The 1,153,433-nt window shown below is 40.4% G+C and overlaps 2 protein-coding genes, 2 long non-coding RNA genes, 4 other non-coding genes and 2 pseudogenes across 11 annotated transcripts; 5 read left to right on the top strand and 5 right to left on the bottom strand.

Annotated features, from left to right (window-relative positions):
* Positions 1-135,555: 135,555 nt before the first annotated feature.
* LOC135269340 (U7 small nuclear RNA) lies at positions 135,556-135,615 on the bottom strand. The gene has a single exon (XR_010337642.1). It is a non-coding gene; the product is annotated as a U7 small nuclear RNA (small nuclear RNA).
* A 166,203-nt stretch (positions 135,616-301,818) lies between these two features.
* Positions 301,819-1,018,170, bottom strand: CDKAL1 (CDK5 regulatory subunit associated protein 1 like 1). 2 transcript variants are annotated; one of them, XM_064363032.1, is made up of 16 exons: positions 1,018,065-1,018,170; positions 1,017,253-1,017,296; positions 1,006,337-1,006,514; positions 1,003,854-1,003,966; positions 912,339-912,423; positions 823,408-823,504; positions 793,858-793,906; positions 771,454-771,574; positions 698,824-698,927; positions 591,932-592,098; positions 542,475-542,620; positions 474,397-474,577; positions 430,017-430,079; positions 340,333-340,416; positions 337,194-337,358; positions 301,819-312,142 (listed from the first exon to the last, which is right to left on the bottom strand). In XM_064363032.1, exons 3-16 carry the CDS (start codon positions 1,006,507-1,006,509, stop codon positions 311,951-311,953), a joined length of 1,740 nt encoding a protein of 579 aa, XP_064219102.1. In that variant the 5' UTR covers positions 1,006,510-1,006,514; positions 1,017,253-1,017,296; positions 1,018,065-1,018,170; the 3' UTR covers positions 301,819-311,950. The 2 variants fall into 2 exon arrangements, with proteins under 2 accessions (XP_064219102.1, XP_064219101.1); XM_064363031.1 differs by lacking the exon at positions 1,017,253-1,017,296.
* LOC105733893 (uncharacterized) lies at positions 309,495-314,236 on the top strand. Its single transcript, XR_010337551.1, has 3 exons — positions 309,495-309,835; positions 311,931-312,300; positions 314,138-314,236. It is a non-coding gene; the product is annotated as an uncharacterized LOC105733893 (long non-coding RNA).
* LOC135269227 (uncharacterized) lies at positions 397,232-402,665 on the top strand. Its single transcript, XR_010337550.1, has 2 exons — positions 397,232-397,601; positions 399,073-402,665. It is a non-coding gene; the product is annotated as an uncharacterized LOC135269227 (long non-coding RNA).
* Positions 555,773-555,881, top strand: LOC135269321 (U6 spliceosomal RNA). The gene has a single exon (XR_010337628.1). It is a non-coding gene; the product is annotated as a U6 spliceosomal RNA (small nuclear RNA).
* Positions 840,437-841,192, bottom strand: LOC105733853 (phosphatidylinositol N-acetylglucosaminyltransferase subunit P-like; annotated as a pseudogene).
* A 1,102-nt stretch (positions 1,018,171-1,019,272) lies between the features above and the next one.
* Positions 1,019,273-1,019,413, top strand: LOC135269306 (U4 spliceosomal RNA). Its single transcript, XR_010337617.1, has one exon. It is a non-coding gene; the product is annotated as a U4 spliceosomal RNA (small nuclear RNA).
* Positions 1,019,414-1,050,202: 30,789 nt separating this feature from the next.
* On the bottom strand, positions 1,050,203-1,050,334 carry LOC135269311 (U4 spliceosomal RNA; annotated as a pseudogene).
* Positions 1,050,335-1,053,905: 3,571 nt separating this feature from the next.
* E2F3 (E2F transcription factor 3) lies at positions 1,053,906-1,149,903 on the bottom strand. Of its 3 annotated transcripts, none has more exons than XM_012476584.2 (7): positions 1,149,685-1,149,903; positions 1,068,664-1,068,775; positions 1,066,888-1,067,089; positions 1,065,162-1,065,320; positions 1,061,121-1,061,235; positions 1,059,678-1,059,813; positions 1,053,906-1,057,456 (listed from the first exon to the last, which is right to left on the bottom strand). In XM_012476584.2, exons 1-7 carry the CDS (start codon positions 1,149,700-1,149,702, stop codon positions 1,057,194-1,057,196), a joined length of 1,005 nt encoding a protein of 334 aa, XP_012332007.1. In that variant the 5' UTR covers positions 1,149,703-1,149,903; the 3' UTR covers positions 1,053,906-1,057,193. The 3 variants fall into 3 exon arrangements, with proteins under 3 accessions (XP_012332007.1, XP_012332005.1, XP_012332006.1); XM_012476582.2 differs by having other exon boundaries at positions 1,066,888-1,067,107; positions 1,149,685-1,149,720; XM_012476583.2 differs by lacking the exon at positions 1,149,685-1,149,903 and adding an exon at positions 1,124,179-1,124,205 and having other exon boundaries at positions 1,066,888-1,067,107.
* Positions 1,094,945-1,095,051, top strand: LOC135269320 (U6 spliceosomal RNA). Its single transcript, XR_010337627.1, has one exon. It is a non-coding gene; the product is annotated as a U6 spliceosomal RNA (small nuclear RNA).
* Positions 1,149,904-1,153,433: the final 3,530 nt, after the last annotated feature.

Raw genomic sequence — 1,153,433 nt, 5'->3', positions numbered from 1 at the left:
ACAGAGCAAGGCTCCATCTCAAAAAAAAAAAAATAATAATAAATAAATAAAGGATATGGCTTCTAGAGTGGGGCAGAATAATCTGCTATGTGAGTCCAAATTGTGGTATGCTAAAGCCAACTCCTACTGGCTTATGAGAGCTAACTGTTAAATATCCAGCAATTTTGCAAACAGGTTGTTAAAATGTTGGCATCTTGACATCAGCCATGATGGGAGTATTTACACCACAGAAACTGGCAAGTACTACAAGCCAGGTCTCTCTCCAACCCCCACCCCAGAGAGCCAATTCATCCGCACACCGATGAGTTACATATTATTAAGGAACACTTTAATGACAAAGCCCAATTTTCTGATAATTCTTATGGGACAGGGTCTCTCTACTCCCCAACTCTTAGACTTTAAACCTTCCCCTGAGTGACTCCAAGTCTAGTTTATATTTTTTCCTTCTTTCTCTACGCTCTTCCAATCCCATCGCCGACTATCAAACTAAACACTAATTTGAAAGACACCCATATTTGACTGTTAATGGTTCAGAGGACAAGATTCGAATTCGAAGCTAGATGAGACACATCCGGGTTTGAATCCAGGAGCCTGCATTCACCAGATGTGTGATTTGAACAATATGCACTCCACATGCTTTAGTTTTTTTTCTGAAAAGGGCATCATAATAACCACCTACTGAAGTTCTCGTGGGAATCATAATATTTCCCCAACAGGGTGGTTGTAGGGATTAGATGGGTTATTACATGTAAAGCACTCAGAACTCTGGCTAGTACAGAAAGCTATATGAATTGTAACTGTGTGATGTGATAGATATGTTAATTAGCTTGATTTTGACAATCATTTTACAATGTATATGTATATGAAAACATAATGGTCCGGGCGCGGTGGCTCACACCTGTAATCTCAGCATTTTGGGAGGCCGAGGCAGGTGGATCACCTGAGGTCAGGAGTTAGAGACCAGCCTGGCCAACATGGTGAAACCCCATCTCTACTTTGTATTTGTATACAAAACTTAGCCATATGTGGTGGTGGGCACCTGTAATCCCAGCTACTCGGGAGGCTGAGGCAGGAGAATTGCTTGAATCCAGGAGGTAGAGGTTGCAGTGAGCCGATATTGCACCGTTGCACTCCAGCCTGGATGACAAGAGCAAAACTCCATCTCAAAACAAAACAAAACAAAAGGTGTATTATCATGTTATACACCTTAAATATACAACAGTTTTATTTGTCCATCGTATCTAACTAACTTTGGGAAAAAGGAGAAAGCCCTATCCATGTATTTATAATTGAATGTATTACATGACTGGGAAGATTAAGAACCATGTGTACCTAGGACACTGTAGACACTCAGCAAATGGTAATTGTTTCTATTCTTCTTCTTGCCATTCTGCTATTATACAGAATTAATATTTGGGTTCAAACACTTTTTTCTGCAGGAGCTGGAGGCTGATGTCTCCTGGGCCATAGCCCAGCCATTTGTCACACCTGATGCCATTTTTGGGCTAGACCTTTAGCTCTGAAAATGAGCAAGCCCAAAGTGGCTGGGCCAGGAGACTTGCACTGCAAGAGGAGACACGGCAAGGAGAGCAGCATGCTGCTCCCTTTCTTTGAACTCTGAGTCTGTAATAACTGCTTCTGACTTTACTCTGTATTCTCTTTTACAGGGGATTGTATTTGAACCTGGGGCACCACGGTGATAGCGTTATTCCCTTCTTGTGCTTTTGTGGCTGGGATGGGATGGGTGGAAGTTAGGGGTTTCTGCACCACCTCTCCTCAGCTGCTTCACCACCCTCTCACTTTCCGTAACACTCTGGCGGCAGAGAACCTGTGGGACCCATTTGTGGGCAAGCCAAGGCCAACAGCAAAAGCAAAGGGGAATGTCTCCCTGCTCATGGCTCACTGACACAGCCCATATGACACTCCAACTCTTTAGTCTGTGGACTGAGTTCTCTGGAGCCTTTCGGCAGAGCCTTTCGGCAAAGCCTCTTCCCACAAAGCTCAATCTCATTAACAGAGTAACTCCTAGCTCTGAAAATACAGCATGTCTCAGCAGGTGTGCAGATCGGCATTAGGTTCTGCAAGTGAAAACAGTCAAGAATGAAGCTATGTTACCTGGAGGGGTAAGAGGCTTGATTGCACATTTTGGATAGAGTGACCCTTAACACAGTATATGGTTTTAATTTGGTTTCTCTAAAAATCTCTAAAATCATGCTGAAACTATGTCTATCAATAATAACCCTGTTGAATTGTGATGCTAAGATTACAGAATTTATACAGAAATACCACTAGCCCTTTAAATATCCGTGCACTGTGAGAGTCAGGAACGACAGGATAAATCCCCATTCTCCAGAATCCCACATTGCTCGCATGTGGTGTTTTTGTTTGTTTGTTGTCCATCTCTCTTAAAAATGCCTCTTTTTTATATCAGTGCAAATAATATCAATCTACCATGATGAACAATTGAAAAAGAGAAAGAAGGAGGAGGAGAAACAAGAGGAAAATAATCATAGCTGACAGCCAGGGGAGGCTTGCACGTGAGGATCCATACTATTAAGTAGTTTAAATGCACCCCTTTGGATAGCGAACGTAACTACCTAAGAAGCACACGTTATCAGCCCTGTGTTGCGGAAGAGGAAGATGAGTCCCAGAGAAGGAGATCCACTTGTTCAAGGTCACACAGATAATCGGTGGTATAGGCAGGACTCAAGCATCGGCCAACTGACCCAAAGCTTTATGCTTAACCACTGGGATTTATATTTTCAAGCATTTTGGATTTGGGGATTGAAATAAATGAACACATGAAGTAAGTTGGCATAATTAAATATATTAGAACATATAAACCAAATTCTTTTCTTTCTGTTTTGTTTTAGAGACAAGGTCTTGCTCTGTCATCCAGGATGGAGTGCATGGTGCCATCATGGCTCACAGCAGCCTGCAGCTTCAAACTCCTGGATCAGGAGACACGGCTTCGGCCTCCCAAGTAGCTGGGACTGCAGGTGCATGCCACCATATTTGGCTAATTAAAAAAATTTTAAATACCTTTACATGTTTTTACTTTTGTTTATTTATTATTATTTTTTGAGACGGAGTCTCACTCTGTCCCCTAGGCTGGAGTACAGTAGCACGACATCGGCTCACTGCCACACCTGCCTCCCAGGTTCAAGTGATTCTCCTGCCTTAGGCTGCCGAGTAGCTGGGACTAGAGGCGCGCACCACCACACCCAGCTAATTTTTGTATTTTTAGTAGAGATGGGGTTTCACCATGTTGACCAGGCTGCTCCCAAACTCCTGACCTCAGGTGATCCACCCACCTCGGCCTCCCAAAGTGTTGGGATTACAGGCGTGAGCCACCGCATCTGGCCTCCTTTTAATATCTTTATAGGCAGTCTCACTGGATTGCCCAGGCTGGTCTTGAATCCCTGGCCTCAAGTGATGCTCCTGCCTTGGCCACTCACAGTGCTGGAATTACAGGCATGAACCACTGCTCCTGGCCCAGTTGTTTTAAAAAGCAACGATCTTGAATTGTAATGTTTGCCAATTTTTGTGGTGCAAATACTCCCTCTATGGTTGATTTCAAGCTGCCAATGGTTTAGTACCCAGCTTGTAAAATTCCTGAATATTTAAAAACTGTCTCCCTCACCCGCTGGCTCCAGCACACCCCTGTCTGTAAACACATAATGGAGAGAGTCTGGTGCAGGTTTAGGACACGTGGCCTTGTGCTCTCGGGTCTCTTTACTTACATGATGCTGAAGCATAATTCAACCATTCTGAGCTTCAATTTCCTTCCTCAGCTGCAAAACAAGAAAGTTGAAAGAATCAACTTTTACTGACTCACTTACTTTTTTTTTCAAGGCACCTGAGGAAGGGTTTACATCATGTGAATTAATCAGGAAAAGCCAATATAGTATTATTATTATTATTTTTTGAAATGGAGACTCACTCTGTTGCCCAGGCTGGAGTGCAGTGGCACAATCCTGGCTCACTGCAGCCTCCACCTGCCGGGGTCAAGTGATTCTCCAGTGTCGGCCTCCCGAGTAGCTGGGATTATAGGCGTGCACCACCATGCCCGGCTGATTTTTGTATTTTTAGTAGAGATAGGTTTCACCATATTGGTCAGGCTGCTCATGAACTCCTGATCTCAAATGATCTGCCCACCTTGGCCTCCCAAAGTGCTGGGATTACAGGTGTGAGCCACCGTGCTGGGCCCATAGTATTTCTTTTTAAATGTGAAAATGGGGAATCTGCTAGTAACTAAATAGGTCACTTTTAAGAAGAAACTTCAATTTTAAGTTTAATGAAATTCAGTACAAATAGTTATCTATTCCCCTTCCCAGCCCCTAATCTTGTCTAGGCTTTTCTTTAACTTGCTTTCTTATTGGATAATAGTTGGAACAGACACAGCCAAAGTCGTTTTGCAATTTCACTTTGGAAGTATTTTGATTTTCTAAGGCAAAGGTGAGGATATTTAATATAATTAATTTCCTATAATCCTATTTATTGTATTGTATATGCATATAAAAGTATTGTTGAAAAGTAATCCACAGACTTCTCAAGACTGCCAGAGAGTGTATGGCCAAAAAAAAAAAAAAAAAAAATCAGAATGGAGGGTTTAGGAAGAGAATGTTTTCCTTCCTCGGTGCTGAAGCAGGGAGATTTCTAGCAAAGGCAGTAAAGCTGCCCTCCTCACTGGACTCTCTCTCAAAGTGCAAAAGGAAAAGAAAATGTATACCTTATTCTTCTGAATAAATATCCAAAATTAACTGAAATGTATTAGGCATATAGAGTTTTGATTGACTTTCTTTTGCCTGTTATCCATTTTTCCACCTCCCTCCTGTTTTTTTGAGATTGAGTCTTGCTCTGTCATCACACTGGCGTGCAGTGGCACGATCTCAGTTCACTGCAACCTCTGTCTCCTGTGTTCAAGGATTCTCCTGCCTCAGACCCCTGAGTAGCTGGAATTACAGGCACGTGCCACCATGCCTGGCTAATTTTTGTATTTTTAGTAGAGACGGGGTTTCACCATGTTGGCCAGGCTGGTCTCAATCTCTTAACCTCATGATCCGCCCACCTCGGCTTCCTAAAGTGTTGGGATTAAAGGTGTGAGCCACTGTGCCCGGCCTCCTTTTTTTTTTTTTTTTTTTTTTTAAATTCTTTGCTATATAGTCTTTAGATCAATGTTTATAGTTGAAAAATAACATTCTTTCCCTTATGGGGAAGCAGGTGATTTCGAGATAATCTACAATGAAAAAAAAGCTTTCCGTTCTCATGTTGGAGACTTGGATGTCTCTTAACTTCCTTGTCTAACAGGAAGATGACTTTACATTCCCTCATTCCTGTAATGAATACTGTGGAGACCTGCCACTTGCCAGCCAGATTGAAGGCTCTGGGACCAGTGAGATAAATGTGTCATGCCCCTATGCCCGTGTCTTCAAAGAGCTCCCAAATTCACAGAGGAGGACACGAGGTGAATGAAACGTTATGACACAAGGCGGACAAGGAGTGCTGAAAGACAAGAAGGAGCTGTGGGAGGTGCACCTACTACACGTGGCTAGACTGTCCCCACTTACGGGTCTATCGCAGCTATAGAGGTTTTCTCTATTAAAATTATTTTCTTTTTATTAATACAGAATTTTATTTTATCTTATTTTATTTTAGATGGAGTTTCACTCTTGTCACCCAGGCTGGAGTGCACTGGCATGATCTTGACTTACGACAACCTCCACCTCCCCAGATCAAGCAATTCTCCCGCCTCAGCCTCCCAAGTAGCTGAGATTACAGGCGCCTGCCACTACGCCTGGATAATTTTTTTGTACTTTTAGTAGAGATGGGGTTTTGCCATGTTAGCCAAGCTGGTCTTGAACTCCTGACCTCAGGTGATCTGCCTGCCTCGGCCTCTCAAAGTGCTGGGATTACAGCCCTGAGTCACTGCGCTGGGCCATTGATTAGCAAAGAATTTGTGTGTGTGTGTGTTTCTTTTTGAGACAGAGTCTTGCTCTGTTGCCCAGGCTGGAGTGCAGTGGCACAATCTCGGCTCAGTGCAACCTCCGCCTCCTGGGTTCAAGTTATTCTCCTGCCTCAGCCTCCTGAGTAGCTGGGATTACAGGGGCCCACCCCTACGCCCTGCAAATTTTTGTATTTTTAGTAGAGACGGGGTTTCACCATGTTGACCAGGATGTTCTCTATCTCTTGACCTGGTGATTGGCACACCTTGACCTCCCAAAGTGCTGGGATTCCAGGTGTAAGCCACCATGCTGTGCCATTGATTAGTAAAGCATTTTAACGGTAAAGGTAAGAATAGATAAATTTAATGGCTCATTTTCATTTCTTCATCCTCATGTTCTAACATAGAGTGTATCTGAATTTCCACGCACATATTCACAGGTGCAAAAAATAACACATGGCATTATTTCATCAGTGGTTCTTAATCTTGGGTATATGGTAGAATATGGTACCTGCGAGAGTTTTCAAAAAATACCAAAGCTGGAGCTACTTTTTGGTGGACAAGGACCTAAGAAAACTCACAAGCAAAAATGAGATGCCCTCGAGGTGGGTGAGATGCTGTCACAGTCTCTCCTGCCCCAGGGACCCAGACTGATCTCCACCGTTCATTCCACATATTGGCTGTAGGGGCGTCCAGGCGGAACACTACCTATCAGCATTGGGAGATCAGCACCCTGGGCGCAGAATCTGCCATACGATGAAGCAGGAGTGGCCTCCCTAGAAAAGCTCCTCACCCCTCAGAAACGCTTTCCTACCTTGAGAATTGACACTTGACATTTCACAGTTAGATAGCCGCACCTTTTCCAGAAGCTTTATTTGCTTCAAAAATAGAAATGTCTCTGAGGAATTACAATAAAACTTAGTGGTGATTTGTATCATTTGGGGCTCATTTCTTCATAGCAGGTTTTGAAAGGGGTTAGCAAGGCAAGTTTATGAGACTATTGGATTCTACTAATGAGCATTGAAAAGGATGCCAGAAGAGAAGTCTACATTTGTCACTTCTGAGCATTGGTCTGCAGCTCGCCCTAAAAGTCCCTCATATAATAATATCATTTAATGCTATTTGTAATTCTATCATTATACGGATGATGCATTTTCTTCAATTTATTTAGTTTTTTTTTCAAGATGGTATCTTGCTCTGTCACCCAGGCTGGAGTGCAATGGCATGATCTCGCTCACTGCAACCTCAGCCTCCTGGGTTCAAGCGATTCTCCTGCCTCAGCCTCCCGAGTAGCTGGGATTATAGGAGCCTGCCTCCATGCCCAGCTAATTTTTTGTATTTTTAGTAGAGATGGGGTTTCACCATGTGGGCCAGGGTCTCAAATTCTTGGCCTCGTGATCTGCCCACCCTGGCCTCCAAAAATGCTGGGATTACAAGCACGGGCCACCACGCCCGGTCTTTCTTCTAGTTTTGACCTCTCTGCTGTCTAGAAACTTTTTCATGTCAAAAGTTCACGTCGTTCATTCATATCAAAAGAACCAAATGAGATACAAACAGAAAACTACAATTTATATGGCAGAAGTGGGACAAATCACTGAGATCCCTTTCAAAGTGAGTGGCACAGGCCAGGGTGGCGCTTCTCGTATGCTCTTCATACAACATGGTATGGATCATTCTGGCTTAGAAACATAAGCTCCTGTCCTCAGAGAGGCTGGTCACGGATGGTTCTGTAGGGCACGTGGCACATTCTGAGTGCTCTGTAAATGTTGAGGCTATGAGGTAATCTTCAGAGGATGTCTCCTCAGAGGAAGGTGCTACACAAATACCAGTATTATTATTCTTTTAGCACAAATTTATAATTGACTTTCTGTTAAACATTGCAGCAAGTTAAATTAATTCAGTATGATTACAGTCATTAAACAAATGCCTGGTAATGACTGCCTTCTTATTTTAGCAATTCCTCAAACCACTGGGGTAATACCCTATCAGGCTTTTCTCCATTGTCAGATTAATTGGGTTGTACAACCTGCGTTTCAAGAGAGAGCATACACACTGCTTTACAGCAACCGGACCGTGATTTAAGGCCAGTGCCGAACTAATTTACCTTCGAGTTTTCCCTATGGCTCTTGCCATTCTGTTAGGTACAATTGACTAGTTCATTACAGCCGACATGTAGCTTAAGGCCATTTCTACCTGTTAAAAAAGAAATGTGCTTTTCAAACCAAAATGTGGGCAGGAATTCTCCCGAAATCATTCTTGCAAAGCTGAAACCAGTCAAAGCGAGATGGGCAGTGATGGCTTTCACCTGTGCTTGCATGAGGGCGGTCGCCCTAAGTACCTGCCATCTTAGCAAGTGGGACAGAAATAGTTAAGTCCAGAAGGCTGTGAGTTAAAAACCCTGTCTGAGACAAAAGCAACGTAAGATGTCCCTGCCAGGTGTGGGTGGAGGAGGACTGCACTCCTGAAGCCACTCTTTGCATTGAAGATCATCTGTCTGGTGCCACCTTAGAAACTGGTCCGCTTCTGCAGAGGACATTGAATGATAACACCCCGCAAGTCAGCTGACTGCTGTGTCAGAGCTGCTGCTGCTTTCTGCATTATCGCAACTGCCAGCTCCAGCTCCTGCAGCTTCCCAGTCGCAATGCAGCAAAGCAGGGGCGTGCAACTAGGCACGAAGCAACAGAGTTGCAAAGTTTTCTTCTCCTGCTACTAATTAGCCTTACCTTACCTGAGGAGTATTTACCTTTGTTTAGCCAGGAGCAGAGATGCAGCCTGAAGGTACGCGATGGCTTCTAACTTGGCAGCGTGAATTTTCAGCCGAGCAGGTACTGCTCCGAGCCTTGTAACCAAACTGCCTCTGAAGGAGCACAGCTGGTTTCCCACCATGTGTGTGAATAGTTTGGGGCTGCTTGTGCCACGCTGCTCTACCTGCAGGAATAAAGGCTAGGACAAAGGAGAGGATGCTTGCCATGGTTTGTCTGGCTGGGGCCTGTGCGAGCGACTCACCGCACTGATGCTGTGTGACACCCCAGCTCACATTTAAGGCTGTCCACCAGGCTGGCGCAGATCCCCACTCCTCAGTTAGAGCACGGTTTAAAGGAGAAACCAGGCTCCCTGACCTAAATCACTCCCAGTCCTCTCTGGATGCGGGACAGCTGTCGACTAGCAGTGACACAACCAGCCATCAAGTGGAGAATCGTTGCGACTGCAGTCTGTGTGCAGGTGGAGCCCGGGAGAATGACAGTCTAATTTCGGTCATCCAATGGCTTTTTCTTATTTTCCTAAATAATCGTGCTCGCTAAGTATACAGTTGTCTGGATTAGCCTGGCTGCCATGCAATCTCATCAACTCTGGCTGGAAATCAGGGTGCCAGGCAAGCCGCCTTTAGCTCCGGCTCCTTTCTGTGTGATGCTATGCAGCTAGGATGGGTCACGCTGACAACAAAGAAGGAAGCAGAAAGCACCGCTTTATCTTCTCTTGTGATATTAGCGGAACATAACTCGTCTTCACAGTGATGCCCTCCCGCATGTGTGTGCGTGTGCGTGTGTGTGTGTGTATTTTAATTCATCTAATCGAAGAGCCTAACAAATATCATCATGAATGTGGTTTTTAATGATTTGGAAAAAAAAAAGACAGCCTGTGGAGACGGCGATTCGAAACAGCGGCACATTTAGGTTACTGCCAATTTGAAATACTTGGTTTGTGAAGCTGAACCCTAAGGGACAAGCTCGGTAACTGAGGAAGAGATCGTAGATAAAGAAATAAAAATGACAAGCGTAATGGAGGCTCTGCGAAGGGACTGTCAGAGCATCAGTTCACGGATGGCAATTTCACCAGGCTGAGAGTGAATAATTCATAGATTGAAATTACCCTGCTTTCACCTTTCCATTTAAACCGGCATGATCTGAATCTCTAATAAATTTTCAAGATAAAGTAAAATGTCAATTTGAATCTGAAGAGCTTTTGAAACCAGATGCTGCATCCCTGAATCTTTCGGTATCTTTCACAATTATCCTATGAGAACAGTACTTCATCACGAAGCACCATTACCAGGGAAAATTACTGTGATTACAATAGCAACAATAGAACACCATCAAATGATCTCTAATTTACCTAATTTGCTAAGACTGACTGTGTGGTTTTGATATCCATTGTATGTCACTATGCCCGGCACCCGTGAAGCTATCTCACGCTGGAACAAAAGTGGCATCGTGTGTGTGTGCGTTTGTGTGTGTGTGCGTGTGTGTGTGTGTGCGCGCGCGCGCCCGCCCTGCTACGTTAACTGTGAAAGCCTAGCAAAGAATATTCTCCTAGGTTACAGTATTTCTTTCCTTTGGTTCACATTTTTTCCAATGCCTGTACCCTAAATGTGTTTGGGGAAATGGAGAACCTGTCATAGACTGGGGGACTGTTTTTTGATACAGAAGAGCATTGATTTGTTAATTTATATACCCTCTTTGTTTTAATGTATACAAGCATGTGTTTACTAAAAGGGAGGACGGATGCCGTTCTGGGAGAGTAGTTTTAAAATGCAGCTGAGATGTAGTGTATGTGTTTGTTTCTTCTTTGAAACCCCTGTCTATCTCTTTCAGGTTAGAAATCCCTTCAGGGAACTGTAGACCTGGTGTGATGTGTTAGAAACCTCTGAGACTGCAAAGAAGCTCAGGAGATACAATCAGTAATAGCTCTGTGCAGCTTTTATTAAAAGCATGCATGTTCAATTCAGTGATTAAATGAAGCTTGGGTACCACGTTGACTGTGTTTGTGTCTGCTCACTCTGGAGAAGTCTGTACTAAAGAGAACTTTTTGGGACAGGTAGCATGGTTCATCTCAGGGTAATTGTGCCATCCTGAGAAGGTGGCATGGATCATAAATCCTCACTGGAGAACAGACTGGAATCATTTATAGGCACAATAGCTTCTGGAATTTTACTTTCAATAGTATGAAGGTAGTATGTGGGTTTCTGCTAGTCAAGTGATTTAAGTGTGATTATCTAAGGCAAGGTTTTGGAGTTATGACAACCATTTGGGAGGAAGGTAGGTTTGAAACACACCTTTCTAATGCTCTGGGGTTTTTGCTGGCGATCCTTAGCTCTGATACGTTCCTTAATCCATGATCACAGCTTGACCCCTTCCTGTATCCTGTGACCCAACATGTACCTTTGTCAGAGCAGGTAAGTTGTGTTTCTCATCATTTGTATAATTGAATATGTTTTCCATTGTGTGCTTTCAGCAAAAACACGCTCTTCTGTGTTATCCTTTCTTTCTGCTTCTTGTTATTTTCACTACCCTTGAGATAACTCACAACGTTCTTCCCTTGTGTTTTTCTAAGCACAAATAAAAACGTCATATTTTTCAAAGTGATTTAAATATAGTTTTTGTTCCCTTTATCTAACTAAATACATTCAAGGTTTTAATGCTTTTCAAAAAGAAGGGGAAAACAATTTTACTTAGTGAATAATTTGTTTAAAAATAGTAAGCAATTCAGTAGATATCAATTATGTTACCATATTGTTTTTTTTTTAGATAGCTCACATTTCTAATACCGAACCCGTTATTCTTATCTTTCAAGAAAGAGGCTTGACTGGTAGTGACAAAGGACTTTTCAAAAGCCCACACTGTCTATGTGCTAAAGTGGTTTTCTTTTTTAATTATTAAAATATAGTCTGGATATTCTGCAAAGGGTTTTTAATTTCTAGCATTTTAAAGCTGTTCAGTAGTCTAAGTTTGAACAGGGTAATCATTGTTTGAGCAGATCGGTTTATATGTCTGATGTTTAAGTAATGAAAGAATCCTAAGATCATATAAGAATACTTTCTAATCAGACTTCTGTCAGTTTCTTGGGTTTCATTAGAAACTAATGATATTCACTTGATAAAAATGGGAAATTTGAAGCTTATCATTTGATCATTCAGGTATTTATACTTTATAGTCTTGGAAAATGTCTTGTTTCTTTAGGATGCAAGTGCCAGAATATTTGTCTTTTATATAAAATACGAGCAAGAGTTTATTGCATGTTAGCGTTTGATATTGAAATTCACTTGTTTTGCTATAAAAAAGATAAGATCCATTGTATAGAGCAGCTAACTTAAAAATCTTAACTCCATTGTTTCTTTGAAATCAATTTTTCTTTTCAACTTCAAGTAATTGAACATAAATGAACATAACACTTTAAAATACATTCATTAGATAAGTTTTAATCCATTATTGAGAATGTTTTTACTATTTATGGATATATCTTACTTATAATGCTCTGGATAAGCGTGACAGGTGAAAAAGACATAGAATAACTTTACATTTGCAGGTAATTTGGAAAGAAAGAATCAACTGTGATAGTATACCAGCATGGGTTAATTTAGGTGAAATCTTAGACAGTCATGGGTTAACATTATTTTGCAAGGTTTGTGTGTGTGTGTGTGTGTGTGTGTGTGAATGAGAAAAATAGGCAAAAAATCTTCCCCTCCTCTTTACTTATGAAAACTCTCAATCACTCTGGAACATCAGCTGCTGTTACAAAAAGTGATTTAAAATTTAAACACACAGTAACGCATGCTTAGAGTCCACAAAAATGTGCTTTGCTTTAGATAGAATGAGTAACTGTGGCAGCTAACAATTGCAGTCACTTCTGGATATTAGTGTATTTTATTTTACCTCATTGCTAGCATGGGACAAAAATCTAAACTAAACTGCTATAGGGAAAAAATGCATTTTTACATATAACCAAATAGGATATTCATAGTTGATAATCACAGTTGGATTTTCTCCAATTAACATATTCTACAGGAACAATGGCATAGTCTATTTTCCCCTAAGTTTTAAGCAAGTAGTAATAAAACACGCCTTTACCAAGTACCAATATGTGTGCTATGCTCGTCTGCCAAAGAGAAAAAGGCAGGCAAGACAAAAGAAACAGGTAAAGATAAAATAAAGCACTCTGTATTCAGTGAGCCTTTTTATTTTAAATGGCATAATCCAAAAAGGTTGGTTATGTTGTGTCTGGGTACCATCTTTTTAAAGAACCTCTTCTCTCTAGTAAGACTTTTTCCCAACATTTCATTATACATTTATGTGAACATAAAAAAAGTTAAAAGCTTGTGAGCACCCGTACATAAACCACCTCGACTCTATGATGACACTGCACTGTGCCTGTTCTGTCACATATCTATCCAACTATCCACCCCTCTACTCACCCATCAAGCCATCTTATTCTACTGATGCACTTATAAGTAAGTTGCAGACGTCAGTACCCTTCACTCCTGAGGATATGCCTGCTGAAGTGTTTAACTAGAATTCGACATTTGTTTACAGTGCTGACCTCTACGTAAGATTTTATGTGTACGGTGAGGACCCAATTTTGGACAAGTGCACCGTTGTATTTTATATGACATAAGCTATCTCTTTAACATGATGAGTAGCTGGATGCAAACTCTCATGATTCTATATTTTAACTTGGAAAGTACAAATCCTCATTTATGACAAAGGGAAATCAATTATGGGGGAGTTAAGTGGGCCTTCCCCATCTTCAGTTGCTACGCGTCCCCCATCTCAGCCTTCACCCACCATGCCCAGGGACCACTGGTGACTCGCCATCAGTTTTGGGATGGAGGAGGTGTCCAGGCATACAGAAGTAACTCCCAGGGCCTATTCTTGTTCTTGGACCACCTTTCCTTTCTCTCTCCTGCAGGTGCATGAGAAGTAACTCATTGGCCTCTTGACCAATCACGAGCTTCCCTTCTACCTGGATTCTTCTCTGCCTCTTCTCTTTTCTCCCCAACTCTTTTCACTTGCCTTTCTCTCTTCCACTTTCTCCCTACTCCCACCTTTTCTTCTAGAAACGAAGGAACAGATCTCTTAATTTTTCAAGTCATTGTACTGTACTCAATTTTATGGTGCAAAGATGAGGGATTTAAATAATCACAAGAACTCTTAAAGGGATTAGTTTCTCTTGGTCTTAATTAAAACATAAATGAGTTGAGAATTGTCCTCTCAAGACCTCTTCACTAATTCACCTCTTGAATCCAGTCATGTGAATGAGATTTACTCATTCACCTTTTTTTTTTTTTTTTTGAGATGGAGTCTCACTCTTGTTGCCCAGGCTGGATTGCAGCGGCGCTATCTCAGCTCACTGCAACCTTCGCCTCCTGGCTTCCAGCGATTCTCCTGCCTCAGCCTCCTGAGTAGCTGGGACTACAAGTGCCTGTCACCACGCCCAGCTAATTTTGGTATTTTTTACTAATAGAGACAGGGTTTCACCATGTTGTCCAGGATGGTCTTGATTTCTTGACCTCGTGATCCACCTGCCTCGGCCTCCCAAAGTGCTGGGATTACAGGTGTGAGCCATCGTGCCCAGCCCTACTCATTCATCTTTTAACTGAACCCTACACCAAGCTTCTCGAAGATTTGAGTTTGTGTAGCTCTGAAGAATGGGAGTATTTGCTATGCTTCCAAAATCTGCTAAGTTTCAAAGACTGCAGCTTCCTGTCATTAGCCATGGGCCACGGCGCTTCCATTCAGGAGCATCACGAGCCCTTGTGCCCTTGGTCTTTGGCCCCCCAGGGTATGGAAGTTTCCGAAGCCTTCTTCCCTGGGTTTTGGTCCACTTACCCAAGGCAGTCACCTTCCACGTGGCTTGTCCCTCAGGCCATTTTTCTTTACTCAGTTCACCATGCCTAAAGTTTTCATTGGATAGATAACTATGAGTCTAACCTTAGCTGGAATTCTACCAGTTTGCCTATTTTTATAAAGCAGTAACTGGATATGACAGATTGGTTAAGAGTTTAGGCTCTGTAGGAAGACAAACCTGAATTGTAGTTGCAGTTTTGCAACTTAAACTAGTAGTATTACTCCAGGCAAGTCATGGAACCATTTTAAGCTTCACTTCTTCAGAAGGTTGTTATGAGTATTAGATCACACACACACACACACACACACACACACAAATATATGACCAAATTTTGGAAAAATGCACTATTTTGTGTGTTTGCATGTGTGTGTGTATATACAGTACACTAATACATAACAAGTATATATCACAATGTCTAGCACATATATGCATCACAATGTAGCACCTGACTGGTACTTGTTATGTATTAGTGTCATTATAATCGTCATCATCATCATCACCATCATGATCTCAACAGAAGGCGCCATCATCCCTGAGCTCAGCTGGCCCTCCATCAATCACGGTCATCTCCTAGATCCTAGCAAACTACTCTCTCCTTCTATGTCTAAATTTGCTTATCCTAAGGGACCTCCCATTAAAGTTCACTTTTTTCAAGGTCTGAAAATATCCCCAGCTTTCAGCTCACGGCGGGGCCCAATGAGTGACTATATTTGATAATTTTCTCAATTAGATTTCCAAATGAAAATTCAGGGGACGAAAAGATAAAGAGATTTCAGAAGTACAGGCAAGTAGTATGCCTGCAACAGTCCAAGTGTTTTACACATAATAAATTATTGACATGTAAATGTCATTTAATCCAACATAATAATACGGAGGTCAGTATCATGGCATCTGAAGCCAAACAGTCAGTCATCTAATCCTGATTTTGTTGCTTACCATCTGTTTGACCTTGGATGAATTTCTGACTCTTCTTTGTTTCTCAGTTTTTTTATACATATAAATTTTCTTATACATATAAAGTAAGGATAATGAACGATACCTTTCTCATAGGGTAGTACTGAGGATTAACTTACTTAAGATCTGCAAAACACCTAGAAGAGTGTCTGGCACATAGTGAAGCTATGGAAGCATTTGTTAAATAACAAAGTATAAATGAAAGGTGGACAAAGCAATCTGGGTAAAGATTACTTGAGTAGCCAGGCGCGGTGGCTCATGCCTATATTCCCAGCACTTTGGGAGGCTGAGGCGGGCAGATCACCTGAGGTTGGGAGCTAGAGACCAGCCTGACCAACATGGAGAAACCCCATCTCTACTAAAAATACAAAATTAGCCAGTCGTGGTGGCGCATGCCTGTAATCCCAGCTACTCAGGAGGCTGAGGCAGGAGAATTGCTTGATCCCAGGAGGCGAAGGTTGCAATGAGCTGAGATCACGCCATTGCACTCCAGCCTGGACAACAAGAGTGAAACTTCATCTCAAAAAAAAAAAAAAGATTACTTGAGTAAAGTCATCCAGAGAGGTTATCGACTGGTTCACAATCACACAGCAGATTAGTGAAGGGTCCACCATTCAACATAGATATTCAAACATTAGGCCTGTTTCTGAAAATTACACATTGCTCAAGAGCTAATTTTGGCCAAAGCAAAATATATATTTGTATCATTGATTATAACTCTAAAAGAGAAACAAAGAGTGTTTTAAAAATATGACAGTACTGTTATCCTGATAAATATTTACGTTTTTGTCTTATATCTTCTGTATTTTGTATTTTTCTTTCCACATTGTTATTTTATTCTTTTTGCAAGTTAATTTCTTATTCCCAGCCAAAGTCTGTTGAGACAGGCCAGTACTTCATTTATGTGAGGTAACCACTCCAAGAAAAAGACCAACAGCACGCACACACACACACGCACACACGCACACACACATGCACACATGCACGCACACACACATGCACACACGCACACACACATGCGCGCACGCACGCACGCACACATGCACACACATGCACACATGCGCACGCACACATGCACGCACACACGCACACACACATGCACACATGCGCACACACACGCACGCACACATGCACACACGCATACACATGCACAGATGCGCATACACACACATGCACACACGCACACGCACGTGCATGCACACACACACACACACACACAAGCATCATTATACTTACTGTGCCAGGGAGTATTATTACAAAAGTAATTCAAGTGTATGGAGAAATCGGGAAAATTGGAGAAGCGCACAGAGGCATACAAAGGAAAATAAACCTCAATCATAATCCCCCTACTCTTGAGACAAGCACTGATTGTCTGCAACACAATACTGTGTGTGTGTGTAACCAAATTCTGAGATTAGTCTTAAATTGCATACACTGCTTTGAAACCTACTTTTAAAACATGAGAATAGTAAGAATATGTTTTCCAATCACCATAATAGCTTTTTTTAAAAATTGAGCCTTTTAATTGCTGTATATTATTCCAGTATATAATCTCAACGGGACTTTTAAAGCTTTTCTAGATTTATCATGAATGTAATCAAAAGAATTATTAAACCTTGAATGCAGTATAATATATTGAGAATAAACTGTGCCTGCTTTCTAGGCTGTAGGCTCATTATAAAACAACAGAAGTCTTTCTTTCCTTCCCTAGAGCCCATGTGGTAGGGCTTTGGGTTACAGCAATCTAGACTTCTCTTAGTCCTAGGGGCAAGTGAACAGTTCCTTGTTTTCAAAAGTGTGCTCAGGAAGATGAGTCCACTGGAAGTCCAATAAGCTGGGGAGTCCTACCTAGACAGCAAAGGGCTGGGGGCTTTGAGCTTCTAGAAGTAAAGGGTACGGTTTTTCCAAGACTGGGAAAGAAGGCTGAATTCCTAAGAGGCTGATGATAGCATCCTGAAACTAGCAGAACCCTGGAGAGCAACCGTGGAGATGGTGGGAACTACCCAGCGTCCCTGTGGCTGATTCCCTCCCCTCCCCTCCCTTCCCCTCGCTTCCCCCACCTCCCCTCTTTCTTATTTTTAAATTTTAATTTGTATTTATTTATTTGTTTATTTTTGAGACAGAGTTTCACTCTTGTTGCCCAAGCTGGAGGGCAATGGCGCAATCTTGGCTCACCGCAAACTCTACCTCCTGGGTTCAAGCGATTCTCCTGCCTCAGCCTTTTGAGTAGCTGGGATTACAGGCACCCACCACCACAGTAGCTAATTTTTTTTAGTAGAGGTGGGGTTTCTCCATATTGGTCAGGCTGGTCTCAAACTCCCGACCTCAGGTGATTCGCCCACCTTGACCTCCCAAAGTGCTGGGATTACAGGTGTGAGCCACCATGCCCGGCTGATTTTTTTTTCTTTTAATGGACAGGGTCTCTCTCTCTCACCCAGGCTGGAGTGTGGTGGTGCCATTATAACTCACTACAGTCTCGAACTTCTGGGCTCAAGCAAGCCTCTTCCCTCAGATTCCCAAGTAGCTGAAACTACCAGCATGTACCACCACACCTGGTTAATTTTTTAAATTTTTGTTGCCCAGGCTGGTGTCAAACTTCTGGCCTCAAGCGATCCTCCCACCTCAGCCTCCCAAATTTCTGGGATTACAGGCATGAGCTCCAGCACTCAGCCTTTGTGCTGACTTCTGCCCATGATCGTGACGTCATCAGCCGTGGTGCTGGCCATCACCATATGCATGGAAGCCTCAGCAGGGAAACTAGGAACCACCTTGCCTAAATTCCAGTACCGTACATGCCCAGGGATTCTCCACAATTCCAAAGGATGGATCAAAGAGGAAAACTAGAACTAAAAAACAAACAAACAAACAAAAAGATTGAGCTTCCCACCAATGCTGGCTGATGGTGACAAACCAGAATTAATTTGTTAGAAAGGTTATACGGTATCCAAGCATCAGGAGCAATTCCTGCCTGTTACCTAAATAACACGCTTCTTGAATATGTAACTTAGTGTACCTGATTATTTACTTAAGATGAGTTTATTTTAATTCCTGGAACTAAAGTGAACTAAAAAAGAATCTGAATAGTTTAAGGCTTTTTGGTATATATTGCGCCTTATTTATAAACTTTTTTTTTTTTTTAATTGCATTTTAGGTTTTGGGGTACATGTGAAAAACATGCAAAGTTGTTGCATAGGTACATTCATGGCAGTGTGATTTGCTGCCTTCCTCCCCTTCACCTATATCTGGCATTTCTCCCCATGCTATCCCTCCCCAACTCCCCCCCCTCCGCTGTCCCCCCCCACTCCCCCGCAACAGACCCCCGTGTATAGTGCTCCCCTCCCTGTGTCCATGTGTTCTCCTTGTTCAACACCCTCCTATGAGTGAGAACATGTGGTGTTTGGTTTTGTGTTCTTGTGTCAGTTTGCTGAGAATGATGGTTTCCAGGTTCATCCATGTCCCTACAAAGGACGCGAACTCCTCATTTTTAACTTTTTTTTTCTTTAGAGACAGAATCTTGCTCTGTTACCCAGGCTGGAGTGCAGTGGTGCGATCTCAGCTCACTGCAACCTCCGTCTCTCAGGTTCAAGCGATTCTCCTGCCTAGCCTCTCCAGTAGCTGGGACTACAGGTATGCACCACCATGCCCAGCTAATTTTTGTATTTTTCATACAGATGGGGTTTCACCACATGGGCCACAATGGTCTCAATCTCTTGACCTCGTGATCCGCCAGCCTCGGTCTCCCAAAGTGCTGGGATTACAGGCATGAGCCACTGCACCTGGCCAGCTTTTGTATTTTTCAAGTCCACTGATTGTCTATTTATCCCTGACAAAAGGTTATTACAGAAAGGAGGAAAGCAAAATTAGCCAAGTTAATTGTTCATTAAACATAATCAACCATTAAATATAAATTTCCATTTATAATCTACCCCATTCCAGAAGACTTCAATTACTGAATTGCTTTATTAATAAGCCCAAGAGATAATTATTAAGTATTTAAACAAACAATACAAATTTCCACATGAGAAAGTGACATATACTTTATTAGTTACACAGACGCCAAGAAATTACTTAAAAGCCTAGAAACAGAGAGGCACCGGAAGAAGAAGTCAGTTTCTCTACACCTGCTCCACATCTCTTAGTTGCTTCTCAGTAGTTTTAGGGCAAAACCCAGTTCCTTGGCAAACTTTCCAGCTGTGTGACCTTGGGCAAGTTACTGGACTTCTCTGTGCTCCCATTTCCTCTTCTGTAAGCAGGAATAATAGGACTCACTTCACGGGGTTGTTGGGAGAATTAAGGGAGTTAATACATGGAATGTACTAGAACAATACCTGGTACCCCTGAGCACTATATGCACATCACTAGCACGCAGCACGGCACCCAACACATGCCTCCTGCCTGACTCTCCACTGTCGCACCTCCCTGCCTCCTTACCTCAGGCCCCACTAGAATGAAATACTTGCCATACTTTAAACTTCCCATACTCTCATTTTTTCCTGCCTTGTAAATGCTGCTTTTTAATTCGTTCTTTTTCTTTGAAACAGAGTCTCTCTCTGTCGCCTAGGCTGGAGTGAAGTGGTGCAATCTAGGCTCACTACAACCTCCATCTCCGGGGCTCAAGGATTCTTGTGCCTCAGTCTCCCAAGTAGCCAGGATTATAGGCGCCTGCCACCATGCCAGGCTAATTTTTGTATATATATTTTTTTTTAGTAGAGGTGGGGTTGCACCTGGCCAAGGCTGGTCTCGAACTCCTGACTTCAGGTGGTCTACCCACCTCAGCCCTCCCAAAGGTCATTCCAACCAGTACATGCTGCTTTTCTGCTTGGAATGACCTTTACCACCTTCTTTTCTTGGCGAATTCTCCTGTTCTCTGACCAGAGAATGTTGTGTTGTTAGCCCCTCCCTGCAAAACTCTTTAGTCCTAGCTAGGCACCCTCCAAGATTCACTTATGAGACTTAGCTGAGTTTGTTTTAATTGCCCATTACACTGCTGTCCCTCACCCCAGGTAAGCTCCCTGAGGCCAGGGAACATGCCGTATTTATTGCTGTATCTCCAGGGCCCAGCCCAGTGTGGCCCATCAGAGGCGCTCAATAATTATTTACTGAATGACTGCATTTGTCATAGGATTATTGAGGGGAAAACAGGACTTTTCATATTTGTAGAGTATTTCCAAGCATTTCTATCCACCTCTCACTCGATTTATATGGAACGAACAAACAGGAATTGTTGCCAGTTTCCCAGATGTGGAAACTGTGGGTAAGGGAGGTTAAAGGCTTTGTTCAAAATGCTGCAGCATGCAAGAGCCAGAGGGGAGACAAGCCCTGACACCCTTCCTGGCAGGGAGTGCTTTTTCCTTTTCTTTCTTTCTTTCTTTTTTTTTTTTTGAGATGGACTCTCGCTCTGTTGCCAGGCTGGAGTGCGGTGATGCAATCTTGGCTCACTGCAACCTCCGTCTCCCGGGTTCAAGCAATTCTCCTGCTTCAGCCTCCTGAGTAGCTGGGACTACAGGTGCGTACCACCATGCCCAGCTAATTTTTGTACTTTTAGTAGAGGTGGGTTTTCACCATGTTGGTCAGGCTGGTCTCGAACTCCTGACCTTGTGATCTGCCCGCCTTGGCCTCCCAAAGTGCTGGGATCACAGGCGTGAGTCACTGTGCCTAGCCCTGAAATGACATTTTGAAGATGAGCAGTTGAGTAAGGAGAGGGACTGAGTGAATGAACTTTTATACCAGCCTCAAAGAAAGGCAAGGTCCTCCTTTGAATTTTTGTACCAGGATTGTCACCTGTTTTGGTAGAGTAACCTTAAATGTTCGTGAATTGGGCTGGGTGTGGCAGCTTTCGCCTGTAATCCCAGCACTTCGGGAGGCTGAGATGGGCGGATCACCTGAGATCAGGAGTTTGGGACCAGCCTGACTAACATGGTGAAACCCCATCTCTACTAAAAATACACACACACACACACACACACACACACACACACACACAACAGCCAGGCATGGTGGCCCATGCCTGTAATCCCAGCTACTTGGCAGGCTGAGACAAGAGAATGGCTTGAACCAGGGAGGCAGAGGTTGCAGTGAGCCAAGATTGCAGCACTGCACTCCAGCCTGGGCAATAAGAGTGAGACTGTCTCAAAAAAAAAAAAAAGAGTTTGTGAATTGTAGTCTCAAAAAGCTGGGCCTTTATGATAGTCAGTTGACAGGAAGAAGGCGTCAGGGAGACACTGGGTAAGGAGCATGGAATATGGAGGGGATCAGAGCCAACAGTCAGCTCCCAGCTTTGCCACAGATTCACTGTGTGACCTGGAGAAGTTGTTTATTCTCCCTGGGGCTTAGTTTTTTTAAGTGTTAAAATGCAGCTGATCACAACTCCCTTGTAATGTTGTGAGGGTTAGCAATAGCATGTATTTCCAACACAGAACACCAGCTCTTAAGTAGATGCTCAGTAAAAATCTGTTGAATGGGGCTGGTTAGGGTGTCTCACACCTGTCATCTCAGTACTTTGGGAGGCCAAGGAGGAAGAATCACTTGAGGCCAGGTGTTTGAGACCAGCCTGGGAAACATAATAAGAGCCCATCTCTGTAAAAAAAAAATTTAAAGAAATATAGCTGGGCTTGCTGGCAGCTACCTGTAGTCCTAGCTACTCGGGAGGCTGAGGTAGGAGGATTCTTCAGCCCAGGAGTTTACGGTTACAGTAAGCTATGATTGCTGGGAGGATCGCTTCAGCCTAAGTGTTTAGGGTTACAGTGAGCTATGATTACACCACTACACTCCAGCCTGACAGGGAGACCCTGCCTCTAAAAAAAAAAAAATCTGTTGAATGGATGAAATGAATTAGAGAACTTCTGGCACACTTCACATGGAGTCTGGTGCATGGTGAAAACAAGAGCTTTGACTTATCGGAACTCCACAGAGGCAACAGACACGAATAGGGTTCCCTAAACGTGTGTGGGAATGTAATAAAAACAAGCACGTGTGAAAGAGATCATTTGTTTGGCTGTTGTGAAACCCATCCCAGTTCTTATTCTAGTTGTTAGAAAGTCTAGAAGGTAAAAACGTCTCTTTAGCTCTTCTTTAAACGTGGGGAAGAAAAGGGGTTTTTACCTGTCTTTCTCGTGCTTTCTGGCTAACAAGTCCAGGCTGGCCGGACTCTGGTGGGTTTGTGAAGTTCAGGCTACTAGCACACCAACATTGCACCACATTTGCAAACCTTGTGTAAGTTCACAATGCGGCACTGTCTTTCCTCCCCTGCGGCATGAAGGATTGGCTGGAAACAGTTAGCTGTTGCCATTAGGGTAACTGGTGTAGCCCAAACCAAGGTGAAGCAGAAAGAAACCACGGGCTCTCAACAGGTTTGCCAAGTGATTTGCAAGTGTATTTACTTAAAAATAAGCAGAACACACAACGTTTAATGCTATTATGTCTAGGGACGTTTTGTGACTCTCCTGTAAAATGCTCACATCGTATCAAGTAATCGGTCCACGTTTAGCTTTATCCAAATGCATTTCAGTAAACTCGACAAATCTTAATTTCCTGATATTTTACTTAAACCTCATTTTTTGAGTACTTTATTTTTTCATGACATACTTGAAACCAATTTTGAATAAGAGAAAACAGTATGATGCTTAGAACCACTAAACCAAGTGCCTTTGGAAGCTTTCCAATGCAGAAGACAGAGGGGGAGGAGGGCTGAAGGACAGAGGCGTGGCCATCTTGTATTTTTGGTATTTCACAGTGCTTTGAGAGGTCGGGAACATACCGCTTTGAAATAGTGAATCAAATGACGATAGATTTAATGAAATCATCTGGTCAGTCTTCAGGATTCAGGAAACTGCATGTCTGAATCTTCTAAAATCCATAATGATGAATCTTTCATAACTGGAAGCTCTTCAAAGACAGCAGCCTCACTGTCTATACTGTCCTCGCAAGTAGGCTGACCTCGGGGTTAAGAATTTTTTTCTTGTGTCCAATGGAAACTTCTCTTGTCTTCTGAGATGTGAAAAATAACTGACCAGTCTTCTTGTGGCAGACAAATAGATTGATGGACCCAACATCCATTCCTAATCGCTTTTTCCTTTCCTGCTTCTATTATGGAAACTTAGAAAGTTAAATCCTCACTTTCTCAGCCTCCACTGTACCGGGAAGTGATGCTGTGAGACCTCAGACTGACGTTCAGTGGATGAATACCGACAGGGAGGGGCAGAGAGGAAGGCTCTGAATAAACCTTTTGTTTTCCTGATGAAATGGGACCAATAAGTCTGGCAATGCTGCACTTCCTTTCCTCCTGTCTCAAATGCAGACGTGGTACCTGAAGCTACGGCAACATCATGGAATCATGAGGGAAAGGCCCGGGGAATCAGAGACATTGGCCTTCACCTTTCAGCTACTGAACCACTGCCAGCAACCAGTAACCTCCAACCTTCCAAGAAAAATCTACCCTGATTCCTTTAGGCCACTATCTTCTGGTTTTCTACGATTTGCAGTTGACCTCAATCACATCTGAAGTACATCACCTACAGATTTTATGTGGCTGGAGAGACATGCATCTGTTCATCTTCCCAAGGCAGGCTGTGTTCTCTCACTGTACATGTATAAATTCCTCTCGGCCCCAGTCAAGTCAGGCTCGTGAAGGCATTGGTTGCTTGGTTGCTTTTTTCCATTTATCCCTGGTCAGCTTTCTCTCAGCCTCCCATTCCTACATCTGCTCCATTCTTTCTTTTTTTTTTTTCTGAGATGGAGTCTCACTCTGTCACCCAGGTTGGAGTACAGTGGCGTGATCTTGGTTCACTGCAACCTCCGCTTCCCTGCAACCTCCACCTTCTGTGTTCAAGCGATTCTCTTGCCTCAGCCTCCCAAGTAGCTGGGATTACAGGCACCCGCCACCACACCTGGTTGATTTTTGTATTTTCAGTAGAGACAGGGTTTCGCCATGTTGGCCAGTCTGGTCTCGAACTCCTGACCTCAGGTGATCCACCCGTCTCGGCCTCCCAAAGTGCTGGGATTACAAGTGTAAGCCACCGCACCTGGCCTGCACTATTCTTAAAGGCACCTACTCTCTGTTGCCTTTCTTACAGACTGCCCTGCACCAGAGTTCCCCACTGAGACCCTTTTCGGTGGTCATTCCGTTGCTCAGACTTTCCTGTGCAGTCCAAATGGTAGCTGCTTTGTCCCATTGTCTCTGTAAATGCATTTATACATGTTAGACCACATGTCCTGATTTGTGTTCATGGGGGTAGGGGAATAAGAATAAAATTAATTCCATTTCTCCTAGTTCACTATCAGTTTGAAGAACAGGGTCATTCATGCTCCCTGTTTTGACTTCTTCACAAAACAAGTTACTGTGAGTCCATTTGCCTCTAGGAGTCCCCCTCCTGGAAATGCAAAGTGAGGCAGGATAAATACCCCAAACAGGATGAAGACGCTACATGAACGGCCATTGGCTACTTGGAAAATGCCATGTGACATCAGTTCTCCCATCATTCCAGTAACCATGGGCCTTCTATAAATAAAAAGGAGTTTCTATAAAGCAGTGGTTCTGACTCCAGAAGCATCTTTTTAACCTTTATAACCACATCTTCATTCATACAGAAGTTTTGCGGGTTGTGGTTCTTTTTTCTTTAATCTGAGACAGAGACTCACTCTGTCACCCAGGCTGGAGTGCAATGGCATGATCATGGCTCACTGCAGCCTCGACCTCTTGGGCTCAAGTGATCTTTCTGCATCAGCCTCCTGAGTGGTTGGGACTACAAACACCTGTCATCATGCCCAGCTAATTTTTAAAATTTTTTTTAGAGATGGGGTCCCACCATGTTGCCCAGATCGGCCTCAAACTCCTGGACTCAAGCAGTCTTCCCACCTCAGCCTCCCAAGGTGTTAGGATTACAGGTGCGAGCCACTGTGCCCGACCCACAGTTAAAAAAAAGAAAAAAAAGACTCAATTCCTCTTCAATCAGAATAAACAAAATTACCTCTGAAAATTAAATAGTTCCTAAATAAAATAAGATTGAATTAGATTATCTTTAAGGTAACTTCTGGCTTCAATTTTATGATTATAATGAAGTTTCAGACTTCTGCTTGATGAAAATACGTCTTTCCAAATGGTCAAGTGGGCTGTGTGTGGTGGCTCACACCTATAATCTTAACACTTTGGGAAGCTAGGCAAGCAGACTGCCTGAGCCCAGGAATTTGAGACCAGCCTGAGCAACATGGCGAAACCCCATCTCTCCAAAAAAATTTTCCATTATCAAAAAGCTGACAGCAAAATACTGGTTGTAGAGTTTGTACAAGTATAATCTCAGCTTTGTTACCGGATACAAGTACGTACTCAGCCTACTTGACAGACACTTAGTAGATACCCAGTTAGTGCAAGACAAGGTACAAAAAGGCCTTCTAAAAAAAATGAGTCATGGTCAGGTACAGTGGCTCCCACCTATAATGCCAGCACTTTGGAAGGCTGAGGCAGTAAGATCACTTGAGGCCAAGAGTCCAAAGCTGTAGTAAGCCATGCTCATGCCACTGCATACCAGCCTGGAGCACTGCAAAGAACTCGCAACTGGTTGCATACGCATGGCCCTGACCATAATCGTTCCATATGATTCTAGTGCACAAAGCATTTGTTTAAACTTTGGCTCAAAACAACAACAACCCACTATAGGAAGGAAAGGAAATTGACTCCGAGTCCAGAGTTGGCTTGATAGTTCACATTCATAGCAAATCGTAGATTCCTAGAGCTTGATTCTCATGGCACACATTTGTATATGCATGCTATATTTTACATCTTTATAATATCTACCATATCAGGGTTTGTGTATATATAGAGAAGGACTTGATAAAGTCCCTCTGGTGACTTATCTCTTACCTTCACTGTGGAATGGTGATACATACACTGGAATCAGACTCTGCTAAATTAGGAACTGTTTATTTGATTCTACTTTTTTGAGACAAGGTCTCACTTTGTTGCTTCAGCTGGAGTGCAGGGGTGTGATCGTGGCTCACTGCAACCTCCACCTCCTGGGTTCAAGCAAGTCTTGTGCCTCAGCCTCCCAAGTACCTGGAACCACAGGTGTGTGCCATCATGCCCAGCTAATTTTTGTATTTTTAGCAGAGAGGGAATTTCACCATGTTGACCAGGCTGGTCTCGAACTCCTAGTCTCATGTGATCCGCCCGCCTTGGCCTCCTGAAATAGTGAGATAAGAGGCGTGAGCCACTGCGCCCAGCCAGAACTGTTTATAACAATGGTCACTTCAAAAAGTCCAGTTGTCCAGTGGCTGCTATTGAGCCAGGTGAATTACACTTCAAAGAAGAATATGGGCTTCTTCAAATAGCCTACTACTCAGCAACTCGGCAGGGTATGTCTGTTGCTCATTCAACTGAGCTTTTATTTACACGTGTGAAAGCCAAGTCCAGATGCTAGCAGACCCCCATCAAAAATTTCCAAAAGCCCCACTGTACATTTCTTCTCTCACCAAAGTAATATATCAGGCATAGCGATAATTCTTATTAATATTAAATTAGTGTGCATAAAACAGAAGCCCCTAAGGAGGTTTTCAGCTTACATGGACAGGAAGAAACCCTTTTTCATTTTTGAGTTTACATTTTAACAAGACCTGTATGTCACTTAGTTATGATTGCATAACCCAAATCTTACGGGACAGTGATTGGTGTGATTGGCGAAAGCAAGTCTTCCTTTCATTTTGGTAAAACCACATTTTTATTTCTGTGTTTATTTTGTACTCTATGTCAGTGGTCATGAGTTCTTTAACTTTATTTATTTGTTTAACAAAAGTCTCTAAGGGCTTACTGCCTGTCATGAAACAAGGCACTGAGATCTATCACCTGATAAGATTGCCAGGGTCCCTACCCAGATGGAGCGTCCCTCTGTCCTGCGTATCACAACCTTGATGTTGGACTGTAAGACCATATGCATGTATGGGGAAACTTGCGAGTTCCCCCCAAAAAATTACGGCATGAAACAGTGAAAATTTTACTGGAGATCACTGAAGTTAAGACAGATAAACACTTGCCCTGGGTGGCTTACAACCATCTTTTCTAGAAAAACAGAGTGGATGGCCTTCTGAGAGCTTCTGAAATTCTGTTTTGCTGTTGTTGTTCGACGTACACGTGACATGAAAATTTTGCCTGTGTTTCACGTAACGATCACTCTTGTTGATCAGTTATCTGGTTTGTCTTCTCCAGAAGTTGGGGTGGATTTTCCACATTCCATTCACAGTCTCCCATTTGGTTTCCCTGACCCTGAAGGGAAATGTCTACCAGACACTTGATTCAGAGAGAATTCAAGTCAGACTGAGGTTAGAGAGCACAGGGAGAAAGGGAGGCGAATTACCTGGTCCATGTGGGGTCTGGCTTTACGTGGATATGTACATACTCATAGAACCAGGAGGGAATAATCTGTATCAGTCCCGAGAGGCAGCAAAGATAAAAGAAAGAACCTAGGATATGCCATCACACTGACCAGTTATATGTGCTGTTGGGCAAGTTAGCTGAGCTCTGTGACTCTTACCTGTGAAATGTGGGTAGTACTATCTATCACGTAGTGTTGATACGAGAATTAAAATGAGAGGCTCACACCTGTAATCTCAGCACTTTGGGAGGCCAAGGCAGGTGGATCACTTGAGGTCAGGGGTTCGAGATCAGCCTGGCCAACATGGTGAAACCCTGTCTCTACTAAAAATACAAAAATTAGCTGGGCGTGGTGGCTGGCGCCTGTAATCCCAGCTACTCAGGAGGCTCAGGCAGGAGAATTGCTTGATCCAGGAGGCGGAGGTTGCAGTGAGCTGAGATCATGCCACTGCACTCCAGCCTGAAGGACAGAGTGAAACTTCATCTTAAAAAAAAAAAAAGATAACTTGAATTAGTGCTGCAGGTTTGTGTATAAAGGACCTTTACTCTGCACAGAAACAACTTGAGCTGACTTCTGTGTGTCAGTTTACCTAAGGTGCGTGTGTTCTGAACTGTTCCATTTTCTCACAGGTTAACATAGTTAATAATGGTTATTCAGTTGTTGTATTAGCAAGGACAAGCTAGGCTATACGGTAGTAACAAGCAGCCCCTAAATCTCAGTGGCTTTCAGAGAAAAAACAACAAAAAAAAACTCATTGTTATTATTACTCTTTAGTTAAGCAAAGACCACAGCAGACCCACATGACTCTTCAAGGAAGCTCTCCTCCTTAGGATGGTTCAGCAAAGCCCTTCTTTATCAAAATAGGCTCCATGATGCTGAGGCAGGAGAAGAGAGGGTTGCGTAACCGAGCACTGCAATTAGGTGCTTTGACTCAGATATGAAATGCCATTTCTACTCACATGTCATTGGTAAAAGCAAAACACATGGCCAGGCCTAAACTCGGGGAGCTGAAAAAATGTAATCCCCGGCCAGGCGCAGTGGCTCACGCCTGTAATCCCAGCCCTTTGGGAGGCTGAGGTGGGCGGATCACGAGGTCAAGAGATCGAGACCATCCTGGCCAACATGGTGAAACCCCGTCTCTACTAAAAATGCAAAAATTAGCTGGGCGTGGTGGCACGCGCCTGTGGTCTCAGCTATTTGGGAGGCTGAGGTGGAAGAATTGCCTGGACCCAGGAGGCGGAGGTTGCGGTGAGCCGAGATTGCACCACTGCCCTGCAGCCTAGTGACAGAGCAAGACTCCGTCTAAAACCAAAAAAGAAAAAAGGAAAAAAAAAAAAAAAGAAATGTAATACCTTGCATTTCCAAAAAGAGAAGTGGACATCTCGGCAAACAGCATGGAATACTCCTGGTCTACCAGAGCAGGAGATCTCTAGTGAAGAAGGTGAGGCAAGGACTAAAAGGTATTCGAATTCTAAAATGTGCAAGCTGTCTAAATACTTTAGTGGTCACACCAGTATTTCTGAAACTCATACTCTGTTTCAAAATTACAAAGTTGTGGCCGGGTGCAGTGGCTCATACCTGTAATCCCAGCACTTTGGGAGGCCAAGATGGGTGGATCACCTGAGGTCGGGAGTTCGAGACCAGACTGACCAACATGGAGAAACCCTGTCTCTACTAGAGAAATACAAAATTAAGGGCATGGTGGCGCAGGTCTGTAATACCAGCTACTCGGGAGGGTGAGGCAGGAGAATCGCTTTAACCTGGGAGGCTGAGGTGGCGCCGAGCCGTGATCACACCATTGCACTCCAACCTGGGCAATAAGAGCGAAACTCCATCTCAAAAAAAAAAAATTAGAAAGTTGCTCCTTATATATTACAACTAGTATCCTTTCTATCCCGTTTTTCATCTTTCTGCACTTTTGTGACTCAGAAAAGCGGCAATAAATTGCACTAAGCGACCATCAGTGCTTACGAGTCCCTTACTGGTTGATTAACACTATCACGAAGAGCCCACATTTGCAAAGGCAACTGACTGACACAGTGTGTTTCATGTCCATAGTCACAAGGCTGTGAGAGCCAGCAAGAGACTTTCATGCTTACTGCCATGAGCCACAAGACTACTTTTATTACTTCCTTGAGAAAAGTTGGCCCCAGAAGAGTTATTCATGTTTGCTGGCAGTTTCCAAAGGTGATTACCACTTGTAGCCTTGGACTCTATTCATGCATAGAACACGAGAGGCAGTAATGGTGCAAAACAACGTCAGACACCATTAAAGAAAATATCCCGACTGCGGGTCACTTCACGGTGTCTGCCCAAAGAGAGAAGCACAAAGCTGCCACTCATCTTTCAAAATTCAGCTCACATGTTACCTTCTCTGTAAAGTTACTGCTAATTCCCAATCACAATTACTGGTTTCTATAGCTTTGTCTACATTGCGCTTCACAGTCAAACTTACATTGATGGCATGTCTGCCTTCTTTCCTGGATGTTGATCTTCCTGAAGACCCAGATCTGGTATTATGCACACTTCTTACCCCTAATGCCTTACTGAGAGGCTTCTTAGGGAAAAGGACAAAATAAATCTCTGCTGAATTGAATAGAAGCCCTCCATTCACTTTAAACACTCAAATTGTAGTATTTGTCTCACCTCTTTGCTGTGTTTTAAAATCACAAACCAGTATCTGTATGCAAAAAAGGAAGATGGACAGACTGTTTCTGTATTCTCAGTCCCATGCACACATCCTGCCAAAAGAGAAAATCTGATTCCATTTTGGAGCCGAGGCCTCAGGTCCAATTTAATTTGATCCCCAGATGACCAGGCTGATTAATTATCAGGTCTAGCCTTTCTTCACAGTAAACCTCAATCCCTCGTAATTTGCCATGAAACTGGTGGGAGCTGGCTGTTTCAGGCATGAATAGTGTAGGTCTTGTTCCAACCTCCCCAGGCCTTATTGAGGCAAGGTAGGGACGGGCTGGCTGCCCTGCAGAGGAGCAGGTGTAATGAGGATTAGGTCACATGGTGGGAAGGGGGCTCCGTGGGCAGGCAGCTGGTGAAATCCCAGGTGTGTGTGAGTTGGCAGGGGCACAAAGAGAGGAGAGCTGCAAACAGCTCAAAGTCCCTGGGCTGTGCAGCTGCTCGTTTGGCACTGGCCTAGGGCCCACCTGTAGTGTTGATGGGCACAACCCACTCCTAGGAGCAAGGAAACATGAAAGGTCTTCTGTAAGCTGCAGCGGCCCCGCCCCTTCCAGGCAGAAGGCTGGAGGCCCCAAGCTTGCCCAGAGGCTACTGGGCAACGAGCTCCCTGCCCTTTGCAACCTCCCCATGCTTCAGACAGGTCAGGGCTGCTTATTCTTTTTCACAAGACAGTCCTTGGAGGACTAAGACAAAGATACATATTATCTTTCCATTCAGAGGCCTATTCTCAAGTACACCTAGAAAAGAAGTGGAAAACAAAAAACAAAACCCTGAGCTGGAGAGTAAGTCAGCAGGCACAGATACTCAGGGAAAAAACAAAACACAGGCTCAAGGCCAAGAGGCAAAAATAAATGATGATTCCTTCTCCTGGGCGGAGGGTGGGGAGCTCGTGTAAACAAACTCACAGCATAACAAGCCCTTCTTAATCTGTTTCTGCCCCTCTGCTAATCACTTCTGTGGTTTCTGCAAGACAGAGTCTAGTCTCAGTGCTGCGGCTAGTGTTACAGCTTTAGAGACTGTGAATTATGGAACCTCTGTTGATCTCCAAGGACAAAAGGAAACTCCTGGCCACAAATCCGAACAACTGTTGTTCATGCAGGTGAAACAGCGATCTCCTTCAAGCGTACAGGCTGGAGAAGAGTCCGGATCTCTTATCTTTATACTAAGGCCAACCCCCAGAAAAATCATGAAGCAGGTTAAAGTCATTCTTGACTACTTACTGCTCTAATGTGGCTTCTCCCACTCTGCTTTTAAGTACAAATAGAACCTGCTGCTTTGCTTACACATGGCATCAATCCCCCTGTTCTTCCCACTAGCAGAGTCCCAGTCTGGGGGCAAGAGAACAATGACAATGTGCACAGCTCACACATACTCACCTACCCAGACTGTGCATCTGGGCACGGCTATGTGACTTTCACTGTCAGGGAGATACAAGCAGCGGATTCTGGGGAAGATTTCGTGGTACAGGCACCACCCTGGATTTTCCCCTTTTTTCCAGCTGGAATGCAGATGGGGCATCTAAAATACATCTTGCCACTGGGCACGGTGGCTCACACCTGTAATCCCAGCACTTTGGGAGGCTGAGGTGGGCAGGTCGCCTGAGGTCGGGAGTTCGAGACCAGCCTGGCCAACATGGCAAAACCCCATCTCTACTAAAAATACAAAAATTAGCCGGGTGTGGTGGCACTTGCCTGTAATCCCAGCTACTTGGGAGGCTGAGGCAGGAGAATCGCTTGAACCCAGGGGACAGAGGTTGCACTGAGCTGAGACTGGGCCATGTCTGACAACATCAAATTTAAACGAAGACACGGAGGAGACGGAGCCGCCGTGTTCTGTTGATAGGAGAGTAATTTGGTACAAGCCTGTGGTACAGACCACCCATTGTTCCCACTGCCCAGTTTCCCTTCTTCTAGAAAGTGAAGCCCTGATTGTTTAACTGGCACGTGGCTCCTTGACAGAAGCACGAGTGTGGATTGGAATAACTCAGCCAATGGTCTATGATTAGAAGTGTCATTTGAAATTTCCAGGGAGCATCCTTAAATGGAGGGATCTCAGCAAATGGCTGGAGACAAAGGTGGATGTCAAAGAGAGCTGGAAATGATCCACAATGTCTAAGATCTCCCCTTTAGCTGACCCATCCACAAACAGGGCAGCAAGTGACCCAAAATGCTTACACTTTCCTTGAAGAAAGAAAGATGACAGCCCTGGAATACAGAAAATGATCACACAGCATATAACTTGGCATTAGCATCCACACAGCCTAAGAGGAGAAACCTGTTCAAAGGGGGCAGCCATGAACAAATTTAAAGTGGAGAGATCGGAAGCTTAAGCACGGCGGTAAAAGAAGTTGTTATAATTACGTCCTAAACCTCTGCTTCAGCCTGGAGCGATGTTAACAAAAACAGTGCTCTCTGTTTATGCACTGTTCCATGTATACATTGACAAATAGCTCAGAATTTGTTTTTGCTTATTGAGTGATCCCTTAAAGAAAAAAATTATGGGCCAGGCGTGGTGGCTCACACCTGTAATCCCAGCACTTTGGAAGGCTGAGGCAGGTGGATCACCTGAGGTCAGGAGTTCGAGACCAGACTGGCCAACATGGTGAAACCTCATCTCTGCTAAAAATACAAAAATTTGCTGGGCATGATAGCGGGCACCTGTAATCCCAGCTACTTGGGAGGCTGAGGCAGGAGAATCACTTGAACCTGGGAGGTGGAGGTTGCAGTGAGCCGAGATCACACCACTCCATCCTAGGCGACAAGAGCAAAACTTCGTTCAAAAAAAAAAAAAAAAAAGAAAAGAAATAGAAAAAGATTACGAATTAAATTGCTTAATATTTCTCTTTCCTAAAAAAGAAGATATTATGGTTCTTAGTCAGCTGACTTGCTTCAATAACAGTTTGTCTACCACTAAAAACCAGAGCCCCACATCTGTTCCTAATAAAAATCTATAATCAGCAATGCCCATTGCCTTTCAAAACTTATTTTCTTCATCCCTAAACTATGCACAGACCTGGCCAAAGCTTGTTTCTGTTGTCACCAAGATATAATGGCATTGCATTTATTCCAGGATAAATAAATCAGCAGCAATTCCAAGTAGAATCTGTGTCAGCCACTGAGGCTATTGAAAAGCTGAGCCTTAACTACAGATTGCTGTTTCCATGTATTAAAAGCTGAAGTAGGCCGGTTTTCTGTTTTTCGGTTTGTAACACTCAAACCTTTGTGATACTTTGTTTCAGGTCACATGGCTAAAAGACATTTGATAATAAAAACAGCTCACATTTTCAGTAAAAACAGATTCTGGAACCAGCAACCTTAAGACACCCATCCTTTCCACAAGAAACATTTACTTCTAAAAGTTGTGGACTGAATTGAGCCTGGAAGCAGCAGACCAGGCCACTACCTAGCAAAGCGCTTTAACTGGAACTGGCCTGCAGCCTGCAGGTTCCTGGAGAAGGGGTTTAGACACGGTCCGCAGTCTCACTGACAGGCTGTCTCGCTGCTATGTGAGAACCAGCCGGAGCTGTTTAAAACAGACTTTATGAAAGCACAGCATATAATTCTGGGTGAAAGTTTAGGGACACTTTTCCTGGCAGTGACAAACCCCGCATATTTTTCTTTTTCTTCCTCTGAGAACAGTTGATCCTTAATGTTTTTTCAGCTTTGAGCCATTTTCAAAGAGAAGCACACATTGGCAGCTTCAGCAAACTTGTTTGTTCTAAAGCTATGGCAAAGCAGGATAACGGTGCAAAGCAATGTGCAAAGGACCGGGCGGCTCAGCGTGCACGGGACACAGTGATGCAGCTTGCAGTAAGGAGCCGCCTCAAGACCTCTTACCCTTAGAAACAGCTATGTGGGCCGGGCACGGTGGCTCATGCCTGTAATCCCAGCACTTTGGGAGGCCGAAGCAGGTGGATCACCTGAGGTCAGGAGTTCGAGACCAGCCTGGCCAACCTGGTGAAATGTGGTCTCTACTAAAAATACAAAAATTAGCTGGATGTGGTGGTGGGTGCCTGTAACCCCAGCTACTTCGGAGGCTGAGGTGGGGGAATCACTTGGGCCGGGAGGTGGAGGTTGCAGTGAGCTGAGATCACTCCATTGCACTCCAGCCTGAGTGACAGAGCGAGACTACATCTCAACAAAAAAAAAAAAAAGAGAAAGAAAGAAGAGAAAGAAAAGGGAGGGAGGGAAGGAAGGAAGGAAGGAAGGAAGGAAAGAAGGAAGGGGAAAGAAACAGCTATGTGTAGCTCACTGCCCAGGAATTGGAACCAGGAACTACTGTCTTTTATGATTCTAAGGTGGGCACCAAACACTGGTCACTTCCCACAACTGTATCTCCTCCTTCTATTGCTTACATCTAATAGGCATCTTCAAGCAACAACCAAATCATTGAAGGATGCTGAACACAACATATTCCCTTTTGAAAGCGGTGCACTGTTTTGTTAACTCATATTTTTCCAATCCAAGAGGGTCACAAATGGAGGGTTTATGGGCATGTGGGGAGGGAACTAAAATGTACAGAAGGAATATGGAAAGGTCATAATTTGGGATCTTAAGAGTAAAGCAGGGCAGGATGCAGTGGCTCAGGCCTATAATCCCAGCACTTTGGGAGCCCGAGGTGAGCATATTACCTGAGGTCAGGAGTTGGAGACCAGCCTGGCCAACATATAGTAAAACCCCATCTCTACTAAAAAAAAAATAAAAAAATTAGCTGGGCATGGTGGTGCACGCCTGTAGTCGCAGCTACTTGGGAAGCTAAGGCAGGAGAAACCAGGAAGGCGGAGGTTGTAGTGAGCCGAGATTGTGCCACTGCACTCCAGCCTGGGCAACAGTGTGAGACTACATCCCAAAAAAAAAAAAAGAGTAAGGTGAGAGGAAGACTTTAGGATAATATTTTTTTCTAACAAAAACTCTTAATTTGTGATATACAAGAGAAATATTGATTTTCCAAGAGGAAAATGACCTTAAAGCCAGCAGGAGCGTGCTGGTTTATGCTCCATCAGTGAACTTATGTATAAAGAAAGAAAGAAGTGGGTTTATGCACAGAAATCTACAGATTTTCCTAGAAAACTCTGTGAGAATTGGCGTTGTGTTCCCAGAAGGCAATTCTTACGCTCCCGTGGAATAAATAAGAGGCGAATAAGAATTGCCTCCTGATAAAGGAAGACTGAACTTACAAGCCAGAAACTCAGAATGGACTAGCATACTAAGGGATCCCCTAAATAGAATGAGAATGAATTGCAAGGTGTCCTATAAGGTCAGAGACTTCCGGCACAGGGGTGACAACTCCAGAAGCATCTGTGTTGGGTGCAGGAGTCAAAGGGTGGAAGGAGAAGGGTTGGAGGGGGAGCAGGAAGAGAATGCAAGTTCTCTACTCCCCCAGCAGCCTGAGGGTTTGCCTATGCGCTGTGGAATTGGAAGCTGCAGGCCCAGACACAAAAGCTGTTGTGGTCAGCTAAAGACTTGTGAGTCCAAGGCCAGGCGCGGTGGCTCATGCCTATAATCCCAGCACTTTGAGAGGCCGAGGCAGGCGGATCATGGGGTCAGGAGTTTGAGACTAGCCTGGACAATATGGTGAAACCCTGTCTCTACTAAAAATACAAAAATTAGTTGGGTGTAATGGTGCGCACCTGTCGTCTCAGCTACTCAGGAGGCTGAGGCAGGAGAATCGCTTGAACCCAGGAGGCCGAGGTTGCAGTAGTCTGAGATCATGCCACTGCACTCCAGTCCCCCAACTGAGTGAGACTCGATCTCAAAAAAAAAAAAAAAAAAAAAAAGACGGCCGGGCGTGGTGGCTCATGCCTGGTAATCCCAACACTTTGGGAAGCCAAGGCGAGTGTATCGTCTGAGGTCAGAAGTTCGAGACTAGCCTAACACAGTGAAACCCCCGACTCTACTAAAAATACAAAAAAATTAGCTGGGCGCGGTGGCGGGTGCCTATAATCCAAGCTACGCGGGAGGCTGAGGCGGGAGGCTGAGGCAGGAGAATCACTTGAACCCAGGAGGCAGAGTTTGAGGTGAACCGAGATTGCGCCATTGCACTCCAGTCTGGGCAACTAGAGCGAGACTCCGTCCCCCGCCCCCCAAAAAAGACTTTGTGGGTCCAAGTGAAAGGAGAAAAGTTCCCTTGTCTACCTCTGAGGGCGTGTAATGGGGCTATGGCTCCCTTCCTGGGCGCCCCGCTGCTCAAAACCCCTAGGGGGAGCAGGTAGACGGGCAGGTCGTGCGTGGGAAGCGTGGGCACCGCCCCCATGGCCATGTCTAGGGGCGAATGTCCGCAGCTCCTGAAGCCCCAGGGCGCTCTTTTAGTTTTGCGGTCTGCAGGCGGCGTGTGTAAGTCAGCTCAATACACCCTCTTGCTTACAGCAAGGACAGAGGCTTCTGTATCCTGGGGTTCCTGCCTTGGTGCACGGGAAAATGGGATCACACGCGAGCTTGGAGAAGGAGTGCAAGGTTTTGTTGAGTGGTGGAAGTAGCTCTCCGCAGAGGGATGGGGAGCCAGAAGGAGTGTGGAGCGAGAAGGTGGTTTCGCCCTGGCGTTGGACGGCTTCCGGGTTCTCCTCTGACCGCTGGGGGCTGAACTCCGTGGCCTCCCGCCCTAGATGGCCTGCGGGCGTCGGCTGGCATCTTCCTCTCAACATCCAGCTGCTTGTGTTTGTGCCTGCTAGGATTTCGGGGTTTTTGTAGGCACAGGATGGAGGGTGTGGCCGGCCAGGGTGATGTTGGAAAATGCATTTAGGCGGGAAAACAGAAATGCCTGTTCTCACCTAGGTCCGTGGGCATAGGCACAAGGGTGGAGCCCTAGCCAGGGACCCCGCCTTTCTCTACCTAGCACTTCCCTGCCCCCTCTCCCGTATCATTAGCAGAAACAGCTGGCTGCTTTCCTCCCCTCGCACCTCTAGAGCCCACAGAGACGCTCTGGTGCTGGGCAGGGACTCCCAGTGGTTCAGGGCCAGGCATGGTGGGGAAGTTTCTCGAGGGGCACCGACAAGTGCCTTAGCAAGTTTGGCATGGAAGAACATGATCAGAAGTCAACTGGGGACGATGCTTAGAGGTCCTGCAATTATGCCGGTAGAATAATGCCAGGGGCTGAGAGTTATTATGATTATATTTCATGAAATATTATTTCATCTGTATCCAAAGGGAGGTGTGGCTTGAAATACTCAGTTTATGCATACAAAGAACCACGGAACACAGCCTGCGTGTTCGCCCTTCAAACCAGACACAAAAGGAGGCTTCCTTCTTGGAAGGGAGAAATTTTGCCATTCAAATCAGAACGACTCTTTCCCCTACAAAGAGAGGCTCATTAGGAAAAAGTCATGGTGTGGCAAGATCCTTTGGATTTGGGAACTTGAATTATTATTATTATTTTTTGAGGCAGAGTCTCACTCTGTCACCAGGTTGGAGTGCAGTGGCGCAATCTCAGCTCACTGCAACCTCTGCCTCCCCAGTTCAAGCAATTCTCCTGCCTCAGCCTCCTGAGTAGCTGGGACTACAGGTGTGCACCACCACACCCAGTTAATTTTTGTATTTTTAGTAGAGACAGGGTTTCACTATGTTGGCCAGGATGTTCTCGATCTCTTGACCTCGTGATCCACCCGCCTCAGCCTCCCAAAGTGCTGGGATTGCAGGCGTGAGCCACCGCGCCCAGTTGGGGAACTTGAATTTTTAGAGCATCTGGACACTTCTCCTACCTTCTCCCTCAGTAGGAAGCCACCTGCAATGAAAGTTCCTTGAAGATGGAACAGGTTTCGAATAGGGCTACAGCTAGGTGTTTGGAGTCCAGCTCTACATGGAGTCCTGAACGCTGAGAGGAATCGTGTTGACCAAGTCAACCAAAACGTGAGGAGAGGCCAGTGAAACGAAGTCAACGAGCTGCTCTGAGATTCTGTCTAAAGATCGCCCTTCAAACCAGACACAAAAGGCACAGAGGGCACCACTAAGAGGGTACAGGCGATCACCCTTGCTAAGTATTGGAACAAATGGCTGGAGGCCCACACTGGGCACCAGAGGAGACTTTGATGAGAAGGAACAAGAGGGCCCCTGAATAAGTGCAGTCCTGGCTGAGATTCAAGCTGCAAGACTCAAGTTGCATTTTTCCTTTAATGTCAAGTCTCTGCACCCACACTCAATCCCCCTATGAGGTCAGGGAAAGCCTCTTGTAAATCAGTGGATCTATTCTCTAGGCCTCTAATCAGGGTTGTACGTAGAATTTTGCGGGACCTACAGTTTGACTTAGGATTGTCAGTTCCACTGGGCATGGAGTCCTGGGAAAGAGGGGTCCGTGGGAACACCCTGAGTCCTCCCACCTGCTCTCTTCCACAGGGACAAACTGCAGAGGCCCTCTGTAAAGACCTCTGGACTCTGGCCCTCAAGTAAAAGCCTGTGACAGTAGGGAATATTTGCATTTAAAAAATTTCTTGGATGGGTGCGGTACGGTGGCTTATGCCTGTAATCCCAGCACTCTGGGAGCCTGAGGCGGATGGATCACAAGGTCAGGAGTTCAAGACCAGCCTGGCCAATGTGGTAAACCACGTCTCTACCAAAAATACAAAAATTAGCCAGGCACAGCTACTCGGGAGGCTAAGGCAGAAGAATTGCTTGAACCGGAGGTGGAAGTTGCAGTGAGCCGAGATTGCACCACTGCACTCCAGCCTGGGTGACAGAGCCAGACTCTGTCTCAAAAAAATAAAAAATAAATTTGGGCGTTCGAGACCAGCCTGGCCAATATGGTGAAATCCCATCGCTACTAAAAATACCAAAATTAGCCAGATGCGGTGTCATGCTCCTGTAGTCCCAGCTACTCGGGAGGCTGAGGCAGAAGAATCGCTTGAACCTGGGAGGCGGAGGTTGCAGTAAGTTAAGATTGTGCCAGTGCACTTCAGTCTGGGTGACAGAGAAAGTCTCCCTCTCAATAAATAAATAAATAAATAAATAAATAAATAAAATTTCTTTTTTAAGGCTGGGTGTGGTGGCTTATGCCTGTAATCCCAGCACTTTGGAAGGCAAGAGAATCACTTGAGGCCAGGAGTTCAAGACCAGCCTGAGCAACATAGCAAGATCCACTATAGCAAAAAAAAAAAAAAAGAAAAAAAAACCAGCCAAGAAAAAAATTCATTTTTATTAGAAGAGCAAACCATTTGGGGATGTTGTATGGCTGATACAAAAACAAACAAACAAACAAAATTAGACTGTTAGAATTTAACTAATGTCTGTTACCAAAAAGGATGAAACTTGTCTCTATTGAAGGGAGAGTTGAAGGTTAAAAGGTAACTTTCACCTACAGGTTGAGATTTGCATGCAGAATTTCCAGAATGCTGAGTTTCAGCAGGGATCACTGCGAAGAAGTTGGAACTCATCTCACACGAACTTCTCAGGTGAGAAGGGACTTGACAACTGAGACTTCTCTAATAATAAGTGACAAAAATTACGTGGGTAATAATTTGACCTTTTTTTGTGTTGAAGTCTCTATTGAAATAGAATGCGTAAATGAATGCTCTTAGGAGACCTGCTTAGAGGAAAAACAGAATGGGGATCGTGAACCCTATTAACTCACATGTCTCAAGCCTCTAATGAAAAATTCCTGAGCGAAGGGGGCTGAGTAGGATGCTCTGAGCGTAGGGAACTTCGTGAAGCTCTCAAACATGCGGTTTATCAAGTTGCACAGCAGAGTCCTCAACTGATTTTATAACTGAGATTTACGTCTCTAACAAAATCAGATACATAGCAAAAGAATGACTCTGCCAGCCCTTTCTGGAGTGGCAATGGTAAGTCCTCGAAAGATATTGTTTACTTTGCCGAGTTATCTATTTTTTTTCTGTAAATTCTTTACTCCGCCCCAGATTGGAACTTGAAATCTATTGTTCCATCAAATCAATTTCCCCACAGAATGAAGAATGCGGTACCCACTGTGTTTAATATTCATTGTTATCTGTTAAGAACCCAAGTCAATGCGAATCATTCAGAGTAAGAGGGTCTAGGTAGTTAAGGTGGAAAGAATGTGTAGAAAAGAGATCCACACGCTGATTATTTTCTAATAAAACTGTTCATTCTATCAGAAAGTGGAGGGAATTAAATATAAACAGACACATTTGTTTAAACCCAGCTTCATTACCATTCTGTAGGTTGCCTGAAACCTATTCTGACATCAGTTATTAAATAGTGATATTTTCACAGATAGGAAACAGCTGAGCTGAAGTTATCCATATCTGCAGGATTATTCTGTATTTAATTTTAATGTTCAAACCTTGAGAAAATTATATGACTGTAAAAGACAGGCACAGGTTTCATGAGCTAGAAAGTCCAGCCAACAAAATGACTGTCAGGAGCGTAACAGGGTTTTAAAAAATTCAAAGAGAAAATAACGATGATGGCCACAATTTTTTGTGTACCTACTATGTGACTTTGAATGTAGCTTATCCATGTATCTTTACATATATTTATATGTACGGACTTTCTGTGGAGTTTATCTCTAATACTTGTAATGATCCTGCAAAGGAGTATTACTATTCCCATGTTACAGATAAGGAAATGGAAACTCAGAGAAGTTATCCAAGGTTAAATAAAGATTTATCTAAGGTTTAAAAAAGTGTAGAGTCAAGATTCAAACCTGAATCTGGCTGGGTGTGGTGGCTCACTTTCGGGGGCCAAGTTAGGCAGATCACTTGAGGTCAGGAGTTTGAGACCAGCCTGGCCAACTTAGTGAAACCTCGTCTCTACTAAAAATACAAAAATTAGCCGTGTGTGGTGGCACACTCTTGTAATCGCAGCTACTTGTGAAACTGAGGGAGGAGAATCGTTTGAACTCAGGAGGCAGAGGCTGCAGTGAGTGGAGATCGCACAACTGCTTTCCAACCTGGAAAACAGAGCGAGACGCTGTCTCAAAAAAAAAAAAAAAAAAAGATTCAAATCTAAAACCTAAATCTAGCTGCTAATCCAGGGTACTTTCCACCAATGGACTCTCTCAATACTACAATTAGGTAGCTATCAAGTGGAAATTCAAAGACCCTCGTTTTCATAAATAACATCTCAAATCTATAATTAAGAGACATAAATTCGTTTCAAATGTATTTGTGTGTATGCATCTTCCAATCAATTTCTAATCAACTTTCTTGATTGAATTCAAATTTAATAGACTTTAAAATAAAAATGGAATCGGTTTTATTTCCTTTGCATTTATGGAGCACCTGCTATGCTCAGGCACTGCTTCAGACACCAGGGACGTGAAGGCCACACAGTTTCAGTGTCTGTCATTAAGTCTTTAACAGCTGCAATTGTGAACACTATAGCATGTTTTCAAACATATTAATTTAAAAGGACTGATACAGCTATTAAGTCTTAAAGTCTTACTAGTTGGTTCAGTTTACTTCTTTTTTTTTAGACGGAGTCTTGTTCTGTCGCCAGGCTGGAGTGCAATGCCAAGATCTCAGCTGACTGCAACCTCCCACCTCAGCCTCCGGAGTAGCTGGGATTATAGGCATGCACCACCACACCCACTTAATTTTTTGAATTTTTAGTAGAGATGGGGTTTCACCATGTTGGCCAGGATGGCCTCAGTCTCCTGACCTCGTGATCTGCCCACCACCGCCTCCCATAGTGCTGGGATTGCAGGCGTGAGCCATGGCTCCCAGGCTCAGCTTACCTCTTCTAAATGCACATGACAATTAACCAATAATGCACAAAAGCCTTTTATATTGCATGTTTGTTTTAAGCTGCTGTTATAAAGTGGAAAGAAAGTTGGATTCAAGGCCAGCTCTGTGGTATACCTGCATTGTGACTTTGAGCTTCTCTGAGCTTCAGTTTTTTCATGTATAAAAATGGGGAAGCTAGGCAGGCATTGTGGCATTCACCTCTAGTCCCAGCTACTCGGGAGTCGGGAGGGTGCCTTGAGCCCAGGAGTTTGAGAGTTTGAGGCTACAGGAGCCTTGATTGCACCACTGCACTCCCACCTAAGCAACAGAGTGCAACCTTGTCTCAAATTTTTTTTTTTTTTTTTTTTGAGATAGAGTCTCGCCCTGTTGCCTGGGCTGGAGTACAATGGCGCGATCTCGGCTCACTGTAACCTCCGCCTCCCGGGTTCAAGTGATTCTCCTGCCTCAGCCTCCTGAGTAGCTGGGATTACAGGTGCCCACAACCACACCTAGCTAATTTTTTTGTATTTTTAGTAGAGATGGGTTTCACTATGTTTACCAGGCTGGTCTCAAACTCCTGACCTTTTGATCCACCTGCCTCAGCCCCTCAAAGTGCTGGGATTACAGGTGTGAGACATGGTGCCCAGCCAAAAAAAACAAATTTTTTTTTAACGAGGATGATGCTAACCATCTTATGGAGCTATTATTTGGACTCTTTAGCATGATGTTCAAGAACCTCCATAATCTTTCCAGTCCCATCTATGGCTTTTTCTATCACTCTAAATAGCCTGGGATCCCACTTTTTTGAACAATTTGCTTTTTCTAACAGACTAAATACTTCCCACACCTCCATAGCTCTATCTGGTTTTTCATCCAGGACTGCCAGCTCTCAGGATTGCCCATGGAAATCTCCCATTTGGAAACCTCCCTGGCAGTTCCAGTGTGAACTAAGCGCTCCCTCCTCAGCACGTCCCCAGCACCCAGCCTCCATTTCCAGTAGAGAGTTTCACTTTTCCTTCAATCATTGATTATCATAGGAACCATGTCTTAATCATCTGTTTCCCTCACAGTACTCAAGGGTGTGCATGTAGAATGGCCTTGGTAAATGCTGAATGAATGAAGGAATCTGTTCTCACTTAGCCTGGAGAATGGGGTGGGGCCACAGGCCCTCTTCCTCCACCAGACTCCATTCAATAATTAGGTCAGCTGTCAAAAAGACACATGTAAAAAGCAATTTTAGATACTGCATTTTCCAGTGAGGGTGTGATTCTCTGCCACTAATCCCTTGCAAGACTCCAGTGAAGGAGTGATTTTGAGGGAAGATAAGCTGTAATCTGTTTTAATGATGCACTCCTCTCCTGAAAAGTGTTTTGAGCACACACATCCCCAAATATACATGAATATGAGTTCAGCTAACTCCCCATATACATATACATATTAGTTTATAAACTATGTATCAGGCCGGGCATGGTGGCTCACACCTGTAATCCCAGCACTTTGGGAGGCTGAGGTGGGTGGATCACGAGGTCAAGAGATCGAGACCATCCTGACCAACATGGTTAAACCCCGTCTCTACTAAAAATACAAAAAATACAAAAATTAGCTGGGTGTGGTGGCACACACCTTAGTAGTCCCAGCTACTCAGGAGGCTGAGGCAGGAGAATCACTTGAACCTGGGAGGTGGAGGTTGCAGTGAGCCGAGATAGCGCCACTGCACTCCAGCTTGGGTGACAGAGCAAGACTCCGTCTCAAGAGAAAATAAAATAAAATAAAATGAGTATCAGCTCTTTAGGAGGCCAAGGCGGGAGGATCACCTGAGGTCAGAACTTTGAGATCAGCCTGGACAACATGATGAAACCCCATCTCTATTAAAAATAGAAAAATTAGCTGGGCATCATGGCTCATGTCTGTAATCCCAGCTATTTGGGAGGCTGAGGCAAGAGAATTGCTTGAACCTGGAGGTGAAGGTTACAGTGAGGCAAGACTGCATCGCTGCCTCCAGCCTAGGCAATAAGTGCGTGACTCCGTCTCAAAAAAAAAAAAAAAAAAAAAATATATATATATATATATGCCCTACTATATTAATTAACATATATTGTAAAATATATAGAACTAGGCTGGGCGTGGGGGCTCACACCTGTAATCCCAGCACTTTCGGAGGTCGAGGTGAGTGGATCATGAGGTCAAGAGTTTGAGACCATCTGGCCAAGATGGAGAAACCCTGTCTCTACTAAAAATACAAAAATTAGCCAGGCATGGTGGCGGGTGCCTATAATTCCAGCTACTTGGGACGCTGAGGCAGGAGAATTGCTTGAACCTGGGAGGCAGAGGTTGCAGTGAACCAAGATTGCGCCACTGCACTCCAGCCTGGGTGACAGAGCAAGACTCTGTCTCAAAAAAAAAAAAAAAGCATATAGAACTATACATATATAGAAGATACTTCATCAATTTTTTAATGAAGAGTTTTAATATTTTCTTTTTGCACCGCAGGCAATGTCTTGCACAAAGAAAACCTAATGTTGGCTGAGCAGCTAGACTTTCTGGTAGAAGAAAGGAAATCATGTTTACTTTCCCCGGATTATTCCCTCATGTTGACTGCTTCCTCCCTGTCTTCAGGTTCTCTTATGAGACCACCAACATTCTTCAAACATTAGTGAAATAAAACAGGAGGAGGCTTTGGAGTTCTGGATCCTCGGCCTCGAAATGTCACCATTTAATCCCAAAGGTTTGCTGTGAAGTTGTAAGCATGACAATATGAAACTCGACAGATTATTCCTGAATTCTTTGTTTGTTTTCATTGTGACCCGACTCTCATAAAAATTATTTTTTCTTTCAAGCCCCCAGGGTCTGTGGTCTTATGATTTAAATAAAGAAAAACATTGCCGAAACAGTATTGAGGAGTTACCACTTTTACATTGTTTAAATTAAAGAAAAGCCTTACTATCCAGTTCTAATACCACTATTTTTACGGGCATCTTAAAGTATCTAATCTAATACTATAGTTATTATTAGTAGTAGTATTTAGTATTTTTAGTATTATTATAGTTTTATCTGGAGCTTAAAGAAAAAGTCAATAAATATGAAAACAGGGTTTGTTTTGAGAATGTATGCAAGTGCCCACCGTGTTAAAATCATTTCAATTGTATGTGCGTGCACGCACAGCGAAAAGATCAGTGAATATCCTATTCACAAAAGTTACAAGGATTATCTCAGGATGGTGGGATTAAGATTATTTTTGTTTTCTAATTTGTGTATGTTTGTAATTTCTTGAGCATTCTATAATGGCCAATTTTTTTTTGTTTGTTTAACAATGGTATGCCTACCAACAATTATAAATCATTTACCTAGATTCTTATATTGTAAGCTTTCAAATAGAAAATTTTAAAATACATTTTGGCATCATTGGCATCTAGAAGAAAACTATATATTATTTCTAAGTTCTGTGCTGCATTTTAATTGTAACACAATTTTTTTTTCTTTTGAGACAGAGTCTCGCTCTGTTCCCCAGGCTGGAGTGCAGTGGCATGATCTTGGTTCACAGCAACCTCTGCCTCCTGGGTTCAAGCAATTTTCCCTGCTTCAGCCTCCCCAGTAGCTGGGATTACAGAAGTTTGACCATGTTGGCCGGGCTGGTCTTGAACTCCTGACCTTAGGCGATCTGCCCACCTCGGCCTCCCAAAATGCTGGGATTACAGGCATGAGCCCCTGAGCACGGCGTAACACAATTTTTAATGTATTTTGGTTTCATATAAGAAAATTGCATTTTAAATCAAATGCTTTACAAAAGAGCCCCACTTACCTAGATTTTAGACACATTTTGTCTTTTAGAAACAAAGAGAGGCAGAGGGTGGTTGCAGAGGAGCTTGTAAAATAAAGGAATCAAGGGAGAGCTGATGGGAGGCAGAAAGGAAGATCCTAAATTGGGAGGTGTGTCTGTCTGGACAAGATTAAGACTCTAGTGAACCCCAATGCAAACATATGATATTCCCTTTGAGGAAAATCATGGCAGAGTTACTCTGTGGACAGCATAAGCCTGCCTAAAAAGTCTTCTATTGAATGCAAGGAATGAAAACAGGGTTCTTTTTAATCAAGCGAAAAAGACTTTCTTTCAAGAAGTAAGTTTGGTAGACTTGCGAACTTAATGGTTGCATTAAAGAAAACACATCTCCACACGGATCTGGCCATAAGACCTGTGAGAACACTTGGATAATGTGGTCAGCCTTCCTTGGCATCGTGGTATGTGCAATATAAGATTAATAAACTGAGGCCCCGGGAGGTCTGTGGACACCCTGAAATCCTATGCAAGTTTTACATCTATGCGCACATCTGCATTTTTATGGTAACATGCATTTTCTTCCCATGGCTTCTATCAAACTCTCAAAGGGGCCAATGACCCAGAAAGGTTGAAAATTAATGTAATAGAAAAAGCATGAGCTTTGGATTCAGAGAGAATTGAGTTCAAATTGTAATTTACTTAGCGTGGGAACTTGAATGAGTTGAATTTTTAGAATTACAATACGTACTTATATGTAATTGTATATTTTAAAATAATATTTAAGTACCTAGTACAGTGTCTGCCACATGCTAGATACTTTGTGAGTGTAAGTTATTTTTTTTATTTTTATTTTTTTCGAGACGGAATCTCACTCTGTTGCCAGGCTGTAGCGCAGTGGTGCAATCTCGGCTCACTGCAACCTCTGCCTCCCGGGTTCAAGCGATTCCCCTGCCTCAGTCTCCTGAGTAGGTGGGATTACAGGCATGCGCCACCACGCCCAGCTAATTTTTGTATTTTTAGTAGAGACAGGTTTTCACCATGTTGGCCGTGATGGTCTTGACCTCTTGACCTTGTGATCCGCCTGCCTCAGGCTTCCGAAGTGCTGTGATTACAGATATGAGCCACCACGCCTGGCCACGAGTATAATTATTTTATAGATATATACCTTATCCGAACAGTCTGGAATCCCAGATCTCCCAATTCTTTTTTCTAGCAGAGCCTCAATTTTGTTCAAGTGACTATTACCCTCTCATGTGCCATGGTGGGTCTAAGCCACATAAATATTCTCTTTTCCTTTGTTTACAATACAAACCCTTCGCAGTTTGTATTCTAAGCTACATAAATATTCTCTTTCCCTTTCCCCAGTCTCTGCCATTGGGACCACGATGTGGGCGTCCTCCTGTATCTGCCATATATTAACAATGATTGACATATACATTTCACACTTAGCACATTGCGAAGCCCTTCTGACCGCTGTAAAACAGTACACGTCCTTGAGAAGCCTAGTAGCAGAACCGTAAACCACACCTCCCTAGCCCAGTCCTTCTCATCTGTGGAATGCAAGCCAACTGCTTTAGGAGTTGCTCTCAGTTGCTGTTTATGATCTTGACTAATGGCAGGGGACTGTTCCTGATGCTCCCTTTGGGACAGAACATTCTGTTGGCTTGCAAAGACAAATCATTGAGGACTCACAGTAGTCGTTTTGCACATCAAATCCTCAACTTGGGCTGTTGACTCTGAGAGTAGAGGACACTTCTGATTTTACTTGGCATCTACTCGCCAAGCTTGCTCGAGAAGAGGAGCAGGCTTTCCATGGGCATGACAGCTAACTCTGTCCCCTAGTTACAGCAGATGACTCAGGAAATCAAGGTCTGCATGCCTTTTATAAAAACAAAAATATAGATTTTCAAAAAGTAATTACAAGCCGAACATGATGGCTCGCGCCTGTAATCCCAGCACTTTGGGAGGCCGACGCAGGCAAATCATGAGGTCAAGAGATTGAGACCGTCTTGGCCAATGTGGTGAAACCCCATCTCTACTAAAATTACAAAAATTAGCCTGGCATGGTGGCACGCACCTGTAGTCCCAGCTACTCAGGAGGCTGAGGCAGGAGAAATGCTTGGACCTGGGAGGCGGAGGTCGTAGTAAGCCGAGATCGCGCCACTGCACTCCAGCCTGGGCAATAGAGCAAGAGTCTGTCTCAAAAAAAAAAAAAGAAAAAAAAAAAGTAACTACTTTGGTCACACAGAATTCAAATTCAGGCCTACACCAGAAAAACAACATACTGACTTTGCTTTGAAATATCAGTTCTAGGGTTTATGGGATAGCTGATTAACATTTTACTTTCTATCCAAGAGTCTAATTTGTAGGTTCAGAACATCTAGGCCTTAGCTAATTACGTAATTTTAACTCTGGAGTCTTCTCTCTGGGAATCCAGGTGAACTGACCCTTTGAGTTCCTATTTCATTCAATATCCATATAAATCTGAGCTCCCCTACCACATACTGTAATGGGGTAGGTTTAGCATTTCCCCAGTATCTGTAAGAATTCTCAGGAACCTCCTGCTGTCTCTCACCCTAACTTCTGTGTCCAGTAAACCCTGCCTCTTGCTCCCTGAAGCTGCTCTGTTCTCCATCTCCCGTTTCCAAGGACCAGTCTCTAGGCTTTATTCCCCAGGATGCACTAACACAAGCTCTTGTGAGTAGTTACCTTTCCCCAAAATCTTGGGACCAGAGTGGTCACATCACAGTATAGACTAGGCAGCAACTTGAAAACAAATGAAGACATCGCCATGCAAAAGTGCCTGCCTATCTGTAACCCTCCAGCCACTTCTCCTGGTTTCCCTCTCTTTGGCAGGGTGACAAGCCTCCTCTTTCTTTGAACTCAGAGAATCCCCTTCCTACCTACCTCTCTCTCCATTCCAAGGCTCCTTGACTTCCTCGCCCTCTGGACAAGATTAAAATGTTGTGCTAATTTGTTGTATGAAATAATTTAGTTATTTTTGTTGCGACTTCTTTGTTCCATAGGGTTCAGAGAAGCCAGATATTTTTCTAACAAGATAGTCTCCCATACCTTCCCCAGTCATCTTCGTTCTCCTGCTTGTAGTTTCAGAGCAGTATTTGTGTGTGTGTGTGTGTGTGTGTGTGTGTGTGTTTAAAATAACCACTTTGTTTCCTTCACATGAAACAAGAAACACACCTAGCAACCACAAGTGTATCCATACCCATCCAGAATTTTCCTTTTTTAAGACTTGGTTCTAACTTACTATAGTCTTTTTCTATGTAAATCCTCCTGGGGAACTCATAAGGAAATAATTCCAGACAATCAAGCAAATAAAAGCTATGTTCAGGAAGATATTCTTTGCAGAGTTATTATAACAGTAAAAATTTGAAAACAAATTTTCAAATTTTTGAAAAAGTCCAAGAATGAGAAAATGGTTAAGTAAATGATTATATAGCTACTCAGGGGGGTATTCTATAGTCATTAGAAGGATAGTCAAAAAGACATAAAGCAATAAGGAGAATAACTTTGATACAGTACATTTCACAAACAGGATGCAAACTTATATAGATGATGGTAGCAAACTATGTTTGCAAATGCATGTTTAGGAAGCATATAGGAAGAGGTATATCAAAGTGCAAAGGGTTGGTAGTGTCAGAGTAATAAGGACTACGGTTTTTTGTCGTTTGTTTTTCTCTGTATAGCAATTTCTTCATAATAAAATTATATTCATTCTATTAAGTGTAAATGTAGAAATTAAGTTAATTATTATTATTATTATTGTGAGATGGAGTCTCACTCTGTCTTCCAGGCTGGAGTGCGCTGGTGCAATCTTGGCTTACTGCAACCTCTGTCTGGGTTCAAATGATTCTCATATCTCAGCCTCCTCAGTAGCTGGGATTACGGGCCAGGCCACACCTAATTTTTCTTTGTTTTTTTTTTATTTTTTTATTTTTAGGAAAGACGTGGTTTCGCCATGTTACCCAGGCTGGTCTCAAACTCCTGGCCTCAAGTGATCTGCCCGCCTTGGCCTCCCAAAGAGCTGGGATTACAGGTGTGATCTACCACACCCAGCCTAATTTTTAAAATAAGTATAATTTTAGCATTTGGGATCATCCTGAAAAATATAAAATTTTAAGTCAAAAAATTGACATAAACAGTTAATGTGTAAGCCTAGCATTTCATATAAATCACCATGAGATGTCTAAATTCTATTCGATAAATTCATCTTCTATTTTTTTAACTTTTAATTTTTGTGGGTACACAGTAGGTGTATATATTTATGGATTACATGGGATATTTTGATACAGGTATGCAATTCATAATAATCACATCAGGGTAAATGGGGTAGCCATCACCGCAAGCATTTATCCTTCATGTTACAAACAACCCAACTGTACTCTTTTAACGATTTTAAAATATACATTAAATTATTTTTGACTATAGTCACCTATTGTGCCAGCAGATACTAGCTCTTATTCATTCTTTCTATTTTTTGTACCATAAAATTCACCTTTTATTAATTTCAGTGGTACCCTGCTTATTGGTCAGCATCTCTCTCCGGAATGTGGTCAAGAAACTCGTAAAAGTAAAAAGTGGAAGGATTCTAGCAAGCAAAAGAATGTGAAAGCCTACACACGTTCCTCACAGCCTCTCACTAAGAGCCAGTTAGGTTCATTCTTACCACAATTCTAGGCTGTCCACAGCATGTGAGAAGCAGGAAATTGAAAACTGGATGGGGTTGCAGAAAGTGACATTTTCGGCTAGGCGTGGTGGCTCACACCTGTGATCCCAGCACTTTGGGAGGCCGAGGCAGGCAGATCACGAAGTCAGGATATCAAGACCACCCTGGCCAACATGGTGAAACCTCTTCTCTAAAAATACAAAAATTAGCTGGGCGTGGTGGCGCGTGCCTAGTCCCGGCTACTCTGGAGGCTGAGGCAGGAGAATCGCTTGAACCCGGGAGATGGAGGTTGCAAGGAGCCACTTGCACCACTGCACTCCAGCCTGGCGACAGAGCGAGACTCTGTCTCAAAAAAAAAAAAAAAAAGTGACATTTGCCAGCTTAACAGTGAAGTCCAGAGGTGGGGAAAATCACCCCAAAGTGGACCAAAAAATTTTGAATATGACCTAATACTGGAAGCCAAGCATAATTATATTCCAGCATTTTCTATGGCAGTTGGCTCTAATGATGACATCAGAGTCCTCAATGGCAAGACTCAACCTACTTGGGTCACTGTCTAGTCAGAGAAACATGTGGAATACACATTTTAGAAAGAATTTCATTTAATCTGGTTTCTTTTCAAAATGTATTTTTGGTACTTGCTTTGCCTTAAAACACACACACAAGCAAACAAACAAAAAAATCACGCACAACTCTAAGGGATTGCTCACTCCTCCATTACAGGCAACACAAGAGTCCTACTAGAGAGTTTCTGGAAAAAGCGGCAATTTACAGAAGCTGTCTCCTCACATATTCCTGCTTTTGCTCTGTTGCTAATGAAGCACTCTGAGAACAAGACTTCAATCCCAAAGCTTGCAGCTTGTCCTTTGGCCTCGTTTTGCAGACCCTCCTCCACCCACGCTGGTTTTCCCTCTTCACCCGGTCCCCCCACGCGCTTATCGCAAGCTTGAGCTCTACCAGTCCCCGGGGAATTAAAATGGAGATATGTAAATGTCAGTTGCTATTATAGCTAACGAGCAACTCTTGCGCCTGGATCTCCGAACGCTGCAAGCCCTGAGAGATGCCAGCGTATCACAACAGTCCCGGCTGTTTGGAAAGTTTTCAGGTTGTTTGCTTTAATGGATTTGCTCCAAGTGAGGCGCGTGTTTTTCAAAACCGAATGCCAAAGATAACAAAAAATGCAAAGGAGAGGAGAAAGGGAGACTTATCCCAAGTACCGGAGTGAACCAGGATAAGACTTACTAAACAGCAGAAATGTTCAAGGGCGCTGGAGTCTCTCCCACATTTAGAATGACCCAGAAAGACTGAGGTTAAAAACAGTGCACATAGTCACTTAGAAACCAGTGCTTTGGGCCCCAGAATGTGTTTGACATCTTCTTCGTGTCTCTTGGGGAATAGGTCAATGTGTTATTCTGTTACTTAAGCTGTTTACAGCTATATTTGAGTGGTCTTTGTTGACAAAGTTGTTTCCAAGTAATTTTCTAAAAACATTCTGATTGCTGTTCCCTGTCATTAGCTACTGTAATTTGTTTTCGGGGTTGATGGTCAGCACGATAATTGCACTTAGCACACTGAATGGGTTTGCGTGATCGTCTGGTGCATTTCTGTGTTAAACTTATTGCTGTTTCTTGAACCCACTTTAGATTTAAAAGAGTATGCCATTTACATCTCTAAAGAAGACAATGGAGAGTGATTACCTTTGTGTTAATTATAATTTAGCATTTATGTAGCACTTATATTTCTGAAGGCCTTACAGTCATTTATGAATTATCCAGTCCTGTAGCCTTGAGCTCTAAGCCATTTGGATTCACTCTGATTTCTAGATAAGCCACGAGGCTGGGGAAGTGTAGTTGGCTGATGAGAGGTTCCTCCCTTCCTGTTAGGATTCCCACCCTTTTTCCAGGACACCCCACCCAACTGGGATCTGCACAGGCTGACTTCATTACTTTGTTTGAAGTTTTGTGTTTGATGTTCTTTGAAAGTGTGTATAAAATACATTCCAAAGTCACATATAGATTATTTTTGGATTATCTGATGTTTTGGATATTTCCTATAATTATTCACTTCCATTCATTCATTTACCCCTTCATTAGACCCTGAATTGAGCACTGCCCTCTATTTCAGGCAATGAGTTAGGCTCTGGGGAGAAGAGGGCTGCAGTTTTACCATGCAGATAAGTAAGAATACAGTGGAAAATACGGTCAGATGAGATGGTAATGCTGTCCGAAGAAACCAGTGGGATTGTTTCTTTTTGGAAGATCAGGGGCAGTGTTTTTTGATCTGGAACTTGGAAACTCCAGTTCTGTGTTTATGCATTGGGCGGGAGATGGGGAGGGGAGGGTGAAGAAGAGATGGAGATCAACAGCATTATTCCAGGGAGACAAGACAACATGGAAAATGGAAACTTGGAAAACAGTCACTTATTTGCCCTGATTGGAGGGGTTTTTTTGGTAAGGAATGACGGTAAATGAGGCTGGAAAACTATTTTGGAGGAAGGTTGTAGATGATCTGGAGCTGTCTGCTTAACAGAGTGAACTTCTCCATTAAGCCATTAATGTCCAATGAATCCACAATTGGACTACAAATGAGTGGAAGTAGCCAGAAGTATCAAGAAAGCGATAGATACCACTGCATACACTACACGGGATAAAGTTAGAGAGATCAGTTACGTGGATGTAAAACCCAGTGACCAGACAGCCAAGAGAATCAAAGCAAGGCCAAGAGCATATGTGCATTAGGAAGGAAAAGCGAGACTTAAGCAAGTGATAAATTATATGAAAAGACGGTGAAACCAACAAGAGTCACTGAGGAGAGTTTTCTGATTTTCTACTAACAGAGAAATCATTTCTTAAAGATCATCTCCCAGCTTCACTCACTCATTTATTATTTGTGGGCGATTAAAAGGTTCACCACTCTGTGAATGCCCAGTCTTACTCATAGAGTCCTCTGCCTCCATACCCTTCGACTATTGCCAGAACCTAATCTATTTCTAGAAGGCTTGTTTTTGAGACACTGGAAATATTTGTTATTGTACTGAGTATATCAGCAAGGCCACCGCCAGTCACCACAGGTAACTGTGTGGTTTTTACATGGATTTCCCCTAAATGCCACCCCCGCCTGCCATTAAAGGATGAATTCCACATACCCCTTCCCCAACCAAATTCACACGTTGAAGTCCTAATGCTCAGTATCTTAGAATGTGACCTTATTTGGAGATACGGTCCCTACAGAGGTAATCAAGTTAAAATAAGGTCATTAGGTCATTAGGGTGGACCCTAATGCAGTCTATCATCCTTACAAAGGGAGAAATCTGGACACAGAGACACACCCAGAAGAAAGGCAATGTGAAGAGACCCAAGGAGAAGATGGGCAGCTACAGCCAAGGAGAGAGGCCTGAGCAAATCCTCCCGTCTCCGCCCTCAGAAGGAACCAGTCCTTTGAAAGGCCAAGGTGGGTGGATCACTTGAGGTCAGGAGTTTGAGACCCGCTTGGCCAAATGGTGAAATCCCATCTCTACTAAAAATACAAAAATTAGCCAAATGTGGTGGTTGTGGGTGCCTGTAATTCCAACCATTTGAGAGGCTGAGGCAGCAGAATCACTGGAACCCAGGAGGTGGAGGTTGCAGTGAGCTGAGATTGTGCCTCTGCACTCCAGCTTCAGTAACAGAGCGAGATTCTGTCTCAAAAAAAAAGAAGGTACTAGCCCTGCTCATGCCTTGATTTTGGATATCTAGCCCCCAGAAGTGTGGGACAATACCTTTCTGTTTTTTAGCCACCCAGTTTGTAGCACTTTGTTAAGGCAGCCTTAGCAAACTAACACCCACCTCCAATACTTTGATCGTTGGAATTCCCTCTCCCTTCCTGTGTTCATCAGCATGAATACGAACCCCCAGAACCGACAGTGCTTCGGTGAGCTGCTGCCGCCTTCTGAATGAAGTACTAGATGGTGAGCCTAGCCTGAAAGTTTCCTTCGAGCTGTCCTGCTCAAATGATTGCGGGTGTAACAACAAGTATTTAAATACTACTTTTTATGGATCAAAAATATAAAAGGAATGAGTTACTTTAGAGGTTGTCACAACTTTGGAGCCGGTGCCACACTGCAGCAGGTGCAGATTCTCACATCAACGGAACTCTTCTGTAAGAAGAGAGCACCAGTTGAATTCCAAGCAGGTTCGAAACACGCATATGCTGCCTCTTGCTGAAGATATGTGAATAAACCAGCACCCAAGTCAGCAGCCTCCTTGTCCCTTCCTTTCTTAAAGTAATTTTCAAGACAAGCTCAAACAGTGCTCTCACAGTTGGTTACTACAGGAGTTAATGACTCCAAGCTCAAAAGGAATGACTTTTTAAAAAATTTTCCATTTGACAAACGTTTCCGTAAGGTGACAGCTTTTACCCCCTGCCTACTCCCCTAGCTGAAGTTAGCAACCACGTATTAATTAGTTGAAGCCGAATCTCAGGAAGCACTAACCCTTGTCTTTTCCTTTTAAGCATACTAAGTGTGTGTTAGAAGGCGAGTTACGTCTAAATTACCTGAAAGTCTCTTGTTAGGTGTGCTGAAAGTTTTCTGCTACATATTTTTTACAAGGTACCTAAATTAAGGACTTTTCATCTCAGTAGGACTGACTCTCTCTGAAGGCAGTTATTTGCCCACATGAAATAGAGGGGTAACAAGAATGTGTCCTTCTCCAGAGCATTGCCTTCACTGGCTTGTCGCAAATGCACAGATTTCATAACAAGGCATCAATTTTAGAGTCAAGCGTTGCTTTCACTTCTGCATCAAAATGTAATTCTCACTGAATTATAAGGCCCAGTGCAAAATCAAAATGTGGTGCCCTTTATTCAAAAAGCTGGGAAACATGTCATTAAAGATACTAAAATGTAATGAAGCGTTTTCTTTTCTTCTGTGGTCTTGCTTGATTTGTCTTTTATGTATATATATATATATATATAATTTTTGACGTGTAATTTGATGTCATTCTAAGTAAAGGAAACTTGTTTTAAAAGACTAGCATGAATTTTGCCATTCATCTTATATGAGGCGATGACTTGTTTGTTCGTTTTTGAGACAGGGTCTCACTCTGTCACCGAGGCTGGAGTGCAGTGGTGCTGTCACAGCTCACTGTAGCCTCCAACTACTGAGCTCAAGTGATCCTTTCAGTTCAGCCTCCTGAGTAGCTGAGACTACAGGCATTCCCCGCCACACCAGGCTGATTTTTTGTCTTATTTGTAGAGATGGGTTTCACCATGTTGCCCAAGCTGGTGTTCAATTCCTGGGCTCAAGTGATCCTCCCACCTCAGCCTCCCAAAGTGCTGGGATTACAGGTGTGAGCCACTGTGTCTGGCCGCAATGACCATTTTAAGTGGCATCTAACTTGTATGTGAAATCACCAAAATTACACAATTTGTATTTTACAGCTTGTACATGCATAAGTGTTTTATTCTTGCAAGGACAGTGGAAACACTGCCCCAAACGATCGAACCTGTCTTAATTTCTCTTCTTGACTCTCACACTCACTGCCTTTATCCCACGGAGAAGTAAGGAAGGTCGGAGAGAGAAGGGAATGATGGGTGGCCTGTCTTTTTCCTTCCTCCATGTTGTCATTTTCAGCCTATATGGTTGGCTAACACGGGGAGAAACATGAGTAAAAAGGGTTAGAATGGGATTTCGTGGTCTTCTGTGCTTCTTTGAACGCCACTGCCTTCCTTCTGTGTTTGAAGCAGGTCCTGGTTTGAAGGGAAAAGATGGTCCCTAGGGGCTTTTGGAGCCCCTGCTCCCTGAGTTGTACCTTGTACTTAACACACTTACCTTGTACTCAGGCTGAGTCTTGCCAAATTCCCATGCACGTGGGTCCACTGTAATTCTGTGCCCATGGGGGTATGGTAAGCAGTTTATGTGAATGGTAAGGAATGGCTAAAGACACGCATATTGCTCATATCTTCTCTATTCACACGTTCCACTGTCCCATCAGACTTCACTTACAAAACGTAAGTTCAAAGACAAAATGATTAAGACCCTCAAGACTGCACAGCATTAAGCCCAGGGCCAGGCCCTTCTGGGTATAGGGTCCTGTGTCACTGCATGGGTTACACAACCATAAAGCTGGCTCTGGTACCACAACGTGCCATGTGAACGACAGTCCTTTTTCTATATAGATGGAAAACTCCCATCTTTCACCTAAGCATGTTAAAGCATTTTATTTAGTAAATAACATGTCGCCTTCCCCCTTAACTCACCGATTCCTCCCGTCTCTCTCTTTTTAGTCCCTACTACCTTCCACTTGCTCCCTTTCGATCTCAATGCCTTCGTTTATCTCTCAGTATCTCTCAAGGGTGCTACGCACGTTTGGCTTGTTTTGTTAGCTGTTACGTGTTGAATTGCCCCCGTACCCCCCAAAGAGATATATTGGTGCCCTACGTCCTATCCGTCAGTCTCGGGATGTGTCCTTACTTGGAGAAAGAGTTTTTGCAGAGGTAATCAGGTTGTAATGAGGTCATTGGAGTGAGTCTAATCCAATCTGACTTGTGTCCTTATAAAAAGGGGAAATTTGGACACAGAAACAGATACACATAAAGGAATGATAATGTTGTATTAGTCAGACTGGACCACTGTAACAAAAGACCACAGACTGGGTGGCTTAGACAACAGAAACAAATTTTCCCCCAGTTTTGGAGGCTGGGAAAGCCAATATCAAGGTGCCTGCAGATTCCGTTATTGAGGAGGGCTCTCTTCCTGGCTTGCAGGCAGCCACCTTCTTGCTCTGTCTTCAGTGGCACAGATAGAGAGTAAGCACTTAGGTGTCTTAATTCCATCATGAGGGTTTTAATCCCATCATGAAAGTCCCACCTTCATGACCTCATGTAAACCTAACTATCTCCCAAAGGCCTTGTCTCCAAATACCATCACATTAGGGTTAAGGATCTAGACCTTGAGGTCTAGACCTTGAGCAGTGAAGATCTAGACCTTGAGCTTTTAATCACTATGCTCTTCTACCAAGATATTTAATGTTAGCAACAGAAAAACAAATGAATTTGGAACTCTACCTCACACCATATAGAAAAACTAACTCAGAATGGATTGAAGATCTAAACATAGAAGCAAATTGTAAAACTTGGAGAAGAAAACAAAGATGTGCCTCTTTTTGGCCTAGGATTAGGCAACGGCTCCTCAGATACGGTACAAAACACACAGAACAAAAGCAAAAGAAAAGATAAATCAGAAACTTCTGCGCTTCAAAGAATACTACCAAGAAAGTGAGAAGACAATTTACAGAATAGGAGAACACATTTGCAAATCACATATGTGACTAGTCAGGGTCTAGCATCCAGAATATATAAAGAACTCTTAACACTCAACAACAAAAAGGTAAACAACGTAATTTTTAAAACTGTCATAGGACCTGAATGGGCACTTGTCATAGTACCTGAAGGTATACAATGGCCAACAAGCACACATAAAGATGGTCAGTAGTATGTGATTAGGGAAATGCAAGTCAAAACTGTGATGAGACACCGCCTCACAATAAAAGGGGACAATAACAAATGCGAGAGAGGAGATGGAGAAATTAAAAGCTCGTACCTTACTGGTGGGAATGTAAAATGGTGCAGCCACTGTAGGAAACAGTTTGGCAGTTCTTCAAAAAGTTAAACATAGTGTTACCATATGACACAGCAATTTCGCTCCTAGATATACACCCAAGAGACTGGAAACATATTTTTCACATTCAGGAACAAAAACTGATACACAAATGTTCATACCAGTATTATTCATACTAGCCAGAAAGTAGAAGTAAACCAAACGTCCATCAACTGATAACTATATAAACAGAACATGGTATAGTCATACAATGGAATATTATGCAGCCATACAGAGGAGTTAATTACTAACACATCTTGTATCATGGATGAAGCGTGGAAACATCATCTTACATGAAAAAAGCCAGGCAAAAGGTTACATATTATTTGATTCCACTTAAATGAAATGTCCATAATCTGCAAATTTATAGAGATAGTAAGTAGACTGTGGTTACCAAGGGTTCAGGGGAGAGGGAATATGGAGTTATCATTACTGGGTTTGGAATTTCTTTTTGGGATGATGAAAACTTTCTGAAATTAGATAATGGTGATTGCCGTACAGGCTTATGAATATACTAAAAAACACCGAATTGTACACTTTAAGAGACTGAATTGTATAGTATATGAATTTTATCCTTCTAAAAATATTTAGGTTCCTCAACTAAATTTTAGCCAAGATGAAAACAAATGGGAAATACTTAATGTATTAGAGGAACAAAGGTTTTTCCCTTGCCATTAATACACGTGCACATTAAAAATCATTTTAATGCTCCAAAGATGACTCTCAAAATGACTAAAAATACTTGCCACAGGCTGGGTGCGGTGACTCATGCCTGTAACCCCAGCACTTTGGGAGGCCGAGGTGGGTGGATTACCTGAGGTCAGGAGTTCAAGACCAGCCTGGCCAACATGGTGAAATCCCATCTCTACTAAAAAAAATAGAAAAAAGTAGCTGGGTGTGGTGGCACATGCCTGTAATCCCAGCTACTCGGAAGGCTGAGGCAGGAGAATCTCTTGAACCGGGAAGGTGGAGGTTGCAGTGAGCCGAGATTGCACCACTGCACTCCAGCCTGGGCAACAAGAACATAACTTTTGTCTCAAGTAAAAAAAAAAAGCTTGCCACAGGCACTAATAATATGATTATGTTGGAATAGTGGATGGAGAATGTCTCTAAATTGTTTTATGAAAAAAGAAAATTTCACTTTGCTTTGAACTAAAACTTTCTCAAGATAATTGAGAACTGAAACTCACGAGATTTAACATACATTTTTAAAGTCAGCAAATTCTAATAAGATTGATAGATACTGGCAATGCATAATGTTTGGTTTCAATTTTGAGAAAGTTGGTTGTGTTAACTGTTTGAGCCATGAGCATTGTTTAATTTCTGACCACCCAATTTGAATTTCTGTTAACTGAACAATGTGATGCAAATGCAGTGTTGAAGATCTATCATCTTGGTCGGTATCCAAGTTAGGGAAGAGTAGTAAGACAAACGGCACAGAAATCCCTGTAATTGCCCCAGAGTTCATCAACCCATGTTTCATACAAACATGTACACTTAAATGCAGACACTGAGCGTGGTGTACCGATGGGGCCTTGTCACATCTGAACTTTCATCTTGACTCTACCATTGATAAAATACTTTGGCCATGTTTCTTAATTTCTCTAAGCATGAGTTTTCCTATGTATAAAATCGGATCTCCTTTGCAAGTGTTTGCCAATATTCAGTGAAATAAATTTAAAATGCCTGACGGGTAGTAGGTATTCATTAGATGTAAGCTGTGCTGATGCTGACTGATGTAAAGATCCTAAATCAGAAAAGCTCCTGCAGACCTAGCAATACCTAGGGCAGGGCTAAACAGGAAGTAGATTCTAAATAAATACATGTTAATTGATTAGTTATTTCCTACCTGAAACAAGGCATACACGTAAAAAACAAGTGACGGTCCCATGTCTCGGCCTTAGCGTGTTTTCTTCTGACTTGTAAATGCACCTTTCCCATTCACTAATACAGGCTAAGGGCAGGATACTCTATGACATCAGTTTCTTTTGATTACATTTTCCCCATCTAAGAAAGTTTATTTCTTAGATGAATTATGCCAAACCGCGTAATCTGGAAGACGAACAGCTATTCCAGTTGGAAAGACCTGACTGGGTGTCAGCCATTGCTAGGCAAGTTGTAGCACTTGTTATAAAATTATTATTTTAGGCCAGACCCGGTGGCTCATGCCTGTAATCCCAGAATTTTGGGAGCCCAAGGCAGGTGGATCATCTGAGGTCAGGAGTTCGAGACCAGCCTGACCAACATGGAGAAACCCCGTCTCTACTAAAAATTATAAAATTAGACAGGCGTGGTGGCGCTCGCCTGTAATCCCAGCTACTGGGGAGGCTGAGGCAGGAGAATCTCTTGAACTTGGGAGGCAGAGGTTATCATGAGCCAAGATCACACCATTGCACTCCAGATTGGGCAACAAGAGTGAAACTCCGTCTCAAAAATAAATAACTAAAATAAATACATAAATAAATAAATTTAAAAAATAATTACTTTAACCGGCCAAATATTTTTTGTTTCCAGATTAATCTTTCCATGGTCCCTGAAACTTTGATGTTATTTTCACTTTTACGCTAAATTTCACCAAATTAAAAACAAGGAAACAAACAAGCAAACCCAGTACACCCTGAATTTCAAGAGTAAAACTTCCTGTGAGATTTTCTAATTCTCTGCTTTCAAGATCTCTGCTTCTGACTGAGCACATTAGTGTTAGCTACCTTTGGGCTGCCCATCTAGCCATCTGCTTTCACTGGCAAAAGGAAGCAATATTTGCTTATTGTTCATTGATTTGTTTCAGAGGAGCTTTGCTGTAGGTTAGTTTAAGCTGTACGTGTTAGCATTAGTCCACTAAACAATGTAATGGTTTTGGGTTCAATCAGTTTCAGACAGTAGCATTGAGCTATTACAGTAGACTGAGTCAAGTACCACAGGTTCAAGCTAGCATCGGGTGCACCCTTCTCCCCGAATTATAAATTACTATAAAATCTAAATGTAAAAACATAAGCTGAGGTCAGAGCATAAAATGAAAGAGTTTCTGCCGTAAGGCGTTTAACCAAATATCATGTTTTAAAACTACCCAGCTAATTCTCATATGCTCCCTGGCAATGAACTAAAACCTAAAGTAACCCAAAAACTTGACTGTTGCCTCCTCCAAGATAAAATTTGGATCTATTGTTGATAACAAAGAAAAATAACATCCATTTCAATGGCTTTCCCTCTGTCATCCTCCAAGTTCTGAAATCGCTAAAAACGTTAATGCCCAACCCAAGGGCAAATTCATTTCTAGTTGTAAAATTAAGCCTCTGAAAAGCTGAAGCTGATTGCAATTCCCTAGACTGCTGAGGAGGAGACAGTCTAGCAGATCAATTGAGGAGACTGCAGTTAACATCACCCAGGGGCCCACCCTGGGCCTGGTCAGCCCGGTGCCCTGCTCCAAGCAGGGGCGTTTTGTGTGCAAGGTTGGTAACTGCCGGGGGGATATTAACTCCTCTCTGTAGCTTCCTCTCAACAGGCTGTTATTGATTTATTGTCTGCATATTTGTCTAAACCCTAAAGCTATTTATCTTTTCACCAGGGTAACAAGTTCTGTATGTATCCAGTGTACTACATAAAATAGAACTTCTTTTTATTTTTTCCCTTAAACTAGCTTCTTTATGCTTCAAAAAGATTCTGAGATTTGGGGAACAAGTTCTTACACAGATTTTCTCTACCTTTCATGACTATATGGACTTTCATCAGCCCCCCTCAGCTTTCGTCTTTTATCACCAATACTTTGATCCCGGCAAGCATCAAGAAACAGGTGGGAGAGGAGACGGTGAACTGTGAGGGGATGAAAGACACTTGGTGGGGAGCTGAGGGAGGGCGACGGCTTGCAGGAGTGGTCGTCGCACAAGAAAAGGCTTCTGGTGAAACACCAGTGATAACTTGGAAGAAACCTCTTCACTTGAGTTTATCTGGCCTTTTCAAGTGATACACACTTGAGAGAAAGCGATACAGGCTCAATCCCATTACTGCACATGCGATAGGATTAAAAACAAAATCTTGTGATAATACTTTCTAAGTTACATATATTAAAATCTCATTGACAAAAAGGTCACCTACTGTATGAGTTCATCTATGTGAAATGTCCAGAACGGGCAAATCTCTAGAGACTGAAGGCAGATCAGTGGCTGCCAGGGGCTGGGGTGAGAATGGGGAGTAGCTACCTAATAGGTTTGGGGTTTCCTTTTGGAGTGTTTTGAAACTAGACAGAGGTGACAAATGCACCACGCTGTCAATGTACTAAATGCCAATGGATTTAATATGGTTAATTTTATGTTTAGTGAATTTTAACTTCATTTTTAGAATGCAAAGAAAAAACCCTTACAGAAAGAAAAGAATTTGGACCTCTCATTAACTGTTCATTGTAAAGGAGCTTGATTATTACAGTGCACGTGAAAATTTACAAATTATAACACAGTTTCATTATATATATTATGCATATATACAGAATTGAATATAACATATAAGCAATTTAACAAATATTTGAGCATGAGCAACATGCCAGTGACTTTGCAACTAATGGAGCTTCATCAGTGAAAAAGACAAACTTACTCCAGCCTTATGGAGTTTTCACAAATTACCCATGAAATCATCATGCAATTGATGCAGGATTTTTCTCAGCCCCTTTGCCAGACTTGTGGCAGGGGTGTCCCTTCTACTTGGCCCACCTTGCTCAGCCCCTTGTAGGCGGGAGCAGGTGAGTAAGTGAGTGTGGGACCCAGCTGGCCGCTCCAGGCACTGACACAGGAGCAAGCTCTGTGCAGGACCCGCTGCCAGACCAGGCATGTTACCTTCCGGGGAATGCAGCAGTGCCCGGGGGAGGGTGCCCGGGACCTGGAAGCCACAGAGGGACTGTTACAGTGTCCTTTAAGTTGCTGTCCACGGATGGTAGTGATGGCAGTGTGCTAGCAGCTCAGTTGGACCCTTGCCTCGTTGCATGGGGTGGCTGCCCTTGGCCAGTGAGGGCAAAGGGCTGGTGTGACAACCTTTCTGGGTACTTGTACTCGGTGGATCCTGAGCTCTTAATCGGCATCCAAGAAGAGTGAGGTCACATGATGGCTGAAGGATGATGAAGGTGGAGAATTGTGCTGAGCAATGAAAACAGCCCACAGCAGAGAGGGGAGCTGGAGCAGGGATGGGAAGGGCAGGTGGTCTTCCCCAAAGTTAGGTTGTCTCTTCCCTGAAGTCAGGCTGTCTCCTCCTCTACTGACTGAGTCTGGGGTCTTTATAGGCACAGGTAGGGTGTGCATGTTGATTGGTTTGTGAGTATGCAAAGAAGATTAAAGTGAGGACACCACTCAAGGGTGGGCACGACAGTGTAGAAAACCAATTAGGAGGCCGGGCACGGTGGCTCACGCCTGTAATCCCAGCACTTTGGGAGGCTGAGGCAGGCAGATCATGTGGTCAGGAGCTCGAGACCAGCCTGGTAAACATGGTGAGATCCTGTCTCTACTAAAAACACAAAAATTAGTTAGGCATGATGGCACATGCCTTTAGTCACAACTGCTTGGGAGGCTGAGGTAGGAGAATTGCTTGAACCTGGAGGCAGAGGTTACAGAGAGCTAAGATCACGCCACTGCACTCCAGCCTGGGTGACAGATAATCTGTCTCAAAAAAGAAAAAAAGAAAAGAAAACCTATTAGGAAAGGGTAGGTGTAGGTAAAATAGGTGAAGGGTGGGGATCAATCAGAGGAAAGTGCTCCAAACAGGACGACAAGTTCTCAGTCTGGTCCAAGAATTTAACCTGTAGCTTGGCTTTCAGGCTTTAAACTGTCTTCTGCTTGGAGGTGGGGTTTCACCGGGGACCTGCCCCGTCTGCCTAGGCGTCTGCTGCCTCCTGCCACTATCACAGTGTGAGAAGCACAGACAGCTGTGGGAGGGGGGTTTAACCCAGATTTAGAGGATCATGGAAGGTTTTCTATAAAACCTGACACTGAAATGAAATTTGAAGGTGCCACTCATTCCACAAAAGTGTACTAAGCACCTAGAATGTGGAAGTCATTGATAAAAGCCCTGGGGATACAGCACGGAACAAAGCAAAGTGCTGCCTTCATAAACCTTACGTCACTTTATTGAGAGCCAAAGTAAACAAGTAAATATAGGAGTATATATGGCTGTGCGTGGTGGCTCAAGCCTGTAATCCCAGCACTTTGGGAGGCCAAGGTGGGTGGATCACTTGAGGTCAGGAGTTCGAGATCAGCTGGCCAACATGGTGAAACTCTGCCTCTACTAAAATACAAAAGTTAGCTGGGCACGGTGGTGGATGCCTGTAATCCCAGCTACTCAGGAGGCTGAGACATGAAAATCGCTTGAACCCAGGAGGTGGAGGTTGCAGTGGAGATTGTGCCACTGCACTCCAGCCTGGGCGAAGGAGCGAGACTCTGTCTCAAAAAAAAAAAAAAAGGAGTATAAGTGATATATACCATGGAGAAAAATAATATAGGAAAGGCCAGTAGAGAGTTGTGGAGTGGAGGGAGGGCAGAGAGTTGCAGTGGGGGACGAAGGGTATAAGTACCGCGTCATACAGTTGGGTCAAGGATTACCCTCACCAATAAACTGACATTTGAGCCCAAACTCAAAGTTAGTGAGGAAAGGAGCCAGGTTGCTGCTTGGAGAAGCAGCAGTCCAAGAAAAAATAGTAGCTGCAAAGACCCAGATACAGAAACATTCTTGGTGGGCTCAAGGAATAACAGGGAGAATAGTGGGCCTGGAGTGTCATGAAGGAAAAAGAGAGAGAGGAAGAGGGAGAGAGAGAAAGGAAGGAAATGCAATCGAGAGGACTGCACGTGGCCTTGTTGCCCGTAAGATACTGGCTTGACTAACGTGTGAAGACTAGACGATTCTGGGCAGAGCAGTGATTTCAAAAGGACGCCTTTGGCCACTGTGCTGAGAAAATCAACTGCAGGGGCACAGATAAGGAGGTAGAAAAGGGAGTTAGGATGCTGTCACATTTCAGAGACAAGAGTGCTTTGGGCCAGTGTAGACGTGGAGACATAAGAGATGACTAGATTCTGGATAGATGTTCTTTGAAAGCGGAACCAGCAGCTTCGCTGATGGATTGGATGGAGGTAATGAGAAAGGGGATGATGAGACCAAGCCTTTTGAAGTTGCCATTTGCTAAGATAAGGAATACTGCAGGAAGAACAGGTTTGCTGGATGGGAATCAGAAATTCAGGTTTGGAACGTGTTAGGTCTGAGACGCCTAGGAGACATCCCAGGGGTGAGAAGCAGGAGTTCAGGTAGAAGTCTGGACTGGAGAAATAAATTTGGGAGGCATCAGAAACAGATGGCATTTAAGCCACACAACAGAACGAGATCACCTAGGTGTGAGTTATCCCATGTTTGCAAGTCAACTAAAAACCAGACAGCCCCAAGTCTTAGGCTAAGCAGAACATTTTTGTGGGGAGGGAAGAAGTCATAACAGAGCTTGGAAGCTCAGCACACATTTATATGCCAGATCCAGTTTTTACCAGATGTCTCAAAATGGTTCAAGAAAGTCAACGCATATGTACAGACAGGAAAGACAGCAAGCCTCCAAAGATAGATAGGAGCTGACGTAGAAGGGAGAGGGGAACAGTTATCGATCACAGCTTTCTTGCTACATGGTCTCATCTGCCCTGTAGATTCCAGGGAAACTCGGGACTTAATAACAACATCCCAGCTCGAGAAAGCTAGTGCCTATGATGTATCCCATCCTGTTTCATTCTATTATTTTCAATAGGCACTTGTAACTTTTAGTAAGGCAATTGAAGAACCTTTTCAGCATAAACAGCATAAGAATTTTTAACCAACAAAATCCTTTCTCTCTCACTCTTTTCAACCAGGAGAATAGTAAGGAATAGACAACTTTTGCTACTGGAAGGACTGATTGTTTTACAGAACTCAAAGTTGGGATCAAACTAGGGACCAGTGGCCCTAAGTGCCCATTCCCTCCTCTAGCTGGTGGAGGTACTAGTATCCTTAGGACACGGGTCCCCTCTAACGTGCACTTACTGATTAAACATGTATTTGCAACACTATGCTAATGCAGATAAGATATTTTGCTGCCTGTCCTCCTGAAGTTTTCAGGTAAATAGTTCTTTATGGCTGCCCTACAGGTAATTGTTGGTTTGTTTGTCTTACTAATTTTTCCTTGGCTCTCACTCACCCAGACTCCTCATTGTTGACGGAGAACTCCTACATTTACTGGTAACCTTATTAAAATTAGACTCGGCATTTCATCATCCATGATGGTAACATTTTGTTCAATTTACTGACACACTTAACCTGACCAAAATTACTTGAGCAGAAAGCTCTGTAAGAACCATTGATTGCTTTTATTCCTTTCCTGGGGCAAAATGCTTCCACTTCCTATAAGACAAGATCCTTCTCTTCAGAGCCAGACCTGTTTCCCAGCATAACCAACAAACACTCTGACTGTTATTCCCAGCTGTTAATGGGCTCCAACAGCAGGATCTGCTCTGACAGAGTCAACCACAAAACAGAAGGATTTGGTGGCCTCTCCCTGTTATGATTCAAGGACAGTGAAGATGTCTCTATAGAGAAATCTCTTCCAGACTGCCTGAGCCCTGCTGCCTGAAACTCTACCATTAGTGAATCATTTCTTTGCATTCAGCATTGTCTTCTGGAAAACAATCTTCAAAGTGGTACCATATTTAAGTCAGGTTGGTGGCCAAGAAGGTGGGAAAGAGAAAAGGAGAAAAAGAGGAAGAGAGTTGAAATAAAGGCAGTAACACAGACTTTGTGTGCTGACAGTTCTATTAAAGGCTGTGTTGTAACACTGGTGCAACCGGGGTGGGTAACAATTAAGAGAATGATTCCAGTATGGCTCAAACCCGCACACACATGCCTAATGTGGTCTCATTATTTATTTATGTGAAAGCTTAATAAATAAGTACAGATTCAACCTGATTTGTAATCAGCCTACCAACTCAATACAAATTATAGGTTCCTTTAAGACAGTGATTTTCAACCGTAGGCAATTTCGTCCCACTCTCCCAGAGGTTATTGGCAGTATCTGGAGACATGTTTTGGTTGTCACTAGTCTGGGGATAGGGGAGACATTCTACTGGCATCAAATATGTAGAGATCAGAGATGCCGCTTAACATCCTATAATGCCCAGGACAGCTCTTCCCAATTGTCCAGCCCCAAAGTCAGTCGCGCCACAGTTGAGAAACTCACCTGCTTTAGGGTTATAGGCAAGTCACCAAGCTTGCGGAAATGACAGAATGTGGTAGTTTCATCTTACGCTTTGCACTGGAACACAAATACATGCATATAACCATGAACATGAAACGTAGCCTGTGCTTGTAATTCGTCTACAGAAATCATCATGATGTCTAGCCCCAGAGCCTCCTATTTGGAGAGCTGATTTCTGGGCCCCCCATTTGATCTATTCACTACCACCTCAGTAGCCAGGAGGAGCAGCTAGGAATCTTAGCCAATTCATAGGTGAAGAGGCTCTGGGCCCTGTTTAAGTGATACGCCTATTCAGCAAGTGCTTTGTGAGAAAATCTCCTATAAATAAATTGTTCAATTGATGGGTCATGATGTAGCAAAGATGTCTTCATTATCAGCTTCTCATTATCCCAGCCAAATTAACAGCAGACAGATGCCATGTGAGGGCCTCTTCTAGCCCAGCACTTTTCGTATTATTTCCCTTCCCTCTGCTGAGTGGTAATGCCCTCCAACCTTATCTCCATCACCGTGTGTGCTCTTCAGCCCTCATCTTCTCCGTCACACTCCCTCCCTCCCACAAGCAAGGGCAGGTGACTAACAGTAAAGAAGGACCTGCCATGAGTTACCAGTTACTTCAGTTGATTAATTGATGCACTTTTTTTTTTGAAATGGAGTCTCCTAGGCTGGGGTGCAGTGGCACAATCTTGGCTCACCACAACCTCGGCCTCCTGGGTTCAAGTGATTCTCCTGCCTCAGCTTCCCGAGTAGCTGGGATTACAGGCACCCACCACCACACCCTGCTAATGTGATTTGTGTGTGTGTGTGTGCGTGTGTGTGTGTGTCTCTCTGTCGCCCAGACTGGAGTGCAGTGGTGAGATCTTGGCTCACTGCAACCTGTGCATCCCAGGTTGCTGGGACTACAGGTATGTGCCACCACACCTGGTTAATTTTTTGTATTTTTAGTAGAGATGGGGTTTCACCGTGTTAGCCAGGATGGTCTCGATCTCCTGACCTTATCTGCCTACCTCAGCCTCCAAAGTGCCGGGATTACAGGCGCGAGCCACTGTGCCCAGTCTTTTTTTTTTTTTTTTTTTTTTTAGTAGAGATGGGGTTCCACCGTGTTGGCCAGGCTGGTGTGGAACTTCTGACTTCAAGGGATCCACCCACCTCAGCCTCCCAGAGTGCTGGGATTACAGGTGTGAGCCACCACCCCTGGCTGACTGATGCACTTTTAATGACAACTCATACTCAACAATAACCACATAAAATACTTGTAGAATAAAAGGGTTTCTCTATTCCTCCCTCCACTTGGGCAAAGGCACCCTAGACTTCAAAAGCCAAAGAGAGATCTTGCGTGAGGGGAGACCAAGTCCTAAAATGTCATTCAGCCTGTTGCTTTGTCTGAAGGTAAGTCTGCTTTAGTCTTGAAAACTCATTTGAGAAAGGAGAGAGGTGTGATAATAGGTGTGTGCTCGGAAGGGACCAAGCACAGTTGGCTGTCCTTACCCAGGCACTCTCTCACTTAGGGTCGAGCCGCCAACTTGGCTAAATCACTGGAAACCTGAGCTGCGAGTGCAAGAAACGTTTTCAATCCTTTCTCAACCCAAACCCAAACTACCCTTAGAAGAATAGCCTTAGCTGACAATCCTCTCCTTGCAGGCTTTCTTCTGGCTTCTGATTGTCAATCAATTGATCTATCTATTAATCACTTGTTCCCGTTAGCAGCAGAACACCTAGACATACATATACATATGTAAAATAAATATTTTATATTTTCTCGCAAATATCTACTGGACCCTACTTTAACATTGGAAGACTCCTTTTACCAGAAGAGCCCTGATCTGGCATCCCAGAGCTCTCCTGTCCCCGTCCTGTATTATTTCTGACTCTGATTATGAAGGTTCTGATAACATGGGCCCGTGGAATGCACCCTCTTGGCTAATGGAAACATCGCTGTGCTGTAGTCACGATCCCTGTTCAGGAGACTCTGGTTTTAACCTGATTGGGACCTGACTGGTATCTGTGGGATAAAAGAGAAATGTTGCTGAGTAGTGAAGAGAACATGTCCAGGCCTCCAGCCAGAGGCAGAAAAGGAAGGAGGATGGGAGGGAACGGAGCTAATCGTCATTCTTCCAGAAGAGATACGGAGGATGGAAAACATCTCATGTATAACAGCCGAATCATGGCTCACTCCTTTTTATGTTCCTTTCTATAAGGTACTTGGGGAAAAGAAAAATAAATTTTTAAAAAAGGGGTTTTTTTCCTTTAGTTTTTATTCTTTTAGCCAAGTTGTGACAAACCACTGATTTTTACCCTATAAATTATTTAAAATTCCACCTTTGCATCAGGATTGGAAAATCAATCTCCTTGATTAAAAAATGAACAGCTTCACGTTTCTAAATGTCTCTTTAATCTTTTAATTATGTCTGGTTACAGACCGCATGAGTCTCAAAGAAGCAGAGAGCTGCACCCTGTGCTAACTCAACTCAAAAAAATCTGTAAGTTCATCAGCCTTTTCCTCAGACTTCTAGCAGTACTGCTGTCAGGGAGGACTGCTTTCAGAAATGCTGTCTAAAGGACAACTCAGATCCTCTCATTAACATACCTCTATTTCACGGTCCCATGTAAAGTTTCATTGGTTTTAATTGCTCCAGCTAATACTATAGGATCTAACTGGAGACTTTGCAGGTATGAAAGTTCAGTTTAGTAAAAAGACTTCAGGTATGCAAATATTTGTGTATAGGCCCGAGAATTATTTATTCATTTATTTTAAGACAGAGTCTCACTCTTTTACCCAGACTGGAGTGTAGTGGCGTGATCTTGGCTCACTGCAACCTCTACCTCCAGTGTTCAAGCGATTCTCCTGTCTCAGCCTCCTGAGTAGCTAGGATTATAGGCATCCGCCACCATGCCTGGCTAATTTTTGTAGTATTAGTAGACAGGGTATTGCCATGTTTGCCAGGCTGGTCTCGAACTCCTGCCTCAAGCCATCTGCCTGCCTCTGCCTCCCAAAGTGCTGGGATTACAGGTGTGAGTCACTGCACCTGGCCACAGGCCTGAGAATTCAACCAAAACCCACCATCATAAACAGTACAAGCCAAGGTAACCTAGTCAAATGTATACATTTGTAAATTGACTCCGGGTGCCAAGATTTTAGGAATAAAAGTTGCAAGCACGTTAACAACCCAATTTTCATGAAAAACCTGCTCTCTAGTGAGCTAGATGAGAAAACAGTCTCCAGAAGGCTTTCGAATGTAAGCAACAGATTACTACGTGCAAAACAAGGAGAGGGAGGTCTAGGTAAGCTTCTCAGTGACTCTTGGAGAAGTCATTTATTATGTGCGTTGTTTGAAAATGCAGTGAAGTCTGCGATAGTGTGGCTCAAGTAACCAAAGTATTTCAAAACCCAAAACACAGACCTGCAGCCAGCTCTTCACTTTACACCCTGAGGACCTTCAGCAGAAATCCCAGCTGACTAATCGGCTTTCTTAAACACTGTAAACCACTGTTTTAAAATATTCTTGCCATGACATGAATTCCACTGCAAATGTCACAGCCCCTTTCCCAAGTGTCTAGTGGAGCAAAGGTGCCACATTTAGCGTTTTTTGTTTGTTAGTTTTTTGAGACTTCCTCTGTCTCCAGACTGGAGTGCAGTGGCGCGATCTCAGCTCCCCGGTTCAAGCGATTCCCTGCCTCAGCCTCCTGAATAGCTGGGACTACAGGCGCTGGCCACCACGCTGGGCTAATTTTTTATATTTTAGTAGAGACAGGGTTTCATCATGTTGGCCAGGATGGTGTCGATCTCCTGGCCTTGTGGTCTGCCCGCCTCGGCCTCCGAAAGTGCTGGGATTACAGGTGTGAGCCACCGCGCCCGGCCCACATTTACCGTTTTAAATTTCAGTCTAAACAGAGACCAGAGCCAAGGCTTCAGGGAGACTCCTATGAGTTGAAGTCGTGGATTCTGGTTCCCTCACTGGCATGTCTCTGCATGGGTGGCATGCATGGGCGTACAAAACACGGGTGACTCCGAAACACCACAGTAAGTGACTGCAGGCAAGAGGAGAGATTTCCTGGGGTGGTGCAGTAGTCAATGGCTTCAGAAGTCAATTCTGCCTTCGGCCTGGCAAACTCAGTGGGCTTCCTCGGTCTACTGTAGACTGGGCATGAACAGCACCTAGTGGAAGCGATGAGACCGCCAGGTGGAAGCGGATCCCTGAAGAAACTCTAGCGGGCCTCCCAAGGAATGGAGCCTCAGGAAGTTCCGGCTGTAGCAGGGAGGAGCCTGGCCCCTCCTCTTCCTGCCCACAGGGGGTGGAGCCTCAGAAAGTTCCAGCCTTTTGTAGCAGGGAGGAGCCTGGCCCCTCCTCTTCCTGCCCACGGGGGTGGAGCCTCAGGAAGTTCCTGTCTTTTGCATCAGGGAGGAGCCTGGCCCCTCCTCTTCCTGCCTATGGGGGTGGAGCCTCAGGAAGTTCCTGCCTTTTGCATGAGGGAGGAGCGTGGCCCCTCCTTTTCCTGTGTGGAACCTGGGATTCCAACAGCTGGAGGCAAAGCGAGCTAGCAGGGACTCTGGTCTAGTGAGAGTCCCTGTTTTTCCTTTTTCTTCCTTTTTCACCTAATAAAACCCTATCTTACTCACCATTCAAATTGTCTGCGAGCCTGAATTTTCGTGGCTATGGGACAGCTGAACTAAGGAAAAGTCCTGCAACAGTGACTAGTTCCACCATCTTGCCCACCACGTGCTGATAATGTGAGTCTGTATAACTCTTGCTTTTAAAGGATCACCTCTTTTTCTATCCTTGTGTTTTACCAGTCACCCCCTGAATCTCTTAGATATAATGAGGATTTGTATTCTCTAATATTTTTCTAATTTCAGCACTGGTTGCCTCAAAATCCAGCCTTGAGTTAATTTAGATGCCCCAAGTAAGCTGATATGGTATTATAATGGCCTGATGACTTCCCTTATAAAAACAACTTTAAAATGTTGTGTGTTTATGTACTTAAAAATTTTATTTTAAATCTCTTTTGTCTGAAGCCCTGTAATCTTCTTTGGAAAACACACACTGTGCCTTTTTTTTTTTTTTTTTTTTCCCCTATGGTATTGGAAAGATATTCAGCTCAAAGAACTGCTTCTGAGCTGACCTTACTTAAATAAAAAGTCTGGAACAGTGAATCAAGATAAATCATCCAACATTCATTAGGCATCTACATGGGCCAAGTGATAAAAAGATTACCGGGATAATTAAACGTGTGTGTGTGTGTGTACATTTAATGTATATTAACATGTTTAACTTATATGTAAGTTTGTTTTATATTAAAAGTTATATGTATAACTTTTAACATATATATTTAAGTTCAATTATCTATACATAATTAAAGAAAGAGAGAGATAAGTTTAGTTAGAGAGAGAGTTAAAATCAAGAGAAACATGCTAAAATAACTAAGTACAAGGTAGAGTAAGATCAATTCCTAAAGAGAGGAACACTGATTTATGTGAAAAGGTTAAGTTTGATTTTAAATATATCAGCTTTGAATTTCCTTTTTTCTTTTTTTTTTTTGAGACAGAGTCTCGATTTGTTATCAGGCTGGAGTGCAGTGGCGCGATCGTGGCTCACTGCAACCTCTACCTCCCAAGTTCAAGCAATTCTGCGTCAGCCTCCTGAGTACCTGGGATTACAGGTGCCCGCCACCACGCCCATCTGATTTTTGTATTTTTAGTAGAGACCGGGGTTTCACAATGTTGTGCAGGCTGGTCTTGAACTCCTGACCTCATGATCTGCCCACCGTGGCCTCCCAAAATTGTAGGATTGCAGGTGTGAGCCACAGCGCCCAGCTGAATTTCCTAAGAGGTAGAAATTAGTGTGCAAATTGGTCGTCGTTAGCATAGACGTAGTAACTGGAGCCCTCAGAGTAGATGAGATACCCCAAAGGGGAAAAAAGAGAATAAGACAACATGATTAGCAATAATATTGAAAAGGTAGAGGAGAATCATAAAAGCATAAGGTCAAAGAAGTCCCTGTAAAAGAGTTTAATGAAAAAAAGGTGTTTAAAAGGTGTATTCCAGAGAGCTCAGAAAACACCAACAGAGAAGAGGTCATTCATTGGTTGTGGATTCTTTTGGAGCAAGATCTGTACCAAGTATGATGGGGAATAAACAAGGGAAGAGTGAGGCATAGCCTCCGCACACCAAGGACTTCCAACACAGTTGAGAGGACAAACCCAACCAAAAGAACGGTATCAAAATTTAGTGCCAAATTCTAAATTGTGTGATGCCAATGATGGTAGCTCATAGGTGCTGGCTGCCAACGCGACTTTGACCCCACAGGGTGCAAAGGCAGATGCTGTCCAGATTGCTGCAGTAAGAACATCATTGAGGCTAGGATTTCTTTTTTTTAATAGCACTGATGTAACATCATTGCTTAAGACAGTTAATGATGAAGGACGGTTTAAACAAACGTTGCTCCTGCATTCACAAATGTATTAGTGAATGGAAGATGCAACCGGAAATTACTGCACTCCAGCTCTGTGGGCGGAAGCTACATACACATGAAAAAACACACGAACTCACCACTCCTCTTGTCTTTTTATTTTCCTTGCAGAACCTCACAGCCAAATCCTCTCTTATCGCCTGCGAGGCTGCCAAGGGAAACGATTGCCAAATGGGCTTTTAAACTCATAATGGCGACAACCTGATGCTTTAGACATAACTCCTCTTTCCCTTCAGAGGCATCTTTTTTTTAAATATTCTTACCACAGTGTACCTAAGCATGGCTGGATCTGAAGTGTTATTTGAGTGTTTTAAAAAAGTGTTAGTGTTTTTTAGCTCTATTTGCAGCACTGCAGAACTAGTAATCCGGCAGCTTAGAAAAGAATTGTGGTTTATTAGTACCAGCAAATAATTAAGGAAGTACAGTCTAAAGGAAGAAAGTGGAAAACAATGATTCATATGGCAGGAAAATATCTCAACCCTTGGAATTCAAACATGCCTTTATTTATTCATTCATTCAGTAAATATGCATGAAGTGCCAACTTTATACCCAGCATTGCACTAAGGGTGGGGTTACACAAAAATAGCATGTGGTCTTTGCACTTGAGAGGTTCAAGGTCTGGCCTTCGAAGGAAGAAAAAATAATTATCTACCATTTATTTTGCACCTATGTCCCATCAGGAACTGCCCTGAGACCTTTTATCTATTTTTGCTTGTTTAATACAATGACTCTGTGAGTTAGGTATTACTCTTTAGTCTGACATAATAGAAAATTGAAGCACTGCAAAATCAAGTAACCTGACCAAAGTCACACAGCTAATATGTGGATTGCAAACCCAGCTGCCCTGGCCTCAAAGACCATGCTCTTTCTACTGCACCATGAGGCCTCCCTGAAATGAATATGGCCTTCAATTTGCCCTCAAAGATTACACAGACCAGTTTACAAATAATAACATTATGATTGCTTTAATAATAACACCACTTCCAAGGCTTACTCAGGGCTTTTCTCAGCACTGAAGAGGACTTCAGAACCCACCTATGACACTGGATATACTCTGAAGGGCAAACACTGAGCAGTCTCCTGGGTAGAAGATGTGTGTTTTGTGCTTCCTGCCATTTCTAATGATGTCTTCTGTAAGGTATAGGGCATGCTAAGATACAGCTAAATGGACCCATATCCCAGAGCCTTCGATTCCATCACTTCCTATATGAAGATAAAAATGACATGGGTATTTTTATTCCCCTGAAGGGTAATGGTGCTTCCATTGTTTTGGGTGCATATTTCTACACTAAGACTAATTACGTCTCCTGGTCCTTAGCTGCTTTCCTTTTTTATTTTTACTTTTTTGACACAACGTCTCACTCTGTCACCAAGGCTGCAGTGCAGTGGCACGATCAGGACTCACTGCAGCCTCAACCTCCCAGACTCAAGCAACCCTCCCACCTTAGCCTTCTGAGCAGCTGGGATTACAAGTGAAAGCCACCATGCCCAGCTAATATTTGTATTTTTGGTAGATATGGGGTTTCGCCATGTTGCCCAGGCTAGTCTAGAACTCCTGAGCTCAAGCAATCCACCCGCCTCAGCCTCCCAAAGTTCTGGGATTACAGGCATGAGCCTCCATGCCTGGCTATTTTACCTGTTTTCTTGTCAGTCTCTCTCACTAAATTGTGAAGCTCTCCACACTAGGAGCTCTGTCATTCACCATGATATTCAGCTCATATAGCAGTTCATTGCTCATGGTAAGTGATCATTAAAATGCTTATTGAGGAAAAAGAAGAAAACTCTAACTCTATTAACCCATTGTGGGTTTTTGGGTTTTTTTGTTTTGCTTTGTTTTTAAGTTATTTGCAAAGGTCTGCACCAAGTCCTGGAAGAATGGTCAACACAAAACTGAATAAGACCAACCCTGGCCCTGGATAGCACATCTGACTCTCACATATTATTGGTCTAACTTATAAAGGAAAGCCCAGTTTTTGAGTTGCCAACATTGAAATAAATGCTATGAAAACATGGCATATAAATTCCCAGACTGACTTTCTTTATCAGTATGTTAAGGATCAATATTCCTTAGAAATAAGCTAGAACTCAGAAATAATTATCAATCAAATTACAAAATTTATACTGACTTAGATGCAGGACACTGAAAAAACACACACACACACACAGAGTCACATGTTTATCTCCACTCCTTAGAAACCCACTTAAGTGTCAGTAAAAGAATACAAAAGGATAAACCCACAAGAACAAATGGAATGGCAGAAAAGACAACAGTGGACAAGAATACCAACAAATACCTGCTGAAGAGAAAGCTATGGAAGAAATGATGATTTAAACAGAACAGAAAAGGCTGGATTCTGTGAGTCCACAGAGGCAACCCAATAAAAAACAAGCCAGTCTTCTTCAGGACTCTGAGAAGGTTCAGGAACTGGAGGCATGGGGCCTGCAGAAGGTGAAGGCGTAAAGTCAAGGGTGGATTGAAAATCAATACGGTTATCTCCTTAGGTTCATCCATCATCATCACCTCCCACCCCCAAGACAGTTGGTTTATTCTCTCCAAAACAGACTTCCAGACCAACCAACATCCAAGGTACAGAAGGCAGAAATTGGGGCCATTATCAAAAGTCTGAATCTTTAGATTAAAATGACCATTTGGGTGCCCAACAAAATAAGAAAAAACCCAACCAAGACACATGATTCTGAAGTTTCAACACTCCAGAGAAAACACAGTGTTCACATAAAAATGACAGAGAATTAGAGTGCTCTTGGACTTGTAAACAGAAATATTGAAAGCTAGAAGATAATAGTTCAATGCCTTTAAATTCAGAATGAGAATTATTTTTAACCTAGAATTCAATTCTTAGCCAAATAAAGATATTTTCAGGCAGGAAAGTTCTCAGTAAATTTACCTCACATGCACCCTTTCTCAGGAAGGGTGTGTCACCTAAATAAGAGAATAAGGCAGGACAGAAGAAAATATGGAAACAAGGAAGGAGAGACTATAACACAAGAGAGGCGAAGAGAATTGCCAGGATGATGGCAGAGGGAGGTCTTGGGACAACAGTAGTATAGCGGCCCAAAAGAAAAACCAGCAGAAGTGGGAAAAAGAAAGAAAAGGGCTCCAGGAAGGAGGCCTTGAGATACTGATAGATTATCTGTTACATATGACTATGCAGAACATTTTGGGAAAATGTTGGAAGTTGTGGAAGGACTTAGGAATAGTTACATGCAAAGACAAGCTGGTGAAAAAACCCAAGGTGATCATTAACTCCAAGAAAAACAAAAAGCTGTACAAGAAAGGAAAGGTAATTATAGTGTCGTGTTAGCTCAGTAGAGAACATTATTTACATAGTTACAATAATATTAACCCTAAATATTGATTTAACCAAAACGGAGAACAAGAAGAAACAGTGTTGTGGAGGCATAAATCCTCCCAACTCTAATGGTCACTAAATAATGGTCTAGGAGGACATATATATTACTCAGAAATATGGAGGTAAATACCAGAGGAAACAGCTAAAATTAATTTAAAGCAGCTGCCTCCAGGGAGGAGGATTGGTGGTGAACAGGGCGGACCAGGAGAATTGCTGTGTTTTGGTTCTGTTTTCCTTTATTTCTTAAAGCCCTTTAGTCAGATTTGACTTTTAAAAATGTGTACATTTATTGGATAAATTCGCACTTATTTAAAAACATTAAGCTGCCATCACTGATTAGTAAAGAGGCTTAGGATTAACAAATTAGATACGTTTCTGCCCTCAAGGATCATGCAATTTAAACACAAATCTGAAAAGAAAAACCCATACAGACCATTTCTGAATGTAACGGAGCCTAGGAGATTTCAGAACCAATCCGTGTGCATCTGCCTCTTCTCTCAAATTTGTAGGAATATTTAAAGTGTGAAGAGGCTTCCTGAGTAGATACTCCCATGTTTTCCCAAGATGTTGAAGAGATTAATTACAAAATGTTTATCACAGTCTGAATGAATATTTGTGCACGGTAACGCTTGTTAACCAAAGCAGGGAAACCAGTTGGTGGTGGGAGAATTTGTAGTGCCTTTATGTGTGTTTGCATACAAACAGCGCCGGGCACGGTGGTTCATGTCTATAATCCCAGGGCTTTGGGAGGCCAAGGCAGGAGGGTCACTTGAGTTTAGGAGTTTGAGACCAGCTTGGGCAACATAGTGAGACTCTGTCTCTAGAATAACAAGTAAAAAAAATTAGCTGGGCACGTGCCTATGGTCCCAGCTGCTTGGGAGGCTGAGGTGGGAGAATCGCTTGAGGCCAGGAGTTCAAGGCTGCAATGAGCTGTGATTGCACCACTACACTCCAGCCTGGGCAAAAGAGCAAGACCCCATCCCTTAAAAATAAATAAATTCAAACAGAGAAGGCACCACAGATATATGGGGTTTGTGCCACATCTTCAGGCACAACAGATATGCTATTTGGTGGGTCAGAGGAGATTGGTCTCTCCCTGATTCACAGAGAATGGTTCGGAAAGGAGGACAGTTGTAGGTCAAATTGAGAGTCAGCATGTCCCTAGGGGTTCTCAGAAACCTGCAAGGGAAGGAAGACACTCAAGGATCAGGAGAATGTAACCTGCTAATTCATCCCCAAACTGCAATCGCTTCATCACAGCAGAAGTCCCTGGTAGACTAATAAAGACTTTTCGCCCAAAGCAGCATCACCGCCACAAAGCAATAGCTAGCCGCCTCACAACAATAATAATGTGTTAATGACTTTGATAAGAGAGAATACATATCATTATCACCTCTTAATTACCTTTTGGGCAATGAAAAAGCAGCTGTGGAATACACAAATCAAGGCGCCTGGGGAGGAAGTTTCCTTTAAAGTGGCCCCTGTGATAGTTAATTTTCTATTCTGCCTCCATGACTTGTCTTTTTTTATTTTTAAAGGTTACCTGACATTTGTTAAGAGGCAGACTACCAGCTTGTGCTTGATTTTGTGCATATTACAGACACAGTGTTTACCTATAAGAAGATCATTTCCTTTAGGCTTAGCGTTGGCCATCTTGTTGATTTCCCTCCTGCCTTCATATTCACGGGGCACAGCTCTACACATCTACTTTGCAAACCAAGAACCGGGAGGCACTTTGTAGGGCTGATTCCTCAGGAGGGAGACAAGCCCCAGTTTTCATTTGCCACTGCACCCAGTGCAATGCCTTGCATGTAATAGCCAGTAAATATAAGCTGGACAAAATATATGTGTTCATTCCAGATATTATAGAGGTTTCACTCTTTTAGTTTGGATACTGCTTTTGAGATCCTAAGTAATAAGCTGTATTTATATGAGGAAATCTAGACCACCTCCAACTGTATTGCAGTCACCAAGGCTTCTAAGCAGGAATAAGGGAATCAAGCTGGCTCCGATAGTCACATGCCTCTCTAGGGGAGGGGGAGAAATAGCTTTAGTTCTCACTCACCAAGATACTCATCAAACTCTCACCCCATCCGGTATCTGTGTGGGTGTGGAATTCCCAAGCATCATTCCTGAGTTGTCCTGTCTCCTAAAACTGCCTGGTGGCCAGCTAGGGAATGAGTGATTTTCTACAGTAGGTTAATATGCTTTTCTCTTTTGTTCCACACAAAAGGCTGTCACCAACTTCACTTTTCCTTTGCAAGATGCTCTCTGGGAGTTTGGGGTCACCTGAACATAACTCCCATGATCACTTCAGGATCCCTGCTCAAATACTATGTTGCCCTCAGCGAAATTCTCTTTTAGCTGTATAAAATTCCCTATTCATTTCTCAGTTACCAGCTATCACGTTTGATGGTTCTGGGACAACTCATTTCTTTACAAGTTGGCAAACTCATTGCTAACTCTCCCAAGAGAGGTAACGGGTAGGGGGAAGGAAAGAGAGAAAAAAAGCAAGGATGGGGGAGGGAGGGAGGGAAGGAAGAAAAGAATGGAAGGATGGAGGGAGGGAGGGAAGAAGGAAGAAAGGAGGAAGGGAGGGAGGGAGGAAGGGAGGGAAATATATTCAACTGGAAAAATTAAAATGCTGCTTCTTAAACTTTGTCTGCCTTGCTATTTTCATTTTTTACCACTTTTACTCTACCTTCTGTTTTAGGCCTGGACCAGATGTAAAGGACTTACTGAAGTTTATATTCATGAACCCAGAGCAATCTAAATCTAAGATTATCTCACAAATCTGAAGTTAACATAAAACCACAAATGATGGGTGGGCAGCTGAAATGACCACAGATTCCATTATTTGGATGAGATAAAAATAGATTAGAAAAAGTATTATCTAGATTAACAATCATCCTGATTTTTCTACAGTGATTCTGTCTCTTCTTCTTCTTCTTCTTTTTTTTTTTTTTTTAAGTTGAACGGGTCTTTTGAATTTTGTTTGGTGGCGAGGGAGGCAGTGCAGGCCAGGTAATATCTTTCCTGGGCTTAACCAGACCTGGAGCAACTACCCCAGCTCCTTGCTCTCGCCTCACAGCAGTTGCTGCCGTCAGGCAGGACCCTTTATCACACTCTGGGCTCAGAAAGGGCTGCATCTGTGACCTCAGAACAGATAAAAGTGCAAGAGAAAAGCCAGACTCCCATCCGACCCAGAGCAGCCTCCCTCCCCACCTTCACCAATGCCCACCCACAGTCCCCTTTCTAAAGGCCCCTGATGCTTGTTTACCTCTGTTCTGGAAACCAGTCCTCGGCAATACTCTGGTGGCTGACATTTTACTAAAACGGAGAGCAACTGTTTACTTTAGAGGACATTGTTTGGGAATAGCCAGTGGTTAGCTTTTTAAATCTAATGAATCCATCTCCCTCTCTGAAACTGAACTTGAGGCCAGGCGCAGTGGCTCATTCCTGTAATCCCAGCACTTTGAGAGGCCGAGGTGGGTGGATCACCTGAGGTCAGGAGTTCGAGACCAGCTTGGCCAACGTGGTGAAATCCCGTTTCTACTAAAAATACAAAATTAGCTCAGCATGGTGGTGTGTGCCTGTAATTCCAACTCCTCGGAAGGCTGAGGCAGGAGAATAGCATGAACCTGGGAGGTGGAGGTTGCAGTGAACCCAGATCACATGACTGTACTCCAGTGTGGGCAACAGAGCAAAACTCTGTCTCAAAGAAAAAAGAAAAGAAAAGAAAAGAAATTGAACTTGAAAGAGGAACGGGAGCGAAAGCGCCAAATGCCATGCGTTTGCTGGGGGGGTGGCAAGACAGGAGAGAGCTGTGAGATCAAGGAAGCAGGGAGCCCTGGTTTCTAAAAGCCACACAACCAAAAACTGGAAGTTTCCTATTAGGCAAGTGGGGTAGCGAAGAAAAGGAGTTGCCTTATTTTAAAAGTTTTGTTATTTTTGGCCCTCCAAACAACAGTAACAAAAAGCAGAGTGCTGGGCTCTGGCATCAGACTGCCTAATTTTTAATCTCAGTTTTCCTGCTTATTTACTGAGGGACCTTCTTTAACCTAAGTTTCAATTTCTCATCTGTAAATTGGCCATAATAGTACATTGGGTTGTTGTGAAAATTAAAAATGATAATGTAATACATAGCTTAGAATAGCATCCATCTACTGTGCAATAGTAATGGTGAGTCCTCAGTAAACACTAAACTTACTTTACTCCTGACTGTCATCACTGCACAGGGAGATACGTCACATACATTATCCCCGCAACAACCCAGGAAGGGACAAAATGTCTTAGTAGTTCCAGAAGTCAGTGACAAAAGGACATCTGCCAGATCGCCTCTTACACCAAGAAAATGGTGCAGAAGTCTTTGGTTACATACCTTATCTCATGTTCCAATGGGAAAATGTGGTTATGGGATGCAGAGCTCTCTTAGTCTTCTCTCATTTTCTCCTGGTACCCTGTGAGAAAGACTAAGTAACCTCCTATTCTACGTCATTCAGGTGGAAGAAATGGGGAAAAAATGTGTCCCTTCTCCCTCTGTCATGGCAGGGGAGGAGAGCACAGGAAAACAGGTCAGATGGTACAGGATGTCACAGTTCCAGTGTGCAAGGCTGGAACCCTGTGTCTTCCGAAAAATCCATGTACATATGGTTAGAGTCCATAGTATTAATATTATACTACGCTAAACTTTAGGTACATAGTGGAGATAATGGACTTTTATGTGTTAGCCCAAGGACATAATCACTATGCAAAACTTTGTTTGAATTAGAAAAAGGTGTTCCAAACTCCAAAGAATATGCTTAACAATGAACTATGAGGATACAACAGGGACATAATTTGCAAACTTCCGGTAGGATTTTAAGTCAACCTTTGTCATTTCCCTCCTAAGAATCTGTAGCGGATATCGGCGATTGAATCAATACTAGTTAAGCGTTAGTCCGGATCTGCTTTGAGCTCACAGGACCGCAACGCTGAGACCCTCAGGGGCAGTTGGGTGCTCTCAGCCATTTTAAACCTTCCTCCAGCATAGTTCTTTTCACGATGTGTTTGTTGGTTTGTCTTTCTCGAGAGACTGAGCTAAGCCTTAGTCACCTTTAAATCCCCTGAGCCTAGAATAAATTAGTAAAAGTTATAGGTGGAGAGATTTCATTTTTGTATAAATGTAGAAGGAAGGAGGAAGAAAGGAGGAAAGAAAGGAGGAAGGGAGGGATGGAGGAAGGGAGGGAGGAAGGAAGAAGGCAGGTGAGGGAAGGAAGGGAAGAAGGGGGGGAGGAAGAAAGGAGGGTGGGAGGGAAGAAGGGGAGAGGAAGGAGGATGGAAAGAAGGAAGGGAGGGAGGGAGGGACAATGGAAGTGGTTATCTGTCTAATATAGTAATGTTTGTTTGCTATTAGCTAGATTAAACAATTCCAACTCTTAAGATTCTCTGAATTATTGAATACTTATTAAGGGTTTAGGACTGGAGAAAAGAGAAAGTGAGGAGAGTTTAGCAAAGAGACGCGAGTCAGAAGCACTATCCTTAAGGAACTTACAGTGTAATTGGGGAACTGAAATTAACACATGAGATCATCAAGGGACAGCACATCCCAGCACATACACTGCTTCTAAAGTACTTGTCACAGACAAAACTGTGAGGTCAGAAGACACGAGCTGGAGGAATCAGGAAAGGCTTCTGTGAGGTTTGAGACTTGGACTGCCCTTGATAGATGACAGGAAAGAGCAACAGTCTCAGTGAAGTCACAGGCAGAGATGAGTCTGTTCAGGCATCAGTGAGGCCAGTTTGGCCAGGGAGAGAAATGGGCAGAGTAGGGCCAAATTGCAGATGGCCTTGGAAGTCAGCCCAAGGCACTACCATGGCATGTGTTAGCCAACAGAAGCAGCCCGGAGGCTCTCAGGCAGAGCTCATTCTTTCTCCCCCTCTTTCCAATGGATGAGGTGACTTGCATTGGCTAGAATAACCCTGTGGGTGATGAATTCCTGAGAATGTGGCAGATGAAAGTGGCGGGGGCAGTGCCAAGCATCTCATTCTGCTTCCCAGATGGTGATAAATCTAGGCCAGGAAGCGTCACTATTTCCCCAAGTTCTGTGACTTCACAGAAGTTGCAGGAAATAGGGTAGAGAGGGGGATAAAGAACTTTCCTCCACAGCCTTGGAGGGTGGTATTTTATAAGACTCATATGGTGCCACTCCCACCTGAGATGGTTTCCACATGTGCGCCACTTACAGGCTAGATAAGAAACCCATCTTACCTCTCAGCAAAACACTCCAGCGTTGGGTGATTCTACCTTCCGTCTTTCTAGAGCATCAAGACTTTCTATAGAAAGTTAAGTATGTGTTTTTTCTTTGCCTCTAAAGACAAACCCTAAATACACTTGATGGGTTGTATAATAATGGCTATTATTGAAAATAAATTCACTACAACATGAGCTATCATTATACCATCCTGATTACCTCAGAATAACTTTTTGAAGCCATTGTGATAGTCAAAAAGTATCAGAGCTTTCACAAAATGAAAACACACTATAAAATAAATACCTATCGAATTTCATGCAACTTAATTTGAATAAAATAAACATCAATTATGTTTATGTATGCAGAATAATTCTAACTAGCCATATTTTCACACTTAGTGATTAACCACAGTCATTGCAATTGGCCCTATCATTTAGAAATATTCAAAGAATGCCTTAAATGCTTTAAATTTCTATGCATTAAATAGGAAAGATTATCATTCAAATAAAAAAAAAAGCGTATTTGAAAACGTATGAGGAAACAATAAGAAATCATTTTATGGAGCTGATTTTCTGTTGAGCGTTTACTTGAGAACAGAGAAACCGTGTGTTTTGTGTCTCTAGTCCCCTCTGTGGTAGCACGGTTTGTCTGTCTCCACCAAACTGAGACTTTGGGTGATTTCCTACGGGAATAACAAGCCTGCAAAAAAAAAAATGTTTGGGGGAAAAGTGAGAAGGAAGTCTGCTCTTTTGTTTTATATGCCAAGGAACAATCATAATAGTTTTAATTAATGTATCCTCTGCAGCCTAAATACATTTCAAATCACATTTGCAACAGACATAAAGGAAGAGATATTGCTTACAAAATCCATTTGGCAGGTAGAAAAACTGATTGCAAGAATAAATGACTTGTCTGAAGACGGATTGCCAATAACAGATAAAATCAAATCTAGCTGTCTTGACTTTCAGCTCAAAGTTCTTCCGCTAAATCTCATTTGTGTCCAGAATGTCACCGCCACCGGACAAGATTTTATTTAGACCAGACAAGGGCTCACCAGAGAAAAACGAAGGATCTTCGGAGGTCTTCCTATCATACACTCCTTCTTTTAATTCATACAGGAAATTAAACCACTGGTTCCCACTGTGGTTGGTCATCAAAATCACCCATGAGGGCTTCCCTGTCCCTGCCAATCTTGTCTACAGGACACCCTCTTCCCATCTCACACTCATCTTAAAACCCACCGCACAGAGCTTTTGTGCTATGTCTCCATCACACAGTGAGTCCTCAAGAGACTCCATGGCGAAATAAATCTGAGGTCAGTTGCTACAAAGCAGTGGTCATTTGGAGCTAACTGGATCTCACTCCAACGGTAATAAAATAGAATCTCGGGAGGTGGAGTCCTGTTAGACTTCTTTTTCAAAACAAACAATCAAAACCCCCCATGATGTGTTTACTAATCGACTCCCTGCCACACTTCCATATTGCTTTTCAGTTCCGTTTGAAGCGTCCTGCTTTCCATAATCCCCTTCATCTACTTGTTTATTTTTCATTTGCTATATTTTTCGTCCCTTTAGTCTCAAAAAACCCCTGCCCCGGAAGATTGTGATGAGTATGCAGGTTTGTAAAGCAGATTATATTAGAAGATTCCAAAACACTCTATTTTAGAATGAAAGAGAAGTAATTTGGGCCAGTGGTGTGTTATTCGTCAGCTCGTTGGCATTCCTGGAGGTGGTTGTCAGGGCAAGAAGATTCACAAATAACCCAACACAAATGAGAATATACACAAAGAAGAAGAGATATTTCTTACTAAGGAAGAGGCAGGCCCAGGTACATGAGCTCATATTCTGTGTTATTCTGTCAATTCTCAAAATGGCAGCCTTGAGTGCAAAAAAAAAAAAAGCTCTTTATAGGGAAGAATGGCCACTGCTGAGGTTTTAAAATCCTCTTTGCTGTACACAGTTGTAACTAGTGTTATAATAGGATTCATTCAAAACTGTAAGAAAATGAAACAAAATGATAGAACAACTTACTACTTCTTCAGAATGCTTGGTAGAATATTTTAATTAATCCAACGGAGATAAATTAACAGTTAGGGTGTTTACCTGTGAGTGGAAAAAGCACAAACGACCTTTCCTCTGCTCTCACACCACAACCATCAACAAAGAAGGCTTCTGCGACCAAATGCGTGGGCTTTCTCACCACACAGCAGCAATCAAGCAGGTCTGCAGTGGATACCAGCTGGGTGTCCTCTAATTTAATTCCTACACTATCTACCCAGAGATAGCGTCAGATCTCACAGCTTGAGGGCTCAATCCCTTTAAATTGTCCCCTCTTTCAGCCACCAGTCACAAGTTTGGGGCTCCAGAACTTCTGACCGACTGGCTTTGAGTTGGGGTTCCTATGACTTCCTCCTTGGACTGGGTTCACTCGTGAGAGCAGCTCACAGAACTCAGGGCAACACATTTACCAGCTTATCATAACAGATATTATGAAGAATACTGAGGAAGCGGAATGGGGAAGGGTTGCGGTGCTTCAGTTTGTTCAGCTCTCTGGGAAGTTCTCCAAACCCAGTTGCTCTGAGTTTTCATGGAAGCTTCATTATGTAGGCATGACTGATTAAACCCTTGATCACTAGTGATCAGCTAGACCTTCAGCCCCTCTCCCCTCCCACAGGTTAGGAGATGGGGCTGAAAGTCCAAACCCTCAATTCCTGCCTTGGTCTTTCTGATGACCAGCCTCCAACCTGAAGCTCAGAGGGGCTGCCAGCTATCAGACATTAGCATGCAAAAAACCATCACTTTAGAGAATCTAAGGACCTTAGGAGTTGTATGCCACAAAACGGGTTGAAGACCAAATATTTATCTTACAATACCACAGAACCATTTACATAATGTATCTAGTAAACAATCCTGAATATAACTGTATTGATAAATCAAAGAACATGGGAGATGGTCAGACATGTCTTTAGTTCTCATTGTGCAATTCTTTAAGTGCAAGTGTACTCCCACATAGTTGGTAGGATGTGACTGAACAGAAACACCTGTACTGTAACTGCCCTTTTCAGCACCACGGCAAGCAGGGGCCACATCCTGACAGAGAGAATGCATCATGCGTGGCTGCTTGCATGCACTCTTATTCATTCAGAAGTGGCCACTGACTTTGTGTAAGGCACTGTACTAGGCACATCTACAGCTGCGAATGTCATAGCTATGGTCCCTGCCTTTCTAGAGCTTACATTCCAGAACTCTAGCGAAGAAGACAGAGAACCTCAGCATCCAAACTGTCAATGAGCAGAGCAGGCCAATTTTGCAGGGGATGCTGGGGAAAAGCAAAGCCATCGTCTTTGTCAGTTTAGGTTGCTATAACAGAATGCCACAGACTGGGTGGCTTCAAAGACAGACATTTATTTCTTAGAATTCTGTAAGCCGGAAGTCCAAGAACAAGGTATGGGACGATCCGGCATCTGGTGAGGGCCCACTTCATGGTTTGCAGATGGTGCTTTTCGGGTTGTGTCCTCTCATGGCAGAAAGAGCAAGCTCTAGTCTCTCTCTTTTCGTATGGACACTAACCTCCTCATGGAGGCTCTACCCTCACAACTTTCTCTCAACCAATTACCTCCCAGAGACCACAATCGTCTATTGAGGGTTAGAGTTTCAACATATGGATTCTGGGGGACAGAGACATGCAATCTGAAACATCCACCTAGACCTATGTTGTCCAACAAATAGCTGTTACCATATGTGCCTTTGAAGTGAGGCTCATCCAAAGTGAGACAAGTCATGTGTATAAAATACACACCAGGGGCCGGGCGCGGTGGCTCACGCCTGTAATCCCAGCACTTTGGGAGGCCGAGGAAGGCAGATCAGAAGGTAAGGAGATCGAGACCATCCTGGCTAACACAGTGAAACCCTATCTCTACTAAAAATACAAAAATTAAGCTGGGCGTGGTGGTGCACACCTGTAGTCCCAGCTACTCAGGAGGCTGAGGCAGGAGAATCACTTGAACCTGGGAGGTGGAGGTTGCAGTGAGCTGAGATTGTGCTACTGTACTCCAGCCTGGGCGAAAAAGCAAGACTCTGTTAAAAAAAAAAAAAAATACACACCAGATTTTGAAGACTTAATACTCAAAAAAGAATGGAAAATATCTCATTAATAATTTATGTTGATGATATGTCAAAATGATAATATTTTGGATATTGGGTTAAACCAAAATGTCATGAAACTTTATCTTGCTCGTTTATTTTTACTTCTGTTTAATGTAACAACTAGAATATTTAAAATTACTTCTGTGGCTTGAATTTGTGTCTTGCATTATATTTCTACTGGCAGTGATGGTAGCTAGTTGTTCTGAAGTGGGGGCAATTTAGCCCCCAAGGGGACATTTGGTAGTCACAGTTGGAGGAGCAGCTTTTATTGGCATCTAGTTGGTAGAGGCCTGGTCCGTTACTAAACATCTTATAATGTACAGGACAGCCTTCCCCCATAACAAAGAATTGCTACTGAAAATGTCAACAGTAGCCATTGAGAAACCCTGGTCTAGAGAGATCAATTAATAAAACTTCAAAAGACCTTAATGTGAATAAGTAAATAATCTACAAGTCTCTATCTCTGTAAGAGAATGTATCTAATCTAGTAATTTATAATCAATAAATTGCTATGTGCAATGTAAAGGACCTGAGGCCAGAAGCATCCCAGCCACGAGGGATGAAACAACGAACACGGAAGGAGAGAAGAGAATTCGGAGCAGACCAGCTCAGGCCACTTCTCTGGCCCCTGACGGTGATGATGTGTCACCAGTAAGTTAGTGAGGAGGAACTGAGCTGCTCTCAGAACACTTAATCAGTGGCTTGTACCTTGTGGCAAAGACTCCTGGGTTTGAGGAGTCACCACAAATATACACAAGAAAATCTCATTAAGTCCCATGTTAAGGGCCTTGTACTTATCATTCAGATTAGTTGGTACTTTCCATCATAAGGATGATGAAATTCAGGGCCAGGCGCGGTGGCTCACACCTGTAATTCCAGCACTTTGAGAGGCTGAGGCGGGCAGATCACAAGGTCAGGAGATGGAGACCATCCTGGCTAACACCGTGAAACCCCATCTCTACTAAAAATACAAAAAGTTAGCCAGGTGTGGTGGCAGGCACCCGTAGTCCCAGCTACTCAGGAGGCTGAGGCAGGAGAATCACTTGAACCCGGGAGGTGGAGGTTGCAGTGAGCCGAAATCATGCCACTATATTCCAGCCTGGGTGACAGAGCGAGACTTCATCTCAAAAAAAAAAAAAAAAAAAAAAAAAGATGTTAAAGTTCAAAATGAACAAAGTTAAGTCAGTAGTTCATCTTAATGAAGTTTATTTCTGCCTGAGCATACCGTGTGTTTTCAAAAAGCTGAGAAATTGGCCAAAGGCGGTCCTAACCCTGTGATACCCTGTGAATTGCTTTTCTTTTAAGGTGTGCCTGATTTCAGCTGGTTTACTTGCCATGTGCTTTTTCTTACTCTAAGGTAATAAAGAGTTCATATTATTTTGGCTTTCTGGTTGCTTGAGTTGTGGCACAGAGTTGTGACCGCACTTGCATTTGATGCATTAAGTATTTAGAATTGTTGAATCAAAGGTTTTGGGAACTTTGGCTAAATATTTGGAACTGCTACTTCTCTGTGTCAATTTTTATGTAAGGAGAAGCACAGAGCTATCACTGAAGCTCTTCACAAATCACTGCAGGGAAACAAGCTTCCTTATTTCATGCCCAGGGATGGAAATCTACTCTGTCCCTCCTCCACTCCACACTGTCTCATTCTGAAAATTATCCCTCTTTGAACGTCCAGTTCTGCTGCTCCTGCTCCCTTTACCTCTCCTTCTCAAAGCACAACTGTGGCTTTGAGATTTAGATAAATAAAGCTTTCTCATTCATGCATTTGCATTTCTATTTCCAGGGTACCTTGGGTTGTTTCTTAAACAGGCAGAAGGTGGTGTTCTTTTAAACTCACAATCTGCAAAATTCAGGCACAAATAAAGCTCCACTTGGAAGCAAAAATAAATTGGTTAGTGATCAGTAAAAGAAAATTATCTGGTTATAGAAACCACTTAAGGAAGACCAGGATTGGTCTGCAAATAGTGTGCTACCTCATTCAACCGCAGGAAGAAAAAAAGGAACCCACATCACTTTACATAACTTTAGTACCTCATATAACCTTCCAGGCCTCCTCCTCTAGCCAGATTCATCATCTGCCTTTAAAGCATAATAATTTTCTGGAGTAAGACATATCTAGGAAAAGTGTACTTTGGATAAAAATAAACATAACTAATTTATATTCTACGTGCTATATAGCTATGTTTTACAGCAGAGAGAATGCTGGATTGACTGGAATATTTCACAGGTGTTCCAGCTGTCTTTCTGGGTCCATGGTCACATTACCTTCTGTCACCCTTTTGAATTTAGACATGACCACATGGATGGCTTTGACTAATGAAATATGAGCAGAAAAGAGGCACATCGCTTTGGGTCAGCTTTGAGAAGAACTGATCATGGCAACATGCACCAGCCTAGAACTCTGAGGTGCTTAGATCATCAGAGATCCTCTGCAGACCTGCTTTGTAGATGCAAATCTACAATCCTCTTTGTAGAGGGAAATGTGAAGTCACAGAGGTTTGGGGTTTTTCCTTACTGTGACATACCTTAGCCTGTCCTGAGTAATACAACACACGCCTTAATATGTAGAATCTTATTTTTGCCTCCTGTGCCTTTTCCTAAATATTACCTACTTCCTGCCAACCTTACACGGGAGACAGAATTTAATAAACACAGATGAAACTGATCATTTCAAAGAGAAGATACATTTAAAGCACAGAGAGCAGCATCAAGAAGAAGAGCGTGACCGTGTCACAGCAGCCGTCCTGGTGGCCATCGTGGGTGTGTGGTTTCTGTTTTGCTTTCAGAGAGCGTTTCGCCATGATGAATATGATGATCTGCTCCACTTTCTATCCATGCCAATTCTAAACTGTGACCACAGAATAATTTTTAATGAGCAATTTTTCCATGCCCTGGCTTTGGCTGCAGGCAGTTCTCCATTATGTTTGATGTTTGTGGTCCTTATTGGACTCCAGTAGAATGGAGACTAACAACTCGGAGAACACCTGCAGGGTCTGAGACTCTGTGTCCAACTTTTCCATGCACTTTTTCTTCAGTTTGTGTGCTTACCACAAGCATGCAGGCATGAAGGCTGAATACTAATCACAAGGGAAAACTGAGCTGGTCATGGCAATGTCTCAGTTGGAAATTCCTCTCGCCACCAGGGCATGTGTCGAGCACATGACTGTTGCTGGTGGTGGCAGATGCTGTGCACCAGCTGCCTACCAGTCCCTTGAAAATTTATTTATTTTTATGGTTTCCACTTAATTTGCTATTTTATCAAAATGAAATGTGCACATAATTTAAAAAAGCAAACAATTCTACAAAGCCTATAGTGAAAAATTAAAGCCCACCTTTGTACTCCCTCCCGATCCCTGGTTTCTACTCCTTGGATTATCCACTTAAAAATCTCAGGTCAGGTGCAGTGGCTCATGCCTGTGATCCCATTACTTTGGGAGACCTAGGCGGGTGGATCAGGAGGTCAGGAGATCGAGACCATCCTGAGCAACACGGTGAAACCCCGTCTCTACTAAAAATACAAAAATCAGCTGGGCATGGTGGCGTGTGCCTGTAATCCCAGCTACTCTGGTGGCTGAGGCAGAAAAATTGCTTGAACCTGAATAGCAGAGGTTGCAGTGAGCTGAGATCGCATCACTGCACTCCAGGTTGGGCGACAGAGCAAGACTCCGTCTCAAAAAAAAAAAAAAGTAAAAGAAAAAAATAACGTCATCACTGTCTAGTAGATGCATGTTAGACACATGGAAACAGAAACAGTGATAACATTTTTTCAGATATAAATAGATACATTAGGCCAAGTGCAGTGGCTCACACCTCTAATTCCAACACTGGGAAGCCAAGGTGGGTGGATCACCTGACGTCAGGAGTTTGAGACCATCCTGGCCAACATGGTGAAAACCTGTCTCTACCAAAAATTAGCTGTTAACCTGTAATCCTAGCTACTCAGGAGGCTGAGGCAGGAGAATTGCTTGAACCTGGGAGGCAGAGGCTGCAGTGAGTTGAGATTGTGCCACTGAACTCAGCCTGGGTGACAGAGCAACATTCCGTCTCAAGAAAAAAAAAAGTATTGATTTTCCATTGTAAAACACAAAAACTTAGCTTCATTGCATTATCTCCTTCCTCTACACACACACATGCACACGGCATCAATTAGTTTTTGCTGTGTAACAAACCACTCCCAAATGACTGGCTGAAAGCAACTGTTTATTTACTCAAAACTCTGTGGATCAGCAATTTTAACTTGGCTGGGACTGGCCAAGCCTTCGGGTCTTGGCCGAGCTCATTCATGCAGCTGTGGTCCCTTACTAGGTCGGCTGGGGCTGGCTGACTTAAGCGGCCTCAGCTGGGATGGCTCTCCCACACTCCTTGTGCTCTTTTATCCTCTTGCAGGCCAGGCCAGCTTGTTCACATAGAGGATGATGAGGCTGCAACAGACTGACAAGAGGTATGGAGAGCTGCTTGAAGGCCAAGCTGCAAACTGGATTACTGGTACATCCACTGCATTCACTCCCAAGGCCAGTCCCATTTGACAGGAGGAGACACAGACTCAACCTCTTGGGAGGAGATTCTATAAAGTCACATTGCAAAGGATACAGGGAGAAGGGAAGAACTGTGGCCATTTTTGCAAACTACCGCATCACACGAATAACAGATACGCTCATCTGCGTATCCCATACCACCATTCTCTTTCTACGGCTACAACAGCAGATATCACCAATTTGAGCTAAATCAGTACTTCCTACTGGCCCTATTAAAATGATAGGCCTTATTTATCACTAAGCCTCATCAGTGAACTAGGATTATTTTTTTTCTTACATATGGATTTCTGCTGAGATCCTCAGAGCAAATAGTTGTCTTGTTTTGAGTTGTTTGCTTAGGTTTTATTATGTACTTAGCCACAAATTCAGCTCCACACTCTGCAGGAAGTATTCATTTCCTAAGAACAAGGACAACAAGTGAATTATCAGTTTCTTTGCACCATCACCCCCTTGGATTCTGGAGTCTTCTGTCCCTAATCTGGACAGGGTGTTCTTTGGGCCTGCTCACAGTAATCACTGAGAAAGCCCTGTTTCTTGGCTCATAGCAACTTCTACTGAATTTTCTGATCTTGGAGGAGCGCATCTTCTGGTATTAATAGATTCCTGGGAAAGAGGAGGCAATTCTTTGAGACCTTGAATGTCTGAAAACGCTTATCTCACTTGCAGACTTGTTTGACAGTCTGCGTGTGCGTTCTACGGCTGAAATTACTGTCTTCAAAGTTCTTAAGGCATTGCTCTTCTGCCTTCCAGTATTCCTTCTGAGACCTCTGAGGCCTGATCCTTCATCTCTTTATTATTGGACTTCTGAAAAAAGACGTTGGCTGGTGTGTCTCAGTAGGGGTTTTGTATTCATTCATATTGTAGGGACACTGACTCAATCTGATAATTTTTCTACTTTATTCTGGGACTCCTGTTTTGTTGTTGTTTTCTTTCGACGGAGTCTCCCTCTGTCACCCAGGCTGGAGTGCAGTGGCGCTATCTCAGCTTACTGCAACCTCCACCTCCTGGGCTCAAGCAATCCTCCTGCCTCAGCTTTCTGAGTAGCTGGAATCACAGGCACCCGCCACCACACCTGGCTAATTTTTGTAATTTTAGTAGAGACGAGTTTTCACCATGTTGGCCAGGCTAGTCTCAAAACTCCTGACCTCAAATGATCTGCCCACATCAGCCTCCCAAAATACTGGGATTACAGATGTGAGCTACAGCACCTGGCTTTGTATTTTTGGTAGAAACAGGGTATCACTATGTTAGGCTGGTCTCAAAATGGGCCTCCTATTAAATATCCTTTATTAATACCCTGATTTTATTATCTTATTTTTTTCATATTATAAAACTTTTGTTTTGCTTTGGGGGAATTTTTAAGAGGTTTCATCTACCTTTCTATTTAATATTTATTTAGTCTATTATATTTTTAAAATATAAGAGCCCTCCTTATATGAAGCAAGGTCTCACTCTCACCATGCTGGAGTGCAGTGGTGCAATCATGGCTCACTGCAGCCTCCATCTTCCTGGGTTCTGGTGATTCTCTTGCCTCAGCCTCCAGAGTAGGTGGGAATACAGGCAGGCAGCACCTCACCTGGCTAATATTTCTGGTATTTTTTGTATAGGTGGGAATCTTGCTATGTTGCCCAGGGTGGTCTCGAACTCCTGGACTCAAGCACTCTGCCTGCCTCAGCTTCCCAAAGTGCTGTGATTATAGCTGTGAGCCACCATGCCTGGCCAAGAGCTCTGTAAGTCTTCTGAACATTTCTTTTTAAGAACAGTCTGTTCTTGCTTAATGAATGCAATACCTTTTATCTCTCTAAAGTGTTTTTTTCTTTGTTTGTTTGAGGGTTTTTTTGTTTTTGCTTCTTGTTTTTCATGTTTTTGGTTTTTTTTTGAGGCAGGGTCTCACTCTGTTGCCAGGCTGGAGTGCAGCGGGACAATCTCTGCTCACTGTAACATCTGCCTCCCCGGTTTAAGCAACTCTCCTGCCTCAGCCTCCCAAGTAGCTGGGATTACAGGCATGTACCACCACACCTGGCTAATTTTTTGTTTCTGTTTTGAGACGGAGTCTCGCCCTGTCACCAAGGCTAGAGTACAATGGCACGATCTCAGCTCACTGCAACCTCTGCCTCCTGGGTTCAAGTAATTCTCCTGCCTCGGCCTCCCAAGTAGCTGGGATTACAGGTGTGTGCCACCATGCTGGGCTAATTTTTTGTATCTTTAGTAGAGATGGGGTTTCACCCTGTTGGCCAGGCAGGTCTCGAACTCCTGACCTTGCGATCTGCCCGCCTCGGCCTCCCAAAGTGCTGGGATTACAGGCGTGAGCCACCGTGCCTGGCCTAATTTTTATATTTTTAGTAGAGACGTGGTTTCACCATGTTAGCCAGGCTGCTCTCAAACTCCTGACCTCAAGTGATCCACATGCCTCAGCCTCCAAAGTGCTGGGATTACAGGCCTGAGCCACCGCACATGACCTCTCTGAAGGGCTTTTGTGGGTTGTTGTTTTTTACATTTTTTCACCTGTTCCCTGTATGGTTTCTTCTCCTGGATGCAGTTACTGATTTTGGAGTTCACCTTTGTTAGAGATGTCCCTCAAATATCTGTTACTCCTTGGCTGTCCATTTTGAATGGCTGTCGCAAAAAGCTATAGTAGCCCAGAGTATAAAAGTGGCATTTGCAGCTGTTGAGAGTCGTAGGGTGACTGAGTATTTTTTCAGGTCCCTCCCAGCGTCTGTGTTAGTTTTCCTTTGCAGCAGTAACAAATCACCACAAACCTGGTGGCTTAAAACACAAACTTATTATCCAACTCTCGTGGAGATTATAATCTGATATAGTCTTGCTGGGCTAAAATTAGGATGTTGGCTGGGCTGCATTCCTTTCTGGAGCCTCTAGGGGAGAATCCATTTCCTTCCCTCTTCCAGCCTGAAGAAGCCACCTACGTGCCTTGACTTTTTTTTTTTTTTTTTTTGAGATGGAGTTTCGCTCTTGTCACCCAGGCTGGAGTGCAGTAGTGTGAACTCAGCTCGCTGCAATGTCCGCCTCCCGGGTTCAAGCGATTCTCCTTCCTCAGCCTCCTGGGTAGCTAGCATTACAGGCATGTGCCACCACGCCTGGCTAATTTTTGTATTTTCAGTAGAGTTGGGGTTTCATCATGTTGGCCAGGCTGGTCTCAAACTTCTGCCCTCAAGTAATCCGTGCAGCTTGGCTTTCCAAAGTGCTGGGATTACAAGCATGAGCCACTGCGCCCGGCCTGTTCCTTGACTTTTGACCTACCTCTATCTTTGAGGCCATCAACAAAAGGCCAAGGCTTTCTCACATCACTTGACGCTGCCTGTCTCTCCTGCCTCTCTCTTCCATTTTTAAGAACCTCTGTGAGGACACTGAGCCTCCTAGATAATCTACGACACGCTCCTTATGTCAAGGCCAGCTGGTTAACAACCTTAATCCATCTGCCACCTTAATTCCCCTTTGCATCCAAGCTAACATGCCGCTTTCAGTGATTAGAACACAGGCATTATTCTGCTTACTGCAGTATCTACAGATACCTTCTCTTCAGCAGATCAGTTTACCCAAAGAAGAATCCCCTCTTCCCCTGCCAATTTCTCTGCAAGCCTGGCTGCCAGCATCCTAGGGGCAAGGGGAAATTGGTTCTGGTGATGCCACTATTTGGTTTGCAGTTACCCCCGTAGTCTCTCTAGTTTCCAGATACCAGTGACCTCAGCTGTGCCCAGTGTTCCCCAGTCCAAAACGTTCTCAATCAATTTCTTTTGAGAATAAACCTCCAGTCCTGTGCCAGCTGCAGAAGGGATAGTAGCTGGCAATGCAGGATACCATAGGGAATATAAGGGTCAACAGACTCTTAATCACTCCCCCTCCCCTCCCCTCCTATCCAGGCGGAGTCTCACTCTGTCACCCAGGCTGGAGTACAGTGGTGCTATCTTGGCCCATTACAATCTCCACCTCCTGCGTTCAAGTGATTCTCCTGTCTCAGCCTCCCAAGTAGCTGGGATTACAGGCACCTGCCACCATGCCTGGCTAATTTTTGTATTTTTCATAGAGATGGGGTTTCACCATGTTGGCCAGCCTGGTCTCGAACTCCTAACTTCAAGTGATCTGCCTGCCTCGGCCTCCCAAAGTGCTGGTATTACAGACATTTTAGGCCACCATGCCCAGCCTACTCCTCCTATTTTCAATGGTTCCCATACTGGTTCAGAGGCAGCTGGTGCCTCTGTTGCTGACACTCTCTAGGGTTCCATGGCTCCGTTCAAGCTGATTGTTTGGCTTTACTTCTTACAGACCCACACCATGTAGGTTTCTCCTGTCTAGCAAGTCAGTTACTGCCTGTCCTGCTGCAATTTAGCTTTTGAAATATTGATGTTTCCTCTTTTGTTCCTATAGTCCTAATTCAGTGTATTTTCACATTTTCTAATTGTGTTAGGCTGTTCTCTCATTGCTATAGAGATATACCTGATACTGGGTAATTTATAAAGAATGGAGGTTTGATTGGCTCATGGTTCTGCAGGCTTTACAGGAAGTATGGTGCTGGCATCGACTTGGCTTCTTGGCTTCTGGGAAGGCCTCAGGAAACTTACAATCATAGTGGAAGGCGAAGGGGAGCTGTGCATCACACAGCAAGAGCAGGAGCAAGAGAGAGAGAGTGGTGGGGGGGAGGGTGCCACACACTTACAAACTACCAGCTCTCACGAGAACTCACTCACTGTTGTAAGGGCAGCACCCAGCCATGGGGGACCCACCCCCATGACCCAAACACCAGGCCCCACCTCCAGCATTGGGGATCGCGTTTTAACATGAGATTCAGAGGGACAAACATCCAAACTATACCACTGACTGTCATCTTAGGGGGACTTTGAGAGGGATTGGAGAGACAGATAGATAGATAGAGATAGATAGATAGATAGACAGACAGACAGACAGACAGACACGTTTTAACATGAGATTCAGAGGGACAAACATCCAAACTATACCACTGACTGTCATCTTAGGGGGACTTTGAGAGGGATTGGAGAGAGAGATAGATAGAGATAGATAGATAGACAGACAGACAGACAGATAGATAATTTTTAATCTGCCATGTTTAGCTAGAAGTCCCTATGGCTTGTTTCTTAGGAGTATATGTAACTGGGGAACCAATTAGATTCTTTGGCATGAAAAACAGTTCTTACTAGTCTTCATTAAACACCAGTGACAAAGAGTTCAGAGGTTTTTTTTTTTTCTGTGAAGGAAAAAGTATGAAGTAAAGGTGACAGTTACCAAGTGGCAATCTCAAAATAGTAATGTAAAAATAGCCTACTTTGCCTGGTCCCGAGTAGGTGCTCCACAAGGCATTTGTATGAATTACGTGATGCCTAAATTGTACTCCAAGAATCATGGACGTTCAGGCTTTAATCCCAATTATCTCTATGCACGGGGTCCTGCAGACTGAGCTGGTGCTACATAAACACTTCTCGTATTTTTCTGAATTGAAACTAGGAAAGCAAGCTCACTTCTCATTCTAAATGTTCTAAATAGACAGTAAAAGGTACCATTTTCTAATCAGTTTCAATGAAGGTAAAATACTAAATTCCCAGGAAAGCATCAAATAAAGCTTTGATATTTTATTTTTTTTTTTTTTTTTTTTTTTTTTTTTTTTTTTTTATTATTATTATTATTTTTTTAATTTATTTATTTATTGCATTTTAGGTTTTGGGGTACATGTGAAAAACATGCAAGGTTGTTGCATAGGTGCATACGTGGCAGTGTGATTTGCTGCCTTCCTCCCCTTCACCCATATCTGGCATTTCTCCCCATGCTATCCCTCCCCAATTCCCCACCCCCCCGCTGTCCCCCCCACTCCCTCACAACAGACCCCCATGTATAGTGCTCCCCTCCCTGTGTCCATATGTTCTCCTTGTTCAACACCCGCCTATGAGTGAGAACATGTGGTGTTTGATTTTGTGTTCTTGTGTCAGTTTGCTGAGAATGATGGTTTCCAGGTTCATCCATGTCCCTACAAAGGACGCGAACTCCTCGTTTTTAATGGCTGCATAATATTCCATGGTGTATATGTGCCACATTTTTCCTGTCCAGTCTATCATCGATGGGCATTTGGGTTGGTTCCAGGTCTTTGCTATTGTAAACTGTGCTGCTATGAACATTCGTGTGCATGTGTCCTTATAGTAGAACGATTTATAATCCTTTGGATATATGCCCAGTAATGGGATTGCTGGGTCAAATGGAATTTCTATTTCTAGGTCCTTGAGGAATCGCCACACTGTTTTCCACAATGGTTGAACTAATTTACACTCCCACCAACAGTGTAAAAGTGTTCCTATTTCTCCACATCCTCTCCAGCATCTGTTGTCTCCAGATTTTTTAATGATTGCCATTCTAACTGGTGTGAGATGGTATCTCAATGTAGTTTTGATTTGCATTTCTCTAATGGCCAGTGATGATGAGCATTTTTTCATATGCTTGTTGGCCTCATGTATGTCTTCTTTTGTAAAGTATCTGTTCATGTCCTTCGCCCACTTTTGAATGGGCTTGTTTGTTTTTTTCTTGTAAATCTTTTTTAGCTCGTTGTAAATTCTGGATATCAGCCCTTTGTCAGATGGGTAGGCTGCAAAAATTTTTTCCCATTCTGTTGGTTGCCGATTCACTCTATTGACTGTTTCTTTTGCTGTGCAGAAGCTGTGGAGTTTGATTAGGTCCCATTTGTCTATTTTGGCTTTTGTTGCCAATGCTTTTGGTGTTTTGGTCATGAAGTCCTTGCCTACGCCTATGTCCTGAATGGTTTTGCCTAGGTTTCCTTCTAGTGATTTTATGGTGTTAGGTCTTATGTTTAAGTCTTTAATCCATCTGGAGTCAATTTTAGTGTAAGGTGTCAGGAAGGGGTCCATTTTCTGCTTTCTGCATATGGCTAGCCAGTTTTCCCAACACCACTTATTGAACAGGGAATCCTTTCCCCATTGCTTGTTTTTATCAGGTTTGTCAAAGATCAGGTGGTTGTAGATATGTTGTGTTGCCTCCGACGCCTCTGTTCTGTTCCATTGGTCTATATCTCTGTTTTGGTACCAGTACCATGCTGTTTTGATTACTGTAGCCTTGTAGTAGAGTTTGATGTCTGGTAGTGTGATGCCTCCTGCTTTGTTCTTTTTGCTTAGAATTGACTTGGCTATGCGGGCTCTCTTTTGGTTCCATATGAAGTTTAAGGTGGTTTTTTCCAGTTCTGTGAAGAAGGTCATTGGTAGCTTGATGGGGATAGCATTGAATCTGTATATTACTTTGGGCAGTATGGCCATTTTCACGATATTAATTCTTCCTAACCATGAACATGGAATGTTTCTCCATCTGTTTGTGTCCTCTCTTATTTCGTTGAGCAGTGATTTGTAGTTCTCCTTGAAGAGGTCCTTTACATTCCTTGTTAGTTGTATTCCTAGGTATTTTATTCTCTTTGTAGCGATTGTGAATGGCAGTTCGTTCTTGATTTGGCTCTCTTTAAGTCTGTTATTGGTGTATAGGAACGCTTGTGATTTTTGCACATTGATTTTGTATCCTGAGACTTTGCTGAAGTTGCTTATCAGTTTCAGGAGCTTTTGGGCTGAGATGAGGGGGTCTTCTAGATATACAATCATGTCGTCTGCAAATAGAGACAATTTGACTTCCTCCTTTCCTAATTGAATACCCTTTATTTCTTTTTCTTGCCTGATTGCTCTGGCTAGAACTTCCAGTACTATATTGAATAGGAGTGGTGAGAGAGGGCATCCTTGTCTAGTGCCAGATTTCAAAGGGAATGCTTCCAGTTTTTGCCCGTTCAGTATGATATTGGCTGTCGGTTTGTCGTAAATAGCTTTTATTATTTTGAGATACGTTCCATCGATACCTAGTTTATTGAGGGTTTTTAGCATAAAGGGCTGTTGAATTTTGTCGAAGGCCTTCTCTGCATCAATTGAGATAATCATGTGGTTTTTGTGTTTGGTTCTGTTTATGTGGTGAATTACATTTATAGACTTGCGTATATTGAACCAGCCTTGCATCCCCGGGATGAATCCTACTTGATCATGGTGGATAAGCTTTTTGATGTGCTGTTGTAATCGGCTTGCCATTATTTTATTGAAGATTTTTGCATCTATGTTCATCATGGATATTGGCCTGTAGTTTTCTTTTCTTGTTGAGTCTCTGCCAGGTTTTGGTATTAGGATGATGTTGGTCTCATAAAATGATTTGGGAAGGATTCCCTCTTTTTGGATTATTTGGAATAGTTTCAGTAGGAATGGTATCAGTTCCTCTTTGTATGTCTGGTAGAATTCGGCTGTGAACCCATCTGGACCTGGGCTTTTTTTGGGTGGTAGGCTCTTAATTGCTGCCTCGACTTCAGACCTTGTTATTGGTCTATTCAGGGTTTCGGCTTCTTCCTGGTTTAGGCTTGGGAGGAGGCAGCTGTCCAGGAATTTATCCATTTCCTCCAGGTTTTCTAATTTATGTGCATAGAGTTGTTTGTAATAATCTCTGATGATGGTTTGAATTTCTGTGGAATCTGTGGTGATATCCCCTTTGTCATTTTTTATTGCATCTATTTGATTATTCTCTCTTTTCTTTTTTATTAGTCTGGCTAGTGGTCTGTCTATTTTGTTGACCTTTTCAAAAAACCAGCTCCTGGATTTATTGATTTTTTGAAGGGTTTTTCGTGTCTCTGTCTCCTTCAATTCTGCTTTGATCTTAGTTATTTCTTGTCTTCTGCTAGGTTTTGAGTTTTTTTGATCTTGCTCCTCTAGCTCTTTCAATTTTGACGATAGGGTGTCAATTTTAGATCTCTCCTTTCTTCTCATGTGGGCACTTATTGCTATATATTTTCCTCTAGAGACTGCTTTAAATGTGTCCCAGAGATTCTGGTATGTGGTGTCTTCATTCTCGTTGGTTTCGAAGAACGTCTTTATTTCTGCCTTCATTTCATTGTTTATCCAGTCAACATTCAGGAGAAAGTTGTTCATTTTCCATGAGGCTGTGCGGTTCTGGGTTGGCTTCTGAATTCTGAGTTCTAACTTGATTGCACTGTGGTCTGAGAGACTGTTTGTTATGGTTTCCGTTCTTTTGCATTTGCTGAGGAGTGATTTACTTCCAATTATGTGGTCAATTTTAGAGTAGGTGTGATGTGGTGCTGAGAAGAATGTATATTCTGTGGATTTAGGGTGGAGAGTTCTGTAAATGTCTATTAGGTTTGCTTGTTCCAGGTCTGAGTTCAAGTCCTGGATATCCTTGTTAATTTTCTGTCTCGTTGATCTGTCTAATATTGACAATGGTGTGTTGAAGTCTCCCACTATTATTGTGTGGGAGTCTAAGTCTCTTTGTAAGTCTTTAAGAACTTGCCTTATGTATCTGGGTGCTCCTGTATTAGGTGCATATATATTTAGGATCGTTAACTCTTCTTGCTGCATTGATCCTTTTACCATTATGTAATGTCCTTCTTTGTCTCTTTTGATCTTTGTTGCTTTAAAGTCTATTTTATCAGAGATGAGAATTGCAACTCCTGCTTTTTTTTGCTCTCCATTTGCTTGGTAAATCTTCCTCCATCCCTTTATTTTGAGCCTTTGTGTATCCTTGCATGCGAGATGGGTTTCCTGGATACAGCACACTGATGGGTTTTGGCTTTTTATCCAATTTGCCAGTCTGTGTCTTTTGATTGGGGCATTTAGTCCGTTTACATTTAGGGTTAATATTGTTATGTGTGAATTCGATCCTGTCATTTTGGTGCTAGGTGGCTGTTTTGCCCTTTGGTTGATGCAGATTCTTCATTGTGTTGATGCTCTTTACCTTTTCGTGTGTTTTTGGAGTGGCTGGTACTGGTTGTTCTTTTCTATGTGTATTGCCTCCTTCAGGAGCTCTTGTAGAGCTGGTCTGGTGGTGATGAACTCTCTGAGTTCTTGCTTGTTCACAAAGGATTTTATTTTTCCTTCACTTATGAAGCTTAGTTTGGCTGGATACGAAATTCTGGGTTGAAAGTTCTTTTCCTTAAGGATGTTGAATATCGGCCCCCACTCTCTTCTGGCCTGTAGGGTTTCTGCTGAGAGATCTGCAGTGAGTCTGATGGGCTTCCCTTTGTAGGTAACCCGACCTTTCTCTCTGGCTGCCCTTAGTATTTTCTCCTTCATTTCAACCCTGGTGAATCTGATGATTATGTGTCTTGGGGTTGCTCTTCTAGAGGAGTATCTTTGTGGTGTTCTCTGTATTTCCTGGACTTGAATCTTGGCCTGCCTTGTTATGTTGTGGAAGTTTTCCTGGATAATATCCTGAAGAGTATTTTCCAGCTTGGATGCATTCTCTTCGTCACATTCAGGTACACCTATCAATCGTAGATTAGGTCTTTTCACATAGTCCCATATTTCTTGTTGACTTTGTTCATTCCTTTTTACCCTGTTTTCTCTAATCTTGCCTTCTCGTTTTATTTCATTGAGTTGATCTTCGACCTCTGATATCCTTTCTTCTGCTTGGTCAATTCGGCTGTTGAAACTTGTGCATGCTTCACGAAGTTCTCGTGTTGTGTTTTTCAGCTCCATCAATTCGCTCATATTCCTCTCTAAGTTGTCCATTCTTGTTAGCATTTCGTCAAGTCTTTTTTCAAGGTTCTTAGTTTCTTTGCATTGGGTTAGAACATGTTCTTTTAGCTCACGGAAGTTTCTTATTATCCACTTTCTGAAAGCTGATTCTGTCATTTCATCACACTCATTCTCCATCCAGTCTTGTTCCCTTGCTGGTGAGGAGTTGTGATCCTTTGTAGGAGGAGAAGTGTTCTGGTTTTGGGTGTTTTCATCCTTTTTGCGCTGGTTTCTTCCCATCTTTGTGGATTTATCCACCTGTTGACTTTGTAGTTGTTGTCTTTCTGATTTTGGTAATTTTAAGTCTGCTGTGGCAGAACTCATAAACTCCCTTTTCTTCCCCCGAGGTGTTCTGTCCCAGGGAGTTAACGTTTTTATGATGTTCGCCTGTGCGGTTGCTGTTTTCCCTGCCCACAAGGTGGCAGCCTAGTCACACTCAGTTTGCAGAGGCTTCGCTAAGCTGCTGTGGGCTCCACCCAGCTTCCGTGTGAACTTCTGGGTGTAGTTAGAACTGCTTCCGCGATGTTGGCCCGCCCCTGTAGTGACGGAGTCTCTGTAGTGGCGGATTGCCTTGTTAGATTGCCCTGGGAACAGCAGGGTGCCTATGGAGAACGCCCCTCCTCCACAGAGCTGGACCGTCCCGGTTTCAGTTGTGTTTCAGGTCTTCTTGCTGGGTAAGAGGGGACACCGTCTCATCTGATCTGCCTCCGGAGCCGCTGCGTTGGCTAAAGCCGCGGCTCTGAGATTCGTGGCGCTGGCCTGGCTCCCCGTTTCAGCTCCCCTTGCTGGCTTATAGGGGACTCAGACTCTCTCACTTTGTACAGTGAGCCGTTGCCTCAGGGTGCCGGCCCAGCAGCTGCGCTGTTCAAGCCAGCGGCGCCAGCAGCGCTGGCGACCCGTGTGGCTTCTCTGCGTGTGAATCTCCTGGTCTGTGGGCAGTAAAAATCAGTCTGGAAATACGGCGTCCACTCACCCTCTGTGCTTTCTCTCGGAGCTGCATTCCCGAGTTCCTCCTAAGCGGCCATCTTGGATCCCCGATCAGCTTTGATATTTTATATACTAGTTATGCTGTTGGTAGCAGGTCAGATAAATTATGCATAGAAGATGTGGATTTTATCACCTCCTAGTTATATTACCATGTGATTATCTTTCTCCTTCCCCACAAAGCATGCTATTTCATTAATTACTCTTTCCTGATAATTTCCATTCAAGGAATAAAAACTGGGCCAAATATTATTTTGAAAATACAAGTGGGGCCAGGTGCGGTGGCTCACACCTGTAATCCCAGGACTTTGGAAGGTTGAGGCAGGTGAATCACCTGAGGTCAGGAATTTGAGATCAGCCTGACAACATGGTGAAATGCTGTCTCTACTAAAAATACAAAATTAGCCAGACCTGGTGATGCATGCCTGTAATCCCAACTACTTGGGAGGCTGAGGCAGGAGAATTGCTTGAACCTGGGGGGCAGAGGTTTCGGTGAGCTGAGATCACACCATTACACTCCGGCCTGGGCAACAAGAACAAAACTCTGTCTCAAAAAAAAAAAAAAAAAAAGAAAAAGAAAATATTAGGTGGACGGGGGATTATTACCCAGCTAGAGGTAGCATGGTAGCTATAATCTCAGTCTTTTTTTCTTAGCACCATGGCTTTTTTTTTTTTTTTTTTTGGTAAGTATTTGGTGCCCTTTTGGGTTGTCCTGTGCAGTATCTCTAAGTGATGTTTGAACTAATCCTGACTTTATCAGGGGCCTGCAGGCATGCAGCAGTTTGCTCAGACCAACAGCCAGCACAGATACTCAGCAGCCCCCAAATGAGGATGTTGGCTCCTCTCAGAAACCTTCCAGCCTTAGACCAATGTTTCCAATTGCTTTGGGCTTCCTTGACACCTGGGACCAGCAGCTGCATCCACCCCAGGGTGCACAGAAGCCTGGTTGTGTTAGCAAAGCCCACTTCTTCTCTGAAATGCTACTAATAAACTGTTAACATGTGACATTTTCACACACACATCTCTGTGCAAAGAACAGCCAGTTCAGCCCATGCAAAAAAGTTGACAACAGAACAGTTCAGAATGAATGTTTATGATATACTTTGTTCCTTCAGAGTAAAAAAAGAAGTTGTTTGATACATTGTATGTGGTAGTACTTTATCGTACCATATTTATCCCTCCAAGTTTGGGACCTCCTCTGGACTGCTCGGTGGCTGAGAAAACAAAGGGGAAGAGAAGTCTTTTTGATCTGTTCTGCAAAGACACGAAGGGAACTGAAGAGATACTTATTAGCTTTGTGACCTTGGGCACAATCATTCTTCTCTTAGGACCTCATTTTTCTCATTTGTAAATGAGGGTTTGGATTATTTATATATTAAAGTAAGAGGTTTCTTTCAATGTTAAAAAACTTGAGATTCCAAGATAGGTGATTTGCACAAAGCAGTGGGGGAAGAGAGCCTGTGAAAAGGCAAATCTCCCATCATGTAAGGATTTATCATTATATGCAGTTTGCATTTGGCACCTTTATACAAATATGGGTGTTAGATATTTGTGATGAGTAAGGAATATACTGAAAGATTGAACAGAAAGAAATAACATTGAGGGCTTTTTAAAAATAGCAATATTGATCGGGTGCAGTGGCTCACGCCTGTAATCCCAGCACTTTGGTAGGCAGAGGCGGGTGGATCATCTGAGGTCAGGAGTTCGGGACCAGCCTGGCCAACATGGTGAAACTCCATCTCTATTAAAAATACAAAAAATTAGCCAGGAGTGGTGGCATGTGCCTGTAATCCCAACTACTTAGGGGGCTGAGGCAGGAGAATTGCTTGAACTCAGGAGGTCGAGGTTGTAGTGAGTTAGTATCATGCCATTGCACTCCAGCCTAGATGACAGAGTGAGACTCCATCTCAAAAATGAATGAATGAATGAATGAATAAATAAATAAATAAATATAGCAATACTGTTGTTTGAAGAGCTCTGTGCTTTGGGAAACCGTCATCTAGTACCAAAGAAAATGTTAGTCAAACTTACTTTTTCATTTTATTATGCACTTTGTAACTGTCTGTGATTGATCCACCTGTCCACTCTTGGTACCTGGAGATTTCAAACTCCATGAAAAAGACACTAGAGTGTATTCTCGCATGAGCACCACACTTCTCTGTACACAAATGCTTTATCACAAATCATCTTATGCAAAACATTGCTTTTTACAGTCAGAAAGACACTACTTGAAACAATTGTTTCTGCAAACATTTTGAAAGCTAAATTTCTCTCGGATTTTTCTCTTGAGATGAAAGCTCTGAGTTTGATTACTCTCGAACTTACGGTAAAGATGAATATTTCATTTCAGTTCAGCCCAGTTTTCCAGAGCACAACCAATTTTCCCAATTGATGGTGGATTTTACGGGCAGATAAAAGGGGTTTCTAGGGAAAGACAGGCTGGCCCAGGAGCCTCAGGAAACCAGAATTCAAGCCTAGCTCTGATCGTAACTAACTAGCTGGGCGGTTTAGGGCAAATCACTTTTCTTTGTGGACCTTGGTTTCTCTACCGTTGCGTGATGCCCTTGTCACTGCATTCCTGGCAAGAACTTCCTCGTATAGTTTGCTTTGTGGAATGAGGCCAGACTGGGAATAGGTTAAATAAGGAGGGATGGAATTACTACCAAGTTATTTTAATATGCTCGTTACCATAAATGAAAATTAATTTCATGGTTGAGAAATGAAGACACCATGCCACCCAATCCCATGTCTCGCATGTTTTAAACCCAGCTAGTGACAGCCTAAAATGCCAGCATTCATCACATTCCAGCCTCTTTAACGCGTCGTGGCTTCCTTGCTCATGCTGTTGTCCTCTGGTACCTCCTGTCCATCCAGTGTTTTATGGACACTGGCCTGAGGGGACCCGTCAGTGCTAACTGTGACATTTCCAGCACATAAGGCATTGACATTCCTACCTCTCACCAAGGTGCAGGGAACATGCCCTGTAGCACACAGTTTTGATCTTGTCCTCTCCTTTTTAAGGATTTTTTAAAAATCCAGAGGCCAGGCACGGTGGCTCATACCTGTAATCCCAGCACTCTGGGAGGCCAAGGCGGGCAGATCACGAGGTCAGAAGTTCAAGACCAGCCTGACCAACATGGTGAAACCCTGTCTCCACTAAAATACAAAAATTAGCTGGGCGTGGTGGTGCATGCCTGTAGTCGCAGCTACTTGGGAGGCTGAGGCAGGAGAATCACTTGAACCCAGGAGACAGAAGTTGCAGTGAGCTGAGATCGTGCCACTGCACTCCAGCCTGGTGACAGAGCAAAAGAGTCTCAAAAAAAAAAAAAAAAAATCCAGACAAAGCATGAATTAGGGTCTCATTTGAGGGCTCTCTGCAGTTCTCCAAGCCCTGCCCTTCCTATGGCTATATTCAGTTAGGATTTAGTTAAGCTGTGAATAAAGAAACCATAAACAACAGAGGCCTAAATAAGATAGAAGTCTTATTTCTCTTTCCTGCAAAAGAAAACTGGAGGTAGGTAGTCTAGAAGGCATGTTCAGAAAGTTGTCAACTCAGGCTCATTCTACCTTGCTGATATTGCCATTTTTAGTGCCAGTTTCTACCTCATGGTCTAAGACGGCTGCTGGAGCTTCATCTATTATGTCAGCATCTCTCTCTACAGGAAAAAGCAAGCGTCCAAAACATAGTTCCCACTTGCTTTAAAGACCATTTCTGGAACCTAGACGTGACACTTCTGTTTACATTTCATTGACCAGAACTTAGTCACATGGATGTTCCTAGCTGCATGGGAGGCTGGAAAAAAATTCCAGGTGGTCATGGGGAGAGCTAACTGAGAGTGCTGTGGGAGATCCCTGGGATCTGTCCCAGATCAAATACCTGGGAGAATTCTTTCACTTTCAAACATTTATGAGCAATTTTCCCAGAAAGTCTTCAACATTAAATTAGGAAGCGCTATCCCAGGAAGGACAATCTGAGTAGGAGATAAATCATGTTGAACTGCTTCATTCATGTCTTAACACATCTGTGCAGAGTTGTGTTAACCTATCAGGGTGATATAAGGTAGTTGTGGGTTACGGGATATCTAGAAAAGTTTCCATGAATAAATTCTGTCCAAAAGGAAACAGATAGAAAAGATATATTTGATAGGATAATGGGGTAGGCTGTTTCAAGAAAGAGCAGAATTAGTCTTGGTAAAACCATGAAGTGAAAAAGCTCTCTTCAGTGCATTTGCATCTAACTGCTACACACTTTCCCTCGTTTTGACATTGTTCCCCTTCTACCAGAATGTGATGGTGCATGCACATTTATGTACACACACACCCCTATGCAGAGGTGTACACTGATGTCTTCACACCTACACAGGAGTGTACACTCATGTAAGAAAACAATGAATTGCTAAACTAATTAACTCTTATCTACTTAAGACTTAACTTGCTACCCATCCCAGGAATACTGTTCAAATTAAATTAAAATTTAATTTCCCAGGAGTCAGCATCACTTTGATTCTAGTCAATAAATGCCTTAGAGATGATTTCTTGCAGAACCTTATGAGGATTATAAAGTATACAATACATTTCTTCCCTCAAAGAGACTCTACTCTGGTAGATAGGGAGCCATGCACCTTCCAGGAAAAAAATACACAATACAATCTTTTATTCAAAGTATGAAGGGCCCTTAGAAAGCAGAGTGTCATCCCAGTTTGGGAGGAAGATGGTGAGAAATGGACAATACTTTTCAGGTAGGATTGGACCTAGTGACACAGTTTGGCTGTGCCCCCACCCAAATGTCATCTTGAATTGTAACTCCCACATTTCCCATGTGTTGTGGGAGGAACCCTGGTGGGAAGTGATTGAACTATGGGGCAGGTCTTTCCTGTGCTGTTCTTGTGGTAGTGAATAATTTTAATGAGATCTGATGGTTCCGTGAGGGGGAGTTTCCCTGCACAAGCTCCCTCTTTTCCTGCTGCCATCCATGTAAGATGTGACTTGCTCCTCCTTGCCTTCAACCACGATTGTGAGGCCTCCTCAGCCATGGGGAACTGTGAGTCCATTAAACCTCTTTTTCTTCCCAGTCTCATGTATGTCTTTATCAGCAAGCAGGGTGAAGATGACCTAATATACCTGCATAGAAGATGGGCATGTCAGAAGAACCAGCTGAGGATAGAGGTGGATGATGGTGAGCAGTCTGTGTGATGAGGCAGAGGCTATCCAGGAGGGTAATGGGACCCCCTTGAAGGTATAGTCTGAGACCTTATCATGGAGAGCTCTGGAACTTGAGTCATGAAAGTAATAGGCAATACAAGACAATGAGATGGGAAAAACATCCTGGGCAGCACTAGTCTATAAGAAACGCCATCTGGAAGGTGACCTCCATAGACTGGAGGTTGAATACATGGGACCCAGGTGACAAACTCAGGGACTGGCCCAAATCCAGACAAGAGGCAGAGAAGACCTAAACAAAGGCAGTGTGGGTCGAGAAGAGAGAGTGCATCCCTAATGGTGACACGTCAAATGACAGTGAGCTGGGGTCCTCAGGGGAGGGAGCCCTTCTAGGCACTTCTCATGGAACGCTATGTTAGCCACCACGTAGCCCCATGTGTAAGCACCACCCCCAAGCCCAAGCTCAGCGACACGGGGAGGGGAAGAAAGAAAACCTGAGTAAACCAGACATAAGGATGGGAAGCAGCATCACAGATTTTCAGAGCCCAAGAGGGCTTTAGAGACCAACTGTAACAAGCGTCACTTTTTTTTTGTAGATGGAGAAACATAATGGCTGGGGGATGTAATGGCAGCAAAAGCGATGTGGGGCCTGCCCTCTCTGATACTAGTGTCTTAGCAGGGAAAGAGGTATGACGTATCTAAGAACGCCGTATGGAAAGTCAGAAGACAAACCAGGGAAATGCTTGAAACGTGTATCACAGATAAATATGGCTAGTCTCCCTAACAAGATGCACACAGATAACAGGAAGAAAACATCCCATGGAAATGGACAAGGAACATGAACAGTTAACTCAGAAAAAAAAAAAAGGTCCTTAATCACGTGAAAAGATATTTGACCTCACTCAAAATCAGAAGATGCACCTTAAAACAACATTACCATCTCTTACCTCCCAACTAAAAGTGAGACATTACTGGTGAGGCTGTGGAGAAATAGGCATTATATTGTGGGTGAAAATGCAAAATGACACAGCCCACAGAACAGGTATGCAATGATGGCAGCAGCCACTACCATCATGCCAGCTGCAGCAGAAAGGCACGGCTGGGGCTGCACACTCCATGGAGCCGGTGGGAGCCCCACCCCTTCAGAGTTGGGGTACAAGCTTCCCTGGTGCCACTGCAGCCCACCCAAACCTGCTGCAGACCCAGGCCTCCTGCTCTAAGGCTGTGGATCTGAGCCTCCCTGTGCTCCTGGCGGGTCAGGGAGCAGGTAAGATCTCCCCTCCCGGGTGCAGCTGCAGTTGCAGACCTGGGCCTCTCACTCCATGGAGCAGGCAGGAGCCAGGGACGAGCGGGAGCTCCACCCCTTCCCAGTTTGCGGGGAGCTCCTTGTGTGCAGCTGCTGCCACCATCGCAGGTAGAGGACCAGGTTCCCTCTGCAGCCTGCACACTCAGGGGCCTGGGAAGGCCTCCCCACCCCAGCACACCATCCTCTGCAGGCCTGTGGGTGTCTGCTCCCTCTGCTTGGCCTCTGTCCCCTCCCAGCAGCTGCTCCAATCTGGGAGGGGGTTGGGGCCCGAGCTCCAGAGCCATGAATGGCAGTGTGAGGCTGACTGATTCCTGTGTGGAAGTGGGTGGGTCCAAGGCTGGGGGCCGGGCTGCCCATCCTGCCAACAGCGTGGGGACCTATGGTGCCTCTTCCAGGCCCACCCATGGACCAATTGGCACGCACTTCCGACCCTCTGAGGTCCATAAAAGCTGCTGGGCTCAGCCAGAGGGCAGTGGATGGAGAGATGTAAGGATGACCAGCTGCCAAGAGGAGCTGGAGCTACACTCTCTGCTGAGAGCTTCAGAGACCTGCCGAGACCTGCCTGTGAAGAGAAGCCACCCTCTCCAGAGCCTGCTCTCTCCTGAGAGCTGAACACGACACAAGACAACTGCCTACAGAGCGGAGCTACCTGAGCTACCCGCTGCGGGTCTCCTCTGAGCTGTTCTCACATGAAATAAAGCTTCTCTTCATCTTGTTCACCCTTCACTGGTCTGCATACCTCATTCTTCCTGGATGCAGGACAAGAACTCAGGCAAAGATGCTACTGACCACAGAGTTTTCTGGAAAGAAAACTGACACCCCAAAGATCCCGTAACAGCAATACTTACCAAAATTACTGGTGTATTTATCCTTTCACCCAGCTAACCAATTCTGCACATTAGTCTACATATAACCTGCACAAGTGTGAAATAATGCTCACGTGTGGCCATTATCACAGCAGTATGTGTAACAGCAAAAGATTGAAAACAACCGAACAGCCAACTTAAGGAGTGGGTTCCATACAACAGAACAGATACACAGTGGAATGCTATGCCACTGTCAAAAGGAAGGTGGAGGTTCTCTATATCTTGACATAGAACAGGCTTCAGAGTATATTGTAAAGGGAAAAAAGCCTGAGGTAGAATATGCATTATGTATGTTATCTTTTGGGTTGAAAAGAAGAAAACAAGAATATAAATATTTGCATTTGTCCTTGCAAAATAAGAAATACCGGAAAGGTAAATAAGAAACTAATAATGTTTACCTCCAAACTGAGAAGGAATGGAGTGAAAGAAAAGGAAGCAGAGCTAGACGGCTGAGCATGTTTTTCTATTTCGTTTTTATTTTTTCACCTTGTAAACTTGTTAATAATTTTCATCATTAAAAAAATTTGTTAATAATTTTAATCACTAAAAAATTTGTCATTGCAACTGCGGCAGATATATAAGTGATATTATCACAGCCAAGAAAGATTTGACATAACCAAAGAGATCAGGGAAAGCTTCCTTGAGGAAGTGGCTCTCAAGCTGAGATCTGGAAAATAAATAGCAACTAATGGGTTCAAAGTGCAGAGAAGAGCATTAGAATCTGAGAAGAAATGATAGACTGGATAAAGAGAATGTGGCACATATACACTATGGAATACTATGCAGCCATATAAAAGGATGAGTTCATGTCCTTTGCAGGGGCGTGGATGAAGCTGGAAACCATCATTCTCAGCACACTAACACAGGAACAGAAAGTCAAACACCGCATGTTCTCACTCATAAGTGCGTGTTGAACAATGAGAACACATGGACACAAGGAAGGGAACATCACACACTGAGGCCTGTCGGGGGTTGGGGGCCTAGGGGAGGGCTAACATTAGGAGAATTACCTAATGTAGATGACGGGCTGATGGGTGCAGTAAACCACCATGGCATGTGTATACCTATGTAACACACATGCACGTTCCGCACACGTATCCCAAAACTTTATATATATATATATAAAGAATCTGAGAAGGAAGCCCGTGAAGAAGCCCTGTGATGGGAAGGAAACTGGCACTAACGAAGAACTGAAAGCAGGCAGCATAGTGAAGAAAGCTGTGAGGTGAAGCTGGACTACGAAGGGCAGGCTAGACCATTGTGGGGGCTGGAGGCTGCGTTAAGAAATTTTGTTTTGTTTTTAATTCTAAGAGCAATGAGAAGCTGTCGAAGGGTTTTAAACAGGCACATGGGAGAGAGTTCAGGGTAGTGTGAACTTCATTCAAGGGAATATTCGTAGTCACTAGAAAATGTGGACGTTTGGTTCGGTTCTACACTTGTTCCTAGAAAGAACCATAGTTCCACCAGTCTCCCAAATTCACCCTATAAAACCAAACACGATGCCTGCTAACGGCATTCTGCATATTTCAATTATGATTCATCAATCGCTATTTGCTAAAACATTACACAAATTGCACAAAGGATAAAGTTGTTATAGTTTAATTTACATTGGAACTTATCTTCGTTTCTAGGCAACATCATTGCATTGGATAATGATGGCTCCGACCTCCAAAATCTTTCACAATCTGGTAAGTGAAATGAACGAAGGAACCAATTTCTGTGTGTTCAGGCCAGTATCACAGCCTATTACATCTAGCCTGGGAATAAAACCCATTTTTAATGCACCATTTGATAAGAACACTTAACCTTAGTATGTCTTGTAATTAGAAAGATAATTAGAACTCCGACAGAACCTCTTAAGACTAGGTATACATTTGAAATTCACCTAGAATGAAAATTGCACCATCTAAAACAAATCCAAGGTATTCCTTCTTCCAACTTCACCTTCCCTCCTCTCCTCACTCTAAAGCTTTTGCAGACTAAGAAATGTGAAAAGATAAGAATTTCATAGGTAGTACATATCACAGAAAGCTAATGATTTCAATCAAAAATTGCATTAGAGTTATTTGAAAGGGGAAAAAAATACCCTTAATTTTGAAAACCAGCTTCAGAGGCCAAGTATGGAGAAGATGAAGTGAGTCATGTATGCAGAGAGAAAAAAGTGCTCTTGCATGAATCCACTCATAAAATGTTAATATATGCATAAGAAAATTGTGTTCCTTAATCTCTGAAGAAACACTTTATCACTAAGAACACTTTAATTCTTTCCCTGTGCTTGATTTATTAGCTTATGAAATTATGTTAATAGTCTTCATGTTAATGGTTTGGGGGCTCAAATGACCTGATTTTAATAATGAAGTAATTTATGCAATAAATGCAATCAGCATCTATGAATCTCACTTAACAGAACATATTGGTGATTAGCCAATGCTAAAACAAGTGACTGTCAGCGTGGGGCAATGCATGTGCTTCTGCAGTGAAAACAGATCTCACTGCTGGGCGGGGAGGTGGGGGCTCCTCAAGACATGTGATCCTCATTGCGGGTCCTGCTTTGCCAGAGAGGTTGAGACTGAATTTGAAATTAATTTACAAACTGTTAAATGAATCTGATGCTTCAGTAACTGAGGAGTAAATCTACATGTGAGGTGTGTGCATGACAAGGAACATTTGTATCTTTGTTGGTGGTGCGGGGAGGGGTGGAATGGATTCCTAGAAATAAATTAGGGAGTACCGAAAACGCAGCATTTGAAGAAAACAAAAAAACAAACAAACAAAAACCAAAAAACAGCCAATCTGCTCCCTGGGAAAGGACAGAGCATCAGTAAAGGAAGGTCTCAGAGGAGGTGAAGTGGACATTTAGGGAAAAGCTGAACATTTCCAATCCTATAATTAGGAAATCCATGTCACAGAATAACCTGGGTGCTAGTATTATTCAACCCTGCACTGAAGCATATTATGTTGAGTTACTCTTTTTGGGGGGAAGAGAGGTCATTTTACTTTTTTTTCATTCCCTACAGATCTAAAGCTTAGACATGACCAATATACACCCACATACACCCATGTCAGTGCAAAGATGCCTAAGATGAATTGTAAATTAATTTCAAATTCAGTCTCAACCTCTCTGAACACTTAAAACATGCTAGCTGGATTAGATATTCTTCTTTCCTCAGAGATCTCTGGGAAATAAATTTCCATCTCTTTCTCTTATCTTGTTATTGAAGTATTCCTCCCAGGAATTCTATCTCTGTTCCAACTAAAATGTAACTAAACTGTTCTGTGACTCTCTAGAACAGAAGAAAGGAATGGTCATTCCCCCCTTCCATTAACTATGCAAAACCCAGATACAAGGCAGCAACTTGTCCTTCCAGCAGAGTCCAGAAGCCATGCGACAAACATCCCAGCGTCCCCGATCTGCACCCTCAGCACTGACATTCCACGAGATACGGATTTGTTAATGTTTAAAAACACTGTCGGCTGGGGTATTTGATAAAACAGTGTACCTCCCCTGAAGAAAGTTCCCCATTTAGTAGGCTTCAGAACAATATTAAGTAAAAAAGGCAAAACATCAAATTAGCTAAACTTTACATGGTGATGTTACGCAAACAGCATTGGCTTTGAATCGAGAGTTCTCTGGGTCTGTAACTTGCCTTCCGTGTCTCACTTCTTGTGGACTTGGTCAAGGTACTTGACTCTTTAAGAGAGATTTATATTGATTTCTGTTCTTCTTTTTTTTTTTTTTTTTTTTCTTTTTTGAGACGGAGTTTCGCTCTTGTTACCCAGGCTGGAGTGCAATGGCACGATCTCGGCTCACCGCAACCTCCACCTCCTGGGTTCAGGCAATTCTCCTGCCTCAGCCTCCTGAGTAGCTGGGATTACAGGCACGCGCCACCATGCCCAGCTAATTTTTTGTATTAGTAGAGACGGGGTTTCACCATGTTGACCAGGATGGTCTCGATCTCTTGACCTCGTGATCCACCCGTCTCGGCCTCCCAAAGTGCTGGGATTACAGGCTTGAGCCACCGCGCCCGGCTGATTTCTGTTCTTCTAACTTTTAATGAAAGGGTGTTGTGATGGTTACTTTTACGTGTTAACTTGACTTCGCCATGGCGTGCCCACATTAAACATTATTTCTGGGTGTCCCTGTGAGGATATTTACTGAGGAGGTGAGCATTTGAATCAGCTGACTCAGGAAAGTAGATGGTCCTCCCCAGTGTGGGCTGGCATCATTCAGCCCATTGAGGGCTTGAAGAGAACAAGTGGAAGCAGTGACTCACGCCTGTAATCCCAGCATTTCGGGAGGCCGAGGCGGGCGGATCACTTGAGGTCAGGTGTTCAAGACCAGCCTGGCCAACATGGTGAAACCTTTTCTCTACTAAAAATACAAAAATTAGCCAGGCGTGGTGGCACACGCCTATAATCCCAGCTACTAGGGAAGCTGAGGCAGGAGAATTGCTTGAACCCAGGAGGCAGAGATTGTAGTGAGCCAAGATCTCACCACTGTACTCCAGCCTGGGCAACACAGCAAGACTGTTTCAAAAAAAACAAAGAACAAGTGGAGGAAGGTTGGATTCATTCCCTTCTCACTTGCCGCCTGCCTGGGCTGGAAGATCTGCCTTCTCCCGCCCTCGGACTCGGCTTCACACATCGGGTTCCGCGGGTTCCCAGGTCTACAGACTTGGACTGGAACTACACCACTGCTTTCCTGGGTCTCTAATTTGCAAACCACAAGCCATGGAACTTTTTACCCTCCGTAATCATGTGAGCCAACTCCTCCTAACAGATATTCCCCCTTCTTTCTCTCTCTCTCCATGCATATGTCCCATTGGCTCTATTTCTCTGATGACCCCTGATTAACATCATAAGGTGTGTGGCTTTGGAAAATATATACAGAATATACCTTACAAGAATACCAATCTTTTTTTTTTTTTTTGAGACGGAGTTTCACTCTTGTTACCCAGGCTGGAGTGCAATGGCGCGATCTCGGCTCACCGCAACCTCCGTCTTCTGGGTTCAAGCAATTCTCCTGCCTCAGCCTCCTGAGTAACTGGGATTACAGGCATGCGCCACCATGCCCAGCTAATTTTTTGTATTTTTAGTAGAGACGGGGTTTCACCATGTTGACCAGGATGGTCTCGATCTCTTGACCTCGTGATCCACCCGCCTCGGCCTCCCAAAGTGCTGGGATTACAGGCGTGAGCCACCGCGCCCGGCCAAGAATATCAATCTTTAGTAGAATTTAAATCCTTCATCCCAATTATAAATTGGCATTTTCATTGACCAAATTAGAAGTGTGGGTCAGTCTGTAATCTCGTGTCTCACATGAAACCTAACCAAAGCTCCATCATTCTTTGGATTTGCATAATGGGGATGGTAATTTTTACCACACCATAAAGCACGAAGTAAAATGCCTCTAGGAGGCTTCATGTGCAGTCTGCAAGAAAAACTGCCAAACATAAATCCTTAATTTTAAAAATCACAACTAATAGTAACGGCTTGCACATGGCAGCAGCTATGGGTCTGAAATCTCTACTTGCAGGCTGTCAACCCGGCGTTGTGTAGGTGCAGAATGAACGTTAAACGCCTCCGTCTCATTAACCCCCACTACTGCAAATCCCAAGAAGTGTTGCCTCATTTCACAAATAGAAGTATCTGCCAGGAGATTTTTATACCTATTTTGCCTGTGTTCTCCAAACACAAAATCTGGATTCTTCATCCACTGAAATAATCGCTGTTAAACGGCTGCGTTTTCATCAGACGTGGTTTTAACCCATATTGTAATAAACTATTAATAAAACTGCAAGGGCACTGTCGCCTTGCAAAAGAGGTAACTCCTGAAATTATTTCAGCCACCTCTCCTCACGCAAAATTTTGAGGAATTTTCTTTCACGCAGCCAGAAAGTTATTTAAAAAACTATACAAAATTACTTTTCCTTATTATCACTGTGGAAAGGATGGGTGCAAACTACCATCTTCCTTTGACTCTAAGCGATGCCATACGAGATGTACAGCTATTGCTGTTGAGTTCTTATGGAATGCCATGATTTTCATTTTCTCTGGATTCTTATCCCTGTTACTTCAGGTGACTTTCCCCTCACCAATAGAGCTCTCAAATCACAAGGATGCTTTCTTCCATTTTTTTTGTCTTTTGAGAAGGAGTTTTACTCTTGTTACTCGGGCTAGAGTGCAGTGGCACAATCTCTGATCACTGCAACCTCTGCCTCCCGGGTTCAAGCAATCTTCCTGCCTCAGCCTCAAAAGCAGCTGGGATTACAGACTCCTGCCACCACGTCCAGCTAATTTTGTATTTTCAGTAGAGCAGGTTTCACCATGTTGGTCAGTGTGGTCAGGTGATCCACCTGCCTCAGCCTCCCAAAGTGCTGAGATTACAGGTGTGAGCCACTGTTTCTTCTACTTTTATGGCCAACGTTGCATCCTGAGAAGCAGGAAGAAAAAAGCGTTAGGTGGAAGAGTAGCTGGGTTGGAAGCGGCTGTCGTTTTGCCTCTTTTCTGAGTTCCTGATTCTGTACAACACGCTGCTGTATTTTGGGGGCTTATCTCTTCTACTTCGCCCTATTTTGCTTAACACCGCACCCTCCAGTCTTCCAGGAACACTGGCTGGTTTATAGCCACGTTGACCATTTTGAGAGGCTGCTTAAACTATTCTTTGGGCAGCAGAGACACATTCTGTTTCTAACCCTGTGGTGCCGACATGCCCATCATGTCAAGAGATACCGTACTCCCTGGTGCTCTGAAAGGCGGGTTAGCCAGCCATTCTTCTCTTCTAAGAATGTCTCTGTCCCTGGTAACTCAGGAGCCTCTCACACTTCTAACTTACAGGGTTCAGAAGATATCCTTTCTTCCGTGCTCTTAGTTAAGACATTTACTGCATTAATCATTATTGCTGAGTAATTTAAACTAGCCATTATGTCAAAAGAAATGCATTAACATTGATTTTTAAAGTCAGTTATTTTCATTTTATCTATTTATGTTCTATCTATCTATCTATCTATCTGTCTATCTATCTATCTATCTATTGAGACGGAGTTTCGCTCTTGTTGCCCAGGCTGGAGTGCAATGGCACGATCTCGGCTTGCTGCAACCTCTGCCTCCTGGGTTCAAGTGATTTCCTGCCTCAGACTTCCAAGTAGCTGGGATTACAGGCATGGGCTGCCATGCCCGGCAATTTTGTATTTTTAGTAGAGATGGGGTTTCTCCATGTTGGTCAGGCTGGTCTTGAACTCTTTATATTTTTTAAAAAGAAATGCATCAGAGTCATTCCTAAAAAGAAATGCATCAGAGTCAAGCCCAGGAGGTAATACAAAGTCCTTCCTAAACATGGGCTTCTCTCTCTCTCTCCACACCTTACTGTACTGTTTTTTGAGCAGTGCAAAGACTCTGGCCTGTTTCGTATTTAAACTCATTTTATGAAATGAATGGGTAACAAAAAAGAGACTTCCTATTGCTAAAATAACTATTCTTGGGCTCAATAAATATATTTTTTCAAAAATGGCCAGAAATAGATTCTTTTTTAAATCTCAGTTTCTTTATATAACACAGAACCACAGTATTATGGTTGAAAGTGTGGACTCTGGAGCCAGAATAGCTCAGATATGAATCCTGCCTCTCTTGTAATAGCTGTGTGACCTTGGGCAATGCCTTCACCCTTCTGCAGCAAGCTTTTCTCCTCTTTAAAAAGGAGGCAATAATAATATCTACCTCCTTCAATTTTATTGAAGACTAACTGAATTTATACTTAGAACAGTGCCTGGCATAGGGTGAATGCTCGATTGCTACATCTATTATTAGGGCAGATCACTGGCTGTGACTGCAGAGCAGGTCCTGGACATTTCCAGGTAGGATCAGGAAGAAAGAAAATGTTTTTTAGTCTCACTTCCTCTCTTAAATACTTTCCTCTTTACTATTCAAAACTTATTTTGATTTAGCACAGTCTAGAAAAGACACCTATTAATAGTCCAAGGGACTTTTGTGTTTTAAATATGATCATTGCAGCTAACCAGGTATTTGTCTTATAATCTTCAGACCTTTTTTTTTTTGAGATGAAGTTTTACTCTGTCGCCCAAGCTGGAGTGCAATGGCACGATCTCAGCTCACTGCAACCTCTGTCTCTCGGGTTCAAGCGATTCTCCTGTCTCAGCCTCCCGAGTAGCTAGGATTACAGGTGTGCGCCACCACACCCGGCTAATGTTTGTATTTTTGGTAGAGACAGGGTTTCACCAGAGACCTGACCTCAGGAGATCCGCCCACCTTGGCCTCCCAAAGTGCTGGCATGACAGGCGTGAACCACCATGGCTGGCCAATCTTAAGACTTAATAACTGTGTTTGAAGCCCTACATTCTAGAAAACAATCAAAGTGGGTGGCTTGGTCAGCTTCTCCCCAGAAACAAAAAGCCATCCGAATGAGGGGAAACGAAGATACTATACAGCTGCCTTTTCCCTGCAAGAATTTCTCATCCCACACACAAAATAAGAATTGCTGTTCCTGCATCACGTTGTGGGGAAATGGAGATACGGCTTGTGGAAGGAATGAACAATTATTCATCCAAAGCAGTTTTGCAACATTCTATGTTGGGGGAGAAAAGAAGGTCACTGTTTCTCTTACTTCCACCCCATCGAGATTATCCTCCAACCTGATATTTCTTAATCTACGTTTATTTTCCAGGTCATTAATTTGATTTCTCAATGTTTTGCAGTCTTTAAAAGTCCCAGTGAAAACAGCATCATTAGCATTAATCGTTGTTTTCACTTCTCCCTTATTTTTTTCTCCTGCCATCTTGTTTTCTTTTTCAAATCCTTTTTCCATCACTATTTTTGAATAGTATCTGACCTCTCTGCATCACCCCAAACTAATCCAACTTCATAAATCAATTTTATGTCTCCCAAGGGAGAGAAATGGAAAAGCAGACCGGCCTATTCCTGGATTGTAACAGTGAAAAGAATAGCAACATTGAAGCATATTTTTATCTTTGCAGTGATTCTCTTGAAAAACAACAAACCAGGCTACCAATGAAACATAAAACATTACAAATAAAAAGTAGAAGGCGTTGGAAGTGTATCGTGCTACCAACATACAGCTGCCTACCACCCCAACTTCTCCTTTAGCTACCCTGAGTGTTTTTTTTTTTTAAATGAATGAGAGGTTCTCATGTTGCCCAGGTTGGCCTTGAACGCATAGCCTCGCCTCCTCAAGCGCCAGGACAACTGGCCCAAGCCACCGTGGCTCCTGACCCTGAGTGTTTTTGAGCTGAACCATTAAACATACTTTGCTCTTGTTATAAATGCAGAGGGCCTTTCTTTGCCTCTATTTTAGGCAAATCTGATCTCCCAGAATACTGAAATGCCGAGGTAAATTACGGATTTAAATTCAGAAGAAAGAAAAATGAGAAGAAAAGCTGAACTTTTCTGGGAACTTCACTGACCCATTATCTGAAACATAAGTTAAATTAGTTCAAGTGAACGTGCTTCATTCCTAACATGACACTTAGCTGTATGGCTCAGAGCCTCAGGTTGAGGGGAATATGTGCACATTTGTTGAATTACTATGTAGAAGTACCTACAAATCTTGGGCCACCTAGCCAAGAATAAGCTTCCTTGGATTGTCTTTCATTTATTTATTTTTTGAGATGGAGTTTTGCTCGTTACCCAGGCTGGAGTGCAATGGCGCGATCTCAGCTCACCGCAACCTCCGCCTCCCAGGTTCAAGCGATTCTCCTGCCTCAGCCTCCCAAGTAGCTGGGATTACAGGCATGTGCCACCACACCTGGCTAATTTTGTATTTTTAGTAGGGACGGGGTTTCTCCATGTTGGTCAGGCTGGTCTTGAACTCCCAACCTCAGGTGATCCACCCATCTTGGCTTCCCAAAGTGCTGGGATTGTAAGCGTGAGCCACCACACCCGGCCAGACTTTCTTTTAGACACTTTCAACTCTGAAAATGCCTGTAACTCTCTCTCTGTTATTCTTATTGCCTGGCATCCGAGCAGCCCTGAGTCTCTTAACACTCAACTGGATGCTTTCGTGACTGCTCATTGAGACCATTCTGAAGCATTTGCATGGTTTTCCAAAACAAGATGGCTGCTTTCCTTAGCTGTATCTCCTGGTGCTTGATGGCCATTCTTCAGCTCCCTTCCCACAAAGAACCCTTAATGAGTGTTACTGTCATAGGTTTAGGCATTTCAAGCCTGAATTAATGGGATGTATTTAAAGGATCTGGGTAGAAACAGAAAGGTGGGTTTTGTTACAAAATCTTTTTAAATTTTTTTTCTAATTCAAAAAGGCATTTGTTTCCAGGCCTGCCTGTGAAAATTTCTGCAAGTTTTAAGGCAGCTGAATTGGAGTATTAACAAAATTTCCCATTGCTTCTTTGGGAAAAACAATGAAATCCTCCTAGCAAGGATACTGGAAGCAAGGTATGAACTCTGCCTTTGCTGCAGTACCTGTCTGTAGCTGTGACTTTTCTTCACATTTTTGTCCTCCTTTCCCACTGAGGAGCAGGTAGTGTTTCCCTTCCCTTTCCCTTTTGTCCTCTCTTCTTGGAAATTAATGGATTACTTCGTCCTTTTCATGCCTCCCCAAACAAAATGGGCCCCTCAGGGATCACTCCCCGGCAGCCAGGCCAGGTGAATCCAGTGGTGGGCAGTGACAACAGGACGAAAAGAGAATCTTCCCGCAGCTCGTTCCTAAACAGGGAGTGTCCCATGCCAGCTGTGTGGTCCATGGGGACCACTTGTAACAAAGGATAGCCACTAACAGTGGCCAGTAACCTACCATTTACAAAACACTCATCACCACATTTGACCCTCGCATTTACCTTGCAGAGTATGGGTGATGTTCACGCCCATTTTACAGAGAGGTAGTAACTGAACCTCAGAGAAGGTAAGTGACGTAAGATCACTTGGTTCACAAGTGGCATACCTAGGATTCCAAGTTCTTTTCACTCCTCACAGTATCAACTCAGGCTTTAACCCATTTATCCCTAGTGTTCCATTATTGGAATGCTAAGCTTGTGGGAGTTATTTATATCCTACAGCTCAGGGTCATCCCCAAGATCTGATTCTTCACAAAAAATCTGCAACCTCTGGCATAAATGAGTTAACATGCAGTGGTCCCAGAGGTGCAGGTACAAGAAGGCAGAATGAACTTCTTTTCACTGTGATTACTCAACTTCTCTTTGTAGGGTTAAATATTTTTCCTTCTTTTCTTAAAAAAAAAAAAAAAGCCCTTTATAGTTTAAAGCTCATTATTATTGTGTCTTAGTAATTTAAATGTTAAGGACCTGAAAAATTTTAAAGCATATCTAATGGTATATAAAATAAGGATTTATTATAGGAATTGAAGAATGACTGTTCATTAGGAAGTTTATCAATGTAATATATTCCACTAATAAGAAGAAAAATATAGGATTATACCAATATATGAAAAAAGAGCAATTGGTATAATTTGGTAAGTATTTATTGTAAAATCTCTAAGTAAAAGCATAGAAGGAAATTTATAAGCAGGATAGAGTATTCATCAGAAACCAACAAATAATGAAATACTAAAGAAATTCCCATTAAAATCGGAAACGAGATGGAGCTGCCCCATATCATCACCTATTATTTGAAAAGTATTTTGGAAGCAGCTAGAAATGGTGGAGTCATGGGCCCAGAAAAGCGGGGAGCTTTGCAGAGCTGGGCCCCAAGAAATATTCATGGAGACTGCCCTCAGATTCTGGGCCGAGAACTGGGAAGCACATGTACAGGGCCCGATTCTGTGAAACCTGCCGCCAGGAGGCTGAGAGCTGGACAGAGATTAGAGATCATGCAGAGCTTGGAGGGATTGGGATTATGGCCCATCCAGAGTGGAGAAGCCTTGCTAAAAACATAAGACATTAGATTGAGACCCAGAAAAGCCCCACCTTATGAGTAAGCCCCATGTTCTAGGGTAAGGGCCAGACCCTAGGGCTCAGGCCAAACTAGAACTAGACCTTTCTAACAAAGCCTAAGACAAGTCTGATCGGATCAATACCTACCAGTTACATAAATACTTACCAAACCAAAACTCAACACTCTTTAAAGGAAGACAACATAGTCAATCATCCCTAAAATATATCATCTACAATGTCTGGCACACAATAGAAAATTACTAGGCCTGCTACGAACAGACAGTATGATCCATCATTGATAGGGAAAAAAATGGAAATGTACTCCAAAATGAGGCAGATATTAGGATTAGCAAAGATTTACAAACATCTATTATACATATGTTTAAAGATGAGAAATAAAACATGAAGAAATATGAATTAAGAGATGAGGAATCCAGGTAAAAATGTTAAACTATAAAAAAGAGCCAATGGAAATAAAAGAGCTGAAAAATCTGAAATAGAAGATTTCAAGATAGGCTTCATAGAAAACTGGACACTACAGATCAAGTGTCAGTGAACTAGAAGACACTTTCCAAATTGATGAAGACAGAGAAGATTGAAATAAAAATGAACGAAACCCCAGAGACCTGTGGGACAATATAAAAATAGTCTACCATATTGTAAATGGAGAGACAGGACAGGAGAGAGAATAGGAGGAAATTTTAAGGAATAGTACAATTTTCCAAAATTGATGAAAGATATCAATCATCAAGAAAACTATACACAGACACATCAGAATCACTTGCTTAAAACAAAGTTAAAAGATAAAATTGTAAAGTATTTAGAGGAGAAAAAGACACATGATATCACAAGGAACAAAGATAAGGCTGATGAATTACTGTTTTAAAAAACAAGGAAGACAGAAAACAATGGAATAAAGTCTGTAAAACAGACAGAGAACACTGTCAACCTGGAATTCCACAGCCAGTACAAATATCCTTTATAAATATCCTTTAGAAGTATCCTTTATAAATGAGGTTTAAATAAATTTCTGGATCAAAGAAAGCTGAGACAGTTTATAACCAGCAGACCCTCACTTCAAGAAATGCTAAAGGAAGTTCTTCAGCTTGAAGGGAACTGATAACAGATGGAAACTCAGTTATACAGAAAGAAATGAATACCAGCAGTTATAGTAAATATATTCACTCTGTCACCCAGGCTGGAGTGCAATAGCCCAATCTCAGATCAGCTCACTGCAACTTCTGCCTCCTGGGTTCGAGACTCTCCTGCCTCAGCCTACTGAGTAGCTGGGATTACAGGTGCCTGCCACCATGCTCAATTAATTTTTGTATTTTTAGTAGAGATGGATTTTGCCATGTTGGCCAGGCTGGTCTCGAACTCCTGACCTCAAGTGATCTGCCCACCTCAGCCTCTGAAAGTGCTGGGATTACAGGCATGAGCCACAGTGCCTGGCCTGTACATTTTATTCTATATAAATTTTGCCTAAATTAAAAATAAAACATAAAAAAACATAATGAACATAACCAAATCACAAGTAGTGGATTTTAAGCTTCAAGAGAAATGTATTCTGAATATCACAGGAAAGGATAAAGATACAAAATATGAAATAAATATTGGGATAAATAATATATCCAGAAGTAACAAAATCCTTTTCATAGAATTTCTAAGTTCACTGAATTAAAAGATTAAATGAGAGTCAATATTTCAGAAAATAATTGAGTTTTTTTCTCAATTTTGAAGAAAAACATTAGTTCTCAGTCTAAAAGCATGTATAGAAAGAATGACAAATAAGGTAAATAACTTTTTTTCAATAAAGCCTCTTCCCAGATGTGCTGTGCCAGAATTTCAAAGAAAATCCAAAAAGCTTCAAGAAAGAAACATATAAACCTACAAGAAACAGGAATCAGACTTGCTTTAAAGTTATGAAGGAAAATAACGGAGCCAAGAATTCTATACCCAGCCAAATTACTTTTCAAGTGTGAGGGTAAAGATAATAAAATCATGCACAAAGATAGCCATTGAAGGGTGTTTTTTGTGTCTGTTTTCTGCCTGATGAAAAATTTCCAGCTCTTTCTTTTTTTTTATTTTACTTTAAGTTCTGGGATACATGCACAGAACACGCAGGTTTGTTACATAGGTATACATGTGCCATGGTGGTTTGCTGTGCCCATCAACTCATCATCTAGGTTTAAAGCCCCACATGTATTAGGCCTTTGTCTTAATGCTCTCAGTCCCCTTGTCCTCCACCCCCTGACAGGCCCTGGTGTGTGATGTTCCCCTCCCTCCGTGTCCATGTGTTCTCATTGTTTAACTCCCACTTATGAGTGAGAACAGCGGTGTTTGGTTTTCTGTTCTTATGTTAGTTTGCTGAGGATAATGGTTTCCAGCTTCATCCATGTCCCTGCAAAGGACATGAACTCATTCTTTCTTATGGCTGCATAGTATTCCATGGTGTATATGTGCCACATTTTCTTTATCCAGTCTATCATTGATGGGAATTTGGGTTGGTTCCAAGTCTTTGCTATTGCAAATAGTGCTTCAATAAACATACATGTGCATGTGTCTTTGTTATTTTTTTATAGCTAAAATTCAGAAACAACATAGCTTTCCCTTCTCTTTGTTTCTGGTAGCACCTTTCTGCCATCCTTTTCCAGGCATTTGGTCAATTTGACTAAGCGTGACATCACGTGGAGCCAATCTGAAGTGTGACTGGATTGAACCAGTAGAGTCTCATGCTGCTCAGAATGGCACTGTTTAAAAGTAAGAATCGCTTTCTTTTCTTTTTTTGAGATGGAGTCTCGCTCTGTCACCCAGGCTGGAGGGCAGCAGTGCTGTCTCAGCTCACTGCAACTTCCACCTCCCTGGTTCAAGTGATTCTCCTACCTCAGCCTCCTGAGTAGCTGGGACTACAGGCGTGTGCCACCACGCACATTTTTTTATATTTATATTTATATTTTTTTTAGTAGAGACGGGGTTTCACCATATTGGCCAGGCTGCTCTCAAACTCCTGACCTCGTGATCCTCCTGCCTCGGCCTCCCAAAATGCTGAGATTACAGGCATGAGCCACTGCAAGAGTCACGTTCTATGCCTCTGGCTTAGAGGTGAGTTCTGGAAGGTGCTTTTATGGTATTCCTGGTGTATTTAGTTCCCCTGAGGTGAGCTTCCATTTCTCTCTACACTCTCTGAGCCCAGTTTCTGCAACTCTGATCATCCCAGTTCATTACCATCCACTTGTTTTCTCTTGCTGTTAAGACTTTCCCGAGGATATCCTGGGGCCCTTTCATGTAACTTACAGGGTGTCTCTCTTGCATTGGGCTTTTCAGTATACCATTTTGCTACTTCATCCAGTCATGCAATATCCTTACTCCTAAACATCAGAGGAAGTGAGAGTATCTAAATGTAATTTTATTTCTTAATCTAATCTCCGAACTTTGAGAACCGATATTTTTCACTTTTAACAAAGTGGACATTAAAAGGGTCCAAATTTAGAGCTTGAGTCAGTAAAAATGCTCAAATATCGACTGATAGAAAAGGCCTCAAGAACTCATGCTGTAAACTCATCTCTGAGGTGAGGAGTAATTGTGTTAAAATAGTAGGAGTGCACTGATTACATCTCCCTTCCCTTCTAGGCAACTTGTGAGAAGTGCCTTCTCTTCTCCACTCCTCTCTTCTCTAGTGGCTCCTGCCCTGGGCCGATTCCAACTGGGAGGGCACCACCGGCAGCCTCCTAAGAAAGAAAAAGAGGAGGAAGTGGAGCTCCACCCCAGGTCTATAAGGAACACTCTTCACTCCTCTCCATGTCCCCTAGCAATTGCACTAGTACTGTGTGCTTGGTTGCTCCAAGGGGAAAAACTGGGACGGGAGAACGAGAGAGAAACAGAGCACTAAACCCTAAGCAGATGAAATGAAGCTTCACCTGGGAACTAGAAGCCTTGTCCCGGACAAGGTCCGTCTTCAGGATTCGCTCATGTGGGGTGACTCCCAACGCTGTCCCCTCTCAGACTCCTTGGCAGTCTTCGCCCAGACCCCAGCAGCAGCTGGAGCGAGAGGGACTCCCTCTAGCTCAGCCCATCAGGTGGACAGGTAACGCCCGGTGGGTAGTAGGTTCCTGTCATCCTATATTGAAGTTTTGAACGTATTTCCCGCAAAGGAAGATGGTACATAGGAAAGGCAAGTTTGTTGTGTTTCTGAGATTGAACTGTACTTAAAAGATACGTAGAGTCTAGAAATGGAAACCCACAGAGTCAAATCCACTGCCCCAAAACACACAGCGTGTCAGATGCAGATCCAGAACCAGCAACCGCTCTCTCCGCTCCTAAATCAGGGCTCCTTTGTGATTACCCCATTATGAGAGAACCGGGTGCTTCAGATGGAATCTGAGGCCCTGAACACCTCTGCTTACATAATTCACAGGAGAGGAAAAGACACATGGCATTTCACACGAACAACTCTGCTAACGTTGACACGGGACATCCCGTACCGAACTATTACAAGCTTCCTCTGTCCTCCTTTTCCCCTAAATGCCTCTAGCATGTCTTCTTCTTATTGAACAAACATCACTTCTGCCGATGTCATGGATTTTGTCAATAGGAACTGAAAATGTGCTTTTTTAAATCGTCTCTAACAGCTTTCTTAATTAACCTGCTGGTAGAGTCAACAGCACCATTCCCTGCTCACTGTTTGCTCTCCAGCCACTGTGGAGTCAGTATGCTCTTTGAGAACACTGGCCCAAGGCGGTTTTGTTTTCCAGAAAGAAAGGAAAAAAATCTCGCCACTGCAGTGCATTTGACTTAATTGCTAAAACTTCCCCGATTGTTTTGCCGGGAGTAACATCTCTTCCTTAACTAATAACTTTAATGATAGCAACCACTAGTTATAAAAGCATACCTTTTCTCTTGACTTGGTTAGCTCTCTAATTACAAAACCAGGGATCAGCAAGTCACTTTCTTAGGTTTGCATCTGATGGGAGGTAGGGTCCCGGAACTCTAGGTACATATTTCGTGCTCCTTAAATCAGTCTGTCGTGGCTGAAGTCAGTCGGCTGGGTTCTATCTCTTTTTTTTTTTTTTTTTTGAGATGGAGTCTTGCTCTGTTGCCCAGGCTGGACTGCACTGGTGCAATCTCAGCTCACTGCAATCCACCTCCTGGGTTCAATCAATTCTCCTGCCTCAGCCTCCCGAGTAGCTGGGATTACAGGTGCACGCCACCATACCCAGCTTATTTTTGTATTTTTAATAGAGATGGGGTTTCACCATGTTGGTCAGGCTGGTCTCGAACACCTGGCCTTGTGATCCACCCTCCTCAGCCTCCTGGAGTACTGGGATTACAAGTGAGCCACTGCGCCAAGCCTGGGTTCTGTCTTTATTATTTCCCAGACATACAAGATGAACAAGAGGCAAAAACAGGATCCTGATCCTCAGAGACCTCATCTTGAGAGAAAAGTTAAAGGTGCCGTGTGCCAGCTTTAAGATGAAATGTCAATTCCCTAAGAAAACCCAAATCCTTCATTTCAAAAAGTTAAATGGGATAGTGCAGTTACTGTAAAACAGAAAAAAAAAAAACAGCTGTTTAAATTTAAGGCATCGAAAAACATACAATTCAGGCCTATTCTCTGACTCTGTACTCACAGCATTTTCATCTGATTAAGAAGAAAATAAAACTTCCCTGCACTGTAGGCTGTTATGTCAGTATTTTTTTTTATGGGGTAGACATCGGTTAAGGACTATGTTGGGCTCAGTCATAGGGAGAAACTCCTTAAATGACTGATTTCAGCTGCATTATTGCCAGGTAATGATGGTCTCGTGTTTGATGACACATATTCAGAGGACGATTGTGCAAGCCACGGTGATGTTTTTCTGGGTTGTTTTGCTGCCTCATGCATCAGCCGTCTGCTCTGCCCACACTGCCTTGTAAAGCTGCCCTTTCTCTTTTTTGAAAATCACTCAGCTTCACCCACACTTCTGCGAGGCCTCAGGATGGACACTCTCACCCCGGCCCTCTGGGCAGCCCGTGGTTGACCCTCACTTTTACATCCAAGAGGAGAGAAAGCAGGAAGGACCGCTCACAGCATGTGGCCACCATATGTGGCCGGGAGGTTGCTGGGTGGGCGGTGGTGACCACCACTCATCTTTTCTGTTGTGAAGATGGACACCCCCTACCCACACACTACACAAATTTCCCACAGCTAAGCTGAAAAGCTGGATCCTGGCAGATGACTGCCAACCAGTGATGGCCTCTGCTTGATGGGATGCTGACCGACACAAGTTTTGCCTCTCAGGGTGGGATTTTCTCATCCTTCCTTTCATCTCCTCCTTTTGTTATAGGAAAGGGGTCTGGCTCCAGACCGTAAGTGAGGGCTCTTGGGTCTCGTGCAAGAAAGAATCTAGGGCAAGTCTATAGAGTGAAAGCAAGTTTCTTAAGAAAGGAAAGGAGTAAAAGAATGGTTGCTCCATAGGCAGCGTGGCCGCGAGGGCTGCGGGTTGCCCATTTATGGCTATTTCTTGATTAGATGCTAAACAAGGAGTGGATTATTCATGCCTCCCGTTTCTAGACTACATAGGCTGACTTCCTGACATTGCCATGGCATTTGTAAACTCATGGCGCTGGTAGGAGTGTAGCAGTGAGGATGACCAGAGGTCACCGTCATTGCCATCTTGGTTTTGGTGGAATTTGGCAGCTTCTTTACTGCAACCTATTTTTATCAGCAAGGTCTTTATGACCTGTGTCTTGTGCCAACCTCATATTTTATCCTGTGACTTAGAATACCTTAACCGACTGGGAATGCGGGCCAGTATGTAGGTCTCAGCCTTACTTCACCCAGCTCCTATTCAAGATGGAGTTGCTCTGTTTCAAATGCCTCTGACACGTTCTCTTACTGTTGCTAGTCAGAATTGTTTTACCTTTTATTTTCATGTATTTATTTTTATTCCTTATTTATTTATTTTTGAGACAGAGTCTCATTCTGTCACCCAGGTTGGAGTGCAATGGTATGGTATCAGCTCACCGCAACCTCTGCCTCCCAGGTTCAAGCAATTCTCCTGACTCAGCCGCCCGAGTAGCTGGTGCTACTGGTGTGTGCCACCACACCTGGCTAATTTTTGTATTTTTACTAGAGACAGGATTTCACTATGTTGGCCAAGCTGGTCTCGAACTCCTGACCTCGTGATCTGCCTGACTCGGCAAACCAAAGTGGAGGTGTCCCTTGCTCTGGAAAGAATCACTTTATTGTGAAGTAAATGAGAAAGTTCACAAACTACTCAGCTGATGGACTAGAGTGGACTGATGGGGTTCTGTCGGCAGGGAAAGACCCTAAGTGTCCTGAAAGGGGAACTCACCATGATGTCAGGGAGGGTATGTAGAAGTGTCATCCACTCCACACAGCAGAGTGGCACTGAGGTGGTTTTGATGCAGGGTGTGGCTGGCCCTGCAAAGCCCTCCAAGTCCAGGCAGTGACAAGTTGTTGGGGGAAACGGCTTGGCGAAGAAAGGCAACCCAAGGGCTGTGGGCATTCAGAGCCGATCGCATCCTCCCCTGAAGAACCGCTCAGGGCAAAGATTCAAGCTGGCAGTGGCATTGTCACAGGAGAGGAGGCCGCACTGAACTGTCACATGCTGGTCTGCAGTAAGGCTGTGACAAGGGCGGAAGCAGCTCCTACTCGCAGACTGCTCACAGATGTCCGTGTTCTCTCCACAAGGCGTGTATTACCAGAACTGAGTGATCTGGGTAACTGAGAGAGGGGGACTGGGTGCTCTGACAAGCTCTGCAAGCTCAAGTCAGGTTTAATTTGGAAAAGGAAAGCATGGGGTTCTATTTGCAGCCGGGGTGGGACTCCATTCAGGCTAATTCAGAACCAAGAGACCACAGAATTAATTTAATTCTTATTTTGCAGAGAAAAACTAATCACACCCAGATTAATCTCCTCCCATCACAAAGTGGTGGGTTGAGTTTGTACAGATCTTCGAACCTAGTGTCTTTTCCATTGTCAAAACTTGGAACTCCTCCTAAATGCAATCCTTTTTTTTTTTTTTTTTTTTTTAACTTAAATCGTCTGAGATTTAGGAGGGTGCAATCTTTAGCTCCTGCTTTGGAATTTAGAGGCTAAGCCTGAATTTCCAGTTTGACGCTTTGGGACAGATGTTGCTAGGTTTCTTCCAGTCTCCATTACTGGGACAGCCTACGGGTTTCTGGGTGAGATGACTATAGACCTGCATCTCTATCTCTGGCCCTAAGCCTGGACCTTTCTCCTGAACTCTGCTCCTTTACCAATGCTGCAGCGCCCCACTTTTTTTTGAGATGGAGTCTCGCTCTGTCGCCCAGGCTGGAGCAGTAGAAATGCTGCATTTCTACTGGATGACCCACAGGCAGTTCAAAATCAACACGGTCAAAACTAACATGTCAGTCTGTCTCCACCCAACCAGCCACCTCTTCCCAGACAAGATCCTGTTACTCCTCTTGGCTTCTCTGGGGAGTGGCACCACCAGCCTTTCTTCTCAGCCATACAGAACCCTACAGATTCCAGCTCCTAAAACATTATTACTATTATTATTATTGACATGGAGTTTCCCTCTGTCGCCCAGGCTGGAGTGCAGTGGTGCTGTCTCAGCTCACTGCAACCTCCGCCTCCCAGGTTCAAGCCATTCTCCTGCCTCAGACTCCCAAGTAGCTGGGACTACATGCGCCCGCCACCAAGTCTGGCTAATTTTTGCATTTTTAGTAGAAATGGGTCTTCGCCACATTGGCCAGGCTGGTCTCAAACTCCTGACCTCAGGTGATCCACCCGCCTTGGACCTTCTGAAGTGCTGGGATTACAGGTGTGAACCACCACACCTGGCCCTAAAAAGCTATTTTATCTCCTTTTTTCCATTCCCATTGCTCCTGCAGTGTTTTAGGACTCTCTCATCTTCTGCCTGGAGTGCATTAGTCTCCTTGGTGGTCCTCTGGCTTTTGATCCCATTCCAAATCTTTTTCCTCACTGCCAAAACATAAATCTGATCATATTAGTTCCTTCTACAGCTCTCTATGCCGTCCGGATAAGCTCCACACCTCTTAGAGTTTGAAGTGCTGTGTCCTCTCTTCTCTCATTTAGGCTTTGTTTCTCAGGGTCCACCTGCCCCCTCCTCTACCCTCCTTCCTATCCTCTATGACCCAGCCACCACAAGCCCTTAGAGACCCTTTCACTGATCACCTCTTTTTTAGGCCCCCATTCTGTCATTATTGTTACTGGAAAAGGGTCCCGATCCAGACCCCAAGAGAGGAGAAGATGTCGCTTAAGAAAGAATTCCGAGGCCAGGCATGGTAGCTCACGCCTGTAATCCCAGCACTTTGGGAGGCCATGGCAGGTGGATCACCTGAGGTCAGGAGTTCTAGACCAGCCTGGCCAACATGGCGAAATCCCGTCTCTACTAAAAATACAAAAATCACCTGGGCGTGGGGGTGGGCGCCTATAATCCCAGCTACTCAGGAGGCTGAGTCAGGAGAATCACTTGAACACGGGAAGTGGAGGTTGTAGTAAGCTGAGATGGCACCAGTGCACTGCAGCCTGGGAGACAAGAGGGAAACTCCATCTAAAAAAAAAAAAAGAAAAAAGAAAGAATTTCCAGACGAATCCACAGAGTAAAGTGAAAGCAAGCTTATTAGAAAAGTAAAGGAACAGAAGAATGCCTACTCCACAGGCAGGGCAGTGGTGTGGGCTGCTCAACTAACTACACTTGTAGTTATTTCTTGATTATATTTGAAACAAGGGGTGATTATTCACCAGTTTTCCGGGAAAGTGGTGGGCAATTCCTGAAACTGAGGGTTCCTTCCCGCTTTAGACCAGATAGGGTAACTTCTCAATATTGCCATGGGACTTGCAAACTGTCAGGGCACTGATGGGAGTGTCTTTTAGCATGCTAATATATTATAATTAACATATAATGAGCAGTGAGGATGACCAGAGGTCACTTTCAGGACCATCTTGGTTTGGGTGGGTGTTAGCCAGGTTCTTGACCTCATGCTGTTTTATCAGCAAGGTCTGTGTGATCTGTACCTTGTGCTGACCTCCTACCTCATCCTGCGACTTAGAATGCCTCACCTCCTGGGAATGCAGCCCAGTAGGTCTCAGCCTCATTTGACTCAGCCCCTATCCAAGATGAACTCTCTCTGGTTCAACACCTCTGTCATGATGAGTTGCCTGCCCCGGAAATGTCCTTCTGTTTTCAGCCTCGTGACCACTTAACGGCTTTGAAGGCTCAATTCAAATGTCATCTCCATGAAGCTTGCTCTAACCTCTCGTTTCCACGGGGTGAAGAGAAACACTCCAGTTTTTGTATTCCAATGGAACCCTGTTTGGATACCTATCCCAACACTGCTAAAATTTCAGGGCAATTATTTCTTCCATGTCTGTCTTCCCTCATAATATTGAGGACAGCATGACGGTAAAGAGCATGTCTCATTTATCTCTGATTTTCTAGTGCCAAACACAGGGCCTGGCATACAGTAGGTACTAGGAAGGAAGGAAGGGAGTGAAGAAGGAAGGAAGGAAAGAAGGGAGGGAAGGAAGGAAGGGAGGGAGGGAAGGAGGGAGGAAGGAAGGAAGGAAGGAAAAGGGACGGATGGAAGGAGAAAACCAGATATTGTTATAATGTATGATTGTTTCATTTTTTTAATTTTTATTACTTCCAGAAAGAAAGATGTGGTTAAATTTTTATCATAATTTCTATAAAATTTGTTCTATAGAAACTGTTTCTATAAAATAAAATGAACCTAACAACCAAAGACAATTCAGAAATTCAACTAGCATTGTTAGAAAAAGGTAAATATTTATTTGTTCTCATATTGTAAGATGTGGCCACTGGTGAGATATCTCAATCTTTTTTTTTTTTTTTTTTTTGAGACAGAGTCTCACTCTGTCGCTCTGGCTGGAGTGCAGTGGTGCAATCTCAGCTCACTGCAACCTCCACCTCCCAAGTTCAAGCGATTCTCCTGCCTCAGTCTCCTGAGTAGCTGCACATCTCCATGCCCAGCTAATTTTTGTATTTTTAGTAGAGTCGGGGTTTCATCATGTTAGCCAGGATGATCTTGATCTGACCTCATGATCTGCCTGCCTCGGCCTCCCACAGTTCTGGGATTACAGGCATGAGCCACAATGCCTGGCCAATATATCTCAATCTTAAGACTAAAAAAAAAATCTCTTGTAACTGTAATGGACATTGGCCATGCTTCTGGCTGTCCAGATGCCAAATTCCCCTATGTATAAGTCTTCCGGGGAGGCAGGGCCCTCTTCCTCTATAGTGGCTACAGAATGGGGTACCCATATTCCCAGCATGCCTTGCAGCCAGGGCACAGCCCCATGTATGCACAGCACTCACCAATTATATGTACCCATAAGGAGCAGGAGCTGGTGATATTCAGATGTGAGAACAGAGAGTAATTCTTGGTGGTGACAATGGTACTAGCAATATCTGAGTCCAGCATGGGCAGCCGGACAGAATACACTGACTGGTGGTAACACCGGCACAGCAGTGTCCTCACGGCCGATTCTGCAGATGAATGTTAGCCAAGGATAGGAGGCGCTGCATCCCATCGTTTCTGCCCAGTTCCCAAGCCTGCTCCTCCAGCTGTCCCAGCGGTTCTCTGAGCCAACTAATGTATTTTCAGTAATTTCCTTTCATGTTACAATTCTTTCTGTTGCAGCTAACAAAACCGAAAGATCCAGGAACTCTTTGGTGGTTCATAAATGCTTCTGGTTTTAGCTATTTGTGCTACCAGTGTGCATGGTTTACATGAGTCCAGTTGATAAAATATGTAATTCGCTGGTGAGTCAGTGGTTAGTACATTCTACATTATTAGAGGAATTTTTCTAGGCAGATTATTTACCACAAAAGCTTCATTAGGGCAGGTTTTCTTGCTTTAAATCACATCCTTCTGCACACAGTGCCTGGTATGTAATAAGTATTCAATGAATACTTGCTGAGTGCTGAGTGGACTAATAAATAACTTTTTAAATCCAAGAGACTATTACCTACTTTTTACTACGTCAAAATGGTACTGTTAAGATAACCTAACGCAAAGAAGAAAACAAATTAGATGGGTTTTAGAGAGCCTCTTCCTACTTGTGATTTGAGGAAGAACGCACTCAGAGCAAAGCTTGCCGACGTTCTAACAACCACTTCAACTGAACAAATATTATTGATCCTTTCCTGGAGGTGCTCACAGTCAAGTGGGGGTTCTTCCATTTGCTCTCTGTGACTCCTGGCCAAACTCGTAATCACGGTCATTCTGAGTTTCCTTATTGATAAAATAGAGATGATAATTTCTCCTTAAAGCATCGTTGCCAAAATCAGAATGCTATCAACGCCCATTTCTTTTTGACTTTATTATATCTGTTTCTACTCTCAGAATCTTCTCCTGAATTCGGTTCGAAATACTCTGCATTATGCACTGAGTGAGTCATTGTGGTTACAAATGAGGAAAAAGCATGTTTCTTTTTTTTTTAATTAGTTAATTTATTTTTATTTTTTTTAGTAAGGGGCTTTCCGGCAAAAACCGGAAATCCTGCTAGACAAATTCTAAAAGGCATGTTTCTAATCTCAAGGAATTGACATCATCAAGGAGACAGATAAGCCAAGGGATCGGTAATTGTGGTCAGAGCAGTGACAGGTACTGCCAAGAAAGTGCAAAGGACGGGCCGGGCGCGGTGGCTCACGCCTGTAATCCCAGCACTTTGGGAGGCCAAGGTGGGCGGATCACGAGATCAGGAGACCAAGATCATCCTGGCCAACTAAAAATAAAAATAAAAAAGTTAGCCTGGTGTGATGGCGTGTGGCTATAATCCCAGTTACTTGGGAGGCTGAGGCAGGAGAATCACTTGAACCCGGGTGGTGGAGGTTGCAGTGAGCCGAGATCATGCCACTGCACTCCAGGCTGGGTAACAGAGCAAGATTCCATCTAAAAAAAAAAAAAAGAAAGTGCAAACGAAAGGCCATTAATGTCAGGAGAGGAGGCTATTGGGGAAGGACTCCTGGAGGACGTATCTGGTCACAGGGAAGGACAATCAGGGAAAAGAGAAAAAAATGGACCTCCAAGAAAAATGAACTTCATGAGCAAAGGCGAATATGGAAGACAGCATTTCAGTGTTTCTAGAAGGTGAGATTCAAGATGGGATTGCAAGGAAACCAAGTCTGCAAAGGGAGGTGGGTCAGATCGTGGACAACCGTATATGTTAGATGAGAAACGTGGGACTGAGGGTAATAGGGAGCCCTAGAGGATTGTACACAGGTAGGCACTTTCAAGACCTCAGTCTGGCCATAGTATGGAGGATGAATATGGAACAGAGGCCAATTTGGAGGTTATCACCCTGATCCAGGGGACAATTTTGGTGGCCCAAACTGGGAAAATGGTGGAAGAAATGAGATGAAAAAAAGCAATATTCTAAATATTCTAAGCACTATTTAGAAATCATTAACCATGTTATAAAAAGGTATATTCATCTCCTCCAGGGTTCACCTTTGTTCTTTTTCCTAAATATTGTCACGGTCTGAAGAGGTTGAATGATGTATGACAGTCACACGTATTCCCCACCCCCCATCTCCAAATAGAATGGAATTACAGCCTATCAGAAACCATGCCCAGCCCCAGATTGTGACAGCATGGGTCCAGACCATCTTTCCTCTCCATTCAAAGGTCACAAAAGTAATGGAAAGGCCTCTAATACTTTTTCATGTCAGGTAACTTTCAGCGTGGTGTGAATTATTCATCTTTCTGGAATTCCTTGTAAAATACTTAATATCTTTCAGACAATCCTACTCAGAAGTTCAAATGAATCTTTAGCTAGGATTTCTTTTCTTATTTTCACTGGACAGCCTGTATCCATTAAAATCAAATAGGAAGAAAGAAGCAAGAAGGATATTAAGGTAAACACATGATAACATGGGCCAGAAATGTGGGGAATGGCTGCCTCATTCTGTCAAGTAGAACTGAGGACAGACAGCTATTTCACAGGGATTTACAGTTCTCACCCCCAAGCAAATCTAATCTCATCCTGGTGTTCACAGGCTAGGCCAGCAGGGCAATAGCCTAAATTCAGAGCCCAGAGATACAGACATGCTGGCTCTGTTCCCAGGAGGCCAGGTCAGGATGAGAATCAATATTTCGATAGCTCAGGATTAGGAAACACACATATCAAATCTTGTCCGCTAGGGAAACAAACATTCAAACCGCAAGACATTCTGTGTCATGCACAGACTGATAGAGAAGAAATGTTTGGCTCAGCTGCAGAAATATACCCATTATTCTTGAATTTTTTGGACTAGTATAAATCACGAAAAAAAAAATCATCAGGATAAGACTGAGGCTGTTTAGAGGATTGCCATGAATAAGATCTTAAAGGCCCCCGTGAGCTGCTTTTCAGGTAACAGGAAGGCAGAGAAGACCTCTAGGCTTATGTTGTCTTATGTTGTTTAGCAAAAAGTCACAGAAATCAGAAGGGGTAGAATTTGGCTTTGATGTAAAGCTGACTTTTCTTAGATTTGACGGACCTCACCTGGGTTTCCCACTACTCAAGCCTTTGGAAAATCCAGACAACCCCAAAGTTAGTCCCAGCCAATTGGGTACCTTTTCCATTTGTATAAAAGGGAAAAAAAGCATGTGCAGGTATAGCGGGTGTCGGGATAAAAGGTCCCATTCACCTTTACCCCCATCTTAAAAATAAGCAACTGCGGCCGGGTGCGGTGGCTCACGCCTGTAATCGCAGCACTCTGGGAGGCTGAGGCGGTGGATCAACTGAGGCCAGGAGTTTGAGACCACCCTGGCCAATGTCTCTACTAAAAATACAAAAATTAGCCGGGTATGGTGGAGGGTGCCTGTGATCCCAGCACTTTGGGAGGCTGAGGGGGGCAGATCACCTGAGGTTGGGAGTTCGAGACCAGCCTGACCAACATGGCAAAACCCCATGTCTACAAAACTACAAAAAGTTAGCTGGGCATGGTTGCACATGCCTATAATCCCAACTACTCTGGAGGCTGAGGCAAGAGAATAGTTTGAACCTGGGAGGCAGAGATTGCATTGAGCCAAGATTGCTCCATTGCACTCCAGGCTGGGTGACAAGAGCCAGACTCTATCTCAAAAAAAAAAAAAAAGCAAATGCATTTATAAAAGGGATTTTTCTCTAAGAAAGATTATGCCTCCATGTCCTAGGGCACGCTGGATCTCGCACAGCCACGTGGGCTTCTTCTGGGGCCCGCCTTGTGCTAGCACTCCCAGGTGTCCATGAAGAAAGAAGAAATACTGAAGAAGGGAGGGGTGGCCAAGTGCAGCGTCTCAAAGATCTAACTGCAACTCTGACAAGCATCAGATCAAAGGAGTCTCTCCTTGGTTCTTTGATCTCCTGATAACCACATTTAGCACTCTCCCCTGGCTGGGCCTGGGGCGGGCAGCTCTCCCTTCTAACTCCCTCCTCTCTTTCTAGTTTAAATAATTCAACTGCTAATCATTTTCAAAGGAGTAAAAATAAGCAAATATTTTAAGTTCCAACTCAATTGCTGGATTGAGTGAAGTCTCTTTACCAGAATGATACCACTTTGGGAAATAAAAATAATGCCATGAAATCCTAAAAAGTAAACGCCTTATCTGACCTGGGGTTGTGGGCAAGTCCGAAGGAATGGGGAGATGACCATTATGTGTCTCCAGAGGTGCCTGGGGGTGGGGAGCGAGGGAAAGGCGTGGCTTCCTGTCCTGTGGTGGAGGCAAGAATCTGAGACTTGAATCATCATCAAGCCCTCCTTCCTTTTCTCTTCCCACATTTCCAAGACAATTTGATAGGACTCTCCTCCAACTCCACATCGCCCAGTGTCCTTCGGTGCCAGGTTTTCCCATGAGGTGTGACCAGCATGTTCGGCTCAGAAATGGACTTTATGAAAATATTAAGGAGAGGGAAGAAAAGTGGGGCCATGGAACTTGCTCTTACCCCAACGGTGCCAGATTTCGCAAATAAAAACGCTAGACACCCAAGTGACTTGACTTTGAAATTCAGATAAATAAGGAATAATATTTTTGCATAAGCATGTCCCAGATATCGCATATGACACATTTCTACTACAACATTATTCATTTTTTATCTGAAATTTAAACGTAACTGGATGCCCTGTGTTTTATCTGGCAACCCTATCAGGGTCCCTCTATCACCAAAACTTGCTGAACACAGCCTGAGAGTGTCACAGAAAAGACTGATTCGTCTCTGCCCTTAAATCCCCTTGTGAATGTGGCCCAGTCCAGGCCTTTTGCCAAATGGTGGGAGAAGGGAAGGGGTCAGTGTTTGTTGAGCTCCTGCATAACAGGGTGTCCCATTTGATCCTCACAATACCCCTACGGGTGGCTACTATTATTTCCCTTCCACATTTGGTGGAAGTGGGGCCCAGGAAAGGTAGAGAGTCTGCTGGCTTTCTAAGTACTGGAGGTAGGATTCTAACACAGGCATCTCTACCGTCAAGCCGTGATCCGTCCATTACCTGTTGCTGACTCCTTCCTTCTCCTCAGTAAAGCAGGACAAACCCAGAGGCTAGGGGACTTGTTCCGACATAAACAGGCTTTTTTTTTTTTCCATTCCAGCTATCTCTTTTCACGTTAATCAAAGCTCTAGATCTTATCCTCTAAAACTCTCTGTTCTGCCATTTGAAGCAGAGGGGTGTGGGAAATCCCGGGTAAGAAAGGAGAGTAGACCTGAATGGGGGTCTTAGTGACTCCAGTACATGATAGGTAGTCACTAGCAGTTTTCACCATGCAGGTGAGCCAGGGTAAACTCATTCATCCGCACAGAATTCAAGTCAGGACACAAGCATATTATGAAATCCTGACTTTTTTTTTTTCTTTTTCTTTTTTTTTTTTTTTTTGAGACAGAGTTTCACTCTGGTTGCCCAGGCTGGAGTGCAATAGCACAATCTCAGCTAACTTCAACCTCTACCTCCCAGGTTCAAGTGATTCTCCTGCCTGAGCCTCCCAAGTAGCTGGGATTACAGGTGAACATCACCATGCCCGGCTAATTTTTATATTTTTAGTAGAGACGGAGTTTCACTGTGTTAGTCAGGCTGGTCTTGAACTCCTGACCTCAGGTGATCCACCCGGGATTATAGGCCTGAGCCACCGCACCTGGCCTGACCTTCTTACTTCTGAAGGTAGTGGTGTTTAGATTGCAGCTGCATTGGAATCACCTGGAGGGCTTGTTTAAACACAGATTGCTGGTCCACCCTGGAGTTTCTGCCTCAGGAGGTTTACAGCGGGGCTTGAGAATCTTCATTTCTGTTAAGTTCCCAGATGACCCTCACACTGCTGGTCTGGGGAGTTACTGATGTGGTTTGGCTGTGTCCCCACCCAAATCTCTCTCTTTTTTTTTTTTTTTAGAGGGAGTCTCACTCTGTCACACAGGCTGGAGTGCAGTGGCGCTATCTCGGCTCACTGCAACCTCCACCTCCTGGGTTCAAGTGATCCTCCTGCCTCAGCTTCCCAAGTAGCTGGGACTACAGGTGTGCACGACCACGCCCAGCTAACTTTTTGTAATTTTAGTAGAGGCCAGGTTTCACCACATTAGCAGGGATGGTCTCAATTTCTTGACCTCTTGATCCACCCGCCTCGGCCTCCTGAAGTGCTGGGATTACAGGCATAAGCCACTGTGCACAGACCCAAATCTCATCTTGAATTGTAGCTCCCATAATTCCCATGTGTTGTGGGAGGGACCCGGAGGGAGATAACTGAATCATGGGGGTGGTTTCCCCATACTGTTCTCTTGGTAGTGAATAAGTCTCATGAGATCCGATGATTTTATAAGGGGAAACCTCTTTTGCTTGGTTCTCATTCTCTTTCGCCTGTGGCCATGTAAGACATGCCTTTTGCCTTCTGCAATGATTGGGAGGCCTCCCCAGCTGTATGGAACCATGAGTCCATTAAGCCTTTTTTTTTTTTTTTTTAAATAAATCACCCAGTCTCGGGTATGTCTTTATCAGCGGTGTGAAAATGAACCTATATACCACATAGAGAACCACTGCTCCACGACCAAAAAGGGGGGCTTCACTAAAAATAATACACAGTATTTGGAACTTAGGTTCACATACACTTTGGAATTCAAGACTATTCTACACCTCTCATCCCCACCATTTAAAAACGTCCTGCAATCCTTTCTCTCCATCAAAGTCCACATTCATTCCTTTACTCACTCATCTCCATAGATATGAAGTGAGCGTGGTCAATGTAACAGACACCATCTGGATCCTCAGACACATAGCGATGACCAGGACCCAGTTCCTGCCAGCACATGGGGGACAATCACATAAGCAAAATAACACCGGTGGAGTAGGAGAGGTTATAATAGAAGCAGATAGTCAGCCAGAAAGGAAGAAAGAGGAGGAAGGGAAGGTTCTCCAGGGACTGACCCTTTGAGCTGAGTTTGGAAGGCTCGGGATGGGGTTACATAGAGCAAAGGACAGTCCCCGTGGAGGCAGGAGACAACATGGCAGGCTCAAGGGCTGCGAGCAGTTTACATGGTCGACTTGGTGATAGATGGATAGATGGGCAGTTCATGTGGGGGAGACTGGCAGGGGGTTTATACTGAGATGCTTGGCTTTCTTTGCCAATGATGATGAGGCGTTGGATGCTCTTTAGTGGAGGATGGCATAATAAGGTCTATAATCTGGACAGTGATTTAGGGGAGGGGTGAGAGTCTCCATCTCTAGGGCTGCTATGACAAGACACCATAGACTGGGTAGTTTACCAACAACAGAAATTTGCTTCTCACACTTCTGGAGGCCGCGCAGTCCAATATTAAGGCAGATTCAGCGTCTGCTGAGGGCCCACTTTCTGGCCCATCGACGGCACCTTCTTGCTGTGTCCTCCCTTGCTGGAAGGGGTGAGAGAGCTCCCAGGGGTCCCGTTTATAAGGGCACTAATCTTATTCATGCATCTCTGCCTTCAAGACCTAATCACCTCCTAAAACACCCATCTCCTAACACCATCACCCCGGGGGCTAGGATTTCCACATGTGCATTTTGGAGGTTGCAAACATTTAGACCATAGCGGTCAGGAATATCCCACCGGGAGGCTATTGCAATAGGACCCACTAGAGATGATACTGGTGTGAATGAAAGTGGGATCTCTCTGAGTTGAATGGAGACCAAAACTCTGATGGTCCAAAAACGAAACATTTACGTCCCTCTTGTTACCCTCCACCAACAAAAGGAGCCTAAGTTTGGGGAATAAGATGCAAATATTCCCGTATGTTTTATGCTGCTGTCTTCGTCTGTAACTTATTTAAAGTGCATTTCTGTTCCAACAATTTCCACCTTTTAAAGGATTACTCTAACTCATTTACTATTTGTTCAGTTTCACTCTCCTTCCCATTCCTAGATGTTTATTTATTTATCCAACATCAGTTAGTAGCTTACTGTGCGATGTAACAGTGATACTTACTCGTAACGACAGAGGAGGGAAGGATGAACCTAAAAACAGTCAATGATACGATTAATTTTCTTTTTTCTTTTTCTTTTTTTTTTTTTTGAGAAAGAATTTTGCTCTTGTTGCTCAGGCTGGAGCGCAACAGCACGATCTCAGCCCACTGCAACCTCCGCCTCCTGGGTTCAAGCGACTCTCCTGTCTCAGCCACCAGCGTAGCTGGGATTATGGGCATCCGCCACCACACCTGCTAATTTTTGTATTTTTATTAGAGATGGGGTTTCATCAGGTTGGCCAGGCTGGTCTTGAACTCCTGACCTCAGGTGATCTGCCTGCCTTGGCCTCCCAAAGTGCTGGGATTATAGGTGTGGGCCATTGCACCCAGCCGATTAATTTTCAAATCACTTTGAAATGAATTTTATGGACTTGAAAAAAATACTAATTTACTCCCTAGATTGAAAACTACTTCCAAGAAGATCATGGTTTTTTTTTCTTTGTACAATGTCTAATATACCACCTTAGCATAGGCACTTGGTAAATATATTTTGGTCACTGAGAAAAACTAAACTGTTTTAACATATTAATCTCACTAGAATATCAAACTTCTAAAATAAATAGAACAATTTCCATCATCTGACTTTCTATAAATACAAATATTTTACTTGTTTTCTTTCTGTTTTGAGATGGAGCCTTGCTCTGTGGCCCAGGCTGGAGTGCAGTGGCGCGATCTCGGCTCACTGTAACCTCTGCCTCCCGGGTTCTGTCGATTCTCCTGTCTTAGCCTTCCCAAGTAGCTGGGATTACAGGCCCATGCCGCCATGCCCGGCTAGTTTTTTGTATTTCAGTAGAGACGGGGTGTCACTGTGTTGCCCAGACTGGTCTCAAACTCCTGAGCTCAGGCAATGCACCCGCCTCGGCCTCCCAAAATGCTAGGATTATAGGCGCACCTGGCCCTTTTACTTGATTTTTAAAGAAATGTTTTTAGTTGTAGTAAGAAAGGGTGAGAGTATAAATATTGAACTATCAAATGCAAAAACCTAGCCTTGAAGAGAGTTTGACTTTCAGTGGGGGAATGTATGGTTCACACAATCAGAGCTCATTTGGAGTGATTTGACACTGTAGAGGAAAAATATACCCATCTTCACGAGTCATAGTTTTAGAAGATAATGTTTTCATAAGTCACTCTTATTTGCGTGTTGGGAATTTGAGTTACAGCATTAACATGATAAATCAATTCAATCTCTTTAAACAAGGCAAGTTTTAAAAATAATCTTCCAGTGATGATGCCAAATGTTTAATTGGAAGTGACACAAGTTAGACTGAAGGGAAACCCTTCTCTGGGCCTCCTGTGGCTACGAGGTCAACTGAAATCCCAAAGATGGTGGCTCCTTCCTAGCTCGAGAAATGACCTTTGGCAAGTCACAGAAAGAGCTGTCGCCCACTGTGGCATCCACAAAGAGTCACTCTCTGTCTTTATGAGCAGACAGCGGCTCTGTCCATTAAGAGACCAAGAATGTAAATGATCCCTCCAAAACCTAGTGCCCTGACCTCACAGCAGGGAAAACCCAAGCTTTCACAGACAAAAGAACTTCCAAAATGAAATTGAAGGAAAATTAACCATGAAAAAATGAGAGAAAAGAATTTAAATGGAATAATTCATGGTCTCCCTCCTTTTGGCTCTTCTGCTGAACTAATTCATGATTGGCCTTGCTCTTGGGAAAGAATTCAAGATGGGCACTAATACCCTAGAGCCCAGTTCAGGCAGCTTCTAGGGTGTCACCATGGCCCAGCCCTCTGAGGCCAAATAGCTCGGGGGATGGCCAGTCTGATTCCAAGAAGCATCAGTGACCTACACCCTAGACCCCTTCACCTGCAGCCTCCACAGTGCTGCAGGTTGTTAGCGTCTTTCTTATCCTCTTGGAGAAGGTCCTTGGGTGTACTTTTTTACAGCAAGCATCTGTGAAGTTCAGTTTGCATGGCAAAAGAAGGCACTGGAGATTTTTAGCAACTAGTACAGCAAAGACGTTGTTGATCCCGGGAAAATTACAAAATAAACTGGGTTCATCGTTACTGCCATTGCATTCTGCTTTCTTCTCCCGGCCCTACATCCATCCACCTTGGACCCACGAATGGCTTGGCTATTTTCTGCCAACACAACAGTCTGCACTTGGAACTCTTCGTAAACCTGTTCTCTTAAAGTACCCCGTACATCAAAAGCATCCTTCCCATTGCTCACGTTGGGTCTGTCTTCATCCTGTATAAATTCCTTTCTTATAGCATTGATGGTGTCAGGTCAAAAGCAATCCGGTGAGTTGCTGACACAAAGATGTGAGTAAGGATGATAGCAGCAGCAGACATAGCTGCTGGCTCACCCAGGCCCTCCATCCTTGTAGGTATAATCCCAGTTGACTGACTTGTTTTCCTGGCCTCCTTTTTAGCCTTGGGTGGCCATGAGTCATAGTTCTGGCCAATAAGACATAAGCAGAAGTATGCTAGGGGTGTCATTGATAGTGTTTGCCGATACAAGGGGACAAACATAGCTGCACCTTTCTTTATCCTTCTTGGAAGCAGGCATGACAGCTGGAGGAACAAGACATGCCGTCACCAGCAGGCAGCCCGCAAGAGGGAGAGGCTGGGAGTCATGAGAAGACAAGTGACTTCATCACTGCTCTTGTTTTCTCGTCTCCCTAGCTCTCAGGTCTAGGCATGGAACCCTAGATCCCTCTGGCTACTCTCTCCCTCCACTCCCCTCCATGCCCTGTGTCCTTCTCTGACACTCGTCCACCGATCTCTCACTCTGGCTCTAACTAATCATTGGCTTTCTCCACCACCGCCTGTCTCCTAAACCCCATCTCATTGCCGGAGAACATTCATGCCCCTCTGAGGGTTTGTTTTGTGTTGTTATTTGATTGTGGTAAGAATACTTAAGATGAGATCTACTCTCTCAACAGATTTTCTCTGTACAATACAGGACTGTTAACTGTAGGTGCTATGTTGTACTGCAGACCTCCAGAACTTAGTAATCTTGCATAACTGAGACTTTCTACTCATTGGTTCACAAGTCCCTACCTCGCTCTTCCCCCCAGACCATGGCACCCACTGTGGTATTCTCTGTCTCTGTAAGTGTGGCTCTTTTAGGTACCCCATAGAGGGGAAATATGCAGTGTTTATCTTTCTGTAACTGGCTAATTTCGCTGAGCATAATGCCCTCCAGATTCACTCATTATTACGTATGGCAAGATCTCCTTCTTTTTGAAGGCTGAGTAATATTCCATTGCATGGATACGTTTGAGGTTTTCACCTTTCCCCAGGCCTCGTCTGCAGTCATGTCTAAATTTACCCTGACCCATGGCTAAAGGAGAATGGAAAACACTGAACATAATGACTTTCCCTGACACTTTCACATTCTGAATCTTAAATAACTGTTTCAAGAGCACTTGAACAAGGATCTCTGCCTCCCCGTTCTCTTGGTTCTCCTCCCAACATTACTAGCTACAGGGTGATGATGGATGTCTGCGTCAAAAGGACCTGGGTTCCCTTTCCAACTCTAACAAGATTGGCAAGGAACTTAATTCCTTCATTATCAAATTCCTCTATTGTAAAATAAAGCCATTTTACATTTCAGCACTGTTATAAAAGAGAAACAAGCTCACATATAAGCCAGGTAATATATGTTGAGTATATATTAGCTGTTATTTTATACAGGGCCAATATCGGTAGGCAAAGTCACCTCTGCCACCCTGGCCCCACCTGACCTGATCCCATCCACAAGCAATTTGTTCACTGGGTTAAGCATTGCCTTATCTCCAAAGCCTTTTATTCTCGAGAGGGGGCGGTACATTGCTACAGAGACATTCACTTAGTTTTGTCTTTTTTTTTTTTTTTTGAGATAGAGTTTCCTTCTTTTTGCCCAGGCTGGAGTGCAATGGCATGATCTCGGCTCACTACAAACTCTGCCTCTCAGGTTCAAGTGATTCTCCTGCCTCAGCCTGTTGAGTAGCTGGGGTTACAGGCACCCACCAACACGCTCAGCTAATTTTTGTATTTTTAGTAGAGACGAGGTTTCACCATGTTGGCCAGGCTGGTCTCAAACTCCTAACCTCAGGTGATGTGCCCACCTCAGCCTCCCAAAGTGCTGGGATTACAGGCGTGAGCCACCGCGCCCGGCCAGTTTTGTGTTTAAAATGTCATTATTTCAGTGGAGGAAGATGGGATAAAATTAGAACACTAGAGATACACCAAGAAAGACGAGAGAGAGGATGCCAAATGCTGTGGAATGGGGAAGAGGAAAACAGTGTGGAAAGTTCAAAAAGAACGAGGACAAATGCACCTTGGCCCCAGAGAGGGTCCTAATTCCTTTCCTTTCTTCTCTGTTGCTGTTTTGGCTTCCTTTGGTTTAAAACTAAAATGCCCTGTTTTCAGTCTGATTATGTGTTTTATTTTCATATTTATGAGATTAAAATTGCATAACCTGCCTAGAACGCACCGTGATGTGAGGCACTTGATGTGTGTTCCAGAAGCAAGGGGAAAAAAGGCCTCAAGCCTGACCCGAAGAGGCAAAATGCTTACGTAGCATGAGAACTTTATTGACTTAAGTTTCAGAGTTGTTCTCCCAGGGAAGGAAAACCATCTTAAAAAACAAACAAACTTGTATTCTGGGGTATTTCCCAGAAAAGACGCAGGTATGGTCAGTAAGATGGGATCTGGTTTTGTTTTTTGAGCTTCAGCGGGTGGTAAAAGGTCAGCCCTGTGTTGTAATACACTCTGGTGCCTCTCTCCCGTAATCCTAACCACAGCCCTAGAAAAGCCATGCCGTGTGGCAGTTAGTAAAATGAAATTTCATTTTTAAATGCCTTCCCCCTTCAAAAGTTACTGCTGAGTCTTAGAATGTTCTGGAAAAACGCTGCTGCTCAAAATTATTTCAGAATAATTTCCCCTAGGAGAAAGCTGTGAAGATGATTTCTCTTAAAATAAGTTACTGAGCTAGGAAGGTGAAGCGAAGCAGACATGTCTCACGTGGGTGAGGTCTTGAGAATGGATGAGAAGGAAAAATGGGGTGGGGATGTGTGGGTGAGCTTCTAGAAGAACCGCATCACCTGCTGACCTGTGAGTGAGAATGTTGGTTAGTAGGAAGCCAGTCAGCTCTGTCCCCATGTGCTCAGTGATGCGCCACAATCTATGACAAGCACAGACAGAACGTCAGCTCTGTCCTGGACTCTGCGCCTCCGGGCTGCGGTGCCCCAGCTTTGACCCGTGGAGTGGGGGCTCCCTGAGGTCTCTGTCTTCACACCCTTACAGCCTAGAGCAGTACCGGCCTCGGCCACACACTAGATGAAGCTGTCAAATGACTGACTCGCACAGCAGTGAGCATCGCTAGGATATATTGTATATTGTGGGTCCCCGTTTTAAACTGGATTACCATCCTGACTTCATCACTGTCATTTGTAATTAGGTCTGGCGTGCTAGACTTAAGGCAGCCACCACTGTATCTATGACTGTGACAAGAAGCCATCTGCACACACCACGAACTAAAAGCCTCGTTTTGACCGCCGCGACACCAAAGCTCAGTGCGACAGTGTGAGACTGTGGCTTCAACTTCATCTTGCCCCTTTTCTTTACCTAACTTTTCCTACACAAAACTATGCAGAAAAAGAAGTACAAAGGAGAAATCGAGAGCCTATGTAATCTATAAAGCAGCTAATCAGCTCGTAAATCAAGAGGCCAACTCTTTTGCTGCAGTCTGAATTGTGTCCCCCACCCCAATTGTGACTTTATTTGGAAACAGAGTTGGTGTGGAGGTCATCAAGTTAGAATGAGGTCATTAGGGTGGGCCCTACTCCAATATGACTGCTGTCATTATATAAAGGGGATATTTGGACACAGATTCAGGCAGGCAGGGAGAGCATCTTATGAGGGTGAAGGCAGGGAGCTGGGTGATGCCTCTACCAGCCAAAGAACACCGAAGATTGGCAGCAAGCCACCGGAAGCCAGGAGATAGGCCGGAAACACATTCTCCCTCACTGGCCTTGAAAGGAACGGATCCCGTAACACTTGGATCTCAGACTTCCAGCCTCCAGAACTGAGAGACAATCCATTTCTGTTGTTGAAGCCAGCAAGTTTGTGGTATTTTATGACAGCAGCCTTAGCAAACTCATACATCTTTGTATTTTAAAATCATGACTAGAAGAGTGTGGGTATCCACTGAAACCACAGGTGGCTTTCCACAGGTTGTTCACCATCAGCTTTATGCTTAGAGGGAGGTGTGGGAGTCTCATAGTAACACATAGAAATCTTCATTATTTACAACTAAAAGCAAAAGCAAAATGGCTTGTTTTTCGGTCTCTCCCCTCTGGGTAAGTCTTGTCTACATCTTGTGTTATTAATTGGTTAATTTCTTTCCCACGCAGCTATGGTCTGATGAAGATGAGAGGGATCCTTCTAAACCTGTGAGTCTTGCAAAGCCAATCTACTGTATTCTCTCCATGCAGTGGCACAATCTCAGCTCATTGCAGCCTCTGCCTTCTGGCCTCAAGTGATACTCCCACCTCAGCCTCCTGAGTAGCTGGTACCACAGGCAGGCACCACCACACCCAGCTATTTTTTTTTTTCACAGAGACTGGGTTTCACCATGTTGCCCAGGCTGGTCTTGAACTGGTGAGCTCAAGTGATCCACCTGCCTCAGCCTCCCCAAGTGCTGGGATTACGGCCATGAGCCACTGCACCCGGCCTTGTATTCTTAACGTGAATCTGTTGAATGTATGTTGCTGTTACTTCAAGAGCAGTACAGGTGTAAATGAAAATAAGAAAAAATAATTCAGGGAGCCACAACACCAACACACCTTCTGCCATGTAACAGCAATTCTCTGTTCAACCCTTAAGTATATTAATATCTTTATTGCTTATAAGACCATTTACTAACCGGTTCAGCATGAGTTGGGAAAGGAGGCAGAAATTTCTCGAAGTTCAAGTTGATTCCTTTTTTTTTTTTTGAGACAGAACCTTCGCTCTGTTGCCAGGCTGGAGTGCAGTGGCGCCATCTCAGCTCACTGCAACCTCTGCCTGCCGAGTTCAAGCGATTCCCCTGCCTCAGCCTCCTGAGTAGCTGGGATTACAGGCACGCACCACCATGCCCGGTTAATTTTTGTATTTTTGGTGGAGACGAGGTTTCTTCATGTTGGTCAGGCTAGTCTCAAACTCCTGACTTCATGATCCACCCACCTCGGCCTCCCAAAGTGCTGCGATTACAGGCGTGAGCCACTGCGCCCGGACTTCCAGTTGATTTCTTTTGGGACCATGATTGTTATTGCCGAGATTCAAAACTATTCTAGCAAATCTCAAATGGAAGCATGTCTGCCTTGTACAAAGGAGACTGATGCGGAAGGCTTCCTGCCTAGGACTGCACCCTATGTGTGTCTTATGAGCGCTGCATATGCTGGAAAATACTGACATCAACAGGAAAGCAGAGCAGATTGAATGAATATTATCAAAGTAGATTTTCTGAACTCACTTTTGCAAAAATAATCCATCCCGTTGTCTAGGTACATGTGAGGCAGTCATGAAAATACACTTCTCTTCGGAAATCTGCTGTCAGATGGACTGGTATTTCATCATCCTCTCCAAGCCACTTCCCCCAGGGTCAGCACCACCACCAAGCCTCGTATTTACATTTCCTCACATTACTTCACTTTGATCTGCCTTTTTCCTTCTAAGCTACCAAGCAGAAATTTCAACAAAACCCCACCCAAAGGCTGCTCCCTGCTCCCTATACTATAGGTCCTAATAATTTTTTTTTTCTTTTTTACAAGCGGGAAACTAAAATTGGATATAGCATTAAGCGGAGCAGAAAATTGTCAATCACATTTTATGACCCTAAAGGCAACACCTTATGTCCAGTCTGCAAAATGCCCAACATAGCATTTGGTGTTCAAAATAGGGAGAAAGAATCGCTGCAAACGGGAGTCTGTGTGTGGCACTTGCATGCAGGTTTTCCAATCAAGTAATCAAGGCATGACTCTAAGATACATTTTGAGACAAGATATTTTTAAAGACTTCTTAGCAAAAAAAAAAAAAAAAGATTTTAGGCCCGAATTCAAGTAATTTGGTAATAAATGTTGTGTGCTGGACCAACTATTTGTCTGACGTGAGCACATAGAAGATATGTTTCTGTAAACGTTCTAAGAGTTTACCTTCATTCTCAATCCCCTTGCAATTGCTTTAGGATTGTTAACTCCTTCATAGCAGCGACTACGAATGTGAAGGCTCCTACACTTGGTAACAATCTAGCTGAATGGGAAAAGCCCAGTGTCTGCAGGCAGAGAGGCCTGGGTTTAATGGGCGCTCCACCACTTTGCTGGCTTTCTGAACTTCAGAAACTTACTTACCCTAGAGGGCTACTGTGAGGATTAAATGAGCTAATGTGTGAAGTGCAAGCACCGATTCGATGCAAGTGCTCAACAGTTGCTTTTATGACTGTTTATGTTCCAGGCCATATTGGGCGCAGAGTAAATTGGAGCAGGAATCTAACGGGCTCCCTGGCCTGACAACTCTCAACTTGCTATGGAGAGCATAATACGAAATTAACATGCTTATTTGCATGTCTTCTATTGGGTACTTTCCTCTCGGTCAGTCTATTCAAGGTCCTAGTGGGTTCATGCATCCATTTCATTTGAATCCAGAGAGCCTCCACACACAACTTCTCACACACATTCATGCATACTGAAACAGTTCATGACAATCCCGGGCATGAGGAATGTCCAGGTTTGTAAAGATTTATTGGGCACTGGAGACAGAGTCAGGCCATAGAGTTAGGGTCATGATAGGATTTTTCTGTTTTTGAGATGAAATTCTGCTCTCTGTCACCAGTCTGGAGTGCAACGGCTCACGATTTCTGCTCACTGCAATCTCTACCTCTTGGGTTCAAGCAATTCTCCTGGCTCAGCCTCCCGAGGATCTGGGATTATCGGCACCTGCCACCACACTCGGCTAATTTTTGTATTTTTAGTAGAGACGGGGTTCTACCACGTCCTTCACTTGTTGAGACCACCTCTCTCATCCAACCCATCTCCCTCTTCCTGGTGCAACTACTGCCCTTTCCAACCCGGGCTTCAGGATGGGTCATTCATCAGCAGGGTGCTTCCTCACAGCATTAATTCCTTACCCTCCCCACTCTCCATCCTGGTCCTGTGTGACCACCACCTTCTGCTTTCTTTCTCCCACGCCTGGGCTGCTGGACATAGTTGTGAAAAGTCAAGATGACTGGTCTATTCATTCATTCATTCATTCAACAAATATTTATTGTAAAGCTTTATTGGGCACTGGAGGTAGAGTCAGGACAGACCCAGAGGTCCCACCGCCATCACATTTACAGACTAGTAGAGGGTCAGCCACTTAACAGTCGACACACAGATACATGCACCATTGCATAATGTGACCAGGGGCCTGAAGGACGCAGACCAATGCTGGGACGAAGGAGGATGGTAGGAGGGAGGTCATTCTAACAGCAGTGGGCTGAGGAGGCGCTGCTCAGGAGGAGTGTTCACACTGAAGCCTGAAGGATAAGAGGAAGCACTATCTGCAAAAGCCCTAAGGAGGGAATGTACCGGACACGTCAGAAGTCCCGCGAAGGCCTGTGTGGATGAAGCATGGACTTTTGGAGAACAGTGGTGTGGGACAGGGTTGAAGGGCAGGGCTCTGCTCACCCCTGGCCTGAGAGGTCTTGGTAAGGAGCTAGAATTTTATCCTCAGAAAAATGAGAAGCCATTGATGAGACTTAAGCAAAGAAGGGTCGTGATAGGATTAGGATTTACCGAAAAAGGAGCGTCACTTATCTCCATCCTGCCACTGGCCCATTCTGGCCCCCAGTTCTCCTGGCCTTGCTGTGGATCCCCCGATAGGGTGCCCAAAGGCTCTTCTCCCTGAATCTTCATGCACAGAGGGCCCGCCTCTCAGCACTCACTCTCACCCTTTACTTGACTGAAAAATTAAGGTCATCCTTTCTCTATTTATTTTGTTAAAGTATACATATCATAACATTTGGCATTTGAACCATTTGAAGTGTACATTTCAGCATTCTTGAGGACACTCACATCCTGCATAACCACCACCACTGTCCACTGCCAGAACTTCTTCGTCATTTCTTTTATTTATTTATTTATTTTTTGAGACGGAGTTTTGCTCCTGTCACCCAGGCTGGAGTGCAATGGCATGATCTCAGCTCACTGCAACCTCTACTTCCTAGGTTCAAGCAGTTCTCCTTCCTCAGCCTCCAAAGTAGCTGGGACTACAGGCGCCCACCACCACACTCGGCTAATTTTTGTATTTTTTAGTAGAGACGGGGTTTCACCATGTTGGCCAGGCTGGTCTCGAACTGACCTCAGGTGATCCACCTGCCTTGGCCTCCCAAAGTGCTGGGATTACAGGTGTGAGCCACTGTGCCCGGCTACTTTTTCATCATTTCAAACTGGAACATGGCACCCATGAAACAACATCCTTTTCCTTTTTTATTTTTGTTGAGACAAAGTCTTGCTCTGTCACCCAGGCTGGAGTGCAGTGGCACAGTCTCAGCTCACTTCAGCCTCTGCCTCCAGGCTCACCCTCAGCCTCCCCAGTAGGTGGGACTCACAGATGTACACCACCTCACCTGGCTAGTTTTTATATGACTGGGTTTTGTCATGTCACCCAGGCAGGTTTCGAACTCCTGGACTCAAACATCCGTGCAACTCGGCCTCCCAAAGTGCTGGGATTACAGGCTGGGGTTACTACACCTGGCCAACAACACCTTTTTTCTTCCAACTTCCTCTGTAGCTTTACCAGAAGCTTCCATCTTGTCTCTGAAGGAAAAGTGGGCCTCTCCTGAGCCAAAGCTGCTTCATTCCCCTTCTACGACCATCCTTGAGCCATATCCATGGACACGGCTGCTCACATCTTCAGTCTCTGTACTCTCTCCTTATTCCCCACTGACAGGCCTATGTCTTTCCATCACTAATGTCTATGAATAAATGAATATATATATATATATATATTTGTATTTATTTTTAAAGGGCCAGGTGTAGTGGCTCACACCTGTAATCCCAGCACTTTGAGAGGCCAAGGCAGGTGGACCACTTGAGTTCAGGAGTTCAAGACCAGCCTGGCCAACATAGCGAAACCCCATCTCTACAAAAAAAAATTAAATGGGGGCAGTGGTGCATGCCTGTAATCCAAGCTACTTAAGAGGCTGAGGCAAGAGAATTGCCTGAGCCCGGGAGGTGGGCGTTCCAGTGGGCAGAGATTGTGCCACTGCACTCCGGCCGGGGTGACAGAGCTAGTCTCCATTTAAAAAAAAAAAAAAGAAAAAAATATGTATATTTAAAATTCTTCCTTCCACTATACTACTCCCCTGGGCTAAGCTTAAATTTCTCCTTTGCTTCAATGTCTAGGCTCTGAGTTGTTCTGCACACACTGTACGGCTGACCCCAGTGATGTCTCCAGCCCCAGGGATCACAATCCCTGGCCTTGCTGCCACAGGCGACACTGTTACTGTCCCCTCCTCCGTGAAATTCACTGATTCCTTGGCTTCTGCGATCCTGTATTTCAGTGGTCCCTGACACATGGGACGCCTCCTTTTCTGTCTCCTTCCCTCATCCCTCTCCTTCCCCTGGCCTTAAACACAGGCACTCCATCCCCTGGCCTTAAACACAGGCACTCCATCCCCTGGCCTTAAACACAGGCACTCCATCCCCTGGCCTTAAACACAGGCACTCCATCCCCTGGCCTTAAACACAGGCACTCGTAGGATCTGTCCTCTAACCCATTGCTCCTACCATCAGGCTCATTTTCCCGCTGCCAGCCGGACATTTCCACGGGACAGCCTGTTAGCAGCTCAAATGCACTAGGTCCCAAACCAAACTCATCCTGTCCCCTGACCGGACCCAGCTTCACTTCCAGCTCGTATGTCCCAAAGGTCATAATTGCCACTTCCCCAGTTCAGGTCCTCATCAACACTTCCCTTTACCACATCAAGAATCAAACGCCATTCTTGCCCTGCAGGTATCCATCCTATCTGTTGCTTCTAGATGAATCCTCCTAAAATGTGGGCTCGATCACAGCACTCACCTGTCCAATCACATCAGTGACACACTGTGACACACCTCGAGCCTGACATACCACGGCCCCGTGCACTGGCCCCAGCCAGTCTTTCAGCTTTATCTATGACAATGAGCCAGTTCACAAACATCTCAAGCATTTCCATGGCATTCTGAGCTCTTGTCCCTTCCCTTGCTTCCTCATCTGCCTTTTTCTTTGGGGGGGGGGGACAGATTCTTACTCTGTCACCCAGACTGGAGTGCAATGGTATGAGATTTCCACTCACTGCAACCACCACCCCCTGGGGTTCAAGTGATTCTCCTGTCTCAGCCTCCCGAGTAGCTGAGATTACAGGCGTGCACCACCATGCCTGGCTAATTTTTGTATTTTCAGTAGAGACAGGATTTCACCATCTTGGCCAGGCTGGTCTCGTGATCCACCCGCCTTGGCCTCCCAAAGCGCTGGGATTGCAGGCGTTAGCCACCACACCTGGCCCCTCATCTGACTTTTTTATCGCTTTCTTTCTTCAGGGTCCTTCCAGGTGATGCTCTTCCTCCCTAAAACCTCCTGCAATTCCCGAATTCTGTTCCTCCCTACAGCACTTTGTTGCAACTTTCCTGTTGACACTAGTTCCGTTCTTAGTTGCTCCACCTGCTGGTAGTTTCTTCCCCTTCCCTCCCTTCTCCAAACCACTTTGCCTTGATGACCTCTCCTGTGTCTCCTCATCTCCCATGTCTGAGTCTGTGGCTTCAGCAGCGGAAGTCCTGGTGTGTACAAAGAACGATGGACCACAATGGAAGACGTGGGTTCCACAGCTGTTCTACCCGAGCAGATCACCTGACCACACTGGAACATCACACCTGTGTCTATGAAACTCATGATTTAGATTAGGAAGATCTCTTACATCTTCTAAGTCACCACCTTTTAATTCCTGTTTCTCCCAACACCTAAGACAATGCCTACGATTTACAGGACAAGTGAGCTCTTTTGCCTGTCATATTGTTTGCTTCTTAAGCCAACGAACTTAATTTCAAGGCATGATAGCCTTTATCAAGAAAGAAAAATAAGCCAGGCATGGTAGCTCATGCCTATAATCCCAGCACTTTAGGAGGCCAAGGCAGGAGGATTGCTTGAGCCCAGGAGGTCAAGGCTGCAGTGAGCTATGATTCCACCACCTCCAGCCTGGGTGACAGAGTGAGACCCTGTGTCAAAAAATAAAAGGAAAGTTTATTTTGTCCATTTATCATAATTGGCCCCAACTCCGATTTCAAATGTATAATCAAACATACACTGTAAAGTAAGTTATGTATACTAACAGGGATTTTTACCTGCAAACTAAGTTACCGGCACAAATATAATCCAAGTATCATAGAAACCACTGGCATTAAGTGTTGGGAGCAAACGTATCAGGGGACATCTCATTTTGCTTGACTCGAGGACTGTTAAAACGTGTGCAGTGAATGAAGAGACCCCCCAAACAGACTTTGTGTGAGCAACATGGTTGTTTACTCACATGGGTGAGGGAGGGCTGAGTCTGAAAAGAGAGTCAGTGGAGGATGGCGGGGTAGGAATTGGTTTTATAGATTTGGGGTAAGCAGTGGAAAGTTACAGAAGTTACAGTTTAGGGTAGTTTTTTGCAAGCTGGAAGCGGGTGGTAGCTTTGCAAGCTGGAAGTGGGTGGTAGGTTTGCAAGCTGGAAGCGGGTGGTAGGTTTGCAAGCTGGAAGGGGCTGGTAGGTTTGCAAGCTGGGATGGGGTCGTAGGTCTAGAGTCACAAGGCTGACCAAGTCCAGTGGCGTTGTCAATTGGGGCCGGAATAAGAAACAACAGAAGAACGTCTCAAGTTAGTTAGGTGCTGCAGGGGTTTATTGCTCTTCCACTTTTCATGGTCTTCGGGTTTTCTAATTCTGGAAGGCCCTCCAGAGGTGTACCTGTGGGTCACAGAGGTTCCCATGCCACTCACGGCGCGGTCAGACCTTACAAGCACTTACTACAAACTAGGAACATGTATGACTATCAGCCCGTGACCCACGTAGATACCAGAGAGAAGCAGAGAAGCCTCCTGTGCCAGGGCCCACGGTCCTCCTCCTGCGAGCTCCAGCTGCACCTCCAAAGTGCCTTGAGCTCCCCTCTCAGCTTTGCATGGAAGGGCTCCAGCATCGTTTTCCAGATGGCTCGTCTCTTGAGGTCATCCCGCTTCAGCTCTTCCTGGATTGGGCACCTCAATCCTGATCAGGAAGGCCTGTTTCTTCTGACCCAGGACCATCCCATTTCCACTCCCTCAGGCCTTCGGAGGCCCTTGCTGCACCTGGAAAGTCTGACGCAAAGTAAATTTCCTGCCATTTTCCTCATCAGACTTTTCAAACACTTGGTCACCATGGGGAAGCACCTGGGATCTCAGAACTCCAGGAGCTCCTGTTCCCGATGAAGAAAGGAGGCAGAAGAGTGGGTGCTCCCAGCTGAGCTGGGAGGCTTGGCCCCTGGCTGGTGCTCCATGCTCCAGACCAACAGCAGCTCATGCTTATTCCCCGAGTTACAAACATAAAGCCTTTGAACCCTCCTCCTCTGATAAAAAGCCATCCCATCCTATGATCTCATTCATACTGAGTTTAAGAAAGCGAAGCTCTTTTCCTATTCTTTGTCATCTGGTTCTATATATATATATATATATATATTTTTTTTTTTTTTTTTTTTTTTTTTTTTTGAGACAGAGTTTCGCTCTCGTTACCCAGGCTGGAGTGCAATGGCGCGATCTCGGCTCACCGCAACCTCCGCCTCCCGGGTTCAGGCAATTCTCCTGCCTCAGCCTCCTGAGTAGCTGGGATTACAGGCACGCGCCACCATGCCCAGCTAATTTTTTGTATTAGTAGAGACGGGGTTTCACCATGTTGACCAGGATGGTCTCGATCTCTTGACCTAGTGATCCACCCGCCTCGGCCTCCCAAAGTGCTGGGATTACAGGCTTGAGCCACCGCGCCCGGCCTGGTTCTATATTTTAAACAGCTGTCTCATATAGAGGATTATCAAAGCCTAATCGTGAGAAAAACAGCAAAGGAGGTGGTATTATGCCCTGAGCTTTCGTATCTCTGCCCTTCCCCATGATTTATGGGCTCAGGGTTCCTTCTTCTTCTGAAGAAAGGATATATCGTTAGGTAGAATGTGTCACAATGTAGTCCAAGCATCACCCTCATCAGAAACTCCCTGGGTGCTTGTTAAAATGCAAATTCCTGGCTTTACCCAGCACCACTGAATAAGAATATTAAGGTAAGGTTTGAGGTCTGTTTCCTGTGCCTAGCATACATTTCAGTCCATATGCTAATGCTGCTCAGGGAGTTTGAGAGGAAGGCAGTGTTCTCTCTTGTAGGAACTTAAGAAATGATGGCCAATTTACAGGGAGTATAGAAGGCTGTGGGGTGACAGTGGAGACATTTTGAAAGTCAGAGGTTTTATCTATAATGTAAGAGTCACCCGCCTTTGGGTCATGCCACCTGAATCTATCTATTAACGTATTCTACCTTCTTTAACTAGGTGGCAACTCAAAGCTACACCAGTTTAGAAACTCTGGAAATAGCACTGCCAAGCATTGGAATTGAAATGTGGGTGTCAAGAATGCGCTACCCCCTCTTTCGGGGGTCTGAATGGCCTCCCACACTCAGCGATAACAATGGGACTTCACGCACGGCTGGAGAAGCAAATGACTGAATTTAAGCCCTTCAGACTGCTTCCTAGTCTCCCCTTAAATGCATACAGCCTCCTTCTGCCACAGCAAGTGTTCACAATCAACTTGAGTGATTTTTAGAATCCAGGTGAAAGAGTTTGAGAACAGCCTCCTGCTGTTTTTTTTCCCTTCAATTAATTCTTATATGGGACATTTGCCAAAAGGTATTGCTATTTTCCAAACTTACATCAAACTGGTGAGTGTCCATGCAGGTACCTTCATTTTTATATATAGATGGGTGTATAGATGGATTTCTCTAAGTCCATTGATCCTCAGGGCTATCTTTCAGTGTATGGACTCTGAGCAAATCCTATTAGCTGGGACCAGTCTCTCCTGCCTAATATTTTCTTAACAGATGAAACCTGATGTAAATGCTACAGCTTTGAAAGGTAGCATCTGTAAAGCACGGGCGCTCGTGGAAAATGCAGATTCCTGAACCACACTCCCTCAATCAGAACCTCCAGGGGCCAACACACACGTGGTCTGCATTTTTAACAAACTCCCCAGGGGACTGTGATCGTCCTGATGGCCTATCCTAGAGCATGAATATCATAAACTAATTGGTCAGCAGGCAGACATGTTCTTACCACCCTCTGAGTTTGTGTCAAAGTGTTAGCTTTTTAGAAAGGCTGGGTAGCAAGGCAAGGAAGACCCAATCTTCCTCTTTTAGAAGTATCTCACTACATATTCGTTTGGTTGCTTCTGTTTTTTTTTTTTTTTTTTTTTTAAGGCAGGGTCTCACTCTGTTGCCGAGGCTAGAGTGCAGTGGCGTGATCTTGGCTCACTGCAACCTCTGCCTCCTGGGTTCATATGACTCTTGTGCCTCAGCCTCCTGAGTAGCTGGGACTGCAGGTATGCAACCAACATGCCAGGCTATTTTTTGTATTTTTAGTAGAGACAGAGTTTCGTCATGTTGGCCAGACTGATCTCAAACTCCTGAGGTCAAGTGAGCTGCCCGCCTCGGTCCCAAAGTGCTGGAATTACAGGCATGAGTCACTATGCCCAGCCTTTGCCTGCTTTTGATGGAGAGAAGAGAGGTCATGAAATGCCAGTAATAGAATATGTGGGTGAAGGTGCTCATGCTAATAGCATTTTAGCTGTTGACTCTGAATTTATTTTATTAGCCAGCCCCTAGTGATTTCTACTCCCCGTTCCAGAGCTCTCAGACCATGGGGTGGGAAGGATGCTCTCACTCTGCTCTTCCATGGGACAGCTCACCATCCCTGTTATCAGTAGCCAACAACTTGGTCCGGAGTCTGAACTTAACTACTGGAGCCTCTGTTTCACCTTTCGTAGCAGCTAATGACTCTCTGACATCAAGTGGATATGTAAACTTGATGTCAAGTTTAAACTTGATGTCGTTAGGGTTCCCTGTAAATCAAGTAACACTCTGGCAAATATGTGTAATAGCATGACTTGATATTGTCCAAAACAAAAATACATTCTCTGTGGTACTTGGAATCGTGCCCATCTTAATAAAGCCTCCATAGCTCATGAAATTAAACGTTTGTAAAAGCATTAGCACAATATATTTAGTGAACTGGGTAGGTAGGGAAGAGAAAGACTAATTCATGAAGTAGCTTTTTCATATTGGTGATACTAAGAATGGTAGTCTTATAAGATTGTGGGATTTGAAATTAGGATCTGTGCACTATGAGAACACATTGAGGTTATTATTATTATTTTTGAGACAGAGTCTTGCTCTGTCACATAGCTGGAGTACAGTGGTGCAGTCTTGGCTCACCGCAGCCTCCACCTCCCAGGTTCCAGTGATTCTCCTGCCTCTACCTCCCAAGTAACTGGACCTACAGGTGCATGCCACCACACCAGGCTAATTTTTTGTATTTTTAGTAGAGATGGGGTTTCACCATGTTAGCCAGGCTGGTCTTGAACTTCTGACCTCAGGCGATCTGCCCACCTTAGTCTCCCAAATGGCTGGGATTACAGATGTGAGCCACTTCACCAGGCCTATTTTTTAAAACTCTTTTTATAGTCTAATTCCAGGTACTATCTAATGATACATACTTCAAAATAACCCTAGAGACCATTTTTTTAACAAAATAAATTACTTTAAATGTTCATTTTGAGTAAACCATTGGAGTGTGCCTTATTCCAATAAAAATCTCATTTCAGCTTCCCCTCATTGCAGAATTCTAGGCTCAGCCTGAGCTAAAGTTTTCCTTTACTGAGGTGGCAGAATTTCCACAAAGGTCAGAGTTTATTCCTGCAGAAAAGGTTAGACAGGTCAATGATTTGGCAGGAGAATAAAAAGGCTCAGGAGTGATGGAAAAGCAAGATTACAGAGAATATTCACACACAGCCTACCTCCCAAAATGTAAAACAATTTCACGTTAGACTCACATAGATGATACAGATTAACAGAAATGCTTAGAAGCCAGGGGAAAGAAAATTGTTTTGCTGCTTTTTTTCCGGAGATCTTTGAGTTTGTACAGACACACCCAAAACATTTGGCTTCTTCCCAAGACTTCAGACTCTAGCGCTGCTGTAAAAATAGCCGTGAGCTGCAAGGAATGAAGGGTGGGAAAACTCTGCGTTTCTGAAAGGGGCCTTGTTTGGACACAGGCTCAAAGATTTTTACATGTACGAACTCATTTGTCCACATGGCTAAATGCAGTCACAACTATCTGCACATCTACAGGGCAAAGAGTCACAAGACGTAAAAGTCTCCCACAGTGTTCACGCTTGGTGGGGTGTGGGGGGAGTCATTCCAGATGTTGCTAGATAATGCTGAGCTGTTTCCATGAAAAGCTGTAGCAATGGCATTAGCTCACATGGAAATAATGTTTTAACTAGCTGGGAGTGGTTCCTGGAGCTTGCCTTAATCCTGCCTGGATCTAATCCATCCTGAGCCACTGCGGAAACTATACCCAGGTATCAAACTGGTAGAATACTTTAGCAGAACTCTGGCTGAAATAACCTCTGTTTGATTAAGACATGGCATCTATCACTGCCAGCCTGCGTGAGGGTAAAAAATGCCTCTAAGGACCAGATACAGAACTCTAAGGGTTCCAGGTCACAATAGATGCGGAGATAACATCATGGAGACGACCAAGGAGAGAGGTTTCAGAGGTACCAGGTGGATTCATTACATCAATAGCAAAGAAAGTTGTCTTCTCTACATAACCACTAGGTGACATCTACCACTGTCAGGCTATTTTTTTTTTTTAATTCCTACTCTGTAATAAACAATCCTGGTAACACAAACTGATTTTTACAGGATTTTAATTCTAATGACATGTTGGATTGTCAGCTCAAATTAAAATCTCTTATTTCAGGGTGAATACATATGAAAAGTTTCTTTGGAATTAGGCTTTGAGCTTCAGTCTAGAGCTCCCGAGAAAAATGTGCAACCCCCTCCCTTCCTAGTATTTATAAAGTAAAATAGTGTAAAATGGTTTCACCAAGATGCGCACGCCTCCGCCTTAACCACGAGATCACTAAGAACTGGTTCTTCACGACCTGCCAGGCGGAGTCCAAGCCTCCACCACTGTGAAAGATTGTGTAGAACTCAGCCCACTTGAGACAGCGCTCTCCAGGAGCAGCTTCTCTCCTGGCCTTGACTGCTGCGGGCTTGAAATCTGGACTTGAATAGTTAGGGAGGATCTATCAGATGTGCCTTGCTCACCGGGTCAGTGGGGTTCAGGGCACTATCTTGGCCATGATCCTTGAAGTCAATACAACTTGGAAGTGGCAAGGCTGGCTCCCCACTGTGGGTGTGAAACAGAGGAAGTCTAATGATGAAAGCAGGCTCCCTTGGGGAGCAAGGGACCATCTGAAAAGGCAGCTGGTGGGAGAGTGGGGGCGGGAAGAGGGAAAAGAGGAAAGAAAAGGTCAATAATAGAAAAGCACGTGAAGCATCTAGCGGACCTGGGAGGTAAAAATCTAGAGTGTTCCTTTAAGCCATAGGTATACAGGGGCATGGAGCTTTATATGCAGAAACTGGAGAAACGGTGTGTGATGGAGCTGTTGAGGACACGGAGCCAGTTCAAATGAATAGAGGGCTCTTACCTTGGGCCCTTATGAGGACGACAATATGTCAAATATGACTCTAATGAGAACTAGATTCAGTTTGAGATTGTCGACAAAATACAGGATGGATATTGCATGGGATATACTTCTATCTAAAATAATTATTCATTGTTTATCTGAAATTTAAATTTCACTGGGCATTTCATATTTTTATTTAAGTCTGGCAACCCACATTCAATTTACTATGCGTCCTGTGATCACCTACACAAAAAGAACTATGAGGTCTCCGTGGTGGGTTTTGACACACACCTCCAATTCTCTTTCTCTAAGGAACTGGGAGTGGGAAGGGCTAACCGTTAACTAGTGTGGTTTGGGAAAGTCTCCCTTCATCTCAAGCCTGGATCCTAGAGGACGTATCATATGTGGCTTGTGAACCACAAACCGCAGCAACTGAGCTGCGATGACTCCTTATTGTTATAAGGCCGGTACTGCCTAGTGTTCATCTCTCTATGCATTTATGCTAAGTACACTTGTTCAGTAGGAAGTCTATAAAGCTTTAGAAATTCTACAGAAGGCTTTGTTTGCTTCCAAAACACCCTTCAAAAGGCGTAATAACCTGTATTCCTCATTAATGAAGGAAGAGTCGTGCCATATTCTTTTCCTGTGCTTTCCTAAGTATTCTCTGCATGGCGTGGGTTCTCAATTGCTATACATTTCCCTCTCTGTCTTCTCTCTCTCCTACATACAGGAGACCAGGCTTCACGGAGCTTGCCCACACCTTCCGGAAGATTTAGAGTCCTGTGAACATTTATTCCTGTTTTCCATCTCCTTAGCCGACAATCTTACCCTCGGTTGTGATGTCAGTTAATGACTCCATGGGGATGTTCAAAACCACGTCTCCAGCCGTGGGGTCTCTCCTGAGTTCCAGACCTATGTTTTCAACCGCCTTCCCTACTTAGGCACCAAGGAGCTTCATCAAGAAAAGAGCCAGAAAAACACCTGGGACCCACTGATTGCAAAACACACCAGAAAAGCCATGGTGGGAGGTGGAACACAGGAAGTAGCTGTATATCACAAGGAAGAGCACTCTTCTCCAGGGACATCTGAAAGAAGGATAAAAGGCCATGGAACCAGGGAAGGGAGTCCCACTTGGAGGGGTGGATGCAGAGCAAATAGCCCCATTTTCCGAGGCAGAAGGGGCAAGGGAGATTCATTAGGGTTCAAGAAAGTAAGAAAGGCTGCCCAAGGCTTGAATGAAGGACTGAAGGAGCTGTTCTATGGAGAGATGGATGCCTAATAAAACTGGAGTTGAGGGAGGCTGAGAAGAGCTTTCCCCTTTCTCTTTTGCATAAATTCAGATGAGTTTTTTAATAAGCTCAACAGCATCCTTGTTAAGGATGACAGCGGAAGCAGTTCGCCAATACTGTGCCATGCAGTGGCAGGCGGTAACCCTGAGAAGGATGGCCACCTCCGTGCGTGAACGTCTGAAAAGGCAGACTCGGTCAGTGTAGTAATTGTTCACAAGCTTAAGGCTTCGAATTAGACTATCGATCAGGTTAATTTTCCATGGGATATTGGATTGGGTTTGCATTCCAACGTCAGAGTTCATTAAAGTTGCATTGCAGTTGATTATCTCCCATTAAGAAGCACGTTTTGAAGTTGCATTACTGGGAAATGTATGTGCATCAATACCTCCTACTTCCAGCCCTTAGAATGCAAATACAGGAGCTTCCTATTGATTTCATTGAATTTCACCAGGCAGCCGAAGCCCACGTTTTACTTTAAACCCCTATTCCAATTTCTCGAAAAATTAGCACCACTGCCAGTACTTCAAAGGGGCCGGAAAATGGCTGTTAAATTCTATGGGTCCTTCGTATAATGAACAGAATGCCATTTAGTGAGGAAAACTACTTTAAATAACAGTTCTATCTATCTTAGCAAATAATCAATTCAATAACTTTTGAGGACAACTTCATTTATAAGTCTGTTTGGGAGCTGGGGTTTTGGTTTGTGGGCTGGTTGATTTTGAATGTTTTTGTTTGCGTTTTCTATACACTGCCATATGTCTCTACGTTTTTAAAGCTCTATTTCAGGTTGTTATCCGGGGTAATACATCAAATCACAGAATCTGAGCTCTAGACAGCCATTGTTCTACATCACAAAAACATTTAAGAAAGAACAGAAAACTGTTTTCTGAAAACATCAACTTAGCTTTGCAGATCTGAAAATCTCTCCCTCTCAGCCCTGGTTTTGAGCAATATAGTTGGCTTTCCTCTTTAAGGCAAGAGTACTTTGAAAGGCAAACGGGAATTTCAAAGAAAGAGTTCACAACTTGTAAACTTTTTCTTTACTCTCTCACTTGCAAGAGATCAGGACTCCTGGGGATTTGAACCAAAGCTGCTGAGAAGCGGCAAGTTCTCGCTGGGTTTTTGCTGTTGTTTTGTTTTGACTGTGGCAGCCAACAGCCCCTGCCTCAGGGTAACAGATACAAAATAGGCAAAGTGTGTGCACTTGTGAAAGCTTCTGAGAGGTCTACCTTGTTTCTAGATTCTGGAAGCCACACACTGTCCTTCCTGTTTCCTTAATCATGAAATGACGAACAAGTTCAGGCAACACACAGGAGTCCCACGTTAGAGACGAAACATTCCAGAGTAAAAATCTGCCTCATGTCGCAGTGCATTTCACGAAAGCAAAGCGTGAACTCCGCTCACCCTGTCTGTATATTGTTTGTACTAAGTACACAAAGGCATACAAAGTTCTCTGATCAGAGCGCCGGCTGAACCGGAGAGCCTTCCAGGCCACACTCACCCTCCAGGCCCCTCTCCAGCTCAAGGAGCCATGGCAATGGCATGGACCCCAAAAACAGGTTGTTATGCACTTGGGGCTGTGATCCCAGATGCTCCCACAGCCACATGTTCTCTTTGTTTAGTGTCTCAAAGCCAGCGACTAAAGAAAGAACCAGAAGATGAAGTCCTACTCACCAGAAGCCAAGGGTCTACTGAAACACTTCTTGACTTGACGGGAGTTTTCTCCAGGAAAAACCATATTCAAGAAGACCAGGGGAACACACACGTCAGAGACTAAACCAGCAGGAGGTTGGGAGTCCCTGTAGAGAAGACAGTTTTCAAAGGTCAGAGCCCAGGCAAATCAGAGGGTCAACTCAATAGAAGTCAATACAGTAGAAGCGTAAGATAACCTTTCACAGAACCCAGACACAGATTCAGCTAAGCAGTGTTTCTCAGCCCTGGCCATACACTAGACTCACCTGGGCTATGCTTTCATCCAAATTCAATATACGACCCTTCTTCATAGCAGTCGAGTCCAAATTTGGGGGTGGCAGTGGGGCATGAGACGCTATATTGAAAATCTGCTTTTTGTGAGATGGAGTTTCTCTCCCGTTGCCCAGGCTGGAGCGCAATGGTGCGGTCTCAGCTCACCGCAACCTCTACCTCCTGGGTTCAAGTGATTCTTCTGCCTCAGCCTCCCAAATAGCTGTGATTACAGGCATGCGCCACCATGCCTGGCTAATTTTGTGTTTTTAGTAGAGACGGGATTTCTCCATGTTGGTCAGGCTGATCTCAAACTCCTGGTCTGAGGTGATCCGCCTACCTCAGCCTCCCAAAGTGCTGGGATTACAGGCATAAGCCACCGCACCTGGCAAAAATCTAATTTAACTCTATTTTGAAGTCAGTGTTGAGAAGCGTTGAGCTAAAGATGTTCTTCACTATTTCCAGCTGGGTCAGGTAATTGTCTCCATCATAGGTAGTGAGAATGTAGCAGGGAATGGATCACCTGGCTAAAACGGGAGTGAAAGGAGGTAGATCAAGTTAGAATTTGATATAAACACTTGGACAGCTGTAACCTGGTTATAAAAGGAAAGGAGGCCAGGTGTGGTGGCTCACGCCTGTGATCCCAGCACTTTGGTAGGCCAAGGTGGGCGGATCATGAGGTCAGGAGTTCGAGAGCAGCCTGACCAACATGGTGAAACCCCACCTCTACTAAAAATACAAAACTTAGTCAGGCGCAGTGGTGGGCCCCTGTAGTCCCAGCTGCTCAGGAGGCTGAGGCAGGAGCACTGCTTGAACCCAGGTGGCAGAGGATGGAGTGAGCTGAGATCATGCCCCTGCACTCCAGCCTGGGCAGCAGAGTGAAACTCTATCTCAAAAAATAAAAAAATTAAAATAAATAAATAAAAGGAGAGGAGACAGCCAAGGAGCCTATCGAGGTGTCCTGCTGACAGATGTGGGATGACGTGGTGGGGGCAGGCACATGTACTCTGAATAGATAAACAGCCTACTGCTGCTCTGGTTGAACTGTGGCAGAAGCTGAACCCAGAACAGCACTTTACTGAGGAGCCTCAGGTTCAGCCCACCACCCCTTCCTCCAGCGGAGCAACGGCAGGTGCTGGCCCCTTTAGATTAGGATGAAATCCCAATAAAAGCACTGGTGGCCAGGGTGGCCAGGAACCAGAGGCCACATATAGAACTAATAATATATTGGTCACTCAAGAATGAACAGACTAGGGCTGGGCGCAGTGGATCACGACTGTAATCCCAAAACTTTGGGAGGCTGAGGCGGGCAGATCACGAGGTCAGGAGATCGAGACCATCCTGGCCAACATAGTGAAATGTCTGCCAAAATCCAAAAAATTAGCCAGGCATGGTGGCACGCACCTGTAGTCCAGCTACTCAGGAGGCTGAGGCAGGGGAATTGCTTGAACACAAGAAGGGGAGATTGCAGTGAGTAGAGATCTCGCCACTGCACTCCAGCCTGGTGACAGAGCAAGACTCCGCCTCAAAAAAAAAAAAAAGAATGAACAGACTGCATGCCCTAGTGAATACTGGTGCTGGATGCACTCGTATATATGGCAACTCCCATCAGTTCCAAGGGCCTACGACAGCAATAGGTGGTTATGGAGGGAGGCTGTGCAAGTCAGACAGGTTGAACTAGTTTTACAAGTTGGGAGACTGCCACCCAAACTCTGTTGATATACATAGCTCCTATCCCAGAATACATCTTGGGAATGGATATCTTATCAGGCTCGACCCTCCAAGAAACTGCTGGGGAATTCCAAATGAGAGTTGAGAGTTAGGGTGGTGAAGCATGTGATGGGCGGGGAGGGGAATGCAAAAGCAGTGAGTAGGAGCACTGGAGCAATGCTGCCTGCTGGTGGGGACAGAGGCAGGGTGGAACCACGAGGACCGCTGGGGCGTTAACCCAGGTAGGCATCATAAGGCCAGCCCACAGCCCGTGCAGCAGCCCTGTATGCCCCATACAGACACCTGATGGGACATGGAGAATGACAGGAGATTACTGAGAATTAAATAAGGTGGTGTCCCTATGTATGCAGCTGCTCCCAATATCGCCTCCCTGCTGATGAGGGCAGGAGAGATGCTGGACACTTACCTTTTTGTTATGGAGGTAGCCAACACCTTCTTCAGCATCCCCCATTGCCCCAGAGAGTCAAGACCAACTTGCATTCACCTGGAAAGGAGAACAGTGGACTTTTACTGTCTGCCCTAGGGATATTTGCCTAGCCCCTCTGTCCCTGTCTCATGGCTGAGGATCTTGGCAGATTACCTGCCTAGGAAGGGGCACTTGTTTTCTATTACACTGGTGGTTTCACGCTAACTTCTGAGTCTTTTTCCAGCTTGCAAACTGCAGTCACCACCTTGCAGTATCACTTGGCAAACAGAAGATGGGCAATCGACACAGACAGAGTCCAGGGCCCAGGCTTGCCAGTCAAGTACTTGGGTGTCCTCTGGTCAGTTATGACTGAAGTTATTATTGCCTGGAGCTCATGCCTGTAATCCCATGCAACACCGGGAGAAGGGCGGATCACAAGGTCAAGAGATGGAGACCATCCTGGCCAACATGGTGAAACCCTGATTCCGCTAAAATACAAAAAATTAGCTGGGCATGGTGGTGTGCACCTATAGTCCCAACTACTTGGGAGGCTGAGGCAGGGGAATCGCTTGAACCCAGGAGACAGAGGTTGCAGTGAGCCGAGATTGCGCCGTTGCACTCCAGCCTGGGTGACAGAGCGAGACTCCATCTCAGAAAAAAGACTGAAGTTGCTTCGTCTGCCATTATGGATAAGGTGCAGGTCCACCCATGTCCTGCCACACCAAAGCAGCTGCAGACCTTCTCAGGCCCTCCAGGGCATGGGTGTCCTTTTGTTCCCATTTAGCCCAAATCCTTAGCCCCCCAGTACCGCTTCTTCAAGAAGAGGGCCTGCGGGGACTGGTCCACAAGGGGATGATGAGAGGATAAGGCCTAGAAGCAAGATAAAGTCGAGGTGAAATGAATATAAGCAGGGGCAGCCTCATGAATTGGACTTAGCCAGTTACCCTGAGGGGTGTGGGTGGGGCGTGGGGCAAAGGCAAAGACGTAAACATGTGCCTTTAGGATTCCGGTCCCAACTGTGGCAGGGGGCTGAAATGAGATACAGCATCTGGAGTGACAACTCCGTGCTGCATACTCTATGCAACTCTATGCCTCACAACGGGTGGAGGATGTCAAAGGGGGGTCCCTGGGCTAGTACAGACCCCCATAGCAGGTTGGCTGGAGGATATCTTCCAGAAACGCAAGTCTGGGAATGGCCAGGCATAGCCTGTGGCCAAATGGCACGCATGACTTTAAAGAGGAGCACATTGACTAACAGCCTTTTGAACGCAGAGTTCCATTTGGTGCTTGGCGCTGTCCCCTGTGTGACAACTGAACCTATAGAGATTCCCTCGCTCATACAGGACAAACAGGGGCCAACTCCCCCCAGGCCTGGTCCACAGACCGCTCATCACAAGGCAATCCTTGCACTTGGACAGCTGTGGCCATCCAGCTCTTCACTGAGAGTATCTGGCTTGGTACAGGCAAAGGACATAGTAGCCAATGGCCTGAGCCGCCAGCTGCCTGGACAGTCCTCCTGCATGAGCCGCACCCAATAGTCCTGTGCACCCAGAGTTGGGCCATCTTTAAGAGACTTACTATGTGGCTATTACAGTGGAAAGCCCAGAACGTGAACAGTAGCAGGTCACCCCCTCTGGGGTGCTGACATGTGAAAAGACATGCTCCATTGCATCCAGGAATGCACAAAATGGCCTGCCACGTGGGTGCCCCACTCCACCTACACCCCCTGGAGACCCATAGGTGGATGAGCTTGGCCGAATTTGTCCCCTTGAGGAAGTCCCTGCAGAAGCTATAGCCTGCTGGCTGCCTAAGAAAACAGGACATCAGGGACAATGTACTCTTTGAGCCATGGCGAAGAACTGGGGCCTGCCACTATGATGTAAAGACATCGCACATGTCTGTCAGGAATGTCCTACCTGGCCTGAACGCCCCAGGCCCTGACTGCCTGGTGCCTGAAACATCGTCAGGGGCTGGAGCCCAGTGCAACAGTGGCAGGTGACTACATAGGATCTTTGCTTCTGTCTGATGGCCGCCACTATACCTTGACTTGTGCAGACACCTGCAACGGGGCAACTGCAGGCATATCCCAGCAAGCATGCCACCCCGAAAACCACCGTGAAAGGACTAGAGCGGCTGCGTGCAGCCTACAGGGTCCCCACCAATATCGACAGTGATCAGGGCTTGTAATTACCAGACACACAGCGCAGAAGTGGGTGGAGGCCCTGGATAGCCCCTGGCATTTCCACTTGCAGATAGCCCTAGAGCAGCATGGCTGATCGAAGGGATGAATGCACCGTTTAAGGAACAACTCCAGCTGGAGATGCACTTCCTGGCCCAGCAGACGGGCCGCTTACCCGCCGCTGTCCATACCCTGAATGAGCATGCATGTTCTCATCACTCCAGGTTGCACACTGCCCTGATGTAAGGACCTGATCGCCCCATAGGGATCCAGGGCGACAGGCTAAGGGACAGTACACTTTTGCCCCAACCTGAGATTCAAGGTAACCTGCTATTGCCCTCGCCACAGGACCTGTGTACCAGTGAGCACATCGTTACATGGCGCTGGACATGGCAAACCAGTTCCTGATGGTTTGGTTTTTCTGCTCCATGGGTGAAGGGCCTGGAACAGAATATACAGATCACACCCACTTTACACCCTACTCGTCCTCATACTTCTGAAATAATGAACCCCAGCCCGGCAAGGTGGCTCACACTTGTAATCCCAGCACTTTGGGAGGCTGAGGCGGGTGGATCACGAGGTCAGGAGATCGAGACCATCCTGGGTAACATGGTGAAACTTCATCTCTACTAAAAAATAAAAATAAATAAAAATAGCCAGACGTGGTGGTGCACGCCTGTAGTCCCAGTCTCTCGGGAAGCTGAGACAGGAGAATTCAGCAGCAATAGCACCTCATGCAGTGAGTTTCCCACCATCAACGAGACGAGATGACATATTTTCTGACTAGTACGGGAGCCAGTTAATGTTATACACTGCATATGATGGGCTAGCGTACACAATGGTAGCGCAGATACAGGTAATGGGTCACACACCCTTCTTTGTAAAATCACATGGCCCTGGACATCTTAACTGCTCCCCAGGGCAGAACCTATGTATTAATTAAAACTGAATGTTGGGCTGGGTGCAGTGGCTCACACCTGTAATCCTAGCACTTTGGGAGACTGAGGCGGGTGGATCGCTTGAGCTCAGGAGTTCCAGACCAGCCTGGGCAACATGGCAAAACCCCGTCTCCACAAAAAATACAAAAAAATTAGCTGGGCGATGGTGGCATGTGCCTGGAGTCCCGTCTACCTGGGGGACTGAGGTGAGAGGATAGCTTCAGCCCGGGAGGTCAAAGCTGCATTGAGTTGAGATTGTGCCACTGCACTACAACCTGGGTGACAAAGTGAGACCCTGTCTCAAAAACACACACACACAAACAAGTGAATGTGAATTATATATATCCCGGATTACTCCCACAATGTAACCCATACTACACAGGTCCTAAATACTGTTACTTCCTCTGTAGAATCCCTGTCATCCAACCCTATAACTATGTGGTTCCATCAACTCTCCAGTGCTTGGAAAATCATTCTATGTGGTGTGATTGCTGTTATACCCATCATTCTTTGTGGTGGTAGTAGCAGTGTCTGGCTGCAATGCTCCTCGGCATACTCGGCCCCACGGAGCTTGTGGAAGAACGGCGTGATAAGACTGTGAGGGCCACTCCGGCCTACGCTGGGATGTAGCATACCCTCTAATGGCCTGACAGCAAGAACGTAACTTAAGCATAACTCGAGGGTGAACCTGTGGTCTAAGAAGAATGTGTGTTCAGAATTCTGAGCTAAGGAATTGATCTGGGAGTGGTCAACCCAGAAATTCATTCCCTATCTGTGAGGGACATCTGAACCCCTGGCCCATCTCGTGGAACATGGGCCATACAGAGGATTGGGGCCCTTTGTTTTGGGTTAAATGAGGGTTGCCAGGTGGAAGGTGCTAAGTGAAAATGCTATACAAACTGCATGCTTTTTACAAGTGGCTGAGGTTCTCCCGTCTAGCCCACTGCCACTGGACAGCTCTGCACGTAAGTCCCCTCAACAAACCCCAAGTCTTCTTTGCTGGCTCTGGGTCTCTTCTTCAGCTGCGTGAATATGATGCCATCCCTACTGGGGGTCTGGCACAGAACCCCATTATCCCCCCGGTTTCCATGGATCCAACATAAAGATGCTCTTCAGATCCGTTCCGTATCTTTCTTTCTACCAGAAGAGAAAGTCAATATATGTGTTTCTCCCAAAAGTGTCTTTGAGCCCCCAAAAGTACTAGACTCTTGCCTTCTTCCTCGTGTGACTTTGAATATGTTGAATAGTAGCATGTCCTTTCAAAACCATCTAGGAGAAGGCAGCTGCCAAGAGAAAACAGAGAATTTTCTGGCCAGGTTCAAAGTCCTGAGCAGACCCCACGACTTCCTCCTTTCAGCAGGGCTCTTTCTATTTTCTCACAGGAAACATAGGCAGTCCCCAGGTGATCTCTCTGTGTCTGTCATGATCTCCTAGGATGAATAGGTTGTGAGCACTTTCCCACATCACTGGAGCTATCCTGTTTGTCACTGTCCCACTTTTGGGGCATCACTTTGGATTAAACTGGTCTGGTGGTTGAAGTTCTGTGATAACTAAGTTCTGTTATTAAACCTGTTTAAGAAACCACTGTCTATTTTTAGTGTTGATGTCAGCCATATCTAGGTCAGAGGCATAATATATCTAACTACCAGACGGAGCCTCCCGGCTGGAACCATATTCCCCAAATTGACCTTTGCAGTTAAGCAAACCAGCATGAATAGAATTATTTTCCCTCTGGCAGTCATATTCTCATTCATGCTCTCTTTTGCCTTCACTCTTATAAACCCTCAGGGGTTGTCCCTGTTATACCCAGTGACACCCAGAACACAATACTTAGCTCCTTTTCCAATTCCTCCTACTTGAGGCAGACATCTGACCATTTTTTTTCTTTACAGATTTTACTGTGGTTTTACAGGAAGGAGTCACACGGCAGATCACATGGCCTTTGACTATATTGCTTACTCCTTTTTTATCCTCACCCGTGTGTACCACATTGAAAAGAATGAATCAAATCTCAAGAAAATAATGTTCTCAAAGGAACCATCGCAGAAATGCATCATCTCTCCTGTGTCACTTTTAACTGGAAACCTTCACAAATCAATGGTTGCCATGCTTAATGAAAACAAAGACTTCCAGGCCAGGCACAGCAGCTCAGGCTTGTAATCCCAGCATTTTGGGAGGCCGAGGTGGATGGATCACCTGAGGTCAGCAGTTGAAGACTAGCCTGGCTAACAAGGCAAAACCCCAACTCCACTAAAAATACAAAAATTAGCTGGGCATGGTGGCGCACACCTGTAATCCCAGCTGCTCGGGAGGCTGAGGCAGGAGAATCGCTTAAACCCGGGAGGCGGAGGTTTCAGTGAGCTGAGATGGTGCCACTGCACTCCAGCTTGGGTGACAAAGCAAGACTCTGTCTAAAAAAGAAATTAAAGCAAAAAAGGCTTTCAAATGAGTTTCTTTTCTTATTTTTTCTTTCTGAACTTTTAAAAAACTCCACTCTTTAATGACTCAATATCCAGAGCAGATGCAAACTGGCACTCAGGCGCTGCTTGCATGATATGGGCCCAAAGTGCCACAGCTCTGGCGGTGGATTCTTCCCACCCTGGAAATGGTTTCTCTGAAAAATAAAAACTGTTATGTTTTTAGAAATAGACTTCATGTTTTAGAGCAGTTTAAAGTTCAAAGTTAAAATAGAGAGGAACGTACAGAGATTTCCCATAGACCCTTTGAACCCACACCCACTCATGCACAGCCTCTGGCGTTATCAGCATTCCCACTAACCTGGTACATTCATTGTAACTGATTAGCCTACACTGACATCATCATCACCGAAAGTCTGTAGTTTACATTAAAATTCTCTCTTGGCGAATGGGAGCATTTTTAGTGGAGTGTTTTGTGGCACCTGCACGGCGATGTGGGCTCTACCATATCTTATGAATTGATGCTCACCTTCCTTCCCCCATCGGAGGACCGACAACACGAAGACAAAGTAAGTCATCAGGGGCTGTTTTCATGACATCATATGGTTGAGCTTTCAGGAGAGGGATTGTCTTGCCCTACAAGGTTAGCCAGTGAGAAACACTGATCTTATTTAAGCAATACCAGATGCAGGCCGTTCAACTCAAACTGCATTGTGATAGCATCAAAATGTAGGATGACAAGGCCAGGCCCGGTGGCTCATGCCTGTAATTCCAGCACTTTGGGAGGCTGAAGTGGGCGGATAACCTGAAGTTGGGAGTTCGATACCAGCCTAACCAACATGGAGAAACCCCATCTCTACTAAAAATACAAAAATTAGCTGGACATGGTGATGCATACCTGTAATCCCAGCTACTCAGGAGGCTGAGGCAGAAGAATTCCTTTAACCTAGGAGGCAGAGGTTGTGGTGAGCCGAGATCATGCCATTGCACTCCAGCCTGGGCAACAAGAGCAAAATTCCATCTCAAAAAAGAAAATGTAGGGTAACAAGTTACGAATAAGAGAGTCTTGTCCCTGCTTCTTTCATGACATCTGGATCCTCAATTTATTTCTAAAATAGTTTTAGTTCCAAAGCAAACACACTCCAGTTAATGCGCCCTGATATGTGCTTCTTAAGCAACCAGGCTTCGACAGTGAGCTCTGTGGACACTTGAATACGGTAGTTATTGCTGCCTTTCTTGCTGTGCAGCTGGAAGAGCGCTTGGTGTTTAAATGATTCCAAAGACTGAACTCACTTTAGGTGACTGGGTCTCAGGAAGCTCATGTGTAGTAAACTGTCAGAATTTGGGGAACAGTCCAGCTTATTATTAACCTATTTCGTAACCCCTGACACTCTTGCTAACACGCTGAAGACAGAAAATATAGTTTTTTGGGACATCGAAATCAAAGACAAGAAAGAGGCAACTGGCATTTGTTTTAAGTTTGTGGAAAAGCAGGTTTTCTTTTTGGAATCATGGCTAACTTAAGTGATGGAAAGACTGAAAATTTTTCTCTCCACTTGGCCTTCTACAATGAATAAAGCTCATTTCAACACAGATAAAGAAAGTGCTTCCTTATTTTTGCTTTCTTTCTTAAAAATAAGCTTGGTCATACAACTTAACTTTGTAAAATACTCTCTTTAAAATTATTATCTTTGGTTGGTAGAACTAAAGACGACATATTTCGGCATTTTCATTTCTCTCTAGTGTCTAAGTAGTCTATAATAGGTGTGTGTTGCTTTTTTTTTTTTTTTTTAGACAGAGTCTAACTCAGTTTCCCAGGCTGGCAGTCTCGGCTCACTGCAACCTCTGCCTCCCAAGTTCAAGAGATTCTCCTACCTCAGCCTTCCTAGTAGCTAGGACTACAGGCATGCACCATCACACATGGCTAATTTTTGTAGTTTTTGGTAGAGACAGGGTTTCACTATGTTGGTCAGTCTGGCCTTGAACTCCTGGCCTCAGGTGATCCGCCCACCTTGGCCTCCCAAAGTGCTGGGATTACAGGTGTGAGCCGCCACACCTGGCTTCCTTTTATCATTTTAAAATCTTGCTTGCAAATATTAATACATGTATGTTGAAAAGCCCTAGGGGTTCTTATGAGACAAATGGAAACTTCTTTGAATGTCCTTATGGACTAAAGATAGGGAGATGTAGGTTGATTTATTTTAATGATGCTGCAAACTGTCCTAAAACAATTTGCCCACTCACAATTAGTCTCCAGAGGTTTGAGGCAGCAGTGTCCAAGTAAATGTTTAATGGTCAATTTCCCAGGGCTGGAGGGGAAGAAAAAGTCTTGATTTGTAGTATTTGTCTATTTCAAGCTAACTCATGATGTCACTGGATGCAGAGTTGAGAAGAAATGTGCATAATCATCTCTTACACACACGTACACCCGTATATGCATGCATACACATGAGCGCACACACTTGTCACTAGGGATATGTTACAATGAAAGCAAATCACAGACTGACTCTGCAAGTGTTTATTAGTAAACAGGCACACGCACGGTCACATCAGCTTGTCTGGAAGGCAGAAAAAGTCCTAGGTCTCTGCGCTTTTAGGCAGCCCAACAAGAGATTTCTGGAAAAACTCACTTAAGGTATATGTTCCTAAATCCTAGCAGCAGGATTCGGTTTACTTTCCCATGGTTTCAGATAACAGAATCAGGGCCAAACAAAACAAGATTCGGAAGGGTGCAAGCTACTGGGATCACTGCGCTCCTACACCCTGCTTGTGCTAGGGCAGAGGAACCTGTAGGCTAATCCTAGCCAGCCCACGCATCTTGAACACCATTCGTCTCATAAACGAAGTGGTTTTTTTTAAAAAACATTTTATGCTAAAGCACAAAGCCTGTGCTGCTGATAGAGACAGCCAGGAGATGATGCCTTGAAGAGCTCCCTCTGGACTGTGGATCAGAGGACTCAAATGCAAACCAACATCTAGGGTTGGAGTAGAGGGTGTTTCTGATCAGGGCACATACGAATCACTCCACAGGAGAGATTAAAACTCACATTTGTATAGCTCACAGGCTGTCCCTGGTGAGCACGGAAGGGCCTGGAACTAAGCCAAGGTGGTGCCATCCTGGTCACACACACGCCCAGGATCTGACGTTCGGGGTAGCATCCCTCTTGTCCCCTTTGGGGCCTGCCCCTGTATGGGAAGGAAGATCCAGGAGCCAGAAGGCCCTGGAGTCCACAGATTGGGCCAGGCTCCACACTTACCTAGCCTCTTGGTCTCTGGAGGACCAGCCTCCACACTTACCTAGCCTCTTGGTCTCCGGAGGACCAGCCTCCACACTTACCTAGCCTCTTGGTCTCTGGAGGACCAGCCTCCACACTTACCTAGCCTCTTGGGCTCCGGAGGACCAGCCTCCACAAATCTCTATTTGTTCTGAGTCTGTGTCAGTGGACTTAGGTAAGTAGCTAAGGATTTGAAAGCATAGAAGGCACATGGGAGGTTTCTTGGGAGAAGAAAAGGGGGAAGATGATAGAAAATAGCTGAGCTGGCTGGGCACAGTGGCTCATGCCTATAATCTCAGTGCTTTGGGAGGCCAAGGTGAGGGTACTGCTTAAGGCCAAGAGTTCAAGACCAGCCTGGGCAACATAGCAAGACCCCCCCCTCTAAAAAAAAAAAAAAAATTAATAGCTAGGCATGGTGGTGCATACTTGTAGTCCTAGCTACTTAAGAGGGTGAGACCGAGGATCCCTTGAGTCCAGGAAGTCAAGGCTGCCATGCGCTATGATTGCACCACTGCACTCCAGTCTAGGTGGCAGAGCAAGACCCTGTCTCGAAAGAAAAAGAAAAAAAGGAAGGGGGGGGAGGGGAGGGAATAGGAGGGAAGGGAAGGGAAGGGAAGGGAGAAAGAGAGGAAAGAAGGAAGGAAGATAAAAAGAAAGAAAGAAAAAGAAAGAAAATAGCTGAACAGCCCACAGAACACGGAGCCTCGAACATCAACACTGAGGACACCCAACATTTCTACTAACCCATTTCATGGTATCCTGGTCAATCTCCAATACACACTAGCATGGGACTTGGAGGCAGTTATCTGGTCTTTTGAGTCTCCATCCCATCATCTATAAAACAAGGAGTGTTACACCTTCTTTCGGGAGATGGTGTGATTAATTGAGAAGTTAATAAGAAAGAGCCTCCAGCATGCTGCCAGGTGCATTACGGGCCACTCAAATTGTCAATATTATTATGAATCTTGACTAACTGATATCAGGCTAAAAATCATAGCCAATTTCATATGACAAGAAACTTTTTATGAAAGTACACTTATTTCCCTAAAATTTTCTCCTTCCCCCACCCCTGGCCCTATCATCTCTTTTTAACCTCATTGTGTTGAATCAATTTATCAGTTCATCAACTAATGATCTCTTTTTTCTTTTTCACTTATTTATTTGTTTTTGAGACAGAGTTTCACTCTGTTGCCAGGCTGGAGTGCAGTGGCATGATCACTGCAATGTCTGCCTCCCAGGTTCAAGTGGTTCTCCTGCCTCAGCCTCCCGAGCAGCTGGGACTACAGGTATGTCCTACCACACCCGGCTAATTTTTTGTAATTTTAGTAGAGACAGGGTTTCATCATGTTAGCCAGGATGGTCTCGATCTCCTGACCTCATGATCCGCCCACCCTCGCCTCCCAAAGTGCTGAGATTACAGGTGTGAGCCACAACACCTGGCCTCTTTTTTCTTTTTCACATTGTATTGAATCTAGACCTGAGGAATATGAGAACGCTCTGGGCTAGAAGTGGGAGAAAGGGCATGGTTATCATCACTGTTACACACTAGAAAAATAAAGCCTAAAAATAGTTCACTGATGGTTCAGGGCAAAAGGCTCTAGATTTGACAATCTCCAACTGCCATTTTTATTTCTGCTGGACTATCATGCTTCCTACTGTTTTAACCCAGTTTTTAAAATTTATTTTACTCATGCCAGCAACATCCCGCCTGTCTTGAGTGGTTTTTATTGCCATGATATATTTCATGCCCAGAGATTTGTTGCCTCTGAGAGCATCCTCAGGGGGTGAAATGATTTACTGGTTAAGCCTCTATAAGTAAATACATCAGCACAAACATATGCAAGAACATATTGTCCATAGACACCCTTACGTTAGCAAAGATTTTTCAGTTCCTAAAAACTGGCCCAAATCTCAGGACTTTCTTTGTCCTTTCTGCTTGTCTATTTCCCCCTAAGGCCCTGATGATACACTCTGCAAAAGCAACCAGTAAGTTCTGGTAGCTTGTGACCACAGCATCCTCCTACCCCGACAGCACCAGCCTGCCCAGGGCCTGGGTGACAAGGAGGTGATCGAGGGCACAGGCAGGGCCAAGATGGCCTGGGAGAAGAAGGGTGAGCTCATTCCTTCCCTGCTCCCTCCGCCCCTTATGAGAAGGCTTGTGAGACCGGCAGAAGCTCTGGTTTCCAGTCACAAGATCCCTAGAGGCCTGGCTCTGCGGAATCCACCAGGGCTGTGGTTTCTGCAGATGCAACCTTGCCTTTGCAGCCTCCTCCAGGCGCACCTCCCTGGCACATACCAGGGATCGGCTTTCCACCCCAGGTTTTACCCCAAGACATCAAAGTAGGGCCCCAGGATCCCAAATTAGGCCATCAAAACTGAGAGGCAGATACTCTATTGTCTATTTTGTGTCAGATAAGATGAGGCCCATAACCAAATTAAAAGGGTGACGAGAGAGCTCGCTGGGATATTTACAAGGCAGCTCAGTCGAGGGCAAGTGCACAGAGCCTTAATCTACACAGTTCTGGACAGGGGCTCAGAGTTGCAGCAGCCGCAAGGCACTTACGATACCCGGAAGCATCTGAGAATCTCCACCCTCTGCCTGGTAGTCGGGAGAGGGAAAGAGAGAGGGCAAGGAGGGGGTGTTCGTACTTACTCTAGAAATGAACTTCTCTGCCCAAAGCTACACCGGGTGTGCACCCCTTCAATGGCACAGGGCAGGGCAGAGAAGAAAGTGCTCCGAATATAGAGCAGCAGAGACCACAGCATCGGGCCAGTGATTCCGCTCCTGAGCAAAAGCAATGGTTGTTCATTTTTAGACACAAAGATGCCCTCCTTGAGAGGTACACAGTGAGAGACAGACTCAACAGAGCTATAAAATATAAATAAAAGAGTAAAATATTTCTACCTCTATCTATCTATCATCTACTACCTACCTACCTATCTTTGGCACTCTCCAAAGGAGAAAATCATTTCTTTCTTTTTTTTTTCCTTTGACATGGAGTTTTACTCTTGTCACCCACCCAGCTAGAATGCAGTGGCACAATCTCAGCTCACTGCAACCTCCACCTCCCAGGTTTAAGTGATTCTTCAACCGCAGCCTCCCAAGTAGCTGGGATTATAGGCGACTGCCCCACGGCTGGCTAACTTTTTGTATTTTTAGTAGAGACAGGGTTTCACCATGTTGGCCAGGCTGGTCTCAAACTCCTGACCTCAGGTGATCAACCCACCTCAGCCTCCCAAAGTGTTGGGATTGCAGGCGCGAGCCACTGTGCCCAGCAGAGAAAATCATTTCTATTTTCCTCTTAAATAAAATGCTTTCATCAGCTCTTGGGCTGGGGAAGAAAGGGTAGGAAGTGGAGTGCAGACATCATGGGACTGAGAAAGGTGAGGATATATAAGGAAGCCACTCCATAGCAGAAATGAACAGGGATTTGTGGGAGGGAAGTTTTGAAGCAGGCGGAAAGGGAGTGTTCCTCGCAGTCTTCGGTGTGGGCCGACTTCCCTCCAAGATACTTAGGGACAGTCCTCTTGGCCTCTTTCTCTCCTCTCAAAGGCCGGATTCCTGCTGTCTTCCTGCTCCAGGCAAGGGCAGGGGGGCCTGGTTCACTGCTGAGAACGCGACACTCATTCAGGGTCCACCAGGTTCCAGTCTTCCCTCACAGCCCCAAGACAGTGTTATAATCCTATAAATATATTAAAAGTATCCCAAACCAATGTTTTCTAAAGGTCTTCTGTCTGTACTGACTTCTTAAGAGTTTCAGCTCAGTCCTTGATGTCTGGTTAAGAATGTTATTAAAGAGTAACATATAACTCTCTAATTGAAGATGCTTCTCATTATTGGTTAAATTTTGTCTCCCAAAAAGATACATAGAAATCCTAATTCCCAATACCTGTGAATGTGACCTTATTTGGAAATAAGATCTTTGCAGCTATGATCAAGTTAAGATCAATAGGAGTAAATCAACATGATGGTATCTTTATAAGAGAAAATGCTCTGTGAAGACAGACATACAGAGGGTGGATGGCCCTGTAGAGACGGAGGTGGAGACTGGAATTGCTCTGGCACAAGCCAAGGAATGCCTGGGGCTACCAGAGGCTAACAAAGGCAGAAAGGGACCCTCCCCTAGAGGATTTGGAGGCAGCATAGGTTGGCCAACAGTTTTTTCCTCTTTTTTGTTTATTAGACACACAGGCTCAAACCAACATTTTTTTGAACAAATATTATTATTTTAAAAATATATGAGACACAGCTATTAGTTAAATAACTATTATTGAACAATTCATTAACTCAACTATTTATTGAACATCTTTAATGATATCAGCAATTCATTATATTAATCATAAATATATTTATTGTTACTTTTAAAAAGGAGACACAGATTCTACCCTTGGGAAATGTACAGCCAAAAGTTGAATGCCACCCACGATGAGAGATTCAAATTTAAAAGGGCAAAGTTCTATGTAACTGATCAACTCATGCCAATTTGTGAAGATCATTTTATAAGTCGTCTTTCAATCAAAGAGGTGAAAGGTCTACCTTTCACCTGCCCCCCTGCCCTTGCCTGGAGCAGGAAGACAGCAGGAATCCGGCCTTTGAGAGGAGAGAAAGAGGCCAAGAGGACTGTCCCTAAGTATCTTGGAGGGAAGTCGGCCCACACTGAAGACTGCGAGGAACACTCCCTTTCCGCCTGCTTCAAAACTTCCCTCCCACAAATCCCTGTTCATTTCTGCTATGGAGTGGCTTCCTTATATATCCTCACCTTTCTCAGTCCCATGCTGTCTGCACTCCACTTCCTACCCTTTCTTCCCCAGCCCAAGAGCTGATGAAAGCATTTTATTTAAGAGGAAAATAGAAATGATTTTCTCTGCTGGGCACAGTGGCTCGCGCCTGCAATCCCAACACTTTGGGAGGCTGAGGTGGGTTGATCACCTGAGGTCAGGAGTTTGTCTTTTTGAGTTTTATAATGAGATCACATATTTTCATTTAAATAGAAATGTGCTTTTCTTTTTCTGTTGTTTTTAATTTTTACTTTAGGGTTGGGGTGCATGTGAGGGGTTGTCACATAGATAAACGTGTGTCAAGGAGATCTGTTGTACACAAGATTATATCACCCAGGTACTAAGCTCAGCACCCAATAGTTATCTTTTCTGTTCCTCTCTCTTTCCCTGGCCTCCCTGTCAAGCAGATCTCAGTGTCTATCGTTCTCTTCTTTATGTTCATAAGTTCTTACCATTTAGCTCCCTTGTAAGTGAGAACATGTAGTATTTGGTTTTCTGTTCCTGCCTCAGTTTGTTAAGGATGATCGCCTCCAGCTCCATCCTTGTTTCCCCAAAAGACATGATGTTGTTCTTTGTTATGGCTGCATAATATTCCATGATGTATATGTACCACATTTTCTTTATCCAGTCTGTCACTGATGGGTATTTAGGTTGATTCCACGTCTTTGCTGTGGTGAATACTGCTGCAGTGAACATCCACATTCATGTGTCTTTATGGCAGAATGCTTTCTATTTCTCTGGGTATATACTCCATAATGGGATTGCTGGGTTGAATGGTCGTTCTGCTTTTAGCTCTTTGAGTTTTGCCAACATCTTGATTTCAGACTTTTAGTCCCCACAACTCTCGCTTTAAGCCACCCACGTTATGGTGCTTTATGTTAGCCCTGGAGAAGCAATATATCCCTTCCATTCCTCTCTGACCCATGAGCCTTGTCCTAGTATCATACCCCTTTCCTTTCGCTTCCTGCAAAGGCTACTTTAGGGGTCAAATGCCCATACATTTTGGTAGACCTGCCCCTACCAGATATGTCTGAGTCCTGGAATGAACACGGCCAACACACTTAACCTGGACCTTCCGCTATATTGCTCCAGAACACATAATTTTTAAAATGTTACAGGCAGAGAGAGGCCCCTGAATACCTACTTTCGAAAGTCTCATTTTTGACAGCGTTTAGTAACACACTACTATACTCTAACCACTACTACAGATTGGTGTGGGGCTTCAAATCAAAGACACAGTCTCTGCCTTCCAGGAGCTGATGTTCTTGCTGGAGAGAACAGAGTGAAATACGGATTTTTAAAGAGCATTGTGAATAATAGCATGCAATTAAATGCTGACATGCCGAATAGAGCTTCAATTTGGAGCAAGTTTCAAGAAAAGGGCTTAGAGACATCAGGAAGAGTTCATGAAGTTGGGGCTTGAGGTGGGAGGTGAAGGGAATACTGGGAGTAAAGTGACGCCCAGGGCTTGACGCTGGACTATTGAGTGTAGGACAGCAAAGGACACCTGCCTGCAGGTGAAAGCTGGAGAGTCACAGGGAATAAAACTGCGGGGGAACCGCGAATCCAAGCAGGAGGAACGTCCCTTTGCCTCTAAATTGCTGCAAGAAGTTGACTGCTATGCGGGGTGGGACGAGCAGAATGAGAATGAGCCAGTCTGACCCCAAGTTGTGATTTAGATTCTGTTTCTATGAGTTTCTAAAATCCCTAGGGACCAGAGCTAAGTATCCACTTGCAAGAGCAATTCTCAAAAGTTGAACAGAGCATTGCAAACGTCATCGTTCCTGGTCATAAACATAATCACAGCCTTCACTCCCAGGCTGGGTGGGGAGGAAGGCTAGAAACGTATGAGGCATCTTAAGCGTGCACTCAGAGGTACACTCCCCAAATGGCCTGGCAAGCATTCCTCTACGAAGGGTTACGGACGCCAGATGCTATTAGCAGCTCACGGCTGGAGCAGCTGAAACAGAGACCTTGGCGATACACAGTAATCTAGCCCCTGAATTAGGGCTCTTATGTACTCCTCACCCGTCTACTAAGTGGAGAATTGTCTTCTTTCCAGAAAGAGATCCCTTGTCTCTGTGCTTTGCTGTTTGCTTCTTAGTCTGTGAACATGAGGCTGCTGAGTTTAGGGTGTCGAGCTCTAGAAGGTTGTTGAGATGAATTTTCAGAATGCAGAACCCCATTCTGAAAATGGGGACCCAGTGGTCATAAATGTCAGCCCCCACACCAGTGGGGACCTAAGGATGAAATGTTTGCAAGTGTCACCATGACATTTAAACGTCGTATTAGTCTTTTGAGAGTGAATGCCTGTCTCTGGTTCCCCAGGTTTGTAGAAACTCCTAGAAATGTTATGCTGTGAGCTGCAACTTGCAATCACGTTTGTGACAAATTATCACTCTGCCCCTTCCAAAGGCCTGGAGCGGTCCTCTTTAGCTCCTCCTCCTCCTTGGGGTGGCCTGGGCATCCTTCCAGGATTTGCTATAAGTGCCCGGGCATGTTCAGCACCCAGGTTTTTACCTGGAGAAAGTCTGCGTGCGGTTATTTCAGCACCTTCCTGCTAGGCCTTGAGACCTTACCACCTGCTCTACCTGGTGGGGGACACAGAGCCACCTGGGCATCCTGAGACAAGAACCTAGGCCCTGTTCCCACTTCACGGCCTCCCCTCAGGTGGAGCAGATCATATCTATGTCCTTTCTCCTCCTACAGACATAACATGTCCTTGAATATAAATCATTTCTTATTATAGATCAGGGTCTGCAGTTTTTTTTCTATGAAAGGCCAAATAGCAAACATCTTGGGCTTTTTGTGAGCCGTATGGTCTCTGTCTCACCTACTCTATTCTGCCATTGTAGCTCATCATCAGCCGTAGATGATGAGTGAACAAATGAGCATGGCTGTGTTCCAAGAAAACTTTATTTATAAAATCAGGCAGTGGACCAAATTTAGTCTGTGGGCCATAGTCAGACCGACTTCTGTTATAGAGGTATACATACATAACGATATTTTTGAATAGCCTATTACTATTTTTATAAATGGTTGCATAGACATTTGTGGTAAGCAGGTAGGGTCAGTGTTTTTTTGTTTGTTTGTTTGTTTTTGTTGTTGTTTTTGAGACGGAGTTTTGCTCTTATTGCCCAGGCTGCAGTGCGATGGCACAATCTCGGCTCACCACAACCTCTGCCTCCTGGGTTCAAGCAATTCTCCTGCCTCACCCTCCCAAGTAGCTGGGATTACAGGCATGTGTCACCACGCCCAACTAATTTTTTGTGTTTTTAGTAGAGACAGGGTTTCTCCATGTTGGTCAGGCTGGTCTCGAAGTCCTGACCTCAGGTAATCCGCCCTCCTTGGCCTCCCAAAGTGCTGGGATTACCAGTGTGAGCCACTGCGCCCAGACAAAGGGTATACAAATGTTTTGTATATCCATTTTGTACATAAGGAAACTGAGGCTCATTAATAACTTATCTGGTGCAAGCAGTCAGAAAACCACAGAATAGAGACGAGACACAGGTCTTTTGTTTCCAAGTCCAATATGTCTTCTATCCTGCCAATATTTTACAGAACATGACTTTTCCTACAAGTAAGTTTGGGGAACTCACATTAACCAAGGTTAAGGAGGCTTTTTATTCTTGTTATGACTCTCCAAGGGAGGATTATAGTATTTTGAGTTTTCCAAACGTGTGGGATGTCAGACTCTTTCTTCTTGTCACAGAAGCTCTTAGGACTTGTGCTTCTTGGATCAGCACAGGGAAACCCTTCACTAAGCATAAACACAAGCCACAGAGAAAATGGCATTTCAGGAAAGAAATGTCAGGCTGAGATCCCAGACAGGTTAAAGTCCCCATGGCAGCCCACCTTAGTCAAGCCACAGATTTTGATCACAACTTGACCCAGCAGGGTGATATCGGAATGAGATACGGACCGTCACACCCCACACCCAAGTTCAATCTGACCAAGGTAACCGAAAGAAGAACAGAGAGAAAAGGGAAAGTTTTGCCTTCCTAGGAGGAATTGCTGATCTGATTGGTCACAGTCCAAGTTCATAATTGGGCCTCTTTCCCCTTGCAATCTCTCAAGTACTTGGCACAGGCCCATGCTACAGCATGGGCTTGATTTAGCATTCATAGCTCCTCAAGAAGCACTCTTTTTTATGATGAAAGATGTCAATTAAAATTAGTAAAATATTTCACTGAGCCAATCAAAGAAACAAGTATCTCCTGAGACAACTGTTTTTGATGGCATTTTAAAGGCATACTGACTGTGAACCCAGGAACATCTGAGCCCTTACTGCAAACATCCCATCTTCCAAAAGGATTCTAGAGGAAGTGATACTCAAAGAACAATGCCAGGATAAGCATCAAAATCATTATTCTTAATAACAGCACAAGTACTCTGAAATTCCCAATGCTGGCTTCTCTGATGAAACCAGGATTGGAGGCTCCAGGTCTAAGTGAGGACTCCACTTACCCTTTATCAGTAAACCTAAGAATCAGGACTGGCACACTTGACATGTTTGAGGGAGCTTGCATTTAATATACAGCTGGGCATTAAGAGGGATCCTGACTCAGTATATTAATAGTGCCACGCGGAGTAGAAGAAGGTGTACAACATAGGAAGGGCTGTGACCTTCGGGAAACAGAGAGAAGAAAAAGCATATGGAAGAGGGGATATGGCTTTCATTTTAAGGCCTCGTTACGATGGCCAATTGAGCTTGTTGGCTGCACTGTCATTTGTAAGACAAAAGTGTATGCCAGTCACTTAAGGCCCTCTGTCTCTTCATCTGTGGCCACCTTGCCAGTGAGTATTCTGGGATGTTGAGGACTTTTCTCCCCTTAACCTTCTTTAAATAACACGTCAAAAAACAATAAACAAGTATCTACAATTGCAAGATGGTAGGGAATCAATGTCTTTGAAAGGGCTTGTGGGAGAATCTTACCAGGAGATGAGGCACAACTGGAATGATGAGGTTCTTGGTAGAATGTGGACAAGACAATAGCAGAAATATCCTTTCCCTCCTTTTGTGAATGGGTGCTTTTGGGGCTTGGAGAACCCCAGAAGGGCCTGGAATTCCCAGAAAGCATAGACTGTATCAGCAAGAATAATACTAAACATAGACAACAAATCATTTTTCTTCATAAACAATGTATGTTCTGTATATTTATCTTAAAACCTTTTTCATCCAACAAAAGGCTAATATCCAGAATCTACAATGAATTCAAACAAATCCACAAGGAAACAAACAAAGTGGGCAATGGACATTAATAAACAACTCTCAAAAGAAGACATACAAATGGCCAAGAAACACATAAAAAAAATGCTCAACATCATTCATTATCAGGGAAATGCAAATTAAAACCACAATGAGATACCACGTTACTCCTGCGAGAATGGCCATAATCAAAAAACAATAGATGTTGGTGTGGATGTTGTGAAAAGGGAACACTTTACACTGCTGGTGGGAATGTAAACTAGTACAACCACTGTGGAAAACAGTGTGGAGATTCCTTAAAGAACTAAAAGTAGAACTACCATTTGATCCAGCAGTCCCACTACGGGGTATCTATCCAAAGGAAAATAAGTCATTATATGAAAAAGACACTTGCATATGCATGTTTTTAGCAGCACAATTTGCAATTACAAAAATGTGAAACCAACCTAAATGCCCATCCACCAATGAGTAAATAGGGAAAATGTGGTATATATGCACCATGGAATACTACTCAGCCATAAAAAGGAACAAGATAATGGCATTTGCAGCAATTCAGGAATGGAACACCACACATGGCATGTTTTCACTTATAAGTGGGAGCTAAGCTATGAGGATGCAAAGGCATAAGAATGATATAATGGACTTCAGGGACTTGAGGGAAAGGGTGGGAGGAGGGTGAGGCATAAAAGACCACACACTGGGTACAGTGTACACAGCTCAGGGGACAGGGTCACCAAAATCTCAGAAATCACCACTGAAGAACTTATCCATGTAACCAAAAACCACCTGTTCCCCAAAAATTGTTGAAATCATTTTAAAAATTAAACAACATTTTAAAAAAGAAGCTTTCTGGAACAAATTAAAACATATAAGTAAAGAAATAAATGTATGCAGCTCAATCAGCCAATTTATAATGTACATCTCTTCCAAGTACTTTGTTATATGAGCAAACATCAGTTAGGGGTACTGTAGTGGGCTGAATGGTGGCCCCAGAAAAGGTATGTCCATGTTTTAATCTCCAGAACCTGTGATGTTACCTATCTGGGTAAAGGGTCTTTGCATGTACAATTAAGTTAAGGATCTTGAGAGGAGGAGACCATTCTGGATTATCCAGATGGGCCCTAAATCCAATGACAAGTATCCTTAACAGAGACACAGAGGAAGGTAGAGGCAGAGACTGGAGCGATGCCGCTACAAGCCAGAGAATGTTAACGTTCACCAAAATCCAGAAGAGGCGAACACAGACTCTTCCCTAGAGCCTTCACAGCTCTGTTGACACTTTGATTTTCAACATCTAGCCTCCAAGCTGTGAGAATAAGTTTCTGCTGTTTTAAGCCAGCAGTTAGTGGTCATCAGTTACAGCAGCCACATGAAACAAACGCAGGGAATCAATTTTTTAAATGGATTTTTTGTTAAACTTCAAACATCATCACACATACAGATGCTCACTTGCATTGAGCCTCTGCAATTCTGTTCCTCCACGTACCAAGATCTCACACTGGCCCCACCACGCAGACCTGATGTCAGCTTCTCTCTTGGTTCTGGAAAAGGCAAGGAGCGTCTGTCTTGGCTTCCTGGGGGAAGTGTTTGCCTGGGAGGAGGGACTGCAGGTGGAGAGGAAAGGAATTTCCTCATGGGACCAACCAACCAGCCAATTAAATGGAGTAGGAGGTTATTTTATTATGCTTGCCATTGCTACAGCTGAAGACCTGAGACTGGGTAATTTAGAAAGAAAAGAAATTTATTGGTTACACCTGTAATCCCAATAGCTTGGGAGGCTAAGGGGGAAAGATCAGTTCATCTCAGGAGTTTGAGATCAGTCTGGGTAACATGGCAAGACTCCATACCTATAAAAAATTTAAAAAAACTGGGGACAGTGGCATACACCTGTGTTCCCAGCTACTCAGGAGGTTGAGACAGGAGGATTGCTTGAGTCCAGAAGTTCGAGGCTAAAGTGAGCCATGATTGCACCATTGCACTCCAGCCTGGATGACAGAGCAAGACACTGTTTCAGAAAAAGAAGAAGACAATGACAATGAAGACGATGAGGACAATGATGATGAAGAGCAGGAGGAAGAAATAGTGGAGGAAAGAGAAAGAGAGGAAGAAGAGGAGGAAGAAGAAGGAGGAGGAGAAGAAGGAAGAAGAAGAGGAAGAGGACGAGGAGCTAAGATTTGAAACCACTATTGGTTTCAAATTTGGATTTGAAGTTTTTCACACATAAAAATTTCAGGGACACATTCAAATCATAGGAGAAGTGGTGACAACCTCTCACCAACCTCTTTCTCTGTGAAACACAAGTCCCCAGGGACTTGACTTGTGTTTCACAGAGAAAGAATTAAGGGATTGTCACCAAACTCAGCTCCATCCTCCCACGATGCTCAAAACAGGGGGAACACCTTCACTGGTAGCTAGCTTCTGAGCTTCTGGAATGGGATTCTATCCGGCTAACTTCCTGGGACTGTAGTCTAAAGTACAAGGCTCTCCCGGTCCCCCTTCTCACTTAATCTAGTCCAAGGTTTTAATTTTGTCTCAGTTTTATCATTTTAGAAAAAGCTGCTGGTTTACCCAAAGTCGATTTTTGTCTCCCTTGAGGAACTGCAGGATGAGGGTGGACCTAAGAGAGGGTTGAGGAGGATGATTTGGTTGAGAACATTATCTGGGTTTCTGACTCACGCAATAACACAGAGGGTTTTTAAAAATTTAATCAGTCAAGTCAAAGGCATAGCAGATTTAGAAGAAATGAAATGACCAAAGGGCATTCTCCACTCCCAGATTTGAGTAAGCCCAATTCAATTAAGTTTCCAACAGGAAGGCATTTAATTTTTCTAATAAGCAGGTATTCAGCAAGAGGCTAGCAGTAAGCAAATTCCAATGAGAAAGCAATAGGCAGTGTTCACATTAGTCATTCTCAGCTTTCAGGGTCTTGTGCTGTATTTTTCCATTACAAAAAACAAAAAAACGACTATGCATAGAAAAAAAAAAAAAAGGAAGCTAGAAGTCACTGCCAGAACAGATCAGTTCCACCAAAAATGTACCAAAGAGCACTCTTTTCCCTGCCCTGGAAATTATGTGGCTATCTCCACCCTTCCAAATTACACTGTCCCTATACACTTTATTTTCCTACTAAATATACAGAATGAAGATATTAGCTGATAACATGGTCTGTGCTACTTTTGGCTAATGCATGTTTTTGAACAGCAACAAGTTTTGGGCCAGAAGGCCTTTGGAAACAATGGCCAGCATTTCTTTGTCCTTTGCAAAAACATGGTATCTGCTTCTTCTCTTACCTCATACCAGAGACGGGCGCAGAAGCTGTTGCGTTAGTCTGTGTGTGTAATCGTTTTGTAGAAATCACAGCTGAAGTAGGCGTGCATTAATACTGTATTTGAATCTCGCCCAATATGTGTTTCTCCCTCCCTCTGTGCCTTCATAAATATTCCAGAGCCTTAGACAGGGAAAGGAGACGCAGTGAAACCAGTTTCCAAGTTAAATGTAATCACAGCCTTGATGTAAAAACAGCAGCCAATGGCCCCAAAGCTGGTCATAAGTAGGTCTAGGTTGGCCTGCTAAGCAATCCACCAGCAGAGGAGCTCTAGCTGATCCCAACACTTACTTCCCACTGAAATGAAAGCATCCAACTCCCAAATGGTAGTTTGGAATAAAGACAATAATTTGTTTCCAGCTGGTGCAATTGTTTAATAAAATGCCTGCTGGGTCTCCAGAAGTAATATTCTCCTCTCCTCAGCAACAGTGAAAACTACCCCGTCTTGGGGGCCACTAACTCAATCCATACAAAACATTCTCAACTTGAAGCATGTAAGATTTTCGATGATAGTAATTTGCCATATGAAAGAGCAAAGAAAAAGTTTCAGAGATACATAGTAAACTGGAGGAGAAAAAAAAAAACCTTGACAGCTCAGGCCATTTCACTATTGCAATAATTATTCTTCTAATGTTTTAATCAAAGGAAGCAGCCTGTCTCTTTCCCCTCATCTGTATTCAATCACCACACTTTGTAGGTGTTAATCTCCACGCCTTCAGGCTGTCAGGACGGAGAGGAAATTGGCAGTCTCTGAACTGTAGAAAACTGCAGGGTAAGGATACCTGGTACCCGTCCTTAATTATCCCGATTATGTTAATGTGTGTTGTTTGTCAACAGCCTGCAAGAGATTGTGAGGCAGCTGGGGAGATCTGTTTTGAGATGGATGTTTGGGCAACAAAGATTTTTTCTTTCATATTTTTTAGCGGATTTTGTATTTACAAGAATGAAAGAGACAAAATCACCCATAATCCCAGAGAGCACATATTTCTCATTTGTCCAATGTAGATTCAGTAGTTTGTATTCTTCTTCCTCACAAGTGATCCAAATGTATATACATATATAAACCAAAGTAAATGAACACGTGCCAATATTAGACACACAGAGGATACCGGGAATGAGAGTAATTTATTTCATAGGTGCTAAATGAATACATAAAAATTCAACTAACATGACAAAACCCCATCTCTACCAAAAATACAAAAATTAGCCTGGGGTGGTGGTGCGCGCCTGTGGTTCCACCTACTAGGGAGGCTGAGGTGGGAGGATTGCTTGAACCCAGGAGGTAGAGGCTACAGTGAGCCGTGTGCCTGCCACGGAGCTCCAGCCTGGGTGACAGAGTAAGACCCTGTCTCAAAAAATATATATATTTTTAATTAAACTAAATAAGATATAAAATCGGTATCACATATTTTTGAATGCAAATGAAAACCATCTTCGGCTATCCATGTAAAAGAAAACAATGCTATTTAGTATTCAGATCCTTAACGCTAGTTGATCATTTTCAGAGCGTTATGGTGAAACATATATAATGTGAGTCCTGGTCAGTGTTCTAGCTTCTGGCACCAACAACCCCTGTTAAGCCAGCCTAGGCTATCTAGCTAGAGACCACAGGGCCGAATTTGATTTGTGGCCATCGAGTTACTGCTAGTCATTGATCAGACACTCCCAGAGTGTATCAGCAACAGAAGAGGGAAAGATGAGCATGTGCTGATTTCCCTACAGAATTTCCAGCAATTTCTACGTCCTTCACTATGTGTTCCGAATTCAAGCTTTTCTTATAGTACTTCCTGAGCTGCCATGGTTTCTCCATGTTGGTCAGGCTGGTCTCATACTCCTGGCCTCAGGTGATCCTGATGAGAATTGTTGGTGAGCGAGGATTCAAGCAGTGGCTTCCCTGAATGTCTGGGCTCCAGTTTCAACAATCGGAAGGGCAGATTCCTCGTCTGTGGAAGGGCAGATTCCTCGTCTGTCGAAATAACGCTAATCACATTGGTTGATTTTTATCAGTGAGTTCCCTGTCCAAGTAACGCTAATCATGCTGGTTGATTTTTATCAGCGAGTTCCAAATGCCTCCGTGTTGTGGCTTTCTGGAGAGCCCTAAAAGAAAAGAACGCACAAAGGCAATTGTCTGAGTAGACGTGGTGGCGCCAGGCATGCTCCCATTCTGCTGAAAACACTGAAGCTCACAGAGACCCTGCAAATATATGGCTTCCTCCTAGAAGAAACACACTTGAACAGCACGAGGAGGGGTGAAAAGAACAAGCTAAATTTGGTTAAAGGCTTGGATTCCAGTCCTAGTTCTTCCATTGGCCAGCTGGGTGAGTTAGGTAAGTCGCCATTTACTGAGTGAGCTGGGTAAGCCACTATTTATTAGTTAGGTGAATGGGGTAAGACACTATTTATTAGATGTGAGACTGGGGTAAGTCACTTAATATTTGTAAGCCAAGTTCCTTACCGGTAAAATGGAACTCATGCAATACCTCCTTCGATGGATTGTTTGTAAAACTTAAACTGAACAAAAGAAAAACCCCCAAATTTTCATTTAAAACTTGTATAAGCTATCAAATGCTTTATAGATGTGATTTTCTTCCTTTTCCTTTTTAAGGCCAATCCTGCTTTTCGATTCAAAGTGTTCTTATTTTTACTGAGGTGCTGGATACATCACTCTCACAGAGCTTTTTTTTTTTTTTTTTTTTGAAAGGAGTTTTGCTCTTGTGTCCCCAGCTGGAGTGCAATGGCACAATCTCGGTTCACCGCAACCTCTGCCTCCCAGGTTCAAGCGATTCTCCTGCCTCAGCCTCTTGAGTAGCTGGAATTACAAGCATGTGCCACCACGCCCAGCTAATTGTGTATTTTTAGAAGAGACGGGGTTTCTCCATATTGGTCAGGCTGGTCTCGAACTCCTGACCCCAGTTTGATCCGCCCGCCTCGGCCTCCCCAATGTGCTGGGGTTACAGGTGTGAGCCTCCACATCCAGCCTCACAGACCTAATTTTATTCCATTCTATAGAACACCCAGACTTTCTGTTGAGGAGCGATCTACCCCCTTGGTCATGTGTTAGAATTTAATTCCACAGGGAAAGAAAAAGAACTACCTCTCTGTAGTGAAAGGGTGTTAAAAAATGCTAATGGAAATGAGGCCAAATCAGATATAAATGTGAGCTTTTCTGCCTAGAAAGAGCTGGAGAGGATTTAGTTTGCTGTATTCCTCAACGGGAGGGAAGCTGGGATGGTGGAGTCTTTTGCTGCATCATTGCAGGAGGACACAGAGAGATCCCGGATGCAGAAGCCCATTCTCCTTGTCCCACCTTGCTCCTGGGCTAAGGGACAGAGCCAAGAGCAGCTGATCTCAACTTTTTTTTTTTTGAGACGGAGTTTCGCTCTCCTTGCCCAGGCTGGAGTGCAGTGTTGTAATCTTGGCTCACTGCAACCTCCACCTCCCAGGTTCAAGTGATTCTCCTGCCTCAGCCACCCAAGTAGCTGGCATTACCGATGTGGACCACCACGCCCTGCTAATTTTTGTATTTTTAGTAGAGATGGGGTTATGCCATGTTGACCAGGCTGGTCTCCAACTCCTGACCTCAGATATTCACTCCTGCCTCAGCCTCCCGAAGCTGAGATTACAGGCTCGAGCCACCACCCCCAGCCCTCTCAACTATATTTTAACTGTCGTAGGCTGCCAGATACACCCAGTTAAATTTGAATTTCAGATAAATGATGAATCGTTTTTTAGAATAAATATGTCCCAAATATTGCTAAATCTAGTCATCCTAAACCGTTGCCTGAGACAGAGAAATGATAGAATCAGATTTTTTTCTTTCTTTCTGAAGAAGCGGGACGACAGATCTCGAACTTAGCCTCCTCATTTCATGTATGAGAAAAACGAGGCCTGGACAGGCGAAGTTTTCGCCCTCATCAGCAACAGCACAGCCCAGGCCCAAAGATCCCCCAAAGAACTGATACTCTGTCTACGATAATCTCGTGGCTAATATTTTTTTTAAGCTATTTCATATTCAGTACTTTCAATTTTCCTGTGTATTCACTTAAACCGAGGAAAACAGAGCTGTGATTAGTGGCCACTGTTTTTACACCACAGCCTTTGTGGGTTTGTGGCCAACAGAAACAGCAAGCATTAAAGGTTTAATTAATGACTACCCCTTGCTACCTCTGCTGACCACAGGATGTAAGAACAGGAGGGGATTTTGTCTGAGGTCAGTTGTTTACCCAGGTTTCCATCATTACTTACCTTGAGATAATTATGTCATCAAGCATGGGGCAGATTAAAGAGGAAAAGCAAAATTCAGAACCAAAATGCCTACATTTGTTTAATCACAGTCACATCCTCTGCGCTTGGCCTTGGCCGACCTGCAGACCCAAGGACACCCCTGTCTCATTACACTTCAGTTCACGCACCACAGTAGTTCCATTTTGTAGGAGTAGCTCAGTTCTAGGAAGAATTGAGACTGGGAGTTGTTTGGAAGCAGATTTCTAACTCAAGGTCAAAGCACACAACAGAAGTAATTGACCAGCCTATGAGATAAGCCTAGAACCTTCCATATGCTCAAGGTGAGTACAGGGAGAAAGATGATATTCAAAGCCTTCGGCTTTATGAATATAAACCTGTCCCTGTTTTTCTTTTCATTTCTTTTCAAATATTTTCACCCTATGCTATGAGACCTTTGGTGCACACAGAACGTTATAAAAGGAGCGCTAGGCGATGAGCTTTGTCTCACCACTTCTTTCTCCCACACTTTGAAGCGGGCCAAAACACTCCGCCTCTGTAATTGGCCAAGACCCAATGCCTGCAAAGTGTTTTTGGAACGGATATTTATTGTACCCTCATCTGTGACTTGCCTTTAACAGCACACCCGTCTCACCAAGGGACTTTCCCCTTCATGTTCAGCAGTTAGCACCGAATCTCCTTGGCAAGGCGCTCGGTGACTGCACAATCTCACACCTGCCAGCGCTGGAAAGTTCTGGAAACAAGGACTCTGTGCCAGACATTCCTTTGAAGCGAGCGCTTCACTTCATCCAGTTCCTCATTCTCCTGGCCGTCTGATGAATACCATGCTCTTGAACTTGGTTAAACTTTTCGCAGTGTTAGTATGCACAAAGTGCACCCGGGAACTGACGAGGACGCCGAGCCCCGAGGGTTCTCACGCTGGCGCTGCCTTTTGTAAGGCCTCGCTTTGGTATTAGGACCCTCACTTCCCAAAGCGCCCTCACACCTGGCCTTGCTTGGCTCTTTATGTTTCGAACGTTTCCCTTGTGCCAGGCTTCGTGCTACGCGTTTTCCTGGATTTTATCTCATGTGACCCTACTGACTATTCTATGAGTGGATTATGGGAAAGTGCCCACCATATAAGTGAAAAACTTGAAGATCAGACAGTGGAATGTTCTAGAGTTCAAAGTCGATCTTTTTCTGGAGTACATATAACCTGTGCTAAATTCTGTGCTCCAGTTATAGTTATTTCTCTAACTACAGTGAGCCCAAGAGAGTGATGCAAAATGTGAATGATATCTCGCAGTTTAAAAACAATGACTAGACCGGGCGCGGTGGCTCACGCCTGAAATCCCAGCACTTTGGGAGGCCAAGGCAGGAGGATCGCCTGAGGTCAGGAGTTCGAGACCAGCCTGGCCACCATGGTGAAACCCTGTCTCTACTAAAAATACAAAAAAATTAGCTGGGCATGGTGGCAGGCACTCGTAATCCCAGCTACTCAGGAGGCTGAGGAAGGAGAATCACTTGAACCCAGGAGTTGAAAGTTGCAGTGAGCTGAGATTGCACCACTACACTCCAGCCTGGGTGACAAGAGCAAACTCCATCTCAAAAATAAACAAACAAATAAATTAAAACAATGACTAGTAATACCTATGCCCATGCATGGCCTCTTTATTCCTGGACAAGGCTCTGGCCTATATCCAGCCCTTCAGTCGGATAATACAGATTGAAATTAGAGGGAGGCTGCTGAGTGCTTCTGCTATGAGCTCCTCAAACACCCTCCAACTTCTCTGTCCTATTTGTCATGCTCTATTAAAACTGCTGATTGTGAAAATTAACTTCATGTGATATTTTACAGAAGTAGCATAATACAAGGCATGGGGGGAAAAGGTAATTAACCACCCGATCCCATCCCCCTATGGTAACTAGATTAATATCGTGCTAGGCGCCTATACACACATTTCTCCTTGATCTTATAAAGACATACACGGTTATGCATATATTTATGAGTTTGCTGGCTTCTTTTCCACTAAAAGAGAATCATATCGCTTTTATTACTCTATAACTTTATCTATTTTGCTTAATAATGTATCAAATTATTAGATGAGTTAGTATAGGAGGGAAAAAGTAATATATTTTCCTCACTCATTGCAAGGTTTATGGCTGAGACCCCTATAACAACAGCAACAAACAGATTAACAAAGAAAAAGCATAACACATTTATTGAAATTCGTTTGTACGTTGACTTTGGAGCCTTCGGGAACGAATACTAAAGACCCAGGGAAAACTGTATTTTTTGTTTTTGAGACTGAGTCTCACTCTGTCACTCAGACTCAATTGCCGTGGCGCAATCTGAGCTCACTGCAACCTCTGCCTCCTGGGTTCAAGCAATTCTCCTGCCTCAGCCTCCTGAGTAGCAGGGATTACAGGCGCCCACCACCATGCCCGGCTAATTTTTATATTTTTAGTAGAGATGGGGGTTTCACAATGTTGGCCAGGCTGGTCTCAAACTCCTGACCTTACGATCTACCCGCCTCGGCCTCCCAAAGTGCTGGGATTACAGGCATGAGCCACCGCGCCCGGCCCGAAAACTGAATTTTTATACTTAGGTTAGCGGAAGGAGCAGTTATGACTGGATGGAAAGGGAATGTGACCTAACGGTAATAAACTGGGGTAAACTTAGTAAGACCTGTTGGTTCAGATTCTTCTGTGTGTTCATTCTTTTCCTTCAGGCACAGGCCATGATACAGGTCACATGAGGGTCCTCAGGGGGGGAAAATGTCAGCGACATCTTCCTGCTTTTGCTGTTTTCACAAATGCCCAGGTGCCGTATTTCGGGGTAGTATTTCCTGCAACCGTCATTAGGATATTCCTGAGTCTAATTTTTCCCCAATTTCTTTATGTGTATATGAAAGAATACATTTAATAGCACTGTCAACCTAAAAGGAAGAAGCTGAGGCAAAATTAATATAAGTAGAGAGTTTATTTGGGCCAACCGTTTAGGACTGCAACCTGGGAGCACAGATTCAAGTTGCCCTTAGTATATTCACTCCCATCAGCAGCAGTTAAAAGTGAGGTCTTTTTTTTTGAGACAGAGTTTTGCTCTTGTCGCCCAGACTGGAGTGGAATGTCCCGATCTCAGCTCACCGCAACCTCTGCCTCCCAGGTTCAGCAATTCTTCCGCCTCAGACTCCCAAGTAGCTGGGATTACAGTCATGTGGCACCATGCCCAGCTAATTTTTTGTATTTTTATTAGAGATGGGGTTTCTCCATGTTGGTCAGGCTGGTCTCGAACTCCTGACCTCGGTGATCCGCCAGCCTTGGCCTCCCAAAGTGCTGGGATTACAGGCGTGAGCCACTGCGCCCAGCCTCTTTTTTCTTTTTGAGACAGTCTCACTCTGTTGTCCAGGCTGGAGTGTAGTGGTTTGATCTTGACTCATTGCAACCTCCGCCTTCTGGGTTCAAGGGATTCTCCTGCCTCAGCCTCCCCAGTAGCTGAGACTACAGGCACCCACCACCACACCCAGCTAATTTTTGTATCTTTAGTAGAGACAAGGGTGTCACCATGTTTTTCCAGACTAGTCTTGAACTCCTGACCTCAGGTGATCCGCCCACCTCAACTCCCTAAAGGGCTGGGATTACCGGTGTGAGTCACCACACCCCGCCCAAAAGTGAGTTTTTAAAAGGAAAGAAGAGACAGCTCCTGAGATGTTTACCAAAAATTTACTTTAAAATCACATAAGCTGTTGATTGGCTACACATCGTTCTTTGTACTACAGATTCCAGAAACATAAAGATAATGGTGACGGAGCTAGTTGGGAACAAAATGACTAGAAACAAGTGCCTCCAGGTATGGGGTGGGGCTTGATGGAAATCCTCTGCCCAGCCCTCTCCGGGCCTGCATCCCTCACCTGGCTTAGACTGCTTTGAGCTACTTTCCTTTTCTCATCACGGAGATGGGATAATACCAAACAAGAAATAATGAATGCGTAAACATCCCATGATGTGACTGTACCTAATTCATCTTTCCATCTCTTTCTTTCCAGTTTTTTGCCACTGTGAACAAAGCTGCAATAAACACTGTTGAATGTGTGTCCTTAAATACCATGTCTATGGGATAAATTCCCTGGAGTGCTGAGTTAAGTATATGTGAATTTTATTTTTTAATGGATGTGCCCAAATGACTTTCCTGAAAGGCCGTAGCAACACTTCACATTTCAGCCGGCAAGATCAATACCTTCTTGTCCACACTGTGGCCGGCATTCGGTGTTCGTCGCTTCTTTGTCTAGTCTGTCTACTGGGTGTAAAGTGGTACATCACTGTCATTTTCATTGCATCTCCCTCACTTCTGGGGTGGTTGGACATCTTTTCATGTTTCTTTACCATTTAAAGTTGCTTTATGTTGAATTCCCTGCAGTTGCTTGCTTTTCTCTCCCTCGAATGTAAGCTCACCAGGGCAGGTCCCAAATGTGTCTTACTACTCTGGTTGTTATTTCTCATTCCTAAGATAGTTGGCAGCAAATAGTAAGTGCTCAGTAAAAAGTTGTTCAACAAATGAGTGAATATCCTTTAACACAGCAGCTCTTCCCCAAAGAGTACAGCCATGTTCCAGATAACCTTTCAGTCAACAATGGACCGCAGGTGCTACGGTGGTCCCATGAGATTATAATGGAGCTGAAAAATTCCTGCCACCTAGTGACGTTGTAGCCATCACAACATCATAGAACAAAAGTAACTCATGTGTTCGTGGTGATGCTGATGTAAACAAACCTACTGTGCTGTCAGTCGTGTAAAAGTATAGCACATACGATTATGTACCATACGTAATTGATCGCGAGAATAAATGACTATGTTGCTGATTTATGTATTTACTATACTTTTTATTGTTATTTTAGAGAGTACTCCCACTTACATTAAAAAAAAAAGTTAACTGTAAAACAGCCTCAGGCAGGTCCTTTAGGAGGTGTTCTAGAAGTCTTCGTTGTTTTAGGAGACTGCAGCATGTTATCACCCCTGAAGACGTTCCAGGTAGACCAGATGTGGAGGAAGAAGACGGTGATACTGACGATCCTGACTCTGTCTAGACCTAGGCCAATGGGTATGTGTCTTCGTTTTTAACAAAAAAGTTTAAGAAGTAAAAAAATAGGGCCGGGCGGGGTGGCTCACGCCTGTAATCCCAGCCCTTTAGGAGGCTGAGGTGGGGAGATCACTTGAGGCAGGAGTTCAAGACCAATCTGGCTAACGTGGTGAATCCTCATTTCTACAAAAATACAAAAATTAGCTGAGTGTAATGGCTGCTGCCTGTAATCCCAGCTACTGGGGAGGTGAGACAGGAAAATTACTTGAACCCAGGAGGTGAAGGTTGCAGTGAACTGAGATCACACCATTGCACTCCAGCCTGGGGGATAGAGTGAGACTCCATCTCTAAATAAATAAATAAATAAATAGGCCGGGTGCAGTGGCTCATGCCTGTAATCCTAACACTTTGGGAGGCTGAGGCAGGTGGATCACCTGAGGTTGGGAGTTCAACACCAGCCTGACCAACATGGAGAAACCCCATCTCTACTAAACAATACAAAATTAGCCAGGTATGATGGTGCATGCCTGTAATCCCAGCTACTCAGGAGGCTGAGGCAGGAGAATCTCTTGACCCCGGGAGGTGGAGGTTGTGGTGAGCTGAGATTGTGCCATTGCACTCCAGCCTGGGTGACAAGAGCAAAACTCCGTCTCGAAAGAAAGGAAGGAAGGAAGAAAGAAGGAAGGAAGGAGAGAGGGAGAGAAGGAGGGAGGGAGGGAAGTAAGGAAAGAGGGAAGGGAGGGAGGGAGGGAAGATTTTTTTTTTTTACAAATGTAGTGTAGCCTAAGTGAAGAATGTTTCCAGTGGTGAACAGTGATACCCTAGCCCTTCGCATTCACTCACCAACTCACCCAGAGCAACTTCCAGTCCTGCAAGCTCCATTCATGGTAAGTGCCCTAGACAGGTGGACCATTTTTAATCTTTTATATCATATTTTTACTGTACTTTTTCTATGTTTAGCTATACAAATACTTCCCATGTGTTACAATTGCTTGGCATATTCGGTATGGTAACACGCTGCGCAGGCTTACAGCCTGGGAGCAGTAGACTGTGCCATACAGCCTAGGTATGTGGTGGGCTCTGCCAGAGCTTTGTGTGAGAACATTCTGTGACGCTTACACAGTGACGAAATTGCCTCATGATGCATTTCTCAGAAGTTATCCCTGTCATTAAGCGACACATGGCTGTATATTAAAGAAATAATAATGGTCGTGTGCAAGAATTTATTCACAAGAATGTCCATTATAACATTGTAACTGGAAACAAATGAGAAGTTTTAATAAATAAAATTATAAAATAAAATAATGATATTTGATGCAGAAAGAAATTAATAATAATGACTGTAACGGCTAACATTTATTTCATGGATACTTTTAGGGAGTGTGTTAAAAGTTTTTAATAAGTTTTTCTTATTGAAGCCTCACAATATATTAAGTTTTAAAAAGCAATGATAACACTGTATGGACAATATAATCCGAATCACTTCAAGAAACACTTCTACAAGCATAGATCAGGAACTGGAAAGAGACACACCAGATCATCTGTGGTGTTTATTTGTGTGAATAAAAAAGTACAGATTGCTTTAATTTTCTTTTTTGCTTACACCTACTTGTATTAAGTCTTCTCCACATTTTGTAATAAGAAAAAGAGGCCTACGTGGTGGCTCACACCTATAATCCCAGCACTTTGGGAGGCCGAGGCAGGCAGATCACTTGAGGCAGGAGTTTGAGACCTTGGCTAACATGGTAAAGCCCCATCTCTACTAAAAATACAAAAATTAGCCAGGTGTGGTGGCGCAATCCTATAATCCCAGCTACTCAGGAGGCTGAGGCATGAGAATTGCTTGAACCCGGGAGGCGGAGCTTGCAGTGAGCCAAGATTTTGCCACTGCACTCTAGCCTGGGCAATAGAGCAAGACTCCATCTTAAAAAGAAAAGAGAAAGAACCTAAGAAAAACTACCCCTTAATAATAGCCTCATATTTTGTGATTTCTCCCTGTTGCGTTTAATAAATAGGTACATATATTGCACATGTATAAGAATCTATATGTACGTATTTAGAGACCTCTCCCTCTCTCCTTACATATACATGTGTGTATATATGTGTGTGTGTGTATGTATAAATATGCTTTTTTTTAACCAAATAAAGTCCTGCAATAAAGCTGGTAATAATGCAGCAGCTCACTGCCACCTCATTTTTCCTAGATAATATATGTCCTGGGCCTTGTTTCCCCATGAATGAGGTATATTTGTCCCTCTGTCTTTTGGGGTTGGCCCAAGGGGCCATTAATCATTCTGTCTGGAGCCTGGAGGGCACCCTCAGGCAACTGGGGACAGTGAAGCAAGCTGGACTGGTCAGGGTGATGATGAAGGTGGCGGTCACCTGGCTGGAAGCAGGCGCAGGCCCCGTCTCGGGGTGGAGAGCGCCATTTCCCGCCTCACTGGCCTGCGCCTCAGGTGAGGCCCCGCCCCGCCCCTCACACCCCAAAGCAGCTCTTTCCACTAACGTAACACAGATGAGGTTTTTCTCTCAGTGGAAATGGAAACTGGAGAAGCACTGGAATCCCGAGAGCGGAATTGAAGGGGGGACCTCGAGCAGTTTCATAAGCAAACAGATTAGCAGCTGTCCAGGGCAGAGCGCAGGAAAGACTTCCCTTTGCAGCAACCCGACCGCGGAGAAAAACCACCTAAATCAATAAAACAAACACTGAAATTTAAAATCCACACATCCGGCCGGGTGCGGTGGCTCACACCTGTGATCCCAGGACTTTGGGAGGTGGAGGTGGGAGTTAGGAGTTCGAGACCAGCCTGGCCAACATGGTGAAACCCCATCTCTACTAAAAATACAAAAATTAGCCAGGTGTGGTGGCTGGCACCTGTAGTCCCAGCTACTTGGGAGACTGAGGCAGGAGAATTGCTTGAACCCAGGAGGCAGAGGGTGCAGTGAGCTGAGATCACACCATTGCACTCCAGCCTGGGCGACAGAGCTAGACTCCATCCCAAAATAAAATAAAATAAAATCCACACATTCTACTCTGGTTCTCCTATGTTTCACCCCAAATTCTCTTTCCGTGTGACAGCAACCTCAACAGAAGTGGTCACAAGCACGTTGCCTCCCTCACCCTCCTCAGAACACTCATGTGCTGATTTCCTTGGTGTTGATTTAATCTCTTTCTAAGGCACTGGTAGACATCAGGCAAAACCCAGGGCTAGGCCGGGAACGCGAGGAAGGCTGTATTAAGACACAGTGTGAAGGCCACAAGGTCTGTCTCCAGAGAATCAGCCTAGAAGCCTGGGTGTACGCATGGAAACCAGCCGAGCCCTGCTGATCTCCCTGGACCCCTGGAGGAGGAAACCCAGCACCCCTTCCTTCTCTGGACCTTTCTGGCAGCCCACTGCCAGGGCACCACCAGGACCCTGCTATGAGTCAAGGTCAGGAACCAATGAAAATGAGCTTGGCCTTGGGAGTATATACATGTTTTGCTATTAATAGTCTTAAAATTGAACTTCCTTTTCTCAAGAGACCTAGGTATGGGAACTGGGTTTGCCATAACTGTCTATATCTCCCTTGGCAAGGGCATTATCCCACTGTGTCCAGGTGCTTGGCTAGAGGAGTGGGGACAGAACTCTGTTGGGTGCTAGGTCCTTATTCATTCTCAGTTGCTTCCTCCTTTCATCAGTGCAGCCCTTCTGCTCATCCTCCTTCAAAAAGACCATCAGCAGGTGTGGTGGCTCACACCTGTAATCCCAGGCTGAGGCGGGCGGATCACTGGAGGTCAGGAGTTCAAGACCAGCCTGGTCAACATAGTGAAATTCATCTCTACTAAAAATACAAAAATTAGCCAGGTGTGATGGTGAGCGCCTGTAATCCCAGCTACTCAGGAGGCTGAGGCAGGAGAATAGCTTGAACCCGGGAGGCAGAAGTTGCAGTGAGCTGAGATCACGCCACTGCACTGCACCCTGGGTGACAGAATTGAGACTCTGTCTCAAATAAATAAATAAATAAAATAAAAATAAAAAGATCCCGCCCAATTTCTTGTGTTTGTTTATTTGCCAAAGCAAGCTATTATAGGGGAGAAAACATTTCTTTCTAGGTTCATGGTTGCGATCCCTAAAATGAAAGACAGATGAATAAGAAGAAAGCATTACCAAATGTATTCAATACCGTGTAAGTTTTACATGACACAGGAGCCTTCAGAAATGGAAACTCGAAGAAACAGAGAAACCTGTGCATTTTTATGCTTACGTTTGATGAAGAATGGACAATTGTGTAGAAGTGAGATTGGACAAAAAGGGGGTACGATCTAATGGAAATCAACTGGGGTGAACCCAGCAAGCCCAGTTAGTTTAGCTGCTTCTCTGTGGTTTTGTGTCTTCAGAGCTAAGGACACTCCTTTCTCTGGGTATAGGAAGGGCGCCTCTTACATGAGAGTCTTCTGACCCCCTTCAGGAGAAGGTCAGAGAATTCTTTTGTGGCTGGCTTCAGGGGAGGAGGGCAGGAGAGGGTCGAGACCTTCCTGATGCTGCTGCTTTCTCAAATGCCAAGGTGTCATAATTTGGGGTAGCATGTTGTGAACCTCATTATTGCCACCTGTCCTCCATCAGACCTGAGAGTGGGCCCCTCTTGACTCCCCTGGCACAGAGTTGCGAAGAAAGGAAGGATCCATCCCCGTCACAAAAGAGAAGTGACACAGGAGTCCGTGATGGAACCCGGGAGGCAGGCGCAGAAGCAGCCAGCTATCCTCAGAAAGCCTCCCAGACACCCAGAAGCGGGTTAGCTGTCAAGTCAGCTGGACCCAGCACACACTTCTCCGTTGTTGCTACTGAAAATACAGAGACAAGGTGCTGGAGCCAGCTCATCTCTGCTCCTGAAAGCAGCTCATTCGTTTTCAGGAAGTCTGGGAGTCAACTGAATTCTCACTGGGGTCTTTCAAGCAGCTCTAGAGGGATGTTAAAACGCACGCTCTGAATGAAGAGACCCCCAGACAGGCTTTGTGTTAGCAACATGGCTGATTATTCACCTGGGTGCAGGCGGGCTGAGGCCGAAAAGGGCGTCAGCAAAGGGCAGTGGGATAGGAGTTGAGTTTTATAGGTTTGGGGTGGAAATTTACAGAAGTTACAGTTGGCAGTTTTTTTGCAAGCTGGGAGGGGGTCGTAGGGTGTGGAGTCAGGAGGTTGGACCAAGGTCGGTCACAAAGTCCAATGCCCTGGTCAATTGAGGCGGGAATAAGAAACAATAGAAGAATGTCTCAGGTTAGTTAGGGGCCCCAGGGGTTGATCATTCTTCCTTCCAGCTACTTCAGGTTTTCTAATTCCAGAAGGCCCTCCAGAGGTGTATGTAGGTTCATGGGTCACCATGCCGTCCACAGTGCGGTGAGACCTTACAAGGGACTGTAAGGCCGGTCGCCTCCCCGGGAGCTCAGACACGGCCACCCGCCCTCCTCGCCTAGAAACCACGTCACCACTCCATGCCCACTTCTGCACTCAGCACGCAAATCTGCACTCAACACTAGCCTCTGCACTCAGCACCTAGCTGACCGTTGAAAAACCCTGCCAAAATTTAAAAGAAGCCCTGCCAGAACCTGCCCAATAGCATTTTGCCCCATCCAGGTCCCACTCCCCCTGGGCAGCCTGCTCACCGGAAATCCCGCCTACCTGCCAATGGCAGCTTGCCCCCGCCCACGTCCTGCTTCCCCACAACCAATCAGAACGCCTCCACTCCCTATAAAACCCCACGCCCAAGAGGAGTCAAGCGCGACTTCTGCGGCCCATCTTGTGGGATCACAGAACCTCGCCTGGGAGCCGATTAAATTTCATTTCAATAACTGGCCTCAGTTGCCGCATTCGAACCTTGCTTGCTTCATTTAAACCTTACAGGGAGTGTTGTGGAAATCAGCTGATATTGCTACAAATAGGGCTCTTTGTTTGAGAGTCGTTGCTAAACAGGCCACAATAGTGAGTCCAGTAGTGCTGGGTAGGGTGAGGCTTGGGATCCCCTCCCAGCCTTGCGCTCACCGGCTATAAGACACTAGGGAGGTTACTTAACCCCTCTTTGCTCGTGTTTCTTTCTCTGCAGGATAACAGGACCTAAAGGAGAAGGAAATGAGTTAATCTACTTAAAAGAAATGGGTCTGGCACAATGTGTTTTCCATTATTATCTGCTTCTAATACCTTAGGATGCAAACTAGATTGAGAAGCACTGATTTTTAAAAAAGCAAAACAAAACCCCGAACCCCTGTGTGCTTAACAAAGTAGCTTCGGATGTGGCAAACTGAAGACATTGAGGTGCTAGAACTTTTCAAAGGGAGCCACAAAAATGAGCAGAAACACAAAAACAAGGATTCCCCAAATGGATGTAAAAGAAAGCAGGTTGAGAGAAGATGTAAATTTCAAAAGGCATCTTGAGTATAGTGGCTTCATCTGCTGATTCCACCCCAATGCACATAAGGATAGAAACACAGGGAATACTAGTACCTGATAGACCTTTATTTTTTCATGGAGTCTCACTCTGTCACCCAGGCTGGAGTGCAGTGGTGCGATCTCAGCTCACTGCAACCTCTGCTTCCTGGGTTCAAGCAATTCTGCCTCCTGGGTTCAAGCAATTCTGCCTCAGCCTCCTGAGTAGCTGGGATCACAGGCACGTGCCACCATGGCCAGCTAATTTTTGTATTTTTTTGTAGAAATGGGGTTTCATCCGATTGGCCAGGCTGGTCTTGAACTGCTAACCTCAAGTGATCTGCTGGTCTTGGCCTTCTGAAGTGCTGGGATTACAGGTGTGAGCCACTGCATCCCGCCCTGATAGACCTTTAAAGTCCATTTGTGAAGCTGAAATCCTTCAGAGCAATTATTCAGATGTTTTTGCTGTTTTTAAACAAAACCCTGAGAACATTAATGTGCAGATGCAGAAACCTCATAGCTTCTCAAAGCTGCAAAGCTACTGTCAGAGCCGAACGTTCCTGTGAAGAAAGCGAAATCAATAAACACCCAGTTTTTTTCCCAAATGAGAAAAAGTTCTCTTTTGTCCAAGGCTTCATTTACGGAAGTCGTCCCAGGCAAATATTGTAATTTGGCTTTCTGTTTCCCGCTTTCGTTCTTAGTGCACTGGGCCCCCTGCCTCCTTTTACACTCCGTGGCTTAAGATATTCATCGTTTCAGGGACAGACTTTGCCAGGAGCATTCTGGTTTCAGACAGAAAACAAAAATAGATGCGCTTCAAAAATGATCCAAGTGTTGTTATGTTTCTGACTTTTTTTCATCCTCTCAACCATTTTAAAAGAAATTCCTGCTGTTTGAAATAATCACCTAAGTCTCCCGAGAAGCTTTAAATCAATTAAACAGATTCCTGGCATCGCTCAGGCCGTCTGCATGTCTGGGTAGCCTATAAGCAACACAGTGAAGCCAGAGGTAGTAACTGGACAGCGCTCGACAGGAGTAAGGATATCTTTTTGCCCCCTAGAAGAGACGACATCTCAAAGTTGCTTTGATAATATCACTTCTTGCCAGGGTGACGCTTCCAGCACAGTTTAGTTGAAAAATGCCTTTTGTGCTGACAAGACCACGTGGGCTTTGACCCCAACCTTGTTTTCTCACAGTTAATAAATTACAAGAAAGCAGAGCTGGAAGATACTCCAAAGACATACACTTTCTTTTCCATGATTATCTACGGTGTAACATCCCTGAGAATGGATGGGGGGCGGGGGTTACTACTGTCACGTGATCATCTGGGTTCCCAGGAACCATCAGGCTCTGAACAGACTTCTGTCTGGACAGGTAACTTTGGGTCACTGAAAGGTCAACTATGAAGCAGTGCTCAAATGCTTGACAGTAAGAAACCTGCCTGAAAAACACACTCTCATTGTATCTTTGTGTCTATAAAAGCTACCTCTGCATCTAGAAGCAAAGGTGGGCTTTCTATGCAACATCAGAAGGGCACAGTGAAATGGTGGAAATGGAGGCACCTCATATATATGTGTAAGTTGGCTGGTTTCAGAAATTATTTGGACAGGTCTCACAAATATATCAGATTTAAAACACGTCTGTTTTTTAAATTGTGGTAAAAGACACATAACATAAAATGTACCACCTTAACCATTCTTAAGTGTACAGTTCAATACTGTCAAGTATCTTCACACAATTGTGCAATCTCTACAACTTTTTCATTTAGCAGAATATAAAAACTATGCCCATGAATGACTCCCATTAACAAGTTTTTTATTTTTTATTTTATTTTATTTTTTGAGGCAGAGTCTTGATTTGTTGCTTAGGCTGGAATGCAGTGGCAGGATCTTGGTTCACCACAGCCTCCGTCTCCTGGGTTCAAACGATTCTCATGCCTCAGCCTCCTGAGTAGCTGGGACTACAGGCATCTACAGTCATGCCCAGCTAGTCTTTTTTTTTTTTTTTTTTTTTTTTGTATTTTTAGTAGAGATGGGGTTTGTCATATTGGCCAGGCTGGTCTAGAACTCCTGGCCTCAAGTGATCCACCCATCTTACCCTCCCAAAGTGCTGGGATTATAGGCAACAAGTTGTTTCTTAAAATAAGTTTGCATATGATTTAATTAAAATTTAAAAGGACTTAAAAAAATTAAGCAAAATATAATGACCTTAGCTATTCTTTTTAAAGAAGGCTTTTGAATTGGAAAATTTTCCAAGTCAATCTGACCATTGCTACCAATCTGGCAATGACTTTGGACAGAATAAAAAAGGCCCGTAGTCAACAGCAGAATAAAGTCCGTAACTTTAGTCCATAAAACACATGTGGCAAGGTCCAGTACGCCGCAGGAGCTGGGCCACTTGTTTCCCCGAAGGCCCTCTGACAGCCGACACGAAGGGACAAAGACAAGCAGCTACAGAGGGTCAATGGCGAATTGGCTACTGCTCTCTGGACACCAGGAAGAAAATGAGCTTTGGGAAAGGCAGCGACTAAAGGGTGCTGGCAGGAGCACACCTGGATTGAGACAAAAAGAGCTGACAGTGAATGGGAATGGTACGGACTCAGGGCAGGAGTCTAAGGGAACTAGAGGGTCCTTCTGGAGCCCACAGATGGAAAGATGGTGTGTAAGTTGCTTGACCCAGGCTGGGGGCAGGGATGAAGATGAATCAAAGGATCTTGATGGTAGATTCCAGAGCAGCAAACTCTGATTCTGAATTGGAGCTAGGTCATGAGAGAATGATGCATCAAAGAGGTACAATTCGTCTCCAGAAAGAACTTTCCTGATACCCAAGCTAGTGAGAGAAGAAACAAACTCACCTTCAAATCTATCTCTAAGCTAAGTACCTGCAATCTAGTCCAAATGGATGAGTTAATTTCCATAGCCTTCATTCCATAATATGCATGGCACTTAAAAGCCACCAAGATTATATCCTAAGGAGGAAAATCCTTCGGATGCTGGCACTATAATCTACTAGAAGAAAATAGAGAGAATGTCTGCTAAATTCAGGCATAAACAGAAATGAAAATCTGTCTCTTAGGATTGATGGCATGGATAGCGTGGAAGAGAAACTTTTCATGGGTTCTCATAAGATGCTTTTAGATTCATGAAAGAGAAACAGTCAAATGTGGATGTTCCTGACAGCATCTCACAGCTTTACTTGGAAGAATTTTAGCAGTGTTTCCTGAAATTTGGAGAGTTTTCAAGCATATTCCATGGCATTTTTATAAAACTCTATCCTATAGAGCTAGAATATTACTCTTTCTCAGTCCTTTTTTTTCTTTTTCTTTTTGGCCTGATGTCACTCTGTTGCCCAGGCTGGAGCAGTGGCATGATCTTGGCTCACAGCAACCTCTGCCTCCTGGGTTCAAGCGATCCTCCCACATCAGCCTTCTGAGTGGCTGGGACTACAGGCACGTGCCACTACACCTGGCTAATTTTTATAGTGTTTTGTAGAGACAGGGATTTCACATGTTGGCCAAGCTGGTCTTGAACTCCTGGACTCAAGTGATCCACCCATCTCGGCCTCCCAAAGTGCTGGGATTACAGGCATGAGCCACCATGCCCGGCCTCTTTCTTATACCTTATGGAAATATTGCCATTGTACTCAAGCTGTAATAGGTGCCCTGGTGGAGTGGAGGAAGCACTGGTGTTAGGTTCCAGTGCTTCCATTATTTATCAGCTTATGCAACACTGGGCAAATCACTTGAGTTTTCGTTTTCCATCTGTAACATGAGGGAGATCATACTGTCTTATGAAAATCATCAGAAGGGAGGGCCGGGGCTGGTGGCTCATGCCTGTAATCCCAGCACTTTGAGAGGTCAAGGTGGGCAGATCACTTGAGGTCAGGAGTTTGTGACCATCCTGGCCAACATGGTGAAAGCCCGTCTCTACTAAAAATACAAAAATTAGCTGGGAGTGGTGGCAGGTGCCTGTAGTCCCAGCTATTTGGGAGGCTGAGGCAGGAGAATCGTTTGAACCTGGGAGGCAGAGGTTGAAGTGAGCTGAGATCACACCACTGCACTCCAGCCTAGTGACAGAGACTCCATCTCAAAAAAAAAAAAAAAATCATCAAGACACCCACATAGGGGATAAAATATAACATTTAAAAATATAGAGGGAGAGCTCAGTTAGAAAGAAAATAAGGGAAACCCCAGGTGCCAGAAATGAAAGAAACCACAGCCAGAAGAGAGAGCAGAAGTGAGTGGGGAAGCAGCCCCTTGGGATTTCACTGGGTTTCCAGAGTTTTCAGATGCAGAGCAATGATTTTTTAGTGCTCATAGAGGCCAAGCCTTTGCCTATGGAAGGTGATGGAAGGGTGAAGTCCCGAAAAGGAGCTGTACTGGTTTGCTAGGGCTGCCATGAAAAAATACCACAGACTGGGTGGCTCAGATGACAGAAATGTATTTTCTCACAGTTCGGGAGGCTAGAAGTCCAAGATCAAGGTGTGGGCTGGTTTGGTTTCTCCTGCGGCCTCAGTCCTTGGCTTACCGACAGCCACCTTCTCGCAGTGTTCTCACACAGCCTTTCCTGTGTACGTGCACATGACTGGTGGCTCTTTTTGTTCATTTAAGGACATCAGCCATATTTGATTAGGGCCTACCCTTTTGCCCTATTTCCAAATGCAGCCACACATTCTGAGGTCATGGAGGTTAGGGCTCCCACATACACATTTTGGCAAGGATACAATTCATTCCATATCAGGGGCCAAGAAAAACCCTATGTGTAGGCCTAGAAAGGCAGCACCAAGGCATAAGAAATCTTACCACTTATCAAAAGTCTTAGGTGGAGTGGCCAGACACAGTGGCCCATGCCTATAATCCCAGCACTTCGGGAAGCCAAGGCAGGCAGATGGCTTGAGCTCAGGAGTTCAAGGCCAGCGTGGGCAAAATAGTGAGACCCTGTTTCTAGAAAAACAATCAGCCGGGCACAGTGGTGAGCACCTGGAATCCTAGCTACTTTGGAGGCCAAGGTGGGAGTAGCACTTGAGCCCAAGAGTTCAAGACTGCAGTGAGCTACGATCACACCACCATACTCCAACTGTCTCCAGAAGAGATTCAGACAGATTTAGAGATCCCATTTTAAAAAAATAAAAAGACAATAGTCATTGAATGCAACAGACTGATGGTTCTCAAAGTGTGTTCCCCAGACCAGCAATCAACATCACGTGGGAAATTGTTAAAAATGCACATTCTCAGGCCCTGTCCCAGACCTCCTGAATCAGAAACCCTGGAGTGAAGCCCAGTGGGGCTTGTGTTTTTAAGAAGCCCTCCAGGGGATTGCGATGGCTGCAGAAACATGAGAAGCAATGCAATGAAGGAATTCGCTTCCCAGAAACCGCACATCCCAACACCTCCAGACAATAGTTCCTCCCGCCTCCCCGGAAGCCACCAGCTTAGATGCTCATGACATCACACATGCTCTCCCCTCCCCTTCCCCACCGGCGTTATGGTCAAACCCCCAGTCACTTTCCTAATTCCCAGCGAGGCTTTCTCCTTGGCTCACTGGCCCTCTCTGCTCTCTCCCCAGGGCCTGGCACATCGCAGATGCTCAATGCATTTCTACTGAATGAGAGCATGAAGTAGAGCTGTGTGTGTTTTGGAGGTACGTTCTAAAAAAAAGCTTCTCACCCTACATTTGCTATTTAAAATGAGGGTGGTGGGCTGCTACGCCCAACACGGCTAAATCTAGAAAGCATAACCGTGAGAAAAAGAAAGCAAGTTCACAGGCGTTCCTTGGCTCGTCAGAGGTTGTCATCTCCCTGTGTCTCCACATCTCTTCCCTCTGTACATGCCTGTCTCTTCACAGGGCATTCTTTATGTAAGGATCCCAGTCATACGGACCCACCTGCTCCAGTGTGGCCACATCATAGCCTACCTGATTACATTGGCAATGGGCCTTTTTCCAAATAAGCTTATATTTTGAGGCCTTGGGGGTTAGGATTTCAACATATGAATTTGTGAACATATGGATTCAACATATGAATTTGTGGTTAGGGGAGAGAATTATACAATTCAGCCCATACGGGACACATACAGTATCATAGGTAAAATTTCAAATTATATAAAAATTTCTTAAGACACATAAATGCATAGTGAAATTACAAAAATATGAATGGGAAGAAAAGACCGACTTTAGCTTAAAGTTTCTTTCCAAAGAGGGAGAAAAGGAGGGAAACGGTATCAAGAAGAGACCAGGAAAGGAGGTTCAACTGTATTTTTTACATTCAGTTCTTTTACAATATGAAGCAAATAAGCTAAATGTCAAGATTTGTTAAGCGCCCATGGTGAGTATTATTTCATTCTCTGCTTCCCTCCTGCCCCCCGCTGCATGTCTGAAATATTTCAAAGGAGTTTGTTTATTTATTTGAGAAAATAACATTCGGGAAGAAATGCTCCTTGCTATAATAAACATTCCACATTAGGACATGCTCAAATACAAGGTGACATTAATTTTGTCCAGGTAAAGACATCAAAGGGCGCCAAGAGGGAGGTGGCAGTGAGAAAGGACAATTATAAAGGGTTGGAACCAAGAGCCAGCCCAGGCTGCAGGGGGATGGCTGTGTCCCATGTCAGGCCGCCAGTCACAGGAACTGGGAGATCAGGCAGGTTAACACAGGCAAAGAGGACAACAATGTCGTGAATGAAGGGGGCACTGCCAAGGTCAGTGGAAAGGCAAGGCGCGCCGTAGGTGAGACCCAGGTGAGCTAGTTCTGGAAATGCAGTCCAAATAGACAGGCATCCAAGGTTCAAACTTGCTCCAGGAATAAGCCAAGATTCGGTGCCAGAATAGGAATTCCATTCTGTCAAGCAGGACTGGGTTAGGAATTTCGCCTTAGAGTTTGAGGGAGGAGGTTGAATGCCTACACCTTCATGACTGATGCTTGGAAAATGAGTGACGGCAATTGAGCAGAGGTCCCAAACCAACTTCGCCCTGGGCGGTCACAGTTTTCTCTGCAGCGAAGGGCAACAAACTGGAGAAGGTAGAGGGGGAGCAGGGAGGTGGGATGAGCCCTGAGCCATCTCTGCCTAGTTGGAGGGGCCTTGACAGTTGCCAGGACCGAAAGAAGCACTTTACTTACACACATTATCTCATTTAATCCTTGCCACAGCCCAGTGGCATCAACCCAGTAACACCAGGCCCATAGCTGGCAAAACCGCAACCAGATCCCGGCTGTTTGACTCCAGGGCCCACGGTCTCAGTCCCTGTGTTTCACGGCCCCTTTTCATTCACATCAGAAATATTTGCTGATCACTCCTTAAACAATGAGGAAAATACATATATTGAGTGTCAACCTGATTCTGTTTTAGGGGCCAGAGATACAGCATTGAACAAGTCTGATAAACTCTCCATTTTCATGTGTTCTAGAAAGCAGCTCACCATTCCCCTCCTAAATACTGTATCAAATGTAGGATCAGAGGATTTTTATAACATGCTCCCATAAACTTAGCTTGACATTTTTTTTAAAAGCACATGTGGGCTGGGCACAGTGGCTCATGCCTGTAATCCCTAATCACTTGAGGTCAGGAGTTCAAGACCAACCTGACCAACATGGAGAAACCCCCTCTCTACTAAAAATACAAAAATTAGCCGGGCATGGTGGCACACGCCTGTAATACCAGCTACTCGAGAGGCTGAGGAAGGAGACTCGCCTGATCCGAGGAGGCGGAGGCTGCAGTGAGCCAGGATCGAATCATTGCACTGCAGCCTGGGCAACAAGAGTGAAACTACATCTAAAAAGAAAAAAAAAAGTATGTGTTGGGGCTGGGCACGGTGGCTCATGCCTGTAATCCCAGAACTTTGGGAGGCCGAGGCGGGAGGATTGCTGGAGCCCAGGGGTTTGAGATCCGCCTGGGTAACATGGCGAAACCCTGACTCTATAAAAAAATACAAAAGTTACCCAGGCATGAAGGTGCATGCCTGTAATCCCAGCTACTTCAGGAGGCAAGGTAGGAAGATGGCCTGAGCCCAGGAGTTGAAGGCTGCAGTGAGCTGTGATCGTGTCACTGCACTCCAGCTTGGGTGACAGGGTGAGACTCTGTCTCTTACAAAAAAAAGGTGCAGGGGAAGGAGGTGGAATCAAAACGTTATACCTGCAGGAGGCCCTGCGACATGGAAAGGCCAAGATTTCTAAAAGACACTTCTAATCGTTTTTTGATGTGACAAAACTGTAATGATGACCTTTGAGCTAAAAGGAAAACAAGGAGGCTCGTCCCGATGGACAGCCCACCGATGGTGAGACCCTGGCCAGGCCGAGGTATATGGTTGATTATTATTCTAGCCTGGGGAGAAAAAAGTCCATTCAAAAATTGCTTGTTCATGTCATGATAAATCCTTAATGCTTTTAATGAAAACTCTTCTCCTTCGTGAAATATTTTCTATTTTAAAGAAGAACAGCAAATTAATACAGCGTTTCCAATAGCCTTTAAGTCAGGTTTAATTGGGGCAATTCCCTCCAGTGAATCGAACGAAAGATGACATTCGTCTTCATTGCCTGGGTGGAATGTTAAACGGGAAGCAGGGAGGAAATGTCAAGGTAAAATAATGCTAATAATTATTCTGAATGTTACATTCTCCTTGACCTTGGAATTTAAAGGGCCAGAATGAAGGCTTTTTGTCAAAAGTCAAGAAGTCATCTAGAGACGCTGCTGACATTTATGATTAATGTAATCTGGGATTATTAGGAGAGAAATGAAGAATATGATTAGCTTCCAGTACCTTGGTAATTCATTTTTACATTATTATAGAAACCATATACTGTATGGACATAAAAAGAGATGACACGCTGTGGGTAATCCTAATCTCTAGAAATTTAAAGAGGCAGCCTCTAAAGATAAGTAAAGACTTTTTAATTAAAGCAGCAGTGACCAAATAATTAAATTTATAGCTCTGTAGTAAAAGAGGGAAGAAAATGACCCCAGTCTAAGGAAAGATAATGATTTCTTACGCATAGCACACATGTACACACAAAAGAAATCAGGCCTCTATCTGCTGGGTCCCGTCGCTTCAGAGAATTTTCTGGTTCATTTGCAGTGACAAGAGAGACTGACTGCAGCTCAGGGAAGGCTCCCCGGCCCTGTGCCCTGAGCTGGCAACTCAGGCTGCCCCTGAAAAATGACTGTGGCTGACAGCAAAGCGCCTCTGTAAAGGGGAAAGATGGCTTTCGATGTTTGTTAGGGAAGAACGCAGCTTCTGTTTTCAATAAAGCTGTTGGTCCAAAGCCCAAGCTAGGAAAAGAGTGCAAAGGTGAAGAGACCCTGTTCTTTGTGACCCAGTTTCCCTGCTCCCCAGCTGCACCCTCGGCACATTCATCTCGCTGCTCTCCCCTCCTCCCGCTCAGCCTGGAAGCTGAAAGGCAGCGGGGAGGGGGCAGGGCCATTGATTCTTAGAAAGGAAAAAACAGGAAGGCTTGCGTACACATTAAAATCAAAGCAAAAGGGGGAAACAGGCTTTTGAGAGAGTGGGAAATAGAAAATATTTAACTCACCCATTTTAAATTAAAAATCAGAACTAGGAAGCTTTATACAACACAATCAAGCAATATATATAATTATCATGTATGTCCAAACAGCAAATAGTAGGTACCACATAGATGGTACATTACATGTATAGTAATTCCGTGCTCAGGTTTTTCCCTAACAGGGAGAGATGAGAGACAGCAAGGGAGAAGAGAAAGAAGAGGTGAGTTTTCTCACCTCCTTTTGGTGAGGAGCTAGGCCAGGTGTGGTGGCTCACGCCTGCAATCCCAGCACTTTGAGAGGCTGAGGCAGAGGTGGATCACTTGAGGTCAGGAGTTCAAGACCATCCTGGCCAACGTGGTAAAACCCTGCCTCTTCTAAAAATACACAATTAGCCAGGTGTGGTGGCAGGTGCTTGTAATCCCAGCTAGTTGGGAGGCTGAGGCACGAGAATTGCTTGAACCTGGGAGGGAGAGGTTGCAGTGAGCCGAGATCACACCACCACACTCCAGCCTGGGCGACAGAGAGAGACTGTTTCAAAAACAAAAAGAAAAGGTGAGGAGGTACAATGAGGGGAAAGGCAGTGTGGAAAGGGGAGTGGGGTGAAGGAGAAAGCACAGAGAAGAGAGACCCATGAAGGGGCTTTTGTACATCAGAGGCGTCTTCGATGGGTTTTGATTTGCTCTCTGGTAACTGAGGACAGATTCTCCGGTTTGCAGCCTCACTCTCAGCATCCTGTAGCTCAGCTCCTAGTAGCAGTCAGTCTGTGTATTGGTACATACATCCACACGTTCCCTGCATAAAATCTGTGTGGGCCAAGAGAGAAGCTCGCTCTCCTGGGGTCTCTACTGTCTGCAGAACGCTGCAGTCATTTAGCATTGTGCTAAATAACTCAGGAAGTTCAGAGAGGCACTATTTGAAGAGGAGTCACAAGAGCGTTTGTTACGTCGCATGTTGTATTTGAGAAAACAAATGAAAGTAACGTACTTGTAAAATCCCAGTAAGGTTGAGGAGATGTTTGGAAATCTTGCTAAATCAATACAGCTCACATGGGGACTTCAGAAGCCTTTAAAGCACCTGGAATCTGAGGTGTGGCAGTCATCGTAGTTTGTCCCACTCATTTGGAATCCCCAGACATTGCTGGCTTAGATAAACACACCTCTCAGCTGACAACACCAGAACCTTAAAAGGCGTAGCCACAGTCACAGTCAACATTGAGAAGATGTGATCGGTGTCTGTGTACCACATTCTTTTTTGTCCAAGCCGTCATTGGCGGGCACACCTAGGTTGATGCTGTGTCTTTGCTATTGTGAACAGTCCTGAGATGAACGAACGAGTGCATGTGTCTTTTTGGTAGAACGGTTAATACTCCTTTTGGTATATATGCATTAAGGAGATTTCTGGGTTGAGTGGTAGCTCATGTCCTTTGTAGCAACATGAATGCTGCTGGAGACCATTATCCCGAGCAAACTAACCCCAAAACAGAAAACCAAACACGATGGGTACTGATGGACATAAAGATGAGGACAATAGATGCTGGGGCTATTAGTTGAGAGGTAGGGGACAAGGGCTGATAAAACTATCTACTGGGGAGGCTGGGTGTGGCAGCTCACACGTGTGATCCCGGCACTATGGGAGGCTGAGGAGGGTGGGTCACGAAGTCAGAAGTTCAAGACCAGCCTGGGCAAGATGGTGAAACCTCGTCTCTACTAAAAATACAAAAATTAGCCAGGTGCGGTGGTGGGTGCCTGTAATCCCAGCTACTCAGGAGGCTGAGGCAGGAGAATCACTTGAACCTAGGAAGCAAAGGTTGCAGTGAGCCAAGATCGTGCCGTTGCACTCTAGCTTGGGCGACAGAGCGAGACTCTGTCTAAAGAAAAGAAAAGAAAAACTACCTATTGGGTATGATCCCCACTACCTGGTTGATGGGATCGTTCACACCCCAAACCTCAGGGTCACATAATATACCCATGTAAGAAACCTGCACGTGTGTCCCCCAACCCTAAAATAAAAGCTGAAATTATTTTATATATATATATATATATATGAAATCCATATAATTAAATATATATCTAGATCATCCTTGAGGAGAAATAGAAGATGAACCTAAAGAGGGAGGAGCCAGAACTTCATCCTCATGTAGAAGGGGAGCTCTGATCCTCTCCAGCTTTTCAAGAATTCTGAAAAATCATCACATTGTGTGAATTCCAATTCAGTTTGATGATGTAATTTTTATGATCACAAAAACTTATATGGTAATCAACTACTAAGCTAAAATATGTCCTTCATTCAACATCAATAGAAAATCCATCTCTATTTTAAAAAGAAGAAAAATCAATGGTCTGATATCTATAAATACTGCCATTCCTTAAAACAGTTTGTAGGCTGGGCACTGTGGTTCATGCCTGTAATTCCAGCACTTTGAGAGGCCGAGGTGAGAGGATTGCTTGAGCTTAGGAATTCAAGACCAGCCTGGGCAACATAGTAAGACCTTGTCTCTACCAAAATATAAAAATAAAAATAAATTAGCTGGGCATGATGGCATATGCCTGTGGTCCCAGCTACTTGAGAGGCTGAGACAGGAGGATGGCTTGAACCCAAGAATTCGAGGCTACAGTGAGCCATGATTGTGCTACTGCACTCTAGCTTGGGTGACAGAGCCAAACTCTGTCTCAAAAATAAAATAAAATAAAATAAAATAACAGATTGTAAATCATATAAAAGGGATATTCTGTCAGAATTTAAAATGATACTCTCCAGCCTGATAAATTCTCTTAATCATCAGTTTGGCCCTGAAGGAACCTCAATTGTTTCCAAACATCAAGTTAACTTTCAAGGGCAAAGATTCGTCAGCTTTACTATTTAAAAAAATCTGAAACAAGTTCTGGCAGCATGTTTAAAAAACAGTCAAAACTGGCTTATGGAAACATTTGAACAACATTGTTCTAATTAGATTATAGTCTCAGAAAGTGATGAGGTGGCAGAGGTCGTTGGGATATAATTTCTAACATACACATTTTTAAAAAATCAGACTTGTGATTTTATATCATAACATATATTTGTGTGCATTAGATGATGGTAGGGCAAGGCAGAGATTACAAGTACATATTTCATGCACAAGAGACATTGTCAAAATTCTAATGGAATCTTCCTGGAATCTCATTATTCTTGAGGTTATCAGTCAAACAAAATGTAATTATAATACATGCAAACGAGCCACAGTACAACCAACCACTGTGTTTGGTTTCACTTTTACAAAACATCAAGGAAATTATAGTATTCCTTTGGTTTAGTTTCTAACCTTCTGCTGCTTAAAAAAATGACACCAGTTTGGATACATTAATATATATTAATGCAAGATCCCATTAAAAAGTCATAGAGAAAGACCAATTACTTTTGTTTCTGACAACACATCTTTTCCTAGGTAGCCGTAATGGCTTCAACCACATCAGGAAAAAAACAAGATAATATTTCCAGTCTGTAGGGCTGAGTCTCTTATGGTTCACTAAATATATTCTCCTCCAAAATTGCAAAACGTCATTTATAAAAGCCAACAGTGAAACATCAAATATTGGGAGTAGGTGATAAATATTCTGTAAGAAAATTTACTGTTAGAATTAAATACATTGCATCAGCATCAGTACCAATCACCCAGTTACACAATACGCCTCGAAACCCTGTTGGCCAGTAATCCCACTGACTGCAGTGTGAGGGCTATGCTAATACCAGAACAAAGTTCAGTATGTCCACTATTGAAAAAAACCAACCGAGGGACACGGGAATAGCAAATGTCTTGATAGTTCTACCATGCAACCTCCTGAATGAATATCTAACCTGAAGGCATTTTAAAGAATAAAATAGCTTTATTGAGGTCAGGTGCAGAGGCTCACACCTGTAATCCCAGTATTTGGGGAGGCCGAGGCGGGTGGATCAGTTGAGGCTGGGAGTTTGAGACCAGCCTGGTCAACATGGCAAAACCCTATCTCTACTAAAAATACAAAAAAAATTAACTGGGCGTGCTGATGCATGCCTGCCATCCCAGCTACTTGGGAGGCTGAGCCATGAGAATTGCTGGAACCCAGGAGGCAGAGGTGGAAGTTACCTGAGATTGTGCCACTGCATTCCAGCCTAGGGAACAGAGCGAGTCTCTGTCTCAAAACAAACAAACAAACAAAAATAAAACAAATTAGAAATAACAATAAAAATATAGCTTTATTGAAGTATAATGTACACAAAATTCACCCAGTATAAGTATAAAACTCAATTTTTTGGGTAAATTTATGTAGTTGTGTAACTATTACACCACACCATGACCCAATTCTAGAACAGTTGCAGGAAGTTTTGCAGTGCCTAGTTGCAGTCAGTCTTCATTCCCTACCCAGTCGCACGAAACACTGGCATGTTTTCTATCTCTACGGAATTGCCTTTTCTGGACATCTCACATAAATTGAATCATGTCTTTCCTGATTGTCTTTTTTTACTTCTTTTTTTTTCTCCCTGCAATCCATTCAGAGGCCTTTTTTGACTTAGCATAATGTTTTTAAGGTTCATGTGATATGTATCAACAGTTCATTTTTTAAGTGGCTGAGTTTTAAAATAATGAATTTAAAAATTTGTAAATTGCCAAATAAGATTTCGTTGTGTGGATATATTACATTTTGTCTAGCTATCCATTTTATCTATCCCGGTTGATGGACATTTGGGATGTTTCCAGTTTGGAGTTATTATAAATAATGATGTTATGAACATTCACATTCAAATCTTTGTGTGAACTTATGGTTTCATTTCTCTTGGGTAAATAAATACCCTAGGGTGTAATCACTGAGTTGTAAGTCAAGTTTATGTTTAACTTTTAAAGAAAATGTCAAGGTTCCAGTTTCTCTGCATCCTCACTGACGCTTGGTGTTGTCAAACTTTCTAATTATACCCATTGTAGTGGTGTGTAGTGGTATCTTACTGTGGTTTTAATTTGCATTTCCCAAAGAGAAACGTAAGTACTGGTGTTGAACACCTTTCCAAGTACTTATTTGCCATTAGTGTATCTTCTTTAGTGAAATGGGTATTTAAATTTTCTGTCAATTTTCTAGGGTTGTTGTCTTCTTATTCAGATGCAAGAGAGTTTAAAAAAAATAGATTCTAGATACAAGCCCTCTATCAGATGTACAAATATATGCAAATATAGGATTTGCAGTGAGAGGGAGCGAGAGAGAGACGGAGTGTAAATTATCAGATCAGATTTGCTAATATTTTCTCATTCTGTGATTTGTCTTTAGAGCAAAGGTTTTTAATTTTGATGAAGCCCAAATTTTTTCTAAAAAATGTATTGTGACTTTGGTGTCTCTTTAAGAAACCATTGGCTAACCCAAGATCACAAAGATTTTCTTGTTTGTTTTTGTCTTAAAATTTTGGAATGTTAGCTCTTGCACTTAAGTCCATGATCCATTTTGAGTTGATTTTTGCATATGGTGTAAGGTTTAGGTGGAAGTTTGTTGTTGTTTTCCTATGAAGGAAATTGGCAATTGTTCCAGCACCATTTGTTGAAAAGATTGTTTTTTCTCCCACTGAACTTGCTTTGCACTATGATCAAAAATCAGTAGATCATAAATGTAAGAATTTATTTCTGTACTCCAAATTTTGTTCCATTGATCTATACATTTATCCTATGCCAATCTTAGCTGCTGTGGCTTTATAGTAAAAATGGAAATTGGGTAGTGCAAGTGATTCAACTTGGCTCTTCTTTTAAAACATTGTTTTGACAATTTTAGGTTCTTTGCATTTTCGTATACACTTTAATATCAGTTTGCCAATTCCTACCAAAAAAAAAAAAAAAAAAAGCCTGATGTGATTTTTGACAAGAGAGTGTTGAATCTATAGATCAATTTAAGGATAACTATAATCTTAACAATTGAGTGTTTCAATAAATGAACTTGGAATGTGTCTCCATTTATTTAGATCTTAAATTTCTGTCAACAATGTTTTTACTTTTCAGTGTAAGAGACATGCTTTTTTGTTAATTTTTTTTCTAAGTAATTTTTTCTTCTGGAAACTACTGTGAATAGAATCATTTCCCAGTTTCATTTTTGGAGTTTTGTTGCTATTAGAGAAAAACAATTGATTTGCGCATGGTGTTCTTTGATCTAGGAACATCACTAAACATTATTAGTTCTGGTAGCTCCTTACCACAGATTCTATCTGGCAGATTCTTTAGTAGGATTTTCTACGTGTAGGATTATGTTGTCTGCAAACAAAGGCAGACAACTTAAGTATATTTCTTAAGTATAAAAAAGTATAATTCTTACTTTCCAATCTTGATATCTTTAATTTCTTTTTACTTTATTTAACCAGCGAAAACTCCAGTGTGATGTAGTCTAGTAATAGTGAAAGCATTCAGTTCACTATTAAGTATTATGTTAGTTCCAGATTTTTCATACCTTCCCTTTATCAAGTTGAAGAATCCCCTTTCTATTCCTTGTTTACTGTGAGCTTTTATAATGAATGGGTGTTGGATTTTGTCAAATTTTGTTTCTGCATTTCATAAGATTATCATTAATTAAGTATGTGGGTTTGGCCTTTATCATAAATATGGTATGTTACATTAATTGATTTTTGGATGTTAAACCAACCTTGTATTCCTGGACTAAATCTCATTTGGTTATGATGTATCATATTGATTTATAGATTCCATTTATTTATAGATTCAACTAGGTTCAGTTTGCTAAATTTTTTAAAGATTTTTGCATATATCTTCATGAGGAATATTGGCCTGTTATTTTCTTTTCTTGTGATGTTTTACTTAGCTTTGGTATCAGGATAATACTGGCTTCAGAATGAGTTGGAAAGTGTTCTTCTCTATTTTCTAGAACTCATCTAAAATTTGTATTATTTCTTGTTTAAATAGTTGGTAGAATTCACCAGTTAATACATTTGGGATTGGGATCTTATTTGCAGAAAGATTTGTAGTTACTACAGGTTGAACAATCCTAATCTGAAAATCCAAAATCTGAAATACTTCAAAATCTGAAACACCTTGAACACCAACATGATGTCACCATTGGAAAATTTAATGCCTGAACTCAAGTGATGAGTAACATATATTATTTAAAATACTGTATGAAATTACCTCCAAGCTATGTGTATAAGGTGTATATGAAACATGATGAATTTCATGTTTGGACTTGAGTTCCATCCCCAAGATATCTCATTATGTATGTGCAAATATTCCAAAAATAAAATAAAATTAAAAACCCAAATCTGAAACACTTCTGGTCCCAAGTATTTTGGATAAGGAATACTCAACCTGTGTTTCAATCTCTTTGCTTGTTATACTTCTATTCAAATGTCTTGTTTTTACTTGAGTTAATTTTAGAAATTAATGCCTCTATAACAGTTTGTCCTTCTCATCTAAGTTGTCTAATTTATTGGCATAAAATTATAGCACATTCCCTTATAAATCTTTTCTTTTCCATAGGATAAGTAGTGATATATCCTCTTTCATTTCTGATTTTGATGATTTGTGTCTTTTCTCTTTTTTTCTTAGTCAGTTCAGCTAAAGGTTTATTAATTTTCTTGATTTCTTCAAATAACTAACTTTGGTTTTATTGGCCTTCTCTACTGTGCTTTTACTCCCTACTTCATCATGTCTTACCCTGTCTTTCTTATTTCCTTCTTTCTGCTTTCTTTGGGCTTAATTTACTCTTCTTTATCTAGTTTATAGTGAAAACTTAGATGATTGATTTGAGGTCTTTTCTAATATAGCTGTTTAAAGCTATAAATCTCTCTCTAAATACTGCTCTTTGTCTCTAGCAATAATTTTGTTTTATTTTTAATTGACAAATAATAATGTTATATATTTTGAGGGTGCAATGCAATGTTTTGATATATGTTTACATTGTAATTAAATCAAGCTAATTAACATATCCATCACCTCACATACTTTTTATAGGTGAAAACATTTAAAATCTACTTTTAGTACTTTTGAAATATATGATGCGTTATTATTTGTTACAGTCACCATTCTGTGCAATAGATCACTAAGGCTTATTCCTCTTGTCTAACGGAAACTTTTTACCCTTTGACCAACGTCTCCCCCTTCCCTACTCACTCCCTTCCCTGATTTGTAGTAACCACCATTCTACTCTTTACTTCTGTGAGTTTGCCTTTTTTTAGATTCTACATGTAAGTGAGATCATTATAGTATTTGCCTTTGTGTGCCTTGTTTATTTGACTTAGCATAGTATCCACCAGTTTTACCCACATTGTTGCAAATGATTGAATTTTCTTCTTCTGTAGGGCTGAATATATTCAATTTGTATATATCACATTTTAAAAATCCATTTATCTGGTGATGGACACCAAGGTTGCTTTCATATCTTAGCTATTCTGAATAATGCTGCAATTAATATGAGAATCTTTTTGGCACACTGATTTTAATTCCTTTGGATATATACTTACAAGTAGAATTGCTGGGTCTCTAGTAATGATTTCTACTGAAAGTATGTTTTTGCTGAGATTAATATAGCATCTGCCTTTCAATTGAAGTATTTAGTCCATTCTCATTAATATAATCTTTGACTTGGTTGGCTTTACATTGGTCCTTCTGCTATTTGTTTTCAGTAGATCTCAAGTATTTTTCGTTCCTTTGATCCTCCTTTAGTACTTTCATTTGTGTTAAATAAATATTTTCTGTTGTGCCATTTTAATTCCTTTTTTATTTCTTAATTCTATTTTTAAAGCTGTTTTCTTAATGATGCTTTAGGAATTATTATATGCATCTTAACTTATAACAATCTACTTTAGTTTAATTCTAACTTAATTTCCATAATTTATACCAACTTTGCTTCAGTATAGCTCGGTTTTCTCCTGGCTTGTGCTATAATTGTCATGTGTTACATGTATACATCATAAACCCAACAATACAATGTTATAATTATTACTTTATGCAATTTTAAGTATCTTTTAAAGAACTTGAAAGAAGAAATGAGAAAAATCAATTTATACTGTCTCATATTTGCCCACATTCTTGCCATTTCTAACCCTTAGTTTTATTTTCCCCCTACATATCCTCTGCCTCATCCTTCTCTTCCGCTTCCCTCAAAGTGGCCAAGTCACAGGAAGACACGGTGATAACCACAGAAAACACCCTAACATGAAAGGCTATCGAGAAGTCAGATTTCTGGTATGAATTCCAAAAGGAACAAAGTCTTTCAAAAATGTTTCAAGTACACCTTTCAAAATAGCCACTTCCTAGGAATGATCTTCCTGCATAAAATTACAGAACATTGCAGCCTCTCACCTCACATCCTTCTGTTCAAGGGTAACATGCTTGAGTAGTTGCTGATTTCCTTCTTCCAACATATATTCTTGGCAGCCTCATTTGCTCTGCGTTTCTAACATGCAGGTGTTTCCCTTTACCTCTCAGTGAGCTGGTTCCGTTCCTAGATCTGATTCGTTGGAATAGTCTTCCTAGATATTTTTGAATGAGGGAGTTAGCAGAAGGATCTTTTTCTGGAGTACAGCAGCTAAACCAGACTTAAGTCTCTTATAAACACTGCCCTGGAAAACAGTCCTCTGTATTCAAATTATTTCAACTCTGAAACAATTACTTTAACTCTTAGACTTCTAAGTTTGCATTCCAAAAAGAGTTGTAAAATAATTATTCCTGGGCTTGATAAAACTTGACTAAATATTTCATTAACATATAATTACGGTTTCAGGACATCACTACGAAAATATTCCAACACGTCATAGCTGTTTAAGCACATATATAAACCTATATATGTAATTGCTTCATCAGCATAAATACACGTGTGCTTTCTGTGCTTTGCTGTTGTTGCTGTTACTGCTGGTTGTTTGGGGTTTCTAAAGATAGTGTCCGTATAGCTTCCCGCCAGTTAAAAATAGAAATCTAACATTTATAGGTATGATATCCTTGACAGTAGGGTCTGCATAATTCACAATTAGATGACAGAAGAGAGGGAAAGAATAAAAGAGAAGGAAAGAAGGAAGGAGGGAGGGAGGGAAGGAAGGAAAGAAGGAGGGTGGAAGGTGGAAGGGAGTTGGGGAGGGAGGGAAGAGAAGGGAAAGGAAGGGAAGGAGGAAGGGTAAAGGAGAAAAGGAGGGAAGGGAGGAAGAAAGGAAGGGAGGGAGGGAAGGAGGAAGGAAAGAAGGAAGGAGGGAGGGAGGAAGGGTAAAGGAGAAAAGGAGGGAAGGGAAGAAGGAAGGGAGGGAAGGAAGGAGGAAGGAAGAAAGGAAGGAGGAAGGGAGGGAGAAAGGGAGGGAAGAAGCAAGGAAGTTCTGGGAAGGGAAGGAGAAAGTGTGAAGGAGGAAAGGAGGGATGGGAGGAAGGAGAGGGAGGGAGGAAAGGAAGGAAGAAGGGAGGAAGGAAGGAAGAAAGGGAAGAAGGGAAAGGGAAGGGAAAGAAGGAAGGAAGGAGAGGGAGGGACAAAGGAAGGGAGGGAGGAGAAGAGAAAGGGAAGAAGGAAGGGAGGAAATATTAGCTAAGAAATGCTGATGAGATTTGGGAAGAAGTAACCTGTGCCTGTGACCTCCGCTTGGTCTAATTGCTACCACAGAAAGTAAAACCCCGGAGCCCGGAAGTGAAGGAAGTACAGATAATGGCGTTCAGAGGAAGGTCTATAGCAATTGCACGTTAGTCACCAAGGTGCTTTAATTTAAAAAAAGTAAAAAGGACATTTTTCTCCCTCTAAACAAAAGGCCTATTGAAAGGGAAAGTAGTGATATCTTCAGGAAAATAGAAAGGGTTTGATGCAGAAAATAACTCTCATCCTACACGGTAATATTTTGTTATCGGTAAACAGAAAGGAGTAGCTCAAAGTTTTCAAGCTTATCAGTTCCGCCTAATTAGGGACACATCCAGAGGGTGCAGGAACATAACTCTACTCACTTCTGAGCTCCTGACCCCAGCGAAAGCTGATACCCTTCTTGAAATGTGGTTGGTGGTCTCCGCTCACCTAGTCCATCAGAAAAGCGACCACATGGAAACCCTCTGCTCTGGTGAGGCCCAGGATGGAATGATTTAGAGATCACATTCTTGTCGCCCACGACAGACACTTGCCTCCAGCCAGAATATTGCCAGAGGATGCATGAAATTTGTAGTGGTCCTTTGAGGGAAAAAGGTCTATAGAATCTGGGGGAGAATTTAAAGAATTTCTATTTCAATTACTGCTGCCGTGTCCCCACTCCTTTTGTTTCAAAATGTTCAACATTTTCCTATGAAAAAAGCCTCCCCTTTCAACATAGATGTTTCAGTGTGAAAGTTATGTGTTCAGCAGGGTGCTTGGATGTGGGTCAAGAGAGGTTCTCTAAAGCTAGAATTAGAACAGTGGAAATAATAGATAAATGCAAATTCAAACACTTTGGGTTCCTATTTATCGTCATCTTTTACCCCCACCTCCAAATTCTCCCTTTTTCTTTGGAAGTCACTTCTTATTCTCTTTCAGGTATGTTCAGGTGGAGAGATTTCCCTATGATGGTTGTCCTCAGCCTGGATTCACAAAGTCTAGAAACTCAGGGCTAAGAGCAATCAAAGAGATCATTTCACTCCCTTTAGTTATACACAGAAAGGAAATTGAGTCCCCAAAAGACTAAGTAATAGTTCTCTACCAAAGTTACAACATTAAGGGTTTCAAAACTTGTAAAGTTACAAAACGTAATGTGCGCGTCCGTGCTTTTCACACTGTCCTGTGATATCTTCCTTTACCGATGCCTGGAGTTTCCACGGTTCCGCATTAATTTAGCTCAGATTGGCGGCGCATACTCTCCAGGTACTCTCTCATCTCAAAGAAGTGATTTCTTAGTGAAGTACATTGGAGCCAAATTATGGAAGACCTGAATGCAAGCTTATGGAATTTGAGTTTTTCCTTTAGGTCAATATTTTTCTTATGCAAATGTTAAAGGATCTGAAATTATAAGTAAAGAGACAGGTGTGTGTGTATATGTGTATATGTGTGTTTGCAAACACAAATATTCCTGAGAAGGGCTTTTAAAAAAAATTCTCATATAGGTAAGGAACCACCGTTGTAGGTAAGGAAGAGTTAAAAACACTTTTTTTTTTTTTTTTAGACAGAGTCTTGCTTTGTCACCTCAGTTGGAGTGCAATGGTGCAAACTTGGCTCACTGCAACCTCTGCCTCCTGGGTTAAAGCGATTCTCCTGCCTCAGCCTCCCGAGTAGCTGGGACTACAGGCGCATGCCACCACACCCACCTATTTTCTTTTTGGATTTTTAGTAGAGATGGGTTTTCACCATGTTGGTCAGGCTGGTCTCGAACTGCTGACTTCAGGTGATCCACCTACCTCAGCCTCCCAAAATGCTGGGACTACAGGCATGAGCCACCATGACTGGCCCAAAAACATTTTTAAGGGGGAGAATCTCATGACCCCAGAATCTTTTCTCTTGGATTACAAAGAAGTTGTAAATTCTAAATTATTACTTTTAAAAACTATCCTTACTTTTAAAGAAACTAAGTTTTTTTTTCTATTCCTTTTACTATCTCAAAGAAATAAATATTTCCTTACTAGGTGTTAGAAACCCTTTGTGATCAAATACCTCTAGGAACGTAACTCACATCTTTCCCAATTGACGTCACACTGTCACGATGAGGAAGCCTCTTTTAGGCCCAGGTGTGCTGCAGAACTCACTCTGAGCAGGAAAGGCAGGGCAGGAAGGAGGATTAGCCTCCCTAACTGAAGGTCCATCTGACGACTGGGGAGATCACATCCAGGCTCTGGTTTGCTACTTCCTCTTTCACCTTTTCACGAAGTACAACATGGTTTTCTGTTCCTAGCCCATTTGCGGGGCTAGCCCTTAGCGAAATTGTCACGTAAGAAAAGTTTGCCTTCATTAGTCTCTGCTATATTCTGGCTTTGGGCATCTAAACATTGAATCTGACAGTCCAGGAATCTGTGATTTTCAAATCATGTCGCCCATCTCACTGAATAGCCTCCTTTTCACCCCTCCCTTTCCTCCTGCGATACTGACATCCCCAGCTCCTCCTCTCTGTCTCTTCCATGCTGAGAAGCAGCTCTCACAATCACATCTAGGACATTGTGCATTTGGAAATGTCAGTCAATATGTTACCTCTCCCAAAGGTGCTCAAACTCTAGAATCCATCTCTAGTTGTAGAATAAAAGGCTTTGTCAGGGGGTAATATTGTTAATAAACAATTTGGAGAGGTGGAGGAGAAAAGCCTCTTTATATATACATACCCAGAAACTGGGCTACTGGGAATTTTCCTGAAACATGAAAAAATGTTTGGAAAGAAGGTGGACAGTCCTGACTCCAAAATGGTAACAGAGTCATCACCACAGAATCTCCCCAAATATGTACTTTCAATATGCTGACAATTCCTCTTTAAGTACCAGTGTGTATATACGATGAATCAATTTACTTAGCACAAAAAAAAGGCTAAAGAAGCAAACTTCAGTTTCTACATGCAAAACGTTTATTTTTAAAATGCAGATGTTGCTTGGCTCACAGTTCTAACCAGGCATGTAAAAGATCACTTTACACCAGGACTCCTAGGAGGAACTCTGGGGCGTCAGGAATCGCAGGCTCATTTTTCATACAAGCTACAGAATTGTTTTAAATCCCTTCCACAGAATTTGTAGAAGTCTGGCTAACACAAACCATACTGTTTTGAGTTCAGTAAACAGCAAACATAAAATGATGAAGGCTTTTTCAAAAATTTTGTTTCTTCACCAATCTTGAGAGCAGGAACCAGAATACCATGTTGAACCCTGGAGGAGCCCAAAGCCATGTCCCAAATCCTTCCTGTTAGTCGCTGGTGTACGACTAGTTACTGGTTGGCCTTTCACCTTGTTCTGAAAAAAGTGGCAGCATTCTAGCATCTCCAATTTAAATCTGATATGGTTATTCCCACTCTGCTTCATCCCGGCCAGAAGAATTCTGCCAAGTTTTCTGTTTTTCTAAAAGCTAAACAAGAATGGCTTACAGAAATTCAGTCTGACAGTCAGGGAGTTTGTGGACTTCAAATCACATCGTATGTCTCAATGTAGAATTCTAATATTGTAATTAAGACATAATGTTTCTGTGAAATCTAATTTTGACCAACTAGTTACAAGCGATGGGCATTATCAAACAGGAATTCCATAATTCAAATAGGTCATGTATCCATTTTCTGCATTTCGAAAACCTTGACGGGATGAGTTTTTCCCATTTTCTTCTGCATCCATCTCTCCATTGTGTGACATACAAAGTTCCTCTCCTAGCTTTAAATCCCATTGTCTTAACAAAAGAATCATGACGCCTACCCCAGCACCAGGAAAGTAGAAAGTCACTGGAAAGAGACCTTTGGTGCTTTGAGGTTTAAGAAAGCGAAGGAAACATGCTTTTATACCTCCTTCTTTTGAAAATAATCCTTCCAACAAGCCCAAAACAGCCAAGATATGGAAACACAAAGTCTGTCTTTAATGAGGCCAGAAGATCTCAGTAACCGCACCAACAACGTGCGAAGACAGAAAGCAAATGGAAGAATGGTGAACACTTCTCACAGGAGGGGGGCTCAAAGAAGTGCTGGCAGGGATGAGGCTGCTGAAAAATAAGCTGCGTTGCTGCCTCAGCAATTCAGAAAGGCACAGGTATTGGTGGCATCCATTTCAGCGCGACGCAGCTACGTGTGAGGCAGGAGGTGAGTGAGGAAATTGTTTAGAATTCTGTATGAAAAACAAGTTGACCTTGCTCTCCTCCTCTGCCCTTACTGAGGAAAATCTCAAAATGGAGAAAACCGTTAACAAATAACTTCCCTCTCCCACTAACAGTAACAACCCCCTCGCAAAAAAAAAAAAAAAAAAAAAACCTCAAAGGAAATAAAAACAATACAAAGAGAAAAGGAAAACCTCAAGATATTACGTTTATGAAATAAGAATGAGATGATGAAGTGGCTACGTTGGCTGGGGTATACCTGGGTTTGTTGTCGTTGCGTGCCAGGAAAATCTAGGACATGGACACACCCAAGGACTTTAGGAGTGGAAGTTTAATAGGTAGAAGAGGAGAAAAAGAGGAACAGCTTCCTTATAGCCTAAGGGGTCTCTGAGCAGAAAGGACCGGCTAGTGGCGAATGCCTCGCACTTTACAGTCCCGTTTGAGGGGGTGGTAGTCTGATTTACATAGCGCTCACAGAGTGTGTAAAAAAGACTGGTTGCCACACCCTAATCTTCTTATGCGAATGGACTTTCCAGTTGATCAGCTCCATCTTGTCTGCTGCTTACTGTACACGTGGCTGCAGGGAAGGGAAGATGGAGCCGCCATCTTCAACATGTCTAGTCCCTAGTTCCTGCCACATTCACCCCAGCAAGCTCCCAGCTTGCAGGCTGCTCTTTGTTAGAAAATGATTTGGGGCTGCTTTTTCTTAAAAAGAAAAGCCTTACCGAGACTCCGATGCCCTTGCTATCTGCCTAAGTGATTTCTTCTTGACTCCTATATCAATGCTACTTTGAAACAGTGAGACTACTCAGCAGTCAAGAGCTCCTGAAAGATAAACATATGAGAGTCAAACTTACAAATTCAATAAAGCAATTGGAAGATAAGGCAGAATTTTTAAAAATATGTAGTACAGAGAACAATCGGGGACAAAAGACAAGCAAATTAAGGGTTATGTAAGAGTGTCCAACATCCAAATAATAGGAGTTCCAGAAAAAGAAGATAGAAAGCATTAAGAAGAACATTATAATAACAATAAAAGAAAACATTCTAGAACTGAAGTAAATAAAGCTGAAGCTCCAAATTTAAAATGTCCACTGAGTGACTCCTAAAAGTGGACAAGATACATTATCTTATTTCAGAACATTTGAAACAAAGAACAGAGCCTAAACACTTCTAGAAAGAAAAAAACTAGGCTACGTGCAAAGGAGGTGGCATCAGAACCGCATTGGGTATCTCCCCAGCAACGTTAGAAGCTTGAAGATGGCGGAGGTGGGAACCTTAGGTGGATAATTCCTCAAACACAGCAACATGTTCCAAAAAGACTATGCAGCTACAAAATGTGATAAATATCTACCACAAATTTATATAACATAATAATAAAACATCATGTGACATAATACATGGATTTAAGTTTTGAAGAAGTGCCGTGACTAAGTTGGGAGGGGACCACAGAGGAGAGGAAGGAAGGTGTAATAGTTAAAACGCATACGTATCCAAGTAGGAACTTAGTAATATAAAATTGAACGGTTACCACATGGCTTTATAGGTTATAGCAGATATACTCTAAGGCGACCCCTGATGTGCCATGCCCTTGTGTACCCCCCTCCCCTTAAGTTTGGGTGGCGCCTGTGACATGCTTCTAGTTGTGAAAGGATTTGGTAAATACAATTAAGTTTCCAAATTAGCGGATTTCAAGGGAAACCAAATGGAGTATCTTCAGTAGGCCTGGCTCAGTCAGGTGAAAGCTTTGAAAGACAGATTTTCTGCTGGCCTTGAAGAAATCAACGACCTGTGACAAAGCCAGGAGGCAAGGAACACCAGGTGGCCTTGAGGATCTGAGAGCAGTCCACACCGTCAGCCAGCAAGAACACAGGGCCCGTAGGACCGTTTTAGTTACGGCTGTTAAAAGGCATTTATTATTATTAAAATATTATTTGACTTTGTAAACTATATCCATGTATTAGTTTGAAAAAAATTAACTTTTCCGGAAGGTAACCTGAGGAAGATTTAAAGATGATCCAACTTTTTTCAGATGAAATGGGATAATACGTGTAAAAATGCTTAAAAAAGAAAACGGTACTGTACAAAGATAGAGTCTCATAACTAAGTTTTAAAATCTTAGTTTCTTATGGACTGCCTGTTTGTGTCCTCAGAATTCCTATGCTGAAGCCCTAACCCCCAGTGTGGCTGTATTTGGAGATAGGACCACTTAGAAGTAACTGTTAACTGAGGTCCTTAGGGTGGGGCCGTGATTTAATAGCATTAGCGTCCTTATGAGAAGTGACACCAGAGAGCTCATCCTTGCTCTGTCTCTGAACACATTCACCAAGGAAAGGCCATGCTCTGGTTTGAATGTTCGTCCTCTCTGAAACTCATGTTAAAACTTAGTCCCCATTGTGGCAGTGTTGAAAGGTGGGGCCCTTAAGAAGTGATTGGATCACAAGGGCTGTGTTCTCATGAATGGATTAATCCGATCGTGGGTTAGTGGGTTAATGGATGAATGGGTTATCATGAGACTGGAACTGGTGGCTTCATGAGAGGAAGAGAGCCCTGAGCCAGCATGCTCAGGCCCCCGGCCTGTGATGCCCTGCACCACCTCAGGGCTCTGCGGAGTCTCCACTGACATGAGGGCATTTATCAGATGGCTCCTTCGACCTTAGACTGCCCAGTCTCCAGAACTGTAAGGAATACATTCTGTTTCTCTACAAAGTACCCAGTTTCAAGTATTCTGTTTTAAGCAACAGAAAATAAACAAAGACTGGCCATATGAGCACATATGGAGAAGGTGGCCATCTGCAAGCTGGAAGGAGGGCCCTCACCAGAAACCAATCATCCAGAACCTTGATCTTGAACTTCTGGCCTCCACAGTAAGGAAAGACGATGTCTGTTGCTTCAGTCACCAAGTCCGTGATATTTTGTTATGGCAGCCCAAGCTGACTAATATACGGTCTAATGTTCCGCTGTGTTTTGTAGCTGAATATAACAATTTCAAGCTCATTCTAATTATTTAAATTTAAGGAGTGTTTTTAAAATAGAAAATACATTTGCTTCATGGATGGAAGCAAATTAAATAAGAGCTCCCTTAATATAGTACAAAAGTACAACTTAAAATTGCTACTGTTAAGTGAATGCATCTATATCAAGAAAAGAGCAAAAATAGGGAAAATACCACAACAAACCAATTACCTGATAAGGATGTGCACTAACAGTTTCATATGAGGAGCGTATTATAGCATTATTTATCATAGTGAGAAACTGGAGATGAGCTGAATGTCCAGTAATTAGAAGGTTAGTTAGATAAATGATGTCACAGCCGTACAATGAAATATTATGCAGTCATTTACATAAAATATTATGCAGTCATTTAAAATCAGTTTTAAAGGAATAATGAACACCTTAAGAAAATATTAACAATATTTTTAAGGGGAAAATCCTATAAAACACCCTGAGCAATGCAATCCAAACTGGGAATGCAAGTGTGTTTATGAATGAAATATGTCAAAATGCCGAGGGTTATCACCAGCAGGTCTGATTAAAAGTAGTTTTCTTTTCTTTGGGGAGCTTTTCTCCACTTTTTAAATATTCAAAAATGAACATTTCCTATTTTATAGTATATATGTATATATTTTTGATCTGGAGATCATATTGTGATAATTTTGTTTTCATTAATTCTCAGAGAATTTAACAAGGTTAGTTCCTCTATTTTAAGGCAGCAGATAAATGCCGATTTCACAGCTCTAGCTAGCACCCTGTTTTCTTCCAGTAGATGAGAAGGCCAATGAGCTCTATCTAAATCTTGCTGGCCACAAGCAGTGCAATGGAAAGGGCTGAATCCATCTGGAGACTTTGCTGGCTCTGTTGTACTGGGGCGCATGTGCTGCCCAACCTGCCTTGCATTGTGTTAAGAACACAGCAAATTCTTCAGGTGCAAACTTCCTCTGTTCTTCCAGGAACCCTCAGGGTTTGGGCAATGCCTTCTCCTCGGGCTTTAAGTAGAATTCCCAAAGGAGAAGAGGAGGTATCCACGTGCCACCTCAGCTGTCCCAGCCTTCCAGTCTCACTCTCCCACTCTCTTTTTTCTTATAGCAAAGGACTCACTTCACTGAAAGAGTGAGACAGTCACTCTCCAAGCAGCAGGTAAACTGCCTCGAAGTATAGAGCCAAGAGTTGTGTGAGCTCAGCCCTCTTTTTTTTTTTTTTTGAGATGGAGTTTCGCTCTTGTTACCCAGGCTGGAGTGCAATGGCGTGATCTCGGCTCACTGCAACCTCCGCCTCCTGGGTTCAGGCAGTTCTCCTGCCTCAGCCTCCTGAGTAGCTGGGATTACAGGCACGCGCCACCATGCCCAGCTAATTTTTTTTTTGTATTTTTAGTAGAGATGAGGTTTCACCATGTTGACCAGGATGGTCTCGATCTCTTGACCTCGTGATCCACCCGCCTCGGCCTCCCAAAGTGCTGGGATTACAGGCGTGAGCCACTGCGCCCGGCCCGAGCTGAGCCCTCTTAAAGGAAGCAGACGTGTCCAGGAGTTGGTGAAATTGTGGAACTGTAGTAGTAATAATATATTTGTTTTAAAATTTCCCTTGCCAGTGGTAACTGAAATTACACTGGTAACCACAGATTTGATTCATTAATTCACAAAATTGCTATAAAAATATTAACCGGCTGGGCATGTGGCTCACACCTGTAATCCCAGCACTTTGGGAGGCTGAGGTGACCGGATCATCTGAGGTCGGCAGTTCAAGACCAGTCTGACCAACGTAGAGAAACCCTGTCTCTACTAAAACTACAAAAATTAGCCGGGCATGGTGGTACATGCCTGTAATCCCAGCTACTCAGGAGGCTGAGGCAGGAGAATTGCTTGAACCCGGCAGGCAGAGGTTGCAGTGAGCTGAGATTGCTCCACTGCACTCCAGCCTGGGCAACAAGAACAAAACTCTGTCTCAAAAAAAAAAAAAAATTACCCATTTAGCCTCGTGAAGAAAAGACAGTATTTATGATCGTAGACAACAAGCGATAAGCCTGCAATCAGATGGAAGTGGCATTTTTATCACACACATGAGAAAAGTGGAGGTAGTATCATCAGTGTTACCCTAAAGCTTCTGCATAAAACAACGAATGATGTCTGTTTCTGACCCTCTTACTTACCAGGACCTCCTTGCCACTTCCATCTGGGATTTTCTCTTTCCATCTCACCCAAAGACCAGGAACCCCACAATGGAACTGCCTGGCAAATAGTTCAGGCAATCCAGATGTGGAAATGGTCAGTGTCCTTCACCTTAGGTACCTCCGGGAGTCATTCAGATACCCAGATGACCAAGGTGGTCTTCCTTCTCCCCTAATTTTCTCCTCAACTCTCCTTCGTCTCCCACCCTCAATCACTCACTTCCAAAGCGGTAACCTTAACTAAACTTGTAATGGAGCACCAGTCCTCAGGCATGGGGTGGAATACCTGTCACATGGCAGTGAAAGGGATATGGGGGGGGGTTCATCAACAAGATCTCTGAACTCACACCACCCTAAATTCCAGCAGCATGTATTAATCATTGCAGTGATTCTCAAGGGAGAGGGGAGGAGGGTGCCCCATCTCAGAAGAAAGCATCAGAATCCAGAGACCAGACGTGTGCCGTTGGCCAAAGCACACTGAATCAATCAAATGTTTATTAACAAAAACTACAAAAAGTCAGTCCAGTGAAATCAGCTTGTCTGATGGGGCTACACAGAGGATGAAGCTGGGTTGAGAAGCACAGCGACATTGCAACTCAAACTGAACAAAAGAAAAGCTAAAAAGAACTCGCAGGGAATAAATCATAACAGTGAACAGCAGCCTTCCCCACTCGGCGAGCGATCATTTCATCAGCAATGCTGCATCATCATGCACAACCTCCTAAAATATCACCGCGTATAACAACATGAGGTGACAACCTCACAGCTCCCCAGTTCTTAAGAATTCTTGAGTCATCTCCTCTTTGGGGATTCAGCAGGGCTAAGTTTCAGTTTTTGAACATAGGTAAAAATAGATCAGTTGGTTTTTATGGGTTGAACTGTGCCTGCCCCAAAAGATACATTGAAGTTCTAACCCTGAGTAACTCAAAATACGATCTTATTTGAAAACTGGGTCGGGCTTGGCAGTGGCTCATGCCTGTAATCCCAGCACTTTGGGAGATCAAGGCAGGTGGATCACTTGAGGTCAGGAGTTCAGGAGCAGCCTGGCCAATATGGTGAAACCCCGTCTCTACTAAAAAGACAAAAATTAGCCAGGCGTGGTGGCACACACCTGTAATCCCAATTACTCGGGAGGCTGAGGCCAGAGAATTGCTTGAAACTGGGAGGTAGAGGTTGCAGTGAGCCAAGATCACATCATTGCATGCCAGCCTGGCTAACAGAGACACTGTTTCAAAAAAAAAAAAAAAATAGAGTCGTTGCGGGTATATATTTAAATTAGGATGAGGACATACCAGAGTATCATGGACCCTTAATCTAATACGACCAAGGAGGAGAAGGAACACAGACACACAGACTCGTGAGTGGAGAATGCCACATGACATCGGAGGCAGAGGCTGCCATGATGTGTTCCCCAGCCAAGGAACATCAGGGTCTATCAGAAGCCAAGAAAGAATCCTGCCCCAGAGCCTTCAGAAAGGGGCATGGGCCTGCTGACACCTTGACTTCAGACTTCTAGATTCCAGAACTGTAAGAGAATACACTCGTTTTAAGCCACCTGGTTTGTATTGTGGCAGCCCTAGGAGACGTATGGGTACCCTTCCTCCAACAATTTGTAGTCAGTGCCATCAGCCCCATCATACAATCCATCTGGTTGAGAATGATGAGGAATCACAGCAGTCGGTGAGTTTCTCGTGCATAAAGTACAAACGAGGCAAATGTTTCGTTTCTAGATACAAGGGTAGTGAGATTCCTGCTGGTGAAGACATTCAAATGTAGACGATGTTCACTTAGCAGAAAGGCTAGAATGAATGTAAGGTTTCTATATGAAGAGCTGGCCTCTAGAAACACTTAGAGGGGTCTCTCCAAGTCTATGTCTCAGCCCAGAAGCTCCCTCAAGAGGGTTATGCAGAATCCACCTGCCTTCAGACTAAGTCGTTTTTGGCCATGTTTTAAAGAAAAATACAAGTGTTTGGTAAATTGCGCCTAAAAAACTGGCATATGCCTTGCTTGTTTATATCCTTCCCACCTGGAAAACATTCTAGGCCCCTAGACGTGGACTTTTGCCAATGCTTTCAAAATCAAGGATGAGGTATTGAGTAGCTTCTATGTTCCAGATTATATTTTAGGGTGGGTTTTTTTTTTTTTTTTTTTGCATTTGAGTTGAATTTAATAATGTACATTTACTTCATGATGTGCTGGACTATGACAAGTAAGGCACTATGATAACAACCTTCTAGAAAAACACTGCAACCTTGCTATGGAAGACCACCCTACCTAGGGAGATAAATCATGTTCATGGTTTATGAATTGCTTCGACCCATACGATGCTCACTTGCAGACACTAGCCAGTCTGGGATCTCGTCCTAATCACTGCAGCAGTGGGCCAGGGAGAAGTTTCAATACCATAAACTGGAGTGGAAGTGGCAGACCACATCTGGGGACCTGCAGCGGTGGGAGACGCAGGGCATTATTATTCAGCATCTCTCGTTCAGACTTCCCGGCCAGTGCCATGCCAACAGATGCTGTGCTGAATGCACAGTGATCCAATTAGGGGTATGGCAGAGCTTTCCAAAAGCAAAAGCAATGATTGTCCATTTGAGCTGTAACTGCTTGACCTGTGTAGGCCGTCTGAAGAATGTATTACAAAATCGGAATCTGTGTGATTTTTAAATACAATTTATAGAAGGTTTAAGAATGGTGAGGCCAGGCACAGTGGCTCACACCTGTAATCCCCGCACTTTGGGAAGTCTGGAGTTTGAGACCAGACTGGCCAACATGGTGAAACCTCGTCTCTACTAAAAATACAAAATTTAGCCAGGCGCAGTGGTGGGCGCCTGTAATCCCAGCTACTCAGGAGGCTGAGGCAGGAGAATTGCTTGAAACCAGAAGGCAGAGGTTGCAGTGAGCTGAGATTGGACCACTGCACTCCAGCCTGGGCGACACAGTGAGACTCTGTCACACACACACACACACACACACACAAAAGAATCAGGCTACAGCTAGCACCTGTGTTCCCACCTTCCCAGTTTAAGAAGCTGGCATGTTATCATCTCCTCTGATGTAACTGGCAGATTCTAAGAAGCATGAAAGACAACTCTAAGAGTCTCTAAATACAAGGTGTAGTCAGTTAAAACTGGCCGTGACCTGTGTAAACTTCAGAACAAAGTGTGTCTGAGGAGCCCCCTCCTGTCACAGGATACCCACCCACCTTCAAAAGTTCCCAAGTCAGCTCGTTTTTAGACAGTTATTTCTGACTATGCACCAGAGTTCCTCGTGTCATCCTCATGAAGAGGAGTGAGAGACTCCTCTGTCCATGCAAACCCAGCCTTCCCATCTCTGACTTACTGCCAACGTGCTCTTCCACTGCACAGTCCACCCCATTCTCCAAGCTCAGTACCGCCGCAGTGCAGCAGTCATAGGGGAGATGGTGAAAAACTGGAATCCCAGAAACCCCAACCCCATGGAATGTCTCTGATGGAGGATGACCCTGTGAATGCCCAAAACAGACCTACTCATGAACATTGATAAAACGCTAGCCAGACCAGCCAGACATATGGAACCTAAGAGAAATCTCGCAGACTTCTCTCCTGGAACCTCCTCCAAATCTCTCCACAGCCATGCTACTGGGACGAGCTTTTCTCCAGAGTAACTCCAGCCTGCCAATGCCGGAAGCAGTAAAAATATCTGACAGCGTCCAGCAGATCCATTTACTCAGGAGAGTCTCATCTTGTACGTATCTTGCCATCTGTCTGCTGACGAGTCCTAAATCTCGCTTTCAGCAAAAGGAGTCCATTCCTGTGACAGATTGGCTAAGAAAAGGACTCCGTGTTTGAAGTTCAGTCCTCAGTGATAATTATCATTAATGCAACCATATATTGATGGGTCATGGATACTTAAATGCTTTTAATTAATGTTGCTATTACTTAATGTTACAAGCATTTAACTTGCATCTATCAGCTGATGAATGGATAAAGAAAATGCAGTATATCCATACAGTGGACCATTATGCAGCCACCGAAAGGAATAAAGTGCTGATACATGGATACCTTGAAAACACTATGCTAAGTGAAGGAAGCCAGATGCAAAGGAACATATATTACACGATTCTATTTCTATGAAATATCCAAATTAGGCAAATCCAGAGAGACAAAGCAGATTAGTGGTTGCCAGGGGCTGGGGTTAGAAGGAAGTGGGGGTGGCTGCTCAATGGCGGCACGTTCCCTTTGGGGATAATGGAAAGTTCTGAAACTAGTGTTAATGCTGGAGCAACACTGTCAACACACTTAATATCACTAAATCGCACACCTTAAGATGGTTGACACAGTAAACTTTATGTTATATGCATTTTACCACAATCCTTTTTTTTTTTTTTTTTTTTTGAGATGGAGTGATGCTGTGTAGCCAGGCTTGAGTGCAGTGGCGTGATCTTGGCTCACTGCAACCTCCGCTTCCCGGGTTCAAGCAATTCTCTTGCCTCAGGCTCCTGAGTAGCTGGGATTACAGGCACGTACCACCACACCCAGCTGATTTTTGTATTTTTCTTTTTTTTTTAGTAGAGATGGGGTTTCACCAGGTTGACCAGGATGGTCTTGATCTCCTGACCTCGTGATCCACCCGCCACGGCCTCCCAAAGTGCTGGGATTACAGGCGTGAGCCACCACGCCTAGCCTACCATAATTTTTTAAAGGAAGAATTTAGCCTCTGGGTGTCTGTTTCATCAGCTACATTCTTGGATGTGTCTTCTCTGATATGTTACAGGTAATATATAATAAACTACTTTGTGACAGTCTTTGCAGATGGAAATGTGTATGTGAGTGGAATATAAGAATCACTGTGCTAAGCACACACTCAGTGGCCAAAACCACCCAGGACACTGGGACAAGAAGTTCAAGGTGGCAGCTGTGCTCCCCCACGGATCGCACAGTCCCCTCAATTTTCTCGTTCTCTCTCCACCCTTGCCTCCAAAACAGCTCCTAAGATAAATTACTAGTCACAATTTACAATCAGAATACTATTTAGAAACAGAACCAGGGAGTGGCGCTTGTTCCTAATGTATTCTAGGTACTTGATATGCTGAGAGCACAAGACAATTTTTTCACGCGGTTGAACTCCTTAGGGCCTGTCTTCTAGACCATTTCATTGGTTTAAAATACACCGTTGCTCATGCATTGTGAAGTCGGTCTGTGTGTCTGGTGGGGAAAGAAGAGCAATTTGGTTCCCTGTGCTGAAATATTTCTTTTATTTAAATCGTTTAAATTTCAGACTACATCTTTTATTTCTTCCAACAACATCAAGCATTAGCAAGTCACTTGCCTCTCTGTTTCTCGGAATGAAGACTAGAAATCTTAATACAAAACGTTAAGTCAGTGGGCTGGTCTGGCAGAGTAATAGATCTTCGGAACTGCAGTGGCAAAACCTGTCTGGGCTTCCTCAAGTCACAATAAAGCACTATAATTCTTTTATTGAACCAAGAGCATTTAAGTCACAAATATATCTATGCAGAAAGCAATTGTGACAGCTCCTCAAACTGATGACTGAAGGAACTGTTCAGAACCAGCACTGATGGGCCCTGTGCTAAAGGTGAAAATAATAGGGTAGATTAGAAAAAACTGCTCAGACCCAGAGCAATCAATGGCACCTCGGAATTGCTTATTTGAGCTGTGATCAGTCTTATTTCACATGCAAAGCACACTGCATTAGCAACCAGATGGTATCCTCCTTTTCCTTGGTGGACTTCCTACGGTTTTCAAAGATCTTCGCCTGAATTAGTTCACTTTCTCCAGCCAGCACAATCAGGCTTCAGCTAGCTGACATGACTGAATACAAAGAAAAATGAATCCCAACAGATAAGCACAACTATTTATTGAACTTAGACAAAAAGAGAAATACAACGAAAGAATGGTTTGGACATCAATAGTCAATACCTTCCAATATCATTTTTTAATGCCTGAAAATTCATAAAAATCCTAAATCTGGGAGAGATATCAGAGGTCAAGTATTCAACATGCTGGATTAATTATCTATTGCTACATAACAAATCACCGCAAAATTTAGTGGCTTGAAACAGCATTTATCATGTCACGGTTTCTGTAGATCAGGAATCCAGGTGTGGCTTGGCTGGGTCCTCTGCTTTAGGTTTCTCATAGGCTGCAATCCTGGTGAGATCAGAGGGGCTGTGGTCATCTGAAGGCTTGACTGGGGAAGGATTGCTCCCCAGCTCACTCAAGAGACTGTTGACAGGAGTCAGCTCCTCCTAGGCTGTTGGATTGAGGGTCTCAGTTCCTCATGATGTCTCTCTCTTCCTTGTCATGAGAGCCTTTCCAAATGGCAGTTCGTAATATGATGGCTGGCTTTGTTACAGAAAAGTGGTCCCGATCTAGACCCCAAGAGAGGGTTCTTGGATCTCGCACAGGAAGGGATTCAGGGCGAGTCCGCAGCGCAAAGCAAAAACAAGTTTATTAAGTAAGTAAAGTAGTGGCTGGGTGTGGTGGCTCACACCTGTAATCCTAGCACTTTGGGAGGCTGAGGTGGGTGGATCACTTGAGGTCTGGAGTTCAAAACCAGCCTGGCCAACAAGATGAAACCCTCTCTCTACTAAAATTACAAAAAAAAAAAATTAGCTGGGTGTGGTGGCACCTGTAATCTCAGCTACTTGGGATGTGGAAGCAGGAGAATCTCTTGAACCCAGGAGGCAGAGATTGCAGGGAGCTGAGATCGTACCACTGCACTCCAGCCTGGGCGACAGAGCAGGACTCCATCTCAAAAAAAAAAAAAAAAAAAAGTAAAGTAGTGAATGAACAGCTACTCCACAGACAGAGTAGGGTATTCTCAAAAGTAAGAGGAGGAATGTGTCCATGCTATGTACAATGTTCATGTATATAGGATAGAAAAAGATTACGGGGAGATGTGGTCTGCTATGAGAGTTTGTGATAAAGGATTAATTTTCTTAATTACTATATTTTGCAAGAATTAATGTTATTATCTTTAAAGCAAAATTAGAATACCTTTGTTCTCAAGATATCAGAATAGTAGGACACTCCCAAATCTGGGTCTGTTAAGTAAACATTATCAATCTGTTTCCTTAACTGTAAGCATCTAGAGGCTAGGCAGTCCTGACTTTCTGGGAATGCAGCCCAGCAAGGCCCAGCCTCCTTGTCCTAGCTCTCACTCTAGATGGAGTCGCTCTGGTTTGAACACCTCTGGCAGCTTCATCAAGTAAGCAAAGGAAAGGACAAGAGAGAGGATGAGAGCAAAACAGAAGTCGCACTCGTGCAGACTAGTCTAGACGTCCTATTCCATCACTGTCTATTCACCTGGAGCAGGTCATTAGATGCAACCCACACTTAAGAGGAAGGGATTCCACAAGGGCTTGAATACTAGGAAGTGGGGTCACTGGGTGCCGTCTCAGAGGCTGCCTGCCACCTGTGCCTCCTGTGCCACCTGTGCCCAGTAGACACTTCTGTCTTCTCCACAGCATCCTCACCAGTTTCTGCTTTAACTTCTCCAGCCATGGGGAGACTCACTGCCTTCTGAAGCATCCAGTTCATTCTATTTCATAACCCTAACTACTTAAGTAGTTCTAATAATTAATCCACTGTCTAGCCCCTTGAGATTCTGTTAAATACCCAGAAACATTTTTTTTTTTTTTCGAGATGAAGTCTTGCTCTGTCGCCCAAGCTGGAGTGCAATGGCACGATCTCAATCTCAGCTTACTGCAACCTCTGCCTCCTGGGTTCAAGCTATTCTGCCTAAGCCTCTCAAGTAGCTGGGACTATAGGCATGTGCCAGCATGCCCAGCTAATTTTTGTATCTTTAGTAGAGATGGAGTTTCACCATACTGGCCAGGCTGGTCTCAAACTCTGGACCTTGTGATCCACCCACCTCGGCCTCCGAAAGTGCTGGGATTACAGGGATGAGCCACCGTGCCCAGCCCAATACCCAGAAACTCTTAAGAGACCATTGAGTTCAGGATATTTATAAAGGAGATGTTCAGAAATGGAAATTTTGCTCACAGGATGAGGTCTGGGAAGAGAAACAGCACAGTTATTGCAAGGAGAAGGTCTCACACAATGACCTGTCTGTTCACTTAGAGCAGGTCATTAGATGCAACCCACACAATCTCAACATCACAAATATCACAGGCCACATGTGTAAGGGGAAGGCAAGTATCACACCCATACCCCTCATTAACCCCATCCTGGGTTTCCCAAAGCCCTTCAGCGATGCATATAGGGAATTCTTAAAACAACTCCGGACCACGCTGTCCTTGCAATGGTTCAAAGGAAGGCTGACAAGGACAGTTGGGTTCTGATGCATCCCAGAGCTGTCTGTGAAAGGAGGGGGAGCCGTGACACAGCTCTGGTGATAAGTGGGGAAAGGCCTTCCAATCAATCAGGAAAGAGAAAAGCCAAAGGACCACCACCCTGAGGACACAGTCACATAATAAGCTTCCAAGGTCTTGATTTCCCAAGAGGCTGGGTTGCTGGGTTGCGACTGGTTGGGAGGGGTTAGATAAGCATGAGGGTCGGGTGGAGATAGGCGGTGGGAAGAGCCAGAGGGGCCAGAGGCCTGTGCCCTAACAGATTCTATTCATTCCATTTCAGTGGTCACATTAATATTCCTTGTCACGCCACACACTTCTGAAGCGTAGAGTACACGCAGGAGATGCTGGTGGGGTGGAGGCGGCCGAGTAATGTGACACGTATCATCAGCCCGTCCCTCACTCCATCATCTCCTGGTTTTCTAAAATTCTGTGAACTGCATCCTGAGGCCTTAAAAGAGTGAACAGTAAAATCATTCACTAGCTTGGAGTATGTGTGGCTACAATCTAACTAAACTAACCAACTTTCCAAAAATCATCTCATGACTTAGAAAGAAGATTGATTCAAATACACATGGGTTTCAAATGGAGAACTGTAGCAGGGGGACCCTAGAAGCAGGTAAAGTGCCCCCTAAAGTCTGTTCATTTAAAGGTGATGTCTAAGCTATTCGGTGGTAAGACAGTTGATGGTGGGATGTGTTCGCTTGTTCCTGTCACTCACTTATTAACTTCCTCCTCTGCCATTTACATTTATATTCTCAGAAATAAACCATGACTTCTTCCTTCTGTGCAGTTTTCCCCAGCTTCCAGGGTGATGGTCAGCACCCAAGCAGTGAAATTTCAGTTTTTGTCTTTGGCTAAGAAACCAAAAATGCAGGGGCTATACCAGCTCCTTAAACTCCAGCACTTTTCTAATACGTCCTTGGAAGCAAATTCAGCATACTCTCATTTAGGCTCAAATGCTGAGTCACTGGTAGATGATGAACACAAATCCCACCCAGTATTATCAATACCAGTGGAGGATTGATGAGAATATATAGGGGTGTATTTCTCCAAACCATCAGCCCTTTAGAGATACATACGTGATAGCGTGTACAGGGGTCTAACAACGCTGCACTCAGATGACCCAAGTGCACTTAGGCAAATCTGACATAGTTTGGGAGTACAGGAATGTCTGCATGACATATCTAAAGTAACACATGAGCTGTAGACCGAAGATTCCCAGAACCCGAGGGGTCTCCAGGCCAGCCAACTGGTAACTCCCATCAAAATGACCAGTCTACACTCTTGCTTTGCATTCGGTATTCCAGATCTGCAATATAGATCAAAAAATCAAGAACAGGCAAAGATATGTTTCAAGATTTACTTTCAAGGAAATCAAGGTGCCTTCAACCCGTTTGATTTAAAACGGAGTCAATCTTCGTTCATATATGATGTCATTTTTTTATGAGGCCCATACTCTGGTTCACAAGTAACTGAGCTGATAATTAAAAAGCATTTTGTCCTTTTGAAAGCGGTATACTTTAAAGAAAAATCTATTAGCAAATGAAGAGAAGGGAGCCATGGAATGGCTTCTTCCCTAGTCTCTCTTCATCAGAAGTCACACTCTGCAAAATCTCAAAAGTCATATCTCATTACTTTTAGAAGAAAACACATGGTGGGCTTCTCCAAATGTGGGCTGCAGAAATCCTCCTCGTAGTTTGTCTGCTGGCCTTTTGTGAGATTTGAGATTACAAGAAAACCAATCTATGCTTCTATTTCTGGCTTGACTTAATAACTTACTAATTGTAATTGACTAAACACCAGGCATCAACTCACACATGTCAAGACTCATTTTTATCACCATTTTGGATCTATTGTGTTTTACAGAGAAGCATGCGGGGACGAGTCCAGTGGGTCACCAAAACATGGAGGACCTGAGATCAATATCACGATCCAGAATATGAAGCCAGATGGCCCGAGAGCCAGGGGAAAGGAGCAGAGAGCTGCAAGTCAAGCAGGCCCTGCAGGGTGAGTGAATAAGGTCACTAAGCCTGGACCGCTGCGATTGCACAATCTTAGTGATGTGTGAGTGAGCACAGCTCTTCTCCACAGCCACAGTTGGGGCACTGAATTACTGGATTTTAAAATAGAGCTGATCTCACACCTAGGCCCACTGCTCAAACTAGGTATCTTCCTTTCTGGACACCTCTGGTCTCTCTAATCTCCACAGTTGGAGTTCGTTGCTTTGGGGGATGACAGAGGGAGGGGCATGAGACTGTCATCTACAAATATGAATTGATCTAGATTTAAGCATGATGAAGACGTAAAGGGACAGCACAGCCTCTAGCACTTTGTCTAGCCCATGAGCACACCATCAACTAGGATGTCCTCCAAAACTGGGCCAGACAGTTGGCCAATGAACTTTTGCATTTAAATGTTTTGGCCAATGAACTTCTGAATGTAAAATGTGGACTACAGATAGAACTCAGGGCTTCTGGTTTCTAATTGAATGCTCTTTCCAAGACTACCCAACTCCCTTGGCATGCAAATTATTAGGATGCAATGCCTCTTTCCGTTGCCTTCCAGCCACACACAAGATTGTGTAATTTCAAAGCATCCACAAAACTAAGCCCAAGAAACAGAGCAGAGAGCTTATGCTCTGCTATTGAGCAGAGTACTGTCGGCCAAGGACTAACCAAAGAACTAGAGAGAGAAAGGCAAATAAACGGTTATTCCTGCCCTCAAGGAACTTGCTCTGAGGAGCGACACTTTTACCCCTTTAATCCAGACCCTGCGTGGAGATACTTTTTAAAAACTGTGGTAAAATACACATAACATAAAATTGACCATCTTAACCAATTTTCAAGTGTGCAGTTAAGTGGCATTACATGTGTTCCTATTGTCATACAACTATTACCACCATCCGTCCATAAAACTCTTTTCAGGCTGGGCATGGTGACTCATGCCTATAAACCTAGCACTTTGGGAAGCTGAGGTGGGCAGATCACCTGAGGTCAGGAGTTCGAGACCAGCCTGGTCAACATGGCAAAACTCCATCTCTACTAAAAATACAAAAATTAGCCAGGTGTGGTGGTGTGTGCCTGTAATCCCAGCTACTACCTGGGAGGCTGAGGCAGGAGAATTGATGGAACCCAGGAGGTGGAGGCTGCAGTGAGCCAAGATTGCACCACTGCACTCCAGCCTGGACAACAGAGTGAGACTCTATCTCAAAAATAAATAAATAACTCTTTTCATTTTGCAAAGCTGGAATTCTGCATGGAGATATATTTGTAATACTCCACAGGGATCCATTTTTCCTTGGCTTCTCTTGAACTGCTGTGGTGTTTATCCCTCAACTACAGGAAGCCTAGTAATTTATGGGCTTGGTATCTCCTCACCCCTGCCACCCGTCCCAGCTCACATGGAAGTGTGCCGGGCCCAGCCAGCAACCTTTGCCTCAAATCTTTGTGCATCAGAGGAGACTGATAGCAGAGTCTGTCTTCATCCCTGTGAGTTTGCTCGGACAGATTTCTCCTCTCAACACTGTATTTATTACTGGGGCGTGAAGCACAAATCTGCAGATGCCTTTTCCACTTGCCTGCTGTTAAGAGTCTGCTCAATAATTTAGCTCACTCTCCCTTAAAGACATTTGGTTTTGGGTTTTTACTGGTGATTGCAGAAGACAGTGTGAGATGAGTCCTGCAGTATCTTGGATTCCTCCCGCCCTCTCTCCTGCCTCCCTTGTGGTTGGCTCTTGTAAGGTTGCTTTGCAGCTGCAGGAGCAGCGGTTCTTTAACTCCTGGGCAGCCATAATCATCCCTGCTCTTTCACATACATAGGCCTGTTCTGTCTCCCCATTAGATTTTCACAGCAAATTGATGGTTACTTGGAAAAAAAAAAAAAAAAAAACCTGTCACAATAGGAGACCAAACACTGGCAACAGATAAAACAAAAGGAGGCACCGAGCTCTTTAATTCAGGTTCACGAAGGCCTGTGAATCTTAGCTTCTAGTTACCCTGCTGTGCCTCTGCCTGATTAGCTACAATGCATCTGCTTGGTTTCCTGGTATCCATCTGTACTGCTAGGGAGAAATGTATTCGGGTTGCCCTGATTCCCAGTAAGATGACTCAAAGGCATCAGCCGTAGATGGACTAATGGTTATGCATGTTAACAGAGTGTCTCCTGTGCTCCTTGCTGTGTTGATATGCAGAATCACACCACCTTACAAGTACCTGGGATTAACCCATATCCACACAGACGGCCCTAATGAAATACCTCTCCCAGGAAACCCAGAGAGTTTTAGCATGACTCATTTCACTGTTTAAAGTTGGAAATAGACCTTATCACGCCCTCTTCACAAACTCCACCTTTCTGTTCTGCAACAGCTGATGCCACAGAATTCCTCCTTTCGTAGACTGAAAGGACTGTGAGTACTGGGATGTTTGTGCGCATGGCAATGTAAGAGATGTTTTCATTTCAATGCTGGATGAGTGTTTGTGCCTACAAGGATTCTTTCTCAACAAGAAAAGGGTAGCCAGAACTGAAGCCACCACTATTCAGAGTTGTTTGGGCAGAGAACGCTGAAGTTATGTTGGCCCTGAATAGCTTCAGGCTCCTCAAAGGACTGATTCACCTCCTTTGTAAAACAGGATTTCCTTTAAAAGCAGCACTACAGGGGCTCTAAGAGTCTTTCCTTACATACCATTCTGTGATTCAATAATATGGTTCATCACATAAGCTCAGGTTCCTAGAGTTTGAAACAGCTGAGTTGACCCCTCTACATAAACTCAGATATTTAGGACTTTAAAATATTATCCTAAAACTAAAGAAATCTGAATGAAGCCTGGAATTTAGTCCATTTTGATCTTTTAGATTTGACAAATGTACTGTGGTAATATAAGATGTTAATATCATAGAAGCTAGAAGGATATAAGGAAACGCTGTATTATTTTTGAAACTGTTCTGCAATCTAAAATTATTTCAAAACAAATCATTAAAAAAAATTTTTGTTTTGAGACAGAGTCTGTCTCTGTCGCCCAGGCTAGAGTGTGGTGGCATCATCTCGGCTCACTGCAACCTCTTTCTCCCGGGTTCAAACAATTCTCCTGCCTCAGTCTCCCAAGTAGCTGGGATTAGCAGTGCCCACCACCATGCCTGGCTATTTTTTTTCTTTTTGTGTTTTTTCGTAGAGATGGGTTTTTACCATGTTGGTCAGGCGATCCACCCGCCTCGGTCTCCCAAAGTGTTGGGATTAAAAGTGTGAGACACCACGCCTGGCCAAAAAAAATTTTTTAATATTTTTTTTTCTCACTTGGGTTTAAATAAAAGCAACATTTAGTTTAAACTGGGTATTACAAAATAACGTTTTGCTAGCCTTCCATCTCAGAAAAGTCAAGAGAATAGAGACATGGGTTTTCCGTAGCTAGGAATTTAATGCTAATTTAGGTGACTGAGTCGTTTCTTGAGCACTTCTTTCTTCTTCCATTGTAGCAGGAAGGACTTCAGACTTCCTACTTGAATGGAAGAAGTTCTCCGAAGAATTTCAGATTGTAGGCTTTGAGCTTTGAGAGTAGTACTTGGTGTAAAATACTGAGGATAAGATAAACTGTAGAAGGAATTTCCTTTATAAAATGACCAGTCCCGGAAGCTTTGTGAATACTAAAGCTATCGGGAAGCGTGGATCAAGCATTGTTTTGTCACTGCACACAGGATTTCCTACTACTTGTTCACATTAGTATATAGATTAAACTTAAATCTGATGTCATTATCCTCAGTCTAGCCCTCTCCTTTTTTCTGCACTGAAACACCTTATAGAATTCACAGCAGGAGCTCCACAGGGGACTTAGAAGTGGCCTAATCTATTCTTCCCCTGAGGCCCGGAGGTAGGTATCAAACTAAACCAGGACGCACAGGCAGAAGTACTTTGAATGAAGTGCCTCATAATTATAAGGTACAATTACTATTGATAGCATGACCAGCCACTAGGCCAAGTTCACCCGGCTGCTTATACCATGGAATAATCTAAACTCCAAAGGCTCTGGCATGGGTCTTTGTAATTTAATTATGGACAGTACTGATTTCCACACGAGGAAATGTTTAATAAATAGTCAACCGATTGCAGTGCAGACTCTTTAATCCCAAACCAGTATAGAGGCCGGTTTTTCTCTTTGGAAAGTCAAGTCTGAAGAGAGCGTTTGTTTACCAGGTTGAAAAGAGAGGGGAGAGAAGCCTATATTTATTCCCGGGGGACAATCATGTGACTGTTATAAGCTGCTGTGCTACATCAATTTAAAAGTAATTTTTCTGAATTAAGAGAAAATTGAGTGGGGAAAATGCTTCTTTTTGGAAATTTAATTCCCAACTGCGTATTTATATGCTGACACCCTTTGCAAGTACACAGGCAATAAGCTGCTTCGTGCAGCACCGACATCACAGAGGACAGGGAAAAAAGTCTTTCTCTGGACATTTTCCTCCAGACTTACACTTCTCCCCCATCCTCCGTGTCTCTTGATCTCACAAAACCCAAGCCAACTCCTTTAAAAACAGAGCGGGATAAAATAATCAAGTTCCTTAGTGAATATCAACAAAATCCACGAAGTTTTGTTGGCAATGAATGGGAATGAAGGAGAACATTTCATTTCATATTTCAAATGTTAAATTGGGTGCTTATAATTCCCCCATTTAGCTTTTTTAATTTAAAAATGCAAGCTTTATTCAACATTTGCATATTCATGTCTCTATAATGCGCACTGATTGCATTAACGGCGGAGAAAAAGCACGTAAGTGCAGCACAAATATAGTTACTCATCAAGTGCACCGTCTATGTATGCAGAGAGAAATATTTCCAAACAAATTAACATACACCCCAGCGCAGGTGCTCTGGCCTCTCAGCTCCCTCCAGCTATTTCAGTCTGACTTTTCCTTCCATCAAGTTTCTAGAGCCAGAGCATCAGTTTAGAAATTGTATAATTTGGATAATTTAGTGATTGGTAGAATTAGTGGGGCCCTTTGCTAAAGTCACTGGTCAAAATGACTAAGTCTTTAACCAGCAATAGCCAGAAGAAAAAACATTCAACCATACCCTTTATTAAAAACCGAAAGTAGGCTGAGTACAGTGGCTCACGCCTGTAATCCCAGCACTTTGGGAGGCCAAGGCAGGCAGATCACTTGAGGTCAGGAGTTTGAGACCAGCCTGGCCAAAATGGTGAAACCCCATCTCTACTAAAAATACAAAAATTAGCTGGGCACAGTGGCTCAGGCTTGTAATCCCAGCCACTTGGGAGGCTGAGGCAGGAGAATTGCATGAATCTGGGAGGCAGAAGTTGCAGTGAGCCGAGATTGCACCACTGCACTCCAGCCTGTGCAACAGAGCAAGACTCTGTCTCAAAAAAAAAAAAAACCAAAAGTAGGCCAGGCACAGTGGCTCACACCTGTAATCCCAGCACTTTGGGAGGCTAAGGCAGGAGGACTGCTTTGAGCTCAGGAGTTCAAGACCAGCCTAGGCAACATAGCAAGACCTTGTCTCTACTAAACTCCTCCCCCAAAATTAGACGGGCATAGTTGTGTGTACTGTGGTTCTAGCTACTCAAGAGGCTGAGGTGGGAGGATCGCTAGAGCCCAGGAGGTCAAAGCTATAGTGAGCTGTGATTGTGCCACTTCACTCAAGCCTACGCAGAGCTAGACTCTGTCTTAAACACATAAACACACAGACAGACAGACACACACACACATAGAGCTTCCATAATTGAACAAAAACCTCCAATAGTTGATAGATAGTTATTAGTCATAGGGAGGGAGGGGCAGTTCCCATCGCAGAAAAGTAAATCCTATGGACCAGGGTGGCAGACACTGTGAGTACCTACCAACAGCCAGTCCCTCTGGCTTCTAGTTTATAGAATCATGACTTTCTTTGGAGCAATAATATGCCCAGGTCTTTGGAACAGGCCCTGTTTTGTTGGCACGACTTGGCAAATTACTCCTGGGTCAAATCCAGCCCACCTCCTGGTGTTATAAACAAAGTTTTATTGGAACACAGATGTGCCCATTCATTTACTCATTTTCTACAGCTGCTTTTGCACTCCAGGAGAATATTTTAGTAGTTGTGACAAAGACCATATGGCCTGCAAAGCCTACAATGTTTACTATTCGACCCTTTACAGAAAACATTTGCCAAGTCCCTTTCTAAGCCAATGCCAGCCAATTTCCCAGCCTCTCTTGCAGCTAGGAAGATGTTGAATTGTATACAGTAGGCGAGGAAGAGGGTGTGGCCAAGGGCTAATCTTGGATAACAGAATAGATGGTAGAAACATCACTGAAATAGCAGCCATAGAGGCGCACCACATTTGGGGGGTAAAGAGAGGAAGATGGAAGTTCAGGACATTAGAATAGATTATTTGCTTTGCTGGTCGCAGTGGTGCCTAAAAAAAAAAGAGAGAGAACAATATATGATTTGAGCTACCTTTGGGATGTCAAGTAAGCATGCTGATATACAAATACAGCACTCAGAAACTCAGAAAAGTTTTTAACCAGAAATAAGACTTTAACTGAAGATCTCTAAGGTCAATTGCTTATTTAACTTCAACAACAACAACAAAACTCGTTTTGAATCTGATCCCCTGCAAACCAGTAATTCCAATTAAATCCTCCTGACTGCTGCCTCCTTCTCATAATGCTCTGGTTTCTATGGCACTAGTCTTGTCTGGTTCTCTTCCCACCTGTCTGACTGCCCCTTCTGTTTGCTTACATTTTATACTCCTTCAGGTGTATCATCAGGTTTCTGTGCTTCCCTTGATCCTCTATCTCTGAACATTCTCATTAATCTCACAACTTTCAACCAAATGACTCCTGAATGACCATTTCTAGCCTAGACTTTTCTCTACCTCTTGACTCGCTGTTCCCCTCCCACTGCAGATCCCCAAATGGGTGTTATGTTGGCAATTCAAACTCTAGGTACTTCAAAGACTTAATCTTCCCCCAAACAAAGAGAAAACACTGGCCATGGTGTCGGCATCACTGGTTTGGAGTACTGGCTTTGAATCATACCAGGTGTGTCTGAACTTTCAAAAATGTCTTAGTTTGTTTCCATTTCAATCATTTCCATGTGCCTCAAAAGAGGGACAAAGTCCTGTTCTGGGTGTACAAAGGAGGGAGCTGCTGATTTAGAGCAAGCAGCGAGGAAAACCTGCAAAGGCACAGGAAAAGATAGTCTTTGATCTTGACAAGTGTGGGAAACTTCAAAACTCTGCATGTCACGGTCTTAGAGTCTATCTGATACAAATTCCAGTATATGCTTAGATGGAGTATGGTATGACTTCCAGCTCCCTTGGAAAGCCAGGAAGATGGGAACACCATTTTTGCTTCTGTCCCTTGCTCCTGCCTATGTTTCCTATTTGCTCAGTTCCAACCTCTGCTCTTTCTTTTTAAAATTATTTTTATTTTATCAGTATACCTTAAGTTCTGAGATACATGTGCAGAACATGCAGGTTTGTTACGTAGGTATACACGTGCTGTGGTGGTTTGCTGCACCCATCAACCCATCATCTACATTGGGTATTTCTCCTAATGCTGTCCCTCTCCTCACCTCCCACCCCCCGACAGGCCCCGGTGTGTGGCGCTCCCCTCCCTGCGTCCATGTGTTCTCATTGTTCACCTCCCACTGTGAGTGAGAACATGCAGTGTTTGGTTTCTGTTCCCGAGTTAGTTTGCTGTCTGCTGTGTCCTTCATGGCCTGTGCTACTTGGTGAGTTTATAACTCATGTTATCTCCTGGCTGTTCCCAAACTCTGGGCTTGAAATCAGCGCAAATTTAGCCTCAGGTTTGCATCTTCTTTTCGAGGGACTTTAATCTCTCTGGTTTAAAAAACAAAACAAGGCCCAGCGCAGTGGCTTACGCCTATAATCCCAGCACCGTGGGAGGCCAACGCAGGCGGATGGCTCGAGCCCATGAGTTTGAGACCAGCCTGGGCAACACAGCGAGACCCTGTCTCTGCAAAAAATAGAAAAACTAGCCAGGTGTGGTGGTGCATGCCATTAGTCTCAGCTACACAGGAGGCTGAGGCAGGAGGATTGCCTGAGCCTGGGAGGTCAAGGCTGCAGTAAGCCATGTTCACACCACCGCACTCCAGCCTGGGTGAGAGAGTGAAACCCTGTCTCAACAAACAAACAAACCATTGTAAATGAGCTTTGCAAAGAGGCACACATTTAGGGTGGGTTTACATCAAATAAAGCAGAGAATGTAAATGCAGCAGCCACAGCTCTCAGCGGCGCCCCCTTGAGGCAGCCAGGCAGAGGCCGCTCATGAACCTTCCTTCTGAGGCTGACCTCCTGCTGGTCACCCTGGGATGCCACGTTGCACATGAAGGCCAGTGGGCTTTTCATGCCCCCTGCCTGTTTTCTATACTAGATTTCCATTTAGTGTTCGCTGAAAAGATCAGCTTCCAGACATCCCATTCGACCTGAGAGGAGTCTTTTACCAAAAAATGCATTTTCTGACTTGATAAGCCGCCAAAGGCTAGATTCAGATACTTTATTAATCTCTCTTTTCAAATATTTTCAGGGAGGTGATAATTTCAGAGATCTGCTGGTGGGGTGTTTATGAGAAAGCAAACCAGATACAGGAAATAAAAAAATAAAACACTTCCAAATCAGTGCAGCTCCAAGAAACAGAAAGTAAAGATGGAATTCCTTGTCCCTCTCTCTTGACTCCTGCTTTAGGCCCGGGAGCTGCCCAGGAAGATTGAGTTAACACAAAACCCAGACTCCTCTACAAGAGTCTAGGGCAGAGTTCTCTCTTTGTAGTGACGACTGGGTAGTTCTGCCAGTTAGAGCAGGGCCACAGGCCTGGCATTTGAACAGGAAGGGAGGCCAATCCTAAATGAAATCAAACTGTGAATAAAGGACGATTAAAATAAAAATTGACAGCATAGTTCACAGAGCCAGTGCAGTGGCGCAGCTGCCTGGAAGTCGCTGCCATCATAGGCTTTGGACAGGAGACATGAAAAGCTGCCTGGATAGCTATTGGCTGAGGAGCTTGTGAGAAGTGCATTTGTCTGCACATTGTGGTGCCTGGGACACCGGGAAGGTAAGAGGGGCTGGTGGGAACGTTGACAGGCTGATACGTTTCTTTGGAAACAGCCTGTAAAGGCTGCCAGGAATGCGGGAAGCTTCATGTTCGCATTCGAAAGCTCTTCTCTCTACACTTTCCAACCTGGCGATTCGACTCTAGCATCTCTTTCAGAGAGGATGCTGGATTAGGGATCAGGACCTCTAGCTCCAGCCCCGCCTCCGCTCAGTTGGATAACCTGGCACAAAATGCTGAACTTTTCCAGGTTCACGTGCTTTAAAGGGTATTTTCAGCTTTGGGGGCAAAAGCTGGGGGGCAGTGAGAGACTGGGGAGGAGAGAAAGAGGGGATGGGACTTGGTGCCGGGGTTTCTGGGCCTTGGCTGGACAGGCCCAGGGACTGAAGGACACAGAAACGTAGAACAGGACTTACCAATACCCCTCCAAAGAGGCTTTAGCCTGTTTTCCACCACGTTGGTTGAAACGTTACCATGAGTATTCTTGTTTGATCATGAAGAATACATGTAGCCTCTGCCTCTTTGCCAAAGGTTGCCCTTATTCACACATCAGAACTGGAATTGATTTCTGTCTTCAACTTACACACATTTATAACTCCTGTGGCAAATACTACAGTATTTCTAAGTAATTTAAGATGTTTCTTGTCGACTACCTGTTCTCAAAAGGATACGTCCAAGTCCTGACCGCCAGAACTTGTGAATATGATCTAATTTGGAAAAAGGATTTTTGCAGGTGTAATTAAGGCTGAGATCATCCCAGATGTTCAGTGTGCCCTAAATCCAATGACACGTGTCCTTATAAAAGAAAGAGGGAGAGTGCAGAGACTCAGACACACAGGGAGGAAGGTGACATGAAGACAGAGGCCAAAACTGGAGTTCTGTAGCCCCAGGCCAAAAAATGCCTGGAGCCACCAGACGCTGGGAGAGGCATGGAAGACTCTCCCTGTAGAGATTTCAGAGGGCACAGCTCTGCCAACACCTTGATTTCAGACTTCTGGCCTCTAGAACTGAGAGAGAATCCATTGTTTTGTTGTTTAAGCCCCACAGTTGGGGGTGATTTGTATGGCAGCCCTAAGAAACTACTAGGGGACAGCCCAGCATCTCTTTAAAAACACTTCCACCTGAGTGTAAATTAGTTCAGCCATTGTGGAAGACAGTGTGGCGACTCCTCAAGGATCTAGAACCAGAAATACCATTTGACCCAGCAATCCCATTACTGGGTATATACCCAAAGGATTATAAATCATTCTATTATAAAGACACATGCACACACATGTTTATTGTAGCACTGTTCACCATAGCAAAGGCCTGGAACCAACCCGAATGCCCATCAGTGATAGACTGGATAAAGAAAATGTGGCACATATACACCATGGAATACTATGCAGCCATAAAAATGTCCTTTGCAGGGACACAGATGAAACTGGAAACCATCATTCTCAGCAAACTAACACAAGAACAGAAAACCAAACACCTCATGTTCTCACTCATAAGTGGGAGGTGAACAATGAGAACACATGGACACAGGGAGGGGATGTCAGGGGGTGTCAGGGGGTGGGGGATGAGGGGAGGGAGGGTATCAGGAGAAATATCTAACGTAGATGATGGGTTGATGGGTGCAGCAAACCACCATGGCACGTGTATACCTGTGTAACAAACCTGCATGTTCTGCACATGTACCCCAGAGCTTAAAGTATAATATTAATTTAAAAAATATTTCCACAATCCCCTTGGGGTTTTAAAAACATTTATTTAAACCAGCTTCAAACCCCATTTAAATGTGAAGCAGGAACCTCTCTCTCTAAACGTACTGAACACTGGGCTATTCCCAGAAAGAAGCAGTCTCTCCACTTTAGCCCAACTCAGACAAACGCCAACATGGCAGACATGCTGGATGCTGCTCAGGCCTGGTGCTGGGAGGAGGCAGCTTTTTCACCATCACTTCCTGTCAGAAGACAGGAGATGGGCTGGCAGGACAGGAAAGGTCAACAGGGAGTTGCTGGCATGACATCATTTTTGGTGTGTATCATTATTGAAGAGGGTGCTTCTCTGCTAGCACAGGCCCATGTGCACTCTGTGGTATGTGAGCATGACTACCCGCCACGACACCTCCATAAGGATGCTGTGAGCCTCTGCACAGACTGGGGATGAGGATCGTCTTCTACATGGGTGTGAGATGCACCCTCAGGCCTCATTCATCCTTTGATTCAAGAATAGAACAAAAGTTTGATGGTTGGCCCTGCCTGAGTGGTGCTCACCATCCCACACTCTCACCCAGATGCCCTTGTGACCCAGGATGCAATTTACAAAAACAATGGCAGACAACTGGCAGGAAGCAGAGGCTCTAGCATATCCTGAAGTTCACTGTTTGACCAGCAATCAAGGAGAGAGACTGCAGTCAAAATTATTTGGCAAGAAAGCTGAGGTGAGCACCGATTTAAAAATACCCGCTAGGCTTGCACTACTGAATTCACCTACCTTAATATGCTAGGACCGAGAGAACTTTCTACATAGACCTCAATTCAGGTAGAACTTCCGTTTTTTTTTGAAACGGAATCTCGCTCTGTCGCCAAGCTGTAGTGCAGTGGAGCAATCTCTCTTCACTGCAACCTCAGCCTCCAGGGTTCAAGCGATTCTCCTGCCTCAGCCTCCCAAGTAGCTGGGACTACAGGTGCGTGCCACCACGCCCAGCTAATTTTTTTTTTTTTTTTTTTTTTGTATTTTTAGTAGAGATGGGGTTTCGCCATATTGGCCAGGACTGTCTCAATCTCTTGACCTTGTGGTCCGCCCATCTCCACCTCCTAAAGTGCAGGGATTACAGGCATGAGACACCGCATCTGGCTCCTTCTTTAAGTTCCTGGGAAAGAACATTGAGAGCAAGCAATTATGCTTCACAATGTACTGGTTTGAGAATAGGGAGCTAGAGAAATAGTCCTGGAGGCATTTCCTTGACCTTGACCGTAGAACAAATTATTACCATCCTTTTTTTTTTGAGATGGAGTCTTGTTCTGTCGTTCAGGCCGGAGTACAGTCTGGTGCCAGCTTTGGTTAAGAGAGGTAGGAACCAGACTGAAAATACGGAGGACTTATGGAGACCCTGAAACAATGTACTGCGTAAGAATGGGCTGGGTTTTCAAGTTTTTACCGGGTGTTGATGAGACCTGTGAAACAAATACCACCCCAAGGCAGGAAGGCTGCTCATGAAACCAGCTGTGGGTTAGGAAGAATGAAGCCAGCTATGACAGCCTTTCTGACTGGGTCCTTCATCTGGAGCCTGGTCCCGTATCAGTGTGACAAGCTGGCTCCTGAAGAAATAAATGACATGCTAGACCCTGTGTCCACAGGCTGCTTGTCTCCACTGCCTGGGCATTGATTTTCAATCCTTTCCTGTTATTCCTTCCTGCCAGACCCTCCCAGTAAGTCTCAAAGGGTACCCTGAGTTGGGCCTGCCTTATCTTTTCCGTAAACAGCCTTTAGAGGTAATGAAAGAAAGATGTTGACTTTTATGGCTCATAAAGCTGCTTGCAGATATCCAAGTTAGCACAACCTACTTCCATTAATGGTATAAACACTTCCATCACACTGCAGGGATCTTAAATTTTCAGTGGCCAACGATGAACCGAAAGAGGCTGCAACGCGAAGAGGCTGGCTTATAAATCAGAGGTTTGTCCCACGCAGGAAACCTGACGCCTTTTGAAAATGACAAGGATAGTCTTTTGAGTGTCACCACAAAACAAGGGCAGAAATGGATGATGTTTTCAGAGAGTGTCATCAAACTGTAGGTCTGACATCGAATCCCTCCTGGTCTCTTTTTTCTCGTCTGTAAAATACGAGGGTTGGAATAATTGATCTTTATGTCCCTACTGGAGCGCCTGCGGAGAGGTGACATGAGGTTACAAAGTCTTTCACAAATTCAGACAAAGTGGGGAGCTGGCCCCAACACTCACTGGCCACTTTTAAACATGATGCAACTGGCCTTGACGGGTGACACTGACTCATTCCAACCCCAGACAGGCCCTGCCTCCTCTGAGGACTTTTCCGCCCACGCCACCCTCAGCCCCCACGACTCCTGCACACCTGCCGCTGTTCCATCTTCCCGGACCAGCCTTTGCTGCACCCCCAAGGACACTTTCAGCACCACAAGCTTTTTGCAGAAATGCTGATTCCCAGTCCACCTCCTGCCGACGTTTCTGCAGCGGAAAAGGTTTAATTGTCTTGTAGTTCCACAGGAAGCATGGCTGGGGAAGCCTCAGGAAACTTACCAACACGGCAGAAGGGGAAGCAGGCACATCTTCCATGGCTGGAGAAGGAAGGAGAGAGAGAAGAGGGAAGCGCAACATACTTTTAAATAACCAGATCTCATGGGAACTCACTCACTGTTACAAGAATAGCAAGGGGAAAATCCACCTCCCACCAGGCCCCTCCTCCAATGCTAGAGGTTAAAATTCAACGTGAGATTTGGGCAGGGACACAAATCCAAGTCATATCAACTAAGACACATGTTGCTCTCACCTTATAGCTGAGGAAATGGGGCACGAAGCACATTCATTCATTCATTTCATACATAGTGAGGGCCTGTCGTCACTGCCCCATCTTACCTTGGCTGATGAAATGATTGTCCTGTGTCTAGAAATAAATGTGGAGGTGAAGTCATCAGATTAAAATATTTTGAGAAAATAGGTACAGATGGTGGAGCATTTCTGTAACGCTTTCTCAGACTTCTTTCATCTTGCTCCTACTTCTCCCTCCTCCTCCTCCTCCTTCTTCTTTAATGTAGTTAAAGGAACTGCTTAAGGTGAGACTTGGTTCCAAATCCCACCCAGCTCTGTCGCTTACTAACTGTGGGACCTCAGTTGAGTCACTTTCCTCCTATTAGTTTCAGTTGCTTCTCTAGCTGACAGACTTGTAAGGATTAAATAAGATCATGTGCGGAAAGGGCCTAGAATAGCACTTGGTACAAAGTCGATCCTTAAAACATGGTGCCCATTATTGTAACAGACTCTTTGATACTGTTGGATGAATTCCAAGAAAGACCAACCCACATGTAAAGTGTATTACGGTGAGATTTTGGAGAAATGTCCAGGAAACTCCCACCTTATATTTCGTTTCACTTGGATTCTGACAGCCAAATCTATGTTCCCAATTTGAAAATCGTTTTTTGGCCAGATATGGTGGTTCAAACCTGTAATCCTAGCACTTTGGGGGGCCAAGGCAGGTCGATTGCTTGAATCCAGGAATTTGAGACTAGCCTGGGCAACATGGTAAAACCTCGTCTCTACAAAATGTTTAAAAAATTAGCCAGGTGTGGTGGTCCATGCCTGTAGTCCCAACTACTCTGGAGGCTGAGGTGGGAGGACTGCTTGAGTCTGGGAGGTTGAGGCTGTAGTGACTGGAGATTGTGCCACTGCACTCCAGCCTGGGCGACAGAGTAAGACCCTGTCCACACACACACAAAAAAAAACCCAAACCTAATTTTTCATTCATCATAATTCTTAGTAAGTCTGCTGTCTTCTCTCTTTCCACTAGGCTGTTTCTGCAAAGTGGTCTTCACTTGACCTATCCCTACAACAAGCTGTTTTGTTTTGTTTGGGCCAGTGATCAAGCTCTGGATATGCTTTAAAAGTTTTTTTTTAACCACTAAGTCCTCCAAAATGATATATTCTGCTGTAGGTGAAATCATCCAGCTCAAACATAAGTGATTAGGCAATAATATTGAATTAATTGCTATTAATTATAAATGAGTGGAAAAAATCTCATATTTGTTCTGACCTCTTATTTTAACTCAAAACAGGCATATTGTGAAAATAATACTTTCGCTCACCCACCCAGACTTAGCAGAATAGTATGATCACAGAAAAGAATTCACAGAAAATGAAATCCGCAGTAAGAGTGAAAAATTCACAGGTCATACCCAGGGAGAAAAGCCTTAAACAGGGAAGATTGCCCTCTCACCCTGCCCACAGCACTCTCGGCCTCTACTCCCCACAATTAAAAGGTGAAAATCTGCCCCAGCTGTCGAGAAGGCCCACACACAAGGAAGAGATGGCAAATGCAAAACTGTGGAAGGACGAGAAGTCCCCTACAAAGATCTTCACAAATCTAAATGCTGATTACTAGTGTCTTACAAGCCTGTAGAGATTAAGATACTCCCTTTTCTTAATCTCTGTCTTTGAATAGCTTCCTCTCTGTAGTCTGTTTACAGGTCCAAGTGGTGTAGACGCTAATCCCAGCTGTTAAAAACAGGCAGGGTACCCCCATCTGCTCCTAACTTACACCAGTGAGCTTTCTGCTAAGGAGGAAGATGCCTTAATGCAGTGGTCCTCAGCCTTGGATGAGTTTTGGAATCACCTGGGGAGCATTAACAACTATTGGTGGCTGGAATCTAGCACAGTGGTTTTCAAACTTTGCTACATATTAGAATCACTTGGGAGGTTCTAAAACTCCCACTGCCCAGGCTGCACCCCAGACCAATCACGTTGTTTTCTGTGGCACCCAGGTGTCAGTCATTCTTAAAACTTGTCAGGTGGTTCCAATGCGTAGCCACGTTTGAGAACCAGTGTGTTAGAGAGTCTGATGGGAATGTGACCCGGCTGTGGGAATTTTAAAGCTTCCTAAGACAAGCTTTGGGATAAAACAAGGAGATGGTGAACATCAACAAGGACATGCCCACATGAAGGAACATTGTAGAAAGAAGAGAACTGTCTGGATGGCTTGAGTGACTGAAATGGACACAGTCTTGGCATTCACTGCTAGTCCCCTTCATGTTCCCCTTTATCCTTCATTGACAGAACGCCAATTTTGTTCTGGTGGCAAATCACCTGTCTTCAAACCACTACATTTCCCAGCCTGCCTTGCAACAGTGGGTGCACCTGTGATAGGTCTGCGGCCAGTGAAAGTCATAGGGCAGAAGTTCTGGGAAGACCTTTACTTTAAAAAAGCCAACTCAGCTAGAAGTGCTTTTGGCCTTTGTCCTTCTTACCCTGCCGGAACACAAATGTGAGACTGAAGGTAAGACAGCCCTCTTATACCAAGAAGATATAACCATCACACTCTAAGAATGTTGGTGCAGAAATCTAGGAAGAATTTGAGATCCCAGAGTCATCAAGGAGCCCCCATACCAGCCTATCTGCAGACTGTATGTGAGTGATTTGCCCCAAAATTTGCTTAAGCTTTTAAAAATATATTTATTTCTATATTAGGTGCTACGCCATCCAAAGAAGAAAGGGACAAGATAAAGCTACTAAGTGAAAGAAAGTAACCACAGAATAAGTAACAAGGAGGTCAAGACAGAAAATGTGAATTAGAAACTGGAAGGGGGCCAGGCACTGTGGCTCATGCCTGTTATCCCAACACTTCGAGAGGCCGAGGCCAGAGGATTACGTGAGGCCAGGAGATTGAGACCAGCCTGGCCAATGTGGCAAAACCGTGTCTCTATAAAAAATACAAGAATTAGCCGGGCGTAGTGCTGCATGCCTGTACTCCCAGTTACTCAGGAGGCTGAGGCAGGAGAATCACTTGAACCCAGGAGGAGGAGGTTGCAGTGAGCTGAGATTGTGCTACTGCACTCCAGCCTCGGCAACAGAACAAGACTCTGTCTCAAACAAAACAAAAACAATGTGGGAAGAGAAAGAAATATTGTGGCAGAGAATGTGTATATTTTGAGGATAGCCTACTTTGATAACGTTAGTGGTGGTTTTTTTCCTCTCTTGGCGTGTCAGGTATTCGTTTTCTGACTCCTTTTGAAGTTTTCTTGCATCTAGCTAGTTCTCAGTCCTCATGACTCCAGACTTATGGGCTGTGCCATTTATTTCACACATATATGTGCAAATGATAATCATGCAAATCAGATGAAATCATTGTTTTTCTAGCATTTTGCAGCACAGAACATATTCTTTAACTCCAAAAATGATATTGTTCACATGGCTTTCTTTCCTGTTAAACACTGTTAGCTCCTTGTGTGGATGTGTCTGTCCCCGCTTTTTTTTTCTTGAAATGGAGTCTCGCACTGTCCCACGGGCTAGAGTGCAGAGTCTGTCTCTTTCACCTCCATATCCCCAATGCTTAAGAGATCTTAGCACGTAGTAGACATCCTTAAATGCTTGGAAGAAAAGGAGGAGGAAGAATGAATGTGTCAGGAGTTGGATAGAATCCTTTCCTTAGAGGGAGGAAAATTTTAATGGGGAACATTTCTTTTTAACTTATATATATATGATATAATATGTATTATATCATATATATTATATGTATTTCATATATATAAATTTTTTTAATAGAGATGAAGTCTCACTCTGTTGGTCAGGCTGATTTCACCCTCCTGGGCTCAAGCAAACCTTCCACCTCAGCCTCCCAAAGCACTGAGGTTATAGGCGTCAACTGCTACAGCTGGTCAGGGAACAGTTTTTAAACAACTTTGTGTGCTGACCACTGGATGGTGGAGTTGGCTTAAGGCAGTTGTGTTCAGAATGCATCTGAAAAGATTATGCATGGCTCATTGTAAAAGTTGGGTTTTTGTAAATAGTGTTGTTTCACTATGCAGTTCAACGTCTCTCTGCTTGTAGGTTTCTTCTCTGAGCTTTGTCAACCATTCCTAGGGATTTTCTAAAAGAAAATGCAACCATCTTTCATTTGTTTTTGTCTAATTGTTAGCAGGTCTGGTCTCAGTACGATGTTCAGTATGATTGCTCCTATAAAAGTACCTACTAAAAGGAAAAAGCGGATGCGGTTTTCTCTGTATTTTTATTAATGCGTGTCTTCTGGAAGTGTGTTTTGTGTTGGTTCTAGGTAGTGGCAAGGACTTAGCCTTACTGAAATATGATTATTCTGGTCCTATCATGTGATATTCCAAATTCTTTGAAAAATTATCAAGAATAATTATTGAAATTAAATGGCGAATTGGAATGTTTTCCATTTTTCATGATAGTTCTGGTTTTTTCCTTTTTTTCATTCATTTTTTGCTTGTTTTTTTGAAATGGAGTCTCACTCTGTCACCCAGGCTAGAGCTGCCTCCCAGGTTCAAGTGATTCTCCCGCCTCAGCCTCTCGAGTAGCTGGGACTACAGGTGTGCACCACCACACCCAGATAATTTTTGTATTTTTAGTAGAAACAGGGTTTCACCACGTGGGCCAGGCTGGTCTCGAACTCCCAATCTCAAGTGATCGGCCCCCCTCAACCTCCCAAAATGCTGGGATTATAGGCGTGAGCCACCACGCCTGGCCACATTAGTTCTTTTTCTTGAAATCCTTTCTGACAATAAGATGACTGATGATAGTAAGTCATAGCTTAGGGAGCTAGGAAGTGGCTGACAGCTGGGAGGACAACGGCTTCAGTGTATCTTCGTGAAGGATGGTGAGCCTTGGTCTCCCTCCCCGGGTGCTTTCCTCCTGCGGATGGGCAGTGAACTCATGGCCTCTCTTTTGCTTAATGTTTTGTGACTTGTAAGTAATTTGCTCTAGAGAAACACTGAAACTTCTTAGGAAAAAGCTAATGATGAATAGAAAAAGAAAATGTATTATTTTGTAAATGCCAGTGATGGTAATTATGGGAAGATACAATGACTCAAACTCAGGTGAAGATCATGACCTCATAGATCACTGTCTTTTCAAAAGTCAGTAGTCACACAGTAATGGCAATGCCAACATAAGTACTGTTCTTTGATAACTATAAAATTTAAATACTGATGTTTAAGGAAACATTTTAAAGAATCTCATTAATTTTAAGAATTTATCAAGATAAATGGTCTGCTCAGAAAATGGAATCAGGCAATTCAAAGCGAATCTCCATTGGAAATTTGAAATGTATCCCCAGAGCTATTTTAAAATTCAAATATTGCATTTATTCACAGAAAATGAATGATAAGATCAGTGTTTTTTAGTAAAATTATTTGAGTAATTTTGAATGGGACAATGATTTAACAAATTAAGAAAAGAATAATAGTTGCTAGACAATAAATACTGTAGTTTTATAACAAATGTGGTTCAGTGAAGGTACCCCAAATCTGTTACACAACTCTGCAGTGCCAATTTCCATGATTAGGACACACAGATAAAAATGTACAATACCTAAAACCACTGAATATTTACAGTTGCTAGTTCCAGATCCTCAGAAAGAAAATTGGCAATGAATCAGTGTCCAAAATAAGGCATTCGATATTCACCTTGATTGCCATAACCTATTTATTGCCTCTTACTTGTTTTAATATGGAATGAGAGTGAAAATTAGCTAGCTAGTTTCATCCTTCAGATGTTGGCTTAGCATCAACATGTGCAAAAATGACAAAAACAGACAAAGTGGCAGCATCAGTACAGCATACTGGGGTACACTGAGAAGCCAAGTCAGCAACCCCAGGACTCCCCGGTCTTCCCATGGTTGAGGAAATCAATATTTTGGTCGGCCCAGGTGGGAGCCTGAGTTTAGTCATTTTATTGGATAATGAAATTGTAGGCAACTTAAAGTGTGGTTAAATCAGAGCAGGGGATGATGGGCGTTTATTTTTGTTTTATCTAAGGTAGCATTACATGAGCAATATCTTTCTAATACTTGATCGAGTTGGTTGGATAACTGAAATAATAATATGGTTAAAGTTGAAAAAGAAAAAATGACTTTAAAATATATAAATGTCTATTCATCCTGTCACATTTGAGAATTTTCTTTGAGTGTGGGTGTACTGACTGAAATTGACCAGGTCATATTTTTTATGTCAACCACATCCATAAGCAACATCCTCACTTCTGATTTGGTTTCCTTGTGTTCCCACTCCAATCTCATCTTGAATTGTAGCTCCCATAATCCCCACGTGTTATGGGAGGCACCTGGTGGGAGGTAATTGAATCATGGGGGCCAGTTTTTCCCGTGCTGTTATCATGATAGCAAATAAGTCTCAGGAGACCTGATGGTTTTATAAAGGGAAGTTCCCCTGCACACCCACTCTTGCCTGCTGCATGTAAGACGCCTTTGCTCTTCCTTTGCCTTTCACCATGATTGTGAGGCCTCCTCAGCCATGTGGAACTGTGAGTTCATTAAACCTCTTTTCCTTTATAAATTGCCCAGTCTGGCTGGGTGTGGTGGCTCACGCCTATAATCCCAGCACTTTGGGAGGCTGAAATAGGTGGATCACGAGGTCAGGAGTTCAAGACCAGCCTGGCCAAGATGGTAAAACCCTGTCTCTACTAAAAAATAGAAGAATTAGCCAGGCATAGTGGTACGCGCCTGTAATCTCAGTATGTGATGTTCCCCTCCCTGTGTCCATGTGTTCTCATTGTTCACCTCCCACTTATGAGTGAGAACATGTGGTGTTTTGTTTTCTGTTCTTGTGTAGTTTGCTGAGAATGATGGTTTCCAGCTTCATCCATGTCCCTGCAAAGGACATGACACATCCTTTTTTATGGCTGCATAGTATTCCGTAGTATGTATGTGCCGCATGTTCTTGATCCAGTCTATCATTGATGGGCATGTGGGTTGGTTTCAAGTTTTTGCTGTTGTGAATAGTGCTGCAGTAAACATACGTGTGCATGTGTTTTTATAATGGAACAATTTATAATTCTTTGGTTATATACCCAGTAATGAGATTGCCGGGTCAAATGATATTTCTAGTTGTAGATCACTGAGGAATTGCCACACTGTCTTCCACAATGGCTGAACCAATTTACACTCCCACCAACAGTGTAAAAGCATTCCTATTTTTCCACATCCTCTCCAGCATCTGTTGTCTCCTGACTTTTTAATGATCGCCATTCTAACTGGCATGAAATGGTATCTCAATGTGGTTTTAATTTGCATTTCTCTGATGAGCTTTTTTTCATATGTTTGTTGGCTGCATAAATGTCTCCTTTTGAAAAGTGTCTGTTAATATCATTTGCCCACTTTTTGATGGGGTTGCTTCGTTTTTTTCCTGTAAATTTGCTTAAGTTCTTTGTAGATTCTGAATATTAGCCCTTTGTCAGATGGGTAGATTGCAACAATTTTTCTCCCTTTCTGTAGGTTGCCTGTTTGCTCTCAAAATGAGTTCTTTTGCTCTGTAGAAGCTCTTTAGTTTAATCAGATGCCATTTGTCTTTGGCTTTTGTTGCCATTACTTTTGGTATTTTAGTCACGAAGTCTTTGCCCATGTCCTGAATGGTTGCCTAGGTTTTATTCTAGAGTTTTTATGGTTTTAGGTCTTATATTTAAATCTTTAATCCACCTTAATTTTCATATAAGGTGTAAGGAAGGGATCCAGTTTCAGCTTTCTGCATATGGATAGCCAGTTTTCCCAACACCATTTGTTAAATAGGGAATCCTTTCCCCATTGCTTGTTTTTGTCAGGTTTGTCAAAGATCAGATGGTTGTAGGTATGTGGCGTTATTTCTGAGGCCTCTGTTCATTCTATTAGTCTATATCTTTGTTTTGGTGCCAGTACCATGCTGTTTTGGTTACTGTGGCCTTGTAGTATAAGTTGAAGTCAGGTAGTGTGATGCCTCCAGCTTTGTTTTTTTTTTTTTCTTTTTTGCTTAAAACCATCTTGGTTATGTGGTCTCTTTTGGTTTCGTATGAAATTTAAGGTGTTTTTTTTCTAACTCTGTGAAGAAAGTCAGTGGTAGCTTGATGGGGATAGCATTGAATCTATAGAATACTTTGGGCAGGATGGCCATTTTCACAATAATCATGAGCATGGAATGTTTTTCTGTTTGTGTCCTCTCTCATTTCCTTGAGCAGTGGTTTGTAGTTCTCCTTGAAGAGGTCATTCACTTCCCTTGTTAGTTGTATTCCTAGTTATTTGATTCTCTTTGTAGCAGTTGTGAATGGGAGTTCACTCATGATTTGGCTCTCTGTTTGTCTGTTATTGGTGTATAGGAATGCTTGTGATTTTTCGCACATTTGATTTTGTATCCTGAGACTTTGTTGAAGTTGCTTATCAGCTTAAGGAGATTTTGGGCTGAGATGATGGGGTTCTTCTAAATAAATACACAATTGTGTTGTCTGCAAATAGAGACAATTTGACTTCCTCTTTTCCTATTTGAATACACTTTATTTCTTTCTCTTGCCTGATTGCTCTGGCCAGAACTTCCAATACTGTGTTGAATAGGAGTGCTGAGAGAGGGCATCCTTGTCTTGTGCTGATTTTCAAAGGGAATACTACCAGTTTTTATCCATTCAGTGTGATATTGGCTATGGGTGTGTTATAAATAGCTCTTATCATTTTGAGATACGTTCCATCAATGCCTAGTTTATTGAGCGTTTTTAGCATGAAGGGCTATTGAATTTTGTCAAAGGCCTTGTTTGCATCTATTGAGATAATCTTGTGGTTTTTGTCATTGGTTCTGTTTATGTGATGGATTACTTGTACTGATTTGCATGTGTTGAACCAGCCTTACATCCCAGGGATGAAGCCAACTGGATCATAATGGATAAGTTTCTGATGTGCTGTTGGATTTGGTTTGCCAGTATTTTATTGAGGATTTTTGTATCAATGTTCATAAAGGATATTGGCCTGAAATTTTCTTTTATAGTTGTGTCTCTGCCAGGTTTTGATATCAGGATGATGTTGGTCTCATAAAATGAGTTAGGCAGGAGTCCCTCTTTTTCTATGTTTGGAATAGTTTCAGAAGGAATGGTACCAGCTCCTCTTTGTACCTCTGGTAGAATTTGGCTGTGAACCTGTCTGGTCCTGGACTTTTTTTGGTTGGTAGGCTATTAATTGCTGCCTCAATTTCAGACCTTGTTATTGTCTATTCAGGAATTTGACTTCTTCCTGGTTTAGTCTTGGGAGGGTATAAGTGTCCGGGAATTTATCCATTTCTTCTAACTTTTCTGTTTTATTTGCATAGAGGTGTTTATAGTATTCTCTGATGGTAGTTTGTGTTTCTATGGGATTGATGGTGATATCCCCTTTATCATTTTTTTATTGCATCTGTTTGATTTTTCTCTCTTTTCTTGTTTATTAATCTGGCTAGCGGTCTGTTTTGTTGATCTTTTCAAAAAACCATCTCCTAGATTCATTGATTTTTTGAAGGGTTTTTGGTGTCTCTATCTCCTTCACTTCTGCTCTGATCTTAGTTATTTCTTGTCTTCTGTTGGCTTTTGAATTTGTTTGTTCTTGGTCCTCTAGTTCTTTTAATTTTGACATTAGGGTGTTGATTTTAGATCTTTCCTCCTTTGTCTTTTGGGTAACAGTGCTATAAATTTCCCACTATATACCGCTTTAAATGTGTGCCAGAGATTCTGGTACATTGTGTCTTTGTTCTCATTGGTTTCAAAGAACAACTTTATTTTTGCCTTCATTTTGTTGTTTATCCAGTAGTCATTCAGGAGCAAATTGTTCAGTTTGCATGCAGTTGTGTGGTTTTGAATGAGTTTCTTAATCCTAAATTCTAATTTGACTGCATTGTGGTCTGAAAGACTATTATGATTTCCATTTTTTGCCTTTGCTGAGGAGTGATTTACTTTGAATTATGTGGTCAATTTTAGAATAGGTGCAATGTAGTGCTGAGAAGAATGTATATTCTGTAAATTGGGGGTGGAGGGTTCTGTAGATGTCTAGTAGGTCTGCTTGGTCCAGATCTGAGTTCAAGTTCTGGATATCCTTGTTAATTTTCCGTTTTGTTGATCTATCTAATATTGATAGTGGGGTGTTAAAGTCTCTCACTATTATTCTGTGGGAGTCTAAGTCTCTTTGTAGGTCTCTAAGAACTTGCTTTATGAATCTGGGTGTTCCTACATTGGGTGCATATATATTTAGGATAGTTAAGCTCTTCTTGTTGCTTTGATCCCTTTACCATTCTGTAATGTCCTTCTTTGTCTTTTTTGATATTTGATGGTTTAAAGTCTGTTTTATCAGTGACTAGGATTGCAACCCCTGCTTTTTTTTTTTCTTTTTTTTTTTTTTTTTTTTGCTTTCCATTTGCTTGGTAAATCTTTCTGCATCCCTTTATTTTGAGCCTACGTGTGTCTTTACATGTGAGATATGTCTCCTGAATACAGCACACCAATGTGTCTTGACTCTTTATCCAATTTGCCAGCCTGTGTCTTTTAATTGGGGCATTTAGCCCATTTACATTTAAGGTTAATATGGTTATTTGTCAGTTTGTTCCTGCCATTATGATGCTAGCTGGTTATTTTGCCCGTTAGTTGATGCAGTTTCTTCCTAGCATCGATGGTCTTTACAATTTGGTATGTTTCTGCAGTGGCTGGTACTGGTTGTTCCTTTCCAGGTTTAGTGCTTCCTTCAGGAACTCTTGTAAGGCAGGCCTGGTGGTGACAAAATCTTTAAGCATACGCTTGTCCATAAAGGATTTTATTTTTCCTTTGCTTTTGAAGCTCAGTTTGGTTGGATATGAAATTCTGGGTTGAAAGTTCTTTTCTTTCAGGATGTTGAATACTGGCCCCCACTCTTTTCTGGCTTATAGGGTTTCTGCTGAGAGATCCATTGTGAGTCTGATGGGCTTCCCTTTGTGGGTAACCCAACATTTCTCTCTGGCTGCCCTTAGCTTTTTTTCCTACAGTTCAAGCTTCATGAATCTGATGATTATATGTTTTGGGGTTGCTTTTCTCGAGATGTATCTCTGTGGTATCCTCTGTATTTTCTGAATTTGAATGTTGGCCTGCCTTGTTAGGTTGGGAAAGTTCTCCTGAATAATACCCTGAAGAGTGTTTTCTAACTTGGTTTCATTCTCCCCTTTACTTTCAGGTACACCAATCAAATGTAGATTTGGTCTTTTCAGGTAATCTCATATTTTCTGGAGGCTTTGTTCATTTCCTTTCACTCTCTTTTTGCTAATCTTGCCTTCTTGCTTTATGTCATTGAGTTGATCTTCAATCTCTGATATCCTTTCTTGTTCTTGATTGATTCGGCTATTGAAACTTGTGTATGCTTCACAAAGTTCTCATACTGTGTTTTTCAGCTCTGTCAAGTCATTTATGTTCTTTCTATGCTGGTTTTTCTTTTTTTTTTTTTGTATGTGAATGTGTTTTTATTTATTTTTCATTGCATTTTAGGTTTTGGGGTACATGTGAAGAACATGCAAGATTGTTGCATAGGTGCATACGTGGCAGTGTGATTTGCTGCCTTCCTCCCCTTCACCTATATCTGGCAATTCTCCCCATGCTGTCTCTCCCCAACTTCCCACCCCCAGCTGTCCCTCCCCTATTTCCCTCCAACAGAGCCCAGTGTATAGTGTTCCCCTCCCTGTGTCCATGTGTTCTCATTGTTCAACACCCGCCTATGAGTGAGAACATGCGGTGTTTGATTTTCTGTTCTTGTGTCAGTTTGCTGAGAATGATGCTTTCCAGGTTCATCCATGTCCCTACAAAGGACACGAACTCATCGTTTTTGATGGCTGCATAATATTCCACAGTGTATATGTGCCACATTTTCCCTGTCCAGTCTATCATCGATGGGCATTTGGGTTGGTTCCAGGTCTTTGCTATTGTAAACTGTGCTGCAATGAACATTCATGTGCATGTGTCCTTATAGTAGAATGATTTATAATCCTTTGGATATATACCCAGTAATGGGATTGCTGGGTCAAATGGAATTTCTATTTCTAGGTCCTTGAGGAATCGCCACATTGTCTTCCACAATGGCTGAACTAATTTACACTCCCACCAACAGTGTAAAAGTGTTCCTATTTCTCCACATCCTCTCCAGCATCTGTTCTCTCCAGATTTTTTAATGATCGCCATTCTAACTGGCGTGAGATGGTATCTCAATGTGGTTTTGGTTTGCATTTCTCTAATGACCAGTGATGATGAGCATTTTTTCATATGTTTGTTGGCCTCATGTATGTCTTCTTTTGTAAAGTGTCTGTTCATATCCTTCACCCACTTTTGAATGGGCTTGTTTGTTTTTTTCTTGTAAATCTGTTTTCATTCTTTGTAAATTCTGGATATCAGCCCTTTGTCAGATGGGTAAACTGCAAAAATTTTTTCCCATTCTGTTGGTTGCTGATTCACTCTAATGGCTATTTCTTTGGCCGTGCAGAAGCTGTGGAGTTTGATTAGGTCCCATTTGTCTATTTTGGCTTTTGTTGCCAGTGCTTTTGGTGTTTTGGTCATGAAGTCCTTGCCTATGCCTATGTCCTGAATGGTTTTGCCTAGATTTTCTTCTAGGCAAACAAGGGTTTTTATGCTGTCAGGTCTTATGTTTAAGTCTTTAATCCATCTGGAGTTAATTTTAGTGTAAGGTGTCAGGAAGGGGTCCAGCTTCTGCTTTCTGCACATGGCTAGCCAGTTTTCCCAACACCATTTATTAAACAGGGACTCCTTTCCCCATTGCTTGTTTTTGTCAGGTTTGTCAAAGATCAGATGGTTGTAGATATGTTGTGTTGCCTCCAAGGCCTCTGTTCTGTTCCATTGGTCTATATCTCTGTTTTGGTACCAGTACCATGCTGTTTTGATTACTGTAGCCTTGTAGTACAGTTTGTAGTCAGGTAGCGTGATGCCTCCCGCTTTGTTCTTTTTGATTAGAATTGACTTGGCTATGCGGGCTCCCTTTTGGTTCCATATGAAGTTTAAGGTGTTTTTTTCCAGTTCTGTGAAGAAGGTCATTGGTAGCTTGATGGGGATAGCATTGAATCTGTAAATTACTTTGGGCATTATGGCCATTTCCGTGATATTGATTCTTCCTAACCATGAGCCTGGAATGTTTCTCCATCTGTTTGTGTCCTCTCTTATTTTGTTGAGCAGTGGTTTGTAGTTCTCCTTGAAGAGGTCCTTTACATTCCTTGTTAGTTGTATTCCCAGGTGTTTTCTTCTCTTTGTAGCAATTGTGAATGGCAGTTCATTCTTGATTTGGCTCTCTTTAAGTCTGTTATTGGTGTATAGGAATGCTTGTGATTTTTGCACATTGATTTTGTATCCTGAGACTTTGCTGAAGTTGCTTATCAGTTTCAGGAGATTTTGTGCTGAGACGATGGGGTCTTCTAGATATACAATCATATCGTCTGCAAATAGAGACAATTTGACTTCCTCTTTTCCTGTTTGAATACCCTGTATTTCTTTTCTTGCCTGAATGCTCTGGCTAGAATTTCCAGTACTATATTGAATAGGAGTGGTGAGAGAGGGCATCCTTGTCTAGTGCCAGATTTCAAAGGGAATGCTTCCAGTTTTTGCCCATTCAGTATGATATTGGCTGTTGGTTTGTCATAAATAGCTTTTATTATTTTGAGATATGTTCTGTCAATACCTAGTTTATTGAGGGTTTTTAGCATAAAGGCCTGTTGAATTTTGTCAAAGGCCTTCTCTGCATCAATTGAGATAATCGTGGTTTTTGTCTTTGGTTCTGTTTATGTGGTGAACTACGTTTATAGACTTGCGTATGTTGAACCAGCCTTGCATCCCTGGAATGAATCCTACTTAATCATGGTGGATAAGCTTTTTGATGTGCTGTTGCAGTCGGCTTGCCAGTATTTTATTGAAGATTTTTGCATCTACGTTCATCATGGATATTGGCCTGAAGTTTTCTTTTCTTGTTGAGTCTCTGCAGGGTTTTGATATCAGGATAATGTTTGTCTCATAAAATAATTTGGGAAGGATTCCCTCTTTTTGGATTATTTGGAATAGTTTCAGAAGGAATGGTACCAGCTCCTCTTTGTATGTCTGGTAGAATTTGGCTGTGAACCGAACTAGACCTGGGCTTTTTTTGGGTGGTAGGCTCTTAATTGCTGCCTCAACTTCAGACTTTATTATTGGTCTATTCAGGGTTTCAACTCCTTCCTGGTTTAGGCTTGGGAGGAGGCAAGTGTCCAGGAATTTATCCATTTCTTCCATGTTTACTAGTTTATGTGCATAGAGCTGTTTGTAGTAATCTCTGATCATGGTTTGAATTTCTGTGGAATCTATGGTGATATCCCCTTTATTGTTTTTTATTGCATCTATTTGGTTATTCTCTCTCTTCTTTTTTATTAATCTGGCTAGTGGTCTGTCTATTTTGTTGACCTTTTCAAAAAACCCGCTCCTGGATTTATTGATTTTTTTTGAAGGGTTTTTTGTGTCTATATCTCCTTCAGCTCTGCTCTGATCTTAGTTATTTCTTGTCTTCTGCTAGGTTTTGAGTTTTTTTGATCTTGCTCCTCTAGCTCTTTCAATTTTGATGAAAGGGTGTCAATTTTAGATCTCTCCTTGCTTCTCATGTGGGCACTTATTGCTATAAATTTTCCTCTAGAGACTGCTTTAAATGTGTCCCAGAGATTCTGATATGTTGTGTCTTCGTTCTCGTTGGTTTCGAAGAACATCTTCATTTCTGCCTTCATTTCATTGTTTATCCAGTCAACATCCAAGAGCCAGTTGTTCAGTTTCCATGAAGCTGTGCTGTTTTGAGTTAGTTTCTGAATTCCCAGTTCTAACTTGATTGCACTGTGGTCCGAGAGACTGTTTGTTATGATTTCCGTTCTTTTGCATTTGCTGAGGAGTGATTTACTTCCAATTATGTGGTCAGTTTTAGAGTAGGTGTGATGTGGTGCTGAGAAGAATGTATATTCTGTGGATTTGGGGTGGAAAGTTCTGTAAATGTCTATTAGGTTTGCTTGGTCCACATCTGAGTTCAAGTCCTGGATATCCTTGTTAATTTTCTGTCTCGTTGATCTGTCTAATATTGACAATGGGGTGTTAAAGTCTCCCACTATTATTGTGTGGGAGTCTAAGTCTCTTTGTAAGTCATTAAGAACTTGCCTTATGTATCTGGGTGCTCCTGTATTGGGTGCATATATATTTAGGATCGTTAGCTCTTCTTGTTGCATTGATCCTTTTACCATTATGTAATGTCCTTCTTTGTCTCTTTTGATCTTTGTTGCTTTAAAGTCTATTTTATCAGAGACAAGAATTGCAACTCTTGCTTTTTTTTGCTCTGCATTTGCTTGGTAAATCTTCCTCCATCCCTTTATTTTGAGTCTGTGTATCCTTGCATGTGAGATGGGATTCCTGGATACAGCACACCGATGGGTTTTGACTTTTTATCCAATTTGCCAGTCTGTGTCTTTTGATTGGGGCATTTAGTCCATTTACATTTAGGGTTAATATGTTATGTGTGAATTTGATACTGCCATTTTGATGCTAGCTGGCTGTTTTGCCCGTTAGTTGATGCAGATTCTTCATTGTGTTGATACTCTACCATTTGGTATGTTTTTGGAGTAGCTGGTACTGGTTGCTCCTTTCTATGTGTAGTGCCTCTTTCAGGAGCTCTTGTAAAGCAGGCCTGGTGGTGATGAAATCTCTGAGTACTTGCTTGTTCGCAAAGGATTTTATTTTTCCTTCACTTATGAAGCTTAGTTTGGCTGGATATGAAATTCTGGGTTGAAAGTTCTTTTCTTTAAGGATGTTGAATATTGGCCCCATTCTCTTCTGGCTTGTAGGGTTTCTGCTGAGAGATCTGCTGTGAGACTGATGGGCTTCCCTTTGTGGGTATCCCGACCTTTCTCTCTGGCTGCCCTTAGCATTTTCTCCTTCATTTCAACCCTGGTGAATCTGAGGATTATGTCCCTTGGGGTTGCTCTTCTTGAGGAATATCTTTGTGGTGTTCTCTGTATTTCCTGGACTTGAATATTGGCCTGCCTTGCTAGGTTGGAGAAGTTTTCCTGGATAATAGCCTGAAGAGTGTTTTCCAGCTTGGATTCATTCTCTTCATCACCTTCAGGTACACCTATCAAATGTAGATTAGGTCTTTTCACATAGTCCCATATTTCTTGGAGACTTTGTTCATTCCTTTTTACTCTTTATTCTCTAATTTTGCCTTCTCGTTTTATTTCATTGAGTTGATCTTCGACCTCTGATATCCTTTCTTCTGCTTGGTCAATTCGGCTGTTGAAACTTGTGCATGCTTCGTGAAGTTCTCGTGTTGTTTTTCAGCTCCATCAATTCACTTATATTCCTCTCTAAGTTGTCCATTCTCGTTAGCATTTCATCAAATCTTTTTTCAGGGTTCTTAGTTTCTTTGCATTGGGTCTGAACATGTTCTTTTAGCTCACAGAAGTTTCTTATTACCCACCTTCTGAAGCCTGATTCTGTCATTTCATCACACTCATTCTCCATCCAGCCTCGTTCCCTTGCTGGTGAGGAGTTGTAATCCCTTGTAGGAGGAGAGGTGTTCTGGTTTCAGGTGTTTTCATCCTTTTTGTGCTGGTTTCTTCCCATCTTTGTAGTTGCTGACTTTCAGATTGGGTCTCTGAGTGGATGTACAGTTTGTTGATGATGAAGTTATTTCTGTTTCTTAGTTTTCCTTCTAACAGTCTGGCCTCTCTGCTGTAGGACTGCTGAGGTCCACTCCAGGCCCTGCTTGCCTGGGGATCACCTGCAGCGGCTGCAGAACAGTAAGGGTTGCTGCTAGTTTGTTCTTCTGCTATTTTTGTCCCAGAAGGATACCCGCCAGATGTCAGTCTGAGCTCTCCTTTATGAGGTGACTCTTTGGATATACGGGAGTCAGGGAGTTGCTTGAGGAGACAGTCTGTCCTTTATAGGAGCTCAAGTGCTGAGTTGTGAGGTCCATTGTTCATTCAGAGCCGCTGGGCAGGTATGTTTAAGTCTGCTGCAGCAGAGCTCATAAACCCCCTTTTTTTCCCCAGGTGTTCTGTCCCGGGGAGTTAGGGCTTTATTTATGAGTTTCCATTGTGCTGCTGCCATTTTTCAGGGCTGCCCTGCCCAGCAAGGAGGCAGCCTAGTCACTGTCTGCCTGCAGAGGCTTTGCTGAGCTGCTGTGGGCTCCACCCAGCTGCCATGTGAACTTCCCTGCAGTCCTGTTTATATGGGTGTAGTTAGAACTGCCTCAGCAATGGTGGCCCACCTCTATAATGGTGGACTCTCTCTGTAATGGCGGATTGCCTCGGCAACAGCGGGCTGTCTCAGCAATGGTGGACTACCTCTGTAGTGGTGGAGTGCCTCAGTAATGGTGGACGCCCCTCCCCTACAGAGCTGGACCATCCTGGGTTCAGCTGTGCTTGCTGTGAAACTCTCAACCCAGAGCATTTCCAATTGCTGTTTTTTGTTTTTTTTTTTTGTGGGGGTGGGACCAGCTGAGCCTGATCACCTGGCTCCCTGCCTCAGAGCTTTTTTTTTTTTAGTTTAATGGCCAACTCTCTCCCAGGTGTTCCAGTCACCTGTTGAAAAGGTGCTGGGATCTGTGTGATTTCCTGTGCAGTGACCCACTGTGCCAGCTGAAACAGCGGTGCTGAGATTTGTGGTGCTTTTTTGTCCAGGAATCTCCTGGCCTGGATCCTTGTTTCAGTCCCCTTTTTAATCAGATGAATGGGTGACTCTGCCTTCCTGGAGCTCCAATCACCAGCTAAAAGAGCACCCAGATCAGTGTATTTTGTACAGAGAACCGGTGTGCTGGGGCGCTGGCAAAACAGCCACGCTGGCGACCCATGGGGCTCCTCCGCCTGGGAATCTCCTGGTCTGTGGGCAATAAAAATCCATCTGGAAATGCAGCATCCACTCATCCTCTGCGCTTTCACTGGGAGCTGCAATCCTGAGCTGCTCCTAATCGGCCATCTTGGATCTTCTCCCTGGTTTTTCTAGTTAGCATTTCATCTAACATTTTTTCAAGGTTCTCAGTTTCCTTGCATTGGGTTAGAATATGCTCCTTTAGCTCTGAGAAGTTTGTTATTACCCACCTTCTGAAGCCTGCTTCTGTCAATTTGTCAAACTCATTCTCCATCCAGTTTGGTTCCCTTGCTGGTGAGCAGTTGTGATCCCTTGGACAAGAAGAGGTATTCTAGGTTTTGGAGTTTTCAGCCTTTTTGCAATGGTTTCTTCCCATTTTTGTGGATTTATTTTCCTTTGGTCTTTGAGGTCGGTGACTTTTGGATGGGTCTCTGAGTGGACATCCTTTTTGTTGATGTTGAAACTATTTCTTTGTTAGTTTTCCTTCTAACAGGCCTCTCTGCTGCAGGTCTGCTGAAGTTTGCTGGAGGTCCACTTTAGACCCTGCTTGCCTGGGAATCACCAGCAGAGGCTGCAGAACAGCAAGGATTGCTGCCTCTTCCTTCCTCTGGTAGCTTCATCCCAGAAGGGTTCCTGCCAGATGCCAGCCAGAGCTGTCTGGTATGAGGTGCCTGTTGGCCCTTACTGAGAGGTGTCTCCCAGACAGGATACATAGGAAATCAGGGAGCCACTTGTGGATGCAGTCTGTCCATTATTAGAGCTCAAATGCTGTTTTGGAAAATCCCCTGCTCTCTTCAGAGCTGCCAGGCAGGGATGTTTGGGTCTGCTGAAGCTGTACCTACTACCGCCCCTTTTCCCAGGCGTTCTGTCCCAGGAAGGTGGGGGCTTTATTGATAAGTCCCTGATGGGTAGTCCCTATCAGGCTGCTGCCTTTTTTCAGAGATGCCCTGCCCAGCGAGGACATCTAGTAAGATAGTGCCTGCGGCTGCTAAGTTGTATTGGGCTCTGCCCAGTTCAGATTTCCCATCAGCTCTGTTTACATTGTGGGGTTGAAACTGCCTACTGGAGCCTCAGCAATGGTGGATGCCCTCCCCTCACTGAGCTTGAACCTGTTGGGTGGAGCTCAGACTGCCGTGCTGGCTGCAAGAATTTCAAGCCAGTGGATTTTAGCTTGCTGGTCCCAGTGGGGGTGGGACATGCCGAGCCAGACCACTTGGCTCCCTGGCTTTGGCCCCCTTTCCAGGGGAGTGAATGGTTCTGTCTCGTTGGCATTCCAGGCACCACTGGGGTATGGAAAAAAAAAAACTGCTGTGGCTAGCTCAGTTTCTGCCTAAACAGCTGCCCAGTTTTGTGCTGGAAACCAAGGGCCCTGGTGGTTATAGAGCTATCAGAGGGAATCTCCTGGTGTGCAGGTTGTGAAGACCATGGGAAAAGCACAGTATCTGGGCCTGAGTGCAGAAAACATCTCTAATGGCTTCCCTTAGTGAGGAAAGGGAGTTTCCTGTCCCCTTGTACTTCCCAGGTGAGGCGACACCCCACCCTGCTTCAGCTAGCCCTCCTTGGGCTGCACCTACTGTCCAACCAGTCCCAGTGAGATGAACCAGGTACCTTAGTGGGAAATGTGGGAATCACCCGCCTTGTGCGTCGATCTCACTGGGAGCTGTGCACCAGAGCTATTCCTACTTGGCCATCTTGCCCGGGGACCCCCTCCTTCCTTTTAAATGTAAAGGGAAGGAGAGCAAGTCAGTGTTGTCACCTAAGTAACTGGTGGCTTGTTAAAGGAACTTCTACAAACTTCTTTGTTTGAATATGTGGATTTTGATAGATAGTGTTATTGCTTTTAGACTTTGTGTTCTGTTTCCTTCTTTTTTGATTCTTGTATCTTTCACTCAGTGTGCAGGTGATAGAACAATTTGTACTGTACTTTCTCAACGTATGCACACTCTGGAGAAAACTGTGTAGGGCTGGGGGAACACCAGCTGTCTGAAGAGTGGTTCAGTGTTTTCCATTATCTGTCCTCACAATTCATTGTTTGTCACAGCATAAGACACTTGTAATGGAAATTGCTATCTAGACAGGCTGAAGGAGCCACTGAGGTGCTTTTGTGAGTCTGGTGTGAACTGTGAGATATGACTATTTTCTACCATTGGTTACTCTGATTATTATGAATAAAATGTCCTCAGACATTTTTATAGTAAAGGTATGCCACATTCCAGACCATTTCGATAGTAAGTTTTCCTTAGCTATAAGAGCCCCCTCTCTTTGTGCCACTTAAAGGTGTGAGATGTCAGGGAGGTAAGGCCATGTGGTGGTGGGAGGGGGTCATGTTCATATTTGTTTGTTTGTTTGTTTTGTGAGACGGAGTCTCTCTCTGTCACCCAGACTGGAGTGCAGTGGAATGATCTCAGCTCACTGCAACCTCTACCTCCCAGGTTCAAGTGATTCTCCTGCCTCAACCTCCTGAGTAGCTGGGATTACAGGTGCATGCCACCATGCCTGGCTAATTTTTGTATTTTTAGTGGAAACAAGGTTTCACTATGTTGGCCAGGCTGGTCTTGAACTTCTGACCTGAAGTGATCTGCCAGCCTTGTCCTCCCAAAGTACTGACATTACAGGCATGAGTCACCGCACCCAGCCAGTCACATTCATATTAATTCAGTTTCCAGAGCTCATACACTATTGTGTGCTCTATGAAATAGAAAACAATTCTGTATTGTTTCCCTTTAAAAGAAAATGTATTAAAACAATAATGAGATACCAATGTACAGTTATAAGAAGAAATAGAATCCAAAATAACTAATAATACCAACTGCTGGTGAGGCCGCAGAACAGTAACTCTTTCATTGTTTGTGGAAATACAAAATGGCTCAGCCCCTTTAGAAGACAGTTGTCAGTTTCTTACAAAACTAAACAGACTTTACTGTATGATCCTGCCAGTCATCAACAGACATTTACTGTATGATCCCACAATCACACTTACTGGTATTTGGTGCTTACCCAAATGAGCTGGAAACTTAAATCTATGCAAAACCTGTACACAGATGTTTATAGAAATATTATACATAGGGGAGAGGATCCAAGATGGCTGAATAGGAACAGCTCTGGAGTGCAGTTCCCAGTGAAAACACAGAGGGTGAGTGATCGCCGCATTTCCAAACGAATTTTTACTGCCCACAGACCAGGAGATTCCTGGGTGGAAAGCACCACGAGTCTCCAGCATGGCTGTTTCAGCCGGCACAGTGGATCTCCGCACCTTACACTAAAATTACGTCCAGATGGATTAAAGACTTAAACATAAGACCTAACACCATAAAAACCCTAGAAGAAAACCTAGGCAAAACCATTCAGGACATAGGCATAGGCAAGGACTTCATGACTAAAACACCAAAAGCATTGGCAACAAAAGACAGAATAGACAAATGGGATCTAATTAGACTCCAGGGGTTCTGCACAGCAAAAGAAACAATCATTAGAGTGAGCTGGCAACCAACAGAATGGGAAAAAATTTTTGCAAACTATCCATCTGACAGGGGACTTATATCCAAAATTTACAAAGAACTAAAACAGATTTACAAGAAAAAAAACCCATTCAAAAGTGGGCAAAGGATATGAACAGGCACTTTTCAAAAGAAGACATATATGAGACCAACAAACATATGAAAAAATGCTCATCATCACTGGTCATTAGAGAAATGCAAACCAAAACCACATTGAGATACCATCTCACGCCAGTTAGAATGGCAATCATTAAAAAATCTGGAGACAACAGATGCTGGAGAGGATGTGGAGAAATAGGAACCCTTTTACACTGTTGGTGGGAGTGTAAATTAGTTCAACTATTGTGGAAGACAGTGTGGTGATTCCTCAAGGACCTAGAAATAGAAATTCCATTTGACCCAGCAATCCCATTAATGGATGTATATCCAAAAGATTATAAATCGTTCTATTATAAGGACACATGCACACGAATGTTCATTCCAGCACAGTTTATAATAGCAAAGACCTGGAACCAGCCCAAATGCCCATCGATGATAGACTGGACAGGGAAAATGTGGCACATATACACCATGGAATACTATGCAGCCATAAAAAAACAATGAGTTCGTGTCCTTTGTAGGGACATGGGTGAACCTGGAAACCATCATTCTCAGCAAACTGACACAAGAACAGAAAATCAAACACCGCATATTCTCACTCATAGGTGGGTGTTGAACAATGAGAACACATGGACACAGGGAGGGGAGCATCACACACTGAGGTCTGTAGGGGGGACTAGGGGAGGGACAGTGAGTGGTAGGGAGTTAGGGAGGGATAACATAGGGAGAAATGTCAGATATAGGTGATGGGGTTGGAGGCAGCAAACCACATTGCCATGTATATACCTGTGCAACAATCCTGCATGTTCTTTACATGTACCCCAGAACCTAAAATGCAATAAAATATATAAGAAATATTATACATAAATACCAAAATCTAGAAGCCGCCAAAATGTTCTTTAATAGCTGAGTAAGGTGTGATATGTCCATATCGCGGAATATTATTCAAATATTTTTTTTAAAAAGGGGGCCTAATCCCAGCATTTTGGGAGGCTGAGGTGCACAGATCGCAAGGTCAGGAGTTCAAGACCAGCCTGACCAACATGGTGAAACCCCGTCTCTTCTAAAAATACAAAAATTAGCCGGCCATGGTAGGTGCACGCTTGTAATCCCAGCTATTTGGGAAGCTGTGGCAGGAGAATCATTTGAACCCAGGAGGTGGAGGTTGTGGTGAGCCAAGATGGTGCCAGTGCACTCCAGCCTGGGTGACAGAGTGAAACTCCATCTAAAAAAAATAATAAAAAAATTAAATAATAATAAAAAGCTATCAATCTACCACAAGATGTGGATGAATCTGAACTGCATGTTGCTAAGTGCAAGAAGCCAGTCCCAAAAGGCTACAGATTACATGATTCCACCTCCATGACATTTTAGAAAAGACAAAGTTAGAGAGATGATAAATAGATCCATAGATCCCAGGGATCCAGAAAATGGGCACAAGAGCTGAATAGATGAAGCACAGGATTTTTTTTTTTTTAAGGGCAATGAAACTATTCTGTATGATACTGTAATGGTGAGTATAAGACATTGAACATCTGTTAAAAACTCATAAAAACATACAACGCAAAGAATAAACCTTAATATATGCAAAGTTTAAGAATCATTTTGGAGGTCAGGATGGAATGCAAAATGTGGCAAAAGCATCCAAATGTATAAAACAATTTCACTGAGGGGCGTGGCAGAGTAAGGTGCGAACCTAACTTTGGAAATGAGTGGAAACTGTAAGATTAAAGGCGAAAGGAACTGTACGAAAGAGCTGTACTCTAATCAAGAAAGTTGCTTTCCACAGAGTTACAGGTGAGCAATTCCGATACCACTGTACATACATACGGAACCGAACAATTAACTAAATGAATAGCAGATGGTGGGAGTGAGGTGTCTCGGTGTTTGAGTGGGAATTTACAGAGGAGGTGGCTAGAAGGATACATATGGTAATAACTTAGAGTTGGAGACCTTAATATAAACTCGTGTTTAGCTTAATACAGATACAGATGGTTGCATATAGAAATGTTTATAGAAATATGTATATATACGATTTAGTATAAACATACATTTTCTTGCTTTGTGAGCCGACAGGATCTAAAACAATGACACCTTAATGGCGACAAGCATACCTGGCCCCCAGATCTTGGTTTTTAATAGCATTGTCTAATGAAAAGAACCAGGGTTCCCTGGAGAAATGGCTGATTCTAGGATATGCCTGGAGTATCTTGTGCCAGAAAGTAAGGGGATCAAAACCACAAATTTACCACATTGATGATATATATTAAAGAAACACAATCACCTGAAAAATCTCCCAGTGGCGGAAGCTGGAACAATTTGAGCAGCAAAATGAGGTAGTACTAGATTATAACCCAAAGAGGTGGAAGTGGTCCCATCACAGTAAAGCTAGACTGCTCGAGAGCAAAGGTCGTGGCAACAGTTTTTTGGATGTTCAAGGTGTTTTGCTTGTTGAATTTCTGGAGAGCCAACGAAAGATAACATTGCTTATTATGAGAGTGTTTTGAGAAAGTTAGCCAAAGCTTTAGCAGGACACCCAGAAGAGCTTCACTGGAGAGCCCTTGTTCACCTGACCATGCTGCTGCTCGTGCCTCTCATTATCAAAGGCAGTTCCCGGAGAATTTATGGGAAATCATTAGGCGGTCACCTTCTAGTCCTGAAGTGGCTCCTTCCAACCTCTTTTTGTTGTCTTATCTTGAAAACATCTTTATGGGGCACCCATTTTTTTTCAGTTGATCATATAAAAATGACTGCATTGACTAAGAAAACTAAATGGCTGGTATTGCTGCTTACAAAAGTGTGTTGAATTGATGGAACTTATAGCGAGTGTGTATTTTTGATTTTTATCTTAATTCAGTTTTTCCATGAACTTTTTGAAGTCCGCTTGTATATCCACTCTCAGGCAGGCGGAGCATGACTCCCTATTTAAGAGTGGGCTTTATGTAGTGACTTCCTCCCAAAGGGGGCTTCATCCCAGAGTTGGTGGACCCCTGATTGCTTAACCTGAAGATTGTTCCTTCCGCCTTGCAATTAGGGACCACCTGCATCCACTTTGCCTGAAAAGCTTGCTGAAGATGCAGATTTCTGGGCTACAACGTAGAACTTCCCAGTCAGACTCCCTGGGGTGGGGAGGGGAGGCTGAGAGTGAGGGCCGCAAAGGCTAGGGATCTGCATTTTTGAAAAAGTGTCTCTGGTGATTCTTGTGGTTGGGATTAAAGCTTGAGAGTGGCAGCCACAGGACCTGACTGTATTTCTATTGCAGAAACAAAATGTTTGCTTTAAAAGAGTATATAAACATCACTACAGGAAAGACATTGGCCAGTTTCAGAGTGGGAGACATTCTCTAAGATCCCTGACCTGGTTTCTTTCATAAATCAGTAGCATAGATAAGGAACAAAAAGATTAAAACCAACGTAAAGGACACTCCAGAGATAAATTAATCAAATACAATGGACCTGGTTTGGATCCTGATTCCAACAAATCAAAGGCAAGACAGTATTTTAAGACTCGTGGGGAAATGTAAATATAGACTATATATTGACTAATATTAAGAAGTTAATTAGGGCTGGGTACAGTGGCTCATGCCTATAATCCCAATACTTTGGGAGGCCAAGGTGGGTGAATCACCTGAGGTCAGGAGTTTGAGACCAGCCCAGCCAACATGGTAAAACCCTGTCTCTACTAAAAATACAAAAAATTAGCTGGGCGTGGTGGTGGGCGCCTGTAATCGCAGCTACTCAGGAGGCTGAGGCAGGAGAATCGCTCGAACCCAGAAGGTGGAGGTTGCAGTGAGCCAAGATCTTGCCACAGCACTCCAGCCTGGGTAACAAGAGCAAGACTCTGTCTCAAAAAAAATGAAGTTAATTAGTGTTAATTTCACTAAAGCGTTTGTGAAGATGCTGCTCCCCATTTTAATTGTATTCTTAAGTTTTGGGGGAAGAAATTATAGGATATCCGGTATTTGCTTTGAAATTCTTCAGCAGAAATTAAGAAATGGGGCAGTGGATGGGAAAATAGATGAAACAGGCGTGGGAGAAAGCTGATGGCTGATGCAGACGAGTGGTGGGTGCATGGGGCCTGTTGTAGTCTCAACTTTTGGATAAGTTTGAACATTTTTATGACTAATTTTTAAAAGGATCTAAGGAACTGGAGATGCATAGTCCAACAGAATGAGTCATTAGAGGTGAACTTTGAGGAAAACAGTTTGGAGTTTCCTCAGAAAGTTAAACATACAATTGCCACACGCCCCAGGAATTCCACTCCTAGTCATACATCCCAGAGAACTGAAAGCAGCTACTCAAACACAGACACACACACCTTCTTCTTATCGACACTGTTCCCAACAGCCAAAAGGTAGAAACAGCCCAAATGTCCGTCAGCAGGTAAATGGATACACAAAAGGTGGTCTAGACATACGTCATAAAGATCAAGTTCTGATACGTACTGCAACACGGATGAACCTTGAAAACACTCTACTGAGTGAAATAAGCTGGACACAAAAGGACATATGTTATATGAGTCCACTTATATGGGGTATCTAGAATGAGAAAATTCATAGATACAGAAGGTGGAATAGAGGTTACCAGAGGCTGGGATTGGGGGAATAAATATTGTTTAATTCCTGTCTCAGGTGATAAAAAAGTTTTGGAACTAGGGCCGGGTGCGGTGGCTCACACCTGTAATCCCAGCACTTTGGGAGGCCAGGGCAGGTGGATCACCTGAGGTCAGGAGTTCAAGACCAGCCTGGCCAATGTGGTGAAACCCTGTCTCTACTAAAAATACAAAAATTAACTGGGTGTGGTGGTGCACGCTTGTAACCCCAGCTACTTGGGAGGCTGAGGCAGGAGAATTGCTTGAACCTGGGAGAAGGAGGTTACAGTGAGCTGAGGTTACATCACTGCACTCCAGCCTGGGCAACAGAATGAGACTCCATCTCAAAAAAAACCAAAAAACTGTTTTGGATATAGATAGAGGTAACTGTTGCACAGCATTGTGGATTTACTGAATGCTGCTGCAATGTTCGCTTTAAAATGGCTGTTTATGTTCTACAAATTTCATCTCAATTTAAAGATAAAAGGTAGAATTCTAGCCATTAGGAGGAAAGCAGTGGGAGGGAGACAGTGTGAGGTCTGTCACCTACAAGGTGAGATGCTTGTCTGCTCTTAGCCCTTGTCTCCATGACCAATAGAAATCACGTATGAACACAAAACAAATGTAACAAATGTCCCCTCATGTTTATAGGACACTGTTTTATAAGTGTTCACAGCATTTTACCCACAGTTAGCTTCTTCGATTTGTTGGACAGACATTTTTTATGTGACTGTATGAACTCAGATGTAGAGTTCTTAGGAAAAATTGACCGGCCTGGCTATGATTCCACTTCCAAGGTAGAAGTTTAATTACATTAAATCCACAGAATCAGACTAAATTTTAATACATTATAAATCATAATTGACACCATTATTCCACTTAACAAATATATCTGTTAGCTCATGGAAAAGGGGTGGTATAATTGCCTTCTCCAACACAAATAGGCTCGCTCCTAAGTTCTGTGTGTAGAAATGTCTTGATACAAAGTCAGCCAAGAAAAAGTCTGAAGAATAGAGGTCCTACCCCTGTACACATCAAAATCACTAGCCGAAAACACTGCCGAATACTAAGACAGGGTCTCAAAATCACTAGTTCGAGACACTGCCTAATATTAAGAGGCAGTTCTATGTAAAAGATGAATCCAATTGCGTTCCATCTATTACTAAATCTCAGGAATCTCCTTGTCTTTGTGTTAATTTCTTGCAGGACAACTTTACTATCTTTTCCCTCTTCTTTTTTTTTTTTATTGTTATACTTTAGCTTCTGGGGTACATGTACAGAATGGGCAGGTTCATTACATGGGTACACATGTGCCATGGTGATTTGCTGCATCCATCAACCTGTCGTCTACATTACGTATTTCTCCTAATGCTAGCCCTCCCCTAGTCCCCCAACCCCCTGCTATTCCTTCCCATCTCCCAGCCCCCAACAAGCCCCAATGTGTGATGTTCCCCTCCCTGTGTCCATGTGTTCCCATTGTTCAACACCAACTTGAGTGAGAACATGTGGTGTTTGGTTTTCTGTTCCTGTGTCAGTCTGCTGAGAATGATGGTTTCCTGCTTTATCCATGTTGCTGCAAAGGACATGAACTCATTCTTTCTTATGGCTGCATAGTATTCCATGGTATATCTGTGCCACATTTTCTTTATCCAGTCTATCACTGATGGGCATTTGGGTTGGTTCCAAGTCTTTGCTATTTGAACAGTGCTGCAATAAAAATATGTGTGCCCATGTCTTTATAATAGAATGATTTATGATTCTTTCAATATATACCCAGTAATGGGATTACTGGATCAAATGGTATTTCTATCTCTAGGTCCTTGAGGAATCGCCACACTGTCTTCTACAATGGTTGAAGTAATTTACACTCCTACCAACAGGATAAAAGCGTTTGTATTTCTCCACATCCTCTCCAGCATCTGTTGTCTCCCGACTTTTTAATAATTGCCATTCTAACTGGCATGAGACGGTATCTCAATGTGGTTTTGATTTCCATTTCTCTAATGACCGATGATGATGGGCTTATTTTTCACATATTTGTTGGCCATGTAAATGTCTTCTTTTGAGAAATGTTTGTTCATATCCTTCACCCAGGTTTTGATCGGGTTGTTTGGTTTTTTCTTATAAATTTAAGTTGTTTGTAGATTCTTGATATTAGCCCTTTGTCAGATGGGTAGATTGCAAAAATTTTTTCCCATTCTGTTGGTTGCTGATTCACTCTATTGTTAGTTTCTTTTGCTGTGCAGAAGCTCTTAAGTTTAATTAGGTCCCACTTGTCTCTTTTGCCTTCGTTGCCATTGCTTTTGGTGTTTTAGTCATGAAGTCCTTGCCCATGCTTATGTCCTGGATGGTAATGCCTAGGTTTTCTTCTAGGGTTTTTATGGTGTTAGGTCTCACACTTAAATTTTTAATCCATCTAGAGTTAATTTTTGTACAAGGTGTAAAGAAGGGATCCAGTTTCAGCTTTCTGCATATGGCTAGCCAGTTTTCCCAACAGCATTTATTAAATAGGGAATCTTTTCCCCATTGCTTGTTTTTATCAGGTTTGTCAAAGATCAGGTGGTTGTAGATGTGTGGTGTTATTTCTGAGGCCTCTGTGCTGTTCCATTGGTCTATATCTCTGTTTTGGTACTAGTACCATGCTGTTTTGATTACTGTTGCTTGTAGTATAGTTTGGAGTCAGGTAGCATGGTGCCTCCAGCTTTGCTTTTAGTTTTTTGTTTTTGGTTTTTGTTTTTTTATTAGGACTGTCTTGGCTATGCAGGCTCTTTTTTGTTCCATATGAAATTTAAGGTGGTTTTTTCCAATTCTGTGAAGAAAGTCAATGGTAGCTTGATGGGGATAGCTTTAAATCTATAAATTACTTTTGGTGGTATGACCATTTTCACGATACTGATTTTTCCTAACCATGAGCTTGAAATATTTCTCCATCTGTTTGTGTCCTCTCTTATTTCCTTGAGCAGTGCTTTTCAGTTCTCCTTGAAGAGCTCCTTCACATCCTGGAGGGCTGTTGGCCCCACAGGGTCGTGGGGTGTCCCTTATGCTGTGCTGAGGTGCAGGATCTGAGAAGCAGAGAGACAGGACACTGAAGACCTGGAGAGGAGCAGCTGGACTCAGGGGGCCACGCCACCTATGAGCAGAGACTGGTGAGGCCCGGAATGTCCAGAAGCATCTGTATTTATTAGGTACAAGCAGGGGGAAGGGTTGTAAGTGAGGCCATCATCTATAGGCTTAGTGATAGGGCATACATAATCATGTAACAAGTGAGGAGGCCACCCCATTATGTCACCTGGGCAAAGAGGTGGGCCATGCACGCTAGGGGGCTGTGCTGTGCACAGTAGTAGAGGGTCATGTACAGAAAAGGGGTCCACCCCCATTAGGTCACAGAGGCAAGGAGGTGGGCTGTGTGCAACAGGTGTCATGTGCAACACTTCTTATCTGGGGGCTGGAGACTTCAAAGGATTCTTATAGAAAGATGCTGTAAACCAATGCAGTGGGAGCTGACAGACTTGTGCTCTTCTCCAAGATATTTATGGGAGGATGATTTGAGCTAGTGCAGAAGTGAAAAAAGACTGACAGGGTGTACAGCCGCTGTGACCCAGTCACACCAGAGGGTTTCTTCTTTCTCGGTTATTTGCAGAATCTCAGGCCTGAGTCCTGCTTTCCATAGGAACTGGATGAAAGGTACTACAACTCTTCTTTCAGGAGGAGAGGCTGTTGCTCCAAGCCTGCCATATAGCGTATGCCCTTTCAGGCAGGGATGCCGCCATCTGGGTCTTTGATTCTTGCCCTGGTCTGGCTGTTTTCCCATGTACTGCTTCTGTTCTGTGACTGCTCTAGGCATTCCTCATACTACAAACTACTATATGGTTATATAGAAGGATTATATAAATCAGCACTAAATGTGTCAGTACAGCTCCGACTACAATACCCACATGATTATATAGAATATCCATATGGTTATATAGATTACAATATTTATACAACCACATAGAAAGATTATATGAAACTAAGTATGCTAGATGTAAGTACTAAGTATGTTTATATAAGCTAGATATATTAAGCAGTAAGTTATATGATTGCATAGATTATATAAAGGAAATAGCTGAGTAATAACACTATAAACTAAGATACTCTTCAGGCACTAATTGTGCCTGGGTTTGCACAGCTCTCCTTCCTTGGTGCCCATGTTGGGGGTTACCCACAACATCCCTTGTTAATTCTATTCCTAGGTATTTGATTCTCTTTGTAGCAATTGTGAATGGGAGTTCACTCATGATTTGGCTCTCTGTTTGTCTGTTATTGGTGTATAGGAATGCTTGTGATTTTTTGCACATTGATTTTTTATCCTGAGACTGCTGAAGTTTTGCGTATCCGCTTAAAGAGATTTTGGGCTGAGACAATGGGGTTTTCTAAATATACAATCATGTCGTCTGCAAATGGAGACAGTTTGACTTCCTCCTTTCCTAATTGAATACCCTTTATTTTTTTTTCTTGACTGACTGCCCTGGCCAGAACTTCCAATACTGTGTTGAAGAGGAGTGGTGAGAGAGGGCATCCTTGTCTTGTGCTGGTTTTCAAGGTAAATGCTTCCAGTTTTTATCCATTTACTATGATATTGGCTGTGGGTTTGTCATAAATAACTCTTATTATTTTGAGATATGTTCCATCAATACTTAGTTTATTGAGAGTTTTTAGCTTAAAGGGCTGTTGAATTTTGTTGAAGGCCTTCTGTGCATCTATTAAGAAAATCATGTGGTTCTGTTTGTCTGAAATCATGTGGTTCTTTTCCTCTGAAAATCTTTGGTTTTGTTTATGTGATGGGTTATGTTTATTGATTCATGTATGTTGAACCAGCCTGTCACCCCAGAGATGAAACCGACTTAATCATGATGGATAAGCTTTTTGATGTGCTGTTGGATTTGGTTTGCCAGTATTTTAGATATATATTTATATAAAGTTCTGGAGTACATGTGCAAAACGTACAGGTTTGTTACATAGTATACATGTGCAATGGTGGTTTGCTGCATCCGTCACCCTGTCATCTACATTAGGTATTTCTCCTAATGCTATCCCTCCCCTATCCCTCCATCCCCACGTAGGCCCTGGTATATAATGTTCTCCTCTCTGTGTCTATATGTTCTCATTATTCAACACCCATTTATGAGTAAGAACATGCAGTGTTTAGTTTTTTGTTCCTGTGTCAGTCTGTTGAGAATGATGGTTTCCAGCTTTATCCATGTCCCTGCAAAGGACACGAACTCATCCTTTTTTACGGCTGCATAGTATTCCATGGTGTATATGTGCCACATTTTCTTTATCTGGTCTATCATCAATGGGCATTTGGGTGGGTTCCAAGCTTTTGCTATTGTAAACAGTGCTGCAATAAACATATGTGTCGATTTGTTTTTATCATAGAATGATTTATAATCCTTTTGGTATATACCCAGTAATGGGATTGCTGGGTCAAATGGTATTTCTAGTTGTAGATCCCTGAGGAATTGCCACACTGTGTTCCGCAATGGTTGAACTAACTTACACTCCTACCAACAGTATAAAAGCGTTTGTATTTCTCCACATCCTCTCCAGCATCTGTTGTCTTCTGATTTTATAGTGACCACCATTCTAACTGGTTTGCGTTTTTTTTTGTTGAGGATTTTCACATTGATGTTCATCACAGATATTGGCCTGAAATTTTCTTTTTTAGTTGTGTCTCTGATGGGTTTTGATATCAGGATGATGTTGGACTCATAAAATGAGTTAGGGAGGATTCCCTCTTTTTCTATGTTTGGAATAGTTTCAGAAGGAATGGTACCAGCTCCTCTTTGTACCCCTGGTAGAATTTAGCTGTACACCCATCAGGGGCTGGACTTTTTTTGGTTGGTAGACTATTAATTGCTGCTCATTTTCAGACCTTGTTGTTGGTCTATTCAGGGATTCGACTTCTTTCTGGTTTAATCTTGGGAGGATATAAGTGTCCGAGAATTTATCCATTTCTTCTAGATTTTCTGGTTTATTTGCATGGAAGTGTTTGCAGTATTCTCTGATGGTAGTTTGTGTTTCTGTGGGATTGGTGGTGATATCCTCTTTACCATTTTTTTTTTATTGCATCTATTCGATTCTTCTCTCTTTTATTCTTTATTAGTCTGGCTAGTGGTCTATTTTGTTGATCTTTTCAGAAAACCAGCTCCTGGATTTACTAATTTTTTGAAGGGTTTTTGTGTCCCTATCTCCTTCAGTTCTGCTCTGATCTTAGTATTTCTTGTCTTCTGCTAGCTTTTGAGTTTGTTTGATCTTGCTCCTCTAGTTCTTTTAATTGTGACATTAAGGTGTCAATTTTGGGTCTTTCCTCATTTCTCTTGTGGGCATTTAGGGCTATAAATTTCCCTCTACACACTACTTTAAATGTGTCTCAGAGATTCTGGTACATTGTGTCTTTGTTCTCACTGGTTTCAAAGAACATCTTTATTTCTGCCTTCATTTCATTATTTATCCAGTAGTCATTCAGGAGCAGGCTGTTCAGTTTCCATGTAGTTGTGCAGTTTTGAGTGAGTTTCTTAATCCCAAGTTCTAAGTGGAATGCACTGTGGCCTGAGAGACTGTTTGTTATGATTTCCATTCTTTTGCATTTGCTGAGGAGTGTTTTCCTTCCAATTTTGTGGTCAATTTTAGAGTAAGTGCGATGTAGTGCTGAGAAGCATGTATATTCTTTGGATTTGGGGTGGAGATTTCTGTAGATGTCTATTAGGTCCGCTTGGTTCTAGATCTGAGTTCAAGTCCTGGATATCCTTGTTAATTTTCTGTCTTGTTGATTTAGTATCGACAGTGGGGTATTAAAATCTCCACTATTATTGTGTGGGAGTCCAAGTTTCTTTGTAGGTCTTTAAGAACTTGCTTTTTGTGTCTGGGTGCCCCTGTATTGGGTGCATATATAGTTAGGATAGTTAGCTCTTCTTGTTGCATTAATCTCTTTACCATTATGTAATGCCCTTCTTTGTCTCTTTTGATCAGAGACTAGGATTGTGACCTCTGTTTTTTTTTAATTTTGTTTTGTTTTTTGTTTTCCATTTGCTTGGTAAATCTTTCTCCATCCCTTTATTTTGAGTGCTTGTGTGTGTTTGCGCGTGAGATGGGTCTCCTGAATACAGCGGACACCAATGGATCTTGACTCTTTATCCAATTTGCCAGTCTGTGCCTTTTGATTGGGACATTTAGCCCATTTACATTTAGGTTAATATTGTTATGTGTGAATTTGATCCTGCTATTTTGATGCTAGCTGGATGTTTCGCCCATTAGTTGACGCATTTTTTTCATTGTGTCGATGGTCTTTACCATTTGATATGTTTTTGGAGTGGCTGGTACTGGTTGTTCCTTTCCAAGTTTAGTGCTTCTTTCAGGATTTCTTGTAAGGCAGGCCTGGTTGTGATGAAATGTCTCAGCAATTGCTTGTCCATAAAGGATTTTCTTTCCCCTTTGCTTATGAAGCTTAGCTTGGCTGGATATGAAATTCTAGGTTCAAAGTTCTTTTCTTTAAGGATGTTGAATATTGGCCCCCACTCTCTTCTGGCTTATAGGGTTTCTGATGAGAGATCTGCTGTGAGTCTGATAGGCTTCATTTGTGGGTAACCTGATCTTTCTCTCTGGCTACCCTTAACATTTTTCCTTCATTTCAACCCTGGTGAATCTGACGATTATGTGTCTTGGGGTTGCTCTTCTCAAGGAATATCTTTGTGGTGTTCTCTGTATTTCCTGAATTTGAATGTTGGCCTGACTTGTTGGTTGGGGAAGTTCTACTGGATAATATCCTGAAGAGTGTTTTTCAACTTGGTTTCATTCTCCCCATCACTATCAGGTACACCAATCAAACGTAGATTAGGTCTTTGCACATAATCCCATATTTCTTGGAGGCTCACTCTCTTGTCTCTAATCTTGTTTTCTCACTTTATTTCATTGAGTTGATCTTCAATCTCTGATATCCTTTCTTCTTGATTGTTTCGGCTATTGAAACTTGTGTATGCTTCACAAAGTTCTCATGCATGTTTTTCAGCTTTATCAGGCTGTTTTTGTTCTTCTTTATGCTGGTTATTCTAGTTTGCATTTCATCTAACCTTTTTTTAAGGTTCTTACCTTCCTTGCATTGGGTTATAACATGCTCCTTTAGCTTGGAGAAGTTTGTTATTACCCACCTTTGGAAGCCTGCTTCATCAAACTCATTCTCTGTTCAGTTTTGCTCTCTTGCTGGTGAGGAGTCATGATCCCTTTGAGGAGAAGAGGCATTCTGGCTTTTGGAATTTTCAGCCTTTTTTGTGCTGGTTTCTTCTCATCTTTGTGGATTTATCTACTGGTGGTCTTTGAAGTTGGCGACCTTTGGATGGGGCCTCTGAGTGGATGTCCTTTCTGTTGATGTTGAAGCTATTTCTTTCTGTTCTTTAGTTTTCCTTCTAACAGGCCCCTCTGCTGCAGGTTTGCTGGAGTTTGCTGGAGGTCCACTCCAGACCCTGCTTGCCTGGCCATCACCAGTGGGGGCTGCAGAACAGCAAAGATTGCTGCCTGTCCCTTCCTCTGGTAGCTTCATTTCAGAGGGGTACCTGCCAGATGCCAGCTAGAGCTCTCCTGTATGAAGTGTCTGTCAGCCCCTGCTGGGAGGTATCTCCCTGTCAGGATACACGGGGGTCAGGGAGCCACTTGAGGAGCCAGTCGGTCCCTTATCAGAGCTGAAACTCTGTGCTGGGAGATCTGCTGCTCCCTTCAGAGCAGGGACATTTAAGTCTGCTGAAGCTGTACTCACAAACTCCCCTTTTCCCAGGTGTTCTGTCCCAGGAAGGCGGGGGCTTTATAAGTCTCTGACAGGCTGCTGCCTTTTTTTAGAGGTACCCTGCCCAGCGAGTAGGGAGTCTAGTGACACAGTCTGCCTGCAGAGGCCTTGCTCAGCTGCCATGGGCTCTGCCCGGTCACTGTGTAAACTTCCCGGCAACTCTGTTTACACAGGAGAGATTAAAACCACCTACTCGAGCCTCAGCAATGGCAGACACCACTCCCCACACCAAGCTCAGACATCCCAGATTGAGCTTACACTGCTGTGCTGGCTGTGAAAATTTCAAGCCAGTGGATCTTAGCTTGCTGGTCTTCATGGAGGTGGGACCCACTGAGCCAGATCACTTAGCTCCTTGGCTTCAGCTCTTTTTCAGGGGAGTGAACGGTTCTGTCTCACTGGCGTTCCAGATGCCGCTGGGGTACGAAGAGAAACTACCGCAGCTAGCTTTGTGCCTTCCCAAACCGCCGCCCAGTTGTGTGCTGGAAACCTGGGGTGCTGGTGTTTTAGGCACCAGAGGGAATCTCTTGGTCTGCGGGTTGTGAAGACTGTGGGAAAAGCACAGCATCTGGGCCAGAGTGCTGGGAAGAGGAGAGGGAGTTCCCCGACCCCCTGTGCCTACCAGGTGAGGCGATACCCCACCCTGCTTCGGCTCGCCCACCTTGGGCTGCACCCACGATCTAACCAGTCCCAGTGAGATGACCCAGGTACCTCAGTTGGAAATGTGGAGCTCACCTACCTTCTACATTGCTCTCGCAGGGAGCTCTGGCCGAAGCGGTTCAAATTCAGCCATCTTGCCAGCAATCTCTCTCTTCCCTCTTAATCCTAATTTTTATTCAATGTCATAAATACTTCTGTTCTTTTGCATAATTATCTCTCCATAGATTCACTTTGGGATCAGATTGTGGACATTACCACTGAGCATGGGTAGGTGATGCTTCCAAGGGACATGGCTTTGTGGGTAACCTGGGAGAATGTGCTGTTGGGACACACTAAGAAGTAACTATAAAACCAGATAGAAAGGCTGCAGGAGAAATGGAGATTTCTCATCTTCTAAATCCTCATTTTTCCAGGACTACTGAGCTACCAGCTCTAAGGCTGGCTCTGGACTTTTACCTATAGATGATCTTTTTTTTAAGTGCAGTTTTGAAAATGTAGTTGAAACAGCTATCATTCTAAGAATGGACACGCGCTTAGCTAGAAGACTGCAGAAAAACTCGTAACAAAAGAAAAATATTAAATTGAAAAAGAAAAGGATAAGATCACACAAGGTGGTTGGGTAGCTGTAGAAAAAATACCTGCTTCATCATTTTCCTCTGAAAAACTTGTCAGAGCAAACATCACCCAGGGCATCATGGAACAACATGAAAATGAATCTGAGGCTCCTGAGCCCACGCCTGCATGAAGGGGCTGGGCACTCAGGAAAAAATGAAAGAGATCAGGACCTGGACAGCACAGTGACTGGCTCTGCTCCATCAGTGCCCCTAGCCATCACGAAATTCGGGAGTGAGGGGTGTAAGGTTTGTTAAGTTCTCGCCAAGTTTAAAATGAAGAAACTGAGGCCAACACAAGAAGATCCATTGCAAAGGGTTTATTCAGGCTCCCGGGTGAGGTTCTGCGGTCCGACAGGAGGGGCTGGAGAAGTCGCACAGACTCCTCTCAGACATGGGGTTTTATAGGGAGTGGAGGCGTTCGATTGGTTGTGCCCAAGGTGAGTGGGGCCCGGATGGGACAAAATGGTATTGGGTAGGTCCTGGCAAGGCTTTTTTTTCAGGCTCCCGGTGAAGGGGGGTGTGTCCGAGCTCCTGGCGAGGGAGGGGGTGTGTGTCTGAGTTCCCGGCGGCGGGGGTGGGGGGGGTGCGTCCGTGCTCTTGGTGAGGCAACTGGCCTTACAAGGGGTATCCCTGGATTCCTACCAATGCTCATTCACAGGGGCTGCCCAGGAAGAAAGAAAATCAGTATTACCCATATGTTTATGCTCGTAAACTCAAATCAGCGTCCAGGAAGTCAAGTGACAGAAAAACTCGGGTTGACTCGCTTCTCTGCTAGGTATACATCCTTCACTATTTTTAAATGTAGGAAGAAAATGAGGCTAAAGGAAATGTAACAAGCAGGCTAATAAAAATGGACCAGGCCTCCAAAGGGAAGTACAAGTGGGCTATTGTAGAGGTTGGTAGGAATTGAGACTCGGCTTAGTTGTGCTCCGACCTCTCAATCAGTTCTGTTTCTTCTGTTGTTTCTTTGTTAACTAAATACCAAAGCCTTCTTCAGTCAAAACTAAGTAGAATTTATTAGGGCTTCTTATTTTGCTTTGTATTAAATGGTAAGTATATATGGCAAGAGAGAGGTTTTCTATTTGAGATATCCAGTGTTCCTTTAAAATAAAGTTTCAAAAGTGAGTCATTGAAAACCATTAAGTAAATAATTCTGTCGATGGTCGCTGGCTAAGACAGAAGTTATGAGGTTTGGGGGACCTCATGATCAGACAAGGCCTTTCTGTTTGTTAATAACAACTGATATTTAATCAGCATCCGTGATGTATGGGCCACTGAAAAGAGCACTTTCCATACCTGATCCATCACAACTCTGCAAAATAGGTATATTTGAGCCCATTCTCCTGATGAGGAAGCTGAGTTTCAGTGAGTTTCTATTTCAGTGGAAGAGATTGCACTGTGAGTGGGTGGAGAGAAGGATGTGAACCCAGGTGTAATGCCCAAAGCGCTGAGCCTTCTGATACAGCACACTGCCTCTGTGCTCTTCCCAGCCCAGTGAGGGCTGTATCCTCCGATTTGTGAGAAGAGGATCTCCAGAAAGAACTTGGAGAACCTTCTCTGAAAGCATTTATCCTCTGTGTCCTTCTCCACAATAGAGCTCACAAGTCATTGCGTATTTCCTTCTTTCATCTTACGGTTCATAAAGAGGTGGGCCCACTTTTTGTTATTTTCATTCCCAGTCCCAACACCACTTCTTCCTCCTCCCAGCCCTACTTCAGTGAACATGCCCCTATATTCCACCATCTAGTGGTATAACACATTTTGTTGGGTCAGTGCTGTCTGACCTTGGAGCGAATTAAAATAAAGATTCTGAGTTTTAAAGTTGTCAGGCCTTGGTTTCCATGAAGAGGAACTCTATTTTCACTCATCCTCCAGCAAGAGATTAGCAGCTTGAAATCACTTTGACAGTGAGAGTTGCTCTATTGCATACCACAGGGAATTTTAATTCCAGCCTGTGAAATTGTAATTGCTTCTCAAGGAGAAGTGGGGCATTCTGGGTAATGGCCACAGCCAAGCTCAATGTCAGAGCTGCCAGTTGCTGCCACATCAGATATTACTTGCTGTTATTCAAAACTCCAGCTTTCCATATGGGAAAGTGGAACCGGGCAGCGAAAGTAAATTAACAGAAACTGTCAGCAGTTCAGAGCAGCACAGACAGCAGTGTGACAGAGGTGGGTGACTTCCCATCAGAAAATGTAAGTTTTTCCCTTTGTTTTTGGTTAAGATAGAGTTTCACAAACAAATTTCATTACTTAAGGTACATGCTAAATGATGTTATTATTAAGCGCAAAAAAAAAAAAAAAATCTGGTTAGTGGCATGATAAGATTAAAGCTGCCAATTTCTATTCACTCCTTCCTGGAAGAAATGAGGGAAAAAGTGGCTCAAAAGAGTAATTAAAATAATGAAGATAACAAGGCCATGTCAGACTGATGTTTGCGATAAGATTAAAATTACCTGCTATCAAAGTTAAACTGTCTGAGAAATTACTTCCTGGCTCTGTTTGGAATAAAGAGATTCTGGAACTACCACATCTCATTACAAAACATTTGGAGACAGGAAAGATCATCTGCACAACGGAGGACCTGGTACCTGTCGCTGTCTGAAATCAGAGGAAGTTCTGAGCAGTATTAAGTGGGTTCTGAAATCGTTCTCCCTCTCCTGAAGGTGAAAAAGGAAAGAGAAAGGGCTCAACATAATTTCTTAGAAAAATATTAGCAGTCTGGGGGCACCGCTTTTTTGCTTTAGAGGAAATTCACATGCAGGCTTTACTTTTTCTCATCTGATGATTTTTAGAGCAAATTTCATGTATGAGAATTGCTTTTCCAGGAAAAGGAAATGTTCCCTGGGAAGGTACTGACTGGTGCCCACCGCCTCGCCCTTGCTGGCTTTCCGTAAAAGGAGGTGGCAGGTGTTTGAGTTTGTTTTCTTACTGTTGTTATTTCTGAGTGCTATCTTAATGTCGATTGTTGTAACCTAGTTGACTAATTGAAAATCTGATGGTGTGCCGTCATCCCGAGCCGAGTGATGTTCTGTGTTCCTCCACGTTCCTTTGGCTGCCAAGAAGTGTTTTTGTTTTGTTTTTCCTCCAAATGAACAAAATCTTTTTATTGTTTTAGGGAGATGGAGGGAAGAGGGCTTTTTGGGGGGTGGGTTTGTTTTTTGTGTGGTTTTTTTTTTTTTTGATACAGAGTCTTACTCAGGCTAGAATGCAGTGGCATGATCTTGGCCCACTGCAATCTCTGCCTCCTGGGTTCAAGTGATTCTCCCACCTCAGCCTCCCAAGCAGCTGGGATTACAGGAACCCGCTACCACACCTGGCTAATTTTTGTATTTTTTGTAGAGATGGGGTTTTGCCGTGTTGCCTGGGCTGGTCTTGAACTCCTGGCCTCAGGTGATCTGCCTGCCTCGGCCTCCCAAAGTGCTGGGGTTACAGATAGGCACTATGGCATCGGGCCAGGAAGTTTTTTATTTTAATCCTATTTTTGTGTTCCCATCACCAGTGTAATCTTATACAAACCCAATTTGTTTGTGAGAGGTTCCCCTGGCTCATTAGAATGGGCCCTGGAATACATAAACAGTGATATTGTTTGGTTGATGAGCTGAGGTATGCTGGATTTTGTTTGTTTCACAGTGAAAGACCAGTGGTTCCTTTGCATAATATGTGTGCAGATGCACTGTAATCCAAATCCTAGGGTCTGACTAGGTATTTGGTGTGAAGAGACACCCCAATTAGACTCAAAGCCCATGCCAAGCTCTTCCCCATTTCTCGGTGAACGTTTGAAAACTCAGGCAGTTTGGCTCTTACTTTTTGGTAATCTGGTATTTAGATATGGTGGTATCTCATTCCCATTTTTCAATTATTCATTCATTTGCTGAGCCTCCACTCTGGCATGGATAAATCAAGTGACACAGTGGTGAATACAGTAAATACAGCTGAACAGCTAAGTCCAGAGCCCTGCCCCAAAGCATTTCAACACCAAAGAGAACGTTAGGGATTGTTGTTCAGGAATGCCCTAAACTAGAGGAGTGGCCTCGGACAAGTCACTAAACTCTCCTAACCTCAGTCTCTCCATCTGTAAAATAAAGGAGTCCAGGCCAGGCATTGTGGCTCATGCCTGTAATCCCAGAAGTTTAGGAGGCTGCGGGAGCAGATCAGGAGGTCAGATCGAGACCATCCTGGCTAACAGGGGGAAACCCTGTCTCTACTAAAACTAGAAAAATTAGCCGGGTGTGGTGGCACGCACCTGTAGTCCCAGCTACTCAGGAGGCTGAGGCAGGAGAATTGCTTGAACCCAGGAGGTAGTGGTTACAGTGAGCCAAGGTAGCGTCATTGCACTCCAGCCTGTGTGACAGAGCAAGACTTCGTCAATAAATAAATAAGAGAGTCCAACTCTGTGCTTTGTGAGCCCCTCTTACTCTTACTATAGGCTGACGTGCAGGGTTCACCACTCCTGCGTTTTCAAGAAAGACCAGGCTGCAGATGAAACAGACACAATTCTCCTTCATTGAGGACCAAGAAAGAGCAGTCTTTCTGTACATCCTATTCAAATCTTAACTCAAAATTTAAATACGAGAAACTATAAGAAAATTGAAATTCCCTGACACATTATAGAGGAACAGAGGTTGTTTAGGACCGATGACCAGATGGCAGCCAGTGGCGACTTTCTGGGGCTTTAAATTTGTGACTTCGATGTGAGGTTGCCACAGGTTTTTTGTTTAATATTAATTGGAGCGACTGTAGCTCCTCGGATATACAGCTTGACTTTGCCACCGAGCGTGAGGGAAAGCTGGTGTTAAATTGCCTCCCACCCCCATTTTCTTTTTAACTAATATGTCTAAAGTCATTAAAAATATTCTTCTAACTAAACTGTAACATTTTTAGCTACTGATTTTTTTTTTTTTTTGTAGCTTTTTATAATTCTGATGGCACAAGGCAATCTGGTTTGATGAGATTAAAATTTGTAGACTGGTATCCAACCAACTTCTGTTTTTCTAAAGATTGCTTTGAAATTTTCAGCCTTTCTGCCTTCAAAAGTCTTGGAGGATTTTGGGTTAAGAAGGGAAAAAGAGAAGAGGGATCCCGATTTAAGGCGTGAGATCTGACCTTGCACATATGGGGTTAGGAGTAACGTATGAGAAGAAAAACTATCAGTGAATTGAGACGAAAAGATAAAATCAGGGAAATACAGAAGTAGTCAAGGGCAATGGCTATTCCAGACATTTCTTTGAGAGCTTGCAGATCATTCTGTTAAAAAAAACCCCAACCCATCCTGAATGTTTCTTCATATAAAACATTTATATTTTATATTTTAAGTGGAATTTAAAAGATTCTTTACTTCCGGTGGCTCTATAAACTCCATCTTCTGGTTCGTTTTCTTTTTGACTTCTGATTTTCCTCTTGAATATGGAACCAAATGAGAAGTGATATTGACAATTCACCATTGTTTCCTGGGTGAGAGACTGTGCTATAATCAGGTTTACTTGCTCAGGCCCAAAACACAGGGTTGAGACCAAATTATAGTCTGGTTTTTCTGGTCTTGTGGACACCAAGTTTTAACACTTTAATGGGCCAATGATCAGAAATTTAGAGTTTTCCTGTGAAGTTTGGAATTAAGCATGGTGAACCGTGAAGTGGGGTCTATGGCAGCAGAAGCTCTTCCCTGCCATCTCGAATGATACCAAGTAAGGTTACAGAAATCACATGGGTTGAAAAAACAAAACAAAAAAAAACAGAAACAAAAAGCCAGGAGCATCTGCCTTCCAAGATCACAGCCTGAGATAGTTATCCCGAGTGGCTTTCTGGTAAAGCATTCACATTCATTTATTAAGAATAGAGCATGTGAATTCTAACTGAACAGATGTAGTAAGAGAATTTGAGACACAGAAAATCAAAACCAGAAAGCTGGAGTCAATTATTTAAATTGCAGTAGATAAGGAGACAAGGTAGTGGGTCCTGGAGGCATACAGAGTTGCTAGGCTCCCGGAAGCTATTCAGTATGGAAGTGTCCAAGCAAAGATTAAATGGGGATCAAAGTGCCGAACTACAAAGACAGGAGCTTGCCTCTTACTGAGGCACTTTCTTAATTAAGATAACAAAGGGATTCACACATCCTTTCCAGCTATGTATTACAGCAACTATTGCAAAACAAAACTCCATTATCAGCAACAGTAAGATAAGGTCTAGCATCAGTAATACAATGATAAGAGCAAAAGTCACTACCAACTGGCTAGGCTGAGTCTTACTACTAGCTCTCCTGGAAATGGACATAGTTGGAAGCTCAACAGCAGAAACTTAACTCTTCCCAAGCCTGAGAAAATGATGACTATGTTGTATGTTTCCAGAAGCGTCAGTATATAGGGTATGGTAAGTGTGCCCATTGACTGGGACCATCGACGGGAGAACCAGCTAACCTCCATATTGTCACTGGTTACCCTTCCCAACATGACTCTCTCCATGGCCTGCAATGTTTACAAGCCTGTTTAGAAGCCTGTAGTGGCTCTCTCTTGACTATTGAATAAAGTCTAGATTTCTTAGCAGGGCATCAAAACCTTTCACAACATGACCTGAGCTGCTTTCTTAATTTCTAGATACTTCCCTCGTATATTACTACAGTTAAAACTTTTTAGTCATACCCAGCGTAAACTCTGCATTTATTAAGTAATAAATCTCCTTCTTCCCACTCCCCTCAGTTCCTGATAACCTCTGTTCTACCTTCTGTCTCTATGAATTTGCCTATTCTAGGCACCCCGTGTAACTGGAGTCATACCATATTTGTCCTGTGTCTGGCTTATTTCACTTACCCTAATGTTTGCAAGGTTCATCTGTATTGTGACATTTCACTTCTTTTTAAGGCTGAGTAATATTCCATTGCATGGATATACTACAGTTTGTTTATGCATTCATCTGTCAATGGACAGTTAGGTTGTTCCCACCTTTTGGCTACTGTGAATAATGTTGCTATAAACATTGGTAAACAGACATTGGTTTGAGCTGTTGCAGAATTTGAGAGACCAGAGAGAATGCTGAGGTTGCAGAAGGAGTTTATTTTAGGTATACACCAGCCCAGCTCTACTTGGATTCAAAATGGCTGAGCCCTTAAACAAAGAAGGGCTTAACTTTTTATACACGAAGTACACAGTGGCATAAAAACAAGTTTGCAGGGAAGTACACAGTGGTGCAAAAACAAGTTTGTAGGTGTAGAACAAAGGCAATTTATCAAGCAATGACAGGCACCTAATTTAGGCTTACATATGACTGTTGCTGTGCAACCCAGATGTTTGCTATCTGTACAGCTCAAGGATTCTAGCATGTGCCTTATCTATTGCCTTCTGCTACAGCGCCCAGAAGGCTGGAGTCCTGCCTGCTTGTGTATTTCTTATGATCTTCTCTGTGTTACAGAAACTTAGGAGTTATTAGCTACAGAGAACAAGAATATAAGAATGTATACCTTAAAAAAACTTGCGAAGTAGGATAAATTCCACAGGAGGAGGAAGGACTCAGGGAATTTTGTTTATAAAAGAAAAATTTAATTTCTGCTTGCCTTTCCTGCATTATTTTAATATTGTTTTATTAATTGTTTTCCTCTTCAGAGCTATAGCTTTCAATTCCTTTGGTTGTATAGCTAGGAGTGGAATTTCTGGGTTATATGGTGGTTCCAGATTTACATTTTGAGGCACCAGTATTTTCCACAGTGGTTGCAGCATTTTACATTTCCACAGAAAATGTTTGAGGGTTTCAGTTTCTCCACATCTTCGCTAGCATTTGTTACTTTTTTTTAAATTTTAGATAAATGGGGCATGTGTGCCAGTTTCTGACATGGGTATATCGCATGATGCTGAGGCTTAGGGTGTGGATCCTGTCACCCAGGTAGTGAGCCCTAGTACCCAGTAGGTAATTTTTCAACTCATGACCCTTCCCTCCTTTCCCCCGAGGAGTCTGAAGTGTCTATTCTTCCCATGTTTATGTCCATGTGTGCTCAACATTTACCTCCCACTTATAAGCGAGAACATGTGGTATTTAGTTTTCCGTTCCTGCATTAATTCCTTTAGGATTGTGGCCTCCAGCTACAATCTATGTTGCTGCAAAGGATATGATTTTGTTTGTTTTTATGGCTGTGTAGTATTCCATGGTGTATATGTACCACATGCTCTTTATCCAGTTCATCATTGATATGCACCTAGGTTGATTTCATGTCTTTGCTATTGTGAGTAGTGTGGTGATGAACAGGCAGGTGTATGTGTCTTTTTGGTAGAATGATTTATTTTCCTCTGGGTATATACCCAAATTCATATGAAAACAAAAAGGAGCCCAAATAGCCAAGGCAATCCTACTGAAAAGAACAAAGCTGGAGGCATCACACTACCTGACTACAAACTATACTGTAAGGCTACAGTAACCAAAACAACATGTTACTAGTTCAAAAATAGACACATAGACCAATGGAACAGAAGAGAAAACTCAGGAATAAAGCCACACACTTACAAACATCTGAGTTTTGACAAAGCAGACAAAAACAAACATGGGGAAAGGGATTCTCTTTTTAATAAATAGGGCTGAGATCCCTGGCTAGGTGTATGCAGAAGAATGAAACTGGATCCCTCTCTTTCATCATATACAAAAATTAACCCAAGATAGATTAAACATTTAAATGTAAGACTCAAACCACAGAAAGCCTAGAAGAAAACCTAGGAAATACTTTTCTTCACATTGGACTTGACAAAGAATTTGTAGCTAAGTCCTCAAAAACAACTGCAACAAAAATAAAAATTGACAAGTGAGACCTAATTAAACTAAAGAGGGTCTGCACAGCAAAAGAAACTCTCAACAGGTTAAACAGACAACCTACAGAATTGGAGAAAAGTATCTGCAAACTGTATTTCTGACAAAGGTCTAATATTCAGAATCTATAAGGAACTTAACAGGAAAAAATCAAAAACTGTTAAAAAATGGGGAAAGTACAGGAACAGACACTTCTCAAAAAAAGACATGCAAGATGCCAATAAACATGAAAAAATGCTCATTATCACTGTCGAGAAATGCAAATCAAAACCACAGTGAGATATCATCTAATACCAGTCAGAATAGGTATTATTAAAAAGTCAAAAAAACAACAGATTGCTGGCAAGGCTGCAAAGAACATAAGGAAAACTTACGCTCTTTTGGCGGGAATGTAAATTAGTTCAGCCATTGTGGAAAGCAGTTTGGAGATTTCTCAAACAACTTAAACAGAGTTAGCATATTTTTTTTTCTAGCAGCCATCCTAATGTGTGAGATAGAATCTCATAATTTTAATGTGCAATTCCCCAGTGACTAATGATGAGCATCTTTTTACGTGTTTGTTAGCCATTTGTGTATCTTCTTTGGAAAAATGTCTATTCAAATCCTTTACTTATTTTTGAATTAGGGTGTTTGTGATTTTGTTGTAGTTGTTGTTGTTATAGGAATTCTTTTGGATGTTAATCCCTTGTCAGATACATGATTCGTAAACATTTTCTCCCATTCTGTAGGTTGTCTTTTGCCTTCTTGATAGTGTTCTTTGATGCACAAATGTTACTAATTTTGATGGAGTCCATTTTTTTTGTTGCCTGTACTTTTAGTGTCACATTTATGACACCATGCCAAATCCAACGTCATGAACATTTTCCCCAGTGTTTTCTTCTATGCGTTTTATAATTTTAACTCATTTAAGTATTTGATCTATTTTGAAGTAATTTTCGTACATGGCATAAAGTCAAGTCCAACTTTCTTCTTTTGCAAATGGATATCCAGTTTCCCCCACAACCTTTGTTGAAAAGACTGTCCTTTCTCTATTTAATGGTCTTGGCACCCTTGCTGAAAATTAATTGATTATATATCTCAGAATTTATTTCTGGGCTTTCTTCTCTATTCCATTGTTCTGTCTGTCCTTATGCCAGTATTACAGTTTCAGTTACTGTAGCTTTGTTGGAAGTTTTGAAGTTGAAAACCATGAGTCCTCCAGTTTTATTCTACTTTTTAAAGATTGTTTTAGCTATCTGGAGTCCTCTGTAATTTTACATGTGTTTGAGGATTGGCTTTTCCATTTTGGTAAAACAGGCTGTTAGAATTTTGATAGAGATTGTGTTGAACCTGTAGCTCACTTTGGGTAGTATTAACATCTTAATGTTAAGTCTTCCAATTAGTGAAATAGGATACCTTTGCATTTTTCATATATTTATACATTTACTTCAGCAGTGGGTTTTAGTTTTCAGCATACAAATTTTTTACCGCCTTGGTTAGATGTATTCCTAAGTATTTAATTTGTTTAGCTGCTATTAAAGATGGAACTGCTTTCTCATGTTTTTTGTTCATTGCTAGTGTAAAAAAACAAGTGAATTTTTTTTCGCATTGGTCTTATAGTTTATAACTTTGCTAAATTCATTTATTAGCTTTAGTAGCTTTCTTGTGGTTTCTTTGGGATGCTTTATACATGTGATCATGTAATCTGCAAATGGAGATGGTGTTACCTCTTCCTTTCCAGTTTTATCCCCTTTACTTCTTTTTGTTGTCTAATAGTTTCACTAGAACTCCTTGTACAATGTGAATAGCAGTGGTGAAAGCAAGCACTGGGCCTTGGAATCAGATAGTCTGGTATAACTGATATTGTTTTGTGATTAATTGAGCATACTGGAAGCAGATTAGATAAGCCTAGGAGTTAAAATTCATACTTCTTTAGGTTTTCCTGAACTCCAAGTTTTCCCTGACCTTGACCCAAGGTTGTTCTCCTCTAACCCTTTTCTTTTTCTGCGAACTTGCCTTATTGATACTCATAAATGCATTTAGATACCCATAAACTAGAAAGATCGTGAGACACCAATGAAATCCTTTGCTTCAACTTCTATACCATTGAGATATTTTGGCTGTAGAACTCTAGGAAACAGTACTTGGAGAAAATAATTGACAGAAAACTAATGCAGAATAATAGCGTCTGCATTTCCTTTTACTCTCAAAGCAGGATGGGGGAGGGCATGGCTTCTAGGCCTCCCTATTAATCTGGTTGCTCTTTTCATCTTTGGCCATGGAAAATCTCCTCCTTGATTTTAGATTGGCCACCGAAATCTGTGCTCCACGCTATTCATTAATTTGATCTCCTCAAACACAGCTGCAATTCATTTCCTTTGAATTTTTCTTTCTTTGCTGCATTTCTTAGAATCAGACTCTATGTCTCTCAAGGTAGAAATCTTCTTATTCCATATATAAATCTTTTGGGTGGTCATGTGTTGATTAAAGAATTTTAAACACCTAACTTTATAAAGGTATAAAGGTATTTTCACCTTAAGTGGCTACAGTAATCATAAAAGAGGAGGAAATGACGTGTCAAGAATATCGTTTGTGTGTGTGTGTTTTTTTTAAGATGGAGCCTGAAGTCTCGCCCTGTCACCCAAGCTGGATGCAGTGGTATGATCTCAGCCCAGTGCAACCTCCGCCTCCTGCGTTCAAGTGATCCTCCTGCCTCAGCCTCCTGAGTAGCTGGGATTACAGGCGCCTGCCACTGTGCCCAGCTAATTTTTTGTATTTTCAGGAGAAGCGGGATTTAATCATGTTGGTCAGGCTGATATCAAACTCCTGACCTCATGATCCGTCCGCCTCGGGCTCTCAAAGTGTTGGGATTACCGATATGAGCCACTGCGCCAGGACAATACAGTATTTTTATATGCATGATTTCACTTATCTTTCAATGACCCGCAATGGAATCTTGTTCCTATTTTACAGATGTGGGTCTTTTTAAAAGTGGCCTGGCTGGAATTTAAACCAAAGTTTTGCTGATGTCACCATCTCATGCTCTTTCCTTGTATTTTCTGTGTCAAACTTGTATGGAAACAACTGAGATCTGACTCCAGGTGAGTCTGATGGTTAACTCCTTTACAGCCTCAACCTCATACAAAGCAAACTCAATGGCCAGCCGAGTGTTAAGTTCATCAAACACGTGCTGTGGATAATCTAACTTTAAATTAAGGGGAAAACGTTTTGAGAAGTGATTAGGACTCCAGATTATAAATTTGACATGGATCCTTGAAATTAGGTTGTATCATAGAGCAGAGGTCTCCAAACTTTCTTGATTCACGGTACCCCTAGGCCAAAAGAAACAGCTAAGCTTTCTGTTTAGGTAATTCTAACAACTGAAGAAGCATTACATTTTCCTATCTTACAAGAACTGTTTGAAGAAAATAATACATATAACTTAAAGAAAAATATTACTACTTTATTTCATACTGATATTAGTTATTAGTGGCAGCTGAGCATCTGTTGGGAACAGCACCACTTCTCAAACCTTGGACCGTGATCACAATTTTCATTTCTTGTTCCATGTTGATTTTCACTTGATACTTGCTTTTTATCACAGCAATTGCTGAAGATCCAGTTTTATAAAGACTTGGTGTCATCAAAAAAATTGTGAAATGTAATGTTGAAAACTGAACTATTTTGAGCTAGTAGTTGGCCTGGTATCTGACAGTTGGTGCTGTGTTTCCTTCAACAATTTAAAGTATCCCAGGGTGCTCCTGGGAACGTCCTGCAGCATCCTGAGGTGTCTTGGGGGCCCAGCAAGCCTTTTAGAAAATGGACATATTCACTTTTTATTGTGTGTATTTAAGGTGAACATGTACTGTACACATATACACAGCGAAATGGTTACTACAGTCAAGCAATTTACCATACCCATCATCTCACATGGTTACCTGCTCATTGTTGCCGCAAGCCTTAAGGATGTCTTTTCTCCCTTTCTTTTTCTTTTCTCTCCCCTCCTTTCTCCCTTCCCTTCTCCTCTTCTCCCTTCCTTCCTTTTTTTCTGTGTTTGTTTTACGACGACAGATCCTCTTGAAGCTTTATTTGTAACTCTAATTCTCCCTCCATGACATCTTACAATACACACAAAAATTTTCAACCTGGAGTGAAGTCAATAGAAGTAGTATATGTTTTGACTGAATGACATATGGAAATCTGATGTTCAGATACATTTTCCCAGCAACAAAGCAAAGTTTTTACCCAAGAGTTCTTCACATTCTCAAATTGACTATCTCATGCTTGATGAGCAGGGATGATAAGAAAGGAAGGAGGGAAAGAAGGAAGGAAGGGGGAGGGGCGAAGAAACAGCTTGACTAGTAAATCTTTACTTAAAAAGTGTATTGAGTACCATGCACATTTTTGGATCAGGATAACACAGACTGAGGGGCTCAAGTGCCCCCACACCAAGCTCAGGCATCCACGTGATTGATCATAAATGTGTATCTGTGGGCATAGGCCAAGTTTAAGTTAAACGTGGGGCAGAGGAGCAGGAGGGTTTTCCTTGGAGGAGTATATGCTTTGGAGTCAGGCTGCGTCCCATTCCTGCCTCTAAACTTAATAGCTCTATGACTCCTGCACAGGTTAGTCTTTTGAGTTTCAGATTTTCTTCTCAATATGATGGGAATAACAATACAGGTCTCAAAATTTTTTCTTTGGGACCGATTAACACCTTTTAAGTGCAAATTATAACACCCAGCTCCTTTCAGTTAAAGACTAGACAGTTAATGGTTGTCAATATTGTCATCATTATTAGGAATGACTTGTGGAAGGGAAACAGCAGAGACGAGGTCTGCTGAAGAATACTGAAGTTACAAAGAGAAAAAATAGTTGGGGGAATGGCAGAGTTCACGTGCTGGTGGGGATGTAAAATGTTCAAACACTTCAGAAAACCATTCAGCAGCATCTAAGCTGAACATATGCAAATCCTATGACCCAGCAATTCCACTCCTAGACATGTACTCACCACATAAATGCTTAACAGAACATGTTTATAGCAGCAGCATTCATAATAGACAAAAATTTAGAAACAAATGCAGAACGAATAAGACAATGTGGTATACTCATACACTGAAATACTATTCAGCAATTACCGTGAATTAATTACTGCTGCTACACACAGTAATCTGGACGCATCTCGAAATCACTGTTCAACAAAAGAAGGTAGATGTGAAAGCATGCATACTACGTGATTCCTCTTATAGAAAGTTCAGAAACAGGCAAATCAATCTGTGATGTTAGAAATAAGGATACTGGTTACTTCTTGGGGGCAGACTTAATGGCTGGGAGGGTGCATGGGGAGCCTGCTGGTGCTGGCTACAGTGTGTGCTCAGTTTTTAAAAACCCCTGTATCCCTATGACTTATGTCCATTTCGTATGTATGTTTTATTCTAACAAAGAGTTTAAGAAAAAAATTGGCCAAACATTGAAAAGATGTCTTCATAGCTTTCCTTCTCAGCAGAGAGGTACAGACACACACAGACACATACACACAGCCCTTGATACTAATGCAAAGCACACAAAGAAAACATAACAATTACATTTATAACCTGCAGGTCAAGCATCCTATCACGGCTGACACTTTGTACGAATCAGGCTATGCTATGGCTGCAACCCTCAGATGCCCATGGCTTCACACAACCCAAGTACGTTTCTGGCTCCTAATGCCTGTCTAGCACACGCTGGCCAGAGGCCCTACTCATTGCACGAATTCAGGGACTCAGGGACAGGGAAGCTTCATTCCCACATTCAAGTCCAGGATCACCACAGCAGTGGGAAGAGCACAGGGTAAACTGTACACCAGCTCTGAACACGTCTGCCCCGAAGAAGAACATGACCCCTCCGCTCACATTTCACCTGCTAAAATAAGCCACGCGGGCATGCCTAACTTCAGCAGGGTGGGAGAAGTGCAGCTGCACTGTGGGCAGGAAGGAGATGGGTGGGAAAAGTAACAGCTCTACTGATGACCACGCTTGCTCCTGTGGTTCCCAGACTCAGCCCCATTCAGAGTCCAGCGCATAAGAGAACTGTTTCTGACTCGCACCACATCCTTCTCTCCTCCCTCCCACTCCCTGTAGATGGAGGTCATGCGGGGGAGAAAATCCCTGGATTTCCACAATGCTGCCACCCCGCTCACCAATTGGTCACCAGTATGGAGGCTGACATCATGAAGGTCCCGAGTCTGCTGCAGGCAGTGGCCTTGGTCCCTTTCTGAGCCAAAGAGCAGAGTGAAGCTGCAGCCAAACTGAAGGTAAATAACAGTCATGGCAGGGCGCGGGGAGAATCTGTACAGCTGAAACCATCCTTGAGGATCCATGCCACGGTTGGTGAGGGCAGCAGCAGGGGATTAGGATGACTGGGTGTTTTCTCTTACAGGAAGAAAAAAAATGAAGGAAAGAGAAGACAGCATAGAGCTAGGAGGTAGGAAATAAATACATGAGAGAGTGAGAGAAAAAGAGTACGGAAGAGTCAGAAAAGGGAGGTAGAAAAATCCTTTTTGTCTCCAATCAGTTACACGTGTCGCGCTTGCTCTCTGTCTGATCTAGTGCGACTCCAGGCTTTGGACGGCATTTTTATCTCTGCTAGGTTGGTGTTAAATGAGTACCACACTGGAACCCACTGTTTATTAACAAAGAAAGGACTGCATAGAGCTCACGAAGGGAGCACATGGCACGTTCTTGTCCTCTTCTCCCCGTTCCTGCTGAGAAGTGAGGGATGCTCCCACGGGGATGTTTCACTGCAGGATCAGAAGGGGCACAGGTGGATCTTTGCAATCTAGATGTGAGCACCTCTTAGAAGCACATACCAGTTCCAGGAGAAATGTACAACACTAAAAGCATGTGTATTCTTTAATTTACCAACTGGGACACAACTGAATTTTAATTTAGGTTCTTTAAAAGACATACAAAACACACACATTCTGAGTTAAATGGAGGAGTTGAAGAGGGTCATGGGTTTCAAGATGGAAAACATGGTATGGTGACTGCAAGGAACCTGGTTTTCCTGTACCTATGCAATCCAAATCAATTCTGATCAACATAGGATTTGCTTAGTGTACCAATTCCATTTATTGATAAAGAAGTCACTTCACTTAAAAACCAATGATGGCAGGTAGAAATAAAAATATTTAATCTGGGCTGGGTGGAGTGGCTCATGCCTGTAATCCCAGCAGTTAGGGAGGCTGAGGCGAGAAGACTGCTTGAGGCTAGGAGTCCCAGACAAGTCTGGGCAACACAGTGACACTCACCTCTACAAAAATTTAAAAAATTAGTTGGGCATGGTGGTATGTGTCTGTAGTCCTCACTGTTAGGGAGACTGAGGCAGGAGGACTGCTTGAGCCCAGGAGGTGGAGGCTGCAGTGAGTCGAGATAATGCCATTGTACTCCAGCCTGCGTGACAAGAGTGACACCCGAACTCAAAAAACTAATGGATCAAAAATGTGAGAAAATGGGCACAATTTGTTTTAGATAAATCGTTTTTCAGTTTCATATTTCACAGAATGTTGCCAGGAGGCCTTTAGCTGGCAGACTCTCCCTGTGCATTCTAAAAGTGTTCAAGTTCCTGGAACAGGTCTCTATATACACTTTTCAGGAACACATCTGTTGTAAAAAATAAAATGTTTGTAGCACTGGGACTTCAAACAAAGCCTGAAGGGGAAGATGCACTTAAAAGTGTTTATTTATTAAAGAGTCTGGGGGCAGTGGTTCACACCTATAATCCCAGCACCTTGGGAGGCCGAGGCGGGCGGATCACTTGTGGTCAGAAGTTCGACACTAGCCTGGCCAACGTGGTGAAACTCCGTCTCTACTAAAAATAATACAAAAAATTAGCCAGGCTTGGTAGCACATGCTTATAATCCCACCTATGCGGGAGGCTGAAGCAGAAGAATCATCTGAACTCAGGGGGCAGAGGTTGCAGTGACCCAAGATTGTACCACTGCACTCCAGCCTGGGTAACAAGAGAGAAACTCTGTTTCAAAAAAAAGAAAAAGTATATTAAAGATAGAAAATTCTTCCACATGAGGAAAAAAGATGGGCAGAGTCACTGTACAATTAGTTTCTGACTTAAAGATTGGATACAGAAAAAAAAAAATGCAACCACTTGCATTTCTTGCTAAAAGTAAACGAAAAGCAGTTTAATTTGAAGAATATATTATGGTAGCTGTGATTAGGTTTTAGGTCAAATAACCAATAGGTCCAACTTAGTGCGAGACAGGAGGAGCCTCATTAAGAAGAACGGCTGAGGAGGAGGCAGTGTGACCAGTACAAATTATTGCCCTTTGAGAACGGAGGTGTCGCTTTCCTGTTCATTGAAGATTTTAATCAGAAACTTATTCTTCTTTACAGATGCTTCATTTAGTTGTATTCTAATTATAGACCTTGACAAAAAAAGCCAAAAGAAGAGCCAGCAGAGCCAAACCCACGGCCGTCCTCAGCGCACAGTCTTGATGTAGTCTTGGCATGCGCAGCACCATTCTGGAACTCACCGAGTCGGGCTGAGAGGCAGCAGGGATGTGGGATCCTGGACTCACGTGGTTCCCAAGCCCGTTTCTGAAATCCTATAATGACACAAATGGAGGAAAGAATTAGTTTCAAGATGCAGAGAAAGCCCTGTTGTGATATCAATCAAATAATGGGTTCCAGAAGGTGCTGCCTTTTAAGTTCTCCTTCAACAGAGGCACGTGTGGACACCCACCACAAGCCAGGTGGGCCCAAGGTAGGCATGAATGAGTCACTTCCTTTCCTTGAAGGGCCAGGCCAAGTTCATAAGTCTCTAGACTACACAGAAAGACAGGCCATGTTGATAGAAAATCAAGGCAGAATTATTCATGAAGTGAATTCTGTAAAATGGAGTCATACCACAGGCATATTTAACTCTTAGAGAGATGCAACCATACAGTGGAAGAATGAGATCGAAACACCACGGGCCAGGCGCGGTGGCTCACGCCTGTAATCCCAGCACTTTGGGAGGCCAAGGCAGGCTGATCACTTGAGGTCAGAAGTTTGAGACCAGCCTGGTCAACATGGCGAAACCCCATCTCTACTAAAAATACAAAAATTAGCCGGGTGTGGTCGCGGGTGCCTGTAGTCCCTACTATGCTGGAGGCTGAGGCAGGAGAATCACTTGAACCTGGAAGGTGAAGGCTGCAGTGAGCCGAGGTTGTGCTGCTGCAGTCCAGCCTGGGTGACAGAGTGAGACCCTGTCTCAAAAACAACCATCCATTGGAAGCCACTTGATTCAGCAAACACATCCCTAGGACAAAGGTTCCTAGCTGGTCCTCTGTCACAGGATGGCTGCACCAAGAGGGACCCCCCCCCCCGACATGACCCCACACTCTGTCCCCTCAAAGTACCTTGTGTACCAAAAACAAATACTATCATTTTCTCTTCATGCCGGACACAGAACAGGTTGGGAAACCCTGCTTGGGCAGAGCTTGAGAAGCTGAAGACCTGACTGTGCTTTCTTTCAGTGGTCTCTGTTCAGGGGCTTCTTAGCTGGTGTCCAGGGCAGTGGAGAGAGGAGCACCTGGCTATTCTCAGGTTGGCTCGAGTTTCAAAGCACAATTTATGAGATTTTTATCTTGCGTACCTGCTTCAGAATCGGTGCCTCCCTTAATAATATGGGACTCCTCTGTTGAAACCTGAATAACATTTTGAGAGATGGAAGTAGGGGTGTGTAAGGGGCAGATGAGAAACGTGGATGGAAGGAAGAATGGGCAGAGTGGAGGGATACCCAGAGGCGGTGCAGGACAGGACGGGAAATATGCAGAAGCACAAAGTGTCTTGGAACAACCATGGAACTGCTCAGTCTTCCCTTCCATGCTCTCTAACAAACAATCCCCTGCTACGTCCTTGGCTTCTGTTTGGGAAGCTGGATCTCACCCTGCACAGGAGAGGCACTGGAATGGTGCTTTGCAGAAGGTAACACGAACAGGAAGGTGTGGGGTGGACTGAAGCGAGGCAGGAGAATGGGGTAGGAAATCCAGTGGTAAGAATTGTAGCAGCAGATGAAATGGGAGAGAATGAGGACCTCTGTGAGGATGACAGCAGAGGGAACAACAGACTTTTGAGGTAGAATCACTAGGATTTGAATTCAAAGGAGTGGGTAATGAGAGACACAAAGAGTAGTAATGGGGAGATGAAAGCAACTTCCACAGCCCAGTTTCCACGGGCTCATATTTACCCGTGATCGTGTGGGAAGAATTCTTGCTCTGTCTGTCGGAGACTAATAGCAGAATTAATAAAGCTGTTAGCCAGAAGGATAAGTCTCTCAGCCCCGATGACAGTGGAAGCATTATTTACTGCTGCACTCCTCAGGTATCTGGTCGATACCCTGCTGGTCTCCCTGCACTCGGAGTCCTTCTTAAGGACAAGTGCAGCTGGACAGAACGGGGCCATTCTCCCCATTGCAGCGGGAGGCAAGAGCCGGAGCTCAGTAGTGCACCCAGACCTGCCCCTGCCCCCAGGACACGGCTCTCTTATGAGGGTGGCTTTCTGCGTAGTATTTTGGAGCAAGGTGTATGCTGAAGAGCTTTTATTTCAATTAAAAACAGCCTCAAGATCTCAAGGACAGCACTGACACATATGTGGGAAACTTGAGAAAGAATGCAGACTCCTCCTTCAGCTGAACTGATAGGAACTACGTGAATTCTCAAAAGGGGTGAGTCTGCCTAATTCATGTCTGAAATCTTGGAACCTACTAGGCTGCAGACACAGGGCAGGTACTCAGTTAAGTGTTTAGGAATGTATAAATGAGTGAGCAACCATCAAGAACGTTCCCATCTATGTCTCTGGTGAGCAGTGTGTCCTGTGATACATTCAGGAAGCTATTCTACTTGAGTCACAAATTATGGCCTCTAGCAATTAAACCATCACTAAGTTTGGTTTTATAAGATTAGAATTAAGAGGTTGATCAAATGCTCCGTGGCCTGAGTTCTTTAACCTCTGTAAGTCACAGATGGCTTTGAGAAGACTACAAACCCTTCCAGAAAAATATGGAAGCATATTTACATATCCACACAGCCCTGCCCACACTGTCTTCAGGAGGCTCACAGATATTCTCACCCAGGAGTGGACCCAGATTTTGTGGGTTCTGAAGCCTTCTCTTTAAGAAAAACATAATGAATACAAAATTAGGTACAGGGTCTTAGAAAGGGCCCCTCAAATTGAAAGACCCTGAGACTGGCTACATGAGCTTCAGGGAAAATCCACCCTTCTCCCTATCCCCAGTTCGGAATGCTTGACCTTGGTTCCGCACCTGTCCTATGATTAGTGGTGCCAGGCCAGGTGTCAGGCCGACCTGGGGAAGGACTAGGTGAGTCTCAAAGCCTTAAGCATTTAGTTGGTTTATAACACAGGTTGGATTTTGTTTCATGAAGCAGTGCAGATACTGTGCCTTCTTGGCCTAGGTTTAAAAAAAAAGGCAACAACCCTTTGACTTTTGATGACGATTTCAGAAAATTTCTTCTCCTTTCAACTCATCTTGCCTATTAATCAGAGTGGATTATTTGTGATCATGTTCAATTCAGTCACTCTTCCTTGGGCATTCACTTTTTTCTTTCCACCCCTCAAACGTTTAACACATTTGAACACTGATTCAGAAAAGGTGTTTTGGTGCTCAGACTCCCTCCTGAGCGTGCTGGACAACCCAGCACCCGGCGGAGCAGCATGTAGGATGCACGCATGTGCAGCCACCGGACGCTCACAGACTTGCCACTCTCTTGAAGGCAGGAGCATGACAGCGGAGCAGGAGTGGGTACATGTGGCCTGTCTCTACCACACTGCGCCCTTTCATTATTCTCACCTTTACCAAATCAAGATCTTGATGAAAGAATTTTGATGATACTATTTTTAAATATCATATTTTAAAAGTTCCTCATATGACAGAGTAATCAGTAACCAACTAGCTTTGTACATTTCAATTGCCACCACCACTGAGATACTTAAGAATAACTAGTTTAGACTCTATGAGGTCTTGCTCATAAAGTCAAAGGTCCTCAAACATGTAAATGTACAAGGTAGCAGTTGAAAGCAGGGATCATGAATAGAAAATAAAAAGTGCTTATAGGAGAAGTGATTATAAACAGCTGATGGAAAAGTCCACACACACGTGACAAGCATAGTTCTAGAAAGTAAACAGAGGCTCAGACCTTCCCTACACCTTCAAAACCTTATCAAGATTGCCAGTTCCTGAAATTCAATACGCATCTGTATCTCTAAAAGTATAATGCACCAAACTTGAAAAATGTTATTGCTTATTAAAACAAATGAACGCCAACTCAATTTTTAAGAACTCAAATTCTACTTAGAAATGCTTTTCTCAAAACAGAAATTTGAAAGAAGGCAGGATATGACCTTTGCTCACTCAAAAGGAGCCATGTATTTATCCTGTTGTAATAGACTAAGGGACTGAAATTCCCATCATGCATTCTGTGTTAACTCTGATTAACATGGTTTTGTCCTCCTTGTAAATCTCACTGCTCCCTTGATTAATTTCTAAACCTACTGACTTGCTAACTCTTAAAAATAATCTAATTTTCAAAAGTGTAGCTTATCAGACTCTATCAAAGTAATAAATCTGTTAAAGCAGAACCCAGGATGTATAACAAAATTAAAAAGCACTTTCATGTTCAGAAACTTTAGGGATCAGATTTCCATCAGTTAAATACAGACAGTTGGGATGACAACAGCGTATCTCATGATTTCCTTCATCTCTAGCAGTTACCCACGTATTGTTGGGGAAAGGAAGGAGATGCTTTTAACGAGCATGTTTCACGCCACAAGGCACAGATGGGACCGGTTCTAGAAGCAGTAAGTCCTCGAGCTTGGGCTCTGATCCCAGCTCCATCTGAGGATCCTCAGGCAAATTTTACCCTCTTATTGCCTCCTTTTCCTCACCTGTAAAATGGAGATACTGCTAGTATCTGTGCATTAAATTAGATATATACAGATTAAGTGTCCTGAACATTTAAACGTCAGTGAAAATTATTCCATAGTGTCTTATGCAAAAATGCAAACGTCCTCAAATCTTTCTCTAAATTAGAGTCTTTATTTGCTTCTCAAGTAGAATTGACCTGTGCTAATTTTGTTCCTTTTGTATACCATCAAGAGGCACACAGTCGCATGAATGAGCATGAGTTTTGAATTCTGGCAGACCAGAAACGGAGCCCAGGTTCAGCCAGTCATCTTAGGCCACTGGTTCAAACTTTCTAAGCCTGGCTACCCCTTCTGTGAAGGAGGAAAGCCACGACTTTCAGATGTTATTGAAAGGGACAGGATGTGCCCAGAGCCAGGCAGAGTGCCTGGAATACGGAAGGTTCACAATAAGGGCTGCTAGTGAGGTGTATCACAGGAGTGTGGCCTGAAACCCAGACAAGGCCAGAGCCGCCCACAGCACTTACTACCAGTACTGAGATGACAATGTCCTGTCTCCAATATCCTCACAAGCACTAACCCATGAGGCAGAAGCTACGTCCACTGTGCAGTCAGCACCCTTAGTCCCTGGGCTCTGAGGTGGTAAAGCCTGTGGTGTGCGCCTTCTGGAAAAGCTCCAAACTAAAACCATCACACACCCTCCTCTAGTTACTGTTTGCTCAGGTCTCAACTAACACAGGACCTGCTTTAGGAAAACCTCTGTCACCACTGCCCACCCCGCGTGGGCCTGCTCGTCCGGTCAGCCAGCCGCCTCACGGCTCCCATCAACAGCGGTAAGCACCTGATGGCTCCCGCGCCACCCTGGGTGTGCTCCTTCTGAGCAGGGGTGGCCTTTCTCTCCAATTGGTGCCCTGGGCCTGGCACCTAGGAGGGGCCAGTGTTAGCTGAATGCATACTGCCACTGCTGCCTGTTACTTAGTACCGTATATTCACATTTTACATAGGAGCAAATATCCCTTCCATATGGAGTGCCACTTACCTATTCTTGTACTTCTTACTAGACTGGCAAGTAAATGGGAGAAAGAGTCATACATCACCAATACTACATAGCATAAATATGGCATAGGGTTACTAGGGAAAAACCTTACCAGCAGAGAAACAGCGTGTTACATGAGTTCTCTATTGCTACTTGAACAAATCGCCACAAACCCAGGCTCTTAAGCAATATGCATCCATTCTCTTTCAATTCTAGAGGTCAGAAGTTATATGCCAAGGTGTTGGCTGGGCAGCCTTCTTCTGGAGGCTCCAGGGAAGATTCTGATTCCTTGCTCTTTCCGGCTTCTACAATTTGCCTACATCTCTTGGCCTGTGGCCCTTTTTTCCATTTTCAAAGCCAGTAGCTTTGGGTTATCATTTTTTGAGATGGAGTCTCACTCTGTCACCCAGGCTGGAGTGTAGTGGCACGATCTCGGCTCACTAGCAACCTCTGCCTCCTGGGTTCAAGCAATTGTCCTGTCTCAGCCTCCTGAGTAGCTGGGACTACAGGCACACGCTACCATGCCTGGCTAATTTTTTTATTTTTAGTAGAGATGGGGTTTCACCATATTGGTCAGGCTGGTCTCAAACTCTTGATCTCAAGTGATCATAGGGTTATTTTTATAAGAACCCTCGTGATTTACACTGAACCCACTTAGATAATCCAGAATAATCCTCTCATCTGCAAAGTTCCTTTTGCCAGATGCTAAGGATATGGACATCTCTGTGTGGAGGACATGACGGTGCCGACCACTCCTGACATATGTGAGCCCCGAAGCTTGCATCCCACCAGAAAGTGTGCTCCGTTCAAGTAGAGCTGCACTAGCCACCTAAGAGAACACACTCCGACAGAAGTGTGACGCTCTACACGTTTATGAGGAAAGAGGGACAGGGCACCTTGAGACGACTGTGTGGTTGGCTGAAGTTCCTGGGGGAAGAGGACAGGAAACTCCAAAGCTCAGCCTCTGCTAAGGCCTCTTCCTTCTGCTGAGCTAACTGCCTGCTAAGAAAATGGGGAGGAAATGGGCCTCCAGATGTGTCCGACTCACCGGTCTTTTGGCCCCAAGACACAAGACTGAGGAAAGGGCACCTAAGCGATGATCGATTCATGTTTTCTGAATTGGTGTCTGCGTTTCTGCTTATTCCTTTGCATCCTATAGTTATTTCTTCATCTAGTTACAAGTATTCTTTTCTTGGGAGCTGGATGGGCTCGGGCTTCCAATAGAAGGAAGTGATGTTGTTTAGAGGCCTTTCTTCCAAGTCCTCTTCCTTCTCATATGAAATATCAATAAGCTGTAATATGGCACATGGCTGGAGAACCAGAAGCACAAGGATTCAGTGAGAAAGGCAGAGGATAGGCTCTATGTGAAAATCCTAAGCAGAAATGAAATAATATTGAGAGAACGTTCACTGCCTGCCTAGTAGGACTCTAAGTGCTCTCTACACATTCTCTTTAATCCTTCAAACTACTCAGTGAAGTAGCTAATATGAGTGCACTGGCCCACATTTCTGATAGGAAGTATAAATAGTGAAGCAGATGAGAGGCCTGGCTTTAGTCATACTAAGGACAGCCCCACAGCAACACTTCTGAGATACACTGATAATTCCATATAAATAAATGAGAAAAAGCAAGGTTTTTCTGCATAGTTATTAAAATGACTATCAAGATCAACAGTCCCACCAAATAGATTATATCCACTTGACTCGCCACTGCATCTCACAGGCGCAATGGGGTTATTTTGAGTTTCCCTACAGAGGCCATTCCAGAAAAGCTGGCCGCAAGTTATGCAGAGACATTTCACATTACCCGCCTTGCAGTTCTAAGCCACGTGGAGACTTTGTAATTGTGACCTGTAGGGGGCACATCGCTGAGTATGCTCTGAACACACACATGCGTACACACTTGATGCGCTCACATTAGAACACGTTGCAAAATGTGTTTTAATGAGGAACAGTTGGTCTGGTTCTGCTCAAATAAAAGATATCCCTGTAAGAGAGTTGCCACCTGTCTTCCCATCTTGTGGTGCAGCTTCTAAATGAGTTCTTCTGTCCCGACACCTGCGGGTGTTGCCAGGGCCCTGAAATCGCATTCCACATGCCAGCTCCCTTCCTCAAATTGACAAGACAACCCAGTCCCTGTGCTTCATGTTACTACCAGATACCAGGACATTCAGGGGATTAAGGGGGCCAAGCTATCTTTCTCCTTTATTCTTCTAGACATTCCCCAAATTGGGAGCTCTTTAATATCATATAAGTAGGCATACCCAATTATCTCCAAACCAAAAATGTTTGTTAGCATTTTATCTTGAAGTCAGTGAAGATAATGTTGTATGTATAGTCCATCAGCATTATAGGTACAATGGAATGTAACAGGATCAACAAATTGAAGTTGGAATTAACCGTTCCTTTCCATTTCTTCTGGAAGAACATTTACACTGTAAGACCTCTGTCACACAGTCACACAATTAGAGCACAATACTGTCAGCCTTTCTGTTTCACTTCTGGGAGATTCTACATCAGACATTATTCATGTGAAATTTTTGCCTTAGCCCTTTCACTACAAATGTGTAATTGCTATCAGGTCATTACAATTATGAAGAAAAAATTGAAACTTGAACACACACATACACACAAACTCTCTAATCTTAATATCACAGATGGGGTTTTTTAAAATCTTATTTTGGGGATAGCAGTGTAAACACAAGGCTTTGCTAATAAGGCTGAACATAAATTATTAAACTATCTACTGTAGGATCAAATGCATTTCAGATTATATTCCGAACAATTCTGCCTTGACGTCCACCAAAGGCACAGATCTGATATGCCCCTGCACGATCTCAGCAATCCCTCTCTTTCAGAATGCCCAAGAACCGTGCCAAATGAAAGAGATAATCATATCAAAACCCAGAGCTTGGCATCTGCCCATCACCTAATTATTACTCTCTGTAAGCGCACATTTCATCTGATTCAAGAGATGTGAAACCAGCTCTTAAGCTCTGAACTTATTTTAATGGCTTCAAAACATTTCTAATGTGTAAATTTTTCTCATGGCTCAGAGGCACTGTTAGAGCTTGAAGAAAAAATTCTTTGATAGCTCACATCTCAAGATAAATCAGAGTTTAGAACAGGCTTTGCCCCCGACCCCCACACCAAGCCTTGAACATATGGGCTCTGTAGAAAATCTACTGAAACCAAAGATGTGACCGAGGCAAGGAAATGATCTGAAAGCATCCATTATGCAGTACAGTTTACTATCAGGAAAGAATCTCCACAGTGGCTGGGCATGGTGGCTCACACCTGTAATCCCAGCATTTTGGGAGGCCAAGGAGGGAGGATTGCTAGAGCCCAGGAGTTCTATGTAACCTGGGCAACAGGGCAAAACCCCCTATCTACAAAAAAATACAAATATCAACTGGGCATTGTGGCATGCGCTTGTAGTCCCAGCTACTAAGGAGGCTGAAGTAGGAGGATCACTTGAGCCCAAGAGGGGAAGGCTGCAGTGAGCTGCGAACACACCACTGTACTCCAGCCTGAGTGACAGAGAAAGACCTTGTCTCCAAAAAAAATTCTCATTTTGAATACAAAATTATAGGCTATCTCACAATTACTTTTTATTTTTATTTTTTGAGATGGAGTCTTGCTCTGTTGCTCAGGCTGGAGTGTAGTGGCGCGATCTCGGCTCACTGCAACCTCCACCTCCCGAGTTCAAATGATTCACCTGCCTCAGCCTCCCGAGTAGCTAGGATTACAGGTATGTGCCAGCACGCCCAGCTAATTTTTGTATTTTTAGTAGAGATGGGGTTTCACCATGTTGGCTGGGCTGGTCTTGAACTCCTGACCTCAAGTGATCCACCCGCCTCAGCTTCCCAAAGTGCTGGGAAATACAGGCGTGAGCCACCGCTCCTGGCCCACAATTACATTTTAATCTCTCCAATATAAACTTCAGGAAGCACCTCCTAAGGCTGCATCGTCCTGATAAGGAATAAGCAAAGGTTGCCCCTCAGGCTTTGTAATGCCGTCTCTACACTCCAGCTGTGGGCTTCTATCTGAATACCTTCATCTTTAGCATAGTACCAAATATTCATTCCAGTGAGCTTATAATACTTTCCTAATTTTTGGCTTGTTACATTTACCAAAATAAGGAGAGGGTGTAGGGCAGAAGAAACAGATCTAGAATTAATAATACAATATAGAAACCTTTGCCAACAGTGGTGCACAGTCATTTGTCTATACATAACTTCTCCAGTTCCACAAAGTAAGCTCTGCCAAGAAGGTACGCTATCAGAATCTGGCACCTTAGCTGGACATGTGTCTACTGCTTCCTAATTGCTGTTCAAATTTTGTTCTCCAAAGAGAGGTACACCGAGAAGGTTCTCTTTGTAACTATACACAAGGAAAACCCAAGTTATGTACTGGGTCAAAGTTTGGAAATTTGGAAATTACTCTAGAACTTGCCATGTGAGTCTCTTTTGCTAACTAAAAATCAGCCTAAGATAGATGAAAAAGTACACATGTGCTTGTGTGCACACACACACACCAACACACAAGCTCTGACATAAAAAAGCAACCACGAGGCACACTTAGAACAAGGAAGTCTGTAATCACAGCATTCATGACAGCAGTAGAAACGTGAATGCATCTATTCCTAATTAGTGGCTGGAGATAAGCCTCAGTATGAACAGAAGCTGCCCCACAGGTGTGGCAAAGCTGAAGAAAGAAAAAGCGAATTGGGTCAGGATGCTTTACCGATGATGATGTCCTTTCCATAATCTCTCAAACCACACCCAAAACCATTCTCATTCCATGCAGCACCCACAGGAAGCACTGAGCTAGAATGTTGATGAACATAACAATTGGGTGTATTAAACTTCATCTTTAAGTCATCAATTCAACTCAGGATAATTGTTCTAAGGGTTTCCTTCCAACTAGGTACCCATGAAAGCATGTTGGCAGATGTTTGGTTTGTATTTTAAATGAAAAAGGAGCCATGTGTGATGTTAGCTGTTACGACAATACAACCTTCTCATCCTGTTCTAAGTATCATTTTCAATGACACTGGAAATACAGAGTTAGCATCACTGAGCTCTATGAACTGCATAAAACAAACAAAGGAGATGGCAGGTGCTTTACTCTGTCTCAAAGAATCTCGTAATGGTAATCTAATATGTGAAATGTTTCCTGCATATCACCATGATAGTTTTGTTGCTTGGAAAATGCAGATAAACCAGTTAGGGAAAATTACACAGTATATACAGTTGTCCTCCATATCTGTGGGTTCCACATTTATAAGTTCAGCTCACCACAAACAGAAAACACTCAGGGGGGAAAATTCCACAAACTTCTCAAAAGCAAAACTTGAATTCACCACACACTGACTATTATGTTGAATCCATGCATATGAAGTGATGTACAGGCATTGTATTAGATATCAAAAGTCATCTAGAGATAATAGAACATATAGGAAAGTGCATATAGTTTATATGCAAAACTATGTCATTTTATGTAACTTGAGCATCCGTGAATTTTGGTATCCACGGAGGTCCTGGAACCAATCCCCCACAGATACCGAGCATGACTGTACTTGCTATAATTAACTAAACTGAACCCAACCATCTGAAGAAAGATCACATCTCTACGTATTTTCCTATCACTCCCAAAGTTCTATTATGCCTTCTTCCAAAAATCTGTTCCAAGACATGCCCATTCTTTCTATTTTGAATATAGATTTTAAAAGTAAAAAATAATGATGCTATGGAAAGTCACTTAAAATACCTAGGAAGACATTAATATTACAAGACTTAATTACTTATGTTACTATAAAAGTATGGTCGGCAGCCCTGAAGATGATCCCCAGTGATCCTCGCCTCCTGGTATTCACACCCTTATGGAATACCTTCCCCTTGACTGTGGTCTGAATGTACTCACTTGCTTCTAATGCTCAGCATAAATCAGGGATGTCACTTCTAAAATTAGGTTACAAAGTACTGTAGCTTCCATCTCTCTCTCTCTGCTTGCTTGCTTGCTCTGAGGGAAGCCAGCTGCCATGCTGTGGGCTGCCCTAAACAGAAGCCCACAGGAGAAAGAATGGAGGGAAGCCTCTGACCAACAGCCAGCCAAGGACTAAGACCTTCACGCAGCAACCCATGAGAAACTGAATTCTGCCATCACCACATAAGTGAGCTTAGAAGCAGATCCTCCCTGTTTGGGCCTTCAGCTGAGACCACATCCCTGGCTGCCGTCCTCAGTGCAGCTGAAGGGCAGCACTGTGCCACAGGCACCCAGAAAAGCTGCACCTAGATTTCTGACCCACAGATACTGTGAGGTAATACATGTTTGCTGTTTTAAGCTGCTAAGTTTTGTGTAATTTGTTACACAGCAACAGATAACTAATACAAAAAGCTGCCAAGTAGAGGGCTGGACACCAGTTCACACATATGTAGAAGTTTGATTCATAACAAAGGCATTGAAGACCAATAGGAAAGATGGACTTCCAATAAAGTTTTCTGGAACAACTGGTTATACACACACAAAACAATGAAATTTAACCCCTACCTACCATGTTTAAAAATCAATTTCAGGTATATTAAATATTTACCCGGCAAAGGAAAAACTACAAAAATTTTGGGACAATATGGGAGGAAAACCTTTCTAACCGCAAGGTAGGGAGGACATACTTCTTAAATCACAAAAATATACCAAGTTCTAAACAAAAGCATTAGAGAGGTTAAGACAAGCTGCAAACTGGGAGGAGATACTTGCTTCACATACAGTTGACTCTAGACTACATAAAGAAATCACAACTGGGCACAGTGGCTCTTGCTTGTGGTCCCAGCACTTCGGGAGGCCAAAGTAGGAGAACTGCTGGAGGTGAGGAGTTTGACACCAACCTGGGAAACACAGCGAGTTCCCGTCTCTTCAAAAACGGTGGCTCATGTCTATAATCCCAGCACTTTGGGAGGCCAAGGCAGGTGGATCACGAGGACAAGAGATTAAGACCATCCTGGCCAACATGGTGAAACCCTGTCTCTACTAAAAAATACAAAAATTAGCTGGGCGTGGTGGCACACGCCTGTAGTCCCAGCTACTCGGGAGGCTGAGGCAAGAGAATTGCTTAAACCAGGGAGGTGGAGGTTGCAGTGAGACGAGATTGCACCACTGCACTCCAGCTTAGTGCCTGGCAACAGAGCAAGACTCTGTCTCAAAAAAGAAGAAAAAAAATACAAAAATATCAACTTACATACACCAGGTTGGAAAAAGTAAAAAAATCGAACAGTATCAAGTATGGGTGACAATGTGGAGGATCCAGAACACTTTGACACTGCTGCTGGTAATGGCAGAAATTAACATAGCCACTTTGGGAGACGGTAGGGGGAAGCTGTGCACTCCGGCCAAACCAGCAATGCCACTCCTAGTTACAGCACCCAGACTAGAGAAACGACTGCAGATAAGTGCCCATCCCAAGTCCCCATCATGGCTGATGTGATGTAAGTTAGAAGCTCTAGAAGGATTTAGGATAGAGCTGGGGGTTGGGGAAGGGTTGGTCAAAGGTAGAAAAAGTGGCCCAGGATGAGAGGCTCAAGACCTGTGGGTGGGCTTCTGCAAACATTAACTTTCCAAGCCGTCTCCCTAAGAACCTCTTTCTTTTCTTAGATGGGCCCCAGTCACTAACCTCCCTCTTCTCCACCAGCTCTTCTCCTCTACCATCTCTCAATTCCTGAGGCATTCCCCACCCATCTGCCCCACCTTTCTTAAAATGATTGGTCAATGTGGAAAATAGATGGGATATAAGCAGCCACTCGGTTGCTAATACACATTTATTATTATTGTTTTTTCTGGAGACAGGGTCTTTCTCTGTGGCCCAGGCTATAGTGCAGTGGTGCAACTATAGCTCACTTGCAGCCTTGAACTCCTGGGCTCAAGTGATCCTCCCACCTTGGCCTCCCAAAGTGCTGGGAATACAGGAGTGAGCCACCAAGCCCAGCCTGCCAATACACACCTCATTTTTTACATGGATTCTATGGGATAAGATCAGTCCGATAAATTTCCAGATTGTTTCCAATTGGTGCTGTAACAAATTACCACAAATTGCATGGCTTAAAACAATACAAATTTATCATTTTTTAGTTCTGGAACTCAGAAGTCAGATAGGTCTCAATGGACTAAAACCAAGCACGGTGTGGACTCCTTCTAGAGCTGTAGGAGAGAATCCATTTCCTTGCCTTTTCTGGCTTGCAACCCTGGCTCACAGCCCCCTTCTGTCTTCGAAGTCAGCATTCCTATCACTGACCTATGATTCTCCTGCCTTCCGCTTTTCAGGACCGTTGTGATTACACTGGTCCCCTCTGGATAATCAAGTATACCCTCCTTATTTTAAGGGCAGCTGATTAGCAAATTTAATTACATATGCAACCCTAATTCTCTGTGTCATATAATCTAACATATTCATAGGTTCCAGGGTTTAGGACATGATCACCTTTGTAGGGTGGGGAGGGGGGAATGATTCTGCCTACCACAGGTCCCCAGGGTGATAATGTTGAGTTGTTGGGTACAAATGCACCTCAGAGAAAAACACTGGCTATCTAGAACACTTCACATTTCCTCATAGAAAAGACTATGATGAGGTCCCTTAGCTTCAGTTAATGTTTAGATTTCAGATTCTTTTTACTAGATCCAGTCCTTCCAGCTCTACAACTCACTATCTAAAAACAAGACATTGAGTTGTAGAGCTGAAAGGATTCGATCTCAGGTTTCAACTGAATGTAATTTCTTCTGGGGACATAGAAAAGAAGGAGGAACGCTGTGCAGATCACAGGCAAAAACACCAAGATTTCATAGGATGTGGTAAACAGAATACACTGATGTTCCCAATTCCTTGTATCTCCTTGTATCTGTATCTTCTTGTCACGTAACTTTGTAGTGTGTCCCTGGTCTTGGCCATGTGACTGACTTGGCCAACAGGATGCTATGAAATATCATGCCTGCAGAGCCTTGAAAAGCACGTGTGCAAGTCTGTTTAATGTTCCTCTGCCTTTACCATGAGAACGTGCTCAGGCCAGCCTTTTGAAGGATGAGGCATGTGGAGCAGAGCTGATTCACCCACAGAGTCCCGGCTGAGGCCATCTAGATCCACCAAATGCCTGCTGAAGCTCCAGACATGTTAGGAAGCCCCATTGAGCTTAGAAGAGCTGCTGGGCTGCCTTACAGTGCACTGCAGATGTGTGAGTGAGCCAGGCTGAGATCAGCTGAGCCCCACTGCAGTTCTGTGGTTGGTTGTCATGGGGCATTCATAGTGGCAGAAGATAACCCATATCTAGGATAACCAGCTTTTTGGTCCTGCAGTCCTTTTCAGTAAGGGGTATACATATATCTCCAGAACAAATTCATTCATTCATTCCCTCATTCATCCAACAGATGTTTACTGAGTATTTGCTCCCTGCCAGGCCCTATGCTAGTCATTAAGGACACAGAAGTGAATGAGGGGAAGTGCCCCAGCATTCATGGGGCTTCCATTCTAGTAACTAGAGACAAAAGAAACACATAAATATTAAATATGTCTGGTGGTAGAATGTGCCACGGAGGAAAAGAGAGTAAGACTAGGAAGTGCTAGGTTGTGCTGGATGGCGGGGGCTTGGGATTTGATAGAGGACTGCCCAGGATGACCTCACTGATAAGCTGGTGGTCCAGCAGACACCTGAAGGAAGTAGAAGGCAGACATGTCACATGGGCATCTAAGGGATGGGCATTCCAATCAGAGGGACCAGCAGGTAGAAGGGCCCTCCTGAGGGAGCAGATCTCGTGTGCTCATGTTCAGTGAGCAGCATGGAGGCCAGCGTTCTCGAGGGGAGAGAGGTCGAGGCAGGGGGCTTGAGGCTGTTGTAAGGTCTTTAGCTTTCACGCTGAACATGCTAGGAAACCTTAGACGATTTTTATGACAATTTTATATGGTTTTATATATATATATATATATACACACACATATATATAACATAATATTTACCATTTGAATAATTTTTAAGTACACAATTCAATGGCATTAATTCTATTTACCATGTTGTACAACCATTACCACTATTTCCAAAACGTTATCACCCCACACAGAAACTGTAACCTTAAGAAGGAACTGTCCATCTCCACCCCTAGCCCCTGATAAGTTCTAACTTACTTTGTCTCTGTGAATTTGCCTATTCTCAATATTTTACCTAAGTGGGATCATGCAGTATTTGCCTTTTTTTTTTTGGCATCTGTATTAATGGGGAACCATCAATGTGGAGAGGGTTTTCAGACAATTTCTACTACAGAGAGTTTCATAGATATGGTCGGATTAGAACTGGACTTTGAAGGTGAAAAGAACTCAATCAGGCAAATAAAGAAGGAAATTTTTCTCACTGTGAAAGGAACCAAAGTGAAGTGACAGAATGCAGACTCAGATATCCATAAGCAGCTGTGGGCAGCTGGAAAGCACAGGGCAATAATCTTTAGTATAAAGAATGGGACCTCTGGATTTTGAAGTCAAATAGGATTTATACCTAACACATTAAAAACAAGCACATGTATTTGTCCCAGAAAGGTTAGGCTGTGCTTTGGTGACAAATTAACCCTGAAATCTCAGGGCTAACGTAACCAAGGTTTATTTCTTGCTCACTCTGAGTGTCTAAGATGTACCATTTAGTGTGTAGTTTAGAGTGAGGTAATTGTGTGCTCCACACAGTCACTCAGGGACCCAAGTGACTTGCTTCACACAATGTTCTCTGCCCATCCCTTAGATGCCCATGTGACATGTCTGCCTTCTACTTCCTTCAGGTGTCTGCTGGACCACCAGCTTATCAGTGAGGTCATCCTGGGCAGTCCTCTATCAAATCCCAAGCCCCCGCCATCCAGCACAACCTAGCACTTCCTAGTCTTACTCTCTTTTCCTCCGTGGCACATTCTACCACCAGACATATTTAATATTTATGTGTTTCTTTTGTCTCTAGTTACTAGAATGGAAGCCCCATGACTGACTTGGCCAACAGGATGCTATGAAATATCATGCCTGCAGAGCCTTGAAAAGCACGTGTGCAAGTCTGTTTAATGTTCCTCTGCCTTTACCATGAGAACGTGCTCAGGCCAGCCTTTTGAAGGATGAGGCATGTGGAGCAGAGCTGATTCACCCACAGAGTCCCGGCTGAGGCCATCTAGATCCACCAAATGCCTGCTGAAGCTCCAGACATGTTAGGAAGCCCCATTGAGCTTAGAAGAGCTGCTGGGCTGCCTTACAGTGCACTGCAGATGTGTGAGTGAGCCAGGCTGAGATCAGCTGAGCCCCACTGCAGTTCTGTGGTTGGTTGTCATGGGGCATTCATAGTGGCAGAAGATAACCCATATCTAGGATAACCAGCTTTTTGGTCCTGCAGTCCTTTTCAGTAAGGGGTATATACATATATCTCCAGAACAAATTCATTCATTCATTCCCTCATTCATCCAACAGATGTTTACTGAGTATTTGCTCCCTGCCAGGCCCTATGCTAGTCATTAAGGACACAGAAGTGAATTCCTTGAGGGCAGGATTATATATTCGACTTCTATATCCCAAGCAGTGCTTGACACAGTGCTGGACCCACTTTTGGAATTTATAGGATGACCATATAATGTATCATCCACACTAGGATACTTTGAGGAGTGGAAAAGGGGCATATTATTAATTCTATTACAACAGGTAGAAAGCAGGACTGACACAGGCAGTCCTGACGCAGACAGATATTATTATCAAGGCACAATTAGGCCCTTGATGCATACAGTGTCATACTCATCAGTGATCCCTGTTGACTGAGTAAAAAGGTAAAGACATGTGAAGGGGAAAGTGCAGTGAAAACGTGAGTGCTGACGCGTGGTCCTGGACACCTGGTTCAAATCATCACAGGAGAGAATCATCTTCTGGAGCCTCCCTAGTCCCATCCTGCAGGGATAGATGGTTGGGCTGAGATGACCTTTCAGGTTCTGCTGCTGCTGAAATACAGCTCTGGTTCTCCTAAGGAAGCTTTTTCCATTTGATGCTTTCATGATAAAGAATACCTCTTGCTCTTAAGAGATTCATTTGGCAAAAAATCATCCATAAAACTTTAACCACAAGAGCAATGAAGTCTCACAGGTGAGCTGGCATACCTACACAAGACACCTCCCTCAGCCAGTCCCTCCCTACCAGGGTCACAACTGATAAGCAGTATTACCAGCGGAACAGCCAGACCAAAAACTCCTCAAAGACCAAGCCCATATTCATCATTCCTATCTCTAAGACTTCATCCAGGTCCTGGATAATAAACACCGCAACATATTATAAGAGGCCAGGTGCTACCTGCATGATGTATCTGTGAGTAATTCAGGCGCTGGGGCCTGGCTCTTCTCCCTAGCGCTCAGCTAGGGAAGGCAGTCCAGTCTTTGTCCCAGGCTCACTGCTCCTTCTGTCTCCTATGTTGAACGTGGGCAAAGGATGGAGAGGTGGGGAAAATGCCTACTCAGTCCCATCTTATGATGCCTCTAGGTGGGTGTGCACAGCTGTGTAAAGAACTTCATTGTCTTCTAGCTGCCCTAGGTCAGGCGAGAAAAATAAACTGAAGTAACACGAGTCAAAGGCCTCAATAACAAGCACATAGTAGAGGCTCACTAAATGGCAGCTATTATTATTATCAAGGCACAGTTAGTCCCCTGATGCATGCAATTTCCCTCATGATGCTCCAGCTACAACCCTCAGGAGGAAGAGAATTATCATCAGTGATTGCACAGTGATGCAAGTGAAATGAAAGCTAATTGTTTAGCATCAGCTCACTCTGAGGATACTTTGGATGCTACTCAAATTGGTACACGGAAGGTACTGTAAACACACTAAACGCAGTTTGAATTGACAGTCATACTAGTTCAGCTGCAATGGCCAATAAAATATAGCTCAGCAGCACAGAATAAAAGCTATGCATCTAGACTGAAACTCAAATATGTCCTAACCACTCTTTAAAAGAAACTAACGGGATACAAAATGAAAGAGAAGACATGCGTAAAATATTAAATGTACCATGGTTTTGTTTGTGACATGAACTTAGCATATGGACAATGGATAATTAAGTCTTACATAAAGTTTAATAAAAAGGAACTGAAAAAACTCCTTGGGATTGGAGCCAATATCTTGGGGGTGGAAGGAAAAATAGGAAGAAACACACCCTCATTTGCTTCTAGCATGGTTAGCTGATCTGTCTGAAATTAGACCCACTTTCAAGTGTTTTAACTTAATTATTAAGCCATTTCTTAACCTCATGAATGTACTTTTCATGTGCTTTCAAATTTGGCCTTGAACTAATAGACCCTTTCACTTCAGTGGTTCTGGAAATGAAACTCAGATGGAGAGGAAAGCATTTTAACTATGTTTTGCCAAGGGTCAAAGCTCTGAACATATAGTATAGTTTGTACATAAAACTCAGTACACCTGAATATCCTGCTGGCCCTTGTCTGGTAATGAAGCAAACCATGCCACCCTTTAAAACTTCTGCTTCCTTTCCAAGCGCAGTTGGCTGTGTCGGTGCTGAGCTAACTGCTCAAGTGAATCCGCTCTTAGGATCAAAGTCTCAGGAGATGAGAAACAGGTGGCACTTAGACACCCCAGGGCAGCCTGCTCTTAACTTGTAAGAAAGAGAATGGTAAGTCCAGGCATCCATTCTAGAATATTCCTCAAAAAAAAAAAAAAAAAAAAAGACATGAGGAGTAAGGGGAAGAACTGTGTGGTAAGAATAGCCAACACTATGGGAGTATTACTGGAATCTTTCTGTTAATTTGTCATTCTGGTGGAGTCATCTGGTCAGTTGGTCTGGTTTCATCCACCAGTGTCAGAAATCTATGGCTGATGAATATAACTTTTGAAATGACAAAATATTGTGCAACTTTTACTTCACGGATTAAAGTAAAATAACGCCTTGGCATGCATCGCAAATTAATAACGAAAATAGTAGCCAATACTTATTGACTGTTAAGCCATTTCCATGTATATCCTATGAAGCAGGTGCTACTATCACCCGTTTACAGAGGGAGAACTGAGGTGGAGGGACATTGAGTAACTGGCCCAAGGTCATATTTTTTGGTAATAGTAGAATCAAGATTCAAACCTGGGTAATCAGAATCCAGATTCATTTTCTTAATTGCTACAGTATAATGTACCATGCAATCCATGAATACAAAACTTTTTTTTTTCAGACAAGGTTTCATTCTTTCACCCAAGCTGGGCTGCAGCAGCTTCCTGCAGCCTCGACCCTTGAAGCCAAGTGATCCTTCCATCTCAGTCTGCCAAGTAGTTGGGACTACAGGTGTGCACCATCACACTCGACTAATTTTTAAAATTTTTATAGAGACGAAGTCTCTCTATGGTGTGAGGCTGTTTTTAAATTCCTGGGCTCGAGTAGTCCTCCTGCCTTGGCCTCTCGAAGTGCTGGGATTACAGGCGTGAACCACTGCACTGAGCTGCGAAGTACCTTAAAGAAAAGGTACTAAAAACAATATTAAAGTAGGCCAAGTGTGGTGTCTCAGGCCTCTAATCCCTGCACTTTGGGAGGCTGAGGCAGGTGGATCACTTCAGGCCAGGAGTTCAAGACCAGCGTGGCCAAGATGGTAAAACCCTGTCTCTACTAAGCATACAAAAATTAGCTAGTTGTGGTGGCGCATGCATGCAGTCCCAGCTACTCAGGAGGCTGACACACCAGAATCACTTGAACCAAGGAGACGAAGGTTGCAGTGAGCCGAGATCATACCACTGAACTGCAGCCTGGGTGACAGAGTAAGATTCTGTCTCAAAAAAAAAAAGAGAAAAAAAAGAAAAGCAAAAGAAATCAAAATAAAAGCCAGGAAACCACCGCTTTTTAAAGCTATGCTTATTAAATTCTGTCTTTATAATATTTAACATACCTACTATGCACTGTGTACTTTGTCCACATGATTTAATTTAATACTCTGCAAATCAGTGTTAGCTGCATTATACAAATGAAATCGCTGTGAGTCAAGAAAGTTGTACTTGATCATAGGAACTGTCACTGTAATTTGGACCCAAACCTGACAGACTCCAAATCCCTTAGAGCCTTCATGACGCTACTCTACTTCTTTCTTTAAAGCAATTTTTACTACTAAGGATGAATTCAATAAGAAAAAACTTTGCAATAAAACTATTCATAAGTTTAAAATTAGAAGAGAAAATGTTCCTTTCTGTCTTCTACCAGGCAAAGAACAGTTTTGACTTCTTAAGAATTGATCTTAGAAATGGTAAGATTCAAGTGATTTGTTATAACATAGGCCAGACAAGAAGAAAGAACATTAGTAGTAAGACTAGTTACCCTTTATTAAAACGGACAGCAGTAATGTTCACATTCTCTCATATTCCTGAGAGGCTTAGATCTCTAATGCCATTTTTAACTGAACCCACAGAGAAGATAATTAAGACTGTCCATTTTCTCATTTTTCGCCTCTCTCTCTTTTACTTATATTATATCCAGTGTAAGCTTACTCTGGTGCACAAAAAGACACTAGTGTCCAGAAGTTATCAAATAGGACTCCTGCAATTAAAATGGGCAAGGCATTATGGACCTGGGCTTCAAAATACAGGCTTGACCCACACCCATTAGGATGGCTACTCTCAAAAGAAAAGAAAAAAATAAATAAAAGAAATGTTGGTGCGAATGTGGAGAAACTGGAACCCTTATGCTCTATGGGTGGAAATGTAAAATGGCAGAGTATGGCAGCTCCTCAAAAAACTAAAAACAGAGGTACCATACAATCCAGCAATCCCATTTCTGGACAAATGCCCAAAAGAATGGAAAGCAGGGATTTGAAGAGATCGCTGTGTACCCATGTTCATAGCAAACATTATTCATAACAGCCAAAAGGTAGAAGCAACCTAAATGTCCACCAATGGAGAAATGAATAAATGAAACGTGGCATCCACACATAATGGAATGGTATGTAGCCTTCAAAGGGAGGAAAATTCTGACACGTGCTATAACACGGATGAACCCTGAGGACATGATGCTAAGTGAAATAAGCAAGTCACAAAAGACAAACACTGGTGACTGAACGATGCCGCTTGTATGAGGTACCTAACGTTCTTAACACGACTAACTATACATTTACCAATGAGTAAGACAGCAAATTTTACGTTATGTATATTTTGCCACAATTAAAAAGCAAAAACAAAAACAAAAATACAGGCTTGAAAATTGGTAAGAATGGGATATAAATCCTGGCTTCCCTTTTCTACATTCAAAGTCTGTGACTCCACATAAGCTATTTATTGAATTACTGATGCTCAGACTCCTTATCTGTGGAATGGGGATGATAACAGTGTCTTCCTCTCAGGGTTATGAGGATGATGTGAGTGCACACACGTCACATATTTAGCACGGTATTTGGCCCATGATAAGCATGCCGTAAATGTTGACTTTGAGTCATGGCAGTAGGCCTGGAAGAGTCAGCCAAAGACAATTATAGGTAATGATTTTAAAATCTGACAATAACTGTGATTATGTTTGTAAAAGGTATCTTCATCTTTTAGAGGTATTTACTAGTATATTTCTAGATGAAATAAAGTGATAAAAGGGATTTTCTTCAAAATAATCAAGGTGGAGGGAAGAGGGGTAGATAAGAGCACAGATGACATAACATTGGCTGTGATTTGATGACTGCTCATGGGTAATAGGTATGTGGGATAATTATTATTCTCTCTACTTTTGTATATGCTTGAAAATGTTCACAACATTTTCATAAATAGATTTCCATAATAGAGTTAAAAAAATCCTTGATCCCAATCTTGGATGATGGCTTTCAGATAATTTTTCTAACTATTACATGTTCATGGATTTGGTATAGTGGACCCTAGGGCCTGTCTAGCCACAGGTTTTCTTCAGGTGGAGTAATTGAACAGCATAGCAATTTTTCCACAGAAGTCTTAATGGTATAAAAAGATCATCACAATCAGCAGCTTACCACAAAATTAGGCTGTGTGTGAGCACAAGATAAAAATATCAACGTTCTTAGCATCTTAAAACTGTGTTTTCCTCATTTCCTATTCTTCTGTCCCTTTCACTAAAAACACACACATAACTTTCACTCATTCCCACCATTTTGATAACACCCATCTAGTCTGTTGTACTTCTCATCACTTTCATAAAAAGTGATCAAGTGATTAGCCAGGTGTGGTGGTGCATGCGTGTGACCACAGCTACTCGGGAGGCTGAGGCAGGAGAATCGCTTGAACCCAGGAGGTGAGGGTTGCAGTGAGATTGTGCCACTGCATTCCAGCCTGGGTGACAAGCAAAACTCTGTTTCAAAGAAAAAAAAAAAGAGGTCAAGTGAGATAAAATAAGTCCAAAGCATGGTATATTTTGCTTTAGATGCCAAGGAGACCAAAATGGAGTACTGCTTCAGGCCAGGAGTTCACGACGAACTTGGGCAACAAAGTGAGATCCTGTCTCTACAAAAAAGAAAAAATATCAGCCAGGGCTGAGTATGGTGGCTCATGTCTGCAATTCCAGCACTTTGGGAGGCTGAGGTGGGCAGATCACCTGAGGTCAGGAGTTCGAGACCAGCCTGGCCAACATGGTGAAACCCTGTCTCTACTAAAAATAAAAAATTAGCTGGGCGTGGTGGCTTGTGCCTATAATTCCAGCCACTCAGGAGGCTGAGGCATGAACCCGGGAGGTAGAGGCTGTAGTGAGTGGAGATTGAGCGCCATTGCACTCCAGCCTGGGCAAAAGAGTGAGACTTGGTCTCAAAAAAAAAAAAAAAAGTTAGCCAGGATGGTGGTGCGTGCCTACAGTCCCAGCTACTCACGAGGTTGATGTGGGAGGATCACTTGAGACCGGGAGGCAGAGGTTGCAATGAACTATGATCACACCATTGCACTCTAGGCTGGGTGACAGAGGGAGACCCTCTCACAAAAAACAATAAACAAAACCCCAAAACCAACAAAAGCCTTACTGTTTCTCTGAATGTAAATATCCAAATCAATATTCCAACCCACTAGCCTCATGCTACAAGACTATTTCTAGAGGCTCTGGCGGACCAGCAACCAACTGCCTTCCTCATCTTATGTGGGACTTTTGGCCCATTCTGGTTCAGAGTTGGGCTGGTGGTAGAACTGATGATACCATTTTCTAGGTTAGAAGAAAGGATGGGAGAGGAGAAAGGGGACCCCAGAGAATTTAAATGGGGCCGCCCTTTTAGATAGTAACACTACAGTCAAGGAACAAATAGAGGGGCACTGCATTTCCTTATTTACGTGTCATCCATGGTGATGTTTTAGAATACTACCCTTTCCAAGAGGCAAACATGAAGGAATTCACCCAGGCAGAGTCTTTAAAATCGTAATTTCCCCACCACTGCTACTTACTGAGAAACACTTTTCACTGTGGCAATCTAAAATTAACCTTTAAAGCATACTATGTGGAAAAACAAAAAAAATAAAAAAAATAAGCGGACCTCTTAAAACAATTTTCAAAGTATTGGCTAACATATAAAAAGCCAAATCTCTAGCAGTATCATTTAAATGCCAGATTAACTGCTTCTTCCTGGCCACCCGTCCTATCTCCAAAGTATGATTTCTTTTCATAAACAGCAAAAATGAGTGGTTATGTTGATCAAGTTTTAGACTTATCTCCTGATTGTGCAGGCTGTACATTTGGTAGGATTTTGACAAACGCTACTCCACAGCATTCCACTATGGATTAGCCACGCGTGCAGAGCCTTCGTGGGCACCTGTCAAGCACATCCGAGCTATCACTCGTATCAGACACGAGAGTCCAGTACCACGATCAGTGAGAACACGGACAACAGTATCGTCTCTGTTGCTGTTGCCAAAGTGAAGCTGTGCCCCCTTTATTTTAACCAACATGTCCTTGCAATTTGTTTTGAGGGAGAAAATAATACACAGATTAAAACAATTTTGGAGTTACATGGCCAGATAAATATCAGTTATTTTTTTTCCCATATGTTAAATCATTGCTATATGCTTTTTTTCAGGCGCTTAACAATTGTGTTGGAGAAAGGACATCAAATGATGCTTAGAAATGTGATACACATTTTCATTTCACACTCCATCAGCTTTTACAACTGTAGCTCAATGAAATGTAAGAGAGAGCTTGGCAAACAGCCATATTTACCAAGGTATAAAATAGGGGTCAGGTTACTTTTTTATAGAAAGAAAAAAACATGTTTAATTTTCACTCTACATGACTAAAGCAGATATCCAGCTAACACCCTTCTGAAAGCCACCATAACTGCATATATGATACGGTTTAGTGCCTGTTCAGCCGTGGGTTTTTACTAGAGTATAAACAGCTTTGTAAAGCAAGAAAACACTCCTTTCCTCATCCCCTTCCACTCCGGATCTACTGACATAGAAACATACTGTATCCGAGCATCTTTTGGTGTCAACGTTTTTACCGGCAAATAATGGCTTTCACTCTCTGCTTCTAACCTGGAAGCAGAAACAGCTTATTTCCTTTCCAGCCAGAGAAGCAAAGCTATCGGCATCAGCAAAAACACATCTTTCTAATTCCGATTTCAATCTGTCAGAAAGGATTAAGGCCTCATGCATACACAAGAAGGGACTATACATGATGACAGAAACATGGTCTGGAATCGCTGTGCCTCCACGGCTGCTGTTTTATGAGCAGGGCAGACAGGAGAGCATCTTTTACTTACCTTCGTCAAACCTGAGACTTCTCCCTTTGCAAGCGGTTTGCTGATGGAAGGCGTGTACACTCTGGCATCTGATACTGGCCGCCCTTTCATAAAATGTTTGCCTGATTCATAGATGTCCACTTCAACCATTTTCCCCATGAATGCAGCGTTCTTTGGCACTAAAACCTTAAACACATTTTTTCAGAGGCTTAATTTTTGAAAATAAACATTTTACTTTAGAACAGTTTCAGATTTATAAAAATTATAGCAAAGATACTATGGAGAGCTCCTGTACACCCAGCTCCCAGGTTCCTCATTATTACCATCTTACATTAGTATGGTACATTTGCCACAATTAACGAGCCCAAATTGATATATTATTAATGCTATTAACTGAAGGCATACTTGATTCTCCAGGTTTCCTCGTTGTCCCTCACTGTCATTTTTTCTATTCTGGGATCCCCTCCAAAGCAGGCTGTATCTTCTAGCTGCTGAGGGGTCTGGGGAGCCTGCAGGAAGGAAAGGTACTTCTGGAAGGGCTCCCGGGCCCCTGGACAGTGCTCTTCTAGTCAAGATGCACCTAGTGTTGGGAGGCACGTGGAAGGCAGGCCTGGGAAATCCCCAGCAATCAGCCAGCCGCTTTTGAACAGGCCTTTGATAGTTTGCTCTTGCCTATTCCATGCAATGAGGAAGACCGAGACAAGACTGATGAAAGCCTTATATTTTTAATACTTTCCAAGTGAGCTGTCAGAGGAAGGGTTTGACAAGACACTTCAAATACATGCCTGCGTGTTTGTGTTCATGCATGCGTGTGTGCTGCGTGCTGTGTTTTGGCGGAGAAGGAGGAATATTTAAAAGAACCTTCCAATAACCCGGAATACTGCCGTTTGGCGCTAAATGACTCCTGTAACTAATGGCTGCCACTCATCTCCCTTGCTCTGTTAGAAAAAGCATGTGTTTGTGAGTCCTGGGACTCTACCTCCATGAAGAACCAGTAGGCTGAAGGGTACTTTGGCTTGTTCACAGCAAACTGTCAGACTGTCTCTTTCCACTAGAGATTCCTGATGAAAGCACTTGTTTACCTCGAGCAAACGCTTCCCTTCCTCTGGGACCTACAGGTAGCTTGTGTGCATGATGTCTCCCTCACATTTCTATTTCAACACTGGAGCTGCTTGCCAGTCTTTTCAAGTCGGAATCCAAAATAAATAGACCGATTCTAATCCAGTAATGCTTGGATATCTAGATATAATCTTCACCTCTGGAACTCATCTTATTTAGAAAGAAATAATTCCTATAAAATCTTTTATATGCTTAGTTGTCAAGAGAGAAAAGTCAGATGAGAGCCAGGAGTTCCACGTCCAATCTCTCTGAGAGGCAAAATCGAATCTTGGTCTGAGTTTGATTTTTATGACCACTGAGTTCACTGCTTCATCAAAGTATAAGAAAAAGGTCACCTGGGTGGGGAATTACTTATGGCAGGCAAAACGAACTAAAAGAGCTTTAGTGTTGGGATATAAAAAGCCCTTTTAAATCAGTTTTTATAAAATAAGAAAATCTCTAGACCAAACTAACCCTGGGAGACCTGGTCCTATTCTGGGGGAAAATAACTCTCCTTGATCTGCGGCCTTGATCTGAATGAGGGGCTCAGTGTGTTCCCCTCCTCCCATTTTAATAATTGGGAAAGGCCTGACTGCTTTAAATTGGAGGAAGCAGCTAACGAGGCATGCTACTGCCTTTAAAATGAAGGGAAAAAAAGTTCCCTGCTGAGGCAAAACCCAGATGGCAAAAGAAAGGAGAGAGAAGAGGCGACCAAAATGTAATCAGGCTCCTCCCCAGGGCTAAGCAGAAGGTTGGCCTCAATGGGAAAATGGCCCTCTGGAGTATATTAATGAGATGGGAAATGGGGAAGAGACGCAGCCCAGACGTGGAGGGCTGGGAGCCCTTCCTCAACCAGAGTCTCCATGCTACTGAACACAGCATGCTTAGTCTGAGCTTTGAAAAGCTCCCCTATTTCCTGGGGACCCACTGCCTAGTCTGAGATGATTCTCTGGGGAATGTCAATGTTGGGGGCCTCTCCAGCTCCTCCTTTCCTGCCTTCTCACACAGGCAGCCTGCTTCCTCTGCCCGTCCCTCATTCGACTTGCCCAGTTGCCTTTCAGGGTCTTCTCAAGCTCTGATCCCAGCCAGTACCCATAGCAAACATTTTTACCTCTTATCTGATGAGAAAGAAGCAAAAAAGGAGGAAGCTCCACTTAATTTTAATACAATCCAGAAAGATCAATGAACATCTCCGTACCCCCATGGGAGTCTCCCACACAGGCTCTCATGAGATGGGCAAGGAGGGCATATCCCATCTCTTCCTTGACCTTGGCCCTTGCCAGGGACCATGCCCCTGAAAGAGGCACTCTGTTTCCCTCAGTCACTTTGAATTGCTCTCTCACCTGGAGGAGAAGAAACCCCGATGCCAAAACAGAAGTCAGGCTCCTTTGAGGGGCAAAGGCAGGCCAGCTTCGATGGGCAGGGAAGGAAGGCTAGCAAGCGGGGTGTGCCTTGGGATGGCCCCCAAAGCTCCCACAGTGAAGCTGCTTGGATCCTCACACTGGTCCACACAGTCGTTTATACAATTTGAGCTGAGTCCAAGGAAAAGACTCTTTTCCCTCTGCTCCCAGCATTTTTATCAAGGTAGAAGTTAAAAAAACAAATACTAAAACTAAATAAAACTGGAAAACCAACCAACCAACCTATTAAAAAAACTGTACGGGTGATGTGCCGGTGAGAGGAAATCCCTGCCCTTTCATGCTGCTGTCGCCCATGCAGACATCCTTCCTGTCGTCTGAGCAGGACTTTCCCCACTGCTTTGCCAGGGTGTGGGAATTCTGGCAGTGTTAACTGCCTGGTTCCAAACGCCCAAAAGCCTAAGGCTGGTCCTGTCAAACATTAATGTGGACTAAAATCGACTAAATACACGTATTCCCTTGTAGAGAATGTATTGTAGAGTAAGTCACAAAGACAAACCCGTGTTAGCCTGGCTGACTTGAGGCTACAAAACAGCCTTGTTGTGACAAGATTCAACACTCTCCCCTTTAAATGCCCTGTGCTTAAACTTTCAGAACTCTTTCTCATTTTGGAGAAAACTCAAGAATACTGAAGTGCCTCTTACCTGCTCATAGAATCGATTGTGTGCGACATAAAACTTGGAATCAAAAGATTCTTCTGTTACTAACACTTGCTGTCTTTCACCAATCTGTGGAGAGAAGGGGAGGGGAAAAAAAGGAACGATAAGGGTCAACACCTGTGAATCCAAAAATAAAAACAAAGGCCAGCTCAAGTAGGTCTGGACCAAGTAGCATCTTCTCGAATTTAAAGTAGATTCTACATTGCTGGTTATTTAACGGTGAACACCACTCAAATCACGAATTCAAATTTTTTGAAAGACATTAATTATGTGGCAACATAAAATTAGCATGGTATAAACTCTTATTTTCCTACATAAATCTGAAACAGAACTTGATCTCCTTCAACATAAGTAAGATAATTAAAGCTTCTATGACATACAAAAATCTTCCAAATACCACTTTGTTTCCTGAAACAAAGTTGCAAAACAAGCCAGAACAAGCTGCTTCTAATCCAAATTCATGAAAATATTTTGGCAATGTGAAAGAATAGTAATAAACATTAATTTGAGTTATGAGGGATGTAACACTAAGGAAAATGCCTCTGAAAACTAGTCATTAGGACCCTGCACCTCTGCATTTCATATCTTGCATACAATTCTGAAAGTACTGACTAATTCACAGAGCTATTTGCTTATTATATACATTTTCTCTGTCACAGGCAACTGTCTCTTTGCTGCAGTCATGACCCCAGGTTCATTTATTATTTTACAAAGAGAAAGACAGCAAAAATATAGAACTGTTAATTTTCTATAGGATTGATGTACATTATGATCTAAGCACCCATTTTTAATAGCAAAGAAGTAAACCAGTCAAAACAAAGGGTAAAGCAGTGTGACTATTCTAAGGAAATTCTACCATTTCCAAGTTTATTCTACTGTGAAATGCAGCATTTAAAGTAGCAATTACTCTTTTTTTCTTTAAGACAGACTCTCGCTCAGTCAACCCAGGCTGGAGTGCAGTGGTGTGATCTCAGCTCAATGCAACCTCAGCCTCCTGGGTTCAAATGATTCTCCTGCCTCAGCCTCCTGAGTAGCTGGGATTACAAGCATGTGCCACTATGCCAAAGTAATTTTTTTATTTTTAGTAGAGACAGGTTTCGCCACGTTGACCAGGCTGGTCTCGAACTCCTGACCTCAGGTGATCTGCCCGCCTCAGTCTCCCAGCTTACAGGAGTAAGATACCATGTCAGGCCTCAATTACTCTTTTTACAAGGTTGTCAAAATTTCTGGCACAGCAAACTGACTATACTGAATGATTGTGCCGGGGATTATTTTTACCATTGCTACTTAACAACTACGACCCCTGAAATTAAAGCCCATTGGCAAGATAATTTTTTAAAATTCCTATTCTCATTTGTAGGGACTTGTCACCATGTTCAGGCGGTTACCATGCAGGAAACATAAACACAGCTGCACTAAATAGACCACCTAACAATTAAAAAAAACCATCAAACTCCCCTCTCCATCATACAATGCCAGTACCTAAATACACCATAATTTACTATCTAGTATACTATTCAAAATGTAGCCCTCCTAGCCGAAAGTTGTAAGGTCTCTGAGATGACACTTATTAAAGACTCTCTTTCACTCTCTGAAAAACAATGAAAGGTCTGGCAACATTAATCCCCTTAAAAAAATCAAGTAGCAAAAAAAAGAAATTCCCCCCAACTTCCACATTGAGCTTCAATAACTCTTTTTATAGAAAAGAACTGGTGAATATAGGGTCTCACTGAAGTATATTCTTCTAGAAGAAAACTCAGAATGTTTGCACACATTTCTCAGTGTGAGTTGCTCATGACTTGGGATAAGTATCTGTCAATGGTTCTTAAGGAAATCTGCAATTACACTTCATCTAACAACAAGTTTTCAGGAAATTAACAACAATATGAAATTGTAGAGCCACTGAAAACGATGCTGCTTCTTTCTTCTTATTAGAATCAATGTGGACAGTAAGGGCCATCATGTCTGGGCTGCTCTATTTCATCTGGAGATGGTAACGATGACAGTAATATATACAGACTTAAAAAGACTGGCTATGTTTATATACTAGAAAGCTGGAGTTTTAATCAGCCATAAGAGAACGATTTGTAGGTGAGTATTTAACTATTATTTGACAGACTCATGAGAACTGCTATGTGCACTAATTCATAGTGGCAAACACTTTTTCAGTCATCCTATTTGTATCCCCAACTGAGGACCCAGTCGCACTGGCAAGGCCCTTAAAGATCTCAATAGCAGCAGGGCACGGAGGCTTATGCCTGTAATCCCAGCACTCTGGGAGGCAGAGGTGGGCAGAACACTTGAGTCCGGGAGTTCAAGACCTGCCAGGGTAACATGGCAAAACCCCGTTTCTATAAAAAAAATAAAGAAATTAGCTGAGTGTGGGTGGTATGCGCCTACAGTCTCAGCTACTTAAGAGGCTGAGGTGGGAGGATCGCTTGGGCCTGGCAGGTTGAGGCTGCAGTGAGTTGTGATCATTCTACTGCATTCTAGCATGGGCGACTGAGCAAGACCTTGTCTCAAATAAATAAATAAAATAAAATAAAACATCTCCAGAGGCCAGGCACAGTGGCTCATATTTGTAATCCCAGCACTGTGGGAGGCCAGGGTGGGTGGATAACTTGAGGCCAGGAGTTCAAGACCAGCCTGGCCAACATAGTGAAACCCTGTTTCTACTGAAAATACAATTAGCCAGGCGTGGTGCCATGTGCCTGTAATCCCAGCTACTCGGAGGCTGAGGTTGGAGGATTGATTGAACCTGGGAGGCAGAGGTTGCAGTGAGATGAGATTGCACCACTGCACTCCAGCTTGGGTGACAGGGTCAGACTCTGTCTCAAACAAAGGAAAAGAAAAGAAAATAAAAATCTCCAGAGCATACTGAGCAAAAACAAGCCTAAGAAAACTAGGGCTTTGATTAAAACCTGCTGCAAGCCATCTCAACCCCTTAAAATAAATATATATATTATAAATATATAAAACTTGCTTGAGCCCAGGAGTTGGAGGCTGCAGTAAGCTTTGATCATGCCACTGCACTCTAGTCTGGGCAACAGAGTGAGAACCTATCTCAACAAATGAACAAACAAAAAATAATAAATGCTTTCCTCAATATTTTTTAATGAATGAAGTCACATTGATGTGAATATCAAATATAACCTTTAAGAGAATCAACTGTTTCAAATAATATTAAAGTCAACACTGAAGTTAGGGAAGAATGAGTTCAGATGAAATTCTGGAAGATGCCACTTCACCTGGGTTGCAAAGGAAATTGTGGGCTAAGCGAATATATACAAGTCTCACATTTCTTTTTAAAGTGAGCAGCTTCCCCTACACTTTCCAACTATTGTCTCTCCCACACCATATAGTAGCCCTGTGTGGTTAAAGACCCTCATATAGGCTGGGCGTGGTGGCTCATGTCTGTAATCCTAGCACTTTGGGAGGCTGAGGTGGGCGGATCACGAGGTCAGGAGATCGAGATCATCCTGGCTAACACGGTAAAACCCCATCTCTACTAAAATTACAAAAAAAAATTAGCTGGGCATGGTGGTACGTGCCTGTAGTCCCACGAGAATCACTTGAACCTGGGATGGGGAGGTTGCAGTGAGCCGAGATCGCACCACTGCACTGCAGCCTGAGGGATAGAGCGAGACGCCATCTCAAAAAAAACACAACAAAATCTCATATAACAAGATTGAGAGTAAAATCATCCTGGCTTGCCATATCCAAAGAGTGCGTCTGCTATCAGAGTAAGGGAGTTCTAGTCACAGAAAAAGACGGGGCATCCTGGAGAAAAGTGGCAAGGCTACAGATCTTCAGATCTCTAGGTCCACACCACCCCGCTATTACGCTAATGGAAGAGCCAGTCCAGTAGAAGGGATCAGAGTTTGTCTTAAAGAGAGTCTACATTCATCTGAGAAGCAAACTTCCAGGGCTGCCTCACCATCACTGGCAACTCCTTGACTAATGGCTGCAACTACCAACGGGAAAATGTTACATCACTGTGAAAAGTGGACAAAATCCTGCAAGTAAGGAAGAAGCTGAAAACCATGGTTTTCATAAAATGTATGACTGGTGGCCTGCTATGGTTTGTCCCTACCAAAACTCATGCTGAAATTTAATTGCCAATGAAACAGTCTTGAGAGGCGGTATCTTTAAGAAGTGATTAGGTCATTAAGATTAGTTACTGTCTTTTTCCAGGGACTGAACTGGTTCTTGAGGGAATGGGTAAGCTCCTGTGAGAGCGGGTTGTTATAACGTGAGGCTGCCTTTCATGTCTGGTCTCTTTGAAAGCCCTTGTGCTTTCTGCTGAGTTGAAGTCTTCACTAAATGGGCTGCCTGATCTTGGACTTCTCAACTCCTAGAATCATGAGCCAAATAAACTTCTTTTCCTTATCAATTATCCAGTCTTAGGTATTCAGTTATAGCAACAGAAAATGAACTAAGGGCACAATATAACTGCTCAGCAGAAATGCTAAAGATACAGCTGAAATTCTAAGTCCAAAGAATGGTCTAGTGGGGGCATCAAGAGAATTGTAACATTCAAGGATAGAAAGAAAGAGGAAAAGGATTTGGATGGGTGATGAAAGGTCAGAAGCAGAAGCGCATAGTTCCAGCATAACCCCAGTGAAAAGGGTCTGAAGAGGGTCCTTGAACTCCTGACCTCCGGTGATCCACCCACATCCGCCTCCCAAAGTGCTAGGATTACAGGTGTGAACCACCACGCCCAGCCTGAAGAGGGTTCTCTGAAATCCACAGATGCTACATATTTGGACTGGTCAGTAGGGGACAAAGACACAGGGTCTGAGTAGATGATTTTTGAGATGACAGAGACCTGACTATGTTTTGAGCCTTCACTTTCCTCACCTAAAAATGAGAAGTTGGTAGAAATGGGATGGAAGTAGGGAGAAGGGAGCAGGGTGCCAAAGGGGAGGTGGATTACAGTATTTAAAGGATCTTTCAATTACAAAGTTTAAGTCATTGGTGAAGGCGGATCTGCAGGTTAGGGGATGGCACGTCCAAAGCTTTCCTGGGAATTAGCTGAAGGAAATTATGTACTCCAAATCAAGCCTGTCTCTCTCTCTCTCTCTCTCTAGCAGTGAATAGATGCTTAGAGCCCTCTGCAAATTACAGCTACCTTCTTGCTGTACTTAAATAACTTGATTTTCAATACAGTACCTGCCAGGAAACAACTACAAAGTGTTCAAGAGGCTACCGAGTGATTTGCTGTTTCCTTAAAGAAGCCTGTCAAAATCTCAACAAAGCTTGGCTGGGTGTGGTGGTGGCTCACACCTGTAATCCCAGCATTCAGGGACGCCAAGGCTGGAGAATCACGTGAGGCCAGGAGTTAGAGACCAGCCTGGGCAATGTAGCAAGACCTTATTTCTACAGAAAAATTTTAAAAATTAGCAGGGTGTGGTGGCGCACACCTGTAGTCCCAGGTACTTGGAACGCTAAGGCAGGAGGATTGCTTGAGTCTAGGAATTCAAGGCTGCAGTGAGCACCGCACTGCTGAACTCTAGCTTGGGTGACGGAGCGAGAGGCTACGTATAAATAGAAAAAGGAAATCTCAACAGAGTCTTTTCTTATAATCCTAAGAAAGATGGCCTTTTCCTTCTAATTTGTTTATAGGCATATAGTTTATGGCTGGTTAAACAAACTGATGGTTATTTAATTTCTGTAACATGCTAGAGGTTAAAGGTTTCTGTTGAGAATAAAATGCTCAGTTTCCATTTACAAAGCTTTGCCTTTTAAGAGATGTCAGGAAAGGAACTTGATTGTAACTATCTGAAGCAAGGGACAACTCTTACCTTCAGAGCTTTTTCTTTTACTTAATTCAGCTCTATAGACTTTTGAAAGTGGCTGCTGGTTCTGGTACCCGCTTTAACAACCTAGGCATGCTTAATAATTTATTCATCCAATGTTAGTAGAGAAAGTAATTTTTTCCTAGGATGTACAGGACTTCATTTTGTCATTTTAACATTATTTAAAAAGATATTTTATGAAAAAGGAATTATAAAAAATACGCTTGTAAAACTATCCCTTGCTTTCTCTGACTGGGTCACTGACGGGAAGGAAGGTGCAAGAAAAGTCTCTACAAGACCCTGCATTACTGCTGACCTCGCAGGGCTGCTGGGAAATATGGCCCCCAGCTGTGAAAGAATGAGTGTGCTACAATTTTCTAGGCCTTGTCGAAAATATATGAGAAAAGCTCTTACACTTTTTTTTTAAAGAAAACCACAAAGGCAGAAAATAAAGGCAATATTCCCCTAGACAGACAAAGAACATAAGACCTTGGAGGGGGCTTAGCAATCTCTCTGATTTTGCAGGGAGGGAACGAAGGGCTGGCAAGGTGGGTGATTTGCTCAGTGGCAGCGGCAGAAGGAAGGGAAGTCTCTGAACTCTTCCCACTACTCGATGCCGCCTATTTAATTGCTAGCTGTGGAACACTTACAACATCATGGATCTAATTCTGCAGTGTATGACTTTTCCTTGAGTACAGAAACATCTGTGACAGACAAATAGCAATGTTTTTAAATTCAATTTTGGGGTAGATTTTTTCAGTAAGTTATATAATCAGCTAGCTGTGTCATTTGTGTCACATCTCTGCTTAAATTTCCCAAGTGCCTGAAGTTGTGAAAAACATCAGTTCTAACCATATGGCCAGAGAATGCAGATAAAACACACACTTGCATTTAAAAAGCAGGGGTTTCCAACAGAATTTGGTTGCTGAATGAATGCTCATTGAGTACACTCTATGTCATCATTTGTCCTGAAACAAACAATATTCTACCAGGCTATATAAGGATATAAAGAGAGAAACAGAATTGTTTGAAGAAAGGCAGACATTACTCAAATTAAACAAAGACATCAGGGTACTGGGGCTAATACCTTTAACTCAGTAAGAAATGCTGCTTGCAAAAGTATTCTTTGGACTACTAAAAGCAAAGGTTTCTCTTACTTTTCTCTCTACAACTTTTTTTTTCCTTCTTACTTTTGCTTTACTTAAACAGAAAGCCTGACGTGGCTTTGGAAAATAATGTCAGTCAATTTCTATTCTGAGATGCTGAGCTACAAAAAGATTTCAGTATTACTATTTAGAGTACCCAAAAATTCAAAGGACACACACACACACACACACACACACACACACACACACATGTATGGACCTTGTAAGATAGACATTTATTTCTTGAAAACAGTGTTAAGGAAGTAAAGAAATTATTTTGTTTCCCCTGAAGAGTTGCTGACAATTATTTTTTCTGTCCATTCTTTGCCTTAGGAAAAGAACAGAGATTAAAACACACATATCAAAAGTTCCTGTAAGCATTTACATCATGGTCCTAATAAACTTGAATTTTATCTGTGTTTATCCTACAGAATATTCTGACATGCTACTTCTGCAGCGAAGTATTTTCCTTTATTGTAATAGAAGATAATAAATTACAATTTTTCGACCTGACTGGTTTCTGAATGCCTGACTCTGGGAAATGTCAAATGTCTTTCTTTAGCTCCAGTCAAATTAGGTTTTTTTTTTTCTTTTTTTTTTTTTCCCCCTAAGCTGCCTGGAACATGTTAAACACAAGGCTGTGACCTTAAACTCTGAAATAATATTTCTAGTGTCTGTGCAAAAGCCTGCCCTCACATACACCTTTAGACTAATTACTGCAGTGTAACGTTGCCAGTGAACCGCTGTAATTACACTTGGAGAAAAGTATGGTCTTGTTCTTTCCTAGCTAATGAAAATGATAACCTTTCCATTTTGATTCATCATTCACAACAGGCAGAGCATGCGATGCTGGGTCTCCAGGGTATACAGTAATTTTCCCGACTGTTTATGCACACTTCTATTTTCTGGCCCTGCAGAAGCTGGAATTAAAGAACCAGGCATACTTATGCTAAAAACGGTCAACAGTAATAATAGCAATAACATTAAAATTTAACATCATCCTTACTCCACAATGCCATTCTATAATGAAATAGGGCCACGACGCAGGAATGGGTGTCAAAAATGATGATACCATAGAAAACAAGTAATGAACCTTTAAGTCCATTGTATTCAAAATGCTAGTATCAGTTTATTGGTCTACTTAAGGATTCTTGAGAGAAGATGTTGAACAGTTTATTCTCAAAGCGCTAGACTGGTAACTGCTTCTTAAACAATGACAAGAAAGGCATTCATGAGATTATTTGAAAACACTGTCCTCTGTGAAAAAAAATTCTTTAGGTACACTTATTAATAGGAATAAATTGTTCAAAAGGGGAAGAACGTTCCTTTTAAGTGGAATATCCATATTTTAAAGTACATATGCTTAACTATTAATTGTCATGAGTATCTTAGTAGCCTTATTTCTTTCTTCTTGGCATTTCAGAAATAAACTAAGCAGAAAGAAAAACTGCAAAACAATATGGCTTTTCAAAAGTTCTTCCTCCCTTCCTTGTGCAGTGATACAAGATACAGACCAGATCCGAGGCATTTCTACTGAATCGAATCGGACTGTGAAGTTTCTCCTAACAGGAATCCCCCTTGTGCTTTTCTTCATGCTGGTTGGTTTTCTTCTAGCCGTGTCTACCCCAGTAAGAGGAAGACAATTCAAGGTAGTCTCTTCCCAGCCAGGGGCAAAATCCCATTCTTAGTAACAAAGCTATTTTCATCTGCTGATCAAGAGCCAATAGTTAAGAGCAAATAGTTACACAGGAAATACCGCGCTGATACCTTCCTGGCATCAGGGAGCCATACCTAGTGCTAACTAAACTACCAGTTCAAAAAGCAGGTGCACGTTAACCACCTGTCTGTACATTCTGAGTATTCTAGACCATTCAGAGGTACTGTCTGTCTATAATGCTCTTTGTGGAATTAAAAAAAAATCGTGGTTAGAACATACAGCATGAAATCTACCCTCTCAACAAACCCAAACAAGTTGACCCTCCTATCACACAGCCGGCACGAAGTACATCAGGTCTGTTTTTCCCCACACTGGGCAAGCTTTGTCATGCCCAGGCAGCTGGCGAAAGTGCTCAACATTGAAAACTGAAGTCCTATGGCCAGATACTGCCAGTAATATCTACCCATGAGATCCGATTCATGGCAAGGGCCAGTGGGACCAACACCGGATATAAGTATAGAACTTTTTAATGAAAAGCCCAATCCTAAAAATTGAACAGAATTTCCATTCACTTCCACCATCCTCATCTATTCCCATTGGTCTCTCTCAGCCATTACTTGGCAAGTCTAGGCCAGTTTTCTTTGAGAGCAGATTCTCGGAAAGGGACATACTCATAAAAGTAGGTTGTATGCCTTAAATAGATAGTCTCATCTGTGAGTTGAAAAGATGAAAAAAAAAAAGAAGCCACAAAATACTCGGAGGAAATATAAATTATTAGTCATGTAACGTGTTGATGAAACATTTTTAACATAATGCCATGTTGCCATAAATCAAAAGTTTTTAACTACCGATTAAAAAAAAAATTTATAGTAAGATTGTCAAAACTAAAAAAGCAAATAGAAAAAACTGCAAGTATGACATATATATTAATGACATATTATATATTATATAATATATAAAGAGCCTTTACAAAACAGTAAGAAAACCACAAATGTTCCCAACAGAAAAAATAAACTGCTAAAAAAGCAAATCACAACCAAAAATCTAAAGTCTCTACATACAGTGCACATGTAAAAAAAGTTCCACTTCCTTTTCAAGAAATAAATACTAAATTAAGGAAATATCCTTTGTTTTTTTCCGCACAAATGGGCAAAAATATGAATGAATACTGGGCTGTGCTTCTGGGAAGAAATGTTTTTCATACATTTCCTATCCCCAAAAGGCACAAAAGTGACCAGTGATAACATTTAATAGGTCACTGTCTTGGAAGGTGCTTGTAGAAGTTTTGTTTCACTGATGACACAAAAAGTAAGCCAAATTAAAAAAATAAAGAAAAGCAAAAGCAATGAAGAGAGAGATTGTTTATGTAATCTGAATCTGCAGCAACCACGTGCCAACTCCCCTCACACTTCCACTGCTCCAAGTCCTCATTCCAAAAGCCTGGGGCGTCAGGCACCTCAGTGAGCTACGTACACCACCACACATACCAATGGTATAAAACTCAGAATAATTCAGAGAAAGATTCAGACATCTGGAAGAAAAAAAGTATGGGTGTGGTATGCAGGACACTTTCTAATGATCTTTACGGCATAAGAAAGCTTCTTTGCAAATACTAAGTTATGAGAAAGGATGGATAAGCTCTAGCCTACCCAACTTCTGCATGTGAATTTGTAAAATCATGAATTCAGAGCTGGATTGGATAGAAGAGAGGACTTCACAGATCATTTAGTCCAAACCTTCATATTGCAGATGAGAATACAGGCCCCTTAGAGATTAAGTGACTTGGTCAAGGTCACATAGCTCATCATATTTAATCTATAATGTTAAAAATGGATTCCATCCTAATAGTTGTTTTAGGGAAGTGGTGAATTACTCAATTACTTTAAAACTGCACCATGTATACAGTAGCCCTAGCCATATGTGGCCACTGGGCACTTAAAATGTGGCAAATCTAAATTGAGACGTGCTATAAAACACACATCAGTGCAAAGAATACACCGGATTTCAAATAATTAACATGAACAAAAGAATCTAAGACATCTCATTAATTTCTATACTGATTACATGCTGAAATAATACTTTTAATATATTGGAGTAAATATATTCTTCGAAAGAATGTCACTTGTTTCTTTTTACTTTGTCAATGTGGCTACCAAAAAAATTTAAAGTAACATCTCTGGTAGATACTGTATTTTTACTGGACAGGGCTGCTCTAAAACATTATGAGGTTGTGTTTAAAAATTTAACAGAAATCTACCAGGTCACCGTTTTAGAAAGGATATTAGTCATTTTCCAAAAAAAAAGATAAAAAAAAAACAACCAAAAACTAACCACACTCTTAATTGTGGTAATCATGTAAACACAATGTTTTAGTTTTAGGACGGAATATATACATATCTATATACTGTAAAGGCAGAAATTTTGAGTAGCAGAATCTTTCTTTTGGACCATTAAATTATTCTTGCTTCTGTTTTTCTGGTTGACCACAGCCTCCCTAAAACCTTACAGCATGATCAACTTGCCCATTTTTTTTAGGGAAATCCAGGCAACCAAGGAGAGGCCATCTACATTTTCCAATCTGTCATTTTCCATTCAGTGTGGCTGCAAAAGCAACCATATAAAAAACAGTGGCATTTGGACTTAAAAGGCAGAAACTGATCATTATAAACAAATTCATTTTTTTTAAAAAAAAGCCAAAAATGAATTTCCAAAATATGTATTGCCTTTGGTAAGATAAATCTTACATTACCGGCCACCCCATTACCCCAAGAACTCAGCATAGATGTGAGCAATAAATAACACGTGCAGTACACCCCACCATCTTTCAACCATTTGCCAGTCAGGATTGAGGCTGAGGAAGCAGAAAAGATTAAGCAGAAATCAAAGACAGCCAAGCTCTAATGGTGTCTAATTAGCATAACAAAAGGCACTGCCACAATCTTTCAGCAGTGGGCAATACATCTCATTAAAGAAGACTGAATAACAATTATTCTCTCCTGACCCCTCCCCCACCCTGCCGCCCCACCCCCTATACTTCTTGGCTTAGCTCCGGGAGACCCTGAGAGCTCAGCTCCAAGAGCTTCTGCATTATTGGCCAGGCATTCAGGCTGCGGGGGAAAGAGCCCACTTGTATTACTGTGCACCTGCAACTCAATGCTTTATTCTGATTTCCTCTCCTGCTGTGAAAATGTAGCTTCTTCAAGCACATACAAGTCCTGACATGCAGTTTATAGGAATATAATATTGAGAAATGTCAACGATGACCTAAAAAAATGAATACTACTTCTTCTAAAACGTCTTTCTTGAAAGAAAATTGATCTAGTATTTCTTTCTCTTCACCTATTCTATTTCCCCCTTAATATTACTTCACTGTCTCAGACTTAATGAAGCTAAATGGAAATTCTAACAAATTTTATTGCAACCAGTAATTTGCTGTGTGTACACACAGGCACACACACACACACAGATACATATACACATCATGCCATGGGAGTACTTTGGTTCTGACCTATCCTCTTTCCCTGTCTCCGCTTGATATAGACAAGCAAGAAAATATATGTAATTCAACACAAGGAAATCGAGATTGCAGGTGAGCATGTGGGCAGTTTTTGTATACAATTAAACCAAGAATACAAGATTCCACTTAAATCAATAATTTAAAAATTCTTCCAGGGTGATTACTAAGGAAGATAAAAAGCTTTAATCAATCCTATGTACTTTTTCATATCAGTCTACTATGGGGGAAGGATTGAGTGGGAAGGTGAGAGAAAGGACACAATTATTTAGTCCAAGCAATTTTCAATTCTGAGCTATATTTTTTGATCAGTAACACCTTTCAAAAGGAAATTCAGTATGAGGGCTGCTTTTTTTTTTTTTTAATGGCCTCTCCTGCCAAACACAGTATTACAGCGTCTACTTAAATCTGAACACTGCCATGTCTGCAAGTTGTTCTAGGAAAAGCTGTTTATCACAGATGTAGATAGGAACCACTGCAATGGTTCCCGAGACTAAATAGCAGAAACGGAGCCAACTCAAGGAGTAGCTGGGAAAACCTATTTAGTATGTCTGGATTTTCCAAACTGCTACAAAATTACTGCATTGAAGGAACTAAGAGACCTTGAGAATATTCAAGTCATTAAAATCACAGGCTGAGAACTGTGGCTCACCCTATAATCCTAGCACCTTGGGAGGTTGAGGTGGGTGGATCACTTGAGCCCAGGAGTTTGAGACTGGCCTGGGCAACATGGTGAAACGTCATCTCTACATAAAACAAACAAACAAAAAAATGAGCTGTGTGTGGTAGTGTGCACCTGTAGTCCTAGCTACTCCAGAGGCTGAAGTGGGAGGACTGCTTGAGCCCAGGAGGTCAAGGTAGCAGTGAGCTATGATCCTGCCACTGCACTCCAGCCTGGGAAAAGAATGAGACCCTGTCTCAAATAAATAAATAAACAAATAGATTAATTAATCAAATAAAAGCATAGACTGGAGACCTAAGGTGAGACATTTTAATGCTATAATACTTTGTACCATAATAGTATACAGTTAAAATAAACTTTAGACGATCACTTAAATTCGAAAATGCCTTTCTTTATGTGATGAACTACTCAGTATTTAAGAGCTGGTTTCTGTGTGGTGGCTCACACCTGTAATCCCAGCATTTTGGGAGGTTGAGCAGGTGGATCACTTGAAGCCAAAACTTAAGAGACCAGCCCGGCCAACATGATGAAACCCCATCTCTACTGAAAATACAAAAATTAGCCAGGCATGGTAGTAGGCGCCTATAATCCCAGCTACTCAGGAGGCTGATGCAGGAGAATTACTTGAACCCAGAAAGTGGAGATTGTAGTGAGCTGAGATCATGCCATTGCACTCCAGCCTGGGAGACAGAGTGAGATTCTGTCTCAAAAATATATATATATATATGTCAAAGAAATATATTTGAGGGTAAAATATTTTGATTTCTTTTAGGGCCTGTTATGTGTCATGTGATGCTATACCAGAGTCAGGTTGGGTATCTTACTGTTACAGAAAGTCTGTTTTGTCAGTCTTAAGTTCTTTGTTTTAATGTAACTGCTGGTCAGCTGTACCTGAATTCCAAACAGAGGAGAGCATAATAAGACATGTCCAATCTACCCCTCCCCAATCCCAATTCCCTGCTTCCTCTCATGGCCTAAAGTATCATAGTTTTTTAGGTTAACTTTGGAATGCCCCTGGCCAAGAGGAGGGGTCCATTCAGTTCGTTGGGGGGCTTAGAATTTTATTTTTGGTGTACAACAGTAATGATGTGGCTTTAGTCTTGAGTTGTCTTCAGGTTAATAGACTGGCTTTTGGGAGTCAGTGGCAGAAGTAATAATACAGAGGCGGTCCAACAGCAGGTGCAGGAAAAGTTAGATTATTGTTGGTAATATAACCCACAGCACTTCTGTTATCTCCAGGATGGTCTATATTTAACTAAATTCCAACTTCACACGCATCTTCCATTTACTAGAAGAAGATAGCTCTGTGAGCTGAAACACATTCGTAACTTCAGCATTACTACTGGACATCTTTATTCAAGTAGTAATGAGGGAATGTTAATGTCAAGTAGAAAACTGCCTTGGGGCTTTAATTGCTTCTTCAGAGAGGAGTAGCTTTTAAAAAGCAACACTGTATGGATATGTGACTAGTTACTTAGAGTCCAGATTACTGCTTAAATATGCTAAAAAAGCAAAAGGCTGTGGGAGGAATTCGGATCCGGGACTTGAGCACAGGTCAGCGCTCTTGGCCGGCATGCTGCCACCCCTCTGGGGGAACCCTGTCTGAAAAGCAGGGGGACCTCTTTGCTCCCTTCTTTTGAAGCCATGGCTCAAAAGGACTGCAGAAGCCTAAGACAAAACATATTTAATGGGAAGAGAGTAGGAAAATTCTCCAATATTGATAAATCCACAATTCATTTTTTCAGTAGCTATTGGAAAGATGAATTATGCTGGGGGAAAAAAAAAATCAACCCAGAGCAGCTTCCTGTCATTTCTAAAACATGATCCTATGCCTGCTTGAAAGAGTTAAGGCTGTATAAATATTTATCATTCTTCTTTCAAAAGGATAAGAAAAATTCCCTTTGCATACATGAATTTTAGATTGCAAGGCAAACATAAAGAGATGGTCAGGGACCCATCATCTTAATGAGGATATGCTAATGATAATGATTTTTTTAAGCTTGCTTATATGTGATCAAAACCTAGAGATTTTGGTTTTATACTAAGGCATGCACAGAGCCAAGAATAGTTAATGCTTTTAGGAGCATATGGATGGGATGACAGGAATACCATCAAGGGCTTACAGTCGGACCAGGGTGAAAGATTCATTAAAAGTGATAAATAGGATATGCCTTTCTTAATGGTTTTCAATTGCATATTCAATGCAGCAGGCCAGTGACTACGCATTTTAACTGTCTTTATTTTTAAGAGAGCTGCCAGATTTTAATCACAGATTAAACAGTTATTTGCAAATGAGTACCCCTTCATTAACATACCAGAATCATAATAATAAACAATTCTGTTACTAAACAGTACATGGGACAGCAAGAAGTTTGAGAGCCATACACATATATACTCTACAGCAGGGCGAAATACTCCTTTTAATTTGAGCAAATTAGTTACCTTGAAATGTAAGAGAAATAACCTAGAAGAAAGCCCACAAGTGGAGATTTCATTTGCAACGTTATCCCTACTGCCTAAAACAATGCCTGACTCACAATAGGTTCTCAGTAAATGTAAATGTAATGAACCAGCTCTTTTAATAAATAATGATATTCTTACAGTTATGCTGTCAAGCACTGAGACCTTTTGAAAAATTGCTAAACTGAAATAAATCAATGGCATTTTTCTCAAAAATTTAATTCTATAATTTCTTCTGAAGGCCTTAGAATAGCTGTATTTTTCATTATCATCTTCATAACAAAGAGCAGCTATAATAATCTTATTTCATCTAGTTCTTTATTTTTCATTTTCACATATATTTTGTTGTTGCCAACTCGCAGAGGCACAGAGAATTTAAGTAACTTGGTCAAGGACACTGTGTAAGTTAGATATAGGTCCCACGTGCCAAGCTTCCTAGCCCACTATTTTCTGCAGGAAACAATGCTGGACTATCTCTTTGCTACTTATTATGTGTCTTGAAGAAAACAAAAAACAAGTTCCTTAAGAGGAAATAAGAAGTACTGTAATGACCATTAATAACAGGTAGTGTATCAATACACTAAAGCAAAAACGGTAAATGAAAGAGAAATTTTCATTATTACCATTCACTTATCAGTAGAGAAGGAAGAGAAATAATTAAAATATTTTCTTGAAATGGCCCTATAAAGGTTCTTTGCTTGGTAGTATGTTACAACATATTAAATATAGACCTGTTAATATCAAAATGCTAAGAAAACTATCTTTAACATCAACATATAAGATTTGTGATTAGATCTCTGCCTTAGTCTGTTTTGTGCTGCTATAACAGAATACGTGAGACCGGGTAATTTATAAAGAAAATGTATTTTCTCATGGTTCTGAAGGCCAGGAAGTCAAAGATCAAGGTGCCAGCATCTTGTGAGGGCATTCTTGCTGCATCATCCAATGGCAGAAGGCAGAAGGGCAAAGAGAGGGTGATAGAGGGAGGAGAGCAAGAGTGGGCTGAAATTGTCTTTTTAGAAGAAACCATTCTTGGCCAGGTGCAGTAGGTCAGGCCTATAATCCTAGCACTTTGGGAAGCAGAGGCAGACGGATCATGAGGTCAGGAGTTCGAGACCAGCCTGGACAATATAGTGAAACCCGAACTCTACTAAAAATACAAAAATTAGCTGGGCATGGTGGCACGTGCCTGTAATCTCAGCTACTCAGGAGGCTGAGGCAGGAGAACTGCTTGAACCCGGGAGGTGGAGGTTGCAGTGAGCCAAGATGGCACCGTTGAGCTCTAGCCTGGGTGACAGAGCAAGACTCCATCTCAAAAAACAACAACAAAAAAAGAAACCACTCCTATGATAACAACATTAATTCATTCATGAGGGCCCTCATGGCCTAACTAACAACTTCTTAAAGGTTCCCACCACCAAATACCACCATGTTGGGGATCATGTTTTAGTATGGTCTAAATGTCTCCTCCAAAACTCATGTTGAAATTTAAGTGCCATTGTTAACAGTGTTGAGATGCAGAATCTTTAAGAGGTGAGTGGGTGATAAGGGCTCCACCCTGTGAAGGATTAAGGCTGCTATCTCTGGAGCTGGTTAGCTATCTTGACAGTGGGTTTTTATAAAAGTGCGTTTGGGTTTCTCAGCTCTCTCTTACTCCTACCCTCTTGTACCTGCATGTATTCTTTCTGTCTGTCTCTGTCTCCTGTGGCCTCTCACCATATGATCTCTCTGCCAGCAGTAAGGGCCTGGCCAGATGCTGCTGCTGGGCTCTTGGACTTCACAGCCTCTAGAACTGTGAGAAATAAATTTAATTTCTTTATAAATTACCTGGTCTGTGGTATTCTGTTATAGCAGCAGAAAAAAAAAAAGACTAAGACAAGTTTCCAACATATAAACTTTAGAAATACATTCAAACCAATGCAGAGATTTGGGGAAAATGAAACTCAGGCATGAACAGTTCTTTTCCTACCAGACCACAAAGAGAAGATAAAAACTATTAAAGGTCTTTGAAAAGATATAACTGCTGTTTCTTATTTAGTGGACATACAAGATGAAGAAAAATTAATGAAGTAGGCTGGATGCAGTGGCTCCCACCTATAATCCCAGCACTTTGGAGGCCGAGGCAGGTGGATCATGAGGTCAAGAGATTGAGACCATCCTGGCCAACATGGCGAACCCTGTTTCTACTAAAAATACAACAATCAGCTGAGTGTGGCTACTCGGGAAGCTGAGGGAGAAGAATCGCCTGAACCCAGGAGGCAGAGACTGCAGTGAGCTGAGATCACACCACCACACTGCAGCCTGGTGACAGAGCGAGACTCTATCTCAAAATAATAATAATGATAATAACAATGAAGCAAAATTAGTAGCCTTAAGGGTGACTCATACCTAGTCAAAAAGCTACCTGGAAAGAAGTTTTTAAATTCAAAATGTTAATTCAATTTCCTTAGTAGCTATTTCTGATTAGTTCAGGCAGTGTCCCTCTGAGGCTTTCTAGAAATCAGTTAAAGATCAGATAATTACCACTGGGACCAGACAGCTAACTTCTGTTTGCTTCTAAAAACGCTTGCAGCTGTAAATAGCTGACTTAGCCAAGCCTGCTGGTGTATTCCAGTTGACATACTCTTTGGTATCACAAGGGCTGGCAAGTGTGGTAGGAAACTTAGAGGTCTTAGAGTCACTGTTATAAATGAAGGTGTTGGTGAGTAGGAAGGATTCATAAGAAGGTTCAAGCATCAGATGGAGAAAATTTGATTCTTCTACTAAACACCATGATGACTATCAACACAAGCGCTGCCTTACCACTACTTTGCTCTGGTGATGAACGGTTTACCTCATTTTGTCACCAAACACCCTACAAGGTGAGTAGACGTTATTCTCATTCAACAGATCAGGAAACCAATGCCCTGTGGGGTGAGGTGGTCTTGCCCAGAGGCACACAGTTTATAATGGTGAAGCTGGTGATTTTTCTTTTTCTTTTTTGTTTTTTGAGACAGGGTCTCGCTTTGTAACCATGCTGGAGTGCAGTGGCATGATTTCAGCATACTGCAGCCTTGACTTCCCGGTCTTCAGCAATCCTCCCACCTCTGCCCCCATAAGTATGTAGGACTAGAGGCATGTGCCACCATGCCCAGATAATCTTTGTATTGTCCTGTAGAGACAGTGTTTGCCATGTTGCCCAGGCTGGTCCTGAACTCCTGGAATCAAGCGATCTACCTGCCTTGGCCTCCCAAAGTGTTGAGATCACAAGTGTGAGCCACCAGGCCTAGCCTTTTTTTTTAACAGTTTAAAATTCAAAGTGATAGTATTCTATTACTTGAAGTAAACATGGAAAAAGACTAGCACAGCAAATAAAAATGCTGCTTCAGGAAGGTAATAACAGCTCAAAATATTCAGTCCTCAAAACTTTATTTCTGATTTTCATAAAATACAAAAATATAGGCTGGGCATGGTGACTCACGCCTGTAATCCCAGCACTTGGGAAGGCCGAGGCGGGCAAATCACCTGAGGCTGAGAGTTTGAGATCAACCTGATCAACATGGAGAAACCCTGTCTCTACTAAAAATACAAAAATGAGCCGGGCATGGTGGTGCATGCCTGTAATCCCAGCTAGTTGGGAGGTTGAGGCAGGAGAATCGCCTGAACCAGGGAGGCAGAGGTTACAGTGAGCCGAGATCGTGCCATTACACTCCAGCCTGGGCAACAAGAGCGAGACTCTGTCTCAAAAACAAACAAACAAAATATACATATATAATGAATAAACAATTCTTTCCAAATTCTTTAGCTTGCGAGAAAGCTACTAGCAAAAAATATAAAACAACTTTAATGCTAATTATTAAAATACACCCTCTCAATAGCACTTCCTAGAACATACAGGGAAATAAATGCCCCTTGAGGAACCACTTGCCGCTGTCTAGGCATCCCCACGATTTAGCGCATGGCTTTGTTGACTATTAGTCTTGAGGTTAAATAAGTTCCTAGACTGGTAAATGAAGGAAACATCTATGAACAAGTAAACCCTGTGATGACAATGAGTTGTTGATTCGGGTAATTTGTTTTATAAGCCTGTTTCAGGCAGTGTTTCCAGTAAGGTCTCATTCTCTCCCACCTCCACCCTATGTAGGCACCTCACACTCTCTGGTCTCTTTGAAAATCTGGGACTTTATTTACAAAGTTACTGTGGCCCTTCCTCAATCTGAGAAGAGCTGACAGCAGAAAAGCGGTACCCTGCCAGCAGAGGGAAAACCTCCTCCCATGCAATGAGCACGTCACTTGCTGTGTCCTAGGTGAAGAGGTAACAGGGACAATGGAAAATAAGAGTTTCTAAACTTGTCAAACTAACTTCTCACACTCTGTCAAATTTTAGAGTTGAGATTTTATTGTTTGGTTAAAGATTAAGAAAAACTGTGGCAGGGTGTAATTATTCCCTAAGCTGTGTAGTCTGCTAGTGAGCCATCAGAGTGCTACAGAAAGCCCATGAAACCTGCAGAGGCTGGAGATCAGCTTCAAGCCCTTCTGTGCTTAGGTAAGTCCTCTTGGATTCTCAGTTAGACACAAGTATAACCAGTTCATTTAACAAATGAGAGCAAGTGCTATCGCTTAGGAAACTGAAAATTGCTAGATGAAAGCAGGTTGCTGGGATGTTGGTATCACCATTATAACTAGAAAGGTCCATGATGGCATGAGAGACTAAGTTATAATCTGGAAACTTTTGTTGGTGGATCATTTTTAACAAATTAACCCGTTCTGCAATGACTTTTAACAAGATCACCTTTCATGATGTGATCCTCTCTTTGTTCCAAATAAGGTCTTATGTGCAAGATAAAGTTAACACTAAAAATAAATGTTAAGAAAAACGATGCTCCCACATTTTAAGTAAACATGGCTTCCTCTTCACAATTGGAGCTCAGAATGACACAGGGCACGTCACTTTAACAGCATATTCATAATTCACATTTTCTCCAGCATCATTAGAATTACAGTATAAATGGTAATGGATTTACAAAGAAACTACAGGTACTGGCTTTGTGCACGAATTTTATGTTATAAAAGATCCTTAAATATGTAACCCCTGTTGCACAGTTTAGAACGATGATCAGAAATTTTAATTTCTGACTGTTTCCTTTTCTTTTTCTTTTCTTTTTTTCTGAAATAGAGTTTTACTCTGTCGCCCAGGCTGGAGTGCAGTAGTGTGATCTCAGCTCACCACAACCTCCACCTCCCAGGTTCAAGTGATTCTCCTGCCTCAGCCTCCTGAGTAAATGGGACTACTGGCGTGCGCCACCACGTCCAGCTAATTTTTTTTGTGTGTATTTTTAGTAGAGATGGGGTTTTGCCATGTTAGCCAGGATGGTCTTGATCTTCTGACCTCGTGATCTGCCTGCCTCAGCCTCCCAAAGGGCTAGGATTACAGGCGTGAGTCACTGCGCCCGGCTGACTGTTTCCTTTTTTCTATCATCTTACTTTTTCCCCATTATATGGCTTTTTCCCTGGATACTATACGATTACCTCTTAAATATCTCCATCTCTGAGCTTCTCCTCTGCCTTATGCTTGCAATGTTGGCTGGCATTACCCTTTAATCATAATATTTCATGACATATTTTGTTACATAGTGGATAGACTAGAAAAAGAATCAGGGGGTGATAAAATAGGTTCGGTTCAAATGAAACTCTGACTTTTGTTTGGACAAACTGTTTAATTTTGCTGTCTATAAAATGGGAAAAGCTTAAAGAACCATATATAAAAATATTAACTAAAATACTACAGAATGCATTTTAAAATTTCACTTCTCAGACTAGGTTGTTCAACATTCTGACTTGGTTGCTAGGCTAAGAGAACATTTTTATCAAAAACATACTATTTACACCACGTGTCCGCTCTCATCTTTTTAGAAAATCGTCAAATATATCTGTAAATAATGATTCTTCAATTTCCTTATAAAACCAATGTTCGAATAGATCCATGAGCCATTTTGAAGATAATGTATCTCTTTGCTACTGAAAAAGAAAAAGCAGGTCAGAGGAAAACTTTAAATAATATCCAACCAGGTTGAAGACAAACCACACTCTTTAAATCAAGCTTTGGTTTTGTAAATCAAGTGTTTTTACTTTGTTTAAAACACCTGCTTTCCTAATGTATTCATTTTTGGCAGTTAATGAAAGGACAGTGGGGAAAAAACTCATAAATTGAAGTTTCTAAACAGAATTAGGCAGGTAAATCAAATCTCTGAAAAATTCATAATTATTACAATGCACAAGTAGTTCTTACTATATTTGATAACAGATACATTCTCTAACAAAATTCAGTGTGTATGTGTAAGGAGGGATGGGGAGAAAGAAATTTATCAAAATAATAATTATGGTGATATATAAGAAATATCATAAAAATGGAAATGAGCCAATGTATTAAAGTGGAGGGAAAAAATCTCAAGTGAAAACCGACACACCTAACTTTAAAAACAATGCAAAATTTGACCAATTTTCATTCTACTCAAATTAACTGAGAATACCCAAAAGCCTCAAAAAGCACATTTCAGTATGATTCCAATTTAAGAACGAGAGGCGTTGCCTATGGAATAATTCAAATGAAGAGCAGAGTTGTGGATTTTTAAAATCATAATTCTTATCTGATAGGGGGCTGTGAGGATTGCTTTATAAAAATCAACACCTATCCCATGAAGACATTCTCAGACTACTGGGGCAGGCAGACCCTTTGCCTAAGCTGCCTTGTGCTTTGTAAGATTTCACATTCTAGCACACATGTACTATCCTTCATGTGCAGGCGGCTTGCTACACAAATACATTCAAAGCAATATTTTTGTCTGCTTTAGACTATAATTTACAAAAGAAACCAGGCAGATCTAAAATTTCACCATTGAGGAGGTGAGCTGCATATTTAGCAGACTCCCTTGTCTTGCCTGTGCATCTTTTTAAATGCCAGTCTGTTCACTTCTTTGTGATTCACTGTTTGGCCTTGCAACAGTAACACCAAACTAATCAGCATTAAACAGTCAAAAACCATCTATAATTTTAAATTAATTAATGTACAGAAAAATGTTTTCTTTCAGAACTGTACTTACATGCATACAAAAATAAGAATCAAGAGTTAAACCTCTAATTTCCCTCTTATCACATAGTCTTAAATGAAGTAATGAACATCTGTTCCACCTAAGGATGTATGCTAGGAAAAAAAATCTCCATTTCATTTTATCACTTAACAAATAATCACAGTAAGCAATTTACAAATATTAGCCAGTTCAATATTCAAAACACCCTATGCAGTAGAGATCTCTTCATGAGGAGCCTGAGACCCAGAGGCACCAAGTCTCTTGCCCACAGGCCCAAGTCACATTCAAACCTTGGAGTGTGGCTCCAAAGGCCAAGCTCTGAACTACCATCCCACTCTACCTCTTCTAATCTTACAGGCAAGTGATAAAGTCATCTTACAAATGCTTAATTAACTTGGGGCGCAGATTACTACCGTGAAGCCTGCTGTGAAGTTAAAATGGTCCCTTCTTTATTAGAAGGGCTTGGCTAAACCAATATGAAATATTCACAACTCTAGGAGATAAAAGTCAAATGGCACCTTTCAAGTCACCAAGGGATCAAAGAGACTATGCGGCTAAGATGATAACTTTTACATTCATTTATTTATTAGTCATTTTAAACCTGTGGTTTTTTAAAGGGGAGAAATCAGTGTACAATAAATGACACACATAACCATGCAGCCTTTGAAAATAAAAATAAACGACTAAATCTGTGGAAGAAAAAGTGGAAGCTGATTATAATCTAAACGTAAGTTGAGGTCACTACGGTTCAGTGCTAAATTTGTCTCTGAGCTTCCTGAGAGTCAGGGAAAAAGAAAGGCATGGTCACCTAAATGAGCCTCATTGTTTCAACAAAGAGGGGTGAGAAGTTTTATTTGGAAAGTATATTTAATAAAATGAAATATAATAAAATAAAATTCTGACTAATTTAGTAAATAGATTTTATAGTCAGAAAACCTGTTTTATCATCCTTGTCTAGGTAAGTGCTTTGTTAAGTTGAAGCTGCCCCAAATATGTCAAAATAAAATACCACCATATATTGCCATACGTAAGTATCTTTCGGCTGTGGAACAGCAGTTTCAGCTCTGTCATATCCTGGAGCCACCATTAATGCCCAATTGGATTAATGGCCTCCTAATGGGATTCTTGACTCTATTTTATGTCTCTCTGATCCATTTCCCATAATCCATAATCCATCCAGAGAGATATTTTAAAAACTCAAGTCTGGTCATGTCATGCCTCCACTTAAAACCCTACAATGGTTCCCCACTGCTCTCAGGAGAAAGTCCAACGCCTTATATTGCCACATAAAGCCCTACTTTATTTTTCAAATGAGTGCACAGGAGGCCATATAACGAAGATGCTGTAATTTATTTAACCACTTTCCTATTCATAGACATTTGGCTTGTTTCCAATTTTTAGCTATTACCAACAATAATGCATATCTCCCTGGATACAGGGGTGAGCATTTTTCTAGAAGTGGAATTACTGGGTTGAAGGAATACTATTTACACTTATGATTTTCATATATAGAGTTAAATTGCCCTCCAAAATGGCCTTATCAATGTATACTTTCCCACACAGGTTTTTTTCTTGGCGTCATTTAGCACTGTGACCACAGCCTCCCTCCACATAGTTGATGAGGGTTTTCTTACCTATATCCAACAATAATGTATATCATAATTTTTTAAGGGTCAACATAAAAGGGGAGCAAATATTTTTGTTGTAATTTTTGTTTTCCTAATTGCTATTGAGAGGGAACACTTTTCATATGTTTATTGACTCTCTTTGTTGATTTTTCTGTTATAATAACTGAATTATTGAGACTATATTTTTCTTTTTAAACTTTATCATCATTCATTATATGTAAGTTTTTTACTAATTTGCACCAAAATTTATCAAAAACCCTGTTGAACTTCTGACTAAGATTATATTGACTCTATGGAATAATATGGGGAGCGTTGATATCATGATCATCAGGCTACATTGCCCTGTACGAGAATATATTATCTGTTATATCCTTCAGAAAAATATCCCTTTTCATCATAAAGATCTTAGTACATTTATTTTTTGTTAGATTTATTTCCAGGTGTATTTGCTTAGTTCCTTTACTGAATCAGATCTCTTTCTACTGTGTTTACTTAATTTGTCCCATTCTGTTAATTTTTTCTTCCTGTTTTTTTAAAATTGAGACAGGATCTCTTTTTTTTCTGTCACTAAGACTGTGGTGTAGTGGTGTGTGATCACAGTTCACTGCTGCCTCAAACTCCTGGGCTGAAGCAATTCTCCTGCCTCAGCCTTCTGTAGCTGGAACGACAGTTGTGTGCCACCATACCTCACTAATTTTTAAATCTTTTTCATAGAGATGGGGTCTCACCATGTTGTCCAGGCTGGTCTCAAACTCCTGCCCTCAAGCATTCCTCCCGCTTCAGCCTCCCAAAGTGTGAGGATGACAGGTGGGAATCACTGCATCTGACCTTAATTTAATTTACTTTTGAGATAGAGCTTCTCTCTTGTTGCCCAGGCTAGAGTGCAATGTAGCAATCTTGGCTCACCACAACCTCCGCCTCCTGGGTTCAAGCGATTCTCGTGCCTCAGCCTCCCGAGTAGCTGGAATTACAGGCATGCGCCACCACACCTGGCTAATTGTGTATTTCTTTTAGTAGAGATGGGGTTTCTCCATGTTGGTCAGGCTGGTCTCGAATTCCCCACCTCAGGTGATCCGCCTGCCTCGGCCTCCCCAAGTGCTGGGATTACAGGTGTGAGCCACCACGCCTGGCCCTTTAATTTTATTTTTGATGGTACCTTATAGTTAGCTCAAACTCAATAGTGTTACCGGCTTTTCAGTTGATTTTCCTGCAGTTCCTATAATTGCTTGTATATTCAACTGCATTCTCTAACAGGCCAAAATTTCCATGAGAAAGGAAACTACTTCTACTTTTCAGTTATAGTCCTAGCACAGGTCCTCAAGCACAGTGGGCAATCAGTAAGTAGTTTTTGACCTAAATAAAATAGAAGTGTGGACTCTGAAGCTTCTCTTCTCATAAATGCGTGTCAGTCCATGTTCATTTCTCCCTATAATGGTCCAACTTCTTAAACAAATGAACCTAGGATTCTATTATCTAAAACTTAATGATTAACTTATAAAAATAACACATAGGAAAATTTAAAATACCTTCCTAAATAAGCACTGAATTAAAGAGGAAAGAAAAACTCCAAATAAGTCACTTGAAAAATAGAAAAGATCAGAACATTACGCATGGAAGAATTAAAAAACACACACGATATTCAACTTTAGCCTTTACAAAAATAAGAACAACTCCAACAACATCCACACCCTAAGAAATGAAGAAGTAATATAAAATATTACAAAAAAAGAAAATATAAAAATAGGCACGATTACTCATCCAAGTGTATTTTTGGGTGTGGGGGGATGGGGGCGGAAAGGAGTGTGTTGGGGAGGTGAAGGAGGAAAAACTTCACAAAAACAAAACAAAATTTAAAAAGTTAATACTGAAGCAGACAAAACATTGGCAAAGCCAATCAAGAAAAGAAAAAAGATAAAAGACAAAATGAAGAATGAAAAGGAAGTGCTGGCCGGGCGCGGTGGCTCACACCTGTAATCCCAGCACTTTGGGAGGCAGAGGCAGGCAGATCACTAGGTCAGGAGATTGAGACCATCCTGGCCAACATGGTGAAACTCCATCTCTACTAAAAATACTGCAATTAGATGGGCATGGCGGCATGTGCCTGGAATCCCAGCTACTCGGGAGGCTGAGGCAGGAGAAGCCCTTGAACCCAGGAGGCAGAGGTTGCAGTGAGGAGAGATCGTGCCACTGCACTCTAGCCTGGTGATAGAGCTACAACAACCAGTAGAATACTATATACAACTCTATGCTAATAAATGTGAAAAAGAATATTAATAAAATGGGTGGTTATTAGAGAAAAGAATTATAAAAATTGATTTAAAAGTTTTTTAAAAAAAGGAAACCAATACACAAGCAATTGAAAATAACATTAAATAATTTCCTGTTAAAAGACTCTGGGCAAAAAAGCTTTAATTTTTTTAAAGACAAGGTCTTGCTCTGTCGCTCAGGCTGGAGTGCAGTGGGCATGATTCTAGCTTATTACAGCCTCAAATCCTGAGCTCAAGGGATCCTCCCACCTCAGCCTTCTGAGTAGCCGGGACTATAGGTGCATGCCACTATGCCTGGCTAATTTTAAAATCGTTTTTGTAGAGAAGAAGTCTCTCTCTGTTGCTTTGCCCGAGCAGTTTTTGATCTCCTGGGCTCAAGTGATCTGCCTGCCTCGGCCTCCCAAAGTGTTAGGATTACAGGTGCAAGCCACCTCACCTGGCCAAGAAGGCTTTCAAACTTTCAAGAAACACAATACTCATGTTATAGAAAAAGATCCAGAGTATAAGAAAAAATACAGAGAATGATCCCACTAGATTTTAGGAAGGCAGCATGACTATGACTGAAAAACCCCGACCACGGTGCATGCAGGGGAATAACAAAACGGGATCCTTCGCCTTGGGGTACAAACATCACAACAGGAGGCTCAGGAGGCTCTAGAGGGTGAGTCCAGCTTGACCATTCCACAGTGATGCCACTTTGACCAGGTCACTTTCCTCTGTGATGCCCCCCATTGTGAGGATTCAATGAAATAACCCTCATAGAAAGCACTCAGTATCAGGTGAGCAACAAAATGTTGGCTGCCCTTCGGGGGAGGACTGTCCATGTCCCCTTAAAATATGTGAAAATCTGCATATGTATCAGTATGTTCACTTTTCTGAGAGGAAGGTTCATGGTTTCTATGAGATTCTTGAATGAGTCACGGCCCGCAAAATGTTCAGATCTATTGCTACACATGAATCTCACTTCTGAATGTAGATGCAAAATAAAGATCTGGATGAAATATAAGCAAAATAAATACAATGGCACATTATAAGACTCCTTCACCAATAACAAATAAAGATCGATCTTTGGGACTGAAGGCTCTGGGGTGAGAGTGTGGACAGCTTTTCTAGAAAGCAATCTGGCAGTTTCTACCAAAAACCGTTTAACCTAATAGTACCTGTACCCTTTAACCTACTAATTGTGCTTCTAGGAATACATTTGTAGCATGAGATATTTATTATGAAGTAATTTCTAATAATAAAATATTGGAGCAACCTGAATGCTCAACAATAGAGGAAAAGTTAATAAAGTGATGTATTCATTCAATGGTATAGTATTATGTAGCCATTACAGAAAAGGTTTCTTCGAACTTCAATGACACAAAACAGTGCTCACAATATGATTTTTAGAAATAATTTGTAGGCAGTATAATGACAGCATTGTAAAATAAAATAAATACACAAGGTCCAAAGGACGCAAACACTCCAAACTCAACATAATGGTGAAACCTGGGTGCTGGACTACTGTGATTATTTTTTTCTTTTTTCTTCTCTTTAATTTTCAGATTTTCTATATAATAACCATTTTTAAAACAATCAAATAAAAGCCATTTAAAAATATCTTATTAATAAAAGTGGGTAATTAGGTGATCAGAGCTACTGTTTCCCGCACGGTGAGGGTGACAATATTACTTCAGCTTTTTATTTAGTATTAAGATAGTTTAAGAGTACTGCTGATTAATGACAGGACTATAAACAGATGATCATTTATAAGTCTCCTAAATAGCCTAAAAGTGCCAACTAAAAGCAGTGGAATCTATCTGGGGAGGTTAGGGTACTTACTGTCTACCTCAGCCTCTGTAAATGGCATAAAGCTTTCCCTACCTTCCACATGAAAATGTCAGTAAAAAAATTTATTGCCTCAGCAACATTTTAGAAACAGGGTCATGATTTTTTTAATGCCGAACTTAATAAGAAAGAAAACCTTAAAAAAACCTGTGAGTAGAAAACAGTCTACTTGTAGATCATTTTAGTTTGCTTCTGCCTGTATTGAAATAAGAAAACTAATAAAACTACTTTTGTTGTTTTTCTTCCTAACCCCTGTATGACAGGAGGTGATTTATCGCACTAGCGCTGATTCTGCAGACAGTAAAACATGGTCCTGGTGACCATCTCAAGTAGCATGCTTCCAGCATCTTATCAGACAAGGCTGAAGACAGCGGACATTAAACTTCACTTGTGTGTTCCATACAACAGCAGCTGTTTTCATTATTACGCTGCTTCTCTCAGTGGTAGATACGAATTTATCTACCGACGTGGTCTGGCTGTGTCCCTACCCAAATCTCATCTTGAACTGTAGCTTCCATGATTGTGGGAGCTCACGTGTTGTGGGAGGGACCCAGTGGGAGGTAACTGAATCATGGGGGCGGGTCTTTCCCATGCTGTTCTTGTGATAGTGAATAAGTCTCATGAGATCTGATGGCTTTACAAAGGGAAGTTCTGCAAATGCTCTCTTGCTTGCCGCCATGCAAGATATGACTTTACTCCTTCTTGCCTTCTGCCATGATTATGAGGGCTCCCCAGCCATGTGGAATTCTAAGTCAATTAAGCCTCTTTCCTTTATAAATTACCCAGTCTTGGGTATGTCTTTATTAGCAGCATGACAACAGACTAATACATCTGCATTCATCAGAAATTTGATGACTTTTTTTTTCTGAGACAGAGTCCAGCTCTGTCACCCAAGGTTGGGGTGTAGTGGTGTGATCTCAGATTCAGAACACTGTAACCTCTGCCTCCCAGGTTCAAGTGTTCTTCTGCCTCAGACTCCCAAGTAGCTGAGATTTCAGGTGTGTACCACCAAGTCTGGCTAATTTCTGTATGTTTTGGTAGAGACAGGGTTTTCCATGTTGGCCAGCCTGGTCCTGAATTCCTGGCCTCAAAAATGATCTGCCTGCCTCAGCCTCCCAAAGTGCTGGGATTACAAGCATGAGCCACTGTGCCAGCCAGAGATTTGATGACTTTTCTATCACTTTTTCATCTTGTCAGAAAACAGATGAACCCACCAAGGGTTATGCTAGTCGGATTAGTATCACTTTAAAAATGACACAGGTTTTTGGTGGGGACACAGGTGCATGGCATTTTGTAATATCTGCTCATCTGGATTCATCACCATGGGGCAGACTTTGTAAAATATTCCAGTTGCATTTTTTTTTAATGCCCAACTTGTAGACCATTTTATTTTGCTTCTGCCTGTATTTCTTTCATCTAGATAAAAATCATCCTATGTAGGTTCTTAGTTTCTCTATGTAAATAATCTCTTCGTTACTCCTCACATGAATTTCTCACAAGTCTTGACTCATCTGGAACTTCGTCTTGCAGCCCAGGAGGTGTATCTACATTAAAGTATCTCCTGGTTTGGGCAGAAAAGAATACACTTACATATTTATGTTTTGGTGAAGAAGGATATTTTAAAGAGGAGGAGAGGAAAAAAGAGTATATGAGGGAGAAACAGATAGATGGGAATAAAAAGCAAGACAAAGATACAGAAAAAATATCCAAGCTCTGCTGATGAAAGCTCTTCTGGTTAGTAAACAGATTACCTAAAAGACAACTGGTAAAAGCATGCTATTTATGCGGGCTATGGGTATGACAGTACATTACAAATGTCTTTTAATAGCTCTTTGAAACTACACTGATTTTTGGAATATTCCCTTTAGCCCTTAGAAACAGATGGTATGCCTTTTATTTTGAAATTACCCCTTCCACTTTTCCCAATTGTGGTATATTACTTTCTGATTTGTAAGACAATAGCTCTGAGTCCAAGGAAATGTGCAATTATACAAGAAAAGAAATTTTTCTCATGTGTAGCTATGACAGTTAAGTATTAAAGGTTCTTATCACTAGTGAATCAAAATTAATCTCTCTGTGACTTCCATATGTTACCTGTACAGCATCTGCTCAAATGAGTTGTCTTTCTAGGCTGCTTGACGTTTTAGGACCCTGAAAATGATCCCTTCTTGACTGAGGCTCAAATGCCCTTCCTGAGCAACACTGATGAAACAGAGCACCTGGATGTTATCTGCGTTGAATCTGGTTCTGAGGAGGAGGAGGAGCAGGAGAAGGCTGGCACAGTGCTGTATGAGGTTCTCAACTGCACTCAGAAAGAAGGGTTGACTTGATTTTCATTGATTTCTACTTGATTATCTTGATCTCCTTGATTGCACTTTCTGCCTTTATGCTCAAGCCGCTGGGCATGCTTCCTTCCTATGGTTAACTGCAGTCTTTGGCTACATGTGGGGTATCTCAAATGCAGCTTGGAACATAACTTCACCATTCCTCACGTTTACTGCCAAATGATAATGCTCTGCCAGCTCTGCAGAGCTGTTTATAATTTAGTATACTTCCTTGGGTGTGCACGTCTACTAATCAGCTCGCAACAGTATCAAGGCTTCTGAAGACATCTGCGGAATGAGATGACAGAGGGCCTTAGAAGCTCAGATATATTCTATGACATCAGCTTGCAGGGCCTTGTGTCTCCTTGAGTAAGGCTTACGAAGCCACTAATTTAATTTATTAAGTAAAATGCAATGTATTGATTTATTTCACGGGTGAATAATGTGTTAGACAAGGTAGTGCCACATGGCTATCCATTAATAATACACTTAAGATTTTGGTCACTTAATCAGTTTACAAGCTTTGCAGTAGCCATCTGAGAGTGGGCGTTCTTAATGTGTCAAAGGAAGGTCAAAGAATAGAAGAATACTGAGGACCTTGACTTTCCATCAGTTTGATGCAAACGAGAGTGTGTATTCTTGACCACAGTGGGTCCTAAAAAAATAACTTTGGTGACATAGGGTAGATGATTTAAAGTTAAGTAGCTATTGTTGGATAAGGTTTTCATATCTATTATAAACTAATTGCTGTCTTCGGTTCTAGGCTAATTAAAAGTTTTCTAGTATTTATAAACGAGTCCTGCCATAGTTTATATGAATCAGTCACGGTTACTTTTGGTGGCACACTGATTAGAAATGATTAAGTCAATCAGTTGTCAGTCTTGACAGTACCTTTGGCAGAAATAGTTTAGAAAAGTAACTCTAAAATTAAAATCTAATGGCATTACTACTCAAACTCCTTCTTGCGGGCTGAAACACCACTGGAACTAGGCACATATTTGTTAGAACTAGAGGATATGCCACAAGCTAACCATAGCCCATATTAGATGTACCGCTTGGCAAGCCACAGTGTCTGTTTTGCTTTTCTGATACCACACTGCTTCCACCTACGTTATCTCATTTGCTCCTCATGACAGCTGTGTGAAGTATCATTATCTCCCGGACACAGATAAGGAAACTGAGGCTCCCAGAGGTTAAGTGACATGTCAAGGTCACCCAGCTGGTATGTGGGGGAACCAGATGTCGGTCTGGGTGTTCTGTCTCCAAGGGTTGTTTTCCTTCCCCTTTCACACCTGCCCTCCTAAGAGAACAGCACTGATGTAGATATGACGAGGAGCAACACAGGAGACAGACGTCAGCGTGGGGTGCAGTGAGGCGAGCAATTTCTGCATCACGGTTACTTGATTATTTCTCTGTTTTCTTGTTTTTAAATCCCAAATTTAAAAATCCAAATATTTTTTGGTAGGCAAAAAATTTTCCTTTTCAATCAAAAGGTTCTACTATGCTCTCTTTGATTAGTCCACCTAAGTTTTTTCAATAGTGAAATTCCAGATGAGGAGATCTGACTTGGTTGCTGGCTACCATATCAAAGGACCTGGCCCATCAAGAAGTCATGAAAGCAATTAGCCTTTACCGTGTGAGAGGCTGTAGCGTCTTTTCCATTGCCACTCCTGCGAGCCTACACCACGTCGCGCCTGGCATGTTATGTATGATCTACTTCACGCTATCCTCAATCTCGCCCTACCTGTCCCTCTTCCAGCCTTAAAACTGGGAGGGGAATTTTCTTTACAAAGTCCAAATCTAATCACCCGAAACATTTTAAGGGTCCCTCATTACCTACAGAATAAAGTCTAAACCCCATCTACTTTCAAACTCCCCGCCTCTCTGCACTCTTTCATGTCATATCTCATTTTCTGGTAAAATACTGAAAAGCTGGCCAGGCGTGGTGGCTCACGCCTATAATCCCAGCGCTTTGGGAGGCCGAGGTGGGTGGATCACCTGAGGTCAGGGGTTTGAGACCAGCCTGGCCAACCTGGTGAAACTCCGTCTCTACTACAAATACAAAATTAGCTGGGATTACAGGTGGGTACTGGGGGGTGCCTGTAATCTCTGCTACCCAGGAGGCAGAGGTTGCAGTGAGCCAAGATTGTGCCATTGCACTCCAGCCTGGGCAACAGAGCAAGACTCTGTCTCAAAAAAAAGAAAAACCACATGAAGTTACCTGAACATGGTAGGCTCTCTCACACATCTGTACTCCGCCCCCGTGACTACCCCCTTTTTCTTCCCAATTTAATTTTCAGGTCAATTCCTAATCATACGAATGCTAATTCTGCACTTGGCTCTGATCTGAGTACTTTATATATGTAACATGTGTAATGCTCACAGCAATGCTATGAAGTAAGCACTATTATTATTCCCCATTTGATGATTTGGGAACGATAGCATAGAATGGTTACTCACTTTCTGAAGGTCACACAGGTGAGTGAGTGGAAGAGCCAGGATATGAAAGCAGGCAGTCTACCTGCGGAATCACCTCCTCAGCACAGAACTAGGCTTTAAGTTCAAGTGTTGCTGCCTCTGTGAAACTTTGCCGGAGTGGACCCTGCCCATGGGTGGGTAAAGCTCTATCTCTTTGAAGTCAGCACAAGCATGCCACACACCGCGCTCTCACTGCAGAGTACAGACTCACCTAGCAGCCTCCCTGACTTGGGCAGTGAGAGGTGCCCTACTCATCCTGCATCCTCAGCAGCTTCCAATGACATGGTCAGTGCTAAAGAAATGCCTTTGGTTGAATGAAATGGAAAATACTATGAAAATCAGAACTATATGTCAACGCGGTAATTTACTAATGTTGTTTCTTCTATGTGCCCTCAAATCAGAGCATTTACCTTCAATATTTCCTTCTCTGTAAAGCAAAATGAAGGAGATGGATACTTATAAAGATTTTTAATAATTATCCCAAATGTAAAAACTCCCAAATGTAAAAAGAAGCTATTAGCATATTTGTTGATATCCTTTTAGAACTGTTCAGAGTAAAAAAAAAAAAATTCCGTTAGCTATCAGCTATTTTTCTGACTCTCTCTGTTTGGACCTTAGAATTCACAATAACAATACTCTTTTTACTCTACAACACCAGTTTAGCGCCACATTTTAGGAGAGTTGGGCCGTAAAGAAGCAGCCGATGGCAGGGGTGGAGTAATCAGTCAGCAATTCTTAGAATAGCATGGTCATTTCAATAATAACAAAGTGGTCCTTCCTCTCCTGAAACAGAAAGTGGAAGGGAAGGGCTAAGGAAGTGGATGTGAAGAGGTCATCTCTGCTGCTGCCAAAGCTGTGGTCAATTACTCTGCAACAAGGCTTTAGCCAGGAAGGAAGTTTATTCCTTTGAAGAGACACTTGAGGAAGGAGGAAAGAAAGGGTTTTGGCTTCCACATTGATTAAGCACATCTTAGCTGTCTATTTGTTCATTTCAGTTTAAAAAGAAGTCTTCCCAGTGTGTGCTATGCCTTGAAGATGAATTAGACAGATTCCTCTTGTGGAGCTTTACAGCTTTGTGACGGCAAAGACGTTTTTTAAAAAAATACTCTTTCCAATATTATGTATGTACATGCTGTCGATGAAGGGTCAAGCTACAGTGGTGGCTTAAAGGCTGGGGCAAAGCTGGCCTAGCCAAGCCTCAAGGATGGTGAGTAAAGTGAATCCAGTTTATAAAGGCGGGAAGGCTGCTTCAAGCAGAAAGTAGCCAGGGAAGATGAGGGGGCATTCTGACCTCACCTTTGATGCTGAGAATTTTTGACTCTGTGTTAATGAATACAAGCTTCTAAGTTTACACTTGACCATCATGGATGAGTTTTGCCTGCCTAGTAATATTAGGCATGAACGGTATCAAGCCGATTTAGTTCCAGGACAGGGAATAGCGGGAGATGATGATGGATGTGGTAAAGGGGCAGGCCCCGTGTACGTGTGTTATGCTGAAGCACCTGGACTTGCTTTTGTAGGCTATGGTGGCTGCTACAGGGTATGAGGCAAGGCAGTGAGGTTAAATCTGGCTTCTGGTTAGATCCTAGGTCCCAGGTTTTTAGATTCTAAATACTAGTAAAATGAGTGGAAAATTTTTTAAAAACTCAATTTGTTTATAAGGTTGTATACTTTTCATTCTATAAGCAGGTATACAATTTTTAAAAATTTCCAATCTATGATCACAATCATTTCAAAAGAAGAAGTGATTTGAAATCTTAAATAATGAATTTAAGCTGTAAGTTGTACTGTGTGTGTTTTTCTTATCTCTTCCGCAGTTTGGTGAAAATGCCATCCTGGACTAGCATTTAGTAGACCAACAATTAGGCGGTCATTCTGGGTCTAGAGAGAGGGACAATGCCAGTGACAGGGAGCCTAATTAATAACTAAAATGACAGCATTCTTTCATTTTTTTTTTTTGCGGGGGGGTGGGGGGTGGTTTGTTTTTGAGATGAAGTTTCACTCTTGTTGCCCAGGCTGGAGTGCAATAGTGTGATCTCGGCTCACTGCAACCTCTGCCTTCGGGTTCAAGGGATTCTCCTGCCTCAGCCTCCCAAGTACCTGGGATTACAGGATGCAACAGTGTGCCTGGCTAATTTTGATATTTTTAGTAGAGATGGGGTTTCGCCATGTTGGCCAGGCTGGTCTCAAACTCCTGACCTCAGGTGATTTGCTTGCTTCAACCTCCCAGAGTGCTGGGATTACAGGCATGAACCACCGCACCTGATTTCAAGAGTACAAAGTTTAAGATTACGTATCAACACCACATGCCTTTTTCTGGTTTTCATGTGACAAATGCCTGTGGTTTAGAGGCCTCCACAGAGTAAGGATTTTGGATGATTGGTTAGAGAACCCTGGAGGGAGAGGGAAAGTGACTAGGATGAAAAAGAAACACAGATGAGGAAAGCGAAAAAGACGGTGACTTGAAATCAAGACACTAAAGGCCACTCTATTCCCAACCAAGGTGGGTTCTGCCGGCGGCCCCAAGCGGGTGCTAGTTTTGGGTTACTGTGAAGATTAAGAGGTCAGGATCCAGTCTACAGCAGTTAATGATTACGTGAGGCCTCTGGATCACCGAGAGAGAGAGGTGGAGTGGGTTCTAAGAGCGATCCCAGGAAGGTGACTCATGAACGAGAACTCAGGAACAGCCACCACATCTTCAGTAGTCATCTCAAGAGAAGTGACTTTTGCACAAGGCAAGATCGTGCTGGGGGGTGAGGGGGAGGCGACATGGGCATTGCTAGCGTTACACATCAGGCATGAATTTAAAGGCAGATTTTGTGTGCTAGGGAGTTGATGTCCCAATATTGTTCTGTCCCAGTTGGTCTCACTGTGATTACCATAGAGGGGTTCAGTTGTGACATTAAACTATCTAAGCCAGGTTCTCCCTCTCTTCCTCCTTTTCTCTTTCCCTCTGTCCTGTCCTTCCTTCCTTTCTTCTATCAAGATGAGTTCTTGCTACATTGCCAGGCTGGAGGGCAGTGGCTATATAATACACTTATGATCATTGCACACTACAGCCTCAAACCCCAGGGCTCAAGCGATCCTCCTGCCTCAGCCTCCTGAATAGCTGGGATTACAGGCATCAGCTACTGTGCCCGGCAGGCCAGGCCTTTTCTAGGTCCTTCAATGCTAACAAGCGTCAGGGAAGTCACATATGTGATGCTGAGCCTGACTGAGTCAGGTGGCTTTTGTTTCTATTTTCAGTACTAGAGCAAAATTTCAATTCACTAGATTTCTGCTAACTGAAATCCCAAGGGCAGAGCTGGTTCTGGGCAAAACCGTGGAATGGGCCTCACAGTTCAATGCTTATTTACCTGTTTTCCATCAGAGGTACAGTTTGCAGCTCTAGGTTTCTTTTTAAAGTACTGTCTTGGTTAGGGAACATAATCTTGACCCCAGATACATTATTTTATGGGGAATTAGGAGTTAGCAAGGAGAGAAGATGTTTAATCAGAAGATGGCTGTTCAGTGTTACAAACTACTCCAAACTTCATCCTGCAGAGAACTGGAAAAGTCCCAGTGATTTCTTGAGTCAGTAGAGAAACTGAAAACCTTACTTCTAAGACTGAAATTGGCTTGGCAAATAGGAATTCACTCACATTTCTGGAGTTTGAAACCAATCTCTTCCCTCTCTACCAGGACATATCTCAACCTCAAACCTCTACTTCCTGCAACACAATCTGAAGAAAATATCAGCACAAATTAACTCATGTAAGCAGTGTCTGTATTACTTATTAAAAGCCTCCCGCTAGGCACAATAGGCACTTGCATTCAAGTGCTGAATTAATGAAAACGGTGTTTTGTATTTTCCATTGAAACGTGCCTTTCCTTTGCACCACAGTTTAACTCCTTTCTAAATGCAGCTTTTAGTAGAAAATGACAACAATTATGAGCCCTTTGAGATTTAAAATCTGAAACTCAAATTATCAAGCCTTAATAAAAGCCTAATAAATTCCTTTATGTGTTATATTATGTCTGCTTAATTACTCCAAGCCCACAGAAGCAGAGTTTATATGTTAGCTTTACAGAAGAGTGAATTTTGAGACTGTTTTCTCTAAATTTAATTTTTATGTGCATAGTTAAAAATCTATATTCAGAAACTTTATAAATCTGAAACATAGATCACCCCTATAAATATATTAAGTGGATACATTCTCTAGAAAGGTAAATAAATGATTAAAACCACCAAAAAGTTGTTTATCTTAAAAACAGCATATTCAGTTCAATGGACATCTCTCTATCACTGCTAACAGTTTATCTCTTCCATTGAGTGAAAAGAGAGCTACAGCGCACACCAGCTGTAGTTCCTACAAAGGAACTACCATTCAATATTGTTTTTCCATAGCATAGATAATTTTTTTAATGAAGCAGAAAGTCATTGCTACTTACAAGATGGTGTTTGTTGATCTGCTGTATTGAAAAATATAGCAATCAATATCATTTTTATTCTGATGATGTCAATCTCATACGATATCGTTGGAGGGGAGGAAAAAAAATGTAGCCTTGTCAACTACATAAGGAAGATGAACCCTTTCAATATAAGGTTTTCATGATGGCTTTTAACTCAGGAGAGCGAGGTGATTACTGTGAGCTGACACAAAAGGCCAGGCTGGGTGTCACCAAGAGGCTATCTTCCCTGTTCCTTGACACGCCCTGTTCCTGCACACCCTCCAGCCAACAAAAGGGGCTTCCTGTATTATCACTGATCCTTATTTTTTCTTTAATTTGCATTTTCTAATATTCCAGGATCTATTCTTGTCACTGGATTAGCCACTGTTTAAATGAAAATACATATGTGTCCATAAGGAAGGGAATATCACACACTGGAGCCTATCGGGGGGTGGGGGCAAGAGGAGGGAAAGCTTAAGGATAAATACCTGCATGCGGGGCTTAAAACCTAGATGATGGGTTGACAGGTGCAGCAAGCACCATGGTACATGTATATCTACGTAACAAATCTGCACGTTCTGCACATGTACCCCAGAAATTAAAGTAAATATACGTGTGCGTGTCCAAAAATTACAGTGAATTAAAAAAAATCTTTATTTCCCATTCAAAAACAGCAGATGGGATGAAAACAAAAAGGTGACTGCTCAGGAGCCGTTTTAAAGCCAAAAAGGACTTACCGATTCTTTCACTGAAACTTTCCAACTGGAGATAGACGACTTAAAGCGGGTCTGCAATGTGGACCATGAATATGCCACATTTTGCCAAATAAACAAGGTGCTTCCTCAGAGAACTGCTGAAAACTGAGAAACCCAAAACATAGACCAAAATCACAAGAACAAGTCCTATACACTGGTGTCACAGAGGGTTTTTGCACACTGCTTGTTCTGGAAATACATGCTATGGAAATAATCAGGCCTCATTGCAAAGATCTTTTTCAAGAGCAGCTAGGAAGTCAATAATCTCCCACTCTTGTCTCTTACATAAACATATTCTCAAACCCAATCTGTGTTGGGTGGAACTAGAGAGAAATTTTCGAATCTCAAACTCTGCCTCAAGTAGGAGTTTAATTTTTAAAAGGCTATCTTACGGTGCAGACTCAGAACAGGAGGTAAGACCTCAACCAAGCGGTGGTTAAGTGAATTAGGTGTCACTGTTCAGAGTGGATTATCTGTGAGAACTGTGTAAACCAGGGCAACTGAGGACATACTTCCAAAACACAAAACTTAGTACAGCCATGACTGTCTTCATTTAATTATCCCTTAACTCTTCGCTGAGTATCCACCATATGCCAGGCAGACCTCTGACCTTCTGGAACTCACAATCTAGTGAGGGCGATGGACAGTGATCAAATAGTCACACACATATAAAATGGCAACTGTTACATATATGAAGAGAGTGTCACAGGTTGCTACGACAGCTTGTATAAAAGATCATTCTAGTTTTCCTTGGAAGAACAGATTCCAGAAGGGAATGAGAATGGGTGTGGAGGGACCAGTCAGAAGGCAACTGCCATAGTCCAGGCAAGAGAAGAGGGTTGCTTGGGCTAAAGCTGATTTTAAGAAGAAACACAGGAATATGTCCTAGCTTATAATCAGTGTGAAATGCTTCATTCTTAGCAGATTTTCTCTTATCTGAATAAGTTGTATTCCACCTTGGAAATAAATTTATCATCTCCCAATCTTTTACACTCATTTTTCAGGAATACTATAGAAACTGCCTTTTTGATGAGTCATTACAGGTGTCATTAAAAAAATTTAAAAAAAAAAAAAAAAAGAGATTTCAGAAAACAGGGCCAAGGAGCCCCAGAGGTAGGCATTAGGCAAACTTCTACAGATTTTTAACTATGTTGATAATGGTCAAAACAAATGTATTTGGAAAGCATGTTTTGTCAAAATAAAACTTCATCCTAGAAAGATAATATCATGGATGATTATATACATGATCACAATTACATAAAACAAAAAGAAATAATTAGGTACATATATGTTTCTAACTGAAAAAAAGGTTAGAAGTTGAAGTTTTAAACAATTAAATGGGAAATTCATGTGAATGTTTATTCTAGCCACAGTTTTAAAAGATAAACTATTTCTGTTTATCTAAATGAAACTACTCAGATTACAGAATACATATTTGCCAGTGACGAAATTGACATTAAGTTTCTAGATTTAAACTGTCAATTATTCCATGAATACCATTATACATGCTTTGCCTGTGGTTACAGAGGTCTTAAAAGGAAAGAAATGGAAACATAAGAAATTAACAGATATTCATAAAATGAAGTGCATGGGGCCGGGCCTGGTGGCTAGTCCCAGCATTTTGGGAGGCGGAGGCAGGTGGATCACAAGGTCAGGAGTTCAAGACCAGCCTGGCCAAGATGGTAAAACCCCATCTGTACTAAAAATACAAAAATTAACTGGGCGTGGTGGTGGGTGCCTATAATCCCAGCTACTCAAAAGGCTGAGGCAGGGAATTGCTTCAACCTGGGAGTTAGAGGTTGCAGTGAGCTGAGATCGCGCCATTGCACTCCAGCCTGGACAGAGCGAGACTCCATCTCAAAAAACAAACAAAAAACAAGAACAAAAACAAATGAAGTGCTGCATATTTGTGGTCCCGAGAGTGAAATGGTGGGGTATAAACTCTTCCCAGTGTTAGCAAAGAGGATAACCAGTGCTGCAGTTAGCTGGCTTGCAGCTTCATCATGATCCTTTGAATCTCCTCCACCCGGCCCCTAGGAAAGCAGGAGCAGCATATCAGATCCCCGCAGAGGCTGAAAGCTGAAGGCAATGCAAAGAAAAGCTTTGACATTCTGCCACTGGAGTGACAGGACAAAATTGACTGTAATAAACAACAGTTTGAGCAAGATAATTTGATGTGTTGGGACCGTAAGCTTCTCCAGATGCTGAACTCAGCTTGGGATGGGAGATAAGAGGCAGTATTTACTGTCCTCAACAAAGGTTGGGTGAAAACAGAAAAAAGAAACCTCCTTGTGTAAATTGAAACCAGTTCACTAATATGTATATCCTCAGATATGCACAGCAATTCACATAAATATATACCATATTCATATTGTATACACACATGTAAAGCATCATACTTACACATGTGTATAAAATATAACTTGTGTGTTGCCTAATAGCAGATAGGAAAGCCAGAGAGAAAAACAAATGCATGTGAAGAATCTTTAAAATGAAAAGAGCACACTACCAATATTAAGCTCACTTAATATCGTATTGCTCCACAAGTATTACAAATAAAATGCCTCTCTGAATCACATTTCTTTTCCAAATAAACAAGCACATGCAGACACAGATTTTGACTGTGAAGATTTAATTCACAACAGAAGGATGTTGCTTATGGAGTGAGAAGTGAAATCACAGTCCCTCTGGGCACATCCAGGTGCTCTGCCAGTTTTCCATAACAAGGCTGAGTGGTGTGCTTACATTTCTCAGACTGTTTTGTTTCAGTAAGGCCAGGTTAGGTGGCTGATAGATGTATGTCATAATGAAACAGAAGTACTATCAAACTACTGATTTTGATTAGAACGACGAGGAACAAACAGTTTGCTTTCACTGGTAAAGATTTTCACTTAGCTATTTTCTTTACGTTACTTAAGTAAAAACTACAAAAACAAAAAACGATATCAACACAAGCATATGGCTTTGTAATTATAAGATACACTGTGTTTGTGTAATCAAGAAAGAACAATGAGAAAAGACAATCTTTTTTGTTTGTTTCTTTGAGACAGGATCTCACTATGTTGCCCAGGCTGGTCTCAAACTCCAGGCTATCCTCCCACTACTACTCCTAAGTAGCTGGGATTACAGGCATATATTACAGCACCTGGCTGAGAGAAAACAATCTTGAGAACAGTAAGTAACATTTACTAGCTGTCTATTATCATGAAAAGAACTGAGTTGGTGACTTTACATAAACGTATCTTGTTTAAAACCTTGCAAGGTGATTGCTATTAGCATCATTTTAACACAGCTGGCTTGAAGCAACAGAGCAAATTTTCCAAGGTCATAGAACTTATAAATGATAAAGCAGGGATCAAATCTACATCTGCTGAATTCTGCCAAGTTCAAAGCCTGTCTCTTTCAACCCTATCCACCATCTCTCTAAGCATCACAACAGAAACAAATACGGTGCAGAAAAAGAAATCAATAAACACCTATGAAGAGCCAAAGGAATACATGGCTAAAATATGCTGAAATCATATGCCGAAAACCCAACACAGGCAGACAGTAGACCCCTCTCCTTGGCAAAGCTTACCAGGCATACGAGGTTCTGTTTCCCACCTACTTTTTATGGCTTGATACTCTTAGAAGGATTCCATGCCGAAGCAACCACAGCAGCATGCACGCCAGTCTCACTCCTAAGGATCTCTCTGCACCTCGCCAGCTGCTTGAATTCTAGTCATCCCACCACACAAATTCTCCAGTGGCTGCAGCTCAGAGTTGACCCATGTCTCACTATCTTCCTTACAGCCATCGTTCGCCCTTCAAAACCTCCCATTTCCGTTTCAATTCCTTTCAGACAGACTCGTCCCATCACTCTACCAAATGGCACTGGAAAACTTTCTTTCTCCTTTTCTTCTTTACAAAAGGAATAAATGTTCATTTTGGAAATTTTCAAAAATATAGAAAAAGCACAAAAAGAAAGAAAGGGATTCTGCTAAAGATAACTAGTGTTAACACTGTAGTGTATATTTTACCAGTCTTATTTTTCTGTTTTATTTTTATTTTTTGAGATACAGTCTCTCTCTGTCACCCAGGCTAGAGTGCAGTGGTGCAATATCGGCTTATTGCAACCTCTGCCTTCTGGGCTCAAGCTATCCTCCCACTTCGGTCCCACCAGTAGCTGGAACTACAGGCACAAGCCACCATGCCCAGTTAATTTTTTTAAATTTTTTTGTAGAGACAGAGTTTCACCACGTTTCCCATTTTAGTGACTGGCATTATGCCATACGAATACAACCTTTATTGAACTCATCACCTACTATGGGGTATTTCGGTTGTTCTTTACATTTTATTACTATAAATAGTTCTGCAATGAACATCCTCACAGATTTATGTTTACTCAGATCCACCCTGTCCCTTTGTAATACACTGCTGAGCACATTTAGAAGGCCTGGACACACACTGTCAGTCTGCCCTTCTCACAGATTTTATGAAATTTCATTCCCAGCAGGACTAATTACTAATGCAGGGGAAACGGGTCTCTTGAACGTAATGAATAATCACCAAATTGAAAAGTGACTTATAAGTGAATCAACTAATTCATTCAACGAATACTCATTAACCTTGTACATGTGCTAGGCACTCAAATACAGCAAGGAGACACAGTCCCTGTTCTTATAGAGCTTTCACTGTCTCAAGACAGAGAACGTAGTAAGTGATAACAATAGACTAGGAAGGTTACCATGGGAGGTGATGTCCTGGGTGAGACCAGCCTTCTCCAGGCGCTCCTCAAATCAAATTCCTCCCCCTTCCTGTCACTGCTGGGCCCCTTCTCCCTCCATGTTTCTGATTTCCCTGTCTAGCTTGAGCTGGGGAAATAGAGTATTTTATTTCAAAAGTCCCCTCCCAATTGTAAAAGGAATTGCTACTAAATGCAGCAGCTTCGTAAAGCTGTCTTCCTCACCCTCACATACATTGATGACAAATAGTATAATTCTAGGGGGAGGAAAAAACTAGATAAAACAACTCTTTAGGGAAAAATATGTTCTAAACATTTTAAAATCAAAATCTAAATGTTTTCCAAAAGATTATGAGGATGCAAATTATAAAATTTTTCATAGCTGAGTTTTTAGATCTATTGTAATAAATGTGGCAAATAGTCTAAATGGCTACCAATAGGTCAGCAGTAAATGTTTTAAATAAAAGCAATCAAAATAAACAGCAATTACATTCTTAATACCTTTTTTTTTTTTTTGAGACGGAGTCTCACTCTGTCACCAGGTTGGAGTGCGATGGCATCATCTTGGCTCACTGCAACCTCTGCCTCCCAGGTTCAAGTGATTCTTTTGCGTCAGTATCCTGAGTAGCTGGGTCTACAGGTGCTCGACACCACTCCCAGCTAATTTTGTTTTTTTTAAAGTAGAGACAGGGTTTCACCATGTTGGCCAGGATGGTCTGGAAATCCTGATCTCATGATCCGCCCGCCTTGGCCTCCCAAAGTGCTGGGAATACAGGCACGAGCCACCACTCCAGGCCCACTCTTGTATTTTAATATTTTACATGGTATAGTATTTAGCCACCACTGAAGCTTAACAACTTTTACAAGCAATTTGTTTCCATTTCAGGTAGACAAGAGCCAAATGATTAAAACATTTAACAGTATGTCGAAAGACCTAGTTACACCATTGCTTCAGAAGCTAAGCAATATATTTTTTTCAAGGAGCAAATGTATAAGGATTGGTTAATATATCCAGACACTGTTAAAATTTTGGTCTTTGAAAATAGGCTATGACATACGGAGTCAAACATTGTTTTATAAAAAGTTACTCATGAGTCAATTTGTTTAAGGCATCAAATATTTTCCATTTAAGGGAGAGATGAAGTTGCTAGAAAGTAGGGATACTGGGCCACCTTTGTTTTTCGTGGGTTTTTGATATATTACTTATTTGTTTTAGGATGGGTTTTTGATATATTACTTCTTTGTATGTAAGTTTAAAGCACGCACATAAAAGCAAACCCAAATCTATCATATGCGTGTTTCCAAGAGTAAGGATGATGTGTGTGGCATGTATCCAGTGCTTACATGCAAAACATTTTTCCAGCCTCTTCCACGTGCATTAATTTAGTCACCATGACAACCTGTTAAAAATGCACTGTTGAGATTCCCATGTTACGGATGAAGAAACTGAGGCCCAGAGCAATTAAGTATCTTTCCCAAAGGTACACAGCTAGTAAAACGCAGGGCTAGGAATCAAAGGTGGCCATGAATATCTATGAAACCCAGATGTCATTTGGAGTCTCCCCGATCCTTTAGATCTAGTTAGACTGGCTCTCATCTCCCCATCCTTGCCCTGTGTGAAAAAAAGTCCAGTGTCCTTCTCAAAGGACTATACACGCCCAGAGGACCTGCATTCTCAAGGTCTTATCTAGCTCCCAATTTTTGTTTTTTTGGCTTAGTTCTGTGCACACAGGGAAAAATGCAAACCACTTAAAACTGAATATTAGTTATTCACCACTTCTTCCCTCTCTTTTATTACCCTCTCATTTATGCTGAGAGAAAAAAAACTCTCTAGTCTTTTTCTACTGCTGAGCAGTTCATTCTGTCTTTCCTAGCCTTGTTTCCTTGTAATTCCTCAGGTTCTAACTTTGTCCACCTGACTGTTTATCAAGATAGTTTTCTAAGCAAAGCCAGCTCCTTTCCTAAGAGAAATCCTGTTGCTCGTTAAGAGAGTGATACCCTTCTTCTCATATGGGCACACAAACCCGGAGGTGATACAGCTTACATTATGATTAATATAAAATATTACTATTGATGATTAAACAGCTGCCATAATTGAATGAATGTGACATATGTTCACTAACTTATTAGAACAGAGGCAGAAGCAATCTAAATTCAAACGACATCAGGTTAATTCATTACAGTCTTAAATAAATCCACAAAGAGGCAATTCTTTGTATTTGAGAATTCATGTTTAAATGCTTAACGATTAAAAAAATCACATACCTCCACCCTGCCAATGAGGTTGTCAATATAGATGACAAGTGTTAAAAAATCATGTCAAAACACTATTAGAAAAAACAGGTGAAGGATATAATTGGGGGCATATACAAGTTACTAAATCATATATATCTAATTCATATAAAAATGAATTTTCAAAACATCATCTACTTCTGAACGAGTGAACATGAATTATTCACATGGCCGTATATAGTAGGATGACTAAAAAGAATAGGAGAGATAAAAGGTTTTTTAAAAATGTAGGAAATGGAAACGTGTCTCAAAAATTTCTGGTACACTAGGAGTCACATGGAAATATTTAAGCACTGATGTGCAAGGCTGCCTAAACCGGGATGAGTTTGGTACTCCCTGGGCCGGCGCAGTACATGGCCGGAGTGGCATATGAGGGGGAGCTGTGTTTAGGTACTCTGTTAAACAAAGATCAGAAAAGATAAAAAGTAATTCAGCTTTGGAAAACCAGTCTTTGTCCTCATAGTAACTGAAGAAAAACCGCATTAAGGATATTACAGTTACATATAAAACATAAATAATCATTATGGGCAGTAAATAAGTAAAAGTTCAAAATGAGAGGTATAGCTAGCATCGGCTCCAGGAATAGCATAGAGGAGGAGGTCCTTGAGAGAGAGCAAGGACTGTCATTAGCAGTCATTGTGCCACCTGAATTTGACTGGATGAATGTTTGCTGAGTGAATGGCTGTGGGGGGTTATATAACCCGTTGCTGGTTGAATCAGTTGTGAGCTGCTTAAGAGGAGGAACTTCATCTCATTTGAGAGTAGTATACCCTTATTACTTGGCTGAACGCCTGTACCTACTGAGTGCTCAATTCATGTTTAGCAAATTAATGGTAATCAGAGAAGACAGCAGGTTAAACTGGAGGCTAGTACTATGTTCATCTGAAAGCGAAGGGGAAGAGTCAGAAAAAGGAAGACAGAGGCTACTGGGGAACAACTGGTGGGATTCCAGGACAGGCTGAAGGGATGTGATTGAGTGTTTAGGGGAAGGAAGAGCTTCGTGAAGAAAAAGAGAACTCTCTCCTGAGATAGGAAAGAAAGAAAAAAGATAATGAATGAAGCACAGAATTATTTTCAAGAGCAAAGGAGAGAACGGCAAAAAAGGCACAGATGTCTCCATCTTCCTACTTAGTGGAGATGATGATACGTATTTCAAAGTGCAAAGGTCACTGTCAGCAAAGACTACTATTAGTACGCAATAGGAGTAAGGAAGGAGCAAGTAGAAACCGAGCCTTGAAAATGGCAAAGGCTGAAAGTAATCATCGTGGGTGTTGGGGGTGGAGGTGGCACGCTAGGGAGAGCTAGAAAGTGAAAAAAAAAAAAAACTGTAGATATGAACTGTAGTTTTCAAACGAATGTTTCAATTGTTCAATACTTTTATCACAATCTGTGCTAGGCACTGCGGAGGAGCTAGAGAAATGTAAGATATGGCTCCTGTCCTGAAAAGTTAAATAACAACCCAGAGATGTTAGATGATAGAATATGAATATATGCCAAAAAAAAGGGGACCGAGATAAGGGCAAATGTTCCATAATGAGAACTTTATTACATACTAATTTTTCTATTAAAGTCTAATAATTATGTCCTCTACTGTTTCTGTTGTTTACAGGCAATAAAAGTCATTTTCTGGCTTTCATATGGAAGTAGTTATTTTAGTAGATATTTGAGTTATTTTCTTTGTGAAAAAATTGCTTCTCCTCAAGGTTCAATGAACAAAACAGGTCACAGGGCTTTGGCTGAACACAGTCATTTCTTAGGTAGACGAAATAGATTCTTTTAAACAAATACTCTTTGTATGAAAGCACGATTGCTTCCCAGAGCTAGGCAACCCAGAAAAACTGTGACTTCTGTCCAGCCATGTGGAGGCTGGGTCTGAGAGGGTTAAACCAAAAATCAAGCTATTGTTCCCTCTCTTTTAGTTCAGGACAGCTTTTCTGTAATGCTCTAGAGCTAGGCAGCTGACAGCATGGATTTTTATTGAAGAAATGCTATGACATTTGTTCTAAATGTCACATTTCTCCCCCACAAACTAAAAATAGCATGTCACCATACCCCTACCCCTAATAAAATTGTTGGCTGGGAAATGACATTGATAAGCAAAATGAAGCATATAACCTTTTCTCTCCTTTTCTATAAATGTTTTATTTATTCCTGAGTAACATTTGGTATCTTTTGTAGGCTGAGATCAGAGGGACAAATCAGTAAATTTTACTGCTGAAGTAGTCTTTGCAGTATGGGACTGTCATTTTTAAAGCATGTTTCAGGCAGGCACTGCTGTCATTTGAGTAGTGATCTAGTGACTGATAGAAAATATCTGTAGAAATAATGTGTGCTCTCATAGTAATGTGACATTTTATGAGCAGTTTGACTGTTTTCATTACTCTGATTTCAGTCTGGGGAAGAGTAACTTAGAAAGCCAGTGATGGAGTGTAGAAGGCCTGTCAGGACGAAGTTAATAGGACAAAACCTGAACTTGGGCTGTGGTATTTCATAGGACTTCATGGCAATTAACTGAAACCATTTGAAATAACAGGTGGACTTGACTGCCTACTCTGATCAGTCCCAAGGTCACTGGTTTAATTGATAAGAGCATTTGGCTAACTGACACACTCAAAGCCAAGTTTAAAGCAAGCTTTGTGGAGGCATTGGCTGTATTTGCCTTCACTGCCCCAACTAGGTTTTGTTTCAAGGGTGAAGATTTGGTCACACAGGGAAAATTTCATTACAACAAACTTCATAACTACACTGTTCCCTTTCGAGAACACGTCTCTGGACTAAAGGAAATGGCCATGGAAGCAAGCTTGTACCAGATGCTCGCTGAGGAGGCATCAGGGGTTTTTATTTTTAGCAAGGCAAGTAAGGAATACCTGGGTCACATTACTATGAGAGCACACATTATTTCTACAGATATTTTCTATCAGTCACTAGATCACTACTCAAATGACAGCAGTGCCTGCCTGAATACCAGAATACCTTTGCTGGGTGTTCATAAGTAACCAACCCCCATTCTTTTCATGTTCCCAAAAGCGTGATGTTTGGCAACTGTGCAGTTTATGTGGGAAATCTTCAGATTTTCACCATTACTAGTTTGAATAGGAATGTCTGGGACATTTATCTGTTATTTGGCTGGTGAACATTTTGGAATTCCCAAATTACTCAAGACTCATAGGTCCGATGGACTCACTTAATGAGTCACCTTGCCAACTTCCCAGTGAAGCCATGACAGTGGCTTCTTTACTGTCAGTGTACGCAGTCACTTTCAGAAAGGCCTGCTGGCATCACTCCAAATGTTCAATTACTTCTACCAGCATAACTTAGCAGCGCAATTAGACATTCCAAGGCTTTGTGGGAATGTGGTTCATGAGACTCGAGGATGTGTCACTAGCAAATGCTGCAAGACCGCTACGTACAGATCACTGCAACCAGGTAAGTCACCTGCTATTTCCACTGTCTATCACCGAAGTAATTTTATTATATAAATCAGCATTTAAAAATGTGTTTTTGGGGCCGGATGTGGTGGCTCAGGCCTGTAATCCCAGCACTTTGGAAGGCCAAGGAGGGCAAATCACTTGAGGTTGGGAGTTTGAGACCAGCCTGGCCAACATGGCGAAACCCCGTCTCTACTAAAAAATACAAAAAAAATTAGCCAGGCATGGCGGTGGTGTGTGCCTGTAGTCTCAGCTACTCGGGAGGCTGAGGCAGGAGAATCACTTGAACCTGGGAGGCAGAGGTTGCAGTGAGCTAAGATTGTGCCACTGCACTCCATCCTGGGAGACAAAGTGAGACACCATCTCGAAAAAGAAAGTCTTTTGAAGTAAATTACATTTCCGATTCTACTGTAACTCCTAGCCCTCCAAATGTGTATTGACTGTAAGCTCCTTGGGGAAGGCTTCTGTCGTAATGAACTGTATCCCTAAGCACACAGGAGGCACACAATATATACTGATATCTCCTTTATAATACCAAAGCTAATGTCCCTTATGCTACGAGATGTAAAACTTCATCCGACTATTATAGGACTTTTAACTAAAAATCCAGTCTTCACTTCATAGAGTTTCTTCTTTTTTAGTCATGAATGGAACTCTTTTAAAATGGGAAAGCATGTGTACTCATTTTTGGTGAAATACTCTACAACTTGCCTGTGTCTTGCCTGTTCGCCCTCCCTGCAACAAAATTTTATTATTTGTTTCTACGGACTTTTTAATCAACATACTATCACTCTTTGAAATTACAGATGCTTTAAAACTAATTATTTTCTTCAACTTTGAAAACATAATCAGTGTTTTTTTTAAAAGCCTGCAGCAGTAGTTACTAGTAAAAAAGAAAAACATATCCAGAAAAGCCTGTAACTAAAAAAACAGGATAAAATATCAATTTATTTGGAACGCTCAACTATAGTACTGTGATTCTGTGCTTTGTTCAGGATATACAAACCACCACAAATCCTTCTGAAGTTCATAAAACAACCACACATTCTTCTGTATATATTCTGTTGTATATGAATTAGGTTATTTAGATTTTTTTGACTAGCTGGTGATTAACACTTTCCACTAGGCTGGAATTTTTCAGAAGGAGTAATTAAGAATATTTATAAGGTGGGGCAGAAAAGGACAATCCCAAATTCACAGTTCTAGAAGTCCAGGATTTTCACTTCATGGCTCCTCAGTTAAGACAGGGTCCCTTCCCTTTTGGTTCATTCGTAAACACTCCCACCTTCTTGTGGGCTTCCCATCCCCCTCCAAAACAAAACATTTATTAACTGAAGCTTCCAACTGTGACAGAAATTACAGTCATGTTAATGGTACAGATGGTGTAAAAAATGCAATCTAAAAACATGATTAAAAAACACAGGAGCTAGGTAACCCAAGTTCATCTCAGATATGGCTGACCAGATATCTATGAGGAAGGAAATGCACGTTTTTGGTTAATTAGTTTGCTTTTTTCCATCCCCGTAATTTGAACATGCTTTCCCCCTACTTAATCCTAAAACAGTCATTAGATTTAATAAACCTTTCTAGATTGCACAAATGAGAAAATGAATTAGTTAAAAAGTAAGCATTAAGCTGTATTAGCAATGTGATTATAATATTCTGTGAATAAAAATGCTTTTGTTTAATTATTAAAGACAAAATATACCGTTTTATAGCTTGTTGCAAAAGATTCTACATGCTTTTCTTCCTTCCTCCTCATGTTGCTTCATAAGGTAGTAAAAACACCAATGTTGCCTCCACAGATGATATTTCACCAAATGGAAGTGATTCTTAATCATTCTTTCCTGAAATCAACCCATAATTGCTTCTCCTCAAGTCAAAGTACAGTCAGGATTCCACGGGACTCAAGGAGAGAGGGTGGTCTTGGTTGCAGGGCACTCACCAGGAAGCTCAGCTTCCATCGCTATCAAGGCTTTTGGGAGTTAACAGTGGACAATGGACACAGAGCTACAGGTTAGAGTTCGTTGTTATTATTATTTCCACCTCTAAGCCTTTGTGTGATGGACTGATGTCCCATGGAGCCCAGAATGGGCCCCTAACTCCACAAGTCCCATTACCCGCATCATACTCTATTTGCCAATCTCATAAGACAGTTAGTCGTATGGTGATAATTTTCAGATAATCGAATGTTAAAACCACTTGTAACATTTTAACAGTTAGTAAAAAGCAACATACTAATAAAGTTGTGGACTCAAGCTTTATAGGTTTTTATCTTGTTGAGCTTTCTTTATATTAAATAAAATTATCTTTTTTATTTATCCAGAAACATCGGAGGAAAAAATGACCTTATGTATTAAAAACTCAAATTGGTCCTTGCCTAGACTTGGTGATGGTTGCACAGCAAAAGACCACCTGTTGGACAGTAGGTTCTAGGTACTGATTTCCGCCCCCACACCGCCCCCGCAATCGACTCCTGACTGTGCTTGCTGAAGAAGACTTTGGTCATGACATCCATAAACATTATTACTGATGGACCATGGACATGTGTGGGCTTCCAAAAATGCAGACTTGGATCTGAATCAGACAGGAAAACTACAGGGGAAAACAGAAGGTTTATTTTTATTATAGAACCAAAGTAATCTGGATAGAAAGGTAAATTCAAGAGCATCTTAGAGGGACCAGTCTATCCCACAAATAACACTCGAGGCTCTCAAAATGATTCTACATGTTTCCCACCTCTCTCCAATGCTTAACCTTAAGGTCCAACTGGCTCTTTCCGCCTTTATTCTGAGCTGAATCTACATGAATTTGAAGGATAAATTGGAAAGGTTAGGGTCAGAAGTCAAAAACACCTTTTCCTCCTGGGCTCTGGGACATGAACTGTGATTTTTTTGGCGATTTTTATGAAAGAATGGTATTCCATGAAGATATCAGTCGTTCATGTCAGCCATCTTATTATTCTAATTTAAGAGCAAGGAAAAATCCAAGACCCGGAAAGCATGCGTTACAGCTCAGACAAATGCCTGCTCCCTGATGCAGTACTTGACAATGTTTTCTTTCACTGGGCAACTGTATTACATGGAGTCCAGACCCATTAAGGAGAGATGGATGTAACGTTGGATATTAGCAGTTTAGAAGGGTACAATCTCCAAGCCAGTTTTCACATGCATTTTTAAAATTTAAAAACCTTACATTCTAATCCACTAGAACCTTTAGGAAATACCACTCTTTGTGTTGCCTAGTGTCAACAGTACTGAACTATAGAACCAGCCATAAACCAGCCATGTAATTTTATTTTATTTTATTTTGAGACATGGTCTCACTCTGCAGTCCAGGCTGAGTGCAGCGGCATAATCACAGTTTACTCCAGCCTTGAACTCTTGGGCTCAAGTGATACTCCCATCTCTGCTTCTTTAGTAGCTGGGACTACAGGTGTGTACCACCATGCCCAGTGAATTTTTGATAGTTTACTGTAGAGATGGGGTCCTGCTACATTATCCAGGTTGGCAGCCATGTAATTTTAGATAGAGACTTTGCTTCTTTGGGCTGTGAAGTAGTGAGATAAAGTGATTTGTATGATTCTTTCTAATTACTTGATATCACTCTATCACTCTATTTTTTAACATCACAGATTGCAAATCTGATTTACCATTCTTTGTTGAGATTAACTTGGTCCCCTAAAAAGCAGCTAGGAATTAAGAATAAACAGCTCCTTCACAAGTGAGGTGGAATAAAAGAGATGTGTGTGAAGACAGGCACTTGACCTAAAGGTTACTAGAGAATTCTAGTTTTCTGCGATGTTGCTAACCAGTTTCACAAGAAGAGGGAAAAAAACATCTTTTCTCATAATAATGTTACAAAGCTTTTGGAATTTTTCTAAGGAGTTACTACAAAGGAGATATTTATTCTAAATGTGAAAAGATCAGCTCAGTAAATGAAGACATTTACTTTATTACCATAATTTAACATTTTTATAGACTTTCTGCTCTTCGTCATTGAGAACAAACATGGAAATCTGGACACTTTCAACAGTTAGGACATTGTTCTGAGAAGGAAAATGTGACTGCCTGGAAAGAGAGGCTGTGAATCAAGTGCATGCAAATGAGCTCCACGCACCCAGCTCTGCAGCCCTCGTAGAAACATGTGTAAGACATTACAATCCTGAAGGCTCTAGGCAGCCTAAGGGGACATGACCACCTAGGGCTCAAGCCTAGCAAAGCAGAAGTTATTTTGGACATGTCATGAGGTTGAAATCACTTTGTGTAAATCTCAAATTTAAAGCAAATAAGGATACTTCAAACAGAAAATCTCAGAAAATATGTAAAGCTAGGGCACATCCCTATTTCCCTCCTCACCCCACCCTCAATTAACCTAGTCTCATCTTTGTTTTTTGTTTGTTTTAGAGACAAGGTCAGTCTCACTGTGTCACCCAGGCTGGAGTGCAATGACATGATGATCATGGCTCACTGCTGCCTCAGCCTCCTGGGCTCAGGTGATCCTCCCACCTGAGTCTCCCAGGTAGCTGGGCCTATAGGTACATGCCACCAAACCCAGCTAATTGGTTTTTGTTTTTTTTTTTAATATTTCTTGTATAGATGGTGTTTCACCATGTTGCCCAGGCTGATCTCTAACTCCTGGGCTCACACAATCTGCCCGCTTTGGCCTCCAAAGTGCTAGGATGACACACCTGAGCCACCACGCCTAGCCTCATCTTCAGCTTTTAAGAACAGGTGATTCAGTATAAAATGTCACAGGAATGTCAGAATCCATTCCCAGTATATGAAACTGGACTCCGCTGACCACAGCACAGTATTTAGCATTTACTAGCTGATTTAAAAACAGTTGTTCGTTTATGTGACTTTACTCTTGTGCTGGGAAAAAAACACTTGCATGTCTAAGCTCCATTACATTTGACCTTCACAAGTTTGTGAGGCTGGCTAATAGGATGCTGTGCAATTTGACACCACTTATACAGAACAAAAAACTGAGGATCAAAGAGTTGTTTGTCTAGGTGGTGAGATGATTCATAGGTAAAGTGCTTTGTAGAAAGTACTACATTAAAAAAAAAAGAAAGTAATACCGTGCTTTGGGCACATATCCATAAATTAAGGCAAAATTTACAACTTCACATAGAATGGTATCTCAGTCTTTTCTGAATACAACATATCTACTAAACTTGTGCTGTTTTTTGCCATCTAACTCTCTCTTCCCTTAGCCATAACTAAGGGGTTACTCCCACTTGACACCGGAATGGCAGGCTACTCAGCATTGTGAAATGCACTGTTCCACAACCTGAGTCAGTCCAGACAGGCTGTCACCAGGCATTCAACAGAGAGCAGCAACATACACAATTACCCTCCTGACTAGGGTCCCTTGAGACATAGGTCTGGAGAATTCTGGCATGAAGAAACAGTGTTTGCCACAATCAATAGTCTTTCGGGGTGACTTAATGTGGAAAGAAAACAGCATTAAACAATTATGCTGCACACGAACATTCTATATAAGAGTGTACAGTTGATCATTTTTATGGTTTCATAAAAATTCATTTGCTTTTGGGTATTACAAATACACTAGGAAACGGAAACAGCTAACACAGGCAAGGCACCATCTAAAAAATAAAAGCCTGACAAATGAAAAAAAGAAAATCTCAGTTTTCAACCTAAACCACATCAAGTCAATTTTGTTTAAAAACAAAAACTAAGCTTTCGTTTCAGGCTGCTAGTCACCCTCATTTTTCTTCAACAGAAAAATTAACAAAGGAACTTTTGTGATGAAATGCTAACATTAAAGGTTTATAGGGTCCTACCTTGCACTCCTGAGACATATTTATCATTACAGACACACATGCCTTCATGACACAACACTTAAATGGAAAAGAAAAAAAGACCTACAGACTAGAGAAATGCTGAGAGAAAAAAAACCTTTCAGAAATTGATTACTGTGTGTGTTTTTAACTTTCCTAATTTAGGTATACTGACTTATGCTATTGGCTGCTTTTATTTTTGATCTTCTGGCAAAATTGTGTTTTTAGCTTCTAAGAGGTGAAATATGACTAAATGAAGTACAAATGCAGAGATTTTTGTTTCACCATCTGAGAAAAAGGATTAGGGCAAAGCAGCAAATTAACTATGTTCCCTACATTTTGAGCCTGATAGAATGATTATTTGGTTACATGCTGCATAGATCATGCATTCTTCTCTGTAACAAGGCAAATTAGATATTTATGCTTCTATTCCAAACAAAGCAGACACGATGTCTGGCAGGATTTTTTTCTACGCTAGTTAGAACTCTTGTAAGTAAAGCTTATGAGTTTTATCATGTGGCACTTCAACCCTGCTACATATAAACAAACTTTATGAGGGTCATACTGCTTCTTACTTAACAGTCAATAAATGTACCACTACCATTACCATCTTCAACTTCTTCCAGTAAGTTTGCAAAAGTAATGTGCCTTGCTTGAATCTGCACACAAACTGGTTCGTATTTACTCTTTAAGGTTGCTGTATTACATTTTGAACTTCTCTTTTTCTCCTAGAGCATTCTATTTGTACTTTTGTCCATGCTTTGGGTTCAAACTGTCAACAACACTGGTCACGTTTGAATCTTCACGCTACCCGGCACTATGCTCCTCTTATCCTAGTCACGTTGGCCACTGCCTCCCACAACCTGCTGAGTTGCTGCCAGTGAGGCTCCTTAGCCTATGAATCCAGCCAGTCTCACACATTTCTTGAGCTCATCATTGTCAGAATGAAGGGTATACTGGTGGCCACTAGTCCGCCAGGAGGTAGGTGCTAGACTTAGTTATGCTACCATAAACCCTGCTGCTTGGGGGAAAACCGGGAACCCCAGATGCTATGGTGTCCCAGTCTCCTGTCAGACTGGCTTGATCCAGATGAGTAGAATTTTTTTTCTTCTTACGGCAGCTCTGGCTAAGTACTATTGGCTTACCTAGAAATCTAGGTACTCAGAGAGGACCCAGTCCTACCCGCCTGCCTGTACCTCAAGTAAGCAAACCTCTTGCCAGGAGGGGAGAAAAGGAAGCAAAGAACTGGCAGCAAGTTCCTGATTCTTTGGCATCTAACTTGGAATCTGGTACAAACCAAGAGTCTTCGCTGGGAACACCTAGACCAGTCCGGCGCACGCTACTGAGGACCAGCTATTGAAATCTTTTTCCTTCATTTTTTTGGAAAAAAAAAATTTCAGATCCACCAGGAACCAATTTATTTATAAGATATGATGAAGATTAATGACTAGAAAAAATGGCATTAAAGACAAGCACCAATGTTTTCAGTATAAGATTTAAGACACACAAAATTATTCTGTCAGATTCCTAAATGCTTACTCCTACTTCTGTAGGTACCTGATTTTGGGTCAATATGTTTGTGGACGGCCTGCGTCCAAGTTCCAAACTTTGAACAGTGTCGGCTGGGCCCCTCCTACCACCACATCCCACTCACAGTCTTAAGGGCTACTGAGCGAATGAAGCCTGAGCTGACCCTCTTATGTGGATCATTTCCCTGCCCCTTTTTCCTAACCTCACTCCTAAGGTTTCTTCCCCATCCATAATGGCAGTGTTGCTTCATGCCAAGACTCTTCCTTAGCATGAAGTTATGAGGAATACACAGAGAATAACTGCCAAATGAACTAATTCCTGTCTGACTGTATCACTGACTTAAAGTCATTCATTCAAAAATTATTAAGTACTCACTATATGTCAGGCACTGAGTGAACTGCTGGGACATACAACTTATTCTTAAGTAGCTTTTGGTCTAGCAGGAGGATATGAAAGTAAACAACCACAATTCATCGGGACAAATGTCATGGCAGAGGGAACCACAGGGTGCTTTCAAGGCACATAAAGATGCCACTTATTCTAGGCTGGGTTTGTAAGAAGCAAAGGCTTTGTGGAGGTGCCTGGGCTGAGTCCTGAAGGATTAAAAAACATTCGCTAGCAGAGAAAGTAGGTCAGGAGCCTAAGAAATAAAATCTGCAAAGATGCAGAAGTAGACAGAGCTTGGCATGATCCAGAATGAAGTAGCTCAGTAAGGATTAAATATAGCGTGCAAGGGAGGAGTGGTGAAATATAAGGCTTGCTTAGTGACATGGTTTGGCTGTGTCCCCATTCAAATCTCAACTTGAACTGTAACTCCCAGAATTCCCCCGTGCTATGGGAGGGACCCAGGGGGAGGTAACTGAATCCTGGGGGCCGGTCTTTCCCATGCTATTCTCGTGATAGTGAGTAAGTCTCACGAGATCTGATGGGTTTACCAGGGGTTTCCGCTTTTGCTTCTCCCCTCATTTTCTCTTGCTGCCGCCAAGTAAGAAGTGTCTTTCACCTCCCGCCATGATTGTGAGGCCTCCCAGCCATGTGGAACTGTAAGTCCAATTAAACTTATTTTTCTTCCCAGTCTTGGGTATGTCTTTATCAGCAGCCTGAAAACGGACTAATATACGAAGCAGGACAAAGTTTTAAGGAATCCAGTGTTTTTTAATGCTGAGCACTAGTGGTGCTGTGAGCACGACAATGCTTTGCTGTGGCAGACTGTGCAACACTGAGGATGTTTAGCACCTCCCGCGCCTAGCAGCGTAAGGCCAGTAGCACCACTAGCAACAACCAACCCCTCCCTATTTCCATGTACCCCCTTGACAGAGTGGCACCAACCCCAACTGAGAACTCCGGGTAGAAGATGGATAATTTGGTCAGAAAGTGAACAAGCCTCTTAGAAACATGCAGTGATACCAGTTTGACTGAATTAAAGTTTTATTATAAAGGTATGGGGGGTGGGGAGGGCATCAGCCACATCCAAGGTGTGTCCAAAGAAAACCATGTCCGACTCTTCTAGCGTTTACATTTGGTCTCAGTACAAGTAATCTGCAAGTAGCTTTGCCATAAACATAATTCCAGTCAGCAAGAATTTACTTAGAATCTATTCAATGTCAACTACTAGCCTAGGTTCCCTTAAGGGTGTTTGAAGACATAAGACACAGTACTTACCCTTGAGAAATGAACAATCTAGTTGCTAAGATATAATTAAGCAAGCACACAAAGCAGTAAATAATCTAGTGTTTGACAGTGTATTATTCATATGTCTCATGGAAACATTTGGCAATTAAATGAATTCCTCTCTATTCCTTCTCCTTGATCTTCCGTATGCACCCAAATCCTCTATCAGAAGAGTACAACAAAGAAACAAGTCAGCATAACGCTGAGATTATCAACAACTATCTGTGCGTATTTGCAGTCTTTGCCTTATTAAGGGTTGTGAAGAAAATGCCCTTATAATTTACTTGAGGGGAAACAAGATATTCTTGCTTGTAATACATTATCTTCACAATTAGTGGTTTTTACTTGCTTTCAGATATTTTCTAAAAGTAAAGATTTTAAAGAAAGGCAAGTAGCCTGGGAGTAGTAGCTTACATTTGTAATCCTAGCACTTGGGAGGCTGAGACAGGAGGATCACTTGAGCCCAGGAGTTTGAGACCAGCCTGGGCAACACGGTGAGACCCCATCTCTATGAAAAATTAAAAATTAGCTACATGGTGGTGCATGCCTGTGGTCCTAGCTACTCGAGAGGTTGAGGTGGGAGGATTGTTTGAACCTGGGAGGTGGAGGCTGCACTAAGCCATGTTCACACTACTAGACTCCAGCCTGGGTGACAGAGCTAGACCCTGTTTCAAGGGGGGAAAAAAAAAAAAAAAAGAAAAGAAAAGAAAGGCACAGTAAAACTGATTTTGCACTAAAGGTAGAAGTTATTTTTCCCTATCTTTTCTTGCTCTTTAAGTCTTTCTTGGGACATGCTGATGACCAGGAATAACCATAGCTAGTAGTTCTCCTGTAAGTAACATCCTCTGTTCTGTTCCCAACTCCCTTCCTTGATGACATAGTGCATTTTACTGGATGACTTGCTCACAAGTGAAATGGGCTTCTGCCAGAAGGGAGCAGTTTCCAGTGATTTGTAGATCTCTTTGGAGGGTCAGAAGTCATCCAGAGGAGCCACTTAAAGGCAAAAGAGCCAATTAAAAATAATTTTCAGGAACACCATAATTGACAAGTTCAAGAATGTCTGCTGGAAAACAGAAAGGTTCACTAACACATAAGAATCAACAATTAGTAGTTAATAATTTGACTTAAATCCGTCTCTTTTGTTAAAATGAAAATAGCCAGGGAGATTCTCCTATTGACCCTTTTCAATAATGTATATCTTGTAATGGATGTGCTTCTCACATTCTCTGTTGAAAGCAGCCTTGACTGTGGATGACTGCAGACAGCACAAGGTCACTGAGTCCATAAGCAGCGAGAAGGGCACACAGAGGGGAAAAGGAGAAGCTCGCTGCTGGAGGAGGCAACTTGACTTCACCATGTTTTCTGGGGTGGGACCTGACTTTGACCTCATGTATACAGATGGGCTTCACTGAGCTAATCTATGCTTATGTCCAGGTGCTTATGTCTTATGGTAATATATTTTTTTCAACTGCCATTGAAAGACATGAGAAATGAAACATGAAAATATTTAATAATTCAGTATTTCCAAGTGTCTAGACTACTGAACATATTATCCAAGAAATTATTTAGAAGAAAGGGAAAGGAAATAGGCAAGAGATTTTATGAGTACTGACTATGAATCAGTTGTTTTCAGAGTTTTATTTCTCACAGAGTAGATACTATTTTCCCTGTTTCACAGATGACAAATGTGAGGGTCAGATAGATTAGGAAACGTGCCCAAAGTTTCACAGCTAGTCAATGAGAAAAGCATTTTCCAAGCCAGGTTCACTTGGCTGCAAAGCACTTACTCTTTCTGATACACAGCATGCTGCCTAGATGTTTTAGCACATTTGGATTACAAAAATGTTAGAAATAAAATTATGTTTGTTAAAGGATAGGCATTTAAAAAGCTCTGGGTTGTGGCTGTCTGTGGATGAAATTATAAAATGATAGTTCCCCCCAAAACACACACACACGCACGCACGCACACACACATGCAATGTTGGTTATTATGGCTGAGTCACTGAATTTATTTGGAAGAACCATCTTCTTTTGCATGACAGAATACAGATGGCCATAAACTATTTACCCAGACATTTTGGGGTTGAGGGATGCAGTCACCATTTGAAACAAAAATACAACTCTAGCAACACATATGAAAGTGAATTACTTTGTTAATGTGAAAGGGAAAAGGGGGAAAATGAATAAAACAGCAAGAATACAACTGAAAGGAGACTAAAAGGAACAAGGGGAAACTGTCTCTGAGACAAGGCATATGTGTATGCTACACAGAGAGCAGTTTTAGAAATGTTTATAAACAATGATGTTTGTGGAATGGAAAGCCGAATAGCTGTGATATTAAGGCTTTCCACTCCTGGAAAAATACGGACACCATGGCTTACAAGTTATTTGATTCTGACAAGCATCTTCCTACTTCCTCTAACATTTGGTTAGAAACCTAATAAAGTGATTGCTTTAAATAAGAAAAAAAATTCATATTCTAAGTGTGTCTTATTTCCTAAAATGTCCCTAAATTATACAGGTTCTCTGAAAAGATAAGTATCTCACATATTTAGAGGATGACTTTAGCCTATCGTTTAAGGGTTTTTTCATGCCTTAACTCCTTTAAAAAACCGTAACAGGCTATGAAAAAGAAAATAAATCAAGAAAAAGTTCTTTACACATCAAATCTGCATTTGGCAGTGACAGTCAAGTACAAACTGTAAATAACTGAAATAACTCATAACTAGTAATATACAGGTTAATCAACTATGATTAAAAATAAATCGTTTTTTTGCCACGAACAATATCTTTAACTCAAAATTAAATAATTGCAGCATACTAGGTAAACTATAAAATAAGGAATTTTTAAAGGCAGAGAATGATGTTCTTTCTCCATTATAAATCTGATGAGTCTTGGTGACCTTTTGTTCACATTAACACTGACAAAGTCTGCATAATGCATGACTGTCCCAACCCCCTTCTCCTCCCAACAGTTCCTGCTTTGATTCTAATCTGTATTCTAGGGTATGGCGTGGGACACTTTAGTAAGGGTTGGGGGTGAGGGGATGGCAATGGTAGACACTGGTCAGGGCTGTCAGTAACCTTGGAGGCCTTTGGGAAGAGCAGAGGGCAATAATTTATTGCAGTATAGGAGAGACAGCTAGGAAGTAATTCCTCCGTGTTATCTTTATGATTGGAGAAGGAGTCAAAGAAATAACACATGAGTTCAGTGCTATGAAGGAAAAAGGACTGGGCAGTGATTTGGGTGGGTATTCACTTGGTTTTCTTGGTTACAATTTAAGGCAGATGTGAAACTCGAAAAGGTACCTTGGGACCATCGTGTTCTTGGTGAAGTTGCCAAAAATGCCACAACAGTTTAGAGAAACCCTAAATACTGGTCTTGGGAAAAAAATTAGACAGTTTTAGTTCTTAGGGGAAAGAGCAATAGATTTATCTGATGAAATAATTAAGTCATGGTCCCCATAACCATTTTCAAGCATGAAGCTAGCACTGAATACTTTGTGCTTTCAAAGTTTCGAATGACCTTCCCTTAAACTTTCATAACAAGATTCCTTTAAAACACATTTATACTTTGCTATTAACACTACTGCTAATAATACAGTGATTAATAATAGAGGTGGTGGTAATGGCATTACATATGAATCCTAGAATTAAAATTAGCTGTTCATCTCCCTCCTCCCCAACAGCCTAGAGTGTGTCAAGACATCGGACCACACAGAATCTTATTGTTCGTATTTTCAATGTCTTGTGCATAAAGACAACAAATGAATATGAGTTTTAAAAACCTGCATATAAAGACTGTTGAGTCCTGTTATAAGCACACTGTTGACACACATATGAATCTGTGCCATGACACTAGGGAGAAGTATACAGAGGACACCTAACTTCACTTAAAGTCTAAGTAAACACTAAGCATGGCCTACAGTGATTTCCCTGAATGGGAGAACCATACATATGTCTCGTTATCCTTCGGACAAGCTGGTAACATTAAAAGGAGACAATACCAGTGTAAACACTGATATATTCATGATAAGACAAAAACATTAAAATTTATTAAAATGTTACAAATAAAAAAGTCACTTTTGTTTTGGTATTTACATACTTGAAAGAGGTTTATTTGGCGTTCTGGGAGTTTACTACATTTCCAATCAAAGTCTACTGCTGACTTGTGGAGGGAGGGGAAAGCTGTCAGGTTCTCTAACTTACCATCTGTTTATGCCCCCTCCTGGATGGCACTGGTTCTCCAATGGAGAAGCGGAGCACTGGCCTCTTGAAAGCTGTCTTTCTGGCACTGCCTTCCTGAGCTAAAGAAATGGTTTGGTTTAAAATACCTTCCCTTTCAGTCCTGTCCCAGCTTCAGGATGAATGTCCTTAATTTTAAAGAAGCACAGTCCAATAGTTTATATGTTGCTGGAAGAAGAAAATTGTATTATGTTGTAATTATGTAGTGAACTAGCATATGGTCCTTTCCAGGGGAAAAGTAGTTTTTAACATCTCCTGTAAACTCTAGAGGGAACTTACACAAGAATAGAAATTCAGGCACCAGGAAACGCATGTATTCATCATTTTATTGGTTCTTAAAATTTACTGTGACATGGGAGGAGAATGTATCATTGCACATACTCTCATGAATGTAGCAGATGAAATCCAGGAAAGTTTAATCAATAAAAATGATAGTACATATATTTTTATAGTACTTAAAAGTTTATAACACACACACACATTATCTCATGTGATCCTCACATACAACTAAAACTAAGGGCAGGGATGATCTTCAATTTTAAGATAAGAAACCAGGCTTGAGGTTAATAAACATTTTTTTTTTTTTTTAAGATAAAAAGCTCACTCAGACTACTGTATCTTTAAATGAGGGTTAATCTGGAAATAGGCCAGTCAGTTTGAACCTATTTTTAAGATCATTCAGCTGGTTTGGAGGCAAAGTCAAGACACAAACTCTGCCTTCTCTGAGGAAAATTAGCACTCTTCACAAATTCCTAGAACTGCATCAGTGTGCCCATGGTCATAGACTATTTATACAAGATTTCTTACTCTCGAGTTTGGTTTGGCAATGCCGTGTTCTTGACAGTGGGCTTATTTTTAAAAACCACTTAATGGAATAAATTAAGCAATAATGGGATCTAAACTATTAGAAGAATCAGACAAAAGTAATTTTAAAATAAGAAAGGAGGAGCTGGACATTAAAGTACTAATTTTATTTTTGAAATTATTTTTTCCAGCTTTCTACATGGTGTTATCTTAATATTTGAAACTCTTAAGATATCAGTTTGAATCCCTGCATTATATTTTATACAGTTTCTGTTGGTATTGCTCATAGAGCTTATGTGACTAATTAAACCTCACTGCAATTACGTTTCAAGCAGAAGTTGCAGTTTACTTATTTCTTAATAAAAACTATGATTGTTTGCCGTGTTTCCCATGCATTATTCGATGATTGATTACTGTCACAGTGTGGACTGTGTTTTGTATTCTGCAGCACACAAGCATTAATCTTCACTTATTCTGCAATAACATAATTCATTAAAATACATACTTTGATTTGCGGGCACATACAAGAAGATGTAACCACATGGGAATACGGTGTTGTTATGACAAAACATAATTAATAAAACATAAAATGTGTTTTATGAAGTTATGGTTTTAATTTGCTATCTCAAGAAATATGCTCTAGCAATTCTGTACAAGGTAACTTCCCAGGAGAATTTAAATCCCTAGGTAGTGAAAGGATTATGATTAGTGCACACTAAATCTCTCTTAAATGGAAAAGGCCCTAGCAAATTTTTAAAACCGAATTTGAGCTACTGGTAAGTATGATAGTCCTAAATCCGGAGCAAACTTTGTTTGACTTCTGAATTCCTATCTGGCCTCTGCTGGCCCCTCTTTTTTTCTTGACATTATCACACAGCAGGGGACAGAGTGGGCCCAGCCAGAGGCAGCACAAAAGAGCACGGCCACATCCGCCCCCACGACCCCGCCAAATGGATGACCTACATTTGATGCAAGGAGTTCACATGAGAAAAAATTAATCTGTGTTGCAGCTTGCATTTAACCTGTATTTCAAGAGGCAATTAGAGATATAAAGTAAATATGGGCAAATAAGTATTTCACACATACATCACTCTAAATTCATAGGAGACATCAGCAAAACTCTATGTGTTCATGGAAATGTGCACATGGCCTTCTTTCTCTTAATTTCAATCTTCATAAACAAATGCACTAGTGGGAGGTTAGTACAAGTAAAAACAGCATTAATGGGTCACATATTAATATTTATGTTTTACTATATAAAGACCTTGCATACATTATGACTGTTTTGCAAGCTGAATGAATAACTAATGTTACATTATGTATGGGTCCATATTAAGCAGACATGTCTACACTTTCTTAGTTCAGGATATGATTAATGCAGCCTATCAGAAGCCAGATGGTGCAGAACCAGAACCATCAATCAAAATGAAAAGACCACTGCGTGCTATCCACAATGAGGTTCTCACAAATGGAGATTCTGTTCACAGACCCTAACTGGTAATAGGCAGAAAACGCCAAGAACATAGCTACACTGTCCCACTGGGATTAAAAAAAATCGTAGCTCAGGCTTGGCTGGATCAAAAATCTGGTGTAGGAATATTCATCCTGGAGTCCTGAGCACCAGGGTTGGGAAAGCCCGAACAAACCAACAGCCTGTCCCTAAGATAAAAAAAAAAAAAAAAAAAGCAGCAGCTTTTTCATTATTTTAATAATGTTTGTAACTGATGACAGTATCTGTCAAACAGTACCCATTTCCCATTTGATTTAGGATGGGACAGTGCCACATGGTAACAAAGCAGCTGCCACTGTCTGCCTGACACGTGAATTGGCATCTTGTTTCTTTTGCACAAGCTTTATTATAAATAACCCCAAATGCTTTAGTGTTACCCTGCAGCCTTTCTCCAAGCATCTATGGGAAACAATTTTAGTCTCTGTTATGTTTAAAACTAATGACTATTTTTGGGGCAGTTGTAGGGAGAAAGGCTGCCGAAAGATGTTTCCTGTTCCTTTAATAGCTTTACATAAAAATAACTATAGAAACACAAGGTGCTTTGTCTTTGTAAATGGATCATGTGTGCTTAGAAACTGTTAAATAATCCCCATGTGCTGTAGAACCTCTGGAAAAAAATTAAAACAAATATATAGGTTCTACTTCCTAACAGCCTCTAAATACCATCTCAGAATTCTAGTTTTGTGGAGTTACAGGGGGTAGACAGATGTGTGAGCAAGGAGAAAATACCAGGAAATACCATTTCTTCCAGAAGAGTAATGCCGCAAAATCATGAGATACATAAATAATACGTTGAAAAACATAAATATAAAAGGATGATGAAGGGAAAATATTTGGAAAACTTAAATGCGGTATCTAAAGATATTTCTGCTTTAAGGTAAAAATGTTATTATGACCTTCATAACTTGGCATGTGAGATAATTTGGAAAGGGAACAGCTTATTTTTACTTTTGTACAAGCAATAATAAAAAAAGGAATGACTACATATTAGCATAAATAAGACCTTAAGTAAAATGGCTGAGCTTAAGAGATTTTAAAAATTTCAGTATCTCCTTTTATCTTCATTAATATGTAGTTCTAAAATAGGGCTGACTTCCTAACTTATATAAAATTGTTATTACTATTTTTTCTTCCTAATGAGTGTTTTCCACACTGTTATAAATTCTGCATAAATCACATTTATCAGCTGGGTATTAATCTACTGCACATGTATACTATGATTTACTTATATAATCAACTTCCTTAATGATGGATATTTAAGTTTTTTATTCTATTATTGATAATAATGCAGTGAACGTTTTTGTGCAAAGAGAGTTTTCTATCTTTAAGATTAGTTCCTCAAAATAGATTTCCAGGAGCTGATTTGCTCCGCTAAATGATACAAACTATTAGCCTCTTTCTAAAATTTATATGCTTATCCAGCTCTCAGTATTCTCAATTCAAAAATTTTTAGTAATTTCATAGGTGAAAATAACACTTCATTGAAATTTAAATCTGTATTGCTTTAATTACCAGATAGGTTACAATTTTTTGTCCATGGTTAAACAATAATGTTTTCATTTTGAAGTCTTACTGATGCCTTAGAAAATATTTCTTATCTATTCATTTAAAGAATCACAAAGTGCTCTCTTTGGAATACTAAATTTGTGTGATTACTTGAAAGAAATAAACTGTATTCCTTTAAAAATATTTTAAAAATAAAAACATTTCACTAATGCAGAGAGGTCTCCCCTGAAACTACTTCAAATCAATGAAAACTTAACGCAATTAACTGAATGCTCTGAACTAATCAATGACATTTTAGAGTAGCCATCTAGCTTTATGGTTTTCTCCAATGTTAGGAATGTCAAATGCCAGCTGTCTTCTCAGTAAGCCCCTCTCAGGAAACGAATCTCTGTTTTACTGCTACCAAAACTTGCATATTGGGTAGTTAGCATCAAATTGCTTTTGACTTGTTTATGGTGACTTTTTTGTTATATATGTAACAACAGACCACACCAAAGTAATGAAGACACATGATGTAAAAATGTTGTCATTACAGTATGTAGGAGACGATCACCAAAATGGCCTAACAAGAAAACTGAAATTAAACTGATACAGAACTACGTATCTTTTCAGAACTAGACGTAATGGAGACAAACACCCTAAAAGGCGGGTACCTATCATAAACTGGGATTTCTGAAATTCAGTGTTTATATTTAAACCAGAAGACATGGTTAAAAAATATATTTATATCTATATCTACATCTACAGCTATATCTATCAGAGCCAACCAGATTTTGAACAATGCCGTCATCCAAATTTTCTCTGGCAGCCTTTTTGAAAAAAAGTATCACTTACTCCTTTTATGCCTTATTACGGAAATCATACTACATAAAAGGTAGACAATTCAGAAGCACAGATATATACATAATATTGCCACTTAAACTGAATCTACTGTTTTGTAACTGTTTTTTGAACTTTGGTGTAATGTAAGCCCTGCCCTGGAAGTAGCTTTTGGGAATACTCCCCTTTTAATCCCATCCTGGGAGCTGGTGCAGAAGGAACCAGGGGATAAGAAGACTTCACAGCATTGCTGAGGAAAGATGAATGTCAAATTCACCACTAGCTGTCAGGTGCTTTTAGTCCCGATATTGGCGATTTCTGCCATACCTTCTTCGCACCACCTTGCTGCCCCAACCTTAGCCATTGTATTCTTTGGGTGATAGCTGTGGAGAGGTCTGCCTTGGGACCAGGTAGTGGTAGTTCTCTGGGACCTTGTCTACTGTGGCTTTCCACCAGGAGACAAGTAAAAAAGTCAAGCTGGCCAGGCGCACTGGCTCATGCCTGTAATCCCAGCACTTTGGGAAGCCGAGACGGGTGGGTCACTAGGTCAGGAGTTTGAGACCAGTCTGACCAATATAGTGAAACCCCCGTCTCTACTAAAAATACAAAAATTAGCTCATTGTGGTGGTGGGTGCCTGTAATCCCAACTACTCAGGACTCTGAGAGAGAAGAATCACTTGAACCCAGGAGGCAGAGGTTGCAGTGAGTCGAGATTGCACCACTGCACTCCAGTCTGGGCGACAAGAGCAAAACTACATCTCAAAAAAAAAGTTAGGTCCAATTTGCTAAAAGGTAGAGTGTACTAGAGTTTTGAATCACAGAATACTTGGAAATAAAGGGTGTTCTTGTCCTGTGGAATGCAAATATTAAAAATCAACAATAGCTAGAAACAAAAATAAATGATGATCAAAAAAAAAAAAAAAATACAAACAAAAACAAACACCGTGTGGTGAGGTGAAAGACATACCGGACTAAGAGTCGGCAAATATGATGTGAAGGTTTCATTTTATTATTAACTAGCCACGTGCATGTGGGCCTTCGTTTCCATACCTAAATTAAAAAGAAAGCAAAACGAAGGGACGGTATTAAGCTGACCCTTAGCAATTCCTGACTCCTTTCAGTGCTAACATTTAATACTTCCAAATATCCTATTACTTTGATTATTTCAGGGATAAACTTAAAAAGCTATCTACCATCAATGTATTAGTATGTGAAATATTCTAGGTAATCTTATTTTGTATTATATGTAGAGTTAGTACAATTACTCCATTTTTCCTTTTTTTTTTTTTGGTAAGCTAGAGTCACAATGTATAGTCTCCTATAAGACAACAGTGTTTATATAAGTCGACGGCTGGAACACATCAACTTGCCCACAATATGCTACTGAGCCTACACACCTCTAAGCAGAATTCTAAGGTGCAGACACTGTCAGGAAATTGTGAATTATGAGGTATACCCTGGGTTCACGTATGTCAGTTAGCTTCTGGAGCCTTCTTACCATGGGCTTTTTTTTCCACTTACAGTATGTTGGAGACTTTCAGTTCTAGTCCAAAATGGACTTGTTTTAAAAAATAACAGAAAATTTTAATTAGCTCATACAGAGAACCAGAACAATGTTTTCATTTTTCTTCTTTAGATTTCCAGCTGGTGAGATTTTTTTTTTATGTAGTTGAAGGACCTTGGTGATACTTTTCAGTATTCAATCACATGCTTTCTTTAATCACAACAAAATTATCTCACTGCTAATATTTTTTTTTTCAGATACCTAGTTATAGTAATAAATATCTATAGTTGGAATTTCTAACTATTATTTAACAACTAACATTTATTAAGTACTTACTGCATTCAGAGCGCTGTGCCAATCTCTTCAACATACATTCTCTTGTTTAATCCTTATAATAACCCCATAGGGGAGGTATTGTTTTTTTAATTCCCATTTTAGAGACAAGAAAATTGAGCCTCAGAGAAGTTAAATAAATTACCCATGGTGCACAGTGAGTGAACAGCATATTCAAACCCAGGATAGACTGCACCTCCACTGAAAACTGTCCAAAACAGTTCCAAATCTTACTGTAAATTTTATGGTACAATGGTCCATTATGCTGTTCAACACCCCTTAACAGAAAGATTGATAGGATATATTCTATTTAGAGATTTGCCCTAAGCAAAGGTTGTCATTCTTCTTGAATGATATACTTTCTGCTATTACAAAATGAGAGCTGTGCATTTAGCTGTATTTGTCTTTTTGTCTTTGCTTCCCAGAAGCCCAAGCTTTTATTCTTAATTGTGGCAGCGACTCAGATTTTGTGAGTGAACAGCACATCACTTTTTATTTTATCCTAAAATATCTTGCTATATATTTTTAATATAGGCCACTCTGAGGCTTCTTCAGCCAAAATAAAACATGAAAACAAAAAAGGTTTTAAGTAATAAAGGCAGTGTGCTAGCAAATAGAATTACATTCTAATTATAATGACACTATATTTGACCAGGTAAAGTCAACTGGATGAGGTAGTAAAATTAAAAGTAACAATTAACTCTGACTTTTCATTACAGATACTTCTGAACTTATGATGGGATAACATCCTGACAAACCCATTCAGAAGTTGAAAATATTTTAAGTTGAAAATGCATTTAATATACCTAACCTACCAAACACCACAGCCTAGCCTACCCTACCTTAAACATACTCAGAACACTTTTCTTAGCCCAACTGGGTAAAATCATCTAACACAAAACCTATACTAAAGTGTTAAACATCTCATGTAATGTATTGAATTCTGTACTGAAAATAGAAACAGAATGCTCATATGAATACTCCAAGTACAGTTTCTACTGAACATGTATTGCCTTCCTACAATCGAAAGGTCAAAAGAAAACTTGTAAGTGGGACCACCGTAAGTCAGAGACCATTTGCTTATGCTGTAACATATATTATCTCATTTGATACTCACAAAAGCTCCTTGAGATGTATTACTTACACCTGCATCTAGCGGAAAACAAAACCAGTGATTAAAGAAAAGAAGTAACTTATTCAGGGTCATCCAGGGAGTTAAATGGCAAAGCATCAATTTGAAGTCAGTCTTCAGACTCTACTGTACCATTCTAATATTTAGTAAAGTTTTAATATTTGCTAAAAAGCTTAAACTCATAAATTCAATGATACAAGCAATTTCTCTCTCTCTCTCTCTCTCTCTCTCTTTTTCTTTTCTTTCTCTTTCTTGAGATGGAGTCTTACTTCGTTGTCCAGGCTGGAGTGCAGTGGTGCAATCTAGGCTCACTACAACCTCCGCCTTCTGGGTTCAAGTGATTCTCCTGCCTCAGCCTCCCAAGTAGCTAGGAATACCAGCACCTGCCACCACGCCCAGCTAATTTTTGTATTTTTAGTAGAGTCAGGGTGTCAACATGTTGCCCAGACTGGTCTCAAACTCCTGATCTCAAATGATCTGCCCACCTCCGCCTCCCAAAGTACTGGGATTACAGGCATGAGGCACTGTGCCTGGCCTTCTTACATTGTTTATGAAAATAAAACATATTACATCTTTTTCTGGCATTCACTTAACTAGAAATTCGATATGGTCCAACATGGTTCAATCAAACAATTCTTCTACATATGACATTTTGAATTAAATACATATTACTGTCGATGGAACACTTTGACAGATAATATTATGACGACTAGCATTATTGTGAATATGTATTATTTTTCCTTCCTACATTCAATTTTTGCTCCTAGGGGAATTCACCAGGGCTTAATCCTTCACATCCCGCTCAATGCTTGGGCTAACTGCACCCTCAGCTCTTGGGGTAAAAATCTTGATTGGCTTAAGTCAATCAACTTGTTAATACCCTGGCCCAATTCTGAGAAGTGTACATAACCCAAATTGAGCAGGTTTGATAAAACTTTGCTTGGCAGGACAGACGTCATCTCTCTTCTTTGTATTTGAAAGTATGAAGAGTATGAAGATGTGGGACAGCCTTTGCTACCTCTAAGGAGGTGAGCCTGAAAATAGTCAATATATCAAAACTTCCAAGTAAGGGCTGCTGGTGACACTGCTTGAGTCCTGAATGAAGCCTTGCTTAATGTAAAAACTACCTTGACAGTTCAATTAAGGAAGCCAATAAATTATAAATATAAATGATCTCTTTGTTTAAACCAGCATGAGTTGGGTTATTCATAACGTAGCCCTAAAGAAAACATCTAATAAGCTACTTAATATCCTTAGGGAGGTATCACATTATCAGATTAAGCACAATATAGGTAAAACTAGAAATTCAAAATGGCAAGCTCATGTCGGCGATTTGAGCAATACTAACAGAAACTGCATCATGAGGGGCAGGAGATGCAGCACAAGCAGAGGACCTAGGCCTAAGTGGTGAAGTTCACGGAAGAGGCAGAAGCAGGAAAATAAGCTGACTGCAGAGGCATAAAAGGATCAAGGCTGAGTGCTCCGCTGAGATGGGAATGGGTAATGATAACAAAGCCAATTAGCATAACTTATTCTCTAGAACATTTGGGAGTAACACAACACACATATTGTGTAGATGTGTAGGACCCAAGTACAATGTATCTTAAAGTACCCCAGCTGATTTTAATGTGCCATCAAGTTTGAGAATCTCTGGAATGGAGGGGGCATTGCTCCATTATAAGGGGTTTTACCCTCTTTATGTAACTACAGAGAAAAGAACAGACTGCTATTAAATCATTCCCCTTAATTTCACATAATTGGGAATAGAAAGATTGATTTTAAATATGAAAGATGGAAATACTGTGGAAACACAGCTGTCCACACACGATTTTTAATTTGCTATGTGTGCATGGAATACAAAAGATTCGTCCAATAAACATATTCTAGAGCATCTGTATGAGAGAAATTCTGACCTTGAAAAACATCAAGCTCTTTCTTTAAACGAACTTTGATTGAACAGCTATTATGTGTCAGCCACTGTACTAGTCCTGCAAGGCTGCATATAGACTTTAGTTAACACAAGCCCTGATCTCAAAAACTTCAGTCATCAGGGGAGACAAACAATGAGGTAGGGGAAACACAGAGATTGTGGGGGCATGTGAAAGGGACAGCTAACTCCCCAGAGAAGCTGAGAGTAGAGGAAGACAGGAGAGCTCCCAGAAGGAAGCACCAGCTCTGCTTTCTGATGGTGTACTAGTCCATTCTCATGCTCCTATAAAGAACTGCCTGAGACTGGGTAATTTATAAAGAAAAGAGGTATAATTGACTCACATCCGCATAGCTGGGGAGGCCTCAGGAAACTTACAATCATGGCAGAAGACGAAGGCGAAGCCAGACACCTCTGCACATGGCAGTAGAAAGGAGAATGAATGCAGGAGGAACTACCAAACACTTCTAAAACCATCAGATCTCAAGAGAACTCACTCACTATCATGAGAACAGCATGGGGGAAACCACGCCCAGGATTCAATCACCTCCACCTGGCCTCTCCCTTGACATGTGGGGGTTATGTGGATTACAATTCAAGATGAGATTTTGAATGGGGACACAGCCAAACTATATCACATCGGGAAAGATGAAAGAGATGAAGTAACGGTGGCTTCTAGAAACAAAAAACAGCTTATGCACAGACACTGAGAACAGAGAGAGCGTAGCATATTGGGGAAAGCATGGAATTTGAGGTAAAAGGTAAGGAGCAACTCGCCACGAAGGGCCTTATGTATCATGCTGGGGCTGTATCCTGTAAGTGACAGAGGGCTACAAAAGAATTTTACACGGGCATCAACAGTCTGAATGGCATTTTTTAAGTATCTCCATCAAGGCAGTGGGAGAATGGATTGAATTTGGGAGAAGTCAGTGAGAATGGAAAGAGGAAAATCAGTTTGGGAGAGATGAGGAAATCCAAGAGAAAACTGCCACAAAGGGGACCTGTGATCTATCTAGATTAGGCCTCATTGTGGCAATGGCCACAAAGACAATGAGCTCAAATCTAGGCAAATTACAGAAGCAGATCTGGGAAAATGAGAGCAATCAAAAGTAGCGGGTAAAGGGAGTGGGAGGAGTCTAGGATGACATTCTGGTTTTGGCTCAGCAGCTGGAGAGATGTAATATTCATCAAGGTAATAAATTCAGTGATGAATTCAGTCCCGGATACAGTGGGGCTGGGGTACCATTCAAAAGAAAATGCCCCCGAGTCTGTTGCATGTATGTCTGGGATGCATCTGAGCATCCATGGCCTACCAAGGAACAGAACTCTATTGTGAATGGGCAGCAGCAACACCAGAGACACAAATGAAGAGAAATGTGAAGAAGGAAGCCAGAGAGGCTAGAAGAAACCCTGATAGAGATGTATGTTAGCAAGCACTATCCCATTATCAACCTATTCCCTGAAAATTACAACACACACACACACACACAGACACAGACACACACACACACACACACACACATGTGCGTGAATATTTAGGTAAGTATTTTGCAATCCTTGAGTGAAGTCTTAAGTACATATCTATTACATATTCAAAATTTTTATGAATACTTGATTTGAAAATGATTTTTCATCCATGGATTTAAAAACCATTTGGCTTTGTTTAAAATGAGAACATGTGCATGTTACAACTGAAGTGAGAAGTAGTGAATGCTTAAAGCTACCAAGTACAAAAAGAGAAAGCTGAATCACTAATCAGTCCTAGAAAGGTATTCCTAATGGATGTGAAGTGTTAGCAGCTGCTGACCTTTGGGGTGCTAATTTGGTGATAGCTGGGTAGCAATTTAAATCTGTTGTTCTAAGCCTTAGTGTAGACTGTGATGGTATTTCAGTAGGAGATAAAAGGTTTGCCTCAATGTTTCAGAGCCGACTTTCAGGTTTGGACTTTATCTTCTTCACGTAAGTGAAAGGTTAGTGACTGTAAAGTCATATAAACACATCGAAAACAGGTCTGTGATAAAAGTGGACGTTTATAACGTGGGAGTGAACTTCACCTACATAGAGATGCTCACGCAAGAGCAAGAAGGTTTCCGTTCCTGGACACAGGGCCCCGGAGCAGGCCCAGGCTCTACTGTAAAAGACAGGTTGAGTTTCCAACACGACTCTGACTTAAGTAAGCCCTAGGAACTAAATTTAAGGCAGCAATATCCACATTTAATTCAGAGTACACTCAGAGCCCTTCAGAGTTTTTCTGCTTTTTGTTTTGTTTTGAGATGGAGTTTCTCTGTGTCGCCCAGGCTGGGGTGCAGTGTTGCGTTCTTGGCTCATTGTAACCTCCACCTTCCGGGCTCAAGTGATCCTTCCATCTTAGCCTCCTGAGTAGTTGGGACTGCAGGCGGGCACCACCACGCCTGGCTATTTTTTCTATTTTTTTGTAGAGACGGGGTTTCACTGTGCTGGCCAGGCTGGCCTCCAACTCTTTGCCTCAAGTGATCCACCTGCCTCAGCCTCTCGAAGTGTTGGGATTACAGGTATAAGCCGCCATGCCTAGCCACTGTTCAGAGTTTTAAAGACACTTGTAAGGTGGGAAAAATAATATTAGCAAGAAAACCTGGGCTATTGGTGGAGAATTAAGTCATCCCAGCTAGTCCTGATATCAGCCAGAGTTCATATTTTACACAGCATGCACATCTACACACACGCACATATATACAGATATTCATAAAAACACATAATGTGTTTCCTATCTCATCTTTTTAAAGTAACCAAATCTGGCTGGTAGAGGTGGCTTATTCTTGCAATCCCAGTGTTTTGAAGGGCCAATGTGGAGGATCACTTAAGGCCAGTAGTTTGAGACCAGCCTGGACAACACAGTAAGACCCTCCCCCTACCAAAAAAAAAAAAAATTAACTGGGCACGGTAGTGTGTGCCTGTATCCTAGCTACTCAGAAGGCTGATGTGGGGGAATTGCTGAATCCAGGAGTTCGAGGCTGTGGTGAGCTTATATGACTGTGCCTCTGTACCCCAGCCTGGGCAACAGTGTGCGATCCTGTCTCTAAATAAATACATAAATAAAATACAGTAACAAAGGAGTATTACGTCCCACACTCTCAAAGGTTGAAAACAGAGGGGCCTATGCAACATGGAAATACTCAGATACCTATAGCCAAACTAAAGAAAGCAGAGTTTATGAAGCCACATAGTCTAATGTGAGAAAAGCCTGAAATCCAAAGAGAAAAGCATAAAGGATATAGACTCAATGAAGTAATCAAGGCTTTCTTAAAGCCCATACTCTTATAGCTGAGGAAAAGAAAAAAAACTCCTAAGACCTCATGTTCCATTAAAAAACAAAACGAAACATGGTACGTCAAAAGGAAGGTTTTATTTCTTTACACTTTCTGTAGTGGAAATATACACTGAATAACAATAGTCCAAGACCACACTATTTGTACAGACAGTGTGATATATTTTAAAAACGCAAATTCTAAAATGTAGGACTTACACAAATCTTTACATAAAATTCTTATTAGGATCCTGTATAGATTATGTAACACATTTTGCCTCTTGTTTGGATAATTTTTTTTTTTTGAGACAGAGTCTTGCTCTGTTGCCCAGGCTGGAGTGTGATGGCATGATCTCAGCTCACTGCAACCTCCACCTCCTGGGTTCAAGCGACTCTCCCTGCCTCAGCCTCCCAAGTAGCTAGGATTACAGGCACCTGCCACCATGCCCAGCTAATATTTTGTATTTTTAGTAGAGATGGGGTTTCACCATATTGGCCAGGCTGGTGTCAAACTCCTGACCTCGGGTGATCCACCCGCCTTGGCTTCCCAAAGTGCTAGGATTATAGGCATGAGCCGCTGCACCCAGCCAGATCAAATTTTATATCAACAATATTCTGAAGAACTCTTTCAATTCAAAGTTTTTAGTTTTATTAATAAAGGTTTCTGAATGTTTAAAGTGAGCTCCATAGGGCTTAGTTATTTTTAAAATAAAATCAGGTGGTTTGTGATAAAGTCTAGAGGTTTTGGTGTGTATGGGGGACAGGTCAGCAGAGGTAAAGACCACAGAACCCCAAAACCCATGACCACTGCAACCGTTAGGAAGAATTAAGATCTCTACACACACGCTGCTGAAGTTTTAGAAGAGGAAACATATTAATTCCTTCAATCAACAGACATTGACAGAGCACCTCCCACATGTCAAGAACTGCTTTGGGTGTTGGGGAAACAACTTTGAACAAAATAGACAAAAGCCCTACTTACATTCTAATACCTATAACTTCACATTAAAACAACCAGTTATTTACTGAACATATACCGTGTGCTGAGTACTAGTGATAGAGCTGACATTCTAGAAACTATAATTTTACTGCAAGAATCGTCATTTACTGCACACTTACTGTGTGCTAGATGCTATTCTAGGTGCTTTCCGTTTAATTCTAAGTCAATCCTCTAATGCAAGTATTAGCAAATTTCAGTGACTCTAAGATGCACATTCTTTTGTATTTTAGCATTTCTCAATTTAAGACACCATTGTAATGGACATTTTTTTCTTTCTTAGTGTTACGTAAATTAACGGCTAGCCTTACAATTAATAAGACTTAATAATGGCTTAGAGTCTATGGAATGACATACTCTCATTTTACAGAGAGAAAACCGAGGCAAAGAAAACTTAAGTATCCTGCCAGTGTCATATAGCTCGTGTGTAGAAGAGGCAGAAATTTTAAAATGTGCATTTTAAAAGTTTAAAATCAAAGACCAAATCACTCTGTTTTTGTGGCTATTTCTAATAACAGAGTGACACCACTCATAAGAGAAATATGAATAACTATAAGGAGATATCTTTGTTTCCCTAAGAGGGAAAGATTGTAATAGTCAGTTGACTCGGTGTATAGTGGAGGGCGTGGGGAAACAAGCGCCCTCACCTTGTTGATGGGCTCAGACACTGGAACACTTTGCTGAGTGGGTCTCACGCCATATCTGTCATGATTTAAAATGTACACACCTAATATCTACACATTCCACTTCTAGGAATGTATCCTACAGGTAAGTTATACATGCATGAAGTGACATGTTCATGAGATTTTTCACTGCAGCACTGTTTGTAAGATCAAAAGCATCAGACAGCACTCAAAAATCCACCAGTAAGAGTCTAGTTAAATATGCAGGGTGAATAACTGGTATAGAATATATACAGCTATTTTTAAATAAATGAATGAGGCAGCTCCTTATGTACTATTTAAAATTATCTCCAAGATACACTGTAAAGTGAAAAAAGAAATGGAAGACTTTCTAGTATGTTAACATTTAAATTTTTAAAAAGCATATATCTATATAAAAACACATACTGACATTTATATGAAGGTATGTATTTGTGTATGCATAAAATAACTCTAGAGGCATATACACAAAACCAGCAACAGTGGCTGCCTCTGGAGAAGAAAACAGGGGTCTCTAGGACAAGGTTACAAAGGGAGAATTTCTTTGAATAGGGTATTAAGTACATGTATAACTTAATTTATAATTAAAACCAAGAGGAAACTTAGTACATTCTCCCACAGCTGTGGTTATGACTACTGGCACATTCCAACTGCATTAATTTTTGCAAAGACAGAGCACAAAACTGGGAATTAAAAGACTGGGTTTCAGCCCTGTATTTGCTGTGGAATGATGGGTAAGTGCCATGTATAGTTATGGTATACAGATTCAAAGAATAGTACAATATCCTTCATACATATAACACATTGACTTCTAGTCCACAATTCAAGGTCTTCCCCTGGCAGTGGGGAGACAAGGCCCCTGCCCCACTGGATTGTAAGCATCTTACTGTAGTTATTGTGCCTGTCTCCTAGAAAAAAAACCTCAAATTAAATGGAACTGAATTCTATGAGCATACCAAGTCAAGTAATAAAGGTATATACAAGTCAGAGTGGTAGCAAGAGGTGAGAACAATCCTCTGTGTGTATCAGAAAAGAGACAGAGGGCTGAGACGGGTGGATCACGAGGTCAAGAGATTGAGACCATCCTGGTCAACATGGTGAAACCCCGTCTCTACTAAAAATACAAAAATTAGCTGGGCATGGTGGCACATGCCTGTAGTCCCAGCTACTCGGGAGGCTGAGGCAGGAAAATTGCTTGAACCCAGGAGGTGGAGGTTGCGGTGAGCCGAGATCGCGCCATTGCACTCCAGCCTGGGTAACAAGAGCGAAACTCCGTCTCAAAAAAAAAAAAAAAGAAAGAAAAGATGCAGAGAAGGTAGAATTAAACTGGGTCTTGAAGGATGAGTAAGAAATCAAGAGGACAAAAGAGCATTTCTCCCCAGAACAACAGAGGACGGATAGAGGAGGGCAGTGTGGCTCCAAAAGCTCTAAGGGCCTTTCCAGCTCGACAGCCGAACACTCTTACTCGGGAGAATGGATGAACCGAGGATTGAACCTAGTACTGAGTTTTTACATTACTGTCTCCAACAAAAGAGAAAGAAGTACCCAAATGCGCCACGTTGAAGAGCCCAAGCACACAATAGAGGAAAAAAGCAAGAACACCTAAGAAATTGTGTGGAGAAAAGCAAAAGTAGGTGGGATACTAAGAAAATGTAAGTACAAAGAATGGTATAAGAAGATCATCAACACACATGGAAGGAGAAACTGAAAGCAACAAAACCCGTGACCACTGCAACCGTCAGGAAGAACTAAGATCTCCACACATACGCTGCTGAAGTTTTAGAAGAGGAAACATATTCATTTCTTCAATCAACAGATATTTACAGAGCACCTCCCACATGTCAAGAACTGCTTTGGGTGTTGGGGAAACAGCATCAAACAAAACCGACAAAATCTCTTCTGACATTCTAATAACTCTAACTTCACATTAAAACTACCGGTTATTTACTGAACATACACCACGTGGTGAGCACTAGTGGTAGAGCTGACATTCTAGAAACTATAATTTTACTGCAAGAATAATAGTCACTTATTGAGCACTTAGTGTGTGCTAGATGCTATTCTAGATGCTTTCCATTTAATCCTATGACAACCCTCTAAAGAAAGTAGTAGCAAATTCCATTGATTCATACTTTCTAACAGAAAGTAAACCAGGGAAATGGAGTTCTCAACAGGAAGAAAGAGGAAGGGAGAGGAGGAAAGGAGCAGAGGAGGGGAAGATGGGCAGGAGGAGGGGGAGAGAGAGAGGCAAATCCTAAGAACATCGGCTGCATCCAGTGAAACTTTTGAGTTAGAAATGAAAGTGTCCATAAGAAATAAAAAGTAAATAATAAACATAAACAAGCAGCTTTAAAAAGACGCCCCCACTGCCACCTGCAAAGCCTAAACTGAATTAGAGATTTGTTTTAGGCATCCTAGCTGGATTGTTATTATACTTTAAAGTGATTAAAAGTGGAATAGTCTCCTTTCTTACCCATGTGTCTACCACATAATGATAGCTAAATTCAAACAAAGTTGAGTCTTTAAAATTCCTTTATTTTTATTTGACACATGTGCATTTAAAATGTCTCTGGAATTCTTAAAGGCACCCAAAGGCAGAGTGTTGACTAATGGAAAATATTAACAATCATTAGAAGAAGCTGGCTGACTTACTTTCTTTCCAGATGCTAACATTCTCTGGTTTCCCAATTCAAGAGTGTTAATGTATACGTTTAAAAAGTGCAATAAATGCTAACTGTAATCATGTCTTCTTAATCTTACATGAAAACCCCAGAGAGAATAAATTATTGGCCCGTGGAAATACTTTCATCTCACTGTTCTTTGTAAACAGAAATCTGGTAGTGGTTTTGCACAACCCTGAGTTGGTAATCATCTGAGAGTGGCCTTTTAGCTGCTGTTAAAAATATTGCTGAGGAAGACAAAGGCAGGCCTGGGGAGCCCATTCCGCAAACAGCATCAGCCCAAACTACCAATCACAGGACTCCTGAAGGTCTTCAAACGTCAGCAGTGGAGCAAAAGGGGGAAAAAATCAGTAAGAGCTTCCTCACTTCTCTAGTGGATGCCTATATTCCTTGTTTGAAACATCAGCAGCATTACTGTTTCTCAGTACATCTCAATATAAATAACTTCAGCTACAAAGAAGTCATTAATTATATTTTACTATAAACTGTATCACGGAGAAACAAAGTGTACCTTCTGGGGGTAGGGGAGATTGGGAAATTCTTCCTGGAAAATAAATACAGCATGGACACTTTTTAGCTTAATTTTTCTTTGTGCCTTCTGAACAATTTTCCAAACAGGATCCCCAGGTTAAAACTTTGTCAACAGATCTGAGAGAACCAGAGTCAAAGGAAAAAGTTGCCTTTTCTTCTTAAATTAACCAAGAAAAGCTTAAAAACCTGTATCTGACATGGGTTAGCCTTTGATGGCAAGGCCAGGTGCGTTACATACAAGGATAGGATCAGGAACAGCCAAAAACTTCCTCGGGTCCTTTGAGGTAAACAAAGAAGTTTTACAATCGTTTTGTATTTCATTCCATGGTGGGTGCTGTTTGTGTTTTGAGCCTCAGTTTGCCGAAGTGTGATGTATAATACTCATGCAACTAGGATTTCCAGCTAAAAACAGAGCACACAGCTAAATATAAATTTCAGATAAATAATGAAAAATATTTTTTGAGACAGGGGTCTCTCTGTTGCCATGCTGCAGTGCAGTGATGCAATCACAGCTCACTACCACTAGCAGCTCCTGGGGTTAAGCAATCCTCCCACCCCAGCCTCCCAAGTAGCTACTAGGGCACACCACCACACCCAGCTGATTTTTGTTTTGTTTTGTTTTGTTTTTTTGGTAGAGATGGAATTTTGTCATGTTGCCTAAGCTGGTCTTGAATTCCTGGGTTCAACAGATCCACCCACCTTGAGCTCCCAAAGTGCTGGGATTACCGGCATGAGCCAACTGCATTCTGCAATGAATACATTTTTAGTGTAAATATGTCTCACATATTGCAGGGAACATTTTTTTTTTGAGAGGGACTCTTGCTCTGTCACCAGGTTAGAGTACAGTGGCTTGATCTCAGCTCATTGCAACCTCTGCCTCCTGGGTTCAAGTGATTCTCCTGCCTCAGCCTCCCGAGTAGTTAGGACTACAGGCACGCACCACCACGTCCAGCTAATTTTGGCATTTTTAGTAGAGACGGGGATTCACCACATTGGCCAGGATGATCTTGGTCTCTTGGCCTCGTGATCCACATGCCCTGGCCTCCCAAAATGCTGGGATTACAGGCATGTGCCACCATGCCCAACCTGCATGGCACAGTCTAAAAAAAATAATTTATCTGAAATTTGAATTTAAGGGGGTGTCCTTTATTTGCTAATTCTGGCATGTAACAGGCCTTATATGTCAAGTAGACAATGTGCTAGCCAAGTTTGTCCTCTGGATGGGGATGAGAAAGGTTGGCAAACACACTGGTGGGGAGATACAGGAGAAAAAACAGAAAGTGTTGATGGGGCAGGGTATGTATCAAGACCCTGACACTGTCAAGAGAGAAAGAGAATGGGGATACATCTTAACTGAGTGCAAAGACTGATAACAAAGGACACACTCAGGGCAAGTGGTGGCAGAACAGGAGGTGAGCGGCCCCGGGATGGATGGGAAGTACTCTGGCTCTTGGCATGGTGCCTGCCATTCCTCTTTGTCCCTTTGCTAGTTTCTTTCTTATGTTAGTGAATTTCATAGAGGAAATATATAACCACTGACAGCTGAAACACAGATACTTTTAGGGTTGGTAAATAATTTGAAAATACAGTAACTGCCATATCTTTGTAGACCTGTTGATTAACTTATTAATACTTATATACTGAATGTCAGCAAAGAATTTCATCATGAACTTTGCCTTTTCCCTATTACTGATACTCTGGGAATTCTTGGATGGGGAGGTGCAGGGGAGAGAATATGCTACTAAGTAGGGTATTCTTAAACAACGACCTGGGAAACTTTCCAGTCTCTGCACCGTGACCCCACTTGTCCACAAAAGCAAGCCACAAGTGCTGGCTAGTGTCGGTTCAACTGAACAGGGTGGCATCCCATCTCTTTCTCACCTGCCCTGCGGCCATTTTCCCATCTCCGTGTATCATCACTTTAGCTGATTTTCTTTTCAATTTTTCTATGTTTTATGCTTTAGCCTCTGGCTGAGCCTATTTCTCTGGTTTTGATATCCCTGGCGGTGTTGGCCCTAAAACACTCCAAGCCTTTGATTGGGACCACTGTGCTGCCACCTGCCTCAATTCCACCCCCATGGGAGGGGTGTCAGAGAGAAAGGCAATTTGGACAGGATTCTATTTGAAACCCAGTGCCCAACAGGGTCTACCAGTCACCTGCCAGTTTTGTGTGGTATGAGCCCTAAGGCCTGGCTTAAATCACGTTTCCTTTGCCCCACGCTGATGCTGAATTGATCAGGCTGGGGAAGAGTGGAGGTAAGGGTGGTGGTTTTGAGGATCAACTTGACTGCTTTGCTGTCTGCTTTGCTGGGCAATCATTCAGTGGAGTCTTCAATGCTTTCCTCCTGTCTAGTTCTATCTTATCTTCTGTCTCTCCTTATTCCTTCTCACTCACACCTCTATTTATGTTTTTCTTTTCTTTTTTTTTTAGAGATAGGATCTTCTATGTTTCCCAGGCTGGACTGCACTGGCTATTCACAGGCATCATCATTGAGCATTACCTCGAACTCCTGGGCTCAAGAGATCCTCTGGCCTCAGGCTACTTCGTAGCAGGGACTACAGGCTTGTACCACCACGCCCACCCACACCTTTATTTCTAGACAGTTTACCTACTTAGGTTTAGATTTGGGGTTAGAGAAAGAAAAGGAGTGGAAGGAGGGTGACTTTGACCTTGAGCTTAAATAGTGTTTGTCAATCCATTGTTCATTAGAGCATTTGACACTAGATTTTCAGTTCCTTGTAGCTCACAGGCCATGAGCACGGACTGCAGAGCTGGACTGCTCTATGATTTACTGGCATACTCACCTTACAGTGTTGGTATAGAGATAAATGAGTTATGTGCTTACGTAAAGCTTTGAGAATAGTGCTGGTTCTGTGGTGTGCTTTAAACGGCTGCTTTATTACTATAGTAATCATCATAATAAAAGTCTACTCAGATTTCAATCTCCTTGTCAATCCTTGGGGTAACTGGCTGAGCAAAATTCTGGCATCTATGGGTCTCTGGATATATCGTCTTAAGAGTATCAAATTTCTGCCATGTGTAAATACTTCAATTCTACCCAACTCTGCAGTTACAGTAAGAAAATAAACTGATATATAAAAAATAATGCTTAATTTTTAGAATAATGCCATGTTAAAAAGCCAAAGGGGAAAATATACAGGTATGATATTGAAATGAGGCTAAAAAATATATAGGTATAATTTTTAAACATAATCTGGTACTCAAATCACAAGCTGACGAGGGTTAAAAATGAGGAAAATGCTTTTGGATTGGATTGGCATCGATGAGGATGCAAGGAGTGGCTAGAGCTCCCCTCTGCTGAAGCAGGGAACAGCTGAGCGAAGTCTGCATCTTTCGTAACAATTCTATGGTCACGCTGAGATGCTTTAATAAACAGAAGCACAGATTTTACACCAAAAGAGCTCTTCAGCTTCAGTATGTCCTTTATTTCAAGGCTGGGTCACTGATTTGGCTTTAGAGTGAGGATGATGAAACAGATTTAACATTTACTTAAGTACTCACTCCCCTATGTTTCAAGGGCATACCCTGAGCATGGGTTTTAGTATAAGGACGTATATCAATAAAACAGTAAGGAATCCCATCAACTAGACATTTATGCAATTGTTCTTGATATTTAACAACATCCCTAAAATAACTTTTTAAATACTTTTTTATTTTTGCCAAAGATGAGAAATAGAGTTAAGTGCACAAATGGCTTTGGACAATCTGCTGCACAGAACTGTTTTAAGCATGGCATAAACATGCCAAATCAATAACTTGTTTCTTTATCTGCATGTGCCATGAAAACCTGGCTATCATAGAGTGCCGGATCCATTAAAAACTGAATTTGCTATTTCCAGACAGCAGATAGCTCAAAGCTCAACAGGGCCAGCAGGCAATAATCCAAGCCCACATCTCTCTCTCTAGAAGAACAACTCACAGCACGCTGTTGCTACATTATGTTATTCAAAGCACAGGAGATAATGAAGGCTTGACAATACCAAGGCTCTCAGGATTGAGGCAAGTGGCCATTATTCTTCAGATGTAAAGAGCTGGGTGAAGAGACTTCGTAATCTTAAATCGCTACACAAATCTGATTAACAGAGAAATGTAAGTCAATAAGTAATATCCGAAATGAAACTACCCCTTTTACGTATTTAAGAAGCCGATGTCACAGAGACTCCTAGTCTTTGAGGGAAGAAGGGACGGTAGTAAAACCCAAGGCTCTTGACATAGATTTTTGCTATTTGCCTCTGCCCAAGGCCGCAGGAAATACTTTACATTTTCATTACACAATGTTTTACTCTACACTAGTAGCTATGAATTCCCTGTACATCAGCAGGTATGAATTAACAACAGTTCTTAAGGTAGTCACTGGAAGTGTGGACTATTGATATATTTATCAATACTTTTTGCATATTTAATACAATTAAAAATTCATTGTACTAATACACTACTTAAAATTATCTCACTCAAGTTATGACTACAGCAGTCTTTCTTTTATCTTTTTTCTTTTTTTGAGACAATGTCTTGCTCTGTCACACAGGCCGGGGTGCAGCGGTGCAACAGTGCCTCACGGCAGCCTCGAACTCCTGGGCTCAAGCCATCTGATCCTCTTGCTTCAGCCTCCCGAGTAGCTGGAAACACAGGCATGTGCCACCACACCTGGCTAATTTTTAAATTTTTTATAGAGACAGGGGTCTCCTTATGCTGTCCAGGCTGGTCTCAAGCGAACCTCCCCTCACACCACCACACCATTTAGATATAGGGTCTTGCTCTGTTGTCCAGGCTGGAGCGCAGTGGTGTAATCATGGCTCATGGTTCACTGCAGCCTGGACTGCCCGAGCCTAAGAGATCTTCCTGCCTCAGCCTCCCAAGTACCTGGGATTATAGGCACACATCACCACACCTGGCTAATTTTCTTTTCAAAACACTTTTTGGCTGGGCGTGGTGGCTCATGCCTGTAATCCCAGCACTTTGGGAGGCCGAGGTGGGTGGATCACCTGAGGTCAGGAGCTCGGGACCCACCTGGCAAACATGGTGAAGCCCTGTCTCTACTAAAAACACAAAAAGTTAGCCAGGTATGGTGGCACATGCCAATAATCCCAGCTACTTGGGAGGCAGAGGCAGGAGAACTGTTTGAACCCAGGAGGCAGAGGTTGGAGACTGTGCCACTGCACTCCAGCCTGGGAGACAAGAGCAACTCCATCTCAGAAAAAACACAAAAGCTAAAACAACATTTTCCCTAGAGATGGGGTCTTGGTATGTGCTCAGGCTGGTCTCAAACTCCTGGCCTCAAGTGATCCTACCGCCTCGGCCTCCCAAAGTGCTGAGATCATAGGCGTGAGCCACCATGTTTAGCCTATTACTTCTTTTATTCAGCCACTCTCTGTAGTAATACTTCATTTACCCTACCTTATTAAGAAGCAGCTGTTCCTAAGAGACTTTTCAAGATAAGAAGTTATTCCTAAAATACCGATGTTTCTAAAAATTCTATTTTTTAACAAAACATCTGTTTCTGAATGTAAATTGATCCGTTATTTTACCCTAGGACTACTGAAATGTATAGGGATATCTGGGTATTTGGGTCTGAGTTAAGTGGTCTTGGGCAGCTGCACTTTTGGAGCTCCTCTGCTAATGACTGAAGAGTTTTCGTGGCCTGTCCTTGCTCTCATTTAGGATGCTGTCGCTTCTCACTAGAGCTCCGATGCCTTTCAGCAATAACCACCCTCTTACTACCTTCTATTAGTGTTGATCATGTGTTGGGAAATGAGGCATCAGTTTAAACTGATTTGTTTTAAAAAAGAGATTGAACTGTTTGTGGATGAGGGACTGAAGAAGTAATGAGGTGGGTGAAGAGAATTAAACAATAATTTTAACAATCTGGGCCTACATAGGCTTTTTTAGAGGCTCTGAGCTGTTTTAAAAAGCTGAGATTGCTGCACAAAAAATGCTCTGATTGAGTAAAGCACGAATGTTAGTTTTCTTTCTACTCACAGGCTAACTTACCCAGTGCATAAATACATAGGTGTTTAATGACATATATGAATTTGCTTCTAGTTCAGTTGACACATGCATACAAATGTAGAAAAGTAATTAAATAATAGTAGTTATCAAAAGAAAAGCCTACTTCACCGATGCAGGAGCTATGTATCTCACCATGTTTCTTCTCAAGTGTGTCCACTAACATGTCTACATACGCAGAGAAATTATTACTATAACAAGTCACTAAAAGAGAACAAGGAGCCCACTTCACAAAATACAGAATAATAGTGACTACATGTTAAAGACTCGCTTTTTGTGGCGGCGCACACATTAATTCATGCAGATTAACTGTGTTTAGAAACCTAACTGTGCAGATGTTAAAAAAAACCACTGTAGAAGTACATAGAACTTTTTCCTTCCAAGCATCTCAATTTTTTAGAATAACTTTCATATTAGCAGATTATAAACACGTGTGTTTAGCTAATAAACTCAGATTTCCCCCACACACATAATTCTAATAAAAATCTAACAAAAAAGAGAGAAAGAGACAGACATTTTTTATGTGCAGAGAAATGTCTTCTTCAGGCTAAGGACGCACAGCACATGCTAATTTGCATGGTTTTAATAAAACTGTTCTAATTCTAGCCCACTCTAACTTACCTGTGATTTATCAAAAGAAAAAAAAATCAACTCCAGGTTGACTTTTTGTGACCTGAAAGTTCTCTGGACCTCTAACCTTCCTTAGTACTTAGTATGTGGTGTGTTTTCAGAAACTAGAATGTAAGTTATGTTTATTACCTGTTTATTAAAATGACAAAGGAAATAATATAATGTATAAAGTATAACCAGATTATCTGCTACTTTGGATTACCTTTACTAATTTTCTCTTTTAGAAGGACAGATAAATGGGAATTAACTTTTGTCAAGCCCTCTTGTATGAGCCTTTGTTATAAGAATTTCTGAAAACAATTTAAGAAATGGACATGGAACCAGAGACAAAAATCAAATAAGAAATTTGTCCAGTCTCAAGCAACATTTCTTAGTGCAAGAAATAAAGTATTTTTTAAGCCTTATTCTGGGTACATATTTTGCTCTGAGCTTTATTTGCTTTTTGCAACAGCATTTAAGAGAAAACCAACTGACCAACCTAAACAATGGCTTTGGGGTATGATTAAGAAAGGCACCTGGGCTCACTCAAACAACACGCTTGTTTAACCTGGTGACTTTCCTGTGCCTGGGGTCAGGCAGGAGCAATCTTGGTTGGGGGCAGGAAAGAAGAGCAAATACAACTGACTCACTGAGAACAAAATGGACACACTAACTACCCTTTGTAATTACAACTGTTTTAACAGTTTCTGGTAGGCAAGGCTATCATTTAAGTGACCCACTATAATTTGGGATGAAACCCCAGGAAATTACGCCAACTTTAGAATAGGAGTTGCATTTCTGAGTTTACTCAGCATGATGAACCCACTAAAATGCTGACTATTTTTTTTTTGGCATAAACTTACGTCAAGGGGAAAATGAACATTAAAATGAATATAGCTAGAGAGGCAAATTATCACAGCATTCACTCCCAGGAGCAGACCATAGTTTATTTTACTTTTTGCACCTTTTTATTATAGAAAATTTCAATCATATAGAAAAATGAAGAATAAAATAATGACCCCTCCAAACATCATTCAGTTTTGATAATCACCACATGGCCAATCTTATTTTATTGTATCCTTTCCACTTTCCTCTTTGAAATTATTTTTTTTAAAAAATGGTTCTTTTAGAGATGGGGTCTTGCTCTGTTGCTCAGGCTGAAGTAAAGCTCACCGTAACTCGAAATCCCAGGCTCAACTGATCCTCCTGCCTAAACCCACCTCCCGTAGCTAGGACTACAGGTGTGCAACACCATGCCTGGCTAATTTTTAATTTTTTAAAATAGAGACAGAGTTTCACAATGTTGCTCAGGCTGGTCTCAAACCTCTGGTCTCAAGCTATCCTCCTGCTTCAGACTCCCAGAGTGCTGGGATTACTGTCATAAGCCAATGCATCAGCCTGCATTAAAGCAAATCCTAGACAACTGATGTATTTCAAAATGCTTTCACTGACAATATATGTATATAATTTCATAAAGATCACTCCAGAAATCTCACTGAGCATGAGATGTCTAAATCAACTTTAACCACGTCTTGTAAAATATTTTACACTAAAATCTATCTGTCTAGAAAACCAATTTGTTTGAATATAAGTGGGTAATTGAAATGACAAAATAACTTTAATCACAACCCTCTATTCATTTATGGGGGAAAAACAGCGACATTTTCAGATTGAGAAAATGGTGTATGTTCCTTTATCCCTATGGTTCTAGTCTTTGTGGATATTCCAATCAACAAGAGACAAGGTTAAAAGTAACATGGTCAGATTTGCCTGGGTGGAACTCAGAAAAGTGAAGTAGGTAGAGGCTACTAAGGGGGCTGGGAGCCACTTGGAATAAAACTTTTCCATTTTCCTTTACTACTGTACATCTAGAATAAAACAGAATGCCAACAGGCCAAAACTTAGGAGCTTCAAAAGGCACTCATCAAGCAGTCCAGGTATTTACAATAATTTATTACTACTCTTAAAGCAAAGATCAAAAGGAACTCCATCTAGCATTTAGATTCAATTCCTCACTGCCTGATGACTAATTTGTAGAGGAACGAAGGGAAGCCAAAATAATCTGAGGTGACTTTGATAGTATGCCACAAAGGATATGAAGAGGAAGCCAGTAGAAGCTGCAAATGGCTAGGTTCCATTAAGAGTTCTAATAAAAGAAGAATGGAATTTCCCTTAACTGTGAATTTAAAAATGTTAGAAGTGGGCAAAACTTAGACAAGCCAGGGAAAACCTCTAATTTGCCATCGCCTTTTTAAAAAAGTTGTTGCTGTTAAACGTTAACTCAGCCACTGCTGCACTTAGGTTCATTAAATGGCTTCATCTAAAAAAATGCAACGTTACTTCCAGAAATCTGGCCAATCTCATTCCTTTTGCTGTTGTATTACTGATCAGCCTGCTCCTTCTGTCTGCATTGTCAGATACCATTGGCTCTCTCAATCTCTTTCAGTATTGCGGCATTCTGCAATGTGATTGATTTAGCTTGAAAAATTTAACTTGGAATGACATAATTTTTAGTATTATATATCACCATGGTCACATGAAGCATAAACATCTCTTTTACAAGTTTTTGGTGCTTAAGTCAACTGGTCACTATAGAAACACTAGAAGCTCGTGTTTCAAATTCTTTCAACTTCTATGAATTGGCACAATTTTTTCCTCCTGAATCCAGACATCTCTGTATTTGCAACTGAGGAAAGTAGTTTTCACACTACTTATTTTGGCTAGTTACAAAATCCCTACCACATGTCTCCCTGTAAATTCATAGATAAAGATTTAAGTTTATATTAGCATTTCAACTGTGCAAATTTTTTGTTTGATTCTGAAATTACCTCGAATTAACAGATTTATTGGAATCTTACATGGTTTAGAAGTTTTGCACAAGTCTCAGAAACCTTGTAATCTATTTCCCCATGAAGATGTGGTGTTAAGCATTTTCTTAAAAATGACTATTTTTTTTCTTTTTAAAAGAGTCCTTATCTTTTACAAATATATTGTAAAATACTTACAAGTGAAAAGATGTCTAGGAATTCTTCAACTATGAGGGATGGAGAATGTAGGGTATAAATGAACCAAGACTGACTATGAATCTATGAAACTGTGGGATGGGTACATGGGGGTCATTATGTTATTTGGTCATTTTGTGTGTAGCAAAGCTCCAGGCAGTAGATATTTCAGATCTAATGCTATGTACTAATTTTTGTTAGGACTTTTATGCAGAAAAATAACTTCCTATCAGGAGCAATGAAGAATAGAGTTTTGCAGTCAGCAGTTCAATTATCTTTACCAATCCGAAAGTTAAGTTCCTCCAGTACATGTTAGGAAAGAAAAAACAAAGAGCAACCAAACAAAATACACCCCAAAATGTGTCTTTTCACTGTCTTTGAGATTTCAGTGCCAATATGTAACTAGATTTCAATGTGAATAAAATATAATTATTTTAGTTCAGAAATATAACATGTTTGTTTTCTTTAAAAGGGATAAAGGGCTAAAAAATTAGAACTGAAATATAAATGTAATTGGTAAGTGTATTTTAGAATCACCATATGTTGGTGAAAATTGTACTACACATTCGCAAAGACTTTAATACCTAATATGCTATTAATATTCTTCTCTTACCTTGTGATCATATGGACTGTAAGAATGAAACACCCGAGAAAGATCTTTTGTCCTTTGCTTTTTCTGTGAAAAAAACAAAAAACACACAAACGATTGAGTTGACAGCAGACAAAAAATAAACATGTGTGTATATCTCTCTATCTACATATATAAAGATTGTTTTTTAGAGATTCTTCCTTTGTGGAGGCTGAGGAGACATGGTGATGCAATTAGAAACCAAAGTCACTTTATGGTTACGTGGGTCATTGTCACAGAGCAGCCAGGTGACCTCTTCCTAGAAGATTTCATAACTAAAACACTAATCATCATCAAAAACTCTATTTGAAAATACAGAACTAAGACTAAAATGAAGACAAAACCGAAAAAGAAAGAAAATTTAATACAAAGGGCACTTCCAATTACAATGTAATACCAACTGCTGTTACTCAGAATTGGGCACAGACATGCGTTCATTTAAACAATACACCTCCTTCAGGCTTCCTGGTTACAGCTTGGGTCTCTCTGCTTGAGCCTGCAGCTGTGAGGATACCTTTATTGTGTCACTGCTACATAGCCTAGGTACCTTGCATGGTGTTTTACACACAGTAGGCACTCAATAAATAGCAGCTAAGTTAATGAATAAATGAGTGTGTGAGTTAGATAGGCATATAACTCTTCATATCTGTAATGATCACACATAAGCCTCATAGGTTAGTTATGAAAGAGAAGGCTCTTTTGGGTGGGTGTGGTGGCTCATGCTTGTAATCCCAGTACTTTGGGATGCCTAGGTTGGTGGATCACTTGAGGCCAGGAGTTCGAGACCAGCCTGGCCAACATGGAGAAACCTCATCTCTACTACAAATACAAAAAAAAATTATCTGGGTGTGTGGTGGATGCCTGTAATCCCAGCTACTCAGGAGGCTGAGGCAGGAGAATCGCTTGAACCTGGGAGAGAGAGGTTGCAGTAAGTCAAGATCAACCACTGCACTCCAGCCCAGGCGACAGAGGGAGACTCCATCTCAACATCTCAAAAAAAAAAAAAAAAGAAAGAGAAGGGTCTTTTCACTTCTAATGACGTGTTCTTCTTGAGCTGAATCCAAACATTACATGAGTCCCTCTCCATCCCTGCTCCTTAGTGTGTCTGTGACAAGCAAGAATTGTTAGGTTCTTTCATTACAGCCAACTAGTTAATATATAAGTGGCTTTCTTCCTCATCCACTGTGATCCCTGCCCCATAACCACCATGAGCAATTTGTGTATGGTTCCAAATCATCTATGCACACACACACACACAATTGATTACCACTACTTTCAAAGAGAAGAGGTCATTCTATATACAGTTGACCCTCGGTACTCCCCATAGACACCAAAATACACTGATATGCAAGTCTCTTATGTCAAATAGTGCAGAATTTGCATATAACCTACACACATCCTCCCATAGGCTTTAAGTCATCTCTAGATTGCTAATGAAATGTAAATACTATGTAAATAGCTGTTACACTGTATTTTTATGTGTATTATTTTAAATTATTGTATTATTATTATTATTTATAGGCAGGATCTTACCCCGTCGCCCAGGCTGCAGTACAGTGGCACAATCATCGCTCACTGCAGCCTCGAGCTCCTGGGCTCAAGGGATCCTTTTGCCTCTGCCTTCCAGCTGGGATTACGGGTGTGAGACACTACGCCTGGCTGTTACTTTTTATCTTTCTGAATATTTTTGATGCCCCGTTTGTTGAATCCGCAGATGTGAAATCTGTAGTTATGGGACTATACATTTTCTGAAATTTCCTTTTTCCACTACACAATTTGTCCTGGCCAAACTTCCTTGGTTGTACATACAGATCAGCAATTCCCTATAGGGAGTTTTTCAAAGTTTTTGAGATCCAAAAACTTTGCAAATGCCAAGTTTTCCGTAATTCACTTCAATTTTTAAAAATATAATCATAATCTTGGCACAAACATCTCTGCCAGCCTGAGTGTATTTAAAAATAATAAATTATGGAGGTCCAGTTTCAGGATCAGACAGTACACACATTTATTACTCTAACAGATAAAGTCAAATTGCCTCCTCCCCACAAATACTGCACCAATTTGCCCCCCTCAGCAAGAGTGAATAAGAGAAGGGATCTCAGCTTAAGTTGGTAATTCTTAAGAATTTCTCTCTTCCATTTAAAGGTTACAACATTTCTAAATTTACAGAGGTAATCAATGTTTTTAGAACAGACACTGAACATTTTCCCAGCTGGCGATTAGAGAGTTAATTTCTTGTCCATCAGGTTAGCCCAAGACCACATCTTGAAATTCTGTCATGCAGGTGGTCTGCCTGTCCTCAACACCGCCCGTCTTGCTTCTGTTTCTACTCTGATGTTATTCCAACTGCCAGGAGACTGTGCTTCTGTCTTTATTTGGGAATGAATCCTTGACTGGTATCCTGTTCTAGAGAAGTTCTTTACTTCCTTCAGTGTCCTCAGGGACACAGCTATCACACCTCCCCAATGACGCAGACCCCTGCTTAGCTCCACAGAATCTTCTGCATCTCCTTAGTTAAGCAGTTGGGCCTGATATTAACTAGGACCTTTTAAATAGAATCATTTGTACATACTCCTAGTCCTAGTTTTTTTGTAGATCAGTTTCCCTATTTCAGAGCTGTCTCTGAAGTCACAATTCCAGTGGCAGCCCTTCAAATCACTTGGCCTTGCTGCTACCTTCTGACACCCACTGAAAAGTCATCTCGCCTGCAGCTCGGCGGAAATTCCAGCCTCCTCTCTCCGCCTCTGAGCAGTGCTTCTGACCACCAAACTCTAAAGTAATTTAACACTCCCTTCCCCTGGACAGCAAAGATATATCAGTAAGATGACTGGAAACACTTGCCGTGGCTAATGAAATGTTAGCTCTGTGAGCCTTGGAATCTGCTTTGAACAGGTCATTTGCCCATCAAAATTTCATCAGCTTATAATTTTTTCTTTTCTTCCCACACACCCACTTATTTGGCAAAAGAGTTCTTGCCTTATACTTCAATCAGAAGAAAAATGATGGATACGAAAACTTTTGTTAGGAGACTTGACATAAAACACTGGGGAAAGTATTTTCAGAATGGAAAAAAAAAAGAAAGGAAATAATGCTAGATAAAATAAAATAGGTAGCATATCAGTATGAAACTTAGGAGGTGCCTCAAGAACTCAGGCATATCAGAAATGGCTGAGCTACCAGCTTGCATTGGCAGGTGGATAAGGAATATTCAGAAGTTGTTTTCTGTGACTTAATGTAGGTTTTGATTTTACTTTGATAGCTCTTTTTATCATAAGTACCTCAGTTCTAGGAAACAAATGAAGTATAATTAAATAACACTATTCATATTAGCCCCCAAAGAACTAGTAAAGAAATAAAGTCTTTTCTGAAAACAAATTTATTATATACAAATACAATGAAGTCTTGGCTACGCATATTGAAGGTTATAGGTATCCACCCAGTTAACTGAAAACCACTGCTATTCTTCCCCTGAGGTCACTCATACAACCCAGTGGGGTATCTTCTGGAATCCAGAACAGGGCAAAGTGTGGCCTCATAGCCAATCCAACCCACTGCCTGCTTTTTTTTTTTTTTTTTGAGATGGAGTCTCCCTCTGTCACCCAGGCTGGAGTACTGTAGCAAGATCTTGGCTCACTGCCACATCTGCCTCCTGGGTTCAAGTGATTCTCCTGCCTCCGTCTCCTCAGTAGCTGGGATTACAGGTGTGTACCACCACGCCTGGCTAATTTTTGTATTTTTAGTAGAGACATGGTTTCACCATGTTGGCCAGGCTGGTCTCGAACTCCTGATCTCGTGATCCACCTGCCTCAGCCTCCCAAAGTGCTAGGATTACAGGTGTGAGCCACCGTGCCCAGCGGCTTGTGTTTATAAAATAAAGTTTCACAGAAATATAGCCACATCCATTTGCTTATGTTGTTATTTATGATTGCTTTCACGCTACAACAGCAGAGCTGAATAGTTACAACAGAGGCCAAATGGCCCATAAATCCTCAAGTATTTACTCTCTGGCCCTTTATAGACAAAGATAACCAACCCTGATCTAGAATCTCTATCCCTGACCATGTCTACTTCTGGCAGTAGTCCCTTAACTCCAAACCAAATGAACAACTAACTATCCTGCAAAATTCCTGGCTCCTATTTGCTCAATGGACAGTTCCAAGAGCCAATCATAACCTATATACTGAAACCCTGGGATGAACGTACCAAGGCTTAATAACAAGTAGCTCACTTGTTTTCAGGATATTTGCTCACTGCTTCTATGTACAGGCAAAAAATATTCCAAGTGGCTTTCTAGAGCATGCTGAAACAGATACGGTGCTTTCAGAGCCGTCTGTATTCACACTGTAACTGCTGATGACAGAAGAAAATCTTTACTAAGTTCTAGCACTAAAGGCAAGTAGGTTTCATGTATGAGTAACTAAAACACGGCCATTATTGCTAGGGAGCCAGTTTCTCCTATGCAGGCAATGCTAAGAGAACTCCTCTACCAAACCAGTCGAGCCTTGCTATCAGCAGTTTTAACTGAAACGAAAAGCTGAGCCAAAAATGGAATAATTAGGTATTTTCCTATTGCATCATAGTGTATGTCTAAATTACCTCCCAGTTTTTAGCCTGTTAAAACAAACATCTCAGTCATGCAACCACCTGTTAGTTCTCCAAGTGTTTAAAAAGTAAACATGTTAAACAAGTTGTGTGATGGACTTGTAACAAGGGTGGCCAGAGTACAGTGAGTACGGCAAACACTCCCCGCAAAGTGTACAGGGTAACTTCAAGCTACCTTCACCATTAATCCCAAGGTACAGGCCGCAGAAATGAGAGGATATTTTAAATAATTACAAGCTGTGTCCTGCATTCTATGTGGGCTGCCATGGGTTTAAAAAATGAGGCAGTATGCAAGTTTGGTAAAACTTCCAGATTCCCGAGAGGCTGAACCTCTGTAATCTTCCTCCTAAATTACTTTCATATTCTATTCTCCAAGGACAGAAAGCACTGATGACCTTTTTTTCTTATATTCATGTTTAAACTCCCTTTCAGACAAAACCAAACAAAACTAAAGACCCCAAGGGAGTATTTTTAACAGTTCAGGTTTCCAGACAATGTAATCATTTCAATTTTTTTCAAAGATATGCAAAAGAGCTCAGTTCTGAGAGCGGCTGTGCATGTAATAACAGCTTGTGTTCTGATGGCGGGGTTACACGACCAATCGAATTTTAGCAATATCCCTGAACTTCACTTCTTTTGGTTCCCCAAGTCAATGCAGTGCCTTCTGTGCCCATTCTCTAGTTGGTGATTAAAGTTTTCCCAAACAAAATGGTGTTATTATAAGGAACAGCTATAATAAGACTATGGAATTCATTTCTACATAAGCATTCTTAAAAACTATAAAGCCTATACATTTTCAAGGGGTCTGATATGTTTAAGGTATATTGCAATAAAATTTAAATGTTCTGCAAGCCTTCACCATACTTTATGGTAAGAAGCCAAATGAGCAGGTCTGAGTTTCAGCAAGCTGCATTTTTCCTGCTCCCTTTCTGGTAGAGATTCTAAGTAGTTAGCCTGTCAACTGGCAAGGTAGCAGAAAGGTAGGAGGAAAAGATAAGGAGCCAAGACAACTCAGGAACTGGACAATCAGGTTCTGAATAGAGTTACGCAGGAGCGTCTGAGGCAAAAAGGCAAAGGTGGTCTGGTGGAGACTAAGAGAGTTAACGCCTGAAAAAAATTCCAAAAGAGACTGGAGTCCAATTCCAGGTAATAAATGCTAGGGCTCCAGGATTGGTGAGTTACTCTATGACAGAAACAGACACTCAGCAGGAGTTAGAAAACTACATCGTAAGGCAAAAGGGCCGAAATGGCCAAGAGGTGTAACATGAAAACAACAAATGACTCAGAGTCACGGAGTCCTTGGTGAAGAACTAGCCAGGAACTGGGGGAGCCACGCGGAGGACACGTGCTTACCAAGATGCAGTAAGGGACACGGAAGTCAGGGATAGGAAATGAAGCAGCCAGTAAACGCTGCGAGTTTAGCGAAGGTGTGGACTGATGCTAAGGCAGGTCTGATGTTTACCTTGGGAACTTCCTGCGGGGGTGAGTTCCAAAATGAGGGTGTGGTCAATGCTGGGCCCAATTCTGTCGTCAATGTGACAGCATTTGGTGATGGGAGAGTTCAGTGTTTCATAAAAGCAGGAATAAGAGAACTGAGTCCATGGATAGATTATGCTTTTATAGACTACAAGGAAGTAGGCTGAATATAGGTACATGGACACAGAGAGAAAAGGGCGTACTTAGTGGGGCTGAAGGAATGGCTACATGATTAGAACACATAATGCAAAAAATACAGTGACAAATGATCAAATTTGTGCTTTAGAAAGAGCTTCCAAATGGTGTTAAAGATAAAGCCCATGTGGGAGAAAGGCAAGAAGCCGAAGGCAGTATGAGAGGCTGTTGCGAAACCACACAGAAAAAATAACACCTTAAATTAAGCTAGGGGCAAAGGGAGAAGTCGGCACAGATCTGATTAACAGCTGAGAGGCAGGAAGGACAGCTCTCGGTAACTGATTAGATGCGAGTACGGAGAGGGAAGAGCAGAAGAGGACTCACAGGCTACTGGCCCAGATTACCAAACAGAAGTACCTTTCACTGAGAGAAGAATCCAGTCTGAGACTGGTTTTGGAGACTTGGGGAGAAAAGGATAATTCCGTTTTGAATATAGGGAATTTGAGGAGGCTGTAAGACATTTGGAGAGAGTAAGAAGTTAGCTAGAAAGGACTCGGGAGTCATGAGCATATTGGTGTAATTTAAAGCAGGACAGGACGGGATCACACAGGGAGAATGTAGAGTGAGCGAGGCAAGCAGATAAGAAGATTGAGGTTAAAATCCTAGCAAAACACAGCTGTTCGGTCTTGGGCCAGGTATCTGCTCTGTACTTCCTATGTAAAATGAAGCTGCTAGATTAGACCACTGCTTCTCAGTCCTTGTTGCAGGTTAGAACTATTAGCAAATCTTTAAAACGCACCAAAGCTCCAATCCTAATCCCCAGGAACTCTGACTTAATTGGTCTTCCGGGGCCTCGACAAAAGTGTATTATTTAAAAGCTCTTGGGTATTTCCAACATGTGGCCAAAGATAAGAAGCAGGAGTCAAGACAATCCCAAAGGCCTCCGCCTAGTGAGAGCCTTTACGCTTCCGGATCGGTTCCCCACTGTTGTTCAGCTATTGCCATTCTGTGTTCTGAATTCTTGTTCTGAACTCTATCAGTCGTTTTCATTCTTAATCTCTGTATTATGCCTGCAGCTCTGCCTTATTTCTTGACCTTTTCCTTTCCACAAAAGAATGGACTCTGCAAGAATTCCTCTGGGGCACACTGAGGCTGTGGCTACGGAACAACCTGCTGCTGTATATTTAGTTCCCTACGTGCTAAGTGCTTCTGAAAAACAAATGGAAAGCTAACTTAATACACTGGACTCTTTATTGTGTTATCAATGTGTAAAGCCTCAGCTCAATTAAAAGCACTTGACAATATTAGCACACAATCACAATCTCACTTTTATATTACACATATTTTGATGGTGTCCCTAAGATGATAATACTCATTCAAGATCAATGAGAAGAAGGGGAAAAAAGTCCCTGGAATTTAAACCATGAACCTCAAATTTTAGAAATCAATTATAACATCAATGATATGTAATATGATTAGTGTCAAAATACCCCAAAATACACAGGGAAACTCTTCAAAATCTCATCTGCTTTTCCTTCATAAGGCACACATGAGACTTCCTTATTCTTTAAAGAGAAATTACTGTGAGGATGGCAGGGGAAAAAAAGAAAAAGAAGGCTGTGGCTCTATTCCATGTATTTTTCCACTCCTTACTCTCTAGTTACATCTGCAAAATAACTAAGATGACCATCAATGCTTTTGACTGTTGCTTTGAATTCCTTCTCTCCATCCATTTACAGCAGATTCAAGGAAAGCTATCAGGTTAATTTCTCACATCTCCAAGTGGTGAGGGCACAGTGTCAGCATTTCTTAGAGGACACCAAAACAGACTTTTTTAATAGTAGAAGTTAGAAAACAGGTAAGTGAATTTGTTCACCCGACTGTAATGATATTCAAGTAAAATAACCAAGCAAATGTGGAAATGTACAGCCAATTTTAAATCGCAGTAGGTATCAGTGGGAAATACTTTTTTCTTCAGCTTTACAGTTTCTAAAATAACCTTAGAAGGAGGAAGTTACAACCATCAGGCTCTCATTTTCACAGGGGGCAGGGGGTGGGAGTGGGAGAGGAGCAGGCACCATTTATCCTGGCAGGTCTAGGCAACAAATGCTGAAGAAAATGCAAATAGAAAATTCTGTGTTAATTCAGTGATGTGTGATAAAACAAAACATAGGTAGCTATACCTTCTCCTATCAAGCTCACTTTATTTTCTAAAGAGAACATTTGTTTGCAAGGGAAAGGTCATTATTTGGTAACAAAGGCAAGGCTGGCACATAAGGAAAGCAAGAGACTTAACCCTTTAGTAGTAATAAGTGTTGCCAAAATGATTAGCCTTTACCAGCATTTAGGCCAGAAACAGCCTTACAACATAGGTCAAATCCCTGCAAAGTAAAAAGACAAAGTCGAAGGGCACTAGTTACTCCACACACCACACAACGGAACATTCAAACGTCCTTTGCATGACAACTTCTGGGTACCCAAAAGTAGCCCACAAGAACAGGAGTTGTTGTAAGTATCAATTCAACATCACCAACCTTCACTCTGCCCTTCTAACTGACCACAACAGAGAGTTAATTTTACCTCTTATCTGGATTATTATGGTAGTGTTTTCTTTCCTGAACTATTTGGGTCCAATCTTCACCCTCTAAATCAATGGCTGGCAAAATGTGACCTGTCGGCCAAATACTGCTGGCTGCCTTTTGTATAGTTTGCAATTTGTACATTTAAAAATGAATGAAAAAAAATCAAAAGCCCAAGAATATTTGTGGCATGTAAAAATTATATGTAATTCAAATTTACATGTATAAAGTTTTATTGGAACATAGCCACGCTCATTCCTTTATTAACATTGTCCGTGGTTGCTTTTCTATGATGGCAGAGTTGAATGATTGCAATAGAAAATGTATGACCTATAAAGCTGAAAATATTTACTATGTGGTCCCTTTTCAGGGTTTGCTAACCCTTGCTCTAAAGCATTGGTTTGCAACCCTGGGTGCAAATTGGAATCACCTGGGGATTTAAATAATACTGAGGTCTGAGTCCCAGTGTTGGATATTCTAATTGACACAGGGTGCAGCCCAGGAGTTGGAATTTTCAAAGTTTCTCCAGGTGATGAGAATGTGAAGCCAGGGTTTAGAACCTTTGCTTAACGCCCTTTTACTGAGATCAGAGTGAGTTTTATAATGCATGGGCAACTAATGACTCTCTCCTCTTTAGGACACCCTTATGCTCAGAGACTCAAGTTTCAAGTAGTGCACTAAAGCTTCTCCCACTCTTTCCACTGACACCGAAGGCAGTACCTTGTTCCTGAGAGACGCTGCATTTTTCTGACTCCACGTCTTGCTAATGCTATTCTCTCTGCCTGGAATGCTGCCACCACCATCTCCATGTATTAAATGCATTCCAAAGAACCCAATTCAAAGATCACCTCTTCCCTGCTGGCTCCTCCCAAACAGAAAGAACCTTGCTAACTATGCGCTTCCAGAGACCTCCTTACCACTTTCATGGTGAGTCAACTCCACGATGAAGAAGGAAACCATGTCTTGGTCATCTGGAGAGCATCCCCTCCTTCAGTAACACTTTATTAAAGTGCCTTGCATATGTGAGATGGCAAAAAAAAAAAAAAAAAAAAAAAAAAATGCTGTGTACTCCTTTAACTCCACGACATTTCAGGGTTACCTTCATTGAAACTTCCAGTTCTTTAAACTTTCCATTCAGGTCACCTTTTCCCTCCAGGCTCTAAATTCATGACACAACACTTCAATGTATTCCTTGTCAGTAACCTGAGCTTCCACTTGCTTTGTCCCTCATTCCCCCTACAATCACCACTCCCACCTTCCATAGTTAAATCACGGGATCCCTGAGCACCAGGAGACTTAGGCCACCTCGGCACTACTTGGTCATTCCTCTGTGAGTAGATATTCAACTGCTGTTTCTATTCCTCATGAGAGCCTCTGAACCTGCTTCTGTCTCAATTCTCATCCTTTATATCTAATATCCATTTGCTGAGCTCTAAAACTTAGGTGATTAATTGAATGACATATTCATTCGACACCTTTACTCTTTGCCCACTGCACAGGCATCATACTAGTGAGAGAGAAAGCAAGCTGGATGAGGCCACTGGACTCAACAGAGCTTTCAAACTAGTGGGAAGAAACAATTACTATACTTAACCAAGCAACCAGGCACACCGTAAGTGTATAATGTTTATTGAATTACTTCCAAAGATTCTGAATATTGACATTTGGTGTTAATACTGCTCACCAGATTACTAAGTCAAATGCAAATTTTTGTGCTGGATGGAACGATTACTTTTATAACTATAAATGGTACTTTAGGACAATAATTGTAAAAATTTCTGGATTTGAAACTTGTTTCCCAGGGATTTTGCTTGGAGTCAATTTATATTCTAGGCATGAATTTATTTTTAGTATGTTTGCATTCTCATAAAGATTGCTCCTTTCTCCAATGACAAGTTACATAGAGGACAGGGGAATTACAGCATTTAGTATCTTTTGTTGAGTAGAAAAATATTAGGAACGGAAAAAAATCAACAGCTATATAGCATGGTTAACTCTTACCTTTAAAAAAGTAAATAATCAATTGCAGTCCAGAATGTAGCCAGAAGACTGCTTTGCTGTCCATATATACATATATTAGGCACTAGGGTTTTTTTTCTTTTTTTTTTTAGACAGAGTCTTGCTCTGTTGTCCAGGCTGGAGTGCAGTGGCATGATCTCAGCTCACTGCCACCTCCACCTCCCACATTCAAGCAATTCTCCTGTCTCAGCCTCCCAAGTAGCTAGGACTACAGGCTCACACCACCACACCTGCTAATTTTTGAATTTTTAGTAGAGATGGGGTTTTACCATGTTGGTCAGGATGGTCTTCAACTCCTGACCTCAGGTGATCCACCTGCCTCAGCCTCCCAAAGTGCTGAGATTACAGGTATGAACCACTGCGCCCAGCTGAAGACACAGGTTTGATACCCAGATACCTGAGACTACAAGAATAAATACTGTTTCCCCATCAACGTCCTCCCTGCCCCTTTGAATACCCTGAAGCTAAACTGTTTGATAAAACAAAGCAAATGGGGATTAATCCAAGTCTCGCTGAATTTTACTTTCCAATGATTTTAGTATTTCTAGATACATTCTTGATATAAGTATTACCAATGCATGAAGAAGTCTGAGTTATTTCTAAAATTTAAAATGTTTCTTTAACATGTGACAAGATAACTATTCTCACACTGCTATTTTAGAAAAATTAGCAGTACAGTGCTAAGACTCTCAAAGTCTGTACCATCCTCAAAACCCAGCAGACAGTGGGGGGCAACAGAGCCACTGCTAGCTATGTACCACACTGTTTTTATTTTTGTTTTCAAAGTTCTGCTATGTAATAATTTTTTTTTAAATTAGAAAGGGTGAGGGCAAGTGGTTTTCTTTATTTAAGTTTTTACCATTTGTTTAATAAGAATGCCTGATACCTACAAATTATTTTGGTAAGGACAGACAATATAATCAAACAAAAAGTTTAAAAAGGAAGTTATATTAGAGATGTAACTGTGGGAGAGTCACACTGTGCAACTGGATAAAATAAATGCAGTGTTGAGTTTTGCGAATTAGTATCCCGGAGTTCTATGTATTGCTATAGTGTCATTAAATATTTCTCTTCCTTTTATTTATGAAGAGATGATAGCGTGCCTTTACTGAACCTGACTTTCCGCAAGGGTGAGCTTAAGAGCCCAGTATTGTGAAAACAGAGTCTGGATCTGCACAAACTCTATTAGTGCTCAGAGCCTCACACCAGCTTCCAGACGCTAATCCACATCGCACCCAAGGGAAAAAATGATGAAAAAAGAATGGAGAAAACGAAATTTCTCTGACCCACAGATAAGCTGCTATACAGTTCTAAAAACGGATCAAAACCAATGCGTCTCCTTCATAACCCCGAATAACCCCTGGTGTCACCCCATGTGAAGAGAAGCTCGAGAATGGCTCTGTGCCAGTTACTGCTACATCTCCAGATAAGCCCGCAAGTCGTTTCTATGATGATTCCTCGACTGGGACCTGGAAGGTCAGACATGACAATGTAGGTTTGATAACTCTCCTTTCTACATCTAATTTAGCGCCTACTGTAAAAAATCATTTCTATCAGCAATGCAACCATCACTGATATCTCTCTGCCCCATCATACCAATAATAAGAGTCTAAAATTCATTTCAGGGGTGGCTGGGCTTTTTGACCTATTTTCTCCTCAAGTACTATGTCAAAAATAGACTTATTTTTGTTCCATATATTAAATACACACATTTTCTTTTTTATCTTTGGCCTTTATGGCAAAGGAGTCTTTTTTTGATAAGCAGAAAGCAATTTAATATACAGCTCAATCTTCTCCATTCTCTCATATTTATGTCACTTTAGAAGTCAGTGGATTCTTTTTTATGTTGTAGAGCCAGGGATACCAAAGAGATAGCCTGTGGATGAAAATTTGTGAAGTTGGCTCTTTGCCAAGCAACACCATCAGCCATCGGCAGGAAGGGTATAGTTATGTATGTGTGTAGGGGGAGAAAGGGAGTTGGGGGGAAAGGGGGACCAAGAGGCTAGGAAATTACAGAAGAGCAAAGCAAGAGAAAAATAAAGTAGCTGAGCTTCCCCTGGCACTCATTCTAACACCTCAAACAACTCTAGTTATATATAACTTGTGTTATATAATCACTCTTTCAGAAATTAACCCATGTTAACACAAGTGGGAAAAAGGATGTCCAGACATTGCAGGGTTCTGTATCAAATGACAGGCCTGACCATTTAAATCAATGATCAAATAGGCAGAAAATTATGCTTTAGGTCCACCACCACAGACCTCCCTGTAGGCTGAAGACCTGCTATTCTTCATTCACCCTCTCCATTCTTTTTTTTTTTTTTTTTTTTTGAGATGGAGTCTGGCTCTGTCACCAGGCTGGAGTGCAGTGGCGCCATCTGGCTCACTGCAACCTCTGCCTCCCAGGTTCAAGTGATTCTCAGCCTCCTGAGCAGCAGGGACTGCAGGTATGCACCACCATGCCCAGCTAATTTTTGTATTTTTAGTAGAGATAAGGTTTCACCATGTTGGCCAGGACGGCCTCGATTTCTTGACCTGGTGATCCACTTGCCTCAGCCCCCCAACGTGCTGGGATTACAGGCGTGAGCCACCGCGCCCGGCCCAACCCCTCCATTCTTAGGGAAGCCCTGTGCCCATCACGAGAAGCATACTTTCAGGGGCTTAGGCTAGGCCTCTCCACTCAGGCTCAGGATACCGCTCCCCTATCCCTGCCAACCTCATGTCCACCTTTCTCTCCTTTCCTTAACTCTTCAGAGAGACACAGAAGAAGCGAGAGATCCTAAGCATCCACTTACTGTGTATACTATATGCTTTCTGTTTTTTCAATGGAAGAGGATTCTAAGGTTTTTTTTTTTTTTTTTTTAACAGCCAGTTGTTTTAACATATAACACATTTAGGATGTAAAATGACAGGAGTATGGCCGGGCGCAGTGGCTCACGCCTGTAATCCTAGCACTTTTGGGAGGCTGAGGCAGGAGAATCGCTTGAACCTGGGAGGCAGAGGTTGCAGTGAGCTGAGATCGTGCTATTGCACTCCAGCCTGGGTGACAGAATGAGACTCCGTCTCAAAAAAAAAAAAAATGACAGGAGTATCGTAGAAGAGCTCAATGAACTACCTGATTGTGATAATTTTAAAGGAGTTATGCTCAAAGTAAGTTTAATCAATGTCAAAGTCCAAACATTCTTTTGACACATATAGTGCTTTATATTTTCAAAATGTAATAACTATATTTTAATGATAAACATTCATTCATATAAAGATTTGAGTATCTGCTCTGTGCATTTTATCAGTAAATTAACCCCCCATCTCTTCACACAGTGTCTGGATCTACTGGCTTCTTCTATCACTGACAGTCAAGACTATACACTTGTTTATTTTGATGTTTTAAACTCCTGAGCAGTTTAGAAGTTCTTTATCATTCTATTCATTGCAGAGGAGGCTACATGTTCTTTTTGCTTCTTTTTTTTTGTCAACTCTAGCATCTTTTCAGCTCTTTATTTTCATGTACACCTAAACAAGATTCTATTTTGGAGAGTTTGCCTATTTTTGTGTATGTTGTTTGTTTTTAGCAATTCTGTTAATCTTAAACCCCCTAAAGCATTTGCTTATTTTTTCAGTTTTTTTTCAAAATCAGATATCCATGTATATGATCTAAGAACCAACCAGCTCCAAAGAGCTTCTCAGCTTCCCTTTCCCATTTCTGCTTCCTTAGAAGTAAATACCTTCAACTCTTTTTAGTTTATTTCTTTTGGTATTTACCTCCATATTGCTAAGTAACATGCCATTTTTACTACTGGTAATTTCTAACTACTAGATGCTGTCTCTTGACTTCCCTCTAGGGAAGATGAGCTTTCATTCCCTCCCCTGCCCACTCTATTTATGCATATATTTCTCACCTCCACTTCCCATGATCATACATATGCTATTCAGATTTCACCCATGTAATATCTAATTCCATTTTCTTATTTATGTATTTTGTTTTCTCTGGAGTTAAATAGTCATTTTAAAAAATCTGCTTGATGGACAAGCATGGTGACTTATGCCTGTAGTCCCAGCACTTTGGTAGGCCAAGGTGGGAGGACAGCTTGAGGCAAGGAGTTTGAGACCAGCCTGGACAAGATAGTAAGACCCTGTCTCTACAAAAAAAAATAATAATAATAATAATAATAATTAGCCAGGTGTGGTGGTCCACCTATAGTCCCACCCAGCTATTCAGGAGACTGAGGTGGGAGGTGGGAGGATTGCTTGTTCAAGGCTGCAGAGAGCCATGATCATGCACTCCACCATGCAAGACAGAGAGATCCTGTCTCAAACAAACAACAACAAAACAGAAGCCTGGTTAGTTTCTATGTCTTTATGACCAATTCAATCCCAAGTACTCTTCCGCTTTTCTAAATCACCTCTCAAGAAGTGCATTCACAACAAGCATTCTAATCTTTTAATGTTCTTGAAGAAGTTTCCTCTGGAGCTTTCTGGCACTCTCTGTTGTAATCAGTCTATTCTCAAGCTCTGACACATGGCTGCCCCCTTTACCAACATCCTGGAGACTGTGCTCCCCTCTCGTCTGTGCTGAGTCTGCGGTTTCCTTTAGCCCACAGCTTCACATCTTCTTAGCTGACTCTCTTGTTTTGATGATGTTCAAAATTCTCTCAAAACTTCCTGAGCAAGGAGTATCCTGAAATCTGATGAATACTTTGGTGGGTATAAAATTCTAGGACGAAAAGCATTTTTCTTCAAAATAGGGAAAGAATCACTCATTTGTTCTCTGGGTGCTGTTGACAGGTTTGAAGCCAACTGAGTCCTGATCCTTTGAATGTGACCTGGCTTTTCTCTCTTGTCATAGCATGGGCCTCCATTTCATCCATAATGCTGAGTCCATGGTGATCACTTTCAGTCTGGTAATTCACATCCTTCAGTCATTAGAAATGCCCTTGAATTATGCATTGCTGATTTCTTTCTTTGTTTACTCTTTTTTGGAATTCGTATTATTTGAATGTTGGACTCTTCCTGGATTGGTCCTTTGATTTTTCTATATTTTTCCTACTATTTCTCATCTCATTTTTTTACTTCTAATTTCTTGAGATTTTCTCTAACCTTCCAATTCTATTGAATTTTTACCTTTGCTACCATGTTTTTAATTTCTAAGAATTCATTTTTGCTCTCTCATTCTTTTTAAATGATATATCAATCTTATTTCAAGAACGCAATATCTTCTCTTATTTATCTGAGAGTATCAGTAATTTGTTTCTTTTTTAAGTTTTCTTCTTTTGGTCCAGTCCTGTTTCTTTCTTATTTTTATTTTCTCTCTGACTCCATTCCTGTCTGTTTGCTTTGGTCCTGTTCTTCATGTTAGTTAGGGCTTTCCTCAGGTATCCGGTAAGCCTTGATTGTTATTTATGCTTAAGAATAAGAGACTTAAAATGCTGACTGATCATCCTCAGTAAACTAACACAGGAACAGAAAACCAAACACCGCATGTTCTCACTCATAAGTGAGAGTTGAACAATGAGAACACATGGACACAGGGAGGGGAATATCACACACCAGGGTTTGTTGGGTGGTGGTGGGGGGACGGGTAGACAAAAGGAGGGATAGCATTAGGACAAATACCTAATGTATGTGGGGCTTAAAACCTAGATGATGGGTTGATAGGTGCAGCAAACCACCATGGCATATGTATACCTATGTAACAAAACTGCATATGTATCCAGGAACTTAAAAAAAAGAAAAAAGAATCAGTTAATCTAACCCCCTCCACCAAAAAATCAAAAAGCTGATTGAAAGTTTTGAGCCTGTAGCTGCATTTGTCAATATGAGTCTCAATATAGGATCATCTGGCTGTACTGTTTAATTATGGAACCTCTGATGTCAACATCTCTAAGTATTAAAGTGATCAGGTTTCTCAAAGAAACTCTTCTAAACTCTTGCCAGTGATGTAAAGGTGTGCATGACTGCCAGCATTCTAGCCACTAAATGAACAAACAGGCATTTGCTATCCATATAGGAACCGAATTCCCCTTGCCCTCAACTGTACCGCAGGTTCTTCAGTCCAGAGACCTTTCATTTTCCCCTCAAAGCGTGAGCCTCCCGTCTTCTGTTGGTGCAAGTGAGAAGATGCTCCTTGCAAGCCCGAGCTGGGGAGGGAATGGGGCGATCCAGCTGCTGCTTCTTAGGTAGTTTTAAACAATCCTTCCTATTTTAGGGCCCTCATTTCCTACTTCATTCTCCCTTTCAAAAGTGCCAGCCAATTCCTCGACCATTTGAGGATTCTCTGGTATATATCAAGTGGGTTCATAGGCTGGGTTTTGGCTGTTCCCCACTGCTGGCTGTTCCAGGTTGGTGAGGTGAGTTGCTCATTTCTATCTGCTTTCCAGCTGCCACAATTTTGTTCTGTTTCCTCTCCTAGCCCATCCTTTTTATATTTTGGGTTGATAATTGCTGTACTAAAAATCGCTATGATGTATTCTGGCAGGATTTGAGAGATAATGAAATTAGATCTGTCTTAATCTTTCCTTCCAAATCTGAAACCAGACTTACTCTTTGGAGAGCTGTTTGTACATTCATGCCTGTAGTCCCAGCACTTTGAGAGGCAGAGACAGGAGTCCTGTTTGAGCTCAGGAGTTTAAGACCAGCCAGGGCAACAGCGTGAGACCCCATCTCTACAAAAAATTAGCTAGGTGTGCTTGCCAGGAGTCCCAACTACTTGGGAGGCTGAGGCAGGAGGATTGCTTGAACCCAGGAGGTTGAGGCTGTAGTGGACCATTATTGCACCACTGTGTTCCAACCTGGGTGATGGACTGAGACTCTGCCTCAAAACAAAAAAATTGTTAGTATATTTATAAATATATTTTTAGTTCACACATACACATATGGCATTCATGAATTTCTCTTTTGAAATAATTGATATGCAAAACAAGGTAAATAATAATCTAACATTAGTATCCCCTGGACAAATAAAAAGTGAAAAAGTTTGAGATAAGGCTGGAAATTCTGTTTTATGTATACTTTAATATATACGAGTGGCATTCCTCTGTTCCAGAGGCTATAGAAAAATATGTAACTCCATAATCCATACATCAGTCTCTATCAGCACAGGGAATTATGAAAGTAGAATGTTAGAATTCTGGTTTTGTTTTTCTAAGCACAGTGGATTTTGTATTTTATGAAAACTGTGTTCAAAGACAGAACAAACTGTGTATGTAGGTATGGAAAGCGATCAAGTGTGCTCAAGTTGTGCTTACCCTTTCAGCCCAGCTGGCTCTTAAAGGCAGGCTTCACTTATAGCCTTGATATGCACACCACCTACTGTAGGAACGCCATGAAGATGAGATGAAATGTCAATAAAATGCTTGGGACAGTGTCTGCATATAGTATTCACTCAATAAATGTTAGCTCCTATTATCAACATACATGGTTTTTAATTAGCTTTCCAATTAACATGACTGTGGTGTTCAATAATATCACTTGTATTCATTATCTTATCATGAGCTGAAAGGTAACAGATGTCTAGTTATAGCTACAAAGGTATCATCCTTGTAAAAACTTTCATTAATTACTAGATGGTGTCTCTCCATAAATTAAAAAAATGATGATAACCCTAACACTGGCATGCTATATGGCAATAAAAAAGAGCAAGCTGCTGTTTTCTTACCATGACTTCAGCTCATGTGTCACTTCCTATTTTAATTGGTTGTAGCTATGCATTCGTAATATTTCAATATTCATAATATTTGTAAGAGTCAAACAAGAATCCAATGTCCTCCAATCTCACTATATAGGAATTAATATTTATGGTTTACCTTGCTCTACAGACCTTAGCCTGGCTTATAAAGCTGGCCATGATCTGACCCTTGGCCACCTGGCCGACTTCATTTCCTACAAGTCTCCTTCCCGCCCATGACGCTTCCAGTTGTAAGGTCTTCCTTTCGTTTCTCCAGGCTCATTTCCTTTTGAAGGTGTTTGCGTGAGCTATTTCCTCTGCCTCAACTCCTCTTTCCCAGGATCTTCACGAGGCTACTCCTTACTCACGTTTAACTTAGATGTTACCCCCTCAGAGAGGTCTTTGCTGGAAAATCCAAAGGATCTACACAGTCACGTATTTATTATGTATGTCTATTTTAATTTGCTATTTGCACTTTTGTGTTTTTCTAGAGACAGGGTCTTGCTCTGCTGCCCAGGCTGCAATGTAATGGCAGAATCACAGCCTACTGCAGCCTCTGCCTCCTAAGCTCCAGTGATCCTCCTGCCTCAGCCTCCTGAGTAGCTGGGACTACAGGTGCACACCATCACACCTGAGCAATTTGTTTATTTTTTTGTAGAGACAGGGGTCTCCCTATGTAGCCCAGGCTGGTTTCAAATTTTTGGGCTCAAGCGATCCTCCCACCTCAGCCTCCCAAAGTGCTGGGATTGTGGGCATCAGCCACCATATTCAGCCTACCTGCAAATTTTTTAAGGCATGGGAATTTGAAAACATTCATCTCATCATCAACTGATGTTGCAGAGAATGTCAATTAATCTTTTTTTGTTTTATTGCTTTAAAAATCAAGGAAAGCAAATGCTACGATTTTAATTTCCATAAGCATAATATACTATAAAGTTGCACATTGCATGACCCAGTATCAATAGACAACAGGAGGGAATCATTTAACATTGTCTATATCATATTAATTTTATTTTTATTTATTTTTTGAGATGGAGTCTCACTCTGTAGCCCAGACTGGAGTGCGGTGGGCCTGATCTCGGCTCACTGCAACCTCAGCCTCCCAGGTTCAAGCAATTCCCTGCCTCAGCCTTTCAAGTAGCTGGAATTAATTATAGGCACCCGCCACCACGCCCGGTTAATTTTTGTATTTTCAGTAGAGACGGGGTTTCACTGTGTTGGCCAGGCTGGTCTTGAACTCCTGACCTCAAGTGGTCCATCTGCCCCAGCCTCCCAAAGTGCTGGGATTACAAGTGTGAGTCACCCTGTCTGGCCTATCATATCAATTGTAATGACTTGTAGAAAAATAGCCTCAATTCCAAAACAAAAATAGTCTTGTGAAGCCAAGCATTAATTAATGAAAGCAACAGAAAATAATGACATTACCTAACTTCTGAAGTAGCTATGCTCCCTAACTTTGTTCTTTAGTTGGTTGGTTGAAGTAAGACTACATCTTTTCAATATTCATATTTCAATATTATGACTATTGAAATATTACGAAATTATAAATAATTACATTTTGTTAGAACCTCCACTCCCAAAAAACCCAAAATGACAACTGAAAAATATACAAGCAGTTATTTAACTACCTATCTGTAGATTATGGTTGATTTCCCATTATACTGAATGACTATATTATGAACTATTTCTATGGTGGAGTGGAGTCTCTCCAGTGTCAGGTTAATTGGACTCATTGTACGGTGGCCTCGTCCCCTTCTTTCCCAGAGCTCTGTTGACCCAGATCCTGGAAGTACCATCTTTGTTTCTGAACCCGTTTTTCTGATAGGTTTATATGAAGTACAGTCACTAGCCAGATGTTCAACTATGTTGTTCCCATTGATAGAGACATGGAACAGAGAAATTCTAGGCAGAAAAGGGTGGGTCCCTGGCAAAACCCCACCCTCAAGCCGAAGAGCCTAAAACCATGGCCCAGAGCGAGACCTTACATCCCTGTTTTCTCACCTGAATATTGCCTTTTCCTAAACCACCCATGGCCCTGTCCTGGCCCATCCTGTGCCTATAAAACCCCAGATTCAGCCAGTAGACAGGACTCCAGTTGGATGTTAGAGAGAAGCGGCTTGACTTCAGAGGAGCAGCTTGATGATGTAACTTTGGAGAAGAATCTGGCTGGAGATGGCCAGACTTCAGGGAAAAATTACCTACCTGGCCCCTTCTCCATCCCCTTTTCAACTCTGCTTCCCACTAGGAGTCACTTCATCAGCAATAAAATATCCTGCATTTACCACCCTTCAATTTGTTCATGTGACTTCATTCTTCCCGGGTGCTGGACAAGAGCTTGACAGCCATGAGTGCAGAAGAAAAAGGCTGTCACACTGGCCCTTTGCCTTCCCTGGTGAAGCGCAGCAGCCTCATGTGAAAAGGCAAAGTGCCCACTGAGCCGTTAACACTCAAGCCATTGTGAAGGCAGAGCTACAGGAGCACAGTAACGAAGCCTCTCGGGCTTTGGGAGTCGCAGGCACCCCCCTCGAGGCTGCCACAAGGTCTGCGTGGAGTTCACTTCTGCTGGTGCTGAAGTGTCTGGCCAGTTCCTGTACCTGCTCAACCGCGCACTCCCTCCCGCAAGGTGTACACCGCGGTGGGTCTCTGTGAGTGGAGTTTGATCCCGACAGTGCCCTAGTGGCCGGCCAGTTCCAGCACTCATTTGCTCCAGTTACCACACTCATTCACTCATGCTCCCTCCTGCAAGGAGTTGAGAGCGGCAGGCTGAGTAAACCAGGCATCCCTGTTGCAAGTCTCGCGAAGGGGTCAGGGAATTATCCTGCTTCACCATGAATACATCTGTTTCCCAAATGCCTGTCTCTGTCATGTCAAGCTTCTTTGCCAGTTACATGACCAGCCCACACTTAGTCTTTCCATTCAACAAGCACTCATTGCCAGTGCTGGCCACATGTAAGCAAATGCCTGAAGGTGGCTTTCTACTGTGTCCAGGAAGTAAAATGAGATAGCAATGAGCCAGTCAGACAACAGAAATCACTAAACACATTGTCCTGATCGGGCCCATGGATGACAGCTTTAGGATGTCTGTGTGCTCTAAAACACATTAAGATTTTTGGACAAATTCGTGTTTTTTCTAGGAAATGTGTACATGTGTGTGCATGCATGCATATGTATATATTAAATATACATTTATGTAAACACACACATATATAAAAATATTCTCAAAAAATGTTTAGGACCATTGACCAAGAGTTAGGGTTAGATAAAGCGCTCTCACAGGAGCCTTTTGTAAACTACTCATTTGTTGTCCATGAAAGCCAACATTCTTTAAATATCTGATGATTTTGGAGGATCAGCTGAGGACTATATGGAAGGGAGTAGAAGACAGTCACATCAGCTGGTGTCCTAGCTTGTACACCCCACCTGGCAAATAAAAAGACCTGAAGCTGGCCAGGAGCAGTGGCTCATGTCTGTAATCTCAGCACTTCAGGAGGCTGAGGCAGGAGGATCATTTGAGCCCAAGTTCAAGGCTGCAGTGAGCTGTGTTTGTGCCATTGCACTCCAGCCTGTTAGACAGAACTAGATGCCATCTCCAAAAAAAAAAAAAAAAGACTTGAAGTTAACTAGGCTCCTCCTCCTTAGAAGGCAGTTACAGGGAGCAAGGATGTTTCTCCAGGAATCAGTTACAACCTATATAGAGTCCTCCCTTAGAGCAGTTCTGATTTTAAAGTTGTTTTCCATCTTACTCTATGTCCAATGACGTCTGTATCCCTTGCTCAGTCTTTGGATAGATTATTGGGTACAAAGCTTGCTCACAATTTCAGGCAGTTTATGCATTGTTGTCTTAGGTCTAGGTGCAGAAAGAAAAGAGCTCACTAAACTAATGGAAGGGTGGACACATATGGTGAATTTAAGGAACATCACACTAATTAATAAACAAGAGAGTTACTGGGCCACAGAGGTTTGGGGTGCCATTCTAACCAATGCTTGAAACATAACTGTTCCCAGAAAAACATTTTAGGACAATGACATTAGATCTAGTGAGACTAGCTGATCCTCCAAAAACACCAGATATTTACAGAATATTGGCTTTCATAGACACCAAATGAGTAGTTTATAAAAGGCTCCTGTGAGAGAGCTTTATCTAACCCTATTGGTCAATGGTTCTTAACATTTTTTGAGAATTGTATATATGTGTGTATGTTTATATAAACGTATATTTAATATACACATATGCATGCTTGCACATACACACAGAACAGTTAAGAACTTAAAAAGAGGGACTATGATATTTTTTAACCTTTGTAAATTTCCTCAAAGTTTTCATTCTGTTTTTTTCCTGTCTTCTACAGAGAATAGCAAAAAAACAGTCAAAGTGAAAAAGAACTTTGGGCAAAGCAACAAGGAGCTTCGACCCTAAATCATACTTAAAGCTGGTCCTGGGCAGGGGGTGGGAAACACGGCAGGTGGCGAGAGTTTAAAAAAGAAAAGGTCTCTGGGAGCTGTTAGGAAGCTAAAGGGCTGCCGGGAGCAAGCAGAGAGAAGGCTCAGTGCCAGACTCTGACCCTAAACATCTGCAGAAGCCCCGTTCAACAGCCAGGACATCAGTGTTCACCTATGGCTCCTGTTAGTTCACCCACCTAAGCTCCGGCATGGATCAGGCATTGGGTAAGTCATTCTATCTCCTTGAACCTCTGTGAACATGGAATTTGTCTTTAAGTTGTAGCACCAGTTAAAATAACTTTGTCTGTAAATGAGTAAAATTTTGGCTCTAAAATCCTATAGATTTAAAATAGAAATTGAGGAGTCTATATTTTAATTAAGTTTCTCAGAACTTTATTTTTGGCACTAATTTTCTTTCTCCCTTCCCACTGTAATTTATTATAGATGGAATATTTAAGAAGTAGAGTATAGAGGCAGAATTCTTGGTTTTGAATCCTGAGTCCACCAGTAGTTATGTGACTTTGAGCAAGTTACACTCTCTGTGCCTCAGTTTCCTCTTATGTAAAGTGGGGATAAGAGCAATAATTACCCACAGGGTTGATGTGAAGATTAAATGAAGCAACGTATATAAAACACCAGAACAGTGCGTGGCGACAGGCACTACACAGGTGTATGTAGGCTACCAGTATTATCCAGTGTACAAGTCACAGACAGTCTTCCTTCAAATTCTCTTGCCTTTCTGACTACTCTCATATTCTCATCAAAGCTCAGACTCTGAGACTTCATAACAACATTGTTTAATTACCCTCTTAATTCCTGCCTGCAGCCCTTCTCCACTCTGATGCAATTAGCATACTTTTACTAATTTCACCTTTCTACAGCACTACATAGATTGCGTCACTCCTTGCCTACTGAGTATAGATGTCATACTTCCGATGGCTCAGCTTATTATCTAGCGAAATTCCCAAAGGCCAAGGCGATTGTAGATCCAGGGGCATTATACAGTTAAATTCTCTGGACAGGGCCCAAAGCACCTGGTAAAAAGTCTTTCTCATTGTTCATTACAAACCCTGCAATTGAGAACTATACTGCAATCGCTTTCTAAAAAGATTTCATATCTTACTCCCAATATCTTTTATGTAGCGAAAAGCTCAGTTTAAAAGGTATTTTTTTGCTGACAGTGACCTTCACCATCCCACTCACAAGCCCCCAAGTCCTAACAGGCCTTTGTATCGCTCTGACAGCAGTGGAGACACACAGTCCTGTGGTCCTGGCAGCACCGCACTTCCTCGTCCTTTCTGGATTACATACCACTTGAGTAAGGAGCACCTGGGAGTCATCTCGAGATGTGTGTTCCACGCAGCACAGTTCCTTGCATGTAGTAGAAGCTTACTCAATACCAGGCAAATTAACCATTGTTATTCTCACTACAGTTTAACGATAATCTCTAAAATAAATGAAATTCTGATGGCCAAAGTGAACAAGAGACTGACATGACTCCACAAAGCCATGTGTTGTGGAGCCAACATGATCGCTGTAGTTACCATACACTAGTGAGATGCGCCAGTAGAAAGCCTTCTTCCAATATTCCCCTGGATAACCCTGGCTGCTAATGTGAGATAAAATCAAATTAAACTATTTCACAGTAGTCTTTAGGTTTGTTAAAGGGACAGAATTGCAGGTACCTGACAATTATCAGTTTGAACAACCTTTTCAACCCTTAGAGAACACACTGATTTTCCTTTTAATATCATTTGACTAATTCTGGGTTAACCTAGAGAGAAGAATGAAGAAGGCTGCTCCCTGGGGATTGTGGGGCTCCTGGGGGGCTCTCTGCCAAAGTCTTAACATCAAGTTAATTGGGAAGGAATCCACCAATTACTACATCGTATAACTTTGTAATGGCCCCAGGGATATCAATCATATATTTTCTTGCTTGATTCCAAAACCAACAGGAATTTACACGGGAAATTTTTCTTCCACCTCTTTATATTTGTTTGTCCTAAAATAACAAGTTCAAAGCACCCAGAAAATAGTTAGATGGAATACTTTGTGATTTCACCGATAATAAATATTGAGAGAAAAGGCAGTAAAGGAATGTAAGACACATGGAAAATATTTTTTACTCCAAGAGTAAGCGTTGGACACTAAGTCATCCCCAGGCAGATTTGGTGAGTCGGTACTACAGTACTTCAGAAAAAACAGTTCACTTACGACCTACGAATTCCCCCTAAAAACCAAAAACTCATCAACTAAATATACCTAGCTTCTCTTAACCCACACAGGTTTTGATCTGCATGGTTTCTGAGGATGAAAGATTTACCTGTATTGCCTGACAAGCAAATAAACAGGCACTTCGATGACATAAACCTCTGCCTTTCCAACTTTAATTGCTCCTCCATCACTGTATATCCTATTCAAAATATTTTATTTTAAAAATATAGTCTAAGGATTAAAAACTATTAGAAATAATCCAAAGATTTAGAATAGGTTAAAACTTAAAGAAACGAGAAATCTTTTGGACTATATAGGATGACAGTTCAAGTCATCATAAAATTGCAAATGTGCACGAAACCACTGAGAGTTGTTAGTTTTCAAGGCCTTGCTTTTCTTTCTTCTAAGATCCTATTCAGTACTTGGGATTAAAGTTCTTATCCAGAAATAGGTAACTATGCGGTAAAGAAACCAGACAAATCAGCTAACACCTGAACAAGGTGGTCAAATTTAACATCACCAGTAAAGGGCAAAAGCACATCACATACCTTCTCGGATCTGAGGCGGATACCACATCATTTTTATTTAGCTTAAGAAGGCAAAACGTATAACCTGAATCTAATCATGAGGAAAATTCAAACTCAAACTGAGGGACATTCCATTAAATAACTGGCCAGTATTCTTAAAAATATCACTATCACGAAAGACAAAAAGGCTTAGGAACGGTACAGATTTGAGGAGACTACAGAAATATAACAGCTAAACGCAAGCCATGACCCTAGACTGGCTCCTCTATTGGAACAACAACTGCTAAAGATATCGTCGGGGCTCTTGACAAAATTAGAATATAAACTGTAGATTAAAGCACGGTGTCAATGTTAAATTTCCTGATTTTGATAACAGTTCTGTTGTACGAAACTCATTCTTAGGAAATACACACTAAATATGAAGGGAGTAAAGGGACATGATGTCTGTAACCTATTGTGAAATTGTTCATGGGCAAAGTATCTATGCCTACCTCTGTATCTATCTGTCTTTCTCTCTCTTCAGAGAAAGAGAAAGCAAATGCAGCAAAACGCTAAAAACCGATCATCTCTGTAAGGAGTAGACAGGTTGAGCATCCCTAATTCAAAAATCGAAAATGCTCCAAAATCTGAAATTTTTGAGCACCAGCATGACTCCACAAAACTCCACACCTGACCTCATGTGAGGCGCTGCAGTTAAAATGCATTCAAACCTTTGTTTCTTGCACAAAATTATTAAAAACGTGGTATAACATTAATGCCAGGCTATGTGTATAAGGTATACATAAAACATAAATGAGACCGGGCATGGTGCTCACGCCTGTAATCCCAGCATTTTGGGAGGCCGAAGCAAGCGGATTGCTTGAGCCCGGAAGTTTGAGACTATCCTGGGCAATATGGCAAGATCCTGTCATTAGCCAGGTGTGGTGGTGCACGCCTGTAGTCCCAGCTACTTAGGATGCTGAGGTGGGAGTACTGTATGAGCCCAGGAGGTCGAGGTTGCAGTGAGCCATGATTGTGCCATTGTACTCCAGCCTGGGCAAGAGAATGAGACCCTGTCTCAAAAAAAAAAAAAAGAAAACATACATGAATTTCATGTTTAGACTTAGTTCTCATCCCTGAGATATGACATTATATATATGTAAATATTCCAAGATCTGAAAAAATCAGAAATCTGGAAAGCTTCCGGTCTTAAGCATTTTGGGTATCCTTTATCTCAACTTGTGCTGGAGGTCTTTGTATTATTCTTACAACTTTTCTATAAAGGACAAAATTATTTTTAAGAAGTTAAAAAACTGTCTAAGGCCTATACACTCACTGCCCTAATAGAAAATAACTTTAAAAACTGACATTTTTTTGGTCAAAATGTTATAAAATTACTTTGCATTTATGGTTTGAGTACTTATTTTACTGTTTATAAGAGCAAGGAACAATAAGAAAGAATGCGGTCTAAGTCTCCAGCCTTTTACTCAATAGTTACGTAACCTGGGGCAAATGAACTTCACTTCTCTGAGCTGAGCTAACCAACTCATGTGCTAAGTAAAAGTCACAAAAGATACCTACAAGGTCTGTTGAAAGAGTAACAGGAGACAAGGTACATGAAAAGCACAGACTATGTTTGTTTGTTTCTGGCACACATTAACACCCAAACAATGGAAGGTTTTTTCCCTGCCCTTCTAACTTCTTATCTTATCCATACTTCTCTGAAGGCAGGCATTATGAGTAGCAAAATAAAGAACCAGGACATTCATCTTAGATTACAAGATCCCAGATGGAACATAACTAGTCCAGTACACATGTGTCCATTTGAATGCTTATTTGCTCATATTTGATTATGTTGTCCTTAATTATGAAATAAATGTGGTTGCAAGGGGCAAGAGTTTTAAAAGAATTTCATGTTAGATTACCAAATCTATTCCGTTGACCTGAATACACAGTTAACATTAGCTCTTATACTTGGAATTACGTGTATAATTCCTTTGGAATGTTATAAATATATGGGGTTATCAATGAACCATACTTATCACAGAACAAAAATAAGTCTAAAAAATAAGATATATCGGCCAGGCACGGTGGCTTATGCCTGCAATCCCAGCACTTTGGGAGGCTGAGGTGGATGGATCGCCTGAGGTCAGAAGTTTGAGACCAGCCTGGTCAACATGGCAAAGCCTCATCTCTACTAAAAAAAATAGAAAAATTAGCCAGGTATGGTGGCACTCGCCTGTAGTCCTAGCTAGTCGGGAGGTGGAGGGAGGAGAATCGCTTGAACCTGGGAGGCAGAGGTTGCAGTGAGCTAAGATCATGCCACTGCACTCCAGCCTGGGTAACAGAGTGAGTGAGACTCCATCTCAAAAAAAAAAGATGATATATATCATTACAAGGTTCTTTATCTTTAGAAGTTACTCCAAGAGTCTACTCACTTCTGAAGTTGTTAAGGTAATAAAAATGAATTCAAATTGAATATTACAATTTTAATAAATCAAGTTCATATAAAAGGCATAAAAGAATTATATAGATCCTTGCAGTTTTTCTGAAACTTGTATAAAACAAGGTATGTAATCACCACTGAAGAAAAAGTTAGACTGAAATATAATAAAAGATGACTTTTCAAAGGATAAAATTTACATTCTCCTTATTTAATATAAATTCACTCAGTCTTTCTCAACCCTAATACCTACCACCATTCAGCATGAGAAAAAAAATTATAACCACATATCTTCTTCCTCTTTTGGTAATTACAAATTCATAAAAGCAGCAGGATAAAAATAAAAGGAAAGCAAAAAATTAAACAACCATAAGAAACAAGTTGCATTTATTTCTTTGACAGGCTTTTTTTTTTTTTTTAAATGATTTTCTATAAGCTCACTACAAAGCACACATTAAAACTGCTATCAGTGTAGTCAAGGCTCTCAAAGCATATATGATTCTTCATTATCCTCAAGTTGGATTATTTTAGAAAACTTGAAATGCTAAGATTCCCTAGACCAATTGTACATTCCCAAGTACAGCCCTCTCTGATTTTTTTCTAGCAATGGCTTATAATTAACAGAAGAGTCATATGAAAGAGCTTTTAGTATCAACAACCATCTGTGGGTTTTCTTCTTATCTTTACCATCTTGAGTAAAAACCAATCCCACAAAAACATGGCTCCATCCCGAAGTTAGCCTGCACTTGTATCATACACGTCTGGTCCTGCTGGTCTGACTACACAAAATTGATTTACATGGTAATGGAATGTAGTTCATCATGCCACATAGGGGCTATATGAAAAGCTGAGCAGTGTTCTGTGGCAGGTAGGCAAGAGGTCAGGTTCAGAGAGTGGAAAATGAGGGAGAACAGTGGCGGTACAGAGGGAAAAGGCTGGGATCCCAAAGGGACGATTCTGACTGAGAGGAATCAGAAGCACACTCTTAAAAAAGATCTTACTTGTGGCAGTAAAAACTGATAGAGTTCTTCCTGGTGACACACACTGCTGTACTGACAGAGTATAGAGTTCTCACTGGTGACACTCTCTGCTGTACTGATAGAGTACAGAATTCTCACTGGTGACACTCTCTGCTGTGGTACTTCCCTGATCCCTATGTGCAGGTCCCTGGGAGGAGAGGTACTCCATCAGCCCACACCCATGTACCCTGCTTATACTGCTGGACAGCACTTCTGTCTTAGAAACAGTCTTTTCTTTCATGAGATCTTGACAAGGTCTGCTTCCATTTATTCCAGATTAGTCATGTTTGTTAGATTCTCTATTTCAGGTTCAAGATGGTAGACAGCCCAAGGGTATCATTGGCAAACTTCCCTCTATACAGCTCAGCCTTAACAATTTTTGTTATTTTCACGTTTCAAAGTTCCAAACTTTATCACTCCCTTTTCCTTTAGTTTTTTAGTGTCAGAGTGGGTATAAGGGAAGGGCTCAATTTAAGAAGGATTGAAAGAAAAAGAAAAAAGAATGATCCAATCAAAGCTCCAGCTTCAATGTTCCCAAATCGAGTTTTCTACATGATTCAAACACATGCGTACACACAAGCGTGTGGGTGCTCTCTCTCTCTCTCTCTCACTCTGTCTCTCTCTCATAAGTTTATCTTATGGTGCTTAGAACAACAAAAACACAAAGAAAGATAAAGAGGTCACAAGAAAACAGCCAATCCTGTAACTGGTGGAGTAGAAGCAGCTTGGGGAAAGATAAAAATCAAGTGGGGGAAGAGATGGGAAGAGGGCTGGAGGGCTTGGTGTTTCCACTTCAGAGTAAAAGAGGCCTGGTCCAGGGAGTAATCTCAGGACCATTAGAAAAGATAATGTCAACAGCACTAGCTGAGGCCAAAGGCAGAATCAATTCATATTGCCTTAAATTTTAAGCAACGTTCAAGGGTCCTTGTCAAATGTTCTTGCCTACCAATATTTGACCTGTGAAGTCTAGAGTCACGGACAACCCAATTAAGGGAACTCGTGTGGCCTGAGTTAATGTTTTCTACAGAACACAGAATAATTTGCTGACGTGCAACTAAGTCCAGGCCTTGGAATTATTAAGTCCCAAAGAATGTGTGTCTAAGGTTGCAGGAATAAGTCAAAGAGCGTCTTCTTTAAACCCACTTACTAGTTTCCAATTCTATCTCTTGCAATATCTTCTCAATGGGCTTTCTGATTCCTTTGTTCCCCTGCCACCTAGACAGAGCTTTTCAAAGTAAATTCAAGGTCACTACTATTCAGTAGCTCCCTACTGTCCACAGGAGAGTTGAAAGCTATTTAACGTGGCTTAAACGGCCATCTTAATCTAAGCCTTGTCTATAGCACCTGACTCATTTATTGACACTAACCAGTTCCTGCATATTGTTCTCTACTCTATCAAAACCAAACAAACAAAAATAATACATCTTACCGCCCCAATGGCAATGAATTTTGTTCTCATCAATGTTCACTGTTTTATTTTTGCCCAGGTTCCTTCCCATGCTGCTCCAGCTGAGAGCCATTCTTTCCCTCTCACACAGGCACCCCCCAATTCTCAGAGCTGATGGCATCTCAACTTTCAGGACTCAGTTTTACAGCATTTGTCAATCCAACACATACTGAGTTCCTGCTATATGCCAGGGATTGTGCTAGGTGCACACGATAGGAAGATTAGCCACTACATTTCTCAAAACCAGTTATACATCATAAGTGACATGGTATAAACAAGCACCAAAATTTATGGGAACATAGAAGAGGTGGGGAGGAGAACAGGTTGATCATCCCAGCCAGAGATGATCAGGGAAGGCTGAAGAGGGGCTTAAATGCTAAGTGTAAATGATGCAAGTTCTCCTCCCCACCCTGTACCCTTCTGTGTGAGAGGATGGGGAAGGAATCTGAAGCAGGGGACGATGAATGTGAAAGTGTGTTGGGAACTACAGGCAGTCAAATGTGGGAGCAGAGAGTGAGCTGGAAGGAATGGCAAGATCGAGGAGTGGAGAGGCAGGTAAGCGCGCCTCTGTATGATCTAGAGCTAGTTAATTCATTGCTCTGAGCCTCATTTTCCTGATGTGAAGAATGATGATAGTAGCAGTGCTAACTGCAGAGAGTTGTGAGAATGAAATACGTTAAAGTGCTCAGAACAACATCTGACATATAATCATGGCTAAATGTTAACTCTTACTCTTATCTTCGTTATATCATTATTATGATTAGGCCCAAAGATTATTGTGACTGAAGGGTAGTAAGGAGCTAAGTGTTCACAGGCCTAGGAATGGCCATGTGTCATTTAGTGGCACAGCAAACCTTGGGTAACATAAAGCCCAAAAGATCAATTAATTTAGCTGTGTCAAAAAGCCAGATAATGCTCTGAGATAAAAATATTCCATCATTAGCGTTCAAGTTTCATATAGTTGCAGTAACAAATTACTACAGAACACAAATTTTTTGTATTACAGTTCTGGAGGTAAGAAATCTGAAATGAGTCTCCTAAAATCAATGGTTTTGGCAGGGCTGCATTCCTTCAGGAGGTTCTAGGGGAGAATCTGCTCCTGCCTTTTCCAACTTCTAGAGGCCACCTGCATTCTTTCGCTCATGGTCCTTTCCTTGACCTTCAGAGCTTATCACTCTGACCTCTGTTTCCGCCGTCACATCTCCTCCTCTAACTGGGGACCTCTTGCTCCCTTTTATTAGGATCCTTGTGATTACATTGAGCCCACCCAGGTAATCCACTAACACCTCCCGTCTCAAGAGCTTGAAGTTAATCACATCTGCAAAGTTCTTTTCATCATGTGCTATGGTTGGCCCTGTGTCCCTACCCAAATCTCACATTGAATTCTAATTCCTGTGTTGAAGAAGGGGCCTGGTGGAAAGTGACTGGGTCATGGTGGCAGACTTCCCCCGTGCTGTTCTAATGACAGCAAGTGAGTTCTCACAAGATCTGGTTGTTGTAAAAGTTTATAGCACTTTCCCCTGCCCCTTTCCTGCTGGCCATGTGAAGATGTGCCTGCTTCTCCTTCACTTTCTGCAGTGATCGTAAGTTTCCTGAGGCCTCCCCAGAAGCAGAAGCCTGTAAGCCTGCAGAATCATGAGCACAATTAAGCTCTTTTTCTTTATAAATTACCCAGTCTCTGGTAGTTCTTTATAGCAGTTCAAGAATGACCTAATACACCATGCAAGGTGACACATTCATAACTTTTGGGATTATGACATGGATATCTTTGGGGACTCATTATTCTGCCTACCATATTTGGTCTCATTGCTGCCATCTGAGTCCCTATAACAACTAATTTACTAATTATATTTTAGTATTCCTATTTGAATTCAAGAAAATTTGATCAACTGATTGTACAAACCAAAAGTCATCAGATCTACAATAAAATAGAAGGTGAAACAATGGGAAATGGAGCTAACATATTTATACCAATCATCCAGAAAAAGAAAGCACCTACATCTTTCTATATATAGGTTGAAAAGTGGCCTTAAAACTGTCTGAGAGAAAAATCAAAGATTATGAAGCATTTCAAGGGGTCTTTGAGATCAAGTTTAATTTCCCATATGTTAAATAAATATCATCTGTATAAAACCCCACACAAAGTAGGAGGCTCCCAACCATCTCTCTACTACCATCTAGCTCGTATTTCCTTCTAGCATAGAGTCATTATAAAAAGCTCTGTTAAATGATCTGCTGAAATCCAGATACAACAAAATTACGGGCAGGCTAAAAACTCTATCAAAAATGAAAGTAAAAAGAAAAATGATGTGTCCAGAAGAAAGGAGTTTAAAAGATCAACTGGAAAGGATCAAGTACAATTAAGCTGCCTAAGAATAAAAATGCAAAGATAGTCTTTCTAAAAAAGGTAAGTTAAAATGAAAAAGTTCCTGAGAAAAGGGCGTTCCCTATGGGTATGTTTGGGAATCAATTTAGAATAAAATGTACTTAACAATCCAGAGTATAAAAATTCTTGAAAATATTTTTTCCTCTTTTCCCCCAAAAAACAAATTTAATTTGAAAATCTGATACTCTGTAAATAATGTAATTCTGTTATCAAGTGAGCTAAAAGCACCAGGATTCCTTCCATTAAGGCAACCTGATATTCTCTAAAACACTGAGTTGTTAACTTAAGGATTATACTCAGAAACAAAAAGTTTTAAAAGCATTTAAAGAAAACAACAAAGCTCTTTTATATGCTATGCTTCTCTGATGTTTGTACATGTGTGCATTCGTGTGTGTGTGTGTGTGTGTGTGTGTGTGTGTGTGTGTAAAATAAAATATTCCTTGACCCATTGGCAGCTAGATTTGGGAGAGTCACTATATATCATTAAGCAAGCTTCCATATATGATTTAAGAATATTCTTTATTCAACGTCTGTTCCAACTGGTCACCTTGCCTTGGTATGAACACTCACAACAACAATGTAGTTCCTCACAAGGAAAATCTACCACAGACAGTTTTGGCAAAGCTGTCTTTATCCCTGACAAGAATGTCCCTCCAGCCCTCTTAGAAACACTCCCTCACATTCTTTCTAAAGGGTAAAAGTTCCAGAAACTTCAGGTAAGGGAACTGTGATTCCTTTATGATGACATATATTTAAAAATATTGCCTTCACTCTCTGGTTCCAAGATGTAAGACAAGCAAGCAGGTAGATATATCACAATTTAACATCCTAGAGCGATATAAACATTCTAATAGCCACTCTTGCCATCTTTTTTTCAAGTCATAAGGCTCCTAATATAAAGATTTCACAACAATTTCATTATTCTTCATCAATGTTTTCTAAAAAGCAAAGTCTGGAATTGACCGCTGAGGAACAAAAGACTTTTTAAACTTAGGTGACCTTTCCTAGGCAGACCAAGAATCTCAACCATAATTTAAAAATACTATTGGAATTACTTAAAAGGAATGAAGACTGATGAAGGAAGGCTTAATGGGACAGAAAATATAAACTTGCAAATCTGACCTTTCATCTAAAAATCTAAAGTTGCTCTCATTTGGCTTAGGTGATTTCACTATTAAATCTCTTATACATTATAATCATGTAAAAGCTAAAAAATTTTTTTAGTTTATCCTGTTCACGAAAACATATTGTCTAACTTGTTTTCATTATAAACTTAAGAGGGTTATACTCTTTTTTTTTCAGTAGGCAATCAAGGCAAAGAATTCCTCTCTCCCCCTATACAAATGCAAAATTCAACTAAAGGGTGCCTTATCCATTTGGCGATTTAAATAATTAAGAATACAAACAATTTAGTTCATTTATCAGAGCTCTACCATAATACATTAAAACACTGAAATTTATTTATATTAATGCTAATATTTATGTGAAAGTAAATATGAAGGGGAGAGTATACTATATTGTTATATCATTTACAGGGGAAGAACATTTTGGGGTACTTGTTAGCAGAAATAAAATATATCTAAGAAAAGAGTATATATCTTCACTAAGAGGCATTTTAAAGCCAAAACAAAAAGATATTATTTGAAAGTAAATGGTATTATGCTCTTCTAATAATGGGTTAGCAACTACTTTCATTACTGATTTTGAAAAAATTTACAATTGGCACACAATAATTGTACATATGTTCACTGCTGGGTTTTTCTGGCAAGGAAGTAGGCTTTGGAGACTCAGAAGGGGGAAGGTAGGAGTGGGTGAGGGATTAAAAAAACACTACATTTTGGATACAATGTACATTACTTAGGGTTATACTCTTTTTTTTCAGTAGGCAATCAAGGCAAAGAATTCCTCTCTCCCCCTACACAAATGCAAAATTCAACTAAAGGGTACTTATGCATTTGGCGATTTAAACAATTAGGAATACAAACAATTTAGTTCATTTATCAGAGCTCTACCATAATACATTAAAACACTGAAATTTATTTATATTAATGCTAGTACTTACGTAAAAGTAAATATGAAGGGGAGAGTATACTCTATTTATCTGATGGGTGCACTAAAACCTCAGGACTTCACCACTATACAAGTCATCCACATAACCAAAAACCATGTGTACTCCTAAAGCTATTGAGATAAAAAATAAAATTTTTAAGAAAGAAAAATACAAAAAATGGCTACCCATTTTACAACAGTATTGTATTTTAGTGAATTCTAGTTGCACAAGCAGTTTCATAAACTACCTAAGACAGGGAGAGTAGACAATTATTAATTTTTGGTAATTTAAGAGAACCAAGAAGAGTCAGTGCACATCATATATCTTCTCTTTGACTGCAGACCTCTCAAGTTTCATCATTAATGCTTCTTTTTACCTAAGTTTCTGCATTTTATAAAGACGAAACTCTTCCATGCAGCATTTTTTGCCTAGAGCATAATTACAGGAATGTAGAAGTCTTGCGAATTGAATTGTATCCCCGCTAAAAAGTTATACTGAAGTCTTAATCCCTAGTACTTCAGCATGTGACCTTATTTGGAATAGGCTTGTTTCAGATATAACTAGTAAAGATGAAGATCAGGGTGGGCCCTTAATCCAATATGACCTGTGGTCCTTATAAGTAGACAGCCTCATAAAGACAGAGACATACAAGGACAACTGTGATAATGAAGGCAGAGACTAGAGCTGTGCAGCTGCAGGCCAAGAAACACCGAAGACCACCAGGAAACCACCAGAAGCTAGGAGAGATGAGGAAGGATTCCACTACATGATTCTGAGGGTGAAGAGGCTTTCCTTGTAAGAAAATACATATCTGCTGTTTGAAGCTCCCTAGTTTGTGGCACTTTGTTAGAGCAGCTTTGGGACATTACTACAAAGAAGTTGAATAAAGAGCTACATGAGAACAACAATGCAGAATCCCCAGATACTGACTCTTGAGAACAGAACAGTATAACTGAGAATAATAAAAGCAAACAGCTTCTTTAGTTGGCCTAGGACACTCTGAACCTAAGTTTACTGTTTCAGATTGCAGGGCAGTGGAAAGTTGAAAATTTTTCAAGTGCTAAATAATAAATAAAAATGATTCTGTTTCAAAAGAATGACAAAAACAGGCCATAGACTACAAAAATATATTTGTAAAGCACATATCTAATAATGAATTACCAAAAATATACAAAGAACTCTCATAACTTAACAAGAAAACAAACTACATGATTAAAAATGAGCAAGAGACCTGAACAGACACCTCACCAAAGAAAACATACATATGACAAATAAGTATATGAAAAGACACAACACCATACATCATTAGCGAACTGCAAATTAAAACTATGTTGAGACACCATTACATACCTGTTACAATGGCCAAAATCCAAAATGCTGACAATACCAAATGTTGGCAAGGATGTTGGCAAGGATATAGAACAAAAGGAACTCTCATTCATTGCTGGTAAGAATGCAAAATGGCACAGTGACTTTAGAAGATAGTGTGGCAATTTTTTATAAACATACTTTTACAAACATACTCTTACCATACAATCCAGCAATCATGCTCCTCTTTGGTATTTATACAAATGAGCTGAACACTTATGTCCACACAAAAACCTGCACATGGATGTTTATAGCAGCTTTATCCATAAATGCCAAAACTTGGAAGCAACCAAAATGTCCTTCAGTAGGTAAATGTATAAATTGTGTTATAACCAGACAATGAAATGTTATTCAGTGCTAAAATAAAATAAGGTATCATGCCATGAAAAGGTTCAAAGGAATCTTAAATGCATATTACTAAGTTAAAAAAGTGAATCTGTAAAAGCTACATACTGTATATTTCCAAATATATGACATTCTGGAAAAGGCAAAATTAGAGGCAACAGAAAGATCAGTGGTTGCCAGGGGTTTGGGGAAGAGAGGGATGAACAAGCAGAGAACAGAGGATTTTAGAGAAATGGAATTATTCTGATGATACTATAGTGGTGAATGCTTTTCATTTCACATTTGTCAAAATCCATATAATGTGTATCACCTAGGATGAATCCTAATGTAAACTACGGGTGAAAATGATATGTAATGTAGGTTCACTGATTTTAACAAATGTATCGCTCTGGTGGGGATGTTGATGGTGGGCAAGGCTGTGCATGTGTAGAGGCAGGAAACATACAGCAACTCTATGTGCTATTTTCTGCTTAATTTTGCTGTGAAACTAAAAGCCCTTAAAAAAAAGAAAGAAAAAAAGATACTCTATGCCAGGACTGGGTGATGGAAGTCTAAAAATGTGAGGAAGATGATAAGAGGCTATGTTTAGAAGATAAAAGACCAGACAAAAAAGGCATTTAAAAGCTGATTTTATGTAATGAGTTCTGCTTCTAGCTAAGGCAAACTAGCTTGTATCAGACCAATATTTTTGCCAAGAACAATTAAAAAGGTGAATATAATGTACAATCTGTACTACTTAAACATCAAAAAGCTACCAAAGAAGTGAGAGACCAAGCTCCCAGAGAGAAGGCAAGCCCACGGAGGAAGCTCAACATTTGGAGTCACTTTTTCCTTCTAGACATTTATCAATGGTAAATAGTGCCTTGGGGGCCGAGCAGCCAAACAAAAGCTAATAGGAGGAGTAAATAAGCAGAGGCTGATGAATTCTCACGAGTGGGAGATACAAATACTAAAGCTGAAGGGCTGCCACAAAGAAAAGGTCCTGGTAAAAACACCACAGAATTTCAGCTGGGAACTAGAAAAACTACACTAGGTGGTACGTTAATCTGGCATGCACCAGTTCACTGTGTTTCACTTCCCAATGCCATGTTCGGTGATGTAACATTGGAAATCTGCAATTGGCAACAGTGGAAGTATTTACACTATGGAAATTGGCAAATGCTACAGATCAGAACTCCTCTCGAGAGTCACTTGTTAAACACCAGCATACCACTGGCTGCATTCAAAGTAAGGGCGGGGAGAAATAAAGCAGCCATAAGAAAGAGTGAAAAACAGTCTCAAAATCAATCTCAGACAGATTAAAATAATCAGTTCTTACCTTAGCATCTGCCAGAAGCAAAATGAAATCCTCCCTGGAGGAAGATACATGATAGCCTAGAATCTACAGGTTTTTAAAAAATAAACAATGGCCACCATTCAATAATAATTAAAAAAAAAAATACTAGGTACATGGAGAAAAAGACAAATGCCAGAATCAAGAAAAAACAAAACTAAAAGGCAGAAATGAACCAATATCAGATGCAGATACCGGAGATTTTGGAACAGACTTTAAGATAACAAAGCAATATGTTTGTATTAGTCCATTTTCACACTGCTATAAAGAAATGCCTGCGTCTGGGTAAATTATAAAGAAAAGAGGTTTAATTGACTCACGGTTCCACATGGCTGGGAGGCCTCAGGAAACTTATAATCATGGAGGAAGGGGCAGCAGGCACCCTCTTCAAAAGGTGGCAGGAGAGAAGAGAGTGAAGCAGGGAGAGCCCCTTATAAAACCATCAGATCTCATGAGAACTCCCTCACTATCATGAGAACAGCATGGGGGAATCTGCCCCCATGATCCGGTCACCTCCCACCAGGCCTCTCCCTTGACACGAGGGATTACAATTCGAGATGAGATTTGGGTGGGGACACACAGCCAAACCATATCAATGTGTAAAAACTATAAAGGAAGCTATGGATAATTTAACTAGAACATGGAAATCTGTGAAAATCCAAACTGTAATTCCAGAAGTAAAAAACATATTAACTAAAATTAGAAATCCCATAGAGGGGTTTGACTGCAGATTAAAAACAAATGAAGAAAGAATTGGTGAGTGAGATCAGTGCTCCTGAAATTTTAATGTATACATAAATCACTGGGAGAAGACAGTGACTGAACAGGTCTAGGGTGGGGCCTGAGAGTCTGCATTTCTAGCAGCCTCACAGCTGATGCCAACAGTGCTGTTCGGGGACTGCAACTTCTGCTGCTGTTGGCTCAGGGACGATAATGAATACCAAGGACTAGGAAACAGATAAAGAGGAAACATCCAGACAGAAACACAAAACAAAGTGCACAAAGTGTAGCAAAGAATACATCAGATACTGAGGAATATAAGACAATATCTAGCACAAGTAACTGAAATCACAGAAGAAGGGAGAATAGAGTAGAGCATTTATCTGAAGAAAGAACGGCTAAGGTTTCCAAACCTTTGGGAAGAAAAGAGGACACAGAGTTAAAAAACACCAAAAATTCCCAAGCAGGATAAATACAAGGAAAAGTACTCTTAGCAAGAGGCTAAGGTACAGCAGGGATTATCTCATAAAGATCTGTGGATGTAGCATTTGTCTAATGGAGTGAGTTTTAGTGAAATCCAGGGAAGACCCACTAAATTCTTGAGAAAACCGTTTGAGCCAAAAGAGAGAGAGAGAAAGGAAAAAAGAAAAAAAAAAAACAAAACAAAAAACCCAAATAAACAAAAAAATCCACACTGGCAGTGTAGACTAAAAAGGACAGAGACAGTACAAAATAAAAAGAGGCTGTAGGATTCTTAACATTCTCATGGCCAGATCAGGTGGAGAAAATTATTCAGCTGTACACATGTGCTATCTTTCATGAAAAGGGAAAGATAACTACACAGAGTGGAACCAAACGATCAGAGAGTATAGCAAATATCAAATTCACAGTCCCAGAGATTATGTAGGGTATGTACCCTGGGGTGAGGGTGATGAGAAAATTTGGGAGGCCAACTTAGGATTCTGGTTATCGCATTGGGTAATTCTATCCAATATTTTAAAAAGAAATAATTAACTTCTATACAAACTCTTCCAGAAAAATGGAGAGCAAGGAAGACTTCTCAACTAATTCTATGAGGCCAATGCTACTCTGATAACAAAATTAAGAAGAAATTATAAGAAAACTACAGATCAATGTCTCCCATGAACAAAAAAGCAGTATTCATGAAATATTAGCAGAACAACAGAAATAGTTTATCAATAGCAATATATCGCAACCAAGTAAAGTTTATCCCAGGAATGCAAGGTTGATTTAATATTTCAAAACCATTCAATGTGGATCATAATATTAACAGACTTAAAACAAAAAAAATTGTATTGTGTCAACAGACAAAAAGGCATATGATAAAGTTCAACTCTATTCATGATTAAAACACACACACACACACACACACACACAACTTTACTAATTCCAAAACTTCAGCTACCTTTTACACTTAATGGTAAAATTCTGAATACTCTCCCCTTGAGTTTGAGAATGAGAGAAAGATGCCCAGCTCTACTCAGTGTACTGAACATTCTTGCCAGTACAATAAGATAAGAAAAGTCATAAGAATTGGAATGGAAAATGTAAAACTATGACTATCAGATGACAAATTGTATACTAAGAAAATCTAAAAAAAAAAAAACAACAAAAAACCTACAGAAACACGATTACAATTAATAAGTGAATTAGTTAGATAAAATAAATATAAGTATATATACATGCAAATCAACTTTACTTCTAGTAGCAACAAAAATGAAAATCATTTCAATAGTATCAATAGAAACACACATGTAGAAACACATTTAATAAAATGTTATGTAAGACTTATAGACAGAGAATTATAAAACATTATTGACAGAAACTAGAGAAGATCAAAATAAATGAAGACATATACTTCATTTAAGGACAGAAACTTGGTATTATAAGAACAGCAATTTCCCCAAAATGACCTATAAAATCAATATGATCTTAATTAAAATTCCAGCAGGATTTTTGGTAAAACTTCACAAATTTACAAAAGCAAAGGAACAAGAATAGTTAGGGTAATTTCAAGAAAAAAGCAACGGTGAAATACTCACATTGCCAATATCAAGACTTATTATAAAGCTAGGGTAGTTAACCTGGGTATGGGTGGAAAGACTGACAAATAGACCAAAGGAAGAGAACAGACGAATAGACGCCTGGGACAGGCCCACACGTGTACACGCATGTGATTTATGATAAAGGTGACCAGGCAGGTAAGTGAGGCAAAAAATGATATTTTCAATAAACTGCACTGACTCAAATGGATAGCCTCAGGGGTAAAAAACCAAAACACACCTCATACCTTAAATAAAAATAAATTCCATTTGGACTGCAGATTTAAAGGTAAAAGGAAAAATGACAAATTTCTAGAACAGTACATTGAGGGGGATCTTTATGATAGTGCAGATAAGGTAAACATTTCTTAAGAGGACACAAAAAGCACTAATATTAAAAAAAAAAAAGCATGCTGATAAATTCTACATTAAATGAAGAATGTCTGTCCTTCAAAAGTCACCACGAAGAGAAAAGGTGGGTTACAGAATGGAAGAAGATATTTACGTAACTATGAACTACCAAAATTTGTACCCAGAATACGTAAATAACTCCTATAAATCGGGCATAAGGGTGGGGTATAAATCAAACTGGTAAACCAATAGGTAGATGGGCAAGAGATTTGAACAGATAATTCATGAAAAAAGACACCCAAATAGCCAATAAACATATAAAAGATACTCAATATAGTCAGTTAACAGGAAAATATAAAACTACAATTAAAATTAAGTTATATTCCCACCAGAATGGCTAACCTTAAAAACATAACAATGCCAAGGGCTCGCAAGAATATGGAGCTTCTAGCATTTTTATACATTGCTGTTGGGATTGCAAATTTATTCAACCATTTGGGGAAACTATTTGGCAGTATCTAGTAAAGCAGATCAATTTCATTTCCTATGACTCAGCAATTACACTCCTAGTTAAACTTCCCAGTGGAAAAGTTTACACACAAGTGGAAGAAAATAAAAAAAACAAGAAGAACGCTGATAGCTGTATTCATTGCAACACTAATATTACGATTTTGAAAATACCCAATTCCCCTTTAACAACAGGATTTACAAACTGTGATACACACACACACACACACACACACACACACACACACACATATGCTGCCTGGCAATAACAATGAATGAACTACAAATACTTTAAAAACAGATTTAGTTCAACAATATAATGTTAAGTAAAAACAAACAAACCCCCCAAAACCCAAAAACCAAGCACTCAAACATAAATTCGTACATAGGTGGTCGGGCGCAGTGGCTCACGCCTGTAATCCCAGCACTTTGGGAGGCCGAGGCGGGTGGATCACGAGGTCAAGAGATCGAGACCATCCTGGTCAACATGGTGAAACCCCGTCTCTACTAATACAAAAAATTAGCTGGGCATGGTGGCGCGTGCCTGTAATCCCAGCTACTCAGGAGGCTGAGGCAGGAGAATTGCCTGAACCCAGGAGGCGGAGGTTGTGGTGAGCCGAGATCGCGCCATTGCACTCCAGCCTGGGTAACGAGAGCGAAACTCCGTCTCAAAAACAAAGAAAAAAAAAATAGGTAAAACTATTGTGTGGTGACAGAATAAGGCATGGGGGTTTCCTTCGGGGAAGGGGACAGGATAGTAAATGGAGGACATGACAGGGATCTGTGTGGTAGTTGGTGACGTTCAATTTCTTGATCTGACTGGTAGTTGTAAGTATTCACTTTACGAAAATGCACAGCCATAAACTTTTCTGTAGATAAAGTACAAAAGCTTTTTTAGTAAAGAAGAAGTAAAGTTTAAAAAATGAGTAGATTGAACTGTGAGAAGAGAAAATAGAACAGTAGTTGTCAGGAGCGGGGTGGGGATGGAGGAAGAAGATGATTATAAAAAAGGGTAAGAAGGATTGGCCGGGTGCAGTGGCTCACACCTGTAATCCCGGCACTTTGGGAGGCTACATGGGAGGATTGCTTGAGTCCAGGAGTTCAAGACCAATCTGGGCAACATAGTGGGACCCTGTCTCTATGAAAACTAAAAAACAAAATTAGCTGGTTGTGGTGGCACACACATGTAGTCCCAGCTACCTGAGATGCTGAGGTGGAAGTATCACTTGAGCCCAGGAGGTTGAGGCTGCAGTAAGACAAGACTGCATCACTGCACGCCAGCCTGGGCAACAGAGCAATACCCTGTCTGAAAACAAAACAAAATAAAAGAAAACAAAAGGGTAAGAAGAAATTTTGAGGGGGCTGATGGAATTGTTCTATGTCTTGATTGTGATAGAGTACGTTGCACTACTGTATGCATTTGACAAAAGTCACAGAACTGCATTGGTGCCTTTTGCTGTATGTAAGCTATATCTCAATAATATATACTTGTGATATAAAAGAAAATGAATTAATTTGGCATCTTTTTATGTTTGTGGGAAATTAACGATCTGTGGTGCTATAATCTGCTTTTTTCGTCGATTAAATTAGAACGAAAATTAAATGGTCTACTGCAAAATATTTTCTTACCCTTGTATACATAGAAAGTTGTAAAATTAACATGAGGAAAATTTTGGGAAAACAAAGAATGCTATTCATTTTGCATTTATGATATTCACTTTCGATTTTGGGAAAAACAGACTTTAATGTACATATATTTTTCCACCAAATGTTGAAAGAAGAAATATATATGTTGTGTTTATATTCACATATGGTATAATAGAAAAACAGTAACAAGCTCTGGGTCATTTATTTGCATATTTATCACAAAAACATTTGAGGCAAATTAATGATAGGGCATAATTTTGAAAAATTTTTGGTGCAAAAGTAATTTTGTTAACTACTTTTAATAGCAAAAACTGCAATTACTTTTGCACTAACCTAATAGTTATTTGAAACAAAGTAGAAAATTCTCACTTAAATTTCTACTTCCTCTTTAGGCTTATTTTACATCTGTCCATATTCAGCCAATGAGTCTAGAAAGTAAATATTTGTTTTGAGACCTTTAAGTTCTGGGGCATTCTGGGAAACAGTTGGCCTTTACTTGATTTCAAACTTAATCACATTCATTATGAGTCATCTTATTTACTTTATCTATGAACATGAAAGGATAAAATTAAATTGAAATTCTTTGTGAAAAAAACTGTAAAAAAATAGGCAGAAAGATAGCATCAAATCTATCCAACAGAAAAGTAGGAAAACTAGGGGGCTCCCAATCGATAACAAATTATGAAGAGTGGGGTAGAAGTAAAGCCTCTTTTACTCACAAACGTTTAAATATTGCCTTATTTTGAAACATCCAAAAGTTATCTTATACACACAGGTAAATACTAGATCAGATACTAATTAAAATTTTTTACCCAAGTTATCTGAATTTTACTGTTCAAAAGAAGAAAAAGGTGATTATATTTGAGTTGCCTAAGGCCATTTAACTCATCCATGGCCCCCGGCCCCTGACCCCAACTTGGAAATCTCTCCATATTTTGTAATTTAAGGGTGATAACATGAGCAAATCGTGTGAAGGTGGGCAACACAGCTGCATTTTTTATAGCTACTGGCAAAAAAAAAAAACCACACAATACCTTACAAGAAAAAGATCTTACCACTTGTGCTGGAACTTGTTCTATTTTTGCAGCAGGAGTTCCTGGTCGTGGGTAAAACTGGTTAATAAAGAGGCTTGGAAATTTGTACTCTTCAACAAGTTTCACTGTTTCTTGAAAATCCTGATCTGTTTCTCCAGGAAAACCACAGATAATATCTGTAGCAATAGTTATTCCAGGAACTCTAGAAAATAACAAGACAAAAATGCAAAAACTTGACTACAAGCCATAATTATTCTATTTCCCTCACATTTTAAATACCATTTTTTTGGTAATTAAAACTTATTTTTATAAAAGGCACACATGCAAATAGTTTTAAAGAGTCCTACAATACCAAAAGTTTAAAATGAAAAACAGTGGCTGCCTGCCATTCCCAGAGAAACCCATTTCAAAATCTTTTAAATGGTTCTTTGTTCTTTCTTCTATATTTAAAAATAGATGCTAATTCTTCCATTTCTAGATTTACTAATTTTTAGGCAATAGGTTACTAACTTCTCTATTACGGTAAATGAGGCTTTAACTCTTGAACTACTCCATCCCCACCCTCCGAAAGGGGACTGGAACAACTCCCCGTTAAATCAGTAGCACAGTACTTCCATTGGTGCAAATGCAAAGATAACATTCATTGTAGAGCCAACTGGTATACTATTCAGTTTTGTTTTTCACCAAGGTGTAATTTTTCTTGGAGTTAATAATTGCTTCTTCTTAAAAAAAAAATTAGCTTAATGTCCTATGTACCTATGCTAATGTTTTCTAGAAGCTCCATGAGACCTATCAAAAACCAATACTGTTTCTAAACCTTTGATGTATTATATAATGTACCAGCCCCCTTTTCTTTTTCTGGAAATGCCACTCCTTTTGGGTGTGTGTTGCTTTTATAGTGAACTGGCTATCATCCTTGAAAGTTGCTCCTTGGTGTCCTTTTTTCAATAATCTTTTCCCCCGGATCCTATGTCTTCTTAATTCTTCATCAACTCGCTCATTCTGCAGGAGTGTGCTTTCTTTCAGAAGCTTCATCAGAAAGATACCAGGGAAAGTCTGTTGTTGTCTTAGCATGCCTGGTTTTAGGCCACACAACTGACCAACATTTGGTTGTGTGTAGCACTTCAAGTTAAAAAGTATTATTCATAAAAATTTTGCATTGTTCCTCTGTAAGCTGAAAAAATGGCTAATGGGATGTCCAGATTAACTTAGATGCACACGTTTTTAAATGTGCCCACACCATTCTCTTTTTAAAAGCTTTTAGGATATTAACTTTATACTCAAAGTTTTTAATTTCACGATAATATGCCTTGGATTGGGTCTTAAAATCTTTGTACAAGGTACAGTCCAAAGACTCATGGGCTTTAGGTTGAGGAAGTTTTCTAATATTATTTCTTTAATAATTTTTCTCTCAGGGAATCCTGTCTTTTAGAATGTTGAAACCACCTTTTAGCTTTTTCTCTCTCTCAACTCTATCCTTTTATTTTCTGGAAAATTTACTTCGGCATACCTTCCAAATCTTTTATTGCAAAAAAAATTAGTTCAATATCATTGTTTACATTTCTCAGAGCTCTTTCGCATTATCTAATTTTCCTTTTCACAGTATCCTGTTTAGGGTCAAAACATCTTTTCTTTTCTTATTTATCTGAGGATGTCAATTAAAGGTTTTTTAAATTATTCTTCTGCTCACTGCACTTATGTCTTTTGGTTTCCCTCATTCATGGTTGAGACTTTCCACCAATAAAGAACAATTCTTGCTATCTTTTCATATTTAAGAGCAAAGCACTAAAACCTTTTTATCACTGAGTGATTAGGTAGGAAGCTGCCTTTGTTTTTAATAGGCCAAAATGCTGGCATCATGGAAGTCATTTCTTTATGGCCACTTAGTGTCTCCATAAATACGGCACATTGTTCTACTTTAATAGCAAAAAAAAAAAACAAACAAAAAAAAACCCCACAGAATTACATTAACTTATTTAAAAATCCAGTATTACTCTGAATCCATGAACAACAGAGAAAATAGTTCCAAATGTCAAATCATAGGATATCAAATTTCCTATCACTTTATAAATAGTTCTGGCCAGATGCTGTGGCTCACGCCTGTAAACCTAGCACTTTGGGAGGCCAAGGTGGGTGGATCACCTGACGGTAGGAGTTCAAGACCAGCCTGGCCAACATGTTGAAACCCCGTCTCTACTAAAAATACATAAATTAGCTGGGTGTGGTGGCAGGTGCTTGTAATCCCAGCTACTTGGGAGGCTGAGGCAGGAGAATCACTTGAACCCAGGAGGCAGAGGTTGCAGTGAGCTGAGATCAAGTCAATGCACTCCAGCCTGGGCAACAGAGCAAGACCTCGTCTCAAAACACAAACAAAAAAATAAACAAAAAAATAGTTCCACATGAAAGAATACAAACAGTTTACCAAATTAAGATATATGACATATTTGGGGGCATAAGGGAGAACAAGGGATATACCAATGAGGACAGCCAAATTATTATATTCCTAATATAGCTTCGTAAAAACAACAGCTTTCCATATTTTCTTCACACTCTACTTAAAACCCTGTGTGAAAGAAGCATCACAAATCTATTTTTTAAAATATTTTGTTCCTAATTTATACTTGGTCTCACCTAGCTATTTATTTGGCTGAACTTTAGTTAGTAAGATAAATTCCAAGGACTGAAACTTTTCTCCCTGATGATAAATAGAAAAGGAGACAATATTCATGCAGAATAATAAAACAGCATATTTAAATAAAAATTTAATTTTTTATTGTGATATAAACATATTTTTCTTCTTTAAAGGTAATTATCAAAATTACATTTGAAAAATCACAAAAACCATATGCTTTCACATGTAAGCTATAGATAAAAAGACCATTTTTGTAGACTAAAGCATGTGGAATAACTTTTTGGCTTCCTACTTTTACACATGCCTTTTCAATAATTCTGATCCATAAAGTCTACAACTAAAGATAAAAGTAATGGATCACAGCAGATAACAGCAGAGAATAGTCCATCTCTCGTAGAAAATTTTAAAAAATAAATCTTAGAAACTGCCTGGGAAATACTGTAACAACAAAGGTTATTGTCCTCAGCTATGAATTAGAATAGGTTGGCACTAGATTATGGGGTATTCCCACAGGAAAGTACCTTACTGATTTTCCCTCTATCCTTCTTGGTACATTATGGTTGAACCCAGTGTTATGTAACACGTGCTTACTTTGGCCTTAAGGGCCATAGTGACAAAAGACAAACCTTTAGAGAAGTCATAGTAAATGTTAGGGAAAGGGACTTTCAATGCATGGATGTATTTGGCAAGGTTAACAAAAAGTTGCCGGTTAACATGGGAGAAGCCAGGCCACTGTGAATTAGTAACTTATACTAGTCAATATGGAAAAGTAAAAGCAGTTTAATTGGCTTCAAAGTACATAAGAATATGAACTGATAGCTTATAAAATGTTTTTTAAGTAGGGATTGCACTTTAATGTTAGATGGGCTGATCTATACATTAATTTTATATATGCAAATGATCCTACTTACATTCTTGAAAATAATTTGACTCTTTAGGTGAACCAACTGAAATCTCATTTACACTGTTAATTTGCCTAGTAAATAATTCTCTTCAGTATGAGAAAATCAGAGAAGTTTGAAGTGGAACAAATTCTAAATTACTAGAATATGATTTAAGTGTCTAGGAGGAAATTATAAGGGGTATAAAACAGAATATTAATCCAAATATTTAAGATGCTAATTCTGGGTAAAAGCTATTTTTGAGATGCCATGAATTTTCAAAATACTAAGGTTTTAAAAATAATCATTTCCACAAACTTATTTAAGCTGTGAGTGTAACGTATGTAAATACTAAGTAATATGTTATTCAATTTTAGAAACTTTATGTACGTTTTTATACTAGTATTAGAAAATAATTCTGAAAGGAAGATGAAAATAAAAATGTTCATTTAGCTTAAATAACAGGAAAATTTTGGCACATTATTTTTTCTGTCCTATATTTACTGGCAAAACTGGTTTATCAAATAGCTTGAGAATGGAATAAGAAAGATTCCAATTATGCATCTGACCTTGTCAGAAGCAGTGCTATGATTAGTTATAAAGATATATCAGGGACATGTAAGGAACATGCAAACTATTTGTTGGCTCTAGGCTAGAATTTAAGAAAGTCATAAATATTTTAAAAGTTAATTATTTCATCTTGAATAAAAACACACACATACACATACTCCGCACTTTAAACATTTAAAATACAACTTAAAATACTGTACTTAATTCATCTCAAGATTTTTTATTTGTCATTTGGTATTTCACTAGCAAAAATATGGAAAAGAATAATTCTACTTCATTCTTTAGATCAATAAATTACGAGCTTCAAATTCTACATGTGAAAAAAGGGCTAATGCACATTACTAATTATCTCAAAAGAGAAAGAGAAAAACCATCAGCAAAGGACTAGACTCACCAAAATTAGCAGACATAAACAAAACACATGATTAAAAGAAATAATTTTATCCTGTGGAGATTTGTTTTAGGACAATATTTAATACTTTTGGGGAAAAAAATGAAGTAGGTAGAGGAGAAACATATCTTGAACTGAGTAAAAATGAAATCGTAACACATCTAAATATATGGTATGCAACTAAAGCAGTGCTTGGAGAAAAATTTATAGATTTTTAATTCCTGTGTTAGATATAAATTAAAAATTCTAATCTTCCACTTCAAGAAGCTAACAAGGAGAAGAAATCACATCAAAAGTAAGACAAAGAAAGAAAGAAATAAAGGTAAAATAAGAAATTAATGAAATAGAAAATAGAGAAAAATCAATAAAAGTAAAAGCATCTTTAAAAAAAGTCAATACAATTAGTAATGTACTAGCTAGGCTGAGAAGAGAAAAGAAGATACAGATGACCACCTTTAGGCATGAAGGAGGGGACATCACTATAGATGTAAAAGGATACAAAGAGAATATTATGAATCTTATGCCAATAAACTCACAACTTAGATAAAACGGGCAAATTCTTTGAAAGATACAAATTATGAAAACGGACTGAAGAAGAAATAAAAAATCTGTACATCTTTTATCTTCTACAAAAACTTGTCATTTAAAATCTTGACACCAAAACAAAACAACACAAAACAAAATCACCCAAGCCTATATGGTTTCATGGTGAATTCTATCAAACATTTAAGGAATAATAAAATCAATTATATGGAAACTAGTTCAAAGATAGACAAGAAAGAAACTCATTTAAGAGTCCAGCATTACCCTGTTATGAAAACCAGAGGAAGGCAAATACTGTTATGTTCTCACTTATAAATAAGTAGGAGCTAAGTTATGGGTACAGAAGGCAGACAGAATAGAATAATGAACTGTGAAGGCTGAGAAGGGGGAGGGTGGAACAGGAGTGAGGGATAAAAAACTACATATCAGTACAATGTTCACTACTTGGGTGAAGGGCACACTAAAATCCCAGACTTCACCCTGCACAGATCATCCATGTAACCAGAAACCACTTGTACACTAAAAGCTATCTAAATAAAAATATTTTTTTAAAGGGGGAGGGGCCAAGATGGCTAACTAGAAGCAGCTGCCATAAGGGCTTCCACCAAGAAGAATGAAAAGGGTGAGTGAATATTGTACCTTCAGCTGAGGTATCCAGGTTCTCTCATTGGGACTGACTAGATGGTTGGTGCAACCCACTGAGAGTGAGAAAAAGCAGGGTGGAGCAATGGCTCACTTGGGAGCTGCACAAGGCAAGGGGAGCTCTCACCCACAGCCAAGGGAGGTGGTGAGTGATTGTGCTACCCCACCCAGGAAACCACACTTTTTCCATGAACCTGTGCAACTCGTGCATCAGTAGGTTCCCCTGTGAGCCAGGGTCTTCGGTCCCAAGCACAGAGCTGTGCAGACGCTCGGCAGACACTCAGTTTGCAGCCAGCAGCAGCAGGCTGGAGACTGCCTAAGATGACTGAGTTCCCAGTGGTGCGGGTGGGTGCCATCACTGCAGCCCCCGTCTGCTGTTTTTCCCTGCTGGTGCCAGGGAGACTGGGCAGTTTGGACCAGGAGGAATTACCCACAAGGCAGCACAGTGGCTGTGGCAGATCGTGGCCAGACTGCTTCTTTAGCAGGTGGGACACGGATCCATTCCTCCTCACGGGGTGGGGCCTCCCTGTGGGAATTTCAGCAACTCCAGCCAGGGGTTTACAGAGAGATCTCCCTGTAATGAAACTCCTGGGGGGAGAGGCAGCTGCAGTCTCCATGGTTCAGCAGACTTAGTCAGTGCCTGCTGGCTCTGAAGAGGCCGGGCACTCCGGACAATGGGGGTTCCCCTCAGCACAGCAAACCCACTCCACCAATGGGCAGCCAGAGTGCTTCACTAAACAGGTCCCTGATCCTGTGCCTCCTGACTAGGTGAGACTCTCCACAACAGGGGTCACCAGACACCTTACACAGGAGCATGCCCCCTGGCATCAGGTCACTGCCACTCTGGAAAAGAGGTCCCAGATGAAGGAGCATGCAGCCATCCTTGCTGTTCTGCAGCCCCCACTGGTGACACCTCCAAGTCAGGGAATTTGTCACCACCAGGCCTACCTTGCAAGAGCTCCTGAGGGAAGCAGTAAATACGGAAAGGAAAAACCACTACCAGCCCCTATGAAAACACACTTAAGTACAAAGGCCAATGACATTATGAAGCAACTACATAAACAAGTCTGCAAAATAACTAGCTGGCGTCATGATGACAGGATCAAATTCAAACATAATGATATTAACCTTAAATGTAAATGGGCTAAATGCCCCAATTAAAGGACACAGAAAGGCAAGCTAGACAAAGAGTTAAGACCTATCGGTGTGCTGTATTCAAGAGACCCATCCCACATACAATAGCACACATAGTCTCAAAATAAAGGGATAGAGGAAAATTTACCAAGCAAATGGAAAGCAGCAAAAAGCAAGGACTGCAATCCTAGTTTCTGACAAAACACACTTTAAACCAACAAAGATAAAAAAAGACAAAGAAGAGTATTACATAATGGTAAAGGGTCCAATTCAACAAGAAAAGCTACCTATCCCAAATATATATGCACCCAATATGAGAGCACCCAGATTCATAAAACAAGTTCTTAGAGACCTACAAAGAGATAACTGAATATTCTTTTATCTGTTACAATAATAGTGGGAAACTTTAAAACCCTACTGTCAATATTAGACAGATCATTGAGGCAGAAAATCAAGGAAGATATACAAGATTTGAACTCAGCTCTGCATCAGGAGGACCTGATAGATATCTACACAACTCTCCACACAAAAACAACAGAAGGTATGTTCTTCTTGGCACCACATGACAATCTAAAATTTATCACATAATTGGAAGTAAAACATTCTTCAGCAAATGTAAAAGACTGAAATCGTAACAAACAGTCTCTGAGATCACAGCACAATAAAATTAGAACAAGATTAAGAAACTCACTCAAAACCACACAACTACATGGAAATTAACAACCTGCTCTGAATGACTCCTGGGTAAATAATGAAATTAAGGTAGAAATTAAAAAGCTCTTTGAAACTAATGAGAACAAAAGAGAGAGCATACCAGAATCTATGAGCCAACATAGTGTTAAGACGAAAATTTAAAGCACTAAATGTCCACATCAAAAAGCGAGAAAGATCTCAAATCAACATCTTAACATCACAACTGAAAGAAGTAGAGAAACATGAGCAAACAAACCCCAAATTTAGAAGACAAGAAATAACCAAGCTCAGAGAGGAACTGAAGGAGAAAGAGACAAGAAAAACCCTTAAGAAAAAAATCAACGAATCCAGGAGACGGTTTTTTTAAAAAATAAAATGAACTACTAGCTAGACTGACAAAGAAGAAAAGACACAAGCATCAAATAGACACAATAAAAAATGATAAAGCAGATACCACCACTGACCAAAAAAGAAATACAAACCACCACCAGAGGATACTATAAATACCTACAGGCAAATAAATTAGAAAATCTAGAAGAAATGTATACATTCTTGGACACATACAATCTCCCAAGAGTGAACCAGGAAGAAGTTGAATCCCTAAATAGACCAATAATGAGTTCTAAAATTGAGGCGGTAGTAAATAGCCTACTAACCAAAAAAATCCCAGGACCAGATGGATTTACAGTTGAATTTTACCAGAGGTACAAAAAGGAACTGGCACCATTTCTTCTGAAACGATTCCAAACAACTGAAAAGGAAGAACTCCTCCCTAACTCATTTTATGAGGCCAGCATCATCCTGATAGTAAAAACTGGCAAAGATACAACAACAACGAAAAGAAAATTTCAAGCCAATATCCCTGATGAACATTGATGCAAAAATCCTCAATAAAATACTGGGAAAGCAAATCCAGCAGCACATCAGAAGCTTATCTACCACGATCAAGTCAGTTTCACCCCTAGATGCAAGGCTGGTTCAACATATGCAAATCAATAAATGTGACTCATCACATAAACAGAAATAGAGACAAAAACCACAAGATTTTCTCAATAGATGCAGAAAAGGCCTTTGATAAATTTCAACATCCCTTCCTTCATGTTAAAAACTCTCAATAAACTAGGTATTGATGGAACAGACCTCAAAATAATAAGGCCATTTTAAACAAACCCACAGCCAATATTGTACTACATGGGCAAAAGCTGGAAGCATTCCCCTTGAAAATGGGCAAAAGACAAGGATGCCGTCTCTCACCACTCTTATTCAACACAGTATTGGAAGTGCTGGCCTGGAAAATCAGAAAATAGAAAAAAATAAAGTGCATTCAAATAGGAAGAGAGGAACTCAAACTTCTCTGTTTGCAGATGACATGATCACATATCTAGAATACCCCATCATCTCAGCCCCAAAACCCCTTAACTTGATGAGCAACTTCAGCAAAGTCTCAGGATACAAAATCAATGTGCAAACATCACAAGCATTCCAATATGCCAACAATAGACAAGCAGAGAGCCAAATCATGAATGAACACCCATTCACAATCGTCACAAAGAGAATAAAATACCTAGAAATACAGCTAACAAGGAAAATGAAGGACCTCTTCAAGGAGATTTACAAACCACTGTTCAAGGAAATAAGAGAGGAAACAAACAAATGGAAAAACACTCCATTCGCCCAACAAACATGAAAAAGAAACAACTCAACATCACTGATCATTAGAGAAATGCAAATCAAAATCACAATGAGATACCATCTCACACCAGTCAGAATGGGGATTATTAAAAAGTCAAGAAACCACAGATGCTGGTGAGGCTGCAGAGAAATAGGAATGCTTTTACACTGTTAGTGGGAATGTAAATTAGTTCAACCATTGTGGAAGACAGTGTGGTGATTCCTCAAAGGCCTAGAACCAGAAATACCATTTGACTCAGCAATCTCATTTCTGGGTATATGCCCAAAGGAAAATGATCCTATTATAAAGATACATGCATACGTATGTTCATCGCAGCACTTTTCACCATGGCAAAGACATGGAATCAACCCAAATGCCCAACAATGATAGACTGGATAAAGAAAATATGGTACATATACACCATGGAATACTATACAGTCATAAAAAGGAATGAGATCATGTCCTTTACAGGGACATGGATGGCACCGGAAGCCATTATCCTCAGCAAACTAATGCAGGAACAGAAAACCAAACACCACATGTTCTCACTTATAAATGTGAGCTGAACAATGTGAACACACAGACACAGGGAGGGCAACACACACTGGAGTCCGTTGGGGTGGGGGAAAGTATCAAGAAAAATAGCTAATGCATGCTGGGCTTAATACCTAGGTGATGGGTTGATAGGTGCAGCAAATCACCACAGCACATCTTTATCTATGTAACAAACCTACACATCCTGTACATGTACCCCAGAACTTAAAAAATTCTAAAAAGAAAAAAAAAGTTGAAAAGAAAACCAGAGGAAGAGATTAAACTATAGACTGATATACCTCATAAACAAAGAGACAAAAATTCTTAACAAACTATTAGCAAACTGAACCCAGCAAAATTAAATAAATGATTATATATCATGACCACCTTTTTTTTTTAGGTGAAGTCTTGCTCTGTCACCCAAGCTGGAATGCAGTGGCATGATTTTGGCTCACTGCAACCTCTGCCTCCCGGGTTCGAGCAATTCTCTGCCCCAGCCTCCTGAGTAGCTAGGATAGCAGGCGCCTGCCACCACGCTGGCTAATTTTTGTATTTTTGGTAGACACAACATTTCACCATCTTGGCCAGGCTGGTCTTGAACTCCTGACCTCATGATCCACCATGCCCGGCCATGACCACTTTTTTAATCCAAGAAATGCAAGGTTGATTTACATGTGAGTAGCAATTAATGTAATGTGCCATATAAAAAGAATAAAGGGCAAAATAAGCACTACATAGCAATCTTAAGAGATTCAGAAAACTGTTGACAAATCAAACACCCATTTATGATTTTTAAAAATGCTTTTCCTTTAGGATTGATAATAAAGCAAAGATTTCTGTTCTCATTTCTTCAACTCAACAAATTATTGGAGGTTCTAGTCAGTCCAAAAAAGCAAGGAATAGAAATTAAAAGTGTTTATGTTTAAAAGAAAGAACTTTTTTTTTTTTTTGCAGGTAACATGATCTGGTAGGTAGAAAATCTAAAGAATCTAATGAACCTACTAGAATAAGTGAGTTTAGTAAAACTTTAGGGTACAAGATAAATATATAAAAATCAATTGCATTTTTTATACTAGTAATGAACAATCTGAAAATGAAATCAAGAATCCAATTCCACTTACAAAAGCATGAAAACTACTTGGGAATACATTTGAGAAAGAGAAGTTGTATGCCAGAAACCGAGAGAATTTAAAGAAATGTTCTTAAAAATTGATGAGAGAAATTAAAGAAGATCTAAATAAATGGGAAACTATGTAATTTTCACGGATCAGAAAATTCAGTATTGTTAAGATGGCAAGCCTCTCCAAATTGATTTATAGGTTCAATGCAACTCTTATCAAAATAACAGCAAGTATTCCTGCTGAAACTGACAGGCTGTGCCTAAAATTTATATGGAAATACAAATGACTTGGAATATGCAGAACAATTGTGAAGGGAAAAAAAAGCTGGTGGAATAAATGAACCTGATCTGAAGACTAACTATAAGGCTTCAGTAATCAACACAGTGTGATATCAGTGTAAGGATACATCAATGGGAAAACATGGAGTCCAAAAATATGCTGATTTATCATATATGGTTAATTTAGTTTTCAACAAAATTACCAATGCAATTCCATGAGGGTGAGAAACAAAGTGTTTTCAATAAATGCTATTGAAACAATTGGACACCACATGCAAAAAACCCCCACAGATTATTAACCTACCCACCTTATATCATACACAAAAAGATTTCAAGGTGCATCATAGTCTGAATGTCAGATGTAGAATTATTAAACATCTAGAAGAAAATATGGTAGGAAATTTTTGTGACCTTGGGTTAGGCCAAGATTTCCTAGCTATAGTACCAACACAGAAAGCACAATCCATAAAAGTAAAATTAGATACACTGAGAAATTAAACTTACTTAAAAGGCAACATTAAAAAAATGAAATGAGAAGCCATAAAGTAGAATAAAATATTTGCATATCATATATCCAATAAAAAGACTTGTATCCAAACTATGTTGAGAACTCTATGGCTCGCTAACAGGAAAACAAACACCACAATGATACAACGGACAAAAGATTTAACCAACACTTGACTAAAGAAGATATCGAGTAGCTAATAAGTACATTAAAATTTGTTCAACATTGTGACTGGTCAGAAAAATGCAAGTAAAAACCATGTAAAATGCCACACATCCAGTAGAATGGCTGTACCAAAAATACTATAAAAATAAACACAAAAAACAAAAAAAAACCCAACCAGGTATTAGTATGCATATAGAGAAACTGAAGCACTTATGCATTGAAGGTGGGAATTTTAAATGGTTCAGTCACTTTGGAAAACAGGCCAGCAGTTTCTTAAATAGTTAAACATATACTTACTGTGACCCAGCAATTCCACTCTAGGGGTCTACCCAAGGGAAATGAAAACGTTAAGTTCACACAAAGACCTGTACATGGATTTTCACAGTAGCAATCTTCACAACGGCCCCAAACTGGTAACAATCCAAATGTCTATCAAATTTTGAATGAGTAACAAAATGTGGCGTATCCATATGTGGAAATTTACTTACAAATAAAATAACAGTCGACTACTAATACATGCCTCAACATGGATGAATGTGAAAAACATTCTCAAGTAAATGGAAGACACGAAGGACGGCTTATTGTGATTCCATTTACATGAGATGTCTAGAAGATGACTTAGAATAAACACTAAGCAGATCAGGCTTGCCTGGAAATGTGACTAGAAACAGGACAGACTGCAATTGGACATTAGGACATTTTTGACAGAATGAAAGCATTCTAAAACTAAATTGTGATAACAGTTGGACAACTGCATAATTTATTAAAAACCTTCAAAACACACTGAATATTCTGTGTTCTCTAAATTATACCTGCAGACTTAAAAAAAAACCTTTCTGAAGACAGAAAGATAGCATGAATCTTCCATAACATACTCTTCCAAGAAGATTTACTGAACACTTACTATGTGAGACTCAATTATATTCTCTTATTTTTTGTAGAGACAGAGTCTTGCTTTGTTGCCCAAGGTGGTCTCGAACTTGGAGCCTCAAGTGATACTCCCGCCTCAGCCTCCCAAAGTCCTGAGATTACAGTTATGAGCCAACTGTACCCAGTCAAGAAGACTTAATACTTGAACTTTGACAGTGTGTAGTCAAAGAATTAAATGTGGACAAAGGACCAGGTGTGGTGGCTCATGCCTGTTGTCCCAGCACTTTTGGAGGCCGAGGCAAGAGGATCACATGAAGCCATGAGTTCATGGCCAGCCTGGGCAACAAAGCAAGACCCTGTTTCTAGAATAACAACAACAAATTAAAATTTAAATTAGCCAGGTGTGGTGGTGTGTGCCTGTAGTCTCAGCTATTTGGGAAACTGAGGTGGGAGAATCACCTGAACCCAGAAGTTTGAGGCTGCAGTGAGCTATGATCATGCCACTGCACTCCAGCCTGGGTGACAGGGGCTAGACTCCACCTCTAATAAGAAAAAATGGACAAATTGGGACAAATGACAAAGGTAACAAAAGGCAAGAAATAAAGGAATTATGTTCAGAACATGAAATCACGAAGGACTTGAAGAAGGAAAGCATGGATCTATTTCCCAAGTAAAACATCACATAACAATAGGGAATCACTCTATTGATGTTGAAAGAGACAATTTAGGGAGAAACAACTAAACATCTTCAAATAAATTTCAGATTTTTTTCAGCATCTCTAAATTTATTCTCACAATTTTATTTAAAATTTATTAAATTACCTGCTCTAAAAACGGAAAAAGCACTGAAACTTTTAGATGAGGGCTGAAAGGTCACTTTCTCATACTGACTAAGACAAAGAAAATCTAGTGTGACTTGGACATTCATTCTTATTCTTTTAATATGACTGTCTGGGAGAAACATCTTCCTTGCATAAGATGTTCCACCACTAACTAGCTGCACAGTCCTGGGCAAGCTATTTAGCCTTAGATGCTTCCATTTCTTCTTTCATAAAATAGGTGTAATAAAAGTATCATACATAAGATTAATGAGGTAATAGATGTACTAATTGCTCAGGATGGTGCTTCCCATATACTGCTTAATATGTATTAGCTTTATTATTGTAACCATGTTAGAGAGATGGTAACAACTGTCATATATTATGTAATACTAAGTGTCAGGCAATATGTTAACAACTTCACTTTGTTTAATATAACTTTCTCATAAGATAGATTCTATTCCAGGCTTCATGAGAAAGGGGGAAAATGCCATTAGGAAAAGAGGTACAGTAAATCGTCCACGATCACAGAATCAATAATAAAGGAAGCACCTGATCTGAAGCTTCTAAAAACTACCCAAGGTAGTCTTCTCTTACCCATGCCACTGATGTGCTCATAGCACTGATGTACCATAAGCACTGGCTGATCATATGTTCACAGAAAACAAAACTTATTTTATCATTACTATTTTTTTAAGACACAGGCTCACTCTGTCACCTAGGTTGGGGTGCGGTAGTATGATCTTGGCTTAGTGTGGCCTCTATCTCTTGGGTGCAAATGATCTTCCTGCCTCAGCCTCCCAAGTAGTTAGGATTACAAAGTAGCCAGGAATATAGGTGTGTACCACCACACCTGGCTAAGTTTGTTTATTTTTGTTGAGATGAGATCTCACAACATTACTCAAGCTTCTCTGGAACTCCTGAGCTCAAGTGATCCTCCTGCCTTGGCCTCCTAAAGTGCTAAGATTACAGGCATGAGCCACCACACCAGGCCAAAATGTATTAATAAATTATTTATATACTAACTTACTGCAATATAGTAAAACTTGCCTGTATTCTTGGAATTGCATTTTAAAAAGAAGGTAACTGTGGTCCACAGAGGTCAAGCGATTTATGAAAGGTCACAAGCTGTAACTGGTGAAATCAGAATTCAAATCCAAACCCTCTCATTCGGTCTGTGTTCTTTCCACCATTCACCCGGGGAATACAAAGGCAACTTATAACTGAAATGGTTAGAGTCCAGCTAAATTTATTTTTATCCTGTTTTTTTAATCATTATCATCACTCATTAAGAAAAAGGTAGATGTAATTATTCCTATTTACAGATGGCTAAGAGACAAAGCAGCAAAAGTTTCAGCAGAAAGAAATCAGAATTTAGACCCACAAGGTATCCTGATCTGAGGCTCCTCTCATAACAGAAGGGGCCAACAACACATGACTTCTGGGTCATCGTGAGGATCAAGTGAAGTAATGCAATGGAAAGCATTTAGAATAGCAGCTGGTGCACAGTAGGTGCTTCACAGATGCCAATTTGCTTTGTGTTCCTAAGAGACAGCAGAAGTGAGGAACGAATCTATAGCAGCTCCTCTGAACCCGGGTTCCTCCCCTTCTACCACACTTACATCCCGTATTTCTGCTCACGTTTCCTCTGTTACCTGGTACCACAGGTAATTAATAGAAAATGATAGAGGCATATCACCAGAACATAAAAGACACTTAAAGAGTTTACATAACATGATCAGTTTGATTTTCTTTATCACAAACAATATTAATTGAAATTGGAAGATACTGATATTTGGTGAGGTGGTTCACGTATGAAGTGTAAGAAATTCTAAAATGCTCTAGATATGAATAATATCCTGGCTGTAGCACAACTCGACAAAAGTCCTAAAATATCTAATGAAGAAATCACATTGGTATTGTTTGTTTCCAGAAGTTTATGTTAAAAGTAATTGCACAATTAAAAACTGGTCAATATAAGTTGAAAACTAAAAAAAATGTTACACAAGTTTTTACTCAGAAAGCAACTGGCTTAAAAAGAAGTTCTCTTTGTTCAACATTCTCTTTGGTAAAGTTTGTTTGTCCCAATGACTAAACACCTGACTGCTGTCTATCCACTCATCTGTCCTACCATCCCTCCGTCTGTCCATCCACCCATCCCTCCCTCCCTCCCTCGCTCCCTCCCTCCCTCCCTCTCTCCAACCACCTGCACTCTCTAACTATGGCATTCACTGCTTCAGTACTCAGAATCAGTCTCCCACTGTAAACTCCTAGAGGCTGGTATATACATACAGCATGACATTTCATGCAGGCATGCTTACGATGAGTAGGAATTAAAGCAATGCAAAATAAATGAAGTGCCTTGGCAACACTGTCTTTTGTTAAAAAATGTTAAGTTTTGCTGGGCACGGTGGCTCACGCCTGTAATCCCAGCACTTTGGGAGGCCAAGGCGGGTGGATCATGAGGTCAAGGGATCGAGACCATCCTGGTCAACATGGTGAAACCCCGTCTCTACTAAAAATACAAAAAATTAGCTGGGCATGGTGGTGCATGCCTGTAGTCCCAGCTACTCAGGAGGCTGAGGCAGGAGAATTGCCTGAACACAGGAGGTGGAGGTTGTGGTGAGCCGAGATCACGCCATTGCACTCCAGCCTGGGTAACAAGAGCGAAACTTCATCTCAAAAACAAAATGTTAAGTTTTATTTAGTTGGTGTCTGTGGGCCCCCTAAAATTGCACACTAAATTGAATGTGTATTTTTCCAGGGGAAGTAGTGGTAGTTTACTTCTGATTCTTAAAGATTTCTGTGATCCAAGTAAGAGTAGTAAACATTTCTGTGAAGGCTTCTGGATCAATAAAAAAAATTAAGAAAAATGGATCATATAGGCAATAAGTAATCTTTGACTAATGACACAGTCTGTGTATTACACTTTTTTTTTTTTTTGAGATGGAGTCTCGCTCCGTCACCAGGCTGGAGTGCAGTGGCGTGATCCCAGCTCACTGCAATCTCTGCCTCCTGTCTCACATTCACAGGAGAAGCAAGCGATTCTCCTGCCTCAGCCTCCTGAGTAGCTGGGATTACAGGTACCTGCCATCACGCCCAACTAATTTTTGTGTTTTTAGTAGAAACAGGTTTTCACCATGTTGGCCAGGGTGGTCTCGATCTCTTTACTTCATGATTCGCCTGCCTCAGTCTTTCAAAGTGCTGGGATTACAGGCGTGAGCCACGGCCCCCAGCCTACACATATTTTTTTTTTTTTTTAAAAAGAGGAGGTATGGTTCATTTGATTAATTTGAGTTGAAATAATCATTTTTGCAGTAGTAGATTTAGTTGAACCTGTAAGTTGAGCCATAAGATATTGCTTTTATGGAGGGGAGGGAATGAAAAGCTGTCAGGTTAAAAATTTCCATACAGTTTAATCTATTAGAAAGTCATTAAAGTAAAATGAGTCCCCACTCTGCCAATTATTACATTACTTCAGAAAAGGTGAAATCTAGTGTTACTACTACTGTCTTGGAGTCTCACATTCATGTATTCCGTGCTGTAATAAATACTAGAGCTAGAAGCTAAAAAACTACATTTCCCAGGTTGCTTTGGCAGTTGACCTCCTGTTCGGGGCTAGGAAAGGACACAGGGGCAGAGGTTGGAAGGGAGCAGTCTGAAGAAGCTTCTGTGTCTCTGGAAGTGGTTCCTTTCTGCGCCTGAGGCAGCAACCCTTCCGTGTTTGCACCGAGCTTCTAGTGACACTCTCTTCCCTTTTGTTCCCCCCAGCCATCCTGGCAGTAACTGCTTTCTGTGGTTAGTACTCTCTGGTTACCACCTCTCCCTACTTTTTGCTTTTCCAGTCTTCTGACATCTATGTAACCAATTTCCTGTATTAAGTATCCTCTGTTAGAAATATTAGCACAGTTTCTCTTCCTGACAGGACTCTGATCAAAACCATCAAGTTAGCCAGTGTTCACATTCTGCTACTTTAACGAGAACAGATTTACACAGGTCATATTCTATTAGGATAAAGCAACAAATTAGAAATTATAATAAAAAGGCACAGAAAAACCTTGACCCTATTTGTCTGGAAACTGAATATAATAAAAATACTTGTATTCCTATAAATGAATAGGTGTGATCTTTTTCACAGTAGAACACCTATAAAATTTCTGGCCTTTACAGAGAAGTTTAAACCTTCTTGTTTGAAGAAATTTTTTTCAAATATTAAAGTGACAGGCAGATAGGAGCAGGTCCCCAGTGAAACCCCACCTCCAAGGTGAAGACAGTTTAAAGCCTGAAAGCCAAGCTACAAGTTAAATTTAAATCGTTGAACTGGACTCAGAACGTGTCTTCCCATTTGGCACATTTTCCTCTGACTGATCTCCACCCTTTACCTATTTTACATACACCTACCCTTTCCTAATTGGTTTTCTACACTGTCACGCCCACCTTTGAGTGGTGTCTTCGCTTTAAGCTTTGTTGCATACTCACCAACCAGTCAGCATGCAGTCTCCATTCTGAGTCCCTAAAAGGCCCCAGATCCAGCCACAAGGAAGCGACTTTCCACCTTTGGGTAGGGGACCATAACCCTGTCCCCTCTTCGCTGAAAGCTGTTATACTGCTCAATAAACTTCCTCTCTGCCCTCCTTACTCTTCAATGTCCAGTATATCTTCATTCTTCTTGGGTGTGGTACAAGAGCTCGGGAACCACCCAACACAGGTACAAGATACAACACAGGCAAGTTGGGGCACGCCAGTGTGGCTGAGCGGGACCCAAGTGCCACTCCAGAGGTCCCCGGATTGCACAGCAACGGAGAAGAAAATTCCCACAATCAATATTAGGCAAAATCTATATGCTAACATATAATTAACATATTAATTATACATAATATCTATAATCAAAGATAGCCTTTCAAGGTCTCTCCCTAGAAAAAAAAATATTAGTAGCAGTTAATTTTTAAATCATTCCTTCTCTTTGAAAGTAATAAAACTTTTAATAAGCAAAAATAAAAATCTAGATGGGTTATTCAGTTTAAATTTGGTAAATTTTACCTTTTTGAAGTAAACTAGGTAAATGTGTGGCATAAGTAAAGGAAGAAATATATGAATAAATGGAAAATGGTTTGCTCAAGCTCTGTAAATTTCTGAATATTCTGAGAGATCAGAATTTAAAATGGCAACAAACCTCAACTTATAAATGTTTGTGGTAAAAATTGAGAAAGTGTATGGAAAAATTGTTTCTGACACTTAGAAAAGTGCTTGTCAAATAAGCTAAAAAAATAATAATAATAAAAGGATGAGGGACAACCGGATGAGTAGACACCAAAGAATTTAGTGTCATCCATTACATTTCTAAGCCTGGTATCAATCCAGAATATATCATTTGGCTTCAAGCACAAATCATATGAATCATCACTACTAACTAAAAATCAAATAAACACCATGTTAAATAAGTTTTCTAGCCTGTAACACTAGGCTTTCATTCCATCGCAAATATTTTGGAATAAGCACAAAGCCTTACATAAGACCAAAGATATTGCCTTAAAAATTAAAAGTAAGCATACTGGATAATATTGTTACAGTATTTAAAAGAAGCCATATTAAATTTCACAGAATTTTTACACATCTGTTATTAAAATCATTTTATGATCCTGCTGGTGGAAGTGAAGGTATTTACTATCTACGGTACTGTTAACGCAATTCTTATATGAGTTTTCCTGTTTCTATGGTAACATGAATTATAAGGTTCAATGAAGCTGAATTCAGTAATGTGTATTTTTCTGTTATTCAAGGTGAAAAGGAAATGAAACATTTCTAACATTCATAAACTGCAGCAAATGTCTGAATTCCATTTAGAGATAAGATGATAATTACTAAAGTAATTAGAATTCTTCCTGGATGGAATTATTTTGCACACAGTGGAAATTTAGATTTGAGAATGAAAGTAGGGGCCAGAGTATATTCAGCATCAGTAATTAATTACAACCCAAACCCATCCACCATTCTGATACATTGGAATAGACTATACCTTCCTCTGTCTGCTTCTGACTACAGTATAAAAGAAAGCTCATCCTCCACCCCCTCCCCTAAGTCAGAAAGATAAAGTGGGTGAAATCATTTTATTCAAGAAAAAAATCCAATTACAGAAATAATCAACTTTTCTCTGTTGCTTTATTTTTTCATATTTGAAAGGGCTCTCACATTAGCAGAACCAATTAAATGAATACCAGGACAGGGCAAAATCTACAAACTTAGGCAAGCTTCTTAAATCTTTTAAAATTAAACTTTGAAAAAAACCACTTAGAGACTGAAACCCAGATCATGGCATCCTTTAATGGGAAAGCACAACTGGAAGGTAACTGAACATCAGCTCTCGGGAAGAGTAATTTACAATATTACACAGTCAAAATGCAGTTGCCTCTAACATCCCGTCCATTATTAAGAAATTACGCAAATGATTACTTTTAATGCAAGTGTTGTTATCAAAAAATAGCACTCAGAAAACATTACATTTCAAGTCTTATGTCATCCTAAACTGCAAATTGGTATGGCATCATCATAAATAATACTGAATAGGGATATAGATGAATTGGAGAAAAGACATATATATAGACATACACACACAGAGATAGCAAGCGAGCGAGAAAGAAACTGGAAGTTATACTTATGGAATAGAAATTATAAAATCCTTTAAATCAAAACACAGATTTATAATTACTTTATTTCTTAGTAGTTGAGCACATTTTCTTATTATTGTTTCAAATTCAGTTTTTCCTATATTCAGTTTTCCCGGATCAGGTCAGGGGCTGGCAAACTATGGCCCATGTGCCAAATCCAGTTGTTGCCTGGTTTTGTAAATAAAGTTTTATTGGAACACAGCTACACTCATTAATTTACATACTGTTTATGGCTGCTTTCACTACAAAAGCAGAGTTGTATAGTTGTGACAGCTGCAACAGAAACTGTACAGTTCACAAAACCAAAATTATTTACCATCTGCTGAGATTCTAACCAACCAGGCTCATGATTCTGATTTTTGATAAGAACTCCCAGGAACATTCCCGGGTGAGTTAAGGGCCAGTGGGTATATATAATGTTCTCCCGAATGTAGCCCTAATCAACCCTTCCATTATCACTCATTTCCAACGAATATGATTCAAATCAGAATACTTCTTCTCAGAGAAATCCCACTGGATCATCTCCTATCCATACTACTCATTGAAATCAGAATAATTCCTCTCTGGGCAATCCCACTGTACAATTTCTTATCCATACTACTGATATTCTGTGGCCCACCGCTCTGATGAAATTTTTCTTGATTTTCTCTAAGCATCTTAATTCATTCACAGTCCCTGCTTTGCACGTCTGTGATGTCCCTGTTATGATCTTCCTGGCATTTTTTACATCTGTTTTCTTGCCTATGCCTCCTAATAAACTGTAAGCACCTGGTGGGCAAGGAAGGGGTTGTATTCACATTCCTATAGTCTGTAGTAATGAGGCAGCAGCCACATAGACAGCTGAGGCTCAATAAAAGTGCCCATTCACTTAAAGGTAAAGTGCTTGGGAGAATTTAGAAAAACAGACATGAAGATGAATAAATGAATTTTATAAGGCAATAGGCTTTATTCACCAAGAGATCAATGATTAATCCCTATTTTTACTAATAATAATTTCAATATTTTCTTTTAAGTCCTAGAAGTCAGCTGTGGTGGGGAAGGATCAAGTGGAGATTCACAGGGCTTTGTAAATGATGGCTTCTCTTTGGGAAAAGGGGATGCTATCATTGTGAGCACAGTGCCGGCTTCTCAGCAGCATCTGCCTAGACTTTCTCCAAAGAGAAGCTGTCATCTACAAAGCCCTTTGAATTTCCACTTTCCCCGTCCCTGGCTCATTGGCGTGCACCGCGCCCTAGCTACTTAGGAGGCTGAGAAGGAAGGATCACTTGAGCCTAGGAGTTCAAGGCCAACCTGAGCAACATGGTGAGATCTCATTTCTCAAAAAAAGAAAAAAATCAGTTAACTAAGAATTGTTTCACCCTCAATTTCTATTTTTAGAATTAATCAGAACATTTGGTCGATGTGTATTTTGAACAACTTGAATTTATTTGCAACTTTCAGTTAAAATTTTGGGGAAAGAGGTACAAGATGGAGTCTTTGAAGTTGAAGCAAGGTTTATGAGGACGAGATGAAGTGGAGATTTCTTTCTAATTCTAGGTTACAGTTGCTTGCTTCTATTTTTGAAGGGGATAAGTCTTGTCATTCTAAACCCACTTGTTAACTGGATGATACGTTCTCGACAAGGTTATCAACAGTCAGCATCTATGGGGGCTGCCGTTGCAGGGAGGCAGCAGGTGGCCAAGGGCTCTTTCCCCGTGAAACTCACAAGAAATGTGTCTGTGAGATGTTGTAGTTTTTATGTGAAGGCCTGTCACTTTTTATGACACTGCCTCTTGGATCCCCATTTGGCCCAAATCTCTGCCTCAAAAGGAGCAGCTCCGTTCTGTCTCACGCCACGCCTGGCTGGCCTGTCAGCTGTGGCTGCTTCACAGCTCACCTCGGGCACGCAGCACTGTCTGGGACAGGCTTCACCGACCTGCAAAGCACTCCTAGGCTCTTCCCGACTGTGAGTGACCAAAGTCCTTTCTTGCCACAACAAGGGAGCCTGCTACCCACCGTCCCCTTCCTCTTACATACCCAGATAGCAGTCCTGGAATGCTGGGCATGGCTTGAATGCCGGTGGTAGCTGATCCTAGGCCAAGAAACACTTTAAAACTTAACAACAAAGCTGCTATATTACAGAACATCAGGACACCGCAACCATCCCCAAAGCCATCGAGGGAAGGAAATAACATCAGTCACATGTGAATTAGCTCATTATCAGGTTAACAGTGTGGCATCTTCTAATACTAGCCTCTCTGAACCAAGAATGTGGAAGGCACTCTTTTAAGTGCTTTTCATATATCAACTTAGAGTATTTTCCTCAGTTTACAGATGTGGCAGTGGACACACAGAAAGGTTATGTAAGCTGCCAAATGCCACACAGCAATAGGCAGTGGAGGCAGGATCCGAATTCTTCCTGTGTGTGACCTGAAATTAGACTCCACTGACGGAGGGCAGTGAATGCTCAATAGTGCCAGATGCATTTGTTCCAAAAGGCCCCTTCTCAGAAACAATGACTATCAGGTGTCACTGAACAGTGACTTGAGATGCCATCTGATGACCCACACAACTGCTAAATAAAAATACCCACAGGAAGTTATTTTCTCATCATCTCCCCATTATCGGATTGTTATTCTCATGTTAATAAAACAAGGGCACTGAAGGTAAGGTCACTCGTAGATGGTCACAGAGCTAGTTTACCGTAGAGAAGGCCTGGGATTAGGATCTCTGACTCCTAGTGCTTCACTTATGCATTTACTGTTGTAGCCGAGGGAAAGAAATCTACAAAACAATCCTCGCCAGATAACACATCTGTGCTAGCAGCCAGCAAAGAGACATTTATGCAAGTTCAGATTTTATCACACACATTTTCAGTGGTGCTTCTAAATAAGGAAAAGGGAGAGAGGAGCCCAGGGGAGCAAAAACATTAATAGAAACACCAGCCCCTGACTCAGAGTCAGGGGGAAAACAAACACATGCTGTTAATTTTTTAACATTTTACCTCATGTCCCAAACCATGTAAGGTCTAGAAAGTAGCACTGATGACATCATTTTTGGCAGAAGAATCTGAGGAGTATTTCGATAACTAACGTGGTGCTTGACACCAAGTCCTGAACAGTCAGTGCCAGGACGCAAACTAAAGCATCCCTGCCTGCCGTATCATTCCAGTCCAGCTAATACGACCATAAACACCCAAAGCAGGTCGCCTGCTAATAATCAGTTTTCTGTGCTTTTTTTTTCCTTTGCCAAGTGCTACGGTTTGAATGATGGTGCCCCATTCAAAATTCATGTTGAAACTGAATCTGCAATGCTGTGGTATCAATGGAGGTGTGGTCTTTGGGAAGTGATGAAGTCATGAGGGCAGAGCCTTATACAAGGGCAAGGCTGAAGGGAGCACCCTCTCTTCCACCATCTGAAGAACCCGGACAGTGCCATCTGTGAGGAACAGGCCCTCACCTGACACTGAACCTGCTGGTGTCTTGATCGCAGACTTCCCAGCCTCTAGAACTGTGAGAAATAAATTTCTATTGTTTATAAATTACCCAGTCTCAGGTGTCTTGTTACAGCAGCACAAACAGATTAAGAGACTGAGATATCAAAACAACCTTCTGAGAAGAAAAGGGGACATGTCTACCTTCAGAGGTTTAGAAAAGTGAAGTATTGGCAGGGAGAAACCAGGACTTGAATACTCCTGACTTTCACACCAGCTGAAGTGAATCATCTTCAGGAATTATTTAGAAGAATCATTAATAATTTATTAACTATAAATACTAATGTTTAATTATACTATGTCAACATAAAGTTGGCATTTATAAAAATTAACAATAATGTCATTATCAACAATAATTTTGGTCGGTGTGAAAGGGTTTTGGGCTATGACCTTAGAGAACCTGGTAAAGGAGACAGTTTTGTCTATGACCACCAGTGTAAGAAGCAAGTACATAAATGTGTGTGATGCTGTCAGCCAACCAGGTATCGGAGTGGTAAAGCCTATTAGAATGAAGGCTCGAGATGAATACAATTTTATTCAATCCCATCAATGATAATGAATACTTACAAGTACGGGGCAAGAGAACAGAATCAGAGTATAACAGAGGGCTAAACAGGATTTCTAGACACCAGTGGAGGTAAATAGTAATGTGACCAATGGTGCCAGCCTCAATACGAGAGAGAGGGGTGGGTTGAGGAGATGTCAAGGAGTAAAGAGAATCATGGGCCTTAGAGAAGATGACTTCAAAGAATAAAACATGGTGGAAAGAGAAAAGATAAAAGGAAAAACTACAGATGTTTTTGGGTACAACAGGGTGTAACAGGATCGCATATTGCTCCTTCCTAATGTAGAGGGAAAAATTAACTGAAACAAAATATGACATCAATAGAATTTATATTCCACTTCAATCTATGTCTGTAGCTCCAATTACAGCAAACATTTCCTCTAGCAAACAGCTTTAACAGAATCAATTTCTGTCTGGAAAAGTAAATGAAGAAATCTGGAGCGGCAAAACACAACTAATGACTGTCTCTCATCACAGCTAAAGGTCCAAGACACAGTGCCGGATACATTGTGACAATACGCTTCCTGTACAAACTGATTTCCTCCTAAAGACAAAGTCACATTCTCCAGGTAGCCTTAAATAAGAATTGCTTTTAATTCCATGATACTTTTGAGAGATGTTAACATAAATAAATAGAATACAACAGAAAGCCACAAGGAAATGACTCTGATATAGCAAAATGCAAAGGCATGGACTGCCACTAAAATAGGGATGATGAATAATTTTCGAGCCATAAAAGCACAGAGACAAATGAGGAAAGCGTGAAGAGATGAGTTTTTTCTTATGTGAGCCTAGCATGCTTTTTGCAAAAGGAGAGGAGAGTAGTCCTGGAAATATCCTTATGAGTGTTGCCTACGAAATATGCCTAAGTAGAGTAAAATGGAAAAGAAGAGCCAGTGTCCCATAGAATTCTGGAGTCTGAAAGAATCTTAAATGTTCATGTAGATTGCCTCTCATACTGAACCATACACACACACACACACACACACACACACACACACACACACACACCCTGTGGGCAGAACGCTTACTTTGGGCTTTGAACTTAAGATAAATTAAATTAACACCATCAATTAAAGTGATAACTTAACCAGTATCATGGAAGAAAGACATTCTATGCTCTGTAACTGTGCTGTGCGCTCAAGACAACAAGATGCTATACCTTCCCTCAAAACCCTCAGTCACAGCTAAGTGAGGTATACACCAGCAGTAGTAGAAGAAGTGGTAGTTGTAGTAGTGATAGCAACATTGACAGTTATGGGAAACATTTACGAAGCATTTTGTGCCAGGTTCAAGTGCTTTCCATATATTAACTTGCGCAGTCCTCCTAAGCACTCCCATAAGGTAGATCCTATCACTATCTCTATCTCTTTTTTTTCCTATACTCTCAACAGAAAGAAAAGCCAGAGCAGAGGCAGTCAGGTAAAAAGAAACAAACCACAAACACAATAGCATACAGGGCCTCTAAATCAGAGTGTCGTAATATCCAGCTAACAAGGAGGTTAGGACCAGCATATAGAAGTTTGGGGAAAAGGAGTTATCAAAGGCTTTTGTGGGGAGCAAAACGTTAGAAGCTGTGTACATCAGTAAAATGATTCTGGAAATACCTTAAGAATGACATTGATGAAATAGACATGATTGAATACAAGATAGTGCTGGCCTCAACTATGACAGTGACAGTGGGGCGGGTAGGAAGGAGTGTAAGAAGTGGTGTAATCATAGGAAGTGGTGGCTGATTGGCTGACTGACTTGAGTGGAGGCAGGGGGTGGTAGAAGGAAGTGGAGACAGTAAAAAGAAAGGGAATATGATTCTAGGATTTTAAGCTTTGCGTGACTGGAAGGAGAGGCCCTTAACCAATACACCTACCAGAGTACCCGGTGCCAGGAGAGAGGTGTTAGTTGTGTAAGAAATGAACTATACGTGCAGGTAGGGCAAGGACCACGTTATATTCGGCTTTTACCTTCCTGGTGCTTTATGCACGGTGAGGTTCTAAAACAGTGTTTGTCAGTAGCGAAGCAGAGACAGGTAAATAAATGGTAGTGCACAGTTAAAATATTAGATAGAAGACCAATACATGGAATTAATGCATTTAATTTGTAAGAGACATCGGGAAGAAGCTGCAGCAGACTCAAAATGGATTAAGACTTGAGTACCTCAACTAGAAATTTTCCCTGGTAGTTAAAACATTTAAAGGGATAAAAATAGTACCAAAAAAAAAAAAAAATGAAGAAAACCACTTTCACCAGGAAACAAACTGCATTTTAGATGACTATTTTTTATTTACCAGATTCAAAATGCATACCAAATATCCTCTACCCTCAGGATATGTCCCTAAAAATTAAGTCCCACATCAAAGATTTGAAAAGAAAATCTCCATAAATAGTTAAGCCTGTGTTATCCATGTAACTTACTTTATCAAAATCAATTTTACTGATGCACATGAAACATTAAGGAAATGTTTCTTTGGACTTCGATTTGATGTTACGTCATTTTACCAGACTGTGTGCTGCTAACCACGTAAATTCTAGTCCAAAGATATATTAAACATTAAGTCCCTATTCAATAACAATTTTAAACGCTATACAAAAACCTTTATCAAACTATCCAGTACCAAATGCAATCGGCAAGTATTATATGTTGTGTGATAAAGCATTTTAAAGAAAATAATTCCAAACACCAAAAAAAAAAAAAAAAAACCCATTTTCAGGGTAACATTGAAAAAAATCTAAGATAGAATGGTAATTTGATACAAAAACCGTATTTTATTACATTGAAAATTTGGTTTAAAGGAATTACATGATTTAAGCCTGAGTTTTAGTCAATCCTTCTGTTTCAATTATTTTTTACAAATTTAAATCTGCTGATGGTGTGTATATTTCCAATAAATACAAAAGCATGAGATTTCATACTAGCAGGACACCTGCTAACATCTTTTATTCATGTACGTGTTCCCACTGCAAAGCAATTATGTTATTTCAAATATTTTAAAATGTTTTCTATTACTGCCTAACATAACGGCAGGTTACCCACAAATCACCTGTTTCCTTTTGCGCTCTCTCTGTCTAAATCTATGAGAAAAAGATTTATTTGTGGTGTTGTATATAAAGTCAGTAATAGCTTGCAAGTAATCTCAGTCTGGTTCACTTGCATCTGATTGCAGACGTGAGAACATAGCTTCCTATCAAATGCAAGAAAAAGGCATGCATATACAGATTTTGTTCCTTATCCTTGATCCAGCTCTTTTGGAACGGGTTCCCAACATTCTAAGCTCTGAAGAGGAAAATAAGTGTTAAGAGCTCGTTCTTACAGCTCTGAAAACCCTGCAACAATTACTGCTCCTTCCCAGAGGGCTTATCATCCATGGGCAACTGCAGTCTTATCAGTTTCTCATCTTCAGGTGTGAGCAGAAGGGCAGATGTGGGCACAATGCTTGAACAAGAGAGGGATGTGAGGAATTAGGGAAAGAATAATGCATGTCTAAGTCTTATTTTTGGATAATGTTAAAATGACAATCATTTAGGTAGAGTTTGCAACTAAAAACAGTAAATCTGAAAGGCAATGAATTTCTGTACGCTAATTATAGGCCAGTATACAGTATATCATGGGCATATTATGTCATTTATTCTGAGTACAAGCATTTGGGGAAAAAAATTAGTTCTGAAGATTTAAAAATATTATTTTAGGCACTGAAATAATGACCCCAAAGTATAATAATATTTTAATAAATTTGAAATTACTCATTGACATATGCCTAAATTGAATAAGAATTTTTAGTAAAGCTATTCAATCTATTTAAATCCATAATTTACACAACTTAAGTATGAATTGTAGCTAGTATCTAGCTGTCAATTACCTATAATTTACCCCATTCTCACCTGAGTTTTCCTGGTGATGATGTCTACTCAACAAAAATATATATTTAATCTCAACTAGACTGAGAGACATTCATCTCAAAGAAAACAGTCTCACACAAAGCTTTACCATAGGGATACAGGACTTCAGACCATTATTGTTTTATGACTAAAAAATGAGTGACTTAAGACAAAAAGCTCAACATCCTTAAACTTCATTTCTATTCAGTCTCTAATAAATACCATCTGTTGTGTACTTTAGGGATATAATACCCGTCAAAAACTCCATCGTATTATGAGAATCGGCACCAAGTTGATCTGAAATGCATATTTGAACAGATGTGTTTAAATTACATCTCCGTCTATCCACATGCATAAATTCAGAGCAAGCGTGTGTTGATTTAAAATGCATAAAAAAAGGGATTTGGAGATGCATCAAAAGTGAACAGCATCTCAACGGATCAAGGCTCACATTACGAAAGGTCAGTACTAAAAATAAAGTTTGCATTTACTAAGGGTTGCACCAGGGAGCTGCTCATGGGAACTGACTTAATGTTTACTGCACAAAACCAGCCACTGAAACTACACTAATTTTTCACAACTCCTCCACATACAACGTTAAAACTGTCATGCATGGACAGAAAAAACGGAATGGTAGACAGCAAAACAGAAAAAATTATATGGGATGTCTAATGACACGTGGCTCAGTCCCCCATGTTTCACTCATACTCCGCGTTTCTCTAAAAAAAAAAAAAAATGTGAGTGATTCTTACAGGCATGATAATGTTTTAATTTCTTATTTTATAGAAGTGCTCCCAAAAGTTAAAATTAATCAAAGTCTTTTAGAACTCTGAAGCTCATCAATGTTTCACAAGAAATTAAACACACAAAAATACAGGTACAAAGGTACTGATCTGTAAATGTTCGCCATATTCTACAAGGCGATCATTTTTATGGTGGCTCTAACTATCAATAAAGCTTACTGTTGAGCTGTTAAAAGTACTGATGGCTTGCACATTCTCCATTAGATTAACAGTACAGAAACAAGACAACTAATTGCTGAGTGAAATTCCTAGTATTAATATCAATAGCATCATGTATTAAGTTTATACTACTTAAACCAGTAGTTCCCCAACTTTTTAGCACCAGGAATCTGTCTCCCGGAAGACATTTTTTCCACGGACTTGGTGGTTTGGGGAGATGGTTTTGGGATGAAATTGTTCCGCATCAGGATCACCACACGTTAGATTCTCATAAGGAGCGTGTAACCTAGATCCCTCATGTGCGCAGTTCACAATAGGGTCTGTGCTCCTATGAAAATGTAACAACACTGCTGATTTAAGAGGAGGCAGAGCTTGGGCAGTAATGCTTGCTTCCCTCCTGCTGTGTGGCCTGGTTCCTAACAGACCATAGACAGGTATCAGTCTGTGACAGGGGATTGGGGACCCCTGACTTATACAATACATGCACAGGCAGTTTTTGAAGACTCAACTCTGAATGAAGAAGCTGAATGTGAGAATAAATATGTAATACTGGCTCTTGAATATTCATACCTAGGTAGGTAACAGTATTACTAAAACCAGCGCTAGATACACTGGATAATATTTTCTTCATTCATAGTTGAGAAAAGTAAAAAGTAAATAAATGCATAACTGAAAAAAGCCTTATGCACTGGCCATCTTTTAGATTAACTTTTGCAGAAGGTGTGTCCAATATTTTGGCTTCCCTGGGCCACACTGGAGGAAGAATTGTCTTGGGTCACATATAAAATAACACTAATGAGAGCTGATGAGCTTAAAAAAAAAAAAAAAAAAAAAAAAATCACACAAAAAAACTCACGTTTTAAGAAAGTTTACAAATTTGTTTTGGGCTGCATTTAAAGCCATCCTGGGCTGTGGGTTGGACAAGCTTGCTTGTCCAAGTTAGTGCTTGATAAGTTAGTGCAGTTTAAGAAAAAAGAAATGACCATTTCAAAAGTAATTTCAGATTGTTACAAAAAAGAGATCTCTGAATACCTTTGTAACCTTCTCTGCTTTCTCTTAAAATTCTAAGTACCTTCTAGGTTTATAGTGTGTGCTGATTATTCTGTTCCCTTCTGCCCCCAGCCCTGCTGTGTGCTCAGAAGTCTGACCCCTAAAGAAATTCATCGCAGGGGTTCCATAGCCCACACACTGCAGTTCAGCACCATAGAGCTTCAATTCCCTTCCTAAATCCCCATGCCTTCTAGTCTACTGACTTCTACACAGAGAATATTTTTCTTACTGCTCTTCTAAATCTATCTGACAGACCTAAACTCTACTCTGTTCAGGCCTCTATTTAAAGAACTTTTCCTCCAGGAAAGCTTCCTTGAAGTTAGAGTATCTTCAGTGCCCTTCCCAAGCTGCCAAACTCTCTTGTATTCTGTAATGTTCCATATAACTGCTTGTTATTTCTAAGTCTTCTCCACTACGACAATTAAGTTCCTTGTGGCGAGTAATCATGCTTGCCTTTCATGCTACAGTATTCCCAGGGTCCAGAGCTCAGGTGCCTGACACAAAGTAGGCACTTAATATCCATTAATGAGTCAGTCAAAGACTTGCTAGCTCCCTCTATAAGGAAGAAAAACCAAATTCCATAAATAATATTTATTGAGATCTGATTGTCAACTTTTAATAGGTAAAAAATTTATGTGATACATTTAACAAAAATTAAGTCAATATAAATTGCATAATAATCTTCAGTGGCAAAGTAAGGCAGAATCATTGGAGAATGAATCAGTTGGAATGACAGTGTTATCTAGAGCTGAATTATCCAATACAGTAGAGGGTAGCTACACATGGCTAAATTTAAATGAATTAAAAGCAAATAAAGTTAAAGATTCAGTTCCTCAATTGCACTAGCCACATTTCAGGTATTTGACACCACATATGGCTAGGCGCCACCACATTCAACAGCACAGATATAGAACATTTCCATCACTGCAGAAAGCTCTATTGGGCAGCACGGTTCCAGAGAGTTGAGACCCTGTAACTGATAGAACTTAAGAAAGTGTTTAATACATAACTGGTGATCAAACAAGTGTCCTTCCCCTTTCTCCTGTAATGTAAAGACATTCTGCTCCAAGCACATCTTATCACATATTCCCCTGCTGTACAACTATCTTTCACTCTGTGCTAAAACTATGGTTCTCAAACTTCTGTGGGAAAGGGAAAGAGAAAGAGCTTGTGGGATTCTAGGCCTTCTACTTTCTGACTTTTCAATCAAAACAGTGTTAGATTAACTGTCACATATTGGGTTTCCCCTTTAGATTTTTTCCCCATGAAAACACCATGAGTGAGAACAAGCAAACAAACAAAAAAATCCAAAAAAAAATCAACGTTCTGGAAGATACATCTGCAAACTTTATCAATGGTGAGCAAATTAGGCCCAGGATAATCCACCTCCTCTCCTGTCATCTCCTCTGACTCTACCTTTGTCTTCTCAATGTTCTATACATACTTAGTTGAAGACATTAGGACCAACACCAACAGTCAGCCAGAAAACAAAGCAAATGATTTTGTATTTTCCCTTGGCTATGATGAATTGACAGATGTTACCAATGCTGCTAAGTTGCTGTTTATTAGTGATTAGTTGTTTATTAGTAATTAGTCAAAACTAAGGTGAATGAAAATTAGCCTCCATGAATAGTTTGCACAGTAAAACTACATGCAAGAATATTTTCAAAGAGGTTGAGAAAACTTTAATTCATTACAACCTGAAGTGGAATCTGCTATGATGTGTTACAACTGATGGTGGCTAAAAACGTGTGCAACACAAAAAAGGCTTAAGTAAATTAATTTATAAAAGCTTGTACAAATATAAGTGGATGGTGTTATTCATCAGTAGATACTTTGTAAAATATCCAAATCTCTTATGTCCTTGAGCCAGTAGTATCAACAGTGGATTTCATTCTCAAAGACTTAACTTCCATCACTTCTACAAATTTTTGTCAGAAACAGAAGCTGAATATCTTGACTTGCTCTGTCACACCATACTTTGACGGCTTAGTAGTGGTAAGGTTTTACTGTGATTTATTAGGCTCACGGCTGAGACTGAAATTTTTCCTCAGCAGGAAGAACTGCCTTCAACCACTACTATCAAATACTTTTAAACTAGCTTCTGTTACAGACTTAATACTGTTTCTTAATGAGTTAGGCCCAAAGTTACATGGAAAAATTTTGCTTTTATGCAAAATGCATACTGCAATAAAATCAGTTTTAACAACAACTAATGTTTAAATCACAAGTAATGTCAAGTTGCTTTATATATTTACCATGCTGTCAAAGTTAAAGCATTAAGCATGCTTCCCACTCCAAAACAAATTTGGAGCAGATATATTTTCTGAGATCAAACTACATTTCCAACAGCATTTTTCAGATCTTGATGCAAGCGCAAAGGAAATGTTAATATTTAAAAATCCATTTAACTGTGCAGTTGAGTGGAGCTTCCATCTAACCGTCAATTGGAAGTGACTGATCTGATAAAAGACGAATAGAGAAAGTAGAATCTAATAGAATTCTGTAAATGCCTTCCAAGTGCTAAACGCTGTTAAAACCATGTTATGCTGATATCATGAATTGGTATCAGCGTTTGGCAGCAAGTAGCTGTGTGAAAAGATACTTTCAAAGATGAAATATGTAAAATCTCATTACCCATCAGCACTGACAAATCAATATAGACAAGTGATTTTGATGACAGGGCACACTAAACTCTGACCTTTAATAAGTGAACTGTTATCCCAAACAAAGTCATTTCATTTTTCTTAGTAACAGACCTATATTTTAAAAATTGTACTGTATTAGTATATTTTAAATTTCATCAATAACAAATCTGTAGAAATGTGTTTTCTTTCTTGATAAACACACATATACACATACAAGCTTGCTGACCCTTAGAGGTTTTCTAATGATCCTGAGTACTTTAAAACACATGTACAAGGAAAATTTTTCTCTCAAATATGAGCGACACTTGAAACAAAATCTACGACTGCTAAATAATGTTTCAAATAGTAAAAAGTCTAAGTGTGTGGGAGACAAGACGTGCCTTGTCTCAGGGATTGCCCATGCTTTATTCCGAATAATCCTATAAGGAGAACTGAGGGGGTGTTAAACAGGCCCAGTCTCCAGTCATTGGTTTCAGACTCTTACTTATGGAGGAATTTACTCTTGAAGCAATATTTGATTATATGTTCCTGTGATTGGCTAAGATTGCTGATGATAGAGAAGAATATGCTCAAATAAAATCCAGATTGAAACTCAAGCACGAATATCAACATGCACAAAAATTAATAAATATTTCCATAGCAAAAGCTCTTAATATGGTGTCTCTGTTTTGCTCTGGTTCATTAAATGGACCCCAGGAAAAAAAATTACCTCTTCATATGTGACATGTAGACAATCTACCACAGTGTAAACTTTATAGATTAAAAGATTTCAAAAGTAATTGAGTTTACAATTCACAAATAAGATTCCTAAAACGAATTTTATACCCTTGTGCCTTTTGTTTAGAAAGGGAAAATGTCACATGTGAATTGTTCATATTTGATTTCTTTGTATTTATTAAGTCAAAGCAAGACTGTCTTTTTTTTATATAACAGCAACAAAAATAATTTACTGAGATTAGATTACCCATTTTTTGCTTGGATGAACAAACAGCTGTACTAAACTAACCCTATATTCACACGAACAAGTCTTTCTTGTGTCAAACTTGTAGGCAGTCGGTATTGGCCTGATTTTAAAAAAAAAAGCTGTTTTCTTTAGTGCTTTGGCTAGCTTTATTAGGTACAGATCACTCCTGTTATCAAGCTGCATGTGTGATTTAGAAAACTGTATTCCTCTCTGGTATAATAAAAACCTATCAGTTCAGCTGATCTATGAGCTGCTTTAATTGGCCACTTATTTGAAACAAAACAGGTGTAATTCCAAACATTAATTTTTGTTTTATAAATATTTTTTATTAAAAATTGTTAAAGGTTGCTAGATTCTGCAGTGATAAGACAATGACACAAAGGTAAAGCTGGAACTCATAAAAGTTACCGTCAACAAGTAGATACAGACCATAGCACCGCTCCTTGACTGAGAAGATGGAGACCGTCTGGCAGCAGCAGACTTTTGTCTTCATCTACCTATCTCAATGTATTTGGTTTAATTTTCTGTATCTTCCTTCCAGATTCTGAGACACTGGAATCTTGCTGTTTTCTTTATAGCTAGATCCCATTCTTCTAGAACCCCCCATGGGCTTTGTTTTTGTCCCTGCTTCTTTCTACAGCATTGTCACACTCTTCCCTTGTATTTCAGGCTCACCTTTATTAAGGAACAAGTCAACCCAACTTGTCTTGCCTGACTCCACCATCCTCTTTCCCCAGCTGGTTTCAGGTATTTTCCTTTCCAGACTTTTGGAGGGCAGAACACAGCTGCTGCCGCTTCCTCACTAGTAGCTTCCTGGTAAACGCTCTGTAACCTGGCTCCTGCCCCAACATGCTGATGAAATTATGATTTCATCACTGGCAAATCCACTAACAGTATTTTCTATACTAACTCAACTTGACCTATTTACTGTATTGGCCACTATTAACCATCCTTTTCTTAATTGTTCACTTGAGAAATATATACTGTGTACTTGTGACATGCCAGGTTCTGGGGCTATGGCTACTACCTGCACAGAGCACGTCGTCTACAGTGAAGTGAGTACTGGGACAGATACAGCAGAGATCGTAGCCAGCTAGGCAGGCAGGGAAGGCATTCCAAGAAAATGACAGTATGCCGAGGCCTTCTCTTGCAACACTTTTCCGTAGCTTGGGTTTTATACTGATTTGGAAACTATTCCATATGTTTCCTTCCTCCGATTCTCTTAACCTTCCCATCCTGCTCTGCAGGTCCCTTTAAAGCATATCTTCTACGTCCACCCATCCCCTACTGACTCCCTTCTAAGGTTTTGGGTCTCTTTTTTGCTACGTTATCAATGGTTTTCTGGACATTCAGGTTAAAAAACTTTCAGTCAATGTTAACTCATTTGTTCCATCCTTTATCACTAGTGAAGCACTAGTTAAAAAAGAAATAGCTCAGCAAGTCTCCTATGCTTGCCCTTCCTCTTTATTGCCAGTGCTGACCTCAACAGTCACTTTCACATTGTTCTCATCACCTCATTCTATTGGGAAAATATTGCAACAGCTTATTTATTTGCTAGCCTAAGTATAAACAAACAGGTATAACTTCTAAGTCCCTCAAAAATCTGAATCTTTCCTAATTACCCAGTTTGTTCTTTCACAACTTCCCAACCCTACTTTCCTCTAAAACCAAACCACTTTACCAACTGGCCAATGAATGTGCCTTACTAATCTCTCTAAGGAGATGTTGGGGATCCCCTCACTTGGACCGCACCTTTCTCTCCTATCTAGCTAAATGTAAAAAGTACACCATAACTCTAAAGTGATACTCTTCAGCAACAAACATTTACAAACATTTTGAAATTGACTACCACGGGTCAGGAATTATTTAAGTATTTGAAATATAGGCATGCATCACTTAAATGGGGATACATTCTGAGAAATGTGTCATTAGGTGACTTTGCTGTTGTGCGAACATCACAGAGTGTACTTACATAAATCTACTTTATACCTAGGCTAAATAGTATAGGCTATGGCTCCTGGGCTACAAACAGGTGTGACATGTTACTCTGCTAAATACTGCAGGCAACTGAAATGCAATGCTAAATATCGGTGTATCTAAACACAGAAAAGGTACAGTAAAAATACAGTATTATAATCTTATGACACCAGCAACATATATGCAGTCTGCCATCGACTGAAATATTGTTATGCAGAACATTACTTAATTTTGTTAACAAACTGGTGAGAATAGGTATTATAATCAGCTCTATTTGGGAGATTAGCGAAGGAAGAATGATGAAGTAACTTTTTTAAGCAAAACAGACAGAGTTCCCCTGTTTAGAACATTTCTGGAGTAAAGAAGTAGAGGGGAAATAGCCAGGCGCAGTGAGTCATTCTGTAATCCCAGCACTCTGGGAGGCCAAAGTGGGCGAATCTCCTGAGCCCAGGAGTTAGAGACCAGCCTGAGCACCAGGGTGAAATCCCATCTCTACCAAAATTAAAAAAAAAAAAACCAAAATAGGCTCACTTGCTACTTAGGCACAAAATGGGCCAGGAGTGGGTGAATCAGAAATCTGGTTGGAGTGAGTCAGAGATCCATGGGTTGGGTGTTGTCAGTATATAAATAGCATTAAGATGGTGGGAAGAGGGGCTCAGAAAGATAGGGCATGCAGGAGTCTACATGGCATGGATACTGTGTCTGTGTAACTTACCCTCTGAATGCGGACACTATTCAGTGAAAGTGAGGTACTATTAAAAAATACACCAGGAAAACAGGCATAAACCAGGATGGTCGTCAGCAAACAAAGTATAGGTAATGGGGGAACAAAGGGTTAGATGACTCCACACCTTCAGGAAACTTAGGGGAATTGAAGCATTTTCCAAATGAAGTCCAAAGTCATGCAAATAACACAGAAAAAGACTGGGTTTGTTACGGGCTAAAAACACAGGAGGTAAAGGGGTTGTGTACCTCTAAAGCATAGGGCAGACTTACAAGCCAATTACATCACGAAAACAATCAACTCCATCGAGTTCTACTTACTCCCAATCCTGACTTCTCCCTTCCAAGATGTTTTCCACTATATCAAAGCCAGGCCTGGCCCTCAGAGCTCAAGATAAACCATAAACGGTTGGCAGAATTCTAAGATGGTCCACAAACTCCCAGCTCAAAGTATGCTGACATCTTGCCTCAGTTAATCAACCAAAGCCGAATGCAGGTGTTGCTGTGAAGGCATCTTACAGATGTACTGAAGGTACAAATTAGCGGACATTAAGGTAAGGAGATTTTCCTGTGGCCTGACCTAACCAGGTGAAGCCTTTAATAAAAGCAGAGTGCTTCTTACTATTGCAAGCAGAAGGCAAGGTCAGAGAGACATGCTCTGGCTGGCTTCGAAAAAGCAGATATCCATGTTGTAGAGGATTCTGTGGGGGGTCACATGGGAATGAGCTGCTAGGACCTGAGAACGGTCCCAGCCAACAGCTAGCAGGAATACAGGAACTTCAATCAAACACTGCAAGGAAATGATCTTTCTCAGCAACCAGTGAGCTTGGGAGAGGACCCTGAGCCCAAGATGACAGCACAGCCCTGAGCAGTACCTTGACTTCACCCCAGTGAGACTCTGAGAAGTCTGACCCATGCAGAGCCAAACTTTTGTCCACAGAAACCAGGAGATAATACGTTTGGGTTACTTTAAGCTGCTAAATTTGTAGCACTTTTGTTACATGGCAATAGAAAACAAATACAGAGTTTGAAATGAGGGAAACAGCCAGCCACCCACACACCATCAGCTTCAATGAAGAAAGAATGGGCCAGAAGAGCGAATGAATCCACTCTTGCCCCCTCTTAAAATCCCCCAGAGAGAGCAGCTGGCGTGAGAGACTTTTTTTTTTTTGAGACAGAGTCTCACTCTGTCGCCAGGTGCCAGGTGCCAGGCTGGGGTGCAGTGGCACAATTTTGGCTCACTGCAACCTCCGCCTCCCGGGTTCATGCAATTCTCCTACCTCAGCCTCCTGAGTAGCTGGGACTACAGGTGCATGCCAACATGCCCAGCTAATTTTTGTATTTTTAGTAGAGACAGGGTTTCACCATGTTGGCCAGGATGGTCTCCATCTCTTGACCTCGTGACCCGCCTGCCTCGGCCTCCCAAAGTGCTGGGATTACAGGCTTGAGCCACCGCGCCCAGCCGAGAGACAGACTTTTCAATGTATCCCTTTAAACTTTTTTGAACTTTTCCCCCATATGCATGCATTCCCTACTGCAAAATAAAGAAATACAAATAAAATTTGTCATGACATAGAAGCAGATGAATCCAAGAAAGCATCTAAAGAAAAGATTTGATGGAAAATTGATGCTGATATCGTCACACAACCTTGAAGTTAGGGAAAGCAACTCACGTATTATACCGTCTTTATAATTAAGGGCGAACCCTAAAACAGAGGTTTTAGAGAAAATCTCTAAGCAAATAGTGCTTTTCCATGACCATCTCTCTTTTTCATTTCTTTAAAAATGTTAACTTCTGGGATCAAGTGCAGAACGTGTAGGTTTGCTATATAGGGACATGTGTGCCGTGGTGGTTCGCTGTACCTATCAAGCTGTTGTCTAGGTTTTAGCCCCGCATGCATTAGCTATTCGTCCGGATCCTTTCCCTCCCCTTGCCACCTCCACCACCAGTGGCCCTTGTGTGTTGTTCCCTTTCCTGTGTCCATGTGTTCTTACTGTTCCACTCGCACTTGTGAGTGAAAACATGAGGTGTCTGGTTTACTATTCCTGTGTCAGTGTGCTGAGGATGATGGCTTCCAGCTCCATCCATATCCCTGCAAAGGGCATGATCTCATTCCTTTTTACGGCTGCACAGTATTCCACGGTGTATATATATCACATTTATTTATCCAGTCTATCATTGATGGGCATTTGGGTTGTTTCCATGTCTTTGCCATTGTAAATAGGGCTGCAATAAACGTGTGTGCATTTGTCTTAGAGTAGAATGATTCGTATTCATTTAGGTATATACCCACTAATGAGATTGCTGGGTCAAAGATCCAAGATTCTAGATCCTTGAGGAATCACCACACTGTCTTCCACAATGGTTGAACTAATTTACATTCTCACCAACAGTGTAAAAGTGTTCCTGTTTCTCCATAGTCTTGCCAGCATCTATCATTTCTTGACTTTTCAATAATTGCCATTCTGACTGGCATGAGATGGCAGGTCATTGTGGTTTTGATTTGCATTTCTCTAATGATCAGTGATGTTGAGCTTTTTTTCATATGTTTGTTGGCTGCATAAATATCTTCTTTTGATAAGTGTCTGTTCATATCCTTTGCTTACTTTCTGTTGGGGTTGTTTTTTTCTTGCAAATTTATTAAATTCCTTATAGATTCTGGTTATTGGACCTTTGTCAGATGGGTGGAATGCAAAAATTTTCTCCCATTCTGTAAGTTGCCTGTTCACTCTGAAGATAGTTTATTTTGCTGTGCAGAAGCTCTTTAGTTTAATTAGATCCCATTTGCCATGACCACCTTTGTCACTCCGACTCCTCTCTCTCTACTTTTACTTTCATCTTATTTCCCTTTTCTCTCCTTCATTAAGGGATTGGTCAACATTACAGAAAGAAGGAGCTGACCAGCATGGTACCTCAAGCCCATAATCCCAGCACTTTGGGAAGCTGAGGTGGAAAGATCGCTTGAGCACAGGAGGAGTATGAGACCAGGCTGGGCAACATGGAGAAATCCTGTCTCTGTAAAAAATATAGAAAAATTAGCCAGATGTGGTGGCACATGTCTGTAGTCTCAGTTACTCAGGAGGCTGAGGCAGGAGGGTAACTTGAGGTTGGGGAGGTCAAGGTTACAGTGAGCCATGTTTGTGCCACTGCATTCCAGCCTGGGCAACAGAGTGAGACTCTGTCAAAAAAAAAAAGAAGAAGAAGAAGGAGTTAGTGACGTTTACTTAGATGTCTGATGTGAGGAGAAAGAAGGAAAATAGCCCGATGCTCGGCATCTTCAAATTTTAACTCCTGGTAACTTTGAAAGCATAAGTACAATGAAGTGAAACAATAAGATCTTGAAGATGTGATGTTTGCTTGGAGCAGGGAATATGATTTCCATCCTAGACAATCTGAATTTGAAGTACCAATTGAACATTCAGGTTAAAAAGTCTAGCAGCACTACTTGGTAACTACTTATGTGACCTTGAGCCACTTTAACTCTCTATTTTTTAGTCTACAAATTGAGGATAATAGATAACTAGCTGTTACGGATGGATTATGTACCCCTAAGATTCATATATTGAAGCCCTAATACCTCAATGTGACTGTATTTGGAGATAGCACCTTAAGGTAACTAAGGTTAAATGAGGTCTTAATGGTGGAGCCCTGAGCTGATAAAATTGGTGTCCTTATAAGGAAAGGAAGAGACATCAGAGCTCTCTCCCGCCATGTCACACACAGAGGAAAGGTCCAGAGGAGGACACAGGAAGAAGGCAGCCATCTGCAAACCAGGAACACAGACCTGACCAGAAACAGAATCTGCTGGCACCTTGATCTGGGCACCTTGATCCAGCCTCTAAAATGGTGAGAAAATACATTTCTATTGTTTAAGCTGCTCAGACTATGGCATTTTTGTTATGGTAGCGTGAGCAGACTAATAAATCCACTAGCTGAATGTTGTCAAGATCAAAGAGATAATGTCTATACAGTTCTATACTGCTTGGCACAGAGCAAACCCTTAAATGTTACATATTATTATTGTTGAAAATGCAGGAGGTAAGCCAGTGTTAGAGAAAAATGGCCAATTAAGAATTTCTTTCAACATTCCAGACAAGGTATTGACAGACTCCCTGGGCTTCCATTCACCACTGTGATTCCACTCAGCCCAGATGACCCTAACACACCAGGTTTCTTCAGATTCTCTAGTATCTGGGTCCACCTGCCTTGTTCTTGGATTCTCTGACTCCTCCTCAGCTCTTGTACTTAGTCTACCCTTACATCTTCCTCTCTGGTTCTACTTAGCACCATGGGTCCAGTGAGCTCCACCTCAGACTGCTAGGCCAAAGTCTTTGGCTGACTCTGCACAGGCTCTTATTGCAAATGATTCTGTTTTCTAGCACGTGATCTACACTCACTTCTCCGGATCTGTGACTCCCACTGGTCTTACCTCTCCACCTACACTAGCCTGTTTCCTGATGCTGTAACAGATTACCACAGACTGGGGAATTTATAAACAACAGAAGTTTACTTGGCTCTTGGTTCTGGTGACTGGGAAGTCTAAAACATGGCGTTTGCATCTGTGAGGGCTTTCATGCCGTATCATCCCATGGTGGAGGGCAGAAGGGCAAGTGAGCACTTGAGGTAGAAAAAGGGAGCTGAACTCCCATGAAGACTAACCCATTCTGGCGATAACAGCATTAATCCATTAATGAGGGCTTTAAGAGGTGGTTACCTAATTCCCTCTCTTCAAGCTATCACAGTGGCAGTTACATTTCAACATGAATTTTGGAGGGAACACTCAAACCACAGCCCTGTCCATTAGAATCTACTTCAATCCACTGAAGAAGGGAGCAACAACTTCTTAGGCAGAAGAATGAAGACAATGGCCAATATATAATTGCATTTTGGGGCTGAGAAGGAGGTGGCACTTGTGAGGTCCTTTCCTGTTCTTGAGAATCAGTTAGGTAAAGGTGGAGTATTATACTTGAAGTGGAGGAAGAAGATTTGATATGGCTAATGTGAATATGGAAGAATGTACTGAAAAGGGAAACAGACTGAGGAACAGCAAAGGTGGCTCCATGGAGATTAAACAATACAATCCCTTCAGCTAGGTGTTTTAGCAACCTGGAGGTGGTGGGGGGGGCATGGGTGCTGGAGGTAGGGCCACGGCTGGGAGATGAGTGGGTTTAGAATTAAAGGAATGCCAAAGCTATTATAAAAGGCATCCCTAGAACGGAGGACCATGAGGTCCAGGCCAGGCAGAAGCCAGAAGATGAGAGAATGAGAAGAAGTCAAGTGATGGGAATTTCTGACAAGGATGAAGAAGAAGAGAGAATACAAGGAGGGTCGAGGCTCACTGAGAGGTTTCTGGGCACCCTGGGCAGTCAGTCATTATTGTAAATGGACAAAATAATTCATAAAGTCATGTCCAATAACAGATAAAGACAACCAAACAACCTGAAGCGTCTGGAAGGCAAACAATTTTCTCTGATAACATCTTAGCTAAGACCGCAATTGTGTCTGGTTTCATACCCAAGCAGTCTCCGTTATTCTCTACAATGAATTCCTGGGAAATGTATCACAAGTCTGCCTTTTTTCATAAGAATAATAAAAACACTGATTGTTTCCCTCCTGACTGTGACTCAGTATTAAATTACAGATAAGGCCACGAAAACATCATAAAAGCAAAAATGCAAAAATAAACCTGTATGATCACTTAAAATAGTAAAACTATGTAGCAAGTTATTAAAATGATTAAATTTTAGTGCAAAGGTGAACCGCAGAGTTTCTTTCATCCAGTCCTCTCATTCAAAAGGTCAGACTCAAAGAGAAGTTGGAGAGATAACATCCGTTTTTCCAACTGACAGCAACAAGAAACTTATTTCTTGACCCCAAATCAAATGTTTCTACAGCCTATTTCAAAAGAATTCCATAAAATGAGCAAAATGATAGAGTATTTTGAATATATAAAGATATACAGTGTACTTACAGTGAACATACAGAACAGAAAATACAACTGGACTCTATCAGTTTTGTATTTCTAATGTTAATATATTAGCTGCAACAATATTACATGTATTTATTTAATTTTAACTTGCTCCTATGATATCAACCTCAAATAAAGGAAAAAGAACTCACAGCCACACTCCTTGCATGACAGTTAGAAACTGAAAGCAATCCAAATGTTTAAAAATGAGACATGACTCAGCAGAAAAAAAGAATGTCTATAAAATGTTATGTAACCTCTAAGAAATGATAAATATATGGACCAGACTGAATCACACAAATGTTCATTCAAAACATCGATGGGAGAAATGGAATACAAATTAATAGGACTTCAGCTGTGAATTCAGAGAACAATATAAGCAGTTACAATTTAACATGGACTGTATTCTTTTTTCCTATAAGGTTGTACCAGGTCTGTAAGATAAACCAACAAGAAGCAAGCAGATGAATTAGTGAGGGAAGTCTAGAATGAACCTTTCTTTCTCTCGATAAACTTCTTTACAGCTAGAAGTAGCAGCGGAGGTTTATAAAATCACTCTACTATTTATTTCAAAGAGAATAATTAGAGCACCTAAATACTCAGAGTGCCCTAAGAGCTTCAGTTTCCAGGACCTAGAGAAAATAACAGTTTAAATTCTTTCTGTTCACCTTCATTTCACTACTCATTACATTCCTACCCCCAAACAAACCAACCAAAATCTCCATGCCTCCAAACAGAAAGAGAAGTCAGATAGGACAGCCTGAAAGCTCTAAAAGAAGAAAAGTAAGACTATTCATCCACTTTTGCATTTCTTTAAAATTTGATTAAGTATATAATAAAAATAAACAAGCTAAACCAAACCAAATCTACAAAACTAGAGCAGACATGTTAAGTGTTTAAGAGAATCTGAACTGAAACATATAACCCTGCATACAGAAAAGGGTACGTTTAATAAGAAAAACAGTGTGTTTGACTGTGAATGACCCTGATCAAAGACTATCTTAGCCCATTTTTATAGTAAAATAAAAAATAAAGAGCATTTTGGAGAGGAGGAAGGATGCGGAAGAGGTGACTGACTGTGTAAGCCATACTTAACCAGAGTAGTTTTTAAAATGATTTCTTTCATATCAACTTTGTAAAAACTGATTAAAGTTGTATCAGACAAGTGGATTTTTTTAAAGCCTATGGTTCTGTCCTTATTTGGCAACAAAATACATTTTTAGCCTAAATATTGTTCAGATAATACAATATCAAGTTTTCGGCTACCCAATGTTTTATCAAAAACAGAGCCATGAGAAATAGCGGGTAAGTGGCTGAAAGATGTAGGGGACCATCAATTCATTCTTCCAGCTGGTCTAAATCTGTTGTTGAATTAAGGTGTGCTGGGAAAAGACTCTGTACTTGGACTTTTTTTGAACTGCGATCTGGCACCCTCACTTACAATGAAGAAGAAAGGAAAGTAGTTCCCATGTGCCCAGTGACAAGGACAGTAACTATTACAAGACAGGCCACAGGCAGAATTTTCATTCCCATCTCAGTAGCAGGAATAGCTGTGTTCCTGGTCTCAGACACTTCTATCTCACAGACTGTGTAAAGCATGTTAATGATAGTATTTCCCTCTTTGCGTTGGTTTCTAAAAGTCTGTAATCAAATATGAAGTCTAACAAGTGTATAAGGCTGGAGGACATGTATTTTTGATGGTAATCTTATCATTTTAATCATCTCATTTTTCCCACATTAATTGTGCCCTTTCTCTTGATTTCTTCAACCAATTTTTTTTTTTTTTTTTTTTAAGAGACAGGGTTTCGCTACATTGCCCAGGCTGGTCTTGAGTTCCTGGGCTCAAGCAATCTGCCAGCTTCAGCCTCCCAAAGTGCTGGGATTATAGGTGTGAGCCACCAAGCCTGGCCTCTTTAGATGCATTTAAAAAAATTGTAACCTCTTACATGTCTCTCTATGAAATATTTCAATTTCTGTGCGTGGGTATAAATAAATACATTCTATTAATACGTCAACATTGCACAGGCTCATGTCACCTATGAAACCATTCCATACTTTGTCCTAGAAAAGAATATTGCTTTTAATATTTATATTATTGTCTCATCTCTAAAGTGAATCCTCATCTCATAATAGTAAAGTGTAACCTAGCAGATATAAATGTGTGAGATACAAGAAAATAGGTACTTCTTATTATTTTCTTGGCTTATATATAACTGCCAAAACCTTTCATTATTTTACTATCTCTATCATATATTTATTTACAAATTAATAATAAAGGAAATGGTACACATTTAAATTCATGAAACTTTCCTCAACCAAGGACCGTTTCCCCTCATTTGATGACAGTATGTACACCAAAGAAAAATGACTGTTTTCCCCTTTCCTAGGTCACACCATGTGAGTAACTAACGTACCCACTACAGTGAATGGCACAACAGAAAGTGATGAAAGAGCCATGATGGATTTGTTCCCATTTGGCCATGAAAAAGGTAAATGGGTATGATCTACAGTAAATAAAAATACATTGTGCCATTCTGTTTATTGTTCTATTCTCAGTGAAAGTCTGCACACTGTTCTAAGATAAATGAAAACCAAATTGGAAAGTAAAATAAAAATCAGGAAGACTTTTAGCAGACATTCTCTAGAAGACAAAATAGTCATTAGAAAATAGAACCATCCACAACTGAGAAGCATATCATTTAAATGATTTGGAGACTTTCCAAATTATAAAAGGAAAGAGATAAGTGTACAATGTTTGATAGGGGTATGGAAAAAGAAAAACACTTGACTTATGTACTTACAGGACTTGAGCTTTCCATACCAAAAACTAATTTACAGAAAGAACACAAAGGCAATTCATATCAAAACACTGCCCTCAAGATTTCCTGAGACTGTGAGCCAGGTACTAACAGGAAAGTGTAAGGTTACAGCCACCTTGGCTCACCTTCCCAGGTTCAGACCTTCACAGCACCTCATCACTAAATTAAGGTATCCTTAAATCTGACCTACTGAAACAAACATATCTATATGTTTGTTAAACAGGCTTTAAACCACCTTGGAGTAAATAAATTTAAGCTAGTATCTAAGAGGTAACACGTTTCCATTTGTATGAGTGGACAAACTAAATAAAACTAAATTGCTACTACTAATGTTCAAAGGCTAATGGTAAAAAAAAATTAATTATGAATTGAGAAACATTCATCTTCAAACTTAAAAAAAAAAACCTTACATTCAGCAAACTGCTAATGTTTTCCCTACATTTATCCTCATGCCTTCAACTTTAGATCACTCTTCCAACCAGTATTTAACCTGAGTGATCTAATCAAAAGGTAACAAGGATGATTAATGCTGATGCAATGTAATTCCTGCCCTACCCTAGTCTAAACTATATTGGACAATATGAATTCTTTGTGAACAGCATCAAGTGCTGCACAGATAAGGATTATGGTACAGTGAATAGTAATGCATTTCCCATCAAACATCGCCAACAAAAGTTAGAAATGAAGAGAAAGTACATACACAAAGCACATACTATACTGGAGTTCCTCAGGCCTATGGCTAGAACCCACTGACGTGCATGAGAGGGGTGAAGAGACTAAAGTCTGAGCACAGTAAAAGTCACAAAGAGCCTCCCAGCCAGGCCGTGGAGTCAGCAGTGAGCTCAGGGAGAGAGACCGAGACCAGAGGGGCCATGCCCCTTCCCGTCTAACACACAAAAGGAGCAGAGTTTACTGGTAATGGTTTACAGCTAAGCCAGCTGACCCAAACTGGTGTCAAGTACAAGCATGAGTCAAGCTCTCTTGACAACTTAAATCAACAGTTTGGGTGCAGTCAACCCGCCACTTAGCTGAGTTCATGCCACAATCTATTGTTTAGAATTAACTGAAACTGATCACATCTCTCAGGAGTCTGGGCAGCAGCCAATCCGTGAGAGTTTTGAAGATAATTTACCCCCTGCACTGCAAATAATGTCAAAATTAACTCTATGGCTAGGCGTGAACCTGTAGAACAACTTGGGACAAACATTATTTTTATTTATTTTTAACCAAACAGTGGAATCAGTTAAGGTTTCACACTATCTGAAGATTAGAGAACTAACTCTGATGTTTAAATGCAACTTAATTTCATACCTCGGGACCTGGAAGAGGAGGCCGTGCTGGTGGCTGCTACCTCTCCATATCCTGGGAGCTTTGCTGAAATGTGTTGGTGGGTCAGCCTTTGGCTCAGCCACCACTGCTGCGATTCCTTCCCAAACAAGATCTTGAACATTGTCCCCTGAGAGTTCTTGACCTATTCTGTTGTTTCTTCTTTTGCTTTAAGACATTATATACCCCAGCCAAATGCCAATTATACTTAAGAAAGATAAGTTCCCACACATTATCAACCAACAACACTTCAAAGACGGTGAGTTCATGCTAAACTGACCATCGGCGACAAGGACTGTAAGATATTCCAGGAAAACAGACATTTATCAGAGGAACAACTAAAGTGTCTGGAGGGCTGGCACTACTGGGGGTTGAATTAGTGTGTGGGGTGCTACCCTAGATGAGGTAAAAAAAAAAAAAAAGAAAGGGGGAGAAATGGCAATGAAAACCCTGGTTATGAAAAAATGTATCTTTAATTTCAACTCTGACAACCCCAAATGATAGCATCATTCTTAGAGACATTAATGGGTTTCAATTCATATGTAATTATTACATATTTACGCTGCTTTTCCAATCTTTTGGGTGAGTTCTGCTCACTAAACTATACTTTCAACTTAGGGGCATTTTATAAAAAAGCTTCTAGAAAGAAAATGAAAATATATTGAATATGTTTTTCCTCCATATTTTTGTGTGCATTTGAGATTAAACGGGCTGTCTTCCACCTAATTTGCAACACATTTTTGTCTTTATCTTTGAGGTATCATTTATTGACTCTGTTCTGTGTTGTGGTTGTTTTGTTATAAATATTGCATGATTACATAAAAAAGTAGCAGCAATCATTTAAGGAGTACTTACTGGGGACTGTACTAAGCCCATCTTAACATATAATTATCTCAATTCTCAAAAAAAACCTTAAAGAAAGGGTATAATCACTCTCATTTTACAGCAAAGCAAACCAAGGCAAGAGAGGTGAAGTAACCTGGTCCACACATCATAAAGACAGGATTTAATCTATCTATCTAACCTGTATATCAGTTTATCTGGCCCTATGCCTGTGGTCTCAATTACTGGGCTAATTAAATTCTCTATCATCAATATTCTGATTTTCATTACTCCCACACAGAAGTTCTTGCTTGGAAGAAAATCCTGACAGTACCTCACTTCGGTACCTCTGTAACTACCTGGCTGGGTTCGTAAGATAGTTACTTAGCATTCTTTCTCCGGCTCTTCATTCTTACTTAACACTACCTATATCGGGCACAGTGGCACACACAAACATCTGTAATCCCAGCTACTTGGGAGGCTAAGACAAAAGGATCACTTAAGCCCAGGAGTTCAAGACAAGCCTAGGAAACATAGTGACACCCTAACTCTTAATAAAGAAAAGAAAAAGGCCGGGTGCGGTGGCTCACACCTGTAATCCCAGCACTTTGGGAGGCTGAGGCAAGCAGAACACCTGAGGTCAGCAGTTTCAGACCAGCCTGACCAACATGGAGAAACCCCCATGTCTACTAAAAATACAAAATTAGCTGGGCATGGTGGCCCAAGTCTGTAATCCCAGCTACTCGGCAGGCTGAGGCAGGAGAATCACTTGAACCCAGGAGGCAGAGGCTGCAGTGAGCTGACATGGCACCATTGCACTCCAGCCTGGGCAACAAGAGTGAAACTACGTCTCAGAAAAAAAAAAAGAAAAGAAAAAAGAAGGACAGAAGTACATAATAGTACCTGTGAACCTGTGAACTCTGTTAGAGTTCTTTTCTGTCAAAAACAGCTAAAAGTAGTTGAAGATATGGGGTTATTTCTAACATAACCAACATACATTCCTGTCTAACACTGTGAGTGGACAAGCCTTTTATGGCAGCCAGGTGGTGTCATGGAAAACCAGACACTGACCTTGCCATTACACACATGTGAAAGAGAGAAAGAAAATAACTTCTCCAAGCAAATGAAAATTGGTATTTTAGAAGTCCGAGGAGGGTGAATCATGAGGTCAAGAGATCGAGACCATCCTGGCCAAAACGGTGAAACCTTGTCTATACTTAAAATACATATATTAAAAAATCAGCTGGGCGTGGTGGTACACGCCTGTAATCCCAGCTACTCGAGAGGCTGAGGCAGTAGAATCTCTTGAACCTGGGAGGTGGAGGTTGCAGTGAGCTGAGATTGTGCCATTGCACCACTCCAGCCTGGTAACAGAGTGAGACTTCGTCTCAAAAAAGAAAAAAAAAAAGCAAAAATGAAGGAAGACAGACTACGACTTCTAAGTTGTATTCTAATTCCACATGCTCATAACCATATTAATTGGCAAAAACTATCTTATCCCTTAATTTTTACTTTCCTCTTTAAAGGAAAGAGTGAAAGAAAAAGGGAAGGAGAAAAATTTGTTTCTAACAGGGTTAACACCACAGCTTCTAGGATTTTTAAACAGTATCATATAGAACACTAGTGTCAGAAAAGCAGTTTTACTTTGGAGATAAAATATTTATTGGATAACAAAGAAACAAAAGAGACAGTGGCCACTGTCTCTTTTACCCTTTTATTTTTATTTATTAAATAAAAAAAAATAAAAAGGTAAAAATTAAGCTGGAAGCAACTTCTAGGGTTCTTTCCTCAATGCTAGTTGAAAAAAGTAAACTAAATAGCCATATTGTTATTTAGCATCTCCTAGTGGTTTGTGAGCATATGAAACATTCTGAAGCATAAATTTAAATCGGTTATATTTTGCCTATTGCTGCATGGATGATGATTTCTATATATATCCAATTAATGAAGAAAAAAATTTTGAAAATCACTGTAATGCATACCACACAAGACAGTAATCACTCACAAGAGCAGAACCACAGGCTACCGCTGCAACAGTGTGAACCCCTCAGGCTTCTGGCAAAGGTATTATTTAACTGTCATTTATCTAATCACAGACTAAACTACTAATATTTGTGTTATAGAGCCTCAAGTCTATTTTTTAATGCAAGACAAAATTCCTCTAGGAACTCGAGTTCTAAACACAGCACCTGACACAGCAGTATACAGAATAGCAGACGGGATCTTAATTAAAAAAAGAAAGTGATACATTTGCAGTGCTGTAACTAATGGGGAACTGTAGAAATAATTTCTCTTAAAAACAAGACAGCAAGAAAGAGAGAAAAGGAATAACTCAAGGCAAGGACAAAATAAATCAGCTACGTTAAAAAACAAAAAAACCTACCACCACCTAACAATGAATGAGGACCGGCCAGCCCAGTGGTTCACTCCTATAATCCCAGCACTTTGGGAGGCGGGTGGATCACTTGAGGTCTGGAGTTTGAGACCAGCCTGGCCAACATGGTGAAATCCCATCTCTACTAAAAATATAAAAATTAGCCGGGCGTGGTGGCGGGTACCTGTAATACCAGCTATTTGGGAGGCTGAGGCAGGAGAACCGCTTGAACGTGGGAAGTGGAGGTTGCAGTGAGAGGAGATCACGCCACCACACTCTAGTCTGGGCGATAGAGCAATACTCCATCTCTAAACAAATACATAAATAACAAATGAGGAGCATGACAGATGACAAAGCAAAGGAGGTAAAACAAGGTGGGCCACGTATGTCCTCCCTTTTACCACAGGGAAAATAAACCTACTTTATAGGATACAACTTCATTTAAATAGCCTGTAAAGAAGTGGAGAACAAAAGGAGTCACAACCTACCTTCCCACAGAAAAACACTACAACAAATCATACAAGAAATGACTGAAAACAAATAATAATGTACAAACTTGTATTATTCCCTTATAGGCCAATAAAGGTCGGTTCTGTCTCTTTTGTTTCTTTGTTATCCAATAAATATTTTATCTCCAAAGTAAAACTGCTTTTCTGACACTAGTGTTCTATATGATACTGTTTAAAAATCCTAGAAGCTGTGGTGTTAACCCTATTAGAAACAAATTTTTCTCCTTCCCTTTTTCTTTCACTCTTTCCTTTAAAAAGGAAAGTAAAGATCAACAGTCCCCAATGTCGTCATATTTGCAACAGGGTAGGCAATGCTTCAATTTTATATCTCCATATAATTTCCATTACTCAGGCAGAAGCTTATTCCAATGCTTAAAGGAATTTCATTTTAATAAGAATACTTTCCAATAAGGTGACATGAAATAAATAGACATCAGTGAAAATGGCAACATACACACATTTGTCAAAAATCAGCTTTGGTATTAGCACTCTGTTTTAGGTAAATTAGCACCCAATTAGTTCATTTTCACAGGAGCTCCTGCAAAAAAAACAGAAATATGACCCGAACATACCAGAGTGGATCAAAGAAAGCCTGACTGCATACATTTGACAAAGTTATTAAATTTATTTTCCCTGGCCTGATATTATTTCTGGAAAAATAACCTTGGACTCTATCTTTAGCTATTCAATAAGAAGTGCTATGAATCCATACCTCTGGTAAGAGGTGAATATTTCAGCAATTTGTTTTGAGGAAGGTGTAAATTCATACTGCCCTTTCTGCTGGTACACCAAATACCGCAGTGGTTTACCCCAGGGAGGCTGTACAGAGAATGCAGAGCCTTCTGTTTGACCCCTGCTGGCAATCAATTTATGGCCTCAAGCATAGAGGGTGATAGCCCTTGCAGTGCTGTATTAGTTTCTGTAACACTCGATATTATTTTTATTCACATAAATGTCAAACTCCTATTGGTAACATGACCTAAAAGTGTCGGTAACCTCAGCTTACACCCTTTAAGACATCTCAGAAATGGAGGAATTAAATTAAATTTTATATATTTTAATTTATGAGAAATTAAATTAAACCCAAGAAAGAAAAGTAGGAACAATTTTTGTTGCTAAACATGGGATACCAATGCTGTGTAAAGGTTGATCATTTAAGAAATATAAAATAGCTTGAAAGAACAAGCCATTTTATAATTATAGTAACAATGAAATCACTGTCATTTAGTGTACGGAGTCAGTAGTAAAGAATTAGACAAACCAGAGCTAGGAAGGCAATAAACATTCCGAATCTACTGCCTAGCTCTGGAACTAGGCAACCTGGGTTCAAATTCTCCTGGGTTCAAAAAATGCAGTTTTTTGTCTTAAACTATATGGTGCATACAGGTGTGAAACTTCCAGTAGCCGGCTGTATGTACTGGACCAAACCCTAGAGATAGTCATCTTCTTCGCTCATTCCCCAAATTCTGCTACAATTAGGTGATGATGTGCTCATAAAGACTTAGAAAAGGCGGCTGTTCTGGGTGACAGGATGTTTGGTTCCCTTGACCTAGAACCAGTACTCGGCCCGAGCCAGCACAGCCTTTGCTGTACTTCCTGAGGGATTCTATTTCCTTCTCCTACAAGATTCTGAAGTCACCACATCCTATAAATGTAAGTTAGTTGCTTATAATGCCACCAGAAGAAACCCTTCATTCAACAAAGACTTAATGAGTTTGTTTCAGGCACTGAAATTATACACACAAAAATACTCATGACGTTATATGGGGGAGTCTCCAGGAGAGGACACTGGCATGAAATCAAACAGAGCAATGCAGTGTGTGCCATGATGGAGAGATAAGCTATAAGGAGATGATCTACGTAAAACACTTTGCATACTTCCTGGCAGGTAGAACACATCAGTGAGTGGCAATGGTATATATAACTGCTGCTGTTACTGTTCCTTGTACTGCAGGCAATGAGGAGCTATGAAAGAATTCTGATAAAGAAATACAAGGTTTCTATTTTAGAAAGAAAATTTCTGGCAACAAAGTGAAGGGTGGATTGGAAGGAGTGGGCCTAGGGTTATGAAAGAGATTGGGAGGCAACACAATTCAAGAGAATGTCCCACCTGTACTTCCTCAAAGAGGGCAGTGATGGTGGGCATGACAAAGTTGGTCATGAGTCATTTAGAAGATACACTGAGGGGACCTGGTGCCGGAGTACATTGGGTGGGAGAAGGTAAGAAGAAAGTCCAAAAAAACTTTCTGATGTGGTTGGTTGGATGTGTGCCTGAGGAACACCAAAACTAAGATGGACAGACGGATGGATGCATGCACGGATGATGCATGGAAGATGGGGGCAGGGAACTGTTGACTGAAATGAATTTATTTCAGGAAGAGGGCGTGGCCAACATAAGAAAGTAAAAACAAAGGATGAAAGACTGCCTGCCAGAGTCCACAATTAGGGATTTAACAACAGCAGATAACCCAGAGTAAACAGCAACCAGATTACAAAGGATCAGGGAGTGGATGGAAGGCAGAGACAGCAAGTGGTGTGGGGAGGTCACTCTTCAGGGGGTGCGCAATGAGGAAGAGTGCAGTGCAGTAGGTAAAAAGCACGTGCTCTGGAACTAGGCAACCTGGGTTCAAATTCTTCTCTTCTGCCTACTGTCTATATAACTTCGAGCTCTCTGTGCTTCACTTTCCTCATGTATAAAAGGTAGGTATCAATGAGGTTCACTGGGATTGTTTGATAGACTTGTAATAATCAGATGAGTTCATATATATATAATAGCGACTCATACATTTTAAGTGTTCAATATGTATTAGTAATTATATAACTATTATTTGAAGGTAGTGAAAATATTAATATGGGGGATTATACTATACAAGTTAAGATGAAAATTGATTTTTTTTATAAGTAGAAAAACACCTCCAAAAACTGGATTATATCACAATTCTTTTTTTTTTTTTGAGTCAGAATTTTGCTCTATCACCCAGGCTGGAGTTCAGTGGCAAGATCTCAGCTCATGGCAGCTTCTGCCTCCCGGGTTCAAGCGATTCTCATCCCTCAGCCTCCTGAGTAGCTGGGATTACAGGTCTATGCCACCATGCCCAGCTAATTTTTGTATTTTTAATAGAGACAGCGTTTCGCCATGTTGGCCAGACTGGTTTCGAACTCCTGATCTCAAGTGATCCACCTGCTTCAGCCTCCCAAAGTGCTGGGGTTACAGGCGTGAGCCACCACACCCGGCTATCATGATTCTTGAAAGCACAAAGTCTTTAAAAGGGGTAAAAGAAAGAAACCCAATTAGCAGAATTATTGATAAGAGTCAAAACAAACTGGGCAAGGACATTTTTTTTTTAAGAAAAAAACTCAAAAAGAATAATGCATTTTCCCATGTATAATTAAAAGATTGAATCGTGAATTAGGAGAAATTACAGGAAAAAGAATCACTGTTGAACAGTGAATTAAAATAGTATTTTCTACAAGAAAGTCAATGCTTGGTCTTATTTACATGGTTAGACTAAAAGCATTTTGCTCTAAATAATAATTGAGGGGAAAGAAATCTGTTTACGTCTTTAAAGGCTACTAACAAAAAAACACTGATTTCATTGATCAGACTTGATGAAAGCAGGTCACATAAGTAACCCCATACAAATTAGAGGAAACACTGGGTTGAAAGCAAAGAAAATAGAAAAATTTGATTTTTTCCTCTCCATCCCTTTTGTTCTGACAAGAAATTATTCAGTAATTTCGGCAGCAGGCTAACACCAGTGTCCCGGACACCTGCACTGGATGCCTGGAATTGTTAATGGAAGCAGTGGGAGAAACGATACGCCCTGGATAGTACAGAAACACAAATGGGCCTCACCATGAGGCTGAGGCAATTGTTGGCTACATAATAAGGAAATCTAGGACGTGAGAAAACTAAAACAACACCAATTCCTGTTTGATATTATGAAAAAACCTCTAGCAGTTACATCTGTTTAAGTCTTGCATCAAAGGGAATTTTCTAATAGTCATTCAACATAGACAGCTGATAATCTGCCAACATATTGTTTAATTTGTGAGATTAAATTAGGAGATAAGCATTTTTTTAAAAACGAAAACTTTGTCACCATATGAGAACAAAAACCAAATACTGAGTCATGTGCAAAATCCGGTATTGACACTCAAGAGAACATAATTAGATACTTAGAGATAGGATAAAAAATTCAGTTCTTTTTAGGGAAAGTTATTACCCTGCAACATGAGAACGTTTTAGAACTACCTATTGTGGTGGAGATTTTTGGTGGCTCCTCTGTATCCATTCTCTTCATCTCCCATATAAATGGATTTTGAGCTAGATACATGGATGTCTGGAAGAAATGCTTTATTTTCTAGTTTCCCTTGCAGTTAGGGACAGTTACGTTCTAATCAATGAGATATAAGTGGAAGTGTCATGTACAATTTCCAAGACTGTAACCTTCAAGGCAGGGTGGGGCACACTCTTCTTTAACTCTTTCTCCTTCTTCCTGGCTGGACTGCAGACGTGGTGGTTAAACTTTCAGCAGTCATAGTGGACCATAAGACAGAGGACAGGTGAGCAACAGGACAGAATCCTGAGTCGCTGATGCTGTGGACCGTTCTACCAGCACAAGATTGCTACACCTTAAGCTTTTTTTTTTTTTTTTTTGAGACGGAGTTTCGCTCTTGTTACCCAGGCTAGAGTGCAATGGCGCGATCTCGGCTCACCACAACCTCCGCCTCCTGGGTTCAGGCAATTCTCCTGCCTCAGCCTCCTGAGTAGCTGGGATTACAGGCACGTGCCACCATGCCCAGCTAATTCTTTTGTATTTTTAGTAGAGACGGGGTTTCACCATGTTGACCAGATGGTCTCGATCTCTTGACTTTGTGATCCACCCGCCTCGGCCTCCCAAAGTGCTGGGATTACAGGCGTGAGTCACCGCGCCCGGCTTTTTTTTTTTTTTTTAAATGTGAGAAAGTCATATCTATCTATTTTGCCTGAGACTTTGTTTCGTGTTTTTGGTCATCGACAGCACAAACCAATCCAATCAAAGTGGGATACTATATGTGTCAGAACCTAAAAGTGTGACATTTATTTGTCACACTTTGGGCAGCAATGACTCATTGCAGGCTGGAAAGCTAATTAATGTTATGTTAGCAAAATATATGGTCACACTGCCCCTGCTGAACCTTGGAAGACAGTCCAAGTGTTGTTAACTTGGTCTACAGCTGTAGAAATGTTACAAAATATCCAGAATGTTGAATATAACGGGTTCCTTATTGCTCTTAGTAACAAGGAAGTCAGACTAGGGCTAGCTTGTTGCAAGCTGAGAAAGAAAGCAGTTTTGCTGAAATGATAAATTACTTGAGGTGACAGATACCTCATTTACTCTGTGATTATTATGCACTGTATGCCTTTATCAAACTATCTCATGCACCCATAAATATACACATTTGCTAAGTACCCATACAAATTTGCTTAAAAGTAAAAAATTTTTTAAAAGAAATAAGATGGACTTATACCTCAAAAAAAAAAAAAAAAAAAAAAAAAGGAAAAGAGAAGAAAAGAAACAAAGAAGGAAGGAAGAGCTTTGCTAAGAAAACCACTCTCCTTGTGAATTAGAGTTAAATTTGACTGAGGGTTCTCTCATTTTGATGTCTGTAGGTCTGAAAACGCCAAGCAAAACAATTACAAGCACTGGCTACAGTATCACAGCCACCTCAGAAGATTGGTGCCCCATCATATGTTAGCTGAGTTTCTTGGCAGAGACGGGATTGAGAGTGCTTCAGATGACATCAAGGGAGTCATCAGTAAGTTCAGAGGGACAGAGGCCAGTAAATAAAAGACAGTCTTTATTTGAAAACTATGCCCAGTTAAGACCTTTGGCTATAGTTGTTCATGGAACTGACCAGAAACAGACTAGCAGGTTACTAAGTTTGTGATGGACTTGGACAGCCAAAAACGCAGGATGGTATGCACAGCCCGCTGCTGTACAACCCCTAAAGCAATTGCCTGGGCTCCAGCTGGTACCAGAAGGCAGTATTAGAACCCACTCAGCAGAGCATTCACCCTAATACCACCTCAAATATGGGCACAGAAGACAGGAGCAACAGAGGACAAAGGACTAAGGCGTATGTATCCCTCACAGGAAAACCAGCAGCCACCAGATGGGGTACTAAAGACTGTCCTTCAGCGCTTGCGCAGAAACTCCAGGATTTCCACCAAGCAAGATTTAACAATTCCTATTGAAAATCCATGTGTTTCTTATTCTCGCATTTTTCAAATGGGAGTTTTACATATTCAGAGCACCACCCAGAGATCATGTACTTAAAAGAGGACAGGGTAACTAGACGGGACTGGGGCTCTCTCTCTCTTAGACAGAGTAAGTTCTGATGTAGCAAGAAGAGTAGACCAACGTCGTGACAAAGACTGCTAATTGCTCCTCACTATTTCATCTCCTCTTCTTTCCAAGAGACTCTTTAGTTTTTAAAGGGGGACAAAAAAAGTCAAACTAAACACTAAATTTTCTTAGCCTCTCTTCCAGGTAAGTGTGGTCACATGTCTAAGTTCTGACAATTTGACATCATCAAAAGTGGCATGTATGACTTTCAGAAAGTATTAAAAGGGAAGAAACACCCACTCGTGTTTGCCCTTTGCCTTCCTACTGTCTGGAATGCACATGTGATGGCTGGAGATGAAGTAGCCATCTTGGATCATGAGATGAAAGGTCAATCCTACACCTCTGACATGCTGGAGCCTTACAGAGTTCCACCATCTAGCTCTGGACTTCATTTACATGGCTGAGAAATAAACTTTTATTTTTTAGGCCACATTTTTTTCTGTTGCTTACAGATGAATCAAATTACAACTTTTATATACATAAATACATGTGCATGCAAACGTGTGCATGTGTGTATGTAACCTAGTTAAAGCTTTTCCCTACACTGGTAGATTTAATTATATCACAGATAAAATGAAACTTATAAAGTATAATTGTGTAAAGAAAGGGGATTCACTTTCATGAAAGACCTGTAAATTCACTATTTCTTTCTCATCCATAAAAAGCATATAATAAACATTTATGTTCCTCCCATACCAGATTTAACACTGGGGTTTTACCACACTTACCAGACATCCAGGCTTATAAACATCTATATAATATTAACCATAACGTAAGAATACCAGTCCTTAAAAGACACTCATCAAGTTTTACTAATCTCTTAATATTCTATACCTAACAAGTATCTGATACACAGTGTATAACCAATAAATACTAGTAGAATAAATGTAAAATTTAATCTCTTTTAAAATTAATGTTAATTCACAGGGACATTTTGATCTTATTTCCAGAATTTAAATTGGTTAGATCTAATAATCTGAGATTTCGCCTTTAAAAAAAAAATTATGGGTTACATCACCCAGTCTTCTTTTTCTCATCATTTTCTGCTGACTTAATTAGGGCACCTTTTAGATATTACTGCAAAGTTCAGTAGAACATTCAAAAGTATACATGTTGTACATTCTCCCTTGATTTCTTCCTGGTTTTCAGTAAGGATGTAAGGTCCTATAGAGTGGACCATTCCCATAATGAGGATTCAGTGAATGGGAGAATGATGATAGGAATGAGCACACGGAGGCAACAGGAACCCATCCTTGACTCTTTCTCCCCGTGCCTGCAGCAAGTGATGAAATGCATCTGTGGTGAGGAATACAGGGTGCTTATGGGCAGGAGTTTAAGCTGGAGACTTAATATACTTGGCTCTAGGAAAGAAGGATAAGTAGGAAGAAGACATGAGGACTTAAAGTTTTTGAAATGTAGGTTAGAATGGGTAATAGCTTCACAACATGTAACAACCACTGGCATAGCATTTTATTTTAAAACATATACATAACTTCTTTAAGAAACTCTGCAGTTTTACAATTAAAGATGTTTTACAGGTAAAACACTCATTACTTTTATTTGTAGTTTTTCTCCTCGTGGTCACATTCAAACATAGCTTCATTTTCTAAAAATTTTACATAAAAAATTGATATGTAATATTATGCACATATGTGGAAGGTATATGTGATATTTTGATATATGCACACAAAGTGTAATGATCAAATTAGAGTATTCAGGATATCTATTCCTTGAACATTTGTCATTTCCTCTGTTGGGAACATTTCAAATCTTCTAGCTATTTCTGAAACTATATAATAAACTGTTGTTAATTATAGTCACCCTACTGTGCTCCCAAACACTAGAACCTCTTCCTTATACCTAGCTATAGAGATTGGTTTGTATCCTTAACCAGCCTCTCTTCATCACCACCTGGCTCCCTTTCCAGTCTTGGGTAAGCATCATTCTATGTTCTATCTCCATGAGATCAACTTTTTTAGCTCCCGCATATGAGTGAGAACACACAGTACTTGTCTTTCTGTGCCTGGCTTATTTCAGTTAACATAATGACCTTTGGCTCTATCCATGTCGCTGCCAATGACAAAATTTCACTCTTTTTTATGGCTGAATAGTATTCCGGTGTGTGCTATATCTTTATCCATTCATCTGATGATGGACATTTAGGCTGATTCCTTATCTTGGCTATTGTGAATAGTGCTGCAATAACCGTGGGGGAACAGGTAACTCTTTGATACTGATTTCCTTTCCTTTGGATAACCAGCTAGTAGTGGGACTGCTGGAGTGTATAGTAGTTCTGTTTTTACAAACATAGTTTCTTTATCAATCCCTTTACCCAGTGACTGGATGGAGAGAGGAAGTAAAAAGGAGGAGATATTGACTATAGAATGTTGTATTAAATGTCCAGGAGATGGCATGTATAATATAACACTTTCTACTTAACAGTGTAGTACAATTTTAATTGGAAAATTATCATCCCTATTGTTTCCAAAAACTAGCCTATTTGGAAATTATAATAGCAATGAATAAAGTTTGGAGATCCACAAGCTAGAGCTTGGATCTGAACTCTGGCAATTATTAGCTCTGCGACTTCAGGCAAGTTATTTAACTTCTATGTGCCTAAATTTCCTCACCCTAAAATGGGGATAATAATATTTTGTATGTAATATGTGCCACTGCGAGAATTAAATGAGTTAATCCATGTAAACCACACTGCTTTCAACATATTATAGGCTCAATAAATATTGCCTAATAATTATTGTTAGCTATTAGCCAGCAGGGGTCCACAGAACACAGAATCTCTAAGAAGGCAAAGCATTATGTTCCATTAAAGGGAATGTATCACTTTTTCTGCAAAGAGCAGAGGATTTTCTTATTTATGAAAAGAGAACTTTAATTAAAACAGACCAAGAAATACTGCTCTAAGCCTTACTCTTATTAGTTCCAGAGTTAAGTTCCATTCATTCAACAAACACGTATTATCCCTGCTTCTTACTCCTGAGTCCCCTGCCGCCATGTATACGGTGCAGAGTTGTGGGGGTGTCAACAAACGGAGCACTGTGTTAGGAACTGGGGATGCAGCAGCCAAAAAAGGACCATGAAGATTTCTGACTTTAGACATTAGTACATCTCAACAGCTTTTGAATACTCATGGTATTTGGAAAAGAAAGTAATCTAAGAACATCTTTTCTTTTTTTCATATTCTCCAGAGCCCCCAGCCCAGTGCTTGCTTTTAAGACGCAACTCTCAATAACATTTGGCCCTTATTCCTTTCCTTGTCCTAGAACCGTATTGTCTCTTGGCTTGGCGGTATTATTTCCTCCTGGGTCTCCACCTTCACGGGCCTGACTCTGCCTTTTTACCTGCCACAGAATCCTTTTCCCTTTCCCATTACTACTGAAATACTGGTGTTCTTTAGACTTCTCCATTTTTCCTTCTGGATGATCTCACCACACATAACTTCATTTACTACTCAAATGCTGATCACTCCCAATCATTTATCTCTAGACCCTCATCTTCCTTCTTGACTCCTGACCCATATTTTCTACAGCCTAAGGGGGGTTCTTGCCTAGATTTTCCAGACAGTCACTTAAAATTCAGCATGTCTAACATCAAAACTCAACTTTCCTACCCAAACTCCTCCTCTTTCTCACTTCCCTATCTGGGTCAACTACATCATTTTCTACCAAGTCGTACTTAAGATACCAAAGAGCTACTTTCAACACCCATGCATGCCTTCTTCATCTTCTCCTCTAAGTGTACAATGTAAATTTCTTCTCCTCAATTGAATCCATCTTATTGTGTCCAAATGCCTTAGATCAGACCAACATTACAACACTATGGGTATGAGGAATGGCTGGTTAATCACCTGGTCTGGATTTTCATCAAGGTTCTGTCACTAACTGCATGACTTTGGGAAACTACTCAACACCTTTGGGCCTTGAGGATTACACCACCTAAGACATACAATGATTTAACAGTAGTGCTTGGCACAAAAATAAACACCCAGAAATATTAATAATTGTTTTATTAGGATTATCATCTTAAGTATTGTTGGTATTTTTACCATTGCATTTATTACTAGTCTGAGTACATAATCGATAAAAATATATATCATTTAATTAATGTACGCTATTGAAACCAGTAAAAAGAACCACAGTAGAAACTGAGGGTATAGTTCCAGTATGTGTTAATTCATTGTGTGCTTTTTTTTTTTTTTTTTTGAGACAGGGTCTTGCTCTGTTGCCCAGGCTGGATTGCAGTGGTGTGATATTGGCTCATGGTAGCCTCTGCCTCCCGGGCTCAACTGATCCTCCTACCTCAGTCCAAGTAGCTGGGACTACAGGCAAGTGCCACCATGCTTGGCTAATTTTTTGTATTTTTTGTAGAGATTAGGTTTTGCTATGTTGTCCAGGCTGTTCTTGAAATCGTGAACTCAAGTGATCTACTTGCCTCAGGCTCTCAAAGTGCTGGGATTACAGGTGTGAGCCACCATGCCTGGCCTGAACAAAATCTTTTTTAAACCATTCTAAACCCTGACATTTACTTTATAAAATGCAAATTAGAAATACCCTACCTACTTGGCTAAGTTTTTGTAACATAATGAGATGATATGTAAGCTCTGTGGAATATGAAAGCACTCTGTCAAAAAAAAGAAAAATGCTATTATTCTACAACTTTGTGCATACGTGATTTGACCCTTGTTTATGATATACCACTGAGACAGGAAAAATGCATAGGAGACTAAGGGAAGATGATTTCTGAAAGGAATAACATAGCCACATTATAAAGGAAGGATACAAAGTAAATGAAGTTCAGGAAAAATAAGATTCCTTTCTTGACCAGGCTACAAGGAAATGGAAAGTAAGTCAACATAAAATACAGTTGCCTTCAAACCAGTGAATCAAATCCGGGGTAGCCCCCAAATTATACAGTATTTAGCACACCATGTCCTCATCTAGCTAGCATATAATCTTCTAAATATAACAACACATTGGAGAAGAAAAAACAGTAGATATGTTTTTCTACTAAATAACGGATCCAATGAGATGTGTGTGTATATATATATATATATATATATATACACACACACACACACACACACACATGAATTCATTTATATATATAAATGAATATATATATATATTCATTTGAAAAGTAGCAATGGAGAGAAGGGAAAAGAACTTCACTACCTCAGAAAGAAATTTGGCAAGAGATAAAAAGAGTGAACAAGACCTTAGGGGCACCCGAAATAACAACTTAGCTAAAGATATTAGAAAGGATGACATAAAGCCAGAAAACAGTTTCAGGGAAGTATTTTGCCTAAAGTATCTTGGAGGTGGTTACTCAGTGAACAGAAACACATCTGGGAATGCATCTGGAAGAAAACATAGTTATCTAATCCTTGCTGAATCATTCTTTTTTTTTTTTTCTGCATTTCTTTTCTTGTCTTCTGACAAATATTCTGCTTATGTATCCAGGCCACTAGGACTAAAACTAGTGAATAAGGCAGAACAAAAAAATACTCATTTAATATAACATAGCTTTTATCAGATTGTGTTCCAATAGGCACACATGGATGAGCAGGACTAATGATAGGAAAGAAAAGTTATTCAGGATGTTAATAGTTTAGCATCATTTTTGCAGACAGACTGGAAAAGTAGGTCATAGGATACGCTGGGTGATAGAAGTTAGCGCAATGACTCACTAAAAGACATCATCCTGCCAAAGTAATACTGGCTTTATGCCCTTGTGCCCCTTCCACTGAAGGAGTGTACAGTGGAGAGATCAGAGGATGAAACTTCGTCTGCAAGTCTGCTGCTTCCCCTCTAGAATGTTCTCTCCTCGCCCCGCGAAAGATTCCCCTTTGCTGTGAGTGCTCATTGCTTATTAGCTGTGGCATTTCACTGGGCAATCTCTGGGTGTAGTGAACTTAGGAGAATAATAATAAATATCACAGTACTAAAATGGTTAATATTCTATAAGCAACAAGAGAAATTAACCCTGAAGTACACAGTACATAAAGAAATGATAATGGCAAATTATAAAATGAATGATATGAGGGGATTAAAAATCGACACAGAGATGCCACAGTAAGATGCAACATAGATCCATGCAACTTGAGGGTAAAAACAGAACTGTTTATTAATTCATTCCAAATGGATTTACCAAGTGAGAAGGAGAGAGATGTTAACTAGTAAAGATCTAGTTAACTATTGGAGTTCTAGCAACATAATTTGTCTAGACAGTTAGGTCTTTTAATATATAAACTGTTTCATTTCTTAAATATCTACCCATAGGATATTCTTACATGTTTCTTTCACATTTTAATGTGTGAACTTGAGGACTTAAAGATTCTTTTACTCAGCATTAAAGCACATGCTTAAGAATTCTGCATATTGTCATTTTTTGAATATACGTTAATGCACAGCTTACGTTGGAGAGTGACTATAAATTCACTGCTGCTCAAATGATGGAGGCCCATTTAAAGTCCTTGTCTAATGCCTCAAGGCCCTAGGAACCCTAATTATATCATCCCCAACATAACGTAACACAAAACCATTGAATTGGGAAGTAACTCTCTCAAAATTACATGAAAAAAAAATGAATCATTCTTGTTTTATACTTCTAAAAAAATCTCAGCAATAAGTTAAAAAGAGGTATCAGTTATATGACAATGAATGATAGTTAAAATATATGACACATATTTTAAAATATAAAAACACAGATTTTTCTTTTTGTGAAAGACAGAATCTCACTCTGTCATATAGGCTGGAGTACAACGCTCATAGCTCATTGTAACCTCAAACTTCCAGGTTCAGGTGATGCTCCTGCCTCAGCCTCCCTAGTAGTTGAGAATACAGGTGCACACTAGCATGATCAGCTAATTATTTTATTTTTATTGTTTTGTAAAGACAGGGTCTCACAGACTGGTGTGGAACTCTTGACTTCAAGTGATCTTGCTACCTGAACCTCCCAAAGTGTTGGAATTACAAATGTGAGCCACTGCACGCAGCCAAACACAGACTATTTCTAAAACCAGAATTGCACCACTTGCTTTGTTTTATATAGTTTCTTCCCCTATGCCTACAAATCCCATTATATATTTCAAAAAATCATCTTACCCATTTAGATAAAAATATCAAATTACTCAGTTAATGTTAAATTGGATTAATAAATCTGAACAGAATAATTTAAGTCATATGATTGTTCATGGCCAGCTGTTTTAAATTAGTCTATTAATTCATTTAGACACTCTTCTTTGCAAAGGTGGCATGATTTAATAAATTCCCTTACGCCTCAACATGTGCCAACGCTGCTAGGTTATCCTGTACCCAGCTGCTGTTGTGATGACGGCTGCCAACTTTCAAACAACTGAAGAGAATAATGAACCAGCTTAGTTGGCTCAGATGTAAACTTAGATTGCTCCCAGCTAACACAGGCCATTTTCAACAGTAAAGAAAATTAATTAAAAGGATTTCACCTCCACTGTTTGAGAATCACGGCTCCACCAATATCACAGAATTAGCAGTTTAAAAGCTCAGGTAAACTCCCAGAGTTTGGATTTCAATCTTAAATGCTGTAGGTTGTCTTAAAAAATAGATTTTTTTTTTAAGAAAACAGATTAGGAAATGCCTTGTCCACAACTTATAACATAACATTTGAGAAGCCTCACATTGCTGGAGACTTTTATTTATTAAAGGCACATTACAAAAAAGGCTTCAAAGACTTTAGGGGAAATAAAAGATGTAAAGGAAATAGGCCACCATTTAGGAAGGATTTAAAAACCGACAGAAAAAGAAAGCACGAAACATACCACTTGAAGTCAGGATCATTTTATGAATGAGTGTTACGCACAAATCAGCCAAGAGTGAAAATACTATACTGAATTTTAGGCCGGACAAGACAATTTTCTGCTGGATCCGTTATCCAGACCAGTGGGTGGAAAGAAAGTCGTGAAACTTTGGTGTTGCCAGAATAAGCACTAATCTATTTGGCACAAAGCTATACCAGTTTTTATAGGGGAAAGGAGGTCAAATATAAGAACTATTTAAAATATTTCATTTCTTTCTTTTTATTACTTCCTTTTTTTTTTTGAGATGGAGTCTCACTCCGTTGACCAGGCTGGAGTGCAGTGGCACGATCTCAGCTCACTGCAAATTCTGCCTCCCGAGTTCAAGTGATTCTCCCACCTCAGCTTCCCGAGGAGCTGGGATTACAGGCGCGCACCACCATGCCAGGCTAATTTTGTATGTATTTTTTCTTAGTAGGGATGAGGTTTCACCATCTTGGCCTGGCTGTTCTTGAACTCCTGACCTCAGGTAATCCACCCACCTCAGCCTCCCAAAGTGCGGGATTACAGGTGTGAGCCACTGTGCCTTGCCTAAAATATTTCATTTATTTCTAAATGACCATAATAGTTGGAAATTATTCACTAGGTAGATGGACTTCCCTAAGAGGACAGGAAAACCCTTGTTCACTAAAGGGCAAAGATAATTATACCGTCCTCATGGGAGTAAGGCTGTACTATTCTTCATAAGTAATGGACTAGACAAAATACATAATTTTATGGTTCTAATGAACTTTCTAAAACTATGCAAGGATCACTTTTTAATTTAATTAAATTAATTAATTAATTTTTTTGAGATGGAGTCTTGAACTGTTGCCAAGGCTGGAGTGCAGTGGCATGATCTCAGCTCACTGCAGCCTCTGCCTCCCTGGTTCAAGTGATTCTCCTGCCTCAGCCTCCAGAGTAGCTGGGATTACAGGCATGCACCACCATGCCCAGCTAATTTGTTGTATTTTTAGTAGAGATGGGGTTTCGCCATGTTGGCCAAGCTGGTATCGAACTCCTGACCTCGTGATTTGCCTGCCTCAGCCTCCCAAAGTGCTAGGATTACAGGAATGAGCCACCGTGCCCAGCCTATTTTATTTTTTGAGATGGGGTCTCACTCTGTCAGCCAGACTGAAGTGTAGTGGCATAGTCTTGGCTCACTGCAACCACTGCCTCCCAGGCTCAATCGATTCTCCCACCTCAGCCCCCCAAGTAGTTGGGACCACAGGTGCAAGCCAACATGCCTGGCTAATTTTTTGTATTTTGGTAAAGATGGGGTTTTACCATGTTGCCCAGGCTGGTCTTGAACTCCTGAGCTCAGGAGATCCACCCGCTTCAGCCTCCCAATGTACTGGGATTACAGGCATGAGCCACCACACCAGGCCTAGGATCACTTTATTGGCAGTGATAATCTGATTTCTTTTTTTAAAACAATAGGTTACCTGAAGTTTTCTCAGTCATCTGCTATACATAAACAGGCATACCAGACTGGCTGTCCACTACAGTGTTCCGACATATCTTACTTACAATCTAAATGTGAAATTATATACCAGCGTTGCTTCTGCCCTTGCTGTAGATACACAATACAGAGTTAATTTAAAAATCTCTCCAAGACGCTAACTGACTAGACTCATACTCTGCAATCCAAGTGACTCACGGCACTTAAAACTGAAATTATGGCTGGGTGGGTGTGGGATGGAGTGTCTTCTCAGGCAGCTCCTATATCTTCTCCAGGTATGCCTAATATTTTTATTGCTAGAAATACTAGAGATCCCTGGGAAACACACACAGTGCGTTCTAGGATCCTCCAGTTGGTTGAATACTTCTAGAAAAACTAAAAGAATGCCTCGCGATAACTCAGAATCCAAAGAAAGGACCCAGATTCAAAGAAATCCAAGAGACCATTTTCTAATACCTGACATAATCATCTTTTTACCTCCATATAGCTCATGGAGTCTGCTGGAACTGTTTAAGATGGAACAGATTTAACAGATGTTCAGAACAACGTTAACTTGCTGTGAAACTGTTGCCTGGTTAAGTAGCCACAGTGATTCCTCCAACAACTGAGTAAGCCCACAACCAAATCCAGATAAAAGAGAGGTGCTGATTCCTTACCCTGTCTTAATCACATTAATGCAACAAATTATCTGGAAAGTGTTCTAGTCTATTCTGCACACGGGATGCATGTCTACACTTGGGAAAATATTGTGTAACAAGTATGAAGTTTTTATTTGCTACTGCTGTAATAAGCAAACAAGGCAGAAATTTCACAGGTACAGCAACTGACTTGAAATTTTGAAAATATGCCATTCACCAGTGCCAGCGTGCCCAAAAGAACTCTCTTATATGAGACGAATTTGCCTGCAATAACAGAATAAGGCAAGAAAGGGCCATAGGCCAACAACAGACATATAACATACAAATCTGTATTCTTTAGCCTTACATGGCTCTGTTGAAAATTTGAAAGTATTAAAAAGGGTAGAGATCTGTTTTTCATTTCTACTTTGAAGGCTGTAATAGTTAACAAATACACTTTCTATTCACTGATTTGAATATCTGGACAATTAGCTATAATTGTTTGAATGTACACTAAGTAGCTTTACTCCTGGTGGTTACGATAATCAAGAATGCCCAGAGGTGAAAAAAAGTTGGAAAGATATATAAAGGAAAGGTATGGAAGAATGTAAAAAGAAAAAAAAAAGAAAAAGATTTTAAAATGATCGTATGCAGTTAGGATAAATGACTAAGGTGGAAAAAATAATTGCTTACAATTTGTATAAAGCAATCATATCCATGCAGTACTCTGACACAGTACAAAGGTACATAATTATAAACAAGAAGATGGAAATAAAAAGTTGCATCTTAATTAAGAAAAACAACAGAGGAAAAAGCCATGGAAAAAATTTATGGAAAATAGGAAGACCCAGGCCACAAATATGTCAAGACAAATGACATATCCCCGAGGGGATAACAGTGTCCTTGACTTGAGAAGGCTCTGTGCGACCCTGGCCAGCGCGTCCGTTTCCTGGCCAGCATAATCACAGAAGGCAGTGAATGTGTGGTGATGAGGAGCAGCGTTCTGAAGAACATAATTAAGGGCTGCAAGTATGTTCTGGGGAAACAAAATTATCATTCATGTCTGACACTGTGTACATATGCCTTAATTTTGGTCAATAGCAATTTGAACCTTAAAAATTAGAATCCTCAAACCTCCTTGTAAATCACAATTCTTTAAGCAAACTATAGGGATTTGGGTGTAAAAGCAGAGACATTCCAGATACTCTCTAAAAAATGCTGTTCAGTAGAAAATTATCTATTTTTTAGTGACATGATTTGGCCTCTCTCCATGTCAAAACCAGCTCATAACTTCAAAAAGCCACATTAAAGGAGATTTACACAGAGCAAAGCAAAAGTAGTTTCCATCCACCAGGTCAGGTATAAAAATAATCACAATTCACATTACCTTAAAAAGACTGGCAATCTTACACAAATTAATGGTGTGTTGTGTACAGATGGAAGGTGGATATAAACTGAGGAGAAAGAAAAAGCCACATCAAAGGTGCCAAGGAGACTTAAAGGCTTTGAAAGCTTCGAAAGTCTCGCCTTCTCTCTTATACCTTTAATTGTAAGGCCGTAATAAGGGCATTTTTGCCACAAGCTCTTGAAAGAAAAAAGAAATGGTTGTTTTCTTAAGTACTAACAGACTTACTTCTCTTTCAGAAAATCCACTACTCTTTTGAAGTCAGCCACACAGTATTCTCTTTTCATTTCCATGAGTACGCTGTCGGAGGCAGACTGGACGGGTATGTGCAGAAAAGCGTAGACTCTGGGGTGATTAAGGATTTTCGCCATTTCCTTAAAAAAATGGAAGGAGAAAACATTAATCGTTTTAACAAATTGTGGAATGGTTTTCCACACATCAACACAAGCGCAAGCAAATAAACATACTAGCTGAAAATAGACCAATCACCAAGGCTCTTAAAGTGAACACAAATTGGCAATATTCTATGATGAGATTTGGGAATTCTGTATCGATTTTAGAGGATTCCACAGGAGAATTATTTTTTCATGCTTTCTGTTTCTCTTAGGTGACAAAAAAAGACATAAAGTCATATATGCCCAAAGAGTGAGAAAGATTTTTCAGTACTCCAAAACAAACACCATTCCTGCTTCATTTCAAAGAAGTTTCACATTCGCCTTGTTACATTTGTGGGAAAAACAGCAATATTTAAGGCAAACATTTGAGATCCCATAATCCCTTATACTTGAATAGAGAAAGTTTCCAAGTTCAGGTTAACACATTTTTTTTTTTTTTGTATTTTAGGTTTTAGGGTACATGTGAAGAACATGCAAGATTGTTACATAGGTACACACATGGCAGTGTGATTTGCTGCCTTCCTCTTCAAAATCTATATCTGGCATTTCTATTTCTCCCCACGCTATCCCTCCCCAACTCCCCACCCTCCTGCTGTCCCTCCCCTATTTCCCCCCGAACAGACCCCAGTGTGTGATGCTCCCCTCCCTGTGTCCATGTGTTCTCATTGTTCAACACCCCTCTATCAGTGAGAAGATGAGGTATTTGATTTTCTGTTCTTGTGTCAGTTTGCTGAGAATGATGGTTTCCAGGTTCATCCACGTCCCTACAAAGGACATGAACTCATCGTTTTTGATGGCTGCATAGTATTCCATGGTGTATATGTGCCACATTTTCCCTGTCCAGTCTATCATCGATGGGCATTTGGGCTGGTTCCAGGTCTTTGCTATTGTAAACTGTGCTGCAATGAACATTCGTGTGCATGTGTCCTTACAGTAGAACAATTGATAATCCTTTGGATACATACCCAGTAATGGGATTGCTGGGTCAAATGGAATTTCTATTTTTAGGCCCTTGAGGAATCGCCACACTGTCTTCTACAATGGTTGAACTAATTTATATTCCCACCAATAATGTAAAAGTGTTCCTATTTCTCCACATCCTCTCCAGCATCTGTTCTCTCCAGATTTTTTAATGATCGCCATTCTAACTGGCGTGAGACGGTATCTCAATGTGGTTTTGATTTGCATTTCTCTAATGACGAGTGATGATGAGCATTTTTTCATATGTTTGTTGGCCTCATGTATGTCTTCTTTTGTAAAGTGTCTGTTCATATCCTTTGCCCATTTTTGAATGGGCTTTTTTTTTCTTGTAAATCTGTTTTCATTCTTTGTAGATTCTGGATATCAGCCCTTTGTCAGATGGGTAGATTGCAAAAATTTTTTCCCTTTCTGTTGGTTGCCGATTCACTCTAATGACTGTTTCTTTTGCTGTGCAGAAGCTGTGGAGTTTGATTAGGTCCCATTTGTCTATTTTGGCTTTTGTTGCCAATGCTTTTGGTGTTCTGGTCATGAAGTCCTTGCCTACGCCTATGTCCTGAATGGTTATGCCTAGATTTTCTTCTAGGGTTTTTATGGTGTTAGGTCTTATGTTTAAGTCTTTAATCCATCTGGAGTTAATTTTAGTGTAAGGTGTCAGGAAGGGGTCCAGTTTCTGCTTTCTGCACATGGCTAGCCAGTTTTCCCAACACCATTTAATTAAATAGGGACTCCTTTCCCCATTGCTTGTTTTTGTCAGGTTTGTCAAAGATCGGATGATTGTAGATGTGTTGTGTTGCCTCCGAAGCCTCTGTTCTTTTCCATTGGTCTATATTCTGTTTTGGTACCAGTACCATGCTGTTTTGATTACTGTAGCCTTGTAGTATAGTTTGAAGTCCAGTAGTGTGATGCCTCCTGCTTTGTTCTTTTTGCTTAGAATTGACTTGGCTATGTGGGCTCTCTTTTGGTTCCATATGAAGTTTAAGGTGGTTTTTTCCAGTTCTGTGAAGAAGGTCATTGGTAGCTTGATGGGGATAGTGTTGAATCTGTAAATTACTTTGGGCAGTATGGCCATTTTCACGATATTGATTCTTCCTAACCATGAACATGGAATGTTTCTCCATTTGTTTGTATCCTCTCTTATTTCGTTGAGCAGGGGTTTGTAGTTCTCCTTGAAGAGATCCTTTACGTTCCTTGTTAGTTGTATTCCTAGGTATTTTATTCTCTTTGTAGCAATTGTGAATGGCAGTTCGTTCTTGATTTGGCTCTCTTTAAGTCTGTTATTGGTGTATAGGAATGCTTATGATTTTTGCACATTGATTTTGTATCCTGAGACTTTGCTGAAGTTGCTCATCAGTTTCAGGAGATTTTGGGCTGAGACAATGGGGTCTTCTAAATATACAATCATGTTGTCTGCAAATAGAGACAATCTGACTTCCTCCTTTCCTAATTGAATACCCTTTATTTCTTTTTCTTGCCTGATTACTCTGGCTAGAACTTCCAATATTATATTGAATAGGAGTGGTGAGAGAGGGCATTCTTGTCTAGTGCCAGATTTCAAAGGGAATGCTTCCAGTTTTTGCCCATTCAGTATGATATTGGCTGTTGGTTTGTCGTAAATAGCTTTTATTATTTTGAGATATGTTCCGTCAATACCTAGTTTATTGAGGATTTTTAGCATAAAGGGCTATTGAATTTTGTCAAAGGCCTTCTCTGCATGTATTGCGATAATCATGTGGTTTTTGTTTTTGGTTCTGTTTATGTGGTGAATTACGTTTATAGACTTGTGTATGTTGAACCAGCCTTGCATCCCCAGGATGAAGCCAACATGATCATGATGGATAAGCTTTTTGATGTGCTGTTGCAATCGGTTTGCCAGTATTCTATTAAAGATTTTTGCATATATGTTCATCATGGATATTGGCCTGTAGTTTTCTTTTCTTGCTGAGTCTCTGCCGGGTTTTGGTATCAGGATGATGTTGGTCTCATAAAATGATTTGGGAAGGATTCTCTCTTTTTGGATTGTTTGGAATAGTTTCAGAAGGAATGGTACCAGTTCCTCTTTGTATGTCTGGTAGAATTCGGCTGTGAACCCATCTGGACCTGGGCTTTTTTTGGGTGGTAGGCTCTTAATTGCTGCCTCAACTTCAGATCTTGTTATTGGTCTATTCAGGATTTCGACTTCTTCCTGGTTTAGGCTTGGGAGGATGCAAGTGTCCAGGAATTTATCCATTTCTTCCAGGTTTACTAGTTTATGTGCACAGAGTTGTTTGTAATAATCTCTGATGATGGTTTGTATTTCTGTGGAATCTGTGGTGATATCCCCTTTATCGTTTTTTATTGCACCTATTTGATTATTCTCTCTTTTCTTTTTTATTAATCTGGCTAGTGGTCTGTCTATTTTGTTGATCTTTTCGAAAAACCAGCTCCTGGATTTATTGATTTTTTGAAGGGTTTTTTGTGTCTCTATCTCCTTCAGTTCTGCGCTGATCTTACTTATTTCTTGTCTTCTGCTAGGCTTTGAGTTTTTTTGATCTTGTTCCTGTAGCTCTTTCAATTTTGACGATAGGGTGTCAATTTTAGATCTCTCCTTGCTTCTCATGTGGGCATTTATTGCTATATATTTTCCTCTACAGACTGCTTTAAATGTGTCCCAGAGATTCTGGTAGGTTGTGTCTTTGTTCTCGCTGGTTTCGAAGAACATCTTTATTTCTGCCTTCATTTCATTGTTTATCCAGTCAACATCCAAGAGCCAGTTGTTCAGTTTCCATGAAGCTGTGTGGTTCTGAGTTAGTTTCTGAATTCTGAGTTCTAACTTGATTGCACTGTGGTCTGAGAGACTGTTATGATTTCCATTCTTTTGCATTTGCTGAGGAGTGATTTACTTCCAATTATGTGGTCAGTTTTAGAGTAGGTGTGATGTGGTGCTGAAAAGAATGTATATTCTGTGGATTTGGGGTAGAAAGTTCTGTAAATGTCTATTAGGTTTGCTTGGTCCAGGTCTGAGTTCAAGTCCTGGATATCCTTGTTAATTTTCTGTCTCGTTGATCTGTCTAATATTGACGATGGGGTGTTAAAGTCTCCCACTATTATTGTGTGGGAGTCTAAGTCTCTTTGTAAGTCATTAAGAACTTGACTTACGTTTCTGGGTGCTCCTGTATTGGGTGTGTATATATTTAGGATCGTTAGCTCTTCTTGTTGCATTGATCCTTTTACCATTATGTAATGTCCTTCTTTGTCTCCTTTGATCTTTGTTGTTTTAAAGTCTGTTTTATCAGAGACGAGAATTGCAACTCCTGCTTTTTTTTGCTCTCCATTTGCTTGGTAAATCTTCCGCCATCCTTTTATTTTGAGCCTTTGTGTATCCTTGCATGTGAGATGGGGTTCCTGGATACAGCACACTGATGGGTTTTGACTTTTTATCCAATTTGCCAGTCTGTCTTTTGATTGGGGCATTTAGTCCATTTACATTTAGGGTTAATATGTTATGTGTGAATTTTATCCTGCCATTTTGATGCTAGTTGGCTGTTTTGCCCGTTAGTTGATGCAGTTTCTTCATTGTGTTGATGCTCTTTACCATTTGGTATGTTTTTGGAGTGGCTGGTACTGGTTGTTCCTTTCTATGTTTAGTGCCTCTTTCAGGAGCTCTTGTAAAGCAGGCCTGGTGGTGATGAAATCTCTGAGTACTTCCTTGTTCGCAAAGGATTTTATTTTTCCTTCGCTTATGAAGCTTAGTTTGGCTGGATATGAAATTCTAGGTTGAAAGTTCTTTTGTTTAAGGATGTTGAATATTCGCCCCCACTCTCTTCTGGCTTGTAGAGTTTCTGCTGAGAGATCTGCAGTGAGTCTGATGGGCTTCCCTTTGTGGGTAACCCGACCTTTCTCTCTGGCTGCCCTTAGCATTTTCTCCTTCATTTCAACCCTGGTATATCTGACGATTATGTGCCTTGGGGTTGCTCTTCTTGAGGAATATCTTTGTGGTGTTCTCTATATTTCTTGGACTTGAATATTGGCCTGCCTTGCTAGGTTGAGGAAGTTTTCCTGGATAATATCCTGAAGAGTATTTTCCAGCTTGGATTCATTCTCTCTGTCACAGTCAGGTACACCTATCAAATGTAGATTAGGTCTTTTCACATAGTCGCATATTTCTGGGAGACTTTGTTCATTCCTTTTATCCTTTTTTCTCTAATTTTGCCTTCTCGTTTTATTTCATTGAGTTGATCTTCGACCTCTGATATCCTTTCTTCTGCTTGGTCAATTCGGCTGCTGAAACTTGTGTATGCTTCGCAAAGTTCTTGCGTTGTGTTTTTTAGGTCCATCAATTCACTTATATTCCTCTCTAAGTTGTTTATTCTCATTAGCATTTCGTCAAATCTTTTTTCAAGGTTCTTAGTTTCTTTGCATTGGGTTAGAACATGTTCTTTTAGCCCACAGAAGTTTCTTATTACCCACCTTATGAAGCCTGATTCTGTCAATTCATCACACTCATTCTCCATCCAGCCTTGTTCCCTTGCTGGTGAGGAGTTGTGATCCCTTGTAGGAGGAGTGGCATTCTGGTTTCAGGTGTTTTCATCCTTTTTGTGCTGGTTTCTTCCCATCTTTGTGGATTTATCCACCTGTCGTCTTTGTAGTTGTTGACTTTCAGACTGGGTCTCTGAATGGATGTCCAGTTTGTTGATGATGAAGTTATTTCTTTCTGTTTCTTAGTTTTCCTTCTACCAGTGAGTCCCCTCTGCTGTAGGACTGCTGAGGTCCACTACAGGCCCTGCTTGCCTGGGGATCACCTGCAGTGGCTGCAGAACAGTAAGGGTTGCTGCCAGTTTGTTCTTCTGCTATCTTTGTCCCTGACGGATACCCGCCAGATGTCAGTCTGAGTTCTCCTTTATGAGGTGACTCTTTGGATATACAGGGGTCAGGGAGCTGCTTGAGGACAGAGTCTGTCCTTTATAGGAGCTCAAGTGCTGATATGTGAGCTCCGTTGTTCCATTCAGAGCTGCTGGGCAGGTATGTTTAAGTCTGCTGCAGCAGAACTCATAAACCACTCCCTTTTTTTTTTTTTTTACCAGGTGCTCTGTCCCAGGGAGTTAGGGTTTTATTTATGAGCTTCTGTTGTGCTGCTGCCTTTTTTCAGAGCTGCCCTGCCCATTGAGGAGGCAGCCTAGTCACTGTCTGCCTGCAGAGGCTTTGCTGAGCTGCTGTGGGCTCCGCCCAGCTGCCGTGTGAACTTCCCTGAAGTCCTGTTTATACGGGTGTAGTTAGAACTGCCTCAGCAATGGCGGCCCACCTCTATAATGGTGGACTCTCTCTGTAACGGCAGGCTGCCTCGGCAATGGCAAACTACCTTCATAGTGGTGGACTGCCTCAGTAATGGCAGATGCCCCTCCCCCACAGAGCTAGACCATCCGGGTTCAGCTGTGCTTGCTGTGAAACTCTCAATCCAGAGTGTTTCCGACTGCTGTTTTTTTGTGGGGGTGGGACCAGCTGAGCCTGATCACTTGGTTCCCTGCCTCAGAGCCCTTTTCTTTTTTGTTTTTTTGTAGTTGAACAGTTAACTCTGTCTCCCAGGTGTTGCAGTCTGTTGAAAAGATGCCAGGATCTGCGTGATTTCCCATGTGGCGACTCGCTGCGCCAGCTGAAACAGCCACGCTGAGATTCGTGGAGCTTTTTTGCCTGGGAATCTCCTGGCCTGGTTCCCTGTTTCAGTCCCCTTTTTAATCAGTTGAATGGGCAACTCTGTCTCCCAAGAGCTCCAATCGCCAGCTAAAATGGCGCCCGGACCCGTGTATTTTGTATGGAGAACTGCCGCACCGGGGCACTGGCAAAACAGCCACACCGGCAAAAACAGCTGTGACGGCCAAAACAGCTGCACCGGCCAAACCAGCCACGCTGGCGACCCGTGGGGCTCCTCTGCCTGGGAATCTCCTGGTCTGTGGGCAATAAAAATCCATTTGGAAATGCGGCGTCCACTCACCCTCCGTGCTTTCGCTGGGAGCTGCACTCCTCAGCTGCTCCTAATAGGCCATCTTGGATCCCTCTCTATCAACACATTTTTTAAAATACAAATATGCCAAGACTAATGACATATTTGTTTTAAAAAATGAGGAAAGGAACTCAACAACTCACCTATTTCTTTTTTAAAAAATTTCATTCACATATTTTTTGAGTATCTATCATGCAAAAGGCATATGACCAGATGGCGAGGCCAGCCACTTCACCACTGGGCACCTAACATTCATACTTAAGATGCATAAGAAGAAGAGAAAGAAGAACGTATCTTGCAAAGTTAAAGAGCATACATTTAAGTGAAACAAATTAGAAAACTCAGAGAGTGTTTAAAAATTCCTCCAAGGCCACAAAGGGGGCGAATTAAAAAGAGTGACAGAGGTGAAATTCTGTAATGTCACCACTCATGCAAGCATTAGGAAAGCGGACTGATGTGGCCCTTCTCCACTGCTGCAGGTGTCAGGTCTTCGATTTGAAAGAGAGGGAGGAAAAGAAAGGAGAGAAAGAGAAAAAGAAAAGAAAGAGAAAGAAAAAAGAAAAAGAAAAGTGAAAAGAAAGAGAGAGCAGGTACATACGGCCTTTCAGAGTCCAGAATTGAATAAAAATCTCAAAAAGGGAGCGGCTTATTAACAACTTACACGTGTCCAGTGATTCTTAGTTTTCAAAGTATTGCACTTTCTTATCTGTTACCTCACTGCATCCTTCAAACAATATTTTGAAGGATCTTACGGAGTCAAAGAGCCAGTTAATTCCACAGTTACCTCTTAGCTCTGCAAGAGTCAGTCATGCATATGGATCAACCATGCCCTTTGTTTCTCCATTTTCTTTCCATTGACTGTGAACATTGGCATTTTAGCCAAAGTGGAAGCCTAGAGATGAACTCAAATCAGTCACCTTAGTAGCAGTTGTTTAAAATAATCCTTTCACTAAAGAATTCAGATTATCTAATAAATTACTCATAGATATCCTTTATCCATACTTTTTATATCAGGAATTAATAAGTACATATACCCTATTAACCTTGTTACATATAGACTACCAAATTGGAATTGGATTTGAAAATTTTCTTACTTAATAGAAAAATAGCTGGATACACTTTCATGAAACTGTTACTTACACTTCTGGGCTGGGTATTCAGTAGGCTTTTTTTTTTTTTTTTTTTTTTTTTGAGACGGAGTTTTGCTCTGTCACCCAGGCTAGAGTACAGTGGCGTGATCTCAGGTCACTGCAACGTCTGCCTCCTGGGTTTGAGCGATTCTCCTGCCTCAGCCTCCTGAGTAGCTGGGATTACAGGCATGAGTCACCATGCTTGGCTAATTTTTGTAGTTTTAGCAGAGATGGGGTTTCACCATGTTGGTCAGGCTGGTCTTGAACTCCTGACCTCAGGTGATCCACCCACCTTGGCCTCCCAAAGTGCTGGGATTACAGGTGTGAGCCACCGCGCCTGGCTTCGGTAGGCTCTTTATAGCCATATCCCCCACCTAGAGCTGGGCAAAGTAGAGCCACACTCATATTACACACCCTACAGCACATATGCTGGCCTCATGCTACGATCCTCTGGCTTTCAGGTTCTTCACACTTGAACAGCAAAATCCCCCCGAAATGTAAGAAACATAATTGCACTAAGATCAAAGTGCCAGCACTCAGAGCTTCAGACATATCTATTGTAAGAAGTAACACCTTGGCACGTAATACACTTTGTGAGATGAAACTTCACGTTCAGGCTGTGTGCCTTCTTCTCATCTACGAAATGGAGAGAGGGATACTATTCCCCTCACAGGGCTACTGGGCTACAGTGAACATAAATTAAGATAATCCACTATGTGCTTACAAAGTAAGCCCTCCATATGTAAATCATCTAATTTTTTAATACTTGTCTTTTGGCAAGTATTTTAAGTACCTGGTAACACAATTTTATATGGATTCCAGGGAGCCCATCAGTAAGTAAAACAGCTTTTTGATGAGTTAGTTTCCGAACTAGCAAGTGAAGGAGAAGTAACTGGGACTGGTTTGAAAGGGGTTTACCAGCAAACATGACCCCGGGCCAGAGAGGGTGGTGCAATTTCTCTTGGAAACACTCAGGGTGGCCTCCTGCTATAAACTGGATACTGCACTAGATGAAACTGTGCACGGCTACAGTATGCCAATTTACAAGTTACAATGCTAATAGCACACAAGTAGGATAAATGTGGTGGTTTCCCCTCACCTCCCCCGTGCTTCTCAAAATAAACCTTCCCACTAGCAATTATCTTTAGCTTCATACTACAGACCTTGCAACTTAATACTGCCAGAACACAAAATAAAAATACACTTGCCCCTTAATTAAAGTCTGTGTTTCTGCCACTAAGAGAATCATGACTTAACACAGATGAATATACCCAAGGAGACAAGGACATATTTCTTGTTTGGCTTTTTCTTCCATTCCTCTTCTTGCTCAGCACTCTTGGTTTAGGATAATCTGTGCTCTCTTTACCTTTCAAAAACTTCTTCCTTTATGACTTCTCAGCAACCAGTTCCCAGTGTGACCAAAGTGTTTACTTAGTTCCTCCTGGCAATATGATAATGAATCTCCAGAACTGAAAGCTTTATAAGGCCAGGAATTATATTTCACTCTTCCCTCTGGATCTCTACAACAGCTTATACTGTGCTAAGCACACCACTAAACATTTAAATACAGATGTGGGTTACAACTACATCAACACACATGAAAAGAGGTGTAAAATGTAATTTCAATAGGAAGACAAACTTTCATTTAGGAATATTTCACTTTGGCTCAACCAGGTAAACAAACACCCATTCAAGAAGGTAAACAAGCGTTTAATCAGCCTGCCTTAATTTCTGGAACAAATGAGTAATTACATGTAGTACAGGCATACCTCATTTTACTGTGCTTCCCAAAGATTGTGTTTCTTACAAAACTGAAGGTCTGTGGCAACCCTGTGTCAAGCACGTGCACTGGCAAATGTTTTCAACAGCATGCGCTCACTTTGTAGCTCTGTGTCACATTTTGGTAATTCTTGCAATATTTCAGATTTTTAAAATTATTATTATATCTGTTACTATGATCTGTGATCAGTGATCTCCGATGTTACTCTTGTCATTATTTTGGGGTGTGACAAACTGCACCCATATAAGATGGCAGATTTAATCAATAAATGTTGTGTCTGTTCTCACTGCTCTTCCAATCTTGGGCCTCCCCGTCCTCTGAGACACAACAATAATGAAATTAGGCCAGTTAATAACCTGACAAAGGCCTTTAAATATTCAAGTGAATGGAAAAGTCCCACGTTTCTCACTGTAAATGAAAAGCTAGAAAGCATTAAGCTTAGTGGGGAAGGCATGTCAAAAGCTGAGACAAGCTAAAAGGCCTCTTGCATGGAACAGTCAGCCAAGTTATGAATGCAAAGGAAAAGTTCTTGAAGGAAATTAAAAGTGCTACTCCAGAGAACTCACAAATGGTGGGAAAGACAAGCAGCCTCATCGCTGATATGGAGAAAGTTTTAGCGGTCTGGGTAGATGATCAAATCAGTCACAAGGTTTCCTGAAGCCCAAACCTGATCCAGAGCAAGGCTCTAACTCTCTTCCATTTTATGAAGGCTGAATGAAGTGAGGAGACTGCAGATGTTTGAAGCTACAAGAGGCTGGTTCACGAGGTTTAAGGAACAATGTTTCCATAACATAAAAGCGCAAAGTGAAGCAGCAAGTGCTGAAGTAGAAGCTATATCAAATCATCCAGAAGACTTAGCAAAGATCACTGATGAAGGTGGCTATGCCAAACTACAGACTTTCAATGTAGACAAAACAGCCTTCTACTAAAAAATGACAGCATCTAGGACTTTGATAGCTGGAGAAGTCAATACAAAAGGCTTTGAAGCCTTGCTTCAAAGCTTCAGAGAACAGAAAAGACTTGACTCTTTCGTTAGGGGATAATGCAACTGGTGACTAAGTTGAAACCAGTTCTCATTTACCATTCTGAAAATTCTAGAGCCCTCAAGAATTGTGACAAATTGACTCTGTTTGTGTTCCATATATGGAACACCAAAGCCTGGTGAGAGCACATGTGTTGACAGCGTGGTTTACTGGATATTTTAAGCCCACTATTGAGACCTACTGCTCAGGAAAAAAAGATTCCTTTCCTTTAGTGCTCATGGACAATGCACCTGGTCATCTAAGAGCTCTGATGGGGGTGTAAAAAGAGATTAATATTGATTTCATGCCTGCTAACACAACATCCATTCTGCAGTCCATGGATCAAGGAGTAATTTCAACTTTCAAGTTCATTATGTAAGAAATACATTTTTGTAAGGCTATAACTGCCTTAGTGATTCTTCTGATGAATCTAGGTAAAGTAAACTAAAAGCCTCTGGAAAGGACTCGTCCTTCTAGATGCCACTAAGAACATTCATGGTTCATGGGAGGAGAACAAAATATAAATATAAACAGGAGTTTGGAAGACACTGATTTCATCCCTCATGGATCGCTTTGAGGGGTTCAAGACTTCAATGGAGGAAGTAACTGCAGATGTGATGGAAACAGGAAAACAACTAGAATTACAAATGGAGCCTGAAGATGTGATGGAATTGCTGCAATCTCATCATCAAACTTGAACAGATGATGAATTGTTTCTTATGGATGAGCAAAGAAAGTGGTTTCAAGATGGAATGCATTCCTGTTGAAGATGCTGTGAACACTGGTGAAATGACAACAAAGCACTTAGGATATTACATAAATGTAGTTGATAAAGCAGAGTTTGAGAGGGCTGACTCCGATTTTGAGAGAAGTTCCACTGCTGCAGCTACTTTCTTAACCTTCAGCAACCACCACTCTGATGAGTCCATAGTCATCAACACTGTGGCAAAACCCATCACAAGCAAAAAGACAGTAACTCGCTGAAAGCTCATTTTCAGCAATAAAGCATTTTAAATAAGGTATGTATTTTTTATACATAATGCTACTGTATACTTACTGGACTATAATATAGTATAAATATAACTTTTATATATACTGGGAAACCAAAAAAATCATGTAACTTGCTTTATGGTGATATCTGCTATTTTGCAGAGGTTTGGAACCTAACCTGCACTATCTCTAAGTATGCCTGTAAAAACCAAGACACTTTAAATACAGGTAGCGCCATCGTGGATTATATTTCTAAAGATATGCTGAAGCTTGAGACTGAAACCACAGTCCAATTTCTTTCTCTCTCGTCCCTCCCTCCCTCCCTCCCTTCTTTCCTTCCTTCCTTCCTTCCCTCCCTCCCTCCCTCCTTCTCTCCCTCTCTTTCTTTCTCTCTTTCTGGTGCAATCTGGCTCACTGCAACCTTCACCTCCTGGATTCAAGCCATTCTCCTGCCTCAGCCTCCAGAGTAGCTGGGATTACAGGTGCCTGCCACCACAACCAGCTAATTTTTGTACATTAGTAGAGACAAGGTTTCACCATACTGCCCAGGCTGATTTCGATCTCCTGACAGGTGATCCCCCCAGCTTGGACTCCCAAAGTGTTGGGATTACAGGTGTGAATCACTGCTCCCAGCCCACAGTGCATTTTCTTATGAAAGTAATTTACAAGTGATGGGAGGAGTCTCAGGTTTACCAAGGGAAAAAGAAGCATTTAGCTCAAATTGGGGCTGATGAAAGAAGGGCAGCCATGGGCAGCTCCGTGCTCTGAGCAGGGTGAGTCTGAGTGGAAGGGCAGATTCGGTGGGCATGTATGCACACATGGAAGGGGAGCAGTTGAGGAACTCTGGTAGCAGCCAGCATGGAAAAAGTATCTGTTTTAATATAAGGTCATTTATAATGGAAGGGTTGATGCATCATGGCTACTTAAAATACAGATACTAACCATTTTACAGGCAGGAACTGGAGAATGGCTAGCCAGATTAACAAAACAGTGTTTCTATCTGGTGCTATTACATGGAGTTCTCATCTTACAAAGTGATAATCATCTCAATGTTTTTCTCTCTGAACTTAAAATATATTAAAAAAATAAACTGAATGAAAACAGACTTAATTTTAAAAAGCAGTTCTCTGTATGCATACATTTTTAAAACAATGGCTGAGTTTCATTTTTATTGCCCTATGTCATCAAATTCATTGTTACGTTCTACCTAGTTTTGAATATAGACATTCCTAGCATAACAAAATCACTCAGTATGTGCTCGCCTCGGCAACACATATACTAAAATTGGAATGATACAGAGAAGATTAGCACGACCCCTGAGCAAGGATGAAATCACTCAGTATGTGAGGGTTTATAAAATATGTTGACACTTGCATTCAGATGCGTTTACGTCCACACTGATAGTTATCAAACAGAAAGCCCTCTCTGATTACAGCTTTGTTACAAAGTACATGCAGGTTCAAAATGCTAAACTTTACCCTGCTCCGTGGCTTTCAGCTCATTTAAGTGACATGATAAAGGAAAAAAAAAAAAACTTTTGAAAAAAGATAAACTATCCCATTCCCTTTAAACATTTTAAAAATAGCTTGATATAATTCATATGCCATACAATTTATCCACTCAAACTATACAATTAACATTTTTCATATTCACAGGATTGTAAAACCATGACCACAATCTAATTTTAGAACATTTTCCTTCCCCTAAAGAAACCCTGTACCCGTTTAGCAGCCACCCCCATTTTCCCTCATTTCACGAACCCTCCGCCTAGCTCTGAATCAACCACTAGTTTACTTGCTAACTCTACAGAGTTGCCTATTCTGGAAACTTTATATAAAGAGATTCATAAAATATGTGACTTTTTTCGTGATTGGCTTCCTTCACTTATTGGTTTCAAGGGTCAACCATATTGTAACATCTAAGGATTTATTTCTTTTCTTTCTTTCATTCTTTTTTTTTTTTTTGGAGATAGTCTCACTCTGCTGGCCAAGCTGGAGTGCAAAACTGCAATCACGGCTCAGTGCAGCCTTGACCTCCTAGGCTCAAGTGATCCTCCCACCTCAGTCTCTTGAGTAGCTGGATGACAAGCACATGCCACCAGGCCGGGCTAATTTTTACATTTTTTTCTAGAGACGGGGTTTCACTATGTTGCCCAGGCTCGCTGGTCTTGAACTCCTGAGCTCAAGTGATCCTCCTGCCTTGGCCTCCCAAAGTGCTGGTATTAAGGTATCAGTAACCATACTCACCATGCCCAGTCTTATTTCAATTGAATAAAAAAAATAGGGATTTAGAATTTATTAAATATTTCATGCAAAACTATTTCAGATGTTCTGAATTACACATACAATTTATCATTTTAAACTTTTTTTTAAAATTTGATAGGGTCTCGCTATGTTGCCCAGGCTGGAATCAAACCCCTGAACTTGAGAGAACTATGCACCTCAACTTCCCAAATAGCTGGGACTACAAGTGCATGACACTGAGACTGGCTGATTTTTTTTTGAGAAGGAGCATTGCTCTGTCACTCAGAGTGCAGTGGTGCCATCTTGGCTCACTGCAACCTCTGCCTCTGGGTTCAAGCGATTCTCCTGCCTCAGCCTCTCAAGTAGCTGGGCTTACAGGCACCCACCACCATGCCCAGCTAATTTTTGTATTTTAGTAGAGCTGGGGTTTCACCATGTTGGTCAGGCTGGTCTCAAACTCATCACCTCATGTGACCTACCTGCCTTGGCCTCCCAAAGAGCTGGGATTACAGGTGTGAGCCAACATACTAAAACAAGCCTAATTGATTTTTAACCATTTTAAGGTATGCAATTTCATGACATTAAGTCCAGTCGATGTTGCACAACCATCATTCACTATCCATCTCCAGGATAAAACTCTGTACCCATTAAACAACTCTCCTTTCACTGCTCCCCAAGCCTTTCATAACCACAATTTGACTTTCTGTCTTTATGAATTTAACTACTACAAGTGAAATCACATAATATTTGTTCTTTTGTATCTGGCTTATTTCACTTAGCATAATGCTTTCATCCCTGCTGTAGCGATATGTTTTTTCTGTCTTTTTCTAGACAGTTGATGGCTCTACTCTCTATGCCAAAGCACACCGTATAGATTTGTATTTGCACTCACCTCCCTATCCTGCAATGAAACCACACGTCCTCATATCCCACGGGTATATCTTGTTTATGTTCATTTCCCTAGTCCCTTGCTCCATTCCTGGCCCCAGATACTTATTATAGTTGAATGTATAAATGACTGAACATAAAAATGTCCCGGTTAATCAATACGGTTATTTTGGCATAAGTCCTACAAAAACTTCTAGGCAATGTTCAAAAAACCAGTGCCAGTGTTCTAGGAAATCCTATTTCTGGAGTCACCTCCAACACTTACCAAGTCATATAGGATAGAATAGGACCAGGAACATATTTCATCCATTACTTCATCAATGGCACTGTAACAGCCACTAAGCGAATTACTAGTACCTACATTTACTCTAGCAATTTAATAATAAATTCTCATTAATAGCATCAGAAAGTGACTGAGGGAGCGCAAAAGGGAAAACTTCCAATTCTTATGACCCAAATGACAAGGATTGGATGTTGTAAACAGATTCTAATTTTCAACTGATCTATAACTTAATTATAATAGAAAATTCTCTTCTAAACTGCAAAGAGTTAACATTTTCAGTATCTGTGCTAAAACAGGTTGAGACAAAACATCTGCTCTAATTAGCGTTCACAGAAATGTAAAAGGACTTCATGTCCCCTTACCATGACCACCTCTTCTCAGTGTCAGAGCCAGTCATCAGGCTTCACATTATAAAGACGAAAATATAATACTGATATTATATTGATACTGATGATCAATACTTGATACTGATGATAAAATGGTAAGGGGAACACACACAAATACATTTATTTTCAACTAATATCTGTGTTTATTTTATTTTTTTATTTTTGAGACAGAGTCTTGCTTTGTCGCCCAGGCTGGAGTGCAACATGGTGAAACCCCATCTCTATTAAAAATGCAAAAAGAATTAGGTGGGCGTGGTGGTGCATGCCTGTAGTCCCAGCTACTCGGGAGGCTGGGGTGGGAGAATCACTTGAACCTGGGAGGCAGAGGTTGCAGTGAGCTGAGATCACGCCGCTGCAGTCTAGCCTAGTGACAGAGTGAGACTCTGTCCCAAAACAAAAACAAAAAAAACCAAACCAGTAGCTCCCTCAGTCTCTTTTCCCCTCTTAATTCCATATAAGTTCTGAAGTGGAGAAAACGCAAACAGAGCTTCAGCCAGTATACAACGGGTGCGTAACGTGAGCAAGAAATAAATTTTTGTTGTTATAAGTCACTGAGATTTTGGAGGTGATTTTACTACACAGTATAACTTAGTTTATCCTTACTGACTGTGATTGTTAATTCTATGTGTCGACAGGCTACTGAATGCACAGATAGCTGATAAAATATTATTTCTGGGTGTCTGTGAGGGTATTTCCAGAACAGATTAGCATTTCAATCAGCAGAGTAAAAGAAGATCCATCCTCATCAATGGGTGGGCAGCATCCAATCCTTCCAGGGCTCAAATTAAACACAATGGCAGAGCAAGGGTGAATTCTCCCTCACTTCACACACACACACACACACACACACACACACAGATGTGCATGCACATACACACATGTACACAACCCAGTATGTTTCTTGGGAGAACTCTGCCTAATCCACTGATGGAGACTCATGTTATGGATAAAAAACACCAAAGTTTAAAGACGTTTAAAACGGTATGTCTGGCCAGATGCAGTGGCTGCCACCTGTAATCCCAACACTTTGGGAGGCCAGGGTGGGAGGACAGCTTGAACCCAGGAGTTCAAGTCAAGCCTGGGCAACTAGTGGAACCCCATGTCTACAAAAAAGTGAAAAAAAAGAAAAATAGCTGGGCCTGGTAGTGTGTGCCTGGAGTTCCAGCTATTTGGGATGCTGAGGTAGAAGGATCACGGGAGCCCAGGAAGTCAAGGCTGCAGTGAGTCGTGACTGTGCCACTACACTCTAGCTTGGGTAACAGAGTAATGCCTGTCCCAAAAAATAAAATCAATGATGTGTCTACAGTCAAGTGCAGTAAGTGGCAGAACTGGATTTAGAACCTAAGCTTGTCATAGTACAGTGTCTTTTTTCTTAACCAATATGCAATAAATCTTAGAATGGAAATGTCTATCAACTGTGAAGGTAAAACGGGGAGGAAGAAGTTAACTGTTACATGAGCAACAGAAGGCTTTATCCCAAGTAGAGTTTATTTGGAATGATAAAATTGCTTCCTAGCCAGGCACGGTGGCTCACACCTACAGTCCCAGCACTCTGGGATGCTGAGGTGGGTGGATCACTTGAAGTCAGGAATTCAAGATCGGCCTGGCCAACATGGTAAAGCCCATCTCTACTAAAAATACAAAAATTAGCTGGGCATGGTGGTGCATGCCTTAGTCCCAGCTACTCAGGAAGCTGAGGCAGGAGAATCACTCGAACCCAGAAGGCAGAGGTTGCAGTGAGCTGAAATCGTGCCACTGCACTCCAGCCCGTGTGACAGAGTGAATGAGACTCAGCCTTCACAAAAAGAAAAAAAATAAAAAGTTCCCAGACAAACTGCAGAAGATAACATGTGTTTAATAAATAAAAATGGTGGTCACAGTTTAGATACACGGGCCACTGCACATAGGTAACCAAAACTAAAGAGCTTGATTTCCTCAAAATAATAACCCCAAACACAAAACAAAAACATAAACTTTTTGTCCTTTTGAGACAATGAAGTTAAACCAATCAGCTACAGACAAATCAGCTTACACACCTTTGTTTGCCTTAAAGAAGAATAAAGGACAGCCAATCATGAAAAAGGTCAAAATACTCCCCACTTTACAGTCTATAAATTGTGTTATGGCTGCCGTAAAATTGAGACTTCACGCCATTTTTCAGTTTGAGGTCTTCCTGGTTCATAAATTTTTCTTTTGTATGAATAGTAAACTCTCAAAATTCTAACTTGATCTGATTTTGACACACATAATATACCTAGTGTCTTAAAATACAAGGCTGTATATTTTATAAAATAACCTAGTGACCTGCTCTATCAGTTCTTCTGGCTTTTCTAAATGTAATAATATCACTTACATACCTTTAAAAGTATATTTAGAAAAATAAGTATACTTGGAGATCACTTAATGATTCTCTACCTGTTTACTTTTTTATCAAATATACCAATTTCTACAGATTTTGTTGAAGTCCTTCTAAAGCGAGAATTGTCCATTTGCTGGTTGGGCTTATAGTATCTTATAAGGGTGAACCTGTCCCATTCTCTTAGAAAAAAGACACATAAAATGAGTGGTGCTTAATTGCTTTAATTTTCCAGGGCGGTGGGGAGTAGTGCACACAAAGTAGTAAAAAAAATCTCCATAAAAGCAATGCATATTTCTTTAAATTTTGAAAAATCGAGAAAAATAGAATAAAAAACTAATTATTGCTGAAAACAACCATTATTAAAAGAAAAATTCATTAGTCTTGCTATCATCTTGAAACAACTACATTGTAAAATTATATGTGACACCAGTATGTTTGAGAAAAGTGAAATGATTTTCAAAGACTAACATATAAAGCTAACAGTATTTCTTGACAATAGATCATTAGGTCTGAGCTCAATTTCTCCAAAAAGGAAGGAAGAAAAAACCTTTCTTCTAAGCAGTGGCCAAATCACCCAGGCACTTAGACTCAAGGGGCTCATAATGCTTCCACATTAGCATAACAGGAGAGAGAAATCTGAATATGAAAACAACAAACAAAGGAGAATCAGAGATAAGAATCAGCAAAACATCTTAGACTCATTCCTGAACAAGTTATTACCATTGGGACAATATTGTCCCTGGAGCTATGATGAGAAAATGGAAGAAATAGATATTAAAAAATTCTTTATTTGAAAAGCATATAAAAATGAGAAGGGGCCAGGCATGATGGCTCACGCCTGTAATCCCAGTACTTTGAGAGGCCGAGGCGGGCGGATCACAAGGTCAAGAGATTGAGACCATTCTGGCCAACACAGTGAAACCCCGTCTCTACTAAAATTTAAAAAAAGAAAAAAAGAAAAAATAAATAAATTAGCTGGGCATGATGGTGCGTGCCTGTATTCCCAGCTACTTGGGAGGCTGAGGCAGAAGAATTGCTTGAACCCAGGAGGCGGAGGTTGCAGTGAGCTGTGATCATGCCACTACACTCCAGCCTAGCGCCTGGCGACAAAGCAAGACTCTTGTCTCAAAAAAAAAAAAAAAAAAAAAAAGAGAGAGAAGAAAGGTAAAAGAAAAAAAGAGGGATGGGCAATTCTCCTCTACCTCTCAAATTTATTGTAGAGAAAGGGAAGTCTTAAAAGTTGTTGGTCTTTGTTTCTTGTGTTTTTGTTTTTGAGACAGGGTCTTGCTCCATCACTTATATTGGAGTACAGTGATGTGATCACAGCTCACTGAAGAGTCCACCTCCTAGGTTCAAATGAAATCCTAAGCTCAAGGGATCCTCCTACCTCAGTCTCCCAAAGTGCTGGGATTACAGGTGTGAGCCATCATGCAGAGCTTAAAAGTTCTTTTAAGACTTTAGGTCTTAAGAAGATGGAACATAATTACAAAATAGTTACAAGAGAGGCTTTTGAATGTCCACACCCAAAGCAATGATGAATGTATAAGGTGATGTTCAAGCTAAATACCCTGTCTGATCATTATGCAACATATATATGAATGGAAATATCAAATTGTACCCTAAATATGTACAATGACAAGTTATTGACCTAAAAAAAAAGTATTTGAAAAACGGGCCATAAGAAGTCATTTAATTGGAATGATTACAGAGGAACAACAACAACAAAAAAGGCTCCCCAACCTATTCCAATTTACAGCACTATTAGTGACACAGTAGTAGTGACAGGGAGAGGAGGTGGGGAATTTCTGGGTAGAAAAGGGCAGGTCCCTGAAGAGGTCTCCACCCTCAAGCCTGGAACTACAGCCCAAAATCAGAACTTACCCCGTTTCCCTGCTCAAATGTTGCCCTTTCCAAAACCACCCATAGCCCTCCCCATCCCACATCTTGTGCCCATAAAAACCCCAAGCTCAGCCAACAGAGAGAGGAGAAGCAGATGGACACTGGAGATTATGGATGGATGTCAGAGAGAAGCAGCTTGACTTCAGAGAGATAGCCTGAAGTTGTATCTTCTGAGAGGAGAAGAGTATCTTCCCAATCCGTCCCCTTTCAGCTCCCCTTCCCACTGACAGCCACTTTCATCAGTAATAAAATCCTCTGCACTTACCATCTGTAATTTGTTCGTGCAACCTCATTCCTCCTGGAGGCTGGCAAGAACTTGGGGGCCACGAGCGTGAGTGCAAAAGGCTATCACACTGACTCTCCACTGAGCTATTAACACTTAAGCCATCTGGGAATGGCAAAGCTAAAAGGGCACTGTAACACTCCTTGTGGGGCTTCGGGGGTCATGGGCACCTCCCTAGAAGCTGCTGCAGGGCCCACATGGAGATTGGTATCTTCTGGCCCTGCTCTCGCCCCAGCTCCTGCATCCACTCACCTGCACTCCCCCTCCCATGAGGTGTGGAACACAGGAGGACCAAGCAAGTACAGTCTGCCCCTGCGGACACTGAAGTGCCTGGCCAGTTCTAGTACTCGTGCACTCTGGTTCCTGCCTGCAAAGGGATCAGGGAAATATTCTGCTTCAGATGTAGTAGCAGAAATAGTAACAGTAATGATAGCAGTTCGCATCTATATGTGCTAGACAATGTACTGAGTTACTTTCCTTGTCTCATTTAAACTTCAGAAAAAACCTAGAAGTAGTTTTACTTCACTCCATCGTACATTCAGAGAAATTAATTACCATGTCCATGGCAAAATGGTGGCAATGGAATATAAACACAGTGCCCGTGACATGGCTCAATCAAATGTCTCTCACAAGAGTAGCATTCCCATGGATTGATCTACCTGTAATCCTCTCTATACATATACTAATTCTTGAGGAATAGCACAAACTAATTTGCATAAAGGTGTTAACTAACAGCAAATCATTTCTGGGAGTGGGAGAGGAAGAAAAAGGTGGAGAGTAGTCTTTTTAAAACAAGGCATAAAATATATAGGTATTATGTATATTATAAATAGTCTTTGATACATATTATATAGCTTTTTTGGATTTTTTTTTTTTGAGATGGCAACTTGCTCTGTCACCCAGGCTGGAGTGCAGTGATTTCGGCTCACTGCAACCTCCACCTCCCAGGTTCAAGCAATTCTGCTGTGTCAGTCTCCCAAATAGCTGGGATTACAGGTGTGCACTACCATTCCTGGCTAATTTTTGTAATTTTAGTAGAGACAGGGTTTCACCATGTTGGCCAGGCTGGTCTTGAACTCCTGACCTCAGTTCATCCGCCCACCTTGGTCTCCCAAAGTGTTGGAAAAACAGGCATGAGCCACTGTGCCTGGCCTATATAATATAGTTTTTGAAATATAAAACATATATTATATATGTCAAAGATAATTTTCAATTTTCACAATTTGCAAAATTTTCCTTAGTTTGGTTATGTCAGAAAGGGGTGGATTTTTTTAAAAAATGTCTTACGTGTTTAAGTTAAATAGTTCGTATTACGTTACTTAAAATTAAATAATATATTAATGGGATCTTTGCAGTCGTTTGCTACTGATCAATACGAATTTTAAGTACAAACTGATAAACAGACATACATTTTTAATAAGGCAACAAGGGACATATTCCATCTCTGTTCTATTTAAATTGTTTTCACTTGGTAAAATTGTCTTCACATGTCAGTTCTTTAATTGGAACATAAATGAAAGTATTTCTAGTTACTACATGGTAAGCCGGCTTGTCTAAGTACACCCTGTCAGAATATTTTGAGATTTTAACCTGCTTTTTGAAACACCATGAGCTCCAAAGCTATAGGATCAGAGAGCTCCTTTAGCATGTAAAGAAAGATCAGAAAAAAGTTCCATTTGGGAAGCCAAATTTACTTTTAAGACTTGAGGTTTCTAATAAATGTTTTCTTTTTTACTGAAATAGAAATTACAGTTTTATGCATTTAAAAAATATAGATTTATTTATATTAGAAGGGAAAATTGTGATTTTTAACTCCCCCTTTCTGTTAAAGTCTGTGGTCTCTACAAATAAAAAGCTTTAACTTACTCTTTTTTGCAAGGTTTTGCCCAAGGCTAACACAGGAAAGAAATCATTTGATACATCAGCATTCTGAGATGCTAAATTTTGTAATTTTTGTAAGACTAAAATTGATTTTTTTTCTTTTTTTGTATTTTGTTCTTTTGGGATTTTCTGTTGTCTTTTATTTTTAAAGTTGATTTTTTTTTTTTTAAGAACAGGCTTTGCACTACTCTCTTTGTGTTTCCAATGATCAGATCTTTCCAACGAGCAAATGTGTTGTAAATTACGTTATTAATACCTTATGTTTACCTGGCTAAAGAACTAGATAAGCATAAGTCTAAATAACAATGATTAAGGAAATCCAGTATACTTTATTACATGTTAAGAATTTCCTTCAGGACAAGCATGGTGGCTTATGTCTGTAATTCCAGCACTTTGGGAGGGGGAGGCAGGCAGACTGGTTGAACCCAGGACTTTGAGACCAGCCAGGGCAACATAGTGAAATCCCATCTCTATATATAATACAAAGATCAGTCAGGTATGGTGGTGTACCCCTGTAATCCCAGGGATCCGGGAGGCTGAGGTGGGAGATTGCTTGAGCTGGGGAAGTGGAGGTTACAGCGAGCCAAGATTGTACCACTGCACTCCAGCCTAGGCAAGAGAGCCAAACTCTGCCTCAAAAATAAATAAATAAATAAGAATTTCCTTCTATATTAGGTGAGAAAAAGTGATTTCCACATCAAGTACCCTGACTTTTTAATATTTCAAATTTAGAGACTGAAAATACAGAAGACAGCTAGGGAAAAGGACATTTCAAAGGTGAGTCTAACAGAATGTGTACTATGCTGAAGTGAATTCGGATGGAGAGTGATGGGGACCACCAACGATTTTCTGTATAATGTTTAGATGATTGCTATTGCCCTATCCTCATAGAATCATGTCTCCACAGAATTCACTAATGGGCACAATTCATCAGAGAAAAAACTGGGAATTATTTTGCAAGGGTATCTAAGACGTAGTGTCAAAAAGTGCAAGAACGCATTCCAGATGAAATAACATATACGAAGTATAAAGCTATACTGAGTAAAATTAACATTCTGAAACGTCTTCGGCTGAGTGAAATTAAGAAAGGGAAATTCAATGCCTTACAACTTCAATGATTACACATTCAAAATGACTCATTAAAACTAAAAACAAATGGAATACTCCCATCTGGGTGTTTGATTTTATTTTCTCCTAAATAAACTTGATTTCTCATAATCACTGATTATATAAAAGAAGTTCACAAATGAACCCAATATTTCCTTGTCAGAGCATGACAGCCTCCTCCTGCTCAGTTCCCAAGTTTCAAACTTCGGAATTTCTTGCCCTCATCCACTACACCCCATGGATTAATATATATTTCTGGTGTTACCCACCCAAACTTCAGAAGTCTCTTATTTTGCTATGTCCATCTTTTGAGCGTAACTTCGCACTAAAATATTGTGAGTGTAACTCACAATTTTTTTCTTATAAACCGTAATGTAAGTCTGAGTCTTCAAATGGGCAAAGGGTAGGTATCCCTGGAGGGAACAAAGTGGTGGTGAGAGTTATTTTTACAGAAGTCCATTTCCAGGTCTTCAACTTCCTTTGAAGTCTTTCCTAAACCTGGGTTGTCTGTGGTGAAGGCTTGATCCTGTGTATCCTCTCACACCTCCCTCTCCCCTTTACTGAATGTCATCAGGTCACCAAACACAGAACATGTCAAGTTGCCTTTTTTAAGCAACATGAAGAGTTCTGACGCCTATTCACCCCCAACATCCATGCCGTTAAAGATTGTATTTTAAACAATTTTAATATTTATGCTGTTTGGTGAAATGTATACTAGTAATAATTTAATAACAATCCAATCCAAAAGAAATGTTTCTCTTAAAAATATCTGGAGGCTTCTAATACAATAATGTTTGTATTTTATTTTATACATATATTTTGATGCAGAGAAAGATGATACAATGATTGATAGACTTTCAAGCTTAAAATATATTGAATTGGCCAGGTGCAGTGGCCCACACCTGTAATACCAGGACTTTGGGAGGCTGAGGAGGGCAGATCACCTGAGGTCCAGAGTTCGAGATCAGCCTGGCCAACGTGATGAAACCCTGTCTCTACTAAAAATACAAAAATTAGCCAGGTGTGGTGGCACATGCTTGTAATTCCTGCTACTTAGGAAGCTGAGGCAGGAGAACTGCTTGAACCCGGGAGGCGGGGTCGCAGTGAGCAGAGATTGTACCTCACCCAGCACTTCAGCCTGGGTGAGGAAGTGAGATGCTGTCTCAAAAAAATATATATATATTATATATAAAATATAATATGCATAATATACATTATATATAATATATATTATATATATAATATGCATACACACACACACACACACACATAAAATAAAATTCTATAGAGGAAGTACAATGGAAATTTGAGTTCCAGGAAAAAAAAGGATAGTGTAAATACTAAATATATTTAAGAGTGATGTAATGATTACATTATAAAATTTCTTATTTAAAATATGCCAGAGACTACACCTCTTAAAAGTATGAGGCTGGGAATGGTGGTTCACGCCTGTAACCCCAGAACTTTGAGAGGCCAAGGTGGGCGGATCACTGAGGCCAGGAGTTCGAAACCGGTCTGGCCAACATGGCAAAACCCCGTCTCTACTAAAAATACAAAAAATTAGTTGGGCGTGGTGGCAAGTGCCTGTAGTCCCAGCTTCTAGGGAGGCTAAGGCAGGAGAATCACTTGAACCTGGGAGGCAGAGGTTACAGTGAGCTGAGACTGTGCCATTGCACTCCAGCCTGGGTGACAGAGTGAGACTCTGTCTCAAAAAACAAAAAAAGAAAACTGTGAAAAAATTTTAATATCAATATAAATCATTTAAAAAAATTATTCTGGGGTAACAGCAAACAAAAGTGTAATACCACTCACTATGAAACGCAGTCCAGAATTAGTTGGCCAGACTCCACTCCGGGATTCAGGCTCTTTTCATTCCTGCCTCCTATTGGTGGCTTCAAGTCACACTGCCCCTTCTCACCATTGAACACACACCAACCCCCAGGAAACTTGTTCCTATCAAAAGTGGACCTACTGCTTTTCCCTCAACCTAGAACGCAACTGCTCACCTCTAAGCCAACCCTGCCTACTAAAATGATTCAATTATCACTTCCTCCTGTTTCTCAACGTACCCAAGGTATTAATCATTTATTTCCTGTTCTCATTTAGAGTATCTCGTGTCTTTATCAGGCAATTACCCCACTGTACATTATTAATTGTTTAGTATCCCTCCCCAGTAATCTCCCTTCTGCCTCATATTTAAAAAATGTTTGGTAACTTTTTGTTGAATTGACCAAGAGTTAATGTGCTCCAGTGAAACAAGCCATAGATTCAATATACACAGACGCATAATTTTCATTTTGACTTTTTCAATGACCTGGCATATGGCACTAGGGAAACCTCAACTCTAGACTGTTTATACTTAAATTTCTGCATTTTAAACTTGAAGATTACACTCTTACTTTTTATACGGGAGAATTTTTTAATGATCAAAAATGATTTTTTATCATTTGCAATTATGAAAGACTAATTATGAATATGACTAAATTATAGGAGCCTAAAATTAAAATCCTTTTTAAGATAAATAAGATGCAAGGAGGTCACATAACAAGGCAAATCAGTGGAAGAGTTTACTAATACTATGCTAGTGCCCCAATAAACAAAAACTCTATATCCTCAACAACAAAACAGTTCCATATTCACCAGCCATCTTATAGTCATTCTACCATTCATGTTACAATTTATAGGATGATGATTAATTTCATTTTAATATTTCACTGAAAATTAAAATGTGCAACTTGAGAAATTCCTACAGGCCACTTCACGGAAAGTATACTGCATTTCATCACTTCGTAATAAAATTATTAGCTTGTAGTCCAAAGAGAGTATGAAAACCCGTTAGTCTCAAATACAGCTCATGTTTATTGCATCTCAAATACAGCTCAATTTTATATAGAATCTGTACGTCTCACCTAACATCTGTTTCCTGTTTATATTTTTCACATAGTATTTTGCATTATTAGACATAATTATATATTTCTACAGTAAGCAGAAGTATCAAATAGCCTCCTTCAGTCTCATCTGGATGTAATAAAAGAACCAAATTTTGAAATGGCCAGACTGTGAAAGGAAATGTCTACCTTTAATCATAACAGAAACAGCTGATTGCCCTTTTTCCTACACTGCGGCACTTACTAATAACTTTAAGAAAAACATTTGCCACATGTGAAACTCTGAATCAGTGTAGGATATGAAGAGCTACTCATTGGCTGAATATGCTTCAAGCTGACTTTACAAAACCCTCCAAAGTTGAACCTCTGCAACATTTTATGTGGAATGTCCTTTAGGATTCTGACTACATAGTAGCTGGGTAGGCACATCTGTGATACATTACAAAACCAAAGAAGTTGCCAGCAAAGTTTTTAATATTTCATTTAAAGAGCATGCAATTTTAGTTTAGTAATCCCTGTATCAAAATATGAGTAGTATAACATTTTAGACTCAGTCCCATGACTTTCAGTCTATAACTGTTTATTTTCTCTTTCTTAAGTCAGTGAAACATAATAAATTAGATTAATTCATTAATTAGATATTAAGAAAACCAAACATTAACTTCAAATGAATAATAATTATGATTATCATTATTATTTTGAGACAGAGTCTTACTCTTTTGCCCAGGTTGCAGTGTAGTGGAGCAATTCCAGCTCACTGCAGCCTCCGCCTACTGGGCTCAAGTGATCCGCCTGCCTCAACCTTCAGAGTAGCTGAAACTACACATGTGCATCACCATGCCTGGCTAATTTTTTTTATTTTTTGTAGAGATGGGGTTTCACCATGTTGCTCAAGCTGATCTCAAACTCCTAAGTTCAAGTGATCTGCCCACCTTGGCCTCCCAAATTGCTGGGATTACAGGCATGAGACACCACACCCAGCCTATATGAATTATTTTTTTAAAAAAATCACAGAATGAGGAAACTAGAAAGAACCTCGGAGATCATACAGACCAAAGTCTTCTCTCATCACTTCTACTTCCAAAGACAAAGATCTAAAGGAGTTATATAATTTGCCTAAGTTCACATGGTTATACAGTGCTAAAATTAGAGTTAGAACCAAGGTCTTCATATTTTCAGAACAATGCCCTCCTTAAATACAATGTGTGCCTTTTATTATCAATTTAACTAAACTGTACCAAAGTGTATTCTAATAGAATATGTGGCCCAATTACTTAATCTGCCATCATATATCTAACATAAATAAAATCTCTATATTCTGAATTACTCCAATCTCTTGAATAAGCTTTATGTTCACTACCCATGGAAAAAAAGATCCACAACAAATCCCAAATATGTCCCTTTTTCAAGAGGAATATTAATTACATTAGGTCATTTGTTTATGGGTATTTACTACTTCCCATTAAATATCTATTTCATAGGATAGTAGCAACTTTTATAAATGATGGGCAATTTTAGTAAAGCCAAACATATGTCCACCTTGTGATCGAGCAATTGAATATTCCACTAGGAATATTCCACTAGGAACATTCAAGAGAAATGAGTGTATATGTCTACCAAAAGATATGTACAGAATGTTCTCAGAAACTTTACTCATAATAGTTGAAATCTGAAAATTAATCTGATATTTAAAAGGAGAATGGGTGAAATGTGATGTATTTATAAAAGAACACTTTACAACAACAAAATAAAAACAGATTATTGAAATTTGCAACAGCACCAATGATGCTCATGGACATTCTGTTGGGCCAAATAAATCAAATTCAAAAGAGTACATACTGTATGAATCCGTTTACATGAAATTCAAGAACAAGCAAAATTAACAGTGACAAAATGTTCCAATTCAGAATAGAGGCCTCTTGGATGTGTGAACTGGGAAGGAGCATGAGAAAATCACAAGATTCTAGAAATGTTCTATTTCTTGATCAGGTGATAGTCACATCCAAGCGCACATTTGTAAAGGCTCATTGTGTACTTAAGATCATTGCACTTTATGGTATTTATATTATACCACAATAAAAAATTTTTTAAAAATTGGGGAGGAGACAGTGGTTGGCAAAGCATGGCATCTAGATAAAAGTCAGGAGCCACGTTCCAGTCATCATGAATGAAGGAACAGATGAATTCATTTATTCTAATTCCAGTGACTTTTTTTTACTCCCTCTGTAAACATCACTTTACTTAACAAAGAGTACATTTTAATAAATGTACTTAACCATAAATGTCTTCAAAATAAAAATTCTACTATAGTGATAAGCTGTGATACATTCAGACAATGGAATACTATTCAGCACTAAAATAAATGAGTTCTAAGGCCAGGAAAAGACATAGAAGAACCTTAAATGACATTACCAAAAGAAGGAAGCTTATCTGGAAAGGGTGTGATTCCAATTATATGACATTCTGGAAAAGGTGAAACTACGGAGCCACTAAGAAGAGCAGTGGTTGTCTGGGGCTAGACAGAAGGAAGGGGTAATAGGTGGAACAAGGAGGGTTTTAGAGCAGTGAATCTATTCAGTACGATACCATAATGGTGGATACATGCCATTTAACACTCGTCAAAACCCAAAGAATATATTACATTAAAGGTGAACCTTAATGAAAACAACAGGCTGTGAGTGATAATAACCTAGTCAGAGTGCCATAAAGTACAGCAACACCAAGAATCCTGGCCCTTTAGAGAACAAATCAAAAAGTAAATTAAATCCCCTTAGATATTTTGAGTTTCAGTCAAATATTCTTTGAAAGATTTGTATCTTAGAATTATTAACATCCATGGGAAGCATCCATTTTATCTATGCTTAGCCATTTTCTTTTCAAACGTATAATTGAAGATATGTAGAATCAGAAACCATTTCATAAAATAACTAAGTCAAAGAGACTATTTTTACTTTGAAAACAATACATGTTGCTTAAATATCACTTCATAGTCACACACCTTAGAGAAAAAAAATGCCCTGATGTTACTGAATAGATGTTATGTATGCAAAGAGACTGGATGCGACATACAATAAGCATATACATGAAGCATCTGCACCATATATGTAGTTGCCCAATGTAGTAAAATCAAATAGAATCATTAGCAACATCAATTATGTTTCAGGACATATCATAGACATAGTTTCCAAAAAAAGGGGACTACTAAATACAAAGCAAAATGTTCGAAAATGAAAGCAGAAGAAAAGCACAGTCTATAGATGTGAAAGTAGGCAATTTGGAACATAAACTGAATCTGAGTAATTGCAGCAATGATATCTACAAGGCAGGGATATCTACCACCTGGAGACAACAGAGATGAACTGGTTAGTCAGCGGCTCGTAGTTAGCTGGATGACCAGAAGATCTGTCTCTAAGTTGGTATTTTTCCTCCCAATTAGTTTCAATTACAAACAAATGGAAATTCTGAAGTAGATACAGGGACATAAGACAAATATGTATATTAACATAATGCTAAAAATAGTCATCTTGTCTTCTTGTTTTGGAGCCATGGTCCAAATTTCCTTCCTTCCTTCCTTCCTTCCTTCCTTCCTTCCTTCCTTCCTCCCTCCCTCCCTCCACTCCTCCCTCCCCTTCCTCCTTCCTCCCCTTCCTCCCCTTCCTCCCCTCCCTCCCTCCCTCTCTCTCCTCTTTCTCTCTTTCTTTCTCAGGGTCCGTGTCTGTCACCCAGGCTAGAGTGTAGTTGAGATCTCAGTTGACTGCAACCTCTGCCTCCTGGGCTCAAGTGATTCTCCCGCCTCAGCCTCCTGAGTAGGGGGGACTACAAGAACATACAACCATGCCCAGCTACTTAAAAAAAAATTTTTTTTTGCAGAGATTGGGTCTTGCTATGTTGCCCAGTATGGTTTTGAACTCCTGAGCTCAAGCAATCCATCAGCCTTAGACTCCCCAAAGTGCTGGGATTACAGGCATGAGCCACCACACCTGGCCCAAATATATTATTTCTAAGATGCAACTGATAGTAAACCACACCATCAACACAATCACAGGCTTCCAAGGAGAAAACAAAACCTAGAAAAAATAGAAACCTTACTATATCAATGTTATATATTATTTGTAGAGCATAATTCTGATTTCTCAAATATTAAAGTGAGCCTGAGAATAAAGAAAAACTAAATATTAATCATTATCAACAGACAAAATATAATGTTCTTTCATTTTCCCTATCCAGCGTGAAGTTGTGGCACAGACTGCGGGTTGCCCTAATATCCTTTCTCTCCTCTTGCTTCAATAATAGAATTCCCAAATTTTAACTACACCTCTGTCCACCAAGCTGGTGATGGCCAAATAACTAAGTCTGGGGAAGCCAAAAGCTTGGCTTTAACATAAGCAGAAGAGATCTGCTACTTTTGGGTCAGGCCAGTAGCAGAAACGGGAGCATCTTTCCATAGCCTTTTCCGCTTCTGCAGGCTGGGATGCAAACATGACAGCAGGACCAAGAAGAGCCACCTGAGACCTGGAGAGGGAAGACACACCCTGGAGACTGCAAATCCTCTAGAGAATCTTGGACCACCCATCTGTGGACCGTGGGAGAGAGAAGTAAGTCTATAAGCCACCATATTTTGGGACCTCTTTGTTATATCCTTCTCACGTTTTCCCTAATACAGACATTTTACTAATAAAGACTTAAATGTAAGCATTTTCTATATAATACTGCACAGTTATATATCTTCTACAACAGTTTCTTAAACACTGTTTATAATCATTGCTAGTTAGAAGTGATGACCCAGGTCAGGCATGGTGGCTCATGCCTATATAATCCCAGCACTTTGGGAGGCCAAGGCGGGTGGATCACCTGAGGTCAGGAGCTCAAGACCAGCCTGACCAACATGGAGAAACCGTGTCTCTATTAAAAATACAAAATTAGCCGGGCATGGTGGTAGGACCCTGTAATCCCAGCTACTTGGGAGGCTGAGGCAGGAGAATCACTTGACCCCGGGAGGCAGCGGTTGCAGTGAGCCAAGCTCATGCCACTGCACTCCAACCTGGGAAACAAGAGAGAAGAGAGAAACTCCATCTCAAAAAAAAAGAAATGTGAAAATCTGTCCAGTGCTTCATAAAAATGAGCAAAACATCCAGGACCAGGTCAAAGACTGGCCCTGACAGCAAACAGTCAACAATGCTCAGTTCTCCTTTCATGGTCTCTGAGTTCCAAAATCAAGCACGCTTTCCCAAGAGAAGGGAGGTCCCTAAGCTACACAATTCCAAGGGCTATGGATTAATTCACTGATGACCCATGTTCCAAGCAGGAAATGTGCCTGAAACTGAGGGAATGAACGGAGATGGGCAGTTCATTCCCTCAGGAATGAGGGCTAGGCTGGTGGGAGAGCAAAAGAGAAATAAAAATACGTTGTTTATCCTGCTTTGTGTTTCAAACTTTCTTCAAAAAATCTGAAGGACTTTGGGAAGACGAAACTTCCCACTTCAGGCTTCCACTGAGAAAACCGAATGTCCAAAAGAAGAAGAGCTGGTGCCCTGAGAAACTTACATAAAGGCTAAGGAAGAGCTAAGAGTGTCTCAAGGCTGGGTGATAAGTGACTGCCAGGGGGTTGTGTCTGAGGTCTCGTGAACTCGGCCACCAACATAATCTCTAGTCCCTCTACAGGGCCACCAGTGCGGAACAGGAGAGTCTGCAGAACAATCCATCCTTGGCAATAGAGAGATCTTGTGATATGATTTTCGGTAAATTTCACTTTACACTGTATTATTTACAGCAAGAAAAGCACTTGCAAGTGAGGAAGGCCATGCTATCCAAGAGAACGTTTCTTTCCCAGGTGTTGAGTGGAAGACTCAGTTCAAGTGAGTCCCTAGGCTCACTACAGAAATAGAAGCCCTTGGTTTCTCAGGCCTCTGTGACTTAGGGTTATAGAAATGATATGCCACTGTCAAAGCACGCGTTGAGATGATTATTTCACACCAAATATCAGACAATAAAGTGGAACAACAGTTTTTTGACATGCTATTTCTTTTAACTCTAGGTCACATCAAGTAAAATAAATTTAAAAAGATGTTAGAAAGCCCAGAATTAGAGAGCAAACGGAAAATTTTAAATCTACATCATTCAGCTTAAACTTTTCAAAATGGTGCTCCCTTTTCAGAAGACTTAGATGTGAAAGGAATCATCAAGATTCAGCTAATTTGCCAGATTAATGATAACACTGACTCAGATTCAAATCTTCTACTTCGGTAAACACTTCAGTACAATAATGATCCATTTGGTTTGAAGGATACTAGAATATTAATAAAGATATAACAAATACACTGGTAATAAAATTGATATATTCTAAAACCTGTTACTTCCATGACAGTAAAACAACATACTGCAGATTTCAAAAGGACTCTTTAAGTTTTGAAATTGATTATCACTGAAATATCAATATTTTTTCTAGTGATTTGTTATAAATACTAGAGTTTATATCTATTAATTTCAAGTTTGATTAACTTTTAAATTTAGCAATGCAGCATCAAAAGCAAATATCTTTCTGATTAACAAATGTCCAATCACCTGATGTGCACAGCGTTTGGAAGACTATGCAGATGATGGGACATGGCATAGTGAAGGGGACATCATCTATCAAGAAAACAATGCTTTTTAGTGAATCTAGACCAACAGCAGCTTTGATATGAAAGACAGTAATTGTGGAACTCAACTGATCTAATAGAATAGAAATAACAAAATAACATTTGATTTGGTTTTTAATAAGAGTATCAATTTAAAAAAGGGAGAAGGGCTGGGTGCAGTGGCTCACTCCTGTAATCCCAGCACTTTGGAAGGCCAAGGTGGCCGGATCATCTGAAACCAGCCTGCCCAACATGGCAAAACCCCGTCTCTACTAAAAAAACAAAAAGTTAGCTGGGCAAGGTGGCGGGCACCTGCAATCCCAGCTACACAGGAGGCTGAGGCAGGAGAACTGTTTGAACCTGGGAGGTGGAGGTTGCAGTCAGCTGAGACCTGTGCCACTGCACTCCAGCCTGGGCGACAGAGCAAGACTCTGTCTCAAAAACAAAACAAAAGAAAAAGGAGAGAAGCAATTAACTACCATAGGCAAGATTCAGTCTATCCATGCCATATTATTTCTTGTGTGGTATCCAAAGACAGAAGTATCTAAAGAAGTATACATGTCATTCTGTAAGTCTTCATGCTTTCTGTGATGATGACTCAATTACTAGTGACCTTTTGCTGTCAATAACCTGCTGACGACACTGAGTTCTTTCTCAAAAGCTTTACGAGGAAGACAGCACCATAAGTGATTGATGGCACCTTTGACATGGAGCAAAAAAATTAAGCAAGAAAAGTGATTTGACTTCACATATTGATGGCCTGATAGATACAAGGCAGCCCGTTTTCAAGCATAAATAATTTTTACTGACCTTAGCAGGAATGGTAGAGTAAAGACTTCTGAAAATCCTCTCCTTCATAAAAGCAATAAGAGCACTGACAAAAATTGTCAGTCAACTTTTTCAGAACTCTGGAATTTAACTAAAGGTTTGCACCAATCTGGGTGGTATTTATTAAAAAATAAATAAATAAATTTTGGTAAGAACACAGAGCTATGTGGTATGTTTAGCCTACCTTAATCTCGCCTTCCACTTTCTAATTCCACGGTAGCCTTGAAAACCAACAGTCTTCAATCATGGTGAAAACCAGCAGCCTGGAAGCCACTTGTGGGGGCATAATAGAGTTGGAACTTCTTCAAAGTCCATTCCCAGAAAAACTATTATTATTTGACCTCACTAGTGGTTTCAAGGAAAGCTCCACTCACAGAGCTTGCTTATTTAACCTGACCTGGCACTTACCCAGTGAGAACAGTCTTGTGCCCAAAGGTATTTGTCAAAAATAATCAGCTACAATTGTTTAATATCAGGGCTGCTTCAGGCTGTGATAACAGCTGGGACAAACAATAACCAAACCAAAAAGCTTTAAAAAAAAAAAAAAGGTTCCATGCAGGCATAGGGCTGTGTGTGTGTTTAGGTTGTGCACACATGCTCATGGAATACCTGAGAAGGAGCTAAGCTCTCACCTCTGGCTAAACCTGATACTTGGCAGAGACAGGAAGTAAAGGCAAAGATGGAGCTATAAGCTACCTGATAAAGCATTCCAAGCATGCTCTAACATATACAATCTGGCCTCTCTGCAAAAACTGAGAGACTTACGGGTTCCACTCCAGGAATGTAAGGAAATCTCTGTCCAATCATTAGCTGACTATTAAGCTAAGTGGGTAGAGATTTCACTGGTCACACATGACAAATACTACAGACTTTACAGAAGTATAGTAGGCCCTTAAAAACACGGGTTTGTACTGCACGAGTTCATTTATACACGGATATTATTTTGCCTCTACCACCCAAGACAGTAAAATCAACAGCCCTTCTTCTTCCTCCTCCTCAGCCTATTCATTGTGAAGATAACGAGGAAGATGACCTTTATGATGCTCCACTTCCACTTAATGAATAGTAAATATATTTTATCTTCTTATGATTTTCTTAGTAACATTTTCTTTTATCTAGCTTACTTTGTTGTAAGAATACAGTATATAATACATATAACACATAAAATATGTATTAATTGATTGTTTATGTTATTGGTAAGGCTTCCAGTCAACAGTAAACAGTAGGCTATTAGTAAAGTTTTGGAGGAGTTGAAAGTTATACATGGATTTTTGACTGCACTGAGGGGGTACCCCTAATCCTGCATTGTTCAAAGGTTTGAACTACAGTTCAGAAAAGTCACAAATGACAACAACAAACTGTAGGGAGTGAGAAGAATCTGATTTCTGGAGCTGCCACATTATATTATTTCATATGTCCAGTTTTCAACATCAAAAATTATAAACCATAAAAAACACCCTCCAAATAAACAAGAAAATACGGTTTGTGCACAGGAAAAAAGCAGACAATAGAAACTATCCCTGAGAAAGCCGAGATATTAGACTGTACTGGACAAAGACTTTAAATCAGCATTTTAAATATGATCAAAAAACTAAGACCATGTCTCAAGAATTAAGGAAAAGCAAGCTAATGATGTCTTACCAAATAGAGTACCAATAATACAGAAATAATAAAAAAGAACCATATAGAAATTCTGATATGAAATGCATAAGAACTAAAATTTAAAAATTACTAGAAGGGCTCTGCAAGAGATCTGAAAAAGCAGAAGAAAGAATCAGCAAACTTGAAGATAGGTAGGTCAATTCAGATGACTTGATCTGGGGAACAGAAAGAAAAAATTAACAGAGCTTTAGAAATCTATGGGATACCATCAAGCACACCCACAAACATATAATGGGAGTAGTAGGAGAGGACAGAAAGGAGCCGAAAGAATATTTGAACATATAGTGGCTGAAACCTCCCTAATTTGAAGAATAGCTCTAATCATCTGGGTGTAGTGACTCACACCTGTAATCCCAGCACTTTGGGAGGTGAAGGTGGGAGGATCACTTGAGCCCAGGTGTTCAAGACCAACCTAGACAAAATAGTGAGATGTCTCTATAAAAAATGCAAAAGTTAGTTGGGTGTGGTGGCACATGCCTGTAGCCCCAGCTGCTTGGGATGCTGACACGAGAGAATTGCTTGAGCACAGGAAGTTGAGGCTGCAGTGAGCCATGACTGCACCACTGCACTCTAGCCTGGGTAACAGAGTGAGACTCTGTCCAAAAACCCCAAAAAATAATATTAATCAACACATCCTAAAAGCTCTACAAACTCTAGGTAGTACAGACTCAAAGAGAACTACAAGTAGATACATCATAATCAAACTGTTGAAAGTCAAAAACAAAAAGAGAATTCTGATAGCAGCAAGAGATCAGCAACTTACAGATAAGGGATCCTTAGTAAGAAGTTTCTTTAACCTCTCCAAAGAAACCATATAGGAGAGAGGCAGTGGGATGACATAAAATGCTGAAAGAAAGAGCTGTCAACCAGGAATTCTATATCCAGAGAAGCTGCTCTTAAAAATGAAGAAGAAATTAAGTCATTTCCAGATAAATGAAAACCAAGAGGAATTAGTTGTTAGCAAATTTGCCTTTGAAGAAATGCTAAATGGAACTCTTCAGGCTGAAATGAAAGGACTCTCCAATCCACAGGGAGAAATAAAGAGCAGCAGTAAATGCAACTATAAATGTAAACAGAAAAGACAGTATAATTGTGGTTTTTGTTTGTAACTCTTGTTTTTATCTTATCTGATTTAAAAGACAACTGCACAAAGCACTAATTACAAATCTGTGCTAATGAGCATACATTGTATAAAGATTTAATGTTTATGACGGTAACAACAAAAAGAAGTGGGGAGGGCAGGGGACTACGTAGGAGCAAAGTTTTCATACATTATTATAATTAAGTTAATATTAATTCAAATTAGACTGTTATAAATTAGAGTATTAATTATAATCCCCATAGTAACCACTATAAAAATGACTTAAAATATATAGTAAAAGAAACAACAAAGGAATTAAAGTGTCATACTAAAGAATTTCTATTTTCTACAAAGGGAGACTGTATGGGTTGAACTGTATCCCCTAAAAAGATGTAAATGTAAGCCCTACCCTCCAGAAGCTGTGAATGTGACATTACTTGGAAATAGCATCTTAATAGATATAATCAAGTTAAAATAGGGTCATAACAAATTAGGGTGGACCCTAATCCAATGACTGCGTATGACAGGAGTACATTTGGAAACAGAGCCAGAGAAAAGAATGCCAGGTGAAGACTGACACAAAAATTGGAGTGATATGTCTAAAAGCCAAGGAATGCCAAGGACTGTCAGTAACCACTAGAAGCTGGGGGACAAGAACGGAACAGCTTCTCCCTCAGAGTTCCCACAATACCCAGTTTGTGGTACTTTGTTACAACAGTTAAACCAATACAAAGGCAATAATGAAATAATACAGAAACAACAACAAAAAATGAACAGGAGTTCTGTTGAGGTAGGAAAAACAAAGGCTGAAAATATAGGAGCCGCTTAACTAGAAGATTCATGTCTGAAATTTCAACCGATAAGAATGTAGGCTGATATTCCATATAACATTGCAAAATAAATGCTGATACAGAGTATGCTTTTAAAAATATTTTAACATGGCCGGGCGCGGTGGCTCACACTTGTAATCTCACCACCTTGGGAGGCTGAGGTGGGCAGATTATGAGGCCAAGAGATCGAGACCATCCTGGCCAACATGGTGAAAGTCTGTCTCTACTAAAAATACAAAAATTAGCTGGGCACAGTGTGTGTGCCTGTAGTCCCAGCTACTCGGGAGGTTGAGGCAGGAGAATCACTTGAACTCGGGAGGCAGAGGTTGCAGTGAGCCGAGATCGGGCCACTGCACTCCAGCCTGACAACAGAGTGAGACTCCATCTCAAAAAAAAAAAAAAAAAAAAATTAATATTAAATTATAAAGACTACTTCCTTTTGACCACATATTAGAAACAAACTTAACCACAGTATTTTCTCTAATCAATGTTATACTGATAGTAACTTTCTGCAGCAGTTTTTAAAAACACACAATAATACAATGCTATAAGAAGAAACCATTTCCCTCCTCAAACTACTGGACAATTGGGGGTTTTCAGGATTATGCTAAACCATTAGGTTGATTTTCTCTGGCCTACAGACAGCATCCTCTGATCCTAATAGTGATTTATTGAACATGGATTATGAACACAATATTTGATAGTTCTAATACAACACATGCAAATAAAGGAGTTCTGAGCAGTAGGAGTCTATAATAATAATAACCCTTATGTTTCCAACTTAGGACATAATCATTATTTACTGTTAAATGATATTAAAGAAGTTTTCAACTTAAATTCTGAAAGCTTAATATTTTCAAGTGGAGTATTTCTGTGGTAGGTACAGGAATATGTAGAAAACAGATATATATTAGACCTAAAAGCAACAATCGAGTATCTTGGAAATAAACAGAAGCAGACGAAGGAAATGGACTTTGCTTTCTGACAAATATGCAGAATGTCCCTCAACTATTCTACGAACCATTAACTTCATTATCCACGTTTCTGTTCTGCATCATGAATCAGCTGAAAATTCCATTACCTACCTGATACAAAATACAAGGATTTCATTTTATTAAGTGCTGAATTAGCAAGTGCCTAAGGTAGTCTTTCATAGGCTATTAGAGCAAAGAAGTCAATACAGAGAGCATTGTAGAATAGAAAAGTGTAAAGGAAACTATGTGGCTTGCCTTATGTGTTAGCCACTCTCTGTGCTTGTGAAGGAATGTGAAAGGCAGCTCAATGGTTTGAGCATAAATGACTTCCTAAATTAATGAGAAAGATAAAGCCCACAGGTGGCGTATTATGGAGTTTGAACTACACTAATTTTGACAGGTGACATGAAAGCCTTCTCAGATATTCCGGGTAAAATTAAGGATTCAGAGGACTCTTAAGATGTAAATTAAACCATATACGTATCTAATGCTCTCCTATATAAACGGAAATGTACACTAGAATACTAAAAGATGAAGCAGGAATAGAGGTGTGTCATAGTTGAAAATGTAAATTCTCAGGCTTTTCAAGTATGTTAGAGTGAGAGAGGTCTTTCTATTTATTTTAAAAGATTGTTTCCTCAAAAAATATACACACAGAGAGACATGACCCAGAATGGATATTCAACTATGATTATAATATTCCTCCCCTCTCCTCTTCTCTTTCTTCTCTTCTCAAGATATAGGGTCTCGCTCTGTCGTTCAGGCCAGAGTGCAGTTATATGATCATAGCTCACCACAGTCTCGAATTCCTGGGTCCAAGTGATGATCCTGCCTCAGCTTCCTAAGTAGCTGGGACTATAGACGTGTGCCACCATACCCAGCTAATTTTAAAAAACCTTTTGTAGACAGGTCTTACTGTATTGCACAGGCTGGTCTCAAACTCCTGACCTCAAGCAATCCTCCTGCCTTGGCCTCCGAAATAGCTGGAATTACAGGTGTGAGCTACTGCACCAGGCCAAACATTAGTTTCTTTATAAAAGATTTGCTAAGGCCTTTTCACTCATCATCTTGACAACTATTATATCCCTATGTTCTTTTCCTCTCAGGAAAATTATCATCTCTTTTGGGAACAAATATCCATGTGTCACTGCATTTTATAAGCAATATTTAATAACTTGGGTCAATGGCAAGAGGAAAAAAATGATGGCGGTGGTTGAGAAGCTCAGAAGTTTTGTTGTTTTGTTTTTAACTTCTATTTAAGTTCAGGGGTACATGTGTAGCCTTGAGACATAAGTAAGCTTGTGACATAGGAGTTTATTGTACAGATTATGTCATTACCCAGATATTAAGCCCAGCATCCATTAGCTATTCTTCCTGATGCTCTCCCTGTTCCTGCCCTGCCATGGCCCCAGGGATAGGCCCCAGTGTGTGTTATTCCCCACCATGTGTCCACATGTTCTCATCATTCAGCTCCTACTCATAAGTGAGAACCTGTGGTATTTGGTTTTCTGTTCCTGTGTTAGTTTGCTGAGGATAATGGCTTCCAGTACCATCTGTGTCCCTGCAAAGGACATGACCTCATTCTTTCTTATGGTTGCATAGTATTTCATGGTGTATATGTACCACATTTCTTTATCTAGTCTATCACTGATGAGTATTTAAGCTGATGCCATGTCTTTGCTATTGTGAATCATGCTCCTATGAACATACCTATGCTTGTTAATAACAGAATGATTTAATTCCTTTGGCTATGTACTCAATAATGAGATTCCTGGGACAAATGGTATTTCTGTCTTTAGGTCTTTGAGAAATCTCCACAGTCTTCCACCATGGTTGAACTAATTTACACTCCCATCCACAGTGTATAAGCATTCCTTTTTCCCCATACTCTCGCCAGCATCTGTTATTTTTTCACTTTTTATTAATAGCCATTCTGACTGGTATGAGACGGTATTTCGCTGTCATTTTGATTTGCATTTCTCTAATGATCAGTGATTTTTTTTTTCCATACGATTGTTGGCTGCATGCATGTCACCTTTTATAAAGTTTCTGTTCATATCTTTTGCTCACTTTTTAATGAAGCTAATTTATTCTTGCAAATTTGTTGAAGTTGGCAAAGTTCAGAAGTTTATACCACAATGTGGATTAAAGCATCTCAGGACAACCATAAATCAATTGGCTGTTTATATTCTCACACTAGGTTTAGCCTCTCATACCTGCTTCCTCCTAATATAGACACTGGAACTGAGAACAACAGTAAGCCCACAAGATAGATCCCTGAATAAATTATTGATGGTCACATAAACAGAATTTTTAAGTAATGCATTTTCTAGTCATGTTCTTGTGTTCCTCAGGAAGAGAGAGGTACCCATTATTTTCAACATTTACCCACAAAATAACTCATTTTCCCCAGAAAATATATCTGGCACAATAAGGATAAAAAACATTCAGCAGCAGCAAAATGCAATCTGTTCTGAAATAAAGTCTATTTTTAAGTTCATTTATTTTGGGGTCCTCCAATCTACATGTAATCATGAGGCTTACTCACCCACACTTAACATTACAAACAAAGACTCAGTAGTAGGAAGCAACAAGCTTTGTAAATTTTTCTGAGGAGTAGCTGAGATCAACAAAAGCTTTGGCTTCTCGAGCAGGGCTGGAATGAGGGGCTGAAGATTGGACAAGGGAACTAGTGGGCAGTATCACAGAACAAAGGGCTGAGACCCAGGTAAGGGCAGAGATGCAAGTGCTTTTAGTGGAAGGGAATGACTAAAGCCTCCTGATGCTCAAACCCAGATCTAGCAGAGAAGCTGAAGAGTTAGGATGTTGCTTTTAGTGGAAGGGAATGACTAAAGCCTCCTGATGCTCAAACCCAGACCTAGCAGAGAAGCTGAAGAGTTAGGATGTTGCTTTTAGCAAAAGGGAATGACTAAAGTCTCCTGATGCTCAAACCCAGATCTAGCAGAGAAGCTGAAGAGTTAGGATGTTGCTTTTAGTAGAAGGGAATGACTAAAGCCTCCTGATGCTCAAACCCAGATCTAGCAGAGAAGCTGAAGAGTTAGGATGTTAGGTAGAGTCTATAATCTTGCTGAGGGGAAGAACCAATTCAATCTCATCTTTTATCAGTATTAGTCAGATCAATTAGCAAGTAAGACAAGGACATTCCTTTCATCCACATCTTCCCTTCCAGAGAGGATGTTCCCAGCTCTCAGAATTAGGCTCCCAATGAAGCCTGATAAACAAAAAAAAGTATATGGGCTGTTTTATTATTTGATAAAAGTTTGCTCTCTTATAATATTCAGAAAGACATAAACTTCTGTTTCCAGTTTTTGGTGTTTCACTGACCTCTTAAAATTTATTCACAAATGCCAGGATAAGAATCAGCTAGAGCACTGATGATTATAAATGGCAAAAAACAGTGCCAACAGTTAGATCAAACCACACACTGACGTGTCTCAAAAGCTATATGTGGATGGTTGAAGTAAACATTTTTCCTTTCCATTTCCCTGCTGAAAATAATCTAGCATGTCTTTTTATTCATCAAGGGGGAAAAGATTTTGTATACAACCGTGCAGAATATATTTACATATTATTCTATTATTCTAGAAAGTATAAACCCTAAGGAAAAGAAATGTTTAAAGACAGCTTGAACTGCTGAGTTCATTTTGGAAAATCTGTATTGCTTTGATGAATCATAAGCACAGCATGGATCGAGTTTGCTATTATTTTGAAACTATGAGGCATTTTTTAAAACTCGGCCAATGCAAACGTATTATTAATGTTCATAAGTTACCATGCAACAAAAGTCCTTGACAGGTATCTACTGTCTTTCACCAGATGAATTTATTTCACTAAATACATAATTAGGTTAGAATATAAGGTCATGAAGTCGAAGTAAACATACAAAAATCTAGGGTAGCAGGAAGCTGATTTGTTATCGTGATTAAAAGATTTCCAAACCCAAAACAGATGGATGTTTAAAATATCACTATTTGTAATTAACCTTATGATGACATGTACCATAAATATACTAAATGTAAATTCTGAGCAATATTATATATTTTAATTCAAGCTAAATAAAATGTAGCATAATATCAATGTGCATATTAGTGTCAAGGTTTTTTGGAGATATTTTTACAAAGTAATATGTTCTAAAATATATAATTTGCTTTATTATAATTTGAATATAGCAATATTCCTTAATAAGCACTTGCAATCAAGATTAATCAGTTTGCCCTCTCTGGTGCAAGTTGTAAGTAATTCTCATACAATTTTGAGACATGCAAATCTCTCTCTTTTTTTTTTTGTTGTTGTTGTTTTTAAAGATGGGGTTTCACCATGTTGGTCAGGCTGGTCTTGAACTCCTGACCTCAGGTGATCCACCCACCTTGGCCTCAAAAGTGCTTGGATTATAGGCGTAAGCCACTAGGCCTGGACGACATGCAAGTCTCTTAAAGGGAGGTAAGTGACTTTAAACTATTCATGACAGAGGGAGGGCCAGGATAACTTTCTGTTTGTTTGTTTTTTGCTTCAAAAAGCTTTATTTCCATTTGGTCCAAGGCTTGTTAAGGTAGTTATAAAGTTGCCTACTGGCTGGAGGGAGAGGCTTAGGCAGAAGCCCTGTTAACTTTGCAAGGGCCCCTTCAGAAGTCGCTGGGCTAAGCAGGCTCTTAGTCGTGCTTGAGAGTGAGCCTTTCGAAGAGATACTCACCCAGCCCAGCCTGTGGGCTGGCCAGCCTGAGGAGGTTGGTCAGGTGGTCCACCCATCTTCTTGATAAGTTTCACTTCCTCATCTAGGAAGTGACTCTCCAGGAAGTCACAGAGATGGGGGTCTGTGTGGGCAGAACCCAGGGCATGAAGATCCAAAAGGGCCTGGTTCAAATTTTTTAAACATTTTAACTTTTATTTTAGGATCAGGGGGACATGTGCAGGTTTGTTCTATAGCTAAATTTGTGACTTGGGGGTTTGGTGTGCAGATTATTTAGTCATCCAGGTACTCAGCATAGTACCTGAATTTTTTTTTCTGAACCTCGCCCTCCTCCCCCAGATCTCCCTCCTCCCCCCATCTCCCTCCTCCCCTCATCTCCCTCAAGTAGGCCCCAGTATCTGCTATTCCCCTCTATCTGTCCACGTGTTCTCATTATTTAGCTCCCACTTCTAAGTGAGAGCATGTGGTATTGGGTTTTCTGTTCCTATGTTAGTTTGATAAGGATAATGGCTTCTAGTTCCATCTATGTTCCTGCAAAGGGCATGACCCTGTTCTTTTTTATGGCTGTACAATATCCCATGGTGTATATGTACCACACTTTCTTTATCCAGTCTACTGTGGATGGGCATTTAAGTTGATTCCATGTCTTTGCTATTGCGCATAGTGCTGCAATGAACATATCCATGCATGTGTCTTAAATCCACAAAATCCATATACTTCCTATTTTCCTTACTGCTCAAGAGCTTTAATATCTTTTTCCTAACAGTCAATCCACAAAAGGAAAACCAAGACAAACTGCCTGATTTTAATTTCTCCTCTCTAGTGGAAGATAAGAAGCAGGAAGAGAAGAATGAAGTTAAAAGCCTAGATAATCTACAAATTCAATAATCATATAATAAGCTCATTTGTTCTAGACAGTCCTAAAGATACTATCTGTCACTGTGGTATTTTAGCAGGGCAAATAAACATGATGCACTCCTTAGATGAATTTTCCCTAACCGTTCAGTACATCTTCACAGACGCATGACCTGTGAGAAACATACATGACAACCATTCCCAAACTCTTCCAAAACTGGATGCTCAGCAGACTTCAATACGTGAGGCATGTAGTCAAGGAATGGTTAATAAGCTCAACTTTGAGCTATCACATCATTCCATACAGATTTATTAAGTGTATGAAGTGTGTGTGATCACAGGCACTGATATACAAAGATGCATAATACAACCTCTCTCTTACGATGTAACTGTCATGTTGGATTTGTACATAAATAAGTAATCATGATGCACCATGATGACTGCCCAAAGAGACAGACACCTGTTGAACAGAGGTACTACGAAGCAGAGAAAGCATGTGGGAAGAGCTTGGGAAGGCTTCCTTGAAGACGCAGTAGAGTAGAAAGCGTGTGCAAATTAGAATAGACTAGAAATCAGCTCAGCGGCTAACTGGCTTTGTGGTTTAGCCGGTTATTTAAGCTTTCTAACCCATGGCTTCTCAATTAACAAAACAAAAATAATAGCCAGGCACAGTGGCGTGTGCTTGTAGTCCCAGCTGAGGCAAGAGGATCACTTGAGCCCAGGAGTTCAAGGCTGCAGAGTGATGATTGCACCTGTAAATAACCACTGCGCTCCAGCCTAGGCAACAAAGTGAAACCCCACCTCAAAAAGTGGGCAAAAGAAAACTGAGGATAACAACACCTATACAGCTAGCCTGTTGTAAGAAGAAAAAGAGATCACACAAGTAAAGCACTCAGTTTCTTGAAAACAACAAGCACTTGATAAATTGTACTGATTTTATCAGTTACCAGTGATTTCTGGTGCCCCATCAGCAGGAGCCGTTGTGCCACTATCACTGGTCTCACGGCACCTTGTTGTATTATTTTCAGACTGCATTTTAGCTGTAGACTACCTATCACTAGGAGGACAAAACTAAGCAATGTAGTTTTAGGAGTAATCAAATTCATAAACCGCTTCACTTTCTATAAGGTCAAACTTCATTAAAGAGGAATATGCGAGGGTTATTACATTAGCAATATCAATAGGAAAGCAAACACGGGGAAAATACATCTTATTTGCCACTACAAGGGCAATATATTAGCCAACAGATGTAGTAGCAAATATCAGTATGTCTGATTAACACATTACTACAATCATCATATGGTAAGTATATAACGAGAAAAAGATGATGTAAAAATTTCAGGCTGGGTGCGGTGGCTCACGCCTGTAATCCCAGCACTTTTGAAGGCCGAGGCAGGTGGATATCATCTGAGGTCAGGAGTTCAAGACCAGCCTGGCTAACATGGTGGAACCCATCTCTACTAAAAACACAAAAATTAGCCGGGCGTGGTAGTGGATGCCTGTGATCCCAGCTACTCGGGAGGCTGAGGCAGGAGAGTTGCTTGAACCCGGGAAGTGGAGGTGGCAGTGAGCCAAGACCAGGACACTGCACTCCAGCCTGGGAGACAGAGCAAGACTCTGTCTAAAAAAAAAATATATATATATATATATACACACACACACACACACACACACACACACACACACACATATATATAGGAAGGCATCATAAGGGTACTACTGAAGGAACAAAGGAATAAGAATGTAATAGAAAAATTAAGTACCCTGAAAGTCCTAAAGGGCTTATTCTTATCATTTAGGCAATAAAGACTTTAAGATGACATAAAGCATGTTTACCGTTTTATCTATGGATTCTATTATCACATGCAAGTTTACTACAGGATTGTATAAGCGCATACATATGTTTCTTCAATTCCAGGGTGTTTTTCTCACAGTCTATATGTTTGAGGTATCTCTTGTCAGCTATATAATAATTGAAATAAATCCTATATTGCTTTTTAAGGGCAGTGATATTAAAATAAGGTTTGCAGATGTTCCAGACAGACACTTCTCCTTCTCTTCCTTTTATTCACTCCACGTGTATTCAATATTTACTATATAAAGTGCCACACACAATGCTAGACTCTTGAAGAAACCTTAAAAGTGATCCTGTGCAAAGTGTAATATGCATCCTCTATTCCTATGGAGATTGAATAAAATGTACTCTTAACAGATGTATCTTTCCTCAGCATACTTTTAGATAATGATAAAAACTTTGGTGTTTTCCTTTATTTAACTTTCTCTTTAAACTGTTTGTTTTAAAAAAAACAAAAGTTGGTAAAAGGGTTTTTTTTTTTTTTAAATCTGAGAGTCAGGTGAATAAGAAGTGAACACAGAATGAAGAGAGAGAAAAACAGCCCAGCCAAGTGCTCTCTAATTAAAGTCTGTTGCGTGAAGCATCTTCCAAAAAACACAAGAAGGCTGAGTTTACCTATAAAATCTCAAGAAATCCTTGCCCTGAAGGTATTAAAGCATCAGGGTAGTTATTTCAAGAGTGGATTCCTTCAATCCCTACAGTTAAGAAAGTCACCGCCTTCATTTGCTGTCATATTTTTTCTGTGTTTATCTTCTGTTTTTTCTTATTGGCGAACTCTGTTTGGTACCCTTGAGATAAATCAAGTAATTTCTATAGAGTGGTCTAAGCCTAGTGAGAGGAAAATAGAAATTTACAAGGTATTGTGCAAAGCACCGAAGAGCAGCACCAGACATAGGTTCCCTTCCCCACTGCCCTTTTTGACACTGGGAAGCCTTGCAAGGCTTGCAAGCCCCCTTCTGGGGCTCAGTCACCTTTTCTGTTACATGAGGATGTGTCTGTGGAATCCTGAGTGCTCTGGGCTCTGCCATGCAGAGGAGGATGAGAAGAAACAGCAAGGTGTGAAGGTCTGGTCAAAGTGACAAAGGAAGAGTTTGACCAGTAAAAGCTCTTACTTTGAGATGGTGTAGACCTTTGATTCTTGCATTCCTTTGTTTGTTTCCTTTTGGATGGCTTTCGCCCTGTGTGTGGTATCACAGCCTGGATTGCCTCCTGCACATAAAGTGCATAGGAGTGGATGGCTTCCTGTGGGGAACAATCCTCACCCCTGAAACTCATTTACTTATCTTTTGCTGCCTCTTCTGGCCAGAGGTTAGGATTTCAAAGTTCAAGACTACAGTGGAGGCCCTACAATTTATTGTATGAAGAAGGCTCTTTCCTTTTTTTTTTTTTTTTTTTTTGAGACAGTCTGGCTCTGTTGCCCAGGCTGGAGTGCAGTGGTACAATCTTGGCTCACTGCAATCTCTGCCTCCTGGACTCAAGTGATTCTCCTGCCTCAGCCTCCTGAGTAGCTAGGATTATAGGTACCCATCACCACGCCTGTATCATTTTTGTATTTTTAAAACAGAAAGAGTTTCACCATGTTGGCCAGTCTGGTCTCAAACTCCTGACATCAAGTGATCCACCCGCTTCGGCCTCCCAAAGTGCTGGGATTACAGGCCTGGGCCACCGTGCCTGGCCGGCTCTTCCTTTGTTCATTCTCGTGTTCACTCATTTATTGAGCCACTACTAAGTGGGATAGATCCAGAGACAGATAGAACAAGGTTGTTGCCCCAAAGTGATAATGTAGGAGGAAAGGCCAACATGATACATACTTCAAAGGATTTTAAAAATAGAATGTCATGACAATCAGAACCTGTTGTCACTCCAACTACGATCTATGAACTAAACATCTGGTGCTTTCCAGGTAAAGTATAAAGTTGTATTTCACATCTTTTGTTGATTTTTAGAAGCTGCCCTGGAGCATCTATTCAGAGGTCAAGAAGTCTGGCACTACTTCAGGCGCTGAGCACTAGGATTTGCTATACACGCAGTATTAGCTGCTGCAATCTTGTAATCAATTAAAATGCTGAATTTATTCCAAGGAGTATGGTTAGTTACCCTCAGAGCCAACACAGGATTTTTTTTCCCTGTGTTTACTCCTACTTGAACTTCTCTATCTATTGTGGGTCCCTGGATTCCTTATCAGATCTATTCCAATCCAAAAAAACTGGCTGTCATCATAAACCTTATACTCATGGGGCCTGTTTCCCTTCCTACCTACCACACACACAGTGCATCTCCTGGTCTTCACGATGTATGCCTCACATTTACTGCAAACACAGCAAGACTGTCACAGCTCTTAGCATATTTGATTTTTTTTTTTACAGAGAATCACTTTGCTTTCTCAAGTGTTGAGTCAAAGCGTTAAGTAAAAGTTGACATGCCTGTAACTTATTTTTAAATAGCAAATCATAATCATCCCACACTTTCTAAAGTACTAAACTTAACATATAAATCATATATCCTTACTAGAAGGAGCTAGCCAGAAAAATGTAAATAACAAAATTAAAATTGCTAAGCTACCTCATTATATATTTATAATTAACCATCAAATTATTAACTCTGTTTTCACAATTTCTGAAATAGGTTGTTGATATTAAGGAGGCTGTTCAACAAAAACCTCAACAAGTAGAGTCTTAAAATCGAATCAACGAAACAATCTTTTAAATGTTTAGCCACCCATTAGCATTTGCATTAAATTTCAGCAATTGTGGTTGCTTTCAGCTTTTTGGGATGTTAGTTTTCTACGCAAACATACTGCAAAGAACATACTTGATAGAAAATAAAAGTGACTTGTTTCCATGCTTTACACATGACTTTCCAACAGCACTAATCAGATTTTATGTCCATGACCATGGGACTAAGGTAATTATTTTATTTCTCAAATAATCATCATGTATCCTAGCATGTACTTCCTCATTTATACGACTGCTTCCCTGTCCACATTCTTTGCTCATATTTACTGTGTCACTTGGCATCAGGTGCCACAGTTAACTGGACATATGCCTATTTTTGGCCAGTTTGACACAGCTACTTAAGGGTAAGCATCCCCGTCTGTGGAAAGGTACAAAAACAAAATCAGGGATCTCAGAATAACCTTTGTTCACAGTGATTACCATGATGTCAATAAATGAAAAGCAAAGAAGGAAACTCTGAAAGAAAATGTCATGTACTCAGGGATGAGCATCACAATGGGAATACAGGTGCCACAGTAACGCACGTACGAGCCATGTGGAAGAGCACCTTGCCCTGTGTCCCTTTGAGTCCACTTCACCCCTATGTATCTCCAGATGAAGGGATGAAATTGAAAGTTCATCCTCAAGCTTCAGGCACAGTACCATTTCTGATATGGCTAAGAGTAGTTTGGATAACACAATAGCGACTATGGGCTGCAAAATTAATGCAACGTATGAGCAGTTTTGAATCACACAAGGGGTCAAAATGGAGGAACTGAGGCAAATTTATGTGCTGGAAGATGGAAGGACTATAAACAAGAAACAAAGAACTGTGACAAGGTGGCAGGTATTGAAAAAATTGGGGCAATGTTAATTAATGGCGAGGAAGCAGAAAGTGCTGGCTGCCAAGGAAGGGGATTTGGAAGTCTTGATTCATTCTTGGAAATATGGGACTACAAAAAAAAATGTGAAGGAGTTTTTAAATGAAGCTCATGCACAGACACTGAGGCTGCCACACTGTCTGGATTGGTTAGTGTCTATGTCAGCATGCAGATGGGGTGCTTTTCCTTACCTCCAGATGCTCTAAAATATAGGGTGGATTTGTCATGCCAAGCCTCAGCATTGCTCCCTCAGGAATCACTTCAACCAGTTTCCACAGGAGTGTGGGGAGACTGGTGCCAATATCTCTGCCATAAGCCCCCGTGTCTTCACTGGTCAACCATATCTCACAAACACCCTCTGCGAATCAAAGGAGATAATTAACAAATCTGTGGCAGAGCTGTTTCCTTCATCGTACAGCTGCTCACTCTTTTTAATGCGGTATTTCTCAACACTATTATTCAGGCAGTCTGGGTATTCAATTGCAGAGAAAAAGCAGCTTATCCCACAGTGCCAGTGGGTTATTAAGTTCATTTTATGAACACCAGAGAGTTACAACAATGCTGCAAATTATCAGTGTGTCCTATGAAGTGATTAACATTCGCAGCCAATCAGTTCAACTGTGCTTACCCCAAAGCACTTTGATCAAGACGAAAGCCTTAGTCCCACCTCAGAGAATACCTATTTTATTGAACACTCTAAGCCCTGGGACTGAAACAGTCACTCCACTGAATAAACGCTATCAGCAGTTAACTCATTAATCAGTATGGCACCAACCTAAGGAAAAATGTCAAATGTAGTTAAGGTTTAACTCACATATTATTAATTATAAGGTACCCATTTTCCCCATAGCAACTATTCTAGTCTGTCTTCGTTATTCAATTAAAAATAGTATTCATTTTATTGCTGCATCCAAAAAAGTTGGTCGCTGCCTACACTGAGTGTTTGTGTCAGAAAACCTGTTTACTGACAGCTTGCATTCTATTTTCCATAAATCAGACTTCAGAAAAATGTATATGTATTTTAGTCATTGTTGTTATGAAGAATTCTAACTTCAAATACCATAGCCTGCAATGATATTGCTTCAAAAATCAAGAGGAAATACTTTGGGATTCCCCTCATGTTATTTAAAATGAATAAAACAGAGTTAGCAAGGGCCATTCAGGCTTTCATGGCACAAAGAACTTTTCTGAATCCATATTCAGTGACATGATCAGCCTGTTTTAAAAGGCCAAATGATGAACAAGGCTAAAACAAACAATGAAGTGAGCCTGTGAAATCTGCTCACGCTCAAGTGGTTAGTGGCTTCTGAAGAACACACACACACAGGCACACAAACTGATGACTTTAGCCTGAACCAAAGTATAAGTTTCTAGAAAGTGTCTTAAAATTATAATTTTAAAATTATTGACAGAAGAGTTTCAAGAACACATTAAATATTCCTAGCCAAGACAGACAACAAGTAAAACACAGGCTTTTATGTGAATGTGGACTTAAAGCCCACAGAATAAAAAAAACACAAAATAAAGATCTTCACTCCTCTTAATATCTTCTAAGAGGTAGAGAAAAACACAGCATAAAGATTGCCAATCACTATTTTTTCCTTTAACATAAGAAATATAATTACTTTATCAAAAAAACTAAACCACATAAAAACATTTTCACTTTTTCCTGCCTATCTTTTTGAGACATACACATCCTCTTCCACACCCACACAACACGGAAAATATAAGGATAGAAATAAGATTGTAGTTTCCCTAAAGAAACAATAACTTAGCATTGAGAACAGAATACACAGAAAAAAAGCTCACTTAAAAAGCTTTTTTTAAAATAAAAAGCTCAATACATTAAAAAGCTGAAGATATTTTTAGCATCTGAAAATCAGTAGTATTATGGATATGTGGGTTTTCATAGTTTAAATTAAATACCTAGTTCCAGAAATAATAAACCTTTGCTTAATCTTAATCATTTAATAAAAAGCTTTATCCTCCAAAGAAATAGTCTGGCATGTCCATAGGCTATTTTTAGAGGCGTATAATTTTATAAATATTCTCTGTACATGGAATAAATCTTTTTCTATTTAAAAAGTGGACTGAAATTAGTGGTATCATCTTTAATATTATACCTGCCATCAGACACTGGACTCACACAATCTTTCTTTAAAAAAAATCTTATCACAAAATCCACTTCAGGAAAAGAGATTGCTAAGTAACAACATAAACAGATTTTAAAACATTCTGAAAGAGGTTATAAAAACAGGACATTATCCATGATTTTCCAGTTACTGGCATTTGAACAACACAATATGAATATTTTAAAATGAACAGAATAATTTTAATTTATAATTTTTCCATCCAAATGGTTCCATGTTATGCCTTATGTAGAGAGAGCGGGTTCCTGGAACAGTGCCTTGCTGTTGCTAGATGAATATAGAAGGGGAAAAATCGCTATGAATAGGAATGGAAATAACATCCACGCAGAAACAGCAGCCAGCTCTTAAAGCTGTATAGGTGGGGACCAATAGCCCCCTGGTGGGCTGAAACTTCAAATTAAATCACATAAAGAGGAAGCAGCTGTAACACTAAATCAGCAACAACAGGAATAATGATCTTGATGTCTCCAAGATCGAGGCTGCTAAAATACTCTATATAATAGCAACCTGGTTTAAAACACAACGGAACGAAAGAGCATGTGCAAAACGTGAAACCCTTGGGCTTGAGAATTTTCCCTTGGCAATTCAATTCAAAAATGTGTCAAAGATGATCTTTGAGAAAGTTCAGCTTTTGTCAGGGTATATTTCAAGCATTAATCCTAATGAGAATGGATCCCTCAAATAGGATATGGAAGTCATTTCATACAAAAAGTGATGCTAAATGTGGAATCCCCATGCCTGACATCCTTTTCTCTGCAAAGTCTCCTGATTACTCATAGCATGGGTGGTTCCTGCTAGGCCACGCTTGCTATGAAGTCACCAGAGCACCTGAGGGCGTCAGTAGCCACTCATGGACACACATTGGGACACACGCTTATATCTCCACACTTAATTGGCCAGACTTATGGACAGAAGTCCGTAAATCAGCTTCAATCCTTAAGGACTTCAGTTATGAGCTATATTTCTTTGCACATTCAGTACTCAATTCAATTTGGCCCTTACCTACTGTGTGCCCTGCCGCTCTTCCAGCTCACCACAGATATGGATTCACTATTAAACTCGCTATTACCTAACAGCTGGCAAGGGGGCAGTGACTAACGTCTGGGACACTTCACATCCATCCCTATTGGTGGTGGGGATACAATGGGACAGTCTTCAAGAACACAGCCTTAGACCAAAATGAAGGGCCTGCTGGGCTGGCTTAAAATGCACACAATGTCAGCCACAGTAAGACAGTCTCAGTCTGCACTGTAACTTGGAATTGGATAAATAATATGTCAGGAAAATAAACATGTGAAAATGAAAAAGAGATGCAGGCAGGAGAACTAAGATAAGAGAAGTGAATGTCCATTAAAAACTCCCATGCCTGTAAAAATAAATATATGCAAAAAAAGAAGGTGGTGGGGGACAGGAAGTGGGAGACAGAAATTAGGGATTTTTTAGGCATGCAACGGAAGATTGTCCTTATTTCAAAAATTGTTTATCTACCTGACTTTTGTTCGTTTTCCCAAAAATTGTTCATTCTACCCAACTTTTTAAATGAACATTATGCTCATCAGATCATCCACCATTCTTTTGATGCATTAATTTTGGTAAAGGAAAAGCAAATACTGGGAAGAATGAAATCACTATACAGGAAAAAAGCCTTAAGTTTGGTTATTAGATTCCATCTTCCTCTTACCCAAGCAATTACAGACCAGCCTATATAGTTGAAACACAAAGCCATTTCTCCCTGAATAAACAGCAGCCCCAACAGCTAGATTCCCATCTCGGCTCCACAGCAATCTGAGATGACAGGAGACAGAAAAAGTAGAAGACATAAAGGTTTGATAATAAAAGAAGGATAATATTCTCAATAAAACAGTCTCATCACAAAGAAAATCCTCTGAAAAATCAAACTTTGCCAAAATTCAATTTCAAAAGATGAAGACTCATATAACTTTATGTATGAGCTTCATTGTAATAAATTAAAATATGGGTGAAGACTGATTTCATCTGGTCAGAGAAGTGGCTTTTCTCTAGTAGTTCCTGCTTTCTCACTGAGGAAAATTTCCACAATCAGTAGTCTCTAAAAATAAGGACTACAAACATACAAAGACTGTAAATAATGATTATGCGGATCAACAGTTAGAGAGCACTGGGAAACCTACATCAACTACACATAATTTAAAATGTCTTGGAAAATCTGCTAACTCCACCTCACAGAGCCCAGTGTGTACTCTCCCATCTCCATCTTTCTTTTTTTTTTTTTTTTGAGACAGTGTTTCACTGAGTCACCCAAGCCGGAGTGAAGCGGCACGATCTCGGCTCACTGTAACCTCCACCTCCCGGGTTCAAGTGATTCTCCTACCTAAGCCTCCTGAGTAGCTGGGATTACAGGCATGCACCACCAGGTCCGGCTAAGTTTTGTATTTTTAGTAGAGACAGGGTTTCGCCATGTGGGCCAGGCTGGTCTGCAACTTCTGAGCTCAGGTGATGTGCCCACCTCAGCCTCCCAAAGTGCTGGGATTACAGGTGTGAGCCACCACGCCCGGCCTCTCACCCTGCCTTTTGTTTTCCGTTCCCACCCTTTGTTTCTTCCTCTCAATTCTATCCTCTCCACCATCTGATTCCAGCTTTCATTCTCCCACTAAGGAATACAGATTAAACATATATTAATTGTTTATATAATAGGCATTAAATTATCCACTTTTACTTCCTGCTGCTTTAAGAGTCACAGTGCATATTAATTAGATTTTTAGGGGTTCTTTGTTCTTAAAAAATAATCTTAGAAAATTCAGAAATTAGGCCGGATGCCATGGCTCACACCTGTAATTCCGGCACTTTGGGAGGCTGAGGCAGGCAGATCAGGAGGTCAGGAGATCGAGACCATCCTGGCTAACATGGTGAAACCCCGTATCTGCTAAAAGTACAAAAAATTAGCCAGGTGTGGTGGTGGGTGCCTGTAGTCCCAGCTACTCGGGAGGCTGAGACAGGAGAATTGCTTGAACTCAGGAGGTGGAGGTTGCAGTGAGCTGAGTTTGCACCACTGCACTCCAGCCTGGGCAATGGAACAAGACTCCGTCTCAAAAAAAAAAAAAAAATTTAGAAATTAATATGATCCTTTGCTTCAGCACTTGAAAGGTCCTGGATATTTCTTCAATGGAGATGCTTCTAAATAATAAGATATATATCTCATCACTACAAAAAATATAAAAATTAGCTGGGCATGGTGGCACATGCCTATAGTCCTAGCTACTTGGGAGGCTGAGGTGGGAGGATAGCTTGAGCCCCAGAAGTGAGGCTGCAATAAGCCGATATTGCGCTAGGCAACAGAGTGAGACTCCATCTCAAAAACAAAAAAAAATTCCCCCTCAGCTGAGGGGGTATGTTCCAAGACCTGCCCTCCCCATGGGTGTAGGAAACAGGGATAGTACTGAACCCTATATATACTATGTTTTTTTCATCTGATAACCAAGATGGCTGCTGAATAACTCGAGGCTGGGAAGTGCATGCAACATAGATAAGCTGGACAAAGGATGAGGCATGTTCTGGAAGGAATGGAGTAGACAGTGCAAGATGTCATCTCACTACTCAGAACAGCATGCGGTTGACAACCTATGAGTTATTTATTTCTGAAATTTTCCACTTAGCATTTTTGACTATGAAACTGCAGAAAACGAAACCTTGGGTAAGGGCAGACAGTGGTATATACAGCCTGATGCCTATTTAGCCTATTCATTGAATAGTAAATTAGACAATATAACCCCTTTAGTCCCTTCTGATCTTATTATTGGACAGAAATAGGTTTTGTGTTTTCCTTTTAGATAAAGGACTTAAATATTACAAAGATAGAGATAATTATTAGCTAACTCCTAATGATATGTTAATACCATTTCTGCACACTTAAAGAAATATATTAGTGACCGAAGTGTTTTTTATTCTACAATTTAAAAATTTTAAACAATGGTAAATTTACAGAAAAGTTTAAAGATTAAGTACAAGGAACACCTGTACCTCCTTTGCCTGGACTCAGTAACATTTGGCCACATTTGTGAGCATTCTCTCTCCATACACAAACACATGTATATTTCCCTCTGAGGCATTTCAGAATTGCAGACATTATGGTTCTTCACCTCTAAATACATCCACATGTATCTTCCAAATCAGGAACACTGTAATCACAATGCCATTACTGCGCTTAGCAGACCTAACCTTGGGCAACACTTTCACTCTAGCCTAGTTCCCTGAGCAAGTCACTGGAGCTCCGGCCCCTATGCTTTAAGCACATGCTGTTTCCTCTACCTAAAATGACTTCTACTCTTTTGGATAAGAAACACCTCTTTGAGGCCAAGTGCTCATGCCTGTCATCCCAGCACTTTGGAAGGCCGAGGTAGGCAGATCACTTGAGGTCAGGAGTTCAAGACCAGCTTGACCAACATGGTGAAACCTCGTCTCTACTAAAAATACAAAAATTAGCCGTGCACAGTGTTGCAGTAAGCTGAGATCGCACCAATGCACTCCAGCTTGGGAGACAGCATGAGACTCTGTCTCAAAAAAAAAAAAAAATGCCTCTTCATGAAACTTTTGTGACAACTGAGACTAATTTACATGCTCTTCTCCTGTGCTTCCAATCCTCTTGTACATAATTCTGTTAATACAGTGTGTTACATTTACTGGTTTGTTGAGCTGGGCACGGTGGCTCACGCCTGTAATCCCAGCACTTTGGTAGGCTGAGGTGGGCAGATCACCTGTGGTCGGGAGTTCAAGACCAGCCAAACGAACATGGAGAAACTCCGTCTCTGGGCATGGTGGCATATGCCTGTAATCCCAGCTACTAGAGACTGAGGCAGGAAAATCCCTTGAACCCAGGAGATGGAGGTTGCAGTGAGCCAAGATCACACCATTGCACTTCAGGCTGGGCAACAAGAGCGAAACTCTGTCTCAAAAAAAATTAGTTATTGGTTTGTCTTCCCCGAGAGAAAATAAGCATTTCCCAGGCAGAGCTGCAACAATCTAAAACACATATGTCTAGGACCTATCATGATGCTTAGCACACAGCAAGGCCTCAATAAATTTGGTTCCATCAATCAACATTCAGTTAAAAAAAAAGAGATGCACAGATTAAGTATATTTCAGTTAACATGTGAAAAGCACCTCCTCCTACACAGACACATAAATATACATGCATACATATAAACACACATGTACAAACACACGCACACACACACACACACACAGAGTGAACAAAAGTGGAGGAGGTTATGCATTAGGCAATGAGGAAATACCACATGAACATTCTACGGACAATATGGAAATGCAGCTTGAATGTTGCAAAGTTTCCTGCATAGTCTCTTAACTATAAGACAAGATTAGCAGTCTTGCTTACAGTTCCCTATTACCCTTCAACCACAGCTGGCCAGCACAGCAACTGAACACAAACCAGCTTTTCACTTAGAGGTATGATTTTCTCTTTAGTTACAAAGAAGTTCAGGCAGATCAACTGCCCAGAAAACAAATTTTACAACTATTTTTTACTGCCTTAATAACAAGAGTTAACAAACAGATGGTATTTCCAGACCATACTGACATCTGTAATTACACTGATTATAGAAAAAAATCATTGGCATAAATTGATAATGCTGTTGCTAAACAAAAACAACTTGTTTCTTTCCTTCAAAAGGTCATAACCAGAAAGCATATTGTTTATTTTCATACTTCTGCAGGAATCCGGAAATAATGGAAAGTTCAAAACAAACTAAACACCATAAAAAGATGATACACTTTCTGGAAACAAGGCATTTGACTCCCAGTCTCTAAAATCTGCAATAAGCCTCGATGAAGCAGATTAAGTTTATCTTCTTAATACCACAGGATGTTATGCTCCATATATGGGCATTTTTAATACCCCTAGAGAGAAACAGACAGCAGTGTCTCTGAACAGGTCCTCTAGTGTTTCAGCAGGATGTGGAGAAAGGTGTTATTCTGTCTTTAAAAATCACAATGGCTCAAATGCTAGCAGTCCAAACATTATGGAGACACAAAGGAGGAGGAAGAGGAAAGATCATTAGATGCCTGCAATGCAGTTCGTTGTTCTCAGAAAATATTAATTATCAGTTGATAATGGTGATAAAAACTTATCTAGATTTCAAGACTAACAAAGAGCTACAGAACAATTTAGAGGGTAAAGAAAAAGAAAAATAAGCAAAGAATTTTTCACTATTTCAGCCACTGAGCTCAATTACAGAATGAAGAACAAATAAGAGCTTAGATTTTAAAATGACAGCATTTTTATGACTAATGTTTTGGTCCTAAGGGACTTTCTCTATGGGCCAGGCATAGTATCTCTTTCCTGTAATACCAGCTCTTTGGGAGGCCAAAGTGGTTCCTTTGAGGCAAGGTGTTCAAGACCAGCCTGGGCAACAGAGCAAGACCATATCTCTACAAAATCTAAAAAAATTAGTCGGGCAAGATAGTGTGCACCTATAGTCCTAGTCTTAGCTATCTGGGAGGCTGAGGCGGGAGGATCATTAGAGTCCAGGAGTCAAGGTTACAGTGAGCTATGATTGCACCATCACATTAGAGCCAGGGAAACAGAGTTAAGACCTTGCTTCTTTTTTTCAACTGTCCTTCACTCAAGGTACAGTCAAATAGAACTAAAACGCTATAGTTAAAATTAGAAAATTTTGTCTTTAAAACTTATAAATTAATCTTTCAAGTACAGATGGTGCCCAACTTACAATGGCTCAACTTAGGATTTTTCAACTTTATGATGCCGTGAAAGCGACACACATTCAGTAGAATCCGTATTTCAAGTAAACATACAAGCATTCTGTTTTTCATTTTCAATACAGTATTCACCAAATTGCATGAGATATTCAACACTATATTACAAAATAGGCTTTGTATTAGATGATTTTGCCCAACTATAGGCTAATATAAGTGTTCTGAGCACGTTTAAGGTAGGCTAGGCTAAGCTATGATGTTCAGTAGGTTATATGTATTAAATGCATTTTCTTTTTTCTTTTCTTTTTTTTTTTGTTTTAAAGATAAGGTCTCACTCTGTCACCCAGGCTTCATTGCAGACGTGTGATAACGGCTCACTGCGGCCTTGACCTCCTGGATTCAAATGACCCTCCTACCTCAGCCTCCCGAGTAGCTGGGACTATAGGTACATGGCACCACGCCTGGCAAATTTTTGTATTTTTTGTAGAGACAGGGTTTCACCATGTTGCCCAGGCTGGTCTCAAACTACTGGACTAAAAAAATCCACCCTCCTCGGCCTCCCAAAATGCTGGGATTACAGGTGTGAGCCAATGTGCCTGGCCTTTATATGCATTTTCAACTTATATTTTCAACTTACAATGGGTTTACTGGGATATGACCCTATGGTAAGGGGAGGAGCATCTGCATTTAAACAGCAAATAGAGTTTTCTATTTTCTATTATATTATTATATGTACAGTTTGAAGGTATATCAAGTATATAGTTTAGGTGTCCTCACACAAATAAAACATCGTTCGTTCATTCATTCATTGTCTCCTTCTAGCAAGTAATTGTTGAACACCTGCTATGTACCAGGCACTGTTCTAACCCTTAGAGATAAGGTCTCCACCCACATGAAAACTATTCAAGTGAAACAGACAATAAACTAAGAGATACAGAACATGTTGTCAAGTAAAAATAAGTGCTAATAAAAAATTTAAAAGCAAAAAAAAGGTATGAGTCATAAAGTGAATGGGAAAAGACACTTACTTTTGATAGAGAATAGCTGACGAAGACTTACAATGACACAAAACCTGAATGAATCAAGGTAGTAAGCCATGTAGATCAGCTATATAAAGGAAGAGCCCTTGAAGCAGAGGGGATGTAAGTGCAAAGACACAGTATGAGTAGTTCTGCAGTTTCCAAGGAACCACAAAGAGGTCAGTATGGTTAGAATAGAATGAAGTGAGTGAGGGGCTTGTGGTGAGAAAGAATTGCACAATGGGAGCCAGTGTTGATGAAATTTGTTAAAAGGGGCTTAAGCTCACAGGGCAGGGCTAAGAGAGCAAAGATGACATGTTGATAAGCTATGCACTGTTATAGCCAATAAATACGCAACGTGTATGTTATACTTGCCAGGGAAAGCTCTCAATAACTTCACTTTAAGATATTCTCTAACTTACACTCATGACAACTGAATGTGGTTTCAAAATTCTCAAATCACTCTAGATATGCTGTATAAAGAAGGGACAGGAAAAAAATAACAGATAATGTCTGCCCAGTCTTTCTGAACAAAATTAGTTGCATTCAGTCTTTTTTAGAGGGGAAATTTATTATTAGAATTGACCAAAATACTTAAAACTCATTAATGTAAACAGAAATAAACAAAAGGACTCAGACTACTAACAATGTATGCTCTTTCGCTGGTATCACCTAGAGGGAAGGAAAGTGGTGCCTGTCTTTTATCTCTTCTCTTCTCTTATTTCTTTCCATCCAGCAGAGCCTAAATACTACTAGTGGGCCCCAGCTTCTCACTTAGCATTATTTAAATTGAAATCCAGCAAACAAACCCATACTTGCCACAAACTCAGAGTCTTAAAGTTTGAACCACTGCTTTGGCTTCAGAAGATAGGACAACTAAGAATATGTGAAATAGAACCTTCTCTGCGAGGCAGGAAAGGGAAAGGAAAAACAGGCTCACCCTCAAGAACCCACTACCCACAAACATCGAAACTATAATTATAAATACAATAACTTGGATCACTTTATTCTTTTGAACTACAGGTAAATATCCTCTATCCAAAATGCTTGGGACCAGAGGGATTTTGAATTTCAGATTTTTCTTCAAATTTTGGAAAATTTGCCTCATACTTATGAGCTAAGCATCCCTAATCTGAAAATCCAAAATCCAAAATGCTCCAATGAGCATTTCCTTTGAGTGCCATGTTTGCACTCAAAAAGTTTTAGATTTTAGAGCATTTTGGATTTTGGATTTTTGGATTAGGGATACTCAAAGGGGGTTAGTTAAAATAGCTTTACATGCCTTTTACAGGTTGGAGGTAAGAGATGAGAAGATAGTTATGTTCTCTAGTAATTAAAAAGTAAAAAGGAGTGTGCATGTGTGCACATGCGTGTGCACATATGCCCTGTTTCTATGCAATGAAAGGATAAACTGCAATTCTAGGACAAAGAAATATTGTTTAAACATTTTAAGAAGCAGCTAGTGATTCAGCTCTGAGGAAAGGAAGAATAGTCAGGATAGGAATAACTGTGGCTGGGTGGGGTGGCTCACGCCTATAATCCCAGCACTTTGGGAGGCTGAGGCAGGTGGATCACGAGGTCAAGAGATCGAGACCATCCTGGTTAACATGGTGAAACCCCGTCTCTACTAAAAAATGCAAAAATTAGCTGGGCGTGGTGGCGTTTGCCTGTAGTCCCAGCCACTCGGGAGGCTGAGGCAGGAGAACTGCTTGAACCTAGGAGGTGGAGGTTGCAGTGAGCCGAGATCGCGCCATTGCACTCCAGCTTGGGTAACAAGAGCGAAATTCCATCTCAAAAAAAAAATTAATTTTAATACAATTATAATAACACATATTCCAATAACCAGTTCTATAACTTGACTAAAACTCTGCCAATCAAAAAGGTAAGTACCAACATATCAGAGTCATATGGTTGACTCTCACCATATTGATGATAACGAATGATAATTAAAAGGACAGGCCAAGCACAGTGGCTCATGTCTATAATGCCAGAACTCTGGGAGGCTGATGTGGGTGGATAACTTCAAGTCAGGAGTTCGAGACCGGCCTGGCCAACATGGTGAAACCCTGTCTCTACTAAAAATACAAAAATTAACTTGGCATGGTTGTGCACACCTGTAATCCCAGCGACTCGGGAGGCTGAGGCAGGAGAATCGTTTGAACTGGGAGGTGGAGGTTGCAGTGAGTAGAGATCATGCCACTGCACTCCAGCTGGGCAACAAAGCGAGACTGTCACAAAAAGGACATATTGTGAGGACTTCCACTTCTACTCATGAAGGATTAACTGTTACAGAAATTACTTACTGGTGTAAACAACTAGAAAAAATGACAAAATATATGAGACAAGAATCATCGGACAAGGAACAACAGCAGCGAAAGAATGTGATTCTTGAGAGAAACAAAGGAGATGAGCAATGTGAGTTTCCATATTACTCCCTGGAGGCATTTTCCAGGCCACCGTACAGACAGAGAGGAAAACAAACAGAGCTCAATGATCTTCCTGAGCTGAAGAGACAGAGGCTGGAGTTTAGAAGGTTGCAACTAATAGGATTAAAAATTACAGAGGAGAGGGCTGCACACAGAGACGGAGCTCCAAAAATTGGAAGAGTGCTCCCCTCAAGTCTCCGGCTGAGTATTGATGTGGGCTAAACTATTGACTATGGTTATTTATTTATTTGGAGACAGAATCTCACTATTTTGCACTACAAAATAGTGGGCTTGCACTTACAATCCTCCTGCCTTAAGCCTTCTGCATCCTGGAATGACAGGCATGCATCATTGCACCTGGCTGAGTGTAGTTATGACCAGGAGAAAAAAAAAATCAATCAATAGGAACACAGTCAGAAATGACAAAGCTGATGGAATTATCAGGCAAGGACATTAAAGCAGCTATTTGCATGTGGTCTATGTGTTTAAAAAAACAGCATGACAAGAAAACAAACAAAGTTTTGAAAAGATCCTAGTGGAACTTCTAGAGATGAACTTGAAGACCTAGTAACAGAAACTATCCTAAATGAAACAAAGAGAAATAAAACATTCATAACAAAAATGAACAGAACAGAACAACACCAAGCGGACTAACACATGAGTAATTAGGATTCCCTAAAATAAAGGCTACATTTTCCCAAATTTGACAAAAACTATAAACCACAAATTCAATAAATTCAATCAACCTTCATCAGAATAAACAAAAGAAGCCACATCAAAGTACACAAACAAATTATTATTATTATTATTTTTTTAAGAAAAAACAAGTAATAAGGAGAAAATCTTCAAAGCAACTGGGGGCTGGAAGCAATACTGTATACAAGAACAAAGAAAACAGTGACAGACGACTTCTAATCAGAAACTATGCAAGCCAGAGTGTAATGGAGACATAGCCTCAAAAGACTGAAAAACTGTCAACCTAGATTTTTGTTGACTTTTCAGACAAAGCTGAGAGAACTCAATAGCTGCAGACCTCTACTCCAAAGAATAAAGATCCTTAAACAGGACAGAAATAATACTAGATAAAAAACAAAGTACCACCAGATGATACACAAAGAAAAGAATTGGACCAGAAATGGGAAATGGATGGGTATATATAAAATATGATTTTTAATCATTTTTTTATTTCTTTAAAATATAATTGTTTAGCTGGGCATGGTGGCTCACACTTGTAATCCCAGCACTTTGGGAGGCCAGGTGGGCAGATCACCTGAGGTCACCAAAGGGCGGGAGTTCGAGATCAGCCTAACCAACATGAAGAAACCCCATCTCTACTGAAAATACAAAATTAGCTGGGCATGGTGGCACATGCCTGTAATTCCAGTTGCTTGGGAGGCTGAGGCAAAAGAATCACTTGAACCCGGGACGTGGAGGTTGCAGTGAGCCAAGATCGTGCCATTACACTCCAGTCTGGGCAAAAATAGTGAAACTCTGTGTCAAAAAAAAAAAAAAATATATATATATATATATATATATATATATATATATATATATATAATTGTTTAAAGCAAAAATAATAATATATTGTGGGGTTTAAACTTTATGTAAGAAACTGACAATAGCACAAAGGGCAGGAAGAAAGAGAAAATGGAAATACACAATTACAAGGTTCTTACACTATAAATGATGTAGTAAAATATTATTTTGAAGGTAGATTGGGACAAGTTAAGGGTATATATTTATTAAACTGAGAGCAACCACCAATCAATCAAAGTGGTAATTTTGGTAAATTCCATCTTTTTTGTACTTTATAAAACACTTAAAAGGAGCTAAACCAACAAGTGAAATCTATGTGTGTTAAACATTAAGTGGTTTTTTTTTTTTTTTTTGAGATGGAGTTTCGCTCTTGTTACCCAGATTGGAGTGCAATGGCGCGATCTCGGCTCACCGCAACCTCCGCCTCCTGGGTTCAGGCAATTCTCCTGCCTCAGCCTCCTGAGTAGCTGGGATTACAGGCACGCACCACCATGCCCAGCTAATTTTTTGTATTTTTAGTAGAGACGGGGTTTCACCATGTTGACCAAGATGGTCTCGATCTCTTGACCTCGTGATCCACCCGCCTCGGCCTCCCAAAGTGCTGGGATTACAGGCGTGAGCCACCGCACCCGGCCCCCAAGTGGTCTTATAAGCTAATGAAGTACAATGATCATTATTAAATTCTGCTATGTGAGACTAACATAGAGAGCTAGTATTCAGTATTTTAAAATTCAGTAATTTAAAATAGTATGTTAGTTATCCTGTAGCTGAAGGGGAAAAACAGAATGTCATTTTAAAATAACTACCTTATGGGGAAAAAAAGTGTTAATTTCTCATCGCCAGTAATTTGAATTTTCATAAAAAGGTAAAACATACTTGGTTGCTGGCACTGAGGAAAACAACAACCAACTCTGTTGATTTCACCTTTTCTTTGCCCCAAAGCGCCAATTCAGGGCTCTCCCATTTGCACCCAGATATGATGTAAGATTTAAATAACTCTGTGCTTGAAAGTCAGTTAAGGATACTTCTCTCTCTCTTTACGGCCTGTCACCATGGTTCACTAGATAAGCCTTTTTTGGTACTATGGGTAACACAATGAATATAAGCGTAATTAATCAATGTATTTGAATAACAAACATGGACAATTTTTAAAAATAAGAATTATCCAGTTGGAAATGCCAAAACTCTTTATAGACTGTGACAGAAAGGTTAACAGACTTGCCCAAAGTAATACAATAAGCAGCAGCACAGCACGGTTTAGAATTAACCTCTTAATTTCCAAGAAGGAACTCCAACATAATTCTTTTGAATGCCAATGTAGTCACTCAAGGAGAAGACCTATAAAATGCTGACTATAATTATGATACGAGTAGTACCAACCAAAATCTCAAAAGCCAGCTTTAGTAGCATTAGAAACAAGAAATGATTGAAGAAAACCAAAACAATGTGCAAATAACATGCGATGCATTAAGAGTAATAAAACCTGTACTATCCAATATAACCACAAGCCATATGTGGTTGCTGAGCACTTGAAATGCAGTTAGTCTGAACTAAGATGTGCTTTAAGTGCAAAAGTACACATCTGATTTCAACTAGTTAGTATGAAAAAATGAGTGTAAAGTATCTTACTACGATTTTAAAATAATTTTTAAACATTAGCTGGGCAGAGTGGTACGTGCCTGTAGTCCTAGTTACTTGCGAGGCTCAGGCAGGCAGATAGTCTCAACCCAGGAGCTCAAGGCTACTGTGAGCTGTGATTGAACCATTTTGCACTCCAGCCTGGGCAACAGAGAAAGGCTCCATCTTCCCCTCCCCACCAAAAGAAATTGATTACAAATTGAAATTAGTATTTTGGATATAATGAATTAAAGTATCTGATTAAAATAAAGTTAACCTGTATCTTTTTGCTTTTTTAATGTGGCTCCTAGAACATTTAAAATTATACACATGGCTCATATATTTCTACTGGGCAGTGCTGTTATAAGGTATAGAAGTGCCTACAATGAAGAACTGAAAGAATTAATGTGAATTTTAATTCATATAATAGAAGTATATTAATAAATTATACTTTCTCCTAATTAATCAAGAAACTGAAAATTCTAAGATTTTGTACTTCATTTATGAATATTTCTTATTTGATTGTATTGACATATTTTATTAAAATTCAGAAGATTACATAAAGCTAATAAATTAAAAAGTGGCATTCACAAATGTAACCATACAACAGTCATTTTGTGTATTATCTTTAAGTCATCTTGGACATAAATATTTTATACAGTTCACAATGTTTACAAAATAGAAAGAGACTACTGTATTTAAAACTATGCTTCAAAGTTCTGAGTCCTTAATTCTATTAAAACGAATGTTTAGTAGTTTTTACTGCAAATAGCATTTCTATCTGCAAATTGCCTCCAACTGTACACCACTATTTATCTTACAAGTTATAAATGAAGAAACAAACACAGAAAATAGGTAAGATACGTAATTTGCCAATTATTTACCAATACCTGAGTGGAACAGAAATCTTTAAAAAAGCTCCTCATTTCCAGGAGTGATTTATACAACTTTTCTTGTTTAGGGAAAAATGAATTATCATTACCAAAGCACTCATGTCAACTTGTTAAAAACACCATCTCTCAATCCCCCTCCATAAAACCATTACAGAGAAACTCTCCACCTTTATCTCCTCTGCAGCCAACACGAGGATTTAAAAAGAAAATAGGGTACTTACAGTAATTGCACAGGCCCAAGCTTAGCCAAATACAGCAAAATCATTTTGTTATCTTTTATAAGTGCGCTGGTTAAGTTTTTAAAATGCTTTATTACCTCTATTAAGGCTGCCAAATCTCTTCTAGGAAAAACCATTTTGATATTTCAAACTTGAGTTCACTTAAATATTCTACCCCAAAACTCCTGTGAAATACATTTTCATTCTGTATTCTTTAACTCCCCAGTTCTTTTTTTGTTATTTCCTGTGGCTTCAGTTGGTTGTGGATTAAGCTGAGGTCCTAGAAAGGGTCTCTTTCATTCATTGTTTATTTTAAAGATCTCCAACAGTGACCGGTGGAGAGAAATTACTCAGTGAATGCAGCAGAAGGAAGAAACAGACTGAAAAAAATGGAGACAAATATCTCTAACATACTATGTAATTTACTTCTAATTATGTTTTTTTGTGTATTGCCTCTCCACCTCACCCCCCAAAAGAATGAAAGCTACAGTAAGACTGAAATTTTCATCTGTTTTGTTCACTGAACTAACTCTTGTAACAGAACAGTTACTGAGGACATATAGGCATCTAATTGATATTTATTGACTGAACGAATAAATTAACAAGAAGACAGGAAGAAAAGGAAGCATGAAGGGTTGGGGAAGGAGGAAAAAGAGGAGGGATATCGAGATGACAACATGAAATAAAGAAGGAGCCTAGAGGTGCAGTTCTCAGATCTGCTTACAGAGCAGAGAACATGAGAACGTATTCAAGTAGTCACAGTATTTCATATAGAAAACAAAACATAAATGCTCATTCCCATTATAGTAGAAGGTACACCATCAGAAAATGCCTATATGTATTCAACAGAAAAAAAAGACTGTAAAAATAATAAATTGTTTGAGCTTCTGTTAATGTTTCCTACTAATTCATTATCTTTCACATATCCACACAAATGAAGAGTAGCCACCAAAATGGGAAGAAAAGGTGTCCTGAGAAATACAGAAAACTGAGATGATTCTATCCATTAACTTAATCCATTTTCCCTTTAAAATGAGTAAAGAATGACATTATTTTATTTTAATAGGAAAAAAAAAGGAGAGTCTTACCAGAGAATCCTTTGAAGACTATCAGTCTACACAAAAGTGCACTTGCTATCTTTCAGTACCAAGAGAACTCCACAAATTTGGAATTTAAAAGATCAAGTTAGAAGGTGATACCCCAGAAGCAATGAACACAACTAGAGATCATATCTTAGTTTCAAAACACCATTCTCCCAACATAAAGTATAACAATCACTTAGAGAAATGGGTGATTCCAGCATTTGGGTTAGGGAAAGTACAGGATAAGCCTAAAACATTTTCTGGTGGCAGAAAGTACAAAAGTATTTAAAAAATTATGAGGGCAAATCAAGAGAACAAAGGAGTCAAACTGAAGAAGCTCTCAATGTCCAATCTGGGACAATTTGATGAACAAAATAAATAATAACAGTAGTGGAATTTAAAGTACAGAACAAAATAAATATCCAGGAGTCCAAACAGAAATGGTATTTCATTATTTAAGTGGAGGAAAAAGCAGAGGTCTTCCATATAATATAATTTTAATTACTGAATGTAAAAGGTAAGATAGGAAAATCAACATCTGGCAAACACCACAAGTAATAATTGTCAGAGGCAAGGATCATCCCTCGTTGTTAAAGTTAGTGGGCAGAAGGAAGATATTTGCAGTTTTTAAGAATTTCCCCATAAGACACTTAATAAATAAAATGAAAAAGAAAAAAAAAAAAAAACTCACAATGGAGAATCTTGGCATCACCTTAACTATGTAATAAAAACGAAATCCACCAGTAATGAGACATCTTAACATCATGTACCTTGATGCTCTGAAAAGGGCATATCAATTACTTCAGTAGTACTCTTGCCAAAAATGCATAACCTGAATTTAATCACATGGAAATACCAGACAAACTCTAATTGAGAGAGATGCTATAAAATAATTGACCGGCACATTTCAAAAATATCAGGGTTATAAAAGGCAAAGACAGAAGATCTGACCCGGATTGGAAGTGAAGAGACTAAGGAGTCATGATAACTACAAGTAATGTGGGATCCTGGACGGACCTGGGACCAGAAAAAGAACATCAGTGGAACAATGGGTGAAATTTGGATAGGGTCTATAGATTACATAATAGTATTTTACCAACATTAAGTTTCTGGTATTGATAACTGCATAATGGTCATGTTAAAACAGAAACATTTAAGGCCAAGTGTGGTGGCTCAGGCCTGTAATTTCAGCACTTTGGGAGGACAAGGAGGGAGGATCACTTGATTCTAGCGGTCGGAGACCAGTGTGAGCAACATGGTGAAACCCCGTCTCTACAAAAAATACAAAAAAATTAGCTCGGTGAGGTGGGGCACACCTGTAGTGCCAGCTACCCAGGAAGCTGAGGTGGGAGGATGGCTTGAGCCAGTGAGGTCAAGGCTGCAGTGAGCTGTGTTTGCGCTACTACACTCCTGCCTGGGGGACAGAGCAAAACACCATCTGAAAAAAAAGAAAATAAAAAGGAAAAACAATTGAAGACGTTGGATGAAGCGTAAATGTACTCTTTGTATTGTTTTTGCAGCACTTTTGTAAGACTGGGATTTTTACACACTAAAAGCAAACAAGGAAGAAAATAAAGGCAGAATATGAGTTATTAGGGCAAAGGACCCAGAGTATGTGAAACCTCTGCAGACCAACTGACTCTAGAAGATTCAGGTGAAATTTAAGTAAGGCAGGGCCAACATACTCTTTGTCTAGTGTAAGTCAAGAACCTATTTCCTTAGCACTGAGTCAAAGTTTCCTGATTTAAAGTGGCTACTGTTAGGATGCTTCTAAAAATTACACCTATTTTTTAAGAACCATCAAATGAACACATTTTTCTTTAAATAAGAAATCTTGCCCAAAAAAAAAGGTAATTTTTTTGTGCGGTATTTGCAATTAGAAACTTAATTGCCATGTCATCAGCAAACGGTATTTATTAAGTAGTTGTCACCAAGTCCCATGTGAAGTTTCTCAAGGAAAAAAAAAATATATATATATAAAAGATGAGATAGCTGTGACACAGATTTTTTTTTAAATTTACAGAAAGGTTTTAAGTTAAATAAATTTATAAGATAGGTCAGTATAACCACAAACAGAAAGATGTGAAGATAAGATTGTCAGAAGGCATTAGAAAAGAATAATTATTCTATATTTTTGAGGTGTTGAACTTAGATAAAATAAAATACCTTACATCTCTATTCATTATTATATATCTACACCAATACAAAGGAGAAGCTATGGGACAAGGTGCAGTGGTGTGAAGAAATCAACATAACATTTGTATCTAAGGAAAGAAAAAATCTGATGGCTGGAAAGCTGGCAACATACTCTTCCACCAAGAGTGTGGGGAAGCAGGTCTGGTGTGCAGTGAGCAGAAGAGGAATCCATATGCCCATAATCCTAGCTCTTCGGGAGGCCAAGGTGGGAGGATCGTTGAACCAGGACTTAGAGACCAGCCTGGGCAATGTAGCAAGATCCTGTTTCTACCTTTTAAAAAAATCTAATTTTGGCCAGGCATGCTGACTCACGCCCGTAATCCCAACACTTTGGGAGGCCAAAGAAGGCAGATCATTTGAGGTCAGGAATTCAAGATCTGCTGGCCAACACGGCAATACCCTGTCTCTACTAAGAGTACAAAAATTAGCTGGGTGTGGTGGCAGGCATCTACAAGCCCAGCTACTCACAAAGCTTGAGGCACAAGAATCTCTTGAAGGCAGAGGTTACAGTGAGCCAAGACTGTACCACCATAGTACTCCTGCCTGGGCAACAGAGTAAAACTGTGTCTCAAAAAAAAATAAAAATAAAAAAGGTCTAATTTTGCACACCACACAGGGCAACTTTAATTGCTTACCAAAAAATGAGAAGAATGAGGAGGTAAGGATCTGGCTCCCAAACAAATATATTACAATTCAGCCTTAGAAAACTATGCCTATCATAATAATTTTCACTTAGAGAGGGCTAAACTTACAAGTTCATTATAAATTGCAAGGTTATTAAAAGTCATTAGCAATAAAAAATGATGAGAAACATTTGATGTAATAAAAAGTATATATAAAGTGGAATTAAATATAGGGTTTTTTTTTTCTTTGAGACAAGGTCTCTCTCTCTTGCACAGGCTGGAGTACAGTGGCATGATCATAGCTCGCTGTAGAGCCTTGACCTCCCAGGCTCAAGTATCCTCCTGCCTCAGTCTCCTGAGTATCTGGGACTACGGAGGCATCCTACTACATCCAGCTAATTTTTTTCAGTTTTTGTAAAGATCAGGTATCACTATGTTGCCATGTCTGGTCTTGAACTCCTGGACTCAAGTGTTCAGCCTCCCAAAGTGCTGGGATTATAGCACAAACCACCATGCCTACCCAGAACATTTTTTTTTTTTTTTAATTAATGCAGTGACTTTATAATATGCCCTTAAGGTCAGAAAACAGACTACACAACTAAGAAAATGAGAAAGAGAAGTCCACAGATGAACATAATCTGCAGAAATTGATCTTTGATTCCCTATTGGTCTACATGTTATTCATGGAAGTAACATAAGTATTACCTGAGTGAGCTTCAGGTGCTGGACATCCACACTAAAAGCACAAAGATGAATAAGATATCCATCTAGCACTGTCTAGTGTCATACAGCAGCAAGGGCGACTTGTATTTAAAAACTTGACTTTAAATGGATGTCTACATCCACATTTGCACTTCCACTGAGAGATGAAATCCACTCTAGTCCCCTGACTCTAGAAATGCCCTTGTCTTACCAGCTATAACCTGTCAAAGAGATCCAGTCATGCCTTCAATCATACTGCTCTCTCATCCTGAGATTCTCCAGCCCTCAAAGCTGTTTGTTTTACAACCTGTGTCATCAAAATCTATTTTTAATCCCTTTACTGATCCTTGGTCTTTTCTAACTACTGTGATAAGGACCACAGCCCATATAATGCCTTGAATGTTACTGGCATTAGTAAATAACATAACTTTTATGATTAAAAAAAAAAATTGAACAATGAACAATGAGCCTAGACTAGAAATCTCTACTGACCACAGAATTGTTAGTGACATTAAAAGCTATTTTACTATAAAAGGTCCTTAAATTACAAAATATGCAAATTACTTTTATGCAAGAAATGTACCAAATATTCTTAGATTCAGAGTGCTTAAAAACATTCACCCAACTGGGATGATTTCAGATTAAAGAAAATAAGGACGGTGTAATTATATACACTTACCTTGACAAATAGAAAGCAATCTGTGATTAGAACATAGCAATTAGTTACAAAATGCTTCACATGGATTTAATTATCCATCAGTCTACACGTAGCTTAATTACTTTTATCTCATTGCATCAGTAAAAGATTTCTGCCTGAGGCAACTGCCAGTCATATATTTATAAGGCTTCTAGACTTTACAGTGAATACATTATAACATTCAGGCAAATGTGCTAAAGTTACAGTTGCAGAAGCATTCTTAATTTTGAGTCTCTCCTTTTAGTTAATAACTATCTCATCCCTTTCTTAGAGTCAACTACCATCTAGCTTTCACACTGACAGTGCCACCTATTTGGCTAAATAACATTGTTGACATAAACATCACCTTTGTTTATTCTAATCCTGTAGGAGCCAGAAGGCAAGACCTTTGAAACCAAAACAATTATCTTATTGCCCTGAAGCAAAGGATATTGTTTTCTCATGGGTAAGGTAAATACTTAAATTCAGAAAAGAGATGACTCTTTTGGATGGCTGAAGAAAGTCCTTTCCCTTCAGGCTACACTGTTGATGGTGGCTTCCTGAGGTGGAATTTTTGTGAATCAGAGAGGGAAGCACTACATTCCATTTTTTTTCCCTCCTTGAGAAGACAGTTTTGAAATTCTGCCAACCAGGGTTTGATTCCTGGCTCCTTCATTGATTAACTCAATGTCTGGACAAGATACTTAATTGACCCAGGATAAATAATAACTATCTCATTAGACTGCTAAATACAATAACACAATTAAATTTGAGAACACAAAAATCATCTAGTACAGGGCCTTGGCTCCATAGCAAGCATATAATAAAAGTTAATACTGTTTGCTGGGTTCTCCTAGGAGGGTTCTATGAGGATTATATGATTTCATCAGAAAAAAAGGTTCTCTTTGGAACCGAGTAGAAAATACCCTCTCCTTCATTTTTCTTTAGGGAAACATTTTTGGTGTTAGCGGGGCAATCATATTCTCTAAAAATGTGGAGTTTTTAGAACTCTGGAATTTGGTGTTGGTGGGATATGGCCTCATGCTAGTTCAGAACCTTTGCAGAAGTTCCCTTCTGTTTAAGGGCATCGTCTCAACGCAAACCTGAGGAGGTTTAGGGCTCCTGAGTCAGCAGGAATCCCTTCGGAGTTTCTTTTTTACCCAAACCAAAGTTTCTTCTGTTTATGCTTAAATATAAATAAAATCGGTAGAGAAATGAGCGTGAAGTACTACTGTGCTTTAGAATTGCCAATAAAGCATGATACAACTTCAAATGGGAACGTGGATGGATGTGATTCTAATTAGGTAGGGCCAGCTGATGTCCGAAACCGTGCGGCCCAGTAATCCTGACACTCCCACTTTGACAAACACTCGGTGGGTTCATAAGAGAACACAAGAACAACTGAAATTCATTTAGTTATCAAAATCCTTAAAACAAGAAAGAAAACAATTTTAGACTTTTAGAAAAACTGAAAATCCCCTCCTTAAACTTTGTTTTCACACTACTATTTCATTCGTCCCAATTATTGATCCCCAAAAGGAATAGACTCCAGTTTCTTAAAAACAGCTTGGAAATGATTAATGTGTCACCATGATATATAGGTTTACCACTATAGTTGAAGGAAATAAAGAATTGGGAGAGATAAGTATATGATACAAAGGCAAGATTTTATGGTTATGTGTGTGCACTAATGCAGAGAGAAAGAACTTGACATTTGAGATGCGTATTAAATATATGAAGATAACCTATACTGTAAAATCAATCGACTGAAGAGTTTCTGAATTTCTACTCCTTAATTTATAAACTTCAAAGCAAGCACTAGGTGACAGTTGCCTGAAAAACATTTTCAGGTCCTTCTGGGTAAGGACTTATGCTTTATTCATTTAGGTACAAACAGCAGTGACTACAGCACATAATAAGTTCTCAATTAACGTTTGCTGAAGGAAGGAAACAGATGAGGCAGAAAGGAGGAAATCACCTCAATGTTTCAACTTTTTGGAAGGACAAATGTTTAAAAAAATGTTTTTTCCACTATTACTGTGAGTTGGAAATCATTTTTAGAATGTGTTCTAAAGATAATCACATGCCACAGGGACAAATACCACCACACATTTTTAGAAAGAACTTAATTGCGCTTTAATCCCTTGTAGCTTGTTTAAGTAGTTCTTATTCCGCAGCAGCAGAATAGTTTTGTTAGCAGTGAAACTCCCCTGAATCTGCCTCTTACCAGGCAATGACCATGAGGACATTAATATTGCCTATGTCTTATTGTAAAACAGTATGGTGACACTGGATTGTTACCATTCAATGACAGCAAATTTACCAGTAGAGAACATAGCACAGGGCCTGGTGTCTGGCACGAGGCTAATTATGATATGTGGCAACTCTTCCAAGCTCAAGTGACTTCAAAGATGGATTATAACTAGAAAACTATTTCATATGTATCAATAAATGTACATCCCATATGTCAGTATAAAACAGTGATTCAGTTAGGCTAAGCTTTAGTCAGTCTGGGTTAGAATTCTGGCTCAACTGTTGACTAGCTTGGTACCTAAGGCAGCCTTAACTACTGGTCTCTGAGCTTTGGTTTCCTGGGCTGTGAGATTAACATATACCTATACCTCATAAAGTTAATATAAAGATTAAATTAGATAATCCATATAAAGCACTTCCCACTCTTCCTGGCACTTAGTAAAAAACAAATCCTAGCAACTGTCTTTATTATGAAAGATACCAAAGTGACAACGAGGGGTGGAGGGTCCACTCCAGGTCTCAACATGGGTTTTGCTTACTGGACCAGAGGCCATTGCTTTTGAAAACAGGAGATGACAATATGTTTACCAAGGCATTTGAATTACTCTGGAATTTCCATTTGGAGACGAAAACTACTTCTTTGACAGTAAAGTTACAATAAAAAGGATAATTGTGGCATAGCCTGTTCAGACCTATATGCAGAAATTGCCCTATTTGCAAATGAGAACTACCCAAGCACAGAAATAGAGCTTGACGCAGGGCTTTAAAAAACAATAAAGTTAATTAAAAGAAAAAAAAATACTTTTTATAGAGTTCAAAAACAAGTTAATTTTTTTTTTTTTTCAAATTCAGGTTTATGGTGTTAACAAAGTTGAAAAAACAATGAAATAAATGCTGGAAACCACTTCAACTGACTTCTCTTAAATAGCTTTCATTAGTTTGGTTTGTGTCTGCTTTTTAACTCACTAAGTGTTTTTAAAATTAGATTTGTTGTTTTAATGCAGCTTTTCTTGGTACTTTTTGTCAAGAAAGAAGTCCAGAAGTTACTTATACTTTTGACCCAGAAAATCCAGATCAACTTGATAAAGGAATGTTCTTGAAGGCCAGCTTTATGAAGACAAATTTAAATTAAAAGAAAAAAGAAAACAGTTTTTGAGTATTTAAACAAGCACTAAAATCATAAATCAGATGCTGACATCTTAAAACAAAAATAACGTGCTTAAAGTCTCTGAGCCTTTTTTCCTTGTATTTTTTGGGGGTCCAGCATGGGAATTAAAAGGAGCCATCAGCAGCCCAATTGCCAGTGGGGAAGAACACACTTTGACCCTAGAGGCAGAGAGCTGGGAGATCTTGAGGTGTCAGCCAGCAAAACTGAAATTAAAAGAATAAATCAGCCTGCATCCTGATAATAATACACCTGCTCGTTACAAAACTGCAACAACACCAAAATCTATTTGACACTTTTGAACGTTAAATAAAGGTCAAATGTAAAGCAAAAGTCACTGCTAGTAAAGTCAAATACATAAGGCACAGATTAAACAAACAAAAAAAAATCCAATCAGCCATCATTCCTATCTTATGAATGAGTGCCTTGTCCAAACATCCCTGTCTTATGGTTTTGTTTTGCATTGTTTTTTGAGATGGAGTTTCGCTCTTGTTGCCAGGCTGGAGTGCGAGGGCACGATCTAGGCTCACTGCAACCTCCGCCTCCCGAGTTCTAGCAATTCTCCTGCCTCAGCCTCCCAAGTAGCTGGGATTACAGGCGCGCGCCACCACGCCCGAATAATTTTGTATTTTTAGTAGAGAGAGGGTTTCTCCATGTCGGTCAGGTGGCACTTGAACTCTCGACCTCAGGTGATCTGCCCGCCTCAGCCTTCCAAAGTGCTGAGATTACAGGTGTGAGCCACCGCATCCGGCCTTACTGCTTTTTTCTACCTCACTTTTCCCACCACTGCCTCTGTGGGGGAACACCTCTGCTTTCCTGGGTTTTCCCTTCCATTTTCTCCTATGTTGTGCTGCACAGGAAAATGCTATCCTTGCTCCCAAGGTTAATCTTATTACCAGGAAAAATGTGTGTCCCTTCCCCAGGGAAGACCTGGAATAGTCCCAAAGAAAACCCAGCTGACAAGTGGTTGTATACACTTAAATCACCTCTTGGCACAATCTGCTCAGGGAAGTTATCCAAGTAGGCTTGGCCCTTTGAGTGGGGATCTTTTCCATATCTACTGGGATCCTTCCATACTGTCTGGAACTGTCGGGATTTATTCTAACAATTCCCGCAAGAAGGAAAGGCTGCCCCTCCACTGTATAGGGTTAAAATGGAGGGAGGCGAGTAGTGTATTTTCACTTGAAGATGTAATTAATATTGGATGGCTTTATAGATATCATCCTCAAGCTCAGATGGAACTCAAAACAATATGACAAGATATTATGAATCCAGGACTCCAGTTCATTAAGTATTTTACATTGAATATATTTCTGTATGGAAAAGGTTCATAATTTTTTCAATTCCAGAGTATTAACATCTAACTAATAAAAGAATACTGGAGAGCTGGACACAGTGGCTCATGCCTGTAATCCCAGCAGCTCAGGACGCTTAAGGTGGGAGGATGGTTTGAAGCTAGGATTCCAAGGCCATCCTGGGCAACATAGCAAGATCCTGTCTCTAACAAAATTAAAAAAAAAAAAAAAGAAGAAGAATATTGCAAACCTCAGGGACAATCTACAGTAGAAGGAACTATTTTAATTGTAGTTCTTTCAGTACTGCCTCACTTTAAATTAGTCACTTGATTTTGTCAGACCTCAGATTCTTCAACTAGAAAATAAAGAACTTAGATCAGACCAGCTCAAGGTTTTGCGATTAGAGATCCCCTTTGATAGTGATGGAAGCTATAGATACCCTTCCAAAAACAAGCCACATACAACATTTGGTTTGACATTTCAGGTGATTCACAGATCCTTGAAAGTATATCTGTGAAAAACTCCTGGGCTATGTTTAAATGTGATATTACAATCAGTGCACATAAGAAAACATTTTTTTAAGGTATACAATTTTTAAATTATTATAAAATAATTTAAAATAATATAATATAAAAATTTAAAATATAAAAATTAATATAAAAATTTAATATATAAATATTTAAGGTATACATAATAAAATTTAAAATATAAAAATTAATATAAAAATTTAAGGTATACATTTTTAAAAGGTATACAATTTTTACCACTGGAAAATTGGTTTCTTCACATCCCCCGAAAGAACTATCGAAAATTACTTGCAGAATATAAATTTAAAGAGACTCTGATGTTACCAGCCTGCCCATGGCACCTTCCCCAACCCCTTGACTCCTTAACATTCTACGTGATTGTAAAACTATCATGCCATCAGCTGAGGATGGTCACTACTGATTGGCAAGTGTCTTAAATACTACAAGAGTCATAATTTCCCTGGCTTGAAACTATCAGAACTCTCACCAAACATTAATGAAATAGTTGGCTAAAGCTAAATAAGAGTTTCAATGACAAAACATTTCCCTTTTATATCAAATGCAAGCTTTTTGTTTAGAAAAAACAGAGTAAGACTGTTTAAGAAAGAAACATCTCAATTACCAAATGAAAATTAAGTCAAATGACACAGTTTAATAATATTCTAAGATTTTAATAAAAATTGATAGAATAATTTTTACATTCAATGACACTTGTAAAGGTCAAGATAACTATTAAAGAAAATAATGTAATTAAAAATGTATAGTGTTTATAAGTTTAAACTAGGAGAAGACACTACTTTAGGGGAAAAAATAACCATTATTCCTGTATTCAGACTTACTAGTTACCAAGGCGAATAGAAACTATAAAGCAAAACAGCACATTCCAGTTTTAGGAAACCTAGGACATAATTTCCCAAACATCTTTTAAAAGTGAGAATCAGAATTCCAGAGTCCAGGATACATCTTCCTGTCCACCACGGTCAAAGATTTGACTTTCCACTTATTTTTGTTACTATGGTTAAAAATCGATTAAAAAGTAATATTAATGCAAAATAGGTGTACGCCTATTGCATTATTAATAGGCAATACAACTGTAAACGTTTTTGTTCACCGTTCTTCACTGCCCTTGCTAACAGTTTCAAAATAGGAGGTGCTGAAGCATGAAGACCGTTTGTATCCATTGCTTCTTGAAACCACAGCGCTGGGAATTGCTGGAGTTCTTGCTGCCTTGGGTTACTATCAGACATTGTGAACTTTCTCTGAAAGCAGACTATCAATTCACAAGGGGGTCCCTTGCCTTCAATCAAGGAAATGTTTAAAATGACCCCCGTCTGCTATTTTAATGTATTCTACCCAAAGACTGCCATAAATATTTAATATAAGAAAGGCGCTTTTTAAACACAAAGAATAGCTTATGAAATTAAAGTTGGCTGACAGATTACACTGTATACATAATACACTGTAAATAATGACAAAGAAAATATGAGCAGCATTACTCTTATTTCTCTTGATATTTCTTAAGGAATGTTCAAAAGACATTTAGATATGGGTCAGTTTAATTGATACCAAAGGGTGACTAACTCTATAGAGCCATTCTATTCATATCTATCTATCTGTCTGTCTGTCTATCTAAACATCTTGGTATATTACTCTACTGAAAGAGTATGAAATCTATCTATCTATCTATCTATCTATCTATCTATCTATCTATCTCTCTATCTAAACATCTTGGTATATTACTCTACTGAAAGGGTACAAAATCGATTTTCCATTTCTCAAGAAGTCCCACTTAGCTCACTACATTCACAAAAGTCACAGAACTACGACGGACACCTTCTATCGAGTCCCTGGTTTAGTTTCTTGTATTCAAACAGGAATCAACACTTAGTATTAGACTTTTCTGTGGAAGACATTCAATGCATACGCATCAGATGAGTATATACAGTTTGTATCAGATGCAATTATATATTGCATTCACAATTTCCAATGTAAGATGCTCCTTCTTCTTTCTGGTACTGTTCCAATAACCAACCTGCATATTTTCCATTCTCATGAATATGCATTTATTCTTACTCTGTTTTCACAGAAATAGAGAACAGCTGTGCCTCTTCTCCTTATAACTCCTAATCTTTTTATTCTTCTGTCCAAATCAAACAATTTCAACTTCTTTTAATTTTTCTGAGGTCTCTTTTTCTAACCATTTGCACTGAATTTCTCCACAGTGTAATAGAAGAATTATTTCTCAATATTTATATGCCCCCAAAGTAATGTTAACTCTTGTAAGAGCAACATATCCTTGACATAAAATAAGTGTGCTGAACAGATTATTTTTCCTGTTGGGTCAGTGCCAAGTCCAAATTCTTTATGTAAACAACTATAGAATTCAACATACCATATAGTTATGTTTTTGACCAAACCTTCTGCAGCTGATTTCCAAAGATTCTTTTATTCTCTTGATATCATCAATTTCTCCCATACTGATGTCATATATCAATAGACTTTGTAGGTTTTTCATTCTGTTTACCAAATAAGATACAATATTGTTCCAAGCTAATAATATTATCTTCAGAAAACCTTCCTCAGGCTATTAACAGAGCTCTGTGTAATATCCTGCAAGATGTACCAATTTATTTTTCTAAGATTCTTACATAAAAAAGTTATGTTGGAACTTGTCAAGATTTTCATTTAAGTCTAGATAGTGAAGATTAATTTCTTCCCCCATTTTTAGATGCAGTATCACTCAATCATGAAAGAGAGAAACAAAATTAATAAGAAATATTCTGGAATATGTCACAGTATTCTGTAACTAATATCTTTGGCTTCATGTTTTGACTACTGATAGAGGTTCTAGTGTCTTCCCATTTGTTATCATTCGTATCATTTTAGGTAAGTCTATTTAAAAGAAGATTACTATATTTTCCAGAATCCAAGATGCCAACAACGTAAAACATGTCTTTTTAAAAAAATGCACTGCTAAGGAAAAAACAGCAACAAAATGCTCTTACATAATCACTAAATTCCCTAAATTATTAGATGTATTCTCATCTAGAAGTAAAAATGTAAAATAAGTACACCTTAATATTTTATTAAAAAGGTATTATTATTTTTCTGCTCTTATAACAGTATATTCTATAGTAGGTACATTCCTAAACATCACTAACATAGTATTTATAGTGTAAGCCAGAGAGTCAATTATTTCACGACGAGTCAGTCTATTTATATTTATTAACATTCTCTACTAGATTGTTAATATACTATATTTATAAACATTCTCTACTAGAACATAATATTTATATTTATTAACATTCTCTACTAGAATTCTGAACATCTTCGATACAGGCATACCTCGAAGATACTGCAGGTTCAGTTCCAGACTACTGTGATAAAGGAAAAAGTGCAAGAAAGCAAACGGCACAACAAATGAGTCACACAAATTCTATGGTTTCCCAGTGCATCCAAAAGTTATTTTTATGCTGTGGTCTATTACGTATGCAATAGTATTATGTCTGAAAAAATGTACATATGTTGATTTTAAAATACTTTATTGCTACAAAATGCTAATGATCATCTGAGACTTCAGGGAGTCGTAATTTTTTTTGCTGGGGAAGGGTCTTGACTCTGTGTGGATGGTTGTTGCCTGATCAAGGTGGTGGCTGATGAAGGCTGGGATGCCTGTGGCAATTTCTTCAAGGAAGGCAGCAATAAAGTTTGCTGTATTAGTTGATTCTTCCTTTCACAAAAGATTTAGCATGAGCATTTTACCCACAACAGAACTGCTATTCAAACTGGAGTCAATTCTCTCAAACCCTGCTGCTGTCTTCCTAAGTTTATGTAATATTCTAAATCCTTTGTTGTCATTTAAACAAAAATCCAGGATGGCATCTTATCTCAGTAGAAGGCTGTTTCATCTATATTGAAAGTCTGTTGTTTGGCATAGCCACCTTAATCAATGGTCTTAGTTAGATCTTCTGGATAACTTGCTGCAATATCTTGATCAGCATTTGCTGTTCCACCCTGCACTGTTATGTTATGGAGATGGCTCCTTTCCTTAAACCTCATGAATCAACTGCTGTTAGCTTCAAACTTTTCTTCTGTAGCTTCATCTCTCTTAGCCGTCACAGACTTGAAGAGAGTTAGGGCTTTGCTCTGGATTAGACTTTGGCATAAGGGAATGTTGTGGTTGGTTTGATCTTCTATCCAGACCACTAAACTTGCTTCACATCAGCAATAAGGCTGTTTCACTTTCCTATCATTTGTGTGTTCACTGGAGTAGCACTTTTAATTTCCCTCAAGAACTTCTCTTTTGCATTCACAACATGACCAACAGTGTAAGAGACCTAGCTTTCAGTCTGCCTTGGCTTTTGACATGCCTTCCTAACTAAGCTTAATCACTTCTAGAGATAGGGTCTTACTCTGTTGCCCAGGCTGGAGTGCAGTGGTGTGATCTTGGCTCACTGCAACCTCCAACCCCTGGGTGGAAGCAATCCTCCCACTTCAGCCTCCTAGTAACGAGATCTATGGGTAAGTACTACCAAACCTGGCTCATGTTTTTGTATTTTTTGTAGAGATGGGGTTTCACCATGTTGCCCAGGCTGGTCTTGAACCCTTGAGGTCAAAGAATCCACCCACCTCGGCCTCTCAAAGTGGTAGCACTACGGGCATGAACCCCCACGCCTGTGAGAGACATACAGCTCTTCCTTTCACTTGAACACTTAGAGGCCTCTGTAGGGTTATTTGTTGGCCTAATGTCAATTTTGTTGTGAGTCAGACAATAAAAAGGCCAGAAGAAAGACAGACAGAAAGAAAGAGAGAGAGAGAGAGGAATGGCTGGTGGGTGGAAGAGTCAGAACACATATCGTTTATCAATTAAGTTCAACATCTCATATGAGCATAGTTTGTGGCATCCCAAAACGATTATAATAGTAACCTCAAAGATCACTGATCACAGATCAATATAAATAGTGAAAAAATCTGAAATATTGTGAGACATACCAAAATGTGACACAGAGACACAAAGTCAGCACAAACTGTTGGGAAAAAACAGTGCTGAGAGACTTCCTTGGAGTAGAGTTGACACAAACCTTCAATTTATGAAAAAACTTCCTGTATCTACAAAGCAAAATAAAACCAAGGGCAATAAAAGGAGGTAGGCCTGTACTCAAGAGTTACGTGTAGGAGGGCACGGTGGCTCGCGCCTGTAATCCCCACACTTTGGGAGGCGGAGGCTGGAGGATCGCTTAAGTCCCAGAGTTTGAGACCAGCCTGGGCAACATGGCAAGATCCTGTTTCTACCAAAAGAAAAAAAAGACAGCGAGAGAGAAAGAGAGAGAAAGAGAGAGAAAGAGAGAGAGAGAGAGAAAGAGAGAGAGAGAGAGAGAGAGAGAGATCATAGATGTAGATGCTTTTTATCCCAAATACATTTTAAAATCACTTTATCTTTCTCTGTGACTTCTAGGTTGTCATAATAAAGTATTTCTGAGTCAAATACCATCCCTCCTAATAAATACTTTTATGCCTAGTTCTTAAATTAACTGATGACCTATACCTTAAACATAACTTATGCTATTCATTCATTTTAATAGATCATCTCAAAGGATATACAGATGCAGCTTAGATTATAAATCATTTGCTAAATTATGGAAATTTCTGTGCACTATATGGACTCATTAAAACAAACTTTTGTAATGAACAAATGCTTCCCAAGTGATGGGTTACTGCTTAAGCAACTACGTATACAAACTTGTATTTCTCTGTTCTCATCCCAGACTGCTGTTCTGGGTGAAACATACGATTTGGTTGACTCAATTAAAGCTTAATATTGATTGCAATGCATAGGGAGAGTAAGCATCCCTCAGTTTACCTTCCCCATTCATTTACCACAGAAGCAGCAGCAGCTTGCCTGTTATTTGTCACAAAATAATACACACACCCATACACATCTATGCTACTAGATGTACAATCGCTTAAAACCTTAATTTAGATACCATCCCTGTTTTTTTTTTTTTTTGAGATGGAGTCTTGCTCTGTCACCCGGGCTGGAGTGCAGTGATGCAATCTCAGCTTACTGCAACCTCCACCTCCCAGGTTCAAGCAATTCTCCTGCCTCAGCCTCCCAAGTAGCTGGGACTATGGTGTGCTACTCCCAAGTAGGTGTGCACTACCATGCCTAGCTAATTTTTGTTTTTTTAGTAGAGACGGGGTTTCACCATATTGGCCAGGCTGGTCTCAAACTCCTGACCTTGTGATCTGCCCACCTCGGCCTCCCAAAGTGCTGAGATTACAGGCATGAGCCACCGTGCCTGGCCACCGTCCTCTCTTTATGGCTCCTATACTTCTTAGATGAGTTCATTGTTTTCTCATGTTCCTCCCCACCCCTTCCAAATTTCCCAGAAATCAGGAATACTGTAAGAGGGTGAAGAAAGAAAACTTTCAAAATCAGGACTTCTTTATGGCCTAAACTGTCAAAAACCCTTCACAATGATTCCTTTTATGTCTGGCTTTGAGTATGTGATTCATTATGGAAGTGCAGCAGCAGACCCTTTGAATGCTGGTGGGGCACTGATTTATTCAAATACATGACTTGTTCCAAACTAGTACCATGGGGTTTAAATAAGTTTGATATGGTTCTTTTCTCTGGCATTGGCTCAGAATCTATGCCTTTATCACAAAACCAGTTTGAATTTTGTTCATATATCCCGTTACACTTTATTCAAATCATTCCGCGCCTTTAAGCACACAGCCCAGGAAAATATGAGGTACTTCATTGACAGTTACAGCATGCAAATAAATTAAGGCCTCTCAAGTAACTGTAAATCAGGCATAGCACCTCTCAATCTGAGAAGAAAAGCTTAACTTATTTCTCCTTCCTAAAAGAAAATGGTAGAGATAACTGCAATTGTTGAGAAACTACTGAAAGAAGGTTTAAATTTTCCACAGCGTTCTCTTACTCATTTGCTGTTTTGGCCAAGGATGAAGAATAAGAACTACAGAAAGTAAAGCTCAAATCTGAGAAATTACATCACCAACAGGCAATGAAATGAAGTGATTTTCATTAGTCACTGCCAGTTGCTGAAAGCCTGTGAAAAATCAAGGCACAGAGCTGGGCCAGAGGTTGAGGGTTGATATAAACTAGGCTGCACCACAGGGCCATTCTACTTAGACTCTGGGATGAGGTTGAGAAAAGGTAACTATTAAAATTCCTAAGAAAAGCACCTTAGGTTCCCAAATTTCTCTGAAACATCAACTTAAAATAAACCTGATAGCCAGAAGCAAGTCATGCAACCTCTTGAACCTTAGTTTATTATTTTTTTATACAGAGGTATGGTATGCATGGCTTAAAGACAAATGATGTAAAGCACCCAACACAGTGACTGTGCTCAGCCCACCCTGGATAAATGGAAGCTTTGTCATCTAACATAAAACTGTACAGAGGAAACTTTCAGTTACATATCTAGGAGAGCGGCTTTAAGAGATTCAAGAAAGACATGGACACTCAGCACATCGGGCCATGTTATTAAAGTAACACTGCTTCCCGACTGCCATATTCCCAAATTACTGGGCCAGTAATTCTCTATATAAAGGGTAAGTGAACCTTTCAATATGCGAATCAGTCTACTCAACTAAGAACACTTGAATAATGATTTCTTAGGTTCACAACTCCTGGAAGAATTTTTTAATTTTAAGTGCTTTCTTGGGCATACAGTCTATAAACAATTAGAAAGTTAGCATTGTTATTTTAACACTAACTAAATAGAACCGGGGATGGCAGCACCTAATCCTAAAAACAATAAACATCATTTTTGTTTAGTTAATTCTGTACACAGTGAACAAAGAATCTGATTCTTTGAAGCTATTTTAAGATTTATAATCTTGGAAATAGGACAAAGGGAAGTAGGAATCAAATAATGGTATTGAAATGTAAAATTTTGTAATACCAAGACAAAAATTACACGGATTTCCACTTGTCAGTTAAGCGTGAGTCTGATTATTCTATTCAGTTCGCTGACTCTGATCCTATCCTCACCTCATCTTGGAGTTAGTGTTTCCTATAGTGGGCTCCTATTTCTAACATAACCCTTATTTTTAACTTCTGCACTCCTTACTTATAGGCCTACATTTTCAGGTCTCATTCTAGAAATGACATCATTCAACTTTTCAGCTCAGACTCTGTCCTCTGCCCTTACCCAAAACACAGTCAGACCAAATGAGATGCTTCACAGTGCTAATTGAGAACTGATCTTTCAACTATTTAGCCGTAAGCAACAGCAGCTGGTTCTGAGTAATCATACAGGAAAGGAGTTTATTAAAAGGATATTAAGAACGAGGCTCGCTACTATGCTTCTAGGAACAATGCCCAACCCAGCACAAAACAGGCTTAATGAGAAAACTGTCACTGTTTTCAGCCGCACCAAGAATTCAACCCTGTAAACACTACCACCCCCAAGAGCCAGATGCCACTACCGCCACTCTGGCTAGCAAACCTCGAATCTAAGCAGAGCCTCTCCCCTCAAATTGCTCATTGCAGAACTTAGGTTTGCTGGTGGAATGTAGGTTGCATTCTTGTGACCTAGGTGCAAAGCAGATTAGTTCTCTGTGTTCTATTGTGGGAGGATGGTTCTCGTAAGGCTGGAAATTCCCCAGATTATACCGAGTGTTCAAAAGGTGCCGGGGAGCCAAAAAAATACCAGTCATGCCCACTGTACAGGATTATAAATTGCTAATACCAAATAAACACCCACATAAGAAAGAAAACGAAGTCTTCATTCCTTCATCCCAGAAAAGAGAAGTGCAAATAATGAAATCATAAATTTAGCAAACAAATACGGTTTGGATATAGCAGTGGCCCTGTTCGTGATTTCAATCTACCGTGAATAATGAAGAAAAGTCTACAGTGTTCTCTGGTGCCTAGTGTCCAGTTCCAATACCTATCAGTGATCCTTCCCCATTTCAAAATGGACAGGAGCTACAGATGCTGCAGACCCCATCCTGACTTGTGTCACATCCTGGCTAATTCAGTCCCCTTTCACACTCAGTATCTGTTTCTTTGCAGTAACCTACACGACTCCTGACCTACTCGTTTTTGCTGAGTTCTCATAGAAAACCACTTCCATCATTAAGCACGCATATTTAATCAGAACCTCCTCTGTAACAGGAACACTCTGTCTGACTGAAGAAGTGAGGAATTCCAGAATGTGATATATATATAATATTGCTGATGGACAAACCGGAGGGTGGCAGCACCCATGAACACTAAACGCGGACATTCTTGCTCACTTCAGCGTCTTATAGGGACAAACAGAAGGAAGATGAACTGATCAGTGTTTCTTAATGCCCCATCATGAAGCATTGTTTTACACAGTCTCCCATGTGCAAATGATATTTAGGCATGGGGATGTAAGTAAAGAAATTGAGAAGTGGAAGTAAGAGAATTATCACCCCCAGCCTAAAGTCAAAAACAAACAACATGCATTTATATGCCTTAAAAACGATTAGAAGATCACATAAAATTGCACAGTGCTTACATCTAGGTAGAATCACAGAATGTGTATGTTTTATTCTCCTTCATGCTTTTCGTGATGTGCAAGAATGAGCAGGTGTTATACCTTCCAATCAGAAGGAAACAGGAAGAATTGTTTACTGGAATACAGTCCCCCAAATATCACAAGCTCATAAGCATATCTTCTAACAAAATTCAATTCAAGATTATGACGATTCTCATTTTCTTTTTTTAAATCACCATTTTGTAACTATGCTTTAAAACAGGTAAAGCTTGTGATACATGAATGGTATTGCCAAAGTCCATTTGGGCTGCTTCAGTCATTTCTAAATTACCTGTTCCATAACTTAGAATGGGTAATTTAGAAATAATAGAAATTTATTGCTCACCATTCTGTTAGCTTGGAAGTCAAAGATCAATGTGTCAGCAGATTTGGTGTCTGGTGAGCACCTGTTCCTCATAGATGCAGCCTTCTCTGTGTCCTCACGTGGCAGAAGGGCAAGAAGGGCTAGGTAGCTCTCTTAGGCCTCTTTCTTTTTTCTCCAAGACAGAGTCTCACTCTGTCACCCAGGCTGGAGTGCAGTGGCACAATCTCAGCTCACTGTGACCTCCGCTTCCTGGGCTCAAACGATTCCTATGCCTCAGCTACCCGAGAAGCTAGAACCATAGGCGTGTGCCACCAAGCCCAGCCAATTCCTTTTATTTTTAGTAGAGTCTCAGGCCTCTTTCACAGGGGCTCTAATCCCACTCATGAGGGTTCTGCTCTCATGACATAATCACCCTGCAAAGGCTCTATTCCTTAATACTATCATCTTAGCGATTAGGTTTCAATGTATGAATTTCAGAGGGACATAAACATTCAGACAATAGCAAGTCCATGTAATCTTTAAAAATACGTATGACACTGTATGTTCTTACTCATATGTGGGAGCTAAGCTATGAGGATGCAAAGGCATAAGAATGATACAGTGGACTTTGGGGACTCAGGGGAAAGGGTGGGACGAGGGTGAGAGATAAAATACTATACATTGGGTATAGTGTACAGATGCACTGAAATCTCAGAAATCATCACTAAAGAGCTTATTCATGTAACCAAACACCATCTGTTGCCCAGAAACCTACCGAAATAGAAAAGAAAAATGTGTGATATAAATATAACCATAAGCAATCAAAGAGAAAGTATACGTTGTATTATACACTTTTACTTACCTATTACTTCAATAAATGAATCCAAACAGCCTACCAGTAAGCATTTAATTGTATTGCTTCTACCATCTCCTTTCTATCAATTATTACTAGTTTTTTCTTTAAAAGAAAGGTCTCCCCATGTATAAAACTATCTTAGAACTAAGGTATACCAAAACAATACCAAAAAAAGACAAGGCTGGGCATGGTGGCTTGTGCCTGTAGTCCCATTACTCTGGGAGGTCAAGGCAGATGGATCACCTGAGGTCTGGAGTTTGAGACCATCCTGGCCAACATGGTGAAACCTGTCTCAAAAAAAATACAAAAATTAGCTGGGCATGGTGGCGGGCCCCTGTGATTCCAGTGACTCGGGAGGCTGAGGCAGGAGAATTGCTTGAACCAGGAGGCGGAGGTTGCGGTGAGCCGAGACCACACCACTGCACTCCAGCCCCGGCAACAAGAGCGAAACTCCATCTCAAAATAAAAATAAAGAAAAACAAAGAACAATAACAAAAAAGACAAATGAACTAATGCTTTCCGAATACTTCAGTAACATTATTAAGCACAGTCTTTCAAACTTCTTGACGCTTTGCATTTTTCAGACCTAAAATATAAATGTCCTTTTAAATTACGATGGATCCTCACTTAGTGAAAAATCTCATGAACACTCCTAATTTTCTCCACTGAAGGTAAGTTTCCAAATGCCTGGAGCAAGCAACTGAGCTGTCTAAGAGGCCCTATCCTCTGCCTGCAATCTTCCTGCCCACTGCTTCTCAACACATGGTCCTTCAATAAGCCATTTCCCTCGCTGACCTGCACCCCGCGGTGTTCAGTCCCGTTTCAGTGCTATCGCTTCTTCTTTCTCCTGCCTACCTATTTGCCATTATCAGTCACTTCTCTAACGTCTATAGTTATTTCGATTCTTCCTCCATCCTTTCAAAAAACTCAAAACTCTGAATTCGTTTGACTCTCAAGAGAAGTTACAAAAATAGGAAGTTCTCTTGCATTCTCCACCCAGGTTCCCTAAATGACATCATCTTGTATAACCATGGTATCAATTATCAAGAACAGAAAATTGGCATTGTTACAATTCTGTTAACCATAGGCCTTGTTTGGATTCTACCAGTTTTTCCATCATGAACTCACTTCTTTAGAGGAAGAAATGGGCTGTTGTTCTATAAATTTTATTGCATTATAGATTCATGTAACTACTACTACAATCAGCACACAGAACTGCCCCATCACTACCCCAAAGCAAAGCTTTACAGCTTTTATTGTCCCTAACTCCAAATCCCGGCAGTCATTAATCTGTTCTCTATCTCTATAATTTTGTCACCTCAGGAATGCGCAATCATTTGAGATTAGCTTATTTTTTTGTAATGCAACATAATTGGATCTTGAGATCCAATTAAGCTGCTGAATATATCAAGACTTGCTCCTTTTTACCACTGAGTAGTACTCCACCGTATGGATATACCACAGGTTGTTTATCCATTCACTTGTTAAAAGACTTATGGGTTATTTCCAGTTTGGGGCTATCACAAATAAAGTTGCTATGAACATTCATGTATAGGCTTTTGTGTGAACAAAAGTTCTTATTTCTCTAGTGTAAATATCCAGTAGAAAGATGCTGAGTCATATGGTACCTGTGATAATTAAATTTTAGGTGGTTAATTCAAGTTGGCTAGGCTATGGTAGGTACCCAGTTATTTGGTCAAACACCAATCCAGATGCTGTGAAATTTTTTTAATATGTTGTTAACATCTAAATTCATGGAGTTTGAGTAAAGCAGATTGCCCCCCATAATGTGGATGGGCCTCTTTCAATTAGCTGAAAGACTTAAGATAAAAGACTAAAGTTCAGAGAAGAGGAAGGAATTCTGCCTTCAGACTCAAGACTGCAACAATGATTCCTGTTGAAATTTCCAGTCTGCCCAAGCCTGCCCCCCAAATTTCAGACTTGCTGATTCCCACAGTCATGTGAGCCAGTTCCTCAATTCCTTAAAATCTCTCTCTCTCTCATTCTCTGTGTGTGTGTGTGCCTGTGTGTGTCTGTGTGTGTGTGTGCACGTGTGTGGTTCAACTGTTCTATTTCTCTGCCGATCCCTAATACATCTCCTAAGACTGGGAAATAGAATGGGGTATCTACTCTCAACACTTCTTTTGGTTTTCTTTTTTTTTTAATTCGCCATTATATAAATAACTATGATTTTAAAATATAAACCAATTTACAACAAATTTATATATTTCTTTCACATATCTATGTAATGGATAGCTAAGGATTAAGAGTTTAGTGGAGAATCAGTAAATATGATGTAAGAACATCTTAAAGTCTGCTAGTATTTCAGAAAGTAAATTCTGTAAGGAGCAAAAACAAACTACTTCAATCTTAAACCCACCATAGTAAACCAAGTAAAAAATATGTTCAGGCATATTATGTGAGTTCGGAGGTGAGCAATACCTTAGTGATATGAGTGATATTCAAATTTTGTCAGAGTGACATCAAAGCTATGAAAAAAATCTACACATTTAAAAGGGAGGAAAATTTCAAATGTCTACTAAAGAGCTTTTTAGGGGAGGCTATATGAAGCTATAGAAAACTATTATTATGTTCTATGCAGTAGAAGCAAAAATGTTTTAAAAACTTGCTTTAAATAGCATTTTAGAAGACAGAACATAAATATCCAGGTAATGGTAATATCTCTGCCATAAAGACATTCAAAACTTCAACAACAAATTTCCATTGACCATCTTAGTGTACAGAGTACCGCTCTAGGCTCTGGAGTCATAGCAATAAAAAATATATCCAGTCCAAATTCTCATGGAATCTACATCAGCTAGGGTGGGGTGGAAGGAAAAATTGATAAACATAATAAAGTCAGATCATGACAAATTCTTAAGAAAAAACATAAAACTCAGTAAGAGAGTAAAAGATGGATGTGTGGGTAGTGGTGGGTGCTATTTTAAAGAAAGTGGACAGGCAAGACCTTTCTGAGAAAGTGGCACGTGAGTATAACATAAACTTTTTTTTTTTTGAGACAGAGTCTTGCTCTGTTGCCAGGTGCCAAGCTTAAGTGCAGCGGCATGATCTCAGCTCACTGCAACCTCCACCTCCCAGGTTCAAGCAATTCTCCTACCTCAGCCTCCTGAGTAGCTGGGACTACAGGCATGCACCACCACACCCAGCTAATTTTTGTATTTTTTAGTAGAGACGGGGTTTCACCATGTTGGCCAGGATGGTCTCGATCTCTTGACCTTGTGATCTGCCCGCCTCGGCCTCCAAAAGTGCTGGGATTACAGGCATGAGCCACCGCGCCACCCGGCATTTTTTTCTTAAGAGACAGTCTTGCTTTCTCACCCAAGCTGGAGTGCAGTGGCACAGTCATAGCTTACTGTAACCTCAAACTCCTGGGCTCAAGCAATCCCTCCTGCCTCAGCCTCCCGAGCGGCTGGGACTACAGGTGTGCCACCACCCACAGCTAATTAATTTTTTTTTTTAAGAGACAAGGTTTCACTATGTTGTCTAGACTGGTCTCGAACTCCTGACCTCAATCAATCCTTCTGCTTCAGCCCCCAAAAGCACTGAGATTACAGGCATGAACAGCCACCAACACAAACTCTAAATCTGGGGTGACCTCCTAGAAAAAGAAGGTTGGAAAGAGAGAACCTCAGAAATTTCAATCAGTTGGGCAGTGTGGACTCCCACCCATGCAGTGTGCTCAGGCAAGGCCAGAAACCTGCCTGCTGTGTTGGCACAGAAGCGGGGTGTGTTTTCCACAGAGCTGGGGCAGGACCCTGGATGCATTTCTCACAGCAGGTCCTCTCTCTTGCTGGGTTTGAGGAAGCGTAAGGAACTGAGGGCCCCCTCCATCCAACAGCCAGTGAGGAGCTGAAGCCCTCAACTCTACAGTTCGCAAGGAGTTGAATCCTACCAATAACCACGTAAGTGAGTATGAAAGCAGATGCTGCCCCATGTGAGTCTTTGGATGAGACCTCGGCATTGACTAACTTCTCACAAGTGAGAGGCCCTGAGTAGAGGTAAGCTCTGCCAGATTCCCACAGAGACTGTGAGATAAAAAATAGGAATTAATATTAAGTTTCTACATTTGTGGTAATTTGTTACATAGCAATAGATAGCTAAATTATTTTCTCTATCATTCTGTTAAAATATTAACACCAAGAAAGTTAAAAAAAAAAAATCTGCCTAGTAAGGTAGATCCTCAGGTTCCACTATTTGAACACTTGGACATCCGACTCTGGTCTGTCGCTTACTGGGCTAAGGTGCCTTGGATTTCATTCTTGATGACTAGCCTCGTTCAGCTGTTCCAGAATCAGGGCATCACCTCTACCCCACATGTGTCTAGACTCTTACATGCCTCACCCTTGCTTAGGAACTGAAGGCCTGACCAACACACCACACTTCCCTCATAGAAGTACGCATCTGCTGAAATTGGGAGACCAACTTCATCTTAAGAGAGGCTTGGCTCCTTGACCCAGGACCCAGACCAGGGGAGCCTCCTACTTCCCCACCCATGCAGCAAAAGTCAGGTAGTTTAACTCCAGTTCAGATGAAGGAATAAGAAACAAATATTAGCTAAAAAGAAAGCTGAGGAGGGAGTTTGAGGGAGAAGAACACCAGAAAGTTTTATGAATTTGAGAGAAACAATAATAATAAAATTGGTAAAAATCAACAGCAGAAATAGGGACTTCTTCATGTACTTTCATTCAAAACAAAATGGCAGTGGATCCTGGGTACATCAGCCACCATGGGGTAGAAAAACACAAGATCTAGCAAACTATTGGGTGGTCCTTCTCAGAGGAAAGTTGGCAGATCCATCTGACTTTGATCTCTCATTCACAGAAATAGCCTGAAGAAACTCCTCCACCCAATAAAAATAATAAATCTCATAAGCCACACACTCTGCAGGCCAGAAATCACCTCTGGTGAGAAACCTTCCTCTCCAATGCATGAAGCAAACGTTAACTGTTAAAATGCTGGACTAGAAATATCACAATGGAAACCCAAAGGAATAAAAGTCTGTCTCAAATCTCAGAGGCTGGGGAAGACACAAGAGAAAGGCAGAGGCAGAATCCGTAGTATTCCCTGCATCAGAAAGATCTTTTTGCCAGCAATCTTTTAGGGAAACTATCAGGAACTAAGAATATAAAACTCAGGAATTAAATTTAACTATGTCTATTATGGTCTAAGGGCAAAACTAAAAGAGCATAAATAAGAATGCCTGTAATAATGTAGAATTTGCGACTTCAGTAGCAAATTCCTTTAATTGTCGGTAAAATTCATGAACGAAGGCATTTTGGGGTGACCCTGCCCACGTAAGAGATGACAGATTCATGTGCACATATGCAAAATTACCGTGTGAAACACAATGTGTAATTCTAGAGCAACGAGAAGACAATCTAACTCAACAGAGAGCCTCCTTCTCCCCAGGCTTTTGCAACGTTACACACTGGTGGGCATCTTTTTTGTCTAGACGTAGAGAAAACAGTGCATGGAACTATGAAGGACCTGGACTTGATTCTTGGTTCCACTACTTAGTGGGTAGCTACTATCTGACTATACCACAACATGTTCTCTTACTGAGCTTTAGTTTTTACTCATCAAATGGAGTTAATGAATAATGCCTAACTTACTCGTTATCATAAATAACAAATTAGATAATGCATATGAAGTATCTGGCACATGGCCACTTCTCTATGAAGGCTGTTATTACAAATATATATTTCATATTTATATTAAATATGAACTCCTTAATCAATGGCTTGCAGTAACATTAGCTAAGTCATTTAACCACTCTGAGCCTCCACATTTGTAAAATACAGATGATTCTACCTGTCCAGAATACAATCCATAGACTCTCCACACTAGCGAGAGTCGGAGCTCATCAGTCCAATTTCTGTACCGCCACATGCATTAGTTTGCTGGGGTTGCCCTAACAAAGCACCAAGAACAGGGTGGCTTTAACAACAGAAATGGCTGCTGGAGGCTAGAGGTGCAAGCCCATGGCTGTTTCATTCCATGGCCTGTAAGGGACAATCTCTTCCAGGCCTCTCCCCTAGTTTTGGGTGGGTTGCCCGCAGTCTTTGGGGTTCCTTAACCAGTAGAAGCGTCACCGCGATCATGCCTTCGTGTTCACATGATGCTCTTCTCCCTGCGTGCATGTGTCTCTCTCTGTTTATAGGATGTCAGTCAGGGTGGATTAGAGCCTACCCTAATGCCTTCATTTTTAACTTGTACTTCTGTAAAAATCCCTGTTTCCAAATAAACTCTTGCTCCGAGGTATTCAGGGTTAGAACTTCAAAATATGTATTTTGGGGTGACACAGTTTAACCCTCAACATCATGCTGCATCAAAAGAGTCAGCAAATCAGGGTACACAGAGGGGGTCTGAGGCAACGCCCGCATTTAAGTCCAAGAGAACTGTAATCTAATTCCTGGCCAGACAGACACTATCTGGCCCAGGTAACAAATTTGAATAGCTACTTCTGCACCACAAATCTACTTTCTCCACAGGAAAGGCTGCCGGATAGGACACCCAGTTAAATTCAAATTTCAAATAAACAATGGATAATTTTTCAGCCTCGGCATGTCCCATGAGCCTCCTGTATTTTCACGCCCTAAGCTGGCCCTCTGCCCACAGGTGGCTTGCACTGCCACGCAGAGCTCTCAAGGTCGGGCAGCATTACCTAAATGTGCCCCGTAAGAACTACCTGAGGTCCTACTTGTTATTACAAATTCCCAGGCTCCATTCCAGATGCAAAGAATCATATTCTCCGCTGAAGATGTCTGGAAAGCTACGTTTAACCAGGAGCTCAAGTCATTCTTTTCCAAGACAGCTGGGAAGAAACGGATTAGATGAGGACAAAGAACAGTTACGAGCTATTAGTATACAAAGTAAAAAGAAGAGTGATAAAGTGAAAACAAAAGCAAAACATAAACTGCGGAGATTAACAAACGCTTTTCTAATTTAGAATATGAGAACAGAGGAAAAATAGCTAAATAACTACAAATAATGCTTATCTTCTGGGGAGGCGGAAGTGGGTGTGATCATTTTATTAGTAAGACTGCTTTCCCGTGGGCTTAGTCCAATGCCAGGTGTAAACCTGCTAAACTCAGAGCACACTATGACCAGGGCCGCCCTCTCCAAGGAAACAGGACCTGCTGCTCAGTGCCTCCTGGCACCATGCCCTTAATACCACCTGAGGCCTACCTAGGAAGGTGCTGCCACTGCCTCTGCATACTCAACCTCCCCGGCACCGGGAAATAATTTTCCTCCCCACAAGTGTACGCTCTGAGGGAAGGACTGTGCCTAGTTTGTGGGTGGTCTAGCTGTAGCTCTAAGCATTGAAATATGTTTCCAACACTGAAAAAATAAAATAACAAGCAAACCCAAGGCAAAAACCACACTAAAATAAAATCTGTGTTTTATGCTGATTTTAAATAAAGCACCTAAAGCGTTTAAATAAATCTAACTGCATAAGCAGTAACAGCTTAGATATAACTAGTAGCCTTTTAAAGCAAAATAACATTGGTTTACAAAATTAAATTACAGTGAGTAAAGACTCATTGGATTAATTTGAAAAGATGGTCAACTGCAATATATTCTTTGGACAGTCTAACCAATTTTTGGTCCCATCTTCAATTCTGATTATCTAATCCCAATTTTCTTCTTGCACTAGATGTTTAGAAGGATTTCTGAGCTCTGTGCAATTTGAACTCTGTCCCATAGGGACTTAAATTCAACAAGAGTAATATACATACACAACCCCCCCCACATATATATACATATATATATAATTTCATAAACACAAATCACACATATACACACTCATTGCATTACAGATTATTTTAGCTTTAGGGTTTTAATTTATGGCGTTTGCATTTTTATTTCATATAGTTTTGTTTATTAGAAAAGGAAGCCGCAACAACCAAGGGGGAACAACAACAATGTTCGAAAATTCATTGAAACAGATCTAATGTCTGGTGCTCATTTAACCAGAGTGTAGCAAGACACTCAAGGATGCAGCTTTTGGATTCAAAATAAATCATATTCTAATGACCGAGGCAAAACCAGTACTTCCACGGAAAATACAAATGAAGATTCCTCTTAGACAAACAACCAAGAAATAAGATTATTTAAATTTTAATAAAAAGAACTGTTACATTGCAATCACTTGAGACAGAAAATGGAATCTGACTTAGTATCTAATACAGTCTATTCATTACAAGATTATTACTTAGGATTTAAATGTTTATTGTGTAAGTCAACTGGAGGAAGGAAACCTTTTTCCCTAAAGACACCCTAATATCTCAAAATTATATTTCATTGTTTCCACATACATTTCTAATTTTTATAAATAATCTAAGGATGAAAAAAATAAATATTTATGCAGTCACATAGTTGGTTTAGGACACAACTGCTTTTAAAACTAGATCAAGTGATGTCTAACCCAGTGTACCTTTTCATTTGCCAACGAGTCAACATTCACCAAGGAATTCATTTTAACTGTTTGATTAAATTTGTATTTATAATTCCTATCTTAAACAAAATGTGACATTTTTAATCCATGCTAAATATTTTTAAGTAATTACACTTAGGCCTATCCAAATGTGATAAATACAGACAGAATTCAATTCTTATTATGGTGATCTGCATATTCAAGACTGTCATTTACATTCTGGTGAAAAATAAATTCACCTTTCTTTTGTCTCCATTTAATAATTCTGGTATTTGAAGTGGTAGAGAAAAAAAAATCAACTTTCAGAAGCCTACGAGATTTATTTATTGATTCCATACTGTGGGAGTTTGTTCTCTGTCAAATGGTTATGCTGGAGTTCCCAGAAGGCCTTTCCCTGGTAAGGATCTGGGTTAATACTGGCCCTAGAAGACACGTGCATGAGTTTTGCAGCAGAAGTGAAGCAGCAGCCAATACTCTCCGAATGAAGGTCATCATGGGCAGAAGTGGGGACAGAGCCGTGGATGCCAGCATTCCCAGCTCATCATTACTCTTCTCCATTCAGTGTCCAGCTCTTCTGTCCCAGTGGACTCTGTTGACCAACAGTGGCAAGGCGCCCACAAGCAACTACTTGGCAGCAAACTCACAGAAGCAGCTGCCACACAGAGGCATTCTCCCCAAGACCCTCGAGCACCTTCCCGTTCCCATCCACATAGGGTGGTGGGCTGCGCTCAGCTTCTGACTCCCTGGCCGCTGACTTCCCCCTGGCCCTCCTGCCGCCACCCAGCTCCCCCCCATTGGGGAGTTCTCATTCCTGTAATAAACGCTTAGACCCACGGCTCACAGTAGTTCTGCCTCCCTTGATTAACCCTTGACTGCTACACTTAACCTCCTAGTCCACAATTGTTAGAGGACTAACTAGGAGTAATTTTTGTTTTGGCTTTTGGAAGTTTTTAGTACTATTTTTTTCTTCATAGTCACTGTTTACAATTTTTTAATGTTATATTCCACACAACATACAATGTATCATCTTAACCAATTCTGCTTTTGTTTTGAGACAAGATCTCACTCTGTCGCCCAAACAGGAGTGCAGTAGCACGATCTCGGCTCACTGCAGCAGCTACCTACCAGGCTCAGGTGATTCTCCTGCCTCAGCCTCCCAAGTACCTGGGGCTATAGGCACATGCCATCATGCCTGGCCAAATTTTATATTTTTATAGAGACAGGGTTTTGTCATGTTGCCTAGGCTGGTCATCTTAACCATTTTTTAAGTGTACAGTTAAGACATATTGAATGGATTCATATTGTTGTGCAACCATCACCAATCATCAGTCTCCAGAACTTTCTCATTTTGCCAAATTGAAACTCTATACCATTACACAAGAACCCCCCAAGCCCTGGGAATCATCATTTTACTTTGTTTCTATGATTTTGCCTACTTTAAATACTCATATATTGTGTTATAATCTCTCTATATAACATCATATAAGTTATAATTATATAATGTGTCATACATCTGTTATAATCTGTCTTTTTGTGACTGGCTCTTTTCTCTTAGTATACTATCCTCCAGGTTCGTTCATGGCGCAGCATTTGTTAGAATTTCCTTCTATGTTCTAGAACATGTCAGGATCTGACTGGTAAGAAGGGATTTACTTCTTCCACTTTGCTATTTGCTTTGTCCCTCATTTTCCATATTACTGCCTTCTTCTGTGTTTAGATTTTTTTTTGTAGTGAAATAATGCTTAAATTCCTTTCTCATTTCCTTTTGTATACCGATGATCCCTGACTTTTAATGTTGAACTTACAATTTTTAACTTTATGGTGGGTTTCTTTGGACATATCCCCATCATAAATTGAAGAGTGTATGGACAACGGTTCAACTTACAATTTTTCGACTTTATGATGGGTTTATCAGGGTATTCAATGCATTTTTCAGCTTAGATATTTTCAGCTTACAATGGGTTTACTGGGAAGCAACCCCATCATAAGTTGAGGACCATCTGTGTATTTTATATGTATTTTATTTGTAGTTGCCATGGGAATTATATTTAATAACCTGAAGTTATAGCATTCTAATTAGGATTTATACCAGCTTAACTGTAATACAAAACTCTACTCCTCATTCCTTTCAGTTGCTTATGTTACAACATTATATCTTCATATGTTGTGTGTGAAAAAATATAAACTAAAAAATTTGTTTTAATGCATTAGGCTCTTAAATTATATAGAAAACAAAATGTGGAGTTACCAACCAAAGTTATAATAATACCAGATTTTAGACTAACAATCACCTTTTTAAAAAAAATGTGTTAGTCGTTACTCTAAAATAATGTAAAACACAAAAAGTGGAGTTACAATCTGTTGTTACAATACTACTGGCCTTAATAATTCCCATCCATTTTTCTTTACTGAGACGTGTATTTCTTCAAAGGGTTTCCAGTTGCTGTCTAGTGTCCTTTCACTCCAACCTGCAGGACTCTCTTGGGTATTTCTTACAGGGTATGTCTGGTGGTAGCAAACTCCCTCTGCTTTTGCTTCCTGAGAATGTCTTATTTTCTATCTCACTTTTGAAGGACCATTTTGCAAGATGCAGGTTCTTTGGCTGTCCATTTTTTTTTTCTTTTATGTTGGCCCACCGGCTTCTGGGCTTCAAAGTTTCTGAGGAGAAATCTTAGAGAATCTTACTGCAGAACCTTTGCATGTAAAGAGTTGCTTCTCTCTTGTTGCTTTCAAGATACTCTTTATTTTTACTTTTGACAGTTTCATTATAACATGTCTTAATGTGGGTCTCTGAGTTCATCCTACTCGAAGTTCATTGGGCTTCTGGGATGTTGTCATTCATGTCTTTCATCAAATGTGGGAAGTTTTCCACCATTACCTCTTCAAATAATCTCACTGCTGCTTTTTCTCTTCTGGAATTTCCACAATGCACATGCTAGTCTGTTTGATGGTGTACGGTTCCGCAGGTCCCTTATATGCCATTGAAGTTTCCTCATTCTTTTTTCTTTCTGTTCCTCAGACTTGATAATTTTGATTGTCCTATTTTCAAATTCAGACTCTTTCTTCTGCCTGCTTACATTTGTCTCTGAATCTCTCTCGTGAATTTTTCATTTCAGTTATGGTATTTTTCAGCTCTAAAATTTATGTTTGGCTTCTTTATAGATTGTCTATCTCTTTATTAATATTTCTTTTTTGTTTATACATTGTTTTCTTGACTTCCTCATGTCTTCCTTTAGTTCATGAACGTCTTTGCGACAGTTAAAGTCTTTGTCTAAAATATAGGCCATCAGATTTTTATCAGGAACAGTTTGTTGCTTTTATGTTTTCCTTTCAGTGGGACACATTTTCTTGTTTCTTTGTATGCCTTGTGATTTCTGGCTGAAAGCTGGACATTTGAATCTAATAACATGGTGATTCTGGAAATCAAATTTTCTTCCTTCCCAAGGGTTTGCTGCAGTTTTTGATTTTGTTTTGTTTGCTATAGGCAGTCTCTATGTCAGTGGTCTGCCTGAGGCATAAACTTAAGGTCTTCTCAGATCTTTTCTGAGTCTGTGCCTCTTCCTGGCCACATGTAGTGACTTTCTAACTTCCCTCATACATGTGTGGTTGCTTCGGAATGCCCTAGTTTCCAGGATCTGGCTCCCAAAATAGAAACAGAAAAAAATGAAGTGGGGGAAAAAGGGACTGAATCTATTTTTTTTCTTTACGAAATGGGGTCTCACTATGTTGCCCAAGCTGGTCTTGAACTTCTGAGCTCAAGCAATCCTCCCACCTTGGCCTTCCAAAGTGCTGGGATTATAGGTATGAGCCACCACACCCAGCCCCAGACCAGACCCTTAAATTCCCTGAAACTCACATCAGCTGAAGGAGGAGGGGCTTGCAATAACACAGGGAGGGCACAAAAAACAATGGCTGCCCACTTTGCAGCTCTCAGTACCCCTGTCTCCAATACCTGGATCCTTATTGCACACCCTATATCCTGCAAGCTGCCTGCAAGCTTCTCTTAGACCAAGTGTATGGCTGCCTACCCTGGGGCTGAGGGATAGGGGTATGTGGCTGCTCACATGCTAACAACCAAACATAAGCACAATTCACCATCCTAGCCTTCCCCTGGAGATTGTACACCTTTAGCAGATTCAGAATTCCAAAAAAGTTATACCAAACAGGTTCGGTCAGTGCATTTGTTGACCAGTTGAGGACAGATTCCTGGTGCTTTCTACTCTGCCATCTTCTCCATAGTCACTTTTCACACTGTAATTTCTAATCCCAGAAGGACCTGTGGTTACGATGAAAAGACAAAGCAAGCCCAACTCTACTCCATGAAATAAATGCACATGGGCTTCAATGTCATTTGCTCCATATAGAGGGGTATAAGTACTTCTGAATAAAACTCATTTTCTACTTAGAAGCAGCATCTTTGTTGCCAGAATTTTCTCCTCTTCTCAGGTACTATGTTCAAGTATATAGAAAATACAATCATGACTGAGAAATCAAACTAAAGCATACCAGAGCAGAAAATCATCTCACCTTCTTCAGTAAATATTTAAGGAACACTGTGAGAGCAGCAAAGCTACAAAAGGGAACATCAAGATCGATCTCTGAACACTTCTAAAATGATACCTAGTACTGATGTTCAATTATAAAATCTCAAAGGTACTAAGGCTGAGTAAAGTAATGAACATGTGTTTACCAATTCCAGCAGCACTTTATTCAAGAACACATCTCCAAATAATGATGCTTGGGAAGATTAAAGGAGACAGTGTTTCAAAGACTAACGTCCTCAGAAAAGCTTTGAAATAGAAATTAAGATATTCACCATTAAAGTTGTGCATGTGTGTGTGTGCGTGCACATGTGTGTGTGTTAGACAGCAAGAGTGAGAGAGAGAGAGAGAGAGAGAGAGAGAGGAGAGGTGTTTTTAGTTTGGCTGTTCAAATATAGACATTTGGCATTCATTTTTGGTGAATACAACTGGCGAATAGATATGTTAAAAATAATTTCATTTTCCCACCCTGAAGTTACATATTCAAACTTGCCCATCTTCCCTCAAAAACTTGGTAACTTCCTGTTATAGTGAATGTCATTTAGTCTATAGGATACAGTGACAGCCAAAGTAGAAGACAGAAGGATGACTTACTATTTACCGGGAAAAGCCCTAGGATAACAACTAAGCATGTAACTGCTCTCCTGCATGGGTTTTGTCCCAATGCATTCTTCATCCATCACCCATTGAGACCACCCAAATAACCTGCCATCACTCCCTTGCCAATAACCATTCTCCGGTTATTGCCTTTTTGAAAGCTCCTTCTTTTCTGTCTCTCCCGTTTTGTATGTCATACCCATATTATCATTTGATTTTACTCTATACCCTGTCTCTAAGAGATTTCATCAATATTATGGTTTTATATATAATCTATATGTAAATAATTGTCAAATTTACCTCTCCATTTCAGATTCCTTTTTCACACTCCAGATATAGCCATATATTCAACTGCCACTTGGGAATTCCCCTTTGATATCTCACAGGCATTTCAAAATAACAAGTTCAAACTGGAATTCCAGAACTTTTTACTCAAATAGGTGCTTCTTCTAGACTTCCCCGTTCAATACACTGTACCTTATCCATAAACCTGGGAACTATTAATGTCTCCCTCCCTTACACCTCATAGCTAAGCTCAGTTTATTTGGCCCAATAAATACACCGTGTGTGTGTGTGTGTGTGTGTGTGTGTGTGTGTGTGTGTGTGTGTAGCCACCACGTGATTTCGTCAAGTAGCCTCTTCTCTAGTCCCTCCATTTACATTCTGAAACTCTATAATTTGTTCTCCACACAGCAGTCACTGATCCTTTGGAAATGCAAACCTTTTGATAACTTCCCCATTGTTCTTGAAATAAAGTTCAACATTTCTAACTTGGTCATTTATAAAGACAGTAATAATCCAGAGTCAGAAGTCGGAAGGACAGTGGTTACTGTAGGTAGGCAGCTGAGGATAAGAAACTAGTTTCTGGCTGAGGTGGGCAGATCATTTGAGACCAGGAGTTTGAGACCAGCCTAGCCAACATGGCAATACTAAAACTCTACTCAAAATACAAAATTAGCTGGACATGATAGCATGCACCTGTGGTCTCAGCTACTTGGGAGGCTGAGGCATGAAAATCACTTGAGCCTGGGAGGCAGAGGTTGCAGTGAGCTGAGATTGCACGACTGCATTCCAGCCTGGATGACAGAGCAAGACTCAGTCTCAAAAAAAAAAAAAAAAAAAAGAGAAGAATCTAGTTTCTGAGTTGCTGGAAAAGCTCTGTTTCTTAATCTGAGTGCTGGTGACACAGTTATGTCCAATTTGTAAAAATCACTAAACTGTACACTGAAGATTTGTTCATTTTCTTGTGTATATGTTATAGTTGAATAAAAATATTAAAGATAAATCCAAGAGGAAAAAAACAGACCCTGCAAATGAAGGTAACAGCCGCAGAAATACTATCTTCATACATGTACTCACCAAAAGGGCTACTTAGCATGTATTTGTCTCTCAGACCAGTCTCTGCCCACATGCCCATCCTCGCCTCTCTCTCTGTCTCACTCATACAGAGCAAGCATGACGGAGACTATCATCTCTAGACTTCAAAGGAAACCCCAATGTTCATATAATAATACATGAGCTCCAAAGAACATTATCTTGTCATAAATATGAAAGAAGACATGTCTCACTGATTTTCAGTAAATGATTGCTACTGAAACGATTATAAATTACGCAAAAACTAAAGGAAATGATTTTTAATTTTAGTATTTAATGCTCAGGACAAAAATTCACAGAAATGATAAAATATTCTATCATGTGTTTATAAAACATTCCCATCAGAAATGTTATTCATTTTCTTAACTTTTACAGCACATTACTTAGGCAGGGACATTACAGTAAGATTCTGAAAAAGAAAGTTTGTGTTTTCCTCTGTTATCAAGAAGTCTACTAGCAAAAACCAAGGCGATTCCCCATGAAGAGAAACTTGGAGAGGACTCTACTGCTCAGGTGTTGCTTACAAGTGACATATCTGACAGGGAAACAGATGATTCGAGGGGAAACTCTGTGAGTAAGCACACAGTTAATAACACTCAGCCTCATCATTAAATTTAACAGCAGCCTTTTTCACTCAAGTAGCCCATATATGATGTGCCACTAGTAGTATCTACTTCCAGTGCTGGTGCTGTAATTTGCATACTGCATCAGAGCACGGCCATGTGACAGTGCTGATCAGGAGAGAAGCCTGGTGCTTCTCAAAGCTTACTAAAGCAGCAGAATCATTAGCACTGACATATTACACTACAGCATTTGGAAGATTATCTTTTAAATGGTAGGAGCTATCAAAAAATGGTTTTCATTCCATCACTTTAAGTACTGGCCTTAGAAACTGACTTTAGAATAATTTTATGTTTTGCCACTTTTTTTTTTTTAATAAGGATTGGGCCAAACACACAATGTCTAAGGTAGCATCTATGTACCAAATTCTACATGGTATAAATTGAAAGGAGACAGGCTATTTAATTTTAAACTCTCTCAAAAAAAGTTATAATGGGTAAATAGTTGAGAACTAGAATACTGACAAGGTAAAGCAGAATTGAAATGGTTCCCTACAGTAGTAAGAACAGAGAGGGCTAGCATCTCTAGTCATCGAGCATTTTATCAATGCTTAAAGCAGACACAGCATGGTGATAAAAGTAAACATTTATGTTACCTTCATCAGATCACTTAGGTCCTCTTTGTCTGTTTCCTCATCAGTAAAATGAGGATAATAATAACAACTTCATAGAGTTATGAAAATAAAAATTAAAAAAAAATTTTTTCCATTTTACTTTTAACATATATATACACATACATATACATAATTTTGTACTTTAGGTTCTGGGGCACATGTACAAATCATGTAGGACTGCTGCCTAGGTACATACATGGCAATGTGGTTTGCTGCCTTCATTCCCCTGTCACCTATATCTGACATTTCTCCTCATGTTATCCCTCTCCACCCTCACTACCCCGCACTGTCACTCCCCTAGTTCCCCCACAACAGACTCCACTGTTTGATGCTCCCCTCCCTGTGTCAGTGTTCTCATTGTTCAACACCGGCCTATGAGTTAGAACATGAAGTGTTTGATTTTCTGTTCTTGTGTCAGTTTGCTGAGAATGATGGTTTCCAGATTCATCCACGTCCCTACAAAGGACACAAACTCATCATTTTTTATGGCTGCATAGTATTCCATGGTGTATATGTGCCACATTTTCCTTGCCCAGTCTATCATCGATGGGCATTTGGGTTGGTTCCAGGTCTTTCCTAATGTCAACAGTACCACAATAAACATACGTGTGCATGTGTCTTTATAATAGAATGATTTATAATCCTTTGGATATATACTCAGTAATGAGATTGCTGGGTCAAACGGAATTTCTATTTCTAGGTCCTTGAGGAATGGCCACACTGTCTTCCACAATAGTTGAACTAATGTACACTCCCACTAACAGTGTAAAAGTGTTCCTATTTCTCTACATCCTCTCCAGCATCTGTTGTTTCCAGATTTTTTAACGACAGTCATTCTAACTGGCGTGAGGTGGTATCGCAAAGTGGTTTTGATTTGCATTTCTCTAAAACCAGTGATGATGAGCATTTTTTCATATGTTTGTTGGCCTCATAGATGTCTTCTTTTGAAAAGTGTCTGTTCATGCCCTTTGCCCACTTTTGAATGGGTTTGTTTTCTTCTTGTAAATCTGTTTTAGTTCTTTGTAGTTCTGAATATTAGCCGTTTGTCAGATGGGTAGATTGCAAAAATTTTTTCCCATTCTGTTGGTTGCCAGTTCACTCTAATGATTGTTTCTTTTGCTGTACAGAAGCTCTGGAGTTTAATTAGGTCCCATTTGTCTATTTTGGCTTTTGTTGGCTTCTGTTGCCAATGCTTTGGTGTTTTAGGCATGAAGTCCTTGCCTATGCCTAGGTCCTGAATGGTTTTGCCTAGGTTTTCTCCTAGAGTTTGTATGGTGTTAGGTCTTATGTTTAAGTTTTTAATCCATCTGGAGTTAATTTTAGTGTAAGGTTTCAGGAAAGGGTCCAGTTTCTGCTTTCTGTACATGGCTAGGCAGTTTTCCCAACACCATTTATTAAACGGGGAATCCTTTCCCCATTGCTTGTTTTTGTCAGGTCTGTCAAAAATCAGATAGTTGTAGATTTATGGCATTGCCTCCGAGGACTCTGTTCTGTTCCATTGGTCTACAGCTCTCTTTTGGTGCCAGTATCATGCTGTTTTGATTACTGTAGGCTTGTAGTATAATTTGAAGTCAGGTAGAGAGATGCCTCCAGCTTTGTTCTTTTTGCTTAGGATTGTCTTGGCTATGCAGGCTCTCTTTTGATTCCATATGAAGTTTAAGGTGGTTTTTTCCAGTACTGTGAAGAGGGTCATAGGTAGTTTTATGGGGATAGCGTCAAATCTATAAATTACTTTGGGTAGTATGACCATTTTCACAATATTGATTCTTCCTAACGATAAGCATGGAATGTTTTTCCATCTGTTTGTGTCCTCTCTTATTTCCTTGAGTAACGGTTCATAGTTCTCCTTGAAGAGGTCCTTGACATTCTTTGTTAGTTGTATTCCTAGGTATTTTATTCTCTTTGTAGCAATTGCAAATGGCAGTTTGCTCTTGATTTGTCTCTCTGTTAGTCTGTTATTGGTGTATAGGAATGCTTGTAATTTCTGCACATTGATTTTGTATCCTGAGACTTTGCTGAAGTTGCTTATCAGTTTCAAGAGATTTTGGGCTTAGACAATGGAGTCTTCTAAATATACAATCATATTGTCTGCAAATAGAGACAATTTGACTTCCTCCTTTCCTATTTGAATACCCTTTATTTCTTTTTCTTGCCTGATTGCTCTGGCTAGAACTTCCAATACTATATTGAAGAGGAGTGGTGAGAGAGGGCATCCTTGTCTAGTGCCAGATATCAAAAGGAATGCTTCCAGTTCTTGACCATTCAGTATGATACTGGCTGTGGGTTTGTCATAAACAGCTTTTATTATTTTGAGATACATTCCGTCAATACCTAGTTTATTGAGAGTTTTTAGCATAAAGTGCTGTTGAATTTTTTCAAAGGCCTTCTCTGCATCTATTGAGATAATCATGTGGTTTTCGTCTTTGGTTCTGTTTATGTGGTGAATTACGTTTATAGACTTGTGTATGTTGAATCAGCCTTGCATCCCTGGGATGATGCCTACTTGATTGTGATGGATAAGATTTTTGATGTGCTGTTGCAATTTGCTTGCCAGTATTTTACTGAAGATTTTTGCATCTATGTTCATCATGGATATTGGCCTAAAGTTTTCCTTTATTTGAGTCTCTGCCAGGTTTTGGTATCAGGATGACGTTGGTCTCATAAAATGATTTGGGAAGGATTCCCTCTTTTTGGATTGCTTGGAATAGTTTTAGAAGGAATAGTACCAGCTCTTCTTCATACGTCTGGTAGAATTCAGCTAAGAACCCATCTGGACCTGGATTTTTTTGGTTGGTAGGTTATTAACTGCTACTACCTCAACTTCAGCCCTTGTTATTGGTCTATTCAGGGTTTCAACTTCTTCCTGGTTTAGGCTTGGGAGGGTGCAAGTGTCCAGGAATTTATCCATTTGTTCCAGGTTTACTGGTTTATGTGCATAGAGTTGTTTGTAGTAATCTCTGTTGGTAGTCTGTATTTCTATGATACCGCCTTTATTGTTTTTTATTGCATCTATTTGATTCTTCTGTCTTTTCTTTTTTAATTATCTGGCTAGTGGTCTGTCTATTTTGTTGATCTTTTCAAAATACCAGCTCCTGGATTTATTTATTTTTTGAAGGGTTTTTTGTGTCTCTATTTCCTTCAGTTCTGCTCTGATCTTAGTTATTTCTTGTCTTCTGCTAGCCTTTGAGTTTTTTTGATCTTGCTCCTCTAGGTCTTTCAATTTTGATGATAGGGTGTCGATTTTAGATCTTTCCTTGCTTCTCATGTGGGCACTTATCGCTATAAATTTTCCTCTAGACACTGCTTTAAATGTGTTCCAGAGATTCTGGTACGTTGTGTCTTCATTCTCATTCGTTTTGAAGAACATCTTTATTTCTGCCTGCATTTCATTGTTTATCCAGTCAACATTCAAGAGCCAGTTGTTCAGTTTCCACAAAGCTGTGCGGTTCTGGGTTGGTTTCTGAATTCTAACTTAATTGCATTGTGGTCTGAGAGACTGTTTGTTACGATTTCCATTCTTTTGCATTTGCTGAGGAGTGATTTACTTCCAATTATGTGGTTAATTTTAGAGTAGGTATGATGTGGTGCTGAGAAGAATGTATATTCTGTGGATTTGGGGTGGAGAGTTCTGTGTATGTCTATTAGGTTTGCTTGTTCCAGATCTGAGTTCAAGTGCTGGATATCCTTGTTAATTTTCTGTCTCATTGATCTGTCTAATACTGACAGTGGAATATTAAAGTCTCCCACTATTATTGTGTAGGAGTCTAATTCTCTTTGTAGGTCATTAAGAACTTGCTTTATGTACCTGGGTGCTCCTGTATTGGGTGCATATATATTTAGGATAGTTAGCTCTTCTTGTTGCATTGATCCTTTTACCATTATGTAACGCCCTTCTTTGTCTGTTTTGATCCTTGTTGGTTTAAAGTCTATTTTATTGGAGACTAGGATTACAACTCCTGCTTTTTTTTTGCTTTCCATTTGCTTGGTAAATCTTCCTCCATCCCTTTATTTTGAGCCTATGCGTGTCCTTGCATGTGAGATGAGTTTCCTGAATACAATATGCCGATGGGTTTTGACTTTTATCCAATTTGCCAGTTTGTCTTTTGATTGGGGCCTTTAGCCCATTTACATTTAGGGTTAATATTGTTATGTGTGAATGTGATCCTGCCAGTTTGACGCTAGCTGTTTGCTAGTCTTTCAAGATCAAGTTTTTTTTTAAGACGGAGTTTCACTCTGTCACCCAGGCTGGAGTTTAGTGGCGTGATCTTGGCTCACTGCAACCTTTGCCTCCTGGGTTCAAGCGATTCTCCTGCCTCAGCCTCCAGAGTAGCTGAGATTACAGGCATGCGCCACCACGCTCAGCTATTTTTGTATATTTTCAAAGAGATGAGATTTCACCAGGTTGGCCAGACTGGTCTCGAACTCCTTACCTCGGTGATCCACCTGCCTTGGCCTCTCAAAGTGCTGAAATTACTGGCGTGAGCTACTGCACCCAACCAGAGAATAACAATAAAAGTAATGACATGGAAACTGCTTAGCACTGTACCAAATAAACATTACATTGCCAGTAAATGGTTTTAAGCAGCAGCATCATTCTGCTCACAAGATCTACTGCAACAAGAACAAGATAAATTATGCCCTGAAAATAACACCTCATTCATAAGACGCACTGTGGTGTGGTGGCTAAAGAATGAGAGAAGAAAGGATCCTAGGAAACTGTCTTGATTGTACTGTGTTCACTAGAGTTAGTTACATAACATGGGCAAGTCACGCAGCACCCCCTAACTGTCCATTTCTATACAAATAAAATGTGGTATTAGTAAGGTGATCTTCAAGATACCTGTTGGAACTAATATTCTGTGTAGGGAAAATCCTGGAAACCCTTTAATCTTAAGGTAAGCTCCTTTGAGCAAATATAAATTGGTAGGAAATTATTTTATAAAAGCTTTGCCGGGTGCGGTGGCTCACGCCTATAATCCCAGTACTTTGGGAGGCCGAGGCGGGTGGATCACAAGGTCAAGAGATCGAGACCATCCTGGTCAACATGGTGAAACCCTGTCTCTACTAAAAATACAAAAAATTACCTGGGCACGGTGGCGCGTGCCTGTCGTCCCAGCTACTCGGGAGGCTGAGGCAGGAAAATTGCTTGAATCCAGGAGGTGGAGGTTGCAGTGAGCGGAGATCGCACCATTGCACTCCAGCCTGGGTAACAAGAGTGAAACTCCTTCTCAAAAAAATAAATAAAATAAAATAAAAGTTTTAATCATAAAATTATTTTAAATGGGGTATTTTATTGCATGTAAAAATACAAAAACATATATCATTGACTTCACAAAACATTATTTTACTCAATAATTTTTATGAGTAGATCATTTAAGTAATGTTTGGTTTATCAGTACTCTCAGTAAGTATTCCTAAGCCTACTGAATCCATATAATTTAGAAGGAAGAACCAGGTTTCCATCTCTTAGATTTCAGATGCCAAGAAAAATAGTTAATAGTCAAAAGTAGGCTACTTCAGAATTATAATAACCCTTGTAAAAACAAGTTTATTCCTGACAAGAACCCGGGGAAGCCTAAGCAGGAGGCCACTGTGGCAATGACAGTCACATTTAGAGAAGCTGCTTCAGTCATGATCCAGCGTGCTTGAACATCTCATTCAGAGCATCCCAACGGGAGATGGTGACACAGTCATCAAGAACGAGAATTCCAAATGTCACAGGAGGTGTGGCTGGAGGTGAGGGGCATGAATAAGCAGACAGCATGAAATATACTATATAACTAAGGACCAAGAGAGTATCTAGAGGTATAAAGACAAGCAGAACAGGAACACATACACAAATTAACAGGAGACAGGGAGGTAGACAGAAGCAAGGGAAATAAAATTCAGTAAAAACAATAAAAAGAGCCCAAGTCATCTCCCATGACAGAATGTAGCTGTCACAAACTAATTCTACACCTAAGAGGAGCTGGGCCATCCTTCCCCACCCAGAAGCAAATGAGTAAAGATCTGTTGATTAACAAGACTGTGCCCTAAAGAGTAGCAACATTTTCATGGTTTTCTCCAAAGATTCGGAAACTTGATTTCAATTCATCAGACCTTTGACCAAGTCATTCATATAATCCAATCTTAAATCAATTTTTATTGTATTTTTATTTACTTCAAAAATGTATTTTAATGAATAATGAAATAAATGTACTTTTAATTATTTTATAATTAGGAAAAGAAAGCTAATCCATGCTCATTGTAGGAAACAAAGATAATGAACACTTGCTGTAAATATTTCATAGAATATAAAATTAAAATAAATTAATCCCACCACTGAGAGATAACAATCACTTAGATTACTTTATTTCAATTCAGTCTTTTTTCTACACATACACAAAGACTTTTTCCTACATAATTAGGATAATACTGTAGTCCCTTACTAAAAAAGTAGACTTATTTTCTGAATATAAAACTGAAAGTGGGTGGAAAAAAGAAACAAAATGAGGGCTATTTCTAGGAAGACTTCCCTAATAAATACTCATTTTTCTATATTATAGATGTATGTTATCTGAAGCATCTGGCTGCCTACCAGATTCCCAAGGCCAACAGAAGCCAGGTCATGAGGCCCCACTCTCAGTCTGGCTTGCGGCAAGGTTGGGAGGCCTCTGCTTTAAGGCGCTTGGCAGACTCAGCACTTCTTCATCTGGGCCTGCAACTTTGATTTCAGATGCCAAGAAAAATATAAAAACCTCCACTGGTGCCCAATTCATTTCTCCTGGGGGTTAGGAAAGACACTCTCTTTTCTTGTGGTGTTCCATTTGACTTACTCATTTCTGAACAAATGTCCACAAGGGAATCAACTTTAATCAAAGGGCCCTTTGGGAGGTGATTATATTATGACAACTATTCTCTTAGTAATGGGATTAGTGCCTTATAAAAGAGGCCCGAGAGGCCAGGTGTGGGGGCTCACACTTGTAATCCCAGCACTTTGAGAGGCCGAGGCGGGCAGATTACCTGAGGTCAGTAGTTCGAGACCTGCCTGGCCAACGTGGCGAAACCCCATCTCTATTAAAAATATAAAAATTAGCTGGGCTTGGTGGTGCACACCTATAATCCCAGCTACTTGGGAGGCTGAGGCAGGAGAATCGATTGAACCCAGGAGGCAGAGGTTGCAGTGAGCCAAGATCGTGCCACTGCACTCCAGACTGGGTGACAGTAAAAGACTCTGTCTCAAAAAAAAAAAAAAAAAAAAAAAAGAGGCTTGAGAAAGCTTGTTCACCCCTTCTGTCATGTGAATGAACAGCTAGAAGGCACCATTTTTGAAGCAGAGAGCATGCCTTCACCAGACATGGAATCTGCTGGCACCAGGATCTTAGATTTCCCATGCAGTCCAGAACTGCGAGGAGTAAGTCCATGCTGTTCATACCCATTCTAAGGCATTTTGTAATAGCAGCCCAAGTAGACTAAGGCACAGGTCCAAGTGGAATATAATTCCTGAAACCATCCTCTGAACCCAAGAACACTTTAATCTGATTGAACTGAACATAACAGAATTCTAAGGTCATAGCTCTCTTGGAGATGAGAAAGATTTATTTTGAGAAAGGCAGGGAGTGGGGAGGGAGGGAGTTTTCATCTCAGTGATGCCTCCTACCCTCCATTCCCAACTTGGTAATATCTGGTAGTCTCAGTTTCCAACAGTGTACACAGAATCCTAAACCAGAATGTTCACTGAAAAATAAATGAACAACATTACTTTGATGAGTTTACCAATCAAACACAACTATGTTTATTTCTAAGTCAAAAAACTCAAACCATGGCTTTCGTTATTAATTTAAAATCAGTATTGTTTTACTTAGCACTAGAAACTACTCATTTAAGCAGTTACAAAAATACACATTTTATATCAAATGAATGTATTCAAATGTTGGGCTTACTAATTTGTTTTGGTCAAGATTTCTTATCTATTCTTTCCACCCCATTTTTAAATTGCATAAAATGACTTCAAAAGAAAAAAAGCCATTTCCAATCCCAATCTCTTCAATTTTATCTGTCAGAGTTCTCTTTCAGTCACTGCTCAGAATGCTATTTTTGTTTGTTTTACATATTCCCCATAATGTTGGAGACCAGATGTAAGCGGTGGCATCTCAGAGGCTGGGGGGAGAGAGAGAAATAAGATATTTATCAAAAGGGCCACTGGATAAAGAAAGCTGAGGAACAAAACTTTGGGCAGTGACTACTGAAATTGCGTATTTCCACAGCAATCACGCAGCCGGATATGTGTTTGGGTATGGTAGTGCTTGCTTGCAGAGGGTTGTGACTGAAAGCCATTCTCTTTCTTTCCAGGAATGATTATAAACAGTGGCAGTTTAACCATGGTAAAGAGATGAAGACATGACAGATTTTTCATGACTGCCGATGTTAGATGTTACTTGCAAACTCTGAAATCTCCTAAGGGAATCATCAGCACCATGATGATGATAACATACTGAACGAAGGCATCTCTATCTGTGTCCCTCTTTCCTACAAAGTCATGAGGCATTTGACTTCATTCTTCTGCTAGATACTTTAGATTCTGAACTCTAAAAATGAATAGCTGAGCAAGGGTATGAGGAAATGGAAACATACACTAAGGAGAGAAGTACAGGAGAACATTTAGGTAATATCCAGCAAAGTGGAAAATGAGCATATTCATTAACCCACAATTTCATTTACAGGTAAAGTGTCCTGAAGTAACTCTCACATGAGTGTAAAAGGAAGTAAGGGCAAGATGTTCACTACAATTGCATCGTTTTTAATTGAAACAACCCAAATATCCATCACCAGATGAATAAGTTGTAAATTAATATGATGGACTACTATAGAGCTATTAAATAAAACAGATAAATGGATAAATATGGATAGGTCCATAAAATAAAACGGTGAGTGGGCCAGGCGTGGTGGCTCATGCCTGTAATCCCAGCACTTTAGAGGGCTGAGGTAGGTGGATCACGAGGTCAGGAGATGGAGACCACCCTGGCCAACATGGTGAAACCCAGTCTCTACTAAAAATACAAAAAAAAAAAAATTAGCTGGGTGTGGTGGCGCACACCTGTAGGCTGAGCTACTCGGGAGGCTGAGGCAGGAGAATTGATTGAACCCAGGAGGCAGAGACTGCAGTGAGCCAAGACTGCGCCACTGTACTACCACCTGGGTGACAGTGTGAGACTCTCCTCTCAACAAAAAAAAGAAAAAAGAAAATAGTGAGTGAAAAGAGCAAAGCTGAATAATATTTGAGAGCATAAACCATTTTTTAATATGATAAATTTACAAGAATACACACACAGAGAAAAGATACACAACAGATTCATGGAAGCAGTTACTTCTGGCAGAGAAGCAGGTGAAGAGAACTTGGTAGGAGGTAATAGGGCGCTTCAACTTTATCTATAACATATTATTTCATTTAAAAAAAAAAAAAAGCCAGGCGTGGTGGCTCATGCCTGTAATCCCAGAACTCTGGGAGGCCGAGGTGGGTGGATCACAAGGTCAAGAGATTGAGACCATCCTGGCCAACATTATGAAACCTTGTCTCTACTAAAAAATACAAAAATTAGCTGGGCGTGGTGGCAGGTGCCTGAAGTTCCAGCTACTTAGGAGGCTGACGCAGGAGAATCACTTGAACCTGGGAGGCAAAAGTTGCAGTGAGCCAAGATCACGCCACTGCACTCCAGCCTGGTGACAGAGCAAGACTCTGTCTCAAAAAAGAAAAAAGGTAAAAAAAAAAAAAAAAAAAAAAAAGTTTAAATGAAAGTAGTCAGGAAAACAAAAGAAAGAAAAAAACAAGAATCTAAAGAGCACATGATGAAACTAACATTGCTTATTCTCCGAGGAAAATTCACTAGTGTCAGTTACATTATATACTGTATATATTGTTTAAAACACAGGGTCTCACTATGATGCTCAGGCTGGTCTTGAACTCCTGGGCTCAAGAGATCCTTCCAAAGTTCTAGGATTACAGGTGTGAGCCACAGCACCCAGCCTACACTTTGTATTATGTGTTTTTTTTATTTGTCCAAAACTAAAGTTTAGAAATGTATTACTTAGGGTAAAAATTAAATTAACAGTTATCTCTACAATGGGGAAAGTTGTTAAACCTATAACACTCAAATATGAAGTGAAAGACCTTCTTCTAAATTCCCCAAGGATAATCTCTGATTCCAAAGAGTAGCCTTTATAAAGAAAAGCATCACTTAAACTTTTGAAAAGACCAAACAGCTTATATTTAAAACTTGTTAAATTTGAAGTGTTAATATGTTTCTCCCTGAGGCCACACAAAGAGATATCCATTATATGTTTGAATCACAGAAGAAAAAAAATGAGTGTAGGGTGTAGGCTAAGTGGTTAATTCTTTCAAGTTCTAGTAGTGGTAAATTTACCACTGTTAATTTAGGAAGTCCATCTGAATGGCATGGTAAGGAGAAAAGAATTTTTATCGAATTATTTACTGATTTTATAAAACAGCATCTGGCCAAAAAATAGTTAAGCTAATTTTTTAAAGAATCAAATAGTTGAAGTCAATAATATGCTGACCTGGAAATCAATGCATCAGGCTGACACCAAAATAACACTTTAGATACTTAGTGTGCAGTCAATAAGCTAATGAACTACCAATATCCTTGACAGCAATTCCATTCTCTCTTTGATTAAAATGTACTCAGCACACAATTATATGTCAAAAATATGAAGCATATTTCTTTGCTATGTATTTATAATCACACCATTTGAATTCTTTGACAAGGACTGCATTATTAGCATAAAATAATGTTAATTTCTACTCTAGCAAGAAACAACTCAGTCTTTGTGTTCACATACTACTATAGCATCACTCATCATCATCATCATCATCATCATCATCATCATCATCCTGAGTTCTTCAGCACTTACTCCATGCCCAGGACTGTGCTTAGCTCTCTGCATTCATTTCTTCGTTTTTATCCTGATCAGAACTCCATGAAGTTAGTTCTGTTATTATCCTCGTTTTGCAGAATAGGCAACCAAGGATAGAGACGCTAAATATATTATCTCAAGGCACACAGACTTAGCAAATAGGAGAACAGTGCTTCATGTGACTACAGAAGAATGTAAACACTGCATATTCTCCATACTATCAGATAGAAAACCTTAGAAACAATATAAATAAGTGTAGTGATGTCCAGAACAAAAAATTATGCAATGACATATTTACACTTTGAAATTTACATTATCCTTCCCCCATGGTCAGGTCCACTCCATGCGAATAATCCAGCCATATAACCCTACACATATATCCCTTACTCTTCATTGTGATTACTGAAAAGCAGTTGCTACAGGCATGAGATATAAATTGAACCATTCAGTTATACAGTGAGGGAGCAAGCATGTTGAATGCTATTGTTCTTTTGCTTTGAGGCAAGCAAAGGGCCAGGGAACACCTCATGGCACTGGGCTTTAAACTGCATTCAGTGCAGCAACTTGAATGAATCATGATTATCTAACTGACTCCAGTCAAAACCCCAAAGAATTAGTACATTATTAAGATGTCCTAACGTGCTTCTTTTGTGATGCCAAGTCAAAAATACCCGCTATTGAAAACTAGGCGGCACAAAGAGCTGCGTATTTGGGATCATTCCAGACCTACCTACTGGGTAATGCTAGTCTGCTTTCAACAGCTGTTTCTACTTACCTGAGGTAAGGCAGGTGCAGGACAAAAGAAGCCAACGTCTCTGCACCTGCTCCCTCAAATTCAACTCAGGTAAACCAGTAAAAGTGACCTTTGTGAACCTGTCACAAGGAGCAGATGCTTAGTGGAAGACCAGGAGGTTTTCATCCACTTGACTTTGCCTCCATTTAATTCATTCAATTTAACCAATCTGATCAGATTCTACTGACAGATGCTTAAGGCAACTGCTTCCAAAAAGTTTGGCTTATCTAAAAAAACGCTGTCAGAAAACACTGGAACAAAATTTTTCCAGGCCAAGCTGGAAGTGGATTGTTAATATGAGGTAAATAAAAACTCCTTAGAATCGGTTTTAAAGTGAGAACAGCTTTGTTAAATCTGGAGGATTGGGTAGATAAACGTTATAAATACATATTTTGTGTACTTTTGATGACAGGAAATTTCAAACATATGTAAAAATACATAAATATACAAATACACAGTATGGTATAATTAATCCTCAAGCGCTTAGCAGTCAGCTTCAACAATATCACCCCTTGGTCACCTAGCCACATGCTCCCACCGGGGATTTTGAGGCAAATCTCCGATATGACATTTCATACATAAATATTTCATTATTACCATACCTTAAAAAGCTTTAAAATAACTTTTACATTTTATCAGTATTCAATTTTGTACTTGTCTTACAATTGTCCATTTTTAAATAGTCGTTTGAATAGGGATCCATATGCAGTCCATATACTGCAATTCTCTTTGAAATCTCTTTTCATCTGTGAAGAAGTCCCCACTTCTGTCTCTCTCTCTCCCGCTCCCTCCCTACTGCTCCCCACCTTTTCCTTAGCTGAAGAACTGTCTTTGGTCCAGCAAAGAGTTTCACAGCTGGATTTTGCTGACTGCATCCTTGAAGAACAAGAACGTCCCCATGTCTTCTTCATTACCTTAACCAAATTTAAGTTCAACTTTTTGGTACGATTTCTCTGTTGGGGAGGCAGTGCAAACATGTATTTTTAATACAGACACATATGCAACAAGAAAAGGTCACACAAGTGCAGAAGCAGCAGCACGACATGAGAAAACGGCAACTCTAAGGATGCTGCAGTAACTGAAAGCAGAGTTGAGAAAAGAATAACTCCGTGGACAAGACTAAAATTAAAAAAGAAAAACAGATGACCATGAGAAAAGCAGAAGAGTCCCTTAAGCAATAAGAAATAAGCAGGCTGGGCGACAAAGTGAGAGCGAGATGGCATGAGAAGCAGAGGATGACTGACGGGCCGCCTGGCGTCTGTCGGGTACTTGCACAGGCATCACCTCCCATGATCTGCACTCCAGGAGGAGTGTTATTAACTCACAGTACGGACAGGCTGCGGCATGCCCACCTTCCTGCTGCTAACAAATGATCATGTCGCAGCTCAAGCCAAAGCCTTCCAATTCTTACTCGGTTCCAGACCACTAGTGCTACAGAGTGGTGAAGAGATAAGGAGAAGGAGGACTGAGACACTGGACCGTGATTACACCTCATTACTGTCCTGTAGAAGAACTCCTTCCAGCCCTCACAACGAACACACCATACTGCCTGTAACTCACGCAGCAAATTACTGGGTCAGCCATGAGCTCTGAGGCCAGAGCGTCCGGTTTGAAGACTGACTCTGTCACCCACTACTTTTGTGCCTAGGGTAGGGAGGGGCAAGGGGGAGGTGCAAATTATTTATCCTCTCACTTGTTTTCTCATCTGTAAAAGGAGATAATTACAGCACCTCCATCTTTTGTGAGGATTAAACAAGTTAATGGAAAAAAAGCATTTAGGTAAGGAACTGAAATATGGTAATCGCTTCATAAATATTCAATAGTATTATCTTAAGTTACTATTTTTTATTATTATATTGAATTTTTAAGCTATTATTGGTCACCACTAAGAATTACAAGATGAATTCTTGTCTGATGCCTTTACCTATAATGTAAATGAACGTTTCCCAAATAATTTGATGCAAATCGCCTGATGCACTAATTAAAAAGACTAACGGTATGATAGCCTCTTAGACCCACTGAGGCAGAATCTCCCCAGGGTAAGAGTGTAGAAAACAAATTTTGAGCCAACACCCCATGAATGTCAAAGAAACAGTAGAGAGCTCAGGAGAGAAAACCTGGAATGTCACCAGAAGGTTCTGATAACCACTACATTTATTTTCCATCAGACTGTATAAAATTGCAATGGCCATCAATAGAAAAATGTGATTTTACAAACGTTTTTTCTTTCCTGAAAATACGTGGAATTATCTATTGCTCACTGATTTTTCCACATCTATTGCTGAGCACTTTTTTCCTGACAAATGCATACAGTGTTCCAGTCTGGGCACTGATGCTTTGATCGCCAGAGAGGAAGTTCTTGAGAAGGAAACCTTCATAAGCACTACTTGTGCATCTTAGTGTCTACAAATTGATAATTAAGCAATAAGAAACATGAAGATGTAGCTTACAGCACTAGTTATTAACACACATGGTGAGTACCTTGTAAAACATCAGGCGGTAGCTGCCCAAGGCCAGTGCTGACAATCCCATAAACGCGTTGTTTCGTCACTGTGTAGCTATCATCTTCCAAGCTCAGGATTATTTTTGTTCCTTCATATCATTAACTAGAAGTTTTTATTTGGTGGAAAATCTACATAAAAGGAAATGCAGCCCAGGCACAGGGCTCATGCATGCGATCTCAGCACTTTGGGAGGCTGAGGCAGGAGAATCACTAGAGTCCAGGAGTTTGAGACCAGCCTGGTCAACATAACAAGACCAATCTCTAAAAACAATTTTTTTAAAAGATAGCCGGGCATGGTGGTCCACAGCTATAGTGTTAGCCACTTGGGAAGCTGAGGCAGGAGGATCACTTGAGCCCAGGATTTTGAGGCTGCAGTGAGCTATGATCACACCACTCTACTCTGGCCTGTGTGACAGAGGCAGAATGTGTCTCTTAGAACAATGACAACTACAAAAAAAAAGAAAGAAAGAAAGAAAAGAAAAATGCATAGAACTTAAGCCAGCGAGTTCTGACAATCATCTACACCTATGTAGTCCAAACTACTCTAAAGATATAAAATACTTTCCTCTGGAAAGTAATCCCATGCACGTCATCAGACAATCTCTCTCTGCCCTCGTGCCTGCAACAAATATTCTGATTTTTTTCCTACCTCAGATTATTTCCAGAGATTCGTGTAAATAAAATCATATCTTGCATAGGTTTTTGTGTAATGCTTCTTTTACTCAGCATAATATTGTTAAAATAAATTCCTGTTATTGCTTACATCGGTAGTTCATTCCTTTTAATCGCTAAATAATAGCCCATTTTGTGGATAACTTCCACTTTGTCCATTCTTCTACAGATAAACACATGGGCTATTTCTAATTTTTGGTGATTATGACTAAAACAGCCATAAACATGCTTATACGAGTCTTTTTGTGACTAATTTTGACAAACTTCTCTTAGCAAATGAGTAGAATGGCTGGATTATTGGACAAGTGTGTGTTTACTTCAATAAGAAACTGTCATACCTTTTATTAAAGTGGGTGAAAACCCCAATTCCCAGCAATGATGTATGAGAATTCAGTTGTTCAACATCCTTGCCAACCTGTAGTGATGTTAATCTTTTAAATTTAGTGATGATGTTAATCTTTTAAATTTTGGTGGTTGTACTTAATGTACCTTATTGTAATTCACATTTGCATTTCCCTTGTGACTCATGATGTTCAATATTTTTAATGTACTTTTTGGTCATTCTTATCTTTTTTTTTGAAGTATCTGTTCAAATCTTTTGCCCAGTTTAAAATTTAGTTGTTTGTCTTTATTACTGAGCTGTAAAAAATATTTATATGCTAGATATCAATCCTTTACCAAATAAATGTGAATATTTTCTCCCAATGTCTTGAATATTCATTTTAACAAAGCTCTTTAATTTTTGTTTTACATTTCTGAGACATTTATTACATTCACAATGTTGTATAACTATCATCACCATTTTTAAAGCATTTCCATCACCCGAAACAGAAGCTCCGTATCCATTAAGCAATAACTCCCCATTCCTCCCTTCACCCTGTCCCTGGTAACCTATAATCTACTTTTTCTCTCCACGAATTTGCCCACCCTAGATATCTCACATAAGTGGGATCATACAACATTTGTCCTTTTGTGTCTGGCTTACTTCATTTAGCATAATGCTTTCAGGGTTCATCACGCCGCGGCATATATCAGAACTTCATTCCGTTCTGTGGTTGAATAATATTTAATTGTGCATACATTCAATATTTTGTGTATCCATTCATGTGTTAATGGACAACTTGGGTTTCTCCCTTTGGGCTATTGCGAACATTGCTGCAATGAACATTTGTGTATGTGTATCTGCTTGTGTCCATGTTTTCAATTCTTTGGAGTATATACCTAGGAGTGAAACTGCTGGGTCATTTATTAATTCTATGTTTAACCTTTTAAGCAACAGTTGAATTGTTTTCCATAGTAGGCGCGCCATTTTACAATGCTACCATTAATAGCAATGTATAAGGGTCCGATTTCTCCACATCCTCACCAACACTTAGTTTCTATTTTGTTTTTAATTAAAGCCATCCTAGCAAGTCTGAAGGGTTTAATTTGCATCACACTAAAGACTGTTTTGAGCATCTTTTCATGTGCTTATCTTCTTCTGAGAAGTATCTATTCAAATCCTTTGTCTATTTTCTAACTGGGTTGTCTTCTTGTTGAGTTGTAATTCTTTTGGGGGGGATGGAGGACGGCATCTTGCTCTGTTGCTCAGGCTGGAGTGCAGTGGCATCATCTTGGCTCACTGCAACCTCCACCTCCTGGGTTCAAGCAATTTCCGGGTAATTTTTGTATTTTTAATAGAGATGGGGTTTCACCATATTGGCCAAGCTGGTCTCCAACTTCTGACCACAAATGATCCACCCACCTCGGCCTCCCAAAGTGCTAGGATTACAGGCGTGAGCCACTGTGCCAGGCTGAGATGTAGTTCTTTACATGTTCTAGAAATTAAAGCTATATCAAATTCATAATTTGCAAATATTTTCTCCAAGCCTGTAGACTGTCTTTTCAGTTTCTTAATAATATCCGTTGATGCATGACACTTTTAAGTCTGATGAAGTCAAATGTATCTATTTTTCTTTCTAGTGACATATCTAAGAATCCACTGTTAAATCCAAGGTCATAAAGATTTACCCCCATGTTTTCTTCTAAGAGTCTTATTATTTTAATTCTTATATTCAGGTTGATTTTTTTGTATACGGTATAAGGTAAGGCTCTAACTTTGTTCTTTTGTATGCGGAAATCTAGTCCCATTTGGTGCAGAAACTGTCTTTTCCCACTGAATAAATGTGTTTCCCTGGTCAAAAATTGATTGGCTACAGTTGTATGGGTTTACTCCTGGATTTAGTCCCATTCCATTGGTCTGTATGTCTATTCCTATGCAAGTACTATGGGGTTTTGATTACCATAACTCTGTAGTAGGTTTTGAAATTGGGGAGTGTGAGTCCTCTAATTTTGGCCCATTTAAAGATTGCTTTGGCTACTCAGGGCCCTTGCAACTGCACATGAATGTGAGGATCAGCTTTTCTAGAACTGCAAAACAAAGGGAGGTGCTGTTGGAATTTTGCTAGGGATTGTGTTGAATCTGTAGATTACTCTGGGTAGTACGGACATCTTAACAATATGAAGTCTTCCTACCCCTGAACATCAATGTCTTTCCCTTTATTTAGGTCGTTTCATTTCTTCAGTAATGTTTCCTAATGTACCATCTTTTCTTTTTTAAGAGATGAGGACTTGCTATGTTGCCCAGGGTGGTCTCAAACCTTCAAGCTCAAGTGATTCTCCCGTCTCAGCCTCCTGAGTAGCTGCGTAGTCAACTACAGGCATGTGCTACAGCACACAACTTGTTTCATAGTTTTTAGTGCATACGTTTTTCACCTCCTTGGTTAAATTTAATCCTAGATATCTTATTCTTTTAGCTGCTCTTGTAAACGAAATCACTTCCTTAATTTCCCTTTCAGATTGATTCTGACTGCCTCAGAGAAACACAACTGATTTTTGAATGTTGATCTTATAACCTACAACTTTGCTACATTCATTTCTTAGTTCTAGTAGTTTTCTTGTAGGTTCTTTGGGATCTTCTATGTTTAGAATCATATTATCTGTGAAGAGAGATTGTTTTACTTCTTTTCCAATTTGGATGCATTTTACTTCTTTTTCCTGTTTCACTGCTCTGACTGGGAATTCGAGTACAATGTTGAACAGCAGCGGTAAAAGTAGGCACCCTGTCCTGCTTCTGGTCTTAGGGGGAAGCTTTTATTCAGTCGTTGAACAATGAGCATGATGCTAATCATGAGTTTTTCAGAAATGTTCCTTAGTATGTTGAGAATGTTCCCTTCTACTTAGAGGGTTTTTTTTCTTCATCAGCCTCATCATCCTGCGATAAAGTGTTGGATTTTGCCAAATGCCTTTTCTGCATTCATTGAGATCACTATTTTTGCTTTTGTTACATTAATGTGGTATATTATATTGATTGACTTTTGTTATGTGGGAGCACCTTTGTATTCCTTGGATAAATCCCACTTGATGATGGGAGCAAAATCCTTTTAATATTCTGTTGAATTTGATTTGCTAATATTTTTGCATCTATATTCATAAGGGCTATCAGTCTATAATTTTCTTTCTTCTGATATCTTTATCTAGCTTTGGTATGCTGGCCTCAGAGAATGAGTTAGAAAGTGTTCTCTTCTACTTTTTAGATGAATTTGAAAAGGAATGGTGTTATTTCTTTAAATATTTGCTAGAATTCACCAGTGACACCATCTGGCCCTAGACTTTTCTTTACTGGGTATGATTATTTTTTTCAGTAACATCCATCAAAAGGTTTCCTCCTGTCATGTTATTATAAAACATTTTAAATATACAGAAAAAGTGGAAATCATTTTACAGTGAACCCCATATACCCACCTAGATTCTATGATAAACATCGTACTACATTTACTTTACCATACAACTATCCATTGTACTTTCTTACGCATTTCAAAGATAGATGCATATAGCAAGACACGTCACCCCAAATACTTCAGCAAGCACATTATTAACTAGAGCTGCCACTAGCCACATGTGGCTATGTAGTTTTAAATTAATTAAAGGGAACATTCGGTTGCTCAGTCATTCTAGCCACCTTTAAATGTTCAACAGCCATGTGTGGCTATGTAATACTGGAGAAACAGCCCATTATATTCACAGGCTCCCCCCACATTCAAGAGGAGGGAACAACACAAGGTATGTAGAGCAGAGGGTAAGAATCTTGGGAACCATTTTTAGGTTTTGTCTACCATATGTGGGGAAGCGGCATCGGCCTGGAGCTAGTTACACGTGTCAACTAAAATGCAACAACTGGGAAGACAAGGGAGGAGGTGACCAGCATGGAGCGCAAATTCCCACCGCTCCATTTCCCAACCAGCCACCTACTGAGAATTTAGTTTTGTTATTTCCTTTGACATGGATCCGGGAAGGTCTACTTGGAAGATTTATAGATGGGCCCATAGCAGTACTGAAAGTACCTAATTTTATCTATACCTCAAAAGTGACTGTAGCTTTCTCTCTTACAATGGATGAGCAAAGAAAAATTATCTCAGAGCGTACAAAAGTTTCAGCAGTAAAAGAGAAAAAAAATCAAAGTACCGAAAAAAGACTAATTCTTATCGGTATGAAATGTATATCGAAAAATAAAAGACTTATTTTTAGTTTTGAATCTTGTTCTTAACAACACACAAAAGAACACTGACTCTAGGAATTACAGAAAGCCACTATGAGAAAAGAACACATCACAATAAGTAAAGACTACATGAAAATGGAAAACCTAGCAGGAAAATCAGAAACAACACTGAACATGTTCTCCTAAGAATCTGTATGTGAATGTTTATAGTGGCTTCATTCATAATGGCCCCAAGCTGGAGGCAATCTAGGATGCTTCAAGTGATCAACAGATTGAAAACACACTGTGGTACATTCATATAATGGAACAGCATGCAGCAATAAAAAGGAAGGCGCATGCAACAGTATGGATGAAGCCAAAAATATTGCTAAATGAAAGAAGCCGGACTGAAAGGGCTTGTAGGGGAAGAAAAAAATATCCTTTTCGCTTACCCTCCCAGGTTCTCTGGCTGGGTCCTGTAAATTAGACTAACAAAAGATTTAAAAGAGAAAAGCAAACATACCTGTTTAACAGAAGTGTTATGTAATATGGGAGTCTTCAGAAGGAAACGCAGATGGAAAGAAACAGTTAAACCTGGGTGTTTTTATGCTAGGTTTGATGGAGAGTGGGGGGTTGTGAAAAAATGTGACAGAACAAAGTCATGAGCTAAACGGAGTGAGGAAACCGGGAGAAGCTTAGCAAGGCCTGCGGTGTTCATCTGGATTCCTTAGTGTCCCTCTGCCTGTGGAGACAGGAACGTCCCTTCCCGCTCCAGGTGCAGAAAGAGCACCACTCACATGACATGTCTTAGGACTTTCCTCAGAGGAAGGTCAGAGAGTCCTTCCTGTACCTGCAATTTATTAAAATCCTTCAGCTTAAAATATTCAATGTGCAAAGTGCCATATTTTGGGGTGGTGTGTTCTGAATCCCATCAGGCTACATACCACATGATTCCATTTTTATGACATCTGGAAAGGGCAAAACCAAAGGAAGAGAAAACAAATTTGTGATTGCCAGGACTTGCAGTGAGAAGAGAGTTTGATTAGAAAGGGATAAGGAGAAAATTTTGGTATGTGGTATAACTGTTCTGTATCTTGACTGAAGTGGTGGTTACAATTTCCAAAAACAGTGCATTTTAAAGTATATGAATAAAAATTATTAACTACTTTGGAGACACAAACAGGAGATTTGAGACTGCATAGAAACAAAGAGTATAGACATGAGACACACAACCACAATGAATAAAAAAAGAGAAAAAAAGCAACATGCTAACAGATATGAAAGGCATTTCACAGACAGCCATTTTAGGAGTGGCTCAAAGAGGAAAACCAGAAATACTATGGTTGCTTACTGAGAAAGGCCAAAGAATCAACCAAAAAGCTACAAGATTAATATTTAATAAGAAAGTTCAGTCGAATGCCTAGTTAAATATAGCCAAATCAATAGCTTGCTCACGTAAAAGAGATCAAGTTAGAAAACAGAAAGAGTCCGTTCACGGAAGAGTGAGATGGAAATCAATTCTTGATAACAAGCATACAGAATTCTGAACGAAAAATGAAAGCTCATCAATTTATATATCACACATACGAAACATATGCTATGAGTGTGTATGGCAAAGAGGGACTCATAAATCAAAGGTGAAAGCAACGTCTGTTTTCAGTGTTTCTTGGACTGTAGTCCCAGACCAGCAACCACATTATCTTGGAACTTGACAGAAATGCAAATTCTCAAGCTCTACTCAAGACCTACTGAATCACAGACTCTTGAGGATGGGGTCCAGCAATCTCTGTTTTTAATAAGGCAGCCAAGTGACTGTGATGCTCCTTAACGTTTGAGAATCAAGATGCCAATGCCGTTGGTTTGGGGATCACACTTAGAGAGTCATTCGTCTGTTTAATGAATAGTAATAGTAGAAAAGCTCAGCTGCGTGGAAGGATACTGTATTAGATTATGTATGTATTAAGTTCCAGATAACAGAGTTGGTGGGTTTGTGGAAAAGGAAGATGCCTGGGTTGACCTGCCTAATATTCAGAGCTGATGGTCCCATGCCAAAACAAATAAACAAATAAAAATCCAAGTCATCTGGACATTTTCCTTCACCTGCTGAGTTGCTTAACTGTGCATGAACCAGTAATAAGAAATTTTATAATCTTTTCTTAGCCTTACAGAAACTTATTTAGCAACCTCCCGACCCCTTTATGTCAATTATCTGACTTTCAAATAATCAACTGTCAAATATGTTCTCAGACCTACATTATTTATGTATTCAGGAGGCTTTGTGTGTACAGTATAAGATACAGGTGATAGAGAACTGTATAAATTACAAAAAAGAACAGTATTATGATATAGTGTGGCATTTTACTTATATATTTAAATATTATAATAACTTAAAGAATATAGTTTCTAGACCAGGCGCAGTGGCTCACGCCTGTAATCCTAGCATTTTGGGAGGCTGAGTGCTACGGGCAGACAACGAGGTCAAGAGATCGAGACCATCCTGGCCCACATGATGAAACTCTGTCTCTACTAAAAATATAAAAATTAGCCAGGCGTGGTGGCACATGCCTGTAGTCCCCACTATTAGGGAGGCTGAGCAGGAGAATGGCTTGAACCCAGGAGGCGGAGATTTCAGTGAGCCAGGATTGTGCCACTACACTTCAGTCTAGTGACAAAGCAAGACTCCATCTCAGAAAAAAAAAAAATAAATGAAATGTAGTTTCTTTGATGGAGTAAAAAAAAGTAACACCAGCAACGTAGAGCTTCCTTACCGTTACCTCGCATTCCCACTCTAAGCATTCTGAAGCCTGTAGCTAATTTCTTTATATTGACATGTGAGGAAATTACTTATAAAATTCTAAAGAGTAAAATATGTCCCCCATTGCTTCTCTGTGTGTGCTATGGAAGACACAAAATTTGTTTATAAAAAGATTTTTTTAAATCACTCAATTATCAAAGCTCTAAGAGAATTAAAACTACTATCTTGATAAATAAAACACAGTCTTCTCACAGGAAGGCAAGAGCTGGAAAATGACAGACAATTCTACAACCAAAGAGGCCTGAAACTGAGGGAGAGGTGCACAGATTTAAAATTTAGTAAAGCAGAAAATGAGGAAAGGCTGGAAATAGAAGATAATCTCTACAAAATTTCATACCATAGTTTACAAAGGGACAGCCAGAGCGAACCTTTGACTGTAAGAAAAGGCTCTGCTTGGAAAACTTGGTAAGTTTCCTGTTTGGTAGGCTGGATTCCCTCACTCAGCAGCACTCCTAGCTGTGGGCAGCAAACAGCAGGGGTCACCACACAGAACAGGAACCAGAAATGTGGGAATCAGGGATAATTTTTAGAACCAAAGAGGTAAGAAAAGTCAGAGGAGGGTACAAGTGAGAAAAGTAGAAAATCCAGCAAGGATAGGAAAGAATCTGATGATATCAAGTGTCAAAGGAAAGAGCAAGGTTTAAACTCCAGACTGGCAGGAAGAGACAACAGTCAGCCTGACCCCACTTCCTGAATGAATCTTTGAATCTCCAGTTCTTCATCTATAAAAGTGGGAATAATGATAATCCAAAAAGGTTGTTTTGAAAACTTAAACAGCATTAAAAACTGTTGAAGTGGCTGTTACGTAAGAGGCAGGAGGGGATTTACTGAGAGTGGTTTCTAACCTCTGAGGGCAATGCTACACCCAGCAGGAGTACGCTGCTCCTCCTGACCAGGAAGGACCAAGACTTCAAAACTAACCCAAGACTCTCACTGCCTCCTCCTCATACTACCAAAGTGGCTCTTCCCCTTTCGGGGAGCCTGGCTTTGTCACTGGTACTAGAGGTTCTGTGGGTCCTCTACAGAAATGCCGAGAGTCCACCTGTACATCAGTTCTAGGACTAGGCAGGTATTTCTTTATTCTCTTGGTACAATCACTAATGGGGGATATTTCTTTCTTTTTTCTTTTTTGAGACAGAATCTTGCTCTGTCACCCAGGCTGGAGTGCAATGGTATGATTTCGGCTCACTGCAACCTCCGCCTCCCAGGTTCAAGTGATTCTCCTGCCTCAGCTTCCTGAGTAGCTGGTATTACAGGCACCCGCCCCATACCTGACCAGTTTTTGTATTTTTAGTAGAGATGGGGTTTTGCCATATTGGCCAGGCTGGTCTTGAACTCCTGACTACAGGTGATCTACCCGCCTCGGTCTCCCAAAGTGCTGGGATTACAAGCGTGAGCCACCATGCCCCAGTGATGGGAGATATTTCTTTAAAATCTTATAGAGTTGCTATGGCTAGCTTTATTTTTATATATTTATTTACTTATTTTGAGACAGTCTTGCTCTGTCACCCAGGCTAGAGTGCAGTGGCATGATCTCGGCTCACTGCAACCTCCACTCCTCACCCTCCAACCCCAGGTTCAAGCAATTCTCCTGCCTCAGTCTCCCAAATAGCTGGGATTACAAGCGCACGCCACCAACCCAGCTAATTTTATTAATATTTTTGGTAGAGATGGGGTTTTGCCATATTGGCCAGGCTGGTCTTGAACTCTTGAGCTCAAGTGATCTGCCGCCTCCGCCTCCCAAAGTGCTGGGATTACAGGCATGAGCCACTGCACCCCAGCTGCTAAGGTTAGCTTTAAAGATTTACTGATTTATTTAACACTCAAAGGAGTCCAGCATGATAATACTGCATGTAGGAACCAGGGCAGGGTAGGTTCTGTGATAGGTGAGCACAAAAAGGGCTATGATAGATCAAAGCCTACAGGGAACAAGGGAGAAGCTTATTAGATAAGGACAGATAAGACATTCAATCTTGTTTGGGTCTCCACTCCATTCAACTACAAAATTTTACTGAGAACCTATATGTATAAGACACTCTGGGATATGGATACAATCATTTTACAGTCTAGCAGCGGTGACAAGACATAATGCAAATAACTATAACACAAAGTGCAAAAAAGTAAAATATCATTAAATATACAATATTGCCAAGAAGGAATAAATTCAAGAAATTAAAGCAAGTTTCAAAACTGATGTGGTAATTTTAAGCTCATCCTGAAGAAAGGAAATAGGGTCAGCAAAGACCCATCATCTTTATAGGAAAGCTTGAGACACGTATGGAAAAGTGTAAGTAAGTGTATTTGACAGGAGCAGCAGGAAGTGGGGTGGTTAGGGCTAAGGCTGGAAATAGAGACCACAAATGGTCCAAATTCCCAGCCTAAGGAGCTAGGGTTATAACCATACAAAGCCAGCTACAGACTTTATAAGCAGTCAAGGGCCAAGTCAAAACAGGATAAGAGATTCAGCTTCCCGGAGAAAGAAGACACAATTCAGAGCAACCGTAATGCACAAGTTTAAAACAAGGACCAATGAGTCACGTGTGGATGAGTAAGAGTAAGAAATAAACACAGAACTAATATTGGGTCACAAACAAGTCTTCTGAGTTCATACTGAACTACAGCTGAGGAAGCAGAGTCAGGGCCAGCTGGGGTAATATATGGTGAGTCACTAGTAAATCAGTGACACAGGTCTGAGCCCCAGAGCAGTGACCTTAGGCTGGCCCGTATAATGGTCAGACAGGTACACTTCGGTCCTAGTCAGCCTATGAGGACACCTAAAGTTTCTGTGACAATAGGAACAGGATAGCAAGTTGGACAAAGTGAGGATGTGAAAACTCCAAGGATACTTTCAAGATATCAGACTAAAAATTCCTTAAATCTCATCAGATTTTAGATTGCAAAGACTTGTAGACGACATTCACAAACCTGTCCAAGTCAAAATTACCATGCTTATTTAACAGTGAGGCATTTTCATATCCCTCAGTCGTAACTGCTGTTACAAACAGCAATTTTGTAAAGCATTCCACATTTTACATCACTGCTTGCAGGAATGCTTCCCTAACCACAAAAGTCTTTCCCATCACAGGACTGATCACAATGTACATGCTTATTGATTCTCCTGTATTCACAGCAGGCTACAGCATCCTCCATTTAGAATGTAAGCTTCAGGAGTCCAGAATTGGAACCATCACCACCAGGCCTTCAATACACAGCATATACTATACATTAAATAAATGTGTCAACTGAATAAGTGTATTGATTTTTTAGCTGGTTCTTGTTAGCATTTAAATTTATCATATGTAGAAGTCTAATTTGCAGACAAAAGACTGATAATAAAAAGGTAAGGGAGGAGACAGGGAGATCTGTGTGTATGTGTATGGGTATATATTATAAAGGAATTAGCCAACCTTTTAACTAGTTGTTTTTTATTAATTAAAGTTGCTAAAGCAAATACTCGAAAGAAAACTATTCTCATCAATATGAGGCAAGGAAAACAAAGGTTTAATGATTACACACTTAATTCTAGGTCTGCCTGTTACAAGTGGCTAAGAAGTAATAGGAATTCTAGGTCTGCATGACTTCAAAATTCATATACGAAATCCTTAGCTCCTGTATGCTTAAAATAAATGTTTTAGAAATAAAAAAGTATACAAAGAAAAAATATTAATGAATTTAATCCTTCAAATGAAGTATTAATCCCATGAATGCACAAATAGTGTCACTATGCCTAAAATATGTCCACTACATAAGAGGCAATTGCTAAAGAAGGTTTGGGGGATTTTGTTTTTAATTCCAAGGATGACTCCACACTGAACAGTAGTGGCACCCTGAATGTCCAAGCAGTAGTAGCCTATTCTCCGCATTTGTACTGACAGCATCTTTACAGAAAGTACACCCTTACATCCAGCCCCAACTTGAAGAATCTGCTGCTTAAAATTGCAGTGACTTTTCTAATCCACTGTCCAGCTCTGCCAGTTTTAAACTACAGGTTCTTATATTTATTAGCAGAAACCCACCAGTGTGTTAAGATCCTGACTCAGCTTCAAAAACCCCAGCAGCAGCTGGTAAAAATGGAATGCTAATTCATTACAGATGGTAAAACACTGCCTACATTTTAATTTATTTACATTTTCAGAAATTTTGAATCTGCAGTTAGATTGCCAAATTATTTTAACATGTAAGTTTAGCCTTTTTCAATTCGGTATGTGCTCAATAAAAATTAATGTTTATCTGTTAAAAATTCTTTCAACAAGTCCAATTAGTCCTATATTCCCACAGTTTATATTTTTAAAGCTATTTAAGCTGGTAAGCCTTTTTTCAATTTCTTATTATACAACTCACACACAGAGTCAGGACAAAATTGGGCCTAAATCATACCAAATGTTTCAAATAGATCTATTATATATGAGGATAATTTTCAATAGCTTTGTATTTTCCACAATTGCCATGTTTAGTAATGTGAAACTAATAAATTAATACATTGTAAGATTATTAAATGGCTTTACAGACCCTATTTTTTTCATTAGTTAAGGTAATAGAGACAGAGAACACATTATTACTTAATTTTTAAAGCCAAACGAACAGAGAAAGGATATACCCAAATTAAATGCTCACAGCGCTGCTGCCCCCTCCTGGAATCGGTCTTCCAACCCAGCTCCCCACATCTCAGAGACAACAGTGAACGTGAAATATTTTTACTGTAAAAACTGAAACATTTTATGAGTTGGAAGCACTTCTATTTTTTTTTCTTTTGTCAATTCAAAGGTCTACAAAGATACAGAATGATCAACTCACATACAACCACGCTCTTCAAACGCTCAGTGCTTACGTGGAAGCATGTCTTGCCACCTACCTATCACAAGAGCCAGAGATGATTCATTCTGAAATTCTTTATCCCTCCTCCCATCAGTTCAAAATATCTCAAGTTTTTTGACACAAAATCTCTTTTCTCCTTCTTGTGTCAGAGTAGGAAATGTCCCCAATTTTTTGTGTGTCTAACATCACCTTCCTTTCCTATCTCTTTTGAAGTTGCCCTCTCATCTATTAAGATGCCTCTCTTCAGTAACATTAAAATACGGTGGCCAGGTGCGGTGGCTCGTGCCTGTAATCCTAGCACTATGGGAGGCTGAGGCAGGCGATCACCTGAGGTCAGGAGTTTGAGACCAGCCTGGCCAACATGGTGAAACCCCGTCTCCACTAAAAATCCAAAAAATCAGCTGGGTACGGTGGCGGGTGCCTGTACTCCCAGCTACTCGGGAGGCTGAGGCAGGAGAATCGCTTGGACCTGGAGGTGGACGTTGCAGTGAGCCGAGATTGCACCACTGCACTCCAGCTTGGGCTACAGAGTGAGACTCAATCTCTAAATCAATCAATCAATCAATTAAAAAACAATTAGCCAAGTGTGGTGGCCGGCGCCTGTAATCCCAGCTACTTGGAAGGCTGAGGTAGGAGAATCGCCTGAACCCAGGAGGCAGCGGTTGCAGTGGGCCAAGACTGCACCACTGCACTCCAGCCTGGACGACAGAGTGACACTCCGTCTCAAAAACAAAAACAAAAAAAACCTTGCCTTATTTCCTTGTTCCTTGTCATCCAGAAACATGGATAAATAGCCCCCAATGTAAAAATATCATTTCCTCCATACAATTTCATCATCTGCCATACCATTTCCATTCTTTCCATAGCTGGGGGCACCGAAGGGCAGCTTTTATGGGGCTTTTGCCATCTCCCTCGACTCTACATCTAACCCTAATTATTTACTTTTATATCCCAGGCCCAACGTCCTTCCAGCCAGTACAAACAAACATAATTCTAAGTAAGAACAGGGAGCTGGTTTTAAAACCGCAGCTCCCCCACCTGGGACTGCCATCCTTAAGCTCCTCCACACAGAATTCTGGGCCTGCTCTACTACTCCTTGACCTCCAGATCTTTCCCCTTAGCAACTCCATACACTGCAATCCAATGTTTTCTGCAATCACTCACTAGGACCTCATTTTTTCTTAACCACTCACAGGAAGTTAAGAGAAACCTGGTCATTTAGATTTCTTGAGGCTCAAAGATTATTAAAAGTTAATCAAGGTCAAACAGTGTTACAAGAATTGTAACATGACAAAGCACTGCCTTTTAAAACATTCATGGAAATAAATACAATGTCTGGAAGCCTCGGAGGATGTGTGGCTGGGACAATGGCCCTCCTGCCAGTATCTCTAATGGCCCCTACTCTAAGTACTGATTATCAGCACTTAATGGGAATAACAGAGTGATCAAGATCATGGGCCACAGAACCACCGCTTCTTGGCTATACAAATTTGAGAAAATTATTTAACTTCTTTGTGATTCTGTTTCTCATTAGTAAAATAGGAAAATTACATGCATACTCAGTAAGGTTCTTATGTGATTGTGATTATAAATATAATCAACTTAGAACAATCTCTGGTATATAAGAAGTCCTCAATATATATCAGCTACTGTTATCATTATTATCATCTGCATCACCTGAGAGCTTATAAATGCATGCTTCTCGGTCCTGCCCTAATCTCAGAGACATACAACAAAGAGTTCCTAAACCTACATTTTTGACAAGCTTCCTAGATAATTCTTTTGCACACTAAATTCTGAAAACAACTAATCTATTGAATTGCTTTCTTAAGTTCCTAATTGCCACATCAATGATCTCCTAAACATCATCCTACTCATCCTCTGCAAAACAACTGCCCCCTCTTCAAAGAGCTTTCTACTCCAATTTTTAACTCTCAAAACTTCATTTGAACTTGAATTTTTTAACTGTGCCACAAGAATTTAGAAAGGGCAGCTGCATTTTTCTGCAAACAAAGACAACATTACACTGAGCTCAAGACTAAAATTACTCTTCCCTATAAAACATGCTGTTCCTTTTTTGATCTCTAATTCCATTACTGACACAACCTTTTCAATCACGCACGTTATACACTTTGGTCATTTGTGACTGCGTTCTTTTCCTAATTCTCTAGTTTTTCAAAATCCGTATTCTAAAATATCCTTTGGTTCTAACCCATCCTTTCCAATTATCACTGCCAAAGTGTAAGTCTCCCACCTGGAACATTTTAACAGGCCTTAATGATCTTTTGTCTCCGATGTATGCCCTTTTCACACCATCCTTTGTATTACAACCTGAATTATCTTCCTACAATGTCAATTTGTTAATATGTCCTATTTGATTAAAAGGAAAAAGAGGCTGGGCGCAGAGGTTCACGCCTGTAATCCCAGGCGGAGGGTGGATCACCTGAGGTCAGGAGTTCGAGACCAGCGTGACCAATAGGGGGAAACCCCGTCTCAACGAAAAATACAAAAATTAACTGGGCCTGGTGGTGGGCGCCTATAATCCCAGCTACTCGGGAGGCTGAGGCAGGAGAATTACTTGAACCCAGGAGGTGGAGGTTGTGGTGAGCAAAGATTGTGCCATTGCACTCCAGCCTGGGCAAGAAGAAAGCAACTCTGTCTCGAAAAGAAAAGAAAAAAAAAGGGAAAAAGAATAGGCCACAAGGCTTCAACAATTTCACCCCTACAGAACTGCATCCACCCAGCTATTCAGACTGCAGAGTGCTCTGACTGAAATATGCATGATCATTTCTTTCAGTATTTGCTCATATTATTTCTCCAGCCCAGGATGGGAGTGTCTTTTTCCATATAACTCTACATCTGCTAAACCCAGTGTGTTCTCTGAAACCCAATTTAGGGTCACCTCCTCTATAATCCTGTACTATCTTGAAAGCCCAAATTTATCTTTCTCTACACACTGATGACCCTTGCTAGGATGTTGTTTACTTAGTTCTGAGTATAATTTTAATAGTCAAAGCTATAAGAATAAATTAACCTTTAAAAGAGAAAATCAGGAAACAGAAAAAATAAACTTTTTAGGGATAATTAGGAAAAATAAGCTTATTCAGAGCAAGACTGAAAATATTGCTGTTCTAAAATAGACATTTTTAAATTAAAGTATGTTCAATAATACAAGTTGTTGGGTATGTTTTTAAATATGATGTATTTTTGTGGCAATTCTATTAAAGATATCTAGAAACACGCAGCTACAATCTCTAAGAAACATGCTTGAGTGTTTGCTGCTGCTCTATGTTTGGGCAAAATAATTTCAAGATTTTAGTTTGGCCATCTACTCAAGATTGGGTCAAATTAGTTGCAAATTCCAAGCCTACCATGTTCTTAAGCATTATTTGTCATGTATTGTTTGCAAACAGATTGAATGTTATAGAGCTATGACACCCAGACTCAACAGGGAAGGATGTTAATTTCAAGGAAACTTTGGATTCCAATTCAGACAAAACCATAAGCACATTTAAAATCATCATCAAATGAGAAGGAACTATTTAGTACCAATTGCTAAGACATGGCTAATCTGCTAGAAGGGGACTGAGAGAGGTAACCTGGAAGGATCTATCAACTAGAGGTCTTGGTCAAGGGCCAAGACAACACAAACCTTCTGGCCTAATCAGTTTTGGATTATTTCCTTGGTGTCGCTAAGTGCTTTTATTAGTTTTTGTCATTGTTGTCGTTGCTTGTATCTTCATTAAGAAAGCTATTTGAGAATTACCTATACATCACCAGAGGTTCTTATCTTGGGTCCAGAAACTCTGAAGGTATTAGTCAAGAGATTAAGGAAGTGAAAAGAGCCTGAACTTGGATGCAAAAAATAAAAAAAACTTTTAAACATCACAACTTTGTTTTCATTTATTTCTAGCCAAAATTTACCAATTCTACAGTTGTGAATGTAGGCAACAAGTTACAGCTATTTGTAGTGGCTGTGATTTCGCCCATGAGAAATTATAAAAATTTGCATATCATATTACAATTATTTCCGGTATCTTGAAATACACACTACTTTGAAATTATGGTCATTATTAGACCCACAGCTGCATCTTATTATTCAGCTTATCCACAAAGAAGCACATATATTACAAAAATGTTCTTTTCATGTACTGATAATGCCATTTCAACATAACTTGCTTTCTTTTAATCCTATGAATTTTATTTTACACATTTAAAAATATCACCATGAGAAGGGATCCACAGGTACTTCTCCTAACTGGTTAAGGCCCCTCAGTCAGTTGGCATTGCTTGTGTGCAATAAGTACCTTGGAATTGTGTGTGGGTATGAGGCCACTCTTGACCTAGAGGAATGTGTAGTATTAGCAAATGTAACAACTTACTTTTGCATTTTTCCTGTGTAATGATTTCTTTGAAGATAATTTAAATACTACGTTATGGGTTCTTGATCATTTTTATACCATGGATATTTTGTTGGTAAACATGCACTGTAACAGTCCTGACCATCTACTGAGTGCTTATGCTCAATCATTAGGATGATTTCTCACAATTTACTCAAGGTAAAAAATTATTATTCTCATGTTGAAACAACTGACACTTAGAAAGGTTAAATTATTTGCCCAAGGTCGCGTACGTGGCTACTGGCCAAGTCAGGATTCAACAGTGTCATCTCACTGCCCTGACTCTTACTATACTCACAGCCTGTAAGTAAACAGGTGACAGAACAAATGCCTATTGAATGTATGAAGGGAAAATTTGCTGATACTTTAATGCTTTGAAAACAAACAAGAAAACTTTAGGAAAGAAAGAAAGCACTCCTGGTATGCTTTCTATGGCCATAGTATATATTAAGTAATAATCAAGTAATTTCCCAAGATATAACTTAAAAGGAATTTTCAACCAACTCTCGTTGCTGTCCTAAATGTTCGTAGAAATACAATAAGGGGCCTGTAATCCCAGCTACTCAGGAGGCTGAGGCAGGAGAATTGCCTAAACCCAGGAGGCGGAGGTTGCGGTGAGCCGAGATCGCACCATTGCACTCCAGCCTGGGTAACAAGAGCGAAACTCCATCTCAAAAAAAAAAAAAGAAAAAAGAAAAAGAAATACAATAAGGGAAAAATAAGATACATTTTGTTAACTTTTTACAGTAGGCTTATTTAAGGTAAATGTGGAAAAAAATGTAGTTGGGCATTTTCAGGTACTAAAGCAGCTTATAAATCTATCCTCCCACAGAGCCTGAGGTATCTGGACAATAGGCTGGAAACCAGTGATGGGACATTCAGATGGCAACAGCGTCACTGACAGAACAGCTCTCCACACCTTTGTGGCACTACACTGACAAATAATGACCTCGAGACATCACAGAGAGTATTCATGTACTGTTTGGAAGAAGTCAATAGGTTTTTCTCTCATCTTCCACTTTAGGAACATTCATGGAAATAAAATGACAAGATGTGTGGGGTTCTCTCAGTGGAACATTTTAATGGGGACATTTCTATTATTTATAGAAAGCTGTTCAAGCACTCAGACCACATAAATGTTATATTTGTACTTATTAAATAAATCGTGAAGTCACTAATCTGTCAGTTACATACAATCACAGATGCTAGAAGATCATCCAAATTATGTTGATACACTGTAGACTGTCATAAATTATACAGCATTAAAAAATCAGCCATCAGATGCTACTTCATTGTGAAATCTGTTATATGAATATATACTATGGATCTTTTAAAATGTTTCATGATATTAATATTCACATTGATAAGGAAATCAACCATATATGAACTACCTACGACTACTATGCTAGAAATCTTATTTTTAATATTATGTGAAAGAATTCATACAAAATTAATTTGGCAAGTTTTAAGAATACTTCCCTATACAATGTATAACCTCAAATACTATTTTTTTCTTTTTAGCCATTTTACCCATTCTTAAGTGTGCATTCAGTGGTGTTTAGCGTGTATACACTGCTGGGCAGCTGTCACCATACTTTCTTATTCTGAAGCTTGACTAAAAAATAAATTTTTGTTATTATTTGAGACAAAAACTATATCAGCCTGCAGAAATAAAACATACACGTTAAATAAAGGCCAAGGAATATACGATTTACTATTTACTCTTTGCAATATACTTTTATAAATTATTTTGAAGAACAAAGTTCATTTGGCTAATTTAAATCAAACAGACACTGTATTTTATTTTTTAAATAACGACAATAGTGGAAAATGGTTTAGAATCAGATGGTTATGGGAATGTTACTAAGGATAGTTAGCTTTACTCAAAAAGAAAATCAACTAGATGACTTGTTTTAATACATCTCACATGGCTGAGATTGTGAATTACATCATATCAATACCACTGACGAGAGCAACTCCCAACTAAAATGAGATGAGATACTGAACAGATGAAGTGCTGTTCAAATCAATGTAGCCCAGACTTAAGGGACAGAAGAATTAATGAGAAAATGAGAATCTACCAGATGGTGCTGCAGTAGTCCTCGCTGCACATCCGCCACCTCAAGCAGCTTCCATACATGCAAAGCCCCAGGGCCCCACCTGGTAGCAGCATAATTACCCTAAATGTGCACTTATGTTTCATTACACCTTGGCCATTACTATGTGCACTGATTACAAGTATCAATCCCTTTCATTTTCATATACCTCTGCAGTTCCATAGCATTCATCTGAAAACTCAGCACTCCAGTCACTTCTAACACACGGCCCATGCTGATAAAACCGCAGAGGGTAAATTATTTGTCACTCTGCAGGGTGCCAATTCAGTTTGATAAGGATGACATCATGCCCATTTTACCAATAACAATGGCACTAACAAGAACGTGTAATCAACAAACCTCAGTCCTCCGCTAGCCCTGGCAGGTGCAACTCTTTTTATGCTAAAAATAAGCCAACATTAGCTTCCAGCTCAAAACTATTTCTTTTATCACAATGCTAAGCAGAAGTTGGCTTCCATAAGGCACTGCAGCTGCTGCTGCCATGGCCGCTTCTGCAGATGCCTGCATTAATTGTATCAAGGACACACTGAAATAAGTGCTTATTCAGCACAATGGCTATTTGGGAGCAGCTGGAAGCGCAAGGCAAACTGTCTTGAAGAGAATGTACCAACCCCGTGTGTAAATTACAATGATGAAGTACAAAGAGAGTCTAAGTTTAAGGGTCTATAACTGCAGAAGAGCCTGAGAATTTAGTGTTATCAATGGAGTCTGGATCAACTGAAAAAGGAGCAGACCCTTTCAGACTTCATCAAAACTATTTTTAGAATGGGGGTGATATTTAGTACCCTTTCTACACAGCAGAAATAGGAAAGTCACCATTAAAAATATCAACAGTGTTGATATTTCCCTTCTTATATGTATAAATTATAATTCCCCTCGTATGAATGTATGCCTATGTGTGTATCTGAACTAATTAAACAGCAATAGAAGAAGAGCATTGTTTATTACACAGAAGCAACACACAGCTCAAAAGAAAGGACAAATCTGCCTCGCTTTCTTCCTCATTCCCTTAATACCTATTCATGCCACCTCTATACATCCATATAGATGTACTACATATGGATTATGTTCTTAAGCCATTTCCCTCCCATTTCCTAACCTCTATATTAGTGGGCAAAAATGAATTAATGCTGATTAAAGGTGATTTCAGGTGACAGGTAATTATGAAGCTTTCGATAGTGCTAGTTTGGGTAAGGGATAGGGGAAATTATTCAACAAAGATACTGCTGAAGTAAGTGAATCCTTGGAGAGGAATGAAATGTAAAGTCAGAGAAATAGGTTAGGACCAGACCATGAAGTCCCATGATTTTGTGTCAGCGTTTACCACGGTCTCTGTGACAATACTTCTCCTGTCAGAAGTGGCTGAGAATGATCACACTCCTGCACTGGTTCTGAAATTGACCTGAAAACATACTGTGACTCTAATAATACAATATACCTAATCTGGCAGTCTTCTGAGATCTGTTAGATTAGTGATGTCTGGGCTGCAAATATAAAGCAGTTTCATAATCTAAACTGAACAGGATACATTTCAAACATAAACCGTGTTTTCTGAACATTCACAAAATGACCCATGCTGATGTGAATCACACTTTTATATGTTAGAAAATGACCACAAATCGAAATAATTAAGTCATTGGACAAATATTAGCACAGTAGATCTTTATTGCCTATAAATCTCCAAATTCACAAAGGTCATACCATTAATAATTGGCTCTCCTTTAGGTGACATCTTCCACACAGAGACAAAGATTTAGTAATTTACAACTAAAAAATTGTAAGAGACTTACTCTATGTTACACTGAGATATAAATGCTGAGATGCTGGCTAAGCTCCCTCATCAAATAAATGACTTGATCGTACATTTGAGTCTAGGAGTACAAGCTATTCAAACACAAATTCAAGCCACAGGAAATTCAAATTGCTTCTCTCCACAGACTTTAAGTATGAAGAAATAGTTAAAAACAGAATGGTTGGTCTTGAATGTTAAGGGTCTACTGTATAAGTCACTAATAGACATCACATACAGTTTGCTTTAATTTCAGCTAAGTACAAAAAGAATACTTTATATACAAAGACAAGGATGGGCCTGTAGAAGCATGTCGAAGCATGTTTAGGCAATAGTAACTGTAACTGTAACCTGCATTGGGAACCAATCCCTCACTACTTCAGTAATAATTTCCATTTTTATGTAGCATTCCCTAGCAAAATTGTCCTGAAGCTAAAATGGTGTTATGGTCACAGTCAAACCATTATATAATCTGCAATCTCATAAAATAACAATTAATGGTGTGCCTTCATCCAAATGACACATGGGCAAATTTTAAATTTTCTAACTAATTTAATCACAATGGACACAACTGTAACGATTCTATCCACTAACCCAAAGCCTTATAATCTATAAAATAATCTGTGTGAATATATGAGGAGTTAGAAAAGATAAATTTTAAAAGGAGTAAAAATAAATTTCTGGTGTAAACCACAAAGCAAGATGGCTTTTATGCCCAAAAGGGTCTTAATAGTTTTTGTGTCTGAAACGGTTTTTTTCTGAGTGTATTTGATATTTGACAGATATATTAGCTCTTGAGCATCATTTATCATGTTTATTTTTAATAGGTTTCCCTTAGAACAGCTGCCTAAGATGCCAATCTTTTCTTTTTTCTTGAGCCTTTTGTAAATATTTGAAATAGCTATTCATTAACAGTTGCACATTTATTCAGTCCTGTTGTACAGCTTGTGAACTGGCATTAGCTTTTATTTTATTTTTTCTATCTGTTGGCCAGACTAGAGAAACCCTGCTGTTTGGGTTCAATCTGTCAAGGTTCAAATTATCCTCCAACTGAGAGCTAATCAAGGGCGTCTGACCTGGTTTGCAAATAAGCTAGAAACAAAAGTAGGTTTATTTTTTCTTTCTTTGGAGCACTGGTTCTCAAAAAGTACAGCAAAACAAGAGCAGGTCATAAATGCAATTGCCTAAAATTAAAAACAGGCACACACAACTACATTTACTCAGCACTTCTAAAGTACTCGGTTTCCAGCTATAAATCCATTTTTATAGGAATTGGTTTGCAAATAGGTTGCAAATTAAAATTCACAGTTCATTTAATGCAAGCCTATGGCATGAGGGGACATAGATTTTAGGCAATCAAGTGACTATGATGGGTACACTGGAGACTTACAGTATCTTCACGGATCCCAAGCCTCAAATTAATAGAGGTCCATGTGGCAGAACTAACCTTTCTGCATTATTATCATTACTTTATCCATTTTATGCACATTGCTAAAACATGAAATGCAGATTTTTCTTTTATTTAAAAAAAATTTCAATCTCAAAATTTGGTAAGAACAGGTATTTTTTACAATTTCAGCAGTTAGTTTTAAATGTACCTTACATAATTGCTTAGTGAATGTACTTAAATGTGGTCTTGTTTACTAATACAAATATTAAAACACTTTTCTCTTAGTATACTAAGGTTTTTAGGGCCTAGAAGTTTTGCTTGGCTCTGATTTTCAGCATTCTGTTGTATTTAACGGGTATTTCATCTTTGTGAAACAGGTATGGACAACAAAACTGAGGTCCAGGGAAATGTCGTTAGGGCAATTCAAGAGCATTATGACTGCAATTCCACTAAGGGTTCTCTCAGAATGATCCCAACTGATGAAATGACCCCAGTTATCACAGTAAACTAAACCGTACTATAGCAACAAATGCATTTTCAATACCAAGTATTTGAGCTCAACGTGTTCCCTGAGGAACAGCATGCTATAGTGCAAAGAGCGGAGGCCCATCAATCAGGAAATCTCTATTTTAATACTCTTCCTCAGACTCTAAGGGTAACCTCTCTGTGCTTCAGCAAAACAGATAACAAGCACCAACAGCAATAATTCATGAGGTGAATACAAGGATAAAATGAAAAGCTAGATGCAAAAGTGCAGAGAAAATTATTTGATACACACTTCTTAATTTTATTTATCTAAGGACCCATGAAACAGCATAATGCCTAAATTGTATTTGTAATCACACCTGTACTCAGAGAAAACAATCATTATCATAAATAAAAAAAAGAGTGAAAATGAAGTAAGGGATAAAATCAGCCATGTGCTATTTCATGTTTATTGATGGTGGTATATAATAAATATGAAGCATGTAAAATACATTTTTACTTATTTAGAAATGAAAATTTTGATTTCTGAAGTCCATATTTAAGAATACTTAGCAATAGGGTGGTTGACTATAAGATGTCAAGAAACAGCTGATATTTAATTTGAGAAATACCATTTTACCCAAAATACATTCGTCCAAGTTTCCGTTTAGTTTTGTCTTTATTTATTCTGAACAAGCCAGCCGTTATTAAGTAGCACTTTATTTTTCAGCAATTTTATATTTTAATGAAGAAAAAAATATTAGTTTCATAACTTGCTATCAGTCACAGTTAGAAATCACAAATTGCTTCTGCTAATGTTCCAGAATTCGCAATAGAAAATGTAAAATGCAAACATCATTTCACTATCAAAAACTCTCCACTTAATAGGCACTTGACAAATGTTTCTTAAATAAACAAATAATAGTAATAACAATTAGGATTAACATGCACGCTAACCTTGGCTAATGTATGAGAAGAAAACTCAATCATTTGCCTGTATTACTCAAAGTAAGCTATTTTAAATGTCATCATTTTAAGTCAAGAAACACAATAAAATGCAAAATGTCAGCTGATCTGAGTAAAAACATTACAGATTTTCAAAATTCATGGGGAAAGGGGTATTTTTATGTGACTGCAATATTTATGAATTAATGTAGTTACAGATACATGATTGCTGGAAACATTCAAATGCTGGGCTAATACGGTAAGTGAAATTATTTTAAAATCTTTATTCTATTTATTCTCCAGTTAACATAGTGCCAAGTTTCTCTGACCCTCTCCCTTTTTGCTAAAACAAATTACATAGTGAATTACATCTCCAAGTCAGTACAACTATAAATGAAGGTCAGACCATTGCATATATGTTATTTCAACTCTGAAAAAGCACTGTTGTAACCAGAGTGAACAAATATAAATGTAAAAACAATCCGATTTTTCAAAGGAAATGTATTTTCTTTTGAATTCCAGTTTCCTTCAACATTTTGTATATAAATGAGTCCCTTCATTTCAAATATTGTCTAGTTTGCCATTATTTGTTTACATATTATATATGGATATACATTAATATTCATAAAAATACATAGTCTTAACTGTGCCCAATCCATATCATCCTCCTTAAATTACCTAACATCTGTGAACAATCCATTTTTCTCATTACCAAGCATGGGTGCTAGTTGGGTACTCCCTCAAACTCCATGATCTATAGCCAGACATTTACAAAGCTCATTGTGAGAATGTTCACTGCTTCCAATTAGTAAGGCAAAAGATGAAGTTGCCATTTCACAGTTCTGAGGACCACAGAGGCAGGCATGCATACATTCATTCAAAAAACATTTATTGAACATTAATAGTGACATCAAGATAAGTAAGACCCAAAGAGTCCTTACTAAAGAGGAGATGAAGTGGAGGATATAAACACCTAAGCAAATCACTTTGTCTAAATCTAGCAAGCACCATCAATGATGTATGAAGGAAAGATTATGCCGTGATTGGAGAATGAATTATGTGGTGCAGAATGAGGAGAGATGATAGCTGAAGAGAACTGAGACCAAGATACAAAGGACCTCAAGCATCATGTCATCCTATAGGGCATTTCTACTTAGTGCAACTCTAAGCACCAATGGTATCAGCATTACCTGGGAGCTTAAAAATGCAGACTCTCAGGCCCCATACAAGACCTACCAAGATAAAATTTGCATGCTAATGACATTCCCAGGTAATCTGTATGCACTCTGTAATATGAAAAACGCCTACAGTCCAGTGTTTCTAGCTATGTGAGAGCATGTGGGTCTCTGCACACATGCACGTGCACACACACACACACCCCCACCCCACAAAATTGGAGCGAAGACACGGTAGAAAGAATGTCAACAGTCATTTCTTAGGTGGTGACTTATTTTCTCCTGTTCCTCCTTTCTGCTTCTTGCTCTCTTCTTATATCATTAAGAACAGTAAATATAAGATCATTTATTAAGCATTTTCCAAGTATTCCAGACTGAGTATTAAATTATTTTGTTTAATTTTCAGCTATTCGGAAAGTATGCTTTATCCTTATTTTTATGATGAAAAAACTGAGGTTGGGCAAGCATATGTAACTTTCTTAAGGTCACAGAGCTAGAAACTATGAAAACAGATTGAATCTATTCTGTTTTTAATAAAAATGTCATAGTATCACAAGCTTAACTGAATCACTGCTCTTATTACTCAGTGATATAACGACTTACTTGCTAGGCTGCAGGCTGTAAGCCACTTGGCCACTGGCTGTGTAATTTTTAGCTTTCTCTATGCTTAACAGTTCCCGGTGATATGTCAGTAATTGTTAAAACCATAATCCTAATATTACTACATATCGAATTTCGTGGAAAACATACCTGAATTTATCTAGCTAATCTTATGAGTTAAGTGTAACAAAGGTATTATAATATTTTACTATTAAAATACTTATTAAAAAGTAACAAAATACATTTTGCTGCATAACACACCATACAAAAAATTACTGGCTTAAAATAATTCTTCTGCAATCTGGGTTAGGCTCAGGTGGGCAGGTCATTTGATCAGTGTGGTGGCTGGAACATTCAATATTTCTCCATTCACATGTCCGGAGTCACAGCTGGGAAGCTAAAATATCTGTGGGCTGGCTAGGCATCTCCCTGTCCACATAATATTGCCAATAAGGTAGATGGATCTCCTTACAGTGGTGGCTCGGCTCCAGCAACATCTCACACGAAAAAGCCCCAGCACATAAGCTTATCAAACCTCTGGTTGCATCACGCTTTCTAATGTTCTGTTAGCCAAAGCAAGACACATGCGGAAGCCAAATGTTTTGGAAAAAATCTGTCTACACAAAACATGAATTCTGGGAGCTACCAAGTAATAGTCTACCAAGGATTTTTCAAGTGTATCCATTTTTTATATAGAGAGAAAACAGGAATTGTTGCTTTTCCAGATTTGTTAAAGCTTAGATTATTTCAAAATACATTTATGAAATCTATAAGCAATAATGCAACATATAAAATCAACTAAACTTAAATATTCAAACAGTTTTTATGCGAAAAGTGGGCTTTGCCCACGTCACACGTGGCCTGTAAACCCCAACTCAAGTCCAACCCTCTCCAAGTGGCAAGTAATAGAACCCGTTCCATTCATCAGACGGGACCTTCTCCCATTTGATCTTCACATGCTTAGGTTTATGTATGTTGAGTTTTATTGTCTCATATTCTGGCTTTGATCTCTGAATCAGATCTCTCTTACTAAAACAGAGGGAGACTCTGTCTCAAAAATAAACAAACAAACATTCTCAGGCTTGTAAGCCTAGCTCAGAATCAGAATCTTTTGAGGTGGAGCCTAGAAACCTGTATTTTGAAGTTCCCCAGAAGAGGCTGGGCATGGTGGCTCATGCCTGTAATTCTAACACTTTGGCTGAGGTGGGCGGATCAGTTGAGGCCAGGAATTTGAGACGGACCTGGCCTACAGGGTGAAACCCCATCTCTACTAAAAATATAAAAATTAGCTGGCATGGTGGCACGCTTCTGTAGTCCCAGTTACTTGAGAGGCTGAGGCAGGAAAATCACTTGAACCCGGGAGGTGGAGGTTGCAGTGAGCCCAGATCATGCCACTGCACTCCCGCCTGGGTGATAGAGCGAGACTTTACCTCAAAAAAGAAATTCCTAAATGGTACATTTCTTCCCCAATCCTCTTTAATACTTTGATCAAATGTCTTGGTATATTTAATCAAGAAAGTTCTCTAAACAAATGTTTCTAGAAGTGGTCTTTGTATCATCTGTCTCCCAAACATTTGGAATGACTGTTTTTGCAAAATGCAAATTCCTGGGCCTATGGCAAGGCTACTGAATTTGGAACGTGGCCAGATATTTGCATTTCATACATGCACCTCAATAATTGCCAGTGACCTCAGTAACTTCTAGGTCCACAGATTATTCTCAAAGATGAAGGTGTTTAAAATCTACTTTTATAAATGATTACTATCTCGTCATCATTCCCTTTCCTTAACTAAAATTAAACCAATCATAAAGATCTAAGTGGCGTGTATGATCACCTACTCATTCATTCCTTATTCATTCATTGTTTCATCAATTCTTTCTCATTCTTGCCCAATTATATTGTCACAGGTTAAAAACTCTTACCACCCAGGTTTTACTCTTGTTCACACTACCAGAAATGATTAACTAAGAGGGCATACTTTTAAAAGTAAGCAATCTAAATCAAACTTTTCTTTCTTACATTACAAATACAAAAAATGTGTTAGAACTCATCAAGAGAAATAAAAAGCATGACTGAGAACAGCAAATAAAAAGAAATACAGAAATTTATTACCTCTGCAGAACAGCCAAGGTCCCACTAACAAACATTTTTTATTCCAGGCAGAAAATTTTGCTCACCCTACCTGATATTGTGCAAGTATATTTACTGCAATTTAATATCCACACAAGCAGGAGAAGAAACTTAATAATTTTTCAACTGGAATGAATTGACAGCCAGTGTTAGAAAACTGCAGACTCTGCAGAATCAATGAAGGCTGCTGGCATCGCAAAGTAGTACTTCTGCCCAGAAAACATCTCACAAAGGTCAGCTTTACAAACCACCAGGTAGCAGTATCACTTTCACATCTTTCCAAGGCTGTTAAAATTCCATTAAACAACTTTCCAAAACCAACTTGCAGCCTTTAAAGTTCACCAACATCATCCCAGAGACAGATCAGCCTCAGTTCAAACGGTAAAAGCAAACACTTGGTTAACTCTTGTCCCTTGACACAAGAATCATGTGTAGAATTCTGTTTAGTAAAGGTGTCAAAGCAAATATATATTATTCATAACTATAAACGTGGAACTAGGTGGACATACCCTTTTCATAAAATGTTAGGTACCTGTTCACTATCAGATGATTTCCCAAAGTAAATTATTTCTCTGTTGTAAATCTTGGAAAGCCACCACCACTAAACATCTGGTGTTATAAAACCAAGCCCATGTCATAAGATGCAGCATTCAACTGTGCTGGAAGAACAGCTGAAATTAAGCAATATCTCTTGCCCAGTTAAAAAATATGGGTTTTCTATACTATTTTTTTCATTATGGGTTCCAAGTCATATACAGAATTTCATCAGGCATAATCAGTTCGAGATTAGCCACTCAATCAGCATTTATTGCACACCTACTAAACCCATATTCAGACTGCCACATACGCCTGACCCCAGCCCCGTCTTGGTTCAGTCTGCCCGTGTCCTAAAACACAGATGGAAGAAATGGGAAACAGGTGCTCCTGAGGAAGCAGCGTTTCTCTCCACCTCTGAGCAGAGACACACGGCTGTCACCAGATGCAGGCAAGAGTCTTCATTAAATTCATTGACTTTCCTCCAAAGAGCGTAAACTTCATAGTTTGCTTATTTGATCTCAAAAGCAGGGGGATTTGCACTCAATCAAAACAGAACATGGGCACCTCAGGATCTTGATAGCCAACACAGAGCTCTGTTGCCAATTCAAACCAAACGCCTGGCTGAAAGAACGATGTTTATGGTGGAAAATGGGCAGGCTATTTGTTATTTTCAATCAGTGGTCTCCACATTTTTAAGTATCACTTTCTGAATCAGCTAAAATATTTTTAAAAAGTATTCCCATAGATGTATACTTTATATGCAATATGAACCATACACAAAAGAAGAAAAATTTAAAGGATGAGAAAACACAAATTAAATACAAATTCTAATGTTTTCTTCCTGGACCTAGCTATATCACCTCACAAAATGACCTATGGTATACAAACCCCTAAGCTGCTAGCCTCTATAGCACGAGTCCTTTACAGCACCCAATGGCTCTGGAAGCGGACCAGATTATCAGTGAGTAGCAAAGTTTGTATTAGCACCCAAGAAATCCCTTCAGGGTGTTATGCTTTTCAAGACATGTTTACAAGTTCCTTTTTTTTTTTTTCTTTTTTGAGTCTCATTCTGTCGCCCAGACTGGAGTGCAGTGGTGTGATCTTGGCTCACTGCAACATCTGCCTCCTGGGTTCAAGTGATTCTCCTGCCTCAGCCTCCCAAGTAGCTGGGATTACAGGTGTGCGTCACCACGCCCGGCCATTTTTTGTGCTTTTAATAGAGATGGTGTTTCACCATGTTGATGAGGCTGGTTTCAAGTTCCTGACCTCTGGTGATATATCTACCTCAACCTTCCAAAATGCTGGGGATTATAGGTGTGAGCCACCACGCCCAGCTGGCATGTCCGCAAGTTATAACAAGAACTGCCAAAATACACAACTTTCAGAAACACAGTATGTGAGTGAGTGTGAAAGGGATGCTGCTGTAACCTACTCTATCCCTCACCCTCCTTATGTGAAAACTCTTTCAAATCTAATGCCAAGCTGATACTATTGTTCTTTAAAGACAATAAGCGTTCAAGAAGCTAAGAGTCAGAACTGCAGCTGGATTCTAAAAACCACATGGGTGATTATGGCCAACTTTCCTGTGTTCCAATTTCCCACCAAGTCTCAGACTTTCTATTCTTATCTGTTTTTCCAGAGTCTCAATATTTTATACATTTTTTTTTTTGAGACGAAGTTTCATTCTTGTTGCCCAGACTGGAGTGCAATGGCACGATCTCAGCTCACTGCAACCTCCGCCCTCCTGGGTTCAAGCGATTATCCTGCCTCACCCTCCCAGGCACCTGGAATTAGAGGCATGTGCCACCACCCCTGGTTAATTTTATATTTTTAGTACAGACAGGGTTTCTCCACGTTGGTCAGGCTGGTCTCGAACTCCCGACTTCAGGTGATCTGCCCACCTCGGACTCCCAAAGGCGCTGGGATTACAGGCGTGAGCCATTGTGCCCGGCCTTATTTTATATAACTTTTACACTTAACCGCGTGTTTGTAAATTGTTTTATAGAACACAAAAGAGTAAAAAGTAAATAAAACTCACCAATAGCAGTGAAGGATGACTACACTATGATTTTCAGAAGGACAGATTGTAAAAGGTATTTCCAGAAGCAGCAAATCTTCTGTTCTTTGGATTACACATATTCTGAACTATGAAAACTCAGAATTATGAACACATGTAACAACCCTGGAATCACATCCTTGTTTCCTACAGCAAAGATAAGCTGTTTGCTCCATTATCAGCAAACTTCTCCTGCTAGCCTCTTATTGGCAGAAGTTATCAATTACTGATTGTAATAATGTACTGTTATCATACCTTCTCTAAAGCAAGTGCCTATTAGCAAAAATAAAAACTGCTTCTTTCCTGCCACCCCCCATGCTCTGTCAGTCAGGCTGGAGTGCGGTGGCGTGATCTCAGCTCACTACAACCTCTGCCTCCGGCGTTCAAGCAATTCTCCTGCCTCACCCTCCTGAGTAGTTGGGACTACATGTGCATGCCACCACACCCAGCTAATTTTTGTATTTTTAGTAGAGACGGGGTTTCACCATGTTGGCCAGGCTGGTCTTGAACTCTTGATCTCATGATCCACCCACCTCAGCCCCCCAAAGTGCTGGGATTACAAGCATGAGCCACCGCGCCTAGCCTAAGAACTGCTTCCAATGAATGCTGAATAAATATTTGTTGAATGAATGGAAAAATAACAGCTACATAGTTCGAATAGTTAGTTAAAGAGTCACCATTTGGTTTCTTTCTTTCAGAGACTATGGTATCACAGAAGCATCAGGATTCAGAATGGCAAGGTAGATTTCATCTTGAATACTTATCATAATCAACGGCAGTGGCTAACAACTTAGTGAGAGGGGTTCTGAGGAGGAAATCCTGGTTGATTTGTAAGAACGACTTCTGTTATCCCAAATTTGGTTTCTGTTTCCGCATCCTTCAATTTTCATTAGTCCAACTTGCTACTCTCTCTTCTAAAGTAGGAAGAGTTCCTTAATGATACGGACCATGTGGTTCTCATCGTAATTCCTACATCTGCACAATAAGTACTCCATAAATGTCAGCCACCCTTCTGTGACGTCTTGGTTGATAACAAAAATAGCTGAGCCTTTTAATTTAAATAAGCACCTTTGGACTTTGAAACCACCAATTTACTATCTAGGGTGGTATTAGCAAATTAACAACAATTGTATTGCCCCTCCACCTTCCCTAATATCGCCATTCTTTACTAACTAACCAGGGTTTCTTCTCAGAATCCTTCTGACTACAGAATTGAGAAGATCAGCTCATTTTACAGCTTCAACCAAAAAATTATCTAGAGTAGCGGTTCTTAATTGTACTTGTCACCTCTGACCATCATTGAAATCACCTGGATTTTAGAAAACACAGAGCTCCCCCATCCATGGAAACTGTGATGCAACTGTTAGGGTTATGATGCAGACACATTTGGTTTTGGTATTATAAGACTGCCAAGTGAGTTAAACAGCCAGACTGAGAACACTAATCTATACTGTATCAATAGAGGCTAAATTCTTCCCTTATGGATTGACAATATGTATTAACATATTAGACACAACCAGAAGTTCTGCCATGAAGAATCTTGATTAATTTGTTTAAATTAACTTCCCCCAAAACTGACCATAGAACGTTCATCAATCATCCCTATCATATAGGTGTTCTTTTTTGTTTTATTTTTGAGACGAAGTCCCCTCTGTTGCCTGGACTGAAGTACAGTGGCACTATCTTGGCTCACTGCAACCTCCGCCTTCTGGGTTCAAGTGATTCTTCTGCCTCAGCCTCCCAAGTAGCTGGGATTACAGGCGTGCTCTACCGAACCTGGCTAACTTTTATAGTTTAGTAGAGACGGGGTTTCACCCTGTTTGCCAGCCTGGTCTCGAACTCCTGACCTCAGGTGATCCACCTGCCTCAGCCTCCCAAAGTGCTGGAAATACACGCGTGAGCCACCATGACCAATCTATGATACAATTTTAATGGAACACAGCCACATCCATTCATTTGCATATTTTCGGTGGCTGCTTTCATGCTACAAGGGCAGAACTAAATAGCTGCCACACAGACATTATGGCCCACAAAGTCTAAAACATTTACTATTTGTCCTTTAAGGAAACATCCCCCACTCCTGGATTACGGTGTTAAGGAATACCCTAACTAATTAGAAACACTAATCTAAACCAGCAGATTCTGGCTGACTCCTGAAAGTTCTGAGGAAAGGCCACATTAAACAGAGCCCCACTTCTACTTCATCACTGTGGTCTGCCTCTACTTTTTCAAGTTTCATTTGTAAAAAGAGTTCCTTTTGTTGCTAAGAAAAGTTTGAACAACACTGACAGAAACTCAGAGATCTGAATAGGCAAAGAGCACATAAATTATACTCTGTTTTTGCCACTGATGGCCTTCACTTAGAGTCCCTGAAATCACAGTGATTAATCGTACCTTATTTAAACTGAGTATCTGATAAATCACTATTTAGGCATTGTGTTCACTATTAAGTTACGTGTATTATATATTTATTTAGCTCTCCCAAAAAAATGTCTTTTAAAGGTTACATTTTAATATTATATTTTTGGGTTTTGCAAGAATGAACAAAAGAAAAAGCCAGGTAGAGAATATATCTTCAATTTCTATCTATCATTAGTCAACAACATTTCTACTGTATCATTCAGCATCTCTTAGGAAAAAATGCATGACAACAATTCTTAGTGTTTAGCGCCTAGAAATATGTAGACTTCTCTTGGTAAACTGTATGCTTTCTTTCACATTCTCCTATCAGATTATAGAAGTCACTCCATTTCCCTATTCTTCTGAAAAGTCAGGATTCACCAGTTGTAAAACTGTCTTCCCTCTTACAAAACACAATACAGCATTTGACATGGCTCTTATTTCCATGGTCTTTTACATACAATCATTTCATGTAAGCTGCCTAAAATCCTTTTTGGAAGTTGACAATTGTTATAACAAACATGTAAATTGCATCATTAATCCTATAGATAACACGCATTTCTCAATTGGATACAGCACATATGAAAAGATAAAGGAATTAAATAGACATTTAATTTAACTGCCATATAAATCAACAGAATGCAATTATTGGCCCCCTTTTAATCTTGGGTTGAAATCAATGTATACTAATCATCATTACAGTCAAATGGGACTTGATGTAAAGTGTACAACTGAACAATTTTAAGCTTATACAATAGAAAATCAAATATTGCTCATATTCTTTCCTACCTAAAAAAGCAGGAAGCAATGTACTATGGTGGCATTTCATAATAAACAATAGACAGTATCTTTGCAAGTCTCAAAATACAGAACCCATTTTTCAAAATTCCAACATTAATATCAAAATCACTAGGCATCAAGGAATTTTCTTCCTATTCTGAATATTTCATCCTAATTTATTTTACTTTTCCATAACCAGTTTATGCCACTTATCTTGCAGGGGCTTTTCAGATTTATGAGGAAGCCAAAAAGTAGTACCACACAAATGAGATCTAGAAAAGCACACGATAGCTATAAAAACAGCTCATCCATCATCTCTACATTTTGATTCCAGAGACAGCAGTGAAAGGTGTTGTTTCCACACCACTCACCCTGCACACTTAAAAAGGTTTGCTCCATCACTTACACAACTGAAACTGATTGATTAGCTGCTAGAGAAAAATCAATACAAATATCCTAGAAAACACTAGCTTGTAAATTCATTCTGGCCCCAACCAAGTCCTGGTCACCACTTGACATGTTTTTCTAGATATCTAAAATGCAACCATGTCAAACCCAGCAAAATCAGCCCCCAAACACATTAATCCTAGGAATTTTTAAACCCTGAATCTCAGCAGAAGGGAGGAAGTGAGGAGGAAGGTTTCACAATGGTCTGTGGGAACGAGATGATACCCAGAAGTTACCTGGTAAATCTTAAATTCACATGCAGAACTCTCCTCAAAAATAAAATACACACTGTGAAGTCAAAAATGGTCAATGATGTAGGCTGAGTCAGAGAAAAAGAAAAAAAATGCTAGAAAAACAGTTAAACAGATATAATTTACATACAGAAGAAATTATATTTCTTTTTAAACATATAAATAATGTTTAATGCTGTCCATTCAAAAGTTAACAAGCTCTCTCATTTTTTGGCAGCTGAATGCACAGTCCGCATATTTTTAGTATTGTGGGAAGCCATTTTATATTCAGAATGACTTCATGATTATTTCAGAATCTCTTCTGACTACTTCATTGCCTTCGGGTTAGGCTTTAGTCTCTTCATTCATTAGACTAACAAGAAATAATTTTTTATGGATATAAAATGTCTCATAATCACACTTGTAATCCCAGCACTTTGGGAGGCAAAGGTGGGCAGATCACCTGAGGCCAGGAGTTCAAGACCAGCCTGGGCAACATGGCGAAATCCTGTCTCTACCAAAAATAGAAAAATTAGCCAGGTGTGGTGGTGCACACCTGTAGTTCCAGCTACTCAGGAGGCTGAGGCAGGAGGATTGTGTAAGCCCAGAAGGCGGAGGCTGCAGTGAGTCGAGATCACGACACTGCACTCCGGTGAGATCTCACCGTCAAAAAATAAAATAAAATGTCTGATAAATATGCTTTTCAGAACAAAATTTTGATCCTATTGTATGTTCTATCATATGACTGGAAACCTGGATTCTAATCCTCATTCCACAGTTGATTTAAAGTTTAAAAAAATCAATTTGTAATTCCAACATACAGGAGCCATTAAAAAATTAAACGGAAAGAAAGAAAATGCCACTTTAAGGATGGGAAATTTAACTTCCATCAACAGAGTGGCTTTAAATGTAGTGCTACAATTAATTGGCAGCATATTTAGGTTTTTCATAACAGAAAAACTTTTCATAAAACCATGTTTGTTATTCATTATAAGACAGGCAATCTACTCATGATAGAATGTAGAATTTAAGAGTTGCTGGTCCAAAGAATATTCCTATCACCTGAATTATTAAGAAACTAAATATGCAAAAGTCATAGTAATAAGAAATGAGTCATTTCTTCTATTATGTTTACTTTTCTAATTGTTATTTGTAATATTAAAGCTCAAACTTCTGATTTCTGTAAGAGCATTAAAATCTCAATGTCTTTTGTAGAAAAAAAGATAATGCTACTAAATGTTTTAAAAATGTGAGCTTATAGACTGATATTTCCTATTGTTAAAAGAGATTATAAGGCCACCCTTAGCATGAATTTGTACTTCTCAAATTTAGAAAAGGAAAGGTAACTGTCATACCAAACATCTTCTATCTACAGAGAAATTTTTCATAAAACATAATTTGGACTCAAAAGAAAAATCTGTCATTTGATTTTGGTCATTAATGTTTTTTGTTGTGGATGTTACAATATTCTTACCCAAAATTAGTCTTCTCTTCCTGGTTTCAGATTTTAGTTTAAGTAATATTTCTTCATAATATTGACATAGACAATTACTTCATACATGTTATCTCAAATTCTTAAAACAGAAACATTAAATGTTATAGTGATGAGAAAAACCATAATCTTGGAGAGGTAAGATACTGTGTTCACATCATGTGTCTGGTAAGCAACAGACCAGTATTTCAAATCTAAACTGCTTATAGCAAAAAGCAACAAATACCTCAGGACTTAAAATTTCCCTGGCTGGTGCAGTGGCTCACACCTATAATCCCAGCTCTTTAGGAGGCCAAGGTAGCTTAAGGACAGGAGTTCGAGACTAGCCTGACCAACACAGGGAGAACCCATCTCTATAAAAACATTTTATAATTAGCCAGGCTTGGTGGTGCATGCCTACAGTTGCAATTGCTGGGGAGGCTGAGGCAGCAGGATTGCTTGAGCTCAACAGTTTGAAGCCACAGTGAGCTCAGACTGCACCACGATACTCCAGCCTGAGTGACAGAGTACGAGAACCTGTCACCAAAAAAAAAAAAAAAAAAAAAAAAAAAAAATTTAAACACACTGGCTTGTCTCACAAGTTAGCTCACCAGTCCAAAAACTAGCATTTGGTTTCAACTATAGTACACAGATAATAAGACAACAGAAAAATCTGACATTGCAAACATTCCATGGTTGGGAATAAAAAGACACTTATCTTTCTGATGTTGAGAAGAGTAACCTTCTAATACTTTCTTTAAAAATAGCTACCACATTACTGCTAACCTCTGATATGTTCTTTGAATCATCCACCTTATCTGGTACAACCCACTTGGATATGACAATGTTAACTAACTAAAATCCTACAGAAGCAATACACTGTAACTTGGTTGCTCAGAGGGCATTTCTAAAGATAAATCACAGAGCTAAGGTGGATATTGTTAAAAAAAGTTGTAATCGGTTTATACAAACTATGTTTCTGAGGCAGGAGAGAATAAGGTCTGGAGGCAGGGAACCTAAGGCCAATTCACCTTGACTTCCTAGCTAAATAGAGAAAAAAAAAAAAACAACTTTCCAGCCTAAGTTACAAAAGAACCAGAGGCTACTCCCTTTGCAAACCCCCATCTTTTCTGCAGGGCAGCTGGGAAATTGGAAGTACTTCTGATTGGTTGCTTTCTGCAACCAGTCAGACGTTTGTATAGGTGTGCAGCTTTGAAATCTCACTTCAGCTATCCACAACCAATCAGATGTTTGCATAGGAGTGTGACCTTTGGAACTGCACTTCAGCCTCTGATTGGTTTCTTTCCACAACCAATCAGACTGCAGACCACCACTTCATGTACATGGGGTGAATACCAAGTGGCCAATGGGAGACCTCTAGCGGGTGTTTGGATCCTAGAAGATTGTGTATGCACACCCTTGAGCCGCTGCTCAGACCTGCTTCCACCCTGTGCAGTGTGCTTTCATTTTCAGTAAATCTCTGCTTTTGTTGCTTCATTCTTTCCTTGCTTTGTTTGTGCGTTTCTTCCAATTCTTTGTTTAAAACACAAAGAACCTGGACACCCTCCACTGGTAATATTTCTTTTTTCTCCAGTTACATATAAGATACATAAATGTGTCTATATAAAGTCATGAAGCCATCATATCCAAATGTTAGCATAAGTTACAGGTGAGGATAGATGTAAGCGAGTGAAGAGGAGATTTTTCACTTTCTACATGGTAATTTTACAGCTTTATATTTTTCCAATGAATTTCCAAGTAAAATGAAATAGATTTTTTAAAAAATTATATGCAGTTGCACTTAGAAATGTATGAAGTTAGAAAAGTACTAATTTGCAGGCCTCTAAGTTGCAGTGTTTGGTAGATAGATCGTCTATGTTTAACATCTCCATTATCTGACAGCTATATGAAAAAACAAACACTAATTAAGAATGCCAGCAAAGAATTTTTTCAAAGGTATTTAGTTATTTAGTTTCTGGGCAAATTTTTGCCCATTCTAAGAAAATCCTTAGAAGTACTAGTTAGGCTGTAGAAAATATAACCACCCAGGCTTTTCCTCAGATTAGATAATAATCTGGCTTTAAAAGGAGAACACTGGAAAGAGTCAGTAAATTTCCTTTATTTCTCTCTCAATACTAGTTGAATGTGAAAGGAGGAGGGGATTGAGCTAAGAATATCTAAGTAGAGAAAAACCGTTGGGAGGCATCAATAAATCAAGCAAGGGGATGTTTTTCTCTATTAATTCCAAATTCATGTTTCTAAAAGCTTTCTATAGACTAAATAAAGAAATGAATTTGGAATTCATACTTTCTGAGACCCAGAGTAGGAAGTACTGAAAGCAGCACTCCAAGTTACTTGCTAAACAGAAAAGCACAATGCCAGTAACTATTAACCTGCAAGATTATGAGACAACAGATTATCTCATGTCGGAAGTAAAAACACACCACTGTTACATCCACATATGATAAACAAAGACAAAAGAGGAAGTTTATGGTTTGAGCAGTTATACCTCCACACCACTGTGACTCATGTTAAAGACAAGTCTTAATATATGCTGAGAGAGACCTAGATAATCACATTTCCCAGCAAGTGACGACTCAGAAGTAGTTGGCCACTCCACACAATTCATTCTCATTAGGCCTCTCCCCCTGTGCCACTCTTTACTGTTCTGACAGTCCTGTGGATAAAAAGGGTAGCCTCCTTTATTGGCTGATACAAAAGCCTATCTTCTTCTTCAAAGGCTTCTACAAACCTTAATTAGATCTATAATCTGAATGGTCCAAAAATGCCAAAGAAAGAGATGAAAAATCTGAGTATTTCACTTGTCCAAAAAAATATTAACAGACATCAGAGGCTCATGGATTTCATTTCATTTTTTTTTTTCCCATGGAGTCTAAAGATGGGTGGTAAAGTTCAAAATACATCATTTACCTTAGAGTGATCAGAAAACGGAAGAGCAGTAAACAAAGAGTAATTAATGTAAAAATAACCTGAGTGATTAAATCTGGTCACATCTTTTATTAGTTAAGCTGATGTATTTGCAAATCTCTTCAGAAAGCTAAAGAAGTTGGTCTATAAATAGAAGACTAACATAATTTATTAAGAAGACAATTTCACATATAATTCTAGAAAGTCTTACCTTGAAAAGACTGTTTGGCTCTATCTACTAGCTCATCAATCGGGTAACTGGCCAAATTTCCTCTGGCATGTTTAGTTTTGCAGTAGGTACAAGCATTGAGACACCTGTTCAAACGATAACAATAAATAAGACTCAAATTTCTAAAGACAGTGTATACTTAACATGGGGGTACCTCAAAACATATACAAAACTGCTCTTTCAGGAACATTTGCATAGTTTATACAAGAGATTAAAAAACTGAGTATCTACCATGTCTCAGAGTTATTTTATCTACACCAGGCACAAAAATCTGCAATTCTTTTAAGTTTCAACTACTCAAGAATGGCTGTACAAATCACATAATATCTAAAAATGCACATATCTATGAGGAAGAAAGTTTAAAAATGCTTACAATGACTAATCAAAAGAAATTCAAGACCCACATTACTTTTCATAAACAATTGACATTTCTTTGGCCATCGTAAGTAGAAGGTTTTGCTAACCCTTATACATACTATATTATTCAGCAAGGATGACACATACTCATTTAACTTTTAACTAATGGTATAAGAATTAAGTAGATAATATAGCATTCTCATAAGAAAATGCCCCGTTAGAAATTTTTAGATGATACTTTTCACTCCTTGAAATCATGAAAAAATATTAAAGCATGTTCAATGAATAGTTCTCTGAGACTGTATTAATCAAAGTAAAAAAGTAGAATGACAATATTAGCTTTAAAAAATTAAAAAATAGGCATATTTCCCAAGAGTATTTAGACATGATAAAGAACTGTCCTTTTAAAACTAAAATATTGGTTCTACTCTTGTAATGTTAAAATATACCTTAAATAAATTTATTACAAAATAAAAGACACAGTTATAAAATAACAAATAGTCCTATATCAAAAAGATAAGACTCAATAACACTGAACCCAATAAAAAAGAACATCTCTTCAGTGATTCGATTGCTATAATGAGAACCAAGGCTTTAAAAGACCATCAGTATACAAATGCTTTAAAATTTCATATTGAGAATAATTATTCTTTCAATAATTGAATCTGACCCATGTGTAATTTTATTAAAATATGACTTTGGCCGGGCGCGGTGGCTCACGCCTGTAATCCCAGCACTTTGGGAGGCCGAGGCGGGTGGATCACGAGGTCAAGAGATCGAGACCATCCTGGTCAACATGGTGAAACGCCGTCTCTACTAAAAATACAAAAAAAAATTAGCTGGGCATGGTGGCGCGTGCCTGTAATCTCAGCTACTCAGGAGGCTGAGGCAGGAGAACTGCCTGAACCCAGGAGGCGGAGGTTGCGGTGAGCCGAGATCGCGCCATTGCACTCCAGCCTGGGTAACAAGAGCGAAACTCCGTCTCAAAAAAAAAAAAAAAAAAAAAATGACTTTAAGATACTTATGAATCACTGTACTCAGCAGTCAGATATGCAATGCTTAATTTCTGAGAATTTTTGCATGAGATTCTTGAGTAAAGTAATATACATTTTAAAACGTGCTTTAATATGTAACAGACCACATAATCTTGAACTGCTAACACTCTTTTCCTGCTAAGCAATTTATATTTTTAAAATAAACAGAAATCGTGCCTCTTTTACAAATATAGTCCCCCAGTTGTTAGATGTCTTCTCTTGACATTTTCTGTCCTTTCCATAACAAGGGGAAGGAGAAAACCGTTCTGTTGTCTTTTCCTTGAGAGGGTAACTTGATTTGGTTTAGTCCTTACTGAGCACCAGACACTGTTATCGATATTTTCTTTTGTTTTCTTTTTCTATTTTAAAATAGAAATGGGGTCTTGCTATGTTGCCTCGCTGTGTTGGTCTCAAACTCCTGGGCTCAAGCAACCCTACCATCTCGGCCTCCCAAAGTGCTGGGCTTACAGGAGTGAGTCAAGGAGCCTGTTACTGATATTGTATATGCCTTATCTCATTTAATCTTTTCAGAGTTGGGTTTCTCTATCTCCATCTTACAGACAAGAATCTACCTCAAAAAATCAGATAAGTAGCTTGCTCAAGGCCATGTAATAGCTGAGATTCAAATCCAGGCCAGTCAGATTTCAAACTCCAAGCTGTTTCCATACCAAGCTGCCCCCCTCACAAAAACTGAGCGCCAAACATCTCAGCTGCATAAAAATGCAAATGCTAAGACCTGCAAATCATCGGACATGAGATATAAACTAATATAGCATATATATTCAAAGATATGGCCGGTACTTATCTTCTTGAAGCTCAGTAGGAAGCTGTTGAATTACAATATGTGTTTCTCTCCTTTATTCTTTGGAAATCTAAGGCCAGGCTTCTTGTCCATCCACTGCCCTAAACCTGTCTTTTTCATCCTTGTTTACAAGTCTGTTTTTCATCCTCCTGCTGGTTCTTTGTGAAAATGTGCCACTGCATCTGATTTTAAATACTTTTTATGCTGTTGTTTCTTTTTTTTGAGACAGAGTCCCACTCTGTTGCCCAGGCTGAAGCGCAGTCGTGCAATCTCAGCTGAATGCAACCCCCGCCTCCCAGGTTCAAGCCATTCTCCTGCCTCAGCCTCCTGAGTAGCTGGGATTACAGACACACGCCACCGCGCCCAGCTAATTTTTTTTGTATTTTTAGTAAAGACAGGCTTTCACCATACTGGCCAAGCTGGTCTCGGACTCCTGACCTCGTGATCCACCCATCTTGGCCTCCTAAAGTGCTGGGATTACAGGCAAAAGCCGTCACACCTGGCCTGTTTTAAATTCTATAGCTCAGGTTCTCAAAGCTGTTCACTAGAACACTGGAAGACCAGGGTTCTCTCTGCTTTTTCCTCAAGTGTCTCCAAGGCCCACTCGATGCAGCAAGCCCTGTCATGAAGCTGTGATTCCCACGTGTGACTGGCATTCACTCAAGTTAAAACTGCACCCTTCCAGGGAGCCTGTCATCTCTTCTAACACTACTTGATTTCCTGTGATCCCTTTCCCTTATTTGTCCTATTACCAATGCAAAGCTCCATAAATTAAGTGAACAATCTTAATGGAAGCTACTAGTTGAGCATTCCTAATCTGAAAACCTGAAATCCTCCAAAATCTGAAACTTTTTGAGCAACAACATGACACTACAAGAAGAAGCTTCCACACCTGACCTCATGCGATGGGTTGCAATCAAAACGCAGTCCAAACTTTGCTTCATGCACAAAATTAGTTTAAATTATTATGTGAATTACCTTCAGGCTATGTGTATAAGGTGTACATGAAACACAAATGAATTTTGTGTATGGACTTGGGTCTCATCCCCAGGATATCTCATTATGCATATATGCAAATATTCCAAAAATCTAACAACAACAACAACAACAACAAAAACAAATTCAAAACTCTTCTGGTTCCATGCATTTCAGATAAGGGATATTTAACCTCTACTAATATTTCTGACTTGGGTTCTTTCTTAAAAGTAAATGTCTTAAGGAACATTAGCAGGCGGAAAGGACAGGGGAAGAAAAACAGGAAGAAAAGGAGAAAAGAAACATATTTTAAAATTTATAACATAAATGAATTGATACATGTAAAATACCAGAATGGTGTCTGTATCTAGTAAGTGATCAGTAAGTATCAGCCACTGGTAGTTTAATGCGACTGTCATTAAACAACTCTGTGAGGAAATAATTATGCATTATCATGTCCCAGGTGTACTCAACTTTACGGAACAGATGTGTTGCTGATAGGTTGGCTTAAAAGTCAACTCTGGAAACCAAATCACATTTCCCTACTGTTTCACTTAATAAAGATGGAAATGTATTCCCCATGGAAAATCACTCATGAAACTGTACCAAAAAGTTTAAATAAAACAAAGTGATATTCTGAAACATTTATAATACTTAAGCAAATAAGAATATTACATTGAGAATTCAAAAAACTGTGCTAAACTGTTCCTTTGGGGTTACTTATGGCTGTTGACATGATAGTCTTGTTTTTTTTGTTTTTTCTTTTTTTTGAAACGGAGTTTCACTCCTGTTGCCCAAGCTGGAGTGCAATGGCGCAATCTCAGCTCACTGCAACCTCCACCTCCCAGGTTCAAGCGATTCTCCTGCCTCAGCCTCCCAAGTAGCTGGGATTACAGGCATGCGCCACCACGCCCAGCTAATTTTGTATTTATAGTAGAGATGGGGTTTCTCCATATTGGTCAGGCTGGTCTTGAACTCCTGACCTCAGGTAATTCACCTGCCTCGGCCTCCCAAAGTTCTGGGATTACAGGCATGAGCCACCACGCCCAGCTGACATGATAGTTTTGAAATTCCAAACACTTTATTGTATAAGATGGGTTCGTCCTTATACACAGTTATCAAAATAATACTGCATATTATTTTGAGAAAGTAAAAGCTTTTCAAGAGCACATTTTTTTGGCTGCTTGTATGTTTATTTATTTTTAATTTTTGTGGATACATAGTTGGTGTATATATTTATAACGTACAAGAGTACGTTTCTTTAAACTTGCTAGAACAGTACCAACTCAAGGATCAAATCTGCTATTGTCTTAGCTTTAAAAAGAAGAGGTTTATTATAATACACAGAAAAAAAATGCAGATTTTCTGATTTTAATCAGAAAAGAAAGAGTAAGCATTTTGATGCTCTTTAGTTGAAAAACAGTTTTTCTAATGACCAGGAATTATGTTGACCAATCATTTCAACATGAGAAGCTTCTCATAAAATAAAGAAATTCATAATAGAAACCTTTGGAGGATAGTTTCAGTTATCTGTAAACAATTAAATAATTGTCTAGGAGTAGGAACACTGAGCCAGTTTCTTCAACTTCAGAAAACAAAAGATCTTTGAAGGTTGACTGCAGAAACCAAAACCCAAATGGGATGACTGCTGAATTACAAGGAAGATCCAAAATCCCAAACAGGCCTAGCTGTCCTGATGGAAGGATAAAGCTAGCACACAATACCTACTAATCTTTGCACAAGTTGTTACATGGCCAGAGGCCAAGAATGACTAAAAACCTCAAAAGCAGAGAGAGCTTAAGCATTTAATTTGGCAATATAATCCAGGAATCTTTTATTTTATTTTATTTTTTTAAAAGGTTTTTTTGTGAAGACAGGGTATCGCTATGTTGCCCAGGCTGTCCTGGGCTCAAGTTATCCTCCTGTTTTAGACCCTCTCAAAGGGTTGGGGTGACAGGCATGAGCCATCATCTGAAGTCTGAAGAAACATCTGTGGTAGAATATTTTTAAATTACATCAACTAAACAAACGAAATAACAATGAATTTTCACAAGCTAAAATAATTCAAAGCGTTTAAACACATAACGGTCAACTTAATATCCAAACCACATTAAGCAAGTGAAAACTGAAAGTTTTAACATACTTATTCTTTTTTTTTTTTTTTGTAAAGAGCATCTTTAGATATTCCAAGTTCTGAAATAATTTAAAAATCAGAGTTAGACTCTTAAAAATTCACCCATACTGATATCTTTTTTTTAATGGAGAAAAAAGGTGACTAACGTGACACAGTCTTCCGGTTTTCTCTGCTTCAGGTCAAAGATAACCTGAATATGCAAGAACTATTTGGACTCAAGCATTAATACTTAAACCTGCACTTTCTAGTCCCTCATATAATTTAATCATGATTTGTTTTTAATAGATTGATAGGGTATGATCTTTCTCAAAGCTTCTAATGTTACAAAATGGCAAGGCGCAATGGCTCACGCCTGTAATCCTAGCACTTTGGGAAGCTGAGGCAGGACGGTTGCTTGAGCTCAGGAATTCAGACCAGTCTGAGCACCATAGTGAGACCCTGTCTCTACAAAAACAAAAAACAAACGTTACAAAATAATAAGCTCTTAGTAAGAGCTAAAGCTTGGAAAAGCCATACTGTGATCTAGCCACATTCTTCTAAACTGAAACACCATCAAGCGAAGAAAAAACAAAAACCCAAGAAACCAAAAGTTCACACAATGTAGGCTGTGCCAGACTGGATTGTTAAATATAGCCTATTGTGAGCCCTCTTCTTGGTTTAACCGATTTTCAAGGAAAATTACTTTTTGATCTTTCAAACGAATACAGGAGATACTCATACCAACAGCATCGGATAAGATCTCCAAATGATAATATAATATCTGTTTGGCAAGATCAAAATTCTCAACAAGCAATGGAAAAATGACATCCTTGAAAAATTAGCTGAAAATACTTCCACAACCCTACATTCTTTAAGCTTCCTGTGGTCAAAATTCCTCCTGCCTAAAATGAATCCCTTCAGTTGGGTGACTGACTCCATCTTCTCTCCTGTCTCTCTTCAATTGTGAACTTAAGGAGTTAGTTTCCTCTGCATTAAAATATGTGTATTAAATTGAAGCACAATTGCAGCTGTATTTTCTCTTACTCTATTCCCACCAGCTACATCCTTTGCTCCAAAATGTTGTTCCAGCATATTTTAATTCTACCTTTGTTTATCATTCACTTTACTTGAAAGAATTATACTTATCACCTCTCAATCCCTGTAAAAATTATCACAATCTTTAAAATAGTTTTGGGGGGAGAAGTGGCCAATGACAGTAAAAGATAGCCGTCAAATGTTTACTGGAAACTCAGCTATACACTTCACATTAATTGTTTCATTTAACTTCACAGTAGTCTTGATATAAGTGTTATTATTCCTAACTTCTATAGAGGAAACTGAGGTTCAAAAACATCAAGAAACTTGATCAAACTTATACAGACAGCCAAGTCAAAGACCCATCCAACTGCATCCGAATTTCCTTTATCACCAATTGTATTCTGTACTTCTCTGAAGAAACACTAAGTTACTCTGTGTAAGAATACAAGAGTAGTTGTGTGTTTATCTTAATATTCTTAAGGAACAGGTATTATCTTCCTTATTTACTATCTGCTATAGCATTTATCACAGTGACTTGTGTACTATTAGAATACCAATAAATACTCAGAGCTCTTGGTGATTTCATAATGGACAGACCAGTTGACAGGCCAATACTTGGCTACACAGCTAGGAGTGATGCTAAGCAGAAAGGTATCCAGTAAAACATAATGAAGCAGGGAATGGAAGTCAGGAATGGAGATGGTACAGAGCAATAATGCAGATCTTGCCAGGCAAAGGATCAACAATCTGGTCTTAGAGGTCAGGAAGCTGGAAACAGGAAAGTAAAGCTTGGAGCCGTAAGACAAGGGACGCTCCACAGGATATAAACACATCCCAATCTGTACGCCATTCCAAGCAGACTATGCAGCAAGAGAAATGAAGGGCCTGAGTCATAAAAGACCACCCATTTTCAATGTTAACGATTTTTCCAGTTTCTATAAGTAGTTTCCAGACACTGGGATGTCACAGAGCAACATGCTTAAAATGTACACACACACACTGGACACCGAATAGGCTACCAATTTATTATTCTGCCAAGAGAGGACAAAAATAAAACTAAACTATCTTGTACTATCATTACCATTTTACAAAAAACAGCATATTTTTAACAGAACAGGAGGAATGTCATAAATGAAGGCTCACAAATGCAGCTTCATTAAAAACTCATTATATTTTCCTTATAATTCACATTTTATCACAGAACAGCAAAAAAAATCCATCGAGTTCTACAGAAACTGTTGCTGTAGATGATTCTTCAACATCTTTGTAAGTTTTCCTTACATTTCTATGATGATCTTTAGAATTAAAGATGTACAGGGGAAAAAATGCCAGAATATGACTTCTTTTAACTGGATATTGGTTTGAATCGGCTACCATGTCAATCGACATATAATATGTAGAATAAACACAGTGACTAAGTAGCAGTGATCATTCCAGTTGGATTTTCAATGTGTTCTATTTGTAGCCAGTGGTTTACTCCCTGGGAGACAAAGTCCCACATCCTTAATAGCAACAACTGTTTTCTAAATGTGTTTACTAAAATAGCATGGGAAAAGATGATGAAATTCTGTCAACCATAAAGCACATACTTTTCCAAAAAGTTTCTTCTGTTCCACCTACATTGTTATTTTTAGTTTTATAAAGCAATGACAGCAGATAAAAATTAAGGCTAAGACATTATCTATACTTTGCAAAGACAGCAGTGGAAACAGCTGCAATTGTCAAATAATGTTTGTGAATAAAGCTACCTGGTTGGACATCCAAGCTCAGACCCCACACAAAGTGACACTGCGCTTCAGATCTGAGTTAACTTAGGAATGTCCAAGCTGAAAATGAAACAGGAACTATGAACACAACTATACACTTCTTACCATAGCAAGAGATTTTATTTACATATGTATAAATTATACATATAAATAGACATATAATTTATCCTTTAAGAACAGAATTCTACCATATAAGATATATTCCTAATATACTGTACAGTTTAAAAAGCAGTAACAAATACTTTTTTTAAATTATGTGCTGGGCACGATGGCTCACACCTGTAATCCCAGTACTTTGGGACGCCGAGGCGGGCAGATCACCAGAGGTTGGGAGTTCCAGACCAGCTTGACCAACATGGAGAAACCCTGTCTCTACTAAAAACACAAAATAAGCTGAGTGTGGTGGTGCATGCCTGTAATCCCAGCTACTCGGGAGGCTGAGGCAGGAGAATCATTTGAACCAGGGGTGCAGAGGTTGTGGTGAGCTGAGATCGCATCATTGCACTCCAAACTGGCAATAAGAGCGAAACTCCATCTCAAAAAAAAAATAATATAATCAAGTAGATGTATACTTACATATAAGTCATATGCATACAAGTATACATAAACACACACACACACACGCGCGCGCACGCACGCATGCACACATTCTTCCCAGCTCCACCCCTAACTGTTTTCTTTGTCTGGCTTGTTTGGTTTTGGGTTGTAGGTTGTTGTTGCTGGTTTTTCTTTTTAGGTACAGACACCTGGACCCCTTATCAGATTTACTGAATAGCATTTGCAGGACTGAAAACAAGGCATATATATATTTATAAAAAGTATTATTATTATTATTATTATATGCTGAGGTGAAGCCAAATTTACGCTAGTATTAGAAATAATATTTATTTCTGCAGCTTAAAAGTTAACACTTACCTGCTGTTAAACTAAGCAAAACTAAACCTGTACTTTCAAATATTCTCAAGGTCACAACATATGGGAAAGTGATATCTTCCAAAGACTTACCTAAGGGTTAATCTGAAGACCTGACTAAGCCACAGGCTAAATACACCAACCAAAAAACCTGAATAATGGACCATAAAATATACTCTAAAAGCAAAGGAGTATCAGTGAGCAAAGCTATTGTTTTTGATCTCTCAGTGGCTGTGGAGGCTGACGTCTCCTGAGGTGAAATCTCACAGGAAACAGTGCTTGAGGTTAATTCTATAACATGTAACAGGTACCATATTTTGGTGCCTGGGATAAAAGGTATTGTTCTAACATGGGTCAAAACATCCTGAGAAAAGAAAAAAAAAATCTTATATTTCAAGGGAGTTCATGCTAAAAAAAAAAGCTAAATTCAGATAAAACTTAAATTTCTAACCTGTGTGAGAAAAAACTTAAAATTGTTTGGGTCAAATGATGGTTTGAATAATTGCATAAGAAAGAGAGATGTAGTGTTTTAAAGTGAAATGAAAAAGTAATGCCTAAGCATTTATGCCATTACCCACCATTTTAACTTCAACGAATTCTCCACATTTGAGAGCTAATAATTTTAATTAACACTGTAATAATTTCAGTAAAATTCAACCGCACATCTTTGACTTGGAGATTACTACTTAATGCGCAGGGCCAGGACAAAACAGCATTTACCAGAGAGAGGAAAGGAGGGAACTGGCAGGCCCTTGGCACAGTCCACTGGCTGTCAGTGACTACCCAAATATCCGTGAGAAGAAAGCTTTCCCACGCGGAGCTCAGCTGGACAGTGGTTTGCTGCCTCTTCTCCTACATACACATTATACCTCATTTCCCCGACTGATGCTAAGAATCCCTATCAATTCAGCGAGAGCTCTTTTCTTTCTTTATTGGAACAGGAGAAGTGAGTGATAAAAACTACTCCCATTAAATACAAAAAATGTATTTAGGGAGGAGGTTTTCAAGATGGCCGATTAGGAGGAAGTCGGGATCGCAGCTCCGAAAGAAGGCGCAGAGGGTGAGTGGACGCCGCATTTCCAGACAGATTTTTACTGACCACAGACCAGGGGATTAACAGGAGGAGGAGCCGCACGGGTCACCAGCGCTGCTGGTTTGAGCGGAGCGGCGCGCCGCTCGGCCTACGCCCTGAGGTGGGGGGCGGCGGATCCACGTACAGAGCGAGAGACTGAATCACCTCTGAGCCAGCAAGGGGAGCTGAAGCAGGGATTCAAGCCAGGACACTCCCGGGCAAGGGCGCGCCACGAATCTCAGAGCCGCTGCTTTGGCTGATGCAGCGGCTCACAGGGCAGCGGATTTTTACTGCCCACAGACCAGGAGATTCAAAGGTGGAGAAGTTCCACGGGTTGCCAGCGCCGCTGGTTGGACTGGCGCGGCTGCTCTGCCTGCACCCGAGGCAGGGAGCAGCGGCCCCTTGTGCAGAGTGAGCGAGACCGGATCCCCTCTGGGCCAGCAAGGGGAGCTGAGGCAGGGACTCAACCCAAGAGTTTCCTGGGCAAAGAGGACGCCTCCGGAAACACGGCTGAACAGGGGACGGTCCAGCTCTGTGGAGGAGGGGCGTCACCCACCGGGAAACACCCTGCAGTTCCCAGGACAATTTGCCCACAGCAGCTCAACGAAGCCTCTGCAGGCTGAGTGTGACTAGGCTGCCACCTTGTGGGCAGGGAAAACCATTGCAACAGTGGAAAATCATAACGCCCTAATTCCCTGGGACAGACAACCTAGGGGGAAGAAAAGGGGGTTTATGAGTTCAGCTACTGCAGACTTAAAATTACCAAAATCAGAAAGACAGCAACTACAAAGTCGATAGGTGGATAAATCCACAAAGATGGGAAGAAACCAGCGCAAAAAGGATGAAAACACCCAAAACCAGAACACCTCTCCTCCTACAAGGGAGCACAACTCCTCACCAGCAAGGGAACAAGACTGGATGGAGAATGAGTGTGATGAAATGACAGAATCAGCTTTCAGAAAGTGGATAATAAGAAACTTCCGTGAGCTAAAAGAACATGTTCTAACCCAATGCAAAGAAACTAAGAACCTTGAAAAAAGACTTGATGAAATGTTAACGAGAATGGACAACTTAGAGAGGAATATGAGCGAATTGATGGAGCTGAAAAACACAACACGAGAACTTCGCGAAGCATGCACAAGTTTCAACAGCCGAATTGACCAAGCAGAAGAAAGGATATCAGAGGTCGAAGATCAACTCAATGAAATAAAACGAGAAGGCAAGATTAGAGAAAACAGGGTAAAAAGGAATGAACAGAGTCAACAAGAAATATGGGACTATGTGAAAAGACCTAATCTACGTTTGATAGGTGTACCTGAATGTGACGAAGAGAATGCATCCAAGCTGGAAAATACTCTTCAGGATATTATCCAGGAAAACTTCCCCAACCTAGCAAGGCAGGCCAATATTCAAGTCCAGGAAATACAGAGAACACCACAAAGATATTCCTCTAGAAGAGCAACCCCAAGGCACATAATCGTCAGATTCGCCAGGGTTGAAATGAAGGAGAAAATACTAAGGGCAGCCAGAGAGAAAGGTCGGGTTACCCACAAAGGGAAGCCCATCAGACTTACAGCAGATCTCTCAGCAGAAACCCTACAGGCCAGAAGGGAGTGGGGGCCGATATTCAACATCCTTAAAGAAAAGAACTTTCAACCCAGAATTTCATATCCAGCCAAACTAAGCTTCATAAGTGAAGGAAAAATAAAATCCTTTGAGAACAAGCAAGCACTCAGAGATTTCGTCACCACCAGACCAGCTTTACAAGAGCTCCTGAAGGAGACACTACACATAGAAAAAAACAACCAGTACCAGCCACTCCAAAAATGCACGAAATGGTAAAGAGCATCAACACAATGAAGAATCTGCATCAACCAATGGGCAAAACAGCCAGCTAGCATCAAAATGACAGGATCAAATTCACATATAACAATATTAACCCTAAATGTAAACGGACTAAATGCCCCAATCAAAAGACACAGATTGGCAAATTGGATAAAAAGCCAAAACCCATCAGTGTGCTGTATCCAGGAAACCCACCTCACAAGCAAGGATACACAAAGGCTCAAAATAAAGGGATGGAGGAAGATTTACCAAGCAAATGGAGAACAAAAAAAAGCAGGAGTTGCAATTCTCATCTCTGATAAAATAGACTTTAAAGCAACAAAGATCAAAAGAGACAAAGAAGGACATTACATAATGGTAAAAGGATCAATGCAACAAGAAGAGCTAACGATCCTAAATATATATGCACCTAATACAGGAGCACCTAGATACATAAGGCAAGTTCTTAAAGACTTACAAAGAGACCTAGACTCCCATACAATAATAGTGGGAGACTTCAACACCCCATTGTCAATATTAGACAGATCAACGAGACAGAAAATTAACAAGGATATCCAGGACTTGAACTCAGACCTGGAACAAGCAAACCTAATAGACATTTGCAGAACTCTCTACCCCAAATCCACAGAATATACATTCTTCTCAGCACCACATCACACCTACTCTAAAATTGACCACATAATTGGAAGTAAATCACTCCTCAGCAAATGCAAAAGAATGGAAACCATAACAAACAGTCTCTCAGACCACAGTGCAATCAAGTTAGAACTCAGAATTCAGAAGCCAACCCAGAACCACACAGCCTCATGGAAATTGAACAACTTTCTCCTGAATGTTGACTGGATAAACACTGAAATGAAGGCAGAAATAAAGATGTTCTTCGAAACCAACGAGAACGAAGACACCACATACCAGAATCTCTGGGACACATTTAAAGCAGTCTCTAGAGGAAAATATATAGCAATAGGTGCCCACATGAGAAGAAAGGAGAGATCTAAAATTGACACTCTATCGTCAAAATTGAAAGAGCTAGAGGAGCAAGATCAAAAAAACTCAAAACGTAGCAGAAGACAAGAAATAACTAAGATCAAAGCAGAATTGAAGGAGATAGAGACACGAAAAACCCTTCAAAAAATCAATAAATCCAGGAGCTGGTTTTTTGAAAGGATCAACAAAATAGACAGACCACTAGCCAGACTAATAAAAAAGAAAAGAGAGAATAACCAAATAGATGCAGTAAAAAATGATAAAGGGGATATCATCACAGATGCCAGAGAAATTCAAACCATCATCAGAGATTATTACAAACAACTCTATGCACATAAACTAGAAAACCTGGAAGAAATGGATAAATTCCTGGACAGTTGCCTCCTCCCAAGCCTAAACCAGGAAGAAGTCGAAACCCTGAATAGACCAATAACAAGATCTGAAGTCGAGGCAGCAATTAAGAGCCTACCACCCAAAAAAAGCCCAGGTCCAGATGGGTTCACAGCCGAATTCTACCAGACATACAAAGAGGAACTGGTACCATTCCTACTGAAACTATTTCAAATAATCCAAAAAGAAGGAATCCTTCCCAAATCATTTTATGAGACCAACATCATCCTAATACCAAAACCCGGCAGAGACTCAACAAGAAAAGAAAATTACAGGCCAATATCCATGATGAACATAGATGCAAAAATCTTCAATAAAATACTGGCAAGCCGATTGCAACAGCACATCAAAAAGCTTATCCACCATGATCAAGTAGGATTCATCCCGGGGATGCAAGGCTGGTTCAATATACGCAAGTCTATAAATGTAATTCACCACATAAACAGAAACAAAGACAAAAACCACATGATTATCTCAATTGATGCAGAGAAGGCCTTCGACAAAATTCAACAGCCCTTTATGCTAAAAACTCTCAATAAACTAGGTATCGACGGAACGTACCTCAAAATAATAAAAGCTATTTATGACAAACCAACAGCCAATATCATACTGAATGGGCAAAAACTGGAAGCATTCCCTTTGAAATCGGGCACTAGACAAGGATGCCCTCTCTCACCACTCCTATTCAATATAGTACTGGAAGTTCTAGCCAGAGCAATCAGACAAGAAAAAGAAATAAAGGGTATTCAATTAGGAAAGGAGGAAGTCAAATTGTCTCTATTTGCAGACGACATGATTGTATATCTAGAAGACCCCATCATCTCAGCCCAAAATCTCCTGAAACTGATAAGCAACTTCAGCAAAGTCTCAGGATACAAAATCAATGTGCAAAAATCACAAGCATTCCTATACACCAATAATAGACTTAAAGAGAGCCAAATCAAGAACGAACTGCCATTCACAATTGCTACAAAGAGAATAAAATACCTAGGAATACAACTAACAAGGAACGTAAAGGACCTCTTCAAGGAGAACTACAAACCACTGCTCAACGAAATAAGAGAGGACACAAACAGATGGAGAAACATTCCATGTTCATGGTTAGGAAGAATTAATATCGTGAAAATGGCCATACTGCCCAAAGTAATTTACAGATTCAACGCTATCCCCATCAAGCTACCAATGACCTTCTTCACAGAACTGGAAAAAACCACCTTAAACTTCATATGGAACCAAAAGAGAGCCCGCATAGCCAAGTCAATTCTAAGCAAAAAGAACAAAGTGGGAGGCATCACACTACCGGACTTCAAACTCTACTACAAGGCTACAGTAATCAAAACAGCATGGTACTGGTACCAAAACAGAGATATAGACCAATGGAACAGAACAGAGGCGTCGGAGGCGACACAACATATCTACAACCACCCGATCTTTGACAAACCTGATAAAAACAAGCAATGGGGAAAGGATTCCCTGTTCAATAAGTGGTGTTGGGAAAACTGGCTAACCATATGCAGAAAGCAGAAACTCGACCCCTTCCTGACACCTTACACTAAAATTGACTCCAGATGGATTAAAGACTTAAACATAAGTCGTAACACCATAAAAACACTAGAAGGAAACCTAGGCAAAACCATTCAGGACATAGGCGTAGGCAAGGACTTTATGACCAAAACACCAAAAGCATTGGCAACAAAAGCCAAAATAGACAAATGGGACCTAATCAAACTCCACAGCTTCTGCACGGCAAAAGAAACAGTCAATAGAGTGAATCGGCAACCAACAGAATGGGAAAAAATTTTTGCAGCCTACCCATCTGACAAAGGGCTGATATCCAGAATTTACAACGAGCTAAAAAAGATTTACAAGAAAAAAACAAACAAGCCCATTCAAAAATGGGCGAAGGATATGAACAGATACTTTACAAAAGAAGACATACAAGAGGCCAACAAACATATGAAAAAATGCTCATCATCACTGGTCATTAGAGAAATGCAAATCAAAACTACATTGAGATACCATCTCACGCCAGTTAGAATGGCGATCGTTAAAAAATCTGGAGAAAATAGATGCTGGAGAGGATGTGGAGAAATAGGAACACTTTTACACTGTTGGTGGGAGTGTAAATTAGTTCAACCACTGTGGAAAACAGTGTGGCGATTCCTCAAGGACCTAGAAATAGAAATTCCATTTGACCCAGCAATCCCATTACTGGGCATATATCCAAAGGATTATAAATCGTTCTACTATAAGGACACATGCACACGAATGTTCATTGCAGCACAGTTTACAATAGCAAAGACCTGGAACCAACCCAAATGCCCATCGATGATAGACTGGACAGGAAAAATGTGGCACATATATACCATGGAATATTATGCAGCCATTAAAAATGAGGAGTTCGCGTCCTTTGTAGGGACATGGATGAACCTGGAAGCCATCATTCTCAGCAAACTGACACAAGAACACAAAACCAAACACCACATGTTCTCACTCATAGGAGGGTGTTGAACAAGGAGAACACATGGACACAGGGAGGGGAGCACTATACACGGGGGTCTGTTGCGGGGGAGTGGGGGGGGACAGCGGTGGGGGGAGTTGGGGAGGGATAGCATGGGGAGAAATGCCAGATATGGGTGAGGGGGAGGGAGGCAGCAAATCACACTGCCATGAATGCACCTATGCAACAACTTTGCATGTTTTTCACATGTACCCCAAAACCTAAAATGCAATAAAAAAAAAAAAAAAAAGAATTTCTCAAAATGAATATTAAAGCACCTGGGGAAATTTTATTGTTTACATTGTAATGAGAATTTATTTGAAATAAAGCATGTTAATGTTAAATTAAAAAAAAAAAAAATGTATTTAAGGAAATGTATATTCCCTTATAAAGAATTGTGCTGTTTTCAGAAACATTAGGATGGAAAAGGGGAAAATGCATCTCAATGAATTAATTTAAGAAACATGTCAATTTAAGAACTTAATGGGAACACTAAAAAGCAGTATTTCAGAGATGAGCAAGCAATACGCCAGCTGAGAACTTCCACCCCAAGAGGTGGTGCAATACACGGAGTATAACCCTAAAGAAGCCAACCTATGACGGAGATGAAAGCCAGTCATACGAGAGCCTGGGCTTCCCAGACTTCTACTCTTTTCAAATGTAATACCACTGAATTTGCTACAGGGTAACTCCAATGTAAGCTGAATTTTCATATATAACTAGCTTAGTGATGATGCTGCTTTTTTAAAAAAGAATGTTTGTATAACATGCAAGCACTATATTTTTGGTAATATGATGGCTGAAACTCAGCAAATTAGATAGCCTTTGTAACATAATCATCAGTTTGATTTACTTCAATGCTCTCCTTTTCCCGCTGCTAAGTCTGGAGGTCATGTCCAAGTGAATGAAACAGTTACTCCACCGATTCACTATCAAAAAGCGCAGGTTTGGCCTATTCACAGGAGGTACAGTCTCGCTTTCCCTTTTCATCTACATAGCAGGGAGTAAAAGGGAGGCCTGAGGAATAAAGTACACAAAGCCGGGCTCCCTCATACACATCTCATTTGGATATGCATAACCAGCAGATTCTTGGTGTCGGAAGTAGAAGCTCCTTTTTTCAGTAAGAAAACGGAAGTTGAATAGGGGTTCCAGGCAGGCTCAGTGACTCACACCTATAATCCCAGCACTTTGGGAAGCTGAGGTGGGCAGATCACTTGAAGTCAGTAGTTCGGGATCAGCCCGGCCAACACAGTGAAACCCCGACCCTACTAAACATACAAAAAAATTAGCTGGGCGTGGTGGTGCACACCTGTAATCCCAGTTGCTCAAGCTGAGGCAGGAGAATCACTTGAACGCAGGAGGTGGAGGCAGCAGCAAGCTGAGATCATGGCACTGCATTCCAGCCTGAGTAACAAGAGCGAAACTCTACCTCCAGAAAAAAAAAAAGAAGAAGAAAAGAGGTTCCATGGCACAGACTAATTAACTGCCAGATTTCACATCTGCACCTACCTCTTCCTGCTTCTAAGAAGACTCAAGGGGCTCCTTTTGTGGGGAAGGAGGTACCTTGTTTATTGTTTAGTATGTATTACTTTTACAAATAATTATATTAATAATCTTAGCTTTATTAAGGTAAAATTGACACACAATAAACTGCACATATTTAAAAATTACAATTTGTTAAGTGCTGACATATGAATACACCTGTGAAACATCGCCACAATCATGATAATGAACATATCCATTGTCCCTAAAGGTTTCCTTGTGTCTCTGTCACCTCTCCCTCCAAACCCTCTACCCCAGTACCCAGAAAATTATTGTTCTTTCTTTCACTATGAATTAGCATATATGATAAGTTGGTTTTCAAGAATTTTCTATAAATGGAATTATAGAGTATGTACTCTTTTTGTCTGGCTTTTTTCATCCACACTACACAATGTGTCAATAGCACATTCCTTTGGATTGCTTAGCACGACCCCATGGATTTATGCTTTGCTAGCTCTTTCCTGTGAAGCTATGGCAGTACGCAGTGATAGAGGAAGACAGAAAGGCTAGAGAAGAGAGAATGGACTTGCTTTTTCTATTTTGCTTCCTGTCCTCATCCATAATACTAATTTCTAACTCCCACGTGGGAGAGGATAACATCAGAACTCTCAAACAATAAGCTAATGCCTTAAATTATATGACTACTCTAAACATTATAGTTCCTTCAACTAAAAGAACCTTAAATGGTAGAGAAATTAACAATGATGAAATGTGTTGCCTATTTCTTCCAGTCTAGATAAAGATAGGCGTAGTCTGAAAGCAGAGAAGGAAGAAAATGCACCATTGATAGGAGAGGACCTTTTTGTTTTACAACCTCCAAATGTTAAAAGTCTGGTAATGTGGACTACAGTAGTGTTAAAGCAAAAATAAACCAAAAAAACAAAAGGCCAAATCCCAGCAGCCAATCTTAGGTTCATGAAAACAGAGGCTGCTAAGTCAGAGATTCAATAGGAGATGGGATTGGAACCCAGAGGACATCTCACTCCCACCCCCACAGTTCTCCTTTCCCAAGCACAGCTAAGCAAGCCCTTGCCTAACAAAGACAAAACAGTTAATTGTGAAAACGCAGCTGAGATGTAGCCTAAAGGCAAGGGACAAGCTGAGGCCAAAACAGGGTATTGGCCTTTCAGTTAAGGTCCTGGAGTTGAGGCGGAGGCTTCTTGCTATAACAGAGAAATTCCCAGGTGCAGAAAGGATGACCAAGCAAGGTCTCTGGCTATGGTTACTGTAAATGGAACTGACCATAACCAAACAGACTAATACTCCACTTAGTCCACTTAAGGGAGCTGCTTTGCCAAAGAAACCACAAAAACCTGCTGAAAGTCTATGTCAATGATCCTTAGACTACAGAATTCATTGAATGCTCTGGGAGTTAATGTTGAAGCACAGATTGCTGGATTCCCTGTTCTCATACAGAAAGTCTATGGTGGCACCCCAAACTTTGCCATTCAAATGATGCTAATGCTTCTGGTCCCTGGACCATGCTGAGAACCACTATTCCAAGGCAACCTGAGATCTCTCCTACTCGACCTTGCATTAACTGAGAGAGAGCTTCTGGAAGTTGCAGTTCCCAAATGAATGATCCTTCCCAAAAGCCACCCCAGATGTGGCATTAAAAAACAAGGAAAGGAGAGAGAGTCTCAGAGCTAAAAATCACTTGCTATCAAATATGCTAAGAAATTTAATTCCTACTAAGTATAGGGAGTGTTAAGCATTCCTGGATTATGAAAGAATAACTAATATGTGTTGTTTTCTATTATTTTCCCTTTAAAATGAGACTTTTCATTGTAATCATCCTGTTCTTCGTCCAGTATTATGAAGAGACATAGGTGAGTTACTTTCTAGTTATAGGTTGCAAGACCATAAAGAGCTACACTAGATCCCACAGAGAGGAGTATATACCACCCAGATACACAGTCTATGTATCATCTAAGATCCTGATCTTGGAATTGAATGAGACTTTGAGTATCCTTCTTCTGGGAAGTGGTGAGGACATTTTGTTTAAGAGCAAATTTTAGTAAAGAACATGTATAGGAAGAAGGATGTGCACGAATGTCAGGGAGCAAAAGGACTGAACTACAGTGCATGTTGCTACCCAGGACTTATCCCACTCCCTTTCCAAAAGATACCGATTTTGTTCAGGAATCAACTCTTTCATGCAGTCAGTAAAGTTCATGAAAAACTAACCCCAGAACCAGTTCTAGAATACAGCATGGCTAATCAAAGGGGAATCCCTTTTCATTTTCTAATAAATGCTTTAATATATGTATTCCAATAAATACATCAGGAACTCAGACCTAAGCCAATCAGAATGTAGCATTCTCATGGAAACTAGGATTCATACAGAAATGTGCCTAAGATAAAAATTTGTATCAATGAAATGTGCTGGGGATTCTGGGGAAAATACTGCTTTCCTTTTAAAATGGTGATCTTTTCTTTTAGAAATTGAGACAAAAATGTGGTAAAACCACTGGATTAAGGTACACCTTTTACCTTCAATTTATGTCACTATGTTTCATTATTTATGATATGCCATCGAAATATACACATCTAAATAACAACTGTACCTACTAAAAGCAACAAGAACTTCAAAGAATCAAATAAGTGCTATTTGCCAAAATAATTTTATATCTTCCATAATCCGAACAATTTCCTTTTATTTTTTTAGAGACAGGGTCTCACTCTGTCACCAGGCTGGAACACAGTGGTGTGATCATAGCTCACTGCACCCTTGAACTCTTAGGCCTAAGCTAACCTCCTGACTCAGTTTCCCAAGTAGCTGGGAACACAGGCTCGTACCACCACACCCAGCCAATTTATTTTCATTTTTTTTTTTTTTTAGTAGAGACAGGGTCTCGCCATGTTATCCAGGCTAATAATTTGCTTTGTATTTGCAATCTTTCTAGGTGCCAACTTTGGGAAATGCTTTTTATTGGATTATTTGAGAGTTACAAGATAAATAGACAGTCTCTGCCTTCAAACTAGAAAAGTGCAAAAGTAATTGCAATTTTTGCATTGTTGGAATTTGCTGTTTGATACTGGAATACATTCTTACATAAATATGGTTATGTTATAAATCATTTTAATGGGCATTTCTCGCTTTACATTTTTTTTGCTAATGACCTATTACTTGCTGTTCATGTTTATCTTAGACTATGGAAACAATGTTAGACATAAAGTAAATCTGAGCAATCTTCTTATTCGAGTTCCTACTGGGTCTTAAAGTGGCGGAGACAATTCAGAACATCAACAACACATTTGGCCCAGGAACTGCAAATGAACAGATGGAGCAGTGACAGTTCAAGAAGTTTTGCAAAGGAGAGGAGAACCTTGAAGATGAGGAGCGTAGTGGCTGGCAATTGGAAGTTGACAATGACAAACTGAGGATCATCGAAGCTGATCCTCTTACAACTACATAAGAAGATGCCAGAGAACTCAACGTCGACCATTCTATGATCATTCAGCATTTGAAGCAAATTGGAAAGGTGAAAAAGCTCGATAAGTGGGTGTATCATGAGCTGACTGAAAATCAAAAAAATCATTGTAAGTGTCATCTTCTCTTATTCTATGCAACAACAACAAGCCATTTCTTGATCAGATTGTGACGTGTGATAGAAAGCGGATTGTATACAACAACGGATGATGAGCAGCTCAGTGGTTGGACCGAGAAGCTACAAAGCACTTCCCAAAGCCAAATTTGCACCAAAAAAAGGTCATGATTACTGTCTGGTGGTCTGCTGCTGGTCTGATCCACTACAGCTTTCTGAATCCTGGTGAAACCACTACCTCTGAGAAGTCTGCTCAGCAAATCAGTAAGATGCACTGAAAATTGCAAGGCCTGCAGCTGGCACTGGTCCACAGAAAGGGCCCAATTCTCCATGACACCCAACCTCCCATCAAACAACCAACACTTCAAAAGCTGAATGAATCGGGATATGAAGTTTTGCCTTATCTGCCACATTCACCTAACCTCTGGCCAACCAATAACCACTTCTTCAAGTATCTTGACAACTTGTTTCAGGGAAAATGCTTCCACAACCAGGAGGATGAAGAAAATGCTTTCCAACAGTTCATCAAATCCTGAAGCACAGATTTTTACGCTATCACACTTACTTCTTGTTGGCAAAAATGTGTTGATTGTAATGGTATCTATATTGATTAATAAAGGTGTGTCTGAACCTAGTTATTATGACTTAAAATTCATGATCTGAAACTGCAATTACTTATACACCAATCTAATATTATAGGGTGGACATAATATAGAGACTGTATAAAATAGATTATACAGAGAACCTGTTAGGCTTCCAAATTCTGGATTTTGCTAAGACTGAAAAATCACAATGAAAAAAAATCAAAGTTTGAAAAAACCTAAAAACATACATTTGTCTAGTTCAACCTTTTCATTTTACATGTAAGAAATGAAAACCAAGTGATTAGGCTAATTAATTTGAAGAAACAAAACCCAAATCTTTCTGAATGCAGTTTAATACTGCCACACCAATAGTTCTCAACTGTTTTCCCAGCCAAAGACAACACTGAGATATGCCCCGTCCTGTGAATAGCAGTAATTCTTGATAGAAGGAGGGATGGGGGGTAAAAAGGAGAGGTGCAGGGGCACACGGGAGGGAAGAAAGGGGTAGAGAAGAAAGAAGGAGGACTTGCGGGGTGCAGTGCTAGAACATTACCCATGCTACTGGGGGCGACAACTGGACACCACAGTCTGCTGTGGTCTTATTACTTTAGACGTTAAATGTAACTTTCCGTTCGTTCATATTAGATTTTTTAATTCGGTCCCAAAATATGTAATTCTAAAATTTCTTTAAAAAGATCTTTGTGGAACATATCATACAAATTCTTTACCTGAGGAATCCGAGTATAGTGAATCATCTTGAAGAGTATCTCATATTACTGTTCTTGACTTCATATAACCATTGTAAAGTGCCATAAAGATAGAGGACAAAACATATTGTTGCATTTCTGTTTTTAATTTAGCTAATTTATCGGTTTGAAGAGAGGAAAAAGAGAGTCATACATCGACTATCAATTTATTTTGTTTTGATAGTTATTCTAAATTTAGGTTCAAAAAAGGTTCAGCTATGATCATGTAACTGGTAGCAAATAACCCATATTAAAGTAAATAACAGGCCGGGCATGGTGGCTCACACCTGTAATCCCAGCACTTTGGGAGGTCAAGGTGGATGGGTTACTTGAGGCCAGGAGTTCAAGACCAGCCTTGGACAACACAGTGAAACCCCATCTCTACTAAAAATACAAAAATTAGTCAGCTGTGCTGGCACATGCCTATAATCCTAGCTACTCAGGAGGCTGAGGCACAAGAATTGCCTGAACCTGGGAGCCTTAAAAAATAAAATGTGACATGTTACGCAATGGCTAAATCTTGAGAACATTATGCAAGGTGAAAAAAGCCAGTCCAAAAATGACAAATACTATATGATTCTCCTTATACGAGGTACCTAGGGTAGCCATCAAGTTCATAGAGAGTAGAATGGTGAGGCTGCAGGGAACGGGGAGCTATTGTTTAATGAGTATAGACTTTTTGGTTGGGAAGAGGGAAAAAGTTCGGGAGATGGATAGTGGTGATGGTTGTATAACAACATGAATGTACTTAATGCCACTTAAATATCCACTTAAAAATGGTTACTAAAGTCAACTTTATGTAATGTTTAGTTTACCACAACAACAACAACAACAACAACAAAAGACTGGCTAATGTGTCATAAAAGCTTCCAAGAGGAAAATAAAATTCTGTGGACAATTCCAAGAGTTCACCAATTACCTAAAGATCATCAAGGAAACCCAAGTCATAAATACCTGCTAAATTTCAACATAGATATAATGTAACACAGCCAAGCACAGTGGCTCATGTCTGGAATCCCAGCACTTTGGGAGGCTGAGGCAGGTGGATCACTTGAGGTCTGGACTTGGAGACCAGTCTGGCCAACATGACAAAACCTCGTATCTACTAAAAATACAAAAATTAGTCAGGCATGGTGGTACATGCCTGAAGTCCCAGCTACTTGGGAGGCTGAGGCACAAGAATTGCTTCAACCAAGGAGGTGGAGGTTGCAGTGAGCTGAGATTGTGCCACTGGACACCAGCCTGGTGACAGAGTGAGACTCTGTCTCAAAAATAAATAATAATAAAAAAACAGGCATCACAGTACTATTTATAGAAGTTGGTTTTGTGTTGTCCCTATGATGACTGCCAACTAAATCCCATGCCTAAATATAATAAAAGTTTATTAAAACAGCAGAAATTGTTCTCCCTACTCTGAAGTTATCTTTCCCACACTAAAATAAAGTAACAGCAATTCCACATTTGTTGTTGATATTTCATCACTGTTTTCAGACAGAACAAGAGATCTGCTGCCTACACACCATTTCTCAGCATCAACACCCATTTTCTTATGCAATTTTAAATTCTCTTGGCAAGTTAAAGACATTTTTTCCAACCACAAACAAAAACTTCTTTTGATACTCTAAGTGAATGTTCAAGGAAATGTTCCCAATTAAAAAAAGACTATTTAAAACAATAACATAGAAGTATATCAACAGTCTTAAAAAAATGTAAGTAGTAATTCAATGAAAACCTCAGTTCTAGATATAAGACATGTAAGACTTTATACTACACTCATTGACAAATCACCTATCTTTATGTCTTCCATTTGGAACTTTGCAAATGTTCAAAGAAAACAAAATGCTAAAAAAGGCTGAATCGCATAACTTAGTCTTCCATGCAACTCCATAGACCATTTTTTTACGTTTAAAACATCACTTTGTAATAGTCCTTGATAATGAAAAGTGTTTAGCTTCAATTGTTCGTTTCTAAAGAGTTAGAGAAATTAGCTTGACTAGAAACTTTTAGCCTAAAAACCTTAAAACTTAATGCATACTTTTAATATCTCATAACTAAAGTTTTCTTTGTTATTGTTAAAAAAATCGTAACAAACAAATAGAGACAATCACAAAGATAAACAATAACAGCTAAGAACATGTATAGCATTTATAGGGCAGTGCCAGGCACTGTTATAAGCACTTTACATATATTTAGCTAATCCTGAAAACTGCCCCACATGGGAGGTACTACTATTCCTCATTTTACAGAGATGAAGCCAAGGAATGGAGAGGTAAGGTGATTTGCCAAATATCAAAAACATCATACAGCTGGTTAAGTGGCAGAGTCCAGACAGTCTGGCTCCAACACCCATGCTCTAAACCATTACACATATTACCTGCCATAATATCTTGGGAAAATAAATATGATTTTGATAATGCTGAACAAGCTCTTTAATAATAACATCATATAAAATATATCAGTTGTCCTTTTGATCATAGTACTGTTGATTTTACCTGTTTGTTTTTAACTATGAGCCACTGTGCTAGAAGAGTGTGATGCACAGGATTAGATACACTAATGAAATTAAGATTTTTGGTAATGTCCATGACCAAGGAGAAAATAAGTCACAGAGATTAATGGCCAACTGACTTGTCTTTTGATAATTTTGAAATAATTTTGTGACCAATATACAAGTATAAAAACAAAGCCGACAGGACTGGTAGTTTGCTAACCAAAAAAGAAATACATAAATCTATAAGGAAATAAAAAGTGCAGGTGATCAATCAGAATATTTATAAACAGACATCCAGTTGAGATTTTCAACATATAACCTTCAAGATGTTGAGGTATAGCTAAATCATACAAAAATAGTCAGAGGTTGGAGGAAGGACAGAGTTCATGATGAGTATGACTCACGAACATCTCACAGCAAAACACAAACCACCAGACGTTTATCTATTAAAAACAAAAGACAGTGAGTCTGGCACCAGCCTACGAAGCAAGAAATACCATGTGCGAGTCAGACACTCATGTGCCATTTACAAATAAAAGGAGATAGGCACATGACACGTGATGACTTCTAAACTTGACCTTCTCTAAAGTACACAATTCCATTTATAACTTCTGAAAAATTTCAAAACACCTGAAAATAGCAAGTTTCACAAGAAAAGCATGACAGAAAACCTAAAAAGATGCTTTAGAAGTCAGAGGACACAACTATTATGATAAGAATGACTATATGTAGAGAGGAAAAAAATAAAAAAGATTTTTGTGACACTGACTGTATTTTTAAGTGGGCTCCCCTCTTCCCTGCAGTAACACAAACCCAATGAAGCCAACCATTCTCTTGTTAAGACACCTAGGTTGAGCCCATGAGAGTGGAAAACTGGCTTCTGCTTAGATAAACTGTTCCTCCAAACTCCAGTTTCCACTACAAAGGAGAAAAGCTGTACTTGGACTAAAGATTGCTACATCTATTTAAGCATGGTTCTGTCTGAAAAGGACATGATATAATCACATGTAGCAGGAACATTTATGGGACCAAATTCAGCTCATATTTTTGAGTAAAAAGAAAGCAGCTAATCTCCCAAATATGTAATATAATAATCTCCCCAAAATGATCTGTTAAAAAATGGAATGGAGAGGAGATACAAATCCAACAAAGAAATGCCTTAGTAAGACTACAAGGGGCCTGGGGACCCGTCTGAGTAGCATGCCCATATTTGAAATCTGGCAATAATTTACTAAGTTACAACTAATAATTAACTTGGGTTAATATCAGTAAACTGGGATCGTTTAAAATGCATTAATTATACTCATATTGTTAGCAACGATTTTTAAAGTATTTACAGTAAATACAGCCTGTCACTAAGGGGTATACTTTGAGGCCACAAGCACTACCAAGAAGAAACAAACCGTACTTTAAAAGTTTATGAGAGCTGTTGTAAAAGCGCAGCGTGTGACACAGTGACATTATTAATATTTAAAAACTAAAGTAAAAAAACCCCACCAAACCCTACAAAAGTTTCTAAGCATTTACCTTCTATTTGTATCTATATCTTATCTTTGACCCACAACAATCTTTCACAAACCAGCACAGTCCACATTCTGAACAGAACTGAGCAGAACTGATTTACAGCTTATCTGCTTATCTTCTCACTTCTAACCCCTAAGAACCCTACAGTCTCAACAGAACCCACTGTAAAAACCTCAGGGTTACTAAGGAAATTCAAAATATGTCATTTAAATGGTATTTTCAACACACAATTACAGAGCATATACAGTATGTATGGGGAATACAAAAGTCATTAAACTGCAGAGGATGATCCAAAAGGGGAGAATGGAAAGGAACAAAGAAAAAAGGAAGAATCAGAGAGGAGCTATCTGGAACGTAAGGGAAAGAGTTAAAGATGGCAGAAGTAATCCATCATTTCAGGTAATACCAAGAAGTCAGGATTTGGCACATGCTCTCTCCACCCTACTCATGAGAAGAAATAGTAGGAAACAGCAGAAGTAGAAATAAGACTTTAACATTAACTACTAATTAATTACAACTTATCTGCTATAAGATACATTGTAGTTATCTTATAGTTATCTTGCTTCTTGTTCTTATCACAAACATGCCATTTGAACAGTCAAAAAATTTTTTAAATAGAAATGAGCAAATCATGGCACTTCTATAAGGGTATCTCTAATAAAAATGTTATACTTGTATAAGTCTCTTAACAAGAGACTGGAATACGGCCTCCATAATCCTGACTCCTGGAATTACGCCCTTGTGGAATCCCTTCCCGCCAAGTGTAGGTAGGATCTGTAACTTGCTTCTAACCAGTTAAGTATGGTAAAGGTGATAGATGTCACTTGGATGATTACATTATATAACATTATAACATCCATCAAGCTAGGAAATTCTCTCCTTTGCTGGCTTTCAAGAAGCTGCCATGTTTTGGGCTGTCCTATGGAGCAGGGCACACGGCAAGAAACTGAGGGTGGCCTCTCTATTGATAGCCAAAAAGAGATCGAGGCCCACAATAGCATGTAAAGAACCAAATACTCCCAACAACCATGTGAACTTGGAAGAACCTCCTTCCCTAGTCAAGCCTTCAGGTGAGACTCTAGCTCTTGCAGACATCTTGACTGCAGTCTGGCAGAGGATTCTAAATTGTGCCCAAGCTCTTGACTCATAGATGCTGTGAGATAATAAATGTGTGCTGTTTTAGGCAGCAATGTTTGCAGTAACACTATTATACATCAATAGATAACTAATACAGGGCCTTTAGACTTGTCAAACCAGTTTACTTATAAGACTACTTGTGGCTCAGAAGAACACCATCCTCTTCAGAGGTTCAAGAGGCTTCATATTCTTCTAGCTACACTACAGACTAGACAGTCTAAAGCAGTAGTAAGAGTAGAAGCAGCAGCAGCAGCAGCAAGACACAACACCTTTGGTTGTTCTATCCATGCTTGAATCGACACACACCTTTGGTTGTTCTATCCATGCTTGAATCGACACACACCTTTGGTTGTTCTATCCATGCTTGAATCGACACAACACCTTTGGTTGTTCTATCCATGCTTGAATCGACACACACCTTTGGTTGTTCTATCCATGCTTGAATCGACACACACCTTTGGTTGTTCTATCCATGCTTGAATCGACACACACCTTTGGTTGTTCTATCCATGCTTGAATCGACACACCACCTTTGGTTGTTCTATCCATGCTTGAATCGACACACACCTTTGGTTGTTCTATCCATGCTTGAATCGACACACCACCTTTGGTTGTTCTATCCATGCTTGAATCGACACACACCTTTGGTTGTTCTATCCATGCTTGAATCGACACAACACCTTTGGTTGTTCTATCCAAGCTTGAATCGACACACACCTTTGGTTGTTCTATCCATGCTTGAATCAACTTGAAAGACTTTAAGGGAATCCTAAAACTCATAATAATAACAATCCATCTTGGCCAACCACAAAAACACCTTAACCTTTCTCCCTTTTGCCCCAAGAATACCCGCCAGTGGTGCTTACAGCTGCCACATTTACCCCAAGATAACTTTGCCATGAAATATCTTGCTTTTATCATTATTTTCACATCACTCTAGTATCTTGACTTTGGAAGCAAAAGACATCATTCTATTTATGGCATTCTGTTTTTAATAGTGGTATTCCCATTTACAAAATGTAGTAATTCTCAATCGCTGAAAATGTCAACCCCTAGGAAACATAGCATTTCTATGCAAAATAATCGTTCGCTGAAGAGTCATTTGATGAATCTAATTTTTCTGAAATAGATGATTCTGTTAATTCAGACAATTCTGATATTAGTTCTGTTTGGAAATAACTCCAGGAATATTTTTTATGTTTTATTTTCACACTGAAAATCAGTCAGATTTGTTTCAGCCTCAAAGAGCATGTTTATGTAAAATTAAATGAGCACTGGCAGTGAGCTGCACTTTTTTTTTTTTCAAAACAGCAAAAGCAGTTTTCTAAATTCTGAGTTGTTACTAGCATTTTACTTTTTATTATTTAGAATAGAAAATATTAAAATGCATCAGACACAAACATTTGTATCAATTCAACTAAATTATGCACATACGGAAGACCCATTCTATAGAAAACATTATGTCATCTGTTAGAATCTAATAGGGTAGAATAATACAAGTGGACAGGTAACTGTAAGAAATCATGACAAGGACCATAGGAACAGCCAAATCAAGGAAGGTAACAACTATAACTGGAACCAGAAAAGCCTTCATAAAGGAGACAGCATTTTAGACAGGCCTTGAGTAAGAAAGCAGAATTTCACAAATGGATATCAAGGGTAGGGAAAGAAATGACACTCTCTCTTCAGAAAGGGATGGACATAAACTGTCATATGTGTGTGTGAGAGAGAGACAGACGAGAAAATGAGAATGTGTATGTGTGTTTATCAAAGAGTAGGAGTTATTAAGATAGAGTCTGGCTGGAGAGGCAACTGAACATCAGGCTGAGAGTTTGTATTTAATTTCCAAAATTCATAGAAAAATTTTAAACATACTGAGTGTTAGTCCATTTTCACACTGCTATAAAGAACTGCCCAAGACTGGGTAATTTATAACGGAAAGAGGTTTAACTGACTCACAGTTAGGCATACTGGGGAGGCTTCAGGAACCTTACTATCACGGTGGAAGGGGAAGGGGAAGCGAGGCACTTTCTTCAGAAGGCGGCAGGAAGGAGAAGTGCGGAGTGATGAGGGAGAAAGCCCCTCATAAAGCCATCAGATCTCGTGAGAACTCACTCACTATCACGAGAACAGCATGGGGAAACCATCCCCAGAATTCAATTACTGTTACATGGACTCTCCCTTGACACATGGGGATTATGGGAATGACAGGAATTACAAATCAAGATGAGATTTGGCTGGGGACACAAAGTCTAACCCCATCACTGAGTTGAAGAAAATGATGCTGTTTGCCATTCTGGCCTGGTGCTGTGATTCAAGAACTGTTATCTGAGAAGTGTCCCTAGGTCTGGACTTAGGTTGTGGCATGTTATGATGATCAAGTATGGGAGAGAATGGGGACCTAAAATATTCAGTGATGCTTCAACTTAATTAACTGTAGAACTTTTCAATTCTGTCTTTTGATATTTTATAAATAAACCGACTTGGTGAAGATAAGTTTATATTGATTCATAACCAAATACTTTCCTGTTGTTCAATATTTGCTTTCATCAACAATTACTTCATTATAACAACTTGTCAAATGGCAGTACGATCTATACTGCAAAATATATAATACCATAAACTCAGTATAACACTCTCTATATCAGGGGCTGGCACATTTTTTCCTGGAAAGAGCCAGATGTAAACATATGAGCATGGTTCTTCTATTGCAATTAAACTTTATTTACAAAAGCAGGCAATGGGCTGATTTTGGCCCATGGGCCAGAGTTTGCTGACCTCTAATCTGTACTTTCTTCTATTAATTTAGTTTCCTATAAAAGAGTACCATGTAACCCTTAACTGAGGCCTTAAAATGATATATTAATGGTTTATTGAGATTGCATTTTATGTCAGGTACCAAGTTAACTTTATTACCTCCAGTCTACTAGAATAACTTCTGGAAATGGACAAGAACATCTAGAAGAAAATCCTGTTTGTCTTCAAACTAAATCTATTCTCACATCCTCCACCAGCACTCAAGCCACAGATTCAGCAAATACCTGCCAAGCATACACTCTGTCAGGCTCTACTCAAAGTATCTGGGACACATGACAGAGCAAAATAGAAAAATCCCTGCCCTTGAGCAGCTTAAGCTCTAGCAACTGATAAAAGTCAATAAACAATCAACCTAATAATAAGCAAATGATACCATACATGAGAGAGTGATGAATGCTCCAGAGGAAAGAAATACAGAAGAGTAACCAGGCTTGGAGATGCCAGGGAAGGAAGGGATTGGTAAGACTAAATAATGTAACCAGATTGGGCCATGGACAGCTGGCAGAAGAGTGTTCTGGACTACAAGCCTCCAGAGGAGGGGCTCACCCTAGGATGCTGTTTCCACCATTTCTCTCCTGGACTATCACAAGAGCAACACATTCTCTCTTCTTCCATTCTGACTCTATGACAGGATATCCTCCTTGCAACGCCACACAAGACTTAAAACTCCATTAGGTCATGCCAATCCCCTGCTCATGGCAACTCCCATTGCATGATGAATAAAATGCAAAGTTTGCCCTGGTTCCTGATCGCCTCCCAGTCTCATTTCCTACCGCTCTCCCTCCCAACACTCTGCTCATAGTGGCTTCTTTGCTTTTCCACCCCAGGACCTTTTGCTTTGCCTAAGACACTTTTCTCTAGACACCCTCCGGTCTCTCTCCCTCACTTCCTGCATATCTCAGATCAAACATCACCACTTCAAAGGCTACCCCTAAACGTTCTCTGTACAAAATAGTCCTACATCTCCTGCCTTATTGTTCCTCATTACACTGTTCACAATCTGACATTTTAATCTGGTCTGCCATTTACCTGTCTGTCTCCACCACTAGAATCTAAACTCCATGAAGACAGGAACTTTATCCCCAGCACAATATCCCTAACACCTCAAAGAGTGCCTGATACATAGTAGGCCCTCAATAAACACTTTTGAATATATGAAGGAAAGTAGTACTACCTTATAAAAGAGGCTTTCCCAAGGTCACACAGCAAGAGTAGCCCAGTCAGGACTTGAACTTAAGAATGCAGGACACTGGGGCCAATACTCTTCACCAACAACCTCTTAGGGCAAGTCCTCATGGAACCGGAAATAGAGAAATCATTCACTATGCACATGGACGGGACAAATCACATTAAGAGCAAGTTAGCCCGGTGGATACGAATCCCAAGCTGATATTTCACTAACTTTTTGACCTTAAGCAAATAAATTACTTAATTGTTATTTGCCTCACTATAAATTCAAAATAATATAAGTCCTTAACCTCACGGGGTGGGTGGGAAAAATAAACAAGCTAATGTCTGTAAATTATTCAGAAAAGGCCTGAAACAGCATAGGCACTCATTAAGTGTTTATTATTATTAGAGCAGAATGGCTTCCAGGCATGAAAACTTGACTCCAACCAGACTGAAGGTAGGGACATAACCACAGGTGGCAAATGGAGATGTGAAGATGTGATTAGAGTGAGAAGCCTACACCCTATTCTGCTAGCACCTTGTGTGGGAAGAACTGTGGGGTGACAATGCAGCCTACACAATTTTAGGCTCGTGACCCTCAGTTTACTTTAGCGAATTCTGAGGAGCACCAAGAAGCAAGAACTCCTGGAGACAATCCACTGGCTACACATGAGACTTCAGCCATGCAAAGGTATTTCCTAAGCCTACAGGGGTTCCAGAAAGAGAAAGTCTCTCCTACGTGGGGCTGCTGCAGTTACTAAGCAGCCTCCGTATCTGTGCGAGGCTTCACTGAAAGGGGTTGACACTGCTTTACGAAGCTTCTAGCTAAGGGTGTGGCCCGCAACATATTTTCCTTAAATATTTAACAAAAATAATAAATATTTAACAAACATTTTTGACACTTTATTTACTGCTATCTTCCTATCACTATAATAAAAATCCATTTGTAAAGTAGAATACAGAGAAACTCATAGACACTTTAAAACACTTTCATACTGTACATTTATTTTCAAGTATAGAAAAGTGCCCCATAAGTTTAATGATCAAAATTTCAATACAGCACAAGATAAATGTGTGAAATGATTTTCAGAACATTTCATGCCTGAACACTTGGTCATCTTAGGATAACATTTAATTCGTTAATTTTATTCTGTCACTAAAAGTGTAACGTAAATTTCAGAAATTAGTTTGATCATCAGAAAAACAGGAGATAGAGCTGTAAATGAATACAAACAAAAACACATTTCGCCAATAACAATATACTGCCACATCTTTTAAAAACAGAAAATCATCATATTCCTAGAGGCCAGGAGTTAAAAGAAATATTTAAGGCATCCTTAGCAAAGATTCTCAAAAAATACACTCTAATTATTTTGCCTGTCAAAGTTAGAGAGATGGTTGCATAAAACTCAACTAAAAATTATTAGGGCAGCCTAAAAGACTGTTATCTCGGCCAAAACTATCCATTAATACAGATTTTAAAAAATACTATAAATAATCATTTAAGCTTGCAAAGCATGGGAAAATAAAGCAGCAGACATTAAATCAAAGTTTTGCATTTGTATATGCTAACTAAATAGAAGGCAAAAAAAAAAGAAACAGAAAATACAATGGTACTCTCAGAAATTGTTCTTAACAACCAGATCGAGTACCTTGTGAAACACAAATAACTCTAGTTCGACAAAATTATTGTTTTATTTTAAAGTGTGAATCAACCAAGCAATTGCATTATCCATGAACTCAAGAAATACACTCCAATACAAATTAATAACACACAGAGCTTTTTAAAACATTCTGTACAACCTAAATTCTAAACATAACGCAATAGTCAAAAGGTACCATAAGAGGGTGAACAATGAACCGCTCTCACTACTCCCTAGGGTATTACATCATCTCACTGTGACGTCATGACAACAGAAGCACTTTAAATAACGTATATTTTAGTAAATATGGTTATAAAGAATATATATTTTAACTATATGTATTATACAAATATATTTATAATAATTTTATAAATTCTTAATTGTTTACTTAAGTTTAATGTATCTGTTCTAACAAAACCTACTCTTGGCTGGGCACAGTAGCTCATGCCTACAATCCCAACACTTTGGGAGGCCGGGGTGGGTGGATCACTTGAGGTCAGGAGTTCAAGACCAGTCTGATCAACATGGAGAGACCGTGTTCCTACTAAAAATACAAAATTAGCCGGGCATGGTGGCGCATGGTGCATGCCTGTAATCCCAGCTACTCGGGAGGTTGAGGTAAGAGAATCACTTGAACCTGGAAGTTAGAGGTTGCAGTAAGCAGAGATCGTACAATTGCACTCCAGCCTGGGCAACAAGAGCAAAACTCTGTCTCAAAAACAAAAACAAAAAACAAACAAACAAAAACCCTATTCTTTCATTATGAATGATGCCTTATAAAGGTTATGCACCAACTGGGCAATTATATAACCATACTTCATTATTTTCAATGGTCATAATACAAAGCTATATTTTTTTAAGTAATTGATTTCAATTATAAGAGATAGAAAAGTTATGTTAGCTCGATTTTTATAAGAAGAATCTTAGCACTTTGCTTCAAGACAAAAACACTCAAAAAAGATAACTGATTGATACTGTATTGCTATTTATAATAGAATCTGATAATGCATAATAATTTGAGTTTATTGCTGTATAGTATGTGAGTCGCAGAAGCAAAAATTGAGGCACGTGACATTACTACTATAGAACAGTTTATAGAATTCAACCCAGAAATACACCTTAAGTAAAGAAACTGCTAACCCTAGTTTGAGACATGTTATCAAAAAACCATAATCTAGCCCTTGACTGTGATCATTTGTCATTTGATCTCCCAAGACTAAAAAGACATGGTGAAAGCTCTGAAACAAGCCATCATCATAGAAACAACTCACTAGCTTGAAGAAAGCATCTTTGGGAACAGCTGACACCACACTATTAACTAGAATGTAAATGAGTACTTGGTAAAGAGGACTGATGGGGGTCAGAGTGGAAGGAAAAGGCTCAAGAAAGAATAGTGGCCCCTTCTTCAGGAACAGGAGGCTTCAGACTTTAATCATGCTAATACAGCCTGCCATTATTATCATCATAAAGCATTCCTTGAGATCACACACCCTCTGATAAAATTTTTTTACACACACACCCTCTGATAAAATTTCTTTACTGATGTAAACCATAAAAACCCTACGTAAATAATAGTATATCTGTGCGTTCTTGGATCACACAGAGCTATTGAGACAAACGGTGACTGCACGCTTGCCAGAGGTAGAAGACACACTATCACTATTACGCTTCAAACAACAATAGTCAACTTTTTAGATAGTTTTTTAAACACCTAAAATTCCCCATGTCATTGGATGCAATAACGTAAAAAAAAAAAACTAGTAGCATAAAAACATGACATCTTCCTGCAGGTTGTGAACAGTCTGCCAGGACCACCTTGCACATTGTGCTCATGGCACATGATCCACTAAACTGACTGAATAACGGTCTTTTTGCTTTCATGTTCAAAGTATTGCTTTTTTCCCAATAAAATTATTTAATTAGAAAAAAACATAAAATCTACTTTCTCTGACCTTCTAACAAATGAAGAACTTTTATTAGCCTACAATTTACTACAAAGAGAAAGTGCATTAATAAAAATTTAAACAGAAGAAAATGAGCAAAATTCCACTTCAATTTTTTAAAATGGGCCGCCTTATAGAAAATTTAAGAGGATGTTCATGCATATTTCCTATTTTTACACTGGAGCTTGGATATATGTATATTAATAAAAGAACCAGTGTTACAAGCAAAAATCTCAGGAAATTAAGGCCTGAGCTCTAGTTCCAATTATACCAATAACTAGTGATAGGATTTTGTTTTCATTTTTCTAGTATTTAAAATGGGTATAATGCCTACCTTTCACAGCATTATAGGAGTTAAAGAAAAATAGCATATGCAACATAGCACACTGCATAATACACAGTGTCCTCAAAGAATTTTTGGTCCTTTTTCAAACTCTGCCTTCCACAATCCTCTGTCTAGACTAGTTAAAACGTAAAGCGTTACACACCGGCCACAATAATACTTAATTCACCATTATTATATGGAATAACTACTGACTCTTGAGATAACAAAAATAGAACTGGAGGTGGTAGATAAACATTTGTTCAGCAAATGAGAAAAATGACTAAAGATATGTTGTAGTTTATGTAAGGACCAGGATAAGTACCAGGAAAAAGGGCCAGTAATGACTTGTTACAACACACAAAGCAAAAACACTCAAGCCACCATTTTCTTTTCCAGTTTTTTGATGCAATTAGATTATTCCATTTTTTATGATTCACAATTCACTCTATTCACTTAGAGATATAACACAGTTAAATTATTTTCAAGAACAATGTCAGAACGAGCATTCTTGTTTTCTAAAATTAACCAGGCTATAAGTTCTAAGAAAATTTAACAAGCTCTGATTTTCTTTTCTATGATGAAGCATTGTCAGGTCATGATGGAAATCTGTGTTTATTGCTAAACTGTAGGTACAACTAAATGCTAGCACATCACAATGCTGATATATTCCAGTATGAACTCTGCCTAGCAGTAGACCCTAAAATTCACTGATAGAAATAAAAGTACAAAGAAAGCTTTGAAATCCACAGAAAGGAAAATAACAATAGAATGCTGTATTGGGTTGACTAGTATCGCTGAAGAATTCACATATGCCAGGAATCTGTGAATGTGACTTGATTTGAAAACAGGATCTTTGTAGATATAATTAAGTTAAGATGAAGTCAGATGAGAGTAGGGTGGGACCCTAACCCAATGACTGTTGTTCTTGAAAAAAACAGGGGATGTCTTAAGGCCATGTGTCCAGATATGAGTATGCACACAGAGAATGGAGTCATGCTGCCAAAGCCAAGGATCACCAAGGACTGCTGGCAATAAGCAGAAGCTAGAAACAGCAAGAAAGAATTCTCTCCTATAGCTTTGGAAAGAACATGGCACTGCCTACACCTTGATTTAGGGTTTCTTGCCTTTGAAACCACCAGAGAATAAATTTCTGTTACTTTAACCACCCAGGTTGTGGTATTTTATTATGCCAGCCCTAGGAAATCAATACAAGAATGTGCACAGAAAACTGATCTCGGTTGTGTTAAAATTAACATGCAATTATATGCATACCAACATACCAGAAATTGCCAAACTGTTAACAATGGTTATCTCTGGGTGGTAGACTAGCTGATTTTTATCCAATGGTTTGTGCTTTTGTCAAATTTTCTAAACCTTTTTTTAATGAACATGTTTACTTTCATAATCATAATAAAAGCTCATAAAAATGACTAATTTTTTAAGTGTAGTAAATTAAACTAATCAGAAAGCAAAGCATAAAGAAAAAATATGAAAAATTAGAAAGGGCAAAAAATAGATAACCATCAAAATAGAGAAAATTTATTAAAAAAAAAAAAGGAGAGAGAGAGAGTACATAAACTTATGTAAGTGATTTTGAAAACCCAGTTAAACTGGATAATTTTGTAGAAAAATAAAAATTTCTAAAACTAATCCCAGAAAAGTCTAAGAAGTTCAATCAGCACAGGAGAAACAGAGAATCTAAAGTACTTCTTCTACTCAACCCTTAATGACTAGATGATACAAGTACTATATAAACTACTAAAAACAGAGAAACAAAGAAAATATCTGATACTTTTCTTATGAAATAAACCTGATAATAATTCTGAAATGTGACAAAGTTTTTTAAAAAAGTTTGCAACCATTCTCAACAATACCAATGCAAAAATGCTAAAGGAAACATTGGCAAAACACTTTTGTTTCTGGCCAAAATAAAGTGACCGGGACTGAATTTACCCTTTTACATTAAAGAATTTACAAATGAGACAAAACATATGAAAAACATTTTCAGACATTGGACAAATGGCAGTGCAAAGCCATGATGACTGAGACAAGGGAAATAGATGAGATGAGCTCACAGATTCTCCAACATACTGCATAAAGAGTTTCCAGATTTCAACATATAGATGGGGAACCCCAATAAAGCATGGGAGCCCTAGCAACATAAAAAGAGTTAAGCTATCAATAACACTAAGTTAGCAAAAATTTGTAGGGCAGAGTATGAAAGAGAAGCAAGCTTTAAAGACCTATGGAGAGAATGATAGAAAGGTTCTCTAGAATACTGATCAAAGTGTACATGTACAGAAACTACAGGGGCCAGAAAAAGAAGTGCTAGAAAGAAACAGGCAAAACAATTCCTTTCTAGCCAGAAGAAAAAGATTTCCTAATATATAGGGCATTGAGTAGAGTCAGCAAAAGGCTTTTGACTTAGAAGTGAAGGAAAATGAACTGTAAACTAAAAGCTATTCGATAGATGCATAACAATATTAAAAGCAAATGGAGAAAAAGGTTGGACATGTTGGCTCATACCTTTAATCCTGGCACGTTGGGAGGCAAACGCAGGCAATCACCTGAAGCCAGGAGTTCAACACCAGGCTGTTTAACATGGTGAAACACCATCTCCATTAAAATTATGTAAGTTAGCCAGGTATGGTGGCAAGTGCCTGTAGTCCCAGAAGCAGATCACTAGAGACATAGAAGTCATAAAGAATGAAGTAAAACTGTCTTTATTTGCAGACAACATGATTGTCTATCAAGAAAATTCTAATAAATCTAAAAAACAACTACAAGACATAATAAGTAAGTTTAGGAAGGTGGTAGAATACAATGCCAAAGTATAGAAATCAATTTTATTTTTAAATAATAGTAATAAACATTTGGAAACTAAGTTTCTTAAAGTACCATTCATAATAACATTACAAAATACTTAAGAGTAAATATGACAAAAGATGTGCAAGACCTATAAACAAAAACTACAAAAACACTGTTGAATTTCAAGAAGACCTAAATGCAACAGAGAGATATACCATGCTCATGGATGAGGAAAGTCAATATTGTAAAGATGCCAATTCTCCCCCAAGTGATCTATAAATTCAATGTAATCCAAATGAAAATAATAAAGGAGGCACTTTTTTTTTTTTTTTGGTAAAAACTGAGAAGGTAATTCTAAAATTCATAGAAATGTAAATAATTTATAATATAACATTTTTTCTAAAAACAATAAAGTTAGAAGACTTACATTATGATTTCAAGCAACACTAATCAACTCAGTGTGAAACTGGTGTAAAGGGAGACAGAGAGTTCAGAAATAGACCCAAATATATACAGTCAATTGAGTATAAACAAAGTTCTAAGACAAAGGAAAAGGATTACATTCAACATATGGTGTTGGAACAATTCTATACCCATATGTAAAAGAATGAACCTCAACTGTTATCTCATACAACATGAAAAAATGAACTAAAATCAAATAACAGACCTAAATATAAGAGCTAAAATTACAGAATTTCTAGGGAGAAAAACAAATAGGAGAAAAGGTTGGTGGCCTTAGGTTGGATTTAAAACACAAAAACTACAAATTATACCTGAAAATATGATAAACTGGACTTTATCAAAATATAAAACTGTTGCTTTTACAAAATACAGTGTTAAGTAAAAGCAAACACAGGTCATCTAATGAGAGAAAGATATTTTCAACATATATCCAATAAAGAACTTGTATCCAGAATATAAAAGAAATCCTAGCACTAAATAGTATGCCTAGCACTATATAGTATGCCAAAGAAAACAAGATTTGAGTAGGCACTCAATCTAAAAATATATGAGGCCAGCCACCATGGCCCATGCCTGCAATCTAGCACTTTGGGAGGCCAAAGGGGGAGGATCACTGGAGGCCAATCGTTTGAGACCAATCTGGCCAATTAAGCAAGATTCTCTTAAGAGTGTGTGTGTGTGTGTGTGTGTGTGTGTGTGTGTGTGTGTGTGTTCAACATCATTAGTCATAAAAGAAATCCGAATTAAAATTGCAGTGAGGTATAATAACTATATACTCACTACAATGGCTAACACTGACAGACCATATTGGGTGTTAGTGCCAAGGTGAAACAAAGGGACCTCTCAAAAATTGCTAGTGGAAAAATAAAATGGAATAAACCATTCAGCCATATCTCACCCTAGAAAAATGAGAGCACATGTCCACAGAAAGATTCACAAGTAAAGGTTCAAGACCACTATATTTGTTAATCAGAAAACATAATCAAACCAGGCATCTATCAACAGGTAAATAAGTAAACAAATTTTGGTATAGCCCTACCATTAAATGCTATTCAGCAACAAAAAGAAATCAGTTATCATATATACAATGGTATAAAGGAATCTAACAATCTAGGCTGTTAGGCTGTATTAAGGAAACCAGAAAAATAGGGGAACACACTAGATGGTTTTATTTACATAAAACTCTAGAAACTGCAAGCCAATCTATACTAACAGAGGCAGATCAGCTCTCTGTAGTTGGGGATGTAGAGAAGAATGAGTTATAAAAAAGCACAAGAAAAATTTGAAGGTGATGAAAACATTCATTATCATGATTATGATGATCGTTTCATGCATGTGTACATAAGTCAAACTCCTCAAATGATGCTCTAGAAAGACACTGAGACCATGCCAAAATAATCTATTAATAGGAGCCAACTTGAAGGAACCTCTGCTACCCAATAGGCAATGGTTTGAAGCACATCAGAAGTGCTTTGCTAAAGAAAATCTCCCAAGTGCATAATGATTCTTGGTTAAAAGTTAAAACAAAAACACACCAAAATACTTAAGAATTACCTTTGCAGAACTCTGGAGAACCAATTCATATTTTAATATCTTAAATAAAATGGAAGGAATTAGGCATTCATTCTACCTTTTCTACAGACACAATTCAGCAAGGTAACCAAATTTATATAAAAAAAATCTTTTCAGAGGAATTCCAACTACAACAAGAAGAAATAAAGTTAAAATAGCACAATTTTGCAATCCTTAATAAAAAAATAGATCCAGGCCAGAGTAAATCTGGCCTGTACCGTGAATATGGATGACCAGGGAGCTAAGGATGGCTTTTATATTTGCAAAGGGATGAAAAAAGAAACAAAATTATTTGATACATATTTATGTGGCTTGCAAAGCCTAAAATATTTATTATCTGACCCATTACAGAATATGTTTGTCTGCACCTAATTGAGCCAACAGTTCAGCTTTTTTTTTTAACCACTAGGTAAAAAAATTGATAAAATCTTATAAAGGCTGAATCAAGTTAACAACACATAACCCACAGATTAGCAAAAGTAAGACGACTAGACATGAGACCCCTGTTATGATGTAATATGCAATGTACAGCTGTGAAATAGTCTTGCCAAAATGCTAAATTCGGTTCAAGTGTCTAGATGTGATTTCCAGTTGACAACACAACCTGGGGATAAAGAAACACATTAAATAGAGTTCCACTGCAGTAGACTTAAACGTACCTGCCCAGCAACTCTGAACAGAAAAATGGAGCTCACAGATGAGCACTTGAGCTCCTGTAAGAGGCAGACCATCTCCTCAAGCAGCTCCCCAACCCCAATATATCCAAAGACACACCTCATAAAGGAGAGCTCAGGCTGACACCTGGCGGGTATCCTTCTGGAACAAAGATAACAGAAGAAGAAACTGGCAGCAACCCTTACTGTTCTGCAGCTGCCGCAGGTGATCCCCAGGCACGTAGGGTCTGGAGTGCACCTCCAGCAGTCTTACAGCAGAGGGGCCTGACTGTTAGAAAGAAATCTAAGAAACAGAAATAGTTTGAACATCAACAAAAAGAATGTCCACTCAGAGACCCCATCCTAAAGTCACCAACTGCAAAGACCACAGGTAGATAAATCCACAAAGATGAGAAGAAACCAGCACAAAAAGGAGTAAAACACCCAAAACCAGAACGCCTCTCCTCCTACAAGGGATCACAACTCCTCACCAGAAAGGGAACAAGGCTGGATGGAGAATGAGTCTGATGAATTGACAGAAACAGGCTTCAGAAAGTAGGTAATAACAAACTTCTCTGAGCTAAAAGAACACATTCTAATCCTATGCAAAGAAACTAAGAACCGTGAAAAAAGGTTTGATGAAAAGCTAACAAGAATAAACAGCTTAGAGAATATAAACGAATTGATGGAGATGAAAAACACAAGAACTTGACGAAGCATACACAAGTTTCAATAGCCAAATCGACCAAGCAGAAGAAAGGGTATCAGAGATTGAAGATCAACTCAATGAAATAAAATGAGAAGGTAAGATAGAGAAAAAAGAGTGAAAAGAAATGAACAAAGCCTCCAAGAAATATGGGATTATGTGAAAAGACCTAATCTACGTTTGATAGGTGTACCTGAATGTGACCGAGAGAATGAATCCAAGCTGGAAAACACTCTACAGGCTATTATCCAGGAGAACTTCCCCAACCTAGCAAGACAGGCCAATGTTCAAGTCCAGGAAATACAGAGAACACCACAAAGATATTCCTCAAGAAGAGCAACCCCAAGGCACATTATCATCAGATTGACCAGGATTGAAATGAAGGAGAAAATGCTAAGGGCAGCCAGAGAGAAAGGTTACGTTACCCACAAAGGGAAGCCCATCAGACTCACAGCAGATCTCTCGGCAGAAACCCTATAAGCCAGCATCCCTAAAGCAAAGAACTTTCAACCTAGAATTTCATAGCCAGCCAAACTAAGCTTCATAAGCTAAAGAGAAATAAAATGCTTTACAAACAAGTAAATGCTCAGAGATTTCATCACCAACAGGCCTGCCTTACAAGAGCTCCTAAAAGAAGCACTAAACACAGAAAGGAACAACTAGTACCAGCCACTCCAAAAAAGTACTAAATGGTAAACAGTATCAACACAATGAAGAAACTGCGTCAACTAACATGAAAAACAACCAGCTAGCATCAAAATGGCAGGATCAAATTCACACATAACAATATGAACCTTAAATGTAAATGGGCTAAATGCCTCAATCAAAAGACACAGACTGGCAAATTGGATAAAAAGTCAAAACCCATCAGTGTGCTGTAACCAGGAAACCCATCTTATGTGCAAGGACACCAGAGGCTCAAAATAAAGGGATGGAGGAAGATTTACCAAGCAAATGCAGACCAAAAAAAAAGCAGGAGTTGCAATCCTAGTCTCGGATAAAATAGACTTTAAACCAACAAAGATCAAAAGAGACAAAGAAGGACATTACATAATGGTAAAAGGATCAATGCAACAAGAAGAGCTAATGATCCTAAGTATATACGCACCCAATACAGGAGCACCCAGATACATAAAGCAAGTTCTTAATGACTTACAAAGAGACTTAGACTCCCAAACAATAATAGTGGGAGACTTTAACACTCCACTATGAATATTAGACAGATCAATGAGACAGTAAATTAACAAGGATATCCAGGACTTGAACTCAGATCTGGACCAAGCAAACCTAATAGACATTTACAGAATTCTCCACTCCAAATCCACAGAATATACATTCTTCTCAACAGCACATCACACCTACGCTAAAACTGACCACAGAATTGGAAGTAAATCACTCCTTAGCAAATGCAAAAGAAAGGAAATGATAACAAATAGTCTCTGAGATCACAGGGCAATCAAATTAGAACTCAGGATTAAGAAACTAACAGAACCACACAACTTCATGGAAACAGAACAACTGGCTCTTGAATGTTGAATGGATAAACAATGAAATGAAGGGAGATAGAAAGATTTTCTTCTAAATCAATGGAATGAAGATACAACGTACCAGAATCTCTGGGACACATTTAAAGCAGTGTCTAGAGGAAAATTTATAGCAATAAATGCCCACATGAGAAGCAAGGAAACATCTAAAATCGACACCCTATCATCAAAATTGAAAGAGCTAGAGGAGCAAGATCAAAACAACTCAAAACCTAGCAGAAGACAAGAAATAACTAAGATCAGAGCAGAACTGAAGGAGATAGAGACACAAAAAACCCTTCAAAAAATTAATAAATCCAGGAGCTGGGTTTTTGAAAAGATCAACAAAATAGACAGACCACTAGCCAGATTAATAAAAAAGAAAAGAGAAAGAATCAAATAGATGCAATAAAAAATGATAAAGGGGATATCACCACAGATTCCAGAGAAATACAAACTGCCATCAGAGATCACTACAAACAACTCTATACACATAAACCAGTAAACCTCGAAGAAATGGATAAATTACTGCACACTTGCACCCTCCCAAGCCTAAACCAGGAAGAAATCCAAACCCTGAATAGACCAATAACAAGGGCTGAAGTTGAGGTAGCAATTAATAGCCTATCAACCAAAAAAAGTCCAGGTCCCAATGGTTCACAGCTGAATTCTACCAGACATACAAAGAGGAGCTGGTACCACTTCTTCTGAAACTATTCCAAACAATCCAAAAGGAGAGAATCCTTCCCAAATCATTTTATGAGACCAACATCGTCCTGATACCAAAACCCAGCAGAGACTCAACAAGAAAAGAAAACTTCAGGCCAATATCTATAATGAACATAGATGCAAAAATCTTCAATAAAGTACTGGCAAACCGACTGCAACAGCACATCAAAAAGCTTATCCATCATGATCAAGTAGGCTTCATCCAGGGGAGGCAAGGCTGGTTCAACATACGCAAGTCTATAAACGTAATTTACCACATAAACAGAACTAAAAACAAAAACCACATGATTATCGCAATACATGCAGAGAAGGCCTTTGACAAAACTCAACAGCCCTTCATGCTAAAAACTCTCAATATACTAGGTATCAACAGAACAAAGCTCAAAATAATAAAAGCTATTTATGAAAAACCCACAGCCAATATCATATACTGAATGGGCGAAAACTGGAAGCATTCCCTTTGAAATCTGGCACTAGACAAGGATGCCCTCTCTCACCACTCCAATTCAATACAGTATTGGAAGTTCTAGCCAGAGCAATTAGGCAAGAAAAAGAAATAAAAGAGTATTCAATTAGGAAAGGAGGAAGTCAAATTGTCTCTATTTGCAGGCGACACAATTGTATATTTAGAAGACCCCATCGTCTCGGCCCAAGATCTCCTGAAACTGATAAGCAACTTCAGCAAAGTCTCAGGATACAAAATCAATGTGCAGAAATCACAAGCATCCCTATACACCAGTAACAGATTTAAAGAGAGCCAAATCAAGAACGAACTGCCATTCACAATTGCTACAAAAAGAATAAAATACCTAGGAATACAACTAACAAAGAATGTTAAGGACCTCTTCAAGGAGAACTACAAACCACTGCCCAATGAAATAAGAGAGGACACAAACAGACGGAAAAACATTCCATGCTCACGGTTAGGAATAATCAATATCGCGAAAATGGCCATACTGCCCAAAGTAATTTACAGATTCAACGCTATCCCCATCAAGCTACCTATGACCCTCTTCACAGAACTGGAAAAAAACACCTTAAACTTCATATGAAACCAAAAGAGAGCCTGCATACCCAAGTCAATTCTAAGCAAAAAGAATAAAGCTTGGAGGCATTACGCTACCTGACTTCAAACTGCACCACAAGGCTACAGTAATCAAAACAGCAAGGTACTGGTACCAAAACAGAGATATAGACCAATGGAACAGAACAGAGGCCTCGGAGGCAATGCCACCCATCTACAACCATCTGATCTTTGAAAAACCTGACAAAAGCAAGCAATGGGGAAAGGATTCCCTGTTTAATAAATGATGTTGAGAAAACTGGCTATGTGCAGAAAGCAGAAACTGGACCCCTTCCTGATACCTTACACTAAAATTAATTCTTTAAGACTAAAGACTTAAACATAAGACATAACACCATAAAAACCCTAGAAGAAAACCTAGGCAAAACCATTCAGGACATAATAGGCAAGGACTTCATGACCAAAACACCAAAAGCATTGGCAACAAAAGCCAAAATAGACAAAAGGGATCTAATTAAACTCCACAGCTTCTGCACAGCAAAAGAAAAAATCATTGAAGTGAACCAGCAACCAATAGAATGGGAAAAAATTTTTGCAATCTACCCATCTGACAAAGGGCTAGTATCCAGAATCTACAAAGAACTAAAACAAATCTACAAGAAACAAACAAACAAACCCATTGAAAAGCGGGCAAAGGACATGAACAGACATTTTTCAAAAGAAGACATACACGAGGCTAATAAACATATGACAAAATGCTCATCTTCACTGGTTATTAGAGAAACGCAAATCAAAACCACATTGAAATACCATCTCATGCCAGTTAGAATGGCGATCATTAAAAAATCTGGAGACAACAGATGCTGGAGAGGATGTGGAGAAATAGGAACACTTTTACACTGTTGGTGAGAGTCTTAATTAGTTCAACCATTGTGGAAAGCAGTGTGGCAATTCCTCAAAGACCTAGAAATAGAAATTCCACTTGACCCAGCAATCCCATTACTGGGTATATATCCAAAGGATTATAACTCATTCTATTATAAAGACACATGCACACGTATGTTCACTGCAGCACTGTGTACAATAGCAAAGACCTGGAACCCACCCAAATGCCCAACGATGATAGACTGGACAAAGAAAATGTGGTACATATACACCATGGAATACTATGCAGCCATCAAAAACAATGAGTTTGTGTCCTTTGTAGGGACATGGATGAATCTGGAAACCATCATTCTCAGCAAACTGATACAAAAACAGAAAATCAAACACCGCATGTTCTCACTCATAGGTGGGTATTGAACAATGAGAACACATGGACACAGGGAGTGGAGCATCATACACTGGGGTCTGTTGGTGGGGGGACTAGGGGAGGGACAGTGGGAGTAGGGAGCTGGGGAGGGATAACATGGGAAGAAATGCCAGATATAGGTGACGGGGATGGAGGCAGCAAACCACATTGCCATGTATGTACCTATGCAACAATCCTGCATTTTCTGCACATGTACCCCAGAACCTAAAGTGCAATAAAATATATTTAAAAAAAAAAAAGAAAGAAAAAGAAACACATTAAATAACACCACAAGGATGCAATTATCAAAATCCAGAATGTGGAAAACTACAGGACAAATGAAATGCTTTCCTTAAATAAAAAAAGAAGAAAGAAAAAAATGAAAAACAGATAAAAAGATACTTAAGACACAAGGTGAGTAAAGGGTTAACATTTTCCAGCGCTGAGTCAGACTTCCCTGGGAATGACCCCAGGGTCCCTCTTCTCAACATATATTTCCTGGTAACAGGAGAATTAGGATAAATCCAGAATGTTAAATCAGCTTCATCTGCTGTATGGAATTTCCCTCGATGGAGAAAGCTATGAAATGGTACACTGGCCTTGGGCCTACATAACTAAAATGATACAAAAAAACTTAATGAAAAAATCAAGGCTTGGTCTTTGCTTGATAAGGTAGCATCTACATACCTTGGCTCTCATCCATGGCCGTCAAAATGTTCTGTTTAGATGAGAACTAAAAAGAGATGTATATTAGGGTAAATACGAGGTTTCCTGAAATGAAGATGAAATACCTGCTATGCCTCCTCCTCGTATTCCTTATATGAATCTAAATATAAACAGTGTTAAAGCCACTTGCGTCATATGAGTCTGATGGCCAAGTTGGACAAAGAACCAGAGCTGTGGCAATGCAGACACATCACCCAAAGCATTGCAGGGATCTTGTTTGGGTCCTAATTGAAAAAATCAATTCTAAAGACTGGGGGTAGGAAGGGGGAGAAAAGGAGAAGAGGGCAAACGGACAAGAGCACCAACTGTGAAAGCTTGGGGACTGACTGGGTGTTTAATGACATTAGGGAAACCTAATTAATTTTATTTTTGGTATGACAATGGTATTGGCTTGTTTTCCAGAGAGAGGAGAATGAACGAACACTTTGTTTTTACCAATATAATATATACACACACACACATACACATACACACACAAAAGTTTTTGTTTTAAAAGAGATAGTGTCTCACTCTGTCAGCCAGGTCAGACTGCAGTGGAATGATCAATGATCATAGCTAACTGCAGCCTGGAACTCCTGGTTTCAAGCAATCCTCCCACCTCAGCCTCACGAGTAGCTAAGACCACAGGCAACAGGCGCCTAACACCATGACCCCATGTGTGTAAGAGTGTGTGTGTGTGTGCATGCATGTGAGTGTGCCTGAGAGAGAGAGAGAGACAGACAGACAGACAGACAGACAGACCGACTCTCACTATGTTGCCCAGGCTGGTCTCAAACACATAACTAGTATATTTACTAATTAAATGATACAACTCCTGGACTTTGCTTCAGAACAATTTAGTTGTGCTAGGGCAAGAGAAGGTGTAGGGGTGGTGGAAGACAGATAAAATAATCTGGAGTGCCCATGAGTTGATAATTGTTGCAGCTAGGTAAGTACTTGAGGGTTCATTATACCATCTTCTCTTTCTGTATGTTTGAAGTGTTCTATAAATTTTTTTTTTATTTTACTTTAGGTTCTGGGGTACATGTGCAGGTCATGCAGGGTTGTTGCATAGATGCACACTATATCCTGCATTTCTCCCCATGTTATCCCTCCCCACCCTCCCCACTGTTCCTCCCCTAGCCCCCTCCAACTGCCCCCAGTGTGTGATGCTCCTCTCCCTGAGTCCACCTGTTCTCATTGTTCAACACCTGCCTATGAGTGAAAACGTGGTGTTTGGTTTTCTGTTCTTGTGTCAGTTTGCTGAGGATGATGGTTTCCATATTCATCCAAGTCCCTACAAAGGACATGAACTCATCGTTTTTTATGGCTGCGTAGTATTCCATGGTGTACGTGTGCCACATTTTCTTTGTCCAGTATATCATTGATGTGCATCTGGGTGGGTTCCAGGTCTTTGCTATTGTATACAGGGCTGCAATGAACATACGTGTGCATGTCTTTATGGAAGAACGATTTATAGTTCTTTGGGAATATACCCAGTAATGGGATTGCTGGGTCAAATGGAATTTCTATTTCTAGATGCTTGAGAAATCGCCACACTGTCTTCCACAATGGTTGAACTAATTTACACTCCCACCAACAGTGTAAAAGTGTTCCTATTTCTCCACATCCTCTCCAGCATCTGTTGTCTCCAGATTTTTTAATGATCGCCATTCTAACTGGCGTGAGATGGTATCTCAATGTGGTTTTGATTTGCATTGCTCTAATGACCAGTGATAGTGTTCTATAAATTTTTAAGGGTTAAAAATGTGTAAGAACAGAGAGTAGAAAAATAGGATACCACTGAAGGATCACTATCAGTCTGCAGGGCTGTCGATCTAAAATTTTAGATGTGATTCGGCATCCTTAGAAATGTCTGCATCTGTCTGTAAACCAACTTGATAGCTCCTTTTCCATTTTATATTTGTTAAAATTTGAATACTATGCATTTGTTAAAATTTGAATACTAAATATAGTGAATATGTCTGAATAATTTCTATTCATAAGATCTCAAAAGTAAAAATATCTTTACGGAGTTACATTTCTTAAAAGAGACAAAAATCAGCTAAGAATACAATAAAAAGTCAGGATACACCAATCAATCTCTGATTTTCTATCCCTTGATATACTCTTCAAAAAGTAGAGCAACTCATTTGTGAATTGACTTCTTCCTCCCTACATTTACTTATTCTTCAATTGTTAGTCTTCTATTTTGCTCATTTTATTCAATTCGATGGAACAAATACTTACTGAGTATTCACTAGAATGATGCATTCTGAGGAGAGCATATGAGAACAGAAAAAAAAAGGAGGAAAGTATGTTGCCTCCTCAGAGGCCAGGAAGAAAGGATTTCATCCCCATCTACTCCAGATCCAAAAATCATTCCGAGTATAGTAAAATATCAATACATTAAATTCTCTGCTCTCAGATGGCTACAAAAAGTGATACCTAATTGGTATGTTGTACTTTTAAATTTGATTTAAAAAAAAAAGAGAAAGGGACAAAAAATTTAAAAGTCATTAGTGATATGAAGTAGAACAAAATTCTTCAACATATTATTTTAAGCAAAGCAAAGTATGGCCCCTAGGTGCTAACAACATGAAATACACACTGCATTAAGGAAGGAATGGCCCTGTGAGTGATGACCAAGGCTGGGAGCTGTAGCTGAAAATTCTTAATTAGGAAATACTGACCTTAGATGTCTGTTACAGTAAGTTGTTTTGGAAAGAGTCCTCAGGCAAAAAGATCGCAGATTTTGTTATGCTTTCCACTGTAAACAAGTTTTTGCTTTCCCTCTGATAAAAACACTGTGGTTACTGCAAGCAATATTAATGGAGCCAAAATACATGTATGGTCTTTGCCTTCAAAAAAGATCTACTTCAAGTGTTATAGCTAAAAATTAAAGTTCGATATAGCAAAACAGAATTGTCATGTAGTCAAGTAAAGAATGTGAAACAGCCCCCTCAACACAAAATCAAAGACAGCAGTTACTGAGTGACCAGAGTCTATTTCAGAAGCTCAATGAAAAATCAGCCTCATTTCAAAATAGAAAACACAGTAGAAAAATATACTTATTTTGTGAACCAAATAAGTATAATGTACAGTATACACTAAAATAGCATCCATATTTTCTATTACTATCTTGTACTAATGATACATATATCCAATTCCAACTTCTCTCCTGAAACTCAGAACCAAATTTTCAACACTTGGTTTCAACCAACTAACAAAGAGCTGGTAAATTTTTTTTCTTTAAAGAAACAGACAGTAAATATTTTGCATTACTAGACTTCCAAGGCCAAAAGTCAATGTCAAGGTTCTTATGTAGGTACGTATATAATAAGAGTGAAAACAATTACCACAAGCTTTTCACTGACAACATCCAAAATAAGAAAATAAAAATAATAAATGCAGATTTTTGTAATACAAGTCTCTTAAGGAGGAGAATGGAATTTTTTCTCTGTGGGAAAATAATATTTTACTTAATTTGGGTTCAAAGGTAAAACGCCCTATCAACAAAATTAATTACAAATGTTAATCTGTTAATATTGACATATGAAGAGATTTTACTTATTTCATTTTTTTAAATGTCTTTCACACAGTTAAGTAATGGCAAATACTAATAGCAACCAATAAACGTGATTTTAATTGAGCAAATTCATCACTTAGAAGGCATTTATAGAATTCTATTCTTGATATTTACCCTTCAGCATGTCATTTACAATCCGGATTAATCACTTCCAATGAAGGTTAGGTGAGAGTTCCTCACTGCAAACTTAAATGAATTCTGAAGTGTAGAAATTTACTTTGCTCTTTACTGAAATCCAAAAAAAAAAACATTGCTGTAGTTTGAGCTCAGAATATTTAATGGTGCAAATTTGGAAGGGAATAAAGAGCTTGCTTCCTGGTTTAACTTCTGACAGCACATGAAGTGTAAAGAGCAGCTTGATATTACATATGATGTGATATCACTTGATATTACATATTAAGTATGTAATCAAAATGACTTCAGTCATTGATAGCAACTCAGAATGACTTTAGTCATTTGAATGGCTATCAAAATGACTTTACAGTAATATGTTTTACATATAAGTAACATTTTGCTTTTAATTTTATTAGGAAATACTATCGAGTCTTTAGTAAAACCTAATTTCCAAAGCCATTTAGTGTTCAGAAACAGTAGAAAAAGGCAGTTCTTTCCATTCAAAAAAATTTCAGGCCGGGCACGGTGGCTCACGTAGTCCCAGCACTTTGGGAGGCCGAGGCAGGCAGATCACGAGGTCAGGAGTTTGAGACCAGTCTGGCCAATATGGAGAAACTCCACCTCTACTGAAAATATAAAAATTAGCTGGGCATGGTGGCGTGCGCCTGTAGTCCCAAATACTCAGGAGGCGGAGGCAGGAGAACTGCTTGAACCTGGGAGGCAGAAGTTGCACTGAGCCAAGATCTCAACACTGCACTCCAGCTGGGGTGACAGAGCAAGACTTCACCTCAACAACAACACAAAAAATTCAGTTTTGACCCTGACCTCAAAAATAAATAAATAAATACATAAATAACACTGAAACTTGGCCATTACTAAGCCACCAAACTGCTGTGTGTGGTAAGCAGGTCACCAGTGACATTATTGGTTCAGCACGTAACAGGTACAAATATTTTCATCATTATCTCCTGATGAACAATACAGTGAAAACATGCTTCAAACAATCTACATTTTCACAGATTTGTAAATCTAAGACTGGTTCTGTTGCACACTTATTTTTACCGTATCAGTTGTAACACATCTTAGCAGATTCCACCTCAGTTTATATTAAGTAATGCTTTACTAATTTCCTTGTAAATATCCTCACTCATAGTTGTTCCACATAAGGTATTCAGATAAGCTAATTCTTCATTCACTTCAAACTCATCATTGCCTCCTCTAATAAACAACAATTGAATAGTACTAGAAAAATCTGTTGACTCAAATCCACAGCAAGATACCATCTCAGCCCAGTCAGAATGGCTATTACTAAAAAGTCTAAAAATAACAGATGCTTGTGAGATTGTGGAGAAAAAAGAACACTAAAAGATGCTGGTGGGAATGTAAACTGGCTCACTCACTGTGGAAAGCAGTTTGGCAATTTCTCAAAGAACTTAAAACAGAACTACCATTCAACCCAGAAATCTCATTACTGCTCATCTATACCACAGGGAATATAAATTGTTGTACCATAAAGACACAAGTGCACGTTTGGCACAGCACTGTTCACAATAGAAAAGGCATGAATTCAATCCAAATGCTCATCAGTGGTACACTGTATAAAGAAAATGTGGTACATGGAACACTACACAGCCTTAAAAAAGAACAAGTTCAAGTATGTCCTTTGCAGCAACATGGATGGAGCTGCAGGCCTAAGTGAACTAACACAGAAACAGAAAAGCATACCACAGGTTCTCATTAATAAGAGGGAGCTAAACACAGTACATATGGACACAATGAAGGGAGCAACAGACACTGGGGCCTACTTGAGGGTGGAGGGTGTGAGACGTGTGAGGGTCCAAAAACTATCTAACATGAACCACACTTACTACCTGGGTGATGAAATGGTCTGTACAGCAAACCCCCATGACATACAATTTACCTGTGTAAAAACCTATACATTTATCTCTGAACCTAAAAGTGGAAAATTAAAAAAAAGAAATGACCCCAGGAAAACATTTGAGATCATTTGCCTATTTTTAAGTTAAATATTGATATATCTCCCCATATCTTCAACACTTTGAGCAACTGCTCTCGCCATTAGATAGTCTTGTTTATTTTCAGTGCACACACTTTTTCAGCAGCTACAGTCAAACACGATTTAATAAAATCACTACTGATAAATCGCTCTCCTTCCTTGGCTAACAAATGTGCCAATCAGAAGCTTACATTGGTTATAGTCTCATTTTCACTTTTTATACTTACAAAAAAAATTTTGCTAAGAATAGATTTTTCCATTTTAAGTTGTCTAATTTTTCTGACTGTTGCCTTCCTGTGAATGGGGAATATTGTGATGAATGCTTAGTCTGCTAATGTTAAAGCATATTGTATTATTTTACCACAGCTATAGAGTTACCACATAATAAACGCAATGCTTTGCCATCTAATTTGATAACAACGTAATCCTCACTCCACTGTGCGTTAAAAGTGAGACAATCGAAGTACACTTTCCTTTTGCCACGATGGGTATGCCCTGCTCATATAAAATAAAATAAAAACGTGATATACATCCCCTCAAAACAATGTGGAGTTAGTTGTATCTGCAATTTATAGCATGCTGACCAGCAGTGCAAACACTAAAAGCTCCAGTTTTAGGGGTCCCAAGATAACTCACATATTCGGCGATTCGGCGATTCACTAGAAGGACTCACAGACTCAGGAGGCAGTAGCACTCATGGCTACAGTTTATTACAGCAATTAGTAACAGAAAAAAGGCACATCAGGTAAAATCTGGAGGACTCTATGCACAGGTTTCCTGTGCTTTTCCTCTCAGGAGGAGGCATAGAGAACACACTCCCTCCAGCAGTGAAATGCAGTAACACAAAAATATGTTATTTCTACCTAGAGCAGCCCATTAGAGACTCAGAATCCCAGGTTTTCATTTTTCTTTCTTTGTTTTTTAGAGGCAGGGTCTCACTCTGTCACCCAGGCTGGAGTGAAGTGGCATGAGCACAGCTCACTGCAACCTCAAACACCTGGGTTCAAACAATAGCATTTTTATTCTGGGCTGGCCACAGAGTTACAATGACATCACAACTACTAAAACAGTAGACTGCCAGAAGGAAAGCAGGTGTTTGTACTCCAGGCAGGCAAAATGCTTTTATCAACTTGGGGAAAATTCTAGGAGTCAGACTCCCAGATACCACTCAGTGGTAACCTCACCCCTCACGGCCCCAGTCCCACCAGATCCTTCTAAAGATGGCAGCCCAGGCCTGCTCTATTGACTCTTCCCTGCACAGCATCATAGACACTGTCTGCTGCAGCTGCTCAATTCCGCCACTGCAGCATGAAACCAGTCAAAACAGTTTTAAAATGAGTGTGGCTGTTTCCCGATAAAATTAAAAATATCCATACATAGTAATAGATACTGAAACTTAAATTTCATGCAATCTTCATGTATCACAAGTGATTATGTTTCTTTTTATTTTCCCCAGCTGTTTAAAAAAGTAAAAACCATTTTTAGATCACAAGCTGTTCTAACAAAGGCAACTGACTAGCTTTGGCCGGCAGTCTGTAGTTCGTTAACCCTTGAACTAACAGATCACCTGTATTCTTAGTCCCAGTTACTCTTGCCTCTCTCATTCTATTTTCTCTCTGAGTTTATACTACCAAATTCTCTTTTCTGAATTTTTACAATTCACAACTGTTTCTGTACTTCATCACTGTATTCTTACACCTACCATTGTAGCTAGCACAACAGTATGCACGCAGTTAAGCCATTTTTACTGAATTACTTAATAGTAATTCTTAAACCATTAAAGTTATTTTCCAAATTTGCAGCTAGTCATTGTAAAATGTTTTGGTGTAGTTAGTTATTCAAAGATTTAACAGAATACCATAAATGTCAGCAGAAGAGAAAATAATTAAAAATATAATATTGGAAAATTGTTGATATAATGATATAAATACCACATTTCATTTTTCTTTTCCCTAAACAGGACCAAAAATAATGAAAATTCATCCATCCTTGTCTAGTATCATCCTATCCTGAAGGCAGAAATGTTACGTTATCCTAAGTACTTCCACCTACATTCTCGATCCCATATACACCAGAAACTTACTGTATCAAATAGCTTCACTTCTTATTTGGTCTCACTCTTTTCTCCATGGCTATTTCTTTTAAATATAAAATTATTTTCTATTTCTACCATTCCTAAAACCACAAGAATAACATCAGCTGCCCTGATTCTCCACAACTGGAGCCCCATCTCTACTCCTCCTAATAGTAAAAAACTTAAAAGAGACTATCTTGTCCCTATGCCTCCTCTCCTGCCCACTCTTCTGCCCACTTCAATCTGCATTTCACCTAAACAACTTTCCTGGAATTGCTGTCAGGTTACCAATAAACTCTTTACTATCAACTCCAATGGCTTCTTTTCAGTTCTCAATTATTCTCCTCTCTGCATCTTTTGAGAATATATTATGGTAAAAATAGTACAGAAGTGATTAACAACTCTTCCTTGAGAAGGATGGTGGCACTTGACATGGAAAAGGTGGTATTTGACAAAGCTTTGAAAGATGACTATAGTTGGCTAAGCAGACAACAGCAGGCCTAGCAGGAGTAACAGCATACACAAGGGCATTAACACACGTTACAGAACAGTATGTTGAGACAGGCAGGCTGGCATTGATGAGTATTCATTGTAACAGGGAAAGGAGAGAAAAGGCTGGAAGAAGCCACAGGACTCTTATACCACCCCCAGGGAATTGGCAGTCTTCCTAATAATTTCCTCTACCTTGTCTGTAAACTCTCTGGAACCCTATCACAAATGCATACCCACACATATGCAAATATTAAGTAAAAAAGTTTTCATGATTTCAATCCTATACACTTGAGAGATGGCAACAAATGTGGCTTCAGGTTATTTGATATAATTCCGGATTAAGTTCAGACATTCTGTCAGTTCCTTGTAGCTCAAGCTCATTACTGTCCCCAAACAATCCTGGCATCTGTTAAGACAACAGGTTAGGATGTCTCTTCTGCATTCTAAAAACCCATCTTCTTTTCTAGTGATTTCAGCAGTACTCCTCTCCCTCCTGCTACCCAATTTAAAAAGTTTTCCGCAGACACAGAGTAGTCTAAGACGTTTAAGATGTCCAGGCCCCACCCACCCACTAGCCTTCAGGGTCAGATCTCTTCACAATAATCCTTCTGCGCTCTGAGAAATGAATCTGCATGTCTAAAACGAACATCAAAATTTTCTACTGAAATACCTGTAAATGCCTGTGACTCAAAGGATTTTTAAATCACTGTAAGGCCTGTTTTGTGGTACTCCTTTGCAATCATCCAACTGGAAAGAATGCTTATGTTTCAGAACATATATATGTTCTTATATATGTGTATATAAGAATGTATGTGTGTTTATATATATATGTGTATGTTTCACATATGTATCTCCAAAATACATATATTTGCCTAATCAAACAATAAATACAAATGTTGAGAATATTTCAGTAGGAATTATGCTTTTCTTTTTCGTTCTTTTTGAGACTATAGGGTGAGGACATGCACACACTTTCACTATTTTAGAAAGAAACATGAAGAAAATTATTTGCTAAAGACAAATAATTCATATTTTTTAAAGGTTAACAGCAAATATTGCATGTGGTTAAAAACATATATTTAAAGAAAATATTTTATCAAGTTGTTGCATGACAGCACACTTAACACATTTAAGAAGATATTACAAAATGGGCTAAGGTAATCTATTGTTTCCATCATTATAGGGAGAAAGACAGGGAGGTGATTACAGCTTTGTTCTCAACACAAGAAATGCAGACTCTTTACCAATACATCCTTATAAATCAGGGAAATTGCTATATTTCCATTGTGAATATTATGTAAATACTATCTGGTCCACAGATTTTTTAAAAATAGAGATGGGAGTTACACAGGCATACACATTTGTCAAAACGCAGCAATGTACTCTTAAGATTTATATATTCCATGGTTTCAAAATTTTACAAAAAAACCTACAAATATTGAACTCTATAATGTCATATCTAAACTATTTAGAGGAAGCATTCTGATGTCTGCAATTTGATTTGAAACATGTTAAAAAAAATATGTTGGACTGATCGATGAATAGAAATAGATGAAGAAAGATATGCCATAATAAGGATGGTAAAATGTTAAAGACAAGAATCTTCATGGTGGGTACACAGTTGTGCACTGTAAAGTTGTTTTGACTTTGCTGTCCATTTGAAATTCTCATAATAAAATTTTGGGGAAAATGTAAATAAGCCTGCTATGGTTTCATCTGCAAAGCCTCATCAGCAAGCCCATTCTATCTTGCAGGATGTGGTATATGTTCTACTCAACTGCCTGAAAACAAAGATCTGGACACCCAAAGGTATCAGTGGGACAGTGCCTCTCACAATTATACCTAATAATGGCCCATTTTAATAGTTTTATTGAAGCTCCCTGTGATTCTGAATTAATTTGGAAGGGTTAATACCTTCGGAGGATTGCTCTACTGGGGTCTTGATTATATTTCTGCTGTAGTGAAAGCTGAAACTAACACCTGATGATTCCCAGGAAATAGAAAGGGGACACGATGTTCGGGGAGGGGAGTGGAGGGAAGGGGAGGGGGAGGGGGAGGGATGGCTCATGCCTATAATCCCAGCACTTTCAGAGGCCAAGGCAGGAGGATCTCTTGAGTCCAGGAGTTTGAGAGCAACCTGTTCAACATAGCAAGACCCACCTCTATAAAAAATTTAAAAATTAGCCAGGTAAGGTGACAGACACCTGTAGTCCCAGCTACTCAGGAGGCTGAGGTGGGAGGATTACTTGAGCCTTCGAGGTCAAGGCTTCCATGAGCCATGATCACATCACTGCTCTCCAGCATGGGCAATGGAGCAGGACTCTATTTCAATAAAAAAAAAAAAGAGGGATATCAAATTTAAAATTCCCATTAAGTATCAAAAGAATTTTAGAAGTTGAGCATGAGAATTCAGAAGCATTTTATATGTATATATGAAAACATCACTATAACAGAGATAATGGGCATATATTTTACCTTACAAAAGTTTATTTGTGCACCTTTGCAATCCCTCCCTTCCCCACTCCCAGACCAATTTGCCTCAGGGATCCACTCATTTGCTTTCTTGAACTAGAGATTTGTTTGCATTTTCTACAGTTTACTTGGAATAATGTAGTGTGTCATCAATTTGTCTGGGTTCTTTTACTCTGCATAATTATTTTGAGTCTCATGTACCCAGAGTTAGTTTCTTTATGTTGCTGGGGAACATTTTATTGTACACCTATCTCACACTGTGGGTTGTTTCTCGTTTTTGGCTATTACAAATAAAGTTGCTGTGAGGATTTGCTTTAAAAAAAGGAAGGAAACAAAAAAGCAGCTGGGCATACATATGCTGGTCCAGCAGCTCCTGCAGAGCTGGATGCTCTGAGATATTGTAGGGAAGCCACGCTGTTGCTTTTCCATTGTATAGATTTTCATAGGCAGCCCTGCAAAGGGGGAATTTGCAATTCTTCCAAAAAATACGGTTAAGATAATTACATGGTAAATATGAGACCCTGATTAAGATTTCACAGCATCTATGAAGATGCAAAAGGTTAAATCATCATGAGTACAAATGACAAATTACTTTTAGATTTGTATAGTTTTTACAGGCACAAGTTTTAAAGCAATAATTATTTCTTTCTCTACTTAAAAGGTAGCAAGAAAAATTGCAAGGCTGGTGTACACGCGTGCATAAGGTAAGGGGAGGATGCACTCATCAGCTTACTGGTAAGCCAAATGATTTTCTTCTGTGGCATTTTTGTTCTAACCAGATTCTACCCTGGCCCAATCCTACGTCCAGAAGCAATAGAACACTTCTGAAAGTTGCCTTCTGATCAACAAATGGGGACTGGCAGAAAATGCCAAAACAAAAGAGTATTTCCTCTAATGGGAAATGATACATTAAAATTTTGTATATAATAAGTCAAACATGACATAATCCTGCTATCTAACTATCTTTTTAAAGATTCTTTTTTATTTTTTATTTTAGGGGTATACAGTAGGTATGGTAACTGTCTTTTAATCATCTCATATTACTCACAGGTGACAATATTCCGTTCGTTACTCAGGATAGGTTCAGTGATACTTCATTTACTCTGAGCAATAGTCCAAAAGCTCAGTTCTTCTCAAATATATGGGCCCAGGCCCATCTTCCTCTCTGGTCAGATGACTTTGTTTCCAATTTAAATGAGATGCAAACCTTTTAACACAGTTTTCAATCTACCCTAGTTCTCCACCAAAATATTTCTTAATAAATATCTTTTTCTTTGCAGAATAAATTTTTTTAAAACTGTCACAAATTTGGTTTTCTGGAAGGTATACAGTTCTATGAATTTAGCACATGTATTTGTATGTGGAACCATCAACAATAAATTGAATAAGAAAAAAGGTTTTATATTTTACATTTCGAACTTGGATCCCTTTTGGGTTAATTTTCATATACATGTAACATTTGGGTCAAAGTTTTGTTCTTTTCCCATATGGATATCCAATTGCTCCAGTACAATTTGATGAAAACATTGCTTTCTCCCTTAAATGAACTTTGGACCTTTGTCAAAAACCACTGCTGATATTTGCATGTGTCCGACATTCCTGGACTTGTTAGTCTCCTTCCAGTGATTTAATGTGTCCGTCCCTTCATGACTACCACAACTCTTGATTGCTGCTACTTTATAATACGTCTTAAAATAGAGTGGGGTAATTCCTCCAACCTTACTCTTTTTCAGAACTGCTTTAGATAACTCTACTTCCTTTGCCTTTCCATATAAAATTTAGCATCAGTTTCTCCACTTTACAAGAAAACTCTTACTGGAATTTGTATTCAGATTACTTTAAATCTATACATCAATTTGAGAATTGTCATTGACTATACTGAATCTTCTAATTTCTGAACATTCCATGATTTATTCAGGTCTCTGATTTCTTCTGTTTCATAAATTTCCACGTACATAATCCTATACATGATTTGTCAGATTTTTATCTAAGAATTTTACTTACAACTACTGTATAAAATAATTTTCCATTTTGCTTTTCAATTATACATTGCTGATATACAGAAATATGGTTTATTTTTATGGGTTTATGTTTTATCCTTGCTAAATTCATTTATGCGTTCTAGAAGTTTTATTGCAGACAACTTGAGAGTTTCTATGCAGATAGTCATGTCATCTGTAAACAGGCACAGTTTTCTATCTGTGTTTTCATAAAACTGGGGCCTGATATATCTAACACACACACATAGATAGATAGATAGATAGATAGATAGATAGATAGATATAGATATACATATACATACAGATACATCTCTAACACACATATACATATAGATATACATATACATATAGACATATATCTAACACAGGCAGTTATGCCATGCCTAAATAGAGGGCCGACCTTCAAGGGTCACTTATAAGTGGCCACATCAGCATTAAGCATGCTCAATCTACTAGTTCCAGTCTCTTTCCTTTGCCCTTGGGACTTGTGTTGTCACAGACCCAACAAGTCTTACACGGAAGCCCACCCAAGCAATGACCAGTTTGACATTCAGGTACTATATGCTTTTCAAGAGAAAAAATAGCATAAATCAGTCTTTCTGAACCACTATTCCAAGAATAAAAAAGCATAAACCAGAAAAAATAGCATAAATAGAATAAATCAGTCTTTCTGAACCACTATTCCAAGAGAATTATGCACTGCAGGAAATAATCTGAGTGACCGCTTTTTTAATTTTCTCAAGGATAGTATGCAGCTAATACTATGCCTAGGAGAACGGTTAATTCACTATAAACAATGAATGCCTTAGGACATTCAATCACATGCATTTAGGCTTAATTTTCTCAGAAAACATGAACTGAGAAAGGCTAGATATTCAAGACTCAAACACCAAAAGAGACTTTAGAATGAAAACATACCATTAGCATTTAGACACTGAGTCATAAAAACATTTTTATTGAGAGCTCCCATACGCTAGTCACTATTAGGTACTAGAAATACAAACATGCAAACCTATAGGAATTAAAGGAGGGTAAATGGTACAACCAGAAATGTAGATGGGAAAGGCAAATAATGAGTGAAAAGAAGAGGAAAACAAGGCGATATAAAGTCCAGAATTTTTCCAAAGATCCTCTCACACCAAAACAGAAGTCTCAATAGCCTCTCTATCCCGGGTAACCAAATTCACTTGATAGATGATCTCACTGTTTTCCTCTGATCCACCAAACAGTACTGGTCACAGTGATACCAGTTTCTGGTACTTTGACCTATGTATGTTTCAATACAAGGTAAAATCAAACATCATTTATAATATGTCTTACAGACCACAAACAAAAGCTGCTTTCTAATCTTTTCACCAAGCCCTAAGATCCTAAAGAGGAAGGTGTACAACCTGTCAGAGTAACCTCTGTATGTCATGACTCTTACTCTCCTCTAAGTGAGTGCCATCTGTGAGCCACCAGACTTTGAGTCCTCAGGGCCTCAGTCTCATCATCTATGAAAAGATTCCACATCTCTAAAATTCTTTCTAGCTCTAACAGTCTATAAATATGTGAATCTGCCAAAAAGATTTTTACTTGTCTATGAATAGATTTGTATTAAGAAAGTGTGTGGGCAGTAGGTATTTGGCCACGGGGCTACAAATAATAGAGAAACTTGACTATTTTGCAAAGTCTATCCCTAATTGAAAGGGTTTTTTCCCCATCCCTTATAAAAAACAAAGGCCTCAGACCATTCTCATTAGTTGGCAAGAAATCTTAAACCCATAAATAAATAGCTTAAATCAAACTGTTGCCCACTGTGTAAACTGTCATGCTGTTCCACTATCTGTCCAAACACTTAACCGTTCTCCTAGGCATCTAGAATGGTATTAGCTGCATACTATCCTTGAGAAAATTTAAAAAGCGGTCACTCAGATTATTTCCTGCAGTGCATAATTCTCTTGGAATAGTGGTTCAGAAAGACTGATTTATTCATGTCATCAGATATTCCAAATAAGCATCTTAAAGCTTACTTTTCTAAGAAATGACCAGTTTGACATTCAGGTACTATATGCTTTTCAAGAGGAAAAATAGCAACATAAGAAATCTATTACATACTTTTTGCTTATGTTTCTTTTTAAAGAATAAACCAAATTTACTATAACCCATTCAGCATAACATCAATTTAGCAACAGCCCTTAGTAAACACCAAGTCTATGTACTAAGAAAACGTGAAGTAAAAGAACAACTAATATTAAAATGAAGTCAATCAGTGATGGCTCCTGGTCCTAAATAAATAAATCCATCCTTGCATACCTTGTTCTCATAAACTTATACAGACACATGGGAGAAAAAAATAAGAGATGGGAGAAAGTGGAGGAGGAGAACAGACTAAAAATTCCATCCAGAAAATTTATGTTTTCCTCAAGTGCAGTAACAGAACAGTACATAAAATACATTTCACAAGGGAAAAAGATCTTTGTAAACCTATATGATCTCACAATTAATACTTACTTTAAGGTTAACCTAAAAAGAACCACAAAAATACACATTACAAATCACAAAGGTGCATACATTGCTCAAAAACTGAAACCAGGATTTTTTTAAATGACCTTGTCTTAAACCCAGTTCTCTTAGTGGGTTTACAAAAAAATAGACACTCCTCAGAGACTGTTTCATCAGATCAAGTAAATGAGGTCTTAACTACATGCATTATTGCCTCTTTAAAAAGCCAAACAAAACATTCTGCTTTGTCAGGGTTAGAAAAAAATAAAACAACTGATGCTACCATGCTGAGATGCAGTAAAATAAAAGCAAGTGGTTTCAAAAATAAATATGGGATATATATTATTCTTGTATTGGAAAAAACTGACAGGCGCTCATCCACAATCACATGTGTATTCAATTATATGTAATTAAAGTTGGGCTACACAAGTTTCGGGGTTTTTCTTCTCTCTCGATAGGGCTGGAAAACAAGTTTTCTTAAAGCAACAGGAAAGCTGACAGATGGTGGCTCTTTGGATACATCCAATGATCTGCTCCTACTGTGCCCTTCCAAGTGCAACTCACTTTCATGTACCTTAGTTCAGCGGAAGCGGGGGAAAAAAGAAAATGAAGGTACAGTGGTATATATCTCTATATGATTTAGGAGTCCCATCCTTTAAAATAATCATAATAGAAAATTCAAATTCAATTCCATCAGACAAAATGGATGCATCTTAGGAGTCATCTGACAATACAATATAGATATGCAGCAGAAATTCTCCCAGCCTACCTCCACTTGATGGACTCACTACATGAACCCATGTGCCCCATTCTCTCTGTAAAACTCTGCTGCCTACAGTATGTTTCTCAGATTGAATAGGCTATCTTCTAGATTAGTCTCAAACTTTAGCTCTAACTGGGTTTCCTTTTAATTAACTAAACAACCCAGGAGCAGAAAATGGGGCTAGAGGACGTCGACTTTATGGTTTATTGGCCATTGAAGTTACGGTTTATTGAAAAAACTGGTCAGATGATGTGGTTCAAGTCACAATTCTGCCACTTACTAGCTCTGTGGCCCTAAGCAAATAGAAATCTACTTAAGCCTGAGGTTTCTCTTCTTAATAGCTGTCATAGTAATGAAGTTAACAATACTATATATCGAACAGCTACTATGTGCCACGCATTGTGCTGATTAAACATATGACCTCTTTTCATTCTCACAACACTATTATTATCATCATTTTATAAAGGAGGGAACTGAAACCTACAGAGAGGTTGAATAACTTATGCCAATGATAGCAGCAGGAGGCAGTGAAACCTCACCTTCAAACCAAACACAGTTTAAAGCCTGAAAGCCAAGCTACGAGTCAAATCCACAGACCGGATTGAGAACCTGTCTTCCCGTTTGGCATGCTCTCCTCTGCTGATCCCCACTCTCTACCTATTTTACATTAACCTAGTCTTTCCTTATAGGTTTTCTATACTGTCATGCCCACCTTTGGGTGATGTCTTCACTTTAACCTTTTTGACGTACTCACAAACCAATCAGCACGCACTGCCCATTCTGAGTCCATAAAAAGCCCCAGACCCAGACACACAAAGAGAGAGAAACCACCCAACTACAGGTGCAAGGGACCACCCCTTAAATCCCCTGTCCACTGAGAGCTGTTCCATTGTTCAATAAGTCTTCTCTGCCCATCCTCACCCTTCTGACTGTCAGTGTAAGCTCATTCTTGGATGTAGGACAAGAGCTTGGGATCCACCAAATGAGGGTACAAGCTATAGCACAGGGAGACAGAGTGGGCAAGGCGCCTCCAGTGGCAGGCCCGGGGCTGAGTGAGGCCCAAGTCGGGGGCCATCGTTGGCCATGGAGGTCCCTGCTTGGCAAAGTGGCCGAGAAAAATCCAGTGTCATGAGGATCTGAGCCCAGGTATTCTCAAGAGACCTTTCTCTGACGATTCCCTTATTCAAAACACCACCACAGTGATTCATCATTCTCTGTGCCAGACATAGTTTTTTACCACTGCTTACAGGTTTTGTTGTGGTTCCTCCCACCCCACCACGGCTTAAATTGTCTTTAAATGCACCTATAAGATAAATTTTAAGACACAACCTAAATACTACTTTCTATGGAAGCCCTCTCCAACTCATCCAAACAGTCCATCTTACAATGTGAGCTTATAACTTAATTGTTTTGTGCTTAACTCTGTTCTATGGGATTCTCAAGGGTAGGTAACACATGAACTCATCTTTTTATTTTCAGCATTTAATAAATGTTCAACTACATTTGTTTAACAACTCAATGCCCAGGCTAGGTGTGGCAGCTCACACCTGTAATCCCTGAGCTTTGAGAGGCCAACTCAGGAGGACTGCTTGAAGGCAGAGTTCAAGACCAACCCAGGCAACAAAATGAGATACTGTCTCTACAAAAAATTAAACAAACAAAAAAACAAATCAACGTACAGTTGCAGGGCTCTTTGGTCTTCTAAAAAGCAAACACGTAAAATAAATAAGCTAATTTTTAAAGATAATAAATATAATGAACTTTCTCAACTATAAAGGCATCTCTAAATTGTTCTATCAATGCATATCCACTCCATGAACTAACCTGTAGAGAGTGTTGACCATTCCACTGAATTAACTTTAAACTAAGAATTATTTAATGGTGTGCCTAAATTTGAGTACCTTTAAATTTTTACTTTTTACCCAAATTCATTCTCCCTTCTTCAAACTAAATAGTTTTGTTAGAAATCTGATAAGCAAGATGTACTTTTGAGAAAGAATCCTACAACATGCTAGAATTGGAAATGATTTTTTAGAATCAGTCATTTCTCTATGCTAGTAACTAAGAAAGTTACATATATTCATTTCAAAGTTTATATAAAATAATGATTAAAAAGTTTACAAAATGTAACACTAAATTTTAATATGTCCAAGCTTTTTGACTGAGCTGCTTTCTTTAAAAGCATTCACTAAGCCTGCATTTGAAAGTTCTGCAACTTAAGGATAATTACTTTGCAGGTATGAGCCAATAGTGCCATCCACTGTTCCTATGAATGATCTTTCTCAAATACAGTATTATAATGCACTAGAAATAAACATTACTTTAAATTTCATTTGTACAATATTTAAGTATAAATAAGATATTTTGTAATTCCATTGAAGACATTAAAAAGGCTGCAAATTTCTGGACAACTGGTTTGTGGATAAAAAGAGTAAAAATGTAGTTCAGAATTGCCAAAAATGCTTCAATTTCACACATTTAATTGTTTCATATAACTTTCACTTCATTCACGGTCCAAACAATCATATTCTTTTTCCTACAAAACAACCATCTATAGTAAGAGAAGCAATTAGAACTATATTCCAGTTTAGACAGAATTTTTTTTTCTGCATTTAAAAAACACTGCTGTCAACTGAAATACTTAACAAACATTCATGGAGTGAATACCGTGAGAACGACACGGTGTTGAAAGGTACAGGAGAGATGAAGATGGATTCTTTTTTGTTTGTCAAACCTTCACTTAAACTGAACAGGTGAAACAGGAAATTGAAGAACCAACGTTGAATAGCATAAAGTTGTAACCTTGCATTCTAGTCCCAGCAAATTTCTTGCCTAAACAGTAGAAAGGATAAAAAAGAAACCAAGGGTAGAACTGGTCTCCGAGAATGTTGGTAGAGTAGAAGATATGTAGCATTGAGATTCGAAAGAACATATGCATTAACGTAAGCTACACATTCAGTAGGTAGCATTATACCCATGCCAGAAAAGACGTCATCTCTAAGAGTTCGTCTCATTTGTTCAAGTCAAGCAGCTAGAAAGCACAGTGGCTGTGACCCCGCACTCCAAGTGCAGAAGCTCTTTCCAATGTATCATAGATTCTACCACCTTCTCCAGAATAGGCTGGTGTCACATTCTAGGCTCATGACAGAGATTAAGGTTTCTGCTACCCATAAAGTTTACAGAAGAACATGAATAATAACCACAGCTCTGTATTCATCTTAGGGGTGTGCCAATATAACAGTTATAACACCTAGATTTTAAGTTTCACGAAAGCCATGTTAGGACAACTGTAAATTTACTTTTGAAAGAATATAATATAGCGAGCATCATATGAAATGTGTGACTTGATGTATGCTACAACTGTTAAGGGCAGGCACAGTCTTAGCCAGTATTTAATCAGAAAGGCCACCTTCCAGAGGAGATTGCTGTGTATGTTTAAGCTATCTTTTATCTTTAGTCAACACTAGAGGCTTTGCCAATTAGCATAGTAAATAATAAGTTTCCATTTTGAAAGTACTGGTCAACTACTAATCACAAGTAGTTAACAGCATAAAACAGGATAGAAATAGGGTCTCAGTTAAAGAAGGGACACTCAAGATAAGCAGATTGGCTAAAATATTTTCCAAAACAGAGTAAAGAATCTTGCAACACACTAGCCTAAACCAGTGTTTCTCACACTATCTATAGTGACAGAGCAGGATTTTTACTTCCAACCTCTTGTAAACCAGTGTATGTGTAAAACACATTGAAAATGAATTATAAGTCACTGCGGTGATGTTAAGCTGCCTTAAAGTCTCTAAAATGCTTGCCCTCGATGGGTGTACTCATCACAGACCAGCAATCAGCAGTTAACTGGTTCATAGAACACACTTTGGTTAGCATTGGCCTAGATCAATAAAGGTGCAATTCTGGCTTGGTCCCTGACCCACTCTCGCTGCAGAAAAGGCGTCATCTCTAAGAGCTCATCTCATTTACTCAAGTCATGCACCCAGAAAACACAGTGGCTGTGACCCCACACTCCAAGTGCAGAGCTCTTTCCAATGTATCATAGATTCCACCACCTTCTCCAGAATAGGCTGGTGTCACATTCTGGGCTCGTGACAGAGATTAAGGTTCCTGCTATCCATAACAGATACTAGGTAAGGAATTCTGGTTGTTGGAGAGTGTATTATCTATAGTGAGACACTATATTACTTCATCTGGCTCAAGTGAACCTTTCATACAAGGTTTGACTTCACCACCCAAAAAGAGAGAACGAGGACTCCACCAACCTTACAAAAACAGGGGCACTGTGCCAGATTGCTTAATAAATTCTTATCGGAGACTGTGGACTAGGACTTGCTTTCACTGTAACCTGACAGCTGAGTTGTCAGGTTATAATGAAATAGTGAGTTTGAAATATTTATTTAAATATTTGTAGATAGTCTGTGTATCCAAGACTGGAGTAGAGGCTGATAAATTCTGTCCATTTGTAAAAATCTGAGTTAGTTTTCCCAAAGCCAAAAGGTTACAAGGGGGAGAAAGAAAAGAAACAATTACTTTTTAAAATGATAATAAATTCAAGAATATAATCAAAAAAGAAAATTAGATTCCCCTTAAAGGTTCTCAGTTACCATCGTATGTCTGACTGACGGCAAATAACAAGAAAGACAAGATAAATTTTAAAAAGAAAGTATCAGTAAAATATCACAGGGTCAGATGGTATTTTCTAAGATGTGTTTAGCCTGAGGGAGGATTTCAAACCTTCAAGCTAAGGATAATCTGATAGCAGTATCTTTAAAATGATATAATTTATAGAAGCACTGCTACGCAGCATCTAACTCTCAGCCTTGGAAGATAAAATTTGTCAAGGGACTGCAAAAAGGATGACTTTCACAGGGACAGAGAAGGCAAAATAAAGCACAGATTTCCTTTATGCGCCAATTTCCAATTTTTTACTTTTGTTGCCTACACTGGCCCCTACCCTCTGTCTCCACACTCTATTCCCACTGCTAGAATAAGGGAGTCACACAAATGAGGAACCTCACAAAAACCGAGCTTTTTAATCATAGCTTACGTCCTTCATTCATGCACATGTTGACTCCCTATGATACTGACCATAACATCTGGTTGACTTTTTAAAAAACTATGGGGCCAGGCGCGGTGGCTCACGTCTGTAATCCCAGCACTTTGGGAGGACGAGGCGGGCGGATCACGAAGTCAAGAGATCGAGACCATCCTGGTCAACATGGTGAAACCCCGTCTCTACTAAAAATACAAAAAATTAGCTGGGCATGGTGGCACATGCCTGTAATCCCAGCTACTCAGGAGGCTGAGGCAGGAGAATTGCCTGAACCCAGGAGGTGGAGGTTGCAGTGAGCTGAGATCGCGCCACTGCACTCCAGCCTGGGTAACAAGAGCGAAACTCCGTCTCAAAAAAAAAAAAAAAAAATTCTACATAAATATCCACACATACCTTATCCTGCTGTGCTCATCCAAAATTTAGATGATTCCAAATTTTCAACTTCTTCCTTGTCTAAAGTAACTGATGTACTTTTTTATTTTACTTTACTTTACATTGATTGATTGATTGACTGATTGATTGAGACAGAGTCTCACACTGTCGCCCAGGCTGGAGTGCAGCGGTGCAATCTCTGCCCCCCCGGGTTCAAGCAATTCTCCTACCTCAGCCTCCCTAACAGCTGGAATTACAGGTGTGTGCTACCACGCCCAGCTAATTTTTGTTTTAGAAGAGGTGGGGTTTCATCATGTTAGCCAGGCTCATCTTGAACTCCTGACCTCAAGTGATCCACCTGCCTCAGCCTCCCAAAGTGCTGCGATTACAGGCATGAGTCACTGCACTCAGTCATACTTTTACATTAAGTTAGAAATATAACAAGGCATAACAACTTTGCAGAGTTTAATGGTTCTAATAGTAACTTCAGTAATTTACTAATACATATAATAAAAGTTGCTACAAATGGGACCCTTTTCCTAAATGAAAAATGGAAAATTGATGGAAAGTTAGATCTACATATTTAATCTGGAACAATAAAACTTTGAAAAGTGTTACGATTTTAGTGAGAAGGCTCATTTTCTACTGAAAAATAATTATGAGTATAATCATTTTAAAACATTTTAAAGTAAGTGAAAAAAAAGCAATGAGCTCCACTAGCATTAAAAAAAAATGAAATGCAAGCTAACACGTTATAGAATGATAGTACAGACAAAAACTCATGGGAATGCTTTCAAGTGAGAGCAAGTGATAAGACTGCAACCAATTTGGGAAGATGACTAGCAGTCTGAGAAGGTTATAAACTCATTTCTCAATCTGGGACATTATGGATTGAATTTTCTTAATATTAAAAGCATTATCTGCTAATTTCTGAGGATCAACTCTCTGCTCTAATGTGAGGAATACAAGAGGATGAGCATGACAGCAAATCCGGGCCAAGTGTGGTAGCTCACACCTGGAGTCCTAGCACTTGGGGAGGCCAAGGTGGGCAGACTGCCTAAGTTCAGGAGTTCAAGACCAGCCTGGACAACACAGTGAAACCCCATCTCTACTAAAATAGAAAAAAAAAAAAAAATTGGCCCGGCATGGTAGCATGGGCCTGTAGTTCCAGCTACTCAGAACTGAGGCAGGGGAATTACTTGAGCCCAGGAGGCGAGCAGTGAGCTGAAACCACACCACTGCACTCCAGCCAGAGTGACAGAGTAGACTCTGACTCAAGAAAAAAAAAGAGAGAGAGAGAGAGAGAGTTGGCAAATCCAGTGAGCTTTCAATCTTTTAGAGTGTAGTCCCATTTGAAGAAAACATTAAATACATGAGAGGGAAAATTCAAATAATATACATAAAAAATTTTACCTAAAGGCTAGTTATATGATTACCTAAAGCAAATTTTTAAAATTTTAAATTGTAAACATTAAAAAACTTTTAAATATTTTTAAATTAATTTTTTATTAACGTGTAGCAACAAAAACTAATAACTTTAAAACAAAACAAATATTTACTGAGTGCAGTCAGTCATCTGTATCCATGTGTGTGTGCAATATCTAAAGACTGAACCAATCATTAATTGAAAAAAAACACTTAAAATAGTGCAACAATTAAAAGAAACCAAATTTTTAAAATACAGTATAACAACTATTTATGTAGCATTTACATTATATTAGGTATTATTGGTAATCTAGAGATGATTTACAGTATATGGGAAAAAGTCACTGGGTTATATGCAAATACTGTACCATTTTATATGAGGTACTGGAGTGTGCATAGATTTTGTATCTGAGGAGGTCCCAGAACTAATCCCCTGCAGATACCATGGGACAGCTGTACTCAACTTTGTGCTAAACACTGAACTCAAAGATAATAACGTAACGATAACTGAAACACGTTCCACACCCAAGGAGCTTACAATGTAGTGGAAGATATAAATGACACAGTCTGTGACGTGCCATAATCAGGATACGTAGGGAATGTTGTGGACACACTTTAGAGGGAGGGATAGATTCAGCCTGGTTGTGGAGGGAGAAACAAGCAGACATCCCAAGAAAGAAGCACACAGCAGAGTGCAAAAGGTTCACCCATGAGGTGAATGGGGAAGGACAGACATGCTAGGAAAACCCTTCAGCTTGCAGGGAGGCCTGCAGTCAAGACAATCAGAATCTGGAGTTTGAGAATTTCAAGCCATTCAGGAAGACTGAATATAAGAGTGTGAGTGGGAAGGGACAAAATGAAGAACACAGGGACTAGACAAATGAAGTTAAAAACAGACACTCGGTAGGCCAAATACATACCTGGAAAATTATCGTGCAGAGACCTAATGGATCCTAACCTAACAGAGTATCACAGACCCTGAAATACTAACATTTTAAAGGAATGTGTCTAGCCAAAAGCCCTGCATAAACACACACACAAAATGGGCATTTTCAGCCAGGCGCGGTGGCTCACGCCTGTAATCCCAGCACTTTGGGAGGCTGAGGCTGGTGGACTGCCTCAGCTGAGCTCAGGTGTTCGAGACTACCCTGGACAATACAGTGAAACCTGTCCCTACTGAAGTATAAAAAATTAGCCAGGTGTGGCAGCCTCCACCTGTAATCCCAGCCACTTGGGAGGCTGAGACACGAGAGAGAACTGCTTGAACCCAGGAGGCACAGGTTGCAGTGAGCTGAGATCGCGCCATTGCATTCCAACCTGGGTGACAGAGCAAGTCTCTGTCTCAAAGAAAGAACCAAAAAATCAGCATTTTTCAGGAGAAAGTATGATTAGCCAGCAAACTCCAAATATTATTGTCCAATTTGCAAGGCAATCTGTATCATGATGATAATTTAGCATAGTCTCACTAAACTGTCAAATTATGTAACTAAATCATTCATTCATTCAATAAATAAGTATGCATTAAATCTCTACTGTGTGTAATTTTCTACTCACTGGAGACAGAGTAGTAAATAACACAATCAAAAAGGCCCTGCCCCATGGAGTGTGTATGCCAGTGAGGAGAGACAATTAAAATACAAATAAATGACCATTTATATATTTCAATGCCAATTAAAGTTACAGAGGAAAATGAGGCAACTAAAAAAAAGAGAGGGAATGGTAGAACGTTTGCAATTTCAAATAGGATAATCAGGAGTTGTGGGAAAGTATTACAATGTTGAATGAAGGGGAAAGAAGAACTGAGGCAGGGGAAGCAAACAGCCGTGTTCATAACGTGGCTCAAGCTAGAGAGACAGAATGAATATGTGAGGTGCTCCTGTCAAGCGACAACTATACTTCTCACTGTTAAATTCTGCTTTACTCACTAGTTTCTGAGCTTGGTAAGTCTGGGTTTTTGAATCTTCAATGTTGAATGCCAGACATTGGTCCATAACAAATTCACCAAGTCACTGAATGCCACTCGATGGGGCTTTTTGGGAAAAACCAAATGACTTCAGTCAATCTTCTCTACTCTTTGACAGCGATGTGGAGGATAAACCAGAAATTGGTGAGACTACAGAAAAGAGGGCTAGTGACAACACAACTGCCACCATTCAGGAGGAAGTGAAGGCACTGGCTTCAGAGAAACGGCAGATGGTGCAAAAGGAAGCTGTTTACCAGTTCTCAATGAGAAGTAGCATGAAGAAAGAACAGAACAGAAGGAAAACAACTGCAAATAAGAGGGAAGGAGGATGAAGTCGAAAGGGGCAGAGCAGCTTAAATCTGTGGGGAATGAGATGTGGTTATACAGGTAATTAGTGCTCCCTGGGATTGAGGAAACTGAAGCCCTTCATGTCATCAACTTTTCAGAAAATGCTTCTTTAATCTGATGGACGCATAATTTAAACAATGCAAAAATTCAACACATGCATCCGAAACAAAGTATAAATGAGTATACCAAGCGTTCTAATCAAGGACTTTAAATCAAGGTGTGGAAATTAAAAGAATACTTAATATTCAGTCGTGATGCTTCTTTTCCGTTTAAAGCTCAGAAGAGTAACATTTTAAAATATGCATCTCAAAGAGTTAATCATCAAAGCATGGTTAGTATCCTGGGCAACATTTACTATACTTTTACTGAAAAAAACAGTTGAATACGACAAATGATCTTAACTATTCCACAAAATAAAGTGCTATCTTTTTTTCAAAGATTTTAAATAAGGGCATAGCTGGGAAATGAAATCCATGTTTATTACCAAAAATGAAAATAATATTAAAGTTATAAAACCCTGCTGTAAATATAAGTGTCGTTGACATACAGGAAACATTTCAGGAGAAACTGTATTCAGGCACATCTTGTGGTTTTTCTTTCCCAAGAAAATGTTCAGCTACTTTTCTATGTCACATGTCCAAAAAAAAAAAGGAATTCATGAAATGTACTGAATATTTTATAAGCAAGTTTGAGAGTCGCTTACCCAGTATTGATGGAAATGATTTCTATCAGTGGATTCTTCCTAATCTTCGGCAAATCCAATCGTGCTCCCCCCAGCCGCTTTCCATTATCCTTCTTCTGACCCAGCAGTCTCACAGAGTGACCTTCAAATCAAGCACATAAATATACATTAGCAAGAGTCACACACTTCACTGTAACTTAATGCTTTCAACAAATGCATTCATTTAACTTCTTTTTGGGAGTGGGGGAAACAACATAGAGGAGTGAAGTATGATCGTTTCAACTTAAGAAACACTGTCAAAAGGAAAAACAGCAGCTGGGCGTGGTAGCTCACGCCTGCAATCCCAGCACTTTGGGAGGCCGAGGCGGGCGGATCAAGAGGTCAAGAGATCGAGACCATCCTGGCCAACATGGTAAAACCCTGTCTCCAAAAAAAGAAATACTGTCAAAAGGATAAACAGCAGCTGGGCGCAGTAGCGCACACCTGCAATCCCAGCACTTTTGGGAGGCCAAGGCGAGTGGATCACCTGAGTTCAGGAGTTTGAGACCAGCCTGGCTAACATGGTGAAACTCAATCTCTACTAAAATACAAAAATGAGCTGGGTGTGGTGGTGGGTGCCTGTCATCCCAGCTACTCGGGAGGCTGAGGCATGAGAACAGCTTGAACCTGGGAGGTAGAGGTTGCAGTGAGTCAAGATGGCACCACTGAACTCCAGCCTGGGTGACAGAATGAGACTCTGTCTCAAAAAAAAAGGAAAAACAGCTGTCGTCAGGGCTTACTTGTTTTGCTTATATTTGCGCATATTTATTTTTCTCACAGATGAGAAACAGAATACCCTCAAAATATCATTTCTACAGGTATAAACACTCTCTAGCATAGGCCAAAATGCATGTGCAGCAGGAAGGTTTTGCTTGGGCACTGGGCCGACCTGCCACTACGTTGTAGAAAAAATGAGTTAATAAAAAAAAAGCAAAACCAGAGTATCTGCTCAAAGCAAACAACGAATCAAAGAAGTAAATAATAAAAAAGCTGAGATAAAATTGCACTTTAGGGCTGGATTTTTTTAAACAAACAAAATTTTAATTTATTTTTACCCAATGTCACAAAAGGAAATGAGATCACTACTATGTGCCATTAAAACATTTGTAATTTTTAAATTTTGGTATCTCACACTTGTAGAAAAAGTGGAAGAATAGTATAAAAAATCCCATACCCTTCAGATTCAATTATTATTTTACCATGTTTGTCATTTGTTCTTTCTATATGGACATATTGTATTTTGGGTTTTTTTTTTTCTTTTTTTTGGTTTTTGTTTTGTTTAATAGACAGGGTCTTGCTTTGTTGCCTAGGCTGGTTTTAAACTCCTTGGTTCAAGCAATCCTCCTGCCTCTGCCTCCCTAAGTGCTGGAATTACAGGCATGAGCCACTGCACCTGGCTTACACATACTGTTTTTATAACTTTACTGAGGTATACCCTATAGCTTATAAAATTCACACACTATGAGAGTAAAAGCCAATAATTTTAAATACATTTATAAAGTTTTCGACAGGTGTGGTGGCTCATACCTGTAATCCCAGCACTTTGGGAGGCCAAGGCAGGCAGATCACTTGAGGCCAGGCATTGGAGAGCAGCCCAGCTAACATGGTGAAACCTCATTTCTACTAAAAATACAAAAATTAGCTGGATGTGGTGGCATGTGCCTGTAGTCCCAGCTACTAGAGGGAGTGAGGCAAGAGAATCGCTTGAACCCGGGCAGCAAGGTTGCAGTAAGCCAGGATCACGCCACTGCACTCAAGTCTGGGTGACAGAGCAAGACTCCGTCTCAAAAAAAAAGTTTTACAGTAATCACAATACCTCAATTTTAGAACAGAAGATGTAAATGTTCTAAAATTGAATGGACTAACTGAATGGAACATCACCCCAAAATAAGCATTTTGGGCGGTGATGTAAGTGTTCTAAAATTGAACTTATTACAGTCTATCTCTATTCCTATACCAAATACAGGGTATTTTGTTAATCCATTGACCAGCTGATTGACATCTGAATTGTTGCCAGTTAACAGCTCCCATAAAAATGTTTCTGTCTACATTTACATACAAACTTTTGTATGGACATATGTTCTATTTCCCTTGGTTATATTCCTAGGAGTAGAACTGGTGGATCATGTGGTAAATTTATATTTAAAGTTTGAAGAAACAACTGTTTACCAAAGTAGTCATACCATTTTATATTCCCACCAGCAATGCATGAGGTTTAGAGTTTCTTCATATCCTTGCCAATACTTAGCACTACAACTTCTTTACATAACAACCATTCCAATGGGTGCGTAGTGGAACATGATCGTGGTTTGAATATGCATTTCCATAGTGAGGAATGATGTTGAGTACCTTTTCATGTGATTATCAGCCAAATATATTTCTTATTCAGTAGAATGTTATGATGATTAGTTTTACATATCAACTTGACTATGCCACATGGTATCCAGATATTTTGGTATTATTCTGAATGTTTCTGAGAGAGTGTTTCTAGATTAGATAACATTTGAATTGGGAGACTGCATAAAGCAGATTGCCTTCCCAGTATGAATGGGCCTCATCCAATTAAATAAAGGTCTCCATTAAAAAAACAAAAAGGTTAAGAGTGATCTCCTCCCGACTGACTGTACGAGCCAGAACATAGGTCCACTTCAGCCTTCAGACTCACACTGAAATATTGGCTCTTCTTGGGTCTCAAGCATGCCTCTCCCGGTTCTCAGGCCTTTGTACTCAGACAGGAACTACATACACATCAGCTCTCTGAGGTTTCCAGCTTGCTGAATGCAGATCTCAGGACTTCTCAGCCTCCATAATTGCATGTGCCAGTTCCTTACACTACATCTCTTTCTATACATACACCCATTGGTCCCAACTAATAAAAATGTCTACTCCACTATTTTAATTAGAGTATTTGTCTTACTGAGTTTTAAGAATTATCTATATATTATGGTTATAAGATCCTTATTAGATGTATCACTTATAAATATTTTCTCTCAGTCTATGGCTTATATTTTCACTTTCATGACGGTGTATCTTGAAAAGTATATATTTTTTCAATTTAATTAAGTACAATTTATCCATTTTATGGCTTACGCTTTTAGTGTCACATCTAAGAACTCTGCAGCTATATTAAGGGCACAGAGATTTCTCCTGTGTTTTCTTTTACATGTTTTATTGTTTCTGTGCTTATATTTATGCCTAGAATTCTCTTTGTTTATTTTTGTGTACAGTGAAGGCCTAAGTTCTTTTTTTATATGGATATTCAATTGTCCTGGTGCCATTTCCTTTCCTTCTTCCTCTTTTGTGCTACTGGCACACATATATGTACACAACTATGTATACACAGTTGCATACAGTAGTACCACTTATCCAGGGTTTTGCTTTTCATGGATTCAGTTACCCACAGGACAGTACAATAAGATATTCTGAGACACGCAGAGAGACCCCATATTCACATAACTTTTATTACAGTATATTATTATAATTATTCTATTTTCTTACTATTGCTGGCAGTCTCTTACTGTGCCTAATTTACGAATGAAGCTTTATCATAGGTATGTATACACAGGAAAAAACATGGTTCATATAGGGTTTGGTACTCTCCATAGTTTCAGGCATCCACCGGGGATCTTGGAATGTAGCTCCCATGGTTTAAGGGACACTAAAGTAAAGCTAAAAACATGGTGCTATAATTATGTTTTATATCATTGCATTTTTTTTTCCATTTTGTTTTCTATCAGACAGGGTTTCACTCTGTCACCCAGGCTGGAGTGCAGTGGCACAATCACTGCTCACTGCAGCCTCGACTTCCTGGGCTCAATCGATCCTTCTGCCTCAACCTCCTGAGGAGCTAAGACTACAGGCAAGTGCCACCATGTTGAATTACTTTTTAAATTATTTTTGTAGAGACGGGGGTCTTGTCATGTTGCGCAAGCTGGTCTCAAACTCCTGGGCTTAGGTGATGCTCCTACCTTGGTCTCCCAAAGTGCTAGAATTAAAAGTATGAGTCACTGCACCCGGCCTATATATATATTTTTTTAATAATAAAAATCTGAAAAATGTTTACTCATGTAAATACCATTTCTAGCATTTTTCATGGCTCCTTAGAATCAAACTTATCATCCAGTGCCTCTTCCTTTCTGCCTGACAAACTTTCAGTATTTCTTTCAAAGCCCATTCCAGTTTCTGCTGCATGTGCAGAAGAAACAACTTCTGGTCAACTCAAGGTATGTGGAGAGTTTCACAAGCCTCATATCACTATCTCGGCTCCCAGAATTCCCTGTTAAAACCCTGGCTATTTCATCTGTCCATTGCTTGCACCAAACAGGTCAGTAACTTCAGTTCAGTGGAGCTGCAGACCTCCCCTATTGCTTGCCATCAAAATCTCCACTGTACCTGACAGTTCTCCAAAGCCACTGAGCCGTCTTGGGAGCAGCACGGAAGCCGCTGGCTTTCATGGCCTGCTTTGCCCTCGCTGCAATCTTCCCACCGAGGAGAAGAGGGAAAATGGAGCAGCCCCAGCATAAACACCACAGACTCACACTGTTTTTATCCAAAGTTCAGTTTTTTCATGAATAAATACTTCTCAGTTTGTTGAATGATTTTAGGTGATTTACAAAGTACTGACATTTGTTTTTGACTGCTTGTTCAGCTTTAGCATTGCTTTTGAGAAGGTTTGTTGACCTCCTCATGCCATAATAACAGAATCATATCAAAGGCAACTTTTAAAAAGCAATCACTAAAATAATTTCAAATACATAACTAGTACAGGTATAAGATTCTTAGTAGTTATATACATGGTTCATCACCTGTCATTTCAGAAAGCATTATTGTTTAAATATCTTCAGTACAACTTTTCACAACCAAAAGTAATAAAACCATCAGTCATAGTCTTTTTGCACTACTCACTTTAATAAGAAACATTTAGTACTTTATCTGTTCTGAAAGTTTATGCTCTGATATAGAAACATGCTAAAGTCAAGCAAGCATTTGGCATGTCAGATTCCACAGATTTTCAAGATAAGTTAAACTCTCCAATCAAAAGCCCAGTTAATGAAGAGGTGAACAACACTGGCATGCTAACATAACAGTTCTCCAAGAGATGCCAAGAGCTCAATAATGACCATGCAAAGGCATGCTATTTTCATACTTGCATGAGACAGATTTCATTATATCCTACTGAGATTCCAGTAATGTGCAGCCTGCACTAATAACATTTGATAAATTATTCATCTTCACTATCTACATGCAAATAAAGGAAAGAATCTCTGCCTGATGATATAATGAGTTATTTTCCAATCCAATGATTCATTAAAGAGCAGCAGACCTAACAACAGTCTGTTTTTTTTTAACTGAAAACTATAGCACACTAAAGACAAAGTAGGAAATAACATGTCACTTGTTATATCTGGCCAAAGATGAAAGGAGGGAATTTCAACCCTAAAACAATGATTTGTTTAAAAATGGAGTAGCAGAACAAAACTTGCATTTGTAATATACCCCTGTCACTTAGCAATTCTCTTTCAAACTGAACTGCTGTTTCAAATAATTTCCTTAAATCCATAAACTATATAATAAATATGAATATTATGAATCCTTAACTATTTTATGTGCATTTATCAATACTGTTGCCATCTAAAACAAACTTGCCAGAATAAAGAATAAAACTGAAAGAGATGTCTTAAAGGAAGCAAGTCTTTGGAAAGAAAAGGAGAGAGAACAAGGACTCAGGACCAGAGAAATATGCTGAAGGAGCTGAGACGGAAAAGGGAAAAGGGAAATTTCTGGAGCAAATTTGCCCTGAAAATGAACATGCTATATTTAGGAAAGGACCGTGAGGCCAAGACCACAATGACACAGTCACACCTTCCTTCTTTATTTGATCTTTTCTCGTGAGCCACTGAGGCCTAGCACTGTGATGGAAAAAGAATGGCTGCTTCATGAGCACTGGTTTATTTTGGGACTGCTGTGAATCGGTCTTTCGGCTTGAGTGAAGAGAAAGAGAAAAGAAAGCAAAACAGTGCAGAAGAGAAAAAGGGAGTAAGTTTTTATATCATTTCAATCCCATGTAATAAGAAATTAAAGGAGGAAATATTAATAGGAACAGCTGGGGAAATGACACTCAGTGTGACAAGATCAGCTGATAATGACATGAGACCACCAAGGAGATGGTGATAAATATGTAAAGTGACTGAAAGAAATATGAAACTTTAATAAAAAAGATGAGAAAGGAAAACTGGCATATATTTAGAATCAGACATACTCAAACATTCTATTTCTGAGATCTTTTATCTTTTCCATTTTAAATGTAAATTCACATTTCATCTCCTCTAAATAATGATCAAATAAGTCTCTGTGGGTTTATTAACCCTCTTTAATAAACATCTCTCTCAGGTGTTACTTACAAGCGTTAGATACAAATCAACCCTGTTAAAACCAAATTCAATTTAAGCCCTGAGGTTTTCAGCAGTTATTTATAAATCAACTACAAAACCTGATTCCATGCTGGTTTTTACATTTAATCTAATCCATTACAGAATGTTACTAAACCATTTTACCAGCTAAAATTATTATATATTATAAAAATTTGAACCAAAAAGACAGCTTTTGATATAATTCGCTGTTGTGTGCACATTTCTGAATTCATAATACTGAAATGCTATGTGAAGAGAAACGAAGGCATTGTATATTATTTGTACAATAATTGCTATACTAATTGAATCAAAATCCAATGCTATCTGTCGATCTTCAAGAACAACAATGTTTTCTAAATCTCACGGTGCCACCTGCATTGAACAGTGTTAGAACCAAGGGAAAACATCCCGCCCACATATACTAGAAAGCCCAGCCTGTCAGCATATCAGGAAGCTAATCATAATGGTCATTCGCAAATAGAAGAGAACCAACTCCTCGAACATAAAACCATACATTGAGTGAGTGATAGAAATATAATTAGCTACAAAATATATCTATTAACTAAATTATGCTGCTGCACACAAACCAATCTTTTGTTTGCTTCTCACATTCTAAAGTGGATTGCACATACTAGCTTTAGAATATCATTCATATTACCTAAAAATCAATAATGTGGCAACTTGGACTCCTATTGTTTATTTTTTCCCTTTATTTTTTCCTAAAGGCTCTATAAACAGCCAGACTTTTCTTCAGTATTTCATTCACCCCATCTAATTTTAAAGGCCATTCGCTGTTTCCTTAATATGTGACCACCCACCTCTACTACCACCAGAGAGGACTCATGCCAAGGCTTGCTGGTTTTATTTTTTATCTCTTGATGACTAGTCTCGCCTCGCACAAATTTGGTTCTATTAAGTACCCACTGAAAAGACTTGTCTGAACCCTCGCTCTGGGTCAGCCTGCTGGAACTACTCCTAGTAAAGCAATCCAACACGATGATGGGGGCAGAGGGCAGAAGTCTGGCAGAAAATTCAAGAAAAAAACATTTTTAAAAAATGAATAAATGTACTTCACATATCAATTCTCACTTATACTTGATCACATCAATTTGAATTTTATTTAAGAATATTAGACGAAAGTGTCCAATTTAATATGTTTTTCTAGAAAATGTTCATAGTTACCACTTAAAGTGTCCTTAATAGGCATTTTAACTACTCAATTACAAAGAACAACAAAAGTGTAGTCAAAGTTTGTCTCTACTCCATTCAATATCATTCCTCATATACAGGTACTTCTTAGGGGAAAAAAAAGGTAGGTATTCACACTAAAGTGTGACCCTCCTTTGAAATATTTCATCTTAAAAGAAGAAAAGAATGTAACACATGGAAATTGGGTTAAATGGAAGAAGCAGCTTTGTCACAAGTCTAGGCTGGAAAACTTTACACAAAATGGTAGCATTGACTCAAAAACACCACAGAATCTTTACAACTCTAGCTCTAATTCTTTGCTACAGAGGTTAAACCCTTTCCTTTTTCAGCAAGAATAGAGTTTGTTAATCAGAGCAATGACACCTAGAACAACATATTAAAATGACAAAAGAATAAGAAGAGACTGTCCAAAAACAACTAAAAGTATAAATCAGAGTGTAAGTAAAGAGAGCCCACTAAGGTATTGATGTTACCAACGTGCATTTCCAGAGTTTAACAAAGCATGAAGATTCCAACACCTTACCTGACGGACTGGGGAGGAGGCTAAGGTAAGATCACAATACATAGTTTAAATCCCTAGAAATCTGAGAATTGCTTAATATCAAAACTCCTGTTGTACAAAAAGTACCGACTTTATCATCTTCATAATATAAAATTTATGTATGGACAACAATCATAGAAGAGAACATCGAAAGATGAAAACGTTTATTGGGATGGAATGTTCTTAGACAATTTTTTTCTCCCATGTGCATATTATCAATGGTACAACTAATAATTATTTTAAGTTACATTAAACAAAGGATATGTATGACAAAGCAATCTGCATAAGCAAAATGTCCTCTTCCTCTAATGGAGATACCTTCTGGGGGCAAATTACAGTAAGCATTTAATTTTATGTTTTAATTACTATAACTTTTGCAAGCAGATATGTCTTTTATGACAGTGAGAGTAGATTTACACGGTGTCAATTTATTTTTTCAGAATCCAAATCAAATGTACATCAAAACAGTTAAAAGTCAAAGCAGTCCCATGTCAATAAGTCAACGTTAGTATTGACCCTTAATAGAACTCCTCAGATCATTAGCTGTCTTCCTACAACAGACTCTCCTGAATTCTAAATTTATTAAATGGCTCCAAGCCTTTGATATTTACAGCAATAAAGCTATGACTGCTTCTGTTTCTGTATGTAAAGCTCCACAGCAACAAAACAGAACATAATGATTTCTCATGCTCAGACCTATATTCCCAAAGATATTGCATCCAGTGATGAAAGCAAAGCAGACCTTACAAAGGACGGCACTCAAGCTGCTGGAAAACAAGAATAGAAAAACGTACAAGACATGAAGAACTCGTAAGCCACATTTAACTTTTAAAATTGAAGCTCAGAGTCCCACTGAATTAGGCCATTTCATGCATCTCTATAAAAGAATACCTGAGGCTGAGTAATTTATAAAGAAAAGAGGTTTAATTGGCCCACGGTTCTGCAGGCTGTACCAGAAGCATGGTAACAGCATCTGCTCAGCTTCTAGTGAGGCCTCAGGAAGCCTTCAATCATGGCAGAAGGCAAAGAGGGTACCCACCTGTCACATGGGGAGAGCAGGAACAAGAGAAGATGGGAAGGGGAGAGATAACACACACTTTTAAACAACCAATTCAAATGGGAATTCCCTATGGGCCAGTACAGCACCAAGCCTCTCACGAGGGAACCCCAACACGATTCAAATACCTCCCACCAGGCCCCACTTCCAACAGTGGGGATTACAATTCAAAATGAGATTTGGAAGGGACAAACATCCAAACTATGCTGTACTCACTTTCAATCACAAATGAAAATGTCAAGTCTCCTTGTGCTAACTCAACTCAAGCCACCATAAAGTGTGACAGAAGAGATGGGAAGCAGTAAAGGCTGGAGAGCTGTCCCATCTATGTATCTTAAAAAATGCCTGTCTGACCTTGTTGAGCTTCATTTCACTTCCAATCAAGAACTGAATAATCTTGGACTGTGGGCAGTACAAAGACAATCTAAATGAGAGGAGGCCCCTGGAGCTCGCTCTGCTTTAAATTCACTCTCTTAGTCCTCAGCCCCTTGAGATAAGTGTTATCACTGCCTTTCTATAGAAATGGGAACAGTGAAATAAGTTTAAAAATACAATTAAAACAAAGAGGATGTACACTTTCTACTGCAAGTCTCTGTATTAATATACATGCATAACTGAAACAAAAGTTCCGTAATGCCATAGATGAGCTTAGAAAATGAAGCATGTATGAAATACTACTTTTTAATATTTAAATACAACATAAAAACTTGCAAAACACACCCCCTACCGAAACAAAACAAACACAAAAACAACCTTCTCTACCTTAAGCCATTACTTTGACTTCTGCCTTAAAGGGACTCAAGGTCTCGAGGAAGGCAGACTGTTGAAGAAGTAAGTGGAAGGAAGTGTCAGAGATGACCTGACAGATGTTTCTAAGTACAGAAACACCACGAGGGAGTGTGGTCAACTCTCCCAGGGAAAGTGAGGAAACGCTTTGGGGAGAGGCAATACTGAAGTCTGGGAGGCAGAGCAAGCAAGATACAAATTATAGACATTATTATATCTATTTCACAGTACCTTTTGCTAGAATTCCTACTTTTGACTGGTTTTCCACTTCTTAAAACCAATCTAGTTAAAAGCCTATCACTTAAACTGGATTTCACTGAAAAGATTTATTAAGACTTGGCAGGAAGGGGCCCCATGGTGACAGACCACACCTTCAAAAATGAAAATGCTCCTAAAAATAATTTATGAAGTAGAAATTATGTGGGCTTGAGATTCTTACTTCTAGACAAAAGACTAATCAAACATTGTTTTAAAATTTAATTTTAAAAAATGACAGTGTTGGTCATGGACTGTTAAAGATTGAAAGTTATAACATTAAAATACTTCTGGTTACAGCTGCCAAACTTCTGTGCCATAAATACATAACCAGGATTGAGAATACAAGATTTAAGACATATCCTTAAAAAAGTTGCAGGATTTTTTTTTTTACACAACCATTTGACAGTAAAAACTATATATACAAAATGTGTTTTACATTAAAACCTTCAAAACTTATTCTTACAACACATACAAGAGAAATTTCTCCATAGAATCCTTTCATTTGCTTTTCATTGGTTGGCTTTTTTATCGATTGCTTACAGATAGAGGATACTTTCACTCACTCATTTCCCAATGAGAGGTATGCTCTACCTTTATAGCATAGTACGACTAAAATAGTTAGTCTACTCAGAATTTTCTTTAAATAAATTAAGGATATCTTCATTAACTCCTTACAAAAGAATGTTTTATGTTGGCACAAAATAAAACGGCAAATAAAACAGAAAAAAAAGTGAAAAAAGATCAAAGAGGAAAAAGACACATGAAGGAACAAACTATTTAAGAGAAGATCTAAAGGGAACTAGAAAAAAAGTGAGCAGTGATCTTAAGCAACAGGTGTCAGAAAAGCAAATAATAAATGGGCCTCACTTTCTCATTTCCGTTTGTTCAATATGAACAGCTTCACAGAACAGAAAGGAAGGTATGTGGAACAAGGGGACTGGGTTTCAGATTAGAGCAGACTGCTGCCTGGCTGCATAATCAGTAATGCCAGGCTTCCTGTGGAGCAGAAATGAATTAATGTATATGAAAAGGGTAAGCTACAAAAGAGCTAGACAGAAGTTAATTACAGTTACTACCATAATTAAACAACTATACTATCAAAACATACAGCGCTAATGGCAGGTCTCCAAAGCAAGATGGCAAGGGGGTTTTCAGAACTTTCAAACACTAGGAGTTAAAGTCAGATCCCATTTCTTTTAAAAGCTCTAGAGGGCTAGGAAATAGGTCACAAATAATTGCACTGATAGTGATGATCAAGGCCAGGCGTGGTGGCTCACACCTGTAATCCCAGTACTTTGGGATGAGACAGGGAGTTTGAGACCAGCCTGGCCAACATGGTGAAACCCGTTCTCTACCAAAAATATAAAAATTAGTCAGGCGTAATGGTGCATGTCTGTAATCCTAGCTACTTGGGAGGCTGAGGCATGAGAATTGTTTGAACCTGGGAGGTGGAGGCTGCAGTGAGCTAAGATTGCACCAATGTACTCCAGCCTGGGTGACAGAGCAAGATTCTGTCTCAAAAAGATTAAAAAAAAAATGATCGAGTTTGTGAATGACTTGCATGGTGATGTACTTTCCTGGGTGTGAGCTGGTGGAAGAAGGCATAGGTAATGAACCTGGAACCACACATGGTCCTGGGTGAATGTAAGCATGTGTGCTCAGGGACCATGTTACATAGCCAAGGCTGATTTTCCACCTCAGGACACTGAGTGATATGATCCTTACCTGTCTAGAACAGTGGCTTACCACGGCAATAAATCTAGGTGAGTGGCTGCAGGGCCAACTCCCCAGCTCCCAGTTTCCCCATAGTCTGCATTAACCAGTCTACCATCTCCCCTCTCAGGTCAGGGGTCCTCTCAGCCCACCATCCCTCTCCAAGCAAACTTTCTTGAGAATTGCTGCTTTAGGTAATGTTACCTACATTAAATCCTCTCAAATCACTTCTTCCGTCAGGAATCTAAGTTAGCAAGACTAAAACTACCTCTCTCAAGGTACTGAAAATAAACACGCTCCTGGGTAGAAATGAAAGCTGCTTCAAAGAGGCACAAAGTTTCTGAGTAACGCTGGGAAGCACACTCCCTGTCAGTGCCCAGAACTGCATTACAACTGAAATGGAAGGGTAAAAGAGTCCAAGAACTGGGCTTTACCCAAGACCCTCTTCACTAGAAAATACAGAGGTATAGCAGAGAAAAATGCACGGTACCTCTGCAACAAACATCTTCAGCTTCACTGCTTAAGAAGGAAGGCACAGGGAAAGAAAAAGTAAAATCTGGCATATAGAAATTGGGATGCGAGATAAAGGCTGGTCATGTTCTAATAAATTCTGCTACAGATCACTATCTAAAATGCCAAAAACTATTCTAATGATAGACTTCGAAATTCAATTTTATATTACGTACGCAAGCACTTCAAGAATTTCAGAGTAGAAGTGACCTTCCACGTGATACAACCTGCAACTCAGGAAACTGAGAACTAATGAGGTTGTAAGGGTTGTTAAAGGTGGCACTGTTAGTAGTACAAACAAACATTTGCACACAGCTCTTCATAGTCTCAATTAAGGACTCTTACCCACCACAGCAGCACCCAAGAGTGCCCATCACAGCAGCCGACTTTTCAGTGCAGCTTCAAGAACTGGTGCACTTTAGATTTCAGAATTTTAATGCGTTAGAAAGCATCCTTTATGAGGACATTTTAATTACTATTTCTTTATTACTCAATACAATGCATACTTTGTTATAAAATGGTAGTACAGAGATAAATGTCTTTAAAATAGTCAGATATCCAGAGGATATCCAGAGTTGATATCCTAACTGAAGATTCTCCAAATGAGTTTTCTCCCCATCAAACTAATACATGAAAGTGATATTTAGTTTCTCAGTCTCCAAAGTAATTAGTACATATCTGCTGTATATTTTGTAATGTGTTACAGAATGAACTTCTAAAAGAAAAAATGTGTAAATCACCAAATATTAAATATAAAATGTTGAAATGGATTAAACATTCTTACAATAATCCTGTAACAATTATCAATATTAGTTTTTCTAAGAAAACATCCATGACATCACTAAAAAAAAGTTTATCCTACATCTAATTAATTATTCCAATTATCAAATACATTTTTTCAAGAAAAAGAGAAAGTCAGTTTTAAATTTCTTTCCTACCCACATCTGAGCCATCAAATTACTCTGTGGTGCCAGTTTTCACTTGACTTTGATATAATAAATTATTTCCCTAACAATAAAATCTATATACCCAAAGGAATAGAAACCATTCTATCACAAAGAGACATGCACATGTATGTTAGATCCAGCACTATTCACAATAGCAAAGACATAGAATCAACCTAAATGTCCATTGATGACAGATTGGATAAAGAAAATGTAGTACGTACATACCACAGAATACTATGCAGCCATAAAAAAGAATGACTTGTTTTTTTTTTTAAATTTAAAGATAATAATTTCTGTGTATATTTATTTTCCTATCAAAGCTTTAGATATGAAAGCATTTCTAACATGACCTGGTTTTCACTTTATATTTCTGTTTTTAGGGAAATCAGCTATAAAGTACTAAAGAAGAATTACCAATACAATACAATTTACTATTGTGCTGAGAATAAGCAAAGCAAAATAGAAAATACTACAATTAACCTACAATTTATCCTGCATTTGAAAAATGCAATGAAGTTGCTAGTATTTGTTTTTTTCTCTAAGTTTACAGTCTCATCTATTCTTACTATATTTTACTAACCAAAAACAGTGGATTCTCTAATGAAGAATAAAATTTCTCCAGTCACGTAATAAAGCATATGATACATATGCAGTGTATAAAAGCAGTGTAGCAACTGCGAATTCTCTCAAAAGTTAGTTATAATAAAGGAAGAATATCATATGAAAAATGTTATTTTAGTCTTTTCATTTAAAGCATATTAAAACTCTTTAAAATATATACATTAAGTGACCATTTTGTATGGAAGCCTCAAAATATGATCAATTGATCTATTTGATATTTTTTTTACACTAAATAACTCCTGTAACAAATACAGTATAATACAAATTCTTTCTGGGATTGATGCTTTATATGATTTATAAACATTAATATGATTGAGAAATGAGAACCCTGGGAATCAGAAATTACCATATCTGAAAATACTAAATACCAGAAATAAAAATTATTAAAATATTGATATAAAAGCAAGGATGTTCAAATATATATTTGCTCATGTTAACAGTTTCACAAAAGTCTAAATGATAACACACTTTTAAAGACTTAACAATACTTGTAGTCTCACCTTCATGAAATCTGCCAAAACACTACCAGGATTCACCAGAGTTAATATGTAAGTCTAATTTAACAGTAGGTAAGTCCTGGTTAATAGTTAAACAAGGAAAGATGGGGATACGATACTGGACAGGCCAGTGTGACTACTAGTGGAAGGACTGTGTCACGGGAAGCCTGTGAGGTTCAAGCCTAAAGTAATTTCCTTTCCTTGCTTACAACAATCAAATCTAGTGAACCACTATAACAGCATATTATGTGAAAGCTACAATAAGATTATCAACTTAAACTATTCAATGCTATGTACCAACCTAGAATTAAGAAATCAAAAGTTAGAGAAATACCCAAATCCTCATATAAATAAACTCAATTAATAATGAAACGTGGTTTCAAATAATAATAATTTTAAAATGCACCTTTGAGCAGAAAAGGAAATATAAGCAATCAATACACTAAAGCTGTATAATTAAATTTAAGATGAACAAAAAGCGTAGAACACCATTCTGAAGCCACAACAGAGCAGCAGAACCCACCTGGGGGATTCATTTCGGCATTCAGTGCTCTACAAGCTTTAATGGCTAAAAATATTAGATACATGTAACGTTACTTACCATCTTCATTTTTAAAAAACCAGTGAACTTGACCATTCACAACATTTAAAGAAGACTTTTTCTAGAGCAACTATTACATATTTTGTAGCTGCTGCTCAGTATATGTGTAGCTAAAAACAGGATTGATAATTTGGCCAATACAGTTATAAAGTCACAGAAATACATACAAGACAACACATGCTGGTTTTGCTTACAGAAAGTCCTTTTTGAAACCAAGGTATAGAATGAAGTGATGTAAAAAATCAACTAAAAGTCTTATCATAAAACTTTTTTGTTTGGAGCCATAAAGAAATTAGTCCCCTATTATTTTTTAAAAAATATTATGGTTTGAAAAATGCTATCTAAAAGAGACACAATGAATAACAAGGAGTTCATCCTAGAAATAATGTATGTAGATGTACGGACTACAAATAAGTAAAGCTGGAATCCTACTGTTAACGTGGGGAAACTAAAGAAGGAGATATGAAGAAAAGAGGATAGCAAAGCAGATAAACTGACTGCATTTAACAATGTAACCATTGCCTTTGCAAATGGAAATGCAAGTTACCAAACTGTAATCACGTAGCAAAGTATTCATAAACTTAAAACAAACAGGCTTATTGAAAAAAAACTAAATAAAGTAATAAATTCCTTATTCCTTTACTTACTAGAAGGTAGAAGTTATTCTGTATTTACTTACACCAATGAGACCGGAAAGTATTCCTAATATGTAAAGCAATGCACAAACTTTTCTCCACTACATTCAGACTACACTAACTGTATCAGAGATTACATATAATGAGGGGATGCATAAATTATTCTTTCAAAGCATATATTAAAAATCAATAAAAATTATTTTATTGAAAAGCAACTATTGAAAAAGCAGATGTGCTTTTGTAGTCCAATACTCTCCTAGATACACCATGCTACATATCCAAGCTCAATCACTTAGTCACTGAGTTTGGAAAACATCCTCAAGTAAGTCTGCATTAGGCTCTGTAAGGTGGTTATTCGGTCACTAACCCTGTCAAAACCACCCTGGATATAGTCCTGCTTCCCAGTCTCAACTTATAAACAGTTTATGCTCTAAATAAGTACCACATGCAAAGTATAAAACCTTGCAGAGTGAAGATTAATAGCAATGTCTTAAATAAGAAAGCTGCTTGGTGACGTACCCTGGAAATTTCAGTCAGTCTAATCCAAGATGGCATCAATTACTGAGAAATTAAGAAAAAAGGAAAATCAGTGAAACTTGCAAATTACACCACATTGGGAAAACCCTGAATTACCACCACTTTAGGCATTTGGAATTTGACTGAATGAAACGCCAGCAAACATAATAATTACAACAGGGATCTCAACAGAGGTTGACTGGGGAAGAAAGACGACTTAATGATGAAAATAGTTCCCTAATTTCAATAGGTAAAATTTACTTGTAATAATTTGTCATGAGATATCCAATTAGACTTATCTTTCTAAAAAGATAAGATTATTTGTAATGATTTTTTTGTTTAGAAGATTTCACATACTCTTTTTGGAAGAAATGCAGATTTATATTCCTTTCATAGATTTCATACAAAAAAAAGTTTTTAATGACCATATGAGCCAAGACTAAGGTAAGTATGAATATTTTTAAAAGACAGAAATGAATGTGAATCCACTAGACACTGTATTTCTTTCCTTAAATTCAGTTCCACACCTTGTAAAATGTTGAAAGTGATACAGGAAAAAATCCTAAATTCATTATAATTTTGTATCTCCTGAAGCCATAACCACAAATGAATGGAATTTTCAGGCTGCTATTAACATGATGATCCCTTCAGAATAAGTTATCAAAAATTCACCATTTTGATACAATCAAGACAGATAAAACGATTTATGTTAATTACAATAGACCTAAATGCTTTTAGTTATCAAGGTATCTTATCAGTACAGTTTTTAAAATACTACTTGGTGTAACATAAGCATCAATAAGAATAATGCAATCAGGCTGTGACAGAGGCTGTATGTCTAAAGCCCCTTCAAAGATGAGATACGAAGACAGCCCAACAGGGATCAAATGTGGAAACAAGAGGGTTATAGCAAAATCCTCTTGTCAGGCTGTATTCCATCTGGACCTTCTGGGCAGAGCCTTGCTGCTCCACAGCTAACTTCTTATCAGTCGGGGTACCAGCAAAGCAGATGGCTCACGGCATAACTAAGAAGATTTTCATAAAGGAACGATTTACTAAAATCTGGGCAGGTTTAGGAAAACCAACAGACAATGCAATACACTAAGGCTAGCAACAATAGGGTGCTGTTACCATCCCAGAAGAGAACAGCTGCAGAAACCTGGAGAAAGAGATAAACAGAGAGAGGGTCACCGGACAATTGCTGTGACCCTGGGGTAAGGAAGGCAACCTACCCAAAACAAGCAGGGAGGGAGGGAGGGAGGGATGGGAATGAACACTCTTATCTCGCTCTTGTCACATTCTCCAATTGGCTGAATCCAACTGGGCATGAGATGGCAAGAATCTAACTGATCAATCCATACAGGTCAGATCACGGACACAGATCAAGATGGAGAGTGGATCTGGAAGGGCAAACAGAAGATACCCACTTCTGTGGAGGACCATAAAGTAAATGTAAAGCACAGTGAAAATACATCTAAGAAACATCAAGCAGCAGAGTGGGCTGGAGCAAAGGGTATATGCATAGCATTCATGGACAAAAAAAAAAAAGTGAAAATGGCAGAAAGTCACAAATTAATTTGGTGGGTAAGAGGCACCACTGAGGGTATACACACAGGAGAGTAAAATAATCCCAGGTTAATGGTAGCAGAACATGCAGCCAGACTGAAAGGAGAGTCACTGGATGGCAAAGATCAGTTAGATTATTCCAGCAGTTCATGTATTAAAGAGGAAGTAAGAGGTAAGCATTAACATTAATGCCCTAATATGTTCTGTGTACTTCAAGTCTTATCCATTTAATCCTGCCCATTTTTAGCTGAGAAAACGAAGCCTCAGAAAAATGACTTGCTGAAAGACAACCAACAACTGCCTAACTGCTGTAAAAACCATATTATTTCAGTGACATATGTTGTCTGAATGAAGTACTGGCAGTGGAAATAGAAAGCGAAGAACAGAAGTTGACTGATTGACAGGCACAGTTCTCCATTAACTAAGAGATCTCATAAAAATCATGTAACTCCTTCACAGCTCAGCTTCCTGATCTGCAAACTAAAAAGAACTACTAAAATTATTCCTTCATCTAAAAAAAATTCTCCTGTTGCATTACAAAGACTTAATTTATCAAACTTACCATCATCTAAGCAAACCTGCCAATTAATATCCCCTTCAACTTAATCTTCTACTCACTTTCATAGCTAAATGCAAACACAATCTCTCCAATAAATCCACTCAAGTACACACTCATCAGTAAGAAGCAATCCCTGATTAACTCAGCCTGAGAGTAACAGGTCTTATATGACTTCCTATAGAAACTATATCTCTCCAAGCCATTTGGTAAACTCCTAAGCACACTGTTAACTACCATTAATTTTCTAAAACAGATTTTATTTTTTAGAGTAGTTTTGGGTTCATAGAAAACTCAGCAGAAGTACAGAGTTTCCATACATCACTGCCCCCACCCCACACAAAGCCTCTTCAACTATCAACATCCTGCACCAGAGGGGTATGTTTGTTAAAATCAATGAATCTACACCGACACATCGTTTTCATCAATAGTCCACAGTTTACAGTAGGGTTCACTCTTGGTGTTGTTCACTCTAAGGGTGTGAACAAACGTATAATGACAATTGTCCACCATTACAGCATCATACATAATAGAATTACTGTCATAAATATCTTCCATCTTCTGCCTACACATCCCTCCCTACTCTCTAACCACTGGCACCAACTGATCCTTTTACCCCCTCCATACTTTACCTTTTCCACAATGTCAGATTAGCTGGACTCATACAGTATGTAGCCTTACAGATTGACATCTTTCACATCATGGTATCCATTTAAAGTCCCTTTAGTCTTTTCATGGCTTTTTAGCTCATTTCTTTTAGTGCCAAATAATATTCCATTGCCTGCATGTACCACAGTTGCTTTATTCACTTACTGAACGGCAGTTTCTTTGCTTGTAAGTTTCAGCAATTATGAATAAAGCTACTATAAACATTGTGTGTTTTGGATAGACATAAATTTTCAACTCATTTGGATAAACACCAAGTAGCACACCTGCTGGATTATATGAGACTGTGTTTAGTTTTAAGAAATTGCCAAACTGTCTTTCAAAGTGCCTGTACCATTTTGCATTACCACCAGCAATAAATGAGAGTTTCTGTTGCTCCACATCCTTGCCAGAATTTGGTGTTGTCAATGTTTTGGATTTTGACCATTGTACCAGATGTGTAGTTGTAATATACCACTACACTGCACTATTGCTTTAATTTGTAATTCACTAATGACAGACATATGATGCTGAACATCTTTTAATATGCTAATTTTTCAGTTGCATATCTTCTTTGGTAAAATGTCTGTTCAAGTCTTTTGCCCATTTTTTAACTATGTTGTTCCTTTTCTGAGTTTTAAGAGGTCTTCATATATTTTGGATAATAGTCCTTTATCAGATGTGTATTTTACAAATATTTCCCCCACTCTGTGGCTTATCTTCCCATCCTCTTGACAGTGTCTTTTACAGAGCACAAAAATTTTCAACTTAATGACATCCTACTTGACAATTATTTCTTTCATAAATCATACTTTTGATGTTGTATCTAAAAAATCACGCCATATCCAAGATCACCAAGATTTTCTTCATCATCATTAATTTTTTAAAAAATTATTGAGTGGACTCTATATATCTGGTACTCAAGATAAAGGATAAATAAGGCAAAAAATACCCTCAAGTATCTTAAATCACTGCTTAAGACGCTCAATCAAATAACCTTTAAGGTAGTGAACCTCAGTGGGGAGAGAGCAGAGAAACAACAGTATTGTGTGGGTCACAGTACAATATTCAAGTACAGGCTTTGGACCAAAACTACCTGGATTCAAATCCCAATGCTGCCACTTACTAGCTGTACACCCCTGTGTCTCAACTTTGTCCTCTGAAAAATGAGGAAAATATTTACGCTCACTTCACTTCACAGTACTACTACGAAGATTAAATGACTTAACCCATGTGAAGTGTTTAACATAGCGCCTGTCACACTGTAAGTACACAATAAAAGTTAGTACTTCTAGATTCTCCAAGATGGAGTTGAACTGATTTGTAAAAACATTCAAATTATCATTGCTATAAATTTTTAGTCCTGATATTTCATTTTACTTTGGAACATCAGAAGAAGATTAAGGACCGAGCACAGCAGCTCATGCCTGTAATTCCAGCACTTTTGGAGGCCATGGTGGGCAGATTGTTTAAGCCCAGGAGTTCGAGACCAGCTTGGGCAACGTGACAAAACCTCATCTCTATTTATAAAATAAAAAATTATAAAAAAATTTAAAAGAAGATTATGGTATACTTTCATTCTCATATTCTCATAATCTCATTTATTAGAAATTGATTCTGTGATAATCTCTGATAAAGCAATGATCCAGAATTAATGAATAGATGCATGTGAAAAGTAGCAGACACCACCCAGAAGGAAAAGTGCAGCCTTAAAATTTCCAGTTTGGCAGGTGGCGACTATCTGTTTTTTTAAAAATATATAGACATCTCATTTATAACAAAAAAGTTTTAAGTGAGACTTTCAATTCACTTAATATTTCAGTATCATATTATTGGTTTTCATTTGTGCTAATCTAACATAGGAAAAAGCCTTTAAAAAATTCAAAATTATACCCAGAATAGCAGATGACTTATTTCACAGTGACTTCAGTAAGAATCTATGTCCATGAGTGTCAGCTAACAAAATAATGAAAGCTTAATTCTGTTTTCTTTGTGTAATTTTTAGTGTAACTAGAAAAATTACACCTTGAAGGAGTATCAACATTATTACCATTAAAAGTACTTAAAATAGCAACTAATTATGTGATATAAAAATGTACAAATAAAAATATTCCTTATTTTATTTCAATACAGGGTCTCGCTTTGTCGACTGGGCTGGAGTGCAGTGGTGCAATCACTGTTCACTGCAGCCTCAACCTCCCAGGCTCAAGCAATCCTCCCACTTCAGCCTCCTGAATAGATGAGTCTACAGAAGCACCCCACCACGCCCAGCTAATTTTTCTATTTTTTGTAGAGATGAGGTTTTGCTATGTGGCCCAAACTGGTCTCAAACTCCTGGGCTCAAGAGATACGACCACCTCAGTCTCCCAAAGTACTGAAATTACAGGTATAATCTACCACACCCAGCCAATTTTTTATCTTAAAATGGATTAAATTCTTTCAATGTGAAATTCAAACTAAATTAATTTTATACAAAAATAAAATAATATTTTTTAAAAACTATGACCTGAAAAATTTCTTCTTTTTTTTTTTTTTTTTGAGACGGAGTCTCGCTCTGTCGCCAGGCTGGAGTGCAGTGGTGCGATCTCAGTTCACTGCAACCTCCGACTCCCTGATTCAAGCTGTTCTCCTGCCTCAGACTCCCGAGAAGCTGGGATTCCAGGCGCCTGCCACTGTGCCCAGCTAATTTTTGTATTTTTTAGTAGAGACAGGGTTTCACCATGTCGGCCAGAATGGTCTCGATCTCTTCACCTCGTGGTCTGCCCGCCTCGGCCTCCCAAAGTGCTGGGATTACAGGCGTGAACCACCGCGTCTGGCTGATAAATTTATTCTTTAAAGACAGGGTGTCACTGTGTTGCCCAGGATGGAGTGCAGTTACACTATTATAGCTCACTGCAGACTTGAACTCCTGGGCCCAAGTAATCCTCCTGCTTCAACCTCCCGAGAAGCGGGGCCTACAGGTACACATCACAGCATCCAGCTGACTTCCTCCCCCAGAGATCCCAGGATCTCACCATGTTGGTCTTGAACTCCTGGCCTCAGGAATCCTCCAGCCTCAGTGCCAGCCCCCACAGGTGGAGTTACAGGAGTGAGCCATTGCTCTTGGCCTGATTCTCTTATAAGTCAAACAAATATACAGTAGAGTGCCTGCCTCCAATATTAGAATGGCAAATTCATGAAGCCAAGGATAAAATTTTACGATTTTATACCTAAAACAATAACTTTTATAAAGATGTCTGGCAAGAGTTAACTGAGTGGTGTTTCTATTACATCGTTCAGAAAATATGTATATCTGTTTATCTCACTTTCAACGATTACCTTTAATTGTTTCCTCTACAACTTCTACCACACGATCTATCTGTTGAACCTAGAAAAAAACACAAATGATTAGACAAGTAATTTACACAGAGAAGCAAAATTTGCATTTATCCTTCTGCTTGAGTCAATGTTACACATTTTCCAAGCACATCAATGCAGGTTTCCTTTAACGTCTTTAGAGATATATTATTTTTAAATTATATTAATATTTTGTGTTACAATGAAGGGTGAAATTATCATCCCCCTGTCCTCTAATGATAACTGAAGAAATCATACTGCATTTAAATAAACTGCCTGGAGTTGTTTTAGGATAACCTATCAGCATATACTCAACACATCCTGAGAAACTTAAGTTTAATTAAAACATGTCTTCTCACACACAGCTTCAAGAAAAAATGACAAGAAATGACAACCTACACCAAAGAACAAGCTAGTGCTAAGGAGATCTGATCCAAATTCTAGCTTTATTATTATTATTAATATTATTATTATTATTATTATTATTATTATTATTATTTTGAGACAGAGTTTCGCTTGTTACCCAGGCTGGAGTGCAATGGCGCGATCTCAACTCACTGCAACCTCCACCTCCTGGGTTCAAGCAATTCTCCTGCCTCAGCCTCCCGAGTAGCTGAGACTACAGGCGCCCGCCACCATGCCCAGCTAATTTTTGTATCTAGCTTTATTATTTTAATACTCAAACCCCACCCTCTCTGTTTTTGAGATGGAGTCTGGCTCTGTTGCTCAGGCTGGAGTGCAATGGCACCATCTCAGCTCACCAAAACCTCTGTCTCCTGGGTTCAAGCGATTCTCCTGCCTCAGCCTCCCGAGTAGCTGGGACTACAGGCGTGCCACCATGATTGTCTAAACTTTTTTTGTATTTTTAGTACAGACGGTTTCACCGTGTTAGCCAGGATAGTCTCTATCTCCTGGCCTCATGATCCGCCCATTTCAGCCTCCCAAAGTGCTGAGATTACAGGCATGAACCACTGGGTCCACACTCAAAACCCTTTTAATGACTTTCTATCATTTATTGAGTACTGTACTTGGGTCCATGAAATACAAAGTCAAATAATACAGCTTCTGTTCTATACACCAGAGACCAGAAGATTTCCCAGGGGAACACAGAGGAAACATAATAAAATCAGACCAAGTTATCCAGGAATGCTTCCTAGAGAACCAGGGGTGACTCCTGGGGTTTTGATTAAACAGGATTGCGACTGGAGAAGGCCACTAAGGAGAATGAGTAAGCATGGCTAGAGTTCAAAAGGAAAATGAAAAAGCAAAGTAATATGATTCACAAAGCTAAAGGCAGAAAAAAATAAGTCAAAGTTAATTCTTCTTTAAAAGTCCTTAAATTACCGTTGTTTTATTACAGAAGAAGTACCACAAAAACGTCAAACAAAATTGAATATAAAATGGAAATTAGTCAAAGGAAATCATAACATCTTTCATCCTGTATTTCCACTCCTCAGATGAAACCACTAATAATAGTATGATGAGCAGATACCACGACATTTTCTGGCATCGAACATATACAGGTCTGTTCTATAGTTTTATCCTTTTTTACAAATGATACAGGGTGTGTGTGTATGTGTAAATAAATATACAAAATAGATATATAAAATAGACCAATACCAGCTGGGGCAGCACAGCGAGGTCCCGGGGTCTTTGGTAGAGGTTATACGTATGTATAAAATAGATCTATGCCTTGATATTTTGTATAATATTGTCAGTTTATATAGGTCTATTTCATTCACTTCACTAGCTGCCTACTATCTCTCTGTATGGATGCATCATGATGTGACGCTTGCATCCATACCTCTACTGATGAAAGAATTTCTGTCCTTTCATTATTAGACAATGCTGCAGTGAACTCAACAGAGACAAGAGGAACCCGTTTAAAAAACTTTATTAAAAATATAATGTGGGAGGCCAAGGCGGGTGGATCACGAGGTCAAGAGATCGAGACCATCCTGGTCAACATGGTGAAACCCCGCCTCTACTAAAAATACAAAAAATTAGCTGGGCATGGTGGCGTGTGCCTGTAATCCCAGCTACTCGGGAGGCTGAGGCAGGAGAATTGCCTGAACCCAGGAGGTGGAGGTTGCGGTGAGCGGAGATCGCGCCATTGCACTCCAGCCTGGGTAACAAGAGTGAAACTCCGTCTCAAAAAAAAAAAAAATTATATATATATATATAATGGCTGGCTGGCCACAGTGACTCACACCTGTAATCCCAACACTTCGGGAGGCCTGGGGGGGCAGATCACTTGAGGTCAGGAGTTCAAGACCAGTCTGGCCAACATGGTGAAACCCTATCTCTATTAAAAATACAAAAATTAGCTAGGTGTAGTGGTGCATGGCTTAGTCCCAGCTACTCAGAAGGCTGAGGCAGGAGAATCACTTGAACATAGGAGGTGGAGGTTGCAGTGAGCCAAGACCATGCCACTGCATTCCAGCCTGGGCAACAGAGTAAGACTCCATCCCCAAAAAAAAAAGAAAAAATCATAATGGCAAGTCTCTTAAAAATAGTTCCTTGGTTTCAGTACTCTTACAGAAACTAAGGAAAGGCTTGTGAGAGCAGACTTGAACTCCATTCTACTACCTCTGACCACACAGCCCAACATGAAGGCAGCAGCAACAATAATGACTGAGAAATCACAAAAGGCAATTAAATCTCATACAACATCAGGTTTTCAGCGCCCCCCCGCATCTAATTGAAGATGCATCTACCTGAAAACAATGGAACCATCAGGCTCTGATTTTATTAAGATAGCCCATGTGGCTTCCACACAGAATGTGATTGAAGAAGCCAGCAGAAGATTTCAGAAAGGAGGAAGTGACCAGCAGTGTCAAATGCTACAAAGACATAAGTATACAGACTAAAATGAATATGTTTCATTTAACAATAAGGGAATCAAACTTAGGGAAAGCTATGAGTTCAGTAGTAATGAATTATCCGTAAGAAAATAGAGAGAGTTAATACAGACTACTTTTAGAAAAAAGCTGGGGGAAGGAGAAGGAAGACTCTTGATAGCTAGAGAATACTGAATATATCGTGTTTTAGTTTAGCTTACTATAAGTAACTATTCCTTTCTTTGCAGCTTGAGCGGAGAAAGGCAGTAGGCAAAGGAATTGTAGACTGAAAAACAAGTGATGGAGCAATGATCTTCAGGAAATGGACCAAGCAAAATCTAAAACACAAACAGAGGACAAGCCAGAATGAGAAAAGGGCCAAGTCTTCATATCTATAAAGAAGAGGTTAAGGGTAAAGCATGGAAAAAGATGCTAGTACTCTTGTGGAGGTCAGGGAGGATCTAAGCAAATTCCCACCTGTTGGCCTCAATTTTTCTCAGTGAAGTAAGGCAGGAAGTTCATCTGCTAAGGTTAGAAAGCACATGGTAAAATAAAAACAGAATGAATGTTTACAAATATCTATTACAGACAATGAGAGCGTGATGACTAGGAACACTTACAAATCACCCGACAGTACCTGGATACCGGTTGAAATCTGAGACCATGAATTTGTAAGAATGACTCCAGGTAGAGCAATAATTTTTCTCAAGTCCCAGAAGTTCTACAGTAGGAGCCAAACAGACAAACAGAATGACCCAAGGTTTGATAGTGCCACCATTTATTCACCCATCACTTACTGAGCATCTAAATTATGCCAGGATGGTTGAAAGTGAGGGACTATGCTAACTTCTCTTCCAGGGTCCACAAGGGACATGGTTTCAAAGGCAAGAATTTCCCAGTGCCATGCCTCCATCCACCTCCCCATTCAGAAACCTAGAGTTCTTTGCCTAACTTTCCCGCATGTGGGCTGGGTAGAAAGCCCAGATGACCTTCCTTTGTTTAAAAAGCCCACCAAAAGCTCCAAGGGAGGAGGCTTTGATTGTGAGCCAGGCAACCAAGCCTATACCAGAGTCGAAGATCAATGACTCCAGAGGAAGTTTGGAAAAGTGCTTCTCACTGGACGAGAACTTGAATAGGACAGGAGTAACTCCAGGGTTAAAATCCCCCCTACTCCCTTACCTATACGAACTCCATCTCTGGATCCCCTCCCACAACAGTGTGGGAGCGCTCGCGTTTGTACTCATGCTCTCTCTCTCTCTTTTTCTCCTCTCTTTTTTCTCTCTCTCTTTCTGCCTAAGAAATCACTTTCTGCAGAACCCTCTGGGTCCAATACTTACTTAAACGAGCTCACTGCACCACGAGGGCCCTCTCCCCATTCTTGGGTAAGTGAGACCCAAGAACCTGGGAAAACACATCCAATCCGGGAAGAGTCAGCTTCTTTAGGACACCCCCGCAGCCCTGCTCCTATCGCTAGGTAACAAAAGGGCTGAGGAAACAACACTAAGAGATTTGTGGAATGGACCAGAAAGAAAATGAAACAAGGAAAGTTGACTATGCATTTTGGATGAGATCAAGTTTGGCAAATAGGTTAGAGAGGGAAAGAAGTAGAGCCAGAAAAGAAGAAATGAACTGGCTAGGGGTTGGAGAAAGAAAAAAATGAAGAGGGGAAAAAGGAAGGAGAAAAGAAAGGACAGAAAGTTATAACCAGTGTACAGACACAGGCATTTAGTATTTCTGAAGAATAGTAAGGCAATGGGAAACCTGGCAATGGGAATAGGTTGCTAAAACAAGGTGTAAGTGAAGACCATTAGAACTGACTTCTGATGAAGTGAAAGGTAACAATGTTACCAAGACATTATACCCAGACACTCAGATTGCCAAGGATAATAGAGTCATGTATAGGGTAAGAAACAGTTGGCCAAATTTCCTAGTGAATGTGGATTAATGACCAAGATGTCAATTAAGGATAGAAGACAGACAATAAAATGAATAAAGTATAAGGTAATTCAATGATGAAACCAGAATAAAATGTTTTCCTATGCAGTTAAAAACATAAAAGCTCAAAAGAGCACTGCATCCACTCTTCTAGCACATGGAATGAAGAAGAAGCTGTATTTCTAGATCAAAGTCAGAACATGCAGATAGAGCAGTCTGCTAAAAAGTTGAAGAGAAGCTGGCCAGGTGCAGTGGCTCGTGTCTGTAAACCCAGCACTATGGGAAGCCGAGGTAGGCGGATCACGAGGTCAGGAGTTCAAGAACATCCTGGCCAACATGGCGAAACCCCGTCTCTACTAAAAATACTAAAGTTAGCAGGTGTGGTGGCACGTGCCTGTAGTCCCAGCTACTCAGGAGGCTGAGGCAGGAAAATCACTTGAGCCAGGCAGGTGGATGTTGCAGTGAGCCGAGATTGCACCACTGCACTCCAGCCTGGGCAATAGAGTGAGACTCCATCTCAAAAAAAAAAAAAAAAAAAAAAAAAAGGTTGAGGGTAAGCTAAAACTAACACAGTCGTAAATCTACATGAACCTTAGCTTAGATACTGGTTTCTTAGATGTAATGCCAAAGTACAAACAACAGAAGAAAAAATAAACTGGATATCATCAAAATTCAAACCATTTGGTACTTCAAAGGACAACATCAACAAAGTAACACGACAACACAGAATATGAGAGAAAACTTTTATAAATCACATATCTGGTAAGGAACTTGTATCTAGAATTTATAAAGAACTTCTACAACTCAATAATAAAAAGACAACCCAATTAAAAATTGGAAAATAATCTGAACAGACACTTTTCCAAGGTAAATATACTTATGGCCAATAAACACATGAAAAGATGCTCAACATCATTAGCCAATCTGGAAATGCAAATCAGAATTGTAATGGAGGAACACGGAGCTATTGGTTAATGGATATAGAGTTTTGGTGTGAGAAAATGAAAACATTCTAGAGATGGATAGTGGTGATGACTATGTAACAATGTAAATGTACTTCGTGCAGTTAAAAATGATTACAAGGGTCAATTTTATTTTATGTACAGTTTACCACTACCGAAAAACACAATGAGATACTACTTCACACCCGTTAGGATGGCTATCATCAGAAAGACAAGCAGGCCAGGTCTAGTTGCTCACACCTGTAATCCCAGCACTTTGGGAGGCCAATATGAGAAGATCACTTTAAGGACAGGAGTTTGAGCCCAGCTTGGGCAACACAACGAGATTGTGTCTCTACAAAAAATTTTAAAAATTAGCTGGGCACAGTGGTGCTCACCTGTAGTCCCAACTACTCAGGAGGCTAAGGCGGAAAGACTGCCTGAGCCCAAGATTTCAAAATTACAGCAACCTATAATCACACCACTGCACTCCAGCGTGGGTGACGGAGTGAGACCCTGTCTCTTAAAATACACACATCCCCACACATACACATACAGATAATAACGAGTGTCGGCGGAAATGTACAGAAAATGGAACCATCATACATTGTTGACAGGAATGTAGTAAAATGATGCAGTACTTTGGAAAATAAGCTACCTGTTCCTCAAATGATTAAACATAGAGTTTCCATATAATCTAGCAATGTCAAGTGCTATTTTAAATTAGAGGATATATTTTCAGCTATATACATTCAAGCAAATTCTGTGTGACCATCAGGGTAGCCATCTTCATCAGGACCTTTAGATGGTGGGAGGGAAAATGAAAGGGAGTGCTAAGATGTACCTGGGGCTTTTTGAAATGATGAAAATGTTCTAAATTTGATTGTGGTAATGGTCATACAACTCTATGAATAAAATAAAATCCACTGAATTGTACACCTTAAATAGGTGAATAGCATGGTGTATGAATTATATCTCAGTAAAGTTGTTATTACCAAAAAGAGGAAAAAAAGTTGAGAGTGGTCAAAGGTTCTAATGTCAAGACCATGAAAGTCAAGGAAAAACTGAGGATATGTTCCAGATTAATGGAGCCTGAAGAGATGTGACCTGAGTATGACTATGAATCTGGGATTTTTCATTTCCTATAAAGGACAGCATTGAAACAATTGGCAATATCTGAATAAAGCTGATACACTATCTTACAGGACTGTATTAATACTGATAATTGTACTACAGTCATTTAAGAGTATGTCCTAGCTTTTGAAATATATGAGTATTTAGAAGTAAAGGGGCATCAGACTTGCAACTCACTTTTACAAGGATGGGGGGATATGTGTATACATAAAGAGAAAGAGAAAATCTGTTAAAATATTAATATTTGGAGAATGTGGGTAAAGAGTATATGAAATCTCTTTATTTTTGCAACTTTTCCGATATTATGTCAAAATGAGAAGAGTGTGTGTGTTCACGCGTATGCGTGTGCGTGTGCATGTGCATGTGTGTGTACACATGTGTATGCACATGGAAGAAACAAAGATGGTCCTGGTGAAGATGGCTACTTTGATGGTCACACAGAATTTGCTTGAATGTATATAGCCGAAAATATATCCTCTAATTTAAAATAGCACTTGATTACATTTGCTTTTATGGCAGGAAGTGGGATATTGCCAACACATGATAATTTAAATCACTCGATGGTATGTGGGAACCCCAGGACCTCAGAAAGAAAGGTCTGCCAAAACTATAAAATAAAATAAAAATATAAGTACTTGATTAAAAACAGAAGAGAAGTTTATTAAATGATTAAAGGAAAATAGGGTGCCATTTTAGTTTTCAGTAAGGGAGACAATGGAAGAAGCAATGGGGAAAAAAGAAAAGAGAGGGGAGACAGAGGAAAAGGAGACAAGAGTCAGGGGAGGGAGAGTTACACGGTAGAGCGAAAAGTCAGGAAAAGAAAAAACGAAGGTGGGAGGCAGAGAAAGAAGAAAAAACAATCAAGAGTAAGAAAACAAACGCCAAATTCACATACAGTAACGAAGACCACACTGAACTCATTCTGGAAGAAGAGGAAAGTTGTTCTTAATTAATACTATAAATTGAGGCCCTGAACACACAAGAGCTTATTCTCTAGCATGTGATTCGAATAAAATAAATAAAACAGTATCTCGTGTCCTTCAGGCACTTAGTTATAAATACACACACAAAAAAAAAGACATGCACTGTGTTCTGTTACTGACTCCATATGTTCTCAACAATGAAGGAAGGAGTTGATGTATAAACAATTCATAAATAACATTAATGAGTCATTCTACTGCAGAACTTTTAAAAGAAATCCACAAAAATATTTTCTTTGGCTATTATGAACTATTCCAAATTTATAACTAGACATGTATTGAAGAAACAAGCCTATACAATGGCACCCAAAGCAAATACAAAATGCTGTTCTAAGGTTTCCTAATTGCTCAGAGCAGTGCTGTCAGCAGGACCTTCCGCAAGGATGGAAATGTTTATATGCTGTGCCATCCAGTATGGCAGTCACTGGCCATACGTGGTTATTACAGACTTGAAATGTGGCTACTGTTACTGAGGAACTTGATCCGTATTTAAATAGTCACATGTGGCTGCTGCAACCACACTGAAAAGTGCAGCTTTAGGGAATGGCTAAGGGAGCCACGCAGTTTACAGTGATTTGTTACGGCAGCCTTAGGAAACGAACGTACATCTCAAACACAATTTTGCCAACTAGGCTTAACAAAAAAAGTCTGCTCATTTGAAACTGTCAGAGAACAAGCTGATACTATTCCGCAGTTGAAGGCGCTGCTTTAGTATGCACTTGAAGTATCTTTTTTCCTGAACATCCAGCAGCTAGGTAAGTTAATGACTAGGAATAACACAGTGACAGCTAACATTTCTTGAACAACTGCTCTGTTTCGTGCTCTACACTGACACTTCATGTGCATTATCACACTGAATCCTCAAACACTACTAGGCAGGAGGAGATAGTACAGTTAGTTAGTTAGTTAGTTATAAGACAGAGTCTCACTCTGTTGCCCAGACTGGAGTGCAGTGATATGATCTCAGCTCACTGCAACACCTCACGGGTTCAAGGGATTCCCCTCCTCAGCCTCCCGAGTAGCTGGGATTACAGACACACGCCACCATGCCGGCTAATTTTTGTATTTTTGGTAGAGACGGGGTTTCACCATGTTGGCCAGCTGGTCTCAAACCCCTTGCCTCAAGTGATCCGCCCGCCCTGGCTTCCCAAAGTGCTGGGATTACAAACGTGAGCCACCTTGCAAGAGAATTGAGGCACAAGGATATCAAGTTAGAATTTTTGCCAATGATTCCTAGTAGATCTTGTCCAGGAATGGCAGATAGATGGTCCACTTGATGAATCTCCCTTTTCCTATGCACATGGAGGTTATTATTAAACGATCATAAAATCCCATTCATCTGAACCTGAACTTTCAGGAGACTCACACAACAACTTCCCCAACTCTCCCAATCAAATCACCATTGGCATAAATGCTTTCATTTGACAAATATTTGTTGAACACTAACCATGAACAACAAAGTTCTAGAAACTGGGGACATAATGGCGAAAAATACAATGTTCCCACTATGGAAGGACAAGGTGGAAGAACCACTTGAGCCCAGGAATTCGAGACCAGCCTGGAAAACTAGAGAGATACCATCTTTACAAAAAAGAAAAAATTAGCTGCGCGTGGAAGCATTTACCTGAGCTGGGAGGATCACTTGAGCCCAGGAAGTCAATGCAGCAGTGAGCCACGATCACACCATTGTACTCCAGTCTGAGTCATACAACGAAACCTTGTCTCAAACAAACAAACAAAAAACACAACATCCCTGCTTCCCCGACCTTATATTCTAATTAGGGGGGAAAAACATGCAAATAATGGAAAATCTTCATTTGCTACAATGACAGACGCCATGAAGAAATTAAAACCTGGGGCCAGGTGTGGTAGTTCACACCTATAATCTCAGCACTTTGGTAAGCTGAGGCAGGAAGATTGTCTGACCCCAGCAAGACCCCATCTCTATTTAAAAATAAATAAATAAATAAGTAAGTAAGTAAATAAATAAATAAATAAATAAATAAAGGAAAAGGAAATCTGGGAGTAGTATAGTGGTAGGAAGTAGAGAGCACAATTCTTCTGCAGTGGTCCGGCTAAACTTTGATTAGGTAGCATCAGTCCAGGGACTTGAATCACTGACAGAAGCATCAATGTAAACCACCAGGAAAAGAGTGAGTACAAGGACTGAAAGGCTGAAATGACATAAATGGGTTGTGTGGTCAAAAGAAGCCCAGCAATTAGGGGCACAGTAGGAAGAGATGAGGTCAGATAATGATGGGAGAAAGATTATGTGAGACCTTGCAGTTTCTGCTATGTGGTTAAATTTTACTCTCTTTGCTAAAGAAAGTCACTGGAGAGTTAATAGAATAATATTAACATCATTGATTAGGCTAATTATATTAAAAATGAACATGGGGAGGGATAGCATGGGGAGAAATGCCAGATATAGGTGAAGGGGAGGGAGGCAGCAAATCATACTGCCAGGTGTGCACCTGTGCAACAACCTTGCATGTTCTTCACATGTACCCCAAAACCTAAAATGCAATAAAAAAAAAAAAAAAAAGAAGATACACAAAAAAAAAAAAATAAAAAAAAAATGAACAAAACTGCTCTTTGTCCATACTTCTCTATCACTCGGTATGATTCTTCTTTTTTTAGGTGGGAGTGCAGTGGTATGATCTCAGCTCACTGCAACCTCCACCTCCCGGGTTCAAGTAATTATCCTGCCTCAGCCTCCTGAGTAGCTAGAATTACAGATGCACGCCACCGTGCCTGGCTAATTTTTGTATTTTTAGTAGAGATGGGGTTTTACCATGTTGGCCAGGCTGGTCTCGAACTCCTGACCTCAAGCGATTTGCCCACTTTGGCCTCCCAAAATGCTGGGATTACAGGCATGAGCCACGGCGCCTGGCCAGTATGATTCTTATTAAGCCTGCATGAATCTGGCTGAGGTTTCACTATCTCTTGATTTTATCCCAAAATACCTCAAATCCCTTCAGGAATAAAAGAAGTTAATACATTATAGATATACATAATAAGCAAACATGAAAAGTACTTTCTCATTAGCTGTCTTAATTTTGATTGTATATAAATAAAAAGACAATGCCATTTTCATTCCAGTTAAAAAACATTACACCAAAACTTTAAAACTAAGTGAAAATTCCACTACCCTGTAAAAGGAAAAAGTGGCGTGAAGGTCCAGTTTCATTCTTTTGTATGTAGTTTTCCAGTTTTCCCAACACCATTTATTACAGAGACTGTCCTTTCCCCACTGTATCTTCTTGGTGGGCTTGTTGAAAATTAGTTGAGTGTATATGCTTGAGTTCATCGCTAGGCTCTCTGTTTTGTTCCCATTAGCCTATGTGTTTGTTTTTATGCCAGTGCCATACTGTTTTGATTACTACCGCTTTTTTTTTTTTTCCTTAAGAAACAGTCTTGCTCTGTTTCCCAAGCTGGAGCTGGAGTATAGTGGAACAATCACAACTATTCACAACAGCCTGGAACTCCTCGGCTCAAGCAACCCTCCTGCCTCAGCCTCCTAAGTAGCTGGAACTACAGGAGCATACCATCATGCCAGGCTAATTTACTATTATTATTACTATTATTTTAGAGACAGGGTTTCAGTATGTTGCCCAGGCTGATCTCAAATTCTTGGCCTCAAGAGATCCTCTCACTTCAGCCTCCTGAGTTGCTGAGATTATAGGCACAAAACACCGCTAATTACAATAGCTTTATAATATAATTTCAAATCAGAAAGTGTGATGTCTCCAACTTTCTCTTTTTCAAGACTGTTTTGGCTATTCAGAATCTTCTGTGGTTCCACACAAATTTGAGAACTGTTTTTCTGTATTTGCAAACAATGTCATTGGGATTTTGACAGAAACTGCATTGAATCTGTATGCTACACCATACACAAAAATCAGCTCCAGACAGATTATAGGCCTAAATGTAAGACCTGGCACTGTAAAATTCTTGGGAGGAAACTCTCCCTCCTTAAACATAGGGAAAAAGCTCTTTGACACTGGCCTTGGCACTGATTTTCTGGATGTCACACCAAAAGCTCAGGCAACAAACAGCAAAAAAAAACAAATGGGACTACATCAAGCTAAAAAGGTTCTGCATAGCAAGGGAAACAACTGGATGAAAAGGCAGCCTATGGATTGGGAGAAAATATTTGCAACCCATATACCTGATAAGGGGTTCACATCCAAAATACATATGGAATTCATACAACTCAATGGCAAAAAAATCAAATAACCTGATTTTAAAAATGGGCAAAGGACCTTAACAGACATTTTTCCAAAGGAAAGACACAAACAGCCAACAGGGATATGAAATGGTGCTCAACATCACTAGCCATTAGGGAAAGGCAAATGAGCTATCACCTCACGCCTGTGAAGATGGCCGCTGCCAAAGAGAAAATAAATAACGAATGTCAGAGAGGAGACAGAGAAGAGAATCCTTATGCACTGTTGGTAGGAAAGTAAACTGGTATAACCATTATGGAAAACAGTATGAAGATTCCTCAAAGACTTAAAACTAGAACTACCATATGATCCAGCAATCCTCCTTATATATCCAAAGGAAATGAAACCAGCACTCTGTAGAGATATCTGTGTACCCAAGTTCAATGCAGCATTATACACATTAACCAAGATATGAAAACAACCTAACTATCCATTGATGGATGAATGAATAAAACAACTGTGGTATATTTAAGTAATTGAATATTATCCAACATTTTTAAAAGGAACATCCAGTCATTTGTGACAACACTGATGAACCTGGAGGACATTATGCTAAGTAAAATAAGCCAGACATGGCAGGGGGAAGTGCATGATTTCCACTGTATGTCAAATCTTTACTTAGGTCAAATGTGGAGAAACAGGGAGTAGCGTGCAGATTACCAGGAGTGGGGAGAGGGAGAAAATGTGAAGTAGATCAAAGGGTAGAGAGTTGCAGTTATGTAGGATAAGTCTAGAGATCTAACTACATCATCAGGGCTTCAGTTAATATTATATTGTATACTGAAAATCTGCTAAGAGTAGATATCAGGTGCTCTTTCTACACACAGACATAAAAAGTAACTACAGAAGGTGATGGATAAATTAGTTTGCTTGACTCTAGTAATCATTTCACTAGGTATATATAAAAACACCGTATGCCTTAAATATCTACAATAAAAAAGGTAAGGAATGCCCTTCTTTCCATCTACATTAAGAACTATACATATACAGGCTTTCCCATCAAACGTATGTTCAGATGTTTCCCCTTTTCCACAATGAAGTTTGATCAAATAATCAACATCTGACAGGTCAAAGTTCAATATAAACTTCTATATTAAGCAAAGTCTCTGCCTTAAATAGTATTGGGGGAGAACTCGATTTCCAAATCCCTTAAATGTGGGGAAGCTGACAGCAGTCACTAAGCTAACTTAATATGTTTCAGCACTATGAGATTTTTCTTGAACTCACAAGCCCATGAGCAAGTTTGCTGTGTAACACAAAAGAGCCTTTGATGTTATGTGTGATTTAACTTTAATATTCATCTCCCAATGTATTTTTATATTTAATCTCTTCATTCAGAAAGATTCTTCCCCAAAGGTAGAAATAGCCCTTTCAACAAAAGTTATGTGACAGCACATTCCGCAGAGCACTGGAGGCATATTTCTACATGAATGGTACCAGTCAGTGACTAATACTGAGTTAGAGATAAAAATTATGAATTGAAAGATGAGGCCAGGCTACAAAGGTAAAATGAGAATTGGTACCAGGAACCTCTCTTCCTCTTAAAAGCAACTAAAATACCTATTAAACTTTCTGTAGGAGTGAGGGGTAAAGGAGGCACAAAACCCAGTCAGCAATAAAAACAAAATTCAACAGGCTAAATTCAATCACACACAGAAACATTGTTTGGGATATCAGAATACTCGTATTAAATAATAACACGTTGTAAATTAAAAGATAATTTAAAAAGTGATACTAAAGTTAAGCACAGAGTAATAACATAACTAAAACAAATACACATTAGAAATGTAAAATACCAATTAATAAACAATTTTATCTATCAAGCTTGTCCAACCCACGGCCTCAGAGCGCCAGGTGGCCCAGGAGGGCTTTGAATGTGGCCCAACACAAATTCGTAAACATTCTTAAAACATTATGAGATATTTTTGGAGAGTTTTTTTTAGCCTATCCACTATTATTAGTGTAAGTGTATTTTATGTGTGGCCTAAGACAACTCTTCTTCCGATGTAGCCCAGGGTAGCCAAAAGATTGGACACCCCTGTTATATATAACAGGCAGAATAATGACCTCCAACGATAACCAAGTCCTACTCCTTGAACCTGTGAATATGTTAACTTTACATGGCAAACAGAACTTTCTGGATATGATCAAGATTAGGGACCTGAGATAAGAGTAACATGGATTATCCAGGTGGGCCCAATGTTATAAATTGCAAATATGTACAACAAAATTTATTTTTAAATATATATAAATGAGATATCAAGGTTGAATATGAGAGGATATATATACACACACACACGTGTGTGTGTGTGTGTATATATATCAAAACTGAAACACACACGTGTGTGTGTATTTTTTTCCCTAATTATCACCTATAACCTCAGCATTTTGGGAGGCCAAGGCAGGAGGATCTGACCCCAAGAGTTTGAGATCAGCCTGGGCAACAAAGTAAGATCACATCTCTCTTTAAAATAAATTTTAAAAATAAAGAAAAAAATAGTGATGAAGATGAACAAATATTTTCCCGATATTAAACAGGCTGAGTTCTTCCTACTGAGTTGGAGTCATTATATCTCCTGGACATATGTCCTGTAGGAGATATATATTTTGCAAATTTTTCCTCAGTCATGTCATTTTCTTAACCATACTTTTGAGGAGTAAAACTGTTTATTCTCATAAAGTAAATTTTATCAATTTCTTTTCCTTCCTGGGTTGTGATTTTTGTGTCCTAAGAAATAGTTTCCTAACTCAAGATCACGAAAACCAGAGGAAAGATGGTAAAGGATTTGAATATCTTACCCAAGATATATAGATGGCAAATAAGCACATGAAACTATGCTCAACATCGTTAGTCAACAGAGAAAAGCAAATTAAAACTACCCTGAGACATTACTAACACACCTAGTAGAATTGTCAAAGTTTTTAAAAAATTGACAATACCAAGTACTGACTGAGATGTGAAGCAGGGAGATGATCCAAGATGGCTGAATAGGAACAGCTCCGGAGTGCAGTTCCCACTGAAAACGCAGAGGGTGAGTGATCACCACATTGCAAAACGAGTTTTTACTGCCAACAGACCAGGAGATTCCTGGGGGGAAAAGTACCACGAGTCTCCAGCATGGCTGTTTCAGCCAGCGCAGCAGGTCGCCACACAAAAACTCACACAAATCTTGGTGGCCATTTCAACTGCCACCTGAAATGCCTGGGAGACAGAGTCACCCATTCAGCTGAAAAAAAGGAGGCTGAAACAGGGAGCCAGGTGATCTGGCTCAGCAGGTCCCACACCCACAAAGACCAGCAATCTGAAAGACTCTGGACTGAGAGTTTCACAGCAAGCACAGCTGGACCCAGGACGGTCCAGCTCTGTGGGGGGAAGGGCATCCGCCATTACCAAGGCAGTCCGACATTACTGAGGCAATTTGCCATCATTACAGAGACAGGCGGCCATTACTGAGGCAGACTGCTATTACCAAGACAGTTCTAACTAAACTTCCATAAACAAAACCGCAAGGAAGTTCACACAGCAGCCGGGCAGAGCCCACAGCAGCTCAGCAACAATTCTTCTGGCAGACTGTGAGTAGGCTACCTCCTCGCTGGGCAAGGTATCTCTGAAAAAAGGCAGCAGCACATCAGGAACTTATAAATAAAGCTCCACTTTCCCAGGACAGACAACCTGGGAAAAAAAGCCAGTTACGAGTTCTGCTGCAGCAGACTTAAATGTACCTTCCCAGCAGTGCTGAACAGAACCACGGAGCTCACAACTCAGCACTTGAGCTCCTATAAGGGACAGACTGCCTCCTCAAGCAGCTCCCCGACCACTGCATATCCAAAGAGACACCTCGAAAAGGAGAGCTCAGGCTGACATCTGGTGGGTATCCTTCTGGGACAAAGATAACAGAAGAAGAAACTGGCAGTAACCCTTACTGTTCTGCAGCTGCTGCAGGTGATCCCCAGGCAAGCAGGGTCTGGAGTGGACCTAGAGCAGTCCTACAGCACAGAGCCCTGACTGTTAGAAGGAAAACTAAAAAACAGAAATAACTTCATCATTAACAAAAAGGACATCCATTCAGAGACCTCATACAAAAGTCACCAACTGCAAAGACCACAGGTAGATAAACCCACAAAGATGGGAAGAAACCAGTGCAAAAAGGAGGAAAACATCCAAAACCAGAATGCCTCTCCTCCTCCAAGGGATCACAACTCCTCACCAGCAAGGGAACAAGGCTGGATGGAGAATCATTCTGATGAATTGACAGAAACAGGCTTCAGAAAGTGGGTAATAAGAAACTTCTCTGAGCTAAAAGAACATGTTTTAACCCAATGCAAAGAAACTAAGAACCCTGAAAAAAGGTTTGATGGAATGCTAATGAGAATAAACAGCTTAGAGAAGAATATAAATGACTTGATGGAACTGAAAAACACAACATGAGAACTTCGCAAAGCATACACAAGTTTCAATAGCCGAATTGACCAAGCAGAAGAAAGGATATGAGAGACTGAAGATCAACTCAATGAAATAAAAAAAAGAAGATAAGATTAGAGAAAAAAAGAGTGAAAAGAAATGAACAAAGCCTCCAAGAAATATGGGACTATGTGAAAAGACCTAATCTACATTTGATAGGGGTACCTGAATGTGATGGAGAGAATGAATCCAAACTGGAAAACACTCTTCAGGCTATTATCCAGGAGAACTTCCCCAACCTAGCAAGACAGGCCACTTTCAAGTCCAGGAAATACAGAGAACACCACAAAGATATCCTCAAGAAGAGCAATCCCAAGGCACATAATCGGCAAATTCACCAGAGTTGAAGTGAAGGAAAAAATGCTAAGGGCGACCAGAGAGAAAGGTTGGGTTACCCACAAAAAGAAGCTCATCAGACTCACAGTGGATCTCTCGGCAGAAATTCTACAAGCCAGAAGAGAGTGGGAGCCAACATTCAACATCCTTAAAGCAAAGAACTTTCAACCCAGAATTTCACATCCAGCCAAACTAAGCTTCATAAGCTAAGGAGAAATAAAATCCTTTATGAGCAAGCAATTGCTGAGAGATTTCATCACCACCAGGCCTGCGTTACAAAAGCTCCTGAAAGAAGCACTAAACATAGAAAGGAACAACCAGTACCAGCCACTCCAAAAATGTACCAAATGGTAAGCCACATCGACACAATGAAGAAACTGCATCAACTAACAGGCAAAACAACCAGCTAGCATCAAAATGGCAGAATCAAATTCACACATAACAATATTAACCTTAAATATAAATGGGCTAAATGCCCCAATCAAAAGACACAGACTGACAAATTGGATAAAGAGTCAAAACCCATTTGGTATGCCATATCCAGGAAACCCATCTCATGTGCAAGGACACACATATGCTCCAAATAAAGGGATGGAGGAAGATTTACCAAGCAAACAGAGAACAAAAAAAAACAGGAGTTGCAATCCTAGTCTCTGATAAAATAGACTTTAAAGCAACAAAGATCAAAAGAGACAAAAAAGGACATTACATAGTGGTAAAAGGATCAATGCAACAAGAAGAGCTAATGATCCTAAATATATACGCACCCAATACAGAAGCATCCAGATACATAAAGCAAGTTCTTAACGACCTACAAAGAGACTTAGACTCCCACACAATAATAGTGGGAGACTTTAACACTCCATTGTCAATATTACACAGATCAACAAGACAGAAAATTAACAAGGATATCCAGCACTTGAACTCAGAAGTGGACCAAGCAAACCTAATAGACATTTACAGAACTCTCCACCCCAAATCCACAGAATATACAGTCTTCTCAACACCACATCACACCTACGCTAAAATTGACCACATAATTGGAAGTAAATCACTCCTCAGCAAATGCAAAAGAATGGAAATGATAACAGTCTCTCAGACCACAGTGCAATCAAATGAGAACTCAGCATTAAGAAACTAACTCAGAATCGCACAATTTCACAGAAACTGAACAATTGGCTTTTGAATATTGACTGGATAAACAATGAAATGAAGGAAGGAATAAAGATGTTCTTCAAAACCAACAAGAACGAAGACACAACGTACTGGAATCTCTGGGACACATTTAAAGCAGTGTCTAGAGGAAAATTTATAGCAATAAATGCCCACATGAGAAACAAGGAAACATCTAAAATCAACATCCTATCATCAAACTTGAAAGAGCTAGAGGAGCAAGATCAAAACAACTCAAAACCTAGCAGAAGACAAGTAATAACTAAGATCAGAGCAGAACTGAAGGAGATAGAGGCACAAAAAGCCCTTCAAAAAAATAAATCCAGGAGCTGGGTTTTTGAAAAGATCAACAAAATAGATAGACCACTAGCCAGATTAATAAAAAAGAAAAGAGAGAAGAATCAAATAGATACAATAAAAAAACGATAAAGGGGATATCACCACAGATTCCACAGAAATACAAACTGCCATCAGAGACTACTACAAACAACTCTATACACATAAACCAGTAAACCTGGAAGAAATGGATAAATTACTGGAGACTTGCACCCTCCCAAACCTAAACCAAGAAGAAGTCCAAACCCTGAATAGACCAATAACAAGGGATGAAGTTGAAATAGAAATTAATAGCCTACCAACCAAAAAAAGCCCAGGTCCCGATGGCTTCACAGCTGAATTCTACCAGACATACAAAGAGGAGCTGGTACCACTTCTTCTGAAACTATTCCAAACAATCCAAAAAGAGAGAATCCTTCCCAAATCATTTCATGAGACCAGTATAGTCCTGATACCAAAACCTGGCAGAGACTCAACAAGAAAAGAAACTACAGGCCAATATCCATGATGAACATAGACGCAAACATCTTCAATAAAATACTGGCAAACCAACTGCAAGAGCACATCAAAAAGCTTATCAGTCACAATCAAGCAGGTTTCATCCCAGGGATGCAAGGCTAGTTCAACATATGCACGTCTACAAGTAATTCACTACATAAACAGAACCAAAGACAAAAACAACGTGATTATCTCAATAGATGCAGAGAAGGCCTTTGACAACATTCAACAGCCCTTTATGCTAAGAACTCTCAATAAACTAGGTATCGACGGAACATATCTCAAAATAATAAAAGCTATTTACGACAAATCCACAGCCAATATCATACTGAAACGGCAAAAACTGGAAGCATTCCCTTTGAAATCTGGCAGTAGACAGGGATGCCCTCTCTCACCACTCCTATTCAATATAGTATTGGAAGTTCTAGCCAGAGCAATCAGGCAAGAAAAAGAAATAAAGGGTATTCAAATAGGAAAGGAGGAAGCAAAATTGTCTCTATTTGCAGACGACATGATTGTATATCTAGAAGACCCCATTGTCTCAGCCCAAAATCTCCTGAAACTGATAAGCAACTTCAGCAAAGTCTCAGGATACAAAATCAATGTGCAGAAATCACAAGCATTCCTATACACCAATAACAGACTTAAGGAGAGCCAAATCAAGAACGAACTGCCATTCACAATTGTTACAAAGAGAATAAAATACCTAGGAATACAACTAACAAAGGATGTAAAGGATCTCTTCAAAGAGAATTACAAACCACTGCTTAAGGAAATAGGAGAGGACACAAACAGATGCAGAAACATTTGATGCTCATGGTTAGGAAGAATCAATGTTGTGAAAATGGCCACACTGCCGAATGTAATTTATAGATTCGATGCTATCCCCTTCAAGCTACCTATGACCCTCTTCACAGAACTGGAAAAACAACCTTAAACTTCATATGGAACCGAGAGAGCCCACATAGCCAAGTCAATTCTAAGCAAAAAGAACAAAGCTGGAGGCATCACGCTACCTGACTTCAACCTATACTACAAGGCTATGGTAATCAAAACAGCATGGTACGGGAACCAAAACAGACATATAGACCAATGGAACAGAACAGAGGCCTAGCAGGCAATGCCACAAATCTACAACCAACTGATCTTTGACAAACCTGACAAGAACAAGTAATGGGGAATGGATTCCCTGTTTAATAAATGGTGTTGGGAAAACTGGCTAGCCATGTGCAGAAAGAAGAAACTGGACCCGTTCCTGACACCTTACACTAAAATTAACTCCAGATGGATTAAAGACTTAAACATAAGACCTAACACCATAAAAACCCTAGAAGAAAACCTAAGCAAAACCATTCAGGACATAATAGGCATGGGCAAGGATTTCATGACTAAAACACCAAAAGCATTGGCAACAAAAGCCAAAATAGACAAATGGGACCTAATTAAACTCCAGAGCTTCTGTACAGTAAAAGAAACAATCACTAGAGTGAACTGGCAACCAACAGAATGGGAAAAAATTGTTGCAATCTACCCATCTGACAAAGGGCTAATATCCAGAATCTACAAGGAACTAAAACAGATTTACAAGAAACAAACAAACAAACCTATTCAAAAGTTGTGGAAGGATATGAATAGACACTACAAAAGAAGACATCTATGAGGCCACCAAACATATGAAAAAATGCTCAGCATCACTGGTGATTAGAGAAATGCAAATCAAAACCACATTGAGATACCACCTCATGCCAGTTAGAATGGCGATCATTAAAAAATCTGGAGACAACAGATGCTGGAGAGGATGTGGAGAAATAGGAACACTTTTACACTGTTGGTGGGAGTGTTAATTAGTTCAGCCATTGTGGAAGACAGTGTGGCGATTCCTCAAGGACCTAGAAATAGAAATTCCATTTGATCCAGCAATCCCATTACTGGGTATATATCCAAAGGATTATAAATTGTTCTGTTATAAAGAAACATGCACACGTGTGTTCACTGCAGCACTATTTACAATAGCAAAGATCTGTAACCAACCCAAATGCCCATCGATGATAGACTGGACAAGGAAACTGTGGCACATATACACCATGGAATACTATGCAGTCATAAAAAATGATGAGTTCGTGTCCTTTGAAGGGAGTGGATGAATCTGTAAACCATCATTCTCAGCAAACTGACACAAGAACAGAAAATCAAACACTGCATGTTCTCACTCATAGGCAGGTGTTGAACAATGAGAACACATGGATACAGGGAGGGGAGCATCACACACTGGAGTCTGTTGGGGGGAACTAGGGGGAGGGACAGCAGAGGTACGAAGTTAGGGAGGGATAACATGGGGACAAATGCCAGATATAGGTGACAGTGATAGAAGCAGCAAACCACCTTGCCATGTATGTACCTATGCAACAATGCTGCATGTTCTGCACATGTACCCCAGAACCTAAAGTGCAATTTTATATATATATATAAAGGTGTAGTGCAATTATATTTATATATATATAAAGATGTGAAGCAGCTGGGACTTGTGACAGAAATGCAAAATGGAATAGCCACTTTGGAAAACACTGGCAGTTTCTTAAAAGGCAAAAGAGATGCCTACCATATGACCTGGCAAACTCAGGTATTTGTTTACCCCAGAAAAATGAAAGCATGTATCTATACAAAGACCTGTGCATGAATGTTTATGCAATCTTTATTCATAATGGCCTTTAGCTGAAAACAACATACATATCCATCAACCAGTGAACAGATGAACTGTGGTCCACCCACACAGTGAAAAAATTCTAGGTACTAAAAAGTAACAACTACTGATAAATGAATCAACATGGATGAATACTGAAAGCATTGCACTAAGTGAAAGAAAAAAGACACAAGTAATATATTCATTTATATGACATTCTCAAAAAGACAAAACTATAGAAACAGAGATTGCATCAATGGTTGCCAGGGACTGGGGGCATGGGAAGAGTCGGCATGGTTGAATATGAGAGGGCACAAGGTAACTTTTTAGCACAACGGAAATTATGTGGTAACTGTCCAAATTCATCAGAAGTGAATTTACCTCTCTGTTAATTATACCTCAATACACGTGACCTAAAAATAAGAAAAAAGACTGATATCATGAACAAAGAAGAAAATAATGAACAGATAGTGAACAAAGGGCATGCAGAGACAGCCAGTACATTACACTGCTTCTCCCCCTTCACCTGTTCATGTTATCTTCCCCGGCCACCCCAACACAGCATTTCACCCTGTCCTGTGGTTCACCGAGTGCAAGCCCCTTCCTTCTCTCCACCCTATTGTACTCATCACTCATCTGCACTACTCCACATGACACTTCTTAGCACTCCCCCTTCACTCACTCATTGCTGTTCATTTTCCCCTCCAGGCATCTTACACACAGGTGCCTACCCTTATGTTGTTGTCTCTGACTGAAAGTCCTTTTTCCTTTCTCCAGTCATGAAAACCACTCCTCAACATCAGAGGCCCGTGAAAGCATGGCTGCATCCTGTGTGTGCCCACAGCCCTTCTCCTCACGCAGATTCATCTCAAGGATTTGCACCTCCCATCTGATTTCACAGTCTTTAGGGAGAATATACATTGTATTCAGCTCAGAATCTCCAGCAACACAGAGTTGTGCTCAATGTTGATTCTACTACTAAATAAATTAGTGAATTTTTTAAAAAATAGAGAATACAGAGCACTATGTAGGTTCCATAATAAGCATAATTACATGGATTAATTGATTTAACCCTTAAAAAACTCAGAGAAGGGTTCTATTATTATCACCATTTATCAGTTGAAGCTGAGGTACAGAAACGTTATGTAACTTGTACAAGGTCACAGAGCTTATGGCCAGGCACCGTGGCTCACGCTTATAATCCCAGAACTTTAAGAGGCCGAGACAGGTGGATCACCTGAGGTCAGGAGTTTGAGACAAGCCTGACCAACATGGAGAAACCCTGTCTCTACTAAAAATACAAAATTAGCTGGGCATGGTAGCACATGCCTGTAATCCCAGCTACTCAGGAGGCTGAGGCATGAGAATCACTTGAACCTGGGAGGCAGAGGTTATGGTGAACTGAGATCGTGCCACTGCACTCCAGCCTGGGCAACATGAGTGAAACGGGAAGGAGGGAGGGAGGAAGAGTGGGAGGGAAGGAAGGAAGGAGGGAAGGAAGGAGAAAGAAAGAGAGAGAGAAAGAGAAAGAAAGAAAGAAAGAAAGAAAGAAAGAAAGAAAGAAAGAAAGAAAGAAAGAAAAGAAGGAAAGAAGGAAAGAAAAGGAAGGAAGGAAGGAGTAAAAAGAAATAGTGCAGCAGGGATATAAACCTATGCAATCTAGTTCCTGAATCCATGCTCTTAATCACCATGATATATCACATTTTAATCATTAAATAGGTGAAACATGCAATGAATACAGGTGAGATTAGAAGATGCCACAAAGAAATGAAACCAACAGGTCAAGGAAGGGAAAAACATAAATGGTTGTTTAAATGTACATGTCATTCTATCACAATACTGCCTTTTAGATAATGAAAGGTCAAAAACTGGAACATGGCAAGAAGAAATGTTTGAAGTAGGGACGAATAGGAGGACAGAGGTCCTCAAGCGTTGCCCTCAAGACTGATCCCACTGTTACTGTGTCACTGCTGCACTTTGTGAATTTGTTTACCTTTTGCAACATGGTATATGATAGAAATATTCTCAAATTTGGCCTTTCTAATGCAGCTTTAACTGTACACATGATTTTCAAAATTAAAGTGCTCACATTTGAAATACTCAAAAGTCAATCATGTTTCACTTTTCGAGATTAAAGCAGCCTGCCTGAAAAGATGTTTAAAACACTGCAAATCAACCTAGTCCCTGAGATAAGTGGACACCTGTGTGAAAACACATTTCTGTTCAGCTCTCCAAAGAAGATGTTCACCTGCCTGCAGGGCTCACAGCTAGCACAGGAGGAAGCCTTGTCATTTACAAATTTTCAATAACAAATTGTATATTCCATTGTGAATTGCATGTTTTAACATTTTACAACCTGTGTATTAATTTGCAGTTTATTTAGAATTTCTAGAGCTATAGTAAGTTACAATAATCAGTCCAATGAATTAACACCAAGCCCAACTTCAAATGTGGCCCTTATTAGCACAGAAAAACTACACAAAACATACAATTTCATAAACACACTTTCAAGTAAGAGAGTGAGAGCCAAACTTCCTAATGAATGCTGTTCCTGTTAATAATGGATACTGTAATAACTGACAAATAACACTACCTTAGGAGGAAGAACTCAGCAAATAAATACTGTTCCACTCATCTCTCCCTAACACAGCTCATAACCAGTAGACACAAAGGGTATTTCCATCTGAGCCTTCAAGAGAAATTCCCAACTAATTCATCTCACTGTGGTCTAGGGACCCGTCCAGCCAGATTCTATATGAAGCTGGAGAAGTTCTGGACTCAAACCAGATGTCTCTCTCTAAGAACCAGAACGTCAGCTCAGTGAGGACAGGGATCTAGGACGAGTTCACACACTGATGCACTACCAGCACCTGCACAGCACAGGGCTTGCAGCAGTACACCGAGTGCAGAGCAGGCACTCAGTAAGTACTTGCTGAACCAAAGAAATAATGATATGGCACGTCTAGGATTTGAAATCAGGTTTTCTGGTGCCTGAAGTTTACTATTCTTTTTTACTGCAAAAGTTAAGAGAACATCCTATTTCCTGGTTAACTAATCTAAAAGAAACTTTCTACCAACAAATTAGCCTAAAAAAAACCCAGAAGCATTCAAACAGGTATATCCATAAGATATAAAACTATCTACAGCTCACATAAATGACATCAACAAATAGCAATAATAAAAATGGCATTGTATGAAAACTCTAAGGCAGATGATTAATCATAACTATTTGTTAAAAGAGAAAGGAAATTTTTCAGTGTAAGGTAAAATGTTTCAACATCCTGAAGAAAGACAAAAAGATCTTGATTCTACACTGGTTCCTGATAAACAGACATGATCTAGATATAAAATTTAAACTTCATGCTAAGAAAAAGGGTTTGGCGGCCAGGCATGGTGGCTCATGCCTATAATGCCAGCAGTTTGGGAGGCCAAGGTGGGTAGATCACAAGGTCAGGAGTTTGAGACCAGCCTGGCCAATATGGTAAAACTCCATCTCTACTAAAAAGACAAAAAATTCAGCCAGGCGTGGTGGTGGGCATCTGTAGTCCCAGATCATCCTTGGGAGGCGGAGGCAGGAGAATCACTTGAACCCAGGAGGCGGAGGTTGCAGTGAGCCGAGATCATGCCACTGCACTCCAGTCTGGGCAACAGAGAGAGACTTCATCTCTTAAAAAAAAAAAAAAGAAAGAAAAAGGTTTTGGCTAAAACCTTTTACTCGAGACATTTATGTTTTCAAATCTGTTCTTTCTCCTCTTCCACTGTGAATAAATTAGACAGGTTTGTGCACAGATTTTTGCTTCAAGATGGGAGAAGTACAGAGGTTACAGCCACCAAAGCCAGCGCATCTGGACTCAGAGGATGACAGGCTTTATTTCTGGTTTCAATGTTCTGTTATTTTCTTTCCACACACCATCACACAAATAATATTAATCACAACTAGGTGATTTCAGGAGACAGTGGGACAGTTGATAATCAAAGGCCCAGAGGTCAAATAACTGCTCGCTATGTGTTCTCACCACACTGCCTTACTCTTATTACTAAAATAAATGCCCCATTTCTACAGGCTGATACTGATGGAAACTAGCATGTTATGATAGTAGTAATTTCTCTTTATCTGTTAATATCTTCTTAAATGACTATTCTATCAGCGCTTTCAAACAGTACAATAGAAGTCCCTTAGCTCAGATGTGCAATAAGTAGCTTGCTCACCCCACGATCCCCACCTCATGGAAGCTTTTGATTTTAATCACCTGGTCAATAGAATTGACAAATTCTCCCTGTACTATGAGTTTACAGATAAAGCCTGGCAAAAGGTAAAAGCAAAGAATGTAGTTACAGTCGTTCTTCCTTCCACTTCTGTTAACATGCTCCCATCATAGAAATTCTGTGAAGGAATAACATTCTTTACTCAATCTTGTAATACAATTCTAAACTTCATGCTAAAAATAGTTTCCCAAGTCACTGAATTTAAACATCTATTCTTTTTGCACTTCAGAATTGTTTTCTCTTTGTATAAAATATAATTCATTTCTTTATTTCATTGTAACTCACTATATTTCAGAAGGTTTCTAGTTTTACAGCAATTCTACAGAACACTTCTATTCAAAAATATGTCTCCCTAAAGATAAAATTATAGATAATTTTTGTTTTCTAATTTGTAATTTGTTTTCAAAATGTTCAATTATGTGGACATAATTTTCATATATAAAAAGGTCAGTGACGATAAATAAAATGTCACATACCTGCCACAGAAAATAAATGTTCTACAAAATGATATTAACAAATAATAATCTTATACTTTAATAATACTTAATGCTGGCAAATATACAATTAAATTACACCTCTGAAATGTTAATGATAGTGTAATTCCACTTTCAGAAACTTTTCATAATATACTAATTTTAAATTAAAAATAAAAGACCAGTGAGAGAATTAATATATTATGTATATTTCCTAAAAACTTGAAAATTCTTATATCCAATAATTAAGGAATAGTTAGGTATATTATGGTATATCCTTCAATCGAACACTAATGCCAGACTTAAAAATGGTTAAAAAGCTCATGGAATAACATACAAAAATAAAAATACAAAATAGTTTAGAGGTTACAATTAAATAAAAGATGCCAAGGTTAAGTCTGAAGGAGATAAGCAAAATTATAACTGCATTATGGTGACAGAAATTTAGATTTTATGTCTATTCACTTTTCAAAATGTGTTCTTACTTCTCCAATTATAAATGAACAAAATAAAATAAACCTAAAGACTACTAGTGGTAACAAAATGAGACTATGTGAAAGAACAAAACCACAAAAGAAACTCTCAACAGAGTAAATACACAACCTACAGAATGGCAGAAAATGTTTGCAAACCATGCATCTGACAAAGGTCTAATATTCAGCATCCATAAGGAACGTAAACAAATTTACAAGAGAAAAACAAACAGCCCTATTAAAAAGTGGGCAAAGGAAATGAACAGACACTTTTCAAAAGAAGACACATATGCAGCCCACAAGCATATGAAAAAAAGCTCAGTGTCACTGATCGTTAGAGAAATGAAAATCAAAGCCACAGTGAGATACTTACTACATCATGCCAATCAGAATGGCTATTATCAGAACATCAAAAAAACAACAGATGCTGGCAAGACTGGAGAAAAGGGAACACTTACACACTGTTGGTGGGAGTGTAAATTAGTTCAACCATTGTGGAAAGCAGTGTGGCGATTCCTCAGAGAATATAGTTTTGCTCTAAGCAAAACTACCATTTGACCTAGCAATCTCATTACTGGGTATATACCCAGTAGAATATAAATCATTCTACCATAAAAACACATACATGTTTGCAAAAGCAAAGATATGAAATCAACCTACAATGACATATTCGGTAAAGAAAATGTGGTGCATATACACGATGGAATCCTATGCAGCCATAAAAAAAATGAGAGCATGTCTTTTGAAGGAATATGGGATGGAGCTGGAGGTCATCATCCTTAGCAAACTAATGCCGAAGCAGAAAACCAAATACCACACGTTCTCACTTTTACATGGGAGCTATATGATGAGAACACATGGATATATCAGGGTAATACCACGCACTGGGGCCTTCTGGAGGGTAGTAAGTAGGAAGAGGGAGAGGATCAGGAAAAATAACTAATGAGTACTAGACTTAGTACCTGGGTGATGAAATAACCCGTATAACAAACAGACACGTGTTTAACCTATTAACAAACCTGCACATGTACCCCTGAACTTAAAACAGAAGTTTTAAAAAGAAGAATGTTAATGGTAATAGACAAGTTAACGGGAATATGTAACAGGACAAAAAATGGTGCTGGATTAAACATAAAAAAATGTTTATTTGCCAGTGTCACAGCTTTGTGTTGGATCAATTTTCAGGGCCAACACAAAGCTGTGACACTGGCAAATAAACTCACATTAATAGCACAGTGTCCTCCCTTAAGCTGTATCTGGAGAATCTCCTGTACATCCTAACATACACTTTTCCCTGCACACAATGGAGTTCAAAAAAATGTTGCCATAATGTATGCACAGAATAGGCTTTTGCGATACTAAAGAAATTCTGCTATTCTGGTAACTTCATTGCTTGAGATGAAATCTAAGGTGAACTCTAAGCTTTTACCACATTCCGTCTCTAAAAAAGACTTCCAATTAGTTTCCTATTTCCCTATGATAGCAGGATTATGTTTATAGAGAAAGTTAGTCTTACATGAAAAGATAACTTGGGAGTCCCATATTCATTTCATTCCTTAAACCAAGAGAAATCAAAATGTAAACAGACAAATGGTAAAAACAAACTAAAGTTACCAAACATTCAGGTTCTGTTTGTTTAAAATGAGAATGTTTGTTCAAAGATTATTAAATTTGCTAGTGCAGTAAGGACTTCACAGCAGAAAACAAGTTCATTACACTGAGAAAATGATACAAGAACCTGTCAATAGTATATCAAATAAGGAAAAATGTATTATAAAGTTCAAAGCAGATGCCAAATAATCATGTCAACTTATACTATGAGCATATAACGTTTTTACATTTATTTAAATTAATGTAAGCTTTTTAAACAAACAACATTGCTGAGCTTATCACCTACAGCTTCAGTAGAATGTCGAGAAGGAAACAGCACCATCATTTGATCAATGAATATTGGCTGAATATCAGCTACTTCAAGGCATTTTGCAAAGAGTGATTGGCTACAAAGAACAAGAGAGAGAATAGACAGCAGTCTCCTTACTTCACAGAGCCAACTGGCCAAAAAGAAAAAAGGATGCCAACAACAAAAATACAATGGGAAGATTTTTTTTCAGGCAATCATCAAACACTTATTGAGTACCTACTCTGTGCCAGGTGTCACAGAAAAGGCTAGAGAAACATGGTGAGAGTTTTTTTAAGAAGACTTAGTAACTATTCTCATGAGGCTAACAATTTAAATAACACAGGTGGGCTGTATTCACATAATCATGTAACAGGTAACTGCACAGTAAGCAGAGAAACTAGAGAAAAGAATTAGGGAGGACGACACAGAGTAGGCAGAGATGGCTTTACAGAATGTTGTCATGCTGGAGCTGAGATGTGTGGGGGTGGGCATAAGGGAGGTGGGGCATTTGAAAAAAGGCAGCGATGTACTAGGGGGTGAAAAGCAAGTAGGTGAGAGAGGTGGAAAAATTGTAATGACTTGGAAAGTGATGGAAATAGACAGCCAAAGACCGGGTTATTAAGGGATATAAATTCCATACTATGGCTTTTTCTTGTGTTGCTGTTTCTTAATGAGAAAAATTAACACATGTTTTTATGCTATGCTGAAAAAGTTACACAGAAATGACAGTTTTAGGGACAATAAGGAAAATATGTTTAGGACAGTCATAAGTGTAACATAGCTTATAAATAACCTACAAATAGAAAATAAAATGTGAAGCTATTATAGGTTTTAACAATGTAAGATTTTCTTTTTGTGCACCACGTACAAGCTTACCCCAATGATACTCAGTCCTTTAAGGTAGTCCTGGCGAGGCTGGGCTTGAGGAACACATCCCGCCAGTACTATTTTCTTGTTCTCCTCTTGAGCTTTTCTAAAAGATTGAAGAGAAAACAGTGTCAATTCCTTTGCTCACGGGTATACTCTCGGAAACTGCTGTTAGTACATATTAGTTGTCCAAAAAATAATAGGCCTATCTCACATGAAACAGGATTTTCTTGCAACTGGTTAAAGAAAACATAATAAAAGTTTTGTACAATATGTCTATTTATCATAGCATTAAAGAACACAATAGCAATCCAATCTGACAATGCCTTTCATTACTGTCTCATTACAAAACAAAAAAAATCCATTATTTTTTACTGTATTCCTAAGGACATGAATCACTCTTGAAAACTACATTTTCCAGATAGGCAAGCTAAGTCTTCAAGTAGGTTACTTATTTTAAATGTTAATGACAATATGCCTAAAACTTAACAGATTACTTCCTAGTCTTTTGACCAACATAAAAGTAAAATATACCTTTAAAAAACTGAAACAGAGAAGAGTAAATAAAAGGTATAATACCCTACGTCCCGGTAATTCAGACGTCTCCTCAGTACTGCTCCCCAGAGACATGCTATAGTTGATTGCATATGCTTACTTCCAGACACCAGACTATTCCTCACATATGCAAGCATATATGGGAAAACAAGCTTGTGCTTTGTACATACAAATAGATATGAATGTTTGAGAAAGTACTTCTGGACTACAGAAACACAGATGTGAAATCCACACTCAGTTTTGTAATTTCCTTATCATAAATTCTAAGTAACTGGGTGCAGCGATTCACAACTGTAAGCCCAACACTTTGGGAGGCCAAGGTGAGAGGATCACTTGAGCCCAGGAGTTTGAAACCAGCCTGAACAACATTACAAGACCTTGTCTCTACCAAAAATAAACAACTTAGCCAGGCATAGTGGCGCATGTCTGCAGTCCCAGCTATTGTGGAGGCTGAGGTGGGAGGAGCACTTAAGCCCCAGGAGCTCAAGGTTGCCATGAGCTATGATGGCACCACTGTACTCCAGCCTGGGCAACAGGGCAAGACAGAGTCTCCAAAAAGGAAAAAAAAAAATCTATAAAACAGAAATATTGGTTTGAAGGTATATATATATATATATATATGGCTATTTTTTTAAGCATTTCTTTACTCAAGAGGGTGCTGGCAATATATTTTGATGTGACATTATCATTCAGGTATGTGTTGATATCGTAAACATTTATTTTGTGCTACAAGACAGTAGTGAACAAAGCAGAACTGGTATCTTTTCCTACAAACTATTCAAATCCTTTGCCCATTTTAAAATTAAACTTTCAAGTCTTCAATTCTTCTGCATGAGGACGGGTTTTGGAGTATGTTTTGATGCTTTTTGACTTTTATCTTTGGGCATTGCATATTATGTACCAAATTAGGTCCCTCCTTCCACCACTACAAGCAACCTCTGGGTTTCTGAGAAAGGTAAGGGTATTAGCAGCCCAGTTTCTGTACATGTAACATTAAACTATAAGGAAACCTAGCACAATATTTTGTCTTTGTCAACTTTTTCAAGATTACAAATTCAGAACTAGAGGCCAACAAAAAATTGGGCTCTTTGTGATAAATAGCCACGTCAAAATTTTCTGGGAAGTACACAGAGAATGATTAAATAAATGAACAGACAGAGTACAAAATACTATTTTAACAGCACCTGTGTTTCATTTCAATAGCTTCTTAGAACACTTTGATAGAATTTTCCTTCTTGGAATCCCAAAAAAATTTAACAAAATAAAAACAAATCTGACTGTGGTAGATTGCATAGCACATCCAAGAGAAATACTGCCTGGCTCTGCCACCTGGTTTTACTCTTTATCAGTACCAAGTACATCAATGCACATAAATACTTTTTTGTATTAAATGTGAAATACCTTATCAAATAAAAAAAATTTCCATTTTCATTAGCCATGTATACAAAAAAGTTAACATTAAGTTTCTTCAAGAACTTTCATTATAACACCCAGAATCGCTGCCAAACATCCAAGGTAGACCCTGAGATGACTAATAATTAAATCCAAATATAAAAAGACTGCTTTCTATAATGCTATTCAATTACTTATTAAGCATATCTAAGACATTACGGTGAGTGTTTAAGAGAACATGGTAATAAAGAAGACAAGGGCCTTGTACTCAACAAGTTTATGCTTTATAACATTTGAGATATAAAAGAACATAAAAAACATAGGATCCAGTAAGGTGCCCTTAGTGACAGAGATGGACAGCTAACACACCATGAAGGGGAAAAAGAATATGCAGAAAACACAGGAAAAAGCTTCATGAAGAAATTTAGGAGGATTTTATTGGCAAGACAGGAGTAGGAAAAATGGAGATGATGGAGGCAGAGAAACCTCAGGGCAGTTGTTAGAGCATGAACAAAGACAGGGAGGAGGTAAGTATTTTATTATATTAATAGAAAGAATTTCTGTATATGGGAGAATGAGAGGACTGATATTGTAGAAACAACCCTAAGAGGCTAGAGAGTCTCTAATTTTGTAGGCAATACAAAAATCTCTTAAGTTTTGATGGCGGAGTGGAACTTTGAGAACATAACACTGGTGACATAGCATAAAAAGTCAATACATTTGACATTGACATTCCCCTTCTGTTTGCCCTAAATAGAAGGGGAAAATAAACCAGGAGGTAAGGAAATTAATTTAATATCCAGGCAAAAGGATCAGAGAACCAGAAGGCATGCAGAAGATTTTTAAAAAGATGATGATGACTTAAAAAAAAAAAAAGGGGAGATTAGTTCTCTTGCTAGAATATACTTGAAAAATACCAAAGGAGGAATCCAAGGTAATGCGAAAGTTTTAGTCTAAAGTAGGGGTCAGCAAACTTTTCTATAAAGGGTCAGAAAGTAAACATTTTAGGCTTTGCTGGTCTATTGCAACTTCTTAACTCTGTGACATTAGTACAAAAGCAGTCAAAGACAATACTTAACATGAATGGGTGTCGAATATTAATAAAACTTTACTTACGAAAACAGGCAGCAGGCCAGGTTTGGTTTGCTAATCCATAGCTTAAGAAAACAGAGAGAGAGAGAGAGAGAGAGAGAGGGAGGGAGGGAGGGAGGGAGGACGGGGGTGGGGGAACAGAGAAACAGTTGTGCCACTGGCTATCAGAGTGATTGAGTATTGGGATAGAAGGTAATAAAAGTCACCTATAACACACTGAATCTGAGGATCTAGCAATACCCATCAAATCTCTGAAACCCAAGTTGGCTGGCTGAGAATAAATCCAAGGGTAGATTTTGGAAATGTCTTTGAAAGTGATAGTTGACGACAGTGGATGCAGCAGTGTCAAAGTGTGTGGAGAGAATCCAATCCAATACAAAACATCACAGTTTTATAGAGGTGTACAAACATTTCTATAGCATCAAAAATAATAGTGTGGAAAACAAAGAACAAATCATACTGTGACAATAAAAACTGTGGTTAGCACTTACATCTCACTTAATCAGGATAACAACCATTATTATATAATTAGTTATGCAGAATACTTGAAAACAGTACAGCCAATATATAGCAACTCAGGGACAATATCCTGGTGACATGAAACAGGTGAGGGCTTCTTTTAAGGGAATCAGAAAACCCAAAAATTAAAAGAAAAATTGAGGTGCATGATTAATTCACACGATATACCCACTGATATGGTTTGGCTGTGTCCCCACCCAAATCTCATCTTGAATTGTAGCTCCCATAATCTCCACATATTGTGGGAAGAACCTGGTGGGAGGTAACTGAATCATGGGGGTGGTTTCTCTCATGCTATTCTCGTGATAGTAAGTTCTCCTGAGATCTGATGGTTTATAAGGGGCTTCTCCACTCGCTCTGCTCTCATTCTATCTCCTGCTCCCCCGTGCCTTCTGCCATGGTTGTAAGTTTCCTAACTGAGTCGATTAAACCTCTTTTCTTTATAAATTACCCAGTCTCAGGTATGTCTTTATCAGCAGCGTGAGAATAAACTAATACACTCATGTAACAAACCTGCATGTGTACCCACTGAATCTAAAATAAAAGTTGAAATTAATTTTTTCAAAAAAGAGAAAGCCAGGTGTCGTGACTCAGGCTTATAATCCCAGCACTTTGGAAGGCCAAGGTGGGTGGATTGCCCGAGGTCAGGAGTTCGAGACCAGTGTGGCCAACATGGTGAAACCCCATCTCTACTAAAAATACAAAAAAATTAGCCAGGTGTGGTGGCATGCACCTGTAAACCCAGCTACTCGGGAGGCTGAGGCAGGAATATTGCTTGAACCAGGGAGGTGAAGGTTGCAATGAGCTGAGATCATGCCACTGCAGTCCAGCCTGCGTGACAGAGCAGAAAGAGAGAAAGAAGAAAAAGAGAGAAAGAAGAGGCTAGGTGCAGCAACTCGCCCCGTTAATCCCAACTCTTTGGGAGGCCTAGGCAGGTGGATAGCTTGAGCCTAGGAAGGAGTTTGAGACCAGCCTGGGCAATGATGTGAAATTATACTGGCTTTGGGGGAAAAATTATTTCCTTTTTTTTAAATTTGGCTTTAAAATTCTAAGACAGACTAGAACTTTAAGCCAAAAATCATAGCCATCATGGAATATTAATGTCAAATGACCAAATAAAGTAACAAATTTTTGTTTGTTTGTTTTTTGTTTTTGAGACAAAGTGTCACCGTGTCACCAGGCTGGAGTGCAGTGGCGCCATCTCAGCTGACTGCAACCTCCACCTCCCAGGTTCAAGCGATTCTCCTGCCTCAGCCTCCCAAAGAGCTGGGACTACAGGCGCATGCCACTACACCAGTTAATATTTTTATTTTTAGTAGAGATGGGGTTTCACCATGTTAGCCAGGATGGTCTCAATCTCCTAAGCTCGTGATCCGCCGGCCTCAGTCTTCCGAAGTGCCGGGATTACAGACGTGTGCCACTGCGCCCAACCTAAAGTAGCAAAGTTTTAATGCAAATTCAGAGTATTTTTGTTCTCAACAGTCCCTTCTTACAGCTTGTTCTTTTTGTTTAGTTAGCTTTGTTCAGGTTAATAAAAGCCTAAAAAAAATTTCCTTTAAAAATGTACCCAGCACAGACATATTTTTAAAAGCTTTTATCCCGCAAAATATGAATGGTGAAAAGAATAATACCTTAAGAAAATTTAAATAGTATTAATTTCCATGTCTTCACTTCAGACAGCCTTCAAATGCAAATATAAAAACTGAATATAAATTTAATATAACGGTTCATATTTTCTTGAAACATATTTCTAAATAAAAAGCTGTACCCTTGTCTATAGTATTCACTGGAGTAATAGAGAAAACATAAAGAAGACTTTCCCTCTTGTCTTCCAAGAACCAAATGGAAGAAACAATTTGTACAATTTTTTTATTGAGTCTCACTCTGTTGCCCAGGCTGAAGTGCAGTGGCGTGATCTTGGTTCACTGCAACCTCCATCACCCAGCTTCAATTGCTTCTCCTACCTCAGCCTCTGGAGCCGCTAAACTAGAGCCCTCGTCCACCCACAGTGCATTCTGTTACTGTGTTTCCATCTGCTTCACAAAGGCAACAAGGGTCTGTGAAAGATCTGTTTAAAGGTTTTGTGGCTTTATTTTAAGGGGAAAAAAATGTGAATACAGATACAGACTTCTGTGAAGAGGTTGAAGGTTTTTAAAAAGTTGGTTCATTATAGAAAGAGAAATTCAATGAGACATATAAAAAAGTTTAAAAAAGAAACTAAAAGGGAAAATGATGGGGGGAAAGTAAGCGATGGAAAAAAGTCAAAGGTGCTACCTGCAGTAATTAGATAATGGTGACTGTGGTGCTTGCACACTGGGTAATGGATGAGAAATACAGCAAAAATAAAGCAAGCACCAGAGGAGCTTAACTAGACTTATGGCTCCAAAGTGAACCAAGTGCTGACAACAGGAATGATTCCTTAGGCTTATAAGAAGATGCTTCTCAGCCGGGCGCAGTGGCTTACGCCTGTAATCCCAGCACTCTAGGACGCAGAGGCAGGCGGATCACTTGAGGTCAGGAATTTGAGACCAGCCCAATAAACATGATGAAACCCAGTCTCTACTAAAAATACAAAAAAAAAAAAAAAAAAAATTAGCTGGTTTTCATGGTGCACCTCTGTAATATAAGCTACTCAGGAGGCTGAGGCAGGAGAATCGCTTGAACCCAGAAGGCAGAGGTCGTACTGAACAAGATTGTGCCACTGCACTCCAGCCTGAGCGACAGAGCAAGACTCTGTCTGAAAAAAAAAAGAAAAGAAAAAGGAGATGGTTCTCATAGCCAGGCAAAACGGTGCACATCTGTAGTCTCAGCTACTCAGGAGGCTGAGGTGCAAGGAGAGTTTAAGCCTAGGAGGTCGAGGCTGCAGTGAGCTTGGACTGTGCCACTACACTCTAGCCTGGACGACAGAGTAATACTCCATTAAAAAAATTTTTTTTAATTAAAAATTAATATTTTAAAAAAAGAGAAGAAGATGCTTCTCTCTGAGTCCTGCCAGGCTGGCTGCTACAGTTCATCCTCCCTAGAAATGTTTCCCTAGATGCCCCAGCAGCAAGGTGAGGGGAAAGATCCTTGTCATCCTGGGAGGCTGGCTGCTGTTGCCTATGGTGTGATGGGGCTTCATGAGAATCTGAACAGATGAGACTGGCTACTTATGAGTTTGGTGCCCGAGCTCATTTAACTCTAGGTAAACCTAAAAAATAGAATTCCTGAACCTGCCAGACTGAATCTTTCATACCCTGAAAATCACTGTCAATACCTATGTATGTCACCTGATAGAAAGCTTGTCTCTGTGACACGTTTCCAGTTCTCTAAAACTGAAACGTCAATCCTTCAAGGTAATGAAGCATATATATGACCTAGTTTCTCAGGCTGGTGACTTAAAAGCTGTATCTGAAATACTAAGGGCCATAAGTTTGTTCTTTGATTTAAAAATTCTGCATCAAGCCGTTTGTACAAGTTAATCGCAATCAGTCAACAGCAAGTCCATCCAGTTCTTCCCAAAACTCTTAGAATTACTCTTGTCTTCTCAAACTCAATCCATCAGCAAATTCCACTTCGAAATACACCAGGTTTCAACATACCTCAGAAATATCTCCAGGTTTGAACCACTTACTGCCATCCCCATAGCTACCCCTGTGGTCTAAGCCAGTAACACTTTTTCCCTGCTGTCTTCCATCTTCATTCTGTTAGACTTTGCTCTCAACATGGCAGTAATCTTTTTAAAACAGAAGCCAGACCATGGTACTCCTCTCCTCAAAATCTTTTCATGGATCATCATCTCACAGGGACTAACAGTTCTTAAAATGGCCTACGAGGCTCTAACTACCTGGGCATCCCTCCCTTCTGTGTTCCTTCCCTTATCTTCTCCTACTCTTTCCTCATTCACTGTATTCCAGCCACACAGGCCTTCTGAGTATCCCTGAGAAAAAGTCATTCGTTCACCTATGTTACACCCTGGCACTTGCTGTTTCCTCCACTGATACATTCTTTGCCCAGATGTCCAGATGGTCACTTTCCATCATCTGCCTCGACTTTGCTCACATCACTCTCTCACCTGTTTAAAACTTATACTCCATAGCAACACCACAGGCTGCTTCCCTATTTCATTTCTTTTCTTTTTGTTTTTTTGAGATGGAGTCTCACTTCTTTACCCAGGCTGAAGTGCAGTGGCACAATCTCGGCTCACTGCAACCTCTGACTTCTCGGTTCAAGCAATTCTCCTGCCTCAGCCTCCTAAGTAGCTGGGATTACAGGCATGTGCCACCACGCCCAGCTAATTTTTCTATTTTTAGTAGAGATGGGGTTTCACCATGTTGGCCAGGCTGATCTCGAACTCCTGACCTCAAGAGATCCATCCACCTCGGCCTCCCAAAGTGCTGGGACTGTAGGTGTGAGCCACTGCACCCAGCCTATTTCTTTTTCATAGTATTTCTCACTTGCTCCTCTACCATGTAATTTTTTTTTTCTTTTTTGAGACAGGGCCTGGCTCCATTTCAGCTCGCTGAAACCTCCACCTCCCAGGCTCAAGTGATCCTCCCACCTCAGCCTCCCAAGTAGCTGGGACTACAGGCACATGCCACCATGACCTGGATACGTCTTGATTTTTTTGTTTTTTAGACACAGGGTTTTGCCCAACCTGGTCTCAAACTCCTGAGCTCAAGTGATCTGCCCACCTCAGCCTCCCAAAGTGCTGGGATTACAGGGGTGAGCCACCGTGCCCACCCAATTTAACCTTTTAACAGTGTGTCTCCAACCACCTCCCGCCTCCAGAGCATGAACTTCATGAAGATGAGATTTTTGTATATTTTAGTCCACAGGGATGTTACCAGACTTAGAATATGCCTGGCACATTGTAGTAGCAAAAAGGAAACAGGAGGGGACTAAAAGAACAACCATGAGGAGCAGCTAACACAAACCACAGCATAGGCATATAAAAGAACACCACAGGCCGGGTGCAATGGCTCACGCCTGTAATCCCAGCACTTTGGGAGGAAGAGGCGGGTGGATCACGAGGTCAAGAGATCGAGACCATCCTGGTCAACATGGTGAAACCCCGTCTCTACTAAAAATACAAAAAATTAGCTGGGCATGGTGGCGCGTGCCTGTAATCCCAGCTACTCGGGAGGTTGAGGCAGGAGAACTGCTTGAACCCAGGAGGCGGAGGTTGCGGTGAGCCGAGATCGCGCCATTGCACTCCAGCCTGGGTAACAAGAGCGAAACTCCGTCTCAAAAAAAAAAAAAAAACGCCACAGTCATTTGAGAAGCCGGGTAGTGAAATGGTTAAGCGCCCAGACTTGAGCCAGGCTGCCTGGGTTCTAACGCTGGCTCTCCTATTGACTAACTAGACAACCATTGTGGAATTACTTCACCTCTCTCTGCTTTACCGTCTTCACCTACAATAGAAGTTCCCACCCCATGAGGTTGTTGTGAGGGTTAAATGTTGTTAATATGTGAAAAGCACTTGAAAAGTGCTGGCGTGCAGTAAACACTTTTTAAACACAGAATTATAGAGATCTTCAAGTGCAGACAAGGAAATGTATCCACAATGCATGTTTTCAAGAAAGCAGCAAGTCACAGAACAGGATGTAAACTATGTCCAACTGTCACAAGGAAGGTACATGCAGAGAAAAACTGAAAGAAGATACTCTAAATTGTCAATAACTATCTTTGTAGTTATTTACTACAAAGCAGGAGTTTGTACTACTACTTTGTTGGATTAAGACAGTAAGAAAATAAAGAAGAAACTCCCTCTGCCTGACACCGAAACAGAGCAAGAGGAAAGAAAGAGTTTCCCAGCAGCTGTGGTAAGGCTGCATCCTGACAAGCTCCTTAGAAGGCATCATCTCAAGATTAAGACTAAGAGGACACAGATGTCATAAACAGTAATTCCCTATCTACCTGCCTAACCTGCTTTATGTAACCTCAGTGAGTTCCCCAACATTAGGAGAGTTTCTCTTGGGTAGGAAGGTTGCTTGTTTGAATGGATTTTACCCAACTGGTCAGTATCTTCTATAGTATTCCTAATAAGCAGTCATGTGGCTTCTGCTTTATTTCATCAGATGCAGGGATAGGGAGTTCATTACTTCAAAACTTCCTGTTTAATCACTGAATGCCATGTTATTATTATTAAACTTTAATTCATAATAGCTTTCACCTATTCATCCAAATTTGTCCTTTTAATCAAAAAACCTGAGCTACATCCCAAATCGTTTTTGATCCACAAAAAAAAAAAAAAAGAAATGAAAAAGAAAAAGGAGTAATAATTCTAACAAAAGTGTTTCCGTGTCATGCTTACTTTTCTTATTATAGGGAATAGAGCAAATCTAAGTGACTCTGTAAGGTGACTGCCTAAGATAATCAGAGGACATGGAGAATTTCAAATTTTTAGAAGATATCAAAAGCTTTCTAGCCCTATCATTTCATCTTGTAAAAGAGGAAACTGAGGATCAGAAAGATTAAATGGTTTGCCCAAGGTCAAAGTAAAGACAGAGTCATTACTGGAAATCATCTATCACTGCCCTTTGCTTCAATATAATAATGCGCTAAGCTCGTGATTACCAAGATCCATCAAGCTGTGTGGCCTCATAATAAATAATCTCAGTAAGCCATGAGTATTGATTCTTCTCTTTCTTTTGTAGATGTCACCTATTACTTCTCTACTGAATTTCTAACTAATCTAATAAAAGGTCTAATCTACTCAATCTACCATCACCATTCTAACTGCTATGTAATGAATCTATAAAAATTTCTGGAGTAAATGATGAAAATCAACAACTTCCTTTTATATATGATTTTTGAAATTCATTAATGGATATTATTTTGTGCCTATTACGCATACAATATAGGCTTAGATGCCAGTCAGATACCAAGAGGAATTTTTGCTTCAGAGAATACACATGAAGTTGGAAAGACCACCCTCCACTGAGATACACAAATTATACAGAAATACACGTGAACACATAAATAAAACTTTAGGACATTATTTGTAAATTAATAAATACAAATAAGCTCACACACTGGTGGCCACTAGACATTTTATAAAGGCACTCACCAGGGAAAACAAAAGCGAAGAACAGAAAAGCCCTCATGTACCCCAAATACATGCAGTTACATGTAAATGTGTATGATTACATATAATCATATGCATGCAGTACTACAGGACTATATTGCACACATTATAAAACATACCTTAAAATTAGTATGTTTTTTAAGTGAAATACAGCAGAAGAAAATTAACGTTTTGAGTTCAAATAGGAGAGAACTCACTGCAGGTCTAAATACAGGACTAATGGTCCTTATAAAGCCCTGCGTAATATTATCAGTCACTCTGAAACTTATTTTCTCGTGGTAGGGGACAAGAATACACCATCCAAAAATATGCCAGTAGAGCATAAGGACTATTTTGAGCTGAAAGCATTTAAGAAAAAGCAGACACAGAAAAAAAGCTCCCTGTCCTTCCCCCATCTTATAAAAACAGGACATAAAGTTCCACTTGTAAGGGTGTCTCCCTCTCCAGTATCAGGAAGAGAACTACTCTGAAGGCAACTCTAGCACCTGAAAAGACTCTAGTTTGCATTTTAAAAAACCTTACAAATGACCCTTATTTACTGTATCCTTAGTCCCTTTCTCACAACTTACCCCTCAAGAAGCCCCAAACCCTTTCTTCTTTGTCTAACAAGACTCCTCTATACTTCATTCCCTTGGTTATGATGGTATATAAGCCCCCAATTCTAACTGTGTCCGCAAGTCACATTTATTTTTTAAATCCTGATATCCATATGTAATTATACGTATTTTTTTATTCTTGTTAATTTGTCCTTTATCATTTTGATTCATAGGCCCCAACTACTGAGCCTAAGAGGGTAATGGAAGAGCTTTTTCTCCTCCTTTACCTGCAAGATCAAAATGATGCCCCTTAATCAACTAAGACAAACCCTAAGGTTAAGGAAACAGTTACCTATGGGTCAAGGGTTCAGGGCCTGGCTGGCAAGGCATTTTTCTGAATTCCTATGGTTACAAGAATAACCACCTTCCTGTTTAACTCCTTAACAATAGGAGCTATCAGGCAAATTATCAGAACTGATTTACCACCCAGGCCACCCGATTAGACAGATGACTGGCCTTATAAACATTCTTTTCTGATAAGCCACCAGAGACCAGAAACCAGCTCCAGCTAGCTTATAGTGGCCGCACCAATTCTTTGTGTGCTATTGTTCACCTTCCCACATAGTGAAATTCCACCTCATTTTAATGCTAAAACCCCACCTCAAAGTGAATATAAGGTATATGCTGCATATACGTTTACTCGTTGCGCCTGTGCTCGGCTCTTCTCATAAATATGTACAGCTTTTTCCCCACACCTGCTGAATGGGTGTGACTCTGCTGTGGAATACAGAACTGGGGAGGCATAAAATGTAGTCTGTCCTCTTCCTCTTCAAAGAGACAGCACCTTCAGTCCCTGCTGGAGACTTCCTCCTCCCAGCTTACAAACCAGTATCACCAATAAAAGTTCTCCTTTCTACTATTTAGCCATCCTGTGGGTCTTTGGGATGATACTTCCCTATAATACAAAGTTTAAGGTTCAATGGTATTTTTTTGTGTTGTCAACAAAAAGAGTCAAACTCTAAAATATTTAAAGAGGTTTATTATGAGCTAAATATGAGTGACCATGGCTCCAGGCACAGTCTGAAGAGGTCCTGAAAACATCTGCCCAAAGTCAGCGGGTTACAGTTCAATTGTATATGTTTTAGGGAAACCTAAGACATCAGTCAGTACATGGGAGGTATATACTGGATTGGTGCAGAAAGGTAGGATAATTGCAGGGCAGGTTCGGGGAGGGTCGCACAAGTTATAGGTGGATTCCAAGATTTTCCAATTGGCAACTGGTCAAAAGAGTTATTATCTGATACCTGGAATCAATAGAAAGAACTGACTGGGTTAAGAAACAGGGTCATGGAGACCAAGGTTATTCTGTAGAAGAGGTCTCATAAGTGGCCACCCTTAGAGACAAATAAATGGCAAATGTCTCCTATTTAGACCTTTAAAGCGACAGACTCTCAGATGAAAATTTTCCCCCACAAAAGATGGCTTTGGAGGGCCATTTTAAGATATGGCCATAAAAACCACATATTTTAGGGTAAAATATTTTGATTTTTCTTATCTGTCATGTGATATTATGCAAGACTCAGGTTGAAAAGTAAGGCATATCATATAGGGTTAAATAAAACCCATCTAATGAGATTTTTATGGTTCGTAGGGTGTGACTCCCTAGATCTCTTAGATAAGTTGAGCAAGAGAGAGAAGTTAGAGTTTAGTCTTCAGTGTAACTTAAAGAACCAAAAGAAAGTCAGACAAGTAAGACTTACGGAAGTCAGATCACTGCAGATATGCCTCACTCCATTCAAAACTCACCTTGCACAGGATGAAGCATCTGAACCAATTATTCCCTTCCCTTCTTGTTAAGCAAGGTAAAGTAAAGCACTCTGTTCTTAAAGGGATTCACAAAAGTAACCTCAAGTATATGGCATGTATTATATAGTCCTATTATGAAGAATATCCTCATAAAATGAAATAACAAATCTATAATTAGTTCACCTCCCCTAAGATCAATATCCTGATACTCTGCTCACAGCAGCACTGTAGAAGTTAGCATCTTTCAACAAGGGCAGAGAGAAAAGAAAAGGTGGGGCTGGGGAGGAAATTAAAGAATATATCAGTATATTAGAAGACCTCAATAAAATGACACTAAGAAGAGAAGCCCTGATCAGCTGTTACATTTACTGAATTTTCCATCCAATCTGCACATCTCATTGCACTTTACCCGAATTATCACATTCGCCAAGAATGACTAAAATTAAATGAGGACATGCATCTATATTTTGGGGTAGGGAAGGAAGAAATTTACAATTCTGGTTCATACTAAAAATTTAATTAAAGAGATAAGGTTAATGAAACACATATGTTTTCTAACTTAGTGTTAAGAAGTCCTGAAGGAAAAAGCATACTTGGGCTTATTTCTGACTTCATCTACCTAAATACTATGTGAGCTGCAGTACTATGAGATCCCAACCTGGTTTCAGGTGGAAGACACAGCCGAATGAATGAATGAATGAATGAATGAATGAATGAATGAATTTGTTTGTTTATTTATTTATTTATTTGAGGCAGGGTCTCGCTCTGTCAGACAGGCTAGAATGCAGGGTCATGGTCTCAGCTCACTACAACCTCTGCCCGCCAGGCTCAGCCTCCAGAGTAGCTGGGACTATAGGCACACACTTCCACTCTCACCCTTTTTTTTTATAAAGTAGAGATGGGGTTTCACCATGCTGCCTACGTTGGTCTGGATCTCCTAAGCTCAAGCCATCTGCCCACCTTGGCCTCCCAAAGTGCTGGGATTACAGGTGTAAGCCACTGTGCCCAGTCTCAAATTTAGAATTGGCTATATAATCTGAATTAAAATGTTTTAAATTCATAAAAGGTTATCATCAAACAAAATTTTACGAAGTTTTTTTACATCTTTATTAAAGTCACTTTTCAAAAAAGGTATTAATGTAAAAGCTACTCCCCTGGAGAGAATAACAAAAATGCACTTTGTGATCCAAAATAATAAAAATGTGGCTGGATGCAGTGGCTCACGCCTGTAATCCCAGCACTTTGGCAGACCAAGGCAGGCAGATCACTTGAGGTCAGGAGTTCAACACTAGCCTGACCAACATGGTGAAACACTATCTCTACCAAATAAATCCAAAAAAAAATTAGCCACGTATGGTGGCTCATGTCTGTACTCCCAGGTACTTGGGAGGCTAAGGTGGGAAAATCATTTGAACCCAGTAGGCAGAGTTTACAGTGAGCCAAGATCACACCACTGCACTCCAGCCTGAGCGACAGAGTAAGGACCTAAAACACAACAAAAGTGGCAAAGCAAGAGGCACGTGAGTCCTGGGAAAGACAAGAATCTGCAATGGTGTCTCCTTAGCAAATTTACACAGTCACAAAATTCCCCACCCACTGAACAGAGGCAACAGAAGAAATGAACTTCTTCAAAGCTATCCCAACTGAGTTGCAACAAGTTGTAATTCTTCATAATCAGAAAGTTCCACTAACAGGGCAAGAAGCAGAGACTAACAGTATCTTAAGACACTTAAAAAGGCTCATTTTTCTTTCTGTTCCAATAGCACGCCTACAAACATGGTGAACATGCCTGAAAACTGTCAAACTTTCTGTCACAAGTGTGGTAATCACTAACCCTACAAAACAGCACAGTACAAGAAGAGCAAGTGATGCAGGATTTTTCTCAGCCCCTTCACCAGACGCATGGCGGGGGATCCCCCTCTACTCAGCCTGCAGCACTCAACCCCTTGTGGAGGGAACACATGAGCGAGCGAGTGTGGACCTGGCCAGCCACTCAAGGAGCCGATACAGGAGCAAGTTCTGTGTGGGGCCCACAGCCAGACCAGGCGTGTCACTTCAAGGGGAACATGGCTGCACCCAAGTGAGGGTACCCATGACCCCGAAACCCCAGAAAGGGCGATATAGTGCTCCTTTAGTTCTGACATCCACAGAGAGCAGTGTGTTAGCAGCTCAGTTGGCCCTTGAGGTAGCATCCAGGGGAGGGTGCCTGCAACCCTCAAGCCCCAGAGGGAGTGTTACAGTGCTCCTTTAGTTCCACTGTCCATGGACAGTGGTGTGTCAGCAGCTCAGCTGGCCCCCTGCCTCATCACGATGGGCAGCTGCTCTCCACTGGAAAGGGCAAAGGCCCAGTGTGGCACCCTTTTGGGGTACCGGTACTTGGTGGGTCCCAAGCGCTTGTCCAGCGTTCAAGAAGAAGAAGTCACATGGAAAGCTGAAGGACAATGAAGGTGGAGAAGTTTATTGAGCAATGAAAACAGCTTTCAGCAGAGAGGAGAGCTGGGAAGGGGACAGGAAGTGCAGGTCGTCTTCCCCAAAGTCAAGCTGTCTCCACCCTGAAGTCAGGCCATCTCTCTCTCTTTCTCTACCAACTGAGTCTGGTGTCTTTATAGGCACAGGATGAGGGCAGGGCAGGCCATACGTGGTTTTTGAAAAGGCAACATTCGATTGGTAAAAAGGCATTATTCAGAAAGAGGAAACCAGAAGAGAGTGGGCAAACAGGAATAGAAGTTCTTGCTTTGGGCTACGGATTTCAGGCTGTTTTTTTGTTTTCATTTTTGATGGTGAGGTTTCACCAGGGACCCACCCCGTCTGCACAGAATTTCTCTGCCTCCTGCCTCTATTACAAGGATTCTGTGTATGTCCAGGGTAAGCAGTGTTATGACAGGAAGCAGAGTGGCTATGGTGGGCATACTAAACCCATTTTCTGGAATTCTGGGAAAAGGCTACAGCTTAAAAGAAGATTGTGCTCCTTGAAGCCCAACTGCAAATCTAAGAGAATGCTAGCTGTTAAGGGATGCAAGCATTTTGAACTGGGAGGAGAAAAGACAAGAAAGAGCCAAATTAACTAGTTCTAAGCGTCATCTTTTGTTTTATTATGAAGACGATAAAATCTTGAGGTTATATTTGTGGGGGGAAAAATCTCATTTTTAATACATTTTTCTTGAACTATTTCAGAACATATTATGGTCCCAAATTATCTGTGTTATTTTTACAGCAAATGATTTAAAACCATCTGCATTATCTGTGGTCCATTAGTTCTTTCTATAAATATCTCTCCCCATTAGACTATAAGCTCTATGAAGGCAAAGCCTAGATATGATTCACTTTACAGAACTCAGAGTGCATTTTCAAGAAATCTTTTGCAATTTAATAAACAAAAAAAAGCCAGTGCCAGAAAATAACATTAGAATCATTCGTTAAATAAAGTTGTGATTAATAGCCATGCTTTTGTCTCTTAAGATTTAATAAGATCACTAGAGTAAAAGGGAATTTATTTTTTTAATCATCTGAAAATAAGTGATGCATTTCATCATTGGATTCAATCAAGGGAAATGCATTTGATTGGCATCAACATTACTTTACGTTTGAAATGTACGATAAACAAATTATTGTCATTTTCACAAGTAAAAAGCCTATAAGAATTACCATCATATTCCTAAAAATTATTTGCTTCATATTGAGAAAGCATCATTTACCCCTCAACTCTCTTTCTGCCCCTTCCATTTTGATTTGCAAAAAGGGGGAGAAAAAAAAAGCCTAACTACTGTTTTCACAATATCCTCAGAAAAGTAATACAGCTCTTGGGTATAACTAATCTGACCTAAGATCAGAAGGGCATTCATCACAATGCTATGCAATATAATGAAACTTTTTTTTTTTGAAGTCTACTATATGGTAATGTAGTATTTTATTTATTCTGTCCATTAGCAACTAGTATTTGAGAACATGTATAATATTAATTGAACATAATCTAAGAGAAGATCAACTTTCATTTGTTCACATCTCAATACTGGGTATTAATAAGAGAGATGGAAAAATTAATCATGGTGAAAATTATGAATTCAAAAACTTATAAATGCTTGATGTTAGTATGTCCACATACAACTCGGTTTTTGGTGTAAAGTTCTTTGGCTGCAAGAAAGAACATTTGGTTTACTTCACTAATAGGAATAGCTCCTAATGCTGGAATGGCTTCTTCTTGGTATTTCTTCTGTTGTTGATTTTTAGTATAGTTATCTGTGACTATGAATAAAGTTGAGTGGGGAGGTACTCATCATGTTAATTGCAAACAAGAGAATATAACTGATTACTATACTAATAAGCAGGTAAACAGGTAACGCAGTGTCTAATATTTATTTATTTAGAGACAGAGTCTCACTCTTGTCACCCAGGCAGGATCATGCAGAGGCGAGACCTCTGCTCATTGCAGGCTCAACTTCATGAGCTCAAGCAACTTTCCTGCCTCGCCCTCCTGAGTAGCCGGGACTACAGAAGCGAGCCACTTTTTGGGTTTTTGGTTTGTTTGTTTCTTTGTTTTGGTAGAGATGGAAGTCTCACTATGTTGCCTAGGCTGGTCTCAAACTCCTGAGCTCAAGCAAACCGCCTGCCTTGCCTCCTAAAGTGCTAGGATTACAGGCATGAGCCACTGTGCTCGGCCAGCAACTGCCCAGTATTTTTCAGGCTAATAGGTTAAACCTATGGAGTTTAACCAAGATTCAGAAATAAAGGCCCACTCGAGGTAAAGTATGCAGCCAAATTGGGAGCCTGAAAACAAAAAGCCATAAATTGTTCTTTCTGGCAATGGCCATGGTGAACTTTCCAACATTTTTCCTGGGACAACTTCAGCACTGAGTTCTCCGCACAGGCTCAGTCTAGGAAGCCACAGTGTAGAGGAAGGAAAAATGGAGTGAAAGGCCTGGCACGCCCGACTGCGGCCCCACCTGAGCGCAGCCACAGGGTGACCTACTTTTTTTTTTTTTATTTAGAGGGAAACACTTTTATTTTTTACAGCAATAACCGCCACAGCTGGAAACAAACACACCCTGGAGTCACTGCCCACTTCAAGTCCCAGAGAGCACAGCATTTTGTGAAACCAATACTGCCTACTCTTCTATGTGAAAATGTCCCTAATATCAACATAAATGGTCAATACAGAATCCATTGCAGGGGGTAGGCAGGCCTGTCAAGTTTCTACTGTTTGTAATGTCAGCCCAAAAAAAAAAAAACTCAATAATCAATGATCAATCAATCAGTTCCAATCAACCCAATGATAATCAATTCAATTATCAACTGAAATAACCAAGACACTTACACTCATCATTTAGCAATATGATTTAAACAAACCAAAGAATACCAAAATAATACAACTAAAACCAGATTTTCCTCATTTTTGCCATTGTCCATTACGTAGAAGAAACTAAAGCTCAGCAGAATCATATAGAAAGAGACACACGGCTGAGCCATGTTTGCTTTGGAAATGCACATGTTCAGAGTACCTCTTTCTAGGTTGTGTGTGATTGTCCCTGAGGGATAGTTACAACAATAAAAAGGCTAAAAAATAAAATGAAACTTACAAAAAAAACATACACATGAACAATGATACACAGAAATGCAGCAAGTAGGAAATTTTTATCTAACAAACTGTTATTGAGCAATCACTATGTAGCAGGTATAAAATACTTGAAGTCAAAAATTATATATGCTAAGGAGGAAGAAAACAGATTTGGTTTGTTTAACTATATAATCCCATTAATTATCTGTTTGGCTTTATTGGTACAAACAAAGTAAGTCATTCTTGGGCTTTTACTTTTTTTTAATTATTAGAGGTAGGTGACATCGATGTTTAATTTAAAAGCTCCATTTCTCTTTGGAGATTTTTCTTTGAATCCTACTGAAATAAATTAATTTCCTTTAAGTAACTGTATATTTTACTAATGCACAGATGTGAATATTCATGTACATATATACAAACAGGTATGCAAACATGTGAGAGAGAAATCCAAAACCCTATGAGGCTAATGCTATCTCATTTTAATCTCAGAACTCATAATCAGGGTATTACATATTATTTGTATTTTTACACATGAAGAATATTAAACTGTTACAGTCACATAAATAATTCTTTAAAATTCTTAAAATGAGTGGGATCTGTAAGAAGAGCATTATACTCATAATTACTATGGTAAATTGCTGTGGAAGAGCAAGTTATAACTGAAACCACATTAGCTCTTGCAACTATAGCCTTATTTAAAATACAAAAAATAGTATGTGTGAATTTACCATCTTCTAAATCCTTCTAAAAGGTAAAGTCAAATTATATAGTTTTATTCTAATGAGAAGGTGACTGAGTGAACACAAGCCATACTCCCATGTCGTAACAAAATTTCACAGACAAGACAAAAATATGCATATATATGACAATAAATACATGGTATTGATGGAAAACTATGAAAAGGACCACCAGGCCACTCTGAGCACACTGCCTATGAGGCAGCCCTGCTCTGCAAAGCATAGTACAAAAAAAGAAAAGGAAAAAAAAAGACCATAAACAAATCATGAGGTAATTTGTATAAAATTTAAGAAAATGTGACATTTCCAAAGAAAAGTCATAAATCAAGATAAAAGTGAGGGAATGTATTCTCTTCCTGGGTCCACAAGAGGGCATAGTTTCAAGGGCAAGAACTTCCCAGCGCCATGCCTCCCCCACCTCTCCATCCGGGGATTAGAGGTCTTTGTTTAAATTTTCGTGCATGGGAAAGAATCAAAGATCAATCACTCCAGCGGAAGTTGAAAGTAACTCCTTTCATAGGCCTGGAAACTTAAAGGGGGAGGGAATTCTTCCCAGTTTAAAAGTCCCCTTCTTCCACACCTCTTTGGACTCCATGTCTGGATCCCCTTCCACAATCTCGTGGAAGCTTCTCTCTCTCATCTTTTTTTCTCTCCTTTTTTCTCTTTCTCTGCCTAAGTAAATCATTTTTCTGCAAACCTCTTTGGGGTCCGATACTTACTTTATGAGTGCACCACACCTGGCAGGGTCCTCCCTCCCATTCTTGGGACAGTGAGAGACCCAGAGCCTGGAAGAGCATTTCTCTCAGTGGAGTTGCGCCTCTCCCGCTCCCCCAAAATTCTGTTCCAAAAGGAACTGAGAAGCTGGCCTTCATAATTAAAGACAGACAAATGATCATTTGAGTTCCCTGCCCTCACAGCAGTTGGCTTCCAGAGTAACCTGCAAGTAAGCTGAGGCCACAGCATGGCTCTCAATATAAAAGTAGTTCTATGTAAAACAACAGAATTTGGCTGGGTGCAGTGGCTCACGCCTGTCATCCCAGCACTTTGGGAGGCCGAGGCAGGCGGATCACGAGGTCAGGAGCTTGAGACCAGCCTGGCCAAAATAATGAAACTGAGTCTCTACTAAAAATACAACAATTAGCCAGGCGTGGTGGCAAGCGCCTGTAGTCCCAGCTACTTGGGAGGATGAGGCAGGAGAATTGTTGGCACCCAGGAGGCGGAGGTTACAGTGAGCCGATACCACCACTGCTCTCCAGCTTGGGTGAGAGAGTGAAACTCCGTCTCAAACAAACAAACAAATAAAAGAGAAGTTGGTGAGGATGCAGAGAAGAAGGCGCACTTATTAATTGTTGGTGAAAATGTAAACTAGTACAGACACTATAAAAAACAGCATGGAGATTGCTCAAAAAACTAAAAATAAGATTATCATTTGATCCAGCAATCCCACTACTGGGTATCTACCCAGAGGAAAATAAATCAATATATTAAAGGGATACCTGCGTTTACATATTTGTTGTAGCACTAATTACAATAGCAAAGATATGTGTGGTATATATACCTAATGAAATACTATTTTACCATAAAAAGAATGAAATAATGTCACTTGCAGCAATATGGATGAAACTGGAGGTCAAGTCATTATCTTAAGTGAAGTAAGTCAGGCATGAAAAGACAAATCACATGTTCTCACTTACATGTGGGAGCTAAAAATGTTGGTCACACGGAAGTAGAGAATACAGGTCAGGTACAGTGACTCACGCCTGTAATCCTGGCACTTCGGGAGGCAGAGGCGGTCAGATAACTCGAGGTCAGGAATTTGAGACCAGCCTGGCCAACATGGCAAAACCCTGTCTCTACTAAAAATACAAAAATTGGCCACATGCAGTGGCAGGCGCCTGTAATCCCAGCTACTTGGAAGGCTGAGGCAGGAGAATCTCTTGAACCCAGGAGGCGGAGGTTACAGTGAGCCGAGATTGCATCACCGCACTCCAGCCTGGGCTACAGTGTGAGACTCTGTCTCAAAAAAAAAAAAAAAAAAAAAAAGTAGAAGTTAAAAAAACATAGATAACAGACTGGGAAGGGTGACTGGGGAGGAGGAACAGTGAAGAGAAGTGGCTTAAAGGGTATGAACGTAAGAGTCAGAAAAAATGAATTCAATATTTGATAGCAGAGTAGGATAGCTACAGTAAACAAACATGTGCTGTACAGGGTGAACACCCTAAGTACTCTCATTTGTTTACTATGCATTACATACATGTAACTAAATTTCACACGTACCCCACAAATTTGTACAAATTTTTTTAAAGGAAAAGGTAGACAAACAAAAAACACCTATATATGGGCCTGTAAGCATTAGACTTGCAACCAGGAAAGCAGAGCCATGTGACCCAATAACTTAAAGCCACCACAGGGCCCAAAACCACACTGAGAAGACCAGTAACTTCCCTACTCCATAAGGAAGCCAATCCTCAGACAACCATGATCTGGTCGTCTTTTGAATATGCAATCACCAAAATCCAGACTATGGAAAGGCCACAAGTCAAAAGGCCCAGGTTCATTAACAGGTAAATTACAAGAAATAGAAAGAAAGGGAGGGAAGCCTGTAGATTAAGAAAGATTTACAATACGTACCAGGCTTTTTAAATGAGCAAGATTTAACTTTATTATCTAAGGACAAGCAGGGGAAAAGCCATAAGGAGACACAAAGAAGGGGATATTATGAAGTCAGGAGAGTGGTTAGTTGTTGAGGTAGAGAGAGATCTGTGATTTTCACGGGGAACATAAAAGGGTTTCCAGAGTGGCTGGCAATGTTTCATTTCTTGAGCTGGGTGGTAAGAGCCACAGGGTGTCTGACTTAATTTGCTAAACTATACATTTTTGAGTGGTTTTAAATTTTTTTATTGTCTTTTACAATAGAGGCTAAACAAAATATTTTAATTAAAAATACTCTAAAATTAAATAACCTGAGTTTTCCCAGTCCTCAAAAAGGAGAAGAGAAAAAAAACCGTGGTCGCTGTCTCTAAAGGTCTTTTCCACCTTCCAGTGTATCTCAGAACCCACATGAAAGTGGTTTTAACCCAGGGCACATAAATATGACGTCACAGTTAGCTGGAAGAATTCCTACGTGTGTTTGTATTAGTAGAAACAAAACTGTATTTGGTCCTTTGACCATCCTTATCAGAAGTAACTAGGATGACACTACAAAGACCAAGTGATTCAGAATTACTATAAAGGCCTTTCGAAGAGAGCACAACTCAAAGAACCTGTTTGTTTTCTCTATTTTGTGGTAATTAGTTAAAACCACTGAGAAGACTGAGGCAAATTAAACGCACAAAGAGTACACAGAACGCATCTGCCTGTCCTCCCCTTCTACTGAGTCTGGGTAACTTCACTGTTCTCTTTCTCAGAACACAACTGTAAACTTTAAAAGGCAGGATGGTTCAAGAAGGAAAACCCTATGCACCGTCCAGAGGCCTCAAGTTGAGTCCTGACTCTGCCACGAACTGACATAGACAAATCTCCTTCTGAGTCTTCATTCTCTCACACATTAAATAAAAACGGTTTAAAAAGATGCACCCTAAGGTTTCTTCCAGGACTAAAAATCTGTTGTGATGGGAAATATTTGCCCCTAGAGGTAGGATTACGAAGAAATACCACAGAAGTAGACGATGTCATGAGACATTTTTTCTTCTCCAAATAGCAAGAGGTTTTATTTTAATTATAAAAAGTAAAAAAAAATTTTGAACACTCTCCCAAAAGCTGCAATCTGCATTCAATTTTTCCACCTCGCTAATGGAAGATGCTAATCTCTAGCAGATTTGAAAATTAGCAAATAAAAACATAAGAACAAAGTTCATTTTATCGTCTTAAGTTCAGACTTTTTCTATCACCTTTCATACATCCATTTGTAAAAATGTGATAAGAGGGAAGCTCGTGGTTTTTAAAAGTTAAAAGAACAATAAACTATTTGAGAACGGGCAATATGTTCAGCTTCTTTTCTTTCATCCCCAGTTTGTAGTGTGCAAATTTGAACCCCATATATCAAAACCCTAAACAAAAGTCACTACACTAAGCCTCTAATAGAAGAAATAAAATAAGAAATGGATGTCTCTGTGAAACGAAAAATAAGAGATTAAGGGGTGGTCCTAGGGAAAGGTCAGTGTCTTCTACAGAGTAACAAAATTATTGCCATGACAACGGGATTTCTCCTTTTATACTGTTTAGGCTTTTCCAGAATAATTTTCACATGCATCATATGCTGCCTGATGAAGAACCCATGAGTGGGGAATTATTACTCCACAAATGAGGAGAATGTGATTCAGGGAAATAAACTGAGAATGGAATACAAGACTGAGAGATGAATTAATGTTAGTCTCTACTACTTACAGCTAAAAAGGGCACTTGCAGTCCTCAAAGAAAACAGAATGATGTATATAGGAGATCTCTAACTGCTGAAGGGTGAGACTTCACTTTAAAACCTGAACAAGAACATCTCGACTCAGTCACCTGTGTTAGAGTGGTAGGCCACTAGGATTTCCCAAGCCTGGGACATTTCACTGTGCAAGGGATTATGCTCAACAACCCTCAAGACCTGGAGGTTGCAGAACAGCTGCATGAGCATGCTGAACTAAATGCTGAACTAGATGAAACCACACTTTCTCCTTCTCCACTGTGCCTGAAGAAAAATTAGAGAACTAGAAGAGGGAGAAGGCAAAAAACACGTTTCTAGATTTCAAATTCCCCACATACAAAAAAGGTGGTGAGGGCTCCTGATTTATCCCACATGTGGCCCAGGGAAACTCAACTCTCCTTGTTTAAATAAAACATATTTAGACATATATTGCTAACTGCAATAACAAAGAGCAACAGCTAAGTGAAGAATGCATTTCTAAAGTATTTTTTAAATAAAATATTTTATATTGCTCTAACAAGGCCTCCCTCATTAAGGGTCTAAGCAAATTATCTGGCTTCTGAGTTCACTGAGAAAACAGAAACAAGAAGAAGGAACTGCTGTTTCTTTATACCATCCTATCTATCAGACTACCTGTTCTGTATCAGCATACTGGTTTTCCCACCTGTTACAACAGATCAGCTGTCCTCACTTGCCAGCAAGCCTGACGCCTCTGCTCGCCTGCTAGATCCTAGCCCTTCTGGCACCCTTTGTTCCTGTAAATTGTCCTTTCTCTTCTGCAAAGCTTTTTTTCCTCTGTAATGGATCAGACTCAATAGAGTACACATATGCACATATTTTCTATTAAAAATATAAAATAACTCTCCCTTGATTCTACATCTTCCCAACCCCTGCCCAGCTCTAGCTCCATTTCTGCTTCCCTTCACAGCAAACCTCCCCTAAAATGCAATCTGTACTCCATCTCATTTCCTTGCCTTTCATTCTGTTTCAAACCCACTCGAATCAGTCTCGTGTCTCCACTTTGTCGCTGAAACTGCTCATCAACAACAACCACCAGTTCCCTACTGACAAATCCAATAGGTCAATCTTCAGTCTTCAACTAACTCAATTTCTCAGCAGCACTTACACAGCTGATCATCCTCCTTCTGGAAACATTCTTCACTAAAACACTCCCCTGACTTCTCCCACCTCTCCTGATCCGTGCTTCTCAGCCTCCTGAGCACACTCTCAATCCTTGGTTCTCTCTTCTCTGCCTGCCGTATTCCCCAGGGGATCTTCTTCAATCCCATGGTTTTATATACCATTTACAGTACAATGATTCCCAAATCTACATGCCAAACTCCAGCCTCACACATATAACATATCAACTCAGGTATCTAGCAAATATCTCAAATCAAGTATGCACCAAACAAACTCTTGATTTCTCATTCTCACACACATCCCCACCCCCACCCCCACAAAACTCCTGTTATTTCTCATCTCAGATAAATGGGATAAACCAACATATTTCCAATACTCAGCCCAGACCCAACCAAACCAAAATGAAACAAGCAGTTACCCCTGACTGCTCTTTTTTTTCCATTTGCACAGTCTACCTCCAAAAGCTACCTTCAAAACAGAATTAAATCCAAGCCCTTCTTCTCATCTCCATTGGCACCGCACTCGTCCAAGCCACGTCATCTCCTGCTGTACTTTCTGTCCATCAGCATGAAAATTTTAAAAAATCTCACTCCCCACATCTTCACAAACTTTTGCTCTGTCACAGCATTCAAGTCTCTGTTCAAATATCACCTCTTTCAAAAGGCTTTCCCTGACCATATTATATAAAACAGGCCCTATTTGACCTCATCACCCCCTTTTACTCTGTGCCTGCATTGCCTATCATCAAGCCTATCAAACCTGAAATCCTGTTTTGATTTTTTAAACATTTAGTTATTTCCTATCTCCCTACTCCTCATTCATCACAGTATGCACAAAATCAGAACAACGCTCAGCTTACTGCAAGTGCCAAGTAACTCTCTGGCAAATGCCTGAAATTCTATCCAATCCTTTTCCCTTCAAATGTCATTTCGCATGAGTACGCACTAGCTGTCTCTCACCTTCTCAATCATCTTCTTACCTAAGTTTAGAAAAACTAAAATTATGAGTGAAATAGTAAAATAAATCTCTATCAGAAAATAAACCCACAACAAAATGGTAAATTCTATAACAGGTCCAATTTTTTTCAATATAAAGTTTCTGTTCATGCTTTTGTTTACTACTAAAGCAATACATGCAACCTAGAGGGGAAAAGTCAGGAAATACTGACTAGGGAAAAAAAAATACTGAGAATATTTTAAATATACTTACAGAATATCCTACATAGCTACTACCAAAAAGACAAAAGATAACAAGCATTGACGAAGGTGTAGTGAAAACAGAATCCTTGTACACTGTTGGAAGGAATACAGATTGGTCCAGCCATCATGGAAAAGAGTATGCGGGTTCCCACTGAAATTAAAAATCAAGCTACTGTATGACCCAGCAATCTACCTTCTGGGCATATACCCAAAAAAGATGAAGTCACCACTTCATAAAGATCTCTGCACTTCCATGTTCACTGCAGCATTATTCACAACAGCCAACAGATGGAAACAGCTTAAGTGTCTATGGACAGACAAACAGATATAGTAAATATGGTGAATATACACAACAGAATATTATTCAGTCTTTAAAAAGGAGAAGATCCTGCCACGGATGGCCCTGAAGAACATTAGGCTAAGTAAAGTAAGCCAGACACAGAAAGAAAAATATTGCATCATCTCACTTAAATCTGGAATCTTTAAAAAAAAAAAAAGAGGGGGAGGGGGCTAAAGATAACACACAGACATAAAGGATAAAACAGTGATTTTGGCAGAAAGGGGAGAAAACAGGGAGACGTAGGTCAAAGGATACAAAGTGGTAAACACAACAGGACGAACAAGTTGAAAGAGCAATGTAGAACAGAAGGACTACAGTTATAATAGTGCATTATACTCAGAATGCTTGCTAAATGAGTAGATTGTAACTGCTCTGGCCACAGGCAGGGAAAAAATGGGTAACTGTAAGATGATGACATGTTAATTTGTTCCACTATAATAATATTTTTACTATACATGTGTCTCATCACAAAAGAAAAAAAGGCTGCTAGGTCACAAAATAAAACAGTTTAACAAATTCTTAACATGATGCAAAGTGATCTTACACTCAAAAGTAACTCTAATTCTTCAGATGTAGAGTGTACACTCTATAAACTCATATGTATACCAAGTGTTTTATTTTAATGTACCAGTTTAAAATATTAGTTAAGTTAAAATTCTAGACTGGAAAACATTAGTTAACATTGGGTAATAAAGAAGCAGCAAAAGTCTGCCAACTTTCATTTCAGTGAAGAAAGAAAAAACGTCACCCGTATCAGGTGAGTGGCTCAAGCTAGTGAACAAGAACAGACAATAATACAGCCTGGACAACACTGGAAGACCCAGTCTCTACAAATAATAGCAAATTTAGCCAGGCGTGGTGATGCACACCTGTAGTCTCAGACACTTGGGGGGCTGAAGTTGGAGGATCACTTGGGCCTGGAAAATCAAGGCTGCAGTGAACTATGACTGTACCACTGCATTCCAGTTTGGGTGACAGAGTGAGACTGTCTCTCCAAAAAAAAAAAAAAACCGACAATATCATTAATATTAACAAAAGCACTGAATTTGGGACATCATTGATTATGACAAATATTTAATATGTAAAATTTTAAAATAAAAATTATTTTAATATTAAAAATAAAAAAACTAGCATAGCTAATAGACTTATGCTATTCTCTTCTGGATCAACCGAACATCATGAGAAATTTTTGTATCGTAACACTGTTTATGTTTACTTCTTCCCCATAAGCTGCTGGCGATTTGCCCTTCATGTTATTATGATGAAAAGAACATCTTTTATCCTGGTCGACATATCCTGCTTTTTCTTTATTTCTTAAGTGGAAATTTATCTTGACAAAAGCATTTTTAATTTTTAAAAAGTATCATAAGAAATCATTTTGCTTGCATTTATGTTTTCTTTTTTTTTTTAAGATAAAATAGTTTGTTTGAAAGTCCAAATATGACCAAAGTCAGCATCACTGATATATTTTTAGGTAGCTTACTAATAGAGGGGATAAAGTGTATGTCTCACATTTGATTTTTATACAAACCAAGTGGGTGCCTCTATTTTTCATACGCATTCATCTTGTAATAATTTGTGTAAGGTATTTAAAAAGCTCTATAAATAAAGAATATGCCTGACTTTTCTATTTCAATTGTAATTATATTTCTTGAGCTTAGATTTTGTTTTTTTTAACAGGAAAAAAGAAAAGTTTTAAGAAGTCAAAATCAATTATAAAAATCGTACAGTGTATGAATCCTAGATCATCAAGTATTTCTTTGTAAATGTGCTTACCATACCCTTTATTTATCTGGGTTATCTGAAGTATCTATTGGTTTGCCTTGCAATTATTCTCCATGAATATACTGGGCAATGAATTATCCAAGTAATATAAAAAAAGAGTATCAGTCTCCTAATACGATGTCTACGTCTTTGGAGAGTGGAGAGTAAGTATTAGGAACCAAAAATGATTCACATCATGTATTCTTCTTAGGATGTGGTATCATTTTTAAAGAATTAAGATACAAGTATTACTCAAAGAGAAACAAAACATATAAAAATGGCAGTGGAGAGCAAAAAAATGCAAACTCACTTCTGAATCATAAGAAGGGAAAAAAACCCTTGTTAGTGTAAGCTCTTTTTTAATTCAATCAAAACTTAAGAAACAGCTTTAACGGATGCAAGTAAAGATATAATATAGCAGAATGTCAATTCCAGGTATATGCTTTGCATTAACGTCAGAAGGGAAAGTCTTTTACCTGTGCTTCTTGAAATAATTAAAGTCATCCTGGCTTTTGTTCTAACAAACACTTCTCATTACAGGCATCAAGCTAAGTAATGATTGCTTTGTACAGAAGTCAGAACTACATGATCACAAGTCCTTTAGATCTTAGAATTTTACAATGATTAAAAGAGAATGTTTCATACTGTAAATATACAGCATTTTGAAAGTTGTATAACTTTTTCTTGAAAAACAATCATTTTGAACATTAATAGTTATACATATAGATAATGATGCTTAACTCTGATTAGGTATTTTTTTAAACTTTCTTTTCTTTTCATTTCACTTCTTTTTTTTCTAACACACCAAGGACACTGATTAGGTATTGAAGCCAACATTTGTCCTAAAACTCTTCTTAAAATCGTCCTGAAACACCAGCATGGCTCAGTCTTGTGCTCTTATAAATACAGAAGGGTGTGCTGCTCGATGACTAATTCCGGACTGATTTCCACTTATTCCTTAGGTGATAACTAAGACGTCATTTCCTCTAAAAAAGACTTTCCTGACCATTGCAACTTTGGATTCAGGTTTTCTCAGACCTTCTCCTGTGGCACCCTATATACTTCCCTGAGCACAGACTATGGTATTCTGGTTTACATGCATCTGCTACTAGCCTTTACGCAAGATGAAGAGCTCATCACTACTGTTTACCAACTCAGTTCTTCTTCCTATATACCCCATTTGCTTCCTGGCAGAGATCCAATTTTGTTTGTTTGTTGTTTATCCTGTGAGGGACTGTGCTCACCAAAGAGCCTCCCCACCCCAAAATCCAAAGGTGGTGTTAAAAAAAAAAAAAAGTCTAAGTCAGTCATGACATCTTCATTATCCTTGTTGGTGAATGGCTTTTAAGTCTGAGTTTGAGACACAATTTGAATCAATGCTGTGCACTACAGCTTTTGTAAATGGTTTTCTACCTACTAAAAAGAGATATATGGGAGGAATTCTTCTCTTTACTGGCTGTTATCATGACTGCATGTAGTATCTTAAACTATTGCTACTATAGCAATATCACCACTCAAATGAAGATACCAGGAACAAACTAAGAACGGAAGAACCAAAAGGTTAAATGCTCCTGTGTTGCAGAAGATATCATTAAGCCATGGAATTAACATAGAAATACCAATCTCCGGACTTCCTGTTATATGAGATAACACAGTTATGATTCATGCTACTGTTGGCTGTTTTCTGCTACACACAGTCAAAGGTATCCAAACTGAAACAGCTTCCTTTCATCAAAATATATTAATGTCAGTGGTGAAATCAAATTCATTCCTGCCTCTGTTTGACTCCAGCGTCCATATTATCATTGCACCATGCTACCAAGGTTTTTTTCTGAACTAGCTGAGCTGGGATTCCAATTCAGTCTTCTAACTCTAAGTCCGAAACTCTTTTTACTGTATCACAGGTGAGTGGGGAATCTATGCTTCTGCCTTTTATTTACACACGTAGTATTCTGACACTATTCCAAATGCCAGACATCATTAGAAGCTCATATTTCGCTAACGAGGTACTCAAAGTATTGGGAAAATGTAATGTGTTTATATCTACAAAAGACTTCCTTTCTAATGAATTAACATGCATATTTCGAAACAGAAGTACTCTTTTCTACAATCACTTTATACACAGAGGACAGAACAGATATCTAACTCAACTTTTATTTGCTTTTTACCTGTTCCTCCTTGCTCAAATAAACTTAATTACATATAATCTTAATTCTACTAAAAAGCCATGCCTTTAGAGAAAGATGCATGTCACTCAGGTCCCAGGAAAGCAATGGTTACAATCAATGAAGAGAAACAGACATTTTTAGAAAATTAAGGAAATATTTTACAAAGAAATGAGGGCTTACAGAAGTTGAACATTTTACTAGAAATCATGTAGTTAGGACCAGAACCAGAAATTTGGATTCCAATTACTAATTCAGTATTTTCTCCATATTATCATAATGCTTCCAAAATGCCTATTAAATATTTACCGAAAATACTTGGCCAAACAAAAATAATCCATTACTGTATGTTCAAGTAAATCAAAAACCTTTTAGTAAGTTAACAGACGCACATTACCTTATATATTGACTCTTTATTTTTTAAAGTAAGCTTCACTATGTCCTAGTTATCTTTTCCACTTTTCTAGTCAACAGATTTCATTTTATTTAAATAATTCAAACGTATCAACTGTTATCAGTTTAAACACACTTAAAGGGAAGTCAGTTCTGATTTTTACATAGTCATGCATCACTTAATGATAGGGATACATTCTAAGAAATGTGTCATTAGGCAATTTCATCACTGTGTGAACATCATACAGTGTATGTACACAAATCTAGATGGTACAGCCTACTGCACACCTAGACTATATGGCATCGCCTATTGCTCCTAGGCTACACATCTATAGAGCATGTTACTGCACCAAGCACTGTAGACGACTATAACACAAAGCTGAGTATGTGTGTTTCTAAACGTATCTAGATGTTTCTGTGGCTCTCAACGGCCAAAACATCATGGGACATATGACTATATCTACTTTCTACAAATAATGTTGCATGTAATATTTACTAAATTTGGGCAGACGGAACTTGTTACATTTTTTATTTAAATGCCATGATTTCCCTAATGAAGTGATTATCATAATGTTGACTTCACCCTGCATCCTCTTGGTTATGAACCTAATTACTCTGGGAAGTTTTAACTTGAAGCTCAGGAAATCAACAGTCTTTAGAAATTTGTTTATAAAGGTTAATTCATACCGGATTTTTTGTAAGTGTTGTAGTTGATTCCAACATCCATTTCACTCTTGATCATTATTCCAAGCTAATCACTGTGACTCCATTGCCTCTGCAATATTTGGGAGAGAGTAATCTGAGACCAATTTGGCCCAATAAAACGTAAAGAAATTCTTGTTCACGTCAAGAAAAGAAAGGCCAGCCTCTTTCCCATTACGTATTAACAGGGAAAATGTGGATCCAACTGCTGCCTCTGTCCTCATAGTCACAGAAAACAACAGCTTGAAGGATGAAGCCAAGAAGGCAAAAGGAAAAAAAAAAAAACATAAAAAGACCCAACCTAGGTCTCTTTTGACAGCACTGAGTTCAATTAGCCCAGTCTGAAGCCTTCCTGTAATTCCTGTTATGCAACATAATCCACATACCTATTGATGAGTTTCAGTTGAGATTTCTATTAATTAAAGCAACAAGCATCTTAACTAAAAAAGTAGTACAATTGAGTCTAGGGGCAACAATCACTAGAGTCTGAGGATCCCTTTCCTTATCTGAAAGCTTGGAAGTGGAAGTGTTTCAGACTTCAAAATTTTTTTTTGCATCCCTAATCGGAAAACCCAAAATTTGAAATGCTCCAGTGAGTATTTTCTTGAGCATCATACTGGTGCTCAAAATGTTTTGAATTTTAAAGCATTTCAGATTTTGGATTTGGGGATTAGGGATGCTCAATCTGTGAAAAAATATCTTGCAGTATTACAAACAGAATCTTTCAAAAGTACTTTCTTCTTCATTAGATGGTTCAAATACCAGCCAAGGTTCAGCGGTGTTCTTTAGAGCAAAGGAACTTCAAGACTCTCCCTAAATAATATCTAATTTGGGACACTCTCAGAAAACTAACGCATTTCTATTCATCTTTTTAAACAGCTTTTAGACACTCAGCACATTTCCAGGCTCTGGGGATACGGTTGTAAACAAAACAGAACCCCTGTCCTTGGAGCTTGCGGTGCAGTGAGAAGATAATTAACAAGTAAAAAAACATTTTCCTCATGGATTTAGTTCTACTGTATAAAAGTCATGAAGTACAGAAGCAAGTTCTCTCATGCCAGTGTCTGAATATTATGATAAATCAGGGTAGACATAAACAATAAGACTTAGTTAAACTCTTTCACTCAAGTGGAAAAAAGTCAAAAAGAAAAGACACAGGACAAGAAGAAAAAGACTAAAAACAGAGAAATCAGACCAGAAATTGTAGAAAAGTCAAAGATACAGAAAGAACAAGACAACAAGATCATTAGACACATGCACGCTTACAAACAAATAAAATAAAATAAAACAAAGAACTGGAGATTTAAATAGCATCTGTTTCAATTCTGTCATATTAGAATCAGAGTGACTAGGACAGATGGGATGTTAAACCAATTAACAAGGTCTCGAACCTGAAACTGTCTAACGCCTTTTTTAAAAAACTTATTTCAAACGAAAGAAAAGACCAAAGTTCCCAGCCCACGTCATAGGGTCCCTCTAAACCACAAGTGACTTGCCAAAACCCACCATACTGAAACACACATTCCAAGGTTGAGAGACATTCAATCTGTCTCATAAGCTGGCCAGGCAGGTAAGAAACACCACGTAGAAAAGGATAGAAATTCCTGCACCCTTTTCTATGTCATATATAGTAAAGTAGGGATTGCAAGGAGAGAGGAAACTTTAAATGAAAGAAAATTTCTAAAGTGATCAACACAAAAAGGGAAAATTCATTAAAAAAAATTATCCAAAATTTCTTTCCATACTATTAAAGTCTCTGACAAGGTACTAATAAGCAAGTAAATTAAATGACTTGGGTTCCTTATTCCTCTCAGAAGAAATTTAAGAAAATGTTAAGTAGTCACTGAATTGTTTAACAAATTCAAGTAAAAAGGTAAAGTAAGTTACCAGGATAAGTCATAAGCACTTGACGAAAGGGCTCACTCTTCTAGCATGCAGTTAAATTATTTTAGACAGAACAATAGGTAACTGCAATGTTAAGTGGTCTGTCCTACTCTTATAATATGCTACTTATTACAGTGGTTTCAGAGTTTAGATTACAGGTCCATGGGTAATGCCGCTATGGGGATTCCTGACACTGGGTCTTAATATCAAGAAAATACAGAGGATGTTTAATTCAAAGCTCTTCTAAAATGTACATTTTTAAAGATTTTGGAAGGAAGCTTTAAGATTTCTTTAAGTAGAAACATTTATTCAATTTACAAAAATTTATTGAGTGCCTACCTTATATGAGGCACTATACCAGTCACAATTAATGCAATTTAAAAATAAGAATTACTCTTACATACATGGGGAATATTTAGTTATTCTTGATCACGGAGGATGACAAAAAAAAAAATGGCTATGCCTTCTAAGTAAAATGACTACATATCCTTATCTACATCTTTCATCCTAGCTTTCTGTCACTGTCAAAAGTATCTCAGTTTAATCACTGAATTATGTGGTTACCCCACCACAGTGGGTAGGCAGACAGGTGCTATATGGTAGCTAGTTACCATAATGCCAAATATTACCTAGATTTCTTTTTTATGTTGTAGATAAGAATAGGCAACCTTTAGATAAAATGTAAAGACTCAGATGTTATATCAACACGATAAAAGCATTCTGTGATTGCTGAATAATAACTTTTAAAAGGATTTGTTTTCTTACTTCAAACACCTAGTAGTCAAATATTTCATCACTCTGTGCTACTGGATTAATGGTTTGCAACTAACCCAGGCAGATCTCAACAGCCACGTGACCAAGGAAAGAACCAAAACACTGGGGCCACTTGCCAGACTGCCACAAGAACAAAGGCCTAGCAGGTGGCTATCCGCTGATCCAAATTAAATCATGCTGCACAGACCATTATCTCCATCATTGTATAATGTTGTTTTGTGTAATGTAACTCCTCATATCCAATTTTCAAAATTAAGACAAAATTGTTTTTAATGACAGACAAACCACAATAGGAAATAACAATGATCTAAATAATGCTGTTCAGGGCTCAGTGAAAAGGGTCCCTCCCAGGTCCCAGAAGTAATCACCAAACCCCACCTACCCTCACCCCCAATATTTGTTCAATGAAGCAGTGCTGTTTTCTGGAACAAATCCCGAGGCCTAGTTAAACACCAGGTGGTACACTATGGTAATTTTTTTTTAAAGTAACAGATGGCTCAAACTTTTCATCTTTATAACACACAGCACAGGACTTATGCAAGTGAAACTGTCTTCCAAGTACTTTATACAAGTAATACAATTACTCATGTGACTCATCAGTTCGCATCATAAAGAGAGCAGCAGGTGAAACAGATGCTGTACTCCCGGATTATTTATGACCTTGTATAACAGATATACAAATGATACACATAAATACAGATATACAAAGATATATTTAAGTGTAGTTATATATTTGATGGTATTCTATCTCCCTAGTTGTAAAATTAGAAGACTAACTTAAATGATTACTTTGGTTTGAGTAAATAAAGGTAAAATGTTATAAATCTCAAATGGGAGTGAGGAGAAGGGTGTGTCCAGTGCCATTAAAGTCTGGATTGTAGGATCTTTTACTCGAAATGTAAGAGTTGAAAGTAGCCAGAAGCTAGATGGATCAGCCTATGAGCATCTGATCACTACTTTCAAATTCACCAAAAGGCTTGGAGAGAAGCCTAAAGTAAAGCAAAAGAAGTTAGTCTGAGAGATTTTTCCCCCTTCTTTCTATTTCCACCCACCACACAACCCTACAGCCAAGGTCCAGGCAAACAGCTTTTCCTCCCCACACCAGGCAAGGCTAGTGAGAGGCATGGGTATCTCTGGGTACAGCAGTAGAATTAAGGCAAAGAAATCTTCATGGGTAGCACCACAGGGCTTTCTGTAGAGAGGGCCTACCTATCCCAGCCTGCTGCGCCTGGCGTTTCCCATCTCTCCTACAGTCCTGTGAAGTGTGGACCAAATGTGTGGTCAAGGACGACCCTCATCATCACCTCAGCTTTCTGTGGCTGAAAACCATGAGCACAGGCACCCATGGAGAAGGTCACCTGCTGCCTTTGGAAGAGTGACTGCAATGTCAATAACTGCCTCACCAGTGAGCCTAACTCATAAAGCAACCCCGCTAAGAACACGTATTACCAGACCCACCACACAGGACAAGTGACACAGGCAGCAAACCAAAAAGTAATCCTAAACACATTCGAGAAGGGTTGTGCTACTGAAATGTATACACCAAGGAAAAGGAAAGCTACAAGCTGCGCTATAAAATTAGATCTGCTAAAAACTAGTACTAGACTCCTCTAAAACCATGAAATGTATACAGATTCCTGATACATTTTGGGTTTGCCTGAGAAGTGAAGTACCGTATATATTGTTCTCCTCAGTAAAAATGTGTCCTGAATTTCAGCAAGTCTTTGCAAAAGAGCTTTTAAGCCCATTTGTTTATATATGGGGGTCCTTCCTGATGAGATCTCTGAATGTCTGAATGGTATACATTTAATTTGTCTTTATATGGTATTTAAATAATTATTACTGAGTGTCAAAAGTCTGTACTGTTCCATAAACAGTAGCTAAATAATAGTTGTGATTGATGCTGTTCTTCATAAAATATATATTTTGTGAACAAGCTTGTCATAATCTTATTATTTTTTCAGAAACAAAATTTCACTTATTGATACTTGCTTGAAAATGAAAATAATCAAAATAAAAATGTGCTCAGTAATATTAAACAAAATTAAAACCACAAATATTGTCATTTGTAAAATGGAAAAAAAATCAGCTCTTTTTAAATATCTAGTTTTGCTAAAGCATATTATACAAACCCTATGTTAATTAGTTTACACTTGTGGTCAGCTACCTAGCATGACTTGCAATCACAAATACCATGATCAGTGTTTCTGCAATTTCAGGAACTTGATCATTTTGTATAACACTTCCAGGAAAAATTAACACTTGGAAAAAAGCTGACTTTTAAATTTACAATTATTAATTAACAACCTAGTTCTATTCTCCCCCTTACCCTAGTACAATGAGAAATTATTGCAGGCTACTCACATTTTTAATTGAATGTGAATTGTTATTCTCATTTTAGTCAGGCTTTCTTATCCATTTATTCTAAATCTCATATTCTTTGCTGCAAGTTAACCAGATGACCACCCTATAATGGTACTGGCACACCATAAATTCAACAATTTACACAGGCCTCAGGGCAGTGGGCTATACCATCTAGAATTCCATTTTGAAAGAATAAATCATAAAGAGATTCACAGAAGTGAGATTTAATTTGAGAAACAATGAGCAAATTAACTATTATTTCCTGATGTCTGGTCTAGGGACCTCTTCCATAGATCCTTGTTTTCTGGTTTTACACTGCTGTCCCCTCATCTATAATTCAGCATGGTCTCATGTGACTTTGCCACTGATTATATTCAAAGCTATTCATTAAGTAGAAAAGCAACTCATCTCCTACCATTCTCCCTCTGGCTCCTTCTATTCCAGCCACACTTGCTTCTCCTTGTTGTTTCTTGAACATACCAAGCACAGTCCTCCCCCAGCGTTTTTTATTGCTGTTTCCTCTGTCTAGAATGTTCTTTTCCCAAACATTCCCATCACTCATTAGCTTATTTCATTCAGGTCCCCGATCAAGTCACTTTACCAGAGAAGTCTTCCTTGACTATGCTATACAAAATTACACCCCCCTTCTCTCTCAGTACTTTGCTTTCATTTTCTTCCTAACACTTGCTGCCAGACTTACATGTTACCTTTCTTCAAGCTACATGACAGCAGAAAATTTGCTTCCTTCACTGCTATTATCCCCAGGTCTTAGAAAAGTACCTGCTGTAATTTGATAAAAAATTAAGTCAAGGAATGTTTGTTTTTCTACCTAGTCATATAAGCTCATTAAGTATTTTGTTTTATTCAGTGCTGAAATCCCACAGCCTCAAACAGCGCTTAACTCCTGAAACAATCAATAATCATGTTGAATGAAATCCACAACACAGGCCTGCGCTTTTCAAATGCTCTCAAAATTGAAAACAACAATAAAGATATAATTTTATTAGTGTTTAATTTGATCATTAAATAAAAATTCACTATTTCTCAAGTAACTAAAACTTTTAGCAGTTTTCAAAGTTTAAATTCACACAGTAGACTATATGTACACATTTGTGTATTAAAAATATTTCCAAAAATATAATGTGTAAAACTAATTATATAACATTGTGTTTTTACACCATTACTACACTCTCCCCTCCAAAAAAGTTACAGCCCAAAACAAAACTGTTTTACTAATATTTACTAATATCATATGTTTTTATTACTATTTATATTATGTCAAGCTTTCCTATTATAATCTTCCCCAGAAAAAAAGGTGTAGTCATTGACATAATAAAATTGTAGCTCAACTGTACTCTAAGACATCATAACATTTTTACTCCATTCGAATGAACAGTGTCTATAAAATACCTTCAAAACCATCAAATAGTCATATATATTGTTTACCTGAATCACAAATTCCCTTTGTTTTCAACAGCAAATACATCAAAGCACATAAAACAGTTGCGTTTTTTTCCTTTTTCTTCTTTTGCTATTAACTGTCTACACCAAGGGTCAGCAAAATTTTGTATGTAAAGTGCCAGATAATAAATATTTTAGATTTTGTGAGCTATATGGTCTCTATCAGAGCTACGCAACTCTACACTAATAGTGTGAATGCAGTCACAAACAGTATCTTAATAATCAGTGCAACTCTGTTCCGATAAAACTTTATTCATAAAAACAGCCAACAGGCTAGGCTTGCCCTAAGGGCCATTGTTTGCCAAGCCCCAGTCTACACTACTTCCTCTAAAGTAACTTTATTTAACAAAGCCCAGAACAACCCAAGCTATGAGGAAGCTATGTGCCAAAAGTCAACTTATAATGGGGGATTTGTTTTTACTTTCACTACATTTGCAACACATATTGTAATAGAAATCATATTACTGTTAGCTGTAAGATTCTTAGACAAATGAAAATCAGCTCTTCACTTCTCTCTACACCCAATTAGAAACAAAGGGAAATCCTGTTTCTGCCACAGACCCTGGTGATACAGGAATGCTGGGAAGGGAAGAGCACGGTCCCTTTAAATGATACAGAAGGTGGGAAGATAAGTGCTGGATAGAGAAGGGCATGGCCCCTGGCTAGGGCTCCACCCCCACGGACCTAGGTGAGGACACGCACTCCTGCCTTGGAACCCAAATGTTGCATTTCCCATGACCACCCTGGCCCGACATGCCCCATTCCTGTGCCTATAAAAATTTTGAGACCTTAGCAGGCAGATCTACAGTGGCTGGACATTGTGAAGAACACATAAACATATGAGCAGAAGAAGACACAACTGGCTGGATGTCAAGAGGGCATCGAGAGGAGCACACCAGAGGAAGAGAACACAATAGACACCAGCAGGCCAGCAGAAGTGGGTCGGGTGGGAGAGGTTAATCCACAGGAAAACCATTCTGGCTCCCCTACCTGCAGAGCGCTACTTCCACTCAATAAAACCTTGCACGCATTCCCCAAACCCAGCTGTGATCTGATTCTTCCAGTACACCAAGGCAAGAACCCAGGATACAGAAAGCCCTCTGTCCTTGTGACAAGGTAAAGGTTCTTACTGAGCTGGTTAACACAAGCCTATAGACGGCAAAACTAAAAGAGCACCCTGTAACACACACCCACTGAGGCTTCAGGAGCTGCAAGCATCCACCCCTAGACACTGCCTTGGGGTCAGAGCCCCCCACGACCTGCCCATTCGTACGCTCCCCTGGAGCTTCGAGCAGTGGGGCACTGAAGAAGCGAGCCACGCACCCGTCACAGGCCCTGTGAGGAGGACAAGGGAACCTTTCCCGTTTCACTGGGTCCTGAGAGTTGAAACACCAAATAGCACAGGAGTAGGAAAGAAAAGAAGGAAGAAGAGGACCACTTCTCCTTTTCTGAGCAAATGTAATCCCTGGCACCTTTTTACTTCCTCCTGTCCACGCTAGAAAGGATCCCACTGCTGTTCAGCCTCTCCCACCATGGCATCACAGCAGGATCTGCTCTAACTCTCAATCCGCCCAGAGCTGTAAAATTATCTCCATTCCTTTTCTAATCAATCTTTTATCCTTTAAGAAAGCTGATTTCTAGTAAAAAAAAAAAAAAAAGAAGAAAAACTAGCTGATTAAACTACATATACAAATGGGTAAATTAAAGGTCTGGTAAACACTCACAAAACTCCTACATACCAGGTACATAAGATAGCTACTTTACTAAGCGTGGCTGGAGGAACATAACTCAAAGTTCTGGTGGGTATAATTTTCATAACAGTGAAGGGGAAAATGCAGGTATTATGTAGGAAAAACAAAGGAAAAACCTTTGAAGGGGTGGGATGGGGCAGGGGACATGGGCACAGCAAGCCTAACTGTATGAGGGCTCCACAACTGTCCTCCTAAGCTGTCCTTTCTCTGCATGTCTCTCCACTTTTGAGGTGCATATTCTCTACTCGAGGGGTCATTAACTCAATTTTCTCTACAGGAAGGTAATAGACATGAAAGTACAACAGGAAATGATAAGGACTGGAGCAAGTCAGAGAGTCTCAAAGCAGGGAGCTGCTACTTAGCTCCAGCAATAGTGCAATGCATACCCAGCATTGCCATTCGCTGGTTTTTCCAAGAAAGCCAGAAACACAGATTTTTTTTTAAATGTGAAATTGTCAAATTTTTAAAACACTGGGCAAGACGCAAAACAAAAACCAAAGCAAACCTCATGTATAGGTTAGACTGAGCCTGTAAGCCATCAGAACCCTGTCCTTTCTAACGGGCACTCTCCGGGGTCACAACACAGCGTGTGGGGATGGAAGCTGCTAGCAGGCTTCTTTATGGACGAGGAAATCTGGTGTCCGAAGGTAAAGAACCTGAAGGTGATAAAATCTCATAGAAAATTTGTATTATTCTCTACAAAGACCTTGAAAAATACAATTCAGGTATTCCCAAGATATTCAATTAAAACTGCTTTCTTCTTCACAAAAGTCAGATATGCAAGTAAATCTAAAAATTAAAATATTTTAGAAACAGGTTACGTAAAAAGTAAAAAACAAAAAACAAACAAAACAAAAAACCCCTCCAGACCACCCTCCTCAACTGTAACCACTGTATACCATTTGGTGTTGAATGATTTATTTCAGTCAAAATGTAAATTGATTTTAAAATTCATTTATAGTCATTCCAATCTGGTCCTGAAGTCATACAAGAGGTGGCTCAGTGGGCAGTTTGCTTTCTCAATATTCTGTATGTTACTCCCTTTTCAACAAACATCTATCCTCAATCAGTAGAATCTTTCTGTAGCAGAAGGTAAATTTCATACTATAAAACAAATCTGAGCTTGCCATGAAATTTAGGCTACTTATCTCAGGTCAGACTTGTCACAGGTCAGGCCTGCCAGCTGCTGTGCAACTTCTGTTCTAGTTTCTGCCCAGGCCTGTAATTATTTACAGTTTTGCACCTGTCAAAATCCTGAAACAATGACTTTCCTTGTTTCTCTGGGTTTACAGAGAGTTAAATGTACTCCATTTCAAAATTGAACACTTAAGGCACACATGTTAGGGGAGTCACCAACATTCAGTTTAACCTTTTTTTTTTTTTTTTTGAGATGGAGTTTCACTCTTGTTGCCCAGGCTGGAGTGCAGTGGTGCAATCTCGGCTCACCACAACCTCTGCCTCCCAGGTTCAAGCGATTCTCCTGCCTCAGCCTCCCAAGTAGCTAGGGTTACAGGTATGTGCCATCAGGCCCTGCTAATCAGTTTAACTGTTTTTAAAAACAGAAGTAAAATAGAAACGAAGTGGAAAAATAAATTAGGCTTTGATAGTTAGTAAATAAAATATTAAAGTAACTATTCTCCATCTTTGTGAACATAAGAATTACTCATGAGTTGTTAAAAAAAAAAATGCTTAATCCAAAAGCCAGAACTCCACTATCAGAATTTAGAAATGGGGAGGGATGGGTACATTTTTAATATGTGTTCTGAAAAACATGTTTTTAAAAATAATCAACAACATAATAAACCAAAACACCATCTTAAAAGACTGATTAGTCACTACAGCTACAATTTAGTCAACAAATTGGGAGGCTATCTGTTCAATAATTCAGTAGACAGGTAAAATTAAAGTACTAAGTGCATCAAAAGAAGAAACGTAAATAATGCTGTATGTGGTTCTGTCAGCTAAATTGACCACTCACTAAGAAATGTAAATGGTCTTCTCACTACAGCTGATTCAGCCATACAGAGATTGAGAGCCCCGGCTTGACCAGCTTTTATTCTCCTAAGTTATGCAACTCCCTCCAGAAGGTGCATATTTCTTTAAGAAATCAGCAGCCCTGGGTAAACAGGGTGCATCTGGTGAACACATGTCCAGGAGCAGGTAAACACATGATTTCAGTAATTACTTCTAACACCATCTGTCAAGCAGGTAGTTCAAAACCTACTCAACAGGAAAGGCAGTTTGAAGTAATTTTTAAGCGAGTATACTTCTCATCTGCTTAATAAAAGTAAAGATCAAAATACAAACCTAGAAACCTGTCTGCCTCTGCCCTGAATTTACCAAGGACAAAGGCAGGCAAGTTCATTCCTGTAACTAAAAAAGATGATAATGCTACACTGCTTAAGAAGTGCATGAATCTGATTAATTATCCCCAAAAGAAATTTTCTTATGATTAGAATGGCAGTAATTTATTCAACACTAATCAATAACTAACAAGTCTGGTCTCTGTAATACATTAAAGTGTATCACCTGTCTGCAAAACCGTCTCACCATTTATTAAGGGATAAACCACTCAGGTGACAAATGTTTTGAAATATTGCTCAGTATCCTTAACTGGATTTGAAAAACATAAACTGTAATGCAAAAGAACACAGATAAAGAAAAGAAATATAGAAACAACAAAGGAAAAGGGGAAAAAATACAATTAAGAATTTTCTGACTTCTAAAAAAACAGTTATACCAGAGACTTTTTAAAACTTATCATGGTAAATTCTGCCTTAATGTGTATCTCTATAAACCACCGACATTTTCATTGGTCTGATTTGTATTATTTAAATAGAGTAAATTCTACCAACTCTTAAACACCCAAAGTGAGTCACTGACAGGAACACCAAGGGCTGAATTCCCCCAGATAAAGACAAATGATTCTTTTAGATTCAGTTCCCTCACCTTATCTTTACCACGATTTTTACCATGGCAAAACTGACTGCTTTAAATTTTACCTTCTTACCCTTTCCATCTCTCCATCGTGATACTGAAATATTAAAAATAAAGTTGTTTAGTAGGTATCCCTGATATGATGTGATGAGAATGACACTTCACCACTGTGGCCTTCCCCCAAAAGTCCGTAACTCTCAACATGAGAAATTCATCAGACAAACCCAAACTGAGGGACATTCTACAAAACAGATGTCTGACCCAAAACTACCAGGGATCAAAAACAAAGATAATCTGAGAAACTGTCACAGACTAGAGAAGACTAAGAAGACACCGCAAGTGCAACATGTACCCTGGATGAGATCCTGGGACAGAAAAAGGACCTTAGGGGAAAACTAGTAACATCTGAAGAAAATATGGCACTGAGTTAATAGGAATGTACCAATGTTAATTTCTTGGTTGTGAGAAATACAGAATAGCGTACGATGTTAGTAACAGTGAGAAACTGGGTAAGGGGTATGTAGGAATTCTCTATCTTTGCAGCTTTCCTGTAAGTCAAAGATTATTCTAAAATCAAAAGGTTGTCTAACATTTTGTTTAGTGAGGATCTGAATGTTCACTCAACCAAAATTCATTGACTGGCCACTACATTACAGGCAGACACAATGCAATGCACAGGAAACCTTACTGTAAGACAAAGTCAACGTGAATACATTGGAACATCACGAAACTGACTAAAATCCACCATTGGTGGGAAAATAATTAAAAGAATTTGAGTAAAAAACAAGGTGCCTCACTGATATAAAGCATATAAATTATCTCCTGTTACAATGTGTGTAGTTACTTTAAAATACTTGGGCATAAAGAGTGACATACACTTATGTAACTCAAACTTCAAATCTAAGGGCAATCAATTACTTCAGTCAGAAAGACAAAGCCAGGACATTCTCATTAGAATCCCATACCAGGAGATAGCAATGATTAGCAGGTATCTTCACGGAGCAGAATGGGGCCTTAGTCTTGCACAAAAGTAGCTCACTTGCCTGAAACTTGTTTGGCAGAAATTAACCATTATAAATAACAAAATTTACCTATGTCATTTCATGACAGTCCCTACAGAAGTTTCTAATTTTGCTTCCATGGGTGGCCTTCCAGAAAGCCAACTGAAACTGTATGAAAACTTCTCCCACGTTTATGAATGTGCCTCCTTTTGGTGGACAGAATGTATACAGCATTTATGCGGTTATTAAAATGGTCTGTGCCTCAAAAATAACCAAGAACCAGAGTCCTGAAAAATCAAGTCAACCAACGATTTTTTTCTTAATTAATATCAGTTTTTGCTTAAATTATACAATGTATATTTTCCCAAAATATGTCACCTTTTCTTTTGGTCTAATCACATTATCTTTCAAAAACAGATAAAATCTTCACTAGTAGGAGACAGTTTCCTTGACACTTCAAACGTCTCACCAAGAGCAGAAATCAAAACTTTAAGAAGCCATTGTTTTCCAACAATGATGCTCTATGCATTTCTTAATTTCAAACTAGAGATACTAATGGTTTGCTCATCTCAATAAAGTTTGTCTTTAAAAATCAGTTTATTTCAGTCATGTTTTACAGGATCTTCACACTAATTTTTGCATGACATCTTGTAGTTTCCAGTATATATATCCAGCCCTAGAAAAGAACAGCCAATTTTCTTCCTTTTGCATCTCTCTAGTGATTTTTTTCATTTTTGAATGAACTGGTACAAGGAAATATCCTTCTATATAGTGACTAGCAATGCACCTAAAGGTCAGATTATCATCTCAGTAGTCAAGTATGTGGTAAAGCAATGTATAGGATTTTTTTAATCTTCGTGAGCAAACATGGAAAATGCTGAAATTCATTACAAGTGAACATGATGAAAAATGACTACTGAACACATCATACAAAAAATTCTTCGACAAATACCGTTTGCATCAAGTCCTAACTGAGGAAAGATGGAAAGAAATGAGCAGCAGACAGGGTCATAGACTACTTGTAAAAAGTTAATGAAAGATTTACTCAGCTTTGCTTCAAATACTATATAATTATAAGTTGCGATTCTTATTCCATGATACTACCTTCCAATTTAACACAACTTACAAAAAATAAATTTTAGTAACATCCCAGTCAAATTTTAAATTTATTTTGTTAAAATACTTTTTTAAAACTGCTAAAAATACAAATCAGTATTTTTTTTTTTTTGTCTCTAAAACCAAGCATAAACCCAAGGACAGAGATAAAAAGAAATTCACAATAAAAAATCTGCTTTCTAGCTTTACATGATCAAAGGAAATTGTCTTTGCTAACCAGTAGGCTAACTTCTAATTTTTTTCTAAAGGATGGATTTTATTTATTTCACTAAATATTTTCAGGTGCTTTTAGCTACTTATTTCTTCAACAGTTTGCAGTCTAATCTTAAAAGTTCTGGAGGCCTGGAGGCTAAGGAGTGCCTACACCGAAATTCTATTTGATAACTGCCACTGAAGAATATAAAAATATGGGGGAAAGTTGATTTGGTTTTTAGATGACTTCTTAAAATCAGTCTTTATTAAAAGGATAGGGCCCATATTTCTGGGGTCTCCTCATGTTTTGCTCAATGTGGAATGCCTTTGGGGCAACAGCTAAGAGAAGAAATGCAAATTTAACTGGTAACTTAAGCCATTCATGCATTCAAGAAATCTGACAACAGCTTTTTCAAATCTATTTTTAAAATATCAGTGAATTATAAAGTCCACTGATATAAAGGAATCTGGAACAATCAAATACAGAGAGACAATCATAGTTATCAGGGATTGGAAGAAAGGAGAAATTGGGAGTTACTGTTTCACAGGTATAGAGTTTTAATTTGGGATAAGGAAAAACTTCTGCAGATGAATCATGGTACTGGCTGTACAACAATGTGAATATACTTACTGACACTGAACTATACACTTTAATAATGGGTAAATGGTAAAAACTGATAAAATGTCAAATTTTATTTTATGTATGTTTTACTACAATTTAAAAAAAAAAATCAATGAAAACCAAAATGGCTGCCTTCAACATTCTGCAGAATAGCTGGCAATCCAGAGTGTATCTGCCTGACCAGAGGAAGAAAAGGAATAAAACAAAAGAATGACGAAATTTGCAGGAACAGAGATGAAGAAACTAAGCGGTACAAATGATGACCAGATATGATCAAGCGGAAGCTCTCTAGTAAGGTATAAAAATCACTTCTTCCTGTTATAACTTAGTATCTGGAGAAAACAATGTACATGTCTCTAAAAGATAAAATGATGTAAGAAAATTATGTCCATCCAGAGAATCTGGATGGATCTCTAACCTAAGCAGTCCTAAAGAATGGTTTTGATGGTGAGACCTTCCCCTGAATATAACAAAAAGAGAGGCTACCTATGGGAGACATCCAACCAATAATAAACTATCAGTGGCTGTTGGGCCAAAAGCCCTAGATACTTTTTAGGCAATAATTCTGGATACTCCCATCAGTGACAAAGTTTGACTAGAAGCATGAGAAAATCCAGTTCATAAGGCCACAGACAACTTGACTTTTTTTCCCAGAAAAACACAGTCCTAAAATATGTATACTACATCTACGTCTTTCACAATTGCTGGCTGGAAAAGCAGCAGCACTGCATTAAATAGGGACTGTCTCATTCAGTCTGTGTCTCTATAAAAGAATAGGTGAAGCCGGGTGATTTATAAAGACAAGAGGTTTATTTGGTTCATAGTTCTACAGGCCATACAATCTGCATCCACAGCACCACAATCTGCATCCAGTGAGGACCTCAAGCTGCTTCCACTCATGGTGAAAGGGGAAGGGAGCCTGTGTGTACAGAGATCACATGGGAAGAGAGATGTGGGGGTGCCAGCCTCTTTTTAACAACTAGCTCTCTCCAGAACTAAGACAGCAAGAACCTGCTCATTATTGTGAAGATTGTAGGTAGCTATTGACCATGACCCAAACACCTCCATTTGGGCCTACCTCAAACATTAGGAACCAAATTTCAACGTGAGATTTGGAGAATCAAATATCCAAATGATAGCAGGGACTTAAAAACATTTCTAACTTTTTCACTGAGGTGAAAAGTAGTGAAAAGGCCTTCATTCTGGTGTTTATGGTATATATGGGGTCATGCTATGTCTTACTACTTTCAAGGGCTATTTGACGAGAGAAATTGGGGGGAAATCCTTTAGCTCTGGCATTAATGTAACTATGGTATCTGTTACCTATGCTGAGTTGATGCCTCATAACAAGATTAATACAGACATGGACAATATGCAAGCTGTGGAAACAGAACCTTTTCTATGCAACTCAACAAAAAAGACATCCTGATGCACAGGTAGAGATGCCCATTCTTTTCCTTCTGTGGAACCAAAGAGGGTCTCCCTAGATCCAGAGTGAAATACTGTGACTCTGATAAAAGTAGCTGGCAGGGGCCAGTTACAGTGGCTCATGCCTGTAATCTCAGCACTTTGGGAGGCTGAGGCAGGAGGATTGCTTGACCCCAAGAGTTTGAGGCCCAGCCTGGGCAACAAAGTGAAACCCTGTCTCTACAAAAAGAAAAAAATTATTTATTTATTTATTTATTTATTTAGATAGTTATAAAACTCCACATAAACTTGGAGGTTAAGTAACAAACTGAGAACATTTCTATACCAATCGTCTCTAAATATAGATACACACACACACACAGTCAGCCAGGTGTGTTAGTGTACACCAGTGGTCCCAGCTCCTCGGGAGGCTGAGGTGGGAGGATCCCTTGAGCCTAGGAGGTTGAGGCTGCAGTGAGCCATGATCACATCACTGCACTCTAGACTGGGAGACAGAGAGAGATCTTGTCTTAAAAAAAAAAAAAAAGTAGCTGGCAAGTTATCAAGAAGACCCATGCCAAGCATGAGTCCTATCAGTTACTTGTTAATTAAACTAAAAACGTTTCTCAGTTAAACAATATCAAGGTCAAGTTTAACAATCTCAAGGTCAAGTTTAACCAGGTCTTACGAAAGCTTTTAGTATTAGACTTCAGTCATTCTCATTAAGGGGATAAGACATGACAAGGGAAGGCAAAGTATTTCTGTGGTCTCAACTTTCAGAAAGCCATAGGTGAGAAAGCAAGGCACTTGCTAATATAAAGTATATTAACTAAAAAGAACTCAATACAGGATATTTGTCCCTGAAATAAACCCATCTATCTGGAAATATAATTCTGTCATTCGCCCCATTTTGGGGGAAGGGGGAAAGTAATCGTTCTTCCTCTTGGTAAAATGCACACAAAAAGTTCAGACAACTGAGAGTTCAAGAAGTTTAGTCTCAGAAAGATTTCAGAAACCTGGAACTGAATAAAAAGAATTATCTTATTTCAAGATAACTGGGCAAATTATTAGAAATGGTTACAAGTTTGAATAATGGTTAGCATTTCTGATTGAGCAGAAAAGGCAATAAATATTTCTACACATTAAATATTTGAAAAGGAAACAAAGATGGAAGAAAAAAGTGAGAGGCCTTCTTAGACTGTGAAGGACCACCTACCGAGGATGGAGCTGTCCCTTACTCGTGTGCAAGCCCCAACTGTCTTTTAACTTTACTACTTGGCAACGCTCATTTTCCCTATATTATGACCGTCAAAACATTGCTTTACCAAATTTATCTAATAGGTTAGGTTTCTGTTATGTTCTGGGCTGCTAAACAAAAATTTTAAATGAAGCCTCAAAAGATAATAAATCCCAGAAAAGAAAAAGCACAAAACTGATAATTACTGTTAATTTCCATAGCTGATATTCCCCACCAGCAAGCTTTCTACCATGGTTTCACCTTAGTTTTTGTGATTTTGATCCACAAGAATCACAAAGTTTCAGAGTTCCAGAAATAATTAATCCCCTTTGTGACCCAGGAGAAAATTCTGTGGAATCCCAAATCAAAGGCCAGGATAGTTTCAAACATTATAGTCAAAGCATGTAAAAATGAAGAAAACCAGATATAATTACTGTCATTTCACTTATTGATTGGTAGTAGACAGAAGTCACAAGATTTTATGATGTTTGGACCTCCCAACAGAAAGCTGACTGAAAAAGTCATAAAACTCCACGTAAACTTGGAGGTTAAGTAACAAACTGAGAACACCTCTCTACCAATCATCTCTAAATCTTTAGTCATTTTGACACATTTAACTTCAGTTAAAAATCCTGGCAAAGAAATAGTGAGAATTGCCCTTGACTTTATGCCCTTCATATGTACTCTATTAAGTCTGATTTACTCAGAGGGGGAGGAAAAAACTCCAATTGGTAGACAGTAATCTTATGTAAATGTCAAAATGTCTTAGTATTCAGGGTAAGCAAAAGCTGCCGTGCCTATACAACAAATCCCGTAAGACAAAGTTCTACAAAATTTTTAAACTGCACACTGTGAAAACTTAAAAATTAAAAACTTTTGAGCATACCCCCGTTTATGTATATTTGCTTATAAATTACATACATATTACTGCAGAAAAATTGGCTGTGTATGCTATATAACATAAACAAAATAAAAATGAAAATGAATGGGAAACAAAGAATGAAGATAAAAATGAAGTTTTTAACATTTTCGTCTCACCCAACTCCAAATCTAGCCTAGGGATATGCACATCCCACTATGGAAACAACTACAAGAAAAGACAGGAAAGCAGACTGAGACACGTAATGAGCTTTCTTTCACAATGCTTTGGAGTCCTCTCTAAATTATGTAAGCATTGACAACTGAAAACCTTCTCAAACTCGGGAGAGCTGTTTTTAGCCCTTTCTCAATTATTCTCACATCCCTGAGAAGATACACAGCAAGAGAGGAGGCAGCAAGATGAAACGGCAAGCATGGAGACCTCTGGTTAAGAGCACTCATAAGGAAGTTTAATAAAACTACAGACTAAATTAAGTGTACATATTCACTCTGCCAGCGATGACTTTCACCTAGCCAGGCACTCATGCTCGCCTTGCCTCAGACCATTACTCACCGTAAGATCTATTATCAATCACCCTCTCCAACATCACCAAGCAGAAGGCAGGCTGGCCCCACCATGCCATCTGTACACACACCTGCTCTCAGCAGCAGTGGCTGTTCAGGGTCTGCCGGCCCAGTGGTGCCCAGGCCCAGAGAGCACCACTGTGAATTCATATTTTCTGCAGGAACTAGTCCAAACATTTGGGAAGAAAAGCTCAAAAGAGCCAAAGGCAAGAGACAGGATGATGAATGGCAGTTTACAAATGGCACCCACATAATCTCCTGCGGGGGCGTTGGTGGGGTAGTGGTCATAAAGTGTTTTGCCTACTCACAGTCCCTAAGACCTTCAAAGTCACTATTGCCTATTACCTGTGGTAAAACCTGATTTTCTAAAAATCTACCAAAATAGTATTATTGCATACATGTTTCATTTTAAAAGTATATTCACCACCATATATGAACAAAATAATTAGCATATCAGAATCTTGATTTTTGTTTTTCATTTTTACAGTAATAAAAGTCCCAAGCAGTCAGTAGTGGTATATAAGAATATTACTCAATGAACTCACATGACATCTGTAAAATCTGCTCTCAAGATCTGAAAGTTATATTCATTTTTTTATCAGTTTTTATGAACATGGTAAACAGTCTTGACTTCCACAGTTCCCTTATAGCTAATTCTTAATATACAAGAAGCTTATACAAGTATACCTGAAAAACATGAAGTTTATAATAAAGACAATGTAAATAGTAAATAACCCAAATAAATATAAAAATATTCTATTTTGCTTATAATCAAAGAACATTTATTAAAACAATGAGCTATCATCCCAATCTCCATTAAATTAGCAAAAGTGAAACTGAAAATACTGAAAGCAGATGAGGCAGGGGTGTGTCTCCCTCATTCTCACACACTGCTGGTGGTAAGGCTGATAGATACCTCTTTTCTAGAGAACAACGTGGCAAAATATGTCTGGAGTTCATAAATGCTCATTCTTTGACACAAAATCCCACCTTCACGAACTAGATCTACATTTTTTAAAATGCAATACCAAAAAAGAAGATAAAGACTTATGCCCAAAAATGTTCATTTATTTGACAGTAATAATACATTTATACTAGTGAATAAAAAATTGGATAAAATCTAAGTACTCAGCCAAAAAAATACACAACTTATATCCATAAAATGAAATATTATGTAACCATTTAAAAACTATCTCATTTAATATGTGTTTTTTAAAAAGTAGGATACAAAAATATGTACGATATACTTTTATCAATGTAAAAGAAAAATCAATTACAGAAAAAAGACTGGAAAGTCATATGCCAGCATGTTAACTATGGTAACCACTATATAAGGGTTAGAAATGTTCTACAATGTGCAAGTTATTTTTCATAACTGGGAGGAAAAATCATTTTAAAAGTCTATGGATTAACAAACAATGAAATTTCAAAAAATTACCTATTCTTTAACAGCAAGAGTACTCTATGAAACATAAGACTCATACAATAAAAACAGAATTCCTTATCATTCAATTCTGAATGATTCTGAAATGTTCTTTTTGGGGGGAGGTAAATGATACCCATTCATTGCAATTAAATACCTCTTTTGGTCCATATTTTCATAAAGAAAATTATAGCACAGATAAATGAAATTTCTTTGAAAATCAGCATCACAACATAAACCTTTAACAAGTAACAACCAGTGGTAACAAAAATACCATTTACCTGGCCGGGCATGGTGGCTCACGCCTGTAATCCCAGCACTTTGGGAGGCTGAGGCAGGCAGATCACGAGGTCAAGTGATCGAGACCATCCTAGCCAACATGGTGAAACCCCGTCTCTACTAAAAATACAAAAAAATTGGCTGGGCATGGTGGCACACACCTGTGGTCCCAGCTACTCGGGAGGCTGAGGCGGAAGAATTGCTTGAATCCGGGAGGTGGAGGTTGCAGTGAGCCGAGATTGCACCACGGCACTCCAGCCTGGCAATACAGCAAGACACCGTCTCAAAAAAAAAAAAAAAAAAAAAAAAATTTACTTCTATATAATATTCGTGAAATGAACATTATAGTTTTTCCCCTAAAAATGACTGTGGGGACTTCAGGTTTCCAGTTCAGTATCTGAGAAGCTTGGAAGTTGCTATTCCATCCTACCAACAAGTAAAAAAACTAAACTAACTAACAAATCAACTCTTCTTAGATACATAAGAGAATTGAAGTCAGCAGGCAAATCACTGCTGCTAATACTGGAGACACGAATTGGCAGATACCAAAAATCACAATTTGACTGAGCAGAAAACCACAAACAGAAACCTCCATGGGAACGAGTGTTAGGGTAGGAAAATCTAAACTATAATGTATGTATTGCTGGAGGCTCAGTGTGGACAAAAGTTTTAGAGCAAAGTTAAAAAAAAACTCCAGGATGACTCAGTCACTGGGGGCCCCATACTTGCGTGAATTTTTACCTCTGGGAGCTTGACCTGGTTCTTGCAGTGAACACTGAAGAAAAATACTCTCATGCTTCCAGTAGGGGAAGGGTAAAAGAAACTATATGAAAACTCACCAGTGTACTCTGTTCTTAAAGTCTGCTCTCAGGAAAAACTAGCTAACTACAGCCTAACCTGCTGGGGTTTCACCAGAGCCTAAATGACCTGGGTGAAAGCAAATGCCCAGCTCCAGCCAAGTCTAGCCTTCTAGTCCCTACTGACTGGGAGAAGACTAAGAAGCACTTGTGAGGATCACAGTAAGCACAGGCTTAGTAAAGGACTGAGACCTAATCAGTGGATGACAGAACACTCTCTCTTCCCCCACACCTTACTGCCACATCACTGAAGGCCTATTTATACCAGTTCCCATTCCTCAGTACATTGTGTCTGGATATCAAGAAAAAAATTACAAGGCGTACTAAAAGCATCAAAGACAATTTGAAGAGACAGCAAGCATCAGAACTAGACTGGATATGGCAGAATGCTGGAATTATCAGACTGGGAATCTAAAACAACAATGATTAACATGTTATGGGTGCCAATGGAAAAAACAGACAGCATGTAAGAACAGAAGGGCAACGTAAGCAGACAAAAAGAAATTCTAAAACAGAATGAAAAACAAATAAGAGAAATCAAAACCACTAACAGAAATGAAGAATGACTTAGACAGGCTTACTAGTAAACCAGACATGGCTGAGCAAAGACTCTCTCTGATCTTGAAGGTATCACCAGAGAAATGTACAAAACTGAAAAGCACTGAGAAAAAAGACTAAAACCAACAATACAAAAAAAAACTCTGAACAGAATATCCATGAATAATGAGATGATTACAAAAGGTGAAACATACATGTGATGATAGGAATACTAGAAGGGGAAGTAGAAGATGAGACAGCAGAAATACACAAAACATTAATCACTGAACATTTTCCTAACTTAATGTCACATACCAAACAAAAGATTCAGGAGACTGTGTATGCCAAGCAGGATAAAAACTAAAAAAAACTATACCTATGCATTGCATATTCAAACTACAGAAAGTTAAAGATAAAGAAAGGGGTAAAGAAAACCCTTAGCTATACAGGAGCAAAGATAAGAATTACATCTGATTTCTGCTAGAAACCATGGAAGCAAGAAGTAAAGTAAAATAAAGTGTTGATAGAAAAAAAGAAAAATAACAACAACACAGAATTCTGTAACCAGCAAAATCATTCTTCAAAAGCGAAGGAAAACCACTTTCTCAAACAAAAACTGAGAGATTTTGTAGGAAGTTTTTAAAAAATCCTTTACACAGGATAAAAACAATGTAGGAAATTTTTTTTAAAAATCCTTTAACAGGATAAAAATGATGTAGGTCAGAAACTTGGATCTAGAATAAAGAAAGAAGCAGGGCAAGGTGGTTCATGCCTATGATCCTAGCACTACTGTAGGCAGAGGCAGAAAGATCACTTGGGCCCAGGAGTTCAAGACCAGCCTGGGCAACATGGCAAAATCCCATCTCTACCAAATACACAAAAATCAGCTGAGTATAGTGGTGAGTGCCTACAGTTCCAGTTATTCAGGAGGATCACCCGTGCCCAGGTTGAGGCTGCAGTGAGCTGTGATCACACCACACACTCCAGCCTTAGTGACAGAGTGAGACACCACTTCAAAAAATAAAACATAAAAAAGAAAAGAAGAAAAAATTGATAAAATAAGTAAAATAAAATTTTTTAATTTTCTTACCCCTGATTTATCTAACGAATCACAAATTTCATAACCTAGATAAAATGAATCAAAACTTGAAAAACAATCTGCAAAAATCATGTAAGAAGAAAAAGACAGTGTGAATAGGCCTAGATCTATTAAAGAAATTGAATCAATGATTAACAACATTCTAAAACAGAAAGCACCAGGCCCAAATTGGTTCACTGGTGAATGCTACCATACTTTTTTTAATTATGCCAATTTTCTGTAACTTTTGTAGAAATCAGAATCAAGAGGAAATAATTCCTAACTCATTCTGAGGTCAGCATTATCCTAATACCAAAACCACACAAAGACAACACAAGAAAACCACTGACCAATATTTATCATGAACACAGATACAAAATCATCCAGAAACAATTAGGAAATCAAATCTAACAAAGTATAAAAAGCAATATACACCATGACTAAGTGGGATTTATCTCTGAAATGCAAGCCTGATTCAACATCGGAAAATCAATGTAACTCATCATATCAACAGGCTACAGAAAAATTGCATAATCATATCAATAGATTTTTCTGTATCTATTAATAGATGCACTTGACAAAATCCAAAACCCATTCATGATAAAAGGTCTCATTGAACTAGAATATAGAGTAACTTCCTCAACTAGATAAAAAACTATAAAAACCTATAACTAACATCATATTTAATGGTGAGAAACTCAAAGCTTTCCCACTAAAATCAGAAACAAAGGCAAAAATGTCCCCTCACCACTCCTTTTCAATATCGTACTGGATGTCCTAGTTCAGCAGTCCTCAACCTTTTTGGTACCAGGGACCAGTTTCAGGGAAGATAATTTTTCCACGAATTGGGTGAGAGATGGTTTCAGGATGATTCAAACACATTACATTTATTGTGCACTTTATTTTTATTATTACATTGTACTATACAATGAAATAATTATACAACTCACCATAATATAGAATAAGTGTGAGCCCTAAGCTTGTTTTCTTGCAACTAGAAGGTCCCATCTGAGGGTGATGGGAGACAGTGACAGATCATCAAGCAACCTTGATCCCTTGTATGCAGAGTTATAGTGCTCCTGTGAGAATCTAATGCTGCCGCTGATTGACAGGAGGCAGAGCTCAGGTGGTATCCCAAGCAAGAGGGAGTGGCTGTAAACACAGATGAAGCTGCATCCACTCACCCACCGCTCACCTCCTGCTGTGTGGCCTGGTTACTAACAGGCCACTGACCAGTATCAGTTCATGGCCCAGGGGCTGGGGACCCCTGTCCTAGTTAATACAAGACAAGAAAAACAAATAAATAATAGGTACATTAATTGGGAAGGAAGAAACGAAACTGTCTTTGTTCGCAGATGAGATAACTGTCTGTGTAAAACTCTCAATAGTATTGTCAAAAAAAAAAAAAAAACCTTAAAACAAATAGGCTATTTTAGCAAGGTTTCCAGATACATAATTAATATACAAAAATTACTCTGTATGATACCATAATGGTGGATATACGTCATTATACATTTGTCAAAATCCACAGAATACACTATACCGAGAGTGAACTTTAATGTAAACTACATTCTCTGGGTGATAATGAATTGTCAACATAGGTTCATCAATTGTAACAAATGTACCATTCTGATGCGGGATTCTGATAATGGGGGAGGCTGCAGATATGTGGGGTAGGGTATACACGGGACATCTCTGTACCTTCCTCTCAATTTTGCTGTGAACCTAAACTTACTCTAAAAAATAAAATCTATTTTTAAAAATCACTGTGAGAGAAATAAAAGAATCATTTTGTTCATTCTGATGCTGAAGAGGATAAGACACTATTAGTAAGCAATTTTCTGCTAATGAACCTCTCAGTATATGTAAAACCAGGACTTTTAAACCAAATGCTTAATTACTCTGATATGCTAATGGATCTGTATTAACAAAATAAAAATAAGTTGTAAGAAACAAAATAGTTATAATCCAAAAACTTAGTTTTTAACATCTTCTGAATATTCAAGGTTCTTATAAGCAGAAATGACCCAAGTTTTAAAATGAACTATGTAACTTCCTAGCTATATAAACATGGGGACAAGACACTCAAATTCTCCAAACTTGTTTCCTGAAGCTACAATGAGATTAAACTAGACAAAGTATATAAAAGTACCTAACAGATTACTCAATAAAACATAAGACAGGCACAGTATGTGTACCTGTAGTTCCAGCTACCCAGGAAGCTGAGGCTGGAAACTGAAGTTGAGTTCTTGAGCCCAGGAGTTCAAGGCTACAGTGTGCTATGCTTGCACCTATGAAAGTCACTACATTCCTGATGCCTAGGCAACACAGCAAGACCCTGTCTCTTAAATTAAAAAAATAAACAAATAAGTAAAATAAAAAAATTAAAAGAGAGTTATTATTTTAAGTGGAAGGAAAGAGTAAAAAGTAAATAGAAGATTTAATTCAGTAAGCATCTGAGAGGCTATGTTATTAGGCACTAGTGATATTAAAATGAAAGAATTCACAGTTTTCAGAAGGAAAAACACAAGCCAACCAAAAATTATAATGCGGTCTAACAGAATAACACAGCTATGGTAAATCTCAGATGCTTTAAAGGAATTCAAGTTGGGAAATCTAACTTGGGCTGTGATATGATTTGACTCTGTGTCCCCACCAAAATCTCAGGTCAAATTGTAATTCCCATTGTTGGAGGAGGCGGCTGGTGGGAGGTGATCAAATCATGGGGGCAGACTTCCCCCTTGCTGTTCTCCTGATAGAGTTCTCACAAGATCTCGTGGTTTAAAAGTGTGTAGTACCTCCTACCTTTTGCCAGGATTTTAAGTTTCCTGAGGCCTCCCCAGTCATGCTTCCTGTATGAGCTATGGAACCATGAGTCAATTAAACCTTGTTTCGTCATAAATTACCCAGTCTGGTATGTCTTTATAGCAGTGTGAGAACATACTAATATAGGCTGGTGTTTAGGGAACACTTCCAGAGGGAAATGCTGTTAGACTTAGATAATAAAAGATATTTTAATACATGTCATCTAGACAGAGACGGAACTGAAGATCAGTAAGTACAGACAATTACAGCTAGAACCAGGTTTTCTTGAGGGATATGGTCTGTTATTGGCTGAATGTGTGTGTCCCCCCCACCCAAATTCATATGTTGAAATATAATTACCAATGTGATGATATTAGGACACAGAGCCCCTGAGAGATGATTAGGTCATGAGGGTGGGGTCCTCCTGAATGAGATTAATGCCCTTATAAATGAGATCCCATAAAGCTAGCTGCCTTCCACTGTATGAGGATACAGCTATAAGATGCCATCTACGAACCAAGAAGTGAGTTCTCACTAGACATCAAATCTGCTGGCATCTTATTCTTGGAATTCCCAGCCTTCAGCATTGTGAAAAAATAAATGTATTTTGTAACAGAAGCCTGAGCAAACTGAGACAGTCGGTAGTGTTATGGGAAAGGAGGCAGGATCGATGCTATCATGTGAGTTCTACCAGGCCTTCCATGTACCCATCTCTGGTTCCTGGAATGAATTAAAAATGGAGGAAAACTGGAACCCAGAAGACAAGTGCTTTCCTGCTGCCATCACGTTGCAGTTTCCCTCCAAGAACCCTCTACTAACAAAGCTACCACTACCCCAGCTGACAAAGGACAACTATTACAGAGTCCAGTTATATCACCCAAGGCAAGGCAAACAAGGCTGGATAGGGGGCTGAGAATAAGTAAACTGGTAAGTGTCACACTGCCTTTCCTATCAAATAATAGACGAGAACTCCACTTTTATCCCTGCCCCCAACACAACGCTTGGTTCAAAGTAGTAATTCAATAAATTTGTAAAACACACCAAAATGGAAAAAACACAAAATGTAGGCTCAGGCAGACAGTGGTTGAAACTAGCCTGGGCACAAGAGGGTGACAGTGCCAGGATACAAACAAGCAACAGGAAAGAACCGGATTTCCCAAAGGTCAAGCACGCATATGACTGAGGTGCCTAGAAACATTTTGAACACCAGCTTAAGCTTAGGAGTTGCTATAATAATCTTCTATAATGTTCCTTATAGGGATTCACCTACAGAATGAGATCACCTTCTAGAATAACTGTAAATGCATTTGCAACAGTGAAACAACTGAGGTAAAGTGGACGATCAGGGAAGAGGTTTAAGCTAAATATCTCCAACTATGACACAACAGACAAAACTGAAACTGGGTATCCTTCCACACCTCTTTTCTCATTGTTCACATATACCAATTATTCATTTAAGGCATTAAAGAATATATTTGGTGTCTATAAGTGTTATTTTCCTCTTCTTGAAGTCGCATCCTGATGTCAGGAAACTTTGATGATAAAATCAAGCTGCCTCCTTGTGGGCTAGCAAATAAGAAACAGGTTTAAGTTTTGCTCTGTTACAAATACCCTTGCCTTGATGAACAGAAGCATCATTGTTAGATTTCAATATTTCTTAAGACTCAAGGTATGACCCAAAAATGCCCTGTCGTGCCAGGTTTCTATATAAAGCTCCATGCACAAAGCAAAAGTTTTCCTTCAGTTAGAATGAAGCACTTTCAAGAGAACCACAGACAGAGACAGAGGGAGATAACCTTCAGTATTAATAAAGTCTTGCTTATAGAAAGAACAATTCCAGACAAGTGACAATCTGTCCTAGTTTCAACCATCCTTATAAAAGACCAGTCCTAGAATAGTAATGGTTCGAACAATGAATGTAAGAAATCAAACATTGTGAACAGTGCTTGATTGTCAGGAAATTCTTCCTTAGTTTTCCTTCCTTTACTACATATTTCTAAGAAAACTAATTACAAATATAAAGTCACATGTTTAAAAACATCTATATAAATAAAATTCTAAATAACAATTCTTTTAAAACTAAAGAAAATTAGCCCGGGCATGGTGGCTCACACCTGTAATCCCAGCACTTTGGGAGGCCAAAGCAGGCAGATCACTTGAGACTAAGAGTTCAAGACCAGCCTGGCCAACATGGCAAATCCCCATCTCTACTAAAAACACAGGCCTCATGGTATAAGCCTGTAATTCCAGCTACTCAGGATGCTGTGGCACAAGAAAACACTTGACCTGGGAGGTAGAGGTTGCAGTGAGCTGAGATTACATGACTATACTCCAACCTGGGCAACAGAGCAAGAGCCTGTCTTAGAAAAAATAAAAATTAAAAAATAAAAAGTCAAAGAGAAAGTGATAGAATTAGAAAGCAATAAAAAAAATAACATTGATAAAACTAGAGTCCCAGAAAAAAATTTTTAAGAATAAAAATAAATAGAAGCAATAGTAATCCAAGAAAAATTTCCAAAAATAAAAGAAAACTTGAATCTGCATTTTAAGAGGGTCAACCAGTACCTGGGAGAATTTACCTGGAACAGTCAACTCTAAGACACATCCCAGTAAACTCTTAGGCTTCAAAAACAAAGAAAAAAAGAAAAAGTGTACAGGGCCACTAGGTGTGAAAGACAAAATAATGAAGGAAGGCAAGTAAATTCAACTGGCATCAGAGTTGTCTAAAACAAAATACAGTGCAACAATGGAAAGTGTTTTCTAGAAATTCAATAACAAAGTACGAATAATAAACTTATAAACAACCAAGCTATCCTTCAAGTTTCAATACTATATAAAAAGTTTTCAACACACAAGAATACATAATCCCTTCTTGAAGAATCTAAATGAAACAGTACAAGCTTCATGCAACCATGACATTTCTGTGGAAATTTCAGCAAAAAGACTGATAATGAGCTCATTCCTACATATAACTGTAGATCTAAAACTAACATAAAGGAGGGAATATTAATCATCAAAAGCCCAAGACTAATGTACAAATGGTATGCATTGTAGCAATGCACAAAGCAAACGTGGGAAAAAAGTAGGTCAATGTACAGATGTTATAATAAACAGAAACAATGCAGAAAAAATCTGTAGCGTGAGAAATGAGAGAGTAAAATACATTCTTCAGTTGGCAAAAGTCAGGAATAAAAGGATACTATTGAGCACTGACAAAGCAGATGGTAAATGTCTAAACAGGCAATGGAAACTGGGTACAGTGACTCGTGCCTGTAATCCCAACACTTGGGAGGCCAGGGCAGGAGGAGGATTGCTTGAGGCCAGGAGTTTGAGACCAACCTTGGCAACATAGTGAGACCCCGTCTCTACAATCAATAAATAAAACTAGCCATGTGTGGTGGCACACTCCCATAGTCATAACTACTAGGGAGGCTAAGGTAAGAAGATCCCACGAACCCAGGAGTTTTGGGTTACAATTAGCTACAACCGTGCCTCATGACACTGCACTCCAGAGTGGGTATGAGGAAGACCCTGTCTCAAAAACAAAAACATAGGCAATGAAACTATAGGCATTTAAAAGTCATAAATAAAAAGTTAACCATTCAAAATATCCAACTTCCTAGATAACACTTCATTAAAGAAAAAGATACATGTCACAAAGAAACATAACAAATAAAAAATAATACACATAAAACATCACAACAGAGCAGAGACCAATGTAGTCACACCAAATAGTAAGTCCTCACTTAATGCCATCAATAGGTTCTTGGAAACGGCAACTTTAAGCAGAACAACTATGGTATAAAGAAACAATTTCACCATAGGCTAAGTGATAGGAGCAAGAGTTAAGTTCCTACAACATGCAGTAATTCATTTCGCTTCAAACTGCATTTCCGAGAATCTATCCAGGACATTAACTGAAGGCTTACTGTAAAGACGCTTAACTCACCTAATTAAGAAGTAGATTTTAAATGTGGTTCACAAAGCGAGACCCAACTCTATTCTATACACTAGAAACATGCCTAAAGCTAAATAATTCAGAATGACTAAAATTAAAGAGACGAAGGTATAGCATACAAAGCATAATTCAAGCCAAAGTTGATTAAACATGAAAAGAAAAGCACTTTTATTAGTTTTTTTCCATGCCCAGCCCAAGAACACTTTAGAGGCACAACTGACGATAAAATTATAACATCTATGAATACCTATGCACCAAATGCACTAACAATAACAGACCTATACATTCTCCATGCAAGAGAAATAAGAAGATAAAGTAGAAAGAAGATTTAAACAGAGTCAAAACAAACAAGCAAAAAACAGAACTTATGTATCTAGACTGACTGTTACTACCTAATAATACTGAAGAGAACACACCTTCTCAAGCACCCACTGAACATTCACAAAATGGTAAATGACAAAGAAAGTACATCAGAAAGCTCTTTAAAGCAGAAAAATAATAAACTAACCTTAACTTACTATAACCTTTTTACTTGATAAACTTTTTCCTTTTAACATTTTGACTCTTATAATAACAATTACCTTAAAACACAAACTATTCACCTGCACAAAAATACTTTTTCATCACATCTTTATTCCATAACCTTCATTAATTTAAAACAAATTTTTAATTTATCTTTTGGACTATTTTGTTAAGAATGAAGACACAAACACGCAAATTAACCTAGGTTTGCCCAGGGTCAGAATCATCACTGTCCCTGTCTTCCACCTCCACATCTCGCCCCACTAGAAGGCCTTCAGGGGCAATAACCCGCCTGGAGCTCTGATCCCCTGTGACAACAACAATGACTTCCTCTGGAATCCCTCCTGAAGGACTTCCCTGAGGCTGTTTGACAGTTAACTTTTTTTTAATCAGTAGAAACAGTTCACTTTAAAATAATAATAAAAGTTTAGCCTATTAAGTGTATAAACCAGAGAAATAGTCATGTGTTACCATCAAGTATTATGTGCGTACACAATTATATGTGCTATACTTTTATACAGCTGGCAGCACAGTGGGTTTGTTTACACCAGCATCACCAGAAACACTCAAGTAATGTGTTGTGTTACAACATTACAATTGCTACGATAGAGCCAGGTGATAAAAATTTTTCAGCTCCATTATAATCTTATGGAACCACCATCACATATGCAGTCCATCATTGACTGAAAATGCAGCACATGAGTGTAATTTTAAAACCAAGATGATATGGATAATTTCGTACAGAAATGTAGATTACAAAAACGACCTCACTTAGAGATAGAAAGCTTAAACAGACCAATTTCTAAAGATATAAAGATAAATTTATATAGGAACCAACTCACAAAAAAGCAAAAGGACCAGATGTGTTCTCAGGGAAATTCTACTAAGTCTTCAAAAACCAGATAGTTCCAATTATCTATAAAGTGTTCCAGAGTGCTGAAAATGAATTAAAATGTCTTAATTTTTTATAAAGCAAGTATAACACTGATGTCCAAAGTACATAGACAGTTCAAAAATATATAACTACAGACAAATATCACAAATGGACCTCAACGATAAAATTTTATTGAGTATTTTTTCCAAGAATTCAATACAATTATTTTAAAACATACCATATAAAATTTACTCCACAAACACAAGGTAAATTCAATATTAGAAAATCTACTAACTCTATATATGATATTAACAGGTCTAAGAGGAAAAATAATCATTCCATCAATCTTCTTAAATGCTTTCAACAAAACTCCCCACTCACACCTGATAAAACTCTAAGAGGAAGTCTTAATCAGAGCAATTAGGCAATAGTGAGAAATAAAGGGAAACCAAATTGGAAAGGAGGAAGTCAAACTGTCCATGTTTGCAGATGACATGATCTTTTTTTTTTTTTTTTTTTTTGAGAAGGAGTTTCGCTCTTGTTATCCAGGCTGGAGTGCAATGGCGCGATCTCGGCTCACCACAACCTCTGCCTCCTGGGTTCAGGCAATTCTCCTGCCTCAGCCTCCTGAGTAGCTGGGATTACAGGCACACGCCACCATGCCCAGCTAATTTTTGTATTTTTAGTAGAGACGGGGTTTCACCACGTTGACCAGGATGGTCTCGATCTCTTGACCTCATGATCCACCCGCCTCGGACTCCCAAAGTGTTGGGATTACAGGCGTGAGCCACTGCGCCTGATCCAACATGATCTTTTATTTAGAAATACCTGAAGACCCCACCAAGAAACTATTAGAACTGATAAAAGAATTCAGTAAATTTGTAGGAGACAAAATCAATATATAAAAATCAGTGCCTTTCTATGAGTCAATTGAAAACAATCTAATAAAAAAATCAAGAAAGCAATAACATTTATAATAGCTACAAAAATATAAAATACCTAGGAATAAACTTAACCAAAGAGGTGAAAGATCTCTACGATGAAAGCTATAAAACTCTGATAAAAGTTGAAGAGGAGACACACACACACACAAAAGATGCTGCATGCTCATGGAGTGGAAGAATTAATATTGTTTATATGTCATTAGTACCCAAAGTGATCTACAGATTCAAGACAATCCCTATGAAAATACCAATGACTTCCTTACAGAAATAGAAAAAACAACCATAAAATTTGTATGGAACCACAAAAGACCCAAGTAGCCAAAGTAATCCTCAGCAAAAAGAATAAAGCTAAAGGCATTATGCTACCTGACTTAAAATTATACTACAAAGCTATAGTAACAAAAGCAGGATGGTACTGGTATAACAACAGACATGTAGACCAATGGAACAGAATAAAGAATCCAGAAATAAATCCATGAAGTTATAGCCAAATGATTTCAACAAAGTTGCCAAGAACATATATTGGAGAAAGGAGAGTTTCTTCAATAAATGGTGCTGGGAAAACAGGATATCTATATTCAGAAGAATGAAACTAGAGTCCCAACTTTCACCATATAAAAATCTACTCAAAATGGGTTAAAAACTTAGATGTAACACCAGAAAGGATGAAAATACCAGAAGAAAACATGGGGAAACATCTCAGACATTAGTCTGGGCAAAGATTTCTCGGGTAAGATCTTAAAAGAACTGGCAACAAAAGCAAGAATAGACAAATGGGATTACATCAGACTAGAGGCTTCTGCACAGAAAAGGAAAGAATCAACAGAGTGAAGCGACAGCCTACAGAATAAGAGAAAAAATCTACAAACCATTCATCCAGCAATAAATTAATATCCAGAATATATAAGGAACTGAAACAACTTGGCTCACACCTGTAATCCCAGCACTTTGGGAGGCCAAGGCGGGTGGATCACGAGGTCAAGAGATTGAGACCATCCTGGCCAACATAGTGAAACCCCGTCTCTACTAAAAATACAAAAATTAGCTGGGTGTGGTGGCAGGCGCCTGTAGTCCCAGCTACTCGGGAGGCTGAGGCAGGAGAATCACTTGTACCCGGGGCGGGGGGGCGGGGGGCGGAGGCTGCGGTGAGCTGAGATCCTGCCACTACACTCCAGCCTGGTGACAAAGCAAGACTCTGTATCAAAAAAAAAAAAAAAAAAATTTAAAAAAAAGATGTTGGTGAGGATGCAAAGAAAGAGAAATTCCACTCTGGGGTGCATATTCAAAGGAAAGGAAATCATATGTCGAAGTACTATCTGTACACCCATGTTCACTGCAGCACTGTTTACAATAATCAAGATATAGAATTAACTGAAGTATTCATCAACAAATAAATGGATTTTTTTTAATGTGGTATATATACACAAAATAATATTATTCAGCCACTTAAAAAATGAAATCCTGTCAATTGTGGCAAGACAGATGAGTCTGGAGAACATTATGTGAAGTGAAATAATCCAGGCACAGAGAGACAAATGCTGCATGTTTTAATTCATGTGTGAGAGCTAAGTAAGTTGATCTAACTGAAGAAGAGAGTAGAATCATGGTTACCAGAGGCCAGGAAGGAGCAGAAGAAAAGAGGACAGAAAGAGGTCGTAGAGTTAGACAGGAGGAATAAGTTCTAGTGTTCTACAGCACAGTAGGGTGCCTACAGCTAATAATAATCTATTGTGTATTTAAAAATAGCTGGAAGAAAGGATTTTTAATGTTCCCAACACAAAGAAATGATATATGTTTGAGGTGATGGATATATTAACGACCCTGATTTGATCATTACACATTGTATGCATGTACTGAAGTATCTGTATGTACTCCAAAAATATGTATGGTTATTGTATATCAATTTTTAAAAAAGAAAAAAAACTCAAAGGAAATGGAAATATATGGATGGTTTCTTAACATGACAAAATAGATGTAGTGCAAAAGCCAGTATCCTACTTAATGGGGGATGCACTAAAGTCAACTCCACTAAGACAAGGAACAAGGCAAGATTATCCACTATCTCCACTACTGCTCAACACTGTAATTAGACAAAAGACAAATGAGGCAAAAGAAACTGCTATTAGCCAAAAGAAGTAACAGAATAAGAATTTGAAAACAAAAAGAATTAAAACTCTTATTTCCAGATGAAATGAGAGTACCATAAAAAAATTCTAGAAAAAAAAGATCAAAATTAACTCAAACTATAAAAAATTTCAATAAGACAATATAAAATGAATATATAGAAATAACAGCCTTTACGTATACAAGTAATAACCCGTTATAGGTCAGAATGAGTGAGAAAACCTCTATGAAAGGCAGAAAATAAAACATTTACAAAGGCAGCAATGAACATAAAACACAAAGGAATAACTGTAACAAGATATTTGTATCCATGGTGTATTAGTCTGTTTTCAAGCTGCTGATAAAGACATACCCAAGACTGGGCAATTCACAAAATAAAGAGGTTTACTGGACTTACTGTTCAATGTGTCTGGGGGGAGACCTCACAATCACGGCAGAAGGTGAGGAGTAAGTCACATCTTAAATGGATGGCGGCAGGCAAAAAGAGAGCCTGTGCAGGGCAACTCCCGTTTTTTAAAATCATCAGATCTCATGAGACCCTTCCACTATGATGAGAACAGCAGGGGAAAGACCCACCCCAAGATTCAATCACCTCCCATTGGGTCCCTCCCATAACACATGGGAATTATGGGAGTTACACAGAGAGATTCGGGGGACACAGAGCCAGACCATATCACATGGGTTCTGCATCCACGGATTCAACCAACCATGGATCGAAAATACTCAGGGGAAAAAAACTGTGTCAATACTGAACATGTACAGATTTTTTTATTGTCATTATTCCCTAAACAATACAGTAAGACAAGTATTATCTAGCATTTTACACTGTATTAGGTATTACAAGTAATCCAGAGACAATTTAAAGTACACAGGAGAATATGCATAGGTTACATGCAAGTGCTATACCATTTAATATCAGACACTTGAGCAATGGCAGATTTTGGTATCTTCGGGGAATCCTGGAACCAATCCCCCACATATCTGGAAGGACATCTGTATATCCAAAGTCTACAGAGGGAAAACATTAAGACACTGCTAAAAGACATAAAAGGAGGGCTGAATTAATGCAAAGCTATCATCTATCCTTAAACAGAAGGACTTGACCTCATAAAACAATCAGTTCTCCCTAAATTAATTTATTAAAAATTAATTTCCAGCTGGGCGCTGTGGTTCATGTCTGTAATCCCAGCACTTTGGGAGGCAGAGATGGGTGGATCACTTGAGGTCAGGGGTTCGAGACCAGCCCAGCCAACATGGTGAAACCCTGTCTCCACTAAAAACACAAAAATTAGCTGGGCATGGTGGCTCATAGTAATCACAGCTACTCAGAAGGCTGAGACACAAGAGTCGCTTGAACCCAGGAGGTGAGTTGCAGTGAGTTGAGATTGCACCACTGCACTCCAACGTGGGTGAAAGAGTGAGATTCTTTCTCAGAAAAAGAGGGAAAGGGGAGAGGGGAAAGTGGAAAGGAAAGGAAAGGAAAAACTACAAGAAAAGACTAGCCCTAACAGATGTCAAATTATAATATAAATTAAACTTCCTTTACAAACGGATTAGATGGAATACAAATAAACAGAACTGTGGAGCAGAAGAGAAAGACCAAAATAGACCTACGTAAATTTGGAAATTTGATAGGACAAAAATGTCATTCCAAAACACTGGTGTAAAGACTAAATTTTTAGTAAAGAGTGCTAGTACAAGCACCAGGTGTGGTGGTGTGTGCCTAGAATCCCAGCTACTAGGGAGGCAGAGGCAGGAGGATCACATTGGTCATGATCTCAAGGCTGTAGTAAGCCATTACTGCGCCTGTGAACAGCCACTGCAATTCAGCCTGAGCAATATAACAAGACCCCATCACTAAGAAAATGTTAGAGATTAAAAAAAAAAAGAGCACTAGAACATTTCTAGAGATAAAAAGGGCGCTAGAACAATTAGGTTAAACAAAGAAAAAAGTAGATTTATACTTCACACCATAGGTAAGAATAAATTCCAAAAGTATCAGGGATATAAATGTCACTGTGTAAGTGACAAGTACTAGAAAAAACTAAACTTCTCTTCAGCTTCATTTTACAGAAAGGTGATAACTTAGTCATGACTCAAACTCCAGAAGAACTTGAAAAAGATTCACAAATTTAGTGGCAAAATAATAAAAATTCTGCATAACAAAGTAAAAGGACAGCCGACAAATGGGGAGAATTTGTCTTTGATATATGTCACAGACAAATATAAAACCACACAAATTGAGAAACAACAGATAAACAATAAGAGACATGAATGACTGACAAAAATGTATCTAGATGGCCAAACATATAAAAGATGGTCAAACTCACTCACAATTACAGAAACGAAAAATGAAAACCTTGAAATATCATTTCTTCCCTATTGAAAGGTAAAAATTTTATAAAGGATCACAACAATAAAATTCCATTTGAGAGTCTGCAGGGAAACATGCAATTTTTATACATTGGTGGTAAGGATACGAAGTGTTGAAACCCTTTTGGAGGGTAACTAGGCAATATCTATAATTGCACCTACCTTTCAATCCAGCAGTGCCCATTCTAGAAATTCACCCCAAAGATATACTTCCAACAATATAAAAATCCATAAGCAAAAGTTCACTCGCTGCCACACAGTTGGGAATTGCAAAATATCGAACAACCTAAATCCTACACATGGGAAAGTAGTTGAATATACCACTATACACTCACTCCATGGAAAACTATGCAGCCATAAGAAAGAGTGACAAAGATCTCTATTAACTGATGCAGAGTTCCCAGGTTACATTATGAAAAGCAAAAAAAAAAAAAAAAAAAAAATATATATATATATAGTATGCCGTCATTTAAGTAAAAAATCAAAAGGAAATTTAAAATTTTCCATACATTTCATACAGAGAATTCTGTATATTTATTCTATGACATTATGACCTACAGAATAATCATGATTCTACACTGACATAAGAAATTGAATAAATAAATAAATGGGGAATAAGAGACCATTCTTTTTTACACTGAAATTCCAGTTAACAAATGTAGAAGGCATGATCAAAATACAAAAATCACTGCTGACTTCTGCCTGTTTGTACAAAACATAAATGAATGGAAGGAGAAGTCAGAAGCTAATGGTAGACAGGTGGGCTCAAGATGGAAAGAATGGAGTAATGGGGATGGCGAAAGGATGAGTGGGCAGTGACCATTCTCTGAGTAAACTATTTAATATCGTTGTGACTTTGAGAGCCATGCCCCTATTTCACAAACTCAAAAAATTGAAACCATCCAAGAAGTGGGGAGAATCCACAACAGAATACAAATGGTAACAAATTAATCTAATTGTATTACAAATTGAAAACAATTTGATTTGAGTGGCAAAGAACTAACCCAAGTAAACTGGATAAAAGGACTAAAAGTAAATATTATATTCTTGTAAGTAAAATTTCTTTTTCACACAGAGATGGGTAATTCTGAAACCAATGCATATGATTAATAAGATTGAACAAATAATGTAAATATACTGTAGAAAATGAGATTTTCCGTATTTCACTGGTAAAGAGCAGAACTACATATAAGAAAAGGGAGAATGCTAGAATGAAATCCTATGCAGCTGAAGTAGAATCAAAGGGAATAGGATGACCTCATGCTTTTTAATACATATACAGGTAAGCTGAAATAGTTATATGTGTTTGTGTAAATACGTATATCTCCTAAGTCTTAGTAGATATAATCTACTAAGAGTACCTGGAAGCAATGACATCCCAGTAGCAATGAGCATATCTAGTGCCCAGACTGTGGTTTCTTTATACCATTCACCAATGAAAGGAACCAGGGCTTCGTGGAGAAATTACTCAAACCAGGACCTGAGGCAAACAAAATACAAGATTAGCCTGAACTATTGCATGGTGCTGGAAAATAAGGAAGTGCTCAAAGCAGAGGCATATTAAAAGGATACAGGAGCACTGGGTAACAATGTGAATGGAGCTAACACTGCTGAACTCTACACTTAAAAATGGTTAAGATGGGCAGGGGGGAAGTCAAGCCTCGTACCATTCTCATTAGTAGTGAGCCGAGTTCCATAGCTTGTCATTTAAATTGTCACTCAATAAGAAAAGCAACAACAACAACAAAGATAAAGGAGCCAACCTGAAGCCACTTCCACTGGCCTCGTCCAGAACAATATGGGTGATAATATAATGACAGTTACGGATTATGCCTCAAAAAATAAAGACCCATAAGGCTACACTGATACAAGTAACCAAAAACATAAATAAATGAGAGAAAACATACTCATTCTACAGCTCTTCTTTACAGTAAAATTTAAATTAATAAGTGGAGAAGACATGATGGAAAGAAAAAAATCATCACTTGAAAATACAATTGTATTGACTGTTAGAGGTAAGAATAACCAAGGGATGCTAAAATTATAATAGTGACGCATGATGAGAACTAGGATATATGCACAGTACCAAAGAATCAAGAAATACCTACAGTTCCAAAGGGGAAGACAGTAACTTTGCAGTGCAGAAAACTGACAGCTACCACCTTAAATGAAGTTTACACCTGGTTACTAGATGTAAACGTTAACTAGCACAGATATATAAACATCCTGAATCTTATTCACCACTCCTATATTCCTGATAAAATGCATGGCATCTGAACCTAATCATGGGGAAATATCAAGCAAATGCAAACTGAGCAATGTTCTATAACACAACTGACAAGCATTCTTCCAAAGTGTCAAGGTCATAAAAGAAGAAAAACTGAGGCTCTGTCCCAGATTGGAGGTAACAGTGAATGACAACTAAATGCAAGGGAGAATCCTAAATTGAGCCAGAAAAAAAGACAAAATGTGAATTATGTCTGTACAACAGTTATTACCATTGTATATCAATATTAATTCTCTGGTTTGATCACTGCATTATGGCTATCCAAAATATTTAAACATTAAAGGAAGCTGGGTGAAAGGTCCATGGGAAGCCTTTGCACTACTTTTGAAACATTTCAGCAATCATGTTATTATTTCAAGATGCAAGTTAAAAACTGTTTACATACTCTACATAATCAACAACTAAAGTTTCCAGTCAAAACATGTTTATAAGCTAGCTCAGTAGCACATGCCTGTAGTCCCAGCTACGCAGGAAGCTGAGGCAGGAAAACGGCTTTAGCCCAGGATTTCAAGGCTGCAGTATGCTATGGCTGCACCTGCGAATAACCGCACTCCAGCCTGGGCAACGTAGCGAGACTCCATCTCCAAAAATATAAATAAATACTTTAAAAAACATTCTTCTAAACAATATTTATAATGCCAGTTATTACCAAAAAGAATCAAAAGGTGACTGGTTAATAAAATTTCATGCACATAAAGTGGAACACTAAAAATCCATAAATAGAACAAACCAATATTCTATGAATTTGTATACCCATATGGAATTATTCCAGGATGCACAACTGGAGGAAGGAAGGGAGGCAGGGAGGGAAGAAAGAGAAAGGGAGGGAAAAACACAGAGGGAAGAGAGAGAGGAAGGGAAAGAGAGACAACGGACAAAGGGAGGAAAGATATTTACAGAGTCACTTGTATATACTCTGGCAAAGGGCAAACGGTGGCTAACGTCAGTGCTGTAATGAAGTTTCCACTGCATGCCCTTTTGTTGTAAAATCTTAGCCATGAAAATCATATACACCAAAAAAGTAAAATAATGTGGTAATTAATATATGCACATTTGTTGAATGTGGGTAATGAGTATACACAAATTCAGTATACTATTCTTACAATTTTCCTATTAGCATAAAATGATTAAAAATTTACCCCAAAAAAGTACACATAGGAAAGAAACTGTTCCTTTATACATGGTATCCAAAACCCAGGCAGCCAGCTTATCAAAGTAACCTTATTTATTTGTTTGTTTGTTTGTTTATTTCCCCTGAGACAGAGTCTCGCACTGTCGCCTGGGCTGGAGTGTAATGGCATGATCTCAGCTGACTGCAACCTCTGCCTCCTGGGTTCAAGCAATTCTCCTGCCTCAGCCTCCTAAGTAGCTGAGGTTACAGGTGCCTACCACCACCACATCAGCCTAATTTTTTGTATTTTTAGTGGAGACGGGGTTTCACTTCATTTTTCAGCCTGGTCTCAAACTCCTGACACAATGATCCGCCCACCTGGGCCTCCCAAAATGCTGGGATTACTGTCATGAGCCACTGCACCCAGCCAAAAGTAACTTTTTAACTTTACTGAAGTCCAAGCCATCACATCGAACATGGCAGAAGAGAAAAAGATAAGGAAAAAATACAAAGTACTTAGTGCCTAGAGTCTTTGATAACATCTTTAAGCAACTGAATTAATCAAAGCTGGTGCTACCCATCCTCAAGATTTCTCATTACCTCAGATAGCAAAGTTTGCTTATTGTTGAGGGAAGGGGGATTTAAATAAGATACAGAGACCCAGGATGAGTATAGACTTGAATAAGACCCAGGATTTTAAAAACCAAGTGCATTGATACCCATTCAGGTATCATTGTCAACAAAGAAGCATGACTACACTTCCCTGGCTGTATTATAATAATGTGGCTAAAACTCTGCCCTTTTGGTTAACCTATCCTGTCCTAAGAGCAGTGACTGTGTCATTAATCTCTGAATTACTAAAGCCTGTAAAGCGTAGTAGGCATTCAAGAAATATTCATCAAATTAATGAATACTGACTCTCTTAAATGTATCACATAAAAATGTCTGGCCAGATGTGGTGCAAACATCATTGACTTTGGAAAATCCTTAAGACTGCCATTCAGAACAAGTATGTTTATTTCAAGGGCAGTGAAAACTGAACCAAATGCTGCCAAATGGAAGAGACATACCATACATATTCAACACAGTGGCCAGAGAACATAAACATTTGTTTTAGATAAAAGTTCCAAATCTATTACAGTAAAGAATGTTCAGTTAGTTAATGTCTAAAATGTGTCTCTTTTGACTAGCCATGAAATGGAAAGACGAGCCAAATGGTACATGCCATTCCAGTGGTAAGATGATGCTGGAAGAGCTCAATATTAATTAAAGAAAGAACTAGTTAAATCTTCAAACAGTGGCAAGCAGAATCCAGACACTTCAAAAATGTCATCAGAGCATGCTTTCATGTAGTTTGAAACAGTTTCAATAAAAGATAATGTCATCATAATCACTAATAAGTGAAAGAAAAAATTCTTTGGAACGTAGGAGAAGATCAGCCCTCAAGTTGCTTCTCAGCTGGGCAAATCTACGTAAGCAGATTCCAGGATGAGTTGCTGTAAAATGCATTAATGTGTGCCCATAAAGAAGAATACCTAAGATGGCATAAGATTTGTTACAACACTTTTTGTATTATAAACAATCATGCAATAAATAACTTTATGTTCCTATCCTAGCAGACAGGTGTTTAATATCTATCTGCAGAAGAGGGTCCTAAAACACAGGATTCCTAAATCAAGGAGCAGATATATTTTTAATTTTTATACCTATCAAAAAAACAACTTTCACAGAACATCATAGCAATTCAAACTTCTACCAGCAATGTATCAGAGTAAACAACAGTTCCCCACACTCTCGGGAGCACCGGGCCTACCGGGCAAAAAAAAAAAAAAAAAAAAATCTAGTGAGCAAAAACCAGTATCTCACTTAATCCATATTTCCCTGAGCACTGGCAAGAATGAAAATCTTTCCATTTTTATTTGTACATCCTCTTCCATAAATTGCCTGTTTATGCCCTTCGTATACTTTCTAATTATGTTGTCTAATGTAAGGAGCTCTTTAATAGTATTTATTTAAATTTATAAACATAATGTCATATATACCTTCACATCCATATTCTCCTGTTACTCTTTTATCTTGTTTTGTATGCTTCAGGCCATATGGAAATTTCAATCAGTAAGTAGTTAAATCCAAATCTTTTGGATATAATACCAATTGGAGGGTGCAACTGACATTAAGTGGGCAGAAGTCAAAGGTGCTAGATGTATGCTGTACAGATCTATGCTGTACAGAGAATTCCACATGACCTGTGAGTTCTGAAAGCCTCACTTCACATGCATGTATGTAAAAAACAGATTTATCGTATCTCCTTAGAACCTATCTCCATTTTACATATAGTAGCTCCCAGAATAACACTGTGTCATTCAACATTGTTTATAACATTGCTAAGAAAAAAAAAAAACCTCATCTCTCCACACATCATTTCGACTAAAGTTATAGTTTCCAAGAACTTATCATTGACATTAAGTGAGGACTTAATGTATTTCTTGTACAGTTTCAGGAATCCAACCTCTGTGAAAATGGAAGGAAGAACATACTTGGTTTCATTAACAACTTTAGCAACAGACATCACCCGTTCTGGAAAGATGCATCGTTATATCACCAACGCTGTTCTTGGCATTTAAGCTGTTAAGGTGACACACATATCAGACTGCATTCATTATTCTCACTGTCACTGTAATTCTGTATACAGGCCATTTCATTAGGTCTTTTAGTATATTTGTGCCTAAGCATTTGTGTTTTGAAATATGTATTACATTAACAATTTTTTTCCTCTTCCCTTATATTAATTACATTCAGAAAACTGTGCTAATTGATTTGTTAATAATATGTGTACATAGATTATATTATTTAAGATTTTCACTTTAGTATAACAAAGGATATGTTACAAAACACTTTTCATATAAGAGAATTACTGGGTGTGATAAGTTTTAAAGATACTGCGCCAGGTCTACAGGAGAGCTGAGACTCTCCAGATTCTAGGTCCTGGACTCTCCTCTCCATCACCACAAGGAACACAGATAAGGTCACTCCCTGAACCCCATCTATACAGCACAACTTCCGCCCAAGACCCAGCATCTCAGCTGCATATGTGCTCCCCTGTAACACCAGGCACAAAGGCTCTCACAGTTGTTCAACATTATTTAGGCAGTGTGACAATGAGAGGAGTGAAAATACATACTCAGGCCACCATTTTCCCTGGATCACTCTGAGTTTTAAAAGTTCTGACTATAAGACACCCATTACTGATTACCAAGTTGGTACACTGCAAATTTCTCAATATACAAGTATCTGAAATGACAAATAAGAAAAAGCTTGCAGCCTAGATGGAAGATAATTTTTTTGAAGTTTCTTAGAATTTGTTCAGTGAATACACTCCAGTTCTATTCTTACTTTTTAAATTACCTTTTAAAAAATTTACTTGAGCAATGACATCAAATCCTTTGTTACTAAATTAAAACGGTAAAAACATCAAAACAGTTAATCAATGTTTCAACTATCGATGATTAAAATACTACAAAATATGTTGACTCAAACTATTTTGTCATTGAAAGAAAAACAAGTCTTTGCCTTCAGTAACTATCATAAAATACTGACAGGCACTTAAGGAAAGCACCAAATTAAACTTTTTAGTTTTGCCATCAACTTGCTTATCTGATTCCTCTTGTAATAGAAAAGAAATTTATGAGCTGGAAAGCAAATTGTTGGTTGGCACAAAGGATGAGCTGTTGACTTCTAAAACATATTGTTAAAGAGATCCTTGACATCCATTTTAATTTGTATTTTTCCCAAAACAGCTTCTATCATGTGATTCTGTCAGTTTCTTTCTTAATGCATCTACACTGAGAAAAGCAAACAGAATCGCCTGTGAGCACACAGGCACACAAAGAAACAGCAAAGAATGGGTCAGTAGAACCTAATTGTATCTGGGTAGTTCCTGACAAAAATTCAATATTATATCTGTACAGAAACACACAAAAGAAACTGTTGCAGAATGTGTAGGTTATATTCTGGAATGAGAATTTGACAGCCTTAACTTCCCTCTGATAATATCCAATGGCACCAACCTAAAAAAAATCTCCAGCAAGTTTTATAAGACTCTTCCCATTGGTTAGATTTTCACTTGTTACATCAAATTCTCCGTTTTTTTTCAAGTGAGACCTAAACATTAAATTTCCATCTTAGTGAAAGATGGTATTTTTCAACTATAACTAAATTTTTTAAGAATTAAACAAAATATTGTTTTCTAAACATTTAATTATAAAATGAATTTAACTCTCATTCAACATGTTTTCCAATTGGTTAAGACCCTCCATGATCATCATTATAAACTCCACTTTTGTTTTATGTCTAAATTCTGGGTTTTAAACCAGGCCTATGATTATTATACCAAAGAAATGAAACTCAGAAACAATGAAAAACATATTTTCCTTATAGATTCCATTTCAAATATGGCCAATGCAGGTCTTAAGAGTAGAAAATATGTGCAAGTCCCATTTTTAAAAAAAAAATGTGTGTCCAACAACTCAGCCATGAACTTCTGTATATTCTGTTAGTCCTTCATCAGAGACCACTTGGAGTAAGCAAAAACAGGAGAAGTTCTTAAATGTCAACTATATTATTTCCTAAATGTTCTGAATAAAGATAACAGGAGAAAGAAGGATCATTTGTTCACAAGTATATTGAGGACCTTCTCCAATATACTGGTCCTGATAAATGATAAAAAAATAAGTAAAATTTATATCTTGTCCCAAAGTTTATGCCCTATAGCAGAGCTATCAAGCCAATGAACATTATCCCAATCTCCCCATCTTCTTACTAACAGACCCCCAATTCTGTTGGGAGCAACAATGTGTGCAGTATAAAAGCAAACTAAAAAAAATTAAAAACACTGCATTTCCCAGCCTCTCTTACAAATAGAGGTAGTCTTGTGATACGATTCCACACAACGAGACACAAGCACGGGTTTTGAGTGAGATTTCCTATAAAGCTCCTTTAAAGAAGGGACAGACTCAGCTGACACACCAGTTTGGTATTTTCACCTTTTCTGTGGGGAAAGTGCATGTGATGGCCAGAGAGCAATAACCATTTGACACCAAAATGGAAAGACCTATAAAACACCAACTTCAATCCTCACACCCTTAAATTGGTAAACCAAAGCCAGCAACTTCCTAACTGTGGACTTTGCAATATATACAAAAAATAAATTCCCTAACTCATTTAAGTCTCTACTTTTTAGGTTTTCTATGACATGTGGACAACCTCAAGTTCAAAGTCTTACAATCTAATAAGAAAGAGACAAAGAAAAAGTTCTATGAAAATCCAGAAAAAGACATTAGATCTGACAGAGGCAGAGGATGGAAGGGATGGGAAAGATAAACATACAAAGGAAGCAAATACATGAGCTGGTTCATTCATTTGTTCAGCTATCACTGTCAATCACTGTATAAGATGCTGGAATACAGATAAAAGATATAGTGGCTGCCCCTAAGGAACTCTGAAAATGGGTGCAGACAGATAAAGAGATGACAGAGTTATTAATATGGGCAGCCCCACACAGCGGTGCTGCACTGTGTCTACGCACTCTTTCTAACACCCACGAAAGTGCCATCCTGTCATCAAAGGTACGGTAGGGACCAGCCTCAGCCTTAGAGCTAAAAAAACAGTAAAATAGGTGAACGTGGGGCACTGTGAGTAAGATTTAGATCCACAGCTATTAGGTAAAAGTAAGTTGCATATTACCTGCCACCCCTATCCACTTTTCCAGGATCACAGCAATCCATGACTTAATACAGTCTATATTCTAAATAACTTTGTCAATGTGGCCCAGAGAATGACACCTAAGTATAACCATAAGTAAGAAATAAAAAGGGTTAATATTTAATACTTTGGTAGCATGCCCTATGGTTTTAAACAAAATGTGTTTTTAATTTACTTATTATCAGTTATTAAATAATACTACTGACTAAAAAATTATGAAAGACTATGTTTGTCACTCTTAGAGAAAACAGTAAGAGAAGAAAAAAACAAGAGTCTTTTTTTTCTCTGCTGTTATATAAACACACACACCAAGTATAAGTAGAATGTCTTTCAAACCAAAACAATAGGAAATCACTCTTGGCTAAAAGAACAGACTTAGATCATGTTGATTTCTTCTTTAAACCTGCTAAAGCAAGTTTCTGCATGCTTTCTGGAGCCTCCACCTACAGAGCTGTTAGGACAACAGCCAACACATATATTTAATTACGTAAGTATTTCAATGCTATCAGCCAGCTGTTGCCAGTACATAATACACTGCCCTCTTTCATTCACTCTCTTGCTTAAAATGGCAAAAACAAAGCAACTGTTGATGTAACATTAATCATAAAATATGCAAAATACTATTCTTCAAAAAGATTTTAGATATCTACAAAACTCAGTTTTGCATTTTGAAATGGCCTTACCACCTCTGAGCTGCTTTTTCTGTTGCTGATTTGCAAATTAAGTTACTAATCTTTTAACTGTAAGTTTACAATTTCTTTTTTTTTTTTCCAAATAAAACCAGGAATTAAACACTAAAAGAGACTTTTTTTATTTCCAAAACACTGCTCACTGGAATACATTACATGATATTATGCCTTCCCTCTCGTTCATGTCCATATTTTTCCAGAGTTAGAAAATAACTTGCAGTCTATAATAGGAAATGGTCAGAAGCTGCTCTGAACATACATTACTCTCACCCCATACTTCTGCCGTCAACAAAAAACTCTTCTTCTATGTTTCCAGAAAGCTTGCTCCTCAAACGCCATTATTAACTCCAAACAAGCTCATGGGAGAAAAAATTACAAAATCATAGCAACAAGAGAAAATAGACTAAACAAAACAGTGACATAAGACTTGAATAAAATGAATTCACATATGATACATAATAAGACCTAATCCATAAACAAGAATATTATTTAGAGAAACTTGGCCTTCATCAAATATTTCAATTCAATTTAATGAATAAATAAGTCAGTGCTGTTCATCAGGCATTGTTCTAGAGACAAAAGAGATCTCAGTCAATCACAGAGACAACGTCACTGTCCTGTTAGATCTGTTTCCCCCATTTCACAACATCCTTTATCAAGTCAGCCTTTTCCACGCTGCTACTTCTTCCCCAGCAATAACCACTTGATTTTTTTTTTTTTTTAATTTTGGTGGTATATCTGGTGTTTTTTGCTCACTCCCAAATCTGGACAATTTGATACCTAAAGGTAAGACAAGTGCTCTGATACAATGCAGTTATGTTACTTATACAACTTATAATGTACTTACCATAAATACATTAATGATGACTTAACGCAATGGCAGCAGGATACTAAACCCTTTTCCCAAAAAGAGGGAGAATCAGTTTAACCTAATTATACAAACATGTATCAAGTAATTATGATTCTGTGCCAAACTCAAGGCCAAACACTACCAGGTTTTTATCCACTTTTCCTACTCTCTGACCGAAGATGGGATGCTTTAACTAATCTAATGTGATGGTCCCGAAGCTGGCCTGGAGCTCATTTAGGATAGTGAGGAGCACAAGATCCCACCAGCATGACCAGGTGACTACCCCAAGAAGGGAGAAGTATGCTTACTCCTTTTACTACTTCTCTCAGGAATACAATATTAGAAATTCGAAATTAGAAAGTTAGAATGTTCTTTCCCCTTTTTACAAATACACAGCCTGTGTCTATTAAGGGACTCACTGCAACCTTTCGAGAACATTCTTACAACTGTTGACAAATGGTCTTTGTCTATTAATGGTATTTGTTTCCCAGAACAAGGAAAATCATTACATAGTAGAGTCAGAGGGTCAAAGGCTTCATAAAAAGAATTTTTCTGAGGTCAGTATCCTATAACCTCAAAACTCAAAATCTAGCAGCAAGCCAACTATGTAAACAAATAATAAAATGTAATACATAAAAATAGATGTTAATATGGGATAAAGAACTAGCATGGAACAGCTCTTTAAGAGGTAAGGTGAGGGTTAAAAGGGAGATGACCTCAGAAATGTTGTTATGTTTGACATGAGTTCCAAAGATCAACTATTCAGCCAGGTGGGATTAATGTGGGGTAGGTGGAGGTGAGGGCATGCATCAGGAAGAAAGAGAGAGGATAGTCCAAGGAAGGGAAGAACATATGCAAATACATTATGTGCTTGGGAAATTTTCTGATGTGGGGAGGAAGTAACATTCTATAGCCCAGTGGCAAGAAAAGAGGTAGGGGAGGGAGGCACTGAACAATTTTTTTAAAAAACCTCTGTTACCTAAGAAATGATATGTAATTACCTGATGACCACAATCAAAGAAGATGGGCAATACTAATGGAAATGCTAGCTAGAGAAAAGGTAGATAAGAAGGAGGTCCTGATACAATGATGTGAGGTGTCCATGGTCAAGGTCATCCAAATGGAGAAGTCAAGGAAGCAGCGGGATATACGAGGATGGAACTTATAAGAAGACATAAAGATCAAAAACAAAGATTTGGGAGAAATCAGCATATAGACGGTATCTAAACAGTGGACGTAGATGAGAAATGGTAGGAAAATGTGAATTCACATTAAGCACAGCACTGTTGAGAGGAACAAGTCTTATCAGACAATACCTAACCAATAATACTAATTAATTCAAACAGACCAATATTTTGAACTAACTTTCCATGTAAAAGGATACTTTTTGGCGGGCAAGGATCACTGAACAAATGAGATTGTGACTGGTAAAAGAACATATAAGATGAAACTATAGTCATTTCATATAATGAGAAGAGTTAAAATTAAAATATCTAAGTTTAACAAAAAAATCAACAAACTATAGTGTTTTTTAAAGTATAACTCAAATAACTTGCATTATCTAACATATTTTCACAAAAGGCCAAACCAAAACCCTGTGGTTTTTACCTTTTAATGCCAAATTTTTTTTAATTAAAAATTAATTTGGGAAGTCAGTTACAGTGGCTCATGCCTGTAAACTCCAACACTTTGGGAAGCCAAGACAAGAGGATCACTTGATTGAGGTCAGGAGTTCAAGACCAGTCTGAGCAACATAGCAAGACCTCACCTCTACTAAAATAATAATAATAATAATAACAACAACAACATACTGGCTAGTGGTGGTGTGTGCCTGTAGTCCCAGGTACTCAAGAGACTGAGGTAGCAGAATTGCTTTGGCCCAGGAGGATGAGGCTACAGTAAGCCATGATCGTGCTACTGCACTCCAACCTGGGCAACAGAACGAGACCTTGTCTCAAAAATTAAATAAAAGTAACTTTTAGAAGTTTAGTTAAAAAAAAGTTTCTAGTAAATGTGGTTAACGAGAGAAGTGGAAAGGGTTTTCTTTTAATTCCTTTAAACTGGATAATTACTAACTGAAAGGGCCACCACTTCTCTGTTCTTATGAAGTCAGCTATTTTTGAAAGCAATTAACTTTACAAGTTCAAGTTGAAATAACATTCTGGTACCTCCCCCAACTTCAGCTTATGATGAAAAAGAACTCAAAAATAAATCCACATACAACAAAGAATATTTTCATCATAGGAATGACAATCCAATAACGTCTATGTTTTGCTCAACAGAACAGCATGCAGGAGCTTTCCTGTAGAGAAAAGATGCGATACAAGCAGGTATCCTCTGTCTCAAACACACATTTTTTTCCTTTACCCAGTTCTGCCTTTATTTTCAATTGTTCTTTCAAGTAATTACACTCAGATACCTAAGCCATCCCTTCAATATTACCATTTATTTCTACAGGCAAAGGCAGTTAGAGAACAAGTGACTCCTGTCTATCCAGTATCAGTATGGCTAAACCACAGTCCCCATTTGGGTTAATAATGCACAAGGTCAAATAGAGGTCGACAGTCCAAGATCAAAGAAAGCTGGCTATTCCTTCTGTCATTTCTATAGGACACACAAGATGTGTTTATTTTCACCAGCCTGTGAATGACCTCCTGTAGGTGGCACGGAAAAGATCCCACACTTCTATAAAGCATTAACCAAAGGAGTTTCCTTATTTGATACTATCATTAAGAGCAAATTTTATTTTTTGAAACTTTTGATCTTTTTCATTTACTCAAGAACCCCCAAGTTAAAGCCCATATTGTCTAAATCAAAATAGTCTAATGGATAAAACAATAAAACAAAGGCAAATGACAAATGCTCAAGAGGAAACAGTATGCGTGCAGTAGGCTGTCACCATAACACAGAGGGCTTACTAGTGATTCTTTCTGAATCAGTAAGGGCAATAACATTTAAGATTTCTAAGGTGAAAAGGCAACCCAAAAGTCACTCTTATCTCTAGCTTTGCTACATAAAAGTCTTACTCTTTTATCTATCTGAATATCAATAATACAAACACTGTAAAAAACCTTGGGAAAAATAAAGCCCCAAAACAAACAACAAAATAATTCAGTCCATAGCTGTCGTGTCACAAATTCACAATTTCTGGATCTTAATCAAGGAGACTGTATTAATCACAGGAAAGACAGTAAATCCCTTAGAGTCATCTTTCTTTATTCCTGTCACAACAAGGTGATCTTTTGTGTGATGGCTCAAGGGAAACAACATAATGTGATGCATAATTTAAAACAACTATTTAACACCAAAAAGTACTGGAAGGAAAACAAAAACAGACGGTGGAGAGATGATGACACACAGGAATGAGTAGCAAAGTGAAGCAATCATGGGTAAAGAGTCTAGGTTAGAAAAAAGCAGATCCCACCCCACTGCTGTAAATCTGTACATTTGGGTATAAAGGACTCAGTGCAACAGAAGGAGACGCAACACCTTATCAGGCTCTCTTCGATTCTAAGCTTCACCTAACTCTCATGGAAAACCAAAAGGCATGCAAGAGAACATAGCAAAGGGAAAGGATGGAGCCGGAGGATGAGAAGAGACACGTACGTAGCATGACTTAATGTATAACGATGTTACACTACTCATCTTTGTCGTTTTCTGTTAGGCAATGGTGACCACAACTGGGAAAATATCTAAATAAAGCAAAACGCTTCACAAGAGTAAGTTATCACTAAAATATTTCATATGTATAAATGTCACCTCAATCTGATACTTTCCCAATGTTAACTGTTATTGTCCCTTTTACAGAATTGTATTTATTCTGGAAACAAATGAAATGTTAGTTTAAGTGTTATCTTAATAAGAGATAGTTGTGATGATAAAAGCCTTCAAAGCCATTAAAAATGCTTACTCATATATAATATCTTTAAATTTTCTTTCAATCGAGCAGAATAGTACATTAGAGGGACCTGTGCTTGCTACCACTAGCTTTGTAGTGCTCAAATGGCAAACTTTTCTTGTGTCATTTCTACTTTATTAAGCTAGATAATATCTAATTCATCTAAAGCACTTAGAACACTGCCTGTCACATAGAAGACACTCAATAAAGCTCAAGTATATTCATTATCTTATTAAAATATTTATCTGTAACTTCAAATATGGCATGCTCAAACCCAAAACATGTCATCTCTTAAATTAAACTCCCTTCCTAGAATTCCTTACTTCATTCTAGCCAAAGACCTTAGTCATCTTGGACAATGTGGAACATGTAAAGCAGCGGTCCCCAAACTTTCTGGCACCAGGTAGTAGCTTCATGGAAGACGATTTTTCCACAGACCAGAAGGTGGAAGGTATGGTTTTGGGGTGAAACTGTTCCACCTCATGTCATCAAGCATTAATTTAGAGTCTCATAAGGAGCATACAACCTAGATCCCTCACATGCGCAGTTACAGCGTTTGTGCCCCTGTAAGAATCTAACGCTGCTGATGATCTAATAGGAGGCAGACCTCAGGCAATAATGCTTGCTGGGCTGCCACTCACTTCCTGCTGTGCAGCCAGTTTCTAGCAGGCCACAGACGAGTGCAGGTCCACAGCTAGGGGGTGGGGAACCCTGGTTTAAGAATTCTTCCTTCTCAAGTCAATGTCTTCCTTCCGATTCTGAATACCTCCACTTTAGGTGAGACCCTCTGTACCTGGACTATGACCGCCCCATCCTCACAACTGATCTATACTCTTCCTTACACACAACCATCCTTCACGCTGCTACCACAATTAATTCCCTGACACCAAGGCAGCAAACACAGAAAATGAAGAAATTTTTAAGTTTACCTTTTACAGTAGTATAAAAATACAAAATATGTATTGTGCAGGTAAAAGAAGAAAAAATAAGTTTATTTTCTTATTGGCACTGGAGCAATTCAATAACTGCATTGGTAGAAAAAAGTCTAAAAGATGTACAAGAGATACAGAAAGAAAAGAATAAATCCTTAAAAAGTTAGAACAGAACTGAGTCAGATAATTCAAAATTGTGAAGATTCAGTTCTCCCCAAAATCATCTAAAGATTAAAAATAATCACAAAAGCACAATGGTATTCTTTGTTAGACTTAAAAACTGATACACTCTTAAAGAAGAACAAAAAGGTACTAGCACTATCAAATAGGTAGCCTTAATATAACTCAATACTACCCATGACTGTGTAGAACAAGAACCAGAAAAGAGAAATAGATCAAAGGAATGAAATAGAGGACCCAGAACAGACTTAAATATCTATGGACACTCAACATATGAAAGGGTGGGTAATGTACAGATAAAAGGAGAAAGAATATAAATTAAAAATAAATAAATTCACTAACGATAATGAAACAATTGGTTATCTACAGAGAAAAACATAAAATAAAATCTGACCCCTTCTGGTACCATACCAAAAAATAATAATAATCAACTCCAGATGAATTGTAGACCTAAATGTAAAAGGTCAAATCATGAAACTTTTAGAAGAAAATACAGGAGAATATCTTAATAGCTTCAGAGTAAGAAAAGACTTCTTAAACAATAAGAACACAAAAAGAACAGATTAATAAATTTTAAATCAGTATTTATCTTAAAAGATACCACAAAATAAAGTGAAAAGATAAGCCACAGCTGGGAGAAGATATTTGCAACGTGTATAATATGTAAGGATTAGGATATGTAAGACACATAATATATGGCCACAAATAAAAAATTAAAAGGGAGAAAAAAACAAAAATAAACAAATGACTTGAGATGCCATTTTACAAAAAAATAAAATCCAAAGAGCTTATAGATTTATTCTACAAAGCTCCATTTCATTAATGATCATAGAAATGGAATTAAGGCCAAGTGCAGTGGCTCACGCCTGTAATCCCAGAACTTTGGGAGGCCAAGGTGGACGGATCACAAGGTCAGGAGATTGAGACCATCCTGGCCAACATGGTGAAACCCCATCTCTCCTAACAATACGAAAATTAGCTGGACGTGGTGTCTAGCACCTGTAATCCCAGCTACTAAGGAGGCTGAGGTAGGAGAATTGCTTGAAACAAAGAGTCACTGGTTTCAGTGAGCCAAGATCACGCCACTGCACTGCAGCCTGGCAACAAAGCAAGACTCCCTCTCAAAAAAAATAGCTGGGTGTGGTGGTGCACACCTGTGATCCCAGCTACCCAGGAGGCTGAGGCAGAAGAATCCTTTGAACATGAGAGACAGAGGTTGCAGTGAGCCGAGATCCTACCACTGCACTCCAGCCTGGGCAACAGAGTGAGAGCCTGTCTCAAAGGGAAAAAAAAAAAAGGAATGCAAATTAAAACCAAAACAAAATACCATTATCATCAACAGACTTGTAAAAACTTAAGTCTGGCCATACCAAGTACTGGCAAAAACAGAAAACAACAAATACACATATCCATTACTGGTGGGAATGCACACTACCACATCCATTTGTGAAAAGAAATTGGCATTACCTAATTAAGTTTGAATGTACACAGATATGTTACCCAATCATTCAACTCCCAGGTTCATATTCTAGAATAATTCTTACACATGTGCACGAGAAAACATGTTTAAAATATTCATAGCAGGAATGTTCATCTAAGTAAAATACTGGGAAAATTTCAAAACTCTACCAGTAATAAAACAAATAAATTGTAGCAAATTCTATGAATGACCAAAGTTATTTTACACCCATTAACATGAATAAATCTCAAAGTATAATGCTGAGAAAAAGAAGTAAATCTCCGAAGAACACAAATACTATAAGTTCAACAGATCAAGTTCAAAATAGGGCTAAACAAGACAACACACTGTTTAGTAGATGATACATTAACTAATAAAAGTAAGGAAATGACTCACAAAAGTCAAGATAAAGGTTACTTCTTGGGAGTTATGAATGAAAACACAGCAGTTTCTACAGTCTTGACAATGTTATATTTCTTAAACTGAGTGGCAGATGTTTAAGTGTTTATTATTATTTAAACTATGTGTTTTATAAATGCGAATGTATGTTTAATATATTTCACAATAAAACAATAAAGGGGAAGAATGAGTATGAGAATAAAGGGAAGAAGTGAAAAATTTTTTAAAGTCTAGCTGGGAAGGCAAGAAAAAATGTAGGACAACAGCTAACAGGGATACAGGGAGCTGAACAGAACCAGGCATGTGTAAGCGCCAGGCGAGCTGCAGAGGTTGGAAATATGGAATGAGGGCATAATTTCTAGAAAGAGGTTTCTAATAAGACACGTGGGGATAAGATTCAGAGAAAATGTGAAAAAAGGATACTTCTTCCACATTAACTTGAAAGAACAAAGCAAGAAGCAAGGGCTTAATATGCCCACTTCCCTTCAACAACCTGCAATTCCCTTGAAAGCCAGGGACTGTGGCACTTAGAACAGTGCTAATGGGCAGGGAAAGAGGCAAGGACTGTGTCAGTCAATTTCACAAAGTATGCATTGATTCTCCGAGAAGAACACATAGTTAATACTTAATAAATACTCAAAAATCACCTATTAGCTAACTTCACAAATACTGAAATCACTTATTAGAAAAGTTCCCATTAAAGTATCATTCTTAAGGAGACAGACATACAAAAAAAACCCTTCAAAAAGTCATTCTTCTGAAACTATTCCAAACAAATGAAAAGAAGGGACTTCTCCCTGACTCATTTTATGAGGCCAGCATCATCCTGATACCAAAACCTGGCAAAGATACCAAAAAAAAAAAAAAAGAAAGAAAATTTCAGGCCAATATCCATGATGAACATCAATGCACAAATCTTCGATAAAATACTGACAGACAAATCTAGCAGTATATCAAAAAGCTTATCTACCATGATCAGGTAGGCTTCATCGCCGGATGCAAGCCTGGTTCAACATACACAAATCAATAAATGTGATTCATCACATAAACAGAACTAAAGACAAAAACCACACAATTTTCTCGATAGATGCAGAAAAGGTCTTCAATAAAATTCAACATCCCTTCATGTTAAAAACTCTCAATAAACTAGGTATTGATGAAACCGACCTCAAAATAAGAAGAACCATTTATGCCAAACCCACAGCCCATATCATACTGACCAGGCAAAAGCTGGAAGCATTCTCCTTGAAAACAGGCACAAGACAAACATGCCCTCTCTCACCACTCCTATTCAACATAGTATTGGAAGTTCTGGCCAGGACAATCAGGAAAGAGAAAACAGTAAAGCGTATTGAAACAAAAAGAGAGAAAGTCAAACTGTCTCTGTTTGCAGATGACATGATCCTATTTCTAGAAAACCCTGTCATCTCAGCCCAAAAACTTTTTAACCTAATAGGCAACTTCAGCAAAGTCTCAGGATACAAAATCAATGTGCAAAAATCACAAGCATTCCTATATACCAACAATAGACAAACTGAGAGCCAAATCGTGAGTGAACGCCCAATTACAACTGCCACAAAGAGAATAAAATACCTAGAAAAACAGCTAACAAGGGACGTGAAGGACCTTGCAAGGAGAACTACAAACCACTGCTCAAGGAAATAAGAGAGGAAACAGACAAATAGTAAAACACTCCATGCTCATGGATAGGAGGAATCAATATTGTGAAAATGGCCATACTGCCTAAAGTAATTTATAGATTTAATACTATTTCCATTAAACTACCGTTGACACTCTTCATAAGCTAGGAAAAAAGACTACTTTAAAATTCACATGAAACCAAAAAAGAGCCCGTATAGCCAAGACAATCCTAAGCAAAAAGAACAAAACTGAGACATCACGCTACCCAACTTCAAACTATATTACAAGTCTACTGTAATCAAAACAGCATGGGACTGGTATAAAAACAGACATATAGACTAAGGAAACAGAATAGAGAACTCACATAATAAGACCGCACATCTCCAACCATCTGATCTTTGACAAACCTGACAAAAACAAGCAATGGGGAGAGGATTCCCTACTTGATAAATGGTGCTAGGAAAACTAGCTAGTCACACGCAGAAAATTGAAACTGGACCCCTTCCTTACATCTTATACAAAAATTAACTCAAGATTGATTAAAGACTGAAATGTAAAGCCCAAAACCTCAAAAACCCTAGAAGAAAACCTAGGCAATATCATTCAGGACATAGGCATAGGCAAAGATTTCATGATGAAAACATCAAAACAATTTCAACAAAGCAAAAATTGACAAATTGGATCTAATTAAACTAAAGAGCTTCTGTACAGCAAAAGAAACTATCATCAGAGTGAACAAACAACCTATAGAATGGGAGGAAATTTTTGTAATCTATCCATGTGACAAAGATCTAATATTCAGAATCTACCAGGAATTTAAACAAATTTATCAGGAAAAAAAAAAAAAAAAAACAACCCCATTAAAAAGTGGGCAAAGGACATGGACGCTTCTCAAAAGACATTTATGCAGACAAAAAACATGAAAAAACATTCAACATCCTTGATCATTAGAGAAATGCAAGCCAAAACCACAAAGAGATACCATCTCACACCAGTCAGAATGGCAATTATTAAAAATCAAGAAACACATTCTACTATAAGGACACATGCACACGAATGTTCATTGCAGCACAGTTTACAATAGCAAAGACCTGGAACCAACCCAAATGACCATCGATGATAGACTGGACAGGAAAAATGTGGCACATATACACCATGGAATATTATGCAGCCATCAAAAACGATGAGTTCGCGTCCTTTGTAGGGACATGGATGAACCTGGAAACCATCATTCTCAGCAAACTGACACAAGAACACAAAATCAAACATTGCATGTTCTCACTTATAGACGGGTATTGAACAATGGGAACACATGGACACAGGGAGGGGAGCACTATACACTGGGGTCTGTTGCGGGGGAGTGAGGGGGACAGCAGGGGGGGGAGTTGGGGAGAGATAGCATGGGGAGAAATGCCAGATATAGGTGAAGGGGTGGAAGGCAGCAAATCACACTGCCACGTATGCACCTATGCAACAACCTTGCATGTTTTTCACATGTACCCCAAAACCTAAAATGCAATAAAAAAAAAAATAAAATAAAATAAATAAATAAATAAATAAAAATCAAGAAACAACAGATGCTGGTGAGGCTATGGAGAAACAGAAACACTTTTATACTGTTGGTGGGAATGTAAATTAGTTCAATCATTGTGGAAGACAGTGTGGCGATTTCTCAAACACCCAGAACCAGAAATGTCATTTAATCTATCAATCCCATTACTGGGTATATCCCCAAAGGAATAAAAATCATTCTATTAAAAAGATACATGTACACATATATTCACGGCAGCACTATTCACAATAACAAACACACAGAATCAACCCAAATGCCCATCAATGATAAAGAACTGTGGTGCATATACACTATGGAAGACTATGCAGCCATAAAAAGAAAAGAGATCATGTCCCTTGCAAGGACATAGATGGAGCTGGAAGCCGTTATCCTCATCAAACTAACACAGGAACAGAAAACCAAACACTGCATGTTCCCACTTATAAGTGGGAGCTGAATAATAAGAATACAGGGATACAGGGAGGGGAACAACAGACACTCGAGCCTGTGGGGGACAGGGGAGAGAGAACATCAGGACAAACAGCTAACGCATATGGGGCTTAACACCTAGGTGACGGGTTGACAGGGGCAGCAAACCACCATGGCACATGTTTGCCTATATAACAAACTTGCACATACTGTACACGTACCCCAGAACTTAAATTAATTTAATTTAAAAATAACAAGTATTATTATTTATCAAATTCAAAACAGTATAATCTTAAAAGTCCAACATACTTTTTTGATATCAACTAAATATCTATATTAACCTTTTAAAAAAGCTAACTTTTTGGTACTAATTCTCACTTTGATTATTAAAAATAGGGAAAAAATCAATTTCTACTTACTTAATTGAGTTTCTAAAGTGGTCTTCAGCTGGGTTTTTTACAGTGCAACTGTTCAGGAGCCATAAATCTGCATCTGATGCATTTTCTATTTAAAAAATGAATACAAAAAAGAAGTGAGTAATACATTTAATCACTCAAAAATATCCAGTGGAACTAGGATTGCTGTAGCAGGGGAGAGAAAAAGAGTGGAGTCAAATAAGCAATTACAACATAGTAGAAAATTGCTACAACATGGAAACATTTGTAAGCAAAATTATAATGCTATATCTTTTCACTTAAAATGTAATGACAATAAGCATTCTCTTCCTTTATTTTCAATGCTTGACAGAACTATTTAATAATTTCAAAAACTTTAAGTGAAACTTGCCCATCTTACCTTTGAATATAAAATTAATTTGGACTTGGTGGATTATGTGTTAAGACTTTTCAAGCACAGAGTGTACACTGAATATTCTTCAGCTTGAGAAATTCTTAAAAACATAACTTGTATCCCTTAAAAATTAATGATTTACCTCAAAGTGGGCCTTTTATTTCTATCACCATTTGGATTAAATATTGTTATATACTATAATAAACTCACTGGCAATGCAGCAAATAATCCAAACCCATCATATTTATTACATGAATTTATAAATATCTAAAATTGCTGCTATTCTACCTGCCTCTTGCATACTTCAGTTGCCTGAAAGGATCTTATACATTAAAATAGGATTATCATAAAGAAAGGAAAACCAAAGCTGAAAACTGCAGCACCTTCAACAGTGTAAGAACAAAAGCTAAGATCAAATGACATGAAGAACGAGAACATATACATGTTTACGTGTAGATTCTCCCCCTAGGAAGGAAGATTCAAATACCAGCACTAGGTTGGAGGATTGGTAAGCACATCAAAGTTTCTGGTAACTTGGCACACACATAAAAAATTCTCCCAGTATTTTATTATAAACATGGCAAAATTTTTTAATAAAGAAGCAGGATTAAAAAAAAAAATCTTGGCCGGGCGTGGTAGTTCACACCTGTAATCCCAGGACTTTGGGAGGCCGAGGCCGGCGGATCACGAGGTCAAGAATCAAGACCATCCTGGTCAACATGGTGAAATCCCACCATCTCTACTAAAAATACAAAAATTGGCTGGGCGTGGTGGTGTGTGCCTGTAGTCCCAGCTACTTGGGATGCTGTGGGAGAAGAACCACTTGAATCTGCGAGGCGGAGGTTGTAGTGAGCCGAGATTGCACCACTGCCTCAAGCCTGGGAGACATGAGCAAGACTCCATCTCAAAAAATAAATAAATAAATAAATAATCTTGAAACAATGAAAGGTAAGTAAACTCTTTATAGTATTTATCAGCTGAATACTATGATCCCTGCTAACTTGACTCACTTGTTTCATTCACTTCTTCTACCTCCAGACCATAGTCTAATTTCCCACCAAGCAGCCAGAGTGCCTTAAATAAAACATAAATCAATTATGTCGCTTCCCTACTCAACTCAGAAAAGATTATTCACCTACTTCCTGTTATTACATCCAAATTATTCCCAATGCCACCTGAATGATATTCCTCTACTACAAATCTGATCCTAGTATTCTCTCTTCTCTGAACTCCCATAACAGACTGTGTAGACAATTCGTGCGCATTGAAAATCATTCATATTTTAGCCTGTCTTCATTACTATGTAAGAGATACTGAATACAACATTTTTTTGAGACAGAGTCTCACTCTGTAGCCAAGCTGGAGCACAGTGGTGTGATCTCTGCTCACTGCAGCCTCTGCCTCCCAGGTTCAGGTGATTCGCCAGCCTCAGTCTCCCAAGTAGCTGGGATTACAGGCATGACCACCACGCCTGGCTAATTTTTGTATTTTTAGTAGAGATGGGGTTTCACCATGTTGATCAGGATGGTCTCAAACTCCTGACCTTGTGATCCGCCCACCTCGGCCTCCCAAAGTGCTGAGATTACAGGTATGAGCCACCATGCCCGACCTGAATACAACATTTTTATCTGCTGCTCTTTGAATGTTCAAATCCCAACACTGATGGGCACTGTGTTTAGGACTGAGACTCATACCTTACTCGTAACTATATCCCCAGCACTGATTACAGTGCCTGCTACATGGGAGATACTCCTTAAATATTTACTGAATGAATGTTGAATTTCAAATGACAAAGCAATACTATGAGCACTATATTATGTAGATAAGAAAACGCCACAGATGTCTGTTAGCTAATGATAAAAAACATCTAGCAATTATCAGTTTATTGTTTAAAAAAAATAAATAATCCCGAAGACAGAACTATCTGAACCAGATGCTAGCTTTGTATCCTGGCACATTCTTCCACCCAGTCACTTCCAAGTCATTAGACAACTCTTACCATAGGACCTCTCAAGGAGAAGTATGGCAATAAACAATGCAAATTATTGTACTTTGGAATTTTGCCAACAACGGCTTTCAAAATACAGGAAAGACGTGACGCACAGCCACATTTCAGTCAACAATGGACCACATATGTGACAGTTGATACACAAGATTAGAATGGAGCTTAAAAATCCCTATCACTTAGTGTTTACTATAGAACACTTTTCATCACTATTTTAATGTACTCCTTCTACCTATTTAAAAAAAAAAAAAGTTAACTGTAAAATAGCCTCAGGCAGGTCGCCCGGGAAGTAGCTATTCCAGAACAAGGTAAGGCATTATATCATAGGACATGACAGCTCTATGCATGTTACTGCCCCCTAAGACCTTCCAGTGGGGTAAGATGTGGTGGTAGAAGACAGTGGTATTGATGATCCTGACCCTATGTAGGCCTAGGCTCATGGGTGTGTTTGTGTCTTAGCTTTTAACAAAGAAGTTTAAAATGTATGTATGTATAAATAAATAAATAGATAAATTTTAATTTTTAAAGCTTAAACGATAAGGAAATGAAAAAGGAAATATTCTGTTCAGCTGTACAATATGTTTTTGTTTTAAGCCTTATTCCAAGAGAGTGAAAACATTTTCAAAAATTAAAAGCTTTATAAAGTAAAAACATTATAGTAAGCTAAGGTTAATTTATGATTATGAAAGAGAAATGTTTTTTATAAATGTAGTGTAGCCTAAGTGTACAGTGTTTATAAGGTCTACAGTAGGGTGCAGTATGTGTCCTAGGCCTTCACATTCACTCACCACCCACTCACTGACTCACCCAGAGCAACTTCCTGTCCTGCAAGCTCCATTCACAGTAAGTGTCTTAGACAGGTGTACCATTTTCAATCTGTTTTACCTTATTTTTACTGTATCTTTTCTACGTTTAGATGCTCTACAGTGCCTACAGTATTCAAAACAGCAATATGCGTGTAGCCTGGGAGCAATAGGCTATACCATCTAATGGCCTAGATATGTTGTAGGCTGTACCATCTAAGTTTGTGTGGGTACATTTGAGGATGCACGCATGACAACGAAATAGCCTAACACATTTCGCAGAACAAATTCCCATCCTCAGGCAACACATGAGTGTATTATACTTGATGATGCAGTAACCTCAATCAGTAAAAATTCTGTGACTATGTCAAAATGCCAAAAAATTACATAACCTTTTAGGAAGCTCCCCACCCAACAAATGTCCCTTTCCCAAGGAACACAGGAGATTCTTAATTATTTCTGAATTCTATCAGTTTTGTGTTAGCACATCTTATTTACTATTATCAAAAGATAATTCTAGACGCATAAATCAATCAACAACCAATAGGCAATCGGGACTCACCTTATGCCAGGCTCTATTCTAGGTACTGGTGACACAGCTGTGAATAGAATCTCTACCCTCAGGGAGTTTAAAGTCTTGAAGAGTTGGTCTGATTTTAAAAATTAAAAATAAATTTAAAAAGTAAATAAATAGCCGGGCGTGGTGGCTCACGCCTGTAATCCAAGCACTTTGGAGGCCAAGGCGGGTGGATCACCTGAGGTCAGGAGTTCAAAACCAGCCTGACCAACATGGTGAAACCCCGTCTTGAAAAAAAAAAAAAAGTAAATAAATAAAAAGGCAGGCCAGGCACAGTGGCCCATCATGCCTATAATTTCAGCACTCTGGGAGGCAGAGGCAGATGGACCACTTGAGGTCAGGAGTCTGAGACCAGCCCGGCCAACATGGCAAAACCCCGTCTGTTTGTATTTTGTAAAAATACAAAAATTAGCTCAGTGGTGGCACAAGCCTATAGTCCCACCTATGCAGGAGTTGGAGGTGGGAGAAACACTTGATCCCAGGAGGCAGAGGTTGCAGTGAGTTGAAATTGCACCACTGCACTCCAGCCTGGGTGACACAGTGAGACTCTGTCTCAAAAAAAAAAAAAAGGAGTAATTACGTCAAATGCTAAGAATTCAAGACAGATATCTGTATAAATGTTAATATTGTTAACAAAAAGATAATACTCTACACTTTTCCTTTCTCAATTTAGAGTATTTGCTAGCTCTGAGCCAACCCGCAATCACCCCGCAGAGGCCTTGTTGGCGAAGTAACACAGAAAACAAACTCGCTAAAAATGAAAAGTGAGAAGGAAAACTGTCTATGGCTATTTGCCAATAAATAACGATGATTCCACCAGGCTTACCCCCTTACACATTTCTGGGCTTCTAAGATGCCATCAACTACAAGAAACACCACTGACTTTGTAAAAGCTCTTCCAGAGTGGTGGAAGTTACATGCAAGTTCTTATCAATTTTAAGATACATCCCAATTTCACACATTAATTTGGATGAGTGGAGGTGGGATAAATAATAAAATAAATGTACCAACACACTACCGCTTTTAGATGATTTGGTTATCAGAGTAAATATCTGCCAAGAGGTTAGCATCTTCTGATCTTGCCTTAGAACATTCATGCCAGGTCCTCCAGTGCCTTGGAAGGAGAAGCAATATTAGAGAAGAGCACTGAGGGAAAGAAAGGCCAGGTAGATGGGCAAGAATGGACCAGGGAAGGGAAAGGGAGGAAGAAGGCACCAACTTAGAGAGTGCCCAAGAAAGAACTCCACCTAGTTTGAGATTTGAGCGTTAGAACCCCTTAGAGTGCTGGTAACCGCTGATAAGCAGCTGTACAGGTGTGAAAACCAGCTGCACTTAAGCCACGTATTGCCAATGCCAAAGTTGGGATATGAGGTCCATTCTGGAAGGCTGCAAACTTCAGGCTACCCAGATGGACTCTAGATTTCAATATCTTATTATTTACAGTCTGTTGTTGTTGTTGTTGTTTGAGATGAAGTCTCGCTCTGTCACCCAAACTGAAGGGCAGTGGCCCACAGCCTTTCTTTATTACAAACAGTAATGCAATGAGTACCACTGTACACGTCATTTTTATGTTTCCCAGATTACTTTTGGAATCTAGTCCCAAAAGGCGGGAATGTGGGGTCAGAGGATAAATTCTCATGAAATTCTGTTATATACTGTAAAAGTCTTCTCCACAAAGGCGTACCACTTTGCACTCCCATGAGCAAGGCATGTGAGTGCCCTTTACCTACAGCCTTGACCCTCAAGTCTGCTATCAAACCTTCGGACTTCTCCCAATCTGGTGAAAAACCCCAGTGAGGGTTTAACAGGCAATTTTCTTATTATGAGTGAGCTGGGCATTTTTTCACATATAAGGGCCGCTCGCAGTTTTTTTCTTTCTGTTTTTCATCTTTTCATCCATACCTATTTCTTGCCCATTTTTCTATGAGGCTAATAGTCATTTTCATCTCAGATTTTAATTTGCTCATACACATATACTACAGAGGATAACAATTCTATCTCTATCTATGATAGGAGTCACAGTATTTTTTTCCAGTTCGTCACTTTACCTTTTTATAGTTGCTTCATACTTTTTTATTTCTAAGCTATCAAATGTGTCACCCTTTTTGGTTATTGCTGGTGGATTTTGAGTCATTACTAGAACATTTCCTCTATTCCCAAATTACTAAGTAATTCACCCATGTTTTCTTCTAATACACATATGGCTTTGCATTTACATCTCTGATCTATTAGGAATGTATCCTGATATATATTGATCTCACATAATTTTAAAATGCAAAACAAAATGAGATCCTATATTCTCATATCAAATTAGAAAATATTAAGAAATGTGATACTACCCAGTGCAAGCAAAAGAAGGGGGAAACTGGCAACCCCTCCCTCTGCCGATGGCAGGCTACACTGATGAAACTCTGGAAGGCCAGGTAGAAAAAACTATCAAACACATACATGCACGTCAGAATTTCTCCTACACATGCTGTAGGATACTTACATCACATACCCATACCCATGTGTACACACACGCACACACACACATACACAAACACATATAAATAAGCAATTCCCACTGAAGATTATTGACAAGGCAAAAAACATAAAAAGCCTACATATCCATTATAAGAAGACTGGTTAAATAAATTATGGGACTGCAGCTGAAATATCTGTTTAGAAAGCAACATAAATCTCTAAGTGCTAATTTGTAATAATCTCTGTGATATTATCAGGTGAAACAAAGCAAGGTGTAGAAGAAAATGTCTAGTGTCTAATTTGTGTTTTAGAAAGGAAAAAGAAAAAAGGGAAGTTCTGTTCTAAGAAGAAAATATATCGGAGTATATAAGAGAAACTGGTTTGCCCTTGAAAGTAAGATAAAGGTCCAGTGGGCTCCAATATTGTATTCATGTGCATCTTTTACATTCTTTCTCTTTTTAAAAAAACTTGCATGAATAACTTTTACAATTTTTTAATGCTTAATTCTGAGAAGGGACACATGAGTATTTAATTTATATCTATCTGTACTGTTTGAATTGTTAAAAGCATACATTGACTTTTTTTCCCCCTTAAAAAACTTATCAAGCCTTTTTAAATGTTTTCAAGTCTCCCTTTCCGTACAGCTTGGAATCAATAGCTTCCTTTTATTTTAAGGTGAGAACATAAACTATTTTCCTGCTGTGATCCATCAGAAAAACAGTGACCTAATAAACGTTTTCTCAACGACTTTTCCCTTGCCTGCTAAAAGCTTTTGGCTTTACTGAACCAAGAAAATAATAGTCACCAACAAGAGAAATAAACTATTGTTTTAATCGAAACACTTTTACTTTCCAAACTGTTTCTTTATATATAGAAAAATTATTTTTAAATCCAGGGTAATAAAAATCTGATTAGTAATAATGATAATAGCTAACATTACTGAGTACATATTATATATCCAGCAATAAGCTAGGCCTGTCACATTCATTTTTTCATGTAATCCTACCAAGCTGACATTCATTTTCATTCCAATTTTATAGAGGAGGAATCTAAGATCTAGAAAAGAAAAGTAACTTGCCTAAAATCACACAGTGAGAGGGTGGGCAGGGATTAGAAACCCAGACAAACTGACTCCAGAGACTGTGAATTTAAGGAAATTGTAAGGATCGTTAGTGGCTCTTTGCCTACGGATCAAAAACAATGTAGACAATACCTAAAAAACTAAAATAAGTAGTATTACATGGCCCTGAAGTTGTCTCATGATATTTCTAAGACTAATAATCAGGCTTCAAAAGCAGCTGTTCTGCTATTTTCAAAGTTTCTAAGATCTTGAACATGTCATCTCTCGGCCTTTGGTAATGAGCGGGAGATGTGGAAGTAAAGAGAGATTAATAACGAATGCAGGATTATGACCCTACAGCACAGGCGGACTCTCACAAGCACCAATCTTCCCCTGTCCCTGCAGCCTTCTGCATAATGGTGGCATTACAGAAGAGACAGCACGGTTCACATCAACACTACTCAGGAGAACAAACATTTGTCTTACACAACTGTTCCATTTGAAAATCAACCCAAGAAACAACGTAACACAAAAGGAGTCTACTCATGGATTTAAGTAAGGAGGGTAAGGAGGTTGATACAAATAAAAATTCAGTAAGAACAAAACAAAGAGAGAAAAGAGTTTGATTGTCTTGAACCCAAAAGCATTTTTTGAGAGTCTCTTTACCACAGAACTCTGGAAGACAAGTCAAGTCCAAACAGTGTTAAGTATGCATTACACTTACCATACCCAGAGAGTTTATTTACATAACACAAATCATTGAATGTCTATGAAAAACTGAGAATAGAGTATGCTTTCTTAAGAGAATTTGACAGCACTCTCGAGGTACAACTTGAAAAATAACTTCTTAAAACCAATGAAAAACAAAATAAAAATTCTGGTCAATAGATTTTTTTTCTTTATATTTTGTTAATTTTTCTTTATTTGGACTTATACAATGCTCAGCATGGAGTAGCCATGTTTTCAAAATCTGTTTTCTAAAAGCAATGAAAGTGATTCATGAAAAAGTATTCTTTTTTAGTCAGCTAGGGTTGGAGCACTGGGAGAACGAGGAGAAAAAAGCCGGGGGGGAGGGGAGGGAAGAAAGGGGGCAAGAGTATAGGAGAAATGAAACGAAGAGAGACATTGACAAAGAGTACCTATGCTGCTATTCTGAAATTCGCAGTGTGTGAACCCGTCCTCAGTGGTATAGTGATGGTGTCTGTATAGTGAGTCTCTGACCGAAGGAAACAGAAGCTACTAGGAAGAAGCACTTATTCTCCATGATTACTCACATAATGAGTTTCTTCTCTTAAAATAGTCCCGCTGAGTGCTTCAAAGAAATAAGATGAGGAAACGAAGAGTCAGCTTGAAGTCTGTTTATTATATGAAAGACAATTTTTTTCTTTCAAATGAAAAATAATAGCGGGCAAAGCTGTACCAATAACTGTTGAAAATTAATTATAGCTATTACCCTATAGCTAAGTAGGCCTGGTCATAGTCAAAATCAGGTACAAGACAGACATTGTACTTATCATGTAGAAAAGAACATTACTAATGTTCCCATCCTCATTCCAAATTAAATTGCTCTGTTGATTGTGACATATAATTATTTCAGAAGTTACTGCATGTAAAGTATCCCTAGGCTGGGCGCGGTGGCTCACGCCTGTAACCCCAACACTTTGGGAGGCCGAGGCGAGTGAATCATGAGGTCAGAAGATAGAGACCATCCTGACCAACATGGCGAAACGCTGTCTCTACTAAAAATAAAAATATTAGCTGGGCGTGGTGGCACATGTCTGTAATCCTAGCTACTTGGGAGGCTGAGACAGGAGAATCACTCAAACCAGGGAGTCAGAGGTTGCAGTGAGCCGAGATTGTGCCACTGCACTCCAGCCTGGCGACAGAGGGAGACTCCATCTCCAAAAAAAAAAGAATCCCTAATAAGATATATATTTCTGTATGTTAAAAAAGGTTTATAAGCCAAGAGCCTATATGAACACCAAATGGACTTCACAGGCCCTTCATGATCCAGCCACCATCCCGCAATCCAAAACCACTGCTCACCAGACCCATCTTGCAAGCTATATTCCAGCCACACTGAGCTGTTAGGCCAAGGGCCTAAAAAATAAAACTCAACAAGTTAAAAGACCAAAGCTAAAAGGAAAAAGCAGGCAACAAATATGAAACCAGAGTTCATGAAAAAATGAAACACATATGGTTCTTGAACATACAAGGAGATGTTCAACTTCATTCTTAATAAATGAAAACTAAAACTGCACTAAGTTTTTTAAAAAAGTACTATTTTCACTTACTACATTGTCAAAAACTCCAAAGTTCGACAGTATACTATACTGATGTAACCATGAGGAAACAGGTACTCCTCATGCTTTGCTGGTGGGCAAACAAACTAGACCACCACTTAAGGAGGTAATAGGACAGTATCTGCTACATTGGCAGATGCATACTCTCAGACCTAGCAGTTCCACTTTTAAGAATTTAGTCTATTTACAGGCCAGGAGCAGTGGCTCACACCTGTAATCCCAGCACTTTGAGAGGCCAAGGCGGGAGGATCACGAGGTCAGGAGTTCAAGACCAGCCTGGTCAAGACAGTATGAAACCCCATCTCTACTAAAAATACAAAAATTAGCTGGGAGTGGTGGTACATGCCTGTAATCCCAGCTACTTGGGAGGCTGAGGCAGGAGAATTGCTTGAACCAGGGAGGCAGAGGTTGCAGTGAGCCAAGATTGCGCCACTGCACTCCAGCCTAGACGACAGAGCAAGACTCCATCTCAAAAGAAAAAAAAATTTAGCCTACTACAAACATACAGGTATTATTTGTAATAGTAAAGAATGACTGGTTACAAATATTTTAGTACCTTCAGAACAAAGACTCCTATAAACAAATGAATAACCTCTAAGTTCCAATGCAGAAAGATCTCCAGGTCATATTGTTCTGAAAAAATATATAAGACATATATATAAAGTAGGCTACCCCTAGGGATAAGAAGGGGAAAATCTAGAATACATAATCACATTTGCTAGTGTTTGCATAAAAGTTTTTTGGATGTATACTAGAAATACGTAGCAGTGGCTATTTGTTGGGGTTGGGAGAAGGGAGTAGAATCAGAGTTAATGGGAAACAAGAGGAAAACTTTTCCTTGTATGACTTATATTTTCACTTAGAAACTATTCTAAAAATGAACTTTTTAAATAAAAAGGGATTTATAAAAACTGTAGCTTTTCTTAATGTATTTTCCTTCTATCTCATTTCTTTTTTGTCGTTGTTGGGACAGAGTCACACCCTTGTTGCCCAGGCTGGAGTGCAGTGGCGCAATCTTGGCTCACTGCAACCTCCACCTCCCAGATTCAAGCGATTCTCCTGACTCACCTCCCGAGTAGCTGGGACTACAGGCGTGCGCCACCATGCCCTGCTAATTTTTGTATTTTTAGTAGAGACAGGGTTTCACCATGTTAGCCAGGCTGGTCTTGAACTCCTGACCTTAAGTGATCCACCCACCTTGGCCTCCCAAAGTGCTGGGATTACAGGCGTGAGCCAACGTGCCCGGCCTTCCTCATTTCTTGACTCCCCCTTCATCATCAAGCATCTTGAAAGAACTATCTCTCTGCACCAGCTATACTCTGTCACATCGTACATTCACTCATCCACCACTTCATTTTGGTGAAGAGCCTCAACTACCCACCATGTCCCTAAAACTGCTTTCATCATGGTAACTGACACCACGAACATTTGGCAGAATGCACAAAGCAGTGAAACAATCCTGTCTTTATGGTATCAACAGCATCACTCTCCAATTTCTTCTCTTATCTCCCTGGCCTCTCTACTTTATCCATCTCCCTCCCCCATCCCGCCTCTCAAGACTCCGAGTTCCAGAGGACCCAGATTTGGATTCCTTTCTCTTCTACTTACTGGATGATCCCATCCATCCCTCCTACGGTTTGAAATACCACTGTTATGCTAAGATGATAGCCAAATTTATACTTCTAGTTCTCACATGCATCTGAGCTCACTATCCAACTCACCTAAGAACATCTCCATTAGAATGCATCACAGAAATACGAAACTTGACACAAATAATTTCCAAAACTGTACTATCAAATTGTCACCCAGTATTCATCAGGTTCTAGTTTGGAAAAAAGAAACCACTCTAGGTATTAAAACACATGAAAATTAATAGACAAATGTGGTTACATGGACAACATACGATCCAAGACCCCAAACGGGGAATGAGAAGCAACCCCAAAATGAACAACAGCAGTGACGGGGCTCAGAGCACACTACCCCAAAATATACCACCTTGACATAGTGAGTATTTTCAACTGAAGAGATCTAAAAAATAGCAGAAGCAGGAAGGTCTCTCTGACCTTGTCCCTACTGTCTCCCCTGAAACAAGTCATAAAACCTAGAAGAAAATTTCTGACCTTCCCCTGAAGCAGGTTATAAAACCCTCATTTGAGACACACCCTCCCTACACCCAGAGGAAGGGAACATCCTTTCCTCTGAAGACAAGGGGACACAGAAGAATCTGGCAATCAGGCCCTACTACATTTCCCCCGGTTTATTACCATTAGATCACACTCTTTTACCCTACCATATTTCTCCATGGCTCTCCACTCTTCTTCAAACTTACTATAAAGAGTACTAAAGTTTAACTGTTTCTTTGGGTCTTCATTTCCTTGTGAAAGCTCCCATGTCACATAAAACTTATAATAAATAAATTTGAATGTTTGTCTTCTGTTAATCTGTCTTTGTCAGTTTGATTTTCAGACCCAGCCAGAGACCCTAAGAGGATGGAGGAAAATCTTTCCTCTCTTTTTCCCCACAGGAAGCCACTCCCAGCCTAAGGGCTGCGGAAACATACTAGAAGAGGTGGTACAGGCAGAGTATCCCTAATTCAAAACTCTGAAATTCAGAATGCTCCAAAATCTGAAACTTTTTGAGTACCCACAGGATGCCCAAAGGAAATTCAACATTTTGGATTTTCAGATTAGGGATGCTCAACCAGTAAGTGCATAATGCAAATATTCCAAAATCTGGAGAAAAAAAAATCAAAAACAGTTCTGATCCTAAGCATTTGAATAAAAAATACTCAATCTGTATTATAAGAGCCCAATAGCTGGGATTATCTGACAAGGGCTGGCACAGCAGGAGTTGCCCTTTGGGACCAGGGACTAGAAAGGAAGGAAGAAGCTCTCTGATAGCTGAAGCCACAGGAATGAAACTGCCACTTCTTGGGACACCACCCGGAGTGAAAAGTGAGGAAGAAAAACACCCTACCTTTTCCCTACTTCTACCCTCCTCCAGTCTTCCATCAGTGCCTCCAATTGTCCAAATCTACTCACAAAAGCTGAATGGTAATGCCTATGAAATGCAATACAAAACAGGACTGAGAGGGTCAGAGAACTGGATTTAAGACCCAACAGGCAAATGACTAAACCTCACTGTTTCCAGTGTGCTACAGCTCTATAAATGGCACATCTCCCCAGATGGTAAAACCAGAACCTAGGAATCTTCTGTGTGTGTGTGTGTGTGTGTGTGTGTGTGTGTGTGTGTGTCAAAGTTTCACTCTTATTGCTAAGGATGGAGTGCAGTGGCGCAATCTCAGCTCACTGCAACTTCCGCCTCCCAGGTTCAAGCAATCCTTCTGCCTCAGCCTCCCGAGTAGCTGGGATTACAGGCATGTGCCACCATGCCCAGCTAATTTTGTATTTTTAGTAGAGATGGGGTTTCACCATGTTGGTAAGGCTGGTCTCGACTCCTGACCTCAGGTGATCCACCTGCTAAAGCCTCCCAAAGTGCTGGGATTACAGGTGTGAATCACCGCACCTGGCTGTAATCATCTTTAATCATTCCTTTCCACTCACTATCTTCCATAGCAAATCCAACCATTCCCAATGTATTTATCTCCAAAATAATGTGAAATACATCTGCTACTTATCATCACTACCACCACTCTTTTATAAACCATCACGTCACAGCTAGACCACTGCAATAATCTCCTTTCTCTGTATGGTTTCCATTAAGACAACTCAGAGAATTAGCAACAAACTGAAAGAAAGCAACAGTTTGTTTTAATAGCCATGGATAATCTGTATATATGCTGAAAACTGGGTGAATAAGATACATACTATTTACAGCTACTTGAACATTTAGTTTGATGAAAGAGAAAATAAGTCATTATTGAGAATTTACTACACATAAAGAGTTGTTCAAAAAATACAGTTGTATCCATAACTTTGTATGTCCTCCAAAAATCTCCTTCCTTAATCAAATATTTGAAAAGTGATATACTGAAAATAGTTCTATTTAGCCAAGGAGCAGACCCTAACTAAAAGAAAACCATTCACTAGCAAATTGCCAAAACATCTGGTTTCCATTCAGATTATACACAACCCTTGGTTGTTTAGCACAAATCAGTAACGCAAGTCATCTGCACAGAATGGTACATTTCCAGGACCAGCACCAATTCTAGAGCACAGGATTTTAAGGAGACATCTTTAAAGAGATCTTTAGATTATCTGCAGAATATTATCTCCAATATAAGAACCACTTCTAGATTTTGACCTAGCAAACTTACTTGGTCAAAACAACTAAGAATTTCCTAATTAAAAAGAAAATACTATCACGACTCAATAAGAAAAAGACAAATAATAAAATTTAAAAATGGGCCAGAGATCTGAATACACACTTCTCCAAAGACATGTAAAGAGCCAATAATCACATGGAAAGAGAGGCTCAACATCAGCAGCCACTGGGGAAATACAAATCAAAACCACAATAAGGCAGCACTTCACATCTACCAGGATGGCTATACTTTTTTAAAAATGTAGTAAGTGTTGGCAAGGATGTGAACTGGAACCCACAGCCCCTGCTAATCAAAATGTAAAATGGTGTAGCTGCTTTGGAAAATAATCTGGCAATTCCTCGAATTGTTAAACAGAGAGTTATTGTATAATCCAGCAATTCCTTTCCTAGGTATATACCCCAGAAAAATGAAAATGTGTTCACACAAAAACCTATACATCAATGTTCATAGCAGCATTATTCCTAACAGCCAAAAAGCAGAAACAATCCAAAGTCCATCAAGTGATAAACGGATAAATAAAATGTGGTATATTTATGCAATGGAATATTATTCAGCAATAAAAAGAAATGATACAACAACATGGGTGAATCTTAAAAACATTATGTAAGTGAAAGAGGTCAGGCACGAAAGAACATATGTTGTATGATTCTATCTCAGTGGCATGTCCAGAAGAGACAAATCCATAGCACAGGAAGTAGACTGGTGATTGCCTACAGCTGAGAAAGACAGGAGCACTGAGGGGGCTAGGCTAAAGGATGTGGAGTTTCTTTGTGTGGTATTGAAAATGTTTCAAATTGATTCTGAAAATTGTATATTTCAAAAGAGTGAACTTCATGGCATAGGAATTATTATCTAAATAAAGCTGTTAAAAAAACTAAAGCAAAAACCTAGAGACAAGCCTAAGCCACACCGTCACCCCTGTTCTCATGTCTGTGCCCACTGCCTAAATGTCTCTTCCACCCGTCTGCCCTAACAAACTCCTCCTACTCATCTCTGACAGAGGAGTTTACATGTCACCTCCCCTAGGAAGATTTCTCTACTCTCTTCAGAAAGGAAGGCACTGTTTCCCATGTGCCCACAGAGGAGCTCATGGTACATCCTGGCAACGATTCAAAAATATATAGTCCCTCCACAGACTAAGCAATCTTTAAGTCTTGAGCTAGACTCAAGAGATAGAAGAGACTACATTATTATTATTGAAGAACTAATAATGAAAGAATAAATACATGAATGAACAAATAACCGAAACCAAGAAAGCAGAAAGGTATCTTAAAGAGTAGGCATCAAAACCAAGGCAGTAAGAAAACAGACTAGTGGTCAGCCATCAAAAATTAACACTGGAGCAACACTCTCAGCAGAAGCTGGGGTGAAGCTCTGACAGAGAGTCTGGTATTTCTTCGAGGGGACCTTCTTGTTCTAACAGACACAAAGATAGCAACCTTTCATTATGTGAAGCATAGATGGTCTCCAACTTAGAATCATTTGACTTACGATTTTTCAACCTTACAATGGTGCAAAAGTGATACACATTCAGTAAAGCCCATGTGTCAAATTTCGAATTGTGATCTTTTCTTGAGTAGCACAAAACTCTCTCGAGATGCTGGGCAATGAACCACTGCATCCAGTCAGCCACGCAATCACAAGGGTAAGCAACTAATAGTCTACAGTGGACTGTTCTGTCAAATGATTTTGCCCACCTGTAGGCTAATTTAAGTGTCCAGCCACATTTAAGAGAGGCTAGGGTAAGCTATGATGTTCACTAGGTTGGGTGTATTAAGCACATTTCCAACATATGATTTTCATTTGCCAGGATGTAACCCCATTCTAAGTCAAGGGGCATCTGTGTTGTGCACCAATTTTAAAAATGCACTTACTAAAATATCATTAAAATGTTTTCATTTAATGGGTGTGATGAATGAATACATGTAGTATAATTATAGACATGCAAAAGAAAAAATAAAAGAAAATGCAGCAAAATGTTAATAGTTACTATATGTAGATACTGGAATTCATGCTATACAGAACAGGTCTTTTCAGATTCTAGATGCTTCCAGACATGAGTCTGCGACTAACAGGTGGCTCTTCTTCCCCAAGCCTGAACCCTAACATCTAGAGGTTTTTACCGGTCTCTGGAGACATGTCCTGGAACATCTGACTGCTCATCTGGAAGGGCTGATTTCCTCAGAGAACTGACTTAGGCCCCATGGTCTTTTTCATCCAATTATTCAGCAGAAACCCAGTCTGGGACCTGGCAAGCAGGTTCTAACATTTGCCTTGAAGAAGGCTACTTTAAGAGTTCAGAGATTAGATTAAAAGAACCAGAAGTATACCATTAGTTACAGGAAAATAAAGGCTCAAGTGGGGAAGAGATCGTTGCAAAAATAAAAGAACTGACTGACTGACTAGCCATGGGAGATGAAAGAGGTAAGAGTTAAAAGTTTCCCATCTACAAGGCTAATCCAGAGAATGACACCAGTAACATAAATGGAAGCTCTAGGGAGGAGCAGGTCAAGTGAGAAGAGTGTAACTGGAGCATTAGACATGTTCACTTTGAGATCCCTATCCGGTGATATATGCAAGCATAACTGTGCCACAAGCAACTGTAGATGCATAAAAGAACTCATGTAAGGTCAATGGCGCTGATGTCACTTAAGATGACAGACAGCAGGCACTGGGGTGGGGAGGAGAGCTGTACACCAGGGGTAAAAATCATCAAGAAGGTGGCAATATGTCACAGAGGCATAGCAGGTGGGCAGACTGGTTTTGCCTGGTTGAGTAATAGTGACAGCACAATGGACTTCAAGTGGCAGCAAAAAACAAAACTATACCTCTTATCTGCCTTATGAATCAGAAAGAATTTGCCTACAAGTCACAAGGGCAATTAAAATGCTTGACTTAATTTCCTATACATTTCAATTTTGACTAGGTAATAAATTAGAACTAAATAACTGCATTTGCATTGCATTTCCCCATTTGCAAAGCATTTTCAAATACATTATCTCATCTGAGCTCCCCAACAACCCCATGATGTATTTATAACCTCCATCTTATGATGAGGAAACAGAAATAGAGATGTTGTGACTTGCAAAGAGGTGTCATAAGCTGGAAACCAGGAGGCAGAGCCAGGATGGGTCTTTGGCTCTACAGGCGGAACTGAAGCAAGATGAGTCTGTACTAGCTATTTGCCATCTGACATTAGGTACTGTGACAGGCCATGTCTTCACTCCCATATTCAGGGATTATTTCTTTCAAAGTATCCGAAACAATCAGGCTTTGTACATTTATTCAACAGATTATAGTCACCTGGTTTTCTCTAAGAAAAACAAATTTTACATTTCAAATGTTACAAATTATCTCTAACTACTCTTCATGACATGGTAGAATAAAAGACGAGAAAAAGCAAACAACAGAGGGCTGATTAAGAATATCAACAGGGCCGGGCAAGGTGGCTCAAGCCTGTAATCCTAGCGCTTTGGGAGGCCAAGGCGGGTGGATTGCCTGAGGTCGGGAGTTCGAGACCAGCCTGGCCAACATGGAGAAATCCCATCTCTAGTAAAAAAAAAAACCAAATTAGCGTGGTGGCGGATGCCTGCAGGAGGCTGAGACAGGAGAATCACTTGAACCCAGGAGGCAGAGGCTACGGTGAGCTGAGACTGCGCCATTGTACTCCAGCCTGGTCAGCAAGAGCGAAACTCCATCTCAAAAAAAAAAAAGAGTAACAAGAGGGACTGCAGTTCCCCTCACCTCCCTACCCTTCTGTACAAATTCAGCATAAAGACAATAGGTAGGGCTGACAAAAGCAGGCAGTTGAGCTGGGAGAAGGCAGAGAGCAACCTTAGGAAACATCATCAGAGCCCATCCAAAGGTAAGAGGATATCAGGGCACACATAGGATGAGGAAGGCCTCTGTATGGGTGACTCAATATGAGCTATGAATGCCAGAGACACAGGAGGGCTGGGATGGCTACAAAGAAGGGCAGTTTGGCATGAGGTGTCAAAGTTTGAGCAGTGGCCAGGCGTGTTGGCTCACACCTGTAATCCCAACACTCAAGGAGGCCAAGGTAGGTGGATCACTTGAAGTCAGGAGTTTGGGACCAGCATGCCCAACATGGTGAAATCCCATCTCTACCAACTTAGCTGGGTGTGGTGGTGGGTGCCTATAGTCCCAGCTACTCAGAGGCTGAGAGAGGAGAACTGCTTGAACCCAGGAGGCAGAGGTTGCAGTGAGCTAAGATTTTGCCACTGCACTCCAGCCTGGGCAACAAGGCAAGACTCCATCTCAAAAAAAAAAAAAATGGCCGGGCATGATAGCTCACACCTGTAATCCCAACACTTTGGGAGGCAAGGTGGGTGGATCACGAGGTCAGGAGATCAAGATCATTCCGGCCAACATGGTGAAATCCCGTCTCTACTAAAAATACAAAAATTAGCTGGGTGTGGTGGTGCAACTCTGTAATCGCAGCTACTCAGGAGGCTGAGGCAGGAGAATCGCTTGAACCTGGGAGGCGGAGATTGCAGGGAGCTGGGATCGCACCACTGCACTCCAGCCTAGTGACAGGGTGAGACTCCGTCTCAAAAAAAAAAAATCTAAGTAGGGTGAGAGCATCCACCAAGGCAGACAGCCCAGCACAGGGTCACAGCCCAAGAAGAATATGGGGCAGCTCTGCAGGAGGCAGCCAGCATGGGATATCAGAGCTGAGGCACAATGGGATGGGCATCTGCATGACAGAGCAGCCTGGCCTGGGGTATCAAAGGCCAGGAGGTGAAAAGGGCATCTGTATTGGACAGGAGAGTAGAAACGGAGTGAGGGAGGTATCCTGTCCAGGCGGGAGGGTGGCCAGGACCGGTTCAGAAGAGCCTCTCTACTGGGTGTTAGAACCAGAAAGGGTGAAAAGGGCATGCCTATAGAGGGGCAGCAAGGTGCAGAGCACAGGAATTCAAGAGCGGTGAAAGTCTGAAGAGGAAGAGGAAATGTACATAACCTTAAAAAAACACCTCACAAAATACATTTAACTGCAAAGGGGAAAAATAACCTTCCAGTGGAGAAACCTGGCAGACACCACCTTAATCAACTGATCAAAGCTAACATCACCAATAATAGGACCAATCAAAGTCAGGTGCCACTTAATAAGATGCACTGAGAGAGAAAAAAAGCATCACTTCTGAAGACATTCCTGCCAAAGATGTACAGTTTCAACCTACTCGTGAGAAAACATCAGAGAAAGCCAAATCAAGGGACAATCACTCAAGTAACTGACCTGTGCTCTTCAAAAAATGTCAAAGATGTAAAGGCAAGGAAAGAGAGAGAAACTAGTCCAGATTAAAGAAATCTTAAAGAGCCATTTCAAAGGGAATCCTTTCTTTTGCCATAAAGGATGTTAAGGGAATAAGATGAATGAGCTCTGAGGATTAGGTGGTCAGAATGCCTAAATGTTAATTCCCTGTGTTTGATGGCTTTGTTGTAGTTGTGTAGCAGAATAATTTTACAGGAAACACACATTAAAGTATTTGGGAATGATGGGGTATCAGGTAAACAGCTTACTGTCAAATGACTCAGACAGCAAAACAAAAACAAAAACAAAAAAAGGGTTTTGTACTATTCTTACAACATTTCTGTAATTTTTCCTTCTTTTCCGTTTTCTTTTGAAATGAAAAGAGAACTAAAGAGGCAGGCTGCTCTGCCATGTAAGAATATACAGCTGTCACAAGAAAACTGCAAGAGCATGGAAGGCACTATTAAACACGGAACACGGCTCCTTAACCACGTGGAAGTATTTTTTTTCCCCCGATAGTAAAATAAGGGTTGGTTTTATGGGAGCAGTATCAGTGGCAGGACCAACAAAGATACTGACAAAGTGTGCTTTTTAATAATGTTTATGTTAAAGGAACATTTACTTTAAAAGCCAAAACAAGAAAGAACAGTCACATGTAATTATGTTAATAAATCTTTCCCTAAATGGAGAGAAATACATGAAGTTGATTCAGAGCCAGGTAATGTCTTTGGTGCCTTAAGTATTGCATGTCTGAGACAATATTCAGACTTTATTGTCAGGTCTCCATATGCAAGCCTGGAGCCTGAAAGTCTGAAGTCCCGCTTGCCTCGGCTGATGCCTCCCACCCACCGCCTGCGTCCGCCATTGTCCCTAATCAGCAGGCAGCAGAGCTTCCCCGGACAAGCCCCTCACCCAACCCTGCCATCTTAACTGTTCTTATGATAATGTAAATACCTCTCACCCAACCCTGCCATTGTAACTGAACTTGTGGTCAGGTATACTCCTTGCCCCCTACCCCCCACCACTGTGACTGAACTTACTCTGCAACACCTCCGCCCCCCAAAAAACTACCCAAACCTATAAAACCAACTCCTATCCCACTGCCCTTTGCTAATGCCCTTTTTGGCCTTAGCCCACCTGCACCCAGTTGAATAAACAGCCATGTTGCTCACACAAAGCCTGTTTGGAAGGTCTCTTCATTCAAAGCGCAAGTTTTTTTTAACATTTATCATTCTAATTCACATAATACTCTATTTCCAGCTAAAAAAGAATAACCCAGTCTCCCTTCATAGTATTTTTAATATCTACAAAATATCCAACACCCATTCATGATAAAAACACCCAAAAAACTAAAACTAGAACTAGACAAGATTTACCTCAAATAAAGACAATCTACCAAAAAATCCTAGAGGTAACATCATGCTTACTCATTGAAAGACAAATTCTTTCTCCCTAAGATCTGGAACAAGGTAGGGACATCCACCCTCATTACTCATACTCAACGTAGTACGAGAAATTATAGCCAGAAAAGGAAATAAAATGCATATAGATTGGAAAGGAAGAAATAAAACTGTCTCTTTTCACAGAAAATAGGACTATCTATATAGAAAATTCCAAGGAATTTACAGAAAAAAAAAACTGCTAGAATAAAGTGACTTCTGCAAGGTCACAGGATGTAAGACCGACAAACAAAACTCATGACTTTTGCTTGTATACTAATAACTAACAAATGAAACCAATTTTAAAAGGCAAATGCCATTCTAATTACACTTCTTTGCTCCAAAGAAAACGAAATATTTAGGTATACAGCTAACAAAATATGCACAGGATCTACATGCTAAAAATCGTAAAATTGTGATAAAAAAACTTAAGTCTCTCCAAATTATCACAGGAACTTACCAAATTCATGGATTAGAAGACTCAACATAGTAAAGATGTCAATTCTTCTCAAAGTGATCTATAAGTTTAACATAATTCCTATCAAAAATCCTAGCAAGGTTCTTGGTAGACATAAATAAACTTAATCTAAAATTTTTATGGAATGGGAAGTCCTTAAAATAGCCAGAACAATTCGGAAAAGAATAACGTGAAAGGAATTGGTCTACCTTACTTATTATATAGCTACACCAACCAATACTTTGTGGTCAGATTGACCAAGAGAAATACTCCCAGGGATCATAAATAAGTACAGCAGATTGGTGAACGAAGGAATTTCGCCCACTGCCAGAACAGGAAATCTTCAATATTCACATCCTACAGAGTATGGCATATTTGTGGTCCCGGGACTATTTTGAGTTTCTAATTCTCCCTTTTTCTAAGGGAAAAGATTTATTCAAGTTATCTCATTCCTTTATCTAGTAGTTTTTGGTGTGCTGGAAGTATATATTTTCCTTCTTAGCTCTAGGTCACCAGAGGACAACAAGCTACAAACAAACCTGATGGAGCAAACTATATTATCAAGCAGACATTCTGGACTTTGAAGTAGATGCAATTCTATTTGAGAACAGGTATCATCTCCCTGAGACAGATGGTGACTGAATTCTCTGTAAAATGTATCAATAAGAAGGATATATTCGGGTTTTGGCCAGGCAAAGGGGTAGATTTTGCAGCAAACCCAGAATGTATTGCCAAATTCCTTCTCCCTTCCGCATCTACACTAGAGGCTAGAAAAGCTAACTCCCTTTCACAGCCTTCCTTCCAGATAGAGGTAGCCATGTGAAACAGTCTGGCCCTAAGACTTAAGGGGTAGTGCGCTGGACTACACAGTTTCCAGGAGGGCTTTCAGTTCCCTGGTAAAACAGAGATGTTGCTGTTGATCCATGCTTTTTCCTGGTGCTTCAAACGCAAAGGTGATGCCTAGAGCAGGAGCAACCGTCTTGCAACAAGGAAGGAAAGGCCAAGAACATTACTGAACAATAGCCCTGCCATTACAGAGCAGCTAAGTCAATGTTGGCAGCTATCTGCCACCAAAATTTAAGAATAAATCCTCATTAGTTTAAGTCACTACTGATTAGGTTTTCTGTTACATACAATGAAAAGTATCTCTATGTCATCTAGTAATAAGTTGTGAAATATAAATGGTGATTTACTATTATACTAATACTACTAACAACTAACATTTCTAGAGCCTTTTAGTACTTTCATAACATATACTCATAACATTACATGTTATACACTACCACATATTCCTTCACTTAACTTCTCTGGATCTAATTTCCTTTCTCCCATTCAACATGTATTTTTGAGCGCCTACTCAAAGAGAATAGGGGAAAACAGAGCAAGATTTTAGTGAAGGTCTCTGCTTCCATCTAGCTAACTTTCTAGCAGGAAGTTATCTACAAAATGAGACAGAGAACGGATGATGCCTGCTAACACCAATACTTGTGAGGCAATGAAAGTAGGTTCTGCATATAATAGAGGCATTTGAAAAAAAGAAGGTATAATGGTAGAGGGCTTCTGAACAATGAGACTAACTCAGTGAGGGAGTCAAGGAAGAAAAACTGTAACAAAAATGAAGCCGAAGTAAAATGATTACAAAAGAAAATAAGGGAAAGTAAACTTTTTCATTTCCGTGGGCCCCTACACCACCCAACCAAAGTAACTCAAGAGAAGAAAACATAGATCCTAGTTAGAATTCAATGGCTGGGGACGGGGGCATCACATCTCTTTAACAGAGCATTATTGTTTTAGGCCTAAGCTAGTAAGAAAGAGTAATAAGTTAAAATTGGTCAGAGGGGTGCAGAGTTTCCCAATTACAATTGTACAGAATCTGACAATTTTTTTTTAACATAACAGTCTACATTTTCTTCTAAGATGATATTCTAGAATCTTTACTACAGCAAAATCTGTTTTATGTTGAGCTCTACCCAGAAGCAATTCATTGACTGTCCATGTCTTATTTCCACCCAATCCAATAGGGAAAATAAATCTAACTATTAATAAAATATTAATATAAATCACAGAAGAGGATTAAAGTACAAAGAACACAAATGAGCCAAATAGTCTAAACAGTTAATAAACTGTCCTGTATAGCATATGTTGACTTTTTATATACTACCTACATAGCTTGACTCATCAGAAAGCACTAATTTTCAGGTATTCGTCATAAGTTAAAGAGATTTTCAGAACTTTTCAATTAATTTAGTGAATTCCACATACTGCCCTGGTGATAACTATGAGAGCCATACAAGACTAACATACACCATTGGAATTACTATTGAACTAACCAATACCAAAAATGCAAAACGGATGGTTATTGACTAAACTCTTGGACTTCACCCATAAATTTTTCTCTAGTTGCTTTTTTATATTTCATAGATAAGCACACCCAGGTAAATAATTTAACAGCTTTGTCTATTTTCTCATCCTTGTAGTCACCCCAAACCACCAAATGTCTACTCATAAATTTTGAAAACAAACTGCCTGAATTAAGTAGTAAACGCTCCCAAATTGCACAAGATATAATACCAAGAAAAGAACTCTACAAGCTGGGCGCAGTGGCTCACACCTGTAATCCCAGCACTTTGGGGGGATATAGCGGGTGGATCACCTAAGGTCAGGAGTTTGAGACCAGCCTGGCCAACACTGTGAAACCCCATCTCTACTAAAAACATAAAAATTAGCCAGGTATGATGGCAGGCGCCTGTAATCCCAACTACTTGGGAGGCTGAGGCAGGAGAATCGCTTGAAACCGGGAGGCAGAGGTTGAGTGAGCTGAGATCACACCATTGCACTCCAGCCTGGGTAACAGAGCAAGACTCCATCTCGGGGAATAAAGAAAAAGAAAAGAACTCTATAATAAGCTCTGTATCAAAAGTTATCAGTCTTTCAAAGAAAACACATAAATAATAAACCAATATTCCTTTAACAAAACAATATAACCATAGCTATCATATAGTAAGCATATTCTTTGTGCCAGGATCAAAGAGATTAATATGCATAAATTCACTCAGTCTTTATAAGGATTCTATAAGGCAAGTACATGATTAGCCCCACTTTGCAGATGAAGAACCTGAGCTTAAGCAAGCCAAAGCTAAACATTACAAATAGTGGAACACTGATTTAAACTTAGCAGTCTGGCTTCAGACCCTGCAACCTTAATCACCAATGCTATTAAAAGGACATCAAAATAGATCGATAATAAAATAATGGACTACTGCATACTGCTATTTTCCTTTATTTCAGAAAGGAACCAACAAATATTCCCCTATTAAATAGCTACCCTCCAACTCTGATTCACTTCGCAACATACACAGCAAGCATTTGCACCGTATAAATATTTTTTAAATCACTGTATCTCTTCTGTGAACTATAGTAATAAGATTTTAACAAGATTTGAACATAACACAGCAATTTCCTTTCCTCAATGAGTTTGGAAAAGTGTATTTTAAAGGATCACATTTTGAAACCCTTAAAACACTGAATCGCTTAAGTGCTACAAAGTAAGTCTAAGCTGACAAACTATGTTATATACTGATGTCATATCCTATTCCAACTATCCCAGATGAATCAGTGCATACACTTAATACTTCACTTTCTTTGCTTAAAAAGTTAGCTTTCCTACTGATTATCTTAAGACTTTTCAAAAATTACCATTCTTCTCAAATAAGTGTATGTATCTTCATCAAAACTTTAGTTAAGCTCTTTATCTGTTGTTACCAAAAAAATGAATGGGCTTTCTGTAACAAACAAATTTGACTAGAACAATCTGTTTGAAGAGAAGTTATGCTTGCTTTGCCTTGGAAATACAAAGATTTATCTTTCATTACCTTACTAACAGGAGAGTTTTAATATACATTTTTCTTCCCCAAAAAATCCATACAAAAGCAATATAATTAGTCACCACAAATATGCGTAGACATAAAAACATTTTATTGAAAAAAGCCTGGCAAAGAAAAGTAGTTTCCCTTAGGTTTGAGACAATTAGGGGGGAAAAAAATTAGTGTGTCAGTTTCTAATGCAAATGATAGCCAATTAAGCTCCTTCATCTATAAAATGAGAGTTGCATTAGATGACAGCAAAGATAACAACTAGATATTACAATTGTACTTAAATGTAAATGGTAAATTTGAAGAGGCAGTAAGGTAGACTGGAAAGACTCTAGGGGAAAGGAAACGTTGGTCAAACTAAAAGAGGGCAGAATATCACTCCTCGGCCTTTTGGCTAAGGTCAAATGTAAAGATGGCAGAATGATGCAGAATCACTGAACCTGTATTTCTCTGAACACAATGAACTAAACACGATAAATAAAATTAGCAAAGAAAAACATCAACAGTGTTCTTAACTTGGAAGGAACCCAAACTCAAACTCTAAGCTTTAGAAACTGTCATCCAGAAGCAGAGTAGACAAAACTAAAAACATTTCAGTAGCAATTCCACACTACTCTCCACCCCCTTTGTCTACAGTATTCATCCAAAATCAGAAAGCAATACTGTGAAAATTCAAAGATGAACAGATACAATTCTCAAATATCTCACTGATAGGATCCAATTCTTAGTTTTTTAAATATACTTTTCAAACATACAAGTAAAGTTAGAAAATACAGTAACCATGAAGAATTTTTTCCTTGGGGTAGATGAAATTCGTGTATAAAAAATTAGACAAACCAAGGAAGAATTAAAATAATTAGGAATTGAGAAGTCCTTATATGACACAACTGAGAGTGAACAGAGTCCACCTAAATATAGAAGCAAGGCTAAACAAAAGAAAAAGGTAAAGGATAAAACTGCCAGAAACTTTAAAAGTGTTTTTGAAATTACTTAAATATTAGGAGTTTAATAATTTAGAGTTAGAAACATCAATAAGAACTCATGTTTAACTTCATAGAGACGCATATACATGTATTTTTACGTATGTCTATATCTAAAGATTAGTATATACACATTTCTCCCTGACACTGGGAGAGTCTAAAGGAAATGACACCCCAGTAATAAGCACACCCAGAACCCAGATGTTGATTTCTAACAGCACTCTCCAACAAAAGTTGCCAAGGCTTCTTGGAGAAATGGCTAATTCTAGTACTGGGGTGGGAAATACACAGGATGAGCCTAGAGCATCTTACAATGCCAAAAAGTGCTCAAAAAAAAAAAAGGTGAGGTATGCAAAGGGACACTGGAGTGACTGATATAGGAGTGACTGACAGGGTCCTCTCCCAATGGCCAAAGCTAGATCAATGTAAGCAACAAGACAAATAAAGTAGTATTGAATTACAGCCCAAAGTAAAAAGTAAATATCCATTCTTCCACAGTGATATGAATAAATTAATAGATGCAGGGGAAGACACAAATCTCCTGTGCAGAAGAATTCCAAATAAATTATGTAGATATATCACTCTACAACAGGGGGAGCACGACTCCCCACTCTTTCAGTGCAAGCTCATGTAATGACTTTCATTATGGAAAGGAGGGAAGAAAAGAGTAACTTCATAGTGGAGAAACCTGACAAACACTGCTTCTGTCAGGTTTCAGTTTAACATCAACAGTCATAAATCATGTTGACAAAATATATACCCAGAATATGATGTGGTGAAAATGGCAGCATACTTGTGTGGTCTTCCTCCCAATAACCCATATCTCAGGCTGATCATGAGAAAAACACTATACATATTCTAACAGAGGAACATCCTATAATACATAATAACCTGAACTCCTTAAAAATGTCAAGGTATGCCAAGTGCAGTGGCTTACATCTGTAATTCCAGCACTTTGAGAGGCTGAGGCAGGCGGATCAGGAGGTCAGGAGTTCAAGACCAGTCTGACCAACGTGGTGAAACCCCCGTCTCTACTAAAAATACAAAAGTTAGCCAGGGTTGGTGGCACATGCCTGTAATACCAGCTACTCAGGAGGCTGAGGGAGGAGAATCGCTTGAACCTGGGAGGCGGAGGTTGCAGTGAGCCGAGATCACGCCACTGCACTCCAGCCTAAGCGACAGAGCAAGACTCCATCTCAAAGTCAAGGTATGTAGTAGCAAAGCTCTTTGAAAAACAACAACCAAAAAATGTCAAGGTAATCAGTGACAAATTACGATTGTACTTAAATGTAAACGGTAAATTTGAGGCAGCAGTAAGGTAGAACGGAAAGGCTTTAGGGGAAAAAAAACGGAGTCTGAGAAACTGCCATAGCAAGAGGACCCTAAGGAGACACCACAGGTAAATATAATGTGGGGTCCTGTATGGCATCCTGGAACAGAAAAGGAACACTAGATAAAAACAAAAATCTGAATGAACCATGGACTTCAATAATAACGTATTAATACTGGTTCATTAATTGTAACAACCATACCACACTAAGCGAAGATGTAAGTAACAGGAGACGCTAGGCGGGGAAAGAGAGGCACCTGCAGCAGCATTCCATACTACCTATTCAATTTTTCTTAAAGTCTAAGTGTTCAAAAATAAAATTACTTACAGAAAAAAAATGCACCTACTAGGAAGTGTAAAGATCCCTTCCAGAAAAAAAAATTAGGTATTAGGCAGGAAATATAAGCCCAGTAAATAAGTGTGCTAGTCTTCTCGTCTTTCAAGAATTCAACAGATACCATCAAATGTCCAGAAGTAAGAAAGAGCATTATTTTCAGAAATGTAGCTTCAAATCCTCACTCCACCACATATTAGCTGTGTGGCATTAGCTAAGACACTTAACCTCTGGAGCTTTACCTTTCTCATCTATCTTATGTGGATAATATTTATTTTGTAGATTTGTTGTGAAGACGAAAGATGATATATGCAAAGTCACTACAAGGGCAGATCCAGCATATTGCAGAAGCTTAACAAATGGTACAAACATTTAAATTCTTTAAGAATTTATAATATTTTCAATAATTCTAAATTCATTTTAAAAGAATGCGAAATTTATAAAAATAGAAAGTATTTTAGCTATCTTGTTAAATACATATTGTTTGGTTATGACTACTCCGGATTTCATCATTTCCCTCCAAAAGATTAAGGTGACTTTTTTTTTCTCCAGTATAAGCTATGGCTTTGTATATGTGGAAAATAAGGTTTTCAGCCCAAACCTTGTTTTACCCATTTAACCAACACATAAGAACTAATAATAGGACTGAGAAACTACAAGAAGAAAACTGAGAAATTCTATCTAAACATGAGTTCAGTTGCACAGATAATTTGCCTATATTGAACAGACAAAAGAAGATTCTTACAGTTTATTCAAGTCAAAGAAGAGAGGTGTGAGTTAGCTTTCCACTAAAATCCTTCATTAAGAGATGGTGCTATAACCTTTCCAAGTCAGTTGAAAACATATAGAAATTAGGGAGATATTTAAAATATAGAAGCAAAATATAGAAACTTCATTTTAATTCAATCAAATTACTGGCTAGTGAATTCACAAACAAGTGCCTCATTAAATCATTTTTGGAACTGCAGGGCTCTGGAAGACCTAACCAGTCAAATACGTATGGGATTCACCAGGTTGTAACAAGGCATAGACACACGATAAAACTGGAGAAAATAAAGGGATTGCGATTTGTTCAAAAAAGGAAGAACTGCCAGTCAAATTGGATATATGAATTATGCAAATGATACCTGAAATGCCTATTTATTTTATATTGCTGCAAGGTATGTGGTGACCACCTGGTGATTATTAGGGCTATTTGGCAAAAAGGATTTCTCATTTTTAATAGAAGGTAGAACTGTATTTATCATATACGACATAATGTTTAGAAGCCTGTATACAGTGTAGAATGACTAACTCCAGCTAGCTGACATATGAATTACCTCACAGTTATTTTTGTGGTAAGAACACTTTTACAACCACTCTCTTAGTATTTTTCAAGAATACAATATATTGTTAACTACTGTCACCATGTTGTACAACAGATCTCCTGAATTTATTCCTAATTAAACCTTGCAATCTTTGGCTTTCTTATTTTCAAAAGAATTTTATAGATGTACAAGAATGTGAACCATGTTTTAAGTTTCTGAAGTTGCCTTTGGAGTACAAATCTAAGGATGCATCTGAATTATCAATAACAAGGGGTATGAGGGTAGCTTATCTTTAATAAACTGAAAGGAAAAATACTATCCATGGAATCTAACAGACAAATATAATCTAAACTGAAATTTATAGCTATGTAAAATATTTGTACCTGTCAATATCATAGAAGTATATTTCTCATATGAAACTGAAAAAATCACCAGGTGCAGTGGCTCACATCTGTAATCCCAGCACTTTGGGAGGCTGAGGAGGGTGGATTGCTTGAGCTCAGGACTCAAGACCAGTCTGGGAACATCGCAAAACCCTATCTCTACAAAAAATACAAAAACTAGGTGGGCATGGTGGCATGTGGCTGTGGTTCCAGCTACTTGGGTGGCTGAGGCAGGAGGATCACTTAAGCCCAGGAGGTCCAGGCTAGAATGAACCAAGACTGCGCCACTGCCTTCTAGCCTGGGTAGCAGAGCCAGATTCTGTCTCAAAAAAAAAGAATTGATAAAATGAAAACTGAACAAATTTTAGTGGTATAATTCTAGAATCAAATAGGACATACACCTAGACACACTTATTCTCAAGAATGCAGTCATAAATTTGATCAAAATGTTATCAATTTCTAACATCAAGCCTTATACACACTTTCAAAAATAGATTATGCTACATTTGAAGCGCTTCTGTATTATTCCCTAGGTCCCATCCATACATTTGGCTATACTTAACCACTGCTCACAATTTTGTTATTCATACCACCTACACACAGACTGCTCATTAGGTGGCCCCCTGGGAAAATCATCTAGACACCTCTACACTAACAAAACATTCTAATCCCATGGTATACAGAGGCACGTCTCCCTTAAAAGCAAGTTCAGGGAGAAAGCTTCATGAGGACACAACACTAAGCAGTTAAAGGACTAATATGATATTACCTTCAGCAACTGAGTACCAGTAAAAGCACAGATATCAACTGTTAAGCCCCCAGTGGTTTTTCTCTTTAATTTAGAACCAAAAGTCTTTTTTTTTTTTTTTTTGAGACAGGATTTCACTCACCCAGGCTGGAATGCTGTGGTGCAATCACAGCTCACTGCAGCCTCAACTTTGTGCACTCAGGTGATTCTCTGGCCTAAGCCTCTAGAGTAACTAAAACTACACATACACACACACAAAAAAACAAAAATTAGCTGGGTATGGTGGTGGGCATTTGGTTACTCTAGGGTAACTCAGTAGTTTTACTCTATTAGTAGTAGTTTTACTCTAGAGTAACTAAATGCCCACAACCATGCCCAGCTAATTTTGTGTGTGTGTGTGGGGGGGGGGGGGGTAGAGATAGGGTTTCACCATGTTGCCCAGACTAGTCTTGAACTCCTGGGTAAGTGACCACCCACCTCAGCCTCTCAAAGTGCTGGGATTATAGGCATGAGCCCCTGTTCCTGGCCATATTAAAAGTCAAATAATTAATTATCTTTTTAAAGTCCATATATTTTAAAGCTACACTCAGAACTATTAAGAGGCAAATGACATGTTATCTGTGATTGCTTTAAAATTCTTCAGCAAAAAATAGAAATAAAAGGAAAAAAGATAAATCTTAATTACTGAATCTGTGATAAGTATAGGGGTCTTGCTGAACTTTCTATTTGTGAGTATGTTTAAACTTTTTCATACTAAATAAACATAACTCCTAATAGGAGAGAAAGAATACAGATACATTTAGTAAGTTAGCTTATGATAGGTGCATTTGAATTAGAGGAGAAAAGATAAATTAATCAATGGTATCAGGAGAAATGGCTAGTCATTCAGGGGAAGGAGAGCTGTAACCATCCATGATGCAAAAATCAAAACAAATTTCATGGAACTCAGAGATTTAAATGTAAGAAAACAAAACCATTAAAGTAAAAGCAGAAACAATCAGAGAATTACCATCATGATCTTGGAGTAAAAGAAAACACTGATAAAATGAACTATGTAAAAAATAATTATTTTCTTCATGGTAAGAGCAACCATAAACAACATAAACATATAGCAAAGGGGGAAAAATCTGGAAATCCTATTATGAAGGGTTAATTTCCCAAATGGAGAGTGCCTACAAATCAGTAAGCATCACCCAATAGAAAAATGACAAAAGAATACGGATAGGTCATAGAACAGGAAACAAAAATCATTCTTAGGAGAAATGCAAACTAAAATACACTGAGATACCATTTTTCACTCATCAGATGGGCAAGAATCAAAAAAACTCATGATACACAGAACTAAGTTGGCAAGGCTCTGGGGAAACTAGCAAGCACATATATTGTTAATGGGAGTATAAATTAATATAATCTCTACACAAGGCAATTAGGTAATATCTATTAAAAATAGAAATGTATGCAACTTTTAATCCAGTAATCACACTTCCGGATAGTCTAAAAATATATTTATGCATATGCAAAGTGATACATAAATACACAGACATGGGTATCACTGTAGCAGTTTTGTTATTAGCAAAAGCCAAGAAAAGAAACAATATAAATGTCTAGAATAAAGGGACTAGTTAAATAATATACAGTTTTTATATATAAATATATAAATATTTATTATATATAAATATCCTATATCCTTAAAATGGAATATACTACTACTTCAAAAAATAAAATAAGAAATTTTGTCACAGCCAGGCATGGTGGCTCACACCTGTAATCCCAGCACTTCAGAAGGCCAAGGTGGGCAGATCACTTGAGACTAGGAATTCGAGACCAGCCTGGCCAACGTGGTGAAATGCTGTCTCTACTGAAAATACAAAAATCAGCCAGGTGTGGTGGCACATGCCCATAATCCCAGCTATTTCGGAGGCCAAAGCACAAGAATCACTTAAACCTGGAAGGTGGAGGTTGCAGTAAGCTGAGATCATGCCAATGCACTCCAGCCTGGTTGACAGAGCGAGACTCCATTTCAAAAAAAAAAAAACAATTTTGTGATGAATGGATAAAACAAGGTAACCAAATCACATATGAACTGCAATTACTTCTGCAGCAACCTAAATAGTTAAATGAAATCATGTGTATTATATGCTACATTTTATGTAAAAGGAGGAGGCAAAAAGCATTATGTATGTGTATATACGTGTATGTCTACATTTATTCTTATAAATCCATATAGCGCGCGTGCGTGTGTGTGTGTGTGTGCGCGCAGAAACTGTAACAATGAGTTTCTTCACAAATACTTAGCTGGAGCAGATGGCAGATGGATGGAGTCTTACTAATTACTGTATGCCTTTTGGTTCCCTTTGAATTTTGTGCCATATGAATAAATTATACATTCAAAAAAGTGATTTTACATAGGGAAAACACTTCAGGACACTGGTCTAGGAAAAGATTTTATCACTAATACCTCAAAAGCACAGACAACAAAAGCAAAAGTAGACAAATGGGTTTACATCAAGCTAAAAACCTTCTGCTTTTTAGAAAAGAAAACAATCAACAAAGTGAAGAGACAACCTTCACTTCCTTCAAAAAGGAAGAAAATACTAGCAAGCTATTCCTCTGACAAAGAATTAAGAAACAATATATAAGGAACTCAACAGCAAAACAAAAATCTAAGAAACAGGCAAAGGATGTGAACAGACATTTCTCAAGAAACATACAAATGGACAACAGGTATATTAATCATCAGGGAAATGTAAATCAAAAACACAATGTGATATCAACCCAGTTAGAATGGCCATTATTAAGAAGACAAAATATAACAGATGCTAATAAGGATGCAGAGAAAAGGGAATTCTTGTTCACTGTTGGTGGTAATGTAAATTAGTACAACCATTATGGAAAACAGTATTGAGATCTCTCAAAAAACTAAAAATAGAACTACCATATGATCCAGCAGTCCCACGATTGCTGGATCCAAAGGAAAGAAAAAAGTCAGTTTATCAAAGGGATACTTGCACTTTCATGTTCACTGCAACACTATTCATAATAGCAAAGAATGGAATCAACCTAAGTGCCTATCACAGAAAAATGGATACAGAAAACATGGTACATATATACAATGGAATGCTATTTCACCATAAAGAACAAACTCATATCATTTGCAGCAACATGAATGGAACTGGAAATCATTATGTTAAGTGAAATAAGCTAGGCAAAGAAAGACAAATTTCGCATGTTGCCACTCATGTGGGAGCTAAAAACACTGATTTCATGGAGGTAGAGAATTGAATAATAGATATTGCAGCTGGGAAGGGGATGTGTAGAAGACTAGGAGGGACGACGAGAGGCTGGTTAATAGTCACAAACACAGTTAGATACAGGAATAGGTTCTAATGTTTGATAGCAGAGTAGGATGACTATAGTTAGCAACAATATATTGTGTATTTCAAATATAAAACGAGAAGAGAGGACCTGAAATGTTCCCAATACACAGAAATGATAAATGCTTATGAACACCCCAAATACTGACTCAGCCATTATGCATTTTATGCACATAAAATATCACATGTACCCACAAACATGTAAAATAATATGTGTCAATTTTTTCAACTTTTTAATATTCTTAGTTTTATCCAAAAGCATAACAGTAATAGTAAACACCAGTGTCTTGCTTACACACATTATTAATTTTAAACTGAAATACATAATAAACATGTTCATTCCAGGTCACAGGTAAAATCTTCCCCATCTATCCTATACCAATAATAGAGTTAGCCTCCTGAAAAATGCCAACATCATCTTAAAATCATCTGTAATCCAGCACTTTGGGAGGCTGAGGCGGGTGGATCACCTGAGGTCAGGACTTCGAGACCAGCCTGGACAACATGGTGAAACTTCGTCTCTACTAAAAATAGAAAAAATTAGCCGGCTATGGTGAGCGCTCCTGTGATCTCAGCTGCTTGGGAGACTCAGACAGGAGAATCACTTGAAACCAGGAGGCAGAGGTTGCAGTGAGCCGAGATCGCACCATTGCACTCCAGCTGGGGCAACAAGAGCAAAACTCCATCCCAAAAAAGTAAAATAAAATAAAAAAAAACAAAAAATTAAATAAAATCATCTTTAATTTGCTCTCTCTGAAGTTATCTAAAGACCTCCTAATCCGAGAGGTACCAGGAATAATCAACTGTCCATTATATTAACTAATATAGATTATCAAGAAGCAATGCAGTTTCCCTGTAACTATTCTCTACACTAAGGCAAAATGATGAGATGTTCACAACTTGACGAAAATTATTCTAGGGTGGGTAGATGTGAACTAAAGCATTCTTTCCACAGAACGGAGGCAAAGAAAGCAAAGGACAGTTAAATGGTTATAAGAATGCAATCTACAACAGAAAAATGTGGGAAAGTTTCAGAGAAGAATGAAAGATGAGCCCAGAAGTTACTAAGCCCAAGTTCAAGATCCTATATCTAAAAAATATTTTAAATTGTCAAAAACTAGACTCATTCCAACAAGTATGAAACATTTTCAGCTATGCAAGAACACAGAGAATTTACCACCCAGACCTCTTCTGAAAGAATTACTCAAGAATTAGATTCTACCCTAAACTAGAATTTTGTTGCCATTGTCTCCCTACCTTTGACATTTGATTAATGTTTGTTTCCTCACTTGGATAAGGTTTACTTACAGAAAGGAAAACAAGAGAAAAGGAGGGAAAGGAGGGAAGAAAAAGTCTGGCCTGATATAGGTTAGTTACTGGTCCTATGATAACTTAGGGCAGGAGAGAATAGGAGAGGGAAGAGTGGACAAAAACAGTACCACACATAATTTCAAAGTCGTTACTACTTAAAACAAACAAATAAAAAAAAAAAATGTGTTTCACACCAGTCAGAAAATAACAGATGCTGGCAAGGTTAGGGAGAAAAAGGAAAAGCTTGTACAATATTGGTAGTAGTGTAAATTGGTTAAGCCATTGTAGAAAACAGTGTGGTGATTCCTCAAAGACCTAAAGACAGAAATACCATTCAACCCAGCAATCCCATTACTGGTAGACTGGACAAAGAAAATGTGATACATATACACCATGGAATACTATGCAGCCCTGAAAAAGAAACAAGATCATGTCCTTTGCAGGAATGTGGATAGAACTGGAGGCCATTATTCTTAGCAAACTTGATACAGGAAGAGAAAACCAAATACTGCATGTTCTCTTATAAGCGGAGCTAAATGATGAGAACACATGGACATATAGAGGGGAACAGCACACACTAGGGCTTATTAGAGGGTGGAGGGTGGGAGGAGGGAGAAGATCAGGAAAAATAACTAACGGATACTAGGCTTAATACCTATGAAATAATATGTACAACAAACCCTCATGACACAAGTTTACCTATGTAACACACCTGAACTTGTACCCCTGAACTAAAAATAAAACTTAAAAAAAAAATAAAATTTTCCAAAGACAAATCTGTGGAAAAAGAAAACATCACATATATCATGCTTCATTTAGCAGAATATGGTCCCAATATTAAGGAAAACATTAAGATGAATAACAATAATAATAATAAACTTTGGGAGGCCGAGGTAGGCAGATCACTTGAGGTCAGGAGTTTGAGATCAGCCTAGCCAACACAGTAAAACCCCATGTCTACTAAAACTAGAAAAATTAGCTGGGTGTGGTGGCGCACACCTGTAATCCCAGCTACTCGGGAGGCTGAGGCAGGAGATCACTTGAACCTAGGAGACGGAGGCTGCAGTGAGTCAGTATTGTGCCACTGCACTCCAGCCTGGGCAACAAAGTGAGAGTCCATCTCAAATAATACTAATACTAATAATAATCATAAAAAAACAAGAATCCACGTGGAAATAGCAAAACACACACTTGCTGCCACCACACACACCACATTTTTGTTATGAAAAATCCAATGTCCCTCCAAGGCCAGTAATTCTGCTATAATCCCCTATGTGCAGTCTAAAGCATTCATGACATAGATAAAGAAACAGACATGAAATCAATGATAAATGTCTAATAACTTTATGCTTAACTCCGTTAGTACAATACTGCCCCAAATCCAAAAAAGCCTACGAAAAAAATCATTCCTGTGAAGGTTTTGCCTCACTGCGAAAAGACCTTTACCAACTCCTCTTAGGCCAACTGCCCCAAATCCAAAAAAGCCTATGAAAAAAATCATTCCTGTGAAGGTTTTGCCTCACTGCGAAAAGACCTTTACCAACTCCTCTTAGGCCAGCTGCAGTCACAAACCACAAACCAACAGTTTGAGAGCATTAAAAACAAAGCACATCTTGCAAATCTTTTTGAATAACTTAATTATGTGTTATTTAATTTTATAACACATCACCCTTGCTAAGAGTAAATAAAGATGCCAAACAAGCATTGTCATGTTCTTCCCTGACCTGGTTTCCCAAGGCAGCACTACCTCCAAGTGTCTGACTACACCAGTTGTGAAGGATTTCACTGCGGGCAACTTCAGATGTATTCTCATTTATTCCATGCTCCCAAACTCAGAAATAATTGGCTTCCTCTCTACTGGTATCAGTCACAGTTTTAACAGATGGTGCTGTTAAATGAGGAAGGTATGGTACTGAATACAACTAATGACTAACCATATGTCAGCAACAAAATAGTGTTCTTGCCAAGGATGTGACACTGGATTTTATTTACTTGTTTATTTTTATATAGAGGACAACATATTACAATGCAGTTATACAAAGTGACATTCACTTAGAACTGGAAAAAAAAAACTAAAAGGTAGTAGCAGATTTTCAATTTCTTAAATTTTCAATTTCCTCTAGTATACAAACTACATGTAGATAATATGTGTACTTTACATATGTGTAAATTACACACGGTACCAATTTCACTTTCATAACCAATGAAAATATATTTTTATTAGTTCAAAAACTTTGTCAACTTTGGCTGTATACTTCAGACATTACTTAGGATAATAATACTGTTTACGTGACACACATTAAACTTCTTTCCTTAGTAAACTATGTATTCAAATGGTAATACCTTAAGAGTTTACTATGCATATGTTAATTTATTTCAGGAACAACAGAAGATACTCAGATATAAGCACCCTGAGCTATTGCCATATTTATTAAGAGCTATCTTGGGCTGGGTGTAGTGATTCATGCCTGTAATTCCAACACTTTGGGAGGCCAAGGCGGGTGGATCACTTGGGGTCAGGAGTTTGAGACCAGCCTGGCCAACGGGGTGAAACCCCGTTTCTATTAAAAATACAAAAATTAATCGGGCATGGTGGCAAATGCCCGTAGTCCCAGCCACTCAGAAAGCTGAGGCAGAAGAATCACTTGAACCTGGGAGGTGGAGGTTGCAATGAGCGAGTTTGCACCACGGTCTAGGCAAAAAAGTGAGACTCCATCCAAAAAAAAAAAAGCTATCTCATTATTTTACATTCTTAACACAACAGCGACAGGTTTAAACAAACAAACAAAAATAAATAAATAGAGGAGCTGACTATATTCTATTCCTACAAACCCCCACCAAGAAAAACTGGCAAATATCTGTAGCCACCACTCCCTCTCCTGATAACTCTATTTTTATAGCGTTATTTAAATTGTTCTTTAGAGTCACATGATTTGATTTGGGAAAAGGGACCTCTGAATCTTTTTCCTTTTTTTTCTTTTTTTTTTTTTCCTTTGAGACAGAGTCTAGCTCTGTCACCAGGCTGGAGTGCAGCGCCGTGATCTCAGCTCACTACAACCTCCACCTCCCAGGTTCAAGCAATTCTTCTGCCTCAGCCTCCCGAGTAGCTGGGGTTACAGGCACATGCTGCCCTGCCCCGCTAATTTTTCTATTTTTAGTAGAGACGGAGTTTCACCATGTTGGCCAGGATGGTGACGATCTCCTGACCTCATGACCCATCCACCTCAGCCTCCCAAAGTCCTGGGATTAAAGGCGTGAGTTACCGCACCCAGCCCTGAATCTTTTTTTTAATATTAATATTGTGATTCCACTTGTCAGCTGATAGAAAAATCTATGATAATCTATGACTCATTTAAAAGAATGTATAATTAACTGATTAAAATAAGTACTTAAAATTATGTAACTATTTTATTTAGAAACACGTGTGGTCTTTCAATAAAATAACTGTGGTTACTTCAACAGAAATTAGTCAGAATAGTAAGAAAAACACAAAACCTAGGTTAGACAGGTTACTCCGTCTATACTTCCCTTTTCCTGTTAATTTGGTGGCCAGAAGAAACTACTTCTAAAAACTACTTTAAGTTCTTCCTTTTTGCCCTTTTACTCAAGGAAAGAAATCTCCATCTACTACCTTCAGAAAAAGCAGCTCATGTGTGTGATGAGGTGTTAAGAATACTTGCCTAGCAGTCAAAGAGCCAGCCATAATCCCTGCTTATTACCAGCGACCTTAAGTCAACTACCAAAACCCTATAAGCCTTGAAATCTTCATCTTTAAAATAAGATTAACACCACATACCTCACAGGATTTGTCAGAAGGACAAGATGAGATAACATATGTAAACCACCTGGCCTAGAGTCAAGCAAAAAGAAGCCCAATAAACAAAACCTCAATGCAGAAGACTCACACAAATAGCCAGAATGTCCATCAAAAACGCATTGGCACACAGTTTTGCAGTTTCACCCTGAATTGAAATAGATTTTATGAAGCATCTCATAAAAGTTTTCTTTCCCATTTCACATCCAACTTTTCTGCAGCATTTTAGGATCAACTCTTTCAGCCTGATAAATTTTCTAACATGCATTAAGAAGATCTCAAATCAATAAAAAACAAATACAGAAACATATCCTTAAAAGAAGACCTTAGGAATATCGTGCTTCAAAAGCTTCTTTCGATTCTTCACTTTTCTCATCCTGGATTTATATACAAATGATTCTTTTAGTGCTGAGAAAACTCTACTCCTGGACTTCACAATTACCTTCTTGAAATTCCTCACATTCAGCTTTTCTATGGACACAAACCTGCAGAAGCAATCAGGCTGATCTTATCTGTTCTCTCTTCTCTATGTTCTACTATTAATAAGGAGAAAATCTAGAGGGAAACAAATCTTCAATAAAATAAAATATCTTGGTGTGATTAAGAAGTGATTCTAAACAACTAACAATAGGCCTCCATTATGCAGAAATCTTTTAACTTTCTAAATAATCATTTTTTCTGTTTAATCTTATCCAATTCAATGTTATACAAATACATGGTCTCAGAAATAATATAAAAAGCTCCCACATGAAACAAACAAAAAACAGGCAGAACAATAAATAAAACAATAATTTTTCAAGACACTGAACATAGCACAATGTAGAACAGTGACCCCTGAGATGGAAAACAAATGAAGTGGGCCTTACAAATGCCCCAGCTTACTGCTTTGTCAGTTTCCAGACTTGGCTGCAGCTGAGCAAGGCAGTCAGTCCAGAAGACTCTGCACTTAGAAGACAGAGTTAAGACTTTGAGTTTGTAAGACAGAGTACCTGAGAGAGGAGTAATTACAGTACTCAGTTGAGCACTGATCAGTGCACATATGTGAGGAAACTAACCAAAGCTGGGTAAAGAAGGACCTCAAAAGAATGAAGTAATGGCACCCAGAGCTAACTCAGGACTGGAAATAATGCCTATTCTTACCAGGAAGACATGAAAACTTGGTGACTGACGGGGCACTGAGTATAGCACACAGAAGGATCTTGCCTCAGTAGCAGGGAATAATTAGTCCTCAACTGAGCACGGCTCCAGTCATGCTGAAAAGAACCAAACTGTTTCCAAGTAATTTAACTGCATACTGGAACAAAGCTCAAGAATATTTATAAGAACACAAAAATATCCAGCTACCAAAAAGGTAAAATTTACAATGTTTTGCATCTTATCAAAATTTACATGTAAAAATAAGAAAAAGTAATCCCGTAATGAGAAGAAAAATTGGTGAATCAGAACTGACCCAGAATTGGCACAGATATTAGAATAGACAAATCATTAAAAAGGTATTATAACCATATTAATGTACCCCAAAATTAAGCATAGACCTGGAAGATATTAAAAAGAAAACCCAGATCAAAGCTCCAGAGATGAAACAACCTCAGCTGCTCTGAGTTCTTTACCTGGTGGAGTGACCCAAATCTTCCTTCTTGAAATATCTGAGCCATTAATCATCCTGCCCTTTTTTGGCTGATGTTATTTTCTATTAACCTTTACTGTTGGAGATGGAAGTACTAAGAGGTGCCATTCTCAGTACTTCCATTTTCTGAGAATCCCACGAATTTTAGATATTGCCTCTTTGATCCCAGTTTATCAAAACCCCAATTTCTCCTTGGTTATCAGTATCAATTACTCCAGTGAGTAAATTAGCCCCTCTTTCTGAGTATGTATTTGTTCAGTAGCATAAGAACAGCAAAATGGCTAAGAAGGCACCCAATCTTCCAATTTCATAGAACCACTGTTGTGTCCTCTAGTGGAAACACTATTCCCCTGAAGTCTCCAATCCAGAGCTCAGCAAAGCTCGGTATTTCCAAGAAAGGAAATAAAAGATCTGCAAGCGAGTTATTAGGTATAACAATGAACAAAGCTACTCTCACTTACCCCTTGAATCCCAGAGCCATGAATCCTGGCTATTGGAGAGACAGCACATGTAATGGTCTCAGATTCAAAGTGTATACTACAGCTTGTAAAAGAGAAAACCATCCTTTCACGGTAGTGCCTTTCAATTGGCATTAGGAGCATTCATTAAGTCACTGTATCTTTCAAGTAGGCCAGTCACTTTCTGGTCATGGGGTATGGGGCAAGACCAGTTAAGTGCAAGGGCATGAGCCCATAGCTACACCTTCTTTGCTAGAGAAGGAATTCCTTGATCAGAAGCAATACAATGCAGAATGCCCTAACAGTGAATACAGTTTTATGCGAGTCCATAGACAGTCATGCTGGCAGAAGTATTATAGGTAGGGAAAGCAAATCCATGTGCAGAACATGCTACTACCCCTGTGACAATATATCTTTGCCCTCTCCATAATGGAAGAGGTCCAATATAATCAACCACCAGCAGATGGCTGACTGATGCCCTCAGTGAATGGTGCCATATCAGGGACTCAATGTTGGACTCTGCAGTTGGCAGATTAGGCACTCAACCAGTAACGGTAGCCAGGTGAGTCTTGTTAAGGGAAAGACCTTATTGTGGAACCCCTGAAGAGCTCCCAACCTTGCCAACACAGCCACCTTTTCGTGGGTCCACTGAGTAAGCCCCAACGTGGCTGAATAAAGAGGCCAACTGACAGGCACAGAGCATGTTGTTCCATCCACCTCACTAGTAAGTATCCTTTGCAGTAGATACCCTGTAACAGGCACTCACACAGCACTCAATCTTCACAGTTTTCGGACATTCAGAGAGATCTACCCACACACCTCTTTCCTAGACTTCCTTGTCACCAGTCTTCACGTCTGTTTGTTCCAGGTCTCTGACCACCAAGATAAAACATTAGCAACTGTACAAAAGTTAGCTCGGCATGGTGGTGCGCACCTATAATCCCAGCTACCTGGGAGGCTGAGGCTGAAGAATCGCTTGAACCTGGGAGGCAGAGGTTGCAATGAGCCAAGACCATGCCACTGCACTCCAGCCTGGGCAACAGAGCCAGACTTCATCCAAAAAAAAAAAAAAAATTAGCCACTGCCCATTAATCAGTGTAGATCTTTATCTCTGGCCATCTCCTACTACAGACATAGTGGGCAACAAAATATAATGCACAGAAGTACTGGGCACTGGGAAGATTTTCCTTCACTACTGTCCTTCCTGGTGAGCCTTCTGTGGGCTTTAGTGTTTCAGTGTCTGCTTTTGAGTGGCGCTTTCATATCATCCAGACCCATTTATAAACTAGGCTCAAGTTTTCTTCTTCACTGAAATGGTCATACAGAATATCCCAGGAGTCCATACACACGGAGTGAGGGAGGAGGCAATGAAAAGAAGCTGGCATCAAAGGAGTCTGAGCCACCAGCTCATTTAACTTACTTATATTTTCTGGACCTGCCCAAGCTTGGTCTCTTATATACCATTTTCACTTGATAACAACCTCGTTCCCAACCTATGGCTAAATAGGTCAGACTACACCCAATTCATGATGGAAAACTCAGCTACCTGGTCACCTGATATCTCATGATGAGGTGTTCAGTCTCTAGCAAAGCCAAAAGCCAGGAACTGTTTCTCAAAAGAAGCATCATTATCTGCAGAGAGGGCACAGATTTGCTCTAAAATCCTAGAGGCCTGCACTGTGATCCTCTTATTGGCGCCTGCCAGAGCAAATGATATACAGAAAAAGAAAAAGTTAGAAGAGGAAGAAAAATCACCGAATAAATCTTTGCTCACAATGTCCTCCTTGTTTCCGAACTCAGTGGGAACAAGTGGATTCCACTCCCTACATCTACACCCTTCGGAGATTTAATCAGTATGACAGGACGATAGCCCTAATCAATAAGGAGACCCAAAACAAAGATTACCAGGGACTTTTTCATCCTCACACTGAGAAACTGGATGTAACCATCTTCTTCAGATGAGAAAAGCACATGAATATGGTTAAAATGAATTAGAGGCCACAATGGGTAGAAGAATAAAGTATGCCTCACTGCTCTAAACCTGGCCCAGAAAACTGATATCCCAGGGAATGAAAGAACAGCCAGGTGAGGCTGCTGAATCAGTAAGTAACCTCTGAGAAATCATGAAGAAAGAGGAAAATAAGGAAAGGCAAGACGTAAGCAAGTGTTCCAACATCCACAGCAAAGGTAAATCAGGTAACCCTGTTCATTTGCCATCAATCTTCAAAAGACTATAATTATGCCATTTTCAAGAAGGTTGATAAACCACTAACCAGGAGGTAAAAACCTAAAATCCTGATGACACAGCAATAGCAAGCTAACCCCATTCCTCCCTGTCTAGGAGCTGGGAGGCCTTCCAGAAGCAACTTTACATGAAGGAGTCCAATCCCTTGAAATCTGGGGTGAGATTCAATTAGCTGACTTTCATATTACAATGAAAAGAAAAATTTTCTTAAAAAAATAAAAAGAGCCACGTATGCACCTATGCAACAATCTTGCATGTTCTTCACATGTACCCCAAAACCTAAAATGCAATAAAATAAATAAATAAATAAATAAAAAAGAAAAAGAGGGGGAAAAAACTTACATTCGAGTAGTCACTGGGCATGAGAGCTGACAAGGGCTTCAGGTCTGTGCAAAGCCCTTCCCTTGTATGCTGACTGATAATAAATGGAAGCAGAATGGGATATGGGAAATGCCGGAGTTAAAAACATGCCTCATACTGAGTGGATAAGTGTCTTTCGAAAATTACTTCATCTATTTAAGACTCAGTCTTTGCATCTACAAAATAGCATTATAATGCTTCTATCTACCTCGGAAAACTCTTTCGAGATGACACGTAAGTACACATGAAGCTCTCGGCAGTGTCTCTGACGTTGCAAGTTCTCAATGTTATATGAGCTACTATTATTAACTGTCAGCAGCCCTCAACTTCAGCAGAACTGTGAAATAAACTTCTCATTAGGTCTTCCTACCTCTTTTCTCAATCGTATGTAGCCATCTAGCAAGCCAATAATAACTACTGTATGTACAACCAATCAACACGGAAGGAGGATAGTGCAGAAGAAGGCATTAGGTTGCATAAATATGATCTGGATTCCAGGCTGCCAGGAGCTCATTCAGTGGCTTCACACACGTCTCCCAATCTCTACGGGCCTCGGTTATTTTAGCTATAAAACAAATTTGAGTTAAATATTGTAAATGATTTCCTTATTTGCAATTCTACAATGCAACGCAGTAATCATACACAGATTTTTTAAGTTCTGTGTAATTAGCATACCTATGCTTGGTCCTCACAGATTCTTGCTCATACCAACATCATCTTCATCCTCATCAACTACCAGCACACTGTCAGAGGAAAGGCTCTGAGACTGCTGAATCCCCTCTTCCCCAAGAAGAAATTTAAGTCAATTCTCAGTTTATTTTTCTTCCTTATATCCAAACTCAAAACTTTAATCACCACTTACCATTCCCACCCCCAAGGGAAAACCTTTTGTTAAAAACTTAGCAACAGAAACTTAAACACCAGTTCTGAAATAAAAATGTGTTATCCTTAAACTCAACTATTAATTTGTCCAAAAGAAAAAATAAGAATCACTATGATCTTTATGAGATGGACACCAAGTTGTGCTACCCCGTGATCAATGACACTGGATGAAGCTATGATTAACTCAAAGTTAAACAAGTTATACTATTTGCATTTAATTATGTGTTTCTGATCTTTCTCAGAGGTACTGAGACTTTTATAATCATGTACAAGGCATTCATCAATAACACTGATTTTTCTCAGTAATCTGACCTAAGTATGGGCCACAGGGAGAGCAAGGGAGAAAGAAAACTGAAGATTTAGCAATGCCATCCAGGGGAAACTGCCAATTCCCTCCAGGGATCCGGGATCAATCTGAGTAAAAACATGACTGTTTCTTATTCAGCATTCAGAATTCAGAATTTGGTAACAAAAACATGCCAGACTTGATAGTGGCATGCCTCATTTATAACAATCTCATCCTAATCTAATATTGTACATAAAGTGAATTATATAAATCTAATACCTTAAATACACTAAGGGTGCTTGCTAGCTAGAAATAATGAATGTATAAAGAATAGTACAGAATAATATATCATTCATGTATGTGTGTGTGTGTGTGTGTGTGTGTGTGTGTGTGTGTGTGTGTGTGTATATATATATATATATATCTCCATACAGGTTTTATTAACCATCATTAAATATGATCAAGGCAACCAAACCATTATAAATAAAAGTACCATATCTTGAGTATTATTTAATTATCATCTTATTTAAACATTTATTTTAAAAGGCACGGAGACCACCCACAGGATAAAAAAGAAACATTTTAATAGAAACTATCCAAGAACTCATGTTTGCTCAGTCACCACCTCAAAAGTGGTATTTATCCTGAGGTCTTACAAACGATAAGCATTTAAACAAAACTGATAGAATCAAACTGTTCAAATACAGGGGCCTCTTGAAGGGCCTAAAACCCTTACCAGTATATTTACAATAGGCTTAACCACAAATGGAAAAAGGTAAAATAAGAGGTGTGATTTTCCCGAACCTCTGCAAATCTGAGGCAATCACTGTTCTAAGAAGTAATCAACCTTTGTAAATAGCCAAAAACTTCATCAAAAAAAGAAATTTATATCAGCTCTCTGCCCCAAGAAATTATTAACACATATACACTCACGCAATATTGAATAAAAAGAATCACCATCTCCACATAACAACCGATACAGAAAGGACCAAATGATTGGGAAGTTATTGATTAATAGCAGATTAATGGATAAAGGCGACAATAAAGCCAGAGCCAATATAAAGTGCACAAAATTAGTATAATTTCGTTCAGAATTATACATCAAATCACAAGCCACAGTACTGCTCCTAAACTATCTAAGTACCAAGCATGATATTCACATAGAGAGGATTTGATACAGCATAGCTGCCAGGATTTGAAACATGTCATCCATCATTTCTAGTATGAAAAGGTAAACCAGTAGACATGTTTCTGACATTCTGACATGATACTACAGCTAATTTCTAGAAATGATTATCAACAAACCAAATGTGCTTAGATTAGCTTTTCATCTTGACAATCATGCTACTCAAGGAGTTAACATTTTGCTCACGATATCCTAAGCTATCAAGATGACCAATTTTATGCAAATTTTTATCAACTGTAAATGGAGTTGGGTTAATAATCGTAGGTCTAGATTCAACATGCAAATTAGATTTGAATACCAAACACAGGCTTATCCTGAGAACATTGCCTACCACACCAACTTTTTATTTGGTATACACCATAATCTTTCATATCCACAGCATTTGAACTCTTAACAATATACAAAGCTAAATGAGCCAAGTCATTATGCAAATTTGGCCAAAACTCCTGAGAAACACAAATAAAAAATACAGGTGGTAATATCTTTATAAAGCACCCAGTGTTTGCATGAATGGCTAAATTTGCATAGCATGGGTCAAACAAAAACAGTTCCAGAAAGAGTAGGTCCTCTCCAGGAAACTTCTACTTTGAAGACGAAGCAAACATGTACACTGAACCTGAAATAACTGGGGGGAGACATGTAACTAAGTTACTTTATTTCCTAAGTATAACAATGCTGTAACTTTGTTCTTTACAAGGTATTATCTGACACCTAACACGTATTATCTATTACTCAATATCTCCGGATTTATACTTTTTTAAATGTAATAAAGGAAAAAAATTACAATACATATGCACATCTAATTGTATTTGTATGAACTCTGGAAGGATACACAAGAAACCAATGTTTTTACCTGGAGATTACAGGAGAACCAAGCAAATAAGGAATTCAGACAGGAACAAAACTCTTTCCTTTATATTTTGGGTACTTTAAACTATGTAAATATATGACCCACTTTAAAAATCAAATTAGAAAAAAATAAATAAAATGACATAACAACATACCACAGTAGCAGAAAAGACTTTTTTATTAACTGCAGAAATTTAAAATGAAATTACAACATTCCAACAGACTAAAATTAAATTTAGGCCGACTAAAAAGTATTAAATATATTTTATAATTAAAATTTTATAATTAAAAAAAACTCTAAGTTCTTTTGTTATAGACAAAATCCCCATAGAACAAAAGCAAAAATGCCAAAGTTTAAGCATATGAAAGATAAATGTCCCCCTTCATCTTCCAGAGGCAGAAATCTTATAGTATGTAGTAAATCTATTTTAATTACCTTCATTCTAAATGCTAAAAACTAATTAATTATTAAGAGCTGATAGAATTAGCTACTTGAAATGTTTAATTTGATCCTAGTTTCATATGTATATTTTTTTTTTTTTTTTTTTTTTTTTTTTTTTTTTTTTTTTTTGAGACGGAGTTTCGCTCTTGTTACCCAGGCTGGAGTGCAATGGCGCGATCTCGGCTCACCGCAACCTCCGCCTCCTGGGTTCAGGCAATTCTCCTGTCTCAGCCTCCTGAGTAGCTGGGATTACAGGCACGCGCCACCGTGCCCAGCTAATTTTTTGTATTAGTAGAGACGGGGTTTCACCATGTTGACCAGGATGGTCTCGATCTCTTGACCTTGGGATCCACCCGCCTCGGCCTCCCAAAGTGCTGGGATTACAGGCTTGAGCCACCGCGCCCGGCCTCATATGTATATTTTAATGAACACAATAGGTATCTCTCGATAGGCCATCATCTATAAATTTAAAACATGTGTCTATGCTCATGATGGGCAGTCATGTCATTAACGCTTTGTTTTAGCAAGATGTGTCAGATATGTATCATATGCATACTTCATGTAAAAGTCCAGTGTATTCTCTCTTCCAAAACGGCTGTAACCTGTTTTTCAGTCATGACTATACAGTTCTCAAAATCAATGTGAAGCTCAGGAAGCTAAGGTTTCCATTTAGAAACAATTTTGTCTTCTAGAAAAAACAAAAGTTAGTACGTAACATTAACAAAAGCAAATATTCATACAAAACTAGCCCACCCCACAGCTTTCCCTAGACTCCAAATTATTCCAGTGCTTTTTGTAACTATAACCATCACAAATATAAGAACGTAAGAAAACGCAACTTCATGTTTCTTTTTTTTTTTTTGAGACGGAGTCTCACTCTGTCGCCCAGGTTGGAAGGCAGTGGAGCAATTTCAGCTTGCTGCAACCTCTGCCTCCCAGGTTCAAGTGATTCTTCTACCTCAGCCTCCCGAGTAGCTAGGACTATAGGCACACGCCACCATGCCTGGCTAATTTTTGTATTTTTAATAGAGACAGGGGTTTCACCATACCAGGCTGGTCTTGAACTCCTGACCCTCGTGATCTGCCCGCCTCAGCCTCCCAAAGTGCAGGGATTACAGGCGTGAGCCACCGCGCCCAGCCCATGCTTCTTACAGTATTTCCAGAACTCTTGCACCCCTCCAATGCTTTACAGCTTTCTGTGGCCCCTAAGTCATCACTCTTAAATGAAAGGACTGTAATTCCTATTACAGCACTACCATGTCTGCACTATAACTCCAGCTGCCACAACCACCTCACAACAGATACTAATGGACAGAGAGGAGGGAATAACAGGTGATAAAAGAGAGAGAAAATGTTGGCTCAGCACTCACATCCTTTTGTAACACTCAGTAGTGGAAACTTAATGATCACCACCACCACGTTTCTCTCACAGGCTGCAATTAAGAAAGACATTTATTTCAATCGTGTCTAAGGCCCTGAATCCCAAGAGTTCCTCCTTTCAGAAACTCTCTGGATATCAATTTAGCAGATACAGTTAAATATTACCATAGATTAAAGAAAAAGGAAAATGGTTATCAGGTAGGGTTTTCAGGAGAAAAAACTGTAAAAACTGTAACTACTACTACTATTAATAAAATTATGGGGCCAGGCGCAAAGGCTCACACCTGTAATCCCAGTACTTTGGGAGGGCAAGGCAGGCAGACTGCCTGAGACCAGGAGTTCAAGACCAGCCTGGCCAACGAGGTGAAACCCTGTCTCTACTAATAATACAAGAATTGGCCAGGTGTGGTGGCGCATGCCCATAATCCCAGCTACTCAGGAGGCTGAGGCATGAGAATCATTTAAACCCGGGAGACAGAGATTGCAGTGAGCCGAGATCACGCCACTGCACTCCAGCCTGGGTGAAAGAGTGCAACTCTGTCTCAGAAATAAATAAAAATAAAAATAAAGGGGTGGCTGGCAAGATGGCCAAATAGAAACAGCTCCGGTCTCCAGTTCCCAGCGAGATTCACACAGATGGCAGGCAATTTCTGCATTTCCAACTGAGGTACCTGGCTTATCTCCTTGGCTCCTTGGGACTGGTTAGATAGTGGGTGCAGCTCACAGAGGGCGAACAAAAGCAGGGTGGGGCATCGCCTCACCTGGGAAGTTCAAGGAGTCAGGGAACTCCCTCCTCTAGCCAAGGGAAGCCATGAGGGACTCTGCTGTGAGGAATTGTACACTCCAGCCTAGATACTATGCCTTTCCCGTGGTCTTCACAACCTGCAGACAAGGAAGATTCCCTCGGGTGCCTAAGCCACCAGGGCCCTGGTTTTCAAGCACAAAACCAGGTGGCTGTTTGGGCAGACACCAATCTAGACGCAGGAGTTGTTTTTTTTTTCCTACCCCAGTGGTGCCTGGAACACCAGTGAGACAGAATGATTCACTCCCCTGGAAAAGAGGATGAAGCCAGGGAGCCAAGTGGTCTTGCTCAGCGGTTCCCACCCCCATGGAGCCCAGCAAGCCAAGATCCACTGGTGTGAAATTCTCGTTGCCAGCACGGCAGTCTGAAGTTGACCTGGGACACTCGAGCTTGGTGGGGTAGGGGCATGTGCCATTACTGAGGCTTCAGTAGGCAGTTTTCCCCTCACAATGTAAACAAAGCCACCGGAAGTTGGAACTGGGCAGAGTCCCCGCTTTCCCTGCAGCTCTGCAAAGCCCTGTAGCCAGACAGCCTCTCTAGATTCCTCCTTTCTGGGCAGGACATCTCTGAAAGAAAGGCAGCAGCCTCAGTCAGGGGCTTATAAATAAAACTCCCATCTCCCTGGCACAAAACACCTGGGGGAAGGGGCAGCTGTGGGTGCAGCTTCAGCAGACTTAAAAGTTCCTGCCTGCCAGCTCTGAAGAGAGCGACAGATCTGCCGGCACAGCACTCAAGCTCTGCTAAGGGACAGACAGCCTCCTCAAGTAGGTCCCTTAACCCCATGCCTCCTGACGGAAAGACACCTCCCAGCAGGAGTTGACAGACACTTCATACAGGAGAGCTCTGGCTGGCATCTGGCAGATGAAGCTTCCAGAGGAAGGAACAGGCAACCATCTTTGCTGCTCTGCAGCCTCTGCTGGTGATACTCAGCAAACAGGGTCTGGAATGGACCTCCAGCAGACCTGCAGCAAACTCCAGCAGACCTGCAGCAAAGTGACCTGACTGTTACAGGAAAAACTAACAAACAGAAAGGAATCGCATCAACATCAACAAAACTGTATGGACGTCCTGTCTATACAGAAACCTCACCTGAAGGTAGGAGCCAAAGGTAGATAAATCCATGAAGATGAGGAAAAACCAGAGCAAAAAGGCTGAAAATTCCAAAAACCAGAATGCCTCTTCTCCTCCAAAGGATCACAACTCCATGCCAGCAGGGGAACAAAACTGTATGGAGAATGAGTTTGACGAACTGACAGAAGTAGAATTCAGAAGGTAGGTTATGACAAACTGATGATTATGGCCTAAATGCCCCAATTAAAAGAGGCAGACTGGCAAATTAGATAGAGTCAAGACCCATCTGTGTGCTGTATTCAGGAGACACATCTCATATACAAAGACATACATAAGCTCAAAATAAAGGGATGAAGGAAGATTTATCAAGGAAATGGAAAGCAAAAAAAAAAAAAAAACAGGGGTTACAATCCTAGTCTCTGATAAAACAGACTTTAAAGCAACAAAATAACAAAAAAAAAAAAGAAAGAAAGAAAAGAAAGGTATTACATAATGGTAAAGGGATCAATGCAACAAGAAGAGCTAACTATCCTAAATATATATATACCCAATGCAGGAGCACCCAGATTCATAAAGCAAGTTCTTAGAGGCCTACAAAGATACTTACAGTCCCACACAATAATACTGGGAGACTGTAACACCCCACTGTCAACATTAAACAAATCAAGGAGACAGAAAATTAACAAGGATATCCAGGATTTGAACTCGGGAGGTTCCAGACCAAGCAGACCTAATAGACATTTATAGAACTCTCCACCCCAAATTCACAGAATATATATTCTTCTTAGCACCACATCACACTTATTCTAAAATGGACCACATAAATGGAAGTAAAACACTCCTCAGCAAATGCAAAAGAATGGAAATAATAACAGTCGTTCAGACCACAGTGCAATCAAATTACAACTCAAGATTAAGAAACTCACTCAAAACCCCAAAACTACATGGAAACTGAACAATCTACTCCCAAATGACTCCAGGTAAATAACAAAATGAAGGCAGAAATAAAGAAGTTCTTTGAAACCAATGAAAACAAAGACACAATGTACCAGAATCTCTGGGACACAGCTAAAGCAGTGCTTAGAGGGAAATTTATAGCATTAAATGCCCAAAGGAGAAAGCGGGAAAGATCTAAAATTGGCACCCTAACATCACAATTAAAAGAACTAGAGAAGCAAGAGCCAACAAATTCAAAAGCTAGCAGAAAACAAGAAGTAACTAACAGCAGAGTAGAACTGTAGGAGATAGAGACACAAAAATCCCTTCAAAAAATCAATGAATCGGCCGGGCGCGGTGGCTCAAGCCTGTAATCCCAGCACTTTGGGAGGCCGAGGCGGGTGGATCACGAGGTCAAGAGATCGAGACCATCCTGGTCAACATGGTGAAACCCCGTCTCTACTAATACAAAAAATTAGCTGGGCACGGTGGCGTGTGCCTGTAATCCCAGCTACTCAGGAGGCTGAGGCAGGAGAATTGCCTGAACCCAGGAGGCGGAGATTGCGGTGAGCCGAGATCGCGCCATTGCGCTCCAGCCTGGGTATCAAGAGCGAAACTCCGTCTCAAAAAAAAAAAAAAAAAAAAAAAAAAAAAAAAAATCAATGAATCAAGGAGCTGGTTTTTTTGAAAAGATTAACAAAATAGATAGACTGCTAGCCAGACTAATAAAGAAGAAAAGATAGACGAATGAAAATAGATGCAATAAAAAATTATAAAGGGGATAACATCACTGATCCCACAGAAATACAAACTACCATCAGAGAATACTATAAACATCTCTACATAACTAAACTAGAAAATCTACAAGAAATGGATATACTCCTGGACACATACACCCTCCCAAGACTAAACCAGGAAGAAGTCAAATCCCTGGATAGACCAATAACAAGGTCTGAAATAGAGGCAGTAATTAAAAGCCTACCAACCAAAAAAAGCCCAGGACCAGATGGATTCATGGCCGAATTTTACCAGAGTTACAAAGGGGAGCTGGTACCATTCCTTCCAAAACTAAACAATAGAAAAAGAGGGACTTCTCCCTAACTCATTTTATGAGGCCAGCATCATCCTGATACCAAAATCTGGCAAAGACACACACACACAAAAATTTCAGGCCAATATCCCTGATGAACATCAGTGCAAAAATCCTCAATAAAATACTGGCAAACTGAATCCAGCAGCACATCAAAAAGTTTATCCACCACAATCCAGTCAGCTTCATCCCTGGGATGCAAGGCTGGCTGACCATACACAAATCAATAAATGTAACCCATCACATAAACAGAACCAATGACAAAAGCCACTGGATTATCTCAATAGATGCAGAAAAGGCCTTCAATAAAAGACAACACCGCTTCATGCTAAAAACTCTCAATAAACTAGGTATTGATGGAACACATCTAAAAATAATAATAAGACCTATTTATGACAAATCCATAGTCAATATCATACTGAATGGGCAAAAGTTGAGGCCAGGCATGGTGGCTCACGCCTGGAATCCCAGCACTTTGGGAGGTCAAGGCAGGAGGATCACGAGGTCAGGAGTTTGAGACAACCTGGCCAGCATGGCGAAAGCCCATCACTATTAAAGATACAAAAAATTAGTCAGGCATGGTGGCACGCATCTGTAATCCCAGCTACTCAGGAGGCTGAGGCAGGAGAACCTCTTGAACCCAGGAGGCAGAGGTTGAAGTGAGCTGAGATAGTGCCATTGTACTCCAGCATGGGTGACAGGGTAAGACTCCACCTCAGAAAAAAAACAAACAGAAAAAAGCTGGAAGCATTCCCTTTGAAAACAGGCACAAGACAAGGATGCCCTCTCTCACCACTCCTATTCAACATAGAACTGGAAGCTCTGGCCAGAGTAATAAGGCAAGAGAAAGAAATAAAGGGTATTCAAATAGAGGAGAGAAAGTCGAATTGTCTCTGTTTACAGATGATACAACTGTATATTGAGAAAACCCCATCGTCTCAACTCAAAATCTCCTTAAGCTGATAAGCAACTTCAGCAAAGTCTCAGGATACAAAAGCAATGTGCAAAAATCATAAGCATTCCTATATACCAATAAAAGACAAATTGAGAGCCAAATTATGAGTGAACTCCCATTCACAATTGCTACAAAGAGAATAAAATACCTAGGAATACAACTTACAAAGGATGTGAAGGACCTCTTCAAGAAGAACTACAAACCACTGCTGAAGGAAATAAGATAGGACACAAACAGATGGAAAAATATTCCATCCTCATGTGTAGGAAGAATGGATATCGTGAAAATGGCCATACTGCGCAAGGCAATTTATAAATTCAGTGCTATCCCCATAAGCTACCATTGACTTTCTTCACAGAATTAGAAAAAACTACTTTAAATTTCATTAGGAACCAAAAAAGAGCCCATACAGCCAAGACAATCCTAAGCAAAAAGAACAAAGCTGGAGGCATCACACTACCTGACTTCAGACTATACTACAAGGCTACAGTAACAAAAACAGCATGGTACTGGTACCAAAACAGATACACAGACCAATGGAACAGAGGCCTCAGAAATAATGCCACACATCTACAACCTTCTGATCTTTGACAAACCTGACAAAAACAAGCAACGAGAAAAGGATATCCTATTTAATAAATGGTGTTGGGAAAACTGGCTAGCCATATGCAGAAAACTTGAAACTGGATCACTTCCTTATACCTTATACAAAAATTAACTCAAGATGGATTAAGACTTAAACATAAGACCAAAAACGATAAAAACCCTAGAGAAAAACCTAGGCAATACCATTCAGGACATAGGCATGAGCAAAGATTTCAAGACTAAAATGCCAAAAGCAATGGCAACAAAAGCCAGAACTGACAAATGAGATCTAATTAAACTAAAGAACTTCTGCACAGAAAAAAAAAACTATCATCAAAGTGAACAGGCAACCACAGAATGGGGAAAATTTTTGCAATCTATCCCATCTGACAAAGAGCTAATATCCAGAATCTACAAAGAACTTAAACAAATTTATAAGAAAAAAACAACCCCATCAAAAAGTGGGCAAAGGATATGAACAGACAATTCTCAAAAGAAGACATTTATGCGGCCAACAAACACATAAAGAAAAGCTCATCATCACTGGTCATTAGAGAAATGCAAATCAAAACCACAATGAGATACCATCTCATGCCAATTAGAATGGTGATCATCAAAAAGTTAGGAAATAACAGATGCTGAAAAGGAAGTGGAGAAATAGGAACACTTTATACTGTTGGTGGGAGTGTAAATTAACTCAACCATTGTGACAGATAGTGTGGTGATTCCTCAAGGATCTAAAACCAGAAATACCATTTGACCCAGCCAGCCCATTACTGGGTATACACCCAAAGGTTTATAAATTATTCTACTATAGAGACACAGGCACACATATGTTTATTGTGGCACTGTTCACAATAGCAAAGACTTGGAACCAACCAACATGCTCATCAATGATAGACTCAATAAAGAAAATGTGGCACGTATACACCATGGAATACTATGCAGCTATAAAAAAGGATGAGTTCGTGTCCTTTGCAGGGACATAGATGATGCCAGAAACGATCATTCTCAGCAAACTAACACAGGAACAGAAAACCAAACACTGCATGTTCTCACTCATAAGTGGGAGTTGAACAATGAGAACACATGGACACAGGGAGGGGAAAATCACACACCAGGGCCTGTCGGGGGGTAGGTGGGTAGGGGAGGGAGAGCATTAGGAGAAATGCCTAATGTAGATGAAGGGGTGATGGATGCAGCAAACCACGATGGCACGTGTATACTTAAGTAACAAACCTGCACGTTCTGCAAATGTATCCCAGAACTTAAAGCATAATAAAAAATAAAATAATAAATAAAAATAAAATTATGGTGCCCTTACTCTGCACATAGTAGGTCATTTGCATATCTAATCTAGAATCATCGTGATGACCTTATTAGATACAACACAATATAATCTTGTTTTGTTTTGTTTTTTTTTGAGACAGAGTTTCGCTCTTGTTACCCAGGCTGGAGTGCAATGGCACATTCTCAGCTCACCGCAACCTCCGCCTCCTGGGTTCAGGCAACTCTCCTGCCTCAGCCTCCTGAGTAGCTGGGATTACAGGTACGCGCCACCATGCCCAGCTAATTTTTTGTATTTTTAGTAGAGGACTACATGAGTGAAAAACAAATAAGATATCTTCTTTTCACAGTAATATTTTCAAATCACCTGAACCAAGACTGCTTGATTCACAAAAAACCACAAATGAAAATCTTACAAGATTTCAAACTTTTCACTGTGTAAAATAAACAAGTATATAATCCTATAAAACAAAAATGGACAGTAGCTAAAGTAGACTGGAGATATATTGATTAGTTTGAGTTTTCCAGTCTACTCAAAGAAAATAACACATTCTTAGGACTGTCATATCTACAACAGAAACAGCATTAAAATGTACAATAATGAGATTATTTTAAAAGGAGGTCTCTCTCTATCCCATGAACTTACTAAAGAAACAGAGTTCAAATGTGACAATGTTTGAAAGTGTAATTTTACTAATGTTGCCTCTTAACTTTTGAAAGACTGCCAAAGATACCTAAGTAAAAGGAAAAAAAAATTAATTTAAAAAATCCACCTCAGAGCTACCAAACGTAGGAGTGCTAGAGGGAAAAACTGAAATAGAAAACTTCAAAGAGATTCTGTAATCGAAGATGCCTTATTCTTGACTGCCTCATCTGAGAGATTAAAGAAGATTTTTAAAGCTCTTCCATGGACATAGAGATCAAACATTTATAAATGTTTATAATTTCACAAGTCCTAAATTCAAAGGTGGGCTCAAAGAAATAAGTAGCATGGGCTGCTAGAAGCAAAGACGAACTTTTGGTGAGAGAGTCATGTAGAAGGTAGCTTTGAAGAATATACTCTTTGGGTTATAGAGAAGGAAGGGTGTTTTTGAAAAGTTCATTCGACATCAAGAACACCTAAATGAACCACGATAAAATGCTATCAAAAGGGAACCAAGGATCAGCCTTAATTATCTCTACTAGATATTAACAAGTATTAAACTCATCAAATATTCCTACAGCAACAAGTTTTTGTTTGGTTGGTTTTTGTAGTGTTTTTATTTTGTTTTGTTTTGAGGCAGGGTCTTCTCTGTCACCCAGGCTGGAGTGCAGTGGCATGATCTTGGCTCATGGCAACTTCCACCTCCCAGGCTTCAAGCCATCCTCCCACTCAGCCTCCTGAGTAGCTGGGACCACAGGTACATGCCACCATGCCTGGCTAATTTTTTATATTTTTCATAGAAACAGTTCGCTATGTTACCCAGGCTGGTCTCGAACTCCTGGGCCCAAGTGATCTGTCCATTAGCCTCCTAAAGTGCTGGGATTACAAGCATAAGCCACAGTGCACAGCTTTTGTTTTTTTTTGGTTTTTGGTTTTAATGTTTTGGGTTGTTTTGTTTCTGTTTTTTTCAGACAGGATCTCACTCTGTTGCCCAGGCTGGAGTGTAGTAGCATGATCATGGCTCACTGCAGCCTTGAAATCTCCGGCTCAAGTAATCCTGCCACCTCAGCCTCCAGAGTAGGTGAGCACTACCACGCCTAGCTCATTTTTTAATTTTTTGTAAGGACAGGGTCTCACTATGTTGCTCAGGCTGGTGGCAAACTCCTAGGCTAAAGTGATCCCCCAACCACAGCCTCTCAAAGTACTGGGATTACAAACATAAGCCACCATGCCCAGCCCATAGTATCTGTTTTGTAGCAGTCCAAGATTATCACATAAACCTAACTAGATCTTCTCTTTTAAAATGAAAATCTCTACAATTCAGATTCTTGGTTTGTAGATAATTGATGAGTTTTATTACCTCCGTTAGCTTAGAACCCTCATCCCCTAAAATGAAAAGGAGGAGGCTGGGCACAGTGGCTCACACCTATAATCCTAGCACTGTGTGAGGCCAAGGTGGGTAGATCACCTGAGGTCAGGAGTTTGAGACCAGCCTGGTCAACATGGCAAAACAATTAGCCAGGTGTGCTAGCACCTGAATCACTTGAACCCAGGAGGCAAGTTCAGTGGGTTGTGAGCCAAGATCGTGCCATTGCCCTCTAGCCTGGGCAAAAAGAGCAAAATTCCATCTCAAAGAAAAAAAAGACACCTGGGGAAAAACATCCCAGGCATGACGGAATAGCAAGTGCAAGCACATGCTAAGAATATTCGCAAGAGAGCAAGAAAATCAGGGTGAAAGGGGCTGCAGAAGATGAAGGAAAGACATGTAGAAAAGAGGTTCAGTTCATCTGACCTTCGTAAACCTCAGAACATAAAACAAAAAAAAAAAAACAACTTTGACTTCCACTCGTGAATATTTACATTTAAATCAATGAAAATAAAACTGAAAATTTAGTGCCTCGGTTGCACTAGCCAGATTTGAAGTACTTAATAGACACATAGCCAGTGGCTACCGTATTAGCATAGATTAGAGCATTTCCACTTTTGCAGAAAGTTGTAGTAGACAGCATTGTGAATTTTGAGCAGAAGAGTACAATAATCTGACTTAGGTTTTCGAAGAATCTCTGATTGCTGTGTGGAAAACATGGTTGAGGGAAAAGCTAGGAGATAAAACAGGTAACTATTATAATCCAGGCAAGATGATGCTGGCTTAGACCACAGTGGTAGCCTCAGTGGAGGTGATAAAAATGATAGGATTATGGATGTGCCTTAAAGGTAGAGCCAGCAGGATTTGCTGATAGACTGTGTGTGATAATGGAAACGAGAGTAGTTATCATTTACTCCAAAGTCTTTGGCTCAAGCAACTGAAAAGACACAGATTCCTTATACTGAGATGTGAAAAACATGGGGCATATTTGTGGGGGAGATTAGGAGTTTTGGACATGGTAAATAGATATGCCTTTTAAACATCTAAATTCAGATGGCATGTAGGCAGAGAGTCCAGGGTTCCAAAAAAAAATGCATCAGCATAGAGAAAGTACCTAAAAGCTGTGGGACTGTATAAAATTCCAAATAAGTGAGTATAGGTGTAAAATAAAGTGCATTGGGGGAGCTCCAACATTTAGGTATGAAACGAGAAGGAATCACCAAAGATGACTGAAGGGGCAGCCAGGGAAAGAGGGAGAACCAGTAAGCAAGGGGGAGTAGTGTCCAGGAGGCCACAGTATTTCCAGAAGGAAAGAGTGATCAGATGTGGCAAATGCTAACAGACGAAGACGATACAGCATAAGGACTGAGAAGTGACATTTGCATGTGGCCAAGCAGAAGTCACTGGCGAACTTGATGAGAGCGCTTTCAAGTAAAAGGCCTCCGTGGAGTGAACTAGAAACAGAAAGAGAAGCAGCAGGTCCTTCCAAGGAATGTTGCTATTATAAAGAAAGGGAAAAAATGGAATAGTTGGAGAGGAAGAACGTGGTGTCAAGAAACAAGATTAGCTTAAGGTAGGATCTATGACAGAATGGCTGATGATAGGAATGGTCCAGCAAAGAAGTAAAATGATCCAATAGAGAAAGCAGAAACTGCATGAGCAATGACCTTGCGTGGGAGAGAGGATGAGTGCCCGAGTCATGAAGCTGGCCTCAGATGAGAGCACGTTATCAAGTGCAACAGAGGGACCTCAGAGTCTATAGGAAATAAATTCACTCCGGCAGGTAGATTTCGTGCAGGGAAAAGTGGTATTCTCATCTGGCAGGTCTAAATAGCTGTGTACCTGACTAGATTCACAGTTTTTCAGAGGAATGGGCTATCGGTCATCTTTGAGTTCTCAGTACTAACAAGCTTAGCACACGTTAAGTTATTCAACAGCTCTCCTGAACAAATACATTCTTAGAACTACCTAACTTCCCAGGGACCTTAGCCTAAGCCTTAACTCACCAAGGACTCACCAGTCAGTTCTCAATTGTGAACAGTCGGCATTATTCAGAAGAAAAGGGAACACAGTTACCACCAACCACATCCCACCTTCCTTCCCCTCCCCACACTGGACTGCTCACGGACTGGGTAGGAGGGCTGCGAGCATTTCCAGCCTGCATGTACAGAAAGCACGTCCAGTCTGTTTAATATCCCAAAATGGTGACCACTCACTCCTATTTTAACTCACCTCTCAGACACTGCCCTGCTTTCTCAGAACAGACCAACCAGGGCTGCTCTTTCTTAGGGCCCCCTTGCCTTTAAGCACACTGTACAGTGCCCTATCATTGTGATCAAACTGGACTCCTGTGTGAGACTCCCTCCTAGGGCCCCAGACTTACAGACACCACAGACCCTTATTTACAAAAAGCCTTTAGAATTTGTACAGATATTAAAATAAGAATGAGATTAGGAACTAAACATATAAAATGTAATTCAATTTCCTGAGCCCCTTTCTAAGAGTAAGGATATTGAAAACAAATCAAATGTGAAATATGAGTAGTAATGTTTAAAAAAAAAAAAAAAAAGGAAACCAGTAGAATATTGCCAGCATAGCTGATGTTCATTAAAGGGGCAAATCCAGATCCTATAATCTGAATTACATCTGGTCTGTTTCCTATACTTACTTTCCTGACTTAAAATATTTTTAATAAAATACATTTATGCTTATTAAATCTGCTGAAACTCGACAGATTAAAAATACAAAATTGTTGAGAGGAGTCATTCTCTGCAACATCAGACTGAAACTAATGGGAGGGGCTTCCACTAACAAAAGTGTCTGATGAGATAAGATAATGCAATACATCTATTACATCTATTGTAACAATACCATTCATATCCCTATAGCTAAGACTCTTAGCATTTCCATTATAAAAACCTGTTTTTCAACTCTGCCACCTGCCATCCATTAAAAAAAAAAAGAGTTCTCTCATAGCATTCAAGTGTTAATCCTGGAAACATTCTACCACCACTCCCACTAAATGTTTTTGTTCTGTAGATTATCATACAAATATTTCAAGTGTGTATTTTGTCTTTCCACATTGCACCAGTCTGATTCAAATATTAAGGTTTTAATTTGCAAGCCAGGATCACAGGAACATTCATTCCAGAAACGTATCAATATGTACTGAAAGTCAATTTGGTAGAATCTTAGCAGTACCTCAGAACATTACTCTTACATTCAAAATAAGAGTCACAGATATTTATGATACTGAAGACATCAATACTGATTAAGTTGTCTTCATCTGACTCAAAAAGTAAAAATCTAACAAGAGACTATGAAAACAGAAATATGAAAATGAGGAGTCAGGTAAAAAGAGTGCACTTCAAGGCAAGGCAAAGCAGTATGCAGTGGTAAACAGAACAACATGAAAAAAACTGGGTTAAATAGAACCTGTCTACCAACTCCTCACTAAGAGATGTTAGCTGGCAACTTAACAAATGCCCAAACATAAGGCAAAGTTTACTTTTCCCAAAAAATTATCCCTCCGAAAATAGAGAATTGTTTGCTGTTTCTATTAAGAAAGAAAGTCTTTCTTATTACCAGAAGCTCCTTTTACTCTCTCCAGCCCTACTTTGAACAACAGAGTATCACTTGGAGAAGACATTACCCTAAGTAACAGGATCTCTGGAAGCTTAGAGAAGTTCCCCTGAAAAAATCATCCGAATCAGTAAAAACTGCAGTAAAAGCTGCAATGAGATTCAACACTGATTTAACTCCTAGGTATACTGCCTCACATTGGCAAATATTGGATTTCACTGTAAACAAGCCTTGCAAAAATGACTTTTCTTAAAGTATCATAATAAGTGGTTATACTACAGAGATCAACATACATGCTTCTACAGGAGGAAACAGAAAACCAAATGATCTTTAATAATGAGAATGGAGGGGCTCCTGGGAGAAAATTTCCAGTGACCACAATGTAAACAGTTTCAAAATTTCAGACAAGTCAAACAGAACTGCAGAAAACTGTGTGAGACAACTCAAAAGAGGTTCTAGAGGGGAAAAAACCCTTATTGGTTGAAGATGTACTTGAAGAGTTTAGATAAAATTGCTTCATGAAAAGCCAGGAGAGAAGAGTAACATTTTTAAATTATCTCATAGAACGCTATTTTAAATATGTATGTATAACATAAATAAATTTGGGAAATTCATCTTCATCTCTAAAGTTTATATATCCAAGTTAGCCAAAACAATTTATTTAATATTCTCACTGGGAAAATGGAGGTGTCACCTTATATTGTGACCATCTGTGTTTGCCACCTGAAATAATCAAAAAAAATAAAGACAAGGATCAAATCTTTTTTATTTTTTAAAATTGTATCCCTCAGCACATAGCATCTCTCACAGATACTCAAATATATTGGACAGTTAAGCAACATATTAAATTTTACTTCATATGAATGTAAAGGGCTCCATAAAATGTTTTGTAAAAACAAATCAGATTTTTATGGATTAGATACACATATGAGGAAAATACTTGCTCCTCAAAAATCAATTATGAATTTGTTTTATGTTTATCTTTGAAAATATATGTACCTACACAACTTATGCATATGCTTTATAAAGGGATTGGGAGCTTTCCAAATCCAGGGTCTACAAGACAGCACTGTATGTACAGTATTCACAGCAATGCCTGGCACACAGTAAAAGCTAAGTGCATTTTTTACATTATCTGAATTGCTCAACCAAAAACTTAGGGTTAAGGATTGTGGCATAATTTATTGATTCATTGCAAAGGAATAAAATCTGCAACTTCAAGATATTTATTATAAATTACAGATGAGTAAAATAATACCCAAGCTGGAGACTATATTTTAATGATTACTGAAGGCAGCTCATACTGCCTGTTAATCTTAAACTGCTCAGTTCTGAGGGCTAGTAAAGAAGCCATCATTACTGACCCTTTTGCCCCTCACACTACTTGGGTCACTTTAACACTGACATTTCATGAAGAATGGGATTAAAAATGAAAGTTAATCAAACTTGTGATAAAGTAAGAATTTAATATAGCATACAGAATTTTTCTTCAAATATTTACCTAAAGTCTAACCAAAAAAAAAATTTAGTTTGCCCTAAATATTAACAAGGGACTTGAAGGGATGAACACTTTGTAAGAATGAAAGACAGGGCTTCATTTCTATGGCCTTACAGCATCTAACTCAGGATCTTTTACACCGTAAGTATACACTGAACGAACCCTATGAAAATGACTCTTATGAGATTCAAAGCATTATAAGGCTTCTTACCAAAAAACACAGTCAGCAAATTTTACGAGTTAGTAAATGGGAAGATCACTCCTTTACAAACAACATTCAACGCGCCACGTTAGATAAAAGCGAGGAGGTGATCTACTATGTCAGGGATAACTGAGGCTCTGGAGGCCGAGCTCCAAAAATACCGGGGCTTCTCTTGGGAAAATTAATAATGTTTTTTAAGGTTTAAAAAGTAAAGTGCCAATGAAACCAACCTAACCATGAGTAGAAGGCAGAGACACAAGGGCTACGGCACAGGGATAAAAACGAGAAAATAGTACCCAGAATGCTTTAACCCACAGCTAAGAAAGATGATGGCCAAAAACTGCCTTTCTTACAACCTGGAGAGGGGAGTTTGATAATGAAAAATAAAGGACCCTTATATTGAAAGACCACACAGAAGTAAAAAGTAAGTGTTCCGTGAAGGACAAAGGGGTAGAAGTAACTCCGAAGCCCTGAGTCCAGGGAAGCCTCACAGTCCATCCAGGACGAGAAGCGGCCGTGACAGTGCACCCGTGGCACTACTAATGCATTCTGAGACTCTCAAATGCAGATGTCACAAGAAGACACGTGAGAACCTCTGCTAGGTTCACTCACTCACCAAATGACTAGAATTTGTATTCTAGACTTCTAACAGCTAAGTTCTACATACATTACTTTAATTCTCAGAACCCCACAACTCTATGAAACTGATACTATTTTCATAACAAACTACTAAATGTCATGGACTTTCTGGTGTCTTGAAAATAATCAAAATCCCAAATGTGAAATTCACAAATGTCAAGGACCCACTGCAGGTGTGCCCAATCTGAGTACAAGGGCCTCGTGTGGTAATAAAATACTTCCAATTGCCATTGTCTAATTCAAACATACATACATTCACAGTCCCTGTGGTCTCTCACTCCCAGGGCCTACAGCCAACTAGCCAAGAAACACCCATCCACTATAAATACAGCCTTGAATAAGTACAAAATTGGTTACATAATTAGCCTTACTGAGGCTTAAACTACTTGCTCTACGACTGCCACAGATTTCAAATTGTAAATCATCCCTTCCTATATATCCTTCCCTCCCCTACAAAAAAACAGAACTATGCAATTTTAAGATCTATTTTATGAAGTATAGAAATAATCAAAGTCCCAATTGCTACATTTGTTTTGATACTGTCAATTCTTACAACCCTTGAAATACTCAACCAGCATCCTCACTAGGATCAAGGACAAACAAGGAGCACGTTAGGGACAGGGGAGGCTGAGGCACACGGTGCAGTGATTAAGAGCACGGACTCTGAAATCAGAGCAGCCAGGTGAGAATCCCGGCTCCACCTGCACTACCTGTGTGACTCTGGTCTAGTTCTTTAATGTTGCATTGCCTCAGTATCCTCATGTGGAAAACAGAAACTAAAAAGCAGAAAAACTTCCCACTTCACAGAGTTTTGAGAATATATATAAAGCAGTTAGGACAACGAACTGGCACATAACAGGTATTACATACATGCTCGAAGAACAAAAGCTATATGTAAAAACTCAAAACTGGACTGATAAAATTCTGATAAAAAAAATAATGGCACCGATTACAAGCATCTTTGAGAGGCTTAGCACAATTTATATATGATTTTCTTCATGCATCCATGCTGTATGTAATATACTTTCATTCATGTATACTTTGCAACTTTATTCTGGGAAGAAAGGCAATTTTGCCGGGTGCAGCGGCTCATGCCTGAAATCCCAGTGCGTTGGGAGGCCGAAGCAGGTGAATCAATTCAGGTCAGGAGTTCGAGACCAGCCTGGGCAACATGTTGACACCCTGTGTCTACCAAAAAAATACAAAAGTTAGCAGAGCGTGGTGGCGCAGGCCTGTAATCCAGCTACTCAGAAGGCTAACCCAGGAGGCGGAGGTTGCAGTGAGCCAAGATCGCACCCCTGAACACCAGCCTGGGCAACAGAGCGAGACTCGAGCGAGACTCTGTCTCAAAAATTTCATCACAGATAGTGTAAGAGGAATCTAAACTGAGCTACTGCACTTCTTTCTGTCCCACGCAGTAACTCTTTTCCACTGTCCTTTTACACTTTTCCTCTTGGTTCATGCTTTAAGCTCATCAATGCCTGCCATAAACAGTGCTTAGTACTTAGTCCTGAAAAACCAATCCGAATTTAATATCAAAAGACAGTTTCTTTTGTCAAACATCAAGTCCTTCATCAGACATCAAAGCTTTTACTGAACATGTCTGCCACAGAGAACTAAGTAAACAAACAATCACAAAACACAATTAAGTAAGACAAAGTGTGTAAAGCACTGAGAGTAGGGACTGACACTGTATAAACGTGAGTTGTTGTGGAAGTCCACTAACAATCTTCCTTAAAAAAGCACTACTCAATCTCTCAACTTTAAGGTAAACATAAATTTGTATTTGATTGCCCGTATACATATTTCTGTTGCTAGAAGCAAATCAAATTTATACATGCAACAACATTGATAAATCTGAAAACAGTATCTTGAACAAAAGAAGCCAGACACAAAAGTACATACTATGATTCCATTCATATGACTCCCAAGAATAAGTGGGATCAGAATCAGAAAGTGGCTGCTGCAGAGGAGAGGGGAAAGGAAAGGGAGGGTTGACTGGAGACAGGTAGGAAAAAATTTTCTAGGGTGATGGAAATACGTCCTACCTTGTTTGGGGTAGTGTTTACATAGGTGTATAAATGGGAAAAAAAATTCACTGAACTGAACGCTTACAATCTATGCATTTTATTGGATATAATTGATACCTGAATTTTTTAAAATTTAAAAAGCAAATGTATCAGTATCTATTTTTTATAATTTAGAATAGGAATGTTATGCACACTTAGGTGATTTAAGAGAAGGAAGGTTAGAATAACTGCATAAGAAATATGGAGTCAGAGATTCACAAGATATGGTCCACAGAAGACAAATACATGTATTTGTTCTTTTTATTGTGACTACACCTAAGACTAAAACATTTTCCCCATCCATCTTCTTGACATCCATTTCCAATTGTCTCTCTGAGTTCCGATCACGGGCTCATTCTCCCACTCATCTTCCCTAGACTATAGTCTGCTTACACCACGATACTAATACAGTTAACAAAAAGAAAGACTATGAATACCCAATCAAAACAGCAATGTTTTTATTAAATAGACCAGCAGCTGTGTGAGCAGAGACTTGTAAATGCATCTGTTTTACAGGATTTTATGTTTAATTAAATTTGTTCAAATCAGGACAGCAAGGACCTTGTAACTATGGGCTAGACAAGGAAATAGTTTTGCTAAACAGAATCCTGCATTAACGGTATTTTGAGAAAAGAATTGTACCTATTCATTCATTCAGTCATTCACACAACAAGCACTTACTGAGCACCTATTCCATTCCAGCTATGATGTATAGTGCTGAAAACACAAAGATGAAGCCTGGTGGAGGTGACAGACATCTGAACAGATGGTTCTAATACACTGGCAGGTTCAATAATACACTTAGGCCTGGGGTAGGACTATGAAAGCACAGAGCAGGGAAAGATTTCTTTTGAAGTCTGAGGCTTTTCTAGAGCAAAAAGGTACAAAGTGAAAATGAAAAATATCCTCCCACCTAACCCCTACCTCATACATGGAAGGCTGCAGCTATGTCAGTAACGTTTTATTTCTAAATCTAGGTAGGTGATATGTAACTGGTCCTTATTCTCTTAATCCTTTTCCTTGTCAAATATTTCCTAATAAAATTTGTTAATACTGCCACCAGGTAGTACCTACAGACTTTGAAAGCCTTCCCCACTCACAGCTCTTTCTCTCACAACAGATTGCTTATGGTCACCAAGGTTAGTTCACCAGCAACGAAGGGAAATGAGGAACAGAGACAGACTTAGAAGTCCTCTTGTCATAGCAGTGTATGGAGGCCTGAAAAGGCAAAAGGAAAGGGCCTACCGAGATTCAAAATACACTACAAAAATGTTGTTAAAATACAAAATGGGTGTGGAGAACATATTTCAACCTCATTTTGTACATATGCAGTAAAAAATTAAAATATATATATATACCTATGACATATAGGGGGAAAAAAGGGTTATCACAAACAACTAATTCCATTCATTGTGACCAGTGTTCTCTTAACAAACATTTATTAAACACCTGCTCCATGCCGCACACAGAAAAGCTGACGCCTCCAAGGTGGCTGCCATCAAGTGGGAGGTGTCCGTCCTGTGAGCTGCCTCCTAAAGTAGATGGGTAGGTTTGAGGGTAAGGACCAGCACAGAGTGTGTTACAAGGAACCTGGGGAAACAGAAGGCGCTAGGTATTGCAACACTTACCATCTTCACAAGTCACACAAATAAATGTGCTACCCAGAAGTAAAAATGCTACAGAATTAATAAAATAAAATAGTGAAAATGCTGAAGACTTGAAGTTAGTAAGAATCGCTTTACCATAAAATCTCATAAAACTGCCGAATTTTATCATACTTCATACCTGGTATCAAAGAGCATAATATTTTCAGTAATGATGAAACACCAATTTTTCTCCTATTCCATATCCAGGAATCACACCACCTTGCTAACACCTCCGCGGGACGGTTAAAAAGAAAAAGAAAACTGACAAAATTCTGGAACTTGTTTAAAAGATAGTCACTATCATGCTGAAAATACCCTAGCTTAAGTCAAAATGACTGAGAGACAAGAGCTAGGTCCTCTAAGCAAAGGTAGACTTCTCGTGACTGCGGTAACTGTGTAACATGTTTACATGTATAACATAACTCAGCTATTTATTCTTCTTTCACAGTTCTCACAGACACTAAATAATGATCTTTAAATCACCGTTCGGGAATTTTCATTTTTCCATCCTCAAAATACTGTTGAATACAATATAGAAAAGAAATTCCTTACATATATATGTCTATAGTTAAGTCAACTGAAGGTACTTTTGAGTCAATTAGTTGACTTTTCTCTGCTTCCTGCTACCCTATACTTAAGCTGTAAGAACAATGCTGCTCCTTACACACCTCCTCCTCTCAGCATTTGAGAGTTTAAAGGTAAGGGGCACGACAGATTTGTGATGTTTCGATAGAGTGTGTTGCCATGGAAATGACTGCCTGGTTCCTTATGAAGCACCATGACCTCACTGCAAATGAAACAGGGAAAGGATGATTTCTGAGGATTCAACTGAAAGAAAAATTAATAGCTAGGAAAAAAAAAGATCCAGGAACTAAGCAGATACTGCAATGTCAAGTGCTATGCTGAAATATTTGCAAATAACTTTTAAAAGCCATAACCTCCAAAACAGAAACCCTATAATCAAAAAGATACAATATTAATGTGAAGATAAACCATAGAAATAACTTGGACCTATGGTTTCTGAATAAATATACTGCAACCTCAATTCTGACAGAATATGAGCAAAACCATATGAATTTCTGTGGCTATGTTATAAAATTAAATCCACATCAGACTTTTCCCCTTCTAAAAGCAGTTTGCTTTCCTTTTTTTTTTTTTTTTTTTTTTTCTCCTGTGGTGCCCCTGTTTATACAGCTTATCCCTTATCACACTGACAAGACTGGGAACCACAGCAGATGGTCTCCCCCAGACATAATTCTAACAGGTTTTTTGTGCAAACAAAAGATAAAGAAAGCTACAGCAATGATTTACTGATATCTAAAGTTGAAAACTGACAAAACACAAACTGCTTTTTTCTTACTGTTTGAACTGTTTATCCTTTAAACTACTAAATAAGATAGATATGGCCAAAATTAAATATGGTTTCAAAACTAGAAAACCAAATCCTCCAATCTTAACAGTCATTAAGCTCTGTCTTTGAGTTACCTAAATGTCCTAACTTTATTTCTTTTTAATTTTCACCATTGCCTTTGTCCCAGCAAAAGAGGAAAATATTTGTAAATTTCTGCTTTAGAAATCCTATTTAGTTATTATCTTGTGAAATAAACTACTCATCTGGATTTTTCTTAAATGAGGAAGATGCTTTTGAATTGAAAATTCCAAAACATTTTCCCAAGAAAAACTCACTAAAGAATAAATTAACTGAACTAAATCTGAAATCTCAGCTGCAGAGGTAAAGTTTATCTACCATTTGAACGTAACACAACACCAAATGGAAAATGTCCCCAAAATTACTCACCCTTCAAGATAAAAGAGTGTTTTCATACCATAAAACAGAAGCAACTTCATAACAATCTAACTGCAAAGAGAACTGTTTTTATGGTATACCTGAAAATCCAGCAAAGAGCCCCAAACAAAAATATATAATGAAACTGACAAGCATCTGAAATAAACTACCCAGACATCAAGCAAAAATACACCAGACAGACCCACAGGGCTCTTTTAATGTAGGTCATGATTGTTAGACCATAGTAAAAACATGGTGACCCTTGATAAAAATTAACCTTGATTATATGTAATCATGCACATATTTTGCCCTCAGTAACCAGTCCTCTGAAGTAAGTTCAAGAAGTGGATATCACAGTCAAGTATGAACTACTTTTCACCAAAGAAATGTCTGCCCATCATATTTCTTTCTATCAACGGAGGTATAGGGGTAGCTTCCATCATAATAGCTCATTATTATTCTGGACTTGGACATTATTACCCAAGGACTCTATACCATCTGAGCTAGGATTACATCCTCTTACTTTCTGAGAGGCTGTTTTATCATGGAGAAATTATAAATGGAAGCAAATGAAAATCAAATCAGGAATAACAGGCCCCATTGTATCATCTCTTTTATAGTTTATTTTTGTATAAATCATTCACACAGTCTCTGACTATGGGTGAGGTCAGATTAAAAAGCTTATTTTCCAATTAATCCAAGCTAATAAAACATTTTATGAAACAATTCATGAGAACAAAAATTCCCCATGCAGAATAATAATGAGTATGTTCACATCATATAAACAATTTAGCCACAACTAGTTAATTCATGTAGTGACAGCATAATACTAACCATGCCAGTGTTGCAAATTTGAACCAGTATGAGCCAGCTAGTTATACTGCCTTCCACAGCCACAAAGCAGATGTTTGATTTTGCTAGCCAGCCATCACACAGGACAACTGAAAAACAGGACCAAGTGGGATACTCTGCTCAAATCAGTGCAAATCCATTACTACAGGAAGAGCAGTGGGTCGAAGAGCAGTGGGTCAAAGGGCTCATCTCAGTAGGGCATACCTTATTCAACAGGAACAATAGGTCTTCTCTGTACAATGCTTCCAAATCCAATCTAAAGCCACTGTACTATGGGTAAAGGACATGTTATTCTGATGTTAAGGACATCCAAAATTCACAAAATGATAAATATATTAAGCATAATCTAACAGTTGTTATTTGATGTTCTACATCCTAAACCAAATACTGTATTTATTTATGAATAGAAAATAAATTCTGTCAAACATAGAGGAGATCTGATTTTCAGTTTTCCAGTAAAAGTATGGCATCTATTTTAATTCTAAGACATCATATAAATCATCATGCTGATATAATGGATATACTTTAAAATAAATGAAGCATACTTTCTTTAAACACATATTAGGTTCATTCCCATCTGCCATCTTTTTGGAGAATAAAAAACTTCTTAGCTGAAATATGTTTGCTAATAAATATAACGAGATTTTTCATTGAAATGGAAACTGCAAAAGTGTTATGAAAACCGTCATTTGCATACAACTCCAATCACCTGCTATTCTTATTGCGGTCTCTATACACGTATTCTTAATACATAAATAACAAACACTGACCAGCAAGGTAAAACAACAACAGCATTGAAATCCACAATGGAAATTTCCAGTCTGAAAAAGCAGATCTCAGATATTTTTTCACAAAAGGCAAACAGGAAACGTGTAACAATGAGCTGCGCAACATGGTCCTTAAAATCCTCAACTTGCTAAATGTCATCATATTAGAAGGAGACTCTGGCTACAGGCTAATTTAATACTTAAATGTTAATATAATTTCCCCATTACTACATCTGCCACGAATGTTTTCTGACCAATAAAAGCAAGACTAGAAAATGGTATGTACAAGAGAAAAGGAAAATCAGCAATATCCTTGTTACTTGTAGTCACAAACACACACTATATCTGGGCCTAGTTTTTTGTTTTTTTTTAACTGCTACTATACTTTCAAAAATTGGTGATCATTTGAGCAGAAATAAAGTATGGAATTAGCTTGGTTTTTTTTTCATCTAAAAATTATGTAACTGGAATTAGACTACTATCTTGCCAGGCATATGAAGAATTTTAAATATAATTTTGCTTAAAATATGCAGAAAGTAAATCCTGAAATGAATTAACTTCTTTAGCCACCACAAAACAAGGAACAAAACAGCACTGGATAAATCTTGTTACAAATACTGCATTGTGGACCCAATACATATGATAAATAAAGTATAAGAAAGCACTCAGCATTTCTATGTAAACTGCTTCTGAAGGATTATTACAGAATGCACACACAGGCTGAACTTAAAGTGTTTGGGTTTGAAACATTAATTTACTTTGACTATGTGCATGTCAAAATGAAAGACTGCTGTCCGGATCCAGACATGCCATATTAATATTGAACACGGGCATTCACTTCAGGTCAGTAGTCACTCCAAGTCGACTTCAGCAGGTAGTAAAAGTAATATACTCATTAAAATGTATGCGTTACAAGGTTATCTCCCGAAAACAGCTCTCAAACAGAGGTAGCTTTGAAACTTAAGCATTAGATAGGCTAGAACCAGCCTCTAATTGTCACAAGTCTAGAGAAAACCAACGAATTTCATTGCTTTCATCAGTATCTTGGGAAAAGTCAGAGATTTACATTCAATGAAGCTAACTTGGCTGCCTCCAACAAAGTTGAAATGCTCTTGAACCAACCTACACAGATTAGAATATCATTTTAGATCTAGAGGCCAAATAAGGGATTTTTCTGCATTTTGGATGTCTCCATGTATTTCTAAGTTAAGTGAAATTTTACTCCTTTCATTTTTATTAACTCCATTCAAATTATTTTCCTCTTTCATGAGATAAAAATTTCAACGTTCTAGAATGAAGGCATAAAGCTCAAGATACTAGGCCTAACTTATACCAAAGACGTTTTTCACCCAGAAATTAAAAAAAAAAAAAAATTACATCTGATCTTCAGCAAATACATCAGGATAAGTAACTATTCCCAAGTTTAAATGCCTTTTTTTTAATTACTCATCATCACAGATAAATCTTTTCAATTTTATATTTGCTATGCCTAAACTTAGATAAAATTACTCTCTAGACTGACCTAGAGAGTAATTTTTGTCTCCCAAGTCAAATAATTTTCACTCCCAAGTCACCCAATTAATTTGCCACTAACAGATAAATCACTTTTCATTTTAGTAACATTTTTAACACACTTAAACTATGTTTTTACAGGGTACTTTTCCCAAAAAAATGTTGACCCACTTTATCCATAAAAGCAGAGTCCCCAAATTTGTAATTAAGCATTGCACATTGCTTCATTTCCTCATTATCCAACAATTACTAGATAAGAGAACAGGGAGGAGGACAGGTCAACAGGTCAACAGAGATAGGGGAAAGAGAAGTCTTCTTATAAGGATGAGACTGCATCTGTCTTGTTCAACTGCAGAATACACAGCACAACAGGCGTATGATAAACATCTAGGAGTGAATGAATTTATAAAGAGCCAGGGAACAGAGGAGTTCAATTTGCTTATTTTATATATGAATAAACTGAGGCTCAGGGAGACTACCTGGCTTGACTAGGATCACAAGGTTAATTGGTCGGCCTTGCACAGAGTCACTCAATAGATGCTCCTTTAACATCGAGCTTTTTCTTATTCTTTCACCTATAGAACTTATTTCATAACATCAATATCATTCTCTTTCCAGAGATTCACATAAGCTTCCCCTTCCAGAAACACAGGTAGAAGGTAATTCCTCCCCAATGGGGGTGCTAACATTTCTAAAAATCCAAACAGCAGAATATATTTTGGGAGAATTATTTTTAATCTACAGGGAAGATAGGATAAGGAGACCAAGTAGAAAAAGAAATTATAGAAGGCCCTATCAATAATTTATAACTTAACACAATAGCGATATTACACTAAATGAAAAGACTATAAGGTGACATTTTACCCCTTCTGTTTGTAACGATCGATACTGAACTTTTGGGGGTTCTCTAACCATCCCTTGATATCTAGAAAATCTAGGATTTTTCTTCTACAGTTTCATTCAAAGGTGAGTAAATTTCTTTCAACTTGCAGCAGATAAAATGCATTCTAAAAAGCTGGCCGGGCGCAGGGGCTCACACCCGTAATCCCAGCACTTTGGGAGGCCAAGGCAGTCGAATCACCAAAGGAGAGGAGTTCGAGACCAGCCTGGCCAACATACTTAAACCCTGTCTCTACTAAAAATACAAAAATTAGTCAGGCATCCCAGCTACTCGGGAGCCCGAGGCAGGAGAACCTTTTGAACCCAGGAGACAGAGGTTGCAGTGAGCCAAGATGGCACCACTACGCTCCAGCCTGAGTGACAAAATGAGACTTCATCTCAAAAAAATAAATTAATTAAAAATAAAAATTAAATAAATAAAAAGCTTTCATTGTAGCCAAACACTTTTAAGTCCCATCGATGCCTTTCTTACTTGGTGATGGATTCTCATTTTCTGGGGTCTCACCAGATCCCAGACACCCTTCAACACAGCTTCCTCCCAGCTCTCAGACACAAGTATTAAAGCCCAGAAGAATCATTCTCCTGAGCCCGAATGTTAAAACTTCTACATGTTACATATCCGCCATTTTTCTCCCTTTTTAACTCCCAATCCTCAATTTCCTCTTTTCTAAATCATCTCAAAAAGGAGTGACTTAGATATAACTAAGGAAAAATTTCTACTGATTCTGAAAGACTATATAAAAGCAAATTTAATACAATCGACTGAAATTTCACACAACGGAAAATGGTGCAGGAGCAGGTCCAAATTTAGTAGCTAGTTTCCTATTCAGGTAGAGGATTTCTCCATACTTCACAACACCTTTAGAATTAAAAGAGCAGAGTCCCTGAATTAAGCATTCTGGTGGCTGGCATTCAATGCTAATTACTATGACATGCTTAGACTTACCAGGTGGTCAATAACCTATACCAATAATGAAATCTAACTCACACCAAATGCTCTTGACCAACGTAAAAGCACTTCTTTGGCAGGCGGCAGAAGGGATGATGAGTCAAGAAGAAATACTCAACACTGGCCAGATGCCTCAAGGAATCACCAGTAAGAACAGGAAAACTAAAAGACCCAATTGAAGAAACTAACAAAGAACAATGTGCCTATTTTATTCAATCGCTGTAAGCATGAAATCTATACTTACAGTGCCCATGAATCACAAAATCTCTAAAGCACCAATAAGGCCATTAATATAGAGAGGCCCATAAAAGTGTCTCAAAAACTAAACTACTTAAACTAGAAAAATGCTAAATTTAATTATCCCAAGTGGTAACAAATCATTCAATGTTTTACATCTAACAGTAAAAATTAGAGCAACACAAATTAGAAACCACCTCTGTGCTCTATATAATAAGTTTTACTTGTTTCTCATGAATGGCACAGATATTGATCTAAATTCATTCCACAAACACCAACTGAGGCTTATTATAAGCCAAATATGGTGGTAGGTACTTTGAATACAAGAAGAAAGGGCCATCTCTACACCCAAGATAAGTCTAACAAGAGACAAATACATAAACAAATAATTGCAATAGAGTCTAGTAAGTGCTACAAGAAAAAAGAAAGACAATCTGGGTCACAGTAGTGTGTTAAGGAGGAGCCTGACGTGGGGCCAGAGTGGCAGTATAGGGAGGAATAAAGTTAAAAATGTTCAAGAAGGATTTCACATCTCACAATTCTTAATATAGAACTTCATTTACCTTTCAAAGACAGACAGTGTGTGTGAAGAAAGATGCCCTGTCCCCCACACTTTTGGAACAGTCAAATGCATTATTTCATAGATGAAAATTTAAAAGCTAAGAATAGGCCAGGCACAGTGGCTTACACCTGGAATCCCAACACTTTAAGAGGCTGAAGTGGGAGGATCCCTTGAGGCCAGGAGTTGGAGACCAGCCTGGACAAGATGGCTCCGTACCTACAAAAAATTTAAAAATTAGCTGGGCGTGGTGGTGCACACCTGTAGTCCCAGCTACTCAGGAGGCTGAGGTGGAAGGATCTCTTGAGCCCAGGAATTCAAGGTGGCAGTGAGATATGATCGTGCCACTGCACCCCAGCCTGGGCAACAAAGTGAAATTTCATCTCTAAATTAAAATAATTAATTAATTAAAAAGCTGAGACTAGATAAATAAGTTCACAAGCAATCAAAGTGTTCTTTGGAGCAAGACCCCAAATCTTCCGATTCCTAATTACATATTCCTTCTTTTTTTTTTTAATTTAATTTTATTTATTTATTTTTAAGACGGGGTTTCACCATGTTGGTTAGGCTGGTCTTGAACTCCCAACCTCAGGTGACCCGCCTGCCTTGGCCTCCAAAGTGCTTAGATTACAGGCGTGAGCCACTACGCCCAGCCAGTTCCATATTCCTTCTATGAAGACATCAATCCATTCTGTCTGACTGGCTACCAAAAGAGGCTATCTAGTTTATATTCTATGCTGCCTCATTTCCTAACTCACGCTCTAAAGCAGAAAAAGATGTGCAAGAGAAAAACATTTTTTTTTTAATTTAAAAATTTTTTTTTTTTTTGAGATGGAGTCTTGCTCTGTAGCCCAGGCTGGAGTGCAGTGGCGTGATCTCAGCTTACTGCAACCTCCACCTCCCTGGTCCCGGTTCAAGCAATTCTCCTACCTCAGCCTCCCAAGTAGCTGGAATTACAGGCACGAGCCACCATGCCCAGCTAATTTTTGTATTTTTTAGTAGAGACAGGATTTCACCATGTTGGCCAGTCTGGTCTTGAATTCCTGACCTCGTGATTTGCCCACCTCAGCCTCCCAAAGCGCTGGGATTACAGGTGTGAGCCACCGTGTCTGGTGAAAAACATATTTAAATAGATTAAATGGACTAAACGTGTTTACATCAAATTAAATTAAGTTGCCGATTAACTTCAGAGACTCAAATTTAAAACATTTACATATAATAGTGAATTTTCCTTATTAATGCTTAATACCAGAGTAGCTAGCATTTATCAACCATTTATTAATCATAATAACAAGTTCATAACCCATTTTAGAGAGAAGTAATCACAGGTGCAGAGACGTTTGAGAAATATAGGTTTGATGCAAAAGTAATCGTGGCCTTTGTCATTGAAAGTATTGGCAAAGACCACAATTACTTTTGCACCAACTTCTACTTAATTATGCCAAGTATACCAATTTGAAAGTTACCAAGATTTTCAGGTATTTGAGTTGGTCAGTGTCTTTCAGATCTAGATGAAACCTAAAAATGGGGAGGCAACAATTTCAAGACAAAGCTAAAAGAGCATTACACTTTCAGCTAAAGAACTACAAATAAGGAAAAGTACCTTTCCTGGTATAGCCTCTGTAGAAAGAATACAAATAATTTATAAGGAGAAGCTTCTGTAGACGAAGAAAGATGAATCATATTTAATGTACGCAAATTGTTTTCCTTCTATGAAATTTTCATTTTAACAAATTTTTTTAAACATTTGAGTTCTCCCATCTGTTTTAGGTCTCGGTCTGTGTTACCTTAAGGTCCTGAATTTATGAACCACATAAAGTTTTCCTACCATGGGAATTTTTAGATGCATAACCCTCAAAGTTTAGGGAATAGAAAAATGGATGTAAATAAGTAAAAACTGCCAATGATGTCTAGTTTTCATTCTTGTAATGGTTTCTCAATGATATTAAATAAAAATCAAGGAAAAAAATCAAAAGATGTTAATAAGCCCTTGCTTAATAAAACCAATGACCCAATTCTCTTTCCTAATTAAAAGCTTACAGTACTTGGAGTACTTACTATTTTCAATGAATGTTCAGATGTAAAGTCTTATTAAAATTATGTCTATTTTATAATTTCCTCCATTACTGATACATGCTTAAAGAAATTGATTCTGAGATACAATTTTCTTCTTCTTTTCCAGGTCTTGACACAGACTAGTGAGTGGCACTATGGACTAACAAGCATATTCAACCAACACGGACGACTGAAATTAAAAGCCGTAACATATTAACATATCTAGGGCACACAGAAGGGTCATGAGGTAAGATCATCAGCATAAATTAGCACATTATTACAAGGCAACTAAAAGAACCACACAAAATCTGCATGATAGATCTTTTTTTCATAATGAATATATAATGCTATTTGATTGCGTTTCTTTTAATCACAAGTATTATTTGGAGGGAAAACACTCATAGTCTAATATTACATCTTACTCCCTAACCAAATTTGAAATTATGGACAGCCAGGGTCTGTAGGAGGTTGGAGGGGGAAGCCTGTTAAAACCATTTTTGGCACACTTAGCTATCTTTCTCCATTTGTCCAGAAACAAAGCGTTTTAAAAAAAAAATCACTGAGTGCATTTTTGCTTTTTCTAATTTTCCCACAAAAATCTGAAAGCATTAAGTCATTTAGGAAAAAAGCCTTTGTTGTTTACCAAACCCAAAGATTTCTACATCTACTAAAAGCAGTGAAAGAGCAGTTCAGTTTGTTAAATAAAGCCCTATTTAATCTCTACAATAAGAATATCTTAAGAGTATGGCCTCTGGGGTATTAAAATGTCACAGTATCTCCTTTTTTTTTTTATACTACTCATAGCTCACAGAGTATGAGTACCACTGTCAAATACTGGAAGAAAATATCTACATGATAGTCTTTAGCTACCAGAACTGTTGCTGAATTATCAAATCCTCCTGTAATTATGCATTTTTAAACAATTCAGACAAATCACATATGTATCATATTACTAACATCAACAAACCCTGCAAGAAGAGTGAACATTTAAATATAAGCACATAGATTCCCATGAACATAAAAACAAACCTCTAACTGCCAACTGTCTTCACTTCCCCCAAGCTATATACATTTAGTAAGTGAGACAGTCACTTCAGAGTTAGGAGGATGGGTTTTTAACAGTAACAAATGCGAACTCTTTCTTTCCAAGGCATGGTACCCTAAAAGATAATTTTCAGTGAGAAATAAAAACTGAAACATACAAATTATACTGACTCAAAATAGTCCCTACTTTTAAGTAAAGGAAACAGTGGAAGCACATCTGAAATTATTCTATCTTGGACTTCTAAACTCAACCCACAAAAAAAGTAAAACATTTTATAATAATGGAATTGTCTTGTGCTTTTTTACCCCAGTAAAAATCATTAACAAATGCTGTTTATTATTTAAAAAAACAACTATAGATAGCTTTGATGGGACAAAAAAAAATCCTACTTGAATTCTCTCGCTAGGTCATTAACTACATTGGATGTAACATGCTCTATAAATGAACAGTCAGGAGGTTTCCATCTAACTGTATGAGAAGTGTATTCATCACATCCTGCTATATAAATAATCCTCACTGCAAGTCAAATTCGTATTATCTAATTTTTGCATTTCTCACCTAGAGAAGCTCTTCACAGAACCTAGATTCTCCTCTCATCACACAACCGCAAATAGGAAATTCAAGCAATGAAAAGCTTTGCTACATTTTCAAAAGTATTTTTAAGATAAAATAACCTTCCAAAATGAATAAACCTGGGCAGTGTAACCTGAAAGGCACATAAATAATTTATTATGGCAGTTACGTTTTAATCACTGTTTTTAGAGGCTTAAAAAATTTGATGGTTTTTGTTATACAAAAGCAACTAGGTTTTCCATGAAACATTAGCTGTCACATTAATAAAAGGTTTTATCATTAATTACACTGGATTACACAGGAGTTTATATCTACAAAATGACTGTTAAATATCTGAATTTCCAAACCATTTCAAAATAAAAATGAAACCTGGTCCTAGTAAACTTTACATGAATTAAAGATGCATTTATAAAACAGAAAATTAAATGTAAAAAAATGTAACCTCTATTTAATACATTTGTAGATAAAATACTCAACACTTTTTATCAAAAAAAGCAAATTAAAATATTAAACATAGGTAAACAGTGCCATCTTTTGGTATATTTAGGAACTGAGTTAAGTTGTACAAAAACATCTAACAGATGAAAGGGGAATAGAGCTAATCATTCAAAAACCATCAGTTTATCATTTTATAAGGTTAAGGTTAATAAACGTATTAGCTTTTCTGGTGATGATGTCTTGCTATGTTTCACAGGACAGACTCGAACTCTTAGCCTATAGTAATTCACCTGTCTCAGCCTCTTGAGTAGCCAGTATTACAGGCACAGGTGCCAAGCAGGCTATTTCTAAACTTATAAATATTTCTAAAAACATATTACCTCACATTTCATGAGATTAATAGAGCATCATTACATTTTAAAGAAACTGACACTCAGAACATTTTAAGAACTGATCCCAAATTCCCTCAGTTAAAAATGATTGGGTCATCACTGGCTTAAAATTGTTAGTTTTTAAATTCCAACATTAATTCATTAAGCTTACAAAATGAGCCAAGTTATATAATTATTCTGTATAAGTAATGAACAAATTTATATACAAGATTCTGTAAAATCATTTTACTGTTTCTAGTATTTCTGTATACATTTGACAAGGAAAAGATGTTTATGTTTATTAAATGAAGGATACACATTGACTACATTCGAATACTTGCTTACACTTCACAAATGCAAAAACTTTTAATCCAATATAGTATTATTCATATCTCTATGTCAATGAAAAAAAAAAAAAACTTTGAAAACTGCAAAGCCTTTTTTTCCCTTAAAAAAGCCCTCATTGGCTAAGTGTGGGGGCTTATGCCTGTAATTCCAACAACTAGGAATCTGAGATGAGAGGATCAGTTGAGGTCAGGAGTTCAAGACCAGCCTGGGCAACATAAAGAGACACCATCTTTAAATAAAACTGAAAAAAAAAAAAAAAAAACTTTTTAAAGCCCTTGTTTATGGCTTGCACGTGATTTTACACCATAATACAAAAAGCCAGTACAAATAAAGTGGAAATGAAAGCTTCAAATATTCTCCCTAAAGCTTCTCTGGCTTAATTTTTATCTTAGATGTATCTATAGACCATTTTCAATGTCTTCCACTTTTATATTGCTTAATGATTTTCTGAATAGTTTCATTAAATTACAACATTTATTCTAGAACACTCTCACAGTTACTTCATTTTTGTAAGCTAGCTAACAATGAACCAACGAATTTTCACATGGAAAGAAAAAATATTCTGAATGATCCGTCCTTATCTTTGATTCACTTGCTCCTAGGAATTTTACTCAAACTGCAATCATTAAATAGTTCTTTATAGAGCAGACTTGAAGATCACGGTTAAAACACAATGATTTCATCTTAAATCATACAGCAATTCAATTAAGAAGAACATCAGAAAGAAGACGACAGTCAGTAAGATCACCGAAAGCCTACTGAAAACACTGCTGAAGGAGTGAAAGCAGAGAAAGAGCCAAAGGAATAAGCCATAAGCACTACGTCTTCTGTGAAATGGAACTAGATGATCAAAAACAATTAGACAACAACTCAGAAATGTAGTTAGTTCACCCATAGCCTAACCTCTTGTCTATACTACATTCAAGAAAAAGCACAGGACATGAAAATTGATCAACTTAGCTATCTCTAAGTATGATTTGCTGGGAAAGATTGAAAAAAAATGCTAACAATGAATTTTTTTTTTTTGAGATGGAATCTCACTCTATTGCCCAGGTTGGAGTGTAGTGGCGCCATCTCGGCTCTCTACAACCTCTGCCATCCAGGTTTAAGTGATTCTCCTGCCTCAGCCTCCCAAGTAGCTGGGATTACAGGGGTCCACTACCACACCCAGCTAATTTTTTTTGTATGTTGAGTAGAGATGAGGTTTCACCATGTTGGCCAAGCTGGAAACTTCTGACCTCAAGTGATCCGCCCGCCTCAGCCTCCCAAAGTGCTGGGATTACAGGCATAAGCCACCACGCCCGGCCAACAATGAATTTTTTTTAAGGATTTAATTTCACCCCAGGCTCTCCTTTTTTCATCTTTAGTAGGGCTGGATACTGTTTACCCTTAAGAGTAAATACCATTCCAGATCTTCTCTATAGATTCTAAATTTCCTTCCTTTATTTCTGAGTGGATGGAAATAACATTTTGAAGGCCCTTATTTTTATTTCTCTCTTCATTACTCCATGGGTAGAAAAGAAAATAAACAAAGAGAATGCCACCCTCATTCCTATCCTTACAATATGCCTATTTATCAATTGTCGCAAACAACTCAAATGAATACAAGTAATACTCCAAAATCATTTCTCTCTGCGAGGGCACAGGAACACACACAAATAAATGGAAATCTATATAACCATATTTTATTAAGTCTGAAGGAACATTGAAATTTCTAATACTGAATCCAATCCCATTAAATTGAAAGCAATTACTGCTTCCAATTTAATAAAAATAGATTAAATTAGATTTCTGATTCAATATAATTTGTAGTGTCCATGACAGAAAAAGTGATAGTATGAAGATCTTATCCAAGACATGTCAAGATGATGCAGACTGGACTTGACAGGCACCTAAATAGAATTCTACTGAAAACTCAAGGGATTCACACACATACTACATTTATTTAACCTTTGGAATATAGTTTAATATTTATTCTAACTTAAAGACAAAAAAGAGTAAAATTACTTCCATACATTATATTAAATATACTTGTTTTTACTTGTTCACTAATGCACACAAAAAAACACCCAAATTATTACTCTGTGCCAGGTATCATATCTAATACTGATTATAACATTAAAACACAAAGTTGACAACTTTACATATACTGACTCATTTAATCTTCAGAAAGGACTACTACTGTCATCTTCATTTAATAAGGATGCTAAGATACACAGATATTACCAAATTTAGAAAGCTAATAAATGGCAGTAGTTGGCTTTACAGTCAGGCTTAATATTAATAGTTAGCTATAGTCTGGGTTTTTGTTTTTTTTTTTTTTTTGAGATGGAGTCTTGCACTGTCACTCTTGCTAGAGTGCAGTGGCATGATCTCAGCTCACTGCAACCTCCACCTCCCGGGTTCAAGTGACTCTTGTGCCTCAGCCTCCCAAGTAGCTGGAATTACAGGCACGTACCACCAAGCCCAGCTGATTTTTTTATTTTTAGTAGAGACAGTTTTCCCCATGTTGGCCAGGCTGGTCTTGAACTCCTGACCTAAGGTGATCCACTCACCTCGGCCTCCCAAAGTGCTGGGATTATAAGTGTCAGCCACTGCGCTCAGCCTACAGTCTGTTCTTAATAACTAAGCAACAGTGTCTCTGACATGTCAAAAGTAAAGATAAGTAAAATAGAAAGAACTCGCACATCATTTAAAAAAACGTAAAACAGTTAAATTATCTTAAAGTAGGAACTAGCTGAGATGTCACTCTAAGCCAGCAGAAATAAGCTACTGGCAGCAGGGCTAAGCAGAGTTGCATTTTATGCAAGGAGTTTCAATCTAAAATGATCCAATTAGGTAAAAATCATGGGTAGCCACAACTCTTACCAAAAAAAGCCCTTAATCAACCATAAAAATAATATATACATGGATTAGTGTACTTAATACTATAAAAGTTCTTAGAAACTCAAATTTGAGAATGACCAAGCTACAATAAAAGGGGCAAAAGCAAAGTCTCTGCAAATACCAAGAAATGCAAATCATTTCCTCCTTAACCATTAAACACGTGTTGGTAAAGTAGGAACTGGTGGCAAATTTTTAAATGTAATTACTGCATTCTGTTTTATTATGAAGACTCTTTAACCATAATACATGTTAATAGACTTGAAGATTAATAAGCTATACAAGTTGCACAGTATGCAAAGGTTAGTTTTTAGTGAGTCTGAAAGCAATGTAGTATTAAAGGTAACAAATGTTTGTCCTCAAATTAAAAAACTCCCACCTTCATATGTGGACAAAGAGGACAAGGACCAGATTCTAGGACAAGCACAGTGAGGGCAACAGAGCAATGAAGGTGTCAAGCAGTAAGCCAGTGACTGAATAATTTCACATCTGGTCTCCAGCACACATACTGCAGTCGGACATCTGCACAAGATCATACTGTCTCTGAAAGGGCCAATTTGTCCAATGTTTACATAAATACTGCTAAAAACCTCAGAAAAAAATCAATCAGAAAAAACAAAGTGTAAACTAATTTAATGACTTCTAATAATTGTAAGTACATTTGTAACATGAAATTCACTTTTCATATAAAATACCGTAACTGCAGTGATCATGTAATGCAATATTGCCATCTCTTGCCCAATAGCTAAAAATACATCATGTCTTTAATCCAAACCCATGACAATTTCAAATTGAAGGCCAAAAAGAGCCAACATTACATGTTCAACTGTTAACATTTGGGAAATTTTTTCTCCCCGAAATTAAAGAAGGTAATACCAAAAATAGATTTTTAAATGAAGCTTTCATGGTAATTTATCATCTGCCCATTTTCTTAAAAAAGAAAATTAAAATTTAAACACAGGCTATTTCTAAATGAATTATCCCAAAAATATTTCACAAATCTCTTAGGGTGATGTGAATTATTAATCAATTATGCAAATGTCAAGATTCTGAAAATCTGGGTACATGTTTATCTGTCTCATAAAAATTCTAAAATATTATAAATATAAAATGTTTTAAGTCATTCAATACCATAATGCCAGTAATTCTGAAAAGACTAGGCATCATAACACACTTCAGCACTCCAGAGCAGTTTATTCACAAAAATTAATACAATTACACTCAAAGTATTATTTCTTACATGCTACAAAAAGTGAAAACCAGACATTTAGTGACCTGAAAAGGTCAGGCCAAAGGTTGAATAGGATGAAAAATGATCTTTAAGTTCAGAAGAAAGACAACAAAAAAGATTAACTTTTACCACATCTTTACTAGTGGCAAAATTGAGAACAAGAACTTATAAACGTTATCAAAATACTTTAATTGCCATGAGAGTTACTAACTTTTACTAGGCATTCATTTTGGACATAATACCAGAGTAAGAAAAACTAAGACTTGGAACCAAAACATTTTAGAATTCACAACAGTGAACAAGATTTTTCCTTAATCCCTTTAGAAGGTAAAGATTATAATCAACCATACAAGTTAACTCTCAAATATAAGAAAAATATTGCCTAAAAAATTTTTTTAAGGTTGACACTATTTGATTTGTGTAAATGACATAAATTTAGGACAATATCAAAATTAATACCACACAGTAGTCTGTTGGTTCAAAAATACTTAGTTTGTGCTTCATAAAATTACACAAAAAAGAAATTCCTGAACCAAGATGGAAAAATATCAGAAACTTTAAGTATTTCTGTGCTCCATTTTAAAAAGAAAAAAAAAAAATTTAGAGATCAAAGAAATCATCATGCAACTATTGCATAACACAGTAACAAATTAAACATCTTTTTAAAATATATAAGGGCCGGGCACGGTGGCTCATGCCTGTAATCCCAGCATTTCAGGAGGCCTAGGCAGTGGAATGGTTGCGCTCAGGAGTTCAAGACCAGCCTGGGCAACAGAGTGAAACCGTGTCTACCAAAAATACAAAAAAATTATATTTTTAAAATAAAACACCATTTGTAATGTTATATTCCACTAAAGCACTGTAAAACTTACACAAAATTCTTAACATATACAACCTAAGCTGTAGAAAGAACAGAGAATCCTACTCAGTTTTTATAATATAAAACATAATTCCATATGTTATGAAAAGCCATTTTCTTCCATTTCTCAGTCACCTTGGAATCATTTTTAAATAAAGGCAACCTCCTTATAAGATCTTGCAGGTAAAATAGGTAAATTATTCTTGGTAAATCTAATGCAAATTATACTTATGGCTTTTTAAATTTTTAAAGCAAAATGTATAGAAAACTATTGGTTACAACATGCCAATTAATCTACACAATATCCTTACCACAGTGCTGTACTTAAGACATGTGTATATTTAGCTCCATTTTCAGTGACACAACATTATAACACTTCAAGATATATTTATCCCTGGGCTACATAAGCAATAGTGATAGTTTTCCAGAAAGTTATGCATAACACATGGCAATTAATTATATGTATCAATGGCCTTTCCAATCATAGCATTTTTAAGACCCTAGTATATAAATGATTTTCCAATCAGATTTGCCCACATCGTTCCAAAGGATGGAGTCACTCATTAATACAAAAACTTTGCACACATATGGCGCAAACAACATGCCCTAATTCTCTTAGGTCGACTTTCAGTCCACTCTTCAACGCAATTTCCACTCTTAAAAATATATTTTAACGCCCTTAAATTGCTGCTCATCTTCCACAACTTCAACCAACACATCCTTGACCTTGTCACCATTACCAATCTATTTTCCTCAACAACATGGAAATGTGGTGTGAAGAACAAATCTTCTTAACTCAATTCCTTCTTAGATCACAAAGCGATTTTTTTCTGGCTCAGGCTAGCCATTCCAGAATTCCAAGTATAGGATTCCCAAATTTCATTCACCTATAACACAAGGTCTGGTGAAAAAGAGTCTGTCTAGTTCATGCATTTACTGTTTCAACCCCAATTGTTTATTATACATACCGCACTGCCATGTGCCCAGAAATCTCATTTTACATTTAGATATCTCCAAATTAATTTATTACCCCAAATTCTAATATTGTGAGCTGTTTTATTTTTATTGTCTGGGCAGATAAAAGGTAGGGAAGCTACCAAACCTGTTTAAGATTTCCATCTCTCCCTCCTTGAAAGCTGAGTCCCTTAGAGAGAACTGACAGAAAGAATACAGCTCAGGGATCCAATAACCACTGTCATCCCTGCCACAATTGGTACTTCGCTTTTATTTTGCTGGGAGTTACCCCCTTTAAAAATGTCTATTTCTATTACCCCTGTGCTGTCAGCTCCTCACATAAAGGCAGCTTTGAATAAAATTCTCTCAACTTTCTACATGAAATAATAGTGGTAAAAATGGTAGAAAAAATATTAGGACTTAATAATCTTAGTTCATGCAAATAATCTAACATAAGCACATTTCCACAGGAAGAAAATGTGAGAGTGATGGCAAGTTAAGGATGTACCTTTTTCTTTTTTTTAGACAGAGTCTCACTCGCGCTGTCATCCAGGTTGGAGTGCAGTGGCACAGTCTCAGCTCACTGCAATCTCCGCTTCTCAGGTTCAAGCCAATTCTCATGCCTCAGCCTCCAGAGTAGCTGGAATTTCAGGCATGCACCACCATACTCAGCCAATTTTTGTATTTTTTGTACAGACGGGATTTTACCATGTTAGCCAGGCTGGTCTCAGACTCCTGACCTCAGGTAATCTGCCCACCTCAGGCTCCCAAAGTGCTGGGATTAGAGGCATGAGCCACCGTGCCCAGCCATGTTAACGATGGACTTTTAAATAATGATCTTGAGACTACAGTTTTGCAGTACTATATATATATATATTCACATATATATGCATATATATATTCACATATATATGCATATATATACATGTATATAGTAAAAGCTTGGAAAATTATCTGAAAATATCCACAGGAAGGACATTTTACAGATCAGCAAAAATAGTTTCCATTTTAATGTATGAAAGGCTTTGTTTCTCTGTATACATTTCTATGTTTAACTTCCAAGCCTTAGAATAATGCTAAGTAAGATTCAACTCTATCTATAAGCTGATGATGTTCACACCTTGCACTACAGACACCGCACAGGATCAGACTACACTTGCACTGTAATTCCAGATGGACTTCAGAAACTTAAGCTATTAATAAAAGACATCATCACTGGCTAGAGAATAAAGAATTTTGGCAAGAAAACCCTGAGTTACATTTTTGTAAAAGTTCTATTCAACATATAACTAAACACTTCACTATACATATAATTTTAAGTCAGAAACTTTAATGTCAGAATGTTTTTAAATAATTTGCATAAAGCCTAAGTTAGCGTTTTGTTCTTCCTTTATCTTCAGGTACAAGCTATATAAAATTAACAATAGATCTAAAAGTATGTTACAAACTGTAAGATACTATAAGAATATAAACAATCATGGTGATGGTAAAGGAGCAAGAAAGCTAGATTAAAGAGTATGTGTAGAAAGTATAAGTTAACAGCCCTATACTAAATTGATGATTCCTTCATTGAATTCTACTAGAAGTTCAAAAAATATCCTACTGAGGTTCCACTAGGTCGATGGCTTTATACTTATGATGAAGGAGGCAGGAATGGACCAGGCAGCACTCTGCTGACACTGCTATCTGTAACTAAACAAACAGCTTACTTTCGTCTTTTTTTTTGAGACAGAGTTTCATTCTTATTGCCCAGGCTGGAGTGCAGTGGTGTAATCTCAGTTCACTTTCGCTTCTGCGCCCCCAGGTTCAAGCTATTCTCCTGCCTCAGCCTCCTTAGTAGCTGGGATTACAGGTATGCACAACCTTGCCCAGCTAATTTTTGTATTTTTAGTAGAAACAGGGTTTCACCATGTTGGCCAGGCTGGTCTCGAACTCCTGACCTCAGGTGATCCACCCACCTCGGCCTCCCAAAGTGCAGGGGTTACAGGCGTGAGCCACCGTGCCAGCCAAGAAACAGCTTACTTTCAAATCCCAACTCATCACTGAAATTTAAAAACTGAGCATGTTCCTGTGGTATAGACTGCAGTAGGACATATTCCCCTCTCTTCCCTCCAAAAAAAGGATAAAGGCTTCTAATAAGGGTTACATATTTTAAAACTCTGGCCAGGCACAGCAGCTCATGCCTGTAATCCCAGCACTTTGGGAGGCCCAGGTGGGTGGATCACCTGAGGTCAGGAGTTTGAGACCAGCCTACCCAACATGGTGAAACCTCATCTCTACTTAAAAAAAAAAAATACATACATATATATATATAAAACATTTGAAATATATGAAAAAACACTTCAAGATACTGGGCAGATAAGAACTACCCTAATAAGAGCCATTAATATTAATAAATTTCCATTCTGAACTGACTTTCTTTTAAAGCATCAACTTTGAGAGACTAGAGAACATAATGCAGAGATAAGGCTGTGCTAACGGACAAACAAACTATATCTCAATGACAGCTCTAGCAAAAAAAAATCCTTCTTCCAGTCTCAATCTCTTCATTTTAATATATGCAGTCAACCTCATGCCAGTTATCTCATTTGATTTCTTGCAATAACATATGTGAAATGCCTAATACACAGTAGGCTTTTAACCAATTCAGCTCCATTACCTAAAAATGTGTACAAAAATCCTCATTTCATTGAGAATTAACCTGCTCAATTTATTGCGGCACCTAACAGAAGCATAATATACCATCTACTTTTCATTTACTTGTATTTTTAAGAAATTGAAGTCTACTGCTTTTCAGCGTTTCACAGAATTAATGTACTCCCTATTAGAATATATTTTATTAATATCAGATAGGTAAACTCAATATATTAATGTAAAATGACATGGTTGCCAATTTATTTATATATTTTTTTCCTTTTTGAGACAGGATCCTGCTCTGTCACTCAGGCTAGAGTATAGTGGCATGATCTCGGCTTAGCCTGGGCTCAAGCAATCCTCCCACCTCAGCCTCCTGAGTAGTTGGGACTACAGGCACATGCCACCACACCCAGCTAATTGCTTAATTTTTTGTAAGACAAGATCTTGCTACGGTGCCCAGACTGGTCTCAAATTCCTGGGTTCAAGAGACCCTCCCACCTCAGCCTCCTAAAGTGCTGGGATTACAGGTGAAAGCCACTGCCGATAGTCAAACAATTCTTAAAGAAAACTGAGATAAGAAAGCAGGCAAAGTTTTGTTTTTAAGAAACGTTGGATATTTATAGTTGAATTACATGCAACAACCTAAATCTAAGCCCAAACAAAAAAGTGTAGCTTTAACATCCTTCAAGTTCTACTGATCACCAGCATGGTCCTGGGATATATTCCTTATGAAAACATTCCCATACATGAATCCAATATATCCCATAGACATGTTACAAAATTCAAAGCTACTTCAAACTGAATGACCAGGACCAGGAAACACGCTATACATTTTAGTTAACCTATACATTTTAATTTCAATTAACACTATCTCCCAGAGCAAATAAATCAGTGTTAGTTTCTGCAAAGAGATATTAATCAAATATAAGGTACTACATTCCGACTTGACATCATCACAAATTATTTCTAAAATATAAGTTGTAAAAGCTCTTTTTTGTTGTTTTGTTTTGTTTTTTGCACACAGATGACTCATCATTCAACTTGAGTAAAAGCTCTTTTAATAAAGCATGTCCTGGCCAGGTGCAGTGGGGCTCACACTTGTAATCCCAGCACTTTGGGAGGCCAAGGCGGGCAGATCACGAGGTCAGGAGTTCGAGATCAGCCTGGCCAACATGGTGAAACCCTGTCTCTACTAAAAACACAAAAATTAACTGGGCGTGGTGGCTCAAACTGCTCTGACTGAACCTTTATGAAGATGTTGTTTTTGTTTGTTTGTTTTTTGAGACAGTCTCACTCTGTCATCCAGGCTGGAGCAGAGTGGGGCGATCTCGGCTCACTGCGACTTCCACCTCCCAAGTTCAAGCAATTCTCCTACCTCAGCCTACCAAGTAGCTGGAATTACAGGCATATGCTACCACATCCAGCTGATTTTTGTATTTTTAGTAGAGACAGGGTTTTGCCATGTTGGCCAGGCCGGTCTCGAACTCCTGTGTTCAGGTTATCCGCCCGCCTCCACCTTCCAAGTGCTGGGATTATAGGCATGAGCCACCACGCCTGGCCTTATGAAGTTTTAATATAGAATAATCATATCCTGAATTTGCATATTTAAAAGCAGCAATTTCAAATACATACCCACATAATCTTTATTCCCCAAATAATAAAAATATCTATGACTACTGAGAAGTAATTTTGATTTAATTTATCTGCATACTGTTTTCAATAATCTTCATATAATTATACATAATCTAAAGTTTATAACTATTTTATATTAATTATACATTTAATATTTTAGGTTTCCATTTGATTAACAAAAACATTATCAATTAGTAAGCCATAATAAACTTTACAAATTCTCATCATTCCATAGAAATTGGCTACTGGCATAGGTAATCCAGAAGTCATTCATATCAAATCTCTAAATTTAAGATCTGTACAGATTTCCTTCTTAAATGTCTTAATTTCCTTCTTAAATGTCTTACCGAAGCTAATTCTGTTTCTATTTCCTGGGCCTATAGCACCTAGACTAGTGAAGAAAGTATTTGCACAGTCTGCTGCAGGCCAGCCAGAGTGGAATTAAAAACTATGAATTTCTGAAGTGGGAACAATCAAGTTTACAAAATTAATACAAACATATATAATACAATATATAAAAGTAACAGACTATGCTACATTAGCAAAAATAAAATAAATTCACATTCAAATAATTACTTCCTTAATTTTCCCTTTTTAACTGTTCTCAAGTAAGAAACAAAATTAGGTGTGTAAAACAAAATATAATATTCTTGTATAAACATACCAGGATTGTTATTTTATACAGACAAGTACTGTTATAAGACCAAACACAAACTGCTAACGGACTAAAATTTAAATTAAAATGTATTAGATATCTAATATGACATAGAAAAAGTCAACACCTGATTTTCATTAATGTTTTAGGAAATTATCTTAGGCACATTTTTTTTTTTTTGAGATAGGATCTTGCCCTCTTGCCCAGGCTGAAGTACACTGTGCAATCACAGCCCAGTACAGCCTCTATCTACCTCTCAGGCTTAAACAATCATGCCACCTCAGCCTCTCAAGTAGCTGGGACTACAGGAAAGCACCAACACATCGGCTACGTTTTAAACATTTTTGCGGGGCCAGGGTCTCACTATGTTGCCAACGCTGGTCTCAAACTCCCGGGCTCAAACTCCCGGGCTCAAGTGACCCTCCCAATTTGGTCTCCAAAGTGCTGAGATTACAGCAGGCATGAACCACCACACCCAGCCTTCTTCTTTTTGTGTGTGTGGCTATTTTTTTTAGCCAAGCAGACAACTATAGTCCCAGCTACTTGGGAGGCTGAGATAAAAGAATCATTTGAGCCTAAGAGCTTAAGGCCAGCCTGGGCAACATAGTGAGACCCATCTCAGAAATAAATAAAATATAAATCAATATATAAAGGCTATTTTCTCTTTCTTTTTTTTTTAAGACTAAGTTTCACTCTTGTTGTCCAGGATGGAGTGCAATGGCACAATCTTGGCTCACCACAACCTCCACCTCCCAGGTTCAAGCAATTCTCCTGCCTCAGTCTCCCAAGTAGCTGGGGAAAGGCATGCACCACTATGCCCCAACTAATTTTGTATTTTAAGTAAAGATAGGGTTTCTCCATGTTGGTCAGGCTCGTCTCGAACTCCCAACCTCAGGTGATCCGCCTGTCTTGGTCTCCCAAAGTGCTGGGATTACAGGCATGAGCCACTGAGACGCGATCTCGGCTCACTACAACCTTGAACCCGCCTCCCAGGTTCAAGCGATTCTCCAGCCTGAGTCTCCCAAGTAGCTGGGACTACAGGTGCCCGCCACCATGCCCGGCTAATTTTTGTACTTTTAGTAGAGACTAGGTTTCACCATGTTGGCCAGGCTGGTCTCGAACTCCAGCCTGAACAAGGTCCTAACGGCCAAGGTGGAACAACAAGCAGCATAACACACAATGATAGTATTAGACTATATCCACAGAATAAAATAAATATCCATGAGTCTGTACTGATAGAAATAACTAAGATAGGCTGGGCGCAGTGGCTCACATCTGTAATCCCTGATTAGATCTTGGGACAGAAAAAGTTAATGAGAAAACTGTTAAAATTCAAATACCATCTACAGTTTAGATAACAGAAACGTACTAATGCTAATTTCCTGTTTTATTAACTATATTACAATTATGTAAGATGTTAATATCAAGGGAAGCTCGGTGAAGGGCATATGTGAACTCTCTAATTTTACTACTTTTCTGAACATCTAAACTTATTTCAAAATACAAGCTTTTTAAAGTTTTTTTACAATATGATATCCATGGGTATCTACACAATGTGTAATAGCTATCACTGTTTCACCTTAAAATCATTAAGTAATGCTAAAATACCCTTTAACTGCTAAGCTAAAATATGTATCTCAAAAAAAACTTAATTCTGAAAATTTTAATCAATAAAATATATTACAGATCTCATTACCTGTAATTTTATAGCCATAAGCAGCTAGCTGTCCAGCCATATATTCTCCATCTGAATTATTATGAGAACAGCCCCATGTTCGTATCCAAATTTTCTGTATGCCTGGAATAGTGCTGTTAAGGAATCAATTAAAAAAATGTTAGTTTCATTGAGTAATTTTTTTTTGATCCAGGGTCTCACTCTGTTGCCCAGGCTGCAGCACAACTTTGTGACCACAGCTCACTGCAACCTCAACCTCCCAGGCCTAAGGGATCCTCCCATTTCAGCCCCCTAAGTGGCTGCAACTATAGGCATGCACCAAGACAGCTGTTAATTTATTTTTTTGTAGAGGCAGTGTCCCACTATGCTACCCAAGCTGATCTTGAACTCCTGGGCTCAAGTGATCCTCCCATTTCAGTCTCCCAAAGTGCAGAATTACAGGCGTGAGCCAAAACTACACCTAGTTTTACTGAGTAATTTTTAAAATAAAAACCACTCGATGATTTTAAGATACATTACACAAAAAATAAACTCACTACAATCCGTTCAAAAGCTATTCATTAAACACATCAACTTAACTCAAAATCTGTTGTTATATCAAAAGTCTAAAATCAAGATAAAGAAACCACAGAATTCTAAGAAGACTCTACATAAAAAATAGCTCCTTTACCCCGAATTGTATTTTAAATTCATACTACTAACTTAACTACCACTAAATTCAACTCCTAGAAAGGTACATAAAAATAACAATAGGAAAAAAAAGTGGTTCTAGCAGTAACAGCAAATAAAGTATGTCTGTTTATAGACTCCTACATACTAGTTGCAATCTTTAGCTTCCTTAAAACTTACAGATATAAATAAGTTAATCAAAATTTAAAACTGTCATCCTAAGACATTATTAAAAGTACTCCATAAAATTAGAGTTCTTAAAAAAAGGTAATATTTTTAGAAAATAAAAGGACTTTCAACTTGGATTGCTCTAATAATTTATAAGTAAATATAAATTACCTTAGGTATACATTTAGGGGAAATTTGATAAATCTCAGTCATTAAAATATAAGCAAATTTTAAAAGATTTTTAAAAGGTTAATTTCCCAACAAAACAAGTAGATTATAAATTTCAACAGTTTACTAGATAAACAAGTATAGGCTTATTAAAATTATATAATTACATTATCCTTTCTGGTTACGTTGTATCAAAATTTCACAAACTAGCGATCTACTATAATAGTGTAAATAGGGCAATAATTTCTTTGTGCCCACTGCCTTCACCTGATCCATAAGTATTTGAAAATCTGCTAAGAAAATTCAAATGTCCAAAATACTACTGTCTCATAAGAAGCACGAACTCCAGTAAAAATTTCATTTGGAAGTAACACAGACTTACATACCAACTGCAGTAATATCAAAGAGATTCCTGTTGTCCTAGGGTATCTGCTAGGAACATCCAGTTTGGCATCTCATTTCTTTTTAACTAATTACCTTGTCAAATTTAAAATCATTCAAATAAAAAAAAAATTACATGCAGGTTGTTTCTTTAATTCAAAAATTCAAAATCCAAAATGCTCTAAAATCTAAAACCTTTTGAGTGCCAAAATGATACTCAAAAGATGCTCCCTGGAGCATTTTGGATGTCTGGATTAGGAATAATCAACTGATAAGCATGTAATGCAAATATTCCAAAATCCAAGAAAAGTGATACCTGAAACACTTCTCGTCTCAAGCATTTCAGTTAAGTGACACTCAACTTGTATTTCCTATCAAAAGTTCAGGCCGGGCACATTGGCTCACTCCTGTAATCCCAGCTCTTTGGGAGGCTAAGGCAGGCAGATCACAAGGTCAAGAGATCGAGACCATCCTGGCCAAGATGGCGAAACCCCATCTCTACTAAAAATACAAAAAGTAGCTGGGCACAGTGGGGAGTGTCTGTAATCCCAGCTACTCCAGAGGCTGAGGCAGGAGAACTGCTTGAACCCGGGAGGCGGGGAGGTTTCAGTGAGCTAAGATAGTGCCACTGCACTCCAGTCTGGCAACAGAGTAAAACTCCATCTCAAAAATAAAAAAAAGTTCAAAGATTCTAATGAAGAGACATTATGTATGTCACACAGACTAGTAGTGTCAGCTTCTCCTCTGGAATGAAAATGAATATAATTTCAGCCGAGCGCAGTGGCTCACGCCTGTAATCCCAGCACTTTGGGAGGCCAAGGCAGGTAGATCACCTGAGGTCAGGAGTTCAAGACCAGCCAGGCCAACATGGTGAAACTCCATCTCTACTAAAAATACAAAAATTAGCCAGGCATGGTGGCACATGCCTGTAGTCCCAGTTACTAAGGAGGCTGAAGCAGGAGAATCGCTTCAACCCAGGAGGTATAGGTTGCAGTGAGCCGAGACTGCACCGCTGTACTCCAGCCTGTACGACAGAGCAAGATTCCATCTCAAAATAAAAAAATAAAAGGAAAAAAGAAAGAAAGAAAATGAATATAATTTCAAGGAAAAAAGTTTACCTGTCGCTTGGTGGACTGTCTTCTTCCTCTTGCAAATATTTTTGGGTATTTCGCCTTCGTGCCTTCGGGACAACATCCCTTCTTACAAAATGCCTATCTTGTGGTTTTGAATCTTCCTGAGACACGATATCTTCAATGTCCTCCAGCAGTGTATCACAGGATGCAGAAGGCATATTCTCTACCACATACAAGTTATAAATAAAACAAACTCATGAAAATCTGCTTAGCATAGCATCATTTATGAAATATTCTCACCAAATTTGAATCTAATCAAGCCTTCAGATCTAACTTCAAATTTATAGAAAATATAAGAAATAAAGAAACACAAGGATGAAGTACTATCTTGGGTAGACTGAAAAAAGAAACACAGGCTGGGCGAGGTGGCTCACGCCTGTAATCCCAATACTTTGGAAGTTCAAGGTGGATGGATCATGAGGTCAGGAGTTTGAGTCCAGCCTGGCTAACATGGAGAAACCCCGTCTCTACTAAAAATACAAAAATTAGCTGGGCGTGTTGGTGCACACCTGTAATCCTAGCTACTCAGGAGACTGAGGCAGGAGAATTGCTTGAAGCCAGGAGGCAGAGGTTGCAGTGAGCGGAGATCACAGAACTGCACTCCAGTCTGGGTGACAGAGTGAGACTCAGTCTCAAAAAAAGAAAAAAGAAACACAAGGAAACAATCAGACAAAACCCTAATGACAATGGGACATTCCAAGGTTCAACAGGAACTATTTCTTCAACAAATCAATGTCATGTAGAAAAAAGTAGGAAAGGAACTATTTCAGATTACAGCCAATGTAAAAGCCTAACAACTAAAGGCATTTTATGTTCTTGATTGTATCCTTCTTTGTCCGTCAAGCTATAAGAAATTTTGGGAATAACTAGGGAAATGTGAATATGAGCTGGATATTAGATAACACGAAGATGTTACTATAAATCACTCTAAAAGTATTGTCCTTATATTCAAAAATTTTATTTTTTAGAGATGATATTGAATATTTAAAAGTGAAATTCCATTATATTTCTAATTTACTTTAAAAGCACCTCAGAAAATATACACTGGCTGGGCACATTGGCTCATGCCTGTAATCCCAGCACTTTGGGAAGTCGAGATGGGCGCATCACTTGAGGTCAGGAGTTTGAGACCAGCCTGGCCAACATGGTGAAACCCTGTCTCTTTTAAAAACACAAAATTAACCAGGTGTGGTAGTGGACGCCTGTACTTTCAGCTATTCGGGAGGCTGAGGCAGGAGAACTGCTTGAACCCAGGAGGCGGAGGTTGCAGTGAGTCAAGAGTGCACCACTGCACTCCGGCCTGGGTGACAGAGTGAGACTCCATCTCAAAAAATAAGAAAAGAAAAATAGATTAAGACATACTAAAAAGCATTTACAACTCTTAAAACTAGAAAATAGGTAGGTTTATGTTCATTATCCTATACTACTTTTCTAAATATTCAAAATTTTTATAATTAAAAGAAGAAAATGTGGACACAGCTTGCAAGAAGATAAACACATTTTTCCCTGCCCCTCCAACAAAATACAAATAAAACTCTGGACATTATATATAAAACAAGCATAAGAAGACCCTGAAAGGTAAAGAGAAGAAGGCAGACTGGCTACGAAACTCAGGACCCAAGGAATATGATGATGAGCTCCTTGGGCTTTCTTTTGCCTCCTGTAGCTCAGGCGTGGAACTAAAGATGCCAGCAAACCAGAAATGGCAAGAGATGCTGACAATAAAACCCCCCGATAAATGCCTGCTTTCTCGTTAAAGAACCATACAAAAGGTAGCATAGGAAGACAGAAAATTTTTAGATAATAATCATTCTACTCTAGCCAAACACACACACACACACCAAAAAAACTGTAATCCCACCCCCAGGCAAGCCGCAAAGGCCAGGTAGGGAGCTTTGACTTCCACCTACAATCAAGTTCCCCAACACACTCCACGAGGGTAGAATCAGAGAAGGCCACAGAGGGATCCTGAACATTCAAACCAACCGACCGACCAGTAATGAAGTTCTGCAGTGTCAGTGGAGATCAGATTGATGAACTTAAAATAATCCCTATCAAAATCCCGCAAGATTTTCTGTAGGTATACACAAGACTGTCCTAAATTGTATACGGAAATGTAAAGAAACTAATATATTTAAAACAATTTTGAGAAGAAAAGAGTAAAGTAAGAAGAACCGGTCTACCCAATTTTAAGACTTACTAGATAGCTATAATTGAGATTGTGGTATTGACAGAGGGATAAAAACACAGGTCAACAGAACATAACAGAAAACCCAGAAACAGACCTACACAAATATTTCACAAAAGCAATTAAATGGAGGAAAGATTGCCTTTTAAACAATTTGTGCTAGAGCAATTGGACATTTCTAGGCAAAAAATGAACCCTGACCTATAAATCTTGCACCTTATACAAAAATTAATTCAAAATGGATCATAGACTTAAATGTAAAACATATGCGAGGCTCAGTGGCTCACACCTGTAATCCCAGCACTTTGGGAGGCTGAGGTGGGTGGATTGCTTGAGGTCAGGAGTTTGAGACCAGCCTGGCTAACATGGTGAAACCCCGTTTCTACTAAAAATACAAAAATTAACTGGGTGTGGTTGTACACACCTGTAATCCCAGCTACTTGGGAGGCTGAGGCAGGAGAGTCACTTGAATCCAGGAGGCAGAGGCTGCAGTGAGCCAAGACCACACCACAGCACTCCAGTCTGGGCAACAGGGTAACACTCCAACTCAAAAAAACAAAAACAAAAACATAAAATTATAAAACTTTTAGGAAAAAAAAAAATCACAGGACAAAATATTCTGGACTTAGGAATAGGTAAAAAGTTCCTTAGGTGTGACACCAAAAGCACAACCCATAAAAAGAAAAATTAATAAACTGAATGTCATTAAAATGTAAAACTTTTAAGAAAGACCCTTTTAAGAGGCTGAAAAGTCAAACTACAGAGTGGAAGAAAGTATTTGCAAACCACGTATCTGACAAAGGACTCATGTCAAAACATACACGTAAAAAGAAAATAGACAAAAGACATTTCAAGAGAATATACAGTGGGCACACAAGCACATGAAAAGAGATGCAATATTAATCACCACAGAAAAGGAAACTAAAACCACAATGAGATATCAGTATACACCTTTCAGAATGGATAAAACAGACAACAGTGAAACCACCAAACACTGGCAAGGATGCAAAGAAACTACATCATTCATACAGTCCTCGAGGGAATGAAAAATGGTACAGCCACTCCAGTAAACTGTTTGGTATTTTCTGAAACAAATCATACAACTATGATGCAACCCAGCAACTGTACTCCTCAGCAATTATCCAAGAAAAATAAAGACTTGTATTCTGACAAAAACCTGTACCTAAATGTTTACAGCAGCTTTCTTTGTCATAGCCTAAATCTGGAAACCACCTAGATGCTTTTCAAAAGGCAAATGGTTAAACAAAGTGTGGTATATTCATACCATGGAATACTATTCAGCAATAAAATGGAATGTACTATTGATACATGCATCAACCTGGATGACTCTCCAGAGAATTATGCTGAATGAAGAAAGTCAATCCCAAAAGGTTATATTCTGTGTGATCACTTTTATATAACATACTTGAAATGAGAAAATTACGGAAATGGAGAACAGAATAGTAGTTGCCAGGGATTAAAAAAAGAAGAGGGTGAGAGGAGAATGGGTATGACTATAACACTGCAACATGAGGGATCCTTGTGGTGATGGAAACGTTTTGTATACCGGCTGTTACCAATGTCAATATCCAGGTTGTGATACTGTATTGCATTGTAGTTTTTCAAGATGTTACCAATGGGAGACCTGGGTAAAGTGTACAAGGATCTCTGCCTAAGTTTTACAACTGCAGGTAAAGCTGTAATTATTTTAGAATAAAATAATTAAGAAAAATTGGGTGGGGGGAACACACTCATGTATACGTACCGATAGTCCTACTACTAATACTATATCCAGACACAAAGGAAGTCCTTTATAGCGTCATCTTATCATCACGGCAACTCTTATGATGTAGACAGTATTATCATCCTCACTTTAAAGATGAGCAAACTGAAACACTTGCCCAAAGAAGCTAAACAAAGATTCCGTGACAGATGAGTCGAAGCCCACACACTGTGTGGTACTCCACTACCTACTTAGTATGTGCATGCTGAACGACCACTGTTCCTCCTCTGAGCTGCAGTGTTAAGGATCTTACATTCTTTCAGTTGCCCTCGAAGCTTTCTGATGAGCCTTCCTTCTCATTTGCTGGATTCCCATCCTTCCATTCACATCATCCAATTCACAGAGCAGCTGCCAGCCAGGCTCCTTTACTGTGTAATGTATTCATTACAACTATGACAAATTATGCACTGGGAATCCGGAAAACTTATGTTCAAATCTCAGCTAGCTTTATATTGTCAGTAAGAACAAAAAATGAGAAATAAACCAAATATCAATCAATGAGGGACTGGTTGGATTACAGTTAACATACATATCACGTAGTCATGGTGAGACTGTCAATCACAGACTTCCCTTTCCCTAGACACCAGAATGGGGCACATGACCCAAGCTTGCCAGGGTAACCCAACCTCCTGGCCACAAGGACCAGCTCAGGGTCTGTCACGAGAAGCCTAGCCAGTAAGAGTCACTGTGAGGATTCTGCCTATGCTAGTGCTAACAGAAGATAGTTGCTCTTGTCACTGAAGTGGCTAAGTTAGGAGGATGTCAATTTGAGGACACCAGAGCCATCTTGCCCGCCACAGGGAGGAAGTCTACTTAAAGGATGAAGCCTAACGAGAGCTAGAAAGATAAAGAAACATACTGACATTATTTGAGCATCTGAATCCAACAAATGCCTGAAGCCAGAGGCAGCCCTGCTCTGCCCAGTCATGAGAGCCTGTGGCTTGAATCAGTTTGAGGTGGATATTCTGTTGTTGCAAAAAAGAGCCCTGGCCAACTCAGCCATCTAGGTAGAGTGAAATGAGCCAGGTTAGTCTTTCCCAAATTGGTTCTAATTATTATCTATCTGGAAAAAAAAAAGTTTCTGTAGTAAAATACATTTAGAAAATTCTGCCTCCTTACTGATTTGCAGTGTGCATTATTAAAAACGGAAGAACTGTAGAAGAAACCTGACCAGTTTCCAGGACGCTACACTCTCCTAGTCCAGTCTCTTCTGCTCATCTCTCCAACTTCTCGCCATCAGAATGCCCCCGTGGCTCTGTTACAGGAACTCTTCTCCAGTTTCAGGCACTCCCTAGGTGACCTCATCCAGTCCCATGGCCTTGAAATATCAACTACAAATGTGCTTATATAACCAGCCCCATTCTTCCCTCAAACTTCAGACTCAGACACCAACTGCCTATCCCATGCCACTGCTTGACAGTCTAATAATTACTTCAAACTGAAAAAGTCAAAACGGAATTCCTCATCTCCCTACCTCACCAGATCCTCTCACAACTTCTCCCATTTCCTTTAAAGGCAGTCCCAACCCTCTACCTGCTCAGGCCAAAAATCCTGCACGCCCCTTCTTTCCTTCTCCCTAAATCCAAACAATCAACAACATCCTATTGGCTGTACCTTCAAAATACATTCAGAATCTATTTGTGACCATACCCACTGTTACACTCTTGGTCCAAACCAACATCAACTCTTGCCTGGATTATTGCAATCCCTAGTATCCTTGCTTCTATCCTTGATTCTCCAAGAACATTTTCAACACAGAAGTCAGGGATCCCTTTAAAACCTAAGTTCATCTCAAGCTTCTCAATCAAGCCCTTCTAATGGTATTCGGTATCAGAGTAAAAAGCCAAAATCACTACAAGGCTCTGCAGTGACACATATAATCAGCTTCCTGCTGCATCTCTGTCCCCTCTTGCTACCACTCTCCCCTCGGTCATGCAGGCTTTTTTGTTATTTCATAACCACTAGATATGCAATCATTTCACAGTCTTATTCTCGCCTGGAACGCTCTTGCTCCAGACACGTGAACAGCTCACTCGCTCAAGCCCTTAAGGACTTCGCTCAAGAGTAACAAGAGAGGACTTTCCAAGCAACACCCCCACCTCACCACACACCCTCTTCCTATCCCCCTTTCCTGCCTTTTTTTAAACTGCAGCACTTAATCATCTGCTTCCAACATTTTAATGATTTTTTTTAACTGTTTATCTTACTAGAATGCATACTCTATGAGGGTAAAGGTTTTTGTGTGAAGTGTTCACTGTTTGATCCCAAACACTTAAAACTATGTCTAGCGCACTGCAGGTTCTCAGTACTTTTACTGTAGACTATACAGTCGGGCAATATATGGACATAGATATTCTGAGTATGCCAAATTAGTTTCTGACTCAGGAGCCTTCATACTTGCTATTCCTCTGCAGAGCATCAGTTTTCAGAGAAGTATGTCTTCCTGTCCACTTCTTCACTCAAACAACACCTCCTCAGGGAGGCCTTTCCTACACCCTCGTCTAAAATAACCATGCTGCCCAAGCATCCCACATGTTCACTGCTTCTAACTCTGCTTTTGTTTCATGCTTCTTCATCGCACTTACCTACCTGACAACCACAGACGTATCTTTCTCATTAAAATGTAAACTTCTTTTTTATTTTTTGAGACAGAGTTTTGGTCTTGTTGCCCAGGCTGGAGTGCAATGGCACAAGCTTGGCTCACCGCAACCTCTACCTCCCAGGTTCAAGCGATTCTCCCGCCTCAGTCTCCCAAGTAGCTGAGCTGGGATTACAGGCATGCACCACCATGCTCAGCTAATTCTGTATTTTTAATAGAGACAAGGTTTCTCCATGTTGATCAGACTGGTGTCAAACTCCCAACTTTAGGTGATCCACCCGCCTAAACCTCCCAAAGTGCTGGATTACACAAGTGAGCCACCATGCCCAGCCCACAATGTAAGCTTCCTAAGCACAAAAACATCATCTCTTTTTCAGTACTGTCTTTACAACACCTCCAACGATGCCTAACACATTGCAGGCACACAATAGTTACTGATTAAATGAATGACTACAATGCTTAAGTTGAATTCACCTAGTCTTTCTATGCCATAGGAGGAAACTTTAAGTGGGAAGTTGAAGTAAACGCCCAACCCCTGGGATTTCTTCCATCACCACTATTCTATGAAATAATTAAATGGGAAAGGCTAGGACCAGGTAGTGCCTTTGGAATGCCAAAGTAACTACTGACAGATTATAATTAAATAACATTAATTAAAAGCTGTATTTTTTCATTACACAATTTTGCTATCCAATACACAAGTGTGTATGGATCTACTGAACATCCCATATCATTAGAGAAGTAGAAGTTGCTAATCATTTTTTTTTTTTTTGGAGACGAAGTCTTGCTGTGTCGCCAGGCTGGAGTACTGTGGCATGATCTCAGCTAACTGCAACCTCCACCTCCCAGTTCAAGCGATTCTCCTGCCTCAGTCTCCCAAGTAGTTAAGATTATAGACATGCACCACCACACCTGGCTAATTTTGTGTATTTTTAATAGAGGTAGGGTTTCACCATGTTGGCCAGGAAGGTCTCAATCTCTTGACCTCGTGATCCACCCACCTCAGCCTACCAAAGTGTTGGGATTACAGGTGTGAGCCACTGTGCCCAGCCTAAGTTTCTTATTTTACAGAACTGGAGTTCATTGAAGCAAACAGATTTGTACACTGATAGAGCTAGAAGTTAGAACCTAGACCTTCTCTCACTACCATTCTCTTCGCACTATGGCTTTGCCTCACTGGCAAAGTACTAACAATGCAAGAATCTAATGTGACACTAAGAAGTAACCACATTCCAGAAAGCAATGGGCAAAGGAAAAACAGGCAATTCACTTAAGAAATATAAATAGCCAAAAATGAGAAAAGAATGCTCAACCACACTAACAAGTATTAAAACAATAAGTTATTTTTCAGCTGCCTCAGTGATAAAAAGCTGACAAAAACTCTGTCAGCTGAATGCATAGTAAAACTGGTACACCCCTTCTAGAGGGCAACCTGACAATATATACCAAGCATATGCATATCCTTCTAGCCAGAAATTTCATGGGGAGATATTCACTCAAAAAAGATAAATATAATGCTGCATATCAGCATTATTTATCATGCAGCATAAATCTGGCTGCATATCACAAGTACCTAAATAATCTCACTCATCACTATTAATAGGCTAAAGGTTATACTTTGAACAAACTGATAGAGGGAATTGTTTAGCCTTCAGAAATTTTTAATTAATTCATATGGAAATGAAAGTTTGAGAATAAAAGAAAAGCAGGGTAATAGCTAAATGGAGCAAAAAGATCACTAACAATTTTTTGGACCGGTACAGTGGCTTAGGACTGTAATCCCAGCACTTTGGGAGGCTGAGATGGGTGGATCACCTGAGGTCAGTTCAAGACCAGCCTGATGAAAATGGAGAAACCATGTCTCTACTAAAACTACAGGCCGGGTGTGATGGTTCACGCCTGTAATCCCAGCACTTTGGGAGGCCAAGGCAGGCGGATCACAAGGTCAAGAGATCAAGACCATGGTGAAACCCTGTCTCTACTAAAAAATACAAAAATTAGCTGGGCGTGGTGGCGCACACCTGTAGTCCCAGCTACTGGGGAGGCTGAGGCAGGAGAATTGCTTGAACCTGGGAGGCGGAGGTTGCAGTGAGCTGAGATCACACCACTGCACTCCAGCCTGGCGCCTGGCAACACAGCGAGACTCTGTCTCAAAAAAAAAAAAAATACAAAAATTGGACAGGCGTGGTGGCGCATGCTTGTAATCCCAGCTACTAGGGAGGCTGAGGCAGGAGAATCATTTGAACCCGAGAGGTAGAGGTTGCGGTGAGCCAAGATCGCGCCATTGGACTCCAGCCTGGGCAACAAGAGTGACACTCAGTCACACACACACACAAAAAAATTCCCAAAGGTAGAGGAAATCAAATTTAATAAAGAGAATAAAAATAGAGTCAGTGAAATGGGAAATACTGAAAATGACAGAAGGAGGATGCAATATCCTAGAGCAGTGGTTAGTTATATAGGTGAGTTATCAGGGAGGCTTTTATCATAGCAAATCTCCAGATTCCATTCTGAATTAGAATCTCCAAGAGAACTGAAGCACAGGAACACAGAAACTGTCCAGGTAATTCCACTATACATCCCTGATTAACAACCACTATTCTATAGTAATGGTTCTCAGTCTTGAGCACTCATTCCATTCACCTGAAGAGCTTTTGAAAATTCCCAACCAAGCCCCAACCTAGCCAATGAATCTCTGGGAATGGAGCCTGGGCATCAGTATCTTTTTAAAACTTTCCAGTAATTCTCATGTGTACAGCCACAGTTGCAAAGCAATGTCCAGAGGTTTTCACAGTGTAATTTCCACATCAGTTGGAGTAGCATCACAGGGAACTTGTTAGAAATGAACATTTTTTTCTTTCTTAATTTTTTTGTAGAAACAAGGTCTCCTTTTGTTGTCCAGGCTGGTCACAAACTCTAGGCCTCAACTGATCCTCCCATCTTGGCCTCCCAAAGTACTGGAATTACAGAGATGAACCACCATGCCCGGCCAGAAATGAAAACTCTTGAACCCCACTCCAGAAGTACTGAATCAGATATTTTGGGTAAAACCTAGCAATACTTAACAGGCACTTTAGGTAATTTTGATCTGTGTTAAAGTTTGATAATCACTGTCCCAGAATTATTCTTTCATAAAAACCACCTAAAATGCATGTCAAATATACATAACCTAGTCAATTCATTTTCAACCAGGATGCCAAGACAATTCAACAGGGAAAGAATAGGTTTTTTTTCAACAAATGATGCTGGGACAACTGGATAGCAACATGCAAAAAATAAAGCTGGAGCCCTATTTCATGTCATATACAAAAATTAACTCAAATGGATCATAGACCTAAATTTAGGAGCTAACCTTATGAAACTCTTAGAAAAAAACATAAGCACAAATCTTTATGATGTTACAGTGGGCCCTCCTTTCTTAGCTAAGAAACAAAAAGCACAAGCAACAAAAGAAAAAACAAATTAGATGAAGAAGATATAGAAATGGGCCAGGTACAGTGGTTCATGCCAATAATCCCAACACTGGGAAGTCAAGGAGGGAGGATCACTTGAGGCCAGGAGTTCAAAGCCAGAGCCTGAACAACACAGTGAGACCCTATCTGTACCAAAAAAAAAAAGAAAAGAAAAATTAGCCGGGCATGGTGGCATGCACCTGTAGTCCCAGCTACTTGGGAGCCTGAAGTGGGATCACTTGAGACCAGATGGTCAAGGCTGCAGTGAGCCACGATCGAGCCACTGCAATCCATCCTGGGTGACACAGGGAAACCCCGTCTCAAAAACATACACATACACAAATGACTGATAAGCACATGAAAAGATGTCAACATCAGTAGCCATCAGGGAAACTGAAATCAAAACTACAATAATATATTATTTCATATCCATTAGGATGGCTAGAATCAAGAAAATAAATAAATGTTGACAGGCATGTGGATTACATCACCCAGAGGGAAAGAAAAAGAGAACAGAGGTATTAGAAGGTACAGGACCAAGACTTGAGCAACTCCAAATTTAACTGACAGACAGAGGAAAATAGCTTATAATAGATTCCAAGAAGCAGCCACCAGAAAAGGAAAAAAATCCATGCGCCACAGAAGGCAAAGAAAGAGGGCATGTCAAACAAGTGGACATGATCAATGCTGCTGAAGGAAAATGAAAGATTAAGTAAAATAAATGAAAATATCTCTTTGATTTAGTGGTATGTAAAGCACAGTGTTTCCATAACATGACAGTGGCAAATAGCTAAGAAATCAGGCTACCTCTCTGCATTTTCTAATATGCAGAAATATACACACCACTCAAACATAAAAGGTTTTAAGATAAATTAGTACCTTAATTATCTGCAATTAGTCTAAACGCCTCTTGAAAGATGAGTCTGGAAAATAAAAGTTGATTAAGAAAAGCAAGCACCCAAGAAGTTCACAAAACCACTATAAGGACTCTACCTAAAAGTAATCAGACTCCATAAAAGACTGCTTTATACAGCAAGATCTACGATGCTCCATACTACCTCTAACTTCTTACTGATTACAACAGGTATGCTGACATCTGCCATGACTGTGAACCAGTGTCTGGACTTAGTAATAAATACTATATCCAGCACTACAACACGTCTGCATAGCGCGAGGAACCAACTACTACAGAACAGGAATAAGTCAATAAGGTAAGTAGACGTCCAGACCACGTTCCATCCGAAAGATAAGTGTCCCGAGATTCACAAAAAGGTTTTATGAGTAAAGAAGAACGAAAAGTGAAAAAGCAACACACCTGCTTTTCTCAATAACTTCTGCTTAAATTCTTAAGATACTGCTCTGGGAAAGCTATGTAACTGCGAAAGCCCTGTAACATCTACAAATTCACTAAGGTATAAAGTGGGAGAACAAATGAAGTTAATCTGACAATAAAAAACGAGATGCCTAAAATACTCCTAACAGGCGAGCAGCACCTGAGGCCGAAGACCCAACTCGCTCCTGGAAGCCCCATCTGCCTCCCAATTCCCCCATCCCAGCTGGCAAATTCCCTTTTAACTACGAAACAAATGAGCAAACAGCCCGAGAAAGACTGAAACCGGAGAAACAAGGCTTGGCCATAAAAGGAGCTCTGGCCACACTCTGCCCTACAAGGACCCATCCGCCACCCTTACCCAGATGCCGGGAGGTAAAAACCAGTCCAAAGTGAGAGAATCAAGCCGCCGCCACTCTCCGGAAGCTACACAGACTTTAGATGGAGAGCGCCATGACACATACGGCCCGCCACGTTTATTTACGCATGCTCAGCGACGGTAGCCCGAAGAGGTCAAATTACATCATTGCTGAAAGTGCTAGTTCTGGTTTAACTTAGTTTAGGGATGTTTACGCTTGAAGTGCCTTTGATTCCAAAAACTAAAGTAACAACCCCAAGTCCTCGGGTTCCTAGAAACGCTTAAGAGCCAATTTTTCCACAGCTCTTATCTGTCAGACACTGTGTTAAGTACTTTGCATAAACATTATTTCACTATTTATTTATTATTACTATTCCCAGTTTACAAAAGAGGACACTGGAAGTTTAAGGACTTGCCCTAAGTCACATTACTAGTCGTGCTGTCCGCTGGGCTGTATCTGACGCTGTCTGATTCCGAAAGAACTTGCTCTTCTCACTGCATTGTACTAGCCTCCTCAATCATTTGTGAAAAGAGGTCTCTTCTTTAATATTAAAAAACAGGAGGGAAAGGATAAAGGTCAGCTGGGGTAGATTTCGCTGACTATACACCTTTTAGCACCACCCAGGTTTTTTTGGTTTTTTTGTTTTGGAAAGCTTAGATGGCAGTTTAGCAGACACCTATTGAGGAAAAAAAACTTTGATGGAGTATACTGATTGTCACCCGCTTGCTTTACATATGTTATCTCACTTTATTATTCATTACCCAAGACACTGTATTTGACCATGTGTTTACCAGAGGATATATTTACTTTAAAAAGTAAAGGCAATAGGATGCAATAGGCTATGAACAAGGGGCAGAAATCATGAGTTTCACGCCTGACTTGGGTTTCACAGTGATTTGGGGCAATTACCTTGTTTTGCAGATGGCTTTCCTAGTACAGTTTCTTCTAATTAAAATGCCACCCATCCACTCAAGAGGCTGATATGGGAGGCTCGCTTGAGCTCAGAAGTTTGAAAACAGCCTGGGGAACATAGTGAGACCCTGTCTCTAAAAAAACAAACAAAAGCCACCCTTTTCTCTGTGTATCCATATCCATAAAATAATCTAAACTGTGCCCTGGGATCCCCCGCTGCCTTTACCCATCTGAATTAAAATTGTGTATTTATGTTGCCCTATCTTTTTTTTTTTTTTTTTTTAAGATATGGTCTTCTAGCTTTGCTCAGTGGCAGTATCATAGCCCATGAGGTTTATCCAAGGCGCGATTATTGCTAATTGAAAACTTTTCCCAATACCCCTCCATGACGACTTGAAATATAGTCGGCATTGGTAATTTTTGACAGTCTTTATGGAGACTGAATTATAAAAAGAAAAAAGAGGCCGGGTGCGGTGGCTCAAGCCTGTAATCCCAGCACTTTGGGAGGTCGAGGCGGGTGGATCACGAGGTCAAGAGATCGAGACCATCCTGGTCAACATGGTGAAACTCCGTCTCTACTAAAAATACAAAAAATTAGCTGAGCATGGTGGTGCGTGCCTGTAATCCCAGCTACTCAGGAGGCTGAGGCAGGAGAATTGCCTGAACCCAGGAGGCAGAGGTTGCGGTGAGCCGAGATCGCGCCATTGCACTCCAGCCTGGGTAACAAGAGCGAAACTCCGTCTCAAAAAAAAAAAAAAAAAGAAAAGAAAAGAAAAAAAGAGATACGGTCTTCTATTACCCAGGCTGGAGTGCAGTGGCATGATCACAGTTCACTGCAACCTCTGCCTTCTGGGCTCAAGCAGTTCTCATGCCCCTTAGCCTCCCAAGTAGCTGGCACTACAGGTATGCACCACCACACCCATCTAATTCCATCTCTTTCACTAGACCAAAAGTAGGCCCTGGGTTATCTTCCTGGTTGTAATTGCACTACCTAGCACATATCCTTGTGCCTATGTTTATAGCTTCTAAATAAACATATGTTGGATGAAGAATGATTGAAAGACTCCATCCCTTTTCCCCCAAGATCTAGTTGAGTTCAGTAAAGGAAATTTTACTGAGTATGCACCCCATGACCACAAGCACTGTAATAGATGCTAGAGCTAAAAAGAAAGACAAAAAGTACTCCCTATTGCAATTGCAGGCTAGTTTGAGGAAATTCATTTCAGTAGAGAATAGCAACCACTACGAAAGATGAATGCACAGGAACACAAAAGTGAAGTAAGAGAAATGGATGAAGGCATTCCAGGCTGGAGAGTTAGCCAGAGCAAATGCAAGGAGGCCTGAAATGATGAATTATTCCAGAGTGTAAAAGTGGAGAGAGCGAAGCTGGTGATGGAAGAAGTCTGCCAGAGAAGGGGAAGCACAGGGACTAGATCAAGGTGACCCTCATGTGCTCAAAGACGTTAGACTTAATCCTGGATGTACGTAGTAGGCAGCATGAATGTATCCAAGCAGATTATTCTCTCCGGACAATGGTTTTGAGGACCATATTTCAGACATGAAGAAATAGTAAAAGCCTAAATTGAGTTGCTGGCTGTGAGGAATGGGAAGGAAGGACAGATTCAAACAGAAATTGAGGAGGTAACATCAGCAAGACTTGGTGATTGATAAGTGTGAGAAGAGAGGAAGAAAGGATGTTTCCAAGGTTTGGCTACAGCAACTAAGCAAATGGGTGAAACCTCTCTAAGCACCTTTAGTCTAAATCATTTGAAGTCACTGACCCTACCTCTAGGAATTTATCTTATAGAAATACACATAATGACCTGTGTTCCAGAGTCTTTTTTGAAGCATTCCTTATAATAGCAAAAGGAATATAATAGCAACAGCTCTTCAATAGAGGATTGGTTAAATATATTTATAGCAACTGTACAGCTTTTGAAACACAGCCAGGTGAGGCCCAGTGCAGTGGCTCACGCCCATAATCCCAACACTTTGGGAGGCCAAGGCAGATGGATCACCTGAGGTCAGGAGTTTGAGATCACCCTGACCAACATGGTGAAACCCCGTCTCTATTAAAAATACAGAATTAGCTGGGTGAGGTGGCTCATGCCTGTAATCCCAGCTACTCGGGAGGCTGAGGCAGGAGAATTGCTTGAACCCAGGAGGTGGAGGTGGCAGTGAGCTGAGATTCACCATTGCACTCCAGCCTGGGCAACAAAAGTGAAACTCTGTCTCAAATATAGATACATATATATTTATGCTTTGCCTCTTAAATTTAAGCTTCATAAACATACACCACCCTACCTTGTTATTGCTTTTTCAGCCAACAATATAACAATAAATGCTTTATAAATATTTGGTAGTAAACAAACCAATTGGTGTACACCAAGAACATTAAAAATACAAGTGAATCTATAAAATAATAATAAAGCTAAGATTTTTTTCAAGCACTTATAAATGTGTGCCAATAACCACAAATAGCCCTGTAAGGAACCCTATAAATGAGGAGGACTATTATTATCTTGTTATCTTTTTTAACAGAGAAGAAACCTGAAGCTTACACAGTCTGACTTCAGTTGTTTTAACAACTCTATATGAATATTTCAGAAGAAAGCAACAATAATGCAAAATTTCAAATAGATGAAAAACATTGGCGAGAAAAAAGGGATCAAGGAAAAGTGGAATAAAATCTGTTCACTTTCAGAGTGATTGATTCAATATTTTATGCAGGCCTTCACAGTAAAAATTGAAGATATGGACAACAAAGAAGTTAGACAATTCTTACCCTCTCTCTCAGTGACTAACCAAGAAATCAAGAATAAAATATGAAAATTATAAAAATCTGGGGCCAGGCACGGTGACTCATGCCGGCAATCCCAGCACTTTGGGAGGAGGAGGCTGGCGGATCAGTTGAGCCCAGGAGTTTGAGACCAGCCTGGGCAACATGGCAAGACCCTATCTCTACAAAACAATAAAAAAAATTAGCCAGACATGGCGGTTCCAGCTACTTGGGAGGCTGAGGTGGGAGAATCACTTGCGCTCAGGAGGTCGAGGTTGCAGTGAGCCAAAATCGCACCACTGCACTGCAGCCCACGCAACAGAATGAGATCATCTCTCAAAAATAAATAAATATAAAAAATTGGGAACTTTTTAAAACTATTATCTTTTTGGAGACAGGGTCTCACTGTGTCACCCATGGGAGAACAGTGGCACCGTCAGAGCTCACTGGAACCTTGAACTCCTGGGCTCAAACAGTCCTCCCGCCTCTGACTCCCAAGTAGCTGGGACTACAGGTGCACGCCACCACACTTGACTAATTTTCAAAATTTTTTTTGTAGCAACAGTGTCTCACTGTGATGCCCAGACTGCTCTTGAATTCCTGGCCTCAAGCAATCCTCTACCTCAGCCTCCCAAAATGCTGCGATTACAAGCATGAGCCACCAGGCCTGCTGGAACACATGTTTTAGATTTAGTTTATGATCTGAGCAAGTAGCCATTATATTTATATATCTGTACAAATCAATATCCTTTTTCATGAGAAACTATTCATGTGCTTAATTCACTCTTGAAAAATGATAAACAATTTACATTGTTTCTATGTAGAACATTAGGTAAATTTAGTAGAATGAGAGTTAAAACAGACTTATATGTATAAGCCATTTATATATAACCAAAGTGAAAAATATGAGTATTAAGTGCTCTTAATTTTTTTTATAGGTGCACACCACCTCACCCGGCCCATTTTGGTATTTTTAGTAGAGATGGGATTTTGCCACATTGACCAGGCTGGTCTCAAACTCCTGACCTCAGGTGACCCGCCCTCCTCAGCCTCCCAAAGTGCTGGGATTACAGGACTGAGCCACGTGCCTGGCCAACTAGACAGTTTTTTAGGAAGATTTTTCAGGTGTTGGATGAACCCAAGAAGAAAGATGGTAACAGCAGAAGAATGGTGGGGGCGGGGGGGTGGGGAAGAGAAATACTAGATCTTTGTGAAAGGAAAAATTGCCCAAAATGGATGGATGCTTCGATGTAGAGAATAAAAGGGAAGAACGCTGATGTTCTTAAATAAACTGTTAAAAAGATCATACAGGAACATGATGTGAAATAAATTAACCTCCTATTGTCTTTGAACAAATGCTGAATTGTCTCTGCACAATTCAACCACTAGGGGTCAGAGTGCTATACTTCTATCAACCTTTTCTTTTCTTTTTCTTTGAAGAGTCTTGCTCTATCACCCAGATTGGAGTGCAGTGGTACAATCTCAGCTCACTGCAACCTCTGCCTTTCAGGTTCAAGCGACTCTCCTGCCTCAGCCTATCGAGCAGCTGGGATTACAGACGCCCACCACCACACCCGGATATATATATATATATGTATTTTTAGTAGAGACACGGTTTCCCCACATTGGCCAGGCTGATCTCAAACTCCTGATCTCAGGTGATCCTCTGCCCTCCGCCTCCCAAAGTCCTGGGATTACAGGCGTGAGCCACCGCACCAGCCCATTTTTGTGTTTTTAGTAGATGGGGGTTTCACTACGTTGGCCAGGCTGGTCTCCAACTGCTGACCTCATGTGATTTGCCCGCCTCTGCCTCCCACTCATGTGATTTGCCCGCCTCTGCCTCCCAAAGTGCTGGAATTACAGGCCTGAGCCACATGCCTGGCCAACTAAACAGTTTTTTAGGAAGATTTTTCAGGTGTTGGATGAACCCAAGAAGGAAGATGTTAACAGCAGTGGAAGAGAGGCGAGGAGAGAAATACTAGATCTATGTGAAAGGAAAAATTGCCCCAAATGGATGGATGCTTCAATGTAGAGAATAAAAGGAGAGAACGATGATGTTCTTAAATAAACTGATAAAAAGATCATGTAGGAACATGATGTGAAATAAAGTCCTATTGTCTTTGGACAAATGCTGAATTTTCTCTGCATAATTTAACCACTAGGGGTCAGAGTGCTATAATTCTACTATCTTTTTAAAATTATTTTCTTTGAGTGGTGTCTTGCTCTGTCACCAAGGCTGGAGTGCAGTGGTGCAATCTCGGCTCACTGCAACTTCTGCCTCCCAGGTTCAAGCAATTCTCCCGCCTCAGCCTCCTGAGTAGCTGGGATTACAGCGCCCGCCACCACACCCAGTAATTTTTTTTTTTTTTTTTTTTTTTTTTTTGTATTTTTAGTAGGGACACAGTTTCCCCACATTAGCCTGGCTGATCTCGAACTCCTGACTTCAGGTGATCCTCCCAAAGTGCTGGGATTACAGACCTGAGCCACATGTCTGGCAAACTAAATAGTTTTTTGGAAGATTTTTCAGGTGTTGGATGAAACGAAGAAGAAAGACGGTAACAGCAGGTTCGGAATGGCGGTGTGGGGGTGGGGGTGGGGGAGGATAGAAAAAATACTAGAGCTATATGAAAGGAAAAATCACCCCAAATGTATGGATGCTTCAATGTAGAGAATAAAAGGGAAGAACACTGATGTTCTTAAATAAAGTGATAAAAAGATCACGTAGGAACATGATGTGGAATAAATTAACCTCCTGTTGTCTCTGGACAGTGCTGAACTTTTCTCTGCATAATTTAACCACTAGGGGTCAGAGTGCTATACTTCTACTAACAAGCTTTTTTTTTTTTTTTTTTTTTTTTTTTGAGACAAGGTCTGGCTCTGTCACCCGGACTGGAGTGCAGTGGTGCTGTCACGGCTCACTGCAGCCTCGACCTCCCTAGCTCAAGCGATCTGGCCACCTCGACCTGTTCAGTAGCTGGGACTATAGGTGTGCACACCACCACTCTCAGCTAATGTTTTAAGTTTTTTGTAGAGACAAGGTCTCGATGTTACCCAGGCTGGTCTGGTACTCCTAGCTCAAGTGATCCTCCCGCCTCAGCCTCCCAAAGTGCTGGGATTACAGGCTTGAACGACGTCTCTCAACCTTGCTACCATCTATTCTATTCTGTCAACTTATACAGATAAGTTTGGTTCAATTATTATTATTATTATGAGACCGAGTCTCACTCTGTCACCCAGGCTGGAGTGCAGTGGCGTGATCTCAGCTCACTGCAGCCTCTCCCTCCCGGATTCAAGCTATTCTCCTGCCTCAATCTCCCAAGTAGCTGGGATTACAGCCACCAAGCCCAGCTAATTTTTGTACTTTTAGTAGAGACAGGATTTCACCATGTTGACCACGCTGGTCTGGAACTCCTGATGGAGTGATCTGCCCGCCTTGGACTCCCAAAGTTCTGGAATTACAGGTATGAGCCGCCGTGCCCTGCCACGTTTTGTTCAATTCTGTAATTAATTTTAGCTGTTCATTCTCCCACTCTCAGTACGTGTTTTGGGGGTTGTACAAGTGTCCTGTAGCCCAGGTCAAAGCAATGAGAACATCACAAAACATGTAACCAACACCCGGCCAGTGTGAACTTGGGGCTGTCGGTGACTGTGAAATTCTGAGGCTGAAGCTTCCAGGACTATCATATGGAGAACACCTGCCCGAAGCTCTTTCAGAGGAAAGCAGAGTTGAGAGATGAAGGGAGAAATCAGTAAGCTCCGAGGACAATTGTAAGGCCCTACACCCAGCACGCCTGGAGCTAGCTTTCTCTGTGTGGTGTCCAGTTATGTTAACAAGTAAATCCTTCTCTTCTTTTCTTAAACTAATTTGAGTGGATTTCTATGACTTGCAACCAGAAGAGGCCCGGCTAAACTTCTTGCTGTTACATATTCTCTTAATGATTAAAAAAATGATAATTTGCATCTGTTGTCTAACTCCCTGATTGCTTATAATTATCTGTGGGTGGGAGACATGTGATGTTTTCTCTGTCTTTCAGTAAAATGTGACTCATACATTGCAAACTTACTGAGTTATATAATAATGTATTTATTGAGTATATACAATATACCAAGTACTGTTCTAAATGCTCAAGAAATAGAACAGACAAGATCACTCTCCTTTTAAGAGTTTATATGCTAATAGGTATAGACAAAACACAAGAAATATTATATGAAGATTGTATTGTGCATTCAAAAGTGATAAAGATGGCCACAAAATTACTGCAGATTACGAAAAATCAGAAGCAGGGCTTGCAATTTTTTTTTTTAATCCTGAGACAGTCTCACACTGTCACCCAGGCTGGAGTGCAATTGCATGATCTCAGCTTACTGCAACCTCAGCCTCCCAGGTTCAAGCAGTTCTGCCTCAGACTCCCAAGTAGCTGGGATTACAGGCACCTGCCACTATGCCTGGCTTTTTTTTTTTTTTTTTGTATTTTTAGTAGAGATGGGGTTTCACTATGTGGGCCAGGCTGGTCTCGAACTCCTGACCTCATCATCCACCTGTCTCGGCCTCCCAAAGTGCTGGGATTACAGGCGTGAGGCACTGCACTTGGCCAGGGCTTGCAGTTTTTAAAGATGGTGGTCAGAGTAGGCTTATTGAGAAAAGACCTTTAAGTAGAGACTAGAAAAATATGATGGGGTGAGCCAAAGAATGTGTAGGGGAAGAATGTTCGAGGAAAAGGGGCCAGCTAGTGGAAAAGCCAACAGGTAGGAGCATACCTGACCTGTCTGAGAAACAGCAGGTTTCATGACCAGCCTGGGCAACACAGCAAGACCCCACCTCTACAAACAATTTAAAAAAATAGCTGGGCATGGTGGTATGTGCCTGTATTCCTAGCTACTCAGGAGCCTGAGGCAGATGGATCCCTTGAGCTTGGGAGGTTAAGACTGCAGTGAGCTATGATTGCACCACTGCCCTCCAGCCTGGGTGACAGAGCAAGACCCTGTCTCTAAAATTGTAGATCTGAGTGGTTTGAATTAAGTGAGTGAGTGACTATTAAGAGAGGAGGTCAGGCTTACGCCTGAATCCCAGCACTTTGGGAGGCCGAGAGTTTGAGATCAGCCTGACCAACATACTGAAACCTAGTCTCCAGTAAAAATACAAAAGATTAGCTGGGCATGGTGATGGGCACCTGTAATCTTGGCTTCTCGGGAGGCTGAGGCAGGAGAATCCCCTGAACTGGGAAGCAGAGATTGCAGTGAGCCGAGCTAGCACCACTGCACTCCAGCCTGGGTGACAATGCGAGACTCCATCTCAAAAAATAAAAATCAAAAAGAGAGGAGGTCAAAACTAGATCATGTAGAGAGTGAAGGAAACACGTGGGGCCTCATTGACCGTAGTCAGAACTTTGACTTTTACTCTGAATAAAATGAGAGCCACTAGAGGTTTAGGAAAGAGAAGTAGGTCAAGGAGGCCAATTAGAAAGCTGCTGTAATAGGCCGGGCACCATGGCTCACGCCTGTAATCCCAGCAGGTTGGGAGGCTGAGGCAGGCAGATCACGAGGTCAACAGATCAAGACCATTCTGGCCAACATGGTGAAACCCATCTCTACTAAAAATACAAAAATTAGATGGGTATGGTGGTGTGTACCTGTAATCCCAGCTACTCAGGAGGCTGAGGCAGGAGAATTGGTTGAACCAGGGAAGTGGAGGTTGCAGTGAGCCAAGATGACGCCACTGCACTGTAGCCTGGTGACAGAGCGAGACTCCATTTCAAAAAGAAAGAAAAAGAAAAGAAAAAAAGAAAGCTGTTGCAATAACCCAGGCCAGCACTGACAATGTCCTGGACAGGGGAGGCAGCTAGAGAGGTGATAAGAAGTGGTTTGATACTGGACATATGGGAAGACAAAGCCCATAAAATGCCCTGCAGAATGGAATTGAGGTAGGAGGGGAAAAAGAGACATAAAAAAATGACTTTAAAGGTTTTGGCCTGGACAAGAAGAATGAAATGGCCATCCATGAAGATGGAGAAGACTTCAGATGCGGCAGGTTTGGGAGTAGAACTGGAAGAGCTCAGGAGTTCAGGTTTTTTAATTTTTTAATTTTCTTTTTCATTTTGAAATAATTTCAGATTTTTTTAAGTGGCAAAATTATTTCAATTAATTCATGCACAGCCTTCACCCACCTTCCCCAGGTGCTAACATTTTATAGAACCAAATTACAATCCTCAACACGAAGAAATTAACATTGACAACTACTAACTGTCCCAACTGGGGACAGTTCCTTGGGCTTTGTCTTTCATGCTCTTTGTTAACTACATCTCTCCCTGGATTTTTTTCCAAATATTTTCTTACAAGTGATAAATCTGTAGAAGAAATTCAGGGACTTGCAGTTGCACTGAAAGCAACTCCCTCTGAGAGTGAGTGGTGAGGCTGGGTGTGGTGGCTCACGCCTATAATGCCAGGACTTTGGAAGGCTGAGGCGGGTGGATCACCTGAGGTTCGGAGTTCAAGACCAGCCTGGGCAACATGATGAAAACCCACCTCTACTAAAAATACACAACTTAGCAGGACGTGGTGGCACATGCCTGTAATCCCAGCTACTCAGGAGGATGAGGCGAGAGAATCACTTGAATCCGGGGTGGGGGGCAGAGGTTGCAGGGAGCCAAAATCAAGTCACTGCACTCCAGCCTGGGCAACAGAGTGAGATTCCATCTCAAAAACAACAACAATAACAACAAAAGAGAGTGAATGGTGAGAATACCAAAGGCCAAGGAGGGTTTTTACTAGTGAGAAACTGTCAGAGAACAGAACTCCTGTGGCGGCCGGTTTCATGAGAATTTATTCCCTGAACCTACAGAAAAGGCAGATTTAAATTGCAACAGCTGGGAGGGAAAGAAGAAGGAAGCATTCAGTTTGGTTTGTTTGCTTATTCTAAATTTCTCGAAGGCCTCCTTGGGGGTTGTTGTCCATTCAACAGGAAAGTAAAAGCAGAGATCAAAGTAAAAGCAAGTCAGAGCAGAATAAAGGAAGCAAGGCTTTTCCCCTTATCCTTCGCTGTGTTCTTAAATTTGCCCTCTATAATTTCTCAATGATGATTGGTAAGGAGACAGAAAAAATGTTTAGTAAAAAGGCACTCAGTGAATCGTTACAGCATTTCTTTTCAAAGCATATATTTAATTATGTTATGTATAAATATGGGCAGAATTCATATCCAAAATGAATTTGCTTGGAGCGAAATGACTCCCTGAAGTCGATTTGTTTTCATATAATTATGATGTATTATTAGAAAAATGACATATGGAAATATAGTTAATTGATTGCTGATTATCTTAGCTAATGGAGGGAAACAATGCTGTGGTTAATCCAAAATAGTCTAAAGTCATTTAGATTTGATTTTGGAAAAAAAAAATTGCTTTACATTTAGCGACGAATTGGGTACTTTTAACATTCTAAGATCTTTTAAAACTTCAAATAAAGGAATGAAAACATACTGAGTAAAAATATATTCAGCTCATAGCCTGGCCCTGCACATATTAAAATACATGGCAATTAATCGCCAGGGAGTTTCACAGCTTCCTTATCTATCTTCTAGCAACTGTGCCAGACAGTCATTTTTTCTCATTCAGAAGACACTCTTCTTACCTGTGCTAATGGGCACAGACTATCTCAGCCTCTGCTAATCAGCATGTGACTAAGACTAGCTCAATCAGAGCTGGGCAGTCCTCTGGCTACAGTTACAGATTTCATGAGTTCCTGTATCTTTCTTTCTTCCTTTTTTTTTTTGAGACAGAGTTTTGCTCTTGTCGCCCAGGCTGGAGTACAATGGCACAATCTTAGCTCACTGCAACCTCTGCCTCCCGGGTTCAAGCGATCCTTCTGTCTCAGCCTCCCAAGTAGCTGAGATCACAGGAGTGCACCACTATGCCCAGCTAATTTGTTTGTGCTATTAGTAGATACAAGGTTTCACTATGTTGGCCAGGCTAGACTCGAACTCTTGACCTCAGGTGATCCACCTGCCTGGGCCTCCCAAAGTGCTGGGATTATAGGCGGGAGCCACCGCGCCCAGCTGAGTTCCTGTAGCTTTCTACATGTACTTATGTACAGCATACTGTATCCTCCCTGGCAGCAGGTTCATGGAGGAGTACATGGTAACAGCTGTGAGTCCCCAGCTATCATTTCATAAAACATGGCCCTGCCTTTCTGGCCCTAGTTCACCTATCTAGAGTAGATTCCCATCAAATCAGGCCAGTCAGAGCTCTTTTCCCCATGAATTAGAAATCAAGGCTAAGAGATTTCAGTATCACTTTTGACATCGCTTTAACAGGAATTGCACATTAGGAAGCTTCCATGTTATTGTGTGAGAACAGAAAGTTGTTTGAGAGAGAGAGAAAAAGCGAAGAAAGAAGCAGTCAGGCAGAGAGAAACAGAGATGAAAACTAAAGAGAGAAGCACGGATTCTGATCCTTTACAGGCCAGCCTACATTCTTCATCCTTGGTTCCCTAAGGGTACAAATTTGAATTTTCATATTAATTTTTTTGAAGCTAGCTCCAGTTGGATTCTCGTTGTCAATCAAGAGTCTTTACTAATTCTGCATTCCCCGGAGATAGTAGCAGGGAAGGCAGATAAATGTCTTAATCCAGGGGTGGGAATTTCTAGGGCAGATAGAGTAGAAAGACAGGAGGGGAAGGCAATTAAGGGTACCGGTGAGAACACAGTTGAAGTGGCTAGAAATGAAGTTCAAGTTGGATTGAGAAGAAAGAAAATCAGCCAGGAATGGTGACTCACTCATGCCTGTAATCCCAGCACTTTGGGAGACTGAGGCTCAAGTGATTTACTTCCACCCAGGAGTCAAAGATAAGCCTAGAAACTCAGGGAGACCCTGACTCTACAAAAAAAAATTGAAAAAATAAATTAGCTGAGTGTAGTGGCACACACCTGTAGTCCCAGCTTCTAGGGAGGCTGAGGCTGAGACATCGAGGTTAGAGTGTGCCATGGCTGCACCACTGCACTCCAGCTTGGGTGACATAGAGCAAGACCCCATCTCAAAAAAACAAAAACAAAAAGAAAAGAAAAGAGAAAAGAAAGAGAACCCCAAATGGGATAAACCGAACTAGAAGAAGGGACAGGGCTGAGGCTGGAGGAGAAGGTTATACGAATCTGCTGCCTTGTGAGTCAGGAATGAGGAGAAGGTTGGGCGGACGTGTTCTAAGGGTGAGATGTCGAAAGCAGAGGAGGCCTGAACTGTAACAAGCTCCAGGATGTGGCTGGGAGAGTGGCCTGTTGAAAGAAAGTAATAATTGGAATAGAGGCAAAGGAACTCTCAGGCTAAAAAATGGAATGCATGATTACCTAGGAAAGTGGTAGAAGTTAGGCAGAGAAGAATGTGACCCAGATGTCAAAGCCTCAGTGAATATGTGTTTGTTAGAAATACAGGCTATTGGCACTATCAAAATTATATTGGAGTTTTTAATTCTTCAGTGTCAATAATGAGAACCTGAGCGGATAAAGTATTGTGTAAAAGGTCCTGACACGTTCAAATATAGACTTAATTCATACTTAGAATAAATTAAATGAGATAGATTTATGTTATATTCATAAGGCATACAAAATGTGCTCTGTAAAGTAGCATAGCCATTATGGAATACAGAATGGAGGTTCCTCAGCAAAGTAAATACAGAACTACCATATGATCCACTGCTGGGTCTATATCCAAAAGAAAGGAAATGAGTATTTCAAAGACACATGTATTCGCACTTCTGTGTTTCTTGCACCACTCTTCCCAGTATCCAAGGCATGAAATCAATCTAAGTGTCGATCAGAGGATGGATAAAGAAGATGCAGTACATATATAAAATGGAATATTATTTAGCCATTAAAAAGAATGAAATCCTGTTACCTGCAGCAACATAGATGGAGCTCTGATAGTCATCATGGTGAGTGAAATAAGCTAGGCACAGAAAGACAAATGTTCCCACTCATATATGAGAGCTAAAAAAGTGGGTCTTTTGGAGGTCGAGAGTAGAATGGCAGTTACCAGAGGCTGGGAACGGAAGGGGGTTGCAGGGGAGGACGAGAAGCTGGTTAATGGGTAGTACAAAAATACAACAAGGGCCGGGCGCAGTGGTTCACGCCTGCAATCCCAGCACTTCAGGAGGCTGAGGCGGATGGATCACTTGAGGTCAGGAGTTCGAGACCAGCCTGGCCAACATGTTGAAACCTGTCTCTAAAATAAATACAAAAATTAGCCACCTGGTTGGTAGTGGCACATGCTTGTAATACCAGCTACTTGGGAGGCTGAGGCAAGAGAATCACTTGCAATGAAGGCCTGGGAGGCAGAGGTTGCAGTGAACCGAGATTGTGCCACTGCACTCCAGTCTGGGTGAGAGAGTGAGATCCTGTCTAAAAAAAAAATACAGTTAGGTAGAAGGAATAAGTTCTATCACTTAGTAGTATACTTGGGAAATTATAGTTAAAAATAATTCATTGTGTGGGGCGCTGTGGCTCACACCTATAATCCCAGCACTTTGGGAAGGTGAGGTGGGTGGATCACGAGATCAGGAGTTCAAGAACAGCCTGACCAACATAATGAAACCCTGTCAAAAAAGAAAAAAAAAAAAAAGGCCTGACATGGTGGCTCACACCTGTAATCCAAGCACTTTGGAGGCCAAGGCAGGCAGATCATCTGAGGTTGGGAGTTCAAGATCAGCCTGACCAACATGGTGAAACCCTGTCTTTATAAAAAAAAGAAAAGAAAAGAAAAGAAAAATAAAAAAGAAACCCTGTCTTTACTAAAAATACAAAAATTAGCTGGACGTGGTGGTGTGCACCTGTAATCCCAGCTACTCAGGAGGCTGAGGCAGGAGAATTGCTTGAACTTGGGAGGCCGAGGTTGCAGTAAGCCAAGATCAGGCCACTGCACTCCAGCCTGGGCAACAGAGCAAGACTCTGTCTCAAAATAATAATAATAATAATAATTCATTGTATATTTCAAAATAGCTAGAAGAAAAGAATAGGCAGCCAGGGAGGAGACGGAGTGTGAGGAAGCAAGGGAAAGCATTCCAGGCAGAGGGAACCACAAATTCAAAGGCTCTGTGCTGGGGAAAAGCCAATGAGATCGGAATGTTTGAAGGAGGTAAGAGTGGAATGAGATGAGGTTTAGAAGTAGCAGAGATCTGCTACACTGGGGCTGCCATACCCTTAACCAGCAAGAGATATTTATTGCCCTCAAGAAGCTTGTCAGGAATTATAATGTCTGTTGTCTTGATGCTCAACAATGACTAAAGCCTGGTTGACAGATACAATATTAACAGAGGATTGCCTTAAGGGTACGGAGTACATGCTTGTCTCTAAAAATCTATCTGTGAGTTAAGTCAGATGAGCTGAGCGCTGGACCGCACTGTTGACAGGTGCTGTGACTCAACGCCACACAGCCAGACAAAGGGATACGTGGCAGCCAGTATCCAAGAGGACCCCATGGTCCTTACCTTTGTATTTATATATTCCCATCCCACACTCAATAGGATACTGATGAAATGACACTGCGCTTTCTGAGGCTGCATCATAAAAGACCTTATGGTGTTATATGCCACTTTCTCTCTTGGATCATTTGCTCTGGGGAAGTCAGTGGCCATGTCATGAGGACACTCGCTCAGGTAGTCCTATGAAGAAATCCACATGGGGAGGAGCCGAGCCTCCCGCCTGCAACCAGCACAACTTGCCAGCTACCAGAATGAGCCAGCTTGAAGTAAATCCTCCATCCCCAGACAAGCCTTCACATAACCACAACCCTGGCTGCCACCCTGACTGCCACCTCATGAAATACTCAAGCCAGAAGCACCCCAGGTAAGCCACTCCTGAATTCCTGACTACAAAAGCTGTATGAAAAAATGAATTTTTTTTTTTTTTTTTGGTGAGACAGAGTCTCGCACTGTCACCCAGGCTGGAATGCAGTGGTGCCATCTCAGCTCACTGCAACCTCCACTTCCCAGGTTCACACGATTCTCCTGCCTCAGCCTCCCTAGTAGCTGGGATTACAGGCACACACCAACACACTAGGCTAATTTTTTGTATTTTTAGTAGAGATGGGGTTTCACTATGTTGGTCAGATTGGTCTGGAACTCCTGACCTCGTGATCCACCCACCTTGGCCTCCCAAATGGCTGGGATTACAGGCATGAGCCACTGCACAGCTGAGAAAATAAATGTTTATTTCTGTTTTAAGACAATAAGTTTTGAGGTATTTTGTCATGCAGTAGATTAAAGCAGACGTTATAAGAATCCTAATAATTTGCTATAATAACAATAACACTTCATTAAGGGTGTTGTCTGTGACTTTGGGCAAGTTATTTAACGTTGCTATACTTCAGTTTTCTCATCTGTCAAAGGGACAAACAAGGCCTGGTAAGGTGGCTCGTGTCTATAATCCCAGCACTTTGGGAGGCCAAGGTGAGTGGATCACTTGAGCCCAGCCTGAGCAACATGGCAAAACCCCATCTCTACTAAAAATACAGAAAACTAGCCTGGTGTGCTGGCAGGTGCCTGTAGTCCCAGCTACTCAGGAGGCTGAGGTGGGAGCATCCCCTGAGCGTGGGAAGTCGAAGGTGCAGTGAGCTGTGATGGAGCCATTGCATTCCAGCCTGGGTGTCAAAAGTGAGGCTCTGTCTCATAAAAGATTCATGTCTCAGAATGTTTGTAACATTAAATCATATAATACATCTAGACATAGTAAAGAATAAAACAGAATCATAGATAGCATATAATAGAAGTTCAAGAAATGTCATCCATTATTATTTGCTGTTCCTGTTTTTTTTTTTTTTCTTAATCTCTGATTTCCTGGTGGCCCGCAAATGGGCTGACACACCAGGATACATTCGTTGGGATCTGCCGGTTGCGAGTAGTAGATGTAAACTCAAGCCCAATTAAGCAACGAAGGACTCATTGTGATGAGAATTCCAGAGCCAGAGTGCAGCTGGCTCCAGGAAGCCCAAGAACACATCGCTCTCTCTTCTCTTGTCTGTTTCTCTCAATTCCTGAGCTCCCTTCTTCTCTGACTGCTAGGCCTTTCTCTGCTACTCAATTCACTTGAAGATGGCGCCCTCCTGATGGTTACATCACCTTCATTCAAGATAGACACTGATATCACTTAACCCCAATTCCAGTCTCTGGGGAGGACACTGGGTTTAGTCAGTTGAGCCTAGGAAGGGTGGGTCGTGTGATAACAGGAGCTCACCTGTGACCCTGTAGAGTATTTTTTTGGTTTTTAGTGTTTTCTGGGGGGACAGGATCTTGCTCTGTCACCCAGGCTTGAGTATAGTGGTGTCCTCATAGCTCACTGCATCCTCAAACTCCTGGGCATAAGGGCTCCTCCTGCCTCCACCTCCCAAGTTTCTAGGACTACCCCCACCACACCACCACACCAGGCTAATTAAAAAACAATTTTTAGAGATAGGGTCTTGCTACACTGCCCAGGCCGTTGCTCTCAAACTCCTGGCCTCAAGTAATCCTCCAGCCTCTTGGCCTCCCAAAGCACTGGGATTACAGGCGTGAGCCACTGTGCACTGGCCTCACCCTGTGATTTGACAGTAGAAGAAGAACAGACACTGAGAAGGTTTCTGCTACACAGATGCTGTATTAGTCAGCGCTCTCCAGACAACAGAACCCATAGTGTATGTGTGTGTGTGTGTGTGTGTGTGTGTGTGTGAGAGAGAGAGAGAGAGAGAGAGAGAGAGAGATTGAGATTATAGAGCTGGCAAGTGCAAATATTTCGGGTGGGCTGGCAGACTGAGGCCCAGCGGAGAGCTGATACTGCAGTTCAAGTCTAAGGGCTGTCTCCTGGCAGAATCCCCTCCTGTTCCAAGGTCAGTCTTTCGTTCTACTCAGGCCTTCATCTGATGTGTGAGACCCACTCACATCAGGGAGGGAAGTCTGCTTTGCTCAAAATCCACTGACTTAAATGTTAATCTCAACCAAAAACACCCTCACTGAAACATCCAGATACTCAAACATTTGTGGAATCAAACTACTTTTGTTGCCTACTGCATTTAAACAGTGTTGCTCTGGGAAGGACCTCAGATAAACTGCAATCTCAGAATCTCAGAACCAAGAATAGTTAGGCCTTCTTCTGAGCCTTGGTTTGTTTTATCCCATGAACTCTGAATCATGTAATATATCCTATTTCTCTCTTCTTTTTGGATCTAGAGAGGTTGGACTTTAATTAGTGTTTCTTTTCTAGGAAATGCACAGTACCTTACAGATGCATTTTGTACACTAATTTCATTCCTGTGTACATATTACCTTCAAAGCTATTCTCATTTTTCATTTCTTAATTGCCTCACTAATTTGTTTTTAAGTTTATTTAACAGGACTTTATGGGAAGTGTGTGAGTTAATAAAGAAAGCACTTGTCAAAATTCTCGATCTCCTTTTCATAGAGCCAAGACCAATGTCTTTCATTTTTAATGATTCTAAAATGAGCAGTTTGTAGTCTTTCAAAAGTCCTCATAGGACACGATTCCCACATCCCTTCCATTTCAGCCGTCCTGTTTACAGGTTTAAAAGAAACCCAGCAGCCGGGCGCGGTGGCTCAAGCCTGTAATCCCAGCACTTTGGGAGGTTGAGGCGGGTGGATCACAAGGTCAAGAGATCAAGACCATCCTGGCCAACATGGTGAAACCCCGTCTCTACTAAAAACACAAAAATTAGCTGGGCGTGGTGGTCACACGCCTGTAGTCCCAGCTACTTGGGAGGCTGAGGCAGGAGAATTTCTTGAACCCGGGAGGCGGAGGTTGCAATGAGATGAGATTGTGCCACTGCACTCCAGCCTGGAGCCTGGTGACAGAGTGAGACTCTGTCTGAAAAAAAAAGAAAAAAAGAAACCCAGCATGTATCATTAATCTCTTACCATTCGAAGCATAATGAAAGTCAAGTGCTCAATGCTGCAAAACATCGAGCTGTTAAACACCTCCGGACATTTTTTTTTTTTACCAGCTTAAATTGCTCTTCTTTTACCATCTTAAAACTAATGCTCTTTTCCTCAGATCTTCAGAAATGTTGACTTCTAAAAGTGGGCCTTTGTTCTGGGGTGGTAGAGCTGAAAAGCAAGGCCAAAATAAAAGAAGAGCTGAGAGCAAAAACAGAACCAAGAGAAGGGGACCTTTGCGATGACACCTGAATCTGTTCAATAAATATGGCTGGCATAGCTGGGTGCAGTGGCTCATGCCTGTAATCCTAGCACTTTCGGAGGCCGAGGCCAGTGGATTAACTGAAGTCAGGAGTTTGAGACCAGCCTGGCCAACATGGTGGAACCCCGTCTCTACTAAAAATGCAAAAATTAGCTGGGCGTGGTGGTGCGTGCCTGTAGTCCTAACTACTCAGAAGGCTGAGGCAGGAGAATCAGTTGAATCTGGGAGTGGAGGTTGCAGTGAGCCAAGACTGCACCGCTGCACTCCAGCCTGGGTGACAAGAGCATGAGAGGAAAAAAATTGGTAATTCCTCCATAAAAATGAATACTTGTATAATTATTCTTGAAGGAGCTAAATAATTAAAAGATGAAAAATGTCTATGGATTACGTGACATCTTCCCCAAAAGTACAAAAAAGGAGGAAAACTAGCAGAGGGTCTCAAGAAGATCCTAAGCTGAGCTGAGTGGCTATTTTGAGAAAATAGTCGATAGGAATATTATTTGATTGTCAACTACATGCTGTGAAAGCCAGAGCTGAAATAATAAGGTCTAAGATGTCAAATACTAACACAGGGTGGCAAGGTGGCATTTAGGCTCGCAGGGGAGCAGGGAAGGTAAAGGTATTGGTGCTGGGTAGGTGTGTCCAAATGAACCTGAGAGAGTAACAAAGTGAGGGAAAGCAGAGAAGACACGACACACACAGTGAAATTTCAAGGTGAGGCAGAGGCAAGAAGAAGGATGGCTTAGGAAGGCTTTTCTAACACCAGGTTTTTTCTCTACTACTTTCATGAAGTTATCAAGAAAGGGGCAGGGCACATAGCATAGCACAGTCTCAGTAGCATTTCCTGCTTCTCAGCTCCTCCTGCAATTACCAGCCTTCCCTGTTGGCATCTATCTATGCGCCAGTCATGCCTGGGGCTTTGGAAGAGAAGGTCACCGAAAACAGCTGGACAAGGGGCCTGGAAGAAAAGCAGTTTTTATCAAGGGCAGTTCCTGATGCCATCTGCACATATCAACACTTCAAAGAAGAGAGAGATAAGCAAAGTACTCAATAGTCCTGGTGCAGTAAAACTCTAAATTATTCTGTCTCCTTGCTTCTCTTCCAAGTTTTAAATTATTGATTTTAAAAAGAAGAACTTAAAAGTTTTGCCGTTCTCTTAATTTAACTCAATTCTCTATATTTATCTCCCTCTTTTTCCTTTTCTTTTTCTTTTTTTTGAGATGGAGTCTTGCTCTGTTGCGCAGGCTAGAGTGCAATGGCGTGATCTCAGCTCACTGCAATCTTCGCCTCCCGGGTTCAAGCGATTCTCCTGCCTCAGCCTCCCAAGTAGCTGGGGTCATAGGTGTGTGCCACCACACCCAGCTAAGTTTTATAATTTTAGTAGAGACAAGGTCTCACTGTGTTTGTCAGGCTGGTCTTGAACTCCTGACCTCAAGTGATCCTCCAGGCTTGGCCTCCCAAAGTGCTGGGATTACAGGTGTTAGCCACGGTGCCCAGCTAATTTTTGTATTTTTAGTAGAGATGAGGTTCTGCCATTTTGGCCAGGCTGGTCTCAAACTCCTGACCTCCAGTCATCCACCCACCTTGGCCTCCCAAAGTGCTGGGATTACAGGCATGAGCCACTGCACCTGGCCCATTTTTATCTCTTTTTATCAGAACACTTTATTACAGTGCACAGCAAGACAAAAAGATGATTAATTCAATCCACGGTGTGTATTCTTCTATAACTAATTTAGATCTCTACCATAATTAGATTACCTATACACTGGCTAGTGAATACATCACATTTGGCCCTCTAAGGCCACTTGGTTGTCAAAGAACTTGTCAATCACCTACCTTTATCCTTCTGAAATTTTGGGATCTAACCTTTAAAACATTATTTTTAATTTTATAATAATTTTACATACAAAAACTGTATATGTAAGAAATGTACATTGGGATGCTTAACAATAAAAAGAATACCTGTGAATTCACTGCCTAATTTAAGAACAAGGCAACTATGCCATTGTGTATTTCCAACTTACCAATTTTTTTTCAAAGCTAATTCTTTCGGTAGTGTATCTCAAAAGTTATCAGCAAACTCAAGGTCACCTAGATTTTCTATGTTATCTTCTAGAAGTTTTATAGATTTACATGTTATGTTCATGCTTATGATCCATTTTGAGTTAATTTTTGTGAAAGACTGTCAAGATTTATTTTGTTGCATGTGGATATCTAGTCATTGCAGCACCATTCAGTGAAAAACCTCTCCTTTCTCCATTGAATTCTGTTTGCTCCTGTATCAAAGATCAGTTGGCTATATATTTGTGGGTCTAGTCCACAGATGTATCTGTCTATTCTTTCACCAGCGTCATACTGTTTCGATCACTGTAACATTAGAATAAGTCTTCAAGATGGGGAGCGTCAGTCCTCTAACTTTGTTCTTTTATTTCAATGTTTGTGTAGGTTATTCTGGGTCTTCTGTCTCTCTATATAAATTTTAGAAAGAGGATGTTGATATACAAAAAATAACTTGCTGGGATTTTGACTGGGATTGAGTGAATCCATAGATCAACTTGGGAAAAACTGACATCTTCAAAATATTAAATCTTTCTATCCATGAACATGGACTATTTCTCCATTTATCCAGATCTTGGATTTCTTTCATGAAAAGTTTATAGTTTTACTCATGTAGAGCTTGTACATATTTTGTTAGACTTATACCTAAGTATTTCTCTTTTTGATGCTAATGTAAATAGTGTTGTGTTTTACATTTCAAATTCCAATTGTTCATTTCTGGTATATAGAAATACAATTGATGTTGTATATTAACCTTGTGTCCTGCAGGATTACTATAATCACTTAAATTATAGGAGGTATTTTGTTGATGATTTGAAATTTTCTACATAGTCATATCAATCTGCAAACACAGTTTTATTTCTTTCTTCTAAATCAAGATACATTTTATTTACTTTCATTGTCTTATTGCATTAGTGAGAACTTCCAGTATGTTGTTGAATAAAATAGGTGAGAAGCAATATCCTTGTCATGTTCCCAATTTTAGGAGGAAAGCATCTAGTGTCTCACCATTAAGTCTAATGTTAGCTACAGGGTTTCTGTAGATGTTCTTTATTAAGTTCAGGAAGTTCCTTTCTATTTCTAGTTTGTGAAAGTTTTCATCATGAATGAGTGTTAAATTGTATAAAATGTTATTTCTGCATCTATTGATAGGATTACACAATTTTCCTTCTTTGGCCTGTTGATACGATGAATTACATTAATAGGTTTTTGAGAGTTGAACCAGCCTTGCATAACTGGACTAAATTCCATTCAGTCATGGTGTATATTCTTTTTATAGATTGTTGCATTTTATTAGCTAATATTTTGTTGAGGATCTATATTCACAAAAAATATTTGTCTGTAGTTTTCCATTCTTGTAGTTTCTTTGCCTGATTTTGATGTTAGGATAATGCTGGCTTATCATAGAATAAGTTGGAAAGTTTTCACTCTGCTTCATTTTCTGGAAAACATTATAGGCAATTGGTATAATTTCTCCCTTAAATGTTTGGCAGAAGTTTACTGTCAATTCACTTGTGTCAATCCAATGTGCTTTCCATTGTGGGTGATTACTGACAAATGATTCAACATCTTTAATAGATACAGGTTTATGCACATAATCTATTTTTCCTTGTATAAGTTTTGGTTGATTGTGTTATCAAGAAATTGGTCCATTTCATCTAAGTTACCAAATTTGTGGCCACTGAGTTGTCAATAATATGCCTTTATTATGTTTCTAATGTCCATGAGATCTGTAGTGATGGCCATTCTTTGATTTCTGTTAGCAATTTTTCTTTTCTCCCCCTTTTTTAGTTAACCTGGCTAAGAGTTTATTAGTTTTATTGGTCTTTTCAATAAACCAGCTTTGGGTTTTACTGATTTTCTCTATTGAGTTCCTGTTTCCAATGTCATTGATTTCTGTTCTAATTTTCATTAGTGCTTTTCTTCTGCTTACTTTGGATTTAATTTGCTGTTTTTCTAGTTTCCTAAGGTGGAAGCTTAGATGATTGCTTTTATTTTCCTCTTTTTTGAAATGGAGTTTCACTCTGTCACCCAGGCTGGAGTGCATGGCGTGATCTTGGCTCACTGCAACCTCCACCTCCTGGGTTCAAGTGATTCTCCTGCCTTAACCTCCAGAGTAGCTGGAATTATAGGCATGCACCACCACGCCCAGAAAATTTTGTATTTTTAGTAGAGACGGGGGTCCTCCATGTTGGTCAGGCTGGTCTCGAACTCCTGACCTCGTGATCTGTCCGCCTCAGCCTCCCAAAATGCTAGGGATTACAGGCGTGATGATTGATTTTTAGATCTTTTTTCTTCTCTAATATATGCATACAATGCTCTAAGCAGGGCTTCCACTGCATCTCACAAATGTTGGCAAGTTGTATTTTCATTTTCATTTAGTTTAAAATATTTTTAAATTTCTCTTGAGACTTCTCCGATCCATGTATTACTTGGAAGTCTGTTTTGGGAATTTTCCAGGTACCTTTCTGTCATTGATTTCTAGTTTATTTCTATTGTGGTCTAAGAACATACTTTGTATGACTTCTGTTCTTTCATATTTGTTAAGGTGTGTTTTGTGATCAAGACAGTGATTTGTCTTGGTGAATGTTCCATGTTAGTTTGAGAAGAATGTGTATTCTTCTGTTGTATGAAGTATTCTATAGATGTCAATTAGACTTAGTTGATTGATTCAGTTCAACTATGTCCTTGCTGACTTTCTGCTTAATAGGCCTGTTAGTACTTTTTTGAGACAGAGTCTCACTTTGTCACCCAGGCTAGAGTGCAGTGGCATAATCTTGGCTTGCTGAAATCTCTGCCTCCTGGGTTCAAGCGATTCTCCTGCCTCAGCCTCTTGAGTAGCTGAGATCACAGGCACGCACCACCACACCAGACTAATTTTTTGTATTTTTAGTAGAGACAAGGTTTCACCATGTTGACCAGGCTGGTCTCAAACTACTGACCTCAAGTGATCCACCTGCCTCGGCCTCTCAAAGTTCTGGGATTACAGGCGTGAGCCACCTCGCCTGGCCTGGGTCTGCTAATTACTAATTGAGGGGTGTTAAAGTCTTCCAATTGTAACAGTGGATTTGTCTGTTTCTCCTTATGATTGTATAAATTTTTGCCTCGTGTATTTTGACACCAGGTTTTTAGGTGCATACACATTAAGGATTGTTATGTCTTCTTGGAAAGTTGACCCCTTTATCATGATGTAATGCCCCTCCTTATCCCTGATAATTTAACTTACTCTGTAGATGCTTTGTCTGAAATTAACACAGTTCCTCCAGCTTTCTTTTCATTAGTGTTCACATAGTATAGCTTTCTCCATCCCCTTACTTTTAAAAAAAATTTATTGTGGTAAGAACACCTAACATGAGGTCTACCCTCTTAACAAATTCATAAGTGTACAACACCATCTCGTAAACTAGAAGCACAGTGTTGAATGGCAGAACTTAATAATCTTGTATAACTGAAACTTTAGACCTGTTGACTAGCTACTTCCCATTTCTCCCTTCCCTGCCTCCTGGAAACCACTACTCTACTCTCTACCCCCATGTGTTTCATTGTTTTAGACACTCATGTAAATAGAATTATGCAGTCTTTCTGTAACCGGCTTATTTTGTTTAAATTACGTCCCCAAGGTTCATCCAAGTTGTCACATAGGGCAGGATTCTAAACAATGTTTTTTTAAGGGTAGTCAAGTGAAGCACTGAGAGTGGAGAAAGAACAAAGAAATCTGTGACTGGTTGTGACCGATTAGTTGGAAACATCATCACTGCACTTGGACCAGCTTAGATTTCTTTCTTTTTTTTTTAAGGCTGAATAATATTTCATTATATGCATGCCTATAATCCCAGCACTTTAGGAGGCCGAGGCAGGAGGATCAGTTGAGGACAGGAGTTAGAGACCAGCTTGGCCAACATGGTGAAACCCCGTATCTACAAAAAATACAAAAATTAGCCAGGCGTGGTAGTTCGCGCTTGTAGTCCTAGCTACTTGGGTGGCTGGTGCAGGAGAATTGCTTAAACCTGGGAGGTGGAGGTTGCAGCGAGCCAAGATGGCACCACTGCACTCCAGCCTGGGCCACAGAGAGAGACTCCCGGGAAGCAGAGGTTGTAGTGAGGTGAGATGGCACCATAGCACTTCAGCCTGGGCTACAAAGTGAGACTCTGTTTAAAAAAAAAGAAAAAAAACTCATTGCATGTATATATACCATATTTTCGTTATCCATTCATTAATTGGTAGAAATTTAGGTTGCTTCCTCATCTTGGCTATTGCAAATAGTGCTGCAATGAACATAGGAATGCATATATCTGTCTGTCCCTAGAAACCGTTCTGCTTTCCTGGGTCCCTGTGTCTGTAGGGGAGGAACAACCTTCAAGATCTCTGAAATGCCTTCAAGGTCTTTCTCCCATTCTCTTGATGATCTTTCTGTACTGACTTCTGTGGCAGAAGGTCACTGGGCCACACTCTTGGTTTTCCGTCCCAAACATGTTTTTTCATTCTGTACCTGGCCAGGCCAAGAGTTTTCCAAGTCTTTTTGCCTTACTTACCTTTTGATAGTAAATTCTGCCTTTAAGTCAGGTTTTCCTTCTCACCACTTCATGTAAGCAGTTAAAAGTGGCCAAATAGTCTCTGCTTATTACCTAGTTCCAGAGTTGCCTCCGCAGATTCAGATATTTGTTATCAACAACAACCCACTCCTTGGCAGCAGCTCTCTGTCTTGGTCCATTTTCTGTTGCTTAGAATACGTGAAACTAGGAAATTCATAAAGAATAAAGAAAAGGAATTCATTTCTTACTGTTCTGGAGGCTGGGAAGTCCGAGGTCAAGGAGCTGCATCTTGTCAGGGCCTTCTTGCTGGTGGAGACTCTCTGCAGAGTCCCCAGATGGCACAGGGCATCACATGGAAAGGTGGCTGAGCATACTAGCTCAGGTCTGTCTTCCTCTTCTTAAAACACCACCAGTCCCACTCCTATGGTGACCTATTAATCCATAAACCCATTAATCCATTAAGCCATGAATGGATTCATCCATTCATGAGGGCAGAACACTCAAGATCTAATCACCTCTTAAAGTCCCCATATCTCAGTGCTGCCACATTGGTGATTACATTTCAACATGAGTTTTGGATAGGGATAACTATTCAAACCATCGCAGACTGGAAACTGTCTACCACCTGTTTTTGTACAACTCATGATTTAAAAATATTTTTCAGGCTGGGCACAGTGGCTCATGCCTGTAATCCCAGCACTTTGGGAGGCCGAGGCGGGTGAATCACCTAAGGTCAGGAGTTTGAGACCATCCTGGCCAACATGGTGAAACCCTGTCTCAACTAAAAATACAAAAAATTAGCCGGGTGTAGTGGCAGGCATCTGTAATCTCAGCTACTTGGGAGGCTGAGGCAGGAGAATCGCTTGAACTCAGGAGGTGGAGGTTGCACTGAGCCAAGATTGTGCCACTGCACTCCAGCCTGAGCAACAAGAGTGAAACTCTGTCTCAAAAACCAAAAAAAAAAAAAAAAAGAACTTTTTTAAATGGTTGAACAAAATTGAAAGAATATTACTTCATGACAAGTGAAAACTAAATGAAAATAAAATTGTGGCTTTCATAAATAAGTTTCACTGAAACACAGGCATGCCCATGTATTTACATGTGGTGTATAACTGCTTTCGTGCTATAGAGGCAGAGTTGAGTAGTTTTGACAGATCTTACGGCCCAAAATGCCTAAAATATTTATTATCTGTTTTTTTACAGAAAAAAAACTAAGCCATGATCCATTATCTCTTAACATTTCATTTTATTTTCCATGTTCTTTTCTCTCTATGCTATGTAATTTTGTCAGATTTATTTCCCAGTTTATTATATCTTTAGCTATATCTAACCTGTTAATTTATGCATTGATTGCTTTATTTTCCTTTTCTTTCAATAATTGGGTTTTGTTATTTTGTTTTGTTTTTGTTTGGGACAGGGTTTCACTCTGTTACCAGGGTTGGAGTGCAGTGGTGTGATATGGCTCACTGCAGCCTTGACCTCCCTGGGCTCAAGCGATTCTCTCACCTCAATCTTCCGTGTAGCTGAGACCACAGGCATGTGTCACCACGCCCGGCTAATTTTTGTATTTTTTTGTAGTTTCAACATGTTACCCAGGCTGGCCTCCAGCTTCTGAGCTCCAGCAAACTACCTGCCTCAGCTTCCCAAAGTGCTGAGATTATAGGCATAAGCCAGTGCACCCTGCCCAATAGTTGTATTTACCAGCCTGGAAAACAGGGTGACCTCATCTCTATAACAATAATAATAATAAATCAGTTGGGCATGGTGGTGTGCCAAGTCCCAGCTACTTGGGAGGCTGAGGCAGGAGGATCACTTGAGACTGGGTGTTTGAGGCTGCAGTGAGCCATGATCATGACACTGCATTCCAGCCTGAGAGACAAAGTGACAGCTTGCCTCAAAAGAAAAAAGAAGTTTGTATTTTCTATTTCTAGCATAAAAAAATTCTCTTTCTAATCTATATGGCAGGTTATGATCATCTCTTGTTGCTCACCCATTTTTGTGATATCATCTTTTAATTCTTTAAGCATTTTATATATATTCATTTCATATCTTGTATCTGATAATTCCATTACTTGAATTCTTTGAGGTCTAAATTTGATGTGTGCAGCCTCTGCTATTAATGACGGTTTGTTTCCTTATGCATTTGGTGATCTTTGATTGTGAGCTCATAGTTGGTAGATCTTATCTGTGGTACCACATTAAGGATACCTTGTCTAGAGAGGCTTTATGTTTGCTTTTGCTGAAAGCCAGGAACATGATTATAACCTGAGAGCACTAGAGCCTTCTTCCAATTTTTCAGGCCAAATTTGGGAGTCTTAGGTTCAGTTCTTCCATCTTTCTTTATTGGCCCAAAACTATTTCTCAATTCCAACAAAAATTGGCAAGAAAATTGGCATCTGTCCTTAGGTGTACCTATCTTTTTCATGTGTGCATCTCAACCTTTATTTCAGCTCATATATATACTGTTGTTGTTCTTCTGGTCCTTTGGGAAAACAAAATAAAATTATGTTTTTGGTTGAATCTAGATGTTTTGTAACAGGGGACTTCTTGGTTATCTTCTTTTTTTTTTTTTTCTTTATGTTTTTAATGGATCATTCTGAATCCTGGCTATCCAATCTGCCATATTGATGGAAGTAAAAGTTCCATCCAGGCCAGGCGTGGTGGCTCACGAGCACTTTCGGAGGCCGAGGGGGGTGGATCACCTGAAGTCAGGAGTCGAGACCAGCCTGGCCAAGATGGTGAAACCTGTCTCTAAAAAAAAAAGTCCCATCCAGTTCTTTTTTCTGTACTTACAACTAAGTTTGTTCCGCACTTGATGGATTATCTCCTTCTCAGAACCGGGTGTGGGAATTGCTTCTACAGTTTCCACCTTCCTCTGCCCTTTGTTATACTCCAGCGCTTGCCCTGTTCTACAGCACTCACTCTGCTCCCTGAAAAGATACCCCAACTCTCAGTCAATGGCGAGAGTTCCTTTTTGACTAAAGGAACACTCATTCTTTGGTTTCTTGACAAGGACAGAATTTAGCTTGTGGCTCTTTTTAAACATCTTGGGTCGCCTGCTTCCTCCCATTTCTGCACACAGATACACACACACCCACACCCACACACACACACACTCTCTCTCTCTCTCTCTCTTCTCCTTCCTATCCATCTAAACACGATCTTTTTGTTGGCATGTTTAAGTTTTTATTCGCTGACATCACTATTTCAGCTCTCTTCTGTGGAACTGCAATACTCTTTTCTGCCCCTTGGGATTCCAGAGTGTGGCTCTGAGCTAAATTCTATTCTTCCTCCATTTGCAGCACTGGCCACATACGGTTCCATCATTTTCAGATTGATTAGTTACTTCTGCAGCTGTTGCCATCAGTTTACAAATGGCTCTAGATGAAAAGATAGGCATATGAAAGTACTTTGCAAATTGTAAAGCCTTCTACAATGCTATGGGCTATTCAGGCATAAGATAAACACTATAATTTAGGCTTCAGCAGAGGCAAATGCCCCGACTTTAATTATGCAGAAAAAAGTGTCTTAAAGGCTTCTGAAGCTGAAAAGTGGTCTATACGGAAAGAGAAGTAGGAAACAGAGCACCCAGCTTAGAAGCTGCTGCCAATTTGACTCTTCCTCCATCTGAATAAGCAAATCAATTTTAATCCAATACTAAAGACAAAAGAAACACTGAGAAGTCTTCCAAACTCATGCTTCTTAGTGGTATCCATCTCTCCCATTTGCTATTGTGCCATAGGCTGAGTATAATGACCGCCATGCATCCATGAAACATGGTTTGGAAAAGCAGAAGGAATTACAGGGCTGGTAGAGACGATTAACAGGGATCTCCAGAAGTTCATGCTAATTCAAAAATAATTAATTAATCATGACAGCCAGCCTATGGTTCCAGGGATGAGACTGGGAATAGGCAGGTTTCTGATGTGCATATCTCAGTAGGGAACTAAGAGACCTTATAGACACAGCAGAAAAAACAGTGGACTAAGAATCTGGAGACTGTTCTTGACAAAAGAAAAATTAGACTGGACGCGATGGCTCACACCTGTAATCCTAGCACTTTAGGAGGCCAAGGCGGGTGGATCACAAGGTCAGGAGGTTGGGACCAGTCTGACCAACAAGATGAAACCCTATCTCTACTAAAAATATAAAAATTAGCTGGGCATGGTGGCATGCACCTGTAATCCCAGCTCCTTAGGAGGCTGAGGCAAAAGAATTGCTTGAACTCGGGAAGCGGAGGTTGCAGTGAGCCAAGATGGCACCATTGCATTCCAGCCTGGGTGACAGAGCAAGACTTCATCCCAGAAAAAACAAAAGAACGAAAGCAAGAAAAATTAATCACAGTGTTGTCCCTTGATGAAACCAGCTCCTTTCTGGATGCGAGGTGGCCTTCTAACTCAAACACTATGATTCTTTAATCATTACCAGTTGACATGCTTTTGCCTGAGTTGAAAAGCTAAATCTTTGTTACTGGTTTTGGTTTGCTGGTTTATCTCAATTCCCTGGGTTTTAATATCCGTGTCTCTGTATTTGTGTGACGTCAACCACGCAGTTGATGTAGGGAAGAGAAGATACAGCCTGTCTTTCACCAAGGCACTAACTCTATTCTGTGATACGAAATGCGCCAAATCCCTAAAACATAATAGAAGCAAGCCCGGAGTTTCCAGCGTTGCTTCTGAGGCAAGTCTCTGATTACCTGCAACTTTGTCCCTCCTCTCTTTTCCACAGCACTTGCCAAACACTTCAGCATCAGGAACTCCAGAACTTTCTGATAGTGCTCTTCACGCACAGAAAGCGTAATAGTGCCAGGCGCGGTGCCTCACGCCTGTAATCCCAGCACTTTGAGAGGCTAAGGTTGGTGGATCACCTGAGGTCAGGATTACCAGACCAGCTGGGCCAACACGGTGGAACACCTTCTCTACTAAAAATACAAAAACTAGCTGGGCGTGGTGGCAGGTGCCTATAATCCCAGCTACTCAGGAGGCTGAGGCAAGATAATCGCTTGAACCTGGGAGGCGGAGGTTGCAGTGAGCCAAGATTGGGCCACTGCACTCCAGCCTGGGTAACAGAGCGAGACTCGGTCTCAAAAAACAAAAAAGCGTAATAGTAATGCCTGGTGTTTTAAACATTTTTAATACATTCTGTTTGTCTTTCAGCCTTCAAGTCCTAGATTTAGGGGCATAATGAGAAAGGCTTGCTGTTTGTGTCCTACGGAACACTGTAACTGCCTGCTGAGCGTCACTTCCTTAGCTTCTGATTGACTCCAGGCTGATTAAGTCTATGTAGTGAGTGCAGGAAGTCTTCTTAATATTCCTACAATTTAATTTTGTCATTTTCCTTCATATCATGGTTATAGTTTAGATCTAGATTGGGGATGCTCCTTGATCCTGGAAAGGGAATCCACTGGTTTCTTTTGAGTCATGCCTACTTGAGAGTCATCTCCAAGCACTCTTGCCTTTAGATGCACAGGCTTGGGCTGGGAATTGCTCCAAACCACCCTAGATCACCTCTGTGGCTTCGCGGAGCTTTCCAGTGGCAAGGCTACATCTGCCTTCCATTTCCATTCCTGCCTCTAACCATCTGTTCTTCCAATTCTTCCAAAAATGGCTTCAGTCAGAAAAAATAGCTCATTCGAGGTCTGGCCTTCCGGTTTGCTTCCCCTAGCTAAAACTTGTTTCTCCCCTAAAGCTAGACTGCAAACTTCCTTTTCCTGACAGGACCTAGGCCTTTTGAAATTTGGACTCCAGTGCCTAGAACAGCTGTTGGCATCCAGTAATCACCTTATATTCATTCAAAGAGTGACTGAACCTGTTTCCCTTAATGGCCACTGAATCACTGAATACAATTCACTTTTCTGTGTTAGTCTTATATTCTATCTCTCAGTATTACTCGGACTGATACTGATTTCTTCTTCCCTCCTTTCCTCCCTCCTTCTCTTCCTCCATCTCTCCACTCCCTTCCTCCCTTCCATGAGATCTCCCTACTGAAACTGATTTGTAAATTTTCCCCAGAGTGAAACCCATTTCTAAAACAGTACTTTGGGTAAAGTTCTAAATTATAAAATATTCATATATCCTAGTCCTATATCAACTTTTAAAAAATTTATTTTTTTTTTTATGGAGACCCGTTCTATAGCCCAGGCTGGAGTGAAATGGCATGATCTCAGCTCACTGCAACCTCTGCCTCCCAGGTTCAAGCAATTCTCCTGCCTCAGCCTCCAAAGTTGCTGGCATTACAGGCAACTGTCACCACGCCTGGTTATTTTTTTGTATTTTTAGTAGCGATGGGATTTCACCACGTTGGCCAGGCTGGTTTTGAACTCCTGACCTCAGGTGATCCACCCGCCTTGGCCTCCCACAGTGCTGGAATTACAGGAATCAGCTACATGCCCAGCCTATATCAACTTTTTTTTTTTTTGAGTCGGAGTTTTGCTCTTATTACCCAGTCTGGAGTGCAATGGCACGATCTCGGCTCATCGCAACCTCTGCCTCCTGGGTTCAAGCAATTCTCCTGCCTCAGCCTCCCGAGTAGCTGGGACTACAGGCACACGCCACCATATCCAGCTAATTTTTTTTTGTATTTTTATTAGAGACGGGGTTTCACCATGTTGACCAGGATGGTCTTGATCTCTTGACCTCGTAATCCACCCGCTTCGGCCTCCCAAAGTGCTGGGATTATAGGCGTGAGCCACCGCGCCCAGCCTATATCAACTTTTTAAAGAATGGAGCATTACATGGTTGATGCAAATTCATCTTGTCTACATTTTTCAATTAGCAATAATCATGCCTCAGATAAACCTCATTGGCTGCAATACTGCCACGGCATAAAGCTTGTCTACATTTTTTATTTTTGCTATTTATTTATTTTTTATTGCATTTTAGGTTTTGGGGTACATGTGAAGAACATGCAAGATTGTTGCATAGGTACACACGTGGCAGTGTGATGTGCTGCTTTCCTCTCCATCACCTCTATCTGGCATTTCTCCCCATGCTATCCCTCCCCAACTCCCCACCCGCCACTGTCCCTCCCCTATTTCCCCCCGACAGACCCCAGTGTGTGATGGCCCCTTCCTGTGTCCATGTGTTCTCATTGTTCAACACCCCCCTATGAGTGAGAACATGCAGTGTTTGATTTTCTGTTCTTGTGTCAGTTTGCTGAGAATGATGGTTTCCAGGTTCATCCATGTCCCTACAAAGGACACAAACTCATTGTTTTTGATGGCTGCGTGGTATCCCATGGTGTGTTTGTGCCACATTTTCCCTGTCCAGTCTATCATTGATGGGTGTTTGGGTTGGTTCCAGGTCTTTGCTATTGTAAACGATGCTGCAATGAACATTCGTGTGCATGTGTCCTTATAGTAGAACGATTTATAATCCTTTGGATATATACCCAGTAATGGGATTGCTGGGTCAAATGGAATTTCTATTTCTAGGTCCTTGAGGAATCGCCACACTGTCTTCCACAATGGTTGAACTAATTTACACTCCCATCAACAGTGTAAAAGTGTTCCTATTTCTCCACATCCTCTCCAGCATCTGTTCCCTCCAGATTTTTTAATGATCGCCATTCTAACTGGTGTGAGATGGTATCTCAATGTAGTTTTATTTTCATTTCTCTAATGATCAGTGATGATGAGCATTTTTTCATATGTTTGTTGGCCTCATGTATGTCTTCTTTTGTAAAGTGTCTGTTCATGTCCTTTGCCCACTTTTGAATGGGCTTGTTTGTTTTTTTTCTTGTAAATCTGTTTTAGTTCTTTGTAGATTCTGGATATCAGCCCTTTGTCAGATGGGTAGATTGCAAAAATTTTCATTCTGTTGGTTACCGATTCACTCTAATGAATGTTTCTTTTGCTGTACAGAAGCTGCGGAGTTTGATTAGGTCCCATTTGTCTATTTTGGCTTTTGTTGCCAATGCTTTTGGTGTTTTGGTCATGAAGTCCTTGCCTACGCCTATGTCCTGAATGGTTTTGCTTAGGTTTTCTTCTAGGGTTTTTATGGTGTTAGGTCTTATGTTTAAGTCTTTAATCCATCTGGAGTTAATTTTAGTGTAAGGTGTCAGGAAGGGGTCCAGTTTCTGCTTTCTGCACATGGCTAGCCAGTTTTCCCAACACCATTTATTAAACAGGGACTCATTTCCCCATTGCTTGTCTTTGTCAGGTTTGTCAAAGATCGGATGGTTGTAGATGTGTGGTGTTGCCTCCGAGGCCTCTGTTCTGTTTCATTGGTCTATATCTCTGTTTTGGTTCCAGTACCATGCTGTTTTGATTACTGTAGCCTTGTAGTAGAGTTTGAAGTGTGGTAGTGTGATGCCTCCTGCTTTGTTTTTTTTTTTTTTTTGCTTAGAATTGACTTGGCTATGCGGGCTCTCTTTTGGTTCCATATGAAGTTTAAGGTGGTTTTTTCCAGTTCTGTGAAGAAGGTCATTGGTAGCTTGATGGGGATAGCGTTGAATCTGTAAATTACTTTGGGCAGTATGGCCATTTTCATGATATTGATTCTTCCTAACCATGAACATGGAATGTTTCTCCATCTGTCTGTGTCCTCTTATTTCGTTGAGCATTGGTTTGTAGTTCTCCTTGAAGAGGTCCTTTACGTTCCTTGTTAGTTATATTCCCAGGTATTTTATTCTGTTTGTAGCAATTGTGAATGGCATGTGGTTCTTGATTTGGCTCTCTTTAAGTCTGTCATTGGTGTATAGGAATGCTTATGATTTTTGCACATTGATTTTGTATCCTGAGACTTTGCTGAAGTTGCTTATCAGTTTCAGGAGATTTGGGGCTGAGACGATGCGGTCTTCTAGATATACAATCATGTCATCTGCAAAAAGAGACAATTTGACTTCCTCCTTTCCTATTTGAATACCATTTATTTCTTTTTCTTGTCTGATGATTGCTCTGGCTAGAACTTCCAGTACTATATTGAATAGGAGTTGTGAGAGAGGGCATCCTTGTCTAGTGCCAGATTTCAAAGGGAATGCTTCCAGTTTTTGCCCATTCAGTATGATATTGGCTGTTGGTTTGTTGTAAATAGCTTTCATTATTTTAAGATACATTCCATCAATACCTAGTTTATTGAGGGTTTTTAGCATAAAGGGCTGTTGAATTTTGTCAAAGGTCTTCTCTGCATCAATTGAGATAATCGTGTGGTTTTTGTCTTTGGTTCTGTTTATGTGGTGAATTACGTTTATAGACTTGCGTATGTTGAACCAGCCTTGAATCCCCGGGATGAAGCCTACTTGATCATGGTGGATAAGCTTTTTTATGTGCTGTTGCAATCAGCTTGCCAGTGTTTTATTAAAGATTTTTGTGTCTATGTTCATAATGGATATCGGCCTGAAGTTTTCTTTTCTTGCTGAGTGTCTGCCAGGTTTTAATATCAGGATGATGTTGGTCTCATAAAATGATTTGGGAAGGATTCCCTCTTTATGCATTGTTTGGAATAGTTTCCTAAGGAATGGTACCAGCTCCTCTTTGTATGTCTGGTAGAATTAGGCTGTGAACCCATCTGGACCTGAGCTTTTTTTGGTTGGTAGGTTCTTAATAGCTGCCTCGACTTCAGACCTTGTTATTGGTCTATTCAGGGTTTTGGCTTCTTCCTGGTTTAGGCTTGGGAGGATGCAAGCGTCCAGGAATTTATCCACTTCCTCCAGGTTTACTAGTTTATGTGCCACACTGGCGACCCATGGGGCGCCTCTGCCTGCGAATCTCCTGGTCTGTGGGCAATAAAAATCCATCTGGAAATGCGGCGTCCACTCACCCTCTTCGCTTTCGCTGAGAGCTGCAATCCTGAGCTGCTCCTAATCTGCCATCTTGGATCCGTCCCCTATTTATTTATTGATTTGAGATGGAGTCTCACTCTGTCCCCCAGGCTGGATTGCAGTGGCATGATCTTGGCTCACTGCAACCTCCAATTCCTAGGTCCAAGCAATTCTCCTGCCTCAGCCTTCTGATTAGCTGGGATTACAGTTGCACACCATGAGGCCCGGCTAATTTTTGCATTTGTTAAAGAATGCTTTAAAAATTTCAATTAATAGGCTGGGCATGCTGGTTCATGCCAGCACTTTGGGAGGCTGAGGCAGTTGGATCACCTGAGATCAGGGGTTTGAGACCAGCCTGGCCAACATGGTGAAACTCCGTGTCTAATGAAAATACAAAAATTAGCCGGTTGTGGTGGCATCTCTACCAAAGGGTGTCTGTAATCCCAGTGTAATCCCAGCTACTTGGGAGGCTGAGGCAGGTGAATCACTTGAACCTGGGAGGCGGAGTTTGCAGTGAGCCGAGATTGCGCCACTGCACTCCAGCCTGGACAAAAGTGATCGACTCTGCCTCAAAAAAAAAATAAAAATTTCAATTAATATAGGAGCATAAGATAATATTAAAGAAAATCCATCCACAAGCCTGAACTCTTAAAAAAAATCATTTTATTGATCCTTTACCATACAAAATTTATTCAAATTACACCCATTTGAAGTGGTAAGATCACAGCTAGAGAACAGGTCACCCTGTAACAAATCTATTTACAAAATCCATCATAAAAGCTTTTTTTTGTTGTTTTTTACATTATATTACACATTTTCTTTTTTTAAACTAGCATACAACACAAAGCTAAACTGATTAGTAGTTTGCCTACTCCCAGTTTTGGGAGAAATACTTCCTTTTTACAAAATCACGTACCCCGTAGGAAAAGAAATTCCCACACCCTGACAACTGACACCCGACTTACTCTGCAAGCCGTCTTCCTTCAGATCCCTCCTTCTCATACACACGAGTTGTCATGCACACACTGAATTCCTATTTTCTTTTTCCTGAAAGCTTAAGCTTTAAATACTGCAATTTTATTTACAGATCTACACGTACAACAAAAATGAAAACAAGAACCACAACAAAGAACGAGAAAACAAAAACAAAACAACACTCTTAAAAAAATTACAAACCAGCTCGAAAGTATTCTGGCAGTGTTTACAAATTAATTGCTATTTCTGTACAAAACTGCTAAATAATGAACATGTGAGTAGACTACAACCAACTTAAATAAAACAATTGCTATGCACAACTCTGTACATATAAACACATACCTAACACTGTTTGACAGCTCATGTGTTGCCTTTTATACATTTTATTTTCTAAGGCTCACACAGTCATAATTCGCACACTTGTAACTTTTAGCCATTTCGTGTGTGAGCTTTTAATAGCAGCAACTCAATGGTACCAGGAAACCTGCATACTTAGTACTTAAAGTAACACAAATGCTGTAGTACTAACCCACATTGTGTGCCGGATACTAAGTCAAAAAGAAAATGACTTAATGAAAACAGAATACAGTATGGACATCTAATTAATGTACACCAGTTAAGCCCAGTAACTGGAAAAAAAAATCTATGCATGAAGGAACTTTCAAGACTTATTAGTATTCCTTTCATTTTTAAAACAATAAATACGGCATGACATTATGAAAAATTTCAACAAAACACACAACAATCTAGCCAGGTGAGCTCAGTCTTTAGACTTTGGAAAAAATCAGCTTTGTGCAGCTGGCAAAGAGAATTACACAAAGCTGGAAGCAGAGGCAGCTAACCAGATGAGATAAATATGGGAAATGGGGAAAAGCTTGGCATAAATGGTTTCCCATACAGGAAAAAACCCCACAGTGCATTTCCAGTAGGCACTTAACACAAAGCTCCCTCTCCCTCCCCCACCCCAACGCTTCATCTCGGACCACACCGACATTCGGTACCAAGTCCAGTGTGTGTGAGGGGAGGAGGCCAGGGATGGAGGCTGAAGAAGAAAAAAGGAAGATCGTCTGCACCTTTGTTTTTCTTCCCAAACATACACCCACGCATACCCACACACAGAGTTTAAAGTGCTGGTGTCATCTGTCTTGACCCCACCACCACTTTGCATATTGTGGAAATCTACCTGGAGTAAACTGGCTGGGGCTCTTGTGGTTTTTTGTTTGTGTTTTTTTTTTTTCCCCTAAGGGATATTTTCAATTCAATTAAACATATGAGTTGAGTGCCTACTATGTGCCTCCCACTGGGTCAGGCACATAGCATTTCAATCTAACTGTTCATTTTGAGGTTTGTTCTTGATCTGACTCCCTCATTCCCGCAGTCCTCGGCATCCAAGGAACGGACCAGAGATACTACACCATATTCCCAGGGGGAGATGGCGACTGCCACCTGCCCGAGGGAAAGCCATTCTTGGACGTGACTGGTAGGATTTGCAGCTGACACAAAGCCTCCAACTTAGGACACCATTCCTGAAGACTAAAGCGGAAGATGCCCTGGCATTCTTTTGCTTCATTTTCTACGTTCCCGACTTCCCTTGGTCCAACTTATTCCTTCAGAGAGGAAGGGGAACGGGGTCTGGCCAGAACTATTCCAGCCCCCGACACAGTGGGAGCTCCCTGTTCCTGCCAGCTTAAGGAAATGCCACTCACACAACGGGGATGTCTTTCTCCCTAGAGGTCTCTCCATCTGACCCCATCCTGAGAAGTGGTCTCCCTGAGTGCGGTGTAAGAGAGCCCTTTCCCCGGTCACAGGGGCCCGGGAAACCCAAGGATGGAGGGACCCATGACTGCTGCTCCTTGGGGTTGACACGTCATCTGACCTGGTTCTTCTTTCCAATGGACACCCATGGCAGCAAGCCCCAGGACTGACTCGCTCCAAGCTCCCCCTCCTGGGAACGGAAGCATGATGGGACAATGCTCCTTGCAGAGGCTGGTAAACCTTAGATCACACAGGTTTAGATGCTCTGATCAGTAGAGGTTCCCTCCCTCTGCTTATGTTATGTGAATTTGCAAAAACCGCTTCAGAGTAAACAATTAAATTGAAAGGGTGATGGGTGCCACAGGCATGCTTAAATGGCAGCTAAAAGAACAAGAAGTCTAAAACAATCCACAAAGAACTAAGTAGGCAATTGCTACAAATCAACTGGAAACACAAATACACTGGGGACAGGGGGACAGGAGTGGTTCATGGAGACAGGAAAATCCACAACAGCTCAGAGTGGCAGAACTCTACTAGTCTTCTGTATCTGCAACAAGGACATTTGAAAACAGGTTCTCCATCCAGAAGGCTGTGGAGGTTTTCTTGACCTCCTACTGGGACACACAGTCCATAGCTTACACTGAATTACGACAGTAATTTAAATATTCCTAAGAAGAGCTGAAGAAATCCATTTCATACTTTTGCATGACTTCAAGTTTGCATTTGCTGCAGTTCCATTCCATATTAGCAGACCCCAAAGACATGCATTCTGCAGAGAAGGCACGGCTTGAAATGCTATTAAGGAAGAGTGCTGTTTCCCAGTGGGCCAGGTGGCCAGACCCCATTCTACAGCCCATCCGTCAGGCACAGCAAGCCAATCTGGGAAGGAAGGAGGAAGGAAAAGTCAGGGTGAGAGACACCTGATTGCACATTTTCTCATTTGCTGACTTAGCCAGGAGATCTTGGAGCCTGGAGCAAAGCAAGGCTCTCCCAAGGGAGCCTGCAACTGTGCGTTTAGACACTTTGTTTTAATTTAAAAAAAAAAATTCACTAAAATGTCAGCTTTCTTCTGAAGTTTGTAGTTTACTTCATGATACTCTCTTGGAGGAAGAAGGTAGGAAGGGACAACACTGCATGACAGATGTTCTGGTTCCATGATAAAAAAATACCGGTTTGTAAGGAGAGTTCACACGAAGTGTAATCAGCTACACATGAAGTCTTCCACCAGTGGGAGCTTTTCCAAATCATAAGCTTCAAAGAGATCGCTGATGCCTTCCTCCTCCCCGAGGCTCAGGAGATAGTCCTCTTGCAGCAGGGGAGGCAGTAAGTTCACAAACGGCCCTTCTAGGCTGGAAGGAATTTGGTCCTCAGTCTGCTGTAAGAGGTTGGATGGGGAGGCCAGAGGAGAAAGGTTTCCCATAGAAATTGAGCAATCGCTATGTCCTGAGTTGGTTGAAGCCAAGTCTGAAAGGAAAACATTGGTGGAAACAAAAAATAAGTTAGAAAAATCAAATGAATTTTTCTGGAAGAATGTATATGTCGCTGTCAGAAAAATGCATGTACTTTCTGCTAATAACAACGATGAGATGACTTTGTGATGCAGATCACCTTTTATGCTAACAGGTACAAAAAAATTCCTTGTCAGCACCCCACCTGTTATTTTTGAGACAGGGTCTTGTTCTGTTGGCTGGAGTGCAGTGGTGTGATCATGACTCACTGTAGTCTTGAACTCCTGGGCTCAAGGGACCCTCCCACCTCAGCCTCCCAAGTAGCTGGGACCACAGGTGTGAGCTACCATGCCTGGTTCATCTTTTTTTTTTTTTTTTTTTTTTTTTTTGAGACGGAGTTTCATTCTTTTTGCCCCGGCTAGAGTGCAATGGCACAGTCTCAGCTCACTGCAGTATCTGCCTCCCAGGTTCAAGCGATTCTCTTGCCTCAGCCTTCTGAGTAGCTGGGATTAGAGGCACCAGCGAGCATACCCAGCTAATTTTTGTATTTTTAGTAGAGAGGCAGTTTCACCATGTTGGCCAGGCTGGTATCAAACTCCTGATCTCAGGTGATCTGCCCATCTAGGCCTCCCAAGTGCTGAGATTACAGGTGTGAGCCACCACGCCTGGATAATCTTTGTATTTCTTTGTAGAGACAGGGTTTCGCCATGTTGCCCAGTCTGGTCTCGAACTCCTGGGCTCAAGTGATCTGCCTTCCTCAGCCTTCCAAAGTGCTGAGCCACCATGCCAGGCCATCTTTCTTTGGCCCTAGTCTACTCAATCATCTTTCAAATAACTACTGTCAATAAACAAGAATGCAAACAGCTTCAACAATCAGAGGCTAACAAGTTCAAAAATGTCTCTCTGCTATCTAGTCACTGTTTTAAGAAAATCAAAACAAAACATATACATACTGAAAAGCTGGCTTCCCAGTAGACACTCACCAACTGAAAAAAAAATTTTTTTTTTTTTTAAGAGAAGGCGTCTTGCCACATTGTCTATGCTGGTGTGCAGTGGCTATTCACAGGCATGCAGAGCTCACTCTAGCCTTGAATTCCTGGGCTCAAGCGATCCTGCCGCCTCAGCCTCCCTGTAGCGGGGACTACATGCAGAATTCACTGATTTTAACTCAGTCTTTTCTGAACAACCAGCTTATGAAAAAACATCTCTAAAAGTACATATAATAAGACATATCCACTTTGGATTTCTGTGGTGAAAAAAGACGGCCTTTTGTTTTGCCATTTCAGGTGCTGTACTTTTGCTTAGTATTAAATCAGACTTAGTCACTTAAATCAACCTTATTCTTGCTGCTATATAGGGAGACAATAAGGAAAAAAATCGCATATATATTCCCAAGCTAGGAAATGGAAAAATATATACACTGCAAAGAGCTTCCTTTGCTCTTTGCAGAGTGAGAAGGAGAACTTAGACTCACTTTCCTAATGTTTTCCTCCCGTATCCTTTCCCCATCTCACTAGGGGGAAAAATAAGACAAAAATTCTTCAACAAAGGCTTTTCTCTTCAAACATTTTTTGTTCTTGTTTTAAAGATGGTGTCTCGCTCTGTCACCCAGGCTGGAGTGCAGTGGTGCCATCTCGGGTCACTGCAACCTCCGCCACCTGATTTTAAGCAATTCCCTGCCTCAGCCTCCCAAGTGGCTGGGATTACAGGCGCCCACTACCACGCCTGGCTGATTTTTGTATTTTTAGTAGAGACGGGGTTTCACCATCTTGGTCAGGCTGGTCTTTAATTCCTGACCTTGTGATCCAACCACCTCGGCCTCTTAAAGTGCTGAGATTACAGACGTGAGCCACCGCGCTTGGCCTCTTCAAGCCTTTTTCGTTTCCCTCTCTGATGAGCTGTGCAGTGTCACTCAAAGGTGTGTGGTCAAGTGTCTCTGATAATCCACCAAGACAGTTCACAGCTTTGCCCCTCACTTTAGCTGGTTTTCAAAAATGCTGCAAGGAAACGTTCTCTGCCAACAGCAAATGCCTGAAGCCACTCCCTAAGTGGGTGAAGGAGCCATTTTCCCCAATCATTATTTTATTCTGTAAACCAGTCAGAATGTCTTTTAAAACATGTTACCTAATAACAATACGAGTTTTTGTTTCTTGACTAGGCTTGTGGTTCCAACACAGATAGTTCCAGTCGCCTTCATTTTTAACATAGTTTCCAAAATACAAAAGTGGAATTCTTACCTTTGGAAGTGGGTTTAGGGATATTCCCATTGTGGTCTTGGTTGCTTGTTTTCATTGGACTGTGTGTTTCAGTCTCTTCTGGACATAAGTAAACCTCAATGGGCCCTTGGGTACTTGCCAAATGTATTTGTAGGCTCTAGAACAGAAGTGGGAGAAGTTTGAATCAGAAGTTCTTTTAGAAATAAAAGCCATAGTAATTTTCATCTAAAAATGGAAAGTAAGAACAATGTTCATTGTTCACTTGCTTCTTCTCTGCTAGTCCAACTCTATCAAAGACTGTCATCCTCTAGCGCAGGGGTCAGCAAACCACAGCCTAAGGGCCAAATCAAATTCACCAAGTGGGTTTGTAAATAAAGTTTTATTGGAAGAGAGTCACACCCATTCCCATTGTTTATTATTGCCTCCGGCTGTTTTCATATTACAACGGCAGAGGTGCACAGCTGAATAGTGCGCAGACTGTAAGGCTCACAAAGCAAAAAATATTTACAATCTACCTGGCACTTTAATTAAAAAGTTTGCTGAGTCCTGCTCTAGAGAAAGAAATCTTTTTGCGGGGGGAGTTTAGGAGAGCAGGGAGTCAGTCTGAAAATGGCACAATGGGTGAGGTGAATTTTGTTCTTTGGATATATTCTTTTTCTGGAAATTATTAAAAGGTCTTTTAAATGTTCCAAATCCAGTATTTCCATGTTATTGTTCCTTATGGTAGGACTTCTTCATGTTGAACTGTAATATCCAAGTGATGTATTCTTAAGTGCTAGGAACTGCATCTATGAAGAGAATGCAGCACACTAACATTTAAAAATCTTTTTCATCTAGGTCAAAGAGCTAGTATTATCTTTTAAGGCAAGAAGTCTACCCTAGATGGAAGCATGTAACTTTCATTCTCTTTTTATCTCCTATGCATTTTCTTTTTACTATACCTCTTTATGTTATAGTTGTAGTCTAGGCCTCTATTATCCAAGTATATCTGAAAATCATAAAAATATGCCCCCTACTTTCTTACAATATTCTGGTCTGTCAACTAACCCAAAGCCCAGTTTGATCTCTTAAAATGTTATAAGTTAGAGAAAGACTTTAAAACATTTATATATCTGTTCGTGGTGGGAACCATACACAGGATAATCAATATAAACGTTTCAAAGTGGTTCAAGTTGATCAAAACCACCTGATGACGAATGATGAAATAGAGAAAGTACCAGAGGGACAGGGCATCATATTCCACTTTGCACTGAACATCCCACTAGGTCAAAGTTAGATTGTCTGAATACTCAATGAATATCAAACTGTTAAAATGTTTTTAAATGTACGATTAAATAAAATAAATTGGAAAGAACCTTTATCAAGTTCTTGGGGTAGGGGGACTTTAACTATGAGTCAATGGGTCATCAGTTTCAGGCATTCCGAAAAGATCTTTGCAGATGAACAAAGATGCTGTCTCCTTACCTCTATTGAGTCAGGCACTTCAAGTCTTGTTTCTGGAGGGGCTTTCACAACTATAACAGTTTGGTCTTTAAGGCCACTAATTTTTCGAATATCTTGATATGTAACATAAGCTAACGTAAAGAATGTCAAGGAATCTTCCATCTAATGACCTCAGATATAAGTATGATGAAAATGACAAAATAGATGCATGAAAAAATTTAAAGTATTTTATGATTTAAAAGTATACATATGTCTTCCATTCTGGACCTGGAAATGTTTATAGGGCCTCCCATGAAACTTCATTTCTGGTTGACACTCTAAACAACTAAAGAAATGAAAAGCTTTATCCCACCCATTTCTTTTTTTTTTTTTTTTTTGAGATGGAATTTCGCTCTCGTTGCCCAGGCTGGAGTGCAATAGCGTGATCTTGGCTCACTGCAACCTCTGCCTTGCGGGTTCAAGTGATTCTCCTGCCTCAGCCTCCTGAGTAGCTGGGATTACAGGCATGCACCACCATGCTCGGCTAATTTTGTATTTTCAGTAGAGACAAGGGTTTCTCCATATTGGTCAGTCTGGTCTCAAACTCTCGACCTCAGCTGATCTGCCTGCCTCAGCCTCCCAAAGTGTTAAGAATACAGGTGTGAGCCACTGTGCCCGGCCTATCCCACCCATTTCTAAAAAGACTGTGGCTATTTAAAATATTAAACACAGAAACTGCATAGTTAAAATAAATGATCATATGAAAATCAAAAACCACTTAGGTGAGAAATTTTATCTTGAAGCCACAGTACTTTGCAGCACAGATATTCCATGAACTCCAATCAAGTGTTCTGTCACTCAAACTGAGTGATGGCAGATTTCAATTTGCAGGAAAAAAAAGTTAATCTCTATTAACCGTAATTTTTTTGAAACTCCAGCTACTTCTATCTATAAGCAAGTGTCAGCAGCCACCAAACAAATAAATAAGTAACAGATATGTTAGTGGAAGAACTCAGAATACTGCTCAGGCAGACAGCTTGTTTTCTTAAGTGCACCTAGGCTGCTTGTGATTTTGTATTGCTTACAAAGAGCGCCATTATTTCGGTTAGAAAAATTATCCTTTGGCACTATGTTAACTCTATCAATATTTCAGTGTTCATGGGGAAGAAAGCAGTTTTCAGGTGATCTGCGAAACACTGATTTCTTTTTTCTTTTTGAGACAGAGTCTCGCTCTATCACCCAGGCTGGAGTGCAGTGGCGCAATCTCAGCTCACTGCAACCTCCACCTCCCATGTTCAAGCAATTCTTGTGCCTCAGCCTGCCTCCTGAGCAGCTGGGACTAGAGGTGCGCACCACCACGCCTGACTAATTTTTTGTATTTTAGAAGAGATGGTGTTTCACCATTTTGCTCAGGCTGGTCTTGAACTCTTGGCCTCAAGTGATCCCTGCCTGCAGCCTCCCCAAGTGCTGGGATTACAGGTGTGAGCCACTGTGCCTGGCCTTGGCGGTTTTTCTCTAAGCACTGAACAATTCTTTAAAATGTCCTGGCAGCCAAACCTAAAGGCTATCATGAAAGAACATGGTACTTATGATATGCCAAAAGTATTCAAGTGAGCTTGACACTTGGCACTAAAAAAGAAAAGTCTGCATGGTTTTCTTATATAAGGGACATGGAGTAAACAATTAATGGACAATGTCTTTAGCCAGTTATTATTTTTTATATGAACCCACAAAAAATTCCTAAAACAGCAAGTAACAAACCAATGAAGGCATTTCAGCGGGTAGTATAATGTATATAATAGCTAAGATTCTGTGATCTAATATGCTTAATATTAAAAAAAAAAAAAAAAGCGGAGGGCTTAGAGAGCCTAGAAGAAATTATGTCCCTCACAATAGTAGCTTCTTTTTTTTTTTTTTTTTGAGATGGAGTCCCACTCTGTCACCGTCACCCAGGCTGGAGTGCAGTGGCTTGATCTCAGCTCACTGCCACCTCCATCTCCCAGGTTCAAGCGAATTGCATGCCTCAGCCTCCTGAGAAGCTGGGATTACAGGCACCTGCCACCATGCCCGGCTAATTTTCTGTATTTTTAGTAGAGACGGGGTTTCACCATGTTGGCCAAGCTGGTCTTGAACTCCTGACCTTGAGTGATCCATCCACCTCAGCTTCCCAAAGTTCTGGGATCACAGGTGTGAGCCACCATGCCCAGCTATAGTAGCTTCTTATTAGAAACTGAAGGCAGCTATGAAACTACTCCTCTAGGAAAAAAGCACATTCACACAAAAGCTGCATACACATGTAGAGATGTAGAGCATCTATCAGACTATTTCCTTCAAATCTTTATCGTTGAGATGATGGCTAATTCAGTGTTGAGCTGATAGTGGCTGCTCTTGCAGGATTCTGGGTTTTAGGTCACTACATATACCATCAAAGAAGCCAACGGATGCCTTTATAGAGGGCCAGGCAGTTCTAAATTTTACTGACAACCAGGTACTTACACTACAGCCCACTGTCAAAAAACGGTATGACAAGAACTTAGTAAAATAAAAACTCATCGCTTCTTGGCCTTTTGGCTAAGATCAAGTGTAAAAGAAAAACTCATCTACAATTACTCAACATGCTGCAGGAAGGAAAATTTCAACACATTTGTGAACAAGCTGTACCAATTTGGGAACTGAATGGTGAACTGAAATACATTGTGCAAATATATTTTCTAATCTTACGAACTTAAAAGTGCTTCCTTTGCGGCTCTCTCCTGAATTTACTCCTTGGGTTCTAGGTTCCCTGCAAGGAAGCTTTCATTTTCTGCAACAAAGGCCCCAGAGAAAGCTAATATAGGTGGCAATGCCATAGGCCACATGTCCCGGAAGGCTGCCAATCACGTGTAACCACCCATCTCTTCCACAACGGAGCTCCTAACCAAACAATGAATATAACAGCCCAACTGTTGGTTTCTTCCCCTATAAACCTACTTTGCCCACCACTGGGGGTCCAAATCACTACGCCTCTCTTCCATCTCACTAATTATCAGCTGACAAGGTTAATTCTTTGGTCAACAGGAAATGAACAATTGCAGCTTTGAAAAACTGCCAACATTGGAAGAAAATAAATACCTCCATATCCTCCAAGGGGGAGCCTGTTAAAGATGAGCCACTAGAAGAATCTGGGCAGAACACAATTTTTGTCAAATAATGGCAAATGTGGAATCGGGAACTTTGGAACTAAAACTAGGGATGCGATAACTTCCAGTATTGTTTTTTGTCTTCTTCTAATAACTGAGAATACTGCCAAGTCTTCTTGTTTGACATAATGAGGCAATCGCTCCCTTGTTTTGTCTGTAGTCAGATGATATAAAGAGCAAGTTTTCCTGAGATCATCAATAGATTGTCAGGAAGCTGAGAACAAGAACTGACCTTGTGTATTTGATTTCCAAGGACTAATGTTTGTAGTGGAACAGATGAATTCAAAGGAGTTTCTCAGGTCTTGGAGGGTGCTTCTGAAATCAATTTTTTGTACTGGGAATCAGCAGAGTGCACTTTAAGAGTTATAGTATAATTTTTCTCTACTCTTTCAAACCCTTTAACTATAGCCCAATCAGATAGATTCAATCAATTTCAATTGCTACAATATCTGGTGAAAAGAAAATAGAATGTGAGAACCCCAACAGTGACAGCTAACACCCACCAAAAATCTGGGAAGCCAAAGACGAATCTGCTTAGTGTTGTCATTAATATTAATACCGACACCTTGTGCATCTTTTAATAGTGTGGCCTTACGCTATGAGTGTACCCATATGTCTCGACCACACATGAAAAAAACACTTTAAAAAACAGTTCCCACCTGGTATCAAAATAGATCATAATAGGATCAAGTTGGTGATGATCTTACCATAAATAGTGACTTTTTAGGCAAAGCGAACTTGGTTTGCACACACACGTGCATACACACACATGCAGGCACATGTGTACTCATTTGCGTGACTGAATCGGAGTAACAATCTACCTTGTGCATAAAAGTCAGATTGTCAACTCTGGAAATAGTCTAGGAAGCACTAACCCCCAGTGAACCAGTGGCACAAAGGATATCTTTGATTCTCTGAATCCTCGGTTAACAGTTTGAGGTCCAGGGTGCAGCTTTGGATCAGTTCATCTAATTTCTTCTCTTCCTGACTGAGCTCGGTCACTTCTTTTGACAGGCCTTGACACTGGGCCAGCATGCCCCCATCCTCAGACAGACTGCAGCCCCTAGAAGCCCAAACACAGACTGTTCATGGCTACTCAGGGGAGGGAGGGGAAGGAGAAATGGTCCTTTGGGTAAATGTCTCCTCTTGACACAGGAGGTCACATTGCTTGTTAGCCAAGTGTTACATTTACAACATGTATACATATATATTTTTTTCATAAATACAGTCCTGCACTTTTCACGGCATAGAAATTGGGTGAAAGACCACTGCTATTTTCAGGATTATTTCCTCCAGGGGAGGCCTGTCTTCAGAAGGTTCAAATTCAGAGGGCAAAATAAGGCAACTGCCTGCCTCCCTGCCCCGTGGCTCCCAGGTGGAAGAAAAGAGAAAAAGGATAAAAAGATAAAGACAGGGAAGATGGAGTGATTAAAAAAAAATCCAAAAAAGCATGAGAAGCCCAGGAAATTACTGAGGGTCTTATACCAACAACTAAAAAGGAAGTAAAGGAAACAGATGTATGCAAGAACTGAGACCAGCACCCAATATGTTTCCGTAAACCAGAGGCCAGAATGGGTTACCAAACTGTCACAAAGTTCCGAAAAGTGCAAAAAGGTACCTGCGCATCCTCTATCTGAATTAGTATTTTTTCAAAGCCCTCCTATAACAGAATTATTCCTTCCAAAATACTTTAATAGTTCAATACTGTGCTTACAATTACTGCCAATTTAGATGCTCTAAAATTCACAATATATTACCATATACGTGATCATACGTGTGGGCGTACAAGTATCACGCTACCATCCCTGCTCTACAGATGAAATGGAGGTGTTTAAGTCTCGCCTTCGTTTACACAGAAAGTGAGTTAATCTGCTATTAGAGCCGTGGATAAAGATACTTGTGATTATGCAGTTGTACATATACAAATAGATGACCCATAAGCCATCATCTCCAGATTCTTTTTTTTTTTTTTTTTTGAGACGGAGTCTTGCTCTGTTGCCAGGCTGGAGTGCAGCGGCAATCTCTGCTCACTGCTACCTCCGCCTCCAGGGTTCAAGCGATTTTCCTGCCTCAGACTCCTGAGTAGCTGGGAATACAGGCATGCGCCACCACGCCCGGCTAATTTTTTTTTTTTTTTTTTGTATTTTTAGTAGACACGGGCTTTCACCATGTTGGCCAGGATGGTCTCCATCTCCTGACCTCATGATCCACCCACCTTGGCCTCCCAAAGTGCTGGGATTACAGGCGTGAGCCACCGCGCCCAGCCCTCAGATTCTTATTAGAAGCAGGCTGAAGACATGTACCCGCCTGTGAGATACACATGTGGGCACACACACATCAACGTAACAGGTGAACAGCATTCCAGGTTCCAACTGCAGGGACCGTTCCAGGCTCCCCTTGCTTGACGGTTATCAAATATAAATCCTTCTATCTCTGACAGTATCTAAACCAAGTCTCTCTGTAAAGAGACTTCGAACTTCTGGCTTAGAAGCTGAGGAGGGAAAAGAGAAGAAAACAGCTGGAGAGAAAAGAAAGAATGTGTGGGCATGTATGTGAAAGCGGGAACTAAGAAACGAGGCAGTTTGAAATGACCCCCTCAGAGCCGGGGCACGGGGACGACTCCTACTCACATCCATTGGACGTTGTTTTTAGACTTCTTCTTAATGAGGTGGATGCCTTCCAGAACGTTGGTGATATCATAAATCCTTCTCTTTTGCACTTTTAGCACTTCTGCTGCCTTGTTCAAATCCAAGACCCCATCAGGTGACTGGCTCAGGAGCTGAATGAACTTCTTGGTGAGCAGACCAAGGGACGTATCATACCGCGTTTTTTCTGAGGGAGATTTTGGAGCTTAAAGAAAAACAAAAACCGAGCGGGTGGGGGATAGGGGGAAAGGTAAAGAAATGAAGGGTGTCTTTGCAGTCAAGCAAGCTCTCTTTCCCACTGCAGCCGAAGTATTCGTATCTGAAGCACGGCTGTCGTTGCTGTTGGCAAGTCATAGAAAGCTATGAAAGTTCTTTATTAGAAAAGTAAGGGACAGTAAAAATTCCAGGATTTCATGAAAGCATTTTACCCTGAAGGTCTCAAGAGTTTCTACCTTGGCTTACACTATTCCCTGGCTCTAATGAAGAACTTACACGTAGTGGGTGCTAAAAAATATCTGTCAAATGAATGAGAGTGCTGTGGTCTCAGGGGACCAGGACACATGGGGCCCACCGTGATGGGGCGAGGCTATGATCTCACTAGCACCGCAGGACAGGGTCTTAAACACACCCATCACAAACGGCCTTTCAGGCTCTGATATCTGTGTGTGCGTGTATCACCTGTTCAGCCATTTTTCTTTTCTTTTCTTTTCTTTTTTGGAGACGAAGTCTCACTCTGTTGCCCAGGCTGGAGTACAGTGGCGCGATCCTGGCTCACTGCAAACTCCACCTCCCAGGTTCAAGCTAGTCTCCTGCCTCAGCCTCCCGAGTAGCTGGGACTACAAGCACACACCACCATGCCCAGCTAATTTTTTTTTTTTGTATTTTTTAGTAGAGACGAGGTTTCACTATGTTGGCCAGGCTGGTCTTCAACTCCTGACCTCGTGATCTGCCCGACTCAGCCTCCCGAAGTGCTGGGATTACAGGTGTGAGCCACCATGCCCAGCCCAATTTTTCAAATAATGCTTCGTTTGAGAAATAATTACCTAGAAAAGCCTTCTGCCAAATCTCCCCATTTCTCTTAAAGGAAATTTCCTTGTTTAAAATTGTACTTGTTCCCCCATAGGTGCACAGGTTAAGGTTTTAATTTAGCGTCACAGATAATTTGTGGATTGCCTAATGCATGAACTACAGGAGGAGCTAGAACAAAATGTAATTTAGCCCTTATGTTAAATGCAAACACACACAGAAAGGACTATTTGGCTATTTCTAACCTACGTTTCTCTCTCCCACAAGAAATGGTAATAGTATTCGATAGAAAGAAAACCGGCCTGCAATTTATTGGGCTCAATCAATTCTTTCACTTCCATACGCTGAGCTGGAGATCGAGGTCGGCACAGACATTAGTGACTCTGGCATAGTTCATGGACATCCAGTTTGCCTCAGACTCTGAAGCAATGTCCATTAAGGGAAGTTAAAATTAAATTTGATACAGAATGATGCCAAAAGCTCGTATTCCGAGTTGAAAAATGAAAGTGCATACAGTTAAACGAAGCCTTCCCTTATGGTACCAGCGTGACTCTGTAGCCTTTCGCTGGTTGTCTGCTGACACTGTATTTATTTTTTTGGATAAGCACAGAAAGAAATGGAAAGGAACCAAACATGCCAGAATTATTCACACCTTGGCATCCTTCCGGCCATAAGCTTTCAAAGTTGGAAATTCCACACCAAGGAGAATAAGGAAAGAGATGAAAGGATCCTTACTTTTTGGACTATCTGGACTTCGTAGTGCAGCTCTTCCTTTGCCCTTGGGGGTTTTTAAACCATCTGAGAGGTACTGATGACCGCTTTCTCCTAGCTCCAGCCTTCGCTTTGCCTGTAATAAGAAAGTGCGATCTCTCGTCACCGGTCATATGGACAAGAACAAGAAGGGAGGCAGTTTGTGGGCTGGCCTGCCAAATGCCGCGGGCTCGTGCCAGCTCTCACCCCTCTGCTCCACCCCACTCAGCATCTTGTCATTCCCTAGAGCCAGGATTCTAGCACTGGAGGCCAGGCTGTCATGCACACTCGCTTCACCTGCCATGATCGTCCGTCCACACCCAGATGGACAAGCCCGGCGATCCTCTAGCATTAGGTTCAGGAGTCACTTTGTTCATTGATTCAACACATCATGTGCCTGGCATGGGGCTAGATGCTAAGAATATCGCAGGCGCCATGGGACTTTGAAATTGACTTTCCACAGTGACTCTCTCCGGCTCATCTCCCGTTCTCTGACCTGGGCTGGACCCCCTTCCTTCTGCTCCCAAACACTCGGTGTTTATTTGTATCATGACACTTATTAGGTATTACTGTAAGACTTATCTGTTTCACATTTCCTTTAAGGCAGGGACTGTTTCCCATTGATCTTTGTATACCCAATTCTTGGCACATAGCCTGGGTTTCTGTAGATTTTCAATCACTCTCTCCATATACTGTATATTCAATGAAAGAAAGAGTAATTGAATGGTAACACAACTAGTCACAGACTACAAACGGTCCTTCATCAGAAAAACAAATACTGCAAACACGCAGTCTTGGGCTTCAACCAGTATTACTTCTTCTATTTTGCCACCAAGCCTGGCAAATGAGAAGCCCTTACCTAAGTTTTAAATTTAACTAAAATTCAATTTTAAAATATCCACATAGGGTCTTCTAGGTGATCAGGCGTTGGGCTTAGGGAACAGAGGTAAGCAAGATAGATAAGGGGCTTGAGTCCAAGAGAGAAGACAGATGATTAAGCAGTTGTTAAGTACTAATTGTATGCGTATGACAGGTGTTGCAGAGAATCAATGGCACCAATCAGATACTCAGCACAAAAATTCGTATTTAGGCTCATTTTCACGCAAATTCTCCTTTTCTTTTTTTTGAGATGGAGTTTCGCTCTTGTCACCCAAGCTGGAGTGCAGTGGTGTGATTTCGACTCACTGCAACCTCCACCTCCCGGGTTCAAGTGATTCTCCTGCCTCAGCCTCCAGAGTAGCTGGAACTGCAGGCACGTGCCACCACACCCAGCTAATTTTTGTATTTTTAGTAGAGACAGGGTTTAGTAGAGACCATGTTGGACAGGATGGTCTCCATCTCTTGCCTCGTGATCCGCCAGCCTTGGCCTCCAGAAATGCTGGGATTACAGGTGTGAGCCACTGCATCCCAACTGAGGCAGATTCTTCTAATGAGGAGATTTGCAATTTCAAAACAACTCCCCAGGATGTGAAAACGTAAGTAATAACTTATCAGTGGAAGACATATCCAGCTCCTCTGTGGAAAGTTACCAGCTAACCCTGCACTGTCTACAAAGATGGCCACTGGTTGCTAGCTCATCCAAACTGACACGTGCTGTAAGTGTAAAATACACACTGAATTTTGAAGACTTAGTACAAAACAGGGTGAAATATCTCAACAATCTCGATAGTGATCACATGTTAAATGAAGTAAATAAAATACAACTGACCCTTGAACAACATGGGTTTGGACTGTGTCCACTTATTTTATTTTTTTAGAGACAGGGTCTCGCTCTGTTGCCCAGGCTGGAGTGCAGTGATGCGATCTCAGCTCACTGCACTTCGCAGGCTCAAGGAATCCTCCCATCTCAGCCTCCTGAGTAGATGGGACCACAGGTCCACACCACGATGTCTGGCTAATTTTAAAATTTTTTTGGTGGAGACAGGGCTTCCCTATGTTGCCCAGGCTGGAGTTGAACTCTTGGGCTCAGGCAATCCTCCCGCCTCATCCTCCTAAAGTGCTGGGATTAGAGGTGTGAGCCACTGCACCCAGCCATGAGTGTGTCCACTTATATGCAGGTTTTCTTCCTCCTCTGCCATCTCTGAGACAGTAAGACCAACCCCTCCTCTTTTTCTTTAACCACAGCTTCCTCAAATGTGAAGATGACGAGGATGAATTTTATGATGATCCAGTTCCAGTAATGAATAGTAAATCTATTTTCCCTTCCTTATGCCTTTTTCTTTTTCATCCAGCTGCTCTATATGCCCATACACCTTCTATACTTTGAACCCTGGACCAAGTTCAGCTGCTGGGGAATGGAAATACTAGAGCATACCTAAGATGCATTGGATCAGAAACTCTGAGAATGGGGCGGCTGAGCAATCTAACATGCCTTCCAGGTGATTCCAATACACCTTAAAGTTGGAGAAACCCAGCTTTAGATCTTAGGGGCAAAGAGTAAGACACTCAGGCAAACCCCACTCTGACCAGCATGGTCTGTTTCACACACCCTCACCTCTAGTCCTGCTTGGCCGATGAGGGGAATCCATCCTATGGATTCCACTTTCATTCACTCCAAACCTTCTTTAATCACATTTTCTCTCTAGCTTAATTGTAAGAATACAGTATATAATACATGTAACATACAGACTGTGTTAATTGACTGTTTATGTTATTGGTAAGGCTTCCAGTCAACAGTAGGCTATTGGGGCTGGGTGCGGGGCTCATACCTATAATCCCAACTACTTGGGAGGGTGGCTTGAGGTCAAGAGTTCACGACCAGCCCGAGCAACGTAGCAAGGCCCCCGTCACTAAAATAATAATAATGAAAACCCCAAACAGCAGGCTATTAGTTAAGTTTGGGGGAGTCAAAAGATATATCTACATTTTTGACTATGTCAGGGCATCTCTAACCCCAGTATTGTTAATGGGTCAAGGGTAGCATTAAAATTATTTCATCTGTGTATATATGTATATATATGTGTGTGTGTGTGTGTGTGTGTGTGTGTGTGTGTGTATACAATGTGGCTTGCCTCAGTGGCACACGTTATCTTTCTACTGCAGTGCTGAATTAAAAACGTTACTCTGATGGCCCCGGAAGGACAATCTGCTTGCTGGACTTCATCTTCCATTCCAGCCGTTCTGTCAAGTCCGTGTATGGGCCTGCCAGCAAACATTTCCTCTTTATCAGGCAGAAGCTCCCTGTTTGTTCCTTGCGGAGTCATCCCCTCCGGGGTCTAGGTGCATCTGTGCACACAGATGATCCTGGCCTGGCTAATCATTGTGTCCCATCCTGTCCTCCCTGCCCCCTCCGCCAAAAGGCTGAATGGCCCATGACCAAGGCTGGGGGAGCAAAGGCTAATCCTAGGAATGTTTCTGGAACTACCTGGCAAGAAGCGGGTATGTCTTTCCAGTAGGGTTGGTAAGTGAGGAGCCTAAAGCTGCCTGAGAATGGGGCCTCCCTAGGGGAAAGCAGACTGGAGAGAAGGAGAGAGAGGGGTCCGATACCACCACTCAAAACTCTGGCTCCGGTCATGCCCTGGGGGCAACAGTTGGTCTTTCCCAGACTTTCCAGTGACATTAGCCAATGAACTCTCCCTTTTGCTGAAAGCACCATGAGTCGGGAACCTGGAAGCGCGATGTTTGCCAGCAACGGCCTGTGGAACTGGCTGAGTCAAGATGGCTATGGTGCCATCATATGGTAATTCAGGCCTTGTTAGAGTGGCAGAGTGTGCTGGTCACTTCTTGTGGCTGCCAGGAAGACACTGCAGATAGAGAGAAACTTCATCTGAGGCTGGCCCACCTCAAAGAAAACAGCTTTGCTATGGAGGTCTTCTCTGCAGAAAGCCATCTAAGAAGACACAGAGCTGTATTCTCTGCCCAAATTAAAGTCAACGGTTGGACTGGGTGTCGTAGCTCACGCCTGTAATCCCAGCACTTTGAGGCCGAGGTGGGCAGATCACCTGAGGTCAGGAGTTTGAGACCAGCCTGGTGAAACCCTGACTCTACTAAAAATACAAAAGTGAGCCCGGTGTAGTGGCACACACCTGTAGTCCCAGCTACTCAGGAGGCTGAGGCACGAGAACTGCTTGAACCCAGGAGGTGGAGGTTGGTGCCACTGCAATCTAGCCTAGGTGACAGAGCAAGACTGTCTCAAAAGATAAAAATAAAGTCAACAGAAGGAAGGCAAAGTTGGAAAAGAGTCTGGGACCCAGAACTCGTAGGGCCCTGTGCCTCAGTAGTAAAGAACCACCCAGTGGCCAGCAGGCTGGGGGCTGTTAGTTTTGCCTCTCCCTCCCAGGCTACCATTGCAGATTGCCATGAGGCAAAGAACCTATGGAAGCACTGAACTGTAGGTTAGGGAAATTTCCAGAGGTCTGCTGCTAAGAGACTGAGACCTAAATCCAAAAGACCAGGACCAGTCTTCACGTAGGACTCTGGTTACTAAGCACCAAATCATAAATTGACGAAATCTAAATGTCAGACGGACAAGCTACTAAAATTTAAAGGCACTTTTACTGCCAGAGAATCACTAAGTCTAGAAAGCGAAGGCCCATGATATATTGAACCCCTAAGGAAATCAATCATTAAGTCCCAAAGCCACACCGGAAGTAAGTGAGGTGTGAGGGAGGGGCAGCCCCAGAATTCCTCCCGGGAGGTGGAACTCGGGGTGGACTTATTGGCTCTGCGAGCTGCCATCCCTGCTGAGGACACGACAAGAAGGAGGTGACCACTTTATGTCGTTTCTTCTTTTCCAAATGGAGGTTCCTGCTGGGTTATCCCGTTATTTTTCCTCTGGATTTGTGGGGACCACATATTACCAGTTTGGTCTCAGTGCATGGGTGCAATAATCAGACTCTCTTGAAAAGGGCTAAGAATTTCGATATTGGATGAAGCAGCATTATTTTCATGCTTAACCTAGAAAAATCAAGCGTACATGCTTGGTAAAACAATAAACCATATGGCAGGATTTAAATAGCACGGGTGACCTCTGTCTACACCACCCTGCCCTGGGCTGAGCACCAGGGTAGATGGAAACCTCTTCTCTTGGTCATCTCAATTTCTGTTAGCTCACGGTGTGAGCACTGTGCTGGCCAGAGAGGTATTCATTGTTTATGCACACATCTTTACATTGCATGCCCCCATCAGTAAAACAACCAATTTATCCAGCGCTCAACAGAAGGACGGGCCATTGGGTCCCAAGCAGCGGTAAAGCCTGGCTATGTGAGATTCTGTGTGGACTTTCCAGGGTAATTTCTACTATAAACAAGGTATGTGCTAATGTTAAAACCTCAGCCTCGTGGATAATAACATGCCTCTGCAATAAAAAAGGGGTACTGGTAAGCATTTCTGAAAATCTATGTAGGAAAATGTATACAGTTAGAGCTGGGTGCAACGGTAATGCACCTGTAGTCCCAGGTACTTGGGAGACTGAGGCAAGAGGATCACTTGAGTCCAGGAGTTTGAGACCAACCTGGGCAGCACAGTGAGACTCCCATCTCTCTCTCAAAACAAGAACAAATAAAACCTCAAAAGAATGATCATTGGAGCCAGTGGGGAACATCCATAGTCTGCCTGCCTGATATCTGATATCTGTTGCCCCTATTTTTTTCCACTGGGGAAGGAGCTCTACCGATGTTCTTAGTTTCTGTTAGTCTCCAAGCATGAAAACAAAAGACTGGAGATTGCTCAACATTTTAGGAAGACTCTTCCCATCAAGGTTGTAGAGGTGAGTGCTGAATCCTGGCCTCAATCCCAAGGCTCACGTGTCTGGGGTAAGGATGAGCCCATGACCAATGCAGGATGAATCAGTCAATCCTGGAATTTTTCTTGGGAACCTCTGGGAAAGAACTGGGTTCTTTTCACTGGGCATTATCAGGCCAGTAGGGTGCGAGCCTGGAGCTACTTGGGAACTGAGTCGACATAAAAGAAAGAGCTGGAGAGAGGCTGAGTCCCAATGCCCTCAAGGGAGGTGCCAGATACGGCCAAACCCAAATGCAGACACTCCACAGACTTCCATTTGTGTGAGCCCACAAGTCTCCCTTTGTGGTAGAAGGCAGCTGAGTTAGATTATTATTAATACCACTGATAGATATAGACCTTTAGTATTAATTATTATACAACAAACGCTTGAGTGTTTATAATAATATACTATGCACCATGTTAACTGTTTTCCACTCAATTTTGTTATCTTATTTTCATGACACCCTCAATAAGGTGGTTATTATTACTTCCTATTTTATAGAAGAAAAGGGAGGTTTAGAGTGATTAACTTTTCCAAGATTCTGTAGCCAGCAAGCATACCTGCAAGTCCATGCTTCTAACTACTTCATGAAAAGACTGCGAAAAGTCCCATATAAAAATATTTGAATAGCTGTATTAAATTGCTATTGCCTTAATGACACACTTTATTCATGATTTTAAAACTCTTCTTTACATATAGTAAATGTCTAGGGTAATTGAAGCAGCATAAGTGAGTGTAATTGGAAAGTAAACTTTCTTCCTACTCCTGATCCCAGTTCCCTGCCTCAAAGGTAAGCACTATTAAGTTACTTGAATATCCTCTCAGATAGTCTATGTAAATACAAGTATGTATAGCTACCTACCATCGCATCTTTAAAAAGGTTTTCACATAAACCGTAGCAAACCACACACTTTTCTATCAGTAACACACGTCCGAGTTAGACACTACCAGAACACACAGAATGATCTAATTTCTCATAGCTGCATAATATTATATTAATTAATATGCCATGGTTTATTTAACCAGACATCTACTAATGGACATTCAATCCTCTTCTCCTATAATCATTTTCCCGGTGAATATTCATGCTGGCATTGTGGGGCAGGCATTACTATACCCAGCTTACCCGACGTCTCAGTTAACAAGTGACAGATACTAGAACTTTTATTTTATTTTTTTTTAGAGACAGGGTCTAGCTTTGTCACCCGAGCTGGAGGGCAGCGGTATGATCATGGCTCACTGAAGCCTCAAACTCCTGGCTCAAGCAATCCTTCCATCTCAGCCTCCTGAGTAGTGCCACCATGAGTGGCTAATTTTTTTTTTTTTTTGGTAGAGATGAGGACTTGCTGTTTTGCCCAGGCTGATCTTGAACTCCTGTGTGCAAATGACCCTCCTACCTCAGCCTCCCGAAGCGTTGGGATTACAGATGCCATGTTTGGCACAGATACCAGGATTTGAACCTAGGTCTATTCAAATAATTTGTCAGTGACCATGACATCCTTGGCCTTATCGAGATGTCCTTCCTCTGCTTCCATAGCAACATCCGTGCTGCCATAGCACGATCTTACCATCATGACAAATGCACACTCCAGGCTTCCTCCCTGGACTCTAAGCTCAGGTCGTAAGCAGCTTAGTTTCCCCAGAGCCTTGCATATGGCATGCAATCAGTCAAATGGACTTATTTATTTTGAATGAACCAAGGAATAAATTCCCAAAGTCCCTTGGCAGGTAAATTACAAAGCTCCAGTGTTACCAACCTGCAGAAGGGATAGATGTTAGTGTGTGTGTAGAGGGGAGGGAGGGCAGGTTGGAGTTTAATCTCCATAGATGACTTCCAAAGATTTTCAAGAAATATAAAGGAGAAAAATTAAAGTTGCAGAGATATGTGTAATATAAAAAACTATGTAACCACAGACCTCACTAAATTTTTTCCTATATCCATAGAGAAAAAAAGCCTGAAAAGAGCTCCACATCAAATGTTAATGGTGGTTATCTCCAGGAAGTAAAATTAGGTGACTAATGACTTCATGTTTATATTTCTGCAATTTTTGATCTTATTTGAAGAAGTGATGTGTCTACATATACATTACACCATAGTAACTGGCATTTCTTCTTGGAACACATCCTCAACATTTTAGGTTGTTTCTAGGGTTTGTCTATTAAAAACAGCAAAGCCAGTTTCTTGACTATTTGATTTTTTTCCACATATGTCCAATATAAATGCCCAACCTCAAAAGAAAAATTCAGTAAGTTATTGTACATTTATATCATGAACTGTTATGCAATTAATAATGATGTACAGCGACATATGTAACTTTTAAAAAAAGCAGGTGTGAATAGTAAAACTATTTTTGTAAGAAAATTATATGCATAGAAAGTGAGTATCTAAGGATACACACCACACACGAAATAGTCGAAGAGCATTAATCTTTGGATAGTAGGCTTATGGTGATTTTACTTTCTTCTTTTTAGCTTTTTATACTTGAAAATCGTCTTAAAGTGAGCGTGGGTTACTTGCATAACAAGAAAAGCAAAATCGTTTCCATTTGGGGTTAAACAGAAGTCTGGTGGTTTATTTTCTACACTGTTAAACATCTTATGTACCATTCAATATGTACGGGTTCAAAACAGAAATGGGATATGCCACCAGAAAGGGCATCCAGCTTCATGCTGTGGGGGAAGGATGTTCTTATCCACCATGCAGCTGAGCCACAGGAAAAATCAAATCAAGAAAAAGGCATGGCCCTGCTGTATGTTAACAAACTGTGAATGCTAAAATAAACTCCCTTCTCCCTAGCTACTAGGAGATTGGGAAAGGGATACAACTTGATAAATGATACCTTTTGTCTCAAAGCCAAAGATGAGACACGTATTTTAAACAAAGGAAGAAGGAAAATGAAATAAAATGGAAATAGAAAGAATGAAGACCAAGTTAAGTACATCAGTGAAATAACCCAAAGGAGGGAATTTCCAGCTTCAGAGCAGACCACGGCTGAATCTCACTTGGACTCTGGCCATTAGGTTAGTGGGTCAGGGCATGAGGATTTTAAGAGAAGCTAGTTTTCAGTTGTAACTTTGTATTAACTCAATCTGCCTGATAATTTTTGAATACATTTAAATATTTGTTGAGAGCCTGCTATGTACCAACCCCTGCATAGGCATGTGATGATAAAGGCAACATTGTGGTCCCTGCTATCAACAAGTGTACAGGAAAGCAAACAATGGGAAATGTATTATGAATACGGCAGTGAGCACAGGGTGGGGTCCCGGGGGGCATGAAGAGGGGTGCATGGAGAAGTGGGTAGAGGTCTGGAGAGACTGTTAAGAGGTGGCGGCTCTTGAGCTGTGTTGTGCAGATAAGGAAGTGAAGTCAGGGGATTGAATGGGCTGTCCAAATAAGAACAGAAGCAGAGATTTGGAAAAAGCCCTGGTTTGGAGGTGCATGTGAGTAGGGAAGGGCTTTGGGTACAGAATGATGAGGAAGGGACCAGCTTACGGTCCATTTCATGACAAGTTAAATGCACTCCCAGTGTCAACCTGTCATTGAGGAAGTTACCTAAGATGAAGCGCTCCAAGGTCGTCTTCAGCTTTTTATAGCAAGAGCTAAGTTCAGAATCTAACGTGCATAGCATCCTCTGCGAGCCATTAGGTGAGAAGCCTAATCAGAAACCAAACTATATCAGAGAATAAGCGGTGAACTCAATAGGTGTGCAGAAAACTCCAAACATCCTTTCTCAGTTGGATTATTAGAATGGACTCCAAAGTTGGTCAATTTTCTTCTTTTGATTTCTAAACTAGGTCAAAAGGAATAGGATGTAATTTCACTAAAACCTGTACTTGTGGACTAGTTTGGGAATCTAACCACATACATATGAATGTTTCTAAAGGAAAAGCAATCTCATATTGACTTAGAACTTTCAGAATAAAAGCCATTCAATCTATGACTTGGTGACTGCGGTCCTTTTTATATACGCTTATTTTATTTTTAAGAATAATCTAAGACAATTAAAAAACAAATAGATGCACATGGTTTTTCAAAACCCACTAGGTCAGAGAGATTATAATGGCTGCCTTGCTGGGGGAAGCACCTTTACTATTTCTCCTGGTAGGCATCTCTGTATCTCTAAGTGACACGCTCACACAGCTATTTCTGGTTTAGCCACTTTAGTTCTAATGTACTGACATCCTTCAATGACACAATACCCATCTCACTTCTTCCGTTTCCACCCAATAGTTACATCATCAGTTTTGGTTAAATAAAGAAACCACTGCTGTACTTCATGACTATATAAACAGTATTCACTGCAGGATCAAACAATGTACTGAGACTATATATCCTTTCTTGTAAAACTTGCTTGTTTTCTTTGGAGTTTCCAGTTGTCTTTCTAGCTCATTGGCACCATTTGCCCTCACCAAATCCTCAGATTTTTTCCAGCTCTCCATTCGATCAGATATTCTACCAAACGCTCTCTGGCCTCCTGATATCCAGACCTGAACTGACTAGGGGTTCTCCAAGCCTGCCGCATGGTAGTCATTCTGCAGTTTCCCTTCACTGTATACGCTGTGTTGATGCCTGAGGTGAACATCTGTCATTTTATTTGAGTGTCCAGCCAGCACCTGGACTTTCTCTCCTAAAACCCCTCACTTTATCAGTCTTGGTGTAAGGTAAGCCCACCTACTATAGAAGATGAAGTGTCTTTTTGTGTGCTGATTATTTGAATGAAGGCCGGCTACCCCTAGGTAGCTTCAGGATGGACAATGGTCAATGGAAAAACCAAGGCAGGATCAGAGGGTCAGAACCTTCAGACCCATCTCTGAACTTCCAGGGAGAGGAGAGGGGCTAAGGTTTAGTTGATCCCTAATGGCCAGTGATTTAATCAATCATGCCAACATAATGAAGCTTCCCCAAAAACCCAAGAGGACAGGGTATGGAGAGCTTCTGGGTAGCTGAACACAAGGAGGTTCCTGGAGGGTGGCACATGCAAGGAGGGCATGGAAGCTCAGTGCTCCTTCCCAATGCCTTGCCCTGGGCACTTCTTCATTTATCTGCATCCTCTGTAATATCCTTTAAAATAAACCAGTAAACATCAATGTTCCCTGAGTTCTTTGGGCTGCTCTAGTAAATTAACTGAATCTGAGGAGGGGGGCATAGGAACCCCGATTTACAGCAAATTGGCCAGAAGCACAGCTAAAACAACCTGGGGCTTGCAACTGGTATCAGAAGTTGGGGGCGGTCTTGTGGGACTGAACCCTCAATCTGTGTGATGCAACACTTCTCTGGGTAGATAGTGTCCGAATTGAATTGGAGGATGCCCAGCTGGTGTCTGCTGCTTACTTGATATCTGGGGAACCCCCTCCCCCACATCTGGTGTCACAACTGTGGTGTGCAACAACAGTGAGAGAAACCGAGTTTGTTCATTCCTCGGCATTTTCAGAATTGGTGTCAGAATCGGGATTGCTAGGACATCCCTAGCTCACGTTTGGGAAGAAGACAAATAGAGGGGTTGCGGGGTGAGAAACCTTTGATGCCAGGGTGTCCACGTGGTCATGCACGGTATGAAGCAGTAGCTGGGCCGCCATCATTCATTAAAGGTAAAAGTTACCAATGGAATTTAGAGGTGGATTGATCTAACTCTGTGGAAGTTGGTTTGCTGAATGCATGAAGAAATGCAAACTAATAAGAAACAAGCAAAATGTGCAACCCCTTGGTTATTATTATCTGTAATAGCTAGAATGAAAGTAAAAAGAGAGTGCTGGGCCAAACCCTGAGGCCAGACCGAGCTCAGATTTCAGTCGGTCTATGCTTCAGCCCCTAGCCTCAAAGAACCCCGCTCCCACAAGGGAAAAATTATGCAGAGACATCAGAAAGCACCCCTAAGGCCTTTGGGCACCAAGAAGGCAGTCGGTGTGGGGAAAGCGCAAAACCAAGAGACTATTGAAAGCGGAGGGTATAGTGTGAAGGAATTGTTTCATTTATTAGATTGGTATCATCAGTTTCCCTCTACTAAAATGGACTGTGAGAGTAACTAATTTGGGAGCAGTATCTTTGGTTTTGAATGTTGGAAGAAGAGGAACCGCCTTACTCCACCTACAAATGTCAAGTTGAAGCAGCTGATATGCTTGTATCCAATCCACGTGGGGACTGGCTCTATGACCACCGGATTATTCACTTGCTGAATATGCCTGCTACCCAAGTCATGGTAAACACTGTGATCAGGAGTGCCCCGTCCATGTGGACACCCCATTTAACCTTGCTGCTACAAAATTGATAGTTCAAGAAGCCTTATGAGATGTGCTGCTACCTTTGCTTTCCCTCATGGGTCTTACAAATGCCAATATAAACATTAAGTTAATTAACAAGAGAATGGTGAAGGGTTGGGGCAAAAGAGTCAAAGGACTCCTCTTGGGAAGGTGGGAATTTTTTATGGTTATTAACAAATAAGGTGAATAAGAACACACTGATAGGGGTGAAACTAAGAGGAAAAACAAAGGGAAGAGTCATGGGACCTGTGGAAATCTTTAGATGATTATTAAGAAATAGGATGAATAAAACAAATTAGCAAGAAAAAAAATCCCATCAAAAAGTGGGCTCAGAACATGAGTAGACAATTCTCAAAAGAAGATATACAAATGGCCCACAGACAAATGAAAAAGTGCTCAACATCATTAAAGATCAGGGAAATGCAAAACAAAACCACCATGCAATACCACCTGACTCCTGCAAGAATGGCCATAATCCAAACATCAAAAAATAATTGCTAAGCATGGTGGCTTGTGCCTGTAATCTCAGCACTTTGGGAGGCTGGGGTGAGCAGATCGCTTGAGGTCAAGAGTTCAAGACCAGCCTGGCCAACATGGCAAAACCCTAACAAAAATTAGCCAGGCGTGGTGGTGTGTCCCTGTAGTCCTACTTACTTAGGAGGCTGAGGCAGGAGAATCGCTTGAACCTAGGAAGCGGAGGTTGCAGTGAGCCGAGACTGCACCGTTGCACTCCAGCCTGGGTGACAGAGTGAGACTCTGCCTCAAACAAAAAAAAAAAGAAAAGAAAAGAAAAAAAAAGATGTTGGCATGGATGTGAACGGGGAGCACTTCTACACTGCTGGTGGAAATGCAAACTAGTACAACCACTGTGGAAAATTCCTTAAAGAACTAAAAGTAGAAATCACCATTTGATCCAGCAATCCCACTACTGGGTATCTAGCCAGAGGGGAAAAAGTCATTATTCAAAAAAGATACTTGCACACGCATGTTTATAGGACCACAACTCACAATTGCAAAAAATGTGGAACCAGCCCAAAAGCCCATGAATCAACAAGTGGATAAAGAAACTGTGGTATACATATATGATGGAATACGACTCAGCCATAAAAAATGAACTGATAGCATTCACAGCTACTTGGATAAGATTGGAGACTATTATTTTAAATGAAGTAACTCAGGAATGGAAAACCAAATATCGTATGTTCTCACTCATAAGTGGGAGCTAAGCTATGAGGACACAAAGGCATAAGAATGACACAATGGACTTTGGGGACTCAGGGGAACAGGTGGGAAAGGGGTGAGGGATGAAAGACTACAAATGTGTGCAGTGTATACTACTTGGCCGACGGGTGCACCAAAATCTCGCAAATCACCACTAAAGAACTTACTCATATAACCGTACAGCACCTGTTCCCCAAGAACCTATGGAAATTTAAAAAAATGGGATGACTAAAATGGAAACTGAAATAACATGAGGCTAAAACAAATGTTTGAATGCAACATTGTGGAAGGCTGGATAGATCAAAGGAAGGTCCTGCTGGTCTCCCAACTTTAAGGAGTTCCAAAAATGTTTGCTATATTTACTCTAGTTTGTCGAAATTTAAAAAGTCAGAGGCAGAGATTACAATGAAGAATCTGATCTGAAATTGTCTGTGCAATAGTCAGGCAGACTAATCAAGATAAAGATTGACAGACAGCAAAGGTCTCTTGGCCCAGCCCCCTGCTGGGGACCCATAGCCTTATGGACACAGGTGGGAAAATGCTCTGGGTAGTGAAGAGAAATTCCTGGGACTCGTTGATATGGGAGACTCAGGCGCTGTGCTACCAAAACCCACTGGGCAAGCCCTGACTTGGGCTACAATTAGACTGAGAGAACATAAAAACCGAAGGATTGATAGGATGATCAAAGCTGGGATGTTTAAGTAGGCTTTACATAAAGAAATTGTGTCTCTTTACCTAATTTTTTTTTTTCGAGACGGAGTCTTGCTGTGTTGCCCAGGCTGCAGTGTAATGGCGCACTCTCAGCTCACTGCAACCTCCGCCTCCCGGGTTCAAGGGATTCTCCTGCCTCAGCCTCCCAAGTAGCTGAGATTAAAGGCGCGCGGCACCATGCCTGGCTAATTTTTGTATTTTCAGTAAAGACAGGGTTTCCCCATGTTGGTCAGGCTGGTCTCAACTCCTGATCCGCCCGCCTCGTCCTTTTATAGGAATGGATAATAGTCTGTCCAGGGAACACTTCCGCTACTTAGCACTGAATTGTACGACAAAACCTGTTGATAAAGGCCTAATGAAGGCTACAGTTAGGAAAGCAAGGGTTGATGGAATCAAGGTAAAAGTTTAGAGAGGCGTATATTTGATCACACTTCATCGGAAATAGCTGTGTCTCTTTATTATGCAACGGATGTTACATCTGAGTGGGAAATGCGCCCCCTACACAGTACTATAAAACAGAAGGAATTTAAGTCCACCCTTTGAGCCATATTCACTGGACGAGCTAAATGGGAGCCAGTAAGATTGCCCAAGCCCACAGAGTGCAGAGTAGAAGCTGACTGCAGGTGTGGACACATCCTGGAGGCACAGCCCTTGGGGGCCCTAGACGGAGGCTTATGGCAAAAGCCTGTGAGCACCTCCTAGCGACAGCTACTGGGACTTTGGACTAGAGAACTGCCATCTGAAAGATACTTACTACCTTGATGTGGGACATTCATTGAAACTGCCCCTATGACTGAAGAACATAAAATGACCCTGAAACCTGAAATATCCATGCTGTCTGGGGGTGATGTCAGAGAAACACTGTAGTGGGGATGGCAGTGCCCAGAAGAGTTCCATCATAAAATGGAAATGGTTTAGAAGGGATCATGCTACCTACCTGAGGAATGAAAGAAGATAATCTCTCCCCTAGGCCTGACTCTGGAACTGTGTGAGGAGCTGCTGGATTCTTCAGTGCCTGATAAACAGCGCTCGACTGACTGACAGAGCCACTGTGTTTATGATGCATTTCAAAGCAGTTTCAAGTTGAATAGACAACCGCCCATTGATCACCAATGGCCTATGATGCAATCAACCTTGCCTATGTAATGCGGCTTCCATAAAAGCCCCCAAAGGACTGGGTTTGGAGAGCTTCTGAATAAACGAACACATGGAGGTTCCTAGAGGATGGCGTACCTGGGGAGGGCAGGGAAGCTCCACACTCCTTCCTCCCTACCTCACCCTATGCATACCTTTATGTGTGTCCTTTATAATAAACCAGTAAAGGTCATTTCCCTGAGTCCTGTGAGCTGCTCTGATAAATTAATCAAACCCAAGAAGGGGGTTGTGGGAACCCCAATTTATAGCTATTCAGTCAGAAAAACAGGTAAAACAACCTGGGGCTGGTGACTGGCATTGGAAGTGGGGGGCATTCTTGGGGGCTAAGGCTTCAACCTGTGGGATCTGAACACTATCTCTGGGTAGATAGTGTCAGAATCAAATTGGTGGACACCTAGCTGGTGTCTGTTGCAGAATGAATTGCCTGCTTGATGTCTAGGGAAACTATCCCCTCACCTGGCACAGCTGGTGTCAGAAGTGTGAAGTGAGATTATAGTAGGGGAAACAGAGTTTGTTTATTCCTCTACATTCTCATACATACCCAGCAAAAATCTTTTAAAAATCCAAAGGCAAAATAGAGACTTTTTCCCAGAGATATAAAAGCTGAAAGAATTCTTCACCAGTAGACTAGAGAAAATATTCAAGGAAGTGCCTCAAACAGAAGAAAATGATGCCAAATGAAAAACAGGTCTACGCGAAGGAATTAAGAGCATCAGAAACGGTAACTACCTGGGTAAATGTGTAACTCCCTCCTCCACATTTAAATCTCTCTCTTTGTTTTCAAAGATACAGGACTTCACTATGTTGCCCAGGCTGGTCTTCAACTCCTGGCCCCAAGCTATCCTCCCACCTCAGCCTCTCAAAGCACTGGGATTATAGGTGTGTGCCACTGCACCTGGCCATAATTTACTGATTTTTAAAGCAGATTATCTTTTGAAGAGATTTGGCCTGGTGCAATGGGGCTCACGTCTATAATCATAGCATGTTGGGAGGCAGAGGCAGGAGAATTACTTGAGACGAGGAGTTCAAGAACAGCCTAGGTAACAGCAAGACCTGGTCTCTACAAAAATAAAAAAATTAGCCAAGTGTGGTGGTGCACCCCTGTAGTCACACCTTCTTGGAGGTTAAAGTGGGAGGATCACTTAAGCCCAGGAATTTGAGGCTACAGTGAGCTGACTACACTAGAGAATGAATGGGGGCTGAGGTTGAAGGACTGCATGAGCCCAGGAGTTTGAGTCCAGCCTGGGCAACAAAGTGAGACCCTGTCTCAAAAAAAAAAAAAACCACAGAGATATAGTGAAATATGTACAGGCATAGCAAAAGGTAAATAGACCAAAAAAATAGAATAGAATAGAAAACTGAGAAACAGCTCCACACATACATGAAGATGTGATATATTGCAAATGGAGCATTGTAGATACTGCAAAGAATGGATTATTTAATAAACTGTGTATCTGGGAAGAAAAAATAAAATTGGATCCCTCAAACCACATACAAAATTCAACTCCAGACCTAATGAGGTAAGCAAGAGACTGCACGGGAGAACAGCCCAAATCACACGTGCTGTCTGTCATCAAAAGGACACAGTAAAACAATGAAAAGGTAAGATACCTCAGCAATATTATCCAGGTAAGGAATTAGGAGTAGCCAGTAAGAAAAGATTATAATATAGCCCAAGAGAAAATTAGATAAAAGACAGGAATAGGGAATTCCTAGAAGAGGCTAAATGGTTGAAAATATTAAAATATGAAGTCAGGGAAACATAAATTAAAATGAAATAGCCTTTCCACACGCATGAGGTTGGCAAAAATTACAAAGTCTAAAAACACCAAGTGCTGAAAATATGAGAAACTGATACTATGCTTAAAGCCAGGGTTAAGGGGGAGGACTCCTCGGGAGAAGAGTTTTATCACTATTTAGTGAAAACCATCAACTCCTCAATAAGTACCATAAACTCTTGCACACACGCACAAGGACGTGTATACAAGAATCTGGAGAGCGGCATTAGTACCAGGCTATAGTTATTAACACAGGCCAGTCACATAAATATAGTAGTGAGTAAAAAACAAAAACACCCAGAATTTATACAGTATCTTTTCATAAAACAGCATTAGAATAATAAATACACAGTAAAAGTAGACATACACAATACAGGTAAAGTAAGACAAATGAAGGGAAATGTAGTGGAAAAACAATGCATTTGGGGAGAGAAACAAGACTCTTAAATTTGTTGTTAATGTCATTTCATGGGTGCTATGCTCTTCTATCTTTTGTACCTGAAATATTTTATAATAAATTTAAAAAAATTAAAAACAAGCATCAGTGAGGCAGAAGGGTGGCATGAGACTTTAGTGTAACTATTCTGTAGGATTATCTGGCAGTGTTAATATTTTTTTTTTTTTTTTTTTTTTTTTTTTTTTTTTTTTTTTGAGACGGAGTTTCGCTCTTGATACCCAGACTGGAGCGCAATGGCGCGATCTCGGCTCACCGCAATCTCCGCTTCCTGGGTTCAGGCAATTCTCCTGCCTCAGCCTCCTGAGTAGCTGGGATTACAGGCACGCGCCACTGTGCCCAGCTAATTTTTTTGTATTAGTAGAGACGGGGTTTCACCATGTTGACCAGGATGGTCTCGATCTCTTGACCTCGTGATCCACCCGCCTCGGCCTCCCAAAGTGCTGGGATTACAGGCTTGAGCCACCGCGCCCGGCCCTGGCAGTGTTAATATTTTAAACATGCATGATCTTTTTTTTTTTTTTTTTTTTGAGATAGAGTCTTGTTCTGTCTCCCAGGCTGGAGTGCAGTGGTGTGATCTCGGCTCACTGAAACTTCCACCCTCTGGGTTCAAATGATTCTCCTGCCTCAGCCTCCAGAGTAGCTGGGATTACAGTCGTGTGCCACCACACCCAGCTAACTTTAGTATTTTTAGTAGAGACAGGGTTTCTCCATGTTGGTCAGGCTGGTCTTGAACTCCTGACCTCAGATGATCCGCCCCCCTCAACCTCCCAAAGGCTGGGATTACAGAAGTGAGCCACTGTGCCTAGCCTAAACATGATGACCTTTTGACTCTACAAGTGTACTTCTGGGAATCAATTTACCCTAGAGAAATACTAAAAAAAAACATGCACAGCGAGGCATGTATAAGGATGTTTATTATAGCACTATAATCAACAGGGGTAAGTTAAAATTCTAAATGATTATTGTTCATCAACAAGGGAACGGTTAAATAAACCATTCTATTTTACATACCCATATTATAGAACATTATGTACCTGCAGTATTCTATGGCCAAGGTACATGTTTCCTTTAATGAGTAAGGAAAAAAACAAGTCAGAACTTTAGATAAGGCATAGATTACAATGTAAAGCAAAAACAACCACTGTTGGAAATACATAGAAAAAGGCCTGGGAGGAAGTCCATCAGTGAGGAGAAGGGGAAGGGCTTTAGACGTTAACACCTCCTACATACTTCTGATAGAATGTGTGTGGGAATACATAATCTATGTAATTCATCTGTAAAATTGGCAAAAATAGTATAAAAACAGAGGAAACACATGTTAAAAACAAAACAAATGCCTAGGGACCAGAGAGGCTACGACACACTGGGGGAACCGGTCAGCCAGTGAGAAGTTCTGAGATGCCGGGGTTTCTGGGCGTCAAGGCATGGGAAGCCTCCGTGAGCACTGACAAAGAATAACATTTAGTGAAAGAATGAACCGATTATTTTAATGAAAGGAAAGTGGATTTCCTAACAAATCTTTAATTAGTTAAGATAAAAACATTTCTATATATTTAAAAAAAATCAGTGTAAACAGTGACATCAAATCTCAGGCTACACTGACTGTGGAGACATATACTTTTTAACATAATATAGTGGTAATAGGAGGATTTCAGAACAGGCTCTTCATCTAATGGTATAAGTGGTACTCAGTTTTTATAGCTGGCATCACTATTCTGAGATCAGTATGTCTCTTTAGATAATCCCTGGGACTTCATTTCTCCTACTGTTCTTCCCACTGAAGCTCTTCCTGGTTATTCTTTTTTTATTATTTTTTTTAATTCCAGCGGAGTCTCGCTCTGTTGCCCAGGCTGGAGTGCAGTGGTGCATTCTTGGCTCACTGCCACCTCCACCTCTGAGGTTCAAGCGATTCTCCTGCCTCAGCCTCCTGAGGAGCTGGAATTACAGCCACCATGCCAGACTCATTTTTGTATTGTTAGTAGAGATGGCGTTTCACCATGTTGGCCAGGCTGGTCTCAGGCCATCCACCTGCCCCAGTCTCTTAAAGCGCTGGGATCACAGGCATCAGCCACGGCGCCTGGCCCTTCCAGACTTTATCAGTAAAGAAAAAAACTGTGGAAACTCTGATATAGACCCCATGTCATATGATCCCCGACAACATAAATTCAGGATTAAACAACTTGTGAGCCGACAGAGTCATCTGAAGACACCCAGACCAGGGCAGATAATGGAAGAACCTCTCTTACTCCAATTGTTCTTCCCAAAAACTTCTAGGGAAGCATCCTGGAACCACTTCTGGGGAACAGAATATTAAAAAGGCACTCTCCACACAAAATCAATACTTTTGCCTGTTGGTCACAACAGAGTTTTACTGACAAGTCTATTTTTGAGAAATCTAGTGTTTAAAGGACAGAATGAAATCCTTGGAGAGTAAAGTTACACTGATAAGACATGGGCTGGCTCTAAGAGAATTCAGTTTTCTTAAAAACAACCAAGAATAGAAGCTTATCTCCAAAGTCCACCAGTGAGCACCATGAGTGAGCTGTTTTTCCTAAGGCTGAGGACGTGGAGAAATGGTCTGGGAGGGAGGTGCAGAAAGGAACCAACAGGCAGAGCAGTCAACTCTGGTAGTCACTGCTTGACCTAGGGGTTAAAGGCCCCTCGGTATGGGAGTACAAGATGATGAGTCTTCTCTTTCAAAATCTCCCCGGCAAAGCAACACAACCATCAAAGTAGAAAAAACACACACAATTCTTTAAAAGGCGACAAATCCCTCTACTCTCATTCTGAATGACTCCCTGTTACAGCAATGTGGGCAAACATTTTGGTAGAGATTATGGCTCCGAAGCCTCTTGCTTATCCACTTTAGGTTCAGAACAAGGTCTTCGTTAGCCTTTTTCTACTTCACAATGAGCCGCAATGAGGTACAGAAAAATCAAACAGAAAGGCCCACAGCAGTGATTGCTAATGAATACATAGGAAGTCATGTTCGGTTTTCAAATGAACATAAAAAGATCTTGAAGAAATACTAGACAAATTGCTATGAAAAATGTGGGCTGGAATAGTGATCCAAAAGCTCTAAAAATATACAAACTTGATAATATGGAATTCAATGAAAATTATACTAAGAAAAATGTTCTTTACCTAAATGAGTGTTTGGAAAAAAAAATGGTAATGTGTTGCTGCAGGAAAGGGGTGACGATATTAACTTTTACTGGTGATAAAGTCAATAACAAACTGTGACGTCTGTGAAACACCCTGGCTCTGTTCAGCAGCCCAATGATCACAGGAAGAGCAATAATTTATTTGAGCAGGAATTTAGCTCATACGCAGAACAAGGATTTCTCAGGAGGCGATTGTGGCAGGTGGAGCTCGGGGACCACTCTGACAGTTTATCACCTTTTTATGAGTGGTTATTTTCTAACCCACTTATCTCTTTACTACCTGTATCCTATACATCTTCCTACAATTCTAGGTAATGGATACTGCGTAGATGTTTGTTAATTGAGAGACTGAAGAGAGAACGGGCAGGGCGCAGTGGCTGACGCCTGTAATCCCAGCACTTTGGGAGGCCAAGGTGGTCAGATCACCTGAGGTCAGGAGTTCAAGACCAGCCTGGCCAACATGGTGAAACCCCATCTCTATTAAATATCCAAAAAAAAAAAAAGAAAAAAAAAATTAGCTGGGCATGATGGCTTGCTTCTGTAATCCCCCCTACTTGGGAGGCCAAGACGTGAGAATCACTTGAACTTGGGGTGTGGAGGGTGCAGTGAGCCAAGATGGGGCCACTGTACTCCAGCCTGGGCAATAGAGTGAAATTTCATCTCAAAAGAAAGAGAAAGAATGAAGGATCTTAAAAGGTACACTAGCTGAACCTGACAAGTCAGGGAACATTTTTTCCCTAGGCTAAACTTATTTCCAGGTGTAGGCAAAGGGGGTGTGGAGGAGAAACACTCTCTTCATCTCTGAAGCCATACCGACGTCAGATCCTCCCACTGCCTCTCCTCCTGCTGGTTTGAAGCCTGGAAATCTCACCTGTAGGCAAAGTGAGTTCATAAACCCGAAATGCACTGCTTTTCCTGATGAATGACCCCAAATGAACTGTAAGGAACACTGCATGAGATCTTACCTGAGAATTCATCGAGGAATTCTTACGACCAGGGATAACTTTTTGCAATTACAAATCATTGCAATCATTATAAATGCAAAGTTAATACCTGGTTATTTTAAAAGCAACAAATATTAACTGTGTGAGAAACAAACCTTCATAATCTCTACAAATCAGTTAAGGTTTATGAATCTGAGAACAGTATTTATAAATTAAAATTACTTAATCCCCCCAAAAGCCCTCAATACTTTTCTTAAACATGGTTAATGGATCTTGTAATGACTTTGGTACTTTTTTAACTAGCGGACTGACATTAATTTTTTTTACAAAATCTATTTCTATTTGTATTCGCACATTGCATTGCTCACTAAAATATGTGCGCAAGTGCGTGTAGGCAGTCATTTCATAAAAAGCAAGGAGGAAAAGAGACAGGACTATTTGAATCACATTCCAATTTAGGAGAATGCTCTTTATGACAATGTTCTCAGAATGGTTTATAAAGGTGAATAAAATAAGAAACTACAAGAACAGATACATTAAAATGAATGTTATTTCCATTGTATAATTCTGTCAGTTTGCAAAATATAACTTAATTTTTTTTTTTTAAACCGGGAGACTGGAGGAATGGCAAGGAACCTTGGCTGAGTTCCCTGGGTCTCGGTTTCTTCATTTGTACGAGGCGTAGACAGGACCAGAAAACTCACTGGCATACCACTTTCCAGGGCTTGAAGGGCTGTGAGCATCTCTGAAATTTCACATCCTAATCAATTACTTCTTTTGTTCATTTACTATGACCATCTCTGGGCAAGACCCACCAGAACCTGGCAAAAGCTATATACAGGATTACAGGTAAGAACATAAAGTAAGGACCATATATTTCAAAAACCATCATAGAATTCTAAGCAAAACGTCCCTTGATCTGTGACTTAGTTTGTAGCTTAAAGGCATAAGCTCCAGGCTGGGCATGGTGGCTCACGCCTGTAATCCCAGCACTTTGGGAGGCTGAGGAAAGTGGATCACCTGGTGTTGGGAGTTCGAGACCAGCCTGATCAATATGGAGAAAGTCCGTCTCTACTGAAAAAAAAAAAAAAAAAAAAAATCAGCTGTGCATTGTGGCACATGCCTATAATCTCAGCTACTCGGGAGCCTGAGGCAGGAGAATCTCTTGAACCCGGGAGGTGGAGGTGGCGGGCACCATTGCACTCCAGCCTGGGCAACAAGAGTGAGACTCTGTCTCAAAAAAAACCAAAAAACAAAAAACTCTTTGCCTAGCTCCTTCAATGCACAACCCTGAGGTGTGGCCACAGCAAGCCTCAGCTAGCATATCATTTCACAGTTCCTTCCCTAGGGTCCCAAGAGTTGGTTCTAGAATTGTCTGGAGTTGTAAAAGGGATGAGAGAATTTCTTTCTGTCTCCACCCTATTACCACACTGTTTATGACCAAATGGCACCCCTGTCAAAGTTTTTGGGACACCCTTGCCCCAGGGCCAGTCCAAAAGAATGCTCACTTTATTAAGAACAGTGCCCTGTCTTGAGGGAAAACAGGATGTTTAGAAAGTTTTGTATTTAATCATCAACTCTCTCTTCAGCCAACTATGACTCGCTACAGAGAAAATCGTACAGCAGGGTCAATAAATAAAACCATAGACGTCTATGACGGATCGTCAAGTGCTGCTGTGGACAAGGCAATATCTGATAGGCCAAAAGGTGAGAAAAGATCTAGAAAGGTCCATAGCTTTCCCTGGAGCTCTCAAAGATAACAGAAGCTTTTGTAGGTCAGAGTCTCCAAAGAGGGTTGGAATCAATCTGCTAAATGCATCAAAACAGAGCCAAGCGGGAGAGTCCAGTCCTGACCTCCCTGGCACAGGCATTCACTGGCATTTTATCACTTTGCTTACAGCCAACAAAATCAATCAGCAAGACTATTACAATGACACACACAGGATATGGAGAGAAACACATACTACAACATGGGTTCATCAAAAGACAAGAAAGCCATCCAAAACGGAGTTGACTTCAGCTTCAAGCAAGTTGCTCTTTATGCATTTCTTATTCTGATTGTACTGGCATTCAGGACCATTTTCTTGCACTCGATATTTGGTCCCTCTTATAATCTTACGATAACCAAAACTACTTTAGAACAAACGTGCGTGTCCTTGGTTCTTAAACTAACTTGGATACACGTTGTCATCAACTGGGTAATAAAAAAAATATCCTGATCCCTGGGTTCCACCCCTGAGATGTGGAATCAGTTACATGGATGTTGCCTGGGTAGCTGGATTTTAAAAAGCTGTGCAGTGGACTCTAATGCCAGAAAAGCTTTAGAACTACTGCTCTGGCAAGGCACGGTGGTTCACGCCTGTAATCCCAGCACTTTGGGAGGCCGAGGCGGGCGGATCACGAGGTCAAGAAATCGAGACCATCCTGGCCAACATGGTGAAACCTCGTCTCTACTAAAAATACAAAAAAAATTAGCTGGGATTGGTGGCGCACGCCTGTAGTCCCAGCTACTCTGGAGGCTGAGGCAGGAGAATTGCTTGAATCCGGGAGGTGGAGGTTGCAGTGAGCCGAGGTCGCGCCACTGCACTCCAGCCTGGCGCCTGGTGACGGAGTGAGACTCTGTCTCACAAAAAAAAAAAAAAAGAACTACTGCTCTGAGCCAAACCCTGGCTGGCAATTTGGCTCAGAGGTTACTGCTGTTTATGGGAACTCTGCCTTAACCTGCCAAATACAAGTACCATGATGGCGTGGCTAACAGTCATCAGAAGTATTCTGTTCTGGTATCAAATTAATATTAAAGGCAGAGGGGAAAGGGATGAGAAGGAACAATGATGCTTTTGTGGGGGTAAGACAAGTCTTCAACACTACAAAACTCCCTAGCAAATTATAGAAACCAGTTTTGCTGGTTTATTATTATATGACAAAGGGAAGCACTGACCCAGTGGCAAGATCCTGGATGGAAGATGTACTAGGCCAAAGCACTCAGTACTAGTGAGATGTCTCCCTGACTCCTGAGGTAAGGCAGGGAAGTTTCCTACTCTAAAGAATACCACCTTTAAAGAACAGAATGTCACTTCCTGCTGCTAGTCTACATTTTTACATGTCAAGAAGATAAGGACAGAACCCACCTAAGGCAGTGCCGTAGGGTTGTAAACTGCCATTATGAAATTAAATATTACCTCTAAGTTCATAGAACTCAAACTTGAGCATACTCAGAATCATCTGAGAGGCTTATTAAATTCAGATTGTTGGGCTTGTCCACACAGGGTCTCTGATTCTGTAGGTCAAGGATGGCAATTTGGATTTCTGACAATTCTCAGCTGATGTTGAGGCTGCTAGTCTGAGGACCACACTTTGAGAACTCCTGTACTTAGGGCTCATAAAACATGCTCCTTGAATAACAAGAAAGGTTTCTATTTAGCTTCAGGCTTTGTGATAAAGAGACAAATACTTTGATTGAAAGGAGACAGTGTCTTAAGATAAATCTCAGGAATTGTGCCAAGAGGCAAAAGGTTAACATTCCCCTAGGGAGAAATAAGCAGGTGGGTTGTTAACCTCATTCATTCACTCTTGAGTAGTTATTACCCTTGGAGGACAAAATGGAAGAGCTGTCTTGAGTTAAAAAGAGAACCTAAACATTCTTTCCAAAAAACAGTGACCCATGGTTTCTTGTTTTACAAGGGAACAGTGGCTATTTTTCATTTATTCAATATTTACTTTATAATGGTGGCTCTTCAGTGGGAGGAAAGGTGGGCATTTTGACCAAGTGGTTAGGGAAATTGGGTAGCCATCTACAATAAAATAAAGTTGAGCCAGGTACGGTTGCTCCTGTCTATAATCTCAGCACTTTGGGATGATGAGGTAGGATCGCCTGAGCCCAGGAGTTCAAGACCAGCCTGGGCAACATAACAAGGCCTCATCTCCACAAATAATAAAATTTTCCAGGCATGGTGGTGTGCACCTGTGGTCCCAGCTACTCAGGAGGCTGAGGTAAGAGAACTGCTTGAGTACAGGAGGTGGAGGCTGCAGGGAGCCGTGACTGCGCCACTGCACTCCAGTCAGGGCAACAGAGCGACAGCCTATCTTCAGGAAAAAACCAAACTTGAATCCATACTTTACAGAATATCAGGATAAACCGCAAATGGAGCAAATATTTAAATGCAAAAAGAAGTAATCGCATGGAAATTCTGCAAGAAAATATGGGTCAATTCTAGTATGTCTATGTGTGGAAGGGGTTGGTGGAAAATGCTTTCTGTGACTTGAAATCCAGAAGCCATAAAGCAAAGAATGGAAAATTAACTCCCTTATAAGACAGACAACCCCACAAATACTAAAGGAAATGACAAACCAAGAAAAATTTGAAGATCGTATCACAGAGTTAATCTCCCTGTGATATAAAGAGCCCTCACAAATCAACAAGAAAAAGAGCAAGAATCTAAGAGGAGAGTAAATCACGTACACGAATTAAGTAAGCGCAGTTTAAAAAAGAAAAAAAGAAATGGCCTCTAAACATCTTGAAAAGATGTCCAGCCTCTTGCTTTTTAAAAAAGGTATGCAAATCCAAACTGTATCGATACAGTATATTTTACAAATGAGATTGGCAAAAATCCAAAAGTTTGAGTAACAAGAAATGTTTCTATTTTATTCTTTCTGTGGCAGTTGTGAATGGGATTATGTTCCTGATTTGGCTCTTGGCTTGACTGTTGGTATATGGGAATGCTAGTGATTTTTGTATGTTGCTTTTGTATCCTGAGACTTCACTGAATTCGTGTATCAGCTTAAGATAGATAACCACTCTATTGGTGCAGCCCTCATTAAGTTGGCGGGAGTGCAGAAATCAATCAGTACTTAGGGTGCTCGCTTCAGTAGTACCTTATGAAAACTGGAACTATACAGAGAAGATTAACATGGCCCCTGTGCAAGGATGACAGGCAAATTATGTGAAGCATTCCATTTAAAAAAACACCAGTCCACCGAAAGGGCAAGCAACACGACTATAAACTCTAGAATAAATGGATAAAGTCGTGGACACACACACTGTCCCAAGAGTGAACCAGAAAGAAACAGAATCCCTGAACAGATCAATAACAAGCTCTGAAATTGAATCAGTAATAAATAGCCTACCAACCAAGAAAAGCCCAGGACCAGACAGATTTACAGCCAAATCCAAATTCTATCAGATTTACCAAGAGCTAGTACCATTCCCACTGTAGTCCAAAAACCTGAGGGGGAGGGGTTCCTCCCTAACTCATTCTGTGAGGCTAGCATCATCCTGATACCGAAACCTGGCAGAGACACAATAAAAAAAGAAGGTCAATATCCTTGATGAACATCGATGCAAAAATCCTCAATAAAATACTGGCAAACCAAATCCAGTAACATATCAAAAAGCTTACCCATCCATTTTCTCAAGACACAAAATATGCCAAGCAAAAAAGGAAAAAAAAACAACTTACCCATCACAATCAAATAAGCTTTATCCCTGGGATGCAAGGTGGTTCAACTTAGGCAAAACAAGAAATGTGAATCATCACATAAACAACTAAAGACAAAAACCATATGATTATCTCAATAGATGCAGAAAAGGCTTTCAATAAAATTCAACACTGCTTCATGTTAAAACCTCTCAATAAACTAGATATTGAAGGAACATACCTCAAAATAAAAAGAGCCATCTATGACAAACCCATAGCCAACATAATACTGAATGGGAAAAGGCTGGAAGCATTCCTCTTGAAAACTGGCAAAAGACAAGGATGCCCTCTTTCACCACTTCTATTCAACATAGTACTGGAAGCCCTGGCCAGAGCAATCAGTCAAGAGAAAGAAATAAAGGGCATCCCAATAAAAAGAGAAGAAGTCAAACTATACCTGCTTGCAGACAACATGATTCTATACCTCGAAAACCCCATAGTCTCAGCCCAAAAGCTCCTTAAGCTGATAACAAATTCAGTGAAGTCTCAGGATACAAAAGCAACGTACAAAAATCACTAGCATTCCCATATACCAACAGTCAAGCCAAGAGCCAAATCAGGAACATAATCCCTTCACAATTGCCACAAAAAGAATAAAATACCTTGGAATATGCTAGAAAGATCTCTATGACAAGAAATATAAAACACTGCTCAAAGAAATCAGAGATGATACAAACAAATGGGAAAACATAAGCAATTTACAGATTCAGTGCTATTCCTATCAAACTGTCAATGACATTCTTCACAGAACTAGAAAAAAATCAGCTCAGGACGGATTAAAGACTTAAGTGTAAAATCCAAAACTTTTGTAAAAACCCAGGAAGATAACCTAGGCAATACCATTCTGGAAACAGGAATAGGCAAAGATTTCATGATGAAGACACCAAAAACAATTGCAACAAAAGCAAAAATTGACAAACGGTATCTAATTAAACTAAAGAGCTTCTGCACAGCAAAAGAAACTCTCAGAGTATACAGACAACATATAAAATGGGAGAAAATTTTCACAAACTATGCATCTGACAAAGGTCTAATATCCAGCATCAATAAGAAACTTAAACAAATTTACAAGAAAAAAACAAACAGCCCCATTAAAACGTGGGCAAAGGACATGAGCAGATACTTTTCAAAAGACACACATACATGGGGCCAATAAGTATATGAAAAAAAGCTCAATGTCACTGATCATTAGAAAAATGCAAATCAAAAGCACAATGAGACACCATCTCACACCAGACAGAATGTCTATTATTAAACAATCAAAAAACAACAGATGTTGGTGAGGTTGCCGAGAAAAAGGCTTATGCGTTGTTATTGGAAGTATAAATTAGTTCAACCATTATGGAAAGCAGTGTGGTGATTTCTCAAGGACCAAAAAACCACCAGAACTACTATTCAACCCAGCATTCCCATTTCTGGGTATATATCCAAAGGAATATAAATTGTTCTATCATGAAGACACATGCACACATATGTTCACTGCAGGACCATTCACAATAGCAAAAGACATGGAATTAACCTAAATGCCCACCAATGACAGGCTGGATAAAGAAAATGTGGTACATATATACCTTGGAATACTATGCAGCCATAAAAAGAATGAGTTGTATCCTCTGTGGGAGCATAGATGGAGCTGGAGGCCATTATCCTTAACAAACTAACACAGGAAGAGAAAACCAAACACTGCATGTTCTCACTTATAACTGGGAGCTAAAGGATGAGAACACATGGGCACATAGAGGGGAACAGATACTGGGGCCTAGAGAAGGTAGAGGGTAGGAGGAGGGAGAGGATCAGGAAGAGTAACTAATGGGTACTAGGCTTAATCCCTGTGATGAAAAAATCTGTACAACAAACCTTTATGACACAGTTTCCCTATATAACAAACCTGCACATGTATCCCAAAACTTAAAAGTTAAAAAAAAGAGGGCTAGCCATACTATCACAAATACATATGCACATATCTACTGGCCCAAATCCCAATCCTCTTATAGGAAGCTACCCTACAGACACCCCAGAGGATGTATGAAGTGATATACAAGGTTATTCACGGCACCTTCATAATAGCAGCAGATTGAAAGAATCAAAAAGTCTATTTGGGAGACTGATTTAAATAATTCCGAGACTTGCATACAATGGAATACTGCACAGCTCCAAAAAGTATGAGGCAGATTTGCATGTACTGAAAAGCTCATATGTATGTGAAAATCTCATTAAAGTATGTGATCTCACGTAAAAAGCTCATAAAAGCTTACGTACATGAAAAGCTCATTAAAGTACATGGTCCCATGTAAAAACAAGGTGCAGAATAACATCTAGTTGTCACCTTTTCTAAGAACAGAAAGAAAATAAAAAGCATTTGAAAATTTTTGAGATTTGCATAAACAGTGGAAGAATTTTTGAAAATTTAATGGAAATGGTAAACTATAAAAGGTGTGGGTGGGCAGGTTAGGTGGGAACAGGCTGGACAGCAAGATTTTCTAATTTTATCTTCTTATAAAAGTTTCTTTATAATAGTTATTGAAATCAAATTATGGAGCTACATAAAAAAATCAGAAAACTTCAGTGTATACGGACATTTTTTTCTTTATATGTATGTTTTCAGTAGAAACCCAAAGCCAAAAAAGAATAGTACTTAGTAAATACAAGTCAGGCAACAGGGTTACGTCAAAGTTACTGACTGCCAGGAGGCCAGGTATTCGATGGCAAAGTCCACTTTGCAGGATTTCAGAACAGCATTTACTAAAGCAGTCTCTGAAGATGAAAGAAGCCAGGCTTTTAGTTTTACTGGATCATTCAATCTCTATAAATACTCTCTTCCAATTAAGCCAATGAATTTACATGTCTTTGCAGCCCATGCTTTTAAGTAAAGCTCAGATGTCTGCCATAGAATGTTTTCCACTATGCGGCCCTCCCCTCACCCCTACCTTCAGCTTTGTTTCAATAAATAATTAACACAAGCCCCTAATTATAGACTTCAAGAACACAAAATTCCTCAGATCAGACAAGAAATACAACATACTCTTCTCCCACGTCTCAAACCTATCTTTTAACTAATTCAAAATAAGGAAACACCTTTAGATACTGTGTAAAATGCACCACATGGAGTATACACACGAGTCATATTAACCAAGGGTTTTTAGTACCTCTATGTCTATCTGAAGAGATGCCAGTTTTTACATATTTCCTTGAAAATCATATTTTAAAAACATCTGTTCTAATTGTTATATGTGTGTGTGTATGTGTGTTTATGTATGTGTGTGTGTGTGCGTGCATGTATAAAAGGCAAACACATTTATATATTAAAGGCAAACACATTCAACTTACTGTGGGTACATAACAAGGCACCAGAGCTACATTCGGATTGTCTGTCATACAACAGAGCAAGAAAATAAGTCAGCCGGTTTTTCTGTGTGTGGACACTGGATGCCGGGAGTTTACAGGGAGATACACACCAGCAAGCAAGGCAACATGCTAGCCTGCAAGAGCACTCCTTGGAGAGCTGATGATTATTTCTCTGGAGAGGTTTCTAAGCTCTGCATTGAGAGCACTCATGACAACCAAACCAAAAAGAGCCCACTACAATCTAGCTTTCACCATTCCCTGCTCAGTTTCTGAAATTGCTACCTGTCATCTGCCTGGAGAAAGAAAATGGGATTGGACAAGTGAAAAACCTTTCTATCAATCCCCAGGAATGAAAGTGGATTTCAAAATCCTGCCCATTGTGTCAACAGGAAGTGGAGCAGAAAGGCTTAAGGACAGAATGTGATGAATGACCAATGTTCCAGTTCTTGATATGGCCCTAACCCATTGGGTGACCGTGGGCAAGTCACCTGCCTTCCCTGGGTCTCCACTTGCTCACCTCTAATATGAGGTGGTGGAACCCGAAGTCTCACAGACATCTTTTCCAGCACGTGTAACTGGAGCTCCTGGTTGCTTAATTCGGATAGCTTACCCTGTCACTTGAAAACCCAATTTACTGCCAAGAATAAATTATGGCAATGACTGTTGGTGATTGTTTACAATGAATGAATGTGTTGTAACACAACTCATGGACAAAATGACTTCACAGACTATTCCCTTAGATTTCTGACTCCTGATTATGTAGCAGTCTTTGCACAAGATGACATGATATAAAAATAAATTCTCTGTTTCAGCTGGGCCCTTAGCCCTTGGAGGCTAGATCAGTGCAAATCACTGTTTTAAAAAAAAAAAAAAAGATTGCTGTGAGTCGTGTAGTCTGCTGGTGCAGTAGTGAACTGCCCCCAAGACCTGCTCAAGATTAGAAGTACATGTAGAAAAAGCAGTGGCTTGGGGTTAAGACTACATTCTTGCCGGGCACAGTGGTGTGTGCCTGTAGTCCCAGCTACTCAGGAGGCTGAGATGGGAGGATCGCTTGAGCCCAGGAGTTCTGGGCTGTAGTGCGCTATGCCAATTGGGTGTCCGCACTAAGTTCGGCATCAATATTGTGACCTCCCGGGAGCGAGGGACCACCAGGTTGTCTAAGGAAGGGTGAACTGGCCCAGGTCAGAAACGGAGCAGATCAAAACTCCCAAGCTGATCAGTAGTGGGATCGCGCCTGTGAATAGCCACTGCACTCCAGCCTGGACAACATAGCGAGACCCCGTCTCTAAAAAAAAAAAAGACTACATTCTTATGCTGAGGGGTAGGAGTGGGATGCCTGATAAAGCAAAAGGGCAAGACTTACAGGCTCTGTTCTCTTACATTTACACACACACAAACACAGAGACACACCACTAATGATGTAGTACTGCTTAACTCATTTGTCCCTTGGGCAAGAAAGCTCACAAGAGAGGCAGTGCCCTTCCCCACCACCTGTCCCAAGCTGCAGAACGCCAGGCACTGGTTGGCCATACTCTTCTTTATATGACACTAAACAGGACTTCTCGTCCCTCCTTCCTCCGAGTGCAGAGAATCTACCTATTTTCCCTGACAAGATGCAAGCTAATATGTTAATATAATTTATACTCTCTATCCTGATATTATCCAAGAAACACTATTAAAATTATCAATCATATTCTGGCCCTAAGGTGGCCACATTTCTTTATTAAGATGCAGTAAAACAATGACATTGCATGAAGTTGCTTTTTGTTACTAAGATTTCTTTGCTTTTACTTTTAACTTTTAAGGTTCTCTCTAAATGTTCAGCCATCCATCCCATCAAAAATACAGAGGGCTGGGCGTGGTGGTTCACGCCTGTAATCCTGACATTTTGAGAGGCTGACGCAGGCAGACCACTGGAGTCCAGGAGTTGAGGCCAGCCTGGCCAACATGGTGAAACCTTGTCTCTACGAAAATTACAAAGATTAGCCAGGTGTAGCAGCGCACGCTTATGGTCCCAGCTACTTGGGAGGCTGAGGCAGCAGAATTGCTTGAACCTCGGAGGCAGAGGTTGCAGTGAGCCAAGATTGGGCCACTGCACTCCAGCTCCAGCCTGGGTGACACAGCAAGACTATGTCTTCAAAGAAATAAACAACACGGGGGGAATTACAAAGGATTCACTCTCCATTTCCTTGTCCAGAAAGAGGCATTTTACGTTGGGGTCAGCAATGATTCCAACCTTAAGTGCTACCTGCGGTATGATAGAACAACGCCCATATGTGGTGAGTAGGCACTCCTACTGCCTTCCAGGATAAATCCCTAAACTTCGGGTGAAATAATTTCATGAGAACAACTATAGCTAATTGTACGGACTCTGCTAAACAGTATCATTTTATCATTCCTGGATTTTTAAGTCGCAGATGAGAAACTTAACGTCGGCTAGCAACTGGCAAGGTAGAGACCTGAACCGGTCTAATAACCAATTTGTAACTATAGCAGGTCTTTGAATAGCATTTCATCAATGTCATTTTGTTATAACATTGATGAGGAAAAAAATGGATTCTTGCTCATGGCCACTATCTGTAGAGTTTCCAGGTTTCCACCATGTCCGTGTGGGTTTTCTCTGGGTCCTCAGGTTTACTCTCACACCCCAAGGCTGTGCACATGGGGTGAAGTGGTGTATCTACAGTCTGAGTGACTGAGGCTGTGTACAAATGTGTCCTGGGATGAGACGTGCCCCGGTCTGAGTGACTGAGGCTGTGTACGAATGTGTCCTGGGATGGGACGTGCCCCGGTCTGAGTGACCGAGGCTGTGTATGAATGTGCCCTGGGATGAGACGTGCCCCGGTCTGAGTGACCGAGGCTGTGTATGAATGTGTCCTGGGATGAGACGTGCCCCGGTCTGAGTGACTGAGGCTGTGTACGAATGTGCCCTGGGATGGGACGTGCCCTGGGATGGGACGTGCCCCAGTCTGAGTGACCAAGGCTGTGTACGAATGTGCCCTAGGATGGGACGTGCCCCGGTCTGAGTGACCGAGGCTGTGTACGAATGTGTCCTGGGATGGGACGTGCCCCAGTCTGAGTGACCGAGGCTGTGTACGAATGTGCCCTGGGATGGGACATGCCCTGGGATGGGACGTGCCCCAGTCTGAGTGACCAAGGCTGTGTACAAATGTGCCCTAGGATGGGACGTGCCCCGGTCTGAGTGACCGAGGCTGTGTACGAATGTGTCCTGGGATGGGACGTGCCCCGGTCTGAGTGACCGAGGCTGTGTACGAATGTGCCCTGGGATGGGACGTGCCCCGGTCTGAGTGACCGAGGCTGTGTACGAATGTGCCCTGGGATGGGACGTGCCCCGGTCTGAGTGACCGAGGCTGTGTACAAATGTGCCCTGGGATGGGACGTGCCCCAGTCTGAGTGACTGAGGCTGTGTACGAATGTGCCCTCTGATGGGATGGCATCCTGTTCAGTGCTGCTGCCCTGCCTCACACCCTGAGCTGTTGGGACAGGCTCTATCCATCAGAAATCCTAAGCTGGAATAAATGATTAAATAATAATCTTACTTGCTTTTCAATTAATCTTTTTTTTTCTTTTTGATACGGAGTCTCGCTCTGTTGCCCAGGCTGGAGTGCACTGGTGTGATCTCGGCTCACTGCAACCTCCACCTCCTGGGTTCAAGCCACTCTCCTGACTCAGCCTCCCGAGTAGCTGGGACTACAGGCACACCACCATGCCCAGCTAATTTTGGTATTTTTTGCTAATAGAGACGGGGTTTCACCATGTTGGCCAGATGGTCTCGATCTCTTGATCCACCCAGCTTGGCCTCCCAAAGTGCTGGGATTACAGGCGTGAGCCACCGCACTCTGCCAATCTTTCTTAAATGTATGTATGGCTTACCTTTATTTCAATGCTTAATATCGTAAGTATTTTGGTAGGAACTTAAGTCTTATTTTTATCAATTAGCCTGTGGTCAAATTGGTTTCATTATACATCATTTAAAACTGGTTTTCGAGAACCTATGGAGTCAGGACTTACTGTACTGTGCTAAACTGCCTTTCAGAGTGATGAGAAAACAAATTCCTCAGTTCTAAGAAGCAAGTGATTTTAAGATGTACCACTGTTTTATAAACAAATGTAGAGGGAGATCAAGGCTAAAATAAAATATACAAATGAAAAAATGCATGTCTTAGAAAATGGAGAGGTCGGGCGCGGTGGTTCATGCCTGTAACCCCAGCACTTTTGGAGGTCGAGGTGGGCAGATCACGAGGTCAGGAGTTCGAGACCAGCTTGACCAACAGGATGAAACACCGTCTCTACTAAAAATAGAAAAAAACAGCTGCGTGTGGTGGTGCAAGACTGTGATCCCAGCTACTCAGGAGGCTGAGGCAAGAGAATTGCTTGAACCCAGGATGCGGAGGGTGCAGTGAGCCAAGATTGTGCCACTGCACTTCAGTCTGGAGGACAGAGTGGGACTCCATCTCAAAAAAAAAAAAGAAAATGGAGAATTTTCTAATTTTCTCAATGCCTTGTCATCCTGGGAAGGAAGATGATGTTGGTAGTATTCTATTTTTAAGTACAAGGCACTACTGCCACCAGGGATTCCTACACAAAAGGACCAACTCACCATGACCTGCTCCTGACTCCCCAGCCCAATTGAGGAGGAACTTGACACTCAGCTTGCTATTAGTCCAAGCACTCAAGCCATGGCCAGGCCAATGCAGTTCAGTTCAAAAGACATATATTGAGCATCTACTATATGTCAGGGACAGGGCAAGGCCTAGGGATAAATGGACAAAACAGCTGTCCCCAGCATGACTGCTGCCCTCAGAGAAGCTAGCATCAGAACCAAAGCCCAGAGGTCCGCGTCCCAGTCCTACCACACCCATTCATGACTCAGGGGGACTTCCCAAGACCTTTGGGTTGACATACAACATTTTCCAAGACCTAGTCACAAACCCTTGAATTGAACAGTTAAGAAAATGTGTTTTCTGTTGTTGTGGTCTTTTTTTTTTTTTCTGGTCTGTTTTTTGACATAACATTTCATTTCCAAGGATCTTGCTTATGGGTGAGGACATAAAGGTTATACAAAACAGCAAGGAAAGGAGCCATGCTAATTTTCTGCATTTTCTTCCAGATACAGCAGTAACAAGGCAGGCAGACACAATGGAATAAAGAGAAACACACCCACAACTAGACTTTCTAAAAAAGACGGGTAGTTTTTGAGGGCCCACGAGAGATCATATTAGATCCTAGGTGTTGTTTTCTGAAGGAATAAACTAAGATGTAGACAAACCCTTCATTTGTCTAAGGTGTCAACTGTAGCTGCACTTAAAAATGGAACTGAGGGATTAGAATAAAGTTTATTTCATAAAGACTGAAGTTGTTAAGAATCATGAGTAGCTAATATTAAAATCCTCACTGCCTAAAAACACCATAACATGTAATAAACAGGGGTGTGTACCTACAACATACAATGCACCACGGGGACGCTAACATATAAAAGCCTTACAATCTGGATGGGAAGGGCATTCTATTATTTCATTGTATTTTTATTTTTCAAGACAAGGTTGCGCTCTGTCATCCAGGCTACATGAACGTGGCTCACTGCACCCTCTGTCTCCTGGGCTCAAGTGATCTTCCCACCTCAGCATTCCCAGTAGCTAGGAACACGGGCACACACCACCGTGCCTGGCTAATTTTTTTTGTAGAGACCAGGTTTCACTATGTTGCCCAGCCTGGTCTTCAACTACTGGGCTTAAGTGATCCTCCCACCTTGGCCTCTTAAGGTGCTAGGATTACAGGGGTAAGTCACTGAGCCCAGCCTCTGTCATTTTAAAAACTATAAAGTATGTAAAGTACTTGATAGGAAATTATGATAAAATAAATAAAATACAAAAGTTAACTTATAATTTGATGGAAGGCTTGCAATACACACACAGATTAACTCTCAAATAATTTTTTCTTTCCTTTAGACTAAACAAATGTTAGGGCCATCACAGAGCACTAAGCTTGAAAGGGGTGAAGACAAACTGGGGGGCAGAATGGGAATACCAGCATAAAAAAAAAAGACAGACTTTCTTGCCCCTAGCATTGCTCTTTTTAGAGATGGGGTCTCACTCTGTCACCCAGACTAGAGTCAGTGTTTTGATCACAGCTCACTGTAACCTGGAACTCTTGTGCTCAAGTGATTCTCTAGCCTCAGCCTCCCGAGTATCTAGGACTACAGGTGTGCACCACCATGCCCCGTTAATTTTTTGTAGGGATGGGGGTCTGGCTATGTTGTCCAGGCTGATCTCAAACTCTTGGGCTCAACTGATCAGCCTACCTTGGCCTCCCAAAGCACTGGGATTATGGGTATGAGCCACTGCATCCAGCCTGTCAAATAATTTCTATAAGGCAATAATGCTACCAGAATTCACACAGGCTGAGACAGTATCTGAAGCACTACAGGCTACAAAACAAATGTTATTAACAATCCCAAACTGGGGATTTCAGGTCAACAAACTGTCTTTTGTAACCAGGAAGCCACAGGGAAGTTAGATGTTGGAATGCAGAATCATTATATGCAGACCCCACAGAAAAATTCCATGAAGAGAAAGAGAATAGAGCCAAGAGAAGCAGCCACGGACTGTGAGAAGGGCTGGTCCACAGACACGGAGGCGGGGCCGCTGCACCCCACAGCAATTCTTGAGCAGACCCAGCTTTCTGTGTTGACAGACAGGCTTGTTTCCTTATCCGCCAAAGGAAGATGGTGGTGCCCATGAGCCACCTGTGTTACACAAATGTTTCAAAGGTTAAATTTAAAAAACAGATTTGAGTTTTTTGTTTTTTTTTTTGAGACAGTTTGCTCTTGTCACCCAGGCTGGAGTGCAATGGCGTGATCTCAGCTCACTGCAACCTTTGCCTCCTGGGTTCAAGCGATTCTCCTGCCTCAGTCTGCCACATAGCTGGGATTACAGGCGCCCTCCACCATGTCTGGCTAATTTTTGTATTTTTAGTAGAGACGGGGTTTCACCATGTTGTCCAGGCTGGTCTCGAACTCCTGACCTTAGGTGATACACTTGCCTCGGCCTCCCAAAGTACTGGGATTGCAGGCATGAGCCACTGCGCCTGGCCTGAGATATCTTAAACATGATTACTGGAGAAACTTAACTGTCCTCTAAAGGTTTTGTCTATACTGATCAGTGAAAAGAACAGTGTCCAGATATAAACATACACACAACAGCATATCAAATTGAAGGTATTAAAAGTATTTTAAATACTTCTTTGTTTCTTATAACTACATAAGGATAAAAATGCGTAGAACACTGCATGTTGTGAAAACCTGCATCATTCTAAACTTTGCTATCAGGAATAAAAAGTACAGAAGTTACTGAGATAATTGGTGAAATAATATCTGACATGTGAGGAGCCTCTCCTTTGGGTAAGCAGCACAAGATAAATTTTTCATTTAGATGAAGCCACAGCTATTAAGAAGATGGTTAGTAGGAGAATGAAAAGACTCAAAGGCAGATTGTTTCTGGAGAGGCAGGGTAAGCACACTTTGCTGTGCTGACTCACCTTTACACTGAAGAATACAGTCACACACCCCCTGACTCCCTCAGCCAGAGAAAGCACCTCATAAACAGGCTGGCATACATGTCCAACCAGGTCAGTAGCAAAGCAAATATGCTCCTTTCCCCAGCCAAAGCCAACACTGAGGGGCAGGCAGATTCAGCAAAGAGCAAAAGCAATTATAGGCGACCCAATGATGAATGAGGATGAGGCCTGGTTAGCAAATTAGAATTGGGTGACATGCAGATGGGTCAAAGCAAGGATTCGCCCCCACTCCCTTGGGCAGGGCTAGTTGGATTGTAAGATGGGGCACCTGCTGTGGAAAACAGTTTGATAGTTCCTCAAAAAGTTAAACATATGGCCAGGTACAGTGGCTCACGCCTATAATCCCAGCACTTTGGGAGGCCGAGGCAGTGGATCACTTGAGGTCAAGGGTTCAAGACCAGCCTGGCCAACATGGTGAAACCCAGTCTCTACCAAAAATAGAAAAAAAAATTAGCTGGGCGGGATCTCAGCTACTCAGGAGGCTGAGGCAGGAGAATCGCTTGAACCTGGGAGGTGGAGGTTGCAGTGAGCCGAGATCATGCCACTACACTCCAGCCTGGGCAACAGAGCAAGAATCTGTCTCAAAAACAAACAAACAAACGAAAAACACAAGTTAAACACAGTTATCATATGACCAGCAATTCCACTTTTGGGTATATACCCAAAGGAATTGAAAAAAGAGCCTCAAACAGAAGATACTCTCACACATCAAAGCTCACTGCAGCATTATTCATGATAGCCAAAAGATGGTTGTTGGAATTTTCAGCCAAAAAAAAAAAAAAAAAGAGATGGAAACAACTCCAATGTCTACTGATGAATGAAAAGATAAACAAAATGGGGCCTTATACATGCCATGGAATATCATTCAGATGGAAAAAGAATCAGATTTTGATACATGCTACAATATGAATGAAACTTGAAGACATTGTGCTAAGTGAAATAAGGCAGATAGAGAAGGACGAGTATTTTATGATCCCATTTATGTGAAGTATCTAGAGTAGTCAAGATCATACAGACAGAAAGTAGAATAGAGCTTACCAGTGACTGGAGGGATGGGAGGGGGGTTATTGTTCAATGGTAGATTTTCGGTTACAGATGGCGAGAGAACTCTGGACATGGATGGTGGCTGCGTGACACTGTGAATGTAGCTGATGCTACTGAATCATACACCTAAAAATGGTTCAAACCCTAAATTGTGTGTTTTGGATGCCCTCACCCCTGCAGGGCCTTCCCTTACCTACTACACTGGATTTTGGGGGTATTCTCACCCCTACCCCGACCCTTTTCTCTCTCTTTGACCATCTGTTCATTTTTCCATTCAAGATGCCCACTAAATTTACTTCTGGCAGAAGTAGGCTCAACTAAATCTGGAAACCAGAGTTAACAGCAAGAGGCTTATGATCCTTGGTCCTGATATTCCACTGCTAGCTCCAGCAGGAGACCTCTCCTTCAAAAAGAAAATAAGTCATTTTTAACGAGCTTTCACAGAGATGGTAACTATCAACACTTCAGATTGTTATGGAAAGAAAACTTCAGTTTCTCTAGTGGGTTGCAGAGAGCAGACCAAACCCCAAGTAAGAAAAACAGCCTTGGGGCCCGGCGCGGTGGCTCAAGCCTGTAATTCCAGCACTTTGGGAGGCCAAGGTGGGCGGATCACGAGGTCAAGAGATCGAGACCATCCTGGCCAACACGGTGAAATCCCGTCTCTACTAAAAAAATACCACGCACCTGTGGTCCCAGCTACTCAGGAGGCTGAGGCAGAAGAATCACTTGAACCCAGGAGGCGGAGGTTGCAGTGAGCCGAGATCGCGCCACTGCACTCCAGCTTGGTGACAGAGCAAGACTCTGTCTCAAAAAGAAAAACAGCCTTTTTTTTTTTTTTTTTTTTTTTTGAGATGGAGTTTTGCTCTTGTTACCCAGGCTGGAGTGCAATGGTGCGATCTTGGCTCACTGCAACCTCCGCCTCCTGGGTTCAGGCAATTCTCCTGCCTCAGCCTCCTGAGTAGCTGGAATTACAGGCACGCGCCACCGTGCCCAGCTAATTTTTTGTATTTTTAGTAGAGACGGGGTTTCACCATGTTGGCCAGGATGGTCTCGATCTCTTGACCTCGTGATCCACCCGCCTCGGTCTCCCAAAGTGCTGGGATTACAGGCGTGAGCCACCGTGCCCGGCCCAAAACAGCCTTTTTCTACTGGTATCATTGACTTCCTACCAAGCAGCCTGAGAGACAGAGAAAAAGCCAAGCCTCCCATGTACAGAATTGTGAATCACTCACTAAATACTCAGGAGCCAAGTTTTCCTCTCTCTTTCTTCGGACCAATGAATACCTATATCTGCAGTGAGAACTGCCTTAGCTGGAAGTAGGCTGGGACTAAGGTTAAAAGTCACCACAGCCATTTGTTCCTTTGGAACATTCTAGAAAAGTGAGTGTTTAAAGTAAGACGACATGGACACTACTAAACTATTTTAATTTTTTTGGATAACTACTGTTAGGATTTTTTTTGGAAGTCATGTACCTGTGGCAAAAAAATGCCTTGGTTAAGTATTTGTGGAATGAAGAATATAATGAAAACAACTCCCTTAAATAAGAGTTCAAAATATGTGATGAAACCAATTGTTCCACCACATGGTAAATCCTTGATATGTAATCAATGGAGTGCAAGACAGTATGACAGAGGGCCAGAGACGATGTAATGTCTGCTAAGGACGTTTCGCTGCAACAGACGAGGCAGTACTGGCAGAGCACCCAGGCTGGGTTGAGGCGCCATTGCTTTCTCCATCAAAGTTTACAATCAAAACTCAAACCTACAGTAAGAAAGGGACCAATACTGGTCATAAATTTACATATTTCCATTATATTCACTTAAATGGGATGAGGAGTGTCAGGTAAATGAAGTATGAATTCTCTCTTTTCTTAAGAAAAACTTGGAGGAGGGCCAGGCACAGTGGCTCATGCTTATAATCCCAATGCTCTGGGAGGCCGAGGCAGGAGGATCCCTTGAGCCCAGGAGTTTCCGACCAGCCTGGGCAACAGAGTGAGACCCCTCTCTACAAAGAAATTGTAAAAATTAGCAAGGCGTTGGTGGCATGCACCTAGTCCTAGTTACTCAGGAAGCTGAGGTGGGAGGATCACTTGAACTCAAGAGTTTGAGACTGCAGTGAGCTATGATCGGGCCACTGTATTCCAGACTGGGCGACAGAGTGAGATCCCGACTCTTTAAAAAAAAAGAAAAGAAGGTCGGGGGCGGTGGCTCATGCCTGTAATCCTAGCACTTTGTGAGGCTAAGGTGGGCGGATCGCGACGTCAAGAGATCAAGACCATCCTGGCCAACAAAGTGAAACCCCGTCTCTACTAAAATGCAAAAATTAGCTGGGTGTGGTGGCTTGTGCCTGTAGCCCCAGCTACTCAGGAGAATTGCTTGAACCGGGGAGTCGGAGGTTGTAGTGAGCCGAGATGGCGCCACTGTACTCCAGCCTGGCGCCTGGCAACACAGTAAGACTGTCTCAAAAAAAAAAAAAAAAAAAAAAGGAAGAAAAGAAAAGAAAAAATGGGAGGAAAATGATGGTTGCAGAGGGACATGTCACTGCACTTCTCATCAGTGGAAAGACGTGCAGTATTAAAATCAGATCTAACAGAGAAATGGCAAATACACCAATAAATAAAAAAAAAAGAAACAAACAAAACATCTCAGTAAGCCTCCTCCTCCTCCTCCCTGAAGAGCAGCTTGCTTCAGCAACCCATGCTAAAGAGCTGCTTCACATTCTGGAACTCAGTTCAAAATGTGATTAATTTTGCATTCTGTTTCACATTGACAAAGTTGTTCTCTCTTGCTACTTACTTATAATTTAATTCCCTCGATGGTTCTAAAATCAAGAGAAGAAATATTTTCAAACAAAAATCATTATTTATACAGCTGGAGTTTCCATTTAGTTAGGAAAATTAGTAGAAAAATGTTTCGTCCAAATTAGACATAAGTTTTGAATGTTTCGGAAAACCTCATACCATCAACTTCTAAATCTCTATTATAATATTTATGTCTTCCTCAAAGTCAACAAGGGAACCCCCCAAATCAACTAAATTAACGGGTTCTGATCTGGGCAACTCCTTTGGCAAAGGGTGGGGGAATCTCTGAATCAGCAACAAAAATAGCTCAATTAAAATACCATTCTAACATGCAGTTAGTTTTTGTTTGAAAATGGAAACCAGGAACTTGCTTGCATGAGTAAACAGAAGACAATTACTCAGGCTGGGGTCTCCAGAGCAGAAAGCATGGGAGACAGCTGGCAATGATCTGGCTAACTTAACCAGATAATTCATGTCTAAAAATCCACTCTGGTGCCCAAATTGCCCAGATTGGTTATATCCACAGAAGAACTAAAAAGTGTAATTACCAAATTCCCTTCCAATCTGTGCAGTCAAAGCTGTGCTTGGGTGGTTTGTTTTAAGGTGGTGATTGTACTGTCTTCAGTGCTTCATCTCTAGCAAGGAATGTGCCTGGATTTTCCCAACAGAAATTTGAACATCTGTTTAAATGTCCTATGATCTCACATAGGATGCAGCTTTCTTTGTTTGTTTGTTATTTTGAGACCCAGTCTCACTCTGCCAGCCAGGATGAAGTGCAGTGGTGCAATCTCGGATCACTGCAACCTCTGCCTCCCCAGTTCAAGTGATTCTCCTGCCTCAGCCTTCCGAGTAGCTGGGACTACAGGCGTGTGCCACCAGGCCTGGCTAATTTTTTTTTATTTTAGTAGAGATGGGGTTTCACTGTGTTAGCCAGGATGGTCTCGATCTCCTGATCTCGTGATCTGCCCACCTCAGCCTCCCAAAGTGCTGGGATTACAGGCATGACCCACCGTGCCCAGCCAAGGATGCAGGTTTCATATACTGAACACAGTACTAAAAATTTCAGATATGCAAAGACACTGACAAACTGCCCTGGAGGTAATGCTTCAAGTTTATACACCTTGAGACAAAGCCCAGATGAAGAGAGATATTTTAACTCCTAACAGAAAGAAATCTAAAGGGGGAAAAATAGAGTAAAAATAAGAGAAAGAGAATGTGTTGAGTCTGCAAATTGGAGGATCCAAAATTTGAAACAAGCATGTCTTTTTAGCCTGTCATCAAAGATGTGACTTAACCCCTTTATGTTTATATAGCACTTTATACTTTTACAAAGCGCACTACAATTAATCCTCACAACTGTGTAAGGTAAATTGGGTAAGTATTATTATTCCCATTTCATGGATTAAGAAAACAGGGTCCTCAGATTTGCAGAAGCAAAACTAATGCAAATCTGAAACTTGAACCCAAGTCTTCTGGATCACAAGTTTGGTGCCCTTTCCATCACGCCGTGCTAAAGGCTAAAGTTAACTTAAAGCAAATAACAAATATCACATTACCCAGTCAAATCTGTGGTGTCTGCCATCACAAATAGTCTTAGAGTCACACATGTCATTAAATAAATCTTATCGCCAACCACAGCTGGAGAGCACAGACTTTATGAGAAGGTGGTAGCCATGAAGGCCACTCTCTCCGCATCAGTTCTGCCAGGCCCTGGGCAGGGGATTTCTCTTGTACTCGGCTTCCTAACCAGTTAATGGAAAGAATAGATTAGCAAGTCTCTCAAGTCCCTTCACATCAGGCTGATGATCAACCTAAGAGGGTTCAGTTTCTCATGTTCCCGTGAACTCAGAATGACAAGTGTCCCTTTTCCTTCTTCTCTGGATAATACGAGTTTCTCCAAGCCAGTGGCTCTCTGCTCTCCTTAACTACATGAAAATAAGGTTCTAAAATACGTTTTACCAACTTTTGCCCAAATTAAACAGAAAAACAATATGTAAACACTACAGGACAAACAGTTTTAGAATTATTAAATATTTTCTACAGGTTACTATGCTGCTCAGTTCCATTTCCAAACTTGATTGGCACCTGCCAGTTTTGATGCTCTTCACATGGATAAAGGGTATTGAAACCAGAATAACAGCCTTGCCCCGGATCAAGAAACAAAAACTACTTCTTTTGAATTGATGCTATTTCAAAGCTATCAAATTTTGTATTTTGATCAAATTAGCAATGACGTGTAGTTGACAATGTCTGTTTTACAGTTTCTTATAAGCTACGTTCAACCGGAGGACTTCTATTTCTCAGTAGTACATTCCAACTGGGAATAATGCCTTTAAATTTTTAAGACACTGGGTCTCACTGAACCCAAGCTGGAGTGCAGCAGCACAATCATAGCTTACTGCAGCCACTGCAGCCTTGAACTCCTGGGCTCAAGGGATCCTCCTACTTCAGCCTCCCAAAGAGCTGGGATTACAGGTACATGCCACCACCCCTGGCTAATTTTTAACGGTTTCCTGGAGATGGGGTCTCATAGTGTTGCCCAGGCTGGTTTCAAACTCCTGGCTTCAGGGGATCCTCACACCTCAGCCTCCCGAAGCATGGGGATTACAGGTATGAGCCTCTGCACCTGGCCTGATGTTTTAAAAAGTATGAAAGATGTTCCCTCTCCTTAAATGGAATTAACCATTATGCTTTAGTAGAAGTCCATATCAGAAACGTACTGGAATTCAAGGGCTTCAATCCCAGTCAGCGTGTTCTTGTTGCCTTTATGCTTTCTTGGTCCCACTTGGTCATTTTAAGAGACAGGGGAAAAGGACTGCTAATGTGGGAAAGCATCTAACATACAGAGACAGAAGGAAGAACATCTAGAACTAGCTTCTCCAACCCCTGGCCCATGGGCTGCACGTGACCAGGACAGCTTCGAATGCGGCCCAACAGAAATTCATGAACTTTCTTAAAACATCATAAAACGTTACTGTGATTTTTTTTTTTTTTTTTTTTTTTTAGCTCACCAACTATCATTAGTGTTAGTGTATTTTATGTGTGGCCCTTGATTTTACCATAAATGTACTAAAGTCAAACATTTCCTTATCATAAAGACAATTCTTTAGGCCAGGCACAGTGGCTCACGCCTGTGGTCCTAGCACTTTGGGAGGTCGAGGCGGGCGGATCACTTGAAGTCAGGAGTTTGAGACCAACCTGGTCAACCTGGTGAAACTCCGTCTCTACTAAAAATACAAAACTTAGTTGGGCATGGTGATATGTGCCTGGAATCCCAGCTACTCAGGAGGCTGCAGCAGAAGAATCGCTTGAATCTGGGAGGCAGAGTTGCAGTGAGCTGAGATGGAACCACTGCACTCCAGCCTGGGCAACAGAGTGAGACTCCGTCTTGAAAATAAAAAAAAGACAATCCTTTAATGTATAATCTTAGTCTGGAAAAGTTCTCTTTCTCCCAGGGAAGGTTGATAGGGACAAAAAAAGAAGGCAAGAAAAGGGCTGTAATAATAGTAACAATAATGTTTATTATTGTTATATCACAACAAAAGGAGCACATTTTTCTTACCTCCAGAATCCCTTTAATTATGGTGTTCAGCAATTCAGTGAATTTTAATAATGCTTATTGTTCCCTCTCTTTCAAAGTTATAAAGTTGGCTTGGTAACCGGCTATAACTTTTATTATGTTAAAGTGTTCCAGTCTCACTAGCAAATCAGAAGGCCCAGCAATATGTTAGTCTCCCGTATATTCTGCATTGTCTATTCATTTTTTACATGACTTGGGGCACATCGACCAAGTGCAGCGGCTCATGCCTGCAATCCCAGCACTTTAGGAAGCCAAGGAGGGAGGACTGCTTGAGCCCAGGAATTGGAGACTTGGGGCATGTGATCACCAAACCTGAGTCTGAAGAGCTGACTGTAAAATGGATATACCACTAAACTACTTCAAAGAGCTGTTGCTGGGAAGAACAAATACAGCTCATCCGAAAATATTCTTAAATAATCCAGTAGGACCTCACCTGCCCAGGGCCACACTCATTTACAAATGGGTGCTGTGTAGAGCATCCACGGCTGGTCCCAAGTGTGTTGGCTCTGGCGCCATGCTCCTGTACCCTCCTCTCCACTGCTGAGGCCTGAGCCAGTCACCCTCTAGGCTCCCCACCCCTCTCCATCTGCCATGCTCTCATTCTATGCATGTGCCTTTGTTCATTCTGATGAACAGAAGCCTGATTCTGTTTAGTGTTACCCATGGTGGGGTCTTCAGTGCTCACTGCTACCAAGAGTGACCACAGGCATTATAAAGCTTGCAGCAGTGAATAGGGGTGTCAGGGCAGGGAAGGGATAATCACCTTCCTGGACCCCTTCTGGTCCTAAATGAAACAAAGAAGCAAAGCTGTACTATACAACAATTAAACTTAATAAGGCATCTGAGGAGAAACCTGGGTTTCTCTCTATAGTTTATAGAGAAAGAGCAAGCAGAATATTTTTGGAAATAATGAAAAATCCACTGATACATTTAGAACTTGATTTAAGTGGCATAGGAGAAAAGAAATTGAGGTGTATTACCGTACATTTTTCTTCTGACACCTTGATATTCCAGTTTCAACTACATCTAATTATGCCACAAATCAGTGTCTTTAAGTCCACAGATTCTTAGGTCTTAGAGATCAATTTACCCCTAGTTATAGAGATCGCAAACTGGTGAAGTAACCAGTCTAAAGTTTCTTGCTCCTTCGTGTTAAGTTCACCAGAATTCAAGCCTCTGACTTCCACGATGGTGCTTCCTTTTTTATACCACAACATGGATTTGCTCATGGTTGTTTTCCTTTAATACATTCTTGCTACAAGTGAATTTAGGCTGTTTTTAATTAAGGTCTTAACCAAAAGATCATTTGGAAAACTCTGTCGCTCCCACAAGGCAGGACAAGCTTGTTCTGACCAGCTGTCCAAAGATTTTTCTGCTCAATCATCAAAGCTTGCAATATCCTCTTACAGTCCTGATAAGGTGAGCACCACTTCCAACCAACCTATGAGAAAAGAACCCCTCGCAAACTTCCATCCCGAAATTAACAAAAGTGGGGAGAAGATTCACAGGGAAGCAGTAAACTCAGAGCAGAAGATGGGGGTCCACGTTTGATAGGAATCTTCATTAACACGATTTTAACAAGTGATAGGACTTCTTTTTTTACGTAATTCCACCAGAACTCATGTTTTCATGCCATAGACTCCTCCTCTGGCCTCCTGATGAAGTCTATTGGACCCCTTTTCTCAGACTAGTGATTTTTATGCCTTAAAATATATATATATAGGATTACAAAGGAAACACTTTGATTGAAATACAGCTATTCAAAATAGTGAAAAGCAATTTATCATACAGTAATCTATGTTTTCTGTGTTAGTGCATTAAATAAAAAGATCCAGCAGCAGGTCAAAAATTACTGTAATTTCAAAGTCATGATGAGCATAAACAATATTTCAAGACAGCTGCAACATGTGTAATGTGATATGAAAATATCTATTTCTATGGGTGACAGTCAAACATACCGCCAGTTCTACTGCGGTTTATTGCCAACATTCATACTAGAAGAAAATGCTAAATTTCAGTTAGAGGGTAGTAATAAAAAAATAAAGTAATATCTAGAATTCTATCCAGGGACCCACATTAACAACCTGGGCTACAGAACTACTCTATGATCTCCTTAAGGTTTAATTCATTTGATTCCTGAGCTCAAACTAGCATAATGTATGACACAGATAGACACTTGGCACATGTATGAATTGAACTGAGTCAATAGAGTCCGAATTAAAAAAAAAAAAAACTAGAAAGGAGCTGAGGCTGCCTTAAGTAACCTTCCAAACCCCTTAATCTCAGCGAGTCCACACCCTGCCAGCTTCCTTCAAGTTCTTTATTCATTTAGCAAATATTCACAGAGCACCTAGTGAGTTTCAGGCCACTTTGTAGACACCAGGCAAACACAAGAGTCTAACCGCTGATGGTGACGAATGTTAGTAAAACACTAAAACAGGATAAAGAGTGACTGGTGGACCAGATGGTAGCAAGGGCTTTTCTGAAGTGACAGGTGAGTCAACTGATGACAAGGAGCCAAGGTCTCATGAAGATGTGAGGCAAGGCCATTCCAGGCAGATGGGACAGCAAGTGCAAAGGCCCCAAGGCAGGAAGAAGCTCAGTGCAGGCCTTTCTGACCTTGTGCTCCCTACTCCTGACACACCTGGCGATACCACACCCTGGAACAGCCTCATCACCTGGAAAAGACCCTGTTCACTTCCGTAACCTTCCCTCCATCTATCCCATTTCCACATACTCCGGATCACAGTCAGAGAATTCATCTCTCAGTCAGAGAATTTCAGGACAGAAGCTGTTCCATCACTCATCTAATTCAACCACAGCTGTAAGCCTCCGACCACACCTTCCGTTACAAGAAACAGCCCGCTGAAGCCGTATGTTTCCCTCGAATGTAAAATCTGTGGTCTGTGCCATATATCTTGTCTCAAACCAACCTACATCTAATGGGTTTATTTGCACATTGAGCACCTTCAGGCAAGCAGCAGCCTGACCCTCCTTGTCTTCTCCAGCACGTCCAGAGAGGAAGCGAATACAAGGACTTCGTGGTGAATCTAAAAGGAGGTGAGCAATGAACACCTTGGCCTCCATGGTGTTCCTTTAATACAGACTCCCCTCCCCAAGGCCCCAGAGGAGGTAAGTTCTAGACAAGATGGAAGAGTTTTGTGAAAACAGCCACAATCTTAAGGTCAAAGAATTATGTTGGGGCAGCTTATATTCTAAAATGGATTTTTCTCCTTCACAGGTACCATGAGCTATTCCCTCACCCCTCAATGTCCCTGATACATTCCCATTTCGAGCCAGGTGCGGTGGCTCACGCCTGTAATCCCAGCACTTTGGGAGGCCGAGGCGGGCGGATCATGAGGTCAGGAGATCGAGACCATCCTGGCCAACATGACGAAATCCCGTCTCTACTAAAAATACAAAAATTAGCTGGGCGTGGTGGTGCGTGCCTGTAATCCCAACTACTCAGGAGGGTGAGGCAGGAGAATTGCTTGAGCCAGGGAGCTGAATGCTGTAGTAAGCCGAGATTGTGCCACTGCCCTCCAGCCTGGCGACAGAGGGTGACTCTGTCTAAAAAATAAAAAAAATTCCTATGTTGGAGTCACAACCCCCAGTGCCTCACAATGTGGCTGTATTTGGAGATGAACCTTTAAAGAGGTGATTAAGTTGCAAGGAGGCCACTGGGGTAGGCCCAAATCCAATCTGAAGGAAAAGATACCTGGTGTCTTTGGCTTATGACAGAGGAACAACCAGGGGAAGAGGCAGCCACCTTCGAGCTGAGGGGGCGCCTCAGAGGAAATCTCCCTGATGACACCTTGGACTCCCAGTGTCCAGAACACGGAGAGAATACATTTCTGCTGTTTAAGCCACCCAGTCTGGGGTATTTTCTTACGGCAGCCCTACCAGATGAATGGAATAGGTGTCTCAATTTAGGTATTTCCAAAAGCAGAGGCTGAGACAAGGACTTGGGTGCAGGTAGTTTCCCGGGAAGTGGTCTTGGGTGGAGAGAGAGTGAGGTGGGTGTATTACTGAAGAGTTTGTGTAGGTGGTCATGGCTACAGGTAACAACGGCTTAATTCTGCTGAGGCCTCCCAAGAAGCAACCAGAATGCCCCCTGGAGCTTTTCTAGAAAGTAGGGCCACTTATCCACTGGCTTCCATTCCCACGGGTAGAGGGTGGTGCAGGGGTGTTAACCCCCCTCTGAGTGCCAGGTTGCAATATGTGCAGTCTGCTCCTACAGAGACAAGAAAGCAGAAAGCAGTGCTGCTGGCACCTGAGGCAGGACAGCATCAGCAGGAGGCGAATCTCAGCTCACCGGCCACTGGGCCACTGGACGTGAGGTGGGAGCGGATGGAGTGCTGTATGAAGTCAGGCGAATCTCAGCTCACCGGCCACTGGGCCACCAGACGTGAGGTGGGATTGGGTGGAGTGCTGTATGAAGTCAGGCGAATCTCAGTTCACCGGCCACTGGGCCACCGGACGCAAGGTGGGAGCACATGGAGTAGTGTATGAAGTCAGGCGAATCTCAGTTCATGGGCCACTGGGCCACCGGACGCAAGGTGGGAGCACATGGAGTAGTGTATGAAGTCAGGCGAATCTCAGTTCACCGGCCACTGGGCCACCAGACATGAGGAGGGAGCGGATGGAGTGCTGTATGAAGTCAGGCGAATCTCAGCTCACAGGCCACTGGGCCACCGGACGTGATGGGGGAGCGGATGGAGTACTGTATGAAGTCAGGCGAATCTTAGCTCACGGGCCACTGGGCCACTGGACATGAGGTGGGAGCGGATGGAGTGCTGTATGAAGTCAGGCGAATCTTAGCTCACGGGCCACTGGGCCACCGGATGTGAGGTGGGAGCGGATGGAGTGCTGTATGAAGTCAGGTGAATTTCAGCTCACAGGCCACCGGGCCACTGGACGTGAGGTGGGAGCGGATGGAGTGCTGTATGAAGTCAGGCGAATCTCAGCTCACCGGCCACTGGGCCACCGGACGTGAGGTGGGAGTGGATGGAGTACTGTATGAAGTCAGGCGAATCTCAGCTCACGGGTCACTGGGCCACCGGACGCGAGGTGGGAGCGGATGGAGTGCTGTATGAAGTCAGGCGAATCTCAGCTCATGGGCCACTGGGCCACCGGACGTGAGGTGGGAGCGGGTGGAGTGCTGTATGAAGTCAGGCGAATCTTAGCTCACAGGCCACTGGGCCACCGGACGTGAGGTGGGAGCGGATGGAGTACTGTATGAAGTCAGGTGAATTTCAGCTCACAGGCCACCGGGCCACCGGACGTGAGGTGGGAGCGGGTGGAGTGCTGTATGAAGTCAGGCGAATCTTAGCTCACGGGCCACTGGGCCACCGGACGCGAGGTGGGAGCACATGGAGTAGTGTATGAAGTCAGGCGAATCTCAGCTCACGGGCCGCTGGGCCATCGGACATGAGGTGGGAGCGGATGGAGTGCTGTATGAAGTCAGGTGAATTTCAGCTCACAGGTCACCGGGCCACTGGACGTGAGGTGGGAGCAGATGGAGTGCTGTATGAAGCCAGTGGATCACTGCTGTGATAGCTAGTTCCTTCTCCAAAGGCAAAAACATCTTTAAGGTCACCAAAGATAGCAAGATTCTGCAGTGGATCCATTTTGGGGCCACAGAGATGCAATGATACTGGCATCTGGGGACAGCTGCATGCTTCCCACAAGGTAGATTCAGGTGTCGTTAGTTCATGGCAAGAAGTGTTGAGGAATTGTGAGCCTCTGGCATGCTCAGTTTCAGCATGCTTATGTGAATTGTTTTAAGAGAGAATTTTGGTTGGGCCTTTCTGCTATTTTCCAAAGATAATCTAAATTTTTTTCTTTTTTTTGAGACAAGGTCTCTCTCTGTTGCCCAGAGTGGAGTGCAGTGCCGCAATCTCAGCTCACTATAACCTCCGCCTCCCGATTCAAGTGATTCTCCTGCCTCAGCCACCCAAGTAGCTAAGATTACATGTGCGCACCACCACGTTCAGCTAATTTTTCTGTTTTTAATACAGACAGGGTTTTGCCATGTTGGCCAGGCCGGTCTCGAACTCCTGACCTTGGGTGATCTGTCTGCCTCAGCCAAAGATAACCTAATTCTTTTATAATCAACCTGTCCCTCTATTGCAACTGGCCCTCGATGCTAAAATGAATCCTACTACTTAATAAAAGCAGAAAGAGTAAAATCACCTCACTTAAGTTCTAAGTAATCTCTAAAAGCCAACCCATAAAAAGGATTTTTCTTTCCCGTCCAGGTTTCCTCTCTGGAACTGAGGTGTTAGGTCAAATACGGTACTTCTGAATATCATGTGAATAACTAACTCCAGTTTATTCAAGCTTCCCTTTAAAACCAACAAATGTGCTTATGGTACAAATTTTCTAAATTACCTTCAGGAATTTATTTCCTTCTTTTTGGCAAATAACTATCTGAGATTTATTACTTAATATTTTGTAAAGTACAACATCCAAGATAAAGTTATGTGGGGAGATGTGAGACATGAATGGTATTTCCTGGTATTTTCCAATTACCCTGAGTCCTATCTTTAGAATTATCAGATTTAGCAAAGAAAAATACAGAGCACTAGGCAATTTAAATTAGAATTTCGAACAAACAACAAATTTTAAAAATATCTATATCCCCATTATTGCCTGGGACCTACTTATACTAAAAAAGGTATTCGTTGTTTTTCTGAAATTCAAACTGAACTTGGCATCGTATATTTTATCTGGTAACTCTGTCTTAATATTCCAGAATGGAAAAATAGCAAAATTAGAATTTAAAAGAATTCATATTTAAAATATAAACTCCTATTTTCACTTTGATTAACCACAGCAGAATACTCAAAGCATGATTAGTTAGAACAAGCTATTTTAACTGAGAGGACTCATTTTAGAACTGATGGCTCATAACTAGGGTGGTTCAATTTGAAAGAAAAAAATAGGCCGTTTTATTTAATATTTAATAAAACATTAAAATTTCCTTGAGAATCAGTGTGTAAGAACAAAAAACTATGTATTATTATTTACATAAAAAAGAGCAATTAAAATGTAGTAAGTATGCATTTTATTTGTATAACTTGCCACCGTTTAGCAAGTGTTCTGTAAGCACTAGCTTACAGAAGCTAAATCATCAGTGTGGGTTAAGATACAGAAAAAAAAGAAACATAAAGAAGAAATCAGCTGAAAAAATTTAACTGGATTTCAAAATTGTACATCTCTCTCTTTTTTTTTTAGACAGAGTCTCGCTCTGTTGCCCAGGCTGGAGTGCAGTGGCACGATCTCAGCTCACTGTGACCTCCTCCTCTCGGGTTCAAGCAATTCTCCTGCTTCAGCCTCCCGAGTAGCTGGTATTACAGGCACACGCCACCACGCCTGGCTAATTTTTTGTATTTTAGTAGAGACGGGATTTCACTGTGTTGCCCAGTCAGTTCTCGAACTCCTGAGCTCAGGCAATGTGCCTACCTTGGCCTCCCAAAGTGTTGGGATTACAAACGTGAGCCACCGTGCCCGGCCCAAAATTGTACATTATCTCAAACTATGCAGAAACCAACAGTTTCCGCTCCAACTTTCTCCTTCTCTTAGTTTGAGAAATGGTCCAAGACTTTCAGGACAAAATACAGTAGTCTCTCCTCATCCTCGGAGGATATATTCCAAGACTCCTACGGGATGCCTGAAACCTCAGATAGCACCGAACCTTTATACACTATGTTTTTTTCCTATACAGTAAGGAGTGGGGGTTGGGGAATAGTGTAATAGCTAATACATGGGATAAAGGGGAGGATTCACGTCCCAGGTGGGATTTAACGATGCTACTCAGAACAGTGTGCCGTTTAAAACGTAGGAACTGTGTATTTCTGGAATTTTTCACTTAGTATCTTTGGACCTTAGGTAACTGAAAGCTCAAAAAGCGACACCGTGGTTAAGAGGACGATGACTGTACCCTTGCTGGAGATGGCTTATACGACACTGCAGCTGGGGGAAACAACGCCTGTGACAGGCACAGTCTGAGAGCACGACTTGTTAACCTTGGCACTCGTGACAGTTTGGGCTGGAAAATTCTTTGCTGTGGGGGGGCTGCCACACATATTACAGGATGTTTAACAGTATCTAGATGCCAGTACCATCTCCCACCCTCAGTTACAAAAATCAAAAATGTTTCCAGACACTGCCAAAGGTCACCCGGGGGGCAGAACACTCCCCAGCTGAGAACCACTGGTCTTAGGAGAATCACTGGTGCTGTGGCTCTGCCCTGGCAATGACAGTCTTGAGTTCCCAGAAATTTCTAAAAATATCATTGTAGGGCAGCTTAGAATAACAAAGCAGGGGGGGGGGGAAGCTGCAACAAAATTTGCACCGAATCCATGCTGACCAAAATTGTTCTAAATATATTTACGGAACAATTAAAATAGATTTATCTACCTAAAGATGCCTCTAACTCCCTTTATATGCGGAACTTGTGTGCTAGTCCAAGATTTAGGCAGGAGACCTGTTTTCAGCCCCAACTCTACTCCTTGCTTACCACATATCAGAAGGGCTAACCTTTCTGACTCTGTCTATATTCCCAATATTAGTTCTCATTCAGCCGCCCCCTCCCCAGTCAACCCCGAGAGGTAGGTCATTAACCGTCCCATGTAAGATGAGGAAGCTTGGGGGCCAGGCATGGTGACTCACACCTATAATCCCAGTACTTTGGGAGGCTGAGGCAGGTGGATGACTTGAGGTCAGGAGTTTGAGATCAGCCTGGTTAATATGGTGAAACCCCATCTCCACTAAAAATACAAAAATTAGCCAGGCATGGTGGCATGCACCTGTAATTCCAGCTACTTAAGAGGCTGAGGCAGGAGAATCCGGGAAGCGGAGGTTGCAGTGAGCCAAGATCGGGCACTCCAGCCTGGGCATCACAGTGAGACTCCATGTCAAAAAAAAAAAAAAGGAAGCTTGGGTCTAGAAAAAGACTGCCTGCATTCCTGCAGCTGGTGAGACTTTAAACTCCAAAGTCCAAGCCCGTAACCACTTCCCCCACCTTGGGGGAAAAGAAAATCACTAAATGTCTGTGACCTGAGTTTCATTTCCTTGCCTCTGGCTTAGAAATCAACATTTCAGTACTTCAGAGTCCCTGCTCGTAAGGCAGTTCACTGAGTCTTTGCAGGAGGGACCAAAGTTCCTCGGGGAACATCAGTGATCCCTGAGGCCTGCTGTGCTGGGCAGCACCCATCTGAAAGGCCAGAAGAACCACACCCTAACTCAGAGATGTGCTTTAGGATTTAGATCAACTGCTGCCCACTCACTAGGAAAGAGCACTCTCAGGGATGCAAATGTAAATAGCAGAATAGGAAGATGTGTGGCAGGTGTCAGGAGGGCCAACTTCCACAGTGACATTCTCTCCAAGTCGCCTCGAATGGGAGTCCAAATGTACGCCAGCGGAATGGGCAGTCACTCTGGCAGCAAAGACTAAGGTCCCTAAGACTCCCTAAGGTCCCTAAGACTCAGTGGCCACAGTGAGCCTCTGTGGCTTAATGGATAGTCACAGAGGGTCCGAGCAGAACGAGGCCTTAGAAATCACTTTTATTTGACAGATGAGAAGCTGGAGTCCAGAGGTGAAACAACTGATCCCACCCAACCTGCCCGGTCCCAGGTGCCAGCCTACACTACAAACCTCAATGTAACCCCCCGCCCTGGCCGACCCTTCCTCCCTAAGCAGCCGGCCGTTCCCTCAGCACAGGATCCAAGTCATCGCCGTGCACTCTGGCCCACCTCCAGCGTAACTGTCACATTTGTCATGGACCTAGATTTTGCAGGAGTAGTTGCAGGACCAAATTATTGTTTTCAACTTCTGAGAAGAAAGGGTCAAATACAAAGTGTTTGGTTAACTCAGTCAATGAAGCATAAATGAAATGTTTAATCTTTGGGTTACAAAGCCTCATTAGGGTAAGAGGGCGCTGCAGCAGTGGACATAGGGAGGGTTTGTGATTCCCATTACATGATAAGAAATGCTATTAGGTTGGAGTCAGTTTAATATGCCCGGGGGAGGCAGGCAGGAACGGTAGTGAACATTTCTCATTATTATATATGCAAAAACCCCAGCTAACATCGTACCTTATGCAGAACTTTCCATTCTAAATCACTTTTACACACATATTACCCCATTTTCTGCCCCCAACATTACAGTGGAAAAGGTATGGATAGGGGTGGTTTGGGGTGCCATAAAACACAGACCATTTGAAGAAAAAAAAATGTCTTACCCATAGTTTCATGAAGCCACATTTAGATTCTAGGTCTAATTTCAACAGATATCAGCACAGCGGAGCTACAGTTACAGTGGACAGATCATTTGTCAAGAATGGAAAAAGCCAGGATGCCAGGGCAGCTGTATTGGGGGGGATGGGAAGGAAGAAGTACAAGTCTATTTTAAAGGAAATGTAGATAAAAACTGCTAACACAGCAGGCAGAGTTCAAGTGTAAGCCCTGGGCATGAGGGAGCGCCTGGTCAGCCGAAGCCAAGCTCACACTTCAGCGTTACAAACACCACTGGTCACCAGCAGTACAGTCCTGGAAGGCCCATGTGTGGCCACGATCCCAAAGTGACACTAGGTGGTGATTGGGCAGATACCACCAAGAGAGGCTGGGAACGGAACAGACATGTCAGCCAGAACTGCAGACCCGAGAAACAAGATCGGCAAATGCTAAATAACATACAAAATAATTGTTCATTTACCTTTCAATCTGGAAGTAAACCCATGCTTTCACAAAATTAGGAGTGTAGTCATGCAGTAAAAACGAGAAGTCTTTGATTAGGTGCCTTCTATTGCGTAATAAAAAATCGAGTAATGTAGACCAATAAACAAATAAATGAATGACAAAGCAAAACTATTTATTTTTCTAAACGCCACTAAGATTTAATTCCCCTATGCTTACACCAGTAATTGTTGAAGAAAAGGTAAATTAAAGGACTCAGGATATGAAAACCAACTTGACCCCCACCACCACTGCCAATTAATTACATGCACATGAGAAAGTCACTAAGCAGCTAATCATTTATATTCTAGCGTAGTATTTCTGCACAGCTACTGTATTAGATATTTAAAATTGCAATTTCAAATGGACTCATTGTCACAGGCCTCTGAGTCCATTTTACACACAAAATCAATACACTATTCCTCATAAATAGGATTACTTTTCCAAAACTCCCCAGTGGGAGCTCAGTGGGACTTCTGTTTGGGAGGCTGCTTCCAACTTCTCCAAAGAAAATTACTTTCCTGATGTTCACCTCCAAGAGCCAACAGAAGGCACCTGAGAGAATCCAAATGAAGAGGCAGCCACCTGGGAGGAAGGGAGGGCTCAACCCGTAGGGTAATTTAGACACATGAATAATGTCCCCGCTTAAATGCCTCTCCACAGCAAAGCATTTCTGGATCCACCTGAGACCTCTGCTCCCCAACTAGAGAGCTAAAGCACACTGCACTTTCTTCTGAAAGGGAGAAGGTTCCTGGGGTTGTATACCCTGCTCCTCCCAGCAGACGGCCCCATCCTTAACGCCCAGGGCTGTGTCTTCCTCACCTTTGCATTCCAAATCACGGACCCACCTCTAGAAAAGAGCTGAGGAAGGGTTACAGTGTCTAGCATAAAAAAAAAAAGCATCTGGTAAATAATGCCTCTCCCCACTCACTCAAACTTTAGAGTATGATGCCACCTTAACTTGTATCCTACATCTGAATAAATACCCTTGGCAAAACCAAATTTTTCAACTCTTGCTGCCCCAAGGGGTACAGCCGTCAGAGAGATCTTGTTAGGTCCTTCCCTTCATGCAATAAACACTCTACTCTGTAAATGCCACTGACCGCCCTGCAGGGCATGGAGAAATACCTGATAACCCGCCCTAGACAATGGCCTGTCCTCCCCTGGGAGAGAACCCCATGTGTCTGGGTTGCATAATTGTTAAAAGAGGTTTTGAAATCGCCTGGATTTGGTCTGGAATCCTGGCTCTGCCAATGTCCAGAAGTGCAGCGCCTTAGACAACCTGCTTCATTGCCGAGCCTCACCTCCCTCGTCTGCAGAGGAGGATACTGGCACCAACTCTCCAGGTCTGTTCTACCAGATGAAATAAAAAATGTAAACAGCTTGCTGCCATCCCCAGAGCAGCAGACTATCTAATGAGGGCAGTTTTTATCTTTCTTATAACCCTAAACTCACAGTGGATGGGGGAGAAGAAGCCCAATTTGTAAAAATGCAAGTAAGCATGAACATAAAAATTTAGTTTTAATGAAGAAAAAAACAAGCATATAACAGGAAGCAGATTTTCCCTATCTATAGCAAAACATATCACAAAGTCACTGTATTCAAAACAGTGTGCTGCTTCTTCAAAAGGGATAAAGGTATCAATGGAGTAGAAAGTTCAGATACAGAATAACACAGACACACGTGCACATGGCACATACATGCATGTATGCATGTACACACACACACTGACTCTTTAATATGAGAAAAGGGCATTTCAAATGCATGCATGAGGAAAGTCAAACCATTCAATAAATGGCACTAGTTTAACTAGCTATCCACATAGAAAAAATAAAGTCACACCTTTAAAATACATACACACACCCTTCCACTGAGTTTAAAGATCAAAATAATAAAATTATGAAGCAAGGAGAAAAATATATAGAATATTGTTATGATTCGCAGATTAGGGAAGGCCTTCCCAAAGCAAGCCACCAAACTCAAACTGTAAAAGCAGTAATTTCAGCCGGGTGTGTTGGCTCATGCCTGTAATCCCAGCACTTTGGGAGGCCGAGGCAGGTGGATCACTTGATGTGGGTCAAGATGGCCAGGGAAGACCTAGGTTAATTCGACCTAAATAATTATAAGCTTGCTTGGCTCAGAGTACACTGAAGTTTACACACTGAACTAAACTATATTATTGGTGCAGTTAATTAGAAATCATTGGCAACAGGAGGCCTAAGGTAAAGACCATCAGGAGCACAGTAACACCGGGGAACAGCTCGGGGTGGTTGCAGAGCAGGGAACACTGCTCTGGTCCCACAAATGCCTTCTCAACGTGGAGACTGCATGAGGGCCTTGTAAAGAGGGCTTGTGCAGATCTCTGAGAAGGGAGGCGACTTCTGCTCACAATATCCGGGAGGGTCTTTGCAGATGGGAGCTGGCAAGGAGGAGAAAAGCCTTGCAGGGCAGAGATCACGGAACGCCTCAGGCTCTGCCTAGGTTCTCGGAATATGGGGTGATTTTAATTGCTCTATGTCCCCAAAGCTCGGGAGATAAAAGCCCCTTGATGCATTGGGTGTGGTCAGACAGGGTGGCTCCTCATCCAGTATACTTCTGATGCAGCTGTACCCTGATAGCAATCGGTGATAAACTCAGAGTACTAGTTTAGCATGTCTTAGAAGGATCTCAAGTGCTGTTAAATGCTCAGAGCACTAGTTTAGCATGTCTTAGAATGATCTCAAGTGCTCTCTGCAGGGCTATCTTACCTACCCCTTCCACACCCATAAGATCAATGACATTATGCACATAATAAAAGTGTTTGGAGCCCAGAGCTCGGGGGCCAACTCAATTCCCAAGCTTGCTTTGGTCCCCAGGACCCATGCTGTAAATTCCACTGTTGTGTCTCTGTATTTCCTTTTCTCAATCCCTTGTCACCGCTGGGACTAAGGGCACCTACATACGGGGTTGGGGCTGGTACCCAACAATGTGAGGTCAGGAGTTCGAGACCAGCCTGACCAACATGTTGAAAGCCCATCTCTACTAAAAATACAAAAAATTAGCCAGGCATAGTGGCAGGTGCCTGTAATCCCAGCTACTTGGAAGGCTGATGCAGGAGAATCACTTGAACCCAGAAGTCAGGAGGTTGCAATGAGTCAAGTTTGTACCATCACGCTCTAGCCTGGGCAATGAAAGTGAAACTCCATTTCAAAAAAAAAAAGGCTGTAATTTTACATGTAGTTATCTGCCAAACAATGATGCTTTTGGTCAACAACAGACTGTATGTATTCCAGTGGCCCCATAAGATTATAAAATTGTATTTTTACTGTACTATTGCTATATTTGGATACATAAATACTTATCACTGTGTTTAAGTCGCCTACAGTATTCAGCACAGTAACATGCAGTACAGGTTTGTAGCCTAGGAGCAAGAGGCTAGACCACAGAGCTATACCATGAGGTTTGTGTAAGTACACTCTATGACATCTGCACAATAATGAAATTTCCAATGATACATTTCTCAGAGTATACCCCCATCAAGTGACACTTGACTTTATAAAAACGAACCGAACATAGGTAGAAAGAAATACAGCAGCGGGGCATGGTGGCTCACGCCTGTAATCCCAGCATTTTGGGAGGCCAAGGCAGGCGGATCACCTGAGGTCAGGAGTTCGAGACCAGCCTGACTAACACGGAGAAACCCCGTCTCTGCTAAAAATATAAAATTAGCCGGGGGTGGTGGTGCATGCCTGTAATCCCAGCTACTTGGGAGGCTGAGGCAGGAGAATTGCTTGAACCCAGGAGGCAGAGGTTGCAGTGAGCTGAGATTGCACCATTGCACTCCAGCCTGGGCAACAAGAGGGGAGGGCACGGGAGGGAAGACATCATAGAAAAATCAAAAGAAACATAATAGGCTTGGGCAAAAAAATACAGAGATGCCACATTTCATTGTGCTCCACAGATACTGCAGTGTTTTACAAACTGAAGGTTTGTGATAACTGGGTTTCAAGCTAGTCTGTCAGCACCATTTTTCCAACAGCATGTGCTCACTACATATCTGTCAAATTTTGGTAATTCTCATATTACTTGAAATTTTTTCATTTCTAGTATATCTGTTATGGTGATCCGTGATCAGTGATCTTTGATGTCACTACTGCAATTACTAATGTCACTAACAATAACGTTTAGTCACTAAGCAATATCATGGCAAACTTAATGGATAGCCGTGGTGTATGCTCTGACAGCTTCACCTTCCAGCTGTTCTCTGTCTCTTACCCTCTTCTTCTCGGGCATCCCTATTCCTTGAGACACAATAATACTGAAATTAGGCTAATTAGTAATCCCACAACAGTCTCTGAAGTGTTCATGTGAAAGAATCACACATCCCTCCCTTTAAATCAAAAGCTAGAAACTATTAAGCTTGGTGAGGAATGCATGTCAAAAGCTGAAATAGGCGCAAAGTTAGGCCTCCTGTGTCAAACAGCCAAGTTGTGAATACAAAGGGAAAGGTCTTACACAAATGATAGGAATCATTATTACTGATACGAACTAGCCTTACTACTGATATGGAGAAAAGTTTGAGTGGTCTGGAGAGAAGATCAAAGCAGCCACAACGTTCCCTTAAGCCAAAGCCTCATCTAGAGCAAGGCCCTAAATCTTTTCAGTTCTTTGAAGGCTGAGAGGTGAGGAAGCTGCAGAGTTGGAAGGCAGCAGAGGTGGGTTCATGAGCTTTAAGGAAAGAAGCCTTCTCCATGTCATAAAAGTACAAGGTGAATACAGAAGCAGCAGCAGATTCTTCAGAAGAGCTAGCGGCTACACTAAACAACAGATCTTCAATGTGGATGAAACAGCTTTCTACTGGAAGAAGATACCATCTAGGACTTGCATAGCTAGAGAGGAGAAGTCAATGGCTGGCTTCAAAGCATCAAAGGACAGGCTGACTCTTTTGTTAGGGGCTAATGCAGCTGGTGACATTCAGTTGAAGCCAACGCTCATTTACCATTTCAAAAATCCTGGGGCCCTTAAGAACTATGCTAAATTTACTCTGTGATCTATCAGTGAAGAAATAAAGCCTGAATGACAGCACATCTGTTTACAGCATGGCTTACTATTTTAAGCCCAGTTGATAACTACTGCTCAGAAGAAAAGATTCCTTTCAAAATATTACGACTCACTGACAGCGGACCTGGTCACGTGAGAACTCTGATGGAGATGTACAAGGAGATTAAATGTTTTCATGCCTGGTAATACAATGTCCATTCTGCGGCCCATAAATCAAGGAGTCGTTTTCAATTTCTGGTCTTATTATTTAAGAATACATTTTGTAACGTTATAGCTGCCATCAATAGTGATTCCTCTGAAGGATCTAGATAAAGTAAACTACAAACTTTCTGGAAAGGATTCTCCATTCTAGATGCCCATATCAAAACTCATGATTGATGGGAGAAAGCCAAAATATCAATTTTTTTTTTTTTTTTGGACACAGAGTCTCGCTCTTGTTGCCCAGGCTGGAGTGCAATGGCACGATCTCAGCTCACTGCAACCTCTGCCTCCCAGGTTCAAGTGATTCTCCTGCCTCAGCCTCCTGAGTAGCTGGGATTACAGGCATGCGCCACCATGCCTGGTTAATTTTGTATTTTTAGTAGAGACAGGGTTTTTCCATGTTGGTCAGGCTGGTCTTGAACTCCCGACCTCAGGTGATCCGCCTGCCTCGGCCTCCCAAAGTGCTGGGATTACAGGCATGAGCTACTGCGACCAGCCCAAGATATCAGTATTAACAGGAGTTTGGAAGAAGTTGATCCCAACCCTCATGGATGACAGGGGTTTAAGACTTACTGGAGAAACTACAGATGTGGTGGAAGTGGCAAGAGGACTAGAATGAAAGGCGACTGAATTGCGACAATCTCATGATCAAACCTGAAGAGATGAGGTATTGCTTCTAATGGATAAGCAAATAAAGCGATTTCTTGAGATGGAAGATACTGTGCACATTGCTGAAATGACAACAAAGGATTTGGGATATTACATAAATTTAGTTGCTACAGCAGCAGGAGAGTTTGGAAAGGATTACTCCAATTTTGAAAGAAGGTCTAGTGTGGGGAAAATGCTATCAAATAGCATCACATATTACAGAGAAATCTTTTATGAAAGGAAGAGTCAGGTCGGGCGCGGTGGCTCACGCCTGTAATCCCAGCACTTTGGGAGGCCAAGGTGGGTGGATCACGAGGTCAAGGGATCGAGACCATCCTGGCCAACATGGTGAAACCCCGTCTCTACTAAAAGTACAAAAAATTAGCCGGGCGTGGTGGTGCGTGCCGGTAGTCTCAGCTACTCGGGAGGCTGAGGCAGGAAAATTGCTTGAAACTGGAAAACAGAAGTTGCAGTAAGCCGGGATGGCACCATTGCACTCCAGCCTGATGACAGAGCAAGACTCTGTCTCAAAAAAAAAAAAAAAAAAAAAAAGAGTCAATCAATGTGGAAGACTTTCTTTTTTTCTTATTTTAAGAACTTGCCACGGCCACCCCAGCATTCAATGACTTCTTCCCTAAACAGCAACAGTCTCCAATGTGAAGGCAAAACCCTCCACCAGCAAAAAGATTACGACTCGCTAATGGCTCAGGGGATCGCTGGGACTTTGTAGTAATACAGTATTTTTATTTTGTTTTTTTTTTTTTAAGACGGGGTTTCACCATGTTGGTCAGGCTAGTCTTGAACTCCCGACCTCAGGTGATCCGCCTGCCTTGGCCTCCAAAGTGCTTGGATTACAGGCGTGAGCCACCACGCCCGGCTAATAGAGTATTTTTAAGTTAAGATATGTACATCGGTTTTTGAACGACATATGCTATTGCACACTGAAGAGACTACAGTATAGTGTAAACTTTATATTCACTAGGAAACCAAAAAATCCAAGTGACTTGCTTTATTGTGACATTTACTTTATTGCTGTGCTCCAGAATCAGACCTGCAGTATTTCTGAGGTGTGCCTGTATTTACTACGCACACATGCACACACACCAGAGAAAGCCCATTATCTATAATTCATTAAAAGTTCTAGTAATTCAGTAAGAAAACTGCAAATAGTCTTGGACACAAAAATGATAAAGAATTCAAAGTGCCACTCACAGAAACGCAAATTAGGGCAGAGATAGTTAAATGTACTAATCCACCTTTTTCATCATCTGTAAACTGTGGACCACAATCACATCCAATTTACAGAGATGTTAAAGTTTAAATTAGTAATTTCATGTGACGTGCTTAAAACTATCCCTGACTCATAAAAACACTCATTGAGCCTTAGTCAGTAGCAGTAATAGTAGCGGTGGTGGTGGTGCCAGCAGCAATAATTAAAAAAACACACAATTAAAATAAGGAGGCAGCCTGGGCAACATGGTGAAACTTCATCTCTACAAAAAATACAAAAAGTAGCCCGGCATGTGTCAGTAGTCCCAGCTACCGAGGAGGCTGAGGAGGGAGGATCACTTGAGCTCGGGAGACAGGTTACAGAGAGCCGAGACTGCACCATTGCACTTCAGCGTGGTCAACAGAGTGAAACTCTGTCTAAATGAATGAATGAATGAATGAATGAATGAATGGAGGTACTATCTAGCATGAGCAATAACTGCAAAAAGACTAATGTTACCTAGTGTTGGAAAAAGTACGAGAAAACAGGCAACTCTCTACACTTGTGGTAGGGATATAAATTGATTCAGCCTTTTTGGAGGGTAATTGGGACCTACCTAATCTATCAGCATTTTAATATACGTGCCCTGTGATATAAAAACTCGACACTTAGAAATGTAGTCTACAGAAATACACACAAGCACAACGTAGCACTGTTTATAATAGCAACAGCTAAAATGAAAAATGACAGAAATGACCATCAAATGGGAATAACCAAACACATTCTGGTATATCTATATAATGAGAGGCAGCGCAGCCATTACAAAGAATAAGGAGCATCGATATACACAGATACGGAATTCTGCCTATGGAAAAACCTTACTAAGCAAAAACGGCAAGCCATGATGTGCACTTTTGTATTTTTGAATCATTTTTCCTTTTATATTAATAAAATGTAGATTTGCAAATGATTATGAAAAGGAAGGGCCAAGCCATGATTGTGCTTATCTCTGGGAAGGAACCAAGATTAAGAGGGAATGATGAAGAAAGTGTTTTTGTTTTCACTCCACTTCCTATTTTTAATTTTTAAAAAATAACAAGCAGGTACTAAAAACAAGTATTTTGTTACCAAAAAAAAAAAAAAAAAAAAAAAAATGAACAGTAACAAGCAAATTCAGTGTTTCACACCAGAGCCATGGAACTGGACACCTGGGTGAATGACAGTATCCATATGCTACGCATGGGGCCAGCAGTACCCCCTCCCCAAAGGTACTCTCTAGAGAGGAGACCCCAGCTGGAAGATACTAATGGGATCACTCAATCCCTTGACTCTGACACAGCTAATAACCTTCTGATCGGAACACAGGCAATACCAATTTCTGCAACTGTCCACACTTGGCAGTTATGATTCTCAGGGTAAGTATCAAGTTCACGGTCTAGTTTATCAGCCTTTAGAATTCTGATGAACACAGAGTTGTCCTCCAGAGCAATAGATCTGCATTCCTCATCCTGTACAGGTGAGGGCTAGACCTACTCCTACTGAGATCTCCCTAGGGTGCCAAAATCGCAAGACACCTACCTACCTTAGCTGAAACTGACAGCCAACTGGCCGGCCATTTTAACGCTGCTATTTGCATATTATAAGAAATGAAAAGTAAGACTCAAAAGAGCTCATCACTTGCCACTTGTTACTGTCAAATGTGATCATGCATCTCTAGTTCCATCTGATAAATATTTCCAAAGCTCAACTATCTGGACAGTGATGCTCTCTTCCAATTTCTTTCACTCTACAAGTCTGATGGGAGGCCCACACCTTCATCCCCGGTGGTGGGTTTGGAAAAGACTGACAGTGATTTAGTCACGCTAGACCTCCAGAGGTGGCTGGTGTTTGAAGGCCACCCCTCGTCTACTCTTACTACGTAGTGCCGTGAACTGAAAGTCAAAGGATTAGAGAAGCTGATCCTTACACTCTGGAGCAAGGCAGGAAGCAAGAAGTTAGGACTGCCTGCCTTCTGCTCCCAGCCTCTGTAACAGAACCAACCACAAATGGCAAACTTAAAACTGTCACTGTAACTAGAACTTGTTTGGATTGAAGGTAGACAGAGAGGAAATGACCACTGATGGTCAGAGAGATATTTTTAGAATAAAACCACCAAGACGAACCTGGACTATATATAACAGAAGCTGGTAATCTTTCATACGTATTTTCAAGACACAGTTTTTCTTCAGAAGGAAATACCAGGTCATCGCAAACACTCTTTTTAACACGGCTGTAATTAATGAGTGTTTGTGAATTAAATCATGGTTGTTAAATGGACAGGTTACTCATAAGCACACCCAGGCTTTGGCCTAGCGCAGAAATAAAAGTATTTCTGCCAATCTGATCTGGGCTTTTTTTTTTAAATCCATTATTAGGAAATAAAAATCAAGTAACTTTTTTTTACATTTAAAAGTTTATTTAATTATACTTATTTTTTTTAAGGTTAAGTAATAAGATTTTGGATTCTATTATTTTGGTTATAATTTACATCATGGTATTCATTCATTCAGACTGTATGTAATTTAAGCTTTTCACACAAAGAATTGTGGTGTCTATTTAATGCCTTTATTGGTTTTTATAATGAGTTGGGATGGGGGTAAACTGCACGAGCATTTATCAGATGGTCATCCTGTGCCCAGCTCCACGCTGGACACTTGCCTGTGATCTCTCATTTCATTTACTCTTCACTGTATCTTTAAATACCCAAATTACCAGACATATAAAAGAGAGCTACCATTTCATTTCCAGATAAGCCTTGTCCATCCAGTTGGCAATCTGACTGAAGCTATAAAAATTTTTTAATGATGCTAGGTAAGAAGACAATAAAAACTGAAGGAATTACAAGAAAAAATAACTGTCAAACATGTCAAAAGTCTGAAGAAAGGTGGGGAAAGCAACTTCCTTGTATACCAGGCAAGGAAAAGCCCAGGGAAAGCTAAGAATTTCTGTGACTGAGTCCTGTGTGCTGTGAGACTCAGGAGGCCTCCCAAAGCCCTCCCATTTAAAGGAGGGGTGGTCAGGCCCAGGAGAGAGATCAAAGAGTACTGCTAGTTTTAACGGTCTCAGTATACCTAAGACTATCCTTTGTAAACTCTGATGCTATTAGAATCTCATGAGATGAGCAACGCCTTATTGGATGGCACCATATGACACCGCAGCCCAATTAGGGTTGGGGGTTTCCCCCTACTCCTTTCTTTTCCCAAACAGTGACGCACAAACTGGTGCATTGGAGTGACCTGGGGGACGTGTTAAGCCATACACCAGTGCTGCCCACTCCCATTGCTGAGTTTCGGACTCAGTGGGTCTGGAGTACAATCTGAAAACTCATTTCTAACAAGCTCCCAAGTAATGCTGCTGGTCCAGGCCCACATACTTAAGAACCATTTGTTTTGTTTTGTTTTGGAGATGGAGTCTCGCTCTGTTGCCCAGGCTGGAGTGCAATGGCATGATCTTGGCTCACTGCAACCTCCACCTCCTGGGTTCAAGCAATTCTCCTGCCTCAGCCTCCTGAGTAGCTGGGACTACAGGCACACACCACCACGCCCAGCTAGTTTTTGTATTTTTAGGAGAGACGGGTTTCACCATTGGCCAGTCTGTTCTCAAATTGCTGACCTCAGATGATCCACCTGCCTCGGCCTCCCAAAGTGCTGGGATTACAGGCGTGAACCACCATATCCAGCTTTTTTCTTTAAAAAAACAAACTAGAATCCATCAAAGACAAGACCAGGGTATTTATGATGTGGCAAAATCTTCATCAACTATGACACAAGCCACCCAAAGGCAGGGAATTTTGTCTGTTCTGACACTGCTGTATTCCTGGTGCCTAAAACGGTAGCTGGCATATGCTGGGAGCTCAATCCATACCTGCTACATGAGTGAGTCAGTGGGCCCTGTGGCTGAAATGGGGCCACTGTGGGTATCGGTGAGCAAGGAAAACAGCTGTAGAAGCGCCAGCGACGACGGGAATGGCTGCTCAGGGCTCAACTGCCCTGGAAGGGAAGCCCAGCTTAACGACAATGACAACCACAATAACAATATACGTGATGGTGACAACAAACGTCAGAGTGTTTAGCACATGGCCAGGGACGGAGGCAGCGCTTCACACACATTACTGCATTCAATCCTTAGAGTAACGCGATGAGGTCAGAACCACGACTCTCCTCATTTAAGAGATGAGGAAACAGGGTTTGGAGGCAAGTGATGTGGCCAAATCATCTAACTATGAAGTGGGCTTAAAAACCACGCTGAGGCTGGGCGCGGTGGCTCACACCTCTAATCCCAGTACTTTGGGAGGCCGAGGTTGGCGGATCATGAGGTCGAGAAATCGAGACCATCCTGGCCAACATGGTGAAACCATCTCTACTAAAAATACAAAAATTAGCCAGGTATGGTGGCAGGTGCCTGTAGTCCCAGCTACTGGGGAGGGTAAGGCAGGAGAAGCGCTTGAGAACCCAAGAGGCAGAGGTTGCAGTGAGCCAAGATGGCACCACTGCACTCCAGCCTGAAGACAGAGCGAGATTCCGTCTCAAAAAAAAAAAAAAAAAAACCAAGCTGAGAATTTGGTCCTGAGCAGAAAGTTGCTCTTAATTACCCAGTTGAGTCAATGATAAATGCAAAACTTCCTTCCCTGAACTGCAGACTTTGACCCTTTCTTCTGCAAGTTAGAGAAGATTCTAGCAGCCAATTAATACCACGCCTGATCATTAAAAAGACAGGGCTTAGGTGGACTGCACAGAGCACTACTAACAGTGGGAGCAGCGAAGCCCAGTTCTGGGGTGCCGTGGGACGGTCAGGCATTCCAAAGTTAATCCAGCCATGAGAAATCCACGGCTTTTGAAATGTACACCATATTTTAAAATTTAAATATGTACTATATATAGAAAATGCAAACATGATATCCTCTTCTGCCGTTTCTTCAAGACAGTGTGAAGATAATTTCTTTCTTTCTTTTGTTTGAGACAGAGTTTTGCTCTTGTTGCCCAGGCTGGAGTGTAGTGACGCGTTCTCAGCTCACCCCAACCTCTGCCTCCCAGCTTCAAGCGATTCTCCTACCTCAGCCTCCCGAGCAGCTTGGATTATAGGCATGTGCTACCAAGCCTGGCTAATTTTTTGTATTTTGAGTAGAAACAGGGTTTCACCATGTTGGTCAGGCTGGTCTCAAACTTCTGACCTCAGGTGATCCACCCGCCTCGGCCTCCCAAAGTGCTGGGATTACAGGCGTGAGCCACCACACCCGGCCCCAGTGTGGAGAGAATTTCAATTGTTGTTAACTGGGGATGCTACTGGCACCTAGGTGGGTGGAGGCCAGGGATCCTGCTAAACTTGCTATGGTGCACAGGACAGTTCTGCACCAGAAAGAAGCACCTGACCCAAATGTCAAGAGTGCTGAGGTCCTGTTCTAGCGTGAAACCTCCTGAAGCCTCCTTTGTCCATCAAGTTTGGATGCCTAAGAAACTTTCTATTTCCTTATGGTCTTCACTGTCCTTTCTTTTCTTAGTTATTGAAGAAAATGTGTCATCTCCCCTGTCTCCTGATCAACTCTTTCAGGGCCAGAACATCTTAGCCTCTGAAACTCCCAGAGTATCAGGAATTGCATTCTGCACAAAAGTGGGTATTCAGTAAGACCCTGTCCAATAGGTTTGTTTTCTCTGAAGGAGGTAAAAATGCTGAAAGTTCAGATTTGATGAGTACTCAAGAGTTCCTACCATGGGGAGTGGCGAGTGGGAGGGAACTAAGGAACACGAGGTACATTTCGTGTAAACACTATCTCATTTAATCCTCCCAGCCAGTGAAGGAGAGAGGATCACTATTTTAGGTAACTACAGCTCATGGATGTAATTGATAAAAGGTCATACAATGGTAATTGGCAGAGCGTGTTTCTAGAGACAGATCTTCGAGTCCACACGCCTTCCACACCACACCACTGTGGTACGCACAGGTTTCCAAAGCTGAAAACCTTGCCTCCTACAGACTATTCCTAGAATTGGGATGTCTGAGATGCTAACAAGGAAAGCAGCAACATGAAAGGTGGGAAACTTTACGTTATTAGTGTGATTGCCACAAGTCTTGCTACCCAACATAGTGACAAAATTAATCAATGAAAGGGGTATTGCAAATTGGGTTTAAACACAAGTAACGTATTTAGAAATCAATTATAGAGATACTTAGAATTTACATGGCTCTATCCTCCACAGGAATATTCAAAGGCTCATACGTCTAAATTTTAGAATGCTAGACCTTAAGAAAATAAATTGAAGATTTTCTTTTTTTTAATCAGCAAAATCAGAGAGAGTAGGAAATCATGGCAAAAAGAGCTATCTTGGTTCAGGACATGACTATGTGAACTTTCTGGACGCACAGCACTCTCCAGCTAGCTCTCTGCTTTGTGAGGTTGCAAACTGTGGGCTTTCTCACGGCAGCTGGGAGACGGGGTGAAGCATGTAATAAATAACATCTGATGGCTCGACTCTGCAAACCCTGAGAGTATCGATCCCCAAAAATCAACCTGATGAATTTGTCTCGTTTTCATATTACAGAGGGAGAAGTGAAAATGATGAAAGGTTTTTGTGGCACCATGTTCAATTTCTTTCATGTGTAAGCTAAGGAGACCGGGTCTTGGCCTGCTACTGTTCATCAAGACTTCCACTATAACCTCTGTGCCAAAGTCACATTTCCAGGGCTCAGCCTCAGCCCCCTACAAAACCGGATGGCCTACGGTGTCACTCACAAGCACCCCATCCATTCTAACAAACCACGCCTTCTACACGGTGCACATCCCAGACAGGAGAAGTTGGCCTCACCCATCCTTCTAGCCCCCGGAGTTAAACATTTGGGACTCAAAGGTCTTGTACTTCTTTTCTCCCTTAACTTGCCCTTCACTTCCACCTGCCTTTTCACACCATCACTGTTGCCATCTTGCTTCCAGACTCATCAGCTCTGTAACACCTGTATTCTAAAGAATGTGCTCTGGTCCTCTGATTCACGTTTCTGGCTCGGTCTACTTGGTTACGTGTGTTCCAAGCAGGTCTAGACCCAACAGAATGAAAAGCTTTCCTATTGTTAAGGCAGAAAAATGACACAAGGGTACCCAGCTAGTACTGGTGCCTGGCGTGCAGCCACCAAGCCCACTTTGACCTCCTGAGCTTGGAGTCACAATTGCTTGGGAGCCACTTCTTGTTTCACATCTTTTAAGTTTTGGGTGACCCGTCTTTTCTGCAGGGAGGACAGGGCTAGCTCTGTCACCAAGGCTGGAGTACAGCAGTGCAATCTCAGCTATCTGCAACCTCTGCCTCCTGGGTTCAAGTCATTCTCCTGCCTCAGCCTCCCGAGTAGCTGGGATTACAGGCACGTGCCACCACGCCTTGCTAATTTTTGTACTTTTAGTAGAGACGGGGTTTCACCATGTTGGCCAAGATGGTCTCAATCTCTTGACCACGTGATCCACCCGCCTTAGCCTCCAAAAGTGCTGGGATTACAGGCATGAGCCACTGCGCCCGGCCTGGTGACTCATCTTTGTACGGTTTGCCTTGGCTACAACCTGGAAGTCCACAGGTTTTGGAACCACAAGACCGAGCAAGAGGCTTGGGGCCCTGGAGTCTGCAGGCCTGTCCGCTCCAACCGAGAAACAGCTGAGATGAGTACTGGGATGAGTACCATGCGCGTGGATGCAGCTCCTGCCTTCACCTGGACAATCTAGTTTCAATGACCTTTCCCTGTGCTCAACTAGCAGTGCTTCCAGAATGTTTCATCAGAATGTCTTAGCGCTTCTCTGATTGAGGATATGGATGGAGCCTAAGGAATCTGCATCCGAAACAAGGGCTACAGGCAATCAGGTAAACTTGAGAAACACTGGATTCTTTCTTTTTGACAGGTATCTTGGGTTTTTAGTACTTAATACGATGCCAGAGACCACAGAGGACAAATACTACAAATAAGCTGAGACTATGGAGCCAGGCTCCTTGGGTTTAATTTCAGTTGCCCCACTTATTAGTGGAGCCCTGAGCCAGGCCATTAACCCCTGGCTGTCTGTTTCCCTGTGTAGAACAAGGATGATAATGATACCCACTTCATAGGTTGTTATGTGGATAATGTGCTAATGCGAGGAAAGCACTTAGTTTAGTGCCCTCGATACATGCAGGCACTCGATAAACATTAGCTATTATTATGCCATAGACCAGAGACTGCTGAGTGGCAGCCCTTAAGCCAAATCTGGCCGAGAGACCTATTTTGTTTGGCCTGCGCAATTTCCTTTTAAATTGAGCCAACATTTTAAAACCGGTAGATTTGAGGCATTTTGAGAAGGTTGAAGACCTGGCAAAACACTGGGCCTGCTATTCCCTCTGGCAGCCACTGCCTGCGACCAGGTCCCAAGGCCTCCTTTTGATAGCACGTTTCTTCTTTGTTCATGAAGAACCCCCACCCCACTCAAACTTCCCACCCCCAGTTTACTCCCTGCCTAGGAAGGCACCCCAATTCTAAATCAGTTTTGCCAACACATCCAACCTTCGGTCCTGTTGTTTCCCCATACCGATGACTCTAGTCCAGAATGCTGCCTCCTGACGCCAATCTTTCTGCCTGCCTGCCTTTGACTTCTGTCTCCCTGCCAGGAAGGGCCTCCCCAATCTTCCCTTTCCACCGACCCCAGTGGTTCCAACTGAGCACATTAAAAAAAAAATCCATGTCTTAATCTCACCCCCAGACATTCTGATTAGACTGGGTGGGGCCTAGGTATCAGTATTTTTAAAAAGCGCCCCAGGAGAGTCAAGTGTGCGCCCTAATGCGCTCCGAGATTGACAACCACGGGAGCCTTGGCCTCCCCATCTCACGGCCCAGCTGGAGTCCAGTGACTCTCACCTGTTCCTCGGCACTTCCTGTCGACACCACATAACCGAGGACTGGATGAGTCTTGTGTTCTCCCAGCCGCCTGTCTAGTCTTCCTCACAGATCAATTTGTGTTTAAAGCTTGTCTCCTCGACAGACTGTAAACTCAAGAGTGGGCGGCTCACACCTCATACTTCTGCACCCCCAGCAGGGCTAATGGGGTGCCAAGCGCATGGAAGGTGTCTAATGAACGCGCCTCTTCTCAGGTGTCCGAGTCTACAGCGTGGCGGGCACTGCAGGTACCACGTGATGAAGAAGCAAGCCAGACCGATTTCTTGGAGCTTACAGGTTTGGAGGAGGAGTAAGTCAAGAACACGAAAGATTAGGATACGAGGCAGCCCATGCGGTGCTACGGGAAAGAAGCAGTAACCCGAGGGAAGGGAGAGGCCCAAGCCCCCCTGGGAAACCGGGGGAGGCTGTGCCTGCACCTTCCCTTGATGTGGGCCTCAAGGGCCAGTGGGAGGAGGGCAACAGAAGGAGCAAGGTGGAGAGGGAGAAGCCGCGAGCAAACTCACCAGAGGGAAACCTGCGGCCTCCGGCGGCACCACACCACTGCAGCAGCCGAGTGAATGGGAAGCAGGACAGGAAAGGCAAGATTTCACCATCCCTTGATGCCAGGAAAAGGTGGTAATTAACTTGGTAAGTCCGGGAAGCAGCCACTGAAGGCGGCAAGTCTGCTTTTTTCTAACAGCCAGGCCGAGGGCAAGGTGAGGAGAAGAGGAAGGAACAGACATAACATAGAAAAGGAGGGGTGGGTCGTGTGCGGTGGCTCACGCTTGCAATCCCAGCACTTTGGGAGGCCTCGGTGGGCGGATCACGAGATCAGGAGATAGAGACCATCCTGGCCAACATAGTGAAACCCCATCTCTACTAAAATACAAAAAATTAGCCGGGCGTGGTGACTTACACCAGTAGTCCCAGCTACTCGGGAGGCTGAGGCAGGGGAATCGCTTGAACCTGGAAGGCAGAGGTTGCAGTGAGCTGAAATTGCACCACTGTACTCAGCCTGGCGATAGAGCAAGACTCCATCTCAAAAAACAACAAAAAAGGAGGGGTGAGGAGATGAGAAGGGGAAAGGGAGGCCCAGAAGCAGCCTTCATTGCCTCTGGAGAGCAAGACAACCCCCCGCCCTGCCTCCATATACACACACTGGCAGGGGCTTCGAGTCTGGTAGGCCCAGGAGCCCAGACACCCTGATTCTTGCCATTCAGTCTTAAGCCATGGTTTACTGTACAGGAGTGAAATTCTGTTAATAGTGTCATTCATGCTAATAGTGCCGCTTTATTAACACATTTAATCACAGAAATAAAGGTTTTATTCATGACACTATCACTACTGATAGTACTACTATAAGAAGCTTATTCTTCTGTTCTTTCTCCCAAGTCAATGGGCAGCTTATAAAGAAATACAAAGACCCTAGACCCTAAAGACTGCATTAGGGGAGAGCCATTCCACGGTTTGCTTCTCCTTCCCATCATCAGCATTTTTAGAGAGGTGCAGTGGGCTAAAATGAACCGTAAGGGCTACTTAAGAAAATAGATCAGGCCAGGAACGGTGGCTCACGCCTGTAATCCCAGCACATTGGGAAGCTCAGGCGGGCAGATCACTTGAGGTCAGGAGTTCAAGACCAGCCTGACCATCATGGTGAAACACCGTCTCTACTAAAATACAAAAAAATTAGCCGGGCATGGTGGCGCACACCTGTAATCCCAGTTACTGGGGAGGCTGAGGCAGAAGAATGGCTTGAACCTGGGAGGCAGAGGTTGGGGTGAGCTGAGATCGCACCACTGCACTCCAGCCTGGGCGACAGAGCAAGACTTGGTCTCCAAAAAAAAAAGGAAAACCGAGACAATAGATCACAAAAGGACAGCCCATGAGACGACTGTGGAAGGTAAGGGCAATTCCCCATGTTTCTACTTAACACATAATCCTTCTTACGTGCCAGACACTGGTCTAAGCACTTTACAAGTAAGAACTCATTTCAACTTCCTAACCCCATAAGGTAGATACTACCATTGTTTCCAATTTACCGATGAGGAAACGAAAACAGAGGCCAAGTTTCTTGCCCAAAGTCACAGGGCTAGGAGAGCCAGAACAAGAACACAGGCACTCACTCCAGGCTAAGTGGCCTGACCTTACACTCAGCTGCCCCTCAGTGCCCTTTAGGACAGAGAGCAGGTGATAAACACAGGAGCCTCCTCCTCTCCAAGGGGCTGCCAGATGCGGAAAGGCACACAGGAGGCAGCGTGGGCCTCAGGGATGCTGCTCTAGTTATGTATCAGAAATGGAGCCCCAAAGCATCAGAAACGGGGAAGGGCAGAGTGGAACGAAAATATATAGGTCCTGAGTTCGCTGCCCGCTATTCTCAGAGTCCAGAGCTACCACCCTTCAGGATCATAAAAACTAGAGCAGAGAGAAGCTGTCCTCAGCAGCAAGTCAAGAGCAACTGGCTGGGAGGACCCAAGGCATTCAAGTCCTCCACTGTCTCAGACAAACTCTACTTTGCCAAAAAACTTTCCGGAGGAAATCAGCTTCACTGACTGTTAGACCGTATCTACACTGGACACCTTTCTGGTTTGTGGATTACAGATAAGCCATATATCCCTGTCCCTAACGAGTCAGTGCACTACAGCCACGTTAGATTATGTTTCACTTTCAGGCCTCAGGGCTTGAAGCAATTCTATTTTTAAGCTTTCTCAGTTCCAAAAAGGAAAAGAAGGCATTTTAAGGAAATTAGCTTTGGCCAAAGGAATGACAACTTCCTCTGAAAGAGTTAACTGATTACCTGCTTTGCTAAACCAGAAATTATGGAGCTAACCACAGAGGAAGAACACTTTGTTCAATGGCTGGGCAAGGGCTAGGGACCTCTGGAAGCCATGACAGTCACTCAGGACGTGGATGGCCTAGGACAAAACCCCCTATTACTACCAGAGGGGCACTGTCTATCCCCTAGAAAGTTTCAAAAATCCTTTCCAATTCTATTCTCTATAAAGCATGTTTTACTTTTTGAGCTACAGAAATGATATAATCACAGAAGATAAATTTGCAAATATCAAATAAATCTTTAAAAATACTATCATGTTTTGAAAAGTCAGTCATTCTTTCATTTTTTAAAGAATTCCCTTTCATTTAACATCCAAAGTAGCCTTGCTTATTTTGTATCTTGGGGAATAGGTCATTACTCCACAGCCAACTGTTTAAAGGACACTTCTTGATGTGCACCTTTAAAAACAAAAATGTTACCACTCCTGACAGAAATCTAAAATGTGTTCTACACACCCCAATTTTCCCATGTAGGGCTCATGAGACACAGTTAACCTTCTCTTGGTGAATGAGGCTTCTAAGAATTCAAGAGTCTCCAGTTTCAGTTCTGGCTTTGCCACTAGCAAAGACCTGTGACCTTGGGCAAGTCATTTAACAGCACTGGGCCTGAATTTCCTCTCCTGCAAAATGAAGGGGATTGGGCAGATGAGGACTCTGCTGCCTTACAGCTCTCAAACATTACAATTCCGCGACCAGTGTAAATACCAACTATTGCCCATGCCAACCTAAAGTGTGGTTCTCAGTGACTGTCAAGTTCTAAGAATGTTGTCTGGACCATACAAATGGCCCCAGACAGTTGGGCTACAGTAATAGAAAGCAGACTAAAGTCAATTATTTTGTATTCTTTTTATCCCCTTCCTGTTCCATCGGTGGTCAGTTCTCACTGCTTTCCACCTCGAGATGACATAAATCCCTGCCTTAGTTTACAAAGCTAAGTGGGGACCTGTGTCACTCAGATTCGTCAGCAAAGCAAAGTGCATCTGGGCTTGTTGATATAATCTGGCAACCAGTGGCCTTTATCACTTCTCCTCCAAAGTTATATTGCATTGGATAGGAGAGTATTTGAGGGCAAAATTATATTTTTTAAAAGTTAAATTGTAGACAAATACGGTGGCCATAAGACTGACCCCAGTTAAGGTTGGGGAAAGAATGCATTCTTGAATTCCAAAAACACATTGCTTTTAGAGGAGAGGGTTTGAAACAAGTGTGAGCAGAAAATAAACCAGTTTCCCTCTTAGTGAAACAAAAACGAGGTTGTTATCCCCCTATAATAATCCCTACTCTTCAGGTTTCCTGTCCAAAGGCAGTTGTTGCTTTTCAGTACCTTCTGTTGTATAACTTTTCTTTGTGAAAGACACATTTTCCTAGTCACTTTTTGAAGCCAAAGAGAGGGTCAGGGTAGGAGGAAGGAAGATACTATTAGTGGTTTCCTATATTTACCTCTTTCCCAGTTATCTTCCCTTGTTAAGTCTCATGAGAAATGATTAGTAGAAAAAATGCTTTTTAGCAATTGCAAATACAGTTCCTGAAACATTCTGTTAAAACTAGTAAGAGGCCAGGCGTGGTGGCTCACGCCTATAATCCCAGCACTTTGGGAGGCCGAGGCGGGTGGATCACGAGGTCAAGAGATCGAGACCATATTGGTCAACATGGTGAAACCCCGTCTCTACTAAAAATACAAAAAAATTAGCTGGGCATGGTGGCGCACGCCTGTAGTCCCAGCTACTCAGGAGGCTGAGACAGGAGAATTGCTTGAACCCAGGAGGCGGAGGTTGTGGTGAGCCGAGATTGCGCCATTGCACTCCAGCCTGGGTAACAAGAGTGAAACTCTGTCTCAAAAAAAAGAAAAAAAAAAAAAAAGACTAATAACAAGAATGAAAATACACATTAAACCACAAATTTAGTACCTCAAAGAATTCAGGGACATTTCCCCTCTTTAAGAAACAAAATTTTGAAATCTACTTTCTTAGCCATGCACCATTTCAAGTGGTTTCATGGAAATCTATCAGGGACCTGGTGAGCATAGGCAACTGATTTTCACTCATCCTAGTTAAAACTGTTAATAGAAAATAGATGGTTAAAAGGGAATCGAAGTTGGTTAGCTTGGGAAAGTAGATGTAAACTGCTCCTACAAATGGAAAAATTGTTAAATCAGGTTAAGTTAGGAAAAGCAGCCAAAAAATTATGAATACTTGAAGCTATTTGCCAAATGAGTCCAAGTCCCTAAGAAAGAGGTTAAAGGTATGGATGAAATACCTTTGCAGATGGCATTAAAGACAGAAGAGTTAAAGGAAAACTACTGCTTTATGTATTTCTAAGAAACCACAAGAAAAGCTTTCACCCCCATCTTTCAGTCTCCAGGTATTTTTATTTATTCATGTCTAGGCTTAGAATATTATTTTCTGTTTTCGAGTTCGCTTTACACAGCACAACATTAATCTCAGAACCCACTCTTCCAAGTAATACACAAGGCGGTGATTTATAGAAAAACAAAAAAATCCTTTCCTGTTCACAATCTGGAGTTCTTCAGCTCAGTGCCATATTTAAGGGTGCTTTGTTTCAGAGGATGATTAGAGTGGCGCCCTTGGTACTGATTATAGTGGAGCTATTTGTACTGCCCAAGTCTGGACACCGCATTATATTAAAACTTCCATTTTGGGGTATGTAGTGACTAAAAATTGTCTCCCAGCTTAAACTTGGCATCAACCATATATCTCAGCAGAAGCAAGATTATTGAGTATAGAACCACAGGAACCCAGCACTTTTCTTTTTATACTTCTGCAGGAAAAGAGACCCTGCTGAAATAGCACCTATGGTTCCTCCATTCTTAGATGAAAATTTCAAGCATTGAGGGCTCTTTCCCAAAGTATAATCAGTAGGTTGCCATGACTGTGATAGGCCATCATCTCTTGCATTACTAGATCCCAAATTTTCTAGAATAAAATCATTTTAGCTTCTTTTTAGAAGCAGCAGCAGAAAATGATGAAGCCTTGTCTGCTCCATTGAATAGCACTTCTGACTATGGTTTCTCTGGAGTTCCTACATTTCCAACAGTTCCCCAACTAAAATGGAATTTATGTAATGCATGTCTCTGACATGGTGAAGATTGAGAGCTTAGCTCTAACGAAAGCCACTAAGCATGAACTGCACCCAAAAGTTGGCAGGGCTGTGGAATCATGGACAGAGTACAACTCAGGCAAAAAAGTGAGGATGATATGGCCTTAACCTGTCACAATTCAAGGCATATGCTTGGCAGTTCAACATCACTATCTCCATATAGGCATGTCTTACTGAAATGCCCGTTTTACCCCTAGGATGGCCATGTTTTATATGTTTAAAAGCCCAAATTAATTGGGCATAAATAATTAATTACATATCACTTTCAAGTCTTTTTTAACAGTTCTGTTCATATATGTCAACAAAGGGACCAAGTGCACCTGGCCTTACACTATTTCGCTAAATGAGAAAAAAATTAACATTTGTATAATAAATATGAATTGCCCTGGGTGTCTATTTTTTCCAGGCACTGTGCTAAGCATTTCGCGTGCATTATCATATTCAGCTCTTCAAAAGAACCTTAAAGGTGACACTGTTATTGTCCCTATGTTACAGAAGAAGAAACTGAGTTGAGAGATTATTTGCCAATGGACATACAATTTGTAAATAACAGATGCTTTACAGCTGGGAAAGTAGTATTCGTATTTTCCTGCCATTGAAAAAAAGGTGAAGAAGTTGCTTCTGGTTAAATTCTTAGATATTCTTGAGACAGAACTTGAGATCAGAACCAGATGGGTCTGCAACTCTGGCCACCTGAAGACTTTTCAACCTCTTCTTGGACACAGAGTGTTCAGACGGTCTTTGTTCAGCCAATCACTTAGCTTTCCCCATTCTCTCGTTCCTGCTTAGGAAAAGAGTTATCAACAAAATTCAAAATTCAAAGACTTAAGTGGAAGTCTAATATAATTTCGATAAGAAAAACAATAAATCAAACTTTATACTCAGTGCTTAGGGCTTTGTATGCATTGACTAGATAAATTTCCTACATCCTCCCAGAAGAAATTGCTCGCTTTTTTTTTTCTGAGCCGGAGTTTCCCTCTTGTTACTCAGGCTGGAGTGCAATGGCGCATCTCGGCTCACCGCAACCTCCCTCCGCCTCCTGGGTTCAAGCAATTCTCCTGCCTCAGCATCCCGAGTAGCTGGGACTACAGGCGCGCGCCACCATGCTCGGCTAATTTTTTGTATGTTTAGTAGAGACGGGGTTTCACCATGTTGACCAGGATGGTCGCGATCTCTTGACCTCGTGATCCACCCGCCTCGGCCTCCCAAAGTGTTGGGATTATAGGCTTGAGCCACCGCGCCCGGCCTGCTTTTTTTTTTTTTTTTGAGGGAGTCTCACTTTGTCACTAGACTGGAGTGCGGTGATGTGATCTTGGCTCACTGCAACCTCCACCTCCTGGGTTCAAGTGATTCTCCTGCCTCAGCCTCCCGAGTAGCTGGGACCACAGGTGCACGCCACCACGCCCATAATTCCAGCCACTCGGGAGGCGGAGGCAGGAGAATTGCTTGAACCCAAGAGGTGGAGGTTGCAGTGAGCCGAGATCACGCCACTGCACTCCAGCCTGAACAACATAGCAAGACTCCATCTCAAAAAAAAAAAAAAAAAAAAAAAAACAGGGTAATGATTCAGCATACATTGCAATCTTATATAAAAAAAATTTCTGAATATGTATACAAGTAATATTTATATTCCTGTAATGAAAAATCTTGTGTGTGCACACAAAAAGGGATATTATTCCTGGAATAGTAATTCATGTCAAGGAGCATAAAGTTTTGAAATAAGTTGGAAGATGGTGAGGATAATTTTGTATACTTTAAATACTTAAATACAATGAACTATGTATAATAAACTTGGCTAGAAAGATAGTCTTAGAGACCTGGCTCAACAAGCACTGTTAAGATTTTTTAAAAAGCCATTTGATGGTCTTATAATTTTCCATTATCAAACTACCCCCATAAATCTGTGAATCTAACCCAAGAAGTATGTCAATAGCTGATTGTTTAAGGTTAGGTTTATGAAATAGTAACAGAACTGTGCAGGGGTCAAATATGCTTAAAATATGCCCAAACATGCTTAGGTGAAGTCAGTAAGAGTATTTGAAGCTAATAAAAGCATGGCATATTCTTGTGACTGAAAACCCAGCACACCGGATACTGTTATGTGTAAGCAGGTACAGTGCTCCGTTTCCCCCCTGCTGGCAGACCCTCGTCACTAAAAAAACGATGAGCTTCTTTGACTACGACTACATCACACATGCCCAGCAAGTATCTCTGGGGCTTGAAAGCAGTTAAGATCGAACCTGGGGAGAAATTGGGCACAGGAAGGAAATTAAAAAACGCCGAATTATTCCCAAACCCATCCCACTGCCCTAAGCGCTGCCTATGTGCTGACTTTCTTAGAGACTCCCGCAAAATCTTGATTCTCCAAAAATTAAACCCATTTGGAGCTGAGACAAGGTGAGGTCCACGCCTGGTATGATCAAGCTACCATGGATCTCACTGAGTCTGGTTCGGTTCTAGCCCCGTGGAGGCCAAGCCTCACCACGAGGGTGAAGACCTGGAGGCATGGAGGAAGGGAATGAAGGCGAGAAAAGGAGAAAGGGGGAGACCTCCGGGCCACACTTCTTTCTAGTACCAACAAAAAGAGAAGCCGCATACTGACCTAAATCATCTCTCAAAGGCGCTTTATAAATTACAGGGACAAAGGGAGGGGGTGGCGGGTGGCCCGGGAATCCTACAGACACCCTACCTCTGACCCGCCCCCCTCCCCCTCCAGCACAAGGGAAAGAACACAGAAAACAGAGCTCAACTCGGCCATTGGCGACAAGCCCCCTCCGGTTTTCTATCGCCCATCCATTCGTCCGCTAGAAAAAAAATCCACGTAAACACCACAGCCACCCCCTGGGGCAGACACTCCCGCTCCGAGGTTCCTAGAACAGGAGGCCGGGGCATTTACTTAGTTAGATTTTTCTTGCTTACTCATTTCCCTCGAGCACCCAACCCCCCGTTCCCACTCCAAAACCCCGCTCAACCGCCTACCCTCACCGCTCCAGCCCCCAACAGAATTCGGTGCCCCCGCGGCGTCGGCGGCCCCCGAGCCGTCCCGGTCACTAACCTGCTGCTGTAAGGGCATTTCCGAAACCAGCCTAGCTCCAGGGGGAGGTGGGGGACCGGCTGGAGAGGGGGCCCGGAGGGCCGAAGAGACCGGCGGCGCCGGGCGAGGGCGGGCGCCGGTGGGGGGGTGGGGAGAGGAGAGGGAGGGTGGCGGTGCCGGGGACGGGTGCGAGGGCGCCGGGACCGTCCCAGGCCAGGGAGCCGGCGAGCAGGAGGAAGTGGGTGCCCCCCTCTCCCCCTCCAGCGCCCCCTCCCGCCGCCGCCTCCTCCCCAGTCACAGGCGCGTCCTCCGCGCACGTGTGCGAAACGTCACCGGCGGGTCCCGGAGAGAGGGACAGACCCAGGCGGCGGGACGGGAACCCGGCTGCCCCCGCCCTCCGTCGCCGGGGGGCGGAGAGGGGGACAGGGCGGGGAAGGAAGGGGCAAGTGGAGAGGCGGGTCAAGGGCAGGCCCGGGGCCCGGCGAGGAAGGCCTGGGCGCTCGGGCCACGCGGGCGCCGCCGCTGCCACCGCCAGGATGCGCCCAGGCCGGAGCGCCAGCCCGCGAGCCCCTCACCCCAGAGAGCCCACGCCCCAGTCCGCACCCGGCTTCCAGCCCCACCTCCCCCACGCCCGACTCCCCTCCACCTCCCCCAGCCTCTTTGTTGCCGGGAGTTACAGATCCTAAAATGTGTCAAGCGCAGCCCCGCCGATCCCCTGCGCTCGGAGCACGCCGCAGGGACCCCCGGCCGCCAACGGGCCTCCGAGGCCGACTGGGGGCGTGCACCCCAAGAGTCCCCCGATTTCCACCCCTTGGAGCCCCCCGCACCCCGGTTCACTACTCCCTCCCCCACCCCCTTCTTCATCCGGGGCGTGACCCCTTCCTACGCCCGAGAAAGAGGAAGCTTCGAGTTGCAGGGGAAGGGACAGTGGGGGTAGGGAAAAGTGCAGGAAAAGAAGGGGGGGGCCGAGAAAAGTTTTGGAGTGTTGGATGTGGTTCGCGCCAAGGCAACCCCCGCCGCCCCGCGCTCCTGGCCGAGCCCCCCGACCCTCCTGGCGCGGGGGAGAGCACTCAAGTCAACAATGAACCCTTGCCGGAGGGGCAGCCCCCGAGACCCACGATGCTCGCCCTGCAGCACGCCCACGACCCGCGCGGTGCAAGCCCACCTCCCGCCTGGGCTGGGGACGCTGGGGAGGAAGGGTATTACCGGAGGGCCGCCGCCGCCGCTGCCGCCGCGTCCCAGCGCTGGTGGCTGCTGCAGCAGCCCGGCTCTGCTGGAGGGTCCGTGCGGCGTGGTGTAGAGGAGGCTGCCGGCGATCTGCTCCGCGCCGGGGGCACTGGGGAGGAGGGGGCCGGCGGCGACGGCGCCGCTGTGGAGGGAGGAGGAACAGGAGGTGGTGGAAGTGTTCGTGGTGAGGATCTGGATGTACGCGCCCGGGGCGGCGGCGGCGAAGCCGGGGCTGGCTAGCAGTGCCCTTTTGTCCATGGAGGCTGCAGCGGCGGCGGCGACGACAGCCGCCCCCTCCCCACCCCTGGCAGTCACCAGGTACGGCTCCAGAGCGGGCTGGATCCCCTTTCTCATCTCTCGCTCCTGCTCTTTTTAGTGTTACGGTATATTAATATATTTTTTCAATTTCTTTATTATTTGCAGTCGGAGTTTCCAAGTCTGTCCTTCTCTCCTCCCCGCCCGGCGCTTCCGAGCCCCCTCTCTCTCTTTTCTTTTTATTTTTCCGCACCGCACAGGCCCCGGGGGCCAAAAATAATCGGGGCTCTGGAGAGAGGAGGGTCCCGGTCGCACGGATATCGGGCCCCAAGCGGGGATGGAGGCGTCGGGGGCGGCCGATGCAACGGATTGCGAGGCGGCGGCGGCAGCCCGGGTGCTGCGGCCGGCAGCTGAAAAATGGCTCCAGGAAGCTGCTGCTGACAATGAATGAAGGGATACGGTTTACGCGCCAAGGTCCTCCCGCGAAACTCAGATTTCCCGCCGGCTTTTCAAACCATATTTGCATATCCCCGCCCCTCAACCCGCCGAGGACCGTTCCCACAGCCCATTGGGCCTCTATCTTTTTAATTCAGTCCCAATCGTGGAGCAGGGCCGCGACTTGCTGGTTTCCATTGGCTGTCGTGCATTATGGTTACCGGGGCGACAGGGACCCTATTTGCATAGATCTCCTTGATTGGCTGGGAGAAAAGCAGTTTTTAGGGGGTGGGGCAAAGATTTTCCTTCTCTCCCACGGAAGACCACGCCTGGCCTAGGCTCCGCCCCTGTCCCCGCCCGCCCGCCGGGCCGGCGCTACTGACCTGGGCAGGGACTCCGCGCCCCGCAGACTCAGTGTAGATCTAGTCTAGAGCGCAAGTTTCGCTTTTGGGAATTGTCAAGGTGACTAAGGGGACACTCTTTTTCCTTTGACCAGTCAGTGCAATATACGAACAACAGCAGGAGATTCTTCCAAATATGTGCCAAAGCAAGTTGGACCATGCGGATGATGCCTGGCAGGTGGAAAAGGAGCCCTTTAAATCGTGGGCTTCTCCCTTCCTGAAATCCAACCAATGACAGGACGAGAGCTGATCCCGAGACCGGGGCTGATAGACAGAAGCATGTGGGCAGACAGAATCGTGGGGGCAGAAGGTTCAGCAGACGCGGTTGCGGGCACCAGTTAACATTCCAGATCATTCCCAGTACCTTCATTATTGGCCTGGATAGGGGTAAAGTAAAAAATTAACTCTTTTGTCTTACAACGAGTATTGGTTTGAATCCAGCATACATTCCCTCTGGCCCAGAAACACCCAGGGCAGTTAATCAGGGCTAACCTAGAACTGATCTGCGAGTTTCTAATCCGCCAAGCAGTAATCCGAAAAAGAACACGCTTCCCACGATGACGTCGTGCCCCCAACGAACGCTGGCACGCCCGGGCATCAGCACTTTATATCTTCAGTTTTGTAGGAAGTTCTCTGACTGGAAGCAAACACAACGACTCAAACCTATCTCAAAACATTTTTAAATAGTGTTTTTTGTTTGTTTGTTTAGTAAACTAGAAATTGTCATCAGAAAAAATGTGAAATGATTGTCAAACTGACTCCTGAATTGGTGCAAATATTCATGGGTCTTAAAGATTGCTCCTAAGACTGAGCAGGAAGAGACCCCTGCAGGAATGTGGGGAAAGCTATATATGTAGAGAGTTGCTCATAATTTATAGTTATGTGCAAAACAGCTCCTGAATTGCTGCTGCTCATAGGTGATGAGGATTGCAACACCTTGAGCCCTTTCACAAGATTTTCATTACTATCATTATTAATTTCCCAAAACTCATACTCAGAATGCTACGAAAAACCTGATAAGATGTGTCAGCTCAGGCTAGGACTCCTTAATATTTTAGTCTTGTTACTTTTCTGAAACAGATGAGTTAAAAGTCCTATTAAACCTTGCACCAGGCTCAGGAATATTTTAGTCTAACATTCAAGCTAGTTGAGGATCCATAGCCCTAAACATTTGTTGACACTGGTAGAAGTGACACAATTTTTTTTTTTTTTGACAGTCTCGCTCTTGTTGCCCAGGCTGGAGTGCAGTGTCGCCATCTCAGGTCACTGCTGCCTGAGCTTCCTGAGTAGCTGGGACTACAGGTGTGCGCCACCACACCTGGCTAATTTTTGTATTTTTAGTAGAGACACGGTTTCATCATGTTGGCAAGGCTGGTCTGGAACTCCTCACCCTAGGTGATCCGCCCGCTTGGCCTCCCAAAGTGCTGGGATTACAGGCTTGAGCCACGGTGC

The sequence above is a fragment of the Aotus nancymaae genome, unplaced genomic scaffold (genome assembly GCF_030222135.1).
Source record: "Aotus nancymaae isolate 86718 unplaced genomic scaffold, 86718_ANA_hifiasm-v0.15.2.pri h1tg000051l, whole genome shotgun sequence".
NCBI classification, from domain to species: domain Eukaryota; kingdom Metazoa; phylum Chordata; class Mammalia; order Primates; family Aotidae; genus Aotus; species Aotus nancymaae.
Note: the sequence above shows the minus strand (reverse complement) of the source record. Positions and strands in the feature narration are given on the sequence as shown.

What these genes read in the sequence shown, in the direction of transcription:
- CDKAL1 (XM_064363032.1), bottom strand. Translation starts at nt 1,006,509, where the DNA reads ATGCCTTCTGCATCCTGTGATACACTGCTGGAGGACATTGAAGATATC. An exon ending in ACAGTCCATATGATCACAAG is followed by an intron (nt 340,417 to 430,016) that starts GTAAGAGAAGAA and finishes TTCTCTCCACAG; the next exon opens with ATTGGTGAAAGACAGCAAGT. An exon ending in AAGTCTCAGGTTTGACGAAG is followed by an intron (nt 312,143 to 337,193) that starts GTAAGTAAAAGA and finishes GTGTCATTATAG; the next exon opens with GATTTCAGAAACGGGCTTGG.
- E2F3 (XM_012476582.2), bottom strand. An exon ending in AAAAACAACGTCCAATGGAT is followed by an intron (nt 1,065,321 to 1,066,887) that starts GTGAGTAGGAGT and finishes TTGGGCTTCTAG; the next exon opens with GGGCTGCAGTCTGTCTGAGG. An exon ending in CCCTAAACCCACTTCCAAAG is followed by an intron (nt 1,057,457 to 1,059,677) that starts GTAAGAATTCCA and finishes TTTTCCTTTCAG; the next exon opens with ACTTGGCTTCAACCAACTCA.